This window comes from Ischnura elegans, chromosome 1 (genome assembly GCF_921293095.1).
Source record: "Ischnura elegans chromosome 1, ioIscEleg1.1, whole genome shotgun sequence".
In the NCBI taxonomy this organism is placed as follows: domain Eukaryota; kingdom Metazoa; phylum Arthropoda; class Insecta; order Odonata; family Coenagrionidae; genus Ischnura; species Ischnura elegans.
This window is the reverse complement of record NC_060246.1, coordinates 65,932,383-66,893,223: the sequence shown is the minus strand read 5'-3', so window position 1 is coordinate 66,893,223 and position 960,841 is coordinate 65,932,383. Positions and strand designations below refer to the sequence as shown.

The 960,841-nt window shown below is 39.1% G+C and overlaps 7 protein-coding genes and 2 non-coding genes across 21 annotated transcripts; 3 read left to right on the top strand and 6 right to left on the bottom strand.

Moving 5' to 3' along the window:
- Positions 1-11,405: 11,405 nt before the first annotated feature.
- Positions 11,406-35,277, top strand: LOC124162497 (zinc transporter ZIP1-like). Its single transcript, XM_046539062.1, has 3 exons — positions 11,406-12,463; positions 26,980-27,368; positions 33,299-35,277. The coding sequence occupies exons 1-3, from the start codon at positions 12,056-12,058 to the stop codon at positions 33,600-33,602; spliced, it is 1,101 nt and encodes a 366-aa protein (XP_046395018.1). The 5' UTR covers positions 11,406-12,055; the 3' UTR covers positions 33,603-35,277.
- LOC124173831 lies at positions 16,891-17,053 on the bottom strand. Its single transcript, XR_006868791.1, has one exon. It is a non-coding gene; the product is annotated as a U1 spliceosomal RNA (small nuclear RNA).
- LOC124173819 lies at positions 20,125-20,287 on the top strand. Its single transcript, XR_006868780.1, has one exon. It is a non-coding gene; the product is annotated as a U1 spliceosomal RNA (small nuclear RNA).
- An 11,864-nt stretch (positions 35,278-47,141) lies between the features above and the next one.
- LOC124162481 (Down syndrome cell adhesion molecule-like protein Dscam2) lies at positions 47,142-737,696 on the bottom strand. 4 transcript variants are annotated; one of them, XM_046539031.1, is made up of 35 exons: positions 737,023-737,696; positions 376,959-377,012; positions 195,738-196,004; positions 188,372-188,584; positions 158,415-158,603; positions 129,773-129,919; positions 120,958-121,075; positions 112,953-113,275; positions 107,055-107,270; positions 104,286-104,430; positions 99,566-99,717; positions 98,573-98,683; positions 87,525-87,686; positions 84,557-84,922; positions 76,079-76,198; positions 73,070-73,309; positions 72,769-72,916; positions 72,366-72,526; positions 71,425-71,595; positions 70,515-70,908; positions 68,821-69,137; positions 68,018-68,164; positions 65,260-65,418; positions 64,430-64,547; positions 62,555-62,784; positions 60,320-60,673; positions 59,804-59,985; positions 57,132-57,417; positions 56,571-56,714; positions 56,252-56,419; positions 54,817-55,050; positions 52,241-52,437; positions 51,004-51,301; positions 50,185-50,275; positions 47,142-48,149 (listed from the first exon to the last, which is right to left on the bottom strand). In XM_046539031.1, exons 1-35 carry the CDS (start codon positions 737,147-737,149, stop codon positions 47,954-47,956), a joined length of 6,945 nt encoding a protein of 2,314 aa, XP_046394987.1. In that variant the 5' UTR covers positions 737,150-737,696; the 3' UTR covers positions 47,142-47,953. The 4 variants fall into 4 exon arrangements, with proteins under 4 accessions (XP_046394987.1, XP_046395001.1, XP_046394996.1 ...); XM_046539045.1 differs by having other exon boundaries at positions 47,142-48,025; XM_046539040.1 differs by lacking the exon at positions 84,557-84,922 and adding an exon at positions 79,522-79,869 and having other exon boundaries at positions 737,023-737,695.
- Positions 737,697-770,577: 32,881 nt separating this feature from the next.
- Positions 770,578-783,795, bottom strand: LOC124162460. 3 transcript variants are annotated; one of them, XM_046539011.1, is made up of 6 exons: positions 783,590-783,795; positions 781,287-781,431; positions 779,435-780,605; positions 776,912-777,033; positions 775,246-775,389; positions 770,578-771,192 (listed from the first exon to the last, which is right to left on the bottom strand). In XM_046539011.1, the coding sequence occupies exons 3-6, from the start codon at positions 780,575-780,577 to the stop codon at positions 771,090-771,092; spliced, it is 1,512 nt and encodes a 503-aa protein (XP_046394967.1). In that variant the 5' UTR covers positions 780,578-780,605; positions 781,287-781,431; positions 783,590-783,795; the 3' UTR covers positions 770,578-771,089. The 3 variants fall into 3 exon arrangements, with proteins under 3 accessions (XP_046394967.1, XP_046394975.1, XP_046394959.1); XM_046539019.1 differs by lacking the exon at positions 781,287-781,431 and having other exon boundaries at positions 783,536-783,795; XM_046539003.1 differs by lacking the exon at positions 781,287-781,431.
- A 3,684-nt stretch (positions 783,796-787,479) lies between these two features.
- LOC124162444 (protocadherin-like wing polarity protein stan) lies at positions 787,480-840,261 on the bottom strand. 3 transcript variants are annotated; one of them, XM_046538990.1, is made up of 49 exons: positions 839,923-840,259; positions 838,494-839,454; positions 837,605-838,069; positions 837,219-837,508; positions 834,629-834,901; positions 833,938-834,104; positions 828,899-828,996; positions 827,625-827,831; positions 826,716-827,023; positions 826,125-826,360; positions 822,742-822,974; positions 820,499-820,671; positions 819,364-819,750; positions 818,540-818,871; positions 817,641-817,840; positions 817,211-817,360; positions 816,861-817,035; positions 816,602-816,727; positions 815,444-815,669; positions 815,154-815,364; positions 811,864-811,976; positions 810,841-810,937; positions 810,229-810,299; positions 809,300-809,454; positions 808,982-809,148; positions 807,712-808,035; positions 807,261-807,459; positions 806,997-807,122; positions 806,694-806,833; positions 806,421-806,604; positions 805,897-806,096; positions 805,116-805,376; positions 804,800-804,986; positions 803,879-804,304; positions 802,088-802,284; positions 801,623-801,816; positions 799,889-800,027; positions 799,294-799,551; positions 798,660-798,880; positions 798,352-798,498; positions 797,920-798,196; positions 795,850-795,980; positions 795,521-795,654; positions 795,233-795,439; positions 794,376-794,654; positions 793,165-793,620; positions 791,583-791,883; positions 790,806-790,812; positions 787,480-789,577 (listed from the first exon to the last, which is right to left on the bottom strand). In XM_046538990.1, the coding sequence occupies exons 2-49, from the start codon at positions 839,304-839,306 to the stop codon at positions 789,563-789,565; spliced, it is 10,683 nt and encodes a 3,560-aa protein (XP_046394946.1). In that variant the 5' UTR covers positions 839,307-839,454; positions 839,923-840,259; the 3' UTR covers positions 787,480-789,562. The 3 variants fall into 3 exon arrangements, with proteins under 3 accessions (XP_046394946.1, XP_046394939.1, XP_046394950.1); XM_046538983.1 differs by lacking the exon at positions 790,806-790,812 and having other exon boundaries at positions 839,923-840,258; XM_046538994.1 differs by lacking the exons at positions 790,806-790,812; positions 795,233-795,439 and having other exon boundaries at positions 839,923-840,261.
- A 44,089-nt stretch (positions 840,262-884,350) lies between these two features.
- Positions 884,351-919,561, bottom strand: LOC124154148 (dosage compensation regulator). The gene is made up of 25 exons (XM_046527725.1): positions 919,453-919,561; positions 919,270-919,372; positions 919,015-919,184; positions 917,783-918,013; positions 917,470-917,609; positions 912,065-912,111; positions 910,097-910,326; positions 908,687-908,848; positions 907,530-907,727; positions 897,577-897,790; positions 897,021-897,260; positions 894,960-895,162; positions 894,195-894,309; positions 893,907-894,001; positions 892,952-893,164; positions 892,353-892,527; positions 891,391-891,567; positions 890,900-891,090; positions 890,623-890,784; positions 890,420-890,524; positions 889,937-890,052; positions 889,033-889,248; positions 888,763-888,836; positions 885,270-885,444; positions 884,351-884,561 (listed from the first exon to the last, which is right to left on the bottom strand). Exons 2-25 carry the CDS (start codon positions 919,346-919,348, stop codon positions 884,351-884,353), a joined length of 3,939 nt encoding a protein of 1,312 aa, XP_046383681.1. The 5' UTR covers positions 919,349-919,372; positions 919,453-919,561.
- A 5,038-nt stretch (positions 919,562-924,599) lies between these two features.
- LOC124162401 (RNA polymerase II subunit A C-terminal domain phosphatase) lies at positions 924,600-945,605 on the bottom strand. 4 transcript variants are annotated; one of them, XM_046538927.1, is made up of 8 exons: positions 945,290-945,605; positions 943,808-943,964; positions 941,326-941,451; positions 933,999-934,240; positions 931,817-932,007; positions 930,647-931,396; positions 928,462-929,277; positions 924,600-925,731 (listed from the first exon to the last, which is right to left on the bottom strand). In XM_046538927.1, the coding sequence occupies exons 1-8, from the start codon at positions 945,508-945,510 to the stop codon at positions 925,484-925,486; spliced, it is 2,751 nt and encodes a 916-aa protein (XP_046394883.1). In that variant the 5' UTR covers positions 945,511-945,605; the 3' UTR covers positions 924,600-925,483. The 4 variants fall into 4 exon arrangements, with proteins under 4 accessions (XP_046394883.1, XP_046394890.1, XP_046394899.1 ...); XM_046538934.1 differs by lacking the exons at positions 943,808-943,964; positions 945,290-945,605 and adding exons at positions 942,915-943,045; positions 943,311-943,411; XM_046538943.1 differs by lacking the exons at positions 943,808-943,964; positions 945,290-945,605 and adding an exon at positions 943,311-943,398.
- Positions 944,582-958,885, top strand: LOC124162425 (centromere protein L-like). Of its 3 annotated transcripts, none has more exons than XM_046538968.1 (6): positions 944,582-944,939; positions 946,728-947,032; positions 947,124-947,288; positions 951,583-951,761; positions 955,866-956,031; positions 957,825-958,885. In XM_046538968.1, the coding sequence occupies exons 2-6, from the start codon at positions 946,865-946,867 to the stop codon at positions 957,933-957,935; spliced, it is 789 nt and encodes a 262-aa protein (XP_046394924.1). In that variant the 5' UTR covers positions 944,582-944,939; positions 946,728-946,864; the 3' UTR covers positions 957,936-958,885. The 3 variants fall into 3 exon arrangements, with proteins under 3 accessions (XP_046394924.1, XP_046394931.1, XP_046394918.1); XM_046538975.1 differs by lacking the exon at positions 944,582-944,939 and adding an exon at positions 945,605-945,682; XM_046538962.1 differs by lacking the exon at positions 944,582-944,939 and adding an exon at positions 945,607-946,156.
- The last annotated feature ends 1,956 nt before the right edge of the window (positions 958,886-960,841 follow it).

Below are 960,841 nucleotides of genomic sequence, written 5' to 3'. Positions count from 1 at the left end.
GGAAAGCATAGGGAATTGCAATGGTGAAACTTCGATTTTACATCTTTTCTTGATTTTACGCAGTTTTTCGATTTTGCGCAGCATAACCCCATCCCCAAAGAGGCCGCTAATCTTGATTTTACGCAGTTGTCTTTCGACTTGTTTTGAAAATTCCGACTGGAGCAATATGAAGTTAGGTTATTTATTCGTCTCAATGAGTTGCAAAAATGAATACATAAACGGTTGAAATGGCGTCGCGCTGTGTGCGTGAAACTAAAAACATCGCGAATCTAATAATTGCTTCCTCGTGCGCCCTCTCAGCAATAGTTCAGGCTCCGAACGAATATTTACGAACTCGAATATCGCTCTTAGTTCAAATTTGCCGTAGAAGGATATCGAAGCCTAAAACATACGGCAATCGACGTGTATGCGTAACTACTTTTGATTAAGACAGATGATCGCCGGAGATATTAGCATTTTCACCTTTCGTTTATTATTCGGCTTATTGATCGACGCTGTTTATAACATATTTATTGTAATTACAGTAGATGGCCGTTAATCCGGAATTATGAGCTACGGAATATCTATCCCTCACGGAAGGTTTTGTAGAATTTTGCCGGCGCAATGTTTTCCGTCGCCCCAGCGAAATATAACGGCGAAATGAGTCGTTAAAAATCCTCCCGTACCAAAATTTTGGCTTCCAAGGTAATCCAAAAAAGATAGTCGAACTTCTAGTATGTGGGTAAGTCGATGGTGATTCAACATGATGGTAAAGGCAGCATGCGTTGTTTCATTCCGCGGGCTAACCCCACATCTGCGGGACGAATGGAGGCGAGGGAAAGTTGCTTGCGCGGCGCACTTATCAGAACTGACTCAACTTGTATCTCATTGTCAGTGGGTTTTAGTGAAACATGATCGGAACTTTATAGCTATTATCTTAACTCCGCTAGGTGGCAAGCGTTTATTTTTAACTGAACGGGAGTTAATGCCCTCGGAGAATAACTCACGTCGTCAATCGTCTTGTAATCATTAAAGTCAAATTCAAGACGGGAGTGATATGGCAGTCCCTTTAAACTCAGGAATGGCTTAGCACCATTAAATCGAAATACAAAAAGTGTCCGGTGTTGTTATCAGATATGGGGAAGCAAAATATTACGTGAAGATGAGTCGCACGGCTTGTAAGTCGAAGGTCCCGGCGCTAAATTCGCGGAAGAATGCCGACAGAGAAGCTATACCCGGTAGATTCAATCTACTAATGCTAAAATTTCATTGGAAAATGCTTTTTTAATGCGTAAAAATTATAGAGGGAAAATTGTTCCGGACTATTAATCATTTTTTTATTCGTCACTGGCGGCATGACGGTAGTTGCGCGGTTATTTAAATGGCTCACTTAAAAAATGTGATCCAAACACCGGAAAAATCTAAATTTCAGAATATCCCGGGTCCTGAGTGCTCCATATTATCTATGGTATGATATTTGAAAGGAGGTAACCGACAGCTGGGGTCATTAGCGCCATAAAGTAAGGGCTGGGGGATAGGAACCTTATGTTGGCATTAGCCAGGTTGTAATGATAGGCTTCAAATGGACCAGGACTTAACGTCCCATCTGCAGGACAGAGTGGTGCACTGGAAGTGCCCTCCACATTACCCTCAAATAGGGATAGGACCATCTCTGATAAGTTTCTGCTACTGCCAGGACTTGAACCCAGGCCCACAGGGTGTAAAGCTTTTGTGATGTATTAGCAAAATTTTGCTCCCTGTTAATGGGGTTAATTTGGATGACTATCCTCATATATCTCATTTCTTCAATCTCCAATCTTTGTTTGTCTGCAGGTTGTCAAACAGATTTCTTGAAAACTGCTTTTAATGAGAATATTTTCGAAAATTAGCTTCTCTGCGAGCATTTAGTATCACCATTCCGAAATTTCTCCTGGGTAACAGAAGTAATCTTAGTGCCAGAAATGCTAGCAATTCAACCATGTTGTTCAACCATGGGAAAAATTGTTCAGGAATGCAACGCTGTTTCTCTTAAGGTAACACGTCCTCTGTGGTATTGCTTGTGAGTAAATCAGATTATTAGGCTTCATTTTCTTGCCCTCAAATGACTAATTGAATCCAAGAAACATATCTGACGTGATTGAAAAATATTTCATGCTCTTTTACCTACAACCTCCCATATGAGATTTTTTCTGGTTCCGGATCTGGCTTAAATCAGAGCTATACAAAAGTGTATGACTAAGCCTTCTAAAAATAACGAGCAAGAGTTATCCTGAAAACTATACTCCTCCTCAATACCAACACTTGATTTTACACACTTTGATTTTACACAGTGCCCATATTTCGGTCCCTCCAACTGCGTAAAATCAAAGTTTTACTGTATGTATAAACTGTAAAGGTGTGAAGGTAATCCATTGGATAGTTGTTCCGACTCATTCTCAGTGTAGGAATGTGTGGAGTGAAAATGGGCTGTTGATAGATATTATAATTATTTAAAGTGTGTGCAGTTTCATTTTTCTTTCAAAGAGAATGCACACTGCATCAACATGGAAAAAAATGAGACATTTTACTGGGAATGCTTCTTATAACACATTTTATGCTCTATGTGAGGCATAAATTTTCAAGTCCGAACCACAATATCTGCTTCTTAATTATATATTACAAACTTGCAGTAAGTGTTAATCAAAATACTGTTCAACATTTGGCTAAGTAATCTTTATCTGCTCATGCACCTACTTGATTATTAATGGCTTGCTGTTGTAGTTATAATTATCTGTGAAAATGACTCATATCCTTTTGATTTGGCATCAATGCTTTTTGTATGGTGGTGTGCTAAAACAGAGGTGCCCGTTTCCATTTGTTTCTTAAATTTTCAAATTTATTAAAATTATGTGAGTCTCAAGAGGACCTTAAGATGTGAATCCAAATTGAGGGAAGAGAGAACTAGGCAGAAATACCTTCATTTTTTAAGCTGTAATTTTTCTAATATTTGGTTTAAGTCACTTCCCTACTTATTCATTCAACCTCAGACAAATCAATTCAGCTTTTTTAAGGCATCACGCGTCCTAATGAGATGAAGAGATTGAAATGTAATTTACTTAGGAAGAATAGATTTTTGGTGAAAAATGAAACATACCAATTTTAAAAAGTTGCCCTTCTATTGTGTGAACAATGGAATCCATTTCATCTTCACACTCTTCCAAAAAGATCTTGTAATGCGATCTTTGGCTAAGTAGTTGCTGGCGAAGAAAATATGTTGTCATGTCAATGGAAGAGTGTGATAGAATACATACATATTTTCTACTGCAAAGCCAATCATGTGGTCCAATTTCTCGTCTTATTACATTTGATTGATAGATATCATATGCCATCAAGTGATAACTTTGGATTGCTTCTTCCTTTTAAAAGCAGTCATACCCTGGAAACATGAAGGCTGATTGATATCTGAAAGATTTCTGTATTTTTTTTGTATCATGAAAGAATTGTAATATTTAAGAGTATCCATATAATTTGAATTGTGCCTCAAAAAACTTGTTGGACCCAATATATTATATAATGAAAGTGAATAGAATTCTCTTCAATAAATTCAATGTATTACAGTGTCAACGTCACTAAATGTCATAAATTTCCTCTTCACTCCTGTGGTCGTATAGTAGACAATGTATGGTTTGAAACTACCTTTTTTACAAACAATTTAAAAAAATGGAATTCATGCATAGTTTTTCATCTAAGAGGCCTATTCAATCAATTTCTGTGTGCAATTGTGTTTCTGGCGAGTAAAAAGTTATTGTAAATTTTCATGTAATTTGCCTGTAAGTTGGAACTTTTTCAGATGAGACCATTTGATTTAACCGTTTTCTCTTTTTGGACAGTTAATATCCTATAGGATTTTTTTGTTTTCACGTTACATTTTGCACAGAAAATCTATGATACGTAGAATTGTATTTCCCACTTTGGAAACTGGCTATGAAAGAGTTAATAACTTAGCCATGTGGGTGACCACTTCTGTTCTAATTCCTTTTCATGATTATAATCATTAATCAAATCATCAATTCATAAAATATCCGGTCAATGGAATTGGTATTTTGCCTGGACTTTGTTGTGGGTAATATTAATTGCTCTTGAAATTTTCTGAAAGTGTAATTATTCTTAAAATTGATGGATCACAGTTTAATATATTGGTAATTTTTATGGGTTTATTTGAGATTTGGTCAGCAATATCTAAATACCTATGTACTCGTAATTTTTTCATGATGCAAGTAATGCATTTAATGCGTACATTTCAGTCATTAATCTTTTACCTAAAGTTGTTTAAAGGAATACACTGAAAAGGTTATTCTTTATTTGTTCTATGAGGTGGTTGATGCTTAAAAGAAAATTTATGCTATTTAAATTGGAACTAGAGATATAAAATAAGTGCAGGCAGACTGAAAATTTTTGCAATATCTAATTAATTTCTCTTTTGAATAATTTTAATGCTTGGAATTGAATAAAAATATGGACCAGATAAACAATTTCCCTTTTAGAGAATATTTTTGTCCATTATATTTACTTATTCTATTTAAGGTTTTAATAGCAAAGTTGTTGGAGGTGATTATATTCCCAAAATCGTGGCGTTATCTGTGTTACTAACTTCTTCCAGCTCTCTTTTCTAAAAAGGTGAACTTATTTTCATAATAGTGACAAAAATATGTTCAAATATAACTCTCAATGACCACTGATGGTGTTCTACATATCCCAATTCCTGGAAATTCAGTGCACCTGTTGCACTGCAGAATCTCCGTGTAACAAATCTTATATCTTTACCAATGGTTGGAATACTTGGCCTATTGTGACTATGAAGTTGACTGTACTCAAATGTACCATGTACCTTGCTACTTCACCCATGTCCTGAATGCTGTTGTATTTAAGGAAATTCATTTCATGATATGTTGAAATTTGAGTATGCTAGTCACAATAGTCTGATAGTGGATATAAAATTATTGATTCATTATATTGAATAAAATTAATGTTAAATTATATTTTTGGTTTTCATTTCACCCTCATCTTCCTTGGCTCTGAACAGTATATATGTTGAACACTCTTTTACAATGTAAATTATCTCTTGACGTGGATTCATGCAGCCTTGTGATAAAAGGCTATTTGGATTAGCAATTGAGATAATAAGGCTGTTATTTTTTAATCACTGTCTGCTAATATGTACCTCTTATTATGGGAATGAAATGATTCTGCTGCTCAGTGGCACAGCAAGGAGAGGTTTTTGGGGATAACCCCACAGAGGTGTCTCACTATGGTCTCGAATATCGCGAATGTCTCAGAGTGTCTTGGAGATGTAATCGTGAGACGTTCAAGAATTAAAAAAAAACTCATTTAAATGCCATCAATGCCTTCCATATATATTTTTCGGTGCAATTCTGCAGTTTTGATTATTCAAATCACGACATTTAATATGGGTTTCTTATTTTCAAAGGGTCATCCATCACAAAATTTGTTGCTAAAAATGATCAAGAAAAGTAGTCCTTAACTGTATAATTTGCATTTAATTATTTTTTTGCCTAAATTTAAAGCATACCATAGTACATACAAAGTCTCATGAGACATCTCAGAGACTTATCTGAGACATCTCATGAGACATCTCAGAGACCATTTTTTTTGGACGTAGTGACATCTCAGAGATGTTTCTGAAGCTCTCAGAATGTCTCTGAGACGTAACATGTGATATTCGAGACGTCTCAGAGACGTATCCGGGACGTATTTCTGCTCTGTGGGCAGGGACGCCGACTTACAAAAAATATTGGGGGGGCCCAAACCGGGGATCTTGCCCCGGGAAATTTTAAGTAGTGAGTTATAAGTTTTTGAAGCATTTTAGAAGAGTCACATGATCAACGTTAGAACCCTGATAACTTAAATCTCGATATCGGGACACTCCGGGGAAAATCGACAAGTCTGACATATTTTTTCCTCACACCCACAAAGAATTTTGGGGGGGCTCGGGCCCCCTCAGGCCCAATGGAGTCGCCGCCACTGTATGTGGGACCCCCTCCCCCCCTCAGAACTCAGAGAAATATTTCAGTTTAATCCATTTCACTTAATTGGATTAATATTACTTATAGAATAGTGTAAGGAGTAATAAAATATCCCTCAGAAAGCCGTAAAACTCACCATTTTGAACCATTTATCTGAAAAATTTTCTTAGGAGGGCCCCTGCTCCAGCCATTTACCCTGGTGGGTATTCCACTCTCTTACCTATCTTTGTCATCAATGCGTCCTAATTTTTGGCATGTATGTCATGTTGAAGTCAATGAAATTTTAAATTTTGTTCCCAATGTTTGCAACCCAGAATCCTTCAGACACCCATAATAAAGTCCTCAAAGTGGGAGGTAGCCTATTAGGAAAGGAACTGGTAACATCCATAGGTTGATTTAGGAACGGGTCATGTGCCCCCACTCCAGATGCTTAAAAAATAAACAAGATTTTTAATACTGTCCCGTTATAAATACATTTGCTTTCTTTTGTGATATTAGTAATAGAGTTAAATGTGGAGGGTACTTGAAAAGCTTTTCTTTCGCACGGAAATTCAGGTATCAAAAGTTATATTCCTAGTGAAATGAAAAAAGAAGGTAGCGAACTGAGACTTGCACTGCAAAGATGAAAATAATCATTACTGATTTATCCACTCTTAATCAGGAGTTGACAATAAAACAATAAAATGTCTAAAGGAAACTTTTAGGAAAACTGTTGTTATTGTTATTATATTCTAATTTATCATTATTTTCATATTATATTTTGTTCAGTAATTGTTTTATGTTGGTCTTGATCCCAAACACGAGGAGATCATTTGCCTGACAGACCCTTTTGCCCCCCAAGAAAAAATCCTGGATCCGCTCTTACCTGAATGTGTGATATTGTAATGCCTGCTGGTGAAGTTGGGGATTAAACATCCCTGTTGTGGTGAAACTTGTGGGCTTGGGTTGGCATTGGCCCTCCCAAGCAAAATTATTTAAATGTGAATATTTTTTCTGGCAACATTTTCCTTGAAGTTAATCCTGTCAACTTCATGTATTTTCGAGGTTCCATTGGCATTACCTGTTTATGGCATAATCAGCTGCATGAATGGTTAAATGGATTTTCATGTGAAAACATTTTTGTGGATTGGATGTTGAATTCCCAATATTTGGTCTCCTATTAGGATGTGCTTAAATCATTCAGGATCGACCTAACCAAGGATTCAATCAGTGATGAAGTAAATGGTGGTTCGGAATATTATCTTCTGGAATTTATCCTGTTAGATTCAAGCATGCCCCATTAAAAATGAAATTGCCACATGTATGAGGTGGCTGCCATGTTCCTTCCTTCACATCCCTACTTCCTATCTGACACACTAAGCAAACCCAAACCTCCCCACTCACAGCATTTCCTGCTGGCCACCTTGAATGCTCGCATGCCCATGTAAGGAGAAAAGTACTTCGGATCTGAGCATACAAGGGCATGCAAGCCAATGGGGAGAGATGTATGATCTTAGGTTTTCCCGGCGTATCAGGTGCAGAAAAGTTTCTCAGGTTTTCCACCAGTTGATGCTTTCCATGTCTCCCAACGTTTCGAGCCGTGACTTCATGTTCATCCTCCTGAATGCCATTCTTCAAAATTTGACAAGTATATATACACTCCATCCATGGTTTGGTGAAACCTGATTGGTTCACACGTGTTGTGCTTTTCCCACCTTTTTTGTTGTATGTAACAAATTTCATTATTGGTCTCGAAGTATTGCTGATTTGGAACCCAGTGTCTCTGTTGATGTAATAAAATCCCTTATATACAACAAAAATGGCGGAAAAAGCACAACACGCATGAACCAATCAGGTTACACCTGACCATGGATGGAGTGTGTATGTATATACTTGTGAAATTTTGAAGAATGGCATTTGGAAGATCCCCTGAGGATGAACAGCGAGTTGCTGCTCTAAACGTCGGGAGACATGGAAAACATCAACTGGTGGAAAACCTGAGAAAATTTTCGGCACAATGAGGAGAGAGATCTCTTCCAGACTGTGGGTGAGAGAAGGGGGACGACACTACGAGAGTGTCATTGTATCTATGACCTAGTGATGAGTACCCTGCATTGTGTTGATACAAATTTAGTCATATGTAAAGTAATTATTGGTGTTGTGATGTAACATTCTCTTCCCCTCTCTGAGGAATCCACCACCCGCTACGAGGTCTTATACACGCACACACACATATATATTTAAAAGCACTTTATTAGTTTTTAAACTTATATGCTTGAAAAAAAGATATTTTTTTTAAAGTTACATGTCTTATACTTAGAGCAAGGTTAAGGAGTTGGGTGAGGAAACAGTAATGGATGCAGAAAAAAAAACTCAAAAGGGGGGGTGCAGAAGATATTTTGAGCTACCTGTACTTTTATTGTAATGAAAAATAATCAGGTTACATGCAAAATTTAAGATAGTTTTATTTAAACTGACTACGTGTATGCATATACAACACAATGCTATCTTACTATCTTATGATGTAAAAAAGTTGCCATTTTGGTTCTGCAATATTCAGCATTTGGGCAGCCCCGCAAGGGGGGGGGGGGCGTGTGCCCCCTGTGTCCCCACATGTATCTGCCACTGTGAGGGAATTTATGAGATGATTAAAAAGCAAAAATTTTCAGAGATATAAATTCACTCTGAGTACCATATGGAAGGGCTTCACACTAGTACTATATGGAAGGCTTCGTATGGAAATACAGAATTACCAGCAAGGTTCAAGCAGGCAGTGGGCTCCTATAGAAGAGGCCCTCCTGCCCCCCTGAATACGCCCATGCCTCACGTAATTAACGGATGCCCCCTTACAGTTTTCGGTGGTCACATTAAATTTATTACCTGGCCTCGCTGATAGTACAGCCTCAATGCACTAATGGCTTGGCTGGACTCTTCACTGAGGTAGAATGACAAAAATTATTTATCAGTAACCTCAGAAGTGGAGTCAATCCTCCTATGCAGAAACAACCCTTGAAAGGAATTATCTCCCCAAATGATCCCCCCTTCCAAATTAATCTCCTAAAATGACACCCTTCCCCCACCACTATCTCACCAACCCCTCCTTCGACCCTTCTATGCCTGAGAACATTTCTGGTTGGATGTTCCTGAGGATAGAATTATTTGACTTGTGGTGGTAAGTTTGTAAACATTTTGTTTATTTTACTTGAAAGTTTCATTACTATTCATTTCAAAACTGATAAAGGACAATGGTATCAGGACTTAAATAAATACATATATTTTTCAAGGCCTAGTATTTAAATTCTGTACAGCCACCTTGTGTCAGTGACAGATACATGTGAGGGGCCACCCGCATTACTGAACATAGCAGAACAACGATTGCACCTTGTTTATATCATAAGACGGCATTGTCTTGTATGTATGTGTATAATCAGTTAAAATTTAAATATTTTTATATTAAATTCTTTTTTATATTTTGAAATAAATTAAAAACTTTCGTAAACTTTGCAGATGACATGATTATATATTTTTTTATTTCGATAAAAGTAAAGGGAGCTCAAGATATCTTTTGCGTGCCCCTTGTGTTTTTTTTGTATCCTCCACTGCCTTGTGTCTTCTGTTTATATTTATTCTGAGGGTGGCCTTAGGACAAGGAGATGTCTGCAGGGTCTCAATCAAGGTGATCTAGGACCTACTTTTGGCTTTGAGAAAAATTTTGGAAAAGTCTTATGAAATAGAAATGTTTTTACGTATTCCCAGTCTATTTGGAAATATACCTAGTATGTATTTTAAGGTTAGAATGAAAAACAGACATGCAGCCCATTTTCTTCGTCGCGTATTTGGAAGAAATGCGGGTTGCTTATACTGGTATGTATGATCAATTTGTAAGCATCAGAAAACCAACCGTACAGAACATTTCACTGAGTAAGCTACATATTTTACATCATGATGAAAGTTTAATTCATCGTTACTTAGAGGCGGAAACTATGAAATGTAACTATATCGAAAATTGGAGTGCCAGTGGATAGATGCCCCTGGACTAGTGGTCTCCCCAGCTGATGCATCGTGGGTAGTCGCCTCTAGTGACAAAATTTTCCGGGGGGGCCTGAAGCCCGCAAATCCCTCTCCCCTGGCTACATGACTGCTAGAAAATGAATGTTAAACGTTAAGAGACGGTTTTATAATGTCTAGTTAGCCTTAACCGGAACATCATATTGTCGTAACCTAAACTTAATAGAACATATTTGAAGGTTAAAGTAATGAATAGTAGTTTAGGATAACGGTAAGTTGACAGGTGACTTTAAGTGGAATACATAGTTACCTCTGATTTCTACGCCCCGAAAAAACTTAACTAGACGTATTAATACCCTAGGTGTAAACCTGGTCACCGCTGAATGCATCAGCAACTTCAGTCTCGTGTGTAAGTAGCTGTATACGGGGGGAGGGAGGGGTGAAGGGTTTAACGAAGGGGTGGAGGAGAAGTCAGGGGGCGTTGGTATTGAAGGGTAAAGATTTCTGATTTAGGGAGGAAGGCGCCTCCATTGCTGGAAAGAGGAATCATTGATCACCGACGATCATTGATCAAGGTGACATCGTAAGTCGACAATGGGCATTTTTTACTGCCCTCCTTAGTTCGGAGGGCCATTAACAGTGCTTCCATGGCGCCGGAACGCCGTTCCAATATTGGTTAAGAAAATACATAATAGTCAAATAACACTTTTATCAATTTTGCTGCCTCAAAATGTCTAATGTATTCGTAACCAAAACATATTTCCTTCTTTCGGTCCCCATAAATGTGGGAAAAATATATAATGTGGCCCTTAAATAGAAAATTTTGGAGACCCCTGATTTTGTGTAACCAACTCTAGCTGTCCGACTCGCTTGTTCTTAAATTCACCTCCCATTGCGATAAAGACGCAAATAGGCTCCTAACCACCACGCAGAGTCAAATTTCGTGTATAGCGACCAAAATTCGGGTCCAATGGGCGATAAGAAACGGCACTTATCATTCTAGTTGAAGTCCAAGGGTATCCTCTAAATATTTACTCTGACTAGCATGAAGGAGAGATAGGAAAGTGATTGGAAGACGGAAGCATTTCGTTGGAGTAGCTATTGGTGATATTCTCGCTCGAAATTGTGGGCGATAGAGCAGGCAGACTCTATCGTAGATTTGGGTTTTCTTCATAAAAAAGTCTTTATCGGGATGCCACACCATTGGTTTTCCGAGTTGCACCGAAACACATACACTCAAGGTCTTTTACTGCGGAACATTGACCATCTCGGAATACTCCGCTCAAGAGATAAGCCTTTTGAGGCGACCTTGGCGGAGGCCAGCTATGAGTATTCGACTCGGGACGTTTAAATCGCTTTCACCAGCTCCATTCGACGCAATTTTCTTAGGGTTGGGGAGAGAGTTCGATTCATCAGTAAAAGTAAGCCGAGGAGGGACTTCGAGAGCGGTCGTGTCTCCTGTCTGCTCCAGTTATGCGTTGGACCATACGCGCACTTTATTGCGAAGCGTTGGCGCTGTTGTCGATGCGTTCATAGCCAACTTCCCCAGTAATTTTTTGGTATCCATCTTGGACGAAGCCTAATAATTGTGTCGGGATAGTGGCTCGTACTCAAGTGAAAGGCGGGAGGGTTTGCCTACTCTCCTTGCATGTTTGTGGCGCAATTCTGGTCGCTTGGTTCAACTTTTATGCATGGAACAAAGGCACAAACTTTTGTGAAGAAATTGATAATCTTATCGGATTATTCCTGGACTATCTTCCGAAGAGGTTCGTGGCGTACATCTTGAACACTTGCCTGAAGTTTTGTAACGGGACAAAGGTTTGCAAATTTTGAAAAGTGGGCGAATCTATCGGCAAATTCCTCGCATACCCGAACTTGAAGGTTTATGGCGCACTCCTAGGACGCGTGGCCTTAGTTTCAGGACAAAGGCTCACACATTTATGAAGCGTTGCTGAGCTTGTCAGCGCATTATTAGCATCCGTTACTCTAGTAGGTTTGTGGGGCTCTCCTCAGACGCCTGGTAGTTCTGCTTTTAAGGTACTGAGCGATACATAAACAGTGAAAAAATGTTTGGAACAATGCACGACGACCTGGTGGCCAAGTGGCTGGCCGTAGCAGTCCTTGGCCTGGGAGCCCTAGCCGTCGGCCTTCTGCCGCCGGTGTTGATAGCGAGGTGCAGGGGCTCCAGGACCGTTTCGGCCCTTTGGAGGTCCTCTCTGTCGTGCCTGCTGTGCACGGGTGCGGGCCTCCTCCTTGGTACGGCCCTTGTGCACATGACGCGGGAGGCCAGGTCCAAGCTGGCGGCCTACGAGGCGTCTTTCCCGGGGACTACCGAAGCCCTGCTCGGCTGCGGCTTCCTGCTCGTCTACTTCATCGAGGAGATGGTCCACCTCGCGCTGCACGGTACTTCAAGGGGTGGCCACGGGAGGCGAGACTCCAACTCCTCCACCCGGAGACAAATTCAGGCCGATCTGGTGAGTTGTGTGTAACAGTTCCACATCTATGATTGTCCGAGGTCGTTAAGATTAAAGGCTGTAATGATGAGGGGGGTCAGGGGATTCAAGCCTCCCCCGGAAACTTTTGGAAGATGCAGTCTCAGGTTCAACCTTCCCTTTAGGAATGCATTCTCCCTTTCAAAAACCTCTCCGAAAGATATGTTTGGCTGCGGTCTTGATCAGAATGCAAAAACTTTTACTCGTGGAAATTATTAATGTTTAAACATTTTTAGCAGTTGACCATTACTCCTACTACACCAACCTTTTCTTCGGCGAATTACTAATGTGTAATTTAAGACTTCCATCTTGCAAATTTACGGGCACATAAATAAAACCCTTGTTAACGTTTTCCTTCACTGTTTACCTAACGTTCGCAGATAAACTTTATGGAACCACAGGTTCCTTATTTCTTCCGTTTTAGCCCATTATTGCATGCAAAAGCAGGTAGTTTTTAGAATTTGTCGTGAATAAATGATAGGCATTAAGGCGGTTCGCGCATGAAACGCGGTTAAATTCCAGAAATACTTTCTTAGTTATTCAATTAAAGCCAATATAAAAAAGGTTATTGCTGTTGGCCATTGGGACTAAATTTGAAATGAAAGAGGACAGTGGCGTAACTGGGAGTATGCTTTGGGGGATGAGGCGCTCGTGGGGGCGATCCCCCGCCCAGGAAACGGGGTTCCGCGAAAATTTTTGAAAAATGACATGGCTGGAAATACTTTTCACATCATTTTGTCACATAAAATTTAACTTTAAACAGGTGCAGTTATTATATATCAAAACTAGACAATAGTTGTAAATATTTTTTTATTCCACTGAGTCTTAGGGGGAATCTATCCCCTCATACCCCATGTGTTACGCCACTGATAGTGGATTTACCTCTCTACAGTGCCAGTAGCGTTGGGGAACATTATCTGTTTGCCAGTGAAATTTTATCCAAGGGATTCACTAGAAATTATTCTATAACTTCCGTTAGTTATTTATTTATCGATCATTTAACTTCCATATTCGATTACTTTCATTTCCTACGCTGAGTCACTGCGAAGTATCGTTGCAAGATGTCGTTCATCAGATACGAGCAATTGTTTCGTGCCACATTTTCTCAATAAAAACTGCTTTGACAAATAATTAAACTACCGCACTTGCATTAAAGGAGGTGAAATTTTTTTTTTTCAACTGGGAGTGTAACTTTCTGCGATTCATTATCTGTATGCAATAAGATTAGAGCAAAGGTTACAGCATGAAATCGGTCTGAAGAGGGCGCATCATTCCCGTCGACGGGTCTAATTTCCTGGCGTCCAACTTGCCCAAAATTTTGCTTTTTCAATTTAATTATATTTCATTTTATTAATTTATTTATGTTATATTATTTAATTTTAATTGTAATGATGCGTAATATAGTTACTTATCCATCTCTTCAGGATAAATAAAGTAGATAGTTGTCAACGTTAACCTACGAAAGATATAACAGAGAGAAAGTTTTCATACATGAGATACAGATAAATGCTGACAATGGTCTGCCTTCTATTGAAAATCTATCAATTCATATCGGGAGTTGTACAGTGTTAGCGTAAGTATTGGTCAAGTAACTAGTCTCGACGCAAGAAACATATTCACTGACTTTATGTAACAGGTGGGGGTCGGTGTTGGGTTTGCTAAAGGCATTGCCACCCAATACCCTTGAATGTGGGTGGATGCACTAGCGCGGCCGGAATTAGCTGGGATGGAACGGCCGCTGGAGAATTTTCATTAGACCGTTCATCTGCAATTTTGATTTCAGAAAGCCTTAGCTCATAGACTCTTCTCCCGGTGTAGTGCCGCCAATACCTTCCAGAGTGAGTCATTGTTAGTGATTATTCGACCTTCACGTAAACTGAGGCGCTGTCACGCTCTCAATGAGGATTATCTTTAAATACCAAGTTTTGCACTGCACTCTCATAGTGGTCAAAGCAGTTCATTCCCTACGTCATCAGGAGTTCCTGTATTTGCACGAAGAAGTGAAAATGCCAATACGCTGGGGCAGAGATTAGATTCCTCTCCTACGAGGCCAAGCAGCTAATCGCTCACCCGGTCGGACTTCCCAGTCCCACTTGTTTCTGTTCCCTGTAAAAATAATTTTCGTGGAAAACGGTGCCCAGACACGGAGATCTATAAATTTTTCTCCGGTGGAAAACTTGATTAAAATTGCATGCATGATAATTGAGCGACCACTGAATGCTGAAAGAAATCGATAGATTTGATTAGAATATTCATTTTTCAAGCCGTGTAAATTCAGTTGTAAAGTAAGGTGAGTTAGTGACGATAAGTCTTTTATTTTTTATATTTAATTTCCTCGTCCATTCGTAAGAAATGAATGAAAATGAATTTGTTCACGTTTCATAATACCTACTTACACATTTTCATTGAGTCTATTGGCATTCAATTACTATGCTAGTCCTAGTATCGGGATCACTTTCTCATTATACCGTAACTACGTTCTTAAGCTACTACTTATATTCTACTGTATTGATTTAAAAGATCAGCCCCATTTCAGTTTTGGGTCCACTGGTGCCATGCCTTACCCATATTTTCTCATTTCTTTATATCTATGTCTAGAGTTTTCTTGCTTTCATTTTGTCGTTGGTGGAAAGCTTCGTATTCGTAACGTTAAGACTTTTCCGGATTTTTCCAAGTAGGCTTCCGCGGAGATTATGATGAATTCTGCTGGTTTTTCCGGGTATTCTTCCGCGTTTATCCATTTGTAGGACGATATTTCGCCAACGTTCCGCCGCCGAGGAAGCCAACTGGAACGTTGGCGAAATATCGTCCTACAAATGGATAAAATGGATAAACGCGGAAGAATACCCGGAAAAACCAGCAGAATTTTCCGGATTTATATAAGCCGATGTCTCTTTTTATCACAACAACAAATTTTCCCTTTTTTAAAATACTAACACACAATTTACACAAAGTATTGATTAAAAATTTCGCTTTGATGATGAAATAAAAAAAATCCATCAGTGTGTAAATAAATATTGCACTTTTGCCACACACAAATCGTCAAAAATAGTAACTTAGAACGGGAAAGTGTAACCAATAGAAGGAAGAAATTTAGATTAAATATTTTGCGGAAGTTGCAAGTAAAATACTATTTGCCTGAAGCCCCAGATATTTTGAGAGAGCCTAGTTGTTATGGTAGAAACGTCCACGTGAATAAAATTAGGCAAGTAGACGATGCCGCTTTTCTAGCGTACAATCAAGGACCTTAATACCTGCGATAGTTTAGCTCTAGCTTGACGCAGAATAGGTAAAAACTATTCTTTGCATGCATAGTTCATAACTTCCTATATCCTGTGTCCACCTGCATGGATTTCTTGGCGTGTTATAAGTCATGCACGAATCACTTACTAGTCTAACTTTTCCTTTTCTAGAACTAACTAATAGTTTTATTTCAACGGTAGTGCCCTTAGACTCAACTAGTTTCAGGTCTGACCGCGTGTCGTTGCCCTGTGCCCGGAAAACGAGCGTTAGAGCGCTAATAGTGCTGAGTCGTTCGCGATCGATTCGTTCAAAACTATGGAATCACCGTGAGAATCAAGAGACTCGCGATTCTTTTCTCGCAAGCAAGTCGATCGTCAATCACTCCCACTTCGGAAATAAGTGCCGGGACATACGAGGGAATTTGAAGGTTTTGACTGGTTTGAAATTTTGAAAACGCTCAGGATTTGATCGAGAAATGGAATGCCACAATAGTGATATCGTGTACCAGGTCCTGATTTAGAAGTAACGGCTATACGATTTTCAACATGTTTAACGTCGATTGTATCGGAAAGGATAGAACCACTATTGTGGTAACCACCGAATCATTCCAATCTCGAAATAGGCCCTCCCAACGAGAAATGTTTTTGATAAACGAGGGGCCAGAGTCATGTAGATAAGTAAGATTTAATGTAAAAACTGAAAATTGTAACTGCCAGCATCTTGAATGTGCATCACAGGTGCGGTAACGAAATATCTGCATTAAATAGTTATCAATACCTAAATTTAAAATAACCTATACATTTTAAAAGTGCATCAAACACATCTTATAACATATAATTGAATGCGCTGCGTAGAATATAGAAAAAATAAAAATCTAGCGTTTTTGATCAGCCCTTAGAACTCTCCTTAAGACTCACCAGGCCCATGACGATCGAGAACGAGAATCGTGAAAGAGAAGTGTGGATCCCACATGCGAGAAGAATCATGATGCTTCTATGATTGAATCATTTAAGTGACTTGAACCAGCAAAATGAACGACTCGCCCCATCTATAGTTTGACTGTTACATGTGTGTTGTGGAATCACCCCGTGCCACACACCCTCCAGTGGCTCTCACATGTAGACGGTTTAGTGCGGTTTAGCTTCCACTGTTGAATACCAGTAATGGAGGGACGGCGCGAACGCAGTCCCTACTACCAAAAATTACGCGCCCGAGTTACCCACATTTGGGGCAATCGCAGGAGTCAGCACGCCCGGAGTGCAATGGGCTAGCCTCATCCTGGAGGAACGACCTTCGAGATCATCGTTTACCTCTACGCCAGGTAAGTATGCTATATAGGGTTTCCCCTGAGTTGCCAGCCGATACTCACCTTCAACTACATTGTGACAAGCAAACTAAAGATTTCAACATTTACAACATTTTTATACGTCATAGCAACTTTTTAATCAAACATTCTCATTTAAAAGTAATTTCTCCTAGTTACAGTTACATTATATAAATCAGTTAAGGTATACTCAATCGCTTGTCGCCGTTAACTTCCGTTACCTTCAAGCGCGCCAATTTCGAAATTCATTACACACGTCTGGACGGTGTAAAACTTACGCATGCGTAACTTTTGATTTCCATTAACCTTCCGTCAAATAGTAATTCCGTTTTCACGCATATATTTCTATACGCAACTATATTTCATTTTATCGTCAGCAATTGATTCCCTTGAAGATAAAAGAAGATATTTGTTAATAAGTATGAGGTTTGCCGCAATATTATCATTTTCTCTCACTTGGAATGCGCAACTTAAACATATATGTATTTCACCCAATCACAATTTCTTTACTTCCTCGTCATTACACTTCTTTTAATTACACCCAGCTCCATATTTTTATAACAATTTCCTAACTTGTTCCTCTAATATGGCATTTACATTTGCTTTTGAATCCTACGTTCACGTTCCATGGTATGTTATTTTCGTCTGCTACGGTGCCAATGGCATAACCTTCCGTTGATAACATTTAGACGGAACTTACTTAATGACAACTATATTACCAAATCATGAATAAATAGCAATATTCGGAACCAATATTTAAATAAGCTCTTATAAATTTTTTTTTTTAAACCAGCGTTTATATTTAGATTACAGGGGATGAGCAACGTTTATATATGACACAAAGCAAAAAAAACACGAAAATCGACCATTTGGAACTTCTTAGATCAAAAACATGTTTTGGGGGGCTATAGGTTGACTGGGGGGTGGTTAAAGGGGGGTTGGAGAGAAAAAGTTATATTTTCATGTATTGTCATCGGAAATGAAGAAGTGTGCAAAATTTCAGCGTTTTTGCTTCACAGGAAGTGAGTCAAATTTGAGTTACAAGATTTGTACCAGACAAACAAACAGACAAACAGACAGGTTGGTGTTTTGATATAAAGGCTGGAAAAAAAAGAAACTACGATCTCAAGGATAGTTTCAATAATTCATTCTGGCAACAACAATCTCCATCACATACAAACTTTATTGTGATGTTGTAATATTGTTTTCCTCGATTCTGTAGGTGCAGCATAACTACCACACATTATATAAGCATTGTTAACAACTTATCCAATATCGTTTATCTTATTCTAGCATTAAGTCGTAATTTCCGCAAATAAAAATATTGAGAATGACGACAGCAAAATTCCCGAATTAGCTGTAAAATACGTTTATTTGCTGACAGACCTATCATCTCCGGTCTTACTTGTTTGGCGTGGATCATTCAGGGTTCATTTTTCCCAAAGTCTTGAACGCGAGTTAAAGATTAAAAAATAGATGTCGTCTAAAGCTATTCCTAATATAACGTTACATTTCGTGCTATGAATTAGTTGGTGGGCCGCGGGATTTCTATCTTTTCGATTAACGGTGATGGATTTCACTGCCCGAATTATCCTCTGTTAGCCAACTTTCTGTTCCTATAATGATGTTACATTTTGTACTATGAATTAGTTGGTGGGTTTCGGGAATCTTAATTATTTAACTACGGCAATTAACCACTGCCACGATTATTATAGCTAAATCGACAAGAGAGAATGAGAAATAGTGCCGAATCGCAACAATGCTAATTCCGAAGTAATAATCGTGGCAGTGGTTAATTGCCGTAGTTAAATAATTAAGATTAAGATTGCTTATATAATGTGTGGTAGTTATGCTGCACCTACAGAATCGAGGAAAACAATATTACAACATCACAATAAAGTTTGTATGTGATGGAGATTGTTGTTGCCAGAATGAATTATTGAAACTATCCTTGAGATCGTAGTTTCTTTTTTTTCCAGCCTTTATATCAAAACACCAACCTGTCTGTTTGTCTGTTTGTTTGTCTGGTACAAATCTTGTAACTCAAATTTGACTCACTTCCTGTGAAGCAAAAACGCTGAAATTTTGCACACTTCTTCATTTCCGATGACAATACATGAAAATATAACTTTTTCTCTCCAACCCCCCTTTAACCACCCCCCAGTCAACCTATAGCCCCCCAAAACATGTTTTTGATCTAAGAAGTTCCAAATGGTCGATTTTCGTGTTTTTTTTGCTTTGTGTCATATATAAACGTTGCTCATCCCCTGTAATCTAAATATAAACGCTGGTTTAAAAAAAAAAAATTTATAAGAGCTTATTTAAATATTGGTTCCGAATATTGCTATTTATTCATGATTTGGTAATATAGTTGTCATTAAGTAAGTTCCGTCTAAATGTTATCAACGGAAGGTTATGCCATTGGCACCGTAGCAGACGAAAATAACATACCATGGAACGTGAACGTAGGATTCAAAAGCAAATGTAAATGCCATATTAGAGGAACAAGTTAGGAAATTGTTATAAAAATATGGAGCTGGGTGTAATTAAAAGAAGTGTAATGACGAGGAAGTAAAGAAATTGTGATTGGGTGAAATACATATATGTTTAAGTTGCGCATTCCAAGTGAGAGAAAATGATAATATTGCGGCAAACCTCATACTTATTAACAAATATCTTCTTTTATCTTCAAGGGAATCAATTGCTGACGATAAAATGAAATATAGTTGCGTATAGAAATATATGCGTGAAAACGGAATTACTATTTGACGGAAGGTTAATGGAAATCAAAAGTTACGCATGCGTAAGTTTTACACCGTCCAGACGTGTGTAATGAATTTCGAAATTGGCGCGCTTGAAGGTAACGGAAGTTAACGGCGACAAGCGATTGAGTATACCTTAACTGATTTATATAATGTAACTGTAACTAGGAGAAATTACTTTTAAATGAGAATGTTTGATTAAAAAGTTGCTATGACGTATAAAAATGTTGTAAATGTTGAAATCTTTAGTTTGCTTGTCACAATGTAGTTGAAGGTGAGTATCGGCTGGCAACTCAGGGGAAACCCTATATAGCATACTTACCTGGCGTAGAGGTAAACGATGATCTCGAAGGTCGTTCCTCCAGGATGAGGCTAGCCCATTGCACTCCGGGCGTGCTGACTCCTGCGATTGCCCCAAATGTGGGTAACTCGGGCGCGTAATTTTTGGTAGTAGGGACTGCGTTCGCGCCGTCCCTCCATTACTGGTATTCAACAGTGGAAGCTAAACCGCACTAAACCGTCTACATGTGAGAGCCACTGGAGGGTGTGTGGCACGGGGTGATTCCACAACACACATGTAACAGTCAAACTATAGATGGGGCGAGTCGTTCATTTTGCTGGTTCAAGTCACTTAAATGATTCAATCATAGAAGCATCATGATTCTTCTCGCATGTGGGATCCACACTTCTCTTTCACGATTCTCGTTCTCGATCGTCATGGGCCTGGTGAGTCTTAAGGAGAGTTCTAAGGGCTGATCAAAAACGCTAGATTTTTATTTTTTCTATATTCTACGCAGCGCATTCAATTATATGTTATAAGATGTGTTTGATGCACTTTTAAAATGTATAGGTTATTTTAAATTTAGGTATTGATAACTATTTAATGCAGATATTTCGTTACCGCACCTGTGATGCACATTCAAGATGCTGGCAGTTACAATTTTCAGTTTTTACATTAAATCTTACTTATCTACATGACTCTGGCCCCTCGTTTATCAAAAACATTTCTCGTTGGGAGGGCCTATTTCGAGATTGGAATGATTCGGTGGTTACCACAATAGTGGTTCTATCCTTTCCGATACAATCGACGTTAAACATGTTGAAAATCGTATAGCCGTTACTTCTAAATCAGGACCTGGTACACGATATCACTATTGTGGCATTCCATTTCTCGATCAAATCCTGAGCGTTTTCAAAATTTCAAACCAGTCAAAACCTTCAAATTCCCTCGTATGTCCCGGCACTTATTTCCGAAGTGGGAGTGATTGACGATCGACTTGCTTGCGAGAAAAGAATCGCGAGTCTCTTGATTCTCACGGTGATTCCATAGTTTTGAACGAATCGATCGCGAACGACTCAGCACTATTAGCGCTCTAACGCTCGTTTTCCGGGCACAGGGCAACGACACGCGGTCAGACCTGAAACTAGTTGAGTCTAAGGGCACTACCGTTGAAATAAAACTATTAGTTAGTTCTAGAAAAGGAAAAGTTAGACTAGTAAGTGATTCGTGCATGACTTATAACACGCCAAGAAATCCATGCAGGTGGACACAGGATATAGGAAGTTATGAACTATGCATGCAAAGAATAGTTTTTACCTATTCTGCGTCAAGCTAGAGCTAAACTATCGCAGGTATTAAGGTCCTTGATTGTACGCTAGAAAAGCGGCATCGTCTACTTGCCTAATTTTATTCACGTGGACGTTTCTACCATAACAACTAGGCTCTCTCAAAATATCTGGGGCTTCAGGCAAATAGTATTTTACTTGCAACTTCCGCAAAATATTTAATCTAAATTTCTTCCTTCTATTGGTTACACTTTCCCGTTCTAAGTTACTATTTTTGACGATTTGTGTGTGGCAAAAGTGCAATATTTATTTACACACTGATGGATTTTTTTTATTTCATCATCAAAGCGAAATTTTTAATCAATACTTTGTGTAAATTGTGTGTTAGTATTTTAAAAAAGGGAAAATTTGTTGTTGTGATAAAAAGAGACATCGGCTTATATAAATCCGGAAAATTCTGCTGGTTTTTCCGGGTATTCTTCCGCGTTTATCCATTTTATCCATTTGTAGGACGATATTTCGCCAACGTTCCAGTTGGCTTCCTCGGCGGCGGAACGTTGGCGAAATATCGTCCTACAAATGGATAAACGCGGAAGAATACCCGGAAAAACCAGCAGAATTCATCATAATCTCCGCGGAAGCCTACTTGGAAAAATCCGGAAAAGTCTTAACGTTACGAATACGAAGCTTTCCACCAACGACAAAATGAAAGCAAGAAAACTCTAGACATAGATATAAAGAAATGAGAAAATATGGGTAAGGCATGGCACCAGTGGACCCAAAACTGAAATGGGGCTGATCTTTTAAATCAATACAGTAGAATATAAGTAGTAGCTTAAGAACGTAGTTACGGTATAATGAGAAAGTGATCCCGATACTAGGACTAGCATAGTAATTGAATGCCAATAGACTCAATGAAAATGTGTAAGTAGGTATTATGAAACGTGAACAAATTCATTTTCATTCATTTCTTACGAATGGACGAGGAAATTAAATATAAAAAATAAAAGACTTATCGTCACTTACTCACCTTACTTTACAACTGAATTTACACGGCTTGAAAAATGAATATTCTAATCAAATCTATCGATTTCTTTCAGCATTCAGTGGTCGCTCAATTATCATGCATGCAATTTTAATCAAGTTTTCCACCGGAGAAAAATTTATAGATCTCCGTGTCTGGGCACCGTTTTCCACGAAAATTATTTTTACAGGGAACAGAAACAAGTGGGACTGGGAAGTCCGACCGGGTGAGCGATTAGCTGCTTGGCCTCGTAGGAGAGGAATCTAATCTCTGCCCCAGCGTATTGGCATTTTCACTTCTTCGTGCAAATACAGGAACTCCTGATGACGTAGGGAATGAACTGCTTTGACCACTATGAGAGTGCAGTGCAAAACTTGGTATTTAAAGATAATCCTCATTGAGAGCGTGACAGCGCCTCAGTTTACGTGAAGGTCGAATAATCACTAACAATGACTCACTCTGGAAGGTATTGGCGGCACTACACCGGGAGAAGAGTCTATGAGCTAAGGCTTTCTGAAATCAAAATTGCAGATAAACGGTCTAACGAAAATTCTCCAGCGGCCGTTCCATCCCAGCTAATTCCGGCCGCGTCAGTGCATCCACCCACATTCAAGGGTATTGCGTGGCAATGCCTTTAGCAAACCCAACACCGACCCCCACCTGTTACATAAAGTCAGTGAATAAAATGAATGAGAGGCCTTCAATATGATTTTTCCGTTCCATTACCCGCGCTAGTCCGAGCATTATGTTTCTTGCGTCGAGACTAGTTACTTGACCAATACTTACGCTAACACTGTACAACTCCCGATATGAATTGATAGATTTTCAATAGAAGGCAGATCATTGTCAGCATTTATGTGTATCTCATATATGAAAACTTTCTCTCTGTTATTTCTTTCGTAGGTAAACGTTGACAACTATCTACTTTATTTATCCTGAAGAGATGGATAAGTAACTGTATTACGCATCATTACAATTAAAATTAAATAATATAACATAAATAAATTAATAAAATGAAATATAATTAAATTGAAAAAGCAAAATTTTGGGCAATTTCATGCTGTTACCTTTGCTCTAATCTTAATGCATACAGATAATGAATCGCAGAAAATTACACTCCCAGTTAAAGAAAAGCTTTCAGCTTCTTTAATGCAAGTGCGGTAGTTATATTATTTGTCAAAGCAGTTTTTATTGAGATGGATAAGTAACTATATTACGCATCATTACAATTAAAATTAAATAATATAACATAAATAAATTAATAAAATGAAATATAATTAAATTGAAAAAGCAAAATTTTGGGCAATTTCATGCTGTTACCTTTGCTCTAATCTTAATGCATACAGATAATGAATCGCAGAAAATTACACTCCCAGTTAAAGAAAAGCTTTCAGCTTCTTTAATGCAAGTGCGGTAGTTATATTATTTGTCAAAGCAGTTTTTATTGAGATGGATAAGTAACTATATTACGCATCATTACAATTAAAATTAAATAATATAACATAAATAAATTAATAAAATGAAATATAATTAAATTGAAAAAGCAAAATTTTGGGCAATTTCATGCTGTTACCTTTGCTCTAATCTTAATGCATACAGATAATGAATCGCAGAAAATTACACTCCCAGTTAAAGAAAAGCTTTCAGCTTCTTTAATGCAAGTGCGGTAGTTATATTATTTGTCAAAGCAGTTTTTATTGAGATGGATAAGTAACTATATTACGCATCATTACAATTAAAATTAAATAATATAACATAAATAAATTAATAAAATGAAATATAATTAAATTGAAAAAGCAAAATTTTGGGCAATTTCATGCTGTAACCTTTGCTCTAATCTTAATGCATACAGATAATGAATCGCAGAAAGTTACACTCCCAGTTGAAAAAAAACTTTCAGCTTCTTTAATGCAAGTGCGGTAGTGAAATTATTTGTCAAAGCAGTTTTTATTGAGAAAATGTGGCATGAAACAATTGCTCGTATCTGATGTACGACATCTTGCAACGATACTTCGCAGTGACTCAGCGTAGGAAATGAAAGTAATCGAATATGGAAGTTAAATGATCGATAAATAAATAACTAACGGAAGTTATAGAATAATTTCTAGTGAATCCCTTGGATAAAATTTCACTGGCAAACAGATAATGTTCCCCAACGCGACTGGCACTGTAGAGAGAGGTAAATCCACTATCAGTGGCGTAACACATGGGGTATGAGGGGATAGATCCCCCTCATAAGACTCCCCCCCTAAGACTAGGTGAAATAAAAAAATATTTACAACTACTGTCTATTTTTGGTATATAATAACTGCACCTGTTTAAAGTTAAATTTTATGTGACAAAATGATGTGAAAAGTATTTCCAGCCATGTAATTTTTAAAAAATTTTCCCGGAACCCCGTTTCCTGGGCGGGAGGTCGCCCCCACGAGCGCCTTATCCCCCAAAGCATACTCCCAGTTACGCCACTGTCCTCTTTCATTTCCAATTTAGTCCCAATGGCCAACAGCAATAACCTTTTTTATATTGGCTTTAATTGAATAACTAAGAAAGTATTTCTGGATTTTAACCGCGTTTCATGCGCGAACCGCCTTAATGCATATCATTTATTCACGATAAATTCTAAAAACTACCTGCTTTTGCATGCAATAATGGGCTAAAACGGAAGAAATAAAGAACCTGCGGTTCCAGAATGACGCCACACGGGGTTTTCCCAGCATTCATACTTTAGCCGTCGCGTTTTCGCGCGCTTGAAATTTTTCATTTAATCGCGAAAAATAGATATCGTCATTTAGAAATCTGAAAGTGTGAAATGCGTACTCCAGGAAAAATAATCTTTCGATTTAGGCAATAAAAAAATAATAGGAAACCACCCTATTGTTACAGTGGGCCGGAATTGAATGATACTGTTCTTCGTATTTTTGCGCAATATGGGAAACTACTAATCTATTGTGTGCCAAATCCCTTGAGGATTCAGATATTTGCTATGTTTATTCAAATTGTAAAAATAGGTTCAGTGCTCAAATGATCTTTCTTATCTTAGGATGCCGGTACATCTTGGCAGGGGAAACGTTTTCTGAAATCATTGTATTTCTGGATGACATAATGGTATAGTTTTTAAACATCTTAAGTATGGTAAGATGGTAAAAATGGAAAGAGCGATATGCTCACAACAGTTGACCTGAAGGCTCAATAGGTAACGCGTAGATGACTCTCCAGTCACCATTTGCCAAGCAGTCCCTAAGACAAATAAAACTCTTGGGCAAAACGCTTGATAGGTCAAATCAACGTTTACAGTTAGGCAATATCATAAAATGATCAGAAATCAGTGAAAAATAAATTGAGAATGGCAAAAACGATTAGAGAAATGGAACTGCCTGTCTATTTTGTTATACCTACTTATAAGAATTTGATTGAATTAGGTTTTGACCAATTTCATGATGTTTTTGCCCAAAAATGAAACTTGGGAGAAACTAAGTACAATAGGGTAGTTTCTTTCATCAAAGAAAACGAAAAGCATTGATTGCGATTCGTTACCCACCATTAGTGTATTCATAATATACAAATTATTTGGTTTTAGAAATCCCAGTTTAGACGAATGCTAATGACCAATCACATGGGCGCCAATGTGGCCTTTTTCAAATGAGGTTAAAATTATATAACCTCATTTGAAAAAGGCCACATTGGCGCCCATGCGATGCCACTCCACGTGACCTCACAGGGACCCAGATGCTGTACGAGTAGATAGGAGTTTTACATCGTCTGATATTACCAATGCATGCATGAAGCACAGAGCTCAGGGAAACATGCCTTAAAGGCCGTTTTATACGGGGCACGGAATTGCGCAGGTTAGAGCTGCATTAATTTCTAAAATGGCGTAAAATTGCGCGAATGCATGAACGAAATTAGAACAGGGGCTATTTTGCCGTCTCGCATCCACGCATTCTCGCATGTGTTCTAGCAATTCACCGCTTTACACGACGCAATTTTGAGTGCGCCGTCGCACGTACGTCAGATTGCGCAATTCCGTGTACCATGTAAAACGGCCTTAATTATCACCTATTAAAACTGGCTAAGGTCGGAAAGTTTTCTTCGTTTGATAGGATATTAATAATACTTATTTAAGCCAAGCGCTACCAGCTAGCATGGTACTCTTCTACCTGCTAGCATCCTACGTCGTATCAGCGCTCAAAGCCTCGCCCCACGGTCACCTCACTTGCGGCAGCTGGAACCAGAACGACGTCACACGGAGTTTTCCCGGCATTCATACTTAGCCGTCGCGTTTTCACGCGCTTGAAAATTTTCACTTTTCATTTAATCGCGAAAAATAAATATCGTCATTTTAAAATCTAAAAGCGTGAAATACGTACTCCAGGAGTGATAATCTTTCGATTTAGGCAATAAAAAATAATACGAAACCACCCTATTGCAAAAAAATAAAACTTGTTACCTAATTACTTTTATTATTCCCATATTAGATGCCCTCATTATATTTATATAGATATTTACCTTTGATGTGTGTTTATTTTTCTCTATCTTATTGGGATCGTACTGACAATGAGTGGAATGTATATTATTGCAGGGAGGTCCTCCAGTGCCGAGGGGCGACGCTCCTCCTTGCTACGGTAGTCTGGCGTCCTGCCTGCCTCACATGAACGAGTACAGACCCCGAGAGACAGACACCCTCCTGGCTTCGTCGGTGCCTCGCGGCGAGGAGGTGCAGGCGCCGCCGGAACTGCGCCGAACGCCTCCGCCGACCGCCCCGGACTACGCCGACGTAGGCTCGGGCAGGAACGCCTTCCCGCCCGTCATGCTCCTCCTTGCCCTGTCCCTGCACTCGGGGATCGAGGGGCTGGCCATCGGCCTGGAGACTTCTGCCCAGGGAGTTCTTTTCATGCTCGTCATGGTCGCCGTGCACAAGTTCGCCATCGCCTTCTGCCTCGGCGCCGAGACCGTGCTCTTCGGCGACGGGTACGGTTTAGTTCGCTATTTTCTCGAATCGAAAAAAGCTGGCCAAAACCTCAAAATCGATTTTTTTGAGCTAGGAAATTGAAACTTCGCATACACATTCTCAAATAAATTGTGCTTAAATACCCAGATTATTTTGGTCCTGTGTTTTCACTTTAACAATATATGTGAGGTCAAAGTTGAGCAAATTTAGCGAAAAACGACCACCCTCGATTTTTTTCTGAAAATTGCCGACTTTATCCTCGTGCAGTGGTTTTATAAATAGTTTTATCGACAAAACTGTGGGCTAAAGATACCATCTTAATTGACACTTCTTATTCTTTCATTTGAAGGGTTTTTAAAGATTTTGTTTCATCAATAACCATAGATACATAACAAAATGGCGGAGCCTGTTTTCAACCTATTTTTTCACATAAACGTAGAAAAAAAGTAGACATTATCACCGGCTTACACTAAGTAACTTATATCATGTCGTTCTTTGAAGCTTCTATATTGTGAATCTAAGGTCAAACCTTGCACCAATTTGCAACCCCGAATTTTAAATAGTTTTTTCGAACGCACGGACGACACCGGTTCTGGCCGGCGGCGGTGGAGAGTACGGCGACGCGGCAAGCGGGTGGATGCAATATGGTCTCATTCACTTTTATGTGTGGATAACAGATATATTAGTGACAGAAAATAATCACCAGAAAGTAAAATTTATAAATATTGCTACGAATGACTCTCATTATGCAATCGCTGGGCACTGCAAGAGGTGCACTGAAAGGTTTCTTTCTTTGAGTGCATTCCATGGGGAATGGACTTAAATCGCGTGCTTAAAGTGTGGAAACGGACTCTTTTACTAACTAATAAACTTTTTAACAATAACAGATAATATATTCCTTAAACGTGATGGAAAATGGCTCAATACAGTATTTGATTTTGCCGAAATTTGCCAAATCAATTACTGTCTTGGTGCTTGAAGAGTTCATAATTCTTATCCAGTAAGGTTATTTAATTTATATTCTTGATTTAAAGCAATTAATAACTATTCCTTATACAGCACAATTTACATGTTGCTCTAGTTTAGCCAGTGCAGATGGACGTCAATTCATGTTTTCAGGGTTGTATCGAGAGAACGACTAGGAGGAAAACGAATGCAAAAGGAAGATACAGTGACCATCCTCGGAGGCAAGAACTCTTGCCAAGTGGATAAAATGCAACCCCGAGTATTATGTTATGTCAGATTAAGAGGCCCTCTCGCTAAGTAATTGTGTCCATGCAGCTCACAAAATTTCGGTGCAAGGGTCTTCGAAAATCTGAAATTCCAGGGATATAATATATTAACCCCAGCGATGAGAGAGTGACGCGAGTATATGATTTCATTTACCCGAGTGAAATTATTGTAGCAGAGGTTATATAAGAAGTTTCCAAAAATGGTTCTGCATCTTACTGCGACTCGAATCTTAACGTACATTTCCACAGATCCAAGTTTCGCGTCGCATATAAAGTGCACTTAAATTTGCAAACACGGCTTTGACAGCAGTTAGGACATGCGCAATATAATCACACGTGGGAACGAGGGCCTATGTCTCATGAATTATTGCTCGTGAGCACCTTTGTGCCTTCTTGTTTAGGTAAAAAATGCTTTTCCTTGGGCCAGGCATGAAACAGGCACGAGTATTCAAAAGTCATCACAATTATTCTAGATTTCCTCTCAAAATAATTTAATTTTCTCTCTCTCACACTGACGCTTTAAATACAATTATGGTATGCCACCAACCGCACATAAGGTCTTCATTCAAGGAGCTGACATTGCAAAAGTGTCTATTCTTAATTGCGACAACTGACAGGGGAAGCGATATATGCACGGTATAAGGACGTGAGAAAGTTCGGTGAACGGTTGACTAGAAAAATGGCACGAGTGGCCACAAATAGGGATTTATTCCGAAGACAACTCCTAATGTCATAACTGATAATGACAAAAATTACGCCAATTAAACTGGAGGAAACACACAGCTTGCCGAAAAATGTAATGGATCTGTTTTTGAAAAAGGAAAACAATGCTTTAGCTCAGACAGTGAAAGTGATAAAAACTCGTCAGATAGTGAATGAAAAACAGTAACCTTTTATTGCTGACAGTGATAATTGCAGTATGTTAGTTGGGAAAAGTGTAAATTGTGTTGCTTTTGTTTATGTTATGTTTGTATGGTAAAATATTTCTGAAAAATAACAATTTTGTCAGCAGCGCAGTTTAATAAGAATAATGACGTTGATATATAGGTAAGATATTTAAATCAATACTTTAAATTGAGCATAAGGCATACATTAAAATAAACTGTATTTCTTAGGAAGAATACATTATTTGATGTGAGTAATATGCCTTTCGAAACTTTTAAAGCTAGCAGGAGTTCAAACCAAAAACAAGTTCGAAGGGCTCGGCACTACAACAATACTGTAAAACGACCGTGGTCAGAAGGCCTTTAAATATGTATGGCAGGTTAGGAAGTGGAGGCTATGGGTCATCGAGGGCTCTTGCCTAGAAATAGAGCTTGTTTGTTAATAAAAGAGTCCGTTTCCCCACTTTAAGCACGCGATTTAAGTCCATTCCCCATGGAATGCACTCAAAGAAAGAAACCTTTCAGTGCACCTCTTGCAGTGCCCAGCGATTGCATAATGAGAGTCATTCGTAGCAATATTTATAAATTTTACTTTCTGGTGATTATTTTCTGTCACTAATATATCTGTTATCCACACATAAAAGTGAATGAGACCATATTGCATCCACCCGCTTGCCGCGTCGCCGTACTCTCCACCGCCGCCGGCCAGAACCGGTGTCGTCCGTGCGTTCGAAAAAACTATTTAAAATTCGGGGTTGCAAATTGGTGCAAGGTTTGACCTTAGATTCACAATATAGAAGCTTCAAAGAACGACATGATATAAGTTACTTAGTGTAAGCCGGTGATAATGTCTACTTTTTTTCTACGTTTATGTGAAAAAATAGGTTGAAAACAGGCTCCGCCATTTTGTTATGTATCTATGGTTATTGATGAAACAAAATCTTTAAAAACCCTTCAAATGAAAGAATAAGAAGTGTCAATTAAGATGGTATCTTTAGCCCACAGTTTTGTCGATAAAACTATTTATAAAACCACTGCACGAGGATAAAGTCGGCAATTTTCAGAAAAAAATCGAGGGTGGTCGTTTTTCGCTAAATTTGCTCAACTTTGACCTCACATATATTGTTAAAGTGAAAACACAGGACCAAAATAATCTGGGTATTTAAGCACAATTTATTTGAGAATGTGTATGCGAAGTTTCAATTTCCTAGCTCAAAAAAATCGATTTTGAGGTTTTGGCCAGCTTTTTTCGATTCTAGCCCACTGTGCATCGTTTCGAAATCAGTGTCATTGAGTGTCAGTGATTAAGGATGTACTTAGGATATTGAACAGACGATTGGAGATGAGGGAAAACGAGTATTTGGGCGAAGATCAGTTTGGTTTTAGAAAAGAAAAGTCAACTCGTGATGCAATAGCGATAATGAGGTTTATCGTGGAGAGGAACCTAGAATATGACCAGGACGTATATGCCAGTTTCGTGGATTTTGAAAAAGCATTTGATAGAGGGAAATGGGTAAAGTTAATGGACATTCTCAAGAAACTAGGAGTAGATTAGAGGGATAGACGACTGATTCGTAATCAGTATATGGGCCGCACTGCGCAAGTGAGGATAGCAGACGAAGAATATGAGTGGGCAAGCATTGGCCGAGGAGTGAGGAAAAGCTTTCCTCTATCGCCGCTGCTTTTTGACGTATACGCCGAGTAGATGGCAAGAGAAGCATGGGATAAGTTGGAAGCTGGTGTAAAACTGGAAGGAATGATGTTTTAATCAGTTAGGTCCTAGGATGATTAGGCAGGTATTAGCCAGTCAGCAAGGGGACTGCAAGCTCTAGTGGATGCGTTAGACAAGCGGTTCGAGGAGTACGGGATTAGGCTTAATCACAAGAAGACAAAGGTCATGTGGTTTTGTAAAGCATCGCGAGCGAGGAATGTGGGACTCAAGATAAAAGTAGGTGGGAAAAACGTGAGCAGGTAGAGCAATTGAACTATTTAGGCAGCACATTAGAGGGAAATGGATACAACAGTAAGACATCAGGAAGAAAATTGCATTAGCAAAGGAGGCGTTCATGAACAGGAAGAAGCTTTGGAGAGGATCGTTATGTAAGAGTTTAAAGAAAAGGATAGTGAAGAGTCTGATCTGGAGTGTACGGTGGGGAAACGTGAACACTTAAGGAAGGAGGAAGAGAGAAGACTGGAGGTATTCGGGTTGTGGATGTGGCGAAGAATGGAGATGGTGAAGTGGACGGAGGGGAGGAGGAACAACGAGAAGCTGGATATGTTGGGTGAGGAGAGGTAGCTTTTATATGAGATACGGAGGAGACAGAATGTATGGATGGAGCGAGCACTTAGCGGGTGGGGATGTTGAAAGCAGTGTTAGAGGGTAGAATGTTTGGCAAACGAGGGTGAGGATGGAAAGGAATAGAGTTTTTAGATAGAATTAAAGGGGGTAGGGCTTATTTTGAATTAAAGAGGGAAGTGCTTGAAGGAAGGGGAGGCTCCCAGAATGCTTTATAAGCACTCCATGGAAACTTAACTTAATCGGTAGAATAGGTACTTAAATAAAAATATCAACGTCTCTGACAAGGACTTAGAGAAATTTTCGTGAAAGTCTAAGCACGGCGTCGCCCAGAGTGATTCTTGAAAAATATTGTTGTGATAATATAATTTAATAATAACAGAGTTTTTTGCTTAGCTTGCTAAAGGCTGCTTAATAGAGAAGAGAATATTTTATATAGCCGGCAAAAATTTCTCCAAATCATATGAATGTAAATGGTTTTATAGACGTTGTTCTTAAGGCCTGTATTTTATCTGTAAATTTGTGTGGTTATTTTAGTATGGAATTAGGCAATTATTCATGGCATTCAAAGGGATTATAATCAGTGACGTCAGTGAAAAATTAGCTGTGCCAGAATGCAATTTCCTCAACTATTTTTAGAGGTGAAATATTACCCTGTGCGTTTTTATTACTGTTTATAATTTTATTACAATTTTTTTGTTTTGGTTACGAATGTATGAATTAGACATTTTTCATAAGACACGGTCTCAGGCGTTACTTAGTGGAATTGCTTCATCATAGAATAAAATAAAATTATTATGTTCTATTACACACTTTATTTTAAATAGCACGACCCGGGTTTCAGCATCTAATGCTATCATCAGGTGAATGTCTGTAAATGATGATAGCATTAGATGCTGAAACCCAGGTAAATGTCTGTAAATGATGATAGCATTAGATGCTGAAACCCGGGTCGTGCTATTTAAAATAAAGTGTGGAATAGAACAAAGTAATTTTACCGTATTCTATGAAGAAATTTTTTTGATTGATAAAATTGTGAAAAATGTTATTAGACTATTATGTCTTTTGTTGACCAGTGCCAGAACGACGTTCCGGCGCGTTCTGGCACCAGGACACCACTGATTATAATTATTAAATAACACGCGGTATTCTTAGTTTAAATTACTTAACTTTAAATTAACTTGGCCTTGCCTCCGTCCCGAAAAGATACTTTGAGAAAAAAAATCGTGTCATTCTCTTCACAGAATGCCATTACTCTAGCAACAGTAAGGGATTCTCCGTCATTTTTGAATGAACCCCACCGACCGCACTTTATTTCTAGATCCTACTGAATAGCAAATTAAGAGAGATACTTTGACGAATGTGTAGGTATAGGACTCCGTTATTACCCATTATTAATCCATTATCCGCCATTTTTAATAATTGACGCGTAGGAACCCATAAGTAACTTCTCTTATACTCATCGCGGAAGCCTTCGCAAGAACTTATTCGCTACTGCTGTCCTCACTTAAACTCTCTTGTCTTCTGTCCTGATGTAGCTCCGGTGAGCCGAGCGGTGGGTCTATCGGCAAGTCGGCCGCCTTCCTCGCCATCTTCGCACTCTCCTCGGTGACGGGGATCTTCGCGGGCGCCATGGTGGGCCACACGGGCATGGCCGTGGAGAAGAGCGAGCTGGTGGGGGCGTTCCTGCAGGCCCTCGCTTCCGGGGCCCTCGTCTACGTCGCACTCATCGAGATCATCCCGCGGGAGAGGGCGCGCTGCCACTCCATCGGATTCTGCCAGTTCGTCGCCGTCGCACTCGGCTTCCTCGCTCCAGTCGCCCTCAACTTCGTCGCATACTGACAAATGACTAACGCCGTCGGAGGACCGTCGGTGTAGTCGACAAACGTGAATCTCACAAGCATATATTGTACGGAGTTATCGCGAAGTTCAATTTAAAAAATACCCTACGCTGTTAAATCCCTCAAGACTGTCACGTTTATCGTGAGCTATTGATCGTACTATTATGATTAACAAATCCAAGAGATGAAAGTCGAGGGTTATTAAAATTCCATTCAATGACTAAGGCCTATGTATGGACTCAATGGAAAATTGTTTTTATTTAAAAAAAATCTTAAATCACTATTTTAGAATGCTTTGGTAGGGCTTAACTTCGTTGTGTTACGAGAAGTGGAAGTTGCCGTCCGAGGGAACGGTTTCTTCGACAAAATGGATATCATGTCACAGCAATACCCTCCTGTTTCATAACTCAAGACTCAAGCGCATCACTCGTCTATTGGTCTTGTTATTATGCTTAAAGATTGTACCAGAAGAAACTTGAGTGTGATTAAAAAATTCATTTTATTACCAGGAAAAATTTACAGTCTCAACGAAAAATCCTTTTTGATTGTGATAATGAAAAACATGATTTTTTTGTCTTCAATCACTCCTTAAAAATGCTCAAGAAGGGGTTATCTTCGTCCCCTGCTGACCTCCGAATGACGTCAGGGGAAGAGTGTCTGTGACAAACGTGAAGACGTGTGAAATACTATGGGAAACGTGTGAAACACTATGGGATCAAACAGATACTATCACGTTAATTCACTGGAGACCTGGTGTATGATACCTTATGATGTTCGATCGTGTTATCGTGCGTAACTAAACCAAGAAAAGTAATAAGGGGAAATTAATTGGTGAATATTTTTAGTTTGGTATAATATAAAGGGCAGTATTCTGTATTAAATCGCTATTTTAGAATGCTGAACACTTATGGCGTGAAAAATTTGTATTTTAGTGGTGCAAATAAGCGGGCTAAAATGATTACTCCACATTTGCCGAAAGTCGATGAGTGAAGTGTCATTTGAGATTGATATTTACTTCGAACTTGTGACTTACAGATAGGCCAAATTAATTGGCAAGTGGATCGTGATTAATTCTCGTCATATTTAATTAGTCAATAATTCAACCCTCATTTTTATGGGAAGTAGGCACTTCTATTTTCTTGCTTATTTTGAACAGTCTCTGTGATCGCCCGAAGGCATTGTTCTTTCGGGAACGTTTCTGTTTTCAAGTTCGGTCGAATCATTCAAAACAAACATTATCTCTTTCGTCATTGTTGGTATAAATCAGAGTGGAGATAAAAAGTCACGGAAAACAAGTATTTTCAAGCTGTCATCGACCGGAAACTGGACGGAAGCATACATATAGATTTTATCAAGTTAACGCCAGACTGCTGGTGATCCTCCGCGGTAAAATAATATTTCAATGGTCTATCGAAAGCAGCTTAAACGAGCATAGCTGCTAAGTATTAAAAAATATGTGTATCATTAGTTGTCTTGAAAGTCATAGACGAAAAATAAGAGATAAGATAAATTAAAACAATTTATCTTACAAATTTGAAGAAGCAGTCTGACGAAATGTTTTTGACACTGCTTGTGTGGTGAAGTAACGGATGCGACTCACTATTGTGAATATTTGCATGATTGTAATGATATTTTGTTATTCTATGATATGAAGAAGAATAAAACATTTTAATAACAATTTAATCTGTTTTTATGCTTACGCTGGTACAGTGTCATCTGTTTGGATGTTTAAGGACATAAATCTGGATGTTTCTACTCTTAATGGAGGTATTCATAGGTGTTCAAAGCTGAGAGAGTAGGTATAAACATTTTAACATAATATAGTTTCGTAATTGTTGTTGGTGGTGAAAACAATATGATTATTTCTGAATATAAGTTTGCATAGTTTTTTGCTTTCACAATCACACCCACGTGGGTCACAGCTTCTCAAGATATTTAGACCCCGAAATGGTCTCGTAGTTTTAAAAGTTGAAACATTTCATCATTCCGGACGTGCGTTGGTAATTTTGGGCGGATGATCCAAAAGTTCAAAAAACTTAATTTTTTGAACTCGTAACCTTGAGGACATCTTTATGGTGTTAACAAAGTTACCCTTGTCCGTTTGGTGAGTATACCGGGGAGGGGCACAAATAAGTATTTTTGTTAAGGCAATAAATCAATACAAAAATCGTACAAAGATTTTGATGTATTTTATCCAAGCACCCAGTAAAGAAAATGAAATCCGCCCTTACAAGAAGGAATTACCCTTCGTCCTGATGAAAGTTTTTGAATTATTTTCGCATGTCCACTCCCTTTCACTATACACGGTGAAGCATGGTTAAACGACGCACTCGCACTGTAACCTTGAAACTCGCTCTTTTTCCAATGATGAATCTGCATGGTCCTCATCAGCCATCCGTGTTCATGTGTAGCACAAACCTGTCTTACCTGCTCTATATATTTTATTTCACACTTATCTGTTCCGTTCTTGAATTCCCCTTGTCTCTAGATGCAGGGCCGGATTTGGATGTGGAAGGTGAAATACACAAAGAGCTGCGCGCGCAACTCGTGTTTCCGACGACAACGCTTGGCGTGCCACTGGTTGCATTCAGATCTACATTAACAACGCCAACGGAAAAAGTGGTTATTCATCAGCAGCGTTAACCATTTATTAACGTCAATGTTGACGACTACATATTAATCAAAGAACAATCCAGCTTCACTTCGAATCCCCACGTACATAAAGTTTTTTTCTGTTTTTCCGATTTTTGAGATTTACCTCTATATTGGCGGAAGGCTCATACTAGGTGGGAGGCCCTGGGTTGGTGGGTGCCCTTGCCCCCCCTCTGATCCGGCCCTACCTGGATGGTGGTCTTCACCAGGCTAGCATGCCTCAAGAACTGGTCGATTAGTTTATTCCGTCTTCTTCTTAAGGCTTTTACGAGGTTTCTCTTCTCTCCAACTCCTCTTATGACTTCCTAATTACCTACTCAAATCATTAATTTCATCCTCATGACAAAAATAAAATTTGTCGCCAACACATAGATCTCGGATTTTCTTGAGAGAAGGGTTTAGGCTAGAGGCGAAGTATTATTTTTTATGTTTTTAGCAATATGCTTCACGTCATGCGCATCGGCATGTAAGAACTGATATTTCAGAAAAACTTTGCATCTATAAATATCAGATTTAAAGTGATTGGTATGCGTCAATCAAACCAGTTTAGCCCCTTGGAAAAATTATAAAAGAAAAAAACCACAAAAATTTTAATTTAGGAAATTTTTCGGAAAATCTAAAAAAAAAACTGAGAAAATTGGTCTGGGTAAAAATATTTTTAGTGAAAAATAATAAAAAAATGAATTATAAAATGAGGTAATAAATTCACTCCAAGCAGCGAAAAACAGGAAGGACACGTTTTGTTGAAGACGTGAAAAAGTGAATGAAAATATAAATAATTTTAGTGAAAGTCAAACACATCGGGAAACATTTCTATGCCGCCGCATAATTTTTTTCAGAATAATTCCCAAGTGCTGAAATGGCGTTGGGCAATAGGGTAGTTTCCTTCATCAAAGAAAACGAAAAGCATTGATTGCGATTCGTTACCCACCATTAGTGTATTCAAAATATACAAATTATTTCGTTTTGGAAATAGCGGTTTAGACGAATGGCAATGGTCCATTTTTATCCTCATTTGAAAAGGGCCAGATTGGCGCTCATGCGATGCCACTCCACGTGACGTCACAGGGACTTAGTTTCTATACCAGAAGATAGGAGTTATACATCGTCTGAGGTTACCAATGCATGCATGAGGCGTAGAGCTCAGGGAAACATGTCTTAATAATCACTTATTAAAACTGGCTAAGGTCGGAAAGTTTTCTTCATTTGATAAGGTATTTATAATCCTATTTAAGACAAGGGCTACCAGCCAGCAGGGTACTCAGCTTCCCGCTAGCAGCCTGCGTCGTATCAGCGCTAAGCCTCGCCTCAAGGTCACCTCACAGGGGGGCAGCGGGAACCAGAAAAGTCTCACGGAGAGATTTCCCGGCATTCATACTTACGCGTCGCGTTTTCGCGCGCTTGAAAATTTTCACTTTTCATTTAATCGCGAAAAATAGATATCGTCATTTAAAAATGTAAATGCGTGAAATGCGTACTCCACGTGTAATAATCTTTCGATTTAGGCAATAAAAAAATAATAGGAAACCACCCTATTCCACATTTGGACAAGTTCTCTGAGCTAGATGTTGTCATCTGCGTGGTCCACTTTCCGGAGGATGCAATTTTGTGGTAGACACCGAAATGAAACTTAAAGACGGTTCTATCTTTGCGTGAGAAAGGGGGGAGAGTCAGACGCCTCCTCGAAGATATTCCTAAATTGCCTGAAGTATGAGATACGGAAAAGACAGGTTGTATGGATGGAGAGAGTACTTGGCGCGCAGGGGATTTTTAATGCGGTGTTAAATGGTAGAATATTAGGAAAGCGAGGGAGAGGAAGGAAGAGAATAGGATTTTTAGATAGATCGAAAGGGTAGCGCATACCCTTTGGAAGTTTAGCGAGTTAGATTTGTAGGCCTTACAGTGAATTGAAGAAGGTAGTGATGGAAGGAAAGGGAGGCTCCCAGATTACGACTTCAGTACTCCATTGAAACCTACCTTGATCGGTAAAATGCTTTAATAATAATAACTTGAATGTTTAAGTCACCGTTCGGAAGCCTTCGAAGGATAGGCAATCCACCATACGGCTTCATTCACGGGAGACCTGTGGAAATGATGGCGTTGGCCTCGACGTAACCCTGTTCGATGGTTTGTCGTTGCTGGTCGAAGGAGTCATGTAGGCTGCGGTGCCGTTCGAAGTTCCAGCGGTACCGTTGGATGTAATATTCTCATTTCGTTGGACGTAGTGTAGTGTTCGAGGTCATGATATTGCTAACAACGATATGTTCGAGAATCTTGCCCATAATCGATGTTAATGCAATCGATAGTTCCCTGGGTCGTGTGTACTCCCCTTAATATCGGTGTAACGTTAGCAATTTTGAAAGCCTACTGGTATCTATCCTTCGGACTTCTCGAATATTATCTCTAAAGGCCGTTTCACACGGGGCACGGAATTGTGCAGGTTAGAGCTGCATTAATTTCTAAAATGGCGTAAAATTGCGCGAATGCATGAACGAAATTAGAACAGGGGCTATTTTGCCGTCTCGCATCCACGCATTCTCGCATGTGTTCTAGCAATTCACCGCTTTACACGACGCAGTGAGTAATTTTGAGTGCGCCTTCGCACGTACGTCAGATTGCGCAATTCCGTATACCGTGTAAAACGGCCTTAAGAACGGTGTGATCTGTGGCGCTAGCTGTTTGAAGATTCGCGCGGGTAGGTATTCCCTCCGGACCTGGAAATTTATTAATTTTTACGATTGTCGCTGTTTAGTTATCCCGTAGCGATTTCGTTCATTAGTCCTGAGTGAATGGAATTTCTAAATTGGAAACAGTATGGTCGGTTATAGCGTATACCCTTTGGAAGTTTAACGAATTAGATTTGTCAATCGCGTTTGACAAGTTTACCGTCTTATCAAACAACGACTTTACGGTTGAAGATTTAACCCAGTGACGGTCGGCTGGTCGGCAATCGCCGAGGGCCGTGACCTGAGGGTACGCCCACAATGCACACGTTTTTCGTGAAGCGTATATGAAAGGATTTAATGAAAAAAGGACTGAGACAAAAGGATTACTTGAAACTTAGTTTTTCTTTGCAGTTATAAAATTCTACGTTTCCATTAGTTGTTTTATAACGTATGCATACTCAGTGTAAAAACATTAACTATACAAAAAACAAATGTAATGAAGGTGACAGAGGATAAAACAGAACCTCATGCTTTTTTGAAAGGTTTATTCGAAAAGGTTTTTTTGGAAGTTTCTTTTAGGTTTCAGGGCAGTTTCAAGGAACAATTTCAGTAAGTAATAGGTATTACAACCGTAATAAATTATTCAATTTTATGAGCTATGAAATCCTCACTTTCATAGTATTTTTTTCGAAATTGCAATTTTTTAAATTAACTTCTATGTAGTTTTTAAGAGCCGGAATAGCGTCAAAATCCATTTCCAGGCATAAAATTTCATACATTTTTTTGGGAAGCACCCTCTAATCCTCTGGTAAGAGGGCCCCGATCATGGGCCGCAGCCGAGGGCCCCCAATGACTCCAGACCGCCCCAGATTTCACCAGTAGCTCTCTCTCATATGACCAAAAACGAGTTCGGATTTTCTTCAAGCAATTCAACAATTGCTTTTTTTCTTAAAATTTCGCAGTGCAGAAATGAAGCTGCATTTGTCAAATAAATAAATATTGCATTTTGTTTTCACTGAAGACTTGACTTCTTTTTCGAGGTTGCATAAATTAATCTGTGATCACTTACATCGTCAAGAATATTAATTTACTATATCAACTTAGGATGGTTTACTGCTGAAAGGTCTAAAATTTATTCATGTTAGTTTTTAGAGCAGTTACTACAAGAGCAAAGTTGATGAAATCGGTACAAAATTATTCTTTCATTACATTCAACTAATGCCAGAAACAAAAATTTTCATAAAATATCGCGAATTTAACTGTAAATTTTAAATTCTTGAAAAGTGAATACTTAATGATTTTTCCGTCCCAATTTCCGTATCAATGATATGCACCGAAAAATTATTTTTATTTATAATAAATTGTGTATGCATAACATATTGTTTTAAGGAATTTAATTTATTGAAAAAAATTTACTCTCCTTCATGGGAATATAGTAATCAAAAACATTTGATGCTCATTTATTATGCAGGTGTACATTGGTTTTTGCCCAGTTCAATAATTCTTTATTTGCACTAAATAATTGTGTCTAATTTGACTCCATAGTTGTTTATACCAACTATGCGGTGAAAGGGTCATCACCTTACTTTATTACCTACTTTCTTACCTTGAAATAAGAACTTGAAAAGGGTTAAGGGTTATTTTTAATGAATAATTAGTCAAATTTGTTTCAATGCATAGCTCATACGGTAGCCCTTATATCTGAGGCTTCATCTTTCAAATATTTAGGTATTATGTACTTACCTATTGGGAATTTCAGAAACTCTAAATATTCTGAGAGATCAAAGAACTCTGGGAAGATTCCTCAGGCGTCCCACCTGTACAGTAGGGCGGATCGCAAAAATCGATTTTTTTCAAATCCATCTGGCCCAATGAAAAAAAGTTGTGGGACCGATCAAAAATAAGGCCTGAAAAATTTAAGACCTGTACGTGAACCCCTGACCCTCGCTCAAATGAAATTTAGGGGGGGAGGGTCAAAATTCGAAAAATACAATATTTTATGGTCAGTCCCTATAGATTTTGCCGAGTTACTGCCCTTCTAGGGCAAACTTTTCGTGGATTTTGACGTATCTGCCACCGTTTAGCCACAAAACGCCTAATTTGAGTCCGCGTCCGCGAAGAAAATATTCCAACGCCCACGCAGCGTCGCGGATACCAGAGCCGCAGGCCGATCCCTTCCCCTCCACGCTCGCTTCTCCCCCTCCCACGCCTCTAATACAGCAAAATTCATCCCGCGCATGCTGCTAGGAGGTCGTTTGTCTTTGATAATATAAATCAGAAGATGGTAGAAGGTAAAAAGCGATGCGTAGTGAGACGACTTGTCCCTTATTTGGCGCCTCGTCGGCGTTAAACAAATCGATGTTACCAACTTTTAGAGAAGTTATGAAATAATTTTAGACCTGCGCACGCAGGAAAGGAGACTACGGTCTATGAAGACGCCTCTCGAGTTGCTATGAAGGTGTGCGAACTATGGTGACGCGCTTCTCTTCCATTATGAATGTGACTAAATGGATTTAGCGGTTCCACAGGAAGTACTAAAACTTACGGAAAATCCTAATACCCAAAAGTGGGTTTTATTGAAGTATAAGACTCAAACAATTTTAAAGGAACATTTTAAATTATGCGATATTTTTGCGTGTAAGAGCATGGAGGAGCATAAGTATTTTGAGAGACAATCTGACGAAAAGAAAGATGATGGATGCTGGATTGAACCCTAAAGAAGCTCGACAACTGAGGAAAAAAGGGAATCAAAGGAGACCGTTGAGTCATCATTGTCAATTCTTGTACGGGAAAATAGTATCAAAAATTTTCTTCATCAATTCATCCGAAGAAAATTAAACTGGCGAGAAATTAGCCGATTTGTATCTCTACTTTCCTCATGAAATAAACATTAAGGACTATAACCTCAAATTGGAACTTCTTCGGGGAAAATGCGTCAGCCAACTGTGATAGAGGTACGAGCCTCGTATATGCAAGAACCAAGAAACAGCAATGCTCGTTCCCGCAACTTTAGCAGACGCAAAAGTCATAACTTCGTAAGATACATAAAAGCTAGTGTACCAGAATTACTTACGTATACAGAAAAAGATGCTAATTCCTGTAAATAAGAAAAGAGGGGTGTCATCAAAGGGTTCCATTTTATTGGAATGAAAGACTATACTCTTGTCTGATTAAAAAAGGCAAGTGGACTTATCAATAGAAGTTTAGAGGGGAATGTGTGGTGTTAGTTGAAGAAACAGGGTCCCACTTTTGGAGGTTTGCCTCCCCCGTCGGAGGATTAGCAAAAGTTATAAAATCTGCGATTATCGATTCCTTTCCGAGTGAAAATTAGGTACACAGAATTAAAAAGGATTTGATTATGATGGTACCAAGCGAATACCGCCCAAAAAGGAGGCATCATCCCTTTGCTATAAGCATAATTCCAACATCCCTTGCAGTGTGGGTAAACTATTCTCGGGATTCCCACAGGGTTAATTTTTCCATAATGGCCAACATTTCAAGCTCCGATTGGGGGCTCATCCTAAGGGATAAATTTGGTTGAACCCCGAAAAGAGTTTACCCACATCATTCGCCGGGAAAGCATCAAATCGTATTTCATCCCTTACAGTGGTCTATTTGCTAATTACACTATGTTGACTTGGATTTGCGACATAAACGTTGGGAGGGTAATCTAGGGACCCAATTTGCGTTTCTGCAAGGATGCATTTGGCGACCAATCCGAGATTTTTTTAATTGCTGGATTTTAATACCGACATAAAGGCTGATGATATATTGGAGAGAGACTCCGGTTCCTTCGGCTATATCTGAGCTTAGCGCTGTGAAATTTAAAAATCTATTGATGAAAGTTCAAATTTAAATTTCAATATTCCTTTTATTATACATACGGACGAGATATTCGCGAAAGAATTTACCAAAACTTTGTTGAAAGCAGCAAAAGACGAGGAATGACACTAACATAAGAAATACAGACTGGAAAGCAGGTAATTGAGTAATTCCTTAGTGATTGTTCCTCACTGGACGATGCTGATACATTAAATATTAGTAAGACTAACGAAGAAAGACGCACTTGGTGTGAATTTTGTTGCATCTGGGGCGTTCGAGAGGAGACCGGGGAGGGTACGCCGGCGGCCTTCACCCTTATTCATCAATTTAGTCACAGCTGTCGGAAAATACCGGAATAGAAATGCATAACCTAAGTTTCCAAACCTTCATAGCCACTCGAGAGGCGTCTTCATAGACCGTAGTCTCCTTTCCTGCGTGCGCAGGTCTAAAATTATTTCATAACTTCTCTAAAAGTTGGTAACATCGATTTGTTTAACGCCGACGAGGCGCCAAATAAGGGACAAGTCGTCTCACTACGCATCGCTTTTTACCTTCTACCATCTTCTGATTTATATTATCAAAGACAAACGACCTCCTAGCAGCATGCGCGGGATGAATTTTGCTGTATTAGAGGCGTGGGAGGGGGAGAAGCGAGCGTGGAGGGGAAGGGATCGGCCTGCGGCTCTGGTATCCGCGACGCTGCGTGGGCGTTGGAATATTTTCTTCGCGGACGCGGACTCAAATTAGGCGTTTTGTGGCTAAACGGTGGCAGATACGTCAAAATCCACGAAAAGTTTGCCCTAGAAGGGCAGTAACTCGGCAAAATCTATAGGGACTGACCATAAAATATTGTATTTTTCGAATTTTGACCCTCCCCCCCTAAATTTCATTTGAGCGAGGGTCAGGGGTTCACGTACAGGTCTTAAATTTTTCAGGCCTTATTTTTGATCGGTCCCACAACTTTTTTTCATTGGGCCAGATGGATTTGAAAAAAATCGATTTTTGTGATCCGCCCTACTGTACAGTGCCACCTGGTCCAGAGATAGATTAACACAGAAATTTCGAAGGCATGGATTGACATTGTTTTCAGGTTGAATCTTCAGTCACAAATGGTGGAAGACTAGACCCTCAAAACATTGGTGCGATTTATCCTCTGGACCTGGTGGACAATCCCTTCCCAGTAAACACACAGAGCTGCCGCAGAGCTTCACAAGGATGTCAGAGCTGCCAGTACACCACATGTCAACTGAAGCGCGTCAGCAGCGTCTCAGCATCACTCTCATTAAGCAACTTGTCGAGAAACGCGTCAAATGCGCCTTCGCAGCCTGTATATCATGCGCTGCAGCCATAAGTTGTGGACGCGATGCCACAGTGCTGCAGACAGTCTTTTGAATTCGAAACGCTATGCTATACCGGCACTACATGGTGACAAAATCTTTAGAAATTCTAAATATTCTGAGAAATTTACCTGCGAGTGCTTGTGAGGGAGGCAAGAATGCAAATGGAGGTTAAGGAAAAGGAAGAGAACTGAAAGGTAGGTGATTAATTTCATAATGCAATTTCATTATAGTGATGACTTAAAATTTAGTTTATTAGGACTATTTACTACATTTTTCCCTCCATAAGTTTCTAATTAATTTTAGTGGGTAATTGTGATTTTTTGAAGTTCGTCAAGCTGCAATGTCATAAGGGGTACATTTCTTCTTGTATATTTCAAGAATGTTTCCATTTATAAATTAGTATTTGATTGTTGAAATTGGTTTCCTAGGAGCTTTGATCTGTTCCAGATGTATTCTCTGGAAAGCCAGCCAGCAGGAAATACAGAATAAACCAAAGGGGGGGGGGGTTGCAAAATATTTCTTGAGAACTTTTATCGGGATGAAAAAAAAGTCGCATGCAAAGTTTGAGAAAGTTTAGTTTAAGCTGATTAAAGACATACACAAGATAATGCTATCTTAAATTCTAAAAAAGTTACAATTGTGGTACTTCTATGTTAGGCAATGCAGGTGGCCTCGCAAGAAGGGGGTGCGACCCCCCATATGTATCTGCCACTGCGTGGGAATACAAGTCTCAAATCTTGAAGATTTTGCTCTGGTACGTCATTTTTGCCTTAAAAAGGGCATTTTAGAAGCACGCTATTTGTGTCAGAAGTTGTCTTCGTAAATGGCTTCATTAGAATTTGTTTACGTTTTTCCTCACGTTCTGGAGCTTTCGTGTTTGTTGACTATTCACTGATCACCTTTGATCCCTCCCCACAACGGCTGGCTAGTCGTCATGCACCCCCTGTGCTCATCCTCTTCCCGATGAGTAAACCGTCGAACAATCACAAACAAAGCAATGAGAAGGACGGTGAGTATTCATCAAACAAACAGCAATAGGTCAGGTAAAGTAGAGAAACTTACTGGTATACCTTCATATGCTTTATTGTCGCAGTGAGGATACCAGTCGAAAGCTCGAAGATTTTGGTTATGGGACGTCATTTTTGCCTTAAAAAGGGCATTTTAGAAGCACGCTATTTGTGTCGTATGTTATGTCAGAAGTTGTCTTCGTAAATGGCATCATTAGAATTTGTTTACGTTTTTCCTCGCATTCTGGAGGTTTCGTGTTTGTTGACTATTCAATGATCACCTTTGATCCCTCCCCAAAATGGCTGGCTATTCGTAATGCACCCCTCCGCTCATCCTTTTTTATCTGAGTAGCACGCCAGACAATGGCAAACAAAGCATGGGGAAGAGGGGTTAGTAGTCGTCCGTCAACGGCAACATCTCAAGTCAAGCAGGGCAACTTACTGTTATACCTTCTTACACTTTATTCTCGCCATGGGGACATTATCGGATGCTGAAAAAACTGAAGGGGAGGGATGGGGTAGCAGAATATTTCTTGAGAACATTTATCAGAATGAGAATTAAGTCGCATACAAAGTTTAAAAAAAGCTCATTGAAGCTTATTATACACATATACAAGATAATGCTATCTTATTATATAAAAAATTACTTTTGTGGTTCTGCTATGTTAGGCAATGTATGTGGCCCCGCAACGGAGGGGGGAGGGGGGCTGCGCGCCCACCATAGGTATTTGCGACTGAAGCCAGCTCTTTTCTCAATAGCACTCTGTAAATTGAATAGAAGATTGGGAAGTGGTTTAGGATGACTGGAAAAAGGATGAAGAGGGTCCAATTAACCCTTTCGCACTGAATGCCTCACCTGTGTGGTGAGGATTTTCTTCCCTAAACAACGAATGCCACACCAGTGCGTCCTGAATGTTCTTACCTTAACCAATCAATGCCGCACCTGTGCGGCACAGGTCGAAAAAAGTGACCGTCGCGGACACAATAGACCCACGAATGCGGTCGCCCCTCACGATCAGCCTTAGCGCGAGCCCAGTCCCATCTTCGGCCGCTCAGGTCGACCCTTTCCTATCCTCTCCATGCGATCAACTACTGTTATTTGCAGTGTGTTTTCCAAAAAAATATTTGTTGCTTACTTTTGAAATTCAATGCTAGAAATGAATTCATCTTTTTTTGCTGACCACATGGAAATTTCAAACAAAATTCTAACGTTAATCTCAACGGAGTTATAGAACAACTAGTAAATACATTAAATCCATCTAAATCAACATTAGAACTTCGTTTAAAATTTCTGCACGCTCAGAAAAAAACACAAAATTCATTTTGAATGTAAAAAAATCGGTGCGAGCAACAAATATTTTCATATATTTTGCATTAACATTTTAGCCAGTTGAACGCGAACTCGTGCTAGGAAGGGGCTTTTAATCCTTCTAGGGTCTGGGACAGAGGCCGAGGAAAGGGATCGGCGCCCTCTGAGTTGGGTCCAAAAATGGTTAGGGAGGGAACCACTGCCTTCAGTTGACGCGAAATGCTTCGTACAAGGGAGTAAAGAAAACTTTCAAGAGACTCGTATTGAGGAAGAATTTCCCTGAACCAAGGTCCGGCGCGAAAGGGTTAAAAGCTGCTACTGAACTTATACTTTAAAGACCATAATGATGAATTAAGTCATTTATTGCAACCCTGTGCTTGCAATTCATTCTTATTGGCGCTGACATACTTTTTATTGCTTTTGATGATTACTTGTGGCACATCAGGAATTCATTTTCAGCGATTCTGACATATATTTGAAGTGATTGTGGCACACTTGTGCAGTGCTCCTGATGTGCTCGTGCACCACTCCTGATATGCTTGAACAGTGCTGCTGACACCCGTTTGTGCATCTGACATGCAAAAAAAGAGACTGTAGGAGTGTTAGACATGCTGCAGCAGCGCTTTCGCCACATCTGCAGCACTGCTGTCTGGCACGTCTGATGTGCATCTGCAGCATTTTGCGTTTATTGGGTTCCTTCAATTTTTCTGATTCAGGTCAAGGCGCTGATTTCAGTACTACTCATGATATTTAAAATATTTTATTCATTCAATGGAGTATACAGCAAATTTTTATATCTCAAAATTACATACACATATAAAAGAATTAATCATCCACAGTAATTGATATTAATGAGCAAATAGCATCATATCACACCATATGACAGAGGTTCATGGGATGACATACAGACATTTCAAGTTAAACTGCTCAGAGCACATTCAACTCATTTGAGATCAAGGACAACTTCATGCTCAGGGCTTCAAAGTTGAAACAGTTCATTAAAATCAAATGGTTCATAATCTTAACCAAGTCTTTATTTGTTTGGCTGACAATGCAAACAATTAACATTTGTGAACTCATTCAGCAAAGATAGTAATGAGATTCTAATATTCTCAAGCCACTGGAATTTGGCATTGAACTGTGAAACACCATTTAAAATAAAGAAATGAAATGGCAGTATTTTGATTTAAAACATCCTGAGAAAACTCAGATATCAAACAAAGACAAAATTATCACTTGTCTCACATATATACATTGTACACATATTATCGAAGGAAAAACCGTTAGGCATTTTATACAGAGAAAACTCTTTGTTTCTTTTTTTTAAAAAAGTTTCAGCACCAAGAGGAATTTATTTACACTCACTCCCATCCTCCAATAGTTGATTCATTTTGTTTTATTATCACCTCACACGGCAATCGAGAAGTCTTGGGATGGGGTCGAGGAATTATTCACGCCCCCTCCATTTCCGCCGTTCCCACCTGGCCTGGACCACAGAGACGATCGCAGGCCCAGTTTCAGCTTCTTCAAGGTGTCAATGTCACACTCCGCCTCGCTCAGTTCCAGCCTCTCACCCGACAGTGATGTGTCACGCTTCCGCTGCTGTTGTTGTCCCTCTGGTTCAGCTGCTGGGGGTAGCAGAGCGAGGGGGGAACCGGAGGGGGAGGAGGGGGAGGTAGGTGGTGCTGTGGCTGCTGTTGGCCCCCTCCGTGGTGGCCCCATGGTGAAAGGGCCTTGGGCGGGGCCAGCCACCTCCACGTGGATTTTTTTAAGATTTGTTAGTTGAATAGTTTCCACTGCATGATAGATTAAAATGTCTGGGCTTCATAGGCAGATGACTGATCCCATAAATGCAGCTGCATTGAGGGACGTATCACCTTGCAAATTAAGCCTCCAATTATGGCTACCAACAATGGAAACTGCCCAACTAATAAATATTAACTTTATTGGTGCAGAGTTCATTAGTGACCCTTTCAACTCTCTCGGGCATATATATTTATTTTTTTAAACCAAAAAAACAAGTTAGGATTTAGGAGCCATGGTATAAATATGATGACATTCAGTGAATAAAAGGAAAGGAGGATATCACACCTATTAATCAATGACTGAACGAGATCACATAAACTTAAGTGGTTGAGGAATATTTAACCCTTTAACTCTTTCCACACTATGCCCAGTCAGTGATCAAGCAGGCCTATTCTCCCTTATTATGTATATCACTATAAATACTCCATTCAATTAGACATGTATAACATATGGCTGTCTGTATGTGGTATTCATCACTAAACTGCTCTTTAGGAGAGCAATATTTCAGTTAATTACTTGGAACATAGCAATTTTTTTCAAATTTTCTTTAAAAACTCATTTTTTTCCACTAGATACTAAATCTAATTCTGCCCAATAGATTAAGAGTTTTCTCTAAGCTGGAAACTTATTATAATTAATTAGAAGAAAAATTTTGCATCATTAAAGCTATCACCTTCGCGAGAGGAGTTGCTAATTCTTTGACAGGATTGCTTCAAATATACTTCAGAATATTCAACTAGCTCAAAATTAATATTATAAATGTATAGCTCATAAAGTTTGCATGCAAGATATCTGTTTCAAAAAGTGTAATGCCTAAATGCACTACTGTGGTCAATAAAAAAATTCCATACTGATTGCCATCAAATGTCATATTGCCTAAATTTTGCAGAGGAAAACTGAGTAAAAGGTTTCATTTAGGAATGTACAAAAGTTCTAATTGTATGTAAGTCAAGGATTGCTTGATTTGATATTTGAATTCTACTCAACAAATCAATAATGAAATGTATTATGTAATGGGAAAGTGTGTACTCCTAGAAGAGATAAAACAGCATATGCAACCATGCATGTGTCTGGATCTAATGGTAAGAGTGGTAAAATTGTCCCTCTATTGGTCTGCATTAGGGTAATGAAGACTGTTCAACAAAATTGCAAAACAAAATCTTTTAGTCGAAAAGACCACTAATTAACTATATTTCCATTGCATTTTACTTCATTAATGAAATTTAAAGGATTTTAAATCAGCAAAACTCCTATGAAAAGTAATCTATGATATTTAATCCAGCATATGTCAAAAAGGACAAGATAATTTAAAATAAATTTTAAACAGGACTCCTAAGTCAATATATCATCAATGTCATTCCTGAGACTATTTGGAATGGTTTTGAGAATCCTTTCAAATTGAGCCTGCTAAGAGAGGGAGAAGAGGAGCCTGAGGCCTGAAGGGGCCCTTGCCCGAGTGATTGTTGCAGTGTGATGAATGTACAAAGAAACAGCTTTCTAGTGCTACAAGTGATTAGCTCCAAGGCTCAGCACAGCCTCCAATGGCCTTGATTCAACTATAAAGTTTCAGCTGTTACTTAGTTGATACTTATGGTCATCATAGGCGCAATGATGGGAGAGTTACATATTCACTGAAGGTCATAGGCACGCCACTTCTTCAGTTATACATCAAAGATGTGAATTGGCTTTCTCCACAGTGAGTGTGATAAACAGATTAATCAAACTTCAGCGACTACTCATCTTTTGAAAAGATAATTTGGTAAGTGCTTCAGATCCTAATCTAAGAAACGCCATCATTAAAACAGTGCCCTCATTGTGAAAGAGGTTCATAGCATTTAAATTTTGCAGTGGAAAAAAGTTTTCCTCTCATGGATGCATGTGCCTAAGAGAGCTAAAACTATCTTACACAACCATAAAATACTAAAATACCAGTACTTCACAGCTGAAACAGTTAACCTCTCATGAAAATTTGGTTACATACCTTGGACGTCCTCTCCTGGGAAGTGACTTCTGTTCTACCATTGGAGAAATATCTGATGATGTGCTTGACTGTGCTCCATGGTAAATATAACCTGTTTCGTGAGGATAGACACGATCCAGTAATAATTAATAGAGTGGATTATATGCAACTGATATAATCTACCACCATAAACATACCATATATGAAGTATAGAAAATATTGAAGCATACTAGAATTAGGGTGACCAAAAAGAATAATTCAATTGTTTTAAAGTCAAAACTATTTAACATTTAATTTTTTGTTCTCTATCAATGCACAATTGAAAAGGATATGTATGTGTTTTACGTGGCTCTCCTTGGTACCTCCCCTTCCAACTAGCTCCAGAATAATGAAAACACTAAGAGAGAAATGGGACCAAGACATAATGAAGATGATAATCAAAGGTATACATAGTGGAGAAGAAGCAGTGGAAAAGAAGGCCTTGAATTGGTTATATCAAACAAGCAATGAAGGCCATGAAAGGAAAGAAATAGACATAAGTTAATCGGTTGGTTAGTATGAGAAATAAGTGGAGAGCTGGGTAAAACAAGTCAAGATGATTGTTGAACAATAATGATGATGATGATGATGACTTGCTTGTTTAAAAAATAACTTATGAATGACTATACCTTCCGTGCAACAGTAACTCAAATTTTTACCCTGAATGTCTTTCAAAGAACTGATAATTGGAATCAGGTAAACCTTTTTAGGAAACCAATTACGTAATGGTTATAAGTATGAATATATATTCATGATGATTAACAAAAATGAAGAATTGTCAAGGGAAAATAATTCTCTTACTCTGGCCTCCTCCAGACCCTCCCCGCCTCCTCCTATGCTCACCGCCGGGACCCCCTCCGCAATCGATTCTATTCCTCCCCTGCACTGGGCCACCTCTGCACTGACCACCCTGGCTACCATCGACCCCTCCACCACATTCCAGTTGATTTGATGACTCTGTACGACTGGATGTCAGCTGATCAGGATCTGAATCCAGAGAATCAGGAGAGTGGAAACCTTCGCTGCCACCAGACGTTAAGACTGAAGCTGCACCAGAGGATGATGCTCCTTTGCCTTCCCTCCTGCGGTGGGATGCTGGCTAAAGATACAGAAGAGCAGAAGATGTTTTTGCAAACTCATCTCCGAGAAATTTACTGAAGAAGTAGACACAAAAATAATTGATCATGTGAGGTCAAATATGTATATAAAGTAAATGATTTCAATGATTTCTACCTGAGCGTTAGTTACTTTTCAGTATTTCTTACAATATATTTATTTCTGTCTTAAAAAAAAATGCTCCCACATCTGTCTATAAAAAAGAGCAGAAAAATCTGTTTGACTTACTTATTTCCAAGAAATGTAAAACAAAGCCAGTGATGAAAATTCAGGCATAAAGATCAAGCTACTGTAATGTGATCATTATGACAAATGTTTAATATATTTTTTTCACTAAGTTATTGTTTCTTAATTGGGATTTTTGGATTAAAATTGCAAAAATTGTCTTTCAGCACGATCCAATATTTGCAGAGGCCAAAGAGGAGGTAATATAACACAAATTTTAAATTGTAACATTTTAGGGTAAGTTTATATTTCACACGTATCATTAATAGCTTCAGACCAAGTCTATAGAATGTATACTGTATATCCTCTGGATGATTCTCAGATGGGGGAAATTCCCCCTCACCCCCCTGATATGCCACAGTGCTAATCAATGTTTTTGTTATCACAAGTGAGTAGTACATAAATTGCTAGCAAAGTGATATCATGTACACAGAATATATGTACTTGGTTTCCATATATACCCTCTCGAGAGATATTATGTCTAATGCCATTCTAGAAACTAGATATCATAACTATTGAAGGATGCATACTAATGGAATCCAAGTAAATTCTATCTGTATCCCATCATTTTGTGTAAGCTCAGCGCATATGAATGTGTTTTCAATAGCACACTTACTTCCAAATATGAACATCCCATGTAGGTAATTTGAAATTTTTTACAAACATTAAAAAAAATGAGTGATTGGGTTCAACTTACAGTTCGGTGAGGAGGTGAGGCACAGCCTTCAGTAAGAGGCTGTTCATGATATATAAAACTATGAAGTAGTGTGTTGCTGCAAGGCAAAACTGATGGTGGCATGTGGGCGTGCCCTGCACTTCCCCCACCCCCCATGTTTCCTGATGCTGCGTCACCAAGGTGAAATGTGGCATATGGCGATATGTCTTCTGATGTTTCTATAATAAAGGGAATAAAAAAAATTAAAATACCTTAGAGTCATGCATTATTGATGGTCAAGAATTGGAAAAAGTGAGGCTAAACTAGTGATATGTGCTACTAAAATATAAATACGTAGGATTATGATGGACAGTAGAGAAGTGCCAAGGTTGTAAATACACAGTTGCACCTGTAGAGTGGTCATGAAGTAATTTCAGGTAAATTGAAATAAAACCATTGGTTGAGAATGCATGGACTATCCATAAAATATTGGTGATAAAATTAAGTCAACAGATTAACTGAAAGCAAAGGAACCTATAGTGAAAGGGACGAGAAAAATCAAGGCAATGTTAATCTCTCTTTTAGTAGTGAGCAGTTAAATATGCTGTTAAAGTCAGGTTTAATGTTTAAATTCTATGATTTCCTTCTAATTACGAGGATCAAATGAATAATCAAAACCATTCATTGATGTAAAATCCTCTATGTTAGTATGGTTATTAACTATCCTAATGAAATAAAAAGGAATCCATCTCACAAGGGGCTAAAAAATGGACTTTATGAAGAATAAGTACTTAACATTGGATTACAAGAGAAAAATATTTAAATGCTTACCTAATGCCATTATTTATACAAAAATCCTATCTGGCAAGAGGAGTAACATCATCATTTGCTTCTGGGGCTATAAACCTCACATTTGAAACCTGATCTAACTTCGGTTCTCAAGGGGGAGGTAATAACATTAGTCATGGAATGAGGTTGTTTTTATTTAAATATCACACAGAAATATAGAATATGCAATGAAAAACATTAATATTATAATAAAATATCATCAATCTTGTTTCTGGAGCATTTCCACAGCTCCATTCAATAATATCACGCAATAAGCTCATTCAAATCATCACCCATTTCAATGAGTTCTGTGGCCTGAATATTAAAGTGTTCTAATTTCACATCAGAAGTGATTTCAAAAGTTCTGTTTTAGGCTTCTTGTCCTCAGACTTCTTTTCACTGGCAACAATATCAGCACCAGGGATGTCCTCAGATTCTGCCATGACATCTTCCTGAGATGTTTTCAATACTCACAAACTCCTTAAAATAATTAGGACAGTCCATCGCCCAATGCCAGGTCAGCCAGAACCATCACCTTCAGTTCTTTCCTCACTCCTGACATTCACGGTGCAGAAGCCACCTTTCACAAAACAGTGTTTAATTACTTCAGGCACATTGGAGTCCCTCCCCATAAAAAAAGAACATTTTTTCGCATGGCCTCAACAAAAAACATGTTCATATTTCTCGAACATTTTGTCTCTCCAAAAACTTTCATTTCTGGATGATTCTGTAAACAACTTTCAGATAATTAACTATGCCTTGATATTAAAAAAATTCAAATATTTCACCACATGATTTTTGGGGCTTTTTTTTTACAAAAGCAATTGGATAATATACATTAAATGCATCAAAATACCTTGAGCTCTCCAATTCCTCAAATTAAACACTCACCCACAAGAGGTACACACATTATTAGGGTTCAGATTTTTCATTTGTCCCTTGAAACTTCCCATCGTACCATGCAGTTACTTTTCATCCTAATTAGACAGGATTTACCGCTATGGGAATTTGTTATCATGAATGCCCAAAATAATTTCTAAACTAAGAGCAACATAAGGGAAAATTGTACATGGCAGCATAAGTAACCTCCACATATATATTGTGGTACACATATATACCTCAGTCCAATAATGACAATATTTTTAAGCATAAAGTTGCTTAGTATTTGAATTATCATCTTTTTTTTACAGAAAAACCTCAAAATTTTCAGCAGTCTCTTGACAATCCTCATGAAATCGATTCTCTATTAAGCCAAAGTACATATTGGCAAAATTCGAGTTAATTTTTGGAATTTTCAGTGCAATTTTGCACACACAAGAGCTGAATTCTATATCATACCACAAAAATCAATTGATTTAGCCAATGAATTATATTCACAGGGAGCCTTCCTCCTGGTAAAGAATGGGCCTACATAAAATTGATACCATACTTTCTGTTTTTCAAGCATGGGCATTTTGAAAATGATTATGGCACTAAATTAAATGCATGTTTTGCAGTAAAAATAGATAAGTACATACCAACAGCCAAATTTTACTTAAGTATAATGAGTTTTGTTTCAGGAATACTCACCTTCACATTTCTTATTAATTACATCATACTCTGAGCATCTTACACAAAAAAAAAATTTCTACCTCTGTCAGATTTACATTTTACAGTCAAAATTGCACTCCATATTCCAAAGTATTTTTATGTAAAATCTCTATCAAGGCAGAAAGTACCTTTGTATTAAAATATTCTCTAACATATTATGTTAGAATTAGCTACCCAGCAGTTGAGTAGAATACACAAACCTGGAATTTTATCCACAGTGGCAGATGAGGATGCAGCAGCTAAAGCAACTTTATGTATTGTTGCATAGTAAGCTTGTTCAGCAGCACTGCAGCCAGAATGCTGTTGCTGCTGTTCACGTATTTGAGTCTCTGCATTTTGCTTGTTATCCATTGTGGCAGATGTGGATAAAGATGATGCTGCTCCACCCTTCGATGATAGGCATTGGGAATGTTCTTCTGCAGATGCTGAAGACTCTGTCAAGGGAAAAATTGAAATAATTGAAGTGATGCAACTAAAAGGGTAAATAAAATCTATGAGAGTTTCCATCAATTTTATTTTTACTTTCGGGGTAAACTGTCAGACTAGATAGTGTTTCAACCTTTTCGTTATTTTACAACAAAATAGGCATTCTAAAAATACGAAAAACCATTTTTTAACCTACATTAATGTTTGCAACAAATTGTGGAAGATGAATGTTGTAGACGCAGTAGGTTTCCCTTGGTTGAGTTACAAAGTTCATGAAGCTGACAAAACGGCTAATTTTTGGGGTGCCCGGAGTCATTTATTGCACTCAAGTGTCTTGATTTTTGAATTTTTCATAAAAAAAATAAAATCAGAGTTGAGAATAAAATTTCCTTTAAAATGACGTATTATTCATTATTATGGTATGCACTGAAGTGTAGATATACATTTGCAAAGTATGTACAGCGGCACATCATTTTGACGCCGGCACTAGGCTTAGATTACTTAAGCAGAAATATTATAGAACGACATCTTAGAACTTCAGTATAGTTCCAGGTCTGACAGAAACAAAATAGAAAAATATTCTGGTGAACAGAGGTATTGGAATTTATTTTCCCAAAATAATATGTGACTTTAATAAATGCTAGGTAGAATTCAGTAGTCAAATCACGTAAACGTACACCTTTTTATTTTTGTAAATGGCCACTGTATCCTCCCACCACATGTCTCTTGAGACAGCTTGCCAGTAATATGTATGTGTCATAGGCGTACCCAGTGGGGAGCTGAGGGGGGCAGCTGCCCCCCCTTAGAAGCAAAAATAAATTAAGTTCAAAACGAAAGTTTTGAAAAATTTTTCTTTCCAAGAAAATGATATTAGTGTTAAGACACGGAACGAAAATAAAAATCATTATTTTTTCAAACCAATACTTTTAAAAACTAATAAAGTGTTGCCATCATTTTCTTAAGATTTTGGTTTTAGTATCAAACTTTTCTGAGCTAAAATGATACTTCTTGAACGACCACGTCTTGCCCACATTATACATAAATGAAACACATTAGAAACATTAAATGAGAAGCCCCCCTAATATTGATCCTGGGTACACCTCTGATATGTTGATAAAATATTACTAAATATACACAGGCTTTACTAACTGTTAAAAAGTATTCACCCAAAACATTTTTCTACATTCAAATCAAATGATAACTACTCACTGTTTTTCCAGCACAGACATGCCGCAGCTCCAGCTCCTAAAAGAGCCATTGTTGAAACAGCAAGTGGTGCAACGACTCTGACATCCGTAAGCAACGATTGCTTCCCTCCTCCTCCACCATCCAACCCAAATCCTCCAGCTAATCTCACCAATTCTGGAGATGGGGACACTTGAAATAAAATTGTTGAGCAGTTAAGAGAAAACCAAAGTGCAAAATTCAAATATGTACATTAGATAATTATAAAAATTGGAATAGATCATTGACTCTGTCTTTCAATCTTTTCTTTTTGGTTTTGGAATGATATAAGTAAGAAACTTACCTCCATCTTTCGTGAGAGTGACAAAAGTGAACTCTGATGTTGATGAGCCAGCCATGTTATGTGCAGTGATTCTCAAACGATAGACAGTCGATGGGTTGAGCCTTGAAAGTGTATAATGTCTGCTGGGTTTTACATCATTGGACACTAGGAAAATAAATTAAATAGAGTCTGTTACTTTTTTTTAAACATTTGACAAATTATTTAAATGGTTGATATACATTAATGTTGAATTTTGAGAATAATCTCATGGCATAAAATATCCCAGAGGTTTAATTGAATATGATGCTGAAGTTCTCAGAACATAGTTTCCTGTTTTTTTGCCAAAAAGATCCAGGGGAGAAGCAATATAGGGAGAATTTTGATTGGAAGTCACTAATATTTTTTTCCTAATCAAAGCCTAAAAAATGGGGGACGAATCAAGTTTTCCCCTCATAATCAAAGAGGAGAAAACTATATTTGTAAAATTATAGTAATTTACTACTTTTTAAAGATTTTTGTAGATAATTTTTCAATGACGTTTACACCAATTTTAATAGTTTTTAATAGTCAATTGCCACTTGCCTAAATTCCATTGATGTTGGTTGATTGGTCGATTTTCTATAACAAAATACATTATAGGGCAACCCCCATCTGGCCACAGGCGTAACCGAATACGGACAGCTGTGGAATTAGCTGTGAGAAAAGCCTTCAGCATAGATGGCTGTGATGCTGCCTGGGTGGGAGAATATGTTGGAACCCCTGGGACTTCCCCTTGGGTTCGTGCCACAAGTGGGGAACTGGCTGGACTTGATCCCACCCTGTTGTGTGCCGTGAGAAAGAGATGATAACTAGTACCGCAAGACAGCCCCTGAAATGAAACACATTAGAAACATTAAATGAGAATCACAGCACAAAATACTAAAGAAAATGGAATTAATATAGCATAATTTATATGAAAAGACAGTCTCTTATTTTTGTGGCCTTACTTTTCTCAGTTCCAAAAGAAATATTAAACCAATACATTGTGTGGTGCATTATCACTTTAACATCACTAATTATATAGCTTTACCTTGTTAATTGCTTTTCATATGGTAGGTATGTATACATATGATGTAAATATAACGTCTCTGGGCTATAATGTGAGTTGCTATTAATAGCAATACATTTAAGATTGGTTTCTAATAATGTGGGCGTGGTGTTGTCTCTTGGCAAACTCATAGAAACATTTATTGTGGGTATTTCATTGGAATGAATATCATAGCAGATGCGTTACATGACCTGTAATAGAGTGTCACGGAATCTCTTACGCCGCGATTATAGCAATAGCATCAAATCAATTACAGATGACATGGCATCTAATCCTAAACGATTCTGGTCATTATTTAACTCGAAATGGAAATCAACCCGAATACCAACCATCGTTAAATCAGGCCAAGAGTCTTTCTCGGGGGTTGAGCGACCTTCGGCTTTCAACAAATACTTTTCCTCAAACTTCACCCCTCCCACTCCGCAATTTGAACTTCCAACACTTTATCCGGTTTGCTCTCACTCACTTACTATGGTCTCTGTTACGCCTGAGGAGACTCTACGCCTCCTTAAATCTTTGCCTCCCAACAAAGCCACTGGAGCCGACGGCCTCGGATCACTCTTTCTTCACCGAACAGCTGATACTCTCCACATCCCCCTCTGTAAATTATTCAACCGATTCTTTTCAGCGGGATCATTTCCTTCAGCTTGGAAAACAGCACTTGTTACTCCCATTTTAAAATCCGGCAAAAAAGATAATGTAAGTAACTATCGTCCAGTGTCTATCCTCCCTATTCTTTCTATTTTATTCGAACGTGTTATTCATGACCGACTTCTAGCATTTACTATCGCTTACATCTCACCCCAGCAGCATGGCTTCCTTCCTGGTAGCTCCACTGTTACGAACCTATCTATCCTACATCAGCATATCACCGCTGCTTTCGAAGCCTCTTCTCAGCTAGACGTTTGCTACATTGACTTTGCTAAAGCCTTCGACTCCGTCAATCACACCCTTCTTATCCACAAACTGTCTTATCGCTACAATATCCACGGCTCTTTCCTATCTATACTATCGAATTTCCTAACCGACCGCACTCAGTGAGTTGTTCTTGACGGAGCGTCTTCTCCAAGCACCCCCATCCTTTCAGGCGTCCCCCAAGGCAGTGTTCTCGGACCTCTTCTCTTTTCCCTCTTCATTGACGATATTACGAGCTGTGCACTTTCTAACGCATGTGGAATTCTCCTCTTTGCAGATGACTGTAAAATATTCAAAAGAGTTGAGAATACTTCTGACTCTCAGTCTTTGCAGTCTTCCCTTCATTCCCTCGAGGCCTGGTGCCTTCAGTGGCAACTCAAAATTAATACAAGCAAATCAAAATACATACCCTTTTCTTTAAAACGCACCCTCAATCCTCATAAATATACTATTTTTAATGAAATTGTTCCGATTGAGTCCACCATCAATGACCTAGGTGTTACTTTCGACCCCAAACTAACTTTTCTTCCGCACCTAAATAAAATGAAAACCAAGGCCATGTCAGTTGTGGGTGTTCTTTATCGACTCACTTCTGTTACCGATCCAATCGCCATGAGAGCTATTTTCACCGGTTGCGTTCTCCCAATCCTCGAGTACTGCTCCGTTATTTACTCCACTGCCAGCCCCTCCAACCTTAAAATTCTTGAACGCCCAGTTAATTTCTTTATTTCAATAGTCCGACACCGTGTACCTCACCTCCGTAATTCTTCTCGCTCTGAAGTAATGTCTGCCCTATCATTGGTCCCTCTATCCTCCCGAAGGAATTTCCACGATATTTCCTTCATTTACAATGCCTTAAATGGCAAGTTCCGATCCTCAGATATGCTGCCTTTCTTTTCACTCCACATTCCCACCCGCTCCGTCCGTAATAACCACCTACTACACCAACCTAAATTCCGTCTTTCTCTCTCTCAGAGATCACTTTTTTACAGACTCCCTACCTCCTTCAATTCCATTTCGAGTACTCACCCTTCCCTGGATCTTTCAATGCCCATCAGATTATTCAAGAGGCAACTTCGAAAAGCCATCTACTGAATCCCTTTTTTTTTCTTTTTTATATCCTTTTTATAGTTTTTTTATAGTTTATATTTGTTAAAGCTGCAGATTTTATGTTTTGTATTCAATATAAAGGCCATTATGGCTGTGTTTGAATAATTTAATAAATAAATAAATAAATAAAATAATACCCTACCTTCAGTTGATATGAAGTAGAATGCCGGGGTATTTGAGCCTCCTCCCATTCTCCATGATTCCGTCTGTAATTTAAGGTGAATCCTGTCAATGGAGCAGCTCCAGTGTCACCAGTTTTCCAATGAACTACTACACTGGATGTGGTGGTGCTGGTTACATATACAGAGGGAGCCCCAGGAGGTGCTGTTAAATAGAAAGCATGCATTAGAGATTCTTATATGATAAAATACATTCCATAAAATATATTTCTATTATTTTCCTTTTAAAATGGTGATACATAAATATCTTCTTAGTGAATAAAAATAAAATTTGGAGATATTTAGTGCAAACAGAAATTCAGAGGATTGAATTATGAGATAACATATGGGCATATTATTTCTGCTGGTAGTACTGGTGTGTTCAGTAATAATGCTATCAGGAAATAAACAAATGTGGTTACTTTGAACATTGAAAAAATACTTTGTTCTAACCATTTATTTTTAATAAAAAAGGCTCAAAAATATACTTAAAAACTTACTTTGAACTACGAGAGAATAATAGATGGCATCAGTTCCTTCTGAATTTTCAACCCGGCAGGTGTAGTTTCCAGCATCATTACGCTGGAGATCATGAATTGTCAATGCTCCACTTCCTTCCTTGACCCTTATTCTTCCATGTCCGACTATTGTATCTCCAGAAAAATCAGTTACACCCCCTGATAGTGGATAGGACATAGATGACTGGATAGGCACAGAATCCACAAACCAAGTTCTGGGAAGTTGGCCAGAGGTAGATGATGCTGGGGGTGATCCAACAGCTAAGCATTCTAAAACCACTTGGTTACGCCATGGTTTGATAACTTGACCGCCAAAAGAGTATATGCGAGCAGGAACTATGAACAGGGAAGGAAAATATTATGAATTAGATAAAGTATCACCATTGGCATTTGGAATACTTTTAATTAAAATTTCCATCTAAACCTTTAAATGCTCTGTGTGCCCGTATGGGTACATGGAAAAAGGCTTCACTTGGTGACTAGCATACCTGCATGAGGATAAGAATTAATGGAATCTGGCTTTGAAGGAAGGCTTTGAATTTTATTATCTCTGAAGTTTTTGGTTCCTTTACATCTCTATTTAAAATATGTAATTTATATGAAGCCTGACAAAAGTTTTTTAACAAGTTTTTGCAAAAGATATGATAAGCATTAACCATTCTTTTTGGCTTCAGTTCTGATTCTAATTCTCAGCTGAAGAACTGGTGCAACTGATAACTGAATAACCAAACTGACACATTGCAATTATTATGCTAGATACTGTCAAATTATGCTACCAGTTGATAGATATATACATATTAAGTTTGAAGTCAGTGGGCTAATTCAAGCCAATTTCCTTGCAAAAAGTTGAGATCCCAAGTTTGAAGTTTTGCATATCAGTATCTACATGATCAGTTGCAATCAAATGGATGCATGCTCGCAGAAGCAGCAGTCAATTTGACAGTTTGAGGCGGAGGCGTAGGTGGCTGCATCTCCCAAGACCTCTGGTAGTGTTAGGGATGTCCTCTTTGTTACTACCACATCATCTCCCTTGACAGTTATTAGACCTGGGTAGATGGTAGAACATTTTGTGGATATAATTAAAAGATATGGCAAAAAACAAAAGATAGAGCTAAAAAAAGAAACAATAAAATAAAAGGAAAAAAAGAAAATGAAAGATAATGTTCATCTTGTTGCCGTCATACTCAACGCAACGGCTAAGCATCAACCATTGCTTCTCGTTGACATGGATGTTCACGTAATTGGGTGAGTGTGTGTTATATACCAGGGAGGCATAAGTACCAGAAGAGCTGCAATGGATTTTTACACCCCAATACTTTCTGATTACATGGACGGCAAATCCTCTGCTCTTGAGACTAGTAGGGGTGGCAGATGAGCCCTTCCTTAATTTTTTGGCACTTTTACTTTCCTTTGGCAGAAGGTTTCGTGATCACATCTTCCACCTTTAGGGCTTAGGTGATGGTGGGTAGACTTCAAGGTGGCTGATGACCACCCAGGATTTAATGTTGGCTCTTATATTCAACTTGAATTGAATTTCTTTTCTAATTGTGAAAATTAGAGCGGCAATTTCTTGAACCAAAATGGTGGGATGTGCACGGATACGTACTCTGCACTGAACTCATTGATAGGGACTGGCAATGAATAGTGCTGAGGACTACAATGGCCTTGTGGATTCAGGAAAACAACTAAATCCTTCACACAGTGCATTGTGTGGGCCTTTTTTTACACAGAGTCTGCCTCAAACTGTCAACCTGACCAATGATTCTGTGAGCCAGCAGCTGCAACAAGTTACACTGACTCTGGTGTTCCTCACAACTCTGTATAACATAAGGTACACACAATAAAGTGAGTGATGGATTTAGTTGTTTACCTTAATTCACAAGATAGTTGAACCCCTCTACACTACAGCTTTACTTAGAATGGTATTTTTTAAAGAACTTCGACCTCTTGCTAGGTTTGACTCTTATTAATGCATATTCCACAGGAGAACTACATATGTAATTATTGCAATAGCACCAAAAAATGTTGATACGGAACCCTCTGCCTATTCGTTATTTTAAGACAGCAGGAAATTTAAAAGCTCTGTTGTGATATGTACCTAGGTATATGTGCATAGCAGATGATCTCAACTTTTTGCAAGTACAGTAGGTATTTTAACTACATTTAATCAAAAATAACCATGAAAAAATCCAACAGAAGATGGTGAGCGGATATTACCTCTTGCAGTTGGTATCATCGAGGCCACTCTTGTGGATCTCCCTTCCCCAGCACGTGTGGTGGCAGTCACCCAGAAAGAGTGCTCCACTCGTGGTGCAAGCCCTTTTGCTTCGAACGAAGTGTGGGTCCCTGGGAGGCTGCGCTTCCCTTGTTGACCTCCTGATCCACCTGCAGCCCCCATCGATCCATCTCCAATGCCTCTGCCAATGACTCCACTTCCATCATTCACTCTAAACAAAGAGAGAGATAAGAAATAAGTAGACCCACTATATTGAAAATATTCAAGCAAAACCCTAAAAAATGATCTGAGGGTTTCCCAGTGCATAGTGCTATGGAATTTGATTTGGATTTACCATTGGGTCACTTACTGCATTCATGATGACATTTCAATTGTATTGTTTCCTTTAGGCCATCATGAAAAGAATATCGAAACATCAGCAAGAATGCAACTTAAGTCATTGTAGAAAACCCAAATAAAATCCTTTGTAAACTCTTTAAGGATTGGAGTTGATGAACGAGATACTAAGTGAAATAAAATTAATTAACAGTTCTTCACAACTTGATGATTTTCATTGTGGGTGATATTTACCAATTTAGGAAATGGTTCAAGAAACTTCAGATATTGTGAAAATGTTGTTCAAAATGGTTCTGGTCAAATAAATTTACCATTCCTTCTTCAATAAAAAAAGTCAATAAACTTTTGAATAAGCACGAAGAAAACATTCTGAACCATTATGAAATGAAAGGCAGAAAGAAATGGACCATTCAGATATTATTTCACTGGGCTCAAAAAGTCAACTAACTCTTAGAAAAAGGTAATAATTTACTGACTTGCAAAATTTGCTACTTTCTCTCAAGTTTTACAGTTTTAAATTTGAAAAATTGTAATTTATAAAAATTGTTGCTCATAATAGAACGCATGCATTCAGCAAAAAAAGAATATTTTCCATTAAGACTTGCTTTTATTTCCTTTTTTAAATTTTGAAATCTTATTTTATTTATGAAATAATTCAAATAATTATTTATTCTATCATGACTACATATAATAAAAATTACAATAAAAATTAATTTACAGCATGTTCATTTAAAAAATGAAAAAGAATTACATATAGCAACTTAGTACAAATTATAAACTTATATGGATACTGATAGGCTCATCTTGTGTGTATCCTATTCTAAGCATTACATTTGATTCAGGAATTGAATTTAAGGGGCGTTTTGGAGTATTCATAGAGGATGATTGCTAGAATGATAAATATTCATGGAAGGAAAGTTGAGGAAAAATTGCTCTTAGAAATTCAGAGGACTTCAAATTTATGACCATAAAATTGGAAAGAAACTGTATCAATTTCAGCTCTTGACGATAAATCTATACTTTGACAAAACTGTGAGCTTAGATAGCATGTATGCAGGGGCAGATCCAGGATTTTTTGGGGTAGGGGCACAAGGGCCTATCAGGGAAACTATCTTCTCATAATTGAGATTAAAAAAAGATATAACAATTACTCTACAAAATATTCTCTGTATTTTAATACCAAAGCTGTTGATGTGAAGTTAAATGATTGAGACTCTCTAATACACAAAACAAAACGAAGGTAACGATAACCGTATTAAAAATTTTGTCTATTTTTTAAGCATCTGGGGGAGGCACAAGCCCCACCCCTAAATCAGCCTATGTATTTTTACAAAAGTGAGTGAAAGAATTATGTTCATTTAAGGCATGCACAGGCTCAAATCAAGCCATCCATGCTCCATGCTCCATACCAGCAAGATTATTTGATTCCCATTACTCTAATCTTTTCTTCTCAAGTTCCTCAAAAAAATGCTTACATGCATGAGTTAACTGGAATTGAAGATAATTAAATGTAACCCTACCGATTATATAGATTGTATTTTGTAATGACACCATTTGGCTCTCTTGGAGGAAGCCAAGACACGAGGAGAGACTGAGGTGAACTAACGATTACTTTTATATCAGCAGGTGGTCCAGGTACTGAAAAAAAAGAATCACATTAGTATTTATCGGGGGGTACCAATTCTATCCTTTATGCTTCATTTTTGCCAAAATTAAATTACATGTGGCATTCTTGGCATAAAAGTATCAATTTTTAATAACTTTCAAGGGTTTCCTCACATATGCAAACGGTATTATAGCTAACAAAACAATAATAATCATAGATACCAAAATATATCATTGAAATGAGGAGAGAATTGTAAGAATTACCTTTGAAATAACTTGGCAAAATTTATTTCCCACTATGTATTCAAAGAAATTAAGGGCATAGAAATAAAAAGAAAAACAAGTTTTCTGAAATTTCTTCAATTTAGCACACATTCCTGAGCAGGCATCATTTTCATGACAGTAGAGGGGAAATAAAAATAAACAGCAGTTCTTTACACCTTGATGAATTTCATTGATGGTGACAGTTACCAATATAGGAAATGGACAAAAAAGTCCACATAGATGATTTTATTAATGGAAGGAGCAAACTTGTTTTTGGGTACTCTAACAGTATCAACATTTAGAAAATGCAAGAAATTCTAATGCACAGAGTTTTGAAGTATAGGTACTAAATGTATCCTTGACTGCATCCTACACTGTACCTTTGTAAGTGCTTTCATGAATGAATGGATCTTACTGATCGGCAATAAATACTGGAATTATCAGAAGAAAGAGAAAAATATGAAATAAAGAAATGGATTACCATCTTCATCAGTTCTACAATGTATTGGGAGAGCTGCAACTCCATCTCCTACACCAGTGAAAGCTGCCACCCTGAGGCTGTAGTTAGCAAATCTCCTTAAACCACTCAGGACTGTCGTGAGGGCAGTCGTTTTCTTTGTTTCCCATGTTTCATCAGACACTAAAAATCACATTTAAATAGTTTTACTCTCGAATCTCCAATAAAACTACTGCAAAAAAGAACAGGCATAGAACAAAGAGGAACATTCACAATTGGTGAAAGAATTGACTGCCGAGATTTTCGCTAGGATACGTCGAGAAAAAATAGCTAGAATACCCATTTTATGCCATTTTCTTAGTTCCACATTTCCATGAAGGAGGAGGCACATGAAGAGTTTTTATTTGAGATTTTAGGTGGGAAAATTAAACTTTTAAGAAAAAAATGAGAAAGCCAAAGCAAATACAATAACTTTTTACAGAGTGAAGTCCCAAAAGGAGGGTTAGATCTTAATCTTCTGTCTACAGCTGGGGCATATTCTATCATGAATTCCAAAAACGTGTTGAAGTTTTGATGAACACATATAATTACTTATATGTTAAGATACTATGATGTGTACTGCACCTTAGGCATTGGCCAACAGTGAACTGCATGTTTTTGATGTAAACATCAATAGGACTGAACCCTTTTTAACAAGCAATTTTTCTCTTGAGAAAAATTATTGCTGCAATAGGCATATGATCTTCATTTTGTTTCAGATATCTCTGAAAAATATTTTCAAGAACTTGAGCTCAGAACACTAAGGAACTACTTGCGTTAGAAGGACCCAAAAGCTGATTTTTGGAGGTAGGACACTTTGGAAAAGCTTTATTCTCAAATTGAGGATGGAATTAATGGTTGGCTAGATGGACTTTGGACTTATTGCCTGACTCAGGCTTCGTCCTGCCCATGTGTCAATCCATTTCACGAAAATTTCGTAGGAGAATGTGAATGTAGGGACATACGGTATTCGCCAACGAGATTATGCACCACGCAAAACAAATATGAATCAGTTGGTTGCATAACTTCCAGGAAACACGCAGTGTCTGATCAAGCCCTAATAATAAAATGTAGTCGGTGCATGTTTGTGAAATTTCTTCCTACTGCAGGGGTAGCCCATTCTCCAAATATCTCTCATACCTCAAGTTATTTCAAATTCTCCCCTCCCCTACATGAAATTCCTTCAAAAACTTTTAACCCTTCTCCAAGATCGAAGGGAAGTATCGATAATCACCAATATGTCGGTAATATATGTACAGATATCGATCGATCATCACCAAACACCAAAACCATGGCGGTCTATAAAATATCAATAATAAAATAATGGTATTCAAGCATTCCAAGAACCTACGGGTAAATGGGAAAAATGGGTAAAATTTATAATAATGAACAGGGCCTTGGCCATCTATTGTTTGATTAACTGTTTGGCGGATTATTTATCACTTTCCTAGCCAGGCCCCCTCAAGCACTTTCCTACTCTCACTTTTCGATCATCCTTTATTTTCCCATTCTTACTCCTTCTCACCTCTGAATAGTTTAACGTCACTTACCGTTCCTGAAAAATGTGACGATAAACGAAATGACGTTAATCGAAGCATAATATCCCATAAGAAACAATGTAAAAAGTGAATATTGGCTCCTAGACCTCACAATTCCTACGCGAAAAAAAGTTAGCGTATCATATCTGGGGCATTTTTTACGATGGGAATGCCAAACTATCGCATAAATACGAGTTCCTGTCTTCATCGACGACAATAGAGCAGTGACGTAAATCCTTCTCCATTTTTGTATCTTCCAGCATTTGCTTTTCGGCTTCGCTATGGTGGTCGCCCGGGCGAGCGTCGCCTGGGCATCATCATCGCTGAAACATCGTCGCAGTAACTGGAACCAAAATTATTGTGAACTCGGCGAAAAAAGTGACGACAAAAACTCCGAGTTCTACACGGAAAAATGCCTTGAAATCACTTTTTAGGTTCCTGAAAACCATTATGTCAAGTAAAACCTTGCGCACCTACGCAAGAATTCATTTTGCAGAAATTTTTGCTAACACCGTAATCGCAATTATCAATAAACAACACCGTTTTACACTTTGTATAGACTGACTATATTACCGCCCACAAAACGAACAACCTGCAACGCCCGCCGCTTCGCCTTTTTTTCGCGCGAAATTTAAAAGACTTGACGTTATCGCGAAGCGTAAGTGCGATAAACGAATGACGGTCTCAAAATTTTCGTGACGTTATCGCGAAATGACGTTAAACGGGGTGACGTAGAACGAGGACTCACTGTAGGTACTTTTTCAATGGAATGGGTATCTTATTTGAGATGGACACAAAATGTGCATTGAAAACAATACAGAGTAATAAACATAATAAGTGCTTCGTAAATCTATGGATGGATAATTTATCTATCTCATAGGTCCATTTCATATTTTCCCTCAATTATGATGGATAATCAAGCTCAGCAGCTTTGATTAATTGGCCAATTATTCTCAGGGAGATAGAATATGATCTATCACTAATTTGGAGCACATATAACTGCCACTATATATGAAGATATGTAATATGATATGCCCTGAAACCTAGCCATTGGCCATGTTCATTGTCATGTGTTATTGTAATGAGACAGTGAAAAAATTAAAATATAATATAAAATGGAAAACTTTTTCATATCAACAATTTATCCACTTCACCACATCTTTTCTAATTCACTATTTTTTTCCACAGCCATACTGTGTTCTTACTTGAGACATCATCTGCTGGTTCGTAAGTTAGTTTGTATCCTCTAATAATGCCATGAGCATGAGAAGAAGGGGGTGGCTGCCAACTGACTTGAAGTGATTGTGGTGTAAGTGCTGCACATCTAACATCCTGCGGAGGCATACTCGGGACTGAAAATAGAATAAACAGAGAGAATTCAAGTATTTCATCGTACCTGAATAATAGCCTATCATCTCCAGAGAAATGTGATTGAATTATTTAGAGTATTTAATTCTGAAACTATATTCATGTCATTCGTTTCTCATTGTGGCAGTTATTCCACAAATTTCAAACTTGTTACCCTATTATTACTAACTACTAATTATTCAAATTAATTAATTAAAAAACTAATTATCATTTATTATTGTTATTAAAGTAATTAAAATTTTAAAACTCTTTATCAAAGTAACCTAGAGTGCATGAGGGTTACAAGTGATTTGGCACCTGGTATGATTGATTTCTTTTTTTTTGTAAGCATACGCAGATTTAAAAAATATGATTGTGGAGGTGGATTTTTATGATGAAGAATCAATTATTGCTGCGGTTACTCACAGGGGGAGCCATGGTGCAAGTTGAGCATTGAGAACCGTTATGGTTTTTTAGGAAAAACATGGAGGCATGAATAGTATATAATGTAAAATTCATCAAATAATTTTCATTTAAATCACTTTAGACATTTTGGAGGGAGAGCAAGCCATCATCATTAGGGATTATTTGCACTCCTGATTATATCATTCACTTACTATTTGTAAATGAATGTTAGGTGGCTAGGATTTTTATTACTTACCATCCTCAATTGTTTGTGCTTCCGCTGGCTCTGACAGTGGTCCCGCTCCCACCTGATTAACTGCCTGAACCACAGCGGCATAGCGAGAAAAGGGTCGCAATCCTGTGAGGACCAGTGAGAAATGGTAACTGGACCCACTTCCTAGATGCTGATCAAAATGCTGTTGCCGCACGTCTGTCCCCCATGCATCTTCTGGTCTCAAATCCACACCTCTGCCGACGTCCACTTTTCTCTCTCCATTGAGCTCATCTAAGTCATTATCATCTTCTACTTCTTCTACTGGGTATGTGCTGAAGTTGAAGTGTGTTGATCCGGAACTAGAATAGAAAAATAAATTCCACCAAAGTCACTTCACAAAACAAAAAAGTATCATTGAATATGAAGTAAGTATACTGATTCATACACTAAGGGGTGAACGAAACAAAAATTATGAGATTATAATCTGAAAAAGGATATAATTTCTATAAAATCATTCCCAAAAGAATGTCTCAGAGCTCATTCTGACATATTTCACTTTAAAAGCTGATTTAAAAGCAAGAGTATCCTTTCTAATTATTGCATTGCATGCACCATCATTTAATGGCAAGCACAATAGGAAAAAATTAAGAAAACATAGGTTCATGAAGATTTTCCTCCTGGACATATGGCTTAAAATAATAAATTTTAAATGCTGCAGAGGCCTATATATTCTTTGATAACTAGCGTATTTTACCTAATACACACAGTGGTTTTTTGACTAATTTTTGCAATTTTACTTACAATTAGAATGTTGAAAAATTTCAGCATGAATAAGTTTACGCCAGTTTTTTTATCTGCATTTCAGATACTTATTTCGTCATTAAAATAGTCGTAATTTGTTTTTATCTCTTCTTTACAACATGGGAAAATAATTAAATTTAAGATTAATTTCTATAACATGCGGCTGGTGGATTGGTATCTTCGTACATACACCTTGAGAGTCAATAGATTGGCCAGCTGACACTCAAAAGAGTTAAAATGCATGCAGTGTCCCTTTGTGCAATCCAAGCAATAAGAATTTGAGAAAGAGGAGTGCATGGGATTCTTGAATGCTCCACTCCTTCAATTATTGCCGAAATTTTCGGTAGAATGCTGCATTAATTGCAGAAAGAATGGAGTACTTTTTTATCCCTGCATGTACATTTCAGGGAATTAAAAGTCATAATATTCATTGCTACTCTTTATACACTCGATGTATAGGTACCACCAAATATGACACAAATCAATTCTTATGAATTTTGAATTACCTACTTTGTTACTCCAACTATTGTTTTAGATTTCTTATGAATTCCAAGTAGTCAAAATTTCCTGTATTTCTCCCCCATTACCCTCCCTAACACGACCTAATAAATACTTAAATAGGTATTTTAATTGTTAGCTGCTAAGGCATACTGAATAGGTAAAATGTATTGCTGGCTGCTAACTTTATCAATATACAAGAGCATGAAGTACAAATTACTTAATTCATTACTAAGGAAAAGAAAACATTTTTTTGGGAAACTTAATTTAGATTTTATGCAAATAAAACGAAAAAGAATGACAAATTTTTGAGTTAATATCAGTTTAAAAAATACTTTTCAAATCACAAGTCCTAAAATAATTTTCAACTTTACACATCTATTATAACGGTAATGGTAACATTATTGTTGCACAGCGATTGTTTCTCCATCTCATACCTAGCATCTCGAATTCCAACCGCATAGGCATGTACATCCCCATGCCATGCATCAATGGGTGGAGCATTCCATGATAAACGCAGGCTGGTAGAGCTGAGAGGGTGTAGAATGGCATTCCTTGGTGGTGCTGACGGTCTCTGAGGTTCTGTGCGAACTTCCAACACTTCACCGTACGTTCCTCTGCCGCCTGCACCTTCAGATGCCACTCTGAATGAGTATCGAGTGGCAGGACGGAGTGAATCGATGCGCTTGTGGTACCACTGGCCAGCAGTACCACTGGTCGAGACAGGACTCCAAGGAGACTGAGGTGGCTGCCAACCATGACGATTTGGCTGCCTATCAGTTGTGTCACCACTCACTGGTATTTCTATCTCAACAGCAGATGACCATGGCTCTGTATAAATGCGTCAATCCGGATTAAATAAAGAATGGGTCCCCTAAATTCAATTTTTGTTACATATTTTAGAACCATTAAAAAATTTTTGTGGGTGCACTCTTACGATAATCGCACTCACGATGGGTACAAATTTATTTTTTATTTAAGAAGTTCTCATGAAGAATTACAATTTAGAGTATGAAACTTATTGATTTAAGTAATCACCAAATTTGTAACTAAGTGTCATAGAGAAGGAAAACTGATTTGGTGAATTGAAAATCATCTTGTCTTATTTTAAAGGATTCATGCACTGATTTTAAACTGTCATATTACTCATAAAGTGAGGCAAACAATTCCGAATTCAATCAGATTTCCTCAGGAAATTTCCATAAAAATATTACTCTTGAATGGATAAAACAAAAAAAAGTAAATTAAAAAAGACAGTTATAATAACACAAATTAGATAAAATCTAATTTCAATGTAAATTCAACCTTTATTAGGTATGTACAACATTCTTTATTTTTTCACCGCACCTGAAATTTCCTTATACTGAAGGATGAACTTCTGGACCTCAGTTCCCTCAATGGAAATGTGATCTCGACTAGTTGCTGGTGCTATTGGTGGTTCTCCTTGTTTCCACTTCAGATCAACATATCGGCTGCCAACAGAGGCAGCTTCAGGACGAGTGGGGCTGGGAGGAGGCTCTAAAATTATAATTAAAATGGGAAGTACATAATTACAAATGAAGAAGAAATTAACAAGTTAGCATTGTGGAAATGCTGATTTGTATCAAAATAATAGATGCCGTATGTCCCGGTCTGCAAGATGCAATTTTTACCTTCAAGTGTACCCTAACACCACCTGCCACACACCTCTTAGGCAGCCCGTGGGGTATTATATAGATGTAGATCAGCCATCATTTTTGGCCGAAGGTAGAACTTGATCCTTTACCAATGCAAACTGCTATACCCAAAATATGGTTGTATTTATAACAATGATCAAAAACAACTCCTAAAATCTATTAAATATAGACTTACAAGTATTTCATACAAGTATTTACTTCCATATATTTTATGTAATAGTTTTGCTTTCTTAGTAATAAGCGATATTTTGAAAATAAATTCTTTCAACCCCATGTGCCGGTGTATCTTACAGGCAACCGACAGCTAAGATCGTTTGTGCCATGAGAGAAGGGTAGAGGCGTAAGGGTGGGGAGATCGGCACTATCTCGCTCTGAAAGAAAGGCACCAAGGACACCATAGCTTAACGTCTCATTCAACGTTTCACTTGAAGTACTAAAAGAATCAACCACAAAGCAATCAAGCAGATATCAGGCAGTACATGAAAAATCTCCACCACCATCGGGATTTGAACGGAGGCCCACAAGGTGGGAAGCAAGCATTACAGCCACCAAGCCAACCCAAACCTCTCTTGAACAATGTATTACATTCATATGTCTCCTATGTATATTTACCTTGAACAATAAGCTGTATGATTTGCTGATCTCGACCAAAGGCATTACTGGCTTGGCAAGTATATCGTCCTCCATCACTGCCCTCAATTCCATCAATAAGCAAGGAAGATGAAGTTGTTGACCCAGCTGCACCTGGACCAGTTTCTTGTTTGACTGAATGCCTGAAGGCAACAAAAATCATAAAAAAGAGATAAAAAACATGATACCATGTGATTTATGATGAAAGAACAATAATAACATTAAATAACTAAATCAATTACCATAATCACTAAAGATCACACAAAAGCTATCCATTCAAACTCATCTATGACATAAAAACGATTAGTTAATGTCTGCAGAGTGTGAATTACATTTGGCATACCATTTACGATTGGGCCACTTTCATAAATGCATTCATATTTACCTATAGTTGGTTGATGGATTAAGAACATCAAGACCTTTGAGCCATAATATACTAATTGGTTGATCACCTCCGACTTCACAATGCAAAGTAGCGACTTCACCCTTCCTCACTGTTATTGGCTGAGTTTGGGTAGGGAAGTAAGGTGCAGCTGCGGATTGAAAGTTTGTTAACAGGAGTTCAATTTGACTAAAATTAGATTTAAAACATGTACTCACATAGGAATTAAAATGCTACGGATGAGTAAAGGTACAGTATAAGTTGTATGCATGACAAATCAAGGCATTAAACCCAATAAACTTACAATTAACTGTCAGATGAACCACCTTTCCAACTCCAGTTCCAACGCCATTGTTGGCTTGACATAAATAATAGCCTTCTTGTTCCTCTCTTGCATGCTGTACTAACAGTGAGCCATTGGCTAGGATTCTTACACTAGGAGCAGTGGGCATTGCAGATGGGATATAAGGGTATGAAAGAGAGGATGATGAGGATGAAGCTGGTAAATAGCTTCTTATCTCTTGATAATCCCCAGATTTTCCTCCTGAAGAATTAAAAGTTTGGGTATAATTACAACCAAAGCAAACCAGTCTTAGCTGAAAAATGAAAACCATTCCAACATTTGTCACCATGAAAAATACAGACAACTGACCCCTGATGGCAGATTATTGCGGTGAAAGTTGGTATTTCACGAGGGAAAATCTGAAACACTGATTAATTAAAAATTTGTTTCAAACGACGTAATAACGGTAATCATCGAATATAGTCCGATATCGATTGTACCGCTCTTTAATTAAAAACGATATAAAAACGTTGGCAATTGAAATTGTACGCAATGATAAACGTATTCACGCGTGCTAGAAAAGCAATTACTTTGAAAATTTAGGGGAGAAGTATAAAATAGCTCAAACACGAGCTTGTTCCCAAAAAAATTTCTCCGTCTCGTAAAGGCGTAATCCCTCAGCTAAATTAACAACCTAAGTTAGCAATTCACAGGAGAAAATTATATTTTTCGGTGTGTGAACTTGAAATAATATGAAACGGTAAATATGAACGGTTATACAATGAGATAACTATGCTAAGCTGACGTTCAGGCCAGTGGCGGATGCATGTGGGGGCCGCAGGGGTCGCGCGCCCCCCTTGCGTGTCCGCCCGCATTATCTAACATTGCAGAGCCACAATTGTAACGTTTTTATTTCATAAGATGCCATTGTCTTGTACATATGTGAAATCAGTTTAAATTAAAAATTCTTCAACTTTGCATGTGATTTGATAATTTTTTTTATAGCGATAAAAGTAAAGGTAGCTCAAGATATCTTTTGCTCCACCCTTCCTTGAGTTTTTTCTGCATCCGCTACTGGTTCAGGCCGCACTACGCCGCCGCCGGCTACTTCGACGGAGTGGGCGCCAGCAAGCTGCCTTGAGCCGCGAAAAAACACGCCGACGACTCTTGCAGCAGGCTCTTGGTCAAATAGGACATGAGGGGGGCACGGAGGGCGAAGTGGGAGTAAAGGGACCTGCAGATAGAGGCTGGAGGATTAGAGGACATGAGGGACGAGTGGATTTATAAGATATCGAACATATTCGGTGGGTCATTCTTCGTCTTTAACTTGATTATGGGTCCAATCACAACGTAACACACCCTCAACTCATGCGTCATACCGAAGGGCAGCTGCACGAAAACTGCCCTAACGTAAGCACAACCTCTCCAAAAATGCGGAATAGTGGAAGTGAAATATGTGAGAGTAATGAGAGAAATGAATAGATGGGGAAAGAGAGCATACGACCAATATAGTGCCTCAGCGAAGATGTGGAATCCCGACCCAGAGTGGACGATTCAACTTGTAATGGAGCAGATACATGACCGACCTTGCCCAGGTTTCCCTCCTCCAATTACATCCAGGAAGGGCAACCGAGTGCAGTGAATAGCTAGGAGCATTCGAAATCATTGAGGGCGCAAGAAACGTTTTGTGGTAGATTAGGAAAATCGTCAACATAACCCTGCCGGCGTAACCTCAGATTTAATACAGTCGCGACGGGTGAAAGCGGCTAACATGAACTAACCACTGAGACCAACATAGGAAAGCCAACTTCAAAGGAAATAAAATAATTATAAATCTGGAATCTTGATACTTATCATTCTTCGTGAGCGAGCGAGAATATATGGTGAAAATAAAATACTCAATACATATAAACAACACGAAAACGAATGCCATTGTCGTAGTAAGCCAATATTTCGTATCAGTATACAACGACGTTTAAGACATAGTCTTGGGTATTACCATTTCAATACACGCCCTGTACGCAAAATCTGAAAATCGATCATATCGGTCTCTATGGGAGCAACCCAAGACAGCCAATGTATGAAATATTCTCCTAGTCTCATAATAGTTAACTTCGCAGCGCCGTAGAGTTTCGCGGTGACCGCACCCCTGGTTATACGTAGAATTGTCCTCGGTCCATTAAGTTTTATGCTCTAAATTATAGATTCCATGGGAAAATGGAAATGGAAATTGAAATGGTACTCGTCGAAAGGTTAGCTTAACCTTTCCATTCATTTTCCAACAATAGTATTACTCTGCCGAGCATGGCTTACATTTTTAGGCCATTTCTAAATTAGAACTTCGAACTTTACGCCACCCCAAACTGAGGAACTTCGGTATTATCCCCATTGCGCGTCAAAAGATAATCACTTCTCCTACTTCTAGATGTGTCTAAGATAATATCTGCCAATTCTCATTCTCATATTCGCAAGTGGTACGCATGCCGATGGGAAGTTCTTTTCCCGAAGAGACACATTAATGTCACAATATATAAAAGTATTGAAATTCGGTGCATGTATGAAATTGCTTTAAAATATTAACTTAAACTTACGGCAGAGAGGCTGAGCTGATAAATTTTTATTTTTTAGTCGTAATTGCTTCACAAAGTAAGAAATAATTAGCTTTTTTTGACGGTATAGAACTTCGAATACAAATTTATTATAATCTAGTTTCTAAAAAATAGCTATGAATGTAAACTAAGGAATTCATGTGGGATGAGCTAGACTTGGTTAAAAAAACTTTTGATAGAGTAGTTTAGTGGACCACATGGAAAAAAATAGAATAAGGGTCACAAATGTGTGCAGATGTATGGAACGTAGTTGAAAGCAGTCACCTAGAGAATAGAACTTTGACTAATATTTAACTAAGGTTTGCATTTTTCGGACGGAAGAAATGAGACGGAAATAATATAATCGCGCATTCCTGAAAGCTTCTCATTTCAAAAACGGCCAAAAAATCTTAAGAAAAAATCCAAAATAAATAGCAGTTACCTGTGGCCTTCTTCCAAACAATTGTAGGTTTAGGAACACCATCTGCTTGACATTGGATTACGACATGTTTATTACGAGCAACATTAACATCTTCTGGTTCAACTATCCATCTTGGAGGAACTGTTCAAAGCAAAGAGATGAGGAGTTAGTGTCTAATAATATAAACTGGAATGAATAAATTAAAATTATATCAAGGGTGCAGATTAAAAATGTTCAAAATGCTGAGTTAGAAAAAGAGAATGCAAAAACACCCAATATAAAAGACTTGCAATCTAAGCAATGAAAATTTACAATGAAATAGTTCAAAGGATCAGTAGGAATGAAAAAACATCCAGAGAATAACAATTCAAATTGTTAAATAATGAAGATAAAAATTAAGGTGGAAATAAATTGCAATCTAAAATGGTATCTCCATAAAAATGTGAGTGGTTTTATGTAAATTTTAATGGATTTATGAGGAAAAATTTTAGATGAATTTTTCAGCTATAGAAAATTTAATTCAAATAACACACAAAGAATGAAGTTAGTAAGTAATCAGTGTTAGTACGGTGACATGCGTGCAAAATATATGTAGTAAACATTAAAAAATTTGAAACTACCATGCAAGTTCTAACTACGCCAGAATGCTCAAAAATTGAGATGTAAAAAAAGGAACAAATAAAAAAGTGCACAGGTTACCTTTCGTAACAAACCTTAAAAAGTGTGGTCAACCTTAAGGTTCCATGTCCATTGTTTTTCCACCAACTATGCCAGTGCAACCAAAAATTGATTGGAGATCTAACAACCCAAGAGTGAAAACATAAATAAAAAGCTTTCTAGGGCACACTAATATTATCCATCGCTCTCAAGTGAGAGCCAGTGTGGAAGTAAATTTATGCATTGATTTGTAGGGAAAGTACACAACATTGAAAGAATTAATTGCTCACATGCAACATTATATGCGACATATATGATAGAAACACTCTGTAAAAATGAATGTAGAATGACAAGACGTAAAATCTTAAAAATTTACTCGCATATGTAAAAACCCTACATAGAAACCTGTTAAATACTTCTATGCTGTGTAACAGCAATGAATTAATCCATACACTGAATTTGTTAAGTAAGGACGTAGGGAAACTTTGTAAACCAGTATGAAATAACAAAATATAATGTTTAACTGATACATGGAAACATGAAAAAAATGCTACGTGGGCTAACAAGTTAATGCTGTTCGGCAAAATAAATTTAAAAGTATAATAATTGAAGATTTAATCTATAAATAGAATTAGAAAATTATATAAATTCCATGGTTTATTGCTTCAAAGGAAGTAAACATTTTTCCAATGCTCAGAAAAGTTATTTTTCATTATGATACTTATGATAACTTCACACTATGTCCGTTTTTTCAGCACCTGATAGATATTAGTGGTGAAAAATTATAAAAAATGAAAATTATGAGAAAACATTGAACAATTCTAGGGCCAACACAAAAATTTAAAAAAATATATAATGTTCTAAGAAATGCTAATGAACTTCCTAATCCAGTCCAGGTAAAATAGAAGATTAATCTAATGCTAAAAATCGGAACGAATTATATGGTATTTCAAGCATGGTGCGTTAAAACGGTCTTATTGTCTGCTCTTTACGCATAAAAGATCGTGGTTTAAGTAGTATGCAATACTAAATATGTGTTTTTGTTTTTAAACCAGACGCCTGTGTTCGCCACCGAGAAAATATTTTTCGTTAACGGTTACACATGATCTGTGTCCTTGAAGTGAAAACAGTCGGCGGTAGACATTCACTACTTCCTTATATTAATTTTAAATGCACAGTAATTGGAGAAAATTCAATGCCCTCGTGACGAAAGGTTATCTTAACTCTCCATATACTACGTATCATTTCATATGCATATTCGTGATTTTATGAATGGCTTAGTCCCTGCGACGGATCACTTCCTAAATGCAACTTACATTTTGGTCAAATGATAATTAAGAAGCTAAGTAAAATTTCTTTTAACAATCTCAAGATTTAAATGAATAGTATTTACTTTGATTTCATAAAAAATCAGGTAGAATTCAATCGAAAGACTAGAACGGGATTTCGTAGTAAAGTCTACGATATATTACATTGATTGCAAGCGCAAAGTATTAAAGGGAGCCTAATATTCAAGAAATATAAATGAACCTCTTTTCATTTAATTTCTCCATGCCTGAAAATGACTAACCATTAGTTCCATAGGTAAGTGTCATGCATAACATTAACTCCTAATGAAGATTATATATATTTTCCAAATGGCATGTGTTTCACGTGAAAGCCAAATAATGCAAAGATTGAATGATATTCAGGAAAATATATGTATAGGGCTATGTAAAATTGTCCTCACAAGAGCAGCTTATACCCAGCACTTAATTGAATATTATGGCAGTATTATAAACGAAGATGAAGCAGGGACACGTACGTGGAGACCAACTGTCTTCATTTCTGCCGGGTTAGGGCGCTTGATCCGCGATTGCGCAATTTTAAACAAATACGTTTCGCTCAAAGTTTACTCGAAAGTTTTGTCATAATTGGTTATATTTATAGACTACATTGCCATTCCGATATTGTATTGCCATTACGATAGAAGTGATAAAACGTGTGGATAATTGCCAAATCTATCGCCATTATCAAACATATTAAAACGGATTAATCTATTGTTTGTTCAAGCTACCATGAGCTCGATGACTTTACATCCCTTGCCACTTTACTCACCCACAATCTCAATGCTACCTGCTTTGTCACTCCCAATTATAGTCACTGGGCTTCGAGGCATGTCATAAGTACATCGGAGAGAACACAACCAAACGCCAATAGGGAATAACAAAGGTAGTTATGTAAAGACTAAATGTCAAAAGAATGGGTCCAAACTTGTCCTTGGGTTAGCATCACTTAAGTTTGTTATAAATGTTAAAATACTAAAACATAATAACATTGATATAAAATGGCAAGAGATTAAAACAAATAAGATTATTGACCTCTTAAAAATGAGTCGTTGAAACCAGATGAGGCCGAATAAACTGTGGGGCGTGAAAAACCAAAGCCAAAAGCCAAAGCTTCATTCCTTTCCATACCATCTAAAAGTTGCACCAACGATTGATTTCGGCAAGTATGCCATAAGATTGTCGTAAAGTGTCTGGACTCATTATCTTTCATTCAGAATAACTTACTTAAAACGAAATTCCGCGGCAAAAAAAAACAAATTGAAGAAATTGGCGTTTGGCGATGTTACCTGAAATGGATTACAAATGCCTGGAAGTACGGCTAAAACAATGGGGACTGGCGAAGCTGGTCCGTGAACGAGCAGGGGCGTCAAGGGAAGCAATGTCACCAAATCTCGGACGAATTATGTGGTCACACATCCTCACACTCATCATTCACAGCTCACATTCACACACGCACACACGCGCTACGCCATTAATTACCTTTAACCTGGAGTCGGGCCTTGAACCGAACTTCGGCGGCTCGGTTGGAAGCAACGCAGGTGTATTCGCCCGAGTGGGAGGAGGAGAGGCTGGAGATGTTGAGGAGGCTGGAGTAAGGGTCCAGGGGCCAAGCGGACACCCCGGGAAGCAGAGTGGAGGAGGCGGGCAGGGCGGAGGAGGAAGCCGAGGAAGACGGGGAGGAAGGACCGCCCCCGAACAGAGGCACGCCGTCTTTAAGCCACGTGATCGAGAGCGGAGGGTCGCCCTGGCTGACGCCGCACACGGTGCGCGAGCGCATGCCCTCCGAGAGGCCTTCTTGGAAGGAGAAGGGCTCGATTATGGGCGGCACTGCGGGCGCAAGTGGACGGCGAGGCCATTGGTGGTGGCGTGCAGACAAGATGGAATGGAGAGAAGAGAGAGGGGCAGTTTCGTGAGGATGGTCCAGAAGTATTGCCAGATTTTGATGTAAGGTCATTTTGAAGACAGTGTGTCAGGCAGAACGAAATGACAAAGAGAGATACGAGTAAAGTGATGTTCAGTGCATGTTTAATAGTAGGCAGAGACAGACATCGGTGGCAGTGTTCAGACATGATGGAATTATGATAATGGTGATGGAGATAGTAATATTATTGATGGGTAGTTTAGAGAGGATGGTCCATAAATGATGCCAGATTTTGAAATTGTGGGTGAGGAAGAACGAAAGGACGAAGTGAGTACGAAATGACAATACGAGTAAAGTCATGATCAATGCAGGTTTCATAGTAGGCAGAAACGGACGGGATGAAGAGAAAAGAAGGAGGTAATTTGAGGCAGAGAAGTGATGGTAGATGTAAATAAGGCCATTTAGAATTTTGTAGTGGACAAAGGATATTGACACAAAGAGATTCCAGTGAATTGATATTTATATCAAAGTCAACGGGAGTTGAGAGACAGAGTGAACAGAGATGAGAGCGAGGAAAAAACAGAGAAAGATTAAAAAGTGGCGATAAACATTCGTCGGGTAATTAAAGGCTCGTTCGGGAGTGACAGTATGATAGACAACCATTATCGTCATGTTTTGTGAGGTGACATTGCATAGTTGAAGAGACGTAATAGAAGGACATACAGAAAGATGAATGTGGCAATGGGGAAAGTGAGTGAACGTTATAACAGATTTTTTGGAAGACAGTAGAGAATTGGTGTGAGATTTTCATCAGAGAATTCGGGGGTCAATTTTGCGTTCCATACCAAGTTAAATTTACGTTCGATTTGATTTCGCATAGGAAAATAAGCATTTGAAATTCAAATAATTTCAAAGATGTCCAATAGGTGGAAAACAAAGATATTATTTTTGTTCCGAAGAATTCCACGAACGAGGAAAAAAGTGCGGATTTTACGCATGCGATACCATTTTAGGGTTGAATCAATAGAAAGTGAGGATGGGAGGGGAACACGTTGGAAGTTTAGGCGCGGTGGCCGAGGGTTTCCAACGGTGAGGAGGAAATTCGCAGGAATTCGACGGGGGAGAGAGGTTGCAGGACGAGGATGACGAGAGAGAGATAGAAAAATAGGAGTTTGGAGAAAGATAGAGAATGTAGCAACGAGAGCAGAAAGTAGCGTTCCATATACGTACCCGACCACCCACCGAAAAAACATTTAATTTTGTTCAAATCCGTCAGGTTCCAAGGGGATCACAGAGCATGGTGAGGAATTTTGAGAGGCGGGATGGGAGAAAGCGTTAGGGGGGGGGGGGGGGAATTTTTTCGCACAAAAAAATGAAATGATAAAAAAATCGACCCATTCAAATATGTAAGGAGACGAGAAAGAAGTTGGGAGGTGAATGAGTGGGAGAAGTGGAGAGAGAGAGAGAGAGAGAGAGAGAGAGAGAGAGAGAGAGAGAGAGAGAGAGAGAGAGAGAGAGAGAGAGAGAGAGGGGGTGGAAGAAGGGAAATAGAGAAGAAAGTTCATTCGGAATGGACCATCAAAAGACGCATTTAAGGAAGTTTTCAAATGGATGTCCAGAGTGAGAGAGAGAGAGAGGGGTTGAAGTTAAAGGAATTCCAAATGCGATTATCCCAAGTGTTTAAACGAGTTAATGGCAAGAGTAGGATGAGGTGGGGAGGATGAGACGCAGCAGATTAAGGGGTGGGTTGGCAAGGGGATGAGAGGCCACGGCAGGGTGGTGAGAAGGGATGAGGAAAGGGGGAGGTGTCCCGTGAAGACATGATGAGAAAGATGAGGAGAATAAGGTCGGAGGGTAAAGTACGTGGAACAGTGGGAAATGGACGAGTTTTGCGGTGTTGAAGAGAGCAGTCGAAGTAAGAGGGAAAGCAAGGTTTGGAACACGGAGGGGTGTCGGTTTTGTGAACACGGAAATAAGAAGCAAAGAGGGAAGGGAAACGTGAGGGTGGTCGTCGAGATGTTTTAGAGCATGTGTAAAGGGGTAAATAGAAGGTAGAAAAGGGAGTGTGTGCCAGGACAACGAAGAGGCAGATGTTTTCGGGTTAGGGCATGGAGGGAGGACGCAGAAGGGAGGAAAAGGAAGTTGATGAAGATGAGAGAAGGATAGGGAGGAGGAGGAGGGGGAAATATTCATCGGGCGAAGAAGGCGGTTGAAGGTTGAGACCGTTCCCAAAAAGAGAAGGAGAGAGAGAGAAAGAGAAAAAGAGACATGAGAAAATTACGCAATTATATTGTGAAAAAAGACATCACAGGAGCGGTTAAATCGAAAAAAAAAGAGAAATGGAGAGTAAGAGTAAAGAGGTTTCAAAAAAATTAGAGACAATAAATAAGTATTCCAAAAAAATATTTAGCAAGCTCAAAAGCTTTCGGAGATAATACAATCAATTCAATTGCCTTTTATTTTACTCCCTGCAGCGCGGAAAGCCGACCGGGAAAGACAAATGCACAACAACTTCAGAAGGGAGCTTTCCCATCGAATTTTCGCATTTTTTAAGTACCGAACTCTTTTTTTTCAAGAGTGTGAGAAAAATACCATCAGGAGGTCGTGATATTACCATGAACACGTTTATTTTAAGACTGTTCAAATTCGACCGGAATTAACTTCATTCTGAAAATTTCAGGATCCAAAAAGCCAAGATCCGCCGATGAATTGGTTAAAAGCCCCTCCGACAAGCCTCGCATGAGTCCACTGATCGAATTTCCACTCCCAAAGAACCGAAAGGCAAATCAAGAACACTTTAACACTCCCGCTCTCACTCGCTCTCGGACAACATACAAACACCCACAGATGCACACACCGATACATGTAAGCTATATGTACATACAGTATCAATCAATCAATATATATTTATGCACATAAATATATATGATACGTTTACATATGTAAGAATGAAGAGGATATCAACGTCAGTAGTAACAACAAGACCAAGAAATTCAATAGGTATTATAATATATTTGTAAAATACAAAGATATGTATATATATATAGAAAGAGAACGGCTAAAAATATTGAGATATAAAAAAGAGTTTTCAAAACTTGTAAGGCGAGCAGAGTAGGCTTAGAGGGAACCAAGGCAACGTAGAGCGCGGCGCAGAGTGGTGGTCAAACACGCGTGCATCGGACGCCTTCCGACGACGAAACCCAAGTGGTCCTTCCTCCGGAGGTGGGCCCGCTGACTTTCGAGCGATCGATGTGTGAGGCATCGAGTTTACTCATGGCATCGTCGTCATCGCTTTACGGCCTATAACATGATTCTTCTTGATGGCGAGGTCCATGACGGAGCACCGTCATCCCCGTTGTAATTTGTACCTCGACTCAACAGCGATCGAGTTTACGACGCGGAGTTTCTATGGCGCGTAAAGGGTCCGTAGTGTAACGGATACTGGAGTCGAGGATGGAATTCGTGCCCTTAAGTAAATTACATAATCCATCAAAAGATTGCTCGAGTGAACCCAGTTTGATGTGGCAGTAAATTGGGGGTGATCTTATTCCCCTTCATTCGAAGCTGTATACCCTTGGCTGTTTCGTAAGAAGGCTGCCTTGCCGCATTCGATTAATTCAGCATAAGGCATTTCTTGAATAAGAATGCTGGATCAAGTTGAGAAATTTCTATGAAAAAATTACTATTGAGGGAGTATTGCGATTCAAAATCACAGTTCTTGTTTTCATCTATTACCTACATCGGATCAAGTTGAGTACCTCGAATTAAGCTATAAAATGCATTACTACAGCTTTGATAAGTGTCGTTAAATGAAATTTCGTCCGAAATTACCGGCTGAACATGCAAAATATTTCATTAGTAAAAGTTACGTGTGTGGCCATGAAAATGTGGTTAAAATTGTATAATAGCGTTCAATTGTTTGATACGTTCTCGATTATGTTAATGAAATGTTATGAAAATCATTACTCTGCATGTAACTACATGCGGACAAAAATTATAGTAATACTCTAATTGGTAGTTACTGTTTGAACATACAAATTTCTCATGGATACCAAAAATAATAAAAATACTATATGACTAGTTGTCACTAATGGATGAAATTAATAAGATAAGCAGGACGCTGGCACCTTTTTACCTACTTAAGCGGAGATATTTTAACGAGAAAACCAGGAGTGCAACTATTTGATTCCTACTGATACACTTCCCTTTTTATACGCAATTGTTGGATGAGATGCCATGGGTACCATCAATAGCCACATCGATGCCACACATTGACGCTTGGCCAGCGAGCCCTCCCATCCGGGAGCCGTCTACATCGTCCCCACGTGGCCACCACGTGGTCGAGCAAAGACCTACGCGTACCTCGTGGCGGACGAAGAGAGGCATCAGGGTGGCACTGGGATCATCAAGGTTTGTTTTTGATTCCGTTGATCCAGTCGTTGTTCTTCTGCTGCCAATATCTCCAACTCACGTCGATATCTCCGGAACACCACCATGCTTACGCTTTCTTCACTTTTTTTTTTACGTCTCAGGCAGTCCGTGCTCGCGGCTCGACCTCTTTCGAGACCACGTTTCCGAGCGCTCGGCACTCTCGGCCCATCTCCCTTAGCCCCTTCCCCCGCCGTGTGTGCGTCTTTAAATATCCCGTTTTACCATTGACCATGAGCTGCTGCGTGTGAGAGACCGTAGCGGCCAAATTCTGTGCGACACAGGAATAATTGCCATTGTGTCTCGGAGACAGGGACTCGATGAGCAGAATGCTAGTGAACTGGTCCACGTGAGACACAGATATCCCTGAGCCGGAGGACGAGGATGAGGCCGAGGCGGAGGAAGAAGAGGAGGCCGAGGAGGAGGAGGAGGAGGAGGGAGGTGAGGAGGGGGAAGATGGGAGGGGGATACCGTCCTTAAGCCAAGAAACGGTGAGGGGGATATCCCCTTTAGTGACTGAGCAGGTAAAACTCGCCCTTTCACCCATATTTAGCGTCTTGTCTACGTGGAACGGACTAATTTTGGGGGGAACTGAAAGGAAAGCAGAGAAAGAGAGAAAAAAAGAGAGATATATAAGAGTCGACGGGCTTGAATGAGATACTTGAATTAACCACTTCAAATAAATAACGGGAGGATGGGAAATGAAATCAATATTTTCAAAAAACTTTTTTTGGTTCACCCCTCGGCGTTTCTCCTGGAGCATCGTTCTTTTAACTGTTTTTTTTTCCTGCTGAAAAAAGTTGAGAGAAGAGTTAGTGAAGACGCTTGTGGAGAAATTGTAAGATTAAAGGAAACATGTGATATAAAAAAAGAAGTACTATGGCTTCATTGAATTGGTGAATACTGTATGTTCTTGATGCAAATGGGCCATGAAAAGGCGCGGGAAGTGAGGCGAACTTGTCCATTAGTTTTCCACGGTCAATTTTATGTACGAGATTAAGAAGCTTTTTTAAGAGATATTCAAGGAGCACCTTGATAAACTGGGGAAATGATCGAATGATAAACGAGAACAATTACAGCTTGGAGAATTTAATGAACAATGTATCGTAAAAGTATTAAAAAACTTTAACCTGTTTTAATGTTCTGTAGAACATATTTAGAGTACAGTATTTGTCACACAATGCAGTTTTGTGTGTTTAGAGTTTCAATAATGAATATTTTTAATTTTCTAGGATTCCAAGGATTTCTAGTATTACTCTACAAAGACATTTAGATAACATCCCTCTCTCAAAATGCATTAAGAGACATGAATCAATGAAAAGTACGATATAATTTTTTGACACGGAAACTAAATAGAGGTAGAAAATGAAATATAAAGCGAATAAATACAGCAATAATCATTAGAACACGCAATTTGTATGGACCAGTCGTAGTTTAACCACAGGAATGATAGTTTATAGTATATGAGGATAAAAATTGACGTACGTAACGTGGACATTAAAAAATGTACAGAACTACACTATGAACAAAGTAGAGGGTTTAATTAACTAATCTGCATCAGACCAATTATGCGTCGAGGTGAAAAATCTCCTGACCAGATCTAATCGTGGTGTTCTCTCTTGTGGGGAATTAAGACTGATTAAGAATTATTAATTTTACAAAAATAAAAGAGATTCTCTTGACGTTAAATTTACTTGTGTTAGAGATGTATGAAAAAGCGATCAATGGAAAGAATTAAAAACTTAAAATATCACTGTTAGAGTAAAATAATACTTTAAGACAATATTTCAAGTGATAATTGCTTCAAAAGAATAGACACGAGCTCCCAATTTAAGTGTGACCATTCGCACCAAGAACAAATTGTAGCATCACAAATTCTAAGATTGCCTCTATTTATAAAAACTATTGAGTTAATGACAAAGATTGCATGCAAAAACTTTTACACTTAATGAAAGTTTCAATGATTATTAGGTTGTACAGTAATTTCATGTCAAAAACGATTAACGACAATGGTTTAACTACTTTAACATATTGTTTTCCAATAACTTTCGGATAAGAGAAAACCACACGAAACAAGTTCTAATTGTAAGTAGTGTTGACTCCACATATTCTTTCACTGTTTCACCTATCACATTAACTCCTTAACCCTTACGGCAAACCGTTTATCGACTATATTCATACTATAAACAGTATTTCTGCCTGATGTAAACGACATGGAATATGAGAAAAGACATTTAGTTTTAAGTGCATCAATAAAACTTAAGTATGAATGTCTGTGGTGACAAGAACCAGCGGAAAGATAAATCCACTTGGTTTTATTTTAATTTAATTTATTACTCAACATTAACAAGATGTTTTAGGATTGAGCTGAACCGTGATTAGTGTTAAACTTAATGATGACCTTTAAGCAGTTTAAACATCTTCTTGCGGCAAAAAAATTCCCTACGCATCGTTTTGGAACTTTAGACCATTTCTTCCAATTTCAGTCACCCAATCTCTGCAAACTAATTTAATCCACCGTAGGATTAGCTCGTTTTCCAACCCATCCAAGTTTAAGCACTTTATCTATGGAGCTTAGACCATTCCCGCACCTATTTGACTCTGCTTATGGCGCGGTTTTCAAACAGTCGACTAAGTTCATCGGCACATTTAGAAGAATTTCCCGAGATGACACTGAATTCTACCGAGCCGATTTCATAATGTCTCCATTTAATTATATAGCAGTGTCATGATTAACATCAATTAATTTATACATACAAAAAATTTGTCCTACTACGTTAAACAGTTAAAATGTCGCTGAGTCGGGCTGATATCACTGAAATTAAAAATAAATGCATTAAACTGTGATCCTCACGGAGCTGATCAGGAATAATGATAGTTATAACCTGAAGAGAGAGGAATTTTTTTATGACGGGTTTAAGGATACAATGATTTATATTCAGAACAATTCATCCATATGAGAAGAATTTTTTGATACAAAAATTTGATGTAAGATTTTATTAGAGTATCAACATATGTGTTGACCATCTATAGAAAAGCTCAAAAAGAGTTAAATTTAACTTTAAATTATTGTTTTATTTCTTCTAGCCAAGCCATATCATCAATTCAATGGCTTAGGGTTGGGGAAAACCCCTGTTTTCTCATAAAACACTACTGAATCAACCTTCTACAAAGAATAGAATGCCTTCATTACCGATTACAGCCACCTCCCCACTGCGTCTAGCGCTGTGTCCTTGTTTATTTCTCGCTGTGCAGGTGTAGACTCCAGCGTCCGACTTCTTTTGCACATGATCCACCGACAGCGTTCCATTTGGAAATACCTTTTGTCGCAAATCTACCGGGAGCTCTCTGTTATCTGTCAACGAAAAATGAAAACATATCCTCAACAACAACATACCATGACAGGTTTCCGTGAGTAACGCTTTGAGGGCTTGAGACGTTATATTGAGTCCGTACGCATTTAAATTGCAACGATGGGAGACGTAATTTTTCATTTCGCTTAAAATTAAAATGAATTTCTGCTGATATAAAGCAATAATTTAATTCAACATCATCCCACCCATTCTTAAAGAAAGGAATTTCAAATTGAGTTATAATAAAACTTAACCTAATAATGAAAGTAGAATGCAGCTGACAGATTTACGAATTCATCAAAGAATAACCCACAAGGAGCGAAGGAACCCCTTCATTTCAGGTTACTCTCAAACTGACGAAAAATTAACGAATTAATATGCCCAATTACAATCTGTAACGAGGTCAAGCATTAGTGGGTAGAGGACCAAACAAATTGATTCAGTCCATCTTTGCTAGAGTCAATTTATGGGTTCTTCCGTGTTAACTGGGACTGAAGTTGACCCTTAACCCCTCACATTTTGATGAACTTTGTTTGTCTCCTCAAGAAAAAAAAATTGGAACCTTTTCGTGAAAATCGAAAAAATTGTATTTTTAAAGTAATGTCTTTTCACGAGCATAAAATTTTCGAAGTCACATTTTTCAACTATGAATCAATGAATACAGATTTAGGCGACTTATTTCTACACTATAGTAACTAAAAAACGAAAATTTAACCGAAATATTACTTTAGTGTTTGATTGTCGGACCAATTAACCGTCAAACGATGGAAAAATTAAAATGACACTAATATTCTATCATCATCATTCGGCCATCTGAAATTTCTCTCTCGCTTATAGGGTGAGAGAAAGAGAGAGAGGATAAAAGGCCGGCAATCGTACATCACGTAGGCAGCTAAAAGATCGAGTGGCAAGGAATTTTGCGGCTTTTTGAGGGTGGCTAACAAAAGCAGATGGAGTATAATCTAGAGTGCCATTAACTCCGGTCGTTATCTCCAATATTCTCCCGCCATTAGTATCCCCCGCCCATCTCATCCCGGCCGCCACACACCACTGCCATCTACCGGGCGATAACGTTTTCCCGCGCTCGTTCTAATCTATCGCGTCCACTGCTCCCCCTTCCCTTCCACCCTCCCCCCCACCCATCCCCCCCTCCACTTAGTTTCCCTCCCTCCCTCCGACGCTCTTCACTCTCCATTATCCGAGCTCCTTCCCTGAAGAAAAAAGAGAAACACGGAACACTACTAACTTTATCTTACTCCGTGAGAATAAAAAATATCTCTTTTTTCCCCTCTCTCAAACGCACATCCAGGCTCCGCGGTCCATCCCAGGCGTCCCTGGTTCCTCCTACTACTCATTCGCTTATATAACTTATTCCCCATTATATCCGGACAACCTCATTCTTTTCCTGCACACCTCGAGATATTTTTCTCGCACCGCACCGTTCTCGCACCGAGCCTTGCCTTCATCTGAGCCGTTAATTGTGGGCTTTTACCGTAATCAGAAGCATGAATCATTACGGTCCCGGCGAGGGCGAAGCACCGCCACGAATTCGGCGAATTTTGATTCCATGGTCTCGCCTACAGCACGCATGTATGGGGAATATTTCAACCGTGCCGACGCCATCCACGAGAGAGAGAGAAAAATAGAATTCGCCGAAGTAAAGCCGCAGGGCACCATAGAAAACCCTTTGAAAATTTCGTGAGAGATAGAGGTAGAGTGAGATGAATGGATTATTTAAGGCTGAATATTTAATCTTCACCCTTGTTTAAAATTTGAGCACTTTGCGTAGCCGTGTGTACGAAGTTTTGGAGAGCTCTTTCAAAGGAAGACTCTTGGACGGGCTCAATGCTTGTTCCTACGCGTGAAAGGCATAGGTTTTCTGAACACCGCGCTATCACATTGTGTCATTTGAGGCAGAGTGGCCGTTAAAGAGGGGTCCGAAGGTATTGTGTAGCGTCAAAGAAGAGCTAAAAATGTCAAAGGAAAGACAAAGGTGGTTGTAGCGTAGTGTTGCCTGACGGCAAGGGGGTAAATGCATTGCTGCCATTCTGTTTGGGGGTACGCTGCAAAAGGGACGTCTGAGCAAGATTCTTTGGAAAAGACGGTGCAACCGCTGCACATTACTCCGTTTTGCGAAGAGGCGAAGAGGATTCCGCGAGATCCTGGAGGACATTCTTTCTCTTTTTCATTCTCACCACTAGACTACGAGACAGTGTACGAAATTGGAATACCAACCATGGGGAGGTCCCGTGAGAAATAAGCGGGCAGGCGCTGATGAAATGGACTTCAGCTGCCTTGTGAAAGTTAGCCCCAAAAGAATAATACAAAAGAGGATCCTGAAATCTGCCTCTAAATGTGTTGTCACCCGCTGCGCATTTACATGGGTTTACGATGGTCGCCACTCGCGTCGCTGACTGACAAATTGATCCGAGTTTCACGGGGAAATAAAGTATAATTATGGGAACTAACCGAAATTCATAAACGTGATGATGTAACCTATCAAATTCATTACATTACAATGCTATTCCTCGCAATGAAAAGCATTGTACCGCAAAATATTTGCAAAAAGTGGGTCGCATTGCACTCATCACCGCGCCGCGGACATTTTTGAAAACCGATCAAAATGCGACCTAAGTGGCTACAGAAATAAACCTTCTATGGAATGAATTTGGGCCTCCTCAATGCAGTTCCCTTGGTTAGCCCGCTCCATCATTGGGTACTCGGGATGAAAACGAATCACCTTTGCTCTTTTTGTCTTGTCGGTTTGACTACCAATAGTTCAGCTTTCGGCTCCATAAAATTCCGTATAATTTATCGAACCTCGGTTGAAATAACGGAGGCGGGTGGTATTATTTACAAGTTAAAGCTAAAATGGAGAGAGACGCTCCATCAGCTGACTTTGCAATATTGCAAAATTTGACGGAATGCGTTCAAAAATAAATTTTTCAGCATACTTATGAAGGATATTTGGTCTTTTCCAGGACACCAATTTATTTTTTTAGATAGGCTTACTAATTATCTGAAAAGTTTTAAGTAAAACCTTTTGCATGGATTTAAATATTATATTCATCATTACACATAGGTATTTTTGTTAGTAACCAACCTGAGAGTATATTATCCCATAAACTGACATTACTCAAAGTATGGTTACTAAAGGGAGTGGTTAAAGACAGTGCATATATTGATACAGGTTAAGGTTGATTAAATAACCTGTCTATTAAATATTGTCCGTTTCATTAATTTACACAATATACATTGAAATTAAGTTAGTAAGATAACATATTCCAAGAAAAATTGAACAAGCAACCTTTGCAACCTGAATTGTTTAAAAATTAAACCATGTAAAACTATATCGATCAATGCTATATATTACATTTAAAATACAATTAAAGTGCACGATTAAGTGCGTGTCATTGTAGTCTTTCCTCCAAGTTAACACGTTCTAAATTTCCGTTCCATATATCGCTTGAAAGACGATACAGAAGAGAAAGGAGGATAACTTGGCATTAAATATCTTAATAGCTTCGGGAATCTTGAGTGTCGACTTAAAAGGGGGCTCAGCTGCCTCTGCACCTCCCCTCATACTTCAGTGTCACCCGCCGTGTTCGTCATCCCACGCCACCCATCGATCGTTCACCTCCTTGCGCTTCCCCCCGTTCCTTCCTTTTACACCCGCTTGATCTTCTTGCCTTGCATCTGTTTGTGCGATCACCTCCTCCGTCCCATGGGCTTTACTTTTGTTCGATTCATCTCTCCATCCGAGAGGAAACATCGAAAGTCTTGGATTTGAACGCGATTCGATAAGTTTTGAGCCATTTTATTGTCATCATCTCAAGTGGTTCGTAAGCGAATGATTTGAATTGATGGTAACGTGGGAATACACAACTTTAATCGAAAGAAGCTGAAGAGAGTTGGGAAACTGTCATCTTTTATCAGATTTACAACGTAATGAGCCAACGAAAAACTGAAAAATAGACCGCCTCTAAGTTTTTGTAACCTAGAAATGATTTTGAATCAGGGTATTTATGAACCACTCTAGTAACCACAGATTTAGGACCTCACAATAGAAATTTTGCGCCATCTCCTAGTTAGAGTTGTATACTTAATTAGTCCTTAATAAACTTATTTACAGGCATAAACTTTTATTGTAAAACAAGTCCCTCTACGTCACATATTCTTATGTTCTCATTCATGATTTGCTCTATAAGTTACGCATTGCCTTCACTACTCGTTGTTTACATTAAAATCATCGGTTATCGCTCATAACGATTGATAAAATAGATTCTTACCTCTACAGCTAGCATAAAATTTTTTAAATACTGAATTAAAAGCTAGAAAAGACGACGAAGACTACTGAATGTTCAACGCGGGAACTAAGAATTAGAATTAAATATAATTTAATATGACCTCAAATTAAGAATAACTAGTTCAAAAAGTAAAAAAATGCACTGTTTTGCATTTGTACCTATCAATAATCTCAAATGCCTTCTGATATTGATCGTATCGTGTTGACAAATATGGCGAAGTTGGTTGTAATTCACACCAAATGAAATATATACGAAATAGGAAAAGGCGACAATTCATTCGGTACGTATTTACTGAGAATAATTCCAAGAAGTGAAGGCGGAAGAAATGGAGAGGACAAATTACAATCTATAATTTTGATCCAAAAACATTTAAAAATAAAATGGAACTAAATATACCTTAAGGAAAGAAATAAAAAAGGTGGAGATATTTGAGGATATAACGGCAGAATAGCGTTCCTGGCACGAAGTCACTTGTAAGTTCACGTTAAGTTCAGTAATTCCGCGGTAGAGAATTCATTCCTCCTTGGTATGCCTTTACCGGGATTTGGAGTCGCGCGAGCTGTTTGGACCACAATCTTTGTCCTCAGCGGAGTTGCCATAGCGCTGGAGGTCGAGATGTTTTATGTTGTCAATCGTGGAATACCAAAAGAGAGATATTAAATCAAATGTATTCCGCAAAACACTTTGTATGTTTTCGTAAAATGTTCTCAGGATCGCCACCGGGTCAGGAACTGCATAGTTGCCGACGTTTCGATGTCCTACTCGGCCATCGTCCTCAGGGCAGTAAGTGAGCGTGGTTTACTGAGGGCGTGAGTTTACGAAGTCTATTCGCCGGGAAAGCACTAAATCTTTCTTCACTATGTCAACAGTATGGGTCAACGAAATTTACCACTCGCGTTGTTGACGGTAAAACAATCAGAATTTCATGGGAAAATAAGCCCTTAGGGATTTTAACGGAAGTTTACATCTATCAAAACCATAATTTTCCAATGCGCAATTCCACGCAATTGCAAATAATGTATTGCAAAATACTGAGAATAACCGCTCTGCACTCATCGCCGCGCCGCGGATATTTTTGAAAACATTAAAAAGCAGGGATGGCAAGTGAAACGAAAATTCGTTCCTGCACGAAATTAAAATCACCAAGGAGTTTAGTTTCGACCCGGGACGAAACTTTACTCCCGGGAACGAAACTAAATTAATCGAAACTCCGCTGCTCATAGCTATGTTTTGATCCCAAAAGTCGAGTGGAAAGGGAGAAGAGGGAATAGTTTCGACCCATTACGTTTGACACATGTTTAAAGAGGTTAAAACATAGATCTTAAAAATCGAATGGCCAGTTTGCGTTCACCGTTCTTCTGTTAGTGGTAAAAATATGAGTGCGCCATGCATCTACAAATAATGGTGTGCCGAACCTCTACTTCATTCAACCATACTTCGTACACGGTGTGTGGGTCGAAACTAAACCGTTCGAAGGAGAAGCACGTGGTCCCTCCGGTGCGAAACATAATCCACGTTTCGTTTCGTCCCAGAGTTTCGACCCGAAGTAGTTTTGACTCCGATTTCGTTTCAACTCTGAGTTTAGCTCCCCGTTTTCCATGCATTTCCATCCATCTCCCGGTTTAAATCCATTCCGATTCTATATTTTGCTCCCGGGAATGAAACTATTGAAATTTTACTGGTTTTGACTTTTGTTTCGTTTCTATTGTCATCCCTGTTAAAAATCGACCGCAGCGGCGACACAAATCAACCTTCTGCGGGGCCTCCGGTATGTAGTCCCCTTGTGTATACCATAATATAACGCTGGGCACGGTAAAGAGAAACTCGGCCAATCCTTCAGTTGGAGTGAGGGGTGAGTAGAGGCCCGCCTTTATATCACTGCCCCGATTGCGCGGCCTTCCCTTCACGTCTTCCTCATCCCGGGTGGCGGCGCGGCGGGGTGGAGCGGAGAGGGTGCCAACTCAACTCCGCCCCATCCATCGCCGCCCGACACCACCGCCAAACTCCTTCATTTTCCCTCCGTCCTTCTCTCCCTCATCCATTTTCTTCCTTCCAAGCTTCTTCTTCCTCCTCCTCCTCCTCCCCCCGAGACGCTATACAACTCCCTTCACGTCCCCCACTCTCGGACCCATTTGTAATCAATCTTCATCGCTTTCCTTCAAGCCTCCACGCTTTCCTTCTCCACCACCACCAACACCGGCGCCCTCGTCGTAGCTACTTTCTTCCACTCTCACTTGACTCATTGCTTCCAGTCTTCTCTCCACTCCATCACCCCCACGCCTCCTCAATGATCTTGCGAATTTTTGGCGCAATTTGATGTAGCCTGAGATGCCGGAAAAGGTAATTGAGCTCGGACGAAAAGTTACTCTCTTCAATTTTTATTTTTTCATGTTTTTTTTTGCAACTCGCAAAGGTTCCATTTGTGGTCTGATCACACAAGGGTATGTTTTAATTCATTCCCTCCGTAAAAAAAATACTGTGCCGCAAGCTAGGTCGCCAGAAAAAGTAAAAAGAGTTTAATCAATTTCGGTTACAGAGTCGGAGATGGACGCATGCGCACTTATTCCACCCAATTAAGCAATCATATTTCCTTCGAACTGTATTTCCAACTATTTTGAAACCATTTATGTATTCAATGAAATGCATCCTTATTCTATTACGGTTAAGTGCATTTCACCTTTTAGGATGAAAATTTTCATCCTAATATTTATGTAGAGCTAAATTTATCTCTTCAAAGGATACATTAGTCCTCTAATTCTTATCAATTATTTAAAATATCTCTTGAATTACATATTAATGCCATAAAGTTAAATTTTAAAGGTCTCATAAAAACAATTTGCACGCATATTTGCGACTAATTGGAAACAATTGACGTCATTTCCAACAGATTTTCAGATTATAAATCAACTCATCTTTTACCCTTATAATGTTATCTCATTGCCTTTACGTTATCTACAGTTGAATTTGGACATGTTCTTTAAATAAAAGAAACAAAAAGATTGGATATTTGGGACAAATCTGATAAAAAGTATGGAAACCATATGAATGAATTCTATCCCATTACACTTCCATAACGCTGATATGCTTACGTCCTCCAACTCCTGCATGGCCTCAATAATTCTTTTTGTTCCCAATATTTTCTCAAACTCTCAATACATGTTTGCAAATGAGAGCCTACCACATCATATTTTCACCCTGAGAATGAAGGCGGAGCCACCGAGGTACGGAGGTGAGCCTCATATTTTGAATATTATGCAAAGTATTTTATTGTATTATATTTACTTGTCAATCTGTGAAAAAATAGAAGGTATCATTCTAGCCTGACCGGTCTCTTATCGTGGCGCATCACTCGTTTTTTCAATTTCTGTCATCATCTTGAAATGTTCCGGGTACGTAAAGTATGAATGTCAACATTTTCCCATATCTGAATTTTGAAAATGTAACCTCTGCCCATTCTTATGTGTAAAAATTAATACTCTAAAAACTTATAAATGTTGACACTGGTCCAATCTATATTATACCCTAAAACCATAAAGATAATAACTTACGATTGGAAAATGACAAAATACCACAGATTGCGAGAGGATGAAGCGTTCTCTTTGTATAAAATAAAAATACTCACCCCTCTTACCGTAAAGTTTTTTTTTTCTTCTCATTTAAAAAAATATTTGCCCACACTTCCACTAATGAATAGAAAATCTGTAAAATTTTAACGTCAAAAGCGTTGCAATAACCATTTGTATTTAGTTGTATTTACAATCGTTTAGTTTTGTTAGAAATATATTTTCACCTCATTTAAAAAAAAAGCATTAGCCATTATTTCATCGAATTTCATGAAAGGAAAATTAGTTAAATATTAACGTCAAAAGCGTTGCAGGAGCTGTATTTACACGGGTTTAGTTTTATTACCCTTTATTTTGCCGTCTCATTTTCAAAAATCATTTGACAATACTTTTACTAACGAGGAAAAATTAGCTGAATTTTAGAGTCAGGAGCGTTGCATGAGCTAGCTCTATTTACGTGGGTTCCTTTCGCCTAAGAATATTTTACGTTTCGTTCGTGGATATTCCGTATCTCGCGAGACCGCCTCCCTTCTAAATCTCCCGACTGCTTTAAGACCTTTCCTCGACCAGCTCACCCAACGCTTGCGACTAATGCCCCTCTTATCCCACACCTCCACCCCGCATATCTCCCTCTTTCTCCCGCGCTAATCCCCGCCCACACCCCCTTCACTCTCTCTCTCTCTCCCTTCCCTCCGACACACCCCCTCCCACACCCTGCTCCATATTCGACTGTTTGTTCTTCCGCTTTGAGTGCTCTCCACCGCTTTCCCCCCCAAGTGGGGGCTTCAAACGTGACGTGCTCCCTCCGCGCTATTCCTTAAGCCGCACTCCTACCGGCGCCAACGAAGAGCCACCAATCCATCCTATCCCTTCTCGATCTTTTCCGAGATATAGACGGTCTCTCTTTCTCTAGCGCCCGATGCACTGGTTCAAAAAAAAAAGCGTCACTTGTTGTTCGAGAGATTTTTTTTTCTGTGAAAATGCTATTGAGGGTCATTCAATTTTCGCTCAAGTATGTGGGGTGGTGGGTATGTCCCCTATAATCTACGAAAGAAGGTGGCACTTACGTTGCTAAATTGTTCGAAATTCGTTCATTCAGGGGATTCCAGTTCGAGTCCAGGCTATGAAAAGTGATTTAATATGGTTTATTTGTCTCCGGATCGTATGTATTCCAGTAGACTTTATATCGCGATTATGAATTAGAGTCTTTGGAAGAATAATGCAGTAATATTTTCCAACTTTATGTTCGCCTCTTGCCAAAATTTCTACAATTAATTTTAGTTATTAAATTACTCGAAAATTTTTCAATACGAATGAAGCGGAAACTTCGGTTAGTTGGTAAAATAAATTTAAACTAAATTATTATCACGAGAATAAGAAAGTTGTTTGTGTGCTAGCGAATTGAGGTCATGAAGAGATATTCTCTAAGTCTTTGCTTCCATCCAAAGTGAACTTTCGGATCTCTTCACCTTCTTACTTCCTAGTCTGATGAAGCGATTTATAATAGACAAATAGAACTATTTTGGGCATTTATATAGGCATTGTTAGGATATTATTTGCCATATTCCTTCAAAAAGCACGCTCATTACTTACGGCTAGGGTTAGTAGGTAAATATCTAGAATGACGGTTCCAATTCACAATTTAATAAAATTCAGAGAAAAGCAATACTTTTGAAAGTTGAATATTTTATACTGATAAAGAAGAAATCTATAAATGGAAATACTATAATAATAAGTTATGATATATAGTTTTCAAAACGACTCCTTTCTATTTTAAATAAAAATTTACCATTCATGATTGGCATTTGTCCCTCAGAAAACCCCCACATACATAACAAGAAGTGCTATGATATATGTATATACCTCTTGCCCGAAAATTTATGACGCAACTCCATTATGTGCTTGTTTGTCGATTACGTTCCCTGGCTATAAATGAATTTGGGAATCGATAATTAATTGTCAGATTTTAATGAAGAGGGTTTATGTACTTTTGCGTATTGTTTTTGAATTTTGCTTTTGATATTTTGTGTTCTGGATTATATATATAACTTAGTGCTGTTTTTTAACACCTGATAAGATGATAAATACCCGGGTATTTTATATTTGTGATACCACGAAGATTAGGCCAAATTGCAACCCGTCGCCGCTTGGTTTTGGTCGAGATCCAGGAAACTTCTCATGTTTGGTGAAGAGGCTTGGCTGCTGTGGTTTCAAAAATCCTAAGACTGGGGAGGACCCTCGGGGTTTCCTCCTCCATAGTCCTGAGTGGAGTTAGTGGTGTGCGCTTGATGAGGAAGACGACGCGTTCCGGGAAGAGAACCACTCTATAGCCGCCGCTTTCCCGGGGAAACACGCTGAAAATTTCTGCGACAGAGGTAATTATCTCGGAGGATGATATTTTAAGACTTCCGAACTGGCCCCAACTTCTCATGAAAGTAATATAGCGCGTCGTTCTCCCCTGGAATGAGGCAGCCGAAGCTCCAGTTTTATTAAAAATTTTGATCCTTGCTCCCGTTTTAAACGTTTCCAAGAACAACAAAAATAACTCCGTGAATCAACATCGTTTTAGTCTTGAAATTCAACTTAGTACGTTCCCTCGTCGGCGTTTTTTTGGCGATTTTAGCCGAAATGGAAAGCAGAGTTGGTTTTGTAATCGGCTTCCATTCAAACTTATTTCCTTAATGATAGGCAGCAGGCGCATAATAAGATTAGACATTAACAATAGATAGTAATTCACGAGGATTATAGGTAAATGAGTACTTTCACAACTCAGGTAATTTCAAGAATAACGTATTCATACGTATTATAATGACAATTTTAGGGGTGAATGGTGGACAAAAATTTTCAAAATTTCCGAGAGAGATTACATTTTTTATTATTATTTTACAGCAGAAGTAAATCATTAACATCATCACTTTTATTTCAAGTTTTCTTTAAGATATTATATAAAATAATGACATGGCACACCGAACAGATAATGTCGCCAAACACGTAAGCATATAGGAAAAACAGGCTTACCTCTCTCCCATCGGACGTCTTCTATTGGATAACCAGCAACAGGACACTTAAGAATCAGTCTTTCACCAGCTACAGCAGTCACCTTGGGGATTGGACGAATGTATGGCAGACCTGTAGACGAAGGAAACGATTACTTTGATTCAGAAAGTACACACCGATATTAAATGGAGTGCTCCATGAGGATCAGCGCCGTCGTTTCGAGGTCACCAAATTTGAAATGAACTGATGTAAGGTTTACCACTCTAAGGAGCTAAGAAAATGAAAGCTGAACTCGATGTTAACTCAAAGCTCTTGATAGGGGAAATGCAAAGTTAAAGATCATCTCGCGCCTTCAATGATTTCCTTCCATTTCTACCAACGGATTGTTTACGGGAAAATAATTATTTAATCTATTTTTTCGATAACATCAGTGAAAATTCTATTGAATTCGAATCGAAAATGTACTTCATCAAATTTCAGCTCAAGATGATGTATGGAATGCAATATTCACGTAAGATGCATGCATACATAGATAGGCATAAGTTGGGGTGGATAAATAGGTGGCCCAAAAATCACCTCATTTTGGATTTATAGTCAAGATGCGATATAACCACATTTAGCATTTGATTAAAACAATTGTAAAATTATTAGAATGCCAATATTATTCATCAATTTACTAATAAGTACTAAAAATGGAGATGACGGTTTATTTATTTAATAATTTTCTGAATTGCGTAGCGTCCCCAACGGTAAGAAACTAACGTCACATCATTAAGACGGATGGAGAGCTATAAGAAACGGCAAGGAAAGTAGCACGAACGGATCCGTCCGCACAAGGAAGGCAAACTCTGGCAGGAAATAATGTGGCAGGTTGTAATGGATGGTCTCACTCTTGAGTTGGGCTCACAGCAACAAAAAAGGAGAACTGTTATAATTAGGTAAGTGCTCAGTTTTGGAAACTGCGCAGTCGTCTTTGGCGCACGCAGGTTAACGTTCATATTTTTTCCCACTCACCATACACGTTCAGTCTTGCGGAATGCGAGGAGCGGCCGGCCCTGTTCTGCGCCGTACAAGTGTACTCCCCTCCGTCCTCCACCATGACGTTGCTAATGTTCACGTGACTGATCACGTCTCCGTGGACAGTGACATATTGGCCGATGACGAACCTGCGAAGGAAAACAATTTGTTGGGCGAGTGTGTTCCCATCACTTGGTGAAGAGGATCCTCGAAGCGACCGATCGACATCTCGGAGGACATCCATCGTTCTCGAGGAGTTTACCCCTTGACGAATCACCTGATATATATATAGACACCCAATGAACCGTGAAACGAGAATTATAAGGCTTATTGGCGTAATTGCCTTTTATTCGCCGATTCCTATAAGAGATAATCTACCGAATATGATTGGTTGGAATGAAATACGATACTCCAATATTACTCTTCAACCCTACCGGTCCCCTAATTGTGTTCTTTTTTCCAGTGCAACATGTTAATATAAAAATGTAACGAACAATATTTTATAATTTAATAAAAAATATTGTTTGAAATGACTATGAAAATGGTGACATATTTTGTTAATATTAAATAAACGCACTTGAAATTGCTTTTATGATGAGGACTTTTATCGTGAGGACTTTTAATAATAAAATTATCGAACTTAAGACATAATTCATTAACCAGAATATTCTATAAGTATATGTTTTCAAAGCATTTAATTCGTAATAAGTTAGAGTGTGATTACGTTCTTGATGGTTTTCACGATTGGGACGATTGTTAAGTGGAAAATTGTGCCACTTCCAGAGTGTCACAATCCTCAGTCATTCACTCACTTCACATAAATATGAGCGATTGATTTTCCTGTTTTGAAAAGTATTCTGAGACTGATGGATGAACTAGAGATAATCATCAATGTAATTATCCAATAATGAAACAGACACTGCATTTAAATGACATTTCATATTCAAGGTAAACTAAGAGTTTTCCCCTGGATTCTCCCACATCTATATCACCTATGCCTTATTAAGTCATGATACAGAACCGTTGAAAAACCGAGTGATTCGGGTTTGATTCGGGTGAATAATGTCAAAATTAAAGTTCCACTGAAACGTTCAGGATACATCTTTTGATAATCATCACTATACTTTTACTTCACTGCACATCAGCAAAACCATTGCTGCCTTCGTGTCGGACACTTGAGAAGTGGAGTAGAAGGTGTTTTTAGACTGGGACAAGATACCTATGGGACTCGGTTTTTTTCCCCGAGAATCAATTTGGTTGAAGATGAAGGTCGAGGAGGCAGATAGTAAGACGGAGGAGGGAAGGCGATGGAATGGGATGGCAGTAAAACGGATTAGCGAGGAGATGGGAGGGAAATTGGAAGGCCGACGTAATTGAGTGAGTGTGCCACTTAGGTGAGGCGTGGATCGAAAGTGAGGATAAGGCTGAGAGACCGTGGAGGACGAAGGGGGTGTTAGGGGGGTAAGGGGTGGGGGTGGTGGCTCACCCACCCCTTCCAACCCTCCCCCCCTACTCTCTCTCTCTCTCTCACTGCCCATTATGGGCTGTTGCCTCAGCCGAGCAGAGCAAATGTCAACCGAGGAGAGAAATCCAAGGAGGAAAAAAAACCGTAGCAATCAAGTAGCGGAATGTTTGATAGGAAAACCTATGTCTCACGAGAAGTAGGGGATTAAAATCGAGGGTTGTAGTTAGGAGAGCATTTTGGGAACAAAAAGGGCCAGGGAATGGAATATATTATTTTAAATGTTTGTAAGGCTTTCGCGGAATTCTCTCTTAAATCAAAGAATCATTCGATGAATGCCTACACATCTTGGAAGAAAGAAAATAAATTTTATCCGAAATAATCCTTGGTTTTTCCATTCATTTATGTCTCAGATTGGTAAATTATATATTTAATAAACGTGCCCTTTCACTATCATAATTCCAACAAATTTCCTTTAAAATCAATAGAAGTTTTCCAATCCGACAAGTTTATGGAGAGCTATATTTTGGAAAAGTGACGTCTCGTGGCAATTAAGGGTTTCAGACTCGGGGGTTTGGGTTGAAGGGATAACGTTTCGTGGGGAGAAACATTTGACATCAAAATGTCTAAGTTTTGCCCTTTTTTTAATGAGGTCTTTCAATTTTTCTTAAAATACTTGAAAATCAACCAATAGTTTTAAGTCCATAGAAAGAGCGATTTTTTTATTGCTAAGTCAACTCTTCAATTACGTTATCCTGAGACGTTACATTCACGCAGTTAAGATACAATCGAAGCTTTCTACCAGGCCATGGTTTTATTTTTTGAGCGAAATGAATTGCAGTTTTAAACTCTGTAAATGCACATACATCGCCTCTAATGAAGATCTAACTGTTGCTGAGTTTCGGAAGTTATGATACAGATTCGCAGAAAACCGAGTAATTCGGGTTTGATTTGGGTGAATAGTTACGAAATTAAGGTTCCCTTGAAATGTTCTGTATACATCTTTTGATAACTAATTAGATATGGAAAGGATTATTTTTAAAGTTAAGCACTACCAAAGGGGATCTTGAAGTCAAAATTACGGACCTTAGCTATTAAAAAGGGCTATTATGGGCCGATGAAGAAGATAAAATAACAGTTTTTTTATTTTACGAAGGAATATAAATTTAATTTTTACAATTCATTAATTTTTAGGTGTATTTTAATCCATGCATGCTACAAAAAGGTGTGGAACCTTCGTCGATAGATAAATTCGCAACACATTTCTTTCCTCAGACGAAGAGCTCCCTTCATCAGGCTCTAGAATTTTAATAAATAACAGACAAAAATATTAGGAAGAGATAATTATTGATAATTTTGTTTTGATTATTTGAGAGAATATGAACGATTAGCGTTTTTATGATCATTTCCCTTAAGAAAACTTGTGTGAAATGCAGCATTTTCGCAAGAAAGCCACTTATCCCGAAAACTGTCGTTAATTTCACATTCACATGATCAGCAAACCAGCCTCTGTCAAGGCAAGAGTGAAAAAGGCTAGGATATAGGGCGAACCAGTGAGAACTTTGATTCCTGTGAAGGGATTATCCGACATCGTCGCATGAGTTTTGGACGGGACGGGCGACAGATATCGAATTGCGAGCAAATGGTTCCGGCGCAAGCTGTCAAACGTCACTTCGCCAGCGACCAAAGTCGCCCAGGGATATTCGCAGCCTGATTTCAACCGAGGTTGTTGGACAGTAAATTACTTTCATAGACTAAGTGGGAGACATTGTCAAACAAAACTTTGATACCTGCATCAAAAACACCTATTTACGGTATCCTAATGACTAAGGAATATAAGAGAAAGATAACTATCGAGAGACATTTTTAAAAAGACATAAAATACTCTACGACATCTACTCCGACACGAAGGATTTATATTTTGGAAATGGTCCAAAGATCGCCACTGACACCCGAGTTTACAAAATGAAATATCATAACTATTATTTATTCATTTATAAGATTATATTTTATTTTCTTCTTTTCCACCAGTATGTTTTCTTTTGTCAGTAAGTGTTAGACTGTGCTCTTAACGTCGTATTTTAGAATAGAATTTATATTTATAGATTAGAATTTATATTTATAGATTAGAATTTATATTTATCCTTTAATTTTTTCATTTCTCTATTATTTATTCATTTAGAAATACTTATTTGATATTTATTTTTCATATTTAATAGGGTTTTAGTACCTCCGGTTAATGTCGACTGATGGAGTCCGCCATGGCCTCCGCGTGCTTATAAAACACCAATTTTCATCGTAGAGAGTCGATCAAAGGACGCTCTCTCATGCCGCTAGATGGTTGATTTGATTGCGATGCAAAAACGTTGCACATTAAAAAGTTAATACATCTGCAAAGTGAACTTCACGCTGCCAACTCAAAGCGTTTCCCCCCTTACCACTGAGGGTCGCTCTCGAAGGGTACGGATTATGACGCGAGCAAGCAAGAGGGGTCTGATGAGGATCTACTTCGGACTCCCTGGACCCGTTCGCCATGACGGTTCCGCTCAATCGACATAACTGGAGTTTCTATTTCACTCTCTGTGATTCGGTCGCATCCTTATTCCGCACATTTTATGACCGTCAAAAAGGGCCGGAAAAAGGTTCACTAAACTCTATTTCTGTTTCCCGCAAATAAACAGTACTTAGCTGGTTGTTCGTTTTTGGATAGAATTCTCGGGAAGTAAGTCAGAGAAACGGGCCACTTTTCTCTCGTGAGACCTCATTTAGAGTACGCTACCGGTATATGGGGTTCTCATTCATAGAACGTTGAGCAAGCTGGAACGCGTACAGTTGATTTTTGTTTTGGTCAGCTATGCCTGATATATGCCTCGACCAGACTAAAAACAACTTTTTCACAACAATTCATGATATTTTCTGTCTATAGATACTTATGACATATATAGATATTTATGACTATTTATGCCTAATTAAGAGCCGAGAGAAGATCAATTGCCGTTGGCGTAGCAGCAATATTCGAAGTTTGGACGCTCCCGCGGTCAAGAAAATTGAGATAGGGATAATGTGCGGAATGCGGACAGTTGCTGTCGGGGCAGCTATGGGAATTATGCGGAAAACGAACGTTCTGATCAACCGAGGCAGGCAAAATATGCGGAGTAAGGACGAACCATGTGGTTCGTATCACTTCTCGATTTCAGGCCTGAGTAAACGACACAGTTGTTACAAGCAACGGATGCTGGTATTGGATCGTCTTACCTTCCGTTGGCGGGGAGCGGGAATCCATCGAGGGTCCAGCCCAACTGAGGCGTTGGTGTTCCCGAGGCACTGCATTTGAGGGACACTGCTGGACCTGGTTGCAACGTCTGCTCGATAAAACTGTAAGCCAGCACAGGCGGAGCATCTGTAGTGCAGGAAAAAAGGAGGATATAGGTTTAGAAATAATGATGGTGCGAAGAGAAAAATACATCACGGAGGACAAATCAACACGAAACAGATTGATTCAACCCTCGCGAAGACAAAAAAATAACTAAACACGAAAACACGCAAGTAATTGTGCGTAATTAATTTTTTTCCTTATCTTGACCTCGTTTAATACATGTTAAAATATTTCTGTTATACATGTTAAAATAAATGTTATGCAAAAAAGTTACATATGTGCAAAGTTAAGCCCTGATGATGGTTTTAAATAAACAGAAATGTTGGCTTTAACCTTTTTGCATAATGCTTAATGGGGTCGGGTTACCGCAATTGATAGGTTGACATACCGTGGGTCCTGGTTCAAATCTCCATATCGTCGTAGTGTGTGGAGATATCAATTAATGATCCCCGTCAGTTAGCGAGGAAGTTAATTTCAAGAGCTGTTTGACACCTTTCGTTAAAGTGGGTGAACTCCGCCGACGGGTTTCTCTCTACTCTTACAATATGGCATGAGTTCAAAGCCAAAGACACTGAGGACGCTGAAACTATGGTTGGTGAATCAATATTACGTGTGGAACAAATACGAGCTTTTTCCTCTCAAACAAAAATCCTGGATAAATGCCACTAGGTAAAGGAATTGTCTCTCCTACACTGAATGTGTAAAATTCACATGGCTCATAATCTGAACTGTGCTCTCCCTTTGCCTATCCAACCCAACCTTCCTGTTGAAGCACTAAGTGAGTGAATTTATCAGAAATCCTCGTGATTTTCACGATTTTTGTGCCTCGACAGTTTCTATAATGAAAAGCATATCTAAAAACTGATCGCGGTAGACATTTTAAGTGCAGGATGAAATTTTAGATTAGAATAGAAAATTATGGCGTATGAAGTTATTTACGTCAATTTTTGCTCGGGTCAAATGAAAAAGATTCAAAAGGAGTGAAAAATGATTTCGAAGAATGAATTGAAAAAAATGTCTACCTATCTTAGTAAAGTAAAAAGATAGCTATAAAATTATATTTTTCGGAAAAATAGGCTTCTGTAAGTGTCGTGCTGACTTGCATTCCCACAATTGGTAGCCCTAGAGCTAGCAGATACCTAACGCTTTCCTCTTAACGCTCCCCTGCATCCGGTGAGGACGAGCTGGGAACTGGAAACTGGTGGAGGCGTTGGGGGGAAAGAACGTACGTTGTGGGCAGTTGGCTTGGGGACGACGTGCGGGATGGTTAAAGGGGTTGTACTTAAACGCTAAGTAAGTGGAGTTATGAAAAGACCGGCAATCGTTACTAATTCCTTAATTCCCTTCCTCGCGTTCCCTTTGCGTTCTCCGGCGGACCCGAGAGAGTTACATTTCAATACTTAGAATACACAAAAAATGCAGGCTGAAATAATGCGTCAATTTCGGTCAAACTCTAAATAATCTCGTAATATAATACGTAATTTATGTTACAGCAACTAGCATGTAATTTTTGTTATAAAATGAATATCGCATATTTGAATTTTTCTTCCTAGAGTTTGCTTACCACATACATCTTCATATTTTTTTCGTGGCGACAATGCGGGAGGGAAGACGTGAAAAATGACGTTCTCCCCTGCCGAGAATGACAAATCACGCCTCCGAAAACATCGTAGATCAAGTGTGGTGGACGTGTGAATGGGGAAACGGCAGCCGGCTAGGAGGAGCAAGGCATGGAGATCACAATTCACGCCTGCATCGAATTCAATGACAAAGTGATTTCTCGCCCACCGAATGTTTTTTTATTCTCCCCTTCCTCCCTCCCCGCCATTCCTCCGAACAAAAGAAAATATGAAGTGTTGTCGGCGACAGAGGAAAATGTATTCGCGGTCCTGCACAGGGAAAGAAATGGATCCAGCCCGAGAATATTTCTGCAATTTGACCTCGCGAAGAGATGGATGGATGCATGGCGACCCCCTTACGCAGTCACGTCAAGCCCTTCACGTACAGTGCTTCCCAGGAAGGCTTTCCACATGTGACTCTTCCTAGTTCAGTTTCACGAATAAGTTTACGCCTATGGACGGATAGATATTAGCGAGCGAGTTAATTACAATCAGGTAATAGATTACTACCTCAATAAAAAATTCCGAGATGTTGATCCTGAAGTGGTCAACCATTGCATTCTATTAAAGACTTTGACATTTCTACGTATCATTTATATAAAATTTGAGATAAATATGAGTGATTAATGATGAATGAATGATTAAATGTGAAAGCTCTTAACATTCTAAGAAAATTGTGGTGTATGAAGTTATTTATGCCAATTTTTCATTGGGCCAAATGAAAAAGATTCTAAAGAAGAGAAAATGATGTTGAGGAGTGAATTAAAAAAAAGTCTACCCATCTTGGTAAAGTAAGTAGCTAACTTAAAAATTATTTTTGTTTGGAAAAGCCGGCTTCATTACTTAGAATTCACAAAACATGTGAAATAAGACGTCAATTTTGGTCAAACTCTAAATTAAGCTCGTATGTTCTATTGGCTGACTTTGCATGCTGTTTTTGTTAAAATTCGAACCCAGTACACATCCACAGTTGGAATTATAAATGGAACTGAGACCGGGACCACGATTTTTCTCTGGGGCATCGCTTACCTCCGAGTCTGAGTTCAGCGGTGGCCTGTGCCACGGTACCCTTGTCCGTGCGCACCACGCACTGGTACATGCCGCGGTCCTCCCTCTGCACCCGGGCCACCCTCAACACGGACACCAGCTCGGCTCCACCTCCACCGCCGCCCGCAGAGGTTGTGGCACTGGTGGTTGCAGAACCGTCCAACGGCCTCCCGTCCTTGAGCCAGCTCACCACCACCCCTGATGCCATGGAAGAAAGCGAGAAAAATAGTCAGCAGGTCATTGGAGTAGAGATGAAAAAAAAACTAATCGCGTTATAACACTATAGCGCGATTCAGTAGAAGGAGCGGCTGTGGAGCCACTCTGCTAACTGACACTCAGAAACAATACTAATTTACTAATTGGTTACAGATGCCCCTTATAACATCAAAATGAATTCAGGACTTAACACCACCAAGGTTGTTTTTGTGTCATCACACCAAGCAAATGGCATTTGCAAATTTGTCTAAGCCGAGATCGGAACCAAAATCGCCGGGTTGGCGGTCAGCTATGCTACTAGTTACACCGCAAAACCGTCCTCCTCCAAGGAAAATTTCAGACGAGGTTCACCGAAGTCACGCCCCAAGTCCAAAATGTATCACAGGAGACGGAATTCGTCCTCAATAAGTCATCGTAACATAGAAAACATAACATTATCTCTATTCATCGCTGCTGTTCGCATCCCGGATGAACGAAATGGTCATTTCGTGGAAAATGCAGCCCTTGCTGTTAAAATAACTTTTCCCTTTCGCGTGACTACGTAGACGTCACTCTTTTCATGTAGTGCATCGCGTATGTCCGTTTATCATATAGACTATAGCCACTTAGAAAAGAGGACGAGTAGTGACTAACAGCGAATTTCCATTCTTAATAGCATAGATGCTTTTATAAAAGTTTGCTGATATTTGGAAAAGATGCAACCAATTTAACAAACACCGAAACCTCTACTAGTAGAACTGCTCCAAGCAACAAACTTAAAATAATACGCACAACGAGATTTCTTTCGCTTTTGCGGCCTGTTCGTAGGAAGAAAAAGATAACAGGCATGGTCGACGAAAAAACTCCCAGTCATCCGTCAAATAATAAACAACCGTGGAGACGCCGAAAGAGACCGCATTTTATCTTGCGAGAAAAACGACTCGACTTGGTCGCCATATTCTTATTTTGACGGGCACGTTTTTTTCCGCATGGTCGGGATAATCCTCTCGAAGCACCCTTTGTCCCTAGGGGATGGATGTCAAGGGAGGAGGCGGAAAAAAGGTCCCTTCTGGAAACATGGCGGAATTATTTCAGGAGCAAAGACCACTAAGAAGTACCAGAACAGGACGAAATATTGATGTTCAGGATTCGTCTTTACTACCGATGATTTTCGAAAGGATGATTTCACCCAATCTTTCGTGGGAAGCTGAAAAATTCCTGAAAATATATCGCGTTGGAGCCATGCGGAGTAACTTCGATATAAAGAATTTCAATTATTAAGACTCATGAAACTCGTCTTCTGCTGATTGCCATGAATTATTTTAGCCTAATTTGATAGTTGAAATCAAGACGCCCAAAATCTGTCGTGTGGTCTAATCACGCTGGTCTAATTGTTCTACATGACGAGTTACGGGGATGTTTAAAGAAACACATTTCTTTAAGGGGAACCTAATGTCTCTAAATGGTCTACTAAAGGTCTCTCTATCTTAAAAAGGAAATTTGTAATGAATTTTAAATCACACCCGTTCACTGCCATACATTTAAATAATTTTTAATTTAATCTGTTCTATATTCAATGCTTTGCTACCAATTTTATTATTTACTTACAATAGGATTTGCTCTTACAATAAATTGAGTTGGTTAAAAAGTTAATGGCGCATTATTGAACAACATTCCTTATTACGGAATTAACTAAAGCTAAAGAAGAGAGCACCCTGGTATTACATGAGGCTTTTTAGGTTTTATCTGTGTGGTGTTGATACTTAATAACATTTGACCCACGTTCCCATCACAATATTAAAGGCAATTTGTGAGGTTATGCCCAAAAATACAAGTTTACGAACCATAACCGATAAGTGCAACAATAACTGTATACCAAATGTACCATAATCACTGAGAGTTACGGATATATTTTTACTTTCAGGGATATCTTTGGTATCCTCTGATCATGTTTTCACTGCGTTGCCCTGAGTCTGCCCTTTCGGTAGCGCAATGAGATAGGAGGCTGGAGACAGCGCTCGTACCATTTTATTTTCATTGACGCAAGGTAAACCGAGTGGAAAAATTTTGGAAGGCTCACTCTCATTTTGTGGACTTTATAAAGTAGAGAAAAACTTTTGATTTTTATGCCGAAACAACGGACCGAAAATAAAAATGTCTGGACAGAATCAGTGCCTCACATGTAAAACCACTCTGGCACGTAAATGCTACTCGTCACTTTATTGTCACGGAAGTTGAAGTGGAAATATCTCGGGGCATGTATCCACTCCGAAGGATTTATTTACCATCAATGCATAACGAAATATAAACGGGAATGCTCCATAAAATGTTACGCTCGGTGATAGAGGCGGAGGGATTAGCAATAAAATAACTCGGGTGAGATTTCAGTATGACGCTTCTCTTGTTTCATCGGATTGTGTTCCCCGCTGGAAACTTGCCAGCCTGGAGAAACGTTGAATAAAAACAATGGAAAAACTTTGAGAGAGTGAGTAAATAAAAAAATACATCTATGAAAGCACTGACAGAATTCTGCTAGGTCTCCGGGAAAGAACCCAGTGGAAAAAAAAAATAAAATCCCAGAAATTTTCAAAATTTTCGGCTATTTAATCGAGAGTAGATCTTCCTATATACAGTGGAGAAAGCTCTAAATTCTTCCAATAGAGACTAAAGGTTAATCTCATCACTTTACAGAGATGATAGGGGTGTGGACCATACAAAGTCTTGAAATGTATAATGAGGCGTCAAGGGTAGGTTAAAGTTTTAAATCAAAGTATTTTTTTCGATTTCGGTATTCCTCTTGAAGAAGAACTAGAAACTAGAGTGAAGAAATTCGAGTTGCAATTTAATATGCTCTTTTTTAGTTATTATTTACACGCAAATTTCGTCATGTATACAGTTTAAAATCAGTGGGATGAGCAGAAATAGTAAAGATAAAATGTACGAAGAGGAAAGTTAAATTTGATAAGCAATAATGAAACTATTATCCGTAAGTCAGACGAGTCCACAAAAACATTACCTTAAAGAAGAAGTTTTGTTACAAAATTCTATCCATGCCTTTGGTTGTACCACCACAGATACAAATTAACGTTGAGCACCCCTTGTGCGGAGAATGGATCTGAATTATCTTCTGCCTGAAATACCGCATTATTCAAAGATATACATATATCACAGATTTTCGACGCACCAATATACAATGACGCATGCTGGGATAGGGGATTTCTTTGGCTTGTTTTCAGTTGGAATATGGTCTCATGGCTTACAGAATGAGGAAAAACATAAAAAAAGCTGGCCAATGTAATACGTTCCCATGGAAATGACCCGTATTCATTAATCCCATTTAGCAATCACAATGAGGCAGATTTCAAAAGAAATCGGAAGTGTTATACGAAAAGGAAGCCTGCTAATTAGGAGTCCATTTTTCTCGATCTTTTGAATGAAATGGAGTTTATTAGTGGGTTCGCATCAAGAAGAAAATTTTCCAAGAAAAATAAATCATGAACAAATTTCGGTCTCCAAAGAGTTACAGCTGCCGAACATAGAAAGAATATTATAATCATCGCCAGATAAAAGGATAAAAAAGTATTGAAAGCAATACATTCCTCTCCGACTTGGAATTTTTAAAAATTTACACTTGGAAATATCCCGGAAGTGCTAGAGTTCCTTTTGGTAGGAAAAGTAACACAAAAGATTTACAAAAAAGAAAAACACAAGAGTAAAAAAAAAATTACATGCTCGTAAAAAAGCTAGCAGACGAGACGAGATTTTATTAAAAAAAACAGGGGCGGCTTATAAAACTGAATATTCGATATAACATTCGACTATTCAATGGTTAAAGAAATAACGCCATCCATTCTACCTTGGTATGCAGTTCTTGATTCGATTGTACATGAAAAAATCTATTTACCATTTTCAAGATAAGTCGATTTCTCGATGCTTATCTGTCGTAGTATTCACTAATGCAGAATTTTGTGCTCCAGCGAACTCTGTGTCCATGGAGAGGGCAAATGATGTGTACAGGTGTACTTTTTCTATTGATGAGTATACTCTCGTGGGTGTAAGCGTACTTAATGACGGCACAAATCCCTTAAATGTTGTTTTAACTATGACAAAAAAGGCGTTTCGGTGCCCCTAAAACATATCTGAAGATGTTCATGGAGAAAATTGTTTAAATGTTTAGCAAGAACTTAAATTTTTTGTAGAGTTAGCCAAAGTGTGTTGCACGCATCCTTAATAGCTCAATTAACTTTGAGGTGAAGATACAGCACACTCTTGTTGCGCATTCTGGCTTCCGGTGGTGGACATGCGGGATATTTTCAAGTGTAAATTTTAAAATTTCCAAGTCGGAGAAGGATGTATCGCTTTCAATCTATATTTTAATCCTTACATCCGGCGATGACTATAAAATTCTTATCTATCTACAGCAGCTGTAACTCTTTGCAGACCGTAAGTTGATCTTGATTTATTTGCCCTGGAAAATCTCCAGAGGGCAAATAAATCAAGAAAAATTTACGGTCTCCAAAGGGTTACAGCTGCTGTAGATGGATACGAATTTTAGAGATTATTATTTAGCTCCTTATTTCTGGTGCCCCTAAAATAGTGGCGGCATAAGGATTCGGCCCACTCCCGCGAAAATTTTTGCAGGGCTCCTGTGTAAGTTATGTTTATATAAATGGCTTCCTATTCTATATAAATATCCGCATATGATTTTATGATTAAGAAAGTGTAGTTTACGGCATTATTTACTGGTTATTATTTTTTCCCTTCTCTTCACGGAGGCCACCTTGAGCAGGGGCCCACCCACGCCGCGGGGTCTGAGGGGTCCTTATCCCTTATCACTACCAATGTCCTAAAACATGTCTGAAGATGTCGATGAAAGAAAATGCTTAAACTTTTAGCAAGAACATAATGCTCTGCAGGGTAAGACACAGTTTGTTTTACGTGTCCTTGACAGCTCCGTTGAATTTGAGGTGAAGAATCAAGGTACTCACAGGGTGGGCTGTCTCCAATAGGGTAGTTTCCTTCATCAGAGAAAACGAAAGGCATCGATTGCGATTCGTTACCCACCATTAGTATATTCAAAATATACAAATTATTTGGTTTTAGAAATCCCAGTTTAGGTGAATGGCAATGGTCAATTTTAACCGCATTTGAAAAAAAGGCCAGATTGGCGCCCGTGCGATTCCACTCCACGTGACATCACAGGGACTTAGTTTCTGTACGAGTAGGTAGGAGTTTTAGATCGTATGAGATTACCAATGCATGCATGAAGCACAGAGCTCAGGGAAACATCTCTAAATAATCACCTATTAAAACTGCCTATGGTCGGAAAGTTTCCTTCGTTTGATAAGGTATTAATAATCCTTACTTTAGCCAAGCACTACCTGCTAGCAGCCTGCATCAGTAGCCTGCGCCTAGCGGCGCACATGTCCTCGCCCCAAGGTCACCTCACTTTGCGGCAGTGGGAACCAGAAGGACGTCACACGGGCTTTTCCTGGCATTCATACTTAGCCGTCGCGTTTTCGCGCGCTTGAAAATTTTTACTTTTCATTTAATCGCGAAAAATAGATATCGTCATTTAAAAATCTAAAAGTGTGAAATGCGTACTCCAGGAGTAATAATCTTTCAATTTAGGCAATAAAAAAATAATAGGAAACCACCCTATTAAGGTGAGGCCATGGTACTCACCGGAGGATGGTGACGAGCCGGCGAGGGTGCAGCGGAACTCGGCCGCCTCTCCGAGGTTGGCGGTGCGGGACGGGGGCGAGAGGTCGGGGCGCGGCGGGGGCGAGTCCACGACGAGTCTCGCCTCGGCGCCCGCCTCCCCGCCCGCGTTGGCCGCCGAGCAGCGGAAAGTGCCCGCGTCCTCGGGGCGAGCCGCCTCCACGGCCAGCAGGAGGCCCCCGGCGCGGATCCGCCCTCCGCCGCCCCACCCGCTGCTGCCCATGCTCCCCGTGCTGCCCCCCACTGGAATCGGGGGGCCACCCTCGCGCCCAGGCAACCTGTACCACCTTCAACCATCAAGGCAAGGAAATTACTGTGAGACAAAGGGTATATGAGTACTCTAATGTTTATTGTAGGATGGGTCGAATGTTATATGTATCATCAAGATGGAACTATGGAGAAAAGTTGCATCGAACATTGGACACTTATACCGAGGACTTAACACAACTTATTTTTATAAAAAAATCGACTACTGGATCCATTTTCAACACCGGTTTGTGAGAGCATAACATCAGTTAAAAATATTAAATTGGAATTCCCGATATTTGTTTGTGATCTTCAATTTTTCTACACGTTGGCCACCTTTGGGGAGATCGACAAGTGATTTGGTATTCAATTAAAAAAAATTGCAAGCTCAAAGCCCAATTTTTTAAGGACACGTCAGAGGGTAGAGAAAAGTCCGAAGTGCTAGTATATTTTTAAAATTTAAGGACTAGGTAACCTAAATGGGACATTACATGAATAAAAACAAAATGATACAAATGTGAGTGAGACACAGAAAAAGTTAAAGTGAAAACGTCTGAACTAAATGAAACGAAAAAAGTGTGACTCAAAAACCATGCACGATGATGGCATTGGCGAAGGGAAATATATTCGGTCGCTAGCTGGTGTATACAAAAAAAATCAGAGTCAGAAAAAAATAGTGAACGTTTAAACCACCACTCTAAAGCGTAATTACTATACATTGCAATTTCGTTTCATGGGATGCAAATCCCAATTTAATCAGGAATATAAACATCAACATTACTAGGTGATTGAGGGTAGCAAAATAAAAGAAAACACAGTTTAGGATCTCGATGTGATGGGATACCACTCAATTACACAAACAACCGAGCGATTACGACGGCGCCAATTTGGCGGGACGTACTAATCCTACTCATTTATTTGAGACTAGCGGAGGACCCCGTGGATAATCAACGGAAGTAGAATGAGGAGGAGGAGGAGGAGATGGAATTATGATGGTTAATGCTATTGCATTACCAAAAAAGAAAGTTATGTGGTTCGCCCTTGATTTATGCATTTCAATGCTTACCCCAGTCTTTTTTATGAGAACCACGCAACAGTAAAGGGTTTGCGAGCTTCTATGGCTCCCTGTTTGTGAACGGAGGACCTCTGCGAAAAACCCATTGAAAGTTTGTCACTTGTGTGTGTTAAAAATATATTCGTCATTTTGTTGTCATCACACATTTTATCGATCGCTTTGGTAAGCTTAGCATAGGACACGCTTTCTGTTAACTGGCACAGCAAGTATTTATATAGAAAATTATATATTTACATATTTCATTATTATGCATATTGCAATAATGACTCTACCATTTCAAGAGCCTAGAATCAGTTCTAACCGGGAAAAGGCACATGCAATGGGCCGGAAAGGATATTATTACGGGGATCTCGAGTCGGGAAATTCAATTTTGGAATACGAGTATTAAGCATCGATGGAAATAGATTGCTAATATCAGAATCCCATCTTTATGATTTTGTAAACCGTTGGTCTATATTGTAAGCAAAAGTAACAGCAAATTAGTGAATAATTAGTTTTTGATGGGCAGTTATTATTTTCCCTGCGCCCTACTATTTACCCTTTAGTGGACTTCTCGTTTCACAAATGAATTTATAGATTTTTACGTTACAGTAAAAGTAGGGAGCTGCTCTAAAAACAATTATTTACCCTGATATTGTATTGTCATTAATATACTTAATGGTCAACGATTTCCAGAGCCAATTTTAGTCGAGCAGAAAGTTGCATTAGCACTTGAAAATTGTTTTGAGGAACTTTTACCCCTCTTTCTGAGGAGTTCCGCGGTTATTAACGCAGATATCTTCTTTTAAATTCGGCTCAATATCTGTGAGTCATCGCAAAGAAATACACTTCAATAGTAAACAATTATTTAATCTCTCTACAACGCTATCACTCTGGTGATTAGCATATGGTGACTATCTTTAAAGCCCCAAAATACGTCATTTGGAACGTTGTTTTGTAGGATATTATTGATTACATGAATATGTTATATATTTATTACATGAATAATTAACATTGTGAATGCTTAATGGAAATTAGTGATTGCAGTAGCTCTGAGATTTAGTTGTGAGAAGATAGGTTCATTATATTCTACGTTGCTTACGTTCTTAACTATTTCAACCGTAAGCTGCTTCGCTAAGAGCTACTGAAATCATGATGCCCTTGGCTCCTCCCGGGCATAAAATCTATAGGTTCGTCTAATTACGGATTACTAAGCATTTCTATATGCTAAAACTGGGAGAAAATTAACTTTTGTATTGCTTGTACCGAACTTGCTTCCGTGAAAAACAAATTTTCTTATCAATCCGTACATTATAATAATAACTTTGAAGTACCAAAAATCCACTTGTTCAATTAACTCAGAAGAGATTCTCTTCACTTAATTGTTCTTCCTATTCCTGACTACCACTATCGTAATACCAAATAATAAAAGATTCCAAATTTAGCTTTGCACCGAATAATTATTTTCATATGAAGGATCATTTAAATAAATGTTACCTAAAAATCAATTCTTCAAATTAATGTCCGCGGTCGTAAAATATTCGCAACGCAAAGCTTCCTCTTTTTCACGATGGTGAGTCACATCAATGTATTCTAATTTGCACATCTTTTGCACTTGCATTGCGATTGCTTGCATTTTTCATTCCATTAATGCACGAGAAATTAAGTAAAGATATCAAATAATTTCACTTACCTTATTTTCAGAATGTTTATCTTCGATAATCACGCAAATTAGCTGAGCTATACAATTTCTTGTCTATATTTATACATAAGCACGCATCGGCTGTCAAAATATTAGGTTCGCTGACTAAATATCAGAGACTCATAAGTTTGATTTGTCGGTAGTCAACAACATATGGTCCTATAGTCCCCTCATTCATTATGGATAGTATATGATCGCTGCACGGTTCCCTTTCATAAACCCAATGCTGTGTTTGCCGGTTAAATAAGCTATCGTTGATATTCAAGAAAAAGTAGAGTAATTTTATCACTAAAATCGCTATTATCGAGAAAAATATTATCGTGCACGAAAATCGAATGAAAAGAGTACTTAAAATACAGAAGCATCAACATCGACTCCTAAGCATTTCCTATGGGATAGCCATTTTGGACCCGTTGAGCTCCTTACGCCTTCCTGAAATGGACGAATGGCATTTTTTCTGGGATCGAGTAATCAAGTCAATTAATTTGAAGGCAATATGAAATGGATGTCCGCCGCCTACTGATCCCCATACATTTTGAACATCCAAACATTTTCACCTGAGCGTTCTGCATTATACATGTAGATGGCTCCGGTGAAAAAAGGCCCAAGCGTATTCACAGGCAAGGAAAGTAAACATACGCATGTCATAATGCTTACCACAACTCAGAGGGCTTATTGGTGAATAATTACTTCGACAGATGGTGATTTGACAGCGACGTTTCCGTCGTCCAGTCGGACAACATTATTCGATCGGCGCAAAAAGCAGGAAGGGAGATAAATAGACGTGTCATGGGAAGAGTAGAAGAGAGAGAGAGAGAGGACGAGACGCATGGCTTCAGGCGTGGAAACGACTGGGTCTCAAAAGCTCGGCAAAAACTTTGGTCCGCTTCCCCGTTTTTTTAGTAGGCCCGTAGAAAATGGTGAAAACGCGAAGTTAATGCCTTCCCCAGGTCGCTTAACTGAGCATTGTGCCGCCGGGCGTTCCATCCCGCCACCCTCGTGTGGGAAGATTTAAGGGACGCGTAGGACGCGAAAGGAAGATGAAAAACAATGAGCCTTCAAGGCTTACTCGCTGATGCTTGCTCTCGACTCTTCATGTTGCCCGAAGTCGATGATGCGTCCTAAAGGATTGACTACTGAGTTCTCAATGGCTACCGATGGCCAACGTAATTGCTTTTTATCATTACAAACGTTAGTGTGAGGGAGAATGTTAATGTCATTTTCATGAAAATTTCAAACTATTCTCATTTAATTTGACTTCATCGACGAACGGTCATAAAAATAGTCTTCGTTCCAGTTTTCCGATGATCTAATAATAAAATCCGCATTTTTAAACAAGTTTTTAGGCCAGTACTTTACCAACGGACACCTATGGCTTTAGCACACGCCTATGAAAACAAATCCATGAATCGCGAGGTATCCTGGAGTAAAATAAAAGTGGCCCTTCTTTTCTGAGTTTATGCAAATCAGAGGAGAGCGAGACGGTGTACACCAGGATATGAGAAGACAAAGAACTGGTTCACCATATCCGGTGGGTAAGTCATTTCATAAGGCACAGTAATTTCGTGAAGAATATAATAAAGGGAATAATGTATGGGAATGCCCCACGAAGAAAACCTAGAGATAAGTATTTGCAGCATATAAAGAAGGGCACATGGAAGAAGTACATGGAACGGGAGGAACTAGCTTGGGAAAGGGAAAAATGGAGGGCAAAAATATGCTAAGCTTAAGATTTCATTGCTTTAGATGAATTTCAATCGCCTGTTCCATAATATAGTCTTGAGCCCTATCCTCACCTGTCCCTTCAATATGTTGACTGAAGCTCGGAGTTGGGGGGGGGGGTTAAGGCTCTAACGTCGTGTTTACAGCCTAGCATTTATCAATATTGTATATTGATGAAAGAACGCCAATGGTAATTTCCACACTTTTTGATTCCAAAACTTAATAACCGACCCAGGTTTCAACAGATTTTGTCACTTTCAAGGTATAATTATCTAAAAATCTAATTTTCATAATTGCGTAGATCCTTGAGGGAAACCCTTATGTGGAGGGGTGATAAAAATAGAACATCTTTATGCTCATTACCACTGGGACAAACGGAGAGTAATATGAAGCCCTCCTCTTGCGTTCCGGAACAAAAGAACAAAGATTCACAGGCATATTAAACGAAAAATTATCAAACGGGTACGGCTGCCGTTTCCAAAAAAAAATAATGATCGGCTACCTTTATGATGCTCGCAGGGGATAGTTGGAGAGAGTGGGATGTTGACGGCGTCGAACGTTTTGGAAATCGTCATAACGTGTGGCCATCGGGTTGGGAGAAGCGGTGGCTTGATCCCTTTTGAATTTCACCTCCAACGTTGGCCCGAAAAGTAATAGGTGTTTTTGCGAACGTGTTTGTGCCACGTCACTATTTGGCTCAACGCCAAATTTCCCAGCATCTATTCAAGGAGGAAAACTTGACATATAATTCTTTACCCTACGTATTCACAAAACGCTGGAGCAACTATTTAATTTCCTCGCTCAATTTAGCGTCTGCAAAGGCTTCCAGTTATATGTATGATAACAAAAATCCTCTTTAATTCTCTTTGGGAATATTTAACAGGTTAAAGCATTTGATGGTAAAATTTTCACGATGTGAGCATTTTGGATAAATAACTTAAACTTTGTTTCTCCACAGATTTTCGACTTCATTTCGAAATTCATCTTCTGGTTGAACTGAAGGTGACGTTAAGCGTCGACAACATGGTCGAGTTTTAATCAAAATTTTGTGGAAAAAACGAATTTTAAGTTAGTCATCCAAAATGTTCGGCAAATTCCACAGTGTCGGCGGAAACCACCAACTTAACTGTGAGAATTTTTGCATGCTTGTTTCGTCGCACAATACGAGTATGCTTCAACAGCTCACTTTAATGAGGCTGATGTTGGCAATAGTGCTTTCCGAGGCGGTATAACGTTTTTCATTTGCCTTTGATTTACATAAAAACACAATATGACATTTCATTTATCTGTTTCATTGATGAATTTTTTTGTTCCCTGTTTTATTTTTCTTTGATTTTTCAACATCCTCAATTAAGAAATTCCCAATGAAGTAAGCATTGATACTCTCTTCTCCTCGAATACACTTGAGCTATTTGTAATAATTATCAGAAAAAAAACATTTATTTACAATAATTTATGGCAGAGACTCTAGGTTAATAATTAAATTACACCACGGCTCTAATTCACTCTAAAATTTGAAAGAATTGACAGAAAAAGCAAATATTGGCCACTTTTTCTTAACCGGCCGATGAAAAGATATAAATAACAATTTATTGAATCGGGGGACATGGTGGAAATTTTACTATATCGGCCTCGGCAAATACGAAGTAAAGTTTGAAGATTTATGACCGGATTTAAGTCTTTCCGTTGAGCTGGTAGTACTTTATGATGAGGATTCGTTAAATATTCGGACACCCACTTAAAACTTTTCAATTTATCACTGCAATGCCTCAAATAAAGATTTTGAAAGATCATGATACAGCTGGCCCGTATACTGAGGAATTGATATGTGATACTGTGAATTGATAGGTGATAAATACGATGGAAGCACATTTATATATCCAATCATAAAATAAAAAACTACCTTTCTTATTAAATTTATTCTGGTACTCCAACTATCAGCGTTGGACTAATAATTAATTCACCAATAGAGCGATGGAGACTATAAAAAATTCTTCATGACGTACCGTTCCACATTTTAGGACTGTTAATAAACTTTAAGTTCATCACAGTAGTTCTATAAATCAAAGAAATCGAAAGTAAATGACTTTAAGCCTAATATATATTGGTAGGATAAAAGGAGGCACTTAGCTCGAATATGTCCAGTCTCTTCAATATTAGACACTGATTGATTTAAATCACGCAATGATTATTTCATAGAATATCAAATACTCCACAAAATGTTGCGGTTCTGAAGTCGAATAAGGCCTTTTTAAGGTCTGCCTTTATCAATGATGGATCCGATGCGATGCATACGAGAAAATATTAATGGTGCGTGCATTTTGAAATAACTTTTTCTGCCATATTTCGTTCATTTTATCATCATCAGTTTTAGAATATTACCTGGCAGTGAGGTGATTCAAATGGGGTAAAGGGATAGTTTTACCCAAAGCTATAATTTTCCCATTGAATTGACTCCATAAATTGGTCGTTTTGAATTTTAAATTGAGTTTTTTTTCTCCCTCAATTTCCTAATTCTATCCTATTTGATAATTTTCACCGCCTACTGATGCCATATTTCAGTTAGAATCAATAAATATGCTATTTTAATGCTAAATTGAAATATATTTATTGATGGATATCCTTCGTACATATTCATCGATTAACCATGTAAAAATAGCTCATTGCTGAAGTCTTATTTAATATTTTTTTCATAAACTTGCATTTCATTATATTATGTGTTATTATGTATTTCCTTTATATTTTCGTGCATTTCACACTTTATTTGCGGTATTTAATAGATTTTCTAATATTTTATCTATCAAACTATGTTTTATCTACCCAATCTTACGAATATTGAGATTTCGATATCATACACTCACAAAAAATCACCATTAAGCACAACAGATGTAATATAGGAACAATTAAAATATTTTAGGTCCAGCCTCACATTTTTCGTAAAACATTTTTGGAGAAATATGGTGAAAAGAGCAAAGAAACATATGGATCACAATATACACAGCATGCCTACTTTGATGCTTTAAATGGGAATGAAAGTAATTTAAATGCTCGGCTAAACCTCCTTAAACAAAAATTATTCGTAGTAAAACCTTAGCTGAGAAAAACAAAGGTAACATGGATGAAAAAGGTCGACGTAAAAGGAAAAATGAAAGGAAGGGAATTTGACGTCACGGTGCGGTCGTGGTGGTGACAGGGTGAGGCGAGGGCAGTGACAAGGGAGTTTAATCTGCAGACAACAGACTCACCTTATGTCTGGCACCGGACACCCTTGGGCTAGGCACATGAGGACGGCGCCCTCGTCGGGAGCTACGTGAACCACTGGCGTGTGGTCCACAATTACCGGCGGCACAACTCCCCGGTAATCTGCAAACAAAGGAACCAAGGTGACTAAACAAAAAAGGAACGCAATCTTAGGACACGAAATCGTGACAACCTCAAATTTACATTTGAAGAAGAAGTTTGTTGCATTCAAACACCATAAATCAACTCTCAGCAAAAAAAAATTATTTTTACTCTCGACTAAAACCATGAAGGGGAGCAATAGCCCAGTAATTTAGGGTGAAAATAAAACTAAAAAAATAAATAGCCACCGCTAGAAGCGTGAAAATTTTAAATAAAAATTTAAAATGTGACTTTCAAGGCCGGGACACACATAACCGCACCGAGCCCGCGCCGACACACGGCCGACACACGGCCGCGGCACGGACGATTGTTGGTGACGGTGGTAGGAGAACACACTGGCCCGTCACTGCCCCGTGCGACGGCCGTCAGTATTGTCTCATTTCTGTTCCTAGCGTGGTGTGTTTTTCTGATCTCGATCATGTTTTCAAACTTTCGGGACAGTGATCAAGCGGTGATTGCCTAGGCTCTAGATGAAGAGGAAAAAGAGGAAACTTTGAGGAGGCGAAGAAAGAGAACTTGTGTGGACAGTGCATAGAAATCAAGACCCATTGAGGGAGAATTTAATACCCTGTTTCATCGTCTTATGGATGATGAAATCAAGTTCTTCGGATATTTTCGAATGACAAAAAATACCTTCTTCTCCATCTTCTCCTCAACAAGCTCCAAGAACATCTGAAGAAGAACGATACTTTTTGGAGGAGATGTATTCCACTAAGAGAACGTCTGGCTGTGTGCTTAAGGTATGTGCCCATATTTGTGCGTTTTTCGGAGGTGTACATATATGTGTGTGTGTGTATATATATAACACACACACATGACCAAATATTCTTCTTTTCTAATTTCTGTAGTTTTGCATAATTGTATAAGAGAGTCACCAGTGGTAATAGAAACACAATTTCAAAAAATCAGTACTTTAATATCCGAATTTTTAATACTTAACATGTTAATATTATTATTTTTACAATTTAAAATACGAGGCGTGGTTCACCGTATGCACGGAAAGTGGATTCGTTATTTGTTGGTTGCTTTCGATAAGGGAACTGTAATGAGGTGATTCATTGGTGAATGATGAACGTGTGGAGGAATCATTGCTGCCTGCGACGCTTTCATTTTTTGATAACTGCTTCAACTCAAAGTCTTGCACAGTGGTGAAAATTGAAGTTTTTACCTGGTTTAGTAATACGGGGTCCAATTAAGTATTAACTCTGATTTTTTCTGCCTCTTTTTCGGCTAATATGTACGCCATAAGTTGGCTCGAAGGAGACTCTTGCGCCGGTTTTTTATAATTTGATCCCCTTCGTGTAGCATTCAATGGCCTAATGAAGTGGTTTCTTTGCCTAGAAATGGCTTGCGTGGACTCAGCTGGAGGAACTAGAGAGGTAGGCTGAACTGTAATCTGTGAACTTGTACCAGGATATTGAGGAACATCATTTTGGCTTTCAAGCTCACTTTCGGGATCATGTTCAGGCTCTTCCACTCTTGGGTCAAATTCAGAATCATCCCTTTGGTATTCTATTGATGGCACATTTGAGAGGGCTTCTCTTTCCACAATATGATGGAGCAAAAATTCCAAAATGTCTTCGTACTTGTACTTTTGTTTTTTGGCTGCAGCTTGTCCTGATTTTGTCTTCGTCTTCTGTAGAGTTCGACGGAACTGATCTCGAAACGATGCCCACCTTTTCCTGCACTCTTCCGGCCCTCCTAAAAAATATTCTTTTAGAATAATAATTTTATGTTAAAATCTATCAAAATATCTTTTTTCAGGTTTCTTGCAACTGGGGATACTTTCAAGACAATTTCATTCAGCTATAGGCTGGGAAGATCGACTGTAGCTGCTATCATTCACAGTACATGTAAAGCAATAGTGGACGTTATTCAAAACGAGGTCATGCCTGTGCCAGATGAAGCAAAATAGAACACTGTGGCATCTGAGTTTTGGGAAAAGTGGCAGTTCCCCAACTGTATTAGAGCCTTGGATGGGAAGGATGTTACAATTCAAGCGCCGAAGTTATCAGGCAGTTTATACTGGAATTACAAGCACTCATACTCCATTGTACTTATAGCCTTAGTTGACCTATGCTACAACTTCATTGTGGTAGACGTCGGAGCTTACGGGAAAAACTCGGATGGAGGTATTTTTTTAAACTCGAATTTTGGAAGAGCTCTGGAGCATGGCCAGCTCAATGTTCCCAGGGGTGGAGCACTACCTGGAACAAATTTCGAACTGCCAATGGTCATTGTAGGTGATGAAGCCTTTCCTCTTAAAAGGCATATGATGAGACCTTATCCTGGAAAAGGTTTTACAGATGACAAAAGGATATTTAACTACCGTCTAAGCCGCGCTAGGAGTATTTCTGAAAATGCGTTTGGAATTTTGGTACAGAAGTTTCGCATTTTCTCCCGACGGTTGCAAGGAAATCCTGAAAACATTACGACTTCAGTACTAGCTGCTTGCGTTCTCCGCAATTTAATAAGACAAAATGAAGGAAGTAACATGTCAGCATTAAATGAAAGCAATGATGGGACTGAGAGCACCAGACTCCGTAGCAGGGCCTGCAATCTTCAAGACCTACCCCGTCTACGAGGAGGGTCAACAGGAGAAGCGTTTGCTGTTCGAGAAAAACTCAAGGATTTCTTTAACTCTCCAGTTGGAAGTGTAGAGTGGCAAGCGAGGGCTGCACTGGGAATATAATACGCCCAAGATTTAACGCCAAATGACATTGTACTTTAACGTACAAGTAGAGATAATATTTTGAACTTCAACTTTCAACTGTGGAAAATTCAACTATGTTATTGCGTTAATTATACATATTAAATTTTTATTCTTTCTTTACCTCTTCTTTAACTTATTTATTTATATTTTTGTGAGTTCTTGGGGTTTAAGTCCAAATAAATAAAAACCAAATTTAGCCAACGCTTCGATATAATTGTATATCATCTAAAGGGCTTGGTTATGAAAAAGAAAATTAGATAAACATATGGATGAATTAAATATAATATGATAGTAAAATTTGGAAGCATAAATATATAAAGTTACAATACTGTTTTTAGTTTATAATAAAATGAAATGACAAATTCAGTATTAAGTAATTGAGAAAAGGGAAACGCAGGAGTTCAACGTAAATTAATTTGTGGTGTTTGTTTATGGTAACAATGATTATTTTGTAGTCCATGGTTACATTCAGAGAAAATCAATCAAGAACTGGGAATTTCCGCACTTCTTCAATAAGTTTCTCGCTCTCCATATTGCACGAGCCCGCACCGTCACCGTCAAAAAGTAAACTGAACTAGTCGGTGACGGTGCGGGCTCGGCGCGGTCTCCAAGCACGATGACGGTGCGGGCACGGTGCGGTGGTGTGTGTCCCTACGCGTTTGAATGCATTGTTTTCCTTTCTCGCCGTATCACGTCCAACACTCGGCCGTGTGTCGGCGCGGGCTCGGTGCGGTCATGTGTGTCCCGGCCTTCAATCGTAAAATAATTGCTACTTGATAGATCATGCTGATCATAATTCGTTTTTGTATAATATAGTTTTTGCATCGTTCATAAAAATTCTTTTCCCAATCGTTTTTAGCAAAATTCCATCAGAAATAAATCGTTCCTGTGATCATTCTCCTGTAAAACACCAGCCTTTCTCGGGCTATAAATTTTTTCGACACATAGCAGACAGATCGTTTATTTTAGCCATCAAAACTACCAGAAAAACAGTGGCTTTGCTGGAAGACCGTGGGGATAAGTTTAACAAGGGGGGACATTCACTCATAATGATTAGTTTTGCCGTTAAATTTTTACCAATTGGCCCTGATAAATTACCGCGCCCGTGTTTATTTGCGAAAGCACTTTGTCATATTTGCCAAGGGGATATCGCTGGGGAAATAAAACCGAAAGATTGATTGCACACGCAAGCATCCCAGCAGAGCGAAGGACTTATGTCCCAACGGTGCAAAAATACGTCATAAAATATCATGAGGAAGAAGAAGAAACCACCACTCCTTGGCAATAGTTATTGAGGCACGGAGGAATTATGACTTTCAGAGACGCGGAGAGTTTAAGTCCACAGAAAATATGGATATCCTCGAATAGGACGACGGGATAGCCAAAAGAATGGAGTGGGAGGCAGATGATACTGAAAAAAAGCATAGTGAATGACGGCCGAGATGAGCTAGGAGTTGAGAAAATGATTTGGACGCGGTGCGAGAGGCGACTCAAGGCCGAGAGAGTCCGAAAATTTCCCCAAGGATTCCCTAGCCAGCGTCCCCCATCCCTCCACTTCAGCATAGCGGAGGATTCCTCTCTTTTCGCCTCATCCTTTCGTATCCTACTTCGGTCCCCATTCGCCGAATACGAGAGCGACGCCAAGCGATAAAACTATCTATACATATAAAAGAGGATGTATGCGTTTCCATACGGCTGCACGGATTGCTACCAAAGTTAACACATAGGTGCATCTCATGCTCCCGGACCGCGTGGTACTACTTTCGGTTGCGCACGTCGCGTCATATGCGTCCTTTTCCCATCACCGTTTGATACGTCACGTCATACAACCTCTGTGGTAGGGCACTTTGCCAGGTAGGCACACCCCTAGACACACTCAAAGAGAAAAAATAAAAATCCTATACAATCATGGGTACTATCCTCCCCAAGCAACGCGCGTCGGGTGGCCTGCTAGTATGATATAAAAGATAAATTCGGGGAACGTTAAAAATTTAAGCCCCGAGTTTTTAAATAACACATTTTAACATCAGTTATTTCACATAATTTCAGTACATTTCAATACATTCATTTCAACATAATGTTAGTTAATTTACGCAAATAGTTTTAATTCTTACTCTTTACTTCATTCATTCTTCATTTGATTCGATGTCACATCACTTATATTTTACAATAGTTTATCCCCATGTTCTTTGATTACTTGATAAACTTCTTTTTATGTGTCACATTATTAGTTTTCATTCCTTCAACTTATTCATTCATTATTGTTTTTTTTTCAGCTTCTATGGGCGCATTGCACAAGAAACTAGGACCTTCGATAACTTTTACTCAGCGCAAATTGTGGGGATCCCGATTCTACAGCCCAGGATCAGGAATAACTACTTCTCGGTAGCGTGTTCGCTCTCATATACCTCTTGATTTCGATATCGTGACGGTTTTAAGTAATCAGTTGTGTATAAAATCTGTCGAACGCCATTTCTATATTATTTTAGGCTTTAGCCTCAGGACTTCGTGCGATGGAGTTACCTTGTGCATAACATAACTTAAGAAAGTAAGAAAATTCATAAGTGTAGAGAATGAAATGTAAAAATAAATGGATAAGTAACGACGGGACTCATTATGGAATGGACTGATAATGAAATAATGAGTGCTGGCTGGACTTCCGCTACAAAATTAATGGAGAACTTAAAGTGAGTATTGTAGTACTTAAAGCGAGGCGTTGGTCCAGTTCTATTGTCGTGTAAGACGTGAAGTTTGGAGAACGTCTGAAATACTACGGTTGTTGCGCTAAGGCAAACTATGATATTTGTTTTCCTGCAGTACAACGCTCATTTCAGGGGAGTTAATATCCATGCCTTGTGTCTTTTTCATATTAGTTGTTGGGAGAGGAATGCCGAAATTCCCCTATATTGCTATGGAATTTTAAACTGGTGGCGTTGCTGAGCAGAAAAAAATGTTTTTCTCAGCATAGCATCACGCCAAGAGTAAGAGAATATATATGATGAAGAAAAATATTCATACCTTGAGCACTAGCAAAACTACTGTCAGACAAATCACGCCTTTTAATTTATCGGTCTGCTCTTTTGATATGACCAGCTTCCAAAACATATGAACATCAAACTCAGTTTCACTACGGCTATTTGAGTGAATATCAACGTTGGCGGGATTGATTATGTTTTGCCTTTTCTCTTTCTTTCCAGTCCAAACTTCCTCCGTATCTTTCATCCACCCGTTTGTTCTGCTTTTCCTTTGCTCATACCATAAACAATGAAAGACTCGAGTCCGTAGATGTCGTGGATGAACTTCCCGACGAGTTTTGCAACCTTGTTCCTTCTGCACGACAAAGAACGCAAGCGTTCCGCCATCTTGTCACACATCACGGCGAGAGCTCAACTACTGCTGGTATGAGTACGCGCTAAGAGCACGACGAGAAGAGTGCCGTGAGAAGAGTCGCCTCGCTCTGTGTCCGGGAAGAAAGGAGCGAAGGAGGGAAGGAAGGCCATGAAGGACGCAGGAGGACGTGAAGGACGCCGCCGTGTAAGGGAATAGGACGGCAAACGCCACCCACCCACACGACCCAGAATTCCGCTCGCCAGTTGACACAATCAAGTCGGCGGAGAGAAGGGAGCGGATTTTTGCAAAGCTCCGAAAGGAACCGGCGAGCAATTCCAGCATCCATCCCCGCTCTCTCCTATCTTACCCCTTCACCCCCCCCCCCTCCGCAACCCCCTCACCCTTCCCACTCGCGATGGAAGCGGGAAAAAGCGATGGGAATTCCAGGAATACTGTCTCGAGATGTACCGTACACGACGATGTTGAGATCACATATTAAAAGAAAGAAAGACGTTGAAAACAGGAGACAGGAAAGAAGGAGGAGGGAGGAGGAGGAAGAGTGGAAATTCGTGGGAGTGGGAGGAATGTGGATTCTGATGTAAAGGGAAATGGGAAGAACATTGCGAAATAAAAAAAAATGTACGGAGGGAAACGATGAAGGAATTCGCGTTAGATAGGGACTGTGTAGGTGTAGAGGTTTTGGGCGTGGAAGAAAAAGCAGAGGGAGAGACGAAGCAAAAGAGAAAGATAATGAAAACTTGGAGGAATTGGCGAGATTCCATCGCCTTAGTGGTTCTGGGAATCGTGTACCGTGAGCGCTTCATGGATTATCACGGCTTCAAAATTGTGAAAAGAAACAAAAGAGTCGGACTAAGAATTGCCGATACGAGCGAATTTCATCCGATTATCTATAACTCGGGTAAAATAGTCAAAGTTTACAAATCTATACGTAATTACGACTTAAAAAATATCAATTACCCGTAATGGTATAACCTGAGGAAAGAAGAGAGCGGAATGCGAGTGCCATAAATTTTTAGGAGTTGGTATGCATGTTAGTTAAGTATGGAAAATTCATCACATAAATAAGGAATAAGTTGTTGAAGACAATCAAAGATGAAGTTGAAGTCTTTCCATGACAATTGTACCACCTATAAAGTAATTTTTTTATTTAAAAAAATTACTGGTTAGCGCCGAAGCCAATAATATGATAATTAATTTAGGGTATTAATCAGGATTTTGGTCATTTCCGGAGATGAATATCTTATTAACATCCCAAAAAAAACCTTACGAAGATATTTTTTGTTTTCATAAGCCTCAGCACCTTGCTGTCTCTTTGATGATTTATGTAATGACTTGATTCCATTGAGAAAATAGCTTACCCATTAAATACTTTCTCGGTTCATATCACAAAGAGGACAGCATTGTTTGACGGAGAAAATAAAAAAAAACAGGAAACGAGAATCTTGGAAAAGAGAAAAATTGCCAATTCTGATTTAAGAAGAAAACAAAGGTGACGGGTGAAGTAATGCGGGAGAATATTCTAGGGAAGAAGGCAACGCTCATGGGGTCTGGATTGTCACACTAGATATTTTTAATACCTACCATGGTAAATGCTGGGCGGAAAATTACGGCAGACAAGAGGAATGCATTGCCGTAGAGATGGACCCAAGAATTTTTCATTACTCCGCAGCGTTAAAGGCTATGGATGGCAATTGAAGGAGGAGGGATGACAACAATACCTATCTACTCCCCAAATCAATACTTCACATTTTTCAATGCCATTACGTTTTAACAGCGCCCTCTGCTGTAATCAATGCCATCGGACGATGTATGATTTATAAAATTATCGCACGAAATACCTACTTAGAGCTTTTTTGTATGCATAACGTATTGAAGAAATTCATGTGAGTAAATGTAAATAAGTTTAGTGAAGAAAAAATTAACATAAAAGTTAAAAAAATAGCAAATGGTTTGCAATGGTTAAAATATTAGAAAGTAATTTAAATAAATAATCATGCATATCTCGAGAATTTCAAGTAGGTATTTTATCCTAAAGAAATAACTTTTAGAAGAACCGTCAAAATTACCAACTATGGTTTTTCATTTATTCATTGAGGTTGGATCTAAGACGGCAATCATAATAGCAGACATCAAAAGCGATCCATCACACTTTCCGCTTTTGTATTTTTCAAATATTACTCAAGAAATGAGTGAATTTATCTCTTACAATTTACCTAGAAATACATATAATTACAGGGGAAAATAGTAAGAAACTGACTATTTTCTACATTCTTTTTTGTAATGGGCACCATGTATTTATTGATATAATATAATTATATATCAATTATTTCTGCCGAAAAACAAATATTGTCTTTCCATGCTCCAGAAGTATATACGATATCCAGTTAATTATCTTCCAAGTCCTACTCTGTTGTTTGTAATCTGGCTGAATTTACAATGAACTTTGGAACCGCTTGCATTTTTATCTTAATTATATCAAACTTAAATTATAACCTGGGCTCTGAAGTTGCAAGAAGAAAATCCATTAAATTCAATAAAAGGGCCTTTTAAGCATGAATGGATTGAATATTCCCTGCTTAGTTGGGTTGACTCACCTGTTACTCTAATAGTGGCTGCAGAACTGACCACCACTTGTCTGGTGAGTCGATGTATTGTGCGACAGCGGAAGCTGTGGAACTGGTCGCTGAAATCTACGTTGAACACAAGAAGATCCCCGGAAGGAAGGACGTGGAACTTTCCATCTGAAAAGAGGACATAAGAGCTGCTCAATTATTTTAAATCGAGAAGAAAACACACTTTAATGCCTATTTTATGTGAAATATTGATACTGATTGGAATACAAATTATTGTGGAAAATAGGCAAGTCGGGTTTTCAATGAAAATTGGAAACAATGACGTTTATTTAATGTTTTCCCTAGTGGATAAATTTTATCTAGAGGAATGACAATCACATTTTTATGCACTAAGCACACATTAATATCTTCACATATCTGGTGTGAAAAACTAAGAATTTATCAATTTCTCCAAATTGCGATCAAGGCCATTTGATGCGTAATAGCATACCAACGGTAGATTTATGTTTCGCAACTAATATAAAATGTGACGAAATAACACCAAGTGTTGCAGAAGAACGCGTAAGGACAGTATCGAGAGCAAGAGAAAAAAACTCTCTTCTTTCTTTTTGCTAAATATTCAGCAATTACAGTATATCAAATACAGAAAGGTTGGAGGCAAAAGAGATACTTAAATGTATGCGTTGGATAATAAAAGAGCTTCAAGAATTTTACTCGAGAATTTAAAAAGTGCCGGACCACTTGTTATGCAAGAAAAAAAAGAGAATAAATAAATATTTAAGGGCGTAATTTCCAAAAGTTGCGCTCCCCCTCGCAAATTTGCGGGGTCCGTCATTTGCATTTCTATTCCTATTGCACGAAGAAAGCCAAGGGGTAAAATTTTGAGATTATTCCCCCGGGGTCAAAATGAGATTTTCCTATCACCGAAGTTAAATTTCCTTTGCGGCCGAGGCACTTTCCCACTATTCCCATGAGACCGCAAAATTTTGCATGGAGAACAGCAAGAAGAGTAAAGTCTCCCTTCCGAGTGGGATCGAACGCTGCTCGCTTTCTCCCCACGATAGCCTTCGAGAGAGAGAGAGAGAAAGAAAAGTTGACTACCCGGAATCCTCGCCAAACTTAAATGTATTAACCGCTACGAGTGCACTCCGGAGAAGGGGATGGAGATGGCGAGAGGGAACTTGAAGGACCACATGGCTACGGAAGGGGTTGGAAAATGAGAGTGGACCAGTTATAGAGCCTTGTGTCACACCTTGGCTCAATTTTTTATCCCATCAATATTGATGTTTTTGTTTTTAGTTTTGGCAAGCGATCGCTGCGATTTTCGTCCAAAAATTTTAGAAGTTTTATTGGGATTCACACCTGGCAATTGGACTTGTCAATGCCAAATTTTCAATTGCTAAGTCTGTCACCAACTTCGCAGTACAAAACGACACTTAAAAATCGTAAGTTAATTATTGTTTATCTGGTGTACAACAGCTAACCTACGAGTTTAAAAATGAAGATGTGCCAAGAAAGAGGCTTATCGAAACATTTTCTAAATGCGCTGCTTTTAAATTCACAGTTTCAACTACGTGAAATAACACGACTTATCGAAATCCGCAAAAAGAACATAATGATTAAAAATTGAATGAGGTACCTTTTCCTGCGTATAAAATCTCAAATACTCAACCCTCGCAGTCAACACGAAAGGTATGTAGGTAAGGGATAAAAGGGAAATATGTTGGAATTCTTATTAAGCATAAGTAAATTATAATCGGCAGTAAAATATTTTTAAACACTACAGGAAATAATGTGGGCCCTTCTATGATGTAGAGTTGATATTGTTTAATGCGCTTTTTAGTACTTAAATGCGTGGTTAGGAATATTTTATTACTTTTAGCTGTAATTGGTAGTAATTCATGTTAAACATTATGTATGTATAACTTTGGGGCTAGCATAGCTGTTTGTTATTTTTTTGTAATGAATGAATAACGCATACTGAAACATATGTATTTATGGGAAAAAGTAGAAGTGATGGCTTTAGTATGATTGAATTAGCACAGAGAAATAGGTTTGTTTTGTAACGTCTGATTTTTTGAAGTTGTTATTTTGGTTGTGAAGGGTTTGTTTGGGGAGGGGGATTGTTGAGAGGGATGTGAAAAGGAGAGGGTTTTGTGGTGGATTGTGGAGAGAATTGAAGTAAATAAAAAAGGTTATGAAAATTAATCGTCTTACGTTACAGTTTCAAACCTTTTCTGAATGAAAAAAATATGGAAATTTCCACTAGGCAAGAAGATCAATTTGCACGCATGTAAGTCTTCCACCAATTCGGGTGTACTACATGATAATTTCTGCAAAACATAGACACGTATATACACGCTTGAGGTACGCTAGATTTGACATTCATAGCTCGTGCTGATCACCTCCTGGAGCATGTGGAGTTTCAAAACATGACGGGCAGATAGAACAAACTCAGGAGGAATCGAATGCGACTCGACATCTAATTTTCCGACCAGCGGATGGACTTCTCCACGGGGATGAGTCCAGATGGGACGAAATGGAGTTGGAAGGTTCAATGTTTATGTAATAGGCGAGCATCGGGAAGAAACCGCGCTTGGTATGGAATAACAATTTATAATACTTGAGACTTATGTGTAAGAAATATCAAATTGGAAAACAGATGCCGACCAAAAAAGATGTGATGCTTTTCAGGCGAATGCTGGTGGTCCACAGGGCTGAATGAAAGGGCCTTGTATAAGGCCTTACTCCGAGGATAAGAGTACGGCCCATAACCCGACGCGTCGGCAGCCACGGAGGATATTATCCGGTAATGCACCCGAGAAGCCTTCACTAAAGGGTCGCTGGCTTATTTTTGCCTTATCGAATCCGTCATTTCCCAAGAAAATTGCTTATAAGTGAAGGTATAATAAGATGATATTCTCCACCTGTGCTTGAAAATGTACTTTCAAGATCTACTTCCCAAAAAATCTCTTGGATAAGAAACGTTTGTAACAGGATTTCAGTGGCTATTTCTCGTATATTTAATGTCACATTTATTGAGGAACGTTGGAAGTAAAATTTATGAATTCGATGGATTACATTATCATATATGAATGAATAGGGCCTCCTATTTGTAGTCCATGGCCCACAATTTTTGGCCATCATCTTGTTGTGGCGTGGTTCACAATTTTGAGGAAACGGAGATTTTTGGTAAGTGCCCGAGCCTTGCTTGAGTGTTTGGCGGCTCAGTTGTAATCTAAATTTCGGCCAACAACTCTTATCATATTAGAACATAGGTTTCCGCGGCGATGGTTTGATCTCTGCATTTCTTCAGGGTTATCTTCCGCCTCAGCTTGTTTGCCGACAATAGTTACGCTGGCTATCCTGCCAGCGAAACTGTTGTCTACAAACAAGCTGTCGTGGAAGAGAACCCTGAAGAAATGCAGAGATCAACTCTAATCATAGTTTCTTTTCACGGGAAGTTCAGATCGCTCTACCGCGAGCGTCGGCTTTTGTGGCGTATGCACAAACGTATTTCTATCTATAGCTGTTTGTTTCGGGAAATGCTGCGACTGATTCGCAAGAATTTGACCGGATTTTGCGCCCGAAGCAAAATAGGTTTGCGATATTTGTAATTCGACTTGATCGCGCGGATGTTAACTGTACATTTAGCGGCCGACTGGAAAATCCTCCATTGTAATATACGTTGTCGTGAGTTTTACAAGGAATGAAAGGCTCGATAAGAGTGGCGCCATCGTCGCACGCTCTAATCTGAATGAGAAGACGTCCGTTGTGTGCATTCCGCGCGACGCGAGCAAGAGGCGGAGGGGAGAGAAGGAATGGAAATTCTTTTCGGCCCCTCCTCCTCCAACCGGATTTCATTTCCCCGTCGAGGTATGTTTCCACAATTTCGAACGATCCCGATGCCAATTTAGACCTCCAGGGCGACGGCAAGTCAAGGAGTGCGACAATTTGGGTTAGGGAGAGGGGCGCAGTGGAAAGAGCGGCTTAACCGAATTAGACAACGAGATTGATCTTTGGATCTGCTCTGCTTGCGTCAGCGCTTCCGCATTTTTCCATTTCCTCCTCCCTTCTGCACGAACCTCTGTTAATATATTTTTTTTACCAATCATTAAATGTGCAGACCATTGCAATGTGTGCACTTCGGCTGAATTGAGGAAATAAAGGTCAATTAAAATCCAGAATGAGGAGCAGGGAGACAGAATTTGGGCGATTAATATGGTGAGGGTGAAAATTACATATCCGGAAACTAACGAGAAGTTAGGGTGGGGGATAATTACGTGAAAATCGAAGTTGTGATGGCAATCTACTATTTGCTTTACTCCGTTTTTACTTCCTGGCGTGGGAAGCAGCCGATATAGAGGGCAGAGTGAAGCTTTGGATGCAAAGGTCTCAGGTGACAATGCCGGGAAATTGTGAGAATCTGGATCCCAACACTTAGGTGGTTAAATTAAAAGCTGATTGACCAATGGAAGCTTAGAGTAAAGCGGTTAAAGCGGATAAAGCGGTTGAAAAGCAAAGAAATGAAAGCATAATTAAGCTCTTACGGGAAGGAATGGGACTCCTTCCATGTAATCCCTTGTAATCCCTTCCACGTATTGCCCACAATATTTTGCGATCGGCTTGTTTAGGTGTGATTCAATGTTCGGAGGTAATGGAGATTTTTATTGAGAACCCTATCCTAGTTTGCGCCGTTGGTGCTCCGTCTTTCGGAGGGGACCTTTTACCTTCGAATGTTTTCATAGAGAGCGTTTGCGCTGAATTTATTCTTGTAACTGTCATAAAAGCAAAGTAACTCCGATTTTTCTCAAATCTTTATCAAATCCAAGAGCATATCCCTCGAGCTTGATAAACTTAGATTTATGTCTTCTCTCCTAATTATCAAAGCTCTACTTACCACAAAATAATCAATGAAATTCACTATAAAAATGGGGAAAGCAGTAAAAATCAAGGAGCTAATGATAATCGAACCTTCTTTCGTCTGCATTCAGTAATTTAGACGCTGTTAAGGATCTAAATATTTTACCTCCATGGAATTAACAGGTTAATTTAACAAGTAAAACCTAGAATTGAAGCTTAGAATAAAAAATATACCATGAGTTGAAGTTCTTAAGGTTATTTTAAATAAAAATCTCTTAGATGACTGTTGATTTATTTCATTACTTGTGAATAAAGGGCAAAATAAAAGTTTTATAAAGTTTTTTTTTAAATAAAAGGGTGCTCAGTTACTTCAAGTATAATTATTTAACGCAATAAATGTTTAATAGAATATTTCCATCAGTTAAAATGCTATTTTCAGGTGTTTTGAGCAAAAAAATTACTTTACCACTTTCTATTATTTCGCTTCGAGACCTCTTGCAACGATTACGTTCGGTTATTTATTTCTTTTACAGCAAACCCTAGTCGTCGAGAATACCCATGCATGAGTTGTATATTTCGGAATCCCAGTGCAAATCTCCTTTACATCCGAAATTTGAACCACACTGCAACAGGCTGATAGCTAAAAATAGTGGGCTATGGACTACAAAATGGAGGCTCCGTAGAGGCTTGACATATGCTGCCACTTCTCTCGCTTTTTAATGAGTTTTCAAAAAATGTCCGCAACGCAGATGATCGCTGAGCGATTCATTTAGTCCCAATTTCCGCTAGAGAGTGATTGTTCTCGCGAGGAAGAGCATTGAAAATTTATGAATTCGATGGATTACATTATCATATATGAATGAATAGGGTATCCTATTTGTAGTACCTGGCCCACAATTTTTTAACATATCTACATAATACTTTAATTATATATTGCATTTCTAAATGTATGACATCGCGTCGTAGGACGTGATTTTAAAGAGAGTGTCACGAGAAGAAACGAATGGGAGGATTAAGCCGTGTCCCGTCGCGTCGTTAACCTTTTTAAAGAGGATCTTAGACCACCCACTCCGACCAGCTTTCTTATCCATTACATTGCAATGAACGCAAGCAATCGGCACCAATCCCAGCGATTCCCACGATTATTCTGCGTGGAGGTCGAATCTTTATTAGGTGAAGCTACGCGTAAAAATAAAATCGGTTAAGGAGCTTTGATAAAAAAGTTTGAAAGGCAGGAGGGAATGGAAATCGACGAGAGTGAAGCTAAACGTCGGATTTGTGAGGAAACTCTAAAGGGCGAGGAAAAGGAGTCTTGGTTGTAGTCAGGCTTAATTAATAATCCCGAGGTTTAACAGTTCGATTGATTCATGGAAGCGAAGGGGTAAAAGGGTGGGGGGATTAAAGAAGGACCCTTGGAGGATCATCTCTTCCGGGAATCCCTCTTTCCCACCAAAAACAACAGAGGGCTAAGTTTAAGCCGGAAAGGAAGGGAGTAACGGTCCATAGAGTAGGGTAGGATGAAGAAATAGTCCTCTCAACCATTAGAGACGCGTCTCCTATTGAAGCTGTTTCGATAATTTTGGCTGATAATAATTAATACGTGAATGGACTTCAAAAAAGTTACTTCATACGATTAAGTGAAAGGAATTTTCATCGGACTTTAAGCCAAGATTACCTTGATCCAGATTTTTTTAATCAATACCGACATTCTTTGGTTCATTTAGCAGAAAACTAATCCATAAATGCTTAAGAACCATGTTTAAAAATAAAATACTCGGTTAAAGAATATTTTATAAAGGATTTAGCTTATATCCAGTTCCATATTTACATAACTATCTTAATTTTTATCTTCCAACACTCCATATTATCTATTGGCTTACGTTCCAGTCTGTATCTGAAGCCTCTTCTTAAGAATACTAAGTAAATTCAGTGCCTTAGTGCATTATCTTGATTTATTTGAGTCTTGTCTCCGATTTCACGAATTTAAATGTACTTTTGGTCGCGTAATTGACCTCATTCCACCCAGAGCTGGTGCTTACTACTATTTCTGTCACTAAATGCTCTAACTCGGTCCAAATGGCGCTGGATGAGACACATAGAAACAAGGCTCGAGAGATTGGTCGTAAGTACCGACGTTCCTACGTCGTTCACTCGTATTTTCTCAGGATAACTTAAAGCGAGAATGAATAAATTACGCAGTAGGTTGTTTCGAAGATTTAAGGCCTTTGTGAGGGTCTTTTTCTGTGAAATTGTTTGACGTATCCCCATCACTCATTCCCTATTTGTTCGGCGTCCTAAGTTCGGGTTGCTCTTGAGTGGGGAAACTTGCCACAATCTAATGTGGTTAATAATTACTCTAGTTCCCATTTAATTATTCATTTGAGTGGCCTTAGTTTAACTTCATTTATAACCTCTGCTTGAAGAGAGGAAACGACGAATTCGATTATATTACGAACGATTGATGAAGTTAGATTTTTGTCAACTTAAACAGTTGCTTTGAAGAATTCACTAGACATAAATGATAAAATTATCACTTTGTGTAAATGTGTGAACTACCGAGTGGTTAGTTTTTCTGACAATGATAACATCGCCAGAGATCGCAGTAGAAAATGCAATAGAAACTCTGACTTTTGGTAATATGTTAGGACAAGTACTGGTAGTAAGAACCTATGTTTCTCATATCTAAAATCATCGTTAAAATAAAATGTAACTGTACTTTTCCGCAATTACTTAAACACTTTTGACGCATTCAAATAATTGTGAAAAAGTGTAATCGCATTTTATTATAATATGCCGAACTTTCACAGTATCATACCCGAATCGGTCTTATTGAAATTTTCTGTGATTTAATATAACTATGACAAGAGAGTCACATACCCACTGCCTACCATTTCTTTTTTTGCCGAGCATGTGGAAGTGCAAGGCGCTGGAGCGATTTTTATATCTGCATATGTTTCCTTCGGTCCTCTCCATACATGTCACTATGCTACGAGTAGACTCATGGCAGGCTGATGGAAAGGTGCATTGCATAACCAAGTCCTAAGGCCTCAATCACTCGGTATACAACGCTCAGTGTCTCATGATGAACTAACCATGTCCTCCAGCATGGATTTCTTTTAAAAAATGAACTCTGTATTTGAAGTTAGTTCGAAGGTTTCCTTGGATGCCGTTATGAAAATATGTTTTCTTGAGATTCAATCCGCATTTGAGGAGTTTAACTGTATACTGTATTTCGCTAGACTTCTAACAGATAAACAGGCTTTTATAACTTTATGACAAATTACAAATAAACAAGCTAGCAAAGGATAGATAAACCTCTAGGTAAAATCAGAATCAATATCGAAAAAAGATACTTCCCACATAAAAGTTGCGGTATTGATTAATAATTTAACGCATAAAGAAACAATTTTGAATAATCCTAATGCCCTAGGGCAGCTGTTGTCGCGATTTTGTGTCACGATTCATCAAATATCATCAAGGTTTACTGCGACATTCGAGTGTTTCCAGTTAATGTTTTCCAACACATAGGCAGAGAGGAGCATTCTATAAGGAGCCAAATAAAGGAGACGGTTGGAGAGGGAAGGGGGCTGACTTTGTCTCATTTCCGCTTGCGATCGCGACCCCTTAATCCCTGCGACGGAGAGAAATTGGGAACCATTGAAGAGGCGGGGGAGAGAAAAGTCGACCTCTCTCGTTCCATAACCTCCTCTCGAACTCTTCTCTTTGGTCGACCTCTTACTGTGGTATTCGGAGGAGGTAACCGACAACCAAGGTGATTAGTGATCCATGAAAAAGGTCAGTGAGAAATGGCATGATATGGTATTTGGAGGAGGTGACCAAAATCTGAGGTCATTTGCGCCTTGAGGGAAGGTTTGGTTGGAGAGAAACGCGGCGTCAGCGATAGCCTGCCCTTAACAAAAGATTCCACCGCTTAACGTCCTATCTGACGGCCGGAGTACTGTGGTTGAAGAGCCCTCCTCAAAACAGGGCAGTCTTTGAAAAATCTTTGGGATTTGAACACTGACCCACAGGGTGGAGGCCAATACTCTAGCCACCAAACTAATCCGATCCCACGTTGGGAATATGGGAAACCCGGCGTCAGCGCAAGTCTGCTGTTAAATAAGAGTATCAAGTAATTCAATGAATAATGTCTATGATGATCGCAAAAGCGTTTCACGTTAGGTGATTCTTTGGGCACAAGCATGCTGTCTTGTGAATTTGTGAGTCTAGAAGCGCAAACTTGTCATCTAAAGATAATAATTCCCCGCAGACAAACATGATTTAATAGTTTAATTTGTAGAGAATCTGGAGTGTATTTGATGGATCAAAGTTCATATCCCCGTAAAAACATATGATATTTCCTATCTCGAATTTTCGCACTTTGATGCGCCAATGATCTACGGCTTAGCCCCTCGTCACATGCGCTCAGTGCTATTCTAATTCAACTTTTGCCCCGTTATTCGATCATTTATGGGAGAAAAAATGGCCGTTGCCTCTTCTAGAGCTTAAAGGTTATAATACAAGTGAGGAGTTAATAAAAGAATCCAAGAAGATCCAAAGTTTACGGGGGAATAATGATTTTTTAAATATTCTTCTCGTGGCTCGGGATAACGTTTTCTTATTTATATAAGAGAATTAAGAACTCATCTTTTGAGCTCATCCTCGTTCATGCAAAACTTTTTTCAAACAATACAGGGTAGGAAATGAAAATGTACTTTATGCATTCAGCTCTAATGTTTAATTCCCGACCATATTTTGGACAATACCACAGCAGTACCATAGTACTCGCTTTGATAATGACACTATAGCTGAAACTATATTTGGGAAAATAATTGGTATGGAATATACATACAAAGAAAATTTTCATTTCCTGTTTCATTCTCGAGGTAAAGCCACGAACGTTAAACAGGGTTCAAGATGGCTGAGAAGTAATGATGAAACGAGGGGGAAAATGGACGATGAGGAGTCTTCGAACCATGGAAAAATCATATAAGTTTTTTTTTCTGGGACACGAACCCCATGCCTTGGGCAATGAAGAGGGTTGTGAAGTATTCAAAACAGCGTCCAAGTTCCTCCTCAATTCCCTCCTTTTTCATCCACCACTCTCCTTCTTCCATTCCGACTCCTTCCTTCTTCCCCCTCCCATCGGGAACAGAGCGCCTGGAGGAATTCTCCCCAGTAACACACTCATCCCCTTCCGCAAGCCCACAGACACCCTCTTCCCCAACTCGCACGCACACTCTGCAAGGGGAAAAAAACCTCTTCGGCGTCTTACTGTCCGTTCCCTTTTGTCCGCTGGGCCGTGCGGAGCTTAGGGTAAGAACGAAGGGGCTCCTTCCCCTCAGCTGGAGAGGGGTCAACCCTGCTCTCCTCTTTCTTCCTTATTCCTCCACTCCTCATACCATGTTTATCCTTCCAGGGCGAAGAATTCCAAGATTATGGATTCAAGCATGACGAAAAGTTAACTTCGTACCCACATTTTAAAGTTTAATTTCCGACCTGGGCGCAGAGATTATTTTCTTAAAAATTATTACTGTGTATTCAGAACCTAGGTTAGAATTTTTTCCATAATCAATCATTTTATACTCTTCCTATGGCTAAAATCCAAAACGTTATGACTTCAATGATGAAATGTAAGCGCAAAAAATTTACTACTGATGCGGACTGGGCCTTCGATCATATAGGTATGTTAACGTATACGAACTTTCATTACCCATTGACCAATATCAGCTCGAACCACTTGGGTCGCACTGTATATTTTTTAAATAAAAAAACTCATTAATGATATGATTTTCTGCTTCGGTTTGCGCTCGAGCAGCACGACTCATACGGTATATGACACTAATAGACCAGAGCCAGTACCTCATGACTCCTCAAGGCATAGGTTTGATGATGAGACAAAAATATTTTTCCCCAGCAATGCATATCCTGTTTGCATCACTAAAGGGCTCCGTTACTTTGTAGTGAAAAGAGTGGTTATGGGACACTCATCAACAATCAAAATTGACTGCTAGATGATCAAAAAACGAAGCATACCAAGCAGATAGAAGAAAATTAGAAATTGGGCTATTACCCGAGCCCTTCAACTTAATTAGATTTATTCGAGGAAAATGGATGTAGGGGTAAGGAGATAAAACGAGAATAACGTTGGAATAGGAGGAATATATCATTTGGAAAAGAGGGTAACAAAGCAATTTTCACTAATAGGGGGAATACAAGCCATGAAAAGGGCTCAGCTCCTAAGAAAGGTATGTTATGCGTAGAGCTTTTTGGTTTGAAATTAGAATTTCTCTAAGAAAGGCCTACAAAGGTTTAAGCCCCATTGGGCGTTCTTCAGCCTACTTAGGTCCCTGCCTCCAACTCCGCTGATAGGAAATTTTTGATGAAATAATATTCAAGCGTGATGTCTAAAAAATGGAAAGCGGAAAGGGTCCTGAGGAGTGCGAGGTTCTACGGGGTGGAATAGTTGACGGGAAACATGGAGCATAAGAATTGGACCGAGACGCTGGAGACGTAGTACGCACGAAATTAGTGTATAGCAGATGGAATTAGACCAACATATATTGGGAAAAAATTGTTACCAAATATTATTTAAGGAAATAACCACGGACTAGCCACTGGCGTACCTTTCTTTGCCTACGAAGTCACTCGCTCCGACTACCTTATCCTCCTCACATTCCGTCGGGTTAAGCGGCAGAAATCCTGGCGTAAATGTGGGAGATCCGGATTCGAATCCCGATCAAGGCAAATGATTTTATCCCCTGAGTAATTTCTGCCATCTCATCCCAAACAGTACTGGAACATAATCCTGTGTGGTCTGGGAGGATTACTATACAGTACCTTCAGCGTGTACCATAACCCGATGGAGTGTGATGAACATGAGGTGGCTGGTTTTAGGGCGAAAATATCCGAAAAATTTGATCAAATTAAAGACTGTAAAATGAGCAAATAAAATTTGAAATTAAAGTTTTAGATCCTAATGGAATTCTACAGTACGGTGAAGTTCTTCTGTTCAATCAACACCAAAACAGAACTTTTGATAAAAAATACATAGTGAGCACATTTTGATTATGGAAGCATTAAGCATGATGACATAGAATTAATTCAATAAAATTCGCATTATCTTTAGCTGACTATATTATGAAATGTATTGAAACCGGTTGTATGAATATAATCGTTTTGGAAAATTGCTAATAAGTTTTAATTTAAAATATGCTAGACTTCCACCATGTTAATCCTGAATCAACTCAAAAATGTTAAGCACTTCAAATCGCCAAACCTCTGACCGCGGTTTCATCTCACCATGGTAGCATCAGGGTAAAGAGAGCTTCATTGTAGTTGATGTGCGCATACATTAAAAGCTGAGCTGTAGGTTTTTTTAAATCTGTGAAAATATCGCGGGTAATTGAAGACCTCTTCTTAATCGCCTCCGCGACTACGTAGCTGACCGATAAAAGTTAACACAGTCGAGTTCTGAACAATAGTTTCTCTCCAATCCATGCTACCCACTCAAATCCAACTATGCCCGAAAAAAATCGAATTCAAATGACTATATCTTACCCGCGATGAAGATTTCCAGGCACAAAATGGTCTCAGTCGTCCATGCAATGGAATAATTAAATCCAACGCAGCTTAGCTATCATAGGCAGGTAGCCAACAAGGCATTACCTTTTCCTTCACACGGATATTCTTCTTATTTTTCCACTTTCATCTTTCCCCCTCTCGTATATTCGTTGTCTTGACCAACTCGCTCGGCAGAATCTCACTCCCGGAGAACAACGCCTTCGTCTCCCGAGAAACGACGAATACCCACCCACCCTCCGAGCTGTCCTTCCCCTCGCCCTAGCCTTTAAGACCTTTTATATATAAGCAAAAGCCCTTTTTCCACGTCCGTCGAGTGGAAAATTGCGGAATTATTATCGCCACCGTCGTCCCTCTCGCTTTTTCTCTTGTCTCTCCCTCTCTTCCTTTGCGCCTTATTCGACCGGAAGGGGGAAAACTCGGCGAGAGACAAATAAGGGAGGACATAAGAGTGGGGATAAAGATACGTCGCGACGCGTCAGTGAGAGACGCAATTTTTCTACGTCATACTCTTCCACGTACCGAACCTTGGTTCCGTTGGGAATCTCGTTTTGGAAACAAATGAATTGGTTTTGCTTGGAAATGGGATCAAGTAGGTGCTGATGTGTTGCCGTTCTCAATGCCCCGGTTCAAATTGAATGTACGGGCTTTCACTTTCGCCCGCATTTTTATTCTAATTGATCCCTATAATCCACAACAATTTTGTTCTGATTTTATTTAAGAGAGGTTTTAATTCTAAACAGGGTCTTCTTATTACGGTGGAGTGATCATTAATATCACGTCTGCCATCTTGAAGGCTCAGATTCAATTTCTACAATATTTTTTATGCAATACTTACATTTTACCCGTCATGCTCATCACAGTTTCTAAGTATATTCATTAGAGTATTATACATTTATTGAAGAATTGATAAAGGCCTTGGCTTTAATACCGTGGTAAGAGAGTTTGCTGGATATCGGTACGAGTGATGAACAAAATCCAATCCAATTCAAATCCAAATGTAGAAATACAATTTTTTAGAGCAGTTTCCTTCTGACCCCATTGGAAAAAAATATTTGCCAAACTTATACGCATTTAGATTAATTTATATTACATTTACATTTAGATATAATTTACAGGAAAAGCATTTTCAGCCAAATAGACTATTCTTCGTCGATAAAACAAATAGTTTTAGGTATCGACCCAATTTTAAAATGCATACACAATAACCGTAGAAAATTTATCTCACTATGCCCATTCTATTCACAATGGCAGAGAATGATAATATTTTCTTTCAAGTCTATTAAATTAAAAAATTTCGATTGTCAAAAAAAGTTGCCTTTACAATAACGCCATAAAATTTTATTATAAGAATTATGATTTTGTATTATACAGCTCCGCTGATTAAGTAAGCCTCTCTAGGAACCAACAAGGACTTCGGTGAAGCATCACTCCGTGAATTCTGGGACCGTCAATTCTTTTTTGCATGTCGATGAGGCTGCGTTGACGCAGAGAGGAGAGGAGTTAAGAGTGGGCACTTATCCGACGGACGGTCAATGATGCAAAAAATTAAATTAATTATTTCTCACCCTTCGGTTTCGGATACATATTTTTCTATGAGAATATATCAAATTATATTGTATCAATAAACGAATTTTGATTTTATTTTCCCCTCAGGCATGACGATATCTCAGTATGCGACGGTTAACATGACGCCGAGATGGTATAACGTGACTTGATAAAGAGCACACACGTGGACATGATTGTTGAATGTGAAGGTTGGTGGGTGGGTAGGAAATTGGGAAGGTTGGAATGTGGGTGGTTCTCGCGAATGCATGAAAACGTGAAAGGGAAGAGTGTCAGAGAGGATGAGGATCGGGCAGGTCTGATGTAGGCAGCCAACTTTATCCCATTTTTAACGAATGCGTTTCCCTCAACTAGAAATTCCTGTGGCTGGAAGGTATTTTTACCCCCTCCCCAGAAATTAAAATATATTTTTTCCCGAAACCCACAATTTCACGTTTCAATTTCCAATATTAGTACATATTTAACTGGGTATATAATCGAACTTCATGTGGAAGGAGACTTAAAGCGATGGAAAAAATGTGTTCGAGTAAAGAAAAGCAATACTGTTATTGAGTTCCTACCTCGGAGTGAACCATTTTCATGGGTTAAATTTAAATTACATTTCAAGTGAATAAAACGAAAAATGCGTAAGTTTATGAATTTAATGATGCCATTTAATAATATTTGTTCTTTTTATGATGTTTCATGGAGTTTAGGTCAAATTGAAACCAAGTTATAGCCAACGTTTCGGTTTATGTAAAATCATCCTCAGGGCTATGAAAGTGAAAACATGAACAATATAAAATACAAAGATGACAACGATATACAATAGTTTTACATAAAAATGTTACGATCGCGTTTTTTTACAGTAATATAATTTAAAGTATACACATATATATATAAGAACAGAATATAATACACAAACATTTTTGACATACCTCTTAACTTTGTACATATTTATTGATGTTATATTACTAAGGTATTGCAACACCTAGTTACCATTAATTTTGATTGATTAAATAAAAATAAATTTTACTGAGGTTATCAATGTCTGTTTTTTTTCGACTTTCATAGCCCTGAGGATGATTTTACATAAATCGAGACGTTGGCTATAACTTGGTTTCAATTTGACCTAAACTCCAAGAAACATCATAAAAAGTTAATTGAACAAGGTCAAGAATAGAAGAGGAAAAGTAATATTTGTTCTAGCTTAACGTTTTCCAGGCATGTGAGCGATGACAAACCGCTGAAATAGTGCGAAAAGCTGTCATTCTTTCATCTTTTGTGAACGGGAGTGATTGTGTCTTCATTTCTAGCATGGTTATATGAATATTGTGAGAGAGGAATAGAGAATTGTGGGTGGGAGGAGGGAGTAGATGTTTCGCCGGTTCAGAGGTAGGATAGACGCACATGGGCCGACGTCTCAACAAGGAGGGGGTGCATAGCCAGAGAAGAGATCGGATTTGAAGAAATGACGTGACATATTCACTTCAAACATACAACTAGCTGGAAAATTAAATCGATTTGTTCAGTAATGTTGATGAAAAATAAACTGCCAGATGATTCCCGAAGTGAATCTAAAAAACTAAAATGACTCACTTAATCATGAAATTTATCAGTGTGTATTTTTTTCCTTGAGATAAATTCAATTTTCCGACGCACATGCTGATATGAATTAAAATAAATAGACAAAAGGAAGATTATTTTTCTGTGAGATTAAAGGTACTTTCATTTCGTTCTTGGAATTTATTTAAACGAGTTTAAATAAAAATATATTTCAATTAAATACGACGAATCAAACTTCGGAGAACGGATTTAATATCTTGGAAATATGAGAATTTGACTACCATCTATATGCCTCAAGTTATTTAAAAATTCCATTCTCTTTTTACGTTACAGCTTTATGTCTTCCGGGAATGCGAAGGGTGGCAGGAAGATGAGATAGCGTGAATCGTCTTTGTGTATTTGTGTACATGAAAAGAAGTGGGTAATGTGCGAGACGAGGAGGAGGGGTTGTCAGGAAGAATCGGGGTGGGCGGTTGGAGCTGAAGGGTTGAATGTCAACAGAGGAGCTTAAATTCGCAACTATCGGCAGAGATGTAGTGAAATATTTATTACAAATATGCATTTAATCCTTAAAAATGAAGGCATTCGGCAAAAGAACCACTCTCCAAAGCCAACAATGAGCGAATTTTCGATACAAAACCAACAACTACCGCCACTAACTAATTGTCCAATTTTGAAATTTCCTACAAAATACGTCAATTTTTTTCCGATGCGGTTCAGTACATTCCGATTAAATTAAAATATTTCCAAAAAGAAATAAAAATCAATAAAATTGATTCAAAATAAAAAAAAAATAGTAAGAGATGCTTCACCCCTCTGAATGGATTCGTTTAAAAATCGGTTTAAAATTATGTCCCACGAGTTTAAATTATAAGTCCACCAGCTGAAACAACGAATTATACTTAGATTTACACATTCGCCGTCACGGGCAGATAAAATTTTTAATATCATGCATATAAATTATGAATGTTATTCATATTTCATTCCCTTTTTTTGTTCAGACTCGCCGCCTACCCGGCATAGAGGGATGATGACAGGACTCTGAGATGGTGCGACTCGTAATGGTGTGCGAGATCATGCGTACATGAATGCCGAGCCACTCTCCAAAGCCAATAATGGGCGAATTTTCGATACAAAATCAACACCTACCGCCACTAACTAATTGTCCAATTTTGAAATTTCCTTGAAAATACGTCAATTTTTTCCGATGTGGTTCAGTACATTCCGATTAAATTAAAATATTTCCAAAAAGAAATAAAATTGATTCAAATTGAGAAAAAAGTAAGAAATGCTTCACCCCTCTGAATGGATTCGTTTAAAAGTCGGTATAAAATTATCTCCCACGAGTTTAAATTATAAGTTCACCAGTTGAAACAACGAATTATACTTAGATTTACACATCCGCCATCACGAGCAGATAAAATTTTTAATATCATGCATATAAATTATGAATTTTATTCATATTTCATTCCCTTTTTTTTGTTCAGACTCGCCGTCTTCCCGGCATAGAGGGATGATGACAGGACTCTGAGATGGTGCGACTCGTGCTGGTGTGCGAGACCATGTGTACATGAATGCCTAGAGAGAGAGAGAAATGCGTGTGGGAGGGTGGGTGGTCCACGGGGGGTTGAGTGGCAATAGGGGGTGGGGGTTGCACATTCGCGGAGCGGGCGAAAGTCGGGCCCGGCCATCGATCCGGGCGACTCAGCGCCACGAACCGCGCGCTCTCCCTCGCTCGCTCTGTCCCTCCGGCCATCTCTCTTCTTTTTTTTCCTCTCCACCCACTCTGCCCGTTTCGTCTCCAGCTACACACACACACACTCGCTCACAACAGGGACTTCCCTCCCCCTCCCCTGTTGTTCCTCTTCCGTCCCTTCAATCCGCGAGCTCCTTCCCCTCTTCCCCCCGCTAGTGGACGCTCCCCCCTCCGTCCACATTCCTCCTCCCGATCGCCCCATCCCCCAAGCGGAGAGAGAGAGAATCCCCCGCGAGACCGGACGCCTCTCCGCCTGCCCCAAAAACTGTCAGCCTACTCCACCTCCTCCTCATCCTCCCCTCATTCCTCCTCCGCGATTACCTCCTCTTCCATCTTAGCTGCCCCATACCCCATACCTTCAGTATCCCCCTACACAGCTTCTTCAATGCTCTTATCTACAGTTTTAATACAATTTTTCGCCCCAAAAACTGTCAACCCACTCCTCCTCATACTCCCATCATTCCTCCTCCACGATTATTCCCTCTTTCTCCTCACCTGCCTTGTCCACATACCCCATACCTTCAATATCCTCCCACACAGCTTCTTTTTACTACAATTTTTCGTGTTGTAAGTTCGATGAAAATATACTCCCCATAACAACTTTTCAACTACTTAATAACAAGGTGATTCCCGAAACGAATTTAAAAACTAAAGTCACAAAATAATCGCCAGATAGTTCAACATATATTTTTTCCAAAATGAAACACGGAAGTTAGCAACTTCCGGAATGTTAAGCAATGAATATATGAAAATTAAAATATAAATATAAATGAAATAAGATAAAATAATACACTCCTTCCACCTCCACACTTTCCTATTTGAGGTTTTTCTCCACCACGCTGCCCCCTGCTTAGTTTAGATGTTACAATTTTCCTACTCCGCATATTCCTCCTCCAAGTCGGCCAAAAATCCTCAACCCACTCCATTTCCTCCTCCCATTCCGCCTCCACAATTGCCTCCTCTTCCAAGGCTTCCTCCTCCATAGCCGTCTCCTATTTCACAGCTATCCACTACGCACCTGATGGATTCCCTTCCTCCTTGCCTATTTTCTTCCGTCAAAGTTTCCACCTCACATCTTCCTTCACATAGTTTTCACACTACAATTTCTTCTTCTCCACATTTTCCTCGTACAAGTACTCAGGGGTTTGGGCCAATTGTACCTGAAATTTGATGTAAAAGCGGATTATAGGGGGGCATACAGGAGTGCGATTTGGATTCACAATAAAACTAACATTTTTTTTAGTCCACACTTTTCCTATCCGTGACCAACTCGGGTTCCAACATAGGTAATTGTGACATCAACAATTCTCAACTGAAAGCTAAACTGTGTTGAAACCAGGGTCGGTTTTGCAAATCAGAAGTTTGGTTTCCAGAAAAAGTAAGTTTCATTAGTTGTGCGAGCAACTTCCGCAAAGTGAAGCCTTATGTTATTACTTGCAGCGATTGGGAGTTCCGGATTTGGATTCGTGTCTACCTCAACCATGAATTTCATCCTTGGTGATTAGTCAACCCAAATGTCCACATATCTTCCCTCTCGCCTTCCCTCTCCGCAACTACCATCTCCCTCGAAACTTCCTCAACGCTTTCCTTCGCGTCTAAAACTTCCTCATCCTAGCCTTTTTCTTTTAGCTCCCGCCACGCCTCATTCTCTCACCCACCTTTTATCTTCTATACCATCCTCATCTCATCATTTTCCTCCTCCATCTTCTTGCCTTCCCTCTTGTTTCTCGCCTCTTAATTTTTCCCACCCCACGTTTCTTCAACTTCCTCCCAGACCTTCATCCCACTCCTTGCAGTCCCCCCCTTACCTCCAGGACAATTCCCACCCGCTCACACTACCCGCCCCCTCATTTCCCTTCCCACCCCAGTAAAATCCCCTCCCCCAGCGCCGAACGTATTGTCCGTCAAACTGCACATTCTTTCTTTGTCCTGCCTCCCCTACCACTCTCTCGTCCGCTCGTCGCGCAACAAATTCTTCCGCCCCTTCAAATTTAAATAAAAAATATGAAAACGACGGGAAAAATAATGAATTCAGACGGACGTACGCCAGAACTAAAATATTTCCATTCTTTTCTCGCGACTATTATATTTTTTTCTGAAAGGAAAAAGGCCCAAACCTCCTTGCTCGCAACGGACGAGGAAGTCAGCGAAAACTTATCTCCGTCCCAAGCTGTACCCTTTTCGAGGTAAAATAAAGGGTTGAGTTTTTAATAATCGCCGGATGCTTGCTAAGAATTTATCATTCCAAACTTTGGAGACGCTGTGTTTAAACATGTGAGTGAGTTTAAATTTAATAACTACGGCTGTATTTAATGTTTACTAGGGCATTAATAACTACCACTGTATTTAATGTTTATTAGGACATAAAAATGTACTAAATTACACCATCGGGAATTTTCCATTTCATACGTACTTGCGGTAGCATTTAGATTTGTGACGAAACAACTTCTATCCGCCTCCTTAACACTTCGAATCCCCTATTATATGATTCAATGCCAATTCATGCTCACGCTATTCAACGGAAAAGTATAATCGATAAGAGCTGGTAAATGGGTAAATCAAGGAGAAAATATGGACATCAAACCCATAATATATTTCCTCGGGATATAAAATCCACCCTATTCCCATCTCTGACGGACTTTCTGGAACAAAATGCGGCCAGAAGAAAACGGGAGGTATCCTTTTGTAAAAATGGAGGAGGATTGAAATTTTTCGTATGAAAACCCTGAAAGAGAAGGAGGACCTGGAGAACGGGAGGAAGTAAAGGAGAGCCAATAGGAACACGGAGATGGCAGCGGTCAAGCAGCAAAAACGGATGGATTGAAATTCCGAACGGAAAGGGATTCGTGAACGAATTCCTCTTTTTATCATTCCTCCGGTGATCGGAATTGCTTCACGGTGATGTGTGCAAGGTTGCCCGTGTGTTTTTATTAAAAAAAAAATTTGTTCGGCTCGCGCGAGTGAAAGAGTTGGTAGTGACTTGTTCATGCACGGAGAGAACGTTAGAATGGGGGATGGTATAAAAAAAAAGGGAAAATACGTGATTTTTTCATTCAAACCCTCTTGAATGCGACGACGATGTGCAAGGTTGAATATTGCCCGGCTCCACGGACGCCCTTTGAATGCGTTAATCGACCACAAGGAAGAAAACAGAACCTGGAAATAATACTGGCGACACAGATGTTCCTGGAAATTCCGAAAAAGAGAAACGTTTCGGGAGGATTTGAGAGGCGAAAATAAATTTTCATTTTCGCACGGTGGATTGCGCATTGTTTCCTCCGCATACAGAGCTCGTATTGGTCCCCTAAAACAATATATACGTACTTTGAAGGAGCAAACTTCCATTCTCGGCCGTTGGATATTCCGACGAAGGAAAAATATAAACACGGCGACGAAATATCCAGATATTGCGGCCGTTCGGAGCCAAATATAAAAGAAGAACTGCCAATAAGTTGGGGCTGTAGTTGGAGTGAAAAAAAACTGGGCCTGGTAAACGTAATCCTGATCCAGTAAAAAAATTCAGTTTATCCTCTCCACACCCTCTAGAAATGGTAGGTAAGGTAGACCTTCTTCCGCAATAGATGATCCCAGCTGGAATAAAAAAGCATTATTACACACCATCGCAGTTCTAAAAGTAGGTAGGATGGATAATACTGCAGTCCATTGAGGTTTACAGCGGATTTAAGGGTTATTTTTTCATATTCTCGAGCGGGGAAAAATACACGAAATAAATGCCGGGGAACGAGCCTCAAGTGCCCCCCTAAAAAGTCACCCCTAAGCAGGATTTATGGCTTTCCCCGACGCCTACAGTCCCCGCGCACGGAGGAGGCATAATAATGCAGAATTAAATAAATAACACCTGCGAGAATGAGAGACGGACAAGAGCTTGGAGACCGATTTTCCTAAACCTCAAAAAAGAGAGCAACGCGCTTGTGTCCGTGGGCGGAGAGAGACGGCGAGAATGGTGCCAGAGGTGGAAGAGAAAATTCCAGGGGTGCAAGACCGAACCCTTGGGGCACCCCATATGGGATCTCATTATCTCGTTCACATGGCGTAAGTTGGGGCTCTACGTCTCGGTCGAATGGACTGCGATAATAGGCTAAAGCGCTGAGGGAACATTTCTCCGAAGCGTAGATACATTTGCGAGAGCTAGGCCGCCTAGGGGAGGGAAGGAAACGGAAAAGAGGTCGGGTGTAAAGGAGAGACACTATACGTATGGAACGGGCGTAGAAGAGGGCGCGGCGGACGGGGATGAGGGACCGTTTCGCGGACTAGAAATATGAAAAATAAAACAAAAAAGTTCTCTCGGTATGGCCCAGCACGCGGCCAGACATATATGCCCAGAGTACACCGAAGAGAAAAAAAACGTACATTCTTTTTTTTTACAAATTCCGAGTCCTACACAATTGCGTCGGATGGCGGGCTTTAGCGTCCAACGGGTATTTTTAAGAGGAAAAAATCAATTAATTTTAAAGCTCGCGGAGTGGTAACTCGGATTTTTCCATAGTCGCCCAAAAAATTATATCCCTCGCAGTAAAAGGGCGTGGGCGGGGATAATTGGAGGGTAGAAGAGGGGTAAGAGGGGAGTTTTGGTAGGCCCTGGGGAAGGAGACAGTATGAAAGTACGAAGAGAACTATTTGCGAATTTTAGCTCTTGTTTTTAGAGTTAAAGAGGCTGCCGAGTTCGAATCGCAACCTCAAATATTTATGTGAAACACTGTTCAAACAGTGCGCACACGTTCAGTTTTTTTTCTATACAGTCAACCTTAGGAATAACGTATGACCCGTAGAGTAAAAAAAATCTTTTGAACTAAAAAAATGTAACGTGGAATGACAATTGGAATGAAGCTACTGAAATTGTTTCATTTCAAGAGCATACAATTTCAACTTACATCTTTTTTGTGAAATTTTTATTAGCTGAGATACACAAGGAAGGAAATGAAATCATAGATACGGTAATATCCAAATGCCAATAGATACTGTGACAGAGTTAACGATACATAACTGAGACTTTGGTGAAATTCGTTGCAAGTGCGTTATGTATACGGAGCCTGACCAAATATTTTTTTCCTGACCAAATATTCGAAGCAGCTTCTGCAATAGGTAATTTTTTCGTGGTAAACCGTAAATTTTGTCATTCATAGGGTAAATCTGTCTTGTGAAATTCATAGCTCACTCCAGCCTGAGCAGTCTGCAACCTGAAGAATTTTATTTGATGATTTAAAGGCATGGCTAAGGGAATATTTTATATTTAACCTATGACCCACGAGCCGGCGAGACAGTTGCATTTTTAGCGAGATTGAAACCAGCCTCTTAAACCATCAATAAAATTGGCATTCCTCTATTTCCGTACTTTTCTTGTCATATTTTCGGAATATGAACACTACTTGTAACCTAAAATACAAGAATGATATAAAAATGTTTTCCAAAGAAGTGTCATTATTGTAAATAAAATAGCTTTTTATTTAAACAATTCCCAAACAAGCCCTCTCAAATATTTATACCATTAGATAGAATCTTCCACCACTCCTTCCGCCATACCACCACCACCTCGCCTATGAAAAAGATTATGTACCCGTTCAGTCACAATTTGTTTTTATAATATGACGTTCGCTAGTGATAGAAGTCTCCATAATCTCGTAACATAAAATTACAATTTAATTCAATGAAAATTTGAATAGTGAAGACCGAAGTCGTAGGAAACATTTTGAAGACATTCTAATATGATCTGACAAAAAATTGAAATAGCGTCATAATGTGACATTAAAACCTACGGAATGCAAAACGTTGGCCAGTGTTGTTACCATGTCAACAGAGAGTTAAACATAATATTTTGAATTTCAATTAATTAGCTTGCAATATAAATGCCCTAAAGCTGTTATTGATTTAAAAAAAATATGATATGATCAGCATTCTACATAAATTACTTTTCTTAAATCATCGCATTTCACCGGCTTCACAAAAACTACGGATGAGCTGAAGAGCTGCAGGAAAAGAAATTCGTAATAGATTATTATTGTTTGTTCACCAATTTTAAGCTTGTAAATTGGCTATGCCCTTGAAATGAAATCCAATAAGTCAAACTCCTAATTAATTTAAAAATAAATTGTGCCATTGATCATTTTTGACAACACTGCATACTAGTACGCCAAAGAAAGAAATTGAGTTGATAAGTGTATTTCGCGATTTAAAAAGACAGCTTGCTGTAATGAATAAGCTTAAAAGCTTTGATAACTACAGGCTAATGCTGACGCTAAAAATAATTAAGCTTGAAAATTGGCTCACTTATGAGGATAGGACATGTCCGTAAAATGTAACTGGATTTCCTGAACACAAAGCTCTCTCAAAAAAAGGGGAATTGAATCACTACCTCGCGAACAAAGAAACACATGTCATAAAGCAATAAGTGAATTTCAAGTAATGCTACATTAGAAAGGCCATTTCCTTGAGAATATTTGATGTTGATCTTCACCGAAAGATTTATACGACCACCCGTCATGAGTTTTGATAAAAACACTAGAATAAGGATAAAAACATTGCATTGAATGCATTGTCATCACGATACAGTACTTGCGTGATATATATCACGGCTCTTGTTTTATAATCGACCGTGGGGTAGTAAATTTTAACTTTCCGCCGTTACTTATGTCGACACCTTTGATTCCGCCGATGAAATATTGAGCATAAATCACTATTTCAGACGCCTTTACATTCTCCCCTGCGTGAAACAAACACCCTTGTCTTTGTCTTAACGTCTCGGGGCCAATGGAAAAGAAAATGAAATAGCTGTCGACGGAGTACAGTCTCCCAGATGAATCAGTTGACTATTTAAGTGAACTTGGCCGAGATTACTATTCGCAACTGGTTTAAGGCATTGCTAGAAATATTGAATTGCTTGAAAAGCTTGACGGAAATATGTCCCACATAATGTCCCGTTAATCATCTAAAACTAGATCTCAGAAAATATCATTTGCAGTAATTCTGTATCTGTTACGTGAAAATAGCCATCAGTAGTGACAGTTTTCATTTTAATGTGGATTGCATTTCATAAAATCTATTTATTGATAAGTAATAATTATCAAATACTTACTGAAAATGTCTTTAACTGTAAATTCTCTCGTATGTCAATTATCGGCTCGCATTTTTCTTTTTTATGGACTAAGACACTATCTATATTTTATTTATAATACCTTTTGCTCCAAGGTTGATTTTAAAGTTATTTAATTTACTTGATCTTATAAGAAGTAAATACTTAGTTTTTTATTGTAATTATTTATATTGTCTCAGATAATATAAATAGAAATAAAAATTACAGAAACTTAAATAAAACTTATATTTCTTAGATTGAAGCTATTTTTCTAAATTCGCTACAGAATTGTCTACTTGACATCAGATATTTTTAAAACCGAATCAATAGATAAGAAACTCGAATTTATATGACTATTTTTCTCAATTACCTCTTTTAAAAACCCCACTATCTTAAAAGAATTTCGGTCTGGCAAAGGATTTGAAGTCACAGTTCATTTACCGGCGCTAACCTATAGTGAAAAATGCCCTTTTGACTTTAACTTACAAGAATACATAATGCATGCCAAAATTTCACTCACATGGAGAGGGGACGCGATATCTCTTTTAATTATTTGAGCCTGTACCTAGGATTACTATGACACTGTAAATTCTTACTTTGACTTCGAAAGTTGCTATACTTAAAAGGAAGTCTAAAAATAATTTGCCATCAATATACAACCATACTACTTCACGCCATCACCACATACACCGAAGACATTTTTAGAAAACTTGGGTGGTGCGTCTTTCACCGAAAGGAGATTAAATTTGATAATTTTAATAATTATTTTTTAATAGAAACGATTCTGGTTATGAATAATGGCCATGATTTTGACGTTAATGATACCTTTTATAAACTTTACCTACACAAACAGGAGAAATATTCAAATTTTATAAAAAAAAAAACAAAAGTAAACAGCAGCCTTGTAATTTATTTCTCAGTGTTACCCATACCATATGAATGAGCCATAACTAGTCAATTATTCATCATTAGTGACATTCTAACATGATATTGGATTTTAATGAGTGAATGCAAGGTTGTACGATCGTATTGTATAATGATTTCAATTAGAATGTTGGAACGTAATTAATATTCATCTGCTAGAGTTATGTTTCATTCAAAATTTAATAAATTACATAGTCTTTTCCTGGGTTTCTACATTGAAATTTTCCATAATTCAGTAATAAATCACAATAAAGGGCCTCCCATACCATTATCACATGTCAACGTCATATATGGAATGAAAATAAATTATTTAGCCTTTCTAATTCTTAGCGTAAAATTTATTTGAAAATTTTAATGTTGAAAAAAATTTAAAAAAGAATAGAAGCAAGAATAAAAAAATATTAGAAACAGGTAATAAAGTTATATAAATCATGGATAAATCGAAGTTTTTCTCACCTAATTTATTTTTTCACATTAAAACATTCTAAAAAACTATTAGAGTGCTAAAAATTGAAGAGACTTTGTAACCTCTATCAATGCTTTCATCTGTTATTGAAAATATTTTTGAGTTCACCAGCGTAAAAGACCTGTTGGGCCATTTTGGTAGGCAAGCAACCAGTGAGCTAATCAAGGTTATCGTCAGCTTGTCCATCTATATCCTTTGTGATTCATAATTCGATGGATAAAATGGTAAAAAAACAACTTCAGCATTAAAAGAAATTATTTGATAGTTTATCCCGGAAATTCAGCTACAAAACCTGAAAATGTGACAATAAACAGAAACATAAATAATGTTCCACCAGATTCATGTAGCTCAGTAAAATTGTTCGATTACGAATATATTTGCCGAATTAGAAGCTGAAATTGCAACATGCACACAAATATTCTTAAAATTTGCGAAATAAGCATGAATACTCACGTGAATGTTAGTGAACAACTTACACATCTCCAATTAATATCATATCCTACCACGAAGTTGATAATATGGCCAAAAATTTAGAAGCCTATCAAAATAACTTCAATACAAGAGATATCGAGCTATGCCTAGTTGTAAAGAGACTCGTCAAATTTTAAATTTAGGACTTCATCTGTAATTACATGACCGAAAAGACGTTTGGAAGCGGGTTTCTTCCACTGCATCTAACCCAATGGTTTAGCTGAACTAAAAAATCTTACCTCAAACCAATGTATGCCATGCTTCCCTCTCGGCCATTGAGGTATTCTCATTGAAGAGGGGAACGTTTCACAGGAACTGCTTCACAATAAGCCCTTGCATGCTCTAATCAAGTCCCGTAGATTCTGTATCGTAATGAAAGCCTATGAGAGAACTCGAGAATGCCGAAAGAGCCAACTCAGTGCATTTCTTTTACCAGAACCAAATTGCCGAAAAAATATGCCCGGGAGTCGAAGCAAACAACACGCATCGGCGTTCTTCATTTTTTTTGCCCTACCTTTCTCCCGCACCACTCCCGTCCACGCACCGGTGGTTTAATCCGAAAGAAATGCGATGCGATACGAACGATTCTTTTTTTCCCTTATACTCACGTTTTTTGTCCGCTCCGCGCGAAAACAAAGGAGGCAATTATGTGCAGACCAGAATAATAAAAAAAGACCACGGCGAGCGTTTTTCTATTTTTTTTCGTTATTATTTTTTTTACCTCAAAATCGAGCGCCACTTGCCATTGGACTCTGGATGGAGGTGGGATTTTTTTGCCTTCTTCTCTCTTTCTCTTTCCATCTTTATTTATCCCCAACTTCCACACACTGCCCCTCTAGTGTGCATTTTTTTCATCCATTTCTCTCCACCATCCCACCAATATCACTCGTTACTAAACCTCGGGTTTTTTCTTTTACTTTTGGTGCCCAGAGAACGCTTGCTATCGCTCACCACACAACCCGCACTGCATTATAAGCGATATAGACATCTACACACAACCCCGCAGGCTACTTCAATTAGTGTAGGGCGGGGGTTGTCTGAACACGACCATAGGTCCGAAAAAAGAGTGTGTGCAGACATTTTTGTTCAATATATTTTCTGTCATTCTCACTCTATAGTTTCTAAAAAATGGACAGGTAGAGCGGTATCGAATAGACAGTTAAATTGATTTCTCTTCTTAAGTGTTTGTAAAATCGAAGTCTAGATCGTAATCCCACTCTTAAGCGGCTACAACATAGTCATTGCGATAGCTAGGAGGCATTCTCTGTTCGCCCACAGGAGGTTCAAACGATTTGCGAGACTTTCCATGCATTCATAATGCTTTTTTCTGCTCTGGACCCTAATTGCCATTAGCATATTCGAGGTATTACCCAACAGTTGCGAGATAAAAATGCAAAAGTTTAGGTGAAAGATGAAATGCACACCAAGCTGAAAACAAAAATCATGAAGGTAAGAGGCATACCTTGGAAATTACAGTGGATGCATTGGCTATTTCATTTAATCCGACCTGAACTCAGGGATCATAAAGATGTACCTTTACTACTACAAGGCTTGTAGTTTGGGCAATCTTAACCAGCATAATGAAATTAGAAATGTTTTAGTAGGTAACGGATCAAATCGTAAATGAAGTCATCGCTTAAAAATTAAGGAGGACTCATCACTTCATTTCATTTTAAACTTACGTTGTCACCCAAATTTTTCGGCCTACATTTAATATAAACTCTGTAAACATTGCTTTGAATCTCAAGCATAAAATAATACACCTGAGTAGGTCCCGAGGCGAAAATTTAAAATTTGAGAGGTGTGCAAGTGATTAAAAAGGTGTACTTATTATTTATTATTATTTTTAAAATTTGAGAGGTATGCAAGTGATAAAAAAGGTATACTTATTATATATTACTTATTATTTATATAATAAAAAATTTCGACGATAAAACATGATTTGTAAACAAGAGATGAATCACGAAAAATCCGATCGGTCACGAGAGATTCGTCCTCATAATTTCATAAATCACTAAAAATTGCCGATTGAATACGAAATACTCCTTCTAATCATGTCTTAACCCTCTTAGTGCCATTCTTCTTCCTGGGGTACTGACGAGGATTCCGGAGGGTATTTAATAAAATGTAGCAACTAGGAAAAAAGCAATACAAATCTATTTTATTACATGTCCATATGCGGTTTTTATTAAAATTGATGAGGTTAAACTGGTTAATATTGACAAGATATTTTTACATTTACTGAATTATTAATCTAAACGTAATAAGTTATAGCAAATTAAGTAATGGACTACGTAAGAGCCTATATTTCGGCCCGCCGCACTAAAAGGGCTAATGATATTTTGGCAAGGCATAAGCTTAAAGTATGACTATAGGTTTCCGGGATTGGGGGAATAATACTCACCGCCGTGCAGGGATGGATAGATGTAGAGGGAGGAAGGCTCCCGCACCCAGGCCACGACCCGCACCCACTCCCTCACGTGGCTGGGGACGGTGCAGCGGAGGCGGGCGGAGCAACCGCGGGGGACGCCGGCCTCACCGCCGCCCCCGCTCCCCACGGCCTCCGCCTCCACGCTGTAGCCCTGGGTCACCACTGCAACCGGAATGAAAAAGAGAGGAGAAAGAGAGTTAGAACGCGGATGTCGAAAAAAAAGGGGAAGCGGCGGAAGGGAGAGAGGTTGTTCTTTTTTTCGGTATAAACGTGCGTGTCTGTGTTGCTGCGTGCGAGGAAGTGGGCGAGACGGGTGATGGAAAAGGTAGGAAATGGGCAAAAGTGAATGGGGAGGAACTCTTGCAGCTTCCCGGACGAGTCCACCATCGAACACCCAATCGTTCATCATTACTCATCCGAAAGCATTCCGGGGGTAAAAAAAAGATAGGCGCGGGTAAAAGTACGTCGTGATGGCTAGACGTTTCCGATGGGGGACCGTGTTGACAGGGATTAGTTTACTGCACAGAATCGATAACAGTCTCTAATTTCAAATCGAAGGGTATTCGAAAGACGGGCAACAGCACTGAAATCCGAACTCAATTCTTCGGAATGTTACCCGCTCCCAGAGTGAAGTCGAGAAATTCCACATCAGGCCATTCCATGCTGAGGAGGACCTAATTGCGTTCCATTAAAAAAATCATTGGAAATCGCGCAACTTTCCCCGGAATGCTTTAGCAATATCATGACTTTCTTGGACAGACGTAACTTCCTCCATGACTGTCAGCACGGATTCCGAAAAGGTAGATCATGCGAAACACAGCTCGCGCTCTTTCTTCATGACGTTATAAAATCTGGTGAATCGAAAAGACAAGTTGACGCACTATTTCTAGATTTTACGAAAGCTTTCGACAGTGAACCTCACAACAACCTTTTATACAAATTACAGTCATGCGGATTAAACGAGACAGTTGTAAACTGGATACGCAACTTTCTCAGTGATCGTAAACAAAAAGTAATTCTTGACGGAATTAACTCTGATGTTGTAAAAGTTACATCAGGTGTTCCACAAGGAAGCGTAATAGGCCCCCTGTTGTTCATTATATTCATTAACGATCTCTGATCCTGCATTAGCATTAAAATACGTTTATTTGCTGGCGGCGCTGTCATCTATCGCGAAATTACTGATCACTCTGACTATGGAATTCTATCATCGGAGTTAAACAACGTTCATTTGTGGAGCCGAGAGTGGGGACTGGAACTTAATCCGAGCAAATGCATGACGGTACTTTTCTTGCGGAATTCGTCCAACTCTAACCATGTTTATGCAGTGGATAGTATTAACATAAAGGCAACAGACGAAGTGAAGTACCTAGGAGTTACGATGACCTCGAACCTCACGTGGGGAACACATATAAAGAGTATTTGCGGCATAGCCCTGAAGAAATTAGGATTCGTCAAGCGTATTGTGGGAAAATTTTCGGAATAGAAAGTAAAAGAAAGGTGCTATTTCGCTCTCGTCCTACCGCAACTTGAATATGTAGCGAGCGTATGGGATCCGGCGCAGAAAGACTTAATCCGAACACTGAATAAAATACAAAGGAAGGCTGCGCGTTTCGTCAAAAAACTGCTACGGGCGTACAGACAGTGTTCCCCAGATGTTAAGCGAATTAGGCTGGGAGCCGCTGGAGACTCGGAGACTGCGCACTAGGCTTAGATTGATGGAACAATTGAGAATAGATATCTTTAAGAGCAACACAGAGAACATAATATTAGAGCCACACTATATTTCCAGGTCCGATAGAAGCGATAAATTAAAAGAGATGTTTTGCCGAACGGATAGATATGGGAATTCGTTTTTCCCCTGAACTATAAAGGACTTTAATAAAAGCTAGTCCCAACTTCGTTAGAGCACTCATTTTTTTAAATCCGTAAACGGCTGGTGTCCTAACACCCCCTGCCACACGCCTTTTAGGCGGCTTGCGGGTTATAATGTAGATGTAGATGAACTTTCTCAGATGATTTAATGAAGATATAACTGTTACTTGTATAATGGTGTAATGGAGCTCTATTGCTACGAAACGTTAAGTAACTTAAAAACCATTGTCCTTACATTACAATTTCGCAAATTTCCCCCTTTAAAATACAAGCTGGTTAGCCATTTAATGAGGCCACGGACTGGCTTCAACTGATCGCGAACGTGGTGCATTGCAAATAACATTCCATTATTTTCAATTTCCATTCCAATTAAATCGAGTGGCCGTTGACAATTGAAAGCCGGTTGACCATTGGCAATCAGTGCAGGCCACTGAAAACCAATCTACTGCTGCTCAACCAATGCATGCAAAGGATACAAACATGTTCAGCTAATCTGTTGAACTTCGAAAGTTGGCTATTCTTTGATATCATCTGACCAATTGCAATTGGCTGATGATAAAAAAAGTTCATCACCGGCAGTCTGCTGACTCTGAAAATTGGTGACCCATGGACAACTGTGATGAACTAGGCAGTCTAGTAATGCCAGAAAAACGCCAGTTATAGACATCGACCACCAAAGTATAGCTATAGACGACTATGGAACCGAAATACCTAACAAGACTAGTGATAGTAGGAATGAGAGATGGGTAGAGACATCTGAAAATGTCAAAAAGAGATTCTTAAAGTTAATTTTCAATTTCAAAGGGGTTGATTGCAGTCCTCTTCTAAGAGTATCGGACAAAATAGGAAACGAATGACATGGTAGAACGCATCTTGTTCAAAAATTGGAACAGTATAACGAATCAAAGGAATCACTACCTAGACAAGAAAATGAATGAAGAGATGGACTCAAGTTCGGTAGTGATCAAAAGAATGAGAAGGGCTGAGGGTGAGGTCAAAGGTAACGTTAAATTTGAATGGAAAGCCATGTACTGGGACAGACATTAACCCGATGGGTGATTTTCGATTTATATGAAGGGATGGGATGATATTGTAAGACCTATGAAGATAAATCATTCCAGCCTATAGCACCTATTAACTTCAATTATCGATCAAACACATATATATTTTTAGGGCTATGCCATGATTGTTGTTAATTATCAGACATAATTTCAAATCATTGTAAACCATAAAAACGATTGAATACTATAAAAAATACAATTACCGGTTCAGGGCATGTTTATCGGCATCCTTACGGTCAATTTTTTTACTTTCCTTTATAAGTGGAATCATTATAGATTTTAAAGATTTTGCTGTCACCTTAAAAGGAATTCCACTGATCATACACACAAATTAAAAAAATTATCTTGGTATTGAAAGGAAAAACGATTTCTCAGTGGCGTAGTCGGGGGCAGTTCGAGTATTTTATTTTATTTTATTCTCAAACCACCGGATACAGCTCTTAATGGCCATTTTACAACGGGGTGTTCAACAAATGTAACAAGTAAACGTACACAAACGACCATGCCCTGGACCGGGGAAACCTACCCAGGCGGGACTCGAACCCGCGACCTATCATTTGGCAGGCGAGAACGTTACCCCGCCGCCACCGAGGCCAGCAAATTCCACCAAGACCAAATCGATATTTCTTCTAGGTGCTACGAATAGAACGATACGATAAGATAGAAGCTTGATCGAACACAAGATCGAGGACTAACCAAAACTCAAGACAAGAAAGAAATCATGGGCTATTATAAATATTAAATATTATTTTTAAATAATTCCTCTCTTCAAAGGCTTCATCTTGCAGTAATATCCTTTCTTATTGATTCTGAATCATCTATAAGGTAAAACTTTTTCTGTTCCAGTAAATGGCTTTCCATTCAAATTTTATGCTAATATAAAATATTATTTTTATAGCGTTATATAAATTTATAAATGAATATAAAGAAATATTCCTATGGAGTGTATTTATCATAGTGAAAAACCTCAAAACATCCTCCAAATATCCCCCCATTGATGATTCCTACCTACGCTACAGGTTCACCAATCTATCGGACTCGACATGTTTTCATTCATTCCCGGAGGAGCAACATGTATATTCTCTCCAGCATGCCGTATTGCGCTTATCCCCCGGCGGAGGCGACCCGGCCAACGAGCCGACCACTCCCGTTTCACGTCCCGAGAGAGTCCCCGCTACCCACTCGCCACTTAACGCCGAGGAGAGGTTCTCAAACCGTAGGCACCTCCACCATGGGAGGGTTTCCAGAAGTGGCGGATGCGATGGCGGCGACAAAAAAAAATCAATTTACGACTCCTTCACCTTCGTAGCAGTCGACATTCCGGCCGCGATGATAAAAATGTCTTTCCGGCGGTGCTTCCGGAACGAAAAAGGGCAAGCGAGAACGTAGTTCGGGATTAAATGTCGGCCGGATTCAACCTTTTTCTCGGAGAGTTTTTTCCCACGGCGTCCTCTCCATAAAGTGAGTTACTGCCACCGCGTCCCTCTCGTGCGCGATCGCGCGGAAAGCATACCTACGCTGCGTTTTGAGCTCTCGAAGCCGATCGGGTCTTTCATTCCGTTTGATTAAGTTCGCTCGAGGGCCGTGAAACATCCAGATGAGCATCGCCGGAAGAAAGGCGGAGGGAGGAAGATGCGAAAAGGGAGCGGCGGTGAATATAGACATTTATACATATACTATTCCCGGAAGAAAAGCCCCACGTGCGTTCGCAATGAGTCTAAAACTTCCCTTCTTTTTCAATCGTCGCGAGCGAAATACCGATCACGTTCCATCTGCGTGTGAGCAGTGGCAAAGCAAGAAATTTACCGAATGCTTTTGATGATCAAAGGTAACTTTTTTTTTACAAAGAGGCCATCAAGAATCCAGTATATTGTTTCTTGTGCGCATTTCCGTGTCGTGGCTGAAGGCGGTCATCGACTTGCGAAAAAAAGGCGCGGGATTTCAAATTACCACGGAGAAGGACATATAACCACGACAAAAGTGTTTTCAAAAGATTTAGGTTATTATGTTTATTATTAAAATGAATGGAAGAAAGCAGAATGGAGTAATTTTTCAAAGTTTATTTTTGTGACACATTGATCAAAAAACGGCATTAATCAGGCCGATAATTGTATTCACATTTGAATTTTTTTCCGACGCTTTTGAAATTAAAAGTTATGTATCACGTGATGGCTACGATAGATTCAATATAAATCTATCAGCTGTCTTAGAATATCTGACTTCCGATCACACGGACTTCAGATTATACATTCGTTACGGAGCATGGTTGCTGTTCAGCGACGAAAAGTCATATACAATTTAGAATTTTCCGAATTTTAATCAGCAAGTAAACCCAATTTTAATCAGTAAATCGTTTCAAAATATAATGATTTTGAGCAGGTATCTAAGGGCAATGTACTTTACTTCAATAGCAATGGCTTTCCATAGCGAAATAGTAATTATGTTAGCTATTCTATACTTTTTATGCCACCTATAACCTAGCAATCGCAAATAACCATCGATACATCTCTCGTATTAAAGTTATTTTTCAATGATGTTGAATTCAATTGAATAGTTCAAGTCTAGATTAGTTTCATAGCATTACTGTTTTATTAAAAACAAATGATACGCTTATTTACACTATATCGTTTTTACCCTTGAAAACATAATACTACGAATTATTTCTGTGGAAATAAATTTAGAATTCAAGTTGAAACCGTATTCAAAAACATACCAGTTATTTATATTAGTCCACGTTTTTTGAAATTGAGATCCAATGTTCCAGCTGTGAGGCAGCGAATTGAACAGTTAACGCATCAATGCTTACAATTTCGAGTCAACTGTCTACTTTAGAATATTAAACAACAATAACAAAGCTTCAAAAATACATTCAAAATCAAAATAGCGAAATAATCTTATTCCATTGTACTTACTATTACGGTTTCAGAATAAAATTTTGACAAACCATAGAACCGATCAAATATTCAATATATTAGCCGTGCATTCGATTCATGTGTTATTTTGTCTTCGACGCCTGAGAAAAAATACATTTTTGCGACATCGTGCACAATGATACCTACTTTAGGTTGGATAGTTACCATCGTGCTACGAAATCTGGATTCAACCAGATTTTATTATATAAGTTCAATTTGTGAAAAATATAAAAATACGTATATAACAGAACAATATAATAAGGAAATATAGCATAAGAATACGTTCAAAGAAGAGAAACGAATTTTTTCCCTGTTTCACGAAAACATTAGGCGTAGTTAAAATCGTGTTTTTCGGACCATTTTTATGGATAAATTTATGAAACTTTTACGGACGTAAACCATTTTAGTAAAATACAGAATCGATTTTCAGTATGAGCACATCAAGCTGGACTAGCTGTGAAGTTGACCATATCTACCGAGATTGGAGCTTCAAGCAGTCAGCATTTACCAAAATGGTGCCAAGTTACTAAAGATAGTAAAAGTCAGTCGCAATTAGTGTCATATGACTAAAATAAGAGACAACGATTCGACCTTACTCGTTCAAATGAGCGGAAAAATCACAAGGATATGCCATTCTGACAGTATCAAACATGAATGCTCTGATTGGCAACCAAAGGTGTTTTTCAGGAACATAGGAGGGTAGAGACCGCCTGAGATGAGATGGAAACAATTACAGAAGATTTCTGAATGCCTACTGAGAGAAAAATCCATCAAACAGAAGTATTGAATTTTCACTTCCAATTTCATTTAATTGTGTATTTTTTTTTTAGCTTTATAGCAGGTTTTGTCAATCTTTCCATACCTGTGGCCCGCAATTACCGCATTGACATGGCTTCGTGGAACGCAAATACATGCATAGCTCTAACTATACACAAATAATGACTGAATAATTAATCTTCTAGGCTACGTGGACAAGGAAAACCTGCATTTTATGAAATTTTATAAAAATTGAATAATTAATACAAATAACTTTAAACCATAGCTCCTAACCAAAGCCTCTCTACACACGTGATTTTACTAATTTTATGCGTAAATGATTCACACGTGAAAATCGTGCGGGGCGCATAAAATTGTTTTCGGGGTCGCAAGCGGTCCGCGGGTTGCCGATCCCAGCCTTCCAGGAAATCAAGACTCCCAATAAAAGTGTTTATTGCAGAAAAAATCAAAAACACTCTTTGCAATATTGTTTTTAGTTGAAAAATGAAATTTCTCATACGGGAAAACTCCTTGCCGCGACAGTTGATACGCAAGAACTGAGTTGAGAAAAATAAAACTCCAAAATTGACGCATACCTTAGCGAAAACTCGTCAGATGCTCACCTAATTTCAATGCTCCATCGAATGATTTTGCATTCCTAAAACCAGATCGGCAGAAACCGCTTTTTAAGGGAAAAAGCCACCCCATTGTACTAGACGAAGACAGATTGGGAGTGACGATCGGCCGACGCCATAAAAACATGCCCACCCTTCCTATCCCCCTCCCGAGGGACGGACTTATGGTCGGTGATTTCTTATGATGAACGAGCATCAGATTAAAAAATTCCCCGCGCCAGAGGGAAAAGGAAGGGTTTTGAAGGGAAAGTTTTCGGAGGAAAAGAAACTTCGCTGTCTCAGCCGACGCCATTATTCATTCCTCTCCAACCAAAATGACGACCACGCTCAGTCAGTCTCTTTCTCTCTCTCTGGAGCTGGAGAAGTTGCGAAAGTCGTCCCTCAAAAGCCACACATTTACTCTGAGGATGGAGTAAACACAAAGGCGCCAGATGGAGTCAAACATGAGGGAATGGAGATAAATCCAAATCTATGATGGAAAACACACATGCGAAACCACGCATTGGGACAAGGCCTGAAAGCATCTAAGATTTATCACGCGTATTGAAGCATGCCAAGTGAACAAAATGCAAGACAAATGGGCGCTCTGTAAAAAAGTCAATTTTTGTACGACAAATTTAAATTATATTTGTTAAAGAATGGAGTTCAAATCTTCCTAAACGAGAACCATCGACCAGTGCTCAAACCGCAGATTCTATTTATCATAGGTTTTATTCTGTTAGAGGCTCAAAAAATACTTATAAGATTAAGATAGCTAGGGTAATGAATGCACGCGTATGTTTTTGGCACAGAAAATATCATTTAGGTGCCAACTAATAATTGCAATGCCATCAACGCAAGCCATATGGATGTCGGTTGGAACATTAACAACCTTTTTCAAAGGGAATTAAAAGACCATTGCGGGAACAATTGGGGTTCTTTTAAACATGCCACACATATTTCACTTTTTTTCGTTCTTTTGTTCTGATAAAGCCGTCGTCTCAATTATAAACGCCTAATTTTCATTATCGAGGCAGAACGTGGATAGGAATTCAGCAACTGTGCGATATTTACTGTAAAATAATATTAAAAATTGATAAGTACGAAAAAAACTTGCAAGAATATAGGCGAAAAAATTTAAAAGGAGAGAAGACAAACAATTATTCACTTGAAGTTGTGGGAGATGTACATCTGATAATAAATTCAATTGATAAATAGGCTTTTTTTTAATGGGAATAATGATCACATTTAAATTTGATCAGTAGTTGCTATTGCATCTCTCCCCAATATTCGTAACGCTTATACCATAAAAACCTTAGACACACGCTAAAAAAATGGCATGCCAGGTACTGCGTAGATGCATGAGTTTCACCAAAGGTGAATCATCATCACTGGTCAACAATCCGAGGATTGGTTTGACGCAGCTCTCCACTCAGTTCTCCTATCAGCTAATCTTTTCACTCCTACGTATTTCTTCTCTTTCACATCTCTCTTTACTTGTTCCATATATTTTGTTCGAGGTCTTCCTTTTCCATTCTTGCCTTCCACTTGTCCTTCGACGATTGTCTTCATCAGGCCATCATGTCTCAGGATGTGGCCTATAAGGTTGTTCCGTCTTCTTTTTAAGGTTTTCATGAGGCTTCTCTTCTCTCCTACCCTTCTTAGGACTTACTCGTTACTAACTCTGTCGATCCATTTGATTTTCATCATTCTTCTGTAGCACCACATTTCAAAGGCCTCTATAACAAATAAAAGAAGCTGGAATCGAACTATGGATAGGAGGCTCCTGCGCTGCTGTTCGACGGAAGCGGATGTTTCCCCACGGGTTGGAGTCTTCGATGATGGAGGTGGTCACATTTCTCAGTGCCGCACGTTCCCCGTTCCCACCCTACGGCGAGCGAAAAATTAATACGAATGGCCGCGCTCGTCATTACTTCCGGGACGGAGGCACCCCCGCTTTGGCTCGTCGAATGTTAACGGGAGGAGAGGTGGAGAAGGAGGCTTCCGGAGTCGGGATTGGGAGCAATGTTCCCAGGGGAGGAGTCCCTTGCACCCTCACGCTCCTCTGATCCAAACAAAGACTAAAGGGTGGCGATGATTATGATGGCGAAGAGGTGGTAAACGGTTTCGCAGTGCCGAAAAACATATCGCCACGCAGAAGTGATGGTGTATTTTAAGCACGTCGTGAGGGTGCGAAAACACATTGGTGAAAACAGATAGCAGATAGGGAGTATTGGCAAAGGAGGGATCGATGTGAAAGAAAGAATGACAAAAAGCAATAGAAAAAAAGTCAAAATCTGTCTTTTGAGTCTCTCTGATTCGCTGATAACTCCTGAATAACGATGGACCCTGAATTGCCTCTCATAAAATCTAACGAATAATAAGCAAGACATATTTTCCATTGATACATGTGCAAAAATTTCGTCCTATGTTTCATTGTTAGAAAATCTATAAGATAGTGCGGAAAAGTTTGTTCTAGGAGATTATGCTAAAAATGATAAACTATCTAAACTATATGAAGATTTTTCGTTGAAAAATATTGGAGAGTATGTAAACGTCTGGTATAAGAAATAAGAGGAATTGTCGAAAAATGACGGAGGAAAATTTTTAAAAGTACCCTAGAAGATAGATTGATCAGAGAAAATCACATTTCATGGGCAAATGGAATATGAGTAATAAACAGGACCTGAAAATTACCCGCGCAATCGATTGCTGAGAAAATGTAGACGCATCAGGAGATGTAGCAAACCAATCAATGCCTAAAAATAATGAAACAGAAAATGATTATAAACCACATTTTTCTACAGTCTGCAATATAAAATAAAAATTGACCGGAATTTACCATATTTTGCCGCAAATAAATAGAAATTTCATCGAAAACAGTAATGGCATCTAAATTCCTGTTGCCTTATGAGCGTAATAATAAATCGGATTTGTGTACCTTAAAAAAAATATGAATCACCAACCACCTACTCAAATCCTCCACATATCCTTGGCAATACCTTTGCGTACCAATACTCGAGTCGTTAATAATTACTTCTACGAAATAAAAAACAAAAAGCAAAGGTCGTAAATGACAGGTGACAGAGATAGACGACAGTGGTAGAAGGTAGGCGAAGAGAATCAGCAGATTTATCGAGTGACTAAACTATAATTATGATACAGAGTAGGTATCGTAATGAAGTAAAATTAGACTTATTAAGTTCGTTTGCTTCACTGCATGGAACAACGAGAAAATTAATCGAGAGGTGAGCTCCCTTCAAAATATGAAATGAGGACAGTAGACGGATGAAGTTTGACCAGTTTCTCTCATTTTGCTGTAAAGAATTTTTAATTCAATTCAAAAGACATTTCTGTGGGGTCTGATGCAAATTTTTCGCAGCCTATCCCGACGATCCAGTCCATCTAGTCACTATGGAAACACTCGAATTCCCAATCGCCCAACTGACGCAATAGCGGAACCCCGACAATAGCTGCACGCACCTATTCCCGACGCGAGTAGTCGCCAATATCTCTCTCGGTGACTAGACATATAATCCTCCACCCGTACCTTGACAGCCAGAAATGGGAGGAGGCTGCAGACGAGGAAAATTAGAAAAAAAAAATAAAGCGAGATCCGTACGGATAGGAGAAAATTTCTTTATCTTTATTTTTTTTGAAAAATAAAGAATGACAAAAATTTTTTTTCTCTCGTCGACGGTCACTCGCCGTGTCTATCGATTCTATGTCGGGGCGGCCTGCATTGTTTGTCGGTCCATCCAGATTCGCTCCCTCGTTGAGGTATGCAGCGCTGCCGGGGCATCCTCTCCTCCTCCCCCCGCACCCGCCTCCGCACCACCACAAAATGCGTTGCCTTCCTCTCTCTCTCCCTCACTCCCACACCCCCTGCCAACCACCTCTTTCCTTCCTCCCACCCCTCTCTTTCCTATGCACGCATTTATATATATATTCCCTTCCTCCCCCTGCCCACTCCCCTTCACTGACTGACACGACCGCAAAAAAGCACCCGTTGGGTGGCGTGATCGATAAAAAGGGACATTCGGAAGAGCGCAAGCGGTCACGGAACAGCACGGCAGCGGGAGAAGGAGGTTGGGTCGGCCAACGGTCCACGAAAGGGGAGGGAGGAGAGGAGAGTGAACACTTGCGACAGCGACAGTCATTCATTTAAGAAACTCGTTAAAAAAAACCGGCAGCTGACTCTCCTTCCGTTCCGGAAGGGAAAAGGACGAGGTAGAAGGATACCGGAGGTTATGGGGGGGATGGATATGGGGGGAGCGATGAATATATTGATGATGGATCGCTGTCTTGTCTGACGCCCATACCTCGGCAATATAGCCACACAAGCGAGACACACACACCCATCTAATCTGCATCAGATGCAAAATTGGAGAATGCCTTTGGGGTTGTGCCCTCTTATATTTCGACGGGAGTCGCCAATATCTCCATTTTTCCTGTCCACATAGTGTTCATAAGCATTTTTTTCTCTCGACTTTTTTCCTCCTATTTCCTACTCTTTGTGATTTAAAGATAGATACGGAAGCGGTCGATGTGAATATGTCGGCCTTTATATCTATTTATATTTATTGCTGCAATGACTGCAATACCAAGGGAGTATTGGCTAAAATTTATCCTACAACGCAAAAAGCTTATGTGTTCCCTTAAATTACTTTTAGATTTAAATTTCCAGGAGCTTAAAATATCAAGTGATAATATGTGCGGCAGTGTAAAAACACGAATTATTACGTTTTCAACGTGAAAATACGTGGCACAGGTCAACCATCTGAAAAATATTTTACAATAATTAATCGAACGTAAGGATGTTTTCCGAATGAATTTGATTATTCCTGCAAAAAATAAATTTTCCACGCAGGTAAACTTACAAAAATCGAGAATATTTTGTCATTCTCTCATTGATAATGTTGTAATAATTTACGCTGACAAACTACTAAAAATTAATTTTCTATGACGGGATATCAGAAGACGTATTGCGTGAAGTGACATTTAAGTTAGGAACCTGTCCATCGGATGGAAAGTTGCACTATGGCTCTTCTTTCTCTCGGAATGAGGGGACTATGCAATTTAGTTTTTTTCTGAAACTCCTCTTTCAATGATATAGCATTAATGTGAAAATATTCAACCTAGCGAGGAACGGTAGAGACCTTCTCATCGATACAGTAGGATAAGCGATAGATGGAGCTGGGAACTGACTGTGGGGTAGAAATTAATGTTTCTTGATAAATTTTGCGAGTATATGCCTACAGTCATGGTGATGAAGTCCCAGCAGAAGGTATTTGAAAGAGCCTTCACGGTGAACCTCCCTTCTCTTTTTTAACTCGGAAGTTTTCCGAAATCTATTATTATTTTTAAAAGTTCAGTTTATATTTGAATGAATTTAAACAGATGAGCTTCTCCATTCAACTCCAACGTACTTATAAAGGTAGTGAGATGAATATGAATGCATTGATACTTTAAATCCTTATTAATTCCATTTAGATAGAAGATAAATTAATAAAATGAGTGAAAAAAGGGAAATAAAATCTTTTAAGCACACTGCACTATTCCATTATATTTTAGACTTTTTCAAAAACTAGATGATACCAAATACAACTTTTGCAATAACTAAGTGAGAGCTCAATACATTCGTGTAGAGAGGAGCACAAATTCTCCATATATAACGCTGCAGGTTCCAGTATTCAAAGAAACTAGAGATACCTTTTCCGTGGATAAGAGACCATGTAGTTGGTCCCACTAGTGTAGAAAGTTTACTCACCATCCATAAATGCATAGAATTTACACGCTATTACTCCGCATATTTATTTAAAATCCATCCCTCTGTGTACTCCCACTTCGCCTTCATTCAACTCGGGAGATTCCCAGACACCTTTCCTGCCCTGAGCAAGGTGAACGACCCTGGCGAGCGACTCATAAATTCTTTTTTTTTTCTTTCGCATTTTCCCTCTCTTTCCCGCGGGCACATGGCATCACCAACACCATCAATACCCTCCTCATCCCATGCCCCTCGTCCAACGGGTGGCTCTGTTTTTTTTTCCCGAAAAATACAATTTTTAACCCTTTCGTCATCTTTTTTACTGCCTCACTATCTCTCGAAATTTCGCCGTGGAGCAAAGTGTGCACCGTGATACGGGGGGAGAGGCAAATTCTGCGTGCGCCCGCCGCCTTTCCCTCCGTGAAGTTGGTAGAGAGGTGAGCTTGCGAGTGAAATGAGGCACAATAGGATTGCTCCGCGAGGCCGTGACGTAGTTGTCACGCGTCAATTAAAGAGCAGCGCGTGAAGGCACGAGACACGGGAGGGAACGAGAGGACGATGTCGTCATAATATTCATAATAATATTTCCGCGCCACCCTCCGAGTCAACAAGTGGATCTTCCTCACCCTCTTTGCCCCTTACGTGCTCATTTTCAGCGAGAGATGATCATTCGTAAATCACACACGTAAGCGCAATGAATATTTCAAGTTCTACTTCCACACAGGAAAAGGAATGCATAGTAAAGGTTTTTTGTTTGAAATTTGACGCCATAAGAGAGATTTTTCATTTGGACAATGCTTTTACACGTCTTGGGAAATATGAAAATCTTCAAAAGAAATATCTATTACAATCGAGAATACTTATTACCTGGAATTTTTTTCCAAACCAGTACTGCCGGAATGATCTTTAAAAAAATATAAATACTGAATAAATGATGAAATATTATAACAAATTTATGGCTAAAAATAAAGATTTTTGCTCTCATCAGAATTTTAAATTGTTTATATGTCCCGCAGTCACCCGTGATGTGGAAACGAATTTTTTTTCATAATCTATCGTTATGCCAATACACCACTCGCCCAGGTGTGGGGAAGAAAGCTCATGGCGGTTGGGATGTGGGCGGTGTCGGAGAGTAGAGACGGCGAGTTGAACGGAGGAGAAAAGGAAGGAGGGAGTGGAAGGGATGGTGGGTGAGGAGAGGTAGTGAATATGATGAGTGTACAGATCGATTAGAGAATATCTATTGAGCACCCAATACAGAGGGAAAAACAGTAACTGAGCGGAGGATAATAAGCGGATAAGAACATGGACGAGGTTAAGAGAGGCATGCCATAAGTTGAATTAAAGAAAGGAACAGCGGATGCGATTTCGACTCTTCATTATTTGGCGAGCAATTATCGATTAAAGATGTGCGAGTATTTCATTGAGAGTTGGGGTTACATTCCCTGGGCTTTCTCAAACCACTTTTGAAGGAATGGTTGGGGGTGACTTACGGGTTCATCCGGGCTTAAAACCCGTTAACCTTAGGTCAGAGGCTAAGTGATGTAGCCATCAAACTACCACGCTCTCTCAATCACAGTATCCTACAGTTAATGGTTAGGAATCTTTATTTATCATAATAAGATGAAATTTATAGCAAAATTAATTATTCTCGAGAATTTTTAGCGTAAAACGTGCATTCATGAATTTTTCTAGACAAGCCCATGACGTTCAAGGCATTATGATTCAAATACGAGATTTTGTTTTGTATCGAGCACATGGGATTGGAGGTGGTTCAATGGTTGCAATGCAATCAGGAAAGAGATGGTCATGATTGTTAAATCATTGTGCAGCAAGTATGCCTTCGAGCTACGAGTAAGTCTCATTCACATTAGCCTACAGTTAATGGTTAGGAAGTTTTATTTATGATAAGCAGATGTCAATTTTTGCAATATTAATGACCTCTCGAGAATTTTTAGGTTAAAATGTGCACATATGAATTTGTCTAGTTAAACCCATTTCAAGGCATAATTATTCAAATACGAGATTTTGTTTTGTATGGAGCACATGAGATTGTAGGTGGTTCAATGGCCGTAAGGTAATCGGAAAAGAAGTGGTCGGGATTGATAAATCAATGTGCAAAAAGTATACCTTCGTGCCACGGGTAAGAAGTGAAATGATAAAAAATGGAAGGAAAAAGAAAATAAATAAAGATTATGGCTCTGGGGTGACATGAATTAAGTACGACGGCGTGAGGTTTAGAGATAGGGAGACGGAGGAGGGCGTCGATATGAAAAATCATAATATTCACACACTCTCGGAAGGAAAAACAAACGAAGGGTCCCCTTCCGCATCCTCGCTGCCCTGCTTGCCTCACACCTCTCCCCCAATTAGCGCATCGCGACAGTGTTATGATATCCGAGGAGAGGACGTATTTTTAATGCGGTTAGAAATCCCCAGGGTAACGGCATTGAGTATAATTGTTTTAATAAACACCGGAGAGAACATACCGGGACGAAAGCCTCAGAGAGACCCCTTAACTTGGCTGGACATTTCCCACATTCCATTTTTTTCACATTAGTTGCGTTCCCTGCCGGACCGTATTTCTAAAATATGGGGGAATTTCATCCTGGGAAAATTTCGGACAAATGGAAGGGCGGGCGGTACCACTATTTACCAAAGAGTGATATTTGCGGCTTGAATGAGATATACGAACTAACGATTAGTGAGGGAAGAAATGAAATTATGAACTGGAGAGAAAGGAATGATTTTGGGAGAGAAGGTATCCACTGGGTACCTACATACCGAATAAACCAGGTAAAGTATGAAATTTCAGGTTATTTACGATTTTATGACATTTAGCAAGTACCAGTTTTACATTTAGAACTTAAAAAATACTTTGACCACAAAAGGACTTGAGAAGACTATAGGATGTCTTTAACAGAAGTCTAACTCGTCTTTTCTTTAATAATTCTCATTCACCAATGAAATCAGGATCTCTCACAGTATGACCTCAGGATAATATATTTTATCTACATCTCTTCAGTGCACTATCTTATTTTTCGATTACGAGCTCTGAAAATGGTAGCGTTGATACCCGACCAATTGTGAATAGTGGGCATTTGTCGAGAAAAATACCGAGGGTATTTAATATTGCCATGTCAAGTCATGAAACCCGGAAATTTTAAATTTGCAGATAATATTCAGATTAGAAAGTTAAAATGCTACACTAAAAAAAGATATGTATGGGCAAAAGACCTACAAAAACTAATTTAAAAAAAATAGAATTCATGTAGAATTTAATATTACAGAAATTCTATTAGGACGCCTCTTACTCGGCCTGTCAATTTAGGTAACGAATTATTATGTGCAATATTTCTAACCTTGCCGCGTGAACGGTGGTGAAATATACAACGAATTGTGTATGAAACAAATTATTAGCTGAAAATCAATTCTATCGCTTTGAAATTTTCCGGGTATATAATAAAATAGTCGGTTATCAATACTGGCGTGTACCTCAAATGTGTTAAGTTTTGCCTTTTAACTATTTCCTCAGATGCAACTTTTTAATTATTGAGATACAGTCAAACCGTGGACAGAGTCTAGATACTCTGATTATGCTTAAAAAGTCAAGTTTATAGCATAATTTTGACGCGAAAGGATATTCAACGCCAATTTTAAAGGGACTTCTGAAAACTTAAGGTTTGTCCTCACCAGATCAGCCTAAAACCAAATAAAATAGATTGTATCCACTTACTTAAGAATTTATACAAGCAGCCTATCGATCAAGAAATGCCATTTTCACATCGCACTACAAATCCTATGAACGGAATTAGCATTAGTCGCTACGCTATGTCACCCTCAGTCCAGGAGAGACACCAATTTCACGTAAAATAAAGAAAAACAGGATTTATTCACCATATATTACATTTTTTCCACAACTCAAGAGCACGTGAATTATTAAAACCGGATTTTTGCATGCCTCAAAATGCTAAAACGTGGGTCTCATTTATTATTTTCATCCTCATTCGACGCGTGCAAACCTCCTCGAGGAGTCGAAATCACTGTCGCAAGCGCTGTTGCCAAGCAGCTGATGACGTTCTAATGACACCGAGGCAAGATTTTTATTTGCTTGAGTTTCCTCGAAAAGGCTTTGAGGGAAAATAAGATGAAATCCGGGGCTGTGTAACTTCAAGCGAAGTACAATGAGGGGATGAAACGCGTCGTTAGTTCCACTTAAAGAACCTCTCGACTTGCAACTGTGCCACACAAATAATAATCTCCAAGCTGCGGTGCGGTGTTAGGAAACTCATCCGCGTTATGAAGCAGGTTATGTCCTCGCGATGAATGAAAGGAGTTCTGTGAACTGTTTCTCGTCATAATGACGGTCACGATTTCCTGGTTTCCGCGGTGGCACGTTCTCCATTCCTAGATGAAGCACGTGGAAGATCACGAAAGAATGGATAAGACTACTATTGGTACAGTTTATGATCTGAGTGATATCACACCAAGTGATTCGAGCCGGTCAAATACCCATAGGATGGATGTTTTATGAATACCTACTCAATTACCGGCGTACTTCATAGGGATTTCATGTATTTTGTGCACTTTCAATAATCGAGAGTTTTTTATAACATAATTGATTCTCCCACTTCAACTGGAATTTTTCTAAAACGAATAAATTGTTTAAATCTTGTTCTATGATATTGAAATGTTCACACTATGCATCGTAGTAGACCTTAGGCACTATTTGCCTGCACCTCAAATACGAAAATTTCGATCCAGTAAATTCTCAGCAGAAAAAGTTTTCAAGTTTGAAATACGGGCATATGTTTAAAAAAGTCTATACTGTATACTTTAAAATTTTCAAGGTGTAGGGCAAGTCTAAAGTGACTATTAAGTAAAAAAAAAAGAAATAAGAACTGTCGACGTGAAAAATGAATCCTCTTAAGGGAATTATTGATTGTACAAGACTAAAAATATCAAAAGACTGGCGAAATATATCCGCTGAAATTCATTGGGCACTGAAAAATTTGGTTTGCAAATGTTGAAGCAGTGGTTGACTGTTTATAGTTGGTTTCGGTAAAAACAGTTTCTACTTTGTGTGTTTTGAATACGTAACTCCTGGTGTCCACGGTTATTTTCATTCGTCGAAATTGAATTAACATGGATTTTGTATGTAAAATAAGGATGGTTAAAAGAAAACGAAGAGTGTTAAAAATTGAAGTCAAAAGAATCAATGACAGCATTCCTTTTTCCTAGCAATGTTACAAATTATCCACCAATATCTTGTGTAAGTTACTCAAAAAGTCAAAAGAAAAAAGCACTTCACAAAATTCCTTAGAATTGTGGAAAAAAAACAACCCCATAAATATTTTCTCGTAGAGATCCAATTCTTGTGCACCTTGACATGGCACAAGGGATATATTTGGAATATTTTCTGGCTGGGTTTTTAGTAGTTCGAACATTGCGTTAATGAGTGAGTGAGTCCGTCAGGATATGGATATAAAAATCCCTCAACAATAATAATTCCTTAATTTTTTCAAGGTAAAAAAAACATTCCTGAATGATATTTTCATTCTCAGTCGCGAATAAGTCATCGCCCAACATCATTACTTGCCCATGCTGAATACCCTGGGTTAGAAAAAACGGGTATTTCAGATCACTACGGAGGCAAACCATATTTTTCCTGATAAAACGGCAGGCAGCAATACGGACAATAGGGTATTTGCTTATTTTCCTTCCTCCCAGGCCTAAACGTGTCGAAATTTCCGCTGACGAATCCATGTGCGATACGATGCCAGGGCCTAGCGATTAAATAAATCACGTTTGGAAGGGTAGAAATTAGGTTTCCTCAGCATCATCGTTTTCGATTTTTTTGGGGGAGGGGAGATGTGGTTTCGTCGAAAAATGATTACACCTTAACTCATTCCATCCTCGCCTCTTCTTCTGCACAGCACTTCCCACCCCGCAAGAACAATCCATACGTTGCGAGTTCCACGGCATGTTTCTCCGGTAGATTATGCGATTCGGATATACAGCGATGGAATCCGGACGAATAATAGGTAGCAGCGATGGGAACGGAAAAGAGAGAGGGGAAGAGTTGGAGGGGGGAAAAAGAGGCTATGCAGGGACTGAAAAGAAATTTTATCCGCACATATTGCGCGATCACAGACTGCATTCAAACCTCTTTATCTCCCTCGCTCATGCACATACCCTTCGCTGTATGCCCGGGCCTGTTGGCCGTTGCTCATTTTTTCCCTTTCTTTTTACCTCGAGCTCGAAAAATAAAAAAACAAAAGAATCAAGAAATGAACGTCGCCTCACACACCACGGAAACATTGCGCACGGGGGTTTTGTTTCCCCTGGATGTGGCCGCAACGCAACAGCGCCGTGCACGGAGAGGGATGATGTTTATTCCAGTGATGTGGCAATCTATGCCGTTAACAAATAACGGACCCTCTCTCTCACGGATTCTCTCCATGTCCCGATGGTCTACCTCCCACACAAAACCCGCACGCGTCGATAAACAGTTCACTGCCGTTTGCAAGTTTAGGGGAAGGAGCAGGAAATATAAAACAATGTTTTCGAAGCGTTTTCTCTCCCTCTTTTTTTTCTTTATTTTACGGAGCTTGCATGTTTGGCTGTTTTCCGGGATACCGCCGCAGGAAATTAGCAAAAAATATCCATTATGCAGCGAACACGGGGAAATGTTTACTCTCTGACCAAATGCCATTGATCGAATTTTTTCACCGTGGGCAAATAGCTTCGCCCCAGAAAACTCTACTACGGGACAAAAACAACTAAAGCATCACTAGCAATCCCTTTGTTATTTGCTAGTTCAATGGGCATATATGTTGTATGGGACATTTTGGACATCCACTAATTATTAGCAATTCATGTTTTAAATAAAAATTATAATTAAACTGATTCAGTCCCTTGTGAAATGATAAAAATTGTAATAATGCAATACACGGGGAACACGGAAATCAATTCTTCTTAATTTAATTTAAAAAATATACCGAATTCATAATTTAAACTGCAAAAGAATTTAAAAAATACATGCATCCAATTAAATTTAATTAATGCAAGTTTAACAAAATAAATCTGTTAGCATTATCCATTTACAAAAAGCATCTGAGAAGAACACTGCACCCCCCAGCTCAAACGATTATATTTTTGTTTAGAAATAGAGAAAGCTTGTTTTGGTTTTTCACCCAAGTTTTAATAAAAATAAGGATTATAGAGATTAAAAAAATATAATCTTTGAATCCTCATAGTCAGAGACCTATTAATATGTAATATCAATTCTAGGAAACGAATTGCAGAAAGATTGGTTCAGCACCTCCTGCGTTGGAAATGTCAATCAATAATATTTCTCGAGAAACTTCTGTGTGCATTTTTCCAATTTCAGAATAAATTAAGAAATTCACTTCTATGATCTGGGACACTGCTAACTTTCAAATAATCATAATTTAATTAAATTAGATACATTCAATCGATTCACATACGTACACGTGCGAAGAGCAGACGCACAAGTTTGAAATTGCACTCTCCAACCATTTGCATTCCACAGTGCCAGAGTGTCAACCGAAATGTTTTATGCGTACCTCACATGCGTAAACCCCGCACTTCCTCCAACAGCGAGAGAGAGGCATAGCTATTTCTGGTGTTGTCCAAGTTTTGATTTTTCAAAACACACAATTCCATAGGACACCCTTTTTAAAGCGGAATAGTTTTATCGCGAAAATTTCAATCCCTTTACACCGTATATGTCAAAGAAATCAAAATAAAAATGCTTTAAAAAAGAAAATCGGAGCGTACTCTGTAATTTCACGGTCCGAATTCCAATTAAGCATTCCACAGGGCTGCGATAATTTCCCGAATTGAATCGAGGTAAGTGAATTAACAACTAAGAGCTTGTTTTATTCATTTTCGTTCCGATAGAACATATATTCAATAACCTCAACAAATTCCCAAATTACATTGGAGTACCTACTCCTGAATACGAAAACGAGTGACACAAAAAATTACTGAATTTTGCAATTAATAATGTTGATCAAAGCATAAAATCTACCATTTCCAATGCATAAGCATGGGAGAAATTCAATGAATTTAAAGTCGAGCATCACTTCAAACGTAGTTACCTACACTGATAAAACTGATATTGAGAATAATATGAGCAATAAAACCAGAAATACTGAAATTAAGCTAATAGAATTTTGCAAGAAAAAGTGAATCAGACATTGAAGACATATTATCGCACAAAATAGTTGATACGAATTATAAACTTCTCTCAGTAGCCAGAAAAACCACAGAAAGAGACAAAAAAAAAATATATATGGTACTGTTGGAATTAGCAAAGTCGGATGGCTGTAAATGTGCGTACAAAGATATTTTTTTAAATTGAGGACCGTCATACATTTAATGCCCCATCGAATTAGAAAAATATAACGAAAAAAGATTAATAATCGATTCACACGAAACGTTGTTAGTTTTATGCATTACATACGTATTATAGCAGAGTGACAAAGATGTCTCCTTGTCGCGGATAGCACACGTCGAATGCTTGCTTAGCATTTATTTACGCGAGGTGACCGAAGAATCCTTGCACGCTTCAACCCGACAACAATCGAATGCGTATCACCGGCTTCAATTGGCTGTAATATTCATATATTTTCCTAATCGGATTTCGCGACGGCAAAACCACGGAACAACAAGCAAATTTGGAGTCCCTTTTCGTTCGCCTTGTTTACATTCAATTTGTGGTATATTTTCCTCCGTCGTGATCCCGCAGCGGCGCTCCGAAGGATAAAGGCGGAGTCGGAGTCGGGTGGATCAGCGCATTTTGTTGCCGCATCCTCGGCCGGAGAGACAAAAGCGAAACGATGCCGCGTAAAATCCAGCGTGATTTATTCACCCGTCCATCTTCCCTCAGCGTATTATTCACCCGGCCTGCTTCCTTTTCGCCTCATTCGTCTTTCTCAAGCACGCTTGACAAGCAAATTATGAGATGGCCGCCCGCTTCATGACGAAGGAACAAAAAATTCAGCGGGAATAACGGTCAAATTGCTTGTTTCTAACACTGTAAATGTCATCCCAAGATGCCGGAGCTATTATTTTGTTTCAAAAATCATAAAAAAGAAATTCTTTGTCTGGAATGAATTGCACTTTTTTTGAAGAGTAGGATCTGAAATTCGCAATATTGCAAATTCGATTCTCTCCCTTTGTCGAAGTTAATAAAGTGACCCAGATATTAATTGGCATGTATGGAATAGGTAATAAATTCATTCCGCTATATGTCGAAATGAATTCAGATAATAGGGCCGTTTATTAATGCATGAATGCACACAATTAGTTTGAGTTCTGCGAATAAAATATTTTTGTGCACGGTCATGTAGTGCTCCAAGTTTTATTTTACTCAAATACGCATATAACCATGGACTCAGCCAAAATTCAAAGAGACCTTACAAAAGCCTCAGTTAATTTAACAACTTGATTTAATTTCGAATAAATACCAGAAACAAATTTACACGTAATTGTCGTGTTTGAGTCGGCTGGTAGTGGACATACTTATACAACAGAAGTGATAAAAGCATACAATGAGATATTGAAAAGTCCAGCCGGCATAATGTGCACATGTGAGGCCCTGGAAAACTCTGGAAATAATATTTAACGCCGAGATACATTTTTAAATACTAATGGGACCTCTATAATGGAATTCTCAACTCTAGAAATATCTAGATTTCGATCTGTCTAATCTGAAAATGAATATCCTTCGGATCAAAATGATGGTTAGTTAGCTTTATTTCACAATTATACCCAAATTACTTTTTCCGAACGAATGAAATTTATAAAACAAATAGTAAACTGAGTAAGATTCTAAACTGACATTATAAGCTGAGAATAAACTGGGCGTTACTTGGTGGAACGATGAAATATTCATGGTGAAACGAAACTCGGTACTATTCCATAAACTTTTATTTTAACAGTCTTCTAGTTTCGACGTTTATACCGTCATTATCAAGACTAATGACGGTGACTAAGATAATGACGGTATAAACGTCGAAACTAGTATACTGTTAAAATAAAAGTTAGTGGAATAGTACTGAGTATTGTTTCACCATGAATAAGCTGAGAATATATGTGCAATTTACACAACTCAGGTTTAGTAACGTAGTGTTACTATTTGTATTTTCCATAGTTTTAAGAAAAGCCTGAAATAATCACTGAAATATATTAAATATAGACAACTCATCAAGGTACTTCTTAAGCTCAGATGGAGATAGTTTCTTTTTAGGTACTGTTCGAGGGCAGAGTAAGCGGTATGCGGAAAATATTCACGGGAAAAAAGGCTCAGAGAGAAAGAGCCCCAACCCAACCTCGCCCCCACAACATAGACGATTGAGAAAGGTAACCTGCGGAGGCAAAGTGATTCGCCGGTGGTTCCCAGGTCCTGCTATTTCTTTTTCATCCCTCCGGCGGATTTTATTCTTTCTACCGAGCGAATTTTTAATCCCGGGGCAGACACAAACCTTTAGCGCCGACCAGGCCAATATGGGCCACGCTGCGGAATAGTTTTCGCCGTCTTTTTGCTTTTTTTTTGGAGCCTCGAATTTTCGGAGCATTTCTTTTTTTATTCCTAATTACTACTGCTTCAGGTTCAGACGAGAATTTCCATCGCCCCGCGCGGTTGCACGAGAGAAGCTTTCAAGCGGTGGAAAAGGCGAGCGTGGATATTTCAAAATAAGCTGCATATTTGTGCGGGCACAAAGATTCATGGTTGCAAAAATGACATTCATTTCCCCTCCAAAATGAATCCCACATCTCATCCACGTTGGTTTAAATATTCTTTCTTTTTGAACCGGCTGACATGCTTTTACAGCGTGATAAACGATGATTACTCACGCATATCCACCATTTCTGAAACTTTGAATAAACATTGAATAATTCCACAACCAGTGTTATGCATTACTGATGCAGGCAACTGTCTATGCAATATTATGATTGGAGCTTACAAATTAAGTTCAAACATTTAAAACAAATACCCCATGGATTGAAATGTAGCATCAGCGGTGAAAATATGCGGGAATGTTAACATCTGATTTATAAAAGTATTTATGTTCTTATCACTAGAAAAACGGAGATTTTCCATGTAATTCTAAAAAGGTTTCTGTTGAGAGAAGGACAGAGACAGTTACAGTAATAATGATATTCGAAGCAAGAATGATATTTTTAAGGCAAACAGTCTCTGAATGGTAATGACGCTTTCCTTGAAATATCCATATTTATACCTTGTGTTAAATAATTAAGGAATTATTGAAAAGGCGAAAATGACATGGTAAAATCAAACAAAGCTACTATTCGTGCAAAAATAGTTAGTATGTATAATGGTATTCACAGTTTGTGATAAGCAGCTATTCCAGTTCCCCATACTTCATAAATTTTTTATTTGATAATCCTGCGCAAAGAACTGTAGTAAAAAATTATTCTCGTTTTTATTTTACATCTACTCTCGTAATAATTTGGTCACTGCACTATGAATAAATATGTTCTAAAACCTGATGGTAAATTTGGCTTTCAGTTATTATCTTGGTACTCGCTGAGGCAGTATAAAAAAATGATACACGGTATTGTATCCTGCAGAGATCAAAAGACAAGATCCTGGTCTTCATCGAGAAAGTTTCAGCCTTATCCCATTCTCTCGAGATAAGCTTGTTTCAACTGGGAAAATAAGTCGTTTTTCCGCAGAGACTTTTCTCAAGCTAAAGCTTATGAGAAAAAAAATCGTCCAAATCCTGAGCATGAATCCAACATCTATGGATTTAATCAGCAACCAACAGTTCATTTCCTATTGTGCGGCTTAAACTGTGACAGTGTAAGTCGTGTTTTGTGCTTTCCGAAGCAAAGGAGAAGAGCTCATTACCCTACTTCCAAGTCTACAGCCTTTTACATCCGCTAGCATCGGTCTCCCCCGCGAACAGTCGCCTAAGCCGAGTGACGAGAGCAGAGGGGTGGGGAATGAAGTCATGCCGGTACGGTGATACCCAGAGACCATTGCTAGCTGTCTCCGTCATCCAATGGACGCGAAAGTCATTTTTTTCGAAAACCTAAACACATTCTTTGTCCTGTTGCTGGGAATGAGTTGCTTATCTTCGTCTAGTCTCACTACTCTCCTGCATTGATATGTGAATAGCCGTCCATAATACCCTACTAAAGAATAAGATTCCGGTTTAAAATAGGCAAAAAAAAGTATTGAATCATATTAATCCGCTTCCCACAACAGCAGAGCGAAAAATGGGAAAATAACAATTAAATTCTAGACGAAAAATGAAAAAGAAGAAATTTTGTGCTTTCACATGAAACATTTATTCACACATTTACGCGACCATTGTTTCAACGTAAGACGTCATCATCAGGTGAACTCTACCTCACCCGATGATGACGCCTTACGTTGAAACCATGGTCGTGTAAATGCGTGAATAAATGTTTCTTCATTTTCATTTTTCATAATGAATCGCTTTCACAAAGTTACGCCTCAAACCATCAATTTTATTAAGTGATAGACCTCTCAGCTGAATATTTCCTCGAGAAGTGAAAGGACGAACCCGCTTTATCCCCGACCCCGAGTTCTCACTTTTTTCGTCAATTAGGTAGTTTTTACATGAATTATCATTCACTTCTTGCCAATTTAATGTGACAGAAAAAGCTCCTGAATGTTGAATTGAACCTCTGTAAATCTTCATTCAGCATGCATTTTCACCAAGAGAAAGCCGAATCAACCCATTTATACTGAGACTAGTTGTACAATAGAGAATTGCATCTGCATAGTCCATTAGTCTTCAAGAATAGAAAAAATTAACTGGAGCTTTTATGAGAAGGAAGCGTCTAGTAGAGTATTCATGAACCGAAATGAATTCCTTTTCCGAGGAGCAGCAATGACGCAACCATTTCGAAGAATAAAAAGGTACTATAGCCATCACTGCCTAATTAAAACTACTTCTGAGAAATAGACATAGAGAGACACTCATTCAACAGCAAATTACGGACATGCATATGATGGCAAATATGATTCCAACCTCATTATCATTTTGCATGCAATGTGAGTTAGCCCTATTTGAATACAGGGGAACAAAATTTGCGATAGTCCAAAATATGCCTTAATTACCAGCTTACAAGCTTTGGAATACGTTAGCTGTTTGAAAATACTGCTTTCATTCATACCATCTAAAACTAAGCATAGCATGCCGCTTATTGAATGATGCACCTTTCAGTGCGCAATATTTCTAGCCTTTAAAGTCTAATACTGCATTCTTTCATGCAAAATATTTTAAATACAAGGCTCCAGCTACACAATTAGTTTTCTTAAAGCTTGAAAAAAGAATTGATGAGGTACCTTAGTTTTAATTTCATCGTGACTCCAATATTATGCCGCACGTAATCCATCAATTTTTAGTCAACACGGCAATTAACTGGATGTGTAACTGTTAAACAATGTTATCAGTTTTTAGCGAAAGCGATGTAAATTGCACACTTGATTTTGATTCACTCACTGTCAAGCATTGCTACATTGGCCGATTGATATTTACGGATTTTTATATTTCATATTATAAAAATGTAACGTGAATGTATCAAATAAAAAGCACTATGTATTTGTCAGTGGTATAAATCAGTTATCTGTCTTAATTTTATCTAATGAAGTATTATGAAAAATTTCCGTAACTGGTGCTAACTTAGTTTCCTGAGGGTATCACCCTATGGAAAAGATCATTGAGAACTATTTAATGCAATCGAAATAGTAGCTATCCTCATGGCAACCAATGCCCTCTTACCGAACAAACCATTTTTCTCCTATCTCCACTGCCATGATCGCGTGGTTGCCGTATATCATGAAACCGACTATTCCCAATATTTCCAAAAAAAGAGAAGCATCAAACCGGCTGTTTGTTTTGCCATGTCGAGAATGGAATGAAATTCGCATCTTTTTTTCCGCGCAATCCAATGAGATGATGTTGCACAGCGGGAAAAAAGAGGGGAGGGGGAGAGAACATTTGAGAATCGCGGGGCGCCGCGTCAATTTTTCCTCATTCGGAAAGAAATCACAATCGAAGCGTGTCACATGCATGCTCCTTGAATTACGCCCTCCAAATCCGCGTCAAACATTTGCTCCAGTTGCTCCAACACCGCGAGCTACAGCGGCGGCGAATTGGCATTTAATCCCTTCATCGAAAGGATGACCCTTTTGTTTCCGCGACCTAATTCCGAACGGTTTGTCACGACTCTATCGTTTTTTTTCCGCTCTTCTAATTTTAGCCCGTCATGTTTCTTTCGACGCAAACGATAACCCGAGTGCAGATGGCAATAGCGATAACCCTTTATGTTACTCGATGATTTTTTTATGGCCGCCGGACAGGAAGAATGAGTTCGTGGGATTCGATTCGTCTATCGCTGGCTGATAAGTCCATGGATGTTCCGAAATTTCTTCCGCTCGTTGCAGAGCGATTGAATGTGTCTGACGCCTCAATTTAAGCTAAAAGATTAGATGTGCTGTCAGCGGATACCGAATGCGAAGTTTTTAGGCATTATATACAACCCAATCGTAGAAAAACATGTAGAGAAGATATCGGTCCTTTGTCTTCTAGTGATAACTACAAGTCGCTGTATAGTAAATTAAAAAATAAACTACTTATTTTATTGGCATACATTTCTATATCTTGCAGATTTATTTTAGAAATTGATTTAAATATATCACAGACATTCCATTTACTCATTTTATCGGACACCTACGAAAGAGCAATTAGCACGCTCCATGCCAATATAAGTATAAATTCTTATGTCAGGACATCCTCTTTTTATACTACAAGAAAGTATGGAAAGCATGTTATTAAATCATCGCAATAAAAATTTTAATAAGAATAATTTTTATAAGATTACTGTAGGAAGTAGTGCATATGAATTTAATGTTTGTGCATGATCCTATATTTCCTGAAAATTTAAATGCAAAACCATTCCACTCACTTCAAAACACACAGTCACAAGTATAACCCTGTGCGATGAAAGTGTGTAATATAGTGCACGTGAGCAAAATTTGTAAAATTATGATTCCAAACAGGCAAGTAACTCACATCAAATCATCAAGAATCTGGTGTTTAAATCATTCAATGATAGTCTAATTCAAGTAATGTTTTTTCTTGGTAAACCTGATGTTGAATCTTATCCCATCACTGAGGGGCTTCTTGCATGTTGAGCGCCCATTTCACTTGACTGCCGGAGTTTTAGGATGAAAGCAGAGTTTCTCACACTCAATGAATTTATGTAACATGCCTGCTCGTAAATAAAAAAATAGGGTTTCGCTTCACATATTTAATATAGGTAACTGAATTAATGGTCTTTTTCATGCATGATACTTCGCATGGACTACAAAACATTTCCGGAAAAACCTTTGGTCATCATAACAATATTAATGTAGTATTTTCTGAAATTTGACGATATTAATCAGAGCAATTAAAGTCAAAATTCAAGTATCGAAGTTAAAAAATGAATGACGCAAGAATAAGAGAAGGTATATTTGAAACAAAAATAATTTTTTGATGAATTTCAAGGGAACACATTAAGGAGTCAATGAAAGATGGAAATTGCTCCTATTTAAATATCATTGTTCTATTTAATTGTTGAATACCTAATATTAATTATTAAAGCAAGGAAAAACCTATTTTACCGACAATATTTATGAAGTGAACTGTGGAAACGATGTTGTTTCATAACCTCACCCATGTTCATGTCGAAGTACTTCATTAAAACCACTGGTCTTCATATGAATACACACGGCCTGGAAAACCTTAGGATATTAAAAAAATGATAATATATATGTTATTAGTTATATTTTATATTGGATCCATGGCAGTCTAATTTTCATTTTCATTACCATGAATATGATAATAAATTAGACTACTAATGAAAATGGTGTGTGGAGGATCGGACGAACAAAGTGCTCAGGGAACTGTATAAAGATCCAGATATAATAACTCACATAAAAAGACGGAGGCTAAGATGGGCTGCTCATGTAAAGAGGAGAGAAGGAGACTCAATTCTAGAAATGATGTCAGAAAGTCTACCTCGAGGGAAGCGACCGCTGGCCTTGGCTAAAATGGCAGGACCAAGTGCGGAGGGACACGGAAAAGTTGATAGCAGAGACAGCATGGATGGAAGAAAGAGAAAGATGGCGACATGTTGTTGGTGAGGCCAAAAACCTTCTGAGGTTTGAGTGGCCACATACGTAAGGTGAGGTAGTCTAATTAGAGACACTTAAAAAGACACGTCACTCCTTTGACCGGTCCTTGCGTTTGCTATTTAAAGTTACGCTCCCATAAGGCTTAAAAGGACAAATAAAGTGTGTAACCATTTGCATGTATCTTAAACATAAAAATTATTCCACGGAATTTTCTCCGAGGTAAAATTTTTGTATTTGATTCAGCAATAACTGTTGACTAGGATATTTTCTCCATAAGTTGAAAATACCAAGATTATAGTGTAAGAAGATATAAAGTTTATAACACATCTGGGAAGAAGAAAATGCTATCTGCTGAGCTGGGGCGATGATCTTTAATAGAGCTCGGCCAAAAGTTGGTGACCCTCAAGTGCAAATAAGTATACCTGCATGGTGAGGGAAGTTGGGAAAATTTCATCGCTAAAAATGATTGCGACTGAAAATTATTAATTTTTCTTCCATAATCAGTATACATTCAAATTAACTTCTCAAATCGTTCCAAATTCACTATTCCTGCAAGAACACCATTCATCGTAGGACCACGGAGATTTAATCAAGCTCTAAATCCCATTGAAATCACCGGGAGGCATACTATTCCAGCAGAGGTTTCACCAAGCAATTACCACTGTATTTCGCTATCGCTGTGATACCAAACAGGTGCTCCGTTTGGATACGAGGGAGCGCGCACGTATTACTCACCTGCCCTCACGTGGGAGTCCCGGCTGAGCACCCTCCCGGCGGCGTTGGAGGCGAGGCACCGGTAGACGGCGCCGTGGACGTCGTGGCGGAAAGCCGCGGGCGGGAAGGGCGGGAAGAGGAGCGTCCCGTTGCGGAGGACGCGACGGACGCCGGCCACGTCCCCGACGGCGGCCGCCGGAGCGATCACGCCCCCGCTCCCATAGCCATAATCACCTGTAGATGGGGAGAGAAAGGGGTTTAGAATATTACATGGGAATATGGACGCGCGAAGTGATAATTTAGTCGTTAATACAGGGATCCTCCCGCTATTGAGGATTGGCAATGAAGAGAAAGAAGTCCGAGATGAAGAGATCGTTATCTATATACTATAAAGCCCAGTTACGACCACTCACTCACTCACTCACTCAAACAAATGTTTGGGGTGAACGAGACGAGATACGGCAAAAAGTCTTATGAAGACCCCCTCTAAAATTGTCTGAAACCACAGAAAAAATGACGAAAACCCTAAAATCTCCAATTATTAATCTGTCTATTCATATAAAATTGAGTGTGGGGATTAGTTCAAAAAATGGCCACCAAAATCCAATGGCGGTGCGGCGATCATAGAAAAAAATAATCATAGCAAAACCTTTGTTTATGCTGACAAGAGAAGCTAAATTGGAAAAGAAGATAAAGGAATTCAAACGAAAAACTGATAAAGGTAAGGTAGGAAATGTAGAAAGTAATTTTAGAAAAGTCGATATCTTTTATCTTGACGCAGAGCCTCCGGAGGCTCCAGCGAGCAAAAGCGAGTTTAAAACAAATACTTCTCGAGGCGGTAAAAATATAGTCATACCAAAGCCAGCATAAAAAATAAAATCGCTGCTGAAAATAATAATCTCACTATGTTTCACTTATTTCAACCCCCTATCATTATTTAAATAGGCTTTTTCCACGCTGATATAAAACCTGTTAGAAGTGGTAAGTTTTCTATGCGTGTATGGATGCGAAAGGTGGAAAGAAACACCGAGCATGTGTTTTTCATAGGAAGGATAGAAATATAAAGTAACAACAAAATCCATGTTATCAAATTAGAATTAGAAAGAAGTTGTGATGTAGCATGTGATGATTGTAAGATATCGTGTAAAAGGATGCATCATTTTCATTGCGGTGGAAATACATGGAGTCTGACAAATATTTAATTCTACTCATTTTTTGTCTCTAATATGTCGCATATCGGTTCCTTTACTATGAGGTAGGGAGAGAGAAGAATAGAATAGCGTTCATGGATCGAATGAAAAAATATACGCCTTATTGCTTATTAATATGAAAATTTTGAAGCGAAATGGTGAAAGACCGGAGTGACTGGTAAAATTTTCAATCGATAGAACGCAAGAATAATATGTCACTGTTATGCTCCATAATAACGAACCGATCCTGTTCACACAAAAGTTGAACTTTGCCAACTTTTGCTCATGATTAAAATAAAAAAACTGATACTGTTGTGATTTTTGGGCTTCAAAAAGTGCATGGTACTCAATGAAAGTGCATGGCAAACGTGGTGTAAAAAGTGAACAATAAAAATTGAAAGAATGATTCTGAGGATAAATTACTCGCGTTAAATATTATGCAATGAAGAGAAACCTAAAACAGCAGGTAAAAATGACAAAAGCAAATGACAAACGTATTAGTTTGTGTGGTAATACCTATATTTAATGCCCTATTAATTATGTATTTTTTTCTGGTAAATTTATTACGACGATATTATTCCCAATTTATGAAGCTTAAGTAAAACAATCAGCCAAAAAAATATCGCAAATAAAAACTTTAAGGAGACATTACCCTCAGCCTTTGGAGTAGTAACCGCTACTGCCACTTTAATGAGGAAACGAAGTGATAAATCTTGGACGAGGGTTAAAAAACATGTTTAATGAATTAAAAAAAAAACGAAAACTCATCATACATTTATTGCGAGCTCCGAGATTACAATTAAGGCTCAAACGTTGATAATCAGCATTAAGATACAGGTGAATATTATCAAAACATCTCAGAGAATGTGGTTCGTTGCGCTCGTTTGGAAATATGTGAGTGCAATGGACTTGGTTGGTTGGTACCGCTGATCTCAGTTTGCTTTACTCCATCTTGAAGTTTGCATACTCCATGCTCATTACTCAGCGCAGAAGTTGGATGGCTTAAAAAATAACTGTAGGAGCTCGACTTACTCATCACGTGTGTAGAATGCGCATGTGAACTATTCAAAGCATTAAAGCTGAAAGCGGAGAGACATTTTAGATTGCAAGTCAAACATCGCCGGGGAATAAGGAACCCTGAGAGTCAATGACAAAGACTCCCAACTATCCACGGTGAATCGTATTTAACTTCTTTGTTGTCACGATATAATAATAGATAGGTTTAGTTTTTTATTAAGTACCTATATGCAATGCTCTGCTCAATTTTATTGTTTACAATGATTAATATTATCAAATAATTTATGTAATAATATTACTTGTGATGTATGTATGTATGACACATATAAACTAAAATTAATACAAAAACCGGGTAAATCACCAGCAATAGAATAACATCACCATTTTGAAACAGAATGAAAACTCACCTTGAAGACTGGAGTTCATATGAATAAGTGACCTTACATAAAATGCGAAACTTCTGCATAGTTTATTGCCATAATAATGCCGTAAAATAGTAAATTAAATCGCATCATTCGATAAAGTCCTTGCCGTCATCTTATGATTACAGTATGGATATGGTAAGGGGTTCAAGACTTCAAATTTTATCCTATGGAACGAAATGCGAGATTGAGATGCTTTGAAAGGGGCTTAAAATATAGAAATAGAGTTTCCACTGCTGTTATTGAAATAAGGTTCGCCACTCATTGCTTTTCGCTCGGCAAAAGGAGATATTAATTATTTATCCTCAATATCAACTCGATCATTTTCTATCCCAATAATAGCATAAGGGGGAAATGAGCAATACATTACTTTGCTCGGTCAGTGGCGAGGAATTATCTAAAAAAATAAATCTCACTCCTCAAAATCCACTTACGTTTGGGTGGATGAATTCACTCTGAAAGTGGAATCACCCCTCCGAGTCTCAAAGCGGGGCTGATGAAAAATTGGTATCATCAAGGGTGCGAAATTTTAAAAATGATTGCAACCTGACCACCAAACAATAAATAGCCATCTCAGTGCTTCCAATTTGTACACGGTTGGTTCATCAAATTTAAGCCCTTCTTCGCGCGTTTTGAATTTATGCGCTGAAGATCCGTTTCAAAAGTATATTTAATTGCCTTTGGAGATAAATTTTTCCAAAAAGTTGTACCCTTTTCGCGTTAATAATACGAAAATTTTCCAGTACGGAAATGATAAATAACGCAAAAGTTACTTATGACGGGGGAACCGAGGACGGAAAGAATTTTGTGAAACCCGGTTTTTGATTTTTTTTTACCGCTGATATCGTATAATTTGTCATTTCCAGGATAAATGCATAAGGAATATGTTTTTTAATTTGTTTGCGTGGGAATATGAATATAACAAGGTTAATTACAGCTTTTATGTAACTCAGATAATATGGAACAAAATTTTCGCGGAGCATTACAGAACAAATCAAAGGCTTGGTTGCACTACAAAAACACTTCAAAGAAATAGTTGTTCATCCTTTAATAAAGACTCAATTTGCCTCTAAACTTGATACTTTATTTTTGATCCATAAGACCTTGAATAGGAATTTCTCAAATTATTCTAAATACTACACGAACAGCAAAGCCATGGCGATGGTCTTGAACGTCGTATTCGATCGTGAAGACAACTTTTTGAATTTACGCACTAATTTACCGAGGGAGAATGCCCTTAGGAGAGGGTGTAGGTTGGAAAGGTATTGAAAAAGTTTTACCAAATGACGTATACCTTTATTAAAAGCTTCATTTGACGATTAACTATGACATTTTCCTTATAGTAATTGAGCAAACAAAGAGACTATTTCAGTGATATTGCGTTGTCACGAACTGACCGAATACTGACATGGGGTTAATTTCTACTCTAGCTCATGAAACTATGGCATGTCACTATATAAGTTTATCGCTTGTCAAAGGTGGCATTATTACTATCCCTTCAATCTCATATGATTTCATACGAGGTCCCTTGTTTGTGAGCCAATACTTGTCTTCCAAAGGCTAGATTCTATGTCAAACTCACAACTCACTCCGAAGCCTTATGAAAGCAGTTTCGCTTCACATTCCCTCCCCTCTTGGCCTTCTTCTTCATCTCCCTGTACCCACCCACACCGTATACCACCTCCTTCAGTCCTCTTCCCCCACCTAAGACCCCCTACCTGGCCTCCTAATGCATGGAATTCCTCCAAGGCTCTTCATAACGGCAGTAGCGCTCGGATATTTCAACGAAATTGCTCTCTCCCACCCACGAACACAGTCGCAAATGGCGGAGAGAAATGCTCGCCGGCGGACTGGAGACCCCCACCCATGGGGATCTAAAAGCTTAAGTGCATAGGTAAGAAGAACACGGTCTGTCTCACGGGTCTTCATGCACGCGTCGAGAAGTTTGCAGGGAAGGGGGGGGGGGGGGTTGCGGATAGGGGGTAGCGCTGTGGAGTCCCTCCTCCCTACGCAATCTCGGTCTCCAGGGAACCGAAAATGACGACTGAGTGTTATGAAATCGATGCTGGATAGAAGTGAAGTTAAAAAAAGTGGAGAATGGACGGAGAGTGCGAGAAGAAAGTGTCACGAGGGAGTTATTTCTCCCTTCGGTTCCACTTGGCTCACGACGATGCCTTTCTTTCGCTCGCAGTGGTCCCGAAATGGTCAACGAGATGCTGTGCGACAAGTGTTCTCAAAGGGCTCTTGCATGCCGACACCTCTCTCACGTGTTTAAGTACTAGAGTATGGAGCCCATTATGGACCGATTACAAATGTACGCCATGGAGCTCCTAGCTCCAAGAGGACGAAACGGCTCGTCTCCATTGTCTTCGACCATTGTTTGCGCACGTTTACGGCAACAGCATAGTTCATCTGTCACAGAGCACATACTTGGAGCAGCGATCCACAGCCCCAGGAGGATCGCAATGACAATTACCGGGGTGTTATATGCTTTGTGAAAATTGAAACTATTCAGTACCGACTAAATTATTGGGACATGCCTAGAGAATAAAATTTAAAAACATAGCTTAATTAAGAAACTTGGGATATTCATTATTGATTATGGATTTGTAGTTCTGAATGGGGGACCTGTGACATTCATGCAATTTGCAGATTCGCCGAAAACGTATTTTGCGTTAGTATGCCGTAAATGCTATTTGAGATATTGATTTAGGAATCTATAAAAGAAAACGTTATTCAATTTGAAGTGAACAAAAGGTACACGAAGTCAACCAACAATTTTGTTCACGAAATATATCCCGAAAAACATATTTGGAAAATATCGACTGCAACTTTATGGTAACGACCAGCGTATAATAACTTTATATAAACGAACACTGTTCGTTATCATAAAGTTGAAGCCGAAGAAATATATCTATCAAATTAATCGAAAAAATGAAATTATTGAGGTATAATCAGTTTTAAAACTCTCCTGCATACTTAATACTAAATTATTTTAATTGAATGTTCAGCTAGTAAAATGTCGATGCAGTTTTTCATTGTTACATTGTTCATATAATAGAGCGAGCAAATTCCCTCCTCAAAAATACCTTTTGTGGTGAATTCCAGCGAAAAAATATTACCAGAGACAAGACCAAAAGTGTCACACTTGCTAAATGAAAGACGAAATGGAAAGTATATAAAAATTGAGTAGACATTTTTTTGCCTTATTATGTGTCTTACGTGAGTTTTAATAGAAAAAAGTATCGTTTTTTTTATTAAATGACGAATTAAAATAAAACTTTCCGATAAAATATCAAATTTATTTAAAAAAATGTAAACTATTTGTGACAATTCTGATCATTGGGATAAATAGATGTATTTTGGAGTAGAATACCGCATATTCTCAATGAAAAATATTCAAGTCTCATCAAAATGAAAAAGATCGTTCAAACTACGTGGATTAACATTTTTAGTTTCCGCTTTGTCTGTTGCGTGATCGTGCGAAATGAGACGGTGGTTAATACGAAACCATATTACCATAACGCACCCATCACGCAGACTAACTGTTGACGGCTGCCATATTTCACACCTAGTTGGAGAGAAAGCCCTCATTACTGGAGTAATTAAAGAATTTTGTGCTCTCATCAAAATTTACTGAAGCTAACCAACGTGAAATCAAATCATCTTTTCATCCCAATCATTAATTTACTACCAGTTTTTCATGATCAAACTAGCAGTGATATCGACAATTGCATACGATTTTTTTGTATTACAACGCATTCATATGTCCATCGTATTTTATGCTAATTACGATGAATAATACCAGTATGAATAGAAATGAAAAAGGAATTTGGTAATTACCTAGCTTTCAAGTTGCAATTACAACCTTGCGATTTCCAAGCCTTTGACCAAAATATAGAATAAATGACCAGAGTTCCATAATTCAGTAAAATTCCATCTCTCATTTATGGCGCAGCTCTCCATGATCATAATCTTATTCACGTTGCAGTATTTTCGTAAACAATATATGGAACATTAATTGTTTTGCATATGATTTAATTTTACTCATAGCAGTAGCCCCTTTTGGCATTGTAGCTTTTTAAATGTACACGAGGAAGTAACATGGTGAATCATTCTATAAAAAAATAATGACATCATAGAATAGGAAACTTCTTTTTGTACCTTCCACTCTAATTCACACCAGGATAAATTAAAATTATCCATAGTTACCGCGGTATTATTTGCAATTATCAAGGAAAGATTCCACAGTAACGACATTACATTGTACAATTGGGACCCTAGTCGGTGAAAAATAAAACATGGTAGTTACTGTGAGAACCTGTTTTCCGATAATTACGTTAAATAAATATATTTTGTTGACAATAACAGTGTAATTTATGCCATAACGGCGAAAGTTGAGCTTATCAAGAGAGCTCACAGGTTTATGAATACCAGTAGTAGCAGATGGTATTGATAACAATAATTCTTGGCCTGGATTACTAAACAAATTAAGAATAATTCGGATTTAAAATAAAAATTAACAGTTGGTGTTATAACATTAAAAAATCATTCCAAAAAAGCTAAACAAATAATCATAACAAAAATTCTCGACTTCAAAATTTCGTTTTTTTTAATTTTCTTCGATGACCTATCAATCTCTGTGGTCCGCATTGCTGTATCACTCAACGCAAGAATCCTACTGTACAGCAAGACATGATTGTCACATACATGTAGAGCACCCATGTATTTTACATCACTGGGCTGATCCCAACATACCTGGGGTGCCGGGTGCGGGTGCCGGAGCGGCGGAGGCGGCGGCCGAGGCGAGGACCCAGTGGAGCGTGGGCGGCGGATTACCGGAGGCGGCGCAGTGCAGACGGCCGCCGCTCGAGTTGGAGAACTCGAGGCGTGCGGGAGGTTCGACGGTGAGCTGCGGCCCGCGCCACGACGACTCGTCCACACCGAAGCCCCCGGACACGGACGACGCCGAGGAGATGGAGGAGACGCCTTCGGGGAAACACAGGCAGCACAGGAACAGGCAACCTGCCGAGGAGGGGAAAGACACTACATTATCCATTGATGGCCATACTGATTTGATACGTGCGGATTCAGCATCAAATTTGGGGGGGGGGGGGTTGGGTCAAGACCAGGGATCGGGGAGTGCGGAATACCCCCAGGGAGAGAGGGGCATTCTCCCGTGCAAAATGTTTTTAAATATCGATTTTTTTAAACAAATTTTGTAGCCTAAAATTTCATATTTATTCCCAGCAACAGATGAAATTGAACAATTTTAGATATTTAAGGATACAAAAACAATTAGAATTATAAAAATCAAATGTTTTTGATCACATTTGGGGTAGGGGAGGTAAGCACCCCCTCACTCTTCCCCTAAAAACGCTACTTCGATTTGATGCATTAAACGAATTCACTATCGACGGAGGATCAGGAATGCGTGTTTTATTTATTCGAATAAATGGTGAAATAATTCGTAGCTGTATCAAAGTTTTGCTGGTAAGCAGCTTGATATGGACAATAGTACGTAGTTTAAGATTTTTTTATTTGTCATTTCCCGATGAAGTTGAATTATTCCTGCATTGTCATAATATTCGTAATAATTGGAGAAAAATTGGTGATTGGTGAGAAAAACCGGAGCTTGCTATCAACACTTGGTAAAAATGAAGAACAGCATAGTTATTATAGACATATAGTAACATTTAAATCGTAAAATAATTAAAAAAGACTGCAATTAGCTAATAAGTTTCAATTTAAATTCGTGGAGAGTATGGAGAGAGAAGGAGACACTGTCCTTCATTTTAAATGAAACTAAACGAAAAGAAACTGCCTCTGAATAGAAAGTCCTAGGAGAGAAAGAAAGAAAGAGTGATTTTAATTCTCTTATTTATTTATAATGCGTGAATGGATACGCTTGGAGGCGTACATTATAAAATAGTTTTGCTTCACCACCATGGTAAACATTTAGTTTGGAGTTGACTTATTTCTTGCCGGTATGCTATTCATCTGCAACATAACAAAAATGAATACACGATAAAACAAAATCCTAGTTTATTACTGATGTTTTCTTTGCATGTTGTGACATTTTTTAATCACATTGTTCCACCAGAATTTGAGGTAGCTCTAGATTTTAATTTGTATAATACATTGAATACGCTTTTTTACGTCCGGTAATCATGCACGGGGCTCGGAGCGCAATTAATTCAATTTATATCTGCTGCGGAGGTAGGCACGGACAATTAAAAAGAGAGCCACTTCGCGCGCAAATTACCGTAATGGTTACATCACATCTGCACCGCCATAAATTCGGCGAGTGGCCGGGATCACGCATTGACTCGTGTAGAGGGTTAGGCACGCGAAGGGAACCGCACACGAACCCAATTGGGTACACGCGAGTGTTTCAGGTATTTTGGGCATCGGAAACGGGCTCGTATCAGAGATATCGATGGCCGGGGTTCGATTTCCGATATTTTGGGTTTACAACCGTTCCATAGTTACAGAGTGGCAATGTGGAAATGCGAAAATTCCACGAAGGAGAAATCAGTTTTCTTGAACGGAATATGATTTTTCGTCTATGTTTATATGTTTTGCTTAGTTGTATTATGGTAATAAGAATTAAATCTGGAGCAACCTCGAATCCTGGGGGAACTACGTAATTAAAAAAATATCAGGACTTGTTTTGAAAATGTGAGAAATGAACCTTGAATTTTTTTTTATCATGCATTAATTTCACTTTGATTGCGCATAAATAGCTTATCATCAAAACCAAGTAAATTTTAACAATATGCTTTACTAAGTTGGAATTCGGTGATTGGGAATGCCGCTCTTCGCGAAAGAACTCCATACTTTCCTATGGAAGAAATGCTTAAAATTTGAAATGATTATCACCATAATTTACAATTTTTGATGCGAATATTCACCGCTTAGTTCCAATCGAAACTCTCAATATGAACAAAGAACTGGAGGGATTTAAGCTTTCAAAACCTTCGGTAATTGTATGTTGTGCAATATGTAGTCAATTATAATCGGTAGTACCCCAATTCTTATCTTCTATTCTTCAATCATGTATTACATATATCACCGAAATGTAGTTTCAATATATGTAAACTTAAAAGCATAAGTAGGCATTGGTTTTCATTTTTGCGAGAATCGTTTTAAAATCCGGGGAAGCGAAGCAATTAATGTAATTTAAAACCTTTCTTTAAGCGGTCTTTTTGATGAAAGGGATTGTGAAACTGTCAAGAAGGGAAATGACAGCGCCTATGCATTAATAGCACCTTACTATCCCTTTTATTTCTTTTAACAGTCATTTCCCTCGCTTTCTCCTCGTCATAAGCCAATGAACTTAACTTTGATAATCTTTCGTTATCCCCATGTGGCGAAACAATTTATCCTCTTACTTTTCCAGAGAGATGCCATCTTCTCAAGGAAAAAACGGGGTTGTTAAAAAAGCATTGCCATAAATAATTTGATTTCTGAACGCAATGTATACATTACATTAATTAAGCAAGGTAAATGCTCTTTCACAATTTTACTTGCGGCATCAAGCATAATGGAAGGTCACGGAGACCTTGTTAAAAAACGTAGCCATGCGTGGGTTACTTTTTGAACCAGATGGAAACTTCATGTAACATGCACTTCGCGTGCATGTTTCATAGTCGAGATTGGTGACTCAGCTACCTGGCGATGATAATTAATGCTGGATATTTTACGACACATGATGTTCCTCGTACGTATTCCCCTTCAGATTAACAGCTGGTGTCCGAGGTACCCTTGTCACTGACACGACGAATTTGCTGGCGTGGTTGATGTAGATGTGATTTCTCTAAAAGTTGATTAAAAAAATACGACAAACAAGTAACTCAACAAACAAGTCTTATCATTAAATCACTTGATGACATATTTTAAAGAAAAAATAAGTATATTGACAATCATAAGGGTAACAATATTAAATCCATAAAAATTCCATTTGATTAAAATGTTGGATGAAAATCAGAAATCTTTCCTAACTTCATCCTCTCTCTCCTGGATCATTCTAACTAACATATCGATTTATTCATTAAAACCAATGACGTTTACTTATCTTAAAAAATGTACGGGATAAATGTGCCATAACAAAAGTCATAGCACCTTAGATGTAATTCAGCCACTGCATAAATGTTCTCCACGCCATTTTGCAAAATATTTCACCAAATAAAATGCACAACGTATAAAATAATACCGTACGGGCTAAATATTTCATTACACCGTTACTATTTCAAGGTTAATGCGTTGCTAACATTAATCGAGTATATTGGATGCCTAATATTCAAGACAATGCTTTCCGATGAAAACACTCTCCCATCGTAAGAGTCAGTTTCCCGTCCTCCACGCAATCCACCCGTCTCCTCCATGAACCCGCCTTATTACCCCGACTTTGTTTACTCCTCCGTTCCTCGTCAAAGGCTTTCTCCGTCTCCATTGTCTCATCTTCTCCCCCGCCGTTTCGACGATCAACCCGCACCCCTCAGGTGTCGGAGGTAAGGGAGGAATCGCTCGTGGGGTCGTTGGGGAAGGAGGAGGGGGGATGAAGTGGGTGGCGTGCTTCGCGTGACCATGCCGTCGAATTTGAGGGCGTGGCGCGAGCGGCAGCGGTTTAAAAGGGCGGGCCTATCCCATCCTCTCCACTTAGAGACCGACGCGGCGGGGAGTCCCCACCTCCCTCCCGCTACTAATCCTTCTGGCGTCGACGGCGCCTCTGGCCCCAGACCATCGAGCCTTCCTTCCCGTGGGGACACACACGGCCAGACGATCCCTTGCTGGCAATGCGCAATTTTTCACCAGTTGCGGTAACATCTTTCCCATAGCCAAGACATATTCGTGCATGTTACGACTACATGATACTCGAGATACTATTAAATGATATTAAAGTATAAACAATAAATAGCATTTTTATTAACAGCCACGTTTTATTAAAAAGAAGAAAATAACGGCTGTACGGCACCTTAAATTATTCAAAATTTCAAATTTGATTGATGAGAAAGTTAAAATAAGTTTTTGAAGACCATTTCAGATATAAAAAAAAAAAAAAACGTGGTGTGCATGTAAGATTATAAATATAATACTTTCCAGTCAATACATATCAGACTTGTCTCTTAGTGAAAGCGATTATAATTGCATTTAAGTGGCCTTTTTTAGAACTCCACATTAATTTTTATTTCTGAATATTACACGAGGTACTCTGACAATTGTAGTAAAAGTGTAAGAACATTACATTGTCATTCAGTTCTGAGATACCCTGGAAATGTCAGCGCTCTAGTTAATCAGGAAGTTGTCGAAATTGGAGTTGCGAGATTTTTCCCGGAAGGATAAACAAGAAAGCGAGTATAATAAAACGTGGTAAAATAAAATAAGTTGTTCCCGTCATCAAAATGGAAACCGTTCCGCGTATGACGGTAAACACGATATTAAAATTTTTATATAATACAAATATCATTATTTTATTCGCAAACATCTTCTGGGTGAACAAAAAGTAGCTTTTGTCGTTAGTTATAAATCTAAAATAATGTAGAATAACCGTAAAGGGAAAACATTCGCAGGAAAATGATGAACTAATTTACTACAGGTCATAAAGATTTAAGGAATTAGCTCCGGTAACTTTCTGCTAGTTCGGCGATTCCTTCAGTCTCAAAACAGATTTAAGAAGCTTCATTATCATCGTCATCAGCAATCATCAATACAAAGATCGGTTTAACGTAGCTTTCAACTCATTTTTCTCTAATTCTCAGCTTATCTTTTCAAGGCGACATGTTTCTTTCTTTTTACATCCTTCATCATCTGCCTTATGCATCCCTTCGGTGGCCTACCTCTACCATTCTTCTCATCCACCTGTCTTCAACGATTATCAGTGGATTCTCAAGTGTCTCATAATGTTGCCAATCAAATTTCCCCGCCTACGAGAAGATTCACATAGGAAAAAGAGAACTAATTTAAAATTAAATGAGCGAAAAATACACCAGCAGGACGTTAAGTTTTATGACGCTAGCAGAAAGTTAGGCATCAACATGAACAGGTGCGGGAGCACTGCCGTGTTTTCAGCATCTTTAGCCTAGAAAAGCCGGTAGTAACAGCGTGGCCCTCTTCTATAAAGATTACCCGGAGGGGAGAAGTCGCAGTCACTCGACTGAGAATTAGGAATACTGCCCGAACTCGTTCTTGCCTTTGCACGAAAGCGAGGGAACCACCTTGGTGTCACGATTGCAATTGCCCTCTGAGCGTGCAACATATCCTGACGGAGTGCAGTATATACTTCAGCTCAAACACGCAGTAAATGGAGCGGTGGACACTATCTTTGGAGATTCTCCGGATAATCCTACCCAAGTTATCTCCTTCTTAAAAGAAATGAACTTTTAAAATAAATTATGGCCAACCTTTTAAACACCCTTGCATTTTCAAATTATACTGTAGCGGAAAAAAATAGTCAATAACGTAATCCATACTTACGTAATGGTTTGTGTGAGAAGAGTGTGTTAGCCGTGGAAGCATCCAAAACACAAATTCTACCACGACCATACATTTCTCAGAATTTAAATTGTCGTGTACGGCAGAAAAATATCGTGCACCAATTTCGGGAAGTTATGGGCGAGACTGAGAGTGACATTATCAATAATAAACACACCCAAGGATGAAGTTCGCCATGAAAAAATGTTTGACACCACCAAGCCATTTTCTCAGAGCGAACTTCGGGATGGGTATTACCGAACAAGACGTTGACGTCACATGTCAAATTTTTTCATGGCGAACATCCTCCTTTGGTGTGTTTAACTTTGCACCCGTGCGCGTCCTTGCGTACAAAGTCACTTGTTTCTGCAGTGCTTTGATTATCAATAATGCTACCTGTCATCACAGCTAATCTGCCGGTTGGGACAGGAGTACATAAGGAATGAGCAGAGAGAAATTGATGATGGCCTAAAAAAAATTGGAGCGCAAGTGTAAACAGTCACTATGACAAATATTGCTTCAAGAGCGAGCGCATTAACCTTGAGATCGAATGAAACATATATCTTGTCACATGGTTTTTCCGGTAGAGAGAGATTTCAAAATCACAGATAGATAGCGGGTACCATTTTTTCACGAGGAAAATCATGTAATTGAAGTTAGAGAAATGAAATCCTCGCACTATCAGAACTACAATCTATTAAAAGAAAAATAGTGATTTTTTCCCAATTTATAGCTTAAATATTCGTATTAATCCGCATTTATTCTGACATTTCTTCCGGTCTAAATGCCCTTTCCTCACCAAAGTTACGTTTTATATTTATTCGCATTATATTTCTTATACGTATTATCTTTGGACTTACTTCGAATTTGTGATTGCACAGTTAATTATCATATGTCAATACTTGAGATCAAATTTAGTCACTCTGGATCCGAAGCAGATCTTGAGCCACCTTTAAGTCTCATGACGAACCGGTGATCAATAGTATCCGCTTAAAAATTCCACATGGCTATCTATCTGCCGGTACGTATTCACTTGCGGTCATACCTACTCTTTAAACAGTACTTTCGCTGCTTGTTACGCACGAGAACATGGCCAGAGAGGCAGAAGTATAAAATTAGAGGAAGAGAAGGATGAATATGCATGGACATTGGAGGAAGGTTAAGGTAATAGAGTTCCTCTTCGTCGCTAGCAACGCATTGGAATGGAGTGTGCGGCGGAGGATTTTGTCAGGGTAGTTAATGGTATTATAGAGAAAGGGAAGAATAAATACGTAAAATAGAAAGGGTATATGTACTTATTTGCTCACTTTGGCGTCATATCAGGACTTTTTTCCTTCAAGTCACGCCCATAGAGGGAATGTGTGATGGAGGATTTTGTCAAAATGGTAGAAGGAGAAATAAAAAGGAAGGTGCGAATAAAAATGTATATAGAACGGACGAAGGCTAAACATCTATCAGCTCAGCTTGCGCTAATACCGGAATCACTTCAAATTTTTTCCCTACTTCATTCTTTATGTAAACCTACCCTAACCGGTAGAGTAACTGTGATTAGAGGTAACATTATTGTTAATGAAACTCTCAAGTCAATCCCCGAAATCGGTGCATATTATTTTTTACCTTAGTTAGCAAATCTAATGGTCAGCTTTTCTACCGTTGCTAGCTACGAAATGGAGAGGAAGCGTGAGACTGAGAATTTTGTCAGGCTAAACATCTATCTGCCCAGCTTACGCTAAAGCGGGAATCGATTTAATATATTTTCCCTATTGAGCCTTTATGTAAACCTACCCAAACCGGAATAGTAACTGTGATGACTGGAAACATTATTGATAATGTGTCTCTCAAGTCCACCCATGTATCTCCCCGAAATTGGTTCACATTATTTTTACCTAAAATGGCAAATATAACGTTCAGATTTTCTATCCTTCCTATAGCTACGAAACGGAGAGGGAGCGTGAGACTGAGCATTTGGTCAGAGATGTAGGTGGATAAATAAAGGGGAAGGGAAGGATCTAGAGAGAGAGGGAGGAGATGAGGGATCGCAAATTGCAGATCCGCAGCGGATCCGCCCGACAGAGAATGCACCGCGCAACGACGTCGGCGATAATCCGCGGACAGCACCACGGACGCCGCCGCCGACGCTTTGGTGGCCAGACCCTAAATCCCCCCTTTCCCCTCGGAAAAAAAACGAACGGGTCACAACGCCACTCGCCGCAGCGCGATTTTCGTTATGAGGGCCGCGGCGATATCAAACGAACGACGCAGGAGCGCTGCACTCGCTGATAAGATGAGATCTCCGTCGTGACCGATCACAAAAAAAAAAAATCAAAACTGCATGAATGTCGTGTTCGCATTCCCGCACTTGTTTGAGGACGAATACGATACCGTATGTATATAAAAAAATAAACACATGTACATTTTTTTAGTATCCAGTGGGAAATTCCAGCTAAAATGACAAATAAATCGTTCGACATACATAGATATCGTATCCAAATTCTCTTATCATATTTTGCAAGAACGATTCTTAAAAAAAACTCCATGAAAGAGATAGCTAGATATAGTTCTGCGAAGATATACCAACGTGGATGAATAATAAAAATTTCAGCAAGCATACATTTTTTGCACTGACAGCACTGCATTTAAATGGCGTTCGCCGAGTTATTCGGTGGGATTTGGCCTTAATGGAGATAGACATAATAAAACACTGCCATTCCACATGTATACTTTAACGCACAGCCACGTTCACAATGTGAATTCCTCTTATTTTTAGCATACTATATTTTAAACGTTTATCCACAGTCAGCTTATGACTCTGCCGGAACCTGGACCGTACATAAAAAATATATGTGGAATTGCAGTCAATATTTCTATTACCAGAACTTTGAATATTTTTGCGTTGAATACGATATAAAAACTAGGAGTGAATTGAAGAAAAAATTTAGCATAGAGTATTGTAGTTTTACAATATTACTTCAGTCTGGAAATCTTTGGGAATGGGAGGAAATATTTAATATTAATGTGTATATGTATACATCATATATGTGAATATCTAAAGCTCACGTCGTGGCATTAAATGATGACGCTGTCTGTTGCGCTTTGTGCCGATAAAGCTCGTATTTCTCGTGGTTTGGCGTCGGCAGCGTCGGCGGTTATCAGATGTGATACCCGGGCGATGCTTGATCTGCCCGTCCGCGCGCAAATATTAAAAATCCAATCTTTGAAGACACGCCACTGGGGATGCGCTTTCGAAAAATGCACACATGAGCCGCGCCTCCCATAATCCTTTGTGATTACCATCGGAAACACTGGTCCCTTTCTCTTTGACTGCTCTTCCCCCCCCCCCCCCGCGCGAGATTTTTAATCAGTTTCCATAATTGAGATTAACGCTGGCGTAATCACTTTCATATCACCCACCATGTCAGCAGTTATCAAATATAACCTCCTATTCATTAAATTGGTATCATGATGGCATCCCATCATTTTATCGAGGAGGGGGATATCTGATGCGGTGGCCAATAACCAAGCTCTTGATTACGTTTTTCATAGACGCCTATAATACTGCAACCATTGGTGAAATTTAAGTAGGAAGTAAATACATGGCAGTCATTATATCAATTCATACATTCATGGAATGACTAAGGAGACAATTTGTATAGGCTGCGAGTCCCAATGCAGCAGAAAAATGTATACCAAGGGAAGGAAATATAAATAAAGAATAGTTTGATCGAGAGAATTAGTAGCTAGCGTGTGAATAATGAAGAATTAACGCGTCTTTGATGGATAATTGTAAAAAATTTAATTTAACCTCGAAAAATGACATATTATTTATCAAAAAATACAATTTACTAAAGACTTAACTTATTGGCAGATTTTGAATGAAATGTATCGGCAAAATTCAAAGAGGGGGAATGTACAAGCTACCACCTTGTTCATACCTGACTTCGTCAATGACTCGCAGTATTTCCAAAAAACTACGCTCCATAGTATTTTACGTATAAAATGTATTATATGGGCTGAATCACGGCAAAAAATGAGAAAAAATGCTGATTTAACCTTTTAAATGATAAAATAAAATTTTAGAGACTACTACAGCTTAAACTCGGATACCATGCGTTGGAAATATCTGTGGGTGGAGCTGTACAATGAGTTAGTAAGCTCATGCCTCAGTATTAAGTTCCTTCTAGTAGGCCAATATGTTAGTAGTAACACGATGTCGTGGAAATTAGACCTAAGTATTTACGAATCAATTACATCGAAGTGCGTGTTTGGTGACATGTATACAGCAAAAAAAAGGAATGGCATTAGAGCAAATTAATATTGTACCTACTTTTGGATGAAAAGATTTCGAATTTTCATAAATACACTAGTTAAATCGCGATGGGTTGATCAAGGAGAATTACAATGCGAATATTGAATTTTTTTCCTGAAGTTATGAGGGACTTCTGTGCCGTAAACCTTAGTCCGTAAACCGTAAACCTTAATTTTTTTAAAATTTGGTTCTTGAAACGATTTCAAGTTTATAATGCTAAATTTCATTAAGAAATAAAGTGAAATACAATTTAATGAAACCGCATCAGATGATGATGGCTTCACTCGAACCACGACACCTGTAGTACAACTTTTGAAAGCTCCTCTCATTTTTTTAATCCAGCATGCTTTTCCTTTATGACCTCCTGACTCCGCCGAATTAACAATGAAATGCTGGTCTTTTGGGAAAGGGAATTAAGAAAGGAGAGAGAAGCAAAGAGAGATTCGTTTAAATGGATTAGCGCCCTAATCATCAGAGGCCATTAACAGAATCAACGAAGAAGGAAGTCTTCCACCCACTCCATCTTTGAGAAATGTGGGGTAATATTCAAGTGCGAAGACGATGTGGTATTAAAACCCACATCTGATTAGCTGAAAAATAAAACAATAAAAAACGTTCTTTTCTTAGCTCAGGGATGGATTTGATTATCCACTCCGAAATTCGAGAATTGAGGCGAACTCGTAAAAATGACTCCTCTTAGCGATCGCGTCTTGGTCTCGCCAATTTTTCATGGAAGGACTTAAGGAAAAAGAAACAAACGAGAGAGGTTTTTATCCCCTTGAGTGACTTGAAAGAGTGGGAATGAGATGAGCGTCATCGAGGCACCGTTTGCCGTCACATCAGGGCGCGAAAATCCGTCGGGAGAAGTGCTGTGGACAGGCTCCGGTAGTAAGGCGCCGAGGGCGACACGCCACCAAGGGCACCTTTAATTTCGACCGCTAGGAGGTTCACACGTCGAGGCTTAAGAGCGTTTCCCGGGAAAATATTTCGCTTCGGAGAGGACGTTGGGAGGAAGGTAATACGTGTCGGCTGACATTTATTCCACTCAGGGAGACACCCCAGCCGCCGCTCTGCTATGACGTAAAATTTAAAAAATTTAACTTTACTTCATTTACGGGAAAAATGTGTACGAATAAGCAAGTACCAAATTGCTGATTAGCAACTTCAGCTCTGAAAGGCTACTGTTTTCAGAGCAGGGGCTGATTAAGTCACTTTATCAGGCATATGGAAAAAACCCTCCTTTTCGCGTACATTTTATTTGTTTCATTAATTTTATTATTAGGAAAGTGCTTTTTTGTCTGATAACCAGTTTACCATGAGGTAGATAGATCACGTTAAATGTAAAAAAAGCTATCTCCGCTGAGTGAAATCATGATGTAAAACCTGAGGCTAAGTGGTCATAAAGGAATTTCCGAGTATATTGCAGTTTTATTTAGCTGTAATAATTTATTATTATCAGCTGTGCGAATTTGTCAATTTCAAACTGACGACAATCACGAATGAATTTGAAACAAACACCGATATCGGACATACAAAACGATATTCATTCTAGCACGTGGTAGGTACTCACATAAATACTCTTTTTTACTTGTTCTGTCGAATTTTACATTCTGTGGATATCTTTTATAGATGGAGAAAAAGCTCGATTTATTACACGATTCTGAAAGATGCCAACCTCAGATTAAATATTCTATCCCCTCTTTTATCACGATTTGGGATAAAAATTTTATAAATCTTACAACTTATTCAAAAGAAAACTTACCGAAAACCAGTCCTGGGAGTCAATCAAAGCATTTCAAAGGACTAGAGTAATAAGAAGGTCTTTAGAATCTCTCTAGCATGATGTGTTTTCAGCGGCCATGCTTCAGTTTTCATATTCCCGAAAAACATAATGCACCTGACGCCGGCGTTTAAGCGTCCACAAACTCCCCAAATTGGCTATCCCGGCACTCTTGACGCTCCATTAATGCCGTGGGAGAAGGGTTGCTATCACTTTACGATGGCCTGTAAAGCGTAGTTATCGCGTACCCCACGGCACAGCAGAGCAGGTGAGTCGACCTTCCATATCATAATAGATAAAGCGTGATGTGCCGTCCCATCGCGCATAATTACTTCGGTGCCACCTTCCACAACCGTGGCTTGCTAAAGGTTTTAGTTACTCTTTTGGGTAAAACGGGTGCAGGGCACACAAAAGTTACGCTTTTTCTAGGTTGAGGCGTATTATCAAGAGAAAACACTTTGAATGGGATGGCATTGCGCGCTCTGGTGGCATAAATTCCAAAGTAGATATTGCCACTTTTCAGCCGCCGAAACAAACGACAGATAATCCAACTGGTAAAACGAAGAGTTTGTTGTGCCGTGATAAATCCCAGAACATTTTTATTTTAAATAAGACATGGAGGTCTCTAATATAATGATTAGCTTCACACCTTATTCTGTGGGATGATATTATTAGGTGTAGTAATAGTTTTAGCTTCGCAATTTCACATGACGCGACCGAAACTGCAGAATAATAGTATATTGAGACCATTCCTATCGGCGTAGAGTTGCACGCTAAATTTTTTCACCGTTTCTGAAAATGACAAAATGCAAGAAACGATACATTATCTAACCTTACTCTAGAGGAACACAATATCGATATAATTAAATGCAGAAAGTTAATAAATCAAATTAGAAATCCACAATTAAGACTAGTTAGGTTTTATTAATGTTTTGAAATTTCTATGGTATTGCGAAGATTACACGTTTTGAAAGTTTAGTTGACAAACGAAAGCGTTGAGGCTTGGATGCCCCTATGGTGAGAATACTACAATTGTGCCTTGAATTTTCCTTTCAACCGACTTAAATGGTATTTTACCCATTATTTATAAGTATAGTAATTGGAAATAGAAACAACGTGTAAGCAAAATATTGATAAATATTAAGTTTGGAAGAGTAGGGGAGAGATTTGATTGATGGGCTACAGAGAAAGATCCGAAGATTATTTTCACTTAACCCTTCAAGATGAGGAGGATGTCACGATGAAATCAATAAAAGTGCAACTCGGTTATATACAATGATTTAGTTCTTTATTTATATTTACGTATTTCAACCCAGGCTTCATTTTCACGTTTCACAACTTATGATGGGCTTGCAGCAACTAAATAAATCACTGACCATTAGCGAGCCGTATGTTTCCTTCACTTCAATCATAGATTTGTTCGTCTCATTACGACAATCCTTACGGTCTAAAAACATATCTAATGGGAGTGAAAAGGGTTATGTTCTAAGAAATTACCAACGTAGCGACTGCAATCTCATAAAATAAAAATCACTGAGTAAAACGCGAGGAACAAGGCTGCTTGGAAAGCGAAGCAAACACTGACGTCACGCAGGAGTCGAATCTGGTCACGTGGGAAAGGTGACTTGATTTCCCTCCGTTGAATAAGGAATTCAATAGGGGAAGTGTGAATTCATAAAGGCTGGAAAGAATATCAAATCCCTTGTCACATACAAGTGAACGCCCGCGAAGGAGTCATTCTCATTGTACACTGCGTTAACGTTTGTGGTACAAATATACAGCTGCATTAGTCAGATACCCCTACATAGCGATATTTTACTGACCAATACATCTACATCTACCCTGCGAGCTACCTCTATGGTGTTTGGCAGGGGGTGAATTGAATTTGGAAAGGGGGGATACTTACGTGGTCAAAATATTTCTCAGTTGCACATAAAAATTGTTCACTTAAAAGTAACTGGAGAAAGGAAAATGGACCAAGAGGAAGAGGAACGACCAATTACTAGACATGTTGAACAGAGAGAGTAAATTTGTAGATGAAATACGAAGAAGACAGACAGTCTGAGTGTAGCGAGAACTAAACGAGAAGGGGATGTTGAAAATAGTGTTAGAGGGAGGACTGTTAGGCTGGCAGAGTAGATGGGAGAAGATAATAGGATTTCTGGATGGAACGAAAGAAAATATTCCAAATAATGAAGTAAAAAAGAGAGTCGACATGGGTGGGAAGGAGGCAGGCCCTGAAGGTTTTCAAAATGCTCCACGCAAACTTAATCGGTAAAATAATATGAATTAATATGTATCAACTTGTACACGGAATGGCAATTTTCGTCACATTGATAGCATTAGCCGTTAGTTTACTCATAGTCCAGCGTTGAGGGCTTCTAAATATTAAATATGCTTATAAATGTACAATAGGTACGTCTCAAATTAGATGATAAAAAATACTATTATTTTGTAATTTTTAATTAGCATGTGGGGCAATAATATAATTTAGCCCCTGTCCTTGGCCAACATAGTAGTTATCTCCAGTGTTTCTGCTTAATGCTCCTCCCGATGGCTACATGGAAGTAGCGCTGAAGTGAGCTGGACTGGAGTTGCTCAAACATAATATACCGCGATAACGTGGTCGTTATTGGCCAAACACCCGCTTTCGGCTTTCGGGTACCACGCCTCTTCGACCGATATTCTTACTTCATTGTCACCCTGGGCGGTGGCGCATATGGCGACGAACACAATACGGGGAAATAATATTTGAATACGTAAAACAGTCCCCTCCTCGCAAACCCACTCTTCCCCGGCCGTCTCAATATCTCCATTTCACCCACCTCCCCGATTCCGGCCTCTTTTACAGCCACCCCCAAGCACACACCTTCCTTGATCCGACCACCTCACTTTTATGCCCAAAAAGTCTTCCCCTCTCCTCCTCTTTCCGCATGCTTCTTCCCGGAGACTCTACACCGGGACTACCTGAACGATCCCGACACCTCCTCCTCTCCTTCCGTGACTCACATACAAAGCTGGGAGGACGTGCTCCCGGAGACGGGGCTCATCCCGTATTCCGACCGGAAATCCACCCCCACTCCCCTTCCCTCCCTCGTGGACCGCCCCTGGGGTGGCGAGGGGACGCAACCTCCCCCTTCTCTCTCTTTATTCCGGAGGAGAGACCGACTCACCTCAGCTTCCGATCTCTCTCATCCCCAAGGATAAGGGAAGCTTCTCGTCTGGTGGCCCAGTCTGCAGGGACAGCAGCTAGGGGACAGCAGCGGCGGCCGAGTGGAATGGGAGGAGAGGGGAGTGGACACTTTGAGTGCGTTGTAATGTCTGGTCTATTCCCGGCGAACAATGGCAGTGAAGATATCTCCGTGGGAGGAGATATGGAGGACCTCACTCGGTGTGAAACCCGGGAAATCTTCACTATTTCTTGGAGTACCTGCGTATGTGCGTTTTTCTATTGCCAAGTACCCGATACTTCAAATGCAATAGTTCAGGATCCTCATGAGGATGAGGGACTTAATTTTGAATGCATAATAATAAATTGGTCACGGTTTGAATGAATTGATTTTAAAATATCAAAACAAATGCGATAGGTCACATAGAAGGTTTGTTTTTATGAAACTTATGAATAAAGTAAGAGAAATTTCTTTCTGATTATCCCTATCCTGCGTTTTTCTATTTTCCGAATTTTTCAAATTAAGAAATGGATGAACCAATTTGTTCGATTAATCACGCCAGGAATATTGACATGAGCCGAGGACCAAGTATAAGATGAGAAATTTACTATAGAAAGACCAAGGACTAGTTCCTTGAAAGGGAAAAGTTAATAAAATCGTTGAGGAATAGTTCAAGGCCAAATTTTTCCGGTGCAATGGACTTTGAAAATTAAGAGCAAGTTTCTCCACATGATGATGAGCAATTTGGACGATTTTTAAGTCTGCTACCTTTGAGACAACGCAAACCCTCACTTCTTTGGTTGTCAAGGGCTCCCACACTCCTGGAGAGACTCTCCGTGAGAACACACTCTGATTCACCTCAGCTTCCGTCCCCCCTGGAGCCTATCCGGACAGTCTAATCCCGAAGGATAGGGCGCCCAGAGTCGCTCCGTCTGAAGGGACAGCGATTGGGAATGGGAGAAGCCAAGAAGGGAGGGGGGAGCGAAGATTGTTCCGAGGATGAGCCGTGGGCACGTTGACGGCGTGTTTACACATCGGCGGCGCAAATGCCAAGTTCTCCGTTTCAAAGATTGCATGGTTCAGGTTTCTCACGATCTGTTGTGATTTCTTTTCGGATGGGTAAAATATGCCTGACACCTCCGCAGAATTAAAAAAAAACTCTACGACTGTTTTCGTGGATAATACGATGCCAACTTTAGCCAATTGAAACTATTGGATAACTTTGAAATGGAAATAATTAATGAAAAAATTCACATAGCGATGACCTAACCTCAGTGTTTCTAAAACTAAGATTAAAATGAACTGAGTAGTAGGCTGTATAACATTTTCTAACCCAGAGCTACACCTAGGATAAATTAAATTTAAAAACTTCTCATTTTAAAAATGTGAATATTTTCTACTCAATAATTATTTTTGCGGCAACTATACATATTGCCATTAAATTTTACCGCAAAAAAGAACACGTAGTTGAAATATATCCAAAATAGAGCTAAAAATGCATGCATTTTTGATGTTACTTAGAAGTAACATTGGATTATAATGGGTTGAACATACGACCCAGAGAACAAAGGACTAAAACATGCCCCTTTTCAAGAGATGTTTCGCACGTCGAACACCACGTAAAATTTAGGCATAAATACTGAGGTAAATCAAATAGCTTAGAGGGCAAATATTTTTGTATCCTGTCTTCCTCATCTATACACTTATTAAACCTGTGGAAAAGACGGAGTTGACTGGTCTGAATAGCCGCAACTCGAGTGGACTGGGCAGTGCCAGCCGGCGTGGGGTTGAAAAGAACTTCGGAGAAGGGGTGCGGGCGGTGTTCCCTGTCCTCAAATATTCACCCCCTTCATCCCTTCCTCTCTCGCCCGAATAAACAAAATAAGGCTTATCCTTCATCGGGATCTTCTCCTCTGTCGAGAATTAAAATGGAGGGCCCGTGGACGTCATTTTTCCAACACCCTTTAAAAACATTCTGAGATCCCCGTAACGTGGATTGAATACGGTACCGGAGTAATAAAAACAGCAAAGATAACGCCTCTCCCTTCATAATCTTAGGAGCATGAGACTAATTAACCGCATAAAGTCTTACGGTAATTGCATGATTTAATTGTTTTCCCTGGGAAGGCTCTTTAACTAGATGTATTTTTTTGTTTTTGCATCACACTCTACGAGAGCATGATCAGCTGTTTATGCAAAGATGCAGTAAGGTTTACCCCATCGAATGAGAATTTGCAAGAAAGTTTATCATCGAGTACAGATAATCCCTCAGGTTCAGCCTAAATTATAGCCATGCTCTGTAATTTTTATAAATGAAGTACATAGAATATTAAAGTAAGCCATGTATCAAGGTAACATAATGTAGCTACCGTGCTTTTATTATTGAAGTAATTCCCTAAAATATACTTACAGCGCATATAAATGAAAACGTAACATTATATGAAAATATAGACGTTTTCTTTGTTCACGATTAATGATATAGTTGCTACATCCAAGAGATGATTAAATAGATCAAGACAAAACTCAAGAAGTATCTCCGGAACTACTTTATATCCGGTGATTGCCATGATAAATTACGTTTCTGCAATCTTACAGGTGAGGTTAGGACAGGAAAACCAGACTGGAGAACGAAAAGGGTGATAAACTCGCATTTTGCACGCACAAGGAGTTATTATCAAAATCCAAGCCCCGTGAGAATCGCCTCATAAGGTTTTAATAAAAATGCACATAACTTTCCTAATACATATACATGATTTAATTTTTGTATATTAATAATTGAAGCTATTCCATAAAATATATTTAAGGTAAATCTAAAAGAAATCATAACACTTAATGAAAGGATAGAGGTTTTTTTGTTCACGATAACCGATAATCAAGACACTACATCAATCGTAACCGAATTTTCACTCCTCTTTCTTGATATGCATGAAACAAATATGTTTCATCTAGATGTTGTAATACCTTACATTAAAAATTCATTAAATTAATTTTTACGAGTAAATGAGGGATAAGCATTCCAATGGATCAAAAGCTTTAAATTTCGCATACAGACACTAGTAGCGGGATGCTTATTTCACTCTTAAGAGCTAAATTAGATACCTACTACTTTTTAAATATTTATTCAAATTTAGATCGCCCTTTTTTCACTTAAGGGAAAATTCGGCTAAAACGTTAAAATTGAACAATTTATTTTGTGAACTACATCTTATTTCGTGGTAAATTTAGAATTGGCTTTAAATTGGACAAATATAGTTTATACAAATATGAAATTTTTATTTTTTATTCCTTTTCAAATTTTATTTCTAAATCAATAACAAACTCACACTTGTACCGTGGTTTGCTGAGTAAATTATTCAGCGTCGTATAATTATTATAGCGCTCGTTATTGTAATGAAAAGGTTAACTGCCGACTTTGGGTTTTGATCAGCAGATACCATTGAGATTCGCTCAAATGTAGATACATTAGGTCAAAAAAGGGGCATAGTTACATGCCAAAACCTGCGGTATAATTTGAGTGAATAAATACCTCTTGACGAGAATATAAATAACGCACCATAAAGGTTTCTCAAGACGATTTCGTTAAATTAATCGAACAGGAAACTCTCCGAATGCATCGCTGAACCTTGAAAACTTGAATCGGAGAGCCGGAACGGCGAAGGATAGGGGCTGCAAAGTTTGAAATTCTCCCGATTGAAATCCAATTTATCGCGAGCCGCATTTCTCTCCTGCCTCGAGAACTTATCAAAGGAGCAGGAAATGAGCTCCACCTAAAATCTCCAAACGTCGCCTTAAGACTTCACGCAGGGATATGGTCGGGGTCCTCGAAGCAGGAGGGAGGAGAAGAGGCCATCTCGGTCGTAACGAGAAGTTAAACAGGACCGATTTCACGAGGCGAAGACGTGCGGGAAGAATAAGACGTCAGCACATACACACACATATAAACTCTCTTTCCGACCCCAATCGAAGGAAAACCCGAACGGGACCGAAGCGACTCCGGCATTAGCGAGGGCGATGTGGAGTGCACGACTTTAATCACGTCCTTCACGGGCACGGCGGCGGCCTTGGCTGAGGGAGAGGAAATGTTAATCGCGACAGAGCCAATATTTGCCGGCTGCGAGAGAGTGCGGCGCCGAGTACGGGGGCGCAAAAATTTATCTTCCCACTCCTTCCCCTTCTAATTTCTTCCTCACTCGCCGTACCTTCCTGTTTTTACTACGCGCTTTTCCTTAATTTGTCTCGTCTCTTTATGTGTATCATCGATGGGATGTTTTAATTGATTTTTATCTCACTTCCCATTGTTAGATCGTATTGAAATTGTGCATACTTGCTTGTTTCTGCTGAATAGATAGAATACAATATTCAATTATCAGGTATATGAAATTTTGTTCCATTGTGCTCTAATTAATTAAATTTTCATGTGCATAAATAACATTTAATTTTGTCGATAGATAGCGTTATTTATAAAGTGTTTGGAATACATTCCTACAGTATCTCTGGTTTAATCGATTAGATGATTCACCACTAAAAAATAGTAAATATAAATATAAAAAAAAACAGCTTTTTCCAAAAACATTATTAAATGCACTAAACAGTGAAAAATAAGCTTGTCAGAGAGAATAGAGCGTGGTTACTGATTTGGTTAGTAAAAGTCGCACGCAATAATAATTATATCTTAACTTAATAAGCACCCTCTCCGAGTGATGATCAGCTTGTTTTTTTTCTTTTTAGTGCATGTTGTTCCATTTTTGGCAAATGCGCATTTAAAAAAATGTTTTTATTTTATATTTATTTTCTAAAATTTGAAGCATTTGCCTGTCTTATACTTTTCCCATGTTTTGACTTCCTAATCAAACGTTTTTCTCACATCTTTGACTAGGTAATACCTTTCTTCCCTTAAAACATAATCCCCGTTTATTTTCGATATATTTTCTCTCCCTATTATGATTTTTCCACAGCCTGTTTTCTCAAGCCAAAAATTCAAGATTTTTTTTATCCTTTTAAGGCGTCAAGATTTTAATTTATTTTGTTTTGCTTCTCTCTTTCTCCCTCATCCACGTATCATCCTTTTTCGCTCATCTAAAGATTTTCGCTTCCTCACCTATTATTCTTTTCTCCTTTGCTCATGGCTCTTCATTTCCTTTTTTTTATTACTCCAACATTCTTCGTCTACATTTTTATGCCTCGAAGGCGTCTTCTTGCTACCTTTGTTTTCTTCCGTTCTCTCTACAAGACTAATTTTGATACATACCGCTCGCTTCCGTCGACTTCCTTCCTTTTCCACTCATTCTGTCTTTTTAATTTCCCAATACTTTTATTCTGCCTTTTCTTCGTCTACACTCCATCTAGCTGTGTAATCAACATTTATTTATCCCCAAAACGTTTTCCCACACCACCACCACAACTTAATCTCCCTCCCTACAGCTCTTATTCTCTGCTTCTACTACCCTGCACCGCATTAAATTTAAATTTTGATTATTTTTTATTCTTGCTATATTGCTTGTATGTTCTCAAATTGTTACCTGGGAACTGTAAAATGGCAAAACTGCTGTATGTGGTTATCTATCTTTAAAATAAAAATTAAAGATAATGATTAAAAATATAAATTAAGTAATTCGCTTTCTTAGTTATCACCACTTATGTCGTCTCCAAATATTTTAACATTGGTTCTTTTTTGTTTCTCCCTTGTTCATTCCCGCCTCGTACCCAATCAGCATTTCTTCATCCCGCAGACTTGGCTCCTTTGCTTCGCTGTTTCTTGGTCTCTCTCTCTCTTTTTCCCTCGAACAATCTCGCGAGGGCCAAAGTGAGTCAGAGGGAGCGATTAAAGCTTCCTCCTCTAGCAACACCCCTCCCCCCCTCCAGACACCTCCTGCTCCTCCTCCCCTCCTGCTCTCACCCGTCCGCTTCACTTCATCTCTGAAGGCGGCTCCTCTGGAAAATCGCGAACACTTGTGGCGAGGACGAGTAGCAGGAAGACAGGAGCAGTGAAGGGACCGGTGAGAACACACCATCTCTATCACTTTTTTTACTCTATTCGTTGGAATCGAAGTAGTATGGTTGCTAGATTTCCCTGAATAGGATATCGTAGTGTGGCTTATTTACGAGTTTTGGTAGGGTTTTTAGGGCTTCGCGGTGTGGTATATTCACGAGTGTTTCCACGATGAAGCCAACTGCAATGCCGGCGAAAATGTCGTCTACACAGATGGACATTCGCGGTGTAATTCCCATAAACCCTCACGCCGTGAGCCCAGGTTTGACCCCCAGCAGTGTCAGAGGTTTCTTAAGAAACTTCCTGATCCCTGATGAATGTTTAGAGGAGGACACTTCAATCAGATCACTTCACCCGTACATTGGGACGTGAAGCAGTGGTCCTCTTTCCGCCTTTCCTAAAAATCAGACTAATGCCGACGCCGGGTCTCAATCCTTCCTTCTCTAGCCTCTAGTATGATGCAGATGACAAATACCTACCTAGGTATTTCACACTTTTCTTCCGTCTTTCTCTGATTTCTTGCTTCTGTTCTAGGCTTACTGCTAGGGATCCTTGATTTTCGGTAACAAAAATTTCCACAATTTCTTTATTGGTTACCTTATTGCAGTTTTTTATGCGATTATTACCATTGATGCCTTTCTTTACGAGTATTTCCACGATACTCAAAGGTTTTCAGTCCTTGCGATATAATGTAAAATTTACAAGGCATGATATAAAAGCCAAAATTTGGTGCCTTTTCGCGGAAATCAAGGAGCCCAACTCTATCCCCAAAGACCCTCTTGCTGAGTCAAATGTTTGCCGTTCGTGCGGGTACTCCGTGTTGAGATGATTGAAATCATCCTGGGAATGCGCGATCCACGGATTATTTTTTCGAGTCGTTCACTTCTTCGCCACCCTATTCGTCACGTGTGGACAAAGCAGATTAATGCACTACGCACTTCATTAGGATTGCAACCCATGCAGATCTGCACGTGAGTTTTTTCGACGAAAGTTTGACGACTGAGGGATGATGAGGCAATGAACTGTTTTAATTCCAGAATTTGGCCGTAGCAGCAAAATTATTATCATTTATAAAGCTTTGCAAATATTCTACCCACGATGGAGGTAGGGAATAAATATCTCACAAATATTAGATAGTTCATGGTTGCTAGATCTCTGTACATTTATATTTATTCAATAAAAACATACTAATAGCAAGTAATGTTATCCTAGGGTATGATTGACACCTCAACCACTTACTTTCACTGTTGAAGAACGTTATTCGATATTAACACAATTCAACGATAAAATACTTCACAAAATGATGTGAATAAATGAAATATTATATTGTATTTTTTAGAATTAATTTGTAAAATAATAATACATGTATTATCAAGGCTTTGGTATTTGTTCTTCAAATTTGTTATCATACATATTGTACTCGTATTTTATAAGAGAGATCGATGTTGTTGAGTGGGGTATTTTTTAGCTATAAGCTGATCCTGTGCGCGTTATACGGTAATCTCTTCTACATTTTTTGCTGTTCAGCGTGCCTAAAAAACCTGCTATATGACCATGAATTCCAAGTTCCCCACCTCTCTGGGCATAATATTTTCCGAGCAACGCCTAGTCACCTGCAAGTATTGAATAAAACTCCTTCGAAAACGTGTCACTATCCAGTCACCGATCGCCGTATATGTACACAAACACTTGAGTTCTTTTCTCAAAAACTTGCTCCTTTTCTTACATCTATATTCCTCGCACTGTTTTTGGCTTCCAAGAACGATCCACCTACCCGACATTTCCTTTTATTTGCCAGGCCAATCCAACACAGCCATTGCCCTTCCCCTCTGTTCCATTGTCATTCTCTCCCTCGAAATACATCCCACGCTACGCCACGCGGCTTAAATTCTTATCCTCACATCCTTCCCTCCCCTTCTCCTTCCTCGCCAATATGTATCCGGCTATCGAATCTCCGTGAAAGTGCCTCGCCCATAGCTTTCTCTCCATCTCCTTTCTCACGAACTCCATATTGGCGACATGCCATTCACTCAAACGACAGATATCAGCACTTAAGCACAATGATATGGGCTGAACATGTACATACATACGTAGCGGGTAGCTTATTTTCATGGTAATCGATGGTTTTAAGAGCTTGGGATTTAATACGTTCATGAGGGAAATTATTTTGAGGACTAGGCGTTTTAGATGATACATTATGTAAACCATAATGAGATCATAGGTTACCTTCAAAAGTTGATGCTTTTACCAACATTTTGAAGTAAAAAAGCCATTATAGGATGATTATCCGCCTAAAAAAATGGTATTAATTCAATCCGCAGTTTCTAACGTTTTATTTATATATTTAAGATGTTAAATCACCTCGTTTAAGTCATAATTTCGCGGAAAATTATGTATTTACCCACAAGGATAAATATCCAAAATTCACACTCACTCATATATAAATTATGAACATTTACCCATATATGCATGTTGGGTATTTACCCTGATTTATAAATACCCAGGTATCTTACGTCACCTAACCCTACACCAAGGCTTCCGATTTCATCGTAGCATTCCTCCTATCCACTCTCTTCCTCCTCGCCTTTGCATTACACCCGGCTCCCGAATATTCAATTCACAAATCCCATTCTACTATCCACTCCCAAACTCTATATCGGTGACATGCTGTTCACACAATCGACACACCCCCGCACTTATTCATCCTCCCGTCCCACACACGACCCCAACCCCGAAGCCACCCTCCACAACCCCTCGGCTGCCGACACCGCTCCTCCCGGCCAACTTGGACAAAGCTCTCCCCACTTCGCTCCGCCTCCTTCGCTCAATGGAGCCCGAGAGACTGGACAATGTTGGCACGTGTCTCGCGAAGTCCTGATGGGATATCCTCGCCTTTACGTCATTTTATTTATTCCTTCCTGTTTATCCTCTCTCACATCCTTACAAAGCCCCTTTTCACCACATCAGTAATTGATGTTATGAAACAGATGTACCCACTATTTAGTTTGAAAGCAACCCACCAAAATAGGTGTCAAAGTTATATTCTTAAAATTATAAGAATTCGAAATAATGCCATAGTGATGAGGACATTGATTCATCTTTAAGTGAGACTAACCTCGGAATTTATTTTGGATAGTTGAATTAATAGTTAGTTTCATGTGCCAGTAATAATTAAAGGGATCAAAAGCATAATTTTTGTGTACAATTTACAGGTTGATTGATATTATATCCCGCAAATGATATGAGTTTACATGTTAATATTTATTTGTGTTTTTCCCCTTAGCATCTCCTACATTAATTCACATGCAGGCGGTATCGCATTGATATTAATAAAAGGCTGTCCCGTGGGAAATGGTTAGTGCTCGAAAGTAGATGCAATTTTAGAGAAAATTCATAGGAGTAATGGGTTGGAGAAATGACATTATTCATCTAAAATACTAATGAATTAAACAGAGAAAACCATCATGGTAGATAGCATAACATCATCGATGAGAATTAAGACAATGATCAAAGTCAATTTACCTCGCTTGGGAACCTCTGGGCAGCATAAACAGGTCTTAGTTATACCATCTTAGTCAGAAAATTTAGTTTATGTGGCTATTCAGAACAATTTATCAGATCTGAAGTCAAACCGCTACTCTAATTCTAAGCATATACGTATGAATCTCCTTAATTTCTCCGGAAAATAATTTTTCATAAGCCATTAAGGCGCAGAGAAAATATTCTAAATTGAGTTTGAAAGTAACACTCGTAACACTCATTAATTAAGTTTTCCACAAGTTCCTCCATCACCATCAATTATCATTCCCGTCTTCCCTCTTCAAACCACTCTCATTACTGACTCGCAGAAAATCCCGAATTTTGAAACGAATTTCAACTATCATTTTCAAAAAAACCTGTATTCTAACACTCCTGCGATTTTCAGCTCAATTGGTAGAACAAAACTTCATAATGGTCACATTACCTGCTTGTCTATGGCCCTTACTCCAAGCAAATTGGAACATGTATTTTAATGTATTTAATATCAAATTATAATAATTCACAAATGTGAAATACTCTTTTATGTTTATGTCATAATACAAATTACTTATATATATTCATTTTATTTATGAATTAAAATCAATTTTTTGGACCACGGAATGGATGAGTCAAACAAGTTCCTCTTAATACATGAAATAAAAATAAACAAATAACTGGACTTTGAGACTTTCCCCTCGTTTTAGGGTTGCCGACTAACTCATTAATAAAATATCTCAAATTTGAAATTTTAATTTGGCCTGTGCCGCATACATATTTTCCTATTTTATACACCTTCACCGAGAAGGCGAATCGTTCAGTTGCTTTCAGGTTAAACAATAAGTAGTTTTGCTTGGTATTTCCCGGCCTACTTCCTCACCCATGAATTCCCTCTCATTTCTCGAAATTCTGAAGTCGAATATTTGGATCACGTATTAGAATTTCCTGCCGCAACTTCCCTGTCTATACCTCAGGAATCGCTCCCAACCGCTCCCAACCGATGCCGCAAAAGTTTCTGGTGTACGCATGGAACGTTGGTGTGCGCCCGCGAATTGGGCTTCTCCCCCTCGCTATCGTATCCCACCGTGCGGAAATTTTTCCCCCTTCAAAACTCTTAATTCCCATTCCAGCTTTTTCCGAGCCTCCTCATTTCACCTCATCCCTCGTTCTCCGGGGAGTCGTTGCAGTCATTTTGCCAGAGGCGGCGAGAGACGTTCTCTCCTTGGGTTTAGCTTCATAATTTCAACACGTGTCCCCAGAGGCACATTTACAACCCCCACCCCTCTTACCAATCTTATTTCTCGGTCGCATATTGAAAGGGTGCACTTGAAAATCTCGAATCCACAGAACCTCATACGCCAATGCCCACAGAAGCTTATAGGCATCATAGTATTTCTCCACCAAACAAATCAATTGAGAAATACATAAGAAAAGAAGGCAGGAAAAGATGTATTTAAACATCACCAGTGTGAACTTTGACCACCTTATGACCTCAGCAGGTCAAGAATTTAACAATATGGATATGTGGACAAGGCCACTCACTTCCTGACTCTTTAAAACATTTGAGGACATAATTTCTCTGATATTTAAAATTTTAACTTTGTGATCTCTATGACCAATTACGACTTCCGGAGGTAAAATATTAATAATGCTCATCTGCGAACTGCATAACTTACTTGGAAACCCTTGAAAACCTATGATTCGATACGTTGGTCGTCTTGATAGCCCGAATATATTGAATAAGGAAAATTTTAGATTTTGGTTAGGAACTTAATTGCGGGGTTGAAAGGTCAAAATTGTAAAACTTTTCTTGCACTCAACAAAATATACGCCCTTTTCTCATAAGTACGCCAATTTTCATGAATATAACTGGAGAGAAAGTGACTAAAATTGACTGAGGTAGAAGAAGATATTTTTTTATGTTTTTTATTTTATTGTGCTAATTGTGTTGGATCCTTGGAATAACATAGCCATATTATTGCTATCAAATCGATGAAATATAAAAGGAAATAATTATATTACTTGATAAATGGTGAACTAACTTTTGGGGTTGTTGAATACTATAAGGACTTCAAATAGCCTCGACCCATGAACTTTCTGACCAGCAGTCAAATGCTTCGCCCACCGGACCCTAACGCCCTTCTCTCATCCAGTGTCGGTCCTGCTGAATTATTAATCTCACAAGATAAAAATCTTCAAACTTGTGGAGGGTTGGAGGGTGGAGGGCATTGGTTCACTCCTGCTCCCTGACGCCTCCGTTCCCGCCTGATTCTGATTCCTCGATCCGCTCATGCATACGATGAGGCCACGATCCAAAAAAAAATATGAAAATAAATCTTTCCCATCCATAATCCACCAAGAATTTCGGAAAGGAATTCCTTCCCAACACCATTTTCATCCTCCCCCCGGAAGAGTCCCAAAAACCTTTTCGATGAAGGAAATTTCGCCCTGAGGCGAATTTTCCATCCTCACACAACTCCCCTCGCATAACCACCCTTCTTCTCCAACCTACCCAATTCCCTTGGCGACTAAAAACATTCTTCCGTCTTGTCCAAATGCCCCTTCGATCACATCCGGCATCGATCCCAAACCACCAGTAGACCCATCCGCAACCGACCAAACCATCAGCTTAACGCTCATTCTCAATTCATCATATCATATAAACACGCTTTTTAGAAACACACTTGTCCAGGGTTAATATTCACGAAGAAAATCGCGAGTGACGACACGTTCTATTACTGAAAAATTCAATTCACACACAGATTGCCTACACAATTAATAAGTACTTAGGGCGAAATATGATGACGCGTGCAACCGAACGACGCTATTTTAATTACAATACTTTCCTTCTGTTCATTTCCCCATCGTCAACAGAATTTTCATCCATTGCTGCGCGACTCTCATTGTTTCTTCACATAGCCAACAAGAATTGTTACAATCTTTAGCACGCACAAGGAATCGGGGACTCAAGATCACATACTCACTCTAAAAACTTTGGTACCTTCAACTGGGGTAGGTTTGCCTACCGAGGGGTGACTTTGCGCAACCAGTCCGAAGAAGATTAGGTGGTTCCATCTCTGTGATGACTACACTTGCTATGAGAGTATAAGTATTCTATATTGGTCATAGGGGCTCAAGTTACTTATAAGATTAGGTTACATAATGTTAAATAGTATAAAGGAAATGTGAAATTAAAGTAAAATAATGGATTACGAGAATTTTGGTAGCTGGGTAGAAGTACTACACTAACTCCAAGCGGCAGGAGGTAGACAATATTAACGCTAAAATTATTATTACTCAAATGGTGGACCCTTCCCCCTTTACTCTCTCGCCAAATACTAGTTGAGCTAATTCTCATATTTTACTATAGGTATGGTGCCATAACGAAAATTCAGAGCGAATCACTATCTATCTACTGGCGAATCACTAATATACATCTGAAACTATTATAGTTTTCTTGCTGCCTAGGTTTTTGGAGCCATTTACGCCGCCTACAAACTTAATATTGCAGCATGTGATGGTATCTCTAATAGAATGACGATGAAAAGTAATTTTATCCCTGTAGCACAATGACTTTCATAACACACCATGTCAGAAATCCATGTCCTGGGCGGTGATTATCCAACCCAGGAGAGACTGGAACCCATAACTATAGGGCTAGCTAGCTGGGATTTCCCCGTTTCCACCAAGGCCAGCATGGAATTGGTATCGTTCATATAATCTGATATCGGTGGTGGCGGGGTAAAGTCCATGCCTGCCACGCAATACGTCGCGGGTTCGAGTCCCACCTGGGTAGGGTGTCCCTATTCAGGGCATGGATGTTCGTGTAAGATTAGTTGTTAAGTTAAAAACCCCGATGTAGAAGGCCAATGGTGCTGTTTTCGGTGGCACAGGAAAAAAAATACACATTGACACAGCCTACATGGTTTTCTCTGCATGTCGCGGAATCGATCATAAGCTGTTAATCTAAAGCAGATTTCGCATCAAAAAATTCTTCCGTCTTGCTCTGACGCCTTTCGGTCCACTTCCTACATCGTCTCTAAACCTTTAGCAGACCCACCCGCAAACAACCAAGCCATCACCTCTGGCACACACACACACCTACAAAGAAACAGGCACTCAATATCACATCCACACACGTGCAAAAAAACCCTCCCTTATAACATCCTCTTCCCACGCTTCCTGTTCCGCATATACCCTTCACAGCTGCCCCGCGACCCCTGTACTCCCATCCTTCCTCCCCTGTACTCCCATCCTCCTACCCTTCCTCACCCCCTGCTTGTAGTAGGTGGAACCTCCTGGACAAATGTAAATTATGCATCGGGGACAATGGGAAAGGAAAGAGGGTGTAGGTAAGAGAGGAAGAAGTTGGGTGGGATGGATGGTGTGTTGGGGTTGGAGAGGTGGGTGGAGGGACTGGGCAAGATAAAGAGTGGACTTGTCCTTTGTGGGTTGAAGAGTTGGGCAAACAAGCGGGCATAAGAAGGGCGGGTTGGTTCGCGCGGTGGGTGTCTGATGCCGTAGCCGCGGGGAGGGGATCCGACGGACCGGGCGGGGGTGGACATGCGCTTGAGGTGGGGGCGGAGGTCTGCTTAACGAGAGGGGCAGCGGATGGGGACGAGGTGGAGGCTGGTAATGACCCCAATGAAGACATTGAATAGGGTAGTTTCCTTCATCAAAGAAAACGAAAGGCATTGATTGCGATTCGTTACCCAACATTAGTGTATTCATAATATACAAATTGTTTGGTTTTAGAAATCCCGGTTTAGACGAATGTAAATGGTCAATTTTAACCTCAACTGAAAAAAACCAGATTGGCACATGGTGATGCCACTCCACGTGACGTCACAGGGACCCAGATGCTATACGAGTAGTCAGGAGCTTTACATCGTATGAGATTACCAATGCATGCATGAGACACAGAGCTCATGGAAACATCTCTTAATAATCACCTATTAACATTGCCTAAGGTCGGAAAGTTTCCTTCGCTTGACAGGGTATTAATAATCCTTATTTAAGCCAAGCGCTACATGCTAGCAGGGTACTCTGCTACCTGCTAGCAGCCTGCATCGTAGCGGCGCTCATAGCCTCGCACCAAGGTGGCCTCATACGGCGGGTGTCGGAACCAGAAAGACGTCACACGGGCTTTTACCAGCATTCATACTTAGCCGTCGCTTTTACGCGCGCTTGAAAATTTTCAGTTTTCATTTAATCGCGATAAATAGATATCGTCATTTAAAAATCTAAAAGCGTGAAATACGTACTCCAGGAGTAATAATCTTTCAATTTAGGCAATTAAAAAATTGGGAAACCACCCTATTCAATTTCTGTCAAAGATTATTCAATTCAAATCATATTAATTTACAAATTGAAGTATGACAAGTGAATAAATGTTAGATTAATTGATAACCGTTATCGCTTATATATATATGTATTTATATTTATTTATTTCTTCATTCATTTCCTTAATATTAAATTAAATTTTATTTTGTTCATAAACATATTACATGAATATTTTTTAAGAATTTGCGACAGCGATGAAATAAAATGAAGGGAGAGTGTTGTACTGGAGATTTGAGAGGCAGATGGAGAAGTTAAAATAAAACGGTATCATTGAAGTTGAATAATAGTTGACCTTGGAAAAGAGAAAAGTGCAGAGGGTAATATTTTTGGCACGATGATGGATGTGTATCGACTTATTATTTTATACTAATTGAAAAGGAGAAGCATGGCTGCCCACTGGATACAGCGTTGAGCTAACGATAAGAGGGTCCAGGGTTCAAATCCGAAGTGAAGTCTTGGACGCCCGCAAACAAAAATCCTCGAAGTACGAGGTGACGCAGTACAGGGAAAGGCACCGGCCCCATTGCATTGAATGTATGATACCACACGACTGTGACTGAATCTGAATTAAAATCTACTCTCACCTACTGGAGCGATCCTTCGGGTAATATCACTGAGAGAGTATTTAACTTATCAATAAATTTATGCATGATGTAAATTGATTGCGTTCAATGCAACAATTTTCTTTTATTTAGTTTTTAATAAATAATTAAATAACGAGACAGAAGTAAATAGATACGCGCTGAATTGAATGCAATTTATTTACAAGACCATCAAAAGAATACTTCATTAAGTTATTCAATTGATAATGTTCGGAACCAATTTCACCGTATGCGATTTGAGGCTAATTGGTCTTGTATAGTCATACTTGATCAACTTATGAAGTTGACTGACTGACTAAGTTGCGTTAATTAATTTTGGCTACCAGAAGCCATCACTATATGAGTAATAAAAAATACCGAGAGACAATGAACAATCGCCTGTTCTTGCGGAAATAGTATCTGAAAGGTCTACTTGAATATGAATTCATGAAGTATGTTAAATTCTTCTGTATTTCTCCAGCTATTTGTGTATTTTACATGTGAAATCGTCAAAAAACTGTATACCACCAGATGTCATGGAGCCATATGATTGAATGATGCGGGCGATGCCGCGATGTCTAGAAATAATCAATGATATTATCTTCATCTCAAAAACAGACAAACCTTTGAACGAGGTTTTTGTTGAGAAAATGTTATTTTAAAAACACAACTAACTTTATGTCTGTGAAATGCACAAAAAAGAGCTATTTTACATTTTCGTGTCAAAAAATAATGTTTTCCATTTACAGTTATAAGCTCAACCTCGTTTTTCAAAATAATTGACCCCGATTTTGAGAGAACGCACTCAGGCAGCACCAAAGAAACAACCGTGAAAATGCGAAATCACTTATATAGCAGAATAAAATACTGTGCAACTTTACACGTCACGCTTTCAAGAAAAACATGAGTTAAAAATTGATAATATCGACTTTTAACACCTTAGTTTGTGAGGAACAATCGGAAATATTCCTCGATTCTTCAGCATCGATAATTGGCTACAATGCATTGATTTTTATAACATCACCCATCGATGCAGAATGAGCCGCTTAAAAGCAGCGTGTGCACTTATTTTTTCATAAATTACTTCAGAAACGTCTGGTAACTAGAAAAAAATTTAAATTTTTGAATCTATTTCACATAAATAAAAGATTCTTAGTAAAAAGTTCAGCCTGAATTTATAGTCCAATCGAAATGGGAATTGGGAATTTTTTTATGGGCAATGAAGGCTACCAGCTATTAATCTTAAGAACTAGCAGCAGACTAGTTTAGGAAAGAAAATGATTTTCCAATCCACCCAAATGTATATCGCTATCGTGGATTCTAAAATAAATTTCACAGAATGCACCACCATGCTATTATTTGATTAGGGAAACTGTGAAATCGTGTCGACTTCTTTAAATCATTACTCTTATTCGTTTCTATTCCCTAAAGAACACCCTGAGGTAGATATAGTCAATTGATACTTTTGATAAATATGAATGCAAGTAAGCTACGTGATTTTTTTAAATTCATAGTAAAATCTACCTCGTTATCCCTCCAAACATAAACCATTATTCACCATCAAAGAGAAAAGAAATGCATTCCTTGGAATATATCTCATATTAGTGCAATATTTTAAATTAATTAATTCCTTAATATTAAAATTAATTTTTTTAATTTTAAATTAATTTATGCGGGTAATTTATGATGCATTACGTATGAGTTAAAAAAATAATTTATGAAAATTCATGTGAAATTGACTTTAACAAATATTTGTTGATTGTACACAAAATTTATATTTCACGAAAGTAATTTCATGTCGCTATTCCAGTACAGTCCCTATGGGGTTGGTCCACGCTATTCAGACTCGTCCTCTTGCTTTCAGAAAGAGGAGGAAGCAGACGGTTCTTTCTCCCTGCCAATGAGCTGAGCGTAGTGCCACCGCGTTGTTGTCGGGCCCGGCCCTGCAGCTCCGGAAGAGGTCGTTGAAAATTTAAGAAAGGGCGAGGATGTTTCTTGTTGTCCGAAAGAGAGGTGGGAGGTGGACGGTGGTGATTTATTCTCGGAGGGGGTAACGCACGCGTAACACCGTTCGCGTTCTCGAATGGGGAGCGGAAATAATAATGCCGAGAGGAGGATGTGGAGGCTGGAGGCAGACGGAGAGGGGCAGGGATTGGACTCCCTCCGTCGAGTGCCATGTGAAGACGGACACTGGGAATTCTGGACGGAGGACGAGGACGCGAAACAATGGCCGACGTGTTTATTTTTTAAAAAAGTCCAATATGGAGTCCTCTAATTATCTCTCCGCCTCACTCTCTTCCTCTCTCTGTCATGTTTTTTTGTCCGCAGTGAGGGACGTGTGTGCATTGAATGGGTGAAGGACTCGTTTCTTTTTGTTCGCTAACCCCTTGCGCCCATCTGGTCGTAAACAAATTATCTCGAGGTCACTACCCTGCAATGCTACCACTATTGCAGTGGCCGAATCCGCCCTGGTCTTTTGCGAACGATTCATAGGAGCACTTTGATTGGAGAGATCGCGTGACTTATGAATTATTCATCGGGTCAACCCTGTTCTAACACTTCAATGCACTCTGATTCGATTGAAATGCTTTGTTGTAATAAGTGCTGAGATTCATTACTGGGTTTATGTTTCTTATTAAAAACTGAATGGCTTAATTTAGTCCTTCCTGGAGTCTAGGCAAAGAAAAAGTTGGTACTTATTTTTGTAGGCTTGTCGAAGGCGAATGAAACCGAAACAAAAAAAGCCGAAGAGTTGGATTTCCTCCAAACTTGCATTTATTTCCTTGACCAAGAATCTAGAAAAACTCTGAATACCTACTGATAAAAGTGGTTCATAAGAATATATTTCAAGCATTAAATGTAAATGGTCAGGAAATTGAACATTTTTTCCGTAGTCTGCTGCAATTAATGCAGATTTCGGCCAAAATTCATTATCTGACAATAGGATACATTTAGGATCGAATCATTAACATAATAAGAATATTATTTTTAAATTAATTCGTTGGCTATGTTTCATATGTTGTATATACATGTGTTGGTTCGGATTAGTGAAATAATTTTGATTTTATACGATAAAATCATGTTCATAAGTTAACGTAACGTAACATACGTGCGTAATGTAACTGAACAGTTGCAATTATTTAACTGTATCAACTCAATTATTTAATATCATGAACGATTACCGAAGTATTGGCACTCTTTGTATGTTTGGACCCTAACATATTACCAGATAACCAACAGGATTTATATCCATCCCTACAAGAATCTAAAATCGGTACAATGAATTTCAAGCAGAAGGTTCTTGACAGCCAGTTTCATCTATTTATTACAACCTACTCATAAGTTTACGCAACATTATGAACAGTTGCAATTATTTAACTGTATAACCAGTATTGTTTAATTGTATGAACGATTACCAAGTTATCGGCACTTTTTATAAGTCAGGACCTAATTATATTACCAGATAACAAACAGGATTTATTTCCATCCATGCAAGAATCTTAAATCGGTACAATTCATTTCCATCAGAAGTTTGTTCCTGACCTGCTTCATCCGTTTTATGCAACCTGCTCATACTTGTTAAGCTTACGAAACATTCTGAACAGTTGCAATTATTTAACTGTAGTTTGTAAGTCTGAACCAATTATATTACGAGATAACCATCAGAATTTATTTGCATGCAAGAATTTTAAATCGGTACAATTAATTCAAGCAGAGGTCTGTTGCTAACCAGTCCCATCCGTTTATTACATCCTGGATCTCGCCATAGAGGCGACGATACCTCTTTTCTGCTCCCAAGGACCGCGCAAGAGCTCAAGCATTTGCCTGTCTCGACGGATAATTCTCACGGACGCGGCATAACCGTTAACCACAGCTACGATAACCTTCCCGGCGGCGACGGCAGCGAGGGGAATCCCGTATTTAATTCGGAGCGTATTCGGGCGACCACTAAATCCTCTATCTTCCTCCCTCCCTCTCTCTCGTCCTCATGCATAAGCCTCGCACCAGCGCGGCGCTCCGAATGCGGCCAACCTTGCATCTCTTCCGCCCGTCTCCGGCGATTAGGCGCTCCCGCCGACAAACTGACTCCCTTCATCCCAGCACACACACCTCTTGCCCTCCCTCTCTCCGCCGCCCGCAAAACACACGATTATCTCATCTCACCCCTTTAAGTCAACGCGCTCGGAGTCGGAGAAAGGCAGGGTTTCACGCGGAATTAAATCAATCGCCTCAAAGCATGCCAGTTTAACGAATGGGAGAGGAAACTTTGAAGTGAAAATATTGTACGATGTACTGAAATCGAGTCGGAAATATTGATACCATTGAAATGATCTTGAATGTATTTTGTGCGTTGAAACTAACTTGAAAATATCTTGTGGGTGACCTGGAGGCACCTGAAAAATACCTTGTAAATGTGTTATTGACTGGATGCTGCATTTATTTTGAAATCATCTTGAATTTATTTTTTGCGTTGATACAACCTTGAAAATATCTTGTAGGTGACCTGGAATTGTCTGGAAATTATTTTGTAGATTTGTTGATAGTTAAAAAATTATGTCTGAAGTATCTCCTTTGAAACTCACATGAAACTTTGGGTTGTGACAAAATTGGCTTTGAAAAAACTAGTATGTTTTAATAAAGATCAATGGAGGGGAAAGGCAAGGTTACAGGCGGAATTAAATCATTCACCTAAAAACATGTCAGTTATACGAATGGGAGTGGAAACTACAAAGTGAAAATAATTTTACGTTGTACAGAAATTGACTTGAACATATGTATTGCTTTGAAATTATCTTGAACGTATTTTGTGCATGAAACTACATTGAAAATATCTTGTAGGTAACCTGGAACTACCTGGAAACTATCTCGTAAATTTGTTGATGATTCAAAAATTATGAAATGATGTCTACAGTGTCTCCTTTGAAACTCATATTAAACTTTGGGTTGTAACAAAATTGGTACCTAATCTTAAAACATGTAGGTTTTAATAAAGATCAACTAGGGCCGTTCTAGCGAGCTAAATTCATTTCATTGCCGAATCTTAATCGTAAAAGAGCGTAGATAAATCGTGAACTTAACCACCTAAGCGATTGACCGCTAAGATCATGCCCAAAATGCGTCAGTGCAATGACATGGTTCCATTAATTATTTGGAGCTAAATGGAGCTATCAAAAATTTCTCTAGCATTACTACAGTAGGAATAGCTAATACTGCAAACTGAAAGTAAATACTGTGGAAATAATTTTGTCTTTTAGTAATTTGGTTGCAGCTGATGTTAGGTCAACAAACACTGGCACGATATATCAGTGACACCTATCATAATACTACTTCTTTTTGAAGAATAATGATACTATTTTTTGAACAATATATGTTGCTGAATCCAGTATTTGAATTGATTATCGCAGTTGCAGAGGAACCATTTTAAATCAGCTATCATCCTCTCTGAATCAAATAATGTCAAGGCTTATCGAGTCATTATATATTCTGAATCACCTATATATTCTGCAAGCGAAGCGATTAAATGGGGTAACCTCAGTCGTGTTTCGCAAGGGATCCCATCGCTTTCACTACGAGAATCAAAGAGAATATTTAAGACGATACGGCTGCCACTTTCACTTTAAATAATTCCGCACTCATGACTTCGGTGGCATCAAATGAAATCAGTTTAAGTGAAGAGTAATTATTCATCATAAAGACATTTTTAATAAAATGATTAGGTTTTATTTAAAAAGAACTCGATCAAGGGGAATTATTATGCAAAAATTAACGTCGTTATCATGAGTCATATTACAAAACTATCCAATTTTTTTAAATCGTAATAATTTTTGTACTTTTAATAAAAATAATTACCGATGATCATTTTATCCATATCATTCGGCAAATTATGATCAGTTGCTCAATTTTCCAAGCTTGCTGATATTATTTACTAGTTATGGCATTCCTGAATCGCGAACAAAGATCTTTCTCAAGAATACTTTTCTCGTTTATGAATTCTCAGAAGTAAATAACTGATTAAATTTTTGGAAACAATAATCAAATGTATCATATAATATTGTTATTAGATATATATTAACGTATTCAAACCTTATTCAAACTCTGTGATCCATAAGTTATTTAGATATTATGATTTACGATTTTTAAAGGAGGTTTAAACCGCTCAGTGCAATGCAAAATTAATTCAAAAGTACAATTGATACTTAATTTTTGCATCCTGACTGCAGAGTAAATTTAAATTTATTCAAGAAAAATTAAATCTGCCAAAGAAGTAGACCATGAATTAATGTATTATGCACAAATTTTTATACCATCACACAACTTGAAATTAACTGTGGACGGGAATGTACGCTAATTATCGCTTACATTCCGCCCTATTTTTCTGTAAAATTTAATATTGTGCATGGAGATAGTGTTTATATACTGCTTAAGTACAAATTCATGCATTGCGTTTATAGTTTGAGTGAAAATACATCGTCAATAAAACTTTATATTTCTATAAGTATTGAAAGAACATAAATAAAATTAACCGAAGCAGGCGAGATACAGTGGAATAACATTCTGTAAGTATTGATAGAACAGTGAGATGACACTTTTCCACAGGTTTATTACTGAAAGTACGACGCGTTTCGATCGTCAGGCCATTATCAAGTACATTAATGCATAGATAAAAGTGCAAATAAAGTAAATTGTACTCGATAATGACCTGACGGTCGAAACGCGTCGTACTTTCAATAATAAACCTGTGGAAAAGTGCCATCTCACTGTTCTATCAATACTTACAGAATGTTATTCCACTGTATCTCGCCTGCTTCGGTTACTTTTATTTATGATTGTAAAAAAAAGGAAACAAAATGTCCCTTATAGAGATAGAATATACCGATGTTCTCCCGAAAAAAACTTTCTGTCTTGAAATTCTGGTTATGACCAAAAATGAAATCGTGCATTCTAAGATTTTACATTTATATTAGATTTATGTTAAGTAGAAAATTAGATCTATTGAGTTAATATTGAAATTTCGGGCATTAAAGCTGATCGAAAATTAAGGCACGGTTTAAACTGCAGTTATAATATTTAAATGAGCTCTACTTGCAAAAGTCATCTACAAAAAATATAAAAATAATTCCAATCACGCCCAAACAAGTCGTGAAAGTATTTTTATAGGTGGACATGTTGCGGGAGAAATCGGTCGAATCAATCATCGTGGTTCACTATGCTAAAACACTTGAGATCATTCCGGCTTGAATATTCTCACCTTTGCAACGTAATTAGCCATTCATTTGCGAGCCACGTAACAGTCGAGGGCCACTCGGGTCGCGTTACAATCCTCGCCCGTACATTTACCTCGCTTTCGCCATGTGGCTCTGGCTATTGAATAGCGGAAGTCACCGCTCGCCTTCCACTAATGGAGTGCATAACTTTCCACCGTTAATGAACCATCACGTTTTCCCCAGTACGCGCGGAAATCCTAACCAGACGGGAGTAGTAATAAGGAAAACCTCGCGTACATTTCAATTCATTCTTCAGCATTCATATATATAGTTGTGGAGGAGACATGGAAGGACATGGAAATTAGTGGGAAGTCTCCGCGTTCACGAACACCACATTTGCCACCGCGGCAGTGACCCGACGCGAAAAAACCTCCGCAAAAATCCGAATGATAATTATGCGACGGTGAAAATATGCAGTCCTTTGTGTCCCTGACGAGGCGTGCGGAGAGGGAGGGGAATAATATTCGCCTCGGTCGAATAATGAAACGGAGAATTGGGGCGAAAATAATGAACGGCGTAAAACGTAACAACGCAATTACTCTCTCGGGCACGACCTTAATTTGAAATTAACGGCTCCCACCCGTAATAAGTCAACTAAGCGCGAGAGAGCTCGCACGGGTCCGTGAACACGAAAAAATATATCTAACACATAAAAACGTACGTTTTACCTATCTACATTGCCTCGCGTTACATGTACTCGTGAATGAAAATAATCTAGCTGATCAATTACCTAAACCGGGTGTGGAAAAAATGTGTCACGGAATTTTAATCCCGGGTAGCTGATACCAGCACGAAACAAAATTACTCATAATTTTTAGGTCGAAAACACACCGTTTTTAAATTATAAAAACTTTGAGCTGAGCACTCCGATTGGCCGCGAGTTTGCCGTTGCCAGATGTTCTGGACCACTCATGACTTCGAATGCTTTCCCTGGCTTTCCTTGCCTTTGTCCGGAGCAACCGGCAACAGGGCAAACTCTCAGGCAATCTAAGCGCTTTTTTTTAAATTTGTACAGTTTTGCAATGATTCGTTTCCGACCTTAAAATCGACAGTAATTTTGGTTCCTACTGGCATCAGCTATCGAAGGTTAAAATTTCGATACATAATTTTTCTCCGCCAAGTGTGCATGTGGTGGCATGATAATTGAACGATACAAAACGGAAAGATAAAATGTAAGTGATCGCACGTATGTAATGCAGACGATGCAATGTGCGATAGCTTACGAAATGATGCATGATGTAATCGAAGAGAAGTAAGTAATTGCACTTAATATAAGAATTTTACCTGAAATAAATGGGTAGTGTGCGGAGGGGTGCTCAACGTGCTTAGCGAAGAGATAAAACGTTTGGTAAAGATAAGGAAAAGGCAGATTTGGCGGTATTGAGGGGAATGGGGAGGCCAGCAACGGTGGGAAGGATACTGGGTAAGCAGGAACGAGAAAGTGAGAGAGGTAAACGGATGGTGCAAAGGGAGTTAAGAAATTTTTTGGCCTGAGTTATGAAATTCAGGGTTTTCATAAAAGAATGGTGCAGTTTTAGAATATACTTCTGGGGATAAATAAAAAGCGTTGTTTATAGACAAAAATTTGCGACCTTAACCACCTTACAAGATTAGTGATCTTATGATAACCATGAACGAAGAAATGTTAACTAATGTTTGGAGAAAAGTTGAGCATTGTTTTGTAATTTGCCCAGCGACCAAGGGCGAACATATTGAAATTCATTAAGTACGCAAATAAAAGTTTGAGATGATAAATGATAAATAAGCTTTAAGTTATAATATTTTCACTTAAGTATTCAACCCGCAAAACTGCACCATTTTTACTATACGCCTGCGGCTATTATAGTGCATAAGATCGATTCGAATTCAATGTAAACTAACTACTACAGTATTTTATTTTGATTGATATCGGTATAAATTGGGTGGATCAATCCAATTGAATACCTCAGCGGAAATGTTTTGAACTGAATTCAGGTTTTGAGACAGTATTATAGTAGATATCGCTGACTTCCAATCTCTAAATTCAAAAGCTGGTGAAAATTTGTAAGAGAATGACGAAATAGCCCAAATGGAAGCCGAGTTATTCTAGGTAAGGGAATTTCAATTGTAATAAACGATAAATCCACCTTTAGATATAGGGACTGGGATATTTATAATTTTTTAAAGTATAAACTTTTATTAGTTGCGTAAAAATAGGCAACGAATATTTCAGCATACCTCGGAAGTCACACCAAATTTAAAGCGAAGAGTAGCATTACTTCTTATTTACGTAAACTAGTTGACACCTCCCATCCATTTACACGTTATATTAATATGCATACAGTTTACAAAGAATGGGTCCGTAAACATGAAAACAGACCTATCACATTAAAACGAACATTTACCTACCTACATTTCCTCGCGGAATTCCCGATATATGACCAAATGTGAGCATTAAAGTAGTTCGAGTGAACCGGCACGGCCGCAGGCATTGACGATATTCGATTTCGCCAGCGCTGTGGCGAAAGTGCGCGCTCTGGCGGTAGCCATTACAAGGACTTGTTCGCTCGCACACCACAACAAGGAGAGGTAAAGAGAGGGCAATTAAGCCGCGTGTTCATGCATCCGATTTCAAGCCACGCTATTTCAGTCACGGACTCCGCAATCGTTATCTCTCCGCGCTTGGCAATAGGACCATGCTAAAACAAACTGAGAAATCGGTTCGTGCCCTGCGATGTTCGGACGAGACAAAAGAATAACGAAAAGCAAGCAACCAGAGACCTCTGTATGCGCAACATGACAACTTCAAAATCAAGTTGGTATTTAACACAGGGACCACAGTGGTCACGTAGATGACTCGGAAAATGACTGAGAATGAAGGTTTAGCTCCCGCGAGGATGTATAAAAGTTATTCAAGCTTATATGATTCGCTAACATCGCCGCTTCGCACGGTCTCGGTCATCCACCACACCAACAAGAAAGAAATGGCTGACCATCCACTCAAATTACGGTCAGCGTAATCGTGCTTTCACCGAGTAGTCTAAAACATTTTTTGAAATATATTGTCGGTCATAATAGTTTCCATTAACCTTAATTGCAGCGCAGTAATGACTTTTTCATGAGACCACGTATCTAAAGCTTAATTATGAAACTGTAATAAAATTGAATTACGGATTGTGTGCGAACATGAACAATCATCCTATATTTTTAAATAAGCGTGAGTCTAGATGAGGTTTTTAAATATGATATGGTGCCTCATGAGTATGAAGCTTCGTTTCTCATCCCTTGAAACGATTCTACGTATGTTTACTTAAAGTTCTGTCTGCCTTCTCACTATATTTTAGAATATCTTTGCTTGGAAAGTTGAATCAACACTCTCATTAGTAAGACTAGCTCTCATCTTGCTACAGCTGCCCAGTAGAATTTTAATTCTTTTGCCGGTGATTTTGTTTTACAATTATTATTTAAACAATATACAAATTATTTAATATTAAATTTTAATTTAATATTTCATAATTTAAATTTACAAAATTGACCTATTATAGAGAATAGGGTCTTAGAATTGGCGGATAAGTAGGAAAATACGCTTATTATTATTGAAAATGTTATTTACCTAAAATATTTTTAAGGAAAGTTTCATTGTAACTAAAAAATCATTTTCTATTTGACCAATTGTAACTCACCCCAGACGACAACGAATTGGTAAACATTCATGATTTCTCAAGAACAGAGAAAAATACTCAGTGGGTGATTAGATTCATGTGACAATTTCTTTATTAACAAAACTTAAACTCCATTAAACTTACTCCTCATGAGAATATCAGTCATGTTAAACATTTATATTCCAGGAAAAAAAATTTCCAAGAGCTTTTTTTTATTTCTTTAAAAAGGTGAGATTCACTGCCATGGATGCATTTACACTATTTTCCGTTCTCCACACGAAATGCCTATTGGCACACCTGGAAGGGTGAAGATCAAATTTAGTGATAAGCATCCCTTCAATAAGAACACGACGAAGAAATATTCATCCAAAATTGTTTATTTTACCAAACTAGTTACATAGACGTTGTATGATATGAAAATCTGTGTCTAGAGCATAAAAATTGCGCAAATCTACCCAGTGATTTGAATATCATCTCAGATCTAAATTGAATATCACCTCAGTGCGTGATTCCCTCATATGCATGCGCACTCAGGAGGCGGCACTGCCACTGAGGTGCGTGGAACAGTAAAATGAGAAAGGGGACGGACGCATAAAATGAGTGAGGTGAAGGCAGAGAATGATAATGAAAATAATACCAAAAAAAGGTAAAGCAGCTTCTCTCGCGCCAACGCACTCACTCAGAGGGGTGGAGGCGTTTTGCAAATGTTTTCTCCCGCGAACGACGGCAGCGCTGAATGCGGTGACTCGGGTCGAAGACGCAAGAAGTTGCTACTTTGGTGGGGAAGGGGAGGGTGGGGCGGGTAGGTTGGTAAGATGGGAAAGCAGCGCTGAATGAATGGAGACTTTCAGGGAAGGGTTTTGCAGGAGGCGTGTTAGAATGGGAGGGTTTGGAAGGGGGGGGGGTTCAGAATTCGCGCAGTGCAATGGAGGAAGGAGGGGAAGAAGAAGGATCGCCCGCAGCGGTTTACGAAAAGGGTTGGGGGAGGAAGGGTTGCGTTTGGGAAGGAGAATTAATTTTTCTTGCGGGGAGCGATGACGCGAAGGTTTTTGAGTCTGGGTGGGGGAGGGGATATGCTTTTCCCTTTTTACTAGTGCGGCGCGGGCCGGAGGGTTAAGGCCAGGCCGTGAGACCACGGAGTGAGAGGAATGAGAGAGGGAGAGACAGAGAAATAGAGAAAAATGGTGGTAAAGGGGGATGAAATGAAGAGGAATTCAATGGAGTAGGAGTTGGAAGAGACCAATGGATGAAAGAGGAAAGGAAAGAGGCTAAAGATAACCAGAAATGTAAGAGTAAAAGGAAAATGAATAGGCCAAATAGAAAAGAGAGCGATTTTTGGTGAAGGGATGAGGAGTTAGAAGAAACCAATTAAAGAGAAAATAGTGAGAGGGAATGAGAAAAAGGGAAGAAGAGAAAAATGTCATGTGGTTCACAGATGTTTCATAGCAAATTAGCAGTGCCGGAACGCCCTTTCCTTAACATGTTTTACGAGTGAACTATTATTTTGTGTGTTTTTTTAGCAAGTTATTATTTACATTTTATTTTTAAAAAATTTTTTGGTTACGAATGTTTGTATTAGAAGTTTTGAGGCACCAAAATTGATAAAAGTGTTAATTGAATACAATATCTTTTCTTAACCAGTGCCGGAACGGCATGACACCACTCGTGGTTACCAAAAATTTCAGTGGAAGAAAAAGAAATAAGAGCACAGTGGTATAGGGGAATGAAATGGATAGGGAAATAAGTTGAAGCAAACGAGAAATGAATAGGTAAAGGAAAAAAGGATAGGTAAAAATTAATTGATTGATTTTTGATGCGATGAATAAGTGTTAAAAGGGATCAGTGAATCAAAAAGAAAGAGAAAAATGTCAGACGATGAACATTGAAAGAGAGGTTCGGAAAAAATGGATGATCAAGTAAAGAGAGACGAATCATGGAGCAAGGGTATAAGAAGAAGAAGAAAATTGGATGGGAATCATAAGTAACCGAGAAATAAAAGAGAAAAAAGGAAATGGAAATGCTCAAAAAAGAGGAAAAGAATTGAAAATAGGAATAAAGAAGTATGGTCCTTCGTATTACATTAGTCCGGGATGGATTTTAAGGATTAATGTGCAGCATGTGGGAAATATAATAAAAGGGTGAAGAGTAGAAAACGATAGATGAAGAAAAAAGAGAGAACCCTGAATAGTGAGCAATATTAGCTTCAAGCAGAGGTTTGGGTACTAAATGTGTAATCAGGGGTAACGCATTATTTGGCCCAATAAAATGCCATAGTATTGTAGCGAAGCCTAAAGAAGATATTGCCCTTCGTAATATGAAACAACTAATGCATGGGGAGTACAATATTCCCCATGCGGCTAAACTTTCTAGCAGTTTAAATTAATCAGTTTTGAGTTTTAAAAGAAGTTTTCCTTCGTCTCAGTGCCTCATTAAAAAAATTGAACCTAGTACCCTCGAATTTATATTTAATTGCTGAAATATAGTATTACCACCCAAGGAGAATCATTGGTAATCATTTCGAGGTCATCCATTTTTACTAGGTAACATAAATCCTGTTAAAAGTATTCTGCTCGCATCAAGGGATATTTTTGCTATGGACACGTAGTCGAGAAATACGTAAGAGATTCACATCCCTCGAAGAAATACTGTGATCCGAAAAACAAGACTGAAATGAGATCATTAGTCTGATGTATTGACTTGGCGATTCCAATCTAGCTACACCAAGAGCTGTAAATAAATATTTACCTTTCTTGCCTTCACCACGATTTGACTTAATCTTTTCAATAAATTCAAATAACTGGAGTGTTTCGTTATCTTGGAATACTGAGGGTGCCGTAGAGTGAAGGGAATGAAGGCACACAGAGAGTCGTATGCATATGAAGGGGTTATCTCAGCATTCCTGTGGCTGGAGAGGGAGTGAACAAGCGAAGTAGACATATTACTACGAGAGAGAGAGAGAGAGTTTACGAGGGACATAATGAGCAAAACAGGAGCGCGTGGAAAAGATTGGAATGGCAAAGAGGAGAGGTTGCAGAGGGGAGGTGGCAGTGAAGAGGGGGGGAAGGGTGGGAAAAAGGGGTGGGGGAGAAAGAATAAATAAATTAGAGAGGGGAAAGAGTGAGTGACGGGGTCCCAAGTGTGAGAAGGGAAAGGAGGAGAGAAAATAATTGATGATCAGAGGTGGAGTAGGCGGGAAAGAGAGAAAAGGTGGGAAAAAAATCTCGTGACGACGAATGGGAAAAACAAACAGAGGCAGGTATGGTGAGGGAGGGCGTGAATCCTTGTTCACAACAACTTAAATTGACTTAAATATAACTGAAGGATCAGGCTTCACTTTGTGAAACCTCTCCATATTGGAAATAAAGGAATAAAACTTTGCAAGGTTCACTATTATATTAATATGGGCATGACCCGGGTTACGTAACGTAGTTAATCTTCAGGTCATCTACCTGAAGATGTAACTACGTTACGAAACCCGGGTCGTGCACATATTAATATAACAGTGAACCTTACAAAGTTTTATTCCTTCATTTCCTAAATTTACTTAACTTGGCGTATATATGTAGTAAATGATTTTAAACTGTTGGTTCACAACAACTTATTTTGGCGTTACTCGACCAAGTTCAGTAATTAATTAGAAAAAAATCATCTTTCTATTAAAATTAATCCTAACTATGGAGAAAATTATTCCAAATGAGCGCCTGTGTTTTCACAGTAACTTAAACTGGCGTAACTCGACCAAGTACAGCTATTAGTTTAAAAAAAACTCAAATTTATCTAAAAACTAACCAGAAGCAAGGACGATAAGTGTGACTATCAAGGGTCCCAAAATTTATAATAAGTTCCTTAAATTCCACTTCATTAAATATCCGCAGTTTGAGGTTTCACGAAAAGAAAATGTGATTGATAAAGAATGGCCTTTTGAGGGACATGAAAATATTGTCAATCTACTAAAATTCACTTCACTGCTAGTGGTTTGAGCTCTGATTGAAATATTATGTTACTGATATAATTATGTCTTTAGAGAGGCATAAAAAATATTGCAATTCCTCAAAAACCTTTTCGCTATTCATACGCGGTTTTTGCTGTGATCGAAGGAATAATAAAGATGAAAATCAATACCCTTAAGTTTTTTTCCACGTTTACTCACACCTTTTTGCACTCGGTAAACTAACTTTGTTCACTGATAGTATTGTTTGTTGATTTTTAAAAGCGTACTTCTACGTCGCTTTTCCATTATTGAAAGATTATTTTTCTTAACTTTACTCTCTAAACTTAAGAAATTAAGTTGGCAGTTTATTAAATTGCAAATTTTTAAAACATTTCGAGGGGTTATATGGAAGATGGGAGTCCCAATCTCGCCCGATAAAGTCGAATTATTATCATGCTAAAAATTGGTCTGCTTCATTATGAGTGAAGTTACGCCTAGTTACGCTATCGGGGCTTAAGAGAACGGAGGGGAGGCAGGTAAGCAAGTGACGGTGGAGGTGGAGAGGAGTGGGTGAGATGAGGAGGAGGAAGAGAGATTAGAGTTTAAGTTTTCAAGCGGATGGGATTGAAGAGCGGCAGTCTGTGGGAGCATGTGGAGCGACTATCTCGGAATACATCCGTTTATTGCCCCTCAGGTCATGTTCGTCCGCTGGAAGAGAGAAAAGGGTGGGGGTGGCTGCGTCTTCGTGGGAGGGAGTTCGGAGAGGGGGGGAGGAAGTTTGCCTCGTTTCGATCCCCGGAAAGGAGACTGTGATCCAGGAGGAAAAGATCCGGCAGCACACAGCTGTCACCTCCGTGGAGCTCGGTACGGAGAAAACGCGTCGACTCTAAACAAAGCATCGGATATCGGGGTTAAGATACATAATTGATGCCTGTAGAATTAAAGAGATGATTCACAGGAAGGAGAAAAATGTAGAAGGTGACAAGACCGTTGTACTGAGGGTAAGAAAAACTATGAATATCTGCATTATGTAACGCGGTGCTAAATTAGTAATCCCTACCTGTTTTTACCATTATGTTTCTTTTATTCCTCGCTACTTACAAAAAAATATAAAATATTTTGATTAACTAGAGATTTCAGGGAACATTTCTCAGAGATAAAATTTCGGTTTTTGAAAAATAGAAAGTTTATGGAAATAAAGTTTCAGTTAAGAAACTGAGTTGATGGCACTAAAAGAGGGCTTGGACTGCATTCTGATCAAAGAGTTTATCCTGAAAAAATGAGGTCAAGATATCGTAGTTCATACTCACTTTAGGAGTAAATCTGTCTGGTGCAGAGTATCCGGTAGAGCAACGCTGTCTTTGGGTCGCAAGACTTGAGGGACTCCAGGTGGGACTTTGTTTTAATTTGAGGGTACAAAAGTCTTGGGTCTTGTTGCAAATTCTGCATGCATAGCCTAAAGTATGTTGATTCGACCTAGGTTCTACCAAAGCTCCTGGATGTCAGTAAACCTTGTTTAGTAGGGTGGCTAGTGGAAGGTGGAGAGAAAAGGACAATAAAAGGAAAAAAATGACGTCAACGCAAAGTATAACAGTGAAATAAATTGTACGGCCATTAAAAATTCAGAAGAATTCAATAACCACAAAATTATTCACGTCTTCTTAGCCTTGGTTGTTTCACGCTATACCAGAAAATCCTATTTTTCACGTGTGTTTTCTAAATGTGCAATTTACGAAACTGAAATTTCCACGAAGAAGTACGTATTGATGAGGACTGGTCGAAGTAAACTGCCATTTCCTCTTCCGTTAACGCCGGAATAACATCGTGGCCAAGTTTCTATCTTCCTTTCTCATATTTCTTCCCGCGTGTACCCACGACATTGTCCTAAAAGCCAAAGACGACTCCCTACTACGATTCCAACTATCTCCTTTCCCATTATAACAGATCAACCGAACCGCGCATACACATAGGTACTCATCCCTCGTGCTTCGATCATTATACGCGACGGCACGGAGTCGTTGGACGCGCGCCGCGAACGGTCATGGAAACGGAAAAAGGAAAACGAATCAGGGTGTGGAATTCCACTCAGTGAGTATTGCGGGTGGTGCAGAGAATGAACATCAGATTCTCCGAGGCTGAAAATGATACGACGGCTGGTAATGGTCCATTTGCGGCAGTTACTGATGAGAGTGGAAGGATTTCGACTGGAAACTGAGGTCATTTGAGCGCCTAAACACTCTGACTGAGCGTCTAAACACAAGAATCTGTCATTCAGGAAAGGATTATTTAAACACTAAGCGAAAGTGGTAATAAAAAGCATCCTCAATAAATTGCAATCAGTAGTATTCAATCATGTAGGCCCGATTATCTGCCTAGAAAGTCAGGCTAGCTTGAAGTCGGAGACTCGTGTTCAAAGTGACAAAACAGGAAAGTAATAATAATTTTACAAAAAAAATATTTTCATATCACCGGGTAAAGAATATATTGGCAATTTTACATCGGGATGTACAACAAATTTAACAATTCACACGTACAGGAACAATAATTCACTCGATAGGGGCAACCTATCCTGAGGGGACTCTAACCCACGGTCTCATGTTTGGCATGCGAGGACTTTGCCCCGCTTCCACCTATAAGTACTAGTAAAATTCCAATAATCGTTACCGTTTTCCATTAATATTCAAAAATACTAATTTGTGCATGCATTTATAATTGAATTAAATGTATTTTATCATCTATTGCCTTATTGCAAAATACATAATTATCAAATTTATTTTTAGTCTATAGTAATATAGATTCCGAGCAATAAAATAAGAATAATATTTCAACCTAGCAAACAGTATGATACCGTAAGAGAAATTTGAGAATCTTCTAATGATAAACATAAAATTAATTTTCAGAATCAGCCTAAGATTGCCCAGGGGAGCAGCTAATGCACATTTAGATATCCTATTAACGGGAGATTGGAAATGAAACTTCCATGAAGACATTACGAATTTTTAAGTCATTTTTTTTTCATCACAATTTTCGCAGACAGGTTTGTTCCGACAACTGTTACAGCGAAGCTAAATCATCTTCAGGTGAGAAAAGAAATCAAGAATATATTCAATTATTGAGAATGAGCTAAAATAATGGAAAAGATCGGGTATGTGAGAAAAGAGTATTTTTATCTGTTTCTGGCAATATTTCCATTAGTTGCTCTCGAATTCCCACTGTCCGCATCGGTGGAAGAGTTCCGGCTCCACTTCCGAATTATACACATTCGTTGTGTAGAAATTGTAGTATGCTTGAGTTACTGTTGTTACGTGTCCTTCTACCACATTTTGGCAACGCTATGCCGCATCTTTCACGAAGTGAATGATTACAGACTTCCAAGTTACCAAGAAATCGGGTATTCTCTTCAAATGATACCGGCGAATGCTTCTCGAATTTTCCACTGTGGAAAGCCGAAGAAGATTAGTAAACTAGTAAAGGGAATGAAAAAATAGTGTCATCACCGGGATACAAAGCAAGACATTCAGGGTAAGGGGCCTAAGCTTTTACCAACGTATCTTCCCGGCCATCAAATAGTGGCATCTTTGGACGAAAGCAGGTAACTATTATCGACGCCAAAGAAATGGAAGCGAAAACACACTCGAACGAAAAAATAAACAAACTTATTCGCAGTGAGGAGGAAACATCGACGCAGCGAGGACGATATGGGGGAGGGCGGGAGACAGAGAGCATTAATGTCTCGGAGGCTGGAAAAGATCCGATAGCAAGCGACGGGGTGAACGGGGAAATGTGTGCCGTGAAAGGGAGAATAGATATGAAGAGAAAGATATGGGAGCCATGGGAGTGGAAGGGAAAAATACACGAGCCAATGGATATAGATGAGTAGAAAGCAGTGGGGTAACTAGGAATATGCTTTGGGGGCGGGGGTGTTGGGGGTGCGACCCCCTCCAGGCAACCTAAAAAGATGGCCCGGAAAAATAAAAAAATGACATACCTGGAAATACATAAAATTAGAATAATATTTCAACCTCGTCCTAAGTATGATACCGTAGGCAAAATTTGAGAACTGTTAATGATAAACATGAAATTAATTGCAATGGTGGTGGAATCATTTTGGTACCTAAATTTTGAGTTTCACTCGCAATGCCGCGGGAAATCATCACAACAGGGATAAAATTAGTATGCTACAAAATTTGCACTACACTCTAATTTTCAATTTATTTTCTCCGTGACTTTGAGGGGGGGGATCTATCCCCCTCAGCTCCCATAGTTAATCCACTGGTAAAAAGAGATGGGGAATTGGTAGGTACGATAATTATAAATAAGAATATTTTACACATTCCTTCAGACACTTAAATGAAATTATTACATCCTTTGCCAGTGCTACGAAAATATGATTTTTATCCATTAGGGCAATGAGTTATTTATTGAAGATTTTAGAAAAACTTCTTAGAAAAGATTTCCAAGAAAAATATTATATTGGCAAAGAGGAGGGACAGAAAAAACGGAGAGGATGCGGTAAAAAGAGGAGCTGGAATAAATGGCGATAGAGAGCTGAGAATTGGAAAAGGTATAGGGAAAAAAGCACATGTAAGTGGAGACAAAAAGATGGTGCTTAGCGATTTAGACAGTGCTATAGATTTATAAAGTGGAAAAGGAATTACTGGAGGTGGTGAAGATGGGAAGGAAAGGAAAAGATCAAAAAGCAGTGAGGGAGAGGGAGACGAATACTAAGATAGAAAGAGAAAGGGGCAGGGAAGTAGAAGAGGCAACTCGCACTGATAAAAATAGAGAGATGAATTGTTAGATGGATAGAGATAGAATGGAAGAAGATAACAAAGAGAGAAGCCAATGGATGGAGATGGAGAGAAAGAGAAAAATATAGAAGTCATGGGACAGGGAAAAGGTAAATATGCACTACTTACATGAAATTCAACTAATAAAAAACTATTAAAAACAAAAAAAACTAGTGGTAGAGGCAAGAACATTGAACGAAAAAGAGAGTTGAATAATTGGAAGAGGAAAAGAAGCAAAAGAAATTGTAGGGAAAGGAAAAGAAAAATATTTAGACTTAACGAGATGGAAAAGGGTATATGTGAGTAAGAAAGTAAAAAAGGATGAGAAACGATAAGGAAATAGAAGAAGCTACGGATTAATATGAAATACTACGATATTACGCCTGGAAAAGATATGGAAAGACTATTGTTAGAACTGAGAATATACATACTAGAAGGGTCAATAATTACTCCAATGAAGAAAGAGATGTGGGAACTTGGAAAGAAACGTAGCGGGGGTTGGGTAATAGAAAAGGGCCGTTGATACAGGAGCAGAAAAAGATAAGTTGAGAACTTATGAAGAGGGAAATACGATAAGGACCAGTAGAATAAACGAGGTAAACACAAACCGGCGTAGAGAAGGAGTGAGGACTAGACAGAAAAGACAAAAAGGTAGAAGTACAGAAGAAAATACGGAAACCAATGAAGGGAGAGCGATGGTTACTTGGGAAGATAAAGAAAAGGTAAGTTGTGTTTAGAAAGGGATGGAACTCAAACAAATGAAGAAAAAATAGAGAAGCCGGGAAGGGACGAGATTAAAAAAACACATGGACGTGTATTGAAACCGATGAAGAAACGAGAGAGAATTAGGAAGTAAAATAAGAGGAAACGGATACGGACGAGGAGAGAGAGAGTGATGCGAACTTGGCGAGATAAGACAAGAGGGCGGTTGGGGGCGTACGAACAAAAAAAAATAGAGGAGGCAATGGATAAAACGTGACGGAACGCGGGAGTATCACGCACGCGGAGGGAAAGATGAAGTGGAAGTTTCGGAAAGGGAATACGGGAGCGGTGGAGTGAGGGGAGGAAGAGACCGCCCCGGAACGTGACGGGAAATGGAGAGAGAGGAAGGGAGTGGGGGGATGGATGCTGTGTTGGGAGGAGAAAGTGTCGCGTTGGGAGCATCTGGACCAGAGGAGATGCGAGACTCGGTGATGGAGGTGTGAGGGCGGGAAGTGTTGGGAGGTTTGGCAAGAGAAGGTAACGGGCGAGCTGGGAATACGGAAGCACAGAGAGAGATATATTATATATAAGGTATCACACACACATATATACAAATAAGTAGAGATAGAAATTGAAACAAAGAGACAGAAACATCAATACAGGACGATGACACAGCGTGAATGGACGCCGAAAACACATGGAAAAATTTCACCTCGACCGAGAATTGAACCACGGACCTTCTGCTTTCCGAGAAGATGCTCAGACAACCGAGCTATCCAGGCTACTCTCATCACAAGGGTTTTCGATGGGTGATTATAAAAATTATTTAATTCTTGACTCTTGTTACTAAGGTTTCTTGGATGGTTCACTCTGACTTATACCAGTAATTTTTTTTTACATAAATCGGTTTTCGATAAGTAATCATCATCATCATGCGTAAATTATTATTTTTTATGTTGTTCCTAACTCCGAGGAAGGTGGTAGTGCCACCGAAAATTTAGTCGTGTGACTCTTTTGTGTCTTTTATTGTGTTCTATACTGTGTGTGTGCCCAACCTGGGTTAAATTTGTGTTAAATAAATCATCGAGGAATATCAAGAAGTATATATACATATTGGAAGGGACATGGAGTACATAAATACAATATATTTGTTCTCAAATCAGCGGCGCAAAATAATTGTTCGTATTTTATCGAAACTTGGTCGTTAACTACAAACACTCAGCAAGAATAGCGAGAATTTAATTATATAAATCATAAAGTGGAAGGACAGGATTTATAATGAATTAATACTTCACTGTAGTGAGGAGAAATATTTTCGGTAAGAATCAGCTCTGCGAGGCTGCCATGGGTAACTACGTGGATTGAGTTATGCATCGGTGTTTTCACATAATAATATCAGATTGGTATACACGAGGGAAACCGTAGCATGGCATATTTGAGTAGAAGTTGCATCAAAATATGATGGTTTATAAAAGTAGAGGTTAATTAATTGGAATGGATATGGAGTACAGAATTATAATATATTTGTTCTCAAATCAGCAGTGCAAAATAATTGTTCGGCAAACGTAATTGGTATATAGCTAAATTTTAAGTTATTTTTCGCGTTTTTTTGCATGCATATACGCAAATGCACACACACTGTGGGGATCAAGAGAAGGAAGCTATAGGTATGGAAAAGGTGATGGTAGAATAGATAAAAAGAATGAAGAAAAATAAAAGATGAGATAGGTATCACCGAGGAGTAGGAAAGGAGGGTGGGGACTGAACGGAGACGACAACTAGAAGAAAGAAAAAAAGAGAAAACGGACAAAGGGGAAGAATTCGCAAAGAGTCGTTGAAAACATCCGAAATAGTTTTATTTTTTCTCTCTCCCCGACGTGGAGAACGTGAGAAGTCGTAAGGGGTTCCGGGCACGCCCTCGGAAGCTAATAAAGCAGTTGCAAGTGAATGGGATCGAAGTCTATTCCGAAAGAAGAAAGTGGGATATATTTAACAACTAGGGGGAAAGTTTTCCGTGGTGAGAGTTGAGATAATGTGCCTCCAGGGTGTCGAGGATCATCCTCCTCGTACGGAGAAGAAAAGAAAAGTCGTGCCCGGCGATAGAAAAGAGCGTTAAATAGTCGGGTGATTTGTTTAAATCGCATAAAAATTATGGGGATCGAAAGATAAAGCTTCGAGAGGTCAACCGGTTAACGATCCAGAATTTTCTCACTGGTATACGCTTTATATCAAGCAAGTTGATTCAGTAGCGGTCAGTAGGCATTGAATAGGCCATAATGTATTGGGCAGGATATGGTCAGACAGATGACGTGATGAAAAATTAGTCTTCAAACACCATGCTGAACCACCACAAATATTTAATATATATCATCTCAGCGAATAATCAATCACCACCAAGCGCAATCAATCAGTTTGAACTGCATGATCGCAAAATCACGTGAAAAAAACTTCAAATTTAGCTATCTACCAATTACGTTTGCCGAACAATTATTTTGCGCTGCCTATTTGAGAAACAATATATTGTAATTCTTTACTCCATAACCCTTGCAATTAATTAACCTCTTCTTCTATAAGCCATCATATTTTGATACAACTTCTATTAAACTATGCCATGCTACGGTTTCCCTCGTGTATACCATTCTGATAGTTATTATGTGAAATCTCCTATGGATAACTGAATCCACGAAGTTACCCCTAGCAGCCTAGCAGAGCTGATTATTACCCAATATATTTCTTTTCACTACAGTGAAGTATTAATTCATTATTAATAATGTCCTTCCATTGGATTCGAATTATGATTTACATAATTAGATTCTCGCTAAAGTGATTCTTTTGATGAACAAGTTGCTATTCTCCCGCGCCAGGTGTGGCTAGCCATGGATAGACTCAATCCCTTACAGACTGCATTCATCGTCTGAACTATTCCACTCTATATATCTTCACGAATAACAGTGGAAACAATACATACGTGAAGTCTCAAATGAAGTTTCTCTCCCCCTTTTTAATAAGGGTCGCGAGGTAGTGAACAGGAAAAGAAAGAGTCGGTCTCTTCATAAAGAATGCGACCTGAGTCTGCATCGCTGCCGGCCGTATAGAGAGGGAGGCTGAGGCAAAGGGAAATTTCTCTCCTGCGACCCCCGCACGCATTCTATTTTTTTCCTCTCCCATTCCTTTCAGGAAAAAACAAATGAAATCCTTTTACGGCTCCACGCTAATTCCGCGGGGAATAATAATAAGTTTTCATTTATTCGGGGCATGAATCACTCCCGCAAAGCGATGCTTTCATCAGTCCTTTTCGGCACCTTCAAAAACCCCCTCCTTCCTCCCAGTTTCCCCGTGACTCCCCCCATTGTTCTCATCCAGAAAGTAATAATAAGTTCGCCCCAGCCGTCGAGGTGCGGTTATGATTTCATCAAGGGATTCTCGCTCTTAAAACTCCTCCGGGACGAATAAAAATAATTGCAAACCCCGCCGAGACGGTCTGCCGCGGAATAGGCGTAGTGCGTTAAGGAATAGAGTATCCAAATCTTCCGAGGAAACTTTGGAATTCTCGACCAGGAAATCGGGCTTTCGCGAAATTTCTCAGATTTCCGATCTCAGTTTTCAATTAGCTCTCCCATCTCCCAAGGAAAATTCTATCGGTCCATTGTGTAAATAAGTTGTAAAAATAGAGAAGAGCGATATACCTACTAATCCTCATTAAAGGGGCAGATTTAAAAAAAATAATAATTTCAAAAGCAATGAATGGTAACAAAAAGAAATTTTTTTATTGTTTCCCGATATATTATCGATGTAAATGTAAATTAATCATCGTGAAAACTATGAGTATTCAAAGGTTACTGTTTGAAATCCATCACTAAATATGTCAAGTAACAAAACTGTAAATTTCACATATCATTTTAATGACACAGATTCGTTGCTGTGCAACATCGTCAGGTGTAAATACAGGACGCAGGGAGAGATGGCCTTATATTCACTGAGTCATTAGGGGTGGTTTTGCTACTTATTGTGCCTCGCATTTTGTAACTTTTATGTCTCCCATTGGGTAACTTTGTATGACTTAAGGACCACCATACCCTCCTTTCCAGCTTCCCCACCTTGGCCAACTTTACTCCATCCCTGCTGACTCAATGAATGTATCGATGGCTAAGTTCTAACAACACGTAGTTAAAAAAAAGCAACTTTTCAGGAGAGCAAAAAAACAATTAATTTTATTTACTTTTACACTCAAATTGAAAACCAAAAGTTAATAAAACTGAAAAAGATGCATTCACTTGCAAACAAAGAGTTGTTGTTTGCGTGTATTTTATTTAAAAAAATGTTATTACACTATTTTAAGATACCTGTCTCAAACCGGCCGAATTTGAGATACGTGTGGTCAAGAATTAGCCATCGATATATCATACTCTCCCTGTATATTGTAGTTGAATCTGACGATGTCGCACAGCAATGAAACTGGTTGTTATTAAAATCATATGTGAAATTTAAATTTTTTTAAATTTAACATGACGCAATTTAACCATGTCACGCCTCAAACTATCAATTTTAGCGCAAATTTTCTCCATTTAACTACGTCAAAGAAGACATAACAGCGTTGTAAAAATTATATTTCTCCGTAACCCTGTCGCTCATTAGAAGTGCAATAAAGTTGAGGTCACGTATTAAGTCATGTGACACACTGACTGGGAAACGACTAACCTATGTTTATAAAGCAAAAAAAATAGCTTAGTCTTTTACCGGCGCAAGCACAATTTTCATTGGGGAACATAAATTTAATATTGTTTTATTCATGACGAGTGTCGCTCTCCCTCACTTAGCATGTTATAACTCACCAATCAACTCCCTACCATTCTCTCCCACTGATAAAGGCTCATGGATTACACTCACCTGCAAATAGAAAGAAATGAAAGCAATTAAAAAAAGGCATTCTAATCAATAAATAATAAAGTGATTTATACATAACTACAGTATAAGTACACAAAGGTGCAGTTATGAAGGGATATGAAATACGACCTATTATTGTATACTTAGGAAAATCTCGTGGCTATTGAACAAGAGTATCATTTAGATTTATACAGCATAAAACTTTGTAGTTGTGAGGTATTATAAAATAAGTAATATCTCTTGTTATATACAATGAAGATTATTCCATGCTCAATACAGAAGTGAGGCAATTCAGTGACCTCAAGACGATAGTTACCGATAGCAGATAAGTTTCTACGCTTTCTGTCAGAGCATAAAATTAAAAAAGACGTAAAATCGCAAATTTCATAGGGACTACCCTTATTCGTAATCACTGTAAGTCGTCATTTGGAAATAAAATCGAAAGGACATTAAGCGGTAAGCTCAATGGCCAATCTTTGCAGGGTACGCGTACATGGTACCACACGTCATTAGTAGCACCCTGAATGTGTTTTTATTCAGCTGGATGAATGACCATATGAATTTGCACACTGAAAGACTAAAAAAAAGTGTAAGTAGTCATGTGACACTCGATACGAAGGCAAAAATGACAATTATCAGAGTGTCACGCAAGCAACAATTCTTTCATCTCTTGGAAAATATTTTTTCGAACCGAAAAAATCGTAGAAATTCTCAAGGAACGAAATTAAAGTAATTCAGTCCTCCTGAATCTCGTGGAGGGGATGAACTGGAGAATAGGAAATACAGCGTAAAGTAGCAATGGAGCAAATATTTGGGAGTGTTTCTACCGTCGCCTTAAATTAACAGTGGTTCACATTTTGATAGGCATAAAGTAAGTAAAGGTTATGGTATAAAATTATTTTCATATAAGTTAAACGAGTTGAAAAGTTTCACAGAGGCTTTGATGCAAGAACTTTTCACTCAAAACTTTCCATGTCGTTACTCATTTCTAAAAGACGTAGCTCTGATTTCAAGGAATCATTTGTACTCATTATTTTTCTAATTCCTGGACCGCAAAAATTTGGAAACAGTAGAAGGTTGAAAAAGTTATTCTTGCTATCTTCGCCGGGTTTTTAGGAGGCCGAAGTTTTCAATTGCCTTTGAAGAGCTTCCTCAGCTACTAATGCAGGAAATAGCGCGATAAAATTCAACGTAATGTTACCCTTATTAAGATTTTAGTTACTCGTAAACTGGAATTGGTCGTAAGTCAAAAACCTGATGCGTATGTAAAAACACCAAGACACAGGAAGAGCTATGAACGGGTTAGAAACTGTTTTAACTTCTGTGAGCGTGGAGAGAATAAACGAAGCAAATTATCATATTAGCAGGAAACGAAGGAATGAATAAAATAACGAATAAGAAAACAATTGTAATAGTATAATTTCTAAATGCTCCTTCAGATGACGCCTACAAACAATAGTTTATCTAACTAAATATTCGAAGTATAAGGTTAATAAAATGAATATTTACCAAAATGGAACGTCAAAAGTCCATAAGTCAAAAGCAGAATGCTACGAAAAGCACATATAATCATATGCATAACGCTCTAAGAATAAATTTAGGCTTTCATTAAAAAGTATCACCCTTATACATTACCTGCTCTCATGCTGGCACTCTCCAGGTAGTATATTTTGGATAAAAGTTATGGTGCTGTGAATTCTTATATCACATTACGAATGTATATTCTTTCAATAAGCATTGATCTCACTCTAGTGGGTATGAAGATTAAACAAATACCAATACCCTATAAAGCCGTCATGAATCGAAGAGGATGGATGAAAAAATAAAGTAAAAACTTTTTTCTTTATTGCAGAAGGTAACTGGAGGATACGGTGTAGACATTAAAACAGAGGAAACTATATTTAAAGCGAAAACTTTTGAATGACCTTTCCGAATACGGTTTCAACCAATAATCATTTCTTATCTAAAAGGAAGCAAAGAGTTTACGAAAGGGAATGTTATTACAATGTGGCTTCTCAATAGCAAAAGAATTTAAGGAAAGTTCGACTTAAGAAGATGCACAGGCCTTGGAATGAAGGAAATTGGAACGCTTTCCACCTCCCCTGAGGTGGAGGAAAGAGAGCGGGCCACTTGCCGAGGCACCCATAAAAGTGCGTGCCGAACATTGTTTGCTCCTCAAAGTAGACAAATATCATGCTAAATTTGCAACACAACTGTGAGTGATGCAGAAAAAAAATGTTACGCAGTAAGGCGCGTGGGTCACCCACGTGGCCCAGTCACGCCAGCTTCCTTTCACGCACTATTTAATGCTAACCATGTGCCGATTTCTAGCAAACAACTGTGTGAGACTTTTGAGGACTTAACAATGTGCAGCCACTGAAAATCACTTGTATATTGCCATAATATGAAAAATGCCACACGAATGAAACAATATGGACCAACCATGTGGCCCACTAGCCTACTGAAGGGTTAAGCACTTGCGCTCAGGACGAATAGGAGAAAGGGGGGAGGCCTTGGAAGTGATTTACTGGAGATCGTAGATGTATGACATGGAGGGCAAAAGGTTAGGGCAGAGAATTGGGATACAACAATATAGGGTGGGTATTTTGGTCCTGATGGAAAATTATCATTGACTCTAGTGACGACTTAGGACTCTCAAAGCAGTGACGTAGCGAGGGGGATGGGGTTCCGGAGGTCCGGACCCCCCCGAGAAATAAAGTCACACTTATTCTGCATCACAAAAGTAAACCAAATATTGAAAAATAATTAATTTACAAAATATTTCTTTGAAAAATGAAGTTCTTTCGACTATGTAAAGTGTTAAAATCAGTTTGAAAGTCACTCCTTGGTTCCCTGTTTTTCAAAACTTTTCCCTCCTGGTTTTGGATCCCCCCCTGAACAAAGCTCATGGCTACGCCACTGTCTCAAAGAGGTAAACGATTTAAAAGTTATAATGATGCGTTCGGCAGGGTATTTTTATGACGTTTTTAAAAACTAGCTTTGTTGTTTGTCATCTTGTACGGGTCATATCTTGCATCTAATTTTAACCCACTTTTCGATTAGCTATCAAGCTGAAAATTGCAGGACAACTCAGAACCATATTACAATGCAATATTCTAACTTTTTTGTGATTATAACTGTATCTCGATTGTTATTCAGACTTTAAAATTAATTATGGAAATTAGTTCCAAAAATAGTCACCAAAATCCGATGGCGGCGCTACAATCATTTAAAGGAACGAGAGTCATAACAACGAACTTATTTACATCAAAGTTAATTGAAAAATCGATCGAAAAATTACTAGCATTCTTTTGCATAAATTCGCGATAAAAAAGTTGTCTTTATAAAAATATTTTTATTTTGGGTTATTATTTTGTAGTTAAAAGGGGTCTAAATTTCAACTATAGGGGGAAGGAAAACAAATTGCGAATCCATCCAGTGTGAACAGCAAAGGACCCCGACCGCGATTTCCGGGTAGGAAGAAAGAAGAGAAGAGGCATAAGTTTTCGTTTTTCATTCCGGGAGAGAGGAAGAAAGAGGAGAGAGTGAAACAAAAATTTCGGATTGCACCCACGGACGACGACGACGCCTTGAATCAATAATGGTTTCTCTCTCTCTCTCACTCTCTCTCTCAAAAAAAAGGTAGTAAAGCTCCGAGTCGCTGAAACCAGCAACAAAATCGCCGCGCTGTCATCGCCCGCGAGAGAGAGAGAGGGAGAGGGAGGTAGGTAGAGTTGAGGGTGGAGGAAAGGTTTCGGAGGTTATTCTCTCGGATGGAGTACGTACTTTCTGGTTTGGAGAGCGCGATAGAGATAGGGGATGGAGTTGGTGGAGCAGGGTTGACGAAGAAGAGAACAAGAGAAGCTCGTAGGAAAGTGGAAAAAGAAATAAAAGAAGGATGATGAGACGGATGCGAAAAGGAGACAAAGGATGATGAAGAAAGAGAGAAGAAAAGGGAATATGAGTGGGTGGGGGATATGTTGAGGGAGATACTGAAGTGGAGGGGGAGAGGAGGAGAGGATCGTTGAAGAGCTTCTTGGAAGTGGAGGAGAACAACGGATTGAAGGAGAGAGAAATGGATAGGGTTAGGTGGGCGGCAGCAAGGAAAAATTTTCAATTTTGGTGACAAATTTGCCAATTTCCTGTTCAGAATATATCCCCGCTTACAAGAATTAAACCCTAAACTGCATGAATTTCTGCATGCAGTTAATTACACGTGCCAAAAAAATTATTTTTAAAATATATACAGTAACGATTCAATGACTATATTTTAATAACTTTTGATGCTATTTTTTAATTTTTAAGGAAACGTTTTAATATGTATCACAAATGATACATTATGGTTGTTGAGAACTTTTATATTAAATGGATATGTATCAAGATTTGCAAATTTTCCACAAAAGTTTTTCATTTCACATGCTCATTTAAAGCTTCACAGTGGCGCCCATACCTTTACTAATTACAGATATCACTCGGATAAATCCTTTTACTCGTTTCTTATGCGGGGACTTGACTTCTTTCAACATAATTATAGGCTAATCACCTTTAGCAGATACCTACTGACTGCTTCGAGAACCACATACTATAATGACGGGCTGAAATAAGCGGCAATGCGTGTAGAGTATCATATAAAATACAAAATGCAGTGAACTTGGCGTAACTTGATTCGACATCATCCAGAACTATAAGTGAGATATTTTACCAATGATGAAACCGTGAAAAAAACGTGAAATTGAATCAAGCGTTTTTTTTTTTAATTTCTGATGCGAATCACCACCTTCTTTGCTACTGGATAATTTTGAGATGAATTTCTATTTGTAGCTCCTAATGCCTGTGGTTGGTCGAGTTAATACCCCAAAAGTTGTTTTTCAGCAGAAGACACTCTTTTAAGGTTTGAAGTCCATAGGTAACTGGAGTGGGAGTTAAGAGGAGGGGGAGCAGTGGCGTAACTAGGAGTATGATTTGGGGGGTATGGTATGGCTTGGGGTGGCGACCCTCCCCCCAGGCAAAAGGGGGTCCGGGAAAATTTTTGAAAAACGACGTGCTTGGAAATAAATGTTTCATCATTTAGGCAATAAAGATTTAACTTTAAGTAGATGAAGTTATTGCATGTCAAAACTAGACAGTTTTAAGTATTTTTTTAAATCTCTCTGAGGCTTTGGGGGGGGGGAAATCTATCCCCTCATCCCTCCATAGTTACGCCACTGAGTGGGAGGAAGGGGAGAGCTGAGGAAGGGGAGAGGAGTGCAGGAAGAGGAGAGGAGATCGGTGAAGAGGTTTCTTGGAAGTGGAGGAGAACAACGGGTTGAAGGAGAGAGAGAGATGGATAGGGTTAGGTGGGTGGCGGGGGTGCGGGGTTCTCGGGATGTAATATGAGAAGGGGGATACCGAAGAAAGGAAAGGAAATTGTCAGCGGGTAGTTCCGTGCTGAGAGGAGGCAGGTCGAGTGCCTCGGACGGGGAGGTTGGTCTCGGCTGGAGTGTGAGGGGGTTTGAACCGAAGTCCCGGGATCGGGTTCACGCACTCTCCCTCCCTGGAAAAGGTACCCTCTTCCCACCACAGCCTCGTGGCTTGCGCCTGATATTTGGCGGGAGCTGCTTTCTATTTTGTCCGCGAATTTCAGCAGTTAATCGATACTCTTTTAGGTGGACTTTCAAGTTTAGTGACACAGTTGCCTATTGCCTGTTCAGAATACAGCCCCTTTCACAAACTGATTTGGCGTGACTTGACTCAATATCATCCAGGACTATAAGCGTGATGTTTTAACAATGATAAAACCGCGAAAAACATCGTGAAATTGAATCAAAAGTTTTCATAGTTCCTGTGATTTCGGATAGGTATCGCTAGCTGCCTTGCTACTGGATAATTTTGAGATAGATTTCTATTTTTTTTCGACTAATACCTCTGCTTAATCGAGTTACGCCCCTTGAGTCGTTTTTCATCAGTTGACACTCTTTTAAGGTTTTAAGTCCATAAAAAAGTGAAGTCAAGTTATCGTGAGCGAAATCTGTCTACGATATATTGCTGACTTCACGTGCGATTTAGGAACTTTTTTTAGCACCCTCTTTGACTGGTAGCAAGGAGGTGTAGGGGTTTTTAATAAAATGGAGGACGTACACCCATAAGATCTAACGGGAGAATTTTAACTATTAATGGCAGTTCATACGAAGGATTCTAATTAAAAACTTTGCTTAACCCAAAAGAGGAATTTAGTTTATGACTTGCCTTTCAAAAATGAAAATTCACTTTCTCACTAAAATTTCCCTGATTCCTTGTGTCATCGTTAAATATAGAAAGGCTTATGGTCAAAGTTATACATGAAATGACGTCACGATAATTCTCTGCCAACATGAGTCGTTTTTTTTAATGTTCCTTGCACCAAAAATTACTCTCCACTAAATAAGGTAGAAAAGTTCACGCCTTGAAATCGGGTCTCCGTAATAACAATGAAAACAAGTCGTTGAATTTCACAACTAAACTTACTCCAACGGTTTCCACCTCTTCAGGTTATTATCGTGATCATAAAGTAAAATTGGGTTCGGAAATTTTACTGTGCACTCTTTTTTCTAAAACCATGTATATTAGCTCAAAATATTATCTCTTCATTATGTGTGCTAATTGTGTTTTGACTGAGAAAATCATTTGCTTTTCCTCCTCCTCATAGTTCTCTGTTCCGGTACCCCATAGAACCTAAGCCTAACGCCTCCTATTCCTTATTAATTTGTTTTAACTTACCCTCCAATTCACTCACTTTTAATGAACCGTCCTCCTTTCTATCTTAATCCTATGATACTGTGTAAGCAGTTCCATTAAGATATCGTACTCTCCTGAAAAAAGAGTAAAAGAAAGGAGAGTCGGAGAAAAGAGAGTTAATCATTAGATCATAAAATGCACGTGTCAATTAAAGGGCCCATGAAGATGTTTAATTCATCAGACCACTATCCTACGGAGATATTAAATTAACATTGCTCAGTCGTTAACGAATCACAGCTCTTCCGTATGAATTTTTAATGCCAACGCAAGGCTATTGACTAGAAGGGCTGCAATACACTTCTCTTTAAAGTATTAAATAAACGCTGCCCCGAAAATTACTACAGCGTTGAATACGAGCCGTGACATAGGCACTAAACCATCGCTTGAAAGACGTACACCCATAATTCGTTATTATATTCAACCAAACAGAGCGAGCCACCTATTCCATCCATTGTGGGGGTAATTTTCGGCTCTCTGGCAATGTTTTTTTGTCTCTGTCTCGAATTACCTAAATCAATTCCATTCACGTTTTTCTTCTCTACGATGCCCTCACTCCGTTTTTATTTAGTCACGCACGAGCGGTGGCTTGCTAATTTCGGATTGGCCAGCTTTTCAATTAATCGGGACTGGCCCCTTCCTCAGAATCCGGTTAATTAGCACCCGCCCGTAATTCATGCGTATATCTTTCTTTTTCTAACTTTCGCAAATTTTTCAGCGGTCCCAAAGTGAAAAAATAGTTTAAACAGATTAAGGATGGGGGAGGGACAGAGGCTGAAATCCATGAGCTGAAAGACAAGAGGTGATGTGGATTAGCAATTATTACCGGGCATCGAATAGTGGGGCGGCTTTTCGTGGGCTGTCTGTTCACGGATTGGAGGCTACCGAGCGCTGAGGCGATGCGTGCCGCGAATGTCAAATGGATAGGTACGGAAGGAGAGAAACGTGAGATTTGGAGAAAGGAAAATGCTAACAGAATTGGCTTTAGTGCATCATAATGTAAGTCCTCCATTTAAAAGTTAAAGGTATTTTTCACTGAGGATGTAAATCCGGATCGCCAAAATGGGAAATTACACTTGAAATAGAATATCTATTACAAAAAAGTGCAGTTAAAAGAATAATATTCTACTTCCACGTAATAAAAAAATCAGGATTTCAAAGGAATTGAGTTTAAAATAAATGAGAGGTAAAATTTAATTTTTAACAGGAAATTTGGTTCAACATTGGTTGGTGCATTTCAATCTTTTAGTTTTAGGAAGCTTTTAGTGAAGCTAAAAGAGGGCTAGTATTCAAACTTTGACTGGTTCATTTATCGAAGCGCTTTAAGTCTCAGTAAAATGTCGGAGGCTTTTAAATTTTTACGAGGCACGATTGGCATATTGGCAACCTTAAGTTCATCAGAGCTTGCTTCTCGCTCTCAAATTGAGAGGGCAATCGCTTCTTAACACCACCTCGGCCTCACGCATTGCGTTTCGCCGTTGTCCTCTCTTGACAATTTCTTCCCTAAATGAGTAGATCTCCGTGGACGAGTTCATGATCTAGGTACGGTATGCTATTTAGTGAGGCGATAGACAGGTGAAGTCATTTGCGCCAGGTGGGAAGGATGGAGAGAAACCCGGCGTCGGAATTGACCTGCCCATAACGAAAGGCACCGAGTGGAGCACGGCTTAACGTCACGACTAACGAAATGCTGTACTTGAAGTGCCCTCCACAAGGCACTTAGACAGGGATCACAGGCAGTCTCTATAAACTTTCCGCTACCGGTTTTGAACCCAGGTCCAATGAGAGGTGAGCTAATACTGTTGCGCGATTCCTAATGAACTAGCTCACGTGGCCGCACAAACTAATGAAAACTTTTTTTTAAATATGCAATAATGAATGAATTTTGGATGTGATAATGAATGATCAATTTTTGCAAGTACGAGATATCCACAAACAAATGAAGGCCCTCCTCCACATTACCAGCAGCCATTGTCATTTTAAAGAATAAAGTTCCAAAAACATTCAAAAAACATTGTTAAAATCTTACGTTCCACTCTCCGAGAGCAAAAACCATTACTTTTTCCCTAATTTTTCTCGAATATTCACATTTGATTATTATCTGGTCCTCTTACTTACCACTTCAATTGTAATTATCATCCCAAGAGAACCTTTGGACCCCCTCCACCCCGATATGTTCCCGCTGTCAACCGCGTGGAAGCGTTGAGAACACCATTCCCTGTCACATCGCCTCGTTAATCAATTCCTCCCCCTTGCGACGCTCGTCGTCCGACCGCCCACGGAGTGCGGCGTTTGCGAAGACAGCGATGTCCACGCTGGGACATAACGCGGAGATAATGCCCGGGGGCGCCGAGGGTAGTCGCAGAGGTCGGCCGCAGTGTGCTTGCTCGAGCCCGACCCCTTGACCTGTGACCAAGGACCGAGCGGCGACGCGTGCCTACACTCCCCCTTCCCTTCCTCCCTTGGCAGAATTGCATCTGACTGCGTCGCAGGCGGCACAGGAACTAGCAGTCTTCGGGGCACTGGACACAGTTCGTAGGAAATATCTAAGATGTGCAACTGTCACAAAACAATGATTTCTTAAGTGAAATAACTACATCCAGGAGGTGAAATAAAAAACAGCCTTACCCTTCGAAAATAATTGTGACGTTAGCAGAAAGCCGATTGAATATGCGATTCGTGGCGTTTTTGCCACATAATTTCACAGTTTTTTCCGCAATTTTTTTTTCTTTATCCGCAAAGTGTTTTTTTTTAATAACGAAATTTTAAGTCATTCGTGAAACTATTTATCGGCTACTTGAACGCCATTTATAGAAAACCGATCGAATATGCGATTCGTTCCGATTTGTGAAAGAAAGCTTCAATTAAATCGAATGTGACACCAAGTAAAAAACCTATTGAAGTCATAATATCAGGTATGATAGCCGATAAATAGTTTAAAAATGATGAAAAGCTTCTTTACTATAAAAAAAAACACTTTGGGGAGAAAGAAAATACTTTGCGGAGATAAAACTGTAAAATAATATTGCCATCACGCCATTTATCCTTCTTTGATAAAAAGGTAGGTAAAACAATGAGATCACTAAATAAATATTCTTTTTTATAAAGAAATTTTCCAGCAGTTTTTGTTGGATCTGGCTTGGTATGCATTCAACTAACTAGTAGTTTATTTCAAACTACAGCACTGATTTTCTAATACCTTAAGAGGCATTGTAGTAAGGGGCCTTAGTTTTATTTATATGATAGTTAAAACCCTGTATGGTTTGTAGATGCCTCTTTTTTGTGTTTTGAATAAACGGCATTTATATTTGAGCAATTTTTTTTCCTGCGCAAAAACTTTTCGCGGAGCCTACAAAGATATAACTATTTTCAATGAACTACACTGCAGGTATTGTAAGAAAACCGTTTTGTAAATATAATTAGAAATCGTTGTTTAATATAGCAAATACGGCAGATTTTTCCATTTTCACATGAGTTACACTTAAATCGTTTTCCGGTGGAAACTAAACATACATCGTGATTCAGGCACATGACTCTCAATCACCCGCTAGTTATTGCTGAGGGTTGAGTTGCTGAGAATTATGATTTTAACCCAAAAATGGTAATTTACTCTTTAAATTTAGCATTTATAAATATCTATACGAACTTAAGTACAATTATAGAGAATAATTTCTGTGAATTCTTCTGTAGTTTATAATAGATTACGCTGTCAAAATCAGACGACGCGACGTTTAGATGAATATATAATTCAGTGGGGACTAAGACTTTAACAAATATACCCAAAAGAGTAGGCAACAATTGTGTTGCGGTTTGCTTTAAGCTACGGATTTTGAGCTTTTGGCTTACGGCATGACTTCTTATAACCGCTTCATTATGATTTCTATACTCCAAACTTCTTCTACACACCTGAAAATATGGATCAGGAACGAAACTGGATTTAATACTATCCTTTCTGAAAAATTAATGCGTTTTAAGTTTGAACGAAATGCAAAATGACAAATTTTCATTCCAACCATTGTAATTTGATTAAAAAAACGCATGAATCCTCAATCAGATAATTCAATACACTTTTAAAACTCACCAGACTGAATGAATGACTTCATTTTGTTTAGTCGCGTAAGGAGATAAACGACGCTGCTCCCCCCACTTGATAAGGATCATGCCTCCTTGAGGAGATTATATACTGTTACAGGACAAATACTGGCACTAATACACGGCGCAGGGTTGCCTTGGGATGAAGCGTGGGCAAGGAGTGACAAGATGTGATGGGAGTGGGTGGAGAGGGTACTATAGTAAGGGCGAGGTAGGAGACAAGACAGCAGAGGGCGGAAACAGGCTCAATGCGACCCAAAGGCGATCCCGCCTGCTCGGAAATTCTCGCGCTTAACCAAGTCAAAGGACACGTAGCACTTAGAAGTTTACTGCATTCAATGCCAACAACTACCCCCGACTGCATGCTATGTGGTTTAATACCGTCAAGTTCTCTCTACTAAAAGCGCTCTAATACGATCCTCTTGGTCTTCAGCGTTATGCTTGCAGCACTCAGTGGGGTCAACTTGGATTGAAAAATATAAACGTAAGTGAAAAATTCATGTAAATGCTTCGTTGGTATTTTGATTTGCATATATTTTAAATTTAATTGGAACCTTATGACTCACTAATGCTTGAAGACTGCAGAAGATAATTAAATGTTTGATTAAAACTGGGATTTACATTAATTAAAGTTGAAAAAGTTAGCGATGAAAGTGCAAAATGAATTATAATTCAAATTAGGCCGAATTTTTTCTTAGCTTCCATGTAAAAGAGAAAATTATGTTCGCGAGGAGCACTGAGCTCAGGAATGAGAAATCTTTTTGATATAGTCGCCTTACCTAATTCATGCGGTTTTATACTTTTAAAACAATTGACCTGAGATGAGGGAAGACATTTTCAGCGAGAGGACCACTTTTTCTGAAACACCAAAACAGCCACTCCCTCCAAAATTAATTCATCAACCCACCCAATCCCATATATAAAAAAGCTACCCTGAGCGTACAACGCGTTGTACGCTCAGGGTAGCTTTTTTATATATGGGATTGGGTGGGTTGATGAATTAATTTTTGCAACGTCCTTTAAGTAGCTAAATCCTCGCCACTTTGATTTCATCACCTACACGGCGACATTTTTATTCGGAACTGCAGGCTTCTTAGCCTCTTTTACTCCCTTGTATATCTAGCGGGGCTCATAAATTTTTTGGACCTCAAGGGGACTGAAAAGGGAGTGGGGGTCGTTTTGCCCAGGGCGTGGGAAGCGGACGTAAGGAAAAGGAGATGATGAAAAAGAGGAGGAAAAGGAGACGGAAAAGTAAGAGGGAGGGGAAAGAGATGGAATCCGAGGCAAGGGAGAAAGAATTTGGAAAAGGGCGGCCGAGGAGGGATCGCCAGAGATTGAATAACGCGGGCAGGGGGGGTAGGGAAATGGGGTCCTGGGGAAAGAAAGTTGCGGAAGAGTGATTGAGGGGACTGTGACGGAGGAGCAGAGGGCGTTGATGAATGAGAAGAAGATCTGACATGGGTTAAAATGGGCGCGGAGGATGAGAAAATGAGAAGTGAGGGAAGAAAATAGGATAGTATTGTAGCGGAAAAGGAAAAGGTCACACGATTTACCGAAATCGAATAGAAAAAACTTAAAATCTAATGGATAAAAATGGATAAAAGTGTTATATCCTCTTCCTCTTTAATTTTAAGTTTGCAGCACTCGGTGGGATCTACTTGTATAGAAATAAATAAAATTAAGTCACACATTCATTGAAATGTTTCGTTGGCATACTGATATCCTAGCAAAGATATGGTAACTGAATACTTTGTTCTTGTCTATTGTAAGTTATTGTCACATATATGTTTCATAAGGATAATGTTTCAAAAAATTATACATATTCTTTTGTTTTCCGGCCTGCCTTGAATTTAACTTTTAAGATGGTAGCTTCCATGCTGGTTTTTTATTTTAACCATTGAAGCTACCAAAAGCTCCATTAATTTTGCGTCGTAAAAAAAGTGTACATTCAAGGTTGGAGTAATAAATTCATTCATTCATTCATATTATATATTTGATTGGAATTTCATAGCTTACTTTATTCATTATTACTTCATAGCTTGATCAACGTCACTGGTCAACAATCCTAAGAATGGTTTGATGCATTAGCTCTCCACTCAATTCTCCTATCAGCTAATCTTTGCTTGATGAGTGCAGAGGATAATTAAAAGTTTGATTGAAACTGGGATGTACAGTATAAGGCATCATTATACTCTGGTGCTGTTTCACCGAATGCCATTAAGTTGGCACGGAAATGTATTATTTCTTGGAGAATGTATTTTTTTACTATCTTCATTGTTGTAACCCGTAATCAAGGCCCTGAAAGTTCCCGTAAGTGCTCAACGCTAATCATTCCATCAGGAGCAGCGGTTTCAAGTTTTGAATTTATATAGCACTTTTATCTTAGAGAGGGGCTGAAGTTTTAATGGAATGGCTTCAAAATGTCGATTTATTTTCTTAACGCTTGGAATTCCTCCCATAATCATGTGTTTACGTTGAAAATTCTTAATGATTTCTTGAAATTGAATATATTGCACATTTCCTTGAAAAACACTGATTCCATTCATCACTGATGGCCTATTTTTATGAAGATATGGTTTATGATAGCCTGTAACACTATGAAAAGTGTGATGACTCGAAAGGTAGTTTTTCAAAACGTGCGCCATTCTTGAACTGCTACAGATCATCATTAGTGGTTTGGATCACGACTACCATTTGATGAGTTCGTTTGAATTGCAGTAACATTTCCATTCGTATGGTACTGAGTTCTGGACCTTAATATGAATAACCATTCTTCTTTCGATAAGTTTTTTCGCTTGAATACCGAGGTGAAGAATAATTCAATGACAAGGAATATTTATCAGCATTTTTACTAGTGAAAATATGATAACCGCAGAAATGTAAGGATTCTATATTTCTATGGGCAACACAACTTTTGTACCTCGTAGACTTGGATTAATTAACCACCTTTTAATTTTTGATGAACTAAAAAAAAATAACGATAAATAATATAAATTATGTCAGTACCACTTGCGTTGAGGAATGGAAAACTATGGCCTGTTTTTATGTAGATGCGGTTTATGATAGCCTGTAACCAGGCCCGTCGCTAGCTGATCAGGCGCACGGGGCGAACTGGGATCGTGCGCCCCCCCCCCCACCCCGTAACATTGATATATCTGCAATCGGGAGAGTTGAAAATATAATTAAAAATATTTTTTCGTAATAAAGATATTTTATCGATTATGAAAGTAAAACATACAAGGATATTTAAAAAATTTTTTTCGTCGGCGAACACGGTGCGCCCCCAACTTGCTGCGCCCAGGGTAAATGCCCTGGTTGCCCCGCCCTCGCGACGGGCCTGCCTGTAACACTATGAAAAGTGTGATGACTCGAAAGGTAGTTTTTCATAACGCGCGACATTCTTGAGCTGCTACAGAGAAATTAACATCCATAAATGTCTAAGCGTAGAAAAAAGCAATTCTTTTTAGGGCAGTTGAGTGAAAAATTAAATTATAGCTGGGTGGAATGAAACCCTAGCAAAGATATGGTAACTGAATATTTGACGAGGGAGATAGACAGAAGATGTTATAAGGTACAGCCTGGAAGTTAATTACAAAGGCTACGAAGCGGAGAAGCGATTTTAGAGAAAAAATGAAGCATCGTAATTGCAATATAAACGCTAAGCAGGCATGCCATAAGGTAAGTTAAAAAAAATAAGTTGCTCTGGAGGATTTTTTATGAAAATCTATTCGCCTCCGTGCACACACCAAAATATAATGAGTCGGCGAACGGACGTATGTACACTCTGTGTTAATTAATTTTTCCATCGCCATTCTCACTTTCCGTTTTTAATTAGCGATTTACCGAAATGCTAATTTAGCTCAATTTTTTCTCCTTTCCTGATTCGCTCCGAGAATATTACTTTTTGGAAATGCGAGCGCTTCGATGGCCAGAAAATACAATAAGACTTAAAGGAAAGGCAGGAGGAAATATTTCGTTAAACCCCAGGATTATAACGATACGATGACTTTCATTCTAAAGCACCCACGTTGATATGACATGAAAATGGCTTATTACCTACCTTCGCGGTGGAGAAGCAATGGGGAACTTGCATGAATTTTTTTTATTTCATAGGCGGACAGAAAATTATTTTCTGAATACAACAAAGAAAACCGCATGTAAATCTGAGTTTTCCTTCGCGAGATATTTAATGATAAATATTACGAATTTTAAAGCGCGGGAAAAACTCCCTCACCCCCCAAGCCACTGCCGACGAAGCCTCGATGACGTCAAAGGTGCCTAAACATCACGCGAAGCTATTGTTGTGATTGTTTGTAATAGTTGCCAGTAGTTGTGAGAGCTTCGTTTGTTAGACGTGTTGAATATTTTATATTTAAAGATAAATATCCGACGATAGAGGCTTGGAAGCCCTCGTATTTTGCATTATTTATAATATTAATATCTGAGTTAGGGCATAAAATATAAAACTGGAGCAGTTAAACCAAAAATTTGATAATACCTAAATAACATCGTTGTAGGAGTCTGAGCCACGGCCATTGGAAAGGGGATACGTTAATTGTAAGTTGAGGTTATCGACGGCATATCATTCATTTAAGTATGTAATTAGAACGATTTTGATGTTTACTAATGTCCGCTTAGCTTTTATATACAATAACTTCATCCATTTATTCGTAGGTACCGGAGAATTCGTCGTTTAGGACTGTCTGTGCTTGTATTATGAGGTGAATTCCAGTCAATGCAACTTTTGCTCGCTGATTGGAGACATCTAGGAACATTTTTGTGCCAAAATAGTGTTATTTTCAACGTGACATCTCCCGTTAAGCTACTGCTAATAATCACAGTGCCAGTGGTTGTAATGCACAAAGTTTGACAAGGTTGAAAAATATCGGCCATGAGTTATCAGTGTTCCATCGTGATTGAATTGTAAAAAGTGCTACTACGCTATCGATAAATGTCTAACAGTAGTGTAAAAATTGTCAGTGGCGTGCTAATCTCCGTTGTTCACCGTAGATATGACATTTCACGATCACGCTATTGGAATAAAAACTGTGTGTGAAGTTTGTTATTCCATTATTTCAACGAATAGTAGTGAGAAATGTCACCTGTGTCACTTGTGTGGGATAATTTAAGGGTTTAAATCAGTGAATAAATAGTTGTATTCATCATAACGAGTTCTGTTATTGTAAGTTGTACGTGATGAATATAAGAATGTGATAGTGACATCCAGTTTTTGATAAGAGTATTTGCCTATTTCCCTCTATATTATTATGGTATATGCTAGTATATTGTTTATGGATTTACCTATATTATTGAAATAGGTTGTAGCTTGTGTGTGTGTTGGCAGCGGAACCGATTCGCGATCTCACATGTGGATTGTGTGCAGACTGTTTTGCTGTGAATTCGTACCGTAGGGCGGATAGGACTACCTTCTCCGTTAATCCGGCGTTGCCAAATTCAACAGCACAGCTTACTCTAATGTCAACAGCACAGCTTACGATCGTTATCCTCCAGTATTACAAGTTTCTTTTACAACTCGATTTGCCGCCGACGTATAGCAATAATTTGTCTTAACAAATTCCATGAGGGTCGTGGCATCAATTTTTGGTGTCCTAAAAAAAGGCTGGTGTCCTAACACCCCATGCCACACGCCTTTTAGGCGGCTTGCGGGGTATTATGTAGACGTAGATGAATTTCAGGTGTATTATTCGAACGAGTGGCATCGTTATCATCCATTTTTCTGATAACCAAAACACACGAAGTGAAACGCTTGTACTTCATCATCCCGATGCCGCATTATTAATATCCCAAGTAATAATCTAGGCACAATAGCAATAGGAAAACTTTCCCAAGAATAACAGAACAAAATAAAGTGACGATGAGCGGCTAAATACTCCCTCAAAACAAATTTTACACCATGCGCTCAGCGTATTTCCCTACTCCCTACGGTTGTTTAGGCACCTATGACGTCACGCCTGGCCTCGGCAACGCTCGGGTGTCTTCGCGCAGTGGTCGGCTCAGAGAAATTTTTCTCGATTTTAAATGCAATTTATTTATTTATTTTGATGTTGAATGGAGAAACTGAAGGTATTTTTGCGAGCTAATGTATCCATTTGACTTATTCAAAATAGTTTTTAGAGCAATCTACGACCCATGCAAGTTCCTCATTTCCTCTAGCGGTCCTAAAAAGCTTGGTAAAGCAGTTTTATAAGTGTTCAGGTAATGATGATTTGCACAATTTGAATGCCCTGAGTAAGGGTGGATTTTCAAATATCGCTCGAAATACTATTTATAAATTAAAAATATAAATGTGGATTCATTTAATTCAATGATGCCTGAATTTTATTCAGAATTTGTGTCACCAAATTTATTTTAATGGCAAAAAAAAAATCCGCGTTCATTAACTTACGGTTTTAGCTTTGCAAAACATATTAAATTTTAATGACGCCATATTATAAATTGCACTTGAGTTTAAAGAGAGAATTAATATTAATCTGGCATAAAATTCATCTTACATGACAAATTTAAGCAATTAACTCAATTGAAATAAAATATGAGGCCATTAACTCTTCTACCATCCCATTAATTTGTGGACTAACAACTGTGACAATGAACATATTCATTAATTACGGGAATTATTAGAGGAAATTAGAACATTAAAATTTGCTCATATTCGGACATTGAATTTTCTGTAAAAGCTGTAAGAATAATTTTATGATGAATAGGCCTCAATAACACTCAACTAATTAAGGCGGTGGTTTTTAGAGTAAAAGTATCAAAAAGAGGCTTGCTAGAAGAGGGAGACCTTTTCTATTAAAATTTAACGGTCCATATTTAATTTCTACTTCAAAGAGACAAAACGTTCAGATGAGTTCATCATGGCATGACGATTTTTTTCACGATCAGCTTATAAACGAAATCACACGGAAAGTATGGCAATAAACTGAAAGCGAAGAAGAATCTCGATTACCATTCTATTACTATGGGGATATAGAGAGAACAGGAGAAACATCAATTAAAGTATCGGGGAGTCTTATCGTGAAAAGGAAAAGGTTAGGATGAGTTTATTAATATTGAATTTCTTTCTCCTTTAGAAATAAAAAACTACCTGTATGTAATTAAAAAATAATAGTATTATTGTATATCGGGACTAGCCACGGCGAAAACCTTACGTACTAATCAGCGATGTAAAAATTGTGGGAAAATTCAACAGAGAAAAAAATCATTCGCTTAGACCGCGAAACGAACCCAGTTCTCTCAATTTCCGATAGAGTGCTTAAGCCAGTAAAGCTACCGAGGCATTGTGGACTATACCCGGCCAGGGCGATTGATTTTTTTCAGTGGAATTTTCTCACAAAAATAAAAGTTTGTATAAATACTTTTCTTGCTAGAAATTAAACGTGATGTTCTTCGAAGAGATAGGACGCCAGTTATACTTTAATAGGTAACGGCCGACATTATCTTTGTCCACTCACTCGCTTACAGTCAACTCACTAAGTTCAATAGCGTGAAATAATCACGTACTACGATTCATTTGATTCATACCCAGGACAAAATTCATCGTAATAACGCACCATTTGCCCGAAGACAGCCTTAATTGGTGAATTTGTGCTCGACAAAGGCGATTGAAGGGAAAACGTGAGCTGATTCCGAGTACGACTCAAATCATGACAGATTACCTAATCAAATGCTCCCCACGTAGCCAGCACGATAAAATACACTGAAGATTGACAGGTATCTCCGGGAAAAACCACGACGGCAGAGTTAGTTTTTGAATCTATGCAGCAGCGTCGTCAGAGAAGAATGCAGTCCTGCACAGCAAGGATCATCTAATTACGAGAACTGTAGGAATTGTAATGCGATTCCCGTTTATGATTTTTTCTCATGCCAATTAATAATTATTATTCAAATGATGATGTTTAGTTCCAAAATTGCTGAAGTCCACTCGGTCAACTTTTGAAGCAGAAAACTTAAAACTAATCCGTCAAAATTTACAAGGTCGTTATTTCAAAATTCCCCATACATAACACAATGTTTAATATAAACTCATTGAGAAAGATCGAAGCAGTGGCTCTGAAGACACAAAATAGCTTATAATTTGACTAGCCTGTCGAGTGGAATTTTGTTTTGTTGGGAATGTTGTTGTGTGGTTCTCGGCTTCCATTAGGGTCCACTGAAAACCGTTGAATGCGTTCACAATACCACCTATAGGGTCAACTTATAAGTGAGTATACTTCTCTGAGAATCTTCAAGAAAGATGACAGGACTCAAAGGGAATGAGTGGGCTTGATGTGGTCAAGCTGTGATTTTGAAAGGAAAATATGGATGTGTTGAGATGGACGAAGAGCAAGCAAAGGAATGAGGTCTTTACATTAGGATTGAAGAGAAAATCTACACACGGTCTCACTCATAATCAATATATGTAAAAGAGGCTGTCTGTTTGTCTGTCCGCTATGCATTTCCATACCGCTGCACGGATTGCAACCAAAGTTTGTGCGTCGGTGCATCTCCCAAACCATCTAGTGCTACTTTCGGTTGCGTCCGACGCATTCTTTGCGTCGTTTTCTCATTACCGTGTGTTAAGACTCGTCATGCAAGTCTGTGGTTGCACATCCTGCCAGATAGCCACACCTCTGGGCAACCCCAATGGGAAAACATAACTCAAAGGATTGTACAGTATTGAACCTCTGGGTGTGAGCCTTTTTGCTGCGGTCGCGGTCACATGTCGTTTTTGGCCTACGCATGTATGGATGACCAATATTGTGGAACGGGGTATAAGCTGATACTGTGCATGGTATAGTATGGAAATAGTTTTTTCTATTGCTTGCTGTTTAACGTCTACCGATAACAGACTTCAATTTCAACGTCCGTCAGCATACCTGCCCTCTTCGTTTACCTAAACATCCTTCTGTGCATCCACGAATTTCACGTTCCAAGTTTCCCACTTTTCAGGGTACTACCCTTCCCGAGCAACGCCGGGTGGCCTCATAGTATGATGTTATAGGCTTTTTCACAAACCTTTCCGATAGATCGAATATGGTTTCGACAAATGAAAAGAAAAAAAGCACTTTCCACCAATTTATGTTCACGGTAGCTTGGTGCGGTTTTACTACTACTATGGTTTTCAGGTACCGTGAAAATAAATTGGAAGAAAAGCACATTTTTTTAATTTGCTTTAAAATAAACTTCCTCAAAGTTAAGCGAGACACAATAGAGATTATGGTTTCGACATCAAGAACATTTGATGATGAAACGTATGTCGGAGAAGAGAAAGGGGTGAGGCTGCCACATTGTGGATGGCGAAACGTTTTGTGGATTGGACGAAGAAGGTTGGCTGTAAACGGAGATTAAGAGGAGAAAAATCAACTGCAGATAAGTGTTTTGAATAGAATTGAGGGAAAAGATTTTATAGGAAATGAAAACAAGTATGATACACATTTATACTTAAAATTTCCAGGGACTTTGCCCATTGGCACTTTTCAAGTTAAGAAAAGCAGTGAGCCCACAGCTCGGATCTTGAAAAGACATCGCCAACAAAAAGAATGCATGACAGGTGAGATTTGAGTAACGGCAACACAAAATTATAAAGGTATGACACTGATTCACATTTAAAATTGTCATAATTGATTGAATCAGTGCGTATGATTGTTACTTTAAAATGATGAAAAGGAATCGTTCCGTTGCAAAAAACGCAGATTCCATGAGATAAACTCGATTCTTAATAATAAAACGTTATTGTACTTTTCCACACGATTTAATTAATACGACCGGTTTCGTCGCAGAGGCGACATCATCAGGGGCCTTATTCAGGAACAAATCGGAAATGTCGCCTCGACAATGATAAGCCGTCGAGGCGACAATGTCGAGGATCAGGAAATCGCGTTCCGTGCTATTCACGAAGCGAAAATCGAGGACTCGATGAATTTAAAAGGTGGGCTAAATTCACGCTTGTGACGTCATGGATTATCGAGGGATTGATATTCGATGCTCTTCTTTTTCCAAAGACTTCTCGCTCGAACTTCAATTGGATTCCGAAAAGAGAAGTAAGTCTGAATGTTTTTCCGCTGATATTCAATGATTAGGGAAACCAATTGAAACACATTTTCATAGATTTTGGATGAATGGTTGATCGTTTCAAATATAATAATTGGGGTAGTTATTATAAACTAGTATTGACGTACATTTTTTCTTACATAAGAAAATGATGCGTGTTATTCAACATTCTCACCCCAATGCTTGATAATCTTTGCGAACTTTACCGTAACTTTTTATATTGTAAGCATCAACGATTTTCCTCAAATGCAAAGTAATAGAATAAGTTCTTCCACAAGGTTTTAGGTAAATATGTGGACCTAATTACCAATATATTATACAGAATAAGACGTAGCGATATCATATAATAGTTACAAACTAGTTCATTAGAACTAAAATTAGCTAAACATGAATTAAATGCACATTAATTGATGCGCACTTTTACATTCTACTCGGTGAGAGTCGAGTGACAAGAGTATGAGTCTCCTAAAGGCACATCTAGAATAAGCAGAGGGAGATGCCTCATATGGGAGCACCCAGTGGCAGTTCCAATTAACTCCTTTAAAATATTTGTGGTTTCAACTGAATCCCACCAACTTCTATTCCAAATCCCTGTAAATTTTGAATTTATCCAAAGCCATATACGTATTAGCAGTTGCAAATACAATTAACCATTGCACATTGAAATATAACCATTGGCTTCAACCTTAAAAACGTTCCCAGCAGAAGAGAATCATTCCCCTGCAGCCCTTCCTTACCCAAATCCTCCAAGTGCCATATAAGGGCCAGAGAAAGGAAGCAGCTATCTGCACATTGTAGGAAATATTAATTACAGATATAATAGTTAAATAGGGGACAAAAATATCTCTAATTACTTGGCTGCTATTGCAATAGAATTATTGTCATGTTGCCTTACAACTCATGAACAATCATTAGTCAATATTATTATGTATTCTTGTATCAAGGCATAATCCAAGAACATTCCATGATTGAGATATTAGAAAATACATGACGTTATAACATTTTTTTTAAGGCACTGGGGGTAATAATTACATGAAAAACTTCAGATTATTATAGAACAAGGCTATTATTTTTGCAGATGATTTTCCAATTATAATGGGTATGACATCAAAAGAAAGGGCATAGCAGAGCAAGGCAAAGGTTACAGCTGTAACTAGTTTGGCAGACACTATGAAAGAAATATCAGTACATATTATGATGGCCTGCCACATAGTATAGGATGCCAGTGAAAAGTGTGGGATTTTAATTCAATATTAAATGTAATGCATCCAACTTCATGAAAAATAAAATGAAATTCCTCCAGCAAATTTTGTTCCCATTAAAATCAATATTTTAGAGCATTCCTAGGTAAAAGATTATGCTGGGAGCAGGGTTGAATGCAGAATATCAATAAAATCATCAACAGGGAAGAGAGATTCTGAGGACGGTGAAATATTTAACTGAGGCCTTGGTGTGGGAGGTTGTATATGATACCCCTAGCCCACCATACTTCCACCCCTAGTGGGCAGGTGGGAAGGGACCATCTTTCTTCGCTTGTGCTGGGACAGGTACTTCTCTACAAACACAGATAGTCAAGCCCAGATCAAGTAGTAATTAGGCATAAAATATGATTCTTCATCACAAATTGCTCCTAGCTTTGGCGATTTAAGAAGTATGCTGTTCTTCTGAGGGACCCTCAGAGTTTTCAACTTTAATTGATGAGATTAACTGAGTGAACTATAAATAATTAATTTACCTGCATGTGGAAATAAGATAAATGAGTGTAGAAGATTGTTTAAATAATATCATTATAAATTCATATCATAACATTGAAATTTACATTCATATTTTAATCATAAAAGGTTAAATTATTGATTTTTTGTCACATACATAGCCAGAGGAGGGCAAAAATGAATTCATTTGTATATCTATCATTTGCTTCAATAAAATATTCTATATGCAAATGTTGTGTTGTTGACAATACCAATCCCAATTTCTGCAAAAAGATAGTCTCTTAATGATCTAATAATAATGATAACACCTTACCCTGGTATGACTATTCTATTAGTTTTATGACTTCATTAGCATACCTGTAAATCGCATGCATTTCTCAAAAGCCTTTTTTTTTTTTTAAACCTTTGGTAAGTTTTCATTATCACATAATGGTATATTTTAATGGCTATAGAGACATCAGGCTCATGATTTCACGAAATAAACTTTATTGTAATTTTCTTATACTGTATGCGTCTATTTTCCAAAAGAAAATGATGTAATTGCAATGCATGAACAATTAATTAATATCCCTTGTAAATACTATTATTAAGTATGGTCTAACTAACAATCCGTAATATTATTCCTTCTCACCCGTTGTGCCTCATGAATTAACTCTCTTTCTTGGATAATAGGGGGGTTTGGAGCAGGGAGGGGTTTATCATGTCCCTGTATATGCTGAGGGAGAGGTACCCCTCCTCTCACACACATGTTATGTAGTATGCAACATGCTGTTATTATTCTATCAGCCTTAGAGTAGAGCTGTAGTGCAAAAGATGGTGTTTTAAAAGACATCTAAAACAATTTTGAATTGCTCCAATTCACCTCTCAACAGTGGATCGAGCTTTGTGTTTGTGATGCAAAATTAACTTTAACCTTTACAAAAGGCTGTACTGAAAGCAGAAATGTAATAGTTGTCTGTCCATAGTACTGTTAGAACTATATCATTCTATTATTTTTATGTAAGAATTGGTTGAAATAATCATTTATAATCAAGACTTACTCAATTACATATTCTGACCTAACACCGCTCTCCAATACCCTTCTCATTTCATCGTGAGCTTCACTATGGCCCCAGACATATGAATCATGAGAGCTTCAAGAGAATCTTGAGACACAATTTAGTATCATGAGGTCACTATTACATATTTATAGAAAGGTGAACACTAATTTTATTCAAGTTGGTGAAAAAATTATCTATATAATGAATTAATCCAGTACATAATGATCTGGGCATACAAAGATTAACTAAATGTTTTCAATCGGGTTATTTATTGAATGGACATACCCTTCCCTTCTATTTACATATATGTGTTGGTATGTAGAAGGAGCCCTTATAGAAACATGAGTTCCATCAACAAAGCCAACTACTCCAGGGAACCTAGATTCTCTGTAATTCCTGTAAAATAATTGTGGTACACAAAATTTATCATGGTGTTATATCTTTTTTCAAATCTAGATGAAGTAACTAACATAATTTTCAAAGTATGAATTGTTACAGGCAAATTTTATGAGACTACATTAATCTACTCCACATAAATTACACAAACATGCTTTAACAGCATTTTCTATCTCCTTACACATTGAAAACATGTATCTCATATAACTTTACACTGGCACAACGATCCTGGTAAATTTGCTCATTAAATAATTTTTACAAGATCAACAAAGTATTTGAACTAACTCTTGACACATCTCCCTTCTTTTCTCTGCTCTCACTAGCTAGGAAAGGTAAACAATTGGCAACCATATTAAAGGAGTTAATAGCTTCAGTCAACTCATCCATAAAGCATCTTATTGAACTTTGGCTCAAACCTAAATTACTGTCACTGCCAGCTGACTTTTGATATGACCCTTGGCCATGAAAGTGGAGAGTGCAAAGTACCTACTTCATAAAGAAAATTGATTTGCTTAAATTAAAAAATGTAGTTGCTTCAGAAATTAAAAAGACGCTGAAAATTTCTTTGATAGTATATACATCCCCATCAAAGCTTCATCAGGCATTTCAAAAGGTACATATCCCCCTCTATTCCTTAAATTTCTTCCCTTCCGTAGCCAAATTAGGGCGATATCATCACCCATTATTTGCTACAGAAGTTCATGAAGGGTGGTTATAAATGCTTAATCAACTTTGAATACATCATCATTACTTTCAGCCTTCTCATAAGTTTGCAATAGATAGGAGCATGAAAAAATTTTCAATATGCATGTCATGCTAGAACACTTATCATTTAGAATAAAAACTTATTATTCATAATTGAGTATCAATTTATCAGCTAAGCATTAAAAAATAAATAAAACCATCACTTATATTACATGATGTCACCCGAACAATATTCTTACTTGCCTATTTATGCATCCTGCAGCCTATCCCTCTTACAATTACATAGTGCTTCAATATCTTTGTTTTTCCTCGTACTAAATCTAAGTTCTGATTCTAATGATAATTCAGATCATATATCATTCAAAACTAAGCTCATATTTACATGTTATATGCACCGAGTGCATTGATTACATTCTTATCAAATAAAATATTAATTAAAAACCTGTGCAAACATTCATACTGTACAATGATTTCTGTTTCATCATTCAAAAGTGGTACTTACTCTCAAATCTTGCAAATCTTAATCTTTAGTGAAAACCTCTGAGTATGCAAGGGTATTCTTATCAATAACACTCCAGCGAAATTTATATAAAGCCTTAGCAATGCCTACGACGCAATATATCTCACAATGTGACGCAAATGTATCTCACAATGATCGTCCCTTAATAGCTTAGGAAAGAATCAGTGAAACATAATTAACGCTATAGGATTTATGATATGGTACACGGTCATAAAAAATGCAACATCAGGAAATTGATACACAATGAAAACAATAATTTATAGTCCACACGGTATCACAAGATAGTACCAATGAAACCAATGAATTGAAAGGCTATGCACAATATCATGAACGAATATTATGAACACAATATGTAAAATTGTAATATCATACTACCCATGTATACGTATAACGTACTCGGTACTCTATAAATGATGAAGTTCGAAGAGAATAACCACGCACTGTTAAATACAAACACATTCATTTACATCGAAAATTTGCTCCGATGTTGGCGAGCAAGCTTATTGGTAAAAAAATAAGCCTCAATTGAGTAGCTCGCTAGTAATAAGCAATTGAGTAGAGAGAATTGTACTACAGAGATTTTCCTCTTTTCCAGCATAGCTATATCGACCACCGACAGCAGAAAACAGAGCTAACATACAACAGAATGAAGAACACGACCCCTAATAATAATCACAAAATCAACACGAGCGAACACAACCCAAAATCAGTTCCCGGGAATTCATGAGTATTGCCTATCTCCAAAAATTTAGGGGCTGTGAAATCCGCTATAAAAATATAGTTCTATTGTGACTCATGGTGGCGAATATTTAATCACGATTCTTCACAGAAAATAACTGAAAGGCTAGTTCACAGGCGATAGCTCACAAAACAACCGTATGAAACTTCGGTTTTTGGAATAATCATATTATAAAATTATACAACTATACGTATCATTATTCCTATTTTGCCTTCTTAAATATATGAAATAAGACCGTGATCACCGTCGTACGTACGTCAAATATTGAACTATGAACTTCTAAATATGCCAGCTGCAGTTGCACTCCTTGTAAATCGAGGATCAACAAGACTCGGAATAATTGTCGAGGCCTACGTCGCCTCGATATTTTTTCCGTCTGGCGCGGCCTCGAAACGGCGACAATAAGCTTCGTGAATTGCAACTTACGGAAACGTCGAGGCTTGAACGTCGCCGCCTCGACATTTTCGAGGATTCGACAAAATCGAGGCCTTCGTGAATAAGGCCCCAGGTACAGAAACCGTTATAATAACAGTTATTTTGTTCTTGTTTATCTGGTTGCTATTACGTTGGTAGGGGAGGATTGCGTTGGGGTTGTAGCGTCACTCAGCTTCAGGGGAATCTCCAAGAGCGGGGAATAGTTTACAAAAATATTTTCATTTGCAAAAATTCCATTTTTGATACGCTTCCTTATCTGTAACTCCTCCAAGCAGTCCAACCTTCTTCCCTTTTCCTCAAGGTGGAGAATTTCCGGAACAAAATTGCTCCTGTGGTCACTCTCCCATAGATGTTTCGCGAAATGCGATTTTGCTAACTCCCCGTTTCTCAAATGCCTTCCGTGTTCCTCTGCTCTTACTCGGAACGAACGTCCAGTCTGGCCTATGTAACTGGTCTCACAGTCACTGCACTTGAGTCTGTAAATGACACTTCTATCATTTAAGTCAATTTTATTTTTTGTATTGCATAATAACGCTCTTAAATTAGATGTGTTATAATATGCAATTTTAAAGTCTTCTCTGGGAAAAAGGTTTGCGGTTGCCTGTGAAATATTTCCACAATAACTCAGTTTGCACCAGCGTTTCTTATGCTCATTATGAATGGATGAATGGTATATCATTTACTGTGCCCGGAGGGAGTATTTCTTCCTTAACAATTTATCTATGGCACTTTCTTCGTATCTGTTTTTAACTGCAATGTTTTTGATGATTTTGATTTCCATGGCGAGGTTCTCGGCAGAGAGGAGGATGTTGAGTGCTCTGTTTAACATGGCATGAAAAAAAACTTTAACTGTTCCATTTAAAACTACCTACATGAGATAAGACGGAACATGAATAAAACTTTTATAAATATGAGTTCATTCTTTTTTTTAAGGCTAGGATACTTGGAGCCAAGGAATTAGTGTTAATATAGTATCAGAATTAGCATGCATTTTCTCCCCAGAGAAGCGACGCGCGCGTAGTTTCGTGTTAGCCATGCAACCTCGGCAAATTGCCATTATTTCTCCGGGACGTCACGTCTGAAGACTGCCCGCTCAGTCCCCAGTCTTCATCCTACTGACTTTCATTCCTCCGGGGGGTTAATCATTGTCGCCCCACCCCCTGCTACTCACTCCCCCCACCGATATTCCCTTTCCTTTCGCACCCGTAAGCCACCCCTTCCAACTCCCCCGAACCATCAACCCACTCAGCGCTAATATTCCCCCACGTGGTCCTTCCCGAGTTCTTCTTTTTCCACAGCACCATTTTCAACTACTAACCTATGCATTTTCCCAATGTCTTTATTCTGCCAAAATACAGATTTTAAGGATTAAATCACAGGTCGCGGTATTAATTCCTAAGGTTTCCAACTGCATACACAGTACAATGGGTATACAACCATGTATACCCATTTAAATTATAAGAAAATTTTCAAGCAATTCTTTTCCACGTTTATGTTTCCTATTCACATAAGGGCTAGGCAATAACATACTACGATTTTTTAATAAAAATATCAAAATATTTACAAAATAGATGTGATTTATCAGCATTTCAATCTAAAATGGCAAACCATGGCAAACTATGAATAACCGTTTATGATTATGAAATATTTCTTCGACTACGCTAAAAACATTTTGAAGGGGTAAAAATGTAAAATCAACACCAAAGGATAGTATGTCAGCAAAATGATCGTATGGATCTACGCAACGATAAAACCAAACCTATCTCTGACCATTCAACTGTTCCATTTAAAACTACCTACAACTCCATCCACCCTAAAATACAGTAGACTACTCCTGCAACACAAACGCGTCCACAACTCCTGTACTTTTTGCCAATAATACTATCACCACACCTCTCAGCTATGTTGTCGTCACGCCCGTCCAAACAAAATCTCTTCAATCCACGCACTATCTGCCTTCCTCGTTCCTTCTCCCCTTTTTCATCAGCCTTACTTCCTCTCTCTTTTCAAGCGTCGGTCGTCCGAATAACGGGCTTCCTGTCCACCTGTCATCCTTAACAACTCTTACGCGCAAACCTTAGCATTTTTCATTCCCTCGCGCTGCACAACAATCCTCGACTCCGGCAGTTTTCCTTCCTGCGTCTCTCCACCTCTTTTTTATCATTTCCATTTAACTCCACCTTTCCTCCATTCTCACTTCTCCCTTTTCCCCCGTTCATCTTCCTTTGTTTTCCCTCGCTTTCCCAGCTACCTCCCTCACCCGTCAGATACTTCTCCGTCGAGTATCATGTCCTTGGCAAGAATGCGTTCCCTCAGCGACGTCGCGATTCACAGCCGCTATTTTGAGCGGCGCATGAGGGAGCAGCTGAAGCTGTGAATGCATGGTTTCTTTTATCCCGAGGTCTTCTGGCCCTCACGGTTTGTCGGGCCTGGATACTCCCTTGTCTGTCTACTGATCGTCTCTTATGCGTCAGTGCAAGGTCTAGTGTTATTGAATTAGCAAACGGGCAAATATTTATTGAGTTTCCAAATTCTACCTCATTGTCCGACTAATCACTCGTTTGCTTTGAGCCGATATACGGGCTCATGTAACTGAAAACAATGGGCGTGAAAATTTTTCCAAATTAAATGGATTATGCGCTAAAGCTCTTTGAATGGATCAATCTACTGCCCCAATGAAGAGGGATCGATACACAAATAGATTAGTTCTTCAAACATATTGGACTTTTGATGACGGCCATGTTAGAGTTCTATTAATGCCCTAAACCAAAAAAAGTTATTGATTTAGCTTGGCATTTCAATGTGATCGGAATGGAATAAATGAAATTTGGCCTAGTTGGCCAAATACATATCCGCGTTTTTTTTATTTCCTCGTAGAGTTTAATGTAATTGTACGAAAATACATTTTCAGACAATAACGCCCTCTTAGCCCAGCCCTCAGCTGGTTAATATTATTCACCTCCTCCTAGAAGATGGCTGATGTCAATCGAAAAACTTGTTTCTGAGATATTTCCATGTCCAAATATCATTTGATTGAAGGATATTCTAGCCTTCGGAAATTTTCACCTAAGCTAGTTCGTGGCTCACGTTATACATTATTATCAAGTCTTGTCGAAATCTATAAATGTGCACAAAATATTGTAAACGTCCAAAACATGAGTTTCTTCTGAAGTATGTTCATCCCCCTCCGAACCTGATACCTAGACATTCCACTGTCTCCCTGCAATAAAATCTCTCCGGCACCCTAACTTCGATTTCACCAACCAACAGCCAACAACCCGCGCGACCACACCCAAGCGCACGAGAGCGGGCGACTCCGTCTACTCTCTCACCACCCGCTAAACCCTTTGGGATCCGACGTTTCTCCTCCCGTCGAGCGCGCTTTCCTCCGGCCTCCCCTTGCGAAAGACACTTTCTCCCACGACGACCACCCCCGTCCCGAACGTCGCTCTGATACGCCCCCTCGCAAACACCCGCAAATAACCACCCCTCCGAAAATCCTCGCCTCCCACATCCCCAAACCCCCGAGTGCACCGATCGCCCCCACCCCCTCCGCTCAATCCTCATGCACATAACCGATCCGCACCAACAACCCCCTCACCCCCCCTCCCCGACCCTTTTCCAATCTTCTCTCCCTCTTCCATTGTTTCCCGCAATCTCGCTCACTGCTTCCCCATATGGCCGCTTTCAATCTGTCATCAGTCATACTACTCTACCCACAACCCCGTTTCTTTGGCACGAAACTCCTCCCCTCCTGCTGGCACGGAGACCGTCCACCCGAATGCACAACATAAATCCACACTAATTCCCTCCAACCCTCCCAATTTTTTTCCTCAAAAAAAGAAGAGAAAAAAAAGGCTTTTTGCAGTCTTTCCTCCTTTCCCTCATTTTCCTTCACTCTGTGCCCACATTTCCAATCTTTACCGTCTTTTATTATCTTTTTCTACTTCTCTCCCTTCTCCAGACGATATTTCGCCCTCATCTGCCGCCTCCTAACCACGCTCCATGCGTGCGTTGCTACCGTCGGGGCGGGAAAATAAATATATCGGAATTTTATAGCCTCTGCACCTCTTCGCTATTAGGTTGTTTCGTTGAGTCCGACAGGAAGGCGCAGTTCACTGAAATGTTGCCTTTGGTGGGCTTATAAATTATATGGATTAAATCTACTGGAATCGGATACGTCGAACGTAAATCGTTGGCGTATCTAATCATGACGTCGAGCGTTAGGATATCGAATCTGTCATATCCTGTTCATTTGCAGAAATGAGATTGAATGATAAAGAGTGGCAATAATTTTGATCGTTAAGAAATGGTAAATGTATACCATATTTTGACGATACCGTTGCAAGCGGAGGTAGTCTAGGGGTTCAGCACTCCCCCAATATGACTGGGATATAAAGCCTGAAGCCTGCCTTCTCAGAGTCAGCCCACCACTGAAATTCACAGACCCCCCAAATAAACCCCCTCTCCAACTCGTACTCATCTCAAAATGAAACCCTCCCCCAAAAAGTTTTTCTGTTGACAACCATGCGATTTGAGGCATAAAGCGTTTAAAAATCCAACATAAAAATATTATTCATAAAAAAAGTTACCGGGATGAGAATTAAGTTAATACCAAGAAAGAAAATCGTTCCACTGACTCGAGAAGACCGTCATTTAACATTCTCCCTCAAAATGTGTTTGAAGCATAGAGAGTAGTCGAAATAATCTCACAAAAATTAAACATTCTCTTTCGTGAAGTCGAAGGAGAAGGTAAGAATACTGTGCCAGATACCATGGAGTATTATTGAAAATTCGAACCCCCCGAAAGGTACTTGTTTCACAGTGGGTCTATATTGATTCTATCAGTTTCCCGACTAAATTTTTAATTAAGTTCATATAAATCATATTTATACACCAACATTCATTCACTTGCTGGAGTATTTGGAGGGATTTAGAGAGTAATATCATACTCGTCGTCAAATTGAAAAGTGGTGTATCGAGTCCAACCTAGTTAGGTAGACCACATCCAGGATGTATGTAGCAGTAGGTTTACTGCTGTCAATTACGAAGTCCAAAGGTAAAAGACCTGTAGAAGGCGTTTTAAATGGAACTTAAAATATATTGAACAGTCAAAAATCGCCTTGACGTTACCTCATTCCTCGATCAACCTGTTTTAATCTTCGCCCGTCAAAACACTATTTTCATCACAGATTATTTTCTTAACTAATTCTCCGTCTTCATATTTTTTCCAGCCCTTCCCGTCAACATAATTCTTATGAGACATTACGCTGTCTCAGAGTCAGTACTCAGTCTCATTCTCCAACGATCACCCCCTCAAAATTTCATTCTCACATCTTTGCCTCCTGACTTGAGCCCTCTCCCTCTCTTTGTCTCCCTCCATACCACCATAGGAACATTTTCCAACCCCCCTTAACTCTTCCTACATTTCTAAGCAAAGAGATTAGCGACTCTCTACGATTGTTACCATATCGTCTTAGCGGTGATAAAATCTGTCTGCAGCTAACCTTTTTCAACACAATAGCGGAATAAAAGCTCGAGGTAGAAAATTAGCAGGTTCGCTGATACATTTTCACAATCTAAATCTAAAAGATACGCCGACGACGTGTTTCGTGGACCCCAAAAATATTTAGAGTTCAAAAAGTCATCTCAATATCCCTCATTCTAGTGCCGATGTGTTTGATTCCTCACACTCAAGATGCCATCAACGTTTCATCGCTGATTATTTTCGTAACTAATCCTTTACCTTCATATTCTTTCTAGCCTTTATTTCGTTCATGACAACATAATTCTTACACCCACTTCGCTGACGAAGTGACAACCTCCAACACTCATTTCTCCAAATGTTTTGCTAATATCCCTCGCTCCCTACTCCAGTTTCTTCCATCACTCTTTACCCCCCTCAACAACCCCGCGGGCACCTCAGTTTTTATACCCCTGTGACTCCTTCCAGCTCTCATAGCAAAGAAATTAATGGCTCGAAACCATTGTTCTTCAATCTTATTGGTGGTAACAAACCTTGCCTGTAACTAACCCTTAAATGCAAAATAACCCTAATAAATACAAAGAGCACGCATTTGAGAGGGTTAATTGATGCATATTTCATAATATCAATCTAATAGGCATTTACAGGCCATTTTTCGTGGTTTCCAAAATTATTTAAGGTTCGAAAAAAGTCACCTTGACGTTACCTCATTCCGGTGTGAACATGTTTGATTCTTGACTCTCAAGACGCTATAAGTATTTCATCCTAGATTACTTTCTCCGTCTTTAATTGTTTTCCATCGCCTCTTTTCTTCCTATCAACATAATTCCTTCACCCATTTTGGTGACTTCGTCATCGTAACAATATTGCCCTTAAATAACCCTTAACGACAAAAGAGCCGTAATAAATACACAGAGCGCGCATGTAAGTAGGTTATCGATTCTTATTTCACCATATCAACCCAATAGGTACTTACATATAGGCTTTTAGGCTTTTCGTGGTTTCCAAAGCTATTTAACGTTGGCAAAAAGTCGCCATAATGATACCTCATTCCTGTGTCAACACGTTTGATTCTTCACCCTTAGAACGCTGTAAGCATTCCATCCGAGATTACTTTCTCCGTCTCCATTTGTTGTCTATCCCCTTTTTCCTTCCTGTTAAGAACATAATTCTTTCATCTATTACGCTGACGAAGTCACCGCCTCCAACGCTCCACCACTCTCAAAATTTCTCCCCTCCGACTCCGGCCTCCCGCCTTTCCACTGCTGCCTCCCTCCACACCCCCGCGCGGGCCCATTTTTTCCACCCCGTGACTTCTTTTCCAACCCCCAGCCACTCCCACCCCGCATATCCCTCCTTCCGTAGCCGTGAACATCGCATCCCCGCTAACTACCTCCCGCCCATCCCTCCACTCTCTCTTCCGACTGCGCCTCCCTCAGCTCTGTTTAAAGGATTCGCCCCTTGACGACTCTCATCCTCTTTTTACCCCTTTCCTCATGCTGTCTCTCTCTCTGTGCCTTACTTCACTCCCAACCCCATTCCCCATCGAATTTCCTACCCTTTTTGGGACAAAAATATAAACATAATTGCTCATGACTCCTCTGAACGTTTTTTTTTCTCGTCATGACGGCGGAATTGGCTGTGCTGCGAATTTCCTTTAAACAGCGAAAGTAATTAGGATCTCGGTCTTTCGCAGTCTTGTGTTGACAGTTGAGTATTCACGTATTCTTCACCGGGTCAAGTATTAAGCTGTAGATTAGTAGACTCTCTCATCCAGAGGAGAATGGAATTGGTAGTAATAGATATGTTGGCAAACTACGGTTGAGCTTGTGATAAACTCGAGGAGAAGTTATCTACCTAAATACTATTAGAGAGATAATGAGAGAGAGAGGCCTTCATGCAGGTACCGAGAAAATACATTTGGAAAGAAGTATGAAACAAAAAATCAATATCATTGGTACTGCTTCGTGTTTATTGACTGAATTAATAAAGTTCAATCGCAAAGGTATATAGTACCAAAAAATCTAATTCATCGGGCACCAATAAATTATTCACTTATCCAATACGTAATGTTATGCATATGATTTCAAATTATGTATTCAAAATATTACGCTATTTTCACGTCGTAAACATTCCAAAAATAGGAGAAGTGGCATGCAACATGAATTTTGTATTAATAAGGTCATAAAATTTCACAAAACTGCGGATGCCGTATAGATGTGCTTGCATTTAAAATTCAAGGAAAGTATGAAAGAAATGCTAATTAACGTTCATAGCTGCGCGAAATTATTTCCTTTAATTATATTCAATAAAATAAAAGAATAAAGTAACTTTGAACCACTCGTTTTCGGAAAGTCGTATTTACTAATTTATCAACTCATTCTCTGTGGGCAAGAAATCGGCAGTAATTAAGCCCTTTAAACTTGATATCTAGTCGTCTAGGAAGTCTAATACATTTTACTTTCCCACATTTGATTTTTCGTTTCCACTCAATCCGATAAAATTACTATTTTGTTCACCCATATGTGAAATGGTATCAAGGCAAAGATAAACTTCGTAGTGATACCGGAATTGGAAGAGTATATGAAAGAGAAAATTAAAATTCATCACAAATTTATTTAATACCGCGCAAATATCGAGTAGAACTCCTGAAAAGAGCTGCAAGATTATAAAAACTTGTAGTAGCGTAATTCCAATTGGAATGGTCACTGTTAGAAAAAAGATCAAGTGTCTCTTGGACATACCAGGCAGGAAGGACAACAATATCCATAGTAAGTAGTAGTTTTTATGTATAGCTATGAGAACTATCCCTAGTTCTCTTAAATATCTTTCACGGACGATACACAGTCTGAAATTTGATTGGTGGAATATTTCACTCATGATCCTGGGTAATATTAAGTCAGTTTACGGCAATTTAACCCTTTCTAACCCAGAGCCGATTCTGGGAGAAATCAATATTCAAGATTTTTCATTTTGAAAACTTGAAAATTTAACTCTCCATTATAACTATTGTGGCAGCTTAATACTTCGTCATTAAAATTTACAATACAAAATAATGGGTATTTTAGATATTTCTTAGATAGAGCTGAGAGTTTTAATATTTTTGATGTTACTTAGGAGCAACATTGGGTTATAAAGGGTTAAGTTGTTTTTACGAACAGAGTTTGAGGAATAGGATTCGCATTTTTAAGCTTCCACACCTTAAATATGATACAATAAATGTTTTCGAAGTCCCGGCACTGTTTTTTATTCTCGTTCCCCCGGCAACATTCGGATGCCTCTCCTCTCCACAGACTCATCCCTGCCTCGCGCCACACCCTCTCTCACTCAGCCTCCCTCCTCCAGCCACCCCGCATCGCGTGAAAAGACGGAAAAAAATAAACTTTCCCCCCGTCTCCCACCAATTCCTGCCACTCCCCAATCCTTCCGGCACACCTTTCTCCGCCGAATCCTTCTCCATCCCCTTTGCTTTTATATTCCTCCGTTCCGTTTTTTTTTATTTTGCAAAAAAATATAACCCTTTCCACCGTTTCACGTTTCCCTCTCTCCTCCCCCACTCTGCGAACTCCACACGCGTGCAGACAAAACGTCCTCCTCCCCGTCCCCCTCCAAAAGACACCCCCACCGTTGGCGAAAAAAAAAATAGTGATGAAAAAGAAAAAAAAAACCTCCGAAAAGCCGACTGCCTCCCTCGCCATTTTTTTTCTCTTCTTGCGTGGGGTACTTTGGAGGTATTGCTTTTGCGTGGAGATGGAGGAGGTGGGGGATGAGACGAAGAACAAAGGGGCGAGGAGTGAATTGAAAGCGGAGGTGTGTGGGGTGGGAAGGAGGTGGGGAGGATTGTAGGAGAAGGGGGTAGGGGGTTGAGAGAGAGAGAAAGAAAGAGAGAGAGAGAGGAGGATGAGGTACGGAGAGAATAATTGGAGAGGAACGTTGCTGCTGATGGCGCTAATGCCTCGACGTTGGTATTTTTACGCGCGCGCTTCCCTCTCTTCAATTTTTTTTCCTCGTAATTCTCATACTTTTTCATACTTTTCCTCATTTTTGCCGGATAAAGTGTGTGAGGGGAGAGAGCGAGGGAGGGAGAGAGAGAGAGAGAAAAGAGAGGAAGAGGAAAGTAGGGGCGTGAGGGGTGATAAAAATATGTGATAAAAAAACTTCACCCTTTCCTCACTTTTCTGGAAACATATTCTAAAAAAAAAGGTGATGTGATGTGCGCATCGGGTGGCGAAGTGGTAGAGATGGGGTGTGCGAGCAGCACTGTGTGCGAAGCCATTCACCTCTCCATTTTTTGTCATCTCCTCTATCTCTTCAATACGCTTTTCCTCCATCTGCTCTTTCTCCCTCTCCCTATCTCCACCTTGTTCCGCACCTATTTCCGCGCACGTCCCGTTGTCGGGGAAATTCCTCGGGCGCCCGTTTCCAGGTGCCAATCGGTTCCCAGTCTCGTCAATTCGTGGCAGTTGTGGAGGAGGAAGGGAGTTAAAAAAATTGAATACAGACGAGCGTTTTTAAGTATTTTTTTGTCACCTGAAAATACATTTATGTGTATTCTCCCGCGAGTGCGCGTGCCTATCGCTTCGCTGCCTCCACGATGAGAAAAAGCGGAAATGATCGCTCACGTTGCGACGAAGTGTTTTGAGAGCGTTAGCGTAGCATGGTTTACTGGGATGGGATTGTTGGCGTTGCTATAATCTACGTCTACGCCCACATAGCACTGCGATAGCCACTCGTTCTTGGAGTTCTCTTTATTTTTCCAGGACAGGAGAGATCAAGCGACCTATTATTTCCCTACCCCACCGCAAGGGAAGCGCATTACGATAAACTCCGGTGATTTAGGAAATAAATATTTTGTGGAGCCACTTCATATCGAAATATTTAAGTATACAATTTGTACAGTCCACCAAAAGGCTTTAATGGCTAATACTCAAGATTTTGCAGCGGAGCACGAAATAATGCAATTAAGCTATAAAACCCGGGTGAAATCAATAAATATTTTTGCCACACCATAAAAATGCATATATTTTATTTGTCTGAAAGATACCATCGATTTTAATGGGACAAAAGTTTGATGTCCGGTGAGATACACATATTTTCAGCAATGCTAGGCAAATCAATATTGGAATTTTACTGATGGTGATATATACAGCGAAAGGAATTTTGAAATACCTGAAGCTATCATTTTTTCAAGTTTCTCCGCTATTTCATCTTTGTTTATAGTCGTTCAATTCTAATAAATATCATAATCATACTCGCTACTCGCAGTGATCAAAAATTGAGTGAATTAAGTATCCTTCAAATTGAAAAACTGATAAAAATAATTTTGCAATGTAACACATATGCGACATTAATGCATTATCATTTGAGTTTGGACTTGCTTGCTTTGGTTTGCTTGAAAAATCATTAAATATGTATACACCTAGACGTGTTATTCCGAGGGAAGGGTGCGATGGAGCCATACTTTGGATACAGTGGACCTTGGGCAGCTGTACGTGCGAGTAAACAAGCGGCTTCGCGCGACAAACCCCATAACGCAGAGTCAGACATACCTGCGTCCGTTTCAGGCGCCAAACTGCGCGGAGCTTCAGGCGTACTCACGCTCGCCCTACACATCCTGTTTGGGTTGGATCTGTCGCTCGTAGACGCTTAGCCTGAGACGGGACTGCGCTATTTATTTTCTCTATACTATTCAAAATATAACGGAAATGCTTTGTGTCATCCGATAGTCATAAAAAAATGTTGGCGGTTCATTTTCCAAATCCATATGCAAATGTACTTGCCCATCTTCCTATTGTTCTGATAAATTGGGTTCACCCAACAAGATATTTTCTTACAGATAGCATCTACTTCTTACGAGGCAAGTACTGTCAAGCAGGTATAATTCCTCGAAATTCATATTTACTGTTAACGATGTTTTTTCAAACATAGCCAAACTCGCGAATTCACACGTCCACTGGCAGCGCATAGTGGGCTTAAGTAGAAAAAACATGGCCAAAAATCAAAATATGAAATTTTTCATTTCGAACCGGGTTTACTATATTACCATTTTAGGATGTCCAGGGCATGTAAACTTGAAGTTAATTTTCTGTCAAAATTTTTTGTTTAATTTTTATGGCTCCAGAGGTATAGTTATGTGAGGTACTAGATAGCCTAAATATAGTTTAAAATGGTAGAAAGTCTGTTTTTCCCTTGATATTCCCATATAAAAATATCGACGTGTCCCTGGTAACTATGGTTCCCGCATAACTTTTCCCCATTTTTAAATTTATTGCCCTCCTAAACAATGTTCAGCACGAAATCATCCTAAGTAAGTTTCATTGTGCCCACGCAATACCCAATTCGCAAAAAGTTTCATTCATTTAGCAATACTTAAGACTTCTGCGATTTTTGGCCAGCTTTTTTCCATTTCAGCCCACTGTGCAGCAAAGTTCGCTTGAAATGGACGAGGCCCACGCTTGTAGCTGCTCATCTTGTTGCCGCTTCTTGACTCTCGAGTACGCGTGAGCGCGAAGCTGCCTGAATACGCTTCCAGTGTACCACCAGCCTAAAGATCAATCCCCCAATCTCGCACCTGCACTGGAGGAAATGGATGGATCGAAGCTGATTTTTCTGCATTCCATCTCGCTTAAGCATGCTCAACCCCCCCCCTCTTCTTCCCCATTTCAAGTCTCCCTGACGTCGATGCAAAACCTCCCTCTGCCTTTTTTCCGCTTGGAGCTGTATTAGGGGATGGACGGGGGTGGATGGATGGCAGGTATTTGATTTCTCTTCCCTCGCGCGAGTACACGGCCCCGACGCGAAAAACTTCGCCGTTTCCCGCGGCGTGCACCTGACGAGCCATTATATGCACCGTGCTGGGGGGAACGGGTTGTATATCCCCCTTGCATCAGGGGGAGTCTAAAAATCCATCCTTACAACAGCCGCCGTGCGGGGAAGCAGACATTGAAACAGGGCCCACAAGATGGCGAGACACGGGCAGCCGTAGAATTATTCGCTCATTCTCACCAATTTATTTTGCTCAGGGAAGCATCACATGAATACGAGTATGCTGAAAAATCATGCTTATGGAAAATGAGATAAATAATGGCACCCTCAATCCCACAATGAAATACAAAATGGAATTTACACGCTTAATAAAGCAAGAACATTGAGATTAACAGACCTGATTTGATATAAGATTGAAATGATTCACAAATGGGATTTATGTCTAGCAAGGCTGGTGAAGTTAGGACTGTCCGGTTGCAGCAATGGGGAGCATGCATGAAATTTGTTCATCATGCTACTAAGTCTCATCGAATAGACAATTTTCTCACGAGTCCAAATATGTAAGCCAAAACTCTCCTAGCACAACACAAAACGTCATTAAATCCTTATTGAAAGTGATAGAATATCGCTTGATGTCACGTGACCTGAAACGCCCTCTGACGTCATCGCACGGTACACCATTCACTTCGCTAAGAGAGTAGAGCGGTAGAGCCTTGAATGCAAGATACCGAAGTAAAAATAGCAATTATTTTCGCCAAATTTGCACTTGAGCCCCTGCATAGACCGATTTTATATCCAATTCCTCAGTCTGTCAACAGTGGATACCGTACCGTGACGTCACGCTCCGATGTCGTGTATTCAAGCAGCCAATGAAGATTAATTTTTAAAGACTCATAACTCAACTAAAATACATTATTCATCCGCCTGATTTTCGGCGAGTACATTTGAGGTAGAGACCTTCATGTTACAGTACTTTCAAAAAATTGTGCATGTTCCCCATTGTAAGTGAATCATCACTTGATCATAGCATGCAAGGTAATCTGAAAATTGTGTTTTTTTATTTTTTACTATTTATTTCACTTGAAGAAATTTTTTACCAACAGCGACGCCAAGAAGAAAGAAGTTACTTGTCTTTAAAAAAATGCTATGTACTTGTTTCAGTTCAGACATTCTGATTAAGATGATAATTATCTCAGTTGCAAGTGAGTAATAAGTGAGTTATAACAATGGAAAAATTTGTTGTTAAGTGTTTTCATTGCAAAAATAATGAAAAATAGTTTAAGATAATTGAAATTTAATAAGTGGAGCCACATTGATAAGAACTCGGATTTAAGCAAACCTAATGTCACAATTTCCCATTCAGTTCACTATAGATTAGTACATCAGCATCATCCTACGAAGTGTAATGCATGCATTTGAAAACTGCCTTCTCGAAAATCTTATACTATTTCATGGCATCAACCGATGAGACATAAGACATTTGCAAAGATTCTTTAACCGGCAATTTCTATCCTCAGAGGTCAAAATGAAATCAAAAGGATCTATCTTATATTAAATGAATTAATGAATTTATTACCGGAGATGTAAGATCGTAAATAAATGACATTAATAACATTTCGTAGCTAATAATCATATTATTTTATCTATTGATTGTAAAATTAAACAAGAGGCCGAGTGTTGAAAATACTGGTGATTTCCCAAAAATAGCAATCTTTTCAACCATCTTATCCACCGCAATGATTTCACCATTCAAAGAGGGAAGATATCTCAGCATGGGGCTAATGAGAATTCGCAGTTTTTGACTAATCATCTTATGACCGAAATAATGGGGAGGGGTTATAAATGAGGTGCTCAAAGCAGTTATCAAAGAATATCCCAATTAAAATTCCAATAGGGAGGCAACACGGTTGGACGGTTGCTTGAGCTTCCTCTCGTTAAGTCGAAATCTCGGCAAGGGCGTGCGGTGACGAAGGAGAAAAGGAACACGAGAGCAAAGATAGCAAAGGAGTCGACGATTTGCCTTACACACACACCGAAAACTCCACCACTCAGACCTTCCTTTAATTCTCCCATGCCCAAGAGAACTTACCATTGAAAGAGAACCGTGTGCATCTATTTGCAACGATTAGATTTTGAGTCGCCTCACGGACGGATTACGGCGAAATAAGAAAAGAAAGAGAGATAGAGAGGATTGAATGTGATGAGCCTCCCGACTCCGGCAAAGCGAGAAAAAAAATCTCTCATCCACATCTCGCAAACAGTCACACGAAGCGAGCGTAACTCCTTCGCGTTTCTCCTTTCAGGACCGTCTGTCTCCAAACCCTTCGACGACCCACTACAGCAGCCCTTGACGTCTCCAAGACGGAATCAATGTTCATTCGAGTTTTCACGCTTAATTTTATTTTTCCGGAAAAGAAAGGCAAGATTCACTTTACGTGGGTAAAAAGGAGAGAGCGTGGTAGGTACGAAAAAAATGAAATAATAATTAGAGCGAATGGAAAGGGGGAAAAAAGAGGAAGTCTGCCGTGTGATCCGACCGTGCTACCTGTTTCACCGCGTGATTTTTATCATTCAGCTATTAATCTGTGGAAACGAGGCTGTTCCTTCTGTGCTCTCCCCGCGCTGGGAGTGCATTTTTCATTCCACTCCTCGTCGACGGAGACTTTAATTTTTTTTTGAGAGGCAGCCATGGGAAAACCTTTGACGGCCGAAACCTGCTTCCAAACTCCCCGCCCTCCATCTTCCCTTTTCTTTGACATCCATTCTCCCCCCTTCTACCTCTCCTCTCCACCCCACCCTTTCCCTTTCCTTTTTCTTTTCCTTTCTACCTCTTCATACGCACCTCTTAACTTCCTTTCCTCTCGTTCCCTTTTCCCTTCCGCTCACCAGTTTAACCCATTCTAACCATTAGATTCATGCTAACGTCCCTAGAGGGCTGTTTCTGGGAGGAATCAAATTTCAATATTTCTAAGTTTAAAAATGTGAACATTTTCTACTTAATCATGACTATCGTGGCAGGTATATATATTGACATTAAGCTTTAAAACACAAAAGTAAACGCAGTTTAAATCTATTCTGAAGAGAATTGAAAATTTATACATTGTTGATGCTACTTGGAAGCATTATTGACTTATCTTCCCAGTTCCCATCCCGAGGGACCGCAGATATGACCTTAACGACCACCCCGAGATAGGTTCCAGTCAGTCACGATAATCTGTTTTCGTAAATAACGACACACTGTACCTATTAATAGTACCTTAATACATCTTTCGGAAACCCCTAAACCATGACTCGTACAGGGCCATTGAAAAAATTTCACACGGTCCAAGGAATCATTAGATGCTTATTATTTCAATCTTATAAAAAAGTGCAAATGGCTAACAATTATCGCTTCGGAATTGTAGGGAATTCAACGAATTGCTAGTCAAAATATCTTGTGTATTATAATTTTTGGCGTTCATGTGGCCAAGCAAAGATTATGCCATCAACAGCCTATTTTATTAGTTCCAAACTCATGCTACAAAGGTACCCATCTATTGAAAAATCTAAAGTGATGCCTATAAATGGTTAAGGTATTCGATTAACCTTGTATCAAACAAAAGAAGTACAGCTAGTCATGAAAAATGAAATTTGAAAAACTAAATGTCTCATCTTGAATGAGTAGAGCTCATGTGCAAATCCGGGCATTTTGCCAACCAAACAAATTCTATGCGTGTTACGCAGCCTGCTCTCCTTTCCCCTTTCTTTGTTACTCTCTCTCTCCCCCCTTCTGCTCCGTTGCCTCATCATCTCTTCCTCTACACTCCACCCTTCCTCACGTTCGATTTTACATATTCATGCTCCCTATTACCAAATAGCGTAATTTATGACACGAGCTATTTGGTACGACTTAATTAAAATTGTTTTTAATGGCCATATTATTAAATTGTGATATTACCAATTTCGTGGAACTGTGGGGGTAAATGAAATTGGCCAAGAGCATTAATTTCAATTGATAAATTAATTCCCATAATGCTTGACACAAATTCAGAAAGTACACAGATACCACAGAGACTCGTGTAAAAACACGCGTTTCCACTGAATCTTTCGCGAAACGTTAATTTTAGTAAATAATTTTCTCCTTGTCTTGTTCCCCTTGCCGCATTTTCAGGGACACACCCCTTAACTCTCTCTCGTACCTTATTTTTCCTCCTCTCTCGTCACTTCTCCTTCCGGCCACCAGGTGGCAGTGTTATATGCATTTCTCCCTCGCTCACTCCCCATCATCTCGTTCGCGCTCCAGCAATCCCTCGCTCTCTTGCCTTCTCCACTACTCCCTCTTTCGACAACATTTTTCTCTCTTCCTCATTCACAGCCCATCCAGAACTTTGCTCCCCACGTTCTCCCACTCACATAATCTCTTTATCTTCATCTCCTCGTTCCCGTCTCCGTTTTTACGTTAAATATAATGACTGAGCGAGAGAAAAGCAAAGAGAGAGAGAGAGCGCGATAGGGAAAAATTACTGATCTCAATTTTTTCGAAGTTAAAAGGATGCAAAAACCCTGTTGCGTACACAGCGGCAAAAATAATGTCACCACCTTCAAAGCCTCATCCCGAAGGATGGTTTGGATAGGCGAGGGTCGTGCTTAAGCCGGAATAATCCACGGATTTGTGAAATTCACATAACCTCCTCGGTCCTGGAGTATTGTATAAATTACGTCGACGTTTGAATTTTTTTCCGCTTTGCAAAGTGAAATATAGTTGTTGCCACTTTTTCAGTGCTTCCTGACAGATGGTAGCATCATAAAGAAGCACATATATCACTAATGTTGTTTGTCACCATTTAATTAAACAGAAAACATGGAATTCAGACCAAACATAACGGCATACGTTCCGGGATTGAGTAGGATATTCAGGGTAGGCGGATTATTTTTTCTCACAACCCGAAAAAGACTAATTTTTGAAAGTCACTGTAAAGTGAAGAGTAAAAAAAAATATTTCATTAACTGTCGTTTATTACTCCCCAACGAAGCAGTAATTGATTCCTAATTTGGATGCCTCAAAATTCATCTCAAAGTTTCAGGGTCAACCGAAAGTTACAATATCCTCATATCACCCAATAAAAAGTTTCTTTAGAGTTGATGAACGCTCTCGTCTAGTCGATGGAAAAAAATCGTTGCGTGTGCGTGTCATCGATAAAACTTTCCCCAAAAAATAATCATATTGCGAAGAATCGAATTCAATTTATTTTCAAATTTTCAACGAAAAGGATATTTCAGAATACTTAACAATAAAAAAGGAGTGAAATGAAAGTCCTCAATCATTGCTGGGATACGTTTGCTAAAAAATTCAGAATCAAGAAACTTGGAGACTTACAAAAGTTTCATTTCATTCGACATTAAATCGAATTCAATCTAACCAACCTCTAAAAACACCATTTGAAATTGCATTTAAAAATTATTTTACGATGAAATTATTTGTTGTGATCATAAAGATGTACCAAAGGAGGGCTCTGATTTTTTCTGATATACATACGATAATGCGGTTGTTTGGAAGAAGAAAGTTGATCCAAAATAGGAAGGTAGGAAAAAGAAGTTTGTTACATTAAAGAGATGACGAGAGGGTTGAAAGAAACTCCAGATTAATTATAAGGAAGTTTGATGGGAAGAGAAGATGGTGCTCGGACTTGAAGGAGAAGGAGACACTAATAATTGAACTATTAATAAATAAAAACGGAAGGAAATTAGGCGAGATGATGGAGAAAAGAAGGGGAAGTTCCCAAACGCGATACGGGAAGTAGGATCGGTCGTATTTAACTTGCAAGCTTTTCTCTATCAACCTGATACTACAATTAAAACTTCACAGAAGCGAATAGCCGGAAGCCAGATGAAAGTTTGGGGATGAAACTAGAGCATGGTGAAAATTAAATTCATCCATCTCATTGGCATTTATTTTATTTCGAGCAACGATCGAGGCAAAGAAGGCACGTAATTAGTTTTGCTGAAACTGTACCTTGAGAGGTAAAATTATGTATCCGAGACTTGGAAGGATTTGTATCACTCTGGGGAAAAAATAACAGTCATTATCCATGGAAGCGGTGTTGTGCTTTAATGAGATATTAATCAGAATAAAGTACCCAGAATTTCATACGGATGGTATTTTATCAAGGGAAATTATTATTTTCATGTTTCATTTCATAGTCAAAACAAAAAAATTATCATGATTTATTATTTTTATACTTAATTAAAGAAAAGTGAGTAAATAGTTAAACATATTCGCAATCCCATATTATCAATTGTAAACTGTTTTAAAAGACATTGTAAGCCATTTTAAAAAGATAAAAAGGTTGTATTCGAAGAAAGATATTCAATAGGCAACTATAGAATAACAATTGATGGCATGCGATTGAGATTTATGTGTGATATTTACAGATATATAAAAAAACCATCTCTTCACACTGTCTGATGCAAAATTTTCAATAGTGAATTTCCATTTTTCTGGCAAATACCAGTATATACGCGAATTTATTTTTAAGTAATATATTAGTTATGCTTTTTTATCAAATTTACTTTTCCTGTGCTACTTGCTTCAAACAAAAGAGAGCGATGCTAACGCCCTTGACCATATTTTTATTTTACAGTTTTCCTGACTCTTTTAGAGTTCTGCTCATTTAAACGTTCCAAATTTTCCCCGGCGATGAATGAACCCTTGAGAAAATGACCCAGGAGTTGATGAAGGATGAAAACAGAGAGAGAAATTCAGAATTATTAGTTCTTTTCAGAGACTCAGAGCTTTCACCGATGGAAATATAATATTCGCGGCGTATCTGAATGCTCATCCTTATTTCGTCCAAATTACAGAAATATTTTAAAATGGATAAAAAAAAAGACTTTCTTCACAGAGAGGCTCAACTTTTGTATAGTAGGGGAAAAATAAGGGATTTTCAGTCCCATTGACTTCCATCAGAATAAAATTATCTTCTTAATGAGTTCCACCACTAATTTTTCTCCCTCGGAAGAATCCGATCATTACTGCTTACCCGCAATCCTGGAACACATTTCTCCGCACATAAAGGAAATTGAGTAGGCCGAAAGTTCTTCCAAGGTTGAAAGTTTTACCTGAATTAATAACTCAGTAGACATATAAATTCGAGCATTTTTGAGTTTGAATAAAAAATAAAATTCCTCATATTGATTTCACCTATAAAATATACATAATAGTTTGCCATTAAGTCGTAACAAAAGAATTTAATATTTTTAAGGCACAAATAATTTTCGTACCATTGTTTTCCACCATTTTAAACCGATAACAAGAAGGCATTTATAATGAAATTGCTTGAAAAGAAATGTTATTGACCTATTGTGTATTCATTAATAATTAATTATGCTAAAAATTACAAAGTAATGAATATTTTGATAAAACTATCCAGAGTTTAGGTCTCACGTGACCACGTTAAGTCAACATTCAGAATATTTTGAAAAATAAATCTCATATAAAAGTTAAGCACTCAATTATTAGCAATTGCCAATAATGGAGCATCTTATGGAAGAAATCTACTCTAAAATACATTTAATGCTAACCTAGTTTGAACAGAAATATTACCTGTTACTAATTCGCTACAACTTGCAAGATGGTACTGAAACTCACTCGACCGAACAAACAGTCTTACCATGGGGACATTGAAACATTTTGCCGAGCGAACAATGTCAGAATGTGCCGAATTTTTTGTTAAACTTTTTATTTCGTAGATGCACGATGAAGTGATTTATAGGCACACGAACACCCTCGCACACCACCTCAAAACTTTGGCGTAATTATTTTTGTTAGAGTAAGCCACTGATATTAAGGGAAACGCTTGTAAAAGTACCGATACCCAAGTGAGAGTGAATTTCAGAACTTAGGCCTCAACTTCGCCTAAGCAAAGTGTTTTTGAGTATTTAACGGATAAGATAGAAGGAGAGAAAATTTGATCGTGCAAATTAATAATTAAGATACTAAAAGAGGAAACAATGGAAGTTACTAGCATTGGACCTGTAGAATACTTGACATTGAATGCAGTGGATAGTGGGAGGGAATTTTTTCTGGCAACGCTGAGGCACAGTTGCGAGTACGGAGAAATTATTCTGTGTAGTAGCATGAAATATCCGCAGAAAGCCCGAAGTTTGACTTAAAAATTCCCCAGAAGAAATGCATCCATTAAAAATTTGTAAAAGAACAATGCAAAAAAACAGTGAATGTTATCAGAAAATGAATAATATAGAAAGAGTACTAATGGTAAAAATAGCACTTTTTCCTTAACTTCAAAAATTATAGTAATAACTGGTAAAAATATGACCTGAAATCAATAGTCTATGCGGAATATGCGTTCATATTTACTTTGGCTACGTAGTGCAACATGCGCGTTTTCATCGGAATCACTATATTTATGACAAATATTTTGTTAGATACCTCCTTTTCGTAAGCAAAACAAAAATATGATCCCATGCTTGAAATTTAAATGAATAAATAGAAGTGGACAGTAACAAATACACAAATAACAATATTTTTCAGTGAGTCTGAAGTGAGTTACCTCATTTCCTAGGCATTAGAGTACGTAAATATTTCGCAATAGCGATATTCCCAATCGTAACCCATTATAACCCAATAATACTTCATATACACCAAAAATGTACACATATTCAACCCTTTTCAAGAAAGTTCACACTACGTTTTCTATTATGCTGCAAAATTTAATGGCGAAATAGTATTTAGCTGCCATAATTATTATAATTGAGTAAAAGTTTTTCACATTTAAAAAATATGAAGCCTTGAAATTTAATTTTTCCCAGAAGCAGATCTGAGTTAGAATGGGTTAAAAAAAGCCTTTAATATCTCATTGGTATCTCATCTAATACATTTTCCAGATACCTTTTCATCAAATAATGTTCTTACCGTCGGTAACATAAATGAGGCAAAACAATTTTCCCAAGTACTCACTAAAGACAACGGTATCAGCCCCGCGCAGAGGCAGAACGTTGCTCAGACCGTAGAAACTCTAAAAACGAAAAGGAGGTGGAATGTAAAGGTGGATGGGGGGTGGAGGGATGGGAATGGGTGAGTTAAGGGAGCGACACGGCCCACAGACAACACCCGAGGAACGCGGAGTCAAACGAGAGAGGAGGCAAAAGGGACGACATTTCCGTAAATGATGTCAAATCCTCTTTTCAATGAGCCTGAGCCAGGGTGAATGGGGGACAACAAGAGGAGTGGGGGGGGGCGAAAAGTTATGCTTTCTCCTGTCGTCTCGCTACTCCTCCCCCGGAAAACACCCCCGCACTCGTATTCATTCAGACACACACACACACAAAAACAAACTCTCGCACTCGTCCTCCCAAATTAGGGACAGCAGCAGCGAGTCGGGAGGCGTCGGAGGAAACACTAGCTGGAGTGGACGACGGTGGGGGAAGAGGAGAATGTGGTGGGAAGGATAAAGCTCAGCACGGGCTTGTTCTACAGCGGAGGTGGAACATTTATACATTTTTTGGGGTGTTTGAGGGCTTGTATTCCACGTTGAAACCAGGACACGCGACACATATACGTTAATATATATATGCCTCCCAAAAATATGCGAATTTGTTAACTCATCGTGTGTCCAACATCAGTTGCACCTCCAAGCATTCTTCATCTTCGGCGACCTGACTCCTTTTACGAAGATTCAAATGGAAGCCAAGCACGTATCATTTTCCCAAAATTAAAATTGAAATTTCTCGCAAGAACTCATCTAAATGCCGTACGAATACATTTTAAGGCAACCGTTTTTATTTTATTAACTTACATAATTAAAGCTATAAATTTGAAACTACACCTCGGGTGGCGATTATTTCCAATTTCTATTTTAGCCTTGCTTGTATGAGTGTGGAGAAAATTTGGAGTACGATCATAATTTAAATTAAATTTTCAGCGTGTAGTATATCTGGCAAAGGTGCTGAATTAAATATTTTTATATTGAAAGTTTTTATGATCATGTTGAAACAGCGGAAATCTGTGTCATTGACAAAAATGTTCGGCGGTTTCCTTCGTTCATAGAAATTCACGCATTTGTATCGATGGTAAATAACTTAACATTGCCTTTCAATGTCTATGAAATTTCCTCTCCTTGAAACACTTTTCTTTGTAAGAATTTTATATGGAATAATGGGCGACCTTGTGGTCAAACCCTTCCTCAGTTTTACTCATCCATCAGTTATATTTGAACACTGAAGATAGTGCCTACTCTCTATGGAATGAACTTGTGAATGATGAAATATATTAAAGAACTAGGAGTAGCCCCGAACTAAGCTAGAGAAATTTTAGGATACCAATGCAAAGCCTAAGACGACCGTGGGAGAGCGATTAAATTGTAACGCTATCGTACGACACCCATGACACTTGAGCGCAGGTACCGAAAATGCATCCATGTCAATATCAACATAACAAGCGTATTTACCAGAGAAAAAGACACAATAAAATGATAATAAAAATACATGAAAGAGTAAGCGCGATGCGTCCTGATAATCTTTTTATTTAAAAGTCCTCGTAATACACTTTGAATAGTTTAAAATTCTTCTTTGAATTGGGAACATCATTCAGCGCAATATTCTAAAAATGAGATGTTGGAATAAGATGGATCTTTCTTTTGAGTTGGTAAATACACAAATTTAGCTCAGGCTCTGTAAGTGGCATCAAGGAAGACAGACAAAGGTGTAAAAGTTCGAGCCGGAGAGAGAGAGAGAAGGCAGAAATTCAAAGGACCCGAAATACCATTGTTTGTATTTATTCCATCAGTCTCCAGCAGCAGAAATATAGAGCTGTCGATTTAAAATACTAAAATCTCCCCTGGCGATTCATCTCGCAATTTAAAGTTTGAGTCATTTCAAGAAAATCTCGCATCAAATTGTAAAATCTAACAGGAAAAAATGTACAAAGGTACATTAAAAATATACGGGAAAGATGAAAGCAAAAAATATTTTTGCGAAAAATTTACATATTATTTCCATTAAAATTGTTCCACAGTATAATATTCTACAAATTTAACAAAAATCAAATTTAGGCACCTTACCGAAGGAAAATTACTAGCAAAATACGATAATTTATATTAAGTGCCATTGCACCATAAATTATAATTTTTGAAATTGGATGAATTCCAAAAGTAGGTAATATTTGTCGAACAAAACAGCAAAAAGTTAGATTTTAGCGTTTCTCAGTACAGTAAACACAAAGTAAACCTTATGAACGATGTCGGTGATTAACAAGAAGTTCCAAATTCCATTTGATGGTGAAAATGGTATTTTTTTCCTAGTAAGTGGAAGACTATCATGAAAAAATATAACCAAAAGATCCATTTCAAGGAGCAATATGCGTATTTTCGATATGAAAAGTGAGTTTAAAATATAAAAAAACACATCCATTAAATATAAAAAATAACAACCTCTTTTATGTCTATTAAACCGATTCAAATAAAGAAAAATGGACCGTAGTCTAATGGCCATTCTACGCCGGTGAAGTACAGGTGGACGACGCAGGGGCACATAACATCACTTGACCCGAGCATCGTGAGTGGCAGCAGCAGGCACGGGGCAATGAGGGCAAAATGGATCTGTCGACGACCCGGGAAGAAGGGAGAGTTTGGGGCGGGGTGGGGAAGACATGTCCGGACGAGTGTAAGAGCGTGTAATGAAAGGGAAATGTTGAGAGGGGATAACGAGGCCGAAGAAGGGATTATTATGAATGCGAACATGAACGTGGAGAGAAGCTTGGAAGGGAAAAAGGGTTCGAGAGAGATCTGGAGAGTAAATAGAATGGAGGAGGATAGGATTTTAAATTCAGGGGTTTGGAACACACGCAAATAAACACTCATGTGTACCCATATACTCGCGAACTTGTGACTACATAAAAGAGGATGAGGGTAGTGGATGAGGGATTGCTGTTAGATTTGAGGAAAAGAGGGTTGAAATAGGTAAAAAAGAAGAAAATGAGCCGAGAAGAGGGTTAGAAGGACGGAGAGGGAGGAGAGCCGGTAGAGGTCTTTTGAGTCAGGAACAAAAGAATGGCAGGACTCCAAAGAGAAGGCCTACCGAAAACGAAGGTGACGTTTATTGAAACTGTAATTTGTTTTTCGGCCAGATGACGATGGTTTGATGAGTGAAACCCTGGTCATGTTTGCCGATTGTCGCTCATGTATGCAAACGACTCATTTTCATGGCTCGTTCTTACTGAGAAAGTTTTAAATCACTATCATATTCTATAGTGTGTGGTATTACATTATGAGGTTTCTTGGACAGAATACTTTTACTCATTTTCACATAAAGGGACCCGGGTTTCGATTAGTTATCATCATCAGGAGTGAATTATTATGTATTTAATTAAGGATCGGCTTATTTTCCCAGTGAATTGACTGGAGGAATAGTTCTCGGGTTACCAGCCGGGTCCAAGGGTTTTTCAGTAGGGTCGGTGCTGAAAATCCCTTGGACCAGGCTGGTAACCCGAGAAATCTTCATCCATTATGTATTTATCATATAATTACTTGATTAGGCGGTAGTTATTATACATTTATCCAATAATTTATTAATTATGCGTAAATTATTATTATTTATCTTTTTCCTAACTCCGAGGAAGGTGGTAGTGCCACCAAAAATGTAGTCGTGTGAGTCTTATCTAATATATAAAATTCTTAAGTCATAGTTTTTGTTGCTACAGTTGTTGTTTTGAAAAGACAGTTTTTGTTTCTAAACTCCTCCGAAACGGCTTGACCGTTTGCTATGAACTTTTGTATGCAGATATATAATTTTGTGCGTAGATAAACATACAAAATTTCTGAACGTTTATATTAAATTCTTGTCCCACAGATTTTGCTGCTACAGTTGTTGTTGTTTTGAAAAGACAGTTTTTGTTACATACAAAATAAAAGTAAACTTCCCAAGAAACCTTAAAAAGTTTCAATTGCTAGGGAAGTGAAGAACAAGGAACTCGGTATTCGAAAATTTGTAATTCTGAAATATCATCACATCTTGACTAAAAACCTAGATCATAGGTTGTAGCTCGTGGTCCTGCCTCAGAGCATACCGATATCAAGTTTGAATGATATAAGCATATTTGTTTCACGACTAAGACTTTGTGGAGATGGATACATGCTTAACTTTTAGCAGCCGTCTAAGTCACCTCACCGATATAAATAACCAAAAAAGCTACTTTTGTGTTTGAAAAAGTCATAATATAAACTCAAAATCTGAAAATTGGAAATGAGTTTGAGGAGGCCGTTAAAAAGCAAAGAGAAAGGAATATTAATTGGTCTGAAGTTTTTTTTTTTAGGTTAGATTGAAAAGACGAGGCAAAGAAGTTGATTACAACTGAAACGCCATTATTGCAGTATTGCGTTTTCAGTCCGTATTAAACATCAAATTTGAAAATATTGCGCTTCTGAGGCAATTCTCAAAGTCGCTGAATCTGCCCTATGGGTCTCATGAACGGACAATAAAAAAATAAGGCCATTTCATTTCGATAGAAAAAAAAGAATCCACTTCTGTCCAAATATTAATATCGAGCAGAATAAATAAATACTGGACGGCCGGAGAGTCAATATTGAGTGGAAAATGAATGGACCTGGAAAGTAATAGTGAAAAATGTGACTGCGCAAAATTCTCCAATTTATGAGAATGATTCGTCATTTCGTTATTAAAGCCGACTCCGCATGCATGTGACGCGAAGGAAACGCTTTCCAGATTTTAAGTGACGTGAAAAAAACTGGAAACAACAATTTTTTTGGCATAAGCTTAGCAATGAATTTCCGCTGCCGCTCAAAATGCTTTTCCTCGAGTTTTAATTAAGGTACTCTCGCGACGGAAAACTCTCCTCGAAAAATTGTTCCCAGCCGTAACACAAAAACCCAGACGAAGGTACGAAACTAAAATGCACAGATGAATAATAAGCCATGGGGTTTTCTTCGCTGGTACCGAAGCTAGCTTAGACTATGCTGCTTTGATGCGAGATTAAAAGCCCGGCGCATGGAAACGTAAATGCCATCCTTAAAGAATTGGGGAAAGTCAACGCCGGGGATTTTTCTGCTGGGACTGATGCGACAGACAAAGTGAACTCAGGAAGGACTCGTGAAAGTAAAATTCTTTGACTTATTAGTCAAAAAAACACAAGGAAGCTGGAGCAAAAAACTTGTACAAGCACGAGGTGAGCGGCGAGACAAGATTTTGAGCGCGAGTCAAATTCTCTACGTTACCTTGTGAGCTCCGCTTTGTCCCTCGCGCACATTAAAAAAAACTCTGCATGCTACAATGCTTCACTGCCTGAGCTTCTCAAATCCCGCGCTGTATCTTATCTCACGCTCTGATTCCTACATCTGCAACTCTTTTCCAGGAAAGCCTAGGCTCATCAAGTTAAGCCTTCCCCGCGTGAGTCAAATGCGAGGTAAACACTTTACCTTCATCACAAGAAACCTTTTTTTAATTCCCGATTTGCAAATCTGTATTTAAAGATGCACCTAGCGAAAACTGTTCACCTAAATATATGCTTATCTTCCGCTTCTCCTTCTTCAGATATCTAAATTATCATAAAGTAAAATTGTATCTATAAAATATTGTTAACAATTTCATTTGCATTAATGCAACATCCACGGCCTTTTTGTCTCTTAGATTTTCGATATGTTAGCCAGAATGTAAACACATAGCTTCATAAGGTTTCCATTGAGAGTCTTGAGGTCGAAGTGTCGCTGTAAATGCTTTGACCAGGTTCAGATAGCCTACTCCCTCAGGCTCCTCCGACCTGACCTTGGTTTAGGGGCCTAATTTTTTTTCGCATGGGTTTGTCAAGTGGAATACAATTATTATGTTAATGCTTTTCGATGCTCTATAAATCAATATAGATTAACTATCATCAATCTTATCATTTTTATTCCTTTCCAATGATGTATGATTTGTCAGATTGAAGTAAGCGTCCGGACTGGCTACGAGAGTCCTCGATGACTGGGGAACGCACAATAAACCTGATTTTCCATGAATTACGGAATACCTTCAATGAAATATTTATTAAGGTAATGAATAACATTCTCTCGACGATTTTTTTAAAATTTGCAAACAAAAACGAACTCTACATCACATATTACCGTTTCAGATACAGTGAGCGTGATGAGGTTTAAAGTCCCCCAAACTTAAATGAGCTTCAATAATTGAATGTACTAGGTCTCTTTATACGTTTATCCATTGCACTAAAATCCAGATAAACATCTTGATTAACAATGAAAAAAGAACAGCTTCCCTCTTAAAAATCCATTCTCACTTTTATATGGTCGTAAATGTTATAATGTAGAAACTTTCTTAAGACTAAATATATTATCATTTGCACAATACCGAATTTGAATTACTATCACCAAAAATTCATTATGAATCATAGCTTTGCATATCTTCCTGAGTTATTTCGTGAGCACCAGACTGAGCATCTGCAAATCTATCCAAATGAGCATCTACGTCAAAACACAGTACATTTTGACTACTTTATCTCGGATCAGGATTAGTGTGACCAGCTGGTGTCCGTTGACGTCGTCACGCATACCCTTTCTTCACCACCACTCTTCACCCCGTTGCGTACCTCTCCCTTCTCCCTTCCCCACTTCTGCACTCCCCATTCTCCAAAAAAACAAAGCTACCAACCCACTGTGATGTAAGATTGCGACAATCTTCCCAGTGCGTGAGAAATCCAGGGATTTCCACCACGAACAAAATATCGGCGGAGGGATATTATTCGAGTTAGACGACAAGTAAAATATCAAATATATTTTGCGTGGATAGAGCTCTAAAAATTCAATGGCTGACTGCTGTAACCACATTAAACAAAAAATGACTACGCAGCGGGCTACAGAATATTTTGGCCTCTAATCTGGTGGATATTCATTGAAACAAACAATTTGGTAGGCTTTCCCGAATACTGACAGGAAGTAAAAAGAGCCAAGGGGATAAAAATCTCCAATATACCAAAGTTTCGACAAGAGACTTGACCATCGGACTCGGGGACCAAAATGTGATTCAATGACCGGATCTAATAGATCCTTGAAACGATCAGGACTTTAAACGACTCATTCGCCGAAAAGCTGAGTGACATGGCGAACCGGAACCGGTACCAAATCCTAGAACTCTGCCTTCATTCTATTCGCCGTGAAAGACTATCAATTCCATCCCTGTCCAGACCATAACTCCCTAAAATAAGTTTTGCGAGGTACTAATGGCTCTAGCTGTCAACTCCAACTCTAGAACTACTGCTACTATTACGATAGAAAAAAACTATAAAGTGCCACAACTGCAACACCCTGTTTACCCCTGCATAGTCTCCCTGCTTCCCCTTCCACTCCCTTCCTCCGGACCTCCTCACTCCATTCCCACCCCACCCTCCCCTTGAAGCCTTCCTTTCAGTTTTTCATTATCTTCGGAACCACTTTTACGCGGGGAGTATGGGGAGGGTGGTTGAGTGGAGGGGAGGGGTATACATAAGGAGAAGGGGGAGGAGGGACGGAAATAAAAGGAGGGGGAGCGGCTCGAAGGCCTCTGGAGGCGGTCTGAGCGCCAGGAGGAAGCCGAGAGGAGGAGGGGAGGGAAGACGGTGGGGGGTGGGTGCGCTTAAGTGGATAATGAGAGGGTGGAGTGGGGAGGCGGGGAAGGCGAGGAGGAGGGGTGCTTTAAAGGGTTGAGATGCGAGAAGGGGGAACTGTGCGGACTGAAAGGAGAGCGTAAGTAAGGGTTTCTGGAGTGGACAAAAGACTACGGCAGGGGGTGTGTGTGGACAGTTGGAGACCCTGGGGGGGGGGGGGGGAATAAAAGAGAGGGGTAGCGTGGAGGAAAGGGAGGGGTGGGGACAAGTCCCGCTGCTGGCTCGCTACTGCAAAGAGTGCTGCGGGATGAAAAGGTAACAAGTACCAGACGAATATGAGAGAGAAAAAGACTTATGAAAAGACGCGCGTGTGCTCGGATAGGGGCGGGAGTGTCGAGAGTGGAATGTCGCGCGAAATAAAGCCATTAATCTCCATCCCGCGCGGACGCTGCTGCGAGGGGAAATATATGTATGCATGTACGTGGCGGACTGGACCAGGGAGAGAGAGATTTGCAGACGGCGGCACGGGGACGCACTCGCCTCTTGGCGCCCGGGAAGCGACGGGGCCTCGACGTCCATCCACAGCCGCTCCCTCCCCCACAGCTCTCCCTTATCTGAGCGAGTTATTTCCCCGCTGTCACCCCGGTGCAGGTGGGGAAAACAGCAGTCGCACGGTGTGACCCGCGAGGCTCTCCACCGCGAATCAAACGAAGTCTCTCCGCCCCTCTGCCGAGAGTTTTCCCTTCTCGTAAGCACCAGACGGCGGGCTCAATACAGCTTTACTTTTTCGCTATCGTACTTCTTCTCAAGATGACGTATAACCGACATTTTCCTGCGACAAATTGCTCGTTAAAAACTAAATAAAAATTTATTTTTATAAATTTCATGAACATACAGAGCAACCATTTTCCAACCCTTGCCTTGTTTCTCGAAAAAAAATGCTCACATCTGAAAAAATATACTGATGTTAAAATTTCATTTTTTGAGGTAAGGTAAAATGCTTACAAAGGTGTACTCTTTTTATCTTGGCGATTTCAAGATGATCGCATTAATTTGTAAAGACAAATTTCCCGCGAAAATGCCGGCCCAGCGGCAGAGGCATGCGTTTCCTTACACGAATTAACGACGGATAATGATTTTACTCTCATCCGGTAATCAAATTGTATGAGACGAGTGACGAATCAAATAGCATAACTTTAACCAAACGTTTTGAATTAGCGGCGTTAATGTTAGAATTTTGATCGCATATGTATCCACGATCTTCCTGTAAACCATATATAAAACTCATTTGCCTAATATACATTCGGAATATTCTAATTAATCATTATTCACATTTTTCCCTACTACATTACTCTTCAAATTATTGTTATATTAATTATATGTTTTTGTTGTAACACAGTTCCAACTCTAGGTTAATTATATAAGTTTTATGAACCTACCATTATTGTAGTATGTACCTAAAATCTTGACGGTGTCAACGATATTATTCATACGAGGGAATAATTTCTAATTTGGCAACATAAATGGGTAAACTAACACGAGGTATTCAATTTTCCTCTTCAAAAAAGTATCAAGAGTATATAAAAGAGAAAAATATAAAATCAAAAAATATTTGATCTTCAATGCCGCTGTTGTCTGTGAAAACTTTCTAGGTCAAAAACCGCAGCCCCATAAAGCAATCTTGTCAAGCGCGAAAAGGCTTCAAATACACGTGTTCTAAAACTGCTTCCCTGAGGTCGCAGGAATAAGGAAAACTTCTGTGAACGCAAATGCACACGTGGCAGTCTACGTGGAGGCTGTCACGGCATATTGAGACCATAAAGTATTACCTTAACGAAGGGATTATCTCACAGGAGAATCCGCCCGAATGTGAGGGATTTAAAAGCGTTAGCACAATATCAGAAATCGATGGTATTACTGTCAAATACATTGTGAATTTTTTCTTAGCATACCTTCCAGGATATAGAGAATAAACCTATTTCAATATTTGTCCCTTTATCAAAAAAATGGCTGATTTCTCGGCATTGTGTATGAGTCCATTCGGATTAACATTTCCCCAGTCTTTTGTATTTAACGGAATTTCCCGAACAAAGGCACTATATTCGGGATCAGGCAGTTTCCTTAAAGTGCAATGGAGATTCACAAAACCCTTATATCATCACTATCCGCTGCAGTAGAAAGACTTGAGATTAAGAAGAATTAATAGCCAAGGTGAGTCTAGATTGAATTCAAATCGTATGATTTTTTATTTTTACATCTTCGAGGTACTGTGCAATCCACCACTAGGGTATTTGGCACGGGATGATACCACTCTAGAAATTCAGCAATCATTCTAACCTTAATCAAAAACGCGTCAACTCTCCACACACAGGCCAAGCACACAGGACAGCGACTCGCGGTCAAACCAGGAACTAGGAGAGTGCTAAGGACACGAACATGCCACATTGCAAATAAAAGCACTAGTTCGTAAAAGAAAACGAAAAGTTAGCGCAGTAAGAGATTCATGATAGGATTATAGAATTTCTAAAGTAGTTCAGTATAGCATGATCGTAGCATGTCAAAAAATTCATGCAGATAGTGCATACAAATGTAAAAAGGTACAAACTTTACACGCGGAGCCTGTTTTACCTTGTCAAATCCAAGCTATCCCAGATTTAAATTATTGCAGGTATTGTGGTCCCTTATTGTACGCGGATAAAACGAGTTTTAATGAGTTAGTACTTACTTCACCTTTCATTATGAGTTACGTCATTATTCGCTACGATCACTCAATAATTCTTGAATACCGAAGCGTTTAGAAATTCATGGGACTTTAGAGCGCATAGGCCCAGTGGGATGAGCATTGGGGTTCTGGTCGAAGGGTCCCGAGCTCAAATCCCGGCTGAAATAATTTAACATTCCAAGCAAAAATCTTCTAAGCACGGCGTGGCCCAGGGAAAGGAACTGTCTCCCCTTAATTATTAGTGGGAAATTCACACTCCTTTGGTTAGATTTGAGCAAGCTCTACCCTTTCGTAGCCTAACCAACCTTCGGGTTGATCGACGAGTGATTGAGTAACTGGATATGTACTCGGGATATTTTACCTAGGTTAAAAATATTAGGCCGGAGATTTGAGACTCAGCGTTTCGCCTCCAATGTGAACCATAATGCCTACTCTCAACAGAAGAACTCTGGACCTGCGGTTCGGTCCCCCCCTTGACTGTCCCCGCGCGTGGTCGACTGCTTTCGTCGGCCGGGAGTGGGAGCTTATCACCCGGTGACACTAAAAGGATTTTCGAAGCGAGAGTGCCGGCACATTTACGCTCGTTTCATTTCGGGGAGACTGGATCCGTGTTACGATTCCCTTATCGCCTCGGATGGTCATCCATTTAACCGCGATTGAGCCAGTTCCCCTCAATGACGATGGCGGCGCTGCGTGATGAGGACGGACAAGCAAAAGCGAGCCGTAAGTCTGAACGTTCTTTCGCCGTCTTATGGGATTGAGGGAAATCAAAAAGTAAACGAAACGAAATTTGAAGTTTTGACAAGTGGTGGTGAACACTCACGGAACTAGTTTTATTCATCAGTTTTACAGCTGATAATCAGTCTAATTTAAGTCAGCTTTGCATGGACATGCTTACCATATGGGTTTAAATCTATCTTACAGAGACATCTATATTCTATACCGCAAGTCGCCTCAGTAGGCGTGTGGTGGGGGGTATTATTTTCCAGCCATTGAACATTACGAAAATGATAACATAAATAAATGAATTGATTTATTGGCCCAAAAAAGAAAATAAGTACTGTACGGGAATTTGATTTTATAAATACTGAAGTAAATATAGGTAGCCATTAATGAGAACCAGTTTTATGGCTACCATAATTTACATAAAGGTCATACGCAAATAGAAACATTATCAAACAAAGAATATGAATTTAAAATATATAAACAGGCATATTGCATCGTATTATATCAAAGGAATATATCCTCCAGACTTTGCCTTGAGGATGACCGTAGATTTTTCATGATTAAGTTACGATTTTTCGATTTCAGGAATGAATTCGGTAATTCATTGTATATTTTTGGTCCTATAATTATGAAACAACGTTTATATAGAGTAAGGTTAGGTTTAAGTAAAGAAATGTGGCCTCTTCGTAGGGTGGAGGAAGGATGGTTGTACACTTATAACCCAGTATATCCACTTCAAACAAAAAATCGCCGTAAACATTTGCAAATAAAATGATGTAATATAGATTTAGAAAATATAGTTGCACGTAGTTAGAGAATGGAATGTCTTAGTTCGGTAAAGCATTTAATACTGAGGTTCTTAATGGCTACGAGAAAGAACTAGCTCTGATACCTTCCCGCTGAACTACATTTCTCTCTTATTAAATCACTTCTGTCGGACCTAGAAATATAGGGCCATTCTAAGGCGATAGTCTCCGTGTCGCTCTTTAAGATATCTGATCTTTATTTTTTCAAGCAATCTAAGCCTAGCACTTGGCGTCGGAGGCTCTAATGGCTTCCAACTTAATTTGTGTAAAAGCAGTGAAACACACTCAGCTCGCTCGTAGAAGTTTTGGACGAATCGCTCGGCTTACAAATGCTGCCCAATAAAAGAAGTGCTGTAAAACTTTTCTGAATGGGAATGGTTTGAATTTGCTCGCCAAGTGTAATTTAACTAAAGGTATTGTATATTTTCCCGATGTATTGAATAAAAATATGATTCTCTGGCTTGAATATGGGTGATAATTCGTAATAGTGCCGGCGCGAAACGAATTGCTTTTCATCACCAGCACGTGTTATATCGGGAAAGAAGACGTCCTTATTTCACCAAACATAGACCAGAGCGGAGCACGATACACATTTTTGAATAGCTGCGTTGGATATTAGAGAGTATATTGGGTATAAATCTATAAAATTGATCCGAGTCCGAGGCTAGTTCTTGGTGTTTCAGGACTCGAAAAATTTCCCAGTATAAGGTCGTCGTCCTACTACCCGGTTCATAAAAGAAAACAATAAATTATCCGTAGATAGCACATAGCGTGAAATTCCAATATCCATGCGTTTATCACAAATATTGACGCGAAAAACCATGAAATTAATGCGAAAAATATCACGAGATTTGATTCATCTTGAATTAATAGTGATATTGAGGAATAAATTTCAGGAACTAGTCATTGCTGAAGACATTGCAAGGACGAGACGAGTAGTCGTATCAATGAGTGTTTCATCCCCGATTTACGCGTGTTTTGCTAATTCAAACCGTGAATCACGAAAGAAGACATCTTGTGATGAAGGGATTATGGATATTATATAAAATCAAACTCTAAGAAAATGATACCGAAGAAGCAAAGGAACCTATCAACACAATTTAATACTGTGTGAGGTTGTTTGCGCTTGTTTGTTCAAAATAATGATAGATGAATATCAGTCCAAGGTAATATTTTTTCCAAAACCCCTCGATGAGAAATTAATTTTTCATTAAATTGAATTTAACATTAACGTAAAATTAATTTAAGGAAATTTGAATTTATTGCCAATTTTTGCTTTAAGCCGGACTTTATGCCCAACCCATATCATGAAGGACCAGGGTATTCCTTTTCGTCTGACCTCTAGGTACCCCATGAAGATCTGTCCGCCTCAGAAGACCCTGCCGTTAGCTATGCTATGCCGGCATAGCTCTCGAGAGGAGAAAATGTTGCAAATGGAGCAATGTCAGAAGGCCTACCAAAAGGAAAGCGACCCTTAGAACGAAAATGAGTACGCTGAAAAGACCAGATTAGGAAGGGCATGAAAGGAATGGGATCAGATGCTGACTGGATGAATGATGGAAAGAAATTGCAAGGAGTTATTGGCGAGGCTGAAAATGTTTTAGGTTTCGGTAGCTTAATAGGCAAATTTTACATGTAATTAAACTGAAAAAAAAGGATTTTTACCATGATGTAGAAATATTTCCTCTATACTGAAGAAAGCGTAAAAACCAGGACATACCATTTTACGATTTCAGCATTGACTGTGGCACGCCAACGCTGTGGCCAACACTGTGGAAAGTAAGCACTTGTATTTATTATAGCCAATTTCCTTGAGCGAGCGAACCCAGTAATTTTGGAGCAAACATTTGCATGGTATCTCAGGTATTCACTTCGGTATTTACAAATTATGCTCTCGGCAAACGCAAAAGATACGCACGGTTCGGCGAGACAGAAGAGGAAAAGAAGAAAAAAAACTTTTCACTCGTCCAAAGCTCTTTTTATGAGACCCCTGAAAGTTTGCAGACGCAGACGGGAGAGGAAATGGAGAACCATTCCCGTCGTTATTTTTCCACTTTACAAGCACGACACTAACGTAAAATTTCCACCCGACTTGACAGCAAACACTGCACGCTGAAGTAAAATTTTCACCCGACTAGACAGTAAAACACTGAGCGCTGATGAGATGCTGTACTCTTGGGGCATTGCAAACGGAATACCACGTGTCGCGAAGCTTCCTTCGCGCCTATTTTTAGTCGCATAGGATAATATACGCATGCCCTTTTTTATAATCTAGGAAATGGCATTTTAAAAAATACTCATTGCAAGGAAAACTTGGAGTACTTTCAATTTGTTCACGTGCTGAATATTTTTCGTCAGTATATGTGAAAAACTTTCAAGAAGCGATGAAGAATTGTAATATGATCGGAGATAAATTATTAATTTGTACTTTCAAATTTTATGTATTCTAATAATGCAAATTTTATGTAAATTAAACATTTTCACCATACTTAAATGAAAGAAAATAATTTTGAAGAGCATCGTGCGGATATAAGTAAATTGCTGATAAAAATGTTCTCCTTGAATTATGTCCTCATCTCAGGGCTAATGGCTCAGATATTTGATCAATTCACGAATACCTTCCTATCCCCATTTTTTTCTATGTACACCGTAACCTATCAAAAATAAAGTTCAACAAAACAATGGGCGCACTTTTCACAATACAATGAATCAAATAATAATGGCCAGTAAATTCATCAACATCTACATCTATACAATACCCGCAAGCCGCCTAAAAGACGTGTGGCAGGGGGTGTTAGGACAGCAGCCGTTTACAGATACAAAAAATTCTCAAACGAATTTGGGACTAGCGTTTATTAAAGCCCTTTTCGATAACTGGGAAAATGAAAGAAATAATTCAGTTGTAGCCTAGTTAAAAAAAACCGTGGCTATAACATTTTTCGTTTGAGACCTTTAACTAACCTTGTTTTTTTTTAAATTACTAGAAAATAGGTAATCAAATTCAGCTCAATGCTGTCATACAATGAGGCCCTTGACAAAATAGGTATTCCGAGTAATACGTTAATTATAAATAAAACTTCATTAGGCAAATGGACTCTCATATGAAAATAATTCACGAGCACAAAAGATAAAAACATTTACTAGATCCCTCTTATTTGCAATGGATCAATATATGAATATTCACACCAATTGTATCTCTACGGTAAAAATCATCGCACACAAATTTTTCCTGACTCTATATTGCAATTTGAACTTCAAAGCCTGAACGGGGCTCATTTCCTGGTAGAGATAAAAATTTCTCAGCAGCGATGGAAACGATCTCGATGCACTTAACACTCGGACAGTCAACAATAGAATGGTCACGGATGGCAACGTGTGCACGTACATTACTTTCCTAAAATCTACAATTTTCCACTCTTCATTACCGATAGGTATGTCCAATTACGGGATACCCTCTCTCATTCCCGCTTTCATGTCTTTTTTTGTTTTAATTTCTATACGGAAAAAGCCCCACGGGTTCCTTTGCATCTATTTTTCGGTTTAATTTTACTTATATATATTTTTTTTGAAAACATTTCAGTGGCACAAGCCGTCCGCGGGAAGAAGATACCAACATCTCGCTGCATACACGCGTTAATGCTGCCCTTTGGCCCCCCCTTCTGTCCGAGTGCTGAATAAAAAAAAAACACTCAGGCTGGTCCGCCCTTTTTCTCTTCACCGTCCATACATTCCCGTGTGAAGGCAAGCGGAAAAGCACGGTGGAAGAAGACCCTTTTCCGTACCCTATAACGCGAGCGGAAAAAAGGGGGCCAACGCGGGAGGAAAAGGGTGAAACTAAATGAAAAAAGTGTAAATAAAAATAGATGCGAAAGCATTTAGATGCAATACTGTGTAAGAGAGATAGAGAGAGAAAATGACGGTGCTCGTTTTTAAAGGTGCAGCGTGGAAGGGAAAAAAATTGTTTGCTCCCACTACTTTGAATAGAAGAGCCTAAAACCTGTTTCACACTACACTAGATCAACTCCAAGATCGAGGATACTCGTTAGTGTGATAGCTTTTTAGAATTAAGTTGAATAGAAAATATAAGAATATAGAGATAAATTCGAAGTTTAGATGGAGAAAAGTTAAAATAACTGTGAGCTTCTATCGCTTTGAATTTCGGGCCTATTTCCTATACCGAAAGACGTCAGGTTTAGTAAATGTCGAGAAAAATTACAAATATATATTGATTTTCCAATTATATAGTCAGATTAACCAATTTTTATCTTCGCCGCCGAAATTTCTATGCTGGTGTTCCAGGAAGATTTCAGTTCTTTTGGGGACCGACCTCTGTATAGGCTATCTTCATAGATCCAATGTTGGATTATGCAACAAATAAAACAGGCTTAAAAATTCATCATGATGACCTCGTCATCGCTCTAATTAGTTGTTTCAGGCTTTATGGAGTGTACTTGACACAATGAAAAGTAAAGAAAACTTTGGAACTCCACAAAAATATTCTGCCATTGTTCCATGGCAACCCATTATGTCACACATCAAACTTCTTACACGATTCCAAATTCTCCATTTTTTCGATGCTCACGCGTCGGTTGCTGTGTAGTCAAAGGCAACAGTTTTGCTGGCACTTCTGCCAGCGTCTTCAGGTCGATTATGCCGGTTCACGATATTGGCCCTTCTTAAATACAACCTCTTTTCCTCCAGTTCTTGTTGCTACTCTACTATTGGCCCGATTAAATAGTCTCCTCCGTCTAGGGTGCAGAGGATATCCATCGTCTCAGATGAAAGTAACAGTTTGGGTCATCTCAGAGCCTGTGCAAGCGAAACCGTTGCCTTTTACTAAACAGCAGCCGACGCGGTAGTTACAGACAAATGGAGAATTTGACACCACATCGCAGCAGAACCCTTCGTTCTCACTTCTGATTTAATATGTGGTACTTGATACTGAAGTTTTTTATTAGTTCATATCGCTAAGGATATTCTAGGAAATAGAAATTGAGTTTATGTTATGTAAAAGTGGTGGACACCTTCACAGTGGTGATCTAGAGAACAATTACAGCGATGATTACATGGCGTTAGTGTGGCTATTAGCACCCCGACGGCTATCGCGTCCAACTAGCAGATAACAGCGATCTAGCAGCTAAAGAGATGAGAATTCAGGTAGATCAGCGGATCCAAACAACTGGAAAATTTATTCATTGATAATTTTTTCACGTAATTCTCCAATACACAAACTTAGCATTTAGGTATTGTAAGTATTTACCCTAGTCTAGGTAAGTTTATTCGGTAATACTCGCGATAATAAATGAAAATTGTAATTATATTGAGGTCGATCAAATATAATGACCGTGGAAATTTATAAAGCTTTCCGCGTACTTTTTTTAGACTAAATTATGTTGCAATAAGCTGTTATTTGTTGCTTAAAAACCTAAATAGAGGCAAGGTTAATCAAAAACACTGCATGTCAGAAGTTATAATAACGTATTTGATTTGAATTGCTAAGCCACGCTCGAACCACCTCGCCGCTTCTGGGGAATCAATCCTTTTAATCTTCCATTAGGGCCGAAAGGGTGCACTACCTTCGACCTGGAGAACTCGAGCAATTAAGTCTCACTACCCCGAAACGGCGATTCCCCATACATCCATTCATATATGTACATGTACATATGTGTGCATGTCCTGGATGGGGTTGGCACGGATAATGGTTAAGGGGTGGCAGTCGTCTCGTCACTCCTCTCCGATGGATATAATGGCGGAAGCGTTAACTCCACCCGCGAAACGGCGATCCCGACGGGGAAGTCAATAGGTTTCGAGGGCCACACGCGATGATCCGAGGGATATGGCACACACAGGATGTGGGATGGGGGTCTCTGGTGGAGAGGTCATGGTTCGGGGGCGGTCGGAGTCCCCGGTTGGCCGGAGAACGGATGGGAGATGGCGGGAAGGGCAGGGTGGGAAACGGCGGCACCTGTACTCCAAGGGCTGGGATCCTCACCCATTAACTGATGGCTTCGCGTTAAAACACGCCGGCGTTGCCGCGACCGCCCTAGGATACGATCCGTGTAAGAGGCATGGGTGGTGGAGAGGTTTGTTTGTTTTTATTTTTTTTGTGTTGCGGTGGGAACTACCGTTTTGTGCCTCTTTTCCCCCGAAAGGGAATGAGCGATAACGTTGATCTACGGGGGTAAATAACTCAGGGACGCGTTTTGCTGTTTGAAACAAGCACTCCCATAGTGAACCTTTTTCGTATCATCCATTCCCAGTGGGACGTTACAGTATGGCGTCCACTAACGTGTTACTAGATACTTTAAAAAAAAAGACATTTTATGAAACAAAACTACGTGGAACAAATGGGAAGGAAAATCGTGATTTCGAAATGCAAGAAAAAAGGGTGAACTACCGTATTACATCTTGCATTAGCTAAAAAAATTGCCTTCATGTTTCTACTGAACTAAATTAAAAGAATAATTCAATTTAATGTCGGTTCCACCAAAGGTAAAGATAGAATTTCTATTGCTTATCCATCGGTGATGCCCGCACAATATTTATCTCGGCAATACCCACTCGCAACATTTAGTTGGGGTAATACTGTTATTTTGATAATTTTGAAACATTCAATATTTTTTACTTACGGAACACGTATTCAACTGCATCGATAGCATAAAAATCGTGAAATAATAGGGAGTGAAAACATTGAATGCTTCAAAAGCCTTAAAACAGAAACTTTTTTCATCGTTTTTATGTATATATACAGTTTTATTGTCCCAAAATATTTCAAAAGGCTGCACGCTATAATTCTTCTAGAAAATTTTAACTCTGGACAAATAATCACTTTTTGTCATAGGTATAGGAGAATAATCAAATTATGTGCTTTAGTAAATATTACGCGCATGAAAAAAATACATCAAACCATCAAAGGAATATTAAAAGCTTCATTAAATGAAGAATACAGATACAATCTAATTTTCGTTCAAACTCACTATTTAATATTGCTACCTCTCACAAAATGGGGCCGAGAATGAGAATATATGATGAATTTCCGACTCGTTTGATTTGAAACTATGATAAAAAATCCAATAAATATCAAATGCTCGGGAAATGACGTGAGGTGAATTATTTTCCTGCAACGCCATTGTTGATATAAAAAAATGCGGCAAAAATATTGGCGAGGACCATGATTTAGGGTAGAGCGGGAACCTAATAAAACAAAAATCGAACAGGATTCATTACATCGCATCGGTGTCTAAATCCTCTTAACGAATTGTTTGCGAATATATTCATATACATATATAAATTCCATTATATATTGCGTTCTCGGCTGGAATCCCGACGCGGAATTTTGTCCTACACACATACAAGCACACAGTGTTATTTTGCCCGTGCGCTTAAATCCTCGTTGACCCAAATCAATACGTCGACTACATCCCTCGCTCCCCGAAATGCTTTATTCCTCTTTTCATCCCACACCTAAAACTTTTTCTCGCGTCCCTTACTCGTGAACCCCCACCCCCATCGCTCTCCTAATCCATTCCGAGCCTGTGGCCTTACACCTCGTCAACTCTCTCCCTGCAAACCTTTCGGGTCGTTTCACATAGTCATCGTGGACGGATGCACCGATTATAAAACACTCCCACACTTGCTCCTATCCCAACCTAACTTCCAATTCTACTTTTCGCCCTTTGTAACGTTTGACGTTTATGTTTACGTGCTGATTACTGTTATTTATTTGATGTTAATGTTTAATTTTATAAGTGTCGCACTTACAGTACTTAAGATGCGATATAACATATGACGAGGACAAAGATACTATAAATAATATTAATATTTTCCAGAGAATATGTGGCACAATTAGAAGAACTCTAAAAAACAAAACGAGAAAAGAAACGCAAATAAAATTTTATGAAGTGATGGCAATCCCTACTATACTCTACGGATCAGAATGTCTAGTGCCAAAAAAGAATGAATTAAGGCAGATAGAATCATCGGCAATGACATTTTTAAGACCAGTGAAAGGCTGCACAAGATTGGATAAATTGGAAACGATCAAATATGAGATGAACTGGGTGTCCAGGCAGTCACTGATTAATTACAAGACTACAAACACAGTTGGAAGGAATATAATACTTCGAATACCAAATGAAAGAATTCCAAAACAAGCAATGGAATATCAACCAATTGGCAAGAGAAGTATTGGAAACCAAGTAAAAGATGTTAATGTGAAGCCGGAACAGGCTTAGTAGCCCAATCCTGGAAAAAAGAAGAGGAAGAAGTTTAATCTTATGTTTAATGAATACTGATGGAATGTTGCCAAGGAGTTTGATAAAATTTTCTCGGGTTTCAACACTGGTAAGAAAATGTAAGAGTGCCAATGTTTGGGGTTCCGTCTCTTCACCCATGCTCAAGGCTTCTGATTAAAATATTATGAGCTCGGCATCAGTGGGAGCAGGGTTGGTCGAGTCCCTATTGTTGCGGCGGAAGACGGTGGACCAGGGAAGGCTAAACTCCGACAAATGAAAGAATTATGATCATTAGCCTTGGGAATGGGTGACGAAACGGAACACGAAACGTTGGCGCTCTTAGATTTTCTTACCCGAGAAAATTGTATTCATTCTATTCGCCGGGAGAGTGTTAAATCATACTTTTTCAAGGAGTTGTTGAGAGGAGAGAGGGGATTGTTGACAGCGAAGCCATTGGAAATGAGAGATTGAAGGAGGGAGACGAGAAAAAAATTTGTAATTTGAAAATAATAAATAGGTCTTTGGAAGAAAAATTTGTCTAAAGGCATACTATTTTACATTTTTCACATTTGAAGAGTTTAATTTCGCATTCTTCCTTTTGCTCATCTTTTGGGGCCAACGACAAGTGCAAGATAGCCTAGTGATGCAGGAAATGTTATAATGAGACTTGCCTCTTGGGGAAGCTTTGGCGTGGTGCGGGTTGTATGCACGGATTAATTTTTTTTGTCAATCCACGCTTATCGGTAGTAAACCATACCTTTTAATAGATTACATACAAATTTCTTGTATGGATATTAAATAAAGTAAGATTTTTCTTTACATTCCTTCATTTGAATTTTTTATGACGCATCAGACAAAAATAAGGCATCGTGTAGCTTAAAAAGTTGACGTGATAGACAAAACTGAGGTAATTTTCCAAAAGTTAGTAAGTAACAAGTATCAGTTATAAGGCAACAATATGGCTGTTCCTATGTGATAAACTATTGTAGACATATCATTCTGGCCGAAACACTGAGTGAGTGTTACTATTAATAATCCTCCCTCCCGTGGGATTATCCACTACCACAGTTTTCCCGAACACATCCTAAGATTGACGCCAATGGTCCATTATCTTCTCCTCTACCTTTCTCACGGGAGTTGAAGCCCTGCCGCGCACCCCCTTCTCCCCTCTCTTGCGATCTCTTTCACCCTCAATTCACGTCTACCTTCTCAGGGGCCAGACTCGCCCCCTGTTATACACCCTTCTTCACCTACCTCATCCTTCTCCTCATCCCCCTACAATGCCCTACCCAGTGAAAAACGAAAATCCAAAATTATCCAAACTTTGAAGGATAGACTTTTCAACTACTTCTAGCATGAACGGAGAGGTGCTATTCAAATGTACATCCTCGTATATTTTTATAATGTTGTATATAAAATGTGATATAATGCTGTATTTAATAAAAATATTACTTAATTGATAATAGCCAATGAGCAATATATTTTATCGAAAATTATGCACTTTCAATTTTTTCATTGTTAAATCGCATACTATTATGATGAAATTTCTGCCTTAATTTTAAATGTTTTTTTCAATAAATGTACTTTCTTGGCATAAGCCGTTATTTTCATGAATGTGAGCGTCCGTTTGGTTTTGCGATCGCATGCACTGGACGGACGTATAGTTGATTGTAATCGTATTAATTTATTAAATGTTCATATGATGCTGTATACAGTCCGAGTATACTTTAAAATTTATAGTATTTCAAACACGAAATAAATATTGTCCATCTCATCTCTACCTCCAACTTTCTACTCTCTTCCCTCTTATCCACCCCTTGTTTCCCACCCCTCTTCTTCTATCCTCACAGAAATCCAGCAACACCGGCTTCTGATTCCAACTCTGGCTGTTTGCACGTTATTCAGAATTCCCGCGTAACAATAAAATATATTTTATATCAGGGAAAGATTTTTTCCAGAAAATGGAGCTTAAATTTTCACGCACCAGCGGTCTGGATACTATAATTTGGTAATGCATTTTAATGTCATGGAAATTTTGACTCTGCAGAAAGGTCAGATGAAAGGTTTTACAACACCGGAGAATAAGGATTGAATACATTCGTGAGTAGTTCAAATATGCAGATTATATTATGAGGAAAAAAGTATATGGAGTAAATATTCTATATATTTTTCCAGTGTGTACCTATAATGAGTAAATAATTTTCGCTCACTGGATTGGAAAAGTCAGACAGCTTACTACGAAACAAAAAGCTATAGAGAAACATAACGCACACCCAGATTTTAAAAAATCATAAATAAATGAGATTATAAGGTTAAGGCATCACATTTAAAAAAATGTTCGCATTCCTTAACGTGATACCTTAAGTCCATATCTCTTTTTACCTCAAGAGCATTATTGTGATCATTTAATTAATTCACCTGTCAACGTAGGTTTTTGTGGAGCATTCTGCAGATTTCTCCAGCCTTTTTCCTCACTCAAATTCACCCCCATTCCCTCTGTGTTGCTTTATACATTCAAATCGTCTGTCTTCTCCTATCCCCTTAAGAGGTTTCCTCTCCTCGTCCACCGTGTGTAGCACTTCGTCGTTCCTCTCTGTCCACTTCACCTTCCTCCACATCCACTATATTTGGAAGCGAAGAAAAATAGCGACATTTTTCCTCAATACGATATAGCCAGTAGATACTTTGCCGAGCTAAAAGGGCAATGGGGAGGATACCTTTCCTCGAACTCAATCGCACTCGTCCGCCACAAAGCGCTCAGTGGGTCGTGGGGCTGGGTTTGCCGTGCTGGGAAATGTTTCGAGTCCCACCCGCCCCGAAACGCACAATTTGCCCGATGGCGCTCGCCCGCACGTGAACAAATATAATGGGTTAAGCCCGTTTTCCGCGAACCCGATTGCCCAACTGTTCCTCCAATGGGATGGATGTCGTCATTTCGCCCACGACTCATCGGGTTTACCCTTTTTTTTTATGCATGTGTATCGGCTCCAAAATTCGTTTCCCGTTCCATTGAACTATGTCAATGCCAAATGATGGATTTTCACAGAGCCCTGGGAGCATCTCTCCGTGAAAGCGGTTGAGGGACTGCATCAATTCCTCGAATGCCAATGCATATCGATTCGGTTATTAATAAAAAAGAGCAGCGGATTCCGCGTAGCAATTAATGCCTAAGCTTTGATGGCTTAACATTCACTTGCTTGCTATTCAACTCAGAGGTATTGGAGCGGTTAAAAAAAATGGAGGATTAGACGAAAACCAATAGCACCAAAATATTTCTCGGACCATATTACAGAAGAAGTACTGGTAAATGCCAGAGCTATATTTTTCAAAAAACCAAGCTTTGGTGCACCTGGATCAATATGAATAGGAGGGTATTAAAATATTTTGCGAAGTTTCCGCCAGCATAACTCCTTATTAAACTAATATTTGTTGATGTGTGCTAGCATTGATGAATGGCTCAACTGCTATTCTATACTAAAACGCCACTATGAAAACGTTGCATATTTAAACTTTTGATTATCATAAATATTATCCAATATACCATCGTTACGTCATGTTCACGTCATCATGGTTATGTTGAAATTCATTGCGTAGCTACCTATACCTTCGAATGTTGTTATTTCTAATTTTCAGAAGTTCGTATATTGGCGACCAAATATTTTTATTTATGTTTACTCAGTGCAACAATAATCTTCCGATACAATGTTAATAAAATGAATTGTCTTGAGTTGAAGTCATATTTTTCACTTACACCAAACCAGTGTCTTCTACAACATCGCGTAAAGAATCCAACAGAGAGCGACCCATTTTTAACGTTACATGATGCTCGAGATGATTTCAATATTTTTCTCCAACGGCTATGTATTCATACTGTCTTGAGTTGAGCGTGAACTCAGTTTTAAAACGAGGGAACACCATTCGCAGGAGCTTCCGACAAAGGGTGGGTGGGATTTAAACTTCCGTCGCCGGCATGCATTTCGAGCCCGCTCATGAAAATAACCGACCTGTTTCAATCAAAATCCTCTCTTCAAAAAAACAATCCCGGCTTCCCGTCCCAAAAAGGACGGTCGGCATTAAAGGCTTTCGCGTTGCGATCGTTTTAATTTACAGACTTGCGGTGCGTTTCACTCGGTCTTGCGCACGAGACCCTTTGAGGCGTAAGAATAGCCCAACAGCTCTCTCCCCCACCGACCGACTCGGCGCCGTTTCTCCGAACACATTTAAAGCGTAGGTACCTGTTCAAACACACACACAAACACACGTGCTCACATAATCTACCCTTTTCATGCATTTGCGCAGGGCTGTTAACGTGAGCGACTGAAACGCCCGCCTCGCTTGCTTGCCTCCTCTCCTCTCCCGACGAAGTTTTTCTTTTTTTCCTCCTGGGTGAGCAAAGTAGGTTGAAAGGCCATAAAATGCGAAAAGGCCTCCTTCACAATCAATTTCACACGTACTCAAGTCCTTCTGTCCGACTCTTTCCTCCCCTTCCCCACCATCCCGCCCTGCCAGGCCAGCCAACCTACCCGATACCCCATCTATATCTCATCCGACCTCTTCCTTTCCCAGGCAGCCCTGCCTCTTGTTTCCCACTCATTTTCGCCAATGCCGTTTCCGCCTCCTTACTGCCATCCCATTTCCACTTCAACCCTCCCCCAACCACCCTCCGCCTGCCCTACCCGCACCCCTATCTTCACGCAGAAATCCCTGCTCCTCCAAGCCTAGTCCGCAAGATCTTAACTTCAAGTAACTTATTCGTGCCAAAAAGATGATAAATAGAAAATATTGAACCTCCATATGATTTGATAAAGAAGATAATGAAAAATACAGAAGGTAAATCATTCAATCAGTTTGTCACAGTTCTTTGACAATTTTTTATAAATGTGATAATCTCAAAGGCTCCGTGCGCTGTGAACAGAGAATTTTTAACACATAGTTCTAAAATAATTCTTTAAAAAATATAACGCTAAGGTAATACGAACATTATGTTAAGACGTCCCTAAATACTATACGCTAGCTTAGAAATTTAATAAATAGTAAACCATTGTATTTATGCATGACATAATAGTTTTTTTAAACAGCTTCATAATCCAATGATGGATAAATTACCATTTCATACGCTGTTTGGTAGCATATACTGAAATGCTGATCTACTAGCATTTGACCGATATTGCTTTCACGATCTGATCTATTAAACGGAAAAAATGCAATATTTACACTATATAAGACCGTTCTGCGGAGCTTCCAGATTAAATAAGCTAAAACGCGTATATATTTAACTTCCATTATTTCTCATCCATGTGAATTAAATTTGAACAATCTATCTAAGCTAAGACCAAGACCAGTTCACCAAAAATGCAGTCGGTATTGAAGAACTACATGGAAAATCAGTTTCCCTTGCCTTTTGGGTGGATTGCAGGGGAATACGGGCTTAACTTAACCACTCAAGGTTGAGTTTTCTGAACCACGTTGAGTAACTCTACCTTTGCCCACTGTAAACTGATTAAACACAGAAATTCTCACATCCAGCCTGTTAGTGAGTTCAGGCAAGTAAAGTTGCTGTGTACCAGATTTCACTCCTCATCCTCCTCCCCCCTCCACCGGACCCAATAGCCAGACCGGGCAACCTAGAGCTTCACGTGACTCAAAGTTGAGCTTACTCAACGCAGATTAACCCTTACAGAAATTATGAAGCCCAACCTGCCATTGAGAATGAGAAAAGATAAGTTTAGTAGGTGTGCACCAGACATTACTCCTCAGCTATCGCTAACTCCGGACCCAGTAGCCATACGGATCACTTTTGAACTTTACTTAACTCAAGGTTGAGTTTACTTGACGCAAATTAACCCTTACAGATAATATCAAGTCACTGAGAATGAGTAAAGGTAAGTTAAGTTTTTGTGTACCAGACTTCCTCAGCTTCTCCAACCTCCGGATCAAATATCCAACATCCTTGAGCTTTACTTAACTCAAGATTGAGCTTACTCGACGCAGATTAACCCTTACAGAAATTATCAAGTCCAATCTACGACTGAGAATTATTAAACATAAGTTAAGTTGCTGGGTAACAGACTCTACTCCTCCAGCCTCCGGACCCAGTGGTCCATCCGAGCACCTAGGGAACCGCCTGTCTCCGTCCATTACTCGCCCTGATATTCGCCTGCCAACGCTCCCTTTTATTTCCAGCATCTCTTCTTCATCACCATCCCCGGATTTTTTCCAACCACCCTCCCGATATCTCTCCTTGTGCTATCGGTCGAAAAAAATCCTTCCCGCTTTCCCCACCCTCCCCTCCTCTCACACCCCACCCCCACCTCCCCCGCCCACCTTCCCACTCGACCGCGCTTATCCCATACTCTCTCTCTCGTGCCATAATCCCCATCTCCTCATAATCATCGCGTTTCCTCTCTTTTGTCCTTCCCCTCTCTACATCGCCTCCCTCTTTGTTCTTGCCTCTTCTCTTTTCGACGTTCCTTCATCCGTCATGCTTTTGCCTACTCCACTTCCCCTTGTCATTCGAGCTTGCTTGTATCAGCAGTCGGCGTCAATCACTGCGCGTGAATCGAGGAGAATCTACCCAAAAAACTGTTTGTGCACATAGCAGGATTCAGTATAAGGCCTTCAGGTAATGAATTTGCTCACCAACGTTTCAACCTAGCAAATAATAATAAAACTTTTCATGCACAGTTTTAATTGGCTACGCAAGTATTTGTAAATATATATAGTTTTAGTTATATGACGAGGGATTAGATGGAAGATGGGTCTCAACCTTTCCCCATTGATGGAGATTTATTATTAAAGTAGTTATAATTATCCTTAGCCGTGCTCTTTCCCTTTCCGGACCTCTTATTTTTTAATCATTCGCGTATCAGTAGTCATCCTAGATTACTACTCAAATTAACAGTTCAAATACAAAAATATATGCCATTGTATTCTAGGAGGAGCACCAAGAAAGGTATTCAGGTCTGTTGAAACCTCCTCCATTCCTTTTATCTGTACCTTAACGCAAGGAATGGTATCTCAGTACTTCTATCCCAACACCAAACCGCTTTCCCCCAATTACATATTTATTTCTCCCACAATTTTATTCTCTCCTTCCGTTTCAGTCACCCTTCCCCTTATTTCATATCCGCTTCCAACCGCCTATATTCTCCGTCCCTTTTCGTTGTCCACTTCTTCAACCCTTCTCTCCCACTCATTAAATAAATGCGCTCTCCTAGTTCGCTCTTTACTTTTCTCCCGTTTAATAAAAATTATATTATTTAATACAACATGTATTCCTATATAGACTCGCATAATATACTAAAATAAGGCGATATTTTTCTACACCGAAGTTTAATCGAATGAAAATTTGGACAAAAATTCATTTTAGCTACCACTTCCCCGTCATCCCTTCCAAAACCACTTCTCGACCATGTAACTGTGTGCAAGATAGAAGCGCATGGAGGGGTATAATTGCTAGAGCGATAAGAAACACATAATCCACGCCTTTTATCTGTACTTAAACCCAAGGGATGGCGCGTCAGCACTCCAGTTTCATAGCCAAACACTTTTCTCGTAATTATCCATATTTCTCTAACCTTCTCTTTCAATATCTTCTTCCGTCTCAGCCACCTTTCTCCTTAACTCATATCCACCTCCACCTCTCAGTTCATTTTTATCCTCTCTTTCATCGCCCACTTCCTTTCAACCTTTCCAACCCACTCATCTTTAGCCGTTGGTTCTCCTATCTCACTCAATGCTTCTGTTCCTTTCAGAAAAAAGTGATGCAGTTAAAAGAATGCGCGTGCAGAAAATGTATATTTTCCTTTACAGAAGTTGAAAACTTGAACGAATTTAGCAATCACATTTTCCACTTCACCAGCCCTTCCATATCCCCCTCTGGACTACGCTACGGCATGCTAGGTTTTACCCCATACCATACTATTGCTTTAGATCTCTATGAAAACCTACTGCACGCGTTTTATCTGCGTTTAACCCTTTCTAACCCAGAGCTCCTTCTAGGAGGAATCAAATTTCAAATTTTTTCATTTGGAAAAATTGAAAATTTTGCAATCAATCATGATTATCGTGACAGAATATTTCTATATTACAATTTACACCAAAAAGCAATGCGTAGTTTAGATATTTCCTAAATAGAGCAGAAAATTTAAACATTTTTGATGTAGCTAAGAAGCAATATTGGGTTATGATGGGTTAAACCAAAGGGATTGCGCGTGAGTACTCCAGTTCCTGTACCGAGCCGTTTATCGTAATCCATTTATTGACACCTCGAATGCATTTAGTTATAGCATTTTCCACTTCACCAACCCTTCGAAAACGCTAACAGGACAGCGCTGTATCGTACTAGGTAGTAGCACACAGCATACTATGGCTCTAGATCTCCAAAGAAAAACCTTCTCCACGCCATTCATTTGCGTCTAAAGGCAAGGATTGCGTTTCAGTACTCCTGATCCTGTACTAAACCTTTTTCCCGTAATTATCCATATTTATGTCCTCTTCTCTTCCATTCTCTTCCTCCGTTCCCGCCATCCTTCTTAATTCATATCCGCTTCCTATCGCCTCCTTCTCTCTTTCCATTTTTAAACATCCTTTCATCCCCCACGTCATCAATCCTTAACCCTACTCGTTTTTATCCCTCTCAGATCACTCTTCGTTTCTTAATCTGTAGGGTGCTAGTAATATTATTCTAATTCAAATAATAATGAGAGAGTAGTCCGGTTATTTCCTTGATCGAAATTCAATCTAATGATAAGTCGAACAAAAATCCTGCATTTCAGGAGGAAAAATGCTCTCTTTACTATGCTGCGAACTAAGCTAAGATACGAACTATCAGTGGTATAACTAGGAATATGCTTTGGGGGAGGATGGGGGTCCAAGGGAGGCGACCCCACCCCAGGCAACGGGAGGTCCGGGGGTAAGTCACTGGTCGGTATTCAGTGACTCGTCTCACTATAAATAAATAATTTTTAACTCTAAGCAGATGCAGTTATTATATCTCAAAACTAGAAAATGGCTTTAAATATTTTTTTTATTTCTCTGAGGCTTTGGAGGGGAGAGGGAGTGAGGGAGGGAGGGATCTAACCCCCTCTTCCCCCCTAAAGCTACGCCACTGGGTACTACTCATAGTTTTCTGAAAAAAAACACCTCAATATGATGGCACGTCAGCACTCAAGTCCCTTTACTAAACCGTTCCCTCGCAATTATCCATATTTTCTCTTCCTCTCTTTTATTCTCTTATTCCGTTTGAGTCACCCTTCTCCTTAACTCATATCCGCATCCTACCGCCTCTTTTCTTCCCTACATTTTCGATCCCCCTTTCATCCCTCACTTTATCAACCTTTCCCCCCACTCGGCTTAATCCCTCTAAGCCCCCTCTTCATTTCGTCTTCTGTAGGGTGCAAGTAATATTATCCTGTTTTAAATGATAAGCAGGGAGTCGACCAGTTATATCCCTGACCAAAATTCAATCTAATGATGCCTCGAACAAATCATGGCTTTTAGGCCAAAAATGCTCTCTTTACTATGCTAACACCATGAGGTAGCAAGTAGATTGGCACTACTGATAGTTTTCTGAAAAAACAACCTCAATGTGTGGTCACATCAGCACACATGTCCCTGTACTAAACCGTTTCCCTGCAAGTATCCATATTTCTCTCTTTCGTCCTCTAATTCCGTTTGAGTCACCCTTCTCCTTAACTCATATCCGCTTCCCACCGTCTCCTCCCATCTGTCCCTTTTTATCCACTTTTCAAACCCCCACTTCATCAACCCTCCCCATCCACTTGTCTTTTATCCCCGATTCTTTCAGCCACCTCTTCACTCCCTCCCTCACTCACCGGTTTATCGCAACCTCCCTCCTTCCCCAACCTCCCTTCAATGTCGAAGAGAAGAGAGAGGGCCCCGCAATAATTACATCGACCGTGTGGCTCCTTTTATTTGAATGCGGGAGATGACGAGCGTTCGGAAACAATTAAAAACGCATTTCGGTGATGGCATTCAACGTTCCTATAGTGGGGTAGATATATATATATAGAGAGAGAGGGTGGGAGAGCGGCTCAGAATCTTCAGTTCCGCTCCTAACAGATTCCCTCCGTTTTATTTTTGTCTTTTAAAAAATTTTTTCCCTTCACCGGCAGAGTGTGTAAAAGGGAGAGAGAGATAGTGATAAAAGAGGAGAAAAAATTGGAGGAATTTCCTCGCCATTTTATTTTTTTCTTTGCCCCTCCTTGCCCCCCTCCTTTATCCTAAACCTTCCTATCTCTCTCCCTCCCCTCTCTCTGATTCTCTCATACCCTTTCCCACTTTAATTTTTGCCTTCCCATACCCTGAACGTATCCTGCGATACCTTATCTCCCCTCTCCTCCTCCGTCCAGGATCGTGCACAAGCAAGAGCGATCTCACTCTTTTCCCCTCCAGTTTTCTCCCAACCTTTTCTCCCAGTTCTCATCTTCCCCACCCCTTCGGTTACTTCCGTCTCCTCCACTTCCTCAGCAGCAGCCCTTTGGCAGCCCAGAATGTATTCCCGAATTGCAGATAAGAGGGAGGAGTTCCGTACCTTGGCATCACTTCCACTTTTCCGAATCTTTTTCTCGTTCCCTCCCCTGCCAGGGACAAGCTTTTCATCTCGCGAATACAAGCGAGTCCCTCCCGCCGTGCCTCTTCCCTTTCCCATCTCGCCAACATGAGCATCCCACCATATCTCACTGTAAGCACTGAACTCGCCAGCACTATTTTTCGCTGCTATCAGAAGCGAGAGCACCAAGCGCAGTCTCTATTGCTCCCATCGTTGGCTTTATCTAAAGACACTTGGTTAGTCCGGGTAACTACCAAGCTGAGATTAAAAAAAAATGAGCCGCTATCATTTCACTTCATTATCTTACGGCCATAACAAATAGACTAACTGCGTAATTTTTTTCATGAAAATTGTGTTGTAAAATCATTATTTCTATGCAAGTTCTGATGGCGACAATTCTATAACGACAGGAAAAATTGATTGAAGCTAGGATATGTATATATTTTTGACAAAAAACATATATAATGTTAATTATACCTTAATAGATCTAGTAAAATAAAATGACTCTTCATTGGAGCACTTTTTGAGTAATTACCACACTAGTGAACTTTTTAATTGAGGTCAAATAACAATATTTACGTGAAAATGGTCGACTAAAATGCAGCAAAACCTTTCACTCATGGTTACATTTTTGACAACCGATAAGAACAAGAAAAATGCCAGCATAAATCATGAGTGGAGTATTTCATATTAAATACCTCCAAGAACACCCGTTTAAATAGAGAAAATGTATTTTAAAAAGCGACAAACGTGAAGAAGGGGGTTCTGAAACATTCGACCTCTCACGTTTCATTCCACTTAAGTATTTTTCTAACGTCAAATATATCTCTCAAACCTCAAATATATCTCTCAAATCTCCTCTGAATCCTTTGTCCCACTTTCAACGAACCGCAAATGGCGCGAATGACCTCTTTCAGCCGGTCTTCTTCCCAATAATGACCGTTACAAACATTTCACCCTCCTTCAAAATCTCTCGCTTTCCACCTACCTCTCCACATTGAGCGGGGTTCAATCTTCGTTCACAAATCCGACCGTCTTACCCGCACACTCATTCACCACTCGTGGAACCTCACCGTCTCCATCTTCTACTTTTTTGATGGCTCTGAGTCTCTCCCTGACCCAAACCCCTATCCCCACAGTAAGATTTCCTTCCTTCCTCAACAGCTGCCTCCCTTTTTTATTTTACTAGTCCCGCAACACTCTCCAGACCTAATGTTCCCCGCCTCCGCGCCCGTAAAGTACTCCCTCCCTTCATGGTTTCCTCTGACCCTATCCATTCCCTCCATTGAGTTTTTTTTAGATGTATTTGTTGGTGTCAGTGCACCTTTGACCTCGGAAAATATCCTTCCCGACGTATTCTCTCGCATCACCTCCAATACGATTTAAAAGGTTCTAAAATCCTTCGCACCTCGAGATTTTTAGATCTATTATGTCTAGAGTTCATCAGCACCTTCATCTGCAAACTATCCCGCAAGCCATCCCAATGGGTGTGGTGGCAGATGTTAGGTTACCCACCGTTAATTATAAGAGAAAACGAACAAAATTGTGGTACTGTGAAAGATTTGAGACTAAAACTGTGAACGAAAGAAAGATTGTCTAAATTTACCAGGAATTTATTTAAGTGTTTTTTTTGTTTGGCAGATTAACGAATTCCAATGTCTATCCGTGCGGTATATATCTCTCATAATTAATATAAGTATACAATTTATTATCACTTGAAATAAAATCTGTTCCGCGTTCTTCAGTTAGGTTTTCCAATTAAATAGATATATAATAGATAGTAAATAAATGGTTTCTTTATCAACCTAGTGTTGAATATCTATTTGATATATTACTATCATATGTTACCGGTCTTTGGATTTTTAAATTTAATTAATCAACCCTTTTGGCATACTCAACGTAATTTATTTTTTATTTTTTTATTATACTTAAGCACGTATTGTATTTCAGCAAATTTTGTGTATTACTGTTTTTCATTTTCTTTTTTAAATTTATGAATTGTTAAAAATTGTTCTATACAAATATGAAAATCAAGCGGTGCTTGTTTACATTTGTGAAGGTGATCTAAGCACAGTTTTATTCTTGGAGGCCACCTGAAGCTTCCGTTTTTTCACAATTTATGTTGTTATGTAAGGTAAAAAAAGTAATTATATTAGGAAGCAATATATTAATATTATAATATTATACATTTATCCTTTTTGTCGGACCTCAGATATAAAAGGATGCTTCCTGAGGAATGCCTCCCGAGAAATCTGCTCATAACTGCTCAAGCTATCTTAGCCTAGTACTAAACCCCGAATATCTTGTGGTTCCCAACGTGATACGTGTTAAGTATAGTAAAGTTTTCTGTTCGTTTATAGCAGTTTAGATGAATTTCACAACATTCCTTTGTATTTACAAGTACCCGGTCCCAATGTTCGCCTTCAGCGTCACCAGTTAAATGCTTACTCCTCCGTATTTCCCATGATTTCGTATGACCCTATCCGTATCGTCAACTGAGCCTCTTTAGATGTATTTGTGGATCCTTGAATCCAGATTAATTTATTTTTCTTGAGTATTCGCTCGGATAATCTTTATTACGATTATGAAAAGGTTTGCAAACCGATTATATCTCGAGAGTTTTGCGTCACTAATTTCTGACGATCAAGGCAAAACGAAATAGAAATACATATTATTTTCTTTGAAAGAAATTTTTGAGAGAAAGAGAGAGAGATTTATTTCTCAGTTCTGATTGAGTTTACAGTAATTTTACAAACATGATTTCTTTATTCATCATAAAAGTAGTCACTACTCATTTTTTTTGGGATAATGGTGTTCCACTTAAAACTTAGCATTACTTCCTTATGCTTCATCTCGCTCTATACTTCTACCTTTGTCAATATTCACTCATTAAATGGAAGTTGCGGAATGTACTGGAGCATTTTTACCGAAACTTACTTGACCACAACGAATTTAATCCTGGAAAAAAAGCCTTATGCAATGATTTACAAAAAGAGATCGTTACGACCACCCAATGCACGCGGACGATTGATGCATAGGATATGGAGTCTAGGGTGGGGTGAGTTAGTTCGCGTTAATAGCGCTAACAACCCTTCCGAATAGCCTTCAAGTCTTAAATTTACGAAAATAGCTTATTTTTCATGAGCAATAATATTGCTCCCTACTACTATTATTTCATAGTCCTCAATTGGGAAATGCATTTATGGCCCGACCTCAACATGATCGAACTCTTCACATCAATACATGAAGAAGTCCATGAAAAAATATCGCTCAATTAAATCCAAAATCAGGAGACAACCCGTTCTGTCTCTCTGCCCTGTCACGTCGTCGTCTCCTCCCCCTGACCTTTGCCCCTTTGGTCACATAAAGAAGAGACCCCTTACAGATATATCCTGCCTCACAGTCTCCTATTCTTCGTCCACCACCTCGTATGCCACGACCCCATCTCAATCCCTCACACCCTCTTTAATGCACTCCCCTCGGCACTCCTTTTAGGCCACTTGCCACGCCCCCCTCCCCCACGACCCCTTGGGCCACCACCCGTTCCCAGCCACCAGGGATCGGAGGCGTGGCGAAAAGTGCTGGGGAGGAGAAATAGCCGGGAACTAGGGTTTCAGGGAAGGGAAAACCAAGGGGGTGGAAGGGTGCAAGGGTCTTGTGGGTTCGCAAGGCATGGGAAAGGGTTTGAGGGTTGGGGGGAGTTCGTAGAGAGGTAACCGAGGTAAGAGGGATCTGTGGTTTTTGGGGAAGGGGAAGAGGTGGGGTAAGGACTGCTTGGGGATGGGAGGAAGAGGATAATGCCTAGTTCATACTCACCATTGTTGCATGTAAAATTAACCGATAGTCATGAGCGTTTACAGCAGTTCTCGAGGTGTAAGCATGACTACTAGTTTCTCTAAGTAATAAGCACTTAAGAGGAGGTAAATCACTTCGTTAATTCCAAGTTAATTCAAAGTATAAATATTTTTATGAAGTTGCATGATAAAGGGCGAAAATTCCACAGAGAAATATATAATTTGTCTTGACAGGGGTTCGAATACGGATCTACGGACTTTGCACTTTATTTTTACTTGCGGGTGATTTCATAAAGGTATGCCGTAGGCTTTTCCGCAGTCATATCCTTGAATAATTGACTAATAAAATTGAAAAATTATGGATGCCAAGAAAACAATTTGTGTAATGATCGAAAATATCATGCATAATATTCATCGTAGCGAACGTGAGTCCAGGATATTTTTCGTGGTGCATATTTGAAAAAGGAAAGTCCGCAGTCGCTGAATGATGAATGAAAATAACTTAGCATAAAAAAATTGACATCTTTGCATAACATTATTTATTAAAGTGAACCATGAGAAGTGAGCAAAGATAAATATGCTTCAATGATCACAGGGGCTACATTATTGTAAAAGAACTAGCTATCAATGTCGCCCATCTATATCTGAATTAATTTATAATTATCAATTGAGTATTTAATTAAAACAATGTAGCCATTTCATCTTTCTCCTCTCTGAAGACCCACCGCTAGCAAATGACGGTTTGTCTTACAAGTACTCAAAATGTCCATGCTTTACCGTTGTTGTCCTGAAGACAACATGAAATATTGTTCCATTTCATTTGACCTGTTCCGACTCACCAGCTGCTGGAATATCAGCGTCTGTTATGGAAACGGAAGATTAAGAGCAAAAGTGAGTGTCAATGTCTCAATGACAAAATTTCAATCACGCGGCTCATTTCACTATAATATCTCTACAATAAGAACACATACAATTGACCAAGTTGGAGAACAAAAAGTACGTCGCCTCTGAAACGAGTATCTAACTAAGACACCACGTAAGTACACTTGTAATGGGCACTGGGCTTAAAGGATAAAGCCGTGTCCCAACTCGTTAGCCATTAGGCATCATGTATTTAGCCAGCCAGATTCTGGGCAGCCAACCACAAGGGAGCATGAATTGGGACATCCTTACGGAGGTGCTGCCATCTACTGGGCACTAGGCCAATGCAAAACAAGAGATAATCGGAATGATTTGAACAAATGATGAACAAAACCCACCCTAAATTGTTAAAATGTGATTTTGAATATTAGATGTCGGAGAAGAGTATTTAATCATAATTTTAGTATCTTAGACAACCTTTTTGTAACAGTAAAGTAGGGGTATACTTTCAAATTCGTATTTTTTGTTCCGTATGGTTTTGTTAAAGAGGTTTTAGCTAAGTTTGAGGCGAAATGTTAACGTATATCCCTTTTAATTGGTTTGTAATATTTAAATCGTCTCTCAACCAAGTACTTTTTTGAATTCCTTATATTTTAGCAATTTAATTTTTAGTTTTGTATTATTAGAACAGGTCTATTTAGTCTATTTAAACGGTTACCGTCTGATTTGGGATTTATTTTCAAAATTTATTTAAAGTATGGTTTACGTACATAAATCAGGTTTCGGTATCATCTTTTAATCACCATACATTTTAATTTTTGTTACTTATTCCGATTCCAATTTCGGGACTTTTTCCAATAACATATAATAATAATTGTTTATTCTTACGGGTGTTAACCTAATGTACAAAAAGTGTTAAATAAGAATTTAGACAGTGTTACATAATTAAGAATATATTAGAAGCATATAAACATCAATAAGCATTATTTAACACGTTAGAAAAGTAAACGGTAGCAAAAGATAACATGTGATCGGTATAAAAAGTTATAAAATAACATATACATACACAAGAAGCATATAAACATTAATTAGCATTAAAATTAACGCCGCCTTCTCTTTAACTAATTTCTCCGTAATTCTTACACTTCCATTAACGCAATTTCATTATTATAAACAAAATAAAAATTAATAATTATTCGAACAAGTCTCAAAATATCAACACTACTTGCAAACAAGTACTATCCCTTGTTGACAGCCATGATGCCCTTTCTCCTGAAGACGCTTTGCACGCTTTGAATCATGGGAAAAGTGGGGCGAAGGATGCACTCCTCGATGCCTAAATCTGGCGGCCGCGTTAGCTGCCTAAATTCCCTCCCTTATGCTGGCTAACGAGTTGGGACATCCTTCCAAGATGGCGTCATGGCTAAATCCTGGAATTGGCATAGCCAAATGGCCAATTGGGACACGGCTTAAATGAGGAGTATCACAGGGAAAGGAGGAAGAAGGTGACTTGCGGCAGTGGGACAGAAGAGGAGCGAGGGACGGAATGGGCAAGTGGGAAGCTATTGTTGTCCAAGTTGTGAGGGTGACTGAGGTAAGGGTCGGAGAGTTGAAAGGGAAGGGGCCAACGAAGGGTCTCTCGCCCAGTGGGTGAGGAGTTTGAGGGCGGAGAAGCCAAGGGGGATGATGATAGAGCGGTGTATATCAGGGATAAGGGCGCGGAGAGAAAAAGGGTGGCCGAGGGAGGTGCTGGGGCAGCGGGCACGACAGATTGGCGGAACGGGGTAAGGGAAAGTTGGGGAAGGTGAGGAGGGGCGCGAAGGACTTCTTCGGGATGAATGGAGGAGATAAAGGGAGGAGGAGAAGGAGGGATTGGTTAGAAGTCCACTGAGAGGGTCGAGCGACAGCTGAGGTCATTGGTGCCATTTGCAACGGGAAGGTCGATTCCATAAAGGTGTGGTAGGCATTAAATGGGAGTGAAAAGTCGTCGGCGGAAACCCCGTTTTGTGATCAATTTCTCCAGTTGAATCCAACTCTCTCACTGAACGAATTAGGCCTGGGAGGCTGATATGATTGTACACGGTACTTTCTCACAGTAGTTCCTGATATTCCTTTTCCGTTCTTCCCTTCTTAGTGTAATTATCTGTATTTTGATTGAAATTAATTATCATAGGTTTCTCAATTACAGTTACCCAATATTTACCTTCATTTTCCGTAATTATATAACTTTTTATCCCGGAAAAACGGTGATAGAAAAAACAGTGCTCATAAAAGTCTTACACAGCGGAAATGTTTAAAATTTAGACGAAAAAATAACAACTATGCTGCCACAAGGACATGTCCACCAAACGACTGGGTCATGTCACCATGAAATATAATATTTCACCTTGATCGAGACTCGGATAGCATGAATGCCATGCGATCATCTCCTCTAATATAAAATGATTTTATGCGTTATACCACTCCAGACCGGTAATAGAAATATTCGGGTTTCAATCCCGGCAATATCAAATGCCTTTTTCGTGTTCAACAAAATCGTCTTAAAATACGATGCAATTTTATTTCAACCGTCTCACAATTCAAGCAATAATTGTTATAAGCGACTGTTTCCCCCGGAAACCTAGAAAACCGGTCCAGGGCCCGCGAGTTCAAATTTCAAATGAATTAAAAAAATACTACTGCGATGCCGCATTTAATGTTGGAGTAATACATAACTAGTGAGTAAAATACGAAATATCTCACGTCAAAATTTGGCATATTTATTTTATTTTTATTTTAAAGAAATATAACCACATACAGCATATACTTGCCATTTTATAGTGGCCAGGTAACAATACATAAATTAGAGGACGAAGACGCAGTATAACATGTAGAAAACAATAATTACATTTACAAAAACAAAAGGACAACAAGAAACTGCAGTGACAGACTACTTCGGTGACAGATAGGATAGGGAGAGGCTTATGAAGGATTTCAATGGAAGTGCAAAGGGGTCGATGTGTGGAGGGAGTGAGTTCAACACAGAAGTAATGCGGTAGAAAAACGAACGTTTAGTGAGTGAAAGTCTAGGAATGGGCATGTGGATTAGGGGATGAGAACGGGTAGGGCGGGGTGGAACTTTAAAATTGATAAAAGAGAGCAATGCAGGGCAGTCGATGGTGGAATTGAGAATCTTATAAATAAGTTTTAAATCAGCTGTGAGCCTATGGGTAGTGAGATTAGGGATGAAGAGGGAGGAGAGAATAGCATTAGTGGACATGTTGCGTAAATGCGATATTCTATTTTTTACTATATTGGCAAAGAAATTGCAGACACAGTCCAGGGATGAGAGGTTGGTTTGTGAAGAGATAGACCAGATGGGACAAGAGTAGGTAAGAATTGGAAGAATGATAGATGAAAAAAAAGTTCGATGAGCTTGGGGGTCTTTAATTTCAGTGAAACGGAACAGGAGTCCTAAGAGGGACATAGCTTTAGACTTGATGGATTGTATGTGCGGAGAAAAATTTAATGTATCGTCAGTGATAATGCCTAGGTCCTTAGATGTTGATACACGTTTCAGCGAGTGATTAAAAATACTGTAGTGAAATTGATGAGTTATCTTCTTTAGGGAAATGGACATCACACTACATTTATCTGGGTTTAATGCAAGATTCCAGACATTACACCAATTCGATGTCTGACGTAAGGCATCTTGTAGGTCTTGGCAATCAGATGGTTTTTGAATTTCCTTGAACAATTTACAATCGTCAGCATAAAGGAGAGTTTGAGCTTGGAAAGAAGGTAGCAAAGAGGCAAGATCATCAATATACAAGTTAAACAGATAAGGACCAAGGACACTCCCCTGAGGAACCCTAGATGTCAGAGGAGACCAAGGAGAAGATGAGCCAGAAAGAATAACCCTTTGAGTTCGGTTGTTGAGGAAGCTAGTTCGTTGCTCATTTGGTTTTCAACACGAATTTCGAATCCAAGGTACTTTTATTCATTGATTGCATACTGAGACCGTCTTGATTTATGTAAAGAGTTAAATTTAAAAAATAGACACTAACACGAAGATGCTGAATTAATAGGAAGAAATCAATATGAAACCGCTTCTGGACTCGAACAACCCACCTACATTAGACTGACCGTCGAATCTCAAATAGCAGAGATAATTGTCTCCCTTCGATAGTGAAAGACACTTCCACCGTAGCAGTTTCAGATTCATCAAAATATCGGACAGACACAGATAGTATTGCATGGTAGGCTGAGCATCAGGGAGTATAGCAAATAATTTCGTCCAACGGGATAGAACGAGGTAATCCCGGAGATACGTGGGCGCAGGACTTCCCTAGGACGAATTTAATCCTCCGAGAACAACATGGGCTTGCAAGGCCCGATGGAATGGACCCGCGAGCTCCGAACTCCGCGTTTCAATCCGAACAATGGAAGAACGCCACAAGACCCGCGGGAACGAGAAAGAGCACGTCGGACGGAAAATAAAAACACGAGGAATAGAGGTAGGTATTCTGGACTCGGCGAATTTTATACGAAAAAAATAAAACAAGATGGATGGAAAAGAGTGTGTGTGTGTGGTAAAAGGAGAACAGGACTTTGGAGCTCTGGGTCCACGAGTGTTTGAACCGGATTTGCACCCTCAGTTCAACGATCGCATTGAGAGGACATTCTGGTTTTTTGTGCGAGTCTACTTCAAGTTGGGGAACTACTCGGCGGGATTTCCAATGTTTGCTGAATCGTTGGACTGGCGGATTGGAGAGACACGGATTTTGAAGTGCACTGACTTCTTGAAGAGCTATTGTTCGGCTATTCCCTCACAAAATCACCCCTCTTGATTATCGTAGCTTATTAGCCGAGAGGGTGAGATTGTGATCAATGAAGCCGTTTCGTAGACGCAAAACAGCGCATTGTTGGGATCAAAAAGTCCTTGAGTCGTTGGCGATAATTGAAGGAAATTTCAATTTGATTCACGACAGTAACATTCAACATGAATATCATACGATATTTTCATCGTTTCAGATGCTATTCATAATTCCAATTTATGAGAAATGTATTTTAAATACTTTCCTGTTTGGAAAACTATTCTTTCTTAATAATTAACTAAGTAATTGGTACAGATAAAGGAAATAAGATTCCTTATTCATACAAAAAAGTTATCTAACACTCCTACAATGGCTATTAAGCGTACATACCAAGATATATATCCGTATTTATGAAATTTAACAAATTGCATGTGGCCGCACACTTTACTAGATCTAATTTACATGAGAGACATCCTGCTGTGGGTATATCAATGAGGAATCTCGGAGGTTAGGGTTGAATTGTGCTGAGCGGAGGTAAACGAAAACAACAACGAAACGAAGTATGTTCATTTCATTGAAAATATTCACTTACAGAAATATCTCCAATTTACAGTGGGTCAAAAACAAGCAAATACTTGTATATAACAAGAATAAATTACATAAAATCTAAGAAAAAAATGCATGGAACATGAAGAGATTTAAATAAATAAAATACAGAAAACAAGTACAAAAAATAAAAATAATTGGAAAATGGTTAGGAGTGTGTAGGAAGTGGTGCTATTGATGATAAGAGAGGTAAGATAGCAAGGTAAGAAGTAGAAGTAGCAGGGAATATGAAGCAAGATATGCCTATAGATTAATTAATAATGGGACTGATAAGGGGTTGGAAATTGGAGAAAAATAATGAAATGCGCTCGAAAATTAAAACTCTGAGAGTAAATAGAAGAAGGGAGGAAGGAATATATTCATTAAAATTAACGTAAGATTGTAAACAAGGTAGAAGAAGGAAAAAATATCAATGCAACAAAAAGACAGGGCTCAAGGCAGGTCCAATCCGATGAGGAAAAGCGTTCTTAGGAGCTAGAAGAAAGGGAAATGAATAAAAGAAAAAGATAGGAAGGGTGGAAAGGAGTTAGTGGGGGAGGCGAATGAGAAGATGAGAATGAGAGATTGTTGGAAGCCTCGTGAAGACGGGAAGGTTTGGTGGGAGGAGGAAGAGAAAGATTGGCGAAGGCAAAAGGTCGGGTGACAGGACTGAGGGTGCGAAAACGTGAGAGGAGCAATGATAGTCACGGCGAAAGGAGGGGAAAAAATAAATGGAGTGTTGTTTTTGGGAGGGAGAGTCAGGAAGGAAATGGAACCAGGGTTTCGTCGGCCCAGAATAGGACGGAGATAAGGAGATAGGGTGGAGTAAACGTGGATTTCAAGCGGCGACGGATACGGCCCTTTATAGGTTTTGACTAGTGATAGAAGAAGACCGGGCGAGAATTGCTCTTTTCTCCCTTCGCATTCCTTGGCGGTCAAATCCTGTGACTCCAAAGCAGCATAACCGAAAGATCTCTAAAAGTTCTCACACTGAAGCCAGGCGACTAACAGAGCCAGTAAGAGCGTGCGCTGGAATTGGGTGGTGAAATCTTACTGCAGCGAAGAGGACGCAAACAAAAAGACAAAGGGCAGCGGAGGAAAATACACTTATCAAGCAGCAGATGTTATCCATTGGATATCTAAATAAGGTTGATGTATCCAAACTACGTATTAAACGATTAATATTTTGACAACGTTACATAGATATCATACTTTAAAAATTGACGATGAGTTAACTTTACATAGATATCCAAGACACAATATCCGTGATATAAAAAATTACTGTTACAAACGGTATCCATAGGTAGCATATTTTCTGTATCGAATTGAAGACCACAAATGCTTTGTTTGTTTGTTTTGGGATTACCAAAAGCCATTATAAGCACACTCATTATCTGCTCATTAGATGTTGTGAAGATATCTAATAGATGTTGTAATATGGACCACTATGCCCGCTGTTGAACATCTCTGCAATGTTGTTTGGCGGGTCCTAGGAATATTTGACAGATATCCATTCAACGTTAATTGGATTAACATGGATATTGCACGAGCATCATATGTTAACACCGACAATGTTGTATGGATGTTCTTGGGATATCGATTGCTGCTTGGGTTCATACTCAGCAGCATTCCAGCTATAAGGCGAGTATGTAAAAGGGGAAGGTGTGTAAAAATTCTGAAGAGTATGTCGAACGACATTTTGAGTGACTCAAAATTATTATCAACATGAACGTTTAGAATCCGTGGAGTAAGCACTAGTTCATATCCATTCGTCGTTTTCTTACTCAGGTAGGTCTTAATAGTGCAGCACAGCGTTGGAAAATATAATCTGTGTCACGAAAAAAAACTATGAATTGCATTGGAATCGAATTATGTGAGTACACTAAGAAAGAGCTTATTGACGACATTTTCCCGTTCATAAAAACCGGAGAATAGCTCAAGGATCCCTGAGAAGTTGGTAGAATGTGAAAATAATGTTATAAAACCATTACTTCTCTCTTCATCCCTGAGACTAGGAGATTTTCTATCGGTTTTTTCTACATTGGCTAGTTCCGCTTAAGGATATAAAGTTGAGGTACATTTACCAAAAGCATGACGGGGCATAAAAATCAATTGCTTATGAATTCAACATTTGAAATGCATGAATTCCGTTTAGTGAAGTGACCGAACGGCGTTCAAACAGTTCAAAATTCTCTTAGACATTGAACGAAAATAAACGTAAAGTCATACATTCATTCCTCTTCTTGAAAAAAAATGAGAGGTATCTCCCTAAGTTAAATTCTCCAAATATTTTCTTTGTTTCCAAAGGACATGGATATGTGATATTATAAAAGAGTATGTTGAATTCGAGAGAACTGACGAGCAGAAATAATAATATTTTGAAAAAGTAAGTTTGGTCATGACCTTATTGAATGTCAAAAGAATGAAAGCAGAGGATTGGTGCACTCAATGGAAAGTTTGTGCCGGGTATCACGGTGCAATGGGTTTTCAAAGCTCTCCAACAGACGGCTCGAGTCAGAAAATAAAACAAACGGAACCTTTAAACGCATGGAAAAAGTTATAAACTAGCTCTTGAGTACTTTCCACTCATATTGCTCGCATTCAGCATATCCCCAGGACATTGATGCGCTGGTTATCATGTGAAACGAACGGGACACTAAAGTAAAACGGAATTTTTAATTTTGAATATATTCATGGTGGTACGCATGGAAATACCCAATATTCTTCCCATTCGTTTTTGAGTGACAGAATTTAATTAATAAAGTGACCCAGATACAAAACAATCCTTTGCATGACCATAAATTTGCCAATAGGCTATGTGCACTAGTTTCATTGTTTCCAATTCAGTTCGACGAGAAATAAAATTAAACTAATTATCGAAATGTGCAATTACACTCACCAATCGTGAATTCATTTTTTTTAAATTGTGATGTCAATAGGGGCTAAAAATTAAGTTTTAATCATTCAAAGGTCTAATTATCAGAATAATCCTTGTGTTCAACTGAATAAATTGGAATAATTTAATTTATGTTTAACGAAAACACTGCAAATAAACAAGAAATAATTGGAACGAGAGTTAAAACTTGGTATTGAAAATTAAATTTTGGAATTGAGATAAAAAAAAAAACACATTCTGTCGGCCAAATCAAATATATTGCTCAATGAAATCAAAATAATATCAGTAAAAAATTAACGACTCCTCTTTGATCACAAAAGCTTTAGCAAAATTGAATTCCGGTACATATTTACCCAGGACCATTCGTAAGACCACTAATGCTGAATATATAAACTTTCACAAATTAGGATAAGCACCCTTAATTTAAACTTAAAGCTACTGGTAAATGTTATAAGCATTCAACATATTGTGCGCGAAGATATTATTTTCTCATAATATTTCTCTCTGAAAGCACAAAAGTTTTATTTTATTTCATTTGTTTACTTTTCAGAGGAAATTGTAAAGTAACAATATTCTTCTCGGTCAGTTTTTCTGCAATGAAACCCTGATTATTGCCAGTCAATGACATCATTCGATAAGCACTCATACATTTAACATAAAAAACGGGAAAATGTTTTATGACTTCAGCGCCTTTATGAAAATTCTACAGGCTCAGAAGACTTAAAGGTAAGCTGTTTAGGTCTTTCTGCATTAATTTGACGATTTGATCAGGCAACCATGTTAACACGGATGCAAAGTTAAAATTAATCGTTTTCAGATAATGGGCTCTTGCCATGGTTTCGTATATAAGTGGAATAAGTGAATGATACAAATGACACCATAATATAAAAACAGGTAAATCCGTAAAAGATACTGCATAGGTTCATGATTTAACAGAATGAGCAATCAGAAGATGAAATATCGTTTATTTCATCTCGGCATCATGCCCAATATGAATTTTATGGTTCACGGGCTAATACGCATTGGATTTCAAATTTATACCAAAGCACTAATTTTAATGAATGACATCTAGCATCCTAAATAAGAACATAATAAAACATGATGTAACTGTGCTCGAGCTCTAATTATGCTGAATGGAAGTTATCAAGCTCGTTGGCTTAGTCAACAACTGAACATTTTCTAAAAACAACATGTAGAATGAATAATCATACCCAATTATTATTATCATTATTGTTATTATTATATTTATTATTATTATCATATCATATCATATCAATATTGCATGTAGGCACAATTTAGGCCTACATTATAGATGAATAATGTGAACATGCAAATAAATAGGCAAATTAATCCACGTGAGCCTCGATCAGCCGTTATTATAAGGTAATATCACGATCCAATTATTGGTGAGGTAAGTGAAGCCTATATTTATTATACACATTGCTATATTTAAATATTGCCATACTCTTTCATGAACACCAATTCCAGCAAGGTCGCATTTTTTGGCCGATTCATAATGTTTCAAGACGCCTTGGCGGTATGCAACAACTCTTAGCGCGAGGGACCTGTGTACAAAGTGGCCTTTAAATATTCATCAATAATTTTTTTACATTGTGGTTCAAGGCAGTGGAATAAAAACTTTCATTGGAGAGCCACCTTAAAGGCTGCCATCTTTCCAATTTTTCCATAAATTACGGGAAGGGTCTCCCCCATTAACCCACCAATGATTTCAGCTGGCCAAAACCACGCCGGAAAGGTTTCCTCGGGGTAAAATTGGTGATATAACCCTTCCCCATTCCCTACCACCTCGATTCATATGAGAAGGTCTCGATCCACACGGTATTAGAGTCCACTTTTTCCTATCAGAAGTTACTTCTGAAATGAGAAAGCAGATCACAACACCAGAGAATTATGGTATGGTATGGTATTTGGAGGAGGCGACCGACAGCTGAGGTCATTTGCGCCATGAGGGAAGGGTAGGTGAGGAAGGGTGGAGAGAAACCCGGCGTCGGCATTAGCCTGCTCTTAACGAAAGGCACCAAGGGGACCACGGCTTAACGTCCCATCCGACGGATGGAGTGTTGCGCTTGAAATGTCCTCCACACAACATTCAAGCAGGGATCGGGCAGTCTCTGAAAATTCTCTGCCGCTGCCGGGATTTAAACCCAGGCCCACCGGGTGGGAAGCCAACACTCTAGCCACCACACCAACCCGATCCCCCAAGAGAATTATGATTATACACTTCTGACATGAGGAAGCAGATCACAAATCCTACGACATATGATCAAAGATGAACCGACAGACTTGATTGAACAATCACATCGGCACGTGAAGGAATCTCACAAGACACAACGCAACGTTCATGAGCAAGTGAACGGTAAGAGGACAACTCGAGAACTAATGAGCGTAATGCCAACATCCGCACATCGTCTCATTTCGAGTTTCCACTCTTATCTTCTTGTCTCAAAAGTCTCGAGGAGGATATGGCGCAGGAGAGGCGGTGCCCGCAGCTCCAGAGATAAGGGAGACACGGAGACGGGACGTGCGCGAAGAGGGGAAATGAAAGAGAGAGGCTGTGAAAGGCAGGATGTGCGGGGGAACGAGGGTGGGCTGACGTAAACGAAAAGGCAGGAAGAGAGAGAAATTGGCATTCTTGAAATAGATGCATGCCATTCGCAGACTATAGGGACAGTTTTAGTCGAAACTTGACAAAAGACTACTGTCAAAATGAATTCTCAGGCTACGAATCATACGACGAGAATGCTTGTACTACGTAAAAGTGTTGAATAACCGTTAGCACAAGTGTTGCAACCACACGCTTAGTCCATGATTGAAGCAAAAATGGTAATATCCACACTATTTAATTTAGCACTTAATAAAATAGTGTAGATATTATCATTTGTGCTTTAATCATGGATACAGCATTATTCCACAAAATTAAGCCTGAAACACTTTTATACGGTCACACGCTTAGTCTTTCTGCATGCAGTGGTGGATCCAGGATAGGGGTAAGGGGGGCTGAGTAGGGGGTAACCTCCCAGCACTGGTGGGGGTCCGAAAAATTACCATTCTATCTATTGTAAATTGGATATCCAAGGGGGAGCTATATCCCATTAGCACCCCATAGATCCGCCACTTCCTGCATGTGCTTAAAAACACCTCGGAGGTGCGCGCTACGCTTAGATTGCTTGTGCAAATGAGAATAGATAACTTTAAGAGCGACACGGAGAGCATCATATTAGACCCTCACAATATATCTCGGTCCGACAGAAACGATGAATTTAGAGAAATTGTTTGCCGAAAAGATAGGTATGGGAATTCAATTTTCCCCGGAACAATAAAGGACATCAGTAAATGCTGGGCGTAAATTTGTTAGAGCATATCCTTTTTATTTGTAAACGGCTAGTGTACTAGCACCCCAAGCCACACGCCATTTGAGGCGGCTGGTGGGGTAGTATGTAGATGCAGGTACCCATGGGTGGATTTAGGGAGAATACGTGCCCTCCCCGGACGCTTAAAAAATAGACACATTTTTTATACAGTTATCATTTCATTCGTTTGTTTTGTGCATTACGGAGCCTCGATCATTTAATTTCTTATTAATAACTTTAATGTCAAAATAAAGAGAATATTTTGTACAGTAATTTTGTACGGAATATTTTGTACCTTGTTTTTAATCTCGAGTATGAGCAGATTGTTTGCTTGTCAGACCCTATTGACCCTCCCAAAAAAATCCTGGATCCGCCCCTGCAGATACCAGAATTGCATGCGTAGTACTCCGTAACCCTCGCATGAGCAGTTGAGAAGGCGCATGCAAGAAGCAAAGTCAGTGGAAACATTAAACTTCTAATGGCCCACCTTCAACATCTTAATAACTTTCAAGCATAGGCTCAATCAAATTGCTAAGTAAAATCGTTTTTTTCTCGCTGCTATGACCCATACATGTAATTTCTCACCACCGTCTACGATTTGGACAGCAAGAGCACGTAGATTCCACTGAAATTAGTCGGTATTAGACCCTGCGAAAGAGTTCCTAACGATGCCAAATTTTAGTGCAATTAGTCGCGCGCAAATACACGCGTTAACATGGTACTTTTGGCCCTCTCACGTGGTACGGTCGTTCTGCAAAAATGGGTGTCGGGAAAAAGAGACGCAGGGGGAAAAATAGGTGGGACACGTAGGGACAGACTCGACGTGAACGAGCGAGAAAGAGAGACAGAGAGGGAAAAAAAAGAAAAACGCTAGGCGTGGAGGCGCTGCCGAGGAGGCGGCTAGCGGGACATCGGCGAGGCGAGAGAATGACGACAGCGGAGACTCAAGGGGTTGGACCAGGCGGCGGCGGGCGGCTTGAAGGAGAAGGAGGCGGGAAGAAAGCTCCCTCTTTTTCCCTCGGGGAGCGAGGAGAGGGGCTTCGGGAAGAGGAAGTGAGATGGAGAAAAGCGTGGCGTGTGCAGAAGACGCCTCTGCGGGAGGCCCGTTTGGGGAGAGACAAAGCCGGAGGAGGAAGAACAAGGCTGCCGAGGTAAAAAGAAAACTCGAAGAGAGAGAAAAAAAGAAGAGATTCCGGGTTAAGAAGACGAGTGAGAGGTCCGAAGGAAATATGTTAGTGGACCTTGGTGTGTAGTGGGGGGTGGGGGAGGTGTGGGGCGTGTACAGGAAAGGGAGGGGGGAAGATGAGTCGGAAGGAGTTTGTAGAGAAGCGGAAGACGGCAGTCTTTTATTTTTTGCTCCGTGGAGAAGAGGGTGGGGCTCTCGAACGAGGTTGAATTATACTTGAGGCGCTTTGCGGGAGGATTTTTCCGCCTTCTGCCAAGTCCGCCATTTTGGTTCGCAGAAAAAATTTGTCACCCCTGGAATGGATTTCGAACCGAACCCATTTATTTGTATTCGAAATAAATTTTGATGATAATAGTTTTTCAATAAAAATTTGTTGTGCAAATATAATCTACGCATGACCTTTTTTATGCAATATTATTCAAACTCTCATCTTGTTAATAATTTCGGCCGTCACTTTTTAGTTTTCAAGTCAAGATTTCGTAAATGCTGAGTCATACGTTTCCTCGTCGTTGGGAGCAAAAATTATTACATTCAGTAAAGAATCTGGGAGCAGTGAAACTTTATGAAAATTCTGCATTAATAAAGTTACGATAACTTTATGTCATAAACGTGTATTTCTCGATCAATAAAGGAATGGGAGATATCTCGACTGATATTCTGTGTGCTGTTTGATGAAGAAAATGGTTTTTTCCTTCCTCTAAAGAAATTTTGTAAGGCAAACACGGATTAATCAGAAAACTGAATTGTATTCCCCTCACTTCGAAAAATACAAATGCATCGCTTTCAAACAGGAAAATATCAGCGATAAACTGCTAAATTTAAAATATTATGTCCGATCAGAGAAAATTAAAACCCCCTAATTCATCAAAAATGCCTCCAATAAAAGGGCGACAATGTCATTTTCCATGTAATTATAGCGCTCTACGGAAATTTTTGCCGTGTATTTTCGGACTCATACTGCCACCAAAAGTGTTATAATTGAAATCTATATGGAGGAGACGGAAGGAGGGTAAGGAGTACTTAGATGCTGATAACAGCGTTTGAGGGTAGAATGTTAGGCAAACAAAGGGAGGGGAAGGAAGATAATAGGATTTTATATAGAACGAAGGAAAGTAGGACTTACTGTGTATTGAAGAGGGAAGTACACGAGGGAAGGAGAGGCTGCTTGAATGCTTCTTAAGTACTCCCTAGAAACCTGCCTTAACCCGGTAACGCCTGAATTAAAATATTTCATCCCAACTTTTTCGTAATATTTAATTTTAAAATCTGATTGATTAGATGCAACTTTAATACTTTTAGCACTAACAGTCTTGAAGATACAGCCTGGTACAATGTGGTACCGCTACGCCCTTAAGGGGACAAAAATCGAAATTAAATAGGCGTTAGTAATTTCATATTTTAATGCCAGAAACGTTTAAAAAATTCTATTTTGCACAATAAATTATCAAAATTACTCAAAAATGTCGAATCTTGCTTAAAAAAAGCAAACTTTTCTCTCAAACGTAATTATGAATATGCTTATTAGTTTAAAACTCTCAAAATCCCGAACAAATTACGATAAATAACAAAAAAAGGTTGGTTTAGTATTGCACTACCAGCTGGTACCATATGGTACCGCTAGGTGTTTACGGGTTAATCGGTAGAATACTTTAATAAATAATAATACCCCTAGTCGGTATAGTGCCTCAAAATATAGCTGTACTGACCTCGGCGAATTTTTGTTACTAAAATCCAGTAAAAAAACTTAAAATTTTGAATAAAATTTGAAATTGTTTTTCATTCGTGAACACGTTACTGATGCATCCATAGTAATAATAATCTCTAACTGTGATTCATGTGCTCCCAGCTACGTAATGGTGTTCCTCCTTCCTTAAGCGCCCGTATCCCATTCACGCCACCATCACATGCGTGCGACGAGCATCACCGTTTTCCATTATCTTTCGACTTCCTCATGGGACACACTCGCGGCTACGGGGAAGATGGAAAAGATTGAGGGAGGTTGGCTGGCCACTGGGCGGGAGGGAGGGACGTGTTGCTCCTGGGAGAGGAGCAGGGACGGAGCTGGGGATTCTGCGGAGATGGAACGAGCCTTCTTCTTCTTATAGATAAAAGGGGGAAACGAAATGAGAAGATGGCGGAGGGATATATATATCGATGGGAGGGAGTGTGGGGAATGAGAAAAGGCCAGAGATAGAGAGAGAGAGAGAGAGATGGGTCAGCGGAAGAGGGTCCTCGACGTCTCGAGGGAATAAAAGTATATGCTGGGAAAGAAGACAGAAGACACATAAAATGTGAGCTAAATGTGATTGCAATTGCCAGTTTTTTTTACACAGAATTGCCACACATGAACATTAATAAGTGCGAGGCAGGGGTTGGGAAGAGTTAGCTAAAACTTGAAAAAAAATTAAAACTCTTATCAATATTGCTAGCTCAATTTTCATTTCCTGACTTTCTCCATCCAATGTCTTCTTTTTTAGCGCCTTTTTAATTATTGAGCCGCTAGGACTGAGACCTTTTCTTTGGGAGGCATACTTCCATTCCATTGCTAACGAAAATTGGAATAATTCATGGTCTATAATAACACAGTGATTATAATGAAGTGCAAGTGTTCTCAAAAGGTATAATTATCATAGATATACGTGATGAAATGTGATGACAACCTCTGGGATGAGATAAATTGATATTTCCAATCTTTGAACACAGCGTTTGCGGACGTTCAGCATTTTGGGTAATTCTTCATTTCATTCATGAATTTTGAATTTCATCGTAGTGAATTCATATTCATGAATTCACTATGATGCTGACTGGATGATTTCAATTTTTCTCAAATTTCCCGATTGTTTCATATTTACGTGTCAATGTATCACTCATGTTGGCATAACGCTACGTTAAAATGACGCTTAACCTATTTTGTTAATTTAGACAGGCAATTGATGGAGAGAATTCAAGGCTTTAGACAGAGGAGCTGCCAAACGAAACAAAATCTGCCATGGGATGCACTCACCACCATGATTTGGAAAACCACGTTTACTTACCACGATATCATCTTACAAGGTTGCATAAAGATTTACCAGACGCCAAAAACGTGCACAGAATCGCGAGACGTGGGAAGAGCAAGGAGAGAACGATTTTTGAAGCTGTTCGCCGCGGTCGTGTTCCCCCTCACCACGCAAATGCGTTCGGCTGCTCGCGTACGCTGATGAGAAGACGACGCCGAGTGCCCGAAGAGGCGCGCAGAGGGTTTTAGGAGAGCATCTCGCGAAGACGAGGCAGCAAAGAGATGGAGAAGACGGCGGGATGAAATCCACGAGACGACGAGGGGTGTTTGATAAAAGGGGTTGCACACAGAACACACGCGTGAGGTCTTTTTATATGTGTGTACGTACAAGGAGTGCTGGGCGGTGGGGAAAGGGTGGAGACAATGTCGTAGAAGGGGGGGGGGGATGAAGTCGGCGACGAAGAAAGAGAGGGAGCCAAAAAGGAGGGAGCCGGAGATGAAGATTGGAATGCAACCAAGAGAGATGTGGAAGAGGAAGAGATGAAGTCTGGAAGAGGTTTTTGCGGGTTTGAAGAGACGGGGAAAAGGGGGGGAGGGATATAGCCCTCGTGGGAAAGAAAATGAATGTGGCAGAAGAAGAAAAAACCGAGAAAGTTGAAACGAAGAGGAAGATATGACGGATGGAATGAGAGGGCCGAAAAAATCCTTGGAATTTGAGGTGCCGAAACAATTTTGTGCGAAGAGGAAACATCAGGATGTGTAAGCATTGCGCTTGACATCTGAGCGAATTCTAGAAATGGTCGAATTATTTAGTGGTTTCTCACCGAAAAAGAGCGCACTGACCGTGACTTTGGAGGTAAATTAGAGCTATTCTTATTGACGAAACGGATAAATAAATATGCGAAGCTACGAAAGGGGGATTAATGCATAAGGAGGAGGTGCAGAAGGTTAAGAAAACAAAATAAAATATCAGGGGATTAACTTTGGAAGGATTTTAAAAGTATTTTCGGCATTCGACGTACGTAATTACTTTTATGGAAAATATTGTGCCAGCATTAATATTATCGACGGAAAGTTTTTAGCATGAATAAATTATGATATTTACCAATACGGGCGACATTGGAAACATATTAATCGAAATGGCATTCGTAAAAAGTAGAGTACTACTATGGATATAGGTCGACAAATGAATGAAATTGTTTTAACGGATGACTAATTTATGCAATTTGTTACAGAAAAAATAGATATTGGTGGCATGAATTAACGGTACTAGTTACTTTGAATAATATGACTTTACGAAATGAGAGTGGATGACTTCTTACACAATGATATTCGTGACCATAGGAGCACTACTATGGAGAAGGGACTGACTACAATGCTTTCTTCTCCAAGATAAGTATGAAATACGCTTATTATTCAACAGTGAACACCCGCAAATAAAAATGAACGAGTCGGAAAAGTTTTGCATGCATAAGCGATGCGGTTGACCGACATGAAGCTCAGATGAAGTCTCATGCGGTGCAATACCATTCGTGACCACTGGAGCTCTATTGTGGATAAAGGATATGAAAAACTTACGGAGAAATCCTCTCGGAAGATAAGGAAGGAAAACGTTACTCGAGGACGTAAGAAATGAAATGAAACGCTTCGAGTGAGTTATTGAGAAGACTCGGCACATAAAAGGGGCCGATGCATGCATAGGGTTGAGGATGTGTTAGTCGGCTTATAAGGAGAGAGAGAGCGAAGGTCACAAGAGTTGGATGAAGAGAGGCAGTTGGCAGATATGGCGGCGGGACAGAACCAAGTCTGACTGCAGGAAGTGGAAATCGCGCGCCCGGGCCCTGGGGGGACACAAAAACCGATTCAAGAGAAAGAGAGAAAGAGGCTGTGAAAAAGTAGAAGGCACTGAAGGCGGAGGGAAAAAGAGAAGGTGAGATCATCGTAGGAAACTGGGGTAGTTGCCGGGGCGAAGGATAAGACGACGCGCGGAAATAAAGAAGGATCGGTAGAGATGGGAAAGTGGTAAGGGAATGCTTTTTTTTGGACAGAGCAGTTGGGGAAGGAGGAAAAAGAGGAGGTATCTGTAGGTGAGAGAGAGAAAGAGACCATGGAGAAGAAATGGGAGCCGGAAGGAGAGATGGCAGGCCAGCGAGAGGTAGGGATCGGGTTCGTGAGGAGGCCATCCTTTCAGAAAGTGCCGGGACGTATGATGTCAATGGTGGAGAGTCGGAATTATGACTCTTATTTGAATCTCAGTGTCGGAAATCCCAGTTGCATGCATCACCAATTTTAAAAGGTTAGTGCGAGAAATAAGCACATGCCATTTTCAGGAAAATTTCAAAATATGATCCAATGACTGTAACCCATGATGACTGCAAATGGTAGGCAACCGGGCTTTATTGGAAATTTCGTTAAAAAATGCACATTTTGTACAGATTCATATGGTGATGACAGTCTTTTCATAATCTGGAAAAAAATGTCAGACCAGCGCGAGCGGGAAGAGTTTTGTTAATTATATTTTTTTCTAAAATACGGCTGCAATTACCAGTATAGTATTTGGACGATGCCTAAACCACTGTGGCTTCATTGATACGGGTTGAACGAATTGCGTCATAAATGCCCTGCATCTGTGGCTATATTTTAGTCCTTTGAAGCTTCTTAGGCAACGAGTACAGCGAAACTTGTTCGAAATTGATTATCGGAAAAAAAATTATTGACGCTTTATATGATAGCAGTGGTTGGTAGATAGGTGAATGTGGATTATTTATGTTATTTTTTAAACATTAGAACTTATCCTAACCTGAAATTAACTCCTCAAATAGACCCCGAGGACTAGCTTGGGGATTTTTTCTAAAATATTTCAAAGAAGCCGGCTTCGGAGGAGATGACAAAGGAGGTGAGGTAGTTTTTATTCGGGAAGAAGAGATGGGGAGACCGAAAAAGGGTAGGGAGACATCCGGAGGTAAGATAGCGCGGGCGGAGAAGAAATCGGAGCCGGGTGAAGAAATGACAGGCCAGCGGGAGGTCAAAAGGACACGGAAAGGAAGATTTCCGAGCGCCCTCGTGGCAGAGAAGAAGTATAGCTAAGGGATGAGGATTGCCCTCGGGGTAGAACGAGAGAGAAGTAAGAGTGCTTTTTCACGGGATCCGCGCGCGAGAATGTGTTTGCACATCGACCCGAGAGTATCACATGCGCGTGGACCAATGCGACCGAGGGGATTGGATTTCTCGCCAAACTAACCGCGCCACATCTTTCATGCATGCGTCGGCGCATTCATATTTATGTCCGCGGGGAGCGAATATATACTTACGGGCGCGCTAACATATACCTCTCATGCATTCCCCACACAAAAACCCATCGTAAAGGACTTGCCACACAACAAGCTTGGCTTCCTCGGAATCCTTCTCGGGAGAGCAGACGTATACGTAGCCCGCCCACCGCCTGCCGCCCACCGCCTGCCGCCCAGAAAACCCTCTAGCGGAGATAAGTGGAGACGGTGACAGACCCCGAAAACAAGGCACCGTCCGCCCACCAACCCTCTCATCTCCTTCTTCCTCTTTCCCCTCGTCACCCACTTCAACAAACCACGCCCACATTACTCTTTGCGCAACACAACACAACCCGTGTATCAGTAAAATTATTGCCAAAACATTATACGGTGTATACGTATAAACAGTATACGACTAAGGTGTGTTTCAATATAGCATTTTGCCGATTATCCCAGCCTGTCTCCCCTATCAACTTGAAATTTCCTCTTCACTTCACAATAAGGCCTACTTCCTTCCATTTTCTCTATCAACCCCATTCTCTTACTTCAAATCCCTCGCATGCCTAACATTCTTCTCCCTAAAATTATTTTTAACATCCCTCCTCTCGCTTAATATTCGGGAGAAGTAACAATCTTGTAATCATCATCACTGGTCAACAATCCTAGGATTGGTTTGACGCAGCTCTCCACTCAGTTCTCCTATCAGCTAATCTTTTCACAATTCTTGTAATATTCCACACATTTTTTTTTATTACCCACACGATTTCGGCACTTACTGCGCCATTAATAAGGATATTTCCAAACCTTTTTGGGAATGAGTGCTATATGTATAAAAGTTCTCGAGGAGGCTACTGAAATAGTGTAGATAGAGTGCAACTGAACAGACATCGAAGGTGGGGGCAAGGTAATTTGGTAAGGACTGATTACTCATGAAGGAAAGATATCAAATAAATAATTATTAAAGTATTCAATCCCGGGTAAGTTAGGTTTACATGGATAATTTTCGAGTTCTGATGGCCTGTCTCCACTCTCAAATTGGACTTCCATCTTCAATTCACCGCACAGTTTACCCTTTACCCATAAATTCTATACTTTACGAGTTACTCTCAATAATGGCGAAGTAACTGCCGACACCTGTCGGGCCAGTAAAGCCTCGTGTGGGATATTACAAAAGTAAATATTACTTTCATCATAAAAAAGTTCAGCAATTAGGGCCATATATATTCTAGAATGAAAACAAACCAACCTCTTCCATGATTCTCAACCACCCCAGTCAGGAGGGTTTTAAAAGCAAAGAAAATATCACGCCCGTTTTTGGAATGATTTGAATCTTTTAACCCCTTGATTTAGATACGCGGAATGTTCCAAACCCTTTCTCCTCCAGCATATAACATTGTCTATGCATGCAATACTTTCGATTTGAAAATATTTTCTTAATTATTGACTAGTTTGTTCATAGAAATGGGCTGGGATAAGATAAGTTTACGCGGAGGTTGATGAGTGAGGAACTAAGGCAAACTGTATCAGAATCATTATTTTCATTGAATTTCCTCCCTACCTAACTTTACCTGCCGTAGAGTTTTGGACCTTGCCTTCTTTCCCCCTAGCTCAGTAAAACAGCTTATACACGGTTCCACATCACTGATTTGGTTCGCTCGTGCCTGTGACGCAAGTAGTAGCTAAGTAGTAACTGGCATTGGAAAAACCTCTGAAGAAGAAATAAGGTACCTATTCATATACTGGGAATAAAGATGCGACACCCGTAACATGACTTTTGATTCCCAAATATAGTTATGATTTGATCGATCATCCATTTCCCAAATGCACTAGAATTATAAAAATATTTTAGCACTATCTTAAGTATATTCGATCACCTTCATAAATAAAAAGCACGCACGAACAAAAAGATAAATTAATTCGTGTCCACAAGTATTAATGTGAACCTGCTACCATTCTCCAAAGTTTTCAACGGAACTCTTTATAAAGAAGAAATTTTTATTCATTTTTTACTAAAAAAAATTGGCCAATTTTAAAATGTAATTATTCTAACAAATGATGTTACTCACGTAGTAATATAGAAGCAAACCTTATTGACGCTCTCTATCACTAATTATCCTTCTTACCACTATTTCGAAATAATTACTCCGACGTTCAAAGTACAAAAGGAAAAAAAGATATTTTTCGACCTAATTCATTTACACGGTCAGTACGATTGCGAGGGTCTGACGAGACTTTTCGACGTTGAGATATAATCACCCGATCTAATCGTTCATGTGCTTCAACCACGCGAACAGGTCTTAACTACAGTGACTCGAGAAGTACTTGAAATGCTCACTCGATTGGTTACGGAGGCACGTGAGATGGCAGCGAGATACGGCAATGGCTGGGCGTGAGAAGGGTTGTCTCGGAGCGAGCCTTGCGGCTGTCACCCCATAGAACGTGGGCTCAAGCAAAGGGATGGGGACGCGTGGGGGAGGGGGAAGCGGATAGGAAAGGGGAAGGGTCCGGCGAACCCTTACCGTCAATTCGAGAGCCCCGTCTGGAGTGGCAGGGAAGTAATAGGGCTCCGTTCTTCCGCCACCCTTCCCGACCCACCTCACCCCGATATATAAGGAATGAATCCTCCTCTCAACCCTGACGGATGATCAGTTTCTCCTCTATTTTATTTATTTATATTTTTTATCTCTCTCTCTCTCTCCTCTTACTCCAGCTTTACCTTCTACCTCTCCCCTCCTCCCTTTCACTCCTGCCGACATCAAGGAAAGGACAAGAAAGGGAAAAAAAGGAAGAACGAGGTCGTCTTGGAAGGCTTGTCAGGACGCTGTTTCGCAGGGTTGTTAGCGTCTCTCTGGGTTTTCTCCTATTTCCACACCGCGCGGGTTCGATCCTACTACCCTGGCGATGACACCCCGTCGACGTCCCTTCAAAGACGTGTGGGAGAGAGGGAGATTCGATTCCCACGCAGGTGGCGTTGTGATGGGATCGATGAGCAAGAAAACGAGTTGAGAGTGATGCTGCCGGGTGCTGTGCGGGGAAAACGTCCTTCGTGGGTCGACGACGCCCGCTCTTCCCGCTGATGCCAAAACAACTCGCCGGTGACGAGGAAAAAAAAAGCTGCGACGATCGAGGCGACGTTGCTATAGCGATCTCAGGGACGTCGCACTTCTCTGCGATATTTTGGGTGCGGGAAATGGGTAGCCTGGTTCCGGTCGTATCATGCACGAATTTACGCCGAGCGAGTAAGGTGTGATTGAAGAGCGTTTGGAAGGTGAAGCTCAAAGAGATGGATCTCGAAAATGACTCCGAATTTCGCGATACCCTGGGATATTTCATGGTTGTAACATCGTTGTCTAAGGGAATTATTAAAGAATAAAATAGAGTAGCACTTTTCCGGGCGGTAACGTGGGCATTTAAAAAAAAAGAGGATGAGAAAAGTCTAGTGGCCTTCGAAATTTGGGTGTTGAAGAGAGTGGGAAAGGTGAGGTGGGCGGAGCGGAAGAGGAACGACGAAGTGCCAGAGATGGTGGGCGAGGAGAGGAAAAAGAGGGGCTCGTTATTTATAGCACTTTGGTTAACTCTCTCGAAAAGAATTTAGTCTGACATTTATGACTGCTCTCACCACATTTTAAACAAATGATCATCACTTTTATTTTTAACGCACAACCCCGATGAGGCAACGAAAAATTTCTGGATAATAATACTTATCGTTAACGATTTTGGAAGTGGGTACGATTATAGATGGTCCATAAATACAAAAAAATCTAGGAAAAATCGAACAAAATTTTGAACAGCTAAAAATCGAAAATGCACCTCACTGATCGGGGATCATCATTTCAAAAATATGAATTTATTTGCTATAACGAGCAAAGGATTTTCAAGTAGGAAGAGCATTCGATAATCTGATAGAATGGTGGATAAGATTTTAATTTTTCTTCACTACAGAAAGAACGATATTTCATGACGTGAGCTATGATCGGAGACGCAGATGAGTTGCCACTAGGTTTACGAATATTTCTGACTTTTATTCAAACTTGGAACTTGAAATCCCATGTTCAAATTTTTTGCCAACGTTCGCCATTGAAGTATGAGGAATTACGAAGTGTTAATAACTAATGATCGTTGAGTGCTTGCGAATATCTGTTTAACCGGATTTCAATTAGCGAGTAGTTAAATAAACAAGAGCGCGCCGACACTAACGCTCTCGCGTGAAAATACTCGAAAATCAAAGGAGCGGAAAATGAATGTGCACACACACACACACACCACGTGGTGCAGTACGAACAGTCATAATCTAACCACGGAACTGCGAAAAATGAGCGATTTTTATTCGTATTTTAAATAAAGGACACTGTATGAGCACAGCACGCGGTCCCTCTCATATTTCCGTCACCAACAACGGTCGGCTAAGCATGGACCGTTTTTCAGCTGCGGACAAAATAAATTGCATGACCACTAAAAACTTTTCGATTACTCATATTAAAAAAGGGATGACCTCAAAAAAAAATTTCCCTGCTATCAACATAAAATTGGGCATATATAACAACGTGTAATATCATTTGCAATTTAAATTAAGTGATATATTTTTCCGCGAGGAATTAACGCATGCACGTTTGAGAAGCTCAAGTTTAAGACAGCATTTTAAATATCCAATAGATTACAGGAGTAGCCATTCGGAATGTACAACTGTACGCAAAATGAGTGTAGAAAGGAATAGATTGTATTCAATAGAATCAATACACGAGCGCTATTGCTATGAAAAAAATTCACATCGCTCTGGCTAATCGGCGTTGATCGACCGCTGATCAAAAACCCATTTCAACTCGGCCAGGCCACGTAATCACCGAATAAAATACAGAAAAAATACTCTTAGAGACGCTTATTGTTGTGCATTCAACTCCTTAAGAAGCGTTATTAAGAGTTATAGTTAGAAGAAATAATGAACAAGCGTATGATTTACATATTTTGAGGACCCCTTGGTAATGCGTTTGTCGAATTACTCAATGTTCATATCGTAAAATTCACTAATTAGAAATCCAGTTCACAATCATGCCACACGATATAGATTTTATCATTGCATCCTAAAAATCATCACAACTGAAACCGACCAAAATTAAGCCTCATATATTTGAGTTAGTTTTGGATTTATAAAATTTTATCATACGCCTTTTAGACAATAGATTTATAATCGTCGATAAAAAAAAGTTTGATATTTCGTGGGGAGCTTACAAGCGATCCCATTTGATTATCATGGCCTTTTTCCCACGTAAAACGCTCGTAAAAAAAACTATGCAAGCGCAAAATTAGGTCATTATTTGCTCCGACGAATAAAACATTAATCAGGCGCGGCTGCATCTGCAACCCCTCATAGGAGCACGTAGAGGCTCCAATCCCAGACTTACCAACGCCGCGCGGCAAAAACGATCCGGCCGGTCGGCAGACGAGGCCTCAGTTCGTGTTAAGGTGCGCGTCCATTGTTTGTCTCGGGTAATGTGGGCATAAAATGCAAAATTTAGCACCGAAAAGGGATTATATTACCTGGGGCTTTTGCGGCTTCGCTCCTTTCCTTGTTTCCGCCCTCACACCCCGAAAACAATCTCTTTATTTTTTTCTCTCTCCCTTCCGGAACTATTAATGATCCGATTAGAACCATTTTCAAAAAGAGGAGGTAAAAGTTATAATCGGATTTTTCTCCTAAATAATAATAAAAAACACTCACAGAGAGAGAGAGAGAGAGGGAGAGAGAGAGGGAGAGAGAGAGAGAGAGAGAGAGAGAGAGAGAGAGAGAGAGAGAGAGAGATTTTCCATTGCGGCAGGGACCACAAAACGGAATGGAAGGACGAAAACATGAAAAGTATTTAATGAAAAAAAGAATGAAAATGGTGGTACCGTCCCCGACGCCCAAATGGCAAAAAAGCTCCGAGTTTGCCCGATTTTGGATTCCGTTTCCATGATCGGTATGAGCATTCTTTTTTTATTTCCATTGTTTTTTTCGTTCGTTTTGCTCTGTTTAATGTCTGCGAACGCTAGCCGCAGCAACCAATTCCATGAGTAGCGAGCATAAATGTATGGCGCAAACACGGGATTCTGTCCGAGCTGGTTCCCTCTGCATGCATACCTACATTACATCCCCTCGGCCCAGAACCCCTTCCCCCACCCCCCTGAAACTCGTCCCCCCATCGAAATCACCCGTTCACTTACTTTCACGACCACTACTACTCTGGTCCCCACTCCCACTAGTATTCTGTTCTTATAGCAATTTTAAAGTAAATAACTCTGGGGAGGAAAAGGGTTATCTATTACGATTAATGGAAGTATTTTCATCATATTAAGTATTTAGGACAAAATTAAGGAGTGTGATAAAAACCTTTCATTCTTGTGTCCTTGCTTATTTCTTCTGTTGGTGAGTGGTGAGCGGCCCTAGTTCCATCTATTGGTTACTGTTGTGGGCCAGAGCAAAGGCAGTTTTCTGTAATCCCCGCCGAAATCACGGTAAATCTAAGCGTCCAGAGCACCCGGCCAACAACCGGGAGGTTCTGGGTTCGAGTTCCAGTCAGGCCGCATTTTTACCCTCTGATTTCTGGCTTTTTCCATGTACCACAGCACCGTTGTTCTCGTCTTTTTTCTATTATATCTATCCCTTTTTTACCCTAAGAATTTATTTGAATATTAAAACAAAAATATTCCAAAATATCATTTTACCTATTTTTGCTTTGAGGAATGCAAAAATTCATAACCACCCACTGATTTTAACTCTAAATGTGTATGCTAAAGTCTTGAAAGACTTACTCACTATGGAAATTGAGAATTCCGATACTCAAGTAATTGATATTGGTCATGGATATCTTAGAGTAATCACGAAATATAAAGCAAAATGGAAGTTTCACCCGTAAATCTGAGTTCAAAAATTATTTTCGGTGACGAGAATGCTGAAAACGTCTGATTCTTACCTATAAAATATAATTTCTTTACCATTACCAACACATGAATTTGAACAAACAAATCAGAACTTTGCTGCGATAGAATTTGAAATATCTGATTAAAATGGCATTTGGAATTTCAGTGAATCTCTTCCCGAATAATTTCCCCTAGATAAGTATATTTACTACATGTCAATTTGAGTTACTAAGAAGGAAATTTCTAGTTTCCTCGTTAAGAACCTGGTTGCCAAATGAGTACGCAACAAAGGCTTTTTATACCCGGCATTCGGAACGTCCAGGTTGGAAACTCGATTTTTTCAACTGATTTACAATGATTTATCTTACACCCTCTCGAGTATACGAGTAGCACCTATTGGCGTGAATACGTAAAATATCACATTTGCAACATATCCCAAATATTTTGATGTAATACATATACTTTGCTTTGGTTCAAGAGAGCATTATAAATTTCTAGTTGGAATGAATTGCAAACCCCAATACTCTTCCAATACTTATGAATTGTAATTTGACGTTCTTCGGTTAACGTAAAGCATTCAAATTTCCCGGGTTGACCTGAGTGCATTTCCTATTTCCAAAACTTAAAAAAAAAACAGCTTCCCAAACCCCAACACCAATCGACCATCGGAAATCGTGGACATTGTCACCGTAAATTCCACCCATTGTCACCCTCCCACCCCAGACAACAACGGATCACGACAATGGCAGCGGGAGCGGAACAATGGACGCGGACGCATTGAGATTATTTTTCATCCATCATTTTAATGGAAGTGATCCGAGTGGAAAGAGCGGGACGAGGGACTTATGGGGCGAAGGGATTGGAAAACATTGGTGCGGGGGAGGGGGAGGTTATGGAAGTCAATGGGATAGGGAGGGGACAGGTTAAAGATTGAAAGATAATGGTGGGATGGGAAGCATAGTGGAGGTAGGTGGGGAAGGGGTCAAAGACTAAGGGTTTTGAGGGGGTACAGGAGGGGAGAGGAGGTGGACCTGGGGTTTACGATACCCTGGAGTGAACAAACACAAAAACGACGACAATTTCCGATGGCCTCCCTCACACTCCTCCACCTTCATCCATCGCCTCGATGACTCGGAACGTGTTGTTTTATTTTTTCACGTCCCTCCTCCCGCTCCGCGAATAATAAGAAAAAAGGTCGCGGTAATTGAAAACTTCCGACGCCCATCCGCATTATACTCATATTTCCTTCCCTGCCCCCCTACACTCGCGATAACACTGAACGAAGCGAGTATAAAACACGAGAATGGAGATGGGGACATTGAAAGCGGAGGGGGACTGGGAGGAGAATTATTGGGGGTCTCGGAGGTGACTGACTACAGGGCTCTTGGCAGCGACCTCCCAGTAAAACCTACATCCATTCACGTATGAACGGGAAAAAAGAGGTTCTTAGAAGGGGTGGATGAGATGATATAGATAAGTGAAGAGAGTGATTCTCCCGTATCTTCATCTGCTAAGCGGTCTGGATTGCATCCCGGCTCACTCATTTAGATGTGTGCGCTCGATTGTATCGATCATTTGTTTCTTCACCCACTGTTTGTGATCTCGACTGGACGAGTCTTGAGAACTAGAAGGAAGCGTAATCAGGAATTTCTCCCTCTGCAAGATGAAGATAGCGATGGACGATCAGCAAAGTTTCCATCATTGATATCGCAAGCATGAAAAACGCGGTAATTGAAATTATATTATTCTTGGATGATCCTAGTTGAAATATTAAACCATTATCAAAAATCAGTAAGGGTGAAAAATTTTGAGAAACAATGAATATCTTCTATTTCATAATCCATTGGACCTTCTGAAACAAACGTTTTCATAAAACGATGTTAACCCATATGTAAACAAAAGATAGAAAGAGAATTTAAACCTTAAAAACAAGAGCAAAGAAGGTAGTTTATAATATTTCATCATTAATATAGTAATTATAATTTGTAATTGATGAATATATCACAATCGATAAAAATTATAGCTTAACTATGCATGCAACAAGTTACGATAGTATGAAATTATGCATAATGCAAAGGCTTCTTGAAAAAATATTTAGTCTTTTCCTAATGAGAATAACATATATGGGTAGAGCAATATGATAGCTGGACGGAATTATCGCAAAAATGAAGAATTAGAATCGCTGCAGAAGTAAAAAATAATAGCAAATATACATATATTTATATGTGATTTTAATCAGCATTGACTTGGTCATAATGGAGATAAAGAGAAGAAATGCGTCGCTATGAAAAGGCTAGTGGGTAGGACAGCGAAATGGAGATCTGTGTCAAACCATCTAAGGATTATAGTTAATGACGATGATAATCAACAGATAAATAAAACGATGGAATAACGTGATTTTACATTACTGCAATGACATCACAAAAGCAAAGAATAAACTAAGAGTGTTGTATGGGAACAATGACGAGCGTGGGAGCCTTTTAAGTTCGTTTGGAGTTGGACACGAGAGATGTCGAGATGAAGAAAGACGAAAGTGCGCACGGTTGAGTGGCTACGGGGGTCGAGTGAGTGCGCATTTGTGGGGTACGTAAGTGAAAGGAGGAAGAGAGAGAGAAGGATAGGTAGAGAGAGAGAGAGCGATGTTAAAGAAGACGTCAATGAGAAAACGAAAAGGTAGGGCAGCACGTGAGGAAGGGCAGAATAAAGAAACGACGCGACGGGAGTTGAGGAGAGGTCGTGAGCTAAGAAGGACGAAGAGAAAAAAGAGAAAAACAACAAAGGGGAATGGAAAAGGAAAGTGCAGAAATACTATAACTAGAAAAGAAGATGAAATAACGAAAGGCAAGGGCAAAGGGAAAGACTTAAAGAAAATGGAAAGGAATGGAAGAAGAAAGAGAGAAAAACACGAAGAAGAAGACGAAGCAGGTGACATGGAGGGAGAAGGAAAGCCTATGTCACTACAACCGAGATAGAGCAGAGGCATAAAAAGGAAATTCAAATAAAATGGGAGTGAGATTGAGGAGCATATCGATGGCTAAATTCTAACAACACGTAGGTATCTCAAAATTTGGCCGGATGAGATAGGTATCTTAAAATGAGTGTAATAACATTAAAAAAGTGAAATTCAAGCAAAAATGAACTCTTTATTTGCAATTTTATGCTTCCTTTTCTGTTTTATGAATTTTTGGTTTTTAATTTCAGTGTACAATTTATAAATCGTTTATTTTGGTCTCCTGAAAAGTTGATATTTTTGAGATAAGTGTTGTTAGAACTTAGCCATCGAAATGAAGTAAAATGAGCGAGAATATGAAAGAGAAAGAAGAAATTTAGAGCTCGGGTACCATGAGAATACGACGCGAAGGAGCATTAGGCTCAGAATAGAGTGAAGAGGAAGAGAAACGAAAAAGAAATGAAGTGGACCACGAAAAGACGGAGAAAACTTCAGGGAACTTTCTGGAAAATGGGGAGCAAATAAGAGAGAGAGGAGAAGGGATCAAAGAGGGACTCAATGAGGAAAAAGGAGAACGTGAGTGCAAGAAGAGGAGGACACAGAATGAAGAAGCAGAGGAAGTGAGACGAAGACATGGAGTCCAGAAAAAGATGTAAAAACGATTGGGAGTAAAAGGATTGTACACAGTCAAGAAAAGGAAGAGGATGAAACACAGGGGTCACGAGAAGTGAGAAAATGTAAGGAGGAAAGCATTGCTCGGAAGAAAAAGAAAACGAGGGTGAGGAGACTCAGAGGAGGCAGTACAAAGAGAAGATATTGATGCTCTCCTGGTTTTCGGGATTCCACCAAGTTGTTTCATGTCTGATGACAACAGTTTCTTCAGTAATCCTGCCAGTATCTTCTGGTAAGAAGAACTCAAGGCACACAATCTGACCTGATAACGCTGGCGGATTTCTGGCGAAAATGCCGTCATCAGGCATGAAACAACGCTGTCGTTGTCAACACAGATCTTTTGACTCGAAGATGCTGGCGGTATTACCAGCGAGATACCATTATCAGATAGGAAACAATGCAATGATCAACGAAGATATCGTATTGCCCACAATTTTATCAACAGAGAGCTGCACGTTTTTCAGTTGTCATACAATCATCATCATATACTAACAAAAACTGACAAAATATTCCATTTCCAACACATTGTGGAAGAATGGAATTTTTTGTCAGTTTTTATTAGTAACTGATGATGATTGTATAGCAATTGAAACACGTGAAGCACTCTGATAGTAAAATTTTGGGCAATGCGATATCTTTGTTGATCATCAGATATGTTGTTCCATGATATCTCTCCACAAAACGTTGACTGTGAAAAAATGCGGTGAAAACCCGGAAACCGTGAGGGCATCTACCACTCATCGCTGAAGCCTTCGCAAGAAAGAAGAAGAAGAAGTCGTCAAAACAGAGAAGTGGCCAACAAGGACCAAGAAAGGGAAAAGAAAAGATGAAAATTTTTTTCGTGCAAGAAAATAAAACATTTTTTCGTCACGACGCGACGCGTGTGGGTGAAGCAAAAGGCAGGGACGTCGTCGACACGGGAGCGTTGAGTGTGAGGGGACCACTTGAGTGGTGGATCGCACGCACGTGACCCAATTAAGAGGGGACGCGAGTGGTGACGCACGAGCCAAAACGAAGTGGTGAAAAGAGTGTCGTGATGGGCGCTCGCGCGCGCGGAGGTTTGAGGAGTTACGGCGATTGAGTGGAGAGGCGTGAGAAAGGGGAAGCTGTGGATGGCTATGAACGGAGGATGGAGGGCGTAGGTAAACGAAATTTTGGGGATGGCGTACGCAACCACGTAGAAAATCCACCACAAGGACGTGTTCGCATGGGGATGTCGAGATGTACTTCGTCCTCATTCGGGCAGCTGTGTGTGGAGTGGTAGCGTCAGGAAGGCTTCTTAGGTGACGAAGAGAGGACAAAAGGTTCAGTCGGTCGCGCCTCACGACCTTCAAATTTTTTAGACTCACAATGGGTTCAGTTCGTTAGCACAGTTCATAATGGCGATGGATCTCGTGTGAAGTCTGGCACGTGTCGTGGTCTGGATATGGATTTTGCGAATTTTTAATTTCTGTTCCATGATTGGAAAAGTTTCAAAACAGGAGGGATCAAGAATTTTTCTTGGTGTATTGGGGGTCTTTATTCTAAATTTTAGGGGTCTTATTTCTCTTTGAAGTGCAGCACATTTGCGGGAATATTGTGAGACAAAATAGATTCTTACTGAATAAGGTTTGCTAATGGTATCTCCAACGGTTGTCGTAGCCTTAATTTTCCTCTACGTAATGGCAGTATTTCTGTAAAAAATCCTGTTTTCCTTCTTACCATTCCCAAATATATAGAAATAAATGGCCAACCATATCTACAAAATATTCCGAGTAATGCTTGATCTTATTGTTTTAGCCGCTTTCCGCAAGGAGACTTTTATGTCCGAGTATTTAAAATTAACGGCTGACGATAACTGCAAAATAAACGGTGTTATTTGGAGGAGGCGACCGACAGCTGAGGTCATTTGTGCCGCGAGGGATAAGTAGGTAAGGGAGGGTGGAGAGAAACCCGGCGTCGGCATTAGCCTGATCATAACGAAAGGCGCGAAGGGGACCACGGCTTGACGTCCCATCTGATGGACGGAGTGTTGCGGTTGAAATATCCTCCATACAACATAAAAGCAGGGATCGGGCTCTGATAATTCTTTGCCACCACCGGGATTTGAACCCCAGCCCACGGGGTGAGAAGCCAACACTCTAGCCACAACACCAACCCAATTCCCCATAAAATAAACAATAACATTGTATGGACAAATTATGATGGTAATTTACAGTATTATTTCGTGAGCCCACTACACAAATGCTAACACGATATCTCTTAAATCTCTTCTTGATCAAGCTATCTCTTTTATGGAAGTAACGTAATAACAAAGAGATCACAAATTTCTACCATCTCTTTATTATTAAGTCAGGATTCCCCCCCCCCCCCACTACATTTCGCCCACTTCAGTTATATTTATGGACGCTCGCAATCCACGTGGAATAACATAACGAATAAATGGAACATGGGGGAAAGTTGGCAGTGAAAAACAGCACTTGGACTCAATCAATCTTCTGGAACAACATTTTCCATTTTTCGATCCAAGCAAGGACCGATGCGTGTCCCATTTCTCAGACATGCAGTCATTCAAATCGAGGTCCGGACGATCTCCCGTCATTCACTCGAAATACTCCCCCGACCCAACTCGCGTACCTACTACTGCTCTAAAACGATGAGATACGCCACCAATCACTCGCTGGCCAATTTTACCGGACGGTCAATCGTCATTAAACAGCTGAGGATCCGCAGCCGCCCCAATGTGAGGCCGTTATCGGAATCGCGAACTGGGCGATACGTACCGAACAACCGAAGCCATTGTGATTCCATTCGTGAAATCGCCCCGAGATTCTATACATTCGAATGTTTTGGGGCATTTCCTCGAATATGTCAACTTTTTTTCCCCCAATTTAAATTCAGGCTAGAGATATTATATCTTGATAACTCAACAGCTAAATGATTTAATTTTATTAAATCAGTGTTTGAAAAGTTATTCAGAGCCTTATTAAAAGTTTGCAGACTATACTTCGATTCACAGAGTTTTTAAGATGCTTGAAATCATTACACATCGGAGGTTGATTCCGTCACATGTTAACTTTGGGCATATTTAGAAGGTACCTCGATAATTTATTTCGTTTCTGTACAATGAAAATCACCTTCATAAACGTTTTTTGATCATGCTTAGAGATAAAAGTTTGGTATTTTTTGTATTTTACAATTTTATCGAAATATTCTATTGCATAGTTTTCTCTAAAGGTAATTCCGTCACAAATGGACTTGCCCTTTGGCAACACTTTTATTTGGCAAACCCGTCTTCACATATTTATTCCTTATGTTACCTTTACCAGCAATCAAATAAAAAACAGCACGTTCACTTAGTAACCAACGTAAATATTTTTGCAAAGAAAATGGTTGATAACCTCTTCTCTTCATCGAATTTTCAAATGCCTCTCGCTCAACCAAATGCCACGCTCTCATTCTTGAGTTCGAAATATTGTTGACCTGAACTTCGAGACCTGTAATTGTTCTAAAATCGAATTCATCCAATTACTATGAGAAATAAACGTGTAAATCGTTTTGCAAAGAAGATTTATTCCAGCCGGAAATTCATTGGTGCGTGGAAAAAGACTGGTGCATTGACCTCTATTCTTTCGGAAAATTTTACTCGCAATAGTTATTGTAGACTCTTACTCGATGTAGCATTACTGGTCAGCAACTAAAACGTAACGCGCTGTGCATAGGCATGTAAATAATGAGCTCGTCCTCACAAGCATGTTCTGCGAACAAGCATAAGCTTTCAGTGCAATGAAAATCATGTCAAACCCATTATAAAACTGGGTCGATGAAAAAATGTGTACTCATGCAATTGCGTATGCTTTTCTTTTAAGCGGATTTGCCAACAATTTACTCAGAATACCGATCTAGGTGAACGACAAAGTTTGTCATTATTTCTCCATTTACTGAAGTCTGCAAGCGCAAGTACACAAATGCGAAAGAATTTAGCCGTACTTAGGTATGCTGTTTTCGATTTCAGCAATTCAACCAGTTGTACCTTATGACGATAGATACTTACTGTAGTGATATGTCGAAGAAATCAGAACGCGTAAATGTTTCCCCACGAGAGTGACATAGTATGTGTCGAAGAATAAGGAATACACTGCCAATAATTTTACCTACTCAGCCTCAAAGAGGTATGATTGACGCCATAAATAAAAATAAATAAGGTACGCATGCCCCTTTTTGCAGTTTTACACGAGGCATGAAACTGTGCATCAACAACCTGTGCCCTATTTTCCATCTGAGGAGCAATCTTTTTAGAACTAAAGCTGAAGCTATGTTCCCGCCCTGCGTTCGTGTAATTCATGGCTATGCACAATGAAAAATGTGGTAAATTCCAGGAAAGACGACTGCCTCGGGTAATTCATTTTTTATCAACAATTTACGCAATGATATTTAAAATGCACGCATACGTGAATCAGGTATTACCATGAAATGTTTCCTGTAAAACGGGCTTTTAGGATTTCTCGCAGATTTGAACGTTAGAAACCATAATCAAATAGAAATCCTCGTAAACAACGACTGAACTTCGCATAAACTTATGAATCAGATCAATTACAATCACTGCACAAACCGCGCATCAATAGCAAAATCAAATTTAGAGGACCTACAATGTTTTAATGATATAATGGTCTTCCTAGCTACTGGTTACTTTACCGAGAAATTCGAGATTTTTAGCTGATTACTACCTTAAGTGCTATGCCGTTTTTATTTGCAGTGAACCTACAGACGCTTTTTAGAGTTTTTAACTCCATAGTTATGAAAATTTAAGTTTTTGTGAACAAGGCTATGCATACGTACTTCTACATCTCTCCTTAGATTAACTTCCATATTGAAAACAAAAACGAAGAATCATAACACCTGAGAAGTTGCAGAGACGAGCGAAAAGACACGATTCGCAATCAACCTGACGTCATAAGCTGAAGTGGCATCGAAACAAACAGGAGAAGGTTTGCGTTCCAAATAAACAATGGCTCAAGTTGGCCGCCACGAATCGTGCGGAGCGAAAATTGCTCTGGCTTTGTTGACGAGAAATAAAACTGCCCTTTTTTCTCCGTCCCCACTCCGAAGTTATCGCGCAGAGACGAGAGCGTCCATCTCGCTCGGGGATCCGAAGAACACACAGACTCACCACACCATCGCCAGTCTTCGTCCCTGAAGCCCCAACCCTTCCTACAGACGTCCTCCTCACTTGCAAGACTCCATTAGGGTTCGGAGGCGTCGGCGGGAGGCGTTGGGCGACTTCGTCTTTCATCCTTGACTGTCCTACTCCCATCCTCCCTCCTCGGAGTTATTCCGCGCGCTTTCTAACGACGAGGCCTTCCCCGACACAAGCCTCCTCCGCCCTCACCGCCCTCTAGTCATCCTTTCCGGTGGTCGGGTAGGGGTGACCCTAAATACCGCATCCCAGCTGCATGACATTTTTTCTCCCAACGGCTCAACTCTACCACTAAAATAGGGTACTTTTGCCCGCTTATTTACCCAGAGGGTAGGGTATTTATCGAAGAGAATTTAACTGTGTAATTACCCTAGGCCTGGATACAAAATCGAGGATATTTATTATTTCACGATCCTTTTTCAGCCTTAAATACATTTTTATTGACGTTTAAGTAATTAATCAATGGAAAAAATACTTTAAATGGTTTATTGATTGCCTTCAAAGGGATTTTAATTGTCTTTTGATTTTTAGTATGTTTGAAAACTTCTTTAAACATCCATTCATTGAATCTGAATTGATTTAACTACCAGCTATATATATAATGCGTTTGTCATTACAGTGTACGATTATTGTGTAAGCCATTTACTCCCTGATATTTTCAAATTTAGGAATTTTTCTGTGCAAATACCAAAAGGTATATGTTTTGAGCTGTATATTCCCGGGTATTGTGCATCACCACCCCTTCGGGTCATTTCCCCAGCACTCCATTTCTCCTCCAACTTTCGACTCCTCTCAACCCTCCCACTCCAAAGACTTTACCTCCCCACCTTGCCCATCTTGAACATCTCCCGTCACCACCTCGCCGTCCCACGGAGCGGCCCTGCCTGCTAATTTTCATGCAAGGAGAACTCCCTTTTTCGAATTGATTCCTCGCCTTCCCTCCTCACCACCGCATCCTCTCACTCCTTATTCCCCAATCTCATTCTTCCTCCTCCAGAATCTCCCATCTTGAAATCCACAATTTTCTCATTTTATAAATCTTTCTTTCCTTTAACTTCCTCTCGACTCGCCCCTGTATTTTTTCGTCCCTCTCGTTCGCGTTACGAACAACGCTTTCCTTGCTTGTTTCCGCCAACTAATATTCCATTTCCTTTTGCCAATCCCTATACCACTCTCTTGAAGCCCTCTTCTGAAAATGACTAACAACAATGGCGGCATAAGGAATGACAGTGCTCCTCCTTGGAGTTGCCCGGCCACTTTACCCACCATAGTCTTCCACCTCATCTCCTCACGAAGAATAGCCAAGGGAACTTTCTCATTCCCTTTTCCTTTGCTCTCTTGAGCAAACTCTACTCCACCTTCCCAACCTTTCCCCTCACGAAAGAACGCTTAGAGACAAATTTCCATGTACAAACATAAGGTACATAAACAAATATATATATTCTTGAAGTTTATATATTCATGCAATGCATATATTTATATGCTTTTCCTGTTCTTCTCTCTTGATAAAGGTAGGCTGCGTCCCAACAATATTTAGAGCAAACCGTCTCCTGTAAGCTCTACCCTTTTATTTTTTGTTTATTTTTACTATATAACTATGTATATGTATGTAAAACATCCGACGAGAAAATTTCCAGATCCAATGCGATCTGGCAGCGCTTTCAAGTCAAGCGAGATAGAAATGCTTCTGGGTGAACCAACGTCTTGGTGTGTGTATACGTTTGTATGTGTGTTTTCTTTATCTTTCTCACTCCTCCCATCTCCCGGGGAGAGACCCGCCCAGCTTCTTATCCACCAATCTCCCTCTCATTCTACCCTTCCCATCCAGGGATCGCCATCTACACCTCTCCAATCCGCCTTTCCTCCGCCCATAAAGAGTCAACGGCTCATTTCCGCGCGGCCTGGAAGGAGACCATCAGCCGCAGGACGGCGCACGGGAAGGGTTCGTTCTTACCACACCCACCGTCGAAAGGGAAAAACCGGAGACGCTGGGAAGAAAGGAGTGAGACGTAAGTCACAAGTAAGAGAGGAAGAACTAGATGTGTGCGCGGGTAGTAAAGATTCGATAGCGCCGGCGTGCCGGCGTATTTTTCGCAGAATGGCTTCTCGGGATTCCCATCGTGTGACTGGCTCCGTGGCTGCTGACGTTTTGGAGAGCTACTCGCCCTTCTCCATCATGGCTGGTTTTCAACAGCAGACCTATGAGCGATTGACGAAACGTCGGCAACCATGGAGCCAATAACCCGACGGGAATTCCGAGAGAAGCCTTTCAACAGATATTTCGCTGGGAAAATATTCGAGCCTTCAACGTATTTTATGCGTTGTGCGGCGTCCAAGCCATCCAAGCGTCCAAGTCTGAACGACCCAAAATAATCGCTAGCGACTAAAAATTAGTTTCAAGGCATTAAATAGCACACAGTTAAAATTAAATATTGAGCAAGGTTCGTGGTGCTTTCTGAAGGCCGCTATACACGCCGAATGATTTCATTTTATGATGAAAATCAAGCGTATAATCATCATAGCGGAACAATTCGCAAATGAACCTTCATGCGCATGATCATTCAGTGAAAATGAGAACATGTTCTATTTTGCTCGCATAATCCTGTGAATGATCACGTGATCATTCAGCATGATCATTCGCACGATCATTCACCGTGCATAGGGACCTTGAGAATATTCTAGGATATTCACGGTCTAATTTGCTGCAGACTATATCGGCGACGTACACTTCTTGGAAGGACAGCACAGGGGAAGTGGAGTGACAGTGGGCGGTTAGATGACCTTTCGTGAATTAATTTATTAAGTAGAAGCTGCTACTAACGTTGACCAATTGCATTTTGCATCACTCGATGGAACCATTTCAAATTAAATACAAATATTATTACGAATATTAATGTTGGGGGGATTAGAAATGCAAAATTCTGAATTGGTATTTTGGGATCAAATATTGGAGTTTGTCTTGGTTTTAACGAGATTTAAACTCAGAATAGGGAGTAAAATTATTGATTAAAATCGTGCCTTCCTATTCATGATTATTTCAAAGACAATTAACGAATAGTGAATAACACATAAAGTACACTGAGGGCGATATGATTGATCAAATATGGTGCTCTGAATTTGGCCATATCTCACTCAGTAATGATTTATCTAAAAATGTGGGAACATCTCATATAAGATTAGAGTTAATAGCGAGAATTTTTCACCAATTCAGGGTATGATGTCAGTCCATCAGTCCCTAAAAATGACCTGACATTGAATTCTAAGGGCACTCTATAGCCTGGCTCTTTTGGGACAACAAAATTTTCCTCTCTTGAAATAACTGCCTCGGTAGTAAAAACACAGTTTTTGAGATATTAAGTCTTAATTTATATTATCATGTAATAAAATTTGAGAAAAATTTTAAGAAATTTATTGCTCAAAGGTGAAGCAACTTTTACTCATCGAGACGGCAAAATTTAATTAGTCAGGAGTGTCGTTTAAGAGTACTTGAGCCTAGAAAACGATTCTGTGCGGCGAAAGAGAGGTACACTTCTCTAATATCGAAGCTCAAAAAGGCAATTTATTCTTTTATAAAGTATTGAGAAAATTTTTTTTAACATTTTTATTTTTCTCACACTCTGAGTTTGAACAAAAAGTTATTTGAATGATGGGAGGGAAAGCGTTGTATATAAAATTAGTGTAGGATTGCTAGAGGAGTTTTAGTGGATAGCGGATAATTAAATATTATAAGGTCAAAGGCTTTTCCGGCGAACCATTTAAACGAATTCTTCCCGGGTTCCGTGCCGGTTCAAATTATTCGTAGCTGACGTTTCGATGCTTGACCCAGGCATCAAAACATCAATCAAGAGCACTTTGACCCGATGGAGAATCCGAGAATGATTCCTTCAGAAAAGGAAATGATTGCGCTCTGATAAGCGAATTAAAACTATTTTCAGCCACATGTAAAACTTTCAAGATAGGAATTCATAAATTTTTAAGAAATATATCACGACTTCGCGGTACATGCGAAGGGAGCGATTCTGGAATGGCCCTTCGAAACACGAGAGATAAAGGGGGAAAATAGCGGTGCCGTATGGGATAGTTCACAGAAACAGTTGGTGCGTGTAGAAGGGCATTCGGGAGGGCAGAGAAAGGGAGAGAGAAAGGAAAGGAGAGAGAGAGATGGAGAGAGAGAGAGATAAAAATTTAGGAAACTGAGGGTAACTTGGGAATGAAAAGAAAAGTCCTCCACTTCCTTTACCAGCGCTAAGGGATTCAATAAGCAGAAAAACGAGCGGTCTTGAGTAGAGATGGGAGAAGAGGAGGATTGGGGAAAGGGACAGAATAAAAAAAAAGGTAAGGCCTCGAGATGCTGAGGGGAAGGAAGCATGGGGGAGTGGGCGAGTGATTGTTGGTGAGGAAGGCAAAAACTTCCACCGCTTCTTCATTTGTCGATATTGTGGCCTGGCGGCCTCTTTCTTTTCTTCACCTTTACTATCTCTCTACTTACGTTCACATGAGTTTCAGTTCACATGTGATTCGCCTTGGTGAGGGCATGTGGATTAAGATATTCACAGGGTTCTGCTGAGATCGCAGGAAAAGAGGACGTATGTAAAGAAACGGCCGTCACTTCAGCAGCTTGAGGGCCTCTTTTAGAATATGAACGTGAACTTTAATATTCATAGACAAATATACTCTAGAGGAACGTAAATGAGTTCATTCATGTAGAGAATCAGTAGCAATCACCCCTTTGGTGCGATTTTGAAAAACCCGGTATTATGATTCAAAGAAAATTTGCCGAAAAATTGTAATCTTGCTTGATTTCATCTAATTGAAACTAAAGACCAATTTTTTGGATCTTTCCCATCATTTAAATAAACTCGATCACCACCACCAGATGTCGCAAAATGATGCTTTATCACGAAATTTGTAGTTTGCACTTCTGATTTACAAAAAAGGATATTCTGTGATATTTTCCGAATTCTCATCTATGCCATTAATCTATTTCCATTAAATAAACAATTATAAACTCTCGGAAACTTTAGGTGCATGTTTGAAGTTAAAATATGTTGAATTAAAATGTAATCCTTGGGTGGAAAAGATACGTAGAAAAAAATTAAATAGCTTCTTTCTAGACTATTCTTTTTTATCCTCTGTTCTCCAGGATATCTTGTATGCAAATAAATATGGGTAAAGACATGACAAAAAACGCAAATTTTAAGGAATGAATGCACTAAAATGTGCAGTTGAGAATTCATTTAGCATTTATTCGTCTTTTGATTTACATCCTTTAACTCTTTCAAATCTTCCAGCTATGTAAGATGAACTAAATATTTTTAATCAGAGAGTATTAAGATAAGAATAAATACTAGCGGGAAATCAAGCGGTTTTATGAGGGGTATGAAATATAAAAGGTAAATAATAGAGAGGAAAATAAGGTTTGAAAGACAAAAAGTATCAAGAACTAGGAGTGCCACATTTATTGTTTCCGAAGCCGAGAAAATTGTAAAATTGCGGAGTGCATGGCAATCATTTTCATTCTAGAAAACCTAATTCTTCATTCATATGTATCAAAATTACCCGGAGGAAGGTGCATGAGTAACTGTAATGCACAATTTTCTTAATGCAATAACCACAAATTAATGACTTAGTGAATTAGAGACTTGCCCCCACAGAGTCACCGTGTATTTGAAGCGAAATATAATTTGTCCTGACCGGGATACGAACGTAGGTCTCCTGAATTAGAAACAGGCCTTTATTAAAGCCAATTGCAAAAGCCCAGGTATACTAAATTCTGCCTTTAGCCTCGGGAATAAATATGAATGATAAATAGAAATGTGGCACTATGCTGACAATCATGCCACATGGCTGCGCTCTATTTCTAGAAACGTGATTTATCCACTAAATAAGGCATAAATCCGAGGAAACTGTGCTAATTTAGCTCATGTGGTAGAGCACCTGATGAATTTGAGAGACCCGGTTTCGGACTCCTGACAAGGCAAATGTTAGAAAAATTGTTGCAATGCAATGAGAACATAGAACAAAGATAACCTAACAACTAATTTTCCATCAATACTTTACAATGTAGGGGTGGCCTTGACGGATTTCTCCGCTCAATCAACTTATACGGAAGTCCTTATGCACTCACGTACTACTTTTCTTTTAATTTCTTTATTTAACGCTCTACATACCTCACCCGAGACACTAGTTTGCCGTTTTAACCATCATTAAAATCTCACAACGTGAAACGTTTGCTCCCAGGAACCTTTACGTCAGTAGCTTAAGAGCATAATGAAGCTACTGATTAATTACAAAAAATACTTCAGTTATTAACCAATATTTTACTTAATTATTTATTTAACCAACGATAAATTTGAATCCATAGTTTCTAAAATTGTAGTGTACGCCTTATCAGCCTGGTAAATGATGAATCACATGGCATGAGCTCTGGTTATAGAATGACGGAGAGGCAGAATGAAGCTATTATAAAAGAGAGGAATAAGGCAAAAAATTTGAAAAAATAGCGTAGAAAAGGAGAGCCTAATGGAATAAAGGAAGTTTCGCGATGGAGCTGGAAAATGATGAGTTTTATATTTTATTTCTGTTGAATAATTATCGATCCCTTTGTGCGCGAACGCAGACTTGCTGAAAAATTTATGCATGGCGTTCGGAAACTAATTTAAATTTAAATTTCGGCCTTGTGAACATAAAAACAAAATTGCATCCTCCAAAATACATCCTCTCTCAAAGTAGGGATCATAATAACATTTAAAAAAACAAATTTATGCATAAATGTGAGCGGACACGGTATATTTTATTCACCTACCGCCGAATAACAATAACGCGTGCACTTTAGACATTAAGCTAACTAAAATTCGATTGGATGCTAGCGTTGAAGTCCAAATTTGGTTTTCACCGGCCGTAACGATATCCCTTGTATACCGTTAAGTGGGATGAAATTTAAATTTTTTTCTCCAATTTTGCAATGGAAGCCATGCATAAATTACATTATAAACATTTTTTTGTCATACCTTAAAGCTACACTACCAAGGATTATTGAATAACTAAATACACAGATACGAGAGTCATGAGCTAAAATTAAACGAAGGAACAAACAATGATGATCCACCATTTTTAAATGTTCGTTTCACTTAATTTCATCGTTTCATTCCACAAAGTCCACTAAAGTGTAAATACCGTAAAGTTATGCTTAAATTCAGTGATATAAAATAAAAGTATTTTTATTTCATTGAATCAAAAAGATCAAATGATTTTATGATAATTTAAAAGTAAAATAAGCTAAGCCTTCGTGGACCCAAGTATCCATTTGAAGTAGTTCAACACGAAACTCACACCAAAAATTTACTTTTTCATATATTTAGTCAAGGTATTTTTAGCATTGTATTAAAACTGAAGATCTAAAAAAAATACTTCTAAGTTGATAAAGGTTGTGCTCAATAAGAAAAAAAGACCTTAAAAATCTATTGATAAAGACTCACGGTAGATAATGGATGAGAAAAAACCTACGCTATTAATAACACTCATTAAATGATAAAAGGCCATTTTGAAAAAAAAATTAAATAACCTTTCAGCGTATATCGCCCTTGCCGACGTTTGGGTGATACTGATATTCTAACTATAACGCGAAAAGTATTCATGAAAAAATTAGACGACATCCAATTTGGTGATGAACGTTCATAAAAGAAAGTCCTGACGTATGTTTATGGGCACAAATGCCAATATAACGAAGCATTTTGCAAAAACAAAATAAAGCCGAAAATCAAATCATACAAGAACTCCGCCAAGCTGAAATAAAGGAAAAATAAATATATAAATCCGCCGAACTCACCTAAACAGCTTTTAGCGCCAAGCCAATTTTTTCCTCCACGATGTCCATCACTACCTGCAATGGCAAAAAAAAAAACCTTTTTAAATTTCCATTCTCGGTGCAGCCAATGAAGGAACACGGGGAGAACTGATGCATGGGGCCCGGTTATGAAATAAGCCCCAGCATGGCTGGTTATTAAAGGGAGCGTTTGCCGGCGTTCCCGTGCCTTAAGGTTACCATCCGCTACGCTTGGCCCTCGGGGTACGAGCCGTGTGCCTCCGCTCCGGATCATGGCCTTCGCCGATGAGAGCAGTTTTATTTTATTTTTCCCATTTCCCAGTGAATTCCGACATTTTTTTCCATTCCCGCGGAACATCGGCGACCCAGAACAGGATTTTATTTTTAAATCCCTTTCTCAGTCGAATATTTTCATGGGGGCATTCCTTTATTACGCGGAAAATGGAGGAAGGGGAAAACCTTGAAATAAATGACATCAATTTGGCGTTATTTGAAGGGAGAGAGAAAAAAAAACGGGAAACAATCCTCCTCCGCGATGATATACATTTACGATTGGGAGAAAAAAGATAAAATTCTCGATAAATAACATAGCCGTGCGAAAGAGGTTTCTCCACGGTCAGCACAAGAGACAGCCAACCGTCGGGCTTCAGGTCAGAAATTATAGGTGTTGCGGAAAGTTTAATTTTAGAGCCATACACCATCCGTACGTAACGATATATCTTCTCCTCGGGTCATCTTGCGGAAGAAATATGGCCGCGGTAAAAGGGCACGAACATCCCAGGCCCGTGCGGCTCCGCGAGGGAGACGGCATGCCTCGGAAATATTAGCTGTAAATCCAATCCGGATCTTCGATCGTGCAACAAATTACTCCTGAGAGTTCCGACCATCCCCAAGGACTTGCGCCAGCTTGCGAGGTTATAAAAGAGAGCGAAGAAGGAGAAATAACGCAATGAAATACCCCACAGCGCGGAGGATCGAAATATAAAACTCGTCGACAAATAAATTATCGATTCAATAACTAAATAATTTTGGTGTTCCCTGTGCAACCATGGATTTATATTGTTTATATTTATACTTAAATTCAGTTTTTAATTATTATCGATGTCTGTATAATTTCTGGAATGAAGTTTCTCTGCTAAGAACTCGGTGGTCCAGCAAGAAAGAGCTTAGTCGCAGATCAATGGATCCCAGGTTCAAATGTGTACGAAGCCATTTGGAGTCCTCAACAGTGGCGCCGACTCCATGGGGCCTGAGGGGGCCCGAGCCCCCTCAAAGATTCGTTTGGGGGGGGCGGAGCCCCCTCAATAATTCAAGAAAATAATTAAGTTATAATATGCTTTGTGAAATCGCATAAATATATTTGTTATTTTTATTTCCCATGTTTGACGATAGTTACCTTTTAAAAACAATTCAACATTGTATTAAAACAAATAATTATAAGGTTAAGTAGGTTGACTGAATCAAGTGGTGTGAATCATGGTAGTGTTTCGGTGCTGCGACACACTTTGAATTTAACCTCTTCCCGGGGCAAGACCTCCGATATCCCCCCTAATATTTTTTATAAGTCGGCGCCCCTGGTCCTCAATGCAAAGTCCCTAAATGTAAGGTGGCTAACTAAAGGGGACGCACCGTCCCAACATGAATATGTGATATTCATGCGCCTGACTTATTCCGGAAAGCCTTACCCTGACCTATTCAGAGCTTTCTCCGCGTTGAAGTACTGTGGGTGCATTACTAAAAATTGCTTACATTAATTGAGACCTGAAGCTATGCATCCAAACTGACAAATAACATTTGGCATTGGAGGAAAGAGATTGCAAATGTCAGCCTGCGATAGTTGACATGAAAGTATCATACATTGTTATGGAAAGGACTTGAAAATGACTCCTTTCAATAACCCTTTGCATATTTTCGTCGTAATCTAATCAGAGTTAACCTATGCTGAGGCTCAAAGTGAGATAAGAGCGTGGTAATATAATCCTCCGCCAAAATTAGATCGTGCCTTTTATCTTGGAAATGTCAGCGATAAATTTTAATTTAATTAAAAGACTGAGGCAAAAATTGATAAATAGTAGGGAAGAAGCGAATTAGGCGGCAGAAATATTGAAAAATTTAGAATTTTCGTTAAATTCGTATTACATCTTTTGATAGGCGAAATTGATTTTCGGGATGATAAGTTATTTCGAAACTCCATAATTTTTTAAATGACAGACGTCTGCAGGGGTCACAGATAGCTTGAATAACTGAATGGCCAAAATCAACTAAATATACAGGACTTTTCATCTTTGCCATATCTCCAATGCAGGCGGTCATAAAACTTAGTTCCAGGTTTAAATTCCACATGTAAGCACTACTTCACCTGAAAGAAGTAATTGCAATAAAGGTCTAATATGAAAACTCGATCTTAATAAACTGACAATATTTTAAGGCCTAAAAGACATACGATTTGACAACAATGCAAGGTGATGATTGGAGAAGATTGGAATGAAAGAGAGGAGTACAGTATAGAACAAATGAACACATAATCAACAAATTACAGTAAAGTCTTGTAAAGCCTATTCGGGCTATGTTGTAATTTCTCTCTTGGTTCCTCTGTTAGCAATTCATTGCTACAACGAAAACTGAATTCATCGGAAATTTAGTTGGTGCCTTCTATTTTTTGTCACTCTATCTTAAAGATGTTAGTTTTGGGTGATAACATCCTTCCTACTTTCATTTAGAACTTATAATTGGTTGGTTTTTTCGTGGAAGTCCTTGTCGGAAATCGAAAAGTAAAAAATACAGACTTTATTTACCTTCGAGACGGCAATTTGATGAGAAAGAGAACTGAGGGCGACAGAGAAGTCTACGAAATTGTGGGGAGGAAACATTTGAAATGTATAAATATAGGGAGCGGGAGGATTTCAAAGTTTATAAAAAATCGAGTCTAAATGGAAATGTATTTCGTGGAATTGCAGCTCACAAGACAATGTTTATGTTGTGAGAAGAGGTTTTAAAGCTAAAAAAAACTTCTCTACGTGGATTTTTTACGCAAACTCGGACGTTTTTTTTTGTCCTCACTTGACCTTTGAGAATGAAGAGAGGGAGTAAATGCGAAAAGAAAAGCATTGGGAACGGAATATTAAGAAGATCTAAGTAGCTAGCGTTGTATAGAAAGCGGATTTGTACAGGAAAATCGAATTTAATGCTTCCATCCGAGGGGGTTAGAACCTATAAAGAAGGTATTTAGTTAGATCATTATAGGCAGTTAGTTTACACTTCATCATTAAAATATTCTATCGGCTTAGGTTAGATTAATTGGGACGTTTTGTGAGTTGGCTCAGCTTGCCCGTAAAGGACCACTCACGAAACCAATGGACCTTTTCGCGATAAGTTCCAATCGCTTTCATTCCATCAAAAACTCCCACAGGTACTGTTCCTTTCCCTGAACCGTAATGTTATGGTATTTGGAGGAGGCGACCGACAGCTGAGGTCATTTCCGCCATGAGGGAAGGGTAGGTAATGAAGGGTGGAGGGAAACCTAGCGTCGGCATTAGCCTGCTCTTAACGAAAGGCGCCAAGGGGACCACGACTTAACGTCCCATCTGATGGACGGAGTGTTGTACTTGAAATGTCCTCCACACAACATTCAAGTAGGGATCGAGCAGTTTCTTAAAATTCTCTGCCGTCGCTGGAATTTGAACCCGAGCCAACGGGCTGGGAAGCCAACTTCCCAGTCACCTTCCCAACCTGATCCCTTGATGTAAAATAAATTATACTACTTCGTACTTATGCGTAGGTAAATGTACAAACTCTTAACGCTCTAACAATCTTAAAAACATACTGGGTACCTACATTGTCCTCCACACAACACTCAAGCAGGGATCGGGCAGTCTCTGAAAATTCTCTGCCGCTGCCGGGATTTGAACCCGGGCCCACCGGGTGGGAAGCCAACACTCTAGCAACCACACCAACCCGATCCCCTTCCTTTCCCTCCCTCGCTTTCTGAACAGTCTTCATTCTAACACAGATATTAACATACTCTCCCCACTAATTACTCATTGCATTCAAACACTCCGTGCCCTTCGTTTCTTATCTAAAAGTTTCCTGTACCCATCCACCATGTCTAGCAGTTCTTCGTACCTCATTCTATCCACCCACATTACTTTATTCATTCTTCTCCCCACCTGCTTCTCGAGGGCCTCCAGTCTTTTTCGTCCATCCGCCAAAGTGCCCACGTTACGGTACCGCAAAGCCACCGTCACGCACATTCCAGATCTGACTCTTCACTTGCCATTTCTCTACATGTACTCTTACGTAACGATCCGCTCATTAGCTCTATCCTATTCATGAATTCAATTTCCTTCACGTACGCAATTCTTTCCCTGATGCCCTTACCGATGATTCCGTTTTCCACCGATATGCTGCCCAAACGGTTGAATTGCTCCACCTGCTCAATTTTGTGGCAAACTCCTTTCATCTCAAGCATCATATTCCTAGCTCGCGATGCTTTAAAAAACGGCATATTTTTTCTATTTGCGATTAATATTCATGTTCCTCCACTGTTTTATCATTCTCCGAACCGTTTGTCTAACGCATATATATTGGAACTAGTAGCGCCGGCTAGCTAATCAATGCCTGGTTATCCGTGTACCTCACTCATTTGAAAATAATCCCCAAGTTTTAATTCTTGCCCCACGCCTCCCTTGCCATATCCCCAACGTACAAATTAAAAAGGGGAATAGAAAGAAAGAAAGCCAGGAAAAACAAAAAGTTTTGCATTCTGATCAGCGTTATAAATCGTTGTCAGCGTACTCCTTTTTTCTTTGCGTCGTAAAAGTATCCTACGCAAATCCATTTTGCGAGAAAGTTAGGATTAAAAAGTTCCGAAGCATTGAATTAAGCTTATTGTTAACTAAATATTTATTAAGAAATTTTTGGGATTAAAGCTTCACTCTTTGGATCAATTTTCCTCGTTTGACCAACGGCGATTATCGTGGAGGGAATAGATAAGCTCATTTTTATATAACGAGAAGCCACAGAACGTCATTTCATCCCGTCACGGTGAAAATAAGATTTTCTCGCTTCGTACAACGCTGGTACGGAGAAGAATAAGAAGAGTGATGATGGCAAAATGAGTAATGGAATGAAACGGGAGATCAAGATAAAAATACAAAGTATGACCTCCTGGGGAGCGAATTTGGTTACTGGGACAGAATGAAAATTCTGCTGATTGTCTGAAGGGGAGCAAGGTTGTCTGGGAAGGGAAAACGAATGGTCGCGCACCATGGGAACAAGAGAAAGGCGGGAGGGAATCGAGGAGTGAAATTGAGGAGGAAGAGTTGCAGGGAGTGAGGGATGATGGTGGCTCTCCTCCCTCGAATGAAACAGAGGTCGAATAAGACGTAACTTACCCTCTCTATGACCGTCTTTTGTCTTTTTTGGCAACGTACTACTTGTTTCAAAGTTAAACTATCATCCAGAAAATCTCAGAGTGTACAGAACAAAGGGGGATCAAGGTATCTGAGCAGATAGATTACTTGGCTGCTGATCAATGGGTCTCCGGTTCATATCCCGGGAGAAGCCTTCGGATACCCCCAGGGGCGCCGACTTATAAAAAATATTGGGGGGGCCTATATCGGAGGTCTTGCCCAGGGAAGAGGTCAGATTTAAAGTGTGTCGCAGCACCGAAACACTATCATGATTCACAAAATTTGTTTTCAATTAACCTGCTTATCCTTATAATTATTTGTTTTAACACATTGTTGAATTTATTTTAAAAGGTAACTATCGTCAAACATGGGAAATAAAAATTACCAATATATTTTTGTGATTTCACAAAGCATAATATTACTTAATTATTTTCTTGAATTATTGAGGGGGCTGCGCCCCCCCAAACGAATCTTTGAGGGGGCTCGAGCCCCCTCAGGCCCCATTAGGTCGGCGCCACTGGTCATACTCCCAAACAAAATCCTCACAGTGCGAGGTGACCCAGGGAAGGAACGAACCGATCTGTCCTAAACGTGAGATGTTCGCACGTCTGTGGCTTAATCAGAGGCGAGCTCTACTCCCACCTATTAAAACCAGCCATCTAGTTGTATCACTGAGCGAGTGAGCGAGTTTTCTGAAATAGTATTTTTTTTTTAATGCATGTGAATTAATACTGAGGTATAAATTGTTATTTTTGAGTAAAAAGAATAAATAATAAAGAAAAAAGTATAATGTGTGACCAGTGCTAAGTCTTTTCTCTCACGGAACGTACTCTTAAGGAATAACGGTATTGACCAGTGTGACTATTTTAAGCAACAAAACTCGACAAACAGATTCAAATGTTGCCATGCATGTTTTAAGAAGTTCGAAATCATGAGAATTCGCAGAAATGGTGACTCGAACACCAATTTTGAAGGTTGCCTTCTATATTTTAAGCCATCTATTTGTATCTCGTTCATTCCCATTTGATATATTCTTCTATTTTCACAGCTCATGTTTCTCAACCGATTTGTCCTGTCTCAATGTTGAAATATATTCACATGGCTCTCTTATTTCTAGTGGAGCTCCGCATAGCATCCTTCGCTCCTTTTTTATAGATTTACAAATTTCCTCGTTTCTATTGTATTCTGTTATAATTTCTTGTTTACTGAGCATTGCCAGCACGATATTTATTCACTACCATCCTCTACTACTCTATGTTCTTGACAAATGATATTATATGTGCCAGGTGGGTGAATTACGATAGGTTACATTAGATGGTGTTGGTTAATTTCTCTTTAACCAACAATTTATATACACCTAAATGCTATTGTTCAAAATCGAAGACTGTAAAGTGATTATAGCATTACATACAGGCATAAGAACAATGAAGTATTTTTCTCCTTCAAGAGAAAAAGGCCCTAAATTACGGGATTATACTATTCTGGTAAAATTTAATAGAGAAAATCAGCCACTTTCGTCTAGTAAGGGTATACGGAAACAGTTGCAAAAATCTCAGATTATTAAAAAAATAATATTATCATTCCAAAAAAATTGGGCATTAACAAATTTGATTCCCGAATCTATTTCGTATCACTTCATACCATCAAGGGATCCTAGTAAGCTTCTGTTGGAAAATATTTTTCTATTCCTGATCACATATTACGAAAGGAAAAAAGCGCTAAAAACCTACAGCGGGGAGGCGACAATTTCCAAAACTATGCCCGAAAAAAATGAACGCCTGAATAACTGTAACAGTTAGACAAAGTCTAACCGACCATAACACATACGGGAGTGCGCGGGCAACATGTTTCCCGATGGTGTCACAAAAATGGTCACCCGGCAACAGAATTTCATGTTATGTTCGCCGGTAAGGAAACGAAGGGGCAGAGCGAGCAGGGAAGCGCGGGAGAGGACGAGGAGAGAGGCGGTGGGACCGGAGCCTAGTGCGGAGTAGGCAGACGGGAGTGAGACTTTATTTCTAAAAAAATAATATAATCATCCAAAAAATATAGATATTTTCAAAATTTGATTCCCGAATAAATTCCATATCATCACTTCACACCCATCATGAAATCCTAGTTAGCGTCGACTGAAAACTATTTTTATCCTCCGGTAATTTATTTCAAAAGCATCATAAAAACGTTAAGAAAAAAACTGGATGGTGACATCTCCTAAATCTATGCTCGAAAAAAAAAATTGAACGCCTGAATAACTGTAGCAGTTAGACAAAGTCTAACCGACCATAACACGTACGGGGGTGTGCGGGCAACATGTTTCCCGATGATGTCACAAAAATGGTCGCCTGGCAGCGGAATTTCATGTTATGCCCGCCGGGAAGGAAATGAAGAGGGCATAGCGAGCTGGGATGCGCGGGAGAGGACGAGGAGAGAGGCGGTAGGACCGGAGCCGAGTGCGTGAGCGGGCGGTCGGCAGTGTGGCTTGTCGAGTAGGCGGAGAGAGGGAGAGAGAGAAAGAGAGAGTGGGAGGAGGTGTGTGGTTTGTTGTAGATTGCATGATTGCCCGTACCGTAATTTCCGTCATGGAACATTGCTGGAAATTGTGCGCATCACTGTTTCCGCCCGCCGAATGATCGCACCGGGAGTCACATTGTCGCCGCTCCTGCCCCCATTTCCACGAACCACCTCCCTCCCTCTCTCTCCGCCTCTCTTTCGCCAGGATGAAAACCTTCCCCCACCCCGCACTCATCTCATCCGCACTTGCCTAGCCTGTCCTCGTGGCTCTTCCTGATGGCGCACTCCCACAGATGCACACGGATTAAAGACGATGGTATATGAATGGATCGTTGGGAGGACGAAAGTGAAGCCGGTTCTTGCCGCAGATGAACATGGATGCCGCGCGTGTTTTGTTCACGGAGAGCTAACAGAACGGCACAGACTCATTGTCGAGTGGGTGCGAAAAAGTGCCAACGATATGAATTTAAATTGTGACAATGCGGTCGTTTAGAGGACAAGAGTGAAGGCTGTTCTCGCAGTTGCTCAAAATGGATGCCGTGCGTGGTTTGTTCATAGAGCTCTGATAGAACGGCTCTCACACATTTTTGTGTAGGACTAAAAAATGTGCATGATATGATTTTAAGTGACAATACAGTCATTTAGAGGATGAAAGTAAAGCCTGTACTCACAATTGCCTTCTATGAATGCTGAACATGTTATATTTGCAAATCCCTTACAGACCGCCACTAATACCTTGTTGTACAGACGTAAACTAAAAAGTGTGTCGAGTCGGATGTGGGTTGAAAATATGCTGGCATGGAACACACAGGCATTAAAGGATGAAAATGAAGCTTCTTCCCACTGTCACTCAAATGGATGCTCTATTAATTGCTTGAATAGAGCTTTAAAGGAACGAAATTCAACTCATCTCTTCATAGAATTAGAAATGCATTCACGGTGTGAATAATAGATAAAACTGAAAGCATTCTTTGGGGAGAGGAAAAAAAAGCCATAACCACTCTTATGAAATACAGATATGACACCAATTTTGTCGACAACAGTAGATGCTTGTGTTTGTTTTTCATGTTTATGGGTGTTTTGTAATAAATGAAGATGTTTTCATGTATTGTATGAAAAACGAGTAATCAACTTGAAAGAGGCGTCAATTTTGTCCATAGTGGTATCACGGAGTGACATTGTGTATTTTATTGCTGAGTCTTTTCGCGTTCAATTTAAAAAAAAGTCCACACGGTGAATAAATTCATTCGTAGAGAATGTATGCGAGTCCGTGCGAGGCTGGTATTGAACCCAATGCTCTCGGTTATGTTGCAAGGAGATAAAAAGAACGGTGAGAAAATTGCTAATTTGATATACAAGCTTCAGAAAATGATAATAAAATTTTCCAATAACTTTTATCTATGAAACTGAAAATGTTACACATTGCGTAGATAAGGGGAGGAATTTTTAGGTCTTTGGAGAAACGAAAATGAAGCATCACTTCACTTCTGGTCATCATGGAATTGTGTTCATGAAGGTCTAATAGAGTGAAACGTTGCATGGGTTCACAGCTAGTGAAGTAAAGGAATGTCCGCTCCGTGCATTAGAGTGTATGAATCATCTCTAGGTAATGCTAAGAACTCCTCCATCTACCAACTATCTTATATCCTCGAATTCAGCCTTGGAAAATGACGAAAGGGCTACATGAACCATACATATTTATGAAGACAATTGGCCCGATATCCATGATGAGTAGAAGAGAGAGGATACTTCATTTTCGTATCCCCAAAGACCTAAATATTCCTCATCTTAAGTACGCAATATGGAAAAATTTGTACCAGGATAAATACTCAAATGAGAGTATTTACTGTTTTACGAGATAAGAAATGATAAAAATTATTTAGACTCTAAAAAGGCTAAAGATTAAAGTCACATATTTCTTCACTCTATCTGCTACAATTAACTTTGGGTTAGATAATTATGATCTTCGTGTACGTCAGTAATTCCCGAACATTTAGGGGCCATAGAAATTTAGCCAAGTATTAATAGGCAGGTATTTTACGCATAGAGCAGCTGGGATCTTGACTAAGCCCAATTTTGACACGATTTCGTTCAAAAACTCTCTTTTTCAATATGCATTCGGAATAGATCCAGAGAAGCAAGCTAGTCATGAAAAATTGACTGACCCTCCGTCCCCCCAGTTCCCTCCTTGGCGCTCGGAACCCTTCACTTGTTGAAATGTCGCCGAGTCTCTGAACACGGGGTCCACCTCTCCTACCGTAGACCACTTCCCCGGGAGCCATTCTTCATTCTTACCCTTCCTACCCGTGACTATCTTTTGTTTCCCTCTCGCGCTCCGGCCGAAATTTCTCCAAATTGTTCGCCATTATCTACCGTGGTTCACTGCAAGCGCATGCTTCCAACTCTCTCTCCGTTCCAACACCCTTTCTCGTCGCCGGCTTCTGGCCATCCCGCGTCACCGGACCATTTTTTTCGCATTCCTGGTCCCAGAATCTAATTGAACCGCGTGAACGAGGCACCGGGGACCAAGCTCGAGTGAATGGGCGCCCAAATGGCCGAATCGATATCTCAAACGGACAATGGAGGCGAAATTCGTGGCGAATTTCGATCCGACGAAGCCATCAGATATTTTTTTTGCATAAATGGTGGGTAAATGCACGATTTTTGTCCCTGCACGACGGTGAACTATTTATATATTTATTAATGGCGGATGCATGAATGATATTTGTCTTTGCACGACGGTGAATTATTTATATATTTATATAATTTTGGAGCAATAAACAAAACCATGCATGCATTTTTTAGGACAGTTTCAATCGTTAAAAGGCCACTCACAGCCAATATGACAAAGCCTTACATAAATTGTTTAATGCACGAAGGAAAAACAAATGAATGAAAACGAGAATGAGACAAAAAAATACGTTCCACAAATATTTAAGTCGTGAATGGATGCAACTATGCATCCATTCACGACACGAATTATTTGATTCAAGCTAATATTTATCTTATCTGCATTGAAAAAAATAAAACTAATAAAAAAGTATTTTCCCTCAAATATGTCACCGAATAACATAATACAACGCATATGGAAAGGTAACAGACGAATGGATTCATTCATTATTGATAAAAAAAATTAACATTTTGCGAGCTAAAATAATTCTCTCAGTCCAAATGGCACTGAACCTGTAAGCTGCTCTATAGCCTCTAATATTCTCCACGCCATGAATTGATGCAGGATATATCGAGTAAAACAAATTCAGCATTACACCTAGAGTAATGAAAGAGACGCCGATAGTTCTAAGTCACGCATTGTGCAGAAAAAGGATATTATTCATGCAAATTTAAGTGCCTGACCGCATCTGATCATTTACATGACTAATTTAGAAAAGACGTCGGGCACAATTTTAATTAAACCCAAATTTGAAACGATTCTCGAGGAAGTGAAAACGATTTCCATCTAACCGGAGCCAGCTTCAGTTTGCCTTCGCTGAAAGGGGAATTATTTGATTCAAGTTTTAATGATTCCAGAAAGGACTCGAAAACTTTTTCAAGCATAAAAGTAAAGTCAGCTGAAATTAAAAAAAATCTATCCCTTGAATTTGTTTACCGAGGAATACCTTGGAGCGCAAATTGCTTCATGAAACTTTTAGGTGATCCGTCGTCATTTTATATTCACTGAAACTAGATAGTTATGGCAGAACGATTCCGAGGTAATTCGTCCAAACTCTTTACTTACTGTTAGAGGTGACTATGTTATGAAACTGTAATTATTTGATGTTTTATTTGATATATATACATGAAATATCTACCTTTACGATAGTATTATATGCGTTACAGGCCGATTACATGTTGTTTCAAAATATGCTTATACGTGTAATTGTAACTGCGATCATTTATGACCTCACCTGATAATATAGCTATAAGTAAAGTGTGCCATAGCTATAAGTAAAAATACATAGGATAGCCAAAAATCCTAGGTATCATTGGTAAATATATTTTGATATTTTAGTAATTGTCACCGATAGAAAAGAAAATTAACCTGGATGCGCCCAAAATATTTTTTTTGAGATTAATAATTCATATTATAGGGGAATGGTAAGGGTCTCATTTTTACTACATTCTGAAAATATTACGTTGATCGGTTGTGTAGTTTCCGAGATACAGGCTGTGACATAAATGTCACATTGGGCGGATCTGTTGTCTTTTGGTGCAAAGGAATATTTCCCCAGAAAAAGCAAATATTTTTCGCATTTGAGCTGCACTGCTCATTTAAATGATAAAAAAACACTAGAAAAAGATATTATTAATTACGTACACTATTTTTAAGCTTTTGTTTAAATTTAAAGTAAATTGTTTAAAAATTTAGCAATACTTTTCAGAGTTCCATTGCCCGCGATTCGTAAACTTTTCAATGTAAATTGTGATGTTTTAAGATGTACAAATTTTCTGGATTTTTTCAATGTTATTTCACAAATGTGGGGTATATTTAAATTTATAATGTTTATATTATAAACTTGTCAAATACACATCAAGAAAAATTATTTTAAATTTATGTAAAGTTTTCGGCAGGAGTGTTATGAAATTACAGAACCTTGAATTGACACAATCAATGGATTTGTAGAAGGTACATTTAAATAATATTTTTACATGGCTAATAAGTAAAACAGTTGAAAATGCATTTCTCAATTTTGGAAAATACATAGAATAAATATACATGTTTGAAAAATATTCTCACAACACATAAGAGTGTAATACAGTATAAAATTGAATGAAATTTGAATCAATTTGTTTCAAATATGTAAACTAAAGATTGATTTAGAGTTCAATGCCGGCGTATACGTACCATTTTGAGTGGTAAGTAGTAAAGCAATATATGTTCATATTACATGCATCGCATGCAGTGCATTTGACGGAAGCGCAATGTTCTCCAGCACGGCGACGCCATCTTTTGTTATAGTAAAACAGAGACTTATTGATGATTAGCATCGTAACATATTTCACTGTCTGCCTCTGTTGAAAATGAAGTAGTACGGCGGCTATACTTGGCTTTGCATCGATGTATGGTCAGTTGTGTTTGCACTATTACACGCTTAATTGTGACATGCAGGGACCAGATTTCGCTTGTGAACAGATTGTGAACAGCTACATCCAAAAGCCGAGGAAAAATATTCCACCACCACCACCAAAACTGATTGCCTTCCGCCGAATGAATTGCATGCAAGGATGGATACCAAAATACGCAATCATACTCCTGCCAAAAGAGAGTTTAATTAGTGGGAAAAATCCCCCTGAAACGTTCTTTGAATTTAGTGATCTACGGCATAGCTCCCACAATTTGTCTATAATGTCGGGCATTGTATTGTCTGCACAGTGAAGGTATTTACTTATCACAAGGAACCTATTCCTTTGCTTGGCTGCGGCAAGCACTGAGTTGTAAACATCACCAGAATCTTCCCCGGAGCATCGCTTGGATGGAACCTTGTTACAACCCCATAACAGTTCCTATGAACATTTTCATTTCCCCTGTACTGATACGAGGAGATGAAAAAACAATAAACGTAGTATAATTATCTGATTCTGCTGTGAGAAAAAAAAGTCATCCGAAAAAAACCATTTCAAAAATTTCTACGCATGATTTTTCCCTCAATTCAGGAAGATCTGTTTCGGGAATAACCTATATCTTACAAAAAGATCTTCCCGTCGCCAATTGGCTGCTTCTATTTTTACTTTTTTCTGTTGGAGAAGTGATGTACGCTTCGTTGACTTCGAATCTTTTGTCTTACGTGTAACTGGTACCGAAATTCTTCCGGACTTCTCTTGAAATTCATTAGTATTATCATTATCAAGCTGCAAAACAGGCTCCACTGTTACCCGAAGTTGTCTTCCCGTTAAATATTCCACAAGTCCACCAGTCTGGTCATCTGCAATGTCCTCATCAGTGACAATTGCTGCTTCTGATGGCTCAAGGTATACTGATTATACTTCGTCAAAGTCTTCGTTTTCCGGAAGCTATTTGGCTTCACACAGTGTAATATCTCAAAGCTATCGATATCCCTAATATTAAAAATTTTAATTCAAAAGTAATTACCGGAATAAAAGTTAATAAATGCAAATTTATCGATTAATTGATAAATAATAAATACTTTGGCGGGAATACGAAGGAAAAAACGTTGAAAATGCAATAAATTCTAACTAGAGCATAAAATTCGGAACTTTGAAGATTTGCATAGGGATCCGCCCAATGTGACATTTATGTCACAGTAACATTTATCTGAGTATATTAAAGAAATGGAAAGCAATACCAAACATATTAATGTATTGTTAATAATATTGTATCATTATGTTGATACATACCAAAATTTGTCGCTGTAGCGCATATAGTTAATGAAAAAATTAAATATTTACACAAAGCGAACGTCAATTTTTAGTGTCTACGGAAGGCACCTAAGTACCAGGGGTACTTAAATGATAGGTCTTCACTCTCACTTGACAATTCTTACCTTGAATTGAAGCACATAGCTTCCTCTTTCTTATAAGGTGTAAAACACAACAATATACCGTGCCCGAACGACGCAAGAGCCATTAGAGTGGAGCGATACAGGGTGTGACATTTTTGTTACATTGGGCGGATCCAGGTTAAATGGTAAGGGAATGATCGCAACAAGTGTGAGTTTTTATTCGTGTTACTGAAACTAAATAAACGAAAAACAACGCACAGTGCACTCATTATAACATTATAGAAACTAAATAAAAGTAGGGGTAATCTAGTAATAAAATTCGGTTAAAATTTAAGCCAGTGTGTCGAAATTACTATTTACATCTGTTTCTCCCCTTATTCAGGTGGATTTCCTTCCTCAGGCCTGCATTGACTTTACTTTCTTCGTCTTACACACAAACATTGCTCTCTATAATCCCTCCCACGTTGAATAATTGCTCTTGCCTCCGAATATATACTTCGTCGACAGTGATAATTTCATTCTCAGGTAATCAAATTATCTGGATAAGTGAGCAATAACCCAATTTTTATTACCTTCTATGTTAAAAAATATATTTTATTGATTTTAATTTCGGCAGCATTCTCCACACAGTGAAAGTTTAGATACTTTTGGTGATTAACAGTGAATAGTTACATTTTTCTCTAACCCACCATGAGGTTAACAAAAATTTGAGGTAGACTTCTAGCAATGAAGATCCAAAATTCAGTTATTGACGAATATATATTGTTATCTTAAATTCACCATACGGCCTGCCACAATTTTCATCTTTGTTTCACTTGATCCATCTTCTTTTAATTTCAAAAAAAATATATATATTTATAATTTTGAAATTAATGATGGCAGAAAATGCAAGTTTTTTAGCTCACACAATAAATCTCATCCTTTATTCCTTTCCCTTTATTCAGCATTAATCATTTCGAAGCACAATCCCTCCTTAGCAACACGCTGCCCATCCACACCATTTGCCTTTTATCATCTCATCCGACAATTTCCTCTCATCAACCACCGCGTCCAGCATTTCCACGTTCGCATTTCGTTGGTATGGTCTTGGGAAAAACATGTTGGGAGAGTGACCAGCAGTGGACAACAACCAAGGGGTCTGTGACCGCCCATTTAGCCACTCGAGCGTCCGCTTACATAATCCCTCGTGTCCACCACCACCACGGCCATATCCAACCCCTCCCGTTTCGCCGCGACCTTCCCACTTCGCCCTTCGTTCGTCTCTTGTTCCCTCCATCGCACGCCCTTCCCTTGTCCTTCCCTGACCCCGTACAACGTGCGCACATCCCGATGACCGTCCCAGCCCACGCCCCTCAGGGTCAGACGGTTGCGTTCCCGCATGCGTTTCCCCCGCGCCCAATTATCCACCCTCACGCACGGCACTCGTCATCTGGGAAACATCCGGCAGCAAGATGCACTCCTCGAGCATTCCGTTTCACGATTGTTTTCCGGGCGGACTTCAACCAGGAGACGACGAATATTACAAAAGAGGATCCTCGAGTCGGCCTCTAAATGCTTCGTCACCCGCCGCGCATTTAAATGTGTTTACAGAAGTCGCCAATCGCGTCGCTGACGGAAAAATTGATCCGAGCTTTACGGGGAAATAAGGTATAATTAGGGTATTCAAGCGAAATTTATATTCATCATGATTTTATTTATCTAATTCATAACTCTTAAGCCTTCTATGCGACGGAATTGGGCTTCCTTTATGCACTCACTTTTCCCGAGACTAAGAGGGAATGACAGGATTAGTTGTGAAAGAGGAGAGTAGAAATCTTGAAACTCAAGATTCCTCTTACATGAAGTATTTTTGGGATTTATACAGATTTGATTCAGTAAGATTAGTATATGGCCAACGTTTCTTTGGGCATTTTAATTTACCATGATGAAAGAAATAAGTAATCACGTAAAAATTAGCTAATAGGAGACTCGAGCGGAAGACAGCGTAAAAAGAATATGAGGATTGTGACTATTTATGATTACGAACGGCAATATTACTGCGTGAAACTTATTGAAAAAAGACCGTATCAACTTTTGGTTTCAATTCCTGGAAGGTAAAGACACTTAAGTACGTGATGCCCATGAAAAAAATAATGATTAAATCTCAGAAAATTTTACTCACTATTTTATTTATAAGTACTAATGATGGAGTGAGTGCATGCAGTTCAGCGACATTAGAAGCACAATAAGATACATCTCCAACTTGTTATTACTTGTTATTTTAAAACCTGTATCTTACATTTATATGAACGACCTAAGCTTCCAAATGTCCATTATAAACTTCTAATCACGCCCTATTTTAATTTTTATCAAAGAGAGAATGTATAGATTACCGAAATAAAAGGATTGGTAGGATTTGTTGTGTCTACTTTCCCAGTGATCTAGTTGGAACTTTTGAGCGTATTTCACGAAATTTCTTTCATGGAGGTAATTAGTATGCACTAGAATTCAAATTATTCATCTCCTACCAGAAGGATATATAAAAACTGAATCAATCTAACATAGTGTCACGCCTTTAATCCCAAAAAAGTTTACGTTTTCTCATAAATTTCCTCGTCGTATTTCGTTATGAGATAGTTTCCTTGGAAAAAATTTCCCTTTTCTGGTTTAAAGACGTTTAATACATAATGAAAACAAGACATGCTTTGTGAGGCTAAGCTGATTAGACGAGGAATAGGACCAGCCGTCACCAGTGCATCCCGTTTCGGTGCAACTCATACAGAATTTATTTCTACATCGCGTCCACCCTTTCCCCAAACTCGTAAATTCCCCGCTCGATCGTGACGCAATGCATTCAAACATAAAAAAAAGACGTGCAACCAAAGCCTGTTTTTTTTATTTTTTCCCTTTCCCTTTGTGAGATACGAGGAAAATTCCGGCCATATCGAAACTGTCATTTTCTATTTCACTCCGACTGTCCGAACGAGCGCGTTTTATTTTCACCCTTTTGTCTCCCTTTTTGGTTCCACTCGTCGGCCGTCATTCCGGAGGACAACGCGATCGTGACAATCGTTTGAAATTCGACGCCGCCGCCGGCACAGTGCCCGCTCGCGGCAGCCCTTTGTCCATCTCCCCGGGCCGCCTTTTCCTTACATTCCTCGACCCCGCCCGCCCACTCTCACATTCCCCCTTCAGTCCACGGAAGCAGTCCGACGAGGACGTCAATCCTCAGGGTTCGACATTCAGGGTCCGCTTCGGAGGACCTCCTACGCCCACTCGCCACCCTCGATCGAATTTCTCCTTATTTCTGGCTCCCTCAAGCAACGGAAATGTTCTAAGTTGAGGACTGGTGCAGCAAAAAATACATAGCGTAACGGAGACGCTTAAGCAAGGCCTTACGAATATACTCCATAAGCCCATTGCCGAAGAGCTTCTGCATACCTTTAACAATATTAACCGGCTGTAATCCCTTGCGTGCTTAAAAATCATTCTGCATCAAAAAAATGAAATCCACTAATAGTGCCTTTTTCCATTACAAAAATATCTTTCGTACTAAAATATATTCAAACCGACCACTGATACTTTAGACAATTTGTATTCTAAGAATAAGTATGGTTCTTCCTTTGCTTATTTTCTCCCTAATACAACTTACGCTTTATGGACGCATCAATATATTTTTGATTTCAGCATTCAAGAGATAAGATGAAAAGATATTCTTCGCAGAGTAAATCGACTGATAGCGTAGAACACATCAATGCTTGAGCCCGCTGTTACCTTCGGGTCATACTATGTCACCTCGGATTATAGTTGGCCCTTGACCTCTAAGATCTTGATGAAGATTGGTACAAATGTACACCTCTACATTTGAAGCGTTTACAGATAATCTGAAAACAACTGAAAAATTGACATTTTATAAAGAGCGATAGGAATTCACGAAATTCTCGTTGTCGCGTGGTACTGGAAGAAAGCAACGTATAAGGAAACCTGATGGCTTAGTTTATTCTGCAATGACGGAAAAATTCAGGAGTGTAACCGAAATATTGCTATAATTGCTAAGATGATTTATTTTAGAATAATTATAAGTATAACTATGTAAATGATTGTCATTTTTGGTAGAATTAATGCTCTTATTTTATGGATTTTACATTCCTTTATCTCTGATTATTACTTTATAATTATTATATACATTTAATGTACTTCACAAAAAATACTACAAATTTATAAAGGTATCTGTCGGTGAAATAAATCATTGTTGCTATTTTTCAGTCTCGTCCTCGTTTACCACATTACGATGGACACCACAAGTAGATTAGGGGAAGCTGTTACCATAAAGCATACCCCTTTATGTGCTACTTGCAAGTTGAAACAACGAAGCCATATAGTGCCTAATTTTCATATACTTGCAAGAGTCATTTTTACTCCATCTTTTTGTCCGTTCTTCACTATAATTCTCACAATGCCGGCCTCGGTGGCGGCAGGGTAAAGTCCTCGCCTGCCAAACAAGAGATCATGAGTTCGAGTCCCGCCTGGATAGTTTGCCCCTATCCAGGGTAAGGTTGTTCGTGCATGTGCAATTGTTAAATTTGTTGAACACCCTGATGTAATTGATGGGCCAATATATGCTGTATTCGGTGGTATTGGAATAAATAAATAAAAATAATTCTCGGCTTTCTTTTATATGCATCATTTTCAATCAGTCCAAGGGACATGCGCAAGCGATTTGTATTCCAAGGGTAATTTTCCCAGGAACTATAAAAGCTGTTTCTCTTTGTATACTTCCAAAGTAAATCCTTCCTCACAACTAAACATACACATATATACTGGTATTCTCAATGTCCATGTCCGGCTCCCTTCTTGTTCCTCGCCGTCTCCTCCAACTCCGATCCCGAATTCCCGGACACATTTTCGGAGATTCCGCGCCCTCGTAAACCACATCTCCTTCACCCCACTCCTTCTGCACCCAACGCCGCCGCCGCACCCCAACAATCGGGCTGCACCCTCCCACTCTTCCCTATTCCGTCCCGCAGTAGTTTTTTCCCTATCCCTCTCCTCCATTTCCCCACCCTCTCTTTTCCTCCTCCTCGCTCGTCTACCGAATATATGTACCCGCACGAGCCCAAAAACCATTTGCGTCATGTCCTCCCTCTTCCTTCCCGAGGTACCTTTTTCCGCGAGCCCCGAGACCCTATGGGACATAAAGTGGAACAAATGCCGAAATAGGAACGGCAATAAATGTGGATACGAGTCGGGAATGGCAAAAAGATGAAATTTAATCCGGGCGGATTGCTTAATTAAAACCTGGACCCGATCCGGCAAAGCGCAAACAGGGAGTGCCTTTGCTCCACGTGCGTTTTGAGAGAGGGGTAAAAAATAGATCCGCCGCGTGCATATTTATACAAAGGACGTAAAATTATAAATGTCGGGTAAACAGAGTGGACAATTGGAGTTGTCGGGTGTTGTGAGAGAGGGATTTTCCCGGATCGGCCTTAATTGAAGTTCATGTTTGTTCGGTGGTGGAAACGGTGAAGGAAAAAAAAGGGAGACACAATTCCTTCCGGATACACTCGTCGATCTGCCTGTGTCACTAATGGATACCGTGTTTTGGTCAAATACGGATAAGCAAGCGCAATGGATATTACACGGCTTGCACACTCTCTCTGAACAAGTCTGCAGTTGGTTGTTGCTTTGTTCCACGTCGCGAAATCCTGAACCGAATCTGGAAGACCATTGGCCAAACAGTGGAAAAAAGGAAAGTGCATGAATTAATGCAAGAGGAGAGTCAATACTGATCAATAGATGTATAGTCAAAGTTTCCAACGCCAATAGATCGCTGTACGTTATTTATCAACTCCTGGCGCTGAATTGTGCGCACTGTTTTCGAGAAAACCGTCCTCACATCATAAGATACTTCCCTCCATTTTGCATACACGAATAAATGCTCAAAAATGAGCAGCGTTCATTTCTTTTCAGTGTAAATAGTGCAGTGTACTCATTTAAGTCATATATACTATTTTTTTGCCATCCTAAGGGACTATTTTTACACCATAGCTCATTCTTTCCGGTAAAACTCTTTTGATCGACAGTATTTATCTTTTTGTTAGTGCAGGAAATGATAAAGTAGTTGAAAGATGATAGGATAATGGAAAAAAAATATGGAAATATTTCACAACTCAGAGCATAAATGCTTATTTAATCAAAATATTTCATTGAAATATATATTACCACGAAAAATTGTTTTCAAATTAAAAAACTAGGAAATATATTGACCTAATAAAAGAGAATATTGATAAACCATCATGCCCTGAAACTATAGAAAGTTATCAGAAAAGTCTCGAAGCTTTAGTGAGACTGCAATTTAATTCTTCACTTCATTTGATGACTCGGCATCAGGAATTTCATGTTCATTAAATCCGTTCCCGGAATCTCGACTAGCGCTTTTCATTACAGAGGAGAGTGCTTCAATACAAATTGAACATAAGGCACTGAGATGAGTTCGCTACTAGTACAAATGAAATGAGTATCCAACTTGAGAAATGGGAATGTACAAAGCTAAGGATTGGTGCAGCAAAAGATGCAATGCGTAGTGCAGACGAACCTAAGCCTAACGAATATACTCCTTATAAGCCAAGCACCGAGAGCTTAAGCATACCCATACAAATATAAACCGCTAGTAATCCCTTGCTTGCGTACAAATAATTTCGTATGCAAAATATTAAACGCACTCCTATTGCGTTTTGTCCATTACGAAAAATCCCTCTTATACTATTTCATTCATACCGATCCACATTTCATCCATGCGACCACCGATCCTTTCGACAATTTGTATTCTAAGAATAAGTATGTTTCTTTGTTTACTACCTGCCTAGTGGAACTTCAGTCAGAGAAAACGAAACAATATTTTTCGTTGAGTAAATGGACTGATAATATAGAACACATCAGCCTAAAAAGACGATCCATGGTTTTTCATCAGAAAATGCATTCTATGAACAACTTCTTCTATTTTTACATGAAGAGTTCAACACAAAATAAATTGAATTCGGATTTAACGTTGAATTAAAGAATTTGTATAAAATTTACAGTAAATTAAATTCGTTAAAACTGCTGTTAAATCCTCGTTTTATCATTTTTCAGAGAACAGCTATTTTTAACACTTTTAGCTTCTTACTCAAAGATTTTCTGGCAAAACTTCCATTGATACAACCTCAAATACACCACTCTATTGTTGAAAGCGATGTCGTATAACTAGCCCCTAAAATGAAGCTAAAATGTTATAAAAATAAATTGTAAAGGTATTATTTTTTCACTTTCAGTCGAAGACAAAATTAGTTCATAGCGTTATTTTCATTTCTGATAAATTGTAAAGAAAATGTAGAAATAATTGAAGATGTATTATTTGCTTGTACGGAAATACCACTGTTTAGTACCTAAACGATGATTGACCTTCCTCCGTCGTATGAAAATCACTTGCTCATAAACAGTCGACGGTGACCCAGTGTTTACCGCAGGGATAGATTGCAAATTATGTTTTTTTTTCGCCACCTAACGATGATTTTCCCGAAACCTCCTCCGCCTTCCCATTAAATCCCAGTTGATTGCCAGCGTCTCTCTCTCCCCTCTCGCTCACTCTCTCATTAGTGTACGAGTTAGACGAATTCTTCCTAGGCAGCCCTCAAGTTCTGGAGCTTTAGCAAATTTCCGCCCTAATTCTTCCCAAACAGACACTGAGGGGAGGAGAGTAAGGGGAGGGGAAGAGGGAAAACTATCGCTTTTTCGTATCGACTACGCGCATATCCGACAGGGTCCCTCTTTCCCATGTGCCCTGTAATATCCCCGCAAGCCCCGTCCCATACGAGCTAAATGCACTCTACCCCACCTCCCCTTATGCGCCTTTCATTCTACGAGACGGGAACTTCGCTCTAGACCAGACAACTACCCACCCAACCTCATTCTCAAAGGATTCCCCTTTTGTGTCACTTTGTCGCCGACTTGCAAGGGAGGGATAAGGAGGAAGTGAACCTTTATGCATAGTTCGCAAACTCGAGCGCCAGATCGGCGCTATTAGTGCCATGAACATTATGAGGTATTTCAAGGTGACACATGAATGTGTCCTCCGTCCACGTGGTGGTTATGGGAAGTGAGCGGAAAAAAAAGATTGCCAACAACTTCGCCGTGTAGCCTTCGTGTCGAGGGTTCTGGAGTCGGCAATCGTCTAATTACCGTGGACTTCGCGGAACTCGATATGAGTGAGTGGTACGTAGTTGGAGGCTAAAATGACCGTAGCAGTGTTTAAAAAGGATTTATCACACGCTGCAAAGAGAATGCCTGGTAAATGTTTGCAAAAAAATCATAAAGTAAGGGAGATATTTTCTCTAAATAGAGACCTTTTCTTTTTCAAGCGTATAAAACTGCAACTTCCATAGAGTTAGATAAAATTTCATTCTACACGCCTTGTCGCAAATATTATTATTCGAAAATTGCTTACTATGCATTTATTATAAAGATATTTTTCCATAATGGTACCAATGCAATTCATCTAACCATCATCTGACAGAAAAGCTGGCAAGTTCTGCCTGCAAATAGTAAGAGCGTAAATGAGTACTACTACTGATGTTATCTTACGGTTAGGTTTTAAAGTTTTAATGAACAACTAGCTTATTTACACGTGAACTAAGAGTTAAGAGCACGTTTTGTGCGTTTAATGTTTAATTGTCTTTCCCTGGGATATATCTTTATTGCTCTCCTTCGTAATTATTTTTCGTGATATATTTTCTAATGTCCACAAAATTCTCATTTTCCAACGACCTAAACGACTATCCTGATGCAAATTATATGATTCATAATTTGTATATTTTAGACAAAGCAACGCATTTATTCTCATAAAGTTCTCTTTTGATTTAAGTAAACCGGGACTAGCCACGGTGATAATTTTACGGAGTCACCCGCTATGCACAAATTGTGCGACAAATCCGGGATTCCGGTAAAGGTGAATGATTTTTTTTCTTGGTGGATTTTTCGCACAAGATCTCTTTTGATTGTAAAACGGAAACTCTTGGCCGATTTCCATATTATTAAGAAGTATTCATGAAAAAAGTTGAGGACCTAAAATATGTATTTTAGGCATATATGACGGGGTCAGTATTACTCCACAACGAAAGCACTGTTTTTCTCTTGCAACACAGTTTTCTGTTTTGCTTTTGAAACATACTTCAAGTTTCAAAACTCAGGGCTAAATTATTTTAATCAGGGCATTGAATACTTGAACTTGAAATATTCTCTTTTATAAGAGAATTTTTGCTTCCAAAACAAAGTCGATGCTGGTGGCTCAAACTTGTTCAAAGTTTATTTTCTGAAGGGGTTCTCATGATTTTCACAATTTTTATCCTCAATAAATATTATGTATATAATGAATTTATAATAATTAAATATTACTGTAGAAGTTAGGTTGATAAAACCCTAAGCCCTCGGCCAGTCTTGGTAAACATGCATTGAGTAAGCATAAACGTGGACTATGTAATGCTTACTGGAAGCAATTACAGAGAGTTCATTATGAGATTAATCAGAGGTTCTATCACAGATTACTCAGAAACCATGTATTGACTCCAAAAATAATATCGAGATGCCTCGGTTATGTATAATGCAAACATCATATGCATTAATAGATTTAGTAATAAATAGAAACCGTGTAAAAGCTGGATGCACCCACTAATAACACCGTTATTATATAAACTTGTCTATAATTTCATCAGTTTATTACAGAATCAATTCAACCACAACAGGCGATAAAATATGATAAAATAGGCAATTATGAAATTAAATATGGATATATAATATCCATGCTTCCCTAGATCTTCAATCACCTTTTGCATGTTTCAGCCTCACATTTATCCGATATTTTTATGCCATTTATTCCCTAAAAACTGCATTCAAACTATGTGTGGGCCATAAGTGACCGGTTTTAATAAAAAGGGGAGTAATATGTAGTAATAAAAGTGTGGCCACATCGTGAGTCCTCTGGATCATAAACGTTTACACGTAACTAGGTAATTTTGAAATCGTTTGGAAAAGTAATGCACTGTATTCCAAATATGGTTTGAGATTAAAACTAACAATGAGCTCGGCTGGTAGAGTTGTCTCAATATCTTACGGCAAGAAAACGTATTAGAATAGCCTATAACGCTTCTGTCGATTCACGAACACCCTGAATTCTTTTAACAACTGAGGGACGCATTGCGACGGTCGTATCTCAACGAAACTTTCATATCTTCGCTACCCTCCCGACAACATCCTTCATGACTATGACCGTCACATGCTAACCTTCCATATATATTATATATACCTCGTTCTCCGCGGGGATATGAACAGGGAATGAAAAAATAATGAGAAGGTGAAATACACTAGAGAAGGACGCGACTGGAAGGCTCCGACTGCCTCTTTCAGCTTTAATAAAGGCCGGGGAAAAACGTCAAGAGATCACCGTAAAGCAATCCTCGATCCAAATTGGTCCCGTATATCTTTTCGGTTTTATCTCCTCGTTCGCTTTACTCCCTCGCCCAATGTCCGGGAGCATAAAGAAGGAGCCGGCTGAGAAGCGAAGGAGTTTTGTTGGGAGGAGGGAGGAGGCTGGGAGGCGACAACGGGTAGAGGCCGGTGGATGTCCAAACAATTGGGTTTCTCTGAGAAGCGACGAGAGAAGGCTTTAGGGTCGGAGGGGAGAGGAGAGAGTGAGACGGCGCTAAAATAAGTAATTCAAAAGACATTCCGAGAAAAAAGGGAGTTTGCTTTTTTTTATCGTCACGGTATCAAATGACGGTTAGCGCAGAGAAAGGCGAGAGAGTTGGGGGGGGGGGTGAGTATTGAGTTGCTGACGTGGTGGGGGAGAAAAGGGTGGTGAGAAGGGGAACTACTCCTGAGGTGAGTGGACCCGTGTCATTGGTTTGACTGCGTGGTGTTGGTGAGACGCGATGGCATGGAGGGGAGGAAGGAAGGTTGAACGTTGAAGGGATGTGTAGGGAATGTGACGACGGAAGGGCTTATTGGTCGATGAAAAACAGGGCTGATATGTCAAGGGGTTGCATTCCACATACGGAAATTACCTTTGAGAACGTTGGGATCCACATCAACATAATTAATTGCCTGTATATAAAATGACATTGTTTTACACTCAATAGTTGAAGAATTGCGAAAGATGACATGTTTATAAAGTCTTTCGTATTGACTTGAAAGTGCTTAAAAGCTACTTGTGAGAAAAATTGGCAAAATATTTTCCGTTATCACCTCTCAGTTATAACAGAAGGCATAAGAAACAAAGGTCTCAGCTACTTACTCAGACTTCAAATGCCTGCAACTTTGAACAGTGTTAGTTTCACGCAATGTCAGTGCTATTTGGACATGTAGTAGCCTACCGACAAATTTTCCATGCCCCAACGTATAAAACAATATTGAAAAAATACTGAAGTTAGGGATTTCACAATGTTGGCCTTAGCCTTTAGCTACTGCGCAGTTAACTCGAGCGTTCCTGATGAGTTTTACTCTGACACCCTTAATAATATGCCATCAAATTCCATCGAGGGGAAATCTCCACCTTCAACAGAATCGATATTTAAACCACCACAGAATATCATAAAACTTTCCTTTCAGAGAGACATCACCGCACCTCAAAGAAGGAAGAGGAGGAAGGGCAAAGAAAGGCCTTGGATTTTCTGGGGTGGAGTCTACAAGCTGTTGGGAAGGAGGCGAGTGGGGTACGGATGTTTCGGCCAAAGAAACGGGACTGTTAAACCTGCATTAGGCTGCGTAGTGTATCTCGACTGTAAATCTTGCTCGAAGTTTTACGTGCAAGTGTGGGGAGCGGCACGGGAGGGGAAGATGGAGCGGTAACACTTTCACCCCTGCGCCCCACTGAACAACTGGCGCCGTTGAATAATAATGGGGCTCTGAACCCAAATTCAAGGAAGTAACCGGAGCCGTCAAATCGTGAAAATTTTCAGTACACTCATTGCGAAGAACATGGATTCTGTGGTAAAAAACAGTCTTAGAATAAGAATTAGAAAGAATTATTTAACCTGTGTTACTTGTCAATAAATTTTCATGACCTGTCTATTTTTTACACCAAAATTGGTTCATATATCTTTTAAAGCGTATACTTTTCAAATCTCTTACGCATATCTCAACTTCATCACTATTTCATCGCTAAGATTATTTACCAAATTTCACCAGGTGATTAATGAAAAATCCGGTGAATGTATGTTTGTAACTTGACAGCTTGCATTAAAATAATAGCATATTGGTTTCATTTAGTTTTTAACCATGATAACTAAAATAGGAAAAAGAAGAGATATTCGCAAAGCTTTACTTGCAAGTGATTAAAATGCTAGAGGGGGGAGAGAGCAGAATAAAGGATTATAACAGGCGACGACCATGACAATGAGAGAAATGACCTCGAGGCGCAATGAACTTTGGATCTGTCGCGTCTGATGCCTCCTCCCTCTCACAGTGGCACTTGGCTCGCGACGTGCAGCGGCGAGAGGGCCACTTAAACCGCCGTCTCTGACTTTGACACGTCTCCCGAAAATCGTGAGCAAGTAAGTACGCTCACGAGAGGATGGGATGGGTAGATGTAAACTGGATAGGCAATTAGCGAACGCTCCTTCTCTCTCCCTTGCTACCCGAGGTCCTTGAACCGCGAGGAAACCCATTGTCACCCCACCCGCGAGATGATAAGGCGTCAGCCGAAGATGGGGACCCTCCAAGCGACACCTCGGCGCGCGACTACGCGGATACCCGGGATCATCCCCGCCCGGGGCCATCGGAGCCGGCGACGGCAGCGGAGTGTGCCCCCCTAACGGGAGGTCGCGTGCCGGCTACCACCTCCCCTCTACCCCTACCCGAGGCTAAACCGCTGGCCGCCGTCAGTCACCCCATGAGCCCAATTATCCCCATAGAGCTCGCGCTCGTACTCGAGTGGTTTCTGATAGGGGTCGACTAGTCCGGGGAGGCAAGCCCTGTCATTAGACCGGAGGTGACACATAAGTGCCGTGCTTATTGCCTTCTCCTCAGGATGTTTAAGATTGCCTATCGCTCTAAAGTTCCAACAACAGGCTGTAGATCACTAGGTCTCGTGTCAGATTTCATAATCTAACCTAGTTCCGAGTGAAACAAGATATTTCAATGGAGCTCAGATCCTGTTTCGTGATTCCACACCGCCTTTATTTTAAATATATGGTGAATCTGTGGCACTCATTTTCATGGTGAAACTAAACTATGATAACTTTTAATTTGCAATTCGTTCATTTCCAACGAAGCGTTGAGAGAAAACGTGTTACAAAGATACTTTGACAAAATTTCCTTTTGTAACTTCATTTGGCCTGTATTATATCTTTCTAACCTTTTTTTAAGAAACCCCAAATGGTTCTAATATTTGAATGATTGAAATTAATTCTATAAATTGGTATTTTGCCCCATAATGATAGAATTACGCCCTTCTATATTTTCTAAATAAACTTTAAATCTTAAATATATTACCTACTTATAACTGCATATCATTTATTACTATATACTTCGTAAACAGTAATTCAAAGAATACATGCGGGCAATCGCTGTGCCCAAGCTAAAGTGGTATTCTGTTGCACAAACCCCCGCCAAAAGCACAGTAAATGTAAATGCTCTTTTAATGCAACCTGGGTAAGCATTGGCAGTTATATTTAAAATCAGAACCGAAAATTCTGGGTTAGAAATGGTAAAAAAGCACAGTTAGAAGAAAATGTTATGAATTCACTTTCAATTTAGAAAATACCTTCTGATAGCATTAATTTTTGTGATAAAAACTATCATTGACGGAATGGGTTTATGGTAAAACACTCGTGGAATAAGTAATATAACTCTCAAGAATATATGAAATATGAAAAAATATTCCCATGTCCCCTCTAAACCACATCTCACCCCTCTTGAAAAACTTGTGAAACCATTAATAACATTGATAGAATGGAAATAAGCATTTACTGATAGATTTCGGATGCCAGAAGGAATCGCTACTTCACTAAATTTGCAGATCAGAAAGATATATTTCCAAGAGGGTAGAAACTTGTGAAGCAGGATCAAATTTAATACTTTTTCCATAAAATAAGAGAAGCCTACAAAAGTTTTACGGCACGATAAACGAAATTATATCGCGGTAAATAACCTCTTGAATGGAGCTAATGACGCTCACCTTTCGAGACGCAGGCTAAACACGCACAACGATCAAGAAGAAAACTTCTTTCCTTCTCCCCGAAAGAGCCTTCGTCAGCCTTTTTTATTTCACGAGTTCTTGGTCCGACTTCTTCCCGACTTCTCAACCACACACCAGTACCCTAGTGAATGCTCCATCCACAAACACCACGCGCGTCCGACCCACCCCATTTGACCGGCATCGCGGGGGAATTCCTTCTCATTGCAAGCACCACGGAAAAGAGAGAGAGAGAGAGAGATAGACACACACGCGGTAGTTGGGGGAGCGTAACTGTGATTTACGATCGAGAGGGATATAGGTGGACGCACTTAGAGGGAACTGCGGTGAGAATAGACGAGACAGGGGCAAGGAGGGAAGAAGACAGGATAGGATGGGAAAAAAAGTTTGTTTTCGGGTGAGGCAAGACGCCGATTCCGTGAAGGGGAAATTCCGTTGGGAGGAAGGAAACATGGGCCTGAGTTGAAGAGAGTTTGCAAGGCGCGGAATGACAGAATGGTAAGGTCTTTCCGTAGGATTTCCGGGAATATAACTTGGGAGTGTGCAGGTAACGCTGGAGACGTTGTTACAAATAAGGGATCCGGCTGACTTGAGGGAGTTGGTGGGATGGATTGAGAGAGGTAGCTAAAAGTAAGTTACTTTTTCGAAGAGGTTAGAAACTCTGCTGAATGAACCGTTGAGACAAATAGACTAGAGAAACATTTGAAGGCAGAAAAATTGTGATGAAGTTGTCAAAAGTAAATTTCTTTGTACTCTTAGAGAAAACTGAATAACTCTAATGTAAAAAGAATGGAAGTTCGTAAAACTGACGAAATTTTAGCAGTAAGGCATTGTGCACATTAAATAGATTGTGTGCCTCAAACTTTGAAATATTTGCATTTCATGAATTTAATATTGCCTTTGGGGTAAAATTTGGCATTTTTTTGGAACCTATATATTCTTTGTACAATGAAATTGAATTTCCTGATGATCACTCCGAAAGTCTTCAGAGTACATGTTTCAGTCTTAATGACACCAAATTATTACAAATGGCCAATGACAAATGGCCATTAAAAGTTTGATTGGTCTGTTTTATTCTAGATGTATTTACTAGGTTATTCGGCCAAGAGTTAATATCGACGTTTTAATTGACTCCTAAAATGACAGTTTTCACCGAAAAATAACATACGAAAAGGAAGTACCAAAGATAGAATCCTAGATTAGGTAAACCTCAATTGTCATAAGAGCATTATCATGGCTAGAAGCCAAAAATATCTCTTATATTGATCAGTTTTTCTGACTTAAAAGCAATTCTCCTAATTCAGCCTTTTTCATCACAATAAAAGTTCAGATTGTGTCGGTGGCCAGGGCACTTATAGTAGCCCTACCCAACTACTAACGAGAAGACTTGAGTTGTTTGGTTTTATAAGACTCGCAAAAACCTACTTGTAGTAAGAGAGGAAAGGATTTTTACTAATGGTCAATCATCCCCTCAGTACGACTTAATTTCCCTCTTTCTAGAGAGAGACGTATATATGCATTTAGAACTTTTTATCGGGACAAATCAGGACTTACTGGAAGTGGCCGGCGCACGTGAAAGCAAGCAGTCCAGCCAAACTAATGACCAAGAGAAGGAAGTGCGTGGGTGTGGGCTTTGTGAAATGGGAGAGGAACTTCCTCGGTGTGAGGAGAGAGGAAGGGTGGATTACGGAGAGTCTGCGAAAGAAGGAAAAGGTTTGGTTTCCCCGGGCGGGAGGACGGAGAGGAGAGATGGAGGAAATGGTGGAGACGCCGGCTGTAAAAATACTCCCGGCTGCGATCGCTATCCCCCCGACCACCCTCTGCCATTCGCCATTCCAATAAAGAGGTCCGGTCCAGCGCTGCAATTTCGTCCCATTCTCCTCCCCTCGCCCCCTTCCAACACACTGCCATTTCCCGGAGTCAAACACACACACACAAACAGGCACACGATATTTCACGACTAAGCTCACATCCCCACCTCCTCCTCCTCCTCTTTTTCGATCCTTCAATCCGGAGAGCATAGTCTGCTCATTTTTCCGGTTTGATTCTCCGTATCTCCACCGAGGAGAGTATTTTGACGTTCGGGATATATCATCGGTTATGATATCCCAGGTATCTACTCTGCTCCTACTACATTCTTTCTCTGTCTTTTTTTTTGTGCTGGAAAATATCAATTTTTTCTCCCCCACCCTTCCAGTGTGCTCGCGTGCTATAAAACAGGCGAGACGCACTTAGTGCGAATGTGTACTTTGTTTTTCATTCCAATGCATGCACTGCCGACAGTGTTTTTTTACGCAGATGCTCCGTTGTTTTCCGCTTGGAAGTGTAGGGGGAGATGTATCGCATTTTTCCACGGTGATGACGTACCCCTCTCCTCTCCAAACTCTCTTCCCCTCCTCCCCCTTCCATCATGATTCTCTCTGTACCCCTTCCCACAGATTACTCTTGCATCTCTACAAACATGCGAGTTGGGAAGTACGTTTATCTATATTTTATATTACAAGAAAAATAGAATTTTTGCATATCCGAGATTATTTGGCACTGTGGAACACCATGACGGTTGGGATGTCTATGTCTTTTTTAAGAAGTAGGCTTTAATATAATGTAATTTGTTGTAATATAACAATTGTAATAGCCCTCCTGGCCCTCAAAGAAACCCCTCTGAAGGTTTATATGCTAAGCATGATGTTGGGTTCAGCGGTTTCATTTTTTTAGATTATGCTAAAAGGTACGTTACAAAATTCACAAGTTTTCCCATTTGGGTGCGGTGTAAGGCATTCTTCCTAACTGAGAGTCAACTTGTTCACTGTCTCTTGTCATTATATGGTTTCAAATGGGAAAAATATTTTAACGTATGGTTGAGTGCATTTTTACTCAAAACAGAGAATTGTGACACCATAAATAAAGTTTCCATGTATCTTCATGAATTTGGTTTTGCGCATACATTTCTCAAGACTCGATTTGTATCCGAAAAAATCTCAGATTTTTCTTAGAGATCAACAATAGCAGATTTTACTTAACAACTGAAAATTATAAGAATACGCATTCATTGTAATTTTGAAAGGTGATATCATCTTTTCATTGTTGAGAATTACGTTAAGCGTTAGAGGTGTATGTGAATAACCTCTCCCCCATTTGCATTCTTTAATATAAGATGGTAATGGCATCCACAAGAAGGACAAAGTCTGGCGTGTTTTTCTAGAATATATAAATGTATCTTTATACATATATAAATCCCTTGTCGCACTCACCATGTCTTTTGAGTGCTCGCATCGTCGGCCTTGCTAGGCTCACTCTCGCAGTGCTTCCCTTTGCGAAGCGTACACAACCGTGCCGAAAAAAAACGAAGCTCACCTTTCTGTTCTCGCTATACTCGTCGCCTTTGTCGTCCCGATCTCATGCAAAAAAAAAGAAGGCCGAAAAAAGGAGAATATTCAGACCCGTTTCATCTCTGCCGAAACCTCCGAAACGAATGTGTGCGCTCTCACAGAAACAGAGGGACGGCTAGGAGCGCAGACCTTGCACTAGGATACCCATGCACGTGAATGTCCTTCTCTCCGGTGGCTTTTGCTTGGCATTCAGCTCTGCTACGAGGAACCACCCCTTTTATTCTCTAATACCCATTTCGACTCCGGCGACGGAGAGCACACAACACACGCCATCGATCAATGAGGTATAATATACGGGTCGCATGGGAAAATAATTAAATCCGTCCCTTTGTCCAGGAATGTTCTAAAGTGAGGTCAATGAGGTTCTGTCTCTGACTCGAACACTTCCTTTATATACAAGAAATGGGGTTGGAATCGTTTGATATTGGTCAATCCTCGGTCAGCCAGCTCAATTCAGTATCAATTCGACGAAAGAGACCAGGAAATTGTGCCCTAGAGATACGTGATAAAATGGCTCCAATCGCTTTCATAGAAATTTCCATCTCTAAGTAACACAACATACAAAGGATGTGACGTTTGATAGAATTTTTTTGCATACGTCTTCACTCGATTACTTCAGCGGATAATGCATCGGTTTGCCTTCAAATGTGGGCGCCATTAACATTATGGTTTACTGAGTTTACTGAAAATGAGAGAGAATAAAAAGGCTAAGTTTTATGAAGGAACCAAACGACGCAACAAAACGCTAATGACAAGCATTTGAAATCGTTTAGAAACTGAAAATGGATTCCATCGTTAGAAATAAAAAACTGGTAGGGTAATTCTCTTTTACTTACTTATTTAAAAAATAAATCCTACGTAACTCACAAATTTGTCTTAGCACTCAACTCTCCGATACCCATTTTCTCCTCCGTTCTCTTGCACTGCCCACGTAAGCAGCAGTGCATAGCGACGCATTTTTTACCAGTGGATATGGTATGAACTTCGGGCCTCATGGGAAAATTATTAAACCCGTCCCTTCGTCCAGGAATAACCTCGAGTGAGGTCAACGAGATTCTGTCTCTTCCTACTAATGCGAATGGAAATCGCTGAAAATTAGTAACCCCTCAGTCAATTCGGTTAGTTTATTGTACATTTCATGAAACTGAGCAGGAAACTTCGCTCGAAACACGTGTTCAAATCGGTGAATCATAACACAAAAGAAGGTAAGAATATATTTCTACGAAATTCAAAGAAATAAAAAAAAGAATGAATAGAAATTAAACTATGGATGCATGGCTTTTTTAAAGAGATTTTTTTCGCAATTTCATTTTTTCAACATAATATTATTCCAAAAATGCATTACAATTGGAGTTCCGATATGAAAATAAAACTGCATTGCGTAACCTACGTTGGCCCTTTAATCTAAGTACGAAATTCAAACCTGGTTCTTTTATATTATTATAGACATTTATTTCATAGCTGCATGGTATCAGATACAAAAACATTTCATTCGCGAAAAATTTTTATAATCCATGAACAGAAAGTTTTAAAACTTAATTTAAGATTTTTCACCTCGATTAAAAATTGAAATGACGCTTTTCGAAAGATTTATTTCTTCCTCTCAAGAAGACCGGAGGATGGCAGATTTGGGAGAGGAGGAGACGATCAGTTGTTTGCACAAGTTTGATATTCCTCAAGGGAATATGTGGGAAAGGATGTCAGGGAGGGTTAAAGTAAGGAAAAGTCCAAAGGAAAGCTGAAGAAATGGTTCATTCTTTCTTCATCCGAGGCTGCGTCATTCCCTCTGCTCGGGATTTGGACTCGCTTTTCCAAGCGAAACTTCTCTCCCTTCCCTTGATTCACCCCAGTTACACACCAGAGATATCCAACCATCCTGCTTCCGAAATTATGGATCTATTTTCAATTTTGAACACTCTGCGAACCGTAAAGATTTTTTTTGACAATCTGATATTTTAACATGAAATGAAGTGCTACTTATCTTTAGAGGATTCATTGCATTGCAATATTATGTTTATTTGTATTTACTAAAGTGCATGATTGTTTACGAGCAAAGTATTACGATAAATAAATGTTAACAACGTACATACACATACATTTATATGACATAATAAGCATAAAACAAATAGCTATGTTAAGGATAATTCAAGATACCAGACAACATTTTCTCTTATGATGTACATAATAGCTGTAGTTTCGGTCAAGAAATTTTACTTTCAAGCTGATTTTTCAAGAAGAGTGTCCATCCTTTCAGAGATTCCAAATCTATTCCTCTTCACTCCAGAGAGCCCTTGACCTCTCCAGATATTGGTGCAGTAATACTTTGAACTTATGCATTTATCAAAAGAAACACAACATATTTAGAAGAAATCATCGCAAGAAATATCAGAAATATTGGGTACACGTAAGCGGATGGAGGATGAAATAAGAAATGAGTTTATCCATGGTAATACCTCCAGTTTATATGCTAGCTTCATTCAAATTTAGAAAATGTTTAGCAACAGTCAACATGATGAACCATAATGTGCACACGCAACCTTTGAATGAGTGTTTGAGTGAATAAATATATTTATAAATATAGTCTACCTAAAACGATATAAAAAATAAAATATCTACTGATCAATTGTGTTTTCAGCATCAGTTACTTAAGTACGCTTTCTGTAAAAGAAACACTCGAAATATTGCAGTTCGCCATAAATTGAAACGTACATTACCATAGTTCCACAGATGATAGCAAAAAATTTGTTGCACATCACATAAATATATAATTTTCATTCAAGCATCCACAACGACCACAGGAAGTACCGAAGTCATGGATACATCTCAATCACGCGAAAACTCATTTCATTCCCAAAATTTTCCGAACCGTATAGTTTCTTAATATCCTCATTTCTGCCAAATATTTTCCTTACGAGTCGCTTCGGCTCAAATTAATCTGTCACGAGGAGAGAGCGCAATGCGAAGTTTCCAGAAAATTTCGAGTCTATTTTTCTTTGAACTTGCGCTGCAGACGATAAGTTCCCCCGTGCGCCGTAATCCTTCCACCCCTCCCCTCTGAAATTTCCTCGCAAGAACCTACACTCCACTGCGCCCAGCATGATACAGACGGTAGATGTAGGAGACGAGACAGGAGGGGCCGGGGGAAGTTGGCTCCCGTATGCACGGCGTCTTGCGATGGACGGAGCAATGAAACGAAAGTGGAAGCCTCCCAAGAAACATATACATCCTTTAGGAACGGTTGAAAAGTGCCCAAGATGAAGAAAGATAAAATCTTGTTTGATGAAGGTGGAGCGTTATTACCGAGCCGGGGCGGCGATAAGACAGGTATATTGAGTAACATGTTTACCCGAAAGGAAAAAAATATGAACTCCCATGCGGCGCGAAGTTTTCTCCATTTTTTTATATCAGCGAAGACCTAGGGGGTATTTCAGTCTGAACTCTTGAAAACCTTTAAATGAAAACAAAATGGGGACAAGACAATGTATCGATCACTGTCCGAGACGTAAATCAAACAGCTAAGTGATCTCGTTCATGTGAATACGTGAATCATTCACCATCTTTGATTTTCTCCAAGCTGCATATTTACAGATTATTCACAAACATAAAAGGTAAGAATAGAGAGAAATCAGGGTCGTTCAATGTTGATAAAACTAACTAAATATAAATAGGATAAAATATTAACCATATATAATTACATAAAACGGCATGAAAAACTTTTCAAACTTATTTTTTTACGAAGATGAAAATAAAGACAGTGGTAAATGAATCAGGTACTAATCTAATTAAAAATCACAATTTTGGTGTATGTAGTCACAATTCCCAGAACAGAGCGATCATTATTCTCGACGCTAATAAAAAATATGCTATCAGGCGGCCATTAATTCCTTGATACATAACATTCGACTGGATATTTTGGGCTAAACAATACAAAAGTTCATACATTTTATTATTTTATGGCATATGTATACATGAATATGAGAAATAGAAGTTTGAAGAATGTAACATTTTGAATTATTTAAAATGGTGATAAGCATATTAATGTAAATGCATAAATATTGATGTAAATGAATTAACGAATTATAAATACTACTTTAGTTGTTTTTTCATGTACGCACTTAAGCTTTGTTAGTATAGATCATCAAGGTAACACAAAATGAGCTACACTATATGTAAAGCATAATGTATTATTATTTTGGATGGTAGCCTCAAACAGGTTATCCTTCGCGGCTACCTAAAATTACTCAATTTTGCTATTGTCATGTATTTTTTGTGTGGTGTAATAAAATTATTTATTATTATTAGCATTGTTCTTAAGAGTCCTTACGTTAGGTTAGGGAGTCAATACACATCACCCAGTTATCTTTGTTATCCTTCATTGAGGTAGAATAAAGAAGTTTACCTAAAACTCTTGAGTAATCTTAAGAATGATCTTAAGAAGTATAAATGATTAACGTGAGCGTTAATGAACCTAAATTACAAACTTCGATAACATAAGAGAAGACATCAAAACTAAAAGCAAGACCTAAATACGTGGAGATCTGGCGCCAGAATCGAAAACGAATGGATGTCTACACTCCTTACTCCCTTTCATCTTAAAATCATAAAAGGAAACGGCGGCAGGAAAGAGGGCTGAACCGCAGGAACAATAACTCCAAGCCTTCGTTTCTTTCTCCCGTGAACACCAAATCCCACGGCTTTAAGTATCAAAAACTTTTCCGTCTTTGTCTCCATTGTTATTGTAAAGGTAATCGGCTCTTGCCGGCGTGATTCGCGTAAAAAAAAAGAATCCATCATTAGCATCATCCGACACATTTTGAGATGAGAGAGAATTCAGAAAGCATGAGAGGGAACGTATAAAAGTTCAAAGGTTCCTCGCACCGATTGGCAGGTCGCGAACGCCGACAACGACGAAGAAGAACAAGACAACTGACAGTCAAACGCAAAAGCAATCCGGCTCGTGGGAGCACGGAGGAGAGAATACTGAAAAAAAGCATTAAAAGGTGGTCGAAATACGCCGATGAGAGAAGGAAAGAGGCAATTTCTTGGGAGAAGTTCTTCTTTGAGTCGAGATGAGAAAAGGATATGGCTGGAAGAGCAGGGAACGACAAGAGAAAAAGCGATTGAAGGAAACGTGAGAATAATTTGGAATGAAGCATTTGGGTGTGGGTGAGTTAAGAGAAAGAATATATTAAAACACATGCAAATTCATAATTCTATGTCCAATGAATAATATATACTATGCACAATGCACATATTTATGCTCTATGTATCAATAAAATAGAATCTTACTGAACAGTGCACGTTGAAGTATCAGGGAATTCGTGCATAGGCCGAGTATTTCAAGGACACAAAAATGAAAAACAAATAGCGCAGATAAACATTTTATACTGTTGGTCAATATTGTCCCATCACGGAAAACAAATGAAATCGTAAAATAATTGTACTTAGGATGGTAATATCTTGAATAATTATGATAAAAGATATGGTATAACTTAGCTATATATAATCATCGAATCGTTTGAAATTGGTTTAATGATTTCCTGGGTAAGACTTACATTGGATAAAATAGATTAAATGAAAAATAATCAATTATTATTTCTGGTGTATTCATGGTGAAACAAAACACAGTACTATTCCACAAACTTTTATTTTAACAGTGTACTAGTTTCGACGTTTACACCGTCATTATCAAGACTAACTGAGCAATAGCGTACAACGTCCAGCCTTATTTATCCAACAATAGTGTGAGGGAAGGAGGAAGGGGGGGGGGAACTAAATGAGGAGGAGCATTGTTGGTTGGGTTGGAGGGTCAAATTTACTCCCCGACCTCCCTTGGTAAAGTGATTTTTAACTCTAAGGACAAAGTGCATCCTGAAGACAAAAGTGGTGTCTATGCCCTGACATGTGATGAGTGCAACGGTGTGTACATCGGTAAAACGGGCCGCAAGTTTAAAACTCGTGTTGATGAACACAAAGAAGTGCTCGTTTGAAAGACTCCATTTCCCATTTTTCTAAACAGCTGTCCGAATCCGGTCACAACAGTGATTTTAATATTAAAATTTTACATGTACATGAAAAAAGTGTAAAACTGGATATTTTAGAAATTTTAGAAATCACCAAATGCACTCTTGCACGTAACATCGAAATTTTTAATGATATGACTGTATTCAAATGTTCTGATTTTTTATCTACTGTTTTAAAATCTGACTTCTTCCTTGACAATCCTTCCTCCTCCCCTTACTATTAACCTCGTTACCACCTGACTTTCTATCTGCTTGCCCCCCCACCCCCCAAGCTTTTTATACTTTGTGTTTTGACCCTCCAATCCAACCAACAATGCTCCTCCTCATTTAGTCCCCCCCCCCCTCCTCCTTCCCTCACACTATTGTTGGATAAATAAGGCTGGAAGTTGTACGCTATTGCTCAGTTAGTCTTGATAATGGCGGTGTAATCGTCGAAACCAGTAGACTGTTAAAATAAAAGTTTGTGGAATAGTAGTCTGTGTTTTGTTTCACCATGAATATTTCATCGTTCCACCAAGTAACGCCCAAATCAGTTGATTTTATTTCTGGTGTCATTAAATAATGTCAATGAATATTTATAAGCACTCGAATAATATGTGCTAATAAGCTATGTTACTTCTTCACCAATTGATTCATTGTACTTCTGAAATTGATGACACGATTATGACATAATGACGAGAGTATGTGCGAAGTGAAGATAACATCTTTGGCACTCAAGGAAACGACCCTGGACCATCTATTTTGTCTCTCTTCATTTATTAGATTACGTAAGCTCATTAATATGCATTAAATTTGCACTATAATTTCAAACAATTTACATATTTTGTGTTTAAAGGGACTTCGTTCCTATTGCGATAAGCTGAATGTTCTAAAATACTTAAATAATAAAATAAATTTAATAGGATCATAATATTAATTAGTTTTATTGGTTTATACATATTTCGGAAGTTCTCATTAGTTATGCATGTTTATAATAGTTTTTTATAATTATTGATTGAGAGCTATTACGCAATTAATCATGTAAATCTTTCTATTCATAAAAAAAGAAATTAAAAAAGCATAAGTAGTCAATCGAAGAAGCATAGTAGCAGAAATTACATGAAAACAGAAAGGAAATGGGAATGTAAATAATTAGGTAAATTTTAATATTTATAAAAATGAATTAAAAAAGCATAAGTAGTCAATCAAAGATATATAGTGGCAGAAATTACATGAAGACAAAAAGGACATTTGGAACACACAAGGAATTTTGTGGCTCATGAGGGGTGTTGAAGCACGGGGGGGCGGGGGTGTAACAAAAAACGAGTTAGCTTGCTTCGATGCCTACTCCGGGGTTGGTTGCTGCGGCGAGAAAGTCCCTACCCCCCACCCCCTTTCCCAACCGAGAGGCATAGCGCGGCGAAAAGTGACAAAGTGAAACACGGCGTTGTGGGGGGGGGGGGGGGGGTGCGGGGGAGGGTGAGAGATAAGGAGGATGAGGAGGAGCGGAGGAAATTACACGGAAGGGCGCGGACGGGTGAAGGGAGGATGCTGGAGCAGAAGGGAGGAAATGAGGTGTGGTGGGCGGGCATGAGTGAGTGGAGAGAGAGGCGGTGGGAATTGTCGGGGAGGAAAGCCGGGAGAAGTCACGGAGAAAGGTGGGAATATGGCATGGAGATGGAAGAATTGGGAGGAGAAAGAGGTAGGATGCGTTGGGGAAGAAGGACTCCTTCGAAAGCAGAGAGACGAAAACTCTGTTTTTCCGTTCTCTATTTTCCGAAACGGTGGGCACTAAAAGGATGCATCACTTACTGTATGGGTCGAATATTTTGTGAAGAATAATTAGTTCAAAATAAATGCTATCAAATTGAGATTATCAGGAAATAAAGAGTTAGACGTTGTCCTAATTTGCATATAGCTAATAGAGGAAAATTTGTTCCCTATTTTCCAAAACGGTGGACCCTAAATGGTTTCATCGCTCCTTCTCGGCGGGTGAAAATTTAGGAAGACGAATTAATAGTAAAAAATAAATGAAACGTTCAGCGGACAAAAAGCAGGACGTCAATAAGCCTTTGTCAATAAGTCAAAGAAGAAAATTTTATTTCTGAAAATATATGGAGGAAAACATTTTCAACTTCAAAGTACAGTCAAATATTGGCAATGGTCTTTTTTACATTCCCAGAAAATTTCAATTTGATATCATTTGTCGTACACGAGTAATTTGTCACTAAAAAAGAGATCTAGCAATAGTAGTGAGTCTCCTCAAGTTGATAGTCATATCGGTTTTTTTGACGCATAGAAATTAATGGTACGTAACTCATCAGTTTGTAATTCTCGATCAAGACTCATAAAGTACCAAGAACCAGACCTGCCAGGCGCTGTTGATAAACCTGGTATATCGTCACTCCAAAGCCTAGCCCGGGAACCAGGGTCAGTCACCATTTAATTTCATTCATTGAAATTTAATTAAAATGTACCAATTGTGTAAGCTGCGCGATAAAAAATACGAGAACAGCAAATAACTACCTCTATAGAAGACGTTGTTCGAAGGGCCGGAAAATAGGTCCTGGAAATAAATAGTTAAAATTGGAGGAAAGCATGATTATGAATGAACTTTTGCGCAATTTAAGAAACTGCTAAGATACATTATTAAAAAAGTGTCATGGTAAAATACAAAAAGCTAGTTGAAAGCGTTGTCAAAATTGTCGGAAAAGGAAAAATTACACCTTACATTCCCCAATTTATTTTCACAGATCGTTGGGTAGTTGAAGGAGGCAGGCGACTGCTGGATCATTTGCCATTGGGTGGAGTAGAAAAAAATGGCTGAAATAAATCTGGTGTCAATACTAACCTGCTCTTGAAGAAAGGCATCCAGGGGAACTTAACGTCCCATCCGACGGTCCCCTCAGTCTTTTTAAGTACCCTCCGCAAAGCACTGGAGAAGATACCGGGCAGGCTCCGAAAAATTTCTACCATTTTCGTGATTAGAAATAGATCCAACAGTAACTTTTACTGACCAACCGATTAACCAATTTTTATCGAACACTGCTTCACGACGTCATAAGCTACTGACAAGCTCAAGATAATGACACAATGTGCCGAAAACACTGTCGGTCAAAATTCCCGTGCACACGTGTTTAAATCATGGCCATGGCTAAAATTTTTCTGAGACTTTCCGACACCTGCTTGACTACTTTGCGGAGGGCACCTCAAGTACAGCACTCCGTCTACCGGATGAGCCGTTGTACCCTTAGTTCCTTTCGATAAGAGTGGGTCCTAATGCCGACGCAATGTTTATCTAATGCACAAAAGAAAGAGGAAAATTTCTTTTTTCAAGAAATGGTCTTTAAAGCGACTTGGGACGGGGAATGGAAAAACAGAAGGAAGATTGTGTGGGGCAGATAAGGGAAGAGGGGGATGCGGAAAGGGGGCAAAACGATGGCTGAATGGAAAAATGAAGATAAGGCGAAGGAGGATGGCGCCCTTGGATGAAGTAAAAAGGCCGCCGGAAATGGAGTTAAAGCATGCGGCGGCTGCGGAAGGAAGGTGCAGAACAGAGTAAACATGGCGGTGCACAGAGGGTACAGCGGGGGGGATGGGGGGTAGGTTGTGAAGGGGAGAACCAGTGGCTGATGCATTTAGGGGAGGAAACGGATTAACGGATGAGGACCGGGGTGTAAAGAGAGGAGAAAAAACCGCTCGCCTGGAGAAAGACAGATAAGTCTCAAGGTTACATATGTGCAAAAGTGAGCAGTGATATAAGCGTCGCGTATTTCGGTACACATGTGGATACCCTGGTTGTACCTCAAATGCGTGTGAGCATGAAGCGGAAAGGAAACAGACGAGCGACGTGCATAGTATTCGAGATTTAAAAAAGAGTGGTTTTAATAGTGTTTCGCAGAAAAATGAAGCCTTTTGAAAATATCTCCTAGCCAGTGAACCTGAATTTTAATCAGGGCTTCGTGAAATTTTCTTGTCGCAACGAAATTCTCGTTTCACATGTTATTTCGAGAATTGGGAACGGTTCAGATGATGAAAAGTAAAATAAACTTCTTTCAGATGAGTATCATGCGTGTTTAAACCAGAAATACTTCAGCACGAACTGAGCAATAAATAAAAATAATGGAATCTGGTAATTCTTAGACAATTATTGTCGTATATGCTTTCCCGGAATGCAAATTAGGTGCACGTGATATAGAAAAAAAGCAAGTAAAGTAATAAAAAATAATGTTCCATAAATGAAAGATTTACAATCAGCGGTTTACAATCATAAGGGGAGGCCAAGAGAACACGGTCCCTCCTCCTTCATTAACGAGAATAATGATAAAAATAAGTACCATTGCCTCAATTAATTCGATGAATCATTCATGAGGGTATGGTCGCAGCATACAGTAATACTCCGTCAAACACATTGCTATTTGCATTGATATTTAAAGATTATGGGGTGACGTTATTTGAAATGAGCTCACCAAATCTTAAATTAATCTCTACTTCCCAGTTAATATCGATCCGTCATCGTAAGTTATTGCTAAGCGCTACCAGCCTGAGTACATAGGAGAGCTAGGGAGAGGGGAATCAGAAATGATTAAATCGCATAACTGAATCTGACGAATATCCCTGAAATGTCAGGCGTGATAGCCTCTCGTCACCGTGGTTACGCTCTGCATTTGGGCCAAACCAAGAGAGTCTGTTAAGAGTTGCTTATCGTTATTTATGCCTGTTATGGTAGTCTCTTCAGGGATAAAATGAGGATATATAGATGCCACTGTGTAAAATGATGCAAAAATCAGGCGTAAAGGAAGAGAGGATTTAATTCAAAACGGAATGGGTGAGTATCAAAGGAAAGAGGGAAGAAAAATTTGCGACCGGAGCGAAGCAGAAGTTCGGAGACCAAAATGGCCGAGCGCTCTTTAAGGAGTCTAGGAAATGAATACGTGGACAAGGGTCGAATGGAATGAGAGGAGGAAACGGTCGCCGAAAGAGGAACAGAAGTGGAGACGGAGAAGGAAATGGAGAAAAGAGGAGGAAAAAGTTATGACAAACGAGGAGTGGAAGGAAAGTAATGACTCGCGACGATGATGGCGGAGGGGTAAAGGGGAGTGAGAGGGAATAAAAATAGAGCGAGGAATAATGACAAGTGACGAACGGAACGCGGAAGAATTGGGATCGGAAATAATGACCGCTGGCTGAGGGGAAAAGTATAATGGAGCGAATAACGAGGGGAAAACGGTTTTGGGGAGGGGAGGCTGGCAACCGGAGAAGATGGAGAGATAAAGCAGGAGAAGGATGTAATGACGAGGCATGACGGAGAAAAGCAGCGTGGACGCGTGGTTTTCTCCGTGGAGGGCAAGGGAGGAGAGAAAGAGCGGGTCGCGCCGGAAGACATCGCCGAGGAAACAGACGAAATCCGCGCTCCGCTGTTGCGGCCGGAAGAATGCGGGAAAGGAGAGAAAAGAATTGGAAGAGAGAGAATAATGACTGATGACTCCCCCATCCTCGTTTTTTCTCATCCCAGACCAGACACTCCGGCGACCCACACTCTTTTCTCTTAAGGGTTCGCATAACTCCCATTCGACCGGTTGTGCTAATTCTATTTTTAATGATAAACAAAGATATCGCACTGCCCACTAATTCTATTTTAACAGGTTAAAACTTTTGTTTAAATTGCTACAAAATCATCATCAGGTACCATCAGCACCTAATCATGGTACTGATGGTACTTGATGATGATTGTATAGCAATAGAGACATGTGTTGTAACTTGTGAAAATAAAATTTGAGGGCAGTGCGACATCTCCATACATCATTTGATACGTTGATCCATGATATCTCTCCACAAAAAATTGATTTTAGTCTACTTTTGTTGAGTACTACTTGTTCAAAATGTATTACTTGCTTTGTCGGTCTATGTGGCAGCAAGGTTAAGTCTTTGCCTCTCATGCTGATGATCGCGGGATCAAATTCTGCCTGCAAAGGTTGCATCTAGCCAGAACATGGATACTCGTGTACGATAAATTGTAAAATTGTTGCAAAATCCCAATGGGAAGGCAATATACGAGTAGTAATATACTTAAAGGTGAAGAACAAATAGGCTCTATTCTACAAATTTTTATCGTGTATTTAGTCAATTAACTTGAAAATTTACCTAAATCTCAAGTCTAAAACAAAGAAAAATCCTTAGAAAATATTTTATTACACTAGAAAAAACTCACATTGACTTTTTTTTTAAACTGAAAATTTATGATTTATATATGATTTAAATCCAGATTTAAATGTCATAGCGGAAGCTTTAAATAAATTATTTGCCACGAAAAAATACCGGTCGAACGGAATTGGTGCATTCATCTTCATCTATATACTACCCCGCAAGCCGCCTACAAAAGGCATGTGGAAGGGCGTCTCAAAATACCAGCCGTTTATTTATAAAATGCAAATGCTCAAACAAAATTACGACTACCATTTATTAAAGTCTTCTATGATTCGGAAAAAAACGAATTCCTATATCTATCCGCTCGGCAAAATATCTCTCTTAATTTATTGCTTCTGTCGGACCTGGAAATATAGTGGGACTGTAAGATTATGTTCTTCGTGCCGCTCTTAAAGATATCTAATCTCAATTGTTCAAGTAATCTAAGCCGGGCGCGCAGCCTCTGAGTCTCTAGCGGCTCCCAGCCTAATTCGCTTAACATCTGGGTAACGTTGTCGGTACCCCAATGGCAGTTTTTGACGAAATGCGCAGCTTTCTTTTATATTTTATTAATTTTATAGATTGTCTTTTTGCAGTGGATCCCATATGCTTGCTGCATACTCAAGGTGTGGTCGGACGAGTGCGAAAAAATTCAAAAATTCATTAATAACCCTCAATTCGCAGGTCCTAAATCCAACCTCAAAACCGGAAGAGATTTCATCAGTATGTAAAATACGGAAGCTGAATAAACGTTAAAATTTACAAAAACCAAATTCTAATCCAGCAAAATCAAATTTCATTTCAAAAGAATAGATACTCGAAGGACATTGGTGCTGACTGATCAACCCGAAAAATGCCTAAGAAAACATTGAACACGTGTAAACAATAAGAAACTTTCCTCAAGAAAATACATCCAAATCGGTTTTGATATCCTTTTCCCTTCTCACTTCCCTCCAACGTGGGAATAGAGGGACGAAAGAAATGAAGTGAAGGGAAGAAATAATGAAGGATGGCTTCCCCATATCCTTATATATTTTTCTCCCGTTAACCCCGACACTCGGGCTACCCACACTTTTCCCACTCGCGTCTTGCTCGCCAACCCACGCTGCCATCTCCGAAGAGCTCGTCCCCGCACCCCTTGCTTCTTGGAAGTCGACCCGAGGACAAGTCCTCTCCGCTCGCCACTCGTACACTCATCACTTTTCACTCTCCACCTCAAGATCTCCTTTCGACGCCCCTTATACCCACCCGTCGTCAACCGTCCCTCGTAAGCTCGTCCATGGAACTCAACACCTATTGTGCGGAGCAGGGTGGGGGGTAAAGTCTTGCGCCTCCTCCCTCTCCTACCCTGTTACCCCTGCTCCCCCTCTCGGACTCTCATAACCTCACCATCCCTCAACCCCTGACCCCACCGCGGAGTTCCACCCTCGCACGCCCGTCGAAGATCTTGCCAACGTTATCATCCACCTCGATGAACCTGTTCTCCCGGCTCTCTCTCTCGCTGCTATTCTCATTAAAACGTCTGGTGCGTCGTTTAGACCTCTTTTTTTTGCCCTCTCTATCCTCCTCCCCACTTTGCAGAGCTTCGGATCGCATCCCAACCCGGTTTCTTTTTTTTTTCAAGCGGGTCACGTGAAGAGAAGGGTTGGTGCATGCATGTACACAGACAGACATATACGTATTACGTACCTACAACGGAGTTTTTCGAGGAAGCAAGGGCTCATTGTGCGTTAGTGATACTCTCAAATGGTCTAATGACTGACGAGATGCCTTGCCTTGCAACGTACATCCACGGCACTTCTCAACCGTTATTGGAGGGTCTTTTATTTTTTTTACAAGGCTTCCCCCAAAAAAAGGAGGAGTTTTTTTTACGTTCCTAGAAGCTCATTATGTTTGTTTGTTCCACTGCAGGAGTTCAACAACCATATTGATACTTATGTATCAACAGTCATTTTTGTCAAAAAATTACTGAATATGTCATATTACTAGAGCTTTCTTTCTGCGCTTAACGGTATAAGAACGATTCTTTGTTGATATAATCGCGCAGATTCGCGAATTTTGTTCTGTGATTTCTTTTATAAATCAAGTCATAACCATATTAGCATCAAAAATCATAAATTAGAATCAATACTTCATGTGAATTTCACTTTATAATAAAATGAAAGCCGGTAAAATAATTAATGGAGATTTACAACTTCTATTTAGTTTCAGAACTGAAAGGCTAAGATAATTGCCCCTCCAAGTTCCCAACTCATTTGCACACCAAAGTAAAAAAAACACTTTGTTTTTTCACATAATGCATTTTAATATTCTGTCAAGAGTTTCACCTACTACGAAGGCATTTTCCATGAAAATACATTTCCAAAAATGCATCGTGTGGAGGATATGTTTCTATGTTACGCAAAAATACAGTTCCACCAAGTTACCCCTGAATTGATTCGGTTTGCTTCTCTATATTTGAATTTTATTTAGCTCTTTAGGAGATAATTGAGAATTTGATATTTTTAAATTATGCTGAAGGTTTTTCTGCGGATTGTTCGATTGAACGTTGAAACCTCATGCGTTAAATGTGGTGTTCTTCATCCTGGGTAGTTCGTTTTCATTTTCACACATACGTAACTCGCGGAGTATTGGGTAAGTATAGAAGACTGATGTTGTCTGCTTGCACAATTAATATGACATCTTTCAACCCACTCCTACCCAGAGCGGCTTCTGAGATAAATTAAATTTATTTTAAATATGTTTAAAAAATTATACTCAATAATAATTATTGAGGCAGCTACATATTTTGGTATCAAAAATTACAGCGTAAAAGAACACGTCATTTAAGAGTTCCCTGAATGGTGCTGTATTGTATTTGATGCTATTTAAAAGCAACATTGGGTGATAACGGGTTAACGGGTTAATCGTGGATTTTTGAGGAAGGAGACGGGATTACAAGGGAAATGAGTCCCGCCATCCATCCAGAGTTCCATTGGATAGATATCACATTCCCTTTAATCCTTGATGGTCGCATGAATTTGCGGGCGTTTCCTATCAAACCCAACCTCGTTGGATGATAAATGACGTTGTGATTCCAAAACGATTGAAAATGGTTTTTAATGATTATTTCGAATCAAATCCCAATCTAAAGGATCAAAATTTACATTTAATTAATGACACATATAAATTATATCTTACTCCTCGTGTGCTTGCCGAGAATATTATTAATTTAAAAAAATATAAAGGCTGGTTTTTTAGAGCTGAATGCTCCTAATTAGCATTGATATAAAAAGTCCCCACTCATGATTATTAAATGTACTCGCACTTCGACAGTAGGCCTTCGTTTGTATTTTTATTCATAAAAATTGTACACATCCTAGTTAATTAGCCCATCGGATTATGTGAATTTTTCCATGCTAGAAACCACGCATTCTTCCTCGAAAAAACTAACCAACCGTAGCATTATTAATTCTATGCTTACTGACCCTTATTCAAAAGGGCATTCTCCGTAGAAATTTTTTCCTAAGAACGAGCTCTAAAATGAGCCAAGATATGATGTTTTAAGTAATTAAACATAAGATTCCTAATACAATGATATTATTCATAAAAATAAAAATAGGAAGGCAAAACGCAGACTTGTGTATGCTGTATCCATAAGAGTTTCTTACTCCTTCCATGTAACGACCATTAATTTTAAAGTGGGATGTTTGCTCCATGTAAAATAATTTTCAAATTTCATGATGAATAAACCTCATTTAAAAGTTTGAGTATTAGATATATTTGTATTCTCTAAATGATGGGAAAGGGCGAAAATATTATGAAATGAAATTTTGAAATATTTCAGTTTTATTAATGTCAATTAATGAAGTCTTCATTAAAAAGGACATTTTATATGATTCTTATATTTCTGATTTACCACACGAAAGAGAAAAATTACAGGATAGGCTTTAAATGAAGCTAAGAGGATTTTCCGATTAATTTCCATCCAAATATATGTTTTCAATTTAATTAAAATGCTTTTTCATCATACGAGTTTTATAAAAACCCAGCTCAATAAGTTTTTATATTTATTAATAATTCCAAAAATAACAAGTTACTAGGACAGAAAAACTAATTAGCACATGTTTTACTAAATTCACCGATTTTAATTGAAATACTTTGACGGCGGAGGAAATATCGACAACTGTACCAGGTGTACAGTGTACCTCTCCATACGAGGTAAAATAAACTGTCAAAATAAAAGCTAAGGGGACAGGATGACCAATAAAATGGAATTCTGAATTGAAATTATAATTTAGCTGAGCTATGGCATGAATCGTATTATTTATGAGATAATTTTCACCATCCAAGTTCCTACAAATTATGGCTGCACATGAAATAAATACAAATTTGATGCTCCACTCTTATGAGCTCCGATATTAATATTATTATAAAAGACCTTGAGGTTCGAAAAATGCATTCCATAGCATGAAAATAAATTCATTCTATGTAGAACGATTTTAAACGCCCAATGCAGAATGTAATTAAATCAATCGGAGATACACATAAATACAGCATTTTTGAGTCATATAGAGAGGGAAGAACTAAACCAACATTATGGATATTAAAATGAAAAAAATTGAAGCATGAGGTTCATTACCGCGTTACATATTACCAACTACTCTTCCACGGGTACGGTCTAAGAACATCATAACGGTAGCTATGCTAACCATCCGATAAACACGCCACTGCACTTCAAGTCTTCGACAAGCAGTGGTTCAAGATTGACATTCAAACCGATGCATATTTTCGGAGACGTATCATTCAACATTTTTATTTTATTTTTTTGATTATTGTAAAAAAATCGATTTTGAGTGAAACGCAAGCTCGTATTTACGCACGCTCAAGGGCTTTAGTGGAGAGGCAGAATTTTATAAAAAATACGATATTCCCGTCGTTTTCAATTGAGAATAAAATAAATTAAATAGCAGATCCAAATACAAATCAACGGCTCCAACGCTTTTTCCCCTCCCCCTCAGAAACTGTCCCCCTTCTCAACCCTGTCATATGAATAACCCTCGCATCATCGTTCTCGTTCGCCTCCTTTACCCTCCGGCATCCACGCCATTAGATAAGTTTCCTGAGGAACGCTGTCACATCCTCTGTAACCCGCCTATCCTGACCTCAGCCGCAATCGACCTCAGGTTCCTCCTCGCACCCACGCACCAAACAGCCGCACCAGACTTCAATATATCGTCTTAAATGCCTCCCCACCTTCGGTGGCACACGACAAAATTTACTTAATGCATGGGAGGTAAAAGGGTTTAAGAGAATGACATGAATGTCAGATCGAAGAATAAAAGGTGGAACTCTGTTGACAACATCAAAAATGAAAGTTCAATTTATTATTAATAAGTATTTGAATGCTATTGAGACTTAAAAGTCTTTTATCCCGTCGAAACGTTTGTATATCGGTAAACATTAAGGGTTAATAAATAAATGTACTGCTTACTAATGTGTAAAAAGGAAAGGTAAACAAAAAAATTACTGTAAATTGAGTTAAGATTTATAAGTTTTTAAGTCGTAGCAAATTTCCCAATTGCACAAAAGGTTGACATATGAGTAAGGAAGCTCTTAGAAGTTGAGCGATCACATTCAAAAGAAATCTACAGCAGGAAAATATCAATAAATTAACATTATAGGGTGACTGTTATTTAATTTTCTAAAAATAAAATATTTTGGAGTTTATTTTTTCTCCCGCTTACTATTGGTAGGCGTTCTGCTCCCATGTCCAATTTGTAATTTAGAGCAATGACTTGCAAATGTTAAGACTATTAGCACAACTTTACTGTAAAAATCTCTGCAGAGTGGTAGTTGTAGTGTAGCAAACAATACAGCATTTTGAATACTGTTTGCATCAGAGTTAGATTTCGGGTTCCACAAAAACATTTAAATTTCTATTCACCGAAATGGTCATTAATATTTCTACGCTTTCAATTGTATTTAAGCAAGCACACAGGGACAATTAATCTAAAACTGTACTAAAAGTTTTGTAATTTTTTCTAATGGTCTTTTTTCTTGGCACTACGTAGCTGTATTGCTGAACAGGAACTACTGTATGGGAAGGCTTCAAAAATCAATGCCCATAACGCTACTCAATACTGAAATTCCATGGTTAAAAAAATGTTATCCCTTCATCTGGAAACATAAAATTTCCTTACGTAAATGGGAACTTGCATTGATCTCGAATCATTTGTGAAAAATTTGCAAATCATGAAAAATATTGAAAGGGATGGATGGTAGTAAAACTCGCAGAATCAAACCGTGAGCGACTGAGTGAGTGCTGACACATACTTTTATTCTTACCACACCAGCGAGAATACTCAACATCATGAATTTTAACGCATATGTTTCTATCACGCCTTTTCAAACATTAGAGCTCCCACTGATCCCATTGAAAACACGCATTGCTCTCGACAAATTTTTATAAAAAATTTCCAAAGGACGGAAATAAAATAAAAGAAGGGGATGGGTGCATGGAAGACGAACGGATGGAAGGGAGACGAATCAAAACCTGAGGTTCGGGTCGAGTGTGGGTGCAGGGAGAAGTTAGGGTGAGGATAAGAGATGAGGATGAGCGTAAGAGGGTAAGCGGGGAAGCTGCGAGGGAGGATCGGGGGGAGAAGAGGGGGGTTCGCCCCGGCGGATGACGGCAGGCGGGGGGTCGCTGAGAAAAAAAGGGACCAGTTCCTGCTCCGGGGATGGAACACGCTGAAAATATGAATGACAGAAAACGAGAGAGAGAGAGAGAGGAAGAAAAAGAAACACGTAACGACAACCGGGGAAACGTTTTTCGAAAATATTCGAACAAAGAATAAGTTTCAAAGCGGATTAAAAAAAAAATTACTGTGACCGACGAAAAAAAATTATAATAATGATGACGAGGCAGATGTGATGAATACGGGGGCGCTTTAAGTGCGTGCGTTCGTACTCCGTCGTTGCATGTAAAATAATCATATGCGTGTACGGGTAGCGCTGCGTATTTATTTATCCGCTCGCTCCCCTGCACTCTCCACGTCGAGAGATGGGGCACTCGTGGAGAGGAAGGAAGAAATGCGAAAAGAGAGGAATAAAATACGTAAAAAAAAAGAGAAGCAGGAGGGAAAGAGTACACCCGGCATTAAACTGCATCCCTGAGGGATGGAAGGGGGGGGACTGTAAATTTTCGGCGGTCGGTTGGGAGAGAAAAAAAAAGCAATAAACCTACGAACGTAGCCATCTTTTTTTATTATCATCATTATTATCATACCCTCGTTCCGAAGGGAGGCGAGGAGCGCATAAAAATATTAATCTATTCCACGCATAATCGCCCGCTAAACGTTTTATTCTTCCAGTTCCCATCCACTTCCCCTTCGCGTCGCGTTCATAGACGTTCTTTCATCTCAGCCTCTCGTAACTGCCCATCGCAATACTCCTCTCCCAGCTCCCTCTGCTCACCCTCCCTACTCTCGTTCCACTATATACCACTAACCCTCATATCCAACGGTCTAAGCACTCTATTCAGGCTGCCTTCATTTCTCTGACCACTACGTATGCCACCTTTGACAATTCGCCAGAAAGCCAAAATTCTAAGGTTTAACCCTATTCTAATATCCTTTGAAATTTTATGCTCTGAAAAAACACTCGATACTCACAAATATAATTGTGCACGCATGGGAAGCTGCGTCAGAAAAATCATCAAATTTATGTCAATTTAAAATAAGATATAAATTTAAAACTCAAAATAAATGTGGAACATATTTTAACACGAAACGCTTTTCTCATTGCATTGTAGATTAAATAAGGCAAAATAAAAACTACCATAAAATTTGAAATGACATTTTGACAAATTTACCCACTGTAAAACTGTGATAGGAAATCGGCTGAATTAAACAACAGAAACAAATAATTTGATTACGGTAAATGTTCTTTGGGTTTATTTGAAAGTCATAGATCCACGGGTAAAATTTCAAATTCAAACCTAGCAGAATCGAATAATTCATAATATACTGATACAAATGAGTTATTACAAGTAATGATAAAATTTCAAACTATGTAAGCATTGTGAACCTTCGACATGCCCCCCAAAATTGCAATCGCACCCTGGCAACCGGGCTTGTATGACACATTTAGGCCTACAGCACATAATCTCCTAATAATATATTCTGATCCATATCTCATCCATTTCCATCCATATAATAATTTCTCACCCGACCACATAAATTCCCCATTCCTCTCTTCCACCCTCCTTCCAGGCTCCCCCACCTCCATTCCGAAAGGAATCCTTTTCCACATGCATTCGCTATCCCTCCTCCTCCTCTCCCTCCGTCCCCTTCCAGGAACACTAGCGCTCCCGAAAACCCATTCCAATGCAACCCTTAAAATCCCTCCAGACCTCCTCGTACTTCCCCTACTTCCCCCACGCACACCCTCCCGCCCTCCCCGGAATACATCCCCCGCCTCCCCGTGTCCCCGGCTCACCGCTTTCCATTCGTTAAAAATTTAAGCGTCCAAAATATCGATTCGGAGAGGAGGGTGGGTATAAAATGGGTGGCAGCGAAGGCACGAGGGTGAGGAGGTGGAAGAGGGAAGGGGAAGAAGATCCCGAGGGGATGGGGGAGGCGTTATAGGAGGGTGGGGGAGTGGGATGAGGGAGGGAGGATGAACCGAGCGAAAGAAAAAAAGGCAACCCGGAGTAGACCGCAAACGAACGAACGAAACTTTCCCTTCCACCACTCTCATCTCCTCCTCTCCTCCCTAAAAATCCCCCTCCCCTCTCTGACCCCTATATCCTAACCCTTTTCCCTCGTGTACCGCGGACCCCCTCCACCTAAAAACCCCCCCTTTCCTTTGTAGGTACCCTGCCACTATTCCGCTTCTTACACCAACACAAACAACTCCTCCCTCAACCATTTCCCTCTCCTCAAAAAACCCTTCCTCATACCCTTTTATCCTGATCTCTACGTTCTCTCACTCTCTCCCTCTCTCCAGCCCCTCGTGACACCCCTGCGACCCTTCCCCATGTCCCTCCTTGCCCTAACCTCCACTCGGCGACCATGTACGATTCATTTTCCGCCCTTGCTCCGTTTCTCTCGACATCAGTCCTATCGCTTCAGCACTGCTTAACTCCCCCTCCCTCACCGACTCTTTCTCCTTTTAGCCCTTCACTTTAGGTTCACCCCCGCACCCCTGGCTGGACTCTTTGCCTCCTCCTAACTCACCCATCCTTCCCCGTCGACGTATTTACATCCCTCCACGCTCTTTCTGTCTTTGTGCTCACTATTTTTCTACTTCTCTCCCTCCACTACGTTTGTACTGTGTCCTTTGGGTAACGTAATCTTTCCTGCTTCCCCAACAACATTGCGTCCAAGCATTTATTATCATACACAATTTTACGTAGATCACACGAGAGAGTCTTTAAAACGAATTTATTTCTTTTAGTCAATAGAATGGAATTATTTGTCAAATGAGTCGTCTTCCATCTCACTCACCAATCCCTTCATATGGACAAGTTGAAGCGAGACAATCATATTTACTGCCATCACTATTTATTTTACTTAAGAAGTTTAGTAATAAGTTATTTTATAATAAGAAATTATCATTTATTCTCAAATCTATAATACCCATGATACCTAGATTCCAAACGCTGTAAATTTGATGATTTTTATCATACAAATTTTAATATTTAATTTATACGATAAAATGTATACTTTGCTCAGTGACTGCCTTTTGCCTACACCAAAATTCATACCTGAGTTTTTTCATGTACTTCAAAAATGTTTTAAATTTGAATTTTTGAATAAAACAAATCACTTACATTGACACTTCAAGTGCAAAATTTCCACGTTCCTCGCAAAAATTTAATTCTATTCTCCCGGTACCCTTAAACCCCTGCGTGCATGGCCGGACCTTCCGCCTCGTTCTAATCCAACAGCCCTTCCCTTTTGCAGCATTTAGATCCCCCCTCACTCTTCCTGTAGTCTCTCTCTCAACTTGCCTCTCTCGCCCTGCAGCCTTTGCCAGTTTTTTTTGCAATGCGTAACTCCTTCTGCTACCTACTGTTCTCTAATGGCAATTTTTCCCTTCAACTCAACTTCTAATTGCAGTTATTATTTTTCTTTTTCTAACACCTGGATGGATTTCTAATTTGGAAGTGCTTAAGCCTATATAATAGCTATAAATGTATTTCGTTCGAAAGCTTACCTAAAACGGCAATACTAGGTATCGCAGCAAAACTGAAATATTTTTTTACAATTTATCAAGCATTTTTAATCACACGATAATAACTATGACCTTAATCAATGGCTGAATAAAAGTCTGCATGTTTTAATCCTTGTAATTTGTGTTTCAAGTCATAAAAGGGAAACTACCTCATAATTTCTGCAATGAATAATTTAAATTTTAGGGAACAATGAATTTCATATTTTGGCCCTTCAGGTTCGAAATATCCAAGTTTCACTTTATTTTTAAAACTACATGTCCTTCCGATTCACCGAAATCCCTGAACGATGATGGATCTTCCGCCTCATCCTGTCCCATTCTCCAGTCCCTTCACCGTAGTTACATCCCTTCACACTCTACCTGTCTTCTAACTTTCAACTTTCGTCCCTCACTCCACTGCTTTTGTTAGTCTTTTGTTAAAAGTAACCTTTTCTGCATTATACGGTCCATCTACATTATTTTATTCACACAACCATTTTCACCCGAGATACAAAATTTTCATTTTGTATTACTATGATAACTCACACTTGTATGACTCTAGTTTGGCTTTCTTTATAACACTTAACAAGACCTGTAATACTGTGCTTTATAATGATGTTGAAAAAAAATTCCATCTCACATTTAATTTTTTCATATTGGTAATTCACGAAAACAGTTACAAAGCGAATTTCTCACTTAAAGTAAATGTAACCATGTTATAACACATGTCATTGGTTTTTTATCCATAAATGTTCTACCCATCATTGTCTTTATGCTAGTTATTTACAGGAATTTTCTTTCTTTCCACCTCATTTACTGTATTCTCTCCTCCCTCTTCATCTCAGTCCCAAAATATTTCGCAACTTTCTCCTTTTCACTCGCATTCGTTCAAGCTTCTCACTCATTCCGCGCCCAGCATCCACGTACCCATCGCGTCCTATTTGCATTTATATCGCCTCCGGCGTTATTTTCTTTTTTTTTTATCCTGCGCTGCGGGAATCCATACAGATACACCGTGTTATTCCCGCCCCAAATTACACGCGCGGAACGAAAAGACACATTGCGTGGCGATATCTCCGCGCGAATTTGTATTACGCCTGCGGGAGATAAAATTCATTTACCGCAATATCTATTATTCACGGAAAATACTCAGCGAAGAGCATAAAGAGACGAGGTGAACATTTCGCCGGCAAAACAGTTGGTATTGAATGCTTTGGGTGCCCACTTGGTGAGATGGTGAATTATGACATATTGAGTAAAATATTATGAAGCAAACTGTGTACTCTGATCATTTCAAAATGACGGTTAGTACACAATGAAAACCGATGGGAAAAAATTATGGCAATTTAATTGATATTCCACCAAAGTCAAGTTAAAAAAACGCTCATTACGATTTCTGAACGAAGCTGTTGCCGTTACGAATCAATGAAATTTTACGAGCTTATAGAAAAGCACAATTTGCATGAGTTCAGGCTAATTTGAGGCATATCATTATTTATTCTCTCTGATGACTAGAATTTGAAGTATTTTAATATTTGAAGTATTTGAATTTTTTTCTCTGGAAATTCTACTTTTTGATTTCACGCTGTAGGAAAACACATATGCCTTATTAGTTATTTTTCTTGTGCAGAAGCAATATCATTAAAACGTGTATGGTTTGTTCCACTTACGCATACATTTTTAAAAGTTATTGAATTTTTCCAATGACTAAAGAGTAATACATGTTCACTATACTTAATGCTCAATATCGAATGTCATTTCATCCCCAAAAACAGTTTATTCCTGCGCTACGGGAATCCATACAGATACACCGTGTTATTCTCGCCCCAAATTACACGCGCGGAACGAAAAGACATATTGCGTGGCGATATCTCCGCGCGAATTTGTATTACGCCTGCGGGAGATAAAATTCATTTGCTGATAAAAATTTAAAAAATCGTAATGCCGTAATAAAAAAATACCGTTTCATATTTCAATCAATCCATTTCATATTTCAAAAAACTTACGATTATTAGATACCAGATCACATCTTTTCTTTCTGATAAAAATTTAAATAATCGTAATGCCGCAATAAAAAAATACCGTTTCATATTTCAATCAATCCATTTCATATTTTAAAAAAACTTACGATTATTAGATACCAGATCACATCTTTTCTTTCAAACGAAAGCACTTTTGGGGGGAATAAAGCCCGTGTCATTCCTACTTGATCAAAAAATAGCGTGGACAACTTTGTGAAGGATGTCATTATGATCTACGTACCATTATCGAATACTCCAATTTTAGGCAACGGATAGAAAACATCTCATTACGGCACTCCACCTCAGCGTATCTCTCATCGACAGTTTAAGGTATCCAATACGCCTTTCTTTCCGGATAAAAATGAGATTGAAACTCGTTAGCATCTTTTTGGACGAGGAGAAAAGTTTTAATTCATGTAAATCCCATATAATCCGCAAGAAACTAATCAAAGACGCTGATGAGGTGGTCTGATGATGCTTTTTTGATATCTCGACGTGGCTTCGCTCACCCTCATCCTCAACTGTTTCGCAACTTTTTCGCAAATCTGCGTCTCGGCGGCGCATACCTTGATCCCTAAAAAAAAACCGTCTCGAAGACTATCAAAGGCTATCTAAGACTCCTCCATTAATCCCTATGTTCACCTTACCCAAGCCTTCTAGCATCCTCCACTCCAACTTTGGATTAATCCTATCTTGTAGGAGCTTTCGCCGTGATGTAGTCCTAACGCAGTCAAGCCTCGAAGAATATTTCGCCATGTTGATGTCTCGATGGTTCTGACGACGTTTTGGATGAACTGATCTGGGAAATGTACGCTCAAATATATTTGTTATCTTCTAATAATTACTGATATAAAATGAAGCGTTCAGAAAATATTTGTTCAACAATAAAATGGATATCGTCAAGTAACACCTGAAATAATACTTAAAAATTTCCAGTTTCTGAGGAAAAGACACTGACGGATTTCACTTCATATTCGAACTCCTAATTTAAGTTATTTTGTTCATCTACGATAACAAGATTGAATGAATTATGTCTAGCGATTTTTACCCATTGTTGAAATAATGTCAGAATAGATCCAGCCATTTTAATCGCACTTCTACATAATGTACGAATATAACAGTGATAAAAACTGTGGTTTTTCAGTAAAATATTCTATTCGTACCTGTTTCTATGCTCATTCATATTTCTAGAGGCCCAAGCAAGAATCATGCAAAATAAGGGGCTTTCAAGTAAAATAAAAGCATATTGCATTCTTAACCTAATTTCAGAAATAATACCCTTTACTTCGATAATATGGTTGCGAACAGAAATCGAGAGGTTCTTTATTAAAAATTTGAACTGCATTCCAAGGCCAAACAATATGACCTTCCCGAACTTGCATCGCTTAAAACTTAAAGATAGTTACACTAATGTATCCAAAACTTCATCAGCAACATGAAACATGCATGCGAATACACCCGGAAAACTCGAACTTATTTATCCACGAATTTCCCCTTCGCACGAGAACCACCTCCATCCACGCACCAAAATCTTTGGCATATAAATCTCCATATCCTTTGCCACCGCTATAATGCAATGCCCTTTCCGCGGGGGGACTGGAACTCTTCGGGTTTATTTAATTTTGAGGAAACCCCGCGGCGGAAGGGGCGTTATTATACGCTGGTCATTCAAAGTAAGCCCTCGTATATCTAATATTTACGCAGGGAGCGGTGTGTGAGTGAAAGTCACGAGCAAGCGATGAAAAAAATATACATACCTACGCGTGCGCAACACACTTTTTTCACCGTCTCATCCATAGGATAAAAAAGATTTTGATGAAAAAAAAGCTGAAAAAAAAGTGCGTGGGTGTAAAAAGAAGAGATTCGGGAGGGAAGAGAGCGGTCGCACGGGTAAGGGGTACGGGATGATAATGAAATTCTCCAGGCGCCTACCAAGGGAATAAGGCGGAGAGGGGGGTTGCTCACGTGCATATAGTTACTCCTCCCGTCATGGGGATGGGGTTATGGGGTGCGGGAAGGGCGGAAGAGCAATTTTTTTTCATCCCCAAATCGCTTTAATCCCTAACCCCACCCATTTCTCCCGTGTTTTAAACGCGTATTTGGAAATATAAATTATGCCGTAATTTTCTGACTTGCGTAACAAGTTTTAAAGACTTTTAATATTCTGCTCCTCCTCCTCATCCCCCTTTCTCTCTCTCTTTCTAACTCCTCTACCTCTTTCCGCACAGCCTTTCCCTTTTCTTTCTTTCTTGTTTTTATTTCTATATATTTTTTTTATAAGCCTTCGCTCAGGAGCGGAGGGAGGAAAAGGACTCAAAGCTCCCTTTCCCGCACCGTGTTGCTTTCCTTCTCAACCCTTTCCTCTTCTCATTCTCCGCAGTCTTGACCGCCCTCCCACCTCCTATCACCCAATTTCAACCAACATTTTAAGTAAACCCAAAAAGTGAGATATTTCGGTGATGACGGGCCGAAAGTTTATGGTATGAAAGTTGGTGAACCTAAACCGTTGACTTGGGTGCGGTCTACTTTGACTATCGAATTGATTACGATTACACTGGCAGCAACAGCCACTTTGCTGTCTTATATCTATAACTCATTTTTGACGAAATTTTGGCCTCTGGATAAGAATATTACCTCATTTTTTATTAATCGGTCTACTTTTTAAGCTACAAGATACACTCTTTTTGTTTTATACGTCATATAAAATTCGCAAATGAAGGAATTTCAAGGGAAATTCTACCTCATGTACTGCCCATACACAATTACTTAATTTTATGCAAAGGTACAGATGCGTGTGAATTCAGAAAAAAATATCCGTTTAGACTTTACCAAAGCTCCCCTACGAAGCAAATGTCAGGCAGCGTGCCTGTCTATCACTATAGTATCTCCTGCATAGTTAGACTGCTATGCACCTGTCCCTGGTCTTCTGCGGCGTCAGCCACCAGGCGCAAGTCGGATAAGGTCAATGCCAGCCAATTCGAGAGCAATGATGCCTCCTATGATCAACGCTCAATCTAGCAAGGTGTGGTTACAATTACACAAATAATAGTGAAAATACTTGATGTGGTAGAAGAAAACTAATTACAGTTTTTAAATCAGCATGCCTACTTCACCCTAAACCAGCTAAAAAATTGAGGTCGACAGAAAATAAGTTTAAAATTGTTCCCAAGAGTTTTTTTTAAGGTACCTGGGTGGCATTTTTGATTCATCACTCATTCGATCAACCTCGAAGAGTTGTCTGGATAGAAAGGGGATAAGCTCACCCCGAAGAAATTCACACGCGTGTGACCTACACACTCTCATAGTATGTAAGAGAGCTCAATTCATCTTTAAGGTGTTCCAAGGCTAAATCTGGTGGATTTAAAATTTTAATCAAACAGATTGGCAAATATTTCACATTCGATGACTAAGTTCTAACAACACGTAACTCAAAAATTGGCCGATCTGAGTTAATACTGCTAATACTGTGAATAAAAAATAAAATTAAAGCAAAAGACAACTCTTTGTCTGCAAATGTATGCCTCTTTTTCAGTTTTATGTATTTTGGTTTTAAATTTCAATTAAATTTATTAACAATTAAAATAATTAATCGATTTTTAACACTCTTGAAAAGTTTCTATTTTATAAATACGTGTTGTTATAACTTAGCCATCGATATGTTTAATAGCTAGCCACTACACTATGTGTTTCAATGCAGTTTACATGTAAAGGGGAAACGTATTGCATCGAAGCCGCTGCTATTAAAACTGTGTGAAGTTGGAAAATTTCTGGTTTTATGTCTAAAAAGTAAGGAGGTTTGGATAGGTGAGGGCCAAATACATCGGAAAACAAGCTAGGATCCTAAGTACCATAGCTTGACCACCCTCAACTCAAAGGAATCAGGGAATTTCCGACATGAGTTTGCTGTTGCATTGATTTCATTAGACTTCTACGCCGAAATATCATAAAATACTCATGATAATGAAATATGCCCATCGCTACACTATAATTATAATTTTCAAGCAGGTGCTCCGTCTTATAAAAAATATTGGGGGGGCCTATATCGGAGGTCTTGCCCAGGGAAGAGGTCAGGTTTAAAGTGTGTCGCAGCACCGAAACACTATCATGATTCACAAAATGTGTTTTCAATTAACCTGCTTAACCTTATAATTATTTGTTTTAACACATTACTGAATTTATTTTAAAAGGTAACTATCGTCAAACATGGGAAATAAAAATTACCAATATATTTTTGTGATTTCACAAAGCATAATATTACTTAATTATTTTCTTGAATTATTGAGGGTGCTGCGCCCCCCCAAACGAATCTTTGAGGTGGCTCGAGCCCCCTCAGGCCCCATGGAGTCGGCGCCACTGTTCGCAAGGCAGATTACAAGCTAATTACGCCCAAGTATACAACATAGTATAATATTATTTAAATCTCTTTTATAATACACCAAGTCCCATCTCCTCATCTAATAGGACCCCGGTATTCTTTTTCATACTCCCTGCTCAGAACCTCTTCGCGAACTTTGATATGGAAAGTGGTTTAGAAATATTATCAATACCATCAGCATCAATGAGGATAAAAGACTCTTCGTGTATTAAATTGATTTAAAAATCCGGTTAACAGCTTGTAGTGCGAAACAACCAATTAGCCATTTTTATTTAATCAATCATTTAATGATGTTAATTATTACGAAACACTGCACTGGCTCCGGAACCGAATAATAGTATATCTATATTTATGGTTCATACAACGATTCTTACAAAATATCGATAAAGAGAATGGGCCATACAACGGACTGTACGGAGAAATAGGTAATATGATTAAAAAAAAACATCGAAACTCCCTCGCGTCATGCCATAAAAATTCATTTTAGAAGTTAAAAAGAAGTAAAAATCTGTCAAACTCGGTGAGACGTCAAGTCAAATATCACAAAAAATACTATACTGGTTAAATCTCAAGTACTTTACTCTTGTCAGTCAAACTACCTATTTTTTTCAGTCAACACTGCACGTACCATTATGTGGGAGAGGAGAAACAGCATTTATAACAGGATAATATAACGAACAAAATATTTTATTATAGAGTGACGCATATGATGTGATTAACGTGATTATTCTTCAAAATCTTTGTTAACATTGGATAAATATATTCTTGAAATACCTAATGACATGGTTCCAAGCCGCTTGCATTCCCACATCGTACTCTCCATAACTGCATTCCGGGTCTTACCTGCAACAAAAAAGAAAAGTAAATTACAGGCTTTGAAATTTCATCAAACCTAATTTTAAATTGCGCACCCAAACTCTATTAAGAATTTTACGGTAAAATTTTTACCCAAAATACAATACGGTTACGTAAATGGTAAATGAAGAAATATATCATCATTATGTAATCCAATTTGATAAAAGACGATTTCATTTGGTGCACTGAAACTAATAGTAATTCTGTGGCACCAATAATGCAAGTAAGTAAAACCTCAAAGATCCTAATTATTATTCACATCATTACGATACCTCGCTCTAAACATTTCCCTCATTCTTGGAGAATGGACTCTTGAATATTTATATATTCTCACTCTGTAGCCCAAAATGCTTCTGTTCAAAATAATTTATCACTCCTTGAACTCTTGAAACAGTTCTTTCATCCACATTGTTACGTACATAGTAGATGCTCCTTTAAGCCGAACGAGCTCTGATATCTCCTAGATGCAATGCCTTAGAAAAATATCGACACCTCAATGTGTTGCTTTCAGAAGCACTCCTTTCAAAAGAGATCTTTGTCGAAACGGCCGCTTATGATGATTCTTTATATCGCAATCCTTACTGATCTCACAGCTCATCACAATGCATTCATCCCCAAGGAATACAAAACCATGAGATATCAAAAATCCAACTCCAAGTAGAGCAGCTGCCTCCTAGAAAGTCAGATAAGTAAGCTAACAGGAGGTCTGTGTTACTTTGGTGCCATTTCTTCAATTCATATCCATCCTCAAGGCTAATCCAGAAGAGTTAGGGAGGTGCTAGTGATGAAAAGACAGCGAGAGAAGATCCTAAAGCCGAAAGGGATCCTTGAGACTAGAATTACGACGGCTTGCGAGAATATTTTTATCCTAGAAACATCAGCGTGTTTGACGAGAGAACTTTGAATGTGCTGTGTGACGATGAAAGGGACTCGAAGAGGGCCGTTTGAGCATTACCAAAGAGGCTCTTCAAAGAGCTAAACAGGCTTAAATTTGAAGTGCAAGATAAAATGATCGATATTCGATGATGAGAGACATATTTTCACACTTTCTCTTAGAGTCGAAAATGATTTACTAATTGAGGCGTAACTGATCTATCAGATGTTATGCCTCAAAGGAACTACGCCAAACAGCAAGCTTATCACTTACACTTTGAAATCAATTCCCACATTGACATATAGGTATGTTTTATTCTAAGTGTTTTGCATGCAACTCATGAAAGAGCAAAGTTAATCAAATAAGTGGAAGCCATCATAGTTACTAGCATAAATGTATTTATAGACATTTCTTTATAAAAAATAAACCTTCCTTAAACCAAAAAATTGTCTTCCATTGACTGAAGCACCAAGCTAGTGTGTTTCAGTGCCTACCGTATTTTTATCTATTTTTCAAACGAAGATATAATATCTATAAATGTGATATTACTCGATTAACAAACCAAAGCCTTTCCATAACGCATAATTGAAGTATCAAATAAAAAAATTAATGGTTGGAATTAAAAAATTGGGAAAATTTAAAAATGAACAATGTAAGAAATTCTTTAGCAAATTTTATAGCAATAAAAAATAAGACAGCGATACCTTTTTTATAAAACTCGTTTCACCATGGGATTTTTGGCAGTACATCATTTAAAAAATAAATTCCCACGTGAAAAAAAGCTTTATAGTAAGCTTTGGATACTGTAACGATGTTGTAACGATTTTTACACGGTCTGTAATTACTGGGTTTTTAAACAGTGGCGGCGAGTTCTCACTGATCCTCCTGAGTAAGTTTATTTTCGAGGAAAAGCCTATTATTTTACCTATGTTTATTTAACGGAAGTAAGCGATTTGGAGATGGTTAACCTGGCATTTGAACAGCATTACATTAAGTAGCGGAAATTCATTTGCATATTTACTCGTGCGTTCGAGGGAGGACTCAATAAGAATGACGCAACCACCGTGAATTTACGGATCGCGAGGGAAATCAATTGATACGGTGACGGAGCCATGAGTGTACTCAGATGAAACTTAGATGCGTGAATTCACGATTAATTCATGCGGCAGTCCTCTAGAGTACTCGAAAGGTTGAACGGACATCAGCAAACATACACCGAAAAAAATCCATCGATTATGGAGAATTTTGCAAACTCATTTAAAAATAATTTCGATTTCCTGCCTCAGGTCCTCTATATGAAAGTTTCCTGTCACTTGAGAAACCACGAACACATCTCAATTCCTGTGGTCGACAGATACCGGAGAATTTCCACGTGTTATTTTTCCATAACGCTCCGATGGAATGAAAGTGGTCTCAACCCCTTTTCGGAATTCATCTTCAAAGTTGGAAATAAAAAGTTTTTCCTTAAATTGGAATCGCGTATTTCCTAAATAAAAAGAGAATTTAGGGGAAAAATTCGTTTCAAAAGCTCGATCATCACAGGAGTAAGTCAAAATGGTATCAACGAAAGAAGCATTTCGACGTCATCGAGAAAGTTGGTGATTGATGATCGAAAAGGTTGGTTTTTCATCTGCCATGTTTCAATGGAAAACCATTGTATTACTAAATATGGAGGCAGATTCATTTCAAAAACCTAGTTACATCGTACAATTACAAATTTTCAGGATTCAAGAGGGAATTACAATTAATTTGCTATAACTGTCTCTCAACTGGTAGCTAATTCTTATTTCCCGCCTTTCTTTGGATGATCGGTGACTAGAGAAGGCGATCGAAAATACCGAAATATTGCGTGGAGAATGAAGACGAGTCATAAAAAAATCATTTCTCTGATAAATACTCAGGTGGATTTTGAACGCATTCACAGAGAGGAAAACCTTCGAATCAACTACAAATAATAGTAAATGACTCGTAGTAATACATCTATCAAATGTACCTGTTACCATGCCAGCCAGCTCTTAGGCGCAAGCAGGAATGTGAAACGCAGCGAAATTACGTTTCATCTGTTTAATGAACCACTCTTGGAAGGGCTCAGTAAAAAAAAGCTCACGTAACCAAACCCCTTTGTAACAAGAGCACTTGTAATGAATACCAGTTCGTAAAAACGTGGAACCAAAGCTTTTTTGAGAATCTTGTAATAGAAGCGAAAATAAAAGGTTCCGTTACGGTTAAAAGCAATAATGTTACAATTAATCATTTAAAATATTTTCCTACGGCTAGCTTCACTCCCTGACGGGCCCGGATTCTTATCCCGCACGATTTTTCAAGTCACATGATCCCCGCTTAAGTGCTTTCAAAAGAGCGCTATAGGTACAGCACTCCGCCCTCTAGGTGGGACGCTAAGTTTAGGCCCGATTGGCTCCCTTCGTTTACAGAAGGCTAACCCAGACCTCGGGTTTCTCTCCCTGTATCAAAAATGATCTAAGCCGTTGGTCACCTATCCCAAGCACCTACCTACCTAAAAAAATCGATAATTTCCGCAAACTATGAGACCTCAATGGAATTTTTCCACATGCGGGTGGCATAGGAAAGATTTACCACTAGCTAGTCTACAAGACATTTCCTTTAACATGAAAACATTCCACTTTAAGGTTTTTCGTCCATGAAATAAAGAATGAAACCCGCTTCCTATCGTAGTACGAGTGGTGGGTGACTTGTTTCGGGATATTTCACGCCCCGGCTAATAATGCGAGCATCGCATTCCGAACATAGCGGGCGGCATGCACACCACTATCGCCGCGGTGGCACTTGCTCATCGACTCGCACTAGATAATTGAGCGCCACCTCCAGATACGGCGGCGGCTGAGCATGCATAATGTGCAGATGCGGACGATTGCGGGGACGCAAATTTATAACCTCCCGACTCCCTTTAACAACCTCGGAACACCACCGCCGGGCGACTGGACACCCATTCCAACCCGGCTGCGATTATCTTACGGCAAACCCCTGCGCTCTCGCCGGAGCCCCAAAAATCCCTTCGCCCTGCCGTTCCCTTCCCTTCTCTGAACTTCCAGTCTAGTGTCCTGCAGGGCTGTCCAAGAGCGAGAGGATAAGTGACTTCAGACGGACTGCTTAAATCACGAATTTAGAGCGAGAATATGCACGATCAACGAGCGGTTGGATAGCACTACGAACGTGATTCCAAATTCGCCATATTTTGTCATTGTCACGTGATTATGGACCATCTATGGGCGCAGGAAAACTACTTATGTAAACTTCTGACGAAAATTCCCTCAGTGAACAGGACCCATTCGTTCTCTAATCTATAATCTCTGATATTATTTGATGAGAGTGTGTGACCTTGTTCCACTTCAAAGTTTAGCTCCACACACGCAACTCGAATTTTATTTCTATTCATTTTACATAGTAGCATTCCCAAGAAATGCTTTAAAAAACCCGTATGCTGAAAACTTGAGAAAATACTGAGATGATGTTCTCAACGTGATATTCAAGAAAGTATTGCCAAGTTTTAACACAACAAACGTAAGATATTTCCAAATAACAGCTCACGTTTTAAACGAGTAATTCGACACCGAAAAAGACCGTCCAGGCGAAAGTAATTAATCCTCCATATTTTGCTCCAATAGCGGAAACGAAAAAGGTTTCTTTTCATCAAATGGGAGAGAAGCTAAGGGTTACAAGTGATTTTTTTCTAAACAGAGTTAGATACAGTAATTAGGTAGAGAAAACAAACGAGATCAATTAGATTTTAAATGGTGCATTTGATTTTCCACTCAATTTCAGCGCAGAACAGAGACCCACCAGTTTTCCTAAGGGCACCAGGCATTGTATACTTCTTCTATTAATTTCTGTACCTAACTCTATTTACAAAAAAAATCACTTGTTCCCCTTTGGCCTCTCTCCCCCTCAAATATTCTTCACAGAACTTTTATAAGAAGGAACCATAACTTCAACTGGAAATGACTCACGATCGATTTTCCAATCAGTGCCGAGTATATTTAGCCCGACACGTGACAATGAACATCATTCACCCATTATGGTCGACGCAAATTCAGCTCTAGATAAAGGAGTGAGTCCATAAAAGGAGTCGGTGAGCCTGCGCCGTAAATGCGTCCACAACATCACCCCCGAAAATAACTCGCTCGGCCCGTGCATATAGCGGCGACCGTGCAGGGGGAATTCCGTGGGAACTCGTGAGGCGTGCATTCCGGGGGGGAAGGGATACAACAGGGGCCGACCTGGCGCCTCCTTCCCAGGCGCCGCCGCATTTAGGTGCGGTCGGCTCACAGTTCACCCGACAACCTCCTACTCTGCCCATGCCTCTCCCTCAAGCCTCGTTTACAACATGTTGACTCGGCGTAACTTGGCTTGATAATCACCCGGACCTTAACCCATTCTAACCCAGAGTCGCTTCTGGGAGAATTTAAATTTCAAGACTTCTGATTTAAAAAATGTGCAAAAATGTCCACTCAATTATCGTGGTAACTGCACGGTTTGGCATTAAACTTTACAGCACTAAAGAACACCTAGTTTAAATATATCCTGAATACAGTCGAAAATACATAATTTTTTTATGTTACATAGAAGCAACATTGGGTTATAATGGGTTATAACCCAATGTTGCTTGTTATAATGGGTTGGGCTATAAAGTTCATTATCACACCAATCACAACTAAGACCACGTAGAAAATATGAAATGAATTTAGGGATCGTCCAAGTCTATCTAAAGTATATTTTTGGCCATTTATCACACCTCCGCTTCCCTTCTAAGCAAAAATAAACTTGTTCTGAACCCCTCCCTTCCGGACTCTTCCATTTTTAAATTTTTTATTTTCCTATAAAGAATACTTCTACGCCACAAGCGATCACCCAAACAGGCAATGGATCAACCATTCAAATGCAGCAGCAAGAAGTCTTCAATACGGCATATGACCTTTATTTTTCACACCGTTTAAGAAAGGGGTTGTACATAAAGCCATAGAAATTGGCATTTTCACTAATTACCACGGTGGTTGATAAGTTGAACAAAAAAGTTATTTAAGCACGTGAGGATACAAGCACAATGGAATATAACCTCACTCAGTGATTTAACTACGATGCTAGTATGGATAGGTGAAGGTGGAGCCTAGACTGGGGTTTGAATTCCACACATCCACATGCCAAAAGCGTTTGAATTGCACACATTCTGGGGAGGAATCCGCTTCTTTCCCTGGGTCGCTTGCAATCATTGTATGGGACTGTTCGAAAACTTCACCCTGCACCCTGGCACTGGCACGGTACCACTTCCTAGAGGGGAAGGGGAGTATACGAGTGGTATCACTCGTATACCCCCCTCCCCTCTTGTATTTTATGTCATATTAATCCCATACAAAATAGGGGGGTGAACAGTGTATTCATCCCTTAAAAACTTTTCCATTAGCTACCATATCATATGTCATAAAAACGAAGAAAAATGATTATTTTGAAGTTTTTTAAAGTTTTTTTTTTTCAATTTTCACCCCTAAGTCTTTTCAACCGCAGTGAAGTTTGTCTCTCTCTTGACCCTAATAGCCTTAAAACGTCAGTTTTTTTCAATCAGAAGCATATAACATTAGTAAAAGTCCCTTGAAATGCCATAAGTTTAGATAAGGGGTTGTTTTCCCCAATTTAGGGGTTGCGTAAAAATGGAGGATGATAGAAAAAAACGGAGGTAATTTTCGGATTCAGCAACCCAAAATTAGCCGGAAACACCCTAAATTGTAGCAGGGCATGGCATTGTAGCCGGCCTTGGCGCTAAGTTCAGCTGCCGCGAACAGTGTTTCACCCGCCTCCTACCTCTTAACCGTTGCCTTCTTCATGCCGGGAACCGTTGTCCCACCCGCACGCTTTTCCGAGCTCTTCTGTTTTATAGACTCCGGAGAGAGCCTTCCACCTAAACGCTCTCACTGCCGCCCGCCCAAATAACGTCCAGTTCCCAGCATTCCATTCACTCCGGCCACCGCAGACCTCTTAAGACACTCTGTCGTGGTGGAAGGGGTAAGTGGCGGCTGGGTGCCTTCGCTACACCACCTTCCACTTACACTTTCTCCCTGCTCACTCCGTTTCTCCATCTGCAGCACAGCTCTTCTCCCGCCTCATAAGGAGAGGGAGCAGAGGCCATCTAAGGGCCCATACCATCGGTAGCTACTCCCACGGGACCAACTAAGACCACCTCCTTTAAAGCGACATCCTTAAACACAAGCCCTTCACATCCCCCCTGACCGAAGCGATGTTCGCTTTTTCTCCGGCCTGAACAAAAGCTTTTCCCCTCTATCGGTATACCCTATCCTCGATTTTAAAAATATTTTTCGTATTACTGAAGTATCCAATAACACATCTTATTTAATGCGGAAAACGTCCTCGCGTCCCACTTCCTCGCCTGCCAAACTAGAGGTCGCGGGTTCGAGTCCCGTCTGAGTAGATTTCCCCTGTCCAGGGCATGGTTGTTCGTGTACGTTTAATTGTTGAATTTGTTGAATACCCCGATATAAAATGGCCAATATGAGCTGTATTCGGTGGCTTGAGAAGAAAATATTTAAAAAAAAACCTCCAGGAAGAAATATGCCATGAGTAGGCAGGTTCGAATCTCCCTAGAGTCGTTCAAGAAAGAGATAAAATGATTTTTTCATTACTAAATTTCATCCTCGGCCGTTTATATTTTTGCACCTGTCTGCGTGACTTAATAGAAAGTTACTTGTTCATTTAGAATTTCAATTTATTAGGTATTTCATAAATTAAATAAATCAGTGATAAATCAAAATCCCCCTCGCCATATTTTAATGCATATTTTTTTCCAACGCAGGTTAAGGTATTTCAAGATATAGATTTTCGCTCTTATATATTTAAGCTAGTTATGTAAAAAAAGGCTTGATTTCTTCGTTCAAGAAATTTTCAGACTTATTTACACCAAAAGCGACGCCTAATTACATCTATTAGATGTGCTCCTTGCAATTACATCTTAGCGGAGGTTACTCCACCAGCACAGAGACAGTTTACGCGAGATAGGAGCATCCCCGCCGTTGAATGCTTAGTTTCCCGAAATATCTGAATACTGCCTCCATTAAACTCGGAGAGCAACTGCCCTGCGGCACACGCACGCACGCACGCACAAACAAACGGGCGATTACCTTTACACCCTTCCTCCCCCCGGCGGCGCGTGCAATCTGGTAGCAGTCCCAAGAGGATGGGAGAGGAACAAGGGAGCTAGGGTGACCCCATCCACTCCTTTCCCTTAGACTCACCATCCACTGAACCCTTAGCAGAATATACACTATCCTTCGGACACATCTAATGACAAAGTCCTTACAAACATGCAAAGGATAGACGTCGCTTTGGATTAAGGCAGACTAAGAAAGACAAAGGCAGCGCATCAAGATATATTTAAATAACGGTGTCGATTATGAGTAAAATATTTTTCATCTGCTCCGAAACTATTGTGCATGCATGGGCGTACCCAGCGAGGGGCAACTGCCCCCCCTCCCACCCCCTACGCCCCCTGGAAGCAAAAATCGCAAATGTCTTTAAGGAAAATAATATTTTTTTAAGGAAATAACTTAAAAAACTAATAAAAAATAAAAAAACACGCTGTAACAGTTTCCTTAAAAATGTTGATATCATTCTTTTTTTCCATGCTTAAATCTTACCTACAACCTCAGCAACCATGGCTTGCCCCCCCCGCCCCAGTTTTTATCCTAGGTACTTCCTTGTATGCGTATCCTACAAATTAGACGCAAATATCAAGAGCAGAATGGTATACTTCAAGCAAATAAGTGTGCAGCTAGGTCAAATTTTCCCGAAGATCATTTATGTATTCATCAACTAATGCATAAAACTCAATACGCACTAATTTGGAAATTATTAACTGAAGGATTTACATAGTTTTTGCTTTGAGGTTGTGGAAGATATTTTCAGAGACCATTAACTAATCCACTTGTAAGGCAGTATTATTTCACGTTCATTCTTTTTTTGTGAACCCATTCTCGCAAATAAGCTCTCATCACATTTTATTTTCTCTGTAATCGTTATGGATGTGCTTCCCGAGAGCTCGCTACGTAACCAACAGGCCTTTTAGTGAGTAAAAACACCCTCATAGAAAAATTGGTTTTTCAATCGAGGTCTAATCGAGTTGAGGAAAAATAATAGTCAAGTTGAAATTCTCATTCAAAATTACTTCACATATCAGCACAACATTTAATTCAGTGCCTTGTATATTTGATTTAAATATATATTCCAGAAATATGCTGTAAAATAAACCGATAGTATGCAGAGAGGCACTCCTCAAAACCTCTATCTTTAGAGTCCTTTTCTGGTTACGCTAGTTCAGGAGCAAAACATTTTAAATACCCTCGTAGTCAACATAACGTAACCGTTATAACAGAGCTCAAATTTCTGCGCCACTCTATCTTGGTGCAAGGCCCACACCACCTCACTTTGTGATTCGACCCAGAGGTTAGGGTGGGAAAGAACGAGACTAAGCCAAAGTCGAGTAAATACCACACTAGGATAGAGCAGCCACTTCCTTTTCCTGCCCCACCTCGCACTACAAGGTATTTTGCTCGAAGATTTCCAAAGGCTTCGGCAGGAGTTGAACCCGGGATACTTCGAACAGAAGCCAAGCGCTCCGGTCCCCAAAGTACCATGCTCCCGTCTTGTTCCAGCGATCGTCCAAATGATAGTTAGCGGAACTAGTGGTGCGAACGAAAGTCCTGGCAATAGCACACGTAGTTTCAAGCGTTGCCACTATTTAATGGTCATGCGCTGCGGAATCGGAAGAGGAAGCGACAAGAGAAACACGAAAAAAGTAAAGATTTCTCGGGTTTTGCACCGTGTCAGGTCCTCCATGTCTCCTTCCAACGTTTCGATGAGCAAATCATTGCATTCTTGAATCCCTGAAGACGATGGGCGAGTTGCTCATCGAAACGTTGGAAGGAGACATGGATGACCTGACCCGGTGCAAAACCCGAGAAATCTTTACTTTTTTCGTGTTTCTCTTGTCGCTTCCTCTTCCGATTTCGCAGCGCATAACCATTAAATAGTGGCAACGCTTGAAACTACGTGTACTATTCAAGAATGCAATGATTTGCTCATCGAAACGTAGGAAGGAGACATGGAGGACCTGACTCGGTGCAAAACCCGAGAAATCCTCACATCTATCGTTCGCCGGGAAAGAACCAAACATTTTATCAGAAAGACGAAAAGATTGCGAAGCTTCAATTGCTCCATTTTTTCACGGAGTTGTCGCAGCAAATAAGAATATGGGTGGAAGAAGTAGTAAACGTAAAATACACGTTGAACGGAGTAAAATCCTAGCCCTACATACCTCAACAGCTTTGCTAACCGTCAGTTTTTCGTTCACTTTAGATTTCAGCACTGGAGGGCAGCACAGGTTTCACCGTCTCTAGTGTGAATGCACAATAGTTCCTACGAACGCAGTCTGAACGAGGCGTAGGTCTAGCCTTGGGGTCCACAATTCCTAAACGCCACCCTGCAAATGGGGCGCCGTATATGTGTATGCTCGGGAGAACTATCGCCAAGACCCAAGTTCCTTCTCCCACCCCACCTCCTTTCTCCTCGGTCCCCTTGTCCTCTCCCACCCACAAAGCTGTGGCAATGCCTCACTCCATGCAGGACGCCTCAGACGCTATCAAAACCTCATTACCGCCCCTCTCTCCCGCCCGCGGCGCCACCGTCCACTCCCTCCCACAACGTGCACCCCTCCCCCACCACAGCCGCACATTATATCCCATTCCTTCATCACCCTCTCTCTCTCTCTCTCTCTCTCTCTCTATTTAGTATTCAAATTTGTCTTTCAAAGGCCGTTTCCCAGGATACCGTGTATGTGTGAACCTCAATTCCAATATATGACGCATTATTTACACGGTTTCGCCTCTTGCTTGCTGGACCTACACGCCATTTAAATTGGAAATTTTTCGGTCCGCCCGCACCGTATTTGCTGAAATAATAAATTTAGTTGGTCCGATAATGGCGTGGCATAAATATAATTTTATGATTTATTCCACCTGCCATTGGAAATTACGAATAAAATTGAGTCGGCGTGATTTATGGTCGATTTAACGGAGGTGAACAGGAGTGAAAATTTTTGGGACAATTACTATAGCGCGCATATAAGTGCAAATGCTTGGGTTTTCATAATGGCGTAATTAGCGGCGAAGGAAGAGCATATTATGCAGTACAATTAAAGTATTTTGTATGGGTATATAGTTCTCTGACAATGTGAGGTATTCTACTGAAAAAGTAAGGGATAAATCATACGCCGCTCAGTATAAAAATTGGTTCTCAATTCATTCTCAAATTATTATTTATTAAAGTACTCTACCGAGTAAGGTAGGCATCCATGCAGTACTTAAGAAGCATTCTGGCAGCCTCCCCTTCTTTCCCTATAATTCACAATAACACCTACTCCCTTTCATTCTGTCTAAAAATCATATTTTCTTCCTTCCTTTCTCTCGTTTACCCAACACTCCACCCTCGGAACTCTGTTCTCCATATCCCCTCCCCGATAAGTACTTGCTCCATTCATACCTTCTGTCTCCTCCATATCAAATCTAGAATCTGCCCCTCCTCACCTACCATGTAGAGTACTTAGTCGTTCTGACTCTCAAATAGAGCAATACAAAAACTCAAGTAATTTTTAACATTGATTTGAAACAGAATTGTTAACAAATTATTCGCAATAAAGACTATTTAAAATGGCAGCAATATGATATAGGAATACAGACCTCAATCGCTCTTAATTGAGGTACACTACGAAGCTTTATGATATTTCCCTCCCAAAAAGACCTATTTATGACCGCAATGACGTCAGTCACAAGCTTCAGCGTATTTTTGATCAATCGATTGTTTCGCTTGTTGATTCACATGTTTTTGTTTTGTTTTTTTGGTGCGACTCAGGTCTCCGATGACCATGTTTTTGTTTTCGCATTACATGCTTTGGATGTGGGTTTGTAAAGCTTTCGCGGTTTTGTGCCCGCAAAAAGATTAACAGATTGATTGTTTCGTGGTGTGGTGACAGAAAACAGCGATATGGAATAAATATTGCCTGAAGTATAAAAATAACATAACCTACAATAAGCACGTTGCCTCAGATACATTTTGAAAATTTATTACGCCGTCGACGTACGGTGATAATTAGACTCACGTGTGCTACCTAAAATTTGCGAGATTAACGAAAAGCTAAACTACGTATTGATAATTACGATGCAACTAAGTATGAAGTTCACTGTGTACGATTAGAACTGGAATTCATCAGTAGGTAAGTTCTTGTGAGTATTCTATTGTAATTAATACATATTCACGATCAAAATTTAGGAGGGTTTTAACGCTTTCATAAACACAACGTAATTTAACATGGTTAAAAAATGACGTACGAAAAAACTTCTCCCGGTGGCGAGGATAAATTTTCTCCGAGAGACGCCGTCGCGGATCAATAGAACTAAAAATCTATAAAACCCTAAGCAAATGTTATTATGGAAAGGTGGGGACAGATGAGTTGCATTTTAATACTTGCTTATACATACCTATATGCTACACACTTAATAATGCCTTTCTAGTAAGTCATTTAACCTTATTTCAACTTTACTACCAAGAAGGGAACGATTTTCCGATAAAGCGGATCAATGAAATTAATTTTTTTCTTATATTAAAACACGAAGTTAACCTACCTATGGAAAGGATAGATGAGTTACATTTAATATTTGCATACACACTCAATATTGCCTTTTTATTAAATCATTTAACCTTACGTCAACTAAACTTCCAGGCTTAGAACGATTATCCGATAAACAGACGAAGACAGCTGATAGAACTGCTTAATGGTGCCACTTTTGTCCCGAAGGAAGTCGGGCACCTGCCAATCATTCGCCCTTTCCTGCGCCTTGTCTCGGTCGCCGGAAAGCCATCCAACAGAATGAAGTGACGTTGATCCCTCGTTAAACCTCTCCACCAAGCAAGCCTCTCCATATCGACTTCGTGTGAGGGACAACGATCAGCAGACGTCACCCGGGAATAAAGATCGGTTAGTTCGCTCTAAAGGTGACAGACAACTGAGGCCATTTGCATCACTAAGGGCACGCGAGTAGATGTTTAAGATTTGCTTAGGAAACAGGGACGAGCAGAGAGTATTATATCATTAACGATAACCTTCTTTCGGGAAATACTGATTTTGCAAAATAAATTTTCTACTTAATAGCTTGTATTCTCCAACTTAGCTCAGCTTATTAAGTCACCCAGCTCTGGATTTAGTACCAAATAAAAATTCCAACCATCTGAAAAAGAGAACTTCATCACTCGGATTCGGAATTACATTCTTTATTAAATATGCTAACCTTAGTTTGTCATTATAAAATTAACTTGCAACACAAACCAAAAAAATAATAGGTACACAAACGAATAATTCATTACGAATAATTTATTTTTATCATAAATGCAGTAAAAGGCCGTTCTTTCGCATAAACTTTGCTTCATCCGAAAGAAACTAAGCTAAGCTAGGATGATTTTCCATAAAAATTGCTCATTACATAAATGTTGACATATTATTTATATCAAATCTACACATTTATTTTTTTAACGATAAGGAAAAAAGATAGAATTACCTTTTTAATACCAGAACTACCGGTACCTACAAACATCATCAAGCATTTCCAAATTCTGAAATGGCAAAATGCAAAAAATACTTAATTAAAGATCTGAAAAACATTCGATACTGAGGGAATATGCTATAAAAATGCAATGATTCCTCTCAAAAATCCATTATTCTATTGCTCTTGCAGCTTGAAATAGGCTCTCAATAAACCTCACCTTTTCCTAATTTCCTTCCCTTACATTTTCACTAAATAAGCTCCTGTTTCGTCACTTTCGATCTATGTATATATATGTACAATCATCTGATCACATAGTCATTTCTTTGTATACTTACCAATTCCACCCCTTAAATCATTCCAAACCATCCCATTTCCTTCCAATGGATGAGATGCAATGTGCCAGCGTATACCGACTTTGTCTTCCTGACGCCATTCAGAAATATATGTATTTATCCAAATCCAGCCTCCGTATCTTCTGATTCCACCACATTCCATCTCTGATCTTTCACCTTCGCGACTATATACCATCTCCCATATCCCTTTAGCAGACGGGCGACCCAGCAGCCCGCCCGCGCTCTCCACGAACGAAAATGATATTTCATAAAAAATATATATAACCCGGCATTTCCCTTTTCGTTCATCCACTAGCTGTATCGTTAAGATCAGTTAACCGCCGGAATGTAAATTACCTCAGTCACATTTTCTGAACACCAGGAAAAAGCGAGATTCCGAGCAGGCTACTTTTGAATGATATATTAACGTGTTTCCCTGTCTAAAAAAAGGGCAACTGTACGTCGCTCAGCCTACACCTTCCATTTTTTTCATTACAATCTATCCTTTTCACTCGTGGTTATTCCAAAACAAATTACATCTGCGAGGACTATGGAACTATATTCGAGTGAGTATTCTGAAAAATAATTATTTAATTTGTTGCTATGGAATTCCGTTCCCAAATGTTTTTATTAGCTTGTCCAACCATTACTATTCTATTCTTTGTCAGTTTTCCTGTTTCATTTTTCTTGAATTAGCAATTGTAGTTATGCAATTCACCTGCGTTCGGAAAATTTAGCAAAATTTATAAATATTATACACCCTTTTCAATTTGTGAGGTGCGTCTATTATTTCTTTTGGCATATTGGCTCCGAGCTGAGTGAATCGAATCACCAAAAGTGGCGATCAATTCAGGGACCGTGACATGCACGGATGTACGATACCGTGACGAATAATATAACTCTCTCAGATTGGAATTCGAACAGCGGTTTTAATTTCACGGTCGCACTTCGTTAGCTTAATTATTCACAGCACCTGGTGCAGAATAATGGAATCTGGGAACAGGGAAATGGTTTCCAATTTCATGCCAAGTCTAATAACTCCTTTCTACCAACCTCAACCCGATTCGTCTTTCAAATTCGCTGTGATACTTAACTAAATTTGTAAAAAAAACTTCTTTTGTATAAATACGGAATCTGGGTTGGAACTCTAATTTCAGGTAGGCATATTTCACTATAGAAATAATTTGATAGATATATCCTTTGCCATCGGAGATTTTTGTATTCATCACCCCATTTTGTTGCTCTGTTAGTTTTGGACCAAAAATGAGGAACGAAAATCAGTTTTTTACGGGTACATCGCAGTATCATTTTTGTTGCACCATGCATTCACATACAGTTGATTTTAATGAGACAAAATTTAAATTAAGAGGGTCTACGATGGTTAATAAACAGTGGAAATGTGGGACTGTTGTTATATTTGTAAATTCTAATCAGATAAATCTCTTTGTACACTTAGCCCTTACTCTACGCAAATAAAACGAAGTTAATATTTTTGGAGCCAAGTTTTTGACTAATCACACGAATAAGGACATATTTAAGTATACTGGGACTAGCCATGGTGATAACTTTACGGAGTCACCCGCAATGCACAAATTGCGCAATCCCGGTCAAGGCGATTTCTTTCTGGATAAAGACATAAAAATCGGCCAGTATAATTTAAAGACATGGATTCTTATAAAAGATAGATCACACGGTGGTTCTTCAACTACTCAAACTTTACTTCATAAATGTCTCATTTCAAATAAAAAGAATGATGCAACTAAGGCAAGGGCTAGAAGAAGGTTATATATGTGATAAAAACAGACACATCAGTAAAAGGAACTCGTATGAGGATTTAGCTGTACTCATCTTTAATAGGATAGAGATAATAAAGACTTCGTAAACATAACAATTCAGGTCCTTTGTCACAATTGATTATCAAACTAATAAACTTGCGGCGGTACCACCATTGCAACCAGGAAAAGATTCCATGGGGTTTGCAACATCTGTCTGTCATCATCAATGAACTCTCATGGGATCAGATGCAAATAATGTATAGTGTAAGATAAAATCGAAAATATTCAACCAAAATATCTCTATAATATTTCAATGATAGTTTTGAAAATAACCAATATTATATCTTCAATCAAACCGCGATTTAATTTCTTGGCTGAAGTTCTCGCGGGTCATTGAAGCTTTTGGTGATGTTTTTTTTATGTGCCTCGCGTACTTATTCGGTTTTTGCCCAACGTTCCGTGGCCGATGCCGGTCACTTTCTCCAAGGGAATGAGGATAGTCTTTATCCATGACGAAAGAGCACAAATGGTAATTTCCACACTTTTTAATTCCAAAAATTAACAACCGACCATGATTTCAACACATTGTGTCATTGTGTCAAACTTAACAACCGACTCAGGTTTGAAATCTGGGTTGGGTGTTTATTTTTGGAAGTTTGAAAATTACCATTTGTGTTCTTTCATCATGGATATATCCACTTTCCACCAAATCAAGCCTGAAACGATTTTATTGGATAGTCTTTAGTTGGAGGGTATTTATATGGAAGGAGGTTGAAAGGGGCTGGGGCGAATGAGTTGTCATTTTATTTTGCATGATTTCAGAGCAGGATACAAAGTAGATTTAATGGACTGAACAGTGGTTTTTAAAAATCAGCCACACGCGGAATCCTGCTCGGAAATTACGCAAGATAAAATGACAACTCCTTAATTCTCTCCCCTTTCAACCTCCTTCCAAATAAATACCCTCCACAGAAAGACTATCCTCATTCCCTCAAAATAAAGTGGCCAGAAACGGCCACCGAACGTCGGGCAAAAAACCGAATAAGTACGCGAAGCACACCCGAAAAATAAATGGCCATCGGCCACGATTTAATTGTTTTATTCCAGTATCATTCCTCCCTTTACGATTACATCTCCCTCTAACGCCGGCGTCTAGATCGGGCTGGTAATTTTATTTTATTATTTTTTCAAAAGATGTAACGAAGATAAAAAGGGAAAAATCGATTGAGTTACGCTACACGAGTAATCAAAGTAATCTAGCGATAAAGGTGGAGGCCGTCGAAGCCTCACGAAAGCCGTATCATCCTCACTATTTACCTGATCCAAGTCATTATCCTCGATAGGAAAGGCATATATAATGGGTCCTTTGAAATTTCAATCAACCGATTGGAAAATTTTATTGTTCCCAATTGAAAATCCATTTTTCGGTTTTCGGGGAGATTAACACCAATAACTTCTCTCACCCAAACCGCGCCACTAGTAGCACTAATAATGTACTGACATTAAGCGTCTATTCGTCTCCACTCGCTGTCTCTCTTTGGATCCCCTCTCCATTTCCTCTCCAGAGCAGCACATCCATCTCTTCCGGGCCGCTCTCCTCTCTGGAGACGCGACTGACACGTCCCCGCCTCTTCCCCCAACCCGTCTCTCCCGAAAAGGAAGTCCTCCCACTGATGCCCAAACAGAGCTGACCCTTTGGCGGCCTTCCCGGGGGTGAAAGTTGATAGCGGCACTGCCCGCTGCCCTTCCGCGGGAAATATAGTCGCACGAAATGGAAGGGACACGGGAGGGGGACACATTGTGTTTATTGATCGATTGCGGGGATCGTAGTGGACGAAGACATAAAACATCTTTAAACGCGTAAATGTGATGTGAGATATGATCCTGTAGACTATCAATCATTACTATTCTTTTGTCCGGCTCCCTCTCACTTCCTATCGAACACCTTCCGCGATTCCAGTGCCTTAATTCCCGTTCTTACCATTGCCAAGGGTCAGCTACAATTCAAATTAGATAAACCCTCAAATCACAGTCGTATCGAGATTCGCTACGATTTTTGCGCTATTTTTGCTATTCCCATTTCGGGACTGACAATGGCAACCGTAAAAATTCCCACATCCTCCTCTGCATTTCAATCCATATAGTTCTACCTTAGAATATAATTTCAGGTGCTTGAAATTTATGGAATTAACACAATAAAAGGTGATGTAATCGTTTTTTGTAGGAAAAATAAATTCCAAACCATCTAACTAAAGTATTCAGGTTGAAATGCTGACGGTACAAACGAATCGGCACCACCTTAGGGTATGATGGCCTGATGAAAATAATAATGATAAACGGAGATATCGTTTGGTCCACAATTTCTTAATTGTGTTCTACACGTGTTTTGATTGTTATACCATCATCCTCAGGTACTAATAGAAACTAACATTTTTTAGTTTCTATTAGTATCTGAGGATGATTGTATAACGATCAAAACACGTGTATTACTCTATTCATAAATTGTGGACAATGCGATATCATCGTTTATCATTATCACTAGTTATGTTCCACGACATCTCTCCTAAGAGAGTTGAATTTATTCTGATGAAAATAATCGTCGAGGGGTACATGGTTGACATAAATGGTAAAGGAATCCCTCGAATGAAATACAAACGGATGATGCGAGAGGGAATAGCTATGTAGCAATAAAAAATTAACTAATCCAGAAATTGAGAGGAGAGCTGCGTGAAACTAATCTTTGGTTTCTCAGTCGAATGATATAAATCACGAATTCTTGAAGTGCAAGGTGACCCAGGGAAAAAATGGCCTCCGTACCGTGAATGTGTGAAATTTACAAGCTCGCGGCTTCGTCTGGGGAGAGCTCTACCCACACCTATCCGAACCAACCTCGTCAAGTCACAGAGTGAGTGCTATAGATTGATTTATAAACTCTTTTATTGTGCTTTTCTCTAGTTCTCATCAACGCCAATCGCCGCCTTTCTCGATTCCATACCCTTCTCTCTTTCTTCACTCCAAATGGCCCTGTCATTTACACCTCAGCGACTCCCCTCTCACCCCCCAGTCCCACATTCCCACCTCGTCCACTGTCGCTCCTTCTCAGCCCGGGGTAATTTATTATTCTCCAAAACGCCTTTCGATTCCTACGTTTGAAAGCACTTCCCAGCCTTCCACCGATAAGAAACACTATCTGCCTACCATCAAATTAAAAGAGAAAGCCCACGACGAGGATTTTTCGAAAGGTGATTGAAGAGGGTATTGGACACACTTTCCGATTACGATTGACGTCTTTTCAAAAGAATCGTGACATAAGCTGCCCTGTAAATGAAGTAGCGGTTATTGCAATATCTCAATAATACTTTTATCGAAATATTTTAGCGCGCAAGGTGAATTAGGCCAAAAAAATCGTCAAAAATTATTTTATCACAGCTAATCAATTCTATGATGAATGAACTATTTTATAATTTTCTCCCTCCTCCGACGTTCTAGGGATGGATCTCTACTTTAAAATTAGCAATACCTGTATTTAAGCCAGAATATTTAATATTCAATCCGCAAAACGCCGAAGGATTGAATTGGTCATAAAAACGGAAAGGGAATATAACCATTCCGACAATCTTTTTTACCAGGGAAACTAAACTAGCTAACTGTTTCTATCTCAGACAAATAGGCTGAACGCAAAATTAAGCTAGAAAAAATGGAGGACATACATCCGTGGTGAGATAAATACCGTTTCTCTATGGTTTGTAAAAGTTTGTTTGAAGGTACAAAGAAAACTAATCATCATATACCGGCATTGATTTTTTACCTCCCTTAATAGTTCGAGCGCATATTATACCATTAAAATAGTCGAAAATTAGGAAATTATCCGAAAGATGTGCAAAGCACCATTTACAGGGCTCGTATGCAATCAAATTAACACATGACCAAAAACATCGGCAGAAAAGCCATCGAAATAAAGAAATTATCCTAGGACAGTGAGATAAATACGCAAAAGTAATGCAGGCATGGAAAGAAAACTTTCCTAATATTGTTTCCCAAGGTGGATCTCACTATTCTCAAGGTTTTTTCTTGCATCATGCGTATACCTGACTGGATTCGATCCATTGTAAAAGTAATAAATCCTATCCATATCACAATCCATGAGTTTCGTGAAAAAATACCTACATGTGCAACTCACATGCGTAAAGGAGAGGTATGCGTGTATAAGCGGGTACAAAGGGTAGTCATTAATCCACGTCAGACGAAACACATAAAGAGTCAAATTTATGGCAAGCGTGAGAGCGTGGAGATGGCGACAGTAGCGAACGTGATGTCGGAATATACCTTTCCCTTTCTGCGAAACCCAAGAGATACCAAAGATGAAAGTTAGGAAATTGCCTTTTCAAGTAGGCATACCAAATCGTCGGGTCAATCAATGTAGGGAAAGTTTTCCTGGAAGTAGAGCTTTCCGTTCTCCATAGCGATATTAAAAATCCGTCTGAAAAACTTAGCCCGGAATAATTGCTTTCGTCAGTCTGTTGGATCACTGCTATAGAAATCTCACAATTAATGGTTCAAATAATTATTTTTTTCTGTCAAATGGTTTTGGAAGCGTTAATCCTCATATTTTATTCGATATTTTTTTCACAGAAGCTTAGATAAGTCCTAGCGTTGAGCTTTACGCATGTAATAACAAATTAAAATAAGAGAAATTTAAGTTTATTAAAACAATGTGATCTTACGTTCAAGTACTTACTAGAATAAAACAAAAACACACCAAAAGTTTGGAGAGCTATGTATGATATGTAATTAGTGTCGCAATTTTGATTAAGAAAAATATCAAACTGAATGAAGTGGCAAATATGCCAAGGAAAGCAATTCCAATGAAAATCCTTATTATAGAATAATATAAATAATCCAGTAAAATAAACAGTAAAGAATCAACTGAAAAAATGACATTGAATCATAAGAAAACTTCTTTAAGGTTCATAACATATATAATATAAATAATCCAGTAAAATAAAACAGTAAAGAATCAACTGAAAAAATGACATTGAATCATAAGAAAACTTCTTTAAGGTTCATAACATGATACGCGTGCATTGAGAATAATTTTCTCTATCAAGGTGTATCAAATGAGGTAGCATAAGAACATTTGAGTTGTCGCAGACAAACTCTTTGTGGAAAATATAATGGAAAAACTCATTCCGGAGAAGATGATAACGGCAAAAAAATATTCATTGCTAGTAATCATTATAAAATGAGATTTCTCGTGCCATAGTATATTTTTTGTAACGTGTTCTTTTCTTGTGCCAAAAGCTTAAGTTTCTAGAAAACTTCAGCATTAAACTTAATTCAATAACTGTCTCGAGTTCCCGTACATCATGTAGATCTGCACATTTTTTTGCAAAACAAATAATTGGAAAAAATTACCTCGTTCCTGAATCTTGAGAATGATTTTTCCAGCTTGGAATAGACTTTCTAAATTCAAGAACCTCCTGGCCATCCCGACCTAACTTTTTGTAATCCTCGGAGTTTGTTCAACGAACATATACCCACACATGAAAAAAAATTACTTACACGACTGAATTCGGCATATGTCTCAGCAAAGCCAATGTCTTTTTTTTTGTTGCATCACAGAATGCGTGCACCTTGGGACTTTTCCAAATCCATATCGTGGATTTCCAGTGCCATTTCGCCCGTGAGCGTCCATACATTTCCTCTCCCTGATACCTTTGCTCCGACGCAGGACAACTTTTTCCTTCCACGAAGTCACGTTGCAGATGGCCTCAGGCAAATAAGAATTGTGAAAAAGATATCTATTCCCAACCTTTTCTACCCTTACATCTCCCGTTATTTCTGAAATCTAATATCACAGACGGAAAGGGCATGCCGTGTCCGAACAGATTCTAGTCATCCACTCAACTTTTTATGCGTGGACAAATTAAAGATTGGATTTGAATTTTTAGTTTATCATTTGAACAGTGTCCTATTTCCTAAGGATATGCATAAAGTTTTTACAACTTGGGAAATGTAAATGCTGCATCGCGGGCGAATGTTTTATAACATGAGGATTTCTATATACCTTTAAAGGGTACTGAGTCGCACTCATCGTTTTAAAATTTTATTGCATGCTACGTTGAAAATACAGCAACCACTAACTTTAAATCATTTACCAGAATTTATCATTAATTATTGCCCAGTAATTTCAAATTATTTATACATTCAATCTTTTAATAATGAATACGTATGGCATGCCGAAGAGTATAACCAATGCATGTATTTGGATCGAGTATTGAATGAATTAATTAATCAATTTTAATGAATTACTACTCCGGATATGGCTGGAAAGATGTCACTGGCTAACGCCAATACCTGATACAACTTCAATTCCATATTCCTTCAACTGGCATAAGACAGTTCCCTATGCTCATATCTCCAAATTTTTGAAATCGAATAAAACAAAACACTAATTGCAAACTATTTGAAACTTTTCTGCAGAAGGACATAATTGAGTTCCTTTCCGGAGCATTTTGTCGAAATAGTTACTCCTAAGTATTACGCTCAATAGGTAGAATAATTGAAAAATAAAATCCTTATTAGCATAGAATGCTCATACCACTCTTCTATAATATACATCAAGGAAGGTATAGTATTGGAATCCTTTAGAATGACGGTCTCCAATTTGTTAAATGCCTCTTACCGATTCACTAAATGCCATCCCATAAGGAAATCTTAGAGAAGTCATTCTATTAAGCTTGCCATCAGTGTATCAGAGTCTTTTATTTTTGCAAATTTATTTTTTCACATCATCTGGGAAGCCTGCTGTAGTCTTTTAAATAGCAAGGTCTCTTTTTACTATTGCATATTTTCTCAAAGTCAGGCATTTTGGTTTTCTCCCTGTCTCATTTATGGAACCTACCCTTTTGTTTTACGTCTGGCCACCTGACTGTCTGATGGAAGTTAATGGAATACGCATATTATTTTGGAAAGATTTCCTGAGTGGCTTAATCAGAATTCATCCATCATTTAATCGTCGTTGATAGTAGCTGGATGGCAAAATAATCACCCTGGATCCTCTTAGTATCTCGTAGTGCCATTTTGACCGAATACCGAATTATTTTATGCACTTTTCAACCACCTTTCTCCAGTATCAACATATTCAGGCTATCATGAATAAGCTCCCGTTCTAAGTAAGATTACCTTAAAGAGGATAATGATGTTAAGATACAGAAATCAGATTGAGACCATCAAAAAGTGCAACTTGAATTAAATGATGCAAATATTTGTGGATTATCAACGTGATAAAAACAGTTACGGAACATTTTCTACAGAATTTATCGTAAACAAAATCGACTGTAACACTAATTCATATTTGCCTATGAATAGTCAGGCGGCACATGAAAGAGAATGAATGGAAAAATTAAATAAATAAAAATTCCTCAAAGTACCATCCCATACGATCAAGTAAACACTCTTCCTCCACCCGAAGCGCAACGCAAAATCGGATGCATGAAGACGCATCTCAAAGGTCCCGACTTCGCCACAGCGCAGCCGTGCATCTAACTCACATCTTTCTCACGCCCGCTTGGCGATGAGCTCTGCTTTTTCTCAGAGGGGAAACGGCGCGGATCACACACAGAAGAGGAGGAGGAGGTCACCACACACACAGACAAGGCCCCGTGAAAATGCGCTCCGTATACATAAACCCCCATAGTAGACCGAGGAGAGGTGGTAAGGGGCCATCCACGACCGTTGCGGGTGGCCGGATTCCCTCCTTTGCTCAGAGGTCAGGCCGTTACCGCAAATTTTCCCGCGCGAAGCACTCCCCGAATGGTTTTATTCCAGCATCATTCCTCCCTTTACGATTATATCTCCCTCTAACGCCGGCGTCTAGATCGTGCTGGTAATTTTATTTTTTTGCGAAAGATGTAACGAAGATAAAAGGGAAAAATCGATTGAGTTACACTGCACGAGTAATCAAAGTAATCTAGCGATAAAGGAGGAGGCCGTCGAAGCCTCACGAAAGCCGTATCATCCTCACTATTTACCTGATCCAAGTCATTATCCTCGATAGAAAAGGCATGTATAATGGATCCTTTGAAATTTCAATCAACCGATTGGAATAGCGTTGTCGGAAATAAGACTTCTTTATGATGCGTTATAAATGATTTTTAAAAATGATATCGCCTCTATAAGCCCTTCATATAATTTTTGAAATCACGTTCATTTTTCGGTGAAACTTATAAAAATATAAAAAATTCTTATTTTTGCGCTGAACCGCATTACATACAGCTCAATAATTATAAATCATCTCGTGTTCTGAAATAATTACAAATGCTGAGGTCGCATCAATCAACGCGAATTTATTGAGTCGAAACAGCAAATTACTCCTTGTTTATCCTAACAAAGTCATATCCATATATCACGAAAGGTATATTCCAAGCTTTTGACGTACAATATTTTTAATTTGATGAAAGAGCTAAAAGTTACCTCAAAAACTCAAATGCAAACAAACCAACGAATTCTTTCCGTTCAACAGAAGTTTTCGCTGGGGACTCTGCTATCAAAATTTAAAACGAAGCGATGAACTTGAGCAAAAATAAATTTCTGTATACATGAGAAAATACACTCCGAAGCCCAAACGCGAGTGTGCGCGACATTTGGAAACTCGTGGATGTATCACGCGCGGCCGTACTCGAGGTGTCCGTGGCAGAGTGCAGCACATCGGTACATGACGCTGTCCCATACAGTGAGCGCGCGCCGAAGCCAAGCGGACACCTCGGGTGAGAAACATCCCCCGGTCGACTCCATTCTCCCTCACTGACCTCTCCAATTCGGCTCGTCGGCTGCGACACATGCGTAATTATCCACGGGCCCCTTTCAGCGGAAGCGGAGACCGCTTCGCAATTGAAATAATCAACGCCTCATTCCATTCCGAGGCCTCGCGTCAACGTGTTCCTCTTACCCCACCAGCCGCCTTTAACTCCGTCCGTTAAATCACTGCATGTGTTCCATTTCCCTCCGACACGGGATTGGAGGAAAAATCTCTGATGACATTTCGCGCAGAATTTCGCAATAAAGAATTGCTACGGCTTTTGTGCTTTCATTTGCAAAATTAATTCACCAAATGCATATTTTCTGTCGAGAGAAATATAATTAGGCACTGAAATTGAAATTAATTTCCAGAATTAAATTATCACCTTTCATTAGAATTGAGTTCGAGCAAAGCATAGCGATAATTATTTTAGTTTTCTCACGCAAGATTTTTATCAATTTTTCATGGCCAATGGAAGAGAATATTTTGGAATGGCTAGAGGAGAGTGAACATAAAATGATCTAGATTATACGATCACGTTTCCCTTAATCAATTTAGTTAGGTAGGTGCACATAGAATTAACAAGACTCTAAATATTCAAATCATTTTAACTAAAAAAATGCTCAAATTTGAACTGTTTACTTTACGCATGAACGAATGTACTTCCAAAAAGGTAATAAAATACGGTCTCACAACTAATAATTGTTCCTTAAAATATATGTTATGCGGAATAAACCTAGCGATGTGAATGCGCATGGAAAACTGTCGTCAGATTCATTTCAACGACCACTTCTTTCATATAATTTACCATAGTTCTTTCTTCTCGACTGATGTCTTTAATTTGCTGCTTTAAGCTTATTCATCATCAGCAGTCACCAATCCTAACATTGGTTTAACAGAGCTCCACCCATTTTTTCTCTTGGATAGTCATTCAACGCTTACATAATTCTTCCACATTGCACTCTTATTCGCTTTCTCTGTTTATATCCGTTGCCTAGCTCTGCCGTTCTTTTCTTCCACATAAACATGCAAATAAATGCACATACCGTATTTGTCTTAATATAGTCGCCCCTTTTTACCAAAAATGCCTGTGGTTAAAGGGGAGACTATATTCAAACGCATTTTTTTAACTTTTCCCGAAACTGAAGCCTCAAACTTAGGGGGGGACTATATTCAGAGGGGGACTATATTCGGAGAAATACGTAGATGTGAATCAAATGTTGACTTTGGTTAAAAAGAATTGATATTCAACCGCCGTAATAACAATTCTCGGACACCGTTTCGATTATACTGCGCTCCGGACACCTTATGCGGTAACGAATTTTATGCTTATTTCACGCGTGAACGCGAATAATTGCGATTCCTGGAGACCGAAAACTGTGCACTGGACGCAGAAGTAAATCGATCTGGCGCGAATATTGCTTGGACAGACCCTTCGGCGCGGCAGAGCAATTGGAATTTCTCTCCTGACGCGGTGCACACACATATCTTTTCCCGGTACTACACGAGCGCGACTCCCGCGGGAATCTAGAGCCATGCCTTTCGTCGCAGGCAGATCGCCCGAAGAGATCTGGGGTGCGAGTAAAAAAAAGAAGGAAAGATGCGGTGGGCAAGGACGGGGGGATACGAGCAGCCAGTGCCGCCGTGCGGACGTTTTGGAGGCTTTCATATACATATATATAATTACTCCCGGCTCGTACAGAGAGGTGCTAGTAGATTGGAAGAATGGAATGAGAAGGGACCCCGGCAGAAGCCCAGTCCATTAAAATTTCGACTGCGGGCGAAACATGTATCACGCGTGTACGCAACGACACGTAGCGATGTGTGCACTCGTGCATTGCGGTTATCGAATGTCAGGTGACCACGTGGGATTCAACACGTTCCTGTGCGACGGCAAACACGGATGCCCAGACACCCCCTGCCACACGCCGTCTTCCTCATTCCCATACACTATACCGACCATGGAGTAAAGATTAGTTTTACCTCAATACGTGATTTATAGCTTAATACGCGATTTAAGTTGGATTAACGCGATTTAAGCGGGGTTCATATGGAAAGAAGTAGAAACATGTTCGTCATTAGAAAGTCAGGCCACAATTTATTCTCCCTTTATTTGTTTTATTTAATTTATTTGTTTCATTTGTTAATTCATAAATGGAAAATTTTCTTGTCCCACATAATAACAAAACTCAAATTACGATCCCCTGGGCCAATTATATCATTCCAAAGGCATCCTTAATGTCAATTTAAAAATAGGGGCCGTATAAATTGATATTACTGAGACAATGATTTGACTATTCTAATGATCAAACTCAGAAATATGGTCATTTTACTCGGCAGCCGCGTCGTTGCAACATGTACGGTATATTTGACGTTTATATGATTAATCAGCAGTTTTATCCAGTTACATGCGGATTTGACCTTAGGATACTTTACGAAGCGAAACTGGGGTCGTAATGTTAGTATTTTTACTTTGAGGAAGTGACAAGTTATTGTTTTTTTTAGGGGTGGTCTCTTTATGATTATCACCGAATCTCTGAATTTGCTGTACAGAAAACCAATAACTTTTCATTTTATCCTTCATCCAACATCCATCCGCCTAACACGGTAGTTGTTACCTTTCCAATTCTCTTTCTTTTAAGAGCGAGAGAGAATGGTGCAATGAAACTGGTATCTAATGACCTCTCAAACTTTTCGTGTGGGCAGAAACTTCAACTTATTTTGTATTTTTTTTACTATTTTGAAAAAGTTCTAGTTTTCTCCACTGCTACAGGATATATTCGATTGAGTTTTTAAAATATTAGAAATTTTACGCCAAAAAATGTATTTTACATCAAAGCATCTATTTATGAATTACACAGCAATTTCGGGTGAGAACTCACGACCGTATTTACCTCATTCTTCTGACTATTCCAGTTTCTTCTCAAAGTTGCAAGGCACCCCTTAATATCTTTCATTTTTCAAGAAAATTTGGATAAAATCATGCCACGGAAGAGTAATCAGAAAACAGCATCCGAAGTTAAACCTGAGTAGAACACCATATCATCAAGATTTTGTGAATACATCGTAATAAGGTTGCATGAAAGAAGTAGAATGACATCTGAGACCTAAGAAGAAGTATATATAAAATAAGTAGAATGACTTAAGATCTAAGACCTAATGATTTACTTACCTAGAGTACATTTAAGTCTCGTCATTATTGAATTAATAATAATTTATTTACTCCTACATTTTGTTTTCACATCTGAAGACATAAATGCCGAAGAGAAGGAGCTTTAGGTGGTCTCCACGGTCATAGGACCAGAATTGAGCCACCATCAAATAACAATATGTATGCCAATAAAAAAATAATAATGCAGTTAATAATACATGAGTGTTTTAAATAAATAACATCAAAATACATTTTCAATTATTTCTTGCGAGAAAAGCCAATATTTGGCAAGTCTTAACATAACATTTGAGGACTTATTTTTAATTCTAGCGGGCAGTAAATGAAATAAATTTGGCCCTATGTAAGGAAAACAGCGTTTATATAATGTTAACTTAGGTCTGTTTGCTACTACAAATGACAAGGCAGTGCAATGCAATAGGATAACACGTATTTGGTTGTCAATGTTTTAAAATTACTGAATCTCTGAATTTTTCTTTGAAGAAGACCAACTACTTTTCATTTTATTCATACATTTTTTATGCATAATTCATTAACACTGTGAATATCCTCCTTCACCAAACATCCATCCTTGTACTGAGATAGTAGTAGTAGCAATACGTATTTGGTTTTTCGATGTTCCAAAAGCTTTGAATAGCAATTCGAGAGGAAATACCAAAATCTACTAACTTCCACGCTCCCTTAGCGCCTTTGCCTCTTCCCTTCTCTTCCTGGACCGTTTCCGTCCATAGAAACTCCTTCATCCAACGGCAAGCCCACCCCCTACCTCACTTGACGGCACGACATCATGCTACGAGAGAAATTCCTAGCATTTCATCCCCCGTGGGCCCAGCTCATATGAAATTTTCCACTGACAACGATAGGTGACGTTATCCCTGCTAGACACGGACAGACACACATGAGGCCTTGACTAAAGCCTCGTTTTCCGCTAAATGTCAGCCTCGCTCAATAGTAAATAGGATTATGACGATCGAGTGCGAATTCCCGCATCCCTGCTAATTTGTCCACCGCTGCGATGCAAATTTTCTACATCGCCTCACCATATATGGAACTACGATACTCTTGATACGCATATGGCGTCATTAACGCCATTTAAAAATGTATTAAAAATGGCCCATTAGTCCTCCGGCAATAATTATTGTTGTCATTCAAAGTCGGCGACGGTAAATTATGGTAGTAAATGTTCGTCTCTCCTTTAAACCAATACTACACTGGAAACATAATGAAATACACTTTTGTATGTTCCACAAGAGTTTTTAATCCCGACCTAGGTTTCGGCAGTACACACTGTCATTATCAAGGAACAAGTTCCACCAAATATCGCCATCCAACCTTAAGCTGAACAATACTACACTGTCGAAAAATGAACTAATACCATGACAAAGGGATTTTACCGGTCGATGTCAACACACTAATGTTTTTGATAACATGTAAACACTTATTAAATACTTGCATAAATAATAATTTAAGCGCAAAAAGACTGCCGATTTAAAAATATTTTTCACTGTCCTAAAAAAGGGCAGTCAGTCAAATGCAGTAAAGCCGTCCATTTACTCCAACTTATGTATTTAAAAAAATATGATGGGAGAGGATAAACTCAATTGATTCCAGCAAACCCCTTAAAGCAGCTTCGCTAAATAAATAGTAGGTAATGTATGCAATTTTATGCTTATCGTAAGCATTGCCGATGAATGTAGCACAGGCATAAACCACTATAGAAGTCACTTTCGCGGGATTCTTAAAAGACTTATGCTTTCTTCCTGTCGTGCTGTCTATTTACGCCAAAATGTTATAAAATTTGAATGTAATCATGTCACGAAATAGTAACCAGAAAATAGAATCCGAATTTAAACCTGAATAGATCACTGTATCATCAACAATTTATTTAATAATTATAAGGTTGCGTGAAACAAGTAAAATGAAATTTAAGACCTAATGATTTACTTACCTACAGTCCATAATAATTTCATCATTATCGAAGCCAATGTAATAAGACAACACGTATTTGGTTTTTCGGAGTTTCAAAAGCTCTGAATAAGCAATTCGAGAGGAAGCACTAAAAATAATCTTAATTGAAATTTAACTTTTGTTGAAGTCAATGTAAGAGCATCACATTACAGACAGCCTCAAAATTATCACATTATTTTTAAATAAGTTGCCTTCGTGTCACTGCTGCTTTGTAGCTATCGTTTGATTGATTATTACGCCCACGGGAGTGACACATACCTTTGACCGGAATTTTTGTTCGAAATCCAATTCCTATGAATTCCATTACCTTCCTATGTTTACTGCTTCTCTAAATCCCATATGAAACTAATGATGAAATTTGAGACTTTTGAAAAACAAATTTTTTTTTAGTCTCAACGTTTCCTTTACCATGCCATTTAAAAAAGAAGTAAAAAACTTCAGTCAAAGTCCTCGTTCGGTACTGATTACAAACGAAGTTGCACTCCAAAATACTTCAAACACCAGTCAGCCATGAAATCCCTTTCCCGACCGGCAGTTCCAGGCATTAGGAAATACGCAAAAGTCCGACTGGGCTTTGAAATCGAAGGAGCGTTTGATAAAAACTCCGCATTCAATCTACAAATTCCTCTACCTCTTCACAGTTGCTCATTTTACAGCATTAACATATACGTATATGGTAAAACAAGTTCTACTGAGAATCCAAAAAACCCATTACTGCCCAAACACGTGTATAGTAAATAACTAGGATGATTCTTTTTAACAAGGGCTTATTGTATTCTTCCAATTCGAGAACTAGGTCGCAGAGTCCCATTGTTTTTCGGAGTCACTCCACAAAAGGGACGATTCGCTAGTTTTACTAATAAACGCCCCGTGGACACTGTTTCAAAAGCATGCGTCTCGCTGAGGGGATTTCGCAGAACGAATTTTCAGCACTTCCTCCATCCTGCTCAGATTATAACGAAGTTTTCACGCTTTTGCGAGATTTTTCTATGCGCTCACTTTATACGCTTTTATAAGTCACTTTAACCATGCACACTTCCCAAGGTGATTTTGCACGTTTTTTGGCATAGGAGAGTGAAAAATGCTACTACCGACGGTGCTTCGTGCAAAGCACGAAAAGGACAAGATGGCCACTTTATCAGTCGCTTTTTTGTTTGAAACCCAATCTTTCACGCTGACAATATCTCTACCTCATTTATAACTTTTTCTTAAGGTATTATTATTATTACTACTTAACTGATCAGCATTCCTTTATGAAATAAATCCCCTTTTATGAAAAGTTTACGGAACCCTGAGTCCACACATCAGAATTTTGCTAAGAATTCAGTTCGGTTGGAAATATTTTGCAATCAATTTGCGAAAATTCTACTTTCATGAGATATTCTAATGAAATATAAACTGTAAGACTGAGTAAAACTCATGTCATAGAATAATAAATTTTCAGTGAACAGAGTAGAGAACGTTAAGCACGCAAATTCATAGAATGACTTGCTGAAATTCACATAATGATGGCTTTTGATCATGGTAAATTTATTTTATCAAGTAATGCATTATTTTTTATGCACAGAAGTCACCCACCAGCATAACTATGGTAGAAAGCGAAGCAACGGAGGATTTAAACTCGAAATTCGATGAATTATTGATGTCTTTATATATCCTCTTCAAAACATTACAGAGAAGTTCAATGCGAGAAATTATTAAATCTTCTCCTCTTCCTAGTCTTGATCACTGGCTTTGAGTTAGGTCAATCAAAACTAAATTTATCACCGAATCCAAGAAGTTATGACACTTAATAAGGACTCATCCGCTATCTATTCTTTAATACGCTTGAGAATAATCTATCCCGCATTTTACCTTTCACGCATTCCTAATTCACTATCACCATCCATTAAATACAATAGAACTTATTGAATTACGGATTTTTAAATATTGAATTGTAATATTCATTTCCTCTTTTACTTAAAAATCAATTTTTGAAACAACTTTTGGTCGTTTTTAGGCTGCAATAATCGCAGTGTTGAGTCCACCAATAGTAAAACAACAACGAATGATTGAGGCAAAGAGCGATTTTGGGGCCAAATTATTTCTGAAATTCATTCTCCAGGGTAACGGCCTATAACCGTTCCCTTTTTGAGGCCAGGTCAACGTCAACATTAACAACAACGATTAACGTCAACAATAACGATGACGCATGCAATATAGCTAAGCGCATCATTTGAATATCTAGGATGCTAAAAGGTATCTTGAATGACAGACAGATGCTGACCGAAAAAAGATGCAATCTACCTTTTCTGCATCAGTGTGTATCACACCGCAGACACTGATCGAATAGCCATAGGAAGAGGCGAGCGTGTTAAAACCTGGAGACTCCGATATTTTGCATTCAAGCATTAATGCGTGGCTGGTTCCAGAAGCGTAAAATGGGGAAGAAACATACACACAACACACGACCACTGCCCTGAGGTTGCGCTGACCTAAGTCGGAAAGAATGCTCTCCGATGTATTGCGGAAAATAATGCCAACAGAGCAATATTTTTTCAAGGAACAAACACTTATTTTGCGGGCTTAACCAGGGAGAGGAGCAAACGGTAACTATGGCAACGTCCGGTTCTCTCGCCAGGCGGGAGAGAAATGGATGCCTTCCCGGGATAGGCGACACCTTCGGCCGGACATCACCGATTGTTTGTCTCCAGCAAACGGGACTGATCTTTTATGTTAGGGAGATTGAAATTCACAACCATGGTCCGAAAAAAAATTAAAAACATTCTTTAGGGTTCTCTGAGCATGACAGATTGTGTGCCGATAAGTTCAGACGCAGTATAGATGCAGGGATTCGTTATTTTTTCAGCCGCTTTGATAAAAAGTTACAGTACCTAAATGTTTATCAATGAGCTATATGCATATGTATAGGTATAAAAATTATCCGTGTAAATAAAATTTCATACATGACTCTTTCTTTTTAGACTAAAAATAATTGAAATTACTCTACAGCTAGGCCATCTCACCAGACTCTGGTTGTTAGACAAATTCTGAAAAATTTAATTGATATTTCGGGTACAATAAAATCCATTTAGTTTAACGGAAACAATAATATTCAAATATCAAGTTTTTTTCTAATTTCTATCAATGAGTATTCATGGCCCTTCTGAAGTAAAGATTCTTTCAGCCTTAGAAGGACTAAAGAATCTTATGTTGGCTAAATGAAGTGTCCATTTGCTATTTTATCTCTTCTATTCGTTTAAAAGCTTGCCTTTATTACGCTTTCTCACTATCCACTTGAAAAAAAATATTGGTAACGGGAGCGCAAATTTTTAACAAAAAAACAGCAAAGCAAAAACAAAAACAGCGCAAGTTTGCTTAGGCTAGGCATATTTTCAGAAAAGGTCGGGCAATACTGATGATCGCTGCATTAATAGAATCGTTGAGCGCTCGTTCATCTCTGAAAGGAGACAAATATTGAATAAAAACACCAGATGGCACAAAAACCCACGATATTCCTTTAACAATGCGAGCAAACACACAGAGACATTCGAGCGTAACATAATTATTTTTTCAAAGCGTCATTTTGCAAGACGAGGGAAGGACAGTAAAACTAATGCTTTACTTTTTCGTGCCAGAATAGAAAATCTAAAACGGGATGGAGAGAAAGTACGCACATTGGGGAAAAGAGAAAGAAGGAGCCGATCAAATGAAATGAAGTAGATTGGATACCTTAAAGAAAACGTGAAATGCTAAGAAACTACAGTCATTTTATACATAAAAACAAATAATCTTACTTCGAAAGTAACTATGAACCCAAAGTTTCAATTGAAAGAACATCAATGGCCAGTATTCGATAGAATACAAAGGAATATGAAATCTTTTTGTGAAATAGATCACTTATGGGAAGGTGGAACATGTTCTTATACGCTAACGTATCATTTAATAACGTACATAATGACAAAGCACCAAAGTAAAGATAGAGGTTTTTATATTTTTCTAGTACACATGGCATTGGGCTGTTAAAGACATTTTATTTAATACTATGAAAGCCAACTTGGATTCCAAAACGTCGGCAGCCATGTCATCATTAACCCGGTGAGGAACCCGAATAGCCTTCCAAGACGTAATGCGCCGGGAAAAGCATTAGGAAATTGATTAAATGTTTCAATGCATACAAAAAAAACTAGGAATATGAAAGACGAATTCACCGGAAAGAGAAGCGAATATAGATCTGAAGACTGCGAGGAGCTTTCCTTTCATCACCCACTTCTGAGGAAAGACATCGATGAGAGAGAAAAATTCATCCCGATTCAAAGTGAAAATTCACCGGGGGTGGGGTAAAAATATGTGAGGGACGCATAACCCTTTCCTATCACATTGCTACCTCCACGGTGGCGGCGTACCGGTTCCCAATTCCATTGAATTTCTCGGGTATATTCCGCAAAATCGAATATAGAACTTCCGCAACGATCTCATAAAAACTCAACGATGGAGGACCTCAAGAAGTTTGAAAACTATTGATGTTCGAACAAGAACCGTAATGACCGTCATCAATAATGCATTGTCGAAGGGATCCGTCCGAAAAGGGTATTCCATTAGGGTGCAATTGTATTGGTGTAAGTATTAGGCCGGGCCGAATATCCTCACCACCCACTAGGATGATCTCGGATGAGAAGGCGGTGGCGTTAGTCGGTCGGGCCCGGGACTCTGGGGCCTGGCGGCGCAGCGAGGAAAGGCGAGAGGACCAAGTGCAAAGTGAAAATCAATCCGGAATCCAGACAGGCAGATAGGCCTGTCACGAGCATTTTCGTCCTTATTTTCGTCCCGGAGAACGAAAATCCCTGAAAAAAATTGGTCCATGGATCCAGGTTAACGAAATAGAGGTGCAAACCTAAACTACGGCATTTTTTTTACCGCCTCGGCGTGGAAAAATCTCGTCCGATAGAAGGACGAGGAGAAGAATTCGATGGGGGGAATGCATCTGTATGCAATTTCCACGTAAAAATAGTTCTAGTTGAGCGAAAAATTATTTGCTTTTACGAATAATTTCAGTGTTTTCAGTTATAATAAAAACGTGATACTTTCCTTCGATAGAAAGTATTAAATTAAAAAATAAATACCAATCAAAAGTCTGCGTTTATCGGTGGTTATGAAAGTATACTTTTTGAATTAAAACAAGCAGTGTGGAAAAATAAGTTTGCACATTTACTTCGCGTTTAAAGATATATTTAATTTTTATTGGCCCATGTATTAGAATGAGGCTTTACGGAGAAATAGCTGAGGCGTTTTAGCGGATATATACTTAATTAAAATGATTCACTGGATAAAAAAATTATTTAAACTTATAGCTCAAAATGATTACAAAGATTGAAAGGGTTTCAAAAATGAGATATCTTTCCCTTAATGTGTACCACCTAATGAATTCCTATATTATTTGATAACGTAAATATATAAATAGCAAAGCACCAAGAATGGTTTAAGTTATTATATTTTGCTATTACAGTAATCATTAGTTTAATGTTGGAATGAAAATATCATATACTAAAATATTGACCACGACAAAAACTGAAAATAATTCCTTATCATCAGCGAAGTCTGATTCATTTCGTTTTTATTCCTGTCACACTTCAATATCCAACCTTTCGACAAATCCTAAATTCTGTGAATATATCAATGCTTCCGTCTTATGGCATAATCTTTTTTAACAATAACCTATACTTTTTTAATACTTTTAGTTTTTCAGGCCCCCAAATATCATTCAACATATGGTTGAGCTTCTCTAAAACAGAGTTCCATAATATTATACCCATTCTTCAAACAGCAACAAACGCAAAGATTAAGGGTAACGAGTTCTTAAAAGCGGATGAAAAAATAGTGAAGTTCATTTATTTGTACCCTTCTTGACTGTAAGGAAAAGATTTATCAGGTAACGCAGCGTAAGGCCGAATCATTTTCCATTATTTATGATTGGAAAGGGGAGAATTTCTATTTCATCTGACGATAACCAGTAAAAGAAGATCATAGAGTACAAAGGCAGCGGAACAGGATTAGACGCACGATCAAAAAAGGATTTAAGGGAAAAATATCGAGGCATGAAAACAAAAATCTGCGAAAGAGTAATAAAATCATGAAGATGGCGAACAGCACTAAACTGCAAAGGAATACCAGAGTGAAAAAAAGAAGTTCTTTCTAGAAAATGGCGGACTCCAGCACAAATAAGAACGGCTGAGGCTGTGAGAGAGTCCAAATAAAGGAGTCACCTTGCATGAAGGCACTTCATTTTCTTCTGCGCCGAGGAATACAAAGCAAAAAGGCCCAAAAACAATCTTTAAGTGAATGCTTGCGACCTTTGACGGCCGAGATTCGATTTGATGTCTCGTGAATATTTTATGGGCCTCTTTATTACTCCACAGTTCCCCCCGACGCACTTCCTTCAAGCTTCGGAGTCTTTTGATTCCTGCGAAGAGGACATTTTATCGAAGTTTTCCATTCTAAGAATACTTCCTCCAGCCTTAACTAGCGTAGGGTGACGGCTTTCTTTTCGCCCTTCCAGTTTCAATTTAAGTATTGCACATTCTTCACCCGCCAGAAGTCTCCATCCGAAAATGCGAGAAAGCTCTCATTCATACCATCTCAATTCAGAGAGGATACAATGCGATAAAGTCTAACTTGAGGCCGTTAGCTTATACACTGGCTCATTGGTATGCAAGTACATTAATGGAAACCGGTATAAATTAGTTTATTTCTGCAAATTCAATTATTCAATGAACTGGTCTCAGCGATTGTGACCAACTTCAAGACCTTAGGCACGAGAATAGCGATAATAAAAAAATTAAGGTCGGCAATTCTTTGTTGATTTAGCGTCAAACTTGTCAAGTTGATCCCGTTTATATTTATTCTGTATCGTTTTATTAAGGCCTAAATTATATTCCTTTTAGTTTGAATTGAAGCAGCATCAGATTTTTTTATTTCAAACAATCAATGCTACCAATCTCTCCCCACATGCGAATGTCTGAGAATATGAAATCGATAACATTAGCAGCAATTCGATGATGCTAACCTTAAGATATCATATTCCATTGAAATTTTTGGCTGCGGTGACGAAATTAACATAACTATTTACCACCATCGGTCATCGGAGAGATATCACACAAAATACACATGAGTCAGTAATCAAGTGTAACATGTATTAATACAAATTACGTTTTGGTTTTCAGTGATGACACTCAAACTATTTAACTCGCAAGCATCTACCATGTGAAGACATCTCCCAAATTTGCTTTTCACTTGAAGGCCTTGCGCATTCATACCTAGGGACAATAAATTTTGAATCAATTATAGACGCTGAATTTCCTAATTTCTCACTATTGTTCTTTGATTTTCAGTGATGGTGGTTCCATTATTCAGCTTGTGAGCGAATTTAGAACGAAAAATGTATAAACGAAGGTGGCATAAAGCAACTTCTGTCGCCCGAACGCAAAGAATGCGAACAGAGAGCCTGAAAAACGCAGAAAGCTTCCGAAAACCACCGCGGAAACTCACGCACGAACTGAAAGAGAATTAGCACAGAAGGAGAAAAATATAAAAAATAGACACTTTGTAGGGGATGATAGGCAACGAAATAGAGCACGATGCGGTCCGAATGTAGAATAAAAACAACATCGATTTCAGTCATAAAAAAGGTGAAATGTATACAAAAAATACTTTCACTTTTGGTAATCTGCATGTGTTTGTTTCTTTACAGCGGACGAAAGCAGACGAACGAGAAAAAAAATTACACGGACGAAATGGTGACGGGAGAGGAAAACAAAGGAAAAGGACGGAGGAGTAAAAGCACACAGCTTTGGTGAATATAGTATCTCCCCATACGTTTTATCCTGGCTTTGGAATCTATTTTGAGAAAGACGACCCACCGTTGCTCATTCCATCTGTTCGCATGTGTCGGGCAAAATTATTTCATCGCCCCGGGTGAGCTCGGACAAAAGACCCGCGGCCTCGGGTTTCTGCTGCTGCCGCGACTACTAAAAATGGTAATGGAATGCCCGGACGCTGTCTTCTTTCCCGTGCCTGCCCGGGCGTCCACTCAAATAACCGTCAAACTCCCTCGCCGAATCCAAACGGGTTCGAGGGAAAATAACAAGTATTACACGCGATTCGGTTCGCTACGCAACAATATTCATTTATTCCATCGGCGGCGGGGAGGCATTTGTAATATATACTGATGTTATCAACGGTTCGCGTCCTATTTAAATTGAGGCAAAAAACGCGTCGAATCACCCTTTGTATCTATATTTGAATAAAAACAAATACCAACGTACATTCCACTATGTTGGAAACGAGAGACCTCAGTTTTTGGTCGGGAAGATTTGTATTTTTTGCTTAGCCCATATCAGCATTGGCCATTGAGGTGCCTCAAAGAATTCATTTTCAATTCTCATGTAAATTATTCAAGTCAACATAAAAATTAATATTTTTAAATGCGCACAAAATGAAAATACGTTTCTAGTCAACGCGTAAGATATTTATAGTCAACGCATAAGATCAGCAATTGAATAATTAATATGGCACATTCGACAGTCAACAGAATGGAACTAAGAAAAACAAGTCGAAATATACTGATGTAATTTCAATTTCCTGCTGTATGAAGTAAGGAAACAGTAGCCTGCCAGTGATAATTCATATTCAATTTGAAAATAATGGACCTCAGTTTTAGACTCTCCCGGAATTTTTCACAATATTTTTCCAACTGATACTTCACAATGGCCTTCATCAAATCCCTAAAAATGACACATTTAAGTTACATTGATGCATCAAATCTCGATAATTCCTCCACATAAGTTTTCCAATCTGCAGGCAAATGAATTTCCCAGCCAGTGAGACGAATGTTTTAATGAGCAGCGAAATGACGGATCAATACACGATGCTCTTTCACAACATTCAGTTCATATAACTGCTTATATTAAGCCTTTTAGTCCTTGGAAATTTTAAATGGAAAACGGTTCATGCTGAAAACCGCAGAGAGTTAAGAGAGAAACAACTTAATTTATTTCGTCGAAAATAAAAATTTAATTCAACATGAACAGCTTTTAGAGCTTAATTAATTATACGTGCATCCAAAAATTGCACTCGAGCGGAAAAAATGCATGCTCACACAAATTGGAAAGGCAGACCTGAGATCGTTGATGGGATTAGCGAGGACTATTGGCACTTAATTCGAGCGCCATTCGAAAACCAGATGGGTCTCGCAATGTTATTTTTGCGGGTTTAAAAAATAAAGCTCATGGAAGTAACATAAAATGAACTAATATATATATTTTTCCGGTTGCTTTCAAAAATTCACGTAAGCCTAAGATCGATCGAATGTGGTGAAAATCTGGATACGTTGTGCAAATATTTATCACATTGCGATACTATTCACTGGAGTTAAAATTAGAAATTGAACATAACCTGTAACGATCAATAAAATTACGATGTGGCGCTTTTCCTGCGTGCGGTTCGTAGGTATTTTTATCTCGGGTGTTGAAACACTTAAATGGGCACATATTTTTAGACTGGTTAAAATAAGCATGCACCCATCAACACAGTATGAAACCTGAGTGAAGTGCCCACGGATATTCACAATTGTCTTACAGCAATCGATGCTCGCTTATGTTACTTATTATGGAGGTGCAATAGAATTATAGGTTGGCACAGAGGGCTTGGATTCGTAAAAAAAAGTCATAACTTGACCTGCAATTGCTTTTTAGTCTATAGCAGGTGGCCAAGGGAAACTAAAAGTCCATTCTAGTAAAGGTATACAAAGTATTTAACCAACCGTTGTCAACACATAATCGGGAATCAGATTGTATTTGGCCAATAGGGATATGTTTTAACCAATTCTGGAAAGAAACTAGTTGCTGACTAATACAATGTTTAATTCATATTCCATGGAATTCCACCTAGTACCGACCGATTCAGAATTATCCTTCAGCCAGCTACTCTTTGGTAAGAAAAACTTATCACTGAACATTTAATGGTGAGTTGAAATGCATCAGCTCAATATGAATTGGCTATTTACTTTCTCGAGGAGCTAGAAAATTCGGATACTTTGCATCACCCTTCAATGCATAAGCATTTTCAGGGGACATAGTTCAGGGAACATAGTAGGTAGAAAAGAGCCTCACCACGGCCTGTAATAAAATAAAACGCCAATCGCACTACCATCAATGCGAAGTAGTACTCAAATCCACATTCCCACCCGCTCCGTCCGTAATAACCACCTACTACACCAACCTAAATTCCGTCTTTCTCTCTCTCAGAGATCACTTTTTTACAGACTCCCTACCTCCTTCAATTCCATTTCGAGAACTCACCCTTCCCTGGATATTTCAATGCCCATAAGATTATTCAAGAGGCAACTTCGAAAAGCCATCTACTGAATCCCTTTTTTTTCTTTTTTATATCCTTTTTATAGTTTTTTTTATAGTTTATATTTGTTAAAGCTGCAGATTTTGTTTTGTATTCAATGTAAAGGCCATTATGGCTGTGTTTGAATAATTTAATAAATAAATAAATGTAAGTTTAATATGGATACTTACTCCAAATTAAGTGAGTTTCATACACAATATACTCCACTTGTTTTGGCCGTGAGCTATTAACACTAGTCCTCCCAAATCAGAGTCATTTACTCTCAAACATCCATTAACCTTGTGCCTCTCTTCTCAAATACTGATCAAAATTAGTAATAATGCGGTTTTAATTTGGCCCACTTCTGCATTTCTCTGATCAGCCAATTGACCACGAACTGAACCAATCTCAACTTGAAGGCAAGCAACCGATGGATGGCGAGAGGGCTATATTCTAATGAAACGATGAGCTTAAGAGGTTCCTTACATTCATCGTGACTTGTTGATCAAATAATCGAGCGAAAATAACTCCTTCACGACAACAGAGGAAGAATCCATTTTCTTCGGTATAACATTTGAGAGGAAGCCAACTACATGACTTCAACACAGCATTTCAAAGCTGTATGACGTATATGCTGTCGTTCGGATATTGTAAAGGGGATACCTTGGACTGTCTCATTCCATCTTACATATAACAGTTTCCATAGACCTTACGCAAAAAAAGCAGGAATAATTTTATTTAATGCCTTTCACATTTTACCTGATTACCACACTCTTAAAATATAGTTGGAAAGTGTTAATTTCTTAACTGGCCTTAGTAGCCAGGAGGGAAGAGGCTCATTTAACCTCACCATTTTAGGAATTTAATCGCGGCATTAGCTCAGTGAGATTTGGCTTGAAATAATACCGTGAAGCGAAGACGCTGCTAAACTCGCAAGCCAATGAGTTTCTGAGTCGAGAAAAAAAGGCAAGCTACGGAACAGCAAGTCACACTATTGTCTTCAGTTTCTTCGGCGGCGGGTGGAGAGAGGGGGCGGATACGGCCGTGAGATTAAGTGAAATAGTGGACGAGAGAAGAGTGGAAACTCTTGATGCCTTAATTTATTCCGATTGGAGACCCGGAGAGTGCCAAATTAACGCTGCCCGTCCTTTTTCGGAATGATTTATGGAGCGCCGTGAGCTTCTCCCGGGACAACGGATAATCCTACTTTATGCGAACAAGACTTTGCCGGCAATCATGGATATTACTCCCTTAACTACGAGTTTATCTCCTCAAGATATCATTATTATTTGTTTATTAGCCATATAAAACTCGAGTAGAATTAATTTTTATAAGGAAACAAAATATTGTTTGTTAATCTCCTTGGTCTTGGTCTATGAGATTACTATAAAAGATCCAGCCAAATCATTGTGCTGAGAAAATTCTGTCTTCATAAAGATGAAAAATATGTCTTCAAAAATAGTGCATTGTCCAAACTAAGCTTTAAAGACAACAAAAGTACCAAACGGATATAATGTCATGCTCACAATATATTTCGGACAGTCAATTCAATAATACCCTGACAGAAAAATGCGTGCGTTCCATTCGTGTTAGATTGACAGCTAAGCGTGGAATCTTCTTTTATATCAATTTATTGCCGAATAACACAATTTGACCTCATTACCTTCGTTAATATAGCCATTAGAGGTAACAAATCGCAAATTTTCCACTATTTTAGTATGGCAAAATATCAAAGAAGAGCAGGCGAACCATACTACAAACGATCTTTCAATGGACTTATTTGCATGCCAAAAAATTCATATTATTGAACTTGCTATGTTGGTTGGTCATATAATTAGATTAATCACGATAAATATACTATTTAAGGCCCAGAGCGCAGATACTCGATATTATTTTCAATATTCAAATTTCCTTCGTCAATATATTTCACGCGTTCACAATCTCTCCGTTCTATGAATAATGAAAATAGAGAACACCCACTTGCACCGCGAATAGCAAACTCTAGCGCCAATTTCCGAGGAATTTTCACATTTTTTATTGCTTGAGTGATTTATTTCTCTGCTGGATGACGGGAAGAGTTTTATTATCTTCTCTCACCTCACTTCTCACCTTTTGGCGTTGCTTCCGCTGCATTTCAAACTCCTTCACCGAAAAAATTGGTGGATTTTAATCCTGAAGCCATTCTACAATGCCCTTACTACAAAAATATTCATAAATGAACATTAACAGGCGATTATATGAAGGTATGTAAGTTCAAGGGTTGGTACATGTAAAAGGTACGTGCTAATGTGAAATATCGTATGGTATTTGGAGGAGGCGACCGACAGCTGAGATCATTTGCGCCATGAGGGAAGGGTATGGAAGTAAAGGTGGAGAAAAACCCGGCGTCGACATTAGCCTGCTCTTAGCGAAAGGCATCCAAGGGGACCACGGCTTAACGTCCCATCTGACGTATGGAGTGCTGTACTTGAAATGTCCTCCACACAACATTCAAGTAGGGATCAAGCAGTCTCTGAAAATTCTCTGCCGTCGCTGGAATTCGAACCCGAGCCTACGGGTTGGGAAGCCAACTTCCCAGTCACCATCCCAACCTGATCCCTTGATGTAAAATAAATTATACTAATTCGTACTTATGCGTAGGTAAATGTACAAACTCTTAACGCTGTAACAATCTTTAAAACATACTGGATACATTATATTTGTACTCAACGACTTCAAAGAATACAATTTTGAGGAATTTGGGCATTAAACCTAGGCAAGGATTTTTCTATAATTATACTCTATTTTTCCCCTTTCATCCTCCATTTTATTCCCCTTTATTTTCTATATTAGTGCTTTTACCTAAATTAGGATCTCCCCATAGATAAAATGGCTTTTTAGAAATGAGGTACACCGCTAATGGCTGATTTGTGCGACAGTGCAAATCCAATAGGTCAAACGAAATAATTACATTCTAATTTAGTTAATTTGCCACAAATACTACATTTAATCCATATTTATCAAAATATTGCTTTAAATAAAAAAAATATTATTACAAGCAACAGAAAAAGGATAAGTATAATATAAACATTGAACATTCTTATGCCGCATATAAAAACGGCAATTAAAATTCAACTTACTTATAAGGCTGTTTTACACGGTTTTTTCGCGCAGGTTATCACTGAAAAGAGTTTTGAAATTGCGAGATTGCGAGCTCAGAATTAGGGCTAATTTGCTATCTCGCATCTATTCCAGCAATTCACCGCTTTAGTCACCGCAATTATGACTGCGCCTTCGTACATACTCCAGATTGCGCAATGCCGTTTCCCATGTTAAACGGCCTATAGAAATGTTTTGCAGTATTTTTTTTACGTTTCCTCACCCATACCAAGTATATTTTATTTTTCCACTCGAGGATGCTTCGATTGCTTTTACCCATATCAATCACTCGGCGGAGCCTTTTCGAAGGGTTTATACCTTATCTCCCTCGCCATCCACATTCTATCGCCTTCATCGTTCCTATCTCTCCCGTGGAGTAGCGTTACCATGGGAGACGCATAAAGACCGCAAGACACATTCGAACACATCTTTCACCGCCACCGACGGTTTGCATCGCAGCATGTCCCGCCCACATCCTGCGACCTCCTCTAAAGGCCGTTTTACAGGGTACACGGAATTGCGCAACCTGACGTACGTGTGAAGGCGCAATCAAAATTGCGTCGTGTAAAGCGGTGAATTGCTAGAAAACATGCGAGAATGCGTGGATGCGAGACGGCAAAGTAGCCCCTGTTCTAATTTCGTTCACGCATTCGCGCAATTCCACGCCATTTTAGAAATTAATGCAGCTCTAACCTGCGCGATCCCGTGCCCCGTGTAACTCTCGTCTTCGTGAGCAAGACGCGACTTTAGCCCAAGCACAGGTATAAGTGAAAATATTTTCTAGCGCTCTCGTTATTAATATGTAAATGTATAATTAAAAAAACATTTTAAAGGCCGCTTTAAATGACTCGCGATTTAATGATATTAAAATTTTTGTCTCACATCCGTAAGGTGCATTTTACGATTAATTTCAAACAAAAATTATTTCTAATACGTATATTTTGCATGTGTTTGTCTAATGTTTAAATAATGCGAGGAATTTATTTTTCTTTATAATCAATAATTATTTCATCACGAGTGCAAAACTTACGGATTTCAAATGATTCTCAGTCAAATTGAAAATAAAGAATTAGAGTAGAGTTTTTAAATGTAATTCAATATCAAAAGTTACTCTAGAAGTATATCAGCAACAATTTTCAACTTAAAATAATGGACCACAACAAAGTCGACATCGAAGTCAAAGTCAAGTCAAAGTCCTAAGGTTATTTTCGTACGAGTGTATAGTATTTCGTATTTAGTCCTAAGGTCCTACGACGAATAAAACGAGTTTTCTCAAAGAAAATATAGGTAGTGCAATATTCTCCATTTAGATAACACTTTCATTATGACATTCCTCGTATCAATTGGTCATTAGATTTTTTATCTGAGCTAAACTTTTTTAATATAACCTGTTTCAGTCTGAAATTGGCGCTTGTCACCGCAAAATACCTACATGTAAACATTGCATCGCAAGCCGCCTTAATAGGAGTGTGAACATTAGATGTAATAGGACACTGGTCGTTTGAAAAAATAAAAGAAAAACGCGTGCTGGTCTAACCTAAAATCGAATGCCCCTTTCAAGTAAGCCCCTTATTTTTTGCGAGAAGAATAAATTCCTATGCCTGTCTTTTCGGCAAAAAATCTCTTAACTCGTCGATCGAGAATTATAGTGAGGTTCATACACAGATGATGTTCTCTGTGTGGCTCTGAAAACTATTTACTACTAATTGCTCCGGCAATCTAAGCCTTGTACGTAGCCCTCGAGTCTCTATTAGCTAAATATATTTACTGGGGCAAAATACATATTTACTTATAGATTTATTTATTTATTTATTAGGCTAGAATATTTACTTTTAAATAATATGCGGTTTCTGTACTTTTACAATTACACGAAAATTTATTTTGACTTGCACACGACGACCCGTGATTACAGACATCTCACCCTAGTTCTTTCTTTTCTCTCGCCTTTCCGCTCCGCATCCCATCCAATTCTTAGCCCATTCGATCGCGCCTAACCGCCGCCGACTCATCTCCCTTCCTTCCCCCCCGTCACTCGGATCTGTCGATACAACTCCCACCAATTTTCTACGCTGCCCTCCGATCACCCACCCACGCACATTTCTCGATATCCCCCATCTGCCTCTCACCTCTCATCCCTCTCTCATCTCGCCCATTCCTCCATTACACCATCTTTCGGTACGTTTACCGTCAGCAGTTAGGGATAGAACTTCATGCCCAAGCTTTGAAGCAGATTATTATTAGGTGTAGAGTACATTTTAGTTGGGGATCGAGGGAATCTTTCTGGTATGGTATTTGGAGGAGACGACCGACAGCTGAGGTCATTGGCGCCATGAGGGAAGAGTATGGAAGTAAAGGTGGAGAGAAACCCGGCGTCGGCATTAGCCTGCTCTTAACGAAAGGCGCCAAGGGGACCACGGCTTAACGTCGCATCCGACGGACGGAGTGTTGTCCTTGAAATGTCCTCCACATGACATTCAAGCAGGGATCGGGCAGTCTCTGAAAATTCTCTGCCACCGCCGGGATTTGAACGGGAATCTTTCTTTTATTTCTTTTATCTGTTGGGCCCTTCGTTGCCGATATACCCGAAGTTTTAACGGGTTTAGATTAATTTTTTTTTCACAGCAATCACACATGAACCCCAAATTCGATTTACTTTCCAACCACATGCCTTCCCCTTAAAATTTTACCTTCCATACTGTGACTGATGAATTTTTTTTTGCCTGAACTTATCATACAGAAATGCTCCGGAATAGCTACGTAGGCTTGAACTAGCGTAGAAATAAAAACAGATGCTCAGACGAGGCGAGGCGGAGAAATCGCACATAATGCAACTACGACCGAATTCTTTGGTCAGCTAAGTATTAATGTACTAGAATAAAAGCAAAAATTCAAAATTAAATACGTCCTAAAGTCAAAAAAATTTCAGAATCTAATATTTTTGCACTTGAGTTTTGGGGCATTGAAAAATATAAGGAATAAATAATTGTGCCAACGGCCAATGACATCAGGTTGACACGAGCTTTCTGTCATGCACTTAGCATTACTGTAAACGCTTCGAAGCAGATGTTGTCCATTGTCATTAGGGAATTATACCCTGCATTTTTGAGACGCCATTAGTTCTAAAATTCCTGATGGTGATAGATAATATGTGTATCAAACTGCAGCCACTTCCTTTAACCCGTTAAATACTTAGTTAAGGTAAATGACAGGCTTTAGCAAAAGGAAATACTTATAAGTACACTTTATTTAAAACATTATGATTCTATTTCTTCGAGATAATGGAAATTATTCCAATCAAATCATAATTAAATATATAAATATTTAAACTGTGATATACTTTTATTTTTACTGTGTTTATATGAATATTTAAACACATTAAAAATAAAGAAGGCAAAATATAAGCAATATGTAAACAATCCCAATTGTCTTAGTCAGCCAATCAGGCCTAACAGAGGCCCTTCATGTGACTTCGCAACATGCCATTTCAATTTTGGCCACACGCGCACAAGTCGATCATCGCCCTTGTTCGCATTTTTACCCACGGCTCACATCAGCGCGTCTTGTCGCCCTTCCGCACCCAATTCCCCACTCCCCAATTCCCCACTCCCCAATTCCCCTTCGCCTCTCGCGGCCATCGCGGCTCGCCATTCTTCCTCCTCTCCCCTGAAGCTCCCTGCTGATCCCTCCCATCCATCCGCCCACGCCATCTCACTTATTCATGTTACAGCAGCTTTCTCACGGCCTTCCGTCCACGTTTGCCCGCTCTTCCTCGACATATTCCCTCTTTCTCCGGAACCCCGTTCCAATCCGTCCATTGCTTATTCTAAGGGGGCCAGCCGAGCCTCTAACATCTCAATCTCCTCGAATAAGGTATGGGTGGTAGTCGTCCATACTGGTCTCCATCCATCTCCACCTACGTGGGTACTATCCACGTCCTTTCTCCAAATCCATCGGCAGGAAAGGGTCTCCTATTGAGCTCCTTGATTCTTTCGGATCCCTGCTCTGCTTCAAACGCATCTTCACCTTCTTCATAAATTATTAAGGCTGCGTCTGACTCCTATTCATCAATTCAATCTGCTAAACGTACTAACCTTCAACCGTTCTCTTCCCTCCACTGACTGCCTGCTTCGCACGAAGGGCATAATTTTAAAAGAGATAGTATTGAGTCTAAGAGTGTCCCCAAATGAACTGACTGCCGACTATGATGAATTATTCTGACGTATTTATATTGGTATATTATCCGAGGCATTAGCTTCACCAAAACAAGTCACGTCCCTTCTCCAAATCCGTCGGCAGGAAAGGGTCTCCCAGTGAGCTCCTTGATTCTTTCGGATTCCTGCTCTGCTTGAAACGCATCTTCACCTTCTCCATAAATTATTAGATTGCATCGGACTCCTATTCATCAATTCTATTAACCTTTCTCTTTTCTCCACTGACTGTCTCATTCGCACGAAGGGCATAATTTAAGAAAGGTGGCATTGAGCCTAAGAGGGTCGCCAAATGAACGGACTACCTACTATGACAACTACTACTTCCACAATAAAATAATTTTCTCTGACATATTGATATTGGTAAATATTCTTACGTATTAGCTTGACCAACCACAAGTCTGCGATAAAAATTCTTAGAGAAGTATGAAATGAAGATTGAAATTGGGCGATGAAATATTTTGTGGTGGCTTATTGAACATTTTTAGGCCTCACCAGGATCCCAAAAATTTGCGTTGAACCACATACAACGATATTTTTCTCGTGTAGAGGCTTTCTGGTGGCTTTAGAGAACAGTTGATAGGTTCCTAATTGTCTCCTTAGGTATAATGCCATGGATCGCATCTATTCACGCCAACATTTTATCTGACTTCACATGGTGAATGAATCCAACTAACAACAAAAATGGAGATTGTTTATTCACATGCCAGGAGCCATGAAAAATTGTGACTACCATTATTTTAACAAACACACTTAGTATTGGAACATAGGGACCTCAAAATTTTGTTCAAGTCAAATATATTTTAAATAAAACCAGCTAAATTTCCATATATATTATCTAAATCTCTCTTCTTATCAAAATAAATAACTATATTAAACTTAATAATAATAAACCTACGTTTAAATAGGCTTAACAAACGTTGTGGAGCCTAGGGAACCCATTTATATTAGTCATTTAATCAATGATAAAAACCCTGAAAATTGGTAATTTAAAAACAATGTGCATTCAGACTGAGAGGAAAAAACCTACAAAGAGTTTAGAGTATCTTAGGGATAGAAATAGGAAATCGCCGAAACCATAAAAAGACAGGCCCTTATCGTGACTAGAAAACGTAACTTGCAGTTATGCGTAGGATGCTGGGCGGTTTAAAACATCAAGTTCTCTATGTCACCATTTACACGGGCGGAATTTCATTTGAATGCTTTGAATGTAATTATTAAGGAAACAAATACACATTTGCCCCTCAACTTTTTGGCAGGCCTTGCATTAAGTAATAGCCTGGTTAAAGTTAATGAAATGAAAAGAAATTGTTTTATTCCACCATTATTTTTTTAGTTTAATGTATGACTATTTTCGATGCAGCGGCGTAATCATCAGGTACCTGTTCTACTCGAAATATTACCGGTGCCAGTGGCGGATCCAAAATAGGAACATGGGGGGGCTGAGTGGGAGTTAACATTTAAGCAATAGTGGGGGTCCGAAAAAAGTTACAATTCAATATATTGTGAATTGGATGGCCAAGGGCGGGCTCCCGTAGACCCCCCTGATCCGCCATTGATCGGTACCACCAATTTATTTTAAGGTATGACTAGTTTCGACGCCATTGATGACGCTTAAAAGAAATCGGTGTAATAAAGCAAAATTTTTCCATAACATCAACGTAAAAATAATTCCACAAAGTTGAGCATGAGACGATAGAGATAATAAAATAGCTCCGTCAATACATTGTGCGCGTCATTTCACACCAATGCTGTCCATGAATTGAATATATCGAAAAGCACTTCTACCACTTGTCTCGTGTCGCCCCTCCTTCACCCTCCCCTACACCCTCGCACATCTAACCCCTTTTCAGCATCCTCCTGGGCGACGACCTCAATATATATCCACACTTTCCACCGAAGGGAATATCGGGTGCAACCCCTAATGGGCACCCGAAACTAAGGTCGTCTCCGGTGGCCGCACACGCGAAATGATGGCGAGGAGGCAGGACTGTGGTGAGGTCGGGGGCTGCCCCACCCAACTCCTCCCGCATCCGGTCTTAACCTCCCCCTTCCCCCTCGTGTCTCACGAGTCTTTCCCGAAAACCGCTCCCGTTACACGTTCCCACCCACTCGTCTCGCCCACCCGAGAGCCAGCCAGCCTCATTCTTCTTATCCCTCCACATCACTTTTTCCCTTCTTGTCCAACTTTCTCTCCACTTCCGCCGCCGACGCCATCTTCCTGGGAACTAAATCGTTCGCGATTAGTGATTTTTTTCCACCTCGCCGGAGTCTCATCATTCATCGAGACCATTCATCTTACCTCGCCTTGTCCTCATCTCGTCTCATCTTTTGGACCGTCCTCCCACTTCCTGTGTTCCCCCAACCATCTCCCGCACCCTTTGCTTCCATCATCAGTGGTTGAGCTCGATCCGCCATTTTCGATCCCTAAGTTCGGGTCGCCATTTTCGATCCATTTCTTTTAAATTCCATTTTTCTCCCCGCGATCTCGTCTGATCTTTCTGGCCCGTCTTCCCACCTCCTGTGTTGCCCCAACCCTCTCCCTCACCCTATTACTCCATCATCAGTTGTTGAACTCGATCCGCCATTTTCGATCCCTCAGTTCGGGTCGCCATTTTCGATCCATTTCTCTTAAATTCCACGTTTCTCCCCGCGACAACTTCCCCCTCTCTCTTCCTTCTCCCACATTCTTCACGGTTCAGTCCCCCTCCCACATACGCCTCTTCTCCTCTCATCTCATCATTCCCGCTTTCAATCTTCACTTTTTTTATCTCATCACCTCCTGCTCTCTCAAGAGAAAGAGTTTCCTCGGAATTCTCCATCGACCCCCACTCCTATCTCTCTCTCTCTCTCTCCTTCCGCCCCGGGACGCGATTTCGAAATTTCCTTTATCTTCCGAGACCCATCTCTTTTCTCCTTACCAATCTTTCATCTTCTTCCCATCTTTGAGAACCCCCTACCGTCATCGGCTAAATTGTTCCCCGCATCCGAGTTTCCTTGTATCTTTTCTCCAAATGCCAAAGTTACCATACCGTTTGGCATCATCATTTCGTTATTTCTTTAAATTTCTTAATAATGTTATTCCATTCAAACTGCATCATTTTAATCAGCTTCATCTACAACTAACTACGAAATTGAAGCAAAGTTTGGTCCCGTAGTTGATAAAATAATGAAGCCCAAGGTATGTTTGTGCTTCGAGTAAAAGTTTTCGATGGTATATTATGGCTCAGTCACGTGTACATAAATAAGACTATACTTACATGAAAGAAAGGACCTCTAAGTCTAGAGATTCAAAGAGATGGTATTTTTGGAGAAGATTTTCCCTCATAAAACTTAAATAGTTGAAATCGACGTTTTCAAGACGATTACCTATATAGTGGAATCCCACAGAAGCAAAAGCAAATAAAATCAACAGATTTAGGCGTTACTTGGTGGAACGATGAAATATTCATGGTTAAATAAAAACACAGTACTATTCCACAACTTTATATTTTTGCAGTCTACTAGTTTCAACGTTACAACGTCATTATCAAGACTAACTAGTTAGTCTTGATAATGACGTTGTAACGTTGAAACTAGTAGACTGCAAAAATATAAAGTTGTGGAATAGTACTGTGTTTTTATTTAACCATGAAGCAAAAGCAGATTCTCGGAGTTAATATACACGGTAGTTACAAAATAATGTCTTCTATAAGGCCTGAAATAGCATGAATCCGACCCAAAGTTAACTCATTAATTATTTCGTAATGTTTTAGCCACATATATTAAGCAGGATATCAGTTTTCAGACAGATGCAAATATACTGGCCAGTTCTTGGTCACAAATGTTTTCATCTTCCCTCTCCGTCTTAATTTCTTCCACTTAGATTTTATTAATCCTCTTACACCTTTCCAAGGTGTTCAAACATTTTGTACCACATCTATTTCATCAAAATCTCTCAAATAAAGTTGAATTTATTTTTGGAACACAATGATACAAAGATGCGTTTTTAAAATGATAGTGATGAGTTATTTGAAAAAATATACGAAGACGAAAAACTATCGTTGAATTTTGAATAAGAAAATAAATCTGGAAAAAATGACCAGATTTGAAGAAATGTATTTTCAAACAAACTTATTTTTTATTATTTTCTCAAGCAGAGCCCACAGTAAATAATTTGATATTTTGAAGGGGGAAAATCATTAGAAGTACATGATTCATCGATCAATCAAATGTGAACAGCCTGTTGGCCAAGCAAGGTTATCTTAGCCGATGACTAGAAGTTGATGGTTATTGAATTTACTTTGTGGAAGTTATGCATAGTAATTATAAAGGCACATCATATTCTCCACTCTTATTTAATTCTCGGCAACCGGTTTCAACGTATTCTACGTCACGCAGTATTAGTATGGAAAGAACACAGTGGCTTTATTATTATAAAGACTAGAATTCTTATTTAATCATTCCCCTTCGTTCTATTCCTTCCCTCAGCACTTTTTCATTCTACTTTCTTTACCTTCCTATTTTACTCTTGCCTTGGCGCCAATTCTTCCCTCTGGCTACATTCGACCGCACCCATTCGACCACACTGCTTCTCCCGCCGAGAGCCTCCCCCTGCACAACGCGGCCGACCGCCTTTTCTCCCGCCAACATCCATCCCTTTCCTCTTCCCCTATCTGTCTCTATCTGCTAACCCGCAAAGGTTTCAAATACTCCTCTTTTCCCACGCGTTCGCTCATCCTAAACATCCTTCCTATCTATCCTTGCATTCTCCGTTGGCCTGTACCCTCCATCCGCCATCTTCCCACACGGACCCATCCATAAGACCGCCTTGTCATACAACTTTCTGCGATCCAACCACATTCCCCGCGCTATCTCCCTCCTCTTCTGTCCTCGCCTTCCCTAACCATCCTCCCAACACACGCCAGCACCCCCGAGCCTGCCCCTTTCCGTGGCCAACTCAAAACCATCCATTCAACCCTTCCCAACCCAGCCCACTTCACTCCATCTTTCACTCATCCAATTTTACCCAGGCCCGACTCCCGCCCAATCCAATCCCTTCCCCTCTCCTTACATTCCCTATTGGGCTAGCATCCTTGCCCCCTCGTCCCACGCAAATCCATTTCAGACCTCCACCTTTCCTTGAAATCATCGGCGAATCGCCCACTTTTATGCATGTGCTTCTTTCCCTCCTTCTTTCTTATTTTTCTTTCCCGAGCGTATGAAAAAAAAACCTTTGGACCTCAAACATTTTAATCCCAGTTTGCTTTGTATGCAAGAGCATGAATCAAAGAAAAAGGTTTCTTGACGTTGAAACTATTTCAAAACCTGAATGAATTGTCACTTATTTTGCCTTGTCACATAGACGTTTGTTGGCACCATGCATAAATACTGTGACACGTAAAAACGAGTCTGATGCACTGAGAAAATGTCTGAACACACAAAAAGAGACGGGAGAATTTTTTCTCTCCAACGCCTCTCATTGTTTATCCTTCACAATACTGCAGGCTATTATACAATTACAACAAGAAAATAATTACAAAAATGCAGATTGACAAAAGCTCAAGTCAAGTAGCATACTAATATACTCTCTTGTCTGAATTTATCAATACATCTTTCAATGCAAAGTTTACATACCACGGTATTTGACACACAATTTTATTCTAGTATACTCTTTATACCAGAACATCATTCTGCGTTTATTTGTTGTTTTATAGATTGAATATTACCTCTTTCAATAGTAAAACTTACTCAATCATCATTTTATTTTTTTATTTTTCGATCATTAACTCTCCGTTTACGCATATCATGACGACTCATTGGTTAAAAAATAATAAAGGAAATTGAAAAATAAAGTGAAAAACTGCCTGTGGACATAATTTTGAGATAAAGATGGCATGACGATGACGATAATTATAACACAATCTCTGTGAAATTTTATTAATTTGCGAGAAAAACGCAACTTTGATTGAGCTCTATAAGATTTAAATATATAAAAAAATCCATCTGGCATGGTACAATAATCCATCTGGAGGAATTTTTCGGCGTTTGTCATATCCCTCGCCTTACGAAAATGATATCCCTGACATGGAGCGTGGCGCATGGATTTTCTCACCCGAAAGGAAACCCAAAACAAATTCATCTAAATAATTCGTCGGGAAAGCGCATGATTTTTTCTGAGAAACCTCTCTTATTTTAAATGAATTATCAGATAGACAATATAAGACTTGGGGCTTTCCGGGGGAAAGCTTGAACATATTCTTTGGACAGATTTACACCGGTCACCATGGTAGCTAACGTCTTGTTGTAATTCTTTTCTAACATCCAAAGGGTACCATAGCGTTAGATGAGATTATCGCAACCCAGCCCTCAGGATGTTGGGAATTCCCACTAAATATCGGCCAACGCGGAGAACCAGACCCGACACCCAGAGTACAACGTGAGAAGAATATAGCCAATTTCTATAAATCCACGAAGAAAAACGCAAATGCCATCATTTGTGATTTATGGGTCCTATTTTTACAACCTTAAATGTATCTCTGCTCTTATCACTTTCGATTCCAGTTGGTCTCTCTCTCTCTTCAGATTTCGACTTTCACCAAACTGACCCATTTCCATATTTTTATCTCGCCTCGCAAGCGAAGATTCCGTCTTTGGCCATCTTTCGGACCAACTGAATCGCCCGTGTCCTCCGCCCTTCAACTCATCTTTTCCAATCCACATTCCCACCTCTCTTCTCCACATGCACATACACATATATATATTCCCATCCCCTCTTTCGCGTATCTTTCCCATATACCTCTCCCATCCATTATCAAAATGGCTTGAGGGCCCTAAAGGGAACCAACCAAGTCCGCAGTGACTACTTCCCAAGAATGAAAAAAAAAGATAGGAAAGTAATCGATTGAGCTTTTATTGCCCGAAAAACGGTTTCTAATCGAGCAAAATTAATCGACCCTCGACGATGGCCCCGCGATCCCTGCACGGTTGTAACGTTTCTCTCTCCGTTCCACGAAATTAAGTGGCGACCTAGCTCGCGTGAATAAATAAATGCCTATTTCTCCGCAGGAGGGTGCTTTTTATTTCACTTGATTGATTCGGAACATTTAGGGCGGCCGGAGTCCTCTTTTTCCGCTGCTCTTAAAATGCAATCGAAAGTTGGCCCGCGCTCGCTCGTCGTCCGCTCTTACTTTGTTCCCTGAAATTCTCTAGACGTCCCTCGAACGAATGCGCCGTCCTCGAATTACTTGGTACGGAGTGGAGGTAATGGCAGTTTCGGACTCCTCTCCACGGTGTGCGAGTAAGTGGCCAGGATGGCTAGCGAATGAACGTTCGGTCCCTGGAAAGTAGGCCCCGAAAAAAAGACGAAATTCTGGGATTCCCTCTGAGATTAATCTGGTTGTAATGCAATCACCACCTTGAAGGGTCCTAATTAAAGATTATCGTCTGCTAACTGATGACTATCGCATAATCATTTCCAATTCGATTCCATTGAAAAATTAAATTGTCGATTTGCTTGGTTGAGGAATATCGTTTTTCCTGTGAATCGGTTACCAAAATGCATAAAAAAAATTCAAATTTAGAATTGCAATGATGCATTAGTGCTATTTTGATATCAATAGTGATAAAAGTCATTTCAGGTGGACAGAATCCATGTACAGTAAATGCATTCCCTAATATTTGACCTCTCAACACTATTGCATAATTGCTATTTTAATAATGCTATTTTAAGTGCCCTACATTTTCCTCTGCTCACGTAAATGAGAAAAAACGAGGCTGTCCAGAAAAAACCTTAGGAGTATAGAGAAAATCGTCATTGTCGCTCCTCAAATGAATTTCTTGAGCAAAAAAACTGAAATAGAACACGTTTACGTGACCAAATACTTTGGAGCATTTTTTCCAGCCTGGTAAAAAAATTAGCTGTAGCGACAAGAAGTAAAGCTGCTCATGAAAATACATCAAACACTAAAAAAATCCTCAAGTATCAATTCATATACGTGAATTTGTGGCTATTTTATCCTCTTGCCAAGTATTCTCAGACAAAAATGTATTCCACTAGCGTGGGCGCATCGGGAAGCCAGTTTTGGAATTAATTTGACAGGAAATTTTTCGCACCTGACTGAACTGACAAAGTAGGGGGTTTCACAAGATTATGTCTGTCATCGCAGGACGACTGATGATGAAAATTCCTCTCGGTAAATACCTAGCTCGTTCCAATGACATCTAGCGATTCCACCGAAAATTATCCCCACCAGAAAGCAACACCACACGCGTGGCTTTTCACGGAGTTTTATGACTCTTGTGCGTCATAGACGCACACATTACGAGACCTTGTGGTTGCTCACCCCTAGAACTATCTCATTTTTAATTTTTTTCCAGCAGGATGACAGCGTTGATGAATGCACAACGACAGCTCTTGCCGGGGTCTGTGTTATTTTCCAAAAAGTTAGGGTAATGAAGGGCGGCTTGACGTTCATTTTTTCCGGGAGGATCGTAAAAAGAGTACCTTGCCCGACCTACCTGCCATTCCCTTCCCTCTCCTCTCCTCCTCCCCCAAAAAATCCATCCCCCTCCTTCCCCTCCCACCTTTCCCCTCCTAACGCCACTCACCTGATCCCGTATACATCCATACCGAATATTTCTTTTTATTTTCCACATTTTTCAACGGGCCGCGTAATCCCAACATGCCTTTCGCTGTCATGAATAAATTCAATCAATCCATGTTTGACCTCTCTCTTTTATCAAAACAAAACTAAATCGAGAAAAAGTGCATGAAAAATTAGATTTAATATACCAATGTTTTTATTCGAAATATTACGCCAATTTTCTAGTCTGTTCCGCGAACAATAATATAATTTTTGTTTTGGTTTTATGTAGTCATATTGTTCCCATGAAAAAGATAAAAGACCTGATAAAATTAAGTTAATGAAGTCGATTTTAACTCCAAATTTCACGCCAATTATCTAGTTTGATTCGCTTCCAATTATACCTTTCCTGAGTTTCGAAAGGCTCCGATAGCATTCCGTCACCCGTGGTTTCATGCACCCGCATGTGTCTGGAACACTATCAATTTTTTCCCTCTACTACGGCATCGGAGAAAAGAGCTTTATGATTCATTTTTTGCCCCCATGCCCATGTCACCCTCCCCGCCACTCCCGTGACCTTTCCACTCGTTAAAATTTTAACGCAGCTATCCATAATGCATTTCGCCGCCATCAGACTCCTTTATTTGTTGCGCTTAAATATTCAAGAGTCGTCAGGGAAGCACAAGTGCATATATACATATGTTGGCTCGAGGTTAGCCTCGCCAAGGGTCACCCCGACTTTACCTCGCTTATAAATAAAATCCATACAAAATAAATAAAAGTTATCAATCGATGGGCACCTATCATACACATTGGGGAAAGGGGTGATGGGTCATTTTCCATACGCGTACCGGCGTAAACCGCCTACCTTTCCAACTGAATGAAACAGGATATCAAGCGGACCATGAAATACGGTCAACGCTAATTTTAATGGTGCCTCAATATCATATGGCTCCGTGCTCTCTTCCAACCCACATTAAGCTGTATTTGAACAGGCATTAAGAGAGAGGAAGTTTTCTGTCTCAAAGCTCGTGTTAATAACAAATACTTGCATAAATACAATGCCCATGTTGCATTTAAGGACTGTTCAAGGGCCAAGTCACGTTGACATATCAATTTCCAAAAGATCTACGAAGTTTAGCAATCTTAGGCCCACACTGCGGTTATTAAGTAATCATCTATGCCTAAAAAATGTGCCCCATGATCTTTATTTGCAAGTAGTAGGTAGTTTAAATTTTTATCTACCAAAGTCTTCAGCGAGGATCACTCATTTATGATCAAGGAACGCTTTTATTAATGTTCTCTACCACTCGGGGACGATCAAGAATAGGAGATTGTCTATTCAGCGGGAATATTTGCAAACTCAGCCAAACAGAAAGCCATGGAGGGGTTTGAGCCACTTCTCCACAGCATTTTCAAGCAAAGCTCAATTTCATGCTGTTGGAATGAGATCAAAAAATGATATTAAAGAGACCGTCATTAAATTAAAAAATGAAAATTTTAACACGAAGCTTGATTTTATCTCCGACTGGTTCTCGATTCCTTTTAAATTCCACTCAAAACCCATTTCGGCTTAGTGGAAGAGAGTAATGCAAAAAGAGCCCTCCAGTCTACGCCTCTGTCGTCAAAGCCGAAAGGTATAAAATAACAATGGTCATCGAAGAAACAAATATTCTAGTTTGGATGGCAACAAAATAATATATCCCAATCATAAGGGGTAAGGTTACAGGTTGCAGAGAAAAGTTTTTTTCCGTCTGAGAAATAACGTTTTGCTTATATTGTCTGTTCGAGCACCAGCTGTCATTAGACGTTGCTTTCGATATTTTAAAAAAAGCAATGTATTTTTTCCGGAGCTTTGATACCACCTTCAAACATAAATGACAGTTTATTTCATTAAAAATAAGAGGGTTGAGTTCCCGTCAGATTCCTGGATGTGGCGTTCAATTTCATCAAGCTTCTCTTTAACTATACCTCGACCCTGACCCTTATCACTCACAAACCCTATCTACTATAGAGGGGCAAGTAATTACAAAAACAAAGAGTGCATCTCACGTTCCACTTGCTTCCTTGGTCCCTGGGCGAGTATATTCCATTCATCCTTCTCGGCGCAGAGGACAATACGAACGAGAATTCACACATGGAGCTGCCTCAAATGATCTTGGGAATGACAAATGTTATCAAATATGCATGAAAAGCTGCAACGGTAGATAGGGGCTGAAACGCGTGTGTGTGCAATAGCAACATACCTCTTGCACTCACTCAATAGCGTATTTATCCCAGCTTTCGTATTTATCCCCTTACATGTTCCTTGGGCTAATACAAAACAATGACGGTAGCTATTTTATTTTGATGAGTTTTAGGTCTTTTTAATTTTTCTTAATTTGGTTGTTTTGATGATCACGAAAGGACTTTGAACACGTTATAAAATGTCTTCAAATAAACTTTATATTTTTTAAATTAAATGTAATTCATTCATGGAATCCGCCCGCGTTAACATACGCGCGTAAGAAATAAGAATGGCTTAATTCCTTTGCTTCTATATTGTAAGGGTTACTGCAGTACGGGTTATAGCTAAATTAAAAGCAATGAATTCACGAGAATGTATTGTTTACATTAATTCATCTATAGCTAATACCGAGATGAAATGCGTCTCCGTCTGCTGCTCAGTGAAGGTCATTCTAACTTTTCCTAGACCACCGTCCCACTTGATTGCTCATCACCTTGGAAACAGGGTGGAGAGTAAACATGGGAGGCTATACTGCATTATTGGTCCGATTAATCCTATTTCCCCCATTCCTTCCACAAGCCCATATTCCTAAATCTTCAGATAATTACAAAAAATATGAATAAAGTTGGGCTATTCAAACGACTTGCATCTTCCGTCCAAGAGAAAAACATATCGTCCTCGGCGCATTGAACAATTCTGATGTGAGTTTTGCACCTCTCGCTGTTTCGCAAGGGAATATATAAAGACAAAGGTTGCAAATATGCATGAAAAACGTTGCACGTGTGGATACGAGCAAGGGGTATTCCATGCACGAAAGGTATTCCTATGGGAAGATGATATGGAGATAAAACGAGCTGAACATTCGTTACAGCCAGACGGAAAGGCGAACGCTACACTTTCTCCAATTAGAGCATTATAGCTATTTCTCCTGGCTGCTTTTTATTTAGTCGATTGTAAAAAATATTAAAAGTTTGTCCTTATAAACCTCTTGCATCATTGCTCCCAGAGCAAACTCATATAACATCCAATGTGCAATGAACAATATTGACGACACCTCTTGCAGCCTCAAAAGGGATTTTACAGCGTCATAGATGGCATATATGAATGAAAAATTGCTCATATAGATACAATTAGACCACAAGGGGAATGTCACACGCGGAGGATATTCCCGAAGGAAGATGATATGGAGAAAAAACGAGCCGAATATTAGTTACAGCTAGATGAAGAGGCGAAGGCCATATTTTTTCTCTCATTTGAGTACTATAGCTATTTTTCTGCTGAAAAAAAACTTCATGCGAGTGCTCTGGTATTGAAAATAAAATTGAAGCCGCCACGCGTAACTGCTTTTCCGTCGCTTTCCGCCGCTGGGAATTGGCGCTGAGTGGGCTGAAGATTCGATGCACTCAGCATGCCATTTGTAATCACGCGCGAGGAAATTATTTGGAAGGGCATCGAAGCGAAATGATGCTCATTTGAAAATCCACGAGGAGGATTGGGAGAGAGCAATCGCGCATACTCACGGGAATTCCAATCGGATGACTATTGGCAGAGCGAATCAATTTTTAATCCTTGAGAGGCAACCAATAATATCCGATGGATTCATAAGCTAACAGAGCATAACAATCGCCTCGCTCAAAATTTTCGCGTGAATGCTAGGACGTTAATCACTGATAAAGGTGCACGAGGTAAAATATAGGTTTTTTTTATTGTTCGCGATCGATAATATAGAAACGTTCTATGAAATTAATGCTCACACAACTAACCATTGTCAAAAAAAGCTATTCCAACTCTCAAAGACAACGGTATTATCATTTATCAACAATTTCTTACTTGGATATAGTATTTCTGCATATTTTGCTAAGATGAACATATTTTGATGACCTTTCGTCCCACCTTCCGGATTCCAATGAATTTTATTGACATTCTACGCTGCTGCTTCACTAAAATAAACATGGAATTATGATTTAATAAAATTAAATTGAACACTTCCCCGTTTTTGAGCACTTTAAAAACATTCTAAACGTGCATATTTGCTATTTTCCTATTTTATTCGAAGTTTGGTAAAATAGCAAAACCAACCTAAGTGAGATTATTCTTCAACCTCACTTCCAGAATATCAATGCTTTATACTCGGAAACTTTAAACTATAAACTCCTTGTTATAATGAGCTCGCGCGAGCATTACCGCAAATAATCTTCTTCCCCACTTGAACGCCGCAATCAGTAAGTACCTCTCGGGGCCTGGAGCCCGCCAGAATCCTCACTATTTGTACGATCAAACTTGCCATAATCTCACGGGATTAATTATCCGGTCCCAACACTCGCGTCCCACCTCCATTTATTTCACGCCCACCACCAGCCTCGGTGCCTGGCGTAATTTTCTCACCGCGTAAGATGTTTTTTTTCACCCTCCCTCCTTCTCACCCGAGGTGTAGCGAGCACACTTTTTCGTATCGGTGGCGAATCTGAGTGGTGTGGGGGAGAGGATAGCGGGACGCTTCTTCTTTCCGTAGCAGCAAACATCACCCCGTCGCGAAGCCACTTACCCACCCCGCTTTTCTCATTTTCCGTCGTCGTTAAGGGACTCCAACCAATTTCCCCTTATCGTTCCCTTCCCGTGCACCACTCCCTCGCAATCTAGGCCAACCAAATCTTTTCCCGAGCCTTTCCACCATCGTTCGATCCCTGCCTGTTTAATGTCCGAGCCGGGGTATTTTTTTCCTAAACGACTGCTGCTCCTCTCAATGTTGTTCCGTCTCCACCCTTTCAATGCGCTCCTCGCCATATAGTAAGGCACACATCGACTCGGCGTTCAACCTCCCTTCGTACTCTCCCGTTGCTTTGAACACGAATATTACAAAAGAGGATCCTCAAATCGGCCTATAAGTGTGTTGTCAATCACCGCGCATTTAAATGGGTTTACGAAAGTCGCCACTCGCGTCGCTGACGGACAAATTGATCCGAGGTTCACGGGTAAATAAGGTATAATTGGGGGTGTTAACCGAAATTTATACACATGATGACGTGATCTATCAAATTTGGAGCTTTTTAATGCTATGCCTCGCACTTACAAACATTCAAATATTGGAAAAAAGTAGATCGCATTGCACTCATCACCACGCCGCGGAAATTTTTGAAAACCGATAAAAAATCGACGGAAATGGCGACAGAAATTAGCCTTATATGGGATGGAATTGGGCCTCCTCTATGCAGTCCCCTTGGCTGATCCTCTCAATGTTGTTCCTTCTCCACCCTTTCAAGGCGCGCCCCACCATATAGTGGTACACATCGACTTGGCGTTCGATCTCCCTCCCTTCACCCTCTTTTCGCCTTGAACTTTTCCTTGCGGGCTGCATTCCATACTCTCCGTCTACCTCTCCTCCTAGTGCCACGTTCCATTCTCCAGCTTCGCAATTGATCCGTTCCACTGTTGACGCCACAAAGAGACAGACCACACGGCTGCTAATAGCGCAGGGTTTCTAGCCGAGGCGTTGCTTTTTATAATGAGCACGGAGTGCGGAGTGCTAACAGAGATGTATCGTAATAATCATCAACGTCTCTATTTAAACGGACTTCTTTTATGCAAGTCTCCATTCTATGGCAATGGTATGCCTATCTTATGCTTCCATTCAAAAACCTTCGTTGCGGCCAAGAAAATAATACTCAACGAGGGGAATTAGTTGCACATCTCAGATTGTCATTCCTAATCCTCGTCGTGGCCGAGAAAGTTCCAACTCGTTCCTTCTACGCTCGCATAATGCCGTTTGCATCACGTCATACGATATTACAGCAAAAAATTCAGTGAATTGAAATTTTATTTAGCTCTGTGGCAAAAACATCCCGCAAACGGATGTTCTCGAGATATAGAAGTTAATTATTTAAATCAGGAAATGTTTCACCTATTTCAGCAGGCAATAAGGCGTATTCCTCAACCTCATTCACACGTTTTTGTGTACTTTGAATGATAAAATATTTTTTATACATGGCAAATAGGTAATAGCCTTATTTGATGATTCCACATAGGTTTCGATTTTCGATACGCAGTTCTATGAACTTAAAATAATAGTACGTAGCAATCAATCAACGAGACAGGTAAAAATATATTGGCACTTATGTTTCCTGGACTAAATTTCATGGATTTTAACAAAATTTAACATAAGGGTAATTTAACGCCGAAAGGATCACCACTAATTTTATTTTTAACTCTAAAAAATAATAAAATCAACTCAGTAAAAATAAGTAACGATAAGCAAAGTTAAACTGTTCAAAAAACATTTATTAATAATACCGATGCGTTGTATATTTCAAGTCTGAAGTATATTAAATACAAACGTGTTGACACTCAATAAAAAGATGAATTAAAATCATGCAATGGCAATCATTCTCAATTTCATGGTAGAATAAGAGTTAATCACTGAACATGGAACGCTTGTCATGAATTCTAATATACCACGAACCAATTACTAGACTCCAATAAAAAACATCGCTCCGTTTTACAACGTGATAGAAGTATCAAATTATTTCGAGTGAAATTGCCAAGCCAAACTACCGATTCTATTTTGCACAAAAGAACCATGCATTTAAGATCAATTAACGTGTCATTTGATATTTATACTTGAATAAACGACGATGTACACCGGATGGTAGACATTTATGTAAACGTGTGATATGAAGACATTTAGGAAAGCGTGTCAGCCCTTCTCTTTCTGTTTCGGGTATAATACGTTTGAATAATTATTTGCTGGTTCAAAATTATGTCACACTGGTATATTAATTCATCTCTTTTGTGGCATCAATTTTAATTAACCTTCGCACAAACGTGTCGGATAACTAACGCAATTACTTGGGATGTAATGTTTTCTACTAAATAATAAAATCGGTTAATTTTTTTAATTATTCAGTAGTTTTTAGTAATGAATTAACAATAGATATATTTAAGTTTTTCTATATCGCTAGCCTTCAGTGGTTTATAATTTTTTTTTTTCAAAATCTCAAATCCATTTGAATCGCCTTTTCAATTCAGAATTAATTTACGAAAATTTCATGCAGAAAATGTAATTCCATCCACTGACGGTCTTCATTCATTTTAAACGAAATAACATTTTGAAACCTATTCATCCTTTGGCCATCACCGAGTGTTTGAATTCATTGAGTACCAGTCTGAAGTATTTACATTCAGCGAGGACGTAGAGCATTTCGTCTTCGGATAAGAGCACTTGAAACCGAAACCGAAATAAATTTCAAGCCGTACTCTTAAGGCTAGGAGAGGACACCCATCCCAAACTTAAATAGACCGCGTAAAAAGGTCTCCCTAAAATTTTAACTGACAATTCACGAGCACTGAAATATCGCGTCCATCCAAAAGGACGAGGAAATATTTCTCTCTTCCTTTCCTCGTGAAAGCGACTGTGTGCATTTTTTTTGGGGAAGCAGAAAAATAACTAGGGCAAGTGAAAAAAACGGACGTATTCCGGAGTACTTTCAGGACTTTAGACGGAGATTATTCACCGGTCTCTCTCCACGGGATATTTTTCTCCTCCGACCATTCAAGTACGCGCGGCATGACGTATTCACCACCGCGAACTTCTATTTTTTTCCGTTTCCGACCGCGCGAACGGTTTAAGCGGGAAAAATGGACACCGCTAGCAGAACCACCAGGCCGCACTCTCGGCAACGCCCATCTTCGCGGCTGTGTTTGTGTGTATGGCGTACCCTCGAGAAACAGGACTCCCAGGAGTGACAAACGGTGACGAAATAATTACGCTCGGCGCTCGGCTGTAGCCGTGGGTGGGTGTGGTAGGGAGATGGCGTTGGAGGAAGAAGATGAGTAGGCGGAGCATGTTCTCTGCGTGTCGAGGAGAAACAGGAGTCCCCACATGAGAATACAGCTCGCCCATGGAGAGGAAGGGCGTGCGATGCTGAGGGGGATGCAGTCAGCAGGAATAGATGGTGAGCGAGGCAGAGTAGTGCGAGTATCATGTGGTAGGGGGCAGTAGAAATAAAATCTCCCCCGCCGACGTCTACTTCGCGGGTTTTTCCCACGTGATTGATCTCTGGGTCCGAGATGAAAGCATCAATCACGATGATAAGGTATCGTGGATGGAAGTCTCAATATCTGATCTCCTTAGTTAAACTGCTTTGTTCATTTCTCAGAAGAAAATTTAAATTTTCTGGATTAAAGTGCAACGGTATAAAACAGATCTCATATCCAGAATAGACGTATGCGCAGAGAGGGAATATTTAATGACATCGGCGTCAAGGAGTTATTTTTTGCAGTATGTAGCAAGCGGCGGCGTCCACGCCGTCGATTGTATTTAGGGAGTTATTCGGAAACTAACGATTGACAAGATAAAATAACTGTTATAAACCAACGTTAAATGTTGTAATTATAGCAATCTATTTTTATTAGAACTTGCACAGGTAAAAATATAGCATCAACGAGGATTCAACGACGATTCCATCGCAGAATGATTAGGAGGTGCTCTTGCAGCTAAGGAGGGCGATCGGAGCGTCGAAGCAGCGTAGAGTGAATGCACTCGAAGAGTTAATGGAACGTAGAAGGGGGGAAGTTATGCGGGGAGACCAAAAATTCCATGCAGCAAAAAATAATTCAGGGAAATTCATAAAAGGAATGGTAAATTGCATGCTTCCGTTAAACATGTGATCGAAAAAAAAACGGATATACGAGAGCTTCGACTTCTGAAGAGAATTAATTGAACCTGAAATGTTTGCAGCGTCTCCAATGGATCTTGGTGGCCATTTTCGGGACTTCTAGGATTTTTTTTTAACATTGCTCGAGGTACTGTTACGATGATGATAAATGTGTAAGAACATGGCATTGCCATTCAGTTCTGAGCTATCCAGAAATGTTAATTCACAAAATATTGTGTATATATTCCAGTAGTGAATGAATCTGGGATTTTCACGATATTATTTCCAGCAGACTCTGCGTCAGCGCGGCGGCAGAGCACATGTCTAGTACAGATCCAGCAGATTAAAACTTACTCACACTACCAAAATATTTCTCAGTGAGTGGGGAGAGGCAGGGAATTTGACTCGAAAGGGGAAAATTGATAAATGAGTCCTAGATCATAACATCTTCTCTACTACATCTGTGGCATGGTGCTAAAAGGGCCAGTGTAAAAATTTTCACTTTTGTAATTATACCTGCATAGCGCTTAAAATCTTGGGAACTGTTTATAATAAAAAGTGCAGACGTCTGGAACGTCCAGTAAGTAGGAATAAAATTATATCAGTTTTTGGGACATTCAGTATAATAAGGTTGAAATTTCCATTATAACTTCAGACTGTTCTCCTCAAGAGTAAGCGATTTTGAAATTAGCTATTTTAGCACCAAACCACAGATTTTGAGTCCTTCTCAACAACACAAAGATATTTATGACTAGGTTAAATAAAATTGAATTCTGAGGGATTTTCCAAAAGTTTATTTTTGTATTTGGTATTTCAAGTTTTTTGCTTTGGTCTTCATACATTCTGGTGTGTCGTCTATTGTGTAAAAATGGATTACAAGGGCTTTTTCAAATTCTTTTTGTACTTAGTAAGTTATGTTTTGTATTTTGGTTTTTTATATATTTTTGTGTGTGATGAAATCTATCGACCAAGCTGGTATTTCGTATTTTATATTTTTGTTTTTATGTATATATTCTGATTTCATGCTACCACCCGACTTTGTGGTCGACGTGGTACAATATTTGCTGTAATAAAAATATAACCTGAATTGGTTTAACTAAAGTCCGATGTCCCTGGCTATTAATTGCCTCTCAACTTACAATTTTTCCGGTCAAGGATCCCTTCCTCACGTGGGGGTAATGTAATGTCGAAAGGGATGTAGGTAGATGTAGGAGATAGAGCGAGTGTACGGAGGAGGGAAGCGTATCTCTCCTGGTAGTGGGAGCGGTTGAGGCAGATCTCGCGCCAGATGGATGAGTCGCCTCCGCCAACTTTGCAGCCTTTTTCCGCGTGATCGATGCACACTTCTCGGACGCAGGCATGGCGAAGCGCATCTGTGCTCGCCCCGAGCTCGTTGCATTACGCGCAGAACCCTCACTCCTCCTTCCTCAGTTACTTGGGAAGAATATCGACACATGAGGTCGCTGGTATCTCTCTTGAAGAATATATACCGGACTTCATTTCCCTATGGTGGTCATGCTCTTTGTCACAAATTATTACTATATTAATTATCCCTACGCAGTTCCGTATTTTTCCCAGCTGCTAACATCGATAAGATTTTGCAGATTTCTCCATTTTCCGGGTTATCACCGCGTTTCGTGGTCAGAGGTGACGACAGTTTCGCCAGTATTCCACCAGGCGTCTTCAGGTCAGGTCAGGTCCTGAAGACGCCTGGTGGAATCCTGGCGAAACTATCGTCACCTCTGACCACGAAACGCGGTGATAACCCGGTAAATGGAGAAATCCATGAATTCTGCACGCCACGGAAGACTCCGAGACAACATCGATAAGATTTTAGAAATTTAAGCCGTTTTTAATGAGGTATCTCAAAACTTGTAGTTCAACCTCAATATTTTCTTCTTTTTTCGTTTTCCTGTCATTGGCCACTACAAACAATAGATGGCTTTGATCCCATTACCATTATGTTGGCAGTAATTAAGGAAGGACTTTTTTTTACAAGTATTTTATATTCAGAATAAAATCCATGATACTATCCTTTGATTTAATATATGAATCGGATATTTGATAGAAAATATACATTCAATAGAAAGATATGATTATAATCATTTCAATTGTGATTGAGGAACCCGACTGGTGTCAACTTTCTTTATCCACTCGTTAAAATCAAGAAGAAAAAATTACAAACGGTAGAGCCATGATATAAAATAAACGTCTACAACACATCACTATCATCTCTACTAATTTTACCATCAAACCTCAACGCAGGATATCGGCCATAGCTACCGAAATTCAACTTTAAGGGAGATAAACATATAACCCAAGTCTGGGAAAGGGATTCTAGCCAAAAATACCTGCATATAAAGTCGAATCCCAGTCCTCAACGTCGGGAGATAGTCTGTCCCCTGCATCTACCCATTATCCCATCTCCATGGGTGACATAGGGCAAAACTGCATGCAACGAACCTTTCTTCCCTCTTCTCAGCCAAGAGACGTGATGTGACTCGGGCAGCGAAGCTGAGCTCCATCGCCGTAGGACAGTCCAGCCCCCTCTATCCGCCTTCCCGCCTACCACCAAGCATTCCCCAGCAACGATGCCGTGCCCAGAGGCCTTGGTGAAGGGGATATGGGCTCTGGGATGGGGAAGAGGCGTCCGCAGAAAAATTCGCGACCGGAATCACAAAGGGTGGAGGGAAATGTGGAAGGGTGAATGAGGGATATATAGAGAAAGAGAGGTTGGCAAATTCCCCTTTTCCTATCTCCATCTCCGGGCTCAGCCGAATCCTCAGCGTCCCCAGCATGTCGCAAAGTGCAGCATCAGACGAGAAAGGGAACAATGGTCGAGAGAGGGGAAAACGAAAGCTTAGCGGGGTAGTTAAAAGAGTCTATAGACCTAAATTCCCCCAAGGACTCAGGCTAAGGTCTTGGTGGTCTGGTTCCCAATTCTCTTCCCCAGAGATTTTACAGAGGATGCCCCAAGGCAACTGCTGCAGACCCCGAATCAAGCCCCGAAGACAAAGCAGTGCCGAGGCAGCGAGCCTACAATCACGCTGACTTCTGCGACTATCAACCAACCCGCACTAGGAGAACAAAACGTCAAATGCATCACCTGGAGACAGGCACAGAAATGTGATACGTGATGCAATAACATTGTTACACGCCCCGAAAGCAGCAATCTTAAGCAAGAGGTTAGAATAATCTGCGCTAAATGAATGATCATAAATTCCTTATGAGAATGAAAAACAATTTATGTTTCTTAAAAAGGACACACCCAGGACAACTTGCTGCCCAGACCAACTAATGGCTATAAAGCACATATGCTAATAATCTCTTGAAGAAACAATACGAGCTCTTACACTTGAAATTAAGCAAAAAAATTAAAATTATATGGTTTACGCTTTTCCAGCCACACAAATGTTTTAAGACATCATGCGCATATGGAATGACAGTGACAAGAGGTCAATCAGCTGTGAAATTTCGACAAAATTATGTTTTTATTAGCACTTAGTATTTACTGTTATAAAAATAGTACTCCTATAATGCTTCAAAATAATTTCGACGCATCGACCCAATCTCAAAGGAAATCTGAGTTAATTTAAAAAAGAAAACTTAAGTAAAAGGAGCATGAAGCTGTGAAGATAACCAGCACATGTGAGAAAGAATCTCCAAAAAAATTATAACCAAATTGCACCTGCTTTCCTTTGCTCTCAAAAGTCTAATGCACGAGAGCAACTTCCTCTTCGGGAGATAATAAAAGGGACTATCTCTTTGAGAGGACGAGGAAAAAACCTTAACGCAGAAAATAACGTCAAAGCCTGTAGCTCATATTTTCGATGAAATTCGAATTTTCTTGTTTAAAAGAAAAACATAAATGACACTTAAACTTTTACTACGATCATTATCGACTTCTTTATTATTGCAGGTTTATCGTTGCACCGACGCGATCGAAATTCGGATTTCTTAAAGTGGATAAAGTCTCATGTCATATCATACATTTAGAACGTTTCTATATGATAGATGAGTTCGATATACTTACAATATTGGCTAGAACAACAATAGAGAGCTACTAGGAAAATGCGTAGCTATCAAACGTAGGTTTTCTTAAGTTAAAAAAGAAAGGAATACAGAATCCATAAAATTGCCACCCAAAGAGTATATTCTTCAGTTTATCGCTGCCATGAAGTTTAATGCTGCGCCCTCTTGCGTGGAGAAAGATGCTGATATTGGTTTCTCAATGAGATTTTAAAAATCTCCCCTTAGCTGCTTGCCAACAATTTCTGCGATATTTGTTCAAGCTCACGTCCACTGACCCACGAACTTACGTTTTAGGCACCCTCCATATTCGGACTTTGAACGGATACAACTCGCCTTGAACTACTAAAATAAGCGCCAAAAACGAGTAATAAGGCCTCATTAAATAACTTTATAAATACTCTCACAAAATTACAGTTTTTGGGTCCTAAAAATCACGTTTTCGACATCATAAATCCCAAACTTTTCGGAGGAGGATCCCATTTGCATTGGGGTGTTTTTAATATACCTCCGAAGGGCCCAGAAAGCTCCGGTAAAACCCCACCCAGTTTCAAAATCCTGGCTACGCCACTGGACTGACTATATCATCAATACTTTCACGGGGATGAGAGAGGCAGGGAATTTCAGAGGTCCCGTAGGATCATCTTCTAGATTCTGCCAGATCTCTCATTCACATCCCAAAAGAGCAGGATATTAGAGAGAGGGAGTGGCATGGATAGAGACGGAGGGTTTTTTTTTCGACTTTTCTATGTGTACGTTATTCTGTTTCCTCGGAGTTTCCACGTCCCCGAATAATTCACGTCGGCCCGTTGCGAGCGTTGCACCCGCGTCAGCAAGCGAAGGTCGTCTCCTCTCCCACTGCACGAGGCGGAGGAAAGAGTGCCAGATTCTGAGTCGAAAAAGCCCCGCGAACTGTGTCAAAGGGAGTGGCATGCAGGACAATGCGAGGAGAAGGACCAAGAGAAAATCCAGAGAGCGAGAGAGAGGGAGACAGACACGGCAAAGAGAGACAGAAAGACAGAGAAAAGAATATAAAAATGAGAAAAAATACGGAGGTGAGGTGGGTATTTCGCCGCGTATGTATGTGCGAGTCTCCCAGCCGTCATTATTTCCGCGTTTTTTTTAGTTCCCCTAGCCTCCGCGTCGCAATATGGCGCTTGCGAAGGGGGGGGGGGAGAGAAAGAGAGAAGTCACAATGCAATGTGGCTCTTCGGAGCTAGAGCTTCGTAACTCTCCCTCCACGCCACTCCACCACGCCCTCCTCATTCCAACCTCGACCACCACCTCCCCTCCACTCTCCCCGTTCCGCACCCAAAAGACGCCTCAAAACAGCGACCCCTCACCCCCACGTGGCATAACACCCGGATCCCTGGCATCATGTGTATGAGAAAAAACATGCGTCGACGAGGCGTGCGACATTTTGTGCAGAAACTGAGGGCGTTTGAGGTAGTGTGTGTAAGGCGAGAATGGGAGAAGCTAACACTGAAGCTACAGGCAGTTGCATACCGTGTGCTCACGGGCTCATGAAGAGCCTGCAGTTTCCTATTACTATTTCATTCACTTTCAAGGTGTTTTATGATAAGTATTTCAAGTCTCTTTTTCTTTTAAGCCCATTGTTACAAGCGGAAGAGTATTGTTATTCCGTCAACGAGAAATATTCATGCTTTGGATTTGAATAATCATTTAAAGCCATTATATACTTGACTCCTCCGATCGGCGTGATTGTTACATAACATAATGACTTGGGTGATGGCAGTGGTGACACTAGAAATCGACTCCCTAAGGGTAATAACACAGAAATTCGTACATTAGTGAAAGAAGCTCATATAAAAATTTGAACCGTGAATTTTATCACGTGACGACAACAGAAAACGAAGAGTTTTAAATTTACTATTACGATGTTCCACTCTCACTGAGTGATGCAGCCCGAAGATTAGTTTTAATGGGTGAGGGTAGAGTCTCACCAGAGTTAGCCACAAGATAGCGACTTTCCAACCCTTGGGGAGAAAGGTCCAGTAACTTTTCCTGACCACGTCGGGATTTATAAGTTGACAGTGTTCAGAGGTTTAACCCGAGCCGTGACAAAACACTCCACTCAATGGGGCGCCACGCTCATTATTCATACCACTACAATCAAAGGATGCTTTTTATCAAAACTACGATTTATAGTAAAAAATATTATTAAATGATATAAAAATGTAATTTTCCTAATATGGGGAACGTTATTAGGTAGACAAATTCACTGGTAATCGTTGGGTTCCCGGTTCAAATTTCGGGTAAAGCCTTTGCACAGCTTCAAATAGAAAGCTTCGAAGTTAGGGGTAGCCAAGTGAAAGTAACTGAACCCCATGTCGTAATTGAGTGAGAACTCATACTCCGAGAACTTAGTCTAGGATGAGCACTACCTTCACCAATCCAAACCAACTTCTACATTGATTCACTGAGTGAATGTCCTTATTTTTAATAATTCTTTTCAATAAAACCCTCTCGACTTTCTCAAAAGTACCTAAATTCTATATCATAAGCAGCATTTTATCGTGACCCTGGCAAATTAACACCCACGAGCCACGTCACTCGGTGACAGGGGAAGCGGTACAGGTTGTCCCGAACCAACTAGGCGATATCTGGGGCGCCAGACTTTTCAAATCTCTGAGTGCAAAAAAAAGTAATGAAAAGATGGGCGGAAATTTTACGACGGTCGTAATAAAAAAGAAGGCTGCACTCATTCACGGTGAGTTGCGATCAAAATTTCCCATGCCGAAACATTAAACTAGTTTTAGGTGAACGCCGTGGGCGCCGTGAGGATTTTCAGTTTATTTTTATTCTGATCACTGTGTTCATTTTACGCCCTCGATGCTCTTGAGAGGTTTGTTTTGATCTGTTTTGTGCCTCTGCGCAGGGTTTATGTCACATGCAGAGGAGGCGCTTTCATTTATTTTATGCACCTCATAGTCTTCTTGCTGGGAAACAAAGGTTTGCCCTTGAGAGCTGTTTTGCGAACGCAGAGTTATTCCTACTTTTACGGCAACGATATATTGATGCAACATACTTTTCAAACGTACTCTATCAATGAAAAAAACATAATTGACTCTTATGAATTAGTACATCAAGTATACTCTGCTAACTTATGTTAATGAATGTGAGAAATTACTAAAAAATTTAAAAATTCATGTATTTCTCAATATGAAAAATAGAAAATGAAAACTCAATATCATGTTTTAACTTCTGCTTGTTCCTTTTATCTTTTGAGAGAATTATATATATTAATGAATAATGAATTTTAATTAGTGTGGCTTCAAATTATGGATGAGTTCCAAAAAGTGACGGATCGATAATGTACTTCCATGTACTTTTATTTGAATTGCGTTGAATACGGGGAGAAAACTATTTATCGAGTTCAAAATGCAGTTTATATTGAAATAATATTCTATCCATCCCAAACACGACATTTTCCATACAATATGGAATTTAGATATATGGAGCAGATAAAATCGTCGTCTTCGCCTGTTGTTTTTTTCCTCTTCAATACTGTATAATATGTAACAATTATTTCCTAATTCAATAGCTTATAAAAAATCAGTATTAACTTGAATCAGATGTTAAACTCTATATTCAACCACTTTTACTGCCATAATCACAATCATTATTTATTCTACTTGATCAAAATTGTTGAAATAGTTAAGAAAGACTCGAGCTCTACTGCCGTCCATAGAAAAATAACCTTAATATTTTTAATATAAACTTTTCAAATAACTTCGCTCAAAGAAAATGGGTGGCTGTATACTAATGATTATCTACAACGATTTCATTTTTCGAATTACTTAGAAAATGATATAATGTTGCGTGAAAATTTAGGTCAAAATAGTTTTTACCTCAAAAATTTCAAGATTTGCTACTCAGCAGCAGGAAAGAACAATCGATATTTGTTGCTAACTCAGCCATAGTTTCAAAACCTATAAAATTGGGCGCATATCTGCGCACATAACTCAACGGAATTCTTGAACAAGGGAGAGCACGTTGAAAAATTAAGTTTCGAAATTTACTTAGCAACTTACTTCTTGAGAGCGAGAAAATGCTAACGGGACACCAGTTCAGCTGGAGTGCCTTACTGCTTCACGAGCGGTGTGAAAAAAACTTCTCGGGGAACAGAAAATAATGGGTGAGCTCACATATAAAACGATCAGCTAAGCACGAAGCACCCTTCGAGTAAAGCATTTCTGCCTTGGCACCAAAGAAAAGGAATTTATGGAGAAAAAATTATGCTGAACATCGCGAGTAAAAAAGAAAACCTTTCTGGCCCAAAGGAACCAAAAACGTGTGCCAAAATTCACACACCGCCAGATCATGAAACATGCCGGAAACTTTTCCGTACGCTTTTCTCGAAGAAAACAACCGTTGGAAATAAATTTAGAGTACGAGAGAAAAGGTAGAAAGTCACTTGCATAAATTATTTCACGCAAGGTAACAGATTTTGCTCAGATACAATTTTTTGCAGCCCTACTGACGCATATTACGCGCAAGAATAAACGCCATTACAGATAAGCGAGGAATCTGCGATTGGAATATATAGGTTGGGCTCATTTCCCCCTATCAACCCCTACTTATCTTCCCCCCCTATCGCCCTATCTTTCTCTCGGCCGCTTTGTAGCGACCGCGCCTCCTTCAGCCGATGCCGCAGCCCGCGCCTTCACACACCCCAAGCTATGCTCACCCCACGGAGCGGCAAACAGACTCACTCACACACACACACACTTTGCGCGCCAGTTTCTCGCATCTCAAAACCCCAACCCCCCAGCTCATCTCCTCTGACGCCGACTAAGGCCGCTAATCCGCCTTATCATCTCACCCTACTCCTTTTAAAGGAAGCATCTCTCTTACTCCATCGGTCTCCTTTACTGACGTATTACTTACTTACGCTATCATCTTGAAATTTTCATTGTATGGCCAAAAAGAACGCTGATACACATTAGTCGGCCCCACTGACGGCGGGGCTAAGTCCTCGGCTGCTAATCCTGGTGTCGCGGGGTCGAGTCCCACCTGAATGATTTTCTCACCACTCAGGACGTGGGCTTCAAACAGTCTTTCTGGATTTTAACGCTATTTCAGGATTTCGGGGGGGAAAGGTTATTCTTTCTTTTTAAAGAAAAAGGAATTCTTTCTTCGCTGCTAAAAATGGGCGAATCGTTGCCTTTCGTACGCAATCAATTACTTATTTAGCAATTACATCATAATCATGAAGTTTCCAGGTTCTACAGAGCAGATGTTATTCAACATTAGCATCAATCTTAAATTAAAAAAAAAACTTTTACCAATGAGAGAAATCATAGGAAGTCTTTTATATTTGAGTTACAGGCAAATGAAAACAAGGTTCCAGTAAGAAAATTCCACGGAATAAAAATCATTCGCATTAGCCATTATTTGAGCCCGAATATCCCTAATTCGCAAGAATTTCTCGAATAAGGGAGATCGGCGTTCGAATCCGAGCCAAGGAAAAGTATTTACCTTCTTTCGTCGACACGAACGATATGTGCAAATGAGGATGACTCCATAAGTTTCTTCTGCTCGCTTGGAGGTGGATATTCGCACAATAATGTTCTGGTACGAAAAGATACACCCCAAAAATCTCAAAGCGTTAAAAAATTATTCCCGCCGAAAAATTATGGTTCGAGAGGAAGTGATGAGTCCGCTGAAAGATATCCATGAATTAAAACCAAATGTGCCCTGGTGATGTTGTAAGTGCTGAACAGGAAAAAACGAAATTTACGACATGTTGAACGAGAGTGGTGGATCCTCTTTGAAAGCAATAGTGGCAGGAACAAATCTTTTTCTATAATACAAACAATAATAAAATACCGTTTTACAGTACATATCACACCATTTGACAATTACATTCTCAGTCATTCAACCCGAAGGCTGGTACGGAAAGGCAAGGATGGAGCTCAACTCACACTAAGCCTCAGGCAAGTCATAGCACACATCACATTCATGGTGGAAGGCAGCTACTTTCCCCTAGGCAAATTCCCTTGGTTGGAAAATAAAACAATACTCAAATTAAATCGTAAAAATCTTATCAACAAATATCCTAGCTCCTTTCCCTAGGCCGCCTTGCACTAAGAGCCTATTTTTAGACGATATCTTCATGAAAATGTTGAAGGAAATTCACCAAGATGGAAAATAAAACCATTGAAAACTCTAAATAAAATCCTAAAACTCGTATCAACAAATATAATTGATAGAAATACTTCCTTCAGTTATTTAAAATATGATTGGAGCATTCAGCCGACGCCGCAACGTGTGCCGCCGCACCCCGAGTTATACCGACCCCGCGGAGCGGCAAAAAGACCCACACACACACACACGCACACTTCCTCCTCGCATCTCGAAAGCCACCACCCCATCTGCCCCAGCGTCGACGCTGCTAATCCGCCTTATCATCTCATCCCTTAAGCAGCCTTTTACTCCCTTAATCCTCCCCGCATTCCATCCGCATCCCCAACCTTCCGCCAATGGTTGTAAAGCCCCCGCATTCCCCCGCACCCTCTCGCCTCGTCGAAACTTCCCCCGGGAGAATGGGGTGCGGAGAAGAAAGCGAGAGATACATACAGAGTGCCGCTCCTATCATCCCGGCTCTCTCACAAGATAGAGGCCCGCTGCAGCGCGGGGCGGCGGCGTAGGCGCGCGCCTCAACCCGCGATGTGATGCGCGCCTTTAACGCCGCACATTCTAAAAACCCCTCCGAAACGCCCGCTCGTTCCTCTTACCTCACATGCATGCTCTAAAACCTGAAGAAAAAAATCGCCAAGGTTCTTCCCTCGTGCTTGTGTTACATCTCTCCCGACGCCCTCGTCTGCGTCCTCGTCCTCTAAGCCCGAGGGCTGTGCACACCTCTCTCCCGGCAATATTCCACCCCATTCCATTCTTCGGGTGACTCTACCTCCCTCTATTCCTACCCAAATAATGTTATTGCACTCAGTGCTTACTTTGTAAAATTTTAGACACCGAAACGCATACCCACACATCATATCCACACATGATTATTACAATTGCCTTTGGAAAACTTAAAACAGGCTTCGCTTTTTTAGGATTCCAGAGGAAAAACGTGCCAGATACAAAATAGTCAGATATAATAATTTAAAAAAATGATAAAAATTCCTTATCCCATGTAAGCTAAAAAAAACACCGAAAAACTCAACATTTTTTAAAACTTGTAATTAGAGTTAAGACGAGGAATCATTTTTTGCCGTACATATAAAACGATGATACTTAAAAACATTTTATTTGTGTATTCTCACAGATGAAGGCAAATTGAATTTACGAGTAATTTACCTGCCGCAACGTAGCGCCGAATTCTCCCTGCGAGGTGCCGGAACGTTCAGGCCGAAATTAAGCATTTCCCCAGGTAACATGCGTTCACTCAATCTTGAAATCTCACTTCATCCTGCTTAGAATTAGCAAGAGGCATATCATTTCCGTGGTTATTCAATAAGCGTCAGTGGTAACGACGACACAAACACTAAAAAAAAGCCAAATTCAACCCTAAAATTCCCGATCAAGTCAATAATGGTTTTAAAACAGTTTAATTTCACTTTTCTCGATATTTTTCACGCGCTCGTTGGTATTGCCGTATTTTTTCAAAATATTTAAAAGGAACGTAGCTGATGCTCTCACGCAGGAGATAAATATGTATGCCGTTGATAAATTTGTATGCCGTTTATACCGTGGGCTGTACTTGATTCAAGGTGATGCAATACTTCCGTAATTAACTTAAACAAAAGGCGATGACGAATCATTATGAAGCATTTAGGAGTTTTATTTATCAAATAAACCTTAAATTAGCTACTTCATCGACATTAAAAAATCTATTTGAGGCAGAAATCTGTTGCAATTCCCAAAAACAATCGTGTTCTCTTCAGCTGGCTCTATAACCCCGTCAAGATTATAAGCCTTATCTCACGGCCAATCACAAAAAAATACTCGAACTCGATAAATTATTAAGAAATAACCTGCGGTATGAATATTCCACCCTGTGGCTTTGGCTCGGGACAGAGAGGATACTCCACCCCCTTAAGATATAACTTTGTCAAATCAACGTTGAATTTTGCTGATTAAAAAAAATAAAATCGCAAATGGTTCAGACTTGACTTATTTTTATAACCGCACTGGACCACATATTTTGAATGATCAAAGCCGGCCGCATCAGAATGAAAAGGCAACTATCAAAGCCAAAGACTACCGCAGCCTTTGTATTCCAATACAAAACTCCCCTCTTCTGAAAATCGTCCTTTTATAGATAGTCAATACCCACCCTTAATTTCAACGCCTTATAACCACATCCTACCCACCTCCCTCTTTTTGCCGATACCTGCCCCCAAGGCCTCACAATACTCTTGCCTCCTCTATCCACTACAGGCGCTCCTAAGACTCCACCCCGTTACACTTTGAAGCACTGATCTCACCCTCACGCCTTCGGTTACAAAGGGATGAGAAAGACCACTCACTCAACTGATGGACTGATTATTACGTTATTGAACTTGTTTACGAAGATCATCCAAACACACAAAAGCGAGTTACGAGTGGGGTAGAGCAAAACTCGCGTTCGGATGATGATGCGGCAAAAGATCGCGGATCTTCGGGGATTCATGTTTTTTTCTTCTCCCGCGCGGCCGGTAAAAGGGTAGCGAGGGAAGATATGGGAGGCTAGCAGTGGGGAGCACACAAGTGTCTAGAGTTCCGGTGATGGATCACGCCGCTTAGGCGGATGCGGTGCAGTTTTTTTTTTGCTGCGAGCGAGCACCTGCATCGCTATGGTGCAAGGAAAGCACGCTCTCGGGAGATGAAAAGTAACGCAGCAACGAAGTCGAAGGAAAGAGCAACGTTGCTATATACAACATCCACATTATTTTCGCGGACAAAAAATCGGGGAACAGCGGCTTCTTGATGAGACCAAATTGTTTTTCTGGCACCAGAAGAATCATCTTTGAGTAAAAAGCTATTAAATTCGATAGGCAAATGGATACATCAACTCGATTCCGTAGATTGCCATTACTCTGCACCTAGCATGGACTAATATGGTTTTTATACACTACTTTATAGCCTCAATGGTGTATTTTAAGGAGATACCAGCTAATATCAACTTCATGGGGAAGGGTATCAATTGCCTAGACCCTAGTCACTGAAATAAGATTTATTTTGTTTTTTTGTGATTACGGCTCAGCTGAAAACAAAACATTTTGATTTAAATACTACCTAAGCAGTATTTTAGGCAGTTTTATTTTAAGCTGTATATTTATTTTAAGCAGTTTAATACTATACCTAAGCAGTCTATATATTTACGTTCAGTTTACTTGAATAGATATTTTTAATGAAGAAAGGCTTAGCAATAAATTAAAATGTATTAAACTTCAAAATAATATGACCTATGTGCAGGAAAACCTACTACTATATGCTATAGGTCCAATTCATGCTCACTAGTTTATGAAAGAATTTATTACTGTTTTTCAATGACACCATTCGGTGGAAGTTAGACAGCATTAATCTAAAAGTTCAGCATTTTCAACCCATTTGCACGAATAAAACAATAGATTCAAAAATGATTGCACAGTTTAAATATGCTATTTTATTGTCTTCACGATTGTCAATATCCCAGAATACATCATGCAAGGTTGTTAAGAAAATGCCTTCCATTCAAAAAGGGTTAATTCAATCATAAAATTCATAGGAAGTTACATTAAACTCCACTACCGAAGAGATACTTACTTCTTTTTACATTTGCATAAAGGTACTTTTCAGCTTTAATTTGTTATCAAAACATCATGACATATTTAATATTTAAATATTGCATATCTAATATAAGGTTCTAACATCATTCTGCGACATATAACATCACATATAATGGCAATCCGTAATTACATACATACAATAAGTAGACTCAGACCAGAAACATTCACTTTAATCACGACACTAATTCCTTTGTCTTTTCATCATATCTATGGCTCCCATTAAATAACACCTGAATACGTAAGCCTTCCATTAAATTTCTCCTCACTGGTATTAAAATTATTAGGGGAGCCTCAAATTGTAATTCAATGTGTCAGGTCGACATCAAATGGTTCGAAGGTCTCTGGGATGGAATTACAGCGTCAACGGTATTCAAAGTGACACGATATCATCAATTCTAAATGTCATTTTAGCATAGGGATATTAATCTGCGGAGCTGCAACTCCGCAGCACAGAAAGCATTAAATGGACCAGATTAGGTACGAAAATCACCAAGAGTTTCAAATTTATAGCAAAAAATACAGGCACTATAATTATTAGGCTACAATGGGTGATCCATTTCGTTGATTAAACTTATGCTCAAGTGTTTAAGCTTTGATTGGCCTTCACCATTCGAAAAATATTCAAAAATATTATTGCACATTATGAAAGAGTATTATCAATCTCAAAGTGTAGCAAACATCTTATGATAATTCGGTTGCCCGCTTTTATATATTTTGGGGTTTTTAATCATTCTTGATTAGTCATATTCATGCAACAACTCATACTTTTAAAACATATTTTTTCATATACATAAACATGTGTACAATTAGGGTTAAATTTCTTAGATTACACTGAAAGTGGTGTAAAAATGAAATAATAAGGTGGAAAAACGGTTGAAAATCAAAGTAACAGCAAAAAATAATGCCTGCTGTTCTTAAACAACTGTAGGACTTTCAAAAGTGTATCATCGATCAAGTGTAAATATGACATCATAAGTCCAAATCAGATAATACCACTAAAATGATGGGTAAACATTAGGTAAGGAGGATGTGGGGATGCTTGTGGCCGAAATTAGTTTATGAATGACTCAATAACAACGAGATGATAAGACTTTTACCAACAATACGACGAAATTTTTACTTCGAGAGATGATCTCCCCAATGAACGTGACCAGAGATTGACATTCTAAAATTAAATTCCATTTCCCGCGAGTATCTGAATTTCGACCTTAAATATTTGTAGATAGCACTAAATTCACCGCATTGAAACAAATTTTACGGTATGCAAAATAAATTTAGATCATAACACAAACGACAAGAAATTAGATTAGAAAGCAGGGAAGTGTGGAATTAGCCAAGAGTAGGAAGTAGGGAGGGGATGGATTGTAAATTGTTCTCTGCTTTGGCACGGGATAAGGCTGCTGAAAGCCCAAGCTCCGACGAGTCACTCCCTCATCTTCGCAGAGCTGATACGGAATCTGAATCAGTCCTGATAAAGCCCTGGTAAACCTTAGTTTTTCCTGGATATCAGACATTTACCTATACCACTTATTTTATATCAGAGCGCGACCCGGGTTTCAATGAATTATCATCATCTTCAGACGCTATTAATGATTTGTTTATCTTATTGTTACCTAGGTACTTGATGAATTTTAAAACGGACGCGGGAATAGGGGAAAAGGATGGGTAGAGATATTCATTTATAAGAGTACTGTCCTGACTTTCAATAATTTTTTAAATTTCTAACTGCTCCCTAGAGTCCAGTTCACGACGGTCATTGCAAAATTTTATAATATTCATTTTAAAATCGTTCCTATGGCAGCTGCATGTTAAGTGTAATTAATCATAATTAGCGCCTGAAGATGATGATAATTCATTGAAACCCGGGTCGCGCTCTGATATAAAATAAGTGGTATAGGTAAATGTCTGATATCCAGGAAAACTAAGGTTTACCAGGGCTTTATCAGGACTGATTCAGATTCCGTATCAGCTCTGCGAAGATGAGGGAGTGACTCGTCGGAGCTTGGGCTTTCAGCAGCCTTATCCCGTGCCAAAGCAGAGAACAATTTACAATCCATCCCTTCCCTACTTCCTACTCTTGGCTAATTCCACACCCCCTCCACGCCAACCTTCAATTCCCCCCCCCCCCCCCACTTCTTTTCTTCTCCTCGTCGCTCGCTCACTCGGGACACGCATCACAAACACACTCTCCGCTTTCCATCCCCCCCCTTGGGCGAGAAACCCTCCCTTACCACCACTTTCCCTTCAGTCTTCCCCACCCTTCTTCAGCACACACACGGCACATCACCTGGGGCAATCCCTTTACCAGGAGAAGGGGTGAGCGACGCCACCTTACGTCTCTTCTCCTCATCACCTGATGTCTGATCCCTTCATAGTTCACCACCCACCTAATCTCCCTTTCCGCCTTCGTCTACTCGTGCCTCAACCCGCTCGTCTCTTCTTACTCACTCCTCCTCCTTTTGCTAACCCACGGGGTGAGAGTGATCCCACGACCACCGATTCTCATCGTGCACTTACGAGGGGTATACAAGTATCACCCTATACGTGTTTGGATAGGGGAAGAGGGGACTGGGATCTTATTAGTTTGACACAAAGAGGATAAACACACATAATCCTACGGTTTCATAAGCAATTAATCCATGGCAATACAGGAATCGATGACGCTTCACTATTTTAGACATCAAATCAGATCACACATATAATATACAGCCCTGATCTATACTAATAGATGTGTAAGACTTTCATTAATCCCTCTATCAGTGGCCCACAAAAATTGCTTTTAAACGTGAGGATTATGTTTTCACGTAGTCAAAATCCACCCCACTCTATTGTGATAACGATCATCACGAACACGAAACATCACCATTTCGTGCTTCTAAATTATATTGGCACATAATAAATATCATATAAATAATATCATTAAAATAGCATAAATATCACGATTATTTGGTTTGTGGAAATGTTATTGCTCAAAATAACACCAAGCTAAATTATTTTGATACGTTTTTCAGCTTATAACCCTCCATATTACGTAAACTTCTGAAAAAATTATCTGCCCATATTTGGAGACATTTTGCGATAATACCATTAGCACCTAACCAGAAACGATTCTTACTGATGAATCGGAGATATCAAACCTACAAAAAGGCATAAAATCCCAAACCAGCTGCCACAGGTGAACAAATTCTCTGTACTCCCAAGTATTTTTATTTCCCTCTATCCCTTGGAAAATTTAGAGGTCCGTCTTTTTCCATCCAAGTGTTTTCATTGGTGTTGCGTCGTTTGTTGTTTTTTCCAGAATATATTAGCGATAGCTGTACGTTTACGTCGAATTCATACATATTTCAGGTCGACCGTATGCCTCATTTAACTTAAACGTCATCCCATCGCATTGTCCAGACGATTACAAACGATCTCTATTTTTCCACGAGGTACCACTTGTTCCCTTCCCGCTTGTCCCCACTACAAAGCCGAGGACCGAAGCCATACTTCCGCTATTGTTTTTCTCCCCTTGATTATATTTTTCCTTTGATGTTTACCCACGCGCTGTTTTCCGTAGGTCTGACCTTTCCTTTTACAACAGGGCCGTGTTGGATACAGCTTTAACGTAGAGGGCTTCCATAAATTTCCTCATTTTTCACCCCTGCTTTTGGGACAACGGTGCATTTTTCACGTCCGTTGTTGGAAACCCTCAGCTAAATGCGAGAAATAACTGGATCTGTCCGTGGTTGAAGGTAAACAAAAAAATTCCTTCCTAGTGAGAAGCACGGTAAGTGCTCTCTATGTCCAAACTTTTGCACCTCGTCCTACGCACTTCGACAGAGAACCCCCTCGTTTCGCTTCCATTCGCAAGCTGTGCGATTGTCTGGAGAGAAATCAGGTTGTTCTAAAACATGAAGAGGGTGGATGAAATTATTTGATGAATCTTTTCTCGCCAAACACAAAACAGTAGAGAGAAACCTAAAAAATGAAGTAATTAGCAGAAAAGTACAGTGTTTTAATTGCTCTTGATTTGAATAAAACGATATTTTTCTGGTTTTTAATTAATACTATCCATATTCAACCAAAAAAATCCATGCTTAAAATACTATCTTTTGAACTAAAAATTACTTCAATGAAAATTATTTTAGCCTCGTTAAAATTCATATTAATAGAAGCAGAAAAGAAAGTTTTCTCGATTAAAAAACCTCCTATATGTTAAAATAGTAAAAAATTAAACATACTGGCATTAATTATTTAACTTATGTGGAATAAATGCACTATATGAATCCTGAAAACACTCTTCACCCACATATATCGTCCAGATAACTTGTATATTCTCCACTATAGGGAATATGTATATTCAGAAATGCAATGACCCTAAGAACTTATTGTTAGCGCTGAAAAATAAAATAAATTTTAATCCAAGACAGTCCTGGACATAAGTTCCCGAAAAAAAGGAAGATTATTCCACCGCCAACTTCATTATCCAAACAAAGCTTGTCCCCGAGGTATCACTCGAAGATTTTTAATTGTCTTTTCCATTGCATTTGAGGGAACTTTCTCGCATAGCCCTGAATAAGTACTATGAATGCAAAGAAATTTTCTTCGATACTCTGCAGTTATAAACTGTCCCTTTATCTTACATTTTTGAGGTTTTCGTTATTAATCCTATGCCATTAATATGTTGAAGGTAAAAATTATCTTAAAATCCTTTAATGTTATCTGCTGAAGTAAAAAAACACAATTGTCATTAAATCCATAACTCTAAAATGTACTACTTAAACTTAAAAAATCAAATTGTATCACTTAGCTTACATGCAATTTTTCTCTTATTATTAGCGAGTAATTCCCTTTGACTCATTTCTTCAACTTCAACATTACTTTCAACATTATTCCATTGTCCGCATCGCTAATTCTCAACAAATGGCTTGTATGTAAGTTTCTAATAGACATATGGTACTTACAACTTTTGCTGCCTCGTTTTCTTCCTACATGCCAATGCCTCCTGAGTCAACTAAATTACGCGACCGCTCGTCATGTTATGGTGAGCGTACCTGTCTTCCGATATTCGTATCTTATTGTTCCCGAGCAAAACAGCCATTTATCTGCGCCAATCACCCTTCTCTCCATATGCATTTCCAAGCACACGGACTCCCTAATCCATTTCTCTTCCACATCTGCCAACCGAATCTTCTGGATTATCTCCTATCTTCCTGACTTTCCCACGCACTTCCCCGCTGTCTCTCATTCATTCCTTCTCCCCTTTCCCTCATTCCTCCTCACCCTTTGCTTCACTGCAATCCTCTCAGCATCCCATCCTTCCAACATTCCTTCCAACCATCCAACATCTTACGACATCTCCCACGGTCTCCAAAACAGCATCCCTTTGCTTATTTTCCTCCATCTCAGGATAAGAATTCCTTCCCCTCCACGCTCCTCCTTCTTCCTATTCCGTTTCCATCTCGAAAATGCCTCCCACTAGCTCTATCTCTCCCAGACTTGGTCTTTTCCTCTTCCCAGCCATGTAAACCCAGCTCCTTTCATAGATACACAATGCAAGCGATCCCTCCTTTTCATGGAGAACGCAATACATACACGTATACGTATGTATCCAAAGACAAAGGTCTCCATCGAGGATGATTCCATTGTTTAGAGTATGAGCTTCGTGAATGCTGCTCGATTCCAAGTAGAGCATGCCGAGCACGAAAGAACTACGCTCTCGAGCGATGAGGGAGGGCTTTCCATGCGGAAGAGGGAGAGGGAGTAAAAATATTTTAAAGAAATTAGTATTTCGAATGCTCTTTGCTCTCGGGCGAGGTCGACGCCGGGGCGACTGTCCTAGACTCCCGGCGAGGGCGCCCTTCTTTTCCGGCATTCGGGTCAAACGTGAATTTTTATAGCCATGTGGGAAAAGCTGGTGCTTTTCAATTTTTAACTCACCCGTGCCACCAGTGTGCGAGCTGGTTTCTCCATAGGATGGAAAGAAAGCTTGAAAGCCTCTCGCTTGTGTGGTTCGCAGGTTCCTACTCCATTTGTGGACGACTGCGCCGGCTGAAAACTTTAGCAATGGAAAGAAAAACCGGAGACAATTGTATTGAATCTTGTATGCCTATGGCAGGATATGACCTTCTTCTGGGCAGTTATCGATAGTTCACTGTGAAAAATTAATTGAGCAAAGAAACAGCCTACTTTACTCCTCGCCTGGATTTTTTAAAAGCATCTTCTGCAGTTATTTTGTGGGACAAGTCAAATAAAGACATTTGCGTGTTGATTCATGTAATGCGCTAATTATTTAATTCCTACGTGATTCTATTTTATATAACAAAGCCTTCACTACATTCACCAATGTTTTTTTTTAAATGCCTAACTTATGCAATGTCAATGTATTCAGATGCAACTAATTACAAATATGCACTTGTCAGATTTATCTTAGTTTGATTACGTATTGTTAAAACTTGATAATTATGTAAACAAAAGCGTTTCCCTCCTAAAATGATTTTGCACATTTACCTGTTGAGTACTAAAACGCGATCACTGTGTGGCACATTGCATATTTACCGGTAAAAAACACTTCTCGCATAATATATGGTTACGGGCTAAATTCCCTGTTGCGTTAAGATTAGCTAAAAACATTAATATCAATTAACGACTAGGCGGTGTTGATTCCACATTGCAGCATCATTAATAACTCTCTTCATCCTTTAAAAGGTACTTCGGAAAAAAATCATAGGCGCAAGGAGCAAAATGCAAGGAGCCCCGAGGGAGACTTACGGAGTAACTACTGCTATTACAGCATCAGGCAATGGATGCTCCGCCTCGCTCGTTTTCATAGTAAAAAATGATTTCTCTCTGCACGGCGAGAAGATGAACAAATGAACATGAAATTAAACGATGAAAAAATAACATTGAAGCGCGAGGGTGACTAACGCGAAATGAAGGCACTGCCTTATCGAGGAAAAGCCATTAAAAACTACTGTTATTCGCGCCGTTGTGCTGTTGTGCAATAAAGATAAGCGTGATAGCAAGGAGAGTAATTTAATGAGAAAAAACATCATTCTAGAGCATGGCGAGCTTCATATATCAGGCGACTAGATAGACGAGGAAGACTATGATTCCACAGTTAAGCTGTAACATATTATTTTTATGGCACAGGGTGATTCGAATATGGTGGTAGGTGGCAGGATAGACACCTCGCCTGCCAAACCGAAGGTCGCGGGCTCGAGTTCCACCTGGATAGTTGGCTCCCATACAGGGTATTTATGTCCGTCAAGTTTAATTCTTAGATTGCTGCAAAAGCCCCGATATAAGGGCCAATATAATTTCGTTTTCGGTGTTTTGATTCTAAGAAATACGTAAACTGCTGGCCTCTGTGGCGGAAGGGTAAAGATCTCGCCTGCCAAACAGGAGGTCGCGGGCTCGAGTCCCGTCTGGGAAAGTTACCCCTATCCAGGGCTTGGATGTTTGTGTATGTTAAACTGTTAATATGCGAATAATACCGATGTAAAAGGACGTTTAGAGCTGTTTTCGGTGGAATGGAAATAAATAAATACATAAATAAGCAATAGACACGTTTCGCTATCGCGCCAATCATGTGTTTCTTCGGTATGATCACAAGAGGGCAATGCATGCCTGACCACCAAATAACATTTGTTTTTCTATTGAATGTTAGGCACACGAATATTACAATACAGGATCCTCAATTCATAGTGTGCTTCCGTCCACCGCGCATTTAAGTGCCCCTACAGGAGTCGCCACTCGCGTCGCTGACAGGCAGGGTGATCCGAATTTCACGGGGAAATAAGGTATATTAAGGGGTGGTAACCGAAATTTATATTCGTGATGATGTGATCTATCAAATTTGTAGCTTTTCAATGCTATCCCTCGCAATTACAAACATTTCACTGCAAAATAGAGGGAAAAAGTGGATCGCATTGCACTCATCACCGCGCAACGGATAACTTTGGAAGCCGATTAAAATGCAGGTGAAGAGGAAACAGTGGGCCTCCTCTATGCAGTCCTCTACGTTAGGCATATTACCTTTGGCAACTCCGAACTGAAAGCCACGCACATAGCACGAAGGAAAATTACTCAAGACACCATCACATCAACTGAATTGGTAATTAATGCATTCTTATGGGCAGAGAATTATACAGTCTACTGAAAAACTTCCTTAATTTAATGCAAAATAATAATTCCTCTAATTTAACCCTAATACGGGCAACATATTTTTCTGACGTAATCGGGCAAGGTGAGTCCAATGGACTCTTTTGACTTATGCTTTTAATTTAAACTATTAAATAGTGAAAAATATCACTTTTCACATTAATTTGGACATATTGTGCACTATAGAATCATTTAACATAAAATTGATTATTTTTTGTTTAACAAAAGTTTTACATTGCTTATTAATTTCATACGTAGTCAAACAGCGAGTACAGTGGTCTCTTTTTACTAATTCTTTCTCTTTTCACTACATAAAACACCAAATATTTATTGTTAGATGTACTGAGTGAAAATTTTACATTATTTTGACAATTCGAACCAAATATTTGTAAAATGCACATTACTTTTTACATTTCTTGCAAACTGACTCACCTTGCCCGGATTTGTGGGAATTCAGGGAAAAAAATTATTTCTATGTTACTTTCATTCCGAAAGAAGTTTGAATTACTCTAATTAATAGGAAATATACAATTAGAAGAAGTAAAAAATTTACAACATGCTGAAATTTCAATAACATAATAAAATTCTCAAAAATGTGATGCGTTGAGTCCAAGAGACTCACCTTGCCCGTATTAGGGTTAAAGACAATCAAAGGCGAGAAGAGATTTAAATACCAAAAAAATCGATTTATTAAATCATATTTTTTAAATTAGCAAAATACAAGAAGCTTCACAAATGTCATTACTTAAGAGCTACCACGCAGAACCTATTGCTTACATATCAATCTTAAATCAATTCATGTGGATTCTTTATTGTATTATCATTTAAATATTTTATCATTACGTTGAAAACAGCTTAACTGTATAGATTAGAAGCAATAATATGGGAACTCTATAAATTGTAGCTGGAATTATTCGAAATAAACGTGAATTTTATACAATTCACGCATTTCATGTTATTCTGAAGCCCAGCGTTCACTGAAAGAAACAGAATATAAGGAGAGAATGGTGAGAAAAACGTAAGCCGGCAAAAACGCTCAAAAACGGAGAGATGAAGGCATCTCGCCCACGCTGGTAGACGAGGAAAGCTGCGAGGTACGACACAACCGATTTATCGAAGAGGATAAAACTTCTTTGTCCCCGCTCAAACATTCTTGCTTCGGCGCACGGCTCTTCTCACACTTTTTTTTCCTCACGATCCGCTTTATTTTTCCCAAATCTGCGGATTTGCGGCTCACAAAAAAAATGAAGCAAACCTCAAGGGGCATTTTCGTAACAAATAAAAAAATCCTAATTTGTTTTTACCTTTCCGCAGCAAGACTTCCGGCTGGTCAAATATTGACATTAAAGATAGAGCATGCATTACCGAGCTTTGTCAGAGGACGGATGCGGACGTATATTCTACTCTAAGGCCGGGAACCCGCCACTGGGTCACGACACGTACAGTGAGTCTGGATTGCAACTGATACAAAATAATTTGAAATAACCCGACCAATTATAACTGAACGGTTATTGACACTGATGTATGCTGACGTATATACGAAATCATCCACATATTTGAATAATTACCGCTTATGCCATACCCCTGACAAACTAAGTATTTGAAAATAAAGACGAAGGAGTTAATAGACGTGGGTTGCCAAGATTGTGTTAGTTACTGTTGAATTTGTAATCTAACAACTTTCAATATTCTATCTTTTCTCCAGTTATTTGTTGTTGTTATGTTTACATGACAACTTGTATCATGAAATGTATTTACTCTTTTCACGTATTGTTGTAGCAGGACTAAGCTCTTAGAGTAAACTTATTCCACTTGTGTTAACTCTATTATTTTAACAGTTACTTGGGTATATTAATAGTATATGCATAGTTTCCGTTCATATCAGTGGCAGACCTGAAAATAAGCATTTCAGTATGGCCCATGAAAAGATGGTGTAAAAATTTAAGGAATAGAAGTTAGTTAAAAACTCACCTTGTCTGGCGTTAATCTCACGGAAGTACAACAACTCATTACTTTTACAAATTGTAAATGCCAGCGATGAATTCTTAAATGTTCAATACATAAATTTAAATCAGTAGTTTTATTGTAATGACCCCGCAAAATGTTACAGCCGCACAATGCCTAAACCAAGACCACAGGGAAGTAGTAATCAGGATAGGTTAAAGGAAACTGTTTAGATCTTAAATTTGTATCGGAAACCGAGAATTATAAACCGATTAAGGTTTTAATAAAGAATTTACCGTAGGTATGTGGCAAAACATGTTCTCTGTCAATTTTCGAAGTTGATAAAACCATCACTTCAAGAGATACGTTAACTTACGTAATTCCATTCATAGAAAATCTCGAAGCGACAAATCTCGTAGGACCAAACTTGTGGGATGCATTCATCCAAATTTGTGCTAAGTAGATCTGTGCCATTTTGGAATTCAAGGACACATTTTCAGAGCCATACTTTCTGTTCTCCAAGTTCTGCCAGATACGATTACCACCTGGAAAAGAAAATTCACTGGGTGTGCTCCGCACTAAAAAAATTTAAAGACCATGGTTTCCCCTCATATGTCATTATAAAGGTTTTCATTATGTATTTAACGACATAAGTTTCAAAACCATGGTCGGCAATAAACATCAGTGTGAGGCTCAAAAAATGAATTTTCATTTCCCAAGTCGTGGTTTCGTAAAATTAAGCTAGAAAAGTGAGACCGTGTACGATTCCACAAGCTCACGGTACACTTTACCTGAGCGGACAGAATGAATCCACTTCCAGGGATAAGCCGCCGTGTTTACCAACATTGTGCGCATGTAACACATAGCACACAATACTTTGTATGTCGTACATACCTCGGCGGCGAGGACGGGAGAGGAGTGAATGAGGAAATGCACGGAAGGGTGGAGTCCCGCGTCGAGGGAGACCACAGCGCATTTGGAAAGTGGCAAACCCCACACAGGCGACACCCGAGAGCACTACCCCGCGGATTAGATTGCAAGGAAAACAAGACCGAGGGGCCATTTTAGACGTGCCGGGTGGATGTATGTGAAGGCTGGAGAACCACTTAGGACACACCTGCTTCGGGGTGCCGAGGGCGAAGGGTGCGCTGGGATCGTTTTGGAGATGCGGAAACACTGCCCTGGGGTGTGTGGGAGGACGGTCGGTCAATTAGCAGACGCGAGACATTTGCCTCCGTAGAATATAGAGATCGGCCGGCCGGCCGTGAGATGCGGCGCAAATTAGGGTATCTTGCGCGGAGGGGGAGGAGCTCATAAAATCCCGATCGTCGTTCCTACCGCTGGATCCCATTAGCACCTTCATCAGCTAAGAATTAACTGCTTGTTGTCTTTCAAGTGAAACTGGTTATGATGGATATTGAGAGTGAAACTCGTCAATAGTTCGAAAAAAGCTATTCGGGCTTCCAGCCGCGCGGTCTCTCTCCGGCTGGAAGCCCGAATAGTCTTTTTCGAATATATTCGCCGAGAAAGCATCAGATCTTTCGTCAATAGTTGTTAATAAGGATTAAGACAGCTCATGTAATTGGCATTTGGAACTTTCATTTCATTTATTTCGTGCCACGTGTCTGAGTTTCGAGAAAACCGTCAATAATTATCTAGGTAATTAAAATTCGTCCAAAATTTAATAATGAAAGCTCTAAAATTTTGGCAATTTGTGAATTAAAAAAAAAACATTTTTGAGGAATAAGGATATTACGCCCCACAGAAAATTTTATATATAAACAATGCTCCTGTTTGACATGAGCAACTTTGAAACAAAAAATAATAGCACGAAATTACAATTAATTCATTAAAATTACAATGGGATTGATTCAGTTAACTTATTCTCTTAATTTTATTAATTGGGAAAAAAAAATAATTTTTCAGTTGAAATATGAATGCGAAAAAAGGATTAATTAGGAGAATGTACTGCTATACGCCACATCCAACTACCTCTGTAACAGTGGTGATATATGTACAAATATAAAAATTGATCTTTCAGTGGCATTTATCATCTATGCAAGAACCGTTTCCCTTTTTAATTTGGTTAATATACTTTGATAAAAGGAGAAAATAAGAGGTGAATTCCTCCGATGCTGATGCAAATATTTAATAAGAAAAAATTATTCTATTTTCAATACCTTCTGTTTCAGCATAAATATTTTCCTTCTTCCCTACAGCTGAATTGCTACTGTGAGAGGAGTTTTTTTTTATTCAACAGAGTATAAATAACCAAACTAGCACACAAAAAAACAAAACCTTAGAAAAATAACAAACAAATTTATTTCCACAAGATTGGACACGATAATAAGGTTGATACAAATATAAGGGAACAGAGAAGAGTTACCGAAGGAAAGTTTTTCACGTACTCAATGCTATCGAATAAGGTACGCATTGCCGAGCACTTATTCCTTGTAAAATAAATGCCACCGTGTTCTCTGTATGTTTGCAAACGACTACATCATCGGTGAGTAGACAAATATGCAGGGCAAGCAGAAAAGGAAGCGATAGACGGCTTATCATGTCACCGCATGGCATTGATACATACCAGAGTGTAAGCCTCGCTAAAAAAAAAGGACACCCTAGCTGAGCAAAATGCTCTCTCCATGATAAGAGACGGAGATATCGCGAGGGGGTTACGCACATCAATGTACAACACTCATATCCTCTTTGAAAGAATCCTGTGGATATGAAGGAAACAAAAGCGTGGTAACCCTCACTCGTGTCATCGCCACGGAATATTTCGCCCGGGCGGAATGGATGGCCCGTAAAACTCCGGACCAAAAGTGGAGGGTGAGATGGGTAAGGAAGGGTAGGGAATAGGGGTCATCCTCGTACCCATTCCACCGATCGCGCGTGTCGAACTGCGATGCGCAAGAGCGTGGAGACGAAAGGATTATGACACGCGGCCACACCGCAGGGTGACGAGGCGCACGTCGCGCGGAAAACTGTCACGGCCACAAAGTGAGGAACACGCTCTTCCGCCCTTGTGAAAAAATAGAAGGGACATGACGAAAAAAGAGCGAGGACATCAAAGGCTGGAACATTCCAAGCTGTCAAAAGACGAAAAATCCGTCGGTCCCGGTGATCCGATCCCTTGAAGGGTTCTCATCATCTGCACCAATCCATTGGGTTTCCCGTCACCGCTGACTACTACGGTCCTCTCTGTAGGGGCAGGGTTGGATCAGTCTTGCTTCAGCCGATGCATGCCTCACGGGGTCGGAATGGGTTGTCCGAAGGGAGGGGAGGAAAGGGAAAAAGCGTTGAGGGACGAGGATTCAGGGCCTTCTGTGAGCAGCCAACCACCCTCACTGAATCTAGCGGCAGATGAACCGTTACGGAGTACGAGCCATTCAGGAGTGGTTTTGTTTGAACCTGTTCAAACATGCAAACGGGTCGCACTCTCATTGGAGCCCATTGGCTTCCCTCACGTGGGTCACAGGGTCAAATTCTACCGATCGTAAAAACCTAAACCCCAGCTCGTCATCCGAAGAGAACACTTCAAGTGGGGATTTAAAAAGTATCACCGTTCATTCGTATCGCAGTACAAGTAATAACTTAGGATGGGGAATAGCATTCTGCGGCTAATAATGACATATTCCAAGGAAGATGATTAAAACTTAAAATTTGTCTCTTTATCCGCTACTTGTAGATTACCTTTTCCACGCACACCGAGCCGAAATCTTACAGAAGTTTGCAAATTTAAGAAAAAAAGAAATGATTTTACAAAATCAGCTCGTCAAAAGTTTTTCTTTTAGGCTAGGAAGATAAGGGAAATGCCCCGATAAAATCGCCAAAATTCTGTAACAGAAATATATTTGCGGATTGCCTCTCACACATAGTCACCTTAAATTTCAAGGAAGCATCGAATTGCTTGGAAGCTACGGCTCAATTCGTCAGTATTCTGTGCAAAGCAAACGGATATATTCTAGCATGAACAAGTGCGGACTGCATGAATCGTAACTGCACTTCTAAATACTGAAGATGTCTCTGCTGAACAATGGTACATGATAATTACCCTCTAGCATGTGTTTAATTTCCGTTTCTGGTGCGGTTTAAAAGCCTCATGGAACAAAAAATACCGTACAAGGGAAAGAACCATACCGCGATCCGGTGACCAAAGCCGTCTCTTATAAGCTAATGAATAATAAGACTAATTCATTAACGCCACCAATGGCGTAGCTAAGAATATGCTTAAGGGGGTTAAGAGGGTTAGCTACCCCTTCAGAAAATCGGGATTTAGGAAAAATATTTAAAAGTAAAATGCCTGAAAATGCATTTTATATCATTTTTGCACTTAAAATTTAACTTTAAGCAGATGCCGTTATTATGTAACAAATCCAGACAAGATTTTTAAATATTTTTTTGATTTCTCTGAGGCTTTGGGGGGGATTCATCCCCTCATCCCATAGTTGCGCCACTGGACGCCACAATAAAACGATATTATTGATGAAAACTTGTATTTTTGAATTTTTTAGGGCGTTTTGCATTTTCAAAACAAAAATTCTTTCGAATGTAAAATCTCTATTCCTCACCACAGAAAGGCTTAAACGATACTATTTGGCGCCGTGTTAGGCTTTCCCCTGGATAAAAAAGACTTACGAAGGCGCTGTCTTCAATATGAACGCACGTGGAAACATTCGTACAAGATAACATTGATGAGAGCCATTCCAATTTTAATATCAAGAAATATCGATTAAAAAATGGAAAAGAGGAAAATGATGATAATTTATTTATCAAATTAAAATTCTGTATCAAGCAATCTGTATTTATTTACACCACGTCATTCAAGTTATTCTTATAGACGCATAATAACGGGTTTTTTTAACTTTGCGGTTGACGACCTTTTTCATGGTCAACTAATACTATATTCTTATACCAGCTCCAATTAATTTATTTCGCAACTGAAACTCACAATAGAACCACATGCGAGCAGTTTGAAGAACACCTCTTATGGAGCGACCTTTGCGACGTTCACGCGACACACAACAGACAATCTCGCCGAGAGCATAAGCCAAGTCAGTGGAACATAGCACCGCGTACAGCTCCAGTTGAACTCGCACGATAGTACGCTTGGGGACCACAGTTTGACCCTGACCCCATCCGCTTCCGTACCGCCGCCCGTCAGGAATCAGTACCTCCTGCGGTCAGTGCACGTCGGCGACTGGCTCAGTATCAGAGAGGCAGTTGAGGAGTTAGCTATCGACCTTCCCCTTTCTCCAACGCTTTCAGACGCTGAAACCCCAAAATAAAAATGCAGCCCAATGCACCGATTCTCCAAAATGACTCTAGACTGGGGTGCTCGAAAAACTCGTGTGTGCACAGTAATCTATCGTTGGAAAAAAATGCATTCGTTTCAGAATCAAGAAATATTTAGAAAATAAGGAATGACGATGAAGCAAAATTGCCTGCAAATTTTAATCAAAAGTATCAGGATACATATAAACATTTTTTATCAAGTGGTTCACTTTTCGTCCGACATAAAATATGAAGCGTAACATCATAGACATCAGAAGAATACATTATATCAGCCGCAATTTTAGGAAGCTCTTGAACCTCTTCTTTTTCCAACGCCCTGACGGACCGCACCGGGGAAAAAAATAGTGGCAGTAAGTGGTGTGGTCTAGGGGTGCACAGAAGTGTTGGGTGGAGGCGGAGGGATGTGCGTGAGTTGGGAGTATCAGTGGTGTATGTGTGAGTGTGTGTATGTGCTCGGGAGAAGTTGTGGAGTGTGTGTGGTCGGGGCTGGTGTCCCTGGGGAGTGCGAAACATAGTTCCAGAGCAGAGCGACGCCGACCGCACACAGGTGAGCCGCGGTCAGCGACGCTAGGAGAGGCGGGAGGGGGAGATGGTGGCGCAGGGGGTGGGATGACAGAGGGGAAATTTCGGGGGGGGGGGGGGAGTTTCCGGGAACCAGAGGTTTCCGACACGAATATATCGATACCGGATCTTCGCGACGCCGTAGTCCCGACGGTAATCAACGAAAGCAGAGCAGGGCAGAGCACTGAAGAAGTTAGGATTCTTCCAGCGTATTGTGGAAAGATTTTGGGATGAGAAAGTGAAAGAAAGGTGCTATTTCGCACTTCTACGACCACAACTAAAATAGCGAGCGTATGGGATACGGTGCAGAAAGACTTAGTTCGTGAAATAAATAAAATACAAATGAAAGCTTCGCGATTCGTCAAACACTGCTAATGGCGAACAAAATGCTTTACCCAGATGTTAAGCGAATTAGGACTCGGAAGCTGCGCGCTAGACTTAGACTGCCTGAACAATTGAGAATAGATATCTTTAAGAGCGACACGAGGAGAGCATAATCTTATAGCCCCACTATATTTCCAGGTCCGTCAGAAGCGATAAATTAAGAGAGACATTTTGCCAAACGGATAGATATGGGAATACGTTTTTGCCCCTGACCATAAAGGACTTCAATAAATGCTAGTCGTAATTTTTTATAAGCATTTGCTTTTTGTATTTAAACTGCTGATGGCCTAACATACCCCGCCACACGCATTTTTAGGCGGTTCGCAAGATAGCATCTAGATGTAGAGAGATGTAGAAGTAAAGCGAATCCCATCACATTGATTCTGTATTATTTCCGGACGAGGAATCAGATTAAAAAGTATAAGCACATTTAAATGTCGCTGTTTTTAAAATGTGTAGCGTTTACACAATGCTTAGAATTACATAATGCATGGTATATTGTGCAAGCGGAAACAAAATCGTCGAAAGCTGAAATTTTAAAAAGCGCGCGCAAAATCAGCCCAGATCGTATGCCGAATCATAAGTCAAACCCATCGATAAGCCTGAAGGAGGCGAGCCATGGTCATCCACCATCAGGGAAGTGTAGGGAGAGAAGGGTGGATAGAAAGGGCTTCTATTCCCTATTTTGTGGGTAGGGTCGGCAATAGCCTACTCCTAATGAAAGTCGCCATGGAGACCACGGCTTAACTTCCCACCCGGAGGACGGAGAGCGGCGCTTGAAATGCCCTCTACAAAGCACTCAAGTTGGGATCTGTCAGCATCGGAAAAATCTCAGCCACCGTCGGGATTAGAACCCGGCACTTCTGTGTAAAGTCTAGCCAATATATCTACCCGGATATAAATATTGGATAAATGTGGATCGCATTGCACTCATCACCGCGTCGCGGACACTTCTGAAATCCGATTAAAATGCGACAGAAAAAGGCAACAGAAATCAACCTTCAATGAGGTTGAATTAGGCCTCCTCTATGACTGGCGTCTTCAACCTTTTTAATGCAAGGGCCAAAAATCGATTTCACATCGTCCGGAGGGCCACAATGCTTCACGTCATTTTACCACCACATAAATAAAATTTAAAAAACACAATTTCAAAGTGCATTAATGTTTATCGGTTAAAAAGTTAAATCAATCAATGCGATTTTTCGCATAGTTTACTGTCGACGAATGCGTCGATATTTGTTTTGTGATACAATATTTTGTTTAGCCTCAAGGGGACGCGAGAAATAAGCCGGCGGGCCGCAGTCACCTTGCCCATACCCATCGTCGAGCGTGGCCTACCATAAATATATTGGTGGTTTTCGGTGTGGTCCATGGAGCGAGTATTAAGTAGGGGAGTGGGGGAAGGACGCGGGCGGGATTGGGGCGAGGTGTCGGAATCCGGTCACTCCCCCATCCCTCGACGTTGGGGGTGGTCACGTTTCAGCCGGCCCCCGTGGGCCATTCGGCCAAAAGCGCGAAGGGAACGGGAGAGAGAGATAGAGAAAGCAGGGGGTTTGGGGGTGTTTTGAAGGGCGCGAGGCGATAGAGCGGACGCCACTCGACCGCTCTCGTTTGAGCGGCGATGCGTCACACTTATCGCCCGCTTTGATGTGGCCGGTTTGTCTTTTCAAAGTCACCCGATCGCCCTTTCATGAGTCAACTCGCCCGCGCATAGTTCTCATACAAATACGCATAGTGCGATCATGCATATCACCGCTCACCGTTTCAGAATTCGATAGGTAATTTTTATCATCCCATTTTACTATCCCAGAAAGATTTACAATCCCATTCATCAAAATCCTGTTCTGCGTCTTCTGCGGTTTTGCACTCTCATTTTCGCATAGTATTTAAAAAAAAATGAATTATCTTCCTTTTAATCACTAAATTTATACACTGCATGTAGTTTTCATATAAATACGTATGGCGCGATCATACATATTACTGTTCACTGTTTCAGGATTGGAAAGGCTGTATTCATTTACTATCCCGTTAATCAAGCGTATTCTCTATCTTCTGCGGTTGTGTACTCTCCTTTTCAATAGTATTTTTAAAAATAAATTTTCTCTCTTACAACTACTAAAATGTACAGTGCATATAATTGGGAAATCATCGTCACATTTTGCACCACAATGTTGCGCTGTCTAATCAGTGAACACAGTGTGCAAGATGTATTTGCATTAATTTCCGTTTTGGATCAAATGATAAAGAATTCCAATATTTGAAACATTTATAATTTACGTTTGTAACGCATTATTTTAAAAGTACTTGCAAAATTAGAAAACGTTCTATTAAACGAGCGGTAATATGAATTATTTCAAGCAAAATGCGCATTATAATTCACTTTAAACATTTGATGATCGCGAATATCGCGAACGGGAAAATAAGCATTTTCCCAATTATAAAAGATTTTTGTAATTATTATTAATTCATTTTGTCGAATACGATAACATACATAACCGTTGTGATTCTTCAATATAATAACATGTGAAGGGAAATGAGCTTAAATATGTATTTCAAAGGGGAGCAAACGGTGATGACATTATTCTGGTTCTCATTTTACTCATACCAATGCCCAATTCTGTGTAACACGTAAGGGTCAACCATATTTCACTCTCGTATGAGTGTGGGTGGTATTAATACCATGGTTTTAATGGTAATGTTAATTAAAACCTTTTGACTTGAACAACTGTAATACTTTATCCGAACAAATGAAAGGCAAAGTTGTCCGTTGTCTTTGGCAGTGGAAAACACACTTACGCAATACGCTTCACCCTTTACCTTAGGTTCTAATATGAAGCCATTTTCTGGAAGGTCAAACCACTGAAATTACTACCCCCTGCAGTGCCAGCCCTTGGAAGTGTTTACGTTCGGAGGAAATAGATCTTGAGACAAGGGAGTGGCAGCGCTCTCGTCCTCGAGACAAACAACTTGTTGGCCCTCGCGATAAAGAGGATGTCACAGATGACAGCAATGCCTTGCAATGCCCTCGCATTCACCCTAATATCTCACACCACTATGTTCTACCCACATTCTACTTTCCAAGCAGACTCCACACCATCTAGTAGTATCAAGGGGCAAAAACTTCAAGAACAACCGGCATATACAACCATATAGTCCCAATGTCCATTATAATGGACATAAAATTATTTAAACAAATACCAGTAAATTTACTATTTAAACTACATACAATCCTTATTTAGTTTATATGAAAGAAGTTTCTGCTGAAAAATATTTTTTTAGATAGTTAAAAATAAATCAGGTCTGAAAGGGTTAAAGAAAATGACGCCATTCGCGGCAGTATAAATACTTGGATGTTTATGAGGAGATAAACGCTCCAATTAATACCAGTAACTTGAGTCTTAAACGGCTAATAATTGAATTAATTCACCCCCAAATACATATTTATTGGGGATGGTCGAATCGGATACCTCGGATCCAAATATCCGCGGGTATTGCCCTTCATCGTATACATCGGATCCAAAGTCGCGGAAGGCATCGGATCTGGATCCGAAATTTTAAAGAATAGCTTCAGTGAATGCAACGCCGCATAAGGGTGGAAAGAGTTCCGATTCTATTTCCGAATGCGCCGTCGCATGCGATTCTTGTCCTACTCATGAACAGTTTTGTTTGAAAGTTCTCGCAGAGGTTACGTAGTAGAATTTCAGTCGTGGAAAATAAAAAAGGCAAAATACGACTGGCACATAGTGTGACTCTTTCCAGGAGATTGAACAATCATCGGGGGAATCTCAGCGTCAGGAATTTGAAAATGCATTTGGATCCGAAAATATCCGATCCGTAAGATCCAGCTCCGAAAATCAAGGGTCCGATCCGAATCCGGATCCGAAAAATATCCTTTATCCGTCCATCCCTAATATTTATTGTATTGTTTTTGAGTTTTCATGAGAATTTGTCAATAAAAATGTATATTGAACTCTCGCCAACCTTTCTACTGCAATATCCATCCTCATGGCTCGAAATTTATTTATTGATTTGGGAAAAAACAACCATTTTGTGTTTCAAAATATAATGGCTAACTCTCAAAAAAAACTTCTACATCGAGCTAAACGTATAAAATTTTAACTTCCCTCTTTTGGAGCGATTATCAAGCAATAAGAAAACACTCGGAGACATAACCATTTGTAAATATCGAAACACTGATTATAAACCTCACAGGTGTAGCCCAGGTAAATAGCCATTTTGAACGAAACACTTCGAATATCATTTCAACCTGTAAAGAGAAAAGAACGGAAAAGTCGTTTGTGCGATTTTTCGATATTTCCATTGAGACGAGCGATCCCCTCCACCCTCCACCCGAATAAGTAAAATACAGGGATATTTTTAGACAAGAGACAATAAGAGCAGGCCTCATCGTCATTTCAAACGTAATAAAAATCAATGTAACTCATTTTTAAAATACACCGTAAAAACCACATCTTTAACGATTTTTCGAAATTTCGGTTCATGGTACATAAAACATGGTTTGGTATTGTTAGGAGCGAACAACGACAACGGAAATTTTCCCTGGATTACTCAGAATAATCTCCGCTCCGAAGTCAAAGGTATGGTCCGATTAAAAAGCAATTCTTTGTAATCAGGGTGACAAGAAGTGGCGTAGCCACGTGGGATGTTTCCCGGTCTAACATCCTCCCTTTGAGCCTTTAAAAGAGATGCCTAAAACGAGTCAAATATCTTCAATAATAAATACTCGTACTTTGAGTAAAAAAAATCATGTTTTCAGCATCAAAACTCCCCAAATTTTTCTGGGTGAGGACCCTCGGACCCCCTTCGCCCTGGTGTTTCCCTCCTTTTCCAAATCCTGGTGACAAGGAGCAAATTTTCCGCACCAGTGCTATTTGATTCTAACACTTCCACTTTTTTCGGCCCACCCTAAATTTTACACGCATGTAAACCTGTATAATGTACGGTTCCCACCTTTTCCCAAATCCGGAAATATTCCACGGAGAGGGGTCCGAGCCATTCAGCCTGCGCTGAATAATCTGAATAACTTTATGCTGATGAAGTTCGAGGGCATGCATTACTTTTTTCTGCCGCCTCCACGAACCTCCCCTTCACTTGTTCCCCACTGATCTTCATCCCTCCAGTCGCATACATTTTTATTTTTTTGGTCCTTGTGATGCTAATGCCCGCGGGAACCAACCCACCTCGTTTCCCGCCGCCGACGCTGAAAATAAAAACGAAATAAATTTTTTTTTAAATTTCTCACCGCTAGAATGTGTCTTCCCGCCTCGGTCCCATCTTTCTTTATCCTCGTCCTCTTCTCTCCCTCTATGTATCAGAGTTATGTCATTCGCGAGATTACGAATATTCGCGTAAGCGTTAACCTGATTGGGAAGGTGGGCGGGAATATAGCGATTCGAAACACATTCTTTTCCCGGGAACCCGAACGGAGTTTGCATAAAATTTCACCACGACAATCTGGCCGATTGTTCCGAAAAAAATAAAACTAAAACATGTAAAAAGTCTTCACAAGCTGTTAAGTTCTCGATCGTCATGTGTAACACGTGATATTAAGTTGCAACGCTCATGGAACGCGAATATGTGTCTATAGCAAAAAAATGTCAACGGAATATATTTTTATAAAAACGAAACAGGCTCATTTGGAATTTAAAATGAATTAAAAGTGCTTATTTATGATAATTTATGCAAGCTGAAGCGATTAGAAATAAATTTACCCCTTGACATCCATTATTATGCATTTGCGGCTCGAGCAGAAACCGAATTAATGAAGCATTAACATGAATTTTAGACGCTAAGCTTCCGATAGCCATGATTTTATAAATGGTTCTAAATTATCTAGGTCATTAAACCCACCAATTCAATGATTTATGCAGTCATGCATAATGGAATCTCTATTTTTGCATGGAAAATTGACAACAAAAACACGGAAAAAAGTCCCATTTTTTCAAATATCAGTATAATTAAAGCTTTCGAGACTGGAAACATAGCATTGAACTCAGCCGCTGCACTATCTTCGCAAAAATCCTAGCTAATATCTCTGGGAAAAGGTTCCAAGTATCAAAAGCCATCATTTACGGTGCATTATGCATTCATTGAGATCTCACGTAACACTACGCCCTACTCTTAGCTAAATCCGCGATAAGTTCAATCGGCAGTGCTCTGTAGAGTCGACATTTTAGGAGGTATACATATTATTTCTCATAATGCCCGAAATTTCAGGAGACCCGTCGATGCTCAGATTGGTAATCAAAAAAATGTTTCGTTTTTACCGAATATTTCTACTATATAGTACGTAGTTACGCGAGGAACAGTCCACAGTTCAGCAACTATTCGTTCATTCCAAACGGTGAAATGTACATGATTGAGAATTCATTGAGACACAACTATGGGAAAATTCAACGTAATATTCAGATTTTCATGTAACGTAATTCAGATTTTGATTCATCATGCGCTGTCCCGTCACAACAGCCGCGCTCCGAATTTCCACTGAGACTGCGTAGCAAGGTTTCCGGGTTGACCTCCGCGTCGATTCATCTTCAAGACTCTTCAAGTGTCTTGAAGATGAATCGACGCGGAGGTCAACTCGGAAACCTTGCTACGCATGCTGCACCACCCCGCGAAAATCTCCATCAACATTCCACTGAGACTATTTATTTCTGGAAGATATACTCGAAGGGGACTGTTTAGAGAAGGCCCCATTCAATCCCTCAGAAGGTTGATTTCTGTTCTTCGATCGCATTTAAATTGGCTTTCAAAAATGTCCACAGCACGGTGATGACTGCAATGCGATCAACTTTTTTCCAATATATTTTTCTGTATAATGATTGTAATTGCAAGGGATAGCATTGAAGAGTTATGAATTTAACAGATCACATCATCCTGAATTTAAATTTCGGTTTACACCCCTAATTATACCTTATTTCCCCATGAAACTCGGATCAATTTGTCCGTCAGCGACGCGAGTGGCGACGTCAGTAAACCCATTTAAAAGCTCGGAGAGCAATATCAAATTATGAGACCGAGTTGAGGATCCTCGATTATAATACTCGTGGTCTACTCCTTCTCATTTCACTTTTCTATTACTCATGGCTAGCTGGTTCATGGCTGTTGCGTTGGTCCCAGGTAAGGCGATCCATTTAAAATACCGGCATTGGTGGCAGTACAGCGATGGGTCCTCGCCTGTCAACGTATAAAGCCTTTTCAGGCTTGAATTGGATGAAGGTCGATATATACATGGTAAAAACTACAAATATTAATTTCCACATTTTAATACAAAACTCAAATATCGCCCATGGTTTCCACATGTTATGTCATTTTAAAGGTAAAAAATGTTTCCTTGTTTCCTTGAAAATGACATGATCTGTCGAAACCATGGTCTACAGTTCAGTTTTGTATTTAAGTGTGGAAATTACCATTTGCAATTTTTATCATGGATACTCGCCTATCAAACCGAAGTTCACGGGTTTCAATCACGCCTAGGTAGGTGGTCCCTGTCCAGGGCTTTAGTTATGTGTTATGCATTGACAATGTTGCAAAGGTCGTTATGAGATGTCAGCGGAAAATTTTCAAATGTACAAACAACATAAACTCTTCATGCAAAAGTCACATATTTCTCACATGGGGAAAATCTTTGTCGAATTTTATATTTTACTTTGACCTCATCGATCTCACGACAATCAATAATACCGCAACCACAGATGCGAGTCTGGGTTTCGGCCTTTCTGTTTTTTCCGCACCTAATCTCCGACTGTCGATGGATAGAAACCGATGTGGAGCCAAAGAATTGCAACATGTTGGACGTAAAACAACGTCCGGCAATGGTAGGTTCTAGGAAAGAAAAAGGCGCTATTCTCCCGATGATTGGGATTAATTTCCACTCCGCAGGCTCAGAAATACTACCAGCGGTAAATTTCATCTTTCAACCCTTTTTAAAGCCCACTCGCTGAAAAAAACAATGACCGAGGTACATTTCCTATCTAAAGGGAAGCGGATTGGTGACCTCTCAGGAAAGCGAATTTTAGCTCCTTTGGCTTCGTCCAAGATTAAATACCCGAAATCAAACGATCTATCACCGCGACGGTCGTACTTTCTTTCTTGTTTGAACCACTGAGTTTTAGGTCGTTTGATTCATTCGCAACAAGAAAAATTGATTGAAGAAGCGAGATAGCTCTGATCGAATTAAAACAATCCATTGAACTTATTTTTTAATAAATATAACATTAATAGAGCCTTTCGAATATTTCAAGTAGGATCTGACGAACTGAATCAAGTGCAGCCCAGTGCAACTCCCGAACCCTGGTAATGCCAAGCGATGTCGTCCTTAATGTCGCCCGGCGATGGTTTCAACATAGATGGCAGCACCAAATCTCGCCCGTGTGCCCCTATTCATTTACCTTGTTAGGACTTAGCGGAAAAGGCTCTCAATATGAATTTATATCTTTTAAAAACTGACCTAAGCACTGAAAGTTATTTTCACAATTAAAAATCTTTGTTCTACGAAAAAAATGCGTGGAGAGCCATGAAATAAGCCCCCGAATATGACATTCTCTACCTCATTACATTCCGTCCGCTAAGCTTCATACATATCAATCAACGGCGTCAATCAAGCACAAACTCTACAGAATAGGATATGGGACTAATACTTATCGCAACAGCTTATCAGTGGAATTCAACTTCCTGAGTTATAAGCACGTAATTCCGATTCAAGGAGATATATCATTCTATGAAACAGTCCCAGACTAGAGGTGATAGTATTTTATCAACGTATGTTATAAAAGAGGTTCTAAACAACAAATTTAAATCCTTTAAATATCGAATCAAGCCCTGAATAGCATTTTTAACACACTTTATTTCTTTCCTGCGATAGAAATTTGAAAAAAACCTAAGTGAAGGCCCCCGAACTTCGCATTTAGTGTACAATTAAATATCATCTGCTAGGATTTCATTAGGTCAATAAACAATGTAAAATTAAGTACAAACTGCATGGATAAACAGTAAATACTTATCTCAACAGTTTATCAGTGAAATTTAGCTTCTAAGTGGTGCACAGGTATCTCCGATTCATAGCATATGTGATGCTATGAAAGTGAATGCTAGACTGGAAATAATTGCACGTCATAGTTGTTTTACTAATCGAGGCGGAAGGAACAGGATAAAATGATAAAACCCTATCTAATATACTAGCTTAAAGTGCCCTATTTCAACAGGAATAGCGGCTTCCAATTTAAACATTTCCACTGTGTTGTGGTCGAAAAGTTTGAGGCTGAGAATCTTAAGGGATAGATGTAGAAATGTCAACGAAGTCAATTCTACTGCAAGGAATTCATCCTTTCCCTCGAAAGAGTCAAAAAACTTCGTCGATAAAAATTTCCTTATACATTGCACTTGGTATCTCAAGAAAATTGATCGTTTTTAAGTGGCTTCTATATTCGAAAGTTTGCTGAAAAAAGATCACTCCCGTGCAATCACCATAAAACTTTCTAAATGTTTTGGGCGAGCTACAGTGCAGCCATCTATGAGAATAATTTCTCGTCAGCAACAATAGCGACAACAGATGAAGCTCTAAGTGCCCAGTCCTGATTATTCTAAGTCCGTGATAAAGTGCTATGAGATGAAGGACATTTTTTTCAATTTCATTTTAAAATAGGTCTATTTATCGATATCCTCCTATTATTCACGACCTCTTCTACAGTTGAAGCACATTCAGTTCCGTTTTTCATTTCCACCAAATCGCTAATTCATAGAAGTAAGGTTCACCATATAATGCCGAAGATACGTTTGAAAAATTAAGTGCATGAATGAGTCGCTAAAAAACAATGCTGTTACAAAGGGGCCATTAATTTAATTAAAATTTATAGCACATATGCGCCAAATCAATGCCGGAAAGGTTGTCTTGGGATTTCGTCCACGGCCCTAATTCCCGTAATGAGCAATCTATAAGGTTTCGTGATAATCAGTGTAAAATAATTGTGTCGTTCATAATAATTCCGTCATTTTTTTCCCAAGCATTATCGTGCCACACTATCGCTTACGTACATTAATTCTCGCTGTGACCGTGCGGTTAATCGCTCCTTGTTCGAGTACGTGACCGCATGAACAGAGGAAGGATTAAATTCTTGAACTGCTATTGTCATCTGTGTCGTTCCACGAAGGAGGGCTAATAACCTGTTTGATAGTGCGAAGCCAAAACGGTTGGAGGACGGTGAAAGAATGGAGCTTAATGCTCGGCGCCAAATCCATTCCGCCAGCGTTCACCCCAGTCGTCCTTTTCAACGCTTCTGTGGACGGCGAATGCTGCGTGAGGACAGCGGCAAATGCCAGTACAAGGGTGGGGGAAATCCATGGTCGCGATCTGGCCGTGCTTTTAAAATCTCCGTTTTAGATCACGTCTCGCATATAGAGAGGCTCGCACATAGTGACCTCATATATTTCATCAGATCTACACGGTGATTATCATCCTTCAGCCTCAAAACGTTGGATCCAGGAATGTATCGACTAGCAGAAATAGAAAGCAGTGTAAGGAAAGGTTGTCCGACATGAATTCATTTTTTTTCTGCCTAATTCATACATTATTAATTGATAAAGACAAAAAATCAACATTTAAGGGATCATTTGACGCTATAAATGAGAAAAATAGCTCTTCGCTCGCAAAGAGTGCCGGATTGGTAATTGAGAGACAAGCAGCATTACTTTACAGAAGGAATCCATATAACTACCTTTACGACGAAAAAACCCTTAATGAAATAAGTATTTCAAAGCAATAGATACATGATTAAAAAAAGAAATTACCGATAGTTTTTCAGTTTCGAACCCGTTCGTGTCTCAAAATATTTTTTTCTCCGGTCCGAAAGAGAACTCTCGCAGTCAAATTTCAAACCGGATATGGCTTTATTTCAGATACCAAGTGTAGGCTTGTACGTGCCTTGTTGGAATTCTCTTCAATCCCTCGATTCTGCTAATTCGCCCCCTTCTCCCCCGATAATCCAATAAGGTTTCGAAGCCGTAATGAAATGGAGGCTCATTTCACTGCAAGCGATGGTGGTTAGATTCGATTTTTCATTGGCTCACGCAATCCTCAAGGGGATCTTTACGTTATATCTGCGAAATCTACTGCCTCGCCAAAAACTAAGGGAACATTGGGAACATCCGAATCACCACATCACGAGAGACGTCGTTATGTGCGATCGTGGAGAATCATACAGAACTGCCAATAGTCAACCGAATCAATTAGCACGCGCACCCAATTTGAGGCCTCTGGACGATAAATTATCTCATTTAGGTCTCCGATTGAATCTCAAGTCTTATTAAGAGTTTTTTTAGCCGCCTGTATATAATTTATCTCAAATAAAAAATCAGTGCATAAACAATGGTCATTTAATAATCCATGAGTTCATACCATAATTCCTCGTTTTTATATTTTTATATCACTGCCCAATGCTTCTTTCATTTCTCCATTCAAGGAAAACCGTAGCTTTGTTACGTTATGTGGCAGCCTTTCAGGCTTTTAACCTTGTATGCATAAAATTTAAAGACATATAGTCGCCATATTATTTAATTTTAGCTCAACCATAGAGAGCATATGACGTTATGACGAGCATAGAACTATATAACCATATTTCAAGGAGGTAATGAAATTAAAAAAAGAATCCGAGGTAGGTAATACTTCGTGGAAGTTGTTAATCTTCGTAATGAAACACAATAGTAAACTCCACACTTATTTGAGTCCAAACGCAGACTCTCCAGGCTAGAATATGTCACTTAATAACAGAAATCCGCTTAGCATTGAAACGAATGTGTAGTTAACAATTGCAATCCATGATGAATAGTTCATTTATGGTAAAAACTGAGAGAAAAACTACCACGTAACGAAAAAATTACTTTGAAAGCGAAACCGGTGTTGAAATAGCTCTGAAAAAATGCTTGATGAAAAAAAAATGAAAACATTATAAGACTTCCGATTTTTAAAATTAGAAAATTTTCTGCTCAATCATTATTATTGTGCTAGCTAAATATTTTGCCATTAAACTTTACAGCACAAAGAAACACTTAGTTTAAATATTTCTGAATACAGATGCATATATACATTTTTGATGCTACTTAGAAGCAACATTGGGTTATAATGGGCTAAAAGGGAATCTCACGTCCACAATACTGTCAGACGAATTATGAATAAGCTAAATGTTATACTTATCCCATTAAATCATAAAACAGACCTTAATTCACAAAATTTATGGCCTTTCCAAGAATTTACTTCGAAATGAGATATACAGAAAACATTCTTTACAAGAATTACGAATACAATAAAAATATGAAGAAGGCATCGCAACGAATCTAAAAACGAGAATTCATATCACCCAGGATACATGCAAGAGCGTTCAGTAAAGTTCCTCTGAGTCAAGCATCGAGCAGGGAGTTTCCAATTGAAATCATCCAGCCAGAATGTCATAGCACTCACAACCGACCGATAGGTATCGTACACAAGACATGTTGAGTGCCAAGCCGTTAAAATTGAAGGTTCTCGTGCGCTCAAACGCACTATCGCGAACCGAAATGTATTCCAGGAAAATACGGAGGTAGAGCGTTTACGCGGCAGTGAAGTGAAATCATTAAACCTTGCCGGTAAATTGGAACCAACAGTCACCATTATTGGTCATCCAGCCATGAACATTTCACGGGGTTCAATTCCAAACCATCTTTTGCAAACTCGTTTCGGTCTGCTGTTTCAAAAATTCCGTATCCAATGCTTGGCTTAACCCCGCATGCAATTGCGACTGCTCATTAAAAATTTCGCTGAATAAGAAATATCCTCTTATATAAACAGACGGCTCTCTTTTAGTACTGAATAAAGAATGAAAAAATAATTATGTATGAGACGAACGAGGAAACCAACATCGAGTCACGTTGCCGCGGTAACCATTTATTTAATTCAGGCGTATTTCCAGATTATCAAGGAAGATTACTTCGAAGCTAAATTTATAGAAGAAATAAAAAACGCGAAGCAACCTTAATATCTTTGTACATACAACCTCGCTTTGAAAAAATATGCCTTCCTGAATGATTGAAAGAAATGGGTAAAACTTAGCATTTCTCTAACATTACAATAGAGTTATCAGCATTTCATGGCAGAAGGAACAAATGATTGTAATGACGATAAGGAATAAAAAGAAGAAAGCATATAAACTCCTTTTGCAGAACGTTTTTTATTTTGTCCACATGTCGAGGTACGGAGGAGAAAAATAACGAAAAAATTCCACAAAATTTGATGCTTGAACATTTCAGAATTTAAAATTTGCATCGCAGCATATTGACAATATCAAAAAAAATTATACATAAAATTTATGACGTTTCCATTACTAATTGATACGTTTTCATGGCTTATATAAATTGATATCCACTGGTGTCATCACCGCTTGTGCAAAATAAGATATCGTTCGTCAAAAATATTTTCAATGCCCGCATTACGTTATTCCATCCGTAGGCTGAGCTGAAAAGATGGAAGCAGAGTTCACACTAGACTGGACTAGATTCGTTTGAATAACACGTTCATGGAAGGTGGATGTATTCCTTTACCTGGGCCACTTCGAGAATTTTTTTAGCATGTTCGAACTTTTTGCCTGGGATTTATCGATCAGAAACACGCTCGCAATGCAGTAGCCACAAAGAACATTAAATTCATTCAGGTGCGACACGTGCTCATACATCGAATAATATGAAATCAAACGGAGAAAAGATCTAAAAAAATTGAGACAGTGAACATTTGGGTTTAAAAAAATATTTTAAAAAATTAACTAAATACTTTTAATGATGCCAAAATACAGTATAATCCGAGTAAACTTAATAAAGAGTATGCATCATAATCAAAATGAAATAGTAAAATTATGTAGCTTTTTTGCACATTAATTAAAACCTACAAGATGAAACTCTAGCTGAATTTTCTCTGGAACAGTAAAAAATACGAAATCAATAGGGAGTACGAACTGATAATTATTAAATGCAGTACCTCACTAAATGGAAAATGAATTTTTTGCGACGCTGTTTTCCAAGTACCAAGGCAGAAATATTAGTACCAAAGGAGATATATTAATAAAATGATTTGAAGAATTGCAACGCAGTTAAGTTTTTTGGAATTTCAGGAAATAAATTTCTTAAAACATTATCACACCCTGAATTCTCACAGCAGTTAAACATAGACAGTCAATTGACATAAAAATTAATGAATTCATTATTGATAGAGCAAAGCGAGATTTCAAAATAGTTTTTCTCTGGTATTACCATAAGTTTAATCCAAAAGAATTTATATCAGGTATAGAATTTTCCACACGCAGGAATAAAAATAATTCAACCATATGAGCAAAAAAAATCGGAACTGAGGCAGCTCTTTCAAGAGGACTTGATCGGCTGCATTTTCCAGGTACCGAGGTAAAAACCTTTGTAAGGGAATTAATGGAGTGATTCCATGAAATTCAATGCATGAATATTTTCCCGGCAATATTAAAAAATATAAACTCCACCCTGATATCGTAATACGGTAATCCCCACGCCCAATCAAAACGCGCTCTCAGATCGACCGTTGGGGTTTTAATCCGTGGGAAAGCACAGAGCGTGGAGGATAGGGAGGAACCGGCGGTGGTGCATGCGAGCTAAAAAAAAGTGATGGGGAGAGATGAAATCTTTTAAAAAACGCTTCCCCCTACACCCCCACTTCACAACCTCCCACACTTCAAAGAGCACCTGTATGTTAAAGGGGTGAATGGGTAGCTGGGAAGAAGGGGTGGGGGGGGGAGATGTGAGACATCGCGGGGACAGGATTTTATACCATCTTTCCGCGTTTCCTAGTTTTCTACCGGGAGTAAAATTGAAAGTATGAGGATCGGGTTGGCGTGGTGGCTAGAGGTTGGCTTCTCTCTCCGTGGGCTCGGGTTCGAATCCCGGCGGTGGCAGAGAATTTTGAGAGACTATCCGATCCCTGTTGGAATGTTGTGTGGAGGACATTTCAAGAGGAGAATGGTCCCCTTTGCGCCTTTCGTTAAGAGAAGGCTAATCCCGACGCTCGGTTTCCCTTCTTCCTTCCTTCTATACCCTTTTCTCATGGCGCAAAGGACCTCAGCTGTCAGCTATGAAAAAATGGTGAGAGATTACGAATTGACGAGGATGTTGACGATCTTCATTCGATGAATTTGAGAAGTTGGAGAAGTTCAACTTTTATTGTTGTAGGCATCGATGGTTATGAATATATCGGCAGCGATGACGCCGATATAACTAAGCAGGCAATAATTATATGTCTACAGCTAACTTTGTACTTAAGTTACTATCTATTAATGATCAATGTTATATCAAAATTTAATATTCACGCGAAAAAAGGAAAGTAAAAATATTTCTCTTTTGCCGACGTCATTTCTTTTATTTTCCACCAATACCATTACGAATCAGATTGGCTTTCTCGGGAAATTTATGTTTCCACTATGCTGATGATAAGGGCGACATTTGAGTGGCTGCTAAAGCAGTCAATTTAGACTAATTAACCAACCCCATCATTTTCTGCTGATAAATTTCTATCGATAGTCGATGGTCTAATATCGTCCGCATCCTACTGGTCTACTGATTGCAGATTTTCAGAAATTACACCAAACTCATGACAATGAAGTTTTCCACGAATACTGGTATTCATAACTAAATCGTTGTTGAAAGAAGCATGTGATAGGTTCACTCGCTATAGTTTTTTTTCCGGGGTTCTCTCAGTCACTCTAAGCCGTTGCTCGCTTAACGCCATTTGTTAAAGTAAGCTTTATTTTTCGGGAAGAAAGAAAAAAGGCTTCAGTCATAAGTTAAAGTAGCTTCAGCGGTCGTGAAATTACTCGAGATTTTCTGAGGAAGCATATAAACCTAAGACCAGCTTGTACAGGCCCATTCTCGAAAGGTCAGCAATCGCTACGGTAATAATCACAGTCCATTCAGTCGCGATAGGATGGTGATAACTTTTTGAAGTAAGGCGATAGTTGCAATCCAATTTAGCAAGTTCTAATGTATAAAAATTGAAATTCAAACTCCTGCGATCGTTTAAATACTTCACTTAATTCCCCAGTTTAATTTTTTCTAGCTTTTGCGGCTAATGGATTGCGTTTCCTTTACTTCTATATTATGATAGATTAATGTGCTCAGAAAATCTTCCACAAGAAGATAGCTAAATGGCATTACTTTGCTTTATTAGAACTTCCGTGATCACCCAAGCTGACGTCGAAAATCCAGTGCGTAAAATCGAAATTCGGTGGTCACCCGACGTTTTTTGGAGCGAAGAACGCGGGGTTGAAATCTGAAGGTGGGAGGAAGTACGGAAAGGGAGGCGGGATACAAGTGAAGGGGTGCTGAAGTCTTCCTCCTCCCTCGCTCTCAGACATCTCCCCTTCGCCTCTCTTGCAAGTGGAGTGGGCTTTAAAACACTCACCAAACCCTCGGGCGGATCAAGTTGAAGGAGGCAGAGTCAAAAACGAAAAATATAACAACTCGAGGCTCTCCTCTAGCCAGCGAAAACTATGCAGTCCTAGAGGTACGAGGAAAGCATTCAGGTCAATACATTGGGGCCGAAAAAGGCTTTGGATTCTTGCGAGTGATGCCCCGAGCGACCAAATGGCTTCTTCTCCTGAGAACAGGCTGCTGCGGACTTACCTGAAAAGTAAAGGAATATAGAGTCACGATTAAAGTTTCACAAATATGCACTAAAATTATTTCAACAACTAATTCTCATGTTCTCACCATAATTTATAAGAAAATATCCTAGACTAATAGGACGTCCTGTACGAACTCTATCACGGACAATTACAGCTACTGATTAATTAAATCTCAATAAATTCTGGCGATTTTCATCGTGTTGAAAATTGGCACAAATAATAAGATGGGCTAAGTGGGCAAGACATCTAGTCTCACGTTTTTACAAGTAAATTCAGCCATGGAGTAACGCAAGAAAAGACACGGGAATACGGTTGTGATACAATGAAAAGATCCGTATGTGAAGGCAAAAGATAATTTCCCTATATCGAGCTCGTTCTTACATTGTTCAAGGCTTCCGACGTCATTTTTGCTTATCCAAAAACGCATTCACAGAAACCTCTTTAACATTGGCGCGATGTAAAATTCCAAAAGTCTCCCTCCCTGTGTGGCTGGAATGAATGAAAATGGCAGCTACGGCAGCGAAATGAAATAAAAAAATCTCCCTCCACTTTTACCTTGAACGAGAATGAATGAAAGCATCAGTGAGCATCCAGGCAGTAAACGAACCAACTGGATCTATTTCACTCCCTCGGAAGGAATGCAAATGAGAGAGTTTGCGCATTTGAGCCGATAGAGAGACGCGGAGCGCCTCAATTCTTCCAGTCGTCGCAACGATAGGGAGCAGACGTAAAAAAAAGTTACTTCTGGGGTAAAAGGAGGTAAAGAAGGAGGTGTTTGATGCAAAAGATATTTAAATTTAGCACACGTTTTTTCAAAAAGAAGTTGGGGAACAATTAAGCTACGCATTAGTTACTCCTAAGGTAAAAGGGGGGAAAGAAGGAAGGCGTTTTGATGCAAATTAAAATTTAGAACACGTTTTAAAAAAACAAGGTCGGCAACAATTAAACTGCGCATTTCAGCGTTTCATCTCCCGAATGAATTCAACAGATAGTAACGGCGTGGATACGTGTGCGCCAAGTGGGATATTTTTTTCATTCCTGCAAAGAATATTTCACGGACTGTTCTCTCTCTCGCACGGCTCCGGTAAGGAGAGAGAGAGAGAACACGGTAATGAAAAGATCTTTTCAGAATTCCCTAGAGTAGAGACGACGCAGTTAAGGAGCGTTTGCACCGACGACGGGGGACCGTGTGGGGACGTGGGAAATGTCTGCTACGGCCGCGATGTCGGTCTTGTCACCGGGAAAATGACTTTTTCTGCCTTCACCCACTATTCTCGCCCGCCGCCTGCGACACTTTGCCTCCGAGGTGTACCCAGAACGGATACGGCACCGCCCCCTCGCAATTGTCGTGCCGCGGGTGTAGTAGACGACTCTGCTGGTAGACCACCCAATGGCTTACGTATCATCGCGAAACTAGGACGGAGGCGGACTGTAGGACTGGGGCTAATGTCGGCCTGCGTGTTTATGCGAAGCAAAATGTCTTTGCCGGCCTAGCGAGGCCTTCGTATGTCTAGCGAGATGAGGTTCGGGAAAAAACTAAGAGTGCAGAGAATGTATAAGTGGGCATTTATATGGTGTTATTTTTTATAAGCATTGTACTGGTTGTGGTAGACTTTCAAGGGGCACCGTGAGAATCACCCAGGCCCAGACAGAACTTCCCTCTTCACTCCACAAAATATATATACAGCGCAACTTGGTTATTACGGCCTCAGCCATAACTTCAACACGGATATAACGTCATTCGTTCCGAAGTCCCATCTAACTTAAAGTGTAAACATTGATAAACCTCGTATTTATCGTTAATAGATTCTAAAACCTCATATGAGGGGATGAGATGCCACAAGGGTACAAGCAGGGTTGGATCCAATATTTTTTTCTGGGGGGGCACAAGGGTCTGAAATGTCTTCTTATATTTAAGATTAAAAACAAAACACAGCAATTACTGTAGAAAATATTCTCTTTTTTTATATGATAGTTCTTAATATTGAATTAAATGGAGGCTCCGTAATACACCAAATAAAACGAGCGTAATGACAACTGTATTAAAAATCTTGTCTATTTTTTTAGCGTCTGGGGGGCGCGACCCCCGTTCCCCCTCAAAATCCGTCCATGAGTGCGAGTGATTTCTTTCTCTAAAAAGAGTTAGGTACAGAAATTAGGCAAGGATAACTGACTCGATCAACTAGTTATTTTGTTGTGCATTTAATTTTTCACTCAATGTCAGAACAAAGCAGACTCAATGGTACCCTTGGCCACCAAGTTTTTGTTTATTTCTGCGATCAATATTTTTTACCTTACTCTGTTTAGAAAAAAAATCACTTGTACCCCTTGGCTAATCACCCCCTCATATATAATGTCAACAAAATCCAGCTCCAAGCGACCAAGGAATGTCCAAAGGGTAATTACAGATTTCTTTCAGCAATAGGACTTCGTTAAAACGTGCTTTTAATATTTGAATTTATATTAAGAAACTGTATTCTGCCTTTACTTCAACATAATACTGTATTAATTGCATAAAAACACTTCATTTTGATGACTTTTCACATAAAACTTAAACAGAAGAACAATATTGCTCATAAATTTAGTTGTATTTGCACCAATAATCTCATTAAAGTATGCATCTCATGAAAAATCGTAACTTTTTATTTATCCTGTGTTATTGATAAATTAGTTAAATAATTTTGTGCTCCCTTGAATGACGTTATAACCAAGTTATACTCTATTCTCTTTCATTCGGTTCATTCATGAATCTATGATGAGTACTATTCTCTTCCTCTCCTCGTTTACTTTTTTCTCCCTGTCGCGCTTTTCATCATCCTCTTCTCGCCGAGTGCCCGCATCAACACCAACTGTCTCCCCCTTTGCTTAAAGTTTCACCTCCTCGTCCGCCACTTCTAGCAATCCCTCGGTCCTTTTCCTCTCTGCCCAACTCACCTTCCCCATTCTCTTTCCCATTCACATCCCGTTACTTAGGCTCTATGAATCCGAACCCTGTAGCGCTGCATTCGATATCAGTTCATAATCTGATTGGACACTCGAAATTGGGGTTTATAGTTTTGTAAAAACTGTATTTTCTGCTTTGATGATGCACTGTTTTCAATACAAACGTATTAACGGGATTTCGAACCGCAGATTTAATTTCAAAGGCTAAATTCCCCACAAAGTCGTTATTTTAATTGAATCACAATCGGAATTTTCATCTGCACCACCTTCCATACATTCGCCATATAAATATTGGATTTTTGGAAAATTTGACATCGTCATGGATAATTTCTTTTACTCTGTTTTTAGGAGACAATTTCAGATTGCAACTGCATCTTGATAAAGGGATTTTTGCGTTGAAACAGTAAACAAATTAACATCTACTTCAACGAATAATATGAGAAGCTACTAAGTGAAATATTTATTTAAGTACCGATCCCAAACACCACTAATTTTATGTGCAGTCACTGACGGTCGAATTCATGTCCTTTCTAAAACCACAAAACTTGTTCTCTCTTACTCTTTTATCAAGAGCTGTCGTTGATTTCATCATTGGAGTGATTAGCAAACAACTAGGCAATGATGTACGAGAGTTCACAAGTAGGAACTCTAAATTTGAGTGCAAAAAAGTACAATTTTCATGTTAGCCCACCATAAACTTCCACAAAAAATAACTTACCAACTGTCAATTGTTTCCTTCCACTAGTTTTCTCTGAATGGTTGAGGTCTTAAGATGGTAGAATTCCATTTTAAGTTAGGAAAATAAAAATTTTGCTTCCTACTAAATAATTTTTATGGGCGACTTCGATACACTGTACCATCATCAAGACAAACCCACCACTAGCCTTGAAGGAAATTCTCGATACAATACCACAAAATTCTTCATTTCGCAAGCATCTTCGCCTTCGCATAAAAGAACTTGATCCGCTTCGCGAGCACAATGTTTCCTTCTCTTCCTCTACCGTGGCATTTCAACTGCGGCACCGTAAAAATTGAATTCCGGCCACTTCTACCATCCATCAGGAAGTGCTTGCAGCTGCTCAGATGGCGAAACACAAGCGTTTAATGGGTGTGGCGCCGGCGTCGGGTGTGCTATGAAACCCGTCCGCGAGAGCAACACATCCAGACTGAGGTGTATCTTCGTGACCGGTGGAGAAACGTAATTTCCGGTCGTCTCTCGATCGTGGCCCCGTGGATTTCGCCCCAGAGTTCTCCACTGCACTGGACGACTATTGTCGTCACATGGACGCATGATCAGGGCATAGCCATTCCCAGCCGTACTGTGAAGTGTATATTTTTTGTAGGCCGTGGTACCATTGTGTGAGCACCTTGATTATAATGTATTAAATATTTAGGATTTTCCCTTGTATTTCCCCATGGTCAGGGTAGAGTATCAAAATTAAGGGCTCTTATGATTTTATGATTTTCAACTCCAAACAACATTTTATTTAGGTTAATTTTTCCGTTCAACATTATTACACATTAGAGCCACATCAAGAAGACTCTTTTCCCTGTTTTTCAGATAGTAAAATGTGAACCACGAATACACTCGTTCCTCTGACAGTACCCAAGTCTTAAATCCAGCAATGCCATACCTCTCGTCATTTAGTTTACGGGGATAATTCATTGCAGTTTATGATAATAAATATGGTATATTTAAATAAATACCATGATATAAATAAAATGCAACATTTAACTGGTTAAGTATCAAGTAAACACCCTGATGTATAAATATTTGGTCCACATTTCTAGCTTTTCTCTCTCGCCTGCACCTCGGCTAGAACTAAAATTCCGGTGATAAAAATAAACTCACGACGAATTTGAGAGGGAAGTAATCTGTAAGCACCTTTAAAATAAGTAGACACACGGCACGGTTTTTTGAGAGTTTTCAGAGATAGAGGAAGGCACCAGGTTCAGTAGTTCCTTGCCCAAATGTAGTCGACACATCTAGAGATTAGATTTGTTTCATCAAGCCACAGTTTATGACCATTCAAAAAAATTACATCAGCCTATATCTTATTTTTTCGGTTAAGTTTTCAACTTTTAACTGAGTGTCCGTTTACTTAATACCGAAATAAGTCATCCACTCAATGTATTCCTCTAAAATTTGACCCGGAACAATTAGAAATGATAAACTCTCTGGTGGATTAAAAGATAAATCAAAGCTTCCCATTAGTAAAAATGGGAAGAATATCTTTCTTTCCTCCTCTTCCCACTTGCTAACACTCTAGTCAACACATTGATCTGATATGCGTGCGTTGATTAATTACTTGTCACCGAGACAATTAATTGAAGTTCGGATGCATAAGTTTTTATGCTATTTTGAGCATTGAATCGTTTAATTTAGCAGCACGGAGAGCCACACAATATGACAGTGGAAGAACCCACAAAAAATCAAGATTGCCTCCATAACTGCAGCCTTCCATCCCGCTTAAAAAAACCGCGCATAAATAAAATACGCTCCCTAATCCATTCGTTTTCGGCTGCTTGCAGACTCCCTGTATCATGATGATTCCCCGCGTCCCTATTCCAACATTTGCGGTCCTCTCATGAGCCTTCTTTCAATGATGCACTGTTTACTCAGCTATGAAAGCACGCGGTGTGATGACGACCGAAGTGGGGGGACTCCTCCCGCTCCCGAGCAAGATGCACGCTGCCATCTCCGCCACCACTGACGGCTGAACCCCAATATTTGTCAGAAATCACCGTCCGATGTGCCCCGGCCCATTATTAATTCATGGAAGGATAATTGAGGTGGTTTCCCCTCGCCTTCCGCAATGGTGTTTTCAATTCGACGGCACCGTTTTTGTGGCTGAGCAACTGGGTCCGGCACCTCTGCAGCCGTTTCGCTGAGAGGCAGGCGCCGCGGCGTTGATTAAACATCACGTAACATTAGCCTCTGGACAATTATATCGCTGTTGACATAACGCGCCACGCTATGTATTAGTTCGTGAGCACTTCCTGTGGTTCAAGAGGAGTAATCTCTACAGCAAAAGCATTTTTTTTGTAGACATAACTGCATAGAGTGAAGGGAGGTGGTATTTGTTGGATAATATATCGGTTCATCAAAAAAGTCTTAACCCATGAAATTATGAGATAATTATATGTAGAAGATGTAAAAATGGAAGCCCAAAATGGTGGTCCGCCTAAACGGTGAAAAATCATGATTGAGAAGTAAGACACCTGAAAATGTGAGATATGGAACTAAATTGTCCTTCCCGTCCCAAACATATTCTGAAGAACAGAGTTTTCCTCAAGATAAATTGTGGTGTTTTGCAGGAAGTGGTTACAAACGGCACCTAATTAGGTTTTCTGCAATCTCTCTAATTATACTATATAGTTCTACCATATTCTAAAGCACCTTAAGTATGTTCGAGATAACTTGTGGTATCCTTCGGGAGCATGGCAATAAATAATAACTATTTATCAAACACTATTAATCACCTCACCCAGATTTAAAATCTTTAAAAAAATACCACATGATTACTTAGTTTCGTCAAATCTTGGGGTTAAAACTTCAAAAACATATCTTAATCTTCAGAGGAGGAAGCCAGGAATTACGTTCGAGGAGAAGGGTCCAAATCCGGGGAGGGAAATGTTTTTAAAGCAGGGCACCAAGTAGAGGTTTTTAACTGATTTTAATACTTTTCACTATCGAAAAAACTTCATTTGCCATATACATATTTTGAAAATTCATCATTTTTTTTATTTGTTTTGTTTTATGTATGAAAGCAAGGAAGTTTATATATTTCGAGGGGGTGGTTCAGGACCCACCGGACCTCCCCCCTGCTATGCCACTGGAGGAAGCTGTAACAATTCTTGTTTATTACATGAATAAACAATGAAAGTAACGTGGTAATGAACAATAATTCTGGTTGACGACGCGAAGCAAACAAAGAGAATGTACTTATTGTAATGAAAATATTGGCGTTTGGCTGTATGCGTAATTGTGATCTCAATGTGCACGTATTTCAATATGAAAATTATGGTACATGTCGGATGAAAAGTTCTCGGTCTTTCCACCGGGTAATAAAATCCTTCTCCGCCGACGTTTCGATGTCCATCAGGGGCATCATCCTCAGGGCAACTGAGTCAGTTGCCCTGAGGATGCCACTCGGAGGTCACTCATTTGCCCTGAGGATGATGCCCCTGATGGACATCGAAACGTCGGCGGAGAAGGATTTTATTACCCGGTGGAAAGCCCGAGAACTTTTCATTTAACACCTACGCCGGGAAAACACCCGATTATATGGTACATGTCGTCGCTCCCGATTTTCTTCGTGAGTAATGGCAATTTTGTCTAAAAATTTGTGTTGATATGATTTGTGAAGTGGCGCTACATGAAATTTCTTCCGATTTTCTCCGTGAATGCTTTTCTTTGATCAGTGCGTTTGAAATTTGTGCTCATTAGATTTGGAATATGCTAAGAGAACGTTACAAAGCGGAAGGGAGAAGTAGTTTTATTCTCCCAAATTAGCCAAAGTACCGCGCTCAATTTATGCCCTACGTACAAGGGATCAATGAGAAACGCCCTCTCAGGGAACGGAACTGATCACGAAGGACCCGCAGAGAGTAGAAGACAAGGCGCACACGAGACCCAGAGGGCATCGTGGCTCAATTGCACAGCTACATATAATCGGTCCCGTGGATACGAGTGGCATCGCTCGAGAAGTAAGGATGGACTCTCCCTCCCCGGAGGCGGATTCGGCCGAGAAGGGCTACGGGCCACCACCACCGACGCGACGGCGGAAGGGAAGGGGGCGGAACACGGCATCGGGGAATAGGTGAGTGATTTCGGCGGGAAGGGAGACTTTATGGCCCGAGGCGGGCGGCAATCGGAATTGCCTCGGCAGTGGTCGAGACCCCGTGCCTCCTGTGGAGTCGCCCGGGGGAAAGGGAGGAGACGGGGCGGCGGAGGAATGGAGAGATGGGGAGGACGATGGAGCTTTTGAGGAAGTTCCTTCGAAAAACGAAGTGAATCCAACTCTATTCATACTGGGGCTATAGGAAAGGTTATTCGCGGAATGCACACGGAAATGAACTGCAAACTTTTCTTGAAGCGTTTTTTACATATGAAACCTTGCGCAGTGCATGGTACCAGGGATAAAAATATCAATAGGCGCAGAAATAATTTTTATTCCTTTATTATTATTATTATTTATGACACGAAAATTTTTGTATTGGTTTCAAAAATATTCTTTTGAAATGTAAAAATAAAATATACGCAGTGCCTACGGAATTAGCGAGGAGAGAACCTAAAACACTGATTGCCAAGTTATGATTGGAGCAGTCAAAAAGTTAGGAAAATGCATGGCTAAAAATGTTTGTTTTCCTTTTTAAGTAGTTAAACATTGGGAAAAAATGGACCGACGGGGTAAAACCCATAATACTTGCACCTTCCTATTGGGGAAAATAGTTTCATACTGTTTAACAACTCCGTTTTCACAAATAACAGTCAAAACGGATATTAACAGCACAATAAATGCAATAGTGATACGATTTGGATTGCCGGTGGAAAACTTACAAATGTAAGTCGGTGGGAAACGAAATCCCCAAGTCCAGTGTTTTAATTTATTTGCAAATCTGAGATATTAACATAATCGCAGAAAGATCCCATTTTTTAGCAGCGAAGTGTCTCCATTAGAAATAATCATCGACAAAGTGTAAAATTTTAAAACTCCTGTAGTACTTTCAAAAACAGGGGCATATCCTTAGGCAAAAGTTGTAATTTTAAATTACTTGGAACAAACTGGCTGGGTACAGTATCTGAACTGATTCGCATAACTACACTAACAATATGACCATCTCTATGCTGACAAACAGAGAGACGACAAAGCCACGAATAATTAAAATCCTTCAGTACTTTCAAAACCTAAGGCATATCATGATGGAAAGCTGTAATTTTAAAAATAACTTTGAAACAAATTTTCTAGGTACAGTATTTGAACTGATTCAAATAATTGCACAAAGACGATCTCTACAGTGGCGGACAGAGAGTCAACAAAGCGACAGATATATCATGAGGGAAAGCTGTAATTTTAAATAACTTTGGTACAAAATGTCTAGGTACAGTATTTGAGCTGATTCAAATAACTTCAGAAAGGCCATCATCTCTGCAGTAACATAGTCGGCAAAGCGGCAAATTTTTTTTAAGTCTGAGTACTTTAAAAAACTGAGGCATATCATGAGGGAAAGTTGAATTGTTGAATAACTTATGAACAAAATGGCTGGGTACAGTATTTGAACTGATTCAAGTAATTGCAGAAAGACGACCATCTCTGTAGTAACGGACAGAGATTGATAGATGTAGATGAGAAGTTGGGAACGGAGGAATGAGCATCTGGGATCTCCGCGCCATTCGCTCTCGCACACACTTAAAAAAAAAGAAAGATAAGGCTACTCCTCTCTGGGGCAAAGGGCGGAAGGGGCGGAGGAGGAATTCTCGGAGTCGCGATCGTCCCCGGAGACTTAATTAAGGGATCCCCAACGGATTTATGTAGGTCGTTTCGATATCGCCTGCACGGATGAGGAGGGCGGACGGAGGTGGGTAGGTGAGGGTGAAAGGGACGTGGGTGTTGGACCGAGAAGGATAGAGGGAGAGCACGCGATAAAAGACAAATAATATAGACCGCAAGATATTATTTACAATACCACAAGATTATTTAATTTTCCTATTGGCATGCATACGATCTCTCTAATTGCAAATTGTAATCTATGCATATAACACATTATGGATGTTTGTTTGTCCGCTATGCGTTTACAGCGGACAGCACGAATACGACATGTATACGAGGACATATATATAAATACAACAATAAATACGACAGCACGAATTGCGACCAAAGTTAGTACGTAGATACATCCTATGCTACCGGACCTCGTAGTACTACTTTTTGCAGGTTTTTCACTTCCCCCTTCTTGTGTGGGCATTTTCCTGCCGAGAGTTTTTCCCAATAAGGACAAAAGTCAATATCCTCAGGTTTTTCCCAAGTTTACTCACATCTTTCTATACTTGGTGAATAGTAACTTTGCTAACTTATAATTTTCTATGCTGATTAAAAAACGTGCTTCTATGTCTCTTTTGCCATTATTGGCAGAATGTAATTCCAAGAGCAACTTACAATGTATTTAGCTGCAATAATTTTATGTTTGACGAGGGGTTAGATGGAAGATAGGACTTTCTAGTCCCAATCTCACCCAATAAAGACGTATTATTATTCAAAAGCACTGTAGGAATAAGTGACTTTGTACGCAATCACGCGCACGGGTTCAAAGTTAAATACACCAACGGATGAAGTTCGTCATGAAAAAATATGTTTTAAATATTTTTTCATGGCGAACTTCATTCGTTGGTGTATTTAACGTATTATCATTATTACTTTTGGTTGCATCCGACGCGTCCTTTGCGTCGATTTCTCATTACTGTTTGTTACGTCAAATCATACAACCTCTGAGGTTGGACATCCTGATGAATAGCCAAACCTCTTGGCACGCTCAAAGAGAAAACATAAAAATTCTATATAATCATGAAATCTAAGTTTCAGGTTTCCCCCATTTCTGAGTACTATCCTTGGCTTGCTAGTGGAACTATAAAAGAGGTGACGGAAATTGTGTTTTTTCCCAAAAATATTAAGATTACATTGAAAAAAATGTAACGTTACCGCTCGAAATCATCCCTACATTTTAGTCATCTTGAAGATAAGGGTAGTGTTATCCGAAGAGTTTTCCCTCGAAATTGATTCAAAATCCACCAAAAAGCATTGATATAGATCTAATAGGATCTAAATGGACTATAAAATAAAGAAATGTTCCAAAAGTTTGCATGCCAGGACGGATCTTTCAGACAAGAGTAAGGAAAATAAAGGAAAAGAGTGAGGAAAAATATATTGGCGAAAAATGGAGAAGATTGATTACGAATTGGAACGCTTTCCGAGGAGGTAGAGGAAAGAGAACGACGAAGAAGAGAAGTGGCGCAACAGGACGTCTTTGACGGACCCCAAGGGTTGATAATTAACACTCCGGTTGCCTTAACCAACCCTATTGACCTGAGACGTGTCGGAATGAAAGGTGTTCTGAAGTGTTGAAGGCGTCTGGTGAGAAATAGTGCGTGGTTTCGCCGTCCAAAACCCTTTTTGTGGCTCTCTCTCTCTCTCTCTCTTCCTTCCGTGTCCTCCCTTCTCTTCTCCTCGCCTTGTCCGCTCCCATTTCTTCCTCCAACTGCTCCTCGCCACTTCCGCTTCCGCCCCAACCACCCCCTCCCACCTCCCCTTTGGGCAGAGCGATGGGACTATCTCATTAAGCCTCCTCCGTCTTCCATGAGTGGGAGCTGGATCCACGCCGGACCATAGGTATTTGTTCCCCAGTAAATTACTGCTTTAGGCTGCCAAATCCCTGTCCGGCTCCCCCGCCTCTCCGCCTTTCGTCTTCCCCCTCTACAACTCCCCCCTCCTTCCCCTCACCCGCTTTCCCCCACGCACGCGATACCCAGTGTCAAGAGGATGGATTCAGGCCTGAGTACTGGCTTACCACCCTCAAGGTCCGGGTTCAAATCCTGATTGCGGCAGACGGGTTTTCGGAAATGACGGAACACATAGTCGGGAGCTTAGAGAAACTCCAACCTTGGCTGACAGACAGTGGGGAAGAAGGGGTGAGCAGGTGGTCACAATGCTTTACCTGTTTGCTTTTAGGCATAATCACTTAAACACAGTTTTATTATTCTTTCCTTCTTTACTGATAGAAAAATTTTAGTGGCATATTTCTATTCCTTTGTTGCATGAAAATACCATGAATATAGCAATGATGGCACTTGATTCACCAACGAGTGAAAAATCTGTATTAAAATTGGAGCCCAACCACTATTTCACACAACTTTTTGAAAGTTCCCTTAAAAATGGCTTATTCCCTCATTGCGGATGAAGAAATTCAAACGCTATTGAATATATTAATATGATAGATAATATAGGTCAAATATGACCCAGAATAACTATGTTATCCATTAATCATATGCATCATCCTTGCAGCATAATAGGTACTCAAGCACCACAGGTTTCTCAAAACCCGTTTCCTAATAACGTCTGAGTAGCGTGAAAAGGTTGACGTTAGAATGGTCGTTTTAATCAAAGAGAAAAATCCTTTAGATTCGCAAATTTAGTTCTTGCATTCAATATCGGTTTCTCTCGCTTCACAATTGATAATTTCTCAGAAAGGTGTAAAAGTTTTCATTCTTCACATAATCTGTGAAAACCCACTTGAAGAACAGCACTTGAGCACGATACTTAAGACTCGAGAGTACCACGGTGTTCTAGAGAGGAGGAGAGAGATTTCACTCTAGGAGAGAATAAACAGATCAGGATTGATGAGCTATTTCATGGAACGTACGTATTTAATTGGGAGCGCGTTCGAGTAAGCGGTACAGTGAAACGTACGATACAGATGAAAACCAATCTAATGCTGGAGGGAAAGTATTTAAGAGCGACATCTAGTGAATAAATGGAATGAGAAACTCATAAAAGTTGTGAATGGAAGCCTATTTTCTAACAATTAAGGAGAGATCAGTGAAAGATGGATATTTGTCGTAGCCGAGGTTTAGAGGTGACTTTAAGACTACTTTGTCCCATGCTAGAGGGTTTTCCAAGCATTAAGCTTAAATTCAAATAGAAGAAGAGTTTTCACACTTAATCAGACTTTTGGTTCAGAGTGTCTAGGAAAGTATGGACAACTGTATACAGCGCTCAGTTCGTGGGATAAGAAGTAAAATTGTTGTACCATAGCCGTTTGTTTTAAAAAAAAAGCTATTGCCGTTAGAAGGCAATATGTAGTCCTCTCTCACTCACGGCCCCCACAAAGTAATTTTCCCAGTCTACGGTGTAAATATCCACGAAAAAACTTGGTATTCATCGATGCCAATAAGTAAATTTAATAATATTCTCTCCAATTAAAAATTGAAATGGAACTATTAAAGAGGAGACGAAAATTGTGTTTTTCATTCTAAAAATATTAAGATTACCTGATTATATTATTGTTTAGTTACAAAATATGACGTTACCGCTTGTAAAGCATTCCTATACTTAAAATTATCTTGAAGATAAGGATGGTATTATCAGAAGATTTTCCCTCAAAAGTGATAAACAACCCACTAAAAGCAATGCGATAGATAATAAATAGGATGTAAGCGGACATTAAATCCTGATACTAAAATTTGCAATTCAGCACGAATCTTTTGGAGAAAAATATGGACACCCACTTGACTGTTATGAGATTCTTTTATAAAATGAAAATCGATTTCTCTCAATCTGATTCAATTCTTCAACGTGATTCAGACCTTACTTGACGCCAGGTTTTCTTTCAAATATCTTACTTATTATTCAACATTTTATAATTTCTTCTTGCCTGCATGTTTCAATACATACGATAACCCATCGATCGAAAACCTCAGGCTACTAAAACATCTCATTTGACACCTAGGCCATTCAGGATGAAAAGAATTTCCCAGATGTTCTTTTAAAATACTTGCCTCTTGCCTCTTTTTTATACAAACTTTTTAATTGCAAACGGCCAGAATACATTAAGCAATTTTTTCAGAGTAAAGAGAAATATCGCAATGTTGTAACTAGATTATCAGCTGAGTTTTTAATTGTTCCTCAACATCGTACCACTGTATTTGATAATTCATTTTCAGTTGTTGGGTCAAGGCTATGGAATGGTACTCCAGAACCAATCAAAACCGCAAAATCGCTGATGTCTTTTAAAAATCTAATGTTCACTAAAATGCTATTACAAGAAAAATGTAATTGTACCAATATTCCACTATATTCTGTTACAATTTATTTTTTATTTTTTTGCATGTATCTTATTCTTCTGTGCACTGAGCTCTAATATGAATGTAAGCCTTTGTATGTTCTTAGTGGACCATAAAGGTCCAAGAACAATAAATATTTCTTTATCTTTATCTTTAAAATAGATACAATTTAACTCACTTGTTTCTTTTATTTTTATGGGCCCTATTTATGCTGCTTTGTAATATTTCACTACAATTTCCCTGATATTAATGACAAGTTTTTGCTAATAATTGATGCTAAACTTAAAAAAGGAAATAAATATTTTTAGAGAGCTGAGGGAAAGGTTTTGGCTAAAGAAAACAATGCGATCAAAATACTGAAACGCCTGATACAGAAAAAATACGACGAGCATAACGACGTTGTGATGATTTTTTGTACTTCCAGTTCAGATGACCTCGGGGAATTATACATTTAAAATAGAACCCAAAGGGACCTCAAAGGACGTGGGGAAAATATGTGGGAAGAGGAAAGATTCCCTCATGAGAATACACCCACAGGAAAGAAAGGGTTTGATGAAGCGAAGACAAAAAGAGAAGGACGAGGGACTTAAAGAGTCAAGCCAAGCGGATAAACATTCACCGACATAATTTTCCTCCCTTTCCAAACCTGCAGTGATGTAGTTTCGACCATCCTCATCGTTCTTCTTGATGCTAGTAACACCCCCGACCCCGCCTGTGATGTGATGGCCGAACGTGGGAGACGTGGGAAGTGTCGAGGTGAAGAGAAATATTCACGTCACAGTGGCTTAATTTTTTTCTCCACTCGATCGATTCTTCCACGAAGACATCAAAAAGCAATCGCTGGGTCCGTCACAAAGTCGCTGACCGACACCAATCATGTTTGACCGGGCGAGAGATAAAAATTGCTCGACATTGTGAGAGCGTCCTGCCACCCTCGTCGATTTTCGGGGCAAGGGGTGGCAGTGTCCCGATTGGATAGGGGAAAGGGCCACCAACGCCTGAGGCCTTCGATTTCCCAACTTAAACTGGGGTAAAGAATATAAAATAATGCTATTTTTTAAATTCATACGTTTATTACTCCTATCTAACTTAAAATCTCGAAATTAGCGCGGATGTACAATTTGTAATTAGAAATGTATGAAAGTGATGGACTCTATTTATAAATATATATTTTCGAAATCATATTAGAAATGTATGAAAGTGATGGACTCTATTTATAAATATATATTTTCGAAATCATATTAGAAATGTATGAAAGTGATGGACTCTATTTATAAATATATATTTTCGAAATATAATATATAATATAATAATATATAACTTTATTCCATTTACAATCAAATATATTACATTTTAGAACATACTTAAATAATTATGGAATAAATAGGTACCCCTTTGAATAGTTATGGGGCTACCATCTTAAACTTTTTACATAGGTCTGGTGCTAGCGCACATGAGAAGTAAAATTTCTTTGCATTCAGTTATTTGTATTATTGCCGATTGCATTCATTATTACAAAATGTATTTCAAATAAAATTTATTGTATTTCAAAATCATGTATAGATCTTCTATACAAAGCATAAAAAGGTTTGACTTAGATCCAGTGTGTTTTAAACAGCTTTGAATAATCCTTACTTAAAATGGCTCATTGAATTTAAGGCTATAGCAGCCGCTCAAAGCTGTCTTTTCAATTAAGCGAAGGATTCAGACATGGTAAAGGCAGAAAGTGAAGGGAAAACCCTAGAGTAATTAAAAATGAAGATCCCTCAAATTTCCATCAAAGGATGAAGTAATTTTTTACGATGTATTCAAAGTTTCATCATCAAAAATATCATTAAAAGACTAGCTCAGTCCGGGAACGTTCTTTCTATTTCCAATTACTACTGCTAACAGCATTTATATGACCCTAAAGAAACTTAAGGACTTAGAAGTTTTATGGCCTAGAATAAACTTCATTGAGGGAGAAAATGTAAAGTAGTTTGCATTTAGCAAATGAAACCGAGAATAAAAACTAAGGATGAAAGATTAACGGAGAATAAAGTCGAAGTTGGCAACTATTTCTAGCCAATAGCATTCCCGTGCGCCAATATTAATGGGAAACATTGAAATCCTTTGAAGATTAATACTGTAACAAGTTAAGATTTGATAATTCTTACCTCATTTTCAGTGTCACTGTGGCTCATTTTCTTTATTGATATTACTTGCTTACGATGAGCACGGTTGATCAAATACTAATTCGAGATAATTACTTATTGAAGCTTCATGAGGAATGAAAAAGAAGTATGTACATTATATTTCCGTAAAGGTAACTATGAAGATCATTTTGCAACGCAACGGAAAAAAGGAATCACTATACCAAAAGGCTGAGCATTCATTTCTCTGGTAAAATGAATAGATGGGTCAAATATCAAGTTTAATTCCCAAAAAGAGAAAAAATTGATCTGACCCATTGACAGGGAAGTAATATTTCGCCAAACCCATAACCTGGAATTATTTCGGGACAAAACAACGACGCACGGCGTCACATACCCCCACTGCATGGCCGTTAAACTTGACCCACCGGCATCGCAAAATTTAATTGCTTCTCTAATTGGCATTTCTAGTCCAATACCCGACGTTTTTTTTTCGTTAATTTTTTTCCGAATTTCCCATCTTATGATTTCCAATCCGAATTTTAGATTGCATCCTTGCGTAACTGGGACGGAGTGGAATGAAATCACATTTCATTTCAGGTCAAAATAATTCTCTCTTTTTTTTTAATTGGTCACCAGAAAGCGCGTAGCAATTTTTTCGCGGCAGGGACGGTCCCGGGAATAAAGGTTTGTGCATTTGGAAGTCTGCTCGTATTGAAAGAAATGTTCTGAAGGGACGCGAAGCGAAATATGACTCGGACGGACAGGTATATAAAATACTCCGAACGCTCGGATAGAGGAAAAATTATGACTTGCAAAACAGGAAAATATGAAAACCCTGAGGTGTTCTCCACCGTGTCGCATCCAAGTTGTGGGAGACATGTAGTAGCAGACCGATATACTAGACCCCATTTCAAACCATATGTGCACCATAGGCAATGAAACAGGCTTGGAAAAAATCCAGGGTGTACAGGATTTAGTCATTCACCTCTTATTTTTACATGAAAATTTTGGACCTAAATCCCTTTTTTATTTTTCTAAAGTTTTCATTTATGTATTACTTTATGGCTATAATATGAACTTTAAAGGCAAGATTCATACATATTTTAATATAATTTTATTCCTTTGGGAAATAATATTTATTTAAACATCATATTTATTCATTACCCTAGTTATCAACAATTTTAAAGTGCGACAATGACATTCACGCAACCGGCGGCGGTTCGCTGGTTCTTTACCTTTAGAAAATTTGTAATCGGCCGGCGGATTGCCGGATATTTACCCGAATGTGTCAACGAAACGGTATCTTTCCAGATATTTCCCCACGGCTTGGGGAAGAACCAAAAAAGGATTACTTGTGATTTAATAAGGTTTAGCAGCAACTATTATTGAAGGCCAGGCACAGCCGACGTGATATTTTTCACAAAAGAGCTTTGAATATATCACAATTTTCCTTAAAAATGGCCTTTATTAGGTATTTCCAATCAAAAATTTAATCAATACCGACGAATAACAAGAGCTCTCTTGAGAGCCTCCACCAATGAAACTCGCTATGGTTTACCTGTCTCGTCTTCACTTGCGAGAATTATCTTTGGCCATTATTATTAATGTTCATGTCAAAATTAACACGAATTCTTGTCTTCCGAGAACAAAGTCTCACTAATTTTAGATGTCGTCTTGGATTGAAGGGACAAGAAGCGACGAAGAACTAATAAAAACACACCGAAGAGAAAATTGTTAGTTATAATGTAGGAAAATACGAAAACCTCAAGAAGTTCTCCACCGTATCGTGTCCCTGTTACATATGACTGTTAAATATGAAGTGGCGCATCGGCATATCAACAAGGCCTTGAAATGGATCAGGCATTTAAAAAAAGAAAACTTTTTTGCTTTTATAAAATCAATAATGTCATCTATGCCAGAGAATGACTTAAATATCTTTGAAAGACCTTCGCTCAAGCAACCCGTCAGTTTTACGCATAGCTGCTATACTCTCGACGATAATCCATCACATTTCCTGACTCTGGTACATTTCAAAATGTGTTTCACAGTTTTTTGCGGCGGTGCTCCTTTCAAGAATAAAGGTTCGTGAATTCGGAATACATCTTGGAATGAAGGAAAAACTCAGGAAGGGCACGAAGGGGCTCGTATAAGTTATAACAAACACAGTGAACGCACGCTCGGAAAGAAAATTATTACTTATCCGGCAGGAAAATATGAAAACCCTGAAGAAGGGAGGACTGCATAGCACAACTCAGGGCCGGAGGGGTTTGGGAAAAAACGTCGAAAAGGCCGGAGACAAATGCAGGCGGAGCGAGCGAGTTACGCGTACGTGACTCTTTCCATATGGATGCACACTCCGAGCACCGCTCCGAGCATGTAAATAAGCGGTCGGGAAAAAGGCGGAGGCTTGCCATGGGATCGGAGAACGATGCAGAGAACGGAGAGATCTTGCAAGAGATAGCATGGAGGGACAAAGATATGAATTTTATTTTAGGCATATTTTCCTCATAAATTTTTTATGCTCACCTCTGCCAAAAATATCACAATATTTTAAGTGATTTAAATAAAAATAATATGCTGTTAAAACAATGATACGCTCCGAATTTTATCGAAACTGCTAAAGTTAAGGGTCCACAGGGTATATAGCATTAAATCTATAGACTCCTCCGATGTTCAGTAAATTTTCAAAATCATTTAAATTTATAAAACTATGCTTAAAATATCAAAAGCAACACTTAAATACGACATCTCCAGCAAACTTTTGACACATCATGAAATTTTGTAATTATGGACTATCTAGAAAAGTTGTAGGCAACGCAAGAATTTCCAATGTCTCTAACTTGACTCTCAATGTTGCGAGCAATTTAATGGCATAATATTCCAACGTGATGGAATCAATTATGGCCCTGTAATTTTTAACCCTTGCGAACTATTTAGAAAGGTTAGCCATACAGCTGCTACAGAAGAGGCATAACTCCTTCGTTTCAAGCACAGGATACAGATACAACATACTGTGAGGTGGTGTAACAGACACCGATTCGATTCCAACGGACAACAGCACATGGGATATACCAATTGTGTATGTTATACCTAGATCATATGCCGTCTACTTTCCATCACAGACTCATTCCGTTAGTTATAATTTGGAATAGGCTATAAAGTTGCCAACTTCACTTATTTTATTGGGAAAATGACGAAAAACTTCAACACATTATTATAATTAATCATTAAATTAACGTTAAATTTAATAAATTTCCACCTTTTGCATTGCGGGTTAATATCGTACATGATAACAAAAATAATTCACCCTCAAACTGGATTAGTTCACTGGTAACTTGCAAAAAAAATGAAGACAGACACCGGGACCATAGTCCATAGGGTTAAGGGTGTGGGTGGAAGATATAGGAAGAGGGGGTGAGGAGGTTTGGATTGTAAAAACTAGAGGAACAGACGAAGAGACGTGGCTCGGACGATTAGGCAAGCGAGCGGAGAGCTGAAAGAGTGGAAAATGTGGCTCTGGCAACGAGCCAAGAGAATAAACAGTAAGTCGTGGGAGGAAGAGGATGTGCAAAAAAAAAAGAAGTAATTAAGGGGCTGTTCGGAGCTACGGTCTCAGGGCCGTGATGGCACGGAGCAGTGCAGAGGAGAGAATGGATGGCGAGACGAGGAATGGGATAAAGAGAGTAAACGGGTGTCAGGGCACGAGAGAAAGGACGGCAAAGAAAAGGCATCCTGATAACCCGAGCTATCGAAACCGTCATGGCCATTGGCAATGCTAAGAAAGGTTCACGCGCCAAAGGTGACTGCTATGACAGTCGACTGCTAGGCGCGACTCGTGCGATTGGACAGCATGTCATACATTGTTTAACCTACCCATTGAACGCGATTTTCACCAACTGAAGTTTGAAAAAAATACCAAAATTAGGGTTGAAAACAGATTTTAAAAATAAGTTACTGTTGATGAAAAATGTGAAAACGATAATAATTCATTTTCCTATTATTAACGTTTAATACATTATTTTGGTGTAATCAGGACTAGGAGGAATTTCGATCCAACGTTAAATGGTATACAATATTTTTGTTACAAATTCCAAGATTGCTGGTTTTAAAATCAGCTCAGAGCAATCTTGTGATTCTAATTTGTTCAAAACAACAAGCCTTGACAATGTGCACATAAGGACTGCTGACCACTGCGAAGGGAGCTCGAATCACTTGAGGTCTTCATTCAATCTATTACCGCAGTTGAAGCAGTTCAACTTTGAACGCTGTAGTAGTCCGGGACTATGGATACATCGCTATCGGTAGTTGTTTATTTAACCATGATGGCAAAGAATATAATGACATATTACTTTTTTATTTTTTACTTACCTACTATTTTCTACCCTTATGTGTTCATAATAGTAACGATGTTTCGTTCTTGAGCCACTGCTACTTCTTCTGCTAGTCTACTTCAACGTGTACGCCAGTCGTAACAGAGATATCAGGCATCGAAAACGTTAGTTCCACGGCGTATGGTCGGCCAATTCACACTTGAATTGACGATCCTTCGATGAAGATTGGTACTCGTTTATTGGTACTAACGATATGTAAACATAACTAGGGTGAATCGATTACTGATACCATATTTACCGTTGAAGCTCGATTTAGGATGGTCGTTGGCTTTGTGCTGGTCAGCATACTGTCGCAGACTACCAGGTGTTTGATGACAACCAATTGTCTACTGTCATTGATTTTCCGACTGTCGATTGATGATTATGCTATTTGGTCAATTATCCCATTACCTATGCTCAATCGATGATCTTCGATCAGCGAAATTCCTTTGATAAAATGTGAAGAACAAACAATCGATTACGATTGATGGTCAAAAAGCTTTGCATCGACTTTCCGCTATTACCAGTAACGACATTTGGCGATTCGTGGCTATCAAAATAGGTGACCATAGAAGTCATTAGATATAAATTGACCGCCATTGAATGTCACATGATCTTTCGCAAACGACAGACCATCGAATACCGTTGACAATAATCTATTGAAATAAAAATAGCCATTCTTAATCGACATTGAAGATGAACGATGGAGGTTCGTTCGACATCGGAAAAATTACGGAAAAACTCGTTCTTAGATCAAGGCCATCCATCAGGACGATGAAAGCATGAGAAGAAAACGTGAGGGCGTGGGGATAGGAAGAAACCTCTTCGATGTAGCCCGTCTTCAGTCCTTCCCCAACCACCACGCCGAGGAAAGCCGTGCGCGCATTAACATAAGAATAAGAAGTTATGAAAAAGATGGAGAGGCGGGAGGTCGTCCATGAATTGAGTTATTGGGCCGAGCCTCCGGTATGGGAATGAGTGACGGGGTGTGACAGTGGATATATTCAAAGGACAAAAGGATGGGGAAGGCGGGGCTCCCGTGAGGGGTGCGGTGGTGGGTGGCAGGCGGTGTTAGCGAATGGGGGAGAGGCCAGAAGGACGTTTTAAAGAAGATGTCATGTTTCGGACGGGAAGGCAGAGGATGGAAATATCGACGCAAAGCAGGAATGTGCACTAATGTACGGAAATGCGATAGGGAAAGGGACGATGATGACGATATGACGATGGGCAATGGAAACCCATCTTTTACAATACATTCTACACGTAGATACATTTAATACAGCCGGGATAAAAAGTTGAATTGAGTTTTTTTTTTACTTGACAAATCAATTCAAGACTCTTATTGTTTCTTCTTAATTACTCTTTTTTTCAATTTTGGGTGCCTTGGCCCATAACCTTTTATTATTTTCACTTGATAACTCAACTCAAGACCTTTTATTCAGGTTAATGGAGAAGTAGTATGTGTCAGGAACATCTGTTGCTGTTTAAATCCATTCATTGAGAATCTTTCAGTCCCTAGTCAACAAAATTGACCTCCATGACACCCCTATTGGTATTATTTTCTTTTTTCAATTTAAATTAACATTTCGAATTAATTTAATTATACAGCAGGTTGCACTTTTGATCACACGACATATTTCTCTACGGAGACACAACCATATCAGGATTTGATTTGGGATATCTTTCTTAGGCTCCTTACATAGGGAGAGACCTACTGCATTAACCTTGCGCTCATTTATTTGTCCGCAGAGTAAAAATAAATGAATAATGGGTAAGGAAAAATCTAACTATGAACACGGTATTAGTAAAATATCTCTCCGAGGACAATCAAATAATTTTCAAACAGCATATCAGAGAATTGGTGAAATTTCATCACTCTAAAGAGAGCTTACGCTAACCTTGGATTCAACTTATAATAACAATGACTTGAGATAGTGGGCATCAAGCAGTCTCAAGATTATGCATAAATTCTTTATATATTTCCTTAGATTCACCAAAGTTGATTCACGATTTTAAAATCCGTGTCTCCTATTTTTTTAATCGATCTTAATGACTAGCATTGATAACGTCTATTCTGTTTCCTCCTCCTTTCTGACTGCAGCATAAAAAAATAATCACGATGCCGAAATACATCAAAATAATTTCCATGCAAATTTCGACTTTCCACGTGCTCAATAAAAAAATAGATACTATCTATACGGACGGAATCATTTCATCCCTTTTGTCATTTTCAGTTCGACGAGTAAAATGGATAACAGTTCCTTAATGGCGAATTATTTGCTGCCTTACATGTCGACTGCGACCAAAATAGCTCGAACGGTGTACTACTTTGTCCCACTCTCCACCCCTTCCCGCTTGACCCAACATAGTAACCGGTCCAAAAAAAAGCGGGTCTATCCAGTTTGTGATTCCATGCGAATCCCAGCTCGCGACTTTTGACAATAAAGGCAATCATTACGGCATGTTACACATTTTGCGATGGAATTCCGACCCATCCGCAATAAAACGCTGAGCATTGTCCTCTTCCTTGACGAGTGGCCTTTCAAATAGGACCCGTTTATGATGAAAATAGCCATTCGACCATCCATTTCAAGGTGATGCAAGTGTCAACTTCAATATGAAACGGTGAGGTCAATCCACTTGAGCCTATATAACGGCGACTATCCTCGAAAGGATTCAAAATTTAAGTTATGAGGGAGTAAGTGGATCACGGCGAAGCTTTTAAAAACCTATTGCTTCATCAATATTCTTAGTCGGAGCTCGTGTTCTTCGCTGTCGACGCGAAAGAGAAACTTCAACGAGAAAGCTCCTCTAAAATGCTCACAGAGGGTTCAATGAGCTTTGTAGAAGGCTGACAGAGAGTGTAAAAGCACGCTATACCCACCCACTTAAATCAACCCTTCAACTTCAAAAAAAAAGTTTTGCATCCTTCAAAAATCCAGAGTAAGCGATTTTTTTCTCTCAATTATATGCCCGATGAAATTAAGGACGATGGTTCATGGAACAATATTTTTTCCTTAGGTATTATTTTTAAATAACTACCGGGTAGAGCGGCAATTAACTTTTCACTGGAAAATGGCTAACGCAATACATAATTAGGTTGCTTTTAGAGCTAGGAAAGTAATTAACTATGCTGAATACTGTTTAGGAAAAACAATGTGACAAAAAATAACCGCGAAATAAGTTATGCCATGACTGTATGTTTTAGGTGTAAAATGGAGATTTTCTCCTTGCAGTTTAACATCAAATACATGTTTTTTCATGACACCGATATACATACTCATTGATGACTTAAGCTACATATAAGTACAGTATTGTATATTGAACATAATACCTATTTTATGGTATAAATTACAAGTTAAACTTCGACACTCTTCATACTTATTTTATGTTTGGGGACGTTTCAAATAGTGCCTAACAAAATAATAAATTTACATCGAAAATTTTCTTAGCCATCTCGCCATTTAAACCTCGTTACCTTTCACGCCTCATATCATGAATTGATTAAATTAACCTTAAAATTGATCACGAATAAATTGTATTTGAAATCATTATGACGGAATATACAAATTACCATTTACCTTATCATGAGCGCATTTTTTTCATCTACGAGTCGATTCATACTCTCCATCGTTAAATCTACATCTACTCTATATTCTACGTTCCACAGAAGGCATGTATGGAATTGCACGGAATACCTTCCCTCGGAGCATGAAATTCCTCCCCTTAGCAATAATCGCGCATATCAATCCAACTAATTCAAATATCCATACCACCGGCGTTTATTTGCGCCAGAACGTTAACCCCTATAACTTCTACAAACGAATTTTCAGGGGCCAAAAACACACCAATTCTTTCTCCGGAATGCACGTGGCGGCCGTTAACGGACATAAAACCAAAATGTCACCGCGAACTCATCCCTTACTCCCTAGGCTCCACATTAGGTCGGAATAAAGAAGCCTTTTATTCATTATTAAAGCGCGCTGGGACCTAATATAAGTCTTCTTATCTCACGTTCCTCCTTCTTTCCTCGACTGCTTAATCTTTCTCCTCTCTCCCGCCCTCAGTCTTGCTACAAACTACAGCGTCTCCCCGACAAGGAGAGGGGTGAGGAGTGAAGCGAAGGGGGTAAAATGGGGAGGTAATAATTTCCACGCATAATTCCTGTTTCGCGACGTTCAACGTTTTCTCTTTCTTCATTATTTTTTTTTCTTCTCATCCTGCCCAACCCGAAGAGGGATGGCGTCTGGGGCGCGGGTGGTCGTGGGTGTGGGTTAGGCGGCCGGGAGCGCGGCGGGTGTGGTGCATGGGGGAGCGGGAGGCTAAGGATGAGTCCGGCGTCGGCGCTAAAGCGTGAAGGCGGACCGACGGAGCGGAGAGACGGATGCGGGGCGGGGAGGGGCGAGTTGAAATCTGCGCGCCGCCGCTTAAAGCGGGGAGGATTCGTGGATGCAGAGGTTCAGGCAGGATGTTTTCTTGACTGTAGACACATCGGGAACAAGATGGCGTATAACAAGTCAATTATGAGTTGCTCAAGGAGAGCAAAATCTCTAAGAATTGGTAATTGTAATTAATAATAATAGAGATCGATATATTTAGATAACAAGAAAAATAATAAATAATTCTATTAGATTGAAAATGGGAGGATTGCTGCATGGAAATGCAATATAAATTATTTTTCAGTCAAATTGACTATTGTAAAAAATATTGCTAGTATTTTTTAGAAGGTACTATTATTTCTTACTAAAATCTGATAATTTTCAAAGATAAATTGAAAAATACCTATTGCATTATTTATTTTCCTCAAATTATGAGTATATTTCAACTCAATTGGAGATTTTACTAAAGTGAATACCGGATTTAAATTTATTTCATTGCGGTTGAAACTGGTCCAAAGTTTTAGTTGATTTATTAAATTCTTCCCCAAGCACATCACATAAGTTTTCGAAATAACAGAATATAGAGTCTGAAATATAATGTAAAAAGGCTGTTTCCAGACAGTCAAACTACATAATATTACTGAAAAAATTGAAAACAATGCAAAATTAATACTTTGACTCATTCCCGACCCAGGTGTCAACCCAGAAACCACGTTATTAAAGAATCGATTATGAATGCGACACATAAGTGATCTAATTATGCAGCGATGATGTCAAAAACCTTCGCATCGAAACTTAAACCGAAATTGACCGAATTGAATGAATCATCTAAATGGGAACCTGCGTTTCATAACCGTGGCTTTAACTTGCTAAGTCCGATCATTCTAGAATGATTTACAGCCTTAGACAATCCCTGAGCGATAGTTAACAAAGCTTTTTTGCTACAAAAAATCGAACGTAGCATAAGTGGCGCAGCGAGGGGGGGTTTTGGGGGATAACCCCACCCTTCCCAGAGCTCAGAGAAACCTTTAAGTTTAATCAATTTTACTTAATTGGAACAGTATTACTGATGAATTCAATTGATTCGGCTTTTACTTTGTGAAACTCCATGTTGAAATGAAAATGACTGTTTCATTTCAACAATATTACTTATAGAATAGTGTTAGGATTAATCAAATACCCCTCAGAAAGCCGTAAAACTCGCCATTTTGAACCATTATTCTCAAACATTTTCTGGAGGAGGGCCCCCGCAACTCCTGCCCCAACACCTCTAAGTATTACTTGCGCCTAAAAACCCCCAGGCCTTAATTCTTAGCTGCACCCCTGCGTAGTATAAGACCGGAGTAATATTAAAATCCGTGACTTTTCGGTTGCCATACCGTAATGCTGCCAACGGTACCAAGGGGTCGATCGTACGCACCGTGGGAGGGTAACGTTGAGATGCAAGGGTGCAGAAGAAAGAGGTAACGAATTCAAGCCCTCAAGTCACCCCCGAGCCGCTTGGGACCTCCATCCACCACGACCCGCCCAAAAATCCCCAAATAATAAAAAAAGAAAGATCGTTGGAAGAGAGAAAAAAATCTCCCGTCGGCGTCACCAGCCAGGCCGCGTCCTCCCCGCTCTCTCCCTCCCTCACTCCTAATCTACGCCACACGGTCACGCTAACCGGCTCAAATGAAATCCCTCCCAGACCGTCTTTTTTTACATCCGACTTTCTATTCTTTCGACATTATTTCATCTCGCCGTCGCGCCATCCTCTTCCTGCACTCCGTTCGCCACATATGCCGGAAGGACGAACCCTTCCCCAAGTCTACTCCCACGAATGCTTTACTTCTTTACGTTCCGTTTCTCGCTGTAACTGATCCCTCCTTCTGTCGCCAGCGACGCCTATCTTGAAGAATTATCTGTTGCCAACGCCGCGTTTCGGCTGAATGAAGTGCTCTCGGGTCTATCACCAAGTTCTGTTTTCCGTTGCTGTCGACGTTTCGATCAGCGACTCGTTGGTCGACATTATGTCGTCACTGTGACGCCATGCATTGGACGGACATGTCTGCCACACAAAGTTCGACCTGGGAGCCGATTCTTTGGAGGATGGAGGAAGAAATGACTGGTGGGCCAACTAATCAGAAGGCACTTGAGAGCCCAGGTGAACATAATATAAGGCAGACTAATCCAATGCATGGCATCGCAGTATACCTGATGACCAGTCGTTGGTCTAAACTTCGACGATAACGGAGCATCGGGACGGAACGATAACCCGCTTGAAAATCAAAGTACATTTTATTCAACGTCAATATCCGATGCCCTCTTTTCCCGCCAGATTTTAGCACATCCCACCATTTTTCCCGCCAAGCTTCGCTTGATACAGATGCAGTTCTTTCAGTGGGGATAATTGCACTTAAAAAGCAAGGTCCTCGCGAAAGCTGACGACCGCTAAATACCTAGATCCTATATAGATATACCTAGATAATAGAGGAGGTGAATGAGATCGCTCACTCAGACACAAAATCACGATTCGTTAAAAGAATTCAGTAAATGGAAGGGTTAGAAAAGGTTCAATGAAAAAAATGTCTCATTAATTCAGCAACTGTCTCAAAATTTGAAAAAAAACGACAAATTTGTAGCCCACATTCATGAGTACTTATATAATATAACAATATGGTTTTATGTTTTCACCCATTAATAAGGTTTTTTTTATCAAGGTTCGTGTGTTACATGGGTCATTAACGGACGAAAAATAATCCCCAAAATGACTTTACAGTGAAATAACATAGCCCAAAATATTAGCAGTGCACTTTACGAATTTTCTTTTTAATTTACGTTCGTAGTTTAAGTATCTCCAGGTATTTCCCTTATTCACCCATACATACAACAAGTTTAACATCTTCACTCCAACTATTATCCTAGGTAACTAATGGCAAATCTTGGCTCTCCCATTTGATTAGTGGCTCCGTATCATCCTAGCCACCCACTCCTGTCCCCTCTCATCCCTACCCCAACGTGGCTCTACATTTCTCGGCTCAAATCCACCCTCCCCCCCCCCCTCCTTTGTTTGCCCATCACTCCGCCGAGCCATTGTATTTACCATTTCGCATCCCGCCCTTCTCCTCCGCAGTCTCATCCCTAGGTCCCCTTCTTTTGTCACGGACCAGCACTCAGTCAGTCACCGCCGACGGCGTTTGCGATCCGACCCACACTCACGGGGGCCAGACGAATAACGCGAGACTCCGCGAACGCCCGCCCGCCCGACCCACAGTCCAAACAGGCAGCGCCCTCTCTCTCTCTCTCTCTTAGCCTTTTGGGGAGAGCGCTTGCACACACAAAACCAGACTCGAGTGTGTCCCATCTCCTTCGCCCTCCTAGCTCCCCCGGTCTCCAAGCACACCCGTTCCTCAGCGATTTTTCCCCAGCCGCATATCGCACGAGCATGATTTGAGACGGTGGGTACCGAAAAAAAAGGGCACCCGGCCGGCAACCGGGTTTTGAGTTCGGGTTCGGTAGGTTTTGAGTTCGAATCCCAGTTAAGCCGCATTTTTCCCCTCTGATTTCTCGCTTTTTCCGTCTGCCACAGCACCGTTGTCCTCGTCCATTTTCTATTATGCGTTCCTATCCATTTCTTTCCTATTTTTAAAAATTTATTTGTATGTTAGAGCACCCGGCCGGCAACCGAGAGTTTCTGGATTCCAGTCCCAGTCACGCCGCATTTTTACCCTCTGATTTCTGGCTCTTTCCACCGGCCACTGCACCGTTGTCCGCGTCCTTTTTCTATTAAATGTTCCTATCCCATTCTTTCCTCTTTTATGAATTTATTTGTATGTTTTTGTTTAAGTTGTTGTGTGCATGAATGAAGCAGTCATTGAGAATAATATTTAATTCTCGTTCTGACCTCGGGGTGGTATTGATAACCCTTATTTGATACAATAAAAGAAATTAAGTTGCGTTGGTAAGGTCAAAATGTTTTTGTAGCAGAAAGCAATGTCACAGTATGGTAAATAGGCATTGATTCAGGTTATTCCTTACGCCCATAATAGTAGGCATTCAGTCATCCACATACGGGTGGAAAGTGATTTAAAATCATGAGAATATTTGTTAAACTCCGACCCTAAAAATTTATAATCTCAAAGTAGTACATTTTTGTAGTACTTTGAGTACAGTACACAGCAGTACAAGTAGTACAGTTTTGATCGATAAACCATGGGAAAATAAATCTGGTCGGATTCACAACATGCTCTTTGATAAATATGATACCTACATCAGAGCTGATAAATTTTCAGAGTTGCTTTCTTCAAAAGTGGCTTAATCCTCTTTTCCTCTATATAGTTGGTGTCTTAAACTACCAGTAAATTTTCTACAAAAGCAGCTTCATACCAATTCAAAAAATAACAATTTTTCGTTGTTAATATTTTATTTATTATTAATTTTTACTGCCTTCAATGCCTACACATTATAGGAATTGTTTGGTGTTGCACGGAATATCTCATCTACTAATTAAGATAGGCACAATTTTTACTGTACCATCCCCATCAAGAATTTACAATTATAACCTCCCTTAATTGTTACCTTCAGACTAAAGTTATCTCCAGACTAGTTTAAATCAGAACAATGAAACACGACATTACCATAAAAGCTTATTTCTATGAAATTCGCGATGAAAAAAAATTATTTGGGAGCCGGAACTCGACCCCATATCTCTCAATTTCCGAGTTATAGATTCTGCTATTTACATCACCAATTTTATCGAAGGCGAATCTAAGGCCAGGTTTTTCTAGAAAACCTTTACCGTCTCAGTCTACAAACGTTGCACTCGTGCGCATGACTGCTTGAAAAGTTTCTCGTTTCCTGCAGCACACTTATTTAACATTACAATATTTTCAGGGCCGGTTTAAGCGGTAAGCAAAGTACGCGGCCGCGTATGGCGCCAAACTAAAGGGGGCGCCAAAGCAATCAGTCCAATGTCCAGGGCTAATCAATCTTGAAAGCTGACTTGTTAAATTTACTGATTTATCAACATTTTACTCTGAATTTTTGTATCACCATCATTAGTCAACAATCCTAAGATTGGTTTGACGCAGCTCTCCATTTCTCTCTCCTATCCGCTAATCTCTTCATAGCTACATATTTATTCTCTTTTACATCCTTTATAACCTGTCCGATATAAATCATTCGGGGCCGTCCCCTGCCCTTTTTCCCTTCCACTTGTCCTTCAACGATTGTCTTCATCAGACCATCGTTCCTCAAAATGTGGCCAACTAAGTTGTCCCTTCTTCTGCTTAATGTTTTTAGGAGGCTTCTCTTTTCTCCTACTCTCCTTAGCACTTCCTGGTTACTCACACGGTCAATCCATTTTATCTTCATCATTCTTCGGTAGCACCACATTTCGAATGCTTCCACTCTTGACTTCTCTGCTGCTGTCAACGTCCAAGCCTCGCTTCCATAGAGAAACATACTCAATATGTAGCATCTGATGAATTGATTCCTTACTTCTATGATTGGTTTTTAAGCTCTAAAAGTATCACATTCAATATAATAGAGCAAGCTCTACATAAGTTCATGTTTTTATTTCAGTCTCGCCCATTATTCCTAAATTATTTATTTGTATTTATTTTAAAATGTATCCTTTATAATACTAACCTTCAGGTTGTTTTTAAAAGGTGGGGACGGAATGCTGTTCGCTTACACTTGAAAAATGTCTAGAACAGACCCTGAATATTATACATGTATTCCTCTTAACCGATTGAAAATTAGGATTTTACGCGATGCAAATTTTGCAAACCTATTTTCGATTTACTGCATCATCATGCTGTTATAAATATTATCTAATCTCAGTTTAAACAAATGAACGACTTTTTCACTTTCTTCCTCTGCCATATGCCATTTTGGTGACTCGTGAGCACTATTGCAGACGCGGCAGTTTGTTCACCCACACCACATTCCTCCCGCACAGCCTCACCTCCTCCACGCCTCTCGCTCGAATAAAAGGGAAATGCTCGCCGACGACTCTTCACTGCAGCTCTCGTTTCATCGCGTGCTCACCCCTCCCCCCTTCGGAGGCGGGCGGCGCCAGTCATCTTAATTCGCGGCTTCACTCCACACACCCTCCTTACTCTCATACTCACGGGCCCAAAAATTGCTCCGTTTCCCATTGCTACATCACAAACGTAACCGTCAAAAACAGACTTCCTATCCTGTCATTCATCGAATGGACACCTACGTGAAATGTTGTCACAGTTATTTTCGGTAAAAGTTCAAAATACAGTCAAATGAACCCACTGTTGTCTCTTAAAAGTCAAAGCATACTATTCTCTCTCCGTTTTAGTAATCGCATTTAGTTTTTCCTTAATTCTATGACTAAATTACCTAAAGTATTGCATATGCACCTATAAATAGACAATGCTTGAGCTGGATCTAAGACTGTTTATCAAAATTTCTACCATCTAGTCTCATCACGCCCTGATTAGGAAAATCCCCGTGGTGCGAATGCTGGTTAGTTAGATTTTTTGGGGAAATCATATATGGCCCTTCAACACCAAATGAGTGATTTCTACGCACGGGTTGAACTCTACTCCCACACATGGAACAGAATTAAGGCGGAAACTATTGAAGTGAAGTAAATATGACAGGTGAAATAACGGTAAATATTGAGGATAGTGCTCTAAAAGTAAAACGACGAGAATAACCCAAGTAAATTTGAGATCTTTGCGTGGATCGAATTACATCCTACGCTCATTTTCCAGGGAGTTATGGGAAAAACACTAAAATCAGGTACATTATGGTTAAAACATAAAAACAATGAGAAAAGTTCCTTGGTTTTCCATGACATTCTAATAATGGACGGCTTAGGTACATTTGTATCTGATGCAGTAAATCGAAACATAGGTTTGCGAATTTTGCATCGCTTAAAATCCTAAATTTCAATCGGTTAAGAGGGAATTACTTTATAAATAACAGAAATAACGAAAGGCATATGATTCGTCTCTGAAATTGATGCATATACAATACGTGGTTTATTGTGTAAATAAAACAGAGAGATAAAAAATTTAGTGGCTCAAGTGAGACTAAATATAAAATCAACTGTCCATCTTATTGATTTTTATCCGCGAAATAAATTCAAGGAGACCGGGTGAGCTATAAGAGACCAATGTGCATATCAGCCACATTCGTAACTTTGGTGGGAGGTTCCAAAGAAGCTAAATTATCATTATTAGCACTAAAAATGAACAATCTAAGGGTTATTTTTGTGAAAGAAATCAGGTAGACTTGACGAAAAAAATAACTTTGAATGTATGCCATACCAAAGTTCGTGATAATTAACAATAAAAACGTTTTTTTTTCGACTTAACCCCAATAGGACACAGATCAATTCAACTGTGCCCACTTTGAATGAGAGAGGGGCTACACTGTCATACATATACCTCATCTCCTGGCAACTGACTCTTGTTTGATAGCATTGCACAATAGTCAAATCCACGGCTGATCTACCGCGATAGTCATTGCTGGGGATAGACTACCTTCCACCAGAACACGACGATTCCCATATCCCCAATTTCGAATCCACCGCTGTAAAGGAGCAAAACAGGATGGAGGTTACTCGCAGAGGGAGCAACGGAAGTCTCCCTCTGCGAAGTGCCCAATTCCTCATTCCTCCTCTTCCGCCGCGCGCAAGCCCCATTTGACCGGCCGCCTCAGCGAACCCATTCCTCCTTTGCTCCGCGATGTTCCTCTTTTTTACTCCCGCGCCGATCGTCCATTCACTGCTCCCTTGCTCTCTCTCTCTCGCTCGGCCAACCATAAATTTCGACTACTTCACGGGCGGATTGGACGCGACGGTTGCCGTTCCTCATTTCCTATCTTCTTTAACTTCTTTTGTTCTTTAATTTTCGTCCGCTCGTAGTCTGTGCCCTTTCTCCTGCCCAACAAAACAATTGCGGCCATTAGTGCTCACCCGACCGGATTAATTGTGGAAATGCGGTGGCCATTTTAGTTTCAGAATTTCGTTTCGCCTTTTTTACGTTCGGCTCCCTAAACATGGCGTGGACTATTTTTCGGGGTTTAATCGATGACGGTGGGGGAAGGACCGATTTTTCCACCAAACTTTATCTCGAGTCCCATTATGGTATAAAGTTAAACATGCCAGGGAAACACGCCAAGTAAGAAATGTTTGACAGTACCAGAATAACATTTTGGACCCTCTGATTGAAGTTACTCCAAAAATTTCATTAATGAATGCCGACGGCTAATAGAATTCGTTCGCCCAAAATGATCGGAACTTGCCCCAAGAGAAGGTGACCCATTATGGAAAGTCTTTTGGTGATGGTAGTTTTTCTTTCCCTAGGAGCATCCCCGTTGCTTGGAATTAAGAATTCAAAATATTGATGGGGCAACAAATATGAATAGTGTTACGCAGAGCTAGGTGAAAGATATTTAATTCTCAACTTTCTTTAAGACAGTCAAAATGTAACCCAATCACGTGATCTAGCATCGTCTAAAAGACACTGACTATAATGTTTCTGTGGAAAAGAACTGCGATAGTAAAAACTGAATGTGCTTTAATTAGCAAAAAAATAAAAATAAAATAAGGAAATGTATGTCCAACAGCCTGGAAAATAATTCAATTATCACAATACATGCTGATTTCCCAAGCAGCAAACCTATTTCACAACCCAAATTGTTGATCCAGCTACCCGCCGACTCAATTTTATACTTCAAATACCGATTCCTATACACAATATCCATTAACTAGATTTCTGCATCAGTTTGTTGATGTGAGATCCATTCAAAAGTAAAATTGAAAGGAACGGGGGACGTCTTGTTATGAAATCTTAAGAGTTACTAATTTTTATCATTGAGGTAACCTAATAGCATATCTGGCCTTTGTCCCAAGATGCTTCATTAATATTAAATACAATCAAATACATATTACAAATAATCTAGCCACATAATGAATATATACATAACAGAATAAAACACTAAATTAGGTGGCATTTTATAAAAGTAAAAAAAATCCATCCATTTATATTAAAGTGCTGTCTTTTAATTTAATAATAAAATTAAAATTTTAAAAAGCTAAATAAAATATTTGATAGATTTTAATGCCAAAACCTTGGTGTCTGAGGTCTCTAAGCTCTTGTCCCAGGGTACTCCGTGTGGAATTGATTCACCCGGGTTGAGCTCTACCTACATCATTAAAAAAACATAAGACCAATATCCTGAGTTAGGGAATAAAAGCCGCTCAGTGAGAATTATTTGTCGCTATGATATCTCTATTCATGACATGCATTTTCTATCTATATCCTAAAATAACCCAGGAGGTCATATTTTTCAGCGTCCACAATATAGCATATAAACTCCTAGGAAAATCGCATATAAATTATTCATAACATCTGGAACCTGTTTAGGAAAAAACTGTGCCCTTTTAATGAAAACAGCTAAAAATATTCTCCGTCAGCCGTCATTCACATAATTTCAGTTACGATATTAATCTTCCATACGGCCTCGCAATTGGGAAAAAAAGCATTTACAAAAATGACGGTGGCTTAATATCTTTAAAGAGATGACAAATTTTCCATTAATCATAAATAATGAACACTGTCACATTCTGGACATTAAATATAATATGAAATTCCCCTTAATTTTGTCCCGACAAGGAAGTTCCTATCAACTCTCCAATTAAATTCAGGCATCAGGGGAGTTAATTAAAAATGTAGGCATCCTAAACATAATAAAAATATTTTATTTTAGGACTATTAAACAAACACCAGTTAAATGTGATTATATCTTCCTTTCTTCGAAATGGAGTCGCTTTGAGTGAACTATTTGCTAACGAGGAGCTACTATTGTATGTAGTATTACGATGTGTTGACCCACTGTTAAAATGATGCATAAAGTTTTATATCCGATAACTGAATGGAAATTTCAAGAAATAAATTATTATAACAAGAATGCATGGTTCCCATGTTAAAGAAAAAAGGGCTTGATGCGGCCATTCCAACTCATTCATGCATCGAATTATTGACTTCAAAACATTTCCTTTAGCTTCTTTACTAAGTTTCTGCTTTCCTCTTATATTGTATAAAATATTATCTACCGATTTGATCGATAGATTTTTCTTCCTCATAGGAAAATCTACTAAAATTGGTAGAATATTAATTGCGTAAGCTTGGTTTCGTTAGTAGTAGGACCTGCCCGCCTTTGTGACGGTGCAGGATTCCTCGTCCCCTCCCCTTCTTCCCCGTCCTACCCCTGGAGGCGTCGTCGGGCTCCCATCGCGGCGGCGCCTCCTTTCCTTGTTCCTTCCCGTCCTTCCCCTTCTGGTGGCAGAGGAAAAAAGCTGATCGCTTATAGTCCCTGCTCCAGGAGTGTATCCCGCGAACCCGACCCAAGGGTTTCGTTCCTACTACTACTACTACTACTACTGTATAAAATATTCCTGCAAATAAAGTACTAAGCGTTCACATGATTGATAAAAATCAGAAAAATTGTCTAAATGGAAAATTAAATCAAAGGCACGAATAAACTCTGACACTTGCTATATACGGACCAAGTTCTTCAATTAAGAAGCCATAATTTATCTCTCCTTATCAGCTAGGTTCTAATTCATTCCTCAAAATAGATATTTTCTAAAGATTTCAGTTCAACAAAGAGAAGCAAAGAAATAAACGATATCATACAATTTGCGGCATTTATTGGACTGGTACAAGAACTACTGGAAACCAATGACGTGTGGAACAATATCCAATGTGAATGGTTAGAGACATTAATGTATATTACCATTAATTTGCCTTAATATTGAAATTACCTCAATATTGATCAGCATACTTTTGTAAGTAGTAGGTAGTTTTCATATAGACCGAACCGAAGATGAATATTTCACTTAGCGAAATGTTCACGATAACAAGAACTTTACTTATCATTCGGTTTATTTTTGAGGAGAAAGTACCAAAAACGCAATCATGCATGGAGTACGACGGAAGCTACTCCACGAGCACGTACGTGCTTCGCTTCAGGAACTGCGCACTGACTTTTCATTTGGCACAGGTGCCTATTCAAACGATAGTCTCCGCTCCGAAACAAGGGAAGGAATGCAAACGCCACATACGTCGGCTCCAGACGACTGGGTGATCGCTCGACTCGACTCATTCCTAACTGCTTCGCAAGTCATTCAGTGAAAGGGCAAACGAACCCTGCCTCAAATTCACGACGAAAACGCACCGAGTAATTTTACCTTGCCTCGTCTTTCACTGCGCCAGCAACCAATGCCACAGCTCAATCTTTCAGGGGTAGTTCTGCAAAGCTCCCTTGTTACATTCTCCCCATTCCGAAACGAGTTATTTTCCAGGCTCCCCCTATCAGCCAAAACCCAACTTCCCCGGTTCTCGAGATCTTTCGTGGAAATGACGCGATCCCCTTGTACCCCGACACGTCAAAGAGCGTTTCGAAATTATGATATCATTCGGGTACGTAGAGCTCAATTTCCACAGGAATAAAACTAAAAAGGCGGAAGAGGCAAAAATTAACGAGCATTGTTTTCATTTTTCCGCGAGAGCATTAAGATAAAAGGTCCTCTAGGGCTTCATACCTCTCTATCTTTTATTTGTTCAAGGTTTTCCTCCCATCTCTTCCCCGGGCTTCCATTTCCGTTCGCTTAATTTTCTTCGGAATGTAAATACGCTAAATCCTCAATTACGGCGGGAACTCCGAGAAATATGATGGCTTTTTTTTCAGCGCGCTCCGGCCAACTCTTGCTTTTTAACCTTTTGAAACGATGAAAATTCCCCGCAGTAAGCCATAAAATATGCATAAATAGGAAGCCCCGCTCATAATGGCACTCCTGTGTCTCATCAAAACATTCTGTCCAACTCCATACCCGTATCATTTCCTAATCTCTCGTTTTTCTTCATCTCTCATTTCGCTCCTTTCCTCCTTCTTTCTCCCTGTGTCACTGCTTTTGAAATAAATCGGTCAGCCGTTCCTGCTAGCTGGTTCTTATACATGCCACCCACAATGTTTTCCGTTCCGAAAGAGGGAGATAGTCGGTTTTTGGTGACAAAAAAAATGTTCTCCCGAGAAAGAGTGCACCTGGAGATTGGAAAAAAATGTGTACCCGCCGTGAAAAAGAAAACGGAAGAGAGGAATGACTTTGGTCCTTTGCTTTCGGAGAATCGTGACCTGTTTTTTTGTTCTCTATTCCCGTCAGTTCCGAGGAAATTTGTGATTTGCTTTTTTTCCCGATAGGAAAGAAGATCTCTGAAGATGGTGAATGGAAATTGAGGCAAGATTTTACAGCAGGAATGGGAGCAGACGGGAGCGACGATGGACGGAAAGATATGTGAATGCCGTATTTGTCGAATTTTGACGGAAAGATACGGGATCTGTAAGTGGAGAGCAATATATGAGGGAGAAAGAGCAGTGAGGAAAGGGTTATTTCGATGGATGAGGAACCAAAAACGTATTTATTGAAATCTCCCATCACGTGTAATAAAATATGACATGGTGGCAGTCGATGTCGATAGCGGGATGCGGTTGCCATATTTGCAAAGGTCATTTGACCGTAGACGATCGATTTATTGCCTTCGGCCAATCAATATTCAGTGTTCCATTCCTTCCAGCATGCCTCAATGATAGCCCGATTAAGTACCCTTCAACCGGAATATCTAAAATCCTCAAAACATCTAAAATCAACTTCCGCCAAGATAGGACAACTACTGATGTCGGCGATAGGTAACCAACATCATTGACAACTGACAAAAATCAAAATTTATTCATACCGACAATCAATAATCATTCACGACGGACGATCGACTAGAATCGAAAACTGGTCACATCATCGATAGTTTAAAACAGAATCGATGGTGCAACTGAACCAATAAACGACGACCACCGTAGCTAAACACCATCGCCTATCGTCAATTTTGAACATTTTTGAAAATTTTGATTTTGAAGCTCAACCCCAAAATCGGTTAATTTTACACGGGAGAAGTCGCGAACAGAACCCGTCCCTCGAGAATGGCTTCTGGCTTTGAGAGCGTGTCTTGTATTGGGTGAGAAGAAGAGAGGAGGCAGGAAAAAGGGTTTCAGTGAGCCCGCCGCAGACTTCAGGACGAGAGCGAATAGAGGAGAAACACAAAGGTGGAGCCACAAAGGGAAAAAGCGGAAGAAGAAGAAGAGAAAACGGATCCGGCCAAGCGAAATTGAGATCATCGAAACCTTTTGCGCGCACGGGTGCCGAAGAAAAAAACGGAGAGGAAAATATACGTAACATCTTCCGAAGCGCGGAGTAATATCGGTTCGGTTTCTGTCAAGATTGAATTCGTGAAAAGGAAAATAGGATGACGGCAAAGAGTATTCAAATTCAGTCTAGATAGAATCTCAACGTGCATTGGAATAATACAAATATTTGTTTCACACTGCGGCGAGGCACAATGTCTAGTTTTAATCGAGATAACCCCAATGAGAATAAGTTTTACCTCAGGAAACAATACGCGGGCTGTAATTTTGCAAGACGAAAATTAAAATACGAATTATATTTATTAGAGTGGCATGATGTTTGGAGGAGGAGGACGAATGTTCAGGTAATTTGCGCCACGAAGAAAAGGTAGAGGAGGATGAATGAAGAGAAACCCTTTGTCTACATAAGCCTGCTCATTAAAATAGGCGCCAACGGGACTATGCCGGCCTTAGGCGGCCTCGGTGGCGGGGTAACGTCCTCGCCCGCCAAACAAGAGGTCGCGGGTTCGAGTCACGCCTGGGTAGGTTTCCCCTGTCCAGAGCATGGTTGTTTGTGTACGTTTAATTGTTAAATTTGTTGAATACCTCGATGTAAAATGGCCAATATGAGCTGTATTCGGTGGTTTGAGAATACATTTTTTTAAATTAATAAATAATGCCTTAACGTCCTGTGCGACGGACGGAGAGCTGAACTTGAAGTGCTCTACAGATAGCCCTCAAGCGAGGATCGGGCAGTCTCTGAATACCCTTCACCATCGCCGGGATTTGAACCCGAACGTACAAGTTGGAAAGCCAGCTAGCATTCCAGTCGCCACACCAACCCGATCTCCCAAAAGTAAATAGTACCGTGGCAATGATTTAAATCGATACTTGAAGTGTAAAATTATAGAAGAAAATGGGCTAAAATTCGAGCACTTTTCGCGAGAAGATGTTCAGAATGCCATCACTCAGTTACCGTAAATTTTACGAAATTCATAATACATAATGTGTTTGAAACAAAAGGATTATATACCGGTGTCAAAGAATTTCGAGATTTGGTAATTTTATAAATCTCTTAGCAATCACATTCTTCACGAGAATTCATTCACCTAAGTAAAATGAACGAAACTTCAGCATACCATGTGAAATAACAATTCCCAACGAGCTTCATGAACTATTTGGATGAAATCCGAGTGCTTTATCCTTTCCTGATCCATCCTCCTTAACATCTGCGCAAAACTTGGGTAGGCAGCATTCCGAAAACAAAAGAGCTGGACGAAGCGAATTTGTTGAGGGGCGGACCTGGAGGCATGGAACTCGCCAGTGCTGACGATTAAAATACAGAAAAAAAGGGAGGAAGAGACCAGGTAGTTGGGCTGGAGTTAATCCGGCCCCGGGCAAGGGAAATGTAGATGGGAAAGAAAAGGAAAAATAGTGAGTCGAAATCTTGGCACGGCCGGCCAATTAGAAAGCGAGGCTCGGTGCGTAATCGGCTGGACTCTGTGGGGGACAAGGGGGAGCTGGAGGAAGTATGATGTGCATGCGGTGGACGAAAAGGACGGTGAGGTAAGAAGCCCGGGAAGAGCAGAGAAAACCCTGTGGGACGAAGTGGGAGGACAAAAGAAGCATGATGAGCGGATGGGTCGGAGGGATGGAAGAACGAGGGAGCGAGAGCGGCTTCTGAGGAAGGGAGAGAAAGATAAGGTTGAGGAAGGGAACCCGAAACCGTCTCTCCTTATGGATTGGCTTGGTTTGTTCCTCGTTTCCGTGTCTTAAATAGTTCCACTCATGCCCCACAAAAATGCTATTGCTATATTTTAATGAGTTGTTCAACGTATAAGAAAGTACTGGTGGGTTCTAGACCGATGTTAATAATGATGTCTTTAAGTGTGTAGAGTTGTGTTGATACACGTCCTACGTACGAGAAACGTAAACCGTCAACCCTAAATCATATGCTCACATTGCTTTTACCAGTAGATCGGTATGGATGACTAAGAGAGGGACGTATATTCAGCCATAGGCGTCTGAATTTCACATATTTAGTACAGAAGGGCAATTGTTTTCCTTGGGCAACCTCGCAAGGTAATTTGGGCGTCGAAATACTTCACCCGGAACTTTAACATGAGGCCCTTTGGCCCCTAGATAAACGCTCCACTCACTAGACAACCACGCTATCGTATTTGTAGACGACTTCGCATTCTAGAAATTATGATGGGTCATCCACATTATGAAATGATCATTTTTGATGTGAATATTCAACCGTGTCACGAAAATTTCATTACATAACCAATCAACATTTCAGTGGGAGGAAATAGAGCACCAGAAGAAATTGTAAAAAAAAGCAGTCTAAAAGAAAGAGATTGTCGAAGACTCGCTGCAGCAGCTTCCACGTCCAAAATGAAGCAAGCGGTGTGAAAAGAAGGTTCGGAATGGAAGAGCGAACTCAGAGCAAACGTTTTTATTGGCGCATGAATTTCCCTCTGACTTACGGAGACGGTGAATATTCCAGCCAACTGAGCAGGAACCAAAGGGAGAGAAACAAAGACGATGATGGAACACTTTACGCTTCATCCTCCTGTATGATACCATTCCATCGGTGACTGATAATTGGAACGGACACGAGAGGTAAGACGGTGGAATTACCACATGTTGAATGAATTTCGACCTTACAGTCCCATCTCTCGTGTCTCCCGGAGAATACTTCATTCATCTTCTGTAGAGTGGAAATATCACACGTAATTATCTTTAATAATGTTACGGCTGGAGGAGAGAGGGATGCAAACTTAAGGAGGTACTACTGGGGATTATGGAAGTCAGAATTCCCCAGCAATGGTCACGTCTGAATTGGTAGGGCCAAGAAATGAATATAAATAGTAAAGATCGGAGCAACAGGCAAAGAGACAGAAAATTGATCAAGGAGGAAGATATATGCTCATGCGGCTGAGCATCGAATGACAGGGACCAAGAGTAAATTAGACTGATGAGTCTGAAACGAAAGTCTCTTCCATGCAACGTGCACAAAAGTAAGGGACTGGAACGAATTCAAGACATTCACACGGACGATTCCGGGGTTGAGAATAGTTTCTGGGTGATCTCGATCAAAATGCACTTCGGATTAGAATAGAATGCAAATGTAAGTGTAAACAACATATCGGTACAAATCATACTATTTTTTTATTATTACCGCTTTCTCCGCATGATTTATCCCTATTTACCTTGTATCACTTTTATGATCACAAATATTTCATTCACAGAACATATATGTAGGGAATTCTACAAGACACATATACACATGGGTAAGCGGAGGTATTCAGATACTTCGCAGCCAACTCCCCGGGTCTAAGCATTCCATTTCAATGAGAAAGAAAACACAAGTACGACAGGATAAGGTATCCCAACCCACCCACCCTTTACCGTCCCCGTGGAACGAGAGGACACAAGAGCACCATCTAGGCAGAGAGAGAAGAAGAAGAAGGAGAGAAGATACGTTCCATGGCCCCTCTTTTCCGACCTCGAGCACCTCATGGTGCCTATTCCCTTTGGTCCGCGTCTGTCCCATTGCATATGCCGCGCACGGAAGCAAATTCGTCAAGGGCTCGTTTAAGACATTTAAAATGGCATGACGGTGGGTGGTCGGGTGGGAGGCGGAACAGGAAAGCATCGTCTTTTGTGCCCGGGCATAAATCTTTTCCGAAAAGCGATTTACAAGGTTTTGCGCGAGCGTGGTTAATGAGGGCTGCGGCGGGGAGGAGGGTTTTGCTGAAATGCACGGTCCCAGTGGGCGCGCTGAGAGGAAATTACGATCAATGTGCCCGCCGCGAGGAGGTGAAATATGCTTCGGTTCACCGAGGAAACGCAAGCCCTGCGTCCGCACCCTTGAGCACCAATTCCAGCGAAAGAAAAAATTGGTGCATTTTCATGAATTTCGAGATGCCAACGAGGGCATGTATGACGCTCAGAATTTTTTTTTTACCCGCGAGGCGGTCAAAGGTCTGATGATTGCGGAGGCATGCTGAGCGAATAATCTCCTCGGAGGTTTTATCAAAAGTACTCATGAAACGTTATACTGCAAATCAGTAAGATTAACGAATTGCACATCAGTCTCTTATAGTGTGATGTGCTCAGCAAATTTTACCCCATAAATTATCAAAGCTGTCTCATTTCTAGGTGTGTGACTCGAGAAATAACTGCATCAATGACATGAATGCAAGATTCACTCAAAAATTGTGACTTTGTCTAGCTTTAACATGAAAAATTAAACATTTTCTACCCTTCTGAGGTAGTCCGAGCATTATAATAGCACTAGGAAGATTAGTGGGCACGTAAATTTGGTTCTCAAGTAGACTATTAAAACAGAGCACATCAAATCTATGGGAGAGTGAAAATTCAGTGTACCAGTGTTTTCATCTTCCGACACAGAAAAAAAAACTAGTTCTTTGGCTCCAAAAACATGTGAAAGATAACAGGTCAGAAAAATACCTGATAAAGAGCATAAAACGAAAAACGGTGCCGTTTTCAAAGCGAATAATTATTTTTGAAGCTACTTAGTACATACAAATAAAAAACTATTTCATCTACTCTAAAATTTTAATGTCCAGGGGTCAATGAAATGATTATTCCAGCTTTAAAGAGTAAATTCTTTTATACACTTTTATTCAACCAATTGAGTATTAAAATGAGGAATAGTACGCACAGCTATTTTTTACACATGAAATGTGGCACCCGTTGAACAATACGCCATTTCAATGAGTGGTTTTGCACCAACTTGTAATGAATTTTGAACCAGTGATGGTCAAGCTTAGTGAAACCATGTGTGTTTAAGCGTATCTCGGCGAAACCAAGTGTATCTAGAAGCTGTTTCACTGTCCTTGTATTAATATGAGTCAGTAGCGCCATGAAGTTGATAACATATATTTTACTTAAATATTTAATTTTAATTCCTTCTTCACATACGCCTGAGTTGAATTTATAGGAACTTCTTGATCGCCGAAATTTTTCCTTACATATTTCCGAAATTAAGCTGAAAACCACTCAAGTTCAACGTTACGCAGCTCTTGAATTGGTTTTTATAATGAATATACTGTCAAAAAATCAATTGAGTCCTTAATTCCATCCTCAGTGGGAAAATGACCAAAGACTAATTCTCTCCGCAACTACTCGAGCAAGATTTGTCAAAAACGTTCGATGACAGCGAATACCCCCATTTCATCGCGAGAAGAAAAATATATACAATCGACGCCATCGTCGAAAGAGCCAAGCTCGCCGGCACAGGTAGGCACAATCGACGCTTAAAAAAGATCTTAATATGATTCAATGAAGAGGGTGGGTAAGAGGCAAAAAAGAGGGAAAAGAATCACTAGTACGTACATATATCGATCGCTCGTATGCAATCGGCAAACGCTACCGGGATTGATTGAAGCTCTAGAAACCGAAACTTCGGGCACACACACACTCACTCGCGTGATGGAGATTGGAGCGTTGGAAGAAAGAAAGACAGAGATGTTCCTTCCCAGGCAGACGCCATGTTTTTACCTTTTTGAGCGCGGCGTTGAATGGGCCACGTTCAATGGGGCCCGCGGCGATTTTTCATTCGACACCGCCCGCCTCACCGAGCTCCTTTCCCGCCCGAAATGGAGCTTGCAGCAGTGCCGGCTGCAAGAGAGCCGCGCGTCGGACGTCGTCGACGTCTTATTATTATGAGAGACGCCGGCGCCGATCAAAAGCAATAAATCTGAAACGGAGCGCGCTAGAGTTCGATCATTTTTTTTCTATTATTATTATCATTATTATTTTTCACTTCGCGAGGGTAAGGGGGCCGGTTGGGCGGGAAAGGAAGGCAGAGAGTGTAGGTGTGGTATACATGAGGGGAGGAAAGCGGAGGAGGAGGAAGGGAAGGTAACGGGAAGGGTGCCATGTCCGTGACAGGCCTTTTGAAGGGGGTGGGCGAGAGAAGAAGAAAAGGAGGAAAAAAAAGGGTCTTTATCACGCCGGCACTGGAGTGGACTTGGCTCCCTGGAGTGATATGCTTGTCTTCCAGCCTCTCGCTCTTTTTCGCGCCCCGGGATCTCTCTCGTACATCACTCTCTTTTCCGTACAGCCATTGAGATCGATGCCTCGGCGGCGAATAAGAATTATGAGCAAACAAGAAATGGGACGGTAATGCCATAATGGGAGAACGACACCTATCCCGAACGAATGCCTCCACTGTTTTTCTACTTTTTCATCACGGCTGAAGTGTTTTTTTTCACGCATACTAAGGCAGCGTTCAAAGGAAAGACTAATGGCATCCCTTCGCCAAATATTAATGCCTGTGCCCAAAGGTAAATGGATTTTAGATTCTATGGCTTTTATCTCAAAATGATGCTCAAAATTTTTAATCATAAAAAAATTAATCAGTAAAAATATTCAATATCATATTTCAACAATTTTTTAATTGAGTTTACAGTATTTTTAAGAGAAAATGTATTGAAGCTTGATTCCAACAGAAATAATGAGAAATTACTCGCTATAAGCGAGGCTATCAGATTTAAACATAAAAATGAATTTTTTACGCATTTTAAAATCATGTTACACATTTTAAATATAATTCATAGAAACTGAACACGCACACTGACAGCAAACGTTTTTCCTTTCCTCGCTATAACCAGAAAAATATAATCATCCTTTCTGCAACCCAACAAAGAAGTAGCTATGAATTTTAACTTAAAGTAGGGTCCCAACTTTTTCACTGCAAGTAGCGAGAAACGTATTACTGGATATTATAGGAATGAGAATTTTGCCTCAGAATTCGTCCGATTTGGATGAAAAAGCAAGGACACATTCAGCAATTAATATTCAGTTTTTTCATCACGCAAACTAGATTTTTAGCATTACACGGCGTAAGGTACGAACTATGGCACGATGGAAAAATCACATCAAAATCGTGAACTTACACATTGAATTAGCGTTCGAACTTTTGTTCAGTAAATCAACGAAATTCAAAAATTGAATCAAAAATACATATTTTTTTATCTTTCAAATAAAACTTTTCCAGACGAGGAATTATCGTTTTTAATAATAATGGACATATTCTTACGTCAACTCTACGTGTGTGTTAAAAAAACATCAATGGGGATGCATTTCCAGGATGAATCATGAACTTCAATTTTTGTATTTTATTTCCATTATTTGGGACACTTATTTAAAATATTCCTTTGAATGTCGAGAAAAAATTCTATTCTAACGAAATATTCACAAATTATAATGCTTCAGAAAGCAGAGTGAGCACTATTTAATATTTCATTCGTTCGAAGTAGATGGGAGAACAAATATTTTTTTATTGAAAACAAGCAGCATTTTTATCAAATTTTGACAGTTTGAACGATGGATTAACATGATAATAAACTCCGAGCAAGAGTCGAGAGGAAAAAAAAACATCCCAGCTGAGAGCAAAGAGCGTAAAATATAATGGGAACGGAGAGGCAGGATGGGTTTAACGTGAACCTTTACATTATCTCATCAGCCTTCCCGTCCATTTCGCGCCCTAGCGTGAATAAAAGATAAATCTTAAATAGAATTCCGACGACCGACGAGTCACAATGCATATCCGATACAATGAATATTTGATAATACTTCCACTCTCTTTTCCCTCTCTTCTACCTTTTTTCCCATTTGCCCGACACGTTTTCCCTTGAATTTTTCAATCGCCTCATTCATTTGTGAACACGCCATTTTATATATATCATCGGCTCGTCCTCTCTCCAAGTTGGGCGGAACATTTGTGTGAGGAAAGTCCATTCTATGAGCCTCCACCTTTAGTGTGCCCCGTCAGCCCTCCATCCGTTTGCCTCCCTTCCACACCTCCATCGCCACATCGCGGTCTTCGGCAACGTCATTTGCGAAGGAGACTGTAAGTGGGTTGAGAGAAAATGAGGAAGAGTGGGTAGCCGTAAGGGAAGAGTAGAGTGGAATGGCAAAAAAAACGAATCAGCAGACAGTGGTGGTGGTGGTCGCAGAGGGATGAGGCGAATGAGCGAGTGGGGAAACAAAAGCGCAGCGGAAAGCGGGAGAGTGAGCGGTGCGGACGTGGAGAGGGTCGGGACCGTCGAGCAAGTAGCGGCAGTGGCTTGGATGCTGGCGGTAGACGGTCTGCTCGTCTGGGCGGCGACGGTAGGAGATGGTACCGTCGAATTTTGGAAGAACCTAGCAGCCCGCCCGGCGTTGCTCGGGAAGGATAGTACCCGAAGAAGTGGGAAAATTAGAAGTTGGAATTCATTTTCACTTAGTAGAATTTCTGCGTAAAGAAACAAAGCAGGCATGGTGATGGTTCACCTCCTCTAATGTCTGTTGACTTAAAATGAAGTACTACCGAGATCGGAGGAAGGAAAAAAATGGAAAAAAAGATTTCTGTGTGCCGTGAACTGGATCAGGCTGGACTACGTTGATCGTTGTGTGTGCCCGTGAATGCGTAGATCAAAAACGTCATGTGAACGTATGCCCCAGAAAAAAGTTTGTCACCAAGAGGATTACTAGCCATTTTGTTATTTATTAAGTGTAGTTTCCTTTGAGTTATGTTTTCCCCTCGAGAATGCCAAGACGGTTAGTGCCTAACTGGCAGGATATCCAACCGAAGAGGTTTTATGACGTGACGTAACAAACGGTAATGAGAAAACGACGCAAAGGACGCGTCGGACGCAACCGAATGTAACATTATTGGGCTCTGGGATTATGAGATGCAACTACGTACTAACTTTGGTCGCAATCCGCGCAGCCGAATGGGAATTCACAGTGTACAGACAAAAAGAAATCCTCTTTCATATACATAGATATATGGATGGTAGACACGGTACTTTCCCGGTGAATCTGTAGGACTAAGTATTCTCAGGTTTCCAGTCGCGTGAGAAGGTCCATTGTCTCGAACGTCTCGAGGTGGGCCCATCTCCCGCAAATTATAAGAGGGTATCATGCCTCCAAAAACTAACAACTCTTATTCTTCCACATACACCGTGGGCTTCCATGTGATGGTATATTACAGCAACTGCACAAGATGAAAAATGATTCATCGAATTTCATTCGCATTCATCGAATAATGATGTAAAATCCAACATCAAAATGTACCAAACTCATTGTAGTCACCAAAAGAAATGTTTGACGTCACTGTGTCATCTTGAGGTACTGTGTCACTCAGATACCTAATAGCTTAGTGACGACTCATGAAGATGCAGTGACGACGGAACTAGAAAAATAATGCATTATTAGTTGACAATGGTATAACATTTTCTAATATTATTAGATGGAATGATAAGTGGAAGGGAAGAAGGGTAAGGGAAGGCTCCGAATGAGTTACTTAGGACAGGTTATAAACGATGTGAAAGGGAAGAAATACGTCGCCATGAAAAAGACTAGCAGATAGGTGAGAGGAATGGAGTTCTGCTTCAAACCAATCTTAAGATTGTAAACTAATGATGATGATAATCTGTCCAACAAAGGGTATGGTTTAATTATTTACATGGCATATTTGTTATTTGAGTGATCACAGGGCTTGGAAATCTTCATCACTTCCATGAATTAAATCTATTCCTCTCGTTCCTCGTTCACTTCATGTTATTCCTTCTTCAGCAAGGTAATGTTCCCATCTCTCGTCATATTATCCATACATCCATGTATTTCAAATTCCAAAATTACTCCCTTCTGTTATCATCTTCAGCATGACCTCCTCCGCTAGTATTAGACGCATCCAGAACATCTGCCTCCCCTCTATCCTTTACCCCAATGTTCACTTTCCCTCGACTATCCCAAGCACTGCCTCGGTACCTTACCTCTCCGTCCATCTCTCTCCTCCGCCCTCCCTCATATCCACAGGTTGTAGCGGTGTCTGAATCCCATGCACCAATGAGCCTCTTTAAAATGAAATATGGTGGAAAGTATTGACATTTGTGGAAAGATATGAAAGAATTCAAATACGTCAATAATATGGAAGTTTGAGGACTTAAACACATTGGAGAGGTATCCTGAAAACGGATCGGATGAAAAAAAAAATACCATTGTAGTTAGATGTTTATCTTCAGGCAGCTAAGAACATCACAAAAGAGAAATATTTGATTTAGCTTTCTTGGTAGGCTTAAGGAAACAATACACCTTCTTCGAGGTTCACAAGTCGCAAGTGTAGCAGATCCTTAATAGAAATTTAATCACAATTGAATACTACTTGGAGAATTGATATCTTGTTAAGTCAAACACGTGGGCGTCGAAGTGTACAGGTATCATACTGAAACATAAATAAACCCTAAAGTTCGAATTTCATTCGATAAATCGTACATGTTCCTATGAACGTACTAATTTCATTGCCATGCGGCTGAAAGTCGACTAAACTCCGCTGAGCCTCAACCTTTTGCTAAAACGGTGAGTCAAAATGGACCAAAAAACGTTCACAACGTGAGATGACGTTGAAATCCCCTAGTGATCCCCATTTTCTCCCTACATAACCTCCGTACACAAAGGGCATCTCCTTTTATCAGTCACTATCAGGCCACCCGGCATTGCACTCCACAACATAGATCGTTATGTTTGTCCGCTCGTATGTCGACCAAAAACATTGTGTGAAAGCATACACCAACAAAAAGGTTTGCACCGAGAGGATTAATTAATAGTTAAATGTAGAATCCTTCGAGTTATGTTTTCCCTTTTATCGTGTGGAGAGTTTAGTCTACCCCTCAGGATGTCCATCCACAGAAGTTGTTTGACGTGACGTAACAAATAGCAATAAGAAAACTACGTAAAGGACGCGTAGGAGGCAACCGAAAGTAGCACTAATGAGTTTGGGAGCATGGTAAACACTCATGTGGTAACTTTGATCGCAATCTATGCAAAAGTATGGAAACGCATAGCAGACACACGAAGAGACATCTTCTATTACATATATACCGATTACAGACCAAGCGTATTAGGTAAAACGGCACCATGTCGCAATGAGAAACTGAAAAAAAATTAGTCTTGGGATAGATTTCGGCAGGGTAAGCATTGGCGAGAGGGTTAGCGGGGAGAAACAGATCCAGAAATCCGCGGGACGAAAGACAGGAGCACGTACCGTGAAAGTGGAAGGATAAGGGGGGTAAATGCGACGGATTGGAAAAGATCGGGTGACGGTGTATAGGAGAAGGAGGTGACAGGCGAATTGAGAGGAAAGGGGAAGGATACAGGCCCTCGCAAAATCGGGGAGAAAACGAAATCGGAGAATCTTATTCCTTGGAGGCGCCTCGGGATTTTCACAGGAAGGTAGGGGGGGGACGGCTTTGTTTGCAGAAGAAAGATGCGGCGAAGGAAAAGTATCTTCGAAATAGGAGAAAGGTTGGATAGGAAGACGGGGTTGTCGAGAGAGTGGGAGTATACACACTGGAGATATGGCTAGGATCTAGCCGAAGCACAACGGAGGCACAGGTTAAAATCTCGGTTGAATTGGAAAATTATTCAGGCGTCATCCGATACCCTCTTGGGTCCTTATAGTGGAGAGCCTGAGTGCAGTACCAAGCTCGTCGGATGGGGCGCTAAGCTGTGGACCCATATCCGTCTGCGATTATGAGAATGCTTTTTCAAAGTTGAGTGATTTCTCACTAATTTGATGCAGCGTAATTTAAGAGGTCCAACTTAAGATGGCTTTATACGCGATTTACTACTTTAAATTTGGGGAGAGGTATTACGATTCCGTTTTTTATATTCCAGTTGAGTCAAAAGACGCATGATAGATGACAATTCGATTACCGATGAAAATTGGTAAACATCGTTAGTAACTTCGCCTTAGAATTTTACAGTCAAATTTTGTAACATAATTTCTCAACAGAACCATACGATATAGTACACTAAACGGTCGAATTATCGTACGTCTTATCCAAGTAAAGCCGGCTTAAAACGTTTTCCTTGACTCACATGATTCGGATGAGATTGCGACTTGGAAGAATTGTTACTTACACCCTAAACGGCCACGTTTCCACCTCAAAGTGTACTATTCCTTCGATCAGATTTTGCGCAATTTCCCTTTTAATTTACAATATATTCGGCCATTCTTGGAGGGCCCAGATGAGCTCCATCTGATCCCGAGCGAAATACATGAAGACCAGCATTTAATCGTTCAGAGTTTAAAACTAAACTGGTTCCAGCATATAGAAAGCGTTACACAGATGTGAAACGAATTAGACTGGGAGCCGCTAGAGATTCGGAGGCTACGTGCTAGGCTTAGATTGCTTGAGCAATTGAGAATAGATATCTTTCAGAGCGACACGTAGAACATCATGTTGGAACCCCACTTCATTTTCAGGTCCGACAGAAACGAGATATCAAGAGAGATATTTTACCGAACGGAGAAGAAGTGGCGGATCCAGGAAAGGAACAAGGGGGGGCTAAGTGAGGGTAATCTCTCAGCAGTAGAGGGGGTCCGAACAAAATTACCATTCTAGCTAGTGTAAATTGGATATCCATCCAAGGGGAGGCTTTAGCCCCCTATAGATCCGCCACTACGGATAGGCATGGGAATTCGTTTTTACCTTTAACTATAAAGGACTTTAATAAATAATTTGAATAATTTCGTTAGAGCATTTTAATCGGCTGGTGTCCTGACACCCCTTGCCATACGTCTATTGAGACAGGGTAATATGTAGATTTAGAGAGATGTAGATGTAAAGCGAATCCAATCGTGTTTACTTTGCATTATTTCCGGGCAAGGAATGAGCATAAAATTTATAACAGTTGTAAATGTCGGCGATTTCAAAATGTGCGGTTCCAAAATACAAAGCTTGGAATTACATAATTCATAGCATATTAGGCGAGCGAAAAAAATTGGCGAAAGATGAAATTTTTAAAAAGCGCTCACAAAATCAGCCTAGATCGTATCTACGCCGAATCATAAGCTTGGTAAGGCTGGAGGAGGCGACCGATAATCAAGGTCATAAGCCATGATGTAAGGGTGGAGAGAAACCCTGTCTTATCCCTATATTTTGGGCATAGTCGACATTGGCCTATTCCTAACGAAAGGCGCTATGAGGAACATGGTTTAACTTGCCATTCGGCTTGCGGGGTAGCATGCAGATGTAGATGCCTGTCAACGATACCAAGAGTTGCCGTTAAGCCAATTGAAACCATCACAAAAGCCCAGGGATAAGTGCGGACAGAGGAAAGGTATAGAATGATGATGTCTTTTGAAGGTGGAGAGCGATGGAAGAGTGCAAGGATACAGAGAAAACAGGGAAAGGGTGGAAAGGAGATTTATAAGTGCTGGGCGGTTTCTGAGAGCTGCGAAGGGTAAGATGACCGAAGCAAGAGAGAGAAGGAAGTGGGAGGAATCGGGACAGGGAAGGAAGAAGAAGAGGAGAAGAAGAAGGGCAAGAGGAGGAAGAAGAAATCTGAGGACGGGGAGGTGGCGGAGTGATGGAGGAACAGGAGGGTATGAAGAAGACGGAGGTAGAGGAGGTCTGCAACAACTAAAAATTGGATGGGGAAGCAGAATAAAAAGGCTATGTTGGTTTCGGCGGGAAGAGAGGAAGGCAGGGAAAATATTGTGAGGTAGTTAAACGCAGGATATGGGGCAGGGGAGGGATGGAATGAGAAATAGAAATATAAAAATAGAAAATAATCATTCCGGGACATGGGTGTGCATTAGGAACATAGGTACATGATTATAAATATATCATAGTCAAAAAATATTGCATACAATATGAAGATTGGCACGACACTTTGATATCGCAAAATGCGAAATAATATTTGACAAAATATAACAAAATATTTATCAGCAAAGCAGACGTATATTAAACATAAAAATAATCTTATTTGGTTAAAGGAGGAAGAGAGGTATGGGAGGCAAGCGGTATGGGAAAAGGCGGCTGGAAGAAAGTAAATAGGAGGTTGCTGAAGAGTTTTGAGTGTGTATATGTGTTCGGAACGGTTGTGGAAGGAGAGAGACACACACACGCAGAATATGGAAGGAGGGAGTGAGACGGATTGGATTTTGAAAACACAAAACGAAAATGTAAGAGCTTGAATGCTGCTCTCCGAGAAAAAATAAAATAATAAGAAAAATACTCAAGCGCGGAGAGGGAGAGAGAGAGGGAGAGAGGAGGAGGTGGAGTTTCTTTTTGAATTTTTTTAACCGAAAAAAAAAAAAACGAAACGCGAGCGAAAGAGAGGAAAGACAAAATCGGTCGGAATGGCGGTGTGGCCGGAAATCAAGAAGGGAGCGCAAAATGGCGGAGGCGTTCCCGAGGAAATAAAAATAAATAAACGGGAGGAAAAAAATGTGGAGAGGAGAGGAAAAACAAGATAAATAAGACGGAGGAGGCGAGGTAGGGATTGAAAAGAGAAGCAGTACCAAAGACAGAGAAAGAGAGGAGAGGGAAGTAATAGAAAGAGGCTGAAAAAAAAACGGTGGAACTCAACTTCTCTTTCGGGGCCGGAGAATTAAATCAAGTTAAAGACTCGAAGCGGCGCCACTATATATGCGACTCATTAACGAAGTTCCATTCAACTTTCCATCGATCTGTTCCAATTAAGTTATGTCATCGCCTCGATTTTCTAAACGAGGTTTTTTTGTCCTCCCTCAGAGTTTGTTAGTGCTTTAGTTTTAATCCCCACTTTTCGCCCGGCGAGTCCTTTATGAACTTCACCGTCTTAATTCTATGTTAAGCAGATGAGATTTCGACGATCCGATGTAAAATGACGAGAGTATGGCTCTCTTGGGATCAAAGGGATTTTTTAGATGCTCATCAGAGAGAGTTAAGGGAGCACTTTCACGTGAACGAAATGGATAATGCATTTCAAGAGGAGCTAGCTGCATCGTAGTTGAAAAGGGGAGGTGTGCATAAAATTTTATTGCCAGACTACTAGCTACGCCACCTCAATATAAAATCAAATTAACTTCAAAGAATACGAAAATATGCTAAAATGTAAACAACCGCCTGAAGAATAATATGCTATAAAATTAAAATTTTAATTGCATTTTTTCAGACGAATAATTATCCCTTCAGCTGACTCTCCTCGAATTTTCCATCATTTATTAGATTTAAATGTGTTACACGTGTATTCACACCTTATCCGAGGTAAACTCCTGCCAATGATGGCTACCACGTAACTACAAAAAGGGTTTTGCAAAAATCTTTTATGATCTGATAAATTCCCATTACTAACAAGAAAGGGCCACCTTTGAGTAAAATCACAAATCGTAACAGAAAGCACCAGGATTAGAGGCGATGGAACTCTCAAATTAATTTCGGGTTGTTATCAGCAAAATGAGGATTGCGAGGACTGATAACTATTGAAAAAAAATTAAAAGCGAATTGATAATTCAATGGTGTTATAAATATCTGACTTATTTTTAATAACGAGTGGCAACAATGAGCACTCATTAGTAATCATCCATTAGCGATACGTCTGTGTGTTCCAGAAAAGGAGCTCAAATATTTGTGAAAGTGTAACAAGCTTAGTCAGAATATATTAGACAGTGGCGGAGTAATGAAACGTGAATAACTCTCTGTTAATGACGCGTGTAGTGAAAGGAGGCCAGACGTTAATTCAACTCTACATGAAAATTGACACGAGCAGATACAACATTTATCCTGAACAGAAAAAGATATATTAAAGTCCAGGTTTTCGCAAACGCACTTCGTTCGCTTGCTTAATCCATGCTACTGTACGCCGAAGATGGTAGTTTGGAGAGTAAATTAGTACCTATTCGATACAGATTCATGAATCACCAAGAGAATGCGACAAAATTTAAGCATATATATACATAAATATGAAACATTATTTAGTCTTATGACTGATGATCCTTTTCAAAACTCTAATGTCAGTTCATATATGCATAAACTTAGCTATAGGTACCTACTGATTTTACTTAACTTATTTCGAAAAGAAAAGTGTATTTTAATCCTATAAAATTGCTTAAGCTTGAAAAATTACATCAAAAATTCATAAAAACTGGTACAGCCCTATTTCTTTATTTCCGTTTTCAATATTTTACTTTAATAATATGAGACTAATGACATCTTAATTTTACGACCAAATGCAGGACAAAATCTAGTTTACAAGGTAAATTTTGGACTTACACTAATATCTATGGCCCATGTGACGTAAAACTCACTCGGCCCGGAGTACGACCCGCAGCCAGCAGTTTAGCTATACCTTGTTATTAAAATCGTTAGAAGTCCGCCACCTCGATCGCCGTATTTGGGTTATGTGAAGGAGGAATTGATCTCGATATTTATTAATTGTAAGTTTCGTGTCGTGTTCATTAGATTATTGAGCGTCCATTGACTTTCACATGGATGAAGATGCCTTCTTCATTTTAGGATGCTGGACACGCTGTGGTACACCAGATCGCAGTTTTAATTTTAAAGACGTGGAAATTACTTCAATTCAGTCCATATGATTAGATAATCACTGGAACACCACGAATGGTCTCCTCTATATAACGCGCACATTTCATCCAGATTCGTGATTTGCACATGTTGGATTCGAGCCTTTGGGTCACGGTTTTATGAATTTATCCATGACGCAGACCATCCAGCTAGGCAGATAACTGAATATGCCGCTGAAGCTCCGAATATGAAAAAAGCACATCTTAAATGAACCATTGATTACTCTCTTTGTGATATTACTCACGGCTACCGATCCAAATTCTTCTTTTTATTATTCGACGACTGTCCGATGAATAATAAAGGAATGAGATCAAAGGCTTTGTGCACACTCATGCATTGGTAAAACTCAAATCGCATTGCCTTTGTAACGACTGAAAGGTCACCAGCACGTACCCAACGGGGTCAGACGAAAAATTCTCCCTAAATGAATAAATAAAGTCCATGGAAAAAGCAAATTACAGCTTTTACATTCACATCTAACTGATACGGAATATCTAGAGTCCACGCAAGTCACTTCTGTAGATATGGTAATTTTCAGCATACAAAGGGAGAAAGAATTTAGGTCCCTAAAAAAGGATTTGATTATGAAACGCAGGCGCGGTTGATCCAATCGCATCAAAGGAAACTTAAAAAAACAAGCATCTATCGTGCCAATTACAGCAGGTCATCTAATTTTATTCCTTCATTACATAATTTAAATGGTTAAAAAGTATCTCTAAACCTTGTCCTCTGGTTTTATTATCTAGATAAAATGCTACTTGCATCTTCGAATTAAAAATTGCTAGCGACCTGAATACCTGTTTTTTTTAAGCCTCGGGGGATTTTGCCCTTTGACATTTGGCCCAAGAATAAGACTTGGAGACTATTCCTTAAGATATGAATACGAAGATCGCCAACAGATAAGAACGTAATCACTATACGTACCAATCGAACTAGTATTCACGTAGGAGCTTGGAAAAAATTAACTGCCTAATATAGGACATAATGGCAATAAAGTTAGTCTAAAGTTAGTCTACATTGGCTTCGTGCATACTCTGCTTCTACTTTGTAAAATACTTAGCGCAATCGAAAAAGACATTGGAATGACTTTAGAATACTTCTTTAAAATAAATTTACAAATAACTCGCTATGCAATACATAATTATAATGATAAAAATGATTTCACTGATTGATGTTTATCAATTCTTCATAAGAGAGAGTTAGTTCTACGAACTCAAATGGATCAGCAGTAAAAGAAAACCTTCCCTTGATTAGTAAAGCCATAGTCCTCTATGAAGAGCCCATTATCACTCCTATAATGAGGTTCATTTACTTTCATTGTAAAAGAATTATTTCGTAATATTACCCTCCAGGTATTCGTAAAATGGACGCCTATCGAAAACGCGGATAAAAAAACTCAGACTTAAAAATGAATTTCGAAAGAAAAGCGGATTTAAAAAATAATAAAGTTCCTGTTAATTCAATTATTACAAAAATTAATTTGTTAATTGTACATAAGATCAAACACGCTGTTTTTCTTTCATTTTATTACCCTCAAACCTATTCTTAAATTAAAATATTTTGGCACAGAAACAAAATTAAGTCCAATATTAATCTCAAAATTTTAAAAGTACTCAAACGTTAATTATTATTTCCTTAAGACTACTTTATTATACTTCTTTTTAGATCCTGAATTTTATGCAGTTTACAAAGTAAATTACCCTTCCCAGTGTTTGGTGAGATAAATTTAAAAAATAATTTTCTTGTGATAATATTTATTGCAATTGTCTTTTATTGATAAACATTACTATAATACTGCTTACGTAACAGGAGAAAATTGCGTTGTACAAATTATAATTAATTATATTTACTATAGTATTCCTGAACAATTTTATCCGTGTTCCCTAATACCGTATTGTACACTAAACGCATAAAATAAAAGTATTTCCAAAACTGGCTTACCTTCCGTATCATTATTCCTATTAAAAATGCATAATTTGTGATTTATTGGGTTTATTTCATGCTAATTGCTGCATGTGCAGCAAGACATAATGTCAGTGCAATGGCTAAAGAGGTTCATAGGGGCCTCTAAGCTCAAAAAGGACTAAATACCACCAAGGTAGTTGTGCCATGGGATTTTCACTTCTTAAGTTAAATTTGTAAACAACTCCTACTTATGGCGATGGATTAAATTAAACATTAGTGTATCTTCGTGGAAAAAATGTTATCCATTGTCTTGCACTTTATATTGACACGCATGAAGTTTGATACTGCACGTATCTTCTAGCTAAATTAGAATGAGTTCTTTATTATGATTCATAAAATGAGCCGCGAAGATATACCTATCACCATGTATATACAAATCAAAGACAAAAAATCTATAAGATACTAGCTATCCGTTTGAACAGCAAAAACTAAAAAAAATCATAATAATTAACTATGACGACAGTAAAATCATTTTTCTCATATTAGTAACACCTGCAAAGTGAATTAAATCATACTCATTGGCACTCAACACTCCTACATTTTAAAAAAACTGTAGACTATGCTTAAGTACATGATTTTAAACATCATAATAAAACAACTCCTCCCTTGCAGTCCAAGGGAGAAAAAATGGCGATGTAATCTAAAATTAGGCAAAATTGTCTCACCCTTTTTAAAATAAAACCATCGCTCTTGATATTTTTGACATATTCGCATGGGAAAGTATTCCGAGTGCCTCTCGGTAATAATCAGCACCTTCGCGTGCCAGGCATCGTTGCAACGTGAACACACGAGGGTGGATGGGGGAGGCCAGTCCATCCATTTCCTTGTGTTTTTTTCTTACAAGAGATGATGATGCTTCACCCACTCGCCGCGCGCAGAACCACCCCGGGAAGGAGGTGAGTGGAGTGAAAGAAGGCGTAATTGGGCTTAACCCGAGGCCCTCCGCAGATGAGTGAGTCCTCTCTCGAGTTCCTTTCGACGGGTGTGGCCTCTCCTCTCCACGGCGAGGACGAGTACCTTATTAGCGCGCACGCCGGCCAGTAAGGAGGTCATATCTGGCTCCAACAGGGAGTCACCGAGGTGAACCGAAGAGAAAGCACGGAAGAAAGGGAGTGAGGGGGGGGGAAGTGTCTTCTTGAGAACGAGGACGCCCGCTAAGATGCACCGCCGCCACTCAAAGTTTACTCTGGGACTCAATGAGCCCGGCAAGCATACTTTTCCCACGGCTTGGATCGGCGTCGCCTGGGCGACACGGATGACTACGTTATTGCACGTTCTCCCCGCAGAATCCGAAGGTAATGAGAGGGAGATAATGCACGGAGGGATAAAGAGCGGCTCATTCCAATGGACACCCGGAAGAAGCCCGTGGTTTCGATCCTCAACTTGGGAAAATCGGTTTCCGCTGAAAATGAGGTTTTCAAGGGGCTTCCGCCGCGATTGTGCGATTGAAAACAAATAAGTTCCTCGAACTTTTCAAATTTATTCAAAAATAAAATTAATTCACATATTTTGGTTGCAGAAAAGTCAAGGGCTTCAAACAAAAGATCAAAGGTGAGCCCACTTTTCCCATGAAGTAGGAAAGGAAAACCTTAAGATTTAATGGTGTCCTTAGTGAAGGACACATCGATACTTCCACTGCATAAACGCTCAAAAATCGCCCACCGAATCAAATCCGCTCATCTAGATAGCCCTAAAGTACTAGATGATCGGATTCTATTTGGTGGGCGATTGTTGAGCGCTTATGCAGTGGAGGTATCGACATAACAATACAAAGTTTAAATCGGCTGAAATATTCTTATTTTATTCAAATAAATCTAAATATTTTACCTAGCGTCACCCTGCAAATATCTCAAAGAATATCACCATGATTAATTCGGTACTTGGAGTCAACTGTAGGGCAATTTTCATTAAAAAATTATATTTTTATTTCAGTCGTAATATTAACTCGCTAATTAAAGATGAAAATTGCACCACGAGATGCATAAGCTATGCTTTAATTAGGAACTCGGAGCTTGACAAGTACTCCTGGTACTTAATGTTTTGTCGAGACAAAATTTATATGTATTGTGAACCCACTACTTTTCCCAGCAGTTATAGCAATATCACAGTCATAGCCCTACGTAAATGAGTGGATTAACCTGCTGAAATTCTTACATTAAATTCATTGAGTAGAGATCCCTATCTTCTTTTTTTAGCGGAGGCTGATCGACAGGATACTAAAAATTGAAATCTCGTTCTTTTATGAAGGATTCAGAATGACGAAGACGATATTAGGTTCATAAAGAATATTATTCAAACTTAGTTTTTTCTAATAATAATTTCTGTAATTAGACGCAATAAAAACTAGGAGAGGATTTCTCTGGTTATAATAATGCTTATTGAATATAGAATTTAATGCTTAATATATGCATGATTTAGTGCCGTCCAAGTGATTACATATAAAGCGTTGCAACAGAATCAAATAAGTCCTAATTGAATATAATTATATCACGTCATCACTAAGGGCATGAATATGATTAAAGGCTAAATTCAATTTATTCCGAATATTTAAATTTAAAATGATCTCCTTGATTACGAGCATAATTCTAATTGATATGGAAAAATCTTTACAGTTTTGGATCAATAATTATTTACAAAGTGAACTCAGAGAGATATTTAGTTTGAAAATAACTAAAAAGTTACCTGTAGAGCGTTATATCATCCCTGTTACCATTCTCCCGAATACAGAACTCGTACTTATGCTGAAAAATAACTCTCTCATCAATTCGTGAGCAAGTTCAACAAATTTTTAATCCATTCAGCCAAAAATCAAAATGAAAGATTAAACGCAGAGATTAAATTCAATTAAAGATTATAATAAGCAGAGATTAAATTGAAGGGAAGGCATGGAATTGAAAGTACATGATGCCGAAAACCAGGAGATTAACTTATCCTAATGTAATGTGAAACAAGGGACCCAAGGCAATAATGAAGCTTGAATAGCTGGAATTGAAAATATTGGGTTCCAGAAAAAATAAGCGCTTCGGAATGATTCCTGGAAGACTAGCGCCGTCAATCTGCATGGAATAAGTCATGAAATATAATAGCATTCCTCTAGCAATCGATTTTTTTGTTCATTCTGCTTCAAAGGATACTTAACGTAGCTCAAGCATTTGGAAACATCCATTTTAATGAATGATTTTACCAAAAACACGGTGAATCTATTGTCCATCTCAGTGTAAAGTAAGGTGACAAAAGAAACGAAACGATGAAAGTTTTTCCATAATTAACGACCGCTATGAGAAAAGCACAGCAGGTGATTAAAGTATGGAGTAATTTAACGAGACAACAGAATTCTTTAATTCCTCATCCGACGGCAAAGGTTTTAAGGCGAAGAAAAAGGCGAATTTTTGAGCCGATCACTTTAAAAAGAGTAAGTACAAAATATAACTGAAATCATGATTAATTACGCAGGATATCACCATCTACTTTGCGTACGTTTTCCGGAAATAAATGCTCTCATCCACGGTGCCGAGAGAAAATAACCATTTTATCGCAGTTTTTTTTTCAATAATATCACTTTTATCAGAGTAACGATCACTGTGGAGTAATCTAACATTACCATTGGAATAATCTAACATTACCATTTATATCCGAATCAAGCCACCTCACGAAGGAATAAACGCGGCAGAAAAATTCGACAATTCCCCCGGGAAAGCTAAAGAAATTTTTACTGAGGCTATAAAAGTATTTCTATTCACCATACATCATTTCTAGTGCCAATAATTTTCACCTTTCTAGGCACCTGACAAGAGGACTGACTTCAAAACCACGATTTAACCTCCTCAGTCCCGGGACATTTCTATATATTCCTGGTTAATTACATGTTAACAAACTACGTTACCGATTTCTGTGAATAATACTTGTGTATGATGATGTCATCTGTCAGGATACACTGATCTAGTTGCAATAACGACATTTCACTTGGCCAAGCGGTGAAAAAATTCAAACATCGATATATTGTATACAATACGCCGATGAGGTTAAAACTTGAGCGGCTAGATATTTAATTCGACTTCTCGGAGGGAAAGAAGTCTTCTTTGAGACTAAATTTCTAGCTAGTCATCTGAGTATTACGGTAGAAATTTCACAAACAAAAGAAACGTATGCAATGTTTAGCTAGTGTACTTCGCTCAATAATGCGTGAACCTGGAAAGCAAGAGCAGCAGAGTAGAGATGGAAGCCGAAGGCTGAATTTCAGGGACAAAAATATCAGGAAGAAAACCCTTCCCGGAAATTTTCATCAAGCAGTCGAAATCCGAAGCGCGCGCGCGCGGGCGTTTGCGTAAAATTTTAATTAAAATTCCAGCGCAGGAGTGATTCCCGTTCGGACGAATGGAACAGTCGCATTCCAATTCTTGTCCGAAACGGCCAAAACCCACCCAACCCTTGCCTATATTTTATTTCCGTTCGCCGAAAGGAACATTTGTGTCCCCTTGTCCGAGATTTTTTTCGCCAATGCATCCTAGGGCGGGCAACTCTTAATTGCCCCTCTGAGCAATTTTTCATGGAGGAAGTAGGGTTGGAATTCTGATCACAGACTAATTTACGTCGCTTTTTGCGTGCTACGAAATTAAAAATTACATTGCTCGAATGCACGACGACCACGGGTTTAGCACTTGTTTCCTGGCATACAGTATGAGAACCATAATATTTTCTTAGAATTTTATTTTAATACTCTCATGAATTCATGGATGAATTTATATCAATAATAAAATCAATTTTGTGACGTTTTTAGCATAAATTTGCAGGGAAATATCGTTGCGGCAATTGATTTTTAAGTAAATATATGAATTGCGGAGTAGGCATAAAATTATAATGGCACATTTTAAAGAAAGTCACCAAAAAGTATAAAATGAAATTCAAGAAGGAACAAAAGTGCATTAGAAGCTTTATGAAGATCAAAAATTTATAATTCGCAAGTAATTATTATAACTCAACGAATGAGATAGGGAAAGTTTTTTTTCAGAAGCCCTGAAACTAACCAAAAGGAAGTTCTTAGCACCGATTTTTTTCGTAGCTTAAAAGCGCGAAATACGTACTCCAGGAGTAATAATCTTTCGATTTAGGCAATAAAAAAATAAAAGGAAACCGCCCTCTTATAAAACGAATTCCTTTATTACTTTTGAAAATTCTATGCTTATTTTCTACGTACCAACTCGAAGAAATGTTTGGTGCAGCTTTCACACCTGACAACTCACCTGAAATAAAAAATCAAAGGCTTAGTCAAATTACATTACGCTAAAATTACAAAACATCAATTCTAACATCTGATTAATTGAAATGAGTAGCATCTAAATAGGTCGGATTTTATAAAAAAATTGAAACAGCTGCTATTGTACACAAATAATAATCGCTTTACATAGGCGATATATTTCACAAATTGTGGAATGTAGATTTCCAACACACCTGTTAAGCATCAATTTCACTCTTAACTTGATAATGATGTTGCCTGAAGTCCATGAATCCTTCAATATAATTTCATTCAGGTAAACACGTTCATTAACACTTCCCTTCCTTATGATTTCACACCGCTTTCATTATTTATGACGATTATGAGCCTACTAATACACATTAATTCAATACAAAAATGAAAAATATATTCAGCTAAGATAAGAGAGAGAAATAACTTCATCAAATCAAACTCAGTTCATGTGACATATGAATGATTCCCGTACTGCTGGTAAGGTCCGATTGGGCACTGAATACGGCAAAAAATGAACGGCCATCAAAATAAGGCACATAAAATAATCAACCATAAACAAGACTCAGCCAAGTGGCTACATTCCCTTTTTGCAATTACTTGAAATTTCTCCCCCACACTTAAAAAACTTTCTCAAGCAGAAATGTAAAAAAATAACACTCAAGCGTCATCAACTTTCCCTACTTTCAGCTCCGTTGGAAATGGGAATATAAAGATAAGTGACAGCGAAACATGGATATAAGATTAATATAATCTCCTGCTAATAATAAATCAAACATTTCATTACACAAATTATCTACCCACAAACATTCACCATTACTCATGTGAAGAATCTAATAATGGAAGCATAACTAGGTACTGCAAGCGAGTGAGCATTTATATCCTTCTACTCCGTTACAAGGAAATAACGTGATGAAAACTTTGAACTATATTCTTACTTCCTCTTCAATTGTTTTATTTTATTGCTAATATGTTATAATTACAATAATCTGAGGATTCTTTCTCTAGTACGTTTCACCCTAAAGATCTTAAAATATTCATTAAGTTAGTTCCTATTTATCTCTGTATCATCTATGCAATTTGTGTTCCTCTTGTTTAGTTTTTCCAAGGACTGGACCAGCATAATTTTACTCACACCCACCCCGCGACCCAAGGATTATCAGGGGAAGGATTTCTCTCGCAGCCACCACTTATACAAGGATAGTCATTTGAGAACTTCACTCAATTAGGCCGAAAGCCTATGAGGCAACCACAATCAAGAAAACCCATTTCATTGAATACGACGAGTGGAACACAAATTGCATAGATGATACAGAGATAAATAGGGACTAACTTAATGAAACTTTTAAGCAAAACAAAAGACTCGAGAAAATTGTCTCAAAAGATACATTTTACACTCAACACTCAGGCATACCGTGCTTCACTTAATTGCGACTGCTGCTAATTAATATGAGGGCTATAAGGAAGAAATTACTTGCCATGCAGGGCACCCTCGTTAAAAGAATACGTGGTGGTAATTAACGTTTATCTCTCCTCCGCCGAGATTTCAGTTACCTCAACCGAGGCTTTTTTTTCGGTAATGCGAAGGGGCTTTTACTCCGACCCCGCGAGCACGCAATTCAACGACGGAGAGGATGCGGAGGGGATTCATCAAGAGGTCGTTAACTTCCGATATCAAGCGAGAGTGCGGCAAGATGAGGAGACCGCATTCCAAACTAGCCTGATGACAACGCAGAGGGGGAAGGACCATATTACAACTTCCAGGACGGGAAGCCCCGTAAGAACTGACGGAAAAACTAGCCAAGTTGTGCAAAACCTTAGAGGCCTCGCCTGGCAAACCGAAGGTCGCTTGTTCGAGTCCCACCTGAGTGAGTAGCCCCAATCCAGGGAATGGCTGTTTTTAAACGTTCACTGCCGGAGTTCGTTGTATTTCTCCAATCACCACACTTAAATCGAGATAATCTATGAAAACATCGCATTAAGGGGGGAGTAAATTTCACATATTCTTGTCATACTTAATCACTATTTCTTTCACACTGATAATGAGACCTCATTCCCAATTATGTAGATAAAAAAGCAGAGGAAGGGACCAAAATATAATATTCAGCACGAGATGCTCTTGCGCTTTTGTTTTTTCATATTTTCAATTTCGTTAATATCTTGCATTGCAACCATAGACCACGTATTTTTAAACCTAAATAAATTTTTCATAAACTTAACAATGACTACCGATTTCGGAGATGCGTCAATGATTAGACTTGAAATTCCTCCCGGAAGTCTTTCTTGGACCGTATCAGAAAACTACCAAGATTTCAGCACTAAGGAAGAATTGGTGTAGCTTCATTCCAATCAAATTTCCTTGGACCAGGTTGAAATACAAACTATTTTATAAATTCAATCCTTATTACTACCGATTTTATTTTGAATGGAAAACGCTGATATTCTCTCATTGAATATTAAAAAATTTGGATGAAGTGAGAAAAGTGATGAAGTGAAAAGAATCGATAAGATAAATTCAGCCACAAATTGGTTCCAAAATACACCCTTTGTGGATATTAAAAGACCATTTGCGGGTGTTTTTACGCTCGCTAACCTCACTTTCTCTGGCTAAAACGGAATAAAGAGTGTGACTTCCTATAGCATACGAGCCCGTCGACATCGTGTAAGAATGAATGCTAAGACTTATTAAAAATAAACGTGAATACTTGTAATGAACGTTCTTAGCATGATTTTAATTGATTGAGGGTATAAATTTAGACAGTGAGGACCCCAGAAATACATCCTCGGCTCACTTGCCACGATTTCCTGCGAGGCTCGTTGACGAAAACCACTTGACTCGGAAAGAGAAAGTAAGGCAGAGAGAGAGAGATGAGAGAGGGAGTAGAGCGATAACGATATCCTTGAAAGTGAAAAGGAAAGGGAGGGGCGGGGAGGGGGGCGATTAAAATTTGACCCACAATGCACGCGCCTCCCCACTCCACCTCAATCTCCCTCCCCCCCCCCCACCCTTCCCTCTTCCTTGAGATCTCGCGCGGAACAATTCCCGCTTGCCAAAGCACACAGACCCCTCCCTTTCTCGTTTTATCTTCCACGGGCATCAACTGCCACTTATCGTAATAGGAGTGAGAGAGAGAGAAGGGAAGACGCCGTACGGGGGAAGAGGTGGGGTTGCTACGGGGGAGGGGAAGGAGGTAAGAAAGCGGGGGAGGGGGCGGAGGAGAGAGAGTGGAGTAGGGGGATGGGCTGAAGCCAGTCTGTGGCCTTTCCCTAGTGTATACTTCTCTCCATTAGAGCTCAACACGTGGTTGAGGGTTTGTCTCCTTAACCCCTCCGTTCCGCCGCCCCCCAACCCCTTCCCCGTACCCTGGCCTCTCACGAGCACTCCTCTCCCCCGGAACACCTTTTCCCCCCGCCCCCTCCTCCGGTCGTCAACACGGCGGCTGCTCCAGCACCGTCTGCGGCCGCTCTCACCCCCTCTCCCCGTATTCCCCCTCCGCACACGCCCCGATCTTTCTCCTTATCTTAAGCCCCACTGCGAAGATGCTCGATGGGCGATTTTTCGATTGGAGTTTCGGAGGCAAAAGTTAATTTATCGACTACGATAATGTGGATCCTTAAAGTAAACACAAGAGTAACACTATGCCTGACTGCACAACGCAACCAAAAGGCGAGGATATCGATAAATATAATGACAATAATTTGATTTATTATTCTTGGACTTGGAAGAACATAAGAGGGTCGACATGCCCCTTAGTGGACTTGTTAACCTCGACGATTCTAAGCCCAAATGACTTTAATTGCAAGCGAATGTTTCTGAATAAGTCAAGGTAAGTAACATGAAAATTCACCCGGGTAAATTCCTCGCACTTCGTTAGTTATGCAACCCAAATATTGGATTGTGTTGGTAAAGCAGAACTGAGGCTAAGCCAAAGGTAAGTGTTTCTAACATTGAAAGTAGGGAACCAGTTCCTGTACTTGGGCCATTTCGCACTTCTAGAATTTATGATTAAGGGGTCCGAAGGATTTTCTCAGAATTGGTTTTTTTGGAAACTTTCATTTGTATCCCTAGGCTACACCCACTGCTTATCTCTCTTCGCTTTCAAAAGGTAAATATTTAAAACTCCTAAATTCCTGGAAAATTTCCTATTTCATGACAATATTCACCAGCAGTGGTCAAATTGCCTGAATTTAGTTCCCACAGGTTATGTAATTAGCGTTTTATAAAAGTTTTTTTATCAGGTGCAATTCATAAATTCCTTCTTTTATAATAAAAAAGTAGGCATTATCATGTTACATACATTCATTGTCCGAATATGATTTGTCTTAGTCTCTCAATGAATAAACAAATGATAAAAAATGTACAGTGTACATGATACTCTCATTTTTTTCATTACAGCGCTGTTTCTGGTAATTTATCAAGGAAAACTAGGTTGCCAATTCAGAATTAAAACCACATGAGTAGTTTGAAGTAGGCTAGATGTGGATATGTTTATATTAATCAGATAAAAGTGAGTAAATAAAAGCCTAAACAACGACTTTAACGCGTCCACCCCCTCATTTCATCTCTTATTCCCTCTTTCAATTGGTGCCCATTTTCCTTACTCCTAGCTATTATGGTGAAAGACGATGCTAAATCCCACTTTATGAGAGCTTTCATGGAACACATTTCCATCATCAAAAATCATCATTACAAAACTAACCCCATCCCGAAAACTTTATTTATTCACGAACGGAAAATAAAGATAAAGTGAAGGATCTCATTTACGTTACTCTCAGACGTATTATCTTGCGACACTGACATCAAATCAAATTCGAAAAGAATCAAAGTCAACTTCTTCACTAAAAAGGTGAACAAGTATTCACTACAACAAATCACACACACATACCCCTGACGGTGCTAATCATGGTTATAACTACGTTTCCTGACCGATGCTTGTCGTTTTTTCAATGAAAGTGACTGATAAAGGTTGAGTCAAATATTTACATATCCATCTTCTTCAGGAGTTAAAAGTGGACAGAGGAGCGTACTGTGAGCGATGGATTCGTGAAACGGGCTCTTTATTGAAGTACTGGTTGCTATCATCCACGTCATCCACCTCCCTATCCACCCCTCCATCACCTAAGAAGCAAACGCATAATTTAATAATTAAATCGTTTCCAGCCACTTCCCTATAAAAGGCATCCAACGGTGTAGGAACGTTTACATCACCTTAAAATTGACACGGCAACGAATCGAAAATTTTTATTGTTACCACGAAAATGTATTACTGCTTACATTCTTCAAGATACAACGATATTACAAAGATGAAATCAATGGTTTGCGAGTTCACTTTGTGAAATAGTGACATGATAGATTGGAAAGTAAACTTTGTTGTACTCCAAATAGTATTTATGAAAAGGATACTCCACCAGTTTCGACCTTTTCAGGTCATTATCAAGATCCGGATTAAATTATATTTAAAAAGAATATTATTGATGAAAAGGTCGAAACCGGTGGAGTTTTTTTAATAAATACCGTGTGGAATACAGAAAAGTTTACAATCAAGCCTATGAAATTTCACAGGTTTTCAAAAGATCTTACGAGGATTCCGCAGCACCGCATATTCTCCAAACATTTAAGTAAACACCTGCATGGTAATATTCACGAAATGCTGATGGTGTCACCAGATCGCGGAGCACCTGGTGCGCTATTTGAGGCCCATATGTCCCCGGGGACACGAACGGCCGGGACCACTCTCCGTGTCCAAGGAATGCACACTCTCAGTTTCCAAGGAAGTAATATCGCCTCACACGTCCACCCCCGCCACACATTTAGACCTCGTCCAGCCGCCCGCCCTTTGTGTCCAAAAGCGACCGACCCAACCCACCCACAGAGATCCCTCCAGGGTGCAAACACAAGCACATATAATTCGCCCCCTATCCCTTTCCAGGAGCAGCTTCCATTTTCTCTCACACAATCCCTTTTATGCCCTGGACCCGATCCTAACCTCTTCCTCTCCTACCACTATTTCCCTTTTCCATATTCGTTTCCTTCTTTCCCGCGTATTCCCCTGTAATCTGCCTCGTGTGAGGAATACGAAAAGGGTCCACTTCAATTCTTCGTTCTCCCCGTCCAAGGCCCGCATCTTATCCTCTTATCTTTAAGGTTCCCCGTTTGGGAGATAGGATGCGAAGCTCTCCACCTTGGGCCCTGAACGAGAGATGTCCAGAGGATCATGTTTCAGGGTCTCATCAACTGTATTTAATTATAAAATATGTTTTCATAAGGAACTCTGCGAGTTTAAAAAGGCAGATTACACAGTAAAATTTGGTGAAGGCAACATAAATTATTTAAACCACGCCAACACTTGGTCATATGTGGTAACAAATGCCTGCGGATTAAGAAGTCTTGGTTATGGTTCATCTTTACTAATCTAAACCAATCTTTGAGTTAAATCACTGATAAAGTGACATTTAGCCTATCCTAGATTAACATGAGTTTCTTCGAACGTGCAATCCGACTCAATGACTGCCGTACTAACGTTTTCTTCTCAAGCAAAGTGCTTAATTATTATGTAGCAACTTAAAATACTCCAACCACGTGTATTTTATCCGAGACCCACGGTGCAAACCAAGTACGGCACCCAAACTACCTTCCATTTCCTTTTCCCCAGCATAGGTCTCTTACACCTTGAACCAAATCTATACCTTTTCCACCATCACTCTCCTCTATTACTTCCCCGTGTAGAATCCATCAAGGTCCCACCCCAATACTTCACTCTCCCCGCCAGCAGACCTTATCGTCCTATCTTAAAGCTCCCTCTTTGCACCGCGAGTCGAACCCTATTTCCACTGACTCACCAGCTGAAGACATTCCTCCATCCGTGCCTTTCCTCACTCCTCTTAACTTTTATCCTGGACCCCTGAGAACGAAAGGGGAAACGTCTATACCCTTCTCCTTCCCTAATAGACGCGATTGCCTCCCCCTCTTCCTCTCAGGGTCTCTTTTTCCTCTCAGACCCATAACTACGTCCTCACACCCTCCTCCCTCTCATGCCCTTACTCTCCAGGGACATCCCTTTCCTCCTGAAACCCCTCCCATCGGAATGTGACTCTCTTTGGGTTAGTGTGTTTCTCCGAGTCTGTCCCACCACTCAACCTTTCCAGTCCTTTACGACTACTTTCCCCGCTGATCACCCTCCCCCAATTCCACTTCTCCGGACCGCACGCAGCAAGAGACCCATCTCCGGGCTAACCAACCCCTGCCAACGCAGAATTCCCACCTTGCTCTTTTAGCCGCTCTCTCCGCACCGCATATATATATACCGCCGCCAAACTATCTCCTTTCAGAAGCCTCACGCACTTCTTTTTCTTCCATCGCCTCCCCAGCCAACGACTCTCCATCGGATACCCCAATTCCTCCCGGTCCTAATCACGTCATCCTCCATCCCCATCACCCACAGCAGAAGTCTTTAATACACGACTTCCAACCTAATAGGTCAACCAATCGTTGGTTTCCCATTTCTACAGTTAACAACTTCGACCTCGTAAACAGTAGATGCCTGGCAAGGACAAACAATTGGTTCCGGCATCGAAACTTTTTCATTAATAGCCGTGAGCAGCCTCCTAGCGAAAACTAGCGCTATACGCATCTGTAGCCACGTGGTAAATGCGCAATGTGATATAAATAGCTGACAGCCATGTCATGAATGTGCCCCTCAGGTGAAAATATAAACACTGTGACGTCAATGGTCCTTCTTCAACGGCAGCTGGATCTCTTAACGTTGGTGACATGATTGATTGAAAATTAAACTTTGTTCTACTTCAACCAGTATTTATTAAAATAAAAATCAACCAGTTTCTGCCTTTTCAGGTCATTATCCAGATCCGAGTTAAATTTAATTTAAAAAAATATTATCGATGAACATGTCGAAAACGGTTGAGTTCATTAATAATAACTGTGTGGAATACTGAAAAGTGTACTGTGTAGCCTATGATATTTCACAGGTTTTTAAAAGCTCCTATGAGGGTTCACATGAACGAAGGTTAACAACAGCAATAGCATATGGCTATAAATTACAGATTGATTTTTGGGCTCAATTGATCGAAATCGCAATCCAAGGTGCGATTTTGACTTTAAATGTCGTTGGTCGTCAATAACCCACCTTTATCTCACTCTTTCTCTGGCCTCTAATGACATCCTCCTCATTCTCCATCCCCCAGAATCGGCTTTCAGAACACGTTTCACAATTTCATAAGCAGACTCATTCCTTGTCATTCCTTGTCAACGCTTATGCCAGAATACGCTCACGACCATACTTGTCGGAGGGCATGGCTGGTTTTTGCGCTACTCATCTAAAAGCGGTTTGAATAGCGACTCGTAAAACGAAGTCTTTGGATAAAGTTTAGAAACAAAAAATTCACTATGTTCACATTGGAATAAAACGAATTTTCCACCTAAAATGTAGCGCAGTCGGTCAAGTTTAGAGGGCCCGGACCTGCTTTCGCCCGGCCACACCATCTCCCACCGGAAGTGCTTAGTGACCAGAATTCTGTTGTTTTTTAGTCCAGTGTAAACAATTTGAAAGCGTCCTTCGACGTCAATGGGAATTTGATGTCCACCGGTGAACTTTATTGACAACACCCAATACTTTGTGACCAGCAGAAATTCCATGCCATATATTATAATGTTCCATAATTCTAATAAGAAAAACTTGACTTCATAGCGATTGCTAAGCAACCGAGACATAATCCTCCTGAAATAAGTTTTTTGTGACCTTAAGGAAAAGCCGTTTAGTATTTCGTTCCCTCGTCGTTAGCCATTACCCATGGATTTTGAAAAAGTAGGAGAAGCTGTATATATGAATAGTCCAGACATAATTCCACATCAACGAAATTACACACACTGATTTAAAAAACTGATTTAAAACATTTATAAATACACAATTTCTTTATCTCTATTTTTTTAGGTTTATATTCTGAACACTTGAATGTGATTTGAACGTATTGGAAAATTGTGCTTTGAAAATAGTTTCATTAATTTTAAAACAACGTTCATTACATTGCCTACACCCTCACGATCCGGCATTTATTGCCATTAAGAATTAACTGCGGTTAAATCGCAAGAACATGATGCAAAGGCTATGAAACTCTAGCCGTGAACCGAAATTGTTACTGCAGAAAATTACTCAGTACCATCATTTGGATAGACCGAAATAGGGTTATTTGAGGTAACTATTATTCCTGCGACGATGTTAATGTTTTGTGCAAAATATGCCATTACGTCGCCAAAAAAATCTCTATTCCAGCCACGATCCCTTTCAAGGGGGGTTTGTGGGCGTCATCTCAAACACGTTTCCGACCTGTTCGCCACCATCCCATCCCGATTTCCTTTCCCGAACCAGACCGTCCAAAATCCTCCATCCTCCGTTCGTCGGAACGAGATGAGGCCTACACCCATTCTCCCCCCATTACCTCTCCCTTCCACCCGAAAAACCGTTCGACTCCGAGATGGAAAAAGTTTGAGTGAGGTGCGATTAGCGAGACGAAGGTTTAGGGTATTAGGAACCCATTTTCTTTCTCGTTCCAGCATTCCCCGCACTTTCCCCACGCACTCTCTTCCACTGATCCCACCGAGGAGATGGAAAGACCCAAGGAAACGGACGCGGGGAGAGAGCGAAGCGAAGACAATCTTTTTTCTTATTAAAAGAATGCAGAGGTGAAGTAAGTTTAAATGGAGCGCTCGATTCGGCTGCGCAATTACCAAGAGCTGAAGCCATCATACAAACCAAGAGTCTCAGTATTAATGGCGAAACATTATTTTTTTTTACTGAAAAACGTCACCAAATTTAAGCCTTGGGAAGCAGTTTACTCCGATGTTAAGTAAAGTAATGTCGCAAAATACGGGAAATTACAACTACAGTTAAAAGAAGACCATAAATAAAATCTGTCACTCATTTTTCTTCCGAACCACGGCAAGGTAAAATATGGAGTTAGGCTGCTTGGTTTACGACTTCTAATTTTTGCCGCACGGGCAGCGAAAAACCGCTAATCCCTATCCTCCATTACTTACGCCCTCATGATCTGCCATATTTATTGCCGCTATATATTAACTGAAGTTAAATCACAATAAAATGATGCTAAGGCTATGAAACTACAGCCCTGAATCGAAAACATTGCTGCAGATAATTATTCAGTACCATCATTTTCATGGTCCGAATGGGTTTGAGGTTAAAATTTGTCCAGGGACAATATTAATGTTTTGTGAAAAATATGTGCAGTCTGCGGCATGGCACTGCTGCATCGTTTGGGCATTATAAGAAACAAATTATCTAGATTTCATCCACTACACCCTCGGTTATTCACTAAAACGTTTCCTGTTTTATTAATTTTTAGGTGACATGATGCCCAGAACGGGACCATTATGGTCACGAGAACAAACAGTCTCGCGCATCGGACCTTCATGATCTCCGTTGCAAAGGAAATTAGCAGAAGCGAGGAGGGTATTCTTCTTCGAAAGAAGGTAAAGTGGCATGGAGAGGACAAGGGAGGAGGAAGAAGGAGTAAAATGAATTGGAGGAGGATGAGGAGAAGCAAAAAGACGACCCGACAGCCGTTCATCAGGTGAATTGCGAACAAACGACTCTCGCCAGTGAGCAATGTAGCGATAAACAAGTCGAATGGGTCGTTATCACGTTCCACGCTCGTTGCCGACGAGTGAGCTGGTAGTTGGAGGTAGAGAAGAATTAAGGGAAGAATGCTTAAGCTATTAGCGCCCAAATGGGTCCCGTGGTCACGGAAATGAGGTTACTCCTGCACAACCTCATGCATATTGGATTTTTGTCTGTTTTGGCGCACATGAATAACTGCGAATCCCTCTAGCCTCGCATTGGATCGTTGAAAAGGGCTGCGTGTGAAACAGAGAAAACAATACTGAGTGAATCTAATTACGCTAAACAGTTTTTTTTAAGGGTCACAGACGAATCTTTATTTTGGGAACGAACATAGAGGTTTTTCCAAAATATTCAGTGAACGCCATCCATGTATGCATATGATTTCCTATTCAAACGGTAGTCGTTATGTGAATAGAATCACACCTAACTAATGACGCTTACGCACTTGCGTGGCTGCATTTGATTATCGTCACTCAAAACTATCGATCACGAAGCCGACGAAAAAATTCGAACGAGCCGAATACTTAAAAAACAAAAGAGCGACCACAGCAAAAATAAAAAGTTTCTCTCCACATCGCTGTAGAGTAAGCGCCATTTTCGAAGCATGTCGTTTGAACAGCGAATCGACGTCCTCTTTCCGTTGCACCCACTGCACTTGAAGCAGTCATAACTGCCCCTCCAGGACCAAATCAGGGCTCAGATGACTCCACAGCCTCCCAGTGGCATCATGCGGTTTCGACGCATTCATTTTTTTTTCAAACGACCGAACCGACCAACAAAAGTTTCCCGGCCATGCTGCACAAACTAAAGAGGAGTGGATTTTCTCTCTTTTTTCAATTCGAATATTTCCGGTGAGTTTGCGATAGCTTTTTCCTGGCTTCGCTTATTTTCTTTTTGTGTAACCGCACAAAAATCTGGTGGCTCAAAGTTTTTCACTCGATTCAACTCGAGGAAAAAAATAACAACGATTCCGTTTAGTGCAAAAAGTTCACCGACACTCAACGTTAGTCTTTTTTTATTTTATAATTACCTATCTCGACGCTCCTTTGTTTTTTTTAAATTATATTTTGAAAAAGTTTTCAGAGAGACGCAGCGAGAGAGCTTCGGAAAACTGCCAAGTGCTTCATACACCGGTGAAGGAAATCACTCGCCTACCCAAAAAAACCTTGAGAGGCTTACTTCCCACCATTCCGCCTGTTCCCATCCGCGGACCAATTGCACGGAGCAAAAATGGCGCCACTCCACGCCATTGTCCTCTCCACCATTTTCTCCACGGCTGAATTGAACACGCGATCTTTTGAAAACCACAGGAAAGAATCGAAGGAGTTGCTTATCAACATTCTAGAATATAAATTCTTGAATAAGTATGCATCTCTTCATGGCCCGCAAAAACATTTCCAGCCCCATAGTCCTGACCGCCACCCGCAGGGTAAATTCAAAGTGCACATTCGTTCAAAATTGAAACGATAAAGTCCTTAGGCGGATCTAGGGGGGGCACGGGGGCACGTGTCCCCCCCATACCCATCAACAATATGCAAGATTTTTAATATGGTCCCGTTATCATTGCGTTCGTTTTGTATTACGTGATATCCTTGTGCCCCCCCCCCCCCCCCCCAGAACAAAATCCTGGATACGGTCTTGCTTGTGCCCCCCCAGAAAGAAATCCTGGATCCGCCCCTGATAAAGTCCGATATCATGCGAGGGGTCAGATAGCACTGATTTCCTGACGGTGATGCCATATTTCAGAGGTTTGCGCCGCCGATACTAAAAAGGAGCCCACGCCGCGGTGCTGCCACCGACTCAGCTGAAAGCAAGACATGTATCTCCCATAATATACTCGGTACTAGGTCAAATACTTGATATTTAATCTGACTTTGTACTTAATAATCCTCTGGAGTCGATTTTTTATCGCAGTTGACCAATTTCAGCAAAAAGTACTATCAACATTGACCCCGGCGCGCGCCGCTACCAAATCCAAGACTCACGAAGAAGAACAAGTATCGGTCGGTATTTGTGACAAAATTTATTAATGAGTAGATATTTCATTCGCTAACTTTTTCCATGTCTTATAATAATACCGAAGTTGATCTTACAATATTGGCCTCAACTCTTCGTTATTACGCTCCAACCAAGAGTCCTCTAACAATTTCCTCTTAGACCTCATCTCTGGATGAATCAGGTTAATGACGCACAACAGTTTTAGAAGGTAAACCATACCATTATACGTAATTTTATATTGCTTTATCTCCTCCCAATCTTTCACATTTTCTAGGCCTCTGAACATAGCCAATACAGTAGCACGTATGTCAAATTTTTCAAGCGCAAATTCGACTGCGAAATGCAATTAGAGATGACAACAACCCGAAAATTCTCTTGAGTATTCCTCGATATGCTTCCTAGGTCTATAGAGATACAGTGTATTTAATATGATTTCTCTGATAGAATATAAATTTTTCGATCCTGGAAATATCGTTTTTTCCTGTAAAAGTAAATTTGTTTAGGGACTTTGGCTTAGGCACCTAAATTCTTCGTCTGTCAGGTGGTATGCAAAACCAATTTCCTCCTGACACCCTTCGCCTAGAGTTCATATGTTGTTCAACTGAATTCAAGACACCAGTTTCACTCACTCACCCAGGATTCAACCTGAAGGTAAACATCTTCAGGTTGAATCCTGGGTGTTTGGATAGAAGGGACTCCGCAAGTATTTCTATACCTCATTATCACGCCTCTCCAACCTTCTATCAGATAATCCTATGTAAAATTGAAGTAACTGAAGCTTAAATGAATATTTATACCCAACATAAAAAGTTTGGAATAATTTCGTGCAAAATATTCGTACCACCGTGGAAAAAATCTTGCCATCAACGAAAAATAGCCATGCGAAGCAAGACTTCTTCCGAACTACGAGAAAATTGCGCCATGAAAAAACGTATCCTAAAATATGGCCCAATGAAACTCGCAATCCAATAAATACTGAAGGGTTGTGTCAACACCAACTTCTCTGAGATTCGCCAGCGAATAATATCCATCTTAGTCAAAATAAAACATCCTATGTTCTCATTAAGCTCATATCGCCCTAAATGAAAAAATCTGAGAATGCAATAGAGATCTACGTCCGCGTAATACCCCAGGTTTAGTTTTTTTCAGAGAACTGGGAAGTTTTTGAGCCGTTGAAGTCTCATGAAAGTCTTTACTAGGCGAAAAAAAATTCACTATTGCTCCACAGCTCTGGCAGGAATATTTCCTGACTCTTATTTTTCCTTCAGATTAAAAGTTTCTCCACTGTCTTAGGGTCAGTACTGCATTTCTCTTAAGCTTTATCAACTCCAGACAATGCGCTTATCACAGCAATTTCCGTATTCGTGGGTAGAAGTTAATAAGACTATAAGTGGCGTATATCGGTACAACATTCTGACAGCAATCTATCAGGATCTCAATTTTAAACTAAACAATATTGATTTTTTAAGTTCATTTAGCATACACGGGGAATGAAATAATGAAATAATTTTCCCTGATTTTTTAAATTTTCATCCATATGACCGCGAGTTATTGCATTAAAAAATAAAATATCTATTTCACCATAATTTTATACTTAGCGTCAATTTTCGCACATAATTATGGAATTATGAAATGATTCCACCTTTAAGATTTAGGGAGAGTACGGATATTTTCGAAGGTATTAGGATATTGAGTAAATATCAACCTTAACCAATGTTGATGCATTTCCTATTCTCAGAATTTAATTATTAGATATAAAGGAAGTTCAAAATAATGTAAGTACAGTCAAAATATATTTTTTGTCTAACATGCAATGGAAGAAATCTAATTGACTAACATCAAGAATCCAACATTTTGCAAAGAATAACTTCCCATTTTGGCAACTTGGTTGTAATTGGCCATACTGCCAGTAATTACCGATGTAACTTAAATAAAAGTGAACATGTTTCAAGAGAAACAAAGAAATTTGGAATCAGTGACGGGTAAAGCACTGATATCTCAAAAAAATCACTAAAAATCCTTGTTCTTGATATTTAAACTAAACATTTTCGTTTAGGAGAATAAATTACCCATCAATGTATTATAATCCGACAGTTTGGTTCCATATCTAATTGAAATGGCCGCGGAGAGGCAATCACACATCACTCGCACTCCATACAACCGCTTCCCTTCAGCTGAAGGTCATAGTTGACGGGATATTTGTCACAATAGATTGCGTGTTTATAGGGGGAAACAGTGGGCATGTTTAAGGAGAAGCGAGAGAGAGTAAACAGAGTCCGGGCGTCGTCACCTAATGCATTTGAACGCAACTTGCCAACCATTTGAGTCGAGCCCATCACCTCACAGACATCGTATCTGCGCGTTTGAACAGCTCACCACACGGCTTGCTCAATTAGAGATCTCGGCGGCATGAGCAGCCGGTGCAAAGGCCCTGCGGCGGCTGTGCGGAGCGAGGCCATTGACATGATAGCCCAAGGCGCTCCCACGCACCAATTCAATTCCCTCCGGCGAATCAATCAGAACCGAGGACGGAGTATCCCGTTCCATCTCATTCGGAGCGCGGCACAAAGTGATCGACGCTCCTAAAACGTCGGACGATGGCCCGAAATCGCTCCTCCGTGGGATGGGCACTTGAAACTCCACTCACACATCTGATCAAGAATCGTTACTCCTTCTTCTCGTTATCTTATTACTCCTTCAGCAAATAAAGCGGTGATGATGAAAATTCTGACCGAATTTTCACTGGCAAGTGTGGCTCCCTTTCTCAATACACAGGGGACACGTGTTTTCTTTTTTAATAATATTCGTCTGCTTGAACGCCTTTATCTGAGAAAATGGCCAAAAATGTAGGAAAATTATGAAAAATTCAATCACTAACACTTACATAAGTTTGAGGGACTATACAGTTTCTAAGTTTAACTACTTTTTCATAACCTATTATGGACAGTCTAGTACTCTTCGCCGACGTGTATCAATGAGAAGTCTATTTCGCACTGTTCCTTAGCTATAATTCAGAACAACACCGACATATTACTACCGCCAATAGACCTAAGTGATAAACTGGTGTATTGAGTCTCCACAAAAACGTCTGTCAAATGCAGACAGTTCTTACATTTGTAGTTCCAGACATTAATTTTCTTTCTCTAGATGATAACAGCCTCTAGTTATTGGCAAGAAGATCCTGAATATTTTTTCTCACGTAAATTTTGACCAATTATTTTGTTAACTACTCGTTAATTTGGATATTCGTAATAAACATTAAACACCAGCTTGCCACAGATTAACAGTTTAAAATGCGTTGAGAAAGCGTTGCAGCAAGCGTTACAGAACTTACATCACCGAAGAACTGATGAATGGTCCTTACCCCAGCTTTAAGCGAACAGAAATCCTGAATTAGAAAATACAGCCCAATTTATCACCATGAGGCACTATCACTGCCACCTAAAGGGGGACAAAGCGGCCGAGTCCACTTCTCTCTCCCGAGACAAGAAATATCGGTAAAATCTGGCGACGAAATTACAGGCTTTGCGCCACTTTCCGATCTGCCGGGGCGCTGCTATCTTCTTCGCACCCTCACGTTCCGCGCTCTCCATCCAATAAACATCGACCCCTTGCCCCGCCGCCGGGGTGGATGGAGACGTGCTGCTGTTTTTTTCCTCCTCTCTCTTTCTCTTGGGCCACCCCGGCTAAGGGTGGTGGAACGGGGAATGACATAGGGAATGGGGCAAGTGTTAGGATGAAGAGGACGGAGACCAATAGGCCGGCAAGGGTAAGTTTCCTCGTTACCAACTCAGAGTCCGTTTTTCACCTCGGGCACCGTCTTTTTTTTCTCTCACTCTCTCCTCCCCTCCTCACCCCTAACCCTTATACTCCACCCTGACCCCGTCATCCCCCACCACCTCCTCCTACTCCCCTGCAACACCTCTAAACTCCCACCAACACTGAGTGATGCAGCCCTGCTCCGAAGTCAGCCCAACCTGTTCCCCGCCCACCAGTCTCCTTTCCCTCGCTTATATCTTTATCAAAGCGAAGAGGAAGGAGAGTCTTGTCTCCAATCCCTTGCGTCCGCACTACATCTTTTCCCTCCGTCCACCTCACGTCCGTCGGCAAGAGGTTTTTTCCGAGGATTTCCCGATGAGTAAATTTTATCATCGATTTCCAATGGCCACCATTCGTCGATGGGCGACTACAATAGAATAAAAAGATGAAAGTTGATTACCGAAATAAAGTTCGAAGACATCTACCTAGCTTTGATGGTTGACGACCTAAGCGGCGACGATTTACGACGAGTGAATACTAAAACGATGGTTATTCATTGTTATTGATCACTGAATGGCTTGGTTGTAGATTTTTGTCGTTCACTGTCAAGTTTCGATCTTAGAGCATTTTAATACTTTCAAAATAGCACCGCAGTGGCCCAGCGAGCATAAGGTCGGTCTTCTGATCGGAAAGTACTTCGTTGAATGCTTCGAACACTTCCAAATACAAATCTTCAAATGCCCTCCCACCATTAATATGTGGGATCATACACCTGTAGAATAATTGGGGTGAGCTCTATCCTCAAATAACCAAAACTAACCTTTGGGTTGAAACACTGAATGGGTGACCCTCGCGATATATTTGATTTTTCCTACAGTTAACCAATGGCAATCGAAATTAAATTATTCGATGACTAACATTGAATTTTAAGCCAACTCTTAAGTCCCCGAAACGTCATATTAAACAGAGGATTACTGTTTGTGGAGTTTTATTACAGACATGTGAGCGGATAAATTGTAACTCTGTTCTTTCTCATATTCCACCTTTATTTATAACAGCAGAGATATGCATTTTCAAGAGCTTTTGTCATCAATATGGACCTCAGTAAGACGCGAGTTGAATAAACCTAGGATGCGCTCTCGAAATGGTTCAGTTGAAATTAGTCAAACACATTCTCACTCGTTAACATGACCATTCATGATGCTTTTGTTAATCGAACCTTCTAACTTTTAGCTTAGCTTTCGGACGATGATCGTAAGGGTGACCGTGTGATACATACACAAGTAGGGTCGGAGGCGTCGCATGGCTCGAGAGATAGAGAGAGGACCGGCTTTATTAGAATTGTCGTATCTCGTTATCGTGAGAGCCCTCTCGGGAAGTTTGTTAATACCTGGACGCGATTAACACCGAGGGGCGTGTTATGCCCGAGAGACCTCTGGCCGTCCCCTCCTTCGCGTCACCCTCCCTCCTCTTTCTCCTCTGCCTCCATCCCCTTAGGAACCTCGCTCTTCCACACCTTACGATTGGATGATAAGAAGTAGTATATCGATGCCCTGTTTATTATTAGAACTATCTATGGAGTCATTTTGACACCTCGCGATGTTTTTGAAAAGCGTGCACTATTTTATTTTCTAGTACTATTTTAATCACTAAGCCTTATTTTGTGTCAAAAATGAATAAAAGTTTTGTGTAAAAAATGAGTAAAAGTCACGGAATTTCAGGTCAGAATCCAGAAAATTGTAGTCAGGGCGGAGAAATAAAAATCGCAAGGAGTCAAAATGACTCCATCGGTAGTTCTAGTGTTAAGATATAAATTATAATGAACCGAAGTAACTTGTCATACTTTTAATTAAATATTAAGCTACATAGAATTCTCTGTTATTTTCCTAGTAGGCTAGTGTTTTTCTATTAAAATCATTCATATAATTACTCGTATTTCTTCTCTATGCACTCTACCTCCTGTATTTTATATTTGAAAACAAACATGTGTACAGTATAATTGTGTCTGCAAAGACTATAAGTTTACTGGTTGGCCACCAAAACTCCTACAAGTTAAGCTCATTATCTTTCACTGAATCAATTACTAGGACTGGGTTTGAAGACCTTCATTGTGTGCAATGGATAACGGATATCAGTATGATAAACATTACACCAATAAACAGTCATTATTTTCATTAAAACGCAAGGGCATTACGACACGCCGTCAAAATGTTTCGGATGGATTTTAAACTGACTGAAGATATCGCGTAGAATTGTAGAAGGTTCATTTTTACGCAAAAAATATAAAAATTTCTAAAGACTTTTCTCTTGGTTCGGGCAATTTACTTGCTATTATCAAGGTTTTATTATCCAAAATTGTCATCACCAATTGCAAATACCTTGATACTTGCAATGAACCATTTGAATCCCATCTCGGTCAAGTGAAGTATGTGAAATTTCACACAAGTTTATTTCTAAGTTATGAAGACTTATTTTCGGGTTTGATATGATATTGATTTGCATATATCGTACATTCGAATAAAATCCTCACTAACTCTTTAAATGCAAGTCCGAATAAATCTATATCTTATCTATCGATATAACAAGAAAATCATTCCCGAAAGTATCACCGTATCGATATGTATCGAAACTCTCTCGTCCGACGATGTTGCCGCGCCTTCGTCCGCACTTCCCACCTCTCCTTCTCTCCCTCACACCCACCCGTCCGCATCCGACCAACTCCCACACCTCCCACGCCCGCAAACTCTCTCTCTCTCTCTTCTCTCCCCGCACCCCCACCCTGCATCCACCCGCACCCTCCGCTACGCTCCAACGTCCATTGAATTCGGAATTAGTTTCCGCGGATACGTGTTGTTCGCCAAGGTTTCCCTTTTGAGCGCGCGAGCAGGACCTCCTCTTTCCCACCTTTCGCCACAAAAGCTGCCATTTAATGAGTTGATTATGGAATTCGGCGCGAAAGAAGAAGGGTTTCTCCCTCTTTTTATTAAGTCACTGAGGAGAGGGGGGAAGGGAAGGGGACCGCTTAAATCTTCGCTGCCGCGCATAACTTTTGTTTAATCAACACGTCGGGGAAAACTTTGGTCGCGCACGAAACTTTAATCAAATTCCTAAACGATCGTAAGGTTTTTTTTTCTTCGAGGCATTTATTCATCCAAGATGTCCTGCAGCCAACAAGGTGGGAAGTATGACGAAGAAATATCACCGTAAAAAGAAGAAATAGCGCTCAAGACAAGGTAAAAAAAAACCGTCGTGTAGATAACGCCTAGAGTGACAAAAAACTGTTTAGACGGGCATAATAGTGAACGTAGCACAAAATTGAATTTTGAGAGCATTAAGTGCGAAATCCGTTAGCAAGTAAGAGGAATTTTTCTATACTCGCCACTTTAAGGAGATTTAAATGACTTACTCTAGTCATAGGGGCAACCAAGCAACTATTATTCCAATGACTCGATATATTTCATTTTAATTTTAAATTAACAAGCAGTGAAACATATTGAACCTCAAATGCATGTAACATACGTAATTTTGTGGTGCAAAAAAGAACCACACGCGTTGACCAAGAAATGGATTAAGACCTTCCAATTTTGCACCAACTACAAGAACAAACAATAAAATGACTTAGCAGCTTTATTGTTGAAAGCACTTCACTGGAAATTGATGGCTTTGTTTTTATTCTATCTCAAAGAGAATGACTTTTGTTCGCGGGAAAAATAGCAAAATAAATAAATGATGAAAACCCACGAAATGTACTGAAATTAGTTACATAAGTTATCCAATGCTAAATTTCGATTGAATATTATATTCTGCAATTAAAACAGGTAAAATTAAATAACTTTAATAAACAACAATAGTAATTTCAGCGCATGGATACGTTTTAATGTTACGTACATCGCCGGTCTGAAGAATGGATCAAAAATTAACGTCGCACCCGGATCGAGGAGCGAAACACAGAGGCCAAATTAATAATTCTGAGTGGTCCTATTGACACTTAATTAGGGACACACATAAATTGCGTTCCCAATAATTATAAAATAATGAAGGTCATGAACGCAGGCGATTATATCGAAAAAACTGGCAATTTTTCGGGGACAATAACAAGCTCCCATTGTCCTCTAGATTGCGTCCCTAATAATTAATCAAAATTGGCGCTTCAAAACGCCGATGATCTCGAGGACGCGGTTTGGGCCGATACCACCACCTAAAAGCCCTCATTAAACGCGCGATAAGACACCACAACGCAGGACCCGACGTGTTTTTGATTTAATAAATAAAATAATAGCGATGAGCAAAAAGAAAGACGGATAATATTGGTGAGGAGAGTGAGGTGAGAGGGCTGTATGGTGTAAAAAGGGACGAAAAACAAGAGACAGACGAATTGGGTACTCGCACACACAAACACACAAAAGGTTTATTTATTAGAAGCCAACAAAGGGGCCTTGTCGCGCAACACCGTGCTGGACAAACACACCGGCTTCGGAAAGAGGTCACATGCGCGGGTCGTGAGGGGTCGCGAGGAGGGGAGGGTGGGTGGGTGGGTGGGGTGTGTCTCTGAGTGCCCAGAGGTGACCGGAGGGGAGTGAGAGACACAATGTGGGATGGGGGGGAGGGGTCAGTCACGGAGGGGCAGGTCGGCGGCGGTCCGTAGACGAGGCGAGAGAGGCCGTTGTGTACTGGGTCCGGTGTTTACTCCCGCCTCGGCGTTCCCGAGATGGTGACGGGGAGGAAGCTTGATTTCCTGAGCGAGGAGGGAAATTGGATACGGGGATAGGGGAAGGAAAGAGAGAGAAACTCGGCGCCAATTTAAGCGACTAGTGTTGTGCGACTAATGTCTGAACTGCGGGGAAAGCACAGTATCACAACGAAATGGCTAATGTTCGAGGGACAATTGAAGACAATCTCCACTCGATTGTCTATTTCGCGACGAATCAGTCGTTTATAACTAACGTCATGCTGTCTTGATATTTTCGGAGACGAGAGAAGAGGATCGGCCATAAACAAATGCGCCAACTTTTGTCTCACTTTCAAATGCAAGAATTTCCATGATGGGAAAACTTTCGAATTTGAGACACAGGCAAACGCTGAATATTTTCCATATAATTATAGACATTTATTGGGAAATATACCTGAAATGTACCATCTATTTAAATTTACTGAATCAATAACATTCAACTTGATTATGACGCCAACTTGGATTCGGCAGGAGAGTCTGAATAAAGTTGACTAGAACTTGCAACGTAATTTTATTTCCGAAGCACGAATTACACGTCATTCCACTGATTGGTGCCTTCCTATTCTGCTAGTTTCCTCTTAATATAATGAAACGAATACGAGAGGCCAAACCATGAGCAAAAATCGGTCTATGCCATGATGTCATCGTAATTTTATGTGAACGGTACAAACTATTTCCCCATAAAACTCTATATTGTAGATGAATATCTAATATTATAATATAATTTCAAGAATTTGATGTTAGTATGAGCAACCAATCTACTTGAAAAGCAGTCACACCACTCTATTGCATAAGCATGACCATGGCAAAGATGATGAAAAAAATTTTGTGAACGCTACAAATTTTCTTCAGTCTCAACATTTGTGTCGCACCTCTCGGAGCCAAGTGAGCAGCCACGTACCTAACCTTAACGTAGATATATCAGAGGATAAATTTAACGAATAGTTCTGGGATAACGAAGAAAATGAAGAACATTCTTTTGTACCGATCCTGGTGGTAATCCTCCACACACTCCTCCTTAATCAAGATCTGTTTGGAAGACCCCGTCTGAAATTGGGAAGGCTTTGGCGTTCTCGCGCACGAGGATTGAATCCGTACCGGGGGCACTCCCTCGGGGGAACCACGATCCGATTGGAAAGGCTGCCGAGGGGAAGAAGAGAAGGCGGCCGGCCGGTCGGGCAAAGCGGACGCCACCCTCGGGCCCTCCCACGTCCGAGGTGTGTGCCTGGGTCCGGGACACAGGCAGTTGGGTCGATCAGTCATGAAAAAAGTCCACATGAACGAATAGCAAAGGTACGCAGAATGACTTGAGTGAGTGAAGAAATTTAAGAAGATTCAAAAACTTTTCAAGCCATTATAACCCTACGTTACTCCTGAAGGCCCGTTTGCACGGTACATTAATCATTACGAGTTAATGTCTGTTTGCGTGAGCGATAACCGGGAACCGGAAATAAAATGATCGGAACGGAAAATGTACGAATTCGTGAACCAGGTTCTATTTTCTATTCATGCATTCGCACAAGTTGTGTGGTTACACGGTCCATTTTCGTGTTCATTCACGTGTTCATACATTTAGACATTAACTCGTACGGGTTAATTTACCGTTTAATCAGATCTAAAGTAACGAAAAAAATGTAATCATTTTCAGCACTATTCTGGAAATATTTAAACTACGTGTTCTTTAGTGCTGTAAAGTTCGATGGCAAAATATGTTGCTGCCACAATAATTATGATTGATTAGAAAATTTTAACATTTTTGAAAATGAGAAGTCTTGAAATTTATTTTTTCCCAGAAGATCCCAGCTCTGGGTTAGAAAGGGATAAGAGTATGCTGGGGCGAGACATCTGTTGGTGTCGACGGGGCACAGCCATTTCGTTGGCAAAAATATAAGTATTCCAATCAGAGCAATGCAAACCAGAAGGGTGAGCAATGAAGTAAACGATACACCTTAATTGAAATTGATACCTCATTTTGAACATAATCGGTGGTCATTGAAAATAAACGCCCCAATTTGGGGGCTCGTTGACGAATACCGGGCGTCTTTCCATCTCAGTGGAATTTGATGAGAGGGTCAGGTATTATTAAGGGAGGACGATAAGACGGTTGAAGCGACGTAATGAGTCCGGGGGTAGAGGTGAACGCGGAGAATGTAGGGATGAAATCGAGGCGGAGGGAGAGGCAGAGAGAAAAGGAAATTCATTAACGAGGGCTTCGCATTTCATACGAAGATTTATCATTATACTGAGGATGGAGGAGTAAGGTAGCAGATGATGAATGGAGGCACTTTTTTTCATTCCATTAAATTCCACTCAATAGCGCCCGGTGACTCTTTCCTCTAAATGATAAGCTGACGTTGTTAACTGACGATTATTCAAACAGAAGATAATAGCTTCTTAAAGTTTAAACTACCAATCAATCAGACTGTAAATGGTCTCAGATAAAACACAAGGAAAATTACTTTTCCACGAATCAACCTATAGCTAAAGGGAACTAATTCTGATTCCCGAAGAAAATACTGTTCAAAGCAAATCAGCGTTTAGGAACGTAGTCACAGTTCCACCGAAAATGAGTAAATCACAATATAATCCCAAACTTTAATAAAGTAAAACAGGATTTTTTAATACATTATATAATTTTTCTAATTGATGAACACTGAAAATTTCCTGGAAATGTAATTTACATGGCTAAATATTTAAACAGTCTCCTTTCCCAGGGAAATAGGAAGTTATCGTTAATGTATAAACCAACGGCGGAGCCTAAATGAAAAGCATTTTGTGTTTCCATGGACAAATTTTGTGCGATAACCGATAATTTCCGACAGTGGTAATGATCAGCTACGCAAATATTTCTTTATTTATTATTCATTATTAATTAGTGGCGCATGCAAATGTTATAACTAATTATTAATTATTGATGAACGATTTAATTAAAGCACTCGCATCGCAAATGTAGTGAAAGTAACGCGCTGGCTGCATCAGACGGAATTTTTTATCGATTCCCAAATCTAAAATTATGCTGCTATAAATATTGAGCTGGGAAATAATGTTGCCCATATCAATGAATAATATGGAGCTAAAATAACCACTGCGGTATATCTTTGCTTTATAAACCTCCGCGGCATATGCTTGCCCTGGAGAAATTCACGATCACCATTTTTTCTCATAGTATTTAATTGAGTTTTAAAATGTGATGAAACTTATAAATTCAAATGTAGAATCAGAGGCTTCTTACATCAAGTAAAAATTCCAATCATTATTTCACAAAATATATAAAATTATGCATTTTTATATCCTATCCTTTTATCTGTCACTTGATGATGTGACCGATGGTAGCGTATTCATGAAAAGATGTCCATCTAGATAATTGTCTTGATATGCAAATACGCAAATAAATAATAAATATGAGAAAAATGGCTAAGTCAAACACCCGGTATTCATAAATTTTGATTTCTTGCATATCTTAATTTTTAAATTCAGATAAGTGAGGTAAGGTCATAGGTGAGGTTTGCTTAAATTTGATCCCGTACCTGTCAAATTTTCTCTAAAATGTGCATACCCTTTAACCTTATCCAAAAAAATGCAACTTTACATTAATTATAAACATTATTAGCGATTACAATATTAGCAGTCACATTTTAATGAAAATTGAAAAAATATCCTGAACCGGTAAAAAACTTGGATTTAAAATGAGCTGGAAAGAAAGCGTTAGAGGTTGACTCCGTTTTAAAAATAAGTAAACCCATAAATATTTACCCTACTCGAAAGTAGTCGCTTTCAAAACAAACGCCTTTTATAAAACTTTCAATCGCTGAAAACTCCGATGCTCAAATTATAATTATAGCACACGAGAGGGAAAGGGAGAGAAGGTGCAAATCAAAGCGTACATCATTAAAATGCGAGAAAACAATCAGTGGCTGAGGGTGTGTTCATTATCTCTTGGGCTTCACAAAGCGACCTTGAGCCTTTGTCGAATCCCCTTCCCGGCACATAACTCCATCCGCTCAAATCCCCTTTGCGAAGCGGGTATCACATTTGAGGCTTTCCGCTCAAAAGCCCCTCTTCTCTCCCGGTCAGACCATCCTCGGGAGGATTAAGAAGGAGTGCCGAGCTATTTGCATGCTACTCAAAAGGGAGAAGACCATTAACAAATCTCCTTATATGCTCCCACGAATACCTCCCCGAATGCCCGCCTGCCAAACCACGAAAGCAACTGGTGTAATTCCCCTATTTAGCGGTGCCTGGCGACTTAAAGCGACCGCAAGCCTCGATGGGAGGGAGTCGCTCGGGTTATAGACACACACATACAAAGAGAGAGGGAGAGAAGGCAGCGTGGATACAGAGAGAGAGAGAAGAGGTGTTGAACGCAAGGGGTAGGAGTATACTCGTGCGGCCGGGAGAGAGAGGAAGAGACGCCGGAGACCGCGGCCGCGGTGTCCGCCAGATGTCTGGCGACGACGCGGGAGCGGTGGTTGAGGCGGCTCCCGAAGCGGTGACAGTGGTGCGGGCTCAATGAGGCGAGCTGTAACGAACGACCGCGATTCGCAGCCCCGCTCTTTGCGGCCACGACGGAGGGAAACGTGCGGGGAAAGCGGGCGCGGATTCAAGATACGGTCGCGCTTCACAAAATAGCTGAGGATGGATTTTTCATTCCACTGCACTAAATATGTTGATTCATAAATTGAACCGAAATGAATGGGTAAAATCAAAGCTCAACTGCTGTCACTAACCGTTTGATTACATCATGGAACGAATTACGAGATGACTAAAGCAATTTCGAAAATGTAGGCGTTTTTTGTGTATCTCGACCTCCTGAATATGTAAAAGATGCTTAAACGTTGTATCAGACTTTCCACAGGTTTTACTTAAATCGCAAACATTTGCAATTGATGAGAATAAAAAAATATTTTTACAACATTGTAACGATAAATAATATATTAATATTACGTTATAGCCTGCCAACATTGTATGTGGAACATGGTGCATTAATATTTAATCACAGTATTTCATCACAGTATTAAGAAAATGTTACAGCGATACCAGAAAAGGCAAGTTTGGATGATGAGCGACTGCAGTTCGATGATTCACCGTGGCCATAGGGTTAAAGAAATTAGTGATTGTTCGGTTTCACGTACCCACCGTGTATCCGTTCGTTGGACGCATATTTCCATATGCTGTTGGTTTAACGTATATTCCACTTCAACATGAGTCGTTTGCCATTTAGATAATCTTAATTACACACAAAGGGCGGAGTACATAATATGCTCCATAAATGTAGGTAATACAATGCTTTGAGTATCATATTCGAATTCAGGAGGCAGGAGAAAGTTTGTTCACCGTTCCATAGTGATACCATTGCAATACTGTCTACCGTAGCAGAAATATGTGATGATACATCGGCTACCACAAGAAGAAATTGAATTTTTCATTGAATTCACTATGAACTGATTGATAGTCACATTATTATTTGGCACCACCACAAAAATACGCGATGCATAGAAGGTCACCCGACACATAGCTGATAATTGATTATTCATATCTCAAAGTATGACAATGTTTATCCCTGATTTTATAATAATAAATGAATAAGAATTACAAAGCTCAACTCTGACCACCAAAATGTTGATAATCATATTATTATTTGGTTCTAAAACTGATAATAAATGCATCGCGCTGCATATTTATCAATCAATTACCCTGCAATGAATAGAGAACAAAAAGCAACAGTTATATTAATAAACGGTTGATGGGGAAAAATTAATACGCAAATATTTTTATGGTTCTTAAACTTCTTCGCACCATTGAACGAGCAGGGTATTGATTATGCACACAATTTTCTTTCGATATTCTAAATATTAAAAGGGATGGATATTTCGAATTCGATCACTTGTCAAACATGCTTCTTGAGATTTAAATCTATATATCAGATAATCATGCGAGCTTGATTACAAATAAGATTGACATATATAAATTATCACTTAAAAATCCTTAAAATCGCATACCAATTCCGATTTTCATATATTATCATCAAATATTCCATGCATAGCGGAATATGGATATTTCATGTTCACTATGCGCAGGAATGTGTTATTCTCATTAAATCGAGTTAAATTTGATCCAGACTTTTTTCCAACATTTTTCACAAATACCACTCCAATATTGGAATAGTGCTGAGACAGTTTAGAGGTTTGTCTACGGCTTCACGGTCGGAACTCGGGATGAATTCTTTTGTCCTACGCTGAATCTAGATGGATGCCCTTGACCGAGTAACTGCACAGGTTTCCATTAAAACAATAGCGAGTGACTACTAACACACGCTTCCACTGCCATATAAAATATCTGAAGGTTAGAGATGGATCGATTTAGCATATATACGTAAACGGCAATTTTACATTCAATTTTATGCTGGGCATATTGAGTGCATAGAATTCAAAGCATAACGTAGGGAAACAATGATCACTCCATGCATTATTTCATCCAATAACACGTTCCACTTGCGAATGTTTACAACGCTTTTTAATTTGTCTATGAATAGTTTTACTCTCGGCAATTACTCATTATTGATTGACGTTAGAGGAAGAGTTTTAGAGAAACGAATGAAAAACATAGTATGGAAAAAACTGAAAGCGTCAGGTTTATCCCCTACTAGTGCATGAAATTGTTGCAGTTAAACCAAGCGTTACAATACTTATCGCCATTCACGCTAGACAAAAGGCAGCGCCAACAAAAAAATAAGCCGGGTTTATCGCCGATTACGGCCCTCATGTATCCGATCGGGGAAAAAATATTTAGGACTGCAGCTTAGAATGTATGCATGGGAACCCGAGACGATGCTATAGTGAAACTGACTCTTCACAAATGAGCACAAATGTTCAACTACAATTGCGAGAGCTGTTCGTATTCATCCAAATGGATTCAACTACCGCAACCAACGCAGTCAGGTGACTCGATAATGGCAATAATGTTTAATGCATGAACCAGTTGTGGGACAGATAGGAGGGGTAGTCGCGATTATATTTTCATCCCCTCAAAAACGCAACCTGCGAGTAAATGAGGTGTAGTGCACTTGCATTGAATGCCCTAGCCTCTCCTCGTCCATCAAATCCTGCTAAATTAATCAAGCTAACCGCATTCGGAATGACAATGATTCCACTGATGCGTGTCCCTCCCCCTTGTGAACGTTCCAGTCGGAAAATTATCAGCTAACTCAACTAGAGCTCTCTTCCCTAGTGAACTGAGAGTACACGGATGACGTCAATACTGCGACGGAAAGTTATCGGACATCGCAGGAAAGTTACTGTAAATCCTGGATCAGCGATAGATACAGCTGAATAAACTCAAGCTAGCACTTCAAGGTAACAAAGGCGTGGCTTATTTCCAAGCGAACGTTAGATATTACATCGTCATTCCCATCTCTCTCAACATAATGAGAGACATACTTCAAATACGTGTCTGCAATAACAACTGCCACAGTACTTTTATAAATATCTAGTTAAGATATATAGATAGATTTTTCTTTGTTTATCAATACCTAAAAATAATTTATATTTACCGGTGGACATGCAATTCCGAAAAATATTATTAAAAATATGATGAAGCATCTGTCCAACAAAGTATTACTAGTTTTTAATGCACCATTTCGTTGTTTCATAAAATTTCCAATGTAACTATATTTCTTGGAAAGCACATAAAAAATATGTGGAACTACTAAAGAGATTTTTCATCAAAATGTGAGGTAAAGCTGTGAGAACGAATTTTGAATGTAATAAAAAAAAATGTTCCAAGTAAATCAGGAACAAAAGATAATTACAAACACAGCACTATTTCCTTCTATATTTTTAATGATAATTTCATTAATACTTTCACGAATGCGGGATAATAATCAGCCTTGAAATAGTGAAATATCCCATTGGAAAGAAAAGCCTGCGATCATAAATGAACGGTATTGAATATTAAAGCCAGGCTTCAATTGGGGGTACGAGGCATTCTCCATTCGGAGGTCCCATTAAAATAAATCAAAGCACCTACCTCCGGATAATTATTGCTCGAGATATTAGGCGAAAAACTAACCATCTCGCCACGGCTTATGGTCGACCTGGTTCCCAAAGAGGATTTAATGAGTTTTTTTTACCCTTCCCAACGTCGTGTTCTCCTTGGAAGTTCACGGGAAAAGAGGAGAGGTACCAGGAGTAATGAGAGACGCGTGGAAATGAGTGCTACACACGCCGGGAAAATTAAAAATTTTCACCACACCTAAAATAGAGACGGAAGCTCACCTACGCCGAAATAATAATATAAAAAAACAAGATGCGATGACTGTAAAGTAAAAATAAAAGAAGGCGAAAGAGGAAGAGTCGCACGCAAAATTTCCACCCCTTAGAGAGTTTCGCACTGAGGCAAGAGTGGGAGACTTGCTGGAACTAAAAAGAAAACCGATGGCGGCTGAGAGAGGAAGGGAAAAATGATAATAAAAGGCCATCACCATCGCTGAACAGAGAACACCGGAAGAGTAAAAAAAAAAGGAAAAATATAAACAAAAAAAAAACAACAGAAAAACGGCGACGAGAGGAGAGAGAGAGAACACGCCCATGCGTCGATGCAATACGAACGTGAAATATGAGCCCGGTTATTCTTTCGACGCCCTCATCTCCTGAAATATTTAATCTCCGCATTTTCGCATTTTCGCCGGCGCGCGGCGCCCCAGTCGAAGCGAAAATTACTCTGTTCCGAGCGCCATCCAGGGAGATACGCCTACAACAACGCCTCGCCCGTGGTACAACCCCACCCCCACTCACCCTCCCCGCGTCACTTCCTCCGCCTCCCCTTTGCAGACTTTGCTGGGGAAAAAAAACACACACTATCCTTTCTTCCTGATCCTCTCTCCTTCTTGATCTTCACCACCTCTCTATACGTCCTTTCCCTCGTCCTCCCGCTAAAAACCCACCTCCCTTTCTCTCTGTCTCCCCTTCCATGCCTTAAGCAGCATAAAAAATGAATAAAGCTAATCCTTCTCATCCTTCGACCCCTATCTCCTAACGCCGCTCCCTAGTCTCGGGCCATGTGTACATGCGCACCCATATAATAATGCCCGTATACATCGGAAACCGATATGAACTTGAAACATAGCGATTTTCCGATAGGAAAATATTTATTCAAAAAACATGGGTGTATCCATCGAGGTGTTTTCTTTTTATTTGGCGTCGCGTGCTACTGTCGTTTACTTGCCATTCTATTTAAAATATATTTTTTCCTGTCATGCCATCACATATACTTAAGTTTTAAACGAATTTCTCATACTTTTATTGCGTTCACGAGAGCTTTTTTTAAGATAAAGTCATACGCACTAGTAAACATTTGATCCATGACACCACGTGCATTAAGACCCAACACCATCCATTAAAATGGCAAATAGCGATGGAAATCATGCAAAGCATTTTTTATGAGGTAATAAATGAATAAAATCGAGCATTATTCATTGCACTTCTTTTAAGATATCAGTCGATGGAGAAGACAGGGAAGAGTCTACTGAGACAGCAATGAACTTCATCATCATCATAAAGAATGGTTTTCGGGGTTCTTCCCGGGTGAGGTTTTCCATCGTCGCCGACGTTTCAGAGAGTTTCTCCTACAGATCTGACGCTTTCGCGGCGTATGCTGGTAGTGAAGGCTGTTCGGGTGTTCCACCGGGTTATCTCCTTTATGGCTGTCGACGTTTCGGAGTATGAGTCGTCCTCAATCCTCAGGGCTGAATGCCGTGGCCAAAACCAAGGACCAGCCAGATGGTACTTGAGGCCCCGGCACCGTTACATACGGCGAACACTTGCTGAGCCACGAAATTCTATTCTGAGGATGGTGTACGACAGTGAAAACGAGACTCCAGGGCGGGCTCGCAAGGTTCTCTCACTCCTGGGGCAGGGACTGTAAGCGCAAGCTTTTTTCCTCTGCACCCAAAGGGGAAGGACGGGAAGGAACAAGGAAGGAGGCGCCGCTGCGATAGGAGCCCGACGACGCCTCCTGGGAGGGGATAGGGAAGGAAGGGAAGGGACGAGGAATCCCGCACCGTCGCGTCGGGCGGGATTCCTCGTCCCTTCCAGGCGGGCGGGTCCTACTATTAGCGAAACCAAGCATAAGCAATTAATGTGCCAGTGATTTTAGTGCATTTTCCTATGAGGAAGAAAAGTCTGTCGATCAAATCGCTAGATATCGTACCCCAAAACGTCGGGCTATCAGATGATTTTGTCTTCAAAGTCATCTGCTAGCCATAATCAGATGACTTTGAAGACAAAGAGGCACTCCTTCTTAAAAGCGTATGCATAATGGAATAGACTTTAAGATAGCCTTAAGACGATGAGATAGTCTCTCTTTGAAAGGTCGGCGAGCAAAGAATACCTCACTCGGACGGAATCCCGAGAACTACTCTCCATTCTCATTCTCCAGGAAAAATTCTCATCTTAAAACATCATATTAATTTTATGAACGGAAAAGTGGATTGTGAATTCGACTAAAATTTCCGATCAATATAAAACTAAACAAAATTACATATGGATATCGATATTTCTTAAAATAACAATCCCCTGATTCACCGGAACATCGATTTTTCCCGTCCGATTCTCGGTCCAAAACCTTTTACACCCACAGCCTTTCCCACATATTCTTGCGTCGAACGATGCCAGACGCGAAAAATCCAACCCGAAACCCACCCCGAGTTTAAAATCAATAATTCTTCGAACACACTTTCCCATGTCATCTCCCCATCCCCTTCCATTTCTTTTTGTTACCCTTGGAATGCTTTTTCGGGAGATCACAGGGAGAATATATATATTCCACAACTCCATCCTACCCTAAAAACCTTCCACCTTCGCCTCCACCGTACCCTTTAACAACCCCGCCTCCGCATGCAGCCTCTCCCATACTCTTTCTCTTACGTGACCTATCTCACCCCTTTCTTCCACATCTTCCTTAAACCCTGAGGATATACAACGGTAACCCCTTTCCTGCGGGAAATAACCCTCTCTCAACGCACCAACCCCCGTTGCCCTCATCTGATCCATTTCGATCCTCCTCACCGCACACTCACATTATAGGCCCACCACCGCGAGGACCATTTCGTCAGCGACTAGGTGCGTTTTGCCATGTACATAGACTATACGCTTACTCGGTATTTTATTAGTATTGACCGACCGGTGAATAGAATACATCACTTCCTATCAACCGGGAATATTTTGTCTTTTTCCGTGCAGTGCTTGTCTGCAACTTATGCAATCACTTTGTAATTTTAAGAGTGTATATAGAATTCCCTCGTTTATATCTTTGTATATTGACCTATATCGTAAATATATATATTTTACATCGGAGAAAATAAAGAGGAAAATTTTCAATCTCGATACAAAGAATATACTGGCAAGAGTCTTCTTTAAGTAGCATGCAGATTTTAAGACGATAACTCCAGTTTTAAAATAGCAATACGTCACGAAAAAAATACTGATCGAGCACAAGCGTCCTCTTTACTCCATTTCTTTGAGGAACGAAGTAACGTTCACTTTCACGACATTTTATCAAAATTCTTTTGGCGTTATTTTAACAAGTGTCGGTAAAAATTGTCTTTAAATGGAGTATTATGCGTGAAATGCTTTTGAATAATAGATATATTTCTACGTACAGTTTGTCAAGGAGTTACTTGTCTGAATGTGGAAACAAAATATATATTTAAAGAGAAGTGTGATAAAGTAAAACATTATTGAAGCATCCAAGGATACCACATCAAAAATCTGTTTCATAGACACAATTTAAAAAAAGCTGGAAAAGGGTATTCAATTTTGTTAGCACAGTTTCGACGGAACAAACTTAACTGATACTCAATGGAAATAAAGTTTTTATACTCTCAGACGTGTCTTCTTAAGCGATTACAGTCCTAATCCGGCATATATCAGTTTGATTTCTATAACTTGACTTTATGGCGCCCATGCGAATCAGAAATCTTTTTAATAGCGTCGATAAGAGAAATTTCAAGATTTCTTGAGAATGATTCTTTGGTTGGAATTTTTACTTTGACTCAAACCTCAAATTCAAGGACTACTACCAAGTAAATAATCTAATCTTAGGGACAGTAGGGGTATAAATACAACTATACACACACATAAATCATAAATATTCGCGGGTATTATTCATCCCTTTCTCCACCTTGAGTTACGCATGGGTATGGTATTTGGAGGAGGCAACTGACAGCTGAGGTCATCTTCGCCATGAGGGAAAAGTATGAAAGGAAGGGCGGAGAGAAACCCGGCGTCGGCAGTAGCCTGCTCTTAATGAAAGGCGCCTAGGGGACCACGGTTTAACGCCCCATCCGACGGACGGAGTGTTGCGCTTGAAATGTCCTCCATACAACACTCAAGCAGGGATCGGGCAATCTCTGAAAATTCTCTGCCACCGCCGGGATTTGAACCCAAACCTACGGGGTGGGAAGCCAACACTCTAGCCAACCTGATCCCCCATGAGATACGTTAAAAGGTAGATGGCAGTGTGCACCGTAAAAACGTAAAAAGGGAAAACCTTAAAAAAAACTGCCATAAAGGAGGAAAAATTGGAAAGTAGGGCAAGGAAGGGGGAGGATGAGTCCCTGTGTACACCCATAAGGGACTCCGGTAGATGGGGAAAGGGTGGGTTGGGATAAGAAAGGCGCCGGAGATAATGCGGTTATGAGGCGGAGGTGTGAATGAGGGGATGGGGGAGTTGCGGATTTGCGCGAGCCGTGAAAAGCGAGGCCGAGCGTACGAAGCGTGAAAGCGGGGATTAGATGGAGATATTGATGGACCACCAACGAGAGGAGGCAGCCGCACAAGACCACTGAAATCTTCCCCCGCAGTTCTCGAACCCGGAAGCGTAATCTGCTGCTCCGACTCTACGGCGGAGATGGGTTGGAAGTCGGTAAATAATCGACAATATTCTACACAGTTTTTTCAGCTACATAACCGTATATGAAGAGAAAATGCGTTATATATTGAGTGTATGAAGTTTTGCTGGTGAATATTTCTCGACTTTTCCATCGAGCAATCCCGTTGATGAAAGATGCTTCGCCGCCACAAAGTAGGACTTTCTTATCGTACGATGGTGAAAGTAGTTTAGTAAACTTAGGCCGTCTACTTGCTCCACTTATACGAAACATTAAAAGCATCATAGAAAGAAATTATCTGCATAATTCTGCACGAAAACATATTCCTAGTCTCGCATGAAAAAAATAGCTAACATTAGATCATAACCAGTAAGGGGGATACAATCACTACAGTACTCCGATGGGGCCAAAATAACATCACCTATACCAACAGTAGAGTTTTTTTGTTAAAGTTTAAAGTTTTTAGCCACAGACATCTAATATTTGAATTAGGTTGAAGCCATATTTTTGACATCAAAATGATATATCTACGAAAAATTTAATTTCCCCAGTTAAAAATTTCACTAAAACTTCACAAATTCTGGATTCAAAACGAATATTTAAAAATTGCGAATACAATCTAGTGACAACAAAACCGACTCTACTGAATGATTGAATTTTCATCCAAATAATATAAATATTTTATGCTCTGAAGTAAGCAAAAAGGGGAGAAACAGTTTTTTCCATCACATTTCTTTTCTTAACAGTACGAGTTATTCTCTGGGTCCCTCTGACTTCTCCAGGATCTCAAAAATCCTTGGCAATTCCTGGTTTTACTAGAAGATCGATACACACTTTGACTCCTCTACGTATTATTCCGTAGTAGGGAACGAAAAACTGAAAAATGATCACAGTCCCCCACAGTGAGGATTTGAACCCGACGGCCAACCGTTCTGTTTCCTATTCCACCCCGTTCTCGAATTACTTTTGTCCGCAATCCCCAAGAAAGCGGCATGAGAAAAAGGGGATTCACAAAGAAAAATCTGCATCCGTGAAGGAGGCAGGAGGAGGGCGAATATGATGAAGAAAGCAAGGAGCAAGAGAACATGCAACTCTGTCATCTCTTTAATTTTTGGCTCGGTGCGAAAAAAAAAATTCAAGCACGGCGGAAAACTAAGAGAAGGAAGAAAGGGGAGGTAAAGGGCGGGTGGAGAATTGCGCAATACTTGACGCCAACCAATCCAGAAGCTGTTTAGTTTTTCAGGCCGAACCCGAGAAAATTGATGTTATAGCGTCGGAGCTTACATCGGGTGGCAAAAATATTATTCGCCGAGCTCCAGGAAGGCTCTGGTGGAAGGGGTAGAATATATGGTGTGGGAATGGGCGAGGAAATTGTTTGGGGAATGCCAGGGGAAGGAGACAGGGAGGGGCAGCAGAGGAGCGTTAGGTTGAGGCGTCTTATAGCAAGGACGGGCCTATATATAATAATAGCCATAGTTAATGGTTTCCACGATCAATTACAGAATGGAGATTATCTATTTCTATGGCATTTTTTGACTTCATTTCGATACATGATAGCCATGAAGGGTCTATGACTATGGACTGCCTATCCTTGACGATACCGCCGAATGTCGGCAGTGAACAAAGGAGCAAAAATAACCATTCGATTTCAATAAAATTATAGGCCTGTTCCTTAGCCATAATTACCAATTTCGCACATCGATAATAGAGATAAAGTAATCAATGTCAATATATTACAATAAATTACTGTATTCCTATTGCTAACTATGATCGGTTTTCATTACTTATCGATTGCCAGTAATAGGCAAATTTACATTGGCTAACAAAACAGTTAAAATGAGTGACGTAGGCTAATTTAAATACTGTTGACTTATGTATTTAATAGCAGGATAATAACATCATTTCCCCCTTTTTAAGCTTAAGAGATAATGGCCAATGCCATTACAGGTGGCTGACATCGACTAATTCATTTTTAATTGCTTATGGCCATCTTGACAGTGATCGATCATCATCGATCATTGTTCTCTTACGATGAACTTCCATTGAAGGCCATCTTCGGCGGTGTGAACGATTTATTAACATACCGACACAGATTATAAAAAATGTCTTAAAATCACTTAACCTGACGAGCTACCTTAATTGGGAGCCGATAAACATCGATTTTAACCGTATCGGAATTCAGTTCTTCTACGCCCATAATTCACATCGAAGACCATGAAAATAATGATTTGAATCAAAATTTGACAAAATATAGACCACTTCTGTTTTCACACTCAAACAGAATTGTAATAAAATATTGTTTCACGAGCCTAGTTTTTATTCTGCAAAATTAGTAGCGTTGTCAATATTATGTTTAAAATTCACATACGACTGAGGCTTTTTTATCTTTGGAATAACGTATATTGTGTGTAGAAGAACAAGAATTTACAAAGCACTAAGGCAGCGGGATCGTGAAAATAATGATTTGGATCAAAAACTGACAAATTATTTCTCATTGATAATTTTTTCAAATTAACAAAGACCATTTCTCTTTTCAAACTCAAACAGAATTGTAAAAAAAATATTGTTTCAAGAGCCAAGTATTTAATCTGTACAATTTGTAGCCTTATGGATTTTCAGTAAACAATCAGATAAAACTTGGGTTTTTTTCTTTCTGGAATAGCCCATTTTGTACGTTAAATAATTAGTTTTTACAAAGCACCAGAGCAGCGGAGGCTAAGAAAACAATGATATGGATCAAAAATTAACAACATATATAGACCATTCCTCATTTCAAACTCAAGCAGAATTGTAATAAAATATTGTTTCACGAGAAGAGTTTTCAATCTATACAGTTGTAAATATTCTGAGTGTTGCGAATATTCTGCATCAAAATCACATAAAACTGAGCCTTTTTCTATCTGGAATAAACTATTTTCCATGTGAAAGAATAAGAATTTACAAAGCACCGGGTCAGTGGAGACTGGATGGCATAAAAATAGCCCACGGAACATGGCTAGCAAGGGATTGTGTGCGTTGGAGGCTCGAGCTACGAGCGCACAAGTGCGGGAAGAGAAGGAGGACTTGTGTAGGAGGCGAGGGTGCTGTGTTGTGCGGGAATTCGGAGTCCGGGGGAGGAAAAGAAGAGGAGGAGGTGGCGAGGAGTGGCCAACGACGTCTTAAAAACCTTCTCCGAAGGAGCCGCCCACGGAGGGCCCCAGGGGGTATCTTGTATGGGGTGGGAGAGAGAGAGATCTTCGGCGCGGTGGGATGAGGGAGTGGGCAGGGAGAGCGGGGAGGAGTATGTAGGGGTGGCAGGGGGTGGAGATATATATTCTCGGCGTGAAAATGAAAACGCTGCGGGCGAAGATGAGTTGAGAGATCGAGAGGAGGGGAGGGGTGGAGAAGGGGAGGAGAGGAAATAGGGGAAGGGGGTGAAAGGAAGGGGAGGGAGAAAGTTTGCCGGAGACGCTGAGCGTGCGAAGGAGAGAGACATGAACGAGGAGGAGGGGCGGGTGTTGAGAATCGAATGGAATGGAACAGAAGAGACAGGATTTCTTGTTTCTGCTGAGCTCGCCACATGCTGGTTAATCCGAAGGATGGTTGAAATTTAAACTAAATGCAAACTTGTAACCCTTTCGGACTTACATGAGATGCTTCTGGGAGGAATCAAATTTCAAGATTTTTCATTTTAAAAACTAGAAAATTTTGCAATCAATCATAATTATCGTGGCAGCTAAATATTTCATCACTGCAATTACAATTACACCACAAAATAATGCGTAGTTTAGATATTTCTTAAATAGAGTAGAAAATGTATACATTTTTGATGTTTTTTAGTAGCAATGTTGGTTTTTAATGGGCTAAAGCTCCACAATCACACGAGTTGATACAAGATTTTCCGCTTATTACGGCTAAGCCCTATGCTTGGCATTGAATGAGGAAACTGGTCGTGCAAAGAAGCACCTACTAAGAAACCACAGCGTTAATAAATGGTGTGTTACACAGAGAATTCGCCAAGTAGAAAATGAACGTGTAGAATTTATTACATTTACCTTATTAATTGAAATAGCTGTTGTCTCTACTGCAATCCTACTTAAAGCCGCAAGTGAGGTCGACTGACCACAGTTCGTGAGGTTAAAGATGTAAGTTAGCTATGGCTACTTGTACAATTCTTGTGGAACCAATCGTTGGCTGAAGAACTTCATTCAGTAATTTGCATAAATAACAGCTATTAATGATTCTTTTTTCTGTGGGCTGCTGATGACAACATCTATGTATAAAGCTAAATGAAGGAAGCCAAGTCAAAGTACGAAGAACTGTATGTCTAAAACTATCGTGTCCATCACAACTTAACGCCCATGTACATAGCCAACAGTGAATAGAATAGTAGCTTTAGCAAAGGATTATGCTAAACCAGCGTAAGATATAAATTTGAGAAGAGATGGAGGAGAAGGCAATAGAAAGATAAAGCTAAAGAGTAAGTCGTAAGAGTGCGATAGGTAAGACGCAGGAGATGATGTTGGCGCGCGGCTGCGTCGGGTTTACTTTTGGACGAAATTGAGACTTCCTGACGGCCCCACCCGTCTTCATGAAATTTTATACGTTTTCATGGGCGCAATATATCATGCCGGTCTTTCAACCTCTCCTCGCCTATTTTCCTTTCTGAACGGAATCCAGGCATCGCCTTACCACTTTCACCGCGTTCGGCGTCTCGGAGACGAAGATAACGGCAGGTAACTCACACCGACAGGGTTGTACGGAAGACAGTGCCTCCATTATGTGCCAACATTATCACGAAGCTACATTGCCTCGACGAAACATCCAAGAGATGTATGGCACAAAAGTGAAAATGAACCAAAAGTATTGCTCCTCCATGTAGTGTAATATCTAACCGTATAAACTTTTTATTTTACCCTGAATGTGATGTGTTTAGCAAATATTATGCTAAATTTCAAGCCGGAATTCGAAAAATGAAGTCTCTCAAAGGTGAGTACCTATCTTCCCGATTATTGAAATACAAATTATGAAAAAATTATGGCATAAGTTGGAAAAAAAATTTCAATATCTGCCCTTGCTGAATAAATAAGCCGCATATTCCGTGTCATTATATATATGCCCGTGAAATAAACTGAATAGATAACTCAACGACTGATTTTAAAAAGACTTTGAATGACTCTTGGTTAGTTAGAAGCAACCTCTTATAGTCAAACAATTAAATATAATTAACGCAGGAAATTGAACTCGAATGAAATGAAGTTCTTTAAGCTAGAGTTACCGCAGAGTGAGAGATTTTTATAAAACTCCATATTAAATTTCTAAGCTAGGTACGTTTTCAATGCGATTCGCAGGGCTGCTATCGTAAAATGAAAAATACATTACGGCGTTGAACATGAGAATATATTAATGCAGAAAATACATGCTAAACAAAACGTCATTAAAACAAGATTTTTATCCCAAGACCATCATCTCCAGTGATATTATGTGTCGCAAAAATAACTTGATTCCGCTACCATTCCTTCTTAAATATATTTATCTATCTACCATCTACTATATTTAATATTGTTCATTTAGGTGGTATTTTTGGAAAAAGGGTCCTTATTTCATTGATTTATTCATTTTATTACTCCATAAAACTTCATCTAACCTATCACTAATTTTAGAGAGTAGAGAGTTACAGAGATAGTTTTATAATGATCAACTTCTTCTGTATTAATCATTGTTTCTATTACTGAATAGAACGTCACTAACCTACGAGATTAGAGACCTAGAAGAGATCCGGTTGGATCAAAGCGGTCTTTGAGACAAGGGAACCGGATTTCCTCCGAAAGTCGAGCAGGGTTTCAGGAAAATCACTCTTGAAAATACAATGCCCTCAGTCACCCTGGCGACGACGTATCAACGCCGGAAGTGAAGCTGAGGGGGTATGGGACGATATAGTATCAGCAATGTCTGAGACGAAAACAGGGGCGAGTGTCAAGATCAGAAGGGAGAGAAGAAAACACATTCATAGCCATTGTGGATGAGTGAGATAGGCTTCACTTATTGTTAGTGTTGATGGCGTTAAGGTGGACCGGAAGTGTTGGCAAATGAAATGTGAGACGTAAGGACAAGATGGAAGGAGTGGGTGCGGCATGGAAGTTGGGGAAGAGAAGAAGGAAGAGAGGGAAACGGGTAAGAGAAGATTAAAGGGACAGAAGAGAGACAGAGAGATAAAGAGTTCATTCTTGAGAAAGGGGGCAGAAGACGTTCTCGGAACCCACTCAATATCCATCCTTAATTAAGAAGACATAACAGTAATTCACCTTAAAATATAATATTAATAATGCACTCTCATTTGATATATAAACACCCAAACTCGCAAGAAACGCACCGTGGACAACCAAACAGAAGTAAATATAAACAACACAAATACTGAGCGAGCAGAAAGGTCAAAAACACTAAAAGAATTTGAGGATTTTTTCCAGCACTTAGGCAGCCTTTTTGACTCAACCCTTGATTTCTCTCAAACCCTTGAAGGCGATATTGCTTCATATTATATTACAATATTTAGTTTTTTTACACTAATGTTCTATGCTTGTATGTTCTTTATGTATCTTTTGTACAAAAAATACTAAACATCCTTTCTTAGTAGCACAGGTTTCGTAATCACCTCGATGAATGAGCTGAACTTTCTTTAGGCACAGTCATTTTCACTGCCACAGAAATATCGAAGGAGAATAGCACCAGCGAAAATTTATAACTAAATAAGCCTTGAAATATTTTATCAAATGTTTCCCGTTGCCCCTGAGTTTTCCATAGGCAATTCTAACATAAATGAATGAGATGTACACTTTTCAAAATGACTACAAGTAACACAGAAAAATTTAAAATTTTCGATTTCCCCTCATAACTTATGCAATCATTTGTAGCGTGGAATACAATGTGTAAAATAAAGCACACCAATTTGCAAAGGAGGCAACACATGGGGAAAAATGAAACCATAGTTGAAAAAGCACAAAGCAGGGAGTGATTTGTGTTACCAAACAGAAGTGGAGGATAATTTGAGTCATGAGCAAAAAAAACTATTGAAGTGTGCCGGCTAATAAACAGAGGGAGGTGTAATGTCTGGCTGCAAACTCTTTCACTTGGATGCATTGATGGGGTATCTTTTTTCAGACATACAACTTGTGTGTGTAGTGTTACCTAAGTTTTATTTGGATTTAGGAAAAACAAATTATTGAAAAGAAATAGAAGGATACCCTTTTGAAAAATAATTCCTTTGCATGAATTAAATTAAATAATGCTTGTTGAAATGCGGTTACGTGTATTCGACGTTACAGAGAAAAAATTGCGTAAAAAAATTCATCAGAAGATAGACTTGAGTAGGATATTGGTAGATGATGGAGAAAAGAGGAATGGGATTCGCCAGGGTGCTGGGGCAGATTGGATGTGCACGAGGATAGAAAAAGGAACTGGCGTCCCGGCGGGATTTACACACTTCCTGGGGCCCTGACCGGCCTCACGTCGCCGACCGGGAGCGAGTTCCCTCGACTCCATAAAACAATCACTCTCCGCCCAGGGCAGATCATAAGCAAGCCATGTACGCGCATCGCCTGGAACGCCTACGACGCCGGGAAGGAAGATGAGGACGAGGGTTTTTCTGGGAAGTAAGGAGGAGGCGAAGAAAGAGGGTGTAGGAGGTGGGTGGGCAGTAAGGAGAAGGGGTCAGGGGGGAGGGGTCGGTTGAGTGTCTTTATTGGGGCTAGATCGAGGCTGTGGAGTCCCTCATTACATGTAACCGTTGGGGAAGCGAGAAAGGGCTCCGTGGGGGTGTTGGGACGAGCGTAAGATGAGAGGATATCAGGGAGAATAGAGCGGGAAACGGGGGCGAGTGAGTGTCTTTCGAACACAGCTGACGTAAGGCGGATAGAGTGGTTGAACCACGGGAGGAGGAGGAACGCAGGAGGCTATACGCAGGGGTCTAATCACTCCATTTTTCGAAGTGATTCTAACAAAAACTTGCAAAATATGATTTGACATCATCAAAAGCACTAGTCTAAACAGTCTGGATTAGATAGAAGTTCTATTTGGCAGAAAGCGTAACTATACTGTGCATTAATATATTTTTCACGTCATAAATGAATTTTAAATTTTAAATAACGAATCAAATATCCATAAATTAAACATCCGCGCTGGATATTGAGATCTGCGTCAGAAAATTTGAAATACTTTAACTCCAAAAATAAGCTTACTAAGCATTTAATAATTGAGAACTAGACAGGCAAACTGTACCCTAGAGAAAAGCTTATATACACTCATATCACACGTTCGCAAAGATGCAGTTATCCATCACTTGTTACGCAAATGTTTCGAGTATATTTTTTCCTCATATGATATGTGGACATAGAAATTACTGAGTTTATACTCCAAGAAAACTTAATTAAGACAATATGAATTCCGATACTCAAAACCGTATTCAAGTGATGATACGAAGTTGGTATTACCAAAGTTAATATTTTTCTGGCAAAATCAAACTGGCGTGTATGATAATAAAACGGGCAACTGCATTATAGTGGTGATGGTATAAGATCTCAAACCATTTTGTTTTACTCATTCTCCCATGTTTTCATTTCATGTTTCACTCATTCCATATTTAGTCAGTGGAATTTCCATAGTGTTTTCTTTCCGTGATGAAAGAACATGTACTTTTTTCAACCAGTCAACCCCGATACACTAGCGCTTGAAACACTGGCGAGCAAAATTCCACGAAGACTTAAAAATGCAACCCTATACTTCATCCCCACGAGCGACTCGAGAATAAAATAAAGGGAGATATTGAGTCGAACAAAAACGCAAAAATTCCATATTCTCGCGCGCCATTAAGGAATACAGCAAAAACAGAGCGGGACACTGAAACACTCCATCAGCACACGTATTTCACTTTGCGCCCCAAGCCCTCTGCGAATTCCTTTCGCTCCAGCGTTAATGGCTGTTGTAACAACACCCCATACCATACGCCCATACCGACGACGGAGGAATGTCGACGTGAGAACGAGGGGAAGCAAGAGGGGGAGCAAGGGGGATGATGGGACAGAGAGAGGAAGGGGCGGATAAAATATTATTTCCAGCCCAAACTTGAGGACCCCAATCCAGGAGGCCCTTCCTGTGTCCCCGAGGCAGCCCGAACCCTATCCCCCTCGTCTCTCATCACACCCTCCAGTCCCAATATCCTAACTCTCCCTTTCCCTTCCTTCGCTTCATCGTCCCATTCTCTCCACTCCTCCTCTCCATAAACTCCTCCCAATGAACGTTCTCATAACCCTCTCACCTCTTATCTCCTTTCATTCCTCCACTTTATCTCGCCGATAACTTCTTCTTTATCCTCCAACCACTTTCCTTATCCTCTCGCCTTCGCTCGGGACATCTTGACTCACCGTAACTTGGTTTATTCAGTTCCTACGTACCAAACTTTTCTTCAGCCACGTTCACGACTTGCCTCTACGTAATTTGACTTTGCTGATTCCATCGTTTCTTCGGCTACCATCCTCCCAACAGCCATACGTAACCTCGCTTAAGCGCCACCGACTACACCGAATCATCTTCCCAGGGCCGCTTCTACATTTCAACCCAACGTAACATAGCCTTACTGGGCTGAGTTTCTTTAACTCCAACATATCTATTTATCTAACCTTCAGGTGCGTTCGCAATTAATTTATTCAGGGTTGGTTAGCTTGGCTCACTGCCATATGTGGAGATCAGCATCTCAACACAATTAGTTCTCACAACGACTTAAAGTGTCGTACCTCGATAGTATGTACCCTTTAGTTCTTCAAAGTTCAACTCTAGTTTTTCTAGGGTGGATATCGATGCCATATCCAAACCAAAATGCACTAAAGTAGTTAATTAACTCACAAAAGACCTCCTAAATATCTTTTTCAGACATATTCTAAGTTATTTTCACTTGCCAGGAGGGAGTTATATCTCATTCCATAGAAGTTATTAGAAATTAGGTTTGGGTGTAGAAACTACATTGATGAAGAATAAGGAAGAATGATGAAAACAAAGAAGTTGGTAAAGGTACACCATACTTGGACATCGATTTAATTACAGTAGGAGGCTTCACTCAAGCCACTGAATGGCAGGTGCTAGACCCTAATAAGGTAAGCTGTTTCGAACGAGACAGAAGACATTTGTCGTAGAGCACGAGGAGGCCATCATCATCCCACACCATAAATGTGCCTTGATCTACAATTAAATAAACTATTCCTAGATGGCGTTTATGCTCTTTCCGAGGAACTAACACGTGGCCGCTACGCGATACATCTCTACAGTCCAATGAGCTTATTCCGTAGTAAATCTCGGATGTAATATCATCGATATTCTCCACGTGTTTAACTCGAATAAAACGTTAGCTTTCTTTCTATTTCATGTAGGTAGTACCTGATTGCATAATCTGATTATTTAATATGACCAATCATCATTTTCCCTGAACTTATCTCCTCCACTCTCTCCAATAGACTTTCGCCTTACTGCCGTTCCAAAAAATGATATATTTATTTGAAAATTATAGCCTACTCAAATTTTATAGACAAATATCGAAGGTGTGTTACCTCGTGAGTATATAATAGCAGGGGCGCAGCAAGGAATTTAGGCTAGAGGGGGTTTCAGGCGCAACTAATACTGGGGGGTCTGGGGGTTTGGTATACCCGCCAGGGTAAGTGGGAGGTGCGGGTGCCCTCCGCCAGAAAAAAAATGAAGATAAATGGTTCAAAATGGTGTGCTTTACGGCCTTCTGAGGGGTATTCTATAAGTAATATTGATCCAATAAAGTAAAAAAGATTTAACTTACAAATTTCTCTGAGCTCTGGGGGGGGGGGAGTTTATCCCCAAAAATCCCCCCTCGCTGCGCCACTGTATTTAACCACGTAACGTTTGATGATTAGAAAGATCAGGGTTTGAGGAATTCTGTGTCCAAGATAATTGAGCTGTAATTTTATTCGTCATTTAGTATTCAGAGTTTGGGGACAATGTGTTATTTTTCACGGTTAAAGATTCCTTTGTGAACTGTTTTATCATATAATCCATATCTCCATTTCTCCTATTCTCAATCTGCTTCCTTCATTTCCCTTCATTTATGTCCTTCCTCTTTGTGTTCTTCTTTATCTGCCCTTAGAACGTACCTCAAAGCCTTTCTCGGGGACTTTTCCTTCAATGGTTCCTTCTATTTACATGACTTTCAGGTCCGACAGAAGCGATAAATTAAGAGAGATGTTTTGCCGAACGGATAGATATGGGAATTCGTTTTTCGCCCGAACTATAAAGAACTTTAATAAATGCTAGGAGTAATTTCCTTAGAGCACTTCCTTTTTATGAAAGAACGGCTGGTGTTCTAACACCCCCTGCCACACACCTTTTAGGCGGATTGCGGGGTATTATGTAGATGTAGACATATGTAAGGTAAGGAAAGGAAGGGTGAACGGTAATGAAAACTTCAAAGCAAATTCTCACGTGTTTCATAGCCTCAATTCCTGGCAATGCACGCTATCCAGTTGGCGCTAATACCACCACCTAATATTGCCCATGTTCTCTTGTCCGCCTTATTCCTCCCGCCTTATCCCGTCGGTGCGATATTCTCTTGGCCCGTTCTTTCCAGAGTCCTCCAAGGCATTCCCTCCCAAGGAAGCACTCCTTGGCTCGCTCCTCATCTTTTTTATACCACTGCGCCTCCTCAATTTGGCCTGTTGTCAGGATCTCCTGCGTGTTTTTTTTCCTCCCTCCGCCCAAACCCTTATCCCTTCTGGGATGTTTCCTCTTACCCCCCACACAACAGCCAATCCCAGCCTTCGACGGGGAGAAATTTTCATATCTCCTTTCCTCAGTCCCTTGTTCCGCTCGCGTGTTTACATTGATGTTCAGCCATTTTTCAGACTCGTAGCATTAAGCGACCGGGCGACCCTCTCTAAGACAAGGCACAGTGCGGAGAAAGGAAATGGCAGAGAATGGGTGAGCATCCCAGGAGATCTGAATCCTCAATTCTTAGAGTGGATGGTCTCTTTCCTACTCTTTCCCTCTCCTCGTTTCTTTTTTCCGGTTCCACTATGCGGGATTTTTTTGCTCGTTCCCGCCGCTTTTAGTACAACTCGCGCTCTGTTCGAAATGTATAAGCTCTATGCGGGAAAATAACCACTTTTCTAGGCAAGTGACTTATTCGTAAGACGGCGTTCTGCTGTAATTTATGGGATTTTTTTGTGCGACCATCACAAATGTTAGGACCTACAGTTCGGTCATGAAAATTTCAGCGGTATTTCTGACTCTCAATGAGCACTTGTATTGATCTAAGAAGAAAAAAGTTTAACTCAATGTTACGAAGTGATGCAGCCTCTCCATTTTCTACGCTCTATCTTGTTTCCTCAAGCAGATTCACCTCTACTAAGTTCAATACATGAGGCGGCGGAACTTCTATTAAGAATTTATAGCTCAAATCCTTTAAGTTTGATAAAAAATAATTCGCTTATTATATTCACCTCCTAATGACCTGAGGAATCCTTCAAGTGCGCAAAGCTTTTATCCACTGATTAACACACATTATTATGATTTCGAGGTAGAAGAAAAGGCAAATAAAATATAATTTCTATTTCAAATATTTTCAGAGGGAAACATCCTCCAGTTTATTCTTTCTCCTCCTCCTCCTCCAGCTTCTTAAGAGGCCCTAGTACTTGCAAAGCCTAGTACATTTTTTATCCATAATATCGGTTGCGCTGATTTTTCGTTTTCATAATTGAAGTACTGACATGGGAAAGGTAATAAGTCACTAAATGCGAATTTTACAGTAGACGAAAGAAAGAGGTCTGTCAACATTGTGAAGCTAATATTATTTATTGTACAAACTTCGTAAATCGTATCAACTGATATATTGAACCAATTGACTTTCTACCTTGTCCATGCCATTGGCATGTATATGTACCACCTTCTCCATGAAAAAAACGAAATTGCGATTTACTATCTTTCCCGAGTCAACGCTTCAATTGACGATATGAATCTGAACGATTTGTAAAAATCTTTTCAGCATAGCAGCAGAAAGGAGTATAATTGATGAAGGATCGCAGGCTTTCCCTGCGTATGGAATTGTGGAAGGTTACTCGGGATTTCCACTGGGTCAGGTTCACCAACTCCATCTCGGCCGACGTTTCGATGAACGAGTTGTCCATCGTCATCAGGTTTTTCGAATCCTGAAAATCGCCGACCGACCACAGCATTTCCTCCGACCACGCCATCTGTTGGGAGAAGAACAAGGTCCTTTGTCGGATAGACAAATTTTGGGAAAGACTGGCCAGGGAGGCCATTGAAATTCGTCTCAGTACCACCATGAACCGTGACACTGGCTACACACTGAGCGCCTCATGGAAACCGGTGCTGAGGAGCATTCGTGAGGAACGAGAAAAAAGGCGGGAATTTCTCGACCAATCACATAACTCCTGCCCCGGTTGATACCGCCGCCAATCGTCCTCCGTATATAAGGAGGACGATTTTCAAGATTCGACATGCCCTGATTACTATGCACAACTCGTTCATCGAAACGTCACTCGAGATGGAGTTAGAGAACCTGACACGGTGGAAATCCCGAGTAACCTTCCACAATTCTATACGCCGGGAAAGCCTGCGATCCTTCATCAATTATACTCCTTACTGCTGCTATACTGAAAAGATGTTTACAACTCGTTCAGATTCATATCGTCAATCGAACGTCGGCCGTTTTGGAATTGGGGGACCTGACCCGGTGGAATTCCCGAGTAATCTCCACGAGTATAATTGATGAACCTCCATCAGTATATGTTTCAAGGATTTAAACATGGCTATATGTAACTCACAAATGTTGTAAAAATGGTTCAATCCTTAATTTATAAATAAAATTTATTTCTGAATATATTTCCCAAAAATAACCACCTCTAGTGCGTTCATACAGCCTGTGTATTTGAAACTCCAGGCAAAATCTTTAAGAAGGCTAAGAGGAGAGAAATTTCCATCGAATTTCCATCCTAACTTCTTGAATACTAATCGTAGGGCGTGAACATAGAAAACCGAATCCTATTCGTATTCCAAAATATAGAATCACCCACAAGTCTTTCACGTCACGAGCAATACTCGCAGCCGCTCCGAGCGGCGGTGCATTGATCAGAAAAAGCCTCCATCCAATTCTTGGTTCAAAAAAGCAATAACATTAATTTCCATTCCCGTCCGTTCCAATTCGTTCCCATTGCTGACCTCATCTCGGAGAATTTCTTCACCTACCAACCCCCAAGGCTCCGATCTCCAATGACCCCAAGCAGGGTAGTAAGTCTTCGTCCATAATCACATTCAGAAATCACCCTGGCCTATTCTTGCTTCAAAAGAGCACGCACAATAAGGCTCCCTTGCCTTCAATCTGGCCGTTTTACGAAAGACTTTAGTCGAAATTTATAACGGAATACCATTTCAGATATCTGGCAAAATTTGTTTTCTTAAACTCAAATCACCAATAAAATTTCACCGTGAAAGGCTACCTGAAAAGTCTTTGGCAGTTAAATGGACTACTTGAATCACTCTGGTGAATGGCTTTTGCAATATTACTGGCAGGCCCGCACACTAAAATTACGTCCGGTGAATAAATTAAATTTTAGTATAATATTAAGATTTATGACCCTTTTTGTGTTACCTTAATGCATGAATGTCGGTTCACCTCCTTCACTAATAGCGCACCACATCAATGACTCAAATTAATAATTTTTATAGCCGGAAATTAGGAAGAATCGGGTAAATTTATACCACTTAGCCGAAGAAAAAGCTGGACAAGGGGTATTTTTACTTAATAGGACTAAGTCGGACAAGAACTGATCAAGAAATCCTGATTCATTGTAGGAGTTCTTATTTTATTTAGAATGCCTACCCTAAGTCGATTAATGAAGAAGTAGTGAGTTTTTTATGGCCAAAATGAAGGTACAACAAGTTAACCCTGGGTTTCGTTCCTAAGCAAAATCTTTAGGTGGCCTGCGACAGAATTACACCTCACAACGAAACTTCAGTCGCACTTTAAAATCTTCTTAGAGGGCATGTAAGTGTGATACTGTGACTGTTTCTATTCCGATAAAAATTACAGAGAAAAATATATATTCAGGAAAAGCGCGAATGATATTTTCTTTTACGCCAGTCAGCGGGTGTAGGCTTTCGCCCTTTGACTGCGCACACTGACGCCAACGCCAGCCCAGCCGTGTTGCTAAGGTCCTCCCATTTTCCTTCTGCGCTCCCACAAAGTAGCTTCAACGCCTTCCCAACTCACAGGGAGAAGTGAAAAAAAATATATATATACACTCACATAAATATAACACCATCTCCACCCCCATCCACCTCGTCTCGTTCTCGAAGCCAAGATGGCGGTCGATACAGAGAGAGACAAGTCTTCAAGCTTGCACGGGGAAAAAAACTCATTTCCTCCCCTGCCTCCTTTCCTTTCGTCGTTGAGCTGTTTACGCAGTCATCCAATCAACGCCTCAACTCCCTTTCTTTTTCTCTTCGGAAGAGAACAGGAGTGAAACTTGAGGACAAAAAATACTCGAATCTTCACCGAAAAGAGAATGAGGGAGAAAATGTATCGCGAAATTTGTTAAGGCCCATCCTCCATTGGAGTGTTGAAAACGAATCACTCGCTCTGAAACTCATGACTGAGTCTTCCACTTTCCGCCATAAATTCACGGCAAAATCACTTCTCGTCTGAACGATTCGTCCGAAAGCATGGTTTCTCGAGAGGGGCGATTTATTCCAATTATGATGAGGGGTAATTCTAATGCACTTTCATAAATGGAAATATTGTGAAAGTCCATCATTCCCTTTTTTAATTTCAGTCCAATTGGGTGAATTTCATCTTCCAAACCATTTGCTGCGATGAATGCTCATTTGAAAGCAGAATTTTCAACCGCGTCAGGATTTTGATTGTACCGATCTTAAAGTGAAACATCTGATATTAACTCCAATGTGTTACTAACAGTAACTCAATAATCTAACGAAAATAAATGGAACAAAATTTTTCAGACAGATATCGAGCTAGAAAAACCGGTAAATTTAAGTGCGAGGGAGAAGACGGTGGTCTTCTTATCCCATGTCTTGAAAATTGATTGTGTATCACCCTCAAACTTCGCGAGAAATGAAAACTTCCAGGGTGTCAGCAAAAACATAAAAGTTTTCACAAGTGTGTGGGCATAAAATGAACAAAAAGCAAACACTTTCATATTTTCACTAGCTGAAATTTTTAATTCTTTCCCTCGCCTCAAGGAGCGCTACATTCTCCGGTCTGAAGCACGGCTCCACCTCTTTGCTTCTTTTCCATCGACGTGAAGACTGTCGAATTGAACATGAACCGTCTACCTACCAACTCCTTATCCCGAGCCATTTTGAGCCCACCAAGCGGATAAGATATACTAAGCGGGAAGCGAGCGGGAAGATTCGTCGATTGTCTCAACACGTACCGCAAGCGCAGAGACGTCCGCTGTCGCCTGACACGACGCCCAAACCCCAACCCCTCTTACCTTCCTTTTTCACTTTCCTTACTTTCTCCAAAACCTTCTCAACTGAACGGGCTAAAGATACCTCCTATAAGGTAAACATTCTTTAACACGGGGTTTGAATGTTCTTTTCTCAGGTAATGTCCGCAGTTTTAATGCATTTGGAGGCATTCCATACCATTTATAATATTTCGTCTCCTTAAATGACTTGTGAGTCTAATTCTTAACCGGTTGTAATCTTATTCGAAAGCAGCAGACATCAGAATTTATCCAAAAATCGTTTCTTTTCATGTGAATTTAAGGTAGATAAACCAATTAATAAATTAAAAATTATACTGCTGACAACACTGACTAATATATTACAAAAGGTGCGTCCAGCTCTAACTAAAAATACATATGGTTGTAAAAAGATAAATCTGTATAGCTCGGCAGCGTTCTTTTATTACCGAACTAATTCATTACCTATTTTTGCATTTTCTAAATAATTTCTTTCCAATAACTGAGACATTCTCAAGATAGCACAAAACTCAATATTGCACATGATATGCTCCAAGTGAATCGCACCGTAATTTCAAATTAAGCGGATGATTGATTCTTGTCCAACAGAGCGGCCAGCCTCAAATTTTCGTCAAGTCACGCTTTTAGATTGAAAAGCGAGAGAGGCAATATCTTGAAAGATTAAAGACCAATAATAATATGGACATAGACTGCACGGAGAAAAGAAACCAATGGAACCAAAATTCCATTCTTGGACATCATTCCGTAGGAATTGCAGTTGATACTTTTTCTTTCCTTTAATGATATTTTTCATATATTTTATGAATTAGTTTTGTTAATATTCACCAAAGTTTGCACTAGAAGCCCTGAACTCGCGGATGAAAATTTCAGCGGCACAACCGCACCACAGCGACCGAGTTCCTCCCCGCAGACGGAAAGAAACGTGGCGGGAAGGGGGTAATACTTCTTTTTGGCGTGTCACGAAAAATCCTCGTTCTCCATCCCTCGCATGTAAGAGAAAAATCATCATTAACTGCGCTCGGATGTTTTTTAACTATTAAGTAAGATTGACAAAATAGACAGATTGGACTAAGCGAAAGCAACCAACAATTTTTCGGTTCATTGCCCGGGCTTAGTAGAAAAATAAAATGTGTCCAGTTTTAATGATAATGTTTTACATAATCTACGAATCTAATTATGATCAGCGCGGAGAATAAGTGTGGAGGTTGATTAAGTTGAGCATTGAGATACTAATCGCCGGTTACTGGGTTCATATCCCAGATGAAGTCTTTGGACACACCCAAACAAAAATATTCAAATGGCCAGGGAAAGAACTGCCCACCCTACACATAATGTGCGGTACACTGTGGCTAAACACGCCTATAGGTTTGCTCTGGGACAAACTCTACCCTAACCTGACGAATCCAACCTCCTTTGGGCATAATCACCGCGTAAGTGAGTATCCTGCCTCGTTACTCGAAACCGAAGCTCTGCACGCGTGGATAAAAAGTACTACAGCCACAAACCACCGAGATCGTTTCCCTCCTTGCATCAGAGACGATAAGGAACGTGATGCCTGAGGGGAGGACAACGCCTTGTTGGCGTGCCACGAAAAAAAAACCTCATTCTGCCACCCTCGCAAGTAAGTGAATGCTCATCATCAACCGCACGCGGCGTTAACACTCATTAACTAGGAAAGACGCCCGCTTCCCAACAAAACACTCGCGCACGGCGGGCACTCCTCCCTCCCGGCGCCCCACTTCTTCGTCTTTCCCCACTCACATCATTCCCCCCAACGCTCCCAGCCAATGGTTTCAGTTTCCTCGCCAACGCCCGTATATTCTTCCATCCACACTCCCTTTCCTCCCCCCACACGTTAATTAACGTGGATCCACCGAAAAATGATCCTGACATTACATTTTTCCACATTCGAGGCACTTAAATAAAAACTACACAATGTAATGACTGCGAAAACTTTCTCATTACCAATTTTATAAAACATTTTTTGCTCAGTACTTTCTGAGCAAGGAACTTGCTTGAAATTCCTGCGTTGTTTAAGAATGAAATTATTTTAGCAATATTTCAGAATCACTAAATTAATGCATGGCTATTTTATTAATAGTTCCGCTGCAAAGACAACATGGGGTGGAATTGTGAGCGACAGTGTTTATCTCAATGCATAAACCACCTTTTGGCATCAGTAACGTAGATCTTTGACGAAAATTATGGATATATTTCTACTATTGAATTTTCAGTTAAAGCAACGATCGATGTAAAACTTTCCTATTAAATTTACACACGGCATTTCATAAAAAAACTCTACATATACTGGATATTAAATGCGTTTTTTTCTGAAGGCGATGGTTTCCGAGTTAATATAAACAACATCTTTAAGGGAGAAAGAAAAAATTAACTTTTAAAAGTGAAATTGAATACATATTTAACATTTTCCATCTCTGGTGCTGATAGGACTACCAGCGAAACCGTCATGCATTGACAGCAAGAAAAAACCACCGATAAATCACCATAAAATTTGGGTTATGCCAGAAAAAACGCACAAACAAATAATTATTAAACAATAATCAAAACAGCAAATTATGAATAATTCAAAACCATTTTTTTGACGTACCAAACTGAATATCCACTTTAAATCGATGAAGTTCTCTTTGAAGAGCAACTGCAAAGTCTTCCTTCCTTGCTTAGCAAATTTCGTACGCCAACACATTCCCGTATAAGCGTCGCCCGCCAGAAGGAATACCATCCCATTCTCCCACCACGCCCAACTCCCCTATTGACGCTCTTTTTTTGTGTCCATCCACGGTAAATAGCTCGACTAGGCAATGGAAAGAGAGATAGAGAGATGGCGCCCCATACGGCCGCGATCTCTTTCCTGGAGGTAGGAATTTTCCACGTGGATGCCGCTTTCGCCGCGTCGGAAGGCAAAGGCCGCGAGGAGGGAATTCAGGGAAGGCTGTGGAAGGGAGAGATAGAGAGAGAGTTATACGGGGGAGTGAATACTGAAGAAAAAAGGGGGAGGGGTTCGTTTTCAGGCGATGGTTGGGAGGAAGGGGAAAGAGAGTTGAATGAGGGATGGGTGGAAGCGGTTAAGTGGAAATGATAAAGGCGTCGCGGCGAAGGAGCAAAAATGGCGCCCGCCTCACTCCCACTTCCAACTCGCTAGCCATCTCTCCAGCTTTTTCCTCGACTCTCTTCACACAGATCTCATCGCGCACACAGGTTCGTACCCTTTCGCTCTCTCTCTCTCTCTCTCTCTCTCTCTCCACAGCCAAATACTCTTTCCACCCCACTCCCTGACAGCCTTTCACTGTCCGTCTCTTCCTTCGCAACCCATCCCGTGTGAAAAAGAGCGTTCCAATGCATTTCCCACGAGCGATTTCGTGACGGGGTGCTCTGGCGAGGCGATTTTTCGGGGGATAGAAGGTTAAAGCACTATTCGACGTATTCTCGCTTCTACCATCCATCGACATATATTACGTTTCACTCGCTCGTTTTATCAACCCGAAGGTTGGTTTCAAAGGTAGGGGGAGAGATCACCTCGAGCTAAGGTATAGAAGAGTAAATTTCACGCATTCGAGGTATGAAGGCCATTTTATTACCCTGGGCTGATTTTTTTACGAATAGCTGACGACCAAATAAGTCCTGTATGGTTAAAATCAACTGTGGAAACATCCTTTGAGGAAGTCTCCGGAATATTTTGACCGAAAATCTTGGACTCCACTGTAGTTATTTATTTTGGAGTACATTCCTGTTCCAAAGCTAACTTTTTCATCCCATAACTCTGCGTCTACGGATATTTCAAACGAAATGAGGCATATAAATGATTAAAATAATTCATTTTCAGCCAATAGGCCGCTATAACTTTCAAATTTGTCTATAGTTTCCTTGAGATCCGATTTCCTTTGCGTAGCTAATCTTGATAGGCCGCAGAGACCAAACACCTGTCAAAGTGAATCTCCGTGAAATAAGCCTAAGAATTGACGAAACTAGACAATACATAGGTCAGTCTTCATGCCCGAATAGGGCCGTGGTTCAGGACAATTTTTCCTCATACGAACAAATGAGAAAGTATATTTCTCATTGATATTTTCTAATGCTATGATATAAATAGTGACTTTACAAAAAAACTGGGTTAGAAAGAGGTAAGATTTGGCTAATTTTAACGGCTCATAAAGAAGAATTTTTAGAGACTTCTATCAGATTCGAATTAGCGACCCTTGAGACTACAGCAGAAGACTCCAACCAAAGTGCTATGTATATTGACTTAGTGGTTGCACTTACTACATCGATCAACCTTCAACTTTAACATTTAACAGTGACGGCGCACGAAATTTGAAAAGCGAGATAAAGATTTCGAAGTTTTTCCCGAGAGGAAATGTTATTGCTGTTAGGTAATTTTTTCCCTAATTTTAACCGATACACTTTCATTTAAAATACTTTTATGTTTTTAATAATAATTCATCAATACTATTTTTTGTCTGATTTTAGTTCATCTTAAATGAATCTTGATTAAATTAATTCGAACGAGTTTTTGCTTTACGTTTCTCGGATGCTTACCACATTTGTTGTTGTCTACAGCAGAAGGCTAAATTACTGAGAATGTTTCCGACGGCGAAAACACTTCCACAGGTTTCACTCGTAACAGACGAACGCGGCTGGAGTAACCAAAAAACTCCACTCATTATATAGCAGATAGTTTTCCCGGCAATACCGTAACCATCTTCCGTCAGAAGTTAAAAAATTAGAAATTAATACAACTCCATTATTCTATTTTTTTCCGCGTCATTTTTATTCTTATCACCTGAATAAGTTGCCCATATTGCCGGGGGAAACGGTCTCCTTTGGCGCAACAGTGGTCGAATCGCCCATAGTTGTCGTACACCATGCCGAACAAACATCCAACTCCTTCGGGCACTCTCGTTACCCCCGCGCAACGCCACCCTCCGCCACAGCCTCGCTCCATCCTTCGCGTCTTTCCCTCGTTCATCCTCCTCACGCTTCATTAATCACAACCTCATTCCCCAACCCCTCCCGACTTTTCCCAACAATCTAACTCGTTTTATCCCCTCATTTCTATTTCCTCCCTCTTTCTTTCCCCCAGCTCACTTCTTCTCCACCTCCCCAACTCCCTCCCTCCCGCCCCTCGTTCCACGGGTGAAATGCAGAAATGAGACCTGATGGTCTCAATTTCGTTCGAGCGAAGGGATCGTCTGAGGACGAGTCAGCAGTATGGGGGACGTTAAGGAAAAGAAGGGTGACCGCTCGGCTACAGAAATGAGATTCCCGAGTTTTTTAGAGAGAAATTTTAGTTCTATCCTCGTAATTTTCCGTCGAGGTTGTATACTTCTTTCTGTACTTCGTAGAATTTATTTATTAAAAGGACGCATCACTCTCGCTGACCGGTCTTTTTAGTAACGTATTACTTTTTTGAAACTTGAACCATCATCTTGAAATTTTCAGGAGATATAAAGTAGATTGTTATCAAAATAATTATATCTCAATACCAAATTCGAATTTTTTACCTTTGTATTTTCCCAAATGTGAATTTTTTATATTTGACAAGGACTAGTAGGTACAGAAAAATTACAAGATATCATCTCTCATTCATGAGAAGAAATACGTCGCGAAAAATATTAAATACGACTGATTGAGCGGAAGTAATACGTCCCCTTAACATGAAATAACAGGAGGAACATGAGAATTTCAGTATTTTCAGTCAACACAATCATCCATTGCAATGGATGGCAAAATTTTGATATATGCTAGACCAGGAACACAATTATTTCAAATGTATAGTTTGAAAGTATAAAAAGGCGACCAGCGTTGTGTATATCAGGCAGTATAAATTTAGTATGTCCGCCAGTACAATGAAATGCTCTTCATAATTTATAGGAGTCATACATTTTCCTAATATTTGAAGAAGCTCTGCTCCATAAACCAAAAGGTATGGTATTATTAATCGTAAAATGACGGTGTGAACGTATCATTCACTCTCGAACGGTCGTATTTCGACTTTTTTCGCGTCTTAAAAATTTGGCCACTATCTTGAAAAGTTCATGACATACTTAGCTAATATTACTAAACATTTGCCAGCCTGATTCATAATAAAAATGCGTTAGAGAAAACTTTCAAGTAAATTTTTAAATTTGTGAAACACGCAAATATTTGACTATAAACGAAACACCACGAAATTTCCATGCGAATTGAAAATTTTTGAAACAAGCAACAAAAACTTTTTGTATGAAGATTTTCACAGCTTCTTTTATCAATGTCGGTGTTTGCTTTCGGGGAATGCTGCGTAGGTAACATTATCTGCTCGACGTTTCACTCCTCCTACTGGGAGCGTTTTCAAGATAAAGAACCAACATTAAGTAACAAAAACGTCACGAAAAAAAGGCTGGTTGACCGACAATGGTGCACGCTCTTAAATACGTTTCCAGCTTGATTACGAAACCGCATGGTTTCCTTAAATAAATTTTCCTGTTACTTGAGGCAATTCCCGATTTTTTTCCTGTGGCATTCACTTCCCGCGTTATTCACAGTGATCCCTTATTTCCCGAGTGGGTGGCCACCCTGAGTAAAAAGGGGGGGATGGTGTGTTAGCGCAGTCCCCATCCATTCGCAATAAGCAAAACGAATGCCCGTCTTAGTTTCCCTCCGAGCCGTCTCCTCCATCTTCCTCCGCTGTCTCCTTCCTTCCTTCCTTCCTTCCTTTAGACCACTTCCTATCCCTTGATACCCCTCTGACCTCGCCCGACCTCCCTAATCCGCCTTTTCCTCCCCCACTGCTCTTGCCTTCTCCACCCCCACCCCTATCCGCCCTCGGATACCTTCTTTCACCGCTAAACATTCCTACCACCTTTCCCTCGTATCGTTGAATATAAGTAACTGCACGGCTCCCGACCTGTCTTTTTCGGCTATTGCGGAAATTTTGACGCAACACTCTGAGCGTCTATACAGTTTAAGCATGACACGCAAATGGTAGGTTTCGTCATTTTTTTTACTGTTTCCCTTTTCAGATTTCGAAATGAGGACCCTATAAGCCAAGGGGGATAAGTTAATTTTATTATTTTTGGAGAGGAGTACAGATAATGGCTGATACACAATGCTGTTGTGGCAAAGGGATACTAGTGAATCACTGATAAGTATATAAATATAGATTCAGTATTAACATGTATCTCTTTATTACAAAAATATCGTGTATCCTACCAACCATTACATGCAATGATCTCAAAAAGAAAAGAAATTGCACTTATTGCCCTTGGTTTATTATTTTATCAATTATTACGCGTAATGCGCTTATGCCCCGTTCAGTTTAATGTTTGGTGCATAGTAACGTAGTGGTTAGACCGTTATGCCGCTGATCGAGTAGCTTCTAAGTTTAAATCCCGCTTGAAGCCTCTGGGCATCGTCAAAACATATGGCCATAGAAAAAACGCCGATAACCTACCCAGAATATGTGATATACACAGGCATGTGACTAATTCAAGGTTGAGCTCTACCCTAACCCATCCAATCCAACCGTTAAGTTAAATCACTCAGTGAGTGAAGTTTACTTTTTAAGTATTTTAAATGCAAAATTTAATTACAATGCATGAAAATTTCCTATACCATTGAATATCAATTTTCAAAAGTTCTTATTTAGGATTCATGCCTTATTTTTACCGGCGTCTGCAGGAAATCTAATACCATGTGTCATTTACAGTCTAAATAGTACTGTAACTTTTCGGATTTATGCAGTGTCATTTAATTTTTCAAAGATAAAAGTTACGGAGTTTTACAGCGTAGCGTATAACGGTAGTGCTATGACTTGGCGTAAGATATGAACGACCCACAGGTTGCACGAGTAACGAGCAGACAAAAACTTTCACACGGTTTTACTATTCTTGCGGTATTAGTTTTCCTCCAACTTTCTCCTCACTTTTCCATTCTTCACGCAATTCGCAAATCCTCTTTCCACGCTAAAACTTTAATCCCAACCTTGCTCATATCGTTTTATTACCATCTATCTCCTAGCCTCCAACAAACACCCTAACCGTCCTAAGCTTTTGACTTAATTCATCTAGTCCTCCCGACCGGATTATCTCCAGTAATCTACAGCTCACTCCCCAATATCTCTGATAGCAAACGTACACTTTCCACAACTTTATTGCGGGCATTACTTTTATGCTGCGGAGGGAACGGAATGGCATCCGATCGTCAAAATGTTTTCCCTAATAAATCCATTTACATTTTTCGCTTCCACATCCTCATTCCCCTTCTCCAGAATCTTTATTATCGTTTCCTTCACTCACATACCCCTCGTCTCCATTTGATGATTGCTTGCCCACACACATACCCCTTCCCTCTCGATCATAAACTCGATGCCATTTCACTTTAGCCGGGACCATACACGTATGTTTATCTCATGTCTACGCAGACTCGGAAATAACTTTATGCAATGTTCCACAAGCCCGGGGACTTACGTCTTTTCTCCGTCAGTTTGTTCTTTTTTATCTCAGTTACACATTTCCATACGTTTAAAAGAAACTGACTCCAATATTGACAATAAAAAAAGACGATCGAGCGGAAATTCTGCGTTGAAGATGTTTCCGCGCCGCACGCAAATTGAAATGATAAATTCGTGATGAAACTCAAATTGGTTTCGAGTGGGTACATCCTACCTGGCTGAATTCGGATGGCTTAAGTGAGTAAGAAACGGCCTGGCAAAGGATGAGGGTCGGGTCGCGTATCAAACCGACGGAAATAAGCCACAGGAGGAGCGCAAAATGCCACTTGCATGGCTCCTGAATAATTTGCCGCAGACCTCTCCCCCGACGCCTTCGGGGTTTTAATAATTTTACGCGATAGATACACGCGCGCTTGTTTTGTGCAATAAGATGAATATTCTAAGAAATAACGCCTCCCTCGGCAATGTAAGGCCTTATTCTTGTGCTCGTCCACCGTTCACATCCATCCTCTACCCATACGCTTCCACTCTCCCTATGAAACTTCTCAAAAGAATCAACCATAGCGAGAATGAAAAAAATACTTTCCACTAAATTTAAGTGCAAACAGAATAACTATATTCAACTTGAGATTTCTAAATCATCTCAGAGATTATCAAATCAGCCTTAATTAAAATTAGCTATTATAATTGTAATCAAGGCCATAATTTTGTGGAAAAGTGCAACAATTTTTTTAATTTAAATATTCTGATATACCCAAGGCCCATGGTTCCATTCCCCGTGCTATGAATTTTTCTGAGGAAATGAAGTTTATATTAATCTCGTTAACTCAATCAAAATAACAGGAGCATGTAATTTCCTGTGTGATTAATTAGAATTTCATAAGCTGATACGGTTGCTGGATTAATTGCCTCGGGAAAATATTTAAAGCATGCGAGAAAAATCCTCGTCTACCGGGAATTCACCTTCAAAAGATTAATACTTTGGGGTTTCATTCAGATTTTCAGCATTTATGAAGTACATAACTATGTACAGCATCGTCTGCTCGTTCATAATGGCTAATAATATATGACCAACTTCCAAAACATATCGCGACTCCTCCGACACGACTCACTCAGTTAGGTGCTTGATTCACAAAACAACCCATGGCTCGATTAAACATACGAGTATATCCCACGTATATCGTAGCGTAAATCCCACGCTCTTTCCCTTTAAGCCATTTCTCCATCCGTTCGTTTCACTTCCGTGCGCAACACTCCCCCGTCTCTCCTGACTTCCACCTTAGCTCCCGTCACTCCCGTCACCTCAGCAGACCGCGACCCAACCCTCCGAGGCTTTCCCCCTCACCCATCGCCTTCCTCCTTTCCCATTTCCTCCTTCGGGCACAACATCCTTGAGCTCCGTACCTTCAACTTCATCTGTCTCCATTTCACTCCTAAACCCTTTCCCACCTGTACCCCTTCCATATCCCCACCGAGAAAGTCCACGGCCAAACAGAGAAACCGAACGCCATTGCATTTGCACCATCGCGAAACGTATTAACTAACGTAATAACTATCAAGCCTTGCTCATTTCGTAATACTCGTAGTAAAATATATGTTGGGATGGACATAACTCAGAGCTATATTTAGTATAACAGGGACTTTAACACCACCAGTCAGTAGCTAGTTAACTACTCTTCTTCATTATAAAGATATGTTTTTGTCAAATACATTAAAATCTTATTGTATATGCAAAAAAGATGAAATCATTAGTATTTTACATTTATAGTGAGTAACCTTCTCCGCGATCAATATATCATCATCGTCTCAATGTATTTACCCCTAGTTACAAAATGCATATTTATTTTACATTCCTGGTTATTTACCATCCTCTTTCTCTTTCCAAAATAATTTCATCATTTTCCCTTCGCCCACTCATCTCTTACACGATGACCCAAAAAATTGATTCACTTAGCCATTGCAAGTGAATTTTCTGTATAGTTTGATTAGCAAAAAAACACTGAACAATCAGCTTGATTACAACATATTTGACTCTGATAAATCGTGTTTAAAAATTTCAACGTCATTGTATCTAAATTTGCCGAATTTACTGGGGAAAAACCTAGAGTTTTTTAATATTTATTGTGGAATACATTACGGTTATCAAGTAACAAAGAGAAATTTTGGTGATAAAAGTTATCTCTCCCAAGGATTCTTTATTTTGAATGGTTAAAAAACTACGAAGTGACTTTAACCTCACCTCAATCATAGAATTTACTTAGTTATAACAAATACGCATACGGCTGTGACACACAAGCTATTTGTTACTTGTTAGTCACTTCTGTCTCCCAAGTTCGTGGACACTCACTGCTACATTCAAAGCACATTCTCTGACAAAAGAAATGATTTATCCTGTAAAGAATGTGTTTTTCTCTTAAGTTGGGCAGAAATTTTTAAACGCGAGGACCAAAGATTGTGCGATCAAGCTTATTTTTTCTGAGGGTTATTTGCCAGTGAAACTTCACGAGAAAAGTCCCTTGAGCTAGAAAAGTTCAAAACTTGATTTTCGCACCACACTAATCTCCTCATTCTTTGACATACTCTGGAGTGTTATATTTCGGATTTTTCATTTAATTCTGGTATAAGGTCACAAAGTTGGTTATGTACGTGGACCTATCCACCTTTCCCCTATGCACCCACGACCAACAAGAGGAACCGAACGACCCGCTGTATTTGCAGAGGGTCGTAGATCCGACGCCGAGTACCACATTTATATATATGTACTATCGCGGGCCACTTGTTCAAGCGGGTAGAGCGACGTTTGCCGCGTCTGCACACGGGCCTCGCAAGGGCGGTCGTGCGGAAACGGCCGCGTGTTCGCCGACCCGCGGACACGACTGCTTCCCTCCCTGCCGGACGTGCGCCCGCGCCATTATCAAGACGTGTCTCCCGTGCCCAGCCGTCCGCGCATCGAATTTATTTCCCGCCGTGCGCTTCGCCGAGCACGCAAGAACGCTCGCCTTCGACGGTTTGCCAAAATCATTACGTCTCTTTGCAAGTCGCTTCCGCGTGACGTCATATGGGAGAAAAGGGAGGTGACCTCAAACGAGTGCAAACAAGGCTATTTGCGACATCCGCGCTTAACGACAAACGTTAAAATGGCAAAATGGAAGATGACGCCATAGGTCTGATTAACTGATGACAACGCTAACGTTTCGGCAGTGGGTTTGTTTGGTGGCTACAGCGTTGGTTTCCCAGTATTAAGGCCTGTATTCGAATCCTGGAATCAGCAGGGACTTTCGCAAGTGTTCCCCTGCTCCCTGCTTGAGTGCTGTGTCTAGGGCACATTTTAGTGCAACTCTCTGACCGCTGAATGGGACGCAAAGCCGTGATCCCCTCGGTATTTTTCGATAAGACCAGCGCGCCGTACCTCCGGGTTTCTCTCTACCTATCATTTTCTAACCTTCCTTATGACGAAAACAACCTATCCCCTTAAAGTCTTCTCCAATTCTATAATATAAAGAAAGAAACCGTTTTCTTGTAGTTTTTTTAGATTGGGACTTCTATATTTATTTAATTATGTTCACAAATAAGAAGTGTCGAGTTGCTTATAAAATCAATTATAAGTATTTGAATTCTTTCTTTTTATTCCCATACTGACACTGAAGTAGGGTTTTAGTTTTGGTCTCATCTTCTGGTAACTGCGGAGCCTCCGTGTGAGCATTGATGTGCATTTCCTTTGAGGTTGAGGAAAGGAGATATTGTTCCGTTAATCGCTTTTATTTCGCCATGTAATATTAACCAAGTTTCAAGCCAAAATTTTCGATTGCCCTACATTATGTTAGATTTTTCAAACTTTCACATAAAACTATACATAGGACGAATCTAGCCAGCCTACAAATATAATGGCCATACTCCACTATAACTTTCACTTACCCTCTACTAAAACACAATATTAGTGCACAACATGACGAATATCATATTTTCATTACGATAAGGGTCAATACATGGCTCCACAAGTTCGTCACGCGCTCCAAATATATAATTTCTAAGTACCCTTGAGTACGATGGCATCTGGTGAAATAAAGTTTTTCTGCCGCTGAAGATATTCTTTTCGTCGTGAAATTTTTCTTGACCTACGTGCAAAACCTAAACATTTTTCCTAACAAATCGATGAACCCAACTTCCATTTTACCCTAACCCAGCATTGAACTTTGCCAAGGTGCATTCTGGGCTTCCATCCATATTGCAGATAGATCCATGGTTTGTTTCCTGGATTTATTTTTCTACTGGGCGTCCACTATACCTACATACGAACCAGATTCCGTCACAATATTGAACGTCTAGCATTCGGAAAGGTCTGCCTTTACGTCATCATGGCTAAATTGTGGCCACCGCGAGTCCCTCCACATTTTTATCTGCCCGCAGGGAGGCCTCTCTTCGGCCGCGACAATCGCCGCCCGCCGTCACCGGTCACCAGGGAATGGACCCACACAGCCGCTACGAAGAATACATATTTTTTCCTACGGTCCGGAGGCGAAAGGGTCGAGCAATGGCGGTCGCGAATTTCCCTGGAGTGCGACTGGGGAGCATGAGGATCCTTTAGCCGATCAAGATGTTATATTTTACGCCGCGGGTTCCGCACAATATTATACCATTCAGGAATGAAGAAGACAAAATACAGTTTTGCTCTTTTTCTCAATATCCAACCACCAGGGGCCGATCCAGGATTTTTTCTGTGGGGGCACAAGTGTCTGTCAGGTCTTCTCATATTTGATATTATAAAAAAATACAATTACTATCAAAATATTCCCTTTATTTTAATATGAAATATGTTAGTATTAAATTAAATGATTGAGGCACCGTGATACGCAAATAAAATGAACGTAGTGATAACCGTATTTAAAATCTTATCCATCTTTGAAATCTCATGGGGGTATCACTTGCCTCATCCCCCCCCCCTCCCCAAATCCGCCAATACCCACCACGGTGAATGAAGCACAAACGAAAAACATGTTTAATTGTGTTAGCGGGATATTTCCAAAATGATTTAACATTTTTATGCAGGATTGCACGCGAAAATATTCTCAGGCTTAAAGAAGACGATAGACAAGTCGTTTTTCGAAACGGAGGCGTCATCAGAAAACGTCAACCAATGCGCAACCCAAGAGGTATTTTTTATAAAACTTCAGTTTTACCATCCATTAAGGAAATGAAAAAATTAATTTATTTGAGAATTCACGGTTCACTCGATTCACTTCGGCAGACGGTGCCACAAGAAGCTGTAAAAAGGTGGCAAATAGCATTCGAATTGCCATAAAATTACGCCAACTGTCGAAATATTTCATGGTGATTCATTAAAAAAAAGTACACCGAAAAAAATTACCCTGGAATATATTTATAAAACATTCATTTACAAACCGAGTTACAATTGAAAGGGCTAATAACTTATACCATATGGGTAGACCAAACGGAAAACAGTAAGTGTGAGTAATTAATATCACCAAATAATTAACTCTGATTTAAAAACTAATAAAAAAGACTCATAAATTTCGATTGATATATCTCTAAAATATCATTAGTATTAAATCAACCCGTGGATTAAAAAAAGGCACCAGTCCATTTTGCAAAGTTTTTAGAAAAAAACAATTCCACTGCCCATCTTGGAAGCTGCCAAGGCCATCGTATCAACTTTTTCTCCTAAATAGGCATTCTCCGCTATATTATACCTGTAGGTTGTAAAAACAAATCGAAGTAACATCTATAGTAGGCCCAAAATATGCATAAAAAACTGCACATCCCAAATTCCGGTAAAATGGACAAGTGCTGCGCTTGAATTCATGGCTTCGAAGGATTTATTTCCACCATTTACAGAATGAGATGAAACGAGAAATGAAGCCCAAAAAATTCTAGCGAAAGAGTCAATATTCAGTGTTAGATTAAGATGTCAACATGGGATGAACCGCAAAAACTTTATATGAATGATGAACGGGAGATGATTCAAAATGAACCACTGGCCTGCTCTGGCACCTCTACGCAGGGCAATCTTGCGAGTCCTTTATCCTTCATGCCTCTCTTCCTCCACAAATCTTACCAGTCTTCCTTTCTCCCCCGGTTTCCCACTTTTATCGCCTCACTGCCTGCCTTGCCCTCCAGAATATTTCCATCTGCGGACCGTTCCCTTCACATCCTACCTCTCCAGATGCCTTTCCTTTTCCTCTGCTTCTGCCGCGAACTCCTCGCTCCGAGACCCAGACCGCATCGCCTCGATACGCTTTTATGCCGACCGTTTCCCATTCTTCTTACACTTCCTTCCCCGAAAAACATATTTCACACTCTCCCTCCTTCCTCCGCAAACCCTCCGCCACTTCTCGCAAGACACCACCCCGTTTTCGGTTGTCTTCTCCCATTCCTCTTTCATTCTGTATTCGTTTTCACCGTTCCCTACCGTACCATATTCTAAATTTTTACGCTCATGACACCTACACATTTGATTATTATTTAATTACTTTCATATGCTAATGTGATACACCTAACGTACATAATATATGCTAATAGGGAATTGATACAAGCTTAGAATGGTACACTGCGTGCAAATTTTTCTTCTCTTCCTCAAAGGAAAAATCTATTTTCTAGAAGTGACGATTATTTTTCATGTAGATTAGAATCAAAGTTTGAACAAGTTACTTGGAAAACTTCTTTGTGAAATTCCTCTTTAAATGACGTGAGAAAGTGAGCTAGAGCATATATCGCTGTTCAAATGATCCTATTCTTGCAACTTACATAACGCCGTTTACGGGTGAAATTTCAGCATTCAAATTTGCCCATGGTCTGTAATGCAGCTTGGTAACGTTGGCTGGGTAAACATGCTAGAAAATAAAGGGTTAATGCATTCATACTATTGCAATTTTTAAGATTGGTAGTCTACAGCCGTCCATATATCCTTTTCCTAGTTCCTTTAGTTTCCTGGTGTTCTCTTGGTTGTTCTAATTCTTCATCTTTCCTCATTACTCATCCTTCAGCCTTCCTCGGTTATTTTTTATTTTTCCCTCCATCATATTCATCACGTAATCACTGCGTGAAATGAATTCCCTTATCCACAGGGCCCTTCTATGGCATACTACTATTACTTTCTACTACAACTACTATTTTCAGCCCTAAGGAGCAATTTCTAAGATTTCACCAATACATAATCACAAGGTTTTTTAATATTCTGGTATACTTGAATCTTATAGCTTCAAGGACTTCAAGCTGTTTTTATAAATAAAACACTATTCATGAATTACATAAGCACCACCGAAAAACCATCATAAAAACTATATCTAAAACAATTTCACTCGAGAATTCAAGTTCACAATGGGTTAACACTATCGTTAAACTCGTACATATACATATATACCTGGACATATACATATATAGCACGGGTATTTACCCTGAATCACGGTTGATAGGCGTTTCCCTACCGAATCATATTATAAATATTTATGCTCGTAGCACCTAAACATTTTATCATAATTTAGTTGCGTATTAACTTTTATATGCTATTATAATGGTACAAACATACATAATAAATACTGCATGGGAATTAATGTTTGCGCGAAAGAGCTAGAACACGAATGGTATGATGTAAAGTACCCAGATATTATACATCACAGCATTTGCGTTCTCCCACTTTCGCGCTTTATTCATCCCTTTCCCTCCATCCCCCCTCCGCCGAACCAGTTTCCCGAACTTCATTCCCCAACTCACTCCCGACCCATCTTCCCATTCCTCGGGGCGATACCACACAATCCTCCTTCCAACCCCTCCCCCTCTTCCAGAAGCCTTACACATTGCGGGCCATAATATTTGGGCCTCTCCCCTTTTTTTCTTCTTCTCTGAATCCTTGCTTTGGGTCGTATCTGGAGAGACTTTGGACCGAGTTTCCCACTTGTTTTTTTGCATGTTCCTCGAAGAATGAGCACAAGAGAGAAGGGGAAGCAAGAGGCAAGAGACCCTCTGCTCAGCGCAAATAAAAGGAGGCCACATAAAGAGAAGGAGAGAGAAATAACTATCTCGTTCGCCGGGCGTGAATATATACACAGACGACGACCTTGAGGGGAAACGTATTTCATAAGCTCCCGCTTTTGTGGCGGTTGGATTGAATCAGCCGAGTGGGCTAGTTTGTTTGTGTTCCCTCGGAACACAGTCGCCCGTCTCCGTGCACGTATTTTACTACGGCATCGTTTCCATGAGCACAACTCAACGTTTAGATAGACTGCTTTTGTAGCGATACCAGCGCCCACCGTGCGCAGCGTGGCAGGAAACTGATGCCACTCTCATTACTACAAGCTTGACATCGTCCCTATCACAATAGTACAATACTTAGAAATTTTCTAGTCATTTTTTAAAGAATAGGTGATTTACAATTTACGCAAAATTAATATCATTGTTAGTCGCTATTTTAGCGGAGCTATGTACTGTATTATATGGGGCAAGTGAATAGAGACAGACCGATGATGACACTGCAATTTATCAGGCAAAATAAAAAATGCCAGCATTGAATATCGAACCATAGATTTTTAGCCTCAGTTTTGACCGTTGAAAATTAGCTGCTAATTCATTTTTTCAGCTTTTCAAGTCTTCTCGCAGATAAGGGTATTTCATCACCATTAAAATCTTTCAAACTAAATTTTAATTTACATTTATTCTTAATTTCAGGATTGCTATTCCTCTGAATCCTTTGAATAAAATCTCATTAACCATTTTCAATAAAAATTATTTCGTAATAAATAAGTATCGTTAGCAATGTCAGGGTATATTCGGTAAAGTTCAATGGCAAACAAAAGCCACAGTCCCGGCACATTCCTAATGACGTCTCATTCATAATTCAATCCCGGATTTCCGCACTATACGACATTGAGTGAAGATTAATGCAATCAATTTACGATACAATTGATGGCATTCAAGCTCAGCTCTGCTCCCGCCAAAAGGTTTCTCAAATTACCCGCGCTTAATGATTGGATTGGCCGATTGCGATACACTATGTTCCATTCACAGCATCCATGGAATAATAAGGCCGATATAAATACCTAAAATGTAATTTAGAGTATGCATCCTGCATATTTAGCATAGAGCATTATGAAATATTTTCCTCCAATGACTAAAATGTGTTATATACTAACAACGAATATACTAACACGAATATACTAACAACGCTTAGGTCAAACATGAGCCAAGCATTAAACCTCAGAGTTATGCATCGCTAAAACATCCTAAATCAATTACATCAATGAAGAAGGATGATAAATGTAGATGGCAGACTATGCGTGAGTTTAAACGGCGGCGATGGTGACCACTAGACCCGCATCCATATGCACTTAGGGCGAGCACCAAATGTCACCACAATCGGCACGGCCGAGTTCAGAATTTAAGCCAGTCCAAGTGGAATGACCCGCGCGTTCATTACCGCCCTCGGCCCGCCGCCACTCTTGGTTCTCATGATACCGCTTCGACATACCCCCGACCCCCGTCCTCCGAGATTACAAGCACTCCCCAAACAAAGGACATTCTGAAACATGACTCCGCTCACGGGGCAAGCGAACCGATTTATCAGCGAGCGCGCGAAAACTTGCCAAAGCGTATATTTCTTCGTCTGGTTAAACCCTGCGTCGTATTCCATCTTAATTCACTTAGCGTTGTTCATAACCTCTGCCCTTTATTCTCCCCCTTCGCCGCCGCGGCACGGCTCTTGTTTACCACTTTTTCCGCACTTAATTTCTTTCCACGTCCTCCACGACCCTAAACCAACGGGGGCTCGATACAGCCTCTGTCCCTGTCTCTCTGCCTCTCTATCCATTTCCTCTCCATGCCTTTCCTTCATCTTTCTCCGCTTCTCTTTTAGTTCTTTCTCACATTTCTTCACCACTCATACTTAATCTCATTCGCCCAGTGATTATAAAATTTAGATGCTGAAATGTGTGCAGGTCTAACGGCGATTTTTAGATAATTATTTTAAATTTTCAGTCTGATATTTTTTTCAAAGTTGATGAAAATTATTCTTCTTGCTAATCAACCTTAATTTATGGTGAACATTTTGCCAAAAAATTGGATATTTTTTGCGAAGTTAATTTTATGATCCATTATCATAATATTTTATCATGTCCATAGTTGTGGATAAGTATACATATTGGTAGGTTAATATCCTCTAAAAGTTATATCCACTTTAATGGACACAAAGACTGAAAGAGTTCATTTTGAAACACTCGTAAAAAACTTTTGTTGAGCTAATGGATGTAAAATCGAAATATACCTTGATCAAAACTGAAAAATCCATAACTTCTGGATTCTACTAGTCCAGTTGAGTTTTTATGTGTTTATTAGTTTTTTTAAGGAATAAATGAACAGGTTACATTGCCAGTAACTTACTCAAAAAGCGGAGCATCATATAATCTAACCGAAACATCCACATAACTATGGTAATTGATATTTCTATCTATACTGCCGCATGATTGACATTATTTCCATATGATATTTTTCTATCAGTTATCAATTCAAAATGTGAAATATTATTGGAAAACTCACATCTCTTTGGAAATTCAAGGCACAAAATTTACGAAATATTTCTCACAACGCTACATTATAGTTAATTATAGATAATCAAAATTCGATACCATTCGGTAACATTAAATCTGAATCTGTTTTTCATACAAATATAAAGTCAGTTAACCCGAAAAATCCATAATTTATGAGCTTTTACAGTTTTTTCGAATGGAAATTTCATATTTGCATCGAATAGTCAAGAATTAGAAAATTTAGGATGTTTACTCGTGACGGCAACGAAATATGCTCACATAGCATCTATACAGCCTAAAAATTCATCACGTAGAAAAATTATAATTTCAAAACAATGTTTTCCTTTTGAATGCGCACAGGCTAGCTACCAGCAATTTTTTAAATCTGCCATCTACATTATATATCCTTCTACCTCCGTTTCCTCCTTTGCTGGCGTTTCTCGCGCCCCCTTTAACCTCACTGTCACTTTTATTCCACCCTCGCCATTCCACTCCATTCTTTCCCCTGCCTCCCACTTCATCATCTCCCTTCGTACTCAAACTCCCTCGATCTTCTCGTTTCCCCGCAGCCCCTTTATCACTCCCTCTTCGTTTCCCAACTCCCTCCGTCGGGCCCCTCGAAAAGACCCCGAAGAGCGTAACCGAAACCTCTTTCACGACGACCGCGGTTCGATTGCAAGTGACTGCGGGGCGTGCGCTGCAGAGGGAGGCACCGAAAGAGAGAAAGGAAGGGAACGAATATGGAGGGAAAGAAATGATGAAGGAACAGCAAATGAGGAAGGAGGGAATGGGAGGAAGGTTAAAATAGATGCAGAGATAAGAGGGGAATGAATGAATGATGGTTCTCTTGTGCGGGATCAGATTGAGACCCTTGAATTTCCTCCTCCACTTAACTCCTTGTCAGACGGCAGACTTAGATAAACAAGCGTAGCATGAAAAACAAAATTAGTGACTGCGACAAGAATATAATTAAAGTCAAAGTAATGCATAGAAATACGGTGGGAATCAGAGACAACACTTGGCAAATGTAACGAAAATAATATTTACTCCAGTTGTAAGCTGTTTTTCTCAGATAAAAAGGAATTGACCCGAGCATGAAAACATGAAAAATTATATGCGATGAGTATATTAATAGGCTAATGAAAATAAAAATTCAAGAGATAAATTTTGAATAACAACACTAAGCGTATAAGGCTTTGACGGCAATATTTTTACAAGCAGTTCACGAAGGAGTCAGTTACACAAAGAGGGATGTACTGCATCAACTATAAGTTAAAAAATAGAATATTGTAGGGGACGGTGAACATGATGGAAACCTGAAAGTCATTCGATACTAGACGATATAAAGAGAGGGGAAGGTGGGGCATTAAACTGGATGGTGTGTCTAAATCTGCATAAAAAGTAGGTTAGGTCATGAGGATAGTTTGCATAGATCCTGTTAGAATCTAGTTGGTACTTGTCTCCTATGGTTTATTCTAGTTTTTTGTGCGTTTGGTGGAGGGAGGTGATCAGAAAGTTGCTCCTACGTTCTCCTCATATTATTTGAGTAATAAATTTATTAAAAATACACAAATTCCGTTCATTAATGATGATGAGGTAGAAATATATTTTAAAATAGGCAATATACTGTTCCTGTAGATAAAACAGGTCAAAAGTAGCGTATCAGTCAAGTTGTTATTGAAAATTTGATTTGGCACCATAGGTTAGAGACATTTATGGCAGTATGACCAAATACCACCACCTCCTTTATTTTTTGTCATAGTACAAGGAACCTAGTTTTCTGCATTTATCTGCATTCAAATATGACATTTAGAGCACAGTCTCACCTTTAACTAATGCACCTATCAATTTGAACCCTGTTAATAGAGCGATGCATAAAAAATGGCAAATTCGATATTCCTCCCTCTGAGAAGTACTAATCATCTGAGAAAAAAATAGGCAAAGTGTGTAGAGGTTAAGGTGCATAGACGAATAACCCGTACCCGTCGGTTCGAACCGTACTTAAACATATTGAACGGAACACGAACAATTTTGCACGATAATAAACATTTACTCCCAATCAAGATCATCTTGATATTGATTGCTACATCATCTTCAAGGTTCAAAATAGTTCCTACCTATTACTAAAACTCGAAATAACATCGAAACCTTGGTCGGGAGTAGATTTTTATTGTCGCGGAAAAGTGCAATGTTTCTTCCAATATGGAAATATTCCACTCCGTCACGCTTAGTTCTTCTGATTTTATTCTCACTAAAACAAGCGATGCGTGACAAATTTTTAATTTTAAAACACCCTGTGAGTAAGACCGACCAACAAGAAGACAAATACAACAAGAAGTGCATGCGGACTAAGGGGTGTGTAGTACATACCTCTCCCCAACTCTCTTCCAAGAGGGAATGCGAAAGAGAGTACAAGTAGAAGAGAGAGAATAAGAAGAAGAGAGAGAGTAGAGAGAGACGGAGGAGGGTAAAAAGAGAAATTTCATGTGGCAGTGATTAATAGCACGCGTGCTCCGGTGGGAGCATTAAAGGTGTTCGCCCCGAGGGAAATGGAGAAGGCAGGCAGAGGAGAGAAAGATGGCGAGGGAGCGCAAGGGTTGAAGGCACGAGTTTGTATAGACGGGTCCCCCCGCGCGTTTATTTCGTGGCAATGATTTAGGCACCGTTGCGGATTCTCGCGTTGTTGGGTAAGAGCCTTCCCTTCCCACTCACTTGCCCTCAACGGAAACAAGAGAGCCGCGAAACGGCGCAAAAAGGCGTGAAATTTGCGACGAGCCAAAAAGGAGGAGGTTGGGGGAAGCGTGGAGGTTAAGGGGTCCCTCCAAGCCGCCACCGCCATTTCCCGACTCCCTTAATTGCACGAAGGAAGAGGAAGGAGGCGGAGGGTAATGCTGTGGGACGCCCAAAGTTTAAACGGCAAATGATGACGCGCTATCAAAAACTATCGCACCTCGGAAATTCCCTTTTGCGCCCCGAGTTTCCGATGGCTCGATGCACCAATGCAATCCCCGGCCGCACGGATAAATTGCCCCCGTCGTCTTTCAATTTGTTCCGGTGCTTCGGCAAAAAATAAACCTATTTAGCGAGCGTAAAAGGGTGAACCATTGCTAGTTTACGGTTCAATTGCAACTCGATTACCGTCGGGGCCTGGTTAACATCGCAAACGTAACAGCTTCTTACATCAAAGTTCTTTACATCGACCACCTTTCACGTGAAACCTCAATGCTTCCGATAAATGAACCAACCACGAAAATTGTTGTGCATGTACGAGCTACAATTTTAATTAGATATTTTAATAGCTGTTACTCTGTGATTAGATATACCGCCTAGATGATAATTAGAGAAAAAATGTATTCCTCCATCCAAAGTACCCTAATAACATCAAAACGCCGATGCCAGAATTCAAAAACATTTGAGTGTCTGATTTCACAGGCATGCAGATCAAGTTGCATGGTAAAAATCCCTCAAACTGAAACGTAGTTTTTAAATATTACCGAGATTTTGGATATTGATTGAATATTTAAACTCAGATGATGTAAATACTTTTCTTGGCATTGGTATGAGTATTGTTTCACAATGTTATTCTTTATTTTCGATGAAAACAGAATTTCCACCAAACCCAGAGGGGTATTCAGAAAAAAAAATTCTCCGCGCAAAATATAGAATGGAATATAGCCAGCGATAGCAAGAACGACGAAGTTACAAACTCGGAATATGAGATGAAATTTCCACCTACTCAACGCAACAAACCCAGTAAAACCACTTGCATATCTTTTATGAATGAACCCGTGGACATCTGTCCAGGAAGAAGTGGGGGAGTTGTTGGTCAGTTCTGGCTCGTTATCCAAAGAACCCGGTTTCACATGCTTGTGGTAATTGAGTTTTGGGACGAATCCGCACCCCAGACTAGGGTATTACGAGGAAGGGACTCGAGTAGTGTACCCATCAAATAAGATTGTGTGTTATCCTGAGGGGCTCCTGCCTTATTTCTTAAAGAGCAGGATGATGCTAATGGCAGCTGTCCCTCTTCCTTAAGAGAATCCATTGTTCAAGCCAGACGTATTACTACATTACGGCTTAAACAATCATCTGGAAACATTGAGGACACCTGGATAAGACCACCATCAAATTTTCGTCGCGTCTCAAAGCGAAAATTATAGCCATGTATCTTTTGAGATAAAGTTTTGATATTTGAGGAAGAGCTAAATTTTGAAAAGGATTTGCCGGTCTCGGTGGCGGCGAGATAGTCCTCGCCTGTCAAACGGTGAGTCGTGGGTTCGAGTCCCGCCTGGTTAGGTGGTCCCTATCCAGGGTATGGATGTTTGTTTTGTGCGCTGTGTAGGTGAAAAACCTCGTTGTAAAAGGCTGTTAGGTGCTTTTTACGAGGAGGTTGGAAAATAAATAAATATCCTCATGCTATCAAGGTAACAGTGATCACTTTAAATATTAAAAAATCACAAGAAATACATAATAATGTCTCTAGAGCGTGATTGATTCTTCCCTTAAATGACTAACCTCCTCACATTCGTGAATACATTCGTGTGGTTCATATTTCAACTGGAAACTCTTCGATAATCGATTGAGCGAGAGAGAGGGAGTATTAACTGCTCCTTCGCAGGTAAAAGTATTCAGGCACACAGCAAGTCCGAGGATTGAATGGAACACGTTCCGAGGAGGGATTACTGAAAAAAAGGTTGAGGGCCATCGCTCTTCCACAAATAAACACCGCCCCCACTCTCGCAGAGCACGCATATCGACGGGGGCGATAACTGCCCTCCGTGATTGCTCGGCACGGGCAAAAATCAAACGCGAAAAAATTCGCAAAAAAATATCGTCCCCAGGCATGCTTTTCCCCCTGAAATGAGATACAAGGGGAGAGGGGGGGGGAGAGAGAATTGAGCAACCGAAGATGGGCTCACGCTACAGGAGAGAGGGGGGTTTGGTGCGTCCGATTGTGATTTTTTGTTCAATCACTGCCGTTAAAACGAAGACACCGTTCGGCGCCAAGTCCCTCGCCCCTCTCCCCCGGGCTCCTCGAGAATTGTCCTCGTAGCGTCGTTGCTTATTGTTATTTTTTTCGGCGCCACGTTATCCAAAACTTCCCTCGAAATTCGACCGATACGCTCGAACCATTTCAGTATCGCACCAACACGAACGATGAGCGAGGAGGCGGCGGCATTCGACGCGAGATTGAACGAGAGCGATGTATCGAGAGAGAGAGAGCTCTGGGTTTGTCGCGTTGAATGGGGCTCACGCACGAGGAAGACTCATCCCTTGCGGTGAAAAACCCAAAATGCATGCCTGCGAGATGGTTGCGGGGAGTGAGTCGGGGGGGGGGGGGGGAAGGGATCGTATAGAAGGGGTTTTATTTTCACCCCCTCCCCTTCCCCTCATCACCCCGCCCCCCTCCTTGCAATCATCGTGGTTCGCGAAAAAAAAAGAAGTGCATGAAAAAGTGAGCATGATGGAGATCAATACGTGCGTGTATGTACTCCACAACCCGCTCCCCCCCCCCTCTCTTTCAAACCCTTCACCTGTGAGGGTTGCCTCCCTCCTTGCCATCCATTGCTCTCTATACCACCCGGCCTCGTCAACTGCGATGTCTACTTCGCGGCTGCTAAAAAACCCCGATGCCCCAATCTCTTCACCCATCACTTACTCACTGTTTTGTTCCCCATTTATCAATCCCGAGAGACTGCCTACGACTAGAAAACTGAACAGTTTTCCCAACCCTCGGATGCGTGAAAATTGAACGCCTCAATGCGATGCTACACTCACTATCAGTGAGCACTTTTTATCGTTTGAGAGGATTCAGTGGGAAGTGCTACGTTTATCTACGTTCAAAAACTTGATATTTTTTCGGGAAATAATTTTTTTCCAATGACCAATCGTTATTACATTAGCCATTAAAGAGAAAGGTTTAGAGTGAACCATGTATTGAGCCTGCTAAATCTTCAATGAAATATTAGAAGTGTTAGAATAGAAGCAGTTAATAATTATTTAGTGTAGAGTTCTCGGGATCGCCACCGGGTCAGGAACTGCATAACTGCCGACGTTTCGATGTCCGACTCGGTCATTGTCCCTAGGGCTGTGAGTGTGAGCTCACACTCATAGCCCTGAGGACGATGACCGAGTCGGACATCGAAACGTCAGCAGTTATGCAGTTCCTGACCCGGTGTCGATCCCGATAACTCTTCACTAAGTCTATTCGCCGGGAAAGCACGAAATCTTTCTTCAGTTAATAATTATATTTTCGTCATCATCATCATCACTGGTCAACAATCCTAGGATTGGTTTGACGCAGCTCTCCACTCTATTCTCCTATCAGCTAATCTTTTCACACCTACGTATTTCTTCTCTTTCACATCTCTCTTTACTTGTTCCATATATATTTTCGTCCTCTTTTCTATTTTATTCTGACGGAATAAGTATAGCATAGTCTCCCATGGTGCATTTAAGTGGTGAGAGACCTGACCGAATTGAGTTTCGGTTCATTCGATAAATCTTTTTCAGTCCTTCAATTGGTAAAAAGGGATTTCCGAGAATAAACTTACGAGACAGAGGTAATTGTCACTACGTTTCTCCTTTAATACATATCATCTCCGGTAATATCATTTAATTATCTCTCACATAAAGAACAGGTGATTAATGGAAAACCTGTCACAAAAATTTTACCAGAAATGGCAAAGGAAAGATTTGAGTGCCCTTCAAACGCCTAAGTGTACCCAATATATCAAGCGTATATGTGAACACAAAAGATAACCGCCATTTCCATTTCGAGCGTAGATTTGGTGCTACAAAACTGGGACACAGTTTTCATGCGAATGCTTTTACCGATAATAAAAATTGTGCCCGTCAAAAATGGCATTCTAGGATATGAAATAATAAATGGAATCCATCTCTATCAAAGCTTTCACGGCTTAAAATAATAGCCCGTCACATGGGCTAGAATTTAAATTTACACTCGAAGAAACAGCCAGAGTAATATCTGAGCGTTGATACGACGAGTGCGCATCCCTAGCGACGAATAACTCCATTCCCAGTCACCCGCACTAATAAAATATCACCTCTTGATGCTTGAAAACAGTTCGCAAATCCACCAATCCCCTCCCCGTCCCTTTTTTATTCGGAATATCAATACTTGGGCCGAAACCTTTTTAATCCTTCGTTTGTTTTTATTTTTTTCCTTCATATTTACAAAGGATACACACAGTAGCGACGGTTCCATATTTCCCATGGATCCATACAAGGTATTCCCAAGAGATAGGGGGTGGGTGGTAGGAGGGAAAATAGGGGAACAGGCGGAGTAGTAGGAGAGGTGGAGGAGAGAGTTTTAGTGAAAAGAGGATATGGAAGGGTTTTGGAAACGAGTAAGAGAGAGATGTAGAGTGAGGGAGAGAGTGAGTGAAAGAGTGATACGAAGAGTGAGTGAGAGAGAGAGAGGGAGAGAGAGTTTTTAAAAAAATTAATGGAAACAGCCAGAGATCGACCAGAGCCACAGAGAAATGAACATCGAGAAAATTTTAACCTCTCTCTCGCGATTTTGTGTTTGAAAGCAGACGGAGGCTGGTGAGGGAGGAGAGTGGGTGGGAGGAAGAGGGAAGGAAAGGGTTTTTGAGAGGGCGAGGGAGGAATATCAGCGCGGGGGGGAATGCGGAGGAGTGATAGGGGAATATGAGTACGGTACGGTTGGCAGGGTATGAAGGGAATACTCTGAAGAGAGTAGAGGGGGGTGGAAAGAGGAGGAGAAGAAGGAGGAGGGATTGAGGAGGAGAGGGGGGGTGATAAAAGGAAGGAGTGGGAGGGGAAGAAGGAATAAGTGGAGGAATGCTATGGAGACGTGTGGTGTGGGTATCTCTCGTTCATGTGTACGTTAATGTGTGTGTGGTATGGAGAGGGGTGGATTTTAAGGGGAAATGTGGGGTGGGGGATGGAGGGGAGAGTGGTAAGGGGGGTGCGGCGCCGAGTGCAGTGCAAGAGAGGTGTTTAGCTACGAGGGAAAAGATCGATTCACGAGAGTAGTCGTCTCTTCCTCTCTCCATCTCTCTCTCTTATTCCTCCCAAACACATCACTAGCAACCCACACTCCTCGTGCCGTCCAGTGGAGCCATCCATTAGCGGAGACACAAGAGTAGACTCCCCAAACTCCTCTCTATTCCTTCTCCCGCTGTTTTTATATTCCCTTTCTTTCGGCCTTTCTTTCTTTATTTCTTTCCTCCCACCCCTCCACCACTGCAAGAGCCCGAAAATTCCTCGTCCTCCTTCTATCTGCGCTCCAAACCATTTCTGTTCCCCATTTCGCATTCTTCGTATTTTTCTTCCTCTCCCATATTCCCCGTCTGGTCTCCACATCTTCTTCTCACCATCCCCTCCATTTACTACCCTTCTTCTCACACGCTTCCTCTTCCTCCGCTACTTTTTTTTGTTCCTGGTAACCCTTTTTCCTTAAATATCTCCTCTTATTCACATTCAGTGCACATAAAAAGTTTTGCATGCACATTTAGGCAGGGTAAAGTTATGTAATATTTTATCTGAAGATATTTATTCAATATGTGGGAATGGGTGGAATATGGAGGAAAGCTGCCGGTAATATTATGGTAGCGAATCAGAAAAACATTCTAAATGTGTCCTAAAGTTTTAGCAGGCCATGGATAAGTTATTTCACAGTACACGCTTTTACGTAAAAAAAATGTGCATTAAGATAGATTTTCAAGCATTTAGGGATTTTAAAAGAATAATTCGATTAAAATTATTTCGCTCCTTCAACGAGCATATTTTTATGATCTCCTATTCCATTTTCCAATCACATTAGTTGTATCAGCGTAAAGTTTGCATTGATACACGAATTGCCTTTCGGCTGCCTCCTGTTCCTAAAAACGTGTACATAATTATATTCTATGAAGTATTAATAATATTATTAAGTTTCGTTATCTAAGTTTCTACGTGACCATTGTATATAACTACTTTTTCTCCACTTAATTGCATTAATATTCTTCCACATTCCTTAGTCCCATCCGTGCCTTTCCCAATTTGTCTTTCCAGGTCCCCCTTCTACCTTCCAAAGCCTTCGCTATCACTTCCCTGAAAGTCTTCTCTTCTTCCCTCAAACTTCTACGCCTTAACCTTCTTCTTGTATCTTCCGATACGACTCCGACCCGTAGCCAACTTCACCACTTTCGTTTTTGTGCTTGTGTGTGGGTGTTTACACTGTCTTCCCTATCAGTGCAAAAATCTGATCGCTTCACGCCCAGGGCTCTTTTACGTTCTTTATTTTCACTCCCCCGGAATGAGAAGATCTCAACTCCGGGCCAAAATGCTTCTCCCACGCCTACTACCCAGTCACTATCCATTCTCATTGACAAAGGCCCTCTTGGGAGTGTAACATATATAAATATATCGGCATCCGATACTTTAAATTATTACCGAAAATGCCAAATCGATGCCAAAAATACACCGTAAATACCAATATTATCCATATTTCTTTTGTTGTAGTCATTCCATCTACGTTGACGTTTCCTAATTATTTGACCCCATTCACCTGATGTGTTCTTGCTATCGATGATTGCAGGTACTTATTTCAATCGCGAGAAAGTGAAAAAAAAAGTGTACGATCCAAACGACAGCTATTTATCCGTTCTACGGAGTCAAGAATATTGCATTGTTTCCTCTCATAACTAGTTATGACAAAAACATCATTTTGAGATGTAATACTGAGCACCGCTTTTTTATATTCAATCCATACCGCTTTTATATCTCCATTAAAGGTAACGTTGCACATCTTTAAATAAGCATAGCCATTCCGGGAAAATAATACTGGGTTCGATTTATAATGTAACAAGAAAAGATAAGTTGCTTCGAAAATTCCACATTTTATTTTTACCAACCATGATTTGGACACAGTACGGCATTATCAATAACTGTGATATTGGTACAAGGTGTAGATAATGACTTATTCGAGACCATAGTTTGAAATGTAAAATTTACACAAAATCTTCCTAGTCTTTCTCTTTCATTGTTAAATTCTGCGTCATTCTTTAATCCCTGTCCTACACTCCAAATATATCGATACATCGATGTACCGAGATGAATAAAAAACACATCAAAAATTTTAATATTTTAACTATGACTTAAAATTTTAGCAGACGATGGATAAATTATTTCACAGCATATGCGTTTACATAAACAATATGCATTAAGATATATTTTCAATGGCGTAAGGATTATTTTAACAGAAAATTGGAATTAAATTATATCCCTTCATTAACGATCACAATTCTATGATCTTCTATAGCATTTTCCAATCACATTTGTAATATTAGCGGAAAGTTTCCATCAATATACGAACTTTAATTGATGTTTACATGCGTAATGTGATACTGACAATTGCATTGTAGTCACCGATACAGAGATTACATGTGGGACATACATTCCCGGACGCTACATCCCTTTTTCCTTGTCATATCCTTCGTTGCTTCTCTCTCCCTTCCCGAAGCTGCGTCGCCCATCTTCCGAACGCCGACTCCCCACTGAGTTTTCCTCCGTTCTCTTCCCTCCCGGACTCAGACCCCTCAATAATCCTAAACTCCGCCCCTCGCTCGCTCTCCCCTCGAAACATTTTCTCAACGTTTTTGCACTTTGGAAATCTTATAATCCCAGCGAGCGGCCACCAATTCTCCATGGCTCTCCCTCCTCGCATTTCTACCAAAACCAACTTCATCGATTCTCTCTCTATCTCTGCCCATTTGCACACGAATCCTCCTATCATCCAGATTACCATGTCACCAAAGTGGTCCAAAAACTCACCCGTAACATCTAAACCAGCATAAGCTAACGTTTCCACGCACAAACAAGCTTTTAAAGCGACAAATCAAGTCCCGATCCGAAGCTCTGGTCAACATTTTTGTGCTTCAGCAAACACTTAAATCTTAATTCCAGAGAGAAATGGTGGTACAGTGAGCATAATTGTGGCGTTTAGCTCGTTACGTCTTAGTTTTAAACCAAAATGAAAGTTATTTACGGTTAAAACATAATCCTAGCGGTGGAAAATCGCAATTTTACAAGGGAAATGAGGTCAAATTAATGAAAACTTCGTAAGGATATGATTTATTCAGGAGTGAACGGTGAATTTTTCTGTTTCAATAAGTAACCTACTAATGTAGTGTAAATTAATGGTCATCTTGGGGACATTATATGTCGAAAAAAACATAATCCAGGAAACCAAGGAATAACCTGAAAATTTACAATGGTCGCATCTAAATATCGGAGTTTTATTTTATGATCTAAATGGGTTGATAAATAATTTATAATTCCATGACCAAACTGCTTGCACTATACGTAATAAAAATTTATAATGTGATGCCTCCAATTTGAAAGGTCAATATCTGGTATTCTTTCGTATATTAATACTTGAATTATGGGAGAATAGAATGAAACACAGAACATAAAATTTGGTGCGGTAATACTTTTAGATTTTATGGTAACTGGTAGGATAAGCAATACATTTTATTTATCACGGTGACATAATCGATCGAATTACTTTTCTCTCATCAATTTTAAGACAATTAGTAACAATTCCGACCAAATTTAGGCCAAGTTCGCGCATCGGTTTGGAAATATATCTAAGTGAGCTTTAGACAATACTGACTTCTCGCGAGTGTATTTTTTCGAACGTTCTGTACTTGCAGTGCCGCTTTCCTTACTAATATCAGCCCAGGTATAAAGAAATTCAGTACTCTTTTGCCTTTGGTTATGACGACTCAAGGTAAGCTGAATTCTGCGCAGCTTCGGAAATTGGACGATGAGAGGGACACAATTGGTTCTTCACAGCTTAAAGCTGATCCACATACTCATTCCACAATCCCTTTGTCTCAGCAAATTGCAAAGCCTACTACAATATTGACAATCCGCTATTAATTCATCACAAACCTCTACTTCCGATATCTCCAGCAGCTCACCCAGATAATAATTGAAAACGACGTTGTGTTATAGCTAATCTTGATCAGAAGAATAGATAGAGATAAATTTATCTAAGATGTCACCATTTTAAACCGGGCTAAATAATTGACAGTTTGTTTTTCTCCTCAATGACGTGCATTTTATCCTAATTGACAATATGGTTTGGCTTGATTCAAATAATCCAAGTGACTCATCGTTCTTTGAATTTTTATTATCCCGACTAATAACTATAAGATTTTCTAACCGCAAAAGGTCAGATCAATATTTGTCGTTAGAGTGATTTTTGGTCCATTTGACAGTTTTTGGATAACTGATTAGCATTGTCATATTCCTTACAATTGACCAGAATTAGAGACGGCATGTCTAGGTAATTCAGCTGCTGTTAATTAGCACACGCTCTTTCAAGATATCAATAGCAAATCCTGTAAAATTTACGTTAGTTTAATTTGCTAGTTAATTGGTTAGTTTGTTGTCGTTGATGCGTTCCACCATGTTGCGACCATATAAGTTCTTATGCACTCTGCGTCGAATTTCCTTCATCCCTCCTTCGTTCGCGCCGGGCTTTACTTCCTCGTATCATCCACTTTTTCCATCCGCCCCCCAACCCACGCCGCAGCCCTGTTTATTTTTTCAGCCCACCCTCCGTATGTCTCACTCCCCCGCAACAGCCTTACATTCCGGAGTCATTCCGTGTTTTTGTCCATTTCTGACACCCCCCTCCACCCGCCACCCCACCCTCGTTCACCCTCCCCGCGAACCCTTTTCCTCCTTCCGTACCCTTCCCCCTACTCCTACTCTTGCGCTCAGTCGCGACCCTCTTGTCTCACTCCACTTAAACATTTTAATATATGGAGGGGCCTGTAAAATTGCTTGTCCGCCGCGTCGCGTTTGCGTCTAGAAAAATTCTCTCCATTCTTTATAACCCACTGAATTACACGACTATAACGCATTTATTTCCGAGGCAGACGACGGATGCACGCACATACATGTATAAAATATGTGACGGAAAAATAATATATGTGTCTAAAAAGATATACAAAAAGATGTACACATGCCGAGACGTGAGAGTATGAGTGAGTTCGGAGTTTCGTTCACGACTTCCACACCCACCGTCCGTGAATCGAATGTTCCTTCATCTTCCATCACCCTCTTTATCCGTTTCTCATGCACTCCTGGTAAACTCTTAACGCTCTCGATACTTTTACGTTACCACCAGCGCTTTACACTCCCACCTCTACGATCTGGTCAAATTTTTCTTCGCAACTCGACGAAATATCACGGGTAACTAGTTTCAGTTTCCAATCGAACGGCTTAAAAACTTTCCACCGTAAAAGCTCTGTCTCTCACACTCAATCGCTCCCAACTCCCACTTTTAACGAGGGATCGGAGTGGTTGGCATTTCGTTTCTTTTTTGTTTTTTACTAATCAGGTCCTCCTGCAAATCTCTCTCTCTCCTTCACCCACACTCTCCGTCGCTCTCTCGAATGCATTCCATCAAATTTATTTATTTCTTTTTTAAAAAATTGCGAGACACTCTTCAACCAGTCGCGGACGACGAAAAAAACTCAAAAACTGACGGATTTTTCAGAGTGGTAGACATAGATATCCGGATGATTGGAATTTATTTGAAGTGTTTGACTAGGCACACTAGACGATTCGAGTAGTTCACTCGGTTGGAGAAGTGGTCATTCGCAGCCACGGTCTCGAATAATAAAAGAAAAATTAATTGGAATGGGAAACGTACCAATATGCAGCATTGACGACTCCACCTTTGATCCTAGGTCGGATCTTTAGCATTTTTTTCCACCGCGTCACAATGACTCCATCTACGCCACTGGTCATCACCCTGTGCAATTAATAACCAAAAGCTCTATCTCTCTCTCAGTGAAATAAATGTAGCGTGTCACGATGCTGAGGGATCATGTTCGGCAATCGTAAATCATTTGGGAGAGAGTCGTTTGACGCGGGTTCCATCTCTCTCTCTATATACATCTTTTTTTCACCCAATATCGCCCGAATGCATTATCCCTCGCATGCGAGAACGGAATGCTTTCGGCCTCTCTTCCCTTCCACTTGCCCACCGCTATCTGCTCCTCTTCGCCCGGCGAGCTGGTTCACTGGCTGAGGTTTTGATTGGTACGATTGTTAAAGCGTTTGCCAGACAGTCCGTCGTTTTGAATTTCCAAAAGGGAACAAGGCGGAGAGAGACAGAGGAAAGGGGAGGGGAGCCGATGCGAGGGGGAAGGAGGGGAGGGTTGAGAGGATTCCAACGTGGAAAGAGTGATATTGCGTTGAAAAATGGAAAGCAGAAATGCACGCAGTCAATCTCAGCCCATATAAAGCCTTGTGGCAGTTGGCTCCGGCTACACCCGCGGCCGTGCAGCCGACCGGAGGTGGGGGTAGAACATATTCGGGTAAGGGGGAGGGGTTAGGGTTGAGGGGGGTCCAGCCATGCGATAGATGAGGGAGGGGCAAGGGGGAGTGGGAGGGGGGCGTTGGATGAGGTTTTGGAGGTTTTGGATGCCCCCGCGAAAGCGTATCCGCGCCTACATGATGCCTACTAAATCATCCAGATCATGGCGGGAGAGAAGAGACGAATGGGTGGTGTGGGGAGAAGAAGGGATGAGAGTTATATTGGAGGGAAGAGGGACTAAGGGAGCGGTTTAACAGGATCTGGAAAGGGAAAACTGAGGGGAGGGTAAAGGGTAATCAACAAAACCAACCCGTGCCAACTCCTACCTCACACCAGTCCTCATACACTGACCCTCCGAACCTTAGGGTTGTGGGGAATAGTGAAGCAATTTATTCTACATTTGTAAACATATACCTACAGTTATGTCTTGTCATAATTTTTTTAAGATAATGGAATATCGTACAATGCATTTTTTTAATATGGGCTATTTCGATGGCATTATTGTACTTATGGTATTTTAATGCATCTTCTTAGGTACCCAAGAGCAATATAAGACCGAACTTTGCATCTAACCTAGTTTTAATGAGATAAATAATTTCAAATTGCACTTTCGTTCTGAATCATTTTCCTGGTGGCATGATAACTTGAACTAGGAAAAAAGTTTCTTTCGGATTTCATTTCGAAATATATTCTTCGTATATACAAACCGTAGTCGGAATAATTCGGTAAATAAATTAAAAAGAATAAAGTACCAGTACTCACTATGGGTAATTCTTATATATTACAAGCGATGAGTCGTCAAAATAAACCATTATCTACAAAAACGCTTCATTCCATTTTCAAAAAGTTGATGAAACCGAAAAATCGGCCTTACAAAAAATATCTACAGCATTACATAAAGACTATACAAATATATCAAATACATCATACAATTTTTTGGCATAAAAATCTGTAATGTATCAAAATTGATGATATAATAGAAACCCCGCATCAAAAATGTACCTGGTGTACTTATTTACTGATATTAGCATCCCCACCGTATCTCCAATATTATTCCATTCCATTTACCCCTCCCCCAATGCATTCCATTCAATCCACGCCCCTGCCCCACACGCCCCTGCAGCACTCCACATTCGCTTTGGGAGGTTTAATCCGACCCGACCCAACCCATCGACCCATTCCCGCGCTCATTGGCCCACGACGAAAAGATTCACTCAACGCTCACTTTCCCTAATCGCATTCCTCAATGCGATCACATCACCTGAAATAATTAGGGTCCCGCAGTGCGCGTAAGCGAGCTCGTTCCTTCGCGCGGAGGGACGCCACTCCCCCCAGCAAGCGTAATATGTCACGGGGGATGGACGAGGGTGAGAATGGAAAATAAAAACAAGGGGTAACAAAAGGAAGAGACGAGTGAACAAAAGGCAGCAGCAAGGGTAGTAGATAGAGGAGGCCCAATTCCATCCTATAGAAGGCTGATTTCTGTGGCCGCCTCGGTCGCATTTGAAACCTTTCTAATCCAGAGCTGCTTCTGGGAGAAATCAAATTTCAAGATTTTTCATTTTGAAAACTTGAACATTTTGCACTCAATTATAATTATCGCGGCAGCTAAACATTACGTCCTAACAATTTACCCCAGAAAATATGCGTAGTTTAAATATTTCCTAAATATAGCAAGAAAATGTGTACATATTAATGTTGCTTACAAGCAACATTGGGTAGGAATGGGTTAATCTTTTTTCAAAAATGCCCGCGGTGCGGTGATGAGTGCTATGCGATTCACTTTTATCCAATATTTTTCAATATAATGTTTGTAATTGCGAGGAATAGCATTGAAAATAAATTACTTTTATGGATCACATCATCACGTGAACTAAGGTCGGTAATACCCGTAATTATACCTTATTTCCCCGTGAAAAATTGATCAATTTGTTCGTCAGCGACGCGAGTGGCGACTTTATAAACCATTTTAAATGCGCGGTGGGTGACAACACATTTAGAGGCCGACTTGAGGATACTCTTTTGTAACATTCGTGGGCAGCAGCATGACGGACGGATTGAGAGCAGAGTGTTCGGTGGGGGGCTCGTTTGAGGCAGATTTTGTTTGACCGCGGTCGTCATTGGTGTGATTGGGCGTGTGGAATTCATTCGACAATATATATCTTCCAAGCTCTATTGGTTTTTCTCGAAGCATACATAAAATGCAAATCTTCTTTGATTAGGGGTGTGCTACGGTGGAGTGAATCGAAAACATGACGCGAAATAATGTTTCCAATGAGAGAAATGCATGCATAAGATATGCTTGTAAGAATATTTTAAGATGATGGATGACAAGTGATTTTCTTTGTTTTTTTTTAATTGATGACGAATAATTTATTTATCGACATATCGTTTACGTCGGAAATTATGACTCGATGCGCGGATTTATATTCAAATGCCTTTGTAGAGGGGATGAGACGGTCAAATGACTGGAAGATATAAGGCACAAATTGTTTTGAGAGGAGGAAATACAAGTAGACGACGTCCTTTCATGTAACGAGTGATGAATTTGTGTACGCATATTGTGAACAAGGGGAATAATTCACTTCAACTTCATCGACCTTTCTCAATGTGTCCATCAAAATCTGGATATGCAAACGAGATGTGAATCTCCCTATGAAGGATTCGAAAATACAAAAAACATCACCAACAAAGAACAAAGTAATTCACCTAAATTATGTACATGTACTATGAAAATTAAATTTATGGAAATTTCATTCGTCATCTTTCAAATTTTTCATTGCAAATTAAAATGTTCGTATCTCATGCGGTAAAATCGAACTTAGCCTTAAAATACGATCCTGATCACAACTTACGTCTCGGAAGCAAATTATATTTTGAATAAGTATGAACGTTTATAGCCTAGTAGCTCAAAAAAATCTCCATAAATGCAATTAAGAATAAAATCGAAGTTTTTTGGACGTGAAGATATAACTGAATGACACTAGTTATGGTTTATGCAGTACTTTTTAAAATAAATTCTTTGCATCTTCAAACTCGAAGCAGATAAAAATATCGAATATCATCATTTTCCTACTTTAATTGATATACTTGTGGAAATAGTCAAATCAATCTATTGGAAAATGAAAAACAAGATTTTATTAAAGTCATTAATGTCAATATCCAAATATTTCGCACAAAAACCTCAATATTTTCATTATGTGAGTGTTCTACGGATAATTTCATCGGCCCTTCTACACGACCTCCGTTAACGTAGATTAAAAAATGAAAAAAATATAAGGAGACTTAAAAAGTTGGAGTCGGAGAATGTTACCCATTCTTGCTCCTTCACAAACAAACTCCTTCGACCTTCGAGGTCTTCTTTCAATTCAAATGATGTGACATCCACGGGATCGTTTCAGTCATCGACAAAACAGTAATACGAAAACAAAAACGGGGCACCGATATGGAAATTCAATGATGAAGAATGGGAGCGTAAAGTAAATCGGAAATCAAAAGAAAAATGTATCTCTGGGATAGGATCAACGTTTCAAAAGAAGAAAGAAAATATCAAAAAGAAATTTTTCGGAAATGAATGAAGATCTATCAAGAAAATGTGAATATAAAATGCATCTTGGGGCAAAAGAATCTTGATGGAGACAGGATTCCAGTCAACGAATACGAAAAATCTCGACAATGCAACCTTAAGGTCTTTCTAACCGTCAATCCATCAAACGATGAACAACAGCAGAAACCGACCCATTGAAAAGCGAAGATATGAATTTGCAGCAGCAATCCTTGAGGGACTGGATATTTTTCATAGTCATGAATTGCATGTGTAGCAAAAACACTCTTAAAATAATCCTCTGCGATCGTTAAGTGAGAAAACTTAGTAACTTCACCAAATTGCGAGGTTGATGTGAATGTGACTCACGGTTACCAAGCAGAAAATCCTTTCATTGAGATTCACTGCTGCAATTCGTTAGACAAAATCTCATTTGTAAATTTTCCACAATTTAGGTAAGTATTAGAATTAGTATAACGTATCCATGTAACACTTTCCTTATGTAAATTTTAAACAGAAATTCAGCTTTATTTTCGGTATTCAACGTTTAAAGAAGTCCCAATGAAAAAGATTTTGATTAATTCAAGACCTTTTTTGGAATGATTCCTGGGCGCAAATCCAGTAAATGATAATAGTAAAATCATAATTTTTGTTAACACTCGCACCTTCTTAACGCATTAATTATCAAATTCAGATGATAAATTCACATAATTAGTATCCTCCATCATTGGGAATTTCTTCTCAACATAATTCCTCCCACCACCTACGATGTTTTTGCTCAAAATATCGATAAAACCCTAATTAATTTCAGTCCACCTGTAATGAGGAGTTTGGGGATCCGACTCAAGCTGTGTGAGCCCCAACGGAAACCTCAGTAAGACCACCAGATTAAATAATGAACATCCTTGTTTATGAACTCCCGTCCGTAACCTTTAATTAACAGCTCTGCCTTACCACCACCTGACGTGAGCGTGACCTTGTTAAAAACTCTCCCCAAAGCTCACCGAAGTGTTAACGCAGTTGCGTTTAAACACGGGGACGCAGAATGAATGCCTTGTGGTGAGGAATAGTTTTAAGCTTCCGTCTTTAGATATGTGAAGCAAAAGACAAGTCGCTCAATTATGACGCAAACAAACATCTCCCTCGGGAGAAGGATCGTCGTCAATCAAACCCAGAAGTTAATGCATAAATTGTTTCGCCGCAAAGTGAGGAATTTCGCGCGAGTGAGTTTGGTAAATGGCCAAACCTTCCGAGGCGTGTTCTTCTTGGGAGGGATTTCTTATTTTCGATCGGAAGCCGCGATCGGAAGCGAGAGCAATAGAGGGAAACTCTGAGTCGACGGAGTCCTCCAAGATTAATGACATCGGCTCGGAACCCACCGATGCCCCTCTAAAGGAGAACTGCTCAAGCCTCAAAACATCACAAGGATCTGAACTCTGGGATAATCCAGTATTTTTGGAGGCGAGTAATGTTCATTCTTTAATCCCCAAAATCCCCTCTTCTTTTCTTTCTTTGAAAAACCTTTGAAACCAACTCTAATGTTAAAAATCGAAGACTGTTCTAATCCCTGCGGACAAAAAATGAAGTCGAGGTCAAACTCTTACGATGCAGTGCATACCTCAATTCCTTAGAATAATTATCCACATTTTTTCCTCCGTAATCTCTCCTTCAAAAGTGAATCACAATTTCAACTCATTTATCCCACAATGAGTTTTTTTCTTCGAGCACTGTCCTGCGTAGGTGTGTACTCTCGAACATGGGGCTGCATAAAATCTGTGGACTACACGACCACCCAAGTAATCTGCTAAATTCCATCTTCATTACTTCGTTCCATTCATAAAGAGCTTTCTCCTAAACAAAAAATGCTTTTATTTTGCCATCTACCTTAAAAATTCGATTAAATACTTTGCAGAAAAGTACTGAATTTTCCTCAAGAAGATTAAGGTGAAAAAATATGAATGCAATGGTATTAAACAGCAAATTTGAGCTGATAATTTTTTAGAAAAGTGATGCAATACCTTATTCCAAACTTAATTTTAAAAAAACACAATTATGCATACAATCAATCGAGAGAGCTGAGTCAGAAGCATCGCAACTTCCCAAATGCATATTTTTGGTGGGGATGTTTCTACCTAATCATGAATCCATACCGCAACTCTAACGACTATTTACCCTTCACAATTTTATAAGCTCATTTTCAGCAAGCTGTCTTCTTTTACTATCTACCAATTTGATCGATAGATTTTTCTTCCTTATAGGAAAATCTACTAAAATTGGTAGCATATTAATTGCGTATAGCTTGGTTTCGTTATTGGTAGGACCTGCCCGCCTTTGTGACGGTGCAGGATTCCTCGTCCCGTCCTTCCTTCCCCGTCCTTTCCTTGGAGGCGTCGTCGGGCTCCTATCGCGGCGGCGCCTCCTTCCTTGTTCCTTCCAGTCCTCCCCCTTCTGCGGTGCAGAGGTGATAAGCTAACGCTTCAGACCTCGGCCCAGGAGAGTAACCCCGCGAGCCCGCCCAAGGGTTTCGTATCCATTGTCTTCTTTTACTAACAAGGTCAGACTCTACCAAAAGATTACTAAGACTCTACAATTCGATGCACAAGTAAGGAGAGAGCTTAGAGTTGTTTAGAATAGGTGACGATAGTGCTAACCTCAGACTAAGCGCCACAGGTCTTCGTACACTCACGGTAGCCCCACAGGGTATCCATCCCTTGGCCGAACTCGCGACGCTAAAGTTACGCATGAGAATGTTCCCAGGTTGAACACAGTATCATTAGATGTTAGAGGAAATCCTAAGAAACTAATTAACCCTCTCGCTCTCATGGTAATTCGGTTCCCTCCCAGATAACTCAAGTCCGAATTTTTCATACCAGTTTTTTACTTTTGTGAAAATCTATTATTTGACATAGCTGAAAGTTGACAGTTTGAATTGGCATTCAGAATTTGCTTAACTGTTAAAATGAATGTGAAAAATGTTTTTATTGCTGTTTAGATGAAAATAATTTTAATTTTTAAATGGTGATATAATTTTTACGCTTACAACGAACATTTTTATATGAGACCTGATTTATGGACACCTTGAGCGTGTTCCGGATGGAATCCAAAATGACGATCAAAATTAGCCGTTCATTCATACCCGAAATAGCAACTCAATGAAGTAATTCAGTCGATGGAAATGCTAGACAAAAAAACTACGAAAAAAAACTATTTTCCCCATTCAGCCACTCTATCAATAGTTTAAAATACAATAAACTCGAACTTTTCATGAATTGTTGGCGTCGTGACGGCGTGGCAGCTTGGTGGGTGGATCACTTGGTTCCTGATCTAGGGGGCCTGCGTTCAAATCCCGGGTCAAGCCTCCATACATTCCAAATAAAAAAATCCGCGAAGAGCGAGGTGGCCCAGGGAAATGAACTGGCCACCCTAACCTGAATTTGTGAATTGGTGATAGTTTTCCGGGTTTCTTTACACCGCGTTGATTCATGTTTTTGCGGAAGCGGTGTAAACCCGGAAAACTATCACCAATCAACTCACCGCGGAAGCCTCCGTAATAATTTCTGAATTTGTGAAGTTTAAACGCTCGTAGCCAGGTCCGAGGTGAGCTCTACCCTCACCAAGCCAGACCAATCGACGAACTGAATCACTTAGCCAGTCAGGCAAAACCGCTCATTGAGAGAAGGTATTGCTCGCAAAAGTGTTCGCCATAATAATAAATCACTTGATACTAATGTTCGAGGCGGCAAGTAGCGAGGAATCTGTGACCCGCTCGGAAGGAGTACGTGTCGTCATTAACTTGTCTACGAAAGTATAAAGGACGTTGATTTTTCTCCACTGATAAAAAAGTAGGTTATGAATCAAGAAGCATAAAAAAATGCTGTCTATTTATTTCTTTATCTCCATCAAAGACGACGATAAAAAAATTGGTGAAAGAGACCACAGTAAAAATGTGGCTCGGCAAGAGAAATAAAGAGAGAGAGATCTATAGAAAGGGTCGTAGTTCCGTCCTCCATGGTCCACGCCATCTCTTTCTCTCAAGCGATAGGGGAAGAGAGAAAGGGACACGTTGCCAGAAGAGAAGGACCGGAGAAAAGGTTCGGGGTTCCCGAGGGAGGGAGGGCAACGGATGCTCTTCCCACGGCGGACAAGGCCTTTAGTCCTCGCCGGGATCGGATTGGACCGTTAAGGGAAAACCTAATTACCTTTCCCACCCTCTGGGCCACGTTACGACTCCGGATCACGTCACAGAGAACCACTGAGCTCTTGACGGAAGATCTTCATCATCGCTGCCTCCGACCCTCCCTCCCCCTTCAGCTTGCGTGCAATCCATCTCACGGATACGCTCTCCCATTTCTCTCCCTTTCTTTTTCCCTCCCGTCCCCTTGTCCTATTCCCCCAGCGAATACATGCCGAAGTGGCATGACCCATCATCAAAAAACCCTTTGTCGCAGGCTTGCCGGTTAATTGAGAGGTTGACCAAAGACTGAGGTTATTCACGCAATCCAGAATAGCTTTGTGAATTTGTAATATGCTGGTGCTTTGTAGATTGCTGACATTCATGCGTTTTAGTTCAATGCGTAATTACCATATTACTCATACTAAATCTGAAAAATACTTTTCGAGCCGCGAATAAAAAAATAAAATATATATACAATATAATACGAAGTCATACTTCGGAGAACGAATGAGTCTTGAATATATTTCGCATCTGCCACTTGATGAAGCTTGAGATATTCAACATTTCCGTTTCTAATCATTTATTTTTATTTTTCCTAATGATCTTTTCTGATTCAAGATTAAACTCGAAATTCTACAGATCTTATTGGAAAAATTACCTATCTGGAAGTAGCTCAATAAGGTTCGCCTATATAATTCCTTTCGCTAAAGCAGAGATTCCCGTGCCTCACATATTGCACAACTTGAAACAGTTCATTTGTTTTTCTAGACTAATCTTTACTAACCAAGCTTCTATAGACTGTAGTTTATTTATTTCTCAAAGTATAAGCGAAGTATTGCAAGAATCAAGTATACTCATTCCACTGAAATAATAAACTAAAATTTATTACACATAAGTTTCTCCTGCTTCAAAATGTACGGCTTTAGAAAAAAACTTATTTTTGCACTTATAAGAACTTAATATATCACTTTCTGATTTCATCACATCAATACTCTGATTAAAAAAACATAGAATTCTCAGAGTATAAAATATAACGTGCTTACATTGACGACTTGCGACGAAGAGAAGTGACCTTCTTCACGAAATTAGTGATGACGACTGGAGGGTAAATCTCATCTCTCCGTGCGCTAAATACGGAATCAGCATCGTTTCCTGATTCGCAAACGCTGGAAAGCGAGGAGGGGACCCCTTCGCTGTTGCTCTTCTTGGACCTCAGTGTCCTATACCGCGCGAAGGGGATCGTCCAACATCCTGCAATAAACCGTTGCCATTCCCTCCTGTGCCTCGCTTGACCTCGCAGCACACCCCGCCGTCTTCCGATTCCTCCATTCTTATCATCGACCCCTCGATCGAATAACTTCTGCCCTCGGGAGAGTTGCATCTCAGAACTCTACGTGATTGTCTCCTTCCCGGTTGAGATCTGGTGAATGAATTCCCTTTGCTAAATGATGGAGAGACTTTCTTTGACGGTAGATGGCCACGTCTCATAACTTCATTATAGTCTCCAGGTGCAATATCATGAAGAAAATCTAATTAAAATCTCTGATTTTCACTCAGATCTTAGTACTTTGTAACATTCATATATATAGTGGTGGAGTTTTTACAGTTTTTCCATGTCATTCAAATGGTAATGTTGTAGAGAGTAGGGAATCAAATACAACTGTGCTTATGCTTTATCAATGTTTTTTAAAATAAGGTGATGGAATCAATGCCTTGAATCTAAAATTAGGCATAGAAGTTCAACTTCATTTAATGCTATTTTAGAGAGTCTCGAAACGCTCACAGATATCAATGGCTAAGTCTAAATTGCATAGTATTCTGAAATTGGGCCGGGATCTTCCATAGACTCTTGAAAGCTCAGGATCAAGTTTTGTCCGAAATACTAATAAATATAGATTTTAAAAATAATTAATTGGTAAACCAATGAGTTTTTTTTAATTATGCTAGTCACGACATTCATCTCGAAAGAGATACGAAGGGATGAAAAATATTATCAGGGGTAACAACCGTAAGAGCTATTCCGGATTATAACGACTGTATATGAAAGCAGGAAAACATACAGCATTGATTTTGATAGCTAAATAAAGTATGAAGTTTCATTCAATATGTTGCTCGATGACATTTCTTCTGTTATCGTTTGATATTGTCTGAAGGTTGAGCTTAATATTCATGGTACGTGAGGAAATAACCAGGGAAATCTTTCATCGCTTTTCCTTGTTCCTGCTATGCCTCCACTTATCCCACCCACAAATCACTTATTTGGAAAATACGACACAAATGTTCAAAAGAGCTTTTGAGCTCAATAGTACCTTCTAGAGGAAATGCTGTTCTTAATCTTATTTCATTCACGGAAAGGTTGTAAGTAACGAAAAATTAATACCAGACCTTCGTTTGAAGGAACTTTTCTTACCACAGATCCACAATCATATTCCCACCAATCTCTTCGGTCTTTTGGATACACAGGTCGTAAACGGGAAATATATTCGCAAATAATCCATTTTCTCAGAGGCTTTCCTAATTCTGCATCATGTTCAAAACCATACGGGATGACACTACGAGATAAAAATATTTCATCTGCATTTCCTGTTGAACGTCTACATATGGCTTTAAGCAATCAAAGGATATACACATGCGACGTCATCTTTCCGCTTCACTGCAGCAGGAAAGACGCTTTGAATATATCTCTCCTCAAAACCTATCGCAAGAGCAATACTTTGAAGCATTATCTCCAAGATATAGGGAGAAAAATAAGTGATCCGTGAATGGAGTATCTGCGACACAAAAGGCATTCCTATTAAAAACATTGATCCTTCAGATGTGCCCACCCTGATGCAACATCGATGACCTACTCATGAAAAATACACGCAGGAACTGATAAATATTTTTATTTCATCCTTTATAAAATGTACTATTGGACGATAATGATAGTGCATTGATAAATACCCGGTGGATAGGATATCGGCAAATATGTATTAACTTTTAACCAGAGTAAATAACGGCATTGATGATATATATTAGTCCATGAGCCATTGTTCTCTTTTTCAATTATTACGCAACAACTGTCAAAGGACCATAGTTTCTCCTCAAAAGGACATTTTCTCACTGTTCTAGCATGCGTTATCGGTGCCTTTCAAGAAGAACAATATCCCAACCACTCGAAAATTTCCACTACCCACTACATTAACCCCCATTGCTCAATCTCCTCCCTCTGAATATAAAAGATAATTTAATTTAAGGAAATTGTTGAGAAGTAAGTCATTAATATCCACGAAATAAAGAATGATTTTGTATATTTACCACGGTAAAGACCTTTTCTACTAACAATGAGGTATAAACAGCCCGAAATTTTATATCACTACGCGAGGATCGTAAGAAACATTGTAATATTTTCAGAGGTCTTTGTTTTTCTTATTTTTCAACCCGCTCCGTATGGAGCACGAGAGCCCACCTGGCACCATATACTTTCGGTTTAATGGCCCCATTCTCCTTTTATTCCCCAGAGAGGTTCGAGGCCGCACCGGGGCGAGAGGAAAGCAATACTGGCGCACTCTGAGAGTGGAATGCAGCATCATCATCCAACCGTTCCCTCCACCCGCGCAACACGCTTCCATCATCGGCCAAGTTGCGAGGCAAAATAAAAAAAGATACTGTAGACCCAGAACACAGACGTATCTTCGGAAAGAGAGAAAGAGGGAGGATCGGGGGTCTGGAATATGGGGGCGGGGGGTGCGCCGGCATCGGCCAATACACCCACTGACCGTGGCCCGACAAGTGGCCGCGGACATCACGGCGAGGAACCAATTAACGAAGGCCTTTCTCCGGCCGACTCGCCACGTCTACTCCCGAAGGGCCAGTTACACAACTCCATCCCCGACTCCCTCGACTCCTCCTCCTCCACGTCACTGTTCTTCCGCGGATCACCCGCCTCGCCCCGTCTCGCTTTATTGAATTTTTCGAAAGTTTTTCGGCCCTCGCATCAGCGCGGCCCGATCGCGTATCAAGTGCCAGCCAAGAAAAGAAAAATAGCCAGCGGTAGAAGGAGTGAACGCATACAAGGAGAGGGCAGCCGAATGCTGCTGCAGAATTTTTTCGAAGAATTTACACAACCTGGCCCTTGTATTGCTTTTTTTCCATCGAAGTTTACTTTGATGCATTATTCCCAGCATATAGAGATGGTTTTTTTCTTTGGCCACAAAATCTTTTTTTTTCCTCCCTAACCCTAGGCTCGGTTCTTCTCTTTTTTCTTGACGGAACGGGAAATGAGATTAAACTTCGTGGTTGCATCGGTATAAGATTGAGCAAAATCCAATGAAGTATTCCCGACGGTAATATTGGAAATTATAGCGGGTTAGGATTCGGAATGCGTACAGAATATTCTTCGCCGTAGCTGCATTTAATTTTCAGAACTTACTTGAGTAATACTGAGCATCGTTGGTTTTTGGTTTTATTTTTTCTGTGGCTAGTATTTAATTTTTGATTTAATTTTATGTCCCATGTAGACCAAATTGCGCCACCTGGTTAAATCAAAGAGATGGGTAGATTCAAGAAAAGTACGCAGTGGCACTAATGAATATTACTTCACAATATCATTCAAATTATTTCTCATTGCCTCTTTTTAAGCTGTTATATGGGTTTCACCTGTAACTCACTGACCGGTAAAATACGCTGAATTTATTGAGCATATTAGAGGCAGTCAATGGTAGACATTGTTACGATAAAGCTCATTATATATCACTGATGCCATCACACTGTACAAGGAAATGGGTTTGTAAGATGAAACTATGATGAATTCAATGACAGTCAGAGGAAGATAAAACAAATAGCTTTCCGAATGGAATATTGTAAATGCTATTCCCTTATGGAACTATCAGGAATGAAAAACAATGAGGAAATATATTTGCTAAATTGTTGTTCTCTTAGGACTATGTGAGAATATTTTAATGTTGGATTTTACCTTAATTCTGAACTCACTAAGGTTTTGTTTCCTCATTTAAAATTTTATTTCCTGGAGCATTTCATGGTACATAAATAGAATTATGCTTTGTGGAAAATCACACAGTCACAGGTATTTTCACGAATTTTCGCCGTAAAGTATAATACGGTGCATGCCGGCGAGCACACACTCCCCCACAAATAGGTTTTTTTAGGGCTGCTCCAGAGAATGATGTTCATGAAAATTAAATTGAAACCGTATAATGGCGATAGAAGCGTCATTAAGTCATATTTATAATTGGAAATTCAGATTTTGGAGTGTAAATGAAAAAATAATAAGTCTGAGAACCTATCATGTCATTAGCATTTTTTATCCTCGGGTTCTAAAGCAGAAAATTTGGTTCGTACCCACAAACCTAAAGTTCAACAATCTACAACATCACCGTCTGGGAAAACACTATTGACTATTGTTTAAGTTTTTACCATTGCAGCCACGCCGCGCGACCGTATTCCAAGTTCCAGCCGAGAGAAAAGAGAATAAGTGTCTATGGCAATGGGAAAAAGAGGAAAAGAAGGTTTCGTGGTTAAAAAAAACATGAACTCCCAGAATGCAAGAAGAGATGGAGGAAGAGGGCGGAAACAGATACACATGCTGCGGAGCTGCAGAGGGGATTTTTACGGCCATGTACACGCGAAGCCAGGTATTAAATTTTGGAGTTCACCACAAGAGGTGGGCGGGTGGTGCACGGGAAGAACCTTTTGTCAAAGGCATTGGAATCGATACGGAATATTGCTGGTGCGTTGGTTTCTCTCTGTTCCTCTTTTATCTCTTGGTGCCCACTCGTCCTCCTGCTGTCATTATTAGCAAGGCAGAGTGGTGCAAGACAAAAAGGCTTTCAGGGGGAGCACTGGATAAAAATAAAAAAGATACGGTACCGTTATATTATCACATAAGGAATGACGTTTCCAGTCCCAAAGAACGTGCCTTTTCTGCGAATACTGCCTCGCGATTTCTTCTAGTGAGCACAGCAAAGCAGAAAATGATTTCATACCCATTCAATTCCCGTGAACGTTTCAATGAATTGAGAGCCAAACTTGCGAATAACATTTCAGTATGCTGAATATTTCAACGTTATAATTAGTAAGTTATTCGATGCACGAAAATGCAGGGGTGACTACGGTGGTGACCACCAGGGATGGCAAGTGAAACGAAACGAAAATTTCTTTTCGACCCGGAGGGAAACTAAAATGCAAAACCTAGGTTAAGTTTCGTTCCCGCACGAAATTAAAATCACCTAGGAGTTTAGTTTCGACCCAGGACGAAACTTTACTTCCAGTAACGAAACTAAATTAATCGAGACTCCGCTGCTCATAGCTAAGTTTCGATCCGAGAAGTTGAGTGGAGGGGGATAAGAGGGAATATTTTCGACCCATTACGTTTAACATGCGTGTAGAGAGGTCAAAACATCGAGCTTAAATATCAAATGGCCAGCTTGTGTTCACCGCACTGCAGTTAGTGGTAAAAATATTAGTGCCCGTGCATCTAATGGCGGTGGGTCGAACCTCTACTTCGTTCAACCATAATTCGTACTCGGTGTGTGGGTGGAAACTAAACTGTTCGAAGGTAAAGCACATTGTCCCTCCGGTGCGAAACATTACCCACGTTTCGTTTCGTCCCAGAGTTTTAGTTTGACTCAGATTTCGTTTCGACCCTGAGTTTGGCTCCCCGGGTTTAAATCCATTTCGTTTCGTTTCGATATTTCGCTCCCGGGAACGAAACTGTTGAAACTTTACTGGTTCTGACTTTCTTTCAGTTTCTATTACCATCCCCGGTGACAATATTCGCATTCAGTTTCACAATAATAGCATCAGTGAAGACAGTATCCATATCAAATGGGGAAATGAGAAAATTTGAAAAGACCTACCATAAATATAAGTTTCGCAATGAGTGACTTTGACCATTGTGATTCGATGACTGACTACCCATGTCTATACTTATACGATGGTATTCAGCTGTCAATCTTCAACAAAGGTCAACAGTCGCCAATCAACCAGCGGTTGACCACAGGTAAACGGAGAAATCTGGGAAATAAAATCCACCGCCAAATGGTAACCCATTCACTACCAATAGAAAAATCCGAGGTAACCGTCAACCGATTAATCAACCTCCATCTACATGAAGTTATACCTACTACCAACATTCAGAGGCACCATCTAACCGACTACTCATTCAATTTATATAAAATGGAACATACGTAGAGTATAAAAAGCAAGGTGGAAGAGGACATCCGAAGAGCGAGACGGGTAATCTGCGGTGACATACCATTTAAATCTCTTCGGTTATGGTCTTGACTAATGTAACTATGAAGAGGCTTCGGATACTTAGGGAAGGTTAGAATAGATCGGGAAACATATGATAAAAAAGATTTACATAATATACAAATAATAGTAACATCAAAAATATCGTCGTAATTAACGTATTAATTACGACTCCACGGTCCATTCTTAAATTTAACTCTGACAGACACATCAAAGCTAGGCTGAATACAGTCTGCACGGACTGGATTCGAACCCGCATCCTTTCGTTCAACAGTCAAGGACACTAACCTGGCGCCACTAGCGTGTGTAAATGCGGCAATAAAGATAGTGTAAGGTCGCGGGAGATGGAAGCGATGGAGGTAGGGCGAGATGGGGAAAATACTCAGTCACGCATGCCGGAGGACATATTTCAGGCACGCGGAGACGTCTCGTCTCCCTCCGCGCTGCAACGTGCGCCATTAAAGTTGGAGCCCACGAACCCCCGGCAGCGTTTGTCCTTCGCATGAGCGAAATCCTCTCCCGCACATAAAGTCCGTCGACTGAGTAATTTGGTGCACCAAATCTAGGTAATTTGGCGCTCCATTGTCAAAATGCTCCATCCTGGCGTTCCTCCTCCACCCAACGCGACGCCTCTTAGAGTTCCCGTTTAGGGATCGCAGAGAAAGATATATATGTGAATACATCAAGTGTCCCGACACGGATTGAAGAGACGTATAAAATGGTACCCGCATCCGGAGCACAGACTGGACAGATGGTTCAGTCTTAAAACTTGAATATCTTACCAGGAACACATGAGTTCAGAATTTGTATTCCGCGGGTCTTGTTGCGGCGATTAACGTCGAAGTAGACGAGCATTTTGATGCACACTTGTCTGAAATTCGAACCGTGAGACCATAATTATATTTTTCAATCTATATCCAACACCAACATTATAACATTTAACAAAAATCATCAGTCTCTCTGCTCAACGGATAATGTTTTTCCGATTTAACCGAAATGTACACGTTAAATATGCGTTTACCTGACAAGCTTTGCAGTATTCCTTATAAGTCTTAGAAAAGATTACGAATAACATTTCCCTAAATATGCACTGTCGTAGAATCATCGCATATATGTCATGAAGTTTGAAATATTTGGTTCATAGAGTTAATTACCAAGAGATAATGACACCCACCCAGCGAAAAACTTATTATTTGTTGTTTATCTTGATGTATAGCGATACGATTTTTTGATTCATGAGCTTCAATTTTACGAATACATTCACCCCATTCATAATAATATCATTAACCGTATTTATTTCAGCGGATAAACACTTCATAATTTCTTTTTCTCAAAACTATTTATAAGAGTGGATGAAAAATGTATGTTTCATGGATTCAATTGAATTGTTTTACTGATTAACACACGTTTTTCGAGAAACTGTTGCACTAATATTAGTAGAAATAAAACAGATCACCATTTTTCAACCGCGCTCATTTCTTCAGCTTAGACTTCGAGTTCCTCGCCTATCATAATTTCTTTTAATGACCATTGCAGATCTTGCAGCTACCATTGCACAGCACGAGATTCGTAATATTGGGCCTAATCTCGCTGTGTAAATCTTATTTTCCGGGGAAATAGGGTTGCTGAAATTCACCATTCTTTGTCCAGAATATTCCTCAATGTGAACCATGGCATGAGTTATCTTTCATCAGGCTAAAATCCATCTACCAAAGCAATATAATACGCACAAAAAAGCTATTAATATCTCCTAGTTAATCAGCTACGGGGGTCATTGAATCAGAAAAATATGTTAAATAACCAGAAAAGTCCGAATTCATTCGAAACTATAAAAAAAATTAATACCTCTAAATACTCTTTTTGAATTCTGTTGTGATAATATTTTATGTAGAAGTTATACATCACAGGCAACATCAACGGAATAATTACAATGTATATTTTCCCACCTGAAAGCCGATTACCTAAATGTGAATGAGGGATGGTCAAACAGAAAGGAGATAATGATCACCGAGAACACATTCCACTGAATATGCAGTAAAATTTGATTAAAAAATAGGAATAAAAGTTTCTTCTACATAACATGGTTGGTACAACCATTGATTGTTATTTTTTCCATAACTGCGTATCATTCTTCAAATTTTGCACCAATTCAATTTACGCATCGCTATAAAAATCAATGGCACAGACAAGTAGCTGATTTTAAACTAAATATTTCCAATTTTGTTTGACCCTTTTTTGCTTTCCTAATGAAACACAACAAAAGTTAATCGAGACTATTAGTATTTCCTGAATTCGTGAAAATTAGTCATCATTGAACTACAATGAACAACCATACATTGAACAACCAACCCGTTAGTTACGGAAGGATTTGACTTTACTTCAATCGTGCCCCGATTCAATTAAATATTTCACCGGGTCTACTATCTGCCAAATGGAGTTGTTTTTGTCAGTCAGAAGCGCGATGATCAAACTTACTTCACCCCAGTCTTTAGACGGCGACACAAAATTGTAGTTTTACTCACACATAAAAGCTTTTTAACTTTCGCGCATTTTGTCTTTTTCCCCTTGCACTAAAAGTCTCTGCCGAGTTGGACGGTGCGACAAACTCGACCTGTCCCCAAATTGTCCCCTTCCATGTCAAAAAGAACTCAACGACGGAAAACACTGCCCCACATCTCTCCAGGACACCTAAATCAATTAGGCCGATACACAATCCTAAAGGTGAGGAGGGGTGCTTGGCCATTAATCAGACTCATTGTGCGGCCCACGCTCCACACCCACTCTTTCCCGCACCATTCACTCGACACGACAACCACTGCGCCTGCTGCCCGTCGCTTTTACACGGCACTTACACACCTTTTTGAAAGGACAACTACCCCTTACTCCGCCCCCCCCATAAACTACCCCCTCTCACATGATCAAACTTTTGGTCCGCGACGAATGGAATGCAAGGGATGAAGTAACACAGCTAGGAGGGAGCTGAAAAACGATTTTTTTTCTCTTCCTCAACGCGGGATGTCGGGGCAAAAGAAGAATGGCAAGCACTCAAGGACAAGGGTAGGCGGTCTCTTTCCTCAGGAGCCAGGGTCTGCCAGGGTGGTCCCCCGGCCTCTGCAAAGGCCTCCTACTTCCCTCATCCTGTAGTGTTGACGCCCTATTTGTAGCTACGCACCTATTCTTCCGACGAGGAGGAAGAGGACCCGTATAATTTTTTTATTCCCGGGAGAGTTTTCTGGAAGAGAGGAAAAAAAGAAGGTTTGTAGGGAGGAGACATGAGTGGTTGGAAGGGTGCTTCTGGTGTGGGAGGACACAAAGGTCTCCAAAGGGACTTTTCGAAAAATAAAAAATAAAATAAGACGGAGAGGTCGCCGGAGGGAGGGAGAGTCAGCGAGACAATGAAGCGAAATAGAAAAAAGACCTCCCGCCCCCTCTTCATCTTTTTGCCTCCATCTCTCTCTCTCTCCTTCCCTTGTCTCCCATTTAGATTCTCTCTCCTTTCACCAGAGGCGCTCGGGATGGAAGTGCCCGGCATTGGCTTTTGGACCCGGCACGTTTCTGAATGGTTTCCGAGAGAGAAAGAGAAATTGGACGGAAAAAATGCAATGGAGGAGAGGAGTGTGGGGTGTATTGTGTAGGGGAGGAAAGGAAGGCGGGGAGGTTAGGAAGGCGGTACGCAAAAGGGGGGTGGAGAGACATGGGAAATAGTATGGACAGGGAAAAGGAAGAGGTTAAAATAGAGATATAGAGTGGGATGGTGTAGCGTTAGTAGGGTGAGAGTGGGAGTTGGCTGGTGGAATAAAAGGGTCGAATTTTGAGGATAGCTCCTGTTAATGGAAAAAAATAATCCCCGCGCGAATCGACGCGGTTTTTCAAGGCCTCCCTTACCTCCCTTAATAACTTTTCAAAAACCCTTCCCATCCCCCAGGGTTCACACCCCACCTCCAATCCGACCTAATGCACACCCCGACCCTGCTATAATCAGATCCCGGTGCCTCCCTCCCTTCCTCAACGTCCCGATCGCTTATACCCCATCCTCCAGAAGGTACCCCACCGGCATTTCGCTCCTCTTGCCCCACCACCGACCCACACACACATAGCGCCCACATTCAACCGACGGTTCCCGGGCAAATTTGGCGGAAAAGTGAGGTGTCGGCGCCGAGGATGAATAAAAAAAGTAGTGATTATAAAAACGCTACGACACGCAATATCCAATGGCTGCGCCACTCCAGACTACTCCGTAGGTGGAGAAAAAAAATTAAAAATTAGTTTGAGTCTAAAAAGGTATGGCGAATCACAGTTTTTCATAAATATTAAGCCAGAACGGAAATTTTCTGTTGCTGTTTAGGAGGTAGGTTGGCGACTGTGTGATTCCAAACTAATCCTTTCGCATATGCTGAGTAAATGTTTTGCCATCATCGGTGTTACATGGACAATAATGGACAGTAGTCAATGCATAAAATGCCGGTAATTCAAACTTCCATAGGCATTTAACACTTTTTCAGCAATATTTGTCAACTGCAGCGCCATTTTCATGTAACTTACGTGAGTTAACGCCAAGTATAGCATTCATTTGTTAAAAGCTCAAACGTAGTCCAAGAGTAACAAAAGTTCTATTTTCATCATGATTCACAAGGTAAAAGGAGGATTTTATCAGTTTTCGATCAAAATGACTATCATAATCTTGCAATAATCAACGTTTTACGTGTACCTAGACAAGTATCGCCATGAGAATCCACACAAAATGCTAATTTTCAGAAGCGATTACAATTTTTTTAATTTAATTTCAATTCCGGAAAGCACATATTTTGTGGCTATCAGTCGAAGAGGAGCATAGGGATGATCAAATTTAGAAATCTTTCTGAGAAGGACTTAAGAGTTCGCTTTGCGCGAGCGACAATCCCACTAGAATCATCGTCTTATAATATTTATTCCTAAGGCTATACTTCCCTTTCTCATTCTTTCTCTCCGAACTTGCATTCTCATCTAAACAGGGTCACAAGCTTCCGACGAGGATTGAAGTTCTTTTTTCCTCACCCATTTTAAAAATCATATATGGGGAAGATGTAAGGAAATCATCAAAATAGGCTATGGTAAATTCACTCAGAGTGACTACAGAGAGTGAATTAAGTGAGTGAATATCGGAGGTTGAAAAATACGAACCGCACTGGTACATTACCGGAAAGTTCGTCCAAGAAGCCAAGAACAGATGTGAACCGCTATTGAGGAGAGATGGGGTCGTATACAGGGTGTGATCAAAAAAAGATTGGACTGATTTTATTCTGCGCAAACCATAAAACAGATCGAAACGAAACAAGGTGCGCTCTCTTGCAACATAGCTGACGACTAAACCTGGAGGTGTTGCGTTTGTTTACGTCGAGTCGTTACGCAGCAGCAGCGGAACGTCTCTTAACCTGTTCCTGCAGCAATGAAGGAGTTAGAGGAACAGCGTGTGAGCGTGAAATTTTGATTCAAACTTGGCAAAAGTGCGACGGAGACGTTTAGAAAGATTCAGCAAGCCTTTGTCAATGAAACTACGAGTCGAAGCCAGTGTTTTGAGTGGTACAGTCGTTTTAAATCGGAAAGAAGCTCGACGGATGAAGATTCGCGAACATCGACTGATCCCAATCATGTCAAATTGGTGAACGATAAGGTGCGGGAAAATCACCGTTTAAATTTTTGGAGGTTGCTGAAGAAGTGAACATTAGTTTTGGATCCTGTGAGACAATTATGATTGACATTTAGGGCATGGCGCACGTCGCATCAAAAATCGTCCCTCATGATGGCGTTCCCACACGATAACGCGCCGGCTCACACGCTGTTTTTGACAGTTTTCCGCCAAAATCAGAGCTTCCGTGATCCCGCAGCCACCCTACCCTCTAGACGTGGCTCCACCAGACTTTTTTTGGTTCCAAAGTTAAAATCAGCCTTGAAAGGCCACCGATTCTAATTTATTGCGGACATTTAAACTAATTACACGGCGCACCTGAAGAGGATCCCTAAGGTGGCTTACCAGGTAGGGTTCGTGAGCAGGAGTTGGCAAAGGTGTGTCGTTAGCCAAGGCATGTACTTTGAAGATGACAAGTTCTATTAAGCTCTTAAAGAAACTATTTCTACTTCTAGAAACTATTTACTAGTTCTATTTAGTTCTATTAAGAGTTTTAAGAAACAAATAAGTTATAAAATCAGTCCGGTCTTTCTTTATAACACCTTGTATTCCAATTGTTATGCTACGGACCAAAGAATGTTTAAAAAAACTGCGTAGAAGGAGGCTATGTATTTCAAAAATTTAATGAGTTCCGCCAATAAGTCGTTCATGTAAAACTCATTACAAGAAAAAGAAATCAGGAACGATTTTTACAACATACGAAATACACTAGAAGGTTACATTTAACCACTATACGAACGGGAAATCCGCTTAATCTTCCTTTGTCATGTGAATCGTATGAGAAATCTAAATGGCGGAGGTAAAACTGAATTTTAATGGCTGAAATGAAAAACATTATATCATGACGAAATTAAATTATTAAACTATTCTAAAAAAATAAAACAAACGACGCATAAAAATTTCTTTTCAAGGACAATGCTTACATCAAGTTTTCTCAAATTTCCTTTTTTTTCAACTCTTTTCGAGGAGGAAATGGGCGCATATTGAAAAAATTTTGTTAACGAGAAAGATTAGATGCTCACTGAAGAAAAGCGGAAACACTTTTATTTCAGATGATGAAAGTAGTTATATCCTAATTCATACTAATTACATTAGCTTGTTATCTTTTTTTCTCTTATGCTACAAAAATACCTTTGACTCTACTAGCGGAAACTCCCGGAGTGTATGCGACCCTGGAAACATTTATTCAATGTGCGATGCATAAACATACGGATACAATCACATCCATAGAGACGTAATGATCACTTGACCCCTCATAGATTGATTAGGTAACAATTAAACCAGCCGCAGGATACATTTACTGTATCATGAGCACAATAGTCAACCAAATTTCAGCTCCATAGGTAAGTGAACGTAATAAAGATCGCAACACACATCCAAGGAAACCGATATAGTTAAAATAGGAGTGGTAATGACTGCATCATTAAATTAAAAGCATACGAACATCATTTTTTACCTATGCACGGAATGTTATTGCCGCCTTCAAAATTTTCAACGCATTATCTACCATTCATAATGAGGTTTGAGAGAATTATCATACTGTATCTTACGATATTTTATGTGTGTACGTAACTCAAAGCATGATCAGAAAGTAAATGGCTTTTGAAGACAATAGGTTTCCGGTTTAATATTTTTTCATCTTACGGAAAGGAAACTTAAAATATGTTACCTAAAGTATCTCAGCACGAATTGCATCTTTGAAGGACAGTGAACTTAATTTTTTTGGCCACAAGTTGGCATACTAAAATGACAGGCGTCTTCGAGATTATCGCCTTCTCTCAAAAATGTATTGTTTAAAATTTCATACATTTCACATGGAGAATTCAAATATCAAATTTTAAGTCATTTCTACTTCTCTAAACTTATGATTTTGGTAATTTCTGCATAAATTGAAAATTATCGCCACAACAAAGCTTAAAATCGATGACGATCACCGAAGTTTTCTTTCCCATAAAATCACATCAAACACGCAGCGAGTAGGTTATCAAACGCACCGAAAGCAACAGTATCATTGAGCTGTAAAGAGGGGGGCGCGATAAAGCAAATGGAATTCACCCAAACAGGCATTCGATCGCAAGCTCTATGAAGTTGCCACGCACAACAGCGCGGAAGAATGGCGAGGAGCGCGAGAGAAGACGCCGCCGCGGTGAGTTTCCATCCTATAGAGCTTGTATGAAGCCTCCATGCGTTCGAATGGGACTCAAGTCAAATTGCCTATTCCGTCTGCGAGCCCCATACCACCGCCTCTCTCACGCAAGTGCCTGATAAGGCGCCCGCTCTCAGTCCTATGGGTGGCAGCACTTGATGACGACGATGGAGGGGAGATGTTATAGATGTAGCGAGCGCTTTTGCTTTCGCTCGAGGCTTCGCACTGGGAGGTTTCACTTCGAAACAGTTGCCGCGAGAGAAGGCTCGTTGGCGCGAGTCCCCGCGGAGAGGATACTCTCCGGCAACGCGCGCGCCTCCGGATAATTTGGCGGTTCAGAACGCGGAATTATGGAGTCCGCGCGGTTGCATTATGACGAAGGAAAGGTGTGATTCGGAGCACTGATTCTAACCCCCTTCCTCCCAAAGGAAAACGCCGGAACATTCCATTAGGGGTGGGGAAACGGTATGCTACGATTATACCCACTTATATGTGAGACGACCGATAACTGGGGTCATTTTGAACCCTTACTTATCATCAATTCGGGTGTTATTCACGTCTATAGTGCATGATAAAGGACGTTTCTATATCTTTTTTTGTACTATTGGTCATTCGGTTTAGAAGAATATGAGGCGTGAAAAATGGATGTTATATAAAATTAAACAAAAATTATGAAGTTTTAATCCCTTAAAAATTCAATTTGAGTAGATATTTTTTTAAATGCCTCATGAAATAAGGACCTTTGTACGCAGTCATGCGCCCAAGTGCAAATATACTTCAAGTGGTTACTTACATGATTATGTGGTGTAACTAGTAGCATATCTGACCAGCAATCGGGAGAGATGCGGGTTCCCAATCCGTTAAATTCAAATTATTTTACTGTTCGTTTTTTTAACTCGCATTTACAATTTATTTTCATGTTCTTCATATTTTACAACGGCACTAAATTATTTATCAATGTTTCCAACCATATACACGGCTGAGTAACTCCAACACTCAGAACTATCGTCACCATGAAGCACAGTTGGATATGAGGGCATGGTAAATATTACGAAATCATCTTAAGAGTATTAATCGAAGTTCTTACGAAAATAACCACCATAGCTTGGAGCATATTTGTATTTTTTAATATTATCCATTAAAATAACTACTACCTCTAAAGCAAAATCAAACAGTCAAAAATCCCAAATAGTTTCCCCAAAGAACGCATTTACATTAAACGTTTAAAATCAATGGTTCAACATGTGAAACTAAACATTCTAGGAAATATTTTTATGATGTTATAAAAAATAAAATTAAAACATGAATTCCAGGGTACTGTGTTCAACTTTTCACTGAGCAACTCCACACACTGCCAATTTTACCTATATTAAGAACAATTCCTCCCACCTACGAAGTATGACGCCCACGTACGAGGCTATTCAATGTCTTCATCAATTCAAAATCGAACTGAAAATCTCGCAAATATGAAGAATTGTTCTCATTCACACCTTCGGATCATGTTCTTCATTCCCTTCTTTCACTATGTCTCAAATTGTGTTCCTATTGCTTTATTCCCTTGTTTATCTATATATCTTTCCGACTGAGTTTACCCAAGAAAAATAACAAATGAAGAACTATTATCATGGGTAGCAGAAGCCATTTGAATGCTTTTGGAGAGGCTATCATAATTTAGTAGTCAATAACCTTTACTCTATACTTGTCATTGAGGAGATCGAACAATAACACTCCACTCGGCAGTTCAATCAGAATTACGAGATAAATCAAAATACTTTCTTCTTTGCACATGTCTTCCTATGTATTCTTACGTAGCGTCTTTCTTTTAAGTTTCCCTCTAAGTTGTTTGGGTTTTAATTTATTTAATCCTATAATATCGCAACTCCAACGTATATAATTTTATGATACCCATATGTTCCCCAAAGATCAGACCATGCAACTATTGAGTCAATATATCCGATACAATCCTCAATCTACAGCGCAATATTTTTCCCAGAATCCAAACCGTCCAGCTTTCAGTCCCAAACATTTTTCCCTCTTTCCGCTTTGGAAACCGAACCGTTTCCGATTAGAGTGCAAAGAAGGATGTATGCTTCGCGGCTAAATCAAATCGAGAGGGAGTGAACTACGCGGATGTGGTGAGCCGTACAGTTGGGTCCACCACCGCAAGGGACTGATGCCCACTGGGGGAGTAAAAGAGGCAAGTGAACTGCCCTGGTATGGACCGAGAAGGTGGTCAAGGAGATGAGGCGGATACAATCCATGATTATGCCACTGTTCACACGATATGCTTTGATATCATTACCCACGGAGTTCGTTTAAACAACATCATCGACAAAAATTGTCCATCGATGGTCTCTCGAAGCGCTCGGACGTGTTCGGCTCAGATCTTAGCCAAGGTCTTTAGTTTAAATTATAATCCACATTTGCTTTACAGCTCACTAAACTGAGCTATAACATAATGTCACTGGGCTACATCTGTAAAAAAAATCTAATAGAAACTCTATGCGCGCTTCCTCTGTGAATCGCAAGGGCTAATTCCACGGACAGTTTCTGCATGATTCACTGGAATATAATAAATATAAGCTATTTCCTCCAAAATACAAAGGTGGAGGTGCAATGAGTACATTGCATCTAGAAGGTTGAATATGAAACTTAACTGCAATAGTGTTGCCCAAAGTGAACCCTAAAGCGTTCCTCAAAGCGAGGAGATACAACATTCGTTTAAAGAATTAAAAAAAAGATCCAATAGCTATGGAATCAAATTTGGATGACTCTATAAAAAAATTGTATGAAAGGTTCGATGATTCTGTAAAAATCATAGAATCCCTGAGTCAACGCCTAGAATAATGCAATAACAAGGTGAAATTACTTTTAGCGCACGATGTTCATCTTGCTGATCTAGATCAGCGCCTGCCCTCCAATTGTGTTGACATTTACGGAATTCCTTCCATTTCAAATGACTAGACTGATTTTGTAATTAAAATAGGGATAACATATAGAGTAGACCTGTGTGCCGAATACATCATTATTCATCCCATCACCAGTTTAAATCATGAGAAGTGAGTCAGGGGGTAGAATTCAAGTAAAATTTACGAGGAGACGCACAAAGGATGATCTCTTGGTCAAGCGTCGCGTAAAACATAACATCACCATCTGGTCTTCGACACTCCTGACATACTGGTGTTCATCAACGAAGTGCTATGCCCCAGGACGAAGAAACTAATAAAAGTCGCTAAATAAGAAAAAAGAAGCAAGAACCACAAATATTTGTGGGTTAGAGGAGGGAAGTCTTAATTTGAAAGTCGGAAAAATACCCAGCCCATACTATGTATTGCATAGAAAATACAGCTGAACTATAAACTATAGTATGAGAACAAACATTTCCAGAAACGAATTCCTTATCGTTCTTCCATCAAAATGATAAATGCAAATTGAATCCAATGCCTTCACATTTAAATAAAATTTCATAGTAACACGATGTTATAGTTTTGGTGAAATTTGGATAAAATCTGATGTAATTAATTTATATTCAATACGCAGGTACCATTTCTATGCGAATTTCCATATATCAGTAAGAGCAAGAGGTTTAATAGTGTTTATAAGACACGATGCAACAACATCGTACGGAGGCCTTGTAATATAAGTTCTACTGATTGCTAGTTAATCAATGTTCAATGCAAATGTAACATATTTGATCACTTTGTTATATCCAGGAGCTAAAAAATTCGTTAATTTGTTTAAACTAAGCTTTCTTTGTATGCAGCAAAAACTTTAAAACTATTTTCTATAAGAATCAAAAAATAACAACATATAAACCTACCTAAAATATGTGAAACACTGGCCATTTCCCAACAAAAATATTACAGGGGATATAACATAGAAGTATTTTCATACCATATCCCGTTTTTAGTTGTATTGATTTAATTTCTATGCTATTGTTTTTCTTTCCTTTAATATTATTTTATATTAATTATGCATTAAAAGTTCATCTAGCAGACAATTTTATTACTAAATAATATACACAGTTCACGAGACCTTCCCGTTACTCACATAGTCACACGTTAACTCCTATCGATCAGGCATCCACGCACAAAATTCCCACTGTGACCATAAGGACGTGGACGGAATGTAAAGATAAAGAATTCCCTATTTTAATATTTTCGGCAAGCCAAAAATGGTCAAATTATCTCGTTCATTTCTAACAATCGTTTTTATTTATATATTTTCTTCATGGCTATCTTTTCCTCGTAAATTTCTATTTCAAATGCTAAAACTCCCAAGCATCCGAAACGAGCGAATCAATCGAAAAATAAAATAATGAAAAACATATCTCTAACTCTTAGGTTAATGTGTTTCTTCCGTACATGAGACAGCAAACTCCAACTCCATTTAAAACTGGAGTCGCGCTTAAAATATCCCTTATGGGTAGAACGGGAGAGACGGAATTGGCATTGCAAAAGTATACCCGACGGCAACATTCTCTTGGATGCGGTAAAAATGCTCCATTTACCTCGTTTCATCCACTGTAAAATTTCTTCCTCATTTCGCCCTTGCCCCTCTTCACTAAAGACCCCGAGACAGTCCTAAACCGCCTACGGAAATAGTGGGAGAGAAGATAAGTTCGCGGAGTTAAGGAGCGTAGGAGAGCACACTGTCAGGGGGTTCGATGGAAGCAGAGAGACGTGGAGGCTGCTCCTGCTGGAAGGAGCGAGCGAAACGCCTCCCCGGAGGCCGCGGCAAGCGAGCATGAAATTTCCCTTGGCGGGTGAGAATAGGAAAAGGCAAGGGGGCAAAGGAGGGGCCCTTGAGGGACTCCTAGTGTGTGTTTCTTCGGCCGCCAGCCTTCATCTCCTTTTCTCTCCGTCTCACGCCCGCCGCTGATGGCGCGCGTGCAGGTGGGCGAAACCTTTAACTTCTGCCTCCGGTGTTTTCTCTCCCTGGCAACGCGAACACTCCTCGAAGCCGGTTGCCAAGCGACGTCCCGTTAGAAGGAAAAGAGACAAGGAGAGTGAGAAAGAAAAGGAGGAGAGGAGTGAGTTAGACCGATGCGTTACGGACTCGTGCACGCCCTGGCGGGAAAAAATTGGACCAAGACGGGGGGAGTCGGTCTACCGCGGCCCCATTTTACTTCCCACCTCTTCCCGGTCCCATTTTACTTCCCCCTCTCTCTATCTCTCTTCCCACCCGATACGCGTCGCTACACCCGAAGATGGCTTCGCCTTTATAATGTACATCGGTTCGCGGAATAAGGCGAAAGAGGCACGAGTCCCCACGACGACGCCGCATCTATCAACGGCGACCGTTCGGAACGCGAAAGGACGTGTGAGCAGTTGGCCGTGGGGAAGAAAAGAGTCCATCGGCGGCTTCGGGCAAATTCACCCGACGAATTACTCATCTCGGGAGAAGACGCGACGGAGAGACACCTCATTCAATGTTCCTCCTTCGGGGATAAATTTACTCCGTCTGCAAAATGAATGGGGACGTGGAATTCTACGGGCACTACAATGGGCAACAGAATGGAAGATTCTAGATTCAATTCTGGGTGAGAAACCTTAGGAAACACCTAATCAGCTATTAAAAAAACATATATCACAGCGTCGCATGGACACAAAAATAGTATATCAAATTAGAAACCTTACCTTCAAAAGGTCTCTCAAAAAATATCTCAAACTTTTCATGCTGAAAATATGGTCCTAATCAACTTAGCGAAGAAAATCATGCGTGAATAACTCTTTTGTAAGGTATTCCTACGGCGAACCACAAGGCTGAGTTTAGACTCGGACCTCATGTCCCTCATTTAATCTGAAAAGCACACGGCTCACTCAACTAATTAGGCCGGTTTCAAATAATGACGTTATACATCAACTGGGATATACATTGTTTGACTTTCTCTCGGTTCTCATGTCCTGCTTACCATCATATTTAATGTCGTTCCATCATGCATTAATGCGCATGAAGGCATTTTTTTTAGTAATATACAATTCCACTGTGACACTTTTCCGCTGTGGCGTAGCCAGGAATTTCGTTCGGGGGGGGGGGTCCAAAACCAGCGGGGGAATCTTTTAAAAAACGATACTAAGTAATGGGCTTTAAACTAATTTTAACACTTTTTATGATCGAAAAAAACTCATTTTTAAAGAAATAATTTGCTAATGCATGCTTTTTCATATTTTGTTTTCATTTATGAACTTGATATGACTGACATTTATGAACAATATTTGTATTTTTATATTTCGGGGGGGTCCGGACCCACCGGACCCTCCTCCTGGCTACGGTACTGCTTTCTCGGTTGGTATATTCCGGGATTTTTAGTTAAAAATAAATTGCTGACAACGGATTTCACGTCAATAATTTCCCGCTCATATGCAGCTGTTGTTATTATTTGTGTTCTGATTTCAAGTTCACGTATTTACCACTGCACGTATATACTGCAGATTGTAATACGCGCAGACGGCACTCTCTGATTAGGGTAGAGAAATTCCAGAAATGACTGTTGTCTCCATTTGGCTTTCCCATAGCCAGGTGTGTAAAACGTTGGGCTACTGGTCGGTCGGTCCTCGGTTCAAAACCAGTGTGAACACTTCGGAGACCGCGAACAAAATCTTCAGATTTCATGGCCGCCCAGGGAAAGGATTTGCCTCCCCATCCTGAATGTTGGAATTTCACACGGTCGTGGCTAAATCTGAGCTGTGCTAGGTTCTACCCCGACTTTTCTAAATTTAGAGACGACAGATTTGAAAAAATACACTGATATCTAAAAATGAATAGAATGCTAAATGTATTAAAATACATTTCTAAAATTTAACAAATACCCGATTTCAAATCTTTCTTTCAAAAAGGAAAAATTAATTTGCGTAAAAAATATTTAAATGCCTATATAAAAGTAATCATTACTAAGAAAGAGTTTTTTGATATAGAAATTTTGAATTTTCTCATAATTGGTTTCCCGGGAAATTGTGCGGAAAATACAATGCCACAAGTCCCTATGGACATCGCGGGAAGTTTTAATTCCAACGATTTCATAATTAATGAGCGAATAACGCGTAGTCATACGTATACACATAAGGAAAACGATTATGCTTTAAGGCATTGGGTACCGACGGCAGCCTGTACATGCCATCATAGAACTGCGAGCTTGTCCATAATAAGACACTGAACTAAAAATCCTGAACGTCTCCAAAATGTGATCAGCATTGTCGACCACCTTCAGATAAAAAAAATAGCTTGTTGCACGCAAAACACACTTTCTTAGTATAAAATGAAAATTCATGAGCTTTTTTGAGCAAAATTATGGGCAGGGCTAAACATTTTTTCCTACTTATGGTACCGATGTACTTCAACCATATAAATATAGAAGGATTACATTTTAAAGAAAAATTCGGGAGGAGTTTATATCCAAATTCTCGTCTAAAACTGTGTAATTTTTGTTCCTTATACTCCTTCCTTCCTGTGTTACAACGTTTATTCCTAACAGAAAGAAAAAATAACTAACAGCAAGAATTTTTATTCCATGGAAAGTGTTATAAATGAAACCAGTTCCCTATGCATAGTCAATAATTATTGATTATTTAGGATTAATTCGATTGATAGATCAATCATAGCCAAAAAAGAATATCAAATACTTCAATGTTAAAATTAAGTCTCCATATTTTCAATGTTGGAAAATTATTAATTTCATACATTTATACCCCACAGATACTTACATTTTTACATTAAATTTTTCACAGTTGATAATTATAGTTTCCTGTAAATTGTACCTAAAATTTCTTACATAGAAATATGACTTCTTAATATATTTCTATATTCTTCGCCGGATAAATTTTTGTCAGGAATTAATGCAGAAGCATTTTAACATGAGTTTGTAAATAAAATATAGGCGAAATTTTAAGTTGGTACTCAAAGAATATTATCTTAGTACTATCATTAGCTATCAGAACAACTTCCTCGTGCACATGAGGTACCATGTACTTGACGGATGTTCATCGTTTCTAGAACCAATTTCAATCCATTTAATATGGAACTCCGTCCGAAAAACCGCTGAAAATTTAGATTAATTCTTCATAAGTACGTTTTTATATTCTCTACACTGTAAAAGAAGATTTCTTTCAGGAATTATAGGTATGATGACACGTAATGAGCTCCATAATTTTGCGATATATTCTGGCCCTCCAGTTATTTGGCTGTTTACTTCACTGAAAAAAACATGGCCTATACCGCGAATTCTTCATCCTCCGAGGGAAAGCGAAGCGACAAAAATATAAAAGAAAGAGAAAATAATTATTCTGCGCGTGAGCAAGTGGCCGACATACTTCCCTCCCAAAAACAAATAAACGTGTCGCGGATTCTAGGCCTCAACTTGTGCAACGAAAACTAAACAAAAAAAGAAATTCAAGCGTGTAGTTTACGTTCCTCTAGCCCCACTTTTTATTTTGCTGTTGATGTGTATTGCTATCCAAAATATTCCGCTACCACCCTTTTCTCGCTCTCTCCTGCTGTTGGCATTCGCGTTCTCCGGAATACATTACGAACCCTGGGATTCTCCAGATTTCCTGAAGCATCCGTTCTCTTTCTCCATGAATACGTTTTGGCGCAAACATGGCATATTCCTCCCAACGAAAAAAAGAAATATCATTGGCGCATGTCCGGAATAACTTACTTAGCGGTCGGGAACACTGCGAGATCCGATTTAATACGAATGTATCACGTAATGATACATGCTGTAGCATACGAAAATATTGTAATTAACTTGAAAGAGATAAACCTATTGTGTACGGAGGTATGTTTTAGTAAAATTTTTGGTTGCCGCACACTTCTTCATTTATAGCAACCTCGACTTTTCGTAAAAAAAAGTTAAGCATGATCATAATATTTTTTCCTTCAATTAATATTATCACTGAATATTAAAAACGAAAAATTTTGAAAACATAAATTCCCGGAGTAAAATTACTACCCAAATATTATAAGGTTTGAAATCGATGAAATTCAATTAATACAATTCTTGACATCGTCGGCAGTTAAATTTAAATAAAACATTATATCATGCACATGCATTATATAACAATCCACCAAAAGTTACCAAATCACTCTTTACGACTAACATCAAAGATATTGAGAAATAATTCAAAAGGGCTAAGGTAACTTTTTACACAGCAGCCTTTGAACATAAATTCTTCCAATTTGTTTTATTTTTAAGTCATAATGACTATAAACTACTAAAAATAGCGTTTCATGGCATTAGAAAATTGTGAAGCGTTGATAACCCTAAGAATACTTCGAAATCCAATATGTTATGATTTCGATCAATTTTTTTCACATCATAGTAGTAACAACCTAAACTCATGCAAAAGAAAACAATCAAGAAAGAATCGCACTGTTAATTTGCTGAATCATCGAGATAAAAGCTGTTTATATCGGAAGTAAGAATGCTAAATCACCCGACTTCGCGTAAGCATTCTACTATTAGCCAACAAACGCATACTTTCCAAAGCGATGCTAGCTAATATTATTATGTTCAATAACCTCCTTAAAATTTAAATTTTACGATACTTAAGGTTTCAAAACAGTTTATTTTAGGTACACTGATTGTAACTGAATTGCAATCGTAATGAAATCACCATACATACACACCAAATTTACCCTGATCAAACGTATTAGCGGTTTAACATCCTTGGCTACCATACAATCCGATCATCAGTTGTACTTGGCGTGTTGCATATGTTACAGGACCTATTCGAGTGTAGCTGCTTTGTGGTGTGCTGGAAGCCTAGTAGGCGAAGGGCTAGGCTGTTTTTTTGCGTTTCGAGAATGAGACATTTACACATGTGCCTTAACTTAGAGAGAGCTCTACCTTCACTTGTTCAAGCCACTCTTCGGATTGGAAATATATTGGAAAGGTGGATTTCAGAGGTGTGGAGTGAAAGAAATGTCTAAAGGTTAGATAAGAAAATTGAGAGGTATACCGTAGCTTTTGGAAATAATCCGTCCAGTGTATTTTATTTAACGAATTTTAATAAAATTTTATAGGAATTACTGGACTTAATGAGCAAAAACTTCAACTCTAAGAATAATGTTAATATCTACTTATGGTTTACATACACAAGAGAGAGAAAACTTGTTAACCAGCATTGTTCGTGTTTTGGTATTTACAAGAATGAATTCCTAAGTAAATTAAATATCAACTTTTTAACCAACTGAGGATGCAAAATCATACCTTCTCATTTTTATGAGATTCATCGTATTTTAGTACGCATGAATTATAATTATGAAAGGTATATTAAACATTTTCCACTTGAAAACAACATTTTCTAAGTTGCAAATACCAAAAAATGCACCAACATACAACCGTATGATATCATTTTTTCTGTGTCATTTTCTAACTGAAAAGTAGCACTTACAGAGGCTTCTAGTGCAAAATCATCAGCAATAAAAAGGAACCTAATGTAGTCATTATGAAAGCAAAGCAGCGACCTTTAAAAATGAAAAATGCTTCGAGGGAATAAACCAGCTTAAATTGTTGAAAGTACTATGGAAGGTTATTAGAGCTAGAAGGTGAAAGGCTTATCTTTTTCGGAAGTAGAAAGTCAGCAGAGTTTTAGAGATGCATTTGCCGCTGCATCCGGGAACTGGCATCTTAATAAGATAGTCGTGGATGGGTGGACTTTGGAACTCACAACGAAGATAAATGTGCTCTCTCGCGTTTTATGTTCCATAGGTAGAGATTCAAGCAAGATACCTCCCGCAGCGTGAGCCGCGCTGTCCTTTCACGGAATATCCACTCCGAGCTCATAGGGATCAAAATTCCACGGAATCAGAAATCTTCAGGGATTGCCAACCCTGAGGATTACTGTCGCATTTGTCATTACGAACACATTCTTTGTTTCTGAACAGAAAAGAAAGAGCCCGAAAATGCACGAAAAAATTCCCCAGTGAAGGTGCCCTGACATCTGCCTCGTAGGAAATTTATTTGTACAAGAGATGTAATCAGTTTATTACGAGTGAAAAGATTAAAATGCGATGCTGTCGATTTTCCACAAAAATACATACAGGAGAGAAAAGAAAAGTTTCACGACAGTGCCAATAACATTATAAGACGACGTATTGTAATCACAAGAATTACTCATAGATTTCACCCGAAGGTTGATAAAGATAGGTTGGGAAAGGGCACACCCCAGACCAATTCACAAGTACGAAAATTTGCAAATTCATATGTAGACGGGACAGATCTTCAGTACCACCTAGCGCCAGGAGATAATTTAAATAGATGACTATCAATAGCCAAACATTCCAGTCATTAAACCACCACGCTAATATAATTACATGAGACAAAAATTATACTACTTCACAAATTTGAGGCATTCTATCATAATCCGAAGAAAAAAATAAAACCAAGGTTTGAGTGCTCTTTCTATTAAGGAATATTGGTATGTTTTTCAAACTTTCGCATAAATAAAGGATGAGCTGTGGAACACCTCGGCGTTTGAAAATGGAAAGCATAGCTCATACCCTATCTCTCCAATTCTATTTTACATAACAAAACAACCCACAGAGCGAAGCGAATTGAATTCGCAAAACGAGAGACATTTTTGCATCAACGAATTCACAGAGGGCTTTTATGGTGGACATAAAATCTAAACTAGGGCTTGAGCAATGCACTGCATGGCTACATTTCACGCGAGGGCAGAGTTTTAGGGAGAGTATCCACAGCATTACGAATTCGTTGCCACCCAAATGTGGTTTTATATGTACGTGATCACAGCGCATAAACCAGGTCAACACCGTCCGTGGACATTTCAACATCCACAATTCTATCTGCAGCAATATAAAGAGCCGTTCACTTTTGCTAAAAACGAGCACCCGTGTGATGCCGTTCTGAGCAAAATCCATACCAAGGTTTTAGCTCTAACTGTACAATGCCTTGTTCATGGCTTCACTCATGGATAGTGATCACATTAACATATAACCGCAGGAAAAAAGTTTATGACATACTTTTGATCATTTACTCGTAACTGCTACCTATTTTCTGTTTACATTAATGATCCAACTTACTTCTTTACGTGAGTTATTACTTTAGTTTGTTCCTTCTAAATATAACCCCAATCTCGTTCCTTGTTAATAGCAATTATCGTTAAGAGATAAGACCATTCCATCCTCTTGTTCATACAAGCGTTCCAGTAGTTTCCATAGCTTAAGGTCCCATGATCAAATAACAACTGTTGCGAAATAATAATTATATGGTATACAATCAACTTATCACCAGTTTCACAACAGTTTTTACGCAAATCGATCAAGTCCAAAATTAATTGCTCATTACCCGCCATCAATGTTCCTTCCCATCCGCCCCTTTTTAGATCCCCCCCCCCCTTCCACCCACGTTTACCTATTTAAGAGCGTGCCACCCATCCAATTGTACCTGATGATAACACTAGATGTTGAAACCCGGGTCGTGCTATTCAAAATAAAGTGTGGAATAAAACAAAGTTATTTTATTTCATTCAGCTTGAAAATTGCGCTGAACGTGTACGGCATTGTTTGGCAATATTTAGTCAACGAAATATATCAAAAGGCATCAAAAGAGCATATTTTGATGTACCTATAGCATTTTCTCTCCCATAAAATACAACCATAAACACCAAACAGATGTATTTAAGGTTTCTAAAATAATTTTTATGAGTTCGAACCAAACTTTACGCTTTTATGGCATTATGTTGGCGCTCGTTTGCACCCAGTACATTGCTACAAGTTTCAGTCACATTCAGAATTGACTTGTCAAATATTTTCGAGAAAAGCATTTCGTTCATTTTACAGAAAGCGCACAAAAATTGAAATTTAGTATTCATTCCCATTAATTCCAATAATCTGTAATAATTGTTGCAAGCAAGCCGGAACGCTCCCCGCACGTTCTAAAGAAATATTTCACCACGTTTTTTCTACCTGATTTGCCTTTTTTTCTTTAAGGAAAATGAGAAACACCGTTGTAATTTATTTTACAGGCAGTTAAAACCTTAAGGATGAAGAAGCCAAAATTTAAGATCAACCATCAGTCGGAGACATCAACGAATGAGTGAGAAGGCTGAGTTTAGTGGGATGCGTTAACAAAGATGATCCGAATAAATTCGAGAATAGAGCCAAAGCGAGCATCAATCCGTCATTTTAAACAGCGGTGAACATGCGCAGTATACATTCGATTGTTTCACATCACGAATAAGTACTCCAATAGAGCCTGAATCACACGATCATTTTTTTCATCCCTTTCGAGTAAGAGCTCCAACGATCTCTCCAATTATAGCGGAAAACATGACCGTTTCACGCGATCATTTTCCGCGATGGCTCCAGGGACGGAAATCTCATCCCTTTTTGCATCACTCGGCACGTCACTTTTCCCGTCGTTGAAACCATCGCCGGCACCGTTCTTTAGCCAATCATAACTTACGGCCGCTAATTAGCGATTTAAACGCCACGTTTGGCTTTTAACTGAATGACAAGTGTAAATACGAAAAACGACGGAATAACCGATGAAAATGACTGTGTGATTCAGAGAATGATGGGTCGAGCAATCACTCTTTTGCTCTCTGAAAACCTATCGCTTGAGCTATCATTCTGAGGGACGGAAAAAATGCTCGTGTGATTCTACTCACGTAACTGGCCGAAGTACCACAGGAGGAGTCGGAAATCTTTCAGGATTACAGTAAATGGGAACAGAAGGCACAATTATGATGTTACTGATAAATTGCAAGATTGCCAAATTTCAAAATTGCCAGAGCGTTACCAGATTAACCGTGCCCGCGGAAAAGTGTTACCACCAATGTGGAATGTGGCAGTTTTGAATGCTCGGTAGTAGGTAAAATACAGAACAAATTGCAGTTTCTCAATCATGATTTTCCAGAGTATTCATTGAGAGATTCACCACACGCTTAAAGGTACATTTATGTCATCGCCAGGAGGTGAATACTTCTCATTTTCCAGTCCTGAGCACATTAGAAAAGAAGAGGCATTATGGGAAAAACTGGGAAGGGGAGGTTACTTAGTAACTGAGGATGTGGAAGAGCGTAGTTAAGAATACAAACTATGAGTTAGAACTAAAGATTTAAATAGGGTGTGAGAGGTGCGCGCAGCGGATAGGCATGAAAAGCGGTAATTGAGAAACGTAATAGAGAGATAAAGAATTTTTAGTTTTACCCACCTTCTTTCCTTCAATATGCACATCAGGACTTTAAACGAAAAAATTCTCCATCTGATGACAAGTGCACGCATTGTAAATCTGTTAAAGCCCGCTGTGGAAAATTCAAATTGAGACTCTTATACTTCTAATTTCCATCAAACTTCGGCAAATTGAGCGTGCCAACACGGTGACCCTATCTAAAGCAACAAACCAAACCGGACTGTATTCTCTTGAATGTTATATCAGTTAAACTTCACTTCCCACCTAATTCTGAAAATGTGAGATGGAATCTAATACGGAAAAATGTTAACATACCTCAAGCCTAGATTTCCTAATTGCAGGCTACAATAGTGCAAGTTATGATATGAGACCTGGCAACATATACCACAATTTGGATCACGAGATAATATCGATTCGAGGTGAATTTCATGATTAAATATTTCCACCTGATGAGCGCATAACAGCTGCTGAAGCATGGTAAAGGTGGTGTGCAGCTGGTTTTCCTAACCTGAGGCAAAGAGAAGGTCACTGGAAGCTGAAGGTACGAAACCCGGTCTGATGAAGTGATTATTATCATGGGAAATTCCACCTTTCTGAGTTCATATTCACATCTTCGCGCGTGATTGCACACTGCACTATGAATTACAAATCTTATTTTGAATTATTTCGTATTGAAAACTACTATGCCTCGGAAGGCCCATATTTTAGGAATGCACAATATCACTATCATTGATACGACATCTATAGTATATCCTGCTTTTTTGGTGGAAGATATATCAATACGAACGGCCCTTCCTATCTTCGGATTAACCGCAACTCCTATATCCTTCCAGATAAACGTGCAATCAAACGGCAAGGAGGTAATTCGACCAAAATCTCATAAAAAAACGGCTCGGATGTTCAATGACTGTACATTGTTAAGGCCCATGTGGGTAAACTAAGGCAATAATCTAAGGGTTAAGGTAGGTCTAAAGGGAGTGCGGCCGACCCATCATCTTCGCCTGGACCCATTCCCACATTAGGTATTTCACTCGATTGGTCATAAGGGGTTTTACTCTTCACTAATCCATCTCGCTCTGTTCTTGTCCTTCCTCTTCCTAGCTTCTCAAACTGTCATTTTTCGATCACTATTTTCAGAATCCCGCCCGTTAACATCTTCGCTATGGACACCTTTTGCCCAATCTTCCTCTATGCCTAAAAGGCATTTTATACATTCTATCCTTCTTATACATCTTCGTCTATCGTACTTCTATCCATTTTTTTCATCTCTAATTATTATCAAAGGCTACAACCGAACAAATTTAAGAAATATGAGAATATATTTTTGGAGAAAAAATCTCCAAAATAAATCTCCATATGATAACTGCTTTTTATTCTTTCAAAGTAAATATTAATAAAATTACTTATTAAAATTAGCATTACAGGAATAAATTAAAATTTTCAAATTTTGACGGTGGTCTATTCTCATAGTGTAAATTTTGTCACTGGTTGACAAATTTTATGCATGCATTATGTATTATTTTACATTTAAAAAGTGCATTTCATCCATCAAAATTTTTCTTAAGCTTGATAATTATATGAAAATATTTTTCATCAAATCATTCAATGCCCTTAATCCATTAAAAAAATCGCAAGTAAGTCATTACTTTACTTTCAAGAAGTGCTCAATCGCAAAATGGTTCGCTATCCGTGGAATATGGATTTCTTTTTTGATATAGCAAAAATAACATATTTCAAATTTTAAAAAAAAATAATTTTCAACATTTAACATGAGTTTAGTCCTGGTGTTTTAACAGTGGAAAAAATAATATTGATAATTGGAGGTAGTCGTCAATTAAGGCAGATAGGCAAAGGTAGATGCCCTTAAGTCTCATGTTTGACGGTAGGGAATTTTTTCCCTAAAACGGACCTGTCAATTCATCACCACCAGTAATTTATCAGATAGTTCACTCTAATAGCCACACTCTACGGATAAAATTGAACAAAAATTGGTGCCCATGGATAATATTCTGTGGCCATTGCCAAAGTGATTGCGAAGTCAATCATTTTACGAGAACTAATTGAAAACCGTGGCCTACGCAATTTTTTCGAGTTAATTAATGTAATACACAAGTAAACGCACGGTAAAAATCAAAATACAACCAATAAGAAGGGATAGGTAGCAGGGAGCTGGCACAGGAGCTCGTGATCAGTTTATAGACCTCACGGGATAAATTGTGCAAATGAACGATCCCCAGCTTCTCTATGAATGTAAAGTCCATCTTTGGAACTACACTTTCCTCTCTCATCGCGGTCCTCGTATCTTAGTCGAGGCAAGGAAAGATTTAAACAAAAGGAATTAACGTAAGCTTATGTTTTCGCAGTTACTCATATACATAAGTTTAACACGTCTATCTCACTCGCAAAAATATGGACTGGAGTTCCTAACATCTTTGTCCGTGAACGCCTACTAGCATTCCCTAAGAAATAAGATGGCTAGGTGGGTAAGCTAAGGTGTAGCCTTCACCAAATATTGGTAGTTTTGCGATCTGACCCCGGCTATATCATATTATTTTCATGCATAATTGCATCGTTTGCTGCACGTATTTTCGCATAAATACATGTGGAAACGTACGTAATAATTTTTTGTACATTCAAAACTATGAATTTTCTCCTTTTCTAATGGAAGTATGATATCTCACCAATGGAAATAAGGAATGTAAGAATTTCAGAGAATTCGTTTTTAAAAATTCTTAAAACACCTTTTTAGCCTGTTTTGAACTCAAATTATTTCTATTACGTACATCATAGCACATGAATACTACAACACTTCCCCCCACCTTTTTTCCGATACCGTAAGTGTGACATGCTCAATACGGTAATGTACTGATACTGAAGCAATACCACCCACGCCAAAGAGATCATGGACTTTTTCCAAGACTCCCTCGCGTGGGGCGTTTGCACTTCCTGTTGTGACCTCCTCAGCCGAAGTTGGTTACCAAGTCTTCAAGTGCTTCATATGTGTAACCGGTTCCTTTTATCTGAAAAATTTACCCCTGATTAACAACTCGCCATTATAAATTTTCCGCAATTACTCGTTTTAGAGGAAGCAATTAGAGCCGCAAGAGAAATTTTCAGTCGACACTTTTACAAATAATCGAAACCTCGATGTTGCACAAGGAATATTTCCTAAGAAGATCTTATTCGACGTGGTCGGCAAAATATAGCGGCTCGGCATTTACTTTCGGATAAATGGTGTAATGGCCGTCCAATCTAATACAAGACCTGCAGCTACAGCTCTGCTGACGGAAAATTCAATGATTTCATTTTCAAACATCAGTATATGAAACTCGATCTTCTTCTGTGAAAATAGTTTTATTATTTGACAAATTTATCGACGATTTATTATTTCCTTTACGATAGCAGCTAAGTTAGAGATATATTTTTTAATTTAGCGATGTGATTTATAATCATCCAAGTCCCCGCGAATTTTAACGAAAATAGGCTGTAGTTGTTACTTCTCAACAAATTTATTTCCTAGAATCAGACTTTCCATTAATTATTCTCAAAATTTCGCTTAGCCATAGGAAAATGAATGAAACGGTTTATGTCGAATTCTCTGAAATCGCAATTAATTTTGAAAACGCTGGTCTCAACAGCAACAGAATAGACTCGTTATTACGAGGGTCGTGGGCTCGTATCCCGCCGCCATTTACCTTTACTAAGGGTATGGCTATATAACATGTTCTACACGCTCCGCTCCAAAAGAACACAAATTCCAAGCCAACCTGCTCAGGGGCATACGAACTGACAAAACCATCCGAAAAGCCCACAAGAAAAAAGTATTAAATTAAGGATAAGAAAATAAAATGGTTTAATAATCTTAGCATTAAACGCGTTTAAAATAAACTTATCCGCCAGCTACTTCTGTTAGAATTTCAATTAATGGAGCATATACATTGTAATGACAATGGCAATAAAGTTTCACGAAAAGCAGTATTGATAAACATTCCGTTGCATTGCCTAAAATATGTGTCTAATACATAGCAGTTACTTCTCTCGATAGAAATTTCTGGATTCTTCGCATAATATACAAAAGAATAGCTTAGGATATCTCCGGCAAGTGAAGTCCGATGGGATAAATTGTCGAATGTGTACAGCGATCCAATCCTCAACAAAAGGTATCTGTCCACTAATATATCAACTGACAATCTATTTATCGAAGTGCCTTCGAAAATCGGTTATTAGAAGAGATCCCGGTTTAAATCTTCAAAACTCCTAAATAATAACGAATAATCATAAGAAATTGTCCAGTGATGTAAAAAAGAAACAAACTTTACGAACTTAAATAAATTACCCTGTGATACCTACAATTAAACTTCAAATCTAGAGAGTCAGTTTCGCTTATTCATGAATAGTATTCTTTTTAACGCTATTCTGAACGAAGTTCCCAAAAATAAACGATCAAAATTGCGAATATCCACCTATAGATTATTATATTCTACGCGAGAAACAAAAGAAAATAGGTAAAAATAGCACTGTCCGAGAAATACGATGGTGGAATGCAAACAGTGATTCACACCCCCACATTGAAAAATCGTTCAACCCCAGCCAGCTACCAATGTAGACCTGAAATATTTGGCATAGGAAGGTTTCCCCTCCTACGCGGAACACTCACCGAAAGAGCCAATGACGGAAGCGCGGGAATCCGCGGAGCACCCGTCGCCCTGGAGTTGCCGCCCTCGCCGCCGCGGCAGATACCGGCGCGCCGGCGGCCCATGCCCGGCGCCCGCCACCACAACCATCCCGGGATGCGGCGCTCAGCAGAAGACGACAAACGGGGACTAGTAGGGGGACGACCGGTGACAGAAGGCAGCCACCACGGCCTGGACGACACGCCGCAACTCCGATGTCCTCGGCGGACGGACACGAAACTTTTCCGCGGGCGAGAACAAAACAGCAGACTTCTTCAGAGTACAAAAAGGGAACGAGGCAGAAACTTTCCGTTGGGGTCAACAATCACCCTCGCAGACAAACTGGGAGAAAGTGGAGGATAATAGGCAAGGTTCACCACCAAACCAGACTAATTGGGAGGAATGGGAATGATAAAGAGTCAAAGTTTACTTTCAACTAGCACAAAAACTGGGAGAGTCCGAACGCAGTTGATCAATTCGTGGACAAGTTGGGTAGGAGAAGGAGGAGGGTCACTTTTCCACCGACACTGCTAAGTGACAAGTGTGTAGTAGGAGAGAGACCGTAGGAGTTGTGTTGTCGCGCGTCCCGCCCGCCTGACCTTTTGCCGAGGACTGCGGAGGGAGCGAAAACCGCGCGCGAAGTCGTCCCAACTACTACTATCCAGCCTCCCCGCTCTCTCCCATGCGCCGCCACCACGCCGGCCCTAGCGCGCCAGAAACCCCGAAACAAACGAATGGGGAGGGGCGCGCGAGCGGAGGGGCGGGAGTCCGCGAAGAGCGCCGGAGAGAGCCGAGAGCGGACGGGCGACCGAGGGAGGGGAGGGAGTCAAATGGGGCGATGGGGAGAGGAGAGAGCGCGCCGGAGGGGAGGGGATATTCCGGCCTGCTGTCAAGAGACGGGAAGAGGTAGGGCGTCAGATGAAAGCGTCGAATGGGGATGCTAGGGCCGTTCCGTACCGTCGCCCACCGCCCGCGCGCCTTTCCGCGGGCACACACACAGGCGGGCGGGTGGGGTGGTTAGGGAAGAGAAAAAACGAGCGGGGGGAGGAGAGCGATCCTGGAATATCGAAGTTGGCAATCGTTAAAAAAGAGTGTCGGCGGAATACGACTCTCCCATCTCGTCCCTTCCATTCCCAGCCACGCCGCGGCCCTCAAACCATGACTCCATCTCCTCTTCCATTCCCTCCCACACGTCCCTCCTCACCACGCCAGCGCCACAACAAAGGCGACGACATAATTTCTAAGCCGCGGGACGAATGAGAGCGAACGTATGTTTATCTCGAGCTCCCGCGCGCTAAACTTCTCAGACTGCATGCTTTAGCGGTTCCGGTGGAGAAGTCGACGATGCTGCGTTCTCCTATCTCGACGAGCGAAGAACCCGGCTGAGGAATAAAAAACTGGAAAAGAAAATCCCAACGGCACTTACGCGAGTGCGCCATAGCGTTTATGCGTCTGAAGTCGAAGCATTTATTCAATGAAACTCTCACAAGTCACTTTCAACCATCCTCTCTATCTCTATTCCCTTTCCATCAGTCTCGCACATTAGCTAATTTACTGGCTTGCATTGGGTTGAATGAAGTAAGACTTTGTGGAGTGAAGTTGACAGAATAATTTCAGAGACTTCTTATATCTTCAAGATAGCAATTCGCTGAATGAATAGCATTTTAGACCAGAACTGTGGAAGCTTAAGTAATTGCGTCAAATAAATATTTTTGTCTTCAGACACTGATCCAGGGGAATAGATTTTAAACCAACGTCAGCTGATTCATTATGAGACCATTTCCATGAAGAAAAATGTTGTCTTAGGCAATTTTAGTGATCAAAGCATTCTTCGTTTTGCCTGTCAATACCGATGAACTCTCCAATATTCTGTTCAAAATTGTTACGTTTTCCATATTTTTGTTAGTTTTATACTATTTCTATTTAAATATCAAATTTAATTATTTTTAAACGATGGAGTCGCCCATTTATGATAGAATAAGATTTCGCTCGATTGACGACCTATTGTCGATTCTTGTTCGGTATCTTTTTCATCAATAGGTAGCGATATAATTTATATATGCTTACCACGAGTTTCACCCATTTTCTCCAGTGACGAGAACTCAAATATGTATCGGCCCAGTTTGATTTGAGTCATGTGAATTATATTGATTTACCGGAGGAAAACAGTGATATGAGCAATTAAGTGCTACATGCGGCCACGTTTACTTTGGAGTGTCTCCGAGCATCAAAATCTCTCACGACAAAGTAATCAACTTTCGCATTAGTATTCAAAAATATTAAGAATATTCAATATTACGAATTTTAATTTCATATTTGGCACAGTTTTTGCAATTGGCTTTTCAGGAGTGAAATGCACTTCCCAACCATTAAGGAAAGTATTTATGAGAATGCGAATAATTTTGGAAATTCTGACAATATTGCTTTGGATACCGAGATAAATACGATTAATAGTGTAGCGAAACGTCTTCTCAAATAATCATCCTCAGGCTACGTTAATTGACGATTTTGTGAAGCACTAGCCGCTCAATATGAATACCTACTCACAAAAAATGTTGATGGGACAAAATGGAGCAATTCTATACATGCTTAAGACGGTCAATTTCATTGTAGTCTACGGATGGAAGCTTGAAAGAGCAGGGTTATTAATCTAAAATGTGTTGCTTGAACAGGCAGTAAACTGAGGCTAAAAGGAATCAAGGGACAAGCGCGTGATAGCGTTTACAATGTTCGATCATTTATTTTAGTTAACGTACGATTAAGACTAGTCACCATAATTTCATTACGGTAACGATTATAACCTAACGTAATGTTACATTAGTATTTATTTATTGACACTACGAACAATAAAACAGGTTTAGAAGCATCACATAAAATGATAGTTTTCTCCGAAAACCCTACTTCAACGAAATTCTCTGAGTATAAATGAGGCATCAACATAAAGAATGAAAGTGCACATAATGTGCAGTCCTCGCCAAAATTAGTCCCTGAAATGATATTTCTTACTGAAATCCGCCGATGATTCAGGTTCCAATGTATAAACATATTTTATGAATCTTTAAAGTATAATTCATCATTTTTTCACCAACAAAATTCACTAACTCATTCTTAACTCTGTGGTATTCCATTATAGGGTTTCTTGCGTGGTAGTTTTCTTTTACTTTTACCACTACTTTTCTACATAAAGCGACCCGGGTTTCGATAAGTAATCATCATCTTCAGGTGTAAATTACCATGAATTTATCTTATTATTGTTACCTAGTTACCTAACGGAGGAAGGCATGAATTTTAAAACGGACGCCAGAATAGGGGAAAAGGATGGTAATAATAATTTATAAGGCCTGATGATAAAACGAAATGATGATTACTCATCGAAACGCGGGTTGCTTTATGCAAAAAAAGTAGTGGTATAAGTAAAAGTGAAGTATCCAAGAGACTTCAGCTTTTTCACTTTTCTGCGGTGATAAAAATACAAAATCATTCATTTTTTATCGGCACTGACGCATTCTAATAAACTTACACAAAATGGGGATAAGCAAGCGAGATAGGCATGATTGAATAAACATGATAATGAATTTTTACCCGTTTACCCATGACCAGACATTCTTTGAAAAAATGTGGGGCGCAGCCGTGGCAACTTTACAAGTGTCTCCCGGTAACCCTGCCCGCTACACCTCATAACGCATTCTTTAGGAGTCCATCCCCGCTCCAGCAGCAGCAGCGCCCTATCTCCCTTGGTGATGCTCCTGCGCCTTTTATAGATGTCTGCGACGGCTGAAAAACAAGAGGGGGAAAAATAAAATTTTAATGGCGTCAAATTAATGGCTCACCGGCAGGAAAGGGAATGATAAATTGTCTCCCTTTGGGCGTTTTACACGCCGCTCGAAACTGGCGAAGCGATGCATTATAAGCAACTATCGGGCATTACGTCACCGTTCCGAATCCTTGATAATACACTTACTGCCGACCAACCAACCATTTCGGTCAATTGCTGAATTTTTGAACTTCCTCCCGTGACGTCGCGTCGTTTATAAAAACATTCACATTCCAGACTGATTTTTACGCGGTAGCTCTGAGCCCGCGTGTCACTTTTTTCTGAATCCTTGTTGATACCATAGCTATCAACCGACCAACAAACCATTTCGCCCAAATATTATAGTGCACTCCAGTTAATCAAAGGCACATTGAGACTAGTACACATTATCTCAATTAACTGTCTGCCCCAATTATCAGAATAACTCTGTAAATATAATAAATGGCCGCCGTAAAGTAAAAAAATACGTCAATATGGCAAAAAATTCATTTTCTTTCTATAACTAAAACTATAATTGCTTAAAAAAATACCGATATCATACATATTTTTCTGAAATTTTTTAGTGTATTAAAAATGATAATTACTTCTCTAAGCCTGTATAAGAGCGTTTGACCATAACTTAATCCAAAAGATGAACGTTGATATTTACTCAAGATTGATTCAGTGGAGATAGATTATGTCGAAAATCTGTTTCTTGAGTTTGAAAAATTGCATGTCTACACGTAGGATTTGGGTTAGAAACACTGATGTGTTTGAGCGGCGTTTTATTGCAATTAATTGAAGAAAACTCAAGGAAATTCACCCACTGGCTTCTGTAATTGGAAATCTGTTCACATGAAGCGACAGCCACTACTATCCGTCGGCTAAATAAACCGCATTCTATTGCAATAATTTTTATTTTTTCCCTTGACGCCATTTATGCATGTATTGTATAGAAATAAATACATTCCAAACGGATTTTTTTCTTGACCTCAGCGTCAGCATGTCACCTATCTGAATCCTCGTAACTGCACTTACTACCAACCGGCCTCAGGAATTTCGGGCAATCACTTATTTCTTCAATTTCCTCTCGCGACGTCGTTCGCAAAACGAATTACATTCCCGACGGATATGCGCGCGAGCTCAGCTTTCGCATTTTGTTGAAATCCGTAGGCAGCAGCGGATTGCCCGATCCGAGCCTTTTGGCATATGGATGAACCATTGCTGGACGCTGGGCGCCGTGCCGACTGGCGAGCTGTCTCATTAATTTATGCATGGAGAGAGATGTCCAAGGTGCATTCACTCTTTGCATCCGCACTGGAGTGATTTGAGGGCCAGAGGAAGCGAATCCATGAAAACCTGAACGCGAAATGCACTTTCTCCGCCAATTTCGGAATCGGATGATTTCTACCCGGATGGCGCGGTGACCGCGCCACATACACACTTCCTCCACCAAAGGTAGAGTGGTGTAGCCTCCGGATTAATATGAACAAAAGCGATTCCCGGCTGCTGCGAATGTGCCACTATTTAAATGGCGAGATTTTAGATCACTTTATGGGGCTGCTGTGTTTGACTGACTGACCACGGCGATAGTATTTGTTTTCATGTTGTTTCTTTCGATAATAAATTTAAAAGGGGGGCGCGGTAGCCAAAAGAGCTGAGCACTTGGCAGCTGATTAAAAGGATACTAATAAATCTCGGGTGAAGTCTGCGGACACCCAAAAATCCTCGAAGGACGAAGTAGCCCTGAGAATGGGCCTCCATTTTAGCCCCTCTACCCTGGATGAAAGAGATTTCACAGTTCACATGCCTGTGGCTCTTGAGTAGGAAAGGTGAGCTCTATCTTCTCTTATTCTACCCAACCTACTGTCTGAATCACTGAGTGAGAATATTTTACACACTTAAATCTCGTTTTTTGTGCCACCGCATATTAGGGGCAGCCACTCACTGGGGAAAAATCTCCAATTATGTCAATTGAGACAAAGTACCCATTTAACAGACCACGCATGGGAGGAACTTTCCCGACACTAACGTGAAGATATTTGATTATTTGAGCACTTTGAACCGCTTCTGTGCCGATCACTTGCTAATGAACTAATCCTGAGCATGTAATCTCTTTAATAGTCTCTTTCGCTGCCGCTGAAGTAGTTAACACACGTTTCCATCCGCGTAGGCGGGGAAAAAAAGTTTTATTTTTTTAAACCCACCGATTTTCTGAAATATGTTAGTATTTTGATTACTTTTTCAAAAAGAAAAGGAATAAAAACAAGATGCATTTCAATTCTCTAATAGTCTCCCTTGTTACATTTCAAGGTCCTTGTAAACTCACTCACTCAGTCATTCAACCCGAAAGGTTAGTTTGGATAGGTGAGGCTAAAGCTCACCTATAACCAATCCACAAGTGCATGAATGTCAAGGGATTAGGGTAAGGGGGCTATTTCCTTTTACTGGGCCACCTCGCACTTACACTTGTTACAGAATCTTAGTACGGAGGTATTCCGAGCCTTTACTCGGAATATGAACCCAAAACCCTTAGATCAGTAGCCAAGCACTCTACCCACTTCGATGCTACTCCTTCCATGTAAGCGTATTTTTTTTTTTTTTTATTCTTCGGATAAATGGAGCAGCCGCTTAGTTGGGAGAAATTGTATGGGTCGCGATACGTCCCAATTAAGTGGTATGGATTGTATTTCAGAAGAGGGAGAAGGATAATTGTTTTAATTAAAACCTATCTTTATTTATTATTAAGTACATATTTCATTCGACAAATTCCAGTTCCAATAATTATAATGAAGTTGGGGTTTCAATGGTGGCCTCAGATTTTGGTAACTGAGCAGCCACCACGTGCACCGTTGTATTTATAAACTCTGAGGGTCTATGTGAACGAAAACGACACGTCATATTGAGCGATGACCACATTCCAGGAGCATTTATGTTCATGTATGATTTGGGATAATTAGTGCTGAAAGTGGTATTCTCAGGTAAAAATTTTCATTTGCTGATCACTCTTCAGGGTGAAGAAAGATTTATAAGTTTCCCGGCGAATAGACTTCGTGAAGAGTTCTCGGGATCGCCACCGGGTCAGAAATTGCATAACTGCCGACGTTTCCATGCCCGACTCCGCTATCGTCCTCACAGACCTGAAGACGATGGCCGAGTCGGACATCGAAAATCGGACGTCGGCAAATCATTTTGAGAATGTAGATGGAGTCATTACCGTTCAAAATTAAAACAAATCAAGTCAACTGGAATAATAAAATATAAATTAATACTATAAACTAAAAGTTAACAGCATCAGATTTTTAAGTTTTCCGGGCATTATAAGGATAAGGATGAAACTTTTTATTTTTACCTCTATACTATATCAAAAAAAAACACGCAAGGAAATTGATCAATATTTATATCAAGGTATATTATTAATAAATAATTAATCAGAGGAAAAATTCCCCTTTAGAAATTAATTGAAAAGCTTCCCCTTTCAAGACTTGTAATTGGTATTATGTTTTTTATTAAGTTCCAATAAGTTAAATCAAGCGTACAAAGGTACAGAAGTCGGGTAGTTTTCCCCTCACTCTTTTCCCTCCACGCCATCTCTCATCGCCACCCCTCATTTTACACTAACTCCCCACGCGAATAGGTGCGCTGAGAATCCGTCCACCGCAAGCCTTTGCGAAATTTCGTGATCCCCAGATGGGGATCTTTCACAATGGAGCTAGTCCGCGAGGGAAAAATGAAAAAAGCCGCTGAAAGAAACTGAAGAAATAGCCATGGGTATAAACCACCACCCTCGGGGCCATTGAATAAATCATGACCTCGCTCAGGCCTCCCAAGGAATTCAGAGAGTGGAGGAAAGAGGAATGATAGAGATATCAACATATATAATGAAATAGCTCGGAGCAGGTGTTATTAGAAATGCGTCCCGCATGCCCAGTGCACGATGAGTATGGCAAGAGAAAAATCCATTTTTGACTTGACAAGCTTGACATCGTGGGATGGCTGAGAAATATCATTGGCTGTTGTGAACAGAGTTCCATCTTTTTTCATACTTCCCCCATTTTTGTATAGACCACTTTCTTAGGGAATATTGAGGCCGACAGCTTAGGTAATTTATAAGGCAGGGTAGGGAAGTCAGGGTGGATATGAACTAGGGATCGTTATAACCCTGCTCTTCACGAAAGGCACAAGAGGGACCACAGATTAACGTGCAATCCGACGGACGGAATGCTGCGCTTGAAATACCCTCCCATAAATCATTCAATCACGGATCAGGAAGTCTCTGAAAAATCTCCGTGACTACCGAGATTTGAGTCCTGACCCTCAGGGTGGGAAGCCAAACATTTACCCACCACTCCAAGCGAATTCCCCCACTAAAGGACAACATCCGTACCCTGAAGATAATGAACGATTTTTTACCGATGCTTGCACACTTGATAGAAACGCCTTCGGCCCAGGCATCTTCCACTTCTGAAGAATTCAATATGGCCAGTTTTGTTTCTAGCTTTCTTTCATCATATTACATTCAAGGAACTTATTAAGTTAAAGTGGGCGAAAAACCGTAAAATAACTCGAAGCAGAATTTCGGCAACATTGATGTATAGTGCTAATGGAAGAAGATTTGCTTATTTTTTCAATGCTGCATCGCGGGAACGGGAGGACAGCTTCACGAAAGACAATTTGAGTAATTTTAAAAATATCTAATGTTGGAGAACATTCTTCTCTTAAGAGTAGCTAGCTAGTTTATACATCAGCTAGTTTCTCAGCTGGTTAATACATCAGAACGGCCAAAAAACTACCGTGGAGAAATATGCCTCTTTCGTATTCTCAAAAAATACATCAGATACCTTCAGTGAAGCAAAATATTCCGCTTGGCCAAGAGGACGTTCCAACCTTAAAAGATGGTCAAATAAATATGTTGACGGCTCGTAGTAAATTACGTTATTTCATTAGTAATTGAAATTTCTTTTTATTTTTACAGTATTTAAAATAAAAATTCTTCTGAGAAAGACGATAGTAAATCAAGTGCTAGAACACTCAGCACGGATTATGGAGATCCGATTTTTGATTCCGATCAAGGCAAATGATTCTTCGTCTGAGGAATTTTCGGACTTAACTTACACTTGTGGGTGAAGGAATCCCACAGGCTTATCCGCACCATTTCCCCCAATAATTATTTTTTATGCTTTTTATTAACACACCTAATAAATAATCTACACAAATTTATAAGTTTTCATGAATATTGATCGATATAATGCTATAATTTCTATGTGTAAGGTATTAGATTTTATTATCATTTATTTAAGCCAACTAAACTACCTAATTTTTCACATTATGATTTTCCTATTTTATTCCACCGGGTACTGAAGTGATCTCAATCACGAAACTTCAATAGAAAATAAAAGTATATTAGAGGAGGGAGCAGGAACCCAGAGCCCCTCCAACTCCGAATTGAAAAAAAAAATTGTTTTGCCTTTTGCTACCAATCTCCCGCCGCTGAAAGCTATGTTAGCACTCTTCCTATCAATCTACTTATATCACCATTTTGTCAGCAATAGCCAAGTAATCTTCTCGAAAGCAAATAATTAACCACTGCAATAGTTTATGAGAATGAAACTTTAAGCTTTTCCCATAAAACTTGGTTGTTAGATATTCATCTCCCGCCGAATTACTTCCTTATCTCTTTCGACGATAATTAATGGGAATCCATCCATAAAGAGAAGTGTCTACCTTGCGGAAATCTGCTCGATAAATATTCAGAATACGAATAAATGATTCAAAGGAAAACCGACTCCATGCAGGTGCAGTCCAATAAGATATGTTTGATTTATTTTCCTCGGCGCGTGAGTTCGTCGTGTGATGTCCACGGCGCGGCGCCTAGGGAGGCCGAAGAAAAAGTTGCCGCATTAGCACTACGCCTGAGGAATCGGTTCCATCGGACGGAAGAAGAGACAGAGTTCCAGCAAGAGCATTGAACTCCACTCGAAAGAATTACGATGCCCTCAATTCACGAAAAGTAAAAAATTGAGCATCACGCCATCTTACAAATGACCTCCGAGTACGGCACTCTTTCGCATGGCTTGCATGTTTACACACATATTAGCATTTTTTTCTTCGATTGAGAATGCTATTCCGATTAGACCAAGATATGGATCATGGTACGTTAATCTTTATTTAATCCATTCTAAAATAACTCACACACGATTACTCGATCAGAGGGAGCGTCGTAGCTCGGCGGGTAGAGCAGTTGACTCCTGACCGAAGAGTTCCGGGTTCAAATCGCGATTGAAGTCATCTTATAAAATCTCCAAACTGGACGATGCGGTCCAGGAAAAGAAACTGACCCTAATACCCATGAAATTCATCCATGCCTGAGGCTTAGAGCTAGATGAGTTCTACCACCACCTATCCAAACCAAACTTTGGTATTCATCAAGCCCGTTTTATTCGGGGAATTTACTTGCACAATTTGTCGTGCGTGCGGGAGAGCATCTCAAATTTCACCGCGTAAAGCGAGAATTGCTAGAATTGAGCACTGTAAATTACTAGAACGCATGCGAGAATGCATGAACGCGAGATGGGAAAACAGCCTGTTCTAATTTCGTTCATGCATTCACGCATTGCACGCCAAATTGAGAAAAAATGCATTTTTAAATTGTGCGATTACTTGCCCCGAGTAAAACAGCCTTCAGCAAGAGAGTGATCGCGATCGAAATATTGCACTGCGAGATTTATTGAGAGGGAGGGACCAGATGCTTTCCCTGGAGTTTGATTCAGTCCCCATCTAAACTAACTAACATTACTAACTCAGGATGGGGAGTTGCCTAACAACTGCAGTGGATAATGAGGAGAGCTCTCTTTAAATGTAAATAGGTTGTTGCCAAACACCAACATTTCCCACGGAAGGTTGCGCCGTCTAGATGCGCGGAAGGCGCGGGAGGCAAAATGTATATGGAATGGTTGTGGAAAAGGAATTGAGAGAAAATTGAACACATGGAAGGAAAAATGAGCAACATAACGTGCCCAATACATCGAATATATAGGGGAATTTAAATCCATTGAAGGCGTGTATCGACTTGGCCACGAAAACTGTAAACATTAGCACGCATCAGCTACCCTTTCACCCGTGATACAATTCACTCAGTGATTAAGACAAAGTTTTGCATTGACAATTACATTTTCAGACACAACGTTACACAGTGAGGAAGAGAGGGCTGAGTAAAATACCACAGCTTTAAACGGAGGGTAAGAGTGGAATAAAAAACCCAAAAAAAAGGTGACTTAGTTCATGCACTTAGTTCACTTTTTGAGCAAACCGCTAATAATGCCTTGACTAATTTAATATACACTAAATTTTGTGATGGTGTTCGCTAGCCATACATATGATTGTTATTCAGTCATTTACTCCCCTTAGTTTTTCCATGTTTGACAGCATATGCAGCTGCAGCGAAGGCACTGAAACCTACATTGAGAGTGGCGCGTATAAACGCAATGCAAAATAGGGTAAATGAATATGATCCCCCAGTAGCATTCCCATCCTAGAAAAATACCTGAATATGAAACATCACCTCGACTCAACGGTCATTATTCGTAATGTATCATTTCTTTTAGACTACAACGGTCATTTAAAAATTTCAAGGTACACTTTTCACATTTTTTACATAGGGTACAGCATTTCTTGTCACCTTGAAGTTGAGAAGCAGGCAAAGGTTGACAAATTTTTTCACTACACACCCGCAATAAATTAGACGATTATATTTTAATTTTTTACCTAGAATTATGCCACGAAAAAGGAAAAAATATGACGGGTTGGAGATGCATAGGAGAGATGCGTTCTCTTAAGATGCCACCCAGGCTTGGGCGAATGCCCGTCCTTCTTCCGCGGTGACGCGATTAAGTCACGCTTCCGGCTGACCACTCATGGTCTGCAGCTGAGCCCGGGCGGGCAGCATGTAGGTCGCGAAGATTGCCTCCGCGCCATCCCACAACTTCCAATTCAACACTCCGCGGTACTTGATACGTGACCTGTTTATGTTGCTCTTTAATGGGCTCATGCTCACCATTCGTTCGGACGTCAGGCACAGGGCGAAAAAATGAACGAACTCACATCACCATGGTTTGGTGTAGAATACGTAAGATGCACAATTAGGCGAAAAAAAACATAATAGACGTGAATAGTATGTTTTAAATATATGGAAGATATATTATAAACAAAATATTAATCAAAACCTTGACAGGCTTCCTCTTACGCCATTTGAAATCTGTCGCAAAGAAGCAGTGGCGCAGCGAGGGGGGTTTTGGGGGATGACCTAGACCTCAAAGAAATTTTTAATTTAAATCCATTTTACTTAATTGGATTAATATTACCTATGGAATAGTGTAAGGATAAATAAAATATCCCCCAAAAAGCCGTAAAACTCACCATTTTCAACCATTTATCTTAAAAATGTTCTGGGGGAGGGCCTCTGCACCTCCCCCTTCCCCTGACGGGTATGCCCCGTACCCCCACACCCACAGTATCACTTTCGCCTAAAACCCCCCTAGCCTTAATTTTTAGCTGCGCCGCTGCAAAGAAGTGCATACGTAAAAAATTGTATGAGGCGTGGCAAGTTATCGAATTAATGTTACCTCACTAGAATTCTTAAGGCCGTTTTACTTGGGGCACGTTATTGCGCAGGTTAGCCCTGAAAACTGTTGGAATTGCGAGAATGCGAACTTGGACGGGCTATTTTACCGTCACCATTCTCGCATGCGTTCTAGCAATTCACCGCTTTACACGACGCAATTTGGATTGCACCTTCGTACTTACGGCAGATTGCGCAATGACGTGCCCCTGTGTACCACGGCCTATAGCCTAATTAACTGTATATCAATGCTCATCCATGACAACTTCTCATGCGGTGTCTCTCACCACATGGTAAGTCCAAGTCTATTAGGGAATGGGTAGTTTTCCCCTCAGTCCTTACCCTCCATTACATCTCTGCTCCTCATTTTACACAAACTCCCTGCACGAATAGGTAAGCTGACAATCCGTCCACCACAGGTCTTCACGAGGTTTCACTCACAATGGAGAAAGTCCACGAAGGATACATGAAAAAAGACTGGTGCGTGACACGAACCAAAGAAATAGCCATGAGCATCCATACTATACTAGCTATGTACCAAATGTTAACCACTAAGGTTAAGAAAGTTTCAAACCTGTTTTATGCAAGGTGATTAATTGCATAACCATGAAATTCAAAATATAGCACGTAAAAACCATGAGGTATCTGAACGCATGCGCAAATATATGATAGCAGTGTTGCGAAATAGCCACTGCCCTGGTTATAATTATTGCTCTCCGGACTGAGAAAAACAAACAGTTTGTAGGTACGTATAATTGAGCAAATTTACCTTAAATAATGAGAGGAAAAAGGCTATTTGACATGGTAGTTATTGAAAAAGCTTAATTCGTATTCCTAATTTTGATTTACTTTTCAAAATTAATTTTTTGGACCATCCTGATTCTTATTCAATCCAAAAAGTTCTATCCTAAGATTCACCCTCTCTAGAAACTATTAAGAAACCGACTTTTACGCTTTTACGGCAATACATATACACGGTATGTAAAAATGAAGTGGGGATGTTTAACTCTGAATCTATGATGAAAGTATGGTAGTATCAACATATCTGAGCTGAAGAACCTCTATCTTTGAAAATTAAGATCATAATTTACATGCAATTTGAAATTTTCCGCTTTAAAACCTCTCTTTTTTTCTCATGATTCTATTGATTTTCAACGCTTCGACGCCAGTGCAAATACAAAAACAAAACTAGCATTCCAAATCGGTGAATACATGAATAATGTTTCATTCCTTTACAAATCCATTATAATTTCGTCTTCCGCTCTGGACTTTTGATCAATTTTTTCATAATAATTGATAAGGTATATAGTTGTATATCACGTTACAGCTATCCGTCCATAAAAATAATTGTAACGAATCTCAGAGGATATCAAAACTAAAATGCGGAAAGTTGGTTCATTGAAATCAATACAGTTAACTCCGTTTACTTGGTCATCAGGAAAATAGAGGCAGCCGCTTCTTGGCACAAACCTCCTAAACAAGATCCCATTTGAAGCATTGCCATAAGATTTCTCCGGTGAGTCGGGAAAAACCGTTACAATACGCCACGCATCGGTGGAGATTTTTCTAAATAATACGGGTAGATATGTTATTTTTTAAGCTCTGGAAGCCAGTATTGTACATCCTCCTTCTGAACTCAACCAATGCTGAGTACTTCTCTGGGCCTTTATTACCCCTTTTTAGGCCTAACCTGCGGTACGTATGATTTGATGCTTTCCCGGTGAATAATATTTATATATTTTTCTTGGGTCACCACCGGGTTAGAAAAATGAAGGCAGCTCACGTTTAGCTGGTTTCGAATTCTCAAGGCTACTCATTCCCGGGGAACGCTAACTCACTCGCACTTTCCTGTTACATATGTATCTATATATTTTCCGGTGAAAATCCAATTAAGCGCTCCCTACATTTTTGCCCCCCTACGAATGGGCGAAGATTCGGAGATTGATATGTCGGCTGACTTCCATTTTCTTACCCGGAGGCGAGACAGAAATTAACACACCTTCCCAAACGTGGAGGCTCATGTGAGAATTATATTTTTTAATTTTTATCTATCCTTACATTTCAGGGACATTATGACAGCTTAATATTTGTCTCTGTCCTATGGTTAACAGAAAACAGAAAAATGATTCGTAATAATTTCCAAGCTGTTTTTTTTCAATATCCATGCATGGCATTCAACTTAATCCTTCGCATGTTCGGAGAAGACGCTTAAATGGAGCTAATTGCATCAGTCCCGTTTTGTGCCGACAAAGTTATGCTGTAGTTATTTAAAATTTGACCGAAACTCCGGAAGTAAAAACATAATTGAATCTATCATCACATTTTCGGTGTTATGCTCGGGTTTTAACATAAGTATGTCATGCCCTTATTAACTAGCAACCCTCAGTAAACAAAAGAAAATATTCACCCGTGAATATGGAACTGAGATAAATTAATCAATGATTCATTAGTATTTCAGCAGGGAAACATATAAAAGCGGGCGCCTGAGGACAAAAACCAGGGTGAAATGGCGATCGGGGACACTTTAAAATATCTTTATGGTCCGAGCGGCGGCCACCTCGTCCCTCCCTTCCCTTCATACCCTCCCCCCTCCCTAGGTCTTTCCCCGACACCCACCCCAGTTTGATCGCTGCGCATTGTTCGATACTGCCCTTTACCAACGAGCCCCGACGCGAACTAAGAGAAAATAACAGACAGAAAAAAATAGGTTAAAAAGTGTGTCGCGCGAATCTTTTATAGCGCAGCAAACGTGCATCGAAGGGAATTGCAACTATTTCCAGCGCAGGAGGTTGCAAAACACATGCGATGGATTAATTTAGGCGCCGATATCGCGCGGACGCCATGTTGTGCGATGACGAGCCTGAGAGAGAAGGGTGGAGAACGATTCCAAAAAAATGAATTCGAATTTAGTTTGAAAATAAAAACAGATATGCATGTTCTTTTTCGCTTTTGTTGCAGGTGAATTCGACGCATTCCCGGGGAACTTTGCTTCGCTCTCTCATTCCAGCAATACAGGCTATAGCGTTCCCTTCATTTTTGTCGATGTTTCACAGTTTCCGTCAAATCTATTGCTGCATCTCCCTCTTTCTGCCTCAAGTAAATTGCAATCGAGTATATAGATACCCTGAATCGAAAATACATGCATTTTAGACACATTTTTTCGATACTTAGCTTTTCAGTGTTTATACAGAATCCAAAAAAAGTAATCAACGCCTGATTAAATGTTTAAAATTCTATAATGAAATGTAAAAAAAATTTATACTACTCAAAGTCGATTCCATGAAGACAAGCCCGACACAGCAAATTATATATTTTAAAATAATGTTTATTTCAAATACAAAATGTTTCTATAAATGAGATAAATTACTGTTTGTTCGAATTTGATGATATTTTTTTATACAATTGGTTTTAACGCGGGTTTCGTAAAAGAGGTTGATTATAAGAATCCCCCATTTAAAAGGAGTAGCATGTTAATTGACCCAAATTTATATTTCACTGTTCATAGCTGGATTTTATTTCTTGGTTTGAGGGAGTATATTGAAACTGTAACTATATGAGGTAATGAAAAGATTATATTCTTCAATTTATTTTTATCTGAAATACAATTTTTGAGGTATATACGCGCGAGGTCTTTCCGGGATTTGCACTGGAATTAGACTTCTGTTCTGGGGACGTCAATAGTCCGATATCCGTATAAAATGACCATATGACAATATAATGTTTGCGTGCAAATTTTTTCCTGTGCAAACGAAGCAAAATAGTTTTCATGTTAAGCTTGGCAAAATTGACGTACCATTGTGTGATGACGACAGCTGACAAAATATATATTCTCAATTTTGATTGTACTCTAACGTGACAAGCCCTCCATGAGTTTTTTGTGCAGGTCGTCTTCCTTGACGGTATCTGTACCACAAAGGGCGGAGGACTTTCGTTCCGTTCTTATGCAGTAGACTGGGGTAAAGAGTGAAATATTTCATAAGAAACGATTAATCAGGAACATTGCTTTAACGTTTTGTGTCCCGTCTTTGCCCTTGACTAATGATTTTTTAAATTTCAGAACAGTAAAGCTGAGCTTCTTGACAAAACACCATGCATACCAATTTCAATGAAAGAATATTAAACAGATGAAATGGCATTTTTTAATTTATCAAGCATAAAAAAGGGCTGATTTTTTCTATTTTACACCTTTATTTTATCACCCCAGTTGATAACCAACAGACAAGGGGCACCTTCGCTAGTGTACTTTTAGTGATCACTACAGCCCCAAAAAATGGCGTTCGCTACCTTGGGTAACGGCCAACTTTGCATTACTGGTAATCAGGTATTGGCGTTGATGGCAACAAATCAAGTCTTGTTATATGATAATAAATCAACAGAGTTAAACCCTAGTCATTACCTTAATCTCATTATTCACTCATTATAATCGTCACTTTAGTTATCATAATATCCATCGTCATTATCTATGACAGAGAGTTGCATGCATTATGACGTTAATCACGTGTCACAATGCCTTCTATCAATCGTACTCAACCAATTATTCCGTTTCATTTCTCCCAATAAATGTTAGAAAACATGTGTCCCATTTTCTTACAAAACCAATTTTTGTGATTAATTACCCATTATTGTGGCTATTTATGTCTAATTCACCGTAAAAACTTACATTAAAATTTCATATTGAACTACTCCCCAAAATGGCAAGAAATTCTACATCAAATAAAACTACAAAATTAAAAAAAAATATTAGGCCAAAAATCTAACTCCCAGGCTAATTTTGAAAACTACCAACGTTTAGCTATTACGTTGCAATGCTGAAATATACTCCTTCAGCTTCAACTCATGATTTCTACAGAGCCAAAATTACTCAGGCTATAATAAATCGTACAAGCAAGAATGAGTCTTAGCGAGGCCAGGGATGAAAAAGGTCCAGTTCCTCGCAGAGAAACATTTTTTTCTCGTGGAAATACACTAATATTTCACAACGGAAACTTTTTAATTATTAAAACAGGATGACTACTTCTCAACCAACTAATATTAATAGGCTCTTAAAAATGCTATTTCTTATTTACGCTGCGAAGAGATTATCACTACCGAGTCTCACCTATTTTTCTCAAATTATGGGTCCATTTCTCAGCCTCGCAATTCGCACCATCCAATGTTCCTCTTTTATGACACTCATTAACAACGAAAATGTATGAGGTTTAAGAGGTTTGCCTGGATAATGGTGTAAGATGCAAATCAGTAACTTATTTCATTTGATACGACGAAAGGAATCATTTTTTCCCCATAACAATTTTTCGAAATACGAGGATATTTACTCTCTCAGCTAAAATTTCAACTTATACTTGCTTTCAGGGGGGAAAAGAAAGGAGATAAAACACTTAACCTCTGCAATATGCCTGTAACATGCACTTAGTAATCCATATTCCCCGTAAAAGCAATTACGAAAGATGAATTTTATTTTTCCTCGCCTAGCAATATATTGTGCCAGTAAAAGGAATTTTTGAACAGGATTTTCTCTTATTATATGGAATATATATTCTCTTAATAAACCTGGATCCGCAAACTAAGTAGCCTAGTCTTAAGCACACAAAAATTATAGTACCTTATTTATCTACTATAGAATTTCGCATTTCCCGCTATAAAAACTCAGCTCTTTAATAATAACTAACACCTCAGTTCTTTGGGGAAACAGCCTTAAAAACGACCAGCAGAAAAAAACAAGCAATCGTGACACGCAAAACGACGATTCTAAATACCAGATCGTACGAGGGTCGTTCGATAAGTCTTTAGAAAAAGGTAGAAAAACAAATCATTTTGGGACACTTTGTTTTTATTTTTCAACATTGTCCTAAGTCAGCACTAAATTTTTCTAGGTATTTTTCCCAGCACGTCTAGCCGCCTAAAAAGTAAAGTTTCGGAATCTCCTCAAAATAGGCATCTTCTTGGGCGATGACCTCATCATTACACGCTAACCTTTGCGCACCAAGCCATTTCTTCTAGTTCCGAAATTAGAAAAAAGTCATTAGGGGCCAAATCTGATGAATACGATGAATTTTGTAGTAGTTGGAACTATAATTTCGTAATTTTGGTGGTCGCAACTGCACAGGTGTGCACCCGTGCATTGCCTTGTTGAAAGAGGAAATTATTCTGCTTAAAAGAAGGGCGCTTTTCTGGTTTGTTCCAGTCAACCGGTCCAACAATGATGCCTTATACTCTCCTGCTATCTTTTTTACCTTTGCCAAGAAATCGATGTAGATTATTCCGCTTGGATCCCAAAAGATCGAGGCCATAATTTGGCCGGCCCATTTCACCATTTCCGCTTGCTTTGGAGCCCTTTCACCTTCAAAACTCATTACTTAAACATTTCTTTTGTCTCTATAGTGTAGTGATTAATCCACATTTCATCACCAGTTATGTACTGACGCAAAAAGTCCTCAGGATTGCGACGAAAAAGCGCCAAAACAGCCTCAGAATTGACTACACTATTGGGTTTATCCTCTACTACGAGCAAGCGTGGCAGCTATCTTGCCAAGATTTTTTTCATAACCAATTTTTCGTGCAAAATGAAAGCGGTGGTGCCTTATGTCTGTAGTAACTACTATATCGGACAATTTGATTTTTCAATCACTTAAAAAAATATCGTGGATTGTGCCAATCATTTCGTGGGTAGACACTTCCACAGGGCGTCCGGTGACACATTGATTTTTTTGCATGTTCGGCAACGTTTAAATTAATTTACACAATTTTTAATATTTGAAAACATAAGAGATCTTCCATGAGCTTAATTCAAAATAGCTTTGATTTTTTCCGTTGTTGACCCTTTCAAAATCAAGTGTTTGATCACCGTACGAAACTCACTTTTTTCATTCTTTCTTATAAACAAATGAAAGTTGTTCACTACAATCGACAACAACAATGAAACTATGGGATGCATACAGCTGAAACTCTAAGAACTGACTAGTGAAGAGTGCCGCCTCGTGGGAAAAATTTATTTTTGATTCTAAAAAAGCGATCTCTAACAAATTCTAATGACTTATTGAAAGACCCTCGCATTTAACTAAGCGAAAGTCGAAACCAAATTACGTTTCAGTGGTTTAAGTGTCATTCAAATGTCATGAAGCAATGAAGATTAGAGAGAGAAATTTGGAAATGGTGAAAGAATTAGTCTTCAAAGAAAGGAAACCCTAAACACTTCAACAAATACTCAATAAAACATATGTCGGCTTTGTTCCTGAATTAATGACAGGCATTTTTCATTTACATTCGTGGGTGGATTTTCTTCAAAATATTCCAATTTGAAACCACATTCAATAACGATGAACAAATGAGTCACAAACACGTAATGCATTTCGTGAGTAATAGAAGTTTTTGGACTTCAAAACTATGATTTCAAAATGACACTATTTTTTGGAATCGATTTTCTATGGTTTCTAATTAATTACCGATATAAATAATGCAATGAATTCTTACTATAAGTATACGTGAATTGAAGTAGAAAAAGATGACCTTACAACCATAAGAAGCAAATTAACCGTATTCATTTCGACGAAGTCTACCCATGGGAAGAATCAAACCAAAAAGGATTGGCTCCTCCAGGTACATGATCTCGATAGGATTATCGATTTTCGTGGAAAATATTGCAAATACAACGAATAATCAAGTTGGGAGCTAATAGGGATACTTGATTCTTTTCTTAAACGAAATATCGACTCACCAGAAGCAGTTATCAGTGTAGAGGTGGAATAGCATCACGAACAAAACAGTAAGTGCACGATGACCCGTTGCATTCAAGTAAAAAATGGGAAGCTATAATTGTCAAACTACGCGAAGCTTATCAATTGAAGGAAAAGCTTCACTGAACTATCGGCTGAATCGGCCTATCTGTGAAAGAGCTTTCAATAATACACTAAAATTAAATCGTATTTTTTAAATCTTTAACAGGCATACTTTTGAACCTATCATGCAGATATTAAAACAGATTCTCCATATTAACAAAAATATGAAAAAAACTGTTTCGCAACAACGAATTCTAGAATATTAGCGACTGTTCGGAATATATTCCTTTTAATCCGCACAAGTCTTATTTTTTTCCTCGGAGAATTAATATACCTGGGGAATGAATTATTTTACTGAAATCTGTCCAATCATGATTCATGTTTTACCATTCCTTATAAAAATACACCATTGAAAGCGCTGCGCATTCGGAGTGGTTTAAATGGACCTTTTTTTCCTTTCATCAAACAAGGATGAGTTGCTACCTCCCACGCTCTTCCGCAGATCAATACGGCCGTGACGAGGGGCCATTTTTTTATGGTAAATGCACAAAGCACATCCATCGGCATCAACAGGACATATTTTGTCAATTATTCCACTCTCTTGAATCAGAGACCGGGGCGTAATTGAAAGCAGTCACGAGGTGAAAGTATGCGCAAAACCAATTTTTCCCTCTCTCTCCAACGATGATGAATGCAGAACTCACATTAGATATTTAATAAAAAAAAAAGGAGCGAGGGGACAGGAACGAAAAGGCTGATAGGATTTTTTAACGAAAAAAATTAAAAGCCACAAGAAACATGGCCGAATCTAATTGCCTGTTATTTCTCTTCGGATAAAAAAATGTTTCTGAGTCAAATATAAAAGGTACCATTCAATTTTTCCTATCCTCGTACACTCGTGACAATGTTTTCCAACCCAATAGGCACATTAAGCTAGTAGACTCAACGTAATTATCTAGTTAGTTTTCAATGCAATTTCCCATCGATTATTGCAAGAGGAGACTCATTTTCCGTTCTCCACTCAGCTGCCTAGTTTCTGGTGATAGGTACTGACATTTTTCTCACAACCAGCGTCAACCGCCGTTTCACTAATATCCAAGGCCGCGGCGATTTACTTGTCGAAAACCTGTTCGTGATCATAGGCCAACTGAATTTTAGATATATCACTAAATAACGTCGACCATTCAAGCACTCGATAATTTATCGTGATCTGACTACTTTCCCGAAATTATAGCGATACTTCCCCAACAACGTTTCACTGATGTTAAATCTAAACAGAGGAATTAATTTTTTAATTGGTCTAACACCATAGATTTCTCCGAGGTAGCTGTCAGCAGTACAAATGTATTAATTGTTGTTGGTTATTTGTAAAAAGTGGGAAACCTTGTCCTGGCTCCACGGCTGATGACAAATGGCAAACCTTTGGTATGGGTAAACTCTTCTCGGGATTCCCACCAGGTTGAATTAACCCAGTGGGAATCCCCAAACGAGTTTACCCACATTATTCGCCGGGAAAGCATCACATCATATTTAACAAACCTTTGACATGTTTTACAACATGAGTTGCATTACTTAATAACGTGGAATACCCAGTGAACGACGTATTTGAAACGTTCTGGGTTCACGTGGAACGACTGGAATGGATAGACACCATGAAAAAATATCCTCCCGTTGCGATACGCCCTAGGAAAGAAATCGGATACATCCCCGAATGAAAAGAAGACAATCGTAACTCGGACTGGGGTGAGCTCTGAACGCATCCATTCAAACTACCTTCGGGATGAGGCACCGATTGAGAAAGTGGGTTTGCAACTGAGCGATTCAAATCAAATATTTTCGTTAGTGTCCTTGAAAAATGAATTTCCATCGCTAATAACATCCATCGAGGTGGAAAAGTCAAATTCAGAAAATGGTTAACCTCCATATTGTAAAGGTATTAATGTTACCAGCTATTACAGCCAGCCGTTTCGCTATTTTCATGCAACGAACGCAATTTGACTTCAATTGCAACATTATTATGCTAATAACCCAAATATTAACACAATGACGAACCTAAATTTTATTTTGGTGTTGATTTAGTGATATTACGAACGCCATATCAATGTTTTTCCTCCACGAAAAATATATTTTTGGCATTATTCAATATTTTATAAGTATGAGCAAGAACTGCCATTAGAATTGTTTAAGAGTAGAGATTTTCACGAAATTTCTAAACGTAAAACATAAAAATACTATTTTTGTGACCGTCCATCGAAGATGAATAGTCAGAAGAGAAATGTGCGCTTTATTGAAATAACAAATATTTCCTTTCCTGGACCAACCACCTATAAGATATATCAATAATATTTAGTTTGATAGAACTCGGGTACCTTACTATGCAAAGGTTAGCAAAGACGCTTTTTAACGCTTTTCGTGCTTCGGGTTGGGTAGCGAGACGCTGGCGGTTCGTAGGGCCGAGGGTCGCCGGTGTGACAGCGGGCAGTAGACCTCGTTTCGCCAAGCAACACGTCAAACTGAGTATGTCATTGAGTGTTTATGGAGTACGTACTCGACTCTCAATCTACGCTCTTCATAATCCAAACTTCGCTCGTGATCCGTCGCTCCGCTGATGAGTAACAATGATGCCAGGGAGCAGGTTAGCAAGGTGGTTAGAGTGTTGGCTTCCCACCCAGAGGGTCTGGGTTCAAATTCCGGCGCAGAGGTGGCAGTGATTCTTCACAGACTGCCCTATTCCCGCTTGAATGATTTATGGAGGGCATATTTAGTTTAACACTCCGTCTGTCGGATGGGACGTTAAGCCGTGGTCTCCTTTGCGCCTTTTGCTAAGAACAGGTTAATGTTGACACCAGGTATCTCTACACCCTTCCCCGATGGCACAAATGACCTAAGTTGTAGGTAGCAGGGGCGCAGCTAAAAATTAAGGTTAGGGGGGGTTTTAGGCGCAACCTATTCCTAGGTGTATGGGGGATTTGCATACCCGTCAGGGTAAGCAGGAGTTGCGTGGGCCCTCCTTCAGAAAATTTTTAAGACTAATGGTTCAAAATGGCGAGTTTTATGGCTCTGAGGGATATTTGATTAATCCTAACACTATTCTTTAAGTAATATTGATCCAATTAAGTAAAATGGATTAAACTTATAAATTTCTCTGAGCTCTGGGGGGGTTTTAACCCCCAACCCCCCCCCCCTCGCTGCGCCACTGGTCGGTGGCCACTTATGAATACCATACCAAGCCTGAGTGCCATGGTCAAACGAACGCCACACCACGCCTCACCTTATGCAGCTTTTGGACTGCCCCTCGTGGAGCCATCCTCCGACCAACGAGGATACCTCGACCAAGCAGTTTGAAGAACAAGGGTAAATACACCGTGTTATGGGCGCCTGTAGAGCTTACCATTGTGCAGAAACTACTCCAGGCGATGCGATGGCCAGCCGGAGGCAATGACTTTAAACCTCTAGTCCCCCAAGCCAAAGAGTGGCTTGGGTGTCTCGTGAAAACAATTGATTTACTTTTTATTTGTTGATGAAAAAACAAACACTTATCCCACAAGACAACCACCTTGGCAACTGATACTAATTGAGATCAAAGTATGTAAGTAAAGTACGTACGTGTAAGCTTGACGCTTAGTTGTTCGTCTGAGCTGGCTGCACTATGAATGCACAAAATAATTATGCACATAGGTGAATTTAGGGGAGGGGTTCCGGGGGCAAGTGCCCCTCCATACGCTTAAAAATTACAAGAGATTCTCAATACAAATATAAATAAATGTTATATTTTCATATAAAATTTATTAATATGTATAAAAGTTATTAATATTTCAATATTAATAACTCTTATACTAAAATTAAGAGTGTATTTTGGAGAGTAATTGTTGCATGTAGTTTTTTTATTCCAAATATGAGAAGACCGTTCGCCTGTCGGTCGCAGGTGCTCCCACCAGAAAAACCTGGGTGTTCCGGGAAAATTGAAAAAATATTGTCATGCGTGGAAATACGTTTTACATTATAATTTAACTTTAAGCGGAAGCAGTTATTATACGTCAAAAATAGACATAGTTTTAAACATTTTTTTTATTGCTCTGAGGCTTTGGGGGGGGATCTTCCTCCATAGTTACGCCACTGCTCATAATAAGCATACAAAAACCACTGTCCCCTGCAATGTCGATATCAAGAATAACTCTACCCAATCGATTCCCCTCGAGTTAATCCCTTCCTCCTCTCATCATACTGGTGTAAAATTCATGGAAAAGGAGGGTACGCTTTAATGAAATGGCGAATGAGAAAAACGATATGATTCTACGAAGGATACGAAGGGCCATTAATAAGGAAGGATAAGGGAAAATTAAGCGGCGCATTATAAACTTAAAGGTATAGCTTGGCAGCGCAGGTATCACGGAATGATTCATTTTTAATCGAGAATCGTAAATAATACCGGAAGGTTTAACCGAAAAGGATTTAAGAGTCGCACCGCGAAGGAGATTGCCTAACATTTCATGAGCATATTTAAAGACCGGGTAAATAAGCACTTACGAAGCGTTTACCTTTTGCTACTGCGATGTTTGTTCCCATGCTATAGAAGCCATTTGTGTGCCGTCATATTTTTCGAGCGTATGCATATTGATCAGGAAAACTCGGGAGGATAAATACAGAGGTGAATGTGCTTTTGAATTATGGCTGAGATTATCACCAGCAGGAGCGAAGAGTTGATTCAACTCGCAAAGGCTTTGCTTCTATATGACACAAAAACTATAATACAAAAAAAATAGGATAAGAAAATCTAAAAATAAAATACCCCTTCCAGATAAAAGTTAAACAAATACCATAGATACTAAATTATTACAATTAATAATGGGTAAACTTCTTACAAAGAAATAATTTTTATTTCTTGCATTATTGATGCATTGTTCCCTCATTAAAATATATCTCCCGCAAACTCAGGGTACCTATATTTTCCCAAATGTAATAGAATTTACTACTGCTCGATAATAAGGTAATTTATTGATTTAAGCACTTTACCGGTTAAGATAGGTTTGCATGGAGGATTTGAGAATCCTTTCCAATCATGGACTGCCCTCTTCAAAGCACAATACGGTCTACCCCCTTCATTCCGGCGACAAATCCTATTCTCCTTCTCCAACCAAGCATTATTCCCGCCAACTCGCATTGACCATACCCTCCCCGTTCAGCACTCCCTCAATCCGAACCCTCCGCCTTATCCGTATCACATTCTAAAGTTTCAATCCTCACTCACCATAACCAACACTTGGTCATTCCTCTCACCTATCCGCCCACTTTACCTTCTCCATTCTTCTCCACATTTCGAGCGCTTCTATTCTCTTCCCGCCATCCTTCCTCAACGACCACGTATCCGAACCGTAGAGCGCTACGCTACAAATGAGACTAATCTCTACTCTATTCTTAAAATTCTTACATAATCTCTCCTCTCATCGGCTCCTAGCAAAACCCTTGCTCAGACTTAGCAGCAGCAGCATTCAATAGATGGGCGTACACAGCGAGGGTCAGGGGGGGCAGAAGCAAAAACCGCAAAAGTCATTAAGAAAAATCAGGACTGAATTGAAACGAAAATATTCAACAAATTTTCTTTAAACCCACGAAACAATATATGTATTATATGTAACTAAAATAAAACCATTTTTTCAAGGAAATAATCTCATAAACCAATGTCACAACTTGGCTTGCCCCCCTTAGACCATGGCTTGCCCCCCCCCCCCCCTAGTCATGATCCTGGGTACGCCCTTGATCCAATATATAAGAAAAGAAGACCAAGAAGATAAAGAAGAAGCAGGCAGCAGGGAACGTAGGGACATGGAATGTTAGGACTTTAACGAGGGTGGGTAAGCTGGAAAATATCAAAAGGTAAATTGAAAAGGGAGGAGAGATATTTTGGAACTATGCGAAGAGAGATGGAAGGATAGTGGAGATTGCTGAAGTAATTCCAAGTAAAGGTGGGGATGAAAGTCAACGAGGGGTAGCTTAGGTAATAAAAATAAGCGGGAGTAGAGAGTGGTAGGTACAGATAAGGTAAGCAATAGGATTCCGGTGGTAGAAGTGGACCCACCAACCTTGAGGTGACTCAAGTTAACATACCCACTTGCAATCATAGCGAGGGAGACGTAGATGAGGTGCATGAAAACTTAAGACACAAGGAAAAAATCAGGGAAATGTCGGAAAAGAAAAATGTAGTAGAGATGGGGGACTAAAATGTCTCAGTCGCGGAAGGGAGGGACAGAAACGAAAGAAAGAGTACGCATTACGATTAGAAATTCGAAACGATCAAGGAGAAAACCAGTAAAATTTTTCAGGAGAAACAAATTATCCATCGTAAACACAAGGTTCAATCATCACAAAAATCAGAAGCACACATGGAAGGGTGCAAAGGGATACGGGGAGATATCATACAGACTACGTCATGGAGAGACATAGGTTTAGGAATACTGATGGAGTGTGAAAAAGTCGCGCAGCTCCCCTCCGGCGGAAGCGGGTTCAGATCACAACCCAGTTCTTATGAAATCACCGTAGAATTCAAAAGACTGAAGAAAATCATGAAGGCGAGTACATGGAACGCATAAGCTCTGAAGGGGACTTTGTGGGAGTATACCGGAGAAAAGTACCAATCCAGGAGATTAAAGGAGATAGGTATACTATAGAGGAAAGGTGGGATAAGATTAAAACAAGAATAGTCAAAGCGTCCGAGAGCTCAATTGGCTACGTTGTCAGTTGGAGGATAAGGAAACCGTGGATAACGGAGGAAATTATATAAGAAATGGAAGACAGAAGTAAGTGGAAGAATTTTGATAGAGAGCAGGGCAGAGGGATGTATAGGGAAATGAATAATCCACTACGGCATGAAACTAAGAGTGCAAGGGAGGCTTGGTGGAAAAGACAGTGTGAGGAAACGAAAAAGTTTCTCAGAGGGAAGGAGAGAGAGGTAGGCGCGCTATTCGCCAAAGTTAACACCTTGAGTGCGGCATGACGTGATATCACGTCATGGTGCGCTATCCCCTGGTGCTGATGACGTGATATCACGTCATGTGTACCCCGAGGGTTCCGGCCCTCCGTAAGAGCTCGGTTCAGTTCTTTTATGACATTTCACCCCCCTAAGTTGCTCAGCAGGGATCTAGGAGCGCATTTGTGGACGCCGTTTCAAGCAACCTTTCCTGGGAGGATCGGGAGAAATTTTTTCTTTTATCTTAAGGTAAGCCAATTTTCATTCATTTTCTCCCCTGTATTTTATGCTATTATTTTTATTTATTTCTATTAATGCATGAGTTTGACAAATTTTATTTGAGTTTTATTTTACAAATCAAAAGTATTTACTAACTGGAACTTACTTATGTGTGTTTATTAATTTTTTATTGTTTTAATAATGTTTAGCGAGAATATAGATTTTTTCCATCCTTCCTTTTTCTTCTTGCAAGCCTTTCATTTTTCGAACCTTTATTGTCTGATGTTAATAAGTTTTATTCAATTAATACATGCAGTACTGTGATTAGTTAAACTTTAACTTAAATTTGAAAATGCCATTACATTTTTTTATGCAACGTAACATATCTCTAACTTTTGCACCCTTCCTTTGTTTGTCAGTGCAACTCCTAAGCAGTGAGGGGATCGACAAGCGGCAATATTACGAGAGCGAAGGAAGTTATTTACGGAAAAAGTGTAAGTTATTTATAATATTTATTGTTGATATATGTATATTATGCACTTATAAACATTCTTATTATAATTGCAAATAACTGTTTGCACATTATCTCATGGATTGGCGAAAAAGTGCTTAGGAGTTACTTTATAAAAATGCTTTTATTTTCTCGATAACCGTGAAATCAATGGCTTATGGGTGCTTTCAATTCTTTGTCTCGCCATTGTGAATATTTAGTTCTTAAACATAGTTTTACATTAGTAAAGCTGTTTGTAGCATTTCAGCTTTGGCCTATTTCACCGAGAGTGTTTACTTTGATCCTGTTATTTATCGGAATTTAAAAAAAATACAATGTATTTATTGCAGATGGTACGGAAGCGAGAAGTAAAACGGAAAATGTTTCATGTTGGCAGGTAGTCAATGCCGCCTGAAAGAGGTGAAATTCTCTATTCATCAGCTTTTGTAGATGATCGGAAGTCTTCGACCTTCCATCAGGACCTGCAGCCATCGACGTCGAGGGAGGAAACCTCCGCAAGGGCACAAACATTTCCTTCTTAGCTCTCTGCCTTCTCTAGAAGAATGTACACGAAGAAGGGGGAGCTCCTGGAAGAGAGCGGGATCAGGCATTCTCTGAAGACTCCGAGCTAGAAATTAGAGAGGAGGAGGGTGGGGAGGAGGTTGAACCCTCACAGTCAGGTACTGCGTTGCCTCCTTCTACGCCGAATCCCTTTATGTCAATCACTGGCCCATCCCCTTTGTCGTATTCTTTCCTGAACCCTCTAACAATACCGTCCGTCCTTTGCGGTGGACCCTTAGTTCAGTGACCCCTCAAAATATCACTTTCATAGAAAACCCAGCTCTCACCATTCCACCCCCTTCCAAGGACCCAAGTGTTTTTGCGTCTCCTTTTCCCAGACACCCTCTTTCGTATACAGACATACTTTCTCATAATCTTCGAAAGAATAGGTTAGGAATTGGAAACAATTGACCTATGAAGAGTTTTACCTTCATAGGCCTAATATTTCACAAGGTAAGTATTCCTATTACCAATATATCCGACTTATGGAGCATTGCTATCTTGTTTGACCTGCTTTGCTTTCGGATATACATGAGTCGTGATGGATTCTTTAGCATTCTTCAAGCCCTACATTTTTCAGCGAATACCGGCCCAAACGATTCAGAGCCTGAGTATTTCCTCTAAAAAAATCCGTTCCTTTTAGATTCATTTCACTCCTCCATTGATTCCCTAATAATTCCTTCCCGAAAGCTATGCACGCTTTTTCATTTATCGTGAACCCGCCGGAAAGATTTCCCTTATAAATTCCGTCTTTCTGTCATTAGGTCCTTTATTCTTCCATCCCACATTCCTTATCCCAAGCCACTTTTACCATCAATATATCAATCTCACTTCCCTGAACTCATCCAAGAGGAAGGTGGCAGAAAGAAAAATCGATGGTGCAAGTATTGCACTATTGCGGTGCAAGCACTCTTGGGCGTAGGAAAGAGACTGCAGATATCTACATTGGCTGCTAGGTCTCCTCTACTCTGTCCCGAGCTTTTTTCTTTCTTTCATAAGAAGGCATAAATAGTATTATATATTTTTGTATCATATATTGCAATAGTATTATAGGTTGCCTTGTTTAGTTGCTTTGTTATATTGCAATAGTATTGTAGGTTGTTATATTGTTATAAAATTTGTGAGAGAGGTATTTCCTACACAGGTAAAACATACATGACTGTACGTAGTGGTATATAATATATAATTTAAAAATGGTCATCATTTCGATTGTATTGAATTTGTTTTGGGTAAATAAAATATATTTTTTTCATGTTATGTGCTCCTTTTTTCAATAGTCTAGGGATCTTACATAAATAAGAAGTAACTAGAGATTTCCTAGCGCGATGGAATTACTCTTTCCCTCGTGTAATTAGAAAGAAAACGTATCGTTGCTTTCGGTAATCGGGTAAGTAATAAGGGGCATAGATGCTGCAAATCTATTCCTAGCAATACGTATTATTGAATGGTTTACTCGAATTGATATTATTATGCACCAAATGAAAAAATATTATTGCGGTAAAAATTTACATCATTTTCAGATTTTCGCAGAATATTCGTAGTAAGAACCGCGATACGTGGCCTAAATGAAGATTACTTGTAAGATGTTTGCTTGCAAATACTATTAGTTCCAGTTTTTATGCATTAATTTCTAACTCGGTAACATCATATTGAAAAATATGTTATTGGCTTGAGTTCAGAAGATAGTAATGAGGAAGTTATAGGTTGATTATTTCTGTTTCCACATCCATTTTTATTTCGGCAACGGAGCCTATACTCCAATAACCCTAAAAGGACACGCATCAGCAAAATATTTCCCCATACCTTCCCCATCTTTTTGATGTGCCGATAGCACTTCCAAAAAGGTTATTCCTAGTTCTCACAAGTGGACCGACTAAATCTTACTATCACCCCTCGCTTCATCTCCGTACCCCCTCCAACCTTAGAACAGCCGGCAGGAGTGGTGCACGTCAAGAAACACCCTAATACACCGTCGGAAAATAATCTCGAAAGCAGAGTGCCACCCATCTCAAGCACGTGCAGTGAAGGGAATTCATAATGGTATGTGAAAACCATTTTTGTTAAATATCTGATGCTTACGGGTGGTCGTATGGGAAGAAAGGAATTGGAGCTGAAAACATGAAACGAGTGAAGGAATTTGTGACGAGAATAGTGGCTTCAGAAGAAAATGTAGAAATTATTCAATATTATCGAACCCTACCCCGATACTTAGGATTACTAGTACAAGGAATACGCCGAAATATCTTGTGCAGAATTACCATCACAATCAAACAGCTGTTCACGGCGATTCCTTGTACTTATAACTTGCATTACATCCGTCTAAGCCAAAAATTTCCCTATGGCAGTGGCAAAATACCAATGGCGATACCAGTAGAGCATAACAAATTCATTTTCCTCGTATTTTTTTGGATACATAGCGCAGAAAAAAAATTGAAAGAAAACGGTGGTGCGGGGAAAAATCCGACAGTATGCAACCCGCATTGCGTTAATATCCCGCTGTGCGGGTGACGTGATATCACGTCATAAATAAAAAAATTCATAGCTAACAAATTAGGGCTAAGAAAATTTTTTCATTATTTTTCCCAGCTCTTTTGGCACCCATGCATGCGTTTTGCATTAAAAAACGACAGCCGCACCGGGGGTCGATTTTGAGTTTTACATGGTCAGCATTGAAAGTGTTAAGTCAATATCTGGCGGAAAAAGAGGGCAAGCGATGCCAAGAATTAAGGAAAATAATGGAAGGATGCTAACTGAGCAACCACGATGTTCAGAGTAGACGGAAGGAGTATGTTGCGTATCTGTGCGGCAGCAGGAACGAGCCGGAAAGATTGAACAAAGAAGAGGACGATAATCTTGGGCCGGGGACCTCAGACGCGGAAATCGAGAGAGCCTTCAGTGCTATGAAGGCTAGGAAAGCGGTAGGGGTCGAAAATATCCTGTGTGAGCTCCTAAAGAATCTAGGGAAGGATAGTAAAGAAAGGTTTTTCCATCTAGTACGCAGGATATATGAGCAGGGATGTTGGCCGGAGGATTTCGTGAAGACGGTTTTAATTTCGCTACCGAAAAAGGAGAGAGCCGTTGAATGCGAAGACATAGGGCATTTAGCATAATACTGCATGTAGAGAAAGTGGGAGAGAGGATTTTAAACAGACACATAAAGACGAGACCAAACGAGTATTTGGGTGAAGATCAGTTTGGTTTTAGAAAAAGGAAGTCAACGTGTGATGCAATAGCGATAATGGGATCCGTAGTGGAGAGGAATCTAGATTATAACAAGTAATTATATGCCTCCTTCGTGGATTTTGAAAAAGCATTACACATAGTGGATTGGATAAATTTGATGGTCGTTCTCGACAAAATAGGCGTAGATAGGAGGAAAAGGCGACTCATACGTAAACTGTATACGGCCCAGACTGTGCAAGTGAGGGTGGCAGATACAGAATATGGGTGGGCAGACATTAGCAGAAGTGAGGCATGAGTGTCCACTATCGCTATTGCTTTTTAAACTGTACGCTGAGGAGATGGTAAGAAAGGAGTAGGTTGAGTTAGAAGCTGGAGTAAAAGTGAGGGGAATGATGCTTAAATCAGTGAGGCAGGCCGATGATCAGGCATTGATTAGCCAGTCAGTGAGAGGGTTGCAGGCTCTAATCGATGAATTAGACAGGTGTTGTAAGGATTAATGTAAATAAATGGGATGAGGATTAATCACAAGAGGATCAAAGTTATATAATGAGAGACTCAGGATAAAAGTAGGTGGCAAACGCTTGAGCAGGTAGAGCAATTCATCTATTTGGGAGAACATTAGAGGAAACCTATTTAGGGAAGATAATTACATTTGCAAAGGAGGCGTTCATGAATAGGAAGGAGCTCAAGAGGTGATCCTTATGTCAGAGTTTAAACAAAAGACTGTTGAAGAGTTTGATCTGGAGCATAGTGCTTTATGATGCGGAAAATGGACAATTAGGAAGGACAAAAATAGACTGGTTATGTTTGAGATGTGGGTATGCAGAAGAATGGAGAAGGTGAAATAGACGGAGAGCAGCAGGACCAACTATGTTCTTAGTGAGGAGAGGCAACTTCTGGATCAGATGAGGAGGAGACAGAGGGTTTGGACGGAGCGAGAGCCGACTGGGGAGGGGATGCTGAAAACGGTTTTAGAGGGCAGAATGCTGAGTAAATGAGGAAGGGGAAGAAAGAGAAGAGAATTTTTAGATAGAAAGGAGTAGGGCTCATTGTGAACTGATGAGGAAAGCTCATGAAGAGAAGGGGTACTGCCAGAATACTTCACAAATAAACCTACCTTTATAGGTAGAATACAAAAATAATCCACTGAGCCGCCCATTGATCAGCTACCCAAATCGCATTTTATCCTTACTCCATGCCATAAAAATATGTTAGAAACTGCATGATTTTCCAATGCATAATGATTCAGTATATTTCACAGAGGTATTACATGGATGAGAGCCAGAGACTCTCCCTACCCTCCTCCTTCCCCAGCCATGAGAAACAGTACATCTCTACTAGCGTTTCTGATGGACTAAGCGATCCAATTTCTCGTAGAAATAAGCTATAATCAAGACTGTTAACCAAAAATTATATCCTGATAATGTGATCTATCAAAGTCACAACTTTTCATTGCTATTACTTGCAATTGCAAATACAATACTGCAAACTACTGGAAAATGTGGATCGCTCTGCAATCGTCTCCGTTACTCAAATATTTTTGAAAACTGATTAATGATCGACCCAACTGGAAACAAAAGTCAATATTCTAAGGGATGGAATGGGGACTTCTCGATGTAGTCCCACAGGTTCAGGTTGTCTACACTGGTCACTTAGACTATTATTCACCATTAATTCCTTTTAATTTTATGCCTATTTCAAATGTAAAAGATCATTCAATGTCCTTACTTTAAATCAATGAATCTAATGTTATGACCCCCCTCCGAATATGTGATCTCTATACCCTAATGCCCCTTATGGAATGACCTAATGTCCAACTTTTTGAGAATTACTGGGGATGGATCGTCATTTCATCATACTTCAGCTCAACAATTATCGAAGAACACTTGTGATTATATTATTCACAACTCCATGAAAAGAAACACTTGAATGCAATATTTGAATAACAAAAGAAGCATTTAATTGGGTCTATTAGCTATAACAGAGTTCCAGCAGCTCATCCTTCCTCCAATTATGAATTTTTCTAAAATGAATGATTTCCTTGAAATAGCATCAACAGCATATTTAAAGCAAAGTGAAAGGTTCTAGGATTTTTTTTCCAAACTCAAAAATTACCTCATGACAGCAATGAAAAGTTTTTACATTAAGTCTTGAAGAAAACTAAGAATCACTGCTATGAAAAGGATATTAGTCACTTTTCCAGGAATATATACAAAAAAATGACCACGCACATTCACACATTCACATCAGTAATTACAGCTGCCATATTTGCAAAACTTTCATCCCATAAATGCTCCAACATCTTTTTGCAACAAAGGGCAAATCAAACATTCAAAATCTATTCCTCTTGGATAATATCAGCTTTTACCTTTAGAAATATTTAAGAAATAAATATGGCTGACAACAATAACATTCATAAACTGCAATAGTTATTTCCTGTTTCTTGGATTCACTGATTATCATGCAAGAAGCCTTCAATTATCTCATGTGGCCTGATGACAATATCTGTGCCATCAATTTCAATTTCTTCATAGGTCCATTTCCTATTGACCCTGAAAGAATAATGCAAAAATAACACATGAATGAACAGATATCCATCCGTGTAGAGTCCAAATAATAATTGTACGGAAATGATCATGTCACAACTCAAGAAGTTCCTTTGTTAACCATTATCCTTCATCCCTTTCTACCACAGTATAAATACAAGAAAAATGTGAGGTCGCCTTCTCTCGAATTATGTTCCAAGGAAGTTAGATAGGTCAAGTACAGATGGGATCAACCTTCGTAAATAGGTATCGGTAAAGCAGGTACAAGAAAACTGGACTAGAAGCATGAAATGTGAGTCAACCAGTCAATAAAAATTTTTAAAACTAAATTATGTACTTGGTATGGAGGCATTGCGCAGAGATTAACATGACAATTGTTTTTTGGGTTAATGCCGTGATGACATATTTTGGTGGACAACGGTTTTGGGTGCATTCCAGCTCCCATCTTCGGGATGGGGTTCCAGTTGTACGACCCGAATGCAGGAGCTGGAATGCACTCCCAACTGTCATTCACCAAAATGTGTCAATGGGGTATTGACCCAAAAACAGTTATCAATTATGTAATTTCAAGATTGATCAACAAGATTTAAGCTGGATTCAGAAATGAGCATGAAATTGTTCACTGCAAATATGGCAAAGATCAAATGAGGAGTCCATACCCTGTTCTAACTGTATATATACTAAGCACACACACCCAATACTATGACCAGGTGCGCAGTTAAGAATTGAGGCTGGGGGGGTTTTAGGAGCACCTACTACTTCTGGGCATGGAATACGTGAGCTGCGGGTGCCCACCCCCAGAAAATTTTTAAGATAAATGGTTCAAAATGGTGAGTCTTACGTCTTCCTGAGAGATATTTTATTAAACCTTACCTATTCTATGAGAAATATTTATCCAATCAAGTAAAATGGATTAAATTTTAAATTTCTCTGAGTTCGGGGGGGATTTATATTAACACTAGAAGGACGGCAGGGGTCATTTGACCCATTTTCAGAATTCAAATTTATTTTTCTCTTATTAAAATATTTTTTTTAATTTTGAAACTTTTTGACTTTGTTCATTTTGGTCTATATTTTGATAAATTAGTGAAAATTTGACAATAATGTTTTGTTTCAAATTTTTATGACGTGTTATACCTAGAAGGACGGCTAGGGGTCATTTGACCCACAACTGGTTTTCGCGCTATTTTCTTGCCCGTGGGCACTTTAGTGCCATGTATATCATATAATCAGCAAGAGGCTAGTGTGGTAGATAATTTGCTTCATTTTGAATATGGAAGTACCCAGTTCAATGACAGTTTCGTCCCGAGGGCTCCTATCTGTATACGAAAACCTAGGCATAGCGACTTGTTGTGCACAATCTTTCGATATTTTTTGGGCAGCAAAGGGAAATAAAACCTTTTCAATCCTTGATTTGCGTAAATTCATGTACATAATTATGATATTTTAATTTTGTTTTATTTATTGTTCAATGATTATTGTATTACCCACACCGGAAAATCGTCACGTATCCCAAGAATTGTTTTCCGTCGTCCAAGATTCAGAGCTCTTAGAGACATTATTTTCAATATCAACTCATCGGGTTTACGAATAACTTTCATTTTTCTGGCCTGACGGCACTGTCACTTGACCTAGCCCCTTTGCCGTGTGTCCAGCATTAGTGCCGCCTGACCCCGTCGGGGTTTGGGGCGGGTTGACTGCACGCTACGTCCTGGGGAAAATCCTGTATCTTTTTGAGAGAACGGAGGAATTGGGTGGACTGTAAAATTCTACTGTAAATCCTACACTTGGAATCCGCACGTAGGTCGTAGAAGAAGCATTACTGCAAGTACCTGGAAGATACGAATCAGGATACGGTTGGCAGTTGAGTCCCTGCCTTTCGAACTGCAATTAGCGTTACTTCTGAAAATTTTGTCCTTTTGTAAGAATTTCTAATGCTCTCCAGCTCTCTATACCTCCAATGCAACTAGAGAAGATTCTACCACAATGCGCTTTCGTTTGTAGATTTTTTTGCACGCATATCAGTAGCGAGTTGAGGAAGAAAGTAAGAAGTCGAGAAATATATCAAGAGAAGAGAATCGGCGCGATTCAAGTAGTTGTGGGGAATATTGAAGATCAGTCTGGAAGTGAATCGTAAACATCATTTCAAGGAAATTCTGACCAATCCATCAACATCTGCGTGTGATGGAAGCGACGAAGTCCAAGATGGTGAATCCGATGGAGACTTTGGCGTGATAGCAAATGCACAGCTCTATCCAACAAAATGCAGCTGTCCTTTTATGAGGTAAATTCCAAATAAACCAGACAAATTTGGAATCGAGTACTGGGTTTTGACAGATGTGAAATGAAAATACAGCCTAAATGAATTTCCATATTGTGGCAAAGATGATGATTGGTCATCAAATCAAGTGTTGGGGAAATAAATAGTCACTAAAGTGACCGTAACGTACCAGAATTCAGGAATAAATGTAACTTGTAACAATTATTTTCCATCCATCCAGCTGGCAGGAAGTCATAAAAAATGGAAAACTTTTCTTGCATGGACGATCTGAAAAAAAACAGGCGTGACGCACAAATATCCATGACCCCTAAAATAGCCATGTAAACCATTCAACGCGAGTGTTCAAAAATACCTTAGGCAATACTCTTACGTAGAATCAGGCAAACTAGAACAATAATGTACCTACTTTCACTCAGCAGCATGATCTCAGACGACTCTATTTGCGAAACGAATAAAAGAATACCAGAGACCATCCTATTTCATAATAAAAACAAAGCGGGAGTAGATATGATGGATAGCATATATCAATTTATTTACACGTCTCCAAATCCAACAGCCATATCTCCACGGGCACAAAAAAGAAAAAGGTGCCAAATACCATCAAATTGAATCATTGCACCAATTTCCTTTCCATTTTCCAAATTCCTTTTCATGTGCAAATGGCTGGTGTCCTAACACCCCCTGCCACACCCTTTTAAGCGGCTTGCGAGTTAGTGTGTAAATTTAGATGTAGATGAATAAATCGTCCAATGAACGCATTCAGCGCAAAAAAATATTTTGTGGAAACAGCGCTGAAAAAATACTGTCTGTCTGAGATTTACAACAAAGTAATAAGTTTTAAAAATTTTAATGCAAATTTTGTAAACCCAGTACCCCTATTGTTTAAACATGTAACACAACTTTTGTATTGAGTGTATATATTTTCATTATTTGATTTGCAATCAACTACTACGTACAGTTTTAGTCATGATTATTTAAAATAATTGTTATTAACTTTTGACGATGGAAATAATATTTAATAATGTTAAATAGCGTTTTTAATGAACTGATTCAACAATTAATACGATGAAACTGAATATTGGTTGAAAATCAGGCGTTTTATTCCAAAATACATTTTAGGGGTCAAATGACCCCCAGCCGTCCTTCTAGGTAGCGCGAAACTACCGTCCTCCTAGTGTTAAGGATGGACGGATCCAGGATTTTTTTTGGATCCGGATTCCGACCGGATCCTTGAGTTTCAGAGCCGGACCCTTCGGATCGGATATTTTCGGATCCAAATGTATTTTAAAATTTCTGCTGTTAAACAAAGTAATTATTCAAGTTTATTCTGGGTACGTACAATTGAAGGAATGTTTTTTAGATTTTCATACACATTGTTTTTATAAATAAAAAATCATTTTTATAGGCTTTCAAGTTGTTTTTTTTTAACATCTTTACATGCTCAGGACCTAAACTGCTACGTTTGGGTTTGGAAATGAAAATAGGAAAAATCTTCGGATAAACCACTTACCAGTGGTGTAGGACAAGAATCGCATGCGATGGTACATTTGAAGAGAGAATCGGAACTCTTTCCACCCTTATGGGTAGGTATCCAATCCGACCATCCCTAGTTTATACACCAAACCTCCCTTGCTGCACCACTGACCATGACATACAATTAAGTATTTCAATCAAAATATCCATCAAATGCAATCCGCAATTCATGGTGACATTTCCATATTTAAAGCATAAAATTGTAAATTTGTATCACGCTCAAAAAGCTACAAGAAGACACACACCTGCATTCGTGCCCACACTTGGGTGATCGGCATCTGGGGCATGGGAAGTGGCAGCCAGGGCAATCAATGTTCATGCAGTCACATAAATTTTTACCACAAGACAAAAGTTCCCCATTTTCTCCATAAACTTCTCCTCTCAAGTGCCTGCAATAAATATCACCACGCTTGATAAATCTGATATGTAATACCTGATTAATTAATCCCAATTGCAAAATCAAACAGCTCCATAACTTTTTCAGGTCATTTGTACCCAAGAAACAACCAATAACATCTTGAATCCTTAGGATACAGGAGTAACTTTGACTAAGCACAGAGTTAAATTAGATCCAAGTACATATATGTATATATTTTTTTTAATTTCCATTAACTCTACTTATTTTTCATGTTTCAAAACTGTAATTCATTTGCAAATATTATTTACTTTCCACAATACTTGTTTTCACTATCAAAGAAAATTTCAAATGAAGCAGAGGTAACGTAACAGTTGCTTCAAGCACCAAGTTGGAGCCCATTAAGTTACTAAAGTGCTGAACCAAAAGAAGACAACAATGATTACATAAAAATAAGACCGTATGTGTATTATTTTTGTCAGGAACATCTGAGAGTCCAGGACAACCAAAATCCAAAATTTGATTGAATGAGTCATAATCCACGAGTCATATTTGACCTACTGCACATTGTTCCATTTGTTTTCATTTTCCCCTCCATTCTATATACACCCATGCCTCGCTTAGCGCAATTTCAATATAGCGCAAATTAATTCCTCGCTTAACTTCCCAACGCTGCTTTGCCTAATGAATTAACCTTAACATTCTCTGGATAAAACGTGAACCTGCACAACGTACACACGATGAAATTTCTGGACTTCCCAGATTTTCAAGTGGAGTGGCCACGCTAATCAAGGAAAAAATATACATATACCTTCATAGATAAGTGTTGCGAAACTGATATATTCAATAAAAAACATTTTCTTTACTTCATAAGTTTGGGGGGACACCCTGTAAGCTGTTGATAATTATATTAATAATAACACTGTATAAATAACATCCCACAAACATACTCCAATTACTCTCTTGAAAAATCAATACCTATTGAATTTTTCTTATTATAGTTTTATACAGCTTTATTGCAGGTGCAAATATCTAATTTAAAAGCTGTATGTCTCCATCAGCTATTAATAAATAACCATCTAATTGTCAGGCACGTCAACCATTTCTGTAAAAGATTATTCCACGGAAGGTGTGGTAAGGTTTCCCAAACAGATTTCTTTTGATATCAATTTAATACAGACATTTTTGAGGTAATTTATTGATTCCACCACAATTTATTTTCATAAAAAATGGCTGAACTTTAAAAATGATTTCAATATTAATCATAGATAAAGTCTATTGGAGAGAGTGGAATTCAAAACATAAAGATTTAAAAACGCTCGCCATTGAAGGATCTAGATACTACATTAATGGCATTGACAATATTCTAAAGAGGGTAACACCATTGGAAGCAATTACAAACACAATTACAGTTCCGAAGAATGGAAGTAGTTACCAAATAATATAACTACCATAAAGTAGTAATGATTAGAACATCAAAACATTAAATTTATGTTCTTGAATAATGAGATAAAAATGTTATAGAGAGATCAAGAGATAAAAATGTTAACCATTACCTTCTGATATTTTTCTTTCTCATCATTTTCCGCCTCTCTCGATTACTCATCTTAGGATCAAAGTTTTCCATGAATTTCAAGTTAGTTTTAGTCAGTTTTTCCAAGGAGTGAGACGAAACTCTCTGTTGAATAAAGTGATCAGTTACTGACACACTTCACTCAGTCATGAAAATAATGCTGATTGTTTCAAACAAAACTACCAACTGACATTAAGCTCTACTATCTAGGAATTTCATAAGATGTGATGACAAACAAACACTAGACAATAATCACATGAACCTAAAAAAATCGCTTGATTCATGCCCGCATTAGTACGCATATAAAGTTACATCAAACTAATACCAACAGAAGAGTCATTTATAGTTGAAACAACCAGAAAAGACAGAACATAATTTAGCACTAAAATACACTGAGAGACAAAGCAATTCAGTGGGGTTATTCATCAAGGCATGAAATTGCAACTCATTAAAAAAATTTGGTCGATTGAAGGGAGAGATGGGTTACAATGAAAAAAAAACCTCTCCCGCATTCATCAATTTTCCCATGATTTTAAGGCCGTTTTACACGGTACACGGAATTGCGCAGTCTGACGTACGAGTGAAGGCGCAATCAAAATTGCGTCGTGTAAAGCGGCGAATTGCTAGAACACATGCGAGAATGCGTGGATGCGAGACAGCAAAATAGCCCCAGTTCTAATTTCGTTCATACATTTGCGCAATTCCACGCCATTTTAGAAATTAATGCAGCTCTAACCTGCGCAATTCCGTGTACCGTGTAAAACGGCCTTTATAGTAAAACAGCAAAAAAGCTGTCGCCAACTCTCCACAAATAATTAACATCATTTGAGTTTTCCTTCATTTACTGGTTTAGGAAGAAGCTATCATAGTTGGAATGATCAGCTTTCAAGAGTGTAAACAACAATGAACGAGCATGGCTCATGCAAACCAAGGCATAGCTATGAATTGGTGGTCTGCTCACCACGAGTTCATGACATCATCAACTTATCTGCAAAAGGGTTCAGGCAGTAGATTTTTCCACACAAAAACCCCCGAAAAGTAGAAGATGGATAAAAAACAGAAAAATATGGGTCTCTTTATTTTTCAAATCTCATAATAATATAGGAAAGTTTACAATGAAGAGAGAAAACCCAAATATTACACATAAATTAAATAAGTAGTAGCAACAAAATCTGGACCCAGGAATGAAGAAGCCAGGACAACAAATATGTGCACCTTATCCCACAATTTTCAATGTTCAAATCAACACAGGCACCAATAAAATCAAATAAAATGCTTCAGGAATCCCAGAGGAATAAAGTTAGCAAGCCACAATTTAACAATGACAAAGCACAGACATAGGTAAATGGATTTTAAGAAAATTCTACCAGCATAAAAATGATAACAGGTAAATAGTATCAGAAAATCAATGTGGATAAAACTAAAATATTATAAATGAAATCAGACAATCATAAAAGGACAAGTGTACAGCAAAAAATGACAAAAGAAGGCCATGGATGTAGAACATGGAATGGGCGAAGAAGGATATCAAAGAGGATACATGCAACCAGGAAAAAATTAGCTCACACATAGAGGTATGCCAAAAGTAGAGTAAATGGCCAAAAGTGCTGTTGTTTATTCCATAAGTAAGATTTTATCCTAAAATCAGTATTGATACAATGATAACATAATGGATTTTAACTGAGGGGTAAGAAGCCAAGGGGTACACATGATTTGATTTTCTTTCTAAACAGAGTAGGGTAGAGAAATTTATTGATGAAATATACAAAAACTTGGATGCCAAGAGATATGCGTGAGTCACTGTTCTGTGCTGACATCAAGTGGAAATTCAAATGCACAACTTAATACCCAGTTGATCTCGTTTTTTTTTCTTAATCAAATTTATGTTCCGAACTCTGTTTAGAAAAACAATCACTTGTACCCCTTCGCTTCTCACCCCCTAAATTTAGTGTCATCCTTGTAACAGGCCACCAATTAGCTCTAAATTTCACATGCCATTGACAAGGGTACATATAAGCATAAAAACAAAATTTGATTATTTGCAGGAAAACCCCAGAATTCACATTATCGAATTTTAAATGTCTCAACTCATAGGTGAATCAAACTGAGAGCAATGTTAAACAAGCCTTAGAATTGTTGACTGGGATTAATGATGATGAAAATATTTTAGAGAAGTCCAAATAATGCTTCTCCATTCAAGCACAAAGCCATCAAAACTAACACAACGTACAGTAATTGCAGAGATGCCAATAGGGATAATGAGGCCATGTGCATAAGATTTTAGAAAAACAGCAACTTTCTTTCTATTTACATATTTCAAAATATGTAACACTACTAACACAATTTTATTTATTATTTTCACTATCAAAAGTAAATACAAAAAAGTCTCGCACGTAGCCATGTATTTTGCTGCACCTAAAAGCAGCTCACTGGATAGGGTAAAAACCAAAGAAAACTGCTTATCTACCAATTACAAAAAAATATTCAATGTAAGGATTATACTCACACTTTTAGATTGGGAAGGTTGAATAATTTCACCTAACTGCCTCTTCATTCGAAAACGTCGCAAATTTTCACACCTCAGTAGATATCTCTCTCGCTTTTTATTCCTTGGAATTTTGCTCAGTGCCTTTGCAATTCCACTCCCACTCATTTTAACAAAACCAGAAGTATTATTCAAAGGAGACTCTTCAACAACTGAGCTAGGATTGCCAGGAATATCACTTCCAGCAGGTTGGCCATCAAGGCTTTCTGATGTACAGTCTATGATTTCTATTTCTGAGTCATAATGACTATCAGAATCCCTTTTCTTGGAAGGCTGCACCGATTTATCAGAATATAAGTCCATTTCACAATTAGGAGGAATTGTATCTTTCATGTCACGCAGATCTACTCCTTGTACATATTTATTAATACCCTCACTGAATGTATCATTAGTTTCTTTCTTAGGGGCAGGATCAGAGCAGGCCATCAAAGCATCTTCATTCCTTTCTGTACCATCAATAAGCTTTCCACCTGCTGTTTTCTCTTCATTAATTGTTAATACAGTGATTCTTCCAATCACAGCATCATTACTGCTTGTACAGCTTTTTTTAATTGCAACATTGATATTTGTTGCTGTTTCAGCACTTCCACCACATGAAGCATCATTGCTGCTCTCATCAACAGTAGACTTCACCTTCATACCTGTACTATTATTATCAACTATAACAAACTTAGTGTTGTTAGCAGTACCAGATAGTATAGTAGTCATTGTAGTTTCAGTGTGAACATAAGAGGTATTTCCAACACTTTTTCCACCGGTAGTTTCATTGCATTCATCAAGAGCACTGAGGGTGCTACTACCAGGTGAATCATATGCACTTTCTTCATTTGCAGCATTGATATTTGCACCAACAACTGCAACTACATTCTGGTGAATGGTTTCAGAAATTGTTTCTGAGGTTAACTCAGTATAGTGAGTGGTGGCATCTGTACTTTTTGGTAAAGAGGCATCGCTTTTTATCTCTGTTAAAGATTCATCACCAGCAATTACATTGAGCTTACGATCAAAATCTTCTGCACAAGCACAATGACTAGTTGCCAGTGCCTCTGCACTCTCTAAAACACAGTCCATTGCTTCCTCTTCCTTTCCACAAAGAGAATCCATTTGTAGACCGAACCACACAAAATTGTGTCTATAATGAGAAAGAAGTTACATATTTAACTAAGCAATCGATTCTTTGATTTTCAGATACAAGGGTTCAGTGGTAACCCTTAACTAAAAATGGCCACATAACCATAGAAAAATATAACACACATCCAGCTAAAGCGGGTATGTACTACCTATATACATGAATGAATTTAACATTTTTCCTTGCATTCAGTGTAATTTTCCAAGCAAAGTTGTAATTAGAATCTTATTTGAAAGGGGATCATTTAGGAGGGGTTTTCCACAAAAAATTGGGGGAAGACCTTTGATCTCCCCAACCCTTTTGACCATTACCAACTGGCTTCAGTCCTGTGCAAAATTAACCACCGACATGACTGATGGCCAAGGGCTTCTGGGTACCACATCTACATAGTTCATTGAGAATATGAAGCAGTAAACAATAGACATAACTAATACCTTGAGTCTAATAAATATTATCAAGCAACCCATAAGTCCCTTTGTTCCCTTTAAAAAAATTATTTAAATTATTTGAGAGGGTGTAGAATAAATTTTAAGTTTAGATCAATCGCATGCAGAATTCCATATTCCTACTGTGTTTTTCCCAGAGCACGAAGTCCTCAGACAGCCTTGACACAAGTTGAGCCATAGAAAAAATATACGTGAAATAAAAAATTTTGTGGGGATTATTAAAATAAATAGAAAGTACTGTCAAGGGGGTGAAGGCAGAGTTATGGATCCGGGGAGGAATATGCCATCACCATCAGGGAGGATGGGCACCCCTCCACCACAACACCTTGCGTCAGTGGCGTAGCCAGGAATTTTGTTTGGGAAGGGTCCAAAACCAGTGAGGCCTGGGGGAAAAGTTTTGAAAAAACAGGGTACTAAGTAGAAGGTTTGAACTAATTTTAACACTTTACATAATCAATAAAACTTCATTTTTTGAAGAAATCTTTCACAAATTCATGAATTTTCAATATTTTGTTTTCTTTTATGATGAAGCAAACTATGTAAAATGTGTTTATATTTCGGGGGTGGTTCTGGACTCCTCGAATCTCCTCTCACTACACCACTACCTGGTGCCTGTCCCTGTGCAGCAGAGTCAAAATTAAATGCATCAACAATTGTTGTTTTCCACTCCCCCTGTTCCCTTGGTGACAGTAGATAAATCAAAATAATCTGAGTGGATACTCTATCCAATTGGCCTCTTAAAATCAATACACATGCCTACTAGACAATTAATATAAAATGAATGAATGATTACAATGACCTGCAAAATACTCTTACTTAATTTAAGGAACACTTTCCCTTCTTGAATCAACATCTTTTAATTTTATTGCCCCATATCCCATCCAGTCACTTGGAAGTCTACCCAAAACTATAGGCTTCCAACTCTCTGAAATCTTCCGTACAACCTATTGCACATAAATTTTTATTAAAAGCCATTTACTCCATCTTTCTTGGATACATAAAACAGATGGTTTAGCTCTTCTGCATAATTAATGTTTTACTAAGATCGCTTAGGTAATCTTAAGAGTCCCTCGGCAAAGTACTGCTACGCTTTGTCACTACTAGGTAAGGCGATTGCCAAGTAGCACATCTTCGTTTGAAAAGGAAATTTCGAAAATACATCAGGAATAGAAGCAAGCAGTCCCCACCTATGATAGACTACCAGTCCCTACCAGTTATGCATAGAAAACTCAAAAACTATTTTAAGGGAAAATGAAATACACATAACAATGCAACCAACTTCTGGGCCATGAAGCTCATCTGCAGAATTTCCCCTAGTCCCCCTTGAGGTAATGTTCCCATAAGAAGTTTGTATGCATCCTTGATTGTGCTCTTTTGTGGTACTACCCAGTGGCGCAGCGAGGGGGGTTTTGGGGGTTCAACCCCCCCCCCCCCCCTGAGCTCAGAGAAATTTTTAAGTTTAATCCATTTGAATTAATTGGATTGATATTACTAATAGAATAGTGTAAGGATTAATAAAAATCCCTCAGAAAGCCGTAAACCATTTTGAACCGTTTATCTTAAAATTCCGCAATTTAATAATCTCGCACCTACCGTTTATCCTGGAGGGTATTCCATACCTCCACACACACCTGTATTATTTCCACCTAAACCTCTCCCCCCCCCCCCCCCCCCCCCCAGCTGCGCCCCTGGTATTACCTATGGCAAGTCTGCATGAAGTCTAGCCAAAGGAAAGATAAATTACCATAACTTTCCTCTTGAGTACAGAGATTTGAATTTGGAGGCAGTCACAGCTAGAGGTCTAAGGAAACTCTACTGCACTGATGTCAGTAACAGATTTGATGGGTTTTAGAAATATGTAATACCATTATTATTCACGACATGAGCCCTACCACTGTCACCAAGGGTGGCCTAGCCTGGGTGGATTCCCCACTGAGGCCACTAATAGGAGGTTTGCCCCAACAGGGGGTTTGGGCCTATCGGGGCCCTTTCATCACATAGTCGCTCTGGCTTCTAGGTAACCTGAAGTGTGAAACAGAATACTACTACCACTACGCTTAAAAATTACCACTGTCCTCCACCACTGAGAAAAGTTATTGCCAGATTGCTAGTAGAATGAAAATTGCCATACCTTGTCATATAAATAACGTAGGAGCGGCAACTATGGGAACAACTATTTTGCTGAATACGGACGTCAAATCAATCATTAAACCTAAGGCGTAATCTGCATATATATAGTATATACAATGATTACTGCTCGTATGAATTTATAGTTGCAGCATTATTCGAATAATTTGTCAACGGATGCTAAAGCACAAGAGTGACCTAAACGTCTTCCGTACAACGATATCGGCAGCTGAAGACTACCCAGAAAAACATTTTAAGTTTAATTCAAACACGACTTCAACAACACAAATACATACTACAGTAATACAGTTTCGGTAGGCCCGTTAAAGGCATTTCGCAATACATCAAATAATTACCGACCCTGAAAATGTTCTCCAAACATTCAGTCACAGATGAGATGCAGGCTATCCTTACCCATGAACACAGGCTCTGCAGCTTATTTCAGCATGACAGCATTTGTTCGCACAAATAATGGATTCAACGACAGTTGCTCATGAATAAGTACGTAAATTTCGCTAACTAATGCAATTTGTCATCAACGCCGCTTCCCTGTACGAAGAAAGATCACACTAGTCAAAACAACAACACAAAATCAAATTTACACGAAGAAATCAATTTCAAACAGGAGAACGTCAAGATACGAAGCTAATAAATTAACCAATGAAAGGCTTGCTTTTTCCCGCCATGAATTTTGAATTATTTGTTTCACGGTAAACGGGATATTTTCATGGATAATAGGTTTTGCCAATTTTTAGGGATTACTTACTAATATCGAGTGGAGGAGACTAGTCGAGATGAATAGTTTTGCTCACCAAGAACTTTTTTTTTGCGACATTTTGCGCAAAATTCAACTAACCCATGTGGTATATCTCTTCTCCCCTTTCCATTGTACAACTGAGCTATCTCCATTAGCACATTACAATATTTTTTCGTACCTTTCTATTTTTTTATGCCATCTCATTTGTTGACGCATGCACTGAAGTCATTTTTCTCTACACTCACAACTATACTTTTTTTGGCTAAAACCAATGTGAGTGGTGCACATGTTTGGTGGGATTTATCTCATGTTCTACGATCTAAAAAAACCTTGAATAATAGATATTGCTTCAGTACCGAGAGTGCAATAACGCCCCTTTTTTATGATAATGCTGCATACGGACCTTTTTCTGGCTGAAAAAATTGCCATGCTGGACATTATATAAAATTATCTACTCACTTTTCATTCATTGCCTTATGCTTGAGATAACTGGGGTGCCAAAATCGAATATTGCTTAATCATTGCAGCAGCAGGATAAATTGAGAGAATAGTGGAGCTATAATGGAAAGCAAGCACCTTCCCTGAAACAAACATCAAGGTAAGGAGTTAGATTGAGGGCACTTTAAATCAGTTGTTTTCCATTGTGCGCAAATTAATGAGGGGTTGGCATCAGTGATCCTATGCTAGGAACAAGCTTTAAAACCTAGTCATGACCATTTTAAGGCAGATTGGCTGTCTCAAAGGGAGACCAGAAAGGAAATACATAGAAGTCAATTAGGGGCAAAAGTTGTGAGTTCAGAGGGGTGGAAATGGGACAAACTTTCCAGGTCAATCCTGAATTCTCTTGCCGATCACATCAGGAAATTACAAGGGATAAAATAATAAAATGGAATTCTACTTGCCCATTTAGTGGAGATAAAGTCTACAGAACCACTCGAGAGCCGATTTTAAATTTGGGTCAACTAGATATAAATACGTATGTATAAGTTTCTTAACCAAAGAGATGACATCAAATTAATTCGTCATGTACTTATCTACACAAGCAAATGAGCTCCCTATCTATAAATATTAGAGATGTGCGAATAGTATCCGCGAATACTCGAATACCTCGAATATTAGAAAGTATTCGATATTCGAGGTTTCGAATAGTTATGCGAAAAGTACCGCCTCGAATACCTCGAATACTTGGAATTTCGCGTCATACACTGTAGCGCGCACGTCGTTGGTAGTTGACTCGGAAAAATGTAGAGAACTGTAGTCATTTACTCATTTAGTGCTCGCAGCGCCGTTTTACGCAAGTTGACGAATTACATCAAATTCGTGGATTTTAGCGGTGAAAAGAGTTCGACGAGGGGAACCGAAAATGGTCGGGTGAAAAAATCCGAAAATCCCCGATTCCCCCCACCAGGAGAACCTCACAATCAGTGCCGTGGGATAGCAACCTTAGAGCATTTCCCACGATCCGCTATCCCCCTCCATTCAGCACTTGTCTAACCCACTCTGACGCTTTCCTCTTCTCCGAAATCAAACAAAAGGTCCCAGCTCGCGCAGGGATCGCATTACGAAGACCCCTGCTTCGAAAAAAATATCGAGTTACGAGAACAATAAAAACGTGTTTCAAGCCCTCCCCCCTTTTCTCACCCACTGACCTTTTTCTGGCTACCTGCTTCGAAGTTCCCCATTTCTGGAGGTCAACTGCTGTGTGAGTACCGTGGGATACTTACATTAGCGCATTTCCCAAGATCCGGTATCCCTCTCCATTCAGCACTAGCCCCCCACTGAGGCTTTCCTCTTCTTCGAAATAAAAAAAAAGGTCACAGCTCGCGCAGGGATCATATTACGAAGACCTTACAATTAGCTTCGAAAAAATACCAAGTTACACGAGAACAATAGAAACGTGTTTCGGGCCCTCCCTTTTCTCCCCCACTGACCTTTTTTTTCCTACCAGCTTCGAAGTTCCCCATTTCTTTGGAGGTCAACCGCTGCATGAGTCATCTATTACCACAAAAGGTGTCTAAGAATGACTTTCGTCGGTTGATGTTACACCTTTATTGAATTGAAATATTAGTAATGTGCGCGTAATTTCAAAAAGAATAAGACCAAACACGACGTATTTCTGAGTTTATTTAAGCATTTTACGCAAAGAAATAAATGTCAAAATACGACGGAGACGCATTCTGGCGAAACTCGATATGAGCAACAGAGCTTCTCGGAAGTTGATGCGGTATTTTTTTCCGAAAACATATATCAAGTTACAATTTATGAGTGGTCCTATAAATCTTTATTGTTACAGTCCCAGACAAAGGGATATTTTCTCAGAATATTTGGTTTCTCCCTGATAGCAATTTCAATTCATCTTCTTATCTCGTGAGAACTCCCAAAGATGGACTGAAAATAATTGAAGAAAATCCGGTGGACAAGAGCTTGTATTTTACAAAATGCCTCAGATTGTCAGCTAGCACTTGGCAGCAGGAGTGAGGGTTAAGCGATGTTAGTTGAATTAATTATATGCCCAATTGTTTCCATAAAATTAAAATATTCATTAATCAGCTAAATTCCTGTTCGAATCATTTAAAGGAAATCAAAGTTACTCACCAAAATCCTGTGTTGCCTGCTGCATAGGCAACCGAGTCAAACATACCAGCATTCATCATTTAGTATTCGAGGTATTCGAAATTCGAGGTATTCGAAATTCGAGGTATTCGAAATTCGAGGTATTCGAATATTCGAGCAATGATTTAACATTCGAATTCGATATTCGAATTCGAGAAATCTACTATTCGACCCATCTCTAATAAATATCTTTCCGTTACTATGTTTACCCCTTTAGCCACTCACAAGTGGAGTGCTTCCTAGTTTCGTGACTCAAACTAGAGGGGGTCAGTATGTTCAGTACAACTAATCAATTAACAATTTCTTGACTCAGCAAACCCGTGCTGCTGTGAGGGCTTATACCTGTGTACGCAAGCTTAATTATACTGAAGTCCACGATAATGGTGAGATCTCAGGAGTATGGGTTGAAAAAGGCAGAGGATTAGAGTGACTTACAAGAACATGGGATGCCATGAAAAATGGTCCATACACAGTACCACACGAAGATTGTCTAGGCCAGGGGTCTCCAAAATACGGCCCGTGAAGGGCTTTCATCCGGCCCACACATTCGTTTCAAGTAGTGCACGATTTTCGCTTGTTTAACTCTGTGAGACGCCGCTAGGAGCATTGCAGCACCGTACTGCACGTTAAAGTCGCCTTCAACTGTTCATAAATAAGGAATTCCACACCGGATACTTCAATAGACCTTGGTATCGAATACTTCAGTCATCGGAAAATTTGCTATCCGGCCCGCAGGGCGATTCGGAACTTGGAATGTGGCCCTCGTGGCCTAGTAAATTGGAGACCCCTGGTCTAGGCAGTCTCTTGAGTAAACTTGCATTAACGAGATTTCCATAAGAAGGATAAAAAGATCCTTTTGGCTTGCCTTCTAAGGTCATAACACCACTTGGAAAAAAAAATTTTCAAAATTCATTGATAAATAAAAAGAAATATATGTTTTTACACATTTGGCATTATTATTCTTTATCACGGCTTTATACAAAATTATAAATACAAAATTTCAAAATGACCATTTTTGTCATGGAATGCATTGAAAATAACACATTTGAAGCTTCAATATACTAGCTGCAATGTGATATGAGATCTCCTGGTAAATATCCAGGTAATTTATTAAAAATGGCTTCAAGTTTGCAAAATACTGCAAAAGGCAGCAACTTCCCCCTATACAGTGACCACAAGCATTGAGAATTTTGTTGCATAGGCACATTGCTTCAATTATTAAAAATTTTCCTCAAGATAATATCAGGCACTCTTGATTTCTTTCATAAAGACAATATGTATAAGCAAGACAACATTGTAGCAGATATCAAAACTTTGATAAATATTTTTCAAATATACTCATGATACATCTAATTAGATATATCTTTTTTTTCATTAGAAATACTGCAATTAATACTTTTCTTATTACTAACATAGTACATGGTTTAAATGAGATTAAACGCACATTGCACATACATCTGGCACCACATAAATAATCTTCCATACATTCTTGCAGCACAAATATACAGTGGGAAAAACCGTGCACATCTTATGGGAACTAATTCACAATCACAACACAACTGAGAATTCATTTGTACTTATTTACATATTCGATAACATACTGAGTTTATCGGAGTATGATGGAAGTTAAATCCCACACAAATGAGCACGTCAAAAAAACATTGAACGACAGTCATGTACATTTTATAAAAATGACTGAATAAAACCTTCCAGTTAATTTAATAAATATGTAACAAAAATTAGTTTTGTTTCATTTGATGCATGCTGTTTCCATGAACATTTCATTAATTTTCACAACATGATGGTAGAATTTCTAAGAAAAACATGAAAAGTTTGAACTGCATATAAAAAAAGTTCATAAAAAGTGTATTACACCGTAAAAACTTCATATTTAAAAATAAAAATACCAGGGGATTGCTGTACCCCCAGTGATAAAAAAATGTAATTCTTTTTTTCTATTCATTATCATGTATGCACTTATCACACAACCAATTGGTCCACAGAGAAAAGAGAGCTACATCAACTTTCAGTTTATCCTAAATAATGACGGCTTCAGGGTTAAAATATTTCTCTTAGAACACTATCGATTAGTGAACTGTGTATGAAAGGGGATGACAGAATAACTACAGCAATTTGATATCTGGACAGCACCAAGGTAACTTCAGCCACCATTGCCATATCCAAGTAAATTATTTCGTCATCTCTTGAAGGGTGTTCATAAAATTTGACAGTTCTCAGAAGTAAATTTATATTGCAAGTTATATCACAAAACACAAAATGAGAGATGATATATTTCTCTTCCCAGAGTATAACAAAACAAAAGTAAACTATAGAAATAGACAAAAAGCATCTATTTCTCATAATTCAGTGGAATAATGTCAGGAAGACAAAATTAATTATATTTCTCTAATGGGCATTGATAACTCATTGCTGATAGAAAAAAATAAAATTGACTTTAAAAATCTAGATAAAAAACAGAGAATTGAGCACAATACTTAAACCCTTTCCCTTTAAGTACTTTCTAACCTTTCCCCAATCAGTGGTTGACATGTGGTTTCTTCATTTTCCTTAAAGGGAACCAATTTGTTATAACGAAGGTTAAAGAAAGGCTGCTTCTGCCTGAAGATTTTGAAAATCATAATGGTAATTTAAATATATTGTGTATATATGTAATTACCCAGCATTAGTACTTAGTGAATAAATTTTTAAGTTTTGCAAATATGTAATGGAAAATTCATCAACACATGACTTATCAAGGACTTAACCTAGCATTCCAACATGTTACAGGATAAAGATTACGACAATCGAGGTGAAAGAGCTGTAATACATGCTTAAGTACACTTCTTCTAAATTGGTATTTGTGTGGGATTGTCTTTGGAGTATTATAACATTTGTAATTTATACATATGAGTTTTCCATAAGGTCTATGGACGTAATGAGGCATATAACACCATAACATTGGTCATGAATGAGCAAGATTGACTGGAGCACTCCTTGAAACAGGTCACACAGAAGTTTCATTCATATCTTTCCTGCAAACAACAAAAAATTATTAGACAAAATCAAAAAAGTATAATAGGGATGGACGGATTCAGGACATTTTTGGATCCAGATTCGGATCAGATCCTTGTTTTCAGGAGTCAGATCTTTGGATATTTCCGGGACTCAAATGAATTTTTAACTGTCTGCTAAAAAACAAATTATTCAAGTTTCTTCTCGGTCCATACAATGAAAGAAATACTACATTGATTGTCATTCACATTTTAATATTCTTTCTGATTAAAAATCATTTATAAAAGCTTTCAAGTAATTTTTAAAAACACTACAGACGATTAAAATTGTTATCAATGACATATGTTATCTATGAGCACGTCATTTAGCATAACCCCTACGAGAGCTTTTGGACAAAATGGTTCAAAGAGAGGATAGGAACTCTTTCCACTCCCTCTTATAGGACGCATGCATTCACTGAAGCATTGATTTAAAATTTAGGATACAGATTCGAAGTCTTCAGCGAATTTGGATCCAAAGTATCCGGTGAAGGGCATAATCCGCAGATATTTGGATCCAAGGTATCCGATCCGACCATCCCTAAAATATAACTATGATCATAAAATACTTCCACAATACTTCTAATACATCCAAATGAAGAGGATTGAGCCTGCTTATAATAAAGCAGAAGGGGATGATGATTTACTCTGTTATCAAGAGCTGTTATCAATGACCGTTGTTATCTATGAGCATGTCTTTTAATCCCAATTCAGTGCATACAACAGTTAATGTTACGATTATTAGTTTAACTATAGCCAAAAAGCATGAGGAGCAATTTCCAATTTGTACTTGAAAACTAGTATATATTATATTTACAACAACTCTGAAGAAGAATACATAGAATACCGTTTCATCTAGCAAAAAAAAGTTCATCATAAACCACTCTATAACATGTGCATCTGATAAAAGAGAAATTTTTAACGAGGAAAAAAGGTAATTTTTAATGGGAAATCACTGCAATTTCATTAACAACAAGATTGTTTAAAACAGGTTCACTATGAAGAGGCTTAGCAGAAAATAAGCTCTTCAATCATTAAAAATAAAGGCATCTATTGTTTTCCAATGACAAATGCAAAAGGCTAAATGAATGCTGAATAGGTTAAATTCTAGTCACACACTTAAATCAATATTTTTCATATGACAATTGAAAAAATGAAATTATTTCATTAAATATCAAATAACATAAGTATCCACAAAAATTTTACTTACATCATCCCTGAAGCATGGAGGAAAAAAGAAAACATGTATAAATATCTCACTTTGTTATGATAATCATGTCATCACATGACAATTGCAGCCAAAAGGAGCCAGTTATGCAAAAAATTTAACACGCAACATAGAAGAATGGCCGACAGCTGAAAAGTTCACTTAAGAAGTTACAACTTTTCTCGTAATACATGTATATTTACATGCATAAGGTGATCAAAATAAAACATGATAATTAAGATCATTTAGAAGTTTAGGTTTACAGCATAAAATTGGTTTGTACCAACTTTCCCATTCTCATTTACCTTATTTACAGACATTTTTTTTAATTTCCCTAATTTAATTTTACATGATTGCAAATCAGTTGTCAATAGGGTTTTTATGGAAAAATAGAGCATAGTATATTGTGAAATAAGGTCAAGAAATGGTATTAGTAGAAAAGATAAAGACAAATAGCTCCAAGTCCATGCTACCCCATATACCACCCAGCCAGGATGAAAACAAAATGCCCTTGCCCCTCAAATGCAGCAATTTTTAACCATGATTTTAAACTTTTTGCTGTTCCTCTGGAGTTCCTCTCTGACCATAATCTAATTTCCCCAACATTTCCATGACTTTAGCAAGCTCCACTTTTTGTTTACCTCACCAGTATGACCCTGATGTAGGAAAAATTACTGGTCTTCGCTTTGTGAGATACAAATAAGAAAAAATAGATCAATTGCAAATACAATAGACCGTACCCCGAATAAAAACTAAAATGTACTCTAAAATAAAACTTACTCAGATTCAGAAATGTTGGAAATGGGGTTCACATGCAAACTCGGTGGCAAATTAGCGGATGGGATGGGTCGCGTATTGTAGAGAAGTGAGCGCTGAGGGTTGTAGTGATACTGATGGAGCTGCTGATGTTGCAGTTGAGCTTGCTGCTGGGTGAGTGAAGGGTGGAGGTGACGAAGTGAGGGCGATGAGAGGGGGGGAGGAGAGCAGCTTCTCCTCTCCCTTGGGTGATTTACATCGTTTATGGACGAGCCGAGGACACCACCTGGCATTGAAACCAAATAGCCCCCTCCAGTATCGCCATCTGGAAAATCAACATTATCTCTTTTAAAAATTAAATTCACAACATGCAACAAAAAATCACAAAATATGATATTTCAAACCAATCCCATTCCTCTCCTAATTACCTCAAAATAACAAAGCAAAGAACCACCCCTGTGTCTGATTTTACATAATATTCTTAAAAATTTCATCCATAAATCACCATGAATTTTTGTTAAGCTAAAATAAATTGCAGATCAACCATCAAATTTCATTACTCAGAAAATGGTCGACACACAAAGAAATGACACAACTCTTGAGCAGAATCTTAGGAGATGAGAGAAAGATTCACAGAGATGATAAGAACTGTTATGATGGCAATACTTTATCAAAAAGAAAACAAGGTTATGGAGAAAATTGAGCCTTCAGAAAATAAAAATAATTCAAATAAGTACCATATATCACCAAATACCCTTTTTTGCCATGGATCTCCATGAAAAAAGGTCATAGGGAGCTTATATTTCAGTCAAGTGACATGACTAATTAGGCAACCCAAATGTCACCATCACTACATATTATGACATGGCGGACATAATTATATGATATCCTATTGTACTTGAAGGTTACTTGAAATGTTTCGTTAATTAATTGGAGACCTCAGTTTATTTTTGTTACGTTCAGGCAGCAATCCACAGATTACAAAGGACTGGAAATGGGAGGCTATGTCAAAAATTTGTCATGACGTCAGCTGATGGTATAAATGCTCAGAAGCTGCTGTTAGGGCATATCATCCACTTGACTTCAAGGCAAAATGGAAAAATTATGAGCATATTCTAAAGGACGCCATAAACATCACCATAAAGCACCCTGATAAATGGGTCTCCTTAAATGACTTAGCAACATGGTTTCTCACCATACAACATTTATTGAAAACTAAACATAGGATGAAATTGGAAATGCAATAGTTCCCAATATAATTCTTCAGGAATTTAATACACACATCGTAATAATCTAAAATGACTTAAAATCTTCCTTGAGTAATGACTTCTCATCCATAACACTACTCTGCAGATTTTGCAACAATAAGAAATGTATTTGCCAACTATGCCAGACACATTATGAATGATTACAAACAGTAAACTTAAGCTATCACGCCCTGCTTCACAACATGAGTCATTGAGAAATAAAAACATTTTGGAGGAAATAATGACAATATTCATGGGTCATAATTCATACAAAAATACAAATAAATTCCATAGAATTTATGAAAATTATAATAATATTTTTACAAGCAGCCCAACCCTGATAAACATAAAAACCTCACCTGTATATGGGAAGAGATACTTGTCCCCCAGGTGAAACTTCTTCCCACCAGTCCGAGAATTCACTTCGGAAACCTCTCCCTCCCTGTCCCCTTGCACATTTTGAAAGTTCTCCTCGGATGCGACCATCTTCTGATGAGACTTATAGTGAAGGATGTCCTCATCGTCATAATCTCCTTCCTCTTCATCTCCCCTCATTTCCCTATCTCCCTCCCGTTCATGGCACACTTCCATGTCATAGTCTCTATCCACTTCACACCCCACTCCTATATCTTCCGTCAGCATGCCATTCTTCATGCTGTGGTACAGCTGGCTCTTGTCCATATCGGCATCCCCATGCTCATCCTCACGCTCCTCTTCCTGCACCTCATTGTCCGAGGCTGTCGGAGTGGAAGCTTGTTCCGCAGACCAGCGGTTCCCCATTAAGTGGGGATCTTCATCACCTCCCATTCCCAACACTGCAAAATATGGAAAAGGTATGAATGTAAATCAGCACAAAATTCTCCCAAATCCATCAATCGAAGGATTTAATAACACTGAAGTTACACGGTTGCTCTTTGAAATTAAATCAAACTATCATTTACCCTAATTTAAATTTGGCAAAAGAACTAAAAAATAAAAACAGCTCTATTTTATATAGGAATACATCATCAGGGCAATCAAATGAGGGCTACTTGACAATTTCTACACTAAAACTTTTCCATGATAATAATAATAATAATATCGTTTATTTTCGTAGGCACTGGGGCCCATGAGAAAATATAAGTACAGCTTTCTACATTTCACATTGAGATAGATAAATAAAAGAAAAAAGTAAATAAATATATATACATATACAGTCAAATGTGAACAGTGCATATCGCCTAGTGCATGAAAAAAAACAATACAATATTTTCGACAAAAAAATAAATAATCGCACTTAGATATAACACACTAATCACTAACACACTAAAAGGATGATAAATTGGTGGTAAGGAAAACTTATTTTATGAGGAAAAGTTACTTGATTTCGATCCACTCCCAGTTATCACAAAACAAACCTGGGTTTCAACACAACTGGAGGTGATGACTCCAAATAAGTGCAAATTGAAACCAAGTAATTTCTCATTTTGAATTTTAATGGCCCACCATGGAGTTGAGACTGAGGTAATTATAAACGAAAATACACAAATATGTACAAAGACATAGAAACATGTTTTGGATTGAGACTCACCATTAGGAGCTAAAATTGAAGGAGGGTATTGCCCAGTCCAGTGTGACGTTGGAGTGTCTGGGGAATAGAGAGATGAAGTATGACTAGTTGGCCGGAAGAGCTGAGGGTGAACAAGCACGTTGAGGCCAGTGGGAGGAGGGGAGGATGGGTTGTGCAGGTGCGGTGGGTGAGGGAGGGGGCGTGGCGAAGATGGCGCTCCACTCCCAGACATCCCAGGACTGACTGGCTCTGCTGATATGTTGGGCATATATGAAGATGCAGCAGACAGTGTCATGACTCCTGAAATGCAGGAAAGAGATAACTGAGTAATCATTGATAGAAATGAATGGCCCATAAAATCTCAAAAAATCAATAATACATACAATGAGAATATTTAGGAATGAGAATCCAAAATAAGGCAGGAATAACGTCTAAATGGAACCATCACGGTTTTCATTGTAAACAGACTATGAAGTTTGCATGGTAATTAGTACATCCTCCAACCAGAAAATATGAGGGGGACACAAAAAAGACAATTGAATTGAAATTTTCACCAACAGCAGAAGGAAGGGGATGCAAAAAATGCAAAACTTTATGGCTCAATTATCACTATTCAACAAATAATGCCAAGGAGCAAAAGTTTGGGATTTCATTGAACTTGAATCTCTATTATGGGCACCAATGAATGTAGTTTGCGGAATAGTAATAAATACATAATATGGGATTTTCTTTCAGTATCATTGATAAGATATTTTGAAAGTAAAAAAGCAAGGCTTTTCACACTTAATGCTCAGAGCAATTTACAGAATGTTACCACAAATTTCCACTCAAAGAGTTCATGATTACTAAATCATTATGCAAGTATTTCAGAAACCGACCTTGATGGGATTTTTCACCATTCCCAGCATTGGACGTTAAGGCTTCCTCCTCATCACTACTATGACTCGATGCTAGCTCCAGACTGCGGCCATCCACAGAAACTTCAGAGTCTGAGTCTGACTCCTGTCGTCGAGCATGAGAGGGACTACTTCCTGTTTTCTCATCTTCCTCTGGCACATCTTCATTCCTCTTTGATTTACTCCTCCCTGAAAACATAAATACTAACTCTAAAGGCATGCACATCAAAGACAACAGAAAAACTAGTTACAAGTACAATCTATGCAGACCTGTTCTCCTTCGAGGACCTCTTTCTGCATCAGGCATTCCAGAGTATCCTCTGCTAAGGGATGATGATGGCATATCACTAGTTGAGTTGTAATTACTGGTGCTTGTAGACGTGTGACGCAAGTGGGTATCACTCCTAAAAAATTCAAATGGATTATTTGAGAATTGCCACAAAGAAACACGTTGATTTGAACCTAATACAAGAATGATATAATAATATACAGTATTGCCATTAAAATTCATAGGGGATGTTAAGAAGACCCTTTCATTATTTATGCAGAAGGGAACACTACCAAATGGTAAAAAAATCCGATAAAATTTCTAAACTTACCTGTATGGACTGCTGCCTGTTTTGCAAGTAGAGCGAGACGTGGTACTCGAAGTTGATATCCCCAAGTTTCTTCTTGGTCCATCATAAGTGGCAGTCACCCCAGTACCACTGTGGTATGCCAAGGCTGATCGCTGCAGGAGAAAATAGAAATTAGCAACGATTACACAATATAACCTCTAAATTTTGGCAAAGCATGCCCATGAGAATATGAACTTCCTTTGCCAATACATAGTTTAGTTACCAAAAGCATGCCAGTGAAGAAAAAATTCTTAATTCAAAGAGGAATCAAAAAATACTCCACCCCTATATATAAGTGGGATGGCAGTGGATGCTATCATTAGAAGATAGCACCATTTATGAGAGAGTAATCTACATTCAGAGATGGTTCCAGAGGCTCATCAAAAATCTGAAGAGGAAGTATTAACCCTCAGAGAAATGGCTGTCTAGCAGACCAACTGAAACTATGACATCAAGAGTAAATATCAAGATCCTGTGGGGGCTGCTACACTCCCTCTAGTACTGCCCTCAGAGCCTTTGCTACAATAAATATTTGCTCATTAATTTTCATCAGATTGAGCATGATGCCAAATCATGATGCTATACAGTGAACTCTCACTATTAGGAAGTTCACGGGACCAAAAAACCGGAGGATTGTATTAATGAACTTCGTAAGAGTGTTTCTTTCAGGGATCATCGCAAAAAAAACATATCAAGCCAAAATTCCTAGTCTCTTCAATCTCCCGTATTTAGACTCGCACTGTGGAATACCTTCAGAGTGTTATATATGCAATTAAATTATTTACAAATACATTACGTCTTTCACATGTGATCAAGATGCATTCCAGGAGCTTGTTTGGAAGTTGATAAACCTATGCAAGGCATCAAAAAAAGTTGTTATCCTGTAGAATGCAACACGGCATTACAATTTTCCGTAAACTCACGATTGTGACAAACTGATCTAGCTGCTCGTGCGACGCGGATGGAGCCGAATGAAATACGCTGTCCCCGTGAAGAAGGAACAGGCTAAAGGATGAACAGTTCCTGACTGCACTACGGATTTAATTGTTCAGAATGTGCCCATAGCGCGAGTTCCTTCATGCCACACTGCGTCGCATCGATCAACTGCAAAGGTGCCAAATTTGAAATTTCAGGCACACTTGAATTTTTCGAATGTTTGTACCTCTGAAACTTCGTAAATCGAAAATTCGTAAGAAGAGGACATAATGATCATAATTTGCGAGCGGTAATGAGTGGGTCACCATGATTCCACAGGAGTGCAGCTTATTATTATATGATGTAGTGTAGATACTGAAGTACAAATTTCCTACTGAAGAAAGAACTATAATTAATGCTCTAGGGCAAAGTTCATGAGGAGAACTTAAACGTAGCACAATGATTATGACGTGGCATGGTGTATATCCAACTTTATAAACGCTGTTAGTTAGTGTATAAACACCGTTGCTTATTCGTGGAACTTCGCAATAAAGTTCACTTTATAACCACCGGGACCAGAACTGAGGTTCGTGATTTCATAATAACGAAAATCTCACAATAATGTTGTTCATATTAACAAGACTCTTCTGTAGTTCTTTCCTCCCTTCTTCCACACCCACTCCTATTCTACTACCTGTCCACATTCCCATTGATCACCCAAGGGTAGGTTTTATTAACTTCAGAGCACGGGCCTACTGGATATTCATCCTTCAAAGCAAGAGCTTCAATTACCAGTTTTAATAACTATATAAAATCACCGAGGGCCCCAGGCATTGTTAAATGGAACATCATTTAATGAGTAGATGAACTGTGAAGATTCAGACAAATCATAATTTTTTAAATGACCAGGGTTTCATAGTAAAACTACTTATCAGGTAATGCATCTATTCAGGTCTCTCTTTTTTGCCTTAGATCTGATAATGTATTTGAATGATAAAACTTTTATCTTTTATGTAGAACCACAAAGTAATGCATGTCATTATCATACACTACATGAAGTTAATTTAATGACCACAGAACTGATGACAGTGATATAATGATGAGTTTTGGAGGTTGAGGGAATAGACAAGCACTTACAGATGCAGGAGGCCTGCCAACATTGCTGTCTCCGGGTGTGCTATCCAACAGGAGGGGAGACTTCTTGCCTAAGCAACGAGCCAACACTAACTGCAGCTGAGACCTCACACGGGCATTGGCTGAGCAATATCCTGCCAAGCAAAATGCTGCCTGAACCAATACTGCAAACGAGAGAAGATAAGGCAAGGCAGCAGCCCGTTCGGATGCAGCCAGGACAGCCAATGCCCACTCAGCACCAATCAAAGGAAGGGATGCTACAGCCAACCACAACAGAGTTCTGAAACATTTGAGACCCATTAGATGTTAATGTTAGGTATTACATAATTCTCAACATCTTTTCTAAAACACACTTCCTGAAATATAGCTTAGCAAATAATTTATATTCAGGTCCTCCCACTACGGTACACACAACAATTCTATACTGCAACATACCTTAAATTCCCAAAGTCCATAATGTGATCTTTCAATGTAAAGGCAGCACGAATCGCCAGAAGCAAAATGGCAACAGTAAACAACACCATAGCACAGACAGGACCAACTAGACTCCAAACCACAGATTCATAAATGGAAAGCCAACAGCTGAAAGAGTAATAAATGAATTAATTCATTTCTCCACTTTTACTTCTATCATTCATCCTTCCACTTCATAAAATAAAACTCAAGTACCTAAAGAATAAACTTCCTAAAATAACTCATCATAAAATATTTACAAGAGTAAATCCAAGCTAATGAATACTTACAAATAGAAGTTTCCATACTGATCAGCTCTCACCCCAACAGTTAATCCAACAATTATTGCAGGTAGCCCATACCCAAGAGTAGAATAGAACCTCATTCTTCCATGATTCACATCCCGAACTTCAGTCAGCATCCTGTACAGGTGAAGAGCATCTACAAGCACCCAACTGAAGGTGCTCAGCCATAGGTAATGCAAAGCAATTGCAATCAGCTTGCATGGAAACTGTACGAAAAATATAAATTACACTTCTTTAAGTTTAATACTACAACATATCAAAATAGTACCATAAAATACTATAACGACAACTCTGCTATTTCTTACAATACATATCAAATAAGAAAATGAGGCCTAACCACTCAACAGAGTTATACATGCACTATTCACATGCCCACTATGACTTCAAGATCTACTGAGGAAGCTGGGAGGAAGACCATCTTCGGCTTAAAGCTTTCAACATTGATTTGTCTTTTCCTCAGGGATTCTTTCAAAAAAAGAAAGTTATTCCATTTTAGGAAGCAAGCTTCTCCTTTTGCTACCGAAAATTTTGGCAACTCGCATTCATTAACGCCGTAAATTTTCTTGTAACTCCATGCATGATGTCTACTTCACTACAACAACTTAAACACAGCACTCACCTCTTTTTCAACGAGTCCTTTACGAGCCTTGAGAGCAATAAGGTACACAAGGTTGGCCAAAAATACAGAAAGCACCAAATGGCGATGGATAGTGTTGGAATTAGTGTGCCCAGTAACCACTGCACCAGCACTACCACCCCCTCCAGCACTGCCACCAATCAGTGACAGAGCAGCAAGGGTGGCCAGCAGCATTGGCAGCGCCAGGCAAAATCCCACCCATGTCACCACATCTTCAGCAAGGGAAGGCTCTGGGATGTACTGAAGCAAAGCGCAATAAAAAAAACTTTCAGTACACACACCCCGAAAATCAAGCCCACAACACCACGCATAATATGAGGGGTACCCACCCATTCATCTATTGTGTAGCAAATGTTTACCAGAGAATTATAACATAAAAACTTCCCACAAAACACGTGATATAATGCACAGCGGTATGAATATACTATTCCAAAAAAGCAAGATTGAATTTATCAAAGATGTACGTACATACCATATTAACCTGAATTACTCATATTTCACAAGGGATGAGTGGAAAAGGCATTTTGATTTTTAGAGCAGAATGGGATGAAAAAAAAAGTCCCCAGTAGCAACTCACCTCAACATCAACAACATCAATCAGAACAGCAAAAGTGGAAAGATGATTGCAGGTACAGTTCACCAAGAAGGGTCCATTGGCGGCAGATTCATAAGGAGGAATATGAGTCAAACAGCCAGTGCGTGACCACTCTCCAAACCTTGACAGAGCAGCAGTAAAAGGTAACAGAAAACTGAGTAAACTACATTGTTCAACAAAAAATACTCTTTTTTAATTCTTTCCTGGCATATGACATATTCTGGTGAAGTCTTCTGAGGATTTCCATAGGGTTAAATCTTAGTATATTACCAAAGTTTCCAGAGACAATTCACCCATCAACATCAGGGTGCACTCAGGGTGAATGAGCTCTCTTTCCTCTTGATGATGGAAATTAAGTGATGCAATAAAATTTAACCCACTGGAAATCCCAAGAAAATTTCACCAGAAAAATACTATAATTTACACAGCCATAAAACAAAAGTGACTTATCACAAAAATAGCACACACAAAAGACAAATTGAGCATAACACTCAATTAAGAAATAAAAGTCAACATGCAGTTGATCATACATGTCCAAAATTACAATGCATTAAAAGAATTCATACAATTTTTCACTCATGAAATATAAATATGCAGGGGAAAGATAAATTGTGACAAAAACGTTTTTCCAAATCTGCCACTCTCTCATGAGGTGAAGAAAATATTCATTAGTTACCACCCACTTTTCACGAGTTGGTTATATCAGTGGATTGGTCTGTTTACCTGTGTCACAGAAAACCTTTCATTGAGGGACGGCATCTCTCACAAGAGTGTAAACAAAAATAAACCACACGAGGCCCACACATAAATGCCAGTTTATAGAAAACATTAGCGATAATTTTTCTACATGGATCGTGAGATTCCAGAACCCATATGTCACAGGTGGTATTCATGGAAAAACAGTAGTGCAGCTTTTGTGAAACCAACATAGGATTTGGTTGAATTGAATTAATGGGAAAATTAGCATAAAACTTAGGAATAAGCAGTGACGTGGTCATTTTTTCCATGCACTTGTCATCCACGTTTTGCTAGTTCTACCTTTAAATCAAGGAAGAAGACACTTAGGAATGAAAAATAGCATGGATAGAATAAGGAGTAAAGAAGTAAACTCTGGAATATTGCTGCTAAAGTTCTTACGAAGAATGTTAGATGGCATCTAGTCCACTCTAATGTTTTCAATAAACACCCTGAAGCAGTGGCAATTTTTCATCATGAACTTCAGCTTGAGAAGTATGTGGCAGTTTGGAAAATGAGAAAAATATAGGTCTCTTGATGTTTCAAACACTACCATAATCAACAATAATGAAAAAGTAGTGGATGAGCCCACTGTGTAAAGTTAACATCTGATCATACGATGGAACATTTTTCTCACAGAGCTTTTTTGAAGAAAGATGTGAAGTGAGAACTCTTCAAAACATAAATATGCTGGAGTGATATCATCACTTAACATGCACCGATGAGAATTTTAATTGGAGGATTTGAAAGAGTAAGACAATTGACAGACTTCTAGTTGACACCACTGAGACAGGCAACAGGTTAATTATGACATTAGAAAACAAAATATAGCCACACCTATTTTGACTTGAATGTTAAATTTCATAATAATAACAAAACTAAAAGTGAAACTGCCACTGCTAAAAATATTTAGTAACACATGCACTTTCATCACTGCATAAAAGAATTGAGATGGCATTGTCATTTATAAAATTTACTCACCCTCTAGCCCTGCTCCAGTGAACACATTGTGGATTGGAACGAGGTGACATTGGCGTCTCTGGCAACCACATTCGAAAGCGAATAGGATGATGAAGTCTTTTTTTCTCCCTTAACAAAAGTCCTGACGTGTCTCCATCAGGAGGTTCAGCAAATAGTGGGCTGGCTGAAATTCTATCATCTCCACCTTTCTTCTCCTATGAATGAACAAAAAGATAATTACACACATTAGGATTCCTTTGCAAAATGGATTGAAGTGTAACTCGGTGAAAATAAGAGTTAAATTTTGAATGCAGTGAGTGTGAGAGCAAAAACAATAATTAAAATAAATTTCTTTGAAGGTCACCAGGGAACTTGGTTGATACAAGATCATACCTTTTCTACCTGATGCTGAAATTGTACATGAGTGATGTTTCCAGGCTATACTCGAGAAGAGTGAATTTTGACAAAACACGATTTTTTTCTCACCTTAGAAGTAGACTTTCCAGATGGAGGAGTTAAAATAGCAACACTAAACAATGGAGATGCAACCCGTAAATCAACACCCCAACGACGTGAGACAGTTGGATCATATCTTGCAGGCAGTAAATCCCCTGCTGACCTATACTCTGCATAGCCAAACACCGCTCGCTTTCTGCTGAATGTCTGCTTGGTAGATAGTTCACCTAAACAGAGAAACCAGATTTTTATAAAGTTGTGCATACAATAAGGTGACGATTACATTGAGATAAGTAGGAATGTACACTGCTGTTCTAATTCAGTATCATTTTACTTTATCTTAAGCAAATTGCCAGGGGGAAATGATTGAAAGCCAAAACCAAAGCATTCTTTCCACACTTAACATGTTGCGTACGGATGGCGAGAATTCTCGTCATTTTTTTCCCAAATCTTCCAGATGGATGACGAAGATTCTTGTCATTTAGGCACGTCAACCAAAACAATTTTAAAGCATACAATATGTATTCGTTAGTACGTTTTCAGTTGTTGTTCGTTATTCATAGTGAATTGATGCATCATAACGTTTGATAGGGTAAAGTTATAGTCTAAACATTAGCTTTTTAACCATGTTTAAACCAAAGGCATTCAACACCTCCACCCAGAATCGGCATTCCATGGAATTTAAATACCCCGGTACGCAACGTGTTAAAATGCCATTTTTAACCAATCGTAGGAAAAAATTTCCATATTTTATGAAATTGTGCCATACGGAAATAAGCAGCCAAATAGTAGAAACAATGCATCCAATTGATAATTAATGTTGCACCTGAAATATGACAACGAAGGAAACTTCTACTGGAAAAATAATAAAATACAATGGGTAGAATACTCAACAGAAAAAAGTAACAATGGTTTGATTTTTTCAGTTTTTTACTCTAAAAAATTAACATATTTAAGCTTCTATGAGTCCTTTCAATAATTAACTCCAGATAATCATTAGGGGCATCCATTAATTATGTGAGGCATTTAGGGTGGGGTCAAGCCGATTCTCACCAAATCTCACATGTGGAAGAGGAGGGGTCCTGGCTGGTATCACAATTTTTTTCCCGTAAGAAACTATAACATGTGTTTATAGACTACTGTCTAAGTAATCTTTCATACTACTCTCCACCAATCTTATACAAATATAATTAAATTTAATTGTTTTTCCAATTAATCCAATGCAATGAAGCATAGATTAACGTATTTACACTGAAAATATGCATTTTGAACTATCTCATGTGAGATTAGAGAAAGGGGGTATGGGGTCGAGCCAAATCTCATAATAATGGGGGAGAGGACATCCAAAAATAGCCCAAATAACCTCACATAATTAACCTTTCATCAGGCGCAATGTGCCTCACAAGCACAGGTGGGAATAAACATTATTAACTATTAGTATGGCTTGTTGTACACCTTTAAAGTTTAAAGCACCATTATTAGCGTACTAGAACGCTAACATGATGTCTTTTGTGCGCTATCTTATTTATCTAATGATAATTTTCTTTTGCTTTATTGTGCCATTCTTTTGCTTAATTATACTGAATAATCCATCACTGATCTGTCGGCAAAAATTAGAAAAGTGACAGGCTGCATGGAGAGTGTCAAAACAAAAAGCTACTATGAGCATAAAGGGTCTCGCCTGCTCAGTGGTGCGGAGAAATGAAAAAAAAAATAGCACTAAGCCTGTCAGATCTATGGCGCCCCATGGAAGGTTAATTCATGCATTCACTCACACGAATATACAAAAAAATACTAGAATAAAGACACCAACACACTCACCATCTTTAAGAGGCTTTATTCCTAACAGATGCAAAGGCACAAGAACTTTTGAGTATGGGTCAAATCGATCTCTATCCTGAAGGTAGTTGTTGTACTTTGGAAAGGCAACGGCAGGGCTATCACCATCATCCTCCTGCATTTCTCCTTTTTCCATTACTGAGAGTTCCCCGAAAAATGGCCCCCCACTGCCCTCAGTCATGCTGCTTTCCATTGTCTCATCCAGCCACAGTCCTCCAATCGATGGCTCCAGAAATGTGTCGGGAAGTATAACACGTTCACCAGGACGACCTTTTATTGCAGAATCTCCCCTCCCACCAGATTTGCTGGCATTACTGTCGTTTTCTCCACTGCTTCGGCCAGGGAAAACACCTTTGCCACTTTCATATCCAAAAAGGCTCTCAGAGGTCACAACGTCTAACCCGAGAACTGAAAATTAAGATGTTATCAATGTAAAACCTTGAGAATAGGAAGCTGAAAATATATACTAACATTTACAAGGTTAATGTGCCACACAGTACAAATTAATTGCGATCATTATTGGTTAATTTGAACTAGAAACACAAAATAAATCGCATAAATAGCAGGATCACAACAGACATAACTCTTTAGCTCTTTCCTAACTCTAAAACAAAATAATACATCATCTATTTGGTATTCACTTGCATGGTGACAACTAAAAAAACATATGGATTACTAATTCTAACGTACGTCTACAGATTTCATAAGCCTTTCAACAAATTCAATGTTGGATGAGAATACCAAACTTCTCCAATTTAGCACATTAAGAATTTTACTAGGAATGGAATGGAGGGAGCAAAAACTTCATTGGAGGATTGACCATATCAATGGGTATAATTAGCACTGAATCCGATACAAAAATAGTGATTTGAGGCAGAATTTAAAGAAAACAAAGATACATACCAACATTTGGAGTCACAACTTCGAATGGGTCAGTATAGGTATCCTCTTGGCTGCGGGTTAAAGTGGCAACATAGGAATCCATAGCAAGCACAAGCTCTTCAGCAGTTTCTTCCGTCAAGCTTTCTATCCGATTCCACTCTTCAGCATAAGATGGGTCGAGAATTTTACTAGCTGTGGTAACAACATTCTGAAAATAATCAAAAATTACAGTAGTGTCACTGGCTTTTGTAATTTACAGTAAGTTAACCTTACAGTAAGTTAAATTTACAGTAAGTTAACTTAAGCAGTTTCACATAATTAGGGCCAATAAAATTACCTGCACATAATCCTTGTCTTGACTGTGGGTCAGATTAAGACCAGACTGGGATGACTCATGATGAAGCAATGCCTGCAAAAGCTGTGAAGCAACTAAAACATCTGCACCATAGAGACGATGATGATGTTCTTCAGCACCATTCCCACTAATATCTATTCCCAACATTCCTGAGGATGTATTTGAAGCCTGACTAAGGTCACCACCAACTTTAACAGCGACAAAGGAATTTATTTGAAGTTCTCCCCTCTCTAACTGCCCCAACTGGAATAAAAAATAAAAATATTATCACTGGTGTAAAAATATAGAAATATTAAAAATATAGAAAAATGAAAAATATAGCTACTATTTTTCCCTATTTTCATATCAATAGATGACTGAAATATGGAGATTTCTCACAGCTAAGAGTCCATTTCAGAGACATTTACGAGTAACAATATTCACATCATAAAAAGATAATTTTGATTTACAACACACTAGCTTAGGCGATGAATGTCTACTAAGTTAGTGAATGCCTGATATGCAACCCAATTGATTTATTATTATCATTTTTTGCTAAGTTTTCCATGAGCCTTGATGACGCACCAGCCAAAATGTCTTACGAATTCAACTGAAAATTTTTGCACTCAATGCAAAAAGCTATATTTGGTACAATTATAGACCATTATGTAGTCATTGGAAGATCACACTTTTTCCTACCAGCAACAATTTCCACATAACTGAATTAGCCCGTGAGTGACACAATGAATTCCACCAAGAATTAGATGAAAGCATGAAAACTAACCACTTTCCGTAAGTCCAGAAAAGAGTCAGAAGTGCAGTTAAATATATCAGGAGGAAGCCAGCCAAGTTCACGGTCACAGGTACGTGAAGATCTCCCTTTAGAACCTGAAGGGCAAGCACGATAGGTAGTATTGCCAAATGAAGTTCGCTGCCACCACACTCCAGGTGGAGAGGGACTCTGAGGGCAGCCATCATACACCACTGAAAAAATACATCAAATTTACATCAATAGTAGTAGAATTACTTAATCATAAGACCATGTGAAAAAAAAATCAGAAAAGTAACAGTTGTTTTATCAATGATTCTTACTGTTTAAATAATAATGAGATGTATTTTATTCAAAGGAAATAGAAATAGAAGAGACAAGTTAATCTCTAATGCAGATATTCAACAATTTTTCACTACACTTAGAGATGACAGCATGACATTCCATTAAAATCAACAAATCACTTAAAATCTTAAAGAAAATGAGATCACAACGATGGGTTTATGCTATAAAATAAAAAAGTGAACAATGATTCTTACCTTCACACCCTCGGAGGGTCACCTCAGCGTATGGGTTTGGACAAGCATCACATCTTCTTCCAACAACTCCCATTCTACATTTACACTGGCCAGTTACAGGATCACATTTGCTACCAAATGATCCAGTTGGGTAACACTGACAGTCAAAGCACCGGTCGGATCCTTCAGGTTGATAATGGTTTTCCTAAAAACAATGATGAGTGGAGTTGAAGGCCATCACTCACATTTATATAGCAACATATTTTACCGATATGTATTTGAATGACAACTCACCTTGCAGAAGCATTCACCAGTTGTTTTATTGCAGTCTGGATTATAACCTTTTTCAGTGTTGCAATGACAAGGGCCACATATGGGATATCCCCACCAGCTTGCAGGACAAGGTTGATCTACTTTAACTTCACAGTAGTCACCTTTAGCAAAAGGAGCATAAAAATCAGACAAACGAGCAATGTAAAATAAATTTAGCAGATAAAATGTAAAAAAAAACTCGAATAAGATGATAATTTATGTTTTAATTATTTTTTTCAAGAAGTTTAATTGTAAAAAAAACTAAACCGATTTCCTCTAACTCACCTGAGAATTCTTCTGATTTACATTTGCATTGATATCCCCTGGGAGCAGTTCTGTTAGCAATGCACTTGGCTCCATTGGTACAAGGATTCATCACACAAACTCCGATACAATCAGACCCCACATAACCTAAAGAAGGAGATATCAAGATTGAGGAACAAAAATACTCAAATGCTAAAGACACCAAATTTTAGCATTAAAAAATAGTTTCTAAAAGCCAGAATTCAAATGTAAGGAAAATGATTCAACGGAAATAAGAAAATATACCTGAATCACATTGACATTCATGTCCTTCCCACTTAGGAATACATTTACTATGGCTAATATCAGAGCAAGCACTTTTCAACAGTTGATTTGATGAGGACACTGGGGCCTGACAAGAGTCCTTGGAATGGCATCCCTCTACAACTCGATCTTTGACCATTGGACGCTGCAAAGTTGACTGCAGTGTCCCAATGCGTATATCCTATGAACAAATAATAAAATTATGACAAAAAAATTGAAAAAAAATTTTTGCACTCATTTGGCACTTTCAAATGTTTGAGACACCGATATGCAACCTAAAACAGGATTAAATTGATAACTTTGAAAGAAATTCTACTTAGGAATAGTAGTCTTCTAGTCCATTCTAAAGTGAATTGACTAGAAGAAATATGAGATGATTAAAAATTTCAATGCCACAGCTTCAATACGATTAACAAAAAGACATGAGACATACCTGCACACAACCTTTGAAAGGGGTGTGCTCTGGTAGACTGGTATTCACAGCAATTGCCCTCTGAGTCGCATTTGATGATGATCCAAAGAGGCTTCCCACCAAAATCCTTCCCACATAGAGACCTTGAATTTTAGCAGACACTGGAGCTGTCCACTCTCTTCGGCCATAGTCAATGCTCAACCAGACTTCCCCAGGCATCCATTTCGCTTCAATTCTATGCCACTTTCCATCATCTAGTCTAGCCCCAGGACCCAACCTACCCTTCGGCCATCTTGGCTTCAGCCACTCCTTATCAAACCCATACTCAAGGAAGCCATCTCTCAGCTGAAACAAGAGAGCAAGGCATTAAATAATGTTCACAATTAAGTAACCTGGAAAATTATAAATGTATTTCTGATTTCAAGCATGTGGTCAGAAATAATGTGAATTATGCTTATAATCAAGAACTCAGAAAGTATAAGGCCAACTACTTCCAAATATGTATCAGATGAGGGAACATTAAGTCTATTTTAAAGGGTTAAATATTAGTGTCAACTTGTTTCTAAATTAGTTTTAGATTTCCAAATAATACTGTCGACAAATATATATTAGAATATCAAGTTCCTAAATATTATCACTTTCATTCATTGCTCATAGCATAAGGTAGGCTTCATTATTGTTGGCAGAGCTCATCCTGGATCAAGCAAGAGGTGCATGAATTTCATAAGTTCATGGTAAGAGGGTCACTTCTTTCTGCTGGGCTCAAGTGGCGAGGGTTTTTGAATGGGGATAGAAAAAAGCTTCACCTAGATTTGATACCACAACCCTTAAAATCAGGAGCTATATGCTGTACCCACTAAGCAAAACTGCTCCTCCAAAATAAGCTACATGTTATGTGTAGTGTATAACACAACTATGTGTGGATATAATTATTCATGAAAAAAAATTTATATCACCTAAGGTTTTAAAATGAAAAACATGCTTAATTCAGTCCAAAAGCAATAAAGCTCCCCTTATGATTATTATAGCTGCAAAATGACACCAAATGAATTCGTCACATATGAAGGCCCAAGAGAATTGGTAAGAAGATACCGTATAAGCGTGTGTAAGAGGCTCACCCCTATTTTGAGCATCGAAGCTATAAAGAAATAAAATTTTGCTGCATTTTTTTATACTTTTGTGCAGTGTTGCAGACGTATGCCTGGAATTCCGACAGTTATACGGTATCTTCAGATGTTACCAATAAATTTAAGGATGGAAATAAGTCTAAATATTGAGTAGAATATCTTACCCCAACAGTGATAGAGCTATTCTGACCAACTTGAATGCTCATGAGGAATGCATTTGGCTGACGTGTCCGAATAGATACAGCATTGTACCATGGCAACAATATAGGTCGCAGTAGTGGATTGAACGATAGCTGGCCATCTCCTTTAAACCTCCATGGATTCTTCACAGCTGTGAAAAACAAGTTAACACATGCTTAATTAACAATATTCATTCAAAATAGTCAACACATGAAAAGAATTAAACTACTAGGCAACACTGATTACTAAAAAGAAAAGAGTACTCATAAAACACAAGTTATAAGGTTAATTATTACAATTACCTTCACTACAATCTTTTCCACTCCAACCCTCAACACATGTGCATTCATAAGACCTCCATGCATCTCGACAGGTTGCTCCATTCTTGCAGGGATTAGATGAACAAAATGCTTTCTTATCAGGGCATCCAGCAAGAGTTCCATTATCAGCAACAAACCTATAAATTCAAGTTTTTATACTTGAGGGTTTAAATTGAAAAACAACCACATAATTACATAAAAGAAGAGGAGCCCACTAATAATGAACCCACTAAAATGAAGCCCCACTTTTAACAAAGTGGAAGATGTTCCCCCATCAAAAAAGGCCTTTCGCCATGTAAAATAATCCCTCTTTGTAAAAAATACAAAGGCATGCTGAAATGATTTCCACTTATCACAAATTTGGTTTTGCTGCAAGATATTTTTTTTATATTTTCAACCTCTTTAAGCTGTTACAAAACATTATAGCAATGTTTTATTCTATGACGCTGAGAGCTCAAGCGATATCCATTTTCACATGCGAAAGCTAGGTCAGATATCTACCATTAGCAACAGAACTATCTCTATTTACGATGTTAATAACACGGGTGATAGATGCATTGGTAAGTTCATTTGAGCATCTGTGATGAATAATTCACGTGAAAGTAACACTTTTCATGAGTCTCCTATTCAAAATGCATACTCATTTTTTTATGTGATCACTAAATCAACAGATATTGAGTTTCAAACATCTACCACACGCTAATGCCATGAATTTGAATCTGCCACCTGGGAAAAACACTGGGATACACTCGGCAGATAAAGGTTAAGTACCATCACGTTCAGCCAAAAAAAATGAGAGAGATGCTAAACATTTAAGAAAGGAGATTTATCATAGAAATGATAAGATTTTAATCAAAGGACAATTTTCCCAATACATATTTTATTAACCTATAAACATTCTGAAAACTCACCCATTCAAATCGATGAATTGATGATCAATGTAAAGATCGGCAATGCACCCAACAAAATCTTTGTTTTGAACCTGAAACAAAAAATATTCAATAAAGTAATGACATGTAGATGTACATAAAAATTCCCTCACCTTCAAATAGTTTTGGTGAAATGTTTTTCTCTGAGATTGTATTTGCAGGCATAGCTGATTGTGGGGTTCTGAGGGAGGGGACTTTTCCACAAACCTCTCCTGTCCAGTTAGTAGGTTTCATAGAACCTAGGATTGAACTCTTCATAAAATCATCCATACCATAGATGTGATGCCATTGTTCCCATGACCCCAGGATTATCAGGAAAGTTTTTAGACTAAACCACTGATAAGTATTAAGGCTCAATTACAGTTTCATCATTTTTTCTATGCAATTATTCATGCCAAAAGAAGGCAGAAACTCTTCAAAACCTTCAAAATAAAAGCCAATCCAAATCTAAAAACTTCTAAAAGACCATCATCCAAACATACTCCCTTTAGGGACAAGGCTATAAAATTCAAGTCCAATTCAATTGGAGAGAAGCAACAAATTTTCAAATACACACACACTAAATTCAGGCTCAATATACCATAGAAAACATACCTGGAAGTTTGTAGCCGGTAAAGAAGGTAAGCCACCTAATTGCAAAGGTCCAGTCAAATCCAGAAATCGGTGACATGTTTCAGTAAATGCAGCACACCTATAAATTGCCAAAATATCACAGTGAAAAGATAGGAAATTTGGGAAATGAGGCAATAATAGAAGCAATCAATAACACGGACTTCAAAAATGTCAATATACATTCTACGTAGCTATTACCCCCCAATTGAACATCAGCAATTCACTTCTTAGAAAATTACACAGTATCTTAGTATACATTACCTAGATACATATTTTGTCCAAATAAATCAAAAAATCATACTATAAATAAATGATGGATAATCAAACAAAAGTTCCAAAATGTTCAGGTCCATTTCTACAATGTTTGGCAAATATATTATTTTTAAAGTAACATGAGCACAAGTGATTCGAATACTAATTCTGTGAAATAGGTGCGGGAACAAGGAATGTAAATGGAATTACCCAAAGGAAAACATGTTGAGACATACTCAACATCTCTTCAAAACAGAATAAAGAGTTTTAAAAATGCAAGCTACTGTTTCAAAAATTAAAAATAAAGATCATAAATAGAAAAAAAACATTACGAACACACAAATCACAATGATAGGGAATGATGTCAGAATTCAAACGTTTCAATCTGCTCCTCCATTTTTTATTTGTGCATGCCTTCCACTGTAAGAAATTCCAAGCAAAATTTGGAATTTTCATTGCAGCATTTAATTGCTTTCATCGGCTGTAGAACAGGTTTCAAATGTCATAGCTACTAAATGACCATATCACATTGGCCAACAAATCACTCAATGGCCATTAATACTTTAGACTATATGTACCAACACTAAAGAATTATTTTACTAGCAAAAATTAAATATGTATTATATTTCAACAAATATTAAAACTTACCCAAACAAAATTAATCAATGTTGCATAAAATTTTTTAAATTTGAAATTTCTACAATGTCTATTCATATAGAAAGTACATTGGAACTAGTATAATAATTTTCTAACCTGTTTTCTAAAACCTGAGTGGAACGATTAGCACAAGCCCACTGGCCACCCAACTGGCTACCATGCTTCACTCCAAGGGATGTATCACAGTCATCTAGACTAATTGTAGCACTCTAGGGAACAAAATAATATTTACATGAGAAAAGAGTCGACCAATATTTTACCATGAAACCAAGCATCAACATGAAAAACTGGATGGAATTCTTAAAGAGAAGTAATGTTCTGAAAAGAAGTAAGAATATGTATATAGGCATTAGGGTGTCCCTTATTTTCAGACTTTCTTAAAAAAATTTTGACCTCTCACCCTCAAATTTTGTTACAATGCCTCTAAAACTCACTTATGAAAAATTTTAATCAGATTAGGGTGTTCCTAACAATGCCAAATTAAACGGAAGTTGCACGAAAAACATGCCCAGATTTGTCATGCTTAATCACTCTAGGGCTCAACTATGTAGGTAGTCAACATTAAGATTAGTCGATACCTGGCACTTAATTCTTTTATATGCGTAATTGAGCAGCTACTCTTGTATGTTACTTATGCATTGTCCCAAGCAAGCATGAGTGGAAATTAAGACATACCCATTGGGAAGTTGTAAACACCTTTGAAATGGGGGTTTTACAATTACAGAGTTAATCAATGAAGAATAAAATTTCTAACAGATTCTTTTAACTCTACCTAATCTGCGCAAAACTAATCTGTATTGAAGAAGAGATTAACTGAATACTCCTTGTCTTGGAATATTTAATGGAAGATCTCATTGTAAGCAAATAGTTTTTGCTGCTAACCATTCACCAATCTTATAATACAGATTTCAATTTCTTGGTTATCTAATTACATACTTTCAATAAACTGAGCCTTCTTTTAGAAAAATAATGATACATGAGCTTGGAGAGTAAAGGTGCATTAGGTCTATTTTCTTGCCAGTATAGACGGACATGGGTTAATTGAAAGGCTGTCCTTCAACATTTCCAACTAGTGAATAGGATTTGGTACAGCAACTAATAAAGGGTGAGAGCAAAAATTTGCATCGCCTTAGTACAGGACACCCTAATTGGCATATAAAGTAAGCATTATTTTCTCAGCAATTTAACTAAAAGCAACTGCATACATGCAATGGATGGAGGTAAAAATCATATAAAATACGATATATGTTAAATCATTACCCCTCAATGTCGGTATAGGCAATTACCATTATTATTAAGTACGAAGGTACATAGTTCTAGTTAAACATATGAAGTTAAATGGCAAAATTAATTTAAAAATCAGGTTTTAAACTACAGTGAAGATAATTTGAGTAATGCTAAGTTTGGTGATGGAATACTAATTTTTAAAATCTGAATTTTTGAGTGAACAGAATGCCAGGAATAAAAATAATAGGCAGTTTTACATTCAATGATAAGGGCAATATTTAACATCGCAATACATGCACCAATTAGGCCCACTGCAGTCTGACCCCACCAAAATAAAAAGCAGCGCAAAGCACACCATGATAATGAAATCACTTTGAATGAGTTTCATTTCAATTATTTCACTCAAGAATAATTTTTCATTCTCTGAATTCAACACTGTAAATGTTTTGATACCTAGGTAGGTACCAATTTCACATTTAGTCACTCCTTATGTATCAAGTACATACTCACAAGGAAGTCAAGCATAACTGAGGCAAGAAGAAGTTCAATATATGTAATCAGGAAATATCTCTAGGGGCCTGATTACATTCAACAAAATAATCATGCATGGTTAACATCTAAAACTCATATCTCTTCATGAGTGCCCGTTATTGTGTTTGGAAATAATTTGATTAACAGCTGTTTGCTGAGTGGGCTGCAAATAGTCTGAGGGTTACTACCCTTTATGGAAGAACCAAATGGCACAGTGGATATTCCTTAAGGAATTGAAAGGGCAAAAAAGGGGATAATCGTATAACTGTTGAATCTATGGCAATTAAATAAAAAGGAGCCTTTCCTTTTCATTTTTATGTGTCTATTCAGATGCTTTCGACGTTCATTTTTTAATCAATGGCTGACCAAAAAACAATGTAATATAGTTCTGATTTAAGGTTTTAGAATAGTAATACGAAAAGAAGAAATTAAGATGTATTCCACTCCATTGTTTGCTTGTCACACCATATTTCAGGCAAATAACAATATTCAAGACTAACATAGCAAAAAAGCTAAAATATAAGGGATTACAGTGTATAAATTCATTGTATTCTATAGCCCTTTTGCATAGCCCTAGTTAGGAAGAAAATGTGTATTATGAAGAATATCAATGATCATTAATATGTAAAACAAGAAGGATAATAATAGAAATGAATGCAAAGAGTTAACCAAAATCCTGTACGAAGATATGAGTGAGAATTGAGATATGAATGAGCGAGAATTCATTGAGGTTCAAAGACTATCAGGACTATGGCTCCCCTATGCGAGTCACTTGGCAATGTTTTACGGGCTCGCCAATAGAGGGATGCGGAGCACCACGTATGGGGCGAGTAAGAAACGGTTAGTTCCCGTTGAGAGGACTGTGAATACGTGTTGTGAGTGCGGGCTGCCTTCGTGATTTTTTGCTATATTATGTACATGGTGTCTTTTACCTTTTTTTTTGGAGTCACAATAAACTCCCGTGAAGCTACATTGGTGTTGGGTGTCTATAGTTATTACATAGTCACCCGTACATCAAGTCCAACAAGGACTATTGAGACTATCAGAACTTCTTGTACTCGTGTGTGGACAATTGACCAAACCTGACCAAGCATTGACTAAAAATAATTTAGCATCTAAGGACTTTGGGTTGATATATACACAATTGTAGTATGCTTTGATGAATTTAAATATTTAAATTTTATCATTGAGCATAAAACACATTATATTTTTACACAAGGGCAAATAAGACTGAATTACCCTATACAGTCTGACTACTAAATAAAATGTATACATATATTCTTCATTCAATAAAATTGTAATAAATAAATTTTATAATTGAAAGTTACAAGTTAATGAAATATCGAATATCAATCAACCATAGAGAAAATGACTCCAGAAACCAATAAAATTTATTAGTGAAGTACTAGCATTAAAAAATTCTGCATTCATTATGTACCTATTACTAATATAATTGGTAGCCTCTAACAAATCCAATCGAAGACTTCTGACAGTGTACATTCAAAGATAATTAAAACCCACCTCTAAGAGGTCAAAAACTATAAGGAATACTACTAACTATAAATTCCAAATTAAATGAAAAAGAAAAAAGCAAGGAGAGCAGTAAAGTTTAGAAGAAGAGCAGAAACCTTATTGAAGTATTCAACTGTCACTTGATGCCAATTTCCATCACTAACTCCAGGTCCAGGCAGTGAAGTAGAAACTCTGGTAACTTCTGGGCCACCAAGGGCAAAAGAAAATATGAGCCCTCCCCCAGATATTTCCAGAGCAATAAAGTCATGCTTTTCATTATACCGCCCATTGTATAAAAGTAGTCCATCTTCTGACTGGGTAGCAAACCTTAAATGAAAATAATTTTATGAGATTTCATCCATACATCAAAGTCAATGACCATTTGACAAGCAATTCTGAAGTTTACCTCAACTGAAGCGTAAGTCTGTGACGCTGCTTCAGAGCAGGAAATGTAAGAAAAGAGGACGGAGGGAATGATCGAGCTCTGAGCTCACAAAGCTTAGTGTAGTGTTCACCCAATGGACAGCCTTCACAAATGAATCCACCCTTGATGAGTGGAGCACATGAGGAACCTGATCGGCAAATCCCAGGCTGGCATGTATCATAGTTGATGTCTATTTCACAGTTCACCCCTGAAAAAAATAAGAAACAAAAGAATTTATTTAGTACATACATATATTTTCACACATAAAATCCCCAAACAAAGTCAGCAATGAACCACTGGAAGACAATATTTAACTTAACAATCTTGAGCTTTATTGGTAAAGAGAAACCATGGCTCTATTAAACCAGAACTTTTATCTTCTAAGGTTTTGTCATTCAAATTCAAAGAACCATGAAACGTAGGCATGTAAAAATACTACCCAAATATTCGATCTCCTAACCTCAATCTTACTTTCATAACAACAAACACGCCCTTCCTCCATTCTTCTACTACAATCTTTAGTATGCATGATAACAATATTTAGTCTAGCATGCTGACATGATCATAGTAAAATCCTGTTGCCTGAAGAGGTTACAAGAAAATAGCTAAAATTTTCAGGAAAACGAGGATGAATAGCAGAGCGTAGTAAATATTTGACTAAAATCAAAACCAACAATTCTTCTTCTAAAGAGAAAAAATTCAAGACTGGTTATGAATGCAGAATTTGCAAATAAGGCAAAAATGACAAAACTGTAGAAACCGTGGTCGGAATTAAATTATTGGTGTGGAACAAAGTGAATTTTCCAATATCGTGATCCCACAAAATGAAACTGGAAACTTTAGGCATGAATTCAACACAACATATTTAAGGAGGAGCTACTACTACGTAACTTTCAAGCACTGCATACAAGCAGTTTTAAGCACCTATTACAAACTTTAAATATCTATCATGATTTGGAGAATTTGGAGCTCAAGAAACTAAAATGCCATTCAATAACTACATACATAGATAGGAAAAATATCAATGGAAATGGCAAAAATATCAATTCCCAACACCTAACAAACTTTATCACTAAGAATGGAGACTGCACTCTATGTATCTTATTCCACATCACAAATCATACTAGATGATGCACTCACCTGTAAAACCAGGCCTACATGAACAAGTGTAACCCCCTTCTCTTCTCCTGCACGTTCCACCATTTCCACAAGGATTTGAATAGCAGAGGTCAACTTCTGTATCACACAAGTAGTGCTCTCGACTCCCTGTAAAATAATTAGCATTATAAATTTAAGCACTCTTGAGTAGCCTACAATAATTTTACTACACACATGGAGATAAAAAAAATTTTCAAGCATCCAAAATTAAACATCACCAACTCAAAAGACTCAATCTCACCAGTAAAGCCTTGTGGACATCGACAAGCAAAAGTTGAAACTGGATAAATTGGACGGAAAAGTACAGAGCTGCTGCCAATAAACCCAGTGGCATTTCCAAACTTCAAAACAGTGAGACATTCTTCATAATTAAGACACGGTTCTCGAACACACAAATTGTCGTCAAATGGCAAAACCTGAAAAAATTGATGTTGATTGTATATGTCGAAGAAAATAGAATTAAATACAAGTTTCATTAAAATTACAAAGTCAAAAATAGCACATGCGCTGAAGTGCTTATGGCAGCTACTTAAGTTTAAAGAGTCCATAACCAACAGATTAAACATAGATCGTGATAAAAATGCTTTTTACCTTTACAGTTGCCAGCCGGGCAAGAGTAGCTCGGTTGAGATATACTCTTTCCTGAAGAAACTGAGGAGAGTAATACACATCTCCTGGCATATCTGCTCTCTTAGCTGAGAAACTAACATTCAAGATTTTCGCATTGACATCAGTGTCCTCCTATTAAATGAAATCAAAGAAACAGAATTCAAACTATTAATTACAGCTAGAAAATAAAAACACAAATGATTCCATAGAATATACTAACTCAAACCAAAAAGTCACCACTGCAAAAGAATATAGCAAATATATAATAATTTAATAAAGAGGTACATTTACACATCTATCCTGAATATTGTGATGATTTTACATAGCAGGGTGGATTTGAGTATGAATGCTTAAGATGAGATATAATATAATTTTCTCTACAGTCCTAAGTATTAATCATAAGAATAATTACCTGGATGCTAAAGACAAAAATATTGTCCTTAGGGCATGGGATAATTGCGGCAAGACCTTCAACAAAATATCCAAGGAGAGGGGAGAGGAATGATTCTTCCGTCATATCAGCCAACCTTACAGTCACAGAGCTTAAAAGCATTTCTTCAGTCACCAGACGCACTGATAGTTGCATAGCTGCTCGAACCTCATTAATCCCATCTGTTGGAGTTGCAAATTTGAAAAAAAATATTAGTCCCGTAAAGGTTTCAAACATGTGACGAAAGGTCGATTAAAAATAACAAGCCTAAAGTATCGGTGAAAATCTCATGTCATCATATGACGACATAGAAAATGGAAAAATATGCAAGTAGTTGATAATCATAGCCAGTAAATTCTCACATTCTTAGAATTGGAATTCCAGCAAAACTTCATAAACCAAGTTTACAAATATATTCAAACCTTAAACTTTAAATTGTTTATTTATTCTATCCACCACCACCAGCAAATCATTCACTGATAGACTAATGCTAGCATGATCAATCAGATTATCAGCAAAAATCATTGCACCCCCACCTCATCCACTTCAATTTTTACAAATCTCAAACTATCACCCAAACCATTTCCTTGACTTATGCACTAAGCAAATGAACATATCTTCATGAACTTCCACTCAAAATTAAATCGGCTGAAGACTTGATCAATACACAACGTATTACTCTAGGGGGGAAGACTAATTTCCACATGAACACCACTTAACAAAGAAAAACAACATAATCTAAATGTCAAATACTATCCGTACCGATTATTGTATTGTATACATATTGTATACACTAATTTCTCCATTTTAAACTTAAGAGTGTTACTCCAAACATTAAGTTTTATTATTAGGCACAACCTGAAACAATATTACAGCCATACCTGACACTGAAACTTCCATCGATGCCGTCCTAGGAACATTGGTGTTAAGCTGTGGAGAGAGTGACAACAATCCTGTGTCCTCATCCAGAGAGACTAGACCAGCATTATTTCCTGATAGGATTCTATATTTCAGCTGATCAGATGCATCTGCATCTGTGGCTGGTACACGACCAACTGGTCCCCCTCCAGCAGGGAAGCAATGACGAAAGTTATTGAAGACAACATGAAAATCCGATAATGCCGGAGCGTTGTCATTGACATCAACCACCAACACTTCCACTTGCACATCAGTTCTCAAAGGTGGTGAAGCTGCCCGTACATTCAAAACATATCTAAAATAGAAGTATTATGGGTAATTAGCAACTTTGAAATTATGAAATATAGTTTCAGAGAGATAATAGTGAATCAAATAAAATGCCATAACATAGAGCCGAATGACTCATTCACTAATACATTACTTTATGAGTGGTTACCAGGAAAGATTATACCCCATACATCATTTATACTCCCATAGTTAACTCGTAGAAAATCTAATCTCCTTTTTACCAGCATACTTATTTAGTCATGCACATACTCTATGTACTGAAATATTTTATTAGCATTTATGAATTCTCTTTAAATTTTTACAAATACCTACATATCAGCCTTTGAAGAGCCCTCGGTGAAATAAAATATTGTTGCCCCGTGCATTATAAATAACATTGTACTGTTTCTGCACCCAAAATATATGAAGGATTCAAGGTAAGCTGAATTTTTTTTAAGTTTCCATTATTTATTACAAAATACATTATTACATTCTAAGGAGAAAACAAAAAAAAACATACCTCTTCTTAGGTGACTCATAATCTAGCTCAACTCTGGTAACCAGTTGAGCCTCTGCTGTTCCAGTCCTTGCCTCTGCAGCAGATGAGCGCCCCAGACCACCAGAACTGCCACTACCTCCTAGAGTAACAAGAGAAAAGGCTTCGGAGTCCTCCCCTCCCACCACCGAAAACAGGATTGCAGCATTTGGGCCTTCGTCTGGGTCTACAGCTCTAATGGTCCCGACAGCTGACCCAACAGGAGTGTTTTCTGACACATGAAACACTATCCGATCTGATTCGAAACTTGGTGGAGAATCATTTACATCAAGTACACGGACAGAAATGGTAACAGAAGATGTCAGTGAGTTAGGTGCTCCATAGTCCGATGCCAACGCTATTAATTCATACCTGTGGGATGATAGGAGAAATTAACATGATTATTACATGTGACTTCAGAAAATTTAGAGACATGAATGAAATTTCTTTGGATGGCTAACCATACAATAAGATTTGTGACGAAATTGTCCGGAGATTGGGATGATTTATCTTACTCTGCCAGAAACAGGCTCAAACTGAGTTAAACTCCATTATCCAAAAAAGCACAGCAAGCGACTATTAGGACACTGCTTGTTTCAGTTCTGTTGGCAAAACACATTAAGACACTAGACTGTCATATTTACCATACATAGTCTCCCCTTAATTCTGAGGCTTCAGTCTCAGGAAAAATCAAAAAAATGAATTTGAATATAGTCCTCCCTTTACTTTTTCCAGGGGAATTATTTGAAAAAATAGGGGGACTACGTTCAGTTCAACAGATTCAGGCTTCAATTGGTGGAAGTTAGACATATTTAAGTAAATGAAAGGTCGTAGCACTTTTCCACAAGAATTTTTAATGCGTACAACGCGTTTCGGCTCACTGAGCCATCATCTGGTCAGTGGATACCGTAGTTCTTGAGCATCATGAGTAATTCACCATTGTTTTAACATTTAATTATACCATGTTTTGCTGTAATTTTACTGCTGCGTGCACCTCAACCAAAATTTCTGATTGACTTTCTATTGGCACTGTGTCAGCATCATTTTTATATGCTACATGGGCATTCATAAGATACAATGAAAAAATTCCTTACTTTCTAAAAACGATTAAAAGCCTTACCTAGCCATTGTCTCTCTATCAAGCATTCTAGCTGTCCTGACTACTCCAGAGGTAGGATCCATTGCAAAAGCACCATCACCAGATCCAGCCCCTGGCATGAGTGAATATAGTACTCTTCCATGAGGCCCTTGATCACTATCAGTGGCATGAACTCGAGCAACACTTGTTCCAACCTATTGGTAGGTTTCATGATAAATAAAAATTAAAGATAAAGTTAAGCATGAGGTAGAGTTAATAAAACAATAAATATTCAAGAAAAATATAACACACAAATACTAAAATTACCATATAGGAAAGAAGGCTTCCACAAAAACAAACGTTACAGATGAGTAAGATTCCTAGATTAATGGGAACTCAAATTTTCCTGATTTTATACATAATTTCAGTTTTTACACAAAATTTAATGTTTTGGTTTTAATTAAGACTTTTTAATGTGTTTCCATTCTGAGGGTGAAATAGGTTTTACGAGGGGGAACCCAAAAATAACAGGATAGAAGTCGATGCGCTATTCGCTCTTATGTTTAGGGCTTCTCCCACTAGATGGGAGTTGTTTCATTTCCGAGTCAGTATGCAAAACTTTAGACAGTTGTAGAGAGCCCCTATGACAGTTTACATTTGAAGAGTTTTTTCGACATCTTCGATTTTTGAAATGGTCGATATTTGAGAACATCGTTAAGTGTTGAAATGTTCTCTGCTCGGTAAAATTGTGTCGAACTCGGTTAATATATTGTCTACAGCTTATAAAGAAGACACCTTCAAGAATTACTCAAGTGCACAAGTAGTGCTCGCAATTCAAACATGGCAACATGTCAATCGAAGACATTCAACGCCCAGACCAGCCTTCCAGGTTCAGAACTGATGAAAATGTGGAAAAAAAACCGTACCATTGTGTACCAGGAGAAGAGGCGTTCAGATGTACAAATTGACAAAATCGCTGAACTACCTGGTCATTCGTGGAGTTCATCGCAGGGAATTTTAGCTGAAATTAGCATTTGAGACAAGTTGCGGCGAAATTCATCTCCCGCTTGTTGACTCCTGATCAAAATCAGCAAATGTTGCTGCTTGCCGCAACATGAGTTTTTGGTAAAAAATTGCACGATACTGCTTCCTCACCTACCCTACTTACCCGATCTCGCTTCTTGTGATCTCTTATTTTTCAATCGGATGACAAATGGTGATATTAGGGAAATGTTTCGGCCAATTAATGAGGTGGAAAGAATATCGAAGGCGGTGCTGCAAGGCATCGGAAATGATAAGTACCAAAGGTATTTCGCATAGCGGAAAAAACGTTTTAACCAATACGTAAATATGATTGTAGAGTACTTCGAAGGTGACTAATGTTTGTAAGACAAAAAATTAAATTTTGAATCTTTTACAAAATTTTCTCCTCTTACTTTTGGGTCCCCGCTCGTATTCAATGATTTTATTTACCGCCTTTATTAGAATCTGGATCTTTACAGACCACTGAACATTATCAAGTATGTATCTACTATATCACAACTGTTATGCCCTTTTTATACCACATTGTTAAGTATTTATTTACCACAAAAGAGCACTACTCATGAGACAATATGAAATAAAACTTAGCGAATGTCTTGAAATATATACAGTGCAACTTCGATAAAACGACACCCCACAGTGCACCAATAAACACTCGCTATAGCGAATTGTCGCTTTACCGGAGGTGGTGCAAATAATAGCCAATATACCTCATATTACTCCTTTATTTTTATTTTATCGCATAGACGTGTTTGGTGTTTTTTTGGCCATGGTGTGTTCCATCAAATGCTTCCTATTCACGCAACTTACGGACGTGCGGGTATGCTGCCGTCTGCTTTCTGCCGCCCGAGGAACAAAAGAAGATCAAGCATTCGCAAATGCTAATGCCACAATATTTTCACCAAAATTAACTACTTATTTATCGAACGACAGTTTACCACATAAATTTGAGACTGAGCACTCCATTAACTTCATTTCTAACAGATCGCTAGCAATTACAGAGATTAAGGAGTCTTGGTGTAAGTTTTTCCGGCGGTGAAACCCTCGCTATGGCGAGAGCCAACACCAAAAGGGCCTCGTAAAAACGAAATTTTTAACATGCTTATAATAGGATCAATTGACGGTGCATCGGCTATCTCTCGTAATACCAGGGGTCTCGCTATAGTCCGTACTCGCTTTAACGAGGTTCCACTGTATTATAAAATCCTAGTTATAAGGTATCAAACCATTATGTAATCATTTACCTGAGCATCCTCTGGTACCGTTCCAGAATACGAAGCACTTCCAAAGTGTGGGGCATTGTCATTCACATCACCAACTGTGATTTCAACAGATGTTGAATCTGAGAGTGGGGGAGTTCCTCCATCCGTAGCAGTTACTGTTAAACTATAACCTGGGACTCGTTCCCGATCTAATGGCGCACCAACCAGCAGTGCACCAGTTTGTGAATTGATTGTGAACTCTGGTATACTTGTTCCTGAAATGGAAAGATACGTATTAGAACATAGCACAAACTCTAGCAATTATATATAAAAATACCAAAACAAAGAATTAAATAGCTACTATGATGGACAGCTAAACTGCACACGTTAAACCAAAAATTCATTAAGATAGCACTTATCAAAGCACAAAAATAGATATTATATGAAGGAACTGCATTGATATAATGGTCCGGATTCACAGTTGTTTTTGTGAGTGTCTCTATTGGCCAGAGAACAGATGGGAGCCCCATTAATACGTGATTAACACCCACACTTAGGTGAGCTCTGCCAAAAAGAGGTCTGGGGAGCGATCAACGTACCAGCCAAAAACTGTTTCGGATTTCTTGATAGATTCGTCTCAGGCCTCTGCCACACTATGCACATGGCATTTTAATGCCCATTTACAAAGAATAAATATCAAGATTTAAAATAAGTGTTGTAATTTTTCATTATTCATTTTTCATGCTGTAATATTGACCACGGAAAAACACGAAATGCGACAATATTAACTGCCTGCTACGGCATGTTTGATGGAAAAGTCCATAACCTTCACATTCATATTAAACAAAAATTCTTCATCTCCATTTTAGCCCATCCCACTTTAATATACTCCTCATAATAGCAAAACTAATTCAATCCATCCGAACCAATGCAGTCTATTTTCACATGCTCTTCAGCGGATATATTGCCGGCCTCGGTGGCGGCGGGGTAACGTTCTCGCCTGCCAAACAAGAGGTCGCGGGTTCGAGTCCCGCCTGGGTAGGTTTCCCCGGTCCAGGGCATGGTCGTTTGTGTACGTTTACTTGTTACATTTGTTGAACACCCCGGTGTAAAATGGCCAACAAGAGCTGTATCCGGTGGTTTGAGAATAAAAAAATTAAAAAAATAAATAAAAAATAAAAATAATTAAGAAAAAATTGAAAGAGAGAAGATTTTTTGCAATGCCTAATGGAGAGGTTAAAATAATTTTAACACAATCACTTTCTTCCAGAAATACTGTAATAGGAAAAAAGTATGAAATACAGTGGAACCCCGATTTATCGTTCCCGCATTCATCGTTTTCCCGCATTCATCGTTCTCCGCTCCTAGTCCCAAATTAAGTTCCATAAAGACAATGTAATTTTTTCCCGCATCTATCGTTCCCCGAAGTATCGTTTTCCCGCATCTATCGTTCCCCGAAGTATCGTTTTCCCGCATTTATCGTTTGACGATCGCGGTCCCGTCGTATAATTTTCCCGCATCTATCGTTTGACAAAAATGAGACGAAGTGTTTACAACGTGTTGTTTACAGCTAATAACGACAGACACAAAGTTTGAATCTTCCCCAGGAGATTGAAATACGATAGGGAGAAGCTGAGTGCCGTGGGATAGTTACATTATCGCATTTCCCAAGATCCGGTATCCCCCTCCATTCAGCACTCGCCTCTCCCCGTCTGAAGCTTTCCTCTTCTCCGAAATAAAAAAAAGATCCCAGCTCGAGCAGGGATCGTATTACGAAGACCTTAGCTTGGAAAGAAAATATCAAGTTACTCGAGAACAAAAGAAACCTTTTTCACACTTCCCCCTTTCTCGACCACTGACTTTTTTTTAGCTGACTCCCTACAAAGATCCCCACCTCTGGAGGTCAACTGCTGCATGAATCACCGATTAGCTCAAAAGGTGTGTAGAAATGAATTTCGGCAATTGGTATAATACTTTTATTATATTGAGATATTAGTGATGTACACGTAATTCAGTAAAGATTGATACCAAACATGACGTATTTCTAACGTTATTTAAGCATTTTAGGCAAGGAAAGAGTTGGAATAATACGATGGTGATTTCTGGCGAATAACGATATCCTCGCAGCTGATAGAGAGCTTCACGGCAGTTGATGCGATTTTTTTCGAAAACAGGGCGTCTGGTTACAATTTACGAGTTATGCTACAAGTTTCACTTGTCTGAGTTGCTAACGAAGCGATGTCTTCTCTGGATATTTTGTTTCTCTCGACTAGCAATCTGAATTCATCTGCTCATCTAGAGCTACGCTACTTATTGTTAGAAATGAGAGGGTAAGTTGCCTGCTCCATAGGATACAAAATTTCATTGCGCAGTCATATGGTCATGCTTCACCCTCTGCAGTAAGTTCTGCCTACGCCGTACGCGATAGCATGAGTGCCGAACTTCACCTCGCACGAGTGGTTCCGTACTTTCCGGGGTGGGTTGACTTAAAACTAGCGAGTGTTTTCCACGTGGGTTCAATGGAGTCCGGTTTCATTTTTATTAGTTTTATTCTTATTCTTGGCCTTCTTGATCCATTTCATAACCAATCACTGCGACGGCGAAATCAGTTGTTTGAGGCATAACACGAACATTTCTCTAGTAAATACGTGTACTTGAAATGGCATTTGATGGATAAGAATTTTTACATCAGACAGAAATGCATAATAGCCGTGAAAATTCTGAGTGGAGTGCAAACATTTTTTTAGCAAGGTGGCTTGTTCCTTTAGGATTTTAGAAAGAGAGATAAGTCGAATCAACAATATGACCTAAGTGTTTCGATAGTGTAATAATATTCCTGTAATCAGCTGAAATCTCGTTTGAATCCATTAATGAATGTCATAATTCGCAAAAATCCAGCTGATCCTGGGACATGGGCAACCCGGACAACCATTCCCGCATTCATCGTTCTTTTCATCCATCCCCCTGAAAAACGACAGATCTAGGTTCCACTGTAAATATTTTTATGCAGAGTACTTTTATAGCTTTTACTTTTACTTTAGCATAATGTTTTACATTGACAAGAAACTCCGTGAGACATTTAGACGGCTTCAAACGCCATAATGAACAAATGAAATATTCCTAGAGTACTTTTGGGAGTCAATAAGGCAAAACACTCATCACCCTCTGCGCAAATAGTAGCTAACTCAAGGATGCAATAGAGAGAGGCGGTTTAAATTTCAACCTCCCCATCATAAAAATCCTGACATATCGCTTCTCCTACACTATTACCACTACTCCCACCCTGTGAGCTCTCCCTTCAGCCTAACTTGCAGTAATGCTTCAGAAAAGGCCCAGGTACCTGGGAGCCTTAAAACATAGAGGTTTTAACGTTCTCCCTATCACCCATATTGAAAATTTTAATGTAGGAAAATGAGAAAACCTACCTGCCAAACCAGCATGCCCTAAGGAGTATGTAATCTTAGCATTTTCTCCAACATCACCATCAGTGGCTGAAACGACAAGTACTGTGGTACCAACAGGAGCATCTTCAGGTACAGTAGTGGTGTAAGGTGCTCCTTCAAAGACAGGAGCATGATCATTTGCATCAGATACCAACACTGTCACAGTAGCTGAAGCTCTTCTCCTACCAGAGTCCTCAGCAGTCACAACTAGGTTAAACCTGTAAGTATAAAAAATTCATTCATTATTCACCCTTTTGTATCTCCCTTTCCATTCAAAACAAAACTGTTACTTTATTGAAAAGAAATTATACACTTCACCAAGAGGTGTAGCTGCATGAATGGATACCAGTACTAGACCTACAGCTCTTAACTAAATGGCATCTTTTTAGGCCATGCTCTATGTATGCCTACTTGTTTAAACCTATCATAGTGATAGGATTTTTTCACAAGAGAGAATTCCAACGAATAGATATTTTTCCATCCTGCCACAGATGGGATTACATAAATCTTTTATAGTGAAATGAATGATGGACACAGATATATTGATAACTCAGTATATGGCATGCCACCTACTTTCTTTCCAGCCAATAGTCCAAGGTTCTTGCCACAGTCAGCCTCCCCCTTCCATCAGGTGTAGCAACAATTTCAAAATGACCACCAGGATCTCCAGAAGAAATCTCATAATGAAGGCGGGTGGGCCCATCATCAGGATCAGTGGCCGACACAGTGGCAACAGGTGTGCCAGGTTGTGCAGATTCAGATACAGTTGTCTCATACAACGATGGTTCAAAGATGGGATCATTATCATTAACATCCTCCACAATCACCATCACAGATGCTGTTGCACTCATTGGAGGCTCACCTCCATCCCTGGCAACCACCTTTTGATCCAAACAAATTTATCTACATTAAAAAATTACCATCACAAGAATACAGAGGTAAATAAATTACGCAGCAATGATTTCAACTGTTAAATACTTAATACACATTCATCAATAATGGAAATGTACACTAATATATATACCTACAAATACTTTAATACCTCAAAATACATAATTGATTGTATGTAATATTTGATATTTAGAAATTTTTTTGTTGATAATTAGAAATATAATAAATCAAGATTTTACCTTTGATACTCAAGAAAACATGGCAAGAACTATTCTCTTTTAATTTTAGTTGCTGAGCATTGCAATGCTGTATGAACTGATAAAAACAGGTTACCCTTGAGCCAGTGTTCCAGAGTCACTTAATTCTGATCAAAATCCACTCAAATAATAACGATAATAATAATTCTCCAACGAAAAAATGCTTTATTCTCACTTCATAATAATATCACGGAGCATTATTAGAGGTGTATAAAGGTAAAAAAACACCTTTTATTCCAGTTTCAGCATCACAACAAATCAAATATTTTAAATTAAATAATTGCTCAATTCACTGATTACATATTTAATCATCACATGGATGTATATTAAATACCTGAAATTGGTATTGACTTCTTTCTTCCCGATCAAGAGGTGCGGTTGTTGAAATCAAACCTGATTTAGGATCAACAGACAGTGGCATAGCTCCTGCACTCCCATTCAAGATGGAATACTGGATAGCTCCATTTGTACCTTCATCAGCATCATATGCTTGCAGCCTTAACACAGCACTACCGACAGCCACATCTTCCGGGATAGTTGCCTGAATATAAAGAAACAAATTTGGTCAGCAATGTAAAGGTGTTTAATCTCAAGGTCTTTATGTCCAATGAATTATTAACAGATAAAATTCTTTTAAAGGACACCATAAAGGCAGTTTCATACTTGGGCATTTACATGGAGAAGCTTGTACTTGTGTAGACTAAGATGAACATTTTGGCTTCCATGTCAGTTTATCTTAAATAATACACTGTTTTCACTCAAAATATTTGTAAAAAGCATATAGAGACAGGATTAATAAGGGCCTTTTATCATTTTATTGGCATTCTATTTTAAAATTATCGACATTTTTGAGAGCTAATGTAAAATGTTTGATCAAAATTTTCTTCTAACAGTTGACTACTTTAATTCCATCTCTCATTTTAATGTTTTTCGCTGCTTCAATTTTATTTAAAAAAATTTGCATTCAGTTAACTTCCAATTTTCTCCTTCAGGCACTGACTGTAATTTAATCCCAAGATCACTTTGCCAGATTCTCTCCAGTAAGGTCTGGGAACAGAATGATTTTTTACTGCATTCAATGTTTATTTCTCTCTTAACCTTGATATCCTGATTGGGAATAAAAAAATGGGGCAAACTAATACCCAGTAATTGACTTTCTTAATCATGATCCAACACAGCTCTGACTGAAAACATAAAATATAAAGATTTTTTTCTTCCCAGATGATTATTGTTGGTCTGTTTGCTCCTGGAATTACAGAAGTCATAGCCCAAGTTTTGATATTCCAGGGACTGGACTGACAGAACTTTAAAAACATCCACGCCCAGTGGGAAGAGGAATCTACTCGGGTAGGACTCAAACCCCTGACTCCATTTCAGAAAATATATTTGTAAAATAAAAGGAATATCTCTCCAATAAAATGCTAATGCCTACAGTGGGCCCTATATCTTAACATTGTATAACCCTTAACCATCAATATAAATAAACATGTTCACAAAAATTCAATCATGCAGTAAAAGTAGTTTCTAAATTTTATAAAAAATTGACTGATAAGAAAAATTATTCAATTCTAATCACAACACTGCGTATAAAACATTTAAAGCACTTACCTGGAAAAGATGTGAATAAAACCTTGGTGCATTATCATTAACATCGGCAACACTGATAGTCAACTGTGTTGTATTGGATCTACTAGGGCTGCCACCATCTATAATAAAGAGTGGAAAAAGTTGAGAGACATGTTTTACACCAGTAATGAATAAATTACACAGGTAACTTCCTCTGCTAGGCTTAAAGCCAAATTTTACATTCATCAGGCAATGGATGGTAAGTTGACCGCTAGATACAAGTGAGAGTAGTGATATATAAGTGACTGAACTTGTTTAAAGCATGTTGAAAGCTAAGGAAAACCAAAAAATTGTAATCCCAAGTATTTGTAGATGCTCCGGTACGTATTCTTATCTGAAGACATGATGGCACCCCCCAAATAAAATATCTCCATGGTCTAATAAAAGCCTCCCCTTCTGATCTTTGGGGGAGGACCATCTGAGAGAGAAATCAGGAAAGACTGAGAAACTGTTTTAGGGTAGGAAGATAGAATGCGAGAGCACTTCTTCAGAATCTGCAGAATATTAAAGAACCTGAAGGTGGAAATATAAATGTTTATCCTAGGAGTCAGCAAAATGAATTGGCCAAATAAAGGAGACTTTAGGAATGGAAGATGCAGAAACAAAATCTTAAAATGACAATAGGATGGTTTCCTTCATCGAAGAAAATAAAAGGCATTGATTGCAATTTGTTAGCCACCATTATTGCATTCATAATATACAAATTATTTGGTTTTAGAAATCCCAGTTTAGACGAATGTTAATGGTCAATTTTAACCTCATTTGAAAAAGGCCAGATTGGTGACCATGCAATGCCACTCCACGCGATGTCACAGGGACCCAGATGCTATACGAGTAATCAGGAGTTTTACAACGTCTGAGATTACCAATTTCTTGATTCTCTATCTATCACAGAAATATTCTGCTTTAGCCTTAAGCATAGCCCCTTTTCTCAGGAGTTCCCATGGATTGAAGTGGGCAAAACGACATGAATACAGCTCATTCTAACTCTTCATGTGCTGCATTCCTAGGACACTTTTGCTGTGATAGTCTGCCCTTCCGCACCACGGCAGACCTAATCTTTTCTTTTTTTTAAATTGTGAAGACAAATATAAATTAATTACGCCACTCTCGTACTGCTCTATTGTTTTCGTTTTTTTGCTTAGACGTGTATTGCGTTCTTTTGGCCATGGTGTCTACCTTCAAATTCTCTCCATTCACGCAACTACAGACATCCAGGTATGCTGACAACTGCTTTCTGCCACCCGAGGAACAAAATAAGATCGAGGATTCGTGAATGTTAATGTCACAATATTTTCACAATTTACCACAATGACAGTTTACCACATGAATTTGAGACTGAGCGCTCCATGTTAACTTCATTTCTAACAGATTGCCAGCAATTACAGAGATTAGGGGCCCTAGGTGAAGGTTTTTCCAGCAATGAAAACTCGCCCTATGCCTGGACCAAAAGGGCCTCGTAAAAATGAATTTTTAATTTGGTAATTATAGGGTCAATTGACGGTGCATCTAACTTTCGTTATGGCGGAGGGGTCTCGCAATAGCCTGTATTTGCTTTATATCGGTTCCACCGTATGCTATTACCAAACTGTAAATATGATAAAGCAGAAAAATTCTACCCAGATATTACAGATGTAACAGAAGAGATACCAGGGGAAGAAAAATCACATTATTTCAGGAAATTGGGATGCTGCAATCGGCCAAGGACAACATGGAAGATGAGCTGGTGAAAATGGATAAGGAAAAGGTTATGAAAGAGGAGAAAGGGTACTGAAATTCTACACAGAACACAGGCTATCAGTTTCCATTGCATTATATTATAACCAAAACAGAAGAAGATACAAGTGGAAAAATACAGTACTCATAAAAAGATTTCAAATAGATTAAATCTATGTGAATAAGACATTTTTAAATGCATAACAAAAAGATATCCAAACAAAAACTTTAAGCACCCAAAATATTAGCAGCATACAAAGGGCCATGGATGACAAATCATTTACATAGGAAATCCTCAGTCAGCGCAGCAATATATCTGATAAAGTATTAGACGACTAAACTGAAACATTCAAGTACAGTTAACCATAATAATTTGGGCCCAAAAACTACCTTAAGAATACAGTGGAAGCCCCTTATAACGAGTACGGGGTATAGCGACAAGCTCGAATTAGCGACAGCTACCCAAGGAACCATTTTAAACCCTATGATTTAAATGTAAAATAAATTCGTATTAGCGATAATGGCTCGATTCCTCTCTTGCGCCATTCGTAATTACGACAGGTTGACTTTTTGACCACGTGCCACATCTCTGGAATTCAATGCTTTTAAAACGGCATTTTTTCCGCCAACGTCGACGTCTACATGTTCCGTATTCTCCTATTCTTCTTTCCTTAATAAATTTCTCGAGTACACATTTCATTGCTCTTTTGTCATCTCCCTCCCGCGCCTCCGCAGTGAGGTTAAAAATTATTCCGCCCGTCTGCTAGCACCATGGCTGGTAAACGCAAGTCCTTGGATTTAAAAACCAAAATGAGAATTATTGCAGATCGTGAAAGTGGAGAGTGTTCAAAGAGTGAAATAGCGAGGCGATTTGGAATTAATAGATCGACATTGTTCACTATTTTAATGAAAAAAGAACAAATTCGTTCGAGAGTGCTTAAAGAAGGGCGTCCAAGCACTCAAAAACACCTGCGGCCCGGAGAGCATCCGCAGCTAGAAACTGCTCTTTTCTCGTGGTTTTGCCAGCAAAGAGCCGCAGGGATTCCTATCACCGGCCCAATGATGAAGGCTAAAGCTGAGTATTTGTGTGAGAGGCTTGGTGAAGAAAATTTTAAGTGCTCGGATGGATGGTTTGCACGATTTAAAAATAGGAAGGGGATATCCCTTCACAAACTATCCGGTGAATCATCAAGTGTTGACGTTAATGCTGTGGAAGGCTGGGCTCCGGTCCTTAAAGATTATTTGGACAATTACAGCCCCTGCGATATTTACAACGCGGATGAGACGGGCATATATTTTAACCTTCTCCCGGACAAAACTCTCGCCACTCGAACGGACCCCTGCAAAGGAGGGAAGAAAAGTAAAGACCGCGTAACTGTTCTTTTATGCGCCAATATGGATGATTCAGATAAGTTAAAACCGTTCGTGGAGGGGAAATCCGCCCATCCCCGATGTTTTAAGGGAGTTAATACTCTCCCTTGCACTTACGAAGCAAATAAAAATGCTTGGATGACGGCTGCTATCTTCACGCAGTGGTTACGAGCGTTTGATGCCAGGATTGGTGGAAGGAATAAAAAAGTACTATTATTCATTGACAATTGCCCAGCCCACCCACCAATAGAACTAAGAAACATATTATAAGACCGTGTAAGAAACGTTAAAATTGTGTTATTGCCGCCTAACACTACGAGCGTTCTTCAGTTCCAGTCAGCATTCCTATCAAAAAGTGTGCGCTACTGCCGCTAGAGGTCTCTACGTCCGCTGATATTGCGTCTGATTGTGTGAATCTCTACGAAACATAAATATTGCTAACAGACAAAGAGTGGACTTCATTTATCATTTGTCCTTCTATTTATTTGAAACAGTTTTCCACCCTTTCCACCGAAGATAATTGATATGACTAATATGCTTTTAGATGCCGTATTGCTGTTCGGTTTCATGATTCCGATAGCATTTGAGTCGGCTGTTTTGAAACACGATAGTAAACCATTCATACAGGCAGACTTGAAACATTAGAAGATTACTTCCACCTTCATTCCTCCGTTAACCTGAAAAAGATAGAATTGCAATGCTCATGTGGAACCCTAAAATTTTATCACGCTCCTTTCGTCACCCAATTGCAGCAGCCACCCATCATTTTCATTACTACTCGGAAAGATAGAAGGTATGAATTTTTGAACAGATTCCGAAGTTTTAGCATTTAATAGACTGATGCATAGCCATAACTGGTAGTTATGACATGTATATTTGGAGCATCCAAGAAATAAGGATAATAACAGCTCATAATGCACAGTTCAGTACGAGTGAGTCTGAAGCTGGGACTTTTAAAATCGACTTCTTAATGCCTCGGCATATAGCATCCTGCATAATTACATATGATTTGATCATAGATTGCAAGTGAATATGATCATTAGTGAATTAAATGTTCAAAATAATGATTTAAAACGGCTATCATGCTGCAATTTTCGCCTCTCGGCATAAACAGCCGTGGTGACGCCTGATGAGTGGTTTTTTTGTGACGATGTAATTGCATTCGGTAACAACGACAACTCACTATAGCGACAGATTTCTCTGTTCCCAACAGCTGTCGTTATAAGGGGCTTCCACTGTACCTAATTACAGTGGAACCTCGTTAAAGCGAGTACAGGCTATAGCGACACCCCCACTATTACGAGAGATAGCCGATGCACCGTCAATTGACCCTATAATAGGCGTGTTAAAAAATTTGTTTTTACGAGACCCTTTCGGCATTGACTCTCGCCATAGCGAGGGTTTCACCGCCGGAAGACTTTCATCAAGACTCCTTAACCTCCGTAATTGCTAGCGATCTGTTAGAAATGAAGTTAATGGAGTGCTCAGTCTCAAATTTATGTGGTAAACTGTCGTTCGATAAATATAATGATTGACGAAACAATGCTCTGCATGATTTTTATTCAGTGCGGCGCTTATAAATTGTTTGAATAGTTAGTCGTTACTTGAGTAAGGACATTTAGTGATGCAAAGAAACATTGCCTTTCGTCTGGATTTATGCTTACGTTTATCGGATAGATGTTTATCTGTCGCCGCACCACTCCTGTTCCTGTATATCTGTTCGCAACAGGTATATTGGCTATTATTTGCTCCACCTCCGCTAAAGCGACAATTCGCTATAGCGAGTGTTTATTAGTGCACCGTGGGGTGTCGTTATATCAAGGTTGCACTGTACATGATTCAAGCATACATTTCAATAAAACCTTCACATAGTGATGACAAAAGTCTACTGAGATTGAAATCAACAATAGGAGATAAGACTATGCATCACTTACCCTGAGCTCTGATTACAAGGCGGTAACTAGGCACACTTTCAAAGTCTAAAGGCTTAACCAATGAGACTTCTCCAGAAAGTCCATCAATGGAGAACTGACTCTGAGGATTCCCACTGATTATTGTATACCGGACAGCTCCATTTGGACCTTCATCAGCATCAGTAGCTCTGAAAATATTACATAAAGATTTGAAAAAGAACTAAATTTAGGATAAAATATTTAATGTTCACAGGAGAAAAATATTGAACACAAATATTGAAGCAATGCATAAGCGGGTTATTTCATACTCTACCACTAATGACTATAAAAGTATGTTCAATAAAAATCAATGTTTGTGCAAAATATAAAATCTTACATGCCATAATTAAGATATAGCATATTAAAATTTAAACACCTAAAAATCAAAAGAGAGATGGCTTAATGCTATATCATCCAAATGTAATAAGTGAGTGGGATAATAAATATTGACGGTAAAGCTGTGAGAGACGATATTCACATGAATTGACAATCAACGAAGTAAAATTGAGGTTCTAACTGTAAAATATGCTTTTATCAAGGTAATTCCTGTGCACGTATCACCAACTTCAACAAGGCTTTTACAAGGAATCACACAAAGTTACTGATTAAAATGTCCAACATTAATATTTTCCAACCACTATATGAATTAACCAAAACCATCCTAGTACCCTACCTAACAGTTGCAATGACAGGTGAACCAGTCCACAGAAGATTTTCAGGTACTTTGACTGAATAAGTCCTTTCTTCAAATTGAGGATTGTTATCATTTTCATCTAGAACTCGTATCACCAGAGGTGCAGTGGCACTGCGCTGAGTTTGACCAGATCCCATTACAACACCACCATTTCCCCCTTCTGGATAAGCCATGTCAGTGGCCACCACAAGAAGGGAAAATGAACTTGTTGCTTCTCTATCCAGAGGCAGTCTCGTAGTCACCACACCAGATCTAAAATAGGAAAGACATAAAATTGAGCCAAAAACTTAAAATTTTTGGATTTTTTTATATTCTGCGTAAAAAAATCATGAATTTAGACTAAGTTTCTCCAGGGAATCACAGAAACTTTAAGACATCCAACATTAAAGATGCTTCAAATAAATTCAGAATATTATGCATAAAACATTTACTTTTAAACAATTGTAAAATTATGCTGCTTTAACACTAGCTCCACTCTATTCTCATTTAATCAAATCATTTACACACAAAGACTAAATTTTCTAAGACTCAGGATATTTATTTCTCTTAGCGCAGGCGAAGAGGGCTTTCTACAAAAAGAAGAATCTTCTTACAGCTGAAAATACCAGCATAGAAGTAAGGAAACAATTCATCAGATGCTACATATGGAGTATGTTTCTCTATGGAAGCGAGGCTTGGACGTTGACAGCAGCAGAGAAGTCAAGAGTGGAAGCATTCGAAATGTGGTGCTACCGAAGAATGATGAAGATAAAATGGATTGACCGTGCGAGTAACCAGGAAGTACTAAGGAGAGTGGGAGAAAAGAGAAGCCTCCTAAAAACATTAAGCAGAAGAAGGGACAACATAGTTGGCCACATTTTGAGGCACGATGGTCTGATGAAGACAATCGTTGAAGGACAAGTGGAAGGGAAAAAGGACAAGGGACGGCCCCGAATGAGTTATATAGGACAGGTTATAAAGGATGTAAAAGAGAATAAATATGTAGCTATGAAGAGATTAGCGGATAGGAGAGAGAAATGGAGAGCTGCGTCAAACCAATCTTAGGATTGTTGACTAATGATGATGATTAAGCAAAAAGCCGACATGTATGTCGACACCTCCACTGCACAAACGCTCAACAATGGCCTGCCAAATCAAATTCGCTCATCTAGTACCATTAGGGCTACTAGATAAGCGGACTTGATTCGGTGGGTGATTGTTGAGCATTTGTGCAGTGAAGGTATCCATGTTATCCATCTCCACCCCTAGTAACCGGTGAATAAGTAATAGTGATCAAGCGCTCCACATTTTCTCAATGATATAACATCTGAGATGGCCACAAAAGAAAAATTATGAGACTAGAACATAATTAACTACAAAAATTTCCTTCAAGAAGGAACTAGGTACTACTGATCTCAGAAAGTTTAGAATAAATAATAAATGTAAGCAAACCTCAAACATTCAATTTCATAATTCAATAGTGAGCTCTTAAAAATGTATTTTTTTGCTATTTTTACAGCAAAAAAATATTTTTTTCATGTCTTCACAAATCCTCACCACAATTAAAAGAGGATAGCTTTAAAAATATTAACGTATAGTGAAAAATCTTCGAACATAAACAACTGCAGGTAATCATGAGATGAAATTCAATCAAATATTATATTGAATCTATGTAATTAATCATTCAAATAAAAAATGCACAATGGGTAAAATAGCTAAACAACCCCAATTCTAATACGTAAACACTGATTGAAAAATTGAATTTATTAAAGAGCAGCCCTACCATTATGAGATATAATGAGTATTTATTTAGGCCCGTTAACACAGTACAAACCCATGGGGTTTAAAGTCAGAAATGTATGAACCAGATAATGAACACGAAAATTCACCGTGTAACCACCCAACTTGTGCAAATGCATGAATGGAAAATAGAACCTGTTCTAATTTGGTTCATGCTTTCGCACATGTTCCGTTCCACACCACAAAAATCATACACGCAAACAGATATTAACTTGTATATGTTAATGTGTAGTGTAAACAAGCCTTTTAATCATAATATGTACAATATTCTTATAAATTCATATAAAACATAATGGCATCACTAGGGTGATATACAAGCATTCAAGTAGTAGGGCATTCAGACTGTGCTTATTGAACTACCATTTAAGCAACTTAATTTCCCCAGACTTATGACAGAGAAGGAACTTTCCTCTCTTTTCTGATGAAAGCAATACTTCTTGGGGCGTAATTTCTTTGCTCTCAGCTAATTTCCTGCTAGTTGACCCTTTACAGAGTGATATGGTCAGATACAGAAAAGTTTCCGAAAATTGTTCATACAGGCTTATGCTAAATAGATCTAATTTCAAGTTATAATGAAATTATTTGTATTCTAAGCAATCAACATTACGTATATAATGATAAATTTTAATTCCAACTTTAAGAGTTATTTCACAAAAATATGTATTTCTCAGTAGATAGATCAAGATATCACTCCAATTTAAGCAAGACTCCAGAAGGGGCTAATATGCCAACATCCAATTTATACCAAAAATAATTTACAGCAGTAAGTTAATAAATCCTTGCTAAATACCTTGGATCAATGTGGAAGTGCTCACTGGGCATGTGACCAGAATGATGCTTGGGCTTCTTTGTCCCTTTATCAGTGTTCTTCCCTCCTTCTTTGTCATCAAGGCTAATGAATTCATCAACTGGTAGGTCTTGGAGATGGTATTCCACTTCAGCATTGCGGCCCATATCTTGATCAGTGGCTCGAACTGTCAGAAGTGTAGTTCCAACAGATACAGATTCACGGATGGAGGTTTCATAGCCCTCCAAAGCCTCAAAGACAGGAGGATGATCATTGACATCCAATACATTGATCTGTGTGGAAACAATAAAATAATGTATCACAAACCAGCTATTTAATGACATGACTCCTTCCACCATAGAACTGACATTCTGCCCAAGAGAACTTACCTGGAGAGTGGTTGTTCCTGTTTGTGGAGGGAATGAATCATCTGTGGCAGTTATTTGAAAGTAATGGACGTTGACTGTTTCTCTATCAAGTTTTGTTGTGGTTGTAACAACACCAGATCTTGCATCCAAAGAAAACATGCTTTGGGATCGTGAATCCAGGAGGGAAACCATGGCATACAGTAATGGAGACCCTTCAGGATCTCTGGCCGACACTGAAGTCACTTTCAATCCAGGGGGAACTTCCTCAGACACAGAAGCAACGTAGAGAGGGTGCTCAAAACGTGGTATACCATTCCGGAGCTCTCGCCTGGCACGGCCAGCAAGGTCCCCTGAATATCCATCGGGTCCACCCAATCCAAAAGATCGGTGGAATACGATGTTGATCCGGTGCTCAGATGAGATCAGACCCCCATGAGTTTTATGCCAGCTGTCCTCCCCACATTGAAACCGCATGTACACGCGAACCTATAAAAATATACATTGGGCTATTTTAGTATCACGGAGTGAAACAGTTCCACATAATTTCCTAATGTACATTAATTATACATAAGCACTTGGGATTGTATAAGTAAGAAAGTATGGTCAATAATGTTCCTAGCTTTGCTACTTATGACCAGCTCAAATCAAAAACAGCATTGAAACAAAAAATTACATGCCCACTACCATAATAAGAAGTAGGAACATAGAGGAATACCTTGTTGATTAAAATTGGAAACATTGAAGAAGTGAAAAAATCAAAAAATTCTGGTACTATAACTCCCGAGGAATAATGTCATTTGAGTAATTTTACTTGTTTACTTGTACCCATTGATAAAATTAAATAATGGCAACTACTATCCATAAAAACAAAAGGGATTTATGTTAATGGAAAATTCTTCTAATCACTAACCTTCCATAAAGCCTCTTCTGAACAGCCCTCGTCACCAGAATAGACAATATCTCCACTCGGTGTTGCTGTAATCTTGATACCACCAGTATCAATGATATCCAAAGTTGCCAGACGACATTGAATTTGAGCACTATGCGGCACAAGAGATGATACATTACTTATTGTCTGGTCCTTCAGTAAACACGGTCCCTGTGCAGTTCCTTCCCATGGCAAAGGACCATCAGCAATTTTCTTGGGCACAGCCACAGCGAATGAGGCGAACGTTTCACTTATCCAACTCCGAGCTTCTCTAACCTTTTCCCTCACTCGTTCTCTGCACCTTGCTCCCCCGACAAATATCCGTAAGGGCAATGAGTAGTAATCAACTCCCCCACGATCTCCAACCCACCGGTCACTAGCATCACCATCAATGTTACCATACTCAAAAGTACTATCGTCTTCTTTGGAATCAATGGGGATCGAGTCGATGTACACAGTAAACAAGTTAGGGTACAGTATTCCATCGCAATCTAATTTCTTCTTGAGGCTCACTCGTCCCTCGTGTTTGGAGACGTGCAGTAGACGATTCACGAAGGCAGCCGTACGATTGCCGTTTATTTTATAAACACGCTTGGTTCGGATTCCACTTGTTCCGGCTAAAGATGCATCAAATAACACCCTGCCGGGAGACTCACTTTCTGTCACCAAAAGCAAGTGTCCACAACAACAGCTGCTCAGAAAGAGGAGATAAAGGAGCACGGGGAATGTTTTGGAGGACTTCTTTAGCCTACCACAAGAACTCATATTTACTGGGCTGGCCTCCACATCCAGCATGTGAACAACACTTCACAGCCGTATTTGCACTGAATGCTAACTATTATATTGCACATAGAATCCTCTCACTCTGCCACCAGTCAATTCACGAGGTATCCAGAGAAAATGCATTGCTGCTAGTATTCCAATCGACACACTCAGCAGGAATCTGAAAACAAATAATTGGTTAAATGAAAAAATTGATTCATACGAAGTAAAAAAGAGTAATACAATCACTAGTTATCTCCTACGGAAGTCGATTGCCCTATTATCAGCAACCTCAAAGATACCATTCCGGAGATTTCAACGTCTGTTTATGAGAACACTCGGAAGTTCTACCCAAAGAGTAGCAGAAGAAATGGAAAATGCCACAACATACACAAGTTTTGCTTTCCATACGAAGCATTCACAGGAAAATGGGAACATGCCTCACAATTTAAATGTTCGGAATGTAACATACTTCATCAATCAGCCTAAAAACATTCAACTTAACACACAGCGACAACTGAATTTTAAATTTCACCTGTCCGGCGACAGTCAGTAAATACGCTCGGATGGACAGAAGTGTAATATTACACGAAAACACGAATACCATTTTTTTCTAACGTATGATACACGTAGTAACACCATATATTACCTGCAGTTCAGCGTTTACATCCTCTACACAACAAATGCATCATCTACTATCCACAGACACGCTGTTTTCGGCAAGAACGTGACTAGCATGCAAATATGGAGCGCTTCTCTGGAATGTTTACTTGGCGTTACATCCTCTCCGTACTCTCGCCACAACATTCGGCCATCTTCGGCTACGAACGATGCTATGAGCCACTCGGATCGAAACCACTAGGAGGGGAAGGTCATAGAAGGAGGGGGTGTAGATAGGACAACGAAACGATCGGAAGCTTTCTAAGGTCGGCTTGGTGAACCAAGACTCGCCTGTCTCACTCCATGTTTTCCCCACGTTTGACCGAAGCTCATTTAAAACGAAAAATCGATTCTGGGGATTCCGGGCATCCCACCCCTCTCGCCATGATACTCCCTTCTCCGCCGCCAGGCTGCGCTGGCGCATAACAATAACACGGGGAACACAGCAACCTGCTCTGAGGAACGAGAGCTACTTCAAATGCAAGGTGAATGGCATCCAACGAAACAAGTACTAAAACTAGCATTCAAAGGCCCACCTTGCTAGGTAAGAGTATTTTCCTTTATATTTTAATAAAATGCATTCCAGAATATTTCGATTCCTTCGGGTGCTTTTCTTTCGCCAAAATGTTTTTGTCTCCATTTAAAAATATTTTCAAATAGCCATTTCATGTTGTACCTTATCGTCGCTCAAAGGAATTCATGGGGAAATTTAACCACTAAATAACGGTAAAACTTACCCATCACTTTTTTCCTGCGACAAATAAGTATAAATTACTATAGGACAATATATCCGCATCTGGGTTCGAATCCCGGTCCAGATGTTTTTACCCACATGATTTTTTATATATTTACGTCTCCATGGTGTAGGTGATAAATTACCCCGGATGTAAATTTCAATCTCATACAGAGGATTAAGTTCATCATACAAACTTATTCACGCAGATTTTGGGGGATGACTGACGTTTCTCCACGCTTGCTGGATGCTTCTTCGGAGTCAAAATTTTGTTTTGACGAAACATGGAGATTATTTCACATTCGCTTACTCTTCGAATTTTTTTCATACTATAAAAAAATATTTTTCGAATTCCTGTATTCTCAGCCTTTATTTTAAAACTATACTTAGGATGTCATTCTTTCTTTTAACCTGGAAAGCGGAGGGCCTGGTTAATGCGAGAAGAGCTCGCTCCTTTCTTTCGGTCGCAGATAATTTTTAAGCCATAAGAAGTATTTAAACGAACTTTGTAACATTTCTCGAAATCTGTGATATGTCTTACAATACTCAAAACGATTTTCCTTAGATTTGAACTCAGGACCGCTTGACAACCGCACAATCCAATAAGCCAAATCTCAAAGAGTGACCTTTTCCCCCAAATACTAATGAGGAATCCCCCCAAAAATGAGCGACCTTCACCCTTACCCCCCGCCCCCCGCCTACGTTACCTATAATATGCATTTTGAAAATCCCTCCGAATTTTTATTCTTCCTAAAGTTATTCTACGAAGCAATTCGCGTCCCACAAAAGTGACTTTTAGATATTCATGAAACCTCGTTCGTTAAGTCGGTGAAATAAAAATATACTTTTGAAACCCACCCTCAAAAATTAAGGTCTTTTCAAATTTTCCAAAGAGACGGAGAAGCGGCCATCCCCATCTCCCCACTTGTCCACGACTGTCATAGACCCAGTGGCGTAACTATGGGGAATGAGGGGAATTGATCCCCCCAAAGCCATAGAGAAATATATAAAAATATTTAAAACTATTGCGGAATTACGAGTGAAACCCAATTTTTAAGTGCCAAAATGATGTAAAATGTATTTCCAGGCATGTCATTTTTCAAAAGTTTTCCCGGACCCCCCGATATTTGGGATGGCAAGCCGCCCCCCTCAGCCCTCCATCACCCCTAAAGCATGATCCTAGTTACGCCACTAGTTACGCCAATATTCATCTTTGGTTCATACCCCACCCCTCTTATATATCCCACCCTTCACAATTTTAACAAGGAAGATATGTACTGTGGCCAATATCTCAACTATGAAAATTTTGCCTCGGTACTTTTTCATCGGCAAAATGAGATATTTGAGATACAGGTAAATGTGAAAAAGCGCTGAAGCCAAGCGGAAACTAATGGGTTAAACTTACCCCAGTGACAATATAACCCGGGGCAAGAGGAACTTATACTGATTTCGCTCATGGTAACATAATTTTATCTACCGCACGATAACAGCATGTTAAGATATTATTTAACTCATGCTTACTGATTTAATCTCGATGTAATCATTAAATTTATTGATGTGGTAACCGTAAAATGATATCCCGCACTTGGTCGCCATATGAGCAGATATGATGCACTTACAATTCACAGTGTGTTTCAGCACCTTTAGCGAGATTTTTGGGTAGGCGGCAATTCCCGCGTATTATCAAAAGTAGAGTAATGAAAATCTCGCTAGGAGCGCCACTTTAAATATATTATTTATGCGACGATAGCGATTGGTTCCACTTGCCCCATATTTACCCCTACCCCGAGTACCTTACATTGCTTCGATAATGTAGCGAATATGGATCCTCATTCCGAGTTGGAGCGAATCCTCTCCCTAATATTCCCTCGTGAGGAGACATCTATTGTACTTACCTCAAACTTTGGTTTGGCCCCAATGTAGAGCGCAGCCTCGGTAATGAGAAGTGATTGCGTCTTTTGGGACACTTAAGGTGTAGGTAATATAATCAAATTCAGTTGGGCAATTCGAGCCCTTCGAGTTAGTCTTTATCTTGCGCGTACGTATTCAGGCTGATAATGCTGATAAATAACTTAAGAGGACGGGGGGATAATAGCAAGAACAGTGTTAAGTTGGTAATTATATTTATGACGGAGTATGGCCATGCCCATGAGCACATTCATTTATTCAAACTAATTAACGCTAGTTTGCTAAATATGTTTTCAATATTTTCTTATTCGGGCAGGGGAGGGTGTGGACCCACCTTGTTAAATTGTCAACATTGGATAAGGTGGGCAGCCGTGGGCAAGGTCTACACGTTGCGTCATTGGGAGAAGGTGCGTAGTTACGAATAATACCTTGTAATTCACCACATTGACGCATTTATAGGGTATATGAGGCGTGAGGGGTCTTCCCCATCGAAATTATGGGGAAAATGGTTATCATAATGATGGTTCTCGAATCAAAGTTGAATTCATGGGTTCAACCGAGGTTTGAAAAATTACTCATGAGTGTGTCGCGAACTATTGCCTCAAGTAACCGCATAATTGGTATAGTTGAGCATACAGGTAGATTTTGATGTACTGATTTTGAAGGAAGTCCTGGGACCTTGCAATATGCCATGATATGCATTGCGCAATTTTGTCATAAATACAGATTTTTAAGTCTTCTGGGTGATATTTTTGTTGACGTTTTAAAAGTATTTTTTTTCTTTCAGGGAATGGATTCGAGATATCATCAAATTATAGTTTTCGGTACTAGTAATAAAAATATAACTGAACTATTTTCCCCTCAAAACAATTTTTCTTAGGATTTGGGGATAAATTTCCCCTTCCCCATGACCAGCCACTGGTTGATCACCTATCTCTCATTTATTCATGATTTTTCTGCCATGAACCATCTTCGATGACTCTCAGTTCAGGCTCTCAGTAATTTCTAAATGTCATAAACAAAGGATCTCATGATTTTAAGCCGGAATATTTACATTTGATGTATTAAATTAAGCGCGCTGACGGAATAACTAGTATTTAGAGAAATTTACATTCTCCAGGTTGAGGGGAAACTCATCGAAAGACCACAACTTAGGGCTCTCATCTCATCAAGATCCATGTCCCCACAAAAGTGCAGCTCTTTTAGCTGAAGTGTCACTTGATCGTATGCATGGTTTCTTGCGCGAAAACATGCCGTATACTTATTTCATGAGTGGAATGCAGAGCTGATCCAGGTGTAGGGGAAGTAATCTGCTGCATATGGGCTTGGCGACAGTAAGGTCGTAGGTAAAAAAAATTGGGGAGGTTCATTGAAAGAAATTACATTTCATGGGGGATTAGGAGAGGGTAAACTAAAGGCTGCATCTATTCAAAAGTTAGGTTGGGGGGGAGGGGTTGAACTCCTGGACCTCCCCGCTCTCGATGGCCTTGTCTCCTTACTTCCCCTCCAGCCAGGGCGTAGCCAGGGGGGTCCGGACCCCCGGACCACTACCCCCCCCCCTCCGAAATATTAAAACACAATGATTTTCCTTCATAAAAGAAAAGAAAATATTGAAAAATCATGAATTTTCAAAATATTTCTTTAACAAATAAAGTTTTTATCATTTGTGAAATGTTTAAAAATTAGTTTAAAACCCTCTCCTTAGAACCCTGTTTTTCAAAAATTTTCTCCCTCGTTCAGGACCCTCCCCGAACGAAATTCTTGGCTACGCCACTGCGTCGAGCTATACAAAGTGAATGAAATTTCTACACGCGTGTCTTAGTCTTTCGATTAGTGATATTACTATACAAATTTAACATACGACTCCATTCAAAAGTGTCATTTTCAATCTTTTGTAAGACGGCAAAACTCCGTACTCCCTGTTCCAAAACCCAAGGAAGCAATCAAAGGGAGTTAAGGGTTGGGCGTCCAAATATCATTCGCTCACACATGAAAACTGTCCATCGGATGTGCGGAACAATGCAGTTTTTGATGTTCAAAAAGTAAACACGCGCCTTTGGATAAAATTGGCCAAGCACAGTGGACAGAGGCAAGTTTTTATTAGGTTATCTCATGTAAGATCTTAGATATTCCTGGCGTATCAAGTGCAGAAAGGATTCTTGTGTTCTCCCCTGGGTAATTGGCTGCATGCCATCCGAAGTTTCGGAGAACGACTTATAGTTTTCGGTACTAGTAATAAAAATATAACTGAACTATTTTCCCCTCAAAACAATTTTTCTTAGGATTTGGGGATAAATTTCCCCTTCCCCATGACCAGCCACTGGTTGATCACCTATCTCTCATTTATTCATGATTTTTCTGCCATGAACCATCTTCGATGACTCTCAGTTCAGGCTCTCAGTAATTTCTAAATGTCATAAACAAAGGATCTCATGATTTTAAGCCGGAATATTTACATTTGATGTATTAAATTAAGCGCGCTGACGGAATAACTAGTATTTAGAGAAATTTACATTCTCCAGGTTGAGGGGAAACTCATCGAAAGACCACAACTTAGGGCTCTCATCTCATCAAGATCCATGTCCCCACAAAAGTGCAGCTCTTTTAGCTGAAGTGTCACTTGATCGTATGCATGGTTTCTTGCGCGAAAACATGCCGTATACTTATTTCATGAGTGGAATGCAGAGCTGATCCAGGTGTAGGGGAAGTAATCTGCTGCATATGGGCTTGGCGACAGTAAGGTCGTAGGTAAAAAAAATTGGGGAGGTTCATTGAAAGAAATTACATTTCATGGGGGATTAGGAGAGGGTAAACTAAAGGCTGCATCTATTCAAAAGTTAGGTTGGGGGGGAGGGGTTGAACTCCTGGACCTCCCCGCTCTCGATGGCCTTGTCTCCTTACTTCCCCTCCAGCCAGGGCGTAGCCAGGGGGGTCCGGACCCCCGGACCACTACCCCCCCCCCTCCGAAATATTAAAACACAATGATTTTCCTTCATAAAAGAAAAGAAAATATTGAAAAATCATGAATTTTCAAAATATTTCTTTAACAAATAAAGTTTTTATCATTTGTGAAATGTTTAAAAATTAGTTTAAAACCCTCTCCTTAGAACCCTGTTTTTCAAAAATTTTCTCCCTCGTTCAGGACCCTCCCCGAACGAAATTCTTGGCTACGCCACTGCGTCGAGCTATACAAAGTGAATGAAATTTCTACACGCGTGTCTTAGTCTTTCGATTAGTGATATTACTATACAAATTTAACATACGACTCCATTCAAAAGTGTCATTTTCAATCTTTTGTAAGACGGCAAAACTCCGTACTCCCTGTTCCAAAACCCAAGGAAGCAATCAAAGGGAGTTAAGGGTTGGGCGTCCAAATATCATTCGCTCACACATGAAAACTGTCCATCGGATGTGCGGAACAATGCAGTTTTTGATGTTCAAAAAGTAAACACGCGCCTTTGGATAAAATTGGCCAAGCACAGTGGACAGAGGCAAGTTTTTATTAGGTTATCTCATGTAAGATCTTAGATATTCCTGGCGTATCAAGTGCAGAAAGGATTCTTGTGTTCTCCCCTGGGTAATTGGCTGCATGCCATCCGAAGTTTCGGAGAACGACTTGTTCTTCATCCTAAGGGTAATTATGAATCAGAAGATATTTCTTCATCAAAGATTCTTCATCCTAAGGGTATCTTCTGAATCAGAATCATAGAATATACCTACCCTGAAGATGAAGAACAAGTCGTTCTTCGAAGCGTCGGAAGGCATGCAGCCAATTACCCGGTGGAGAACCCGATATTCCTCTCTGAATTATCTCAGACAGGAGCGTAGGTAGTGTACAGCTTTTATGCTAGAGTTAAGAGAGCAAACGGTCCAAAGAGTTGGTAGAAGATGGTAGAAATTCGCGAGGAATAGGTACATACGTTGATTATACAGCCGATAGAGAATCTCCTACGGAACGTTAGCACATGAAGATAACTTCCAGAATCACAACCCAGAAGTATTGAATATTTTATACCCCTTGGTTAAATTCCAAGCAGCAGAGTTCTCAACGTCAAGCTTTATCCATTTGTAAACAGGTAGGAACGAAATTTTATTTAACAGGCTTGAAAATGATCATCGGAGCAAAATTCTTTTTCTGAACAAAATCAGAAGCTTTATTTCCCCAAAAATGTTTCAAATATCATGGTTAGCGTTAACCACGCGGACAAACTCACACCTAAAGTTTAACAGCGTTTACATAGCTTAATTCCGGATTTTCACTTACAATTAGCACCCCTTTGTCGAAGTAAATAATTGAACAACAATTATTAAAAAAAAAAACACTTCAAAATTGCGCATAAGGTAAAGGAATTTCATTAACCTCGTGGAAACAAATTAACGTAACGCAGACCTCAATAACAGATGTTCAATGGCACAAAGGAGTTTTTATCCGCCCTAAGCATAAATATCACAAATAACTACCTCGCTTGTATTTAAAGGCCACGGTGAGTTGGGTTTGGGTACCCTTAAATAATTTCATTTAAATAACTCACTTCAATACTAATTATTTCCACACCGACATTGAGTATTATTGAAATCATGCATAACACCTCGTTTTTTCTCGATATTATTACCTCTTCTCTCTGGAAAACGTTCGGGAACGATAAAAGGCTTCACCAAATCCACTTTTCAGGAACAACTAACATCAAGAAAATCTTATTATATTTTTTTCGATTTTTTTGGCTTCCACTCGATTTGTTAATTCCATTCTGACCCACGTCCGTCCTTGATCAGCAAGCTTTTGGGTGTTAGAGACCTCGCAATGGATAGACTTTAATTCCAGGCAGTGCGCCAAAGGCCACACAATGGTCGACCCCACGCCTTCCCCCGACTTCTCACGTCAGTACACGGAACTCGTGCCGTCAAGGGGAAGACCTTCCGCAGGACAAATTTCGGCTCGATGAAGACGCGTCATGGCCCCGAAAGAGAGATGGGGAAGGGCTGGAAGTGTGAAACCATACAAACTTCGGGAAAGGTTCACCACCTTTGTCTGCCGAGTTGGGGGAGTGCGTACGGTGAGCTCTGAATCGAAGCTTTTCCGGTTTATGCGCCCGAGCAAAACGTTCTATTCTCGAAAGATAATTATTGATCGGTTGCGATGTTCCTGAATGTGAACGCATTATTTCGGCTGGTCTATCGCCGGCGTATACTTTCACCGAGGATCTCGATTTAGGATGTATATATTTTTTATTAAAAAGATTCATTCTATTTCAATTCTCATAAAAAGGATAAAATAGGGTAAAATAATTAATGGAATTTCTGACGAAAAATGATGAAGATTGAATGAAAACGGAAAAAATCTATGGAATGCTTCGATTAAGAGTCAAAGCTTTTCGTCGGAGAACTAACAATCGCTTTCGGAACAATTATTCTCGCCAATATCTTGAATATGTAACAGCCAATCGGAGGATAAAAAGGACTGCACGGAGTCGTTTTTTAACAATAAATTAATACGTGTAAAAAAGATGGTTTATTAATCGTCTTTGGTCAATAGATACTGACAAAGAAAAGAGTAACAGTCGGCGACTATGACTTTGTCTACAACGCGTGGAATCCTCGGAGGAGATTGGGAAAAACAAGCCGTAAGTAAGTATATGTTTATTCAAAATAACGTCTTTGGTGAATGAATCCGCTGATTTCGTAAACTAATAGAAACAATGGAGAAGTACGCGAGTACAGTTATGCAAATACAAGTTATTAAAAAATACAAAACTGCCTAATGAGGTTGGGAGAATTCAGTCGAGGGTTTCGAATTTTTAGCTAGATCAAATGTTTGCCGAACAGATCTCAAACAAAGGCGTAAATACAAATAAGTGATCCAACAGATTGTGGCCACAAAGTATGTCTACACATGATCTTCGACTGCTTTGATGTCATCATTCAAAAATTCCAATCGCACCCTGAAATGAAGGGTCGTGCACTCTAGAATTGAAAAAGAACATTTATTTGCAAGTGTTGATTACAAATTTGAAATACTTTTCGTCTGATAAAATAAATAATAGAATCACGTCACTAAAGTAAGTGCTATATTTTCCTGCAAGTTTGCTATGCTACGTTATCTAAAGTAAAAAGTGTTTTGCATAGCTCTTCAGCTACCAACTGCTCGTGCGAGTTAATTTATCGTGTAAACATGTCTTAATAATTAATGCAGTACGCCAAGACAAACCTAAAGAGGCTTTGAGGATGATAAATAAACTCAGCCAATACAACAGGCTGTATAGCTGTAAAGGTGGACTAAAGGTGGTCAACCTTCAGTTACCATTTTATAGTTTGTAACTTTAGGGGGGTCAAGATCAATGTTAATTAATTAATTAAGGTTTGGTGAATTCATATTAAATAAGGAAACCTCGTCATATTTTCATTTTTGATATTTAGAAACAATAATAATTTGTATGCAAAAGTATCGCATCATGTTGCGGCCATGCCTTCGTGTTGGATTCATTAAACTAATTCAGTATAAGAAGATTAATTTTATCTTTGTTTTCTTCTCTTCGGGGAAACAGAAGGGATCTTCTTTGTCCCCCTAATAAACCCCTGATTTTAGTGAAAGAATCCTCACTGGTGTAGATCAACCTTTACTCATCTAGAAAAGAGGAACTAAATTATTTCTTTCCATTGAATCTGAAAACCTTTCAACAGGCATATTTTAGTGTAAACAATAGACTGGGGTTTAATTTGGTTGAATTTTTTAACGATGATGATAGACGAACACACAGACTATTATAATTTTCCACACTTTAATCAATCTTACGCCGCTTGGTTTCAACGGATAATCGTCGTTCTTATGGTCCGTAGATTTCATAAGGTTATCAAGGCTCCTGTAAGTTACATTAAATTGTGGCAAATTACGAAATCGTGAGTGTTCTTCTTTCGTCATAATATGTTTTAGCAACTAGGAAAATTTAATCTAAATCTCCGGAAATATTCGTCCTATCCCCGAAAAGAGAGTTGAAGAATTATTTTTTTTTACTACTACTAAGACTTGTTCGACAAGCATTAAGGATGACAGAATGACAGAGCGAGGGGCTCGAAAATGTAATGCTCGGAAGGACAAAATTTACATAAACCTATCTCCAAACTTCTCAAATGCAGTAGGAGACTCGAGAAAACCCCATTCAACCGCACTCATAATTCATGCCACATTTAAAGCAGGCTTATATACAAGCTTCATAGCGGAAGAAATTAGGCACAAAATATGAAGAAAAGTTGGGCCAATTCCTAATCCTTGGGAATTCTGTCGACTGTGAAGGGAATAACATCCAGATTACGAGAGAAAATGAGAATCGTTCTATTTTCGATTCAACTCCGTTTATTCCCAGAACTTAGGTTCAGGGATTTAAAAAAAGATGGAGCTCAGGGGCCCCATTTCACTCCTGCTCTTCCTCCGACATTAGGAAAATTAAGTAAAATCAAGTACCAAAGTCTGAATAAACTTAATGGATATTATGCGAAAGCGAATATGAAGCGCTACACCATTATATATTATATTTATTGTAGATTTATTGAATTTAAATATGATGGGATTTCCTAATTGCATGTGAATAAACGAAATCTTTTATTGATAATATCCCCACTTGCAAAGATATAATCCATACATTCCGCTACTTAAATTAAAACCTAATCCGTCTTAAAATTAAATTTGAACCCTGTACTACAGTTATGTACTACAGTACAGTACAGAAGATGCCAGGAGACCGTAGAAGATTCCAAATCGACTACATTCTAGTGAAACAAAGATTTAGGAACCAGGTGAAGGACTGCAAAAGTTATCCAGGGGCAGATATCGATAGTGACCATAACTTAGTTATGATGAAATGCCACCTTAAATTTAAAAAGTTGAAGAAACCGTGAAAAACATATGGCAGGTTGAAAAATTGAGGGAGGTTCAGCATCAACTGGCTTTTAAAGAGGCCGTAGAAAATAAAATAGGGGAGGATACGACCAACAAACCAATGGAAGAGAGTTGGAAAACCATTAGAAGTGGTCTGCAGGCAGCAGCTGAGGAAGTTCTTGGTAAAAGAAGAGTCGTTATGAAAAAACCATGGATCACGCAGGAAATATTAGATCTCATTGAAGAAAGAAGAAAATACAAGGCTGCGAAAATTCGAGATTCGAGGATTTCGAGAGGAGCATTATAATCCCTATTCCTAAGAAGAAAAGAGCGGAGAAGTGCGAAGATTTTAGGACCATAAGCCTTACTACACATGCGTCAAAGATACTGACAAGGATCATCTATAGAAGAATAGAACGAAAAGCAGAAGAGTACTTGGATGAGGACCAATTTGGATTCAGAAAAAACAAAGGCACAAGGTAAGCAATATTGGCCCTAAGACTGCTCATAGAGAAGAGAATGGAAAAGAACAAGCCAACATTCGTTGCGTTTGTGGACTTAGAGAAAGCATTTGACAACGTGGATTGGAGCACAATGCTTGGAATCCTAAAGGAAATTGGGGTCCTTTATAATGACAGAAGAATCATCCACAGTTTATACAAAAACCAAGTAGCCGTGATAAAATCAGGGCCCAGCTGTGAAGAAGCAAGAATTAGGAAAGGAGTGCGACAAGGCTGTACATTGTCACCCGTAATTTTCAACGTTTACATTGAAAAAGCCATTAATGAAATCAAAGAAAAGGAATTGGGAGTGAATATCCATGGAGAAAAAATTAGCATGCTAAGATTTGCCGATGACATAGCCGTTATAGCAGAAACAGAGAAGGATTTGAAAAATATTCTGGTTAATATGGGTAGGGTAATGAGTAGATATCAACTGAAAATAAGCACGAAGAAAACCAAGATCTTAGTATGCAGAAGAGGAGAAGAAGTCAAGACCAACATTAAAATAGGGAGGCAAAAACTGATAGAGGTGGATGAATTCTGTTATTTGGGAAGCAAGATAACTAGTGACGGGAGAAGCAAGAAAGAAATTATCAGCAGAATAGCCCAGGCGAAGAGAGCATTCCACCAAAAGAGAGACCTGCTTACAGCGGGAAACTTAAATGTGGAAGTAAAGAAACAATTTATAAGAACCCACATCTGGAGTATGCTCCTATACGGAAATGAGGCATGGACAATGACCGCAGCGGAGAAAGCAAGGATAGAGGCCTTTGAAATGTGGTGCTACAGAAGAATGATGAAAATCAAATGGATCGACCGAGTTAGTAACGAGGAAGTCCTAAGAAGGGTAGGAGAGAAGAGAAGCCTCATGAAAACCTTAATAAGAAGACGGAACAACCTTATAGGCCACATCTTGAGACATGATGGCCTGATGAAGACAATCGTCGAAGGACAAGTGGAAGGCAAGAATGGAAAAGGAAGACCCCGAACAAAATATATGGAACAAGTAAAGAGAGATGTGAAAGAGAAGAAATACGTAGGTGTGAAAATAGGAGAACTGAGTGGAGAGCTGCGTCAAACCAATCCTAGGATTGTTGACCAGTGATGATGTACTACAGTAATATTTTTTCGAGACGGTTACCATGGCGCAACAGATACTGTGGCCAAGTAAGCAATCCTCTTTGGAAATAAGTAGTAAGGATAATAGCTATGAAAAATACAGTTTTGAAGTTCACGACGGAGCTTGTGTCCAGGTTCCACACATAACATCACCTGTGATGGCAGCCAATGATCTTTAAAACCGAGTGTGGCCGAAACTCTCAGCAGAATACAGTTCCATGTTCACTTTCAAGACTAAAGCACCGGTAGAGTGGCGTGAGTGTCCATTCAAGGGCAAGAGAGAATGGTAACAAGAGTTTCGTGACAAGAGGTCAGAGTAAAAGCACTGTTGCCCTTCTAATAGCGGCACAGGCTGTAGACTTCAGCGATAGAATGTTGAGTCTCCTAGGTTCATTGCCGAGCACAAGAATATTTCCTCTCGTGACGGATTTAAATAGAGTCAGAGATATGTTCTCGACTCCAGAAACAAAAAGTAATGTCACAGAGTACCACTGATGTTACTCTATGGTAATATCCAGATCACACTCACGCGCAACAAATTTTCCTTGATTTTGGAATTCACCGCTTTATTATCAACGTGAAATTTTGAACCTTATAAACCCGTTTACTGTTGTGATTTACAGTATATTCTTTCGTCTCAAACCAGCACCTTCTCGTGTAGAAACTTAACCGCCCGTTAATGATGCAGTTTGTTCATAAAACCGAATATGTCATTTTTACGTTTTTACTTTCTGGCATGATGCGTTGAATTCTTGATTGTCTAATTTGAGAGAATAATGGTAAACCTTAAAACAAGTCACATTTGAAATGATAGTAAATGAATGACTGGGCACCAATATCTCATCAGAATTACACGCATGGGCACCAATATATCTTCAGACTCAATTTCAGAATAATTTAAATCCATTAAACCCGCGGCAACGTGAAAATTTATTTTCGGAAGTCGAGTCATTACGTTCACCATCATGTAAGCTAAGGGCAATTTAGACCATGCATTTGACTTGTGAGTTGACACGTGACCAGCGAAAAGTCATATAATACTTTGTTTACGAAATTCTGAGCTACAATTTAGTTCATTCTGGGCAGCTAGGAGTTAAGGTTGGAGGGGGTTTAGGTGCAACTAATACCGGGGTGTGTGGGGGTATGCAATACCTACTAGGATCAGCGGTACGTGCGAGATTAATAGATTGTTGGATTTTAAGATAAATAGCTCAAAATGGTGAGTTTTTACGGCTTTCTGAGGGATATTTAATTGATCCTTACACTATTCTATTAGTAATTTCAATCCAATTAAGTAAAATGGATTAAATTTAAAAATTTCTCAGAGCTCTGGGGGGGATTTATCCGCCAAAACCCCCCCTCGTTGCGTCACTGATTCTGTGAGCAGATCACAGGCAGCCGCTTTACTAGTCAACGCTGCATTTTCTTCGCAGTTGTGTAAATAATCGCTATCCACCAATCCGATATCCACATCAATGGCTGATAAACAAAATATATTGGACTTCTCCATTATTGATTTAAAAAAAAGCTCATCTAAATTTCTGCCATAATTTACGCCATTACACACGAGAAAAATATACGCACGGAAAAAAACCTATCGCTCATGAAAATCCCTTTCATTTATTTTTAGCTGAGTACAAAATGGTGTTTTCAACTACGAATAAAAATAATACTTGTGATTTGGAATTTTTATCAAATTATTAAAAATAAGAAGGACAGTATGAATGACCATATTCACGGTTGGAAATGAGGCTTACCTCTGTCTCAACTCATTCTAACTGGGATATCTTACGTGCGGGGCGGGCATTCAAGCAACTTATACTGTTGGCCATAAAATAGCACTTCCATTCAACTGAGAAGGAGTAAAGTCGGACTGGACATACATGGTTTTTCATGCTTCCTTAATACGGTGTTGCATAGTCACAGGCTCAGGTCATATTCAATGAGCCATGGCTACGGAAAATAAATAGAGCCAGATTATATTTCAATAAATTAATTATGCGTCTATGACTTATTATCTAAGTACAAATTAAAGGCGCGTGTGGTTGTAGCTCACGGCTTCGCGAGAATGACTTAAAACGAAACGCAGTAATCTGAACGGATAAAATATTATCTTCCGAAACTTTTTTTTAATAAAGCAGTCTCTAAATCCTCGGTAAACTAAATTTAGTAAACCACATCAATTAAAATTTAGCAAAATATTTAAGCTAAGTATATATTGTTTCATTGATCCGCATGTACTCCAACCACCCCAGTGTTTGACTTACACGATTACCACAAACATAAAAAATAGTCAGTTATTTGAGAGTTGCAATGCCCAATTATGCGAATAATTTAATTAATATCTTTCTTTCCGAACAACCATAATTTTTTTCTGATGTATGGGTTTAAACTTCTTATTAATCGGACAAAAACCTTTCCGAATGAAAGAACGAATTGAAAAATACAGTTGTTTGCAAAGATGTGAACTGCCTCCATAAAATGGAAGAGAATTGGTTCTTAAGCATAAAAGACGAATTTTCATTCATGCATGAGTACTGTGCGTTACATCTTTTCAATTGAAAATATAAGCTGCAGCACAAATGCGCATTAAATTCCGTCATCATGATGCAATATTGAAATTAAAATCTGCCCCTTCTGCCCACGGCTGCCTTCACATACACGCCGATTCGATCTCGCAACCGCCATATCGTTCAATATCGCACGGGGCACGAGCCCTTGCTCCTGGCAGCTGGGACACTTCCGAAGGGAGCGTCATCTGCTTCCTTTTCCATCCAGCTGGCAGGGGTGTAGCCGACTGGTCACACGGAAGCCAACGAGGAGGAATAAAGTCAGAGGGTTTCATAAGATTCCTGGAACGCTTTAGAAATTTCTTCAAATTGCTAATTTCTTTCATCACCACACATTCGACCATCATCTGATCAGGCTTCTGGTCACGAACGGTGATGCCATCGAACTGCCAAATGAGCCCTATTCTAATTTGCAGTACATGAAATGAGACTCTCATATCTTCCGGACAAAATGTAGCGCAGTCAAGCATTTAAACGTCGAGTTAGCAGGACATTCGTATTTACTGACACAAACTCGCGAAGTGCCAACTCAACTACTGCGGAATGTGTCTCAATTAATCATTGCCAATGTGTCTACAAATACCGCTTTTACTGCCATATTTTGGGGCGATTTTAGGCGTTTCGAAATCAATTAATAACCAAATATTGGAGCTGGATCCATAGATATTCAAGTTTACTTCTGAAAACGGAGCGCTATCTTTTCATGATCATGAAAAAAATAATTGCATTCTTTATTATCCAAAAGAAAATTCACAAATTCTTCTAAACGATCGTTCATTGGTAGACTTGAACTTGAATATATAAGGATATCCATCAAGGTCTGAAATGCCTCCGTGATCCTCTACGATCAAATTTCAATTTTGATTGTTAAACACGTTTTTGGTGCATTAGTACCTATACAATTGTTGAAGCTCGCTCATTTTCCCAATTCCATTCTGAGAAAATCACAAAAAAAATCTTTCGCGTGGTCTAAGATCCAAACGGGCAGGCAAACAGACATCCTCTTTTGTGTAAATATACATGTAGATATATTGGCATGAAAGGAGATACTCGAGTATGAATTTTCATAACTACCGGCGTAACTCTTCGATGCTATTTATTCATTGGTTTCAGCGCACAAGGCCCGCATTTCCTTACGTCATGTTCTAGTCCGCTCTCTTCCCCCCATTCAATGTAATACCCTTCTCCCCATTGCCATCTTCAGCACATCCCGTCCCTCAGCATATGGCTAACTTCTGCCTCCAATTTATCCAATAATTTCCGCTCTTCACCCTCTTTTCCTAATGCTTCCCCTTTTAAGTTAGACCCTTAATTCCACTTTGGCAGGTTAAAAATTTATTTTCACGTGAATTAAGTTCATAGGAACCTAAAGCAATCAATATGGCGCATTCATAAAAGAATGGCTGGCCTTAGATTGGGGAAATGCATATCCTAAATGCATCCTTGATGCAGGAAATAATGAAAAAAGTTAATGACTTATCCGTCGAAATGGACACCTCAACTTCATTTGATAATAACAACAAGAACAGTTTAAAAAGATATAATACGTTCTATAAAATCAAAATGGGCGTATCAGCTAAAAATATTCCCCCTTTCCCGAAACTGCAATAATTTCTGAGTGGAGGAGTAAGAAGTTTGTGTGTAATCATTACTTACAGGTAGTCCTACCATTGTGGGGAAGATTTTTTTTACCAAAATAAGATATTATTTTCCGTCACTACATTTTACGAGCAAATTCAGCCAATAATTTCCGGGATTTATTAAAATAGTTCAATCAAAAACAGTATTTCTGGTGCGCATTCGCCTTGCGGACATTATGGATACTGAAAACGAGAAAATAAAACTCCAAATCTTGCAAGAAGAGAAAGGGATGAGGTTCTCCAACTTTACTTTAGGCTACTAGAAAGGTAGTAAATTCGATATAAATGGTTCCACAGAAGGAGGATTTTACAGTGACCCTGAGTCAGTTTCTATACAAAGAAACAGCATTAGTGACCATAGACGACTGCAGCAACAGTGCGGTAGGCATGATAGTACCTCCCATGAGGGGTAGATACCATTACCATTAGTACTGCACCAAATTCTTTCCTAGTACATATATTAGCTCACCCAATTGTATATTATCTTGTTTTCTGGAAACGACGCCCACACTTTAGGGAACAGAATCCTTCCGGTAAAAATGCTTTTCCCTTCTTAGATTAATTGAGGGTTTTATAAAACAAGGGGTACTACTGATTTTTTTTCAACAGAGTTAGATACAGAAATTAGGCAAAGAAAACAAACTACATGAACTAGATATTCAGTAAAACATTTGATTTTCCACTAAAAGCCAAGACAACAGACTCACTCGTATTCCTTAGCCACCAAGTTTTTGTGTAGGTACTTCTTCTATCAATTTCTGCGTCTAACTATGTGTAAAAAAAAGTCACTTATACCCCTTGACTTTTCACCCCCACACAAAGTTAATGCCAGTTAAAGAATTCTAACCGTAATGGCAGGTTTACACAAAGAATTTTGGGATTAACTCCGTTCAGCCATCCTCTCTTAGATACATCTCTAAAGTAATCATTCAATTGGCTGTCTCTCGTTTTAAGTTTTTTTTTCTCCATGTAAGCTTTATGGAAAAATGTATTTTTTCTGGTCTTGGGATCGTCGAACACACATTCTGAGATCTTCTGGAAAGGAAGCCATACGTATTCCGTGAAACACGACGCTTACATTTCCCGGACAAGCTGAAGTGCAGTCAAGCATTTAAACGCCAAGTTAGAAGTAGATTCCAATCTCCTGAAGCAAATACCTACTTAACTATTTAATACATAGAGATGTCTCGACTTTTTATTGCGAGTTGGGCATTTTTTCCAATGACCTGCCTCAAGAGGAGTGCGTGATCCCTGAGAATCTATCCGAACATTATTTGCTACTGACTGAGAACAACGTCACCAATAGCTCGTGAATATGGGTGTTCCATATATCGCATTGCTAAATGTAGAAATAAAGTTAAATGGCGAGGGGCCTGTAAGATCGCTCATTTCTACCGGCATATGTCGCGGATGTAACTTTTAAAACGAAGTGTTTCATTCGATATATTGGCATCATAGCAATGATTGAGTTGATAGAAATTCCACTTTGTCGTTCGGATGGAAACGTTCATACTTGTTCGTTCGTACTGATGGGCGTGATCTGACTGAACCGGCAACTTTTTTATCGACATCGATGGAAACGCGCAATAAGCTGACTGGAGCGCTGATCGGTTATGCAGAAAAATTGGTTAGCGCTTAAACATACCAAATTTGATCATAGAATTAAAATTTATTCCAAAATGAAGTACTACCATAAAATTCCGGAGGAAGATTCCATTTTTTGCTGATTGGACAAGAGGGATGGTTATGGTGTGTCTAGAATTATTTTACATCGATCAAAAGTCCACTAGTATTTTTTTTAAATATTCGCCTCCTCTAGACTTGTTACGTAAAATGTTTTGAAAAATGTTCGCTTCACTGCTTTCTCTATCGCATCACTCCATTTCTTTCAACTTCTTTAATTTATCTCAAACTATTGCCTTATATTTCATTTTTTTAATGAACGGGTGATATTTTGACGGGTAGAATTTGAGTGGCAAAATATTATGGAGCAAAATCCTACTCTACCAAAAGTACCGCGGGAATCAGACATATTCAGACCAAATGTAAATCAATTGCTGAACTAAGTATCTTCACAATTCTCCCGAAGTTTTCTGAAATCTTTTTCTGCCATCCAACAGCAGATGCGCTTCAGATAGGTTAGTTTCCTTCATCAAAGAGAACGAAATTCATTGATTGCGATTCGTTAACCATCGTATCGGCGCTCTAGCCTCGCACCAAGGTGGCCTTACACGGCACCAGGCGGAACCAGAATGACGTCACACGGGCTTTTCCCAGCATTCACACTAGATATCGTCATTTAAAAATCTAAAACCGTGAAATATGTACTCCTGCAGTAATAATCTTTCGATTTAGGCAAGAAAATAATAATAGGAAACCTCCCTATTGTGAACGACTATATAAACTAAAAGTTGCAACACCCATAAATATCCTCCACTTATTCATGGACATAGACGTTTATGAAAGTTAGTACGCCATTGTTATCTCAATTAAAATCTCCTTTTCAAAATTCAGGACTTCATGAATCCACCATTGACGTGCTAAATCCTCTACGGCCCCAGCGTGCACCATCCAAGTATTCTATTACCTTTCGTAATTATTGCAGTCGGCGATGGAATTCATGTTTATCAGGAGAGAATAACGTAAAAAGCTCTAGGCAAAGGCTAGAAAAAAATTCGGGGGAGTTTGAGCACCTCGACACTCCCTATCGTTAGTGCCTTAAAGAAAAATGAGTCCCATGACTAAGTTAATCCCGGTCCTAATATTTAATATAATTATTCCACATTTCACCTAGTCTTTCGCTAATCATTCTCGAGATCTTATACCTACTATTTTTCTACGGCAGTGGACCCACCTTTGAGTCTGTGTACCTCGACATTCCCTATCGCTACAACATTAAAGAAAAATGAGTCGCATGACTGATTAAAACCCGGTCCTGACATCTAATATAATTATTCTACATCTCAACTAGTCTTCCGCTAATCATCCTCGAGATCTTATACTATTTTCCGACTGCAGTGGACCCGCCCATGCTTCAGATTAGAGATCAGACGTCTCAACTGCTTCTGTGACCTGCTTTCGCCGAGGATAGGCAATAAAACTACGAGATTACTTTCTCACGCCTTGATTCAAAAGGTTTCAACCTCTTTTCTCCCTCGCACGATTGAACATGCCATCATATCCCCAGATCACGTTTTCGTCGAAGAACGACAAGTCCGTATTAATTGCTCCACGGATTTTATCTTGTGTCGCATAAGTTTTATTGCAACACCGACAAAAAAATGTTCGCGCGCAATCAATAAAGCTGATTACTCTCGATAGGCATGCTAGCCGATTCGAACTAGACAATTTAATATTTTGTGGGACAGGAAATAATATCTAGGTTAATTACTTATAGGTGATTCAATAGCTTCACAGTATCTTTCCCTTCGCGCGAAAGAAATCAACAGGATTAGAGATGCAATTAAAGGACTTTTTCCTTCAGAAGAAAAACATACTCGAGCGACTTTCGGCAACTGAACATGCACCCAATATTGATACGGCAAAGTAGAAGATCACTTGCTGGATCTGATTGGCTGAAAATGACGATAGCTATGTTTTTCATGTTGTTTATTTCGATAGGAAAGTATGTTCCCGACAAAATAAATACGATGAAATGGAAATACCAGAATTTTGATGAATCTACCATTATGAACTGATTTCACTTTCTTTTTCTATTTCCCAAATTAGAAATGAAATTTAGATTACAAAGTTGGCCTCAACTTTTTGTTACCGCGCACCGCGCAGCCATCTTGAGCGCTTTTGTATGATTTTTATTCTGAGCTTCCTCCTCCTGAAAAGAGGAGGGACAACATGAATACTTCGCTAAGAACGCAAACCAACCGTGTGCTAGGGTGGAGATTATGGAAAAAACGCATGATGAGCTGTTGAGTACAACGAAGACAAGGACATGGTCATAGATATAACTTTGGTGTGTCGTTTAATTTTCGTAACAAATAGTAGTGGTGATTAAGAGAGATAGGATCACAAGGTCATTATTCCTCATTCCACTTATTGTAAGGTCTAACGTAAAACTTTGACAATACCTGTGAATTTATTCTTGGATTTAGTCAAAAAATTAATTATATTAAGGAGCAATGACATGCCTAAATTCTGCTCACTAGGAATTATACTTAAAAACTCATCATTTTGCTTGGTATTTTTTTTATCGCCCATTGATTTTGCCCTCACCCCACTCGTAACTCCTATTAGATTAAACTGGCCAAAATAATTCATGAAATTTCAAAATGAGAGCATTTGAGTCTCATTTTTAACTCCGGGTAATCTGCGGTAGTAAATATGGAATTCATATAAGAATTTGTCGGCTGAGACAATTTCAATAAAAGATTAATGGTGTCTCCTCTTCTAATATTTCTATTTCTTTCTCCCTTCCTCGAAGGAATGGATAATTGGGGTGAAAGATAAGTATCTACTAGTATCTACATGTCTACATCATGGGTGGGTGTTAGAGTGTGAGCAGAGAGTAATGCCACTGAAATGTAATATTTAAAATGTAATTTAAAAATTTGAGCTCCCACCAAACATGCACAAGTTTTTTTAGTATAATAAAATTGACATTATACTTAGTTTGTTTTCTACTATAATCCACTATCTTTCCTAGTGCTCAAAGCGCTTGTCTGCGAATAGGAAGTTTTATGTAAAAATCACATAAAAACCTTACAACATTTCTATTAATTTAATTACCAAAGTCTTTTACATAACCAGATATCAGAACTTTGCGGTAAACCGCGTTGAGCATTGAAAAAGAAAATACTTTGAAATGTCTTCATTTGAAAAAATGTCTTAATTTAACCTTGCATTTATATTCCCTTCTTCGCCGCTCGTGCGCACTCGTAAAGGAAACATAAATCGCCATGTGATTGCAGTCGGTAGACTGAGACAGCTTTTAAAAATTTCAAATAAAAAAATAGATTCACTTCAAGGAAATATGAGACGAATCAAGGAGATTATTTTTCTGTTAGGGCTATCGATCATCTTATACCTATTCTCGATGGATAATTAGCGTTACCACAATGTCTGTGATAATTAGTATATTCTCATCCAGACTTATCAAATCTACAGGGAGAAATTAATAAATGATTCGAGTGAATTTTGACTTAGGAAAGGGTTCGTGACAGCCACGGAATGCTTGAGAAAATTTTCCTTCCACTCCGCACGCGCCTCGATCGATCAGAAAATGAAAAAATAGCCAGCACGAAAACGGCATTAAGAGTTAAAAGGGGGACCTTGAGAGGTGAGATTGTAGGAAGAGCTTTCCGAGGGGGAGTGTGACCAGGGAGGGGAGAATATTTGTCGATATTAGGGGAAGGGGGGGACAGGAAATATTTCGAGTCTCGGAATTAAGATAAACATCGGCAACGAATGTTTTGTTGATAGTGCGTGTTGGAGATAGTCCCATGAATTCAGAAAACTACCATTCGTCGAAAATGAACACGTTCATGACTGCCTCGCTTAAGAACTTCCTATCATGGGGAATCATCACTCCACGAGTCACATTTTGTCATATTCCGCATTAGTACTTGCATAAATATTATCCTATCCCATTGAAGTTTTCCGGGTACATAGAGTAAAACCTTGTTGGTACTATCTTGCATCTAAAATAAAAAAGTTGTACATTCAAGGAAAAAATAAGGTAAAATTTTCATATTTTTGACTGTCAAATTTTTAATGTGGTCGAATCTACATACTCTATAAATGATATCCTAAGTATTATAATCTGGGAATAGTTCTCCAAAAATACCTGCCGAGCGGATGAGTTCCCTTGATAGAAAGAAAATATTAACAACGGCAGAGGATTCAGAGAATACCAAATGAAAAAAAAACCAAGAGCCCAGTGAAAATAAAATGAGATACTCGCCACCAATGCGTCACAATCAATTATGAAGTGTGTGTTTCTACGTAGTATGCTATACTAATCACGAGAGTGATATAGAAGAAAGCACATAGGCTTAAACGAGCAACAACACATAGGAACGTGTTTGTCACGGTAGTTTGAATGCCATTAGTTTCTCTACTGGATTATTAAATTCTAGTAACTTTCGTGATCTATCGCACTGTGCAGCCTTCTGTATGATTTTTTTCCGACTATGTAAAGCTGTCGAAAAACCTAACCATCATCTAGAAAGGAATATCCCGTTAGACGACCGGTACCTGGCGTGGTTCGTATTGCATGGAGCAGAACTGAAGTGAAAGAGAATTACCCCAAAACATAGCTCGAAATTCTCAAAAAGCAACATTTCTGGAAATATCTCCTCATTAAATTGCTCCATCAACGTGCGTATAGCCATACCGCAACGGGGTTAGGTATCCATTGTTCAATTCAAACTCATGCAATTTCTTCTCTCGCGTGCGAATGTTAACGCAGCGTTTTTACAGCATTCCACGGTGGAATCGATGGGCATTCGCAATTGATTTTCCGCCTATCGTTAATTTTCCGCTTTATTTTCGAAAATCCCGGAGGTCTCAGGTGGGCAGATTCGAGAGGCGCAGGAGATGGGCGGGTGGGTGGCGAGGAGAAGGGGTCATTGGACATCGGAGGGAAGGCCGTTTGCAGTGTTTAGAGCGAGCGGCGTGGGCGACAAAGTGGACAGGGCGTTGGTCCATGGGTGTCGCCCTCAATGGGGGCACATCTACGAGGTGGCCCACGAAGAGTATAAAAAACGTGGAGCCGACACCCCAGAGAGATGGCAAAAAAAACGAGTTCCCAAATAACGCATATGGCGATTCATGCCTTTAAGTCGCTTTTTCAGAGGGTATGCAAGTGAAATTTACCTCTTCCACGACGTCAAATGAGGGAGCTTGGAAGCTTAGTGGGTAGAGCGCTTGGCTTCTAATGGAATTGGTCACTGTTTAAATCTCAGGTAAAGCCTTCGGACACCATCAAATAAAACCCTTGCAGAGCTAGGTGGTCTTGGGAAACTAACTGGCCCTCGTACCCTGAATATTCGCACGCCTATCGCTAAGTCAGGGGTGATCGGCTCTTTCCTCATCTACCCAAAACCAACCCAAGGACGGAATTAATGACTGAAAGAGGCAAATATATTGCGAATCCGAAACGTTTCCCTTATTCAATATCTAAAGATGACGCATCACTCCTAATCGACCGTATTATTTTTTTTGTGAGAAATTACTCGTTTAAACTTAAACTATCATCTTTAGATTTTAAGAAGATCTACATTAACTCCCTGTCATTGACTGTCTCACAAACATCAAAAATTTATATCGGAGGAAAAAAAGATGTTAACTTTTGTCTATTGCTTTTATCACAATCTTTTATCTCGGCCTGTAATTTGACTAAAAGTTACGCAACCACTTAAATTTTCAAAGCATTAGCTCAAGACACTAGTCAAAAATCAATTGTGTCTCAAGTATTTAAATATTTACTCCAGAGTTATTTCTGAGATTGATTCAATTTTAAGATAATGGTGATTTTTGACAGAAGTATTTGACAGAGGTATACATACAAGTATACAATACGTGACCTGAAAGTCCCGTGGTGATAGCAGAAGTTTTCAAATAATCAGGTAATGTTCATCATGAAATCAGAACAGTCGAGCGGATATGATGCGTCCTCTTAATGCGTTTCATCTTCCAATTGACGTTGATCGTATCAATGGAAAGATTCAGACTATGGAACGAACAAAAATTTCACCAAATAACATTCGGGAACAAAGAAATTGGTCCCTTGTTTCATTTTTCTTAGACGGCCGACTAAGTTTCGTGATTTTTCGATCGATTCGGGAAAAATCCCGCATAGACGTAGCAGAGAGCATCACTGCACGAATCATCATCAGCCATTTCAATCAGGTAAGAGTGCTACCGACACAATTTCAACTAAATCATCAGTCTTGCTGTTTTAAATATTGATTCACAGAAAAAAGTTTCCATGAAAATCCATGAACTTACATAATTCTGTATTCGATCAATCACGGGATGATCAGATAATTTGCGAGGCATAAAGAGCTGTTAAACATCATCGAATGTAACCCACAACCACCGCCAGGACGGGGATGAGGTACGAGGATGAGTGGGGCCCTGAAAACCCGAGCTCGGGGACCAGCGTAACGAGGGGCGGAGAGGACAAGTGCTCCTTCATGCGGCTCAAGCAGATAAATTTTTTCGGTGTTCCTAGTCGAGTGCCTTTCCCTTGGACTTCAACATTTCCCCGGTGGAAAGGTTTGCGCGTTTCTGCGGATGGAGCGAGTATTTAGCGGGGAGGGGATGTTCACAATAGTGTTAGTGGGTAGTATAATAAGTAAACGAGGGATAGGGAGGAAGAAAATAGTATTTTTTAGATAGAATGAGAAGGAGTAGACCTCATTGTGAATTGGAGAGGAAAGTCCATGAAGGAAGGGGACACTGCCGGAATGGTTCTACATGAAAACCTACCCTCATCGGTATCGTTCTTTAATTTAAATAAATAATGGCATTTTGGACGCTGAGGATAAAGAACGAGAATGGACAGGAGGCGTTCGAGATGCGGATGTGGTGGAGAATGGACACGCTGAAGTGGAAGGAGAGGGAGAGGAACGACGACGTGCTAGACATGGTGGGCGAGGAGATGGAACATCAAGAGGAGATACGTAGGGGGCTAGGGTGTGGATGGAGGGAGTACTAAGCGGGTTGGGAAGTTAAAAGATATCTTAAGAATCTAAGGAAAGTGGGGAAATACGAGAGAGAATTTGGTTCATATGGATAATGAATGGGAATAGGCCATACAAGGAATCGAAGAGGGGATTTTATTTTGGGTAAGGCGGAAAGGCTAAGGCTAGATAAACTCGGATGGGAATCTCTGTCGGACCGTAGATTGAAAAATAGACTAAACCTTTTAGTTAAATTCAAGAGCAGTGTCTTTTCTGACGAAGTTAACCATATCTTGCGGACGCCAACGTACTACGGAAGATCAGATCATATAAATAAAATAAGAGAGATAGATTGCAGAACAGACAGATTCCGAATGTCATTTTTTCCACGATCAATAAGAGATTATAACGGCAGCAATAGAACTCGTAAATAGATTGCATGACTTGTAGTGTAGCCTACTAACCTATGTAAAACTTAATGCATGTTTCTGAATTTCTATTCTATATTCTATTTCTAACAGCATATAGTAGTATAGTTTGTTATTATACGGGACGTTTTTTGGACGGTTTGGTGTGCATGTGGGAGTCCAAATGCATGCTGCATGCTGGTGATTGATCACCCCCTGCCAAACACCCTAGAGGTGGCTCGCAGGGTATTATGTAGATGTAGAAGGCGAGGGGATTCGAAATATTCTCCATGTAAATTTAATTCATCGGTGGAATAACTTTGATGATAATGAGCTCGTTGACCGAATTTCTTTCATTGTCGATTGTGATCAAATTTCGAAAATAAAGAAACCCGTACTTTCCGTCGTTCCATCCATCACTCACTTCTCGAACTATTCTCGGCTAAATGTGTCAACAGGAGATACGTTGATGGCGTCACGCGCTCCTGTCGTGTGGGTCATCGATATCGCGTGGTTGGGATGTTGCTTACACACTTGTGAGCAATGAATTCCCTCAAAGAGCAGTTCTACGCGAACGATCAATGAACCAGAACGATAATGACATAATCACATCAGTAACAGTTGGCGATAACTTCCACGTTTAAAAAAATATTTTTCTCCGATGAGGGAATGGCTGGAAAAGGAACTTGTTTTTCTTGCTTTCTCTCCAATGTAGAAATAAAATAGCGCATCAACTAAAGTCTCTAAAAGAAACAGAAAATTCTTCATATTTCTAATTATTAAGAAGTCTGCGCCTAAAATTAAAACGGTGATCAGTCAACGACTCCGACCCTGGCATAATTCCAGGCAATCCTAACAATAGCGAACTGCAGCCCTCAAACTACCCCCTGCTAATTTCTTCACACCTTTCGACTATTTTCTTTCACTCCTCCCTTGACTAGAATACAAAGTCAAGTCTGCAAAAATTTGGCGCGAACAAAGAGTTTTTTCGCTGGATAACGTCCCTCTAATATGCTTCTTAAAATATTCGTTCACCCCTTCCAATTCTCTCGAAAACCCCACGTTATGATAAAAAAAATTGCTTTCTTCCCTTAATTAAATCATCAAGACGATGAAGATCCCTCGAACGAAGTCGAGTGTCTCCTTCAAGGAGGAGCAGAATATTCATCAGCGCGAGTTCCTCCCGAGGGCAAGCGGAAGGAGGAGAAAGAGTAACTCTCGAGTGCTCGGGGGGATTATCCCGGGTGAATTCATGCCGATACGACACGGAGGGAGGTGACACATGCCGTCGATACAATGGCGGGCCTGCGCACCAACACCTCGCCCGAAAAACTGCGGAGGTGAGCGCGCGGAGCTGACGGTGAGTCACACTGCTGAGGCCGGGTGAATCAACGCGAAGGGTATAGGTGGGAGATCTTCCCCTATCGCATTCGTGTCTGGTGAGGGTGGAGCAGGTAGCCAGGGTTGGGGTGGAAGCGCACCCTTAAACGTGCTCCTTGCTGCTCTCGCCGGGGAGATATATTTGCCCGAGGGCCGAGAAAGGTGTAACTCCGCTTCCGTGAGGGGGTGGATGCAGAGCCCGGAAAAAGCTTACAGGGCGTTGAAATTTTAACTTCTTGCCATAGGCGTATATTTTCCAAAGTGGTGTGGCATCATGAAAAAAAATTGTTTTCTACACAGGATATTAAGAGGATCTAGTCACAATATTTTGTTCTCTTGTCGCATTCGTAACCGTGGAGCTCAAATTCCCAAATATCATGATCGCAAGAAACTACCGAAGTCGACCAAAGAGCGTTAATTTTCTCGATTTTCACGCTTAATAAGAATTTTTTAGACAACCCAGGACCTCAATTTGTACCAAGTCCCTTTCAAATAAAATTTCAAGACTTACTGAGTCACTAAATGGCATGGTAGGGCACGTAAAATTTACCATTGTTTTCGCGCATCTTTTTCATTCGTGTAGTTATTGCGAGATAAGACGTCGAGCACCTTTCTCGCTTGGTCGTTTCCAGAATTTCGCTTTTCTCTCAAAGACGTGTCTCCATTACATCCTTACTGATGAATTTCTTCCTTGCGATAATAGAGCTTGATTGAAGAATTAACTAAGAAGGCTTATTTTAATAGGATCGTACCCCATTATCTACCTGTCTCTCAATAATGGGAAAAACGAGGGCTAATAACGCATCTCGCTTGTAAGCACTTGCGCGCAACTCCTCCTGATAAAAACAGGTTGAACATTTGCAAAAAAAAACTTTGAAAAATCCGACAGAAAAAATAGAGAAGAAAAATTAAAGGCTTCGCTCCCCTAAAAAATCCTTGAAGAAAAAATGAATTTGGCCGCCAGATAATCGAAAAAATTAAGTGTCCAAAATCTTGTCAAATAATCAGGAAAGTATAATAATACGAATTAGTATGCCGATTAAATCATCAACATTGATGATTAGTCACAAGATTTTTAGCGGCGATTAACTCTGAACCATATTTCGGCAATCTTCAAAATGATTTTTGATTGATTATTACTTTAGATTTTATCATTGACAACAGTTTGGGCAGACATTAATGTCAAAAGGACTATTTTCAACTTGAATGAACGTCGAAGGTAAAGATAGTATTTTCGGAAACAGTCTCTGCCTTGAACTCACCCTCCTTACACCCTAATCGATCCATGATAAAGCATCTAGAGATAAGTGAGTTCACGTTTTATTGAACTCAAAGAGCGTAATTTATGAAAGATTTATGACAACGTTCATAATCAATTTTTGGCATGAAACTTGCATGATGAATGTAAAGAATCTGCCACACTTTCTCACCGGATTTAGGGGTACTCCTGAAGATATAGATATATCGTGCCGTTATCTAAACAAATTCCTACCTAGGAAAACCCGAGGATGATGTCGCCATCTACATAGCCTCCCTGGTATGTGTTTATCGTGTAAGGGCCGAGTCCTTCCTACTGGCAAGTTCCCAGGAACCCCTTGCAGTGGCCGTAGTGGATGTGGTACAGTCAGGGGGTGAAGCCCGATATGGGAGAGGGGCCGAAAGTTCCAAGGGGGAAAGACTTTCAAGAGTCTTGGGGAGGGAAGGGACTTCGCATGTCGCCCCAGGGTGCATATTTCATGCATAGTATAAAGTTTCGCGCCCCTCAGGGGAGGTCAAAGCAAGGCACAGAAATATGGAAGTGGAGGCAGGCTGCCAGTTACCCTAGTAAACGCTCACCGATCCAATTTCGGTGGACAAAGCATGGGAATATATCATGGGACAACCCTCACCAACGTAAGAGGAAAAATCGATTGCAAGATGTGAGGAGTAAACACGATTTTATCCCAACCACAGGGGGTATCTACAACACGATAGTTTTTTTTACGGCATTGTCGGACGTGAGGGATGAAGTGCTTTCCGGCGATTGATGTTTACGAAGGTCTCTCGGGTTTCCGTCCGGGTCAAGATTTTGACTGTTGCCTACGTTTACATGGCTCTCTCCGCCATCGCAATTAGGCTGACCGCCATGGAAACGTCACCAACAGCCAATATTATTTCCCGGCTAGAAAGAAAGAGAAGTGTAAAAGTATGAGATATGTTAATATAGCAATGATATTGAAAACTATAGGTCCAAAGAGCAGAAAGTGAAACAACTCATTTCAATTTTCTCTGAAAAACAATCCTCACTTTGATCCAGAACAGCGGCTATACACATTCATGGATTGTATTTAATATACAGATCTCCCGGTGGCCATCCATCGACGATATACAGCAAGGGGTTAAGTAAAAAATATTTAAGAATCATTTCTACGAGCAAGGAAAATGTGAGAGGTGTGTCATTGATAAGGTATTCCTTGCATAGGTTTCCACTGCCCCATTTTATTCCTCAGAGCCACTCACCTCAAGTTGATTAGCATTTTCGCAACTCTGAGCCTAAGAATAATCAGTATATATATTTCAATTTGCATTTTAATCAATGTTAAAGGTGGCTCTTTCTAGGAAATTAAATATTCGTGATCTTGTGCCTCGCTCATCTTGTGCTTATGAGGAAATAGTATTACGAACCACTGCAACAAGACTCGCTTTTCACTCAATTCTATTGCTTGAAGGACCTCTCCTATTATCTCAGTTCGAACGCACAAAAAATACGCATGATACTAAGTTTCATTTCAAGTATCTGCGCGCAATCCCAAAATAGGAGCGTAGCACGGTTAAAAATGATTATAGCTACCTAAAATGGGTGTTCCTTGTTTGAGGGTTCCATCTTTATATAAGTAAGATTTAGATTGAAAATAACAAGTACACCAACTCAAGGTTCGTCGCAAAAATGCTGAAAGCAAAAAGACTGGTTTACAACAAAAACATTTTCTGAAATTTATTTTTAGTCACAGAAATATTGCATGATTACTTATTCGTGTTACGAACCATGAGTATGTGAATTTGATATTTTCTATGTGCAGTTTTCGTGTTCTGTTATATTACGTGGCGCATGATGCAACACGCGCTATATTGGAATTCACACCAACCTCATGTTACGAGCTTGTGTTTTGGGATGTTTTACATAAAGCAAGGCTGTACGAGACCATACAAAAATCCCGGGGGTTTGGAGGGGAGAATGCATTTAAGAGAGTTCATTAATGGCAAATGCACCTGAGACTCTATCTTATAAACTTTTAGGGGTGTGGTTGAACACCTTAAACCCCTTCCTACTCTCATTAAGGCCTCCCAATGAAGTTCTTGTCTTAGCCAATGTTGATGTAAATTCACTCCTTGTCTAAGACTCAAGTGGCCTGTGAAGTATTATGCAAACGAAGAATAATTCATTTTATTGATTACAGCATTCACAAGGCTTAGCAATCGCATGGATTTTTTACCTGATCAAGTAACGTCAAGGAGCTATCAGAGAAGGTACTCTTGATGAAAGCTCTGGCCGTCCCTCTCTTGTATGAAACTTGCTCTCGAGAACGCAATTTTTCATTTCATTTCGATGGTTTATCAATCCAGGAGAATGAATTAACCAATGAAACCCAACCCTGAATTTACCCCAACCAACTCGAACTTCTGAGTTCATCCCTTCCAGTTCATACCCTCTTGTTGATTCCAAGACTTGCATCAAATGTGAGTACCACACAAGGACACGAACGCGATAATTCTTTTTTTCGATGACCATGAAGTTCGCGTGTAATATAGAATGTAGATTTATGAACACGCATACACACACCCAGTTAAGCAACTTTTCTTTCTATGGCTCGCAGGGTATTCTGAAGAAGTAAAAGCCCTCAAGTACTGAGATATAAAACAGCGTTACAGGAGAATTCGCAACCACTTTGCAAGGTATTTTATTCACCCTCCAATGCAATTATCAAAACGCAATTTACCTCCTCATTCCCCAGAATTTCCTTTTTTTACAATGAGGATTTTCGGGAATTTTCATTTAAATGATTGAACAAGCTTTTTATAGCAGAAAAAATAGAATTGAGTCAGAAATCTTCACTTAAATCCCACGATACTCGTCTTCTAGGTCAAATACACAGTAAATGCAAGGAACTATACTAGTAAATACAAGTGTACTATAACCGAAATTTAATACTAGGTCTTCGTGTGTGCCATCCATTTATATGGTCATATCCCTTCATAACCCACAGTTGCTTCTAAGCAAAATCAAAAATGTATACATTTTCATATCTATTCAGGACAGATTTAAACTACGTGCTCTTTTTTACTCTATAGTTCAATGGCCAAATAGGTAGTTTCCCCAATAATTATGATTGAGCAGAAAATTTTCATATTTTAAAAATAAGAAGTCTTGAAATTTAATTCCTCCCAGAAGCAGCTCTGGGATAGAAAGGGTTAACTAATCACCCAAGTAAATCTCTGTTTCAACTAATGGTGACTGAAAATAGTCATCAAGATATGCGACATATATACAGTGAGAGTGTCAGGTACCTAATGCTACTGTCGTTATCTTCACTCATATATTTATAAAATCTTGGAATTTACTTTATTTTCTGGATATTATTTTCACATATTTTGAATATACTACCAAATAAAGTACCCACGATGAACCTTGGCGAAAAAGGACACATTCCTTGCTCTCTCCCGAGAGATTTGCGTGATTTCCCATCATCTTGGACATTGCTGCCATTTCGAGGAAACGAAGAAAGACATTAGGTACTACGACTATGACAGGAAATCGTCATGTTATGTCGCGACCCAGCAATGACATTACAGCAGCATTTTATTCGCAATATTTTTTCACTACGCGCGCAGAAAATCCACCCATGGTCATCCACTGGGGCATTCACTCCGCAGAGACGAATGGGAATGATTTATTACAGACTGCGGTAGCATTTCCTAAGTAGTCACGTAACCCACTTTATATACACTCATCCGGTTATTTCCTGAGGAAGTGATTCCTCTTCACGACATTATTTTACGATTATGGCAAACGATCCATGATGAATTAAAGGGAAAAAGGCGAGGTCACAGTTAATCAATGACATGTGCATGAAATAATCATAGAGGTCCCTAATGAAATCAATACACCACCATATAATTAATTCTATTAAAAAATAACCATAAATAATATTCAAAACATCCCGAAATATTTGGAAGATGCATTCGTATGGATATCCCCTCAAAATAAACCCCCTCTAGTGCATTCCTCCTCGAAAAAAAAACGAATTATTTTTCTGGCTACAGCCTTAATAAACATCCAGGTGTACTATTTTGAAACTCTTAATAGATCTCACTTACACGGCAAGTTTGCAGGCAAGCGGCAAAACCGTCGGCACCAGTTGGCGTCTAACGATAAACAGTTCTCGCAATGCTTATCGCTTGGCAGCGACCGCTAACATTAAGCTACTTACCTCACCGCAGACCGCCCTTTTGCACCAGAATTCCTCTCACCCGGCCCCGTTACCCGGGGAAGCAGTAAAACACCATCTAACGCGAGTCATATAGCCACGAGTTAGGTGCTCGCTTTGCACAGTTCCATACTATGGATACAAAAAGGTAGAATGGACCCCGTTAATTAGGACACATCGGGTCCCTAACATTCCTCTCCAGCAAGCGGCTGCCCCATTAATCGGAAGTATCACAAACATACGTCGGCATAAATTGACATTGAAATGTAAGACAGATGATTTGAAGTGTACGTCCGGAGACTTGAATGTAGGATATTACGGTATATTATTTTGTTTATTTATAACCAGGTATAAAAGGGGAAAAATGTGAGGCTGTGTAAATTTAAGAATAAATGCAAAGTGTTTTTCTTACTTAAGCATAGCTGTAACATAATGATAAACGAAGACCGATGCCCATATTGAAGATTTGATCATAGGTTAAGAGGGAATGTTCTAAATCGTTTCCTGCTGTGTTTCTATAGCACATCTTGACACCTCTTCTGGGCGAACACCATACCTGTGTGGTCCGTTTAAGCGGCTTTGCGTGGCCTTTAACCGGAGAAAAGTAGAGATAATTCTTCATTTACGTGATGCTCTAGAAGATTTGTCACAAATAAGCTGCAGTCCCTGATACTCGGTGGCCCGATTAACCGAAATATTTTACAGTACCACTGCATCAAAAAAAGAATCACTGCATAAAAAAAGAGAAGTGTAATGTTCACTTAAAAGAGGAATTCTCTCATTCACCGAAAACGCAAAAGACGACGCTATTTCCTCGAAGATGCTAATCTCATTATTTTATTTTTTTATGTCGCACGCTTTGGATTTTGTGCCTTACTAAAAATATTTCGCGTTTTGATAGAATTGAAAGCAATAGATCAACGCTAAATTTCGGAAGAGATACAATGACTATGATGGCATATTAAGGTAAGTGGACATTAACCACCGACCTTTCATTTAGGCTTTTTTAAATATATTTCATTATTCCCTGAATGGATCAAGAAGTGAGAGAACTGCATTAGCAAAGACATCCAGGGCTGGGCAGGGAAAGCATTGCTTTAGCTTCACCTCAAATATTGCAGGTGGCGACGGGCAAAAGAAGCAAGATGAGATAGATTCCACCTCATTCTAGTATCGGGCTTGAGGCCGCGTTCTCTATTATTATTTACACATCACTGCCATCATACAACCCATCAGCATTTGATCACATAAATTGAAATCAAGATATGTTAAAAATACTCAATGATCGCAATATGCCTTCTGTACAAAATGAGTTAGATAAACTTAACCATTCTGATTCAAGAAACTCATGCTTCACTCAATGTTCCGTATGCATAGAAGATTTCACCACATGAAGACTAGGATCCGTTTATTCCATGAAAATAACAATAAAAAATTAAAGAAGTTCAGTTTGAGTATTTTCCAAGTCCACCTATTAATGCAATATTTTTAAAACCTATTCCTGGCATGATCCAGGAGGGGTTTTTACAGATTCAGTACGTCATTGACATGGCGTTTTATGCTCTTTCAAGAAATATATCACGAATCGCGCTGTTATGTAACTATGAAGAAGCAGGAAACATTTCAGCTCCCACAGAAGCATAAAAATTATATGGAGGTCCACACTAATGGAGGAAGTATGTCTTTTGATGGCAGCATCATTTTTCGCACGGACGTCCATTTCGTGGCATCCTCGCGGGAGTAGGTGTAACTCCAGAGAGTCATAACCTGCCTCCAGGCCACGGTTTCCACTCCGTTCCTCATTCATCCCTTTCAACTTCAGCATTACTTGGGAGGCCTTTTTACGTTCTTCATTCACTACAGTTGTTGAAATACCCTTCCAGGATGACACATCTTCTACGATACTCAAAGAGATGAATTATTATTGAAGTATTCTACCGACTGAGGCGTGATTACATGAAGCATTTTACGTCCGCTTTTCTTTCCCCAATTTGAATTCCCATTTCAATTTATAGTGAGGCCTACCCCATTTCAATTAATAGTGAGGCCTACCCCATTTCATTCCATTCGTATATCGATCCTCTCACATCATCTCTAAATCTCTTCCTGGCCGATCCCCACTTTCCTATCATTCTATCCTCTAAATGCGGCATAAGTAGTCTTAGAATTTCCTCAATACTCGCTCCAGGACTCGGTCCATTCAAACCCTGTCTCAGGCACGAAATCAGAGGGGGAGGGCTTGGGATTTCAGCCTCTTCCCCCCCCCCCCTTCCTAGATTTTTTCATTATAGCAATTTCCCGACAACTAGCCACCAGCTAACTTTGGAGTAAACTAGCCCTGGGTCAATTACATTCTGACTTCCTCGTAACTATTCAAATTTGTAGTTTGAGGTCAGGGTTCCAGGTCCGAAATTTTCTCAAAATCGGATAACATTAACTATTACCCCCATTGATCTGAATTTTCCATTTAAATCGTCTGATTTCCAAAAATTAGACGGTTTTCGGAAAAAAAAGTCTACGGACACCAAGTCATAATAACCATGGCCGTTTCGGAAAAAATTATTAGCGATAATAAAACTAGATATTTATAGCTTTCTCAATTAAATTTATGATTTTTTTACGCGCGGAAATTGAAAAAAAATATAATACCAGAAGAGATACACATACCCAGGGGCGCAGCTAGAAATTAAGGCTGTTTCAGGTCTGGGGTGTGGCATACCCGCCAGGGTAAGCGGGAGGTGCGGGGGCCCTCCCCCAGAAAAAAGTTTAAGATAAATGGTTCAAAATGTTGAGTTTTATAGCCTTCTGTGGGATATTTTGTTAATCCTCACACTATTCTATAAGCAATATTAATCCAATTAAGTAAAATATATTTAACTTAAAAATTTCTCTGAGCTCTGGGGGGGGGTATATCCCCCAACCCCGCCCTCCCCCCCTCGCTGCACCATTGCACATACCGTCCAAGCTGCTCCGAGGCAAATTTCAAGCAACGTGCTCGCTTTGTCACCCTCGTATCTCATTCAGAAACTTCCACTTCTCACCTACCGTGTATCGCACTTCGTCGTTCCTCTTCCTATCCGTCCATTTCACCCTCTTCAATCTCCTTCAGAAGATCATCTCGAACGTCTCCAGTCTCTTCATCTGGAAAGTTTATCGTAAAATTTACAGCTTCCTCATCTGACAGCCCTTTCAACGGCAGAAAGTTAAAGTTTGCGATTATTTTTCGAATAAGAGACACAAATTATAGCTGCAAAGTAAAAGCCATGCCATTAACACAATACACCTGCCTCATAATTTTAAACCTAAATGGATAACTTCATTCGTGTAGTTGAGTTCAACATTTTTCACCCACCCCCATGCTATGAACAACATCCCCTGGAATAGTTTATGTTGAATGACTTAAAAATTGCAATTATGGAGAGAATGCTGAAAAAAGTCCATTTAAGAGTATGTATGTAGCTAGCACGTGCGTTTTGACCTTTCCTGTTGAGGTTACCGCACTTCAATAGTCCTTGCATCCGGCATGACAAAAGCCCCCCTGGGACAATCTCTCCACGCATTGGGTTGCATTAAAATGCCAAGAGGCTCGAGATGACATCTTTTAACCTCGGCTCACCCCAGACACCGTATCTCGTCGCATCTCTCGATCGCAAAAGCGTCATTTTGAAGGGACCATGTTTGCCCAAGGGGTCGTCTGCAACTCCGGAGCGGCACGCCTTAATGATGTGGGTGATATTAATGAAGCGGCGCGGTGCGTCCAGCGCCGCTCAATAGTCAGTCGCCTGCCTTAAAGTTGTAGCCGAGCACCCCGCGGAGATTTCTAAAATTAGAAAGTACGGCTTTGAAGTATCCCATAGGTGGACTACCGTTTAACGAGGATTTTCCATTAATGGAACGATCATTTTAAAGTATATGCACAGGACAGTGAAATAAATACTTTTCGCGAAGTAATCATCAAGATTGGTTTATGGGCATTCAAAATACCGGTAAAAATGCATGCATTCCAGTCCGTCACTTTTTTGGAATTCTTTCAAGACTAATTCATTATTTTACTCCAAGTTCACGTCTAAAGAGAAGAGAGAGGACGCTATTTTTCTGGTACCGGGATTAGATTTGAAGCTAGCGGTACCTAAGCCTTTAAGAGGACGTCATAGCTATTAACCTAAAAGAAAGGTATAATCATACAATTATTCCGTGAAAGTTTCAGGTATCCGTGTATTAAAAAACGAAACACTTTGAAATTTCACATCATGCCAACGAATGTAAAAAAGGTATAAATGTGAACATTGATGTGTATATTTTGCAAAAAATACTTGAGTCCAAGAATATCGGATTAGCCAAACTACTTTTAATGCTTCAAATCAATCTTAAAGAGATACTCATTTTGGCTAGCGTTAGTATTTTCAGGATAGCAAAATACAAACACAGATGAAGACGAACGTGAAGGCTCCCACGCATGACTACTCCAAAGCTGTTTTACGCCAAAAAATGCGTTTGTGCAACGACGAGTTTTCTCTTACTCTGACGTATGTATATAAATTGGAATGATTAGCGCAAATCTCAGTTATCGTGAAACTTCTGTTAACGTAGGGTTCATAATCTAATTGTAGCACAATAATTAATGTGTTTTTGGGAGTATTCAATTAATTTGAAAATATATCTATTTCATCTCATTTCTTGCCGCTTTTACAGGGATACGAATGACATTTTTCTGATAATAATAAAAATATTTTTTCCGCACGTTCCAGGAATTTTTCTATCCTAGTAGCCTCTCTCAGCGGGCCTGAGATAAAAGGCCGCCCAATTATGAGGGGAGGCGAAGGCTAGGCCCCAAGACCCTAATTTATTACGGGGGCTCAACAAAAACTCAGAATTTTCGGGGATGGAGGACGGGTGGGGGAAAGAGCTCCAGGGAGAAAATTGACCAGGGCCCTTTGCCTTTTGGGTTACCTGTGGGCAGAAGTCATTCTTTCAACCGTTGAAAAACAGTGAATTCAAAAGTAGTAAGTGCCTATCTTTTCAATTAATAAGAAACGAGTGGCAAATGGAATCGATAAAATCTGATATAAATAAAATATAGAAGGTATACAATCACTCAAAAACAATTTCGTATCCTATAAAATTGTTTTGAATTGTTAAATAAGAAAATTGTACAACATTTAATGCATGGTTCCCTTGTCGCTCACCTATTTAGCTTGAGCTGAGATCCGGACCAACATACATACATCCATATTTATTAGGGTTGTAACCTCCCACCCCTTTTATTAGAAAAACGCAAAAATTATGTGTGTAACACGACCTAATAGTACAAGTTATCAATTTTCCGGAAATTTCAAGGCTCAGTACACCTTCAAAGCGTCATTTTAAGATGAAATTTTTCTGAATACCCGAACCTCACATTTTGCAAGAGATGGTGCAAACCTCTCACACGGTGGTGACGCTTCTAGCTACGCCTAGAGCCTTGTGTACTAGGAGGGGTGAATCTAAGGAATCACATTGAATGGAGCTCTGAAAGGGGCTACTCGAGGCGAAAAAAATTTCGGACCGCTGAGCCTCAAATACGTATATTTTTTCAGTCAGCACAATACGTCAGGGACAGTCTCTTCACCGAATACCCAATTTCAGAAAGCGTTCACAGGTCCAACCGAGAATCCAACTCCCTGACACTGTATTTGTTGGTCCGTAATGTCTCCCAACATAGACGATACGTAGGTACCCTCGTTCTCATGATAAGTACCGCGCCATACATCAAGCACAAGGTAACTTGCGGTGCACTGTTTGCGAGTCCTTGGCCATGAAAGGCCTTCCTTTTCCATCTCCCGTGTTTACTTTGTCTTCTTTCCCCTCAATCCATATCCTTCAATCCGCTGTACCCTCTGAATGCGTGCTTCAACCACTTTTGTTGCCTCCTCTGCACTTCCGCCACTCATCATCTGACCTCTCCCACAATGACCACCATCGCCTCATAATCGCTCTCTGCCAACTAATCTACACTTCCCATTATTCTCTACCTCAGGAGTGCCCACTGGGTGTGGGGCAACTCCATGGAGTAGCATGAGCCCTTGAAATTAAGGGACGGAGTCTCTTATGAAAACTGTCTGAGACCGTGGTCTATGGTCTTAAAGGTGCACAAAAATAAAGGAAATTAAATTCATTATTTAGAGGTGCGAATCACAGATAATAAAAACATGGCATATTTATACGGCAGAAAGTGCCACAGAGGTCATAAGACGATCCAACGAAATTAAACGCTAGGGCATATTTATTATTAACAGTTTGTGAACTGATAAATATAGGCAAGAGGGCAAAATTAAAAATGGATTGCAAAGAGCGTCCGAGAAATTGCACATTTGGGAATCCGACTTGGGAGAATCTAATTTTTTTATTGTTGTGAAGCATTTGATAAAATTTTTGGGTAAAATTTAATGAGCCACCAAATTTTCAATTTGATGATTATCCAAGCGCGTTACCGGGACAAATGGTGAAACAATCTAATGGTAAAAGTTCAATATATATGAATTCTCACAAATAATATTCGAGCGCTATATGACGAATAAATTAAACAAATGTCACCGTTAAACGAACGAATTAAGCTAGTAAATGCTTTTGATACAAGGAAATAAATTACACAGGAAAAATATACACCAGCGCCGGAGGTTAATCACATATGATATCATGCCTAACAAGTGGAGCTTCAGGGGCAATATTTGAGGAGGATGCGATCGTGATGCAAACAGGTATCTCTGCCTCTTCTAGAATGCCAAATAATGTCGAAGTAGGGGATTCCTCTAAGTCCATGCTTAAAAACGTTTTCCCCTCATTTCTTTAAAAGCGAAGAAAATTTGGATAAAAACGTTCCGACTGAAAATAACTTCGACGTGCCAGCCGACTCGTACTCGCGGCATCTTGAGAAACAGATAAAAAAATTCTTCCGTCGATGTTTCCATTGCCACTGCTATCAACTTATTCATCGGCAGCTTCCGAGGGGAGCTGCTCAATGGCAACTATACTGTCTCCTAATACGCTACGTGAAATGGCTTCAGAAAAAATTGCAGTCTACGCCGTCTCAGACTTAAAGACACATTTCATTAAGTCAGTTGTCATCATTTTCTGACAGAAAAATATTGTTTTGGTCAAGTTTCAGAGTTCTAACTCCCCCAAGAGTGTACATGAACTTGCCATTCTCACCTGAAACTTCCGATACACTCTAGAACAACCCGTAATGGCAATCGATTCCATTTTTATCTATGGAACTGTGAGCGAGTTGCGGTTGTAAGAGAGGATATAGCCGAATGTGCCAAGAGCGAGTCAGAACGAAATTCCTCGGAAGGTCATTCATCAAATGTCTCGGGTCATCGGAACATGCGCGGAAGAAAGTAGCAGCGGTAAAGGCGACACCGATCGAAATCCAACCGATAGTTAAAGTCCAGCACTTTTTGCGGGCATACTAACATGGGCGATGTTAAAGCGGTTGCTTCTTACGGTTGGATACTCATGAAGAATGCCGGTGGTCTTTCGCGGCATTGGGAAGAAGTTTATCCGCATTCCTCATCAAGCTGAGGATATCTCTCCTAACGCGACACTTTCTTAAAAACGCCAGCGGTGATGATACAGATAGCGTGGTTCCTGAGCCTGGGACCGGCTAAACAAGAACGTTTCAAATATGCCTCGAGCACAAACGGACTTTTTTTTATTATTCGTTGACACTTTGACGTCACGTTTCCATGCCGACGCATACCTTGCTCGCGCGGCGGGAGGGGGAACTGGAAGCGGCCTGGGTGAAATGGACTCGCAAGGCTCCCATCCGCGCCCTCACGGTGGTTATTGCCCTCAACCAGATTTGAAACGCCTAGACAACCTCGAGTGAGGTGCGCGCGGGCTTTTTCGAACGGAACGTTTTCCAGGACTCATTGTTATAGTTGCGTTGAGGCCAAACATTGTGTACAACTGGTTGCTATACTGCCACAATTAGGTACAGGTAACTATGACAGCACAACAACAGAGCTTGTTAATAGAGACGATTTTTTTTCAATTGGTATCAGTAGATGTAGCACATGCACAGCACTCAACCAGAGTAAACACAAGCATATCTCCGCGACCCAAAATGACTGCTCAATAATCACCAAATAAGCGAGTTTTAGTCATCAACATACATATATCTAACTCTAATCCTGGTACTTCTCTTCTTGGCTGTTTAAGGAGGTATTTACAGGTAATAAACATTTACACTACATAAACTCAAGTCTATCAGTCAAATAAAGAATAGAAATTGATGAAATTTGTTAATCAGCCGTCTTCCCTGCTGTAGAAAGATAGGATGGAATTCATTTTGTAAAACCTTTGCTAACTCAAGTATTGCCTCCACATAGCCAGTAAAAAGAATGGCAACACTAGCAACATAAACAACATAGTGCAACCATTTTTTTTACCATAACAAATAAGACTCATTAAAACAGATGGTATTCTCTAAAAAAACCTCCAAAACAGATTATTTAAAAATAACCTCACCTCTAAAAAAAATTAGTCATCCATAAGCAAATTAGACTTGCATGGTGCTTTACACAGTTCACAGGCAAGTGCCTCCATAATTTTTCATAACCGTCCTAATAGAACTATGATCCTACAAAGCAAAATTCTTTCTTGAAGACATTTCAGGAAAAAATAGCCAAAATAAATTAGCTGTGTATAAAAAATACTCTAAATTAATGGCAATCACATTATTATCTTGAAATGGCTGTAAATCACTTGTTTTAGATATAGAACTACTCAGACTTACCACAAAGTTTTAGTTAAGGACATACATATTACATATTTTGGAATAGTAAATTGCTATCTCCTTTGGCTACAACCTTGTCATAGAGACAATACTTCAGCATTCCAATGATTCCAATGAAAACTACAGCTCCACCCGTGGGAATAATTGTCAAATACCCCTGCTAGGAATGTCCATGTCCAATAGGCCGAAGATTAGGAGTAAGATGAAAGTCCATCCACTGGATGCAGTAATGTGATGAACATTGTTGAAATGGAAATGAATGACCCTACCATGATTTGCTCCTTAAAAACGTTAAGCAGATATAAATGAGCCTTGGAAAATGTTTAAAATATTTGTTGAATGGGCCTGTGGCAAGGTAATGGGACTTGGTCCTTAAAGGTGGGAGTTGATCAATGTTGCATGGGAGGCAAGGTCATTGATCCCTCTATCAAATGAATTCTTTTGCAAGTAATCATCCAAAAAAAAAGACCAAGAAGAAGAAAGCAACAATCAGTCTAGGGATATGGAAGGTTTAACCCTTTTACTGACACCGCGCCAATATACATATATATATATCGGACCTTGCTGGTTGTGCGAAAACTGCCATGGGCCAATAAATTGGCCCGGCATATTTGACTTCTTTAATTTGTGATTGTGGCCTTTTCAACCACTGCTGTCTCATTTATACACATGTGCTTTATCTCTGCTGATTACTAACATGGCTTCACGGTAAATAATAAAATTAAGTACCCGAAAAAATTTAAAATCTGAAATCTTTCAAATTCCAGAAAATAGCCTTGGCAGTCTTCCCATCCCATTCGAAATGGGCTGGCAGTAAAAGGGTTATGCTATGAGAACATTCACGAAAAATTCATAGAAAGAATCCAATAGATAGAAGACATAAATTATGATTAAAAAATCTTCCTCATTCAGTGAATGCGTGTTTTGCCTTACGTACTCGTTCAGAGAGACCTGATCCTAGACATAAAGATTTGCACACAGGAGTGTTAATGACAATGATCCACATGAGATGAATGCGTGTGGCCCACAAGTAGCGAGGAAGCAGTGAGGCCATCAGCAAGAGTTGGTAACATCATTAACATAATCTGCAAAAGGGTCCATTGATTTTTCATCTCAACTAGCTCGAGAATTATGTAATGGATCAAAAAACGGAAATAATGCATCCATCTATTTTTCAGATGTTATTAAAATAGACAAGAATAGAAGATTGGTGAATGAGCCCACTTCTCAGGAAGAACAAAATCACTGAGGGAATGAATCGCTCACATGACTGAAAACAACAACAAACCATGCAAGGTCGGTGCATAAGGTCAATGAGTAGCTGAGAAGTGTTGACCCACTTGGGTTAAGGCCATGGATTTTTCAACTCAAATAGCTTGAAACATATGCAATGGAATGAAAAAAAAAAGAAAAAATGCAGGTCTATTTTTCAAACACTCAAAATTGACTATCAGAAAATTTGATGGAAAAGCCTATGTGGGATGCAGAAGCTAGAAAATATCAAACAAAATGGAAAATAAGTACATTAACAGGATTGCAAGCGCGGAAATGAAGAGAAAGCAAGTATTAACACAGTAACAGGATAAGGATGACAGCAGAGCAGTTAATGATGCTTGACCTTCACTGCAGTTATTCCCCAGACCTGTTACTAAATAATAACAATTACTCTCATTATTATGTTTAGCGTAGCTAGACAGGCTTCTAGTCCGACCTAAACATTTAAGATGCCCACCAAACTTGTGTAGAGTTCTCAAATAAAAAAGTATGAAAAGATTATTAAAAAACAATTGTTTTAGGCGTAACTTCGTGAAAGCGATTCATTATTAAAATTAAATAAAAGAACTTAGTGCTTTCACATGAATATTTATTCACGTTGTAACGTTGAAACCATGGTCGTAAATTTGTGAATACATATATATTCATGTGTAAGCATAAAGTTCTTTTTTTTTATTTTAATAATTAAAAAATCACTTCAAAGGTAATTCTTCGATATTTTAATAAAAAACCTCATTTAAATTACATTAAATCCTCATTTATATTAAACCCTCAGGCGTGCACGATGCAGCATATGTATCCTCGCTATTCCATTCCTATACGGTGCTTTAATCATAGGTATTTAAATCGCCCAGGGTGCCGGAGGCAATGAAGCTTTTGTGCAGACATTAATTAAAACATTTTTAGCGTCGTAATCGATCACAGCAAAAATTTATATTATCTAAAAAATTATTTGAACTTGATTATTACTAACACGTACTTACAATTGTCAGTGCCGTTTACTCTTGCCTGCTTCCTGTATGCCGTGTTTAGTAGTTGAACAGTCTGTGTGGTGTTTCTCAAAACAGGGTCCTACACAGGTTCCTGGGCAGTTTTAGATCTATATCTTGTCTCATATCTCTTTATGTTTTACTCACTCACCACACACTTTCTTCTTTCAACCCTATATGTTTCAATTTGCTGGTTTTGTTGAACAAAATGCCGTCTGGTCGATCGAACACATTCCGTATCGGTATCCGAGAGCCGTCCTTTGTGCTGTTCTAAATTCTGTCCTGCTCTAATTTTGTTCGCTAAGATTCAAATATTCACTAATGGGCGAAATGTTATAGGGGTAAGGATCTTTTTTTACAACTTCCTTCCTCTTTCCATCTACAAAATAGAGAAAATTGGTGAGCAATGATAACCTTTCCTTTCCCATTACAATGAGAAAAAATTGAGTTTCGAATACATGTTTTCCGATAAAATACATTCTGAAGCTTAGTTTCTTATTTATTCCCATCGATATGAGCAAACCTAGAAATAATATTATTTCCACCAGAGTTGTGGGAATCCACTTTTGAAAGCGCAAGTTTTTTGCTTTGGAATTTTCTTCGTAAATTTTCAAGAAACTGCGCCACGTAGCTGTTTGTCTCAGTCACTATAATTGTAATTATTTCATCATCAAAAAATAACCCCAATTCCAAGGATCCTTTTTGGACGAACAAGCGATATTTTTTTTCAACTAAATCACACGCAAAGGTTAGAGGCACGTCTTCACAGCCGATCTCTTCCCAATTATTTTCTTGAAAATTCACAGAGAAATGAGATGGTATAAATCTTCGAACCTGGAGTAAAGGGAGTATCCAATTGAAACTTCCAAAGTCTTGTCAGAACATTCTGTACTCTTTTATTCCAGAGCATCAAGCACAGGCTCATTCACGAGAGCTAGAAGGCATAGTCAACTAAGAAGGGATTCAGATACGGAAGGGGCCCAAGGCCAAAAAAAATAAAACCACCAAAGCAAATGTAGGCATGAAAAAAACTCCAACCCTCAGCTTCCAACGTCGTAAGTAAGATACCAGATGCTGGCAGGTCTTCTAGGTTCCGAGAACTATTGAGTGACAATGCCTGGACAGTCTAAGCCTTCACTATCATTGCCACGATGAAAGAGAAAGGTAAAGATGAAGCAGAAGAGCAGATGATAATGAACCACAGAGGAAAGCATTCAGCGTCCCCACATGGAACACTACAATTGCTAAGAAAGCACATAAATTGGAGCGAAAGTGGAAGACTATCTTCCATGAGGGTCTACCAGACGCCGCTTCTAAAGGAAGCATACTGGTATCAGCTGGAAAAAATATTCTAAAAAAATACGAGCACACAAACAGAGGCAATTAAGAGGCACAGAATGAAATCAGGCAGATGTCTCAAATATATACTCACTGAAAGTACATATATGGAAGATTAAGAGATAGGAATACCTAATGAAACTTTTGAATGCATACCGTGTGTCGTACACGCTTGAGGCATGGTATTCAGAAGATGCAGACGTTGCATCGTGCACGCTGAGAGAACGACCACGGGCATTTAAAGTCACGCTTGAGGGGTTAAAGCTTAATTAAAAATTTCTTTAGCCATAAGCTTGGGAAGTAAAATTATACAGAAGTGTTTGCCCTCAAGATATAACAACAGGTAACGGTTAATACAAGAGCTCACAATTCAAACTGTTTCACCTCTAGATAATGTCCTGGGTACTACTATGTAGTTTACTAACAATATGTACCAATTTCAATATACAAACTCATTCCTACGGCAACACTGGGGTTGAAGTAGCTTTTCTTTGTGGTACTCAAATAAATTGAAGGTAATAATATTGATTTCCTATTTTTATAGGCTTAATCACAAAACATTTACAAAGACATACATCACAGTATAAAAAAAACAAAGCATATGCTTTTTGTAAAATTAATGGAATACAATACTTAGAAAAGGAACAAGTGTACTTTTTCATGTCATAATAAATTTATAAATTAAAATGACCCTCGATCCCCTCGTCCCCCCCAGCCCCACTGTCCCCCTCCTCCTCCACGGCCACCATAGCCCCCTCGCCCACCTCGATATCCCCCTCCCCCAGGTCTCCATCCTCTTCCGCCACCGCCATCTGCCCCACCCCAGCCCCTGGATCCTCCCCTGAAGCCTTGGCCATAGCCTCGGCTCGAGTTCCAGCCACCCCTCTCAAAACCACCTGTCAGAAAAACAATTGCACGCATTCAATGTGGATATACATATTAAAGTAACACATGGATTCTACTAACTTTACAAAATGAAATTATTTTTTTTACAAGATTTCCAAGGCCTTTGCACTGAATCTTCATCGATGTTATCTTTAATTTCACACTTTTTTTTACCAAAATGGACAGTGTCGTAGACAGATCCCCATTTTTGGGGGAGATAATGGAGGAAATCCTCAGCACCCTATATTACCACCTCTGAGAGGACTACCATGTGCCACTCCAAACAATTATTTGCACCCAATCCAGAACATAACCTGTGTTAACACTTCAGGAATACCCTAACATTCAGTTGGACAATCCATACGGGTCTGTCTGTATTTCTTGTTCAAATATGAAAATGCAGAAAATGTATTTTTATTTGGCTTGAGGAAAAGGCTGCACTTCAATAGCAGTTACTAATAATTCATACCGTATTTAACCGTACAAGTCGCGCACCTTTTATCCGGAAATCCCAATGAAAAAAAAGGGGGTACGTGGCTTACACGAATCCTTCAAATTTTAATGTAAGCCGTGTACCATTTTCCCTCAAATACTTTTTGTTTATTTCTTCAGAGTTAAGCATTGAACTAGTGAACCTTCGCAGGAATTACATTTATAACATAATTTAAACTTATTAATTACGGTAACGTCAATTTATCGATTTAGCAACGAGTACCTATATTAGACCGCACCCAAAAAGTGCTAGCAAGTTTATTTTCCTCACGAGCCAGCACAAAAATGGGGGTGTGGGGGATACACGAGGGCGTGGCTTACACGAGTAAATATGGTATTTATCTGAAAATCTTAGAATAAATGGAATAAAAAAGTGGCAATATAACACAACACCTGCAGCAGAGGCCAGTGGATTTGCTCTCAACTGGCAAGCAGGCAACCTCAACACCCAGCAAATGTGGCAATTCATTACTACAACTTCCTCGTTGGGCTAGTAGATATGTCCAGGCAGCCCTAATTCAAGCCAAATTCATTGGTTACATGCCTCGTTTACATAATGCCCCTTTGCAAGGTGAGCACAGATCGACTAGGCCAATGCAGCTGGTGCAGTGGGTTATGACACAAAGAACGTATAGAGAATATGTAAACATTAGCAAAGCAAGATGACTGCCAAGTTCTGGGTTCTCCAGCTGCATCTGTCGTTTATAGTTGACTACAGTTTTGAAAGCATCCTGCTTTTGTCTTCAGGTCAAAGGTGAGAGGTGTTGATGTTTCGCCCCCTTTATGTAGCACTGGCCGTCCTCCCCCTGAGCGCTGATTGGTCAGTACTCTCTTCCAGACGTTGCTGATTGGGTAGCCATTGTCCCTGTTAATATTTGCTGTTTTATGGATTTCTAATGCTTCCAATGCTAACCAATCAGTGAACAGGGGGAGGATGGCCAATGCTATATAAGGCCGCGAAAAATCAACACTTCTCACCTTTGACCTAAAGACGAAAGCAGGATGGCTTTCGAAACTGTAGTCTACTATAAATGACAGATGCAGGCGGAGAACCCGGAAATTGGCAGTCATCATGTACAATGCCGCAGAAACCTAAGCACGAATTAGCAAAGCAGTTCAAACCAAATATTCAAAATACAATTATGTATTTAAATTTCTATGATGAAAGCGGCACCTCAGGAGAAAATTAAGCTCTATTGGATAACTCTTTAAGAGGCTTGATGACTTGGAAAAAGCTATTTCAATTAGCTCAAACTTTTTATGGAATGAATTCCGAGTTTCAATGGGGGAGTGAGGTTATCATATGGACAAGTCGGTCTCAAAAATTGTGTACTTCCTTTAACAAATAAAATTATTCAAATAGATATAAGAAATAAGACACAGACATAAATATGTACAGTCATAATTAACTTAGCATAACCCAACGGTTGTTTTGGATTGGTTAGATCAGAGCTCAAATCACTCTGCACATGTGACTAATACACATTCAAGGGAGGCCCAGTTTGTTTCTCTGGCTGCCTTTAGTAAAGATTTTACATAAAGAAGTACGAAGACTTCCTCTAGGATATGAATCTGCGGCCCTTGAGGCAGTAGCTGAATGAATCTACACACTACGCCACCACACTGCATAGAATCCAAACTTAAAACACAACAAATACGGTGAAATAATAGAAAACCTGTAGCTGCAGATGAAAAGTTTCAATGTTAGAAAATAAAAGGTCATGGGGAACTACTGGTCATAAAAGCCACTAAAATGGAGGATACAAGATTCACATAACTTTGCATATGACCTTAAACAATATGAAATATCTTTGACAAAATATTCAGTTTTACAAGGTGCCCACTCTAGTATTAAGTTATAAAATTCATGGTTTTTTCCAGGTTTTCATGGTCTAAATGTCATCAAATTCACGGTCTATTGATAAGCAATTTTAGGCAGAAATATTGATCATGTAATATCACCTGCCACACGTTAACTAAAAACTTAACAAACGCGACAGATGCCGTGAATGCAAATACAGCAATGAAAGTGCCATCTCTCATGACGTCACCTATCGTTAGCAAAATTCATGGAAGGAGTTGTGAGTGGGAAAATGGAGTGAGAAAGGTGGTAGGGAAGTGAAGAAATGTCTGATTTTTTTGCCAGGATTACTAAAAATAAACACTTTGGTTACCAGTCTTCCAATCGCAGGCTTAAGGTCTATGTATCGTCATGGCACACGGGCCAATAATTGCACTTTGAATATAAGCGTGCACATAAATGCGTGGACAGTGTCTGCACATGATTGGCCTTGAAACACGATCGACATATTGATTTTTCTTTACACCAATGAATCCTAATTCTACAATCAAGTTTGAGAAATTTTTAAGGTTTTATTACGAAATTCACGGCTAGTTCCAGGTTTTTTTCACGGAAGGCAAAATTCACGGCTTATTCATGGGTTTTCATTGTTGAGTGGGAGCCCTGGTTTTAAATGGTCCGTCATCAGCAATTCAGAGTGAAAAGAAACCATGTGATTTCAGGCTGAAGAAGACTGAAATGTAAGTCATAATCAATTTCCTCGGAACCATTACACATGATCACATTACAAGCTTTTTTTGCAAAAAACACATCTGAAATTGATTAAACCTCAAGACAAACATCTTACAAAATAATCAGTGTTGTGCTGTTCTCACAATAAATTTGAAGCCAGAGTTACTCTTTATTTTATAATTGCATTGCTCTCTAATTAAACGTAAACACGTTCTCATTTTCATGTCCACTCAATTACAATTTTTTTTTTTACCAAAAAGGTCACTTTGTAAGTCAGGCAATTATATCATGATCAGATACTGACCTGATGCCGGTGGACCAGACCAGTTCCCTCTGCTCATCTTGGGAGGAAGTGGCCCATCCGAAGTCATGAATTGCCTTCACAAAAGAAAAAAAAGCATAAAAATTACATCATGTCAACTGGAGGGAAATGAATGACACTTTATAAAAAATCATCATTCATAGCAATGACATTATACAATCCAATGACATCGTCTAGTTACCAAGTAACTGACCTGGATGCAATTAAAAATCACAAAAAAAATAACCAAAAATATGAGGACTAAAAGTTTACCCTCTGAAAGAGCCCTTAGCAGGAATTGGCTCCATTCCCTCTCGCCCGGCTTCCATATTGCATAACTCTCGGATGACTTCCACCACTTTGGAATCAGTTTCAGATGGCTCTGATAAAGACTCGGGTTCAGATGATGCTCTAATGACAAAAGCCTCCATAGCAGGTCTCAGAGCTAAAATTGCAGCAGCAAGCTGAGGCTTGATGTCCAAATTAATCCTAAACAGGATGTAGAAAAAATTGAGATAGTGCCAAACAATACATCCTAATAATTATTCAACTAAAATAAACTTAAGTTTTATGGAATGCAAGTAAATATTTATGGGAGAATTTGATATGGCTTAGTATAGCAATCATTATCACACCGAAGTTATTATTGAATCAATGTCAAATACATATTTTTTACTTAAGAATCTCTTCAGAAGATGTACAGGCTGACATAAATTTGAAATAATTAATTCAACATTTTATGGAAGAACGTTAGCTGCCACCTTCCAAGAGGTTGCTTGACAACCAAATCAGCCTGCCACTTTACTCACAAGGTTTGATTTTACCGAGTACGAATGGCCATTAGGCATGTGCATGAATTTTTAAAAGTATGGTACAGTGTATAGTATACAGTTTACAAAAGTATGGTATTTAACAGTCAAGGTATGATTTTTAGGAACATTTTGTCAATTAATAACTAACTAGATAACTAGAAATATATTCGAAAGATTATATATTCTCATTATATTAATGAAGCTCACACCTTAATGTTTACAATTGACTACATTAATGTGGCAACACCAAGAGATTGTACATCAATACATGTATTTAATCTATGCATACTTTTTATACGACAGCTACACAAATTTAATCTAAGTCACTACAGCTTGCAAAAAGCCTTAATTACACAGTTACATACCAGTTGTCTAATCTGACTATGTTATCCACATAGTCAACTTTTCGAGATCCAAAAAGTAAGAGATGAATTGGAGTAACCATGGTGGTCTGTTTACAAGATACAGCCCGTGTTCTTATCTGGAAAAAAATACTTTGCATCAGGAAAGGTACAATAGCAATAGAATTATGACAATAAAATACTACGTTAGTGAATTACAGCACATATCTTGGGAACAAATTAGACTCTAATTTCAAATAAGTTCAACAGATGCAGGCGTTATATGATGGAAGTTCGACATATTTAAATAAAAGATGGTAGCACTTTTCCACAAGATTTTAATGTGTACAACACGTTTAGGCTCACAGAGTGTGACACTTATCTACCCATTAACATTTCAGCTGAATCAGTCTAAGCTCAATCAGCAAATTAAACTAAGAAAAAAGTTAAGAAGCAAACTGGTGCTGACCCATGTGTGCATAAATCACAAAAATTGAATCAACATACCTTCTCTCCAAACACAAAGAATGGGAATGCAAAATGTTGTTCAAAATTGCTGCAATTCACTGAGGTTTTGTGAATTAATGCCTCCTTAGCTTCCACAGTCAGCACCTGAGGTTGGTATAAGAATAATAAAGTAAAATAAAATTATTTTTTTCATCAAGATAACGTTGACAATTGACCGGAATATCTCTCACTTTGGTACACACCTTTCTTTTCTCTTTATGATAGCAAACATTAGGATATAGACCCATACACATCAATGCAATCACCATATCAAGGCGCTCATCAGCACCATAAAAATTGAATTGACCAGGAAGCATCGTTTCCTCAGGGAAGCCAACTTGGAGAAGAAGATCTTTCAGTTGATCCTAATTACAAAAACAAAACATTGATTCACTTTAACAATAGGTATAACTTACATAATATTAATGAAATAGGATAAAGAAAAGAACTTCATTTATTGAACACTATTGAAACACACACCTTAGCATCCGAAGTTACCCTTAATGTTGGCAAAGAAAGCATCTTGTCCTCACAGAAAGCAACCTCTGCCTGTTCTCCACGATGTTTCATGCGACACCACTTCTGAAAAGCATTCAACATTGCTACATGATCGGAGTGACGATTACCAGCAAATGCCTTCTGATGACCACCAAGACGTCTCTGATCAATCCCTGTGGATTGGAAATAAGGTTTCATTGCACTCAAGTCTCAATATAGAATCATACTTTAATCAAGCCTCCTTTGGCAGATGTTCATAGCCATTTAAGTGATCGTTTGAGAGAATTATTTTAACATGCCAGCAATAACTCAACTGATGATTGCAGTAAATACAGCCATAAAAATACCCAGGTGTTTCACATTTCAGAATCTTACAAGATGATTTTAAATTTAATTATAATTCTACCATTGAACTACAATAAAAGCAGCCTCACACAAACATCCATAAATCACTTAATTATTAATCCCCTTACCCGTGACAAACACTTCAGGAAAAGTAGAACTATTTGCAGCAATTGTACACAAAGCATCTCCACAGAAAAACATCGATCCAAGAATAATCATTTTGCCAAGCCTAGGTTCAATAGGCAGCCTTGCCAATATACGGCCTAGGGGTGTCAGTTCATCATTGCCATCCAAACACTTCATTTCTGAAATAAGAACAATAAATAATGAAAATGGAATTCGTTCATGCAAATCATACTTAACACATTCCCCAAAAAAGTCATGTTTCTAGTTCCAATGTATATTTCAACAAAGCTGCTTAGTAGTGGCACTTATTTTGATACAAAAACTCTTGTTTAAGTCAATACTACACTGCAAGTATCTATTTTTGGACATACTGAAACGTCCAGTTCTGAAATGAAGAATTGCTTCTAGATTTTTATTCTGTGCCTGGTGTAATTTGTAAAACCACATGGTTGTACAAATTTCTATACACAGCGACTCCCCATTACAATCCCTAGATCACTGTAAGATTAAACATATTATACATAGCCATGGGAGGTTACACTTCAAGCAAGAGATAGAGTTGTCTTCGTTTTAACTATATACATTCGACTACTTAAAAATTTCTTTTAATATTTGGCATAAACATGATGCATTGGAGAAGGTATATTAAGCCCAAAAAAACTGTCTATGACATATATGAACATATTCAACAGGCGAACTGCCATGGAGCTTGCTTTACTTCCCTTCCTTCTTTATTTGACATATGTGATCCCAGTTTCAATCTAGGTCAAGGCAAATTATTACCTAGTGAAGTCACACAGAGCATGTTGTGAGTTTTATTCACACACCTCCTTCCATAATTTGTTAACTAATATCTGAATTATTATATATGTGCTCTATTTTTGCAATGACAATGACACAAAAAATTGACCCCTTGATCCACCAAGAGACAAGAAATTATATAGAAACAAAAAGACAAGCATACCTCGTAGCAGTACTTCTGCTTCAATGACAGCATCTATTGGAGGAGGTTCAATGGCTTTACTGAGAAATTGTCCAATACTTCCCAAACGAAGGAGTTTTATGGAAAGTGCCAGCTCATGTAGAGGAGTTCGGAACATTTCTGGGATCATATGCTCCTCTAATCTCTCATACCTTGCCTGACAGTAAAAAAAATATATTAGTAAAACCTTTTCAACTCAAATATACATCCATTTAATGAGCAGTAGGTAAAAAAATTAAAAATGCTTTAAATTTAGATGAGAAACAGAGAAATAGAATAGTTTTATAAGACAAAATTCTATTGAAACGATCAACAATTTGGCAGACATGAATTCATGGGCCTATAGAGGAAAAAAATCTGAACTAAAACATGAAAATATTAACCCTTTCGCTGCTACCCACTCTCCGGAAACCTACCCCTCACATGCGGCGTAAGTGCTGGGTGCATGGCAGGGAGGGAGAAATGGTACGTTCACAGCAGCCTGCGGTGCGAACATACCAGGTACGATCACAGCAGTGAAAGGGTTAATAATAATTACTACAAAAAATGCAAGCAAATCATTAGCTACAACAATAACTTACTCGGGAGCAGAGATGGAAACAAAAACCAGGTCGCACTCTTCCAGCCCTTCCCTTTCTTTGTTCCAGGTTGGAGCGAGAAGCCCAAACAGTAGCATAATTGGTCATATTGTTGTGAGACGTGAAAAGCTTCATTTTTGCTTTGCAGCTGTCAATGACAAAGACGACATCATCTATTGTGATAGAAGTCTCTGCAATATTGGTTGACAGAATAACCTAAAAAGTAAAATGCACAAGTGAAAGTGTATAGAATAACAATCAGAAAAAGAAAACAAACTGATGATGAGAACATAAACATATCACTTCACAAATATCATCTGGAGTTTTTATTCTAGTTCACAACCCCTACATTTGGAGGGAGGGTTATAGTTCTACATATTTGCATGTGGAGTGGTCATCCTAAACACATTCTACTGTGGAAGTCATACTTTCAGAAGCATTTATGAGTTTTCAATCATTGACAGCATACTCAGAGAAATTCTACAAAGTTAGATGTAGCTGTTTAGCGCTACATAATGAAAACTTTCCCCCGAGAATGGGCAAAGTTTACGCATCAGACTTGGGCCTAAAAACATTTGTTACGGTTAAAAACACAAATAGCCAACAGCTGAATGCATAAAGTGTTGACTTTATTAATTGATTTTTAACTTTATTTGAAAAACCACATTGTCTAACATTTCTTCCGTTAAGACATCAAAATAATGAAATTCATTGAAAAAAGATCTGCATAAACATGTCCTGATACACCCTATGTAGATTTAAAAAAAAATGTCTTCCTGACAAGAAAGTTTCATGCTTATTTATGTGATTTTAATGAATTTTTTTCCTTATTTTATGATAAGAAGTCATATACGATTAAAAACGGTACACATGCGATTTATAAATGCTGTAACTAAACTTTTCATTGATTGTTAGGCGGTACGAAGTTCATCAGGGTGGCTAGTAGTTCATAAATTACCTTGGTCACATTGGGTGGCACAGATTCAAACACTTTTCGTTGATCTTCACGAGGAAGTTGAGAATGCAATGGGATGATGAGAAAAGCACTTGAGCCTGAAAGAAATCCCATTCAGACATTACTTAAGAGAACTCAAGTTAGCGTAATTGACTAGAAGTAACTACATTTACTCCGCACCATGTCAGTCACATAATCTCTCTGGTAATGGCTACATTATACATATTTTCTCAACCAATGAATAAATGGTAAAAATGACCAAAGAAATCATATGACTGAGGTTGTACATACCAAAAACTGGATGCTGCTGCAAATATCTCATAAGAGAAAATATGAGATTCCATCCTGGTAAGAAAACTAAAATGGCCCCAGGTATTTCCAAGCTCTTGACATACTTAAATAATTCCTGAAAGGAAAAGGAAAAAATGATTTGCGAGAAAGTTTTTGGGTGAATATAAAAAAAAATTCATACATTTTCGGGTTCTTATATCTCAGCACTTATGGCATAACCTCTTTGGAGTCAAACTCAAACATGATAAATATCACAGCTTTAGATACTAGACATTATATGAGGGGCTGATGGCATAGAATGAGAGAGGTCATAAAGCAACAAGGGGAGCGAGATCTAAGTAATGATAGTGGATGGGATTTGACAAGGTCATCAAGATGGGAAAGAAGTGTGGAGAGCCCAAAATGGGAGGTAAAAATGACTGTGCATGAACACAAATGATCGAATAAAGACAACCTCAAAATCAAAATATTGTCTAAAATTTGTTACAGTTGAGAAATGATATGTAAGGAATATATCAAGGGTTTCACATTAAAATAATTCTATGAGTAGGCAACCACAGTACAAAGATTCTCTATTAGAGGGGTCTTCTACATGGCGGAGAGCCCATATTTAATGGACAACGGCTGCCAGCACTTCGTTTAAATAAGACTCCATTATAAGTAGATTTTTTTGTGTGAGACTCCATGGTATTTGCCTTAATATATTCTCTCTACCTAAGGAATACCAATTGGAGAGTCATCTTTCCTGAAGTGAACTCGACTCACCACAATAAGTTCAAAACTGACTTCTTTTTCACTCAGACCTTTCATTGCATTTTTAGTGGCCTCAGTATACTCTTCAGAAACTTTGGCATTAAAATTTTCTTCAGGTTCCTCCAAGCCTTCCTCATCTTTGTCCCTTTTTCTCTTCCTACTATCAATTGGTGGGATGAATTTCACCAATTGAACACAATCTTCTAAGAAATATTCTGCAGAAAAAGAAAGAGGAAAGGAAATATGAAATCATAAATATACACTACTAGTTTATTGGTAAGCCTATGATGAGACTATATATATCTTAAAAAAGCAAGGACAAGGTAGAGCACAAACTAAACATTATTCATACAAAAATGAACAAATACTGAATTGTAATGCACTGCTCCACAATTGCAGCCTCTCTGGTACACAACTAGATATTATGACTATCACACCTACGGCACAAAAGATGTGTGATATAGATGACTGGTTATACAAGGTATAAGGGGGTATATACCTTATTTTAGTTTATAGCAAAATTATAAAAGTTATATAGACAGAAAGTCCTAAATGGGACTAAAAATGATGGTCCACATTATACTTTATATCAGAAGGACCCAAAAGTTGAAACAGGTGGAAAATGAAGAAGAAATGGGCTTTTTTAATTTACATCAATTTTATTTTAAAGTAAAATTTAATAGTTTGAAAAAAAATTACCACTACATGGCAACTCAGTGGGGACACTCAATTATTTCTCGGAGCAGTCTCTTACACGGCTGCTTGAGGAAGCACTCATTGCTGATTGGCGATGCTTAAAGAGTTCAGAAATTGATTCAAGGAGGCCACTGGTGTGTTGTTAAATGATTCAATAAGCCACAGTGCTTTCCCCACTCAGGGAGGCTGAGAATGCTAAGCAGCAGTCTGTTCCTATACCGAGTGTGAGCAAAGAGTGCTTACTTCCCCTGAATGTGCCACATAAGGGAGTGAGTGCATTAGCTACAGTAATTCCCCATTAAATCAACCGCTATGCAGATACATACATACTTAGTTTCGAGGGCTCACAAATTTTTGGGGACATTCTTACTGATTTGAATTCGTTACTGATTGCAAGGAATTCAAATATCAATTCTAAGAGCCCAATATTATGATGCTTAGTGATCCGAAAGCCCCTATTTGGTGCTCGATTGACTTATGTATCAAGGGAGACCAAGAATGCGGTACACAGAAGTATGCTCCCACACTCAGGGAAAATCCTAAAAGAAGGATTAGGTTCTTTCTTGGTGGATAATAGGGGAATAATTCCAGGGGAATGAGTGCTTCAGGAATGGAATTCACTCACGACTGAAACTGCTTCTTAGACATTTAATTTTCATGCTAAATCATTTATTGGAGAAGTCTCTTTGCCCGTAGCATGCCTGAGCACTCATTGCTGATTGGCAGGAGTACAGATAGTCATGATAGGTTACCAATGGTGTGTTGCTGAACAATTCAAAAGATGTACCCATACTCTACCACTATACTTGCTCCACCACTATGCTCAATTGAATTTTTCCAGATGTGAAGACTGACAATATACTACATAGAAGTCCACTCCCATGCATATCACTTTTCAAGATACTTGAAAAAATCAAGATGAATAATGTGCGATAACAGACAGGAAGATGAACAGTTTCTATCAAGCAACTAAATAATTTTACAATAAAATTTGGAATTTCAAATGCATATTAAGGAAACATAAATATACAATGGAAACAAATGCATATTAAGCCAAATTTACAACATTTCGGGCCATTGGGAAAAATGACTGTGCTGTATCGTGTGATTTTCCAGGGATCATAAGCAAAAATTATAAAGGACATCAAATTTAATTCGACTTCTTAGGAGATGAGACAGTTTAAATTGATTTGCTATAATTAAAACTAAAAGGCATATAATGGCTAATGTTCTTGGGTTTTGTTGTAACCATATAATGAAAATTAATTCACACCATTTCCACAAACAGAAACTTGGATTTTTATGACTGGACAAAAAAAGTTTAATTTGAAATGTTGCATTTTCATTCATCAAAAACCATACACCAGCAACAATTACCTTGAACAGGAAAAGCACGTCCCTCCACTTCTACAACTGGGCAGTCATTGAAGTATCTACTAAACAGTGTCGTATCAATTGTGGCTGACATAAGTATAACTCGTAGATCTGGATAGGTGTGCACCATGTCACGAAGAACAACCATTATGAAGTCAGAATTCACATCACGCTCATGAATCTCATCAACAATCACATGTGAGACTCCTCTTAGGCCATTTTCCAAGCGCCGCAACAAGACACCTAACAAATTTGGTTGGGGGGAGGGGAAGCAAAATGTAAATTAATCATTTGGACATCTATTCAATAGTATCATTGACACTAAAGCCTTCTTATTTATTAGCAACCATAAGAAAGAAAATTAACAAGAGACTAATTTGGTCAAGGTCCATTCAGTACATACATAAATTTAAATATGATTGTTTAACATAAGATAAATGCAACCGTTATCAAAAATTAGAAAAATCGAAATGTTGACAACAAACTAAAAGAATGATTACTAAACACACACGGAAAACCATGACACCAAGATTATCCAAAATAATACAAAGAATCATACCAACAGTGCAGAAGAGAATTCCTCCATATGGTCTGGGTAAACAGGATTCGAAGCGCACACTGTATCCAGTACTAAGTCCCAATGCTTCCAGTCTTTCACTAGCTACTCTTTCAGCCACAGAAACTGCAGAAATTCGCCTAGGTTGAGTGACAACAATGTTACATGATGCACCCTGGCCCGATTGAATGTAGTCATCCAATATATATTGGCACACCTAGATTAAGGAAAAGTAGATTAGTTTCAAATAACGTTCCATTAAAATTATCACCAAAGGAAATGAAAGACAAGAATGAATAAATAGTTCACAAGTATGAGCCTTCATCGTGCTGCAGGGAAACATGCTTACATCAACAGAGTTTGATATTTAAGTCCAGGATGGCCAATTAAATCAATGAATGAGAAATAAAACCATGATAAACAGTAGACCATTGATAACCCAGAATGCTTGGGATGGGTTAATAATATTTTGTGAACACCTGCTTGTGAAAAGGGATTGACATATCCGATGCAAAAATTAATGCAAGACTCCAACACTTGAAGCAACTGGTAATTTCACACGTGGATTTTCAAAACAAAAGATAAATTTGAATTTTTCATAAAACCGTAGATCTCCTCAGATATATTTTAAGTAATTTTGGCTGAGCAGCATGCACAATGTAAACACTTTTACCCATTTCCATTCCTCTCCTAATTAAGGGTCGTATTCCAGAATGTCACTCAAGTGGAGACTTCCCTCACTCATCACTCCAAACTCCACTCGGTCGTTACTTCCAAGGCCTCACTCGAGTGACAATACTCCCTCAGGCTTCCATCGGAAACGATTTTCGATACCCCGAGTGATCACTTGAATTGAGAGAGTAAAACTCACTACGTCTGCCATTATCACCTCGCATATGTATTTAAAGCAGATTATTGGGAGTAAAACAATATCGACAAGCAGTGATTTTAGTGATTTAACTTATGGATGATTTAGTGACTATAATTGAGTTTAGAGACGTCAGTTGTTTTAATTCAGTTCAACTAACTTTCCTTCCGAAACCTCATCGTTTCCACGGGTAAGGATTTGACATGATTTATAACCAGATAATAATCCCAAATTTTATGAATGGAAATCTATTTTATACAGCAAATTTTATAATATCAACACACTAATTCACATTTGGGCATTATTTCACTTGTTATCGGCTTATATTCAAAATAATACTAAAACATTACAAGGACCTGGTTTTGACTCGGCATGGGTTGCAATTTTTAATCGACTTAGAAGGAGCATGTTAATACAAAATTAAAGTGTTATAAAAAGATTTTAGCTCCTTGCAGACATCAAATGCATTATTCATGTTCCCCGAAGAAAAATATTTCAGATTTACTTCTCGTGTCGAGGTTCAAATGTACCGCTCTTGTTTGCCGTGTCTTCTATTAAAGCCATGTAATTGTTTTCACCAAGCAAAAAAATATCTTTGAACAGCCCAAGAGGAATCACACTAGTCTTCAAATAATTGTAGATACGGTAAAGTATCCTCTAACAATAAGACTTTCAGTTTAAATCAATACGTTAAAGGTAGTTGTGAACTAAACTTAAGTCAGTATAAAATGAGCAGGTAATAAATATTTGTTCCAAATTGGCGTTTGTGTCATAGGAAGTTAGCTTGTCAACAAATTTTAAGTGCTTAATTCACTATTTCCAAAAATGTAAGTGCATAGAGAAGGGCTGATTACAGCATGATAAACAGTGTTCCCAGTCATGTGATCATATGTTATTGTTTATATTTGTGTGCAAAGAAGCAAAATTTACAAAGATATTGTGTGCTATTGGTAGAGGTCCGTGAATTTCGCGAGACGCGATATCGGTAAATAAAAACGAAATTTCGCGTTTTTTGCGATTTTAGGTGGATTAGCGAAAAAAATCACATTTAATGAGTCATAATCTATAAAAGCCTAAGCCTTCATTGTTTAACGCTGCCGAAGTTCATTTGCTCTATCTCATTACGATTCCAAGGTCAACTGGCTCGTTTAGTCTCGCGCATAACGCATCCGCGTAATATCGCGCGCTGTAGTGATTTCTCCGCCAGAATTTGACGTTAAATTTATCACAGCCTCTCTCTTCTATTCCCATGTATCAATCCTAAAATATTTAGAATGAGGCGCTTTCTCACCAGAAGAATTAGATAATATGAATTAAAAATGTGCGGAAAGAAATTTAACGCGGCCGCGGAAGAGCGGAAATACAAGCTCACGCGCCCGGAACGCGTCAATGCCGAGCAGTAATTCCGATGACTCACCGCGACGCATTAGACAGCGTTATTGAATAACTTGTTGCAGGAAAACCTTGAGTGTGGGTCTAATGTAACAATTTCGTTGACTTAAACACGGCCGCTGGCTGGGACCGGGCCGCCGCGCGGGACGGCGCGCCGTTCACGGAACGGCCCACAGCGTGGCAGAGAGTTGTCTCGTCTGAAAGCGGCCTGAATTTTACGGCGTCGTGACGTAATCGGCCGGCAAAAAGTCGTTTTGTCAGAAAGCGGCCTCAATGAAGCACTGCCTGTATTTCATGCCGTAGACGGTACACTGCCGGGCGGGATTGAAATGGGCGCCATGGTGACCACGGCGGCCGTCAACGGCGCCGTGCCGTCCACTGCGCGATTCGATTCATTCAAAGACATCCATAACACGTATGGTTATTTGAAAGCACGAAGTGCTAGCAGTGGGAAGGAACAGAAAGGATAGGAGGAGAGGGGGTTCCCCTATTAGCGGACGGATCGTCGGATGTTCGGCTCTTCACCGAGCTACAATGCAAAAAAAATCATTTCAACATTGGCCAAATCTAATATCTAATTCTTCAGGTGAGAAAGCGTCTCATTCTAGATGTTTCAGTATTGATAAATGGGAGATAATTTTTTTTGTTTCTTTGAATCAGATTATGTTTTGTTGAGTGCGCTTCTTTCACTGCCTTTCCTGACCGATAGGCAACAGCTGTAATCAAAACTAAGCGATTTTGTTGTATCTAGCTGCTGTCCTACCTTCCCTCAACACCTGGGTGAGGGGTTTCCAAAGGGAACCCATGACATGAAACATTTAGGCCAATTTGTAAGTTATACAGTACTATGGTTATACTGTAGCTAGCTACCCAGCACTCAATTTGAAAACACCATTGTGGCGGGTTGTGTTTTGCGTTTGGACTGTTTTTTTAATCGTAGTTCCAGCATTAAATATCGAACAAAGGAAAGGAATTTTGAAATGCCAAAAGCTAGTGATAATGTTCATACCAGGGCAAGTAAATTCAGCTGAGAAGTATTTTATGTGAAAGACAATATTTCTGAGCAAAGCTTGAGATAAAAGATTTTAATTTGAAAGATGTGACACTTTGTTAAAGCACATCAGTAGCGATACACATAAACGTGCGAAAGAAAGGGGACCCGCAAAACAACAGCTATTATTTGATCACACAGTCACTCGGTCAAAGAAAGTAAAGGAGGAGCTTGTTGTTGCTGCTACAGAAGCATTTCATAGGCTTTATTTAGTGTAGAGAAACTTGACAATCCAAAAATTCTGGAATGGCTCTCGAAGTATACACATATGAGGTAGTGGGAATTTTCCATTTGCCGATCGTATTCACCAAGACTAAATACTTGAACCATTCATATACCTTGAACCAATATAAGTTGAACCATTTCTTTCATTTAGTTTTTCAGAAATTTTGTACAATCGAAATTGTGTTAAATGTTATGTAAAATGCTTAATAAAAGTATAAGTATTCATGAAATATGTACCATAAAATAATAAAACGCCTATATACGTGGGAAAATTGTAGCATTATAATAACACCGCCAAGATTTTCTATAACACAGAAATCAAATGGTTTTAAAACAAATTTTAGCAAAAAATAAAACCACTTTCACGGACCTCTAGCTATTGGCTAAGTTTGTCAAGTGCTGGATGCATTCGTTTTAGGTTTCACGTTACTTTATTACATGTCATCATCCTTTCAAAGTTTATTGACAATGATCACTGCTAGTGAGGCTATGTTCCCCAACTAGTGTTTAACATGGATGTAGATGGCTGTTATAAGGAATGAGTGGATGAAGTAATTTGATTGTGCTAATATGAAGATCTTTATTCATTGGCAACATACTTTGTGTAGCAACTGAAACTGGAACTTCTAATGAGTATTTTTCTACCGAGAGGAATTATTTTCTTATAATACTTGATGAATATTTGTGCATTGATATAAATCATCGAAATGAAGAATTTGAAGAGGAAGAGAGGAAGATATTTGATGTTACAGTATAGTGTTTCTTTTCCTTGACCCTTGTTACCCTGAGAGCATATACGTATACTGTGTGTGTAGTGTCACTGTATGACAAGGAAACATTATTTATTTTTACTGTCCATTAGGTACAGCAGAATGAAAGTTAGATAAATGGATCTCCATGATTTAGATGATTATTTGCGATTTGCTGGCGAGAAAGCTTTTCCTCTTGAAAGAAGGCCAACAAGGGATCTTAAATAGGCAATTAAAGGCAATTTTAATTATCCCTTTAAATAGAACATGAGTAGCATGATCACTAGGGTGTCATTAGTTGGGTTTCCATAATTGGAGGGACTGGCTGTGCATTTTTGTAATACTTTGATAAGATTCCTGATTCAATAGGTAAGTAGTTTGGAAAATCAGGAGATTTTAATTTATTAATAAATAAACACTGCAATCAACATATTGAATATCATCAGGGGTATTAACACTAGAAGGCCAAAGGGGTCAAATTTGACTCCTCGGCGATTTCAAATAGCTGACAATTTCTTAATTTTTTACTGACTGAAATTACATGACTTTTCATCCTTTATGACAAGACGTAAACACAGTGTACATATTCGGTGTATTGTGACAAGACGTAAACACAGTGTAAAAACTGTTGAATGGTTAAGTTAGGAATTTAAACTTTTACCTTCGAGGCTGGAGGGGTCAAATTTGACTCCCTCTTTGTGATGCACTATTCACATTTTTCTGTTCCTTGAATCATTGCTACGTAATAATAAATGTGTTCTTGAACTATTAAAAATACTTAAATGAAACACTCATCTCTACCTTCTTAGCCTTAAATGCCGTCCCATATGTCCACATTTGACTACTTAACTACATGCATGGGTTGCATTTCCTCACTGACGCTTACTTGATGTATCATTCACTGTAGTCTTTGAATTGAAACTTGAATTTCCTTGAGTATGTTCATACTTTCAATGATTACATTCCTTGAATTTAAAGCTTACTCATTTGCTAGCTTGTGTTATTAGGTTTTGAAATCTGATAGCTTTTTTTACTTGTCAGGTGGAGTGTTGATTGGCAAAATTTGTTGATGTTTAGTGAGCGTCGATTTGAGACTTAGTCTCTGCATGGTGATGGTGATTACATTTATTTCTATCATTTGCACTCATGTTTCTACTAGCTACCATTTAGCAAAGGCAGTCAAAGATGAGTGCATTTGGAGGGTGGACTCGAAGACATGATCAAACTTTTCTAATGCTGCACGTGTTCTTAGCTATGTGCAAAGTCTAGACGTAATGTCTAAAGACCGTTTTCAAGAAATTTGGCATTTTCTGGTAATTTGAAATAAAATCAACAAGGCCAAGTAGTCCGGCTACAAACAAATTTGAGTGTACATGCGAAGTATAGAGCAATTTCATTGAAAATAGTCAGGCATGCTAAATTTCAGGACCCAACGTAACAATAGACGAACAACTTTTCCCCACAAAAACCTGCTGTCCATTATTGCAATTTATGTCAAGTAAGCCTGATAAGTATGTACAGGCAAAAAATATGGCTAGCTGTGGATTAGGATAAGCATTATTCCATGAATGCTTTTCCCTTTGTAGGAAAATATGATTCAAGGCCAAATGATATGCATTCCCGATACCATCTGGTGATAGAGTTGATTTCTCTCTACTTAGGAAAGGGAATACATAATATATGTAACTTTTTTCTTCAGTTCTCTTTACCTCGCACAGACTCTGAGGAGAAAGCTCACAAGTTTAGTTAGAATAATTAACAGATCAAGAAGGGCGATCCCAACTGAAATCAAAACATTTCACTTGCTGATACAAAAGTTCTGAAAGAGGATAACATCATTTTCACCGTAATTCAAGGCAGGAGAACTAAAAATGTTCTTATAGTTAGTACCATGCACTCATATGTTACCGTTAATGAAGGTACTAAATGTAAACCATAGACTATTTTTTTATAATGAAAATTAATATGACATAGATATAGTATACCAAATGGCGAGGCTTTATTCAGTGAAACCTGCTGTTCGACATTCGCCTTTTCACACTTTCAAAAATATTCCGAATCTTGCTGGGATAAATGCAAGTTAAAGAAATAAACAATCGTTAGGACTCACAACAAAAGTGTTTTCTTACTCTTGTATAGAAGCTTTTAGCTGCTCTAATAATACCCTAGCATGCCAGGGGCTATCAGGGATTGCAGAAGAAAAAAGTCAATGCGAAGCAAGCGCAAAGCTCATGAAATGTCCAGAACCCTCGAAACGTAAAAGAGAAGCTAAGGGATTCTAAATTTGTAAAAGTTATACGAAACATGTATGGAATAAAGGTGCTTTTTTAGAGTGAAAGGTGGCTACATTTGTGGGTTGTCAAAGCTCTTCTAAAGATGCATTGGTTCAGTGATGTTTTGTTCTCAATTATTTCAATCAGTCATCACATGTCAATCTTGCAATCAATACATCATCATGGTGACAAATCATGAGATCAATACATGTAATCATGGTTTACAGAAATAAAAAATGTAAAAAATCATCAGTTTCTTTAATTGCTTGAAATGACACTACAATTACCATCATTGTAAATACATCTTTCTAGAAATGGTGTCCAAAAAGCAGACAAAAACCTTGACAAATAACTGACATGTGAATCAAAAGGGAAACAACTGGCATTTTTGAGAGATAAATTTTCACCAGAATAGTGTAAAAAGAAAAATAGGAAATGTTATAATAATACATCTCAATCTACAAGAAAGTCCTTATTTACAAGTATTATGTATTCCTTAATTAATTTATAGCATAAATCCCATGAAATAAATAGCACAGTCAGAAAAGAACGAAGGGGTCATATTTGACCCCTCCAGCATCCAAGGTTGAGTGAGATTCTCGTCCTCCTAGTGTTAGGTTGAAATAACATATAAATGATAGTCATTCCAAAAGGAGATAAAACTATAACAGGAGACAAACTGAACATATGTTAAGAAAGACAATTTATTTGAAAAATTAGATGTTTTTGATATATTAAATTTCATATCAGTTATCATCAGTTGTAGGAAGTGGTAAACCAAGTTCTGACCTCCTTTTTTCCCGGATGGCCTGTGAGAAAATATTCATAACTATAGGTAATTCCTTGTGTCTGTTGAATTTTTCAGCTTCTATTTAATTTAAATTTTCCCACCTGATTGAGAGAGTACTCCTCCATTTTGTTCTTCAATTCAATTTCCATTATTTCTTTTTGATGATGTAAGTTTTCTATTGCTGTTTTTAGTTCTACCTTTTTAATTTTAGTTTCCAATAGGGCTGCATATTTCCTTATTTTTAAAATGTCTTCTTCACCTTCACAAATTATTTGGTTTCTTTTTAAATTGTGTTCATCTTGAACTATGGCTCTTTTTGTGGGTGAGTGGATGGAGGCCATGGCTGTTGGGTGGAGTTCAGATCTTTGCGCTTCGGTTTGTGACTGAGGTGAAGTACAGGGTGGCAGTGGTGATGGTGATAGTATTGATGCATGTGTATTTGGATTTCTGTCAGATATGGACGTTAATGGATGTCCAGCCACTGTTTGAAAGTCTACACACAAGTGAAGGTAATGCAAAATATTAATTAAATTAAAGAAAATTAATAAAAAATAAACAACTTCTGAGAAAAGAAATTTAAGTCTAAAAATATAGATTATGTAATTTGTACATTGTATCTCACCACTACTATCATTTATCATGCATCCTATTTTATCACTATCCCCTGTATTCAGGAAGTGAAAAGAAATGCATGGCACTGCCATCTCAAGCAAGGGATCGGATTTGGAAGAAGGCCCTCCACCAGTGCCCATTCTCTCCTGCATCTCCTTTCCTATGGTGGTTTTTCTTCCGGCTTTAACATTCTCCCATACCTTTTTCAGCTGAGATACATCACGCTAAGGCATAAACGAAAATCAATTATACGGACATTCTTGTTAAATGCATTTAGTAGCAAATGGTAAGAAATGAAATTAAGGAACACAGATGTTTCTAATGCCATAATTTACAGTTCACCACTTGCACACTAACTGAAGTGAGTCTTCAGTATGCATTATTCATCAATATAATAATGTTAAATTGATTGTGAAAACTTTACGTAGTTCATCTATCCACTTTTCCAAATTACATCTCAAAGACTTAATTTATAGTTTTTTCTTTTCATCTCAGCTATTAGAATCAATTATAAAAGCATCAGCAAACATACCAAATGAACGAAACTTTTCATCAGTTTCCTTTTTTCTGAGGTTGATTAACATTTTAATACCAAAGAAATGACTAAATCCTTTTCTTGGTCAGAAAACCTGGCGCTGGTGGAGGGCATTTTGAGTTACAGTCAGATATGCCACTGATTTTTATCGCTCGTCATTTTGTGTAAATACATCATAGTAACTGGCAGTCCCTAGCTACTTGTCTCGATACTGACCCCAAATGAGTCAAGTGTATGTTTTTAAAATACCACCCAACATTCGCCCTCATTTTGAGAATGAGCGCTCACTTGAATGAGAACAAGTAAATATCGGAGTGAGTAACGTTCTGGAATACAGTGGAACCTCGTTAAAGCGAGTACGGGCTATAGCGACACCCCCGCTATTACCAGAGATAGCCGATGCACCGTCAATTGACCCTATAATAAGCGTGTTAAAAAATTCATTTTTACGAGACCCTTTCGGTGTTGACTCTCGCCATAGCGAGGGTTTCACCGCCGGAAGACTTTCATGAAGACTCCTTAACCTCTGTAATTGCTAGCGATCTGTTAGAAATGAAGTTAATGGAGTGCTCAGTCTCAAATTTATGTGGTAAACTGTCGTTCGATAAATATACTGATGACGAAACAATGCTTTGCATGATTTTTATTCAGTGCGGCGCTTATAAATTGTTTGAATAGTTAGTCGTTATTTGAGTAAGGAAATTTAGTGATGCAAAAAAACATCGCCTTTCGTCTGGATTTATGCTTACGTTTATCGGATAGATGTTTATCTGTCGCCGCACCACTCCTGTTCCTGTATATCTGTTCGCAACAGGTGTATTGGCATTATTTGCTCCACCTCCGGTAAAGCGACAATTCGCTATAGCGAGTGTTTATTAGTGCACCGTGGGGTGTCGTTATATCGAGGTTTCACTGTACTACCCTAAGTCCGGAAAGTTCGAGGAATAGAGTTCGAATATTGACGCCTTGAATTCTGTTGCATAAAATCACCACATCTAGGTATCCCGAGTCATATAATGAAATATTTTGCAGAAGAAAACAGCAAATTAGCTGACTCGTTCATCGAAACGTTGGCCTTGAAAGAGAACGTGACCTAGTGAAAATCCCTTCAGAGAATCTTCCACCACAAGGCTAATAGTTTTATCTTTTCCTTTGAATCACTTATGTACTTCAGAAAAAACATTTTTCAGGAGGTGAAAAAAAGAAGGTAAGTACACTACACTACAATATGCAGTCAGTAAGTAATTCACTCAGGCGTCATCAAAGGGGAAAATAATTAAGTGTTCAATAAAATGTTACTAAACTTCGTCATACACAAAGAAGAATTAGGTTTAGATAAGGCAAAATATAACTATTTCAAGCTAGAAATTACATGAAAAATGTAAATATTCAATTTGTTATAAAAAGTGGATTATGTAAAAAAAGAGGTTTCGTGAAAGAATGGCTGTGTATTCTAGTTACCTGAGTTGTTTTCCCACATCCTGTATTCCCTCGGATAATTATCACAGGGTTTTCATTGATTGCTTCCATAATTGTCCTCATAGAATTATAAACAGGAAGTTCTCGTCTTTTCTTCACCATTTCTTGAAGTCTGGTATTATTCTGCATCTCCTCCTTGAAACTATTGCTGAGGTCATCACTGATTTGATCCATTGTAGCCTGAAAAACAAGGAAAGGATTATTAACTTTACAGCCAAAGTGACGAACTTTTAATGAATATACCTTTTTTACAATTATGTATAACATCATGACACACAATCAATGGCAAGAATGGCACATAAAATTACAAATTCTTACAAGTACAGTGAGTCCTCGTTTAACGTCACTTACCATTCCTGAAAAATGTGACGATAAACGAAATGACGTTAATCGAAGCCTAACATCCCATAAGAAACAATGTAAAAAGTGAATATCGGCTCCTAGACCTCACAATTCCTACGCGAAAAAAATGTTAGCGTAGCATATCTGGGGCATTTTTTACGGTGGGAATGCCAAACTATCGCATATATACGAGTTCCTGTCTTCATCGACATCAATAGCAGCAGTGACGTAAATCCTTCTCCATTTTTGTATCTTCCAGCATTTGCTTTTCGGCTTTGCTATGGTGGTTGCCCGGGCGAACGTCGCCTGGGAATCATCATCGCTGAAACATCGTCGCAGTTACAGGAACCAAAATTATTGTGAACTCGGTGAAAAAAGTGACGAAAAAAACTCCGAGTTCTACACGGAAAAATGCCTTGAAATCACTTTTTAGGTTCCTGAAAACCATTATGTCAAGTAAAACCTTGCTCACCTACACAAGAATTCATTTTGCAGAAATTTTTGCTAAAACCGTAATCGCAATTAAGAATAAACACACCGTTTAACACTTTGCTTCGACTGACTGTATTACCGCCCACAAAACGAACAACCTGCAACGCCCGCCTGGCATCGCCGCTTCGCCTTTTTTTTCCGCGCGAAATTTAAAAGACTTGACGTTATCATGAAGCGTAGGTGTGATAAACGAATGACGGTCTCAAAATTTTCGTGACGTTATCGCGAAATGACGTTAAACGGGGTGACGTAGAACAAGGACTCACTGTACATAAAACTACTGATTACATAAAAAAAATACTTACAGTTGCCAGTGGACCCTCATCAATGTTACAATTTTTCCATGGGTTCCAATTAGGTTGTGGTGGTGACCAAGGGACAACTGCAGCAGGCTGTGGTTTGGACAGCTGGAATTCTTCAATCACATGATCACTGAGCAAGGAAACAGGCCCTTCTGCATTGGCAGGCTAGAAATAAAATATATATTAAGTTCATGTAAAAATAACAGAAAAACAGAACAGTAATCTTTGCAATTCAATGTGACGATAAACGAAATGACGTTAATCTAAGCATAATATCCCATAAGAAACAATGTAAAAAGTGAATATCGGCTCCTAGACCTCACAATTCCTACGCAACAAATTCTGGACAAATTCCCATAAGTGTAATAAAACTTGAAACAAGACCAAAAAGGAATAATTCCATTGGAAATAAGAATAAAGCATAGAGAATATGTGCCTACAGAGAAAATCAGTGGAAATGAAAGAAAAATGTCAAAATGTGAGACACCACATGAAAGCAATAATAAGGAGGGCGCATATGATATCATGGGATATACATATTCATAAGTGGTGTTGAGGATGATATTCACGGTAGACAAGAAATATTTGTGCAAAGCTTGGGTTTTCTTTCCCACACAAAGCGGCAAACCAAAAACTTGTAAAAAAGATATTTTGCTTTGTAACACAATGTTACACGGATTTGTAACTTTTTTGTAAAACATGTAATATGTAGCTAGTTTAATTTAACATGTTACACAGTGTAAACTCACCTTAACACTCCAAATAATATGCCAACAATGCAATGTTTCAGTTGAGATTATTAAGAGTACCCATAATAAAACAAGCCAATTACAAACAATGTTTACCAATTGATGCGGCAGTTAGACTGCATCACCAATAATCTAGATCATTAGCTGAATGTGGGGTAAGGTGGGGAAGGGAAGGAAGAGAACAGTTGGTTTCCTTGACAGAATTAAGAGAAATATGTAGTTTAAAATGAATGAGGAACTAAAAAAATGGGGACCAGCTAGTAAGATTCTGCTCCACGTAGCCCTACCTAACTTGTTGTTTTCCAATAATAATGAGAGCAATATTAATAATCCTCACATTATTTTCTTCCACCTAGTCAAATATTATTTTGATTGCTTGAAAAATAATTTTCACTATGTTCGTAATGGTCACTAAATTTAAATTATCATTTCAATGTTAAAAGAAACTTCAAGATTTTCCTGACAAGGCATGAGAATCTCCGACATTTTGCATTTTCCCTGACTGGTGACCCATTATCTTTGACCTCTATCTATGCCATCCTGGTAGAAAGAGAATTTTCAACGTATTAATGCAACACCATTACAATGATCAAGCAACTCATCCCTAATGCTGACAATTCAGTGCTTACAAAATGAGTTTCTGTCAAAGGCAGAGTTTACTTACTATTTCAACAGGCTTCACACCAACTTTCTCCACAACTTCCATCACTTTTTGCTCAAGTTCTGGGCTGATAACAACAGGGTGAGGCTTCATTTGGACACTTTCTTTGTTTTTCTTAAGAGTACCAGTAAATGCCTCAATCACACCTAAATGATAAAGCTGCCTTACAACAGAAAGTGCACAACTTTTGGAGGCAGACTGCTTGTTGGAGCCCGTTTCTCTCCCAGTAATAGCTAGAGAATAAAAGCAAACATTTGAACACACTTGCTTTAAGAATACACCAGAGCTTTGATCATCCATACTAATGGAAGAAAAGGCCCAAACATATATATAATCACAAGAGACATATTAATGATTTGCAATAATATTCTTAGAAATATTTACTTGAGTATCTGTATTTACATGGCACTTTATCCACACTTCATGCCATTAAAAAACTAGTTGTTTTGAGCAAAGTAAAGAAGGAGTGTGTTCAGTGTGTTCAAATACATAAAACAAGGAAAAATAAACCACTGGCCCTTTGAACACTGTTAATAGTAAAAATAATATTTAAAAAGAGCCTAATAATAATACTCAAAGGACAAAGGTTCAAAAGTTGATTTTCATTATTTTTACTCAATTGAAATGTTTATCCCTGAAGAAAGAAGTAAATTTGCCAACATGTCAAATCATAAGTGAAAACTGAAGAAATTTTAAGATACATATTGTACAAATAAGGCATCCATATAAAATTAATATATCGATACCTCCACTGCACAAATGCTCAACAATCGCCCACCGAATGAAATCCGCTACATATCTAGTACTACTAGGGCTACTAGATGAGCGGATTTGATTTGGTGGACGATCTTTGAGTGTTTGTGCAGTCGAAGTATCGATATACCACTGCATTATTTATGACATTTATTTGCTGTCATTATCAGAGTTGGAATGGCAGTGGCCCAGTGGAAAAAGCACTTGATTAATGCTCAAAAGGTCCAAGGTAAAAATCTGTGTGAGGCCTACAGACACCCCAAACATAGTAACTCCTTCCATTTCGTTGTGGCCAAGGGAGAAACAATGGCCCCCAACACTGAATGCCTGAAACATACATGCCTGTAACTTCATCTAGGGCAAGCTCTACCCTCAATCTCTCAATACCAACCTTCAGATTAAATTATTGACTGACAATGAGTGAGTTAGAATTACATACATCCGACTAGGTAGAATTATGATTCAGCTTGAAAAAATGATAAGCCAGCAAGCATACTATGTATTCAGTCTAATCCATTGGAAAGGCTTTCTAGCACAGCTTGTGAACTAATTTCAAACACTACATGGATTCGAAATTACCAGCTTTTCTATCATGAGACCAATTTCAAGTTATGCAACCAATGGAATTAGAGGCAAACACTTTTTTAGGGCATGACAAGTATTACTGATTTTAATTTTCCCCTGCTTTCCAAACAGAAAAAGTTAATCATAGTGAAACAAAACCCAGTACTATTCCACAACTTTTTATTATTAGCTGTCAAAAAGTTATTCCTTGCATTTAAGAAATCACCTCAATTGAAGAGATCTTAAGAAATAAGGAGTATTTAGATAAAAGAGAGCTAAATATAAAAACACAATTACTTTGCTTCATAAGAGAAAACAAAATATTGAAAAATCATGAATTTACTAAGGGTTTATATGAGAAATGAATTTTTTTCGATTATGAAAAGTGTTGAAATTATTTTAAATACCTCTGCTTAGTACCCAGTTTTACAAAAATTTTCTCCTGAACGAAAATCCTGGCTACCAGACTGTATCTAACTAACACTGTTTACAATATTTTTTCCATTAAAATCAATTCTTTGGTAAATAGCACATTCAACTTCTCAAATTTAAAAAAAGCACTGTGTGACACTTTGGGATTTTGAAATGCTGTTCTCTTGATGTGAAATTCCACTTCGGTGAAAAAAAAGAACCAAAAAAATTTTATGTACTCACTTCTATTCAGCTGCCTCACTCTAATGCTTAGCTCTGCAACGAAACTCCTGAAAAAGCAAAAGCACAAGTATTTTTTTTTAGAAAAACATGAATTGAGCAAATATGATTTAGCATCACTTTAAATGTATGAAATTTACTGAGTAAACCTAAATATGTAAGCTGTAGTGAGAAGTATAATTCATATGTAATAAAATGTCCCAAGAAGTTTTACAATAAAAAATCCTACCAAGACCTTCAGATACAAACCAAACAAGAATAAACAAAATATAATGCTATATTACAGAATAATCAAGAAAGCTCAACTGCCAGGAAATTGGAAACTTTATTTCTAGAAAACAACATGTGCATTTTTCAAAAGCTAAAATTGATCATTTTAAACCTAAATTTTCATCAAATAAATATAACATCAGGTATAAACCTCAAGAATAATTATGATGCCTCTTTCCTTGGCATAAGCATATAAAAGGAAAAATTAGGATAAAGGTTCCCGCTTAGTAGGGCTATAGACAAAATAAAAATTTCAAAACTTTACATCATATCAATCAAACAAGAAACCCATTGTTGAATTTATGAAAATATTTCCCAAATTTCTGGTATAGATCAGTTGAAGAACTCAGGTTATGGCAACGATAATAAATACACTAATACTCACAAAATTAAACTTCACACATGAATCGAAGCATTAAAGGGTTTGATATACATATTTTAAAATACAGCAGACTCCCGATTATCCGCCTGCTGTTTATCCGGGCTACTGATTATCACTGCACTCTCGCTCAATTTTTTCAGTGATCTTTATTTTTTTAAATCGGATGCAAAATCATCAGAATTACAGCATTAATGCTAGGATACACCGGGCTCATTATTACCGTTAGAATCCCCTTCCTAAAACAGAAGCGATCACGTGCTAGCTGCATTCACGTGTTCCTGTTTTTCAAGCCTTGCAGTGTGCAACCGTGCTCCTTGATCACAGATACACATTGCGCAGCAGTTGCAAACTGGCCAACTTAAGCGAGACACGACTACATGGCGTGGTGCCTGACAGTGTAGTCAGGGGCGCCGACTTACAAAAAGTATTAGGGGGGCCCATATCGGAGGTCTTGCCCCGGGAAGAGGTTAAAGTCAAAGTGTGTCGCAGCACCGAAACACTACCATGATTCACACCACTTGATTCAGTTAACCTAATTATTTGTTTTAATACATTGTTGAATTGTTTTTAAAAGGTAACTATCGTCAAACATGGGAAATAAAAATAACAAATATATTTATGTGATTTCACAAAGCATAGTATAACTTAATTATTTTCTTGAATTATTGAGGGGGCTCCGCCCCCCCAAACGAATCTTTGAGGGGGCTCGGGCCCCCTCAGGCCCCATGGAGTCGGCGCCACTGAGTGTAGTTTATATTGTCGTGCAGTGGTTTTGAAGCATTCATGCAAACCACTTTTCTACATCCATGATCACACAGCCACAGATGCGTGGTTTTCGAGACCAGGCCTTACGTGGAGCATTAATAATATGAGTACAACCATGTTATCGCCACTAAAAAGATTGCGAACTGGCGAAGAAAGCTCTCAATGAGTCTGGGAAGCACTGTTAAATAACAGAATAACTGCATAAATAATAACATATTGTTTGTTTTACGTAAATTATGAACATTACGAGACATTTAAGTGAAAGTTTGGATTATCCGTGTTTTCTGAGTATTCGTGCCGTCTCTCCCCATCATTAGCCCGGACAAGCGGGAGTGTACTGTATGATACAGGACCTCAAATTTAAAAAGCTTCGGATGAAAGTATTTCTTGATTTTTGGTCTTACTAATAATAATTTATGGTATAATATCAATTTAAATAGTATGATACAATACATCAAGTTCATAATAATCAAGAAACTACAGAAAAGACATTTTATTGTGTGAAAATTGTTGCACACATGACAGTAAAGTTTGAACAATATGAAATAGACGGGCTTTCACAAGTCCAAAAGAAGTAAAGCACCTTCCACCCATACAAGGGAATGAAGAAGAAATGCAACATTTCAGGAAAAACTATGAACACTAAAATATAGTTGCAACAGTTGAACTCGAAAACCATAATTTAAAAGTAAAAAATGTTTTTAATATCCTTTCCCAAATATGTATTACAGGTTCAAATTTCCTGAATTTTTATCTCACTTCTGTATTGAAATTGAGTTAACTCAGTGCATTCAAATCCAAATGAAGCCTTTGAAAAAGCAAAAACAAAGATTCTCACAGGGGAAGGAGATTAAATAAAAGGAGCTGGCTCTGACAAAAAAGTAGTGCCCAAGTCTGGGGTGGGCTCTTCCCTTGCTCATTCAAATTAACCTTATGGTTATAGTGACAGGTAACTTTTGTATAATTCAACAGCTTTAATACAAAGTTCTGCTGTTTTATTTAACTCAACATTTTAAATGGCATTCTAGTACTGATATTGGCACATTGAAGCATTCTCAGTATTAAAACTCAGCAAAGACGTCGATGACTAAGTTCTCTTAAAATTTTCACCAGTGTTGCAACAGGAGTAACAAGCATGCTTTGAATAATTGTAACTCTCGCAGCTACAGTCACCAAACCAGTAATTAAAGGTACATATAAACTGTAGAGCAAAATATAGCTAGAGTTCGTCTACTCAAGCGAGACATGTGGTGGAATAACTGAGAGCATTTCATTCAATTGAGACACCAGGAAGGCATCAGACCATTATTTTGCTTAACTTTAGACCTGCTGAAATGAATCAGAATTTAATTTTTTTCCTAATTTTAAAATAGTTTTGGCATAAGGAATTGATGTGCTCTAGCGAGAGAAGATACTCTACCTGACCACCCAGATAGAGCAAGAGCAGTCCAGCGAGAAACCCTGCCTTTCTGTTCACAATGCCTCTCTAGCATAAGAGCAGCTCTATGACATGAACTCAGTCTCACTAGCTGCAGTGCTATCAGAAATGTTTAAATTGTAGACTTTTCTGGTAGACTGTTATCACTAGAGCAAATCTAGCTAAAAAAATCTACAGTGTACATGTACCTTAAGTGTGTTAAAATGAAAAAAGCTTATTCATAAAAATCATGCAAATCCGAAAATGGGTAATATATGTACATATATCTTATTAATTTGACAGAACTCATTTCACCAAATAGCATCATCCAAATTAGAGACAATTCAAGTCAACCAATTTCAAATTTGAACTGCATGAGAGTCAACCATTAAACAACTGAGTTCAAGGATAATTTTATAAAATACAAGATAAACATGGCATTCTACTCACCTCTATAATTTCCAGATATTTCTTTGGCACAGAGACTGACACCAAAGTCTGACTTAGAGAATAACTTCAGCTTAATCACCTGAATAAAATGGCAGTGCAAAACCATGAAACCATTTTTGTTTTCCAATTATAACATTAATTACCCAGAAAAAATATTTCAGGCTCTAAATTTAAAATACAAATTTCAAGCACAGAAATATTGACTCAAGGACCACATTAATTTATACGTCAATAACGTTTTAACTACACGCATACAATTTTCTGAAAAAAAGGTAATTAGAAGAAATAACTCTTCATGACATTTAAAAATAATAAAAAAAGAAATAACATTAAATATGGAAGGCTACACACATTTAATATTTCGATCAGACATCTGAAAAATTGGCTATATAACCAATGGTAATTCTTCAATATAGTACTTCTTCATTGTTCATTTCCCATATTCAACATTTGGTATATCGCTCACTTAAGAATAATATAAAAGACATTTAACTTCATACGGAGCGACACGAGATTTATTCTAAAAATGCCCATTGCTTAATTAAAAAATAGGAAGCCAAGTTTTCCAGCTTTCCCGTCCATTAAAAAGGAAATCAATATCACAGTAAATACATATTTATTGAAGAATTATGGCAACAAAATTTCCGGCACAAATGCTCTAGTTTGAACACCTTGAATTGAAGATATCAAACAAATGAAATGACATTCATTCATGATGTCAACTCATGGAAAAATGTCATATGGATACTTTCACAGCTTTTATTTCAATTTTATAAAATACAAAAATAACAAATACAAATGGACTACTAATACACAGATATTGAGTAACAAATATCATCCGTAAAGTAAACAAATAGACATCACCAAAATGAAAACACTATCCAACCCCCCCCCCCTACTAGGATCACAATTTATAATTGTTTCATGGTAATGCACAGCCAAAATTTAAAGATACAACAGCCTCTATTGTGAGAGTAAGTCATCAGGAACTTCTCTCCATGGAGCTGCAAAAATTGATGCAGTTACCATGAAGATAAGTTCCTTAGTATGTATGGATCAGAAGCTGAAGCAACTCTCAATTGTACACATATGTATTCAACACCAATTAATTACAACACATGATGTATGTAACCTACAGACACAAGGGACGTTTAAGAATTCATACCACAAACAGCATTCTCTTCTAAGCATTTAAATACAAGGGCACATAAGGGCATACATTTCTAAGTTAAAGCATACATGTTTACTGCATGTATTTCAGTCCTTAGAAAACAAGGGAAGGTGTGATATGTCATGATACTTACCTTTGTACTTCTACAAAAAAGGAGACATTAAGGGTAAATGCTAAGCTTATCAGTGTAAGATCTAATCCACCATTTAACTTTACCTGTGAATTTTCATAACTTTATTTGCAATGAAAGCCATTCACAGATTTGTGGGCCCTGATTTGAATGAAAATGAATGTTTAAAATCGCCATTGCTCCTAAATCCACTGAATCAAAGGAACCTTCTCCAACTACCTTGGTGGTTTAAGTGTGGTAGTATTTGCTGTTGGCAGTGGTGTAGGTTCGAGACTCTGATGGGACACTTAAATATCCCATCTCACATGATTTAGGATCAACAGGAAATAAATGCTGTACATGCAGTGCAGTGACAGCAAGATCATTCATTTTTGAACTCTTTTCTTGATTTTTTACAACCTTTTCTAGGAGAGTAGAATAGCCATTTAGGAATTTTATGCACTATTTAAGAAGAAACTTGCCAGATACAACGGCTTGTTTTGGCTGAATATTTTCAGACCATGGCATTTAAGAATACTTATAGAGCATGTTAAGGGTGTTCCTGGATATTGAAAAAGATATACATACACAAAATAGAACCTCTAATGGCAACTCTGCCCTTGGAAGGGAAATTAAAAATTTTTCCAGTAGCTAACTGTACAATGTAATACTGTAGAATACATAGTTTCTTTCCTAAGACATGTGCATTAAATTATGATGAATGATTAACAAAGAAAAAAATATTATTAATTCTTACCATATATAGCTACTTAATTAACATTAATAGAGACTAATATCACCAGCTGAAAAATAATTAAAGTTAACTCAACCTTATTGGACATACCTTGTATGATCAGGCCCAACGAGAGTGTACTTATAATCTGCTTGAATTTTATTTATTTGCATGAACTGATGCAGTTTTGACTTTGCATTCTCAATTGTCCAGTTACCATGGATCGCTGCATTTACATCCAAGTCTTCAGCCTAGAAGATGAAGTAACATCGGAGATTACACTTGAAAAGATAATATGCCTCACAGTAACTACATAAAAGCTATCAAAATACAATGCAGGACACAGATGCAGACAACCACTGATCAAATAGACTGAAAACCCATATAACACCTATTTAGACTATAATCTATGAGATAAACTTACATCTTCTACTTTTTGCTGATCAGCCAAGCGATCCATAAAGTTATATGAACCATGTTCATTTTCTCCTTCTGCACGATAAGGCCGATATGCTTCACCCATATCATTTGGTCCATAACCAGGCTGAAAAACTGGTCGTGTGAGACCTAAAGATAAATGAGGGGCCGGTGCAGAACTATTTGGAAGCTCCTGAGGGGCTCCATCAGCTGGCTGAACAAGTGGTGTTCCAGTTCCCTTGATATATAAATGAAAATAAACATACAGCACATATGCATAGAACTACCTTTACAATAAATCTAACAAATTACCACTGCATTCAAATTACTCATGCATATGAATTTTACATACAATTTTACACTATATGGCGCAGTGTAAAATTCCTTAATTACAGTGATTTAATTGTATTGTTACTAAATATTAAAATGGATAAATGTTTCAAGAATTTTATATATTCATGACTAAATGAAAGTGTTAGGTTATTTTATTCAGTCAAATTTATTTTCAACTATTTATAAGTGATATAAGACGTTTAAGGATTGTTTCAGTTGTCTCAAATCCCTACCATATAATACTGGCCTAGTAAAATAAAGGGTATACGAATATAGGGAAAAATAAATCATTTCGTAATGCCTGAACATTTGATATACGTACATATGATGTTTTCCTTGGGTCATCTCTAACTTACAGGCACATTTTCTCGAACCGCTTGTCTTTAAGTGAGAGGTTTCATAGTTGAAGGGTTTGGCACATTCTTTCCCATTTCACGTTTAGACACCCTCACCATCCCTAGCTACTGCTCTGTACCAAATCTTGGTTTTAGGGGCTCTAAAGAAGGGAACTGATAATGATCTCACGAGTACCTCATCTGAACTCCAACTCAAGACGTAGAATGGCTAATCAAATCAATTTGTATCGACGAGGATGTGGCCCTTAAGAATGGATACGATAATACCAACCTACTACCACATTAACACAATCATCACATTATACAGGTTATATGGCACTTTAGAATTAGCTATCCATTATACCAGAGAGAATTTCAACGAGAAAAAGCAGGCAGATAGGAACCGAAATAAGATTATCGGGGAGCAAACACCCTTGATACACAGTAGGAACTCCCATGATCGAGATTGGATTCATTTTGGGATCATATCTCAAAGTTATCGACGGAAGAACACCCAATTTATACCAAAAGATGACTAGATTTAAGACAACAGATAAAATTAAGATCTCACATCTGATGGCACATCATTAGGGTTGACGTGGCCTTGGCGACATAAATATTGCACGAAATCTTTGGCAGCATTCAGCTGTGAATCTTTCTTGTTAGTAGAATTTCCAGCACCAACATAATCAAATCCTTCTACTCGCACTTCACATAAAAACCGCTGCCGGTGTTTTGGACCTAATAAGCAGAGGTGACATTACGTAAGACAATTGCCAAAAAATTTCCTCGTTAAACACGAAAATTCTACGTGGTAATCACTTACCAGTTGGTCGAACATCGTATTGTGGAACAACTTTTCTTTTTCCACACCAAGCATACAGAAATGTTTTTATGTCCGACATTTCTGTATACGGGCGATGGTTTCACTACGTGGAAGAAATGGAAAAATACAGACAAAATCGCACTTAAATTCATGCAGTTAACTTATCAACAATAAAATACTAACATCCGAACTAAATAAGATCGCCGGTTCAATAAAAAAATCCTGTAATGCTGAGAACAGGCAGCAGTATCATTACAGTAGTCAACAACCGTAGACCGCGTTGATGGAAACAAGATCGACGAGTTCGATATATTTTTCGATTTTGAGCTGATATATCATTCAGAACCGCGCGACTTTTGACCTGCGATTATTTGGATAACGTTTATCATAGAATATATCACTGCACACATCATACCAAAGGTGATGGAATCATATACTCCACTTATAAAAACTTTATGATAGCATAATATTATAACTTTTGTAATGTTGTAGTGGTCATGGGATCACCCCGAATGCACTGAGGTAGGCGAACAAGTCTGTTATCACCAGTACATGTGTGTAATGTGGTGCAACGATTCTAATTGCTACTTAATAAATATTAAGAGATCCCAGAGTGAGTATGCGAAGTCATTTATGAATATTATGGAAATGCAGCATAGCACAGCCGTTGTCGCAACTGATTTCTAAGGGAACCAGTATAATTTCAAGTACTATAGTCGTGAAACCTATCAGTCCTCAACTGGACATTACCAAGGTAAAGTGGCTGCAGGACTCAATATTCCCATGAAATTAGAGCTGGAAGGAAATGTCCATTAAAACTAGAACATACAGAAGTGTCAATTTGAAGTTTATTTGGGAGCTATAATAATACGTCTCTTGGGCGAGATTGGGACTAGAAAGTCCCATCTTCCAACAAAGTGTTTTTCATTATTAATTCCATATACATAACGCTATCAGCATTGAGGAGACCCCAGCTGCAGTGGCTGCTCTTTCAGCTTCTGAGAAGAAAGTATACTGGGAACAAGGTGCAAAGACAATGTTAAATACTGTTGGAGAGGAAGCCATAGACTTGGCAGTGACTTTTGACCTTGATGATGGAGAGACAGAGGCATAACACTATGGGGAAGGAGGATGAGGGGATAGATCCCCCCCTAAAAGCCTCAGAGAAATGAAAAAGTTATTTAAAACTATTGCCTAGTTTTGGAATTTAAAGTTAAATTCAATTTAATCCTTTCCTGCTGGTATTTTCCGTGCTACGAGTAGCATGAGAATATTTTAAACCTCTCTGTACGGAGCTCTTTTTTGGGTTGGAGTTACTGTGGTATTTTCGTCCCTCAGATTTGGGACCCAGCTCAACTGGGGCGCATGTCCCTTATCCCGGCCACTGGACTACACCCTCTAACCCTATCAGAGCACGAATCCACAGTAAACTTATTGCATTACCAGTGTTTTTTTCAACCAAACATTGTACTTGATTTTCAATAATTCACTCTTCTAAAAGAATTACTAACCTTTTTTAAGCATTGTGGAATTTCAAACAGATTTCTAGCATTAATAACAACAAAGTTAGTAAATAAAAGGTAATAAGGCTAAAAGTCCAGCAGTCCGTTATTTTTTACACTAAAATTTTGTTTAAAAATTGCTTACACACAGAACAGAGCGAAGAATTCATTTCAAAGTATGAAATATTGTAGTATGCAACAAAATATATCATTGAAAAAACTATGGACAATATAACCACTTCGCAACGTATTCCTGCAGTGAGGATGATCGTAAATGAGTGGGAGGGTTGGGCGTTTTTGCATGGATAGTGGCCCTAAGGACTCGCTAGGCTGGGTCTCATGCCGGGCCTTATTGTATCAGACAATTGCTACCTCAGCGGTCACTTCCCTTCCCACTTGTCAGCTAGAGCCGACATCCGCTCGTTTGTGTTAAAAAATCTGCGACAGCTATATCTGACGTTGGGTGTAATGGGTTTGAAAATTCCCGTTGGCTCCACCTGACGTCCGCCAAAATGATGAAAAATGTATATCCAGGCATATCATTTTTTAAAAATTTCCTGGACCCCCTGTTGCCTAGGAAGTAGGATCACTATCTCAAGCCATCCCATCCCCCCAATAAGTATATGTTCCTAGTTATGCCACAGAAGAGAGAGGTATGATTATGAGTGAATGATAAAGTGATAAACTGTGTCATAAAAGGTATTACATATTAAGTATTTGCCTCATAAGATGTGTTACCTCATCTGGATTAAGTAGCTGAAATATCTCAATACAGGTATTGTGTTGCAACTTCATACAGTACTCATAAATTCTTGAGACAAAAGTTTTGGTTTTTGTGCGTACCTGAATTTTTTCAAAAAATTAATCAACAGATTTTTGTAGGAATAACAAACGTCCTGGTATACTTTGATGGCGTATTGTGTACGTGTAAGGATGAAAATAACATAATTTTGCAGTCTGCAAAATCCTGGAACAGGTGAGATCATGCTGCAATTTTGAATTTATCCACTTAAATTACAAATTAAAATGATTCACATTAAATGTAGGTAAAATATTTTCTGAGAAAGGAATGTCAACTGTCTCAGAGAAGCTTTATTAGAATTGGAGGAGCCGAACAATAAGAAAGTTCTTCAGACAGTCTGAGGGATGATAAATTATGTGAGCAATTTTCTACCTAAAATGGCCACATTATGACTGTTATACCAAGAAACCTTTTAAAAAATAATAGTTTATCATGGGACCACTTTACATTACAAAGTGTTTAGAGAACTGTAAATGTATTTTTTTATAGCTCCAGATTTGGCTAATTTTAATGGAGAAAAATTTTCAATCACTCTTCCCAGGAAAGGTTATATAGATAGGTAGGCTATTTGCTACAAAATGGTCATGAACTTTTGTATCAAGAAATCTTTCTATCAATGAAAAAGTTAAATATTAGCAATATGCTTTGCATTCAGAATTGTTCCATACATAATTTCATACATGGATACAGGGGCGGATTCAGGATTTCTTTCTGGGGGGAGGTGGGGGAACAGCGATACCTCGTAATACAAAACGAATGCAATAATGGGACCGTATTAAAAATATTGCATATTTTTTAAAGAGTCTGGGAGGGAGACTTGCCCCCATGCCTCCCCCCCTAGATCTGCCTATGCATGGATATGTGGGTCATGTGGAAATCCAAACAGATCATAAGCCTTTAGTTGCTGTCATGGTCAAGCCAATACCATAAAATAGGATCCCAGAAATTACAGAGGATGAGATAAAAGTCAAATCAATATAGCTTTAAGGTAACATACATCCCAGGGAAATTTATTTGTGAGTCAGATTTAATCTCAAGACACAATGAAGTTGAAGATGACAAAAGAGATAGTTCATAGGGTGAGTATGTCTTCCTATATGACCAAAAGTGCACCAGAATTTAGTACAACCAATAGTCCAAGACAAAGAACATCAAAGTTTGATAGATGAATGTAAAAAAGGTCAACTGGCTAAAACAGCTAAACTAACTCCCTAACAACCTTCATAAAACTTTGGAAAGTGAAAGTATCAGCTATTTGTAGAGCATGAGTTATTATTGCTAAATGATGAGGAAAAAAGTATTGTTCGAGTAGTAGTGCCTAAATCAATGAGAGATAAAATGTTGGAATTAGTTCATCCCTGTTCAACGTCCAGGTAAGAGAGTAGCAATTAAACACCCTCATGAAAAGTGGAGTAGAGAATCATAGTACACACGAGCCTATTTAGAACATGATGGGAAAGTATCTGCAATAAAGCGTTCAATGAAATATCCATATAATCCATAGAGCCAATTGAAAATGAAGATTTTGAAATTAATTTTAACCATCAGAATGCTGCTGAACTAAAGCACCACCAATATCTCCTGTAGCCAGTAGGTGTAAGGGTGGAAGAAATGTAAAGTCTGCAGGGTACAAGGACTTTTTGATGTCAAAAATGCAAAGATAATTTTGAGAGGGAAATGTTGTAATGTTTTATTACATAGTGGTCACATGATCACCCAGAATGTACTAAGGTTGGCAGTTGGACTAAGTTGGTAATCACAAGTCAAAGTGTGTGACATTGAGTGATAATTCTAGTTGCTGTTAAATAACTATTAAAAGAACCTACAGGGAGAGTATACAAAGTCATTTATGAATATTATGGAAATGCAACAGTACCATAACTTTATTTGGTGCCATGAGGTATTTATACTCCAGAGAGAGCAGGGTGCATAACTTTCCATGCAGTACATATTGTGTTGAAGTGCTTTGCTTGCTATGGAGTCTGGCCCCTGACCCTCTTGACAGATAAGCACATAATCGAACACCTATCTACCACCACACTCTTATATTATAGACTGTAAGTGGTTCTTGCGTGCCCAAAGACAAGAGCTTGGACTGCTTCCAAGTCTTGGCAAATGATTCAGAGAGTGATTGTTTTTGGGGGTTCACTACTTTCCTCTGCATCTTGATTGCATACAAACCTCTGTGATAATGCATTTGCTAAGACAAATGGCTTAGAGATATTCTCCACAAATAATTATCTTTATATCTAGCCCAAGAGGAATACCTGAATCTTGTTTGCTGAGTTGGCAAAATGAAAGTAAGAATTGGAGAGCCACCTTAGCACTTACCAATTTTATTTTGCCACCAATTACTAAGGGAGGAACTTCCTAACACTCTTAAATCTCCCACTGATCCAAAATACCAGTGATGATAGATTTTCCTCATTTTAATAATTAATTCAAGATAGGGGAGTTCTAGGAGTTTTTAGAAGAGGGCACAAGTACGAAGCTTTGAAGGAAGGATATACAATACTACTAAGTACAACAAGGACTGAAGAGGAAAAAAGACCAGAGAGGTAGGGGTATGCTTTTGGGGAGGGCAGAATATTTAAAGGAATTACGTTTAGGAATAGGGTGAGGGGATGGCTGTCCCACTCTTTTTCCCCCCTGACTCAGACGTACTTACTACAAACTTACCATTAGATCTAATAGTGCAATTTTTTAAACTCCAATCTTAACATATTATTACATACATCACACCACATTTTACATCAATTAAGGGATATGAATTCACCTGCAAATGAAAGTGATTAAATTCAACACCCGTTTCAGCAAATTATTAACACCATTGATTACTAAGATAAATATTGGCACCTATTCAAAAGTAATCACAAAATGACTCCGATGAGCAGTGGAATTCAAATTTAATTTATTGGCATTTATTCCAAAACAAAAATATATCATGATGAGAAATGGAAAATTCATTTTGAAAATGATAAATCAACTATCCAATGGACACCACTAGGAGACAAAAAGACAAGTGATGGAGGAGAAACATTTTAAATGAAAAGAAATCAACAGATAAAACAAAGGCATGACAGTTCATCACATAAAAATATGTTCTTATAATTACACTGGAATAAGTAATGGTGTATCACTACACTGGAGTACATGATTGCTCACAATAAATCACGATTTTGCTTAATGCCATATGAATCTATGAATTTCCAAAATACAGATATTTACAAGGGCTGCAGACCTGTCAAACTATGTTCACTCTCATATAAAACAATAAATTAGAGAGAAGGGCAAGGGAAGGGTAAAGGTCGAGTTTAACATTTACTCACTGTACAGTAACGCAACACACAACAAACATATTCATTTCAAACACAGAAGTTAATAGTTACAATATATACATTTCAAGATGCCCTTGCTAGTTTCTTCACAGAATTTGGAAGGCGTGGAATAAATAGCATGGTATGCCTTTCACTCCTTGAGGAAAGGATTGATTGAAAAAAACATTCACAAACATGCAATGTGATCACATGATTCATTCAATTATTCATGGATAAAATCCCTGTGCATAGCTAAAATATGCTTTCCTCGTGACAGTTGGTGTAGCTACAAAAATCTAAGCTAACCTCATATATTACTTTACTTACACCTATTTAAAAATATCTAATTTGTACTCATGCGAATGCTGCAGAAGAGACTTGTGGTTGTATTTCAAGACAGACTCATTGTTACTCGATGTACTTGAAGTTGCCACCACTCACCATTAGCGTAAAGGTTGAGTCAGTAATTTACAATTAATCCTGCAGGCAAATACTTGCTTTCAAGTAGATTTTTATCACCACTGAGACAAATAACTCTAAAAAGTTTCCTGGTAATCCATTTCGGCTAAAGTCATAACACAAGCATAACACAATCACTCAATCTCATCAGCCATTATTTCCCTTTCCAGAGCAGCACCCATCATACTCCAATCTTTGTCATCATCCTCGTCATCATCATCATCCTCTTCCTCTCCATCATCCATTTCTACACTTTCATCATAGTCCCAATCTTTTACCTGACCCTCAGTCGAAAAATGCTTTCTAATTTCCCCTTCTTCCAAGCCTTCCTTATCCTCACTTGAAGAAATATAAGATGATTTCCGCTTCCGATTATTTTTACCTGAAGTGTAATAAAAATAATACAGAATTTAAATTTCTCCTCTAAAATAAACATTATACGTAACAAGTGAAAACAATAACATATATTAATGCTGAAGCTTATTACTACACTTGTTGTATCATTATATAATTATAAAAATGAGTTTAATTAACCCTTTTAGTGCCGCTCAGGCAAAAAGTGCGGCAGGCTGAAATATCGGCTCTTAAATAGACCATCATTTAATTTGCTACAACTCATTTCAGTAAATGTAAAAATATTTTGACAATATTAACTAGTTAAACCTCATCAATTACAAAAACCACATATGGATATGTAATAAAAGAGCTTTGTACTTTTCTTTTTTTACAAGTTGCTACATTCTATGAAAATGCCCTCCACATTTTTTGCCAGTACCCTAGGAAGAAGGATAGCACTAAGAGGGTTAACATGTTTAGACTCTTGAACAATTAAACATCCTGCTTTGAAAATTACGGCCAATAGCATGCATTTAACAATATCATACAAGGAATGAACTGATAAGTGTAGCTGTGCATCCCACAACTTCTATTTTACTTATCAATCTCATTGAAAGCTTTCCATTCCCAAATACAGTGAAAACCTCGATAAAACGAGACCCCACGGTGCTCAAAGAAACACTTCCTACAGCGAATTGTCCCTTACAAGAGGTGGAGCAAATAATAGCCAATATGCTATAATCTTTTTGGTATTGACATAATAGACAATATATTGTGTACACTTATACAGGAACAGGATTGGTGTGGCGACAGAGAAATTTCTATTGAAAAACGAAATCATAAATCCAGACCAAAGGCGATGTTTTTTTGCATAAAAAAATTTCCTTACTTTAATAACAACTATTCAAACAATTTATAAGAGCCATACAGAATAAAAATCATGCAAAGTATTGCTTTTTCAATCATTATGCCAATGCACAACTGACGAAACCATTTTTCTATGTACTTAATTAGTGCATTTACGTGATCATTCTATTAATAAGGCATATTCCACTGAAAATTTCAAACAATTAGTAATGTATTCCGATTATTAAATGCCTGGTGGCACTGGTGTTTGTTTATTGTTCCTGTACGTTACGTGGCAATTATGTGAAATAACGTATCGCATTTGTTTCTGCAGACGAAAAAGGTGGAAGGAGGTAGAACGATCCTGCCATGGAAGACTTTTTCTATCATCCAATGTAATATATTCTTTATCTATGGTAAGAAGTTTGCTAAGCATGCATAAAGATTAGAGATGGGTCGAATAGCAGATTTCTCGAACTCAAAATTGAATTTGGATATTAAATCATTGCTCGACTATTCAAATACCTAGACTATTCTAGAATTAAGCAAAGAATATTAAATGTACGTTTTTTCTTCTATTTCACTTGAAGAATGCATAAATAAATAGGTATATATCAAATACATTTTAAAAATCAACTTTTTTATTTTGAATAAATTCCCCACATTGATTGTTGATGCTTTACATCAGCTATTTTCGGTTGCACTTTTCCTAAGATATCTGTTTTTGTTGGATGACTTTGTATAGAGAGACTTGACATCTCCAAAGCCAACTGATTTTTTATCATCTTAACTTTATTTGAATCTTAGAAATCACTGATTTTTAATCGTACACAATTGTGGCAACACTGAATAATTGTTCTTTTTCCAGAAATTCATACCAAATTTTACCGGAAAACAGCAAATCATTGATGAAACCTTTTAGAAGACTATGCAAACACTTTTTAGTTTCTAGGAAATTAATAATGTTAATCACAACAGGGATAACTTCAGAAACTGTGACTGCACTTCCACTAGCAGGAAATGTCGCAACTTCAAAAACATCCAGAACATCAATCAATTGCTGTAAGTGGTGGAGTTACGTCTACATTAAACTCAGGTTAGAGATAGCTAATGTTAAGTATTGCTTCTGTTGCAGAAGACGCCTCATCATTTGAAAAAGGGAGTTCCATCTTGTGGGCTCATCCTGGATGAGCATAGAATGAGAGGTGGTGAAAATAATTTTTTGAATTTAGGTGTATTGATGCACTGTCAGGGGCCCGTGCATACACCATTTCTTTACTATTATTTTAATGAAAATCTCGATCCATTATCAACTTTTACGCATCATTGTGGAGCCGTCATTTGGCATAAAGAAACAAAACTGACGTCAAGGGAAGCCCGCATCCTTGCAGACGAATTTGTGATGATCACCATTTACAGGATGTGAAAGTGAATGGTGAACCTTGCAATGGCATCAAATCAACAAGAAGGCGTATCAAGTCACATGACTTCTAGCAATATTTCAGAACTAGCATTTAACAACGCTTGTGGTACACCGAGCAAGCTTTGGCGCATACATTTGGACTCATGAGAAAATTGTCTATTCAATGAGACTTAGTAAGAAGATGACCAAATTTCATTCATATTCCTCATTCCAACAGAGTATGGAAAAATCTAATTTTCCATTGTCTGTAAGAATTATGAACTTAATTATGAATACATACCAGAAACAATGACCTCATTTGTTTCACAAAGATAAGAATTTTGTTCTTGAGAGAAAATGCAATAATAATTTCATGAGTGCACATACAACATTGAAAATTGAAAAGCAGACACAGTGAGAGTATTCATCACAGTATCATACATGCATCAGAATTGTGAAGAAATTATAAAATTTAGCAGCAGTAACTAAAAATAATACACAAAACAAAGATACTAAATATTTGCATACCTCCATTTCCAAGAAATCCAATCTCACTCTCCTCAATTTTTTTGGATTGTTTGTAATCGAAGTCCAATCCTTCTTCCTCTTGCCTTAGGCCTTCGATGTCTGATTCTGTTTCATCCTCTTCTTCACCAGACAATCCCTCTTCAACCTCGTCTTCCATGTTGGCCAAGTCTTCAGAGGAAAATGAGAGAAGTGGGTTGATGGTATCCATAAACCTACCACTAGGCGTCCTCCTCCTTTCTTCAGCAGCTACATTCCCTTTGCCATCATTCACAGTTGCAGCACCAGCCTCCTTCCTGACTCTTTTGCCAGTAACTGGATCATAAGTAGCAAAAGCAGAGGAATCATTATTAACACTACTGGGAGCTGGAGTTTTTGAAGTATTACTCCCTTGAGCAGTAGTACTTTCTTGAGCAATGTTAGTGCCACCAGCCTTAACAATGTCTTCTGTGTCTTTTTGCCGGGGTTGCACTTCACCAAATATATTTTTGAATTTCTTCGTACTATCTGCTGACGTAGAACGATTCAAAGGAAAGAGACGTTCATCTACCCTTTCCCAACGCTCAGCACAACACCATAACCAATCAGGTGTAACTATATGCAGATTTGAGCCCCTGACACGTTTGGCTTGGTTGACTTTGTAAGTGCCAAGTCTAGCAGCAACTAGGTGGGTGGTGGCTTTTTTACTTTCGGTCGATTTATTTTTCTTTACAGGCCTTGATAGCTTTATTTCTGCATCAGGTTCATCGTCTTCCCTGGATTTTGAACACTGCTCTTTATTTCTCTTTAAGGATTTGACTCCATCATTTGAATTTTCTCCTGGAAATGAGACAGAAATGAATTATTCAAGAAATTATCAATTAAGAATTACCTGAGCAGGTATATATCGGCCAAATCATTAATATACAAACTAATTATAATGCGTTCAACAGATTCAGGCTTCAATTGGTGGAAGTTAGACATATTTAAGTAAATGAAAGGTCGTAGCACTTTTCCACAAGAATTTTTAATGCGTACAACGCGTTTCGGCTCACTGAGCCATCATCTGGTACAAGACGCTTGAACACATGTGAAGATCCCTTTTATACCCTTGAGAGAGGAGAGTATTGGAGAAGGAGAGGATTTGACATCTTTGAGGATGGGAGGGGGGGTGGGAACGGGTGTACAGAGTATAGACAATGGGGAAAGATACAACTACGGGATGTGGAGAACCCACGTTGGAGGGAGGGTTCTGGTCATAACTGTAAAATGACGACACGTGCGGAAGACCATAGCAAAACAGGAGGAGGGGGTGTTGAGTTTTGCTATGGTCTTCCGCACGTGTCGTCATTTTACAGTTATGACCAGAACCCTCCCTCCAACGTGGGTTCTCCACATCCCGTAGTTGTATCTTTCCCCATTGTCTATACTCTGTACACCCGTTCCCACCCCTCCCCCCATCCTCAAAGATGTCAAATCCTCTCCTTCTCCAATACTCTCCTCTCTCAAGGGTATAAAAGGGATCTTCACATGTGTTCAAGCGTCTTGTACCAGATGATGGCTCAGTGAGCCGAAACGCGTTGTACGCATTAAAAATTCTTGTGGAAAAGTGCTACGACCTTTCATTTACTTAAATAATTATAATGCAGTTACAGCAACGATAGAAAATATATGACCGATAGTCAGAGGAATGGTAGCACATGAGTGATGGGTGTGAGAAGGATAATGAGACAATTAAAGTACACACCTATGCAGAAACTATGGCTAGCCTATTCAATAGATTTCTGAAGAATACTTATACCAAAAGATCTTCCTTTAAAGAATGAGGAAAAATAGCTGTTGTCAGTGCTAGGCATGTTGTTTCTAAGTTCTGTGTATACGTGAAAGCACCCTATGTATTTCCTAATAAAGTACATACATTGTTGCAAATAATGAGGAGCAATCACTGACGGTAATACTGACAAACCTGCTCTTATTTTTCTATTAAAAGAAATGAATGTTTTCACTGATCCAAGAATGACCTCAAATAATCCATCAACAATGAGTGATTAACACAGATTTTATATTTCTTACATTTGAAATAAATATAACATTTTAAAAAGGGAACTAAGTCACTAATGCGATCTTTACAAAACTTCAACGGGATTTGATGACAATATTCAAGCCAAAGCATATTAGTAACATGGCAACAAAAAGATCTTCTACATACCTCTACTATTCTCTCCATCCGCACAGCTATAAATTTCTTCATCAAGGACTAGTTCATTGCGAACTTCAGCTCCAAGACTTCTCGCAACTAAGTACACTCGACTTGCTTCCAATGGGACTCCAATAGGAACAACACCAGAGAAGCAGAGACGAAGCCCTTGCAGCACCTTCCGTCTAACATAAGGAACAACACTTTTCATGTCTGGGACATCAGGTGACTGGTCATATATCTGATAGAAGGCTCTGTGTATAGTACCCAAAATATCTTCCAGATGAAGAAGATAATCGTCATGATCATCCAACTCTAGCAAGACCTCTTGCGTTGATTCCTGGCTTTGTATCGATTTCTGAACCTGGTTCTCTTCTTTTCCATCCTTCTTACTCTCTGAGGCAGCATCATCAGATGGCTTAGAATCAGATTTCGATAAACTCTTTGCTTCAACTCCACTTGCTACATCTCTATCTCCTTTCTCATTTTTATCATCCTTGTCTTCTTTTATTTCCAGTCCACCTCCTTCATCTTTAAAACTGACATTTTTATGGGATTTACTTTCCTCAACTTTTGATTCGATGTTTTCACTATCATCACCGTCTTTGACGATTTTTGAGGAAGTGCCTGGTTCAGCATTAATGTCCATTTCTTCTAGGCAGTCTTCATGCCCTAAGAATGCATTATTTTCATCATCTTCATTCTTGGTATCCACCTCATTACTTTCCTCTAACTGAGGCTCACTCTGGTTTGTCACCGTTCCTGTAAATGAAGAGACAGCATACAAATAATTATAAAATAACGTTGAAACAATTACCAGAAGGATTTAAGTGGAAGCTAAAACTTCCTCATCTGCATAACCAGCCGAGGGTTAAAATAGGGTTACTCTGGCTTACGAGATGACAAGATTTTAAATACAGTTATCATTACATTCATTTTATTTGTGAATTACGGAGCCTCAATCATTTAATTTAATATTAATAACTTTCATATCAAAATAAGAGAATATTTTCTATCGTAATTTTTATATTTTGTTTTAATCTCAAATATGAGAAGACCTGTCAGGCCCTTGTGCCTCCCCAAGAAAAAAATCCTGGATCCGCCCCTGATTTCTAGTTTTAGTTATGGAACATACTTTTTTGTAAACCACGCATAAAAACTATAGATGTAAAGGATGTATACCTTCATTCATATATGTACTGCTGCCTTCTTCAAATGAATAGTTTTCAGTCAAGCAAGGAGGAGCATTAATATCCCCTGTGTGCTGAAAAAAGTGGTATGGACGTACATGAACCAAGTTTGGAGCATGATTCCAGACATCTTCACGATCATCAATGATGCATACAAGATTGTCTCCCAGGGGAAATAGGGCCCTGAAAATAAAAAAGGGTAGTTGTTGGTTACTTGTTGCAGTGGTTGGCTTTCATTGCGCAAGATAGAAAAACATAGATTGATAGACACAAAGAGCGAAAACTGGGGCAAATATGCAATTAATGTACACGGAATAATCATGAAATCCAACATAAATTGAAGCAGAATGACATATGTATTTGCAATTAAAAAGGAAAATTTTCCATTTAGTGCGTATATATTTAAGCACATATGAAATTTTTGGGTTGTGTGGCCAAAGAAAACAAAAGGAATAACAGAAACTAAATCCCTTGGAGAAGCAGAATTGACTTACATTAAAATGGCCCTCACAAATTCTATAACAGCCTATTTCTGAATGAATATGCAGTCTCCGTGCAGCAAAATACCACCGCCTTCTTTAGTCTGGGTTGTTTTGCACGACAAAAAAATACTTTTCCGGTGTTTAACGAGAGGTAAATTCACATCTCGGCATACATCAGTACACATAAGATTTCCTCCTACACATTTAAAATTCTCCGTTTTGTCTACTATTTATTTATACTCGATATAACGTACACGATACTGCACTCCTTATGCAGGCAATGCAGATATAATGAGGTTCACACGTCATCAACATGGCATTGCCCGAGAAGGAGTGAAATTATTCAGCACTCAATGGTAAAATTTGTTGAGAGCCTTTCTTACACCCATTGGATTATAACTCAAACATAATATTTGGTAGTGTAATACTTTCTATTCTTCCTCTTTTTCTTTCAGGACTCTCGTGGAAGTGTGGTAGAAAGTTTAAAGAAAATTAATTCCCCAAGGCCGTACTCTTTGATGGGCACGGCCTTGGAGTACGGCCTTGGGGAATTAATTTTTTTTAAACTGTTTAACGGCCGTAGTTCGTTCAATCCCTTATGTGGTAGAAAGGACTGATATACCAACCTACATCTCTCCTTCATCATATTGGCCAGGCTGAACATGGGGGAGAGTCTGAATGGCACACTTTGCTGAATGGTACATGGCGCTGACTAATTATTAATCCCTAAATTTCCAAAAATACTCGGAGAACACAGAACCTGTCTTTCTACTGATTTCCTGGTTTGCAGATACCCTGATACACTCTATTGTTCAAAGATTACTAAATGAGACATGATTTTATTTCCTGCACACTGTTATAAAAAAAAACTGCAACCAAATCAACACATGCAGAATGCACCTTCTTTAAGAGTGTATTGAAGTGAGCATTTAACTACTAGCACCAATGGCTGTAGAACATTTAGAGGTTAAGAGTACCACTGCACCAAGAGGCAACATATTCCAATACCTCATTACTGTTACAAGATTGTACAAAGAAAATTCCCAGACTAAGTTTCATTTTTGATTGGCAGTGGAAAGGTCACCTGTCCCCACTAATGCTGATTATGATGTCTCCATAAAGAAAGAACCTCTGTACAGCACGTGCATTTTTGAAATATATCACAAATACTTTATGCCCTTCAAAATTTTTTCCTTGGTACAGCGTGCACCATACATCCTTGGGGTGGCCCTGTGCAGTGCTATGAACAGGGACCAATAAAATTTCAAGTGCAAGCCAAAATTAAGAAAATACACCAATTTTACTTTTACTCATCCAACATATGAACATATGATAAAATGAACAGATATGCATCTAATCATATTGTTGCTGTAGAATTTTTCACCCATCAATTCATCAACCATCGTTTATAAATTATTTTTCTCAAATGGTTTGAACATTTTTCCTAGAAAAGTGCGATTCCCCAGACATCTGCCTGTTTTCTGAGACTTGTAACATCCCTGAAACTACCAGAGCTTCAGCAGAAAACCTGTGCAACTAACAATTGATCAAGAAATGAAACAAGCCTTTCTTTGATAACAGTATCACCCCCAGGTTCCACCTTATTCTACCTCATCCTTTTTCCTGCAGAAACATTTAACTGCTGAGAAGTAAATAATGAAAGATAGTGATGGGAAAATAAAAAATAATTACTTTAGATTGGCTGTCTTCGTATTGGGGTTAAAGCATTCATCTCGAGACAAGATTCGGTGAGAGAAAAACTTCTTCGAACAGTCAAGTATATCAGCTATTGCATGGGCATATCTGCGCGAACCAAATGTGCAGATATGTAGCTCATAGAGCTTGGACATATTTTCAAGAAACTTGTGCGTTCCTGGCCTCAGACGTGTATGATACCAAGGCGAACCACCATCCAACTTGAAATGATGAACATCCTAAAAGAAAAAAATCAGGTAAAATTAACATCAAAGATTGCATTATAAACAACTATTCAAGAGAAATGACAAATAGAAATAGACTTACTTTGGCTTCACTACACTTCCCATCTTTTAAACAAAGTTCTAGTATCAATGTTAAGGCAATAGCATTCAAAGGGAGAGTGAACTAAAACCCTAAATGCAATAGATAAGCATGCAGCTTGTCTGGTTAAATTTGGAAGAAGCCTCTATAAGTTATTTCTGGTTTCAGCTCTTAGAGAAATGTATAATTGCCTACAATGTTTTACTAATCAAATTTGAAAATTGCTGCTAGTCTTGCATTCCAAAGAATGATACACCTAATATTTATAGCATTTTTCCATGCTTCAGGCTGATATTATTCAGGAATTTACCCTCAAATTTTTGCATTGCAGTTGTTTTTCTCTTAAATTAATTTTAATTACTATTTTTTGCATCAAATAATGTTCTAGTTACTTTATAGTAGAAACATATTTGGGCCCTCTGTAAATAATGAAGCAGGTTTTATAGTTGAAGGTAGGCTTCAAATGACATAGAGCGATACTCAAGACCATGAACATCGTGTATCTACCCTGGGTTGATCACAACTTGCTTTAAATATGCCTTTTGAGTGATAAGAAAATGTGCAGGCATAACCAACAGGCATTAAATTAATAAATTCTACATCATTATATACTAAAATTATCAGTTAGCTCCTCATCCTAATGCCACAATGTACCATAGGAAATGGCAACACCATTAACAGCTATGCTCACAAATGGTCAACTTCATTATTAAAGTTTTCCTGCACCCATGTGGCATTGTTCAATGCATTTTAAACACACGTCTCTGTAAATCTACAGTAGTAGATCTAGATTAGTAGCAGTGTTGAATCACAAATGTGCATTGCGTTGTGCAGGATAACCGCACTCCTCGATGCCTTGCATAGGTTTATCAACTTACGAACAAGGTCACAAGGAATGCATCTAGTTCGTATATCGAGGACTTACTGTGTCCGGGTAGATATCAACCCTCAAGAATTTCCTCAGGAAGGTAGAACTAGAACAAAATTTACCTTTTAGGAAACAAATACTTTTTAGATATTCCACTGGATAATTAGATGAGCTGAGGCAAATACTGAGGATATCATGAGTAACACAAGAAGGGTCAAATTAACCTCCCTGAAAGCCCAAAAATGGTCCGAAAAGGCATGGGTACTTAATGACACCAGGAACCATTTTACTAGCCTGAACGCTGCTACATCTACAACCAGGATTTGCTCATTTGGCAAGAACTCCTGCCCCATTTCGATACCCTCTACTCACAGGAGTAAAAAAATTTGTAATGCCTACACATGGCATTCAGAGCTAAAGGGTTCGGACAATGGCCATATTGAAGTAATACCACAGTTAAGTATGGGATAGTAAAATATAAGAGAGAAGATATTTGTTTCTCACAAGGTAAATTTTGTTCTTGTTCTATCTCCCTGAGGAAACTTATTTACTGAAGAAATACAGGGGTGGGGAGAGGAAAACTCCTAGTTCTAGCCATGATTTTTAGCTGCATTGTTGCCGTCCTGCACCACTGGGGCCACACGGCTACCGTATCGTCTTTCTGCTTTGTGATCCACGTAAACAAATGCACAATTTCACACTAGATGGTTTCAGTGGTGTGGGAGCTCTCCCCAGTGCTGTTGATAATAATATTTTTGTACCGTTAAAATCATACAGTGTGAAAAGCAACTGGCAACGATTTAAACCCGTGCAGTTTTTTCCCGCACGGGAAAAAATGTGTAATGTGCAAGGAGCGTAATAGTAGCAACTAGTGAGGGGTCAATTCAATTCCTCGATTCTATGCCAAGAATCGGCATTGAAAATGATTATATACCAAGGTGTGAAAAATCTATTCAGATTCCAGTAGCATGGTTCCCACTCAAACTAAAACATAAAATTCACGGCTTTTTCCAAGTTTTTACGGTCTATATGTCGTGAAATTCATGGTTTTTAGATAAACCATTTTTAACCAGAAATATTGATTGCATTACAATCGGCCACAGGTTAACTAAAAATTTAACAAACGCATCATCATGGCAGACAGACCAATAATTGAGCTTCGAATATACGTGTGCAGATAAATTCGTGGGCAGTGTCTGTGAATGACTGACGTTGAAATATGATGGACATTTCGATTTTTCTTTTGATCTGTCAATCATAGTTTTAAAATCAAGTTTGAGAGATTTTATGGTTTAATGAGGAAATTCACAGCTTTTTCCAGTTTTTATCACGATAGGTGAAATTCACGGCTTATTCACGGTTTTAAGGTTTTCACGGTTGAGTGGGAGCCCTGAGTAGTACTGCAAACCAAATATTTATATACGACCGTACTTCTAACACTCATTTGAATTTTTGCATCATGTAATTGTAAAAACAAAACACATTCGAGCCAGTACAATGACCGTTTCACGAATTTTCCTCCTCTTAGACTGTTTCTTCCATGCCATACTCTGGCGGTGACGTTAAAGATACATAAGTTCGGTTCTGAATAAATTTAGCAAGTACAGTAAAACCTCTTTACATCGTAATGGAGGGGACCAAAATTTGGGCAATTTGATGTATGGAGGTTCACTATAGAGAGGTTTTAGTGGTAGGCACCATTTTTTCATATCCTTGGGAAATGAAAGGTGCTACTGTCTTTTAAACCATTATATTAATATATTTAAATATATAGGCATGCATAAGTGAACATATATTTACAATTTAATGGTTACACAAAGGTAAAAGTAAATTGTTCAAGAGGCCTTTTTAGAAAATAAATTAGTTAATGGGTTTGCTTAAAATTTTTTTCAAACTCTTTCGAAATAATGTTTTCAATTCCACGAGCACTTTTTAATGCCATTTTCACTGTTAATAAATCACTGGCTGTTTTCGTTAATGCCTTTTGACCTAAGAAATAATTCCCTGGTCTAAGGGTTGTAATTTACTGATAGTGTTCGGAGGAAAGAACAATAGTTTTATATTTCTAAACATAATTTCTTCATCCTCGTATTTAACTGCCTGAGTTTTTTTATTTGTGCAGCCTAGCCAGTTTCTTCTGTTTTTCCTCGGTTGTTTAAAATAGATGTGAGGGTGAATGATGGTATTCCAAAGGTCACTGCCTTCTGCCTGTCCTCGTTGATGGCTAGGAAAATTGCTAATTATGTGGTAATGTCAAGTAGTCGCCTTCTTTTATTTCTCGAATCCATCATCAGCCTATGATTAATTAAGTAATTTTCATATTTTTTCATATTTATGGCAAATAATTGAAAATACTCCTTATTATATCTTTTAGAATTGATTTATCATTCTTATAACATGTGACTTGTTAAAGATTATAAAAAAAATAAATAAACACGTGACTACCGCAAAAAAATAGACAAAAAATTGAGCGTAGTTTTGAAAATTTTGTTGAATTCCCTCTCTCCAAAATACAATGCACGTAGCGTTCCGAAGAAAAACTCTGTCGAGGGCACACAGAAACGCTAGGTCTGCGAAAGGACGTGATTTCCCGGAGAGAATGCTGGGCGAACTACTTCAGAATGCGGCGGCGACGGTAAAAAATTTCATTGCCCTACCGCGTATCAGCTAATTAGCTGCCTCCTTCACCTAAAACTGCCGCGCATGGATTGATGTTCGTTCAGTATTGCTAGAAATTGACGTCCCAGACTCCCGATGGAAGAGTCAGATTTCGCGGCATGAATACGCAGGCAAGACATATGACTGTCGCTGAGCGCAATAAATTTTAAACTACGATCGTTCACGAAAGCATCGAAAAAATTACCAAGGCGGTAGTAAGAAAGTACTACACCGGGAAATATGGGAATAAAATAATTGCGAAACTGTATTTGATTTTTTTCAAGTCGCGGAAAATTCTCGAAATATTTTAATTTTAGAAGCGGAAGTAGCAATGCGGTCGAGTAATTCAGTCTCCATGGATGGGAGTGAAGTTAGTTGAAATATTTCCGTCAGTGAGTGATTATAGGCTGCGCTGGTCGCCTCTTTTATTAACTGAACATAGTATGTAGGCACTTACAAGAAAATAAAGCCATCAGTAAAAGAAAGTGAGTGTTGTCGCACGATTTTGACCGTAATTCGAGAGAAAACGATGTGTTCTGTCTTCATTTACCGTCACTTAATATTATTAGGATAGTTGGATGCCCTAACTAATGGTTAACGTGAAAATTATTTAAGGTGTATAAGAAAAAAATAAGCGTGAAACATTAATCGCTTAAAATGTCATTCCATGTAGGTAATCGCGGCTGCATTAATGGTCTCTAGTTGTCTCGGTACGATTTGCGGAGGTAGTTAGGCCGTCTCGGGGCTGCCTTGTTGGTACGATGTATGGAGGTTTTACGAGATAAAGAGGTTCACTATATAGAGGTTTTCCTATAAATTTACATGTAAATCTGACGGGACCAGAGGGTTGGTACGAAGTATGGAGGTTTACGATGTAAAGAGGTTCACTACATAGAGGTTTTACTGTATATTTTATTTACATAGTGATGACATGAGTGATGCTTTCATTAACTGATTCTTTCACAGAGTAATAATTTTTTACATGGTTTCCTTTGTTAGAATACGTTATTAACAAAATAAGCAGCGCCTGGGTGGAATTCGAATAGGCGTTGCCAAGGTATTGTTTATGTTGATGTAACTGTTTCTCTTGTTCGCAGTGGATGTGTACGTTATAACCTCTTATAGATAAAAAGTGATTGTTTGTTGCGGCCTTGGGATATAGAAGACGAATAAAATAGTTTAAGACGTAAAGAAGACCTTTTTCGTTTTTTGACAGATTATGAGACTTAAACACTAAGTGTTGATGCGAAGCGAAGTTTTCTTTTGATGGTGTGAACGCGAATACGTTTGAGGTTAGAAGAAGTGAACCCCATAATTGTTCTTTGTAAGTTCGGAATCATCAAAAATGGCGGAAGAAAAGAAGACGTGTATCCCAATACTCGACAGCGATAATTACGATGTATGGGCTGTAAGAATTGAAGCTTTTTTAATGAAGAAAGATTGTTGGGAAGCGGTAAAAGGTTTCCATCCATACATAGCATTCGGCAGTGATGGAAACGAGATAGAAATGGAAGACGAAAGCCAACTCCCACCACAAGAGGTTAGGCGCCGTCAGCGACAAAATCAACAGGCCAGAGCCATTATCATACAATACGTAGATGATTCATTTTTGGATGATATCGTGGGACTGGACCTAGCGAAGGATATGTGGGAGGCATTAAGAGACATGTGCACCACTTACGACGTGTTCCAGGAGATAATGTTCCTAAAGGAAATGGTAAATACCGAAAAAACGGAAGACCTTTCCATGATGGAGTACATGAGCAAGATCCAGAATTACAACCGTAAAATTACTAAGTGTGGCATTAATCTCCCGGATAGAGCACTGGCTGCGTTCTACCTCATGGGTCTGCCTCGAGAAAAATATGCTGGGTTTATACGAAGTATTTACAGAACAAATGAAGGAGACATAGCATCCAAATATGTTAAGTCCCAACTCCTGCTAGAAGATTATGAGACTTAAACACTAAGTGTTGATGCGAAGCGAAGTTTTCTTTTGATGGTGTGAACGCGAATACGTTTGAGGTTAGAAGAAGTGAACCCCATAATTGTTCTTTGTAAGTTCGGAATCATCAAAAATGGTGGAAGAAAATAGGAAAGAAAAGAAAAATTTAACGATGCAGCTGATGAAAGAGCAGGCAAAAGTCAATAATTTGGAAGATACACTGGAGAAGAAAAATATGATGGTAGAAAAGTTACAAGAAGCCCTCCATAGCATGAATTTTTCTCAAGGCTCAAATGATAACTCACTGGTAATTGCCGCAATGAGATCCGGAAATTTCAAGTCCTCGGAGTTCACTTTAAGAGCCATGATGCAGGCTGCTGAGGCTGAAAAGCTCCGATTAATGGAATTGATGGCTGTATTGAATAAACGCCTGAAGGAAGAGCAATCACAGATAGACTACGCCTTGAAACAACTGGAGATGGAAAAACGAAAGCAGGAGAAGACGATGACTTGGGAGGAGCTCGAGGCGAGAGGTGGAGAGCCAGAGGAGGTGACACCCATCCAGGGGCCAGGGGAGGTAATCATCGCCTGTGAAAATGAGCCTGCCTATGAAGGAGTAGCGGAAGGTGGTCTACCACATAGGTCTCAGAGACAGAGGAATCCCAAGACCTGTCCCTGCTGCAGAAGGTCCAGATAGCAACATTCCGGAGGATGCAGAGGAGGCACTGAGTGGACCAGATGCGGAGAAGTGTCATTATATCATATATCAAGAAGTATTATTAAATATGATTATATGTCATATATCAAGAAGTATCATTATATCAGGGAGATAGTAAAAACAGTGGAGGTTTCATTCCAGTTAGTCAGATCAAAAGATAATGTCGCTGATATGTTGACAAAGCCACTGTAAGGAACTAAGGCAAAAGAATTTTGTAAGATGTTAAATCTAAAGGAGTGCTAAGAAATTTATATTTCAAATTATTATTTTGTCAATCCCGAGGGGAGGTGTTAGAATACGTTATTAACAAAATAAGCAGCGCCTGGGTGGAATTCGAATAGGCGTTGCCAAGGTATTGTTTATGTTGATGTAACTGTTTCTCTTGTTCGCAGTGGATGTGTACGTTATAACCTCTTATAGATAAAAAGTGATTGTTTGTTGCGGCCTTGGGATATAGAAGACGAATAAAATAGTTTAAGACGTAAAGAAGACCTTTTTCGTTTTTTGACATCCTTGTGGCCTGGAATTAAGAGATATTTTTCTTGGAGCCTACGGCATCAGAATTGACATATTCATTATTCGTATCGAAATGTCAGAAACAGAATCAGGATCGCTAAAATTTAAGATCGACCCATCACAAGTACCAACAAATGAACAACTATAAGACACTCGAGACGAACCCTCCTTTGCTTCTACGTACACCTCTACAATCATACCCTTGAGGTAAGTACACCAATATCTCAGGCAAGTTATCAAATAAACTCAAAAGAACAAATATCATTCATACTATCCAGGAAATATTTTTTCTTACCTTAAGATTCGGCAAGACATCATCATTTGTTGTATGTATCAGAGTCTGATCAAGATCAACCATGAGTACCAATTTCCTCTCTTTCAGTAGCCTGTCTTCATCGGCTCGCCCTAAAACCTGGGCTTGCTGCAAAAAAAACAACTCAATTATTGGTCTGCAACAACATGTAAAATACACATCCAATAACTATACCAAATAAGATTTTACACTTTCCTGGCGAACAATATGTATAAACTCTTCTTGGGATTCAGCACACCATGAGAATGGGTAACGAGTTGGTACCCGAAACTTTGGCGCTCATACATAATCTTACCCGCACGGAATCCTGAGAAGAGTTTATACATATACCAAATAACATTACAAATATACTAAATTAATGGGAATCAGCGAGATATACTTGTTTAGTAAAAATTGTTTAACTAACTCAACCATTTGCTTTTATGATTTTTAGACTATATTCTGGCCATTTTTCCAATACCCTTGGGGTATCTTCTAAACGTGTTGATAAAGAACACCACTAGTGACTGCTGCAGTATGCACAAGCAACAGACATGTATTACATAAGTGACAGCACACACTTTTCCTGAACCCTTTTAGAAGCCAGAAACTGGGTAGGTCAATGAGTCAAAATGCTCTCAACGTGCTCAACAATTGTTTTGCAGAGTTACGCCAAAAATAATAAATAAATAGCTAGGCTAGCTGGAGCTATTTTCCTAATAAGGTACTTTTTAAGGTGAGTGGCTACCTACAAGTACAAAGTTATGAAGTTAATCTTCATATTTCTCCCATTATTCTAACCATGACTACAAAAAAAATTGGCCCGTTTAGAAATATACTACGTAGACCAGCAGAGGCCATCTCACAGGAGAACTAAGGACCACATTATTGAATAAAACATTCCAGGGACTAGAATTCATCAAAATTAAACCTGAAAAACCCATACACAGGAGTGAGAATAACTTTCTTACCTTGGGAATATGAAACCTTTGTAACTCACTCGGGTATACAGATGCAAAGTGAAATGGAAGCACTGAGATTTATTCCAACTACTCACCACTGAAATTCCTTTTATGCATTACTTTGATGAATTAATGAATGCCACATTACAGGAAATAACTTTGTAATTTTAATTCTCAGTTAGTTTCCCAAAAGTTAATATGACACATGAAAACAGTAATACAATGAAGTCAAAAAGATATTTTTGAGAATCTTTTTCACAGTTCTAGTTAGACCTATATTATACACAAGCAAGTTCAATACTTGGTACTGTTATACATACATGATAGGTAGAGGCACCATCAAGTATCAGTACTAAAAGGCTAGCATTAAACCAAGTCTAATACTAAAATCAGCACATACGGCAAAAAATGAGTGAAGGTTCATGGTTACAGTTGAATTAATGGTAAAAAAATAGACTCATGTAATTAAAATGAAATTAAAAATTTTTGTACATAACAGTACATAACAACTGACATGATTAGCTAAGTTTTTTTATCTTCCAAAATTAATCTTAGGAATGAGGCAGCAAGGAAAAAAATCTGTTTAACTAATGGGAATCACATCAACATAAAAATACTTTTTCCGATTACCCAAATCTTCTGAAGTAATCTTGAATAACTTCTCCCTACCATCTTCCCTTCACAGCTACTTCATCATTTACCAGATCACGAGACCACAATGTCAATGATCCCTCATGGTATGAAATGCACTCTTCACAGTCCTATATGCAATTAATACCAATGATACAAATTCCAAAAGACTTCCCACCCAATACATGTTGTCTAGAGTATAATGTGTACATAAGTTAATAGTGTGTATATAAGTAAATAAGGTATTTGGAACTGAAGTTACCAAAGAAAAATCATTACTTCACTGACAGTAAATAAGGACCAAGGGTCCCATGTTAATATTTTTTATAACTTGACCAAAATACTTTCAAGACAAATGATTACGGAGGAAATAAGCAAGATAACTTTATTACTCACCGTTTGTAAAGTTAAAAACTAATTAGCTGGAAAAATGAAATATTTCTAAGTATTGTTTATGTAGAGGGCTGTGTACTTCATGTAACAATGTATGTTGCTATGAGAAAAACATTGAAATAATTAATAAAAAACCAACAAAACCTTGGAAACCCAAAGTATGGAGTTTATCAAATTACATCCTGCATTTTAATAACTGTGGAAAATCAAAGCATCTAAAAAAAATTGCCTTCGGATTGAGCCCCTGTGAAAACTTTTTATCTCCAAGAACACAGAAACCTGGGTTCCAATTTTTGAAGACCACTTCAAATAGAATACCTCCATGGTATTATGGGTGAAGAGTTAAATATACCACTATAAAAATCTTTAATGAATGACCTGGATAGTCTAAGATAGTCATAATTAAGGCACATTAATTCAGGGAATGACAAGGCAAGTAAAGAAGGGAAAAATTGATATTACCACAGCAGGATTATTCTCACAACAAAATGTAAATATACCTCCACGCTGACTTTGAGCTCTGGGACACTGTGAACCATGGGAACAGAGGCATGTCGCACATCATAATTATCCATTCGAAGATCTGCACCACACTCTGCACACATATCTTTCATGACCGTTGGATGACAGCATTTTCCGAGCTCAAGTAGAGGTTCACTAAAAACAATTTTGAAACAGTAATAAAAAAGCTGCAAATTTTTACAAGAAACGTACTTTTATTTTGAATTAAGCTTAAAGATAAATAACACAGCTCATATATTTTATAAACAGACTTCGATACTCCTTGCACAAAGGCCTGTTTATATGATGCATTAACACGTACGAGTTACTGTACGTTTGCGTGAATGATTTTTGTGGACCGGAACGAAACATGTACGAATGCATGAACCAAATTAGAACAGGTTCTATTTTCTGTGCATGCATTCGCACAAGTTGGGTGGTTACACGGTGCATTTAGGCGTTCATTCTCGCGTTCATACATTAAGACATTAACCCGTACGTGTTAATGTACCGTGTAAACAGGCTTTAAGATATTATGGAATTCTAATAAATGACTTCTTCAATGAATGCAGTGTTGTTAGATACTCGATGATTATGCATGCACGATAAGATAAAAGGAATAATTATACAGGAACGAATCATAAGCACATTGAGACAATAAACATAAAAACCTAAAGATAACTAGAAAAGAACACAAGTCATGGAAGGACAAACCCAAATACCTGAAAGGAAGGTGTATATACTTCCAGCTAAAACATGACACACTCAAGTTAATTACAAATCACACAGCTTATGGAAATTTGCAGCAAGATTTCTAGGGACCAGCCTTTAATTTATTCCAGAAAGAAATCCACAAACTTACACGAATATTACTAACGAAGATGAAGTAAGATAAGAAGTGTGACTGACAGTGGGCAAGAAGAAGATTCCGTTAATCAGGATACCCATCAATAGACAACTTAGCATCATGTTCATCTGTTGAAAAATTATACCCGGATAACAGTAACCTTCTACTACGTACCGCTCTCTTAAGAGGTTTCAAAAATGAAATTGAAAAGTAGCAATGCAAAAAGCTTAACTGGGGAGGGCCATTACATGAAGAAAAACATGGACCTATTACAGTTAAATCTGGTCAGTATCTCTTTGACAAATAATACTCATACTCTCATTCAAATTAACACATGTTGTAGCGGTCGTCACTTATGTTCACCATGAGTAAGCATGCAATCATTTACTCGATTTCAGAAAAAATACGAACACTACACTACAAGCACTAGGAGGAAGTTCTCGAAATATATTAAAAAGATAGCTTTATGCTTAAATCAAACTGAACAAAATTAACATGAAGAAAGACAACATCACAGAGCGTCGTCAACGTTCACATTGGGCTTCTTTTGCCATCACATGACAACACCACAATGATTCTTGGTAATAAAAATTGCAATGCTTAAATTATTAATATATAGAAAAACTTTCCTCACCCAGGATTAACAATCTCGCCTTCCGAAGCTAGTAGCTTCACAACAGTACCCGTCTGCGTAGCTTTCAATTTCTTAGGCTCTGGTTTGCATTCTCCAGCATTGCTATCATACAATAAAATGACCCTCCCTACGGAAACAACATTTCCTTCACTAACTTTCCATTTTAGTATTTTCGCGGGTGTATTATTAGAAAGAACTATAACAACATTATTTGCGCCCATATTGACCGGAAGCTCAAACTCGCAGGCCTTCGCATACAATGCGTTGATTGGCCGAAATAATACAAGCTCAGAGCTTGACCAATGGACATCGCCGTTTCAACGTTCTCCGGTGGTTGTGATGGTTGAAATTCAAATTCCTTCTCCCAAGGATGAGCTGACGAAAGAAATTATGGTATGCATCACAAGCATCAACCTTCCCTGAAACACAGGGAACCTCAAATCTCAGGCTCTTCTTTAACTTTCCGTGAGGTTAATCGCAGGTTAACCCGCAAATGGTGTTATGTTCATGAGCTGTGCTACAAAAACAAACAGTTGACGAGCAATCAGAGATGTATGTGGACTTCCGGTGAATTAGGCGGGTTGTTGTGATCGGTATCAAACGAAATGCCCGGTAGTATGCCAAGAAGGAAAGGTAAAAGAAAACGAAGTGTCAACTCAGATGATGAGCAGACTTCCTTCAGTAGTGGGGCCAATGCATACGGTGTACGTTATGGTCCAAGTGCCTCTAATATCAGCAGTCGCTGTCGCCTTTCTCGTTCGGCAACTCGAGGAATAGCATCAACAAACGCTACCGTGAATTTAACTCGAAGGGGCTTCAGTCTTTGCTTATCGTCTGGCGCTCATCAAAATGACGAGAATATAGAAGGTAATACGTAAATCCTATAGTGGCTGATTTTACAATGGGGTTGTTTGGCATACACTGTACTGAAGAAACCATTGTATTTGTTTTCTATGCCTGTTCTATTTAAGTTTTGGGATTGGGGTGGAGTACTAGGTTTGGATCGTAAGCAGACGTTTCTAAAATGCTTGCTGATAACCGTAATCCATGAAATTCTTATCATTAATATATTTTCTACAGTTTGGCTACCTTTTTGGGTTTAATTCACTTTTCTGTGCTTATTTTGCAATTTACAGCGATGGATAACAAGGTAGTCTAAAGATGAATTTCTCGTTAATACATGATTCGAATAATGCTTATAGGCGTCTATGTAGTGATTTTTAAGTTTCAAAGAGATTTTATAGAATCTGGATTGGTCTTTGCATGGGTCCTTCAATATATTATTATTACCAAGTCACATTTCTGTGCTAATGTGATTATTGTTTAGATTCAGGTTTATACCATTTCATGAGTTGTATTTTTCATGCACATTGTGTATATGGCTATTAATTGTGCTTGTTGTAATCTAAGTTTGTATTTGATTTTTTATTATTTACAGGGCTTTTAAATAAAAAATGGAGTATTTTCAGTGCATCAGCATTCACGTGTTTCGACTCATCTAATGACCAACTTCAGAATTGTGCCTTCAAGCTCAACAAACTTTTATCACATAAGTTACATAAGCCCGGAAGCAATATGGTTTATAATTCAGAATTCAACTTTTCTCCGGGTTGTCCATCTGTATTAACTGTTGAAGTTATGTCTTCATGTAAAATGAACTATCAAACCAGATCAAAAAAAAATTCCCAGGAATTATTCCAGGACACTGTTTATGTGGCTCAGTTTTTCTCGTGGGATGAAAAGGTATGAGTATTCAAAAATTTTTTCACAAAATTACTGTAATGATTCACTTATAGCTCATGAAGTTAATTTATTCTCCATAATAATGTTACAGAAAGGGAATGTGGATGGTATTGGAGAAATGTCTGAAAACAATACCATGCTGTACATGCCATTATTGCTGTGTAGATCTTCAAATGGTGCTCATTTTACTGAAAGTATAAATAACTGCCTAAAAGCGTTGTTTGATATCAATATTAGCAGGACTTATTTGACTCAGGTAAGTTCTTATTTTGCTTCTATTTTAGATGAAGCATATTTCCCATGCATGAGTAGTAATGCTTTTGGGACATTCCATGTAAGTTTATCTTGGTATGAAGCCCATTTCCTCGGGGCACAATCTGACATATTTGCTGGAGTGAATTTCAACAGGGTTCCCACTCAACCGTGAAAACCTTAAAGCCGTAAATTTCATCTACCTTCAAAAATCCTGGAAATAGCCATGAATTTCATCATAAAACCTTGGAAATCTCTCAAACTTGATTGTAGAACTACAATAGACGGATTAAGAGAAAAAAGGATATTTTGATCATGCTTCAAGGTCGAGTCACGTGCAGATACTGTCCACGCATTTACCTGCACACGTGTATTCGAAAGTTCGACTATTAATTGGTCCGTGTGTGCCATGACAGCACATTGACCTTAAGCCTGCAATCGGAAGACATTAACCCTGGCAAAAAATCAGGCACTTCTTCACTTCCCTGCCACCCTGCTCTCTCCATTTTCCCACTCACACCCTTTTAGCCGGTCATGAATTTTGCTAACGATAGGTGATGTCATGAGAGTTAGCACTGTCATTGTTGCGTTTGCATTCAAAGCATCTGTTGCGTTTGTTACATTTTTAGTTAACGTGCGGCCGATGATTGTTACGTGATCAATATTTCTGCCTAAAATGCCATATCTACAAACCGTGAGTTTTATGACATTTAGACCATGAAAACCTGGAAAAAAACGTGAATTATATAATGCAGTTAGAGTGGGAACCCTGTTCAAATTGTCATGTAAAGTGGTGAATTGCTAGAAAGCATGCAAGATGGAGGTATGAACTTCTAATTTCATTCATACATTTGCGCACTAGCATACCAGGTTGAGGAAAAAAATGCAGTTCTGAGATGTGCAAGTACATACTCTGTGTAAAACAGACTTTGCAGTCACATACTCAGATTTTGATGAAACTGTATTTTTCGTCATTTCATGAATACATGAAACTGTGTATACCTAATTTCGGAGAATGTGGTCTCATAGTGCACTTGTACCTCCAGAGGGAAGCGAATTGTTGCTATTGCATTTTCATCGGATTCTCATGAAACTCTGGAAGATAGTCTCAGGAAGCATGAGGATTCCAAATATTAATTAACCCTTTAACTGCACAAATAAGCTGAAATAGGCTATTGAAGGGCAATAAAAATAAAAAGAGGATTAAAAAATGTCCGCGTGACATCTACTTGTCAAAGGAAGAACTTCTATGTATCTATGGACTCTGAGAGTGGAAGCATAGTTCAAATCGTCAATAGACAATGGGAGCAGTCTGCTAAGGCGATCGCGTATAGACGATGGGAGCAGGTTAAGGGTCAAGAAACATCCTCAGATATGGGAAATTTTCTAGGCACATGGTTCTTTAAAGCATCAAATATTAACAAAAGGCATTGTGTCACTCAGGCTAACCCATTTCTTCAATAGTCCTATACAGGTATGGCCCACCAGCTTCAAAAATAAAGTTTTTGCTTTTTGCAAGCTTTTCTAAAATAATTTATGCTCTAAAATAATCGCTATTGATGATTCTGATAGTTAATGTTGGCCCTTTGACCAAATTTAATGTTTGTAACACTATTTTTTCTCTTTTCCAACAAATGACTGCGATGTAAAGCAAGTAATAAGTACTTACTGAAACAAGATCAAGGAATTTTTTTCATGTAGCTGTCATAATTTTGCTCCAAGGAAGGAAAGGAAGTGAAAAATTGAGTATTTTTGTGTTACTGTTGCATTTACCATGGCATTAGAAGATGATTTTATTACAGCTTAGCTGAGTACATTTATTTGCAAAATGTTTGAATAATTGAAGTTAAATTTCTGGAGCACAAGTGACCTCAGAGACCATAGTCCTCGAAAAACTGCAGTTTCACCCCAACTGCAAATGATATTTGGAAATGAAGTAGTGGAGATAGCCAAGAGAAATTTTATTCCTTGCCATGAAATGATGAAAAATACCAAGTTTCGTCAAAATCTGAGTCGATGACTGTCATGCCTGAATAAACTGCCATGGAATAAACCTTTTCCATCTAATTAGTGACAAATCTCCCCAGCTGTAGGCATGCATGTGTAGTTTTTAATAGCTTCTTAGGGAATGAACCCTTAAGCTTACTAAGCTTCATAAAAATTTTAAGGCCATTAGGTTCATAGTCAATGCTATCCGAGGTTAGTGTAATGTAAAATACCTTTTTTGATCATAGCCTCTTTGCTACTGTTTCTTATCCTGATATTTACCTCTTGATCTTTGGGTGTGGGTGACTTAGAGTCTGTGGTGGGCATTGTACTGGTATTATTTTATTTTAATAATCGCTCGTCGTATGTCTTTTTCTCACTTTATTTTCGTACTCCTGACAAAAGTGAGTAGATCCCCAAAGTTTTATGAAAATTTCTACTCAGAGATTGTAGGCTCTTTTTTTTTAATCTAGAGGAAGCTTCCATTGATGTTTTCATATCGCTATGAAAACCTCAATGGAAGCTTTATAGAAAACCATCATCGCACACTAAGTTGTCCATGGGATTCCCAAGGTATTCAGAGCGGTTTTTAGAACCAGTGTGAAACCCCAAAAATCCTATTAGAATGTTGTGGGTAACATAAAAATTAAAAATTCATTCATGCAAATATTTTATGAAAGGGTTTTCAAAAGGATTTGTGTAGTTGTTGCAACAGTTCAAAACTTTGGCACTCATGGCCATTGGATCCTGGCGTACTACGTACTGGAGAAGTTGCTAAGAAAAATGACACCTTGTTGTCTTTTTTCTTGAAATCTTGTAATATATCTTCTGTGTTGGAGGAATCATCTTATTGGAGGAATTGAAAGGCAGAAAATCACTCTGATCATAAAGTATGCAATCAATACTAGTTACAACCGAAATTGGAAACTTATCTTTAAGTTGTTCCTGTGATTTAGTGACCAAATAGTTTCATCATTTGAAATTTTTTGCTCAGCTCATCTGATGAAATCTAGATCTCTTAATATTCTGAGATTGTGTTATTAGAAAGGTTGTTTTTATCTATAATCTTCCCACCTTTTTTGCAATATAAATATAGTGCAATGAATGAGAGTTCTAAAATGATTTGTTGCTATTATGGGTAATTTACTATCTAAACCAAAATTACTGATATTCTTTGTTTGTAGATTCTAAATTACAAGTGTTTGTAATGCAATTGTAAGTCTTTTGAGACTATTTCTTAGCGAAAAAGTGCTCCTGTTTTTGAAATATCACCCAAGCCTTCTTTTTCAAGTCCTTTTCTGTTGAAAATTTTTGAGCTTTCAACCTCAGAAAGGGTGATTTTCTGACTCTCCAACAAGCTCTTTACTTGCGAATATGTTGTTTATGGTGAATTCTGTATTAATGAACCTTCTTGATACATGGGATATGGGTGCTGTGTTGTAAAACCTAGGTCGCTAGCACAGTTTTTGAGAATTGTGTCCTCAGTCATGGTCTGAGTAGTTCATTTTTGTTCAGAACTATATATATTTAGCAACCTTGCTCTTTTTAAAACTGTACTCACTACTTTGTAGTTATACTATACAGTCATGTCTGTGCACAACAATTCAGCAAAGTACGTTATTGTACCTGAGGTTTTATCAACATTGTTTTTACCATATTTAGAAAATTATCTGAGACACATGATTTGCCTGTTGGCATCCCCAACTCTAAGAGGTTGGGAATGTTGCACTTTTTAGCCTAGAGAATTTTTCCCATGGCAATTATTGTAACTTTTACTTCCTTCAAAGCAGCAGGCATGAAATACATCACAATTAAATGCTAGGTCATATTTTTGCTAATGTTCTAAATTCTTTTGTATGCACATGATCGTTCTATTATATCCAGTTATTATTAAATGTTAATACATATAAAATTTAACAGTAGACGATTTTGTAGTTACTAGACCTCTTATCATTATGCATATATGTACATAAGTTGTATATAAAAAAGTCAAGTTCTGACGTGTACACTGTCTGCAAAAAAAGCTATACACCCAAGTTTGAGAACCTCCTACTTTGAAAGACCTAGTGATTCGATGTAGATGTAAAGGGTCTTTCTTTAGCATTTCAACGTATTGGCATTGGTTGCTTTGAGTTGATGATAGAACTCCTCAGTCTCGGGTGCATTGATTTTGTTTACAGACGTTAGGTTCTTGTTTTTGAATCAAAGATTTGATACTCAAGATCTTAGACCTTTCATGTACATTTTCGTTTGTAATGTGGTGCATAATTAAAAATTTTCTTTTACAAGACCTTGATGTGACCTTATTTAAGGAGGACTTATCGTGGTTGATCAACTTGGCTAGCAGTGACTTGGATGCATTACCTGCAGAGGCGCCTACCTCAGCCGAGGCTCACTTCTTCTATGATTTACCACGCGACACCCTTCTCAATTGCCAGCCGAATTTAGCAATTTCTTTTGAAGTGAAATTAGTGTATCAGCTGTGGCATTGGTATGTACATTTATGTCGTCATATGTGTAAATGACAATTCTTTATGATTCTTTTTGTTGCCCAATTGGGTTAGTGTTTTAGTCTCCTCGATCGTTTGCTCTTTTGAATGGCAATATTGATCATTGAAGTTACCTAGGTTGGTATTTTAATTAATTTTGATTCACGTAGTCATTCGCTCAGATCCAAAGTTACAAATCTTGAAAAGAATGCAGTACATACATGGAAGGGTTAGATAATGAGAGGGTGTCCAGAAACTAGGAAAATCAGGGATTGTGTATGAATTTTTTGATTCTGGAATTATGCATTATTCATGAATTTTTGCTCCGACCTGGAATTTCAAAATCTTTTATTTCAAATTCATTTTACATAATTTTGCCAGGTCAACACCCTTTTTCTGCCCTAAAATGTGTTTTTTGTAATTTAAAGTGCAGTAGCTTAGTAGAATTTTTACAGTTGCATCTCGAAACCTGGAATGTCGGAAAAGACAACGGAATCGAAATGTCTAGTATTCTGGAATCACGTAAGATTTGAAAACAAGAAGAATATAATTCCAGGTGACGTCACCATTTGCTTATGAGGTGGAAGCAGAATCTTGGCTTGCATTGAATACATTTTAATTTTAATACATATTTAATAAGTTTTAAATACAATATGTGTTAACTTACCTATTCCTTGCAAATACATAAATATAATATTACGTATTTAAAATTATTGAAGTTATTTTGGGTGTGTAGGTTCGAAGATTTTCGCGGCGTTGGTTAGATGATCTTTCCATTTTATTCGGGTTTTTTCACCGCGATTGTTGTATTTTAAAGACAACAGTTTCGCCGGCGTTACAGTCGGCGTCTTCAGGTCAAAGGAAGGTCTTATTTTGGGTGTTTTTAATTTTTATCTATTGCAGTAATCACATAAGATTAACCTGGAATTTTGTCAAATTTCCCTGGAAAACTGGGAATTATGCATGAATTTTTCTGCGTTAATTGGCTGGACTGCCTGTTTAATCATTGAAGAATCACTGGAAACATGTGCACAAGGCCAAGGATTGATTGTAAAGCATTGACCCAATGGACATAAGTTCTTGGGCTGCAATTCTGAATGAGATTACGACTGCACTATTTGCCAGGATTGAGGGAAAAGTCATTATCTTTCGGACTATTACAACACAGTCGCAATTTGGTAGTCAGAATGAATTGAATGAATGGTGGCTGAAATTCCACTGGAGGTTGTAATTTTCAAGAGTTTAGGTAGCGCAGCCGCTATATGCTATTCTGAATGACCATTGGGCAGTAAATTGTGATGGGCTGGGTTGTAATTTATTGACTGATCTCAGAACCAGGCAATGTGTAATAATGTGCGCATAGCATTTATCTTTCAAAGCTGCTATTAACGAAATGGCAAACTTTCAAAATGAAATAATTGCTAAAAAATGTACTAGTTGCTAAAAATAAAATGAAATCAAATGTGATTATAATTAAAGAATCATCAGCCTTACTGAATGTTTTGTAGCTGTATGAATTTTGTAAAAATTTACATTCAAACTTAATATCCAGAGTATAAACTTAAACCCTTACCAAGGTTAATGAATACTTACAATCAATGCAAAGGATTACCATGAATTGCAACAAGTTTTTGCAATGTATTCATAATTACGACACCTAAGTTTATTAAAACACTTAATATGCGTTGAAATGAGTCTCTCTATGGGCTCTCAGTTCAATTTTTAGATTTTCCAAACTTGTGCTTACTAACTGACACAGATACTTGCCAGAGGCGGCTGGTGGTTATATATCCAGGGTGTGCATTAGAGAAGATATACGATCAGGGATGCCGACGTACAAAAAAATATCTTGGGCACCCAAACTGGGGATCTTGCCCCAGGAAAGTTTATAAGTATTGAGTTTAAAGTTTTTTAATCATTTTAGAAGAGTCATATGATCAACATTAGAACCCTGATAACTCGAATATCGATATATGGACTCTCTGGGGAAAATCGACTAGCCTGATACAATTTTTCCTCTCACCCATAACGAATTTTTGAGGGGGCTCGGGACCCCTCAGGCCCCATGAAGTCGGCGCCACTGTATATGACGAGAAAGGGCATGAAGTTCAAATGAATGCTGCTAAATGGCACTGAATGCATTAATACCACTACACTACCTGCGAGTTACTCACCAAATATCCGTGTGCGCACTCGAGTCGTGTTGAGTCTGGATGGATGTGGCAGATACTTTGTGGAGATCCATGATGAGATATGAAGTGAAACACTCTTCACTTTCCACATAAAATTTTCACATTTCCATCCTTTTATGTGGGAAGTGCAAAGTGTTTCACTTCATATCTCGTGATCCCCCCCCCCTCGCTTTCCCTGTCCCGCCTGAGTACCCACAAGCGATCACAAAGACCAAAAATGCGGCTGGTGCGATGCCACGGGATCGCACACATGGAGAGCATTGAATTCGCCAAGGAGATAGCAGTAACGTTTGGAGCATCATGTCCCATCTCTGAGTGAACAGGATTTTTATCTTTCTCTTTGCAAAGGAATACATAGTTTTCTTTTAAAATTCTTTCATCTTTGGGTGTGCAGTTGCTAACATGCGTATATGTACACGCCGCCACTGGTACTCGCCAAATACAATAATTGTTATAACTTAAATGAAATGAAGCAGTGCTATGTGATCTGATGTTCGTTTTCTTAAGCAGACTATGTATAATTGTTCGAATCTAAATTCTTTCTCGTAAGAATCTCTACTGTCTTCAGAACTGAAATTTCACTGACATAATTCACGAGCAGTCGACATAGTAGATTTTCTTGAAAATAAAGGATTACTCCAAATAATAATAAGTTTCTACACTTATGCATCTGCTCACAAGTTTAATACAGTATCCATCTTATAGACCTCAATGCTGTGTGTTGCCTCTAATCAAAATAGTTTTTTTACACAAGTAAGGTTCAATTTATCTGTAAAGTTGAAAGTGTATTACAATTTTCTGCTAGCAGACTTGATTGTGCGTACACGAGTACATTAATTGAGAGATAAGTGACTAATTTCTGCACAACTCACTAGTATTAGATGCACAGCTGTTTTCTGTTTAGTTGAAAGATAATTACAATTTGGAACTAGTTCTTGACACAGCTCACATGTAAACATTGGATAATGATGCTTTTCCACATGATCGTTTCTATGTATTTGAAGACTTTTGAATTGTTGAACAAGTAAATATGTATTCAATATAATGAATAATGGAAAGGAAATGGCGTTTCTCAAGAAAATACTCAATAAGCACGTTTTAATCATAACATGCGTAAGTCCTTGGCTGTATCAACAGCTGCAGCAAGTAAGTTAAGCAATACTTGTCGTAGGCTGTTGTTTGGAATATGTGATTTTAAAATATGGATGATATAATTATATCTTGTATAAAATTTCTAGTTATGGTTATATTCAAATTTGAAAGGGTAAATTATGCCATATCATATTTATGGGAAGAAATACTACATGGAAGAAAGAAATATCTGTTATAACCTTTATGTATGCTTGCTTCTCATTGGCTGCAAACTGTTCAGAAAGGTTTTCATCCAGGAAAGGTGGAGCTTCCAAACAGTGCATTCTATTTATTGCCTGGTTATTTTTCCAAGGTATTCATAGCCTGCCTCTGTTCAGAATACTCAACTACACTATAATGAGGTATGAAATTATGGGGGAATTCGGGCATTTGAAGTTGGTGTAAAAGGAAAATACTGAAAATACTGTGCATGAACAAGGAGGTGTTTAAAAGGATAGGGGAAAGGTGGCATCTAATAAGAAATTAAATTAAAGAAGGAATGCTTGAACTGGCCCTATTCTCCGACACAAATGCTTCCTTAAAATCATACTACACACTATATAATGTCATGTATTTAATGTTATTTTACTTTTTTGTTAGCAGTTTTTCTTTGTCTCATTGAATCGATATGAAATGCATGTTTTTTTTGTATCAAAAAATGAATACAGGTTTTCTGAAACGAACCTGTATCCCAATGCCTTATTTTAGTCATCACACTGTCATATAATTACATTTTTTTAAATGACTATCAATTATGCATTCCTCACAATTTTTTTCCTGCAGTGTTCATCAGAAACTTGGAGATGACAGTGAAATATCATATGAAGAAGTCCTGTGCTTCATGCGGTGCCTGGAGGAACACTGCCGATGTGCTTATAAAATCAATTTCTCTGAATGCTGTTTGGTTAAATTTGTGATTCCGTCTGCTTCTGTTTCATTGGATGGCATGGTAAGCTACTTCTGTTGATAAAAATATTCTCAATGGTTGTGGGTGTGTGATATGGCTAAGCCTCGTCTGTTCAACTCGGAATGCAAGGTATTCCTTGTTGACCACCTAATACCAATAGGGCAATATAATAGGTGGAGGTTAGGGTGCCTCGTTTTGCCACTTTTTTTTAGGAGCAAATCGTAATACCCGCCAAAAGATGTGTACCTGGGAGGGTATAACAGATATGATTTTTTTCTCAAAATCGGTTATTATCTTCTGTTCGCCATTTTGTCTTGAAATTTCAAAATTTTTAACGAAAAACGTTAAAAATGTAATTAATTTAAATTTGGTTTTAGCAAGGACTCATTTTTTCCAATGGTGTATAACTTTGGTCTTTCCTTGATATTTTAGACCAAATACGTCAGCTCTATTCCTTTTAGTTATCGAGAAATTGACCTTTTATCGTGTCCCCGAAAGCAGGTTTTTGTGTGTATGCAACCCGCAACACACAGTCTCATTTTACGCCGTGCATGCGATAAAAGACGCGAAATAGAGATGTTTTTCATTCAAAAATGTGTAAATCGTGTCTGAAGTTGTCAAGAGTAGTCACTAGATGAGTGTATGCTCTTTTTTGCCATCACCGACCATAGATAACATATTTACGTGTAATATGGTAAATATAGTCTGCGACCGATTTTGGAAAAAAATCATATCTGTAATACCCTCCCAGGTACGCAACTTTTGCCAGGTATTACAATTCGCTCCTAAAAAAAGTAGCAAAACGAGGCACCCTAGTGGAGGTGAATAATGTCATTAGCCAATCTATTTGGTGGGAATTTTATGCTCTTTCCCACTCATATTACTTTTCATTTTTACTAGGTAGACTTAATACATTTCAAAGGGAAAATGTGTATCATTGAAAAAACCTGGCATTTTTTCATGTACTGTGCACAAGAGGCTGACGATAAATGGGTTGATATGAACAATTGCTTGGTTTGTGATGTTGTACAGTATTAAAAACTTTCTTGTTTGATTATTCCCACTTTGTTATGACCTATCAATGTATTAAAATGAAATCTAGAGAAGATAAATATTTTCTTAAATTTATTTCACTGTTGGTGGCTCATGTATATGGCATTATTGATGAGCCACAAATGATGGTAATATTATTGTTAGCATGCAGGGAGAAATTAACCACTTAATAATCATCCTATAAATTTATTAAAGCCTGGCTTGTTTCAATGGTACAAGTGCATCAATTGTCAAAGATACTAATTGAAACTGTAATGAGATATATAGTTCCTGATGTTCTGATTTTCAGTGACTCAGATTGAAAAGTTTTGTTGCCTTATGACCTTCCTAAGGCCCTACCTTCACCTTGAAAATAATGTACTCTCCTCTTCATCCAACCCTGAGCTAGTCCTCCTTGTCAACCCACTTTATTCTGTTGTTTAATCAGTTGTATTTCCTCACTCAGCTCTCACTCAATGGTTTTGTTTGAATACAGTTTGCATTCCTAGCATGTTTTTAGTTTTGCATACTTGTTAATGATTTGGTAGTTGGTGCGAAGGCTTCCGCGGTGCGCTGGAACTGTAGGCTGCTTTGGTAGTGTTGAAACTGATTGGGTTTTTATGGTGAAAATTACCTTGTTTTTCATTTTTCCCAGAAATTCTCATTATTTGTTGAATTCATTATCAGCCTCAAAAGAATTGAAATCCATAGGATTTCATGTAATAATTAGTGTTGGGTGATAGTTTTTTTTTTGCATAGTTAATGGAGAGGACTTAAATAATTAATGTATATTTTTGTTTTAGGTTAAAATAACTTCATTGACAGCTGCTGGGCGAATTCTACGTTTCTTGGCTGACAAATGTGCTCTCGGCAATTCAATAGTTCCATCTCTGGGATTTTCCATGACTTTATGAAATGACTGTTGTTAATTTTTATTTTTCTGTTGACGTACTTTGTTAGTGGTCTCATTAAATGATTTTTCCATTAATTCTTTGCATCTTAATTTTTAACATGGTTGTCTGTAAATTCTGATCTCAGTTTTTAACGAATCACTCCATGCATGAGTTTTTGTAGCTTTCAAAAGGATAAATGGGAGCAAATTAAATAGACAGAAGTTACCCACAGAGTTAAAATTTTTGAAAGTTCATTTCCTTTGTCATTTGTTTGGTCAAGAACTGTGCTATTATTGTCTGAAGTTAAATGTATAGTTGACTATTATCAGATTAGTCTGTCATTGCTTTTCACTCTATTTACTCACTCCCCATATTACGGATGAAAATAATTTTGTCATGGCTCCTTGAATTCCACTTAGTGGAATACAACAAGAGTAATATCTTTGCTCAAGCAACTTCTACCTTTTTTTCTTGGCATATTTTTTATTTTGTGAGGGATCTTGGATATTATAGAATATTGATGAAGCAATAGATATTATTCCTAAGGTGATGAAAACCTAACATGCGAAATCATGCTAATGTTAATTGTCCTCTTAAAACGGGACCAAAAGCTAATTTTACAAATGTTCATGATAAAAACAGTATTTTTGTGATGTAAAAAATGTACATATAAAATTCATATTGTGTTTTTTTGTTTGTATTTTGTCTTAGGACATGTATATGTTGTGTGTGTTATTGCACTGGTACTTTAACCTTAATATTATTTTTATACATTGAAAAACTAAATTCTATGCTTATTTATATAGTGACTTCTGCTGTATGTGTGGTATGATATAAATTTTGGGTGAAAACATTATTATTCAGAGTTGAAATTGATCACCATGAACTAATATAGCTAACAACTACATGAACAAGCCCAGGTTTCTCTCTTGGTAGTTCTCATAAACCTCTGATATATTCTCTTAATCTCATCTGAAGTTTCATTGGCATCCTCTTATTTTTGATTTGACTATGTTATATTTGGCTATGATAAACATTTGTTAGTAATAATGTGTGGAATTAAATAATTCATAATACATATATGGTGGGATGGCTGAATAATAGTGCTAAATAATAATAATTATCAAAATCCGCTCCTTATCCTCGCCCTGCTTCCCTCGGTCATCGATTGACTGAATGTCTTAAAGCATTCTGACCGTTTTGTTGATTCTGCCTTCATCTGAACCCAGCTTTACTCATTGAAGACTTCAGCTATCTATGTATTGATATTTTCAGGGGTCTAAGAATAAACCTTGCACAATATTTACCGCACCAAAATTTTACCTATATTAAAAAAAATACGTATTTCATTTAGGAAAATTTTCAAATTCTATGTATAATTTATAAATGGGTTTGAATATAGTCCCCCCTTAACTTTTATCACGGGCATTTTTGTAAAAAAAGGGGGGGCTCTATTAAGACAAGTACGGTAATATAATTCCTGGGAGTGGGAGGTTTAATTTATGAGATAATATCAATGGCACTCAACTGGTCTTATTTTCTTTCTTCTTAGTGTATTACATGCTCAAAACGTACCACATCATCTTCAAAATTTCAAAGTTTATAGAGTTAACGCGTTTCAACATTCTCCTTCATTTCAGCTACAAATATTGTAGATTAAAGATAACAAGAAAATTAAATATTCAAATTTTATGTAGTCGGTTCTATATTCAACTGTTTCAGGCATGACATTATGTTGTATATTTTTAGTACATATTTCTTTTGGTATGAAGAATATATTGCTATAATCTTCATGCTAGTAGAAGAAAACTGAAGATTTTCATTTAAAAAATAAGGGGTTCCGAAAGAAATGCAATTGAATTTCTTGTGCTGCTCCTATTGGTTGAAATGGGATCAAACAATTAGGGGGAAGAGGGGAGAGCACTGAGCCGATAAGCTTTGCCTCAAAACCAGACTCATTGCTCTCTAAGCTGTGGATGTGGCAAGATGTCCGTTATTGCATACCTCTGCACGTTGCCTGTGTCACGAAAAGAATGAAATCGAAGATCGAGCAAAGTTTAATTGTTGTGCTAAACTGAAAAATTCTCTTGTAACAGATAGAATGAATGATTTGTGAGGCTTACGGGGACTGCCTACTCACAAGTTTGGAGGTGTGTAAAGGTCTTTAAGGAGGGCCAAGAAGAGATTCACACCCAAAAGGCAAGAATGAACAAATTAAAAGTCAAATCAGTACCTTCGCATTGCCTTTTTTGACAGTAAAGAAGTGGCCCATAAGGATTTTTTTCTCAAGGACGGACAGTTATTATAATTAACAGCCTATTACATGGATGGGGTGTAAAAAGTCCAAAATTGAGTCATAAGTACAAGAAAAGACATCTCCACTACGCGGCTAGTGGCTACTCCATCTCATCGAGGCAGAGTGGGCTGAAATCGATAAAAGCTGGCCAAAAGTCGCTGTAGTCTTAATTATTGCTAAATTAATGAACTTTTTTGCGAATTGTGTATTTTAAGGACACAATGAAACTTATTTAGGATGGTGTAGTCCACAATATTGTTTAGGAGGGCAATTAAAATAAAAAAATACATAAACGTGATGCGGGAACCATAGTTGCCAGGGGCAACTCAAAAATTTGATGCTGGAGTATCAAGGGCATAATTTGGGAAAACACCATTTGTAGAATGGAAACATACGTACGTGTTCAAATTAAAATCTCAAATCTGGATGCATAAAGGGGTAGCCGCCAAGGATAATGGGCTTGGGGATCGCGCGAACCGTTAGGTTTATTATCCATTTTGTAGGACAATATTTCGCCAACGTTCCAGTTGGCGAAATATTGTCCTACAAAATGGATAAACGTGGAAGAATACCCGGAAAAATCACCAGATATCATCATAATCTCCGCGGAAGCCTACTTGGAAACGTTAGG

Excerpts from the sequence above, each read along its gene's own strand:
- LOC124162444 (XM_046538983.1), bottom strand. The coding sequence starts at position 839,306 with ATGCTGGATGTGGAGGCCAGCCCAGTAAATATGAGTTCTTGTGGTAGG. Across the intron at positions 822,975-826,124 it reads AGGGCATGCTGGTTTGGCAG|GAACAAGTATACCAGAGTTC; the intron begins GTAGGTTTTCTC and ends TTTCCATTTCAG. Across the intron at positions 818,872-819,363 it reads TATGAGTCACCTAAGAAGAG|ATATGTTTTGAATGTACGGG; the intron begins GTATGTTTTTTT and ends CTTCTATTTTAG.
- LOC124162401 (XM_046538927.1), bottom strand. The coding sequence starts at position 945,510 with ATGGGCGCAAATAATGTTGTTATAGTTCTTTCTAATAATACACCCGCG. Across the intron at positions 932,008-933,998 it reads ACGAAGACAGCCAATCTAAA|GGCCCTATTTCCCCTGGGAG; the intron begins GTAATTATTTTT and ends TTTTATTTTCAG. Across the intron at positions 931,397-931,816 it reads CAGTACATATATGAATGAAG|GAACGGTGACAAACCAGAGT; the intron begins GTATACATCCTT and ends CTTCATTTACAG.
- LOC124162460 (XM_046539019.1), bottom strand. The coding sequence starts at position 780,577 with ATGGATTCTCTTTGTGGAAAGGAAGAGGAAGCAATGGACTGTGTTTTA. Across the intron at positions 777,034-779,434 it reads AACCTTCCCAATCTAAAAGT|AGAGTTTCGTCTCACTCCTT; the intron begins GTGAGTATAATC and ends TTTATTCAACAG. Across the intron at positions 771,193-775,245 it reads AAGTGTGGGCACGAATGCAG|GGTCAATAGGAAATGGACCT; the intron begins GTGTGTGTCTTC and ends TTATTCTTTCAG.
- LOC124162497 (XM_046539062.1), top strand. The coding sequence starts at position 12,056 with ATGTTTGGAACAATGCACGACGACCTGGTGGCCAAGTGGCTGGCCGTA. Across the intron at positions 12,464-26,979 it reads GACAAATTCAGGCCGATCTG|GGAGGTCCTCCAGTGCCGAG; the intron begins GTGAGTTGTGTG and ends ATATTATTGCAG. Across the intron at positions 27,369-33,298 it reads ACCGTGCTCTTCGGCGACGG|CTCCGGTGAGCCGAGCGGTG; the intron begins GTACGGTTTAGT and ends GTCCTGATGTAG.
- LOC124154148 (XM_046527725.1), bottom strand. The coding sequence starts at position 919,348 with ATGTCGGACATAAAAACATTTCTGTATGCTTGGTGTGGAAAAAGAAAA. Across the intron at positions 895,163-897,020 it reads ACGTGCTTTTCCTGTTCAAG|AATATTTCTTAGAAGATTGT; the intron begins GTAATTGTTGCT and ends CTTTTTCTGCAG. Across the intron at positions 890,525-890,622 it reads ATCATAAAGAGAAAAGAAAG|GTGCTGACTGTGGAAGCTAA; the intron begins GTGTGTACCAAA and ends TACCAACCTCAG.
- LOC124162481 (XM_046539031.1), bottom strand. The coding sequence starts at position 737,149 with ATGGTTGTGGTGGCGGGCGCCGGGCATGGGCCGCCGGCGCGCCGGTAT. Across the intron at positions 188,585-195,737 it reads ACCCGCACCCGGCACCCCAG|GTGATTATGGCTATGGGAGC; the intron begins GTATGTTGGGAT and ends CCCCATCTACAG. Across the intron at positions 72,917-73,069 it reads GGTTCATCTGACAGTTAATT|CTGCACCTTACTTCCCTACC; the intron begins GTAAGTTTATTG and ends TTCAATCCGCAG.
- LOC124162425 (XM_046538962.1), top strand. The coding sequence starts at position 945,895 with ATGCCCGGTAGTATGCCAAGAAGGAAAGGTAAAAGAAAACGAAGTGTC. Across the intron at positions 946,157-946,727 it reads AAATGACGAGAATATAGAAG|GGCTTTTAAATAAAAAATGG; the intron begins GTAATACGTAAA and ends TATTATTTACAG. Across the intron at positions 951,762-955,865 it reads GTGTATCAGCTGTGGCATTG|TGTTCATCAGAAACTTGGAG; the intron begins GTATGTACATTT and ends TTTTTCCTGCAG.